Raw genomic sequence first — 1,153,433 nt, 5'->3', positions numbered from 1 at the left:
GAAGCTACCAAATCCAGATTTCACAAATCAATCCTATTGTAATCCACCATGCTTTTTTTTTTATTGGGTAACGACTAGATCTTCCAAAGATCATGTTGGGGGTGATATATTTTAAATTATTCTAGTTGCTACTTTGCTAGCTACTATCAAAGTTTAACTCATTCTTCACTATGAATACATAGACATATCATGAGACAAATACTCATATCTCAGGATTTTCATTTTTCAATGCCGCCATTCAATTTATCTCCAAATCATCATGACAGTAAATCATCTTTCTGCAAGTGTCCGACCAAAAAAATCAAGGAAGCTTGCAAAAGACACCATTTACTGGCATTGGGCATAAAACTAATCTAAAAAGCTTATGTATGTGCATGTTCACTCTTTAATAATATTTTGATAAATATAACATCTCATGGAATTATATGATATTAAAGCAGTAATTTTCCTTCAGAGAAATCTGCTAAAAATGATGATTAATTGACTTACAGAAGAAACATTCTTAAAACTTTATGTCCTTCAATTTGTAGCTCTCTGCAATTTTGCTAACATGATGGCACTCCCACAACTATTTCATTCTGCTGACCACATCCATGAGAAGTTTTGGTAATGTTTCTCTTCTACACTTAACGTAAAATGAAATGAATAATTTTGAGACAGATTAACAGTTCCTTAGTGGGTTTTTTTGTCTTTGTTTTTTTGTTTTTGAAGTCAGGTAGCAGGACCATTCACAATTCTTGAGAAGATTTTATGCAGTAATACTGAAATCACTAAATAAAAGAATATCTATGTTAATTTGTTGTCTTTCTTTGTACTCAAATGTGTATTCTCCATCGTCTCATTGATGCCTTACATTAACAAGAAATATTAGAAGCTTTATTTTCTTTTAGATTTTAAAAACTACTTCACATGTTTGGAGCTAATGCTTTTAGACTTTTCTGATTAGTATCTTGTAGCTTATGGGGATTGATATTGTGAGGAAAGCCAGGTAGCATAGTGTCTGAGACATTTCTCCATTGAGAGGTGATCTTTCAAAAACCCGTTATCCTCTTCACTGACCTGAGAAACCTGTTTACAGCACAGATTTCAAGAGGGACAGTGAATTAATAGGTTATATATATATATATATAAAATATATATATATATATATATATATATATATATATTTCTTTTTGGAGTACAGTTTAAATCCTATTTTCTAGACATTGGATCATGGGTGACTAGATTTTTCACTTGATGATATAATAGTTTGAAAATTCATTTTAACTCATTGCAAGTATTTGATTGAAGTTACATTCACAATACAATGTCAGCAAAAGTGGAACCATCAATAATTGCATTAAGTCATTCTGTTACATAAATTTAGAGGTAGTTTTAATAATTTTGTAAGTTTTCTGAATTTTTCATTCTATAAAAAATGACATCTGTATAATTGGATTAATATGATAGTAGAAAACTAGGAGCAAGTGCTAGCACATGTTTAGAAGGATACAGAATGCCCTAATGTATAAAATGTATCCCATATAGCCAAAATCTTCATTATTAATGCCTTGAGATAGCCAAAACTAATACAGAGCCTCATGGATTGAGAATTTTTCTAAGAAATCATATTTTTAATGAACAGGAATAGTGTGCTTTATACTGTTTGGTGACATACTTTTTCCCCTAAAAATTAATTAATATTAAATGTGCAACACTAAGAGTGATCCCTAATATAAACCATGCACTTGGAGTGATAATGATGCTGATATGTCAGTGTGTGTCCATCTATTGTAATAAACGCACTACTTAGGATATTGATAGTGGGGAATGCACGTGTGGGACAGGAGATAGTGTTTAGAAACTCTGCACTTTTTACTCAATTTTGCTGTGAACCTAAAATGCTCTCAAAAAATAAAGTCTCCAGAGAGAGAGGGATCATCCTGTGTCCAATAAATACACATTGCATAATTATAATAGTTATCAACTATTTACTTTATTTAAAACGTTTATGTATATATGTGCATCATGGCAGTGAACATACATATATTTAAGATAAATTCCCAGACATAGAACTGTTGAGTCAGGGAACTGCATATTTGAAATATTTTTATTCCTGTTGCTTCATTCAATAGTTTGAGTTCATTTTTGTTTTAATGTATGTAAAACTTCAAAGATTTTATGGTTATTTTAATCTGTACCATTATGATTATGAGATTGACTCCATTTTTATACATTTCATTCCTTCATTTATTCATTCTTTCAACTAAGATTTCTAGCACTAATATACGACTGGCAAGGTATGAGGTCCAGTATATCCAGCCAAAACAAAAACAAATAAACCCCTGCCCGTGGAAAACTGATATATTTTTTTAAGATTTATTTATTAAGAAAGATTTATTTATTAAGAGAGAGTGTGAGTGTGGGGAGGGGCTGAGGGAGAGAATCTTCAAGCAGACTCCCCTCTGACTGTGGAGCCCGACACTGGCTCGACCTCATAACCAATGAGATCACAACCTGAGCCCAAACCAAGACTCAGATGCTTAACTGACTGAGAGACTCAGAAGTCCCAGGACTTACCTTATAAAAAGGGAGAAACAATTTATAAAATGAATGAGTAAAATATATAGCACACTAGTGATTGATAAATGTAAAAGAGAAAAATGTACCATGGAAGGGAATACTTGGATGCATGCAGTTGTTGAAATTTTACCTAAGATATTTAGAGAAGTCTCAGAGAATATGACATGCAAGCAGAGAGTAATGTGTCTGGTTACTTGATCGGGGCCATAAGGACAGACGTGGTAAGAAGCATTCATCTTTTGTTTAAAGGTAGACCAATGACATTTTTTGACAGGTGGATAAAAACATGAAGCTTGAAAGAAAGAGAAATCGAGGATAGCATCAAGGTCAACCAACTGAAGAACAGAGGAACAATTTATTTAATGAGGAAGGAAAGGGTGAGATGGGTTTGTAAAAAAGAAATGAACTTAGGCATATTACATTGTAATGCCTATTAGACATTGGCTGGAAATGTTATCAAATCACTTAACTATATGAGAGGTAGTCTAGCCTGAAGATAGACGGTTGGACATTCCTAGCATTTCAACAATTAGAACCATGTACCCCTATAAAGACATAGAGAGACTAATGAGAGAAAAGGGGCAATGGTGGAGTTCTGTGATGCCCCAACTTTTAGAAGTTAGAGAAATATTGAAGGTTACAGAGACACAAAGGAAAACAGGCAGCCAAGAAAGCATGACACGAAAGAATAATAAAGACGGTGTTTGTATGAGTGAGGAAATGATCAACTAGATCAAATGGTGCCAGTGAGAACTGGCCCCTCGACTCAATGTCAAGGCCACACTCCTAAGCAAGGTCATTGGAGAAAGGGGAGCAAAAGCCTGACTAGAGCAGGTCAAAGTGATGAAGTCAGAGAGGAGCTAAGGAATCGTACGTAGAGAAAACTCTTTCTGGGAGAGTTTTGTATGGAAGAAACCAGAATGGTGGAACAGTATCTGGACCAAAGAATGTGAGATTTTACTTTATTTTTCAGATTTTTATTTAGGTTAGAATTGGTTAACATACAATGCAATGTTGGTTTCAGGAGTAAGGCGGTGAGATTTTTACAAAGGTACTTTGGAGATGGGCGAGATGACAGTATATTTGTGTGGTGACGGGTGTGATCCCTGGGGGCTGGGGTGGGGACACTAGTGAGGTAAGAGCTAGAGTAGAGAATTAGGGGCCATTGAGCAACAGAAAAGTGATACATGGCACCACCTGGGAAGTATATATTATTTCTTTCACCCAGTAAATTCAAGTGTGTGTGAGCATGTGTGTGTGTGTATGTGAGAAGGAGAGAGAGACAGAGACACAGAGAGAGAAGGGCAACGATAAAAAATTCAGGAATTTCCATTCAACAGAAGAAGGGATGAAAAAAATTGCGGTGTATTCATGCAGTGTAATACACAGAGAAGTGAGAAATGGGAAAATTGCTGGTACATACATCATCATGGGTGAATTTCAAAATCACAGGTGTGAATACAACATATACACAGTGTGCAATTTCATTTATAGTGATGTAAAAAACCAGCAAAGCTAAATCATAGACATGGTATTGATACTTATAGTAACGCTAACACAGTAAAAAAATAAAATAAAATAGATAGATAGATAGATAGATAGATAGATAGATAGATAGATGATAGATAGATAGATAGATAAGAGAGGGGGCAATACTTTTCATAAAATTCAGAATAATGGTAACTTCTGGCAGGGAGGCAAATATAACCATGGAAGGGTCCATGAGCTGTTAAGTCTCTGAATATTTCATGTTTATTTATCTTCGTAGAACATATAAGTGTCTGTTTTGTTATTACTTTGTTATTCTTCAAATTGGACTTCCGTGTCACTTGTATAATATTCTCTATTTTACCTCTCAAATTTTTTGATATAAAGATATTTCTAGTACACTAAAGTCTTTTTCCCCTTTATATCAAGACTCTCTTGAGCTGTGTCATTTGATATATTCTGACACCTGGCAAGTTGGTCATAGTTGTTTCCTCCTTTAACATAGAAAGTTCTTTTTCCCTATATTTAGTGATCTCACAATTGTTTTTTACTTTGTTGTTGCATCTCTCATTTCTTTGAAAGCATAAAGTAGGTGGTATCTAAGACAGCTTCGGTTTTTCCAAAGTAATTTTTTAAACCTATAAATAATTTCCCCAAATCTCTTTGTATAGTTTACCTCCTTCCTTTGTAGATTATTTTTGGTATTCTGTGTTTTATGTTGATTTGTTACCATTGTTACTATTTTTATTTATCCTGGAATGTTGTCACTGACTTTTTTTAGTCTGATCCAGAGTCGTACTAAATTATTTTTAATGAATTTCTATTATGTCCCTTTATTATTCATGGATGGGAATTTCCTTCTATTCTCCTCTAAGCTCCCAAAATAATTATAAATTCACAACTAAGTTCTTATTTTAGTTTTTTTAAAAAATATACTTATTTATTTGAGAGAGAGAAAAAGAAAACATAAACAGGGGGAGGCTTGGATGGAGAGGGAGACTCCCTGCTGGGCAAGGAGCCCAACCCGGGACTCAATCCCAGGACCCTGAGACCATGACCTGAGCCCAAGACAGATGCTTAACTGACAGAGCTTAACTGACAGAGCCAGGTGCCCTAAATTCTTGTTTTAAAGAAGAAAATAATACACATAAAGCAAAATCCAGTTCTCTAATATCTGTCCCTCCTGAGGGGATATTAATATTTTCTCTCACAATTATTTATTATTATATTGCAAATCTAATCAAGCTAAACATGGAATTATTTTTTCAAAATTGATGACTGAATTCCCAAAACTAATAGACAAACTGGCTTATTTATGGCAACTTCATGAAAGTATCTTATTCCTCTTTCTGGCTTAGGCATCTAATTTTATTCTCTGTTAATAATGAAACTATTTTTCTCATTGTAGTGATTCACACTCCAATTTTTGTTTCAGGCTTCAATTCTTTGTTAAGGAGAATACAGACAGAACCTTTGTTCTATCTACTGTCTCAGCAATTAGTCATTAAATAATGATATTGACAATTGGCTTAAAACAGTTAGTTTAAGCATTGTTATAATATAATGATGGTGATGATGGTTAACATTTATTGGAAACCCCCAACAGTTTGTACTATACCAATATAAGCATTTTGCTCGCATTACCTCGCTTCATCTTTTTAGCAAACTCATTGGCCTAATGCAGAAACTGACTTTGAGGCCCCGTGAGGACCACTCTGCTCGTCAGTGGTAGAGGTGATACGCAACCTTAATCTATAAGAACCCAAATAGGTCATCATCTTACTTAGTTACTGTGGTATTTATCTAATAGTATTTCTCAAAGGTCCAGAACTTAATAGATTTCCAAAGCAGGTATAGTGCAGGTACATTAAAATGCCAATGCTTCAAATACCATGTAGTAAAAGGTAAATAGTTATTATTATTTTTTAAATAAAAGCAAGATCAGTTGAACGTTCCATTTTCAGCATTTCTTTTCTTCTTTTCCCTGTTTCTATTTCATCTCTGTCTCACTTAAATCACAGTTCCACAAAACGGAGCTGTAAACCTTTGGGCCAGATAAAGTCTACAACCTTTGAGCCAAGTTCATCACCTTGCCTGGGAGCCATTGTATGGTTGACCAACCCCCCCGTATTGTGGTGACACTACACGGTCACTTAAAGTTCTGGGCTTGTTTTATTTTGTGTGAAGGTTGTACTAGGGTTCTTCTCTTGCAAATATGCAAGATTTAATCTTCTCCATCCTACTAATTTGATACTTCTTTCTCATGGAACCAAAATTTTATTTATTTATATCCCATGATATTTCCCAGTTAGAAAGCAAGGCAGAGTCCATAAAACCAGACCACCTTTCTCAGCACGCTGACAGGGTTTTGTATAATTTGTATGATTTCCCCAATAACATTTTTTGTGATGCCTGTTACTTACTTTTTAAACTAGTTTGTTCCTGAACATTAGCACCTGGGAAGAACCTAGTATCATCCATAATAGACAGGGCAGTAGACCCAAGCAGGACTGGCTTAAAGCCAGAGCAAACACAAGGATTTGTCTTGCGTTGTCATCCAAAAACACCAGGAGAGCTAGTTAACTTCCAAAAACAAAAATAAAAATAAGCCAGGGAATATAGGGAGTGGTGGAGGAGGTGAGATGAGAGACCACGAGGTGAGGAGTCTGATAACTGAAGTTCAAGCACAGCTACACCAATATCAGTTATGTGGGATTTTTTTTTTTCTGAAAATTACTTAAATGCTGAGTCAAACTTCCTGTTCAAAAGGATAATTCAACCTTGATAAGAGTATTTAGATGAGACATGAATATAAAATGCTAGCCACCATCTAGCACATGGTACCTGGTGAGTCATGATTAAGTGGCAGCTTTTGTGATGAACGAGTATGCACACTTGAAGCAGGTCTGCGTGGCGTACACCATGAAATGGAATCATGAGACTGACACAATGAACACGAGAGAGGCTGGGGCTGCAGCGACAACAGTGCCAGCGGCCACGGCCAACATCCAGCAGACTCACAGCTCCATGGGACGCCCATGGTCCCCATGGTACCCACTGGCTGTACCTCACCTGCCTTGGCTGTTGCTCAAGCTTGGTCCTCTAGCTTTCCTACTTGTTCTCTCTATTGTTGCCCTGAAACCCTTCCAAAAAAGTCTTTTTTTTTTTTCTTTTTAATTTGTTTCTGTTATTTGTAACTTCATGACTAGTTTAAAAATTGGAGTGGCTTCCAAGAACAGACCTCCAGGGACAGAGAGAAATCTGGGCTTTGTCTCTGGCTTAGTTGGGACTGAAGATAATGAACAAGCAAATCAGCATTGAAGACAGAGATGTGTGCTTCTGCACCCGAGATAGAAGAATGAACTCTGTCATACTTTATAAGAACAATAGGATCAGGAACCTAAATTCTCAGTTGAAGGTGAAGATTGAAAGAGAAGCCCCATCCTGGTGTTTTGTTTGTTTGTTTTGTTTTGTTTTGTTTTGTTTTCTGAGTTCCTTTTAAAAAGACCCAAAGAGGTCTCAGTAAAAAAAAAAAAAAAAAAAAAAAAAAATTATTCCCTGGCTTCATTAGATCTCTGATGTGAAACGTAAGACATGCCTGGAGATGAAATTGAATACTGATTATTAAAGATGGGGCATATAGGAGATTAAAGAGACTTGAAGTATTTTAAACCCCAATTAATTTATCCTTCCTGTCTGAGAGATTGTGGCAACCTTGGCTCATGGAGTTTCCTTGAAAAGAGAAGCATTTCTCCTCCTGTGACCCATTCTCCACAATTCTTTGTCTATGGCTGGTAACTCCAGATCCCAGCACTCATCCAGAGGAAGATTTTTAAATAAATAAAAAATAAATAAATAAAATAATAGGCAGCCCGGGCGGCTCAGCGGTTTAGCGCCACCTTCGGTTCAGGTCATGGTCCCGGGGTCCTGAGATCAAGTCCCACATCAGGCTCCCTGTACGGAGCCTGCTTCTCCCTCTGCCTGTGTCTCTGCCTCTCTCATTTAAAAATCTTAATAATAATAATAATAATAATTAGTAATAATAACTTAACAGGAGACAAAATAAAGGGGACTAAAAGATACAAGCTTCATGTTATAAAGTAAATAAGTCAGGGAAAAGTAAGGTACAGCATAAGGAATAGAGAATAAAATTATAGTAACTTGTAGTAACAGATGGTAACGACTTCTTGTGGTCATTACATACTGTAGCTGAATGTCATTCACTATTTGTGAACCAACACAATATTGAATGTCAACTACACTTTGATACTAACAGTAAAACTAATGACTTAGGAGGTAAAGTCTTCTATCTCTAAAATAATCATATTTTAGCAACTTGTTAAAATTCCACGGGACATCATTCAAGATGGATTCAAAGGGTGCTGGGTCATTGAAAACTTAGAAAATAATCTCAGAGACAGAGAGATTTATCCTTTTTTTTATTTTTTATTTTTTTTCTGGAAGAAAACTAAAACTCCAGTGGTATGAAAATAAAAAGCCAGACTCACCAGGGCCATGGCAACAACATGAGCACCAGCAGCAACAACGAGAGCTGCTATTTTGAGTCGTGTCCCCTGTCGTGTCCTGTCCTCTGTGCCTTGTCCTTCCGGCTCCTTCCTGAACCTGACCACCCACCTGCCCGCTGATTCTGTGACCCACCGGAGGCTTCTCGTAGGTCTCTTCCCGGCCTCAGGTCACAAGTGTATCTATCAGACTAGTAGAGTAGATACCAATAATTTTAAGCCCTGCCACTGATTCTTAGAATAGTGTCACATAAATATATCATAATGAATAAAATTGCTACCGTGGCAATCAAGATGCCTTTCAAATTTGTTATTATGAAATTGAACTCTGATAAGTAGATTACGGGAGAGGTCTTACCTGAGCATCTGGCCTAGAAAAAAAAAATATTCAGTGTTAATCTCTCACCTCTCTTCAGTTATTACGGAATTAAATCCAGCATTTATTTGCACGGTTATAATTTTGATTGTGATTTTAATTTCTTTTTGCTTTTGCTTTCATTAGCGTGACAATTTCTACAGATCAATGTTTTGGGACATAATATAAAAGTTTTCATCTTAGGCATCTTATGGGTATAGTTTAGTAGTGTTCGGTGTATTTACATTGTTATGAACCAGAGATCCAGAACATTTTATCTTGCAAACATGACTATACCCATGAGACAAAACTATCCATTTTCCCTACACCCAGGCCCTGGTAACCTCTGTTCTACTTTCTAAGAATTGACTGCTTTCCACACCTCATGTAAGAGGAATCGTACAGTGTCTGTCCTCTTATGAGTGTCTCATTCCACTCAATATAATGTCCCCGAGGCTCACCTGCATTATATTATGTGGCAGGAATTCCTTCTTTTTCATTGATTGCAATGTTTAATAATGATAATGAAAGTTGTTCGGAATCAGTGCCCTATTATAACATAAATAGAAGACACTGCCTAACACTAGGCAAAATATTTTAAGTTCCATCCGGTACCCTAAAAAATGTGGCTTGTAATTTGTTCAATCCTTAATTTTCTAGTCATCCATTAAGGCATTTTGCAAATACCTAATTACCAGAATCATCATTTCAATATGAAAATATCAATCAAAAATTTCAACACAAGAATCTTTAGATGTTCTGATATTGATTCTGGTGTCTGTGTGTGTGTGTACACATCTGACCAACTGGCCACAGTCCCCTTCTTGGTTTTAATCAATTTGCCTGAGTTCTGGGGCTCACAGAACTCAGGAAACCCATTTACTTACTAAATTACCATTTTATTATGAGAATATATAATTCAGAAACAGCCAGATAGAAGAGATGCATAAGGCAAAGTATGGGAAAAGGGCAAGGTGTAGGGAGAGTGCAGAGCTTCCATGACCTCTCCAAGGCACCGTTTTCCCTGCATCTCCAATGGTTCACCACCTGGAAGCTTTTCAAACCATGTCCTTTAAAAAAAAAAAAAAAAAAATCTAGCCTTCCCTGCATAGTCATGACTGGTTAAATCTTTGGCCACTGGTAATTCCCTCAACCTCTAGCCCCATTCCCCTCTTGCCTCCTGGGAGGTCAAAGAGTGGGACACAAAGTTCAAACCCCCATCACAGGGTTGGTTCCCCTGGCAACCCAACCTCATAAGGTAGGATCCAAAAGTCACCTCATTAATATAACAAAACACACCTTTATGTCACTCATTGTTAGGACGTGCTAACCTAAGAGTTTAGGAGCTCTGCCAGAAATGGGAACAAAGACCAAACACACATTTCTTATTATAAATCACAATATCACAGAAAACAAAGCTTCCAACTTTGGCACAAATTAAAATAGTGTTTGACTGTATGACTATACTACATTAAGAAATTTGAAGTCACTTGTTTTATACTCAGTAACCCAGAGGGTAATATATATTAAAATGAATTTAAGTAGTGAAATCTTTGTTAATGTTATTAATAGTCCTAATAATATTTTCAAAAGAAAGATTTCAATGCCACAAACATTATTTTAATTATTTTAACATTTTTTAGAAATTCTTAGAATGTACCTTATGTAATATTTCCTATTCTACTCAAAACTTATTACATCATACTGTACTTTTTTCTTTTACACTCATTGCTATCTAAAATTATATTTCTTTAACTTTAATTTATGATTTTAGCCTAACAAGCAACCTCCATTGAGCAAAGCCTTTGCAGTCATTCTTATTACTATCAATCCACCTACAGAAATACTTAGAACAAAATAAGAATCAGGTGAACTTCTACTGAATTTTCAGTGCCTTTGGTCCAAAAGAAAGAGATTCCAATTCTGACCTTTCTAGCTGTATGACTTTCCTTGTCTCCATTTGCTCACACTAAAGATAATGATATTACTTTTGAACATGTTACAAGTCTAAAAGTAGATAATGTCTAAAAAAAGACTGACATATAGAAGGTGCTCAACATACAGTAATTATCTTCTTTCTTTAAACTATTACATATATTAACTCCATGATATTAGTTACTTTCCTATTAGCATTCAGAGTGAACATAGAGAATAGAATTAACACCTAAAAATGCATTAGGCTAATGAACTCATTTTTTGTGTTATTATATTCCATATATCTCAATTAATTGTCCTCTAGTTAACTGATTCACTGAATAAACTGACATCAATCCCCATGAAAGTGTATCGGTTGATCACCGCAGCAAACTAATGCTCATAGTTAACACTTTTATATATCTTTGCATTTCTTTCTTCTAATAATTCAATTTGCAGTCTCAGCAACAATCAGTTTTCCTCTACATCTATTTATGAAAATTATCCTATTATTATGTTACCTAAGTTAAATATTAAAAACACTAGTGAAATTAAACCAGTAATATGTAAGTGCAATTACTTTTAACAGTCCAGTTAAATTTAAAGTGATGGCTTTAAAAACTCCAAATCAAGTTAGTTGCTAAAAAATTAGGCCCCAGATTTGATGTGCTATGTCAATCAATATCTATTGGGGGAAGAAAAACACAAAATGTAAAGGATTATACATTTAAATTTCTTCTCTAGTATTCTCAATTTTCATTCCATTTTGAAGAAACAAATATTTGAAATTTTGCACAATGTATTATGCATATAGTTTAAGAAAAAAAAGAAACCATAAAGTTTTTTCCTTTTCTTTTTTTTTTTTGACCTACATTTAAAGAAAGTGCCTTGAACTTAGAAAAATTAATAGTCATTTATATGGTTTTATTTTAGATTAAATATTTAATTTATGCATATCTTAGATTTTATAAGTCCCCATGTAATCAACCTTTTCTTATTTTATTTTATTTTTTTTTAATTTTTTTATTTATTTATGATAGTCACAGAGAAAGAGAGAGGCAGAGACACAGGCAGAGGAAGAAGCAGGCTCCATGCACCGGGAGCCCGACGTGGGAATCGATCCCGGGTCTCCAGGATCGCGCCCTGGGCCAAAGGCAGGCGCCAAACCGCTGCGCCACCCAGGGATCCCTCAACCTTTTCAAATGTACATAAATATCTGTGTAGTAACATGGATCAACATGTCTTCCAACTAAGACTGGGAGGTCTTCTATTTCGGGTAGATAATAATTGGACCAGTTTTGATATATGTGATGAAAAAAAAACATGGACTTTGACTTAGGAGACCTAACCCTGATTCTGAAAGGCTTTTTTTTTTTTTGTTGTTAAGATTTTATTTATTTATTCATGAGAGACACAGAGAGACAGAGAGGCAGAGACCCCAGCAGAGGTGGAAGCAGGCTCCATGCAGGGAGCCCGATGCGGGACTCGATCCCAGGACCAGACCTGAGCCAAAGGCAGATGCTCAACCACTGAGCCTCCCAGGGGTCCTGACTCTTAAGTTTTTAAGTAGATATGATTGTGAACTTCCTGAGCTTTATGTTTTCTTCAGTTATAAGATGTGGGTAGCAACAATCTTAAAATGTTACAGGACACCTGGATAACTCAGAGGTTGAGTATCTGCCTTCGGCTCAGACTGTGACCCTGGGGTCCTGGGATCGAGTCCCATATCAGGCTCCTCGCAGGGAGCCTGCTTCTCTCTCTGCCTGTGTCTCTGCCTCTCTCTCTCCCTGTGTCTCATTAATAAATAAAATCTTTACAAAAAATCTTAAAATGTTACAAGAAAACTTAAAAGACATAGTTTTAAAATTGTCAGTTGTTGGGATCCCTGGGTGGCGCAGCGGTTTAGCGCCTGCCTCTGGCCCAGGGCGTGATCCTGGAGACCCGGGATCGAATCCCATGTCAGGCTCCCGGTGCATGGAGCCTGCTTCTCCCTCTGCCTATGTCTCTGTCTCTCTCTCTCTCTCTCTCTCTTTCTCTCTCTGTGTGACTATCATAAATATAAAAAAAATTTTTAAAAAAATAAAATAAAATAAAATTGTCAGTTGTAGCCATATAAGAACAGGTCCTCAGCAAAGTTTGTTTTATTCAAATTGACGTGTGTGTTGAATTCTTGGAGTTATTAAGTATGATTTTTTATAGTTTTCACCATGGCCATCTCCCTAAGTAATACTTCACATGTTTCTTTTTTAATGTAACATGTAAAACTTTAAGCAGTAAATGGAATACTGTACATATTTTCCTTCCTTCTCTTTTAGGGGATATATAGTTCCATATGCTATATTAAATGTCAAACGGCAGTGTTCCGTATTTGTTTATAGGAAATACTTTAAAATATCGCTCTGAGCAAACTTCACAAAATGTGCTTACGTATTTTGAAGTAAAATAGAAATTTGTTTTGATTTTATTTATGGCATCTTGACAATTCATTATTTCCAAATTCCACCAAACAATTTTTTTCCTCTTATGGTTGAGGTGTTCCTTTAGCGACACTGCAGGAAAGAGAGAATCTGTGATTTTTCTGTTTTGCTGGTAATTATAAGCAGGAGGTAGTCACAGCTCAACGTCTTGTGGTAGACGTGTGTGCTTGCTTTGGGGAGGAGGTTTACTTGGAAAAGAAAAGCTGAACTATTATCTGTGGTATAAGAAAATGCCACCCAGTACAAAACTAAATGTGTTTCAATTAAGCCAAGTAATTAGATTTTGGAATGTATCCAGTGAACTTCCACTAAGTAATCTAACCATGAAACTCAATGTCACATCCAAAAAGGATGTATAAATATGATAAATAAAAATAAAACAGAATAGAAAATGTACAGCAAATGTACCTGTGACAAATGTTCTCTAGGACTAAAGAAATAAAAACAGGTTTTCCAAATTATTCACAGCATATCATCTAATCAACTTTACAGCGGAATCATACATACGAAAGCAATAAGATTGACAAGTTTTATGCTTTCATAAGCAAAACGATGCCTCTCTAAAATGGAATGGCCTTTACCCACTATGCTGTTTCTTTCCACTGTGTGGTAGGAAACATGTTCTCACAGAATCATACTGCGTCCTTTTGAACAGTATTTTTGCGATTATAAGAATAAAATCAGCTATTGTTTCTTGATATTAGATTGTGACAAGAGAATATGGGAAAATCTATAAGTGTATAAATATAAAAATTTGAAATATTAAATTTATAAATCAGGGTTTCTTTCTTTGAGGTTAAAAAATAACGGCTGGAAACATCCCAGATAGTTTAATTTAATGACATAATACCACATCTCTAAGAAGTAAAATAGTAAACTTCTAAGTCACAAAATAAAAGCTATCATTTAAACCAGTCCTCTTTCAAACTTCTCCACATTGGCAATGTCTTATACTGTGTTGATGCTCATGTTTCTACCTGCACTTTTCTGTGTCTTCTCACATTTACTTTTTGTCTTTCTTTAGAAGTGAAGAGAATAGACTCAAAAGGTTGTGTATATACGTTTCATCACCCTCTTCCAAATACCTAATATTTGTTGTTCTGTGCTATCAAAGGGAGTCAGAATTGGCAACGATGAGAACTGTTCAACAAAATAAAATCCTATTTATTGTTACAACCCGATGGTCACAGTAATAATGGAGTAGAAGTGCTGCCTGTGTGTGTAAGAGGACATGTGAGACCATTCAAATGAAAGTACCTCCTAATCAAGAAGGAGAGCTCTTCCCTGCTTATGGACAATGCCCTGCAAGGGGTTACAGACAATCTCTGGATATTTTTCCCCCAGACACATAATGGTCCCAGAAGATGCCCTGTTATTTTCTTATGTTTCTTTCAGAGACAGGGAAGATGTGTCAGAGCCAGCAATACAGTGAGCGCCACTGTAAAATGGCTCCTTGCACTTTTAGAGGTTTAGCAAAGAAATGAGGAGTGAAAGGAATGGGGATGGTATTTATCATTTGTATCGTGCTGTGGAACATGCTTTTACACTCTGAGATGCAGAAGGAAAAAAAATCGGGTAAAATTGAGAAAGAAAATCAAGTGTAAAAGCATTGCACATGGGTATGGTCGATATCACTTAGCAAAATGTCTTATTTTTCTTAATAAAGAGACAGTGGATAATCTGACACAAAGCTTCAAAACAAAGATAATTTTGGACCATGTAGATGTGCAAGACTGACCTTGGAGAGTTCTGCATGGGCTAAAAGAATAGAGAAAAATAGTTATGACCTTCTAGCAGGTCACCGTACCTGTCCTTTCTGTCTAAATACTACTGGAGCCATATGGATTGAAGATGATGAGCCTTCTGTCTAGGAAGCTCCCTCAGTGGGCTCCCACTACCCTGTACGCACCTGACTGTGTCTGTGTTGCATCCCGGGGTCCCTGCATGTTCTTTGACTCATCATTACTGGGAACCAAGGTGTTATCATTGACAAACAAGATGCCTTCTCCCACAATAATATTGCAAATCTCTGACCTTTGCCTTTCATGACTTGAAAGCTCCGAAGGCCAAGAAGTTCAAGAGCACGTTCAAAGTCAGGGCTGTGGAACATACTGTCAGTAGGACGAGGTCTCCTCCAGGGCAACCTCTTTTGTTGGCAAGAAAGGACAGCAGAGAGAGGAAAAAAAAAAAAAAAAAAGGACAGCAGATTGGAGGAATCCAAACTCAATAATTTAAGCGTACTGATATGGTTAGGATTTTTTTTCCTGCAAAGAACACACCATTTGATATCCAAATACCTGTGTTTAATTATATATTACGTCTAGAACTCACTGCTTAGGTAACCGTAGGATCTTGATAACAAATCTCTCTCCTAAAAAGAGGAAGGTAGGTTAGTTTGGGCCCTGGAATCTTGGTGAAAATTTATCGTGGATATTGAGGTCAGTGGAATATGAGAGAAACACTATCCTGTTGGTTATAATCCATATTTTGTCTCAGAGCTATTGTCTTTTGACACTCTAACCCTAAAGGTAGGGGAGGCAAAGGCAGTTACAATGTCCCATAAGTATCTCTGGCAATATTTTTATATTTACCTTAATTTTGTTTATTATAGACTTTTGTCTTGGGGAAATTTCCCTGGTAAAGAAGACTTTAATAGTCTGAAGGAATTGTACATCAATAGATGGAAGGGAACCTGAAGAGTAGGAGATGACTATGCCCTCATGTCAAGTGGCCTTCACCAATAATGCCCTTCCATTTATCCATACATCCCCCTGATCCGACCCATGGATTTGAAACAAACTGTGATTTAATTCATTGCAATTCATTTAAATGTGGGTTTTCAAGGACTTGCCCAAATCCAAAGTAGCAGAAAATGGAAGTTGCTGAGGAATCACTTTATTAAGGCATAATGCACATGTGAAAAGAAATAATTATATTGAGGCCCATTTTACATATCATAAAATTCATGCATCTCGAGGGGAAAAATAATTGATGTTTTTTAAAGCAAATTTACTGAGTTGTGTGTCACCATAAGTCAGTTCCAGAACATCTTATCATCCAATAAAATTCCTCGTGAGCATTTACTATTAATCCCCATCCACCTCCCTCCCAAAGCAACCACTAATCTATTTATTGTCTCAATAGATTTCAGAGGCTAGACTTGAGCACTTGGAATGCCAGGCTTAAATGGTTTAAACGACTGAGGTCATTTAAGAGTATAAAGGAGGAGAATAATGTGTTCCAGATGTTTGTTTCAGGAAATTCATGAGTAGCCTGGGGGTGAGAGATTAAAAATGAGAGCCTGGACATCAGCAGGCTGGTTACATGTGTGTTGCAATAATCCAGAGATGTGGGATCAGAGATGTTAATCTTCTGGAACTTCCTGAACAAGGAGGAGAGTTCCCAGCAAAGGGCAAATCATCAGGAAACTTTTATTCCACGGGGTTGGTGGTCTAGAGAATGGGTAGTAGGTGAAAAAAAAATGCGTATGTTTTCTAGGAACCCTATACATAAGAGCATTAAGAGAAGAAAGTGAAGGAGATTGTTCAATTGTGATTTCTACACGGTCGCACCCAGACCATAAAAGTCCAGCGGTGCTGAAGAGTGCACCCAGATGTGCCCTAGGGCGGGGAGCAGAGAATCCAGATAAAGCCCACCATGCTCGGGATCTCAGGGAACAAAGCGAGCTGACCTAGTGTGAATATCATCTTGTCTCAGAGTTGAGGTCGCTAAAAACCGCACCCACCCACGGCTATTTCTGCCGTGGAACTATCCCAGCATTGGGATTTACTCGTTTCCTCGTGTTAAAGCCTAATTTTCAGATACCTCTGTTCACGTGTTAATAGGTTACTTAGACAAGATGTGGTATGAATCCATTATCACCTCTTGGCCAGTAGCAAATTAACTAGACGTCACCATAAAAAGAAGACACATGAGAAAATAGGAAGCAGGCCATGCCAGTATGGTTAGGACGATCCTGAGCAACGGCACTGCCAAGGCTACCAAGCTGTGCCCCGCCAGGGACTCCAGAAAGGGACTGTCCTCGGTCATGACATGTGCACGCGTGCCGGGTACTTGGTGCCCTCACTGTGTGGGCCATTGTTTTCCAGAGATAAGCTTATGCCTTGTGTACCCTAAGTGAACTCTGGGAGGGATACCATCCTGCATTTTTCCTTTTATTTGACGTGCTGCTTTCTGGTTGATTTCTCATGATTTTCCTCTCCAAATCAATCTACTGATTTATAGACATTGGTTTCAATTGATTGTGTGGGAAGGCCTTGTGAGGGCCACTGAGAGGTGTTGGACAATGACAACCGGAAGGCATGTAAGGAAACCAACAGTCATTTCTCCCTTCCTTACCAATAAAGCCCATCAGGATGCAAATGGAAGCAACTAAAAATGTATTATTCCCTAGCACTCCCTGGTAGCTAGAAGTGTTCGTGTAACATAATTTTGTCCAAGTATATGTAATTGGGAGTAACTATTTGATTTTTCAGGTTAAAAAAAAAATCCTGTAAGGAGAACTAATCCAGCCCAAGCATCCCTTTTACCATGTGCCATTTTCCTTCTTCCCATCAAGAATATGGCTGTGATCCTGGAAGTGGAGCAGCTATCTAATGACCTTGAGGTCACAAGGTAATGAAAACTAATTGAGAAGATGGAAGTAAGAGTCTCCACGGCGCTGTGGGTCACCTTCTTGGTCTCAGGGGAAGCCAACAAAACCTCACAACAGAAAGGAGTAAGTAATTGATTCAAAAGACCTGTGTCAATATCTAGGGGGAGAAGTAGTGAGAACAAACTATTCCAAGGTTATAGCTGGACATTCACATTCTTAAGAACTGCCAGCCTCACTGGGGAGGCCAGAGATAAACAAATAGGTAAAGTCTGTGGTCGTGCAGCCCCTGTGTTTCAGGGCACTTACTCGATTCGAGTGACTGTTTCTCAAAAGAGAGAAAACTTGCACAATGACTTGAAGATTGAGAAGTTCTCTAAGCCATCTTAGATACAGAAGAGATTTCTGGGAAGGAGAAACCAGGCAAAGAGATTAATTTGAGAAAAGTTTAAAGTCTTATAGAAAAGATGGAGAAAGCGAGATAGGAATATTTCAGCGCATCGGGAGCCTTGTGTGAATCACAAAATGGTGAGAAGATGACCTGAGTCGAAAGGCAGGGGACAGATACCGAGAGGCAGTGTTGGGCATGCTAAGGAGTTTGTGTTTCGCCCCATGGTCGGGATTTATAAACTGGCACCCACTAGTGGGATCCCCATTTAGTTCGAAAAGTACAAAGTCTTAGAACTTTTTAAAGTTGAATGTGCTTAGATGGGATGCGCCCTATATCCTTGCCATAGGTTCCACAACTCCCTCCTCCTTTTTTTTTTTTTAAGATTTATTTATTTATTTGAGAGGGACAAACAGACAGAAAGAATATAAGCTGAAGGGGCAGAGGGAGAGGGAGAGAGAATCTCAAGAAGGCCCCGTTCAGCAGGGGAGCTGGATGCAAGGCTCCATCTCCTGACCCTGAGATCAGGACCTGAGCCAAAACCACGAATCAGACGCTTAACCAACTGAGCCAGTCGGTGGCCCTCTACCACTCCCTTTAATGGTAGTTAACACCCAAACATTTACATTAGATACCTGGATCCCAAGGGGCCCCTGAGTGGCCCAGTCAGTTAAGCATCTGCATGGGCTCAGATCATGGTCCCAAGGTCCTGGGGTCGAGTCCTGCATTGGGCTCCCTGCTCCGCGGAGAGCCTGCTTCTCCCTCTCCCTCCTCCTCTCTCCCTGTTTGTGCGCACTCTATCAAATAAGTAAATAAAATCTTAAAAAAAAAAAGATACCTAGATTCAGAAAATTTTTATGTTTGTGACATCTCACAGAAAAATTAAACCAAGTGTGAAAGTCCCCAAGGAAGATAGGAAAGCTTGAGGGTGCTGAGATGTGGTGAGGAATACAGGGGTGCAAGAGTAAGTGAAAGGCAGAGACTTCAAATGAGGAAAGGCCTGATTTCATAAACAGATAATCATATGTGCCAGGAGAAGGAGACAAGAGAAGTTAAAAATCTCTAGTAAGCTCCAGCAAAGATGAGGAGGGTGCAAAATGGTCCCAGTCAGTAGTGCATAAAGCAAAGTAGGCTAGCCAGGAGGAAGATTGATTTTCAATAAGCATTTAATAAGTTGAATTTTACCGACAAAATCTTCATGTCTAAGAAATATAGCTTTCTAATTTCATAGAATATTTAATATATTGACTTCCTGGCCAAAATGCTAAACACTTGAGTTGTAATTCAATCAGCAATATGCATTTAGCAAGTGCACACATAAATTTCTAAACTTTTGTGAGACCTAATATTATATTTTTGCCTAATAGAGTTTTATAGCATCTAAAAAACAAGGTGTGGAAGCAACTCTGTAGTTATTTACTATTATTGAAAGAAATAAGGTGGACAGGAGAGAAGAAAATTAAAATGAGAGTAACACACAGAAAAATGGTCAATTTATAAGGTAATATTAATAAATCATCAAGTTATGCCCAATTGTGTTATTTAACTCAAGTAGCCTTAGCATCTTCAACAATGAATATAATGTATAAAATGCACAAATAGACAAAATATACCCTGTGAGCATTTTTTCCAGTGTGTTAATGACCTGCTTGAGTTAGCACCTTGGGCTTTGCCTCCAGCCTTAAAATATAGTCAATTATTACCTGCTCAAATCTATACCAGCATGTTTTAACTAGACTAAATATACTCTAAGGAGAAGTAAATATTATACTTTTCATTTCCATTCTCAGCTTTTAAAATCACAACTATTATTCATAATTCAACTGTGGTTTTGAGCATGCTATAATGTACCTGTAAGTGAAAATCATGTACTTGTGACAGTGTTTAAGTCTCTTGACTCATAAAATTAGAAATATCTGAGTCTGGAGTGGATTTAAAATATCTTCTTAGATGTACTTAAACAGCATATTATCCGGTTTTTTGTTTGTTCGTTTTTTTTTTCTTTTTGCTTTTCCCCATACATAGTTATATTTTAGATTGTAGCTTTTTGAAATGATACCAAATCACCAGTTTCAAAATAAACCAAACATAACTGGAATTTTATATCCACTGCCAACTATAATGGAGACATAATGGCATACAGAGAAAATTTCATTCATTCATGTGACAGTTAACAGTTTGTGCACTATTTGGACTAATGCCCCCTCTTACCTCTTGGTCCATGGCCAAAAGTAATTTGCATCTTGTTAATGATTCACCAATTTGGGGGGAAGAGGGGTGATATTTGAATATTTAGATAGTGTTGTCTCTGCATTCCTTGTTCATCCAAAATAAAAATAGATAACTTTCTTATAAGCAGCATTCTGTTGGGGATGGCTGACATACTACTGTGATTTAAGACTTAGAATTGCTTGAAGTTATAATAAGATTGGAATCAGGGATCCCTGGGTGGCTCAGCGGTTTAGTGCAGCCTTCAGCCCAGGGTGTGATCCTGGAGTCCCAGGATCGAGTCCCACGTCGGGCTCCCTGCATGGAGCCTGCTTCTCCCTCTGCCTGTGTCTGCCTCTCTCTCTCGCTATTTCTCATGAGTAAATAAAATAAAATTTAAAAAAAAAAGGATTGGAATCAATATCATCCAATACCTTGTCAGGAATTTCAATAATGCAATTCACATTAGTAATAATAATGGTCACATCTATTAACTTCATTAAGCACATGAAATATACCAAGTACCATATGTAATACTTCTTTCCAAATCATCTTAACCTTCAACCCTATATATAGAACCATTATCTCTGTTTTACAGATAATAACAGCCAGTTTTTCCTGACTTCTAATGATATGTTCAATTTGAAACATCTCCTTGAAATAGTTACCATTTTCCAGAAGAGGAAACCTAAATGTAGAGTGAGAAAGGGATTTGCCTGAACTCCCATATGTAATGAGATTAGAGCCATGACTCCTGTGTAATTCAAGAGCTCACGTCCCTAAGCACAATGCCTAGTCACTGTCGGTAAATCCAGGTCCTCTAGCAGAGAAGGTCCAGATTGTGCCAGCGGTCACATAGTTTACCCCACATTATGATACAAATTCCACAACTGGTGAAATGTCATCTCCCAGTCATGGGAACTAAGAGAGACAGTCTTGCCTTGACCCCGAGAGAAAAATGACACTGATTTGGTACGATCATGGCATTTTCTCTGTCATGCCTTTTTTTTTTTTTTTTTTTTAAATCTTGACTTCTGTGTGAAAGAGGAAACCACTGATTTATTTCAAGTATGAAGAAACTATTGAATTATTTTAAATGTGAAGTGATATTAGTAAATTTTTAGTTTACAATTGTGACAACAGTGGCATTACAAAGAGCATAAGTCTATTCTTTGGTCTACCCAGCAGTGAGACCCAAGAAGGGAAAACTATTTAGGGGGACTGATTCCAGGAGAAATGATGAGCAGGAGTAAATAGAGTGGCTGTTGGAATTAAGAGAAGACGTAGGCAAAGCCTCCAAGAGATATTTGGGGAGTAGAATGAATCAAAAGGAATTCTTGAATATTGGGTCTGAACAATTAAGGAGAAAAAGGGTCAAAGATACTTCTGAGGTTTTAAGCTTGAGGTATGAGTGGTAAGGAATATAATGTAGAAGTGATTGTTCTATTTTTATAAAATGGTTTCCAATAGGAGTCCTTTGTCAACGAGGCAGGCAGATATATTGATTTTGCAGCACATGAATTTGTTTGCACGGCTATAAAAACCTCCTGACAACAAAACCAACATAAATTAAACGAGTCATAAATTAATCTGGCTTATTTCATTCAATCGTTCATTCAACAAACACATTTGGATTTTGAATTGTGTGCTAAGGATTGTGCCAGAAATGAGAGGAAATGGTGTGAAAGACACCGTCTCTGGGTTCAGGATGTTTATGTTGAGTAGAAAACAATCATGATTCGATTTAATGCTAAATAAAACCAAATCTGAGATGTGACAATTTATAGAAAATACCTGGAAACCCAGAAGGACAACAAGGGAGGGTCAAAAAATCTTCAAAACAGCTTGAAGGAGGGATAAGGGCTAGCCAAGCAGGAAAAAAGAGACGTGTTTAGGATGAAAGAAAACCATGTACATAGGCTCAGAAGGAAAATAAGGAATGATGTGATAAGAGTGGGAAGGTAGTATGGCCTGATTAGGGAACTAAAGAAGGGAGGGCAAGGGATTAGGTTTAGGAGGGAGAAGACGTTAGGATGTGAAAGATTCTCATATGCCATAAGCCTTTTGAAAACTTCAGCTTGAAAGTTAAAGAAGCCACTGAAGGATCCCTAGCAGAAAAAATGGCATGGTCTCATCTACGCATAATAAAGATCATTTTACAGCAGCAAAGAGATTGGATTGGGTAAAAATGAGATCAGAGGCCTGGGAACCCATTGTGGGGCTTTTAGTGAATCTGGCAGGAAGTAGTTGTGATCCGAAATAAAGCCGTTGCAGTTGGGATGGAGATAAGAAGAGGAATTCAAGGAAGGTTGAGGAGCCAAGCAGAGAGAGTTTTATGCCCCGGAAATGAGAAGAACCAAAGAGGAAAATTCTCAGCTTTCTAACCTAAGTTACTATGTATCTGATGGTCCTACTCAGCATGACAGGGAGAAATGAAAAGATGTGCCCATCTGGGGAGGAAGGAAAAAGACTCAATTTTATGCGTTGTAGGTGTATCTGAGGCATTCAAGTAGCCATGCCCAGCAGGAAGTTGCATAGAATTTTCTAAATGTGATATAATATTACTTGAAATGTCATGTCTTCCCTATTCCTTTCCCTACTTAGCTCCTTGCTTTAGCGAGTTCCAGTTGAGAGTTTCAGTGTCATTTTTTTTTCTTTTTAACTTAACTGGTAGACTTATGCCAGTGACAAGTAAGAAAGAATGAAAGCTCAAATGCAAATATATCACCAAGAGTAATTGTCGGTCATTAGTATCATCTTCTTTTTTAAAACCTAATTATAAATTGGAGAAAGTGGAAGCTTACCTTCTTATTTCTTATGCCTGTTTTGAAGGGGAATTAATTTGAAAAGAAAAATTTCATCCACAAACGTAATGACACCTAATAAAACCCCGCAGGGTACTAGTTAATATGATGTGGACACCCATATATTTATCAAGTATTGCAAATTGAGTTCAAACTTCATCTCCTTTCCCAAAAGAAAAATAGAATAGTGAATGTAAAAAAAAAGAAATGGATAGCCAATCACAAGGAACGTTACGTAACACAATTTACAAAACCACAATGTAGTTATACAGAATTATGATCTTCATGAGCTAAGATGAGTGTGTATTCAACCAAAGGAAACTACATAATTGCAATGCAGAGTGTGAAGCAGCTGGATTAAATAATGAGGGTTCTTAAAAAAGGAATTCTTTTTTAGAAATCTTAGCTCTCTAAAAACTTTTGTGGACTTTATCAGTACAATCTACATAATTTTACACATTCATTGAAAAAAATCTAAATCGAACAAAGTTGACCAAGGAAATTAGAAATGCAGCTCTCTGAAATAGAATCTACTGGAGGGTCTGTTGGTAGGCTCTCGACATATGGGATGGGACGGTTTCCAGACATGAAATGCTTTAAATATTTCTAAGGAATTGATTTCACTAATTCAACGTCTCAGAGCCATCAGCGAGTGTGTGTTCCTGGGTCCCCAACCTCATGCCCATCTCTTGAGGAAAAGCTCTGGTAAGAGCCCTTCTTGCAAGAACACGGGAACCTCACCTAACTACCGCAAAGCTCTCTGAGATCACCAAAGGGAGATGTTATTTTTTCGCAAAAGAACCAGAAATCTTTGGTAATGTGCCTTAGAACGTGGCTTCCTGTGTCTTTGATGTGTATAGATACGGTATCAGTACTTTCAGTCTGTTTCTTTGCTCCTTTATGAAAATAGCTTGTCTGAGAAGACGTTTTCTTTGGAAATTATGACCATTTCAGTTCATAATTTGAGATCACATAATCTCTAAGCAAGCTCTTATGTTAGTGCTTTAATCAGAAAATGTCTCTACTGAACAAAGTTTTGTTATTAATATGCAAATGAATGCTGTAAGGCAGATGACACTTTTCCCCAAACCACATTCAATTAACATACCAATAACTTGAGGTGCTCCTAGTATAATCAGAAGTAGTGTTTTACATGACAGATTTTTTAACACTTCTTAGGTTGTGAGAATCTGGAGCTATCATTTATTACCATGACGTGAGTGCATAATACATGGGTTGAAAGGATGAGAGAATATGACCAAAGATGACATAAGTGGAGCAATGTCATAAGTGCATGTTCAGATTCCTGAATTGATGGCTGAACTAGGGAACCCTGTGATTACCTCAAAGGAAGCATTTCGTGTTAAAATTAAGCACCATACATATCGGTTGCGTTAAAATCATGAGACCAGGTTCATGTCTACCCTCTAAGTGACGATGAAACCCCCATAACAAAAAACTTTAACAACCACAACAGATTAAATGATAAATGGCTCAAACCCTTTAAGGAGCTCCTAAAGCAAATTTACGTTGTTTTAAGCATTATAAGAGATTAAAATTCACAATTAAGAATTAACCTTGAAAGCACTGCCTATGGTCTCTCTATGGTACATGGAAAGGAATTGTCCAGCCTCTAAACATCTCACTCATCAGTGTTTCTGACTAAAGTATTATCTACCTGCCATCCAGGACGTCAGAATCAATATGGAATGAAACACTGACGTCTCTTGTTTTACTTTCTAGGTGTTGGGATTTTATGAAATGTACATATTCAGCAACCACTTGTCACCCATTATTATGGTCACTGTTATAGGTTCTCAGGATAGAATGTGGAAAAAATGTCTTTTACCACTCAAATGTAGCTCTTTTATACATTGGACATCCTTTTAAAGAATCTAATTTATATTTTATAATATACGACACTATTATGGATGGAAAAGTACAGTTTTGTGGGAGTTTTTAAACTAAATTCTTTGAGTAGATCCATATGTTCTATTACACACGAATTTCTGAGCATTCCAACATAGTGGTTTCTAATAGAATCATAAAGATTTGTGTGTGTCAGCAAGTTTTCTGAGTCGTGTTAACTTTGATAGTTTCTTCTGGGGAAAAAGGCTAGCACCCTATTTCTCTGTTCTAACATTCATTGTGAATCTAAGTCATGCAGAAATGTGAAACGTACCCTACTGAACATTTCCCGTATTCCTAGTCAGCATTTATGCCATTAGTATTATATGGATTGGGGTGGTTTCTTTGTAGTAAAAAAAAAAAAAAAAAAGATATTTCACATTCATTTGAATTTCATTGTACTTCTTATTTTAAACATTAGTTTAGGGCAGTTTCCAAACATAATATAGAAGCATTTAAAAGCAGAAAGTTGACCCCTTAATTAAATGGAGCACTCCCCACCCTCAATGTGTACTAAGGACTTAAAGTGTATCATTTTGCACATATAACGCTTCAGCCTAATACTTCACGTATGCCTGTTGTGTTTTCTTGGGATATTATTATTTTTTTCACTCCCATGACTGACATCTTGCCACTGTCCAGAAACAGATCTGCAGCACACTTTCAATTGCTCCTGCAGGCATGCTGCTATTTGCTGGAATTGCTCTTAGAGGAGTACAATGTTCCCTTAAGACACTACTCTGTACATTTTAAGTGCAAAAATATATATATTTTTTGCTCTAGCAAGAGTTTGTAGAGTGTTTACTTTTACATAAGAAGGAATTAGGGAGGAGAGAATGACAAAATGCCAGTGATATGAGATGCACAGTCCTGTTTTTTATTGTTGTTGTTGTTGTTGATTAGTTTGAACTCTTTTTCCTATACTTTTTTTTTTTGATAGAGGGCATTGGTGATTTGTACAGTTATATTAAACAAAACATAAAAACGAAAACCCTTGCTAGTTACTTTTACCGAAAAGCTGCTACCCTATTTCTCAATTTTAGGTTTAATTTTTTTTAAGTTTTATTTAAACTCTAGTTAGCATATAGTGTAGTAACATTGGTTTCAGGAGTAGAATTTAATGATATATCTCTTATATACAAGTGATATGTATGTGTTCATCCCAACAAGAGCCCCCTTAATGCCCACTTAACCCATCTTCCCACCTACTTCTCCTCCAGCAACCCTCAGTTTGTTCTCTAGAGTTAGGAGTCTCTTATGGTTTGTCTCCCTCTCTTTTTTTTTTTCCCCTTCCTCTATGTTCATGTGTTTTGCTTATTAAATTCCACATATGAGTGAAACCATATGGTCCTTGTCTTTCTCTGCCTGGATTATTTCACTTAGCGTAATACCCTGTAGTTCTATCTATATCATTGCAAATGGCAAGATTTCATCCTTTCTGATGGCTGAGTAATATTCCGTTGTCTATATATCACATCTTCCCTATCCATTCATCAATAAATGAACACTTGGGCTCTTTCCATAGTCCGGCTACTGATGCTGCTGAAAATATCTGGGTGCATGTACACCGTTGAATCCGTACTTTTGTATCCTTGGGTAAATGCTGGGTCATAGGGCAGCTCTATTTCTAAATCCTGAGGACCCTCCATGCTGTTTTTCACAGTGGCTGCATCAGCCTGCATTCCCACCCACAGTGCAAGAGGGCTCCCCTTTCTCTGCATCCTCACCAACATGTCATTTCCTGTGTTATTAATTTTGGCCATTCTTACCGGTGTGAGATGATACCTCATCATAGTTCTGATCTGTATTTCTCTGATGGTAAATGCTTTTGAGCATCTCTTCGGGTATCTGTTGGCCTTCTGGATGTCTTCTTTGGAAAAATGTCTATTTGTATCTTCTGCCCATTTCTAAACTCTATTATTTGTTTCTGTGGTATTGAGTTTGATAAGTTCCTTATATATTTTGGATACTCTTTATCAGATATGTCATTTCCAGATATCTTCTCCCATTCTGTAGGCTGCCTTTTAGTTTTGTTGATTGTTTCCTTTGTTGTGTAAAAGTTTTTTATCTTTTTTTTTTTTAAAGTTTTTTATCTTGATGATGTCCCAGTAGTTCATTTTTGTTTTTATTTCCCTTGCTTCTGGTGATGTGTCTAGTAGGACTGATGTCATTGCTGCCTGAGTTCTCCTCTAGGATTTTGATGGTTTCTTGTTTCACATTTAAGTCTTTCATCCATTTTGAATTTATTTTTGATTGTGGTGTAAGAAAGTGGCCCAGTTTTGTTCATCTACATGTAGCTATCCATTTTTCCCAACACCATCTGTATTTTTTCCATTGGATATTCTTTCCTGCTTTGTTGAAGATTAGTTGACCATATAGTTGAGAGTCTATTTCTGGATTCTCTATTCTGTTCCATGGATCTATGTGTCTGTTTTTGTGCCAGTACCACACTGCCTTGATGATCACAGCTTTGTAGTACAACTTAAAGTCCAGAATTGTGACGTCTTCAGCTTTGCTTTTCTTTTTCAAGATTATTTTCTCTAGTCAAGGTCTTTTGTGGGTCCGTGCAAATTTTGGGATTGTTTGTTCTACCTCCATAACCTATATCTCAATTTTAAACCCAATCGCATTTTTCTTTACCCTACCTTATGTCAGCAAGTCAGTATATTGAATGGAAACCTTTAAGTTTTCATTTTATAAAAAAAAAAAAAAAAGGTTTTCATTTTATTTGACCTGAGAGAAGCAGTGGACCTTTCTTTACTTGCTTCCTTCTTGAAGCACACTCTTCACTTGGTTCCAGTGACACAACCATTCCTTGGAATTCCTTTTATCTTTTAAACTGGTTCTTCTGATCTCTATGCAAACTGACCTTCCTCTATTTGGACTTTTCATGAAGACCCGACTCATCAGTATTTCTCAATGTTCTTTCTAGGTAAGTTCATCTACTCATTTTTTTTTTTTATTCCCAGCAGAGATCTCCTTCTAAGATTCAAATCTTAAAATCTAATTCTCTGCTCAATATCCCTTTTTTAGATGTGCCAAAAGCACCTTCAATTATATATTTCTGAAGCAGAACTTTTTACCATGATCCAGATCTTTAAATCTGGCCCTTTTCTACTGCTTCTTTTCCAATGAATGACATCATCATATTTTTAACTTGTCAATCCACAAAATTTACCACCATCTTCACTAAAACTAAATTCATCTGATTCTGTCCCTATAATCAAGGCCTTAGTGTCTTGTTGATTGTATCTCCTAAACATCTTCCAATTCCATTCATTTTTCCTTTTCACCACCTCTCATCTAGTCTAAAGAACCATTTCTTAATAAGGAGTACTGTGGAGGCCCCTCCATAGCTTGCTAGAAAGCTACATAGAAGGTAGGTAAGTAGATAAACCAAACATTTTTTTTATTAAAGGTAAGATTACCACATCATTTTTCTCTCTCTTTTCCCTTTTCCCACTTTCTCTCTCTTACACATGCATACACACTTATATGCATATATAAACTTTCCCATAGCATGTTACATTCAATTAACACTCAGAATTTTTCACTGATTCTCCTTCCTGAATAGAAGAGTAGAGTCTATCTCTCCACCCCTTGACTTTCTTTCCATCCCTATGACTTGCTTTGGCCAATAGCTGAATGCAGAAGTAAAAGTGATCCAGTGCCAAGCCCAGGTCTTGAGAAGACTTGTGATTTTCCAGCTGCCTTTTCTTGCCTCTGCCATCAATAAAAGAACTCATCCAAGCAAGCATATGGCCATAACAAAAATTAGAGACGTAGCAGCAGATTTGAACTGTCTCTCTCATACCCATCCCCCCAAAAAACATAAACTCTATGAGATAAACAGTCTTAACCATTATATGCTGCTAGGATTTGTGTTCTATTTTGTTATGCAAAATTATGGACTCCATTGATAACTGATATTTATAGTTTCTTATTTTTCCAAATATGAAGTAGAGTATTTTGAACATGGCCAAAAAGATCCCATTTAGTTTGTCCTCCTATTTCATGTTCATCTTCATTTCACAATAAACTTCCCCTCTCCTCTGTGCCTGGTCATGGTGGTCTTCTTCCAGTTTTGTGAACTTGACAATAATTCCTTACACCGTAGGAATTTACATCTTGTTATATCTCTTCTTTTTTAGTTACTTCTCAAACTTTAGAATGTCAGTTCAAGCGTGACTTCTTCAGGCCTAGCTTGACACAATTACCATTCTACATTTGTTTGTGTAATTTTGTAATTGATTTCTACCACTAAACTTTAATAATAACAAGGCTGTTTAAATGTTGAATGAAGTAATTAATGAAAGAGGTGAACCAAGCCTGATGTGAATCACTTTCAGAGGTCCCATTAATTACATTTTTGACACTTGCTAGCCCAAAAGCACCTACGGTGTATTTTTTTTTTTTTTGTAAATAGTTACATGTGTATTAAAACAAGTTATAAGTGGTATAAAAGAAATTCGGTAAGTATATTTAGAGGTTTTTTTTTTCTCTTCATAAGTCCAAACAAGTAAAAATAATAAATTTTTTCTTCAGCATTTCTTTGACACAGTAAATTAGTCAAGTAGAGAATCTGTGCATCCTTCTGCTCGGTGCTTTCTTGGTGTCCTCCTGTAAGATGATTCAATTTCTATCAGAATAAATACTGACTTTACCACCAGGACTAACTTAAGCCTTTAATATTTTTGTTTAAATAATAACAGATATGAGTTGTTATAAATTCATAGCTTTTGTTCCCATTTCCAGCTTTGGGAATCAAATCATCTCTGAGTCACAGTATCACTGAACTGAACCTAAAATGGCCTTTCTACATCATTATAACAGATTTGTGATTTGGAATCTTAGTGCAGAATTGTCTCATATTTAAGATATAATCAATATTTTCAACTACTTTTATTTCAGTTTCTTGTCCGTACATGATTGTGTGTGAAAATCTGTCTCTCTAACTAGATTATAAGCTCATCTTCAGAGTAAAATGTTCATTTTATCTGTGTATCCACCCTCTTTACTTACAAAATATAGCATAGTTTTAAATATATAATAAATGAATAATTTGTATTTGTTGACATTTCCAAACTTATTATTAGGAATTGCTTTTTCCATACATACTATGTTAGGACTAAGAAAAAATGGTGGAATTATCTTCATTGTCTCTTTCCATTTCATGGAGTCATTCTACTACATTCAAAAACTGCTCCTTATGTAAAGCGCACATCCTATCATTTTATATCTCATCTTGCATTTTTGTCAGTCATCCTCCAATCTTCCAGTATTTCCTCTGAAGAGTATTTTAGTTCCTTTAAGCAAACTCTTGTCCTAAGACATTATATGAATAATTCCATATTCTTATCTCAGAGATGTTATATCATTTCAAAGCCAATACTCTTCATTTCCACCACAGCAGGAACTCACCAATTTAGGCCTATTTTGGACAATTCTAAAAAATTTCTTTAAAAAATTGATAATATCTCTCTCTGGTATTTTTAACCATCCATATTTTCAATTGTTTCCATTCCTCCATTAAACTTGCACTGTTTCCTCACCTCGCCTTTATTCCCCCATCTGTTTCAAATCATTTCAGCCTATTATCCCTTCTTAATTCTATTATCCTTTCTATTAATCCTAACTACTTTGATACACTGTCCCAAAGATTCAGTCTTAAGTCTTTAACATACATGTGTGCACTCGTGTGTGTGTTCCTAATTTAAATTTCCAGAAAATTTCAAATATCTCTTATTTTTGAGATGTGATCATTGACAAAAGTAATGAAATGGATATTCTTGCCATTCCAACCTCATTATTTGAAAGTCATGGAATGCTGATGATCCAGTACAATAAATAAGTATTTAAAGGAAGAATGGAGAAATAGTGTAAAATATTCCAAATTTGATCAAAGGAGGTTGTGTCTTGGTCTTTAAATAATAGATGATATTTGAAGTTACTAGAAAAGGGAAATGATATTGCTCATTTGGTTCTAGAGATTAGAAAGTGTGTGTCATGATAATATAAAAAGCAAGTTCTTACAGTATGAATTTATATTAATAAAAAACCAATTCTATAGAGGAAATGAAGATGATAAACATAGATTTTTTTTGTTCAGTGTAAGCTAAATGTTTAATATTTAAAGTATTCCTTAGTGTGGTCCTCACACCTGGCTATTTATCACAATCATCTGTGGAACTTTTTTAAAAATGCTGAGATCAAGGCTCTACCCTTGAGTTTATAATTCTCTGGGTCTGCAGTGAGGTTGAGGAATCTCTATTTATCATAAGCACCACTATCACTGTGATGTATGCACAGGTCTGAGAATCACTACCTCATAGGAGCCAAAATTCAGGTCACTTTTATTCCCCAATATATGGAGTTCTATTCCCCCCCACACACTCCATTTTCTCGTAATCGGTCATCTTAGGAGAAATCTCTAAGCTTAGAGTGTTCTCTTATTTATTCTAGTAGAAACCATTTCTCAGGGATTGAGAAAGCAGTCCACTATGGGCCACATTTCCCTCAGTCAAAGATGGTGTGCATTGTCTTGCTGTCAGTCATTCCCCCAGTAGTAATCACCTATCAATTTCACCTCCCCTGTCAAGTGATTTTTACGGTATCTACGATTTATGTGGCAGGGGCCGCTTTCCAGCGCAAGGCATCAGCTTTGAACACTGTTTACAGGACTAGGATCTATCTCAACGCCATGTGAGCAATGATTACCCTGGATGCTGTTGAAAAGCAGTTTGAACAGCTTGAGGTCCAGTGGCAATTCTCCCCACACAATCATCAGGCTAACTCAGACTGCTGGATTTCTTTTGCCAAAAGGGGCAAACATGTAATAATCTCCAAGTTCAAGAGAATTTAGCTTATCATTCAAAATACATTAAATGTTATTCTATCAATTAGTATATGAAAACGGAGTTTTCAATGCATAGGATATCAATAATAATATAAAGTGATTTTTTTCATAATTAAAATATGCCCTTATTATCATTTAAATAAAAATACAGTCACCTTTGCAATGATGTTTTAAACCTGAAGTCTTAAGTAAATTAAAACTGACTCAGACATTTTGGTCATTAATGATTTAAGAAACTATTTACTTACACCCAAAAAGCAAGTTTTACTTCATCATACATGGGCTTCCTGGTGGTTTCATCAGCAAAATTAAAATGCCTGGTTTGGTGGTCGTTGTCACACAAATACCCACAATTTTCCCTGCTTCTTTCCCCTCCAGTTACTTGGTGAATAATAAAGGAAATGTTTATGTTCTTTTCTGCCCCAACATACCTGCAGAAAACCAATATACTCAGACTGTACAATTGGCAAGGTAAGGGGATTTAAGAATCACCCAGCATATGCTGAATGGCTTTAAATCCATCCCTACATCCAACATTTTGCTATATTCTCTTACTAATCCCCTCCTGGGGCACACTGCCCTAATCTTGTCTTGAGGATTATTTTAAAAGAGCCAGAAAATGCTAAAACATAAGCAATACCACTTAAAACTTAGTCAACAATACCAATTAATAAAAGTATTTATAGGACTACCATGTTTTTCTTTTGCAAAAAGTTATTTCAATATGGCTTTTATTTTATTTTTTTTAAGATTTTATTTATTCATGAGAGACACATGCAGAGTGGGAAGCAGGCTCCATGCAGGGAGCCTGATGTGGGACTCGATCCCGGGACCCTGGAGTCACACCCAGGGCTGAAGGCAGATGCTCAACCGCTGAGTTACCCAGGGATCCCTCAATGTGGTTTTTAATATAGCATCCTAATATATATTGCCATGCCTTATAAAGCCTGTTTGTTGGTCTTGGGGGGAAGTGTGTGTGTGTTGGGGGTGGTGGTGATGCTGGTAATACAATCACTCTACTTGAATTAAAATATGTCACTATATCAAAACAAGGGCCATGTGATCCAAACTTGGAGCTGAATAAATGCCAGTCATTGCAATCATACGTCAATAAGATTAGATTACATCCATGTTTATTGTGCAGAGAGGTTCTTAAAAAAATATATCTTTTTCTATTATCTATACTTTGAAAGTTGCTGAGAGGCTCTCTCCCACTACCTCAGCTGAATTCACTTCCCCACCACTTCCCAATCTCGCCCTCGAATTTATGGCTGTGCCTTCTGCGATGCCAGAGGGGAAAGCAGCCCATCCTTTAGCCATTTTCTAGCTGAATCACCTTTGTCATTTCTACTCTTTTGCTTTTCCACAATCCTCAGCACACAAGTCTGGAGAACCAGACTAGGTCAGAACCCCAGGGAGCAAAGAAGGGACAAAGACTGAGAGACACATTCATAATTTTGACCCTTTCCAGAAAAATGTGCATGACAGAAATAATGGTTAAGTGTTGAACTTGAAATTCTGGATATCTTAAAAGGTGGGAGAAATTGCTTCAAAAATATTGAATGCATTTGATAGAATATAAAATACGTAAGTTAAAACATAAGTGACATCATGGTCATCTATACAGTACAATATATTTTACATTGCGAGGTTTATATATGTTTCCAAGAAAATTCATTATGCACAATATTTTTACTTGCATATTGTATAGTTGTATATAAATACAATACGATATATAAACATACTATATATTTACATATGGTATATAGTACATATACTTTTTTGTTTGTTTCCCACATAAAAGAACCCCCAAACAAATTGGGTTTAAAAAGATTATCTGACTGATGACTCTATGTCAGAGATGATGGAATCACCATCTGCCTTTCTTGTTCCACCAGCATGTTCTAAAATTCTTACATAGACTTAACCTCAGTTGTGTAAGATAGAATCCAATAAATTATTGAAAAAAAGAGAGAGAGAGGGAGATCAATCTCCTAAGAAGTTCTATTGGGCGTTAAGTTTATATTCTATTTAAATGTTCAAAAAAAAATGGCTGGTACTTAAAGAAATACCATTCTTGAGTTATATTTGTAAATATGAAACTTACCAGTTGGAGATAGAACTAAAAGTGGCCCTGATTTTTCATATTATCATTAAACTCCACTCATTAAGTGAACAAATTAATCAAGACGAAGCATGGAGATCTCATCCATTCATTTTTGTTTAGCAAGCCTCCTTGGCAGAAATTTGGAGATTTGAGAATTAAAGGAAAGCCATTTATATGGAGGAGGGAATATAAGTGGAAAGGAGTAAGAAAATATAGACAGCAATGATAGTCTAAGGCATGGTAACGATTCCAATTTTCATTTTTATTTCTTTGGAGATAGTCTTCATCATACATCTAAATAGCTTCGAGCCAAAGCAACAAAGATCATTTAAGTATCAGGAAATGTCCTATATAGAATTTCAAATCATGTGATTATATTCTCATCCAGTGATTTAGCCCTCGGGTACCCAATCTGTCACTCCATGAGGGGCCTACTGGTATGGTTAATTAGCAATTCTCCCTTGAAGTGATCCTTAGAGCCTTGAAGAATCCGCATTGCAGGCTAAGTCATTTCTACTAACCTATTCTATAGATGTTACTTCCCTTATTTTATACAAAGTGTTCCAGAGCCACATGCCTTGGGAAGGACTAATTAAAATCACTGAAGGAAATATGATCAACCAGACGAGGCAGAAAATAAATCTAGGGGGAAAAATCATTTAATAGTTGTCACATTTTTGTAATCAAATGTACTTCTTTGATGCTAAAAGACTATATTTCACCAGAAGTCATCAAGCAGAGGTAGTGTGAGTCCCCTCTCTTTATATCCATGTATTTTACATATTTAAATGTCCAATCAATATTTTAAATAAAAATCACAAATATTAAATATGAAAAAAATCTAACTTAAGGCTTTCTTCTAGATAGGAGAATGTACATTGGAAGTAAGATGTATATTTGGTAAGCTGAGCAGCTTGCCCTAAATGACTGCAAGGTGATTATCAGAATCAATTCCAGGCTGCAAAGATCCATAGGAAGGAAGTGTGACCAGGATGGGCCTTGATATTTATCTCGTTAGGCCTAATGTGGAAAAATATATATTTCATTTATAAAAACAACATGACCGCTACTTCCAATTAGCGAATGATGGTTCAGCAAGCATCCTCAAAAAGTATCTCTTTATGGAAAGCATAATCCAAGATATAAAAAGCTGGAAGTCAAAGTTTGTGGTTTTCTTTAGATTCTTTTTTGATGCTCAAAACTAAACTATATGGTCAGATTTTAGGTCCAATATAGTTTCTGGAACCCAGAATTACATTTTTCCTCATTTTTAGGAAGGGAATGACAACTAATGGTTTTCAAAGTGATTTATTTAGTTAACTATTAACTATTTACTAATTATTTACTTAACTATTACTTAACTACACTATGCCAGCAAAAGTATATTTTCCACCTATACACAGACATGTGCACGTGCATGTGTGTGCACCTACACACACACTATGTACTCAGAATTCTGGAGCTTCTTATATCAGTTATTGCCAGAAAGAAACCTCAAAATTATCATCAGGATCCATTTTTTTCTATTGTACATTTTTTAAAATACTATTTATTTAGATTCTAAAATCTGTTTTGTTGTTGTCATTGTTTGCAAAGCAGCCATTCTCAAACTGCCCTCTTCTTGCAGGATGCACTTAGTCCTTCATTTCTGTCTTTGATTATTTCAAACATTTATTTTAAAGTCTCTTGCACCAGCCCGTCACTTGTGCATGTACCAGTGTGATTCACTCTCATGTCAGTAATGCCATCTTATGATTTATAATTTTTGTGATTTCTTCCTCAGAAGACCAGCCTCTTAAAGCATTTCTACGTACATTGGCCATAGGCGGCCAAGGTGACCTCTTCATGGCATTTTTGCAGCTGTCCCTGCCTGTGGCTTTATGGAGTGCATGCATGCAGGGCTAGCTTTCAGGGGCTCATGACTAGGGGCCGCTGAATCATGTGATTCAGCTTTTCAAATTCAAATTCAAATTCAGCTTTTTGCCCCTGCTAAATGCATGTCCTCATTGCCAAGTTTTTACTAGGGTCTCTTTCTATCCAGAAGGCGAGGTCCCAAACCAATGAGCTTTTGTGCTCGTGGAACTTGGGGCCTGGCACAGTGGCATATGGAAGTGTTCTGGTTCCCCACGCTGGAAGCTACCCCTAGACTCCTCTTCTGGGGTTTTCATGGAAGCTTTATTACATAGGCACGATTGATCCAATCATTGGGCATTCATGATTGATGTGATCAATTCAAGTGCTGGCCCCTTTTCCCCTCCCTGGAAATCAGAAGGTGGGATTTTGAAAAGTTCCAACCCTCTATTCCAGGGTCCTGTCCCCTGGCAGCCACTGCTGCCCTATCCTTAGATGCTTTCCAAAAGTCCCCTCATTAACATAAACAAATTAACATAAATTTGCAGGGGGAAGGAACTTGTTATGACCTTTATGGCCCTGAAGAGTCTTTTCAAGAACTAAGGGTAAGAGACCAAATATTATAACCAAAGTTGCCCTGATTGATCTTATTGGTCAGGAAGTACCAGAGATTTAGGAGCTGTGCACCAGGAACTGCGGATGAAAACCAAATAGACGTGAGAAATATATTTTGGTCATCTGAATGACCAAGTATATGTATTTCTTATAAATCACAGTATCACAGAAGTAACTCTTTTAACATTAAGCAAAGGCTGTTCAAAGCACATGTGTGTATTTTTAGATATACAGAAGACAGATTTCCAGATCGAATACAGAAAACAGAGAGGTGAAGGTTGTGAAGACTCTCCTTGAGACTGATGTGACTCGTCTATGGAATTTCTGAAGCCAGGTTGTGATTAATTCCTACTTTCTAAAGGAGCATTTCCTTGCATGTGTGGGGATCAGCTCGGAGTTCACACCAGGACCAACTTTAATGATCTTTACAGTGTGACTGAAATATCCTTCAAGGCACTACATCTCCACATCTACATTCCTGAAATTGTAAGGATATGTTGCAAAAAAGTGCAATTACAGTTTTTCATGATATACTGAAGGAACACCAGGGAAATATCCTCTCTCAAGTCCCATAAAAAAATAGAAAACAACTTGAATTAAGGTATAATTGAATATCACTGTGCCTAAAAATAATGGGCAATGGAGCCAGACACTTGAGTGTGAATCTTTCTTGTCACCTACAAGCTGTGTGACCTTGCGCAAATTACTAAATTTACTAAAATGAGAGTAATTAGAACCTTCTCAGTAGGTGATTGTCTAATTCTTTTGTATGACTCTGGGTTCTCCAGGGAAATAGAACCAACAGGATCTTTCTCAAATACAGATATAGCTATATATATATATAGGTATGTTGATATCTATCTAGACAGGTCTGTGTCTAGTTTATCTATCTATAAATCTATTGATCCTTCAACAATCAATCCATCCATCCATCCATCCATCCATCCATCCATCCATCCATCCTTACTGTAACGAATGAGCTCACACACTTGTCAGGGCTGGCATACGTGAAATCCATCGGGCAGGCCAGCCGGCTGGAGACTGGCGAGTTGATGTTGAAGTCTTGAGCCTGAACTCTTCAGAGTAGCAAGCTGGAAACTAGACAGTGTCTCCATGTCACATTCTTAAGGAGAATCCCTTCTGAGGGTGACGAGGAAAACTAAGTCCCAGTCCTCTCTCCTAAATACTGGTGGTTTGCTGGCAATCTTTGGTGTTTCTTGGCTTATAGACCTCTGCCTTTACCTTCATATGGTATTGTCTCTGTGTGTTTATCTCTGGTATCCGGAATTTTCTTTTTATAAAAACAACAGTTTTGTTGGGCTAGGGCCCAGTCTAATGACCTTTTCTTAACTAATTACATCTGTAACAAATCTATTTCCAGATAAGGTCACTTTCTCAGGCATTGGAGAGCAGGACCACAAGATACGGATTTGGGTTCTCACAATTTAACCCATAATATCCCTGTAATAGACAACTCTCAATAAATGATAATCACTGTTTTCCAAGACTGAATTTAGAGTTAAGAAAATAATATATAAATTATGTTAACCACTTGAGCTAACCCAAGGGAAGTATACTTTTTTTGTCCTCTTACCCCTGTGATATCAATAAATATAAAGATAAGATACGGTGTTTGTTGGAGAAGTACAGATTTAAAATTAAGAAGTTGTATTGTTCTGGAAATGGCTATTAATAAATTGAAAGGAATGGGAGAGTCCTATAAGAAGAAAAGATCTATAGATTTTGAGAATATTTTAGCTCTTTTTTAATCTATGAACTCATAGATTTATTGTTTCCCTCCAGAAGATAATCTAATTTTGAGTCTTCCCCAGCATATCCTGAAGAATATTATTGAAAAGCTTATGAAGAGAAAGTATGAATTTCCCCATGCAGGTAAAAAAACAAAAAACAAACAACAAACAAACAAACAAACAAAAAACACTAGAGGGAAGGGAATGGGAGTAAAAGTAAGTTTGTAGAAGGACTTTCCTCCTTGTGAAGGAATTCTAGTGTTATGTTCCTGATTATGGTGATTACCAGCACAAATTCCACTTTTTTCTGCACACTGTGGGGAAAAAAGGAAAATCAAATACCAGATGATCAAATCAAGTCCCACTATGTTTTATTTGAAATTATATCCTTTCTTTTTGACTTTCATGTTTGGAAACTACCCAACACCAAGGTGCAAGAATTAGAAATGAGATGGTTTTGTTACATTTTAGAAATGATAGTTTTATTACATTTTAGAAATGAGAAATCATTTTATTTTCTTATTTGAAAGTCCTATGCTTTGGTCAGTTATATGTTTACAATCGGCTTTTCTATTCCTTTTAAAAACAAATGATATTTTAGCCCTCATTACCACACTAATGTATATTTGAATAATATCACTAGTGTGTCTTTCACCTTCAGTCTATCCCCACCTTTGGTCCACTTTTCATCACTCCCATGTTAATTTCAAAGCTTAATTCTGATTATGTCTCCTCCTGCCTGTAAAAGGACGGGCTGACTTTCCACTACCCATTCATACCACAAACCTTAATTTGAAATTCATTGTCTGTTACAGATTGATTGCTAAATGGTTGCAAATCTTTACCCTCTTTGGCTCCACACTCTCACTGTGTGTGTTCACTGCTCCTTTTCATCAAAATACAAATAAACACTACTTTTCCACTTTGGTATTTGCATTCTCAGATAGGATGTTCTGAAATGACTGTTCACCAATACCAAAAACCCAAGTTTCAAAAGACCTGGCATACTCGTATGCCCCCTATACCCTGACATTGCCACATGAATAAGCCTTTGAGATGATGCGAACACCTGGCCAAGTCATCTCCATCGTCCCAGCTGACACGGACCCAGTTCTAGAAGGATGAGTGAGGCCATCCTAGCCCAGGCAGCCCCAACCAACACGTAATTTGACCACAGATACATTTGTGGGCCCAGCTGAGGTCAGTCAAGTCTAGCCCTGATCCACAGAACCACCTGGATGAGACTCTATGTAATAATGGAGGCTTATTGTTTCCACCACTGGGTTTGAGGGTCATACTTCAGAATGTCCCAGCAAAAAAAGCAGAAGTAGAGAGGAATTCTTAAGACCAAACTTAGCAATCCACAACAAACTTCGATTTACAACAAAATTTAGAGATGAGGAAATAAAAGGCAGAGAGCCCAGGAGACTGGCTTAGCACAACCGGCGTGGTAAGAGCGGAACCAAGAGGTGTATCGTAGAAGACAGTGGGGGCAAAGAGAGCTGTGTAGGAAGGAATGAGTAATACTTGATCACTAAGCTAATAAGTCTCACTTGTCTCCCTGTCTCGTCAATTCCCTCATGCTCTTCTTTAGGCAACCCCTTTATTTTCGTTTTAAATTTCCTAAACACAAAATAAATTTATGCTAACTGTAGAAAACTTAGGAAATAAAAGATAAAAAAGGAGAGGATAGGACAAAGAAAACGATGAGGGGAGAGCAGCTAAAAATGACAAAGGCCACGAATTGTTAACTATGTGTGTTCATTGCAGTTCGTTTATTTATTAAATGTTATTTAGTTGTTTATTTATGCATTTCAGTTTTAATCTGAAATGTGATTAAAACTATACATAAGGTGATAGATGATTTTAAAATGTAAATGTTTCCAATGTTAACCTGTTGTCAAAGGAATCATTTCAGCCTCCTTCCCCTTTTGTATCATTAAATTTCCAATCTGACACTGAGAAATCTGGCTTTTACTGACCAGCAGCCAATTTTGTTTTAACTCAAGTGTAGTTGGCACACAATGTTACATCGGTTTAAGGTACACAACATAGTGACTTGACAAATTTATACATTTTGCTGTGCTCACCAGGAGTTGCTCCATCTGCCCCCATACAACACTTTGCAGTACCACTGACTATATTCCCTGTGCTGCTCCTTTCATCCCCATGACTTATTCCTTCCCTAACTGGGGAGTCTGTACGTCTCACTCCCCTTCACCCATTCTCCCCATCCTTCCGACACCTTCCCCTCTGGCAACCATGAGTTTGTTCTCTGTGCTTATGGATTGGTTTCAGCTGTGGCTCATTAAATGCCTTTTTTCACATAATTAAAATACAAAACCCACCATTTTGGAATGAATTTAAAATTTTTAAAATTCAGTAGTATATTTTAAACATTTTTCAGGATATCATCTTAATGATATTTTAATTTCCATAATGAAATACTTCTAACATTTTAAATTTAATTTTACTACTTCCAAACCATTAGTTTATATTTAGTTCTTCTGCTTTTATAAACACAGATGTACTTTGGGTACTTACATGTACTTTTTTATCTACACGTATGATTATTTCTTTAAAATATATTCCCGTGAATTTTTTAAACGCTGAAATGGAACTATTGAGTTAAAGAATATGAGCCTATCTGAGGCTCCTAACAGAACTTTGCCAGAGTATTTTACAGAAAGTCTCACTTATTCACTCTCATCCACTTTGTAAGCAAATTATCTATTACTTTGCACTTGCCAAAACTTAGCTACTTTTTCAAAATATGCATTTTAAGGACATTGATAGCTGAAAATATTTTATGTATTTAAATGTGTTTGATTTTAAGTGTGGTTGATTTTTTTCCTCCAAATAATTGCTATCCGTGTTTACTTCTTGCTTGTGTGTGTGTGTGTGTGTATAATTTGTTTCTACTTGCTTATTGCCCATTATTTCTTCTGGAGTTTTACTTTTGTAAAAATATCATTTTTATGACTGCTTTATATTTTAATAATATCACTCCTTTATCATTTGTATTACAAATATCTCCCTAATTTGTTTAGGTTATCCACTTTGTTTTGTATATTATATTGTTTTTTTCATATAGTTTTCTTTTAAATTTGCAGAAATGTTTATCTAGTCAAAGCTGTCTTTATAATAAAAATTCTCACTAGCATATTAATTATCTTTTCATTTGCTTTTTTTAACCCTTTAAAGGGTTGACTACCCTTTAATCTACCTGAAATTAATTTTGTTATGTGGTGTATGATAGGGTTCAGACTAAGCTCCCCCCCCCCAAAATGTGTCTCTTTGGTATGTGGATTACCATGAACTCAAGTCTACCTATCTGACCAGTATTTATTTCTGTGCTTTTATTGTGGTCTTGCTAGCCACCTATTATTAAGCCAATAGAAGGGCTAGTTTTAATTATTACAGTGTTAAAATGTAGATCATATCTTGAAGGAGTAGCTCTCCCACCTTATTCTTTTTCCAATATCCTGAATTTTAAATGATCAAGAATCTTATCAAATGAATTATAGAATTCTATTCTTCCAGCTAATTTTTTTGCCCATGTCAATATAGGTGAGATTTTTATTGAAATCATCTTTTAACTTAAATTTGGCAAGGAAATATAGAAATGTGAATCGTATCTTAAATTATTCGAGTTCTTTTTATGTTTTGCAGTAAAGGGTAGTGATTTTATTCACATGGTCTCACCCATTTCCTTTTATGGCTATTTGGTGGCAGTTTATTTGGGGGTGGCTGTTGCAATTTGACTTTTTTATACATCATGCATTTCTGGTTATTGCTGAAATACAATCATCATTTAATTTGTTTCATTTAAAAATTTTATTTTATTTTACTGGTGAAGATACTATTCTGAGATTAAGCCCAACAAGTTTGTATACATTTTAGATAGTAGCCAAGGCAAAATGCTATTTTCAGATTGCCTCTACTTTTCTCTCCTCATGGCTTTAAAGGTAGAAGCTAGCTTTTGTTTTTGAGGCATATTCTTGCTTCTTTAGAGTGACCATACCAGCAAGCCTTTTTATATATCCGAATATGAAGGAAGTTCTGAAAATGAGAGGGTGTCAATGCTTCTGGTTGAGGTATTAAGCATTCAGTGTAATAATAACCTAGATCTTTGTTTGGGACATGAGCATCTTCGATAAGGTTATTAGCTATACATTTTTTCCCTTCATCCTTTTTTTTTTTTCCTTCATTTTGGGGACATGAGTGGAGGAAAGAAGGGCAGGCACCCTGCTACAAGTTGAGTTCTTAGAATCTATGAATCTAGGGAGACAGATTTTTAAAAAGAGAATACTGCTCAGGCTGCATCCAAGGAAAAGGGAGCTCTGGGGAGGGTTCTAGCCAGTAAACTAGAAGAGAAATAAAACCCGATTATCTGGTTTTCAGATTTCATTATATGGGTCGTAATTCCTTTATGTTGTCCTCAAGCATTTGATAAAATTTGTTTAACGAGGTAGCCTTATTTTAGCAGTGATTTGGAGAATTAATAGAATGATGTGAAGCATAATAGAGTGGGAAGAGCTGCAGCAGCCTGGAAAACTATTCATGGAAAGACGAGTTGTTTCATGTACACGCGTTAGAAGGATAGTTCTGTGGGACATGTGAGGACACCCTTCCTGGGGGATTCTTAGGAATCACAAGGTGCTGGCGTGGACTGCCTTCAACATACATGCCGGTTGCTCACACCATATTGTTTGAATATTAAAGACTTATCCATACCTATTCCTAAAAGGCAGTAAAACTGCCTCCCGCGACACCTGTCCCCAGTACAGGAGATTAGAGTCTATCTAATTCCAAGTATATTTCTTATATATCTAGCTTTTAATAAACTGTCTCATTAAATCTAATAGTTCTGAGTTGCTTCTCTAGGGCTCCCAGACATCTAACTGTGTCATTTGAAAATCATAATTTTATAACTTTAATTTTTAAGAGTTTTTCTCGTATATGTTTCATTTATTCATGCTTTGGCCAGAACACCTCGAATCATATAAAATAATAATAGCAATTACAGACATCTCTGCTTTCTTCATGGTTTTAATGAGGATGACTTTTTGTGCATCATCAATAAGTTTCATGTTGGCTCGTGATTTAAAGTACATATTTTATACGGTTTTAAGGAAATACTACTGGTTTATTCTACTTTAAATTTGCCAATATTTTTAAAGGTTATTAAATGATATTCAGAATCTCTTGAGGTGATATTTTCTCATTTGCCTTACTGATGTGATAAATAGATTACTGATGAGTAAACTATTATTAAATTCTTAGGATAAATCTTATTTGATTGAGGTGTATTGTAGTTGTTCTATATTTTTGGCTTTGATTTCACAAAACGGAGACTCAGTGATAAGAGGTTACAAAAAAAAGAGGAGGAAATGTATTGACATATAAAGAAAATATGTAACCAGGAAGAATAAAATCATCTGATAAGCCAGGTTTCCTCATTTTCTCACTCTTTTGACAAAACAGTAGGGAGTGCTGGTTGACAGCTTCAAAAAAAGTCCCCATGACAAGGAGGAAGAGTTTTTATAAAACAGAAGCGGAGTACTGTTAGCAGAAGTAGTGATAAGGGATACAAAACAGGCAAAATTAAAAAAAAAAATTAAAGGAAGTTACATAGACATTAAATGTAATGCTGATTTCAATTTGTTAATAGTTTATTTAGAAGGTCCACCTTTACAGTAAGTGACAATAATCACCGATATTTTTGGTTCTATCTTTTTAAACTTTGTATTAAAATTAATGTAGCTAAATAAAGGGATTTTTGTATGCCTTTTTATATTTTCTTCGTTCTCATTATAGCAAAAAATCATGCTTGAAAGCATGAAAAACCAAACTTAAAGTATTCTCCGGGTCCATGGTTTTCTGTAGAAGTAATTTTCTCCATGATTATTGGTATCTTTAGTGAATATAGAGTCCATCTTAATTATTTCTATTTTCCAGAGCTTTCACTGTATTTACTTTTTCAAATCAATAAACAAGGAGGATAATGAGAAATTTAAAATGATGACTTGAATTTACTCAAAATCAGCTGAACTAGGGATCCCTGGGCGGCGCAGCGGTTTACCGCCTGCCTTTGGCCCGGGGCGCGATCCTGGAGACCGGGGATCGAATCCCACGTCGGGCTCCCGGTGCATGGAGCCTGCTTCTCCCTCTGCCTGTGTCTCTGCCTCTCTCTCTCTCTCTCTCTCTCTCTCTGTGACTATCATAAATAAAAAAAAAAAATTTTTAAAAAAAATCAGCTGAACTAGAAAGAAATTAAATGCAGAAACTTTAAAATAATATTTAAATATAGTCACTATTTGCTCACAAATTTACTTTATCTCTCTTGTCTTTTAAGGCATATTTATATACATTAATACATTTTACTTTATTCCTTTGTTCTATTGTCTGTTCTCTGGTTAATTGTTTGCATTTGTGCTGTGTGTTTCTTATGGTTACACTTATTTCTTCTTGAGTTTAATGCTTAGACAGGTCTTTTCTTTCTTTATGGATAATAAAATACTGTAATTCTAAGATATAAGTCCATTTGTAAATTCACAGCTAATCTGTTATTACATATTTGATTTGCTTTTCAACCTATTTTTTTAAAATTATTCTCATGGCAGATTTAAGCTTTAAACTTTTATAAATTTCTTGGTCTATGTAACATAATGCAAATAATGTATATAGATACTACTTGAACAGAGCCTAGAACACACTAACATTATATACATATTATCTTCCTTATGACCTAATATAAAATCGATGTTTTTAAAATGTTCAGTAGATCCTGAAAATAAAATATATTTATTTCATTTATAGTGAACTAGTGTGATTATATATTAGTTAACTTTATTTTACATTATCAAGTGCATTTCTTTATTTACTTTGATAACCTGACTTGCCATAGTCTGAGAGATGTTTGCTAAAAATCTCCCAATCAATTTATGTTTCTGTGAATTTTTCTTTGTATGCCAAAATATTTTTATCTGTTTTGCAGTGATGTTCTTTGACACATAACTATCACTCACATATTCATTATGGATTATAGTTATGAATGCAGACTTATTTTCTCATTTCATATTATGACGGTCTTGAATTCCAATTGTAGGATGATAATTAGGTATTAAATTGTGCTTTCCCCCCACCCCCAAAAAATCATATGTTGACATTTTAATCACCTGTGCCTCAGAATGTGACCTTACTTCAAAATAGGGTCATTGCAAATACAATTGATTAAGACTGTATTTGGTACAACACTAATACCTTACTGCAGTGTAGACACCTACTTCAGTATGACTGATGTCCTTATGAAAACAAGAAACTTGGACAGAGACATGCACACATGGGGAAAATGTCTAAGCCCCCTAGTTTCTAGTACTTTATTACCACATGCTAGGAAACTGACACAGAGGATGATAATTTTGCCATTTTTTCTTTTTTCTTTTTTTGTATTTTTAACTTCTCTAATACGTCTTGTCCTAGACTTTTATTTGCAACCTTTCTATATGGTGATTTAGAGGCTTCTTTTGTAAGTAGCATATGATTGGAATTTCCTTCTTATATAACTTGAGGGAAATTAAACCACTTACACTTATTCTTTTAGATTAGTATCTTTTTGCTTTGGTGCTATTTTTTTATATTTTCTCTAATTATCTAGTCAACTCACAGTTGGAATATGTCTTTTTTTTTAAGATTTTATGTATTTATTCATGAAAGACACAGAGAGAGGCAGAGACACAAGCAGAGGAGAAGCAGGCTCCATGCAGGGAGCCCGATGCAGGACTCAATCCCAGTCACGCCCTGGGCCAAAGGCAAGCGCTCAACCACTGAGTACCCCTGGAATACATTTTTTAAATTGATTTGATAACTATGTAAAATCATTTCTTTACATTTATAAAATATGCATTCATCAAAATTTCTCTAATTACCAAAAAGGAAAATCAAATATGTTTTGATTTTTCATGTCTATCATAATAAATTACTTCCCTTGATCTTTCTAATATATATTCCTAATAATGTTCTCCTTCTTCCTATTATTTGTTGGCCTTTTAAGAAAACATAGCCTAAGATTTGTATCATATTCATAGTATTTTACTTTAGTTATATTACAATTCTAAATTACTTTTTAAAATTTTCTTTCAGTCTAGTCATTATCAATTATATTAATTTTTCCTGATTTTGTGTATATATGTCTCTATATATACATATATACACACACATATATACATATTTCTCATCTTTATAGTAAGAGTTCATCCTATTTGTATTATTAATTTTGACTTTTTTTCTGATTTGGTTAGAATTCTCTATGCAATATTTTCAAGAAGGGTATTTTCTGAGCTCCTGCATAGCTTAGAATATAAATATCTTAGAAGTGAACAGAAATCATGACTTTACTAAGTCCTTGCAATGTTCATGGCTGATTCCCAAGTATCAGAAGCAAATGGGTTTATATTAACGCATTAATAGTACCTTGGCTTACTGAGAAGGGAGCAGACATGTTGAGGGGCTAATCTTTCTCAGAAATATTTATTAAATTTTGACCAAATGTCAAGCTGAAGATATGACAGAAAAAAAACTTAAAAAAATGATAGTTGCTAATAAATGATAGGAGAAAGAGAGCACAGTGAACAGGGATAACTGTGGAAAGAGCTGTAATTTAAAATAGAAATGCCAGGGGAGGTCTTAATGAGGAGGTGACCTTTGCACAAAGATCTGAAAGGGGCAAGGAGATCTGAGAGTACAGTAGATCAGACTGTTGGAAATATGCTTGGTATGCTTCAGAACAGCAGGTGCCCTAGTAGAGGAAGCAGAGGAAGGTAAAGTAATAGTGGTGTGAAATGAAATCAGAAAGTTAACAGAAGAGTAGAACTTTTAGGGCCTTGACTGTTTTGGAGAACCTTAGCTTTTTTTTTTTTTTTTTTAATTAAAGTTTAATTGACATGCAATATCCTATTGATTTCAGGTGTATACCATAATGATTCAATATTTTTATACATTGTGAAATGATTCCCTGACGTCTGGTTACCATCTGTCAGCATACAAAGTTATTATAATACTATTGACTGTATTCCCTATGCTGTACATTAAAAACAAAACAAATGGACAAACAAAGCAAAACAGAAATAGACTCAGAAACAAAAAAGTGTTGGTTACCAGAGCAGGGAAGGGTTGGAGCAGACAAATAAAACAGGTGAAGGGGACTGAGAGGGACTTTAGCTTTTAATCTCCATGGGACCAGAAGATATTAAAGGAGTCTACAATAAGAAAAAAACAAAAAACAAAAAACATGATCTTAGATTCAGACCTACTGTTCTGAGACTAGAGTGTAGAGGGACAAGTACAGAAGGCAGAAGATGAGAATATTCATAAAATTATCCCAATGAGATTATTTGGTGTGTTTAATGGTAGACTAGACCAGAATAGTAACTTTGGAGAGGGAGAGTAAAGGGAAGTTAGCTGAGTTATTGAATATAGGATGTGATAAAAAGAGAAAGGCCAAGAATGAAACTAAAGTTTGGTCCAAATAATTGGCAGGTAGAGTGACATTTATCAAAATGGGGAAAATGAGAAAGAATAAAACGGAGGAGGGATTAGTATGGTTTTTGATATGTTAAATTTTAAATACTCATTAAGCATTCAAGCAGATTTGTGGATTATCATTTAGATATTTGATTCTGAGGTTCAGAAGAGATAACATTTGGTGTTATCAAGGACATGAATATAAATTGAGAACAGAAGAAATCTGAGGACTGAATTGTAAGATACTCTAAATATATAATAAGTAGGAGAGATAGGGAGAGTCAACAAGGGAATGTCAATAAGAGGTAAATGAAGTAGAAGAAAACCCAGGAGGGAGTCCAGAAAGCCAAATGAAAAAAAAAAAAAAAATGATTGACATACTTGCAAGTGGCCAACCATCAAACGCTGTTTCTAAGTGAAGTAATATGAACATTGAGAACCAACATTAAATTTAGCAAAATAGAGGTGACTTTTGACCATCACAGTGGCAATTTTGTAAGGCAGTAGAGAAAAGGATCTATTGGAGAGAGTTCCTATGACAATAAAAGGAGATAAATTAGAGGTAGTGAATATCAGCAGTTCTACAAGGGGTTTTGCTCTAAGTGGTCACTGAAATAGAACAAGAAGTAGGCAGGAATATAGACTCAAAATAGATTTATTGTACTTTATTTTATTTCATGTTAAATATTGGAAAACCAACACTATGATAATATGTTGGTGGAAATGATGTATCAGACGAAGTAATTAATACTAGACACAAAGAGGAGAAATGCTAAAGCGCTATCCTTCAGTAGTCGGCAAGTGTAAGAGTAACACCCTCGCGGGCTGTGATAATTAAGGAGCACAGGTACTTTGTCTGAAGGAAAAGGAAAGTTGGACGAGTATATGAGCACGAGCGTGTGTAGGTAGAGATTAGGATATGTTTCTTTTTTTCACAATAAAATAGGAGGGAGGCCTTTAAATGAGGTTGAACACAGAAGCTAATGTTATGTAGAAGAGGCTGAGCATAAATGGACTAGGGTAGGAATTCTAAAAATGACACTCAGTGACTACAGTGGGGACAGTGCCAAGACTTTTTTAGGGTTCCAGAGGTCCTCCCTTTTCTAACTATATAACAATGTAGTAGGATTTTCTTCATATAATCCAACCCAAGCAACAATGTAGACGCAGAATGAGAATCCAAATGTCTTTTATTAAGGCAAACATTGAAGAAGATGTTTGCAAAAATGAAAATAATATCACTCATCACTAAATATTTGTTTTAAAAAATACAGTTATTTCTCATGAAAAGGTTATTGAAGGTAATGTATAATGGGTTTATATTATTCTTACTTTAAAATAATTCATGCATACTTTAAACTTTTCCCTATTTTTATATGTAATATAACAAATTTCAAGAAATATAACCCATCATTTTTTTTCAAAAGCTCTTTGATGTTCTTAATAATTTTTAGGAAGAGTTAAGGGATCCTGAGATTAAAAAGTTTGAAAACTACTGGACTAAGAAGACAAGTTATTCAAAGACTTCTCATCATTTGCCACAGCTTTTACTGCTGGTGTGTTTTAACATGCCAAGTGCTTAGTGTTCTCCATGTTTTCTCAGTGAACCCTATATACACTATAATGAGTTCAACTGTCTCTCAACGTCCACCCTGCCCCTACCACGTTTATGGACACAGAATACACACTCATTTCTTATTTTCTCTTTTCCTTTATTGCTAGAATCAAGGAATGCCTTGTTTTCTGATGTTAGGCAAACAATTGGTGACACTGGATGAACTTCTGGAAATAGCATTCTTGAGTAGAGATTTACACATTTGCCGAGAGGCAGAAACCCAGGCAGCGTCCTTAATCCCAAATGATAAAGATTTTTTAAGCAGATTACTCTTCCATTTAGATTCCTCATTATGTTCATGGACCTTATATATATATATATATATATATATATATATATATATATATATATAAGCTTTGCATTGATTAGTTAGTAAGTCATACTCTCTAGTTTTATTCTAATGAAAAAATATGTTATATTTACAATAACTAATAATAATGAAAATGCTTTGTGGTCATCAACAATATACTGAATGCTGTAATAAGCAACATGGAGTTAGTTACTCCTAAAATAAGGATTCAAATATCTTTACAATCTTTAAATATCTTTATTAAATTTTGATTTGAGAGAAGATATGCCTTAAGTCGGGGAGGGGGCATCACAGTCTTTTATTATTGTCCAGAAAAATTGGGAATGACTTAGAAATAGGCAAGGATGATCACTGGGTGTCTTGTTGAGAGTGCTCTTCTGAATTATCTCCACTTTTCATTGTCTTTTCAAACTATTCAGAATCATATAAGCTATAGAAATATGATGCTAGTACAAATTATTCTTACACATAAAATTGTAAATAAATTGTATTGTGTCTGGTGGAGATGCAACTGATTATTGCCAAGTGGATATTGAACACTTTTGCATCTACTTGTAAATTTAGTCAGTGTTCTGGGTTGTCCAAGTATGTGTGTTCTTTGAATTCTCCTTCGAGTTAGTTTCAATATTTTATTGATTTCTTCATTAATCAATGAACTAAATGAAATCATTGACAAGTGTTATTTTTATATTCCATATGAGAGCCATGATATTATGTTTTTTTTAAAAATTATCTCTAATAATATCATGCCAAAGTATTTTGTGTTTTCTTCCAATTAGTCAAAAATACAATATTTTATCAAATGATACAGAAAAAAAACAATATTTTATTAAATGATACAGAATGTCTAAGTGGTTCTTAGACATTCACAGATCCTTATTTTCCCTGTCCACAATTGGAAGCTTAATATACAACTGCACTTTGGGTGAAGGGGAATGTTGATGGAAAGAGGAGGCTGAAAATTAAAGACACCCCAAACCAAATAAAACTTGCCTTCTTGACAGCATCATTTCAAGGAAGGAGATTTTAACAGCGAAATATAAGAGCATAAATTCAAAATAAAAAAGAAGAGCTTTTAAGTGAAAATAATTTAGGTTTGTTGGAGCTTAACCGTATCACCTTTATCTTCCTCACTACACTGCACATAGGTGGAAACTTTATCATAGGCCAACGCTGAGCCAAAGACCAAAGTAGAGATAGTGAGATTGAACAAGGTATTAGGTGCTTGCGGCTTTTCCTGACTTGTTTACATTGACTGCATGCATCTAATCACATGAGCAGTGTCACGCTGCCTTGTAATTACCATTCTCCTCCAGGAAAAAGTGAGTTTCAGAAGCTATTTGTTAGAGACTGCTAGCTGTCAAACAAAATCCCTCTTCCCCACCTTCCTTGGCAATCGCCAGAGACGTGGCTGCCTCTGGGTGTTACATTTCCAGGACCCTCTGCAATTAGAGTTGCCATGTTGGTTAAATTTTCACAGATGAAAGGTAAGCAGATATAGAGTGTGCACATCACTCAGGACCCCATAAGAGGGTGGGCATGCCCCTCCCACGTCTCCTTTGGCTTCCCCACACCTACAACCCACATGTGGTTGTGGAACAGATCTGAATGCGCCCAGGGGTGTTACCCACAGGGAAAAAACTTCCATCTTCTTTAAGCTTCCTTGGGGTGGCTCTCTGTGTTAGGGCAGCCCAGGCTTAAGCTAAATAATAAAGGGTGGAGATACAGTTTTCTTCATCTTGGTGTCTCACGGGGCTAGGATGGCAGAAAAGGAATAAGTAATCCATGTTTTTCATACTAATAAATAAATGAAAAAATATTGCCTTAACTGTGTGAGAAGTACATTGGGACAGTTATTTAAAAAGGGTTCTTATTCAATTATAATAGTTAATGTAATAAAGGTAGTATTTGGTATAACACAGCATTACAAGGCCTAGTGTTAAGCACTTAATATATATCAAATAATACAATGATTATAACCATCCTATGATTTAGAAATTATTATTACTATGTAATAATATTAAATACAATATTCAATATAACATTATATAATTAATATAATTAATTATAATATATTATATATCATTATATAATATAATAACTATACAATTACAATTATATAGTTATATATAATTATCATTCATAATATAATTATATAATATATATCATATATTATATATAATAATTATATAATAATTATTATAATTATATTACATAAATATAATTATAATTATAATATAATATATGATTATAATTGTATGATAATGATATAATTAATATAATTAATTATTATATTATATAATATACAATTAATTATTAATATATGATATATTAAATATTATATTAATTATATTAATATTATTAGTATTACAAATGTGCAAGATGAGGATAGGAAGTTAGGTGACTTTCCCAAGGTTGAGCAGACTTTATGGTAGATGCTGGACTTGAAATCCTCTGTATTTATATTAATACATAGAAAGGATGATATTTAGGCAACATGCAATCTTTGGGTAAGTAGTTATTTGTCTTTAACAAAAGGATCTATATAGAAGTGAGACCGATCCCAAAGTATATTTCTCCCAAAGGCTGCATTTTCAGAGACAAAGAAAATATCAAGATGACCCTAAAAATTCAAACTGCTAAAACTTGTAAAGATTTATTTATTTTAGAGAGAGAGGAAGAGTGATGGGGGGGAGGAGCAGAGGGAGAGAGACAAGCGGACTCCATGCTCAGCACAGACCTGACTCGGGCTCCGGCCCATGACTCCGAGAGTGGGACCTGAGCCCAAACCAAGAGTTGGATGGTCACTCAACTGAGCCACCTGGACACCCCTAAATGTTTTACATTTATCTACCTCTCCCCCCACTTCCCCTACACAGTAATTTCAAATCCATAGCACAGATAAAATAAAGCACTTTCTCCTGGAAACTCTTCTAATTACTTCTTTACAGAAGAGTGACATATGAAATAAAACACCCAAGGTCCAGAAACCTATTGACTGTCCACACAGGGTTGCCATCTACACGGATCCTGATTCTCTTATTCTTATCATTGAAACATTCCAATGTTTCATGATAAGAAATAAAACACCCAAGGTCCAGAAACCTATTGACTGTCCACACAGGGTTGCCATCTACACGGATCCTGATTCTCTTATTCTTATCATTGAAACATTCCAGTACAATGACTTCTCTAACCACTTTCTCTGTGGACAAGGTTGTCCTTTCCTCTGAATCTTACTTGGGTGACTCATCCAGTTTGTTGCTTAACGTAAAGCATGACTCTTTTACTAATTTATAAGGGAAATAAAGAATCAATGTGTATTACAGTCAGAGACCATTTGACATGGATTATGTTATATTATTTCCGCAATGTTTAGAACATACTAGACATTTTCTTTTGTGTTTATCCTGTTTCATCTGTTGACTAGAAATATTTTCCCATTTTCCCACGTGTGCATAAGATGGCATATCTATTCTACCTTGAAATAGCCTTTTGTTTTTTTTCCTGTATAATATATTACCTTTATACTCCACCTTCATCACTGCAACATGTATTTGCATATTTTAACTGTCCACATGAAGGCTTTGATATCAGCATTTCCCACTGCATGGTACTTGCAGCCCGATTCAGGGCCAAGGCGAACATCCCAGCCAGACAGGTATACGAGGGTAACGGATCACTCCCAACATTGCAGAGCCAGGGAGACTTGTAGGTTATTATTGGCTTTAATTATCACTCCCATAAGCTGTAATATTCTTTACTTTTGGTGAAGCAGCACACCACTGAGTGTGAAATCCTTCCCTGCTTTTGAAAATACACAAGAAATGAACTGAATCACTTCCAATCTGCTGTAACAACTGAACACCCACTGATAAGTATAAGCAAGGGGCAAATTTATCATCACCAATAGAAAATAGGCTTTTTGAAAGTGAGATTTGAGACATCTAGCCGGCTGCTTACTACCAGCGGTGATCAGCAAAACCAAAATCCACTTTCATTTTTAAACTCACAGGCATTTTATTTTCCCTGATTGGTATTCAAGTCAATTAAAAAAAAAAAAAAAAAGCACAGTCTTTTGTTTTTAATGTTTGCTCTTTATTTATTGCTATAAAATTTAAACACTAAAATATCAAGATAAAAAGTTCTCATAGTTCTATCCATTAATTTCCAGCCCTGCTCTCATCCATAATGCCTGCTTTTTGCTTCCATCAGATGCTTCAAGGACAAATCAGACCTGAGGATTCTGAACAGGCTCCATGGAAAAGTCCCTGTTCCAGAGGCCCAGCCGTCACAATCCTGATTTCTTTACCTCTTCAGGTAAGACTTACTGAAACACGCTGCGTTCAGACCGCGATCATCTGAGCACGGAGATGCACTCTCATACTACCCTAAGGTCTCAGTAAGTCCTTTGGTTTCCATATTAAGACCACAGTGAATTTCCTTCTGGCTCCAAGCCCCAGATTTCATATCTAAAGGGAAAGGCTAAAGGAAGGTGATCAAAGGAAAGGAAGCAACCCTATGTAAGGGCTTTGAGGTATTTGGTAGACCCTCTCGTTCTTTATTTTAGCTATCTAAGTAAGACAACAGAATTTTATCACAAACCAGATGATTCAAAATTATTTTTAAGTTCAGGAAGTTCCCTTACAAAATACATTTAAATTAGCTATTTGGCCTAAAATCATCCCTGACATCGATGATGTATTTTTTCATTTTTATTAATTCTTATTGAAAGTATTGCAAATATTCCTCAGGCATGGGGTTTTCGTTTCTAAGTCCAAGAGCTATGATTGACTTATTACTATATTAAAAATTCTACAATTGTCTGCACCGTAGCAGGTAGCCAGTGATACGGCAAAAATGTATGAACACAAGACTGTCATTTACTGATGTTCGATGTTACATTCCTTGTGTGTGCCTGCAATTTTTAAATCTTGTAGTTCTTGAAATTATAGGTATGAAAACCACAAGCTAAATCAAATCAGAGAAAAACAATAACTGTGAAATCAGGAGAGTTTTTTGACTGTCTTGTTTCCACTGATGCTGGAAACAGAAAATGTTGTAGTGGTTTTGTAAATGGTAGAGTAACCTTGACCTTAGAAACAAGAGATTTTAAGGCTTTTTCCCTTACAGAAAAATAATTTTATTTTCATCTTCTGACGTTAGTGGACTTGACCGTAGAGAATATCAGCAATCAGGATACTTAGAGCAAACTCCACACATTTTAATTACCTGGTTATTCGCAAAGATAATTTTGATACTCATACGTATTTCATACAATTTCTTATTTCTTGTTCCCTTCTGTATGTTTTCGGAAACAACTGTTCTTTTTTTTTTTTTTTTTATAATTTTTTTTTTTTGGAAACAACTGTTCTAAGGTGGGTATATGATATAGAATGCATACAGTGTACAAGGAAAAGAGAAGCAAAAACTTGGTAAATGACACCAAAGGGGGAAAAATGTGCCTTAAATAAGTACCCTAAGTGAACATGTGGAATATTTCCATAATTTTGACTGATTTTTTTTTTTTTATGTCTTGAAACAATAATTCAACCATCTACTAGATCTCAATGTTCAGTTCAATATCACAAATCCTCCAGTGGGGGCAGTCCTTTTGCCAGCTTTCTGGGCTGTGTTCTAACAATGTCAGATATCCTTGTTGCCTTCCATGTAAGACGAAGTAGGCAAATACTCTGCGTTATGGCACTTTAGGGCATCTGGAGCCTTGCCATTTGTGCTATTATGATAAGAGCCAGAAGCCAATTTCCTTCAAACCATATTTTTAAGCTGGAGAGCATTAGCCAGGGGTAGTCAAAATGACAAGGCGCTAAGTATATGAACAAAATGAACATCCGGCAAAGAAGTTTAAAGGATTATGACTGCCATAAAAACTGGTAAAAACTGCCCTGTGATTTAGATGGTGAACTATCTTTAAGTTTTAAACACTTTGAGAGAGGTGTGTGAATTACTGTTCCAATTCCGTGGTATTTTTTGAGAGAAATAGGAATATGACTAGCCTGCATTTGCTCTTGAAATACTTTCAAATTTGGTCTGGGTGAAATAAAAATGGCATGAAAATGTCAGCGGAGCCTTTGAAAATTTAGGGTGTGCTGCTCTGAGATTTAGGTGATGGCAGGTATCAATAACCTAAGCAGTTCATTCCACTCTCTGACTTCATCTTCAAGGGAAACTTTTTTAGTCATAACTTATAGGAAGAAAAATTAAGAACCGTTCTTCTCCCAATAACCATGCAGTCCCAGACCAACGTAAGTGGAAATGCTTAAGTAGGATTTCTCAGGGAGGAGTGTTTAGGGAAACTGTTGAAAACTACAACTCAAATCCAAATCCAAAGTCATTCCTTTCAGCTTTTTACCTCATTCAGTAAACATTTTGTTATTATCATTTGTTTCTGTATAACTGATATATTTTACAAATGTAATTTTTGAACTCTAATCTTCTCAGAGGTGTAGCAAGATGAACTCTACTTACTATGATTACTGATTTACAACAAAGAAGATCACTGGACATTAGTAATAATGCTGATGGGATGTTTTATGAAAAACAAGTTATTACTTAGGAGCCCGTTCAGCTTTGGGGTCCTTTGATAACAAAGAGTACCTCAAGATTAGGAAATAATGAGACATGAAGAATGAATAGTTCATAAATATGAAGCTTATACTCATATCCTGTCACTTAGGCTATTATGAAAAGTAGAGGAACAAAAAAAAAAAAAGAAAAGTAGTGGAACAAAGGACAGTAGTAATGTTTCAAAACAGCATCTGTAAAGCAAACTAAGACATCAGGATGTTAGAAGAGTTACGTGGTGTTGACACTGAAAAATGGCTATTTGGAGCTTGGTATATAAAACTTAGAAACTACAAGTTAGATAAGTTGTTACTTTTAAAAATCCCCTCTCTGTGAGATCTTCATCATCATTCAAAATTCTGCTTGGAGGCCATACTTCACGGAAGGCTCCTCAGAGCCCCACTGTCCGGAACTATACTTCCCTACGTCCCCATAGGTTTTTATTTGTACCTCTTCCATCTCTTCCATATAACTCTTACAATCTGTTGAGTGTTGGAGACATTTATACCAGCCTGTGAGTTCCTAGAGAGCAGAGGCCGTACCTTACTATTATTTTTATCTTGAACATCCCTAGGACAGTGTCCTACATACATCAATTTCTCAGTAATTTTCAATGAAGTAAAGCATTTTCTACTCATTCTCTTACATGAAAGCAAATATGTTTAGAAAACAAAATAGATCTCATGCCTAAATAGTCAAATAAATGGCTTCTAAGAGTTTAAAAAATCAGTATTAATCTCAAGATTTAATCACCTGAAGAGAAAAAAATGTTTCAGCCCTGAATATTAAGCATTAAGTTTTAAAGTGAAAAAAAAAAATCTGGTTTCCACTAAATATGTAAAAAGCATAATTTAATGTATTTCCTTTTAATCTTTTCTGCTATGCTTATTTTTAGAGTAGATACTATATTTTATCCTTTTTATGTGGTCATAACAAATGTGTTTCCCATGTCACAACATATTTTTCATAAACCTGTTAAGAGCAACAGTTTAATCCATCCTACTGGTATACCATAGTTGACTTAACGGTTACATTTCTTGTTATTGAATTTTATTTTTCCAACAGTAGATACTGTGAAGAACATCACAACAAAAACTGTCATATTTAAAAGTTAAAAACATTATTTCAGTTCTTAATTATTAGAAACAAGACCTTCATTATTTGCATAAGCAGCAGTTGGTGAGATGACACTGAGGATGTAACAAGACAGAGGAACCTTGGCTCAGATAGTAGGATGATTTTTTTTTTCATAAGTAGGATGATTTTAAATGTATTTTTCAGACATATTTGCATTGCTAGAATTTTACCTGAAATTTATAGGGACATGGATTAATGTCCAGAAAAGAAATACAACCTCAGCTGACATAAGAAGAGTACATACGTTATGAGGCTAAGAAACCCACTTGCATACCCCTTCCATACTCACTATTGGAAGAGGAGTGGCAAGCTAAAAACTGGTTTGCCACAACTAAGAACATTATCTAGGGAAAGTTGACATAAAAAATTACTCAGGGACCCCTGGGTGGCTCAGTGGTTGAGCTTCTCCCTTCGGCCCAGGGCATGATCTTGGGGTCCCAGGATCAAGTCCCGCATCGGGTTCCCTGCAGGGAGTCTGCTTCTCCCTCTGCCTGTGTCTCTGCCTCTCTCTGTGTCTCTCATGAATGAATAAATAAAATCTTTTAAAAAATTACTGTGGGAAAGTCATTGAACAGCTTATTAATAGGGAGCTGTGGTGCGTCAGTTTCAGACTAAAGCCAAATTTCCTGGGTTCACATCACATTTCTTCCATTCTGTTTAGTTGTGTCATTTAAGGCAAGTTATTTACTTGCTCAGAACCAAATATTATTTGGACTCCAAAAAGGTAAATAGTAAGTGTACCTATCTCCTAAGATTGTTGTGCATATAAAATAAGCTAAGAGTTTTGACGTGTAGTTTGTATAACTCTGTCTTAAGTATTTTATGCACATTAATGTGCATATATGTGTGTGTACGTGGGTCTGTATATATGTTAGTATATCATACATAATATAAAATTAGGAGAGACAGTGCAGCTTAGTGTTTAAAAGTGTGGACTGTGGAGTCAGACTACTGGTTTGAGTTGAGCTCTGTAATTTATTAGCCAAATGGCTTTAAACATGCTATTTAGTTTCTCCACGCTTTATTTCCTCATTGGTAAAATGAGATAACAATAACACCTATACCTCATATGTTGTTCTATGAATTAAATAAGTTAATGTTTTTAAATCACCTGCAACAATGTCTGCCATGTAAAAATCTCTATATTTATTTGTTAAATTAAATTGCTGTTGCTATTACTGGTTAAGTATTACCAGAAGATGGTCAATAAGGAACACGCAGAGTCATATACAAAAATGATGAATCTCTGCTATCGAAACCCATTCTTTTCCGAGTACTCCAAATGCTTCAGATATTAAAAGAAAAAAAAAAACAGTAGCAGTATATGTACCACATGGACATTGGTCTTCCCTTTTCTTTTTGTCACCTGAAATGTTGCCATAACTAAAGATTACATACTTCAAGCATTTTACAAAATCGGCCAACATTTCAGAACAGAAATTGCATGATAAATCCTGAAAGGTAAAATGTAGTTACTCAATTGGAATTTGGCCAGCATTTTTGGGAAAAGCAAGGGATCGTTGTCACTACAGGAGGTAGAGTAGGAAAATTCTTAATTCAGTTGTAGAAATGGAACTTAAAATGACAAAACAAGATAGTCAGGAAACAGGAAATTCATGTCAAGTAAGTTGTATGAAGGAGGAAAAATGTTACAAAGCGGACCCCAGAACTTACGTACAAATTAGTTTGTCTCTGAAAATGTGGAAAATATAGAATACTGTGTAACAGAAATAGTAAGTTGAGAGGCACCTGGGTGGCTCGGTTGGTTGAATGTTGGGCTCTGGTTTCAGGTGGGGCCATGCTCTCGGGTCAAGGCCTCGGGTGGTAGCATCCAGCCATGAGTAGGGCCCTGAAGTCAGTGGGAATCTGCTTGGGATTCTCTGTGGCTGCCTCTCCCTTTGCCCCTCTCCCCATCACACATGCTCACAAGTTCTCTCTTTCTCTGTCTCTAAAATAAATAAATGATAGTAAATTGAGAGTGTATCTTTTTTTTTTTTTTTTTTAACCAATGCCGATATTTTGGAGACTTAAGTATCATGGGATAGGTTATACTTTACTCGGAACAGTTTTCTACTAATTTAGCCTAGTATTTTCCAATCTATCCATACTGACATTTGGGACTGAATACTTCTTTGTAGACTATCCTGTGGGTTGTAGGATGTTTAACAGCATCCCTGATCTGTATCCACTAGATACTCCTGGAACCACCCTAGTCATGACAAACAAAAGTGTACCCTGATATTTTTCTTTCTTTCTTTTTTTTTTTTTTTTTTTTGACATTTTTCAAAAGTCCCCTGGAGGTGCAAGATTACTCCCGGTGGAGAACAACTGCTATAACCAATCAGAGAACAAAATAATTTCGGGTTGAAATGATACCTGGGGAATCATGGAATTCAGCTCTAACACAGCATTTTCTCATCACCTGATTGCTGTTCATCTAGTGTTCCCTTTGAACTGCATCTGTGATTAAAACTCATTTTCTCACCTTCAAATTCCACACTTTCCATTGTACAGTTAGTTGGCCTCTCGTACAACCACTCACTGAGGAAGATTTTATCTTATACATTTCAGTTTTACTTCTGCTAACTCTTCTTATTGCCAAGGAGAAGAAAATTCTCCTTTTTCCCTCCTGAATACTCAGGTCGTTGCTATTAGCCCCTGCCAACAGCATGCTAGGAGAAGACACTGGTAAACAAATACTCCAAATTCAGGATGAGTTGGCAAAAATAGGCATAGAAGTGTGATTGGACTTTTGTCTCCCTTGTTCCAAATTCCATATGGGACCCTGGAATCACATGACCCTTTCAGAATCCCTATCAAACTATCTGCCACAGAAAATTTGAAAACAAAAAAATACTCCAAGTCTTTTCTGTTTGCTCTGCAAGCATATTTATTGCATGTACCCGATGCTTTTAGAGCTCCTAAAAGAAACAACCTATAATTTCATGACAACTGACAATTCTCATTTATACCTCCCTGCGGAGGAGACGATAAAAACATCCAATGCTGGGGAGGTCAGAGGCACTGATCAATCAAGACGGAGGCCTGACCAATGGCACCGAAAGCCATTACTGCTGTAAATGACCAGTGGAGCCCCGTCTGTACAAACCAGCTAAGACCAGCCAACTCTCACCGGTGATTTTGAAAATTAGCTTCAAGATCCTGTATCAAGTTCCACTAATTTTCACTTACCTCCTCATTCTTTCCAGACTATTATGGATTCTGACCATGACTCAATATAAAAAAAAAAAAAATGTAAACTAGACTCTTTTAATGGTAATAGATAAAAGTTTATTTGACTTTGTTCAGAATGAGGATCCCAAGAGAAACACAAATGAAGTGCTGTGGTTTTCATTAGTTAATATTATGCCGTCAACTCCAATCACATGGAAATGCCCCATCCCTGTTCTTCTGACTCCAAATAAGACTGAAAACCACTGTGTGTTTTTCTTAATGATTTTCCTAAAGCCACTCTCATGCAAGGCTCCTCAGCAACCTTGATATTCTTTCTGTTTTTACTATTCTTACATGATGGGAGGCAGTCTTTGCCAGAGTTGTTCATGCTTATCACATTTATTCCTCAACTAATTTTTTTTTTTAGCCAAAGTCAGTTTATAGTGTCATAAAATTTGAACAAATTGTATGCCAGGCTTTTTCACAAAATTGATCAACATATTTTTTATAGGCAAATTACCACACCGTCTGCTTGAGCAGCACAAATAATGAATTAACAATTAAATATAGAAATTTATATGCTAAGTATTTTATTTTGTAATCTACAATACTCTAAAACATTTTATTACAGTTCATATCCTTCTTTCAAAGGAAAAATTTGGGAATTTGATATGGCTACCATAAGATATACTGAAAAAATTATTAACATATAAGTAGAAAACCATATTGTGAAGAAAAAAAATTAAAAGATGAATACAAATATGTCAATCTGAAGGCCCCTAAAGCCACACAAAAACCTTTATCATTCTTTGTATTCCCCATGCCCAGCTTAGTATCTGGTATCTAAAAACAATAAATAAATATTTTCCATATGAACAAAGGAGGAAAATAGTTCTTTATACAAGTAATTTTCATAGCATATCCAATTTTTACATTGAAATTTCATTACCTCAAATTTTTATATTTTAGGACATAAATCTTTAGAAATTCATCTTAAAAATCGATTTTAGGAAAAATAACTTTTTAAAAAATAAGTTAATGAATGGATTTGCAAAATAAAGTATTAGTTGATATTCTTTCAGTGATATCTAATACCATTAATTATAATACCTTGATTAAAATCATATAATCCTATAATTAAATGAAGAGAGCCTTTTTGCAGGGCACCCAGGTGGCTCAGCGGTGGAGCATCTGCCTTCGGCCCAGTGCATGACCCCAGGGTCCTGGGATTGAGTTCCATGTTGGGCTCTCCGCATGGAGCCTGCTTCTCCCTCTGCCTGTGTCTCTGCCTCTCTCTGTGTTTTTCATGAATATATAAATAAAATCTTAAAAAAAAAAGAAAAACAACCTCTCTTCCTTTCTAAAAAGAGAGGGAGAGAGGGAATTTTTTGCTATAGAAGATCTGGAGGACTGTTCTCCAAACACTCATTAAACAATTCCAGTAATCTTCACAGTGTGTTTTGCCAGAGTTTAGGGAAAATAAAGAAGGTCTACTTCATTACCTTACTCCTGCAAAGTTTTCTTACTGTTTTTCCTCTAGAGTTTAAGCTTAATCTATCAACATATAACAACCTGTCTAGTTCTGTTCTCCAGAGGAGCACAGAGTAAGTCCTTATCTATGTTTGCTAAATCTAGTTTATGTTCAGAAACCTTGGGAATGATGGGGATGCACACCACAGAGCCATATATCCTGAAGATGTGTGTGTGTGTGCACATATACACACATATATACACATGTATATGTACACATATGCGTAAACTTAAAAGTTTATAAGTGTGTGTATGTGTGTGTGTGTAAATTATACTCCGGTGAGTTGTGATATATCAGACCTGGCCTTAGAGCTCTGGGATGTGTGTTTGTAAAAGTCACTTTGGTCACCCTGAGCATAACAATCACTGGTTCATGCTATCCACTTCATATCTTAATTGTGAGAGCAGCACATCACTTGGGAAGTGCATTCGGCATTGAGATTAGAAAACAGCAAAAAGCCCTAAGTTCATCCTAAGCATATACAGACCATTTCGAAAACGGTAGGCGAGGCAGGGACTTTCTACTTTCGGGAATATATATTCTTTTTTTGGTAAGCTTGGTGATGAGCTCTTGCTTCCTGCAGAATGAGGGGAGACGGAAGTGTAATTTTCAATAAGCCAACTCAACTCAACAGACATTGTTGAGATAAAGTGCCCTTCCTCAACAGATGGATTTTGATGATCTTATTAGAAACTCTGCGGGAAGGACCTTTTGGTGACTAAATCTATGGCTGGTTTCTGATGAAAACTTATTCGATAAATAAGCCATTAAGAAGTTGAATTGCAAAACTCCAATGGCCTGCTGGAATTTCCTCCTTTGGAGTCTTGCCTGGGCTCTTTCACACTAAATTTGCTGCAAACATATTAGTGAAGAATTCAGGTGCATATCACAGGGAATATCTAAGAGTATTTTTTACAATGAGAATGGAGAATTGATAAATGTGACTTCTCTTTTTCCTGACGCCAACTGACTTTCCAAAAGTAGGCAAATAAACTTATTACACTTATGTTCTTTGCTTTTTGTCGGAAAAATAAAGGAATTAAAAGAAATACATTGATTTGCTGAGCATATTTCTAAAAGTTCTTTAATGTTAGGCATTCAGATAGTTATGAAAGAATTTAAAAATAAGATAAAAACAGATCCCCTTGACCCAGGAGAGCAGCAGAAATCAAAAGTCATGTTCATCAATATTTACAATTCAGCGTAAGATGGAATTTGTGAAATAGAGACAAGAAAAAAAATGCTGTAGAAATTCTAAGAAGAGGGATGTTATTTTTGCCTGGAGTTCCAGGGAAGGTTTCTTTGCGTTACCACTTAAAGAATGAATGCATTTTATTTTATTACATGTAAAATTGGGTGCTAGAGGTAATTTACAGAGAGGGAACTTTCTGAAGGGAAGAGATAGAACAGAATAATACTTGCATAGGGGTAGGTGTTGGGTAAGTCAAGGCCAGACAGGTTACGACCATCCTCAGAGACCAAAGCTGGTCAGGGAATTCATTCATGTATGGCAACTTCATTATCTGGCATTGGGAGACACTTCAGATTTCCCAGCAGAAGAAAATAGGGGTTTAAAAGCATTGAAATGTTGATGGTTAATAGGAGGGAATTTGTGTCGTTAATAAATGATTAAGAATAGCTTCAAGATTTTTGGTCCATGGCAGTGGTTTCCAGGATTGCTTGTTTGTCCATCTGCTTATTTACTGACAAATAAAAGCTTATCCAGAAGACCCATGTATCAAAGAAGTGGAAGGGCAGCTGCTTGGGCCATAGGAGAGGAGGGGGTGGGAGCCAGAGCCCGCTCAGTGAACCTCACAGACTGAAACCTGTGGCTGAGTGGTTGGGATGAGGATGATACAGGGGTCAGAGAAGAAATCAGGCGGGTCAGAGGAGGGGGTTGGGAGTCGAGGTTAATGAATTTGCTGGCTGCGCTGAGCGGATCACTTAACCCTCAGGTAAGTATTTCTAGGCGGAGGCCACTGGGCCGAGAGCTAGAGGAGCAGTCGGAGCAAAGGCTATAATCTGAAACGACTGCTGACATCTCAGCAAGAGAAATGTTGTCAGAGAAAGTGCAGAAAGAGAAGAGGAATGGGCCAGGACCGAGTCTTTGGGAATGCGACCATTCAAGGTGTAGGAAGCAGAAGGGAAGCCTAGGGAGGCCCCGGGAGGCTTGGGAGTGAGGGCAAGGAATGGGGCAGGTGACTGAGGTCAGAGATGCTGCAACAGTCACTGATGATGGTTGTAGGAGGTAAGGAATGACATTCTGTTCAATGGCTGGTTTTGTTTGTGATTTTTCAATAAGAGCATTTTCCAAACGTATGATGGAATATAGATGATATGGACACAGTCCACATCTTTACCTTATGGTTATGAGTAGACAAGATGTTTTTATTAAAAGAAGAAAATACATGTGTTTACAAGGTATAGTTTTATTGGCTAGATTCATTGTGAATGAATGGAAATATTTCTTCTTGTTTAAGTTTGATGCAAGGGAGCCAGACCGTACACCAGAAAAGGCAAAGGGAAGAAATGTGTGAAAGCTGGGGGTGCGGGGGGGAGGATCATTAATATCTTGGTTTTTATTAGGCTAATTGGAGTCAGAAACATTCTTTACCCCTGTGATTCTGTTGGATAGTGATGTGTTATATAATATTAAAGGAAGTAAGATAAATTTATGAATATTATTACCTGGAAAAATTATATCAAATCTCTAAGGAAAATAGATTTAAAATAATTTCCCCCAGGAGGTCATGGCTGCTATAGACCAACAAAATAATGAAGACTAAGAGGTGACGATACCAGATTGAAAGATCTATCAGTGCTGGTCGCTGTGGTCAAATGACACATAAAGCCGTAGTTAGAGGATTGGATGATTCTGATTATTTCTGAATATGAATTAGTACATTGGTGGTGTGAGTATTTTCATATTTACATTTGTGCATGTGCATCTACCTCCACATGCATGCACACACACGGACAAATGCTTAATCTCTCCTCTAAATGGCATGTACATTGATCGTTATTGTATTATAATATTTTCTGGTATAGTTTTATGTATTTTAAGTGCTTTTCTGATAACACACTGAACTAGAGCAGAGCCAGCACCGCAGATGGTGAGGAGTACCGGCTGACTTATATGCATGAGCTCAAGGTTTTAAAGCTGCGTTGCTATTAACTCTTTATCCACCTGATAATAAGTCACGATGTCACCAGATTGATGGGAATGGGGAGGAGATGTACGTCCCACATGGCCTTCCTAAGACTTGATAAACTTGAAAATGCACTTAAAAGTCTCTAACGCCGACAGTGGAGATGTTTCCTTGCCCATCAATTATTTTGTTCAGTTTTTGTATGACTCTTTTCACAGAATGTGGTTTTGTGTCTCCCCTGACAGATGTTGTGTTTGTAGATTGAGTTTCAGGGCTCTGTATTGTCCCATGACATCCTCAGTGAACGCTTAAACTGCTGTTTCTTACCATCGCCTACTTAAGGTAAGACTACTAGACCTATGGATTTTACATTGAATTATCTTTTTAAGACAAATTAATACATAGGAGGGATTATAGAGCAGCCTTAGAAAAGAGAATAAAGTCATCCTAACACACTGCCTATCAAAGGAATACAGAAATGAGAATTTCTAGAGAAATACAGGAAACATAAATATCCGCTATCAAAAAATTTCTGTAAACAACTTCCTCCAATGTAAAAATGCTAGAGTGAAAGGCAGCTTAATGTTATTGACCTAAATCAGTCTTGTTACACTGATCAGCGAGAGTTTTTGAAAGATATCCCAGAATAAAAGCGCTTTTAATCAGAACTGATTTCACTTTCCTCCACGGTAACAACAGGCTCCCCTTGAGGCACCGAGTCTCCTCCTGTTTCCTCGGCTCCATCAACCCCATGACGTGTGCACATGCACTTGGCAGCCTGCCCTCCACACCCGGGGAATTTGCTGGCTTGTTTCCTGTAGATGGTTGTGTCTGTGATCTTGAGCTTAATAGATCCAGAACTCATTTGGAGTCGTAGTTAATTTTCAAAATCCTAGCAAATACAGTCAAAGGATTAAAAATGCGTGGGCTGCACCTGCAGGTAAAGGCATACCCCAAGGTGCTCACCATTAAAAGGAAAATAATGTATTAAGTTCTAATAAGTCATCTGAGTATAGACTGGAAAATCAGGGATGTCAGAGATGATATGACATTAAAAGCGACGTTGTTTATATGCCTCCATGACACTATGGAGGTGAAACACAAAAAGACAACTAGGAAATCATGGGAATTGTTTTCTTTTTTTATGCTGTCAGCCCGACCCACTACAGTGTGGCCTCCCCAGCACAGCGTCAGGGCATGTCCCATGCTTGTCCCACACATACTTCACCTCTCAGCCTGTAACGTTCTTCCTTTGTTCTGGGGCCTTCCACGCACGGTTCAGTGACCACATTCTCTGAAAAACAATTCTGGCTTCTGCCCTACTGACTCCCACAGAAATAACATTGACCTACAACCTCGCTCAAGCAGCTAATTGACTTCTTGGAATATAGTAGGGGCTCAATAAATGCTTAGTAAATGATGGCCACTGATAATTCCCTACATCTCAGTTTCTCAGCTGAACATGATGTCTCAGGTGCTTCTTAGCTCAGGACTAGAGACCAATCATACAAAACTCTGACCTCAAATCCTCCCTTAACACTGTTGTTCACCTGCCTTGAAAATTTTAGCACTTTGCTCTCAAAGACCCTTCTCCTTCTTCTGTCTCTAAAGAGGGATCCTCCTCTTGCCCTTCCATACTGGATGCCAGGGCTTCAAAATAAAGAGCATAATTTGCGGTTGGTCTCTGATCTTCCCCATCAATAATTCCCTCCTTGATCTGATTTCAAGTACCAGTTCCTACCACCCATTTCTGAGCTGGCATCTGTAGTCCTCAATGTAGACTGTGAGCAAGCAGTCATGTTTATGTAGGGCAGCTTTTGAATCCTGATTCTGTGAGTAGAAATGGTATTTAATGTCCATGTCAGAGTTGAGAGAGACAAAACAGAACATATAAAAAGGGCTTAAAGTGCGACCTGGTGCAAAACAGGAGTCCAAGAAAAGAATATGAATGTTTACACAGGGTATATATTCAATAAACACTTGCATCATATATGCATGTTGAAACTCATACAAGTTTTAGATAGAACCCGTGGTCATGAATGAACGTTAGTGTTGTTTGTAGTTGTGGGGATTGAGTTTGGAAATAATCTTACGTGATCACTTAATCTTTCTGAATGTTTCTTAGAAGATTAATTAAATCAGCCCAAATAATACGGTTAAAGAAAAAACAAAGTCTATCTATCAGCTGACTTGGCTAACTTAGACTTAGCTAAAGCCCATTTTAGAAAAGAGCCGTATTTGTGTGACATATACTCGACGGACACAGTCTGTTTGTAAGTGTGCTTTTTAAAACATAATGATTCAGGTAGCTTGAAGTTCAGCCTAATATTCTGGAGTCAATGGAGATGGACTTTATTTTTCTTTTAAAGACTTGAAAAAAAAAGTAGTTGATAGGAATGCTAAAATCTAAAATCTAGGACAGTTTACTTTGCTTAAAATTCATTTTCGGAGGAATTAATATTTTTAATGGAAGTTTATTGACACATCACCCTTGCAAAACAGAAGAGTAGATAAAAATATGACCCTGATAAAAGCTTCCAAATCCTTTAAAGCTGCCTCTCTTTTCATTATGAATTTGAAACCCTTTATTTAGGGAATTATAGTAAATATATTCCAACATACCACTTCAAAAATATCTTTCCATGTATCACTTCAGAAATGGGAAGAGAATGTATAACCTAATACATCATACCAGAACAGGCTAAACCTGCCCAAAATTTGAACATGAAAAACTATGTTTTGTCAAACACAAAATACAGTAAAAACATCTCACAGAGTTGAGCACTAGGGAAATGTCTATTCAGTACAGGTTTCCACTTTCATTTCTAAAAACATTCCACATCCCTCCCTACAGGTGTAGTACTTTTTTCCCCATGCTGTCAAATGTAGAAGCAGATATGGTGTAGCCTTAATGTCTCAGGATTTTTATAATAGAATATTTTATATTAGACATTTTCGCCACAACATCATTAAATTTGCTGCAGAACTGCTATGGGCTTAATATAAATTTAGAAAGCAAAAGGAAAACATATTACTCCATGCACTGTTCCATCAACTGTCACCATGGGCAAGAAAGCTAATGGCAAAATACCTTTTTTCTTCTTGAACTAAACTTGGTTCACTTGGAAAACAAATCCGGACCCTCTCAATACTATAAACTTTTCATGTTTTGGTTGGAATGCTTATTTAAATTGTATTCTGACTTATGAAAATCTCAATAGGATAAGGAAAGATTAATGTTTGCCATCAACTGCTCCAAATAACAATTGAATTAAGAAAGATGTTACTAGATTCTATTAAATAAGCACGTAAAACAGAGGTTTCATGTTCAAAAAGCTTCAGAAACCCTGGGTCAAACAAATAAAATAGGTTTCTTTACCGGAAAATATGCAGAACCTTTAATATGCTAATCTGTATTATGAATCTCCAAGGTATAAAAAGCAGTGTTTCTCAAAAAAAAGATTATGGAAACTTTTAAAAAAATTTTTCTACCTGGTTTCCATGTGTCTCTTCACGGGTCAAACAAGTGTTTATTGAATGTTTACTAGGTTTCCTGTTTTTTCCAGTCTAGATGCTTGCATCGCAGGGAGACAGGAACAGGTACGTAAACTGTGTTAAATGCTGAGTAAAGGGCAGGTGATTGTATGGGGAAGGGAGCGGGATTTTTATAGTCACATAGGGTCTCTGTGGAGATGTGACATTTGAGTCAAGACTTGAATGGCATTATGAACCTCACCAGAAAAAAGTTGAAATTTGTAGCCAGAGGAAGCAGAAGTGAAGAAGAGTGAAGCGTGTCTGTTTGCATTGCGGGAACAGAGAGGAGGCTGCTGGGCGCCAGGAGGAGGAGGAGAGGGCAGGTTGGAAGAGGCAGGTGGATTGTTTAAGATGTTGAATGGTCTTAATGGTAGGATGTTCGGATTGTATGGTGCACACGAAGTGACGGTAGTGGAGGGGAGGACAAGTGAACCTAAGCGCTAGGAGGCCAGCACCTGGCCCAGAGTTGGCACCTTGAATTTTGGTCAAGACCCGGAAAGTGATGGTTCTTAGCTGGCAAATATAGATAAAGGAGATAAAGCAGAACTGGAATATCTAATCTGGCAATGGTTCATCTAGGTATGAATAATTCAGTAAGAGCTATTAAAATTTAACAAGAGATACAGGAGACGTTGTTGGTGAGGGCTCATCCTGAATATATCTGTGTAGTTTATAAATGACTTTAGTCCTGTGTTTATAAAATTATTAAGGGTCGACAGAGGTTGCTTTCATCTTTTAGATTTATTTCACTGCATTATATTGGTGAATTAAATGTTATGGGGCATTTATTATAAATTTGGAGAGTCTCAAAATTCCTAGACTATTTACCTTATGGATGACTAGGGTATACTCCATTTGCAGATGGGTACTCTGTAAGCAAGTGAGAGACTGCAAGAACACAAACTGTTCCTCAAAGCAGAATTTCTTAGAAAAAAGTATGTTTTAAGTAAAACTTTTCTATGTTACAGCTGTTGTAAAAACATCCTTTATGTCAACTAAATAGTTTACTATAAAATATTTTATAAATATCCATTTTATATGGTAATTTCTATGCAGACAACTTACTATGTAAATATGTAATATAGAGGTAAAGAATTAATCTAATTGCACAGTAATACTTTTCCATATTTGGTGTAAACATCTTTAACTAAAATTACAATATAATCACATGTACATAAATGTTTAGTTAACTAACAATTATAGCATAATTATTACCATGTTCATGATGAAAGTGATGTATGAAAAGATATTTTCAATAGGTTCCAGATTCATGAGTCTGCTTTTCTTATTAATTAGAGCTAATTCTAAAAGTTGATTACAAATACAATTTTAAATCCCAACTTCATATACTTAATGCTTATTCAAAATACACTATAAAAAATGCACTATGATTTTTTTCAAGCAATAGAAAATACGGATTTAAGAAAAACGTATAAATGTTTGGAGAAGGAAAATTAATATTTATTTCCTATAATTGAGGGAAATACTCTACTATCATTGATTGAATTAAAAATAATTTGTACAGGGGCACCTGGGTGACTCAGTGGTGAGCATCTGCCGTTGGCTCAGGTCGTGATCCCGGGGTCTTGGGATTGAGTCCTGCATTTCCTTGTCAGCTTGTGTCTCTGCCTCTCTCTTTCTCTCTCTCTCTCTCTCTGTGTTTCTCATGAATAAATAAATAAAATCTTTAAAAAATTAATTTGGACAGATAAAGATCATCTCATATGTGCCAGTTTCTAACCACCTGTGTCTGCCTTCTTTTTTTAATTTTTAGATTAAAAGTTATTTGATATATTTTTGGCAATATTAGACTTAAATAGTTGTTAGGATGAATTCTGGTCCAAAATGAAGTCAAGAATATAAATTGCAGTTATCACTTTTATTTTTTTAAAGGATTTTATTTATTTAGTTGGGAAAGAGAGAGCATGAGCAGGGACAGAGGCAGACTCGCCATTGAGCAGGGAATATGAGGTGGGGTTCAATCCCGGGATCACGGGACTGTGACCTGAACCAAAGGCAGACACTTAACCAACTGAGCCACCCAGGCACCCATGATTATCACTTGTAATTACTTGAATGTTACTTTTGAAGAACTGAGATAAATCATAGGATTGTTATATATATTCACTAAATTCAGAAGAACAATTGCTATTGAAATAAGCATGAGATAAATGGCATACGTTTTAATTCCAAAATATTTTAGTTCCATTTAGATATTCTATTTAGATATTGAGAATTTCACTTAGTAGAACAACAAGTAGGTCTTTTATCTACCAATACTGTTTTGTATTTTTTATAGCCATTCATGTCATTTGAATGCAGGAGACTTTGAACGTTGGCTCACCCCAAACATGTATGCTGTGATGTCTTGGAAATGGGAATAATATCCCTATTGCAAAGGCTATTGTGAAGATTAAATTAAAATAAAATACATTGTGTGTATTAATATACTTGTATATTTTAAATGCTGAATTAATTCTATTATAATTGAATGATTCAACTGGCTGATAGGACCTAAGTCCTTCTGCTTTTCAAACTGTTGCTTAGGTATTGAAGACATGTGCCCCCTTCAGAGTCCTTCCATGATACTTCCCAGGGAATCATTCTTGGGAAGAGGGAAATTCTTGTGAAGTTGTAGTATCTACCGTGCAGCAGAGAGCATTTACTCTTCCTGTATCCACACATGTAGAAACACTTATACATCATATGCCCATATTCATAATATGTATCTATTCTAACTTATATATAGGATATATATATAATAAAATCATACATATAAAATAGAATTTGCCAGAGATCTTGAAAATACCAGTCCATGACTCGGCCTTCTTCTGGTACTAGGGTATAATAGATAACTAGCACCATTCTGTTATTGCTAGGATGCCTTTTAAAGATAACCCCATGCCCCAAAGTCTGAGTTTCTCAAACTACAGTGAAGCAATGAAACAATTCTATGTGCCCAAATAAAAGCCCTGGAACAAAAAGAGAAAAAGAAGAAAAAAGTTCTTTCTGTAGAGGAGCTCTAAATAAAAAGTTGGATATGTACATTGGAATAGGGTAGATATAGGGATCCCTGGGTGGCGCAGCGGTTTGGCGCCTGACTTTGGCCCAGGGCACGGTCCTGGAGACCCGGGATCGAGTCCCACATAGGGCTCCCGGTGCATGGAGCCTGCTTCTACCTCTGCCTGGGTCTCTGCCTCTCTCTCTCTCACTCTCTGTGTGTGACTATCATAAATTAAAAAAAAAAATCAGGAATAGGGTAGATATAGAAATCTCTATAGATATCCTTATAGATATAAATCTTTATATATTTAGATCCTGCTATATCCACATATATGGTAGTTGCCTTAAAGATCATTAACTGGTAAAAATGATGACATATATTTATTATTTGTAAAAAATTAGAAATTTATTTTTTTTAATTAGAAATTAAAAATCTGCTTTTCTGTTTTAACAAACAAGTGTTAGAATGAATGTAATTAGGGAGAAATAAAATTGGAGAGTGAGTGGGTAAAAGAATTTGTTTTTAAAAATGAAGCAGTCCTTCAGGAACTTACAGTTTAAGTTCTTAGTGATAGAGGGAAAGACAAGACAGTGCCGTAAGGTTTCTTCCAATCGTAATCATTCCATCTTTGGAACTCATTCTGAATAAAATAAACATTTTGAATAAACTGATGAAAACCACATGGTGAGAAAATCAGGTTCTAAAGTAAAACATATACTGGACCTGAAAATACAGAATAATAATGACCTCTTATGCTGAATATGATTTCTTTTGAGAAGGCTGATTTCTAGTAAAAAATGACTATATCAGATACAAGAGCATCCAGTAAATGCATTTAGAAATTATTCTCCCTTTTTAAACACAGCAGGAAATGGAAGGAAGAAAATCATTTTAGGAAACCTATTGCAACATGGTAATATCTAAAAAATAAAGAAGTTAAAATCCTTCTACCAGAGCATATAAACTAGATGCCTTGGCACAAATCGCTCAAGTTAAACACAAATCCAAACTGAATAAGTTAAAAAAAAAGAAAAAGAAACAATTAGGCATCTCGATCAATGTTTTCCCCAAGATCAGAAATGGGAAAATAAATGCGTTGGCAGCCAATAAATGAATGGATAAGGAATTATTAACAATTTTAACAATTTTCTTAGAAACAAATTCGCTTGGAAAAATTATATAGCTCTGTCTTTAACCTTGGGAAAAATCACAGGTAAAATATTAGGTACATTAACTACAAAGGGCTCATAAATTTTACCTTTTAGGGAGGCATAAGCTGCAGGTGGTCTGGATGGCAAGCTTCCACTTCTGTATAGGTCCATGCATTTACTCCTGGGCATTAAGGAAAAGCAGGATATGGATTTGGATTGGTTTTGGACTCAGACTATCTCCATCTGCATCTTAATTTCATTCTATGAAAATCCAATCACAATCTTCTATTTGAAGAACATACTCAAAATAATTAACAACAGGTATGTCACACTCCCATATGTTCAGGAAAAAAAAGGCCATCTGTAGTTATCCAATATGGCCAAATAGATGCTAGCTGAATATCAGCTTTTCTTCTACTAAAATATAGAAGTAAATCATTTCCAAAGCTTATGTCCCTTCCAGAGGGGTTCCGGGTTCATCGATATTTAACTTCCTCCTGAGTATCACCATTTGATTTTTCAAGATGCCAGTTAATACCAAACCTGCACAAAACTAACACATGTCTGATCCACAATACCTTCTGCTCTCATCCCTGAGATCCCTATTTAAAGAACAGCACTACTATCTGACCTGATTAAAAACTATTGTCTAGGCCGAAAGCCAAGGAAATAATGATTTTTTTTTTACCTTGGAAATTTCAAATCTTAATTATATTAAAGTCACATTACAAAATGAGAACCTTATGGAAATACCAGGAGAACGGGTAAATGAGAACGCACGAGTCTCCTTGCACAACTGACCCAGCTTGAGGACCTGCCCAGATCCTTGCACCGTGCACGGAATCCTTTGCCTTGCCATAGCAGGCCATGAGCTATTTCCATACATGGGAAGTATTTCTGTCTATATGTCGACACAACAAATGGTATAGATTTCTAATCAGTGTGTTCATTACTAAAAACTAAAACTAAAACACTCGTGCTTCTAAGGCAAAGCTTGATCTTCCTTACAGGCACAGAAACTGGTCTTGCATAATTTTAGTGGGTTTTTTTAAGTCTTTATTGAAATTCCAGTTAGTTAAGACACAGTGCAACATTAGATTCAGGTGCACAATATGGTGATTGAACACTTCCATACATCACGTGGTGCTCACCCCAAGTGCGCTCCTCCATCCCCATGACTTAACTCATGCTCCCACCCACCTCCCTTCTGGTAAGAGTCTGTTTCAGAGAATCAGTCTTGACATTCCAAGTGGAGCAAGTAGAGAGGAGAAGCTGTAGATGTTTTAGGAGGCAGTTTGCTTAGGCTCCGTAAGGCACCTTAAAGGGTTTTGACCTGCATCCTAAGCATGACGGGTATAGGATAGCTCTGTGGTTTGACTACTACACTGTAAGATATGCTAAGATTTGACTCGGCACTCTGACTTTTTTCAACATTACTCAGTGTTGGCTAATTTCTAAGTTGCTTCAGTATCCAAACATGTTACTTTCAAGCTGTTTTCTTCTCTAGATATGATCATTTGCATTTTACACGGTGAAGTTCATCCCATCTTATTTTGCGCATATTTCTAACTTCTTTATGAATTATTTGATTACATAATCTCCGTGGACTTGGAAATACCTTTTAACAATGACTAAAAATTTTGTGAACTCTCCATCTATATGTTCTAATTTTAAAATTATCAAATGGCACAGGGCATGCCATCTTTCTAGTCATTTCCTTTTAGTATATTAGTGCCCATATGCTTACTATTTTTGAGCAAGATTCACAGAATATCATACTTATCAGTACAGTTTTATCAGATATATAGAAATACTTCAGTGAATTTTTTCTTAGGTATATATCATGGGATTTTTACATAATATATCTAAAGTATTTCATATGTCGTTAATATTTCTTTATAGGGTAATGGTTTCAATGAATTTAAACAATATGACCTTGTTTATTTGAAACATAAGACCAAGCAATATTGTTTTTGATTTTTTAAAATATATTTAGATGATGATACAATAAACAAAGATACTCTCATTTTCTTTTTCTTTCTTTTTTTTAATAAATATTTTATTTATTTATTCATCAGAGACACAGAGAGAGAGAGCGAGAGGCAGAGACACAGGCAGAGGGAGAAGAAGGCTCCAGGCAGGGAGACTCAATCCCGGGTCTCCAAGATCACATCCTGGGCTGAAGGCGGTGCTAAACCACTGAGCCACTTGGGCTGCCCAGATACTCTCATTTTCAATCAAGATCTTGATCAATAAGAATTTCCAGCTCAGTTTTTCTAGATATAGAGGTATTTTTAAGACAAATATCAGATTTTAAAAAGTATCACTCAGTAATTCAGTCTTTTGTTTACTAATGGAGAAACTGTTTTAGTTACCTTTTATGTCACTATTACAGAGGTTAAAAAATTAAACCACATTAGAACTGGGTCTTCCAAGAGCTAACATTCTTTGTTTCACGTAAATATATTAGGCAACTAAACAGATAGGATTTTTTTTTTGCTTTATTACTGAATTTGAAAAAGTGTAATTGTCTTAAAAAATAAAGAATTGTTTTAATTAAAGGAAATGAAAGTAAATATAATTTCTATGAGAAGTAAAATATTTAGCATTACTTTATAAATAATAGTGATGCAATTTTTAAAGCCTCAGCAATTAAAACATGACTAAATTAGGGGCGCCTGGGTGGCTCAGTCAGTTCAGCATCCAACTTTTGATCTCAGCTCAGGTCTTAGTCTAAGAGTTGTGAGTTGAAGCCCCATGTAGTGCTCCACATTGGGCTCCATGCTACATAGAGCCCACAAGAAAAAGAGGAGAAGAGAAGGAGAAGGAGAAGGAGATGGAGAAGGAAGGAAGGAAGGAAGGAAGGAAGGAAGGAAGGAAGGAAGGAAGGAAGGAAGGGAGGGAGGGAGGAAGGGAGGAAGGAAGGGAGGAAGGAAAAGAGAAGAAAGAGAAAGAAAGAAAGAAAGAAAGAAAGAAAGAAAGAAAGAAAGAAAGAAAGAAAGAAAGAAAGAAAGAAAGAAAGAAAGAGAAAGAAAGAAAGAAGAAAGAAAGAAAGAAAGAAAGAAAGAAAGAAAGAAGAAAGAAAAGAAACAAAGAAAAAGAAAGAAAGAAAGAAAGAAAGAAAGAAAGAAAGAAAGAAAGAAAGAAAAAGAAGAAAGAAAGAAAGAAAGAAAGAAGAAAGAAAGAAAGAAAGAAAAAAAAGAAAGAAAGAAAGAAAGAAAGAAAGAAAGAAAGAAAGAAAGAAAGAAAGAAAGAAAGAAAACTACATTATATGAACAGGAAATCCACAAAATAATAAATATAAATTGTTAAAATAACATGCTGGTGCGCCTACATAGCTCAGTCTGTTAAGTGTCTGACTCTTGGTTTTTTTTTTTTTTTTTTTTTTTTTTTTTTTTTAAATTTTTTTTTTTTTTTTTTTTCTTTTATTTATTTATTTTTTTTTTATTGGTGTTCAATTTACTAACATACAGAATAACACCCAGTGCCCATCACCCATTCACTCCCACCCCCCGCCCTCCTCCCCTTCTACCACCTCTAGTTCGTTTCCCAGAGTTAGCAGTCTTTACGTTCTGTCTCCCTTTCTGATATTTCCCACACATTTCTTCTCCCTTCCCTTATATTCCCTTTCACTATTATTTATATTCCCCAAATGAATGAGAACATATAATGTTTGTCCTTCTCCGACTGACTTACTTCACTCAGCATAATACCCTCCAGTTCCATCCACGTTGAAGCAAATGGTGGGTATTTGTCATTTCTAATAGCTGAGTAATATTCCATTGTATACATAAACCACATCTTCTTTATCCATTCATCTTTCGTTGGACACCGAGGCTCCTTCCACAGTTTGGCTATCGTGGCCATTGCTGCTAGAAACATCGGGGTGCAGGTGTCCCGGCGTTTCATTGCATTTGTATCTTTGGGGTAAATCCCCAACAGTGCAGTTGCTGGGTCGTAGGGCAGGTATATTTTTAACTGTTTGAGGAACCTCCACACAGTTTTCCAGAGTGGCTGCACCAGTTCACATTCCCACCAACAGTGTAAGAGGGTTCCCTTTTCTCCGCATCCTCTCCAACATTTGTTGTTTCCTGCCTTGTTAATTTTCCCCATTCTCACTGGTGTGAGGTGGTATCTCATTGTGGTTTTGATTTGTATTTCCCTGATGGCAAGTGATGCAGAGCATTTTCTCATGTGCGTGTTGGCCGTGTCTATGTCTTCCTCTGTGAGATTTCTCTTCATGTCTTTTGCCCATTTCATGATTGGATTGTTTGTTTCTTTGGTGTTGAGTTTAATAAGTTCTTTATAGATCTTGGAAACTAGCCCTTTGTCTGATATGTCATTTGCAAATATCTTCTCCCATTCTGTAGGTTGTCTTTGAGTTTTGTTGACTGTATCCTTTGCTGTGCAAAAGCTTCTTATCTTGATGAAGTCCCAATAGTTCATTTTTGCTTTTGTTTCTTTTGCCTTCGTGGATGTATCTTGCAAGAAGTTACTATGGCTGAGTTCAAAAAGGGTGTTGCCTGTGTTCTTCTCTAGGATTTTGATGGAATCTTGTCTCACATTTAGATCTTTCATCCATTTTGAGTTTATCTTTGTGTATGGTGAAAGAGAGTGGTCTAGTTTCATTCTTCTGCATGTGGATGTCCAATTTTCCCAGCACCATTTATTGAAGAGACTGTCATTCTTCCAATGGATAGTCTTTCCTCCTTTATCGAATATTAGTTGCCCATAAAGTTCAGGGTCCACTTCTGGATTCTCTATTCTGTTCCACTGATCTATGTGTCTGTTTTTGTGCCAGTACCACACTGTCTTGATGACCACAGCTTTGTAGTACAACCTGAAATCTGGCATTGTGATGCCCCCAGATATGGTTTTCTTTTTTAAAATTCCCCTGGCTATTCGGGGTCTTTTCTGATTCCACACAAATCTTAAAATAATTTGTTCTAACTCTCTGAAGAAAGTCCATGGTATTTTGATAGGGATTGCATTAAACGTGTATATTGCCCTGGGTAACATTGACATTTTCACAATATTAATTCTGCCAATCCATGAGCATGGAATATTTTTCCATCTCTTTGTGTCTTCCTCAATTTCTTTCAGAAGTGTTCTATAGTTTTGAGGGTATAGATCCTTTACATCTTTGGTGAGGTTTATTCCTAGGTATCTTATGCTTTTGGGTGCAATTGTAAAAGGGATTGACTCCTTAATTTCTCTTTCTTCAGTCTCATTGTTAGTGTATAGAAATGCCACTGACTTCTGGGCATTGATTTTGTATCCTGCCACGCTACCGAATTGCTGTATGAGTTCTAGCAATCTTGGGGTGGAGACTTTTGGGTTTTCTACGTAGAGTATCATGTCATCGGCGAAGAGGGAGAGTTTGACTTCTTCTTTGCCAATTTGAATGCCTTTAATGTCTTTTTGTTGTCTGATTGCTGAGGCTAGGACTTCCAGTACTATGTTGAATAGCAGTGGTGAGAGTGGACATCCCTGTCTTGTTCCTGATCTTAGGGGAAAGGCTCCCAGTGCTTCCCCATTGAGAATGATATTTGCTGTGGGCTTTTCATAGATGGCTTTTAAGATGTCGAGGAATGTTCCCTCTATCCCTACACTCTGAAGAGTTTTGATCAGGAATGGATGCTGTATTTTGTCAAATGCTTTCTCTGCATCCAATGAGAGGATCATATGGTTCTTGGTTTTTCTCTTGCTGATATGATGAATCACATTGATTGTTTTACGGGTGTTGAACCAGCCTTGTGTCCCAGGGATAAATCCTACTTGGTCATGGTGAATAATTTTCTTAATGTACTGTTGGATCCTATTGGCCAGTATCTTGTTGAGAATTTTTGCATCCATGTTCATCAGGGATATTGGTCTGTAATTCTCCTTTTTGGCGGGGTCTTTGTCTGGCTTTGGAATTAAGGTGATGCTGGCTTCATAGAACGAATTTGGAAGTACTCCATCTCTTTCTATCTTTCCAAACAGCTTTAGGAGAATAGGTATGATTTCTTCTTTAAACGTTTGATAAAATTCTCCTGGGAAGCCATCTGGCCCTGGACTCTTGTGTCTTGGGAGGTTTTTGATGACTGCTTCAATTTCCTCCCTGGTTATTGGCCTGTTCAGGTTTTCTATTTCTTCCTGTTCCAGTTTTGGTAGTTTGTGGCTTTCCAGGAATGCGTCCATTTCTTCTAGATTGCCTAATTTATTGGCGTATAGCTGCTCATAATATGTTTTTAAAATCGTTTGTATTTCCTTGGTGTTGGTAGTGATCTCTCCTTTCTCATTCATGATTTTATTAATTTGAGTCTTCTCTCTCTTCTTTTTAATAAGGCTGGCTAATGGTTTATCTATCTTATTAATTCTTTCAAAGAACCAACTCCTGGTTCTGTTGATCTGTTCCACAGTTCTTCTGGTCTCGATTTCGTTGAGTTCTGCTCGAATCTTTATTAACTCCCTTCTTCTCTTGGGTGTAGGATCTATTTGCTGTTTTTTCTCTAGCTCCTTTATGTGTAAGGTTAGCTTTTGTATTTGAGTTCTTTCCAGTTTTTGAATGGATGCTTGTATTGCGATGTATTTCCCCCTTAGGACTGCTTTTGCTGCATCCCAAAGATTTTGAACGGTTGTATCTTCATTCTCATTAGTTTCCATGAATCTTTTTAATTCTTCCTTAATTTCCTGGTTGACCCTTTTATCTTTTAGCAGGATGGTCCTTAACCTCCATGTGTTTGAGGTCCTTCCAAACTTCTTGTTGTGATTTAGTTCTAATTTCAAGGCATTATGGTCCGAGAATATGCAGGGGACAATCCCAATCTTTTGGTATCGGTTCAGACCCGATTTGTGACCCAATATGTGGTCTATTCTGGAGAAAGTTCCATGTGCGCTTGAGAAGAATGTGTATTCAGTTGAGTTTGGATGTAAAGTTCTGTAGATATCTGTGAAATCCATCTGGTCCAGTGTATCATTTAAAGCTCTCGTTTCTTTGGAGATGTTTTGCTTAGAAGACCTATCGAGTATAGAAAGAGCTAGATTGAAGTCACCAAGTATAAGTGTATTATTATCTAAGTATTTCTTCACTTTGGTTAATAATTGATTTATATATTTGGCAGCTCCCACATTCGGAGCATATATATTGAGGATTGTTAAGTCCTCTTGTTGAATAGATCCTTTAAGTATGATATAGTGTCCCTCTTCATCTCTCACTACAGTCTTTGGGGTAAATTTTAGTTTATCTGATATAAGGATGGCTACCCCTGCTTTCTTTTGAGGACCATTCGAATGGTAAATGGTTCTCCAACCTTTTATTTTCAGGCTGTAGGTGTCCTTCTGTCTAAAATGAGTCTCTTGTAGACAGCAAATAGATGGGTCCTGCTTTTTTATCCAGTCTGAAACCCTGCGCCTTTTGATGGGGTCATTAAGCCCGTTCACATTCAGAGTTACTATTGACAGATATGAGTTTAGTGTCATCATGATATCTATTCAGTCTTTGTTTTTGTGGACTGTTCCACTGAACTTCTTCTTAAAGGGGAATTTTAAGAGGCCCCCTTAAAATTTCTTGCAGAGCTGGTTTGGAGGTCACATATTCTTTTAGTTGCTGCCTGTCTTGGAAGCTCTTTATCTCTCCTTCCATTTTGAATGAGAGCCTTGCTGGATAAAGTATTCTTGGTTGCATGTTCTTTTCATTTAGGACCCTGAATATATCCTGCCAGCCCTTTCTGGCCTGCCAGGTCTCTGTGGAGAGGTCTGCTGTTACCCTAATACTCCTCCCCATAAAAGTCAGGGATTTCTTGTCTCTTGCTGCTTTAAGGATCTTCTCCTTATCTTTGGAATTTGCAAGCTTCACAATTAAATGTCGAGGTGTTGAACGGTTTTTATTGATTTTAGGGGGGGATCTCTCTATTTCCTGGATCTGAATGCCTGTTTCCCTTCCCAGATTAGGAAAGTTTTCAGCTAGAATTTGTTCAAATACATATTCTGGCCCTCTGTCCCTTTCGGCGCCCTCGGGAACCCCAATTAAACGTAGGTTTTTCTTCCTCAGGCTGTCGTTTATTTCCCTTAATCTATCTTCATGGTCTTTTAATTGTTTGTCTCTTTTTTCCTCAGTTTCCCTCTTTGCTATCAACTTGTCTTCTAGGTCACTCACTCGTTCTTCCACCTCGTTAACCCTCGTCGTTAGGACTTCTAGTTTGGATTGCATCTCATTCAATTGATTTTTAATTTCTGCCTGATTAGCTCTAAATTCTGCAGTCATGAAGTCTCTTGAGTCCTTTATACTTTTTTCTAGAGCCACCAGTAGCTGTATAATAGTGCTTCTGAATTGGCTTTCTGACATTGAATTGTAATCCAGATTTTGTAACTCTGTGGGAGAGAGGACTGTTTCTGATTCTTTCTTTTGAGGTGAGGTTTTCCTTCTAGTCATTTTGCTCAGTGCAGAGTGGCCAAAAGCAAGTTGTATTGGGAAAAAGAGAAAAAGAGAGGAGAGAAAGAAGGAAAGAAAAGAGAAAGAGAAAAAAAAAAAGGGAAGAAAAAGAAAAAAAAAAACGAAAAAAAAAAAAAGAAGAAAAAGAGAAAGAAAAAGAAAGGAGAAAAAAAAAGGGGGTGGGGGAAGGAAACAAATCAAAAAGCAAAACAAAACAAAAACAAAAACAAAAACAAAAACAAAAACAAACAAAAAAAGAACCACCGGGGAGTATCTTCTGATTCTGTGTTCTTTAAGTCCCTTGGCTTCTCCTGGAAGTTGTCAGTCTAGCTGGTGTTCTGGGGGAGGGGCCTGTTGTGCTGATTTTCAGGTGTTAGCAGTTGGGGGAGCTGCTGTGCCCCTGCCTGGTGCAGGGCTCGGTGGGGGTTGTTTACCCCGTGAGGCCGCAGGAGGAACAGCCCCAGTGGCGGGGCAGCTCTGGAAACCTGGAGTCAGCTCCGGCAGGAACTCCGTCTGCAGGGCCTGGAGGCTCCGGGGCGGGGCCGCTGATCTGCTCAGCTGGGGCAGGAGCGTCCTCGCTGTCCTGGGCCCTCCCGGCCTCTGCCTGTCCCGGGGGAGGCGGGATCCTGGGCTGTGTCCCGGCGCCCTGTGCTCTGGAGCCTGCGCTGGTGGATTCGCGCTCCCGGGCCGCAGGCCCCTCCGCGGAGCCGCCGCCCGAGCCCCTCCGAGCTGCTCCTGGAACCGCGCAGGCCCCTCCGCACGGATCCTCTTCCTCTGCCCGAGCCCCTCCGAGCTGCTCCTGGAACCGCGCAGCCCCCTCCGCACGGAGCCTCTTCCTCTGCCCGAGCCCCTCCGAGCTGCTCCCGGGGCCGCGCAGCCCCCTCCGCGGAGCCGCCGCCCGAGCCCCCCCGAGCTGCTCCGGGTCCCGCCGGGTCCCGCCGTGCGCGCTGCAGCCCTTAGGGAGCTCGGCGCACTCTCCTGGGCGCGGAGTTGCTGTTACTGTCCCGGGGAGCCCGAGGGCATCCCCGCCCTCCTGGGTCCTGCTCCACCTCCCTGGAGCCCCTTTCCCCCGGGAAGGTCGGTGCAGCTCCTGCGTCTCCGGGACGGGGCTCTCCTGTCCTGGGGACACTCGCCCCGGCCTCAGCCCGGCTCCTCGCGGGCCCCTCCCCCTTGGAGGCCTTTGTTTCTTTACTTCTTTTTCCCCGTCTTCCTACCTTGATAGAAGCGCGAACTCTTCTCACTGTTGCATTCCAGCTGGTCTCTCTTTAATTCTCAGGCCGAATTCATAGATTTTCAGGATAATTTGAATGTTTTCTAGGTAGTTTGGTGGAGACTGGTGATTTGGAGACCCTACTCTTCCGCCATCTTGCTCCTCCCTCTCTTTTTTTTTTTATTTATTTATGATAGTCACAGATAGAGAGAGGCAGAGACACAGACAGAGGGAGAAGCAGGCTCCATGCACCGGGAGCCCGACGTGGGATTCGATCCCGGGTCTCCAGGATCGCGCCCTGGGCCAAAGGCAGGCGCCAAACCGCTGCGCCACCCAGGGATCCCTGACTCTTGGTTTTGGCACAGGTCATGATCTCAGGGTCTTAAAAAATACATGCCATATACAGATAAAGGAATATGCTCATAATAATCTTGAGTGATAAATAGGACAAAAATAGTGTATCCCTCTGATCTCCATTTTATTGTGTAGAGATTTATGAATATGTATACACAAATGGTAACAAAAGCAAAAAATTGAACAAAGATAACTCAGGGGGGAGCATAGATATAGATACTTTTTCAAATTTTTTTACAGCAAAATTTGGAAAACATCTTACTTTTATAAGAAGGAAATTTCCCCGTAAATATAGCCCCTTCATAAACATCTGAGAACTATGTGGTATATGTATAAAATGTAAGGACTCTGAAAGATAAATTAAATTGGTGTTATACCAAGAGATTGAGCTGAGTTTACAGGTTCTGAGATGGAATAATTATTTCCACTAAAATAATTCATCAACAAAGGTTTTATGTACAGTGTAGACTTTTAATTGAACCTTAAAATTTAAGACTGAGGCACACCATAGTCAAAAGCAACAAGGCATAAACATATGTATTTTGGGGTAAAGATCATAGCTATTTTTGTGAGGCTAGAGCAGAGCTTACATGAAGGAAGCCCTTCTTTCTAAGGAACCGGAAATTTTCCCAGCAAGTGATGGTAATCTTTCATTGTCCTATAAAATGAAATGAATAAATAAAGGCTGAGACTATCTTCCGTTACCCGGTGGTAAAGTGAGCCCATTCTCCTTAAGTTTCTCAAGTCAACTATCCACTCAGTGATTGGTTAAATGAGTCATTGTCCAACTTCCTCCCCCAAGACAGGGAAGTCATGTTCCATGGTTATACATAAAAATAAATAAACATGAAAATTGCAAAGATTTCTTGAGATTAATTTTACTTCGCTTTGGGTAAATTCTAAGGCTGCAAACACTTTACAACCTTTTCTCTAGAGTCCAACACTTTTCTTTTTTTTAGATGTCTCAAGACATCTTTCTTCAAAGGATGTCAATCTAGACTATTTTCCATGAAACTACTCAAAGTTGCATAGACACTCCCTAAGAAAGTATTTTAAAATGTTTTTCTTTTTCTCCAAGATTACAAATAGTTTCTCTTCTTTCAAATTCTGTGTCAGAGGTTTAAAGACTCTAATTTAGGGAAAGTTGTGTAATAAGCTTTTTTTAGAAAATTGAAATATTCATATTCTAAACTGCTTTAGTATTACGCTTTGACAAACTTCAAAGGAAATATCTTCCAAAATCAAATGAGTTTCTGAATATTATTTTTCAGAATAAAACACCGAGATCGTTTTTATGGTACTATAAGATAATCCCCACGTTTCTTAGTTAGACCAGTTGATCGACATCCTTGGACTTAAAATAGCAGCACTCGACTGTTGAATTGATATACTGCAGATGTGCATTATTTCATAGTTTGGGGCATATCTGTAACATTCAAGTGATAACCAGATAATTAAATCCTCTGTCTAGTGTATTTTCTAAATTTAGAAACTTACTAAAGAGCTAACTCTAGGTGTCTCCATCAACATTCTGGAACGTGAAGGGAGGACTTTACAATCCTGACACAGAAACCAGTGATAGGACTGAAAGGAAAACAGCAAGAAGTTTGGAAACTGGCTGTGGAATCACACTGATGTCGTTTAAAGCCCATGTCTGCCACTAACTACTTATGTGACTCTAGGCAAATTTCTTGATCTCTCTGTGCGACTATTTTCCTCATCAGTAAAATGAAGGTAGAAATATAATTTAATTTAGAAATTTTGAGAATTTAATATTATGATACCATCTAAGCAGCTAGACACATACCTGACATGGAATAAATGCCCAATAAAAATATACGCTATTATTTTATTTTAAATAGTGGTATACAGAGAAAACAATACCTAATTCCATTGTTTCAAAAGAACACATATCTCAATGCTGAGCAATTTCTTATGAGACCTTACAGATATACTTATAGCTTTTTTTTTTCTCTATTGTTTCCTCTAGAGTTATTCAGAAATGCATTTCCTTTAAGCAAGTTCTAATGGCTGTCACTATGATTTAAAGCTTTCTGCAGAATCTTTCACATAGGGTATGGCTGCCTAAATTACTTTGGACCTAATTTTAGATAAACTGCCATAGCAAGTGTTGAATAAATGCATGAGTAAGCAAAGTAAAGCAAAACAGATATTTAACATTTGTGACTGGTGTTATCTTCCTGGAGTGTTTGAATAGAAGTAGTTTAAGTTGGTTAATTAGGTCCCCTCCCCCGCAATACACACACAAAACTTCACGTTCAGAGACATTACATTACATTCATCATCTTTCTGAAGGGCTTGTCACTGAATTACCTCTGGAAGAAAGAGAGAGGAAGAGAGAGAGAGAGAGAAATCAGATCAATTCCAGATGCATTTCCCTCCAAGACACCTCTCGTCTTCTAACACAATAACACTGAAGTAGAAGGAAAAACTCCATATTAAAGTACATTTAGTCCAGCAGGGATTTTTTTTTTTTTTAGCAGAAAAGCTCCATAATGTAAATTATGTTGTCTTGGTAAAATGAATTTCTATTCTATCATCACGATGTACATTTTGATTATACACATTAGTTACTGAACTGAATGAACATCTTAAAAATAACATGAATTTGATACAATTAATTTGACAAGGTGAAAAATGGAAAGAATGACAAAATTCTACAACTTGTAGTTGACTTTTAAAGACAGCTGAATATATCATGGTGATGAAAGCATGGACTACGCAGGCAGAAACTGAGGCCCCTGCCTCCCTTACAATTCTTCCCCCTGGACTACCAACAAGCATGGAGCTCTCCTTACAGAGCTGTAGCTAGAAATGTAGTATAAAATAATTTCATCTGAGCAATATTATCTTCAAAATCATTACTTAAATAACCTTTAATTAGTGTATGTGAATGATTTCCTCTTCATCAGCTATGATTTTCTGTAGGCGGCCCTAGCAGGTAACACCAGACATCAGTCTCCAAAACTTCTCCTTAATACTCAGTATTACAAGTGTTTCTACTGAACTGAATGCAAACTTCAAATGCAGAATTGACCACATGGTGAAATCAATAACGTGCACCCAAATGCTAAATGAGATCAAAGAAAAAAGCCATAAGAAAATAGACAAATCAATAAACTGATGAAAGATGGCTAAATGCAAAGTTATTATTATCAATCATAAGCGCCAAACTCACTTTTGAAATGTCAAGAGGAAAGTTGAACGTCTAAAAAAAAAAAGAAAAAGAAAATAAGTGCTTTATTAATTAAAAAAGCATAGTTCTCTTGTCTGAAAAATTGAATACTTGCAACTTTAGGGTATTCTCATAATTACGAAAAGGCCTTTATTGATAGTTGAATCATTTAAAATTCTTCCTACGTCTCTTTAGTTTATATTCAATCACTGCAGATTTAGTGGACTTCCAACACGGTGAATATTTTCATACAGTTTTGGGAAAATGTTGTTCTGAGCCCTTGGAAAGTCAACTACTATGAAAAAGCGTGTGTCCTGACAACCCACCTGGGTATTAAACCACACTTAACGTGACAAAATCAAAGATATTTTAAATCCGGCCCTCTGGCTCGCAACCACGCATTTTCAGACCATCAGAGCCAACTGCTGCCACACAGTCGAGGTAATTCAAAAGGATGCTCTCTGCCAACACAGTTTGCTAAGACTGTATCGCTACTCTTGTTTGGCCGCCCAGTCTTCTCCAGGCCTTGTGACTGGTGGCAGCCTTAGTAGATGAGCTGCAGATTTTCTGCATGAGCACGGACACCAGTGTTTTCCCAAAGCATCCCACAGTTCCAGTTTCTGTCCTGGCACTTGTAGCGGCATCCTTCCTGGCTCTTGCTCCTCTTGGTAACTTTCTATGTGCATGTGGATTCCACTCTACAAGAATGCCTGCATCCTTTTCACTCACCAGGCAGCAGCTACCACAGTCTTAGAACCATTGCGCGCAGGGTGAGGGTCACCGTGGCAGCTGGGGTAAAACATTTTGGTTGTTCAGTTCCTTGCTCCATGAGAACTTGTTAGAAATGCAGGTGTATCCCACCTGGACCCACTGAATTAGGATCTGCCTTTTAAAAACCCCCCTGGTGATTCAGATACACACATTACATGTTTTTGAAATGGTCAAGCTGACCCAGTTCGTTCAGCTGGGAAAGTAAGATGGTTCCCTCTCTTTATTCCCTCGTGTTGGTGTAGTTGGAGGGAGGTGGATGGAGAGAGCATGAGTGAGTCAAGGTAGGCCATTCCCCTCCACTGCCCAGACCACAGATGAAAAGGGCTACACGAACACAGGCCGTTGAAGCACACTAGCTACCAAGCAGTCCAGCTCTCCAAAACAGGTCTCCAACAGTGGGGTTTTATCTCCCATGACCCATGTTATTATAATACATAAATATATGAAGCCGATATGATACTAAAATCTTCTATAAAATGTGTGGTAAGTAAGCATTCCTAAAAACAAGCTTCATTTTGGGAAAACCTACCAAACTATATTTCACCATTAACAGTACAGAAATCGTGCTCTCCAGCCAAGTGAACCCAGAAGACCCAGGATAAAGGAGAGAAACATATTTTTAGAAATAAAAAAGCTGGGAATAAACACACTTCTTTTTTTTTTTTTTTTCAGGAAGCAAATATCTACTCCTTCCATTATGTATGTGAGTGTGTGTGATGTTTTTAAGACCGTCTCATCTTCAATGCTATGCACTTTCAGCGTGCATGCAATATTTAGGGAGAAACCTACTTCGAAATATAGTTCAGGCTCAGAGGCTGAAAATTTGAAGTCTGTCCCCATCTGCACCACTGATTCCATCTACAAAGCAATAGCAACTTCACAACAAGGGTACAAAGGCACTGTATAAAATATGTGTAGGGCATGTCTCCCACAATGAAATAAAAAGGCTATATTTCAAAACATGGCAGTCCATTTTAGTAAAGGTGTACACTGCCATCCTTAAAATAAATGCTCTGTGCCATGGATACACCTCGCATAGGCATACAGCACGTGTCCACACTACAGGTTTGATAGAATAATATTATTTTTCACTGTTGGTTCACAGTATACACAACTGTGTAATTTTCCTATTTATATAAAAAGGCAATAAATATAAACTATTTTCCAGTAAAATCCAACAAAGGGATTTTAAGTTGTAAGAGTAATAAAAATTTAAAAAAAAAAGTAATAAAAATTAATCCAATGTTTTTCTTTATAGGCATTTGCCTGGATTATTATTAAAATGTTTAAGCTTCATTACTAACAGTTCTATTCATCACTGTTTCTTTGGAAACTTCTTAGAACAATCCCTATTTAAAAACTAAAGGATTCTTCTGAACTCTCTGATATGAAAGATAAATAGTGTTTCCATATCCTTGGGATTTGATCTTTTCTCTCTCTCTCTGAGTAGTACATTTTTATCATAATTCCTAGAGGATAATTGTAAATATTGGAATTACGACTTACTCCCCCCACAACATGCACAGAGACTAAAAATATTCTAGATCAATATTGCTTTTTATAAAATCCATGGGTCCTTTAAAACCTGTTGTTGGGGATCCCTCGGTGGCTCAGTGGTTTTGTGCCTGCCTTTGGCCCAGGGCGTGATCCTGGAGTCCCGGGATCGAGTCCCGTGTCGGGCTCCCTGCATGGAGCCTGCTTCTCCCTCTGCCTGTGTGTCTGCCTCTCTCTCTCTCTCTCTATCATAAATAAACAAAAATAAATCATTAAAAAAAGAATTTTAAAACCTGTTGTTGTTGTTGTTTTCTGAGGGAGGAAAAAGTCCTCATTCTTGATTAAAGTACTATTCTTAAAATTTTCCAGAACTTCTCTAAACATTTGGCTCATAACAATGGGTTCATAAACTATGTGTAAATATCTCAAACTTGACAGATAAGCAGATTACATATGGAAGTTAAAATCAGACATTTTCTAAATAGTTACTCAGCTAAGGAGTTCTACTTTCTTAATCTATATTGTAAATACTGGTAAAATACTACAAATTCATATAATATGTGAGGTTATGAATTCTAAAGTTGTTTGTCTAGTGGTACAAATCCGTGTCCTCCAGACGAAAGGCAGAGATCCTGATCCCAGTGTAGCTGCTGATTGATGCTCTCCTACACCATTTTGCTCCCCAGTAATGAAACCTGTCATGATGGGCTAATGGTCAGTATGAGCTCGTCAGTTTCTACTCCTGTAGAAAATGAAGGTTCCGCTGGACATGGTCTGTAATCAATTTTATTCACTTCTAATAGCACGGATACTTGAGAAATTATGAAGGAAGCATTCTATTTCTGTTATAAGATCTAGTGGAGGAGGGGCACTGGGGTGGCTCAGTGGATGAGCGTCCACCTTGGGCTCAGGGCATGACCCCGGGGCCCCAGGATCGAGTCCCACATCGGGTCCCTACAGGGAGCCTGCTTCTCCCTCTGCCTGTGTCTCTGCCTCTCTCTCTCTCTGTGTCTCTCATGAATAATTAAATAAAATCTTTTTTTAAAAAAGATCTAGTGGAGTAGAAGCTCAAAGCACCTGAAAAATAACTGAAGTGTAATCCTCCAAGAATAAGGGCTAGCTGGAGCTTTGCTGCTCTGTGTGAACTACAGAAAATAATCTGAGGGTCAACATGTTATAATGAAAGCAACACAACAAAAGCTTTCATTGTGGGGAAGGGAAGGCTCCTTGTGGCCCTACGCGCTGATGTCGTAGTGCCAGGTACTAATGCTGTAGGCACCTACACTTAAAGGTGGGGGCAACTGCCCTTTCTACCCTAAATCCTCACCAAAGAAAAGGACAAGGACAGGACAACAGGCCAATAAGGAAATGCCTACTCAAGATCTCAAGGTTTCAAGATTTCAAGGCAATAACATGATGCCATGACATGTTTCCTGCCCTGAAGATCTGGATGTTTATTAAGTTTGTAGGGAGACGGCACCTACGGAACGCAAATTGAGGTTATGTAGGATTTTATAGATCTTTGGCCATTGATTCAGATTATTACATGCAAATCTTACACATTTGACTTTCAAACACATTTTAGGCATAAAATTAAGTACAGTCTTGAAAATGTACAAGAATTAGGGGAAGCCCTAAATTAACTTCCATAATTTTTTCATGCATATGCTTTCATTTCTAAGTGGTATAAGTAATTTCCCAAATAATCAAAATTGATGAGCATCTGCAGTCCTTCTGAATAATATTTGGACTGCAGAGCTATCATGTATTAATCTTTTGTGTTATATTTGCAGTATGCAAAAGTATAATCACCGCACATTTTAGTTCAGCTCTGTTCTCCCCAAGAGGACGTAACACAGCAGTGTAATATAATGATTCCGTGAAGTCGTGCTACTAGGAAAGCACACTGGATGGATCATATCCATGTCCTTCAACAATGATCGAGGCTGACACAAGAAATATCCACATACCAGTCTCAGCACCTGACATTTAACATGTTGATGGATCCAAGGAGCAGCTTCTGGAAAAAATGATGAAACAAAGTCTTGAGAAGCATGAGGTGCTTTGTGTCAAGTACAGTCAAACGCAAAGAGAGATGAGGATGGAATTGAGGGAGGAAAAGCTGCAAAGGAAAGCGAAGGTCCATACTAAGCACTTAATCTAAAGCTCGGAATACAGAAATAATAGTGAGAGAAGAAAGCAAAGTACGGCACGTGGGTAACCCAACATTTGAAGGAATTGAGATAAAAGTCTGTAGCACCTTTTCCATATCCTGTTCCAACTGCTCCATGTGGACAATTTAGTCCATGGTCTCTCTTTCCCCTGTGCATCAGTAATTCTTTACATTTTTTTTGTCCTCATGTTCTGTTCCTTTGCCTTCTTTCAGCCCTTAAATTATGTCCCTCCTTTCTCAAACCTAATCTTTCAGTCAGACAGCAATTTCTGCAGGCCTTGCTCATGCCTCAAGAATAATACTTAGGGATAAAGGGATTGTTGTTCCAGGTCGCTCAGGAGCGGGGTGGGAGCTGGGAAATCATGCCTTACAAATAAAAGCTTTCCACAAATCACTTTATAAACTATTTTAATGATGAAGACGGTGTGCTGAAATCATTCCAAAAAAGGAGGAAATCATTCTAAAAAAAAAAAAGGAAGCCAAATGTTTCCATTAAAATTATAAGGAGAAGCTAAAATACAATATAGAATACATTATAAACCATCGAGGGATAGAAAGTAAAAAAAAAAAAAATACTATTTTAAAAAATATAAGTTTTTTTTTTTTAAATAAAATTTTTAGAGGAAGCTGTGAGTGAATTAAGGAGAAAAGGATACTGATGAAGGGAAGCACTGGACAAATCAACAGGCCGAAAGCCCCCCTAGAAGCCGGTAACCCTGCGCTGTGCTGGGGGGATGATGACGTCTTAATAGACGTCAGAAACTCTATCTTAGCAAAGAAAGAATTTACTTCAAAAAGTGGATCGTGATCCACATAGTTCTAAAGCCTGTGGGGACATCAAATGTGTCCCCAGAGACCCAGAAGTAAAGACAAAAATAATGGAGCTGCCACCCAGTCCTGAGCAGCTTTAACCGTCACTTGAGAAGACCCCAAGATTCCAGGATCAGGTAGAGAATGAGAAGGGAAAAGGGGCCTCTCTTGACCAGCAGGAAACAGCAAACTTTGGGTCATTTTGGGGGGAAGTCAGTCCTTTCTCTTTCCAGTGACACAGATGCAGGCATAGCTATTAATCCTCAGTGGTTCTGCTCTTTGACCCTGTGATACGTGTAGGGAGTCGGAAGTAAGGGAATGAAATATTTCCCTTACGCCCAAAGACCCATTTTCATATGGCTGAGTTTTATGTGATTTGATTGCTCCAAAGGCTGGTTTAGAATTATCGTCGTCATGTTCAATATCTGACCTTTGGAGGACTTGCCAGTGGCCTGAAAACACAAAACACACTGTATTACATTTTCCCCTTACCTGCGCTGTCATCTGTCACCGTGGCACTTGTTGAGAAAAGAAAGAAGGGAAAATACAGGGAGAGTTTTTTATGTATGACAAGCACCACTTTTCAAACACCAGTGTTTACCATACACCACGTAGTGTCTAATCAATGCTCCGGGTGGTTGGAGATCAATAAACAATTTTACATTCTTTGTTTTAAGATCCTATTGGCTTGTTTGGTGTGCCAGGCTTATAAATCCCAACTATGCCAAGTTTCTCAGCCTCCCTGAGCCATAGATTAGCGATCTATCGAATAGGGACAATCTCTATCCCTGTAGGTTTTATAAAGATTAAATGAGATTCTCTAAGTATACAAAGTTTGGCACATTGTAAAAGTGCAATAAATTGCAGCATTGTTTTTACGACCGCTATTGTTGTGGTTGAGATTCTCAATTTTTATCCCAGGGAATCCGCACACCTGCGAGTAAGCGTGTGCATTAATGTATACGTTTAAGACTTTAAAGGAAAGATTTCAAAATACGATATACAAAAGGTATATTTTGATTTAGAGAAAAAGATGTCATAACTGTACAATGAAAAGAAGACTTCCCCCAATGTGCTTATCTTGTATACACTCTGTGGGTTCAAACTTTTTATTGCATTTGGATTTCATTAATTTGAATTTTTTACCCTTTCTGTGTAAAACACGAAGGGAAAAAGAAGATATTGAAATTCTTATGTCTCATAATAAAGTAAAAGCTATAAACACTTCGATATATTTCTTGGTTTAAAAAAAAGCACTCACTCCCACACTTCTTGCCTTGATCAAATACTGCATTTGTGACCTTGAAAAAAAATCTTTTAACATTTAAGTCTTAATATTTTGACCTATAAAATCAGGTCAAAGAAGTTATTTCTGATGGTATTGATTGGAAACTCAAATTAGATGATTTATGGAAAAGTGCCGTGCCACTTAAGAAAGTTCAATGCAAACACTTGCCCTTCTCTAAAGCTGAAGAGGAGGAAATAGGCTAAAAATTATTACATGATCCCTTAGATCTGTTCCACCTTTCATATGGGGAGGCCATTTTTATGTATAATTTGTGAATTTATTTGTTTAGAAAGTCCATTACAATGGCACTATTTAAATTTCTGTGTTCCAGCTGAAGGAGTTTGGCCAGGCACTCAATGTAGTAGTAAGACACCTGCTGTCAGAAGGGTCCTGGTGGCCCACAGTCAAAGCCCATGCCTTCCCCGGGCCTCTGTCCCCCCGCCCCCCGCTCCCTGGGTCCCCCAGCCTCTGCTTCAGTCTCCTGAGCTCATTCCCCAGATACCCAGGCTGCTCCATCATCCACTCCTTTTCAGCTGCTGCTGTAAGCTGCTCCACTGGGAAGACAGGATGATCCTCAATCAATTCTAGGCAAAACTCAGACCTTCTTTTACCTTATACAAGATAGAAGTGTACTATATGGAAATATATTTCTACACTGGACCACTTATTATTTTTTTAAAGATTTTATTTATTTAGTTGTCAGAGGGAGCAAGCAGGGAGAGCTGCAGGCAGAGGGAGAAGCAGGCTCACTGTCAGGTCCCCCTGGGATCATGACTTGAGCTGAAGGCTGATGCTTAATGACTGAGCTACCCAGGCGCCCCGACATCAGACAATTTCAACAAAGATATGTTGTTCCTACTTATTCTCCAAAATTTTATTTTACTACTGATAGTTTTATATTAAATCGAAACTCATACAGTTGCAAAGAAGAGTGACCTCTATGTTTGGACCACTTCAAACCGTCCCACATCCACTCAAATCACTTGAATTCTTCAGAGTCGTTCAGATTTTTCCCCCTTTTCTGTGTAGAAATAGTCTCAGCATTGATTTTTTTTTCAATTAAAATGGAATGATTTTCCTTGTTCTTACCTGTACCGAACTGTGACATAACCGAGTTGTACGCAGTTCTAAAATAAACAAGAACTCTTTCATATCCTACATCTCTGAACACATAAAAATATCTTTTCCTGTGTGAATACTTTTAGTAACTCATAATGAATGCAAAGGGAAACTTCTGCAAACTCTATTTGGATAACTTCGGCAAGTTTAACTTCCGTGCCCAAGAAATAGATGCAAATCCCCAAGGAATAGTAATTCCCATGAACCAAATCATTTCACCTAAAAATCGGCAGCTGTTGACACTGTAATACCTTGCAAGAGTGTTTGTAGCTGTGCATGATGATCATTATTAATATAAATGATTGCAATATAATAATGAGTTGCCTAGGTGAAAAAGGAAAGATCTAGAATAATTACAAACACATAGCATGGGAGTCTGAATTGCTAGATTTAAAACGGAGTGTCATTCTGCCTAATAAAAATCACTTTTGAGAGAGGTACCAGATTATAGAACAACTAATTATTATCGGACCATATCCAAGTAAGAATAAGTATTTCAAAAACACCCAGCGGCATATACAGTCATCAGCCAAAAATTGATTATTCACAGGTGGATTGCCCACACTGCAGTCTCCAGGCGCAGCAGATTTCCTTGCTCAGCTGCTTCATTTCACCTCAGGCAAACTCTGCTCTCCAGCCCAGCATTTCTACTGCTCAGTCAGGCTGCCCTCCCCTTTGAAAATTATACAAGGTCTTGGACAGCCCAATACTTGTGCCTCAGCTTTAAGAGGTCCAGTCGGCACCCCCCGGCCTTCCACTGCCTTTTCATTCTCAGGTGGCTCTCCCAGGTCCACAGGTAAGTGCATGCCTCCAAAACATTTCTACTTTGCCTTCCATTAGGAGGCACAACCATTTCCCTAGAGTATTACACACAAATATAAATCTCTTTCCAAGCCCCTCTCATCCCTACTTCCCTGCACAATATCCACTGCAGGGAATTGGGAGGGTGTAAACTGACCCGGAGACATTTTTAGTTGTAGTAAGCAGTTCTTAGAGGCTGCCTGGAAAGCTCAAAAATAGCAAAATAGAAAACCAGAAAGCCTTTATATCACTACGATTGGGACCCCCAGAACATTGGAGAGACACATGTGCTCTTGAGGAGTTTAATATTTACATAATGACCACATTTTCAAGAACAATTATAATCAGGCACTTATATTAATTTTCCAACTACTGTATTAAGGCCTTATAAAACTAAGGACTATATATATCCATGTTAACCCTGTATTCCCAGTGGTTAACAAGATGCCTAATACAGAATAGAGCTCAATGAATAACTATTACTTGAAAAAAAAGTGTTATGTAGAGAAATTATTTAGGGTGCCATTTGTTGATAGTTTATGAGAAATTCTAATTTGACCCAGTGAAAGAAAACGTCAACTGGTTGGTAGTAGTTAATAAAATACTTAAAGTGGTAAACATCCCCCCAAAATAACTCCTCTGAATCACTTCCTGTAATTTATGGAGTTGATTGAAATGCAATTTGATTCCCCAATTGGGATGAAAGATTTAAAAATATCTTGCAAACTTTACAGTGAATTTCTTTTTCTTATAAGGTTAAGTTCTCTTTCATGTCATCACTGGTGGGGGCTCTATCCTTTCTCTTTTAATTCTTTCTTCCTTTTATCTTTGCCCCATTTTATTCATTCGGTATCTACTAAGAGTCAACTCCATGCCAGGTACTAAGCAAAAACAAAATACTCCCGATAGTCAAATTCTCAATGTCATAAAAACATCAAAATACAGGGAACATGATCTATTCTGGGACCTCAGAAAGGCTGCCCGGAATAAGTGACATTTAAATTGAGATCTGAGAGATCTAAGAGATACTGCTCTAGATCAGATTCATCAGAGCACAGATATTAAGATGAGTATCCATGTGCAGGTGATGGATTAAGGGAGCACTCTCCAGAGTGGGAAAAGCAGGAGAGGAAAGGAAAACAAGTTAAACCAATGTGTGATGTGGGGCAAAGCCACAAGTACGAGAAGACTGAAGGCAGACCTTCGGGGAAAATATCAGATGTGGGCTCCTAGATGCAAAAGCACAAAGAAAGCAGTTGGGGAAGCATCCAGAATTCATAAAAGGAGCTCCTAGGAGATCTGGACAGACCAATGACATTATCTGCCACTGATGCCTGGAAGTAAGCTTTATGGAGTAAGTAGAGAACATTGCAGGCAGAAGGAATATTATTGCTAAAGTCCTCTAACAGAAGCATTCAAGGAACTGGATGAAGTCAAATGAAGAGAGCACAGGGAGACAAGACCAAGCAGCACAAAATGAGGCCACAAGCATGAAATGAGCTAGACCATTCTAGGCTATGAAGGCAATGTAAGCTAGACTAACCCTAGCTGCTCAAATGCGCAAATCCCCAAACGTCAGTGGCTTGGCATAAGCTTATTCTTCATTTACCTGAAGTCCAGTAGAGCTGTTTGCAATCAGTGAATGTGTTTTGTTTTGTTTGCATGGGGTGATTCATGACCCAGCTGCTTCTGTTTCATGATTTTGCCCTCCCTGTCATCTGGCAAGTTGTCTATATCTACAGAGACGATTGAGAAGCTCCAGTGACTACATAAAACCCCGACCCACAAGGGACAATTATTCCTTCCATTTATATTCCATTAGTGAGAACTCATTGAAAGAAAAAAGAAAAGAAAAGATGGGGGAAAAAATGGGAAATGCAATCCCTCCTAGGTAATTGCCTTGACAAATCCACACTCTGGAAAGGGAAACATGAAATTTGTTGGACAGGTTAACATTCTTCCCACCTCAACTCTATTATGAGTTTAAGTGTTTATCACAAAACAATGGAAATATTCTTAAGCAAAAAATATAACCAACAGTAGGGAGTGCTGTGAATCACTTTAACTGACATATAAAGTATAAATTGGCTATAGACAATAATGTATTTAAAAAAATAAATGGAGTCAAGGGTTAATAACAAAATGATGGTCGAGTAGAAATAAAAGATCATTAGATTCAAGAGTTTTAGTGTTGAGCGCCGGGTGGTATTTGTAAGTGATGAATCACTAAATTCTACTCCTGGAATTAATATTGCATTATATGTTAACTAAGTGGAATTTACATAAAAACTTGAAACATAAAATTTTCAAGTTAAAAATAAGTTTTTAAGAGTTTTTAGAAGATAAGTGGGCTTTAGTAGAATAAATGAGACATGAAGAAGACAAATTATTACAAATGAATTCTAGGCTTTAGCCTATATTACTGTATGAAGAGCATTTTCATTCACTGTCATAAGAAATATGGAAAAAGGACCATACTCTTTAGGGGCTGTATATGGGTATTGTAAATTTGTCTATGTGATTCTTGAGATTGAGATATCTTTGGTACACCCATATTGAAAAATCGCTTTTGTACCTTTGCTTGGCAGACTCTTTATATTTGAAAATAATAATTAAAATGTCTCTGTTAGGATATTATAATATCAATAAATGGCACTCATCTCCTCAATTCTCAAATTCAGATGCAACTCATAGAATGGGAAGTCAGACAAATGGAAATCAAATTTCCTTTCCTTACTGTTAAAGGTAACTGGAAACGTGACTTGACCCTGAAAACAAATTTTGTTTGCTACTTCTACATCCCAGAACTGAACATACCCATTAGACATAGACAGACTGCACAATTGTAGGCTTCTCCATACGGTCTTATCCTACAAAATGTCAAGGCATGCAAGAGCAAGGAATGCCTTCCTTCTGTATGTGAACTGTACTGCTGAGTTTTTTCTGCCAAACTAAGATAAGTCAATCCTATTTCCATGGAGAGTATGAATAAGAAGAGAAGTTGAGTAAAAAGCCAGCGGGAGGCCAGAGGAGCACTGTTGCAACTCTACTCATTTGGAAATATGAGGTGTTTTTTTTCTTCCTCAATAGTCATTTAATATTATTACTAAGCCCTGTTTTATTGTCCTCTTATCACTTATTACCACTTAAAATTATTTTATGGTTTTTACCTGTTTATATCTTTTTACCCTACCAGATTATAAACTCAAAGTGAGCGGCATTTTTTAAGAATTTTGGCTACATCTAGTCCTCAGATTCTAGAATAGTACCTGGAAAAAGGCAAATGCTCAATAAATACTTTCCACATAAAATAATATAGATCTAGAGCTCAGTGGGAAAGAGTATAGAGTGAAAAGATGAGGTCTAAGGCAGACTGTGATAATAATGGTCCCCGATTAACCACGCCTTCCAGGATTCATGGTCTTTGGTATTTTGATGGCACCACTCCTCCTATTAAGAGGTGGAGTAGATTTCCATATCTCTTTGGAATGGCTGGCCTCCTTATTATTTGTTTTGATCAACGAAATTTGACTTTACACTATGCGAAGAAGTATGAGCAAAACTACTTAGTGATGAGAGACCATGTGGAGAAAGCGATCTCAGAAACACACCTTTCCCTGACAAGGTTCTGGACATGAGAATGAGGTCATCTTTTAGCCTATAGACCCAGGCTTACCAGATGAATAAAGACGCGTGAGTGAGCCCGGATGAGACCAGGAGAACTATCCAGCCAACCCACAGAAACATGAGAAATAATAAATGATCACTATTTTAAGACATTAAATTTTGGGATGGTTTGCTTTATGCATAATTGAAACAGGGGCTTAGGACCAAGTTTGAGATTTTCCAAAACCCAATAGCTAGATAACATTATGGTGTTAAGCCCCATGAAAAATCCTGAATTAGGAAATGAAATATGAGTGTTCATCATAATCTACCATAATCCTTTAAACCAAAATCTCTCATGCCAGGAAGTGTCTGCATTTGGGCTGCTCATTGTTATGCAATCCTATTGTGGATTCTAATGTTCTTTTTTAAAAAAAGAAAATTTTAACAACAATCCTAAACTTTGTTGATTGAATCACCACTACTCTCTTATTTACTACTACTCTTATTGTTTCCTTGATTGGCTTAAGTTGGGTATATATGGCTATAGTAAATGAGCAACATGTAGTAAACTCTGAGTAGACACAAGGTTGAATGTTGCAGTTAAACAAAACTTACAGCCAATTTAACCTGACATTGCTGATTTGTATGATCATTATCACACTGTCAGATAATTAGGCATAAATGGTAAAGAGTTTCCCAAAAGAACTACAATTAGTATTACCTTTATAAAATAAAATATTTCCATAATCAGCTCTGGGTCAGGAGGCTTTATGGAAAATAAGTAAGAATAAATAAGAATACATAAATAAGAAGTCTTCTTTAAGATACTGAATCCTTACTATTGTATCTAGATTTCTAAAATCAGTTTGGCTGAGTGTGAATGAGGAAAATAGGAGGTTTGAAAAGCAATATATAAGGAATGATAAGAAATTTCCCGTGGGGACCCCATGGAATGCTCCTGGATCCAGAGGACAGATGCACTCAGAGCGCAGGTCTCTTCCTCTCGAAGTTTTAGACATGATGTTAGCCTTCCTTTTTGTTTTGTCTGACAGATATAAACACAGTGATACCAGAAGGCATACAGCGCAGACATTGAGAGCCTACAGATGCCAAATTTGCTGGGTTTGATCCATTACCCAGTGACTTGAATTGAGCACTTACAAGCCAACTCCCTAAACAAAAACTTGGTTTCAGAGCCAGAGAAATAGGATACAATTTCCACAGCCAAAAGGTTGGTACGGGATAATGAAAACAAGTCTGTTAGTAGATTAAGGCTTGCCAGAGTAAGTTAGGAACAAATGAGGAAGGCAATGTATGACTTCCTATCTCGTCAAAAATCTCACAAGTATGTGGTGCACGTGTGCTGAAATGGTTAAATGTATAAGATCAAAAGCCACATGATATTAGAAATACAGAAAATGGAATGAGATGAGAGAGTATTATGGTAATAACAAATGATAGGCCTTGGAAAGTATTAAATGTGAAGGGAAAGAGAGTGAAAAACTCTGCCAGAGTTCCAAAATGCCAAATATATGACAAAAATAATAGTGGTTTATTAATAGAAGAAGAGAACACGAGAAGAAGAAAACGATTTGAGGGTAGATGATAAAGAAATTCAGTTTATCAAGTTGTATTGGAAATGACATCAAAGCATGCAGGACAAATTTCCATAAATTTTGTGAGTAAACAACGAGTTGGAGTTAAAGAAGGAGTTCACAAGTAGAGATGCAAATTTAAGGATTTTTTGCAGTAGAAGTGGTAGTTGGAAGTTACGGAAGTAGACGAAAAGAGAAGAGAGCTAAGGATGAAAATAGACAAAAAAAAAAAAAAAGCAGTAGTGAGGTGTGGTTGGAGAATCAGAAGAATCACAAAAACGTATTGTTACAGACCTCAAAAGGTCAGGGTATTTGGCGTTAACTGCTAACAACCTAACTTCAAGATGTAAATGTCTTAGATTTTTCTTCCTAAATACTGGAATCTCAATCACCGTTGCACTTAATTGGTTAATACAATTTATTACGCAGATCAAATGGCTTATTTATTTCCTCTGTAATTATTGTGTTAAATAAGAGTGGGAAACATCTCTGTATTTGACTAGCAAAGTGCTGATTTGCTTTTCCTTCAGTCAATATTAATTTTTTGTTCCTCTTTGTATTTTCTATCACCCAATTACATCTGTAGTAATCTGTAAAATATGGCTCAATGGGGAACAGTAATTGTACTATTATTTGATTCCCTTTCCTTTATGATTCTCTGGTGAGTCTTGTTGGAAAGAACCTAGCAACACTGTGCATATTACTAACACATTGCTTTTCTTGTGTCTTCCCTTGGTGTCTCTGAAATCATAGCCCAAATGTTAATAGAAATTTCTGTATTTTAATAGGATGCTCTTGTCTACAAACTCAGTATCAACTCAATTATATATTCCAAAGCTATGTACAGTTTTAAACTTAATGCAAATCAGGAAATTTAATTTAAAGCCTGCAAGTTACTTAACAGTAACAAGAATTCCGTAAATAGAAGATGACTTTTTCATCTAATAGATATGAATTACCCATCATTTTAAATTTATGCTAATTCTAATAACAGTATTATACCATGAAAATGAACTTGGAACTGATGAACATTATCATTGGAGGCATCAAGAAAATTGGTTGTTAACTTCTTACACAGTTGAAATGGCTTTTATTATTGCCAATAGTCTGTTCTGCACCCCATCACCAAAATCCTCCATATTCCAGCAATGAACCATTTTAATGATTTTATTTAAAAATTCAACCAATGATAAAGAAAGAATATCCCTAAATTTAGTTAATCAATCTCCATCCTAGAAATATTCAGTAGAAAATGAAACTGAAGAAATCGCCGAGGCACTTTCTTTTTTATTATATGAATCTCTTTTCTAATTAGCAAAGAAATATACATATATATGAGAGGCTGAGAAAAAGAGAATATTTCTAATGTCGAGATTTTTATGGTAAATGTGAGAAATGTGTGGGGAAAAATCACTGCCTTTTACAAGGATCAAGATATTCATGCCTCAGGTATCTTTGGTTTGATTTGAAATTGAGTAAGCCCAGGATATTTATTTTTGTGCTATTTACTAGACCAAACTATTTGGTAGAAATGAGAGGAAGAAAAAAGAGGCACAATAACTAAAAATGGGGAAAAAAAAACTGTTAAAACACCTAGCTATTTATAGTAAAAGATTGGAGTGTGATTCCTACTTCTAAAATCTATCTGGAGAGCATATGTTTCCCTTCTTGGTATCTCAAAATCTCTCTCTCTCTCTCTCTCTCTCTCTCGGTTCAGTAGGGCTGGATGAAAGAAATGCATCCAAAAAAAAAAAAAAGAAAGAAAGAAATGCATCCTTGTCACCCCCAAATAAGAAACAGCAAGGAAAATTGTCACTTGCACTAAATATTTTTAGAATGATAATTTCTTAGCCAAATTTTGATATATTAGGTAGTAGTGAGCTTCCTTGCTCAAATATTGACTCATTACAGTGTAGAGCTTTTTAAAAAAATGCTAAAAACGTGGAGTTGGTGTCAAAGAATAAAAAAATCCTTCTTACTAAATATGGTACAGAGAATTAACAAAATTAACGTCTCCTTAAAATTATTAAGGAGAACTTCTATTTTGGTGACAAAGTTGGAGACAAGTAGAAGAAATTCATAAATTTGCAAAAAATATGCTTAAATGAAAGAATATGAAGATAAAAATTATCTTATGTGGTGAGCTTCCGAGGTAGCATAATTTGCTTCCCATTCTGTGAAACCCCAGTATAACGAGGCAGGGGAACGGGAAGGGGCCAAGGAGCCCTGAGGAGGAGATCTTGAATGGGGTCTACCTTGGACTGGGAAATCCGCATGTACTCTGTTTAAGAAGATGCCATAGAAAAACAGAGAGCACCCACCGGATGCCAGAGGTTTTCTCCTACAACACTGGGTGATGCTACACCGGGTAGGTTTTCTGTTCAGAACCTAATACTTAGGAGAAAACCTCTAATCCAGAAAGATCAAGACGGCCTGTTCGGTTCTCTGATCTGCTGTGGACACGAAGTTAGGAGGTGACCTACACTCTGTGAAAGGAAACTGTCTACTTACAAACTGTTTATCAAATTCTCGGTGGTTTGTGTGTCGTCTAAGTCACCATTTGTAAGTTCTCCTAAAAAAAAAAAAAAAAAAAATTCCAAAATGATGAACACTATGTAATACCAATATGGCTTCCAGGGAACTCTACGAACCACATGTTTTTTAGTACAATTGTGGATGGTTAACAAAATCATAAAACCTTAGATTCATAAAAGTCCTTAGAATTGACTTCTTTCATGTTACAGTGTCAAGGAGCAAGAATTCTTATCCCCTTTGAGGCTCCTTCTAGCTGGGCTAAGATTCAGATTGACAGGCAACAAATCAACAGGGGAAAATGTAATGGGGACGCATACAGGAAATCCACGTGGATGTGAAAATCCCTAAGACGTTGAGGCAAAATGAGGTGTCTATGTCATCCTGAAACAAGGTGAAGGGGCTGGGGACCCAGAACTTCGGAGGAAAGAGCAGATAATTTGGTAATTCCATGTTAGTCCTACCAGCCAAATGAGTCACTCAGATAAAACTTATCTCTGCTAATAACCCTTTTTTTTTCTGGAGAAGACTCCCAATTTAGATTCTTCGATATAGTTCAGAGAGGGGCAAAAGTTTCTCTAGAACCCACAGGTCTCAGTTGCCTTCACCTCAGAAAATCATGACAAAGTGGCTCATCTTGGCTGCCTGACTTCAGCCAAATGAGAGAAAGCCAAAAATGGATTAAATCAAATTAAATGAAGCCAAATGAAAGGTAGGCATTCCCTCGCTCTGCTATACCTGAAGGCTTTATTTTTTTTTAAGATTTTATTTATTTATTCATGAGAGACACAGAGAGAGAGGCAGAGACAGGCAGAGGGAGAAGCAGGCTTCCTGCAAGGAGCCCAATGTGGACTCGATCCCAGAACCCCAAGGTCATGACCTCGGCCAAAGGCAGATGCTCAACCTCTGAGCCCCTCGGGAGCTCCACCTGAAGACCTTAAAATAGCCAAAGTTCCAGTCTCCTGTTATACCTTCAGCGTGGGTTTAATATAATGACCCAGCTGCTGGAAGACTAATATGTTAATGAAACCCACACAAACTAATGAATAAGCCTTCGAAGGCAACCCATGCCATTTGAGATAAGTAGTTTACTAAAATCAGCTCTTTGACAAATATGTAGGGGCAGATGGAAGCTTTACTTTTGTTAATAGCATACGCCTCTTTTTAGGTTACAGTCAAGATAGTTTTGTTATCCACCATAAAATTCCATACAAATGCCTGTAAATAACAGATGGTTTTTTAAACAAACATATTTCCCACTGTATCATCAGCATAAAGTTAGATACAGATTGCTTATTTTTGCTCTGATGCAGCTTCAGTGAACTCATCATTAGCACATCTTTGTTAAAATCAGTTTTAATAATAACTCAACTGCATCTTCAGAGTGTAATGTCAGAGGTAAAAATGTTGCGGCTAAAAAAAACCCATTAATAAGCCAATTATTTGTCTTCATTTTGTCAAATTTTAAATATAAATTCTGTTTTGACTAATGCAGCAATTAAATCTGTTCAAACTGTAATCTAGATACAAAGGTGCATTAGCATAAATGTGCTTCTAAAAGGTATTATCTGAATGTTAAAGAGTGAAATGTAAAAAAAAAAATGTAAAAAAATAAAAATAAAAATAAAGAGTGAAATGTAACTCAGAAGTCCCTGCAGACGGTCCCGTCCTGCTGCCTGGGAGGTCTCTAGCTCCTCAGCTATTGGAGAATTCAACTGTCTACTCTCAAGCTGAAACTGTAGCCCTCAAACCGTAAAATCCACTTTTTTATATCATGTTTGCCCTGTGACAATGACCACTAACCACAGATCTTTTCTTTTTAAAAATGTTTATTTATTTTAGAGGGAGAACGAGAGAGAGAGAGAGAGAGAGAGCATGGAGGGGGAGGGCAGAGGGAGAGAGGGTCTCAAGCACAAGTCCCCACTGAGCACAGAGCCCCACGCAGGGCTCAGTCTCAACTCTGAGATTAGGATCTGAGCCAAACCAAGAATTCCAGACTCAATCAACTGTGCTATCCAGGTGTCCCCTCCTCTTATTATTATTTTTTTTAAATAAAAAGGCATCAGGCAAGAATCTAACTTCATTCTTTTGCATGTTGAAATCTAGTTTTCCAAACACCATTTATTGAAAAGACTGTCATTGCCATTGACAATCCCATTGATAAGGATTTTGGAATCCTTGTCAAAAATATTTTGACTTTATATGGGTCTCTTTCTGGGCTCTCTATTCTATCCCACTCTTCTCTATGTCTGCCTATATCCCAGTACCACAAAATTTTGATTTCTGTAGCTTTGTAGTAAGTCTTGAAATCAGGAAGTGTGAGCTGTCCAACTTTCTTTTTTTTTTTTAAGATTGTTAGGGCTATGTAAGGCTAAGCTGCATCAGAGCAAAAATAAGCAATCTATATCTAACTTTATGCTGATGATACAGTGGGAAATATATCCATATGAATTTTAAGATGATTTTTTAAAGATTTTTGCAAAAAATTGTTGCAAAAAACAACATCCTTGGGTTAAAGACAGGGATTGCAATAAATCTGTAGGTAGCCTTGGGTAGTTTTCACATCTAAATAGTAAGTCTTTTAGTCCATGAACATGGACTATCTTTTCATTAATTTGTGTTTTTAATGCTTTAAGCAATGTTTTCTAATTTTCATTGTACAAGTATTTCACCCACTTGGTTAAGATAATTTCCAAGTATCTTATTCCTTTTGATATTCTGTAAGTGTATTTGTTTCCTTAATTTCTTTTTTTCAGATTTATCCTTACTAATATATAGAAATGCAACTGACTTTTGTGTGTTGACTGTGTATCCTATTTTTCTGTATTTATTAGTTCTAAGTGTGTGTGTGTGTGTGTGTGTGTGTGTGTGTGTGTGATATTTAGGCTTTTCTTCATATAAGATGATATAATCTGCAGACAGAGATGATTTTTGTTTTGAATATTATGTTTCCAATTTAGATATCCTTTATGTCTTTTTTCTTGCCTAATCTCTCTGGCTAGCACTTCCAGCATTGTGTTAAATACAGTGGTGCAAGAGGGCATCCTTGACATGTTCCTGATCTAAAGGAAAAACTTTCAATCTCTCACCACTGAGTATGATGTTCACTGTGAATTTTCATATACGGATTTTATTATGTTGAGGTAGTTTCCCTCTATTTCTAGTTTATTGTGTCTTGATCATGAAAGGACACTGCATTTTGTCAAATGGTTTCTGTGCATAATTGAGATGACCCTGCGTTTTGTCCCCCCTTCGTTTTGTAGATGTGGTGTATCACACTGATTGATTTTGCACATGTTGAACCATCTTCACATTTCAGAAAATAATTCCTTTTGATCATGGTGCATGATTCTTTTAATAGTCTGAATTTTGTTTACTGATGTTTTTAAAGGTATTTTTTACATTAGTGCTCATAGGATACTGGTTTATAGTTTTTGTTTTTTATTTTTTGTTTTGTTTTTTTTAATTTTTTCTTGTCTTCATCTAGTTTTGGTATCAGATAATGCTGGCGTCATAGGTTCAGTTAAAAAATATTCCCAATTCTTTGTTTTTTGTTTTTGTTTTTGTTTTGCTTGGAAACAGTGGTGAAAAACTGGTAATAGCTTTTTAAATATTTGGTGGAATTTATGGGTGAAGCCATCAGGCTCTGTGCTTTTTGTTGTTGTTGAAAGATTGTTGATTATCAATTAAATCTCTTTACTGGGGATGTTTATTCAGATTTTCCATTTCTTTGTAATTTATTCTTGATAGATGTAGTGTTTCTAGGAATGTTTCCATTTCATCTAGTTTATTCAATTTGCCAGTGTATGATTTTTCATATAGTCTCTTAACTCCTATTTATTTTTGTAGAATCAATATTAATCTCTCCCACTTTCATATCTGATTTTAATAATTTCAGTTTTTTTTCTTAGTGAATCTAGCCAAAATTTTCTCAATTTTGTTGATCTGTTTGACAATCCTAACTTTGATTTCATTGAATTTTTTTCTATGGTTTTTCTATTCTCTTTATTAATTTAATCTTACCCTAATCACTATTATGTTCCTCCTTCTCCTGGCTTTTATGCTTAATTTTTCTAGTTCCTTAAGTTCTAAAGAATGCTTGATTTGAGATCTTTCTTCTTTTTAATGAGCTTATAGCTATAAACCTCTCAGAATTGTTTTTGCTGTGTCCTATAAATTTCGGTATGTTATATTTTCATTTTCATTCATTTCTAAGTATTTTCTGTTTTGATTGTGATTTATTTTTCTCGTTGGTTGTGTAAGAGTTTATTGTTTAATTTCTGCAAATATGTGAATTTTTCAGTTGTTTTTCTGGTTTATTTTATCTCTAACTTTATTTCATTATAGTTGGAGATACAGTTTGTATGATATCTCTTTTTAAACCCATAACAATTTAATTTGTATCTAGCTTTGGTATCAGAAAATGCTGGCATCATATATATGGCCTATCCTGGAAAATATCCCATGTGCATTTTCAAAGAATGTGCATTCTCTTGTTATTGGGTATAATATTGTGCATGTTTCTTAAAAACTAGTTGATTTATGGTGCTTTTCAAGTTGCTTTATATATTTTGGTGGTCTGTTATTAGGTACATTGATGTTTATAGTTGTTATATGTTCTTATGAATTTTTTATTAATATATAATGTCTTTGTGTTCTTATAAGCTTTTTATTTAATGTCTATTTTGTCTGATAGCAGTATAGCTACTCCTCCTCTCTTTTGTTTACTTATTTCCATGGTCTGTCTTTTTCTATCTTTTCACTTTCAACCTGTTTATAGCTTTGACATAAAATGAGTCTCTTATAAACAGTATATGATTGTGTCCTGTTTTTATAATCCATTCTGCCAATCTCTATCATTTTATTGGAGAGTTTAATACATTTACTTTTTAAAAAAAGATTTTATTTATTTATTCATGAGAGACACAGAGAGAGAGGTAGAGACGTAGGCAGATGGAGAAGCAGGCTCCATGCAGGGAGCCTGACGTGGGACTCAGTCCCAGGACCAGGATCACACCTTGAGGCAAAGGAAGATGCTCAATCGCTGAGCCACCCAGGCGTCCCAATATATTTACTTTCAAAGTAACTACTGATTTAAAAGAGTAAGTAACTACTGATAAAAAGGGACTCATTTCTGTCATTTTTCTATTTGTCTTATACATTCCTTATAACGTTTTTGTTCTTCATTTTCTACCACCTTTTTTTATTGATATATTTCAGTGAAATGTTTCAATTCTCTTTTCTTCATATTCAATAGCTATTTTTTAGGTTTCTACAGAGATTATATTTAACATGCTGAGGTTATAAAACTCTAATTTGAATTTATATAAGCTTAGCTTCAACAACATACAAAAACTCTACACCTTGGGGTGCCTGGGTATGAAGTCAGTTAAGTTCCTGACTCTTGATTTTGGCTCAGGTCGTGATTTTAGGTTGTGAGATTGAGCCCCATGTCAGTCTTCATGCTCAGCCTCAAGTCCAGTTAGGACCCTCTCTCTCCTGCCCCCTTGCCCCTGTCCTCCACATGCTCTCTCTCTTTGTGTCTCAAATAAATAAATCTCAAAAAAAAAACAAACAAACAAAAAAACAAAAAAAAACCTGCTCCTTTACAATTCTGTCCCAATCCCTTTCATTATTTTAGACGTCACAAAACTATATCTTTATACACTGGGTGAAAATGTACTAATTTTAATGTATTCGTTTCTTAAGTTGTGTAGATAACAAAATGTGAAGTTACAAATTAATGTTTTAATAATATTAGTTTTTAGACAAATACTTGCATGTTCTCTTTTAATATACTAGTTTCTTAATGGAAAAAAAGTAGAGTAACAGGCTATTGTTACAATTATAGTAAATGTATAATTGCCCATATGTGTACTTTACTGACATCTTTATTTCCTCATACAGCTTTGAGTTACTGTCTAGTTACCTCTTATTTCAATCAGCAGGACTCCTTTAACATTTATTGCAGGGCATGTCTAGAGGTGACAAACTTCATTATCTTTTGTTTATCCAAGGATGTCTTAATTTCCCCCTCACTTTTGAAGAGCTTATTTGCCAGATATGGAATTCTTGGTTGATGCTTTTATTTTTCTTTTACCACTTTTGACTATATCAACCCACTGCCTTATCACCTCCAAAGTTTTTGATGAGAAATCTGCTAGAAATCTTATTGAGAATCTCTTGTATGTGAGGAAGTCACTTCTCCTTTGCTGCTTTCAAGATTCTTTGTCTTTCAATACTTTATAATGCGTCTTGGTTTGAGTCTCTTTTTGAGTTCAACCTACTTGATTGTATAGTACTACTTGTATATGATTCATGAATAATACAGACGCAAACATACACACACATAAGAGTCTCAAAGGATTAGAGTAGTTAGGTGACATGCAAATAAAAGAAGCTAAGAAGTAAAACAGATACTTGAACCCAAAATTTTTAACTTACATCTTCCATGCTAGAACTGTAAAATCTTGAAATCCATGATCATATCCTGTTTCCTCATTTGTTCTACATGACTTTATTCATTCAATGTGTCAGCAAATTTATATATTCAAGGCTAAGCATCATCACCTCCTCTGTCAAATCCCAGTCTTTCATTGTGTTTCTGGCACACAACTCTGTTATCATTTACCACGTCATGCTGACTTTTTTTTTTTTCATCTCTTACTCCTCACACTGTTTTAAGGTTGTAAACGGAATTGATATTCAAAATACTTAGAAGCCAGTTCAATAATATAAATTATAATAATATAATTAAAACAAAATTTTGAAAGCAGCAAGTATACGCTGCTTAGTAAGTTTCTGGCCTCAGCACAATCCTTGAAACATGACAAGTTCTCAACAAGATGTGAGGAAGAGAGGATGGAATTATGGCTGGGATGGGAAACATTTGCTTGGTAGTAAATTAAGTTACAAAGCTTGAAATTAGAAATAAGAGTATAGTGTTTAAGGACAGTGATGCCAGTCTGGATGGAATAAACAGTTTAGGAAAACAACATATGGTCTCATGTAATATTTAATTCAACTAGCAGAATTGAGTAATATAGAAAGCTCTAGTGAGTGTCAAAAATTGTAATTTATGATTTCAATCAGTTTAAATCACTATATTTAAAGTACTGCCAGAAGGAAGAACAGTATGCATCATGTGAAATCCAGACATTAGTCTCTATGGGTAAAATTATGAGTAAATTGATTTCAACAAATCCTAGGTCAGTACATTCTAACAGTTGTCACAAAATGGACTACCCTGTCATTTCATTCCTTGCTCATCTTTGGAAGTATTCAAGAAAATTTCAGGCGACTCCTTACCTGAGCAGTTCTATGAAGAACTGGGGACTGCACCAGATATATCTTTAATGGCTCATCAGGAATTTCATTTTTTTCTAAAATAAAATACCCATAGATTAGGGAGTCAGGATTCAAGGCCATAGGATTGCAGATTCCGTGGTTATTTCTATGTTTTCTATGGACAACAGACAGCAAAAAATCTCCAGTATGGATTTGAAGTATTTACAGAGGTATTAGGTGTCTCACTTTTCCAAGAGTCTGTGAAATATATTGAAGTTTTACTCTTTACTGAATATAAATTAAGCCATTTACTCAAATGATTATGGCATTAAGTTCTATTTTTCAACAAAAGTTTACTTTGCAAAAAAATGGAATATCTTTGGATATTATACTTTTAAATATTTTTTAAATTTGTTTTTAAAGAAGAGGTCAAGACATAGTCAGTGATCCAAGTCCAATTTATTGCCTGTTTTTATAAGTAAAGTTTTTTTTTTTTAAGATTTTATTTACCCATTCATGAGAGACACACAGAGAGAGCGAGAGAGAGAGAGAGAGAGGCAGAGACACAGGCAGAGGGAGAAGCAGGCTCCATGCAGGGAGCCCAATGTGGACTCAATCCCGGGTCTCTAGGATCACACCCTGGGCCGAAGGCAGGCGCTAAACCGCTGAGCCACCCAGGAATCCCCCTATAAGTAAAGTTTTATTGAAATATAGTCACACTTGTTTATTTGCATTGGTATCTGTAGTTAATTCTGCACTTCAATAGAAAAGTTGAGTAGTTGCAACAGAAGCTATGTGACCAGCGAAACCCAAAATATTTACCGCCTGAATCTTTATAGGAAAGGTTTGTTGCCCTGTTTTAGAACTGTTGTTCACAAACAAGAGATCAGAGATTCATTTCTTATGAACCATATCAGATTGACCTGGGAAATATCAAATATCAAATATTACAACTTCTATGAATGGAAAGTTGACATAAAATAGTAAAATTACCAATTACACAAATATATATAATTATATATATAATATATATTAATATATAATATATATATATATTTCTCTTATTTAGCAAACTCACTTTTCAGAGATATACTAGCCAAAGTATAAAAAAGGCTATACTATTCACTGTAGCACTATTTGGATTAGTACAAGGCTGGAAACACTCAAATACCATTAAAAGGGTACTGGTTGGATTAACCATGAATATCCACACAGTGATGTACTATGCAACACTATTAAATAAAGAGAACTGTGTACTATGAAGGAGTGATATCAAGCTATGTTGAGTAAAACATTGGAAATTAAAGTGTATACTGCTGTTTAACAATATGAGAGGTGTATATATATATATATATATATGTATATATATGTTAACATATATAATATATTTTACTAAATAATAAACCAATGGGATAATGCACCATAAAAAGACTATCAAAACATGTGAGAGTCCATTGAATAGGTTCTAATGATCAAAATTAGGAAAATTTGAGCATTATTAAGAATAATAACTGCCATAGGGCCCCTGAGTGGCTCAGTCAGTTAAGCATCTGACTCTTGGTTTCAGCTCAGGTCGGGATCTCAGGGTTGTGACATTGCGCCCAGCACTGGGCTCCACACTCAATGTGGAGTCTGCTTGAGATTCTCTCCCTTTCCCTCTGCCCCTCTCTCTACTCTCTCTTTCTCTCTCTCTGTCTCTCTGCCCCCCCTCTGAAATGCATAAATAAAATCTTAAAAAGAATATTAACTGCCATGGATTAAAACACATCAAATATCTACTAATTTGGATGTATTTATAATTATGTTGTGAGATGCCCTCTCAGTTTTTATATTGGCAATGAGCAAAGTCCAAGTTTGTAACAAAATTGGAAATGATCCAAATGTGGTTTGTTCACTGGTTTTCAGATATAAAATGTGGGCTAACTTAAGAAGATCAGTCAAACTTACAGAAATTGTTTGGTAAATGTTTGTTTTCAAGTATGTCACATCATTAGGCTATGTTGTCCAGGTACGGATTCCATTTTAATAATTAGATGCCAGTGCTCACTTCTACACAGTTTCAAGATCTTATAAGTAATACTTACTTCCAGTGATCTTAGTTTAATTAAATGGTCATTATCCTAAGAAATCTGTTTATTTATTTTTTTTATTTTTTAAAGAAATCTGTTTATATTCAACCATTTTCTTATATGAATTTTTCTCCATAGATTTGAGTAAAAAGATTAATTTCTGCCTAACCGGTCTTTATTAATAAAAATTCAGATAATAAAGATTTTGCATTATTTTGAATTAAAATTATTTGGAACTATTTCCTAAAGGAGAAATAGAAGATTTTGTACAGATACTAGTAGTTTTTTAAAATAAAATTATTCGGGACACCTGGATGGCTCAGCAGTTAAGCATCTGCCTTCCGGCTCAGGGCGTGAAACTGGAGTCCTGGGGATCGAGTCCCACATCGGGCTCCCTGCATGGAGCCTGCTTCTCCCTCTGCCTATGTCTCTGTTTCTCTCTCTCTCTCTCTCTCTGTCTCTCATGAATAAATAAATAAAATCTTTAAAAAAATAAAAAAATAAAAAATAAAAATAAAATTATTCAACATTCTATCATTTCAGTAGGCCACTTATATTTGCCAGAAGATACCTTATGCCATCAAAATTCAGTGAATAAAAACTGCTTAACCATTAAACAAAAAAACTCAAAGAACAAACAAATAAAAAACACAATTGGTCATCTTATAAATGTGGTAAAGAACTGATTTGAAATTTTCAAAAAAGGTAAGTAAATTAAAATAATCTGAGACCTACCTTTTCTCTCCAACCGTACCTCTGTGTAACCAAGTAGTAAATGAGGCAATGTTTGCATTTTAGACATATTCCAAGGAATAAATGGAGAATTTTGTTGGAACATCACAATTTTACACCCTCTAGGTCATATCCAATATAGAGGAATTTGGAGAGAAGGGCACATTTTATAAGACAACGTATACATATAGTGAATAAAATCTAATGCTATGAAATTCTGTGGAGTACACAATTCTTTCCTCAATGAATAGCTTACAAGAAAAAAAAATAGAAAATAAAAGAGTTTGAAGGGAGGTAAAAAAATGAAACTTGTACATCAGTTTCAATGCATGTTACCTAATTCAGATCCTGATTTAATCAGCAAGCTGAGAGGAAGAGGAGGGAAAGAGAGAGAGAGAGAGAGAGAGACCAAAAGAAAAGCCAAAAAAAAAAAAAACACCTTTATTAAGTTGAACATTCATGAGATAATTGAGATCTTACAGAATTATTTATTTTCAGTGTGATGAGGGTATTATGGAAATTTGGGGGGAAATAATTTTTGGAGAAACATATCCAAAGATTTATGGGAAAATGAAGTAAAGCCTGTTACTGGCTTCAAAATAAACTTGAGTTGAGATGGTACCAGGTAGGGATGGGCTGATACTGGATAGGGATTTGATCGTGGAGGAAATGGATTGTGGTAAAATAAACAAGATCGGTCATGCTGATTCTGTTGAAATTGACTGACAGGTACATGCAGGTTCATAATACTTTTCTCTCTATTTTTGTGTATATGTTCGAGTCTTTTCATAATAAAAAATTAAAAGAAACAGAAAAGTAGAAAAATCACTGCGGTAAGATTTTTAAACCACTACTGAGATATTATTTTTAAAACTCTTCTAACAATGCCTTTTCTTACAGTCAGCCAGATATGAAAAAAAAAAATTCAGAAACTGTTATTTTTTAGAAAAAAAAAGTTTTAAAAAGCTTCTGCTTTCTTAGTTCCAATAGACATAGTCACCAGTTTTATCCTCAATTATAAAATTGCTATGTAATGCATAATAAAATAATTTGAATCTATAATTGTCTCACTCTACTTTCCACTGCTCATGTGCAGCATGTTCGCTTTGCTCAGTAAAACTCCCAACATTCTTTTTTTTTTAGTTATGAGTTATTCAGAGGAAGAATTAAATATAGATAATTTAAGAGGTCTTTCACTGGAAGTTATCAGCCCATGCTAGCAGGCTTGCCTAGGAAACCCCAGGATGTACTCTTTTTAGAACTGCCCCAGGATCTGTAAGTTACAATTGCAAAACAAAGAGACTAAAAAATGTTGCTTTTCTTTGTATTCAAGACTGTCACTAATGGTGGGATTTTCTTTTGTTAGAAATAGAAAATCTATGAGGATTATTTTTTTTCCTCCAGCACTCATAGAAAATATGATAATATGTTTTTTTTGTCAGTCATGAGGGAAATTGGGTCCTCTCTCTTCTTTGATGATAGTTTTCTGAAACAAACCAAATAATCCTGCTATTCCACGAGATGGTAAAATAAGAGCATCCCCACTGTTCAGGAGCTGCCATCAAAGCCGAAAATAGATAATGTGGATTGTAAAGTCTGTTTATATTCTAACTAAATCAATTAAACTCTCTCCTTCCACTCAAAAGAGGGAGATTTATGTTCTAACATCCTGATAAGCAAATAATACTAGAGTCGAAATGAGCATTTCTCGTAAGAAAAAAAAAAACTCTATGATCTTTATTTTTGTTGAAATATAGTCAACATATAATATTAGTTTCAGATGTGCAACATGGTAGTTTAACAATTCTATACATCACACAACGTTCACCACAGTGTGTACTTCTTACAATATAATTGACTAGACCTCTAGACTGTACAGTACATCCCCGTGACTTATTTATTTTACGACTGGAACATTGTACCTCAGAACCCTCTTCCCCCCTTTTCACCAATCCAACCAACCCCTCTCCTCTGCCTTCTGGCAACCCCCAGTCTGTCTGTATTTAGGAGTCTGTTTCCATTTTTTCTGTTTCTTTGTTCATTTGTTTGGTTTTTTAGAATCCACATATCAGTGAAATTATATGGTATTTGTCTTTTTCTTTTTGACTTATTTGATGTAGCAAAACACCCTGTAGGTCCATCCATGTTGTTGCAAATGGCAAGGTCTCTTTTTTTTTCCCATGGCCAAGTAATACCCCAGTGTGTGTGTGTGTGTGTGTGTGTGTGTGTGTATCACATCTTTATCTATTCATCCATTGATGAACATTTGGGTTGCCTCCACATCTTGGCTATTATAAATAATGCTGCAGTAAGCATAGGGGTGATATATATACATATCTATATCTATAAATAGATATAGATATACATATAGATATAGATATATAGATATAGATATATTTAGATTAATGGGTTTTTGGTTTTTTCGTTTCCTTTGGGTAAATACCCAGCAATGCAAATACGAGGTCATATGGTATTTCTATTTTTAGTTTTTTGAGGAGCCTCCATATACTGTTTACCATAGTGGCTGCACCAATGTACATTGCCACGGTGCATGAGGGTTCCCTTTTCTCCACATGCTTGCCAACCCTCGTTATTTCTTGTTTTTTTAACACTAGCCATTCTGACAGGTGTGGGGTGATATGTCATTTTGATTTTGATTTGCATCTCTCTGATGGTGAGTGATGTTGAGCATCTTTTCATGTGTCTGTTGGCCATCTGGATGTCTTTGGGAAAACGACTATTTAGGCTCTCGCCCCATTTTAAAATTGGATTATTTGTTTTTGTGTGAGTTTTTGAGTTGCACGAGTTCTTTATCTAGTTTGGATGTTAACCCCTTATTGGATATATCATTTACAAACATCTCCTCCTATTCTGTTTTGTTGGTTCCTTTGCTCCGCAAAAGCTTTTTATTTTGATGTGGCTCCCAAAAGTTTACTTCTGCTCTTGTTATTCCTGCCTGAGGAGAAATATTCAGCAAAGTATTGCTAAGGCTGATTTCCAAGAGGTTATTGCCTGTTGTCTTTTAAGAGAAAGGGAGACAGAACGTAAAGACTGCTAACTCTGGGAAACGAACTAGGGGTGGTAGAAGGGGAGGAGGGCGGGGGGTGGGAGTGAATGGGTGACGGGCACTGGGAGTTATTCTGTATGTTAGTAAATTGAACACCAATAAAAAATAAATTAAAAAAAATGCTAAACATATAAAAGCATAAAAAAAAGAGTTGTATCATTTCAGGTCTCAGATATTTAATCCACTGTGAATTTATTTTTGTGTGTTGTGTAGGAAAGTGGTCTGATTTCATTCTTTTGCTTGTAGCTGTTCAGTTTTCTTAGACCATCTATTGAAGAGATTTGTATATTCTTGTCTCCTCTCTTGTAGATTAATTGGCCATAGAAGTATGGGTTTATTTCTGGGCTCTCTATCCTGTCCTATTGATCTATACGTCTATTTTTGTGCCAGTACCATACTCTATTGGTTACTATAGTTTTTAGTATTGATCTGGGATTGTGACATCTCTAGTTTTGCTCTTATTTCTCAAAATTGCTTTCGTTACTCAGGGTCTTTTGGTTCCATACAAATTTTAGGATTGTTTGTTCTAGTTCTGTGAAAAATTCCATCAGTATTTTGATAACATTGCATTGAATCTGTAGATTCCTTTGGGTAATATGGATATTTTAACAGTATTAACCCTTCTAATCCATGAGAATTGTTACCTTCAATTTTTTTCATCAATGTTTTATAGTTTTTAGAGTACAAGTTTTTTACCTCCTTGATTAAATTTATTCCTAGGTATTTTATTCCTTTTGGTGCTATCGTAAACGTGGTTTTTTTAAATCTCTTTTTCTGCTACTTTGTTATTACTGTATAGAAATGCAAAATATTTTTGTATATTAATTTTGTATCCTGCAAGTTTACTGAATTAATTTTTTTGTTCTAAAAAATTACAATATGATATGATTTCAGTCTTCTTAAATTTATTGAAATTTCTCTCATGGCTTAACATGCAATCTATCCTGGAGAAAGTCTAACTCTTAACAAAACACATAACTTAATTTACATTTAGGAGGAAATTTGTCTTATTGGAATACCTCTGCCAGATCTTGCATTCCATTTTCAAAATCCAAGTTTAAAACAGGGGGTAGGAGAGAAATTAAAAAAAAAAAATGTCTTACTATAGAGAAATTTTCAAATTATTCATTCTTAATTTATATTCACCTATATCCAGAGAAGCTTGAAAAAGAATTCTTAACATAAAGCAGAACTGAGAAATAATAGACCATTGAAAGTAATTAAAAATCCTGCTTATGGATTTCAAGGGAATATCCTCTAAGACTCTCTGCCTTGATTACTCTCCCATAATAATGTTACAATGGCAAAGTGACGGATAGAACACCCAACAGGTGATGCATTAAAATGAGAAGCTGAATCCTTTCTTTCTTCTCTCTGTGGAAGGATTCTTGGTGGAGAGCAACAGCCAGAGACTCTGTATAACTTGAAGAGAAAGAACAATTCACTGAAAGCATGTCAGGCAAATAAATGATAAGAATTAATGGAAAGACTCATAGAAAACATAATACAGAATTTTGTGGAAGTTTTTTTTTTTTTCTAGTTACAAGGAAATGAGGTCATGTTGCCTCTTTGATATTAGTTCAATTAAAAGCCAAGTCATCCTGCAGTTCCGTGAGATCATAAAATAAGAGCCTTCCTAGAGTTTAGATGCTGCCAGAAAAAGCTGCACTAGGCTCAGACCCAGGTAGGAACCAAGCAAGAAGCACTGGACAAGAGTAACCCTGTTATTTTCTTACAGTGGGAACCGACTATGGAGGGTTGCCACTGTGAACACGTTATCCTTGGATGCTTGGCACCACTGTCTGCAGAGCTCGGTTTCCTCTGGTATCACTGAGAATAATGTCTTAGCTATCTCTGTTGTCTGTGACTTTACATGGGAAAATCTGGCTGGTTTAATAAAACAGGATGCTCTATGGTTTAATGGTAGAAGATGGGTCACTGCCTTGTTCTTAGGTTCACAGAATGCCCCTCAAAACAAACAAAAAAGCAAGCAAACAAAAAACAGGAATTTGTTCAGATTGCTGCCCTTGCAGCGTGATGCAGCCAGCAGCTAATTCCATGCCTGGTCACAGACAGGAGCCTCACTCCCATGGCACCACTCCCATCGCTCTTTACATACCAAATGTTTTACTTAACAATCTGTCTTTCAAAAGGAACTGAGTGACAAAATAACTTAGTGGTTATGAAGAAAAGCTCTATAGTCAGACCAGCTAAGATTTCCAGTTCTAGCTTTTTCATTACAGAATGTGAAACTTGGGCAGGTTATTTAACCCCTCAAAGACTTGGTTTTATTTTCTATGAAATTTGTTTGGAAATAGCATTCATTCCAGTGAGTAGAATCACAATGAGCACATAGTCATTCTCAGCACACAATAAGTATTTGGAAAAATATACATATTATTATTGCTACCAGTAGTAATAATGCTATGAATTTTTTTTAAAAAAAGACATTTTTAAGATTGCTGCTGAGAGGGGTACCTAGCTGACTCAGTAGAGCATGTGACTCTTGATCTTGGGGTTGTAAGTTCAAGCTCCATGTTGGGTGAAGAGATTACTTAAAAATAAAAAATAAATTAAAAATTACTTCTGAGAACTATAAAAGGTCAGTTTTCATTTTATCAATGGTTCTTCTTTGCTAAGGCACTTCTCTGTTTCCTCAAATTTCCAATGGACTCCTATACCCTGAGCAGAACCCAAAAGACACCTTCAATATGGGCAAAGTCGCCTTTCCTCATAGTCCTTCAGAGGTTGACTAGATTATTTTGATAATCTGAAAACCAGGAATATAGTCACAAATTTTCATTACACCTGATGCCAAACACTGAGGAAAAGTGTAAATTGCAAAAATTTAAATGAATAGAGATCACGCTATATTCCACCCAATATGAATGCTTCCTTCTTGCCTTTTCTCCATCAGCCAAATCAACTCTTCAATTTAGTATAAATATTTGTAACCTTTCCTTACCAGTCCTTTATCCTGACTCTGAACAGAGTTGATGACTCCTTCTCTATGTCATACTACTAAAAATTTTAGATATTAAAATTTCTTTTTTAAATACTGAATTCTCTAATCCCACCTGTTGAAAATAGCAGATATTTATTAAATGTTGAACAATTAATTAATTAGCTAATTAATTCCATACAGTAGGCTTCAGGCTCAAGTAAGATTTTTTTAAGTTTAATGTTAAAATGCAGTTAATGTATGTTACACTTATAAAAATTAAAAATTCTATTGAAAATGAAAGTGAAGATTGAATTTGTTCCCTTTGCTGCTTTAATACTGAAGAGACTACTGAAAACAAAAATCACCATTAATCATCTCATTGAATTTAATTGAAATAATGTAAATGAAACTGCTTTGTAAACTGTTACAGTATATACAAATAAGGTATTATTACTAGCCATCTGTTCTACCATATGATGTTATAGCTTTGATTATGCAAATAAAATTTTACTGTAAAAAAATTTTAAATAGTAGAATCCTGTAGAAAGAAAGTGTAAAATGGTTTATGTTTGGTTGGATAAGAGATTATCTATATTCATTTTAGATAGATTTAAATAAATTCATTCGGACCATTTTCATTTTATTTATTTAGTATTTTAAATAGATATTCATTTTATTCATTTAGTATTTTAAAAGTCAAAAAGCCAAAATGCACATCATATTAAGAAGTTGTAACCCCATAAGAGATAAAGTAAGATATTAAAATTTCTATTTCCTAAATAAGAAATTTCCAGACTCTCATAGGTTAAATTCCAGCCACAGGACGTACATTGATATATGTACTGATAGAGCCATATTTCATCAAAAAGATGAAATTAAATGACTGAAGTTCTATGAATTCACTATTATTTGTACACATGCTTTTAAAGATCAGAATAGAAACTCCCCTCTTCCATTTTTTAAAGCTTATCTCAAATAACTCTCTTGTGATTAACCTACATCTTCATCTAAAGTATTACTAATAGAATACAAATGAGATTTACCTTCAATTTCCATAATAATCACATCACTTTACATAAAATTTACATAATAACAATCATAATTAAGTGGCGTTATAGTAATTGTTATAAAAACAACCATCATAAATAGCATATACTGACAGAAGTTTGAGGGAGACAGGAGCTTTAAGCTATATCCATATTTATTTTATTGTCTCACTTTACTGGAAATGTATTCATGCCACTAGTCTCTTATAATACTTGTGTTTAACTTCAATACAGAGCTGTAGGGGTATATTGCTTTTTTATTTTGAGAATAATATGATGTATTCTGATTGTCTGAAAACCTGGAAAGAATTCACTAATTTTCCATTTGTGGCCAATACCTAGAGACAAAGTCTGAGTGAAGGAATTAAACAATCACCTTTTTTGTTAATGGACCATTGTACTATTATTTATTTTTTCCATTTCTTTTACTCCTTTCAGTTCTTCCATTATTATTTTGATCAGTTTTGCCTTTCATCTTTTCACCTCACTATTTCTTCCAAAAAATGTTCTTCCACTCTGACATTCTTATTCTGTTTTTCTTTTCCTCTTCTAGAACGATAAAATCATTGAATATGCCAATATAGGCATAATAAATAGGTAGCTTGACATGTTGTGACAGGAATTTTTCCTTATACAGAGGATATATTATTTAGGACTACTGATAAGAAAAACTCTACTAGACAAAGTTAAATAGGAAAGGAAGACTATATTCAAGACAATTGTAATAGAGAAAGGAGATTGAATATAACTTTACTAAAACAAAAAACAGAAGAGTTTTTAAATACAGGAGTGAGCTAGATGGAAAAGTATGGAAGGATATTTTGAGGAGATTGGTCGGTGTGACCAAGTCATCTGTGTTAATTAGTGTTTATCAACATTAGGATCCTATCCTTTCATAGAAACTGGGAGAAAAGAGTGTCATCTTTCTTGATTATCTCAAAGGAATGGCTCCCAGGTCCTTAAGAATGACTTCCCTTGGTTGTAAAACCAACAAAAGGCAGGAACCCTTTTTTTTTTTTTTTTTTTTTTTTATTTATGATAGTCACACAGAGAGAGAGAGAGAGAGAGAGGCAGAGACATAGGCAGAGGGAGAAGCAGGCTCCATGCACCGGGAGCCTGATGTGGGACTCGATCCTGGGTGTCCAGGATTGCGCCCTGGGCCAAAGGCAGACGCTAAACCGCTGCGACCCCCAGGGATCCCAGGAACCAATTTTTTAGGAGGAATGCTCAAGCAGAGGAAAATTGTAAGCCTGTCTTGGTTCATTAGGTTTGGCTACAAATATAGAAAAGTCCAAAATAACTATGACTACATTAGAGTATAGATATTTGCATTCCAGAAAAAAATGTCAACTCTGCCCTAAAAAGCCTTCAAAATTCAGATTTCTTCTGGATCACCCATTCCCCTATTTAAGGGGTGATCATTTTCTTCATAATCCAGCGGCATTCCTATTTATATTCCAGGTAGCAAAATGGAGAAAGGGAACAGTTATAAAAGCAGATGCCTTATGTCTGCTTATGTCTTGAAGGAAGATTCTAGAAGCTGCCACAGGACATGCGCTTTTACATTCTATTTTTGCTCAGACAGTCTGTCGCAGTCCAACATTTTGGACATCTAGGTAACTGTCCACACTTTTCTTTCCACATATACAACACCCTTACTCTCTCCTCAAGGAATTCAATCCAATGTTGCATCTAATGACTGCGTGTAGTTCAAAGTTTAGGAATTCTGGGTGACATTTTGTTTATCATGTCAGGGTATTATAGCTTCTCATGGAACACTAACTTATAAATTAAAAGACAAGTTACCTATGTGTATCTTAGGATAAAATGGCAGAGTGAGAGCAGGATAACATCAGTGAAAACTCACATTTTGGGAAAACAATAAAGGGAAATAGCAGTAAGATGGCCATTGAAATTATGAAATCCCCCCTAAATAGGAATTATGAAGCCTCTCTGATAGTTAAATAATGTCTTTGATTTTTCCAATCTGGTAGCACCCAATTCTGATCTTTGGGAGGAAATATATTGTTTGTTGTCTTCCTTGACCACCTTGATGACTGTCATTAGGGTCCTTGTTGGGAGTTCAGACTTTCATAGCCTACTTCTTGCTGGTTCAATCTTCAGGACCTATGAGTTGCTTAGTTGAATAAGCACAGACTCCACTGATTTCTTTGACAATATGACTCCCTCAGAATCTCAGTAAGCTTATGCTTAATTTCATGTGTAAGTAACCAGAGCCACAAATCTAATCTAGACAGAGCCTTTAAGTTTAAACTTTGGTCTGTTCTACTATCCTCTGTGTTTTGCTCATTCAACTGTTTTGATGTAATGACGGCTCAGTCAAAGCCATCTATGACAATGGTCCTCAGTGTGGAAATAGCACAGTTGATCTCATCTCTGTCAGTTGGCTCTTGACCTTCATATGGCAAGGCACTTGACTTATCTCTTGTTAAGACTTTCATTTGGAGGTGCTTTGAAACTGGAAGGTTTCCAAGTCACCAAAATTTTTGTGAACTTGGATTGCTTGCCACAGGCAAAGCGTGCCATCTGTAGAGTAACCATGTCTCTTTTGATTTCTGACATACTCACGTTCATTTCATTTTTTAGGAATTTTGAGAAAGTAACAAAAGTAGTCAAAGCACATCAAATTTTAAATTTGTCCTATTAGCTCTCCTAATACTATAGTTTTATCAGCCCATAGCGTCTTAAGAAAATACAGGAGATAATATCACAAAATGCATTGCAAAAAAAAGACTGAGGTTGCTTTTCAAGCTTGCGGTGTCTGAGTCATTGCCACATGAATAATTCAGTTAAGTTAGTGAACAAGGTGCAGTTTTCACTAATCTAAGCATCTCATTGCTAGTACCAAATTCTTTTTTTTTTTAGCATTATGTTTAGCAGTTCGTAACAGAAAAATCTAGAGTAAAAGCAGCTTTAAATAAGGGAGATTTATTTTTCACCTGCACAAATATCAGAAACTGTATAGTTCAGCAGTAGAAAAGTCGTTGAGGGACTCCAAACCCTTCTGCTCACCTCCATCAACTGTAATGTGCATTTGCAAGGCAGCTTGAGCAGCCTGGAAAACAAGACAGAAGGGATAAAGAAGAGATTTCTGAATGGTTTGTTCTAGATGTCTCTTAAGGAAATTCCTGGGAACCACTACAGACCTCGTATGTTTTTGCATCCCATTTGGTTAGAACTTCGTTGTCTACCTTTAAGATACTTGGGGGATAAATAAGGTCTTTTTTTCCTAGACACACACGTGCCTGGTTAAACATGTTATCATTTTGGAAAAAAAGAAAGAAAAATATGGAGGGAAATGGGCAGTCTGTGACACAGGGTGATGCCGCCAGTGCTATGCTACTGTTACAACCTCGTTAACAATTTAGACATCTGGGCAAATTCATTCATTCATTCATTTGACAAATACTTATAACATACAGCTTGTAAACAGCCATATGCACCAATCCTTGGAGCCATCCAGTGAGGTAAGTCAGCAGACTTGATAACACATACTTTTAGAGATGAGGAAACAGAGGCATCAATAGGTTAAGTGACATCCTGAATGCCAGAGGGCTATAGATTTGTGAAGCCCAATGAGTCCCTCACTCCATTTTTGCCCCTTACCAATCAGGTCTCCACCGAGCAGCCAGAGTGAGTTCATAAAAATCCATTTGATTATGTGATTATGCTACTTACATTACTTTGATATCCTTCTGTTATCTTTGGGAGAAAGTCCAAAATCTTCTACGTGGATTACAAGGCCTTTTCAAATTCTAGGCTCTTCTCATGTATCCAGGAACTTCCTCCTACTGTGTGTTCCGTCTTTCACTTGACCTCAAATCTATGCTCAATATACTTAAGCCCTTAATATAAGTGAAACTTCTCTTACTTCCAAAACACCTAACTAGATGTTCACTCAGTAAGACATATTTTCCTTCTTCAGCTGGCACTCACAATTCCTTTGTCCAGCTTAGCCCTACTCTTTCTTCTCATTTTTTTTTCTAAATTGGGTTATAACACACGTACAATAAAGAGCCTGAACTTTGCTAATCTTAAGCGTACAGTTTGCTAAATGTTTACACCTCTATCTGCATTGCCACCGGCCAAATCATGCTATAAAAGATTTATCCTCCCCCAAAAGCACTTCTGCTCCTTCCTGGTCAATAGCTACGACCCACCAGGGAATCATTTTATGACTTTCAATTACCATCAAAGACTGACAGCTTTGTGGGGTGTCACCTGGCTCAGCTCAATTACATTCCCCGAAACTCAATTTTTATTTTTCTTTTCTTTTCTTTTTTTTTTTTTTTAAACTCAGTTTTTAGTATGTTTGTAGATAAAGTAGCCTACAGGAGATGTGCTCCAGTGACGTCGGGCCGAAGGAATAGAGCAGCCATTTTGTAGCCTCTGAACACCTTCTCTCAGTCATTCAGTTAAATACTAATCTAATTATTGCTGTGGGAAGGTTTTGCAGATATAATTATAGACCCTAAGTAGTGGACTTTATGTTACCTTACGTCATTCTGACTTAATCAGCCAGAGATTCTTTTATTATTATTTTTTAAGATTTTATTTATTTATTCATGAGAGAGAAAGAGAGACAGAGACAGAGACACAGGCAGAGGGAGAAGCAGGCTCCATGCAGGGAGCCTGATGCAGGACTCGATCCGTGTCTCCAGGATCAGGCCTTGGGTTGAAGGCTGCACTAAACTGCTGAGCCACCCAGGCTGCCCAGCCAAAGATTCTTTTTTTTCTTTCTTTTTTTTTTTTTTTTTTTTCAGAGATTTTTTAAAAGAGAGTTTAGGTCTTCCTTGAAAGGGGAGAGAAACTTCTGCTTGTAGAAAATAGACAAGTTTCAGACCTGCCTGGCTTCCAGCTTGTTCCCGATGCTGCCCACGACTGCATGACCCACAGACTTTGAACTGGCCTAGGAAGCCCCTCCGGTTACACAAGCCAATTATAAACAGATAGAGTCTCCTGTGGTTGAATCCTGTGTAACTGGTAAAACTTCTGTGCCTGTCGTTGAATTTCATATAAGGAGGATCACACGGCGTGCACTAAAGAAGCAAGTGTTTGCAGACTCTGTTTCTAAACATAATCTCTGTGAGACTCATCCATGGTGAACATATCAGTAGCTGAGTTGTGTTCCACTGTATGAATCTAAATACAGTAATACAATTGACTTATGTGTTTTCCTTTTGTGGGGCATTTGATTTTTTTTTCATTTTTTCATATTATAAATAAAACTGCTATGCATATTATTATGCATTTTATTAAACATATACACACTTATGTTAAAAGCCTCAAATGTACGTCTGCTTTCTTTTCATTTTTCTTACTGATGTGAAGGATTTTATATTTCCAATAGGAGTCTTTTGTTGGATTTATTTGTTTTAAACGTACTTTCCCCACCTACAGCTTGCCTTTTATATTCCCTCCATGGTGTATTTGATAAATATATATTCATATTTTAGTAGAGTCCAGTTTACTGATTATTTTCTTTTATATTTGATGCCTTCTGTTCCATGTTGAAGAACTAATTTCCTTCCATAAGACAAGAAAGATACTCCTTTCAGCTTTCTTCTAGAAATTTTATTTTATCATTTTGCCTCTCACATTAAGGCTATGATCCACTTCAAATTGGTTTTTGTTGTTTTGTTGTTGTTGTTGTTGTTGTTGTTGTTGTTGAAAGGATGAGTGGCAAGAATCAAAGATCACTTTTTTCTTATACAGACACTCAGTGAGACCAATACCATGTCAGGAAAAGATCACTGCAGTGGTACCCTTATTGAAAATCAAATGACCACCTAGTTGCAGGCTTATATCTGAACTCTTTTTTTTTCTTTTTTTTTTTTTTGTCCAGTTCTATTTGCCTATTTTTCTGTCCTCATAATAATCCCACAGTATCGTAAGTAATATAGCTTTGCAATATGTTTTGAAATCGGATACCAAGCAGTATCGAATACTAATCAATAGCCATTTTTTAGAGTTTCAGAAACTCCAGGTTCAAGACCATTTGAGCATACTACAGAGATATATATCCCAGTTTGTAATGCATTTAGGAAAATAGAAAATATATTTTATTTCAAATAGAAACTGTAAAAGACACTTAAATCAAAAACTGCCTCCAGAATCTGTAATCTTGATAATTTTCAATATTTTTATAATTAAATTTAATGATCAGTAAAATGTAGACATCAATAGTTCTCTACTTTGTGATTTTGCTGCAAGGATTAATTGAGATAATGTATGTAAATCATTGAGAAAAGTGGCAAATTTTCAGCATTCAATTAATATATTAACTATAATTATTGCTATTTATAAGTTGTGGTAGTTTAAAGAACATCAGTGCACTAATAAACCAATCAATCACTTAAATCAAACAGAAATGAAACAAAACTTGTGTAAATGGTAATTAAGTGAGTGATATATTTCAGGTCAGAAGGAAAAGTAGATCATTTAATAAATGGCATTAAATTTAGAGCTGTCAATTTAGGAAAAAAATTTAAGTTAAACCACAACTTTAAAAAAAAAGATTTGTATTTATTTATTTGAGAGAGAGAGAGAATGCACAGGGCAAGAGAGAGAGAAAAAGGAAAGAGAACATGAACAGGAGGAGGGACAGAGGAAAAGGGAGAAGGAGGGAGTCCCATGTGGGGTTCGATCCCATGACCATGGGCTCTTGACAGAAGCCAAAGGCAAAAGCTTAACTGACTGAGCCACCCAGGAGCCCCAAGTTTTAAGAAAATCTTAAAATTTATCATAATAATTAATCCTTGATGACATAAATTCGTACATCTTTAAAAATAAGAAAACAAAATATAGGTAAGTAAGTTTATATTTTGGATTAAAGAGAAATTCTAAGATAAATGGCTTAACTGCCCCTAAGATACAAACATTAAATAAGCTATGCTCATACTAAAATAATGCAGAATATAATAATAATGTATTCTCAATTTGGGTTATAAAGGGCCACATTAAAAAAAAAGTAAACAAGAAAAGAAAACACACACATAAAAGAAAGTATTGACAATTCTGAAGTCCTAATGAAGAGGTGAGAAAATTTGAGCTCTTACACTCAGATAGAGAGCTTGGCATTATTTAGTAAGAGCAAGGACGTGCCTGCCCTATTACACATCAGCTCCATGCACACACGCACAGAGAGACCTGTACAAGGATGAAGATGTGGTGAATGCTATAAAATTAAGATATCCATCATGTTACCAGAAAACTTAGCAGTAAAATAAATATGAAGGAGTTTATCTCATGCAGCGAGAACAGGTTAGAGAGTCCAGGGAACTACTGAAATGCAGTGAGGCCATTAAGGAATCAGGCTTCTTTTACTTTTCTTCTCCATCATCCTTATTTAGCACATGGTTGTCTTCCTAGTGAATTTAAGGCTGCCTTGAGTCACTGATTGGATTTTAAGAAGTAACAAGAAACAGAAAAAGTAACACTATAAAAGTTCTCTTTATACTTTATTTCCATAATTGGCAACTCTCAGCTGCAAAGAAAGCTGAATCTAGGTTTGGTTTTGGAAAAAAAAAAAAAGAAAGAAAGAAAGAAAGAAAGAAAGAAAGAAAGAAAGAAAGAAAGAAAGAAAGAAAGAAAGAAAGAAAGAAAGAAAGAAAGAAAGAAAGAAAGAAAGAAAGAAAAGAAAAGAAAAGGGATCCCTGGGTGGCACAGCGGTTTGGCGCCTGCCTTTGGCCCAGGGCGTGATCCCGGAGACCCGGGATCGAATCCCGCGTCGGGCTCTGGGTGCATGGAGCCTGCTTCTCCCTCTGCCTGTGTCTCTGCCTCTCTCTCTCTCTCTCTCTGTGTCACTATCATAAATAAATAAAAATTTTAGAAAAAAAGAAAAGAAAAGGGTAAAAAAAACCAACTTGTGGAATATTCCTCTTTTTCAGTTTGTAAATTTGTTTTGGAATAATTTTAGATTTACAGAAAAGATACAAAGATAGTCCAAGAAGTTCCTTTAGGCCCTTCACGAAGTTTGCCACAATGATAGAATCTTACATGATCATGGTAGAAATTGATATTGGTGCAAAAAAGAAAACAAAGACTTTATTTGGATTTTCCAGCTTTTCTATCATTGCCTTTTTTTGTTGCAGTTAAAGGATCCAATCCGGAATACTTTGTTGCACCTAGTCATTGATCTCTATAGTCTCTTCTGATTTTGAAGAGTTTCTTAGTGTTTTGTTTTGTGTTTATCTTTCATGATCTTAATAATTTGAATGGGTTCTGGTTAGATATTTTATAGAATGTTCATCAGTTTGGGTTTTTGTCACGATGATACTGGGACTGTGGGTTCTGTGGAAAAATACCACAATGAAGTGTTTTCTCATCGCATCGTATCAAGGTGCATGCAACCGTGTAACATCACTGTTAATCCTTACCTGTTGGTTAAGGCATCCCCTGCCAGGTGTCCACTGTAGGTTTCTTTACCTTTTCAAACTCTATCCTTTGGAAGCAAGTCCTTCAGTCCAACCTACATTCAAGTGGGGGTAGAAGAGGGGGTTAAACTTTACCTCCTCCTGAAGGACACAGTTTCTACTTATGTAATTTAGAATTCTTCTGAAAGGAAAATCTGTGCATTTCCCTTCGCTTGTCTGTTTCTTCAGTCATTCATTTTTATTGGTAGGATGGACATCTTTGCAGTTGTTATTACTTTAGGTTATAATCCAATACAGTCCTACTTATTCTTGCTCTAATTGTTCCTGCTTTGGTCCTTGGGAGCTCTTGCAGATTGTTTCCTACCTCACTGACATCCCCCCGTCTTTTGTGTTTGAGTACTTCCTCATTTTCTGGCGTATAAGATGCCCCTAATTCAGCTTGCGTCTTCCGTGCTCCAGCTCTAAAATTAGACATTCCTCCAAAGAAACTCTGATTCCTTGTACTGGAGAATGTTATGCAGAAGCCAGTATCTGGGCACTTGCCATGTCATTGCTTCTAGGCCCTTTTAGCAGACAACTAGGAAATGTGTGTATGTGTATCAATGCAGGCATATGCATGTATTTATGTTTATTCCTACATCTATCTGTTCACATGTTAAAATAATCATAAGTTTAGCCTGATATTGTAGGATAATCTTAGGATAATATCACTATAAAAGAAATCAACCAGGACCGACTGGGTGGCTCAGTCTGTTGAGTGTCTGCCTTAGGCTCATGTCATGATCCTGGAGTTCCCAGATCGAGGCCTGGGCTCTCCTTGTTCTCCTTGTTCTGCCTCTCCCCCTGCTCATGCTTTCTCTCCCTCTCTTTCTTTCAAATAAATAAATAAATAAATCTTTTTTAAAAAGAGAGAAATCAATAAGGACAAATAAAAGTATAGTACTGAACAAAAAAGGAATATCACAGTAGAATATTTATAAGTGTATATTTTTATATATCATATATATTTATATATAATATATTTATAATATAATTTATAATACTTATGATTATATTTGTAATCCTAATATATGCGTAATTATACCTATACATTGATACCTATATCTATAATTTTAAAATAGGCCCACAAACTCTTTAATACCCCACAAAGTGACTGGGTCCCTCCTCTTAGACATGGGTTGAATTTAGAGACTTGTTTCTGATGAGTAGAATACTAGAATGTAGTGGAAATGATGTCACGGGATTTCTGGAGCAGGTTAGAAGAGGACTGGAGCTTCTAGCAGACTCTCTCTTGGAATCTCACCTTTGAAACTGAACCATTAGATCGTGAGGAAACAGGCCTCTTGGAGAGACGACATGTCTGTGTTCCCGTTGACACCCTAGCAAAGGTCCCTAGCGAAAATCACTTTACATGATTCCAGACATTGAGCTGAACTACTGGATGCTAAGGGGAGCAGAGATGAGCTACCCTCATGCAAATCAGCCCAAATTGCAAACTCAGAAGCAAAATAAGTGCTGCAGTGGGGATATGACTTTTTGTTATATTATTGTATACATTTCAGTATCATTGAAGTATATCCTAAGAAGAAAAATAGCTAATTTGCCACCTGAAATGAAAGCAAAATTCTAATTTCAGAAACAATGCGGTGTAATGGAAAATGGAACGGGAAGAAGGTCAGAATTAGAAAATTTGGTTTTTGGTCTATGGAACCGTGTGAATGCTAATGGCTTACCACCAGCAATCATGTGAAGGATTAACACTGGAGACCGAATACGTATCTAAAAGCATCATGTATTTTATTACTGATAAAACCGGGTCACACATTGAACAGAGCCTGGTGTTTCCAGCTCTGCCTCTGGGCCTCAGGACCCCAAGGGCCTGGTCTCCTCCTGAAGCACTGGAGAAAAAAGATGGAGCCAATTAAGAAGACCGCTTAGACGGCTCCCTACGTGAAGTTTCATAAGCAACACTGTGTTTGACTTTTGATTCTTCCACTTTGTAGTTTTGTGACCTCACACAAGTTATTTATACAGTTTAAGCTTGAATTTCCACATTTAGAAAATGAGGCTATTTACATCCGCCTTGCAGGGGTTTATGAGGATTAGAGATAAGGTTCTTATTGTTTAGGACAGTGCTTGGCACGAACACAGACACCCGATGACAAGCAGTAGTTCTTAATACTGAAGATAATCTCTCTTGGAACAATTTCTAAGATATTTGAATCCTTGTCAAATCAGAAGGATACCTATTCATCTTATGGATGATTATTTTAAATGGATCATACAAACATATATGTATTCAAAGTAAGTGGGAATTATCATCACAGAGATACCATAGAAATCATGACTAATTTTTTCAATAATACAGTTTCAGTAAGCTCCGGAAGTATTATTTATTGTGATTTTAAACACAAGATGTATTGCCCACTGTGATCTGTTTGACTTAAAATCATACATAACCCAATTAATGGGAAACAATTTTTTCTAATACTTGCTCAGAACAAACATGAATATAGACCATTGCTTAGGAGCACAGAAGTTGTTGGAATAAGACTGGAGTAAAAATAAGAGCTGATGACTACTGTGGATACATGTTAGCACAGTTTTAGGACGAGTGGCCTTACCAACCAGGGTAATCTGCCAAGCGACAAGATGGGATTACTTCCTAACAAAAGGATATCTACACAGTCTTCTCGGACTCAGGCTAATGGGAGATTTCTGATTTTTTTTTTTTTTTTTGTAACAAAGAGAAACTTTTAATGAAAAGATCATGAGCTTTCTGATCATACACATAGAGACTTTTAAGTCTGATTCCATCAGTTACTCCTTGATATTGGCTTCCTAGTGTATGAGCCCAGGACTAGAAATGCCTTTTCTTGAGTGTTGCTTGGGGAATTAAACGAAATGGTATAGGTCAAAATATATAACACAAAACAGCTGTGCAGTAAACACCTGTTCCCTTGACTTTGTCCATCATTTTCAAGGAATGTCCTATTTATGCTCAGATCAAGCTCAAAATAAGATGGAGTGTTACTATCAGGCCCAGATACAGATCGAGCAAGTATGCGTTAGTGCTAAGGTGACTCAGCTGCGCACAAGAACAGTCACTTCTTTGATCCGAAGAGTTCATAGAACAAAACCGGAACATTTTCTCACCTCATTAGGAGGAAGTTTTTTAGGTCCCTCCTGGGAATTTGGAGACACATTTACGGAGAGCAAAGGGAATGTACCAGGCCTGGGAAACAGGAGATTATAACCACACACAGGAGCTAGAGGAGGACAAGGCCATTGCTGGGAGCTGACTACCTGGACATGGAGGCTACTCCAGGTGTCTATTCCCCAGAACCCACTCACCCTGATGGCAGAGACAGTGGAGCAAGGCTTGCAGTCAAGCTCTGCCAACAAAACGACAGCCACCAGACATGTTACGGTGAAAAGATCCCTCCCCTAGGGACTGTTGAAGTTTGCTGGGGAGCGCTCAGTGAGAAAAATTATGGGGCTTGGGTTGAGGATAATTTGTCGTTGAATTCATTTGCATGCCAAGAAGAAAATTGTTGCCAGCCCCTCGGCTCATCCTTTGGAAAAAAAGGTTTGCAGGTTCCCAGATGAGAAATATGAAAGTTGTGAAAGTAACTACATTTCAGAGTAAAAGTGTTGCACTTCCTCATGTCAAATGAATGGGTGTGCCGTCCGTCTCTAACACGGGAGAAGAATTCATAAGGACGTAGTAAGGCCTCGTTATAAAATACGGGGAAATTGTGATTTTTCTAAAAAGGGTGTAATGGTGGAACAAATAGGGGGCAAGAAACCCTAACAAGCAAACAAGCAAACAAAGCCTAGAGTAGATTAAACATTCAGAATGAGTGTGCTATTCTACTTTGGAAAAACAGACTGGGAATATTATAGAACTAAGAAAGGAAAAACCAAAAAACAAACAAACAAACCAAGGGATTATCAGACAGAAGTGAGCAGATGGTAAATGTGAACCAATGGGACCTTGCTTGCTGATCAGCTGAACTAAATCAGCTGTAATAACGTGACACATCCCTAACACAATACGTCATCGTAGATACAGCTCAGCACACTGAGCCCTTCTGTTGTGTGTGATAAGAGCAATCATCCTATTTCCTATTGTTCTTTAAAATATAAACAGAGCTAGGACTGGAACCAACATTATCAAAGAGACCGCCAAAAATGTGCTGATAAGTAGGATGCTTCACGGCTGTCACAGTTAGGCCCCCATTAGACAAATAATCCAAAACAAACCAATAAGCAATGACAGATTATGCCCGCACTACGCAACCGGAACTGATATTGTGGATACATAAGGCAATGCATAAAAAATGAACTTTTTGAAGAAGCTCTAATGCCTCCATCCTAAGCGTTTTACATTTCACCAATTATCCCTTCGGAAAACTTATATTAAAAGGCCAGTCCCTTTCTTCCCCTCAAAATTATCCTTTTAAAGTCTGTTAGAGAATGAGAATTAACCAGAGGTTAAGGTATGGGGAGGTTATGACCTGTTTGCCATTTCGTTTCTTTTTCCTTTTTTTTTTTTATATTTTATTTATTTATTTAACAGAAGGAAAGAAAGGGAACCAGAGTGCACAAGTAGGGGGGACAGGAGAGGGAGAGGGAGACACAGGCTCCCCTCTGACCAGGGAGCCCCATGTGGGCTCCATCCAGGACCCTGGGATCATGACCCGAGCTGAAGGTGGGCGCTTCACCGACTGAGCCACCCGGGCGCCCCTGCCATTTTGCTTCTAATTTTGGTCTAAATTAAAACTGGCCAAGATCTGTTCGATGGAGTAAGCATTGCTTTGTTGAGCTCGTGTTGTGCTTAGATGCAAGCCCCATCCGATGTGCTTCTGCGGGAAACCAGTTGTGATCCACAGCAGTTTTAGAGAGCTGAAAAAGCTTCTAAATCGATTCTGCAATCTAACCAACTTTGACATGGTTTGAGTAGATGTTGTCAAGAAAAAAAAATCTATTTTTTAGGAACTAAAATGTAACTTTCTGGAAGACAGGAATGTTATCCTTCATTCTTTTCTTTTTCTCTGCATAACATTCATCTACCTGCCTACAAGGGGCTAAAATAATGTTTACTTGGCAGAGCTGATATTTATAATTTTAAGTGTCAGGTCTGGAAAATCTAAGAGGCCCAAGGTCGATTGTTATTGGTAATCCAAAATATGAAGTCTCTTCTTACCTTCTACTCTTTCTTTTCTACCAACTTCTCCTGACTTTACCCTTTTGCATCTCTTTCTTGTACTCCTCCTTTTCTAACTATGTCTTTCTGTGATAAAAACAATGGCCTCAGTGACTGTTCCGTCGTCCCGCTGATGGCACTCCATGTTAACAGGGTTCCCGACCACTGTCCTTTCCTGGGAAACAAGAAAGCGATACTGAACTGAGCCAGCTTCACCTGAAAAGGCACACATTAACCCCTGGCCAGAGGGCAGGTGAAATAAAGGCTCCTGCTAAAAATAGCTCCTTTTCCACTTTAGTGTCATTCATCATTTTTAATAAACCAGAGGAAACCTCTTCATCAGTATCAGTGCCTCCAGTTCACTTCATGACATTATCATTTATTGAATTTTACCATGTAACTCAATAAATTCATTTTTACTCAAAATGCAATTTTTAAAACAGATAAATGTGTTTATTGGTTCCCTTGCTAGAAGCCTTTATCATCTGAAACAGAAACCTTTTCTTGCTCGTCTTTCTCCAGCAGCTATATTAAACTGGGTCTTTTTAGAGTTTCTTATACTCCACTTACTAACATCTGTCCAAAGGGAAAAAGGTCTAAAGAATTTTTCAGAAAATAAGGATTTTTCTGAGTTCAGTGTTTTCTTGACAGGGAGAGAACTTACAAGTATTCACCAATATAACGCATAAAATAAGGACTTAATTAAAGCCATCAAGACTGCACTTTGGAGAGTTCTCTTCTACGTTGGCTTTTAGATTCTGACTAAATAAGAAGAAACTTTGAAAGGGGTAAAATCTCAGATACACTTGAAGTACCCAAGTTTTAAGGAACCTATTTTAGAGAAAATGAGAACCCTTGCTGATTCTGGTTCATTTTTAGAGACACATTCAAACCCTAAGCTTTTGTTATTTCCAAAATAGGTTGTTAAGTGATTTTCTTTTATTTTCTTTTCCCTTTCTGCCTGAATGGATTCCACATCTAAACACCCACATAGGTTTATGAGGACATTTCTGGAAAAATGAAGATCAGTTATAAATTCACTCTTTTTTACTAGCAAAATACATCTTTATATGGGTTTTTTTTTTTGATCCTAGTTTTATGCATGTCAAGATTCTAATTGTTCAAGGAGGTATAATACACAAACACCAATTAACTAAACTAAGTTTTTGGGTGCTAATCAAATACAGCACTTGAAATTCTGAGCTGTGATTTCTTCAGGCTTCTGTACAGACTTCTGGGAAATGACACGCTGGATTGGATATCGCAACAAGAAACAGGAACATGCAGATCGTAGAGAAAAGGTCATCATTCTGTTGAACTACATTTACCTTGTGTTCTATTTCTTTGCATCACTAACAATGGGTGTTTTAGTCCAATTGTGATAATATTCCTGCTGTGAACATGGACTTCCCTGTATGAAGAGGACAAAAAGCAATTGACATCGGGATGTCATTGGCTTAGAAGGTAACCTATATACCTAAGCAACTCATACAGAAACAGAAAAAAAAAAAAAAAAAAAAAAGCTTACTATACCTGGTGTGGTGATCATCTATATCTTAGGTGGGATGTAAATCTCACATTTATCAACATTAATTTTTTTCTTTTCTTCCTGATACTTTCATTGTAGCTCAGCTAATAGGAAGAATCATCAGAACTTTCAGGGACGGGATCCCTGGGTGGCGCAGCGGTTTGGCGCCTGCCTTTGGCCCAGGGCGCGATCCTGGAGACCTGGGATCGAATCCCACATCGGGCTCCCGGTGCATGGAGCCTGCTTCTCCCTCTGCCTGTGTCTCTACCTCTCTCTCTCTCTCTCTCTCTCTCTGTGACTATCATAAATTTAAAAAAAAAAAAAAAAGAACTTTCAGGGACAAAGAAAGGAGGTCAGTAACTAAAAGTTGAACTTACTCAACTAGAATATTCTTAGATGAGTGTTGTGACAATAGGCAGCACAGACCAATATATTGTATTAGCCATCGACATTCATAAGGAAAAAAAAATAATCATTCCACACTGAGAAATGTCCAAGATTCAACAATACATTAAAAGTGTTTTTATTTGTTATAATTATTACCAAGGTTCATGAAACTAGCCTTCATCTCCTTTTTTCTCAAGTAACATAGTATGGAAATTATTCTAGTAGATTTCCACATTCGTTGTTTATATTAAAATAACTTACTTTGATGAAATTATATATGAGTCAGTCAATGTAATTAAATAGAAATGTCTTGGGAATTCCTGAGTGGCTCAGCAGCTTAGCACCTGCCTTCAGCCCAGGGCGTGATCCTGGAGACCCAGGATCAAGCCCGCACGGGGCTCCCTGCATGGAGCCTGCTTCTCCCTCTGCCTGTGTCTCTGCCTCTCTCTCTCTCTTTCTCTGTATCTCTCATGAATGAATAAATAAAATCTTTAAAATAATTAATTAATTGATTGATTAATAGAAATGTCTAGATGATTAATAAAGCAGATTACTTTGGCCTTGAATGAAATCCTACTGCATTTAGTTTGCTGTTTAATGTGTAGATTCAAGAATTCAGATATAGCTTCTTGATGCATCCTTAGGTAATAAGAAGTTATAACCAGGAAACTCCACTCCTGGGGAAGTGCAAAAGGCTATTAATAGGTATAGACACAGCTTATAGAATTACTGAGAAATACTCTTGGATAGACTTCCAAAAATGACTTTTAATTCCATGTGGCACAGAGCCCCTCAGACGATCTCATGTCGGAGACCCATGCCAACCACTGGATGCCCCAAACATGCTTTTTTCCCTCAGAACTCAGGTCCAAGCCAAAATATGATACTAATATATCTAATCTGCCAGACCTAAATCACATCCAGGACTCCAGCCACAAAGAAACTCTGCATTCTGGGAAAATAAAAGGATTGGGATGTATTTTGAGAGAAGCCATATCCTTTCTTCATGTATTGCATTTGGAAACCAAAATATTTATGAGTAAGAGCTAAGTCGATCAGGATTCATCTCACTGAAGGCAATTTTGTTTTACCGTGGGGCACTATCACATACCACAAAAGAATCCCGCCTTTGCATGATTTCTGGCCAAGAGGAACAGATCATCAGAAATGCATCACCATTCCTTGGGGGGGAAATAACCCTAATATTGCTGATGTTCCTGTTTACCCAGAGAGAGTCAAATGGTCATTTTCGTTTATAAAGATGTGAAAATCACGCTTATGAGACAGAGCATTAGTTAATCTCAAATTAGCTGCAATTTTATTTTATTTTCAGCTTTATCGAGGTAGAATTAATAAATAAAATTGTAGAATATTTTACACATACAGCAGGATGATTTGATACTTATATATACACAGTGAAAGGATTTTCCCCATCCAGTTAGTTAAACCTCCATCATCTCATGTGATTTACCTTTCTTTTTTTAGTGGGAACATTTAAGTTCTACTCCCTTAGCCAATTTTAATTATCCACTACAGTGTTTTTAATGATCATCACTGTGTCATATTAAATTCTCACATCTTTCTTATCTCATAGCTGAGAGTTTGTGCCTGTTTACTAACAGGTCCCTCTTTCTCCAATCCCTAGCCCTTATCAACTCCTTTTCTGTTGTTTCTATTAGTTCAACTCTATTATTCTTTCTTTTCTTTTCCTTCTTTTTCTTGTTTTTCAAGGATTCCACATAGAAGGGATGTCATGTAGGATTTGTCTTTATCTTATTTCACTCAGCATAATGCCTTCTGGTTCATTCATGTCACGTAAAAAGGGAGGATGGGTGGATGCATTTTTCATTTCCCTGTGCATACGTGGAATGACCCTTTTAGGTCTTCTTCTGTGAGAGGCTCTCTTAGACTTCATCTCCAGATGACCCTATCATAATCCCACAGCTTCCAGGTTTAAGATCGAAACTTATGAACAATAGAATTTGGCGGAAAACTTGCAAATCAAAGTGATCTTTGACATTTATATATCATATATATGATATTACCTTTATGATATTTATATATCATATAATATATATCATAATATATGTCATATATCATATATATCTCAAGATCTCTATTTTCACAGTGTTTAATTCTCTGTAGTTACTTCTCAATTTAGTGATATTTTTCATCAATGTATTCTACTTGTTTTCAGAGAGGGCTATTTTCACTATGTACTATGCCATATTACCAGAAATATAGTCACAAGTGCAGAAATCTCTTAATTTTTCTATCAAAATATTTATATCTTGCTTTTCCAGGTATGATTTCTTTTCCAGGTATGATTATCCTGGACAACAGGCTTTGTGGACATATTAGAGTCAGTGAAACTCTGTCACATGGGAAAAAAAATAGACTTATTTTGTGAAACTTGAAAAACAAAGTAAAAATGCTTTTTTCGTACATTGAAAAAAATGTTTATAGTTCACATGCACCATGCCCATGATATTCTGTTTTCTATGACATGAACAGTTGGAAGTAATACAGAATTTAATGTCAAATCAGCATGAGGAAAAACGTTTGAAAAAATGATTCCTCTTCAGGTTCCAAATGTCTGAAATATTTTTTAAGTTATCTTTAATCATTTCAATTTATAAATCAGGCATTTATTCAATTAAATTATTCTCAAATGATGTAATACATTTTCTAAACATATCTTGAACCTATGTAATATTGAATTTACTCTAAAAAGCCAAGACATACATAGAGTGATTTCATCATTTTTGTTATATTTTTTCAAATGCTTACAAGTTTTAACAATTTAAAGATTTCCATATTAGGAATTTTTTTTCTTTTAATTTGTCAGGAAGAAGCATGATCACAAATTTAAAATAAAAATAACTTCAATTCCATCATGTTAATATTGAGTAGAGTTTGATAACTAGGAGGAACCAGTATTCAGTTTTCATAAGTGTTACAAATGAAACCACTGATCATATCAAATTATGAGCAAACATGAAGATATAGGATCAAAGAATAGCCCAAGTTCACACATTTACTCTTTAATAACCTTGTTGTATACTTTACAAAGTAATTACCTATGAAATCGTCACTTTCTGTAGAAATCAGATGCCATTTGTTTCTTGTACATTTTTGTTTGTTTGCTTATGTTTTTTGTTATGTTTCAGAAAAACCCATTTCATGCTTCTTGCCATAATGTGTTCCTAGAAACCAAGTCATAAAATAAAGGCATTATAATTGGATATTGGGCTCCTAACTGAGAATTCCGCATTGAGTAAATCTTAGCCTGAGCAAACATGTCATAAAGGCAAAGACATAAAAACCCATACAAATCTATAATCACATAAATAATCAAAATGATGCTGGAGTATCATTAAAAATAAATCATCACATGAAATAAAGCATCATATAAAGTAAATATCAATGCAGTATTACATTATACAGGAGGAGAAAACCTACAGCATTCTAACACAAAACTATTTTATCAGAAATTTGACCTAAAACTATTCACTTAGCTAGAAGAGGCATCAGACATTCAATTAAAAGTGGGTTTGCTTTATCTTCTTAGAATTTAGAAGAGTAGGTACAGGAAGATGGTCCTGATACTTTAGAAAAGTTTAAAGGATCTTTTAGTCATGCTTTTTTTTTTAATCCCTATACATTTGGCATAAACTTCCAAAAGTCATTATGCTGACCTTGTAAGCGTGCTTTAATATTTACTGCTTCTAGTTTTGTTTTTCCCACTGAAAAGCATTTAACGTGTGAGGTGCTTTTACCCATCTCTAGAAGGGAGGCAGTAGTTTTGTCCATCATCTTCAGGATTTATTTTGTCCCTGAGGACTCACAAGGCTCCCTGATTCAAATGTTTATTTCCCTTTTTCCCTTCACAGCTTTTCAACTTTCCCACTCCAACTCAGCTCTCAGTGTCTTTAAATACAGTAAGGGGGGAAAAAATTGAATTTTTTTTTGTAATGCCCTCTGGTTGTGGATTGGTGATTTAATCATGTTGAAGATCACTGGTATGAAGGTTATATCTTAATAAGAAGTAACATTTATCAAATAGCTACTCGGCATCAGGAACTATACTAGCACTTTATATAATTTTGTCTCTAATCCTCACTCTTCGGGCCTTGCAACCAAATTTTATCATTTCTATTTTTGCAGATGAAGAAATCAGGTGCAGAGAACATAACTCATTTTTTTCCCCAGGATCACAAATAGAGTGAATGGGAAGCTGGCATTTGAATAGTCAATCTCTTAAAGCCTGTGTTCTTAAAAATTATAGTTGACACACAGTGTTATACTAACTTCAGGTGTACAACACAATGATTTGCCCACTCCATACATTATGCACAGCTCACCACATAAATGTAGTTATCATCTGTTACCATACAGTATGTTATTATTGACTATATTCCTTATGCTATACTTTTTATTTTTTTTAGAGGGAGAGAGAGAGAGGTGGGGGGAGATGGGGAGATGGGCAGAGGGAGGGGAAGAGAAAGAATCTTAAGCAGACCGCATGGCCAGTGTGGAGACCAAGGAGGGGCTCCATCTCGCTACCCTGAGATCATGACCTGAGCCAAAATCAAGAGTCAGATGCTTAACTGACTGAGCCGCCTGGCTGCCCCCTATGCTATACTTTTCATCCCCATGATTTATTTATTTTATAATTGGAAGTTTGTACTTTTTAGTCCTCTTTTTCTATTTTGCCCATTTCCCACCTCTTCTCCCTTCTGGCAACCACTAGCTGGTTGTCCATATTTATGAGTCTGTTTCTATTTTTTGTTTGTTCATTATTTTGAATTTTAGGTTCCATGTGTAAGCAAAATCATACGGTATTTATTTATTTTTTCTGTCTGACATATTTCACGTAGCTTGATACCCTCTAGGTCCAACCATCTTGTTGCAGATGGCAAGATCTCATTCTTTTTTACAGCGGAGTAAATTATCTTTATACACAGACACCACATCGTCTTTATTCATCCATCTGTGGATGGACACTAAGGTTGCTTCTGCATCTTGGCTATTGTACGTAATGCTGCAAAAACATGGGGGCACTCATAGCTTTTCAAATTAGTATTTTCATTTTCTGAAGCTAGATACCCAGCAGTGGAATTACTTGATCATATAGTATTTCTATTTTAAAATTTTTAAAATTTAATGCTCAGGGAGGGAGGCAAAGGGAGAGGAGAGCAAGAACCTCAAACAGACTCCCCACAGAGCAGAGCCCCATGCAGGCCTCCATCTCACTACCCTGAGATAATGACTTGAGCTGAAATCAAGAGTTGGACATTTAACCAACTGAGTCACCCAGGCACCCCCTATTTTTTTATTTTTTAAGATTTTATTTATTTATTCATGAGAGAGAGAGAGAGAGGCAGAGACACAGGCAGAGGGAGAAGCAAGCTCCATGCAGAGCCCAACGTGAGACTCGATCCCAGGTCTCCAGGATCAGGCCCTGGGCTAAAGGCAGGACTAAACCACTGAGCCACTTGGGCTGCCCTATTTTTAATTTTTCAAGGAACTTTCTTACTGTTTTCCATCATGGTTGCATCAATTTACATTCCCACCAACTGTGCAAAAGAGTTCCCATTTCTCCACATCCTTGTTAACACTTGTAATATCTTTTTGACACTAGACATTCTGACAGGTGTGAGGTGATGCTTCATTGTAGTTTTGAAATTTCCCTGATGATAAGTGATTTTGAGCACCTTTACATGTGTCTATTGGTCATCTGTATGTCTTCTTTGGAAAAAGGTCTGTTCAGGTCCTTTTCCCATTGTTTAATTAGATTTTTTTTTTTTTTTTTTTTGGTGTTGAGTTGTATGCGTTCTTTGTATATTGGATATTATCCCCTTATTGGAACTTATTTGCAAATATCTTCTCCCATTTAGTAGGTTGCCATTTCATTTTCATTTGATATTTCCTTCACTGTGCAGAAGGTTTTTTTTAGTTAGATACAGTACAATAGTTTATGTGCGCCTTTGTTTTCCTTGCTTGAGGAGACATATCCAGAAAACTATTGCTTATAAAGTACCAATCCCATTCATGAGATCTCCACTCTCATGACCTAAGCAGGCTCCATCTTCAACAAATGAATTTTGGGGGTAGACATCAGCATCCAGTCTATGACAGTAAACTGTATGCATCCTGATTCTGTTTTCAGTACCAGGTCCAACTAATGTTCACATTTACATATAAAATCTGTTAATCTTTGTCTTCCTGTAACACAGCAAACAACCTTGTGAAGGTGATTTCCACAGTGTGTTTTTCCTATGGAAGAAGTTTTCAGAGAATCATCAAATAGATAACTTCGGCTTTAGCTGCATTTAAAAAGTAATCTGATTTGCTTTGTAAATAAACAGTACAAGGTGGGGGTGTGGGATATTGTTGTATGATGTCAACCTCTCAGGTTCCCTTCATTTGCCAACCCACACAGCTTAAGCAAATTCTAGTGAGAATGTTTCCTGATGGGCATATACATATTGAATCACAGACACCACTGGGATTTCCCTGCTGAACTACAGCCACTAGATAAGCTCCCACAAGTTAACCAGTCTCAGTCCAGAGATTTTGGAGTTTAGCACTGTGTACATGATTGCTTCCAAATCCATTCTGGATGTTCCATCCAGCATTTGTATTCAATGATTCAACCAAAAAGTAAATTAAAGGCTGAAATAAACTCAATATATTTGTTGAGCTCTTTACTCCTAACCAAAGCAATTGTAACACTGTTTACCAGGCCATTAACTGAATTAGGTTTTATGCTGGTTTGTTTGTTTATATGCCTGTTTGTTTCTAATTCAGCCAACTAGGCCAAGTACGAACTAAATCTACATATTTCTCTATGTAACAGGTACAAAAACAATATATGCTATTTTTCTGAGTCAAATTTAAACCAAACTGGTACTTTATTGAATCCAAATTCATGACAGAAAACAGGAAGGGGCAGTGCTACATCGGCTTCACAGATGGCATTGCAGTGACTTGAAAACACACTTTCGGTACTAATCATCAATACCAAATTTCAGCAACTCGTCCTTCTGGTGCTGTTACATCTGACTTACCTTTGATATTATGCTAAAATTCTTTTATTTGACTTCTTTTTTCACAATCCAGATAACCAAAGTAAATTCTCATGTACACACACATACACATTACAGCTCTACTTCCATTACTCCAAAAAAAATAATTATTTGCCTCCTTAACTAGGTACACATTTCTCACCGTGATTTTCAAGATCTTTAATAACATGGCCTTACCATATCCTTCCAGCATCATTGTCTAAATTTCTCCTCTAGAAATTCTAAGTGACCACAAAATAGAAACAACCACTATGGCTAAAGCAACCATAAATTTTCTATCTCATTGACTTTGTTAGTGCTGTTCCTTTTATCTGCATTCCCTTCCTACTTTTATGGGACATTCTATCGTTAAGACTTTGTTAACCCAAGAATGATCTGTGGACTAACAGCTCTTATCACCTGAGAGCTGCCGTTAGATATTCATCTCACGCCTGCTCCAGATCCACTGAATCAGAATCTGCATTTTAGCAAGATCCTAAGTGATATATAAGCACGTTAAAATTTGAACTATTTCAAATGATAATTTTTCTGTGGCTTCTGACTGATATTTTTAATGAGCATAATTGTTTCCTCTTTTGAACTTCAGGTCCATATATTAATTCATCATTTACATATACAAGTATTTAAGTGGCTACTGTATTCCAGGCAAAACAGAGGAGGCAATTTCAAACCACAGAAATTTCTTATGTATAGATATGGAGCCGTGGCAATGAAAGGAGTTTAATGTGTCCAAAGGGTGGATCATCTGTGGGAAAACAGTGAAAAATAGGAAAGGTAAGCAAAGGCCAAATTTTAGTATGACTTTCTAAGGAGTACTATATATGATACACCCTGAAGCATTTGATGTGAGGCAACAATTGGCATATTTGATAGATTATTTTCCCTAAAAATGAAAAGGAAATTAGATTATTAATAGAAATAAGATGAATAGTAAAGAAACTAGATAGAAAGCAGACAATGCTTCATATAAAGATTAGGAATTTGAACTAAAGAGTGATAGTAGAGACTCATTCATCCATTCCACAGGTATCTGTTGAGATTCTTTTTAAATGCAATCAATTGTAAGCAAGACAAGTACTACTTATTCCTCAGCTTTTGCACTTAATGCCACAAGTTTAACTATATTGCCTGTTTGCTATCCCGGAAAGACTGTGTCATCAAAAATTCTGCTGCACATGGGTCACCATTTCTAGACTCTTGTAACAGCTACTTTGCCACCAACTGCCAAGATCCAAAGCCAAAGCCACATGTTATATATGCTTTGTTAGAGCAACACTCAGTTCTCTAGAAATGTCTCCACAGACAGCCCCCATACAGTTCATTAATGCACCCAATAGTGCTTGTGCTCAGAGCTCTCTCCAAGCACAGCTCTGCCTTCACCAGCGCTCTCTCAAGCAAAAGCAAGGGCACAGAAACTGAACAATCCTCCATCTTTTCCAAAAAGCATCCAGCCTCATGTGTAGAAGTTACTCAATAAATTCTTATCGAACCAAATCCATATCCTTATTGTTACATATTTCTTTGTTATACTCTTAACTCCAAAAACATTTACAGTAATCTTAACATTTGTGTGTATATGATTATACTTCTGCTTTACAGTAAAAATTTAATCATCTTTAAAAAGTGAACTCAAAGTAGCATTTACCATTGAATGTGGGAAGTAAATGGACAGTTGTTCATCGTCATTATAACCTCTGAGGCTCACTTGGAATCCTCCTAGAGAAACAACTTCAAGTGTGATACAAATATCTACTACCGGGTTATCTAATACCTGTCACCAACTTTTATTATTTGAATATAATAAGAAGAAGGGTTATTTTCTGAGCGGTTATGTGTCAGGCGCTTTTATCCATTTGGTTTAAAATTATTTTATTATCACAATACCTCTATGAAATAGTCATTATTATTATTCAGATATAGCAGATTAGAAAAATAAGGGATAGAGAGGATAAATATCCTGTCCAAGGTCATACACATTATAACTAGTAATACTAGGATTCAAAAACAGAAAGCTAGATTCTTTTTTTTTTTTTTAAGATTTTATTTATTTATGTATGAGAGACCCAGAGAGAGGCAGAGACACAGGCAGAGGGAGAAGCAGGCTCCCTGCGGGGACCCGATGCAGGACTCGATCCCGGGACTCCAGGATCACAGCCTGGACTAACAGCAGGCGCTAAACTGCAGAGCCACCCAGGGATCCCAGAAAACTTGATTCTTGAGCCTGCTTTTAGCACTGTATAATATTTCCTCTTTAGAATGTGGAAGTCTATCATGCTAGAACCAAGATGTGGAATTTGCATTGAACAAGAATATGTGTTCTATATTGGGATTTCTCAACAACAGTGCTATTGACATTTGGGGCTACAGAGCTGTTTTAGGGGCCGTCCTGTGCATGGTCAGGTGTTGAGCAACATCTAATCTAATGGCCTTTACCCACTAGAATCTAGTGGCAACCACAACTCATGACATTCAAAACGGTTTCCAGATGTTTCCAAATGTGCCCTGCAAGGGCAAAATCACCCCCCTGTTGAGAACCACTGCATTTTTGGAAAGTGAAACTATATTTAAATTCTCATTAGTCATTGATGTACCTTTACAAATACTGTACAGTTAGATGATCTTGCTTCATCAAGACATAGCCTAAATTAAGCACATTTTATTCTGGGAGCTCACTATCTTGTTTTCACATCAGGATGTCTTTTCAGAGACAAAAGGTGTTTTTAAAGGTCGTTTTGTTAGTCCTTTCACTCAATCTTTCATAATATCCATCAACCGAGAAAAAAAGATCACAACGGACTAAAGTATCTGATGAGAAGAGATGTTTCACGAAGCCCCCCTTCTCCTGAAGCTATTGCAAATGAGCCATTATGTGCAAGCTCTCAAGGAATAGCTCTCAGGTAATAATGACTTTAAAAAAAAAGTGAATTCTTGATACCAGCTCATGAGAATATAACTAGATGCAATTGCTCTTCATCAGCTCTTCAGATAGCCAGTTTTATACAGATCAATTATATTAAGAAAGTTCCAAGGCAATGAAGGGATTGTTAGTAACTTTTTCCCCCTCAAATCACCACGATTTGTGAGCCATGACTGCTATGGTTTCATTAGTGTCAAATTTAACAGCCAAATTTTCATTCCTTCTTGTGTAAGAATGTATCACATCATTATCAAAATCAACTAACATTATCATAATCAACAACCACATCATTATCTATTCACATATAGTCATGTGGGGACGGGAAATATGTATAGAGCAGATTCTACTGAATATTAGATAATTTTCTCTAAAAATTGCTGTAATCCACCAGCCCTTTTTTATGAACTCCCAGACTTAGACACTGAGACTTGGTCTTCCGCAAACCAGGAGAGGAAGCATTCGTAGAACAGAACATTTATAATTTCCCATTGGCCATGTGAGCACCTACCTAAATGGCATGAGCATTTGAAGGCAGAGCCATGTGCTCAGGTAAGACAGGACATTTTGCATTTTAATCCAAACCAACAGGCCAGGCAGCCCGGGTGGCTCAGCGGTTGAGCATCTACCTGTAGCCCAGGGCGTGATCCTGGAGACTCGGGACTGAGTCCCACGTCGGGCTCCCTGCATGGAGTCTGCTTCTCCCTCTGCCTGTGTCTCTGCCTCTCTCTCTCTCTCTCTCTCTCTCTGTGTCTCTCATGAATAAATAAATAAAATCTTAAAACAAAACAAAGCAAAAAAAAAAACCCAACAGGCCAAAATTCTAAGTGGACATGTTACATTAGAGATTTAAAAAAAAAAATCCCCTTTAAAAATATCCTTATCTCTTAACAATTTATTGTGCAGAGACAATATTGTGTAAAAACCGGTCAGCTTTCTCACTGTCCTTTTTTCCTGTCATGTTTTAATGATTATTTCATAAGCTAAAACAAATCAGTTTAATTACCACTTTAATATTGACTAGTTTCAAAGTGAATATATAAATTACCATTTTTATTGCTATTTTGTCAAACTTGAGTTTGTCAAATCTTCAAAGTGTTCTTCTTGACTTTAATAGCTTTCCTATAGAAAATGAAATTTCAGTCATGGTTGCAGGACTATAAGGAATAAGTTTCTCTGATGAAGTATTAGTCCTTCTATATCAGTTTTCTGTTGCTGTATAATAAAATGTCCCCAAACTCTGGCTTATAACGGCCACTTTGTGTGGCTCGGGGATCTGTGGGTTGTTCCTTGTCGGGTCTACCGGTCTTGACTAGACTCATTCATGCAACAGCAGCCAACTCATGAATCAACTAGGAACTGGCTGGTCCAACATGGTCTAAGCTGAGCTAACTCAGCTCTACCCCCCATAGCTTCTCATTCTCCAGCATTCACAGCTTATTTACATGTTAGTTGAGTACTGTTCCAAGGTGGTGAGCAGAAATGCTCAATCTCTGTTGAGGACTAGACTTGGAAATGGCACATCATCCCCACTTCAGTTTACTGGCCAAAGTTGGTTACAAAACCAGTCCAGATTTAAGAGGAGGGGAAGTAGGCTTTGCTTCTTTTTTATTTTTAAGATTTTATTTATTTATTAATGAGAGACACAGAGAGAGAGAGGCAGAGACACAGGCAGAGGGAGAAGCAGGCTCCATGGAGGTAACCCTATGTGGGACTCCATCCCACGACCCCAGGATCAGGCCCTGGGCTGAAGGAGGTGCTAAACCGCTGATCCACCCGGGTTGCCCAGGCTTCACTTCTTGATGGAAGGAGCTACAAAGTCAGTACAGAGGATGTACATAGGAAGCCATGACTATGACTTTTATTTTTTAATCTACCATAACTCCAATAATGGCAATTTTGACATTGTGAATGTAAGTAAATGAGCCTTCTGTATGTCTGACTGTGTTGTCAAAATGTCGGAACAGACTGATCCTGTCTAGCAATTTTATGACTGTGAAGTTGATTAAGCTGACCAGTTTACAGATCTAATATAGTGAGTACCTCTTCTTAGGAAATGGGTTGAAAATTTTATGACTTATGCCAAAACCCTTTCTTTACTAATAAAGATTATAGGACACACACAGCAGTGAAGAAAAATTCGAATAGTGTCTTTAAAAGTTTAGGCCTATCTTGGCAAAGTTCGTGTAATGCAGCACCTTATGGATTATTATTTTCTTAAGCCTATAGGATCTCTGTGCAGAGATGGGATGTGAAGCAGATGAAAATGAGGCACAATGTTCTGTTCTTTAATGTGGAAAAAAAATTGTAATGAGCACACATTCCATTTCAATAGAAAAACCCCATGCAAATGTAGTATTCCAAGCAGAACTAAGACTCACTATAATACCGCCTAGTAATATTACTTTTAAAAAGCTATCATAATGCTTAGCTGGATTTCAGTAGTCTTGTTGCTCATGAATGTTCAAATTGCAGGGGAAACATATTTAGAATAATTATCTGTTTTAAGCCACAACGAAGATATTTTCTTTTGTTCCTACTTACTGTGGAATGTGTACTGAGGTTTAAGGGGAAAAACCAAAATTTAGGAAGTAGAAGAAAAACATCACCTCTTATAAAATTGAATTAGATGGGAGTTACATTAAAGGTCTATGCATTTTTTTGACCTGATCAAATCTGGTAAATTCTATCAGTCCTTAGGAAGACCATCTGTTTGCTTTGGCACATGACTTCTGATTACATCTGAGGGAGGGATGCTGTGAGCTAAGGTTAGTTATAAAAAAAAAAAATCATGGGTGTATGACACTTTGCAAAGTGTATTCACTTAATTTATGATCGTGCTATTTCATCAAATCTATAAGCAGTACAGGACATTATAATTATGCATGTTATATGAAAACACGAAGGCTTAGGGAGGCGGACAATTTGTCAGATGCTGCACTGCTCACATACAGAAGAACGTGGAAGAAGCATGGGTCCTCTCATGTCCAGGGCTCTTCTTCATATACCCTGATGCTGTTGTCAGACAGAGATTGCATCATGATGCCGCTTGTAAGTCTGAACGCCAAAGAGGAACAGAAATGCCTCTGGGGTCATTATTTAAGTGTAACTAGGTTCCATGTCTAACAAACTTTCAAGATGGTTTTAGAAGTCTAAAGGACACCCCCAGGAAAAACTGAGGCTGGGGAGAAAAAAAAAAAAACAAAAGGTAGGCATGATGGATGTGATCGAGAAAGAAAGTTTGGTTATTGAGGAGATGTGATAGTTCTGAATGGTGCTGATCGCTTCAATTCATCATGCAGATTAATGGATTCAGGCCTGGGTCCTAGGGAGAGAACAATAGGACTGTGATTAAGAAAACGAAAAGGAATGGTTTCAATATGTCCTATAAACTTGGTGCCCGACCTTGACATTAGACCCTTTTACACAAATGTAACCTAAAAAATAAAAAAGTATCGCCACCTACCCACAGTGCCAAAAAGTCCCCTAACAGCTTTGTGCTATGGTTGACTCTCAGTGAGCCACTGTGTTGGTTGGTTCCATGGAGGTGACTAATGGGGGCTGATTTCTTCCTGGGCAGTGGTGATGCCCCACAGGAGACCTTTGTGGTAGCAAAGCAATAAGATAAGAAGATGAGTTCAGAAGTAGAGTGTAACAGGACTTTATACACTTTGTCTCAGATTTTTTTAAAATATAACTTTCTCAACCTCCTAAAATGAATACAACTTCCTAGCTTCAGGCTGCTTTCAGCCAACCGTTGTCCCTGTCCTATTCCAAGATGTTCAATGCGGTCAAACGATTCATCAGATATATGCAAATGACTGTCCACCTCACAGTTCAGGAACTAGGAGGAAAACATTCAGTTCATTATGAAACTTTTCAACCACCTAATTTCATCCCTTGCTATTACCCTTCTCTTCAGGATTTAGTGCATTCTAAAATCCGGGGAGGACATAGACTCCATGATGGCCTCCTGGTGAAATACGTCATTCCACGTGGACCACAAACTCCAGTGTCTGTCTGTGCTCCATTCTCTGGAATATAGAATATAGTTTGGCTCACCTAATATTCCGCGTTTATGTTCATTTTCATAACCATGGGCCTTGCCATTTTTGCCAGTTAGAAGTGCCCTCACTTGATCCTCTTGTCCCCAAAACCAAATATTTCGTGGACTGGCGCCCTTCACACTTCCAAAACACCAAAGAGGTACAGGAACTCTGGACTGTCTTCACTGCACCATGCTGAGGAGGTCAGGACTCTGTGAGCTTTTCCACAGGCACCACCTAGACTCACCCATAGACAATGGTTCTCTACTCTCTTCATCCCGTAGGGGACATGACGCCATGGTGAACACAGATTTTTTTACTTTTTATTTTTTTAGAAAGTTTTTAGTCTCCCAACGATACATCCATGGAAATGGGACACTCGACCTAATCTGAATGTTTCTACACTTCCATCTTTACCATCACCATCTCTTCTCTTCCTGAGTCTTTCTACTGGGAACTTTCTCTAGACTGAAGCCTAGTTTTTCCTACTCATTGATCATTATAATTCTATGATACACGTATTTAGAATTGGCTATTAATAATCAAAACTTAACTTTGAGGTTCCTAAGAAAAATCTTTTCTTTCTCAATGAAGTCTAACTTTCCCTTCATGGGACTTAGAAACATGGATTTTACCAAAGCAATGCTCTCTTTGCTCTTGGCATTATCCTCACCTCCCCACCAAAAGCCATAAAATGTCTCTTCTTAAAAAGATGCAGAGTGGTCCAAAGCAGCCAGGAAACATTAAGGTGTAACTTGGAATAAAGCTTTATTGATTTATCATTTTATTACTTTTTCCAGTCTTATTGAGATATAACCAACATATAACTTTGTATGAGTTGAAGACATACAACATTATGATTATACATATATATATATGTATATATATATATATATATGATAACCACAATGAGGATACCATCACCTTATGTAATTAGTTTGTGTGCGTGTGTATGTGAGTGTGGTGAGAACTTTAGAGATCTACTCTTAACAACCTTCAACTATATAATACAGTATTGCTAACTATATATTTAGTAGTATGATTACTTATTTTAAAATTAGAATACCCAATTTGTAATTTGTAATTAACAGATGTGATTTATTTTGAGGTGTCCTATAAAATTCACTTGGAGAGAGCACCAAGATCCTTGATTAAAATGTTGGGTGACTAGGCCAATAAAAATTGAGCCATTGTTCGTAATGAAGAGTCAGTTGTGTCCACAAGCAGAAGTCTGAGAAACTAAAATTGCAAAATTTTGCTCTGTGGTGATGGATGCAGGACCTATAGAGCTTATTTAGCCTAGCGATTTTCAAACTGTGTCCCACGGTGCCATGCAGGTCTGTGGAGTGGTTTCTAGGGAAACCAGTTGTCAATTAGAATATTTATATTGTTTTTACAAACTAACACTCTAATTAAGATTTCACTTGAAAGAAGTTTCCATTATTACAAGAAGTTATATAGATAGAGGATAAATGCAGTCACAGAGATATGGAACAAGAGATGATAAATAAACAGACAGATGAAAACCTCTGTTTTAACTTTTAAATTAGGGATCTATGGGTGGCTCAGCGGTTTAGTGCTGCCTTTAGCCCAGGGCGTGATTCTAGGGTCCTGGGATTGAGTCCCTCATTGGGTTCCCTGCATGGAGCCTGCTTCTCCCTTTTCCTGTGTCTCTGCCTCTTTCTCTGTGTCTCTCATGAATAAGTACATAAAATCTTTAAAAAAAATTTTTAAATAAATTATTTAAATGCTTTCCTGGCCCGTAAGCCCATCTTGGTTTATGGTGACACACCACAGTTGGTGGGCAAGGAGAGCTGACTTGGTTTTCTTTGATAGAACACTTACTATTCCAAGCACAGTACATGCTACTTTCATTATTTAATTCATTCTCTCAGGAGTCATTTGAAATGGTATCATGATCTCTATTTTATGAATGGAAACAGGCTCAGTGAAGTTAGGAAACTAGTTCAGAGTCAGTGAACTTGAAAGACAGAAGTGGTTTTCAAATTAACTCAGGTTTGCCTGAACTAAAAGTCTATATTTTACACCTACACCTACTCCTAGATTATCATGATGCCTATAACATGGAATTAAGTGGTGCAGAGTGTAGACACAGTCACCTTGGGGATAACACGCGGAAAGATGTGCAGATTCCATTTGCTCCTGCAATCACCGTGGTCCAAGCAAAGGGGATCTTTCATTTAAACTGTAGAATGAAAATCAGCAAATTTTTTGTATCATAAAGTTTTAATGCAGATGGCTCCACTTCAAAAGTCATTGTCTAATTCCTTAGCTTTGAATAGAATTCTGTTAATCAGTCTGTGTCAAAAGATACAATCTTATACCTGCTTCTCAAAGTGTTCTGCTCTCAAAATTACCTTTTTATTTATTCCCCAAATATGCATATTTTGAGGAAATGTACTGACAAGAAATCCACTACATCATGTCAACCTTTTTAGACAAAGATTTGATTTTTACTTTCTTTTAACCCTATATTATGCCTCAGTACATTATTCAAGAAAGGGATCTCTATCAAATTTTCTCCCTAACATGATGCTCCAACAATGTAAGTTAATATATTTATTCCATTACATGATCAATTCCATTTAACAAGACGTGACCAAAATGTTAGTCAAAATTCATTAGGTACAGAAACAAAACCAATGAAATAGAAAAACAAATTAAAAGCTGACTACATGCTTTCACTAAAGGTATTAGGAAGCGATATCCTAGGTGAGAACAATAAAGAGCACAGTACTCATGAGGAGGAGCAGCTCTATTACAATTACAAGGAAGAAACGACTTGACAAGAGATGATCTAAGTTCAAGTCCCAGATACGCCACATGCCAACTAGGTTAACAAGCGACTTAATGGGTGTAATCTTTGCTTCCTGTATCTAAAGTGCGGATAATAAGGTCTATCTCCAAAAGTTTTTATGATGGGTGAATAACATTGCATGGAAGAAACAGGCTAAGATATAGAATGCTACACAAATAAAAGGTGAAATTATTAGAAGTCATTTTTCTATTTCAGATGAAACTGACCCAATTGCCCAGTTGCCCTCCCACGGGCTCACAGGTACGACCCTGGGAGATAGATGCGGGCCCAGGCTCCTGGGAAGAATGGAGCCGTAACAGGGAGCTGGCCTCGCTGCACGTTCCAATTATACTGTCTGGCTTGGTTTTGTTTCTTACCAAAGATGCAGAGGTTTTCCCAGATTCCTTTCCTTGTCATCCAATCAGCATACCTGAAACCTTCACACTTGGCAGCAGTCAGCTTTTTATGCTTTGAGCCGGGGTTTCTTCCTGTCAGTGGATTCTCTGATCCACTCATCAGTCACCTTCTCGACAATTTCTTGGTTCCAGGAATATTTTAGGTGGTAGGGTATTGAAAATGACTGACCGTTTGTCATGGAGATTATTCAATAAATAGTAAGTGGTGAGCAATAAGCAAGCAAGACATCAGATTTGTCAGAGGGTCTAAATGCTACAATGAAAAAGAGAAAGGGGATGATAGCGGTTCTGAGCAACCGTTTGACAATGGAGAGGAGTTAGTGTTGAAGAATCTGTCTCACAGAGAACCCCAATTCAGTTGCTGGCTAGTCTTAGCACTTTGGAAAACTGCTTCACCTTCCCTGATGTTAGTTCCCCCACCTGTAAAACGAGGACAAGAATGTTAATTACTGTTTTGAAGGGCAGTTGGGAGGATTAGATGAAGTGTTACATACTAGGTACTGAGGACGCGGCCTGGAATATCCTTTAGACTAAGTAGTCAGTACAGGCCTTTCTGACAAAATAATAGGGTAAGACCTGGATTATAAGAAGGAGATGGCTTTGAGAAGCTCTGTGAGGAACACTTGATGCACAGAAATAGCTTGTATGGAGGCTCTGATTCAGAAACCAGGTTTGAGCTGTTAGGAGAGGAAAAGGTCATTGGTGTAGGCATAGCGTGATGGGTAATTTTATGCACCGGCTGGACTGAGCTAAGGGACACCTGCACAGCTGGTAAGACATTATTTCCAGGTGTGTCTATGAGGATGTTTCTGGAAGAGAGTAACATTTGGTTCAGTAGATAGTAAAGATTGCCCTCACCAGTGTGAGCAGGCTTTCTCCAACCTATTGAGGCCCCTTGCAAAACAAAAAGGGTGATTCACTCTTCTCTTGTTGAGCTGGAATATCTACCCCTTCTTACCCTCAGATGTCACAGCTCATGTTTCTCAGGCCTTCAGATTCCTGGACTCACATCATCAGCTCCCTCAGTTCTCAGGCCTTTGGCCTTGGACTTAATAATACCACCAGCCTTCTTGGTTCTCCAGCTTGCAGATGGTAGATTGTGAGACTTCTCAGCCTCTGTAAGCACATGAGCCAATTCCTATAATAAATATCCCTCTATCTATCTCTCTCTCTCTCTCTCTATCTATCATCTATCTATCTATCATCTATCTATCTATCATCTATCTATCATCTATCTATCTATCTCATGTTTGTTCTGTTTCTCTATAGAACCCTGATGAATACATATGGTAATATGGTGGTGCAGTGGAAGGATGCTGGATCTTGTAAACCTGATAGAGGTTGGATTTATTTTACATTTGATCAGTTGTCCTCTGTGGGATTTAATTAGGGGAGTGAAAGGATATGTTTGGCACAGGGAGTCATCATAGCATCCAATAGTGAGATGAGGATGGTTTGGAGTAGAATAATAGCTCTGGTGGTAGAGGGAAAGAAGCAGACACCAAAGCAGAAAGAAAAGTCCCAAAAATGGACCATAGGATAAAGTTGTGAACAAAGAAAGAGAAAATTATAAAACATGGTGTCACAACAGTCAAGAGAACAATGCACTTTGAGTAGGAAGGAATGTTCAACTATCAAAGGTTGCTGAAAATGTAGGTGGGTAAGATGAAGGCAGAGAAAGAGCCATTGGTCATTTGATGATGGTCACTAGATATTTTGAGCAGAAAAGTTTTACAAAAATGCTAGAGATAAAGAACTGAGTAGAACAAGGAGAGACTGTGAGGCAATGAAGTAAAGAGAGCACTTAATAGACAACTGTTCCGAGAAGTTCCTATTATAGGAATCAGGATTGGGTGGAGACGACTGTAAGTTCAGAGGCTTGGTTTTGATGTTTGGTTGTGTTGATATTGTTGCTTTGAATAAGGGAAATGCTAGAGTACTGGCTTTCATTTTCTCAAATGATTTGTAATATCTGGTCAGCAAATATACAAACAACTCTCACCCACTCACCCTCTAGCTTGTTCTTTCCCAGTTTTGTTCTGACTTTGAACCATTCTATCTGTAAACATTAGGTACAATTTCCAGAAGTTAGGGGCAGGTAGGAGCAGAAAATATCTGTGTTCAATATCCTGACTCATTTCTGATTCTGTAATTATCAGAATACTGGAATTAGGAGGTCAGTGATGATGAGGGTCCTGCCCTCTCAATGCGTGTAGTTAGAAAAACTAAAATCCAGCTCAGAAGATGATAAAGTCTACAGTGCACCTTCCGCTTTGACTTGCATGGATTTCAAGTCACTCAGCTACTTCAGCGTTGGTTTAACTGTTGTTCTTCCATTCATACGTACTTTGTATCCCAGTGCTCATAGGTCCAAATAACTCATAATGTGCATCATTCTATCTCTTGAATCAAACATGGTCCCTCAACCTCCCCACTCTCGGGCCTCCCAGTGCTCGTTGGATGCATTTCCCCTGAGCACTTCACTCCCAGTACAGCGTCTCAGAGGGCATCATGCCCCAAACGTGACACACTGAGAAGACAGCATCACGTAAGAAGCACTTTCTTTAGAAACATTTAACTTGAGTCTGAATATGAGGAAATGATCAGACAAGTCGAGAGTGAGAGTCAGTCAGCGAAACCACCAGCCCGAACTCTACAAAAACCCACTGTCTTACAGACAAATAGAAGGCCGATGTGCTGTTCTGGGCTGGAGGGGACGAAAGAGAGGTGACTGTGAAATGCAGGGTGTGATTGCTGATTAGATCTTTGATTTAAAAAAAAATAGCTAAAAATGGCAGCACTCAGATAATTGGGGATATTTGAATATGACTGTATATTAGATAACAATTTTATATCAATGTTAAATTCCCTGAGTGTGGTAATTGTGTAGTGGTTATGAGGAGAATGATCGTGTTTTTAGGAGATACATGCTGAATTATTTATGTGAGTTATTTTGTCTTTCTCCAATTTATTCTTAAGTGCTTCAGAAGAGGCAGATGGGCAGAGAGAGAGAAGAAATAAAGCAAACAAAATGGGCAAAACTTTACATTTCGTGCATCTAGGTAAGATATACAGATGTTCATAACACAATTTTTGCAACTTTCGTGAGGATTAGAAAATCTCTGAGCAATGACTCAAAATAAAATATGAGTAATAAACACATATATAAACTACTCTTATTCTACTGTCCATATTTAGAAATTTAATATGCACACAAATGCTGACAATATTCACTGTCTAATAATACTATAGTTCAGTTTTGCCCACAGAATCCCAAAATCCTTCTGGGCATGAAATAAACTATATTCATCTTTATCAAAACACTAAACTCTAGGGGAAAAAATGATTGCACAAAACTGAGACAGTAAATGTTTACTAACACAAGACTATAAAAATGCTAAAACTATTGAAGCTGCTTAAGAAAAACATTTAGACATGATAATGGAAAAAGTCTATCCTCTAATACTTTTTTTTTATGTTCCAGTAACCATACTTTAGGTCAGATGATTAGTAAAGAGAGAAAACCATCATCACAGCCTAGAAATAAAACTGTTGATGAGTGATTATACAAATCATTAAAGGCTGCTGCTGAAATCATTGTTCAAATACAAGGATGAACAAAGCCTAGACTTACAAATTAATATTATAGGATATATATCAATATAAATAATCAAAATTCAAATAAAATTTTCTTAAATCAAAGTAGCCATTTTAGCCCCAGAAAAACGAACTATTTCATTTTTGAGAGGAAATAAGAATCTACAGAAACATGTAATGCCAAGCCTTTTTGTTGTCAGTAAACCAGCTCCAGGGTACTTTTAAGAGTTTAAAAAATTAGGTATCATCAATCTGTAATTTTTCCCTTTTGTCACTCTGAAAGGACCATTTATGTAAGTCCATTTTTGGAGACTTTATAAAAAATCTTGGATTGCATAGCAAGGTTGGAGAAGGTTGAAACCAATCATTAGCATTGGTTTCAATACCTACCATTTCAGTCTTCATCTACTTATAAGGTTCAAAAAATAATCAATATAAAAAAATTCATCAGGCTTTCAATAGGCGTTTTTTCAATAGGCATCAAAAGCTTTATGCTATAAGGTGTAAAGTAATGTGGAATTAGAGTGTTCCATTCATGCATGGTAGAAAAATGAAGGCCTGAGATATATAATGACCATCTGTGTGAAGTCACAGATTTCTATTGGCCAAATTTCATAGAATTCCTCGTTATTTTCTATAGAGTATCTCATTCACCCTCAATATCACCTCTTCCAATGCCATCCCCATTTATCCTTTCAGCCAGTTAATAATTATTGGATGAAAAATGAAGTCATGATCTCCCATAACCAAAAGAAAATTTAGAAAATATACTCTTGTCTGAAATGGAGAAATAGCTTTGAATCTTACAAAACAGATTCCTTTGACATTTTGTTTTGATTTGAGCTAGCTACTCTTAGTTTTTTTTTAACAACTCTATATTTCAGAAGCTCTGTGTTAATATACTGCATTAAAGTACACTGTAAAAAAATAAAATAAAATAAAAAATAAAGTACACTGTGCTATACCCTCCTGTAAGACTAGGCTCAGAGAGACAAAAATGGAGGTAGGAAGACTTAACAACTGAGGCCACGCTTAATAAGCTATCAAAAAATAAAAATAAAAAAGGACTAAAACATGTGGATGTAGGTGAAACTTTCTTTAAATATATTTATCCCACAAAAATATGTTAAAGTGATCAAGGGTTAATAAATCAACATGGGAAAGGAAGACTCTTCTACAACTTATGTCATATTTAAAATTCTCAAGAACATATATTGAATTATCAAAATTCTATCCTACATTCTAGAATCCTTTCACATATATGGAATGATATAAATAAATAAATAAATAAATAAATAAATAAATAAATAATAAAAATATTTTTGAAGTTATCTTTGCTTCCTGTTTTTATTTTATGTACTCCTGAACTATCACTACTTTTCAAAAACTGCCACCTCTGCCTTCACTTTGAAATTAATTTGACTTTTTACTTTTATTTATTTATTTATTTATTTATTTATTTATTTATTTTTATCGTTGAAGTATAATTGACATAGAATGTCAGTGGTGTCAGGTGTACATCATAGGGATTCAACAATTCTGTACCTTTCGCAACAATCACCGCCATTAGTATAATAACCATTTCCCACCATACTATATTATTAGAATGTTATTGACTGTAGTTCCCAGGCTGTACTTTGCATCTCCTTGAGTTACTTATCCTATAACTGGAAGTGTGTACCTCTTGATCCTCTTTATTTTACCACATACTCCACTCACCTCTCCTCTGGCAACAGTTTGTTCTCTATATTTAAGAGACTGTTCTCTATATTTAAGAGACTGAAATATATTTTTTTAAATTAGTGTTTTCATTTTCTTTGAGTAAATACCCATGAATGGAATTACTGGATCTTATTATGTTTTTATTTTTTAATTTTTTAAGAATATTTTATTTACTTCTTCATAAGAGACACACAGAGAGAGACAGAGACACAGGCAGAGGGAGAAGCAGGCTCCATGCGGGGGGCCCGATGTGGGGACTCGATCCCAGGACCCCGAGGTCATGACCTGAGTGGAAGGCAGCCGCTCATCCACTGAGCCACCAAGGTGTCCTGATAGTTTTATTTTTATTTTAAGGAACCTCCATACTTGGTTCCATAGTGGCTGCACCAATTCACATTCCCACCAACAGTGTAAAGGGTTCTCTTTTTTCCACATCGTTGCCAACACTTGTTATTTCTTATCTTTTTGATACTAACTATTCTGATTGGTGTGAGGTGATATCTAATGGAGGTTTTGATTTGCATTTCCCTGATGACTAGGGAGGAGCATCCTTTCACGTGTCTATGGTCATCTGTATGTCTTCTTTGGAAAAAAAAAATCTGTTCAGGTCCTCTGCTTATTTTTTAATTGGATTGTTTGGGGATTTTTTTTTTTTTTTTTTTGGTGTTGAGTTGTATAAGCCTTTTATATCTATTGGATATTAGTCACTTATCAGATTATATCATTTGCATAATTTGATTCTTTTTAGAAGCCTCTAACCTTTTAATTATGTATTATATAATATCTTTACACATTTCTTCTCATTTTGTGTTTAAAATAATTTTTCTTTTGATTTCAAGTGATACTCCTAGATCAAATGAATATCAAGAGATAATTTGATAAGGCCTCCTATAACACAGGTTTGTTTTTTCACTGTTGTTCAAAAAGTTGCTCATCTAAACTACTCATCTACTTATGCTTGATATTCTCTCCCATTCTTTGAATATCAGAAATGCTTTACCTTGGGTATATTTAGACTCACCAGTGTACTAACAGCCAGCAGGATGAGAATGGAAATTTCATTATCTAACCATTAAATTCATATGCACAAAGATATATATATATATATATAATCAATTTGTGCATGCAGTATATATATATGTGTGTATATATATATATATATACACATATATATATATTTCAGATATTTTAATTTCTCGGTAAGATATACCTTTAAAGAGGGACAGTTTTACTTTCTAAAAAAATAAACTGAAAAATTATGTGAACACATTTTTCAGATTTTATCCACATCAATCTTCAGGTTTAACAAACAAATAAATTTCTATTTTCAACATATATCCGTAAACTAAGTGTCAATTTTCTAAGTGTAACTTTTTGTCTATATGTTTGGATCTTGTTTTACCAGTTCCTAACATATAAGCTTCCTTCTTTAGGAACTTGACCCCACATGCACACCTACACACACACACACACACATACACTCACACACACACATCCTTCCCCCTTCCACACATTGCCATTGCTAGAGATTTGAATTAAGGCACAGCACTACTCTACTGCTCTCCTGGAGAACAAACACATAGTATTTAACTGCATATTCAGATTTTGAGTATCTTTATAACATTGCCATGGAAATCCCCAAACAGCTTTTACATCTGTGAAAATGAAAGGTCCCAATATGACACGGTGGGCTCTGAAGAAAGTGCAAGCCTTTTATTCCTATGAGTCCCTTTATAGTATGTGATGTTATTGGAGCAGGGACTGCTTAGGGCAAGGGAGAACTAGGCCAAATTTAGAATGAGCACGTTTACTCATTTCCCTTTATGTTCACTGATATACCACTTTCCGTAATAAAATCTTTATTCTATGTTTTGGCACTCGAAGTTATGAAATTAAAATGACTATAAGGAAAACATATCGTAGGCTGTTTATCTTTGAGAGGTAGATGATTTCGAATTGTAAGTTATGTGTTTAAACCAAGAAAATTAACAAAAACTATGCACCTCTTGATTATTGTTGACTTAATTCTGGGTTTATGATATTTACTGAGACATTTTTCAATAATGCAGTTAGAATATATATAATTTATTCAATGTAGACTGTTGAACTATTGAAAAACACTAGTAGCTATGAATCTCTAATGAAATAATAATACAAAGAGTCTTATTCCAGAACCCATAAATTCCTTGCCATGTAGACCACTATTTCTAATCCTCTTAAACTTTCCCTAATGTAGACTATTAAAAACCTCACTCCGGGGGTAGGTGCATGGCTCAGTTGGCTAAGTATCTGCCTTTGGCTCAGGTGATGATCCCAGAGTCCTGGAATTGAGCCCATGTCCTGTGATTGAGCCTTGTGTTGGGCTCTCTGCTCAGCAGGGAGTCTGCTTCTCCCTCTCCCTCTGCTACTCCCTCTGCTTGTGCTTTCTCTGTCTGTCTGTCTGTCTGTCAGATAAATAGATATTGTTTTAGGTAAATGAATAAGACCTCACTCCTCAGCAGAAAAAAAAAAAAAACTACAAAAAGTATGCCCTATTCTTATTCCTCAAAAACACATATGCTAACTTCCAGTTTTAGCTTAAGCAGGTAAAGAGCTTGGACGTAATCACTCCCATCTGTAGAATTAGGAGAAAAAAGAAGGCTGAATAAACTAAAAATCGAATGTTTTTCCTGAACTTGGGAAAAAACTGTGGTCATACGGCAAATGGCTACTCTAAAATCTGGAGAAATAGGCAAGTACAGAAGTACAGCTAGATCTGCTTACCTAAATCAAAAGCAACTGAAAACATAGACTTCAAGGAACACGTACAGGATAATTTTGATGAATTTCTCCTGGCTGATTACAAATTAACATGAGGATGAGAACTCCAGAAGGACAATTTGGGGAGGACCCACACATTTTCAGGGATTTTAGCTGAAAAAAAACATTATGTTCTCAAGGGGAAGAGAGATCCCTCATAGCTTTAAGGAAGTGAGGAGGTAAAGAGGAGAGTAATCACTGTGAAATATGGCCAGAATATTCCTCATACGATACTCTCCAAGGGAAAGACTTTACCAGAGCCTTTTTTCACCTGGAGAAAAGTCATTTTTTAGTTTCTATTTCTCTCTAGCCTTCAGTCTCACTTAAAAAGAGAAGAAAATAAAAGCAGCTAAGAAACACTTTTGAAGGTCACAGCACAGGAACACAGGCTCACTAAAAAATGATATTTAAACAAAAGAGTATATAACATTCACCTTCCTTTACAGCTTATCATCATACCAAGAGGACTCCAATTTATTAACATTGAGTAATAGCTGAATGAGCTAAAAGAAAGTTTATGTAAGGAGCAATTCTTGAGGAAGTCAAAAGACAACAGAAGATAAAGAGAAAGAAATAAAAAGGAAAGGAAAGGAAAGGAAAGGAAAGGAAAGGAAAGGAAAGGAAAGGAAAGGAAAGGAAAGGAAAGGAAAGGAAAGGAAAGGAAAGGAAAGGAAAGAAAAGGAAAGGAAAGGAAAGAAAAGGAAAGGAGGAAGGAAGGAAGGAAGGAAGGAAGGAAGGAAGGAAGGAAGGAAGGAAGGAAGGAAGGAAAAGAAGGAAGAAAGAAAGAAGAAAAATGAGATGGAAAGAAAGATGCAAAAAAGGAAAGGAAAAAAGAAAAAGGATTTGAAATCTTTGACACTCATAGGAATAAAGAAATATAGAAATATTAAACAGCCCAATGTTAGCCAGAATAACATACAAACTCACACTAAAGATCTATTTATCTAGCTTCTTATTACTCAATAAATCATGTCTAGTTTTCAACATAAAAATTCCAATGCATGCTAAATGTCAAGACAAAACACACTCTGAAAAGCTAAAGGAACATATGAATCAGTATAAGATATAATACAGATTTGTAATTATCAGAGTATGTAAATAATTGTATTGAATAGATTAAAGCCTCTGCTGAAAAAAGCAGATAGTATGCAAGAATAAACTGGTAATAAAGAGATAGTTGGGAATTCTATGGAAAAGAGAAATTCTATAAATCTAAAAACCCAGTAACAGAAATGAATGCTTTTGATAGGCTCATTTGAAGACTGGACATGACTCAGTAACAGATCGTGAGCATTAAGACAGGTCGCTAGAAACATCTTAAATTGAAATACAAATAGAAAAAACAATGTAATATAAAATTAATAAGCCTTTAGATAGACTAAGAAAAAAGAGAGGACACAAATTACTAATATTGGAAATGAAAGAGGATACATTACTACAGATCCCATAGAAATTAAAAGGAAAAAAATATTTCTTTCTTCCTCATAATGTTGCTTTCATTAGGATTCAGTTAAAAATATTTTCTAAGTTCATGTGTGATTTCCTCTTTGACTTGTGAGTAATTCAGAGTTGTTTAATTTCCAAGTATTTGGGGATTTCCTTGTTATTCTTATTGATTTCTATTCAATACTATTGTAGTCAGCAAATGAAACTTTGTAATTTTCTTTTTTTAATAATAAATTTATTTTTTATTGATGTTTAATTTGCCAACATACAGAATAACACCCAGTGCTCATCCTGTCAAGTGCCCCCCTCAGTGCCGGTCACCCATTCACCCCCACCCCCCGCCCTCCTCCCCTTCCACCACCCCTAGTTCGTTTCCCAGAGTTAGGAGCCTTTTGTTCTGTCTCCCTTTCTGATATTTCCCACACATTTCTTCTCCCTTCCCTTATATTCCCTTTAACTATTATTTATATTCCCCAAATGAATGAGACCACATAATGTTTGTCCTTCTCCGACTGACTTACTTCACTCAGCATAATACCCTCCAGTTCCATCCACGTTGAGGCAAATGGTGGGTATGAAACTTTGCATTTTTCAATTTTAGAATGTATTGAGTTTTTTCATGGTCTACCATATAGTATATGTGTACAGGCTTAGGTTAGCAATTCTAATACTGTTACACATGTGTATTGGAGTTGAGGAGTTATATTGAAGGGTGGTAGATGGAGGGACCCAGTTTTCTCAGTGTTGGAACGGAAGTTTATAGGTAAGCAATAGGACAAGGCAAGAATGCCCCATGTGTTAATGAATTAGAGTGGGAGACATTATGAACTTACATTTACCTTAATAAAGATACAATGATTACATATAATTTTTTTAAAAAATGTGTACAGTCTATATGTATATATTCCTTACTCCAACAACTGAAAGGCTCTAGTAGAAATAACATGCCAGTAGCAATGAACAATGTACCCAGATCTTGGTTTCTGGGTTTTTAATACCATTCTGCATTAAAAGGAACCAAGGATTCTCAGCAGAAATTGCAGACTTGGAATGGGATGGGAAATGTACAAGATGAGGGTTGAGCAACTTTCAGTGCCAGAAAGTAAGGAAGTACAAAAAAGCACCTACTTTTAAAAACCATAATGACAGATGTAAGTTAAAAGAACAGAGAAAACGGGATCCCTGGGTGGCACAGCGGTTTGGCGCCTGCCTTTGGCCCAGGGCCCGATCCTGGAGACCCGGGATCGAATCCCACATCGGGCTCCCAGTGCATGGAGCCTGCTTCTCCCTCTGCCTATGTCTCTGCCTCTCTCTCTCTCTGTGTGTGTGTGACTATCATAAATAAATAAATAAAAAATTTAAAAGAACAGAGAAACCAAGTGAAAAACTTCAAATAACCAAATTTGGAACAATTTGAACAACAACAAATAGAAAGTAGTATTGGATTATAACCTGAAGTTTTAATAAATACTTCATGAGTCCAAACTGATGTAAATAAGTGATTGAGTAAATAAAGAGATGAGAGATAAGAGACAGCTCTCAAGAGGAGAAGTGTAACTCTCAGCACCTTGAATGTTGATGGCACACAGTAACTTCCCTCCAAAGAGTACAGAATACAAAGGAGAAAAAAGGAAGAAAACCTTATTATGGAGAAACCTGGCAAACACTACCTCATCCAGGTGATACAAGTCAACATCAATCATGATAAGTCAAGTTGATAATATGTGTCCCTCTAGGATGAAATAAGGCCACTTTAACACTGTGGTCTTCCTCTCCCAAGCCTATGATCCAGTCTAATCATGGAGAAAAATCAAACAAATTCCAATAATGAGATATTATAAAATATACCTGACTAATACTCCTCAAAACTGCCAGTCATCAAAAGTAAGGAAAGTAAAAATAAATAAATAAATAAATAAATAAGGAAAGTCTGAGAAATTGTCATAGCCAATAGGAGCCTTAAGGAGACCAGACAAATGAATGGAATGTGACATCCTAGATGGAGAGCCTGAACAGGATTTTTACATCAAGTAAAATCTAAGGAAATCTGAAGACAATGTGGATTTGATTATATGCTTCTTATTTAATAAATATCAAAATAATATAATATGTTAATAATAAAGATTACAGTAGGTAGAAACAATATACTTATTTACAATTTTTATGTAACTCTAAAATTTCTGAAGTCCATTTTAGAAAGATATAAGAACTCCTTCTCACAAAAATATATACTCACATTATTTTGTGTGGTTTGGGGGCTAGAGATTGCTCATAAGCACTAGGAAAGAGAGGCACTTGAGAAAAAATATGAGCAGCATCCATATGAAAGGTAATTATTCAATGAGTAGTTCCATGACTGGGTTGAGTGGACATAGTCACACTGTGCATTTTTAGGCCTAGAAACTGTTTGTTATTGGGGACTGGGAGGTGGGCACCAACAGAAAGAGCTAGGCATTTAGAAATTCTAAACAGATTGCTAAATAGATATTGTTCTGACCTTTATTCCTGTCCACGTCTCTGCAGACACTCATGCTTTCACTCCTTTCTTGCTGCTTACAGTCCAGCGTTCATATAATTCTCCTTGAGGTTGATGACACCAGAGCCTTAGGACCTATGATTGACACAGTGAAAAAAGTGGTATGCTTCACTAGTCAAGCTGAACAACTCACATGACCTGCGATGAACCCTGCATAGGGCCCCAGCAGGAGTTCTGAGTTAGATTGGGAAGACCTTTTTATAGCCCTAGACTCTTCATCCATGCCCTAAACAGAGTTACTCTGCATAAATGTATATGAAAATAAGAATAGATGTAGAAATGTTTTATTTGCATATTAAATAGGTTATCTATAAATCCGATGGCACTGGCCACTGAGGAGAAATTTGTTTTAGACAATAAGAAGACTTAAACCTCCAGTTAGGGTTTAAAAAGTAATAATGTTGGTTCAACCATAAAAATGAAAATAAACCGAACAAGTTACCAAACAATATTTTAAAATAAATCCAGAGTGAAGAACCCAGAGCAACCAAAAAAAGACCTCAGTGTAAGGACAGTATCATCACTATTTTCATCCCTGATGTAGCAGAAGGAAAATAAGATTCATCCATAGACTGAGGAGAGAAGATACCATATAAGTTCGTATCAAATTTTTTATGGCCATATGGGGGCTGACCTAATAATTTAGACTCCCAAAGAGCCCCAGTCACAGAAAGCTGTATTCATCTGCCAATTCTTTTTTTTTTTTTTTTAGATTTTATTTATTTATTCATGAAAGACAGAGAGAGAGAGAGAGAGAGAGGCAAACACACAGGCAGAGGGAGAAGCAGGCTCCAGGCAGGGAGCCCAACGTGGGACTCAATCCTGGGTCTCCAGGATCAGGCCCTGGGCCAAAGCCTGTGCTAAACCACTGAGCCACCCGGGCTGCCTCTTTTCTTTTTCTTTTCTTTTTTTTTTTTTTTCAGTTCTTTTGATAGATCAAGAATAGTACGCCAAAGACTAAGTTCAAGGTAGCATAACTGGGCGATCCTCCCAGAAGCACGTGGGGTCTTCCATTAAGACAAAGCAACATCAGGGGCACCTGGGTGACTCAGTAGGTTGTGTCTGCCTTCAGCTCAGGTCATGATCCCAGGGTCCTCTCTCTCTCTACCCCTCCCCGTCCTCCCACCCCCTACCCCTGGTTCGTGTGCTCTCCCTTGTTCTGTTCTCTCTCTGAAATACATTTTTTTTTTTAAAGGCAAAGTAACACCAGACTGAATAACGGAGTTGGGACAAGAAAGCTGAAAAAAAAAAATCCTAGAGATATTCTGTGCCTTAATCAAGTTTAAGGCAATAGCTGCAGAAGTCTAAAAGCACATTTGGACAAGTATATGCACTTTAAAAGATTATTGGCCACTAAGAACAAAATAATGGCAATGAATTGTAAGGTTTTTAGCATTTGAAGTAGTATAAAATAGGACAGGAGCAAAAAGGAGTAATGGTATCAATGAAATGATGCTGTTAGAAGGTTTATTCATTTACCATAAAGTCACATAATAGTATTTAAAGCTCAGTTGTGATGTTATAGACAAATATTCTAAGCTCTATAATAACCACTAAAACATAAAACATAAAGTATAGCTAAGAACATTACTCCTCCAACAGAGGAGATAAAATGAAATATTTTAAAAATGTTCAGCTCACTGACAAGAAGCCAAGAAAGAGGAAATAAACAGTGGACAGATGAATAGAATGTGAAACAAATATTAAGATGGTAGACTTAAATATATGCATATTGACAAATGATATTAAGTATAAATGGACTAAACACTCCAACTAAAGGCAGAGATCCTCAGACCAGTAAGAAAGGAAACTATGCGCTGCATATAAGAAGTACTGTAGACTTTCTCGTTTCGGTTCCAACATGCAAAGAACTACTTCCATCCAGATAACCAGAAAAAAAAACCCTGAAAATCAGTGAGTTTCTTGGGCCCATAAGAGATAAGAGATAGGAGATTGCAGAGTAAACTACCACCCCTAAATCTGGAGATACTGGTGTAATTTTAGGAAGCTGGAGCTGAAATCTAGTTAGCACTGGAGCCAATAAACTGGTAGGAACAGTTAGTGGGAACCTTGGCTAATTGGTTAATCTTGGCTAAGCTAATTAGGGACTAGCTGGAGAGTGAGAAACTCCTGGGAGCTGTAGTTCTGGGTGGGGTAAGATATACTCTCTTGGACTTTCCCTCCAGAAGCCTCAGCAGATTCTCCCAGTGAGGATCCAAGAGGTCGCCCTGGTGGCTCTAGCGGCAAAGGGCAAGAGTCGTCATTGTGAAATATGCTTGCGAGTCTTCTCCATGACACAGGCCTGGTCATCCACTTGGCCAGAGCAGAAATCTGAAACCTTAGGAAAAGGACTCCTCCTTATACAGGGCTTTCAGGAAATAGACTAGAAACCCTGTAGCCCAGGGGGTAAGGGGGAAAGCACAAAGCTTTGCCCCTTGAGGAACGCTCGTGAAGGTCTTGCCCCCGAGAAACAGACCCATGGAAGGAGTAGTTTATTCAGAAGATCATAAAATGTTCCTGCCCCCTCACTCACAGCGCTGCTAGCCAGTCCCTGTATAACAGGAGTGTATCACTGCTGAAGAGCTACGAGACAGATGTTCTCTGAGCAGGAATATAGAGAGAATATCAGAGATAACAGTTACACAGAATGTATGACAGAATGTAGTAATTCAAAGTCCCCGGTACCCAGAGCTACCAAATACATGGCTTAAGAGGTTAACAGGAATCCTCAAACTAAGGGCCTAGTCACCTCTGTTCCTATTACCTAATGCAACATACCTGGCTCTCAACAAAAACCTAAGACCGTACCAAAAGGCAAGTAAAAACACACTCTAAAGAAAGGAAACACCATCAGAACCACACTCAGATAAGAGACAGATGTTGGAAATAACAAGGAATTTAAAATAATCGTGGTTCCGATGTTAAGGCCTCTAATGGCCAAGCTCAGACGAGCAACGTGAGCAGAGAGATGGAGCTGCTAAGAAAGAATCGAGAGGAAATGTTTAGAAATAAGAACCATAGGAACAGAAATAAGGTACACTTTGGTGGACTCATTAGAAAACTGGACTTGGCCAAAGAAAAATAATCAGTACATTTGTTTTTTGTTTTTAATTTTTATTTATTATGATAGTCACACACACACAGAGAGAGAGAGAGAGAGAGAGGGGCAGAGACATAGGCAGAGGGAAAAGCAGGCTCCATGCACCCAGAGCCCGACGTGGGATTCGATCCCGGGTCTCCAGGATCGTGCCCTGGGCCAAAGGCAGGCGCTAAACCGCTGCGCCACCCAGGGATCCCTAATCAGTACATTTGAAGATAGGGTAAGAGAAATACCCTGAACAGGCCATCTACCTAATCTGTTTCTGCCTCGATCTTCTAATTTACAGAGTGGACACAGGAAGTCATAGAATTGTTGAGAATTAAATGAATCAAATGCATGCAAAAATACACACTGTGCCTGGCGTACTGTAAGGACCACACAAGTGTTAGTTATTTGTATTATGTTTAAATAAACTGAAAGACAGTTTGCTGACCCAGTCCCTGGGTCATTTCATTTAGGAAAACATTTCTTGGAGTCTCATTGCATCATTTGTGAGTGATTAGCTATGAGGTTCTATTTTCAGTGTAATTCTCACTCAGGACTTAGAAAGGTTGGTGACATATTGCCAGTTTTCCATGTCAATCTCTTTTTCCCTGTTCAGTTCCGTCGCTCCCTCTGCCACAACCCTCTCCTCTGTTTTATTCCATTAGCACAGGGTACATGTGTAGAGACTACAATTTTTTATCCTGTCTTTGCAATTTACTATTCAAATGACCTTGAACAAATCGCTCCTACTTCATGGTGTCACAATTCCATTATCTACAAATCGGGGATCATGCTTCCTGTTCTGCTCACGAGGCTGCTGTGAGCATCGCCCAATTAATGAAGTAAAAGTGCTTCAGAAAGCAGAGTGCCTTGTGCAATTCTCAAACTTCACGGCAAGGTGGTTCCAAAGTCAGTAAAATGCAACGTGTTTGTGACTGGCTGCATTTGGATCCTCTTCAGCCTTCCGGAAGTTGGGTCTATTTGGGCGTCCTACCTCACTTTCCTTCTTTCCCTCGTGTTAACTGATGGACGGGAGAAACTTCGGAGGCTTATTTTGCTTCGTCCAGAAACATCTTCTTTGGAAACGAGCTAAGAATGCAAAAGGTAGCTTTGCCAAAATAATGAGAGAGAGTAGATGGTGTTTGCATATCTTCCAGGCTCCGTAAAACAACCCAAGAAGGAATATGTAAGGTGTATTTTCTCAGACGTTCAATGATTAATTCATCTATGTTTGAGAGTTTGTAGAATAAGAGTTCTGTTTTATTTTTGTGGGTCACCACGGCTCTTCCTTGGTGGCGGCTTCGGGCACTTCTCCATCACATTCTTTTGCTTGACGTCTCCTGATTGGCATGCATTCTAGGAGAGACCGTGGTGCAAGACACAGCTATGGATCGGGGGACGTTGCTCATATCACCTCCACTGGAACACTGCTGTATCGAAAGATGTAAAAATGGATGCCAAAATCAAGAAGGGCAATGCTGGCATATCCAATTCTCAGGCCACGACGATGCTCTCTAGAGTAGTCACATGTCATTCATCACTCAGGGAGTTTTTACTGAATCCCTCTATCATCTCAGGGGAATATATATATATATATATATTCTTATGGCATAGAAACTAAAGCAGACCAAAATTTCTGTGTTTGGAAACTTGGAATCGAATGTGTACAGGGAACTGCTATTTCGCAAAAGTAGCCTGACTTGATTTGGGTTAGCCTAGTATATTCTAAACTCTTTCACAAACTCTCCTCATAGAAGAGAAATTAAAATATCAAGAGTATCCCAGTGTTATTGGAAACGGAATTCTGAAGGTGGTAATGAGAGAAAATCCAGCTGTTTTCAATCCATGTCTTTTATCTCTTTGTTATTTACCTGAGCTGATGATATAAAAAAAATGAATTTCAGGTCTGGTATATACTCAACCTGCACAGATTGCCTTGCAGATTTTCTACTTGGGCATCACACTTGATGTTTGTGAATTTTGAGTTATCACATGACCTCCCAAAGGATCTCAGGTTGTTACATTTAAGATTAATGAGCCATTGGATAGCCATTAAGAAGCTATTCAAGAATATGCATTTAATTAAAATGAATTATGTATATGAGTTAATACCATTCAACCTTTTTAATTTAGAGAGATAAATCATGGCTATTTTACTTCTGAGAAGGGTCCTAACATTGGCAAATTGAATATTGATGTTACAATGCCCAAATAATTAATGCTGGTCAGATTCATCCATAATGGGTATATCCTGAGACTTTGCCTAGCAAGGAATATTAAATATTTCTTTTTTTAGTTGACTATGTGTGTGTACTTGCACGTGTAATGAGCTGCAAAGTGTAGTTCAATGTTACTTACACATAATCTCTGAACACAAAGCAAATAGTCACATAGATTCTGAAGAAAATACTGACCAGCCACCGCCTACACGTATTTATCAGCATTAGTGACCCGGTATGAATGTCTCCTTTAAACATAAACGCTATTCACATGCAACACAGTCACCATCTATTGACTTAGTAATGTCTCCAGTCACAATCTCCCCAAAGGGAAATGATGCTAATATTTCAATGCTCCCCAGTGTGTATTCAGGACATTGTCATGTATCCAATGGGTACCCCAATATTGTCATGAACAGAAATTCTCTCTTCTCCACTCGTATCCCATGGCGCCTCTTGTCGGTAGGTGTTCTCTCCATTCATGGTGAGTTTGGTTGAATGAAGAGTGGAAGTTGTGGATAATAAAGCATTTACTTAGTGACGGAGCTGTGCTAAATACTCTACTCGACGTAGTTTATTAAATCCTTTCAGTAATCATGTTGGTTAGGTACTATTATCATCCTCCTCCATAGATGATGAAACAGAGACATAAAGGTCAAATAATTTACCGAAGATCACAGAGTTCCTGAGTGAGAAAGCCTAGATCCAGAGACTAGCAATCTGAGTCTCAAACAAGCTTAAAGTTTTGCCATTCTGAAGTATATATATATATTTTTTTGCCATTCTGGCTTAGTAAGTGCAGAGTATCTTACAGTGTTACAACATCTAAGAAATCCACAGTCCATGTCTTGGCTTCTCATTTACGCTCAATAAAGTTTGTAATTTTATTATATTTTATTTCATTTCATTTCTATTTATGTATTTATGTATTTATTTGTTTATTGAGGGTGCTTAGGGGAAGCAGACTCTGTATCCAGCATGGAGGCTGATGTAGGGCTCAATGTCACCACCCTGAGATCACGACCTGAGCCAAAATTAAGAATCAGACTCAAAGAACTGAGCCACCCAGGTGTCTCAAAGTTGGTAATTTTAAATCACCCATGAGAAAGCTAATCTGAGTCACACATTTTGGTTCTCTACACATTTCTTAAGAAAAATCTCATAAGCACTCATTCTTTGTGTATCACAATAAGGAAGTACACATAGGTTGAGGTGTGTGTGTGTGTGTGTGTGCGCGCGCGCATGTGTGGTGTCAAGCACGGTAGGAACTCAAATATGAAGATATGAAACTTTATATAAGCTCTTAGGTCTTTATAGACTCAGAATTATTTCCTTAAAAAAAAGAAGAAAAATAATATTTAATTAGAAGTTTCCTTTTAGAAATGGAAAGAATCTATTAGTTACCCAGGGGGAAGTAGTGAAATGTCAAGACTAATGTGATTACAGTTTCCTAAAAACATTTCATTTGTTTTTCAATCACAGCCATCACTCTGCAGCCATCTGACTACAAGCATAACAATAACCTTAAAAGGCTTATATCACATGGTTTATGCTGTACTTTCACCAAGAGCTTCACAGCAGTTTAATCAATAAAGCAGCACAAGCTGTGAACAATTATAATAAAACACCTTAAGAATGATCCACAATTAAAAGGTAGAGGGGAAAAAAAACCCTTCAATTTAGATAAACCAATCTGCCACTCAGTTTGATAAAGTTCGGTTGAAGTGTTCTGACACGCTCGCTCGTGGCATCTCTCTGTAGAAAGATCTGTAGCCTTGAATTTAAATTAACTCTTCAGGTTATAGGAGAGTGAAGAATTAGAAGCCTCCAGTGACACACACTAGAGCATTACCTGGAACCTAACAGCCCAACTCCTCTTGAAACTCCGCATTGCGCCTTATAAAGAGGTATCTCTGCTGATTTTAAGAAGTGGTTTGAAATAAATTCCTGAACTATGACAGCTCTTCATTTGAACATCTGAAAATTGATAGACGCAGGCTTGCGATCCATTTCACAACACATCCTGACCACTTATGATTTGCTAGATAGTAGGAATTAACGGCCAGACGTACTCATCGCTGTCGGGGGGCCTTGCATTCGTGTGCCCCTGGTTCCACATTAAACTTAAGGATGGGTAAGAAGGGAGGAAGGGGTGCGGGCGTGCACACAGATGAGCCAGACGAGGACTGGTGGGGGTGCCTGGAGCCTCTTACTCTTCAGAACTGCCAGTGGTTTGGGGGGAGAGGATGTTGTGTAGGAGAGTGGCTGGGCGGCCGATGTCAAGGTATCATAAGCCCGAGAGTGACATGATCTGGGTTTCCCACTGTGATTCAGAAATAACCCTCAGGATCCAGCGACAGGAGCAGATAAAAGAAGTAAAAAAGAGAGAATATTATGTTCTTTCAAAGTAGGTGTGATAAAGAGTTTGACGACTGGGCTATCACTTCTGGGGATGTGGGGAAGCGGGACTCAGAGTGCCTAGGAGAGGGCACAGGATAGGCTACAGGGCGCTTTGGCAGGGGACTCGTCAGGGTTGCCCTTCTCAGATTTGGGGCCTTGAGATTTGCTCACTGAGGGTCTGCTTCGATACCAGCTGCCGTGTGGATATACCTGCAAGCACTGGTCCTGGGGGTCCCCGCTCTCTCAGCATTAGGAGCTGGGAACACTTGTGGAATCTGTGGCTCATCCCAAGGATGGAGACTGCGGTGTGCCGCTCGGCTGGGTGAGCCCCCAGAGGTGGACCAGTGAGGAGAGTCCCCTGGGGCAGAGCAGAGGACGTGGAAGGTCGGTGGCCAGGGGGCAGCCCACAGGCAGTGATGGGGCCCTACCTGAAGCAGGTGGGTGAGGAGGCGCGGGGTGGTTCCGGAGTCTCCCTTCTGCAGTAACTGTGCCTGGCCCCGGGGAGCTCGTGGGTCTTGGAGCACCTGCCCGATGCACCTGCCTGAACCGGCCGTGGCCTACACTCCGTCTGCACAAACGCCCGCTGGGGATGCAGGTGCGCTGGCACGTGCTGACATTCAATGGCAGGTGCACGGAAATACGGTGGGGAGAGGACGCGTCATTTGCAGCCCGCCTAGCTGCGGGGGGATGGCTGGAAGCCTGGGGGGCAGGGGGGTTATTCTGCAAGTTAGCAGGACTCCGCGGCCTAGGGAGGAGGGCTGCGCCCCGACGGCGGGATGCGTGGTGAGATGCTGGCTGCGCGGTGGCCGCGGCCTGGGGACAGTGCGGCGCCCACCTGCTGGCGTCCTCCCACATCCCCGTTGGGCCCTCGGGTCCCGCACAGCCCTGCAGCAGGGACGACGACTGCGCATCTGGGTCTTGAGGCCTGTGGAAGGCGGGGGCAGTGGGCTGCGGGGCGGGGGGGAGGGGCGCAGGTGTGTGGATGCGGGGGCCCTGCCCGCAGGCCGGGGGTCGGACCCCGAGCCGGGGATGCTCTGCAGGGGCCCCTGAGGCTGGGGCAGGCTCCCTGGGCGGTGCAGAGTGGGCTCGGCGGCCCTAACCAGCCCGTTTGAGGACCCATCCCGCGCGTGGGCCCGGCTGCCGGCAAGATGCGGCCCACGGGGTGCGGGTGGGGGCGCCCGGGATGCGGGGGGCGCATGTGCCTGATGCCCTGCAGCCCGCGGCCACTTTGGGCCGCGTCGCGCACCTGCACGGAGGCCGTGGGCGCCCCGAGGGAGCACCTGTCCCCGCGGGAGCGCGTCCACCTGCCCGCCTGCAGGTGCTGCCCTCCCTCACCCCCAGGGGAGGCTTGCACCCGCTCCCCTGCCCTCGAGGCCTTCTCCCAGGGCCGCCGCGGCCTCTCGATCCCGGGATTTCCACCCCGCAGGCGGCCAGTGGGGACCACACATGCTCGCGGCCCGCGTGGCTGCTGCGACCTGCAGAACAAATGGTCATGGTGCAAACGACAGCGTCTCCTCTTTGCACGGACGGCCACGGGCGCGGGTCTTCCCCACAGGTGGATAGAACTGCGGCCACTGTGCGACCCGTGGGGTCCCACCGTGCTTGTCATCGAATTAACAAGATGCTGGAAAACGAGAGGTGGCCCAGGTGGCTCCGCGGCTTAGCGCCGCCTTCAGCCCAGGCCTGAGCTTAGAGACCCAGGATCGAGTCCCACGTGGGGCTCCCTGCGTGGAGCCTGTTTCTCCCTCTGCCTGTGTCTCTGCCTCTCTCTCTCTCTCTCTCTATGTGTGTGTCTTTCATGAATAAATACATAAAATCTTTAAAAAAGAAAAAAAAGGGATGCCGGAAAACAACCGGTTTTGGAATCTAGGGACAACAGATCATTAACATTAGGCTCCTCAAACCATTCTCTGCGGTACCCTGGAGCGTGGCCCCAGGACATGCACTGACCCCCTAGAGGGATGGCAATGAAACCCCTGGGGCGGCTCAGGTGGGTAAAGGTGCTGGGCTGGGGTCAGCACAGGTCACCTCTGGGGAGGTGAGGGTGAGCCCACCAATAGCCCAGCCGGGTCCCAGGCGCCCTGCGCACCTGCTGCTCTCTCTCCATCTCCCTCTGCTCCTCCCCTGCTCATAGTCTCTTTCTCAAATAAATAAGTAAATCTTAAAAAAATAAAATCCGAGGAAGATATGAAATAAAATCAAATAGTTTAATAATCATACCTCATGCAATTACCACTAAGATAAAAGAACTGTTTTAAATTACATTAATTCATATTGCTGACAAATTTGTGCCTTTAAGAACCAATTATACAATCGCTATATTATGTATGCAGTTGATAGAAATGCCAAAAGGCTAATAGTGCAAAAAAAAAAAGTGTCTAGAAATCTTTGAGGCGTTAAAGAAATATAAGCTGTCTCAGGATCGTTCTGCAACATTTTATTTGCCACATGGAAGTAGATAATGCAAAATGTTTTTTGGGGGTGTTGTACTCACCGCAGTTGTATCGTTGACATCTATTCCATCATACAATAATAGGGCCACGTTCCTCTTTACAGGTAGTTCTGAAAACTTTGTTTTTAATTCACATTCAGTGAAAGTCACTCTGTGGTATAGGCCGCTCTATGAGACCTGACAAATAGAGTCATTTACTCACCGGGTGGAGGGCAGTTCCCAGCTCCCCAGGTCCCCTGGCACCTCGGATCCCTCCCCGTGCAGCTGGTCTTCTCTGTGGACTTACAGTATCTGGGCCTATTGGATCTGGTTTCTCCTACTAAACAACATGTATCTGGGGTCCACCCATGTTGTCGCATGTATAATCGGTTATTTTACGTTGCCGAGGATTATTCTGTTGTTTATTTCTTGGTTCAGCAATTAAAGAAACGTTTCCATGTTCAGTGATTATTAAGAAACATACCGTAAGCCTTTATGTCTAGATTTTAGTGTAAAAATGAGTTTTTATTCTCTTGGATGGGTACTGAGGAGCGGGATTGCTGGGTTATAGGACAAATACATTTGACTTTATGAGAAATTTCAGAACCGTTTACCAAAAGGATTACACGATTTGCATTCCCACCAGCAAAGTGTGAGAGTCTGGCGCTCAGCAGCCTTACCAGCACTTAGTGCTGCAAGTTGATTTTCTGGTTTTTTAGTTTTGTTTTTGACCTTCCAATAGCTGTATAGTGGCATGTCGGTGTGGATTTAACATGAATGTCCCTAATAACAGACGGTGTGCGTCCATCCTATGCTTTCCTGCCATCCGTTTATGTTCTTAGAGTGTCTACTTCAATTTTTGGCCTGTTTGGAGAGAAGTGGAGGTTGTTTGATTTCTAATTGTTGACTTCTGAAATTCTTATATATCCTCATACACATCCTTCGGCAGATACTTTCTTTGCAAATTTTTCTCCTCCTAGTCTGTGGCTTGTCTTTCTCTTCTTTCATGACGCATGTTATAGAACTTTTAAAATTATGAAAAGGTTAATTTATCAGGTTTTCTTCTCCTTTATATAGATGGTGGTTTTGGTATATTCTCCTTTGCCTAACATAGATAACAAAAATCATCGCTTGTTTTTCTTCTAGAAATGTTATTGTTTTTCTTGTGACATTTAGGTCTATGTTAATTCTTGTATAAAGTGCAAAGTATGAGTTTAGTTTCATTTTATTCCATTAGGACAGTTTGAGGAAAAAAAAAGAAAAAAAGAAACTTATCTTTTCTACATTAGTCTTTTCATCTTTGTAGAAAGATTCAGATCTCAGGGTCCTGGGATCAAGCCCCACATCGGGTTCCATGCTCAGTGGCAAGTCTGCTTCTCCCTCTCTCTCTGCCCCTCCCTGCCCCCACTCTCGCTCTCTCTCAAATACATAAATAAAAATCCTTAAAAATAAAATAAATAAATTCTAATCTGCTTCACCAATCTAGAAGTTTATCACTTCATGGGCAGCATAATATCGTAAATACTGTAGCATTATAAGCATAATCTAGGTAGTAACATTCATTCAACCACATTCTTTATCAAACTGTCTCACTAATATTCTATTTCCTTTGCCCTTCTATATAAATTTTAGAATCAGTCTGTCAGTGTCTACAACAAAATCCTGCTGAGGTTTTGATGAGAAGTTCAATGACATCATAATAAATTTGAATTTCCAATCTATGGACACATTGTCTCTGTTCAAGTATTCCCTGTCTCATTTCATCATACTAAATTTATGTCTAAACATCCCATTCATACCTGGGAGTATTGTAAGTAGTCATTTTTTTATATCAAAGTTTTTCATTGTATATAGAAATAAATCTATTATGTACTGACCTTGTATAATATGATGATCCTTACCTGGCTTAGTTCTACAAGCTGTTGCATAGATTTCTTCATGGAGACACTTTATCAGTAGACAAGCATGTTATCTACGCATACAAATGACTTTATTTCTTCCTCTTTAAGCTGAATAAGTTCTGCTGCCCTATATTCAGGTTCACTGATTCTTTCCTTGACCATGTCAAGTGTATCAGTGAACCAGTCTTCACCTCTATTACTCTGATTTTCATTTCTAGCATATACCTTTGATTCATTATAGTTCCCGTCTCTCTGCTGAAATTAGTTGATCTTGCATGTTGTCCATATGCTCCATAAAACCTTTTCTATATTAATCATAATTATTTTGAATTTCCTCCCAAATAGTTTGAATATCCAGGTCATAGTTCTTTACCTCTTGGCAACGTGCTTGGCAGCGTGTTGTCTTTGCTTGCTTTTCTGTATGCCATATATATATATATAAATTCAAAGCCAGATAATCTGTACTGAGCAGTGGATACTGTTGGGAAGTTTTTATGTTCAAAAATTGGTAGATCTTTTATTTATTTATTATTTATTTGTTTGTTTATTTATTTATTTGTTTGTTTATTTATTTATTTATTTATTTATTTATTTATTTATTTATTATTTTAGCCCTTAGTGAGGGAGATTGAGGCAATTCAGTTAATCAGAAAGGGAGACAGAACGTAAAGACTGCTAACTCTGGGAAACGAACTAGGGGTGGTAGAAGGGGAGGAGGGCGGGGGGTGGGAGTGAATGGGTGACGGGCACTGGGGGTTATTCTGTATGTTAGTAAATTGAACACCAATAAAAAATTAAAAAAAAAAAAGAAAAAAAAATCACTGAGCAGAGTTGGGCTTTGTCATAGCGATCTTGACCCTCAGCTTCAAAGTCCTCCTGTGGCCTCATCTGTTTAGGGTGGAGACTGGTTCACAGACAGGTGTTTCTCAGCATCTACTCCGTCCTCAACCCAAATCAATCTTTTGCACCATACCTTAGAGAAGATCTCTCCATCCTCAATTCTTTCAGCAGTATTACACAGAAAAGTTTTACACAACCTTGATGTCGTGGGAGGTGGGGGTATTTGGAGGCATGTGATGGTTCTCGGTCTAATCAAGCCTGTTTCAGACAGATGGTGCCTCTCTGGTGTGAATGGTGTGGCCTGCTCAGAGCTCCCACCTCTCTTCCAGTGGTAATTCTGAGACAGCAAGTATTCCTATCCCTCCCCGAAAGTAAGGGTCTTTGTTTCTGTTGCCTTCTTGTAGACACAAAAGCTTTTCAGCAATGCCCAAGGAACCACGTATTGACTCTCCTCCTGCCTCTAGTTTAAAGCTTTTATTCTCTAGAGAAGGTGGCATTTTATTTTATTTTATTTTATTTTATTTTATTTTAATTTTTTGAGAAGGTGGAGTTTTAAACCTTTCCCCACGCACCTCTTCCCCTGCCTCAGGCATCTTGCTAGGAGTCTTGATAAATTTAGTCTGTGCACACCCGCTGTGAAGTTTGTGGCAAGGAGCAAGTGAATCAATGTCCCTTGTGTCTGCACCCTCCCAGGAGCTTTGTATGGTTTTCTTCTCCCACAACCAGTCTTTTCAAACATTATTAATGTTTCAAACATTGTTAACAATGTTAGTTGAATTCTTCCTCCTGCTGTGCAGCTGCTTCATCCCAAGGAAGCAAGAACTGTCCTTGAAAGGGCTTGTCTTTCCTTAGAAAGACTAAGTGAGTGGGTGACTCTGCAATTTCAACTTTCTGATGGCTTACAGTACGTTGTGAACTTGTAGTTTGACCAACTTCTCACTGTCGTTTGAAGTGTAAAAGCAATGGTGTTTCTAGCTTTCTTGATTCCAAATGGAAGCCAGAAATCTCAATATTTACTTTTTAAAATGTCAAAATACTAGACGCATATTCTGAAAATTTTATTAGCCATTACTTCTATTCCTTATTAAACAATATCATATTAATTAAAACAGATTTTTCCATTTTGTTTAGGATGTCTGGTGTCATGAGGTCTTGAAACAATTGCAAGGACAAAAAATAAAACAATAACCCAAACAAGTAAAAAGATTGATGTTACTCAGGCTATTGCAATAGGGAGCACATCCGATCCCAGAATCAGAAAGTCTCTGTGAAGTGGCTTGGTCCTGGACTTTTATAGAGAAGCTGATGTCAGCTTGATGATATCACTATGATTATGAAAATGAGTAATCTAAGTCATTATCAAAATAATGATTTCTCAAATTATAATATTAGCTTTAAAAAGTAGCAAATGTGTTTTTAAGGTGGTGCAAAATGATAGAGTTTTAGGAAACAATATTAGATTTTATGTATGGGTGTGAACATATGTAATTAAAGTATTTTAAAATGGCAGAGAAAGGATACACACTAACTTTAATAGCTGTTTCCTCTGGGAAAGAAGACAAATGAATGCAGGGGTTGAGCTTGAGACATATGCATAACATTTTATTTCTGAAAAATAAATCTAGCAAATATATGTTTAGAGGGATCCATTTTCCTTTTTTTATAATTTGTAAATATTTCATAACTTTTAACCTATCTTCTTCTTCCTCCTCCTTTTCCCTCTTCCTCCTTTTCTCCTCCTTCGCTCCTCCTCCTCCTTCATTCCTCCTCCACCTCCCCCTCCTCCATTTTCTTCAGAATTAATGTCATTTCCCCTGAGCCCTGGATTCTTAAATTAGCTAGCAGCAGATTTAGCACATATGGGAGCTGAGTTTATTTCCAGGTGAGGCTGTAGCTACGAGGGGATTATGAGAGGAGAAGATCTGAGATGAGATCAAGAGCCACTCCTCACCCTAATATATGGAAAGGGAAAGTAAGACCCCTGAAGGAATGGAGAATGTGAAGGCCTCTATAGATATCACCAAATGGGCCTCTCTCTCAGCTATAGGCCCACAAAATCATATAGAAAAAAAAAAAAAAAAAAACCTTTTAGATACGTACCTTAGGGCACAGAGAAGGGGAACTAAGCTGCCGATGAGCAACACTCAGGGATACCCAGATGGGCCTATTAATGGACGAAGGCTTTGAACAGATTGTCCAGCTCTGTCCGCATCTTGGCATAGAGTAGATGCCACTGGTGTGCAATCCTGCCGAGACACATTAGATACCCTGGGCTGCCAGTCCGTAGCTCAGCTGTTCTCAACAATAAACTCATGTGAGTCAACGGGGTGTAAGGTATTTACATGTGGTTTATTTTGGTGAATCAAGAGTTATGTTTCCTGTCTCAAATGGAAGGGAAAGTGGAGTTACAATTAGGTGTGGTGGGAATACGTTGTGCATGTTGTTCTCATCCATCAAATGTGATAGAATAGAAAAAGACAAGACCCAAAGCTTGACTGATCATGGGAGGGATGACAGTGAGCTAAAGCTCCAGTGTGCACGCAGAGCCACTAGACTCGCAGCCCTTGAGTATATCATGCTGTTCAAGAAATCCCACACAACAAAACACATGCACGTGAGTTGACTGTGCAGAAATAACAATGCTGTTTTAGCCCACAAACTCAAAAATCCGTACAACTTAATGTTAGAAATTGTTAAATCAGAAGGGAAATTCTTAACAATAATGTTTTTTTGCTCAAAACGCTTTTGAAACTCTTTCAGGATAAAGTGCATTATTTTGCTCATCTTCAGATGGCTAGTTTCTCTTTACAGGATGGATTTCTTTTTTTTTTTTTTATCTTTATCATTTGTTAATCATGAAATATTTTAGGCATATTAGAAAGATGGAGAATAAGATAAGAAAAATCTAACAGCCACATATTATTTACTATCCACTTAGGTAAATAAACCAGGACACTGACAATCTTGTTTCTCAAAATCTCAGATAGCAATCTCAAAAGGTCCACAAAAGTTTTGATCCATGGAAACAATTCTCAAAAACATGTATTAATTACCACGTTGGCCATGCCAAAGGGCTTACCTTTAAATGTATTTTTCAGTATATATGGTTTAAAAAAAAGAGAGAGAGAGAAAACAGGATTTAGAACTTCATGACCACCACATATCTACTGTCTTAAGAGTCCAACAGAGCTACAGACAAAATTTTAGAGTTTCTCTTTCAGTATTTTCTGCCTTAAAAAAAAAATCAAAGCTTGCTTTATACATTATACATTAACCATTACAGAGAAATGCTGCACAATGATTCCATTGGTGAAATAAATTCTGAATTATTATATATTCTCATATTCAGATACTCTTCTTGGTATAAAACTTTATAACATTTTTCTGTAACATCAAAGGTTTAATTTCTGAGCTACCTGATATATTAAAAATAATGTATTCCTTCCTTCTTTTAATCCAACTTCCTGGAAAGAACAAATTGGAATGTCTTAATATATTAACTTTCTATTAAAATGCATACAGATTTCTCAGATGTGGGGAACCAATTTGACAGCCTTATGAACTTTATATCTACTAAAATGCCTCCTCCTACTTGACATAATAGCTTTAGGAGCCTGAATACGGGGATTGGAAGGAATCTGTCAATACATATTTTTCCATTTGAATCATTTCCCTGTGGAAATCTACTTGGGTCAAAGAGGAAACTTCCCATTTTAATGAATTTATCGTCGCTTTATCTTGATGGTAAATAGCAGCCCATGAAATGGCTTTGGTCTGTGGCCAAACTTATGGACAAAATGATCATTATGCTTTTTATTGTTTATTTCTATCCTTAAGATAGATATTTTAAACTAGCTAGAGAAGCCGTGTTTCCAATTAAAATTCACTCTGCACCTCCACATGGACCTTTCCGACCTCACTGAGATTATACATATAAGAAGACTATGGTTACGATGTCCCTCAATCCATAGTTAGACTCTGACTGATGGAAGGAATGCACAGACCTCCGTCCCACCGCAGTGGAAGACCTTGGTGCAGGCGGGCTCCAACTGATGTCAGTGCCCGGGGCCTGCACGGCCTGCTGCATGCTCGACCTGACTGTCAGCCCAGAAAGAAGAGTGCAAAACCCAACAGAAAGGACACTGGCAAAGCAACAAGACGCCTTAAGGAGGGTTCATGAGAAGGACGTTCACTTCCATGTTTATCCGTGTTTTCATCAATCTGGGTTATAATGCATTACAAAGTAAATCACGAGTGGAGCGAAATAGCAGAACTAGTTGATGTTTCACTTGTACACCTTGCATGGCAAGAGAAAGTACAAAATCCTGTCTATGCCCAGACAAATGAATTATTTTAATTTTCAAATCCTTTGATGACCTCCATGTTCTTAAACCATTCTGCTTGGTAGCATTCAAATAATTCCATCCAGTAATTTATTTTTTATTTTTTATTTTTTTAAGATTTTATTTATTTATTCATGAGAGACACAGAGAGAGAGAGAGAGAGAGAGAGAGAGAGGCAGAGACACAGGCAGAAGGAGGAGCACACTCCATGCAGGGAGCCCAACGTGGGACTAGATCCCAAGATTCCAGGATCACGCCCTGGGCTGAAGGCAGGCACCAAACCACTGAGCCACCTAGGGATCACCCAGTAATTTTTTTTTTAATCTCCAAAATGTGAAATAGGCTTTTTGGGAAAGAAAAAAAAAAAAAAAACTCCTTGGCTGGTATATGGCAGGAGTTGAATTGAATTGAATACATAAATGTATAAATTAAAGAATACATAAATGTATAAATTGAATGTATTGAATACATAAATGTATAAATTAAAGAAGGTTGTATAATTGTTCAGGTGCCTCTCTCCATGGTAAACTCTATTTCTTGACCAACTATTTGCACTTAAAATTTCAATTTCCACTACCTAACTGGTTCAGAATTACTTTCCTCAGGCCACAGTCTGCTCATGAGAGGGTAGCTAAGACACGATTCATGACAACAAGGAGTCCCCAGATTGTTATTAAAGAAAGACACACCTCACATTACTTCATATAACCTTCTGCTTTATGATCTTTTTATTGTGATTAACCCCCTCCACAGTAATGACCAATCCTTATATTTACAATTTATGATTGTGTGATTAATGTGAAAGATGCTGATGTTGGCCACGACGACATGCGAGGTCAACCGGTGCCAAGTCAAAGCAATCAATAGTGTTCAGGAAACATGATGGGCTGGTCAAAAGGTGCGAAACCTTTAGCTTTCCTGGATGCATCATTAAATTCAGTAAATCCATACGCATCTGAATCAAGCAACTATTTCCACACGAGCATTTTTTTTGTCCTCTTTTTCCTCTTTACAATATTTAAGAAAAAACATAATGCTACCTGGTAAATGCTATACAAGTGCTTCCATAATTGTGATAAAAGCACGGAGAGAAATAAATTCTGCAGGTGCTGAACAGAGAAGGATTTCAGAAAACATGTAAAGCGGTCACAGAATTTGAAACTAGCAATATTTGTCAAATCCACCAAAACCCAAGAGGGATTTCCAACAGCAAAAACATGTTATGGACTGACATAAAACAGCAGGACAGTGCGACTCAAGAAGTTATTGCACTGACCCCCCCACTGAATTCTGCTGTTTTAAAGACCCAGGTACTTCACCTGGAAGGTCCTCCTAACTCCGTAGCCCAGGATCTATGTTGCTGTGGTCGGAAATAGCGACATAAGACGGTCAGTTTATTACAAACTTTACCTCTACGTTCCTTCGGTTACGCTTCCCAGTAGAGCAACATGGCCAAGGGCAGAAATTACCAGATGACGGTGCGTCATAACCTGAGCTGGCCTCTCAGCAGTAGGAAGGGTGGAAATGCCAAAGCCAAGGGAGCAGTAGGAGTCATGGTCATCCAAGCCCGGGCCGATGCTGCGAGAGCCTCATACCACTCCAGGGTAACTGTCTGACACTTGGCTGCACGAATCATTCCTGAGAGCAAAAGGTTTCCCCTCTGCCCAGCTGAGAAAAACCCAATAAATGACCTCAACCGGAGGGATCTGCGTAGGTCTGTGCACACTGACAGTTGTCTCCTGATTGCAATCCCAAAGGCTTTCAACAGCATCCAGACAGATGGTGGAGGCCGAGGTCAGGGGTGTGGGAAGGTCATTAATGAGAATCCCCTGATCCTGCTTATTGGGCACGAACCAAGCAAGCAAATACTTCTCATGGGGAGAAGAATGAAGAATAACAGTGGTGGTGGTGGGAAGGGGGGCGGTGGGTAGAAAAGTATGGAAGAGCAAAGAATTTGAGAGCTTGCCCTCCAAGGATTATCCCCAAAAGCCAGAATGTAGTCTGAGCAGCTCATCCCTGGAGTGACCCCCAGATGTAGGGCTAGCAGAGGAGGAGGAAGCAGACCAAGGATGAGGGGTGTGTGTACCGGGTTGGGGACAGGGGCAGGAGTGCCCACACGGGGCCTCAGTCTCGGGGAGGGCAGGCCCACAGCCCCCTGTCTGCCGGGGCACTCCCTGCCCCCCTCCTCCTCCCCCACGTTTGCTCAGTTGACCCGCAGGCACATTATTTCCCTGGAGGTCCCTTTCATGGTCACCTCTCTAAGGTTCCTGTTCCCCTGAAGGTGCTTCTACTTTTAATTTCCACAGTGTAATTACTGGAACTATAGGTGAGTGTACGTTATGGCTGAAATGTTCACAGACTGTGTTCACCTGCTTGCTCCTAACTTTCCATTTGGTGCGGGAATCCCTGCTGGGCACAGTCAAGGGTGGTTTGTTTTTTTTGCTTTTTTTTTTTTTTTTTTGACACAAGAGAAGACAGTGCAATGTGTACTTGACAATTTTCCTACTTGTTACGGATTCTAGACCTTGTACAGCCCAGAAGAGCGCATTGAGGTGGAACCTGTGGTTTTGTTTGCTGCTTTGTTTCAGTTCAGCTCCACGAAAGAGCCACACCTGTGGCTCATGATCTATATGGAACAATTTTATTTTTTCAGTTAAACACATTGTGGATGCACCCACTATATTACCTGGTCGCTACAAAAATATATCTCATCTTTATTTGTTCCTGGTTTGTGAGGGAGTTGGATGACAAAGACAACGATAGATTTCGCCCTTTAAATATTTTATTCATGGTCATGTAGTCCCTTGTGACTCAATATATGTCTTATGAACTTGAAAATTTTGAGGTCGGTAGTTGTATTTGTGCTGTAATATGCAAGATTTAAGAAAAAATATTCCTCCTATTTTTTTAATTAAAAGTAAAAATATCTCCATTAAGCAAAAAGGCGTAAGTCTTAGAAAGCAGCTAGTTGTATCTCTGTAGACTTAAAAAGTCAAGAATGCCATAAGTGGGGGATAATGAAAGCTGACGTGGTAAGGCAATTCAACTAAAATAAAAAGCTATGTAGCTAATTTACAGGTTTGTTTTTTTTTAAAGAAAAACTGTATAAAACAAGGGAAGAAATAGGTAAATGCAAAAGTCAACAAAGAAATCAGTGCAATAGAAGCAGTAAACTGTATTTGGTGCTGTAGAAAATGACATCAGTAAGGTGGATATATAGGGAATAGGGATAGATAGGTGGATAGGGAAAAAATAGAGATAATTTCAGGGATCCCTGGGTGGCGCAGCGGTTTAGCACCTGCCTTTGGCCCAGGGCGCGATCCTGGAGACCCGGGATTGAGTCCCACGTCGGGCTCCCGGTTCATGGAGCCTGCTTCTCCCTCTGCCTGTGTCTCTGCCTCTCTCTCTCTCTCTCTCTCTCTCTGTGTGTGTGACTATCATAAATAAATAAATATTTAAAAAAATTAAAAACAAATAGAGATAATTTCCTAAAGTGCGTAAGGAAACAAGACATGAAAACAGTATCAGTAATAGAACAGAAAATGGCAATTCGAAAAGAAGACAAATGGTATTTTTAAAGGTCAAAATCCATAATCCAACCTGCAGTGGAGAAACACTTTCCTGAGCTTATGGGACCCAGGATTTCAGAAGAGCAAGGCTTTCGAGTGTGCGTATGTGGCCGTCGGAAGTGACCGTCCAGGCCTGGCTTCCAGGCTGCATAGTCCCCCGTGGCATGAGGCCCACACATGAGCCGCAACAGGAATATTTTGATCTGCTAATAATTCACGTTTTTGCAACGATGCTCAGGGGTAGAGCTGGCTGTTTGTGAGCCGGTGGTCTCCTTTCTTCTGTTTGTGTCCAATTCCGTCATCAGGTATGCAGATCATCGTAGGAGACGGTGTATCTGCCCGTCTTTTCGCACATTCTCAGCCACCTTCCCCAACGTTGGAATGACCTGTCACTTGGAACTGTGTTTGAGATTTCCCGTAAGGTACCATGGGGCTTATGCCTTTCCCAAGGGCGAATCTTTAAAGACCATTTCCATTTTTTTTTCCCAAGCTTATGGCTCTAGACAGATTTCTCCTGTTTTCCAGGGTCTATTTTGGCAATCCATCGTTTTCTTCAAACTCGTTGCAGTCTAAAAATTTTTTGATAGGACGTTGTATACAGAGTTCTCTGGAAATGTGATTTTAATCTCCTCTGGACCTGCGGCCCTGACCTCTTTTTCTCGTTCCCCATACTCCCACTCTGGGCGGCCTCTCTTTACTTAGCTCCCGTGCGCACGTGCCACAGGCCTGTCTATCTTACTGATCTTTGCAAAGAACCAGCTTTTCTCCTTATTGGTCAGTTCTGCTGTTCTCATTTGCTTTTTTGCTACTCCATTAGTTTCGAATTTTAGCTTTAGCTCCTTTTCTTCCATCGTTTGGAATTGTAGTTCATTGTTCTCTCACTGTCTTTTTGAATTGAGGGTTTAGTTTATGTCTTTCTACTCTTCTTGTTTTGATTCAGTTGCTTTGATTCTTTAGTTTTATGTACTAAAAGAATATAGTATATAAAAGTATAGTTGCCCATGGAATGTGGGGAAAGGAGCGCATGGTGATTCCAAGCTGGGCTCCGGGCCTCAACTGCTTGATTTTCAATCCTAGCTCCACTACACATCTTGCATGTGAAGCTTGGTGCGCTAGTGCACCTCCCTGGGTCTCTAAGTGGGATTAATAACAGTACTAATCTCAGAGAGGTTTTAGGGGAGATTGGGGGGGCAAATATTTGAGAGTAACCGACATATTTAGAATAGCATCTGTACCCTGTCAAGTGCACAATAAATAGCAGATACTATTTCTAACATTGGCACGGTCATATAGACCCAGTTAATGATTCGCATTTTGTCCATAAACCCAGTTACTTAGACGCTATGAATTGGATTTTTTGATTTTTTTTTTTCCTGATCGAGGCATGTGCTGTCAGTTTTTTAAATCTCTGCCTTGTGATCCCTGGGTTGGACTTGCATGTCATCTACACTTCGAATGTTTCCGAATCTCCTCTTAAACACAGCCCCTTGGGGTGAACGTTGTATCGCACCTGCTTAAAAAGAATTTTTGCATTGGCTCATTTGGCTTTGAGGATCTGCTGAGGCAAAGGACCCACCGCTCACTTACCCTCTACCTCGCACACGTCACGCCAGTGGTACGAGGTAGGAGGCTTTAGAGAGCTGTGGCCTGGGGCCCCCCAGGGGCTCAGCAGTTGAGCGGCTGCCTTGGGCCCAGGTCGTGACCCCGGGTCCTGGGTTCGAGTCCCACATCGGGCTCCCTGCGTAGAGCCTGCTTCTCCCTCTGCCTGTGTCTCTACCTCTCTCTCTGCGTCTCTCATGAATAAATAAATGAAATATTTTTTAAAAAGCAAGCAAGCAAGCAAGCTGTGGCCTCCTCACCCCACACTCTTGCTAGGCTTCAGCCTGCTTGAGGCATCGGCCACGGCAGTCACTTCCCGTCTGTGTCCCGGGTGAGGGTTACCTCTGCAGTATTACATGTTGTCTGATTTTGGGGAATTAGTCATAGCTTCTAGGTCAGGGAGAGAGCCTGAGTCTGTGGGGCATTTCCTTGTTACTTGAATGTTATCTCGTTCCTAGAGATTTGGCCAAGAAGGGTGAGGATGAAGCATGTGTTCTGCTGTCTTAAGAGGGACGTGCACAATATGTATCCCTGAGATGCAACACTGTTAAATAGAAATGCAACGGCCAAGGGAAAAGCTCAAAGATTTGTCAGGTATGTGGCCTGAGAAGGAGAAAAAGGGATCCCTGGGTGGCGCAGCAGTTTAGCGCCTGCCTTTGGCCCAGGGCGCGATCCTGGAGACCCAGGATCGAATCCCGCGTCGGGCTCCCGGTGCATGGAGCCTGTTTCTCCCTCTGCCTGTGTCTCTGCCTCTCTCTCTCTCTCTCTCTCTGTGACTATCATAAAAAAAAAAAAATAGAAGGAGAAAGAAAGGTTATTAATACTAAGCTCAGAAGAGAAGCTGAATTAGAAGCAGTAAAACACCGTGGGTGAGTTTTTACTTTCCCAGTGTTATTATACGTATTTTAACTATTGTGAAGGATATCAATTAGTACATTCAAAGGTACCAGACACATAAGAGGAAATGTTCAAACTGAGGACAAGGTGACAGCAATGTCTATACTGACGGACTTCTCAGGGCCTAAGACATCAAGTTGGGTAAAAAATAGAATATAAAGTATCTGAGATAATGAGTCATAAAAGAGCTTTCATGTATACTTATTAAACTTTGATTTTTTTACGAAATTAATGATATATTTGCAAGCCTCCAATGCCTAATTATAAAAGTTGACCAAATATATTGCCACAGATGGTTAATGCATTTAAAAAGGCAAATCTTGCACAGCTGACAATATTGGGCCACAGTCAAAAATAAAACTTTGTATTAATTATAAATATTCAGCACCAGCCATTGCGGACAGATCTTATTCACTCCCTGTCTCCACAAATGCTAACTGATATCAAGTTCTGAAATACGAAATAAATAATTTACTCTATTATTACGATATTCTGTTTACTTGACTGCATGCGGGTTTTTTAATCAATCTGGCAAAAATTTTTGTTCCTTTATCTTTTTATTGAGCTATCATCTGTCACCCATGTATTTATTTAGAAGAATCAAGTAGTGTCTAATTTGCCGAAGCGTGATCCATGAACACTTTACTCGTTACCTGAGGAAGTGAATGTGGAAAACTTACTCTAGGATTTTCCACTGAGTCCAGTAGTATTTTTGTTTTGCTTAGAGTTCATCCCCGTGCGTGTCTGTCTTCCTGTTCTGGATCTCTGAAACCACAGTTACTGGTGAGATATGTTGTGTTGTTCTTAGAGAGAGGTGGTCAGGGTGTCAGAGGGAGAGGGAAAGGTCTCGAGCAAGCCTCATACCCAGCATGGAGCCCAAGGTGGGGGCTCCATCTCATAGTCCTGAGGACCTAACCTGAGCCAGAATGCTTCCCCAGGTGTTCCCGCCAGTGGGTTTTTATTTTTAATTTTTATTTTTAAAATTTTTATTTATTCATAAGAGACACAGGCAGAGGGAGAAGCAGGCTCCCTGTGGGGAGCCCGAAGCGGGACTTGATCCCAGGACCTGGGGTCATGTGCTGGGCAGAAAGCAGGTGCTTCACCGCTGAGCCCCATGGATGGCCTGGGTTTTAAATCCTATTTACCAGCTCCCCTTGAGCACGTGCTCCCTATCACTATCACTGTCACCTGTTGCACCTGCTATTTGAAAGTGTTCCCCCACATATGCAGCATAGTCATTGAAGCAGGTGATCCATGTTTCCCGGACCCCAGGCCAGGGCAGCCCTCTGCGATTTGCCCAGGAATGAGGCAGCCCAGCAGGCACAGCACCTAGACACAGACCCCAGAGTCAGGATGAGGGACTGAAGTGGGTGCTGCTCCCTGACTGTGCGTACTTGGGAGAGTCGCCAACACACATGGAGATCCGGAATTCCAGCATAAGTCGCAGAGTGTACCACCATCTTCCTGGTGATACAGTGCACAGGCTGCACAAATTAATTTGCATGAGATCCCTAGCGTGTAAGTGAGCTGGGTATAATAAAATTCAATAAAAAATATAGCTAATATTGCCGTTACATTTAGCACTCAGGAGTAAGAGCAGATGCACATATTTTCTGGGTAAGACTATACTCACAGACTCATGTATGATGGAATGAGTATATCAATGTACCTTTTACAGTGATTCCTATTCTTTTACACAGAGGGGAAAAACAGAGACCTGTGGTTTTTGATTCATAACTGAATCCTCGTAGTCCGAATACGTCCTCCCACTTATTCTCCTTTCTTTTTTCTTGAACATTTGTAATCAGAACATTTCCCATCTCCTCTTTCTTAGCTCAGGCTCTGTTTCTGAAAAAGAAGAGGCAAAAGAAAGCTCTCCTAGTGCCGTTCCCCTCCTCAGGTACATCTGTATGTGATGAACTTCCATGTGGGTGTTGGTGTGTGGAGGTGTGTTTCCACGTGTGTGCGTGTGCAAAAATACCAGGGTCAACTCTGAGACTTCCTAGATGTGAGGTGTGCTCCATGGATGAAAGTCCCTGGACACGTGAATAGGACCTCTCCTTACTAAACAAGTATTTTCAAACCAAATTATCACTTTATTTTAACAACTAAACCATCTGCACATAAGGAGCAGTGTTTGTTGATTTGTTTTATAGAAATTGTCCACTTTGTTAAGAAAAAAAATTGACTCCCTTAGTGAATGCATTGGTATCAGACTCATTCTCTGTGGAAGCTGATGCGGACTGGTTAATGGTTGGCATGGACGTAGCAATATTTCTTTTTCAGGAGTAGAATCGGTCCTGGTTCATGTCCATTGCACTTGCTAATGCTCTAATTGTCACCCTGGTGAGACATTTTCACCCATTGTTTTCCATAAGTGCAACCGTTTGTTGGGTTTTCAAGACAGAGATTTAAAGAAAATGAAAATGATATTATATTTTGTACTCACTAAATACTTTTAAAATACAGGAAAAATATAGGACTAAAAACTGATAATATAATAAGGCAAAAAATGAAAGTCTTCTTGGGAAATAATATGGGATAATTTATTTTTATTTATTTATTTTTTTTTGTCACAGTTAACCAAAATGGATTCACGGAAACATAGTCGATTTGTTGTATTGTCCACCAGGGTTCAGTTAGGGCTGCAGAACCTCCGAGAGTTAAGAGATGGCTGTTCTTTCTGGGGCCGGTGCTAGAGTTTGGAGTCTACAAGGTATGGGGTTAGGAAAAGAAAACAGAAAGTGGGGACCACGAGGAATGTAGAGACAAGCTGGCACCGTGAGGCTAAAGGGCAGGCACAAGGGTGGCCTGAAAACCCCTTTTGCCTCTGACTCCCTTCAAGTCTGCAGCTTTGATGGTGCTAATGGGGGGCTCTGCTGTGGGAGAAGCCTGGCCCTGCCTCTCGCACAAACCTACCCCCACCCCATCTGGAATGGGATGAAGCTGAAAGAGAATACCTGGCCAGGCTGGTAGGCCTAGCGTCTTCATTTTCTAGAAGTGCTTTAGCAAAGTGCTGCAAACTAGGTGGCTTATGACGACAGAAATGTATCATCTCACAGACTACAGGCCCCGAGTTCAAAATCAAGGCGTCAGCAGGTCATGCTTTCAGGGGTCCTCCAGGAGAGTGGTGTTTTCATGTTCCTCCTGGCTTCCCTGGGGTTCCTTGGCCTGTAGCTGTATCACTGCAATCTGTGTCCATGTCCATCTGTCCTCGGGCCTTATGAGGACATCAGGTTATTGAATAGAACCCATGCTAATCCAGTGTACGTCGTCATCCTAATTCGAATTTATGGGCAAAGACCCTGTTTGCAAATAGGTCAGTCCACTCATCTCTGTTTGGGGGACACCATCCCCCCCCTCCCGCATACCTGGCCTCTTCCCCACACTGAACAGGTAAAATAGCAAATGAACCAATGACAGTGGGGGAAGTGCCTCCAACCTCCTGAGAACAGAGAGAGAGGACAGATTCGCCCATTGTTTTCCATCCAAATCTTATGTAAAATGTAAATGTTGGCAGGGGCCAAGCCCAACTCAAAGTTGTGGGCACTGTCTCCACTGATTCGTAGTCCCGCCTCTGCCATCTATCAGTGGCATCTATATGGTCGGGGGTGCAAATCGACTGGACAGCTTTCCATTTGAATTGCTTATTTTCCATCAAGCTCTAAAAAGCTCCTTGATAATTCCTGGGGGGGGGGGGGTAGTAGTCTTGGATCCTTTACTCTGAAGGATGATCTTTAGGAATCTCAGTGTAATATGGAGCATGCCCTTTTGGAATCCCCGCTTTGGAAGACCCAACACATTGACTTCTGTTTCTCTGACACTCAAGGCCACTAAAACAGGATTTGTGCCTATCTGTGATCGGGAACTACCTTTAGGGCAAATGTGACCTCAGGATTCTACTCATCTCTCCAGGTTCCTGATTCCCTTAAATAAATCGATTTGGATTTATTATGGTTAAATGGACTCTTTTATGGTTAAACCCCTTTGGATTTATTTAAGGGAATCTTTTATAGTTAAATGGATCCTTTCTGGTTAAAATGATTTTAAAATACCTGTATCTAACTACTTTGATATTTTCAACAGAACAACTCCTCCCACTGATATAGCCCACCATTTTTGTAAAAATAGAAGTCACAACCTTTTTTTTTTTTTTTAAAAAAAGTAGATGCCACGATTTTAATGTTTATATGAATATATACATATAAAAATTCTAATGATGCTTTAGTAAAGAAGAAAAAGATCAGCTCAGCAATCCATTAAAATGAGTAAAGGATGTGAATGGGAAATTCACTCAAGAAATCACAAAAGGCTCATAAACGTATAAAAGGAAAAGCATAGACAATTAGCAAGCATCGCGAGCCTCATCTGGACTTGAAGCAGGACACAGAGGAGAAACCCAGAGCCAGACCCTCTGCTCAATGATGTCTTCCTGAGAGGATATTTAAGCTGCTTTTTAGCATTTTTATCCTAAGAACACCATATTCAACTCATAAATTAATGATTTAAGTGCCACATGTTTAAAACATTACATTCTTACTTCCCTGTTTCTCCATGTGTCTTTTCCTCGGAGAATCTTGCTCACACAGCACTCAGAACTGCATCCTTCAGGCCATTTCACAGCCACCTCATTTTGCATTTGCGTTTCCAGAAGTAAGATGTTAAAGCACAATCCATATACACTCGTATTTTTAAATGATCATCAATAACTTGTTTCTAGAAAATAATCTATGTGACTTAACAGCTTATATAACCAGTAATGGAAAAATTACCAAATAGCCAGGGGAAGATTTTAATTTCTCTTCCTGGAAAATATAGAAAGGGATTAAACTGATTTATGAACTAGATTAATATATTTGGGTGCAGTTCAAGGCCAATTGTTACACTGACTTTCATATAGCAATTCAAGATGCGAGCAAAGGATTTCTAAGGCTTTTCTCAATGTGCTTTTTCAAAACAAAATCAACTGCAAAAGGGAGATACACAATTCAAACATTATATACTTTAAACAATAGCCTACCCAAGTTTTCTTACCTGGGGCTGCCACATTTTGGGGTCGACCATTAGTCCCATCATTCATACATCACTAATGCTAATCTCACTTCAAAGAGAATGGAGAGAAATTCCAGTAAAGGAATGGTGACTTGTTTTACTTTTAACTCTTTTACTTCATTTTTTTTTAAAAAGACTTTGATTTTGCACTGTGTGTCCATTAACACATCTGCAATCAAGAAAAAAATCAATATCACTTTTTTATTCTAATCACTCAGGGGGAGGAAATCTTTCTCTCTCTGCATCTTTCTCCACTTATAAAACAGAGTTTCTACCAAATCTCACAAATTCTTAGAATTAAAATTCGAAGCCACCAAAATGTAATGATTTAAATGAAGCAGAATCCATATTCAGTTGTTTATGACTTCTGTCCCACGTCTTCTTAACAGCTATTAATAATCACCAACTATACGGTACCTTCTCTCAGTCACCCATTATTTTCATTCCCCTTCACTCTCAGACACACTAATTAAATTCCTTGGGTGGCAAAGACTCCAGTGAATCATGTTAGTGGAGAGTTGGATGCTCATTTAACCACTTTTTTTGCCTTTGATTGGAAATTCCAAAATACATGCAAAGGCAGCCATATGTCAATAAGTTGATGTGACCAATCAGCTTTCTGTGATATTTAATTTCTGGAAACATCTTAGAAAGGAACCCCATAAATTGTGGGGTTATTTCTGTTGTTGTTCCTGTGGATATTAATTTCTACTGATGAATTTATGTTTTTAGCTAATGGGATTAAAGCAGAAGTCCCTGAAATACGTGAAGTGTACAGGTCAAAAAGTTGTCCTGATTTTACTCAAGCAATTATTTTCACCAGAGAATGGTTATGGATTAAAATTATCTCAGCAGTACATCTTCTGAGTACAAAAAATATAATAATGCTTGATAGTATGCATTCTAACAATAGGCATTCTTGCTACACCCCTATCACCCTGCAGGGCAGAAAAACAACCTAAAAGAGAGGGCTCAGGAAAAAAGGGACGTCTCCTGATAAATTACACGAGAAAAAAAAAAAGGCTCAACATCGGGTCTGTCTCTGTGACTCGTTCTGAGAAGTTGAGATTTTTTTTTCTTTACAAAAGCCAATCAGGGGATCCCTGGGTGGCGCAGCGGTTTGGCGCCTGCCTTTGGCCCAGGGCACGATCCTGGAGACCCGGGATCGAATCCCACGTCAGGCTCCCGGTGGAGCCTGCTTCTCCCTCTGCCTGTGTCTCTGCGCCTGTCTCTCTCTCTCTGTGACTATCATAAATAAATAAAAATTAAAAAAAAAAAAGTCAATCAGAACGCTTCTCTTCACCTCTGATTTCCAGATTTGAGCCCATCCTTGAAACTAATTCCTACTGAGAAGAGTGAATTAGATTGAATATTTCAAGTAGAGTAGCTGTTGGAGAGGCCATTGCTGGGAGCACCACCACACATGCAAGGACCTGACCTTAACCCTAAAGGACAGTGACCCTTTACTTCTGAAGACAAACCAACACCATCGCCGTAGTGGGGGGGCCTGGGTAACTCGAGTCCGGTCTACCAGAAGATCGAGTCTGAGGTGGGGGCCTCCCTTGGCTGGGGAGCAACAGCCATTGCATGACCCTTTTCTGAAACAACTTTCACCCCCGGTGTGCTGTTCCAGCAGTCTAGGACACTCTTCCCCCAACTCCTTGTAATTCTTGATTCTTAATAGTCTGGGTGGAGGCCTAAATGACATCCTCCTCAGAGATCTATGTGGAGGTCTCCCTCCTGCCTCAAAATTCCCGCAAACCACCTTTTTTTGATTTCCTTCATAACGCTTACTGTACATTTTGAATCGTGTATTCATTTGATCACCTTTTTATTTTTATTTTTATGTTTTGATCGCCTTTTTAGTATTTATTTTCCCAAGTGGATTCCAGGTTCCACGGGAGCAGAAACTGTATCCATTTTGCTAACTGCTATAGAATAACCCATACCACTGTGTGTAGCACACAGGTAGGCAGTAGCTAAACATGTGTTGAAAGAAAACAATATAAAAAATAAAAATAGGGACACCTGGGTGTACACCTGGGTGGCTCAGCAGCTGAGCACCTGCCCCTGTCTCAGGGCATGATCTGCAGTCTCAGGATCGAGTCCCACGTCAGGCTCCCTGCCTGGAGCTTGCTTTTCCCTCTGCCTGTGTCTCTGCCTCTCTCTGTGTCTCTCATGAATAAATAAATGAAATCTTAAAAGAAAGTTGAGGGGTGCTTGGGTGGCTCCATCAGTTAAGCATTTGCCTTGGGCTCAGGTCACCATCCCAGGGTCCTGGGACCTGGCTCAGTGGGGCATCTGCCTCTCCGTCTCCATCTCCTCCTCCTGCCCATGCTCTCTCTCTCTCTCTCTCTCTCTCATAAATAAATAAAATCTTTAAATATAGATATATATATCTCAGAGTCAAGAGTGTCCAATGAAGGACATGTAAACTAAGTATAATCTTATCTCCAGCCGATGATACCTTTTCCTTTTCCCCACTTCCATACTTGTGGGTCATTTGCCTTCCCTGTGGTTACTCAGGATCGTCCACACTTCTGACATGAATTGGGATTATTACAGCAGGATCCCCAGGAAGAATGAAGGGTCACTGCTCAGCTTTTGCCTCCAAACTCGGGTTGTCAAACCTTCAGTGGTTTTGAAAGCTCAATCTTTAAATCTTTAAATCTTTATCTTTAAATCTAAATCTTTAAAGTGTTGTATCTCAGTGAATTTCTATGTACAGCATAGAAAGAATAGTCAAACAGTAAGTACTCAGCACTCAGCACCCAGCAGATAAGCAGGAGGTCATCAGGGTGACCGCAGCCCCCTGGACACTCCCCACTGGGCCCAGCCCGGGAGCTGAGCTCTCCTGCACCTCAGTGGCTGCAGGAATCACCCATGTGCATTTTCTGCTTAGGACTATACTCACAGGGCCTACAATTGTGGTATGAACTGCAGGCGGTGAAGCACCAGTCGCCTACCTGATCCCGGCTCCTTCATCCTTCGCTGTGAGGCCGAGCCTGGATCCACACTCCCTGAGTTCCCCATGTCCCCACCTCCCTGCAGGGCACCTCCTGGGGGCTCCTCATTCCCCAGGCTTCCCACGCAGGGAAATAACCTGTGCAATAGGCCGTTTACACTCGGGATTCAATCCAGGAGCCACGTCCTCATTTCAGGATAACCTCTTGTTTGCCTAGGGCCTCTGCTGAGGGCAGTACCCTGGGAGCTGAGTAGGCCTCTGCTGGACAGCAGTACCCTGGGAGCTCAGTAGATCTGTGCTGAAGGGCAGTACCCCAGGAGCTGAGTAGGCCTCTGCTGGACAGTAGTACCCTGGGAGCTCAGTAGACCTGTGCTGAGGGCAGTAGTCCAGGAGCTGAGTAGCCTGTGCTGGATGGCAGTACCCTAGGAGCAGAGTAGGCCTGTGCTGGATGACAGTACCCAGGGAGCTCAGTAGACCTGTGCTGAGGGCAGTACCCCGGGAGCTGAGTAGGCCTCTACTGGATGACAGTACCCTGAGAGCTCAGTAGACCTGTACTGAAGGGCAGTACCCTGGGAGCAGAGTAGCCTGTGCTGGATGGCAGTACCCTAGGAGCTGAGTAAGCCTGTGCTGGACGACAGTACCCCGGGAGCTGAGTAGGCCTGTGCTGAAGGGCAGTACCTTGGGAGCTGACTAGACCTCTGCTGGACAGCAGTTCCCCCGGAGCTAAGTAGGCTTCTGCTGTTCAGCAGTACCTCAGGAGCTCAGTAGGCCTCTGCTGACGGGAAGGACCCTGGGAGCTCAGTAGGCCTCTACTCTATGGCAGTACCCCGGGAGCTGAATAGGCCTCTGCTGTACGGCAGTACCCCGGGAGCTCAGTAGGCCTCTGCTGGACAGCAGTACCCCGGGAGCTCAGTAGGCCTCTGCTGTTCGGCAGTACCTTGGGAGCTCAGTAGGCCTCTGCTGTACAGCCAGCAGGGCACGGGAACCTTGAGCACAGGACCTCGGGAAGAGGGACTCTGGGTGCAGGGGCCCAGGGGACAGGAAGGAATAGAAGCCGTGTGAGCACCGTGTCCCCGCCGCAGGGGCTCTGTCTGCTGCCATGTCCCCCGGGTCAGGCCAGCACCACCTGGGAAGGTGACAGGTGACAGGTGTGTTACTCTGTGGGGCGGGACACAGGGTGCCGACGTTCCACAGGGTGAATTTTCAAACCCTTGGCAGAGTCTTTGCGTAAGCCAGTGCACTCTCTGCCTGACTTTCATTACCCACAGGAAATAAGGGACCAGCAACCGGGTTTGGAGATGCAGGTTGGAGCAATGAGGTCGTTCTGATTGCACTTCTGGGTGTCACTTCCTCTGGGTGACAGTCACAGGAATGCGGACTGACTTCAGGATTCGGGTCGGAGAGGATCTGGTTCCGCCCCACGTCTACAGTAACCAACGCCCTGGGCTCCAGTCCGTGCTGCCTTTGGGATGTCTAGCTCCTCGCCACAAGCAGTCCCTGACCTCTGAGGGTCACACGGGGTCACGCACAGGGACACTGCCCGGTGCCCTCTCCCCGGGCTCCCTGGGGCCTACACTGAGGGTCCCACAGGTCACCCACATGGATACCACCCAGTGTCTTCCCCCTGGGTTCCCTGGGGTCTACACTGAGGGTCACATGGGGCCACCCACATGGACACCGCTTGGTGTCCTCCCCCTAGGCTCCCTGGGGTCTACACTGAGGGTCACACAGGGTCACCCACATGAATGCCTCCCGGTGCCATCCCCCTGGGCTCCCTGGGGTCTATACTTGGCCTTCGTGCAGCCTGTCCGCAGCCCATGGCCCTCCCTCACCCCAAGGTCATACCTTGGCAGGTCAGCCAGGCCCCTTTGTCCTCGTCACCTTCCTCTTCATTATCAGGAGGAAACAGTGGCGAGTCCCTGGAGCAAGGAGCACCTCGTCACCCGGGGCCTATACGCTGCTGTGACCCCTTTTTGTTAATCACGCTTATGTCCACAGCCGGGCTCACCCTTCCCCACATCCTGTGGTCGCTCTCTGGCAGGTGCCCGCATCCTAGGGTCACCTCCCTGAGCGCCTGTGCCCCGCGATGCAACTTTCCTCCCTGCCCCGTGCGAGACAACTGCTGACTACTGACTTGCTGCCGCAGCTGCCCGCCACTGTCCCTGCCATGTTGGCTTTGTCATCATCGTCTCGTTTAATTTTTACAAATCATCTCCGATTCTCAGGGCTTGATATAAAAATGAATAAAAGTCATCCTGGTACAGGATCCGGATCCGGTCGGTGCCGGGGGGCTCCCTGGGCCTCACCCCTGCACAGTGCTCCCTAACCTCGCAGTGGAGGGAGGACCGAGCACGCGACTCGGTGGCCTGTCCCGTGTGTTGCTATGCACACTGCACACCGCACCTGCACTCCGCCGTGGCATCAGGGCGTCTCACCCAGCTCCACCCAGTCGAGTCAGAACACACATATTGGTGATCAACAGTGTTGACGGTGTTAGTGACGTTTTTATGAACATGGTAAAGATCAGGACACAGGAAACGAGGAAGAACCAGAAACTTGTCCAGAGCCACACAGCTAGTACATGCTGGAGGCGAAAGTGAGATCGAGGCCTTTAGGGCTGCGGCAGATACAGGGTGTCTAGCCTCCTCCCCCACCCCGTGGCCCCTCAGTCCCCAGGCAGCCCCTTGCTCCTTCTATCCACTTGGTTGTACCCAAGAGGCACTTAGTAGAAAGCGGTTCTTGTCTGAGAGGAGATGGCTTCCCCATGGAAGCTCTCCTCTACTGATCGACCCGGTGGCGTGGCCAGCGGACCTTGCTGACTTAGACACTACCTGTATGCACCACTACCTTCACAGGGCCAGCAAACATTTATTAGGCACCGACCGCACTCAGTACCCAGAGTCAAGGGGGAAGTTGAGCGACATTGCGTACATTTCTTTACAGATTATCTCATGATAAAATATCTTGGGAAATATTCCAAACTAATCAAAGATGCTTCATCCCAGAACCCAGTGGGAGCAGACATCCGTAATACTGACAGCTATTCTCATGGACGAGGGTTCCTTCTTCGTGTTTCATTTTGCTGTTCTCTGTCTTTTCCTACATCTGTGTAATGTACTTGAGAGACTCGGGGTTTGCTTCCTGCGCCCAGACAAGTGTGACTAGACCAACGTGGATGTTGTTGGTGGTGGTTTCTGTCTAAAACAAAAGAAAATCACCTGTTTTAATATGGAATTCTTCTACATCCATGGAGTCAGAATATGTTTTGTGACATTTTTGGAGAAAAAGTGCAGAAGGAAGAAGAGTATGGCTTAGCACCTATTTCAGGAGATTTGTTGTGGCTGTTTTTTTAAAATTTAAAAATTTTTTAAAGATTTTATTTATTTATTCATGAGAGACACAGAGAGAGAGAGAGAGAGGCGGAGACACAGGCAGGAAGAGAAGCAGGCTCCATGCAGGGAGACTGACGTGGGACTCGACCCCGAGTCTCCAGGATCAGGCCCTGGGCTGAAGGCGGTGCTAAACCACTGAGCCACCCGGGCTGCCCATGGTTGTTTTTTTTTTTTTTTAATGGAACACCAGTGACCAAATATATATATATATATAATATATATATAATTAATTATATTAATTATATATATAATTTAAATTTGGGGATCCCTGAGTGACTCAGTGGTTTAGCACCTGCCTTTGGTCCAGGGTGTGATCCTGAAGTCCCAGGATCGAGTCCCACGTCGGGCTCCCTGCATGGAGCCTGCTTCTCCCTCGGCCTGTGTCTCTTCCTCTCTCTCTCTCTCTCTCTTTCTCATGAATGAATAAATAAATAAATCTTTTTAAAAATTTTAAATTTAAAAAATGATATAAAATTTCAAGATATAAGTAGTGATGAGGCTGTAGTTTGTAGTATTAATGTCTTAATGTAACAGAACATATATAAACACGTGAATTGCCTAAGTAGATACTTTATATTACTCTGTCTTATTTTCTGTGTTTAAAAATACAAAAAAAAAAAAAAAAAAGATCAACTTCGAAGATGTGAAGCCTGATAGGAAGCACAGAGGAGCGATGGTTGGTCTCTGGGGGTGAAGCCCTGTTCCCATGTGTGTGAAACGTGTCCGTAGAAGCTCAGTCTACCAAAGAAGCAGTGAATAGGTCTTGCTGAAAAGTTCCTCGGGCATAGCATTCAAAATCATAGACACTTTTTCTCCAATATCATTATTCTTGCCCGGAACTCGAATAGGCAGCTTTCAGACCTGCTGCTTTTTTCCAAATTCTAATAAATAAACGCCATCCTTATTCATGAGAATCTGTTCTAATTTAGGAGCCCCACCTTTGCATGCACCTTTCCCATGCAGGCCTCAGGGGAAGGTAATTAAATTTAATAGCCTCTATGAGTCCTAAACAAAGACATACAATCAATACAATGATGATGATAAAATTCAGGTATTTTTAGAAACCGATTCTTTTGGAAATTCAAGAGCAAGCTCCTATTTGTGGCACTCCGTTCTGGAGATCTAAGGGTACTTTGTCATCGGAATGATATTTTTTTCCCCTACTTTTGGAATTTTAATAAGTGATTATTTATTCACTGTTCTTCTCTCAGCCCCTGGAATAAGATACTATGGTAGCGAATATATATCCTCTGTGGTTATCGCGCTAAACTCAAAACTGATTTCATTATTTGTTCCCGTAAGCAACGCGAGGGTCCTCTTGTAACTACCCAAGAATCTGAAACGATAGAGGTGGTCACCCAGGGGGAGGCCGGTGCTTGTAAATAGTCCACATATTTTGCAAACGCACCAATCCGAAGCATTTTTAAGTTCTCAGTTTTTACAATCAGTACAAGAGGCAGACATACAGCTTCCAGAAAAGGCTGACATTTAAGGACAAATAAACACAAAACGATAAACAGATAAACGCAAACTGAAGCTCCACTGATACTCCCATTTTTTGACTCACACTGGCTAAGATTCAAAATCGTAAAATGATGTGTTTTGACATCTTTTCTTTGAAGCAGGCTTTCCCATGTGCTGCCCATGAGGATGTAAATGGGTCAATCCCGGTTGGAGGGCGGCTGCAGACATCTGTTAAGTTTGGCCAGGCATGAAATTTCTAGGAATCAGTCGATGCACGGATGTGTCCGAAGATGTACGTACAGTCATACGCTGTTTGTAGTGATTAAGAAAAAATTAAAAAGGCAACAGCCTCAAATATCTCTATCACTAGGGACTGATTAAATTATGGAATACTATGCAGCTCTTCAGTTTCGTGTGCTAATACAGAATAAGCAATGGGGGGAGTGTTGAGTGATTAAAGAAAAGGGCAAAAGAGTGTGTCTTTGAAAGCCTCCCCCTGTGTCAAACGTCTAAACAAAAATATGAAGGGATACACAGGATATTTCAGAAACTGGAGGGGGGAAAACCGTTGCTCTGGGGAAAGTAATTGGCTTGGGGAAAAAGATGGGAGGAAATCTTACTATTCAGCGTATGTGAGCATTTATAACCCGCACGCGTGAACATAGTTAAGAAAATAGTAACTTGGGAAACTCCAGTTGAACCGTAATATGGGAATTATAGACCAGACTATTCGATGATTGCTTTCTAGAAGAAACAAATATTGATATGTTGTGAGGCTTGAGGTTTATATTCAATATGAATCAATTTTACGCTGTTTCAGGAAATGTATGCTGCTAATGAGCCTAAATAATTGGAAAATGTGGCTCTTGCTATCCTCTACCCCTATTCCTGTCCTTTATATGGATTCTAATATTTGATTTTAGATAATGATGCTTCTCCTGAAATTAATCTTGTGCCTTTAATTATTCAAGTATCCTGCCTTGCTGAAATCATTCTAATTATGTTCATTGCTCAACCGTATTAGTAAAAATCACACTTAAGTTCAAAAATAATTTAAATGGGGCCCTAAATATTCCTACAAGCATTTAGCTGTTTTTATATTTTCACCTCTTGAGATAAGAAAATAAAAGTAAAACAGGATTTAATGTGGCCAGTATTAAATGATTCTGTGTTTTTATCGCTAATGCAATACCACAGAAGGTAGATTAAAATTAGCTTTGTCTCTCTTTGTTGATTTGTCAAATCCCACCTCTTGTATTACCTCCTCATTTACACTTTTAAAAATTTTATGATGCTCATATTCTTTTATTATCTGTTAGGTTAATCAGCGGACAGGCTTTTATGTACGTTTTCTAGTGCGTTGCCCTTGAGAAATAGAAATTATCATTCATCGTGAATAAATAAATACCATGTAGGTCTGCAATAGTGCATTTCCGACGACAGGCACTGCCACCTAAGACGGCCTGTCTGCTGGATTACGCTGCGTATTTCTTGAAATACATGCTGTGCGTATAGATATGCAGCAAACTATGGGGTATTGCTGCAAATACCATGTGGCATTCGGAAGACTAAAACCATTATAAATAATCTCCTGAATTACTTAATAAATAAGGTCGAGACTGTAATCCTCGTATTTAACGTGGCTTTGGGTGGGAGGCAAGGGCCCAGGCTAGCCTGAGAAGTAAGAATCAGAAACAGGAGCAATACGTGCACTCCTTTCAGGAGTGAGTCTTGAGATTTTTGATTTAGGTTGGATAAATTAAATTACTTTGGCCTGGGCTGCGTCTCCCCCACACGGCTGTGGTATTCCCCAGACGTTCTTCTCCGCCACCGTATGTGTGATTGCCACGATGGCATCCAGAGCCTCCGAGCCCCGGCTCTCCCTTGGTCAGCATGTACCACTTTTTTTTTTCCCCCTTTAAAAATGCTTTTATTTATGAAATATCTACTTAAGGGCAGCCCGGCGGGGGGCTCAGCGGTTTAGCTCCTTGCCTTTGGCTCAAGGCCTGACCTTGGAGTCCCAGGATCGAGTCCTGCGTCAGGCTCCATGCATGCGGCCTGCTTCTCCCTCTGCCTGGGTCTCTGCCTCTCTCTCTGAGTCTCTCATGAATAAATACATAAATAAATAAATAAATATTAAAACATAAAATAAAATACCTACTTAAACATAAACATCTCTAAATATGAACAACACGATTCACAGGAGACCCCCTTTGCTGCCTTCTGACCGACCCGCAGAGCCAGGGGGTCCACAGGTATCTCCCGATTCATCGGGATTTTAAGGCCAAAGGTGCACCAGGAAGGAGCAGAGACTATAGTGCGCTCTTAATTCCCTCAAGACAAAATTCATGGTTTTCTATTCCAAGGCCGACTTCGTATCTGGGGCAGAACTTAAGAAGGAGAAGCGTCCAGCTTAAAGATGAAGCCTCGTGGAGATTTCTGCTTGTGGCCGTTCGAAAGTTCTTGACCATGAATTTTCTGGAACGAGCACATGGGGAAGAAAAAAAAAAGTTCTGCATTCTAAAGCCTCTCTCAGTGGGGAAATGCACTGTCTGCTGTGGCCTTCGGAGGTACCGGGAGAGCCTTGCTTGGTGCAGTACTGGTGCCAAGCGGCGGTGGCACAGAGGCGACGGCCCGTCGGTGTGTCCACAGCCTGGGTGGAGGCGCACGGTGACCCCCAAGGGCTCTTTCAGGCCTGGAAATGTGTCCCCTGCTCTCTGCAGATGCCCCCTCGAGCTCCATCCCACCGTGGAGTCTGGGCCTGGGCCCTGAGGGACCTCCGGGAGGCTCGGAGCCCTGGGCCCAGCAGGGAGGCCGGGTCCCCAGCGGGGCGGACAGGGTGGCCTCCGACTGTGACAAGGCCAGCCTGGGAGGAAGCCTGGCCCGAGGGCAGCCCGGTCCTGCAGCCGTGCTCACAGTCGGGGCCCCGGGGCCCCCCCAGCTGCAGGTGCATCGCCTTCCATCGGGAGCGGAGGGCCTCAGCCACTGGCATGGGCCCCCCAGCCCTTGGCTCACCCCGGGCCGCCACTTAGGGACCTGCCCACTGGCACGGTGCCTACCGGGAGAGCCGGCTCCCTGAGGGGGCCCCACCGTGGACTTGACACTGTTGCAGGCGACACCATTGGCTGTGGGGCCACAGGCCTAGCCCCTAAATCCGGGGAGCATGACTCTGGGGCTTTTCTCATCCTGGGGAGCTGGAGCTCCTCACTGAGAAGCCTCCCCGCCTGAGGATCCCCGGGGACGCCGTCACGGAGGAGGTCCCGGGGCCCAGTCTGGGCACACGACCCGGGCCGGGTTGGAGCAGCAGAGCTGGTGCCCTGCCCCGGAGCCCGCCGGGGGGTCACGGCCCAGCCAGCAGAGCAGGGCGCAGCAACTGCGCCCTCGGACCGGCTCAGGGCCCCGTCGGGCCCACTCTGCAGCGCACCTCCTGCCCCTTTCCTTCCCGCGGGCATTGGCCCAGGTGTGAGTCCTGCCCCCGTCTGTCGTCGGGTGTCACGCGAGGCGTCATGACAGGCTGTCCCATGCGGCTCAAAACTGGGAGGGCTCGCCTGGGTGGTGGAGGCCGCGCACACCCCGAGGTCACCGGGCCCAGGGACGGCCGTGCGGGCGGAGCGGGAGGGCACCCGACAGCTAGGGTCGCCCGCGGGAGGCTTCCAAAACTCAGCTGGGGGTAAAGGTGCAAGGAAGCTGCCCCCTGACAAGTCCTGGGCCCGCGACGCCGCTGCTCTCCATCGCCCCCCGACAGGCGTACACGGGTTCCTGACCCGAGCTGTACGTCCTTTTGGGAAGCGGACCGAGCTGGGCGTGCTCCTGGCCGTGGGTCCCCCAGAATGTTTCGGCCACCAGGCCTGTAGGCAGAGGAGCCGCAGCAGGTGCCTGGAAACTCAGGGCAGCAGGGCCAGGGGCCTTCGGGGGTACCGAGCCGCGGGGTACCGAGGAGCAGCCCCCCCAGGGACACGACGCGCACAGATGCCCCCGGAGGGCCGGCCCCGACGAGGCCTCCTACCTGCGTGCGGGCCAGCTCGCCCACGGAACTCAGCGGGGGCCCTCGGCCTGCAGCACCGCCGCGGGGGACTGTCCCCGGCTGCAGGGACAGCGGCCCTTCCCCAGCCAGTCTGGGGTCCCGCGGCCCTTGCTGACGGGAACCCCTGGCCGCCAGGGCCCAACAGTGGCCACGTGGTCCCAGGGGTGGCACGGCCCATCTGGGTGATCCTGGGGCTCCCTGCGTGCACCAGTGACAGCCAGCTCTTTCCCACCCTCGACTTCCTACTCGAGACGTGTAACTCACAGATGTTTGGCCCAACACACGGGTGCAAATGCTCCAGAGTCACATCAGCGCCACTGCCCCAGACGGAAAGGAAGGACTTGGGGCTCAGCGTGTCCGTCAGCGCCTGGGTAGGGCTGGGATGGAAGGTGCTCCGGGAGGGGTGGCGGGCTTCGGAGCTCCCATCAACTCCCTCGCAGCTGCCCTTGGGCCCAGTACCCCCCACCTGGCCTCCCGTCCTTGGGCCCAGTCCCCCCGACCTGGCCTCCCACCCTTGGGCCCAGTCCCCGCACCTGGCTTCCCAGCTTTGTGCCCAGTCCCCCCCTACCTGGCCTCCCGCCCTTGGGCCCAATCCCCCTACCTGGCCTCCCACCCTGGGCCACAAGCGGGCCCCCCACCACCCTGTCTCATTGCTGTAACCCCTTCTTCATGGAGGAACCAGTAAAACTGGTTGAAATGCCAACCACAGCACCTCCTCGCCCGTGTAAACCCTTCGTGGCTGCTCCCCACACTTGAAGGGACCCCAAAGTCCCGGCCACGGGACATGTCCTGGCATGTGCTCCAGGCCTCAGGCTCCCCAGCTCTTCAGCGTCCACCAGTAGGCTGACCGAGGTGCAGTAACACTGGCCCCAGCCCTGCCTGAGTGGACGCCGCACCCTCCCGCTGTGACCCTTTGCCCTCTGTGTCACCCCCCACCCCAACTCCCGCCCCAAGAGTTGCTCCCCCCTTCCTTTCATCAGGCCGTCCCAGGCTCCCTGAGGATTGTCCCCCTCTTCCTTCCTTCCTGGGCCCTTGTGACCCTCCGGGCACCTGCCTGCCCCTCCCCACCCCGACCGGTTTCTCTCCATCATCTTCATCACAGCCTATTTGTCCTGTTGACGAATAATGCTTATTTTCGGTCACTCCCTAAAGATGCCCCTGCATGTTCTGTTCCTCCCAATTTTAATGATCTGTAGGATCTGTTCGGGTAGTAAGGAAACAGATGGCACAGAGGGGAGAGGCACGTGACATGGGAGCCACAGGCTAGACTGGAAGGCTGTCAGGCCACGTGCAGATCCTGGGGCATGGAGAAGCACTGTTAGGATGGGGGGAGAATGTTCTGGAAGGAAGAAGGACAATGGGACTGTTTTCTCCTTGGGCCGCGGTCATGTACGCATTTCCTTGCATTCATACATTTGTTTAAATGGTGGTTATTAAATTGTTTGTCCTCTTATTGTGGCTCAGCACTAATATCTCCTAGGTTTTTGAAACCCTTTTGGTGAGCCAGGCCTGCAGAAGCCTTCCCACGCACTTGTAACGGATTCGTAAAACATCTGCATAAAATTCGGTCTTGATTCTGAGAAGAACCGTTCTAGGACCGAGCTCCATAGGGTGGCGCATCCCCACTGCCCCCTGCACTCGCACCCCTTCCAAGCCTCCTCACCCTGCGGGGCCTGGGGATGCCTCTGCATTTATTTACTCGGTAACGGCGGGACCGTATTGTATTCCCTTCATCTCCCTTCCTGGAGAAAGTGCTCCACAAATATTTGTCAAATGAATGAATGAATCCGTTAATCGAGGAAATGCACCAAAGTGGAAGTGGCTTCTTCCCAGTGAAGCTGAATAAATGAGATCTCTTAGTCACTATAATCCTTTCACTCCAAAAAGGTCGTAGAATTAATCTTTTCTTTAATTATCCGTATTTATGTATGCAAAATGCTGCCCAATCCAAGGGGCTCATCCTTTACTAGTAAAGTAATAAAACCCTTTTACGATCTCTTCTATGGCCAAAATGAGTAATGAATATCTAAGTATTAATTGATAATAGTTGCCTGGATATTTATTATTTTTTTCCTGGTAGTTAGTTATCACACTTACATGAGCTTAACTTTTTTAATGGACTATTATTTACTCTTTCAAAGAAAAAGAGGGGAAAAAATAAAAAAAACAAAAAACAAACAAACAAAAAACAAACTAAAAGAGGGAGAGATTTTTGTTTTTGTTTTTGTTTTTTTAATTAATGACTATATTCCCAGTGCCTACAATAATACCTAGTATACATGACAATCACTCACAATTGAATTAATAAATTAATATGATTTATACATAGGCAAGTTCAGGGAAAGCCCTTTTCTAGGGGAGATATCCACCTATGTACCTGATTTTCATCAGATTTTATTTTTATCATAGATTTTTACCCAACCTCTTTTACCAAGCACATCAGGGAAGAAACAGCACCAGATTAGGAGTCAGGACCATCATAATTCTGGTGAAGGCCCCTCCTTATGCAACTGTGTCCAAATCCCTTAATATTATCCGGATTCTGTTCCCTGATTTACCAAAATAACGAAAGCAGTTACTTGACTCTCTAAGCTTCCCTTTCAGATCTAAAATGATATGTTTTCTTCAACCTCCACCACTAAAATACATTTTAATATACATCTGTTTTTAGAGACAATTTGCAGCCCAGTATATATTTTTGTCTCTTGTCAAGTATTATCGATAAGAAAGCCTTTCAATGAATCGAAGCCTTTTTTCTGAATTCCCCTTCCTTTGCTCGTCTGGAGTTAGGACTATATGGCATCTCCCTAATTAAGGGATCGCGACTGTAGTAAAGTTGTTAATTCTAATAACTGGGAGGACTAGACGATTGGACTTACAACTCAGGAGCTTTGTGCTGCTGAATAAAGAAAGAATTGGGTAAAACTCCCTGAGCCAGGTTCTGTTCTGCACGCAAGAGTTTACTCCTGGCGACCACTCTGAAGGCCAGTGATACACGGACATTGTGTTGTGTGATACGGTATTCACCTCAACTTAGAAGGGAATTTTGGTGCCATTCGTGCTATTAGCCAGCCGGATTGGTTACATTACTCAGCAATATTTTATTCAGTGTAGAATTACCAACACCCCTGCCAGTGAGTTGGAGCAGAAAGTGTTAGTATTTAAGTTCGTAAGGGCTCTTAACAGAGTTGTCAGTGGAAAAATTATATTCCTTATTATCCCTTATCTAAGAAAAAAATCTAATGAAAGAACAAGTGCACAAAATAAGAATGGTTTTCTTTTACATCTTAAATAAAAAAATAATTAAGTTTTTAATCTTTTTTTTAATCTCCAGGATGTGATCCATGAGGTTGGGATAAGAGGCACTGCAAGTACATGTGCTACTACAGAGGGCACAGAAAGATCAAGTAGTCATGTGACTTCCTCTGTGAAGCTTTCCAGGATGTTCCAAAATCTTTGGGGGGGGGGGTTATTTTGTATTATCACCCCTAAACAATCTCTGCTGCCTTTTCTCTTCTTCCCCAAATGCGTTTATTAGAAATCATTCAAGTGGACCATTTCCGGGTGTTTACCTGCAGAATTATGTTTAGGAACTCGCCTTAGCACCCATGACAGTGGGGAAATGAAATCATATACCGCTCTGAAATACACATTAATTTAAGACAATCATGGCAGTCTGATTCTGTCTACCAAGTCATTAGTTTATGAATAGGCATCGGGTACGTGTCTGGCCCCTTTAATTTTCATTCATCTATTCGACAACCGTTTCTGAATGCCTAGCATTCTTCAAGGAATTGAAGATAGAGGCAGTTGCAAGAGGAGAGACACATGACTGCTTGCCATAGAGCTTCGATTTTAGAGGAAAGAGATAAAACAAACATAAATCAATCAAAAAATAGTATTTCAGGGAATGAACAGTGTTATGAAGAACACAGTGTTTTCTGAAGAAAAATAAAATCATGTTCTGTCTCCCTTTCTGATATTTCCCACTCATTTTTTTTCTCCATGAAAGACTCCTAACTCTGGGAAACGAACTAGGGGTGGTGGAAGGGGAGGTGGGCGGGGGGTGGGGGTGACTGGGTGATGGGCACTGAGGTGGACACTTGATGGGATGAGCACTGGGTGTTATTCTGTATGTTGGCAAATTGAACACCAATAAAAAATAAATTTATGAAAAAATATATTCTCATATAAATACAACTAAGAATAAAAGGAATTAAGCTTCAAAATAAAATAAAATAAAATAAAATAAATAAAATAAAATAAAATAAAATAAAATAAAATAAAATAAAATAAAATCGGGGAAAGTGATAGAAATGTAGAGAAGGAGAACACTATCTTCAGCAAATGTGTTTGGCAAAGGCCTCCATGTAAAGCGACATAGAAACTGTGGCTGAAAAGTCAGGGGAAAGAAATGAGAATAGAATTGGACATCACTTTAATGATGATAATGACTGTGCAATCTTAAGAGACAAGAATATATGGGGGCACCTGTGGGACTCCGTCAGTTAAGCATGTGACTCTTGATTTCAGCTCAAGTCATGATTCTGGGGTCATGGTATCGAATCCCTCTGCCCCTCACTGCCCTCTCTAAAATAATAAATAATAGGAGCACCTGGGTGGCTCAGTTGACTAAGCGTCCAACCCTTGGTTTCAGGTCAGGTCATGATCTCATGGGCTGCGAGATCCACCCCGTGTTGGACTCCGTGCTCAGTAGGGGGTCTGTGTGAAGATTTCCTCCTTCTTCCCCTCCTCCACTCATAGGCCCTCTCTCTCGTTCTCTCTCTCAAATAAATAACTATATCTTTAAAAATAAATAATACATAAATCTCTAAAAAAAAAAAAGACTCGTGAGTATATGAAAAGAATGTAAGATTCTGTTATGCCCCGTGATCTTTATATTCAGCAAAGATATTTGCATATCTCCAGAGACAGCAGGAAAGGACACTGACTCAGATGATATAACCATTTGGATAGAAGTTAAAGGCTCTAATCCCACTTAAAAATTAATTATAATGTTATTAAAAAATAATGGATGTCTCTACATGATCACATTTTCCTCTATATCACAAAGTCCTTCCTATGGACTGTCAACAAATTTCATTAAATTTCAGTCACTTCAGGCTTCAGAAAGCTAAGTAAGTGACCTCAAAAATTATTGGGAAAGAGGGCACCTGGGTGGCTCAGCAGTTGAGCGTCTGCCTTCAGCTCAGGGCGTGACCCTGGGGTTCTGGGATTGAGTCTCTCATTGGGCTCCCTGCAGGGAGCCTGCTTCTCCCTCTGCCTGTGGCTCTGCCTCTATCTGTGTGTCTCACGAGTAAATAAATCAAATCTTTAAAAAAAAATTATTGGGAAAAATATTTCAGAAGATTGTGGGATATGATATGTTTCTTATTATGTACAGTCATCTTTGAAACCTCAAGAGATTTATAATTTTTTTTGAGATTTATAATTAAGTGTAGAAATGTTTGCAACAATAAAATAAAACCTATTAATATTTTACATTATGAAACCTGTGCATACTTGGTAATGCAAACATTTGGTTGCACAAGTCATGTTAGAGAGAATTTGGCCTGTTAGAGTGACAAGTCCACCCTCTGACTTGTTTTAATATTTAAACTTCACTATATTTATAAGAATTATTTTACTCTGGAAGCATTTGTTATTTAAAGTAAATAAGCATAGTGCTTGAGCAAAATAAATATATAAAATTTGTAAATACATTAAAATATTAAAGAAACAGGTAATAATTAAGGTAATAAAAGGGAACAGATATTAATCAATGTTCTTTTAAAAATAATCATCGAAATGACTAACCTTACAAATGGAATAATCAAATATGTAAGCTGGATTTATTAAGAATGTGATATTAAGAGAGCAGTAACTTTAATAAATTGAACATTTATTTTAAAACTAAAATAAAGCCCTAATATTTAGTGTGCAAAAAAAAAACCTATGTGAACAAAATAAAACTTGTATTTTTCATTAAAATGGCTTTTTAAAATAGTATTTTATGTATTTATTTGAGAGAGAGAACCCGGGCGGGGTGAGGGGCCGAGGGAGAAGAAGCAGACTCCCCAGCTAGCAGGCAGTCCCCTGTGAGGCTCCATTCTGGGCTCCCCCCAGGACCTGGGGTCATGACCGGAGCTGAACACAGATTCTTATCCCTGCTGAGCCCCCCCAGACACTCCCAGTGAAGTGAGTCCTGAGCAGAAATCTGAATGCAGTGGGGGAGTAAGCACGAAGAAGGGAATAGTAGAGACAGGGGCCCGGGAGCAGGAAGCTTGATGTTTGCAGCCAAGTGTGATTCCTGGATTCGCTATGACCATCGTGTCCCCAGACCCGAGAGAAGAGAGCAGAGCCCGCTCTCAATGTGAGGTGGAAACCGCGTCCTGGAATACTCTCCCCATCTTCTTTCTTGTTTCTGTATAACAAACGCCCTTATTTTTTAAGCTCTTTGGATTTGCAGTTATCTGTTGCTTGCAGGTGAAAACATCCTGCACAATTCAAGTTACTATTTACATCCCTTTAATATTCTTCAAGCTGCCAAACGATGAGCAAGCAGCCTTTCCTAGGTGGATACACTAGGGAGCTTTATTTTCAAGTAGATATTCATTTATAGGGTAAGACGTTTTATCTGGACGTTACTATTTCATGACACACATATTTGCTGTTTCAAGTTTATTTATATTGTGTCTCTCAGCTTCATTCAATCTCATGCGAAGTTCTTATCCTCCTTTTAGAGAGAGAAAAGAACAAAAAACACAGACTCAACAGAGGTTAAAACCCACGAACATGAAAGCAGGGGTCCAGGAGCCATGCTCATTACTATTTTCATTTTTAACGGTTAAAAACTGGTCTTTGGCATAAAACCATAGGCCCACTAAAATTCTAAAGTCATACGTCCCAAGTGATGAATCTCCAATAAGAGATTTTTTTGGTAAGCTAATGGAGGAAGATATGATGGAGCAGCCTTCTATATGGAGTTGACAAGAACCATGCTGTGGCCTCATCTCTTCAAAGCTTAACTTTGTGTCGGAAGAGCCAGGAGCTTGTGTCCAGTTGGAAAGAGAATGTCTGTCATTTAGTAGCCGTGTTGGGATTCCGCTTCCCTATTAGCAACCCGCTGTGGGGAGTAACAAGTATGTAACTCCTAGCATAGTGCCTCGCATACAAAAGCAGCCCAGGTGCCCGTGAGAAGGAATTGCTCTTTAAAAACTTCACAAGTAGGGACCCCCAGGGGGGCTCAGCGATGGAGCATCTGCCTTGGGCCCAGGGCATGACCCCTGGGTCCCGGGATCGAGTCCCACGTCGGGCACCCTTCATGGAGCCTGCTTCTCCCTCTGCTTGTGTCTCTGCCTCTGTCTCTCTCTCTGGGTCTCTCATGAATAAATAAATACAATCTTAAAAAAAAAAGTAAAACTTCACAAGGAATCACAAAGGGAATGGCATTTTTTAGACTATTCACCAACCAATTATCCAGAACTTTGAAATTGCATAGGAAAATTAAAATCTGACCACGAAAGATTTACTAGTATGATTAACACATCCATTTGTCCGTAACTCCTATTCTCTTTGTCTTTGTCCCACCTGCACCTTCGTTGCTCATCTCTGTCTGATGCTGATTGGCATTTGTTAACATGCAATAATATGGTGAGAGTAAAATGAATGATTTCACAAAATCTTAGAGCATGATAGGAGAGATGAGGATCCAGCAGTTAGTAGGTTAAAAGCCAAAAGGAAAAACAAAACAAAACCATACAATGGGGGTGATGGCCTAGAGCATTCCTAAGGGGAAGTATTAAGATATTAAAGGATTAAAATGAGACCTTGGGAAAATCTATTAAACTCGCAAATATTTTCATAAAAATGAACCTACCTATAGTCAGACCAAGAAAGCCCCTCCCCCCCCAAAAAAAAACTAAGGATTCCATTAAATCACAATACCACCATGTATTTTCATAGAAAACATCCCTTGATTCATTTATTTATTCTTTAAAAGGATGTCACATAATGGCAATTATTTTTTTTTAAAGATTTTATTTATTTATTCATGAGAGACACACAGAGAGAGGCAGAGACACAGGCAGAGGGAGAAGCAGGCTCCCTGTGGGGAGTCCAATGCGGGACTGGATTCCAGGACCCCAGGATCATACCCTGGGCTGAAGTTGGCGCTAAACTGCTGAGCCACCCAAGGATCCCCCATAATGGCAATTATAAGAGACATTTTGTTAAAGATAAGATGAAATAAATTCAATAAAAATTTCAAGAGGTAAGAATCTAATTTTTTTTCACGATTTCCTGTGAAACTTTGCTTCGTCTTTTAAATGATTTTACTTTGTGTCCTTTGCCTTCATTAAGTATCTTCTTAGGATGGAATTTCCCGTAAAACAGTGTACCCTTTAAGTCCGATTTCTGGATTACAAGAGCAAACTGACGGTGTTTAAGAAAAAAAAATGCATTAATGAGGTGGCACATTAGTGATGGGGACCCATTATAGCCTGAGGAGGGTCCCAGAAGCCAAGTCCCTAGGGCAGGTCCTTGTCTGCGGCTTGAAGAGGGAGTAGAGCATGTTTAATGGCCTGGGCGGACACCCCTCAAGCCATCACCTCGGGCAATGATTTCACTCATCATCAGTGGATGTCACTCCACATTCACCGGCCCCAGGATGCGGGAGGACAGTGCAGCCTCATGGAGCTCATGCTGGGGAGGGGACAGTCCAGAAAGTCATACGTGAGGTCAGCATGTTTGCTGCTAATAGGTACCTTGGGGGAAAAGTAAGTAAAGTGGGTTCGGGGTACGTGAGAGGTTGGGGGGGGTGATTGGACATTTTAGGCCTGAGCAGAGAACCCTTCCATGAGCCCATGCTTTTGATGGTGAAATGTGAATGAAGACCAGAGGACAGCAGTGAGGATCCTTAGGAGAAGGGCCTTCCTAGCAAACAGGACAGCAGGTGCAAAGGTCCGGGGGCGGGAACGTGCCTGAGGTTTCCCAGAGCGGCTGACGGTGAGGGGGCCCTGGGGACAGGCATGGGTGGGGGTGACCCGAGGGGCCCGGGCCTCCTCCTCCATGTAAGGGTGCTGCTGCCTGGGCTGTAAGACGCGCAAGGGAGAGTTAGAGCACCTAGCGTGGCGCTGGCCGCCCCGGGCGAGCCTGCTTGTCCTGTGCAGGTGCCCCGACTCCAGGGCCTCTGGGACACCACCGGATTAGGGTTTCCTCCCCTGCCCAGGTTTGCCTCCAGACAGTGTTGCTGACGAGGCCTCGAGGCCTCGACAGCAGGTGCCGGCAAGAGTTCCTTCCCTTCCTCAGCCGACAGGTTTTCAGCCTTGGCACGATGAGCCTAATTAACGCGAGTGTACCCTTGAGAGACAGATCGGCTCTCATTCATTTTACTTGCAAAATCAGGTTTCTAATTCGGGTCACCAGATTTTTCTAACCATCGGAAATTCCCTCAGGCGATTCAGCTCAGTGATGCGGCCTCCTGGAAAGCGGGCGAGACTCTCGGCAGCGCTCAGCTCATCTCTTCTGGCTGGATGTTGCAAGCGTCTGATTGCCATTTCGCCTCACTCGGTCCTGCCACGGAGACCATCTCCTGGCAGCCTCTCCGGGTTTCTGTGAGTGTGCAAAACAGCTGCTACTGCTCCGATTTTAGAAATGCAAAACGGAGGTTCAAAGAGATAAAGAGACGGACCGGGGTTCTAGGCCCAAGTACTCAGACCTCTCGACATGTGCTCCTTCTGCTACTGAAAATAAGAAAAACTTGGTTTTCGTCTCGGATTGTCCGCTAACAGAAATGCCATCTTGAGATTTCCCTCCTTTTTAGGTTGCAATTTCCCTATGACCTATGATAGCCCTTCTAATACCGATGCCCTAGAATTCTAAAGTAATGGTGAAATAATCATATTAATAGATCATGTGGGGCAGAAACTCAACTGGACCAGGAATCAATGGAAGACTATAAATACATGTAAAACAGGAACAGAAACACGTCTGCTGCACATGCCTTACGTAAAGGAGGTAGGAGGAACAGCGGAACGCAGGTCCCGAACATTTATATTCAGCAAAAAAATGCCAGGCACTCCGACAGCTGCTAATTTTTTGTGTTTTTCCCTTGGAGTTATATCTTGGAAATTAACGAATTAACAAAATGCACCACTGAATACACTAACCACATTGATCAATAGAATGAATAGTCCTCAAGCAAAGGAAAGTTCAACTAAAACCTGCCCGAACGCTCCCAAAGCGTTGTTTTTGAAGAACATTTTTCAATTTCTTGTCCTGTAAATGGCCTGTGTCCCGGGCGAGGATCTCGCAGCTCCTCCGTCCTCCCTCCAGTAGTGCTCTCCTCTTCCCAGGCGCCGGGAAGCCCGCAGCGCCCGCCTCTCCATGTCGGAAACTCCTGTCTGTTCGCTCTTGGCTCACTGGTCTGGGTCCTCACTGGGCGCGTTGGAGGAGTCGGGAGAGCTTTGGCCGCCACAGCCCCCCAGCAATTTCCTAGCTTCTCACCTGGAAAGGGAACTGCGTCGCGTGGTGCAAAGTCACCCTCACTAGTGCGGGGAAGCGGCGGGGGGAAGGCGGGCAGCCAGCTCACCTCAACACATCTTCCAGAATATGGTCTGGAAAATGGCCAGCCTAGTTTTTACTTTTCCTAATGGACCCACACCAGCCACTTGAACACTGTAGAGATTTCAAGAGAGTACAATTTCCCTGTTCCACGCCAGGCCGACGACTTCAGCTAAATGCATGCATTCGGGGCAAGATAATTGAAATGATAACACATTAATTGTACTTGTTTCAAGCCAACGTGGGAAACTCTTTGGTATCCTATGCGTTAAAATGTCATTTCTCACAGCAAGTGCTCCGCTGCAATGAAAATCAGGTGAGGACCCTCTTGTTGTAGTGGGCGAGGGAAGAAAGAGAATCATTATTCCTGGGAGGACAGATGCCTCCGTATCTGTACGTGAAGCAGCCTTGTCTTCTGGTAGCAGGCTTTTAGTTACATCCCAGGCGGAGAGTGACTTACATTGATTATTTACTGGTGGAATGCTGAGCGTATAAAAGAACATGATTCACTCCACCACAAAGAACAGCAGCATTACTGCCTGTTGGTGCTGGCATTTGAAGATTGCCTTCCTCCTCCTTCCCGGGATGCAAGATTCATTAAAGCATCATTTTAGGATTCTTGCTTTGGATAATCAAGACAGATTCTAAAGCATTCGTGTAATAAATGGGTCTATAGACACTACAGAAACTAAATGAGTCCTATCACTGGATTCCACTGGTCCATCTACTTCAGTGGTTTGCTAAGAATGAAAAGCTTAACTTTGGCCTCGGTTCAAATTCATATATATTATTTTAATATTTTCACTAAAACTGAACATCCGTGTATGTTAGCGTACCCGGAATTCTTCATTGCTCTCTTTATTATTCAAATCAGGTGAGAGCTGGTTTCCACTGCATTTTATTTAGAATGAGTGACTAATAATTCATTTAAGGTAAGATTAATTGACTTACTTAAGATAAATATGAACAAAGTAGGTACACGAAAGGAAGCTAGATGAAGACAAATTCCATTTGTATTTTTTTAAAAAGATTTATTTATTTATTTATTTATTTATTTATTTATTTATTTATGATAGACATAGAGAGAGAATGAGAGGCAGAGACACAGGAGGAGGGAGAAGCAGGCTCCATGCAGGGAGCCTGACGTGGGACTCAATCCCGGGACTCCAGGATCACGCCCTGGGCCAAAGGCAGGCGCTAAACTGCTGAGCCACCCAGGGATCCCTCATTTGTCTTTCATAACGATACCTAAGAGCAGACCAAACCACAAAACAAAAATATCCTGTAAAGACTTGAAAACGTGAGGAAAAGGAAATGCTAGCTACCAAGGTGTCAACGGAGCCATCAAAGGTACAAGTGACCTAATCAAATCTCACTTGCTCATATCCAGATGAAGGGAAGCTGCACAGGAGCTGGACTAAATGGGGACCCGGTATGTCCTGTGGAGCATCCACACACCTCTCCTGAAATCTTATTTTCAATACTTTTTAGAGACACCGAAAGTGTCTATCCCAGTGTCCAGCATGAAGCCTATCACAGAAGCAACTCAACGGAAATGAGCATTGAATGCCACCTCCTTTCTCTTCCACAGGGAGCAGGTCGAGCAAAGTGTCCTTTGGAAATGCCGCTAGAGAAAAAGGAATAGGATCCCAGAATCAGAGAATTCACAGTATCAGTGAATTTATAGTTGACGACATTTATCTGGACCACCTTCTGAATCGTGACATGTACAATTATTTGATGAAGCAAAGAGAGAGAAAAAGAGACAGAGAGAGACAGAGAGCCAAATATCACTTTTTTTTTTTTTTTAAGTTTCAATATTTAACTCAACTTTTCGGCCCAGGAGGGCAGCAGAACTGATTTTCTACCAAGGCTTCCTAAATTTTTTGAGATCAAAATTTTACCGTTGTTGGTTTACTAGATTATCTCCTTCCCCAAGAACGATCATGTGTAAAGCCTACTACGAATTCTTAGACAATTAAATCTATTTGTTTTGAATATTTGCAATTTTTTTAAGGCATCTCAAGAATCACAAAACCAAGATTAGGATTCGCTGTTTTACTACATTGGGACATTGATAAAATCTAGCTCTTTTCTACTTATCACTCCAATAGACCCTCGCTTCCCATTGCAAATATATTTGTGAGCAGTAGGTATTTAGTTCTAGACTGCAGGCTTTCCTAGGGATATGGTTTTTAGAAGACTGAAATAAAATGATCCCTGATTTTCTTGTCATTAAAAGCCTCTGTTCGCACACCGTAAGCCTAAAGGGAGCGAAGCCAAATGGAGAGAAACGTGCGCTACACAAGGAGCTTTAGCTCATGCTCTGGTCATTTAGACAAGATTTATGCCACAATTGATTTACGCCGTGTATTGTAGTTAAGATAGTAATTGCTGCATTACAGTTTATAGACTCTCTAGGACCTCTGAAAGACGTTCTTTTTAAAACATGACTGTACGCTAATAAGGCATTGGGCCATTACCGTTTTTGTTGTATATTATTGTTCACAAGGTATTTTTTTAAACAAAATGCAGTTGTCTTTCCAGAGTTTTAATAATGCCCATCCTTCTACAGAACCATTTCACAGACCCTGTAAAATTTAATATTCTAAATATGGTGTGATGCTGGTGTGTACCAAGTGCTACATGCCACAGAGAAGCCAGAAATTCATAAAACCTGAGCCAGGCCCCCAAGGAGCTGGCCGTCTCCTTGGCTGTAAGTACAGATACGTAACCAGGTGGTATATGCGATGTGACCAGCCCTGATGTAATGATGACAGTACAGCGTGCCATGGGACGAGTGGGAACCTCAGAAAGAGCTGTGCATTGACCACAGAGGCCTCTGAGAAGGCGTATTGATGAGAGGGTGCTGCAGGGTGGCAGTGAAGGGTATCCCTGCAACACGGAGAGGCCTGCACAAAGGCATCGAGGCAGTGAGCAGCAGGTCTCTTGGAGAGATGGTGCATGGCTCAGGTTTGCTGGCACCTGGAGCAGGATCCAGAAGTGCCATTAGATGGGGTCACAGCTAAGAGGGACCTGCATCTGAAAGGACCCGAAGTTTGTACTGAGATCTTTGCATCAGACACTGCTTATGCACCCCTGGAGATTCATTTGGGAAGATATGTCTCTGGGACCCCAACCGTTTTTTTTTATTCCAACTGAGCTGCTATTCCAGAGACCAACTTTACACGGGTTCAGAATAGCTTTGGGCAGAGGAACACAGATGTGCCCTGGGTGCCTTCCCTGGGCGCTCCTAGCCTCGTGTGTCCAGGGCAACTGAAGCGGGAGTTCGGCTCGCAGGCCCTGCCTGACGCCTCTGCATATGCAACCCAGAAATGGGGGGGAATTCAGACCCATCCTTCGAGGACAGGCGTACAAAGGGATGTGTCGCTCCATAAATCCAGATATGCTAGATATGGAGAACTGAAAATCAGCCTAACAAGCTGGTAAATAAAATACGTCCCATCATTCCTCTTAGATAGCAGTCTAAAAGACCAGTTTGAAACAAAAATTCTCAGGATCTTTGTAGTTTATGCATCAGTTATCTTTGGCTTTCATAACACATTGCCCCAAAGTTAGCTTACAACAAACATTTATTATGTCTCACTATGGATGAGAAATTCAGAGGTGGCACAGGCAAGTGGTGCTAGCTCAGGTGTGTCATGAGGTTGTAGTCGTGGTGTCAGCCAGAGACGCCGCCCTCTGATAGCCAGACGGGCCTGGAGGAGACACTGGGAAGATGGGCATGCTCACGGGGATTAGCAGACGTTCTCGTTGCCTTTGCTGGGTTTTGGCAAGAGAACTCCGTTTCTTGCCATTGGGCTACCTGAGTGTTCTCACAGCATGGTAGGGCTTCTCCCTGAGTAAGCGATCCAAGAAAGGAGTCGGGAATAAGCTACACTGCATTTTAGGTGTTGATCTTAGAAGCCACATACCATCACTTCTTCCACAACCCATCGACTAAAAGGGAGAATGGAGAAATACCAAAGAATTTGTATATTTTTTTGAATTTTGAACCACTGTAACATAAGAACAGTGAGACTTAGTCCATGGTCATGACCCCCTCCCCTTCTTTCTCTACAGTTGCCTTGGTCCTACACTACAACCGGTGGTGTCATATGTTACCTGTATGAACACCCAAATCACACACTGAAGCTTGGTCCACACACCCTACCAATAGCTGCTCCTCAGCCAATTCTCAGAGTCAGATGTGAAGACTCTATCCAGACACTATCCCTAACTCCAGAATAGACTAGAAGAGACCTGTGCAAGCCTTAGAGGAATTCTTAGAGCTATTGGAGCAGAGAATTACAGGGATCCAAGTACCCAAAGTGTGGTCTGAAAAGGTAGGCATGTGGGGCACCTGTGGGGTAGCTTAGTGGCTGAGCGTCTGCTTTCAGCTCAGGTCATGATCCAGGGATCCCGGGATCAAGTCCCGCATTGGGCTCCCAGCAGGAAGCCTGCTTCTCCCTCTGCCCGTGTCTCTGCCTCTTTCTGTGTGTCTCTCATGAATAAATAAATAAAATCTTTTAAAAAAATAAATAAAAATGAAAAAAGTAGGCATGCATTCTATATGAGCAAGCATTCTAGGTGGTCAAGTGCCCTAAGTACCATAAATTTCTCAACTTTTGGTGAAGATGTAATCAGGGAAGGATGCAAATGATGTGGACCCTATAAAATTCAGGGCCCAGAAAATATCCTCTTATCCTGTAACTATGAGCAGTCCTGGGACAAATTTTGACCAACGGAATGCAGAAAGTAGAGGACAAACTCTCCTCCCTTTATTCCTCTGGAAGAATGGCCCTGAAATCCATAATTCATGAAGCCTTTGAAATCCATGAAGTTAAGAAGACAGTTCCTCTGGATACTAAAATGTAGTTAGCTTTCAATCTGTAAAAGAGAAAACAGAGGCCCCAAATAATACTACTTGGATTAGGTCAGCAAACCAAGACTTAATACCTAACCCTACTGCCATTTCAACTCTCCACAAATGTAACTTTTAACCAGTCAATGTGGAATTTCCTGGTCAATACTAGGAAGTTTACTGTTAGACTCCTTCCAGTCTCCTTAGGAGGGCAACCTTGCCTAAACAGTGCATCTCTTGCTAATAAATCCCCCCCCCACAAACCCCCAATTGAATGTAGTAGTGGAAAATACAAGGACACGTAATCCATTCTTCTAGGCAGATGGCAAGTTTCCCAGAGGAAATAAGAAAGACTCTTTGTTGTAAAACCTGGCCATCAATGCCCGTGTCCCTCTATTACTCACATGCAGTCCCCTTCTCCTTTTCCATCCATATTTACTGTGTGTTATAATTTCCGATGTGCCAAGTTTTCTAACTCCCATTTTGTTTCTTTGATCTGAAATATTTATGTGCTTCCCCCAAACCCCACAGACTAATTTCAGTTCCTCTGCAGAAGATTCTATAAAACTGGACAGTGGCCATGCCATAGAGGAATTGGGATGCCAACATAAGGTGCATGGACTTTATCCAGAGGGATGAATCGAATTGCAAGATTAGATTTGCAGTTTAGGAAGAGTTTCTGGCTGCGATGCAATGGACAGAATGCAGAGAGGTAAGCCTGGAGGCAGAGACAGCAGTTGAGAGCCTGGAACAATAAGCCAGGTGAGAGAAGACTACTGGCAGTGGAGAAGTGAGCTAAGATGAGCTTGATGGTCACACCCAGTTTGTACCTTTGGAATCTGGTTAGATGTTGGAAGATTTAATGAGGATTGCATTGCCAGATGAAATATTTCCATTTGCTAAAACTGGCAATCCTCACTGAGGTAGGGAACACAGGAGAAATAATTAGTTTCTGAGAAATTCTGAAAGAAGTCTGTATCATCTCCACCCCCATTCTAAGATGTGCAGATCCCTAGGAATTGACTTCAGGTTAGGAAATTTGGGGAGTCTGGGATTATAGTTACTCATTTCTTAGCATTTTAGCCAACTCAATACAAAAAAGAGTCAACAAAAAAATTAAAATATTGCTTCTGTTTATTTTATGGAATAGTATATTATAGTACGGAGTAACTCCAAAAGTATAGACACCCTACGGAAAGCGGTTAAGGCTTGCAACAACAACAACAAAATCATTCTACTTATCCAATTTTTCACTCCCTGGACATTTATTTACCCCACCTGTTTCAAATGTAGACTTTAGAACGAGTCACACAGAATTAGATCTACAAAGAAAATACCCTTCCAGTGGCAGAGAATATGGATCTTATTGCTGGTAAGACCAGTAGAGAAAGAGGGAAACACATCCACACCCAATCACTCATATCACCCATAATCTATACTTACTATTGAAAGATTATTATAATTATGATGTAGATAATATTTTGATAAACGAAAAAAGGACTGGAGGAAGAGAGAACTTCTGGGATGGATAAATATCATTCAGACTAAAATAAAACAGTAGGAACAGAGAGTATGGTGAAGATTTGTTACGGGCAGGATTGGCAGGACTCCACATGTTGTTTAGAGGATAGGGAAGTATCAACTGTTGTGCCAAACCTGATCTATGGGTGCAGTTGGCAGTCATTAAGAAAAGTAACATATGAGAAAGTGTTTGGGATTGAAAGAAGACCATTAGTTCTGGGACGCCTGGGGGGCCCAGTGGTTGAGCGTCTGCCTTTGGCTCAGGTCATGACCCCGGGGTCCTGGGATCGAGTCCTGCACTGGGCTCCCTGCATGGAGCCTCTTCTCCTTCTGCCTGTGTCTCTGCCCCCCTCTCTGTGTCTCTCATTAACAAATACATAAAATCTTAAAAAAAAAAAAGGAAGTCCATTAGTTCCTATGGCACCTGTTGCATTTGAGGTGCTTCAGGGGCAGCCAAGTGAAGACATCCAGGTGACTGATGGCATGTGATTGTGAGGGTGTGTATGTCTGTACCTCTGTGTGTGTGAGCGTATGTACAGTCTGGAGGGTGTGTATGATATATATTTATATGAAATTTGGAGGTCAAGTGAGTGAGTGGTGCAGAGATCGATCCAGGAGAGTAACAGATGTCATAGAATAGTTGAACCAAACAGCAACATATTGAACTCTGTTTCTCCATGAGAAGCTGTTCAAATGAAAACTTGATTTCTTGCCCTCGATAGAGATATGAACCAGCATTTTCCACAGTTATGTCCAGGAAGGCATAAGCAAAATTCCTAGGAAGCCTCTTTTTCTCTTTCCTCCTTTATAATATCCAACGTTGGGACCTAACGCTTGAACACTGAGATGTGTACTTTAAGGAAAAAGAACCAGAAGCTAAGGATGGCAGGAAAGAGCCAAAAAAGAAGAAGAAGAAGAAGAAGAAGAAGAAGAAGAAGAAGAAGAAGAAGAAGCATTTGAGAGGGTGCATCAGCCCTGCTGTCAGCTTATAGGCTTTATAGGACGTAATAAAAATAGTGATATCAACAATGCCATCCTCCTGTTACTCAAGCCGCGGTAGCCGAGGTGTCTGGAGGCAATGCATTCCTGCCTGGCATAGATCATTAGAAAGAGACAATGATTGAGGCCCTAGCAGCAGATGATTTGGCCCAGAGTTACAGAGAAGATAAGAAGAGGACCTAAGGCAGGATCACATAGAAGCTAATATTCACGGAAGGAAAGCCGAGAGGAAAAATATTAGGAAGGAAGAAGCAGATGTAAGAGAAAACTAGTCAAACATGGGACGGCTGGATCCAAAGACGAGAGTATTGATATGAATTGGAGAAGGTTCCAGAGAGTCAAACGATGCAGGGAGCTCAAGAAAGAAAATTCAAAGCCGCCATGTAAATTCATCGCTTAGTAGTTTTCTGATGACCTTGGAAAAGGCAGTTTCAGTGAAATACAAGCAGAGGAAGCCACTTCACAGTAGGGGGTGGGGGTGAGGAAATGGAAATAAGAGCAGACTTATCTCTTTCAAATGTTTTTCTATGAAGGTGAAAAAGAAATCAGTAGCTGTCGGGCAATGTGGGCTTGTTGAGGATTGTAAAAGTCATTGTTGTCAGTGGCGTGGTGTTTATTGCGTATTTCAAGGTATTTCAGTGATGATGGAAAGGGCTCTAAGGAGATGAGACCCCCAGCATGAGGACGGAAAGCATTGGCATTGATGTGGCTCTGCTCTAAGATGCCACAGGAAACCGAGGGGACTCCCTCTGTCTAAGACGTACTAGGGGGAGACATTTGGAAAGAATAACCAGAAAGTCAGAGAAACGAGCAGTGTAAAAAACATTGAGTCTTGAAGGAGAGTCTTGAAAAATCTGCTGACAAATGGAAATTAAATTTCTGGGTACATCTGAGAGGTTGATTAAAATTGGGGAGCACAGGGGCACCTGGGTGGCTCAGTCGGTTAAGCCTCAGCCGACTCTTGGTTTCGGCTGAGGTCATGATCTCCGGGTTGTAAGATCAAGCCCTGCATCCGGCTTCACTCTCCGCATGGTCTGTTTGACTTTCTCTTCCTGGACTCCTCCCCCTGCATGTGCTTCTGTGAGACCTCTCTCTATATATATTTTTTCAATAAATAAATAAATCTTTGAAAAAAATTGGAAAACACAAAATTGTCACAGCAACACAAAATTGTCACAGCAACTATCCCCCATGATTATAAAATTTTCTTGATCAGCAAATACTCCCCCAAATGCAGAGAAGAAATGATGGGACCCGCCTGCGCCGGGGGTCTGCAGTCCAGGCCGAATGGGAGAGAGCAAAGGAGCAATCCCATTGAGAATCCTGTAGGCGAGGGGCAGTTGGCATGATGCGTACATGGGACAGGAAGGATGGGGTCAAGGCTGGATGATGAAGGAGAGGCGTTGAGACACGACGCGATGGGAGTCACGGTGGTTTAGAAGAATAGATGCAATGGGATCAAAGCGAGGGAGACAAGAGGACAAATGAAAGTGTGGTCAGGAAGGTGAAGATTTTTAAGGTAAGATTTTATGTTGTATGAAATACAACATAGTAGTAAAAAGAAAAAAAAAAAAACGGAGACAAGAAACTTCTTCGTAGGAGTCCTGCAGCAGGCTCTGCTTGTCCAGGGATTGAGCAAACCCCATCCTACTTTCTACTTACGATTGATTGAAAATCTGCTACGTGATTTTCCTTCACCAGCTACAAGTGAGAAAATTTGAGGTATATCTTGGCTGTTCCGTGTCTACAAACCCAAACAGTTGAAGGACGTGATTTCCCAGAAGTATTTAGTTACTAATCTACTGATCGTATTTCAGGGGTTTTTCCTAATTTTTTGATTAAATGATTGTTTCTCAGATTGACTTGCAGATGTGCACGGGTTCACGTGAAGCATTCCCGAACAATCCATTTTTGGCTTCGCGTAACCTTGAAACAGCTTATTTGGCCCCCTGCGGACGAAACAGCCTGACGGTTTTTGACTTGGATGTTTTATTGTCGTAGAATGACAGCCTCAGAACTCTCTCCCCAACACTTGGTTTCCCCCAACGCTTTCTCCTAATTACTGATAAGCATAATCAAACAGAAAAGCAGTTGGAGCCCAGCAAGACTGTTGCTCCTTCTATCAAGCCAAGTTCACCCAGGAATAATTGCTGTTCTGACAACTGCTAGAGCTTTGCTTAACCCCCTACAGTGACCTCTCCAGCATCTGACTTCTCCAGCATCACCAAAATGTATTATCTTTCCATGAGAAAATCATCGATTTGTGAACATGCAGCCAATCTAAGCTTGTTTGAAAGTCAGGCAGGGGGATGGCCTTCATTTTCACTTATTACGTACCCAACGTTTTATCAACGCAGCTACATCAAGACCTACAAATTATGTGTCAAGGGGGAAAGATCCACAGGATATGCCTTCCTGGGATTTTTTTTTTCTTGCTGTGCGTCTGTTGCTTTGGGAATTCACAGACTAAAAGCAAATGACAGGTGGGCATCCTACTTGTAAAACTCAGTCAACTCTTTCCATAAAGAAGCTAAAGGGCTTGGTACTGATGCTTGGTTAGTTATACTTTGGCAAACGATGCAACAAGCATTTGTCAGGCCCTTAAACCCACTTTTGAAGAGTTCTTTCTCTCTATAAAGGTATTAGATTGTTGCCAACAGATTGAAGGTCCAAGCATCAAACATTCTAAATTTCACCACAAATCATGTCGAATTGTCAGATGCTTAGGTTTCTTATCCAATGTAGAGAGCCTAAATCCTACATACTAAATATCAGCTTTTTTAAGTATTTGCATTCTGCAGAAAATGTCTACGCTTTATCAGCAAAGCTTTAGCCACAGTTTTGTATGTCAGAGTGAGATTTGTCCACATTTCTGCTTTTGTCAGAGATTTTCAAGTATTAAGTGAGAACAACTTTAAAATATTTTAATTATAAAAAAATAAAAATAAAAAAATAAAATAGTTTAATTATATACCTAATTTGGTGCTTCAAAAATTCTCTCCGTAGAATGTCTTACAGTTGACCCTTGAAAATGCTGGGTTGGGGATCCCAGGGTGGCTCAGTGGTTGACCATCTACCTTCAGCCCAGGGCGTGATCCCAAAGTCCCAGGATCGAGTTCCGCATCGGGATCCCTGCATGGAGCCTGGTTCTCCCTATGTCTCTTTTTCTCTCTTTCTCTCTCTATGAATAAATAAATAAAATCTTAAAAAAAAAAAAAAAAGAAAATGCCAGGGCTACCAACCCCCACGTGGTCAAAAATCCAGGTCTAACCTTCCACTCCCCCAAAGCTTAACTACTAAAAGCCTACTGTTGACCGAATGCCTTAGCGATAACACAATTAGCACGTATTTTGGGGTGTCCTGCGTATCATATGCAGCATTCTTCAACAAAAGTAAGCTAGAGAAAAGAAAATGCTGTCAAGACGCATACATTGACAATACTGTATCATGAGACCATCTGCACACAGTGGGCAAAGGTCAAGGCCATGTTGTTCAAAGGTCAACTGCATTTAGCATTCCTTCTGCTCTTTCTCACGGGTGCTACTTTTACACTTTGCTCTCCTACCTGCTTAGGAGCCATGTCAAAGAATGTGTATTTGAATTTTGTTTCATCTGAAGTTAATCAAAGGAAATTATCTAGCCCCCTTTCTTAAAATGTATTTTAAACCCACAGCCTAGTTTCAGAACGACAACTTAGAACACTGTGGAGTTTCCATATCGAAGACCCTAGCTGTTGGATGGCTTTCCACCCTGGATGATCTGTGTCGGTGTTTTAACAGCATCAAAGGTCTGCACCAAATAGAGAGTCAACCCTTCTGTTTGGGACTAAGGAAGATTTTTTTGCTCTAATCAAAGAGGATCCACCATAGTCTATGTACTTGAAATAGCAGGTTGTATTTAAGGTGCTTTTGTATAATTCCCATAAGGAAATAACCCAATTCTTTTACTTTTATACAAATCAGCACTCTCTAAAATCCTTATTGGGTGAGGATCTAAAAACAAAAGTAGGAAAAAAAATTAAAATCTCCATCAACCTGATTGAGAAAAACAATACCCCCCATCCCAATTCTGAGTCCCTTTGCCAACCAAGTAGATAAGGGGCGAGCTCCCTCTCTGCACCTCTTCAGTCTCCGTGCGCGGAGATACCCCAGAGCTTTCAATCAATAGCCTCCCAAATTCCAGGAGCAATTACTTCATTCTCACGGGGCTGTAAGAGGGGTGAAAGGTCTTTAAGATCTTCCACTCGCAAGTATGATGTGAATTCACAAAGCTCGCATCGGTGGCAGTTGTGACTCCGCTTGCTCTTTGTTTACCAGTTACCCACTGAAAGATGCAAAATAGAAGACGACACAATACAAAGCGAGCAACTCAGAGGAATTAGCCCGTTTGCCCAAATCTTTCCCTGGGAAAATGCACACTGGGAAAACGACCAACACAGACTGACTGTGTTTATCCTTACCTCCCTGCCTCTAGGGAATTAAAACTGTCACCGTCGTGCGTGAAGAGACACTTTCAAGTCGTGCGTTAAGTCAGAGTCTTGATGCGTCTCTAAGGGAAACACAGCCCATTAGAAAACGCGCTCACTTTTTAGAGACTACAAGCAGCATATTCCCAATTTTGTCGTTTGGCAGAAAAATGAAATATTTTTCTCCCCTTCTTCAGCAGCAAGGAAAACCCAAATGTTTTTCTCCGAACAAAACAAGTGAAGACCATTGTAGGTTGTGTTTCTGTTAGGAAAGAGCTTGTAAGCATCAGACATCAGGTATTTTGAGTGACTCTACAGTATGATAATATGCATATAAAATTTACACTCTGCTCAGTTCTTAAAAAGCATTAATAAGGGGATCCCTGGGTAGCTCAGCAGTTAAGTGCCTGCCTGTGGCCCAGGGCGTGACCCCGGAGTCCTGGGATCAAGTCCCACGTCGGGCTCCCTACATGGAGCCTGCTTCTCCCTCTGCCTGTGTCTCTGCCTCTCTCTCTGTGTCTGTCATGAATAAATAAATAAAATCTTAAAAAAGTAAAATAAAAGCATTAATAAATACTACCTGCCTTTGGCAGGGAGGGGGCTATTTCCAGAAACGTGCTTCGTAGAGAAGCACGTCACCTGCAATGTCCTATGATCTTGCCATCACCATTAACTAAGTGAGACACAGGGTTTAATCTATATGGGAATTTTGATTGATCACGACTATTTATAAATAGCTAGTGAGGTTTTTTTGCATTTCATTTTACAAAAATCATTTACTCCAGGACAACCTATAGAACTGCGCTTACTGGATGTGCTCAGACTCCCGGTAGCTGCCTTCCTTTAAGCTCGAGGCACAGTTTTCCCTAAGAGAGCGAGCATCCCACTCCCCACCCTGCGCCCTGTGAGACAGCTGACGTCCCTGATCCCTGACGTCCCGCATCCCCATCACAGGGCCCTGAGGGACTCGGGGAGCTCCTCCCTCACCACAAGTAAGCCGTGACATCACTGACGTCCCCACAGAAGCTTTAGGAGAGCCTTCAAAAGACGGAGCTGCTGAATATTTAACCCTGACTGATGGCCATTCCCCGATAAAGCAATTAGCAAATTTATTAGTCAGGGTTCAGTCTGTGTGGCTGTTTTCACAGGTAAATCTTGGTGAGCCTCTGACTTCTATGTTCCCAGGTTAAAGCAGCAGCGACATGAGCTCTCTTCGGTGGGATGCAAGGTCGTGACACCCTGGACCGCCTGCATACATCAGGAGCACCTCTAGAGCTACTAGTGACCTCCATCCAATTGGTGTATTTTAATGAAAACAAATGGTTTGCATCAATAACAAAAAGCACGAGCAGAACCATCCTTCATGGACACCTTTGTCACTCTCTCCCGGTCTACACACTTATTAACGGTTTGACCTTTATAGCCGATGTTTTATTGTCCTAATATCTTATGACTCAAGAACCTCGTGCTGTTTAATAAGCCAAATCCAACGAGAAGGGGGCTTTGGCCACTTATCTTTAATATCAACATGATCTTTGGTGACCATGTCATTCCAAGAAACTGTTAAATATAGAGATGGAACTACAGGAGATACAAACAAATTAATCCCTCATATTGCATCTTTTTTTTTGCAAAAATGGGATCAAGAGGAGCATCCACTGAAATAGCAGCACCGAGCTATGGGGGGATGGATCCCCGAGACACTAAGTGTGGGCCCGGCCGTTCAGTGTAGGAGGACAGTGTGGGTGTAACGACAGGGAGCTTGTTGGAAGCCCACGGCTTTCAGATGTCTTCCTCGGGGTTCTCATTGGCCCAGAATCACAACTATTAGAGCTGTAGGGACCCAAGACAATGGGTGCTCAGGGTGTCTGCTGTAACCCTGTGCAGATAAGATGGTTCCCCTTGAAGAGGGGTTCCTTAGTGACTAACCCCATGCCCAGAATCAGAGGAGTGTCCTATGGGCTCCGCCTGGGAGGATGACAAGGCTGATGCCACAGGTAGGAGGTGCGAGGGGAGATGGGCCAAGGAGGGAGACAGCTGGTCAGGGGCACCTGTGCCTGGGCCCCCGCAATCCGCACCCAGGACCCCACCTGGTAGCTGAGGGCGGGCGAGCAGGCGCTCCCGGAGCTGGAGCCCGGGCGGAAACCAGGGCCTGTGTCCAGGCAGGTAGACGCAAGGTCAAGGGCAATGTATGGTGTAAGAGACAAACACTGAGTTCCAAAAATAAAGGTCAGATTACATAATTCATTTTTCCTCCACAATAAAATGAAGCTTGTTGGAAGGAGTATTGCGATGAGCCTCTTGACCAATAAATGAAACCGCATTTTACTGGGAAACAGAAATCGGAAGGCTTACTCTTCTCTGCATCATTTAAATTGCGGGGCAGAAATAAAATGATTCATTTTCAAGTGTGTAGGACAGATAGCTGAAAGCTCTACTACACATAAAAAATACATAATATATTTGAATTATATTCACTGTCAAGGGAGTGTTGTCTGGAAGTTTCATATGTTAAATATGAGTTTAATTTGAGCATTTCCATTTTTCCAATTTAGGTTGAGATAAGTGCTCTTATGACAACTTATGTTAATGAAGCTAAACCCCAAAGAGTTTATTCAATGAACCGAGAAGCAGTGAATTTCTCCATGAGGGAGATGATGTCATAAATGACACTGATTACCATTGCTTTCTCTGGTGTCTGGAATTTTACTGGTTATTTGTCTAAGTGCATAATAATTTTTTAGCATTCCTGAATTATTTATTAAATGCATGTTGACTTCCATGGATACCTATCATGAGGCATTGCACAGGATTTCACAGCGATAATCTCAAATCACACTGGAAATTGAGACACAGATGCTGATTTACACGGTTCCTAATACATTACCTCTTGTTGCCTTTGAAGAGTCCATTTCTATAAGCAAAACCCTACACTCAGAAGCCATAAAAGCGGTGACAGCTGCACAGTGGAGAGTCAGCCTATTGAACACTGATGTTAGAATCAGCGTTGTCTGCCCTCAGAACCAACTGCAGAGATTTGAGATCACAAAGTCCCCGTTCTCCTGGTGCCTCGTGTCCGACGAGAAAACCTGATGATAAAAGCCAATATTGCCAGGTGATAATATAATCGAACAGGACACACGTTGTATCATACATACATAAAACGTACTTCGAAGACCCTTCAAGGCCACCCAGTATAGGTCGGTGGTAGTCCACCAATTTGGTTTTTGACAATAAGGAGATAGTCGTCCTACAGTAGAAGAGCCCTTCGTATCTTGAGGATGACTTCGGAGCATGGAAAGGGAGTATTTGACATTTTAGACAAGCAAATGGTAGCAGAGAGGAGCACTTAAATCTGGTGGTGTTCATTTCCTTAATTTTATTTTGCATCTATGTTTGCTCTCCACCTTCGCCGACAAGCTTTCAACTTTTCCTTGAGAAACTAATCTAATAAATCGATTCTGGGTCAGAAGAGAGAACATAATTTCCATTAGGAGGAAAAAAAATGGGTTAGCAACAGGGAAATAATGTTCAACAAGGTTTCTTATTTTCTACTTTAGCTTCTAAAAAGAATTAAAAAATAGCTCTTCTTTGTTACCGGCTTTTCCTCCAGAGAAGAGTGATCTTTAGCCTCTTGCAGATTTAAGAGTTAGGGTAAAGCCAATGCCCCCTACCAGGGAAAAAGCCAGCAGCTGATTTTTCTGGAAGCTCAGCGACGACGGTGCTGTAGGCATCCTACCTAGGGAGAGCGCGGTGAATCCTGACAGTGCCTAGAAGCCCCCCGGGTCTACAGAGCTTTCATCTCAGCCTCTGTTTCTCTGTGAACCACTCGCATGAACTGTTCCTTTCTGTGCCAACAACCCGCTCTTGGGGACTTTGGCCTTCCTGCTTGTTCAGGCTCAACTAACGAAAGTAAGACCATTTTGTAGATTTTGACAGTTTTTAGACATCTAGCTGCAGATGCTTGAGCTGTAAAACTGAACACAAGTGCATGCTTTGTTCGGTGCAAATACGACCTGCTGCTCCAAATTATCATTAAGACACCAGGATTTTCTAGTGAACTGTATTCTTCTTAAAATCTGGATAGTTTATCTTTTGAGAGTTGATGGCTGCTTTTATTTAGTAAAAATAATCTCCTTTGTTCCATTTCCTTCTGTCGCATTATTCAAGGTAATAAACACTCTGTGGCAGAAAATGTTCCTAAGGGAAGCCTGTTTAAACCCAATTGGGAAAATGCTGAACTTTATATATTCAAAAGCTCTCTATCATCCAATGTTGTACTGTCTTGGCTTATTCCTGTGAATTATATGTTTCTTTATATCAAAAACAAACAAAAAAAAGCACTAGGCCAAAGCCTACTTGGGAGCATGCCACATTTTATGTATTGATTGGGAAATTTGAGCATTTTGCCAAATCTTGATATGTTTTTTTAAATGTCAGGCTTAAAATATATATATATAAAATAAATAAAATAAAATAAAATAAATAAAATAAAATAAATAAAATAAAATAAAATAAAATAAAATAAAATAAAAATAAATATCAGGCTTAACAGAATCTAGATTTTCCCAGGCAGGATGAAAAGATGAAAATGTACAATTTCACACTTCCTAAAGTCCCTTAGTTTGCAGCTTTTCTGGTCATTAACTATTCCTTGCTGACCTTTATGCTTTCACCCTGGGTGTAAATGGACAGTGAACTGGAAAACCCACGTTTTCCATGATAAAAATTAACTTTACACATAGGAGTGAAGAACTCATAGATCACTATAGGGGCGCTTCTTTTTTACATCCCATATGAATTGGTACTTTTGATCACAAAGTTGTGAATAACATATTCCAGAAATTAAATACAAAATCAAATCCTTGACTGGGATAATGAGATCACCAACCAGTTAAAAGAATAAGCACATGCATTTTTACAGCAGTATAGAGATTAAAACTAAAAGCAAGTTAATGTTATTGAAAGGGACACTCCACTCTCTGAGTTAATTGCCTACTGTCTCCCTTAGTCTTGTTTTCACAAAATCTTGAAAATCACAAGGGTGAAATAAAGCATAATAGAGTGAGCGCTACCAGAAGCAAAGCCCAGGACTGAGAGTCTTTCAACCCATTTGCAAATGTAGGGTGATCTCATCCCCATTTTAAAGTTTTACAGTGTGAATGTGAAGCTGCTATTTGTGGCTAAAAAATTCACTTTATATCAATTTAGGATGTTATAGTTGCAAAGAACCTGAGAGGTCACCTAATCCAAAAACAATTCTCCAATTCTCTACAACATATTGCGCTCCTTAGATTAACAGAATATATCATGTTATTCTTCGATTCACAGCTTATTAAAAAGTAAACTTTAAAGCTCAACATAGTGGCTCTAATCCTTTATCAAAGCAAACAAAATATTTCTGACGCTCTGGAAACCAAAATTTATTGGTCAAAAAAATGAGGTATCCTATTCACTTGGAGGAATGAACAAATGCAGCTACCAAGGGAAATAATTAAAAATAAAGACATAATAAAGGATGAAATTTTTTTAGCTTAATACATATAATAAAGGTTAAATAGTTTCATATTATGGTACTGATCTACATAGAGACAGATAAGTGATTAACGGAATAGTACAGAAAACACAGACTTTATAGAATGTAATACAATTGAAAGGAGGAAATAAAAATTGAAATTTATTATATGAAATTGTTTTCAGTAATTGAGATTAGTGATATAATTACATGGAATATGTTAGATAAGAAAAATTCAATCCAGTGAATTTTAAAGTCTAATTGGCTTAACGGACTGTTTCATGAATCGGGCAGGTTTCTGTCTAGAAAGTAGAGAGAAGCTTCCGATGGATACGGAACAGGAAGGTTTTTAGAGAAACCGAGGGAACGGATAAAAGGAAATTATTAGCAAAGAATCCACTGTCTTAGGCAATGTCACACTCCTAAAAGGAACAGAAGTCTATCAGTAAATTTTCCAGTGCCTACCAGAAAATTCCCATGTTGACTGGTTAAAGTTTACATTTCTGGGGAGTTGAAACTGCAGGTAGGTCAGATATTAAGTCCTGGTTTACTGACTTAGGGCTTTAACCTAAGTGACACCAGTTTGGGCCAAAAACCAGTGGGTTTTGTTGTTGTTGTTGTTTTAACAAAACAATATACAACTATCTCATACATAAAATTAAATCACAGAAGGATTGAAAAATTTTAGGTTAAATCATCATTCCAGTCATTATTATTCCAGTCATCTCTAAAGTTAGAGGCATAAAACTCCTCGATATTTGGGGCTTCGTTGGAAAGACTGGACACAACAGACTGTGGCTCGTCAACCGGGGGATGGAACAATCTGGACATCTCTATTACCATGTCTGACTCTTGACTGAGACCTCAGCTCACCCCATGTGTGGTTTCTTCAGAGGGGCTGGGTTTCCTCATAGTATGGCAACTCAGGGTGGTTGGACTTCTTCCGTGGAGGCTCAAAGCCAAAGATTAAGTGGTCCAGCAGGTTCCCCATTGGCTTCCGTGACCTGGTCTCACAATTCACGTAGCTGCATTTTTGCCACTTTTTATTGTGAAGTAGTCACGAGCCTGCCCAAGTTCAACAGGAAGGGATGTGGATTGCCACCGCGTGATGGGAGGGTAGCAAGGTCATGGTGTAGGGAACACACGGCACGGGAGGCACTGCTGCGGCCATCTCTGAAAACGACAGTGTGAAACAGTATCAACAGGAGAAGTGGAAACGGGAACAGGCATCTGTCATACTGTTGGAGTCTTAAAAACAGGAGAAAGACGGAGGCCATGTACATGTGTGTTCAAAGACCCATGAGACTTCCACAGCTGGAAATGTCCTCAGCTGAAATGTATTTACCAAATGACACACAAGAGAATGGTCCTAGAATCCTATTTTTTAATAGTCTAAAATTGGATATTCCTTTTGAGAAATAGCCTCTGGATTGGTACTGAGCCTTTGGTGAAGACCGAACACTTATCCTCAGAATGACGTGAAGCCGGTGCCGCCCACACTGAACTGGGACGAGTCAGATCCCCTCCTCCATAGGGCTAATCATGCGTAGGCACAGGCCGACAAAACAGAGATGGTATATATGGGATGTTGGGTCTGAATGGTGTGAGTAATTGGCGTGAGTGGATCACTGAGATTCCTGTGAAGTGTATTGCTACCACCTCTCGGCCCACATATGTGGCCTCACGGGGGTTCCTATGACCAGGGAGAGAAAAACATGACTTGGTTTACAAATGTTGTTGCCATATAAGTGAGATGGCGCCAGCCTAAAGTGCGATACTACTGACTTACCTCCCAACTCAAGGGTGATGGAGAAAAACAATAGCGGGGAGAGTCCCCGTGGACCCCCACAGAGAGACTTGGAGTGTAAGTCTGGGAGTCATTTTTGTCCAGAAAGAAAAATGATCAAAATCGTAGTATCTCATTCATAAATAAACCATCCATAACTAAGCAATGCCTGCTGCTGGGGAGGCTCCAACAAGGGACATGGGTGAGTCAGCCCCGCTCCATCTCACCGAACCGGGTGGGCCAGACACAGACAGCAATGCAGCAGAGATGTCATGAGCGGGCTCAGCAGCACGCACTTCTCCCCAAAGCTGATCCGTCTACACAGCTTAGCATGCAGCCTGCCGAAAGCAGAAGTCAAATCCTGCCACCCTCTATGCCATTTCCCAGGTGGCCCTGCCAACTGTCTGATGGCAACCTGTTAACCTGGAAAATGTGTGTTCTTGGGGGTAGGGTGGGCGGGCGGTAATATTTCCTCCCTGGAAAAGCACCTACTCTGGGTGCAGATTTGCCTTCGCTGCCTTCCAGGTTTCTGCCACCATCGTCACCCAGGACTTACAGAGTCACTTCATCTGCCATCGCAGAGTGCTTCATGCACAGTACCTCTACACAGGAAAGGTGCTGAGGGGCCTAAGACCATGGAATTTACTGATCTTACCTAATATCTCATTGCCCAAAGACAAGTGACCTGGCGGAAAAATGGAATGCATATATCAAAGCTGTGAGCGTGCCAGCTGGAGGAAAACACTGCAGAATTGGAGTGTTGTCCTAGTGGACGCAAAGTACCCCGTGATCCAGGATCTGTTTCTCCCACAGGCAGAGCACAGGCAGATTTTGAACCCGGGGCTAGAGGTAGGATGGATTCCTGGCACAACTGGACCTCTTAATTCACGTCAAGGGTTCCAAAACCCTAGTTCTCATGGGAGGAAGGCTTTTTCCCCTAGGGGTCATAAAAATGTTTCCATTACACCGGACACCGAGGCAACCATGTGGGACTCCCCTTGCTCCAGGACCAGCAGGCTACAAGGAAAATGAACTATTGTGAGGTTGGCCATTGCCAAGGAGAAATAAGGGAGTTGCTTCACGGTGAGACGAGAAGGGAGATGATTATGTCTGGAACTCAAAATATTAAATAATATTCTTTAGGGCAGCCTTACCACTTCCAGGGAAGTTTCATGGAAGACAAAGGCAGGAGTACGAGGACTCCAAGCTTCGGGGACCCACGTCCAGGTCAGGAACTCGGCCCTTCCCACCAACATAAACTGGCTTCTTGTTGTATCCAAGATTGAGCAGGACCTTGGCTTGCCTTTCTCAAACTGGATGGATGAAGAATCAGCCATCGCAGAGCTCTCATGTTCCTTAGGCAACTCATTCATCGGCCTTACACCATGCCTTGAAGTCGGCGTCCTGGGCCAGAACTTTGTTTCACGTTTTGTAAATGCCCTTCTGTGTTTGTGGGCTTTGTAGGGGATACAGAAGGGGCAGCAAGATGAGTGGTAGGAATCAGAGACCAAAACCTAGCCTTAAATCCAGCCTTTAAAGTGATTATAAAGGCTGCAGTGACACAGAAAAGTGTCTAAGCTGTAATGCTTCGTGGAATGAAAAAATAATCAAAAAGTTAAACATGCAGACAGTAAAATTCCAACTTAAGAACTGGAATCATTTCAATAATACCCTATACACAGAAATAAAAAAATCTAAGTAGAAAGATACCAAAATACCGTAGTGGTGGAATTATGCATATTATTTGGTACTTTGGTTGCTTTTCAAATTTTCTAGTGACTGTATTACTTTTATAAAATATTCATATCAAAATACAATGATAAAGGCATTCAGCTTTTCAGTATTTCCAAATACATAACATACCTGAATTTATTTTCGTTTCTTTTAATTTATTTTCCTAAGTATCTTTGCTCTATTATTTTAATTTTCTTTAAAAAGATCCTAAGTTACAGGCACATATAGTTACATTGGTGTAAAAATCCATTTGAAATATTTTATTTTCACAAAAATTGAATAATTCTCAAAATTCTAAAGTGTTACTAAAGCTATTATTGATAGCATAGTTTATTAGGATTTTATTTCAGTAATCACTATACCTATTGCCTTCTGAAACATATTGAAGATTGAAGACTTTTATGTACAGACACTATGATTCATTAAAAATATCAAAGTTTCAGTTATGTTTTGATAAAGAGGACAAACTTGTAGCTAATACCATACCAATTTCATTCCATAATTTGGCTGCTGTAAGGAATGCTTCAATAGACATAGGCATGTATATATACCTTCAAATGAATATTTTCACATTTTTTTTGGTAAATAACCAGTAATTCAATTACCACATCATTGGGTAGCTCTATTTTTACCTTTTTGAGGAAGCTCCATACTGTTTTCCACAGTGGCTGCACCAGTGTGCATTCCCAACAACAGTACCCGAGGGTTTCCTCTTCTCCACATCCTCGCCAATGCTTGTTGTTTCTTGAGTTTTTTATTTTAACCATTCTGACAGGTGAGAGGTGATATCTCATTGTCGTTTTGCTTTACATTTCTCTGATGAAAAGTGATGTTGAGCATCTTTCATATGTCTGTTGGCCATCTGGATATCTTTGGAGAAATGTCCTTGTTTTCTGCCCATTTTTGTACTTGGAGTATTTGTTTCTTTGGTATTGAGTTGTATCCATTCTTTATTTTTTTTAATAATAAATTTATATTTTATTGGTGTTCAATTTGCCAACATACAGAATAACACCCAGTGCTCATCCCATCAAGTGCCCCCCTCAGTGCCCGTTACCCAGTCACCCTCACACGCCCTCCTCCCCTTCCACTACCCCTAGTTTGTTTCCCAGAGTTAGGAGTCTTCATGTTCTGTCTCCCTTTCTGGTATTTCCTACCCATTTCTTCTCCCTTCCCTTCTATTCCCTTTCACTATTATTTATATTCCCCAAATGAATGAGAACATATAATGTTTGTCCCTCTCCGATTGACTCATTTCACTCAGCATAATACCCTCCAGTTCCATCCACGTTAAAGCAAATGGTGGGTATTTGTCGTTTCTAATGGCTGAGCAATATTCCATTGTATACATAGACCACAGCTTCTCTATCCATCATCTTTCGATGGACACCGAGGCTCCTTCCACAGTTTGGCTATTGTGGACATTGCTGCTATAAATTCTTTATAGATATTTTGGATAGTAACTCTTTATTGGATGTGTCATTTGCAAATATCTTCAACCATTCATAGGCTATTTTTTAGTTTTTCTGATTGTTTCCTTTGCTATGTGCAAGCTTTTTATTTTGATGAAGTCCCAGTGGTTTATTTTTGCTTTTGTTTCCCAAAATTGAAGTTAAATTTAAAATTATCTTTCTGAGAACTGCATTTTCCAAAACTATTTTAGTTGACTTGAACAGTTTAAGATTTTGACTTTTGAACACTTTTTCAACCCAGAGGATTTTCTGTAAATCCCATCTAGATTGAAAACAGCATGTTAAGTGCACATTGTTGGGAAAAAGGATTACTGAAGAAAAATAATGTCAAGATAAAGACAATTATTATTACTTGCATAGTAAGTAATAATTGCCAATACCTTGTGATTTATATAGATATTGCTTCTTTTCTTTGGGTCATGTGTGCTTACTTTTGACTTTGCATTCATCTTTATAATTTTTTTGGCTATTAAAAATAATCAGTATTTTGAACCTTATATTAGAGTCTGAGCTGACTGCCTGGAGTACATACTGGTGTGTTTTTGTTGTGTTCATGGCTAGTTAGGTATCTCCAAATATAGTTTTCACAAGAAACAAAATTTCAAATTGAAAAAATATGCTCAGTGTCACATACAAGTGAATTAACATTTTGCTATCTCTTGCTGAATAACAAACCACTCCCAAATCCAGTGAGGTGAAACAGCCACTGTTGGTCAGAAATTCAGGTAAAGCACTGGGGAGACAGCTTCTCTCTTCTCCATGATGTCCAGGACCAAGGCGAGGGAGTAATAAACTTTATCTCATATTAACATCTGTATGTTTTTTAAATCTTTATAGATATTTCTTAAGGTCACATGGCTCTGGGATTTCCTGTTCTAGGCTCAAACTCTAAACAAACTAAAAAAAAAAAATCATATTATATCTTACAAAGCATTTCTTCCGAGCCAACGTAATTCACTACCTAAATGCTATCTGTAGATTCATGAGTAAGCCTTTGCCAACAAAAACAGTATCGTACAAAGTATAAATCTTTCAGAATGGAAAACCGGGATGGGTGTTGACTTCCGTCCACTTGCCACCGAGATCAAACTGGCAATTACCCAACAGCTGTCTTAACAGGCTACAGGTTTTCTGAGGGAAAACTGCTGTGTGTATGTGTATGTTTTTGAGTAAATATCTATTCCTGGAGATTCACTTTAATTTTTGCAACAGCTTATTCTTAATAAGTGACTGTTTCATTTCAAAGGTGGAGGGGCTGTAGGAATGAAGAGTGTCAGACTCTGAAAATATAACAGCGGAAAGTGGAGTATCCTCAGCATTGAAGAGTGACAATCTAGTGAAAGATACTAATGACAAGGTTGTCCACCATGTTGTTTGGTGATCATTAACAAATCACATTGCCTTCCCCTTCCCTCTGTAGCAATCCGTCTCCCGAAGCAAACTACTACGTGGTAAATTCTTTTGACAAGAGGCAATTCCTTTTCTCCATTTCCTCCTTAACTCTGTAATGAAATCCTAATGAATAATAAAAGTTTCTGTGAGTTGTACAATAATCATCCATTGTATTACTGATTGAAAAGAACTTGCTGCATATTCAGAGAGCTATAAAGGACCTGATTTTCAAACAAATACTTTTGATAGGCAGATTCAGGACGAATCTAAATTGTATTTAATTATGCTACTGTGCAGTGTTCCTGTAACAGTTTTTCACATGTCAAGTTAATATCTTTAATATCTTTAAGAACTACTTTAATGCGTAGAGTCTATTTCCTGATTAGCTGCATCTACTCTAATACTATTTCTACACGTCCGTACTCTGGGAATAGTGGCATAATGGTAGTCTAGGAAGTCAAAATATTGTCTTAAGTAAAACCTTGAGGGATAAAGTTTTGAAATATGTATGCCCATTGGGAAGGGGTGGGGGTCCTTCTAGCACTAATTTGATGGCCTTTCTAAAAATGAAAATCTTTTTGTTTCCACACACTCTCAATTGCCTACAGCTTTAAACTCCGTTTTGCAAAGGAAACATATACATATTATGAAAAATGCACTGTGTCAAGTGTGTTTGTTATGGCATCCCCCCCCAACCTAATGAATGACTCGCTGCAGCCAAGAGCTTGAGGCCTCTTACCTGAACACGTGTACATATATTTCATCGTGTGTGCTCACTGTACCTTTACAATGTTAACAAAGAAAAATATGAATACGTCCAAGAAGTTTTACCCAGAAGAGAAAACAAAAGTGATTTGTAAAAGTTAGATTTCAAAATAAACTCAGTTGAGAAATTATGGCCACATGGCACATAGCTAAGAGTCCACTGGGAAATGTTGACCTTCTTGCATCCTGTCTTTGCAGTTCAGCAGCCTCAGAATATAATGTCCTTGAATTTTTACCTTTTGGTATCATTTTTCATTTTTCATTAGTTCTTTCTTTAATGCATCTTTTACATCTGACTAAATATATCTTTGATTCGCTCTTAGCTCAGCATGGAAAACTACCTCCCCATCCCCTACACAATCACAAAATGTAACCAGGCTTGGTAGAAAACAAAAAAGGACAACTAACCCAACAAAAGACCTTTGAATTGGACCACCTGCTATTTCACATGGATTATTTTCTCTAACTTGCAAGATAGATGAGAGATCATATTCGAGGTTGGCTAACAATATAAGTCATTGGTACCAGTTTAGCTTGATTTATGTGAGTTGTCTACCATCTTGAAACGACAGGTCACTCACTCAAAGTTTTAAATGGCACATATTCTGTGATCATCCTGATTTGTTTCCACAAGTGCCAAACCCTTAGGTCAAGTGATAGAATTAATGTAGAAAAAAATAAATTTCTCTCCAAAATCATTTCTTCTGAATTGCCTCGTCAACCTTGCATACTCGTGTAGGACATAAACATAATATACAGGAACAAATGCTGTAGGGCACCCTTTGATTGTGGAGATAATTATGCCCCATGTAACTATTAAGAATGAAGTAAAAATGAGCCATTTCAAGTTGGTCTTGGATTTCTAAGGGATACAACTCACTATCCAAACACATAAATTATCAAATACTCCTAAGAGGAGAGGTTAATCATCAGTACAGTTCCACTTCTAAATGTGTGACAAGAACTACAGAAAACACTGAAGTATGATCAAGGTGACGAGGCTGTAATCTCTAGCACTAGAATATGATTGTAATTAAAAAAGGTGGAGCCCAATCAACTGTATTACAAACTGTCAAAAGAAAGAAAGTATCCAAAGAAAAATGCATGAAAAGATAATTCAAAGATGTGAAAACACAAATGGCTAATGAACAAAGTTGCAAGTGCACCTAGAAACTGAACAAAATAATAGTGCGATCATTTTTACCTATCAAAATTGTCAAAGATTACAAATACAGTAATACCAAATGTTTGCAAATGTTTAACAATGTCTCCGACGTTTCTGGAGGAGTATAAATTTTCACCTATTCTGGGATGCAGTGAGCAAACGTAGAAGTAATAATTTTTAAATAGAGTTATAATATTTTTATTAAGTCCATCTTAAAAAAGTTATTGTGTAAGAAGTATCCCAGACATATGTATAATCATGCACAAAGCTGTTCACTGCAATTGTTAATAATGAAGTCATCAATGACCTATAATCAAAAACAGGACACTGATTACATGTATTTTCTGAAACGATGGGTTATTAGTTGTCTTTAAGTATGTTTAGAGAATTTAATGACATGTTAAGAAAAGCAAGGTATAAATATTTTTGTTTCATGTATCCATATGCAGCGAAAAACAGAAAACTAGTCAGAAATGCCCAATTGTTAAAGGTTATTTTAACGTTCTGAAATTGGCTAATATGTGCTTATTACTAATATATATATAAATGATTGGGCAGTAATTATTTACCTTTGCTTAGTAATCTCTACAAGTAAGTTCTCAAACTTCACCTAGAGCTCCGTGATTGCTTTTTGTTTTTTTGTGGGTTTTTTTGTTTTTTGTTTTTGTTTGTTTTGTGATTGCTTTTTAAACAGTTAACAGTTGCTGTGATTGAATCGTGGAGCTCCTCTCTCTTTAGCTGCACACCAGTTGGTGTTCGCTGTGTAACAAAAGCAGCTCCCGGGGCCCCATAAGCAACAGCCTCCGGGCAGGAAGTACTTTTGAAGTCTCTGCTTGTATTGCACTGGCCCTTGTCTCATCGCCTGAAGCACAGGGCTGAGCCCAGTGTCAGCCCACAAAGGTTACCCACTTGAATTTAGGGAAGAATAGACAAGATGAGGGACCAGCACTGCCACAATGTGCCTTCCTTTCCCAGCTATTTCAAATATCCCGTAGTTTACTTACCCACGATCCTGGGAACAGGCATTTAGCTAGCTGCTGGGGGTTGTTTTTAGCAACAGTATTGTTACGAGTGCTTCTGTGCGTCCCTCGTGGTGGGGGAAGTGTTCTGAGCTACACAAGTAGGAGTGCAACTGATAGGGAAGCACGTGGCCAGTTGTGTAAGTTAAGGCCGATTTCTTCCCACTATGGTGTCACCGGCAACGCAGAGGATTGTGCAGGTTAGAGAAGCCCAGCGTCAGGAGCAACATTTACACAGAGGTTTCTATTTTTTTTTTTTATTAAGATTTTACTTATTTATTCATGAGAGACACAGAGAGAGAGGCAGAGACCCAGGCAGAGGGAGAAGCAGGCTCCATGCAGGGAGCCCGATGCGGGACTGGATCCCAGGACTCCAGGATCACACCCTGAGCTGAAGGCAGATGCTCCACCGCTGAGCACCCCAGGGATCCCCTACATAGAGGTTTCTATGTAGCAGGTGTCGTTCCAAGTGCTCGACATCTTGATTCCCTCAATCCTCGCCATAGCCCTATGGGAGGGATACTCTTTTCATCCCCATTTTATAGATAGGGAAACGGAGGCAAAGGTTAACTACTTTATACAAGATCATCCAGTACGTCACAAAACCAGGGTTCAAAGCCAGGCAGTCTGGTCCCAGAAGCCATGTTCTCAGTCTTCCCTCTACTTCTTAACTCTGCTAAACATTCCAGAAGGCAGTGAAAGCAATAATGGAGGCCAACACACCCACCAGATTAACATGTAAGGGAAGTTTCTTTATTTGGACCTGGGCCTGACCTATTTAATAACATCTCGGAGGTCTTTATACCTTAGCTGCCACAGAGTACAGTAATTGAAAAAAAAAAAAGTGATCATGCCAAAGAGTTCTTTTCCTTTGGATTTTAGTCAATAACAATTTGCCAGAGATAATGTTTTTATACATTAAATTAACTCTGGCTCAATTAAATAAGAGTCATTGTTCTTTTTCTCCATTGTGTGAATTAATTATGGGATATATGTGTGTGTGTGTGTATTCACTTTAACATAAGTAACACATTACATATTAGTTGTTTGTATAATACAGATCACATATTATATGTGCATAGGAACAAAAACGTAATACATACAGACACAGAAACATTCCCACACTCAATGAAGATTTGTCATTTTGCATTCTTCACCATCCATTTAGGCTTTCTCTTAAGAGTTTTATGTATTCTGAAAAAATGCCATTTTCCAGTGAAGTGTGGTCTTGGTGCCACAGTAAATCTGGATGCCCTGCTTCCACTGTGGGAGACAAAGAAGTCACTGGGGGAGGTTTTCTCAGGACTCAGGAGCAGGCAGAGCTGAGTTCTGGGAATGACCCCCCGAGGGTAGGGAGGATTGGGCGCGTGCTACCACTGGTGGGTAAGTGAGGGTGACTGGCCATCCAGTGCGGCGGCAGCCAGTCCTCACCCACCGGCTTCCTCCCGTACCGGAGCGGCCAGCAGAGCTGAGGGGGGGGGGAGGGGGGAGGCGCGGGGGGCGGGGACTGGGGGGCGGGGGGAGGGGAAGAGGGGGGAGGGGGGAGAGGCGGGAGGAGGGGGGAGGAGGGGGGAGGAGGGGCTGGGGAGAACGAGAAAGCATGAAAAAGAAAGGCCTAAGTGACCAGTGCGCACCGAAGGGGCTGTGTGCGCACTGCCCTGGATTCCTCCCCTCCCCTTCCCCCTCCCCTTCCCCCTTCCCCCTCCCCTCTGCCCCCTCCCCTCCTGCGCGAGCGCTACCCTGAACCGGACAGCTGGATGCCCCCCTGCCCCTCTTCCCCCCTCCTCTCCTCTTTCCCCCTGTCCTCCTCCCCACCCCTCTCCTCCTCCCCTCCCCCTCTCCCCCTCTCCTCCTCCCCTCCCCTCCCCTCCTCCCCTCCTCTCCCCTCCTCCCCTCCTCCCCTCCTCCCCTCCTCCCCTCCTCTCCTCCCCTCCTCCCCTGCTGTGCACTCACTACCCTGAACCAGACGGCTGGATGCCTACCTTCCCCTTCTTCCCCCTCCCCCTCCCCCTCTCCCCCACCCCCTTCCCCCTCCCCCCACCTCCTCCCCCCCCATTACCCTGAACCGCTTGGCTGGATGCCCCCCTCCCCCTCTCCCCTCCCCCTCCCCTGCTGTGCACACACTACCCTGAACCACATGGCTAGATGCCTCCCCTCCCCTTCTTCCCCCTCCCTCTCCCTCTCTTACTCCCTCTCCCCTTCTCTCCCTTTCCCCTCACCCTCCCGCTCTCTCCTTCCCCCTTCCCCCTCTCCCCCTTGCCCCCTACCACCATGCACGCGCACTACCCTGAACCGGATAGCCAGATGCCTCCCCTCCCCTTCTCCCCCTCTCCCCTCCCCCCTCCCCTTCCTACTCTCTCTCCCCTCCCCCTCCTCCCCACCGTCGTCATAGGGACGCCCCCACCGCCTCCACCTGGGTGACCTTCCCAGACCTCAGACCGCGCATCCCCGGGGATGTGAGCCCCTGGCGCCCCCCCCACCTGGCGCCCCCCCCACCTGGCGCCCGCCCGGGTCTCGCCCCCTCCCAGGGGCGCAGGAAGGAGCGCGTGCGCCCCATCACCCTCAACCTGCTGGCTGATTTCTCGGAAGTATTTGCGTTAACACGGGGCTTGCTTCAAGAGACCTTTTTTTGAGCAAATCACAGCCCCTTAAAGAATATCCCCATAAAAAAAATAAATAAATAAATAAAATAAAAAAAAATAAAAATAAAAAATAAAAAATAAATAAAAAAAAAGAATATCCCCATAACTGGAGGTCTTGCATAGACAAACAGCTTGAGTGAGAAACCGCAGAATTACTACAAAAGAACAGAAGGAAGAGGCATCTGTATTTAACTGTGGAAAAGTAAATAATCTTTACTTTTTAAAGCAAGTTTGGAAGGGTTTAAAATTTTCATAGGCATAAAATCAAATTTATTTGCCAAATACTTTTGCATGAAGCAAAGGAGGATTTTTCGGAGTCTATAGGTTTTATTTGTGCTTTTATTTAACTAACTGTACCACGTGTGAGCTTTTGTATCTCTTTCTGGATTTCTCTATTTCGGTAAATGGGACCCTCCCTTTGCACAGCTACAAACCCTTATTCCAGCCCCCACCCCTCTCTCTTTCCACCCCTTTATCGGTCTCTTCTTCCTATGGATTTCTTCTCTTTCATTTGTTCTATCTACCTGGTTTCCCACTTCTACAATTTTAAGTGCCCATTACTCCAGCTGCTTCCACCCCCCATCCTTCCTTTCTCTTCTTCTAGCTCAGAATGTACTGGAGCATGTGTATTAAATCTTCAGGGAGCAAATGATTTCCTGTCTTCAAAAAAGCTTAAAAGTGAACAGTGCACCTTTCAAACTTCTTCCAGGTTCTGTGAGTAAGATCTACTGTGATACGGCCTCTTTCTCCCTCAGTAGTGGGGCGTGGGGTCCCCTCCCTCGGCTTCACCCAGAGATAGTGACTGATTACAGAACACAAACTCACACTTCCCCGCACGGTCCACCCTCTGCCCGAAAAGCCTCCTGCAGCACAACCTCCCCAAGGCCCCTTCTTCCTCCAAGACTCCTATCCTGGCTCCCCTTTGTCTCTGAGATGATCAACTCTTCCAGGGGCCCAAGGCCTCGTCTCCTGAATTCATGGGGTTCTTATTCTCTGTTTCAGGCCCCTGGAACCTCCACGCTTTGTCAGGCGTTGGGGGCCAGCAGCAGACGGCGATGGATTATAATGTCTATCTGACCCACTACCTGGGAGGAGCAGGCCAAGGAAACAAGAGCTACTCTATGATACGCTCTGCCTTTGAGAGGCGTATGGACAGCTTGCAGGGCCTATCACCAAAATTAAAAGAGACAAAGGACAGACCGAGATTATACGGAGCCCTTAGCATCCAGAAGTAAGCTTGTGGACACGTCTAAGGTGATGGCTTTCACCCTAGAGGATTTTATTATCTCAATTGTCATTCTTCTCCCCAAACTCAATTAACTTTAAAACTATTCCACAAATTAACATTTTAAGCTCTTTGAAGTAATAAACCTTAAAAGACTGATGACATATATGACCTTTATGTTGAACAAACATCTCTCGCCCACTGTCAATTCAAATAGTACCTTCTGGGGAACAAAAAGTGTTCTTTAATGTGTCCTGTATGAAAAGTGGGATGATCCAAGCTCTCTCATTCATCCTGAGGTGATTTTTTGAGAAATCACACAATCACGCTTCAAGTCACAAAATGTCTCAATCATTAGTGAAAACATCCAAGGCCACGTAGTAATTAGCATCCTGAGCCTCAATTCAGGTTGGGTCTTTCCTGCGCCACGTGGAGATTGCTGACAGCGCAACATAAGCAAGTGGGGTAGGGCGTGGTTTTCCTTCTGTCCTGTCCTTCATTCATCCTGATTTTGACAGCTAAGGTCGCCGAACCGCCCCAATCCAGAACACAGCAGAAGCAGTGGGACAGGAACATCTGACCTGCACCCAGGAGGGCTCATATGCTTTTGATGTTGTGGCCTCAGGGCTGAGTTTCCACCCCTTGCTACTCTTGTGGATTCTTTGGAAATCTTGCTTATTACCTTCTTGTACCTGAAGTTTCCCTGACCCACACAAATCACTGTACTTTGTGTTTGCTTCCTCTCTCTTCGGCTTCTAGAAATTAGTCCTCTACTTCTGCTGAGTCCAGCTCACCCATCTAGGAGCATGGTTTCCTTGAACATGTTTTCTCATTTAAGAGTGGAGGCTACCCTCGGTCTATGCAGGCTGCTGGCCCGTCCCTTTCCCTCTGGGTTTCCCGGGCACTGGGAGACACTGGTCCATTTACCTTAATTCAGGATATCAAGCTCTTCTGATTAGAGCTGTCAGATTTAGCAAATTAAAGTACAGATGTTCTATTAAATGTGATTTTCAAATACTCAACAGGTATGCAATATTTTAGACATGCTTTTTTCCTAAAAGGTTACTCACTGCTTACCTGAAATTGCAGTTCAGTTTTCACTTGGGTATCCTGTATTCCATCTGGGAACTCTGCTCCTGGTAGTTCTGCTGAGGTCGCTCTCTTGACCCGAGGCGATGAGGAGACTTCCCAAGCTCTCTCCTTGGGAGAGGAGTCCAACGAATCTCTCACTTCCACTTGTTACACAAAGAAACCCTTTTCACTAATCATCTGCCAATCTCTCCTCTCTGAATTTAAATAATCAATCTTAAAGATGATAACCTTTCTTAACATTTCCTTTGAAAAGTTTCATCCTGATTTGGTGGGGATGCAAGGATAAAAGGGTTCTCATGCATTACTGATAAACTGTTAATTGTTACAACCATGTCTGTTTACAACCTGACAAAATCAGTTAAAACAAAAATTACATACACACTCTGGAGACCCCTTTCCTGAGAATCATCATATCCATATAAAATGGCACTGGTATAAAATGTTTTATAACAAGAATATCCTAGCAGTATTGGTTCAAAGGAACTAAGAAGAAAAAAAAATCAGTAAAAATTTAAATCACCATCAATAGAGGAATAACTGAATAATTTATGATACAAACCTCACTCTGAAATACTAAAGAGAATAAATTAGAACTATTCCAATTGATTTGGAGAGATTTCCATAAGGTATAGTTAAGTGGGGAAAAGTCTAAATTCATGAAAAAGTACATATTTCTGATCAACAATGATTCACTGAAATAGAAATGTCTATAATTTTTCCTATAAGAGGATAATGGAGAGAAATATAGAAGAATACCTGTAATTATGTTTATGACACAGGCCATGGGGAATAAATGTGCAAAGGTTGGGGAGTCTAGCGGAAGATCTTAGAAAATAGGTAGAATAAAAATAATTTAAGAAAAGTGCACTTTTATATACTTATGTGTATATATATATATATATACATACACACAGACATATTTTACATATATAATATAGCATTTAATTTAAGAAACTAAGATAAAATAATAGCTGTCATTATTTTTTTGCTAAAAAATAGGCTCTTTTCTAGTGTAAAAATTCTACTTTCAAAAGCTCTTTTACAAAGTATTGATCCTTTCCATTACACTAGACCTAGAGCTGGCCTTTACTATTGATTTCAGCGTACAACCTTTACCCCTAAGGCTTCAGGCTAACTTTGTATAAGTAAATTGTCCAATCATTAAAATAGCTTAAATACCACAGATAGTAGCTTTAGTTCTTTATGAGCACATACGGTAAGCAAAAAAAGTAACTTTACTGTAAATCCGAAAAGCTGACTTTCAGAGGAACAATAGTGAATAGAGAAAACCAAAACCGTCCGCAGGAACTCCCTCAGTTTGCTTTTAAAAAACAAACCTTACAAACCTATACACGCAGGTGTAACACCTTTTCCTCCCTGTTCTGTGAGAAGGATGCCACTGCTGCTTCAAGCACAGCCTTTAATCTGTGCTTCGAGATCTATTCATTCACTTTTCTATTCTGAGGCTGCTTGTATTATTAATTACTATTTCTAATTCCTATTTATGAAACCAATTCCTCTCAACCAGAGGCCTTTTTCTAATATAAAACTACACAAAGTCATCCTTCAACTCCGTATTTTCCTCTACCCTACCACGTGCTCTTCTTATAGAAAAATTGTTCAGTTTCATCTCTACCTCAGCTCATCACTCCTGAATGCACTCCAGACCAGCTTCCTCTCTCTTTTCTATGGTGACACCTCACTGATATCACCACTGACCCTCGTGCAGCGAAATTCAATGGCTGTTTTTCTATTCTCATCATAATCTGATGTTTCCATAGCATTTCTCTTGTCTCCGAAATTTTCTTTCTTTTTTCTTGGCCGAAATGGTATCGCCATCTCTTGGCTTTCTACCCACATTTCTGTTTTCCTTTGCATCAGGTTTGTATCCATTTTTCTAATCCTGACTATTTTAATGTTGCAATTTCTCAAGGCCCAGATAGCTTCTCTTTGCTCTGAAAAATTAGATCCGTGCCCTTAATTATCGCCTATATGCTGATGACTTCCATCCAGGTTTCCATCTTTGTAGTTCCCACTAGACCTTTCTTTCCTCTGGGCTTTGCCATACATCCAATTGCCTACTCGGCATCTTTACTTGGATGTCAAAAACATTTTAACTCTTCATATCTGTGATTGAGCACATTATATTTCCTCAAAACCTTGACACCCTCCCATTCTTAGAGGACAGCACTATTATCTTCCAGAAGCCTAAGAGTCATTCTCATTAGCTCTCTTCTCTCTTCATTCTATACTTAATTGATCATTAGATCCTTTAAATCGAGCATCCAAATGTATTTCTAATCTCTGCTCCTACCACAGTCTATCTCCTTTTCAATCAGCCGTTGTCGAAGTTACTCTCTTCTTTTTCATGGACAATATTTATAATAAATTAGAATATATAAATTATTATTATTATTGTCATTGTTAATATTTAGCCCACTTGACTCTGTTTGCTTTAAATATATTGGGTGTCTTCCCACTATTCTCCAAACTAGGCAGTAATTATTCTAATAACAAACTTGATCATGTAACTTTCTGCTTAAAACTCTTCAATGACTTTGAGGTGCCCTTAGCAATAAGACTAAGATCTTTAATATTATCTATAAGCCTTATATGACCTGACTCTTGTAATCATATTTAGTCTTACCCTTTCCCAGATCTTCCTTTCCCAGGGAAATATTTTTAAATCTCACAATCTAAGTGAAGTTGTTGTTGTTACTTTTTTTAAAATTTTTTATGGTATTATATTTCCTTCCTCGTTTTAATCTCAGTCTTTAATTAAATAAATATTCATGACTTAACCTTTCATTTGTAGCCTCTATTAGAACAGAGAGAATTTTTATTTTCTCACTCCTGCACTCCTTGAAGCTCTGAACATGGCACACAATCAATAAAAAAAAAATTGTTTGTTAAATAAATGAAAAGAAACTGACACAAGATAATTAGTGTTTGAGAGAACAAGTTCTAGAATCAGAAAACCCTAAATTTCACATTGGATTTTCCCTTGCTTGTTGTATGATCCTGGGCAATATATTTCTCTCCTAGTTTCTTCATCCTTACTAAGGAGATAATAATTCTTACCTTATATGGCTGTTTAAAAAAGTCAATAGCTAACATTAAGTAAGTACATTGGGCTTGGCACTGAGCTAATTGCTTTTACATACATTATCTCACGTAAAATTTAATACCATGAAGTAGGTGTTAATATTATTCTTGTTTTAGAGGTGAAGAAGTAGATAATGAGAGGGGTGAGTAACTTTCCCAAAGTCACATAGGCAGTAAATGGAAGAGTTCTGAGTAAAACTTAGGTCAAATAGACACCAAAGTCTATGTTTTAAGCCTTAGTGCGTTAGTGGTTCTTCTCCTCCTAATCCCATGTATGGCTCTGCTGAGATTCTGTACCCACTGCTCACCACGGTGTCTAGCACGTGTTAAATTCTCCAGCAAAAGCACATAGTCGTGTTTCTCACTGTTATTATTGCTATTACTGCTACTATTATTATTAGCACAGATTATAAGACCTAGAAAGTGAAAATGATAGATTCTCATTTCCCTAGAGTATAAATTTATATCATGGTAATAAGTCCCCGGTCAATTCCATCTGCTACAGAGCTGGTGGCTTGCTTCTCAGAAGGTAAAGCTTTCTTCCCAGTCTTCAAGTTCCCTCCAAATTCCTTTACGTCTAAGAAGCCTGCCCAATACCTGCAAAAGAAAGACATTCACTCTCCTCTGACTTCAGTGCAATTTGAATTTCCACCAGTGATAGTGTCATCAATCACAGGCCACCCAGCATAATTTCTCTTTAGTATTAATCATCTTCTCAGTTTAGAGACACCATAGCCCTCCAACAGCATTACAAATTTGCTTAACTCCAGCCTTCTACTACTTTGTATTCCCTAAGCACCCAACCAAATTCTTTGCACACCATTAGTAAGGGAACAAATATTTGTTAACGATTGATTGAAAAGAGACAGAAAACATCATAATTGAAAAACATTCTTTATATCCTCTTCAGAGACCAAAATGTCAATGTTCAGATGTAAGTAAATCATGAAACGGACGTTGTAAGTTGAGACAAAGTTCACTCAGAGCAATGGTTTCTTCAAAGGCTTCTCACCAGATAGGCTAATTTCTCACCAGGCCTACTGATTTCCACAGAGACACGACCATAGCTTACAGAGATATTTCTGTACTTTTTAATTTATAAAATTTAATAGCGTGGCTCTTCATAAAGATTTAACGACTGATTTTCCAAGAGCCAATGGCATTATTTCCAAGGGCCATTGGCATTATTTATAACTGTTCCAATTGTAATTATAGCCGGCACCCTAACATAATCAAAAGGGTGAATGTAAAACATTGAGTTAGGAAAATAAAAATATCACAGAAGAAATACATACCCTTCTTATACACAGAAGAACAATTCTGGCACACTTGACACTTTAATGGGTAAGTATTAGATTTTTCTAATTGACATTAGAAAATCAGTAAACACACACACACACACTACTATCAAGAGGCTCATTCAATGTACCTTTTGCCCTACATATATTTCATTTTTTTTTGTTCCTATCTGTGCCCATTGATCTTTTTCACTGTAGGAAAATTAACAGCTTAACAGTATTCCTATGTACATATTTATCTTAGGAACTGAGAAGCTTATTTACCTACGTTCGAGATTGACTTAACATCTTAAAATCAATACCAGGCTCCTTACAATAGTGGTTTAGGGGTAGAAGTTGGTTGGAAAGACAGAGAAGAGACAGGATAAGCCTGGAAATTGCTTGGAAACTGCATTTATGTGACAAGTATACTGATTTGCTTAGATGAAATGATTTCTTGGATCGTCCTTTGAGGAACTGTTGGAGAATACAGTTGGGAAGGACTCAGCTCCCCTCCTCCAGTCCCTACTACTCACCTCATTTTTATTATGGCAAATCAGGAACACATTGGCTGATAATTGACAGAGAACGTTCATGTGTTTCAATCTCTCAAATCAGTTAAAAAAATAAAAATGGAAATGTTAATTTTCTATTAAACTTAATTTATTGAAACTTTTTTAATATTTACAGAATAGCCAAAACCATGTCTATTTTGAACTGTAGATGTATGTAAAAATTCTGGAGCCCTGAATTTTAGATAAGGAGATTTCTTGCTTACTTTTTCCTAACATGCCAATATATTCTCCAGTCATTTTGCAAATAATTACTTGGGAGGAATAAATACCTCTTTTCTACAAGGATGTCTTTTAGAAGGTTAGTGAAAATTGAAATATTAGAAACTGACATTTTAGTTGTACTCTGTTCTCATGAAAACAAGGTTTCTCCAAATATATTTTCATTGCATTGTTTAATCAAGAAAACTGTGAGATAAAGAAATCTGTAGAACCTCACAGAAACTAATACTAATGACTAATAGTTAAAACATATATTTCAAGAGTACAAAAATGTTATATAACAGAAAATGTCCAATCAGACCCAAGTCATATGAAACCATAACATATTTTGAATATATTTGATTGCAGACAACATTGTCATTTTGATCTGTAAATTTCATTGGCAAATATCTTATTTATTGCCATCACTTTCCAAATGAAGAAACTAACATCCAAAGGCCAAGATGCTTGTCCAAAGTAAACTAGCCAGATATCAAATTATTCATCACTAAAATAAATATTTCTTAATACACTTCTCATTGCCTAATTCCACAACTGTTTTCTCGATTAAAACTTATTATTCTTTAGTAATGTTACAAAGAAACATTAAATATTCAGGTTTTAAAAAGAAGCCCATGTCATATAACTATATTAAATACATTTCATTTAATGACTTGCCAGAAATTTAATTTAATGCATTACAAGCATTAGACAACCTACCAGCAATTTCTGAAGTATGTATACATTTTCTTTACTTCTATTTAACTTTTAGAACACAATCTGTAGAGGAACATGGGAAACTAACTCTATCTCAGACAATAATGTAAAAATGAAAGAGAGTTTTATAAAGAATACTCTCTATCATAAAAGAACATAGGTCCATTACATTTAGTAGAGCATATTTTCTTCTGGCTTAGACATATTTTTAGAAGTATTCTATAGCATTTAGAGAACAAGCTGGGGTAATTTTCAACTTATGATAATATGATAGATCACAAAACCCTCCTCCCACCAAAAAAGAAATCCTTATTGATATAAAATATCTAAAAATTATGGTTATTGGGGCACCTGGGTGACTTAGTCAGCTAAGTGTCCAACTCTTGATTTCAGCTCAGATCATAATCTCAAGGTTGTGAGATGGAGCCCCCCTCCAGGCTCCGCACTGAGCTTAAAGCCTGCTTGATATTCTCTCTCCCTTTCCTCTTGTGCCTCCTCCACCCTCCTCTTAAAAAAAAATCTGCTTATAACAATATCTTTTAAAATACACAGCTAAACCTGTGAGAAAGTGATGGAAATCTCCAGGAACCAAACACCAAAGAAGCAACAGAAAGCTAAGATGACAAATGAATGTGAAAGTAAGTTACAGTAGGTTGTTCTGGAAGGAGGAAAAGACCTTATATTTGAGTTGAGGGAAAAGAGAAACAGAAAATAAGGAAGGAAAGAATGAAAGGCGAGAAGGAAGGAAGGAAGGAAGGAAGGAAGGAAGGAAGGAAGGAAGGAAGGATAGAAGGGAGGGATCAGGCAATGATGTCAGGGTATACAGATAATTTAAAGGGTGATGGCATAGAGAATAGCAAGATGACCACTTTAGGTTGGATTGTCTAGTTCTCTGCATGTTGACTTTTGCTCAAATATTAATAACACAAAAGGAAATAACTACACAAAAACCAGGCGGAAGAGCCTGTCAGGCAGGAGAAATAGTAAGAATATGTTATCTATGATATCCATTCAGTCATTAAAGAGATCATGGAAGATTAACCAAAAAAAAATGTTCAAAATAAAATTTTCACTTTATTTTATTTTTTAAAAATATTTTACTTATTTATTCATGAGAGACAGAGAGAGAGAGAGGCAGAGACACAGGCAGAGGGAGAAGCAGGCTCCATGCAGGGAGCCTGATGTGGGACTCGATCCCAGGTCTCCAGGATCACGCCCTGGGCTGAAGGCGGCACTAAACCACTGAGCCACCCAGGGATCCCCAAATTTTCACTTTAAAACAACATTTCAGGGATCCCTGGGTGGCGCAGCGGTTTAGCGCCTGCCTTTGGCCCGGGGCGCAATCCTGGAGACCCGGGATCGAATCCCACGTCGGGCTCCCAGTGCATGGAGCCTGCTTCTCCCTCTGCCTGTGTCTCTGCCTCTCTCTCTCTCTCTATCATAAATAAATAAAAATTTAAAAAAACTAAAAAAAAAATAAAATAAAATAACATTTCAAACATCAAAATATATTTAGTATGATGCATTTCTCTAGAGACAGACATGCAGAAACAGAATAATAATTGAGGGAATAGACAAACACTGCCTTAAGTGGGATTATATTAAACTAAAAAGCTCTTCACAGAGAAAAAATAAAATCAGTTAATGAAGTGAAAAGGTGATCTTCTGAATGGGAGAAAATATTTCCAAAGCATATGTCATATAAAAGGTTAATATTCAAAATATATAAAGAGCTCACACAACTCAATAACAAAAACCAATCTGATTCAAAAATGGGCCTAGAAACCTGGAGTAAATATTTAAACCTTAAAAAACATTTTTCTAAAGGAGATATCCAAATGGCCAACGAGTACACCAAAAGGTGCTCAACATCACTAATCATCAGCGAAACACAAATTAAAACCACAATGAGCTATCTCCTCGCACCTGTTAAAATGGCTATCTTCACGAAGATAAGGGATAACAAATATTGGCAATGACGTGGAAAAGGAGAACCCTGTACGCTGTTGCGGGGACTGTAGATTGGTGCAGCCACTGCAGAAAACATGACAGAGGCTCTTAAAAAAGTAGAAGTAGAACTATCATACAGTCCGGCCATCTCGCTTCTGGGGATATATCCCAGGGTCTCAGAGATGTCTGCACTTTTGTGTTTATTTGCAGCATTATTCATAGTCAAGATCTGGAGACGACCTAAGTGTCCATCAGCAGGTGGATGGATAAAGATGCATGACTTCTATACAACAGAGTATTATCCAGCCAGGAGAAAGAAGGAAAGCCCACTCTGCAATAGCACGGAGAGGCCTTGAGGGCATCAGGCCCATGAGATGCTTAGAGAGAGACAAACACTACGCTGACATCACTTACATACGTGGCACCTGAAAAGGCTGAACTCCTAGAGACAGAGGGTAGATGATGGTTCCCGGGCTCCAGGGCTGGGAAAAGGGAAGGGGACCGGGGATATGTTTTTTAGAGTAGGAACATGCAATTAGTAGAGGAGTCCTGGATCTGAGGCACAGCGCAGAGATCAGAGTCAACTGTGCTGAGTCTTACACGTCAAAGGTACTTGCAAGCTAGATCTTGGTTGTTCTCACCATGAAAGAGGAGTGATAACTATGGGCCCTGACTGCAGCATTAGCTCACGCTATGGTGCTAGGCACGTGGCCATGCGGGTGGTATTAACCCAGCACATTGTCACCTCGAACTCACACAGCGTTACGTGTCACTCGTGTCTCAATTTTAAAGGATGTTTGTATCTGCGATAGAGTTACGGAGGATGCTTCTATTATTTTTGTTTATATACATTTATTACATTTTGGGGACAAACCTAATATCTTGAAATAAAAACCTTTTGGGGCACCTGGGTGGCTCGGATGGCTAAGCGTCTGCTTTTGCTCAGGTCGTGATCTCCAAGTCCTGGGACGGAGCCTGAGGCGGGGGTCCTGTGCTTGGCAAGGAGTCTGCTTGTCCCTCTCCCTCTGCCTCTGCCCCTGCTCATGTGCTCTCTCTCTGTCTCTGTGTCTCTCTCTGCCTCAAATGAATAAATAAAATCCTTAAAAGAAAAGAAATAAGAAAAAATCTAATATTAAACAATTGATACCATTATTATTATTGAAAGACTTTGGGAATCGATACTCTGTAGCACATTTATCCATCCCTGCCGTCTCCCTGCCCGTCAAAGCTCCATGGCCTTCGTTTCAAAAGGACAAACTGCTCTTTGGCAACTTCTTTGATTTGAGGTAAAATGGGCCTAATTACAATCCCAGGAAGAAGGGAAATGGCTGAGCTCTGGTCCCAGCTCCCCGCTGTGTTATCGGCTCTGAGCCAGGGGCTTCAGACTCCCGAAGGAAGCCTTCCAGAAATTGATCTCCCTGCAAAATTATCACCCATGACACCGAACGCGATGGGGCGGGAGTTTCACCCCCAGCTGCTTTAAGGTCACGTGACACACCATTCCTCAAAGCTCACAGATGACAGTCGTTAAGGGTCTGCCTCAGATGTCCTAATAGAGACCCTGCATTTTGAGAATCAGAGCGGATCTACCAGTACTGTGGGAGCAGGGCTCAGGCTGACTTACAGCAGACCCACCAGGAATGGGTCTCTCTCCACCTCCCCCCGGGGGACAGCAGCTGGTGTGCATCCCTTCTTCCTGTCCAGCCCAGTGCAAGAGACGCATTGACCCAGTGGGGTCCCCAGTCTGACCTCTCGCCCACCCCATGATGCTCTCAGAAATGATGTTCACAGAGGCCTGACCACTGTGGCAGCAACATGGAGAACATTATTTCTCTAGATAAAGGAGAGCGTTTGCTACCGGTGAAATGAACCACTCAGACCCATGGTTCATTGCTGTTCCGTGGGCTGAGCCCTGCTTAGAACCTGACAAAGTCTGGGCAACAGTAAATCGAACAAGTCTGCAGGATCTCTACAGAAGTGTTACGGATCCTTAGTAACAAAAGCTTGGTTTTGTCCTCTTGAAGCTTTCCTGCATATTGTGTCCCCAGTGCTGTCTTCATGAATAGTACAGGTTTCCTGTTGCCGGTTGGTTCCTTCTGGACCAACATCCTTGCTTTCCTGAGAGTAGCAAAAGCAGATCTCCCCCCACACACACCTGTCCCCATCCTGGGTACACACGGAGACCACACTTCCCAGCCACTGTTGCATTCACGTTTGGGTCAAGATGCCAGTGAAACGTGTGTGGACATTAGGTGTATCTTCTCCTAACTGGGCCCATGAAATCTCCAGGGGCAGTTCAGTTCCCCCTTTCTTCTCAGGAACTGGAGACAGAAATGGCTGAGATCCTCCATAGGATAGAGGCCTAAATCCCAGTCTCTGCCTGGGACAGTCTCCTGATGCACTTCAGACCTCAAGGAAGAAAGCTTTATGGTTAATGTGTAGGCTCCTAGGGTCTGAGAGTGGTTTGGCTACAGTAGGCTTCACTAAGTGCCCTGCTACACTGGGTCTTGAGCTTTTTTTATAGTGAGTAGCATGATAATGTTAATCGGAGCAAGGTACATCTCAGGTATCCCATAAATGATACCAACTCATGGATTCCAAAGATGCGAGCTCTTTGCCCAATGGGAGAATCCAATGATTGTCTTTTAATGTGATGACACTATTCATAGACTCCGATTTTATTTATTTAAGCCACTTGCTGCATGACCCTCCAAGTAGACCTGTGGCTTGAAATAAAGAAAATGCAGCAGAAAGAAAAAAAAAAAAAAAAAAGCCCTCTCATCTGTCACAGAGACAATATCCTGTATGTTGCAGTGTTGTGAGAAGTCAACGAGACGGTGCTTTAAAAAATACCTCGAATGGCATATTCCCTTCATCGGTGCTGCCGAATGGTCTGCTCTGTTGGGGTCAGCCTCACCTCTGCTCACAGGATTCATACCAACCAAGCCACCCATCCCACCCCTTGGTCTTCTTGCTCAAGACACGTCACTGTTAGATAGCCGCTCCATTACAAACTATTACTGAGGAGCCGGTAAAAGTAGTTTAAAAAGTAACCTTCCCCGCAGGGTATTTGCATCCTAATGAATGGTGGGCACTTAATGATCCAGTGGCCTTTTTTTTTCTTAGCATCCCAACACCATTTATTTATTCATGTGTGATATCAAGCACCCTTCTTGCCCCCTGTGTTTCCCTCACCATATCAGAAAACAGCGATAAGTCTCACAAAAACCTGTATTTCTTTGGTGGGGGAGCAGAGGGTGGATAAAATGAGTTAGTACATACAAAAGACTTGCTCTAGAAACACTTGCTTCCCTCTGGCCTTGACAGCCCTAGAGCCTGTCACTTCCCATTCTCTTTAGAAGTCCAGTATCCTCTTACCTGTCCTTCCTTTACAAAATCATTTTCATGGATGGATGGCCCATGTCAGAAAGTACCTAGGCTGTCAGGAACCTGGGTTTATACTTAGCCTCTTTGCTGTACTGAAAAGGCTTCCCTGGCATAGGCCAGCTCCTTGTGTTTCTGGGGGAAAGTTGCAGCCTTTGTTTGGGGGGGATGACACTGACCTGCCATGAAATTCATCTGGGGCTTGTTCATACAAGGTGTCCCCAGGTGATTAAGCTCCTGATCATGAACTGGGGACGTGGTGTCAATCTGAGCAGTGTCTGTTGTTTTTTAAATTTTTTTTTTACCACCATACAAGCATTTCAGTCCTTTAATTGCTACAGCTGAGTCCACATATGTTTATAGATCATCAGTTTGGGGCGGATATTTGTGTCGCTCAATTTCTTTGCTTGCTGTTTGATAGTTTTCAGAGTACAAATCTTTTTCCTCTTTGGTGAGCTTTATTTCTAGGTATCGTATGATTTTTGGTGCAGGTTTAAATGTGATTGTTTTCTTAATTTCTCCTTATGTTACTTCATTGTTGCTCTATAGAAATGCAACAGTTTTCTGCACATTGATTTTGTATCCTGCTACTTTCTGAATTTATCAGTTCTAGTCGATTTCTGGTAGAGTCTTTCAGGTTTCGTATATAGAGTATCATGTAATCTGCAAATATTGAAAGTTTGACTTCTTCCTTATACATCTGGTTGCCTTTTAGTTCTTTTTGTTTTCTGATGGCTGTAGCTAGGCAGACCAGTACCAGGGTTGAATGAAGGTAGTGAGAATGGGCATCCTTATCTTGTTGTTGGTCTTAGAGAGAAAGGTCTCTTTTTCCCCATGAAATAAGGTTGATATTGTTGCCTGTGGGTTTTTCATATATGACCTTTCTTATGACTAGAGCTCCTCTGTTGAGGGCTTTTTTCATCAATGGGTGTTGTGCACCGGGTGTTATTCTGTGTGTTGGCAAATTGAACACAAATAAAAAATAAATTTATTATTAAAAAAAAAAAAAGTACATCGAGTGGCCTTTAAGACAAAAAAGATCGAAGTTCTACTGGTGTAATTGGAAAGAAGCTAGTCAGCCTCGGTACAGGAGTAATTATGACAATTAGATGTCACGTACTGAACATGCACCAGGCTCTGAACTAAACACTACCTGCTACCCGGCGTCATGGGCATGGGGCACCGACTAGACAGGGCCATTAAACCAATTCTCCAAGAGAAGAGACTGAGTGGGTGGTGGTTCCGTGACATGCCCAAGGTCACACGGTAAGTGGCCCTTCCCCCGGCCTAGTACTGTGCTTCCAGCCATAGTGGGCATGAAAACCTCATTTTGCTCTGTGATATCGACTGGCCGGTGCCTGACAAACTGTGTAGACCAGGCCCTTGGTGCCAGGGAGCCTCAGATCCCCTGCCGAGGATGCGCCGACACAGCTTTTAACCAGAGGTCCCTGAATATATACCTCTGAGGTTTAAAAAAATAATAGTAATTGCTTGGACACCGTTGTTGGAAAAATACGATTAAAAATAAAATTTTCTTCCAACCCAGAAAGACTCTCCCTCTCCACAAACATAGTAGAGAAAGAAAACACGTTTGTTGCTGAATAGCCCTTGAACCAGAACATAGTGGGCCTCCTGGGGTGTCCTCTAAGGACACGTGGAGACAAGGAGAAATATCGCCCCTGTATGTCATGGAGCAGATTCAACTCACCGCACACACGTTCTCGAAACAAACAGTGACTAGTGTTCACGTGAGGGGACCGGGCCACACTGTTTGTCACATGTAGTTCACCCTAATTGACTTTCTTGGTTAGTAGTTGGCTTTACGCAAAGGAGAAGCACATTTCTCCTGCCTTTATGAAGGGCAGTGATTCTGTAAGTTGACCAGGAAGCCCATGAAGTTGCTTCTCTAATTCCCCACAGAGCCGGGAAAGTGGAGACATTATCCCTCTTGACGTTTGCACGTCGAAGGCATGGCTCTTGGGTCCTTGAGAAAGATGCTTCTGGGTAGCGACACTGGCAAGAGTCTTAGGTATTAAAAGGATTTCCATAGATTTCAAAAATAGCATAAACATGAATGGCAAGTCTTCTCAAGCCAGTTCTCTAAGAAGAAAGGAGTTGCAGGAAATCCCCTTCTTCGCAACGCAGAGAATGAGGCCTCTTATTCCTAAATTGTGTTTGTCCAAACACCATTCTCTGTGACTTGGCGGATTTCTCCTACGTACGTAGGACTGTACATCCTGCTGAAAGGAGCATCTTGAGATCAGAGACCGAGACGAGCAGGCCTGGGCTGTTCCCCAGGAGCCCGGAGCAGGGTGGGAACAGGCACACAGGAATCACTCAGGAACCGAAACAGCATGTGTTTCACATTAGGAATGTTCTAGATCGAAATGATTCTGAGAAGCACTGGCCCAGGCCATCAGAGTTGGGGAGAGACCTTCAGATACATCAGCCAAGGTTTATTTGACTTCGAGGAACAGAAACGAACACTGATGGTGTGTAGAATCCAGGAAAGGTCTACGCAAGTACCACACAGCAGTTGCTGGGATCCGTGCTCTGTCCTTCTCTTGTCCCTGTTTCATCCCCTTCTGTGGTGGAGAGATGTCTCCCCGTGGAGGGAGAGAGAGCCAGAGCTCTCACTTAGAAAAGCAAGTCCAAGGCTCAGCGCTGACTGATTGACGGGTAGAAACACAACAAGCCACTTTTTGATTCTTGATACTTGGACAGGCAGTGAAAAGAGGAGTAAGCCAAGGGCGCTGGCTCCCCAGCACCTGGGTGCCACAAACCAAATAGTAGGACCCTGGAGCAGAAGGGACAGAATGACCTCATCGTGAGGTGTGGGATGTCCTGCCGTTGAGAATGCAATTCTCAACTGCAATGGAGTGTTTTTCCATCCCTTGGCTCTATTCCCAGTGAGGAGGCAGGAAGCCCCACGCCTCAGCAGCGCCCGGGAGGGGATGGGAGACGGTCTCATGACAGCCTTCCAGGAAAGAGGCAGGAGAGAGACCACCCAGTAGCAGCTTCCTTCCAAGCCTCCCATCCTTTCCCACCCCGGGAGGACCACAGGGCCTCCCGCCAAGCTCAGGATAAGCTGCAGGTCAAGCATTTATGCTCCCGTGTGGGCTGCATGGACATGTAAAGGTCACCAGGGCACCACGGCGGGGCCATTGCCCAGCAAGAGTCACTGATAATTCCCATTTTGATAAAAATGCTACACATCTCTCATTGGAGGGAAAGTGGTTTAGAGACACATTTTCTTAACCTATGTTTTAAGGAAAAATCCCAGGAAAGGGACTTATTGATCTAATGTAAATTAAGTGCCCGTGTTTGGACTAATCAAGAGCCTGCACTATTGGATATGTTCTCTCCTGATCTAAGGGGAGCTAGGGGGGACACGCGTGTATGTGTGTGTGCGTGCATGGCTTGATCACATGTGAAAACCTATCCAGAATCCCCAAGGGCCCACTGGCAGGATTCTGGTCATCAGCAGTGTAGAGGGTAGAGGAGTCCTAGAGAGAAGATCCGAAGTAAAGCAGGCAATTCAGAAACAGAGTAGTAAATCCAACACATCGGGAATGGTGTTTCCTTATTGTCTCAGAGTTTCACGGAGGCCCCACCACTGAGAACCGTTGGTTATTAACAAGTTACCTATCATCTTTCCAGATACATCTGCACAGAACTTGCAAAGAGGTGGTCAGATCCAGTCCTGTGACTCCAACTCATTCTACCTTCAATCCATGCCAGAGTTTCTAACACATTTGCTGAAGTGGACTAGACAAAGTAAGTCCTTTGAAAAGAACTGTGAGTTTTAAAGAGAGAATATGGGCTTTCCGCTCCCTTGTCATCCTTCCCTGGCTGAGGAGCCAAGTCAGGAGGTATCCGTGAGCATCGTCCCAGAGATAGGATCCGACAATCAGCAGGAGAGCTGGTGATCCCACAGGCTGTCCCAGTGCTGGGATAGAGTCCAGGATGGAGTCTAACTTGAGCCTCCTGGAGTTTGGGCACTAATGAGACTATATCCTGGTTTTCACCCGGAGAAGTCTGAGGATGGAAGGCTGGATGAAGAAGGTGCCATGGAGGCAGCCTGCATGTCCACCGCTGGCTCGGCAAGTGTAAGTGTGTCCCGTCCCGTGGGCCCAGTGTAAGTGCAAGAACCCTCATGCTGGGAGGCCTGTGTGCTATGTGAACAGGCCAGAGGTGCACCCTGGGAAGGCAGGATCAAAACTATGGTCGGAGGTTGACAGGATCGTGCATCACCCAGAGAACAAAAGGATGGTTCCATAAGGGGCTTCTGAAGGAATGAAAACCATCTCAGCACGGAAAAAGGCTTGGTGTTCCAAGAACATGGGATGTTAGTACATCAGCGATCTGGGGATTTGATCATCACGTATGGTTGAAATATGCTTGACATGGCAATCTGGTGCACACACTCACACTCATACTTGTCTATCTTGAGAGAGAGAATCAAAATTTCACAAAATAATGCTTACCCTGCTTACGCAAGATGCATTCTGAAATCCTAGAGCTCAGTCTGTGCTATAAAAAGCCCTTATGTGGCCATAATCAGCTAATTCAATAAACAAACTAGAAATGAATCCTGGTCCTCCAGTCTCCTAGGAGCCAGAAGGAGCTAAGGTGGCGGAACAGAGGTGGCAGAAGGGCAGTGGCCCAGTGAACCTCTACCCTCTGTTAACCTGCAGAGCCCAATACAGCCTTGGATTGGACCACAGACTGAAGTTGTGGTTTTATATTTAACTGAAATTTTTCTCCATCTGTTCTAACATCCTCGCACGCTTGGGAAAACTGTGACATCTGCCTGACAGGGATGAGCAAGGGAAACGGACCCAATCTTTTGGAAGGCAGTATTTGGGAAAATAAAATGCACTTGTGTCCTTGCTGTACCGCATGGAGCTCAGCACACACAGTGAACTTAGTTTCCTAACAGTTACCTTCTCTTATGGACAGAACACTGCGTCCCTCCAAAATCCTAGAGGAAAGCCCTAACCCCCGGTGCGATTGTAGTGGAAGTGAGGGGCTTTGGGAGGTAGTCAGGATTAGGTTAGACCATGAGGGTGGGGCTCTCGTGGTGTGATAAATCGCCTCCTGAGAAAAGGAACAGGCCCTGTGCACCCACATGTCTGTGCACATGCACCCCAAAGGAAGGCACCTTGGGGTAGCGGGTTGCCAAGCAGAAAACAGATTGTTGCTAGACTCTGAAACTGCTGGCACCTTGGTCCTGGACCTCCCAGCCCCCAGACCTGTAAGAAATACCTGTCTGTGTGTAAGCCACTGGTCCATAGCACTCCGTCATAGTGGCCCAGCTGACGAAGACGACACCTGTTACAGAGACCTTCAGCAGCTGCAGGTGTTTCATAGTCCTCGTCTCATTTAGTCTCAGGTGCTTATAGAGAGGGGTCTGATGTGTTCAGCTGGAGGGCTTCCGTCTTCTGGTCCGACCGCTGAAGGACAGCACCCAGTGACCCTGGTCGAGGTATTTGTGGAAAGAGGGCAGGAGGAAAGGGAGAAGGACAGCCCAAGTGCCTAGGAGGAAGAGGTGGGAGGGCCTTTATTGATGAAGGTGAGCGAGGAAGGGGCACCGTGAGAACAGTCTGAGGAGCGGCTCCTGCATGTGACGGCAAGAAACCCGAGGGCAGCAGTAATTAGGGGAGCATTGCTGGGGGGTACGGGTTTCCTGCAGGGGGTGCAGGAAACTATAACGGACCTGAGCGCTTTTGACATTGCTTTTGCTTGCACGGGGAGGCTTCCCCAGCGAACGTGAGGCTGGGCTGGGACTTGAATTCAGACTAACTCTCAAACTCAGGCTACCTCATTTATTTCAGTTTGTGGATGCTGCTGGGTGTCTTCAGAGTCATGTCTGAGATTTACATACAAGGCAATATTCTCAGATTTTTAAGGAGAAAAGAGACTTGGGAGTAGAGGATTGACTGAGCAGGAGCAGTGTTCTGGCCGGGAATAAACAGATACGTGGTGTAAGTAATCCCTCCACTATGACAAGAACAAGGGAACGCTGGAGAAAAATTGTTCACTATCTCCTATTAAAAAGCATAAATAGGGCAGCCCGGGGGGCTCAGCAGTTTAGCGCCGCCTTCAGCCCAGGGCGTGACCCCGGGGTCCCGGGATCGACTCCCGAGTCGGCTCAGCTGCATGTAGCCTGCTTCTCCCTCGGCCTGTGTCTCTGCCTCTCTGTGTGTGTCTCTCATGAATAAATGCATAAAATCTTTTTAAAAAATAAAAATGAAAAGCATAAATAAATAAATAAATAAGCACATTAAAGCGCAGTGATATTAGCAGACATGAATACAGAGGACTGACAATCTGTACATGGAAATAAGTATTCTAATTTCTGGAAAGAATAGAGGCCGATGTTATAAGATAGTGAAGCTTATAAACTTGACTACTTAAGGCTACATTACACAAATTCATTTAATACCCTGAAGAATTCTGGATAGGCTTTTTTTTTTTTTTGGAACATTCTCTGCCATGGAAATTATCAAATTCGACACTATAAACTAGATTAGCAGGCAAACTCTTGTTAATAAGGATGTCGCAGTGTTGCACTGTTTGTTCAGAGCTACTTAAGAAATTATTGGTGGCCTAGAGCTCTAAGGTTCTTTCTTAAGAGTTCTCCATCCTCAACTAATTTTTTTTTAATTGTTCATGTCAGTATGACTATGAAATAGAGCTCTTAACAACACAGAGATCTCATTCATCTTGTAATTGGCTTCACCTTTCCTCAGGAAAAAAACAAAAAACCAACCCACCTCAAAGCACCTCAATGTATATAATCCATACCACTGCAACAGTACGGTGAAATGAGAAACAGGAGATGGTCTCTTCAGATGTCTCTGGAATGTTCTGTGAGTGCTAACCGAAAGAGAAAGAATATATATGAATAACATAAAAACTGTCATACCGAGTTAAAACTCAAGTTGACCCACTCTGATGCCTGGAAGGGCTCCTATAGCTTTTCTAATAAAAGAAAAACTTGTAATAGAAGTTAGGCTGATACCTTCAAAACTGTCATTTCACCATCTGTTACAACTTTATCTGTGGCTAAGCTTCACTCAGTAGCAAGACTAGAACTTTGACCTTTCTGGAAATACAAGTTGAGTCAATAGTGACATGTAAAAGGGGCGCCTGGGTGGCTCAGTCCATTGAGCATTGGACTCTTGATGGGGGCTCAGGCTATGATCTTGGGGTGGTGAGATGCAGCCCCCAAGGAGAGCTGCACACTCAGCCCAGAGTCTGCGTCTCCCCCTGCCTCTCCCCCTGTGCCCCTCCTCCGCCTGCACTCGCTCTCTCATAAATAAATAAATAAATAAATAAATAAATAAATAAATAAATAAAATCGTGACAATATTGGCATGCAATAGTCATCACAAAAACTAAGAACACTAACTAATCTGATAAAATCCCAACAAAGAAGCTGTGATTCTAGGGCTGTGGGCAGATAAAGAGAAGAAAAATCATGAACTTGGTTGTTGCAGGAAAGCGATCATCCTTTACTTGTCATTTCTTCTCTAATCAGGCTCTTCCCATCCTTCCACTACAAAGAGAATACATGAAGTTGTTACTTTTAACACTATTTCCAGTAAATGAAACTAAGGGGACCGAATTTTTCTCTATGACAATAAGCGGCCTACAGATATTTCATATCAAAAGATAAAACAATAAAAGGCATTGTATTTTTTTAGGTCATTCTGTCAATTTTTGAATAATTTGATTATGGTTTAAGAAAATGATTATTTCTTGACGCATCTTGAGATTTTATTAGCATTGTGTTTATGACTGATCACTACTTTTCATCATTCTATTTTTGTAGGGATGCCTGGGAAACACAAGGACAAAGAAATGAAATGTATCTTTTGCAAAATAATAACAGTAATAAGCCACACTGAGAAATTCTAGATGTAGAAGGAACTTGAGAGATTGTCCCAATTACCTCATCTGACAAATGAAGAAACTAAGGTTCCAAGAATGTAAATAGTGGCCTACTGCGCTTGTCCGAGATGGTTAGCAAATTGCGCATTGAGTTCAGTGGTCTGTGAGCTAGTTCATACTGTCTTCCTTTAGGGAGAGATCCTTTTTAGAAGCATTTTTTTTTTCCTTTAGGCATTTAATTTATCTTGTGAAGAATAAAGTCTTGGTGGGTTAAATTATAGCAGAGAACTATCCTTCCAACTTGATTGAAAGTTAAAAATCAGCCATCCAAACCAAGACCAGACACTGTTTTATTAATAGTTGCTTGTCATATCTGACCTTCTAAAATGACGGAAGACTTTTGTTGTTCCAAATAAATATAAAAAATTCATGAAAGTGTTTTTGTAAGTAGCTTATTACCTATAAAGGTATAGCCTTTTAAGACATCCTTTAGTATAAAATATGTATAACTGTCTTATAGATTATTAATAGGCTCCCAGAATGTTTGGTACACTAGAAGTGTTAAAGAAGCAACTTAGGATTTTGATCCCAAGTTTTGTTTCAAATGTAATATTTGAGTTGTGAGAGAATTTTCTTAAATCATTCATTTCTAAATGTTGATTTGCAAATATTCCCATGCTTACCTCTATTAGTAGTCTCAAAATAGATCGGCCAAAATGATCTCATACCAGAGGGAAAAAAATAAATGCCTTTGTAATCACGAGAACAATCATAGCTCCGTGATTCAGGTCAATGATATTACATATGTCAGAATGGGTTAGATTATCGTGTAATATGGATACAATAACACATTTCTGTATATGAATTCAGATTTACCCACTGGACATCTTTTCCATGACTAAAAGAAGAATGCAAACTGTGGCATTCATGACCTAGCTCAAAAGATGAGGATGTTAGGTCAGTTCATTGGTGACTGGATAAATATTATTAGAAGGATAAAAAAATTATAAGAATGTAAAAGCAAAAATATATGTGAAAGTGGTTAGTTAGAAGTTGTTTAAAAACCTTCAAGATGAGACACAGAGAGAAGTTTTCATCTGATGCATTTCTTTCGTGCAGTAACACTGTTCGCTTGACAAATATTTATTGAACTCAGACTTTGGGCCAAGCGCTCTTCTGGATGCTGAGGATGCAACAACTCGCGGTCTCTTCATGAAACTTACATTCTGCAGGAAGGAGACAGCCAAGGTGTTATGTGTCAGAGGATGAGAAGGGCTAAGGAGGACAAAAGCAGAATAAGGAGAAGAGCTTGGGACTGGCCAAGAGTGCTGGTTTACACACGGATGTCTAGAGAAAGGTCCTCTCCTCAGGTGGTATTTTGAAGGCCTGAAGACACCTGGAGAAAAACATTTCAGTGAAGGGATGAGCAAGTGCAAAAGCCCTGAAAGGGGATGAGCTTGACCCTATTGGCACATCAAGAGAACACTGTGGTTGGAAAGGGGTGTGCAAAGGACTGGATAGCATCCATGAGGGTGGGGAGATAGGCAGATTACAGAAGGCTGGAAACTACTCTGAGCACTCTGGATTTTACCCGCAGTTAGTTGGAGGGAATGGGGCGGGGGCGATTAGGTCCCAAAGTGAAGTAAATCCTACAGATATTTCAAGGGATGAACCTGGCTGCTGTGTAGAGAGTAGTCTGTGGAAGGCACAAACTGAGAGCTCATGCAGAAATCCAGGTAAGAGGTGATGCTGCTGGGCTGCAAGGGTAACGGTGGTGGGAGGTAAGGTGGTGGAAGTCTGATGTATGGGAAAGGACAGTCAACAGATTTCGCTCCTGGTATCAATTTGCTACGTGGGAGGCACAATAAAGGCTCAGAGTGTCCGTGTCTAATCCCCATAACCTGTGAATACATTAGGTTACGCGGCAAAGAGGGATTAGGGCTGCAGATCAAGGTGGCTAGTAAGCTGACCTTAAAATAGGGGGATTGTCCCGCACCATCTGGGTGGGCACAATGTAATCAGAAAGGTCCTTAGAAGTGAAAGAGGAGGGTGTGAGGATGATCTGGCTGTGACATCTGTCACTCCATCGATCGCCAGGAGTGATTCCGCTGATCCGACTGACTAGGTGGGGGTCCCCTGCCTCTCTCAGCACTCCACATGCACCTCCCCACCCCAAAGCTGGCTCTCCATCAAAGAGGTCAACAGTCCCTTGATGGAGGAAGGTTGCTCTTTGGTCAAGGGTATATGAGTAGCTGTGGTTCTCTGCTAGAACCTTCAAAATTTGAAAGAGAAAAGGAAGAAAGAAAAGAAAAAAAAGGAAAACAAAAGAAAAGAAAAGAAGAGAAATGGAAGAAGAAAACAGAAGAGTAAGTTGGAGGAAGATGTGAGCCCCGAAGCAAAGCACAGAGAAATGCAACCTGACTAGCTTTCGAGATCGGGGAAGGTGTGTATGTGCCCAGGTAAGGAGCACTCTCTAGAAGCAGGAAAGGACCAAGAAGCCACATTTTCTTCTAGAGCCTTCAGAAAGGAGCAAACACAAGGTCTACACCCTGAGGGTCTACACCCAGGGAGACAGATCCGCATCAGACTTCACACCTGCAGACTAAGGTCACAAGTTTGTGTTGTGTAAGTGGGTCGGAGTGAGTGATATGTTACAATAGCTGTAAAAAAAAATTAACCCGGGTGAGTATGGGCTATAATATAACAGAAAGAGAAGAGTCAAGATTCATGAGAGGATTAATATAATTTGAATTTCATAACTTGTTTGGCTCATCGGGGGCTGATTTATTATTTGCGTAGCTAAACATGCTTTTGTACCTTTTGAAATCTAAGGGCACAAATAAGTTCTTTTGATTCAAATGTTGGCGCCTACAGTGACCCGATCACCTTTACTTCATTTTTCATTTGCTGAATATGAACACAGACTTTTATTGAATTTGATCATTTAACACAAAGCTCTGTGAAGTGTGATTGTAAAGCACTGAAAAAAAATATATTTTTTAAAATTAACGTCATAGTAGTTAAAAAGAAGCATCACCTTTCCAGCTTGTCAGCTTGCAAGGTTGAGCCTGGATAGCATTTGGTGTCACATCCAAGCAGGTTAAATCTCTTTCTTTAGCGTTGCCTCCAGAGCTCGTTCACAAATCTTGCAAGCAAAGCGTACTATGAATTCACAAAATCACCTACTTTTCCCTGGAAATAAGCTAGCAAAACACATTGCTCAGTTAACTTTATTTTTTATTTATATCCTCTCTATCATGCGAAAACCAGTTGAGGCCAGATCACTTACTTTCCTCATCCATTCAACAGATATTTATATTGACCTATTTGGGTCACTGCACCTGCGACAACATCGCTTTTGTCCAAGGGACCATCACATGGTCATTCCCTCGGCAGGAAGGCCCAAGGCAGCCGACCGACTGGAGAAGCCGGGCCTTCGCCCCATTTTGGGGACCCAAAGGAACAAAGACACGACAGCTGTCGTTCCTGGAGATGTGGGCATATGTCAGGGACGTTGTCACCACCTGAGAGATGAGGGGAGATCAAAGACGGGGCGTGAGGCCAAAGCCAGGGATGTGGTTTACACCGACCCATTGACCATAGAGGCAGCAATTGGTGAACTCGAACAAATCCCAAGGAAGGAAGGCCTCCGGCCCGAAGACATCGGTGTGGACCACGGTGGAGCTAAACTGAGTGACCAGTCAGGCACGCGGGGGTACATCTGACACACCTGGCCTGTTGTCTCTGTGGCAGCTAAAGGAACACGGGGAAATAACCCACATCCGAGTCTATGGCTCAGGGACCTCAGGTGCGGTACGGCCACCTTACCCCAAGCTAACAGACCGGGTGGGGGGACCCCAAGGGACAGCAGGGATGGCCTATCCTCCTGACTCTGTAGTTAACTCAGAAGTTGTGTGCACCTGGGCCCACGTGGAAGTGCCCGGGGAAGGGGGGGGTAAGAACCTAATAAAGAGTCACCGTAGAAGGACGTTGCTTGGGTTCAAGGGGCAGAGCTAGAGGGAGGAAAGGTGTCCGTGAGCTCACAGGGGAAAAGCAGGAATTCCCAAAGTTTCCCTAATTCTTCGTCCTCTAGAGGCCTGAAACCCAGCCCCACTCCGGGGGACGCTTCTTCCCGGGCACCTGCCGGGGTGTCGCTGCTCCGTCCTGTGCACCTGCCCGGGCCCAGGCCGGGCCTTAACTTTCTAAATGGGCTGAACGGATCTCCTGATGCTTTTTCAAAGAACCGTGCGGCGTCGGCCTCGCCGTCACGGAGAAGCTTCTTCTGCTCAGCTGCAGGCCAGCCCTTCCCCAGGGCGCTCGCTTGCCTTAGCGCTGGGCGCCTCCAAAGGGGAGCAAATCGGAAATAATGAAGGAAACATCTAGAATATTAAGCGACTCGTCCAACGACGGGGACCAAGGCCGCAGACCTCCTGCAACCCCTGCTGGGCTCAGCCCCCCCGCGCAGACCTAAGCCCGTTGAGGGAGGCCAATGAGGGACGCGGCCCGCCTGGGGCACAGGATAGCAGAGGGTGCCAGGGGGTCCCCCGGGAAGATAACTACCAGCAAATAGGTGTCAAATCTAAATCAATACCAAAACTATGACAAACAAAATATTCTTATTTTATTTATTATTTTTAAAGATTTTATTGATTCATGAGAGACACAAAGAGAGGCAGAGACACAGGCAGAGGGTCCATGCAGGGAGCCCATGTGGGACTCGAACCCAGGACCCCGGGGTCACAGCCTGAGTCAAAGGCAGATCAACCCCTGAGCCATATGGGCATCCCTAAATGTTCTTATTTTAAGTGAAAACAGGGTAGGTAGCTTAATCCTTTTGTTTGTCCAGGGGCCCTGGACACAAGGACCCCCTGGGGGAGAGCCCACTGCTTGCGCCCTGGACACAGGGACCCCCTGGGGCTGCAGGGGTGCAGGAGGCTGGCCTGGTCACACTGCTGCGCCGGTCGGGGGCCACCCTTGCCCCTGGAGGCCCTGTGTCTCCGGCGCCTTGACCCCTGCAGGGAGCCCGCAGGGCACCCCAGGGACTGCATGGGGTGCTCCCCGGACAGGCCTGATCCCTGGGGCTCCCCGGGGGTGCCTGGGCTCCCTGGATGGCTCCGCCCCGCCCCCACCCCCGCCCCGGCCCTGCCTCCCTCCTCCCCTGTCCTTGCCAGACCAGGTCCCAACCCCTGCCCCATCCCTGCCCACCCCCCCGCCCCATCCTGGCCGGTCCCCCGCCCCGGGCTGCCTGTTGAGAGCAGGTCCCTGCTCTGGAGCCTCAGGCCTGAGCCCGCAGGGTCCCAACCCCTTTCCCGGGGGGGGGGAGGGTGCACCCCCCAGGGACGTCGTGGGCCGAAGGCACCTGCAGGCCACCCCCCCCCCCGGGCCTGGGCAGCCGCGGCCTCGCCCCATCCTCTCTCGGGGCAGCCGCTCAGGCCCGGGGTCTCCTGGGGCGCGGGGGCGGGGGGCTCGGCGGGGGGCCTTCCCTGGGCCCAGGGCTTGACTAGGGTCCTGGGATCGAGTCCCGCATCGGGGTCCCCGTGGGGCGCCCACTTCTTCCTCTGCCTGGGTCTCAGCCTCTCTCTCTGGCTCTCAGGAATAAATAAATAAAATCTTTTAAAAAATTAAAAAAACAACCCAGCACAAAGCGACCCCTCAGGGTCTCCCGTGCGTACTGGTTCTATTTCGCGTCCTGCACAGTCTCATCAGCACCCCGCGGCCTCCACATCAGGGCTCAGCTCTTTTTTTTATAAATTTTTTTATAAATTTATTTTTTATTGGAGTTCAATTTGCCAACATATAGCATAACACAACATATAGCATAACACCCAGTGCTCATCCCGTCAAGTGCCCCGCTCAGTGCCCGTCACCCAGTCACCCCAGCTCCCGCCTTCCTCCACTCCCGTAGTTCGTTTCCCAGAGTTAGGAGTCTTTATGTTCTGTCTCCCTTTCTGATATTTCCCACTTATTTTCTCTCCTTTCCCCTTTATTCCCTTTCACTATTTTTTATATTCCCCAAATGAATGAGACCATATAATGTTTGTCCTTCTCCGATTGACTTATTTCACTCAGCATAACACCCTCCAGGTCCATCCACGTGGAAGAAATGCCCACCAACATTTCCATGCTGCTTCCAACCATAACTCAAAGTCTTCCTCCCAGGTTCCTGGCATTGGACTCCCCTCCGTTCCCCCGGCCCCTTCACCCCAACTCAGGCCTCCAAAGCCTGGGTAGCAGAGGCTCTGCAGCAGCCGCCCAAACGCTGGCCCCAGTCAGGTCTTCAAGAGCAGTCCAGCTACAGCTGATGAAGCTGGCTGGGCCCTTGACTAGCCCAAGCATGAGTGCGATGCATCCCCTTTTTTCTTCCTTGACACATTCCAGTTTTCTAAAAAAAAAAAATGATGTCAGAGTTGGTTTAGACACAAATGTACAGCTGGATGTTTCATCAAGGAGTTCCTTTGATCTATCCTAATAAGCTCCCAATACCCTGGGCCCTGTGAGACTCCAAGTGAAACACTCTGTAGCCAGTCATATATTGCTCCAAAGGTCTTCCCGCAGCATCCCCCTGCTTTTCAGGTGCTTTACCCCAGAGCAGCATTACTCCCAGGACATCAATCTCCACTCCCTGCACCATTAGCCACAAGCGGCAGGCAGTAGGGGCTCTATTAAGAGTGACATTTTAATCTGATAGGCATCCAGATGCCCTGTGTAGATAAAATATCAGAAAATTCTCTACGGCCCAGGTGTCAGATACCCCTTAACAATGCAGGTCATCTAGTTCTTCCCCAAACCAACTCTGATTTAAAATAGAGCTCATTCTTCGGTTTAGAAAATACCCAATCACATCACACATATTGAGGGTTGGTTTTTGTTTTTTTTTTTTTTTTGGCTCTACTCAGGTTTTGTGGGGACGTATCGTTTATCTTAATTTCATTCTTCAGCTCCATTCACCTCTTCCGCAGCCTGAAACTTACCCGCACGTGGATGCTGAGCAGGAGCTTTGCTGCACATGCCTGGAGTTCAGGGAGCTCATTTAAACTGGAGTAAACATTTGGAGTTTTGAGAGTTTAGAGTAGAGAAGATTTTGAAGCCTGAGCTCTGGGGCATTCCACATTTTAGAAGTCAGGGAGGTGAGGAGGAAGCGACGAAAGCAACGAGGAGGGAGCAGTGACTTAGAGGAAACCAGAAAAATGTAAAAGCCAAGGAAAGACAATGATTAAAGGAGACCGGGCCAAATGATGCTGGCAGGCCAAATAGAGCGAAGAAGGGGAGGTAACCTTTGTACCTGACAAGAGGGTGGTATGTTTCTGGTTATCTGGTTATTTCCGTAGAGAGGGGCAAGGCCCAAGTGAGAAAAGTTCAAGAAAAAATGAGAGGAGAGAAGCTGGAAACAGTGAGGATAGACAATGCTTTTGAGAAGTTTTGCTCCAAAGGAAAGCAGAGATGGAAGCGACCCGAGTTAAGTAGGATCGATATAATTTTTGCATTGAGAAAAAAATAACAGACTTCGTATGCTAATGGAAGAAAATTTAAAAATACTGGAAAGAAGGAAGATTTGCTAGAAGGGTGATCTTCAGAAGATTAAGAGAGCATGGTGAGTACACCAGTGCAGAAGTTGATCTTTGCTAGGAGCAGAGAGGGCACCCACAGTGATAAGAAAAGGGACCCACATATGGACCCTACTCTACCCTGTATGAGTAGATCTGGTGACAGGTTCCAGGGGTAGGTCTTTTCTGATAGCTTCTTCATTCTCACTAAAATAGGAAGAAAGATCAAGAACTGAAGAGTCACTAGAAGACGGTGGACTTTTAAGAAGAAGAGTCAATAGGTGGGAAATCAGAATCTAAGAACGTAGAAGGATTAATGGACTGGGAATATATTTACAAGCTGTTGGCGACATTAAAGGCTCACTTGAGATTAGAAACCAGGAATTTGAGGTGAGCTGGAGCTATAGAACTAAGGTACGGGGTCATCCAGCTTTGTTCAGTTGTGTGAATTCAGACAGACGTTAAGAGGAGAATTTGATTTAATTGGGATCATATTTTGACCCCAAAAAGATATGACATAGTGAAAAAAGGAACTAAAAAGTAAAACCTGTATGCAGTAGACTGACCATAATGATTGACGAGGAGATTTGAACAGATTAAAGAGAAGAGTGAAGACCTGAGGCAGGTAAGAGAAAACACAAAGGGGTACAATCTGTGAATTGGAGGCCCCGTGAGCATGATCATTTCTGGATTTGGGATTCAAAAAGCAAATAAGTCTGGCCCAAAAAGGTGTTTACTGTGTTGAGAGAGAGATGCTTGAGATTGAGACCAAGAACAGGATGTGGTTTCGATAATGAAAAGTTCTAACTGATAACTTGGGAAGGATGGGTAAGAGAATATATAGGACAGAGTCATTGGGGGAAGGAAGATCAAGGCCCTAAGCAATCATATCATCATAGGACCGTGTAGGTAGGTCTTGAAATTATCAAGAATTATGGATCATGTAGGAGACTGAGTGTGTGCCAGAAGCATAATCCTTCTAGGCATCAGAGAAAATGACTCAAGCGTTTATAAGAAAGTCATTCTTTCGCTCTGGCATCTGCATGAAAAAAAAAAAAAAGATGATTTTTTTTTGCTCCTTATCATTTTAGATGAAACGAAGGTAACAAGTAAATCATTCAGAGCAAGATGAACTGAATATTGTTATTATTAGCTGCCTGTCTAACGTTCATTCATCCCTTCCTCCTTCCTCTGGGAATCCTGATTTTATTCTGGCGTCAACGTATTGGTGTCTACGAGTTGAAATCATACGCCAAAAGGACCACGGATATTACCTCTTATCTTCAGATAGTGCCTGATTTTATTAAGGATAATTGCCTTAGTCTTTCCAGTGATTGGTTAAAGAACCGTATGTGACCTAATTTGTGCCAGTAAAATACCAGAATGATTTTCCCAGAACTCCTAAGTTCCTCCCAGAATTTCCACCCCCCGCCCCCCACCCAAGGAATTTCAGAAATGACAATACCTTTCAACTTCTAGTTGTTATCATGTAGGGCTGTGAAGCCTGTGCCCCCCCACCCCCCCACCCCCGCTAGCTATTTTTTTTTTAATTTTTATTTATTTATGATAGTCACAGAGAGAGAGGGGGGGGCAGAGACACAGGCAGAGGGAGAAGCAGGCTCCATGCACCGGGAGCCTGATGTGGGATTTGATCCCAGGTCTCCAGGATCGCGCCCTGGCCAAAGGCAGGCGCCAAACCGCTGCGCCACCCAGGGATCCCCCCCGCTTGCTATTAATCTGAGGATAAAGCAAGACAAAAAAAAGGATAAAAGTCAAATAACCTTAGGTTATGAATGTGTTTACCCTGAACCAGTCCTACCTCAGGACTCCCATGTATAATAGTCTATAAGTTTCCTTTGTTTAAGGATAAGACCTTTGAGGGGAGTTCTCTCTCATTTGGATAAAACAGGATACTCAATTTATGCAAAGAAATGTCAAAATATTGATGACATATTTTCTATCAGAGGTCTGGGAATATTAAATGGAAGCATTGAGAAATCTTGTCTTTATGGAGTAAGTCAGATTTTTCATGGATGTACATGAAATTACTGTGATCAGAATTCTCCAGAATATCCACAGGTGTAATATATACCTTACTCTAGGCAAGTAAAGAGTCTCTTGTTTTTATAAATTAAATTAGGAACACTTTATTTGCCTAAAATATGAAATATTTAATCACGACCACATCCCGAACTGTCTATAATGGGAATGAACTGATTAGAAGTGTGAGCATAATTGAAGTTGGTGATCAAAAAGGTGTTGGAATATAAAGTAGTTTCAAGCATACAAAATGATCTCATACAAAAGAAAGTAGGCCCAATAATAAGAAAAAAATCACCTTGATATTTAAATGGGTGGCATTTGCTCTTTTAAAAAATAAGAAATCAATTTTTAAAAAAAAGATTTTTGGAAGTTTTCAGAGTATCAAGAAAACCTGAAGACGCCACGTTCTGATGTAAGACTATGAGGGTTAGGAATTTGCCGTTATACCCAAGTGAACATTGAAATAAGGTAGAAAAATAGCGATAGCGAATTGGAAGCCAAACGTGATGATGAGGATTAGTACTAAAGTACACAAACCCAACTGAGACATAGGGGAAGGGGAAAATAACTTTTGGGAAATAAAACAGATTTTGTTTCTGTAGAAGGAGCACATAGATCATGGGATAACCAATATCAGTTATTCCTTGCAAGTGCAATGAGGAGACCAGTCATCCCGACATATTGCCACCCGTCCCTGACTATGGACGTCACATAGGTCAATGGAATATTAACCGCTGAGGTTTCTTGCAGAAATTTCAGGAATCATTGGTAGGTTTTGCATCTTTTCCTTTCTCCCTGTCACAAGGGCAGTATATCCCCCACAGGGCCTTATTCTTCAGTCTGGATCTTAGAATGAAGATGACACATAGAAAAAAGTCAAACGCAACCCACAACAGACACATAAATGAGAAATAAGCCTTTCTTTGCTGTAAGCCAAAAGAGCTTTGCGGTTGTTTGTTATTGCAGCATGACCTTGCACGCACAGACGCAAGGCATTCAAACAACATGTACACATAGGGGATTTGGACAAGAGACTTTAACTAATTGAAGGAAAATCCATGTAAGGGTCAATAAAAGAGGCACACATGGAAAAGAGCTGGTCCTATGTATATAATCATAGGTCATAGCACGTTGGAGATAGAACTACATTCATATTGATAATCAAAAATAAAAATGTATTTTCCTCTGCCCCCAGCTGCTCTTGCTCCTCTCGATCTTCACGCACAGATTCCTTCTAGACATTTCCAGAAATACCTCTGGGACATATCAAGGGAGATGCAAGATTAGTCGTGGGGGTTATCCCGCAGCAACTACCACTTCTTCCCTCCTTTCTGGCTCAGCTTGCTGCACAGATGTCGTCTGTGTCTGCCAACATAGGACAGATTATTCCCATAGCTAGTGCACACCAGAGGCCCTGGCATTGCTGTGGATAGCTCCCAGAGTTTGTGCTGAGACTTCTTTTGCCAGACAACCAGGGAGCTGACGTCTGCAACGCAGCATGGTCTATGTCCCCGATAAAGTAGCGATTGTTAACGACACCTCTATCACCAGCTCTGCTGAGCTCTTATGCTCTCATTCCCTCAGAAACCTTAGTAAACAGCTCACTTTCTTGATCACCTGCCCCGTCCCCACCCCCAACTCGTTCTTTCTCTTTAGATCCCTCTTTTGCTTTGGTTTGTGTTACTGAGCCAGATGACTGCTTCTCTAACTTCACTCTGTATTCGAAGTGGTCTTTTCTCGTCCTTGCTAGTCTATTACCTTTAAACCCAATATCTTGAACTTCAAAACGGGGCATGTTCTCTCCCAGGTGGGTCCACAGAGCCCCATGTTCCTAGATCCCTGCCCCCAGTGATCCTCCAGGAGAATAATATGCCTGGAAATTCAATCAGCCGATGTGTGTTGAAGGCCCATTCCATACTGGGCTTGTTAGGTACTGGAGATGCGATGACAAGTGAGAACACAGTCTTGGCCCTTCAGAAGCTTAAAATCTGTGGGAAGAACTGAAAAGTAAATAGAAGATTACTATAAGACCACCTCTAGCATGGTACAAGAGGCTAATGAAGGGAAATAGAAGATGGACCTCAGACTGTGAGGATAAGACTGTAAGACTGATGAGACAGAAAGCCAAGTGGTAACAAGATCATGAAGGTCTTTGTGCTGGAGCTTAAGTATTTTGGATCAGAGGGCAATCGATAACTATTGAAAGATTAGTGTAAAGAAGGATGTGATTACATCTGCATTCCATGGCAGGGTTAGGATGGTTTAGATCGATGACTAAGAGTCAAGAAAGTGGTTCTAGTTAGGAGGTCATCGCAGGCATCAGCTCCTTCTGGTAATAACTAATATTTATTTCATGTTTATTGTGAGCCTAACCCTATTCTCAATGTTTTCCTTGCATTATCTCATTTAAAATCTTGTCAAAAACCCAGTGAGGTAGGTAACATTATTTCACACTTTTTACAGAAGAGGAAGCTGAGTCGCAGAAAGTTTAAGCAATCCGCTCAAGGTCACATGGGTAGTAAGGAGGTAAGAAGCGAAACCAGGATTCCAAACCACATAGTCTCTTTCCAGATCCTCTACTCTTAATTTCTTTCTTATATTCTATGTTACAAGAAAGATGATAGTGATTTATTTGAAAAGAGGTAAAAAAATATATATATTATATTGAAGAAAAGTGTTATGGAAAGAGGGAAATTAAGTGGGGAAGTATTGACAATTGACACAATTGGGAACAGGATTAGTTAGATAGATGTGTGCCATGTGGATAAGGAGGATGGAATCACAGATAACATCCAAGTTTCTAGCCTGGACAAGTGAGCAAGTACAAAGGGAGGATTTTGGGGATGGGGATAAATTGTATAAGATACATTATACTGTAAATGCTTGTGACATATCGAGTGAAAAGGTTGAACAGATAGTTATAACCGTTGGAGCGGATGGCAGTGTAGGGTGGAGATTTAGATCTGAGTCGTCAGTATAGGATGGCCCTTAAAGCCAGGTAGGGCACACTCTTTCAAAGGCTAGATAGTGAGAGAGGAGGGCAAAGGATGGAATCCCCAAGTATGTGAAAATTAAAGGGATGTTGAAAGGGGAAGAATGTCTCATTAAAAATGAAGAAGTAGAAGTAGAAGGAAGAAGAAGAAGAAGAAGAAGAAGAAGAAGAAGAAGAAGAAGAAGAAGAAGAAGAAGAAGAAGAAGAAGTTGTTGATCCAGGAGAGACCAGAGGAATCAAGTGTTTCAAGAAGGAGAAAGTAGAGATTCAGAAACAAAGACCCAATCGCCCCAAATAGAAGTTGCAAGAAGTCACAAAATGGCAGGAACACTTGAATGGGAGTTTTGATGAATTGCTGGAGGCCCGACATGGGCTAAGATGAGACCAAAGGATTAGAGCCACAGTCTTCGGAGACCTCTACACTTCTGAGGGCTTTCCCTCCAGGAACCCCACCAGGTTCTCAAGGTGGGGCTCCAAAAGAGATCCCCATGGGGCTCCAGCGAGGGGAAGGGAAGAGTAACCATGTAAAGCATCTTGGTTTTTCTCTGTTAACAAAAATTTACCCTCCAAGGGAAGGACAACTGGCTGAGCTCAGGAAATGGAATCCCCCACGCGTTATCCCTCTTTAGCCTTCCTGTCTCGGGAGGGGCAGCACAGAGTCTGGAAGGATATATGGCTTCATAAAAATAGACTGGAAGTGCGAGAGCCTGGAAATGAAAAAGGGGACGGGGGGTGGGGTGGGTGAGAAAAAAGTCACTGGAAGGGGGACAGAAAGTCTAGTGTAGACTATGACCAAGATCGCCTCAACATTCGCCTCAGCTGGACGGAACATTAGACATGCTTCTTCCTGACTCTAGGCCTCTGACTTCCCTTTTTTTTTTTTGAGTATTTCCTTTACAAAACCTGTAATTGTATCTTCTTTCCCTGTCCCTCGGAGTCCCCAATTTTTTTTTTAAAGCCTCTTTCCAGGACTTGTTCAAGGATCCAGGAGCCTTTGAAATGTAATCATAATGGAAGAAGTGCCCCCATCCCACAGTTAGGACCTAGCTTTGATGTTTCGGGTTGTACAACTACCTCCCGTCATGGACACGGGAAGTGGTTTGCTTTTCCTTTGGGGAAAGCCAACTGGAGATCAGGTTGCCTGAAATCCGCTCGCCCTCCTCTCTGAGTCCTCCTACTTTTTGTCAGAGTGGAGCTCAGTAGCTGCAGCGGGCCTTGGCTCGCTCCCCTGTGCTTGGCAAGAGGAGCAGAATAAAATCAAGTTCTCTTTGTAAAGGAGCAAACGAACCAAAGAACGCCGGAGCAGCTAACAGTATCAGCTACTGAGGAGACGTCAGTCAAGGTGGTCTGAATCTCTCTGGAAGTCTTCAACAGCAAGGAGGCGACTTAGGACTGAGAAAAGAAGAAAACTTGGGTCCAGAATGTTCCTGACGGTGAGAAAATTCAACCTATACTGGATGCTCCAAGAAGTTGGACTTTTTAAAAGTACACTCTAAAAACAGATGTGGTTTATGTATACAATGGAATATTCCTCAGCCATTAGAAATGACAAATACCTGCCATTTGCTTTGACGTGGATGGAACTTGAAGGTATTATGCTGAGTGAAATAAGTCAATTGAAGAAGGACAAACATTATATGGTCTCATTCATTTGGGGAATATAAATAATAGTGGAAGGGAATAGAGGGGAAGGGAGAAGAAATGGGTAGGAAATATCAGAAAGGGAGACAACATGAGAGACTCCTAACTCTGGGAAACGAACTAAGAGGTGGTAGAAGGGGAGGAGGGCGGGGGGTGGGGGTGACTGGGTGGCGGGCACTTAGGGGGGCATTTGACGGGATGAGCACTGGGTGTTATTCTATATGTTGACAAATTGAACACCAATAAAAAATAAGTTTGTTATTAAAAATAAAAATAAAAATAAAATAAGAAATAAAAACAGAGACATTGGACTTAGATAACTTTTCTGTTTCCAGCAGAGAGAATCAACTTTAGCTGACCAAAAAACAAAACGGATTTTTTTTTCGAAAGACTCAAATGTCTTGGCCTGCCTCCCCCAGGACAGAAATGTTGCAAGACCTCCAAAAAAAAAAAAAAAAAATGTTGTAAGACTTCTAAAGGATGAAATGGGCAGCCTCCTAATGAGTCCCCATGATCCGCCTTCTGATGTTCAGGCCCTTTTTAATCCTATCCCCTTGAGTATTTATTTATTTATTTATTTTCCCCTTGAGTTTAGACCTAGTGACTCGCTTCTACTGAATAAAATATGGCCAAAGGGACGGAGTATTTCCTGATATTAGGTCACAAAAATACTATGACTCTTGTCTTGATCACGCTCTTTCCCTCTCTTTCTCTCTTTCCATATTTTGCTCTGGGGGATATAAGTAGCTCTAAGCTTGGGGTGTGGAGGTAGATGACTTGTTTCTTTAGTTTCACAGATCTGTGGATAAAAGGAATCGTATCCAAGGAACCATACTTAAGAAACTATCTGAGGATCCTCATTGGCTCCTGAATCTGATTTATTTAAAGTGCTTTTGGGCTTTGAGCTGCTGTTGTAATCAAGGAGACTTTCAGGGACCTTAGGAAAGGCTGAGCATCTTCTGAACGTGGTAGGGGCATGAATCATTGGGAGTTCATTGGGGGTTCCAGGGTAGACTGTAGTGGGTAGCCACGAGGATAGTCCTCACTGAATCTTCACCTCCTGATGTTTATATCCTTGGGGAGTCCCTCTTCATGGATAGGAGCTGGTCCTCTTTTTTTTAGTGATGAAGCTTCAACAAAAGTGATGGGATATAAATTTCAAAATTAGGTCACAAAAAACTGACTCATCCCTGGTTCCCCCTATTTTTCACTCTCCTTCCAAACCCTAACTCTGGGAAAGGCAGATTTGAAGAAAGCAGGTCGGCCTATAGAGAGGTCCGGGTGGGAAGGAATTCGATCTCAGGCCACATCCAGAGAAGATCTTGGGCCTGTGAATATGGCCATCCAGGACATGGTCTTCCAACAGGCAAGCCTTGAGATGACTAGACTCACAGCCCACACTTGGATTGCTGTTTGGTGAGAGATCCTCAGAGGCAACCAGGTAAGCCTTTTATTTTATTTTTTTCAGGTAAGTCTTATTTGGATTCCAAATACATAAAAACCATAAGATAATAAATATATATTAACTTGCAGTGTTTGAGAGTAATTTATTTTACTATAATAGGTAGTTAATGTAAAGAAACAACAACCAGGGAGGATACTAGATCTGAACATCCTCTCCATTTCTACTACCCGGTTCTCTGTACTTCCTGGTGCCCGTTTTGGTAGAAATCACAGAATCTTTGGGATGCAAATTCCTGGGGAACTAACTGGCCACTAGTCGCTCAGTTGTCTCCTCGGGCAACATAAATGTGCTCAAAGTGCAGGACGTCGCTGCACCCCCACAACTACCATTGCTCATGGATGGGGGTAGGGAGCACTTACGGGAGGTCCTGGAAATCTAAGCACACACTGCCTGAGCATAGATACTAAAAGAGATTTCATTTTGAGTTTCTTAAAGGCATGTTTTAACAGTTGACATGAAAAACATCCCCAAATATACATTATGTTGAAATTTCAATATTTCCCCAACCTAACCATTTCTATCATGAATTTTAAGTCATGTTGGATCATTCAACTATGTGGTTTTTTAATTGCTTTTCACATGCCTGAGGAAACTCTTTCTTGAAGTCAGAAATTATTGCCACTTCTGAAAATATTTAATACAAAGGAATACCAATCACTCCTGATCTGTATTTCAGAGCCAAATACTCCTTAGGTGGTTTAGATGGAACTAATAATAAAATTAAGGAGGCTATATGGCCAGCCTTCTTCATCCCACAGGTAAGAAATTTTAACTCATCAACTTTACCACTTGAGACGCTTTCATGCTTATTAAAATGTTTATTTATAATTATTTGTAAAAACATGTAAGAACAATGAAAAATCTGCCAGATGATTAAATCAAAATACAATTAGTTTTCAGAGGATAAAAATTGTGCAATAGTCTAATTTGAAATCTGATCCTGTTAAAGTATTAAGAAACTCAGGATACAAAATATAACCAAAACAACTGATAACATAAAAAGATGGGTTGGGACAGAAAAGGGAAAGATTTGATTGAGGTTAAACTTTTTTGCTTCTAAAAAAATTGTGACATGGAGCAATAAAAACACAGGTGCAATAAAATATAAAATGTGTGGTTAAAAGAAAAAAATAAAAGAAAAGGAGGTTTAAAAGACCAAGGGAAAAACAACAAACGTCAAGATGTTAAAAAATGATTTTTAGAGTTTGAAATCTTTTATTCATTCATATGTGGTACATTTACTCATTTATTCATCAGGTATACATTCATTACGGCCTATTTTATGCCAGTCCTCTTGATAAATTCTGAGCAAGACAGATGCTGTAGTTGTCGCCTTGGTGTATTTTGAAAAATTTTTTTCTTAAAACAAATATCTATATTCTAAAAATATGTGAGCCTGGAGTGAGAGAAGCAAAATGGAAATCTAAGCAGTATATTTTATAAATGTTGAAACATGTCTGGAAATCGAGAGTCTTTTTTTTTTTTTCTATTGCTATATCATTGATGGCGCGATCTCTAGCACACGGTAGAGTGTGAATGCTATGACTAGTATTGAGTTATTTTTAGGAATTAAGTATGCAGGAAATGCTGCAGCTTATATTTAGATACCTTGGGGATGCACTAGTGTTTGATAACCTAATTGAGCTGAGCTCTGTTTAAAGAGAGCACACAAAGCATAATATGCAACTTCATATTCACAGACTTCTAACCAATGTCTACTTAAAATATTTCCTATTTGTTTTTAATATAGAAATGTCCTGACTTTTTTTAACATAGAAGCATGCATGTGTGTACATGCACACACGTGCACACATACACACACAAAAATTAAAAAGGAATTGAATTGTTAGCTTTCTGTGTGTGATGTGATGCTGCTCAGTTTCCTTCCTACATGGGTTCCACATAGTGACACTTTCAAAGACCAATAAGAGCAGAGAAGGTGTCCATTTTTCTTGTACTTTAAGGAAGCAACTGAAAAGCAAACACATAGGCCGTAAATAACTCATCCCAGTCGCCAATACTAAATCTAAGTGTGGGTTATTGGTCTCTAGTGCTCTTGCCACTCACTTATTCATCTTTATAGTCCATGGATAGTTGTTGGTCACAGCATATGTCAGACATTAAAGGTATGGGGATGCAGTAATGCCATGACAAAGCCCTTGTCCTCATAAGGTTTATAGTCTAATGGAAAAGACAGACACACGCGCATGCACACGCGCATGCACGCACGCATGCACAGACTACCGTGTAGTGTAGTTAGCACTTACTACTTTGAAGACCAACAAAACAAGGCCAGGGAATGGATAATGAGGGGGATGTGGTGGTGGCTCTTCTAGGAAAGTTATAACGGAAGACTTCTCTTGAGGAGATAGTCTTTGAAGAGAATCTGCATGAAATGAGTGGAAAACCACACAAAGATTGGGGAAAGAAAGTTCTAGAAAGAGCATTCAGGGCACACACTGTAACAAAAAATAGGCTTGACAGAGTCATAGGATTGCAGGTAAGGCAGAGGAGTATAGGACGGGGAGAAAGGAGGTCAGAGAAGGACCATATAGCACAGTGCACATAGACGTAGCAGCAAATACAAGGTTCTGCAGGCCATTGGCAAGTTTTAGATTTTAATGTCAGTGCGATGCAAAGCCATTGAGCGTGATGTGGTCATGGTCATCTTCATTATTATCTTGTGGCAACATTTCAAATTCAGCTTTCAGCTTTCATGAAGCTCAGCTCATTATTTTCCCCATTCCCTCCCCACAGAAGCTTTTATACCTCTGAATCCCTCTGTGAGTTTTAGAAATCAAGATTCTGTCCTTCATGCATGTAAGAAATATGACGCTTACTGCTGATTCCTGCTTCTCCCTTGCTTCGCCTGCCATGTGTACGGTGAGCTAAACGCGACCCCGGAGTCCCTGGCTTCTAGTCCTCGTGCTGTGACCTCCCTGCTGAGTGGCACACGGCAGGTCACTCAACCTTTCTGTTCTTCTCAGGTTAAGACAGAAATAACAGACAGCCCTTGTCAAGATTATCATTTACAACGTGCCACGTTCCTTACAAACAACCGATTTACAGATAAAGAAACTGAGAAACAGGTTGGCAAACTAATTCCCCTTGAATGAAGCATCGAGGAAGGGGTGGATTGAGAGTTTGAAGGTGATTTTCTCTCTGCAGGGGTGAGGCCTTTAATACGTATATTATCCTTTGAAATGAAGCTGTATGTGAGCGCGGGCCTTGAAATACAAATCAAAGTACTATGGTCTCCATCCTTTCCTTGCCATACTTGATGGGCTACCTCACCCAGGACGTACTCCAACATCCTAATCACGTCTGCCCTGGAGATAAAGAGGGAAGACCTCAGACTCGGCTCGACTAGTGCCAAACTTTTAAATGAATTACAGGATTTTGCAAGACACTTGTTTCATTTTGAGATGGAGTAGAGTGTGGAGGTTGCACATATAAATAGACGTGTAAGTACGTCTTAAGGTTAGTGGTTTTTTAATTTTTTTAAATTTAATTTTGTTATTATTATTATTATTATTATTATTATTATTATTATTATTTTAAGATTAGTGGTTTTTATGCTGAAGGTCACCCTTGGGCCTAGCACTTCCCTGGTGCAAGTCTCTTCGCCACGAGGCACATTAAAGCTGGAATCAACCCTGGGTGCCAACAGCTTCAGGTTAGTTAGTGTCCACTTGGCATCTCACTGCGTGTGCTCGTTCTTTATGCCCTTTCCCTTTTTTTTTTCTTTCCCTTCACCATTTTTCCCTCTCCATCCTGGTTTATTTTTAAAAACCTCTCCCCTACCTTCCTTATTCAGTTGTTTGTAATACTGACTTGGCAGATTCCTGAGCCTAATTGTATTTAAATAATACAATGTCATATTTTATTTGCCTTTTTAAGTTTTTCCTTAGTTCTCTGAGGTCTTTTTGTTTCTTACTTTCCCCATACTTTCATTTCTTCTCTCACCCCATTCCATTGAGAGTGGGAGCCACCTGTTACCTACCTTGGTGGTGCCATCTAAAATTATACCTTGTCACTCTCTTTCTCCTGATTCTGTTTTATTTTTCTCCTTAGCACTTATCTCTGCCCAACCTACTCTATGCTTATTTATTATCTAACTTTCCTCTTCGAATTGAGTAGGATTCTTTGTCTGTTTTTGTTCACTGCTTGCATACCAATCACTGTGGCATGCCTGTTACGAATGAGGTGTTCACTCTATTTTTGTTGAATTGGGTGAATCTAACTTTTTAAAAATTTCCAGAAGTACGTGCTCTTCTAATGTGAGCTTCATATTTTTCTTTTGCAAGTTATGTCATGACTTTCCTTCTCTGATGTAATGGTTTTTAATAGATTCTATCTGGGGGTGAATTTATCTTCATTTACATATCTCTGAATGTGGGGCAAATTTATAAGCATCTGTTATTAACTCAAAATCGAGTAGACATATTCTACTTACTTCCATGTCCTGTACTACCTGGATGTCACCTCTCTCTTCTCCTTCAACTATGAGCTGGGGTCCTGGCTCTTAAGGTTTCACCCTATTCAGTAACTTGAAGGAGGAGCAGAGAAAGCTAAGATGACTGGCAGCCATAGTTATGGAATTTTATATCTACATTTTTTTTTTTTGCCCTCTATGTCACATAAAATTCTGCCTAAGTGCTCTGCTTCACCTATCGAGTTATGAGCATATACTATCCAATTAAAGTACCTTAAAAATGTGATTCCTATCTTGGGACAAATTGATCACTTCCATGATGAGTTCATCTTGAAACTTGTGGATTCTTTTAATTTAGTATGGATGTGCATTTTCGCCCTGGCAATTTGTTGCTATTGGTCTTTAGTTTTTAGAAAGTTCTTTGTCCTGCCTTATGCTCTTGTACTGGATTGAATGGTGGCCCCCAAATGGTAAGTCTATGAACCTACGGGTTTCATCTTATTTGGAAAGAGGATCTTTGCACACATAACTAAGTTTAAGATTCTTGACATAGAATCACCCTTGAGATGAAATTATCTGGATGGAACCTAAATCCAATGACAAATGTCTTGCTAAGAGACACACAGAGTGAAGGAAGACCAAGGCCATGTGAAGAAGGAGGCAAAGACCGGGTTTTAGGCAACTACAATTGAAGAACACTTGTCGCCACCAGGAGCTACAAGAGGCAAGGAGGGATGCTCCCCTGTAGCCTTCAGAGGGAGCAGAGCCACCTGCCAATACCTTGTTTTCAGATGTCTGGCCTCCAGAAACTGTGACAGAGTAAGTTTCTGTTTGTCTTAAGCCATCCAACTTGTGGTAATTTGTTGTGGCAGCCCTTGATGCTAGCTATCACCTTTCCAGGGAAGGGGGCCACTCTCTCTTTGATTTGAATGAGCACTGTCATTATTAGAGAGCGAAGGCAGAAAGAAAACCAACGGAAGGTTCTGGTCACATGTGTTCTTTTGAAGTCCTTGCATTGAAATGTCAGCGTGACATTAATATGCCCTCAGGAAAGCAGTTTCCAAACAGAGTATTCCCTACTTTCCTTCATCTGCCATGCCTCATGCCAAATTAATCCTTCATTTGCTCTTTTGAAAAGTTTGTTCTACATGTTGTCTGTGTAGGCAACGGTGTTTGTGGAAAGGTCCATAAGACGTCCTGGATTCCATCTTCATTTTGTTGCAAATTATAATGTAGTTAGCAGGTTGTCCAAGCAATGAAAGTGGAAGAAAAAAAAATTCTTTAATTTTGAAGTTAAGCATTTTTTCTCCCCCATTTTAAACTCTTCAGTGGTATTTCAGGAAGGAAAAGAGTTTACAAACCTGTACTTACACTCATGTCTTTTTTGCAGGACCTTATTTTATTCTTGCGATCTAGGAAGATAGTTGATATGTTGGCTAACTTCTCCCCCCATTGTCAGTTTTGGTCCACATTCATATGTGTCATTAAACATAAGGATCATAAACATGACTTCTGGATCTTATAAAATTCCCATGCTGCTAACTAACATAGCAATTCTAATAGCAGACATTTTAGCATTGGTGGTTCACCACTTATTAGACATGCTCATCACCAGAGTTCCTCGCTACCTCTCTCACACTCACGGTGAACATCTCCAACCATCCTACGTTCCACAGAACTCATGCTTTGTGCGATGTCGAGGGCGATACCACTGACCGCATAGTCTACCTACACCACATGACAACTCACTGATTTCTTCCAGAAATCCCTATTCCACTGAACCATAGATTAAAATTCCTAGCAGAGGAGAGGTATCTAAAAAATATGATGTAACTACAAACATGTGATCTTATCAAACTATTTCTTTAACATTTCAAATCACGTAATCCAAATCACATACCACTACTGGACATCATGAACTCTCTAAAGCAATGCAAATGAATGGGAAGGCTATAGGGATGTTCCTCCAAAATGTCCCCCTGAAAACTGAGCTAGATCCCAGTCTGATCTAATCTAACCTCCTCGTTAATGACCTGGAAAAGGGTGGGAGCCCACAGCACATTAATTAAATTCACAGCTGTTTCTTAATTGAAAGGCGTAATACCTGCCAGCTGAGGACAGAGACTCTAAGTAGAAACAGGAGTATAGGAACTGTGTATACCCTGTCTGGAAAATAATCTAAGCACCAGATCCCATGGTTCGAAGATACTTGAGATGGTGTTCATTGTTCAGTGAGTCTCAGGTTGAAGATGCAAGTACAGGATATAATAATATTTTCAACCATTTTTTTATAAGATTTTATTTATTTATTCATGAGAGACACACAGAAAGAGGCAGAGACACAGGCAGAGGGAGAAGCAGGCTCCCTGCGGGGAGCCCGATGTGGGACTCAATCTTGAGACCCTGGGATCATGCCCTGGGCCAAAGGCAGACGCTCAACCATTGAGCCCCTTTAGCTCAGGTGCCCCCCATTAGCCCTTTTAAGTGACCAACAATCCAGCCTAGGAGAGAGTCACACAGAAGGACATCATGCGGCACACAGAGATGTAAGTAACTCCTTCAAACATATACAAATCTCTAGTTTGTATAGAGAGTCCCATTTAAAAAGTAACAAGAAGAGATAGCTGAAAAAAAAATAATGACTTGTTAAAATAAGAACATATGTGTGGCCTCATAATCAAGTCGAACTTGCAAAAAAAAAAATACTTGCAAGGGTGAGATCGCATGAACTTTAAAAATACTCTCAATTTATAGGTGAATAATATGACACCATGAAAGTGTAAGATGCTGGCTCAGGGTCCTAAAGCAAAAATTTGTCAGAACCAAGCTAAAGTTTAAGTGTCCTGACTACTAATTTCTGTCCTGGATCCGTGCACCCTAGCCAGAGCCAACTCGACCATCAGCATCAGGGGTGTGAAAATATCCTGATCCTAATATAGGGGATTCCTGGTAAGGAAGCTTTAGTGGGAAGTTAAGATTCCCCAACTGTTTGAAGGAATAAAGGAAGCAGAGAGAGAATCAATGTAGGGTGAATTTAAGAATGTTGGCTCTGGTATCATTTCTTCTCTGCACACTGTTTAGTGATAGGTTCCAAGCTGGCTTGTGAAACGTGGAGAAGAGCATCATACTCAGAATCAGAAGAATTTTGTTTAGAACCTTGAGCATTCATTTTGTAACGTTATGATGATATTCAGCTTCAAAATTTGCAAATTAAATCCCAATGAAATTAACTAATCGAAATTGCTGATCAAGGTCCATACCTGTATTAACCACTTACTAAGGTTATGGTTAGGATCCAATTAAAAATTATAAGAAGGATTCTATATGAGAGAAAAACGCAATTTTTTCTGTAAATTAAGATATGATTTGTCTGAACCCTGACTTCATGACATGCTCTAACTTTTGAAGCAGGGTCCATTCAACTAAGGTCATGATGCAGTGGCTTGTTTAGAAAGTCCATCCCGTAAAGGAGTGGATGGTTAGGGGAAGTAAATTAAAACAAAGCTAAAGAGATGTCTCCTCTGAGGTGCTTGGGTGGCTCAGGAGGCGAAGCACTGGACTATTGGCTTGGTTCAGGTCATGATCTCAGGGTCCTGAGACAGAGCCCTGCATCGGGCTGTGTGGAGTGTGGGGCCTGCTTAGGATTCTCTCTCTTCCCTCTGCTTCTCCCTGCCCACTCTGTCAAGAAAAAGAAAAAGAAAGAAAGAGAAAGAGAAAGAGAAAGAGAAAAAAAGAAAAGAAAGAAAAAAGAAAAGAAAACAAAACAAAACAAAAGAAAAAAGGAAAGAAAATAATTTGTTCCAACTCTCTGAAGAAAGTCCATGGTATTTTGATAGGGATTGCCTTAAACGTGTAAATTGCCCTGGGTAACATTGACATTTTCACAACATTAATTCTTCCAATCCATGAGCATGGAATATTTTTCCATCTCTTTGTGTCTTCCTCAATTTCTTTCAGAAGTGTTCTGTAGGGCGGGGGGTGGGTGTGACTGGGTGATGGGCACTGAGGGGGCACTTGATGGGATGAGCGCTGGGTGTTATTCTATATGTTGGCAAACTGAACACCAATAAAAAAATAAATTTATAAAAAAGAAAAAAGAAAAGAAAACAAAACAAAAGAAAGAAGAAAAGGAAAAAAAAGAAAAAAAGAAAAGAAAGAAAAGAAAAGAAAAAAGAAAAGAAAGAAAAGAAAAGAAAAGAAAAGAAAAAAAAGAAAAGAAAAGAAAAGAAAAGAAAGAAAAGAAAAGAAAAAAAAGAAAAGAAAAAAGAAAATAAAGGAAAGGAAAAGAAAAAAAGAAAACAGAGCGATGGCTTCGCTGGAGTAAGAGGCTCCTCTATCTAACATCGCTCAGAAGATAATGGGTTGATATGTGGTTGATATTCTGTGTGCATAACCAGTGAGAATGCTAAAGATTTCTAAGTCCACGGATTAAGCAGGCTGCCCCGGAGAAGTCAGCCCACCCTTAGTGTCTAGGATCTATAAGGTGTGGAGGGAATAGCAACATTTTACAACCAGGACGATCTGTGCTTGTTCCCTGGCGAGCTTCACCATCCAAGGGCACTGTGGCTGGGGAAGTCCGCGAGCTCTAGCTGTTTCACGTAAAGAAGGGACGATACTATTACTAATACAAAGAAGCTGTTGTAAGGATCAGAGGGCTGCATGCGCGTTCCAGGACACGGTGCCGCGTCTACATCATGATTACTTTCATACCTTATAGAGCAGCTCTGCGCAGTGTCCTCCCAGATGCGGGAGCGCATCCAGGTCAACTTCTGGGAGATTTATTTAAAACCCCGTGATTGAACCAAGCTGTCAGTGCTAATGAAAATAAAGGCAACGGGCACTGAATAGATCTAGTTATCAGTCCACAGATGACCCACGAGCGTACTGCGAGAAAACCCCGGCCTCACGAAATGACAATATGTTCAATGACTCCATAAGTCCTTTTTCATTTTTAATTTCTCTGGCTGTGATTTTTCTAAGTAAGTTAGTTAAAGGAACAATTCCAAGCTATGCCGAGGTAGCTAGGGAAAAGCCTGTGCAACTACCTTTGGCTGTGCTGTGAGTTCCATTAAAACCGACTTATTAAATATGGGGCAGGTCAGGTCCAGGGAACAATGAAAATTAGAAATAATGTGTCGGATCTTTCGAGCCACGAAATAATCACAGCCGTGATTTTCCCAAAGCTAACCGTTCGTTTGCACCCTAGCACTTATGAATCATTATGTTATTGTTTTTCTCTTAATGTCTGCTATGCATCAATGGTCATAATGGATGGAGATTGATGGGGAATTGAGACTTAGCAGCAACTTAGCAATTAAAATGCTCAACTGGTCTTTGTTCTCGTGTTCCCTGGTGGAAACGGCTCCGTTCATTAGTCTGCATGTTGATTATAGCCAGTGTGTGCTATCGATCTACGCTTCCCAGCCCTGTGATTGTAGGGGTATTAAGGTGCCATCGGCATCTCTAACAACTCATACCTCTGAATTTAATGCTGCTGACAATTATGCGAAGAAAAAAAATCATAGTCATATTTGTGCTGACTTGAGGATATCTAAGGAAAATTTCAAAACCCGCCAACCTCAAATTAGTTTAAGGAGATAAATTGAAAGCCTAAGTCACTTCATAGCATTGACATGATTCTAAAATTGTCCAGATCCTAAAAACGTATTTTCTCATTGACTTATTTTATAAATTTCAGGTGAGCTTTGTTTTTATATTCAATTATTAGCGACTCCATTACATTAGTTCGAAATTTCCCTCTTCTGTTCCCAACCTTTTCCTCTCTGTCGGGTAGCTAATGATGTGTAAAGCAGCACTTAGGTGTGCTGAGAGAGCATGTTATTTCAAAGAATGTGATCATGAATCTTTTTATGAAATAGCTTTTGAAGATACGGACAAATTATTCTGAAATATGTATGTCCATATAGGCTTTCTTGAAGCAGAACACATCAAAATAACTGTGGTACGAAGAACGAGGGTGTTTTAATTGACACAAAATGAAAACTTAGTTTGGATCACGGTGATTGAGAATGATTTCCTAAGACTTTTCAGTAAACTTTACCTTACATCCCAGGTGTTAAAGGTGAATATTTGAATCTGTTAAACTCATCAGCAGGACCTATAAATACTTTCACTTAGATGTTTGCTTTAATCACTGGACATTTTAACAATGCGGTTAATTTCTTGGGGCCCTGTTTTAACACCAGTAGTAACACCTACAAACTCTTAAGCATTTACCTTTCCTGGGGATGTGACATGGCCTCTGAACCTGTAACTCTGCAGGGAGGAAGAGAGAGATGAGACCAGTACTTAATTAGTTTTAGGATAATTTTAGATTGAAGTAAAAATTATGAATCTGTATTGAAGTGAGTCCTAGGCCCATATAAACAAGTATACTGAAATTTTGCTCTTTGCTAAAATTTAGGTGTTATTGTCAAGTCTCACTACCTTGTCTGCCTCTACAGAGGTGACAATAAATGATAAATTAGAATGTTTTTAAAAATATTGAAAATGGAAGCCAGAAGAAACACAATAAAGTATCATTCGAGAAGCAACGATGTCCTCTGAATATGGCAAGTGAACTACTGTGAACACAACAGCATATCCTGGTACTTTGAAAAGTCATCCTGTCAAAGAGCAGCCCGTGCATCAAACTGCTCTGTTGGATATAAGGTCAATTTATAAAGTTAAGGTAGCCCAAGTCATAGTTCACATTATTTAACATTACTTTAGGTTTAGAAAAGACCTCTTGCTGGTCTAATTCATCTCCTTGAATCACTTCATATGTCTCTAAAATATGCCGTCTGTTCCCTGGTTAGCTTGAATATGCTCTTGAGAGTTCTTTTTTTACTGGGTTTTAAATGAAATCATAATATACACTAAATTCCAGGTTATCATTACATCTTGACATGATCTGAAGTCCACAGCCCTCTGTTGTGCATCTCAGAGAAATCCACCCAGAGACGTTGTAGAAGCAATGTGGGTCTAGTTACGGGGCAGCCGTGGCCTCGGGAGGTCTAATTTGAGAGACATCTCAGAGCCTCCCTTTTCAACGACAACAACAACAAAAAAAATCACTGACTTGCATGACGCTGCTGGGAACCTTCCTTTCCCATCAATGAACTTGTCATATATATATATATATATATATATATATATATATATATATATATATATATATATATATATATTTTAGTTACAAAATTGTCTCATTTGAAGACGCTTGCTAAAATTACAATGTATTCCCCTGGGCAGAGAAATAGATGACCTCTCTCCCACCCATTAGGCAAAGGAGGAAAAGGGGGAGAGGCAAAGGTCAAGGCTGTTGTGCTGTAGATGGGGCGGAAGAAGAGCGGGAGACTGACAAAAATCAGGAAGTCTAAGGACCCAGGCATGATGAGGTGAGCAGGGAGGAGACTGAACACATAAAGAGCTTTGAGGTCCAGAGGAACAGGAACTGGGAAACATACCTTGCTGCCCTACAAGGAGCGTTTCCAGTATTTGTCATTTTTTTAGGTCCTTTCAATGCTGTGCTACCCCTGATTTTCAACTTTTCACCACGCAATCAAAATGTAGAAGCCCTAATTATCACTTAGAGCAATAGGATCTTTAGTACTAATTTTGTTTACTCAGTTTTAGATTACTATGATGACATTGGCTTCATCTTTTCTCGGGTAGCGATAGTGCTAAATTTCAGCCCATCTACTGCATAGTTACTTTAGTTCGAGAGTTTGGGCAAACACACTATGATTTAAAACATACTAAAAGCCTTCTTTTTGCCTACAAACCAGCACTGACTTTAATAATATTTTCTACTCTGTTATCAACCAAAATAAATTCTTTATTATTTCCTATAATTATTATTATTATATTAATATTATTAATATTATTTCCTCCACCTAGAATCTGACTTAAATTAACTTTTCATGAAAATAAAATGATTGTTTTTACTTACATAAATTTGATTTTAATTCATTATTTTTCCATGGAATTTTAACTGACCCTGTTTAATACATACTTACTTTCCGTTCTTAGGTACCAGTAAGAAGCAGGTGAGTATAAGTCAAAGGTATTGTTCAACCATACTGCTTTCTCAAAATAAATAACTCTGTATATAATAATTTAATGCACAAAGCTGTAAATTATAAGAGCAATTCTTATCTGGGAATCATGATGTTCACTCCAGCACTCATCTATTTCCTTTTCCCTCACCCTTTACCCCACTCTCTAGAGTGCAAGTGAAAGCCAGACTTGCAAGGTATTTGTTAAGATTTCCATCAGCTAAAAAGAATCAGAACCTCTACTAGTCATTTTTCATCTAACGTCCCTATCGTACCTTCCATCATCATGTCCTGGTAATCAGAAGCAAGAGTTACCTCCTCCTCAGCCCCTGAGACCCAAAACTCATGGACATAATTCCTCCTGTTGAAAAGATGTTACAATAACAATTATCCCTAGGATCTCCTTGGCAACAGGAGCTACTCTAATTGTCCCCAGAACCTTTGTACTTTTCAGTATTTTTATCTAGGTCCCTATACATTTTGTAGCATCCAAACTGTCCTCTTGGGTGTCTAATTTCTTAGCATAGTATTACATGAAGAATTATCTAATTATCCTGTCTCATTTTTTTTTCCCTAGATGTTCTAAAGATCATGGCTTCTGAGTCCTTAGCAATTTTTGTTGTGTGCTGGTTAATAAACGTGGCTCGCACTGCATCTAATGTTAAACTTCAACAGGGAGAAAATATGAACAAAGTTTAATAGGGAATGACAACATGGACCATTATGCCCCACATGTGTTTTCCCTGCTTTATACTGTATATTATCAATTCCACAGAGCTCTTTAGTTCTGATGAACCTGACTCCGCATGTACAAGTTGTAAGCTGCGTAATGTAGCTTTTCTTTTCAGTGATTGATCGTGAGCCTTAAAGTAGAGTCATGAAATGTATGGGGAAATAGAATCTGAGTTATGTAGCTGCAAGTAAGTACTTAGATAATGCAATTCATACAAAATTCACAAGAGAACTAATATAGCTAAAAGATACAAATCAGATCTCAGGCATTCTGTATAGGATAAATATTTTCATTGAAAACACATTTTTCAAAAAGCATTAGAGAAAGATCTGGTCTCTTAGCAGGCAGATCTAGAGAGAAAGGGATAATGTGTGTTGAAAACATAGGGGAAAGGATCCAGGAAAGGGAGCGATGGAATAGACTTAGGATATTACTTACCATGACATCGGCAAAGGAAAATAAATAGAAATAAGATCTGTGTAGTAGACAAGATAAGACATTTATGAGACAAGATTTTGAACAAATTTCAAAGGCTTACAAAGCATAAGTGTCCAGGAGAGGAAGGTGACGATAGTCTTTACAACAGAAGAGAGAGTGATTAAAATCAAAGAGGCAAAACATTATATTTGCCAGGATGAGAAATTATCCTACTGTTGAACAAATGATTTTAACTGTAGGATAAAAAATAGAAATAGTGAACAGGATTCTATAGTGATATGAATGAGAACAGAAGGTAATGTCAATCCAAAAGTTGTATTTTGAAGTGATTAAAAAAATAATAAGACTTCAACAGTGGAAAACATTTATCAAGAAAATATCATAAGCGGGCAGCCCCGGTGGTGCAGCAGTTTAGCGCCGCCTGCAACTCAGGGCATGATCCTGAAGACCTGGGATCGAGTCCCACATCAGGCTCCTGCATGGAGCAAAGATAGAGCGGCCAACAGGATATTGAATGTAAAGTACCTACAAACATACTGGGCTCCTGGCCGGCTCAGTCAGCGGAGCGTGCGACTCGGTCTCAGGGTCGTGAGTTTGGGCCCCATGCTGGGTGTAGAGACTACTTAAAAATAAAACCTTGAAAAATAAATGAATAAAGCAGCTGGAATCTAATAAATATTCACTTTTTTTTAAGCATTCATATAGGAGGCCTGGTTACATTTATTCCTGTACTACTGGGATTCATTATAAACCTACTTATACATTTGGAGCCCAAGTTTACAAGTGAAATAAGTTTGCTCTGTGTTTTTGACCAGAACAAGGATGGAATAGGTCTGGGAAATCTCTTGAATTAATTTTCACCATTTAAACTTCCCTGGGATGCTTTTCTCCACCTGAGTTCCATGCCTTCCCCCACCTTTGGATACTGAGATGTTTCCTCTTTTCCAACTTCCTCCACCTATGCCATGTCTATACTGATATTTTATAGACTTGAGGAAACAGCTATACCAATCAATTGTCTTTTCTATCCACTTGGATTGTAAGCCTTTTTTTTTTTCCTCCTTATCCCTAGTTTGGTACAGGAGTACACGCTATATACCAACCTTCTGTCAAATAAATGTTTAAATAAAAACAGTACGAGGTGGAAGGATAAATTCCCTACACTTCCTGAGTGCTTAATGTGTGTCTATCTGTGCTTGGTACTTTACACAAAGTATCTCATTTAAACAAAGCTCATGAGGGGAGAATAATTTTAATGCCATTTTATGCATCAGACCAGTAAAGCACAGAGCATCAAGTAAGTGTTGCCACGTGGCTACGATGAAGTACACGTGAGATTCACACACAAGCTGTCCGCTCGAGCCCGGCTCTTATTGCATTAGTGACTATCACATGTTCTTTCTTTATCCTTATGAGGGCCGCTTAACCATTTTTAGAGTTAAGTGGTTGGCAGGGGCAAAACCTATGTTAGAACATCACACATCATAGAATATATACGTGGGCTGCATTAGCGGCTTATTACTACTATATGGAATCGCCAAAGACTTGGAGACTTAAAACAACATGACGCTATTATCTTAGACATGTGGAGGTTGTATACCTGACACCGATTTCCTTGGGCTAAACTCAAGGTGTATATTCCTTCTGGACACTCTACGGGAGAATCCATTTCCTTGCATTTCCAGCTTCTGGAATATTCCTGGGTTGTGCCCCTCTATCCACCCTCATGGCGGGCAGTGCAGCCTCTCCTCTCCTGTCTGCATCTGCTTCCACGGCCCTGAATAGACTTGGGGTGAGCCTTAAAAGAAATGAGAGAGCAGGGGAGGGAGCCTCTCTTTTCTTAGAGGATGAATATTACCATAAAAAGGAAGTTAGTATAAACATGAATGTTAAAGGCATTGCTGATGAGGGCTGGGGGCGGGGATGGGGAATAGATGGTTGGAAGGTAAAGGAGAAGATCCTTGTTATACGATGGCATTTAGCTGATTGGTGTCTTTCCAGTTCCGTCATGTGGAAGGAGGAACTGGAAAACTATCAACTTGGATATTAAGCTGAGGTTTCTAGAGTGTTGAAGGTGTGATCTGGTTTCTTTTTGCTTTTTATTCCAAAATGCTACAGGGAAGAGATGGAAGAGCTGGCTGGAAGAACTGTTAAGTCAAAAAAAGAGAGAGAGACAACGAAGACTTGATGACATGGGAAATTCTCTATCTAGATTGTGAACAAAGCTAAAATGAGGAAATTCACTATCAGGAGAAGGTGCTCTGGAGTGAAAACCAAGGGTAGCTGGACAACCCTTTGCTAGCACCTCAGAAATATCAGGACCTCTGAGTTGTGCACCACACGGAAGGCTCTTTGAAGTGCCCAGGCACGTGACTCACGGATCCCCTCAATCTTCCCAGCAGAAGCCAATATAGGAGATGCGATTTTCCAGGAGGAGCCTCTTGTCTCATAGAGGGAATTTCTGTGACAGATTCTTGAGTCTCATGAGTTTCTGGAAATGTGTTACCAGCAGAAACACTGACCATTTGGACTGAAAGAGACAGAGAGAGGACAGAATGAAAGAAACCTGCCGAACTCCTAAAGAGCTATAGGCAGAAATCAGGATCCTAAAACTACTCACTGGTAAACACGTATTACTCTTCAGGCATCTCTCCAAGAGATGAACTATGAGCCCAGAGGGTGGAGCCACAAGCCACAAGGATTATATCCAGTCCTTGGAACCTAATGGAATCCATCTGCTGGGATTTCAGAATGGCTTGGAACTAGTGACTCTTTTTTTTTTTTAATTAAGATTATTATTATTCTTATTAGAGCAGGTTTAGTTTCACCTGCTCTCAAGGAAGGTACAGATCTTTTTTTCTTTTCTCTTCTTCTTTCCTTTCCTTTTGTTTTCTTTTTTCAAATGGGAATGTCTACAGCTATAATCGTATCCTACCCAACCATTATATTCTGGAAATAGACAACTTGTCTTCTAGTTTCACAGGTCTAAAGAGAGGAATTGCACCCCAAGATGGATTACTCCCAGAATCTCACAGATACCTGACTTAGATTACATGACTTGGGACTTCTGAGCTGATGAGGCTTAGATGAGATTTCAGACTTGAGCTGATATTGAATGCATTGAGGCTTTTGGTACCCTGGGATGGGGTGAGCATATTTTCATGTGGGATGGGTATGAATCTCTGGAGCCCAGAGAGTGAAGTGTAGTAGACTGAACAATGGCTTTTCCACATGTCCCCATCCCTATTAGGGATGTACCCTAATCCCTGGATACTATGAAAATGGTACCCAACATTGATAGAAGGGTCTTTGGAGATTTGATTAAGTTAGGATCTTGATACGGGAGGATTATCCAGGATCATCTGGGTGGACCCAATGTAATCATAAAAACCTGTTAGAGGAAAGAGGATCAGAGTCCAAAAGAGCAGGTGTAAGGACAAAAGCAAATGTCAGAGAGAAGAAAAGATGCTACACTGCTGACTTTGAAATTGGAGGAAGGGGACATGAGCCAAAGAATGCAGGCAGCCTCTAGAAACTGGAAAAGGCAAAGAAAAACCTAGCGATCCCACGAAAAATACAGGCTTGCCAATGTCTTCATTTTAGCCTAGTGAAACTTATTTTGGATTTCCAACCTCTAGAACTATCAGATAATAAACTTAATGTTGTTTTAAGCCACTAAGTGTGTGATAATTTATGACGGTAGCAATAGGAAACTACAACACGGTCAGCGAATTGTCGGTTTTATTTGTTTAGCAATATCAACATTATTTTTCCCTGCAGACTGAAATTAAAACAAAGATAACAATGAATGTCCATTCCCCCTGAGCAGTATAGATCTACCACACAGACTCAAGTCTCTTCCCTGCAGTCATGATATTCCTTCTAATTACAAGGCACAGCATTAGAACGCGGGAGATAGCACAAGAAAAATGCATCTGACTCTTAATTCCTGCTAAGGTCATGATCTCAGGGTAGTGAGGTCAAGCCCCAAGTTGTGCTCTATACTCAGCATGGAGTCTGCTTGTCCCCTTCCCTACCCCCCCATCCCTCTCCTTGCTCGCTTGCTCTCTGTCTCTCCCCCCTTTCTAAAATACATAAATCTTTTTAAAAAAATAAAATTTACCTGTAATTTCTTTTTTGATCCATGGGTTACTAAGAAATGTATTAGTGAATCTCTAAATAGTTGGGGTTTATTCCACATATCTTCCTGTTACTTGTTCTTCAGCTAATTCTCATGTGGCTGGAGACATGCTTTATATGATTCCAATTCTTTTATTTTTATTTTTTTAAGATTTTATTTATTTATTTATTCATGAGAGACACACACACACACACACAGAGAGAGAGAGAGAGAGAGAGAGAGAGAGAGAGAGAGGCAGAGACACAGGCAGAGGGAGAAGCAGGCTCCATGCAGGGAGCCTGACGTGGGACTCGATCCTGGGTCTCCAGGATCACGCCCTGAAGGCGGCGCTAAACCGCTATGCCACCGAGGCTGCCCTGATTCCAATTCTTTTAAATTTGTTGATATTTGTGTTATATTTCAGAATATGTTATAACTTGGTGAATGTCCCTTCTACATTTGAAAGAAATATTTTCTGCCATTGTTAGCATATTCTATCAATTGTAGTTATGCCCGTTTACTTGATAACGTTGCTTAGCTTCTATAACCTCATTGATATTTTAAATCTACTTGTCTGTCAATTAGTAAAGACATATCCTATTGTCGTTGTGGATTTTTCCACTTCTCCAGTGGGTTTTTCCACTTCTCCAGGCAGTTTTTGCTTCATGGATTTCAAAGCCGTGATTAGGTGCATCTACGTTAGGAGTGTTTTTGTTTTCTTAATTAATTCAATCAAGATTGAGACAAAAGAAGCAGAAAAAGATGAAACAGAAATGGGACTTATTTGGAAGGAGTTTTTTTAAACCAAGATTTCCTTAAAATCATTTCTAGTTCAATAGTCTTTCAAAACATCCGGACAGAAATGTATTTTAATTATGAGGAATGTAATTCACTTAACAGATTGACTCCCACTGAGTTATGAATGGTACAGAACTGGGTGTAGAGAAAGCAGTAGTGAAGTGTTTAAGATATCTCTAGGTGGATTTCCTTCTTAGGCTTGCTTCATACAGGAATTCTCCATAGATCAACTGGCTTTACTGTCCATAACCATGTGCCTGGCAGAGGGGCGATGGCTGGAAAGAGTATTTGCATAGAGAAAAACTGTATATAAATTATCTTCTCAAATCAGAGACGCTAGGAAGCACTGAAGAAGGGAATCGATGGGTAAATTCTGGGTTAATATTTCTAACCTTTACAAATAATCTCTCTTCTTTTTCAGCATATATAGATCCCTCTCTGCCAAACAGTATTTTATTTATTGTTTGAAAAGCTTCAAAGACAACCTGGCCAATTTTATTCCCAGGAGGTTGGTTCACCATCTGCTCCGGCAGTAAAACTTCAGAGCTCTTGGTAAATATCAGTCCCAGGCTCTGTCTACACAGCAGCAAAAAGAAGCAAAGAGTTCATAATGCTCTAATTATTTTTGGTTACCAAATAAGAGAATTTATTGGGAATACATTCTAATTCACATTTATTAATTGATAATAATCCTAGTAATTAAGTATTAACCAAATTTTGACTTTTAATGGTGTTGTGTGACAAAAGCAGACTTAAGAGAGGCCTTGCCCTGAAAAAAGTCTATGCAGTTAGAATAATCCTATTGTATATTTATTTATCTAACAAATATTTACTGAACACCCACTATATGTCAGGCACAATTCTGAAAACGGGGATAGAAAATTAAATTATATGTGCCTTATTTTACCTTCTAATATAAATATATTCAACAAGCAGATAGACGTCAGTTGATAGCGGCTAAAGGGTTAAAAATGATGAAGATATTCTTCTGAAAGATGGTCAGGAAACGTTCCTCTGAGGAGGTAACATTTTAATAGAGATATGAATAATGTAAGGGAGTGAACAAGGGGAAAAAAATCATCCCAGGCCAAAAGAGTAGCTGGTCCAGAGTCCAGGAGGCAGGAGCCCATCAAGCATTCAGTGTGCCTCATGAAAGGAGAGCACTAAGGGATGAACTCCAAGGCACCTGGAGGGGGTGGGAGGATCACAGCGCCCGGGGCCTTTTATGTTCTGGTCTACGACTGACAGAAGATCATTGGAGAATTTGAGCAAGGGAGTTATTTAATCAGGCAGTCCTTGGATGTTTTGGAGGGATCCCTTGGGCTGCTGAGTGGAAAACAGACTATATAGATAGGAGAAGCAGAGAAAACAGCCGGGAAGACGCAGTGTAAGATCCAGTGAGGGAGGGTTGGGGGCCTAGCACAGCTGTAAGTAGAATAAGTGAGAAGTAGTAGGGTTGGGGATCTTTTATGAAGAACTTTGGCTAATGGGTGGGATATGCAAGAGAAGCAAAAGGCCAGGGTAGGGTTACCAGGTCACGGCCCGGGGAATGGTTGGGCCAGTTACTGAAATCGATATATCAAAAGTGATATGTTTATCTAAAGGGGATGTTGATCAGGCAATTTGTAGGATTCTGGAATTCAGGAACAGAAGCCCTGACACCATTAAAACAAATCCGGGAGTCACCAGCATATAAATAGCATTTAAAACCATGAGAATGGGCAGAAAAGTGAGATCTGAGGTTGGAGCTGTGGATGAGCCTACTTTTGGTTCCCTAGAGCACCCCATCACAGGAGTGAAGACAGTCTTCTGGGGTAGAACGAAAGCAAGAACACGTGGTCTCCTGGAAGCCGAAGAACAAATGTGTTCCAGAAGAAAGAGGAAGTAATTAGCTCCAAGCGTTTGCTCCTTAATGCTTTCTCTCATTTTATTTCAATCAGAATCAATATGAGGAGGGACTAATAAGCACATGTTATGTGTGGAAGAGCTAGAAAATTAAGTTGAAGTAAAAAATAGAAAATTCATGAGAAATACAGGGTTACGCATCAGGTTTCCTTGTCATAACACCTGGAATCCACGCAGAAACACCCACCTTCTTATTCATAAGGTCACCAGAGCTCATAATATAATGGCCCTCAGATGAGCCACACGCATGACTATGTATCTGCATTAGTTGCTGTGTTAAATGACAATAACAGAATCATTTTCCTTTCTTTTTCCATTTCCTGATTATCAGCGACACGGGTAATCCAATGCATTTAGAAATGAATCATTCTCTCTAAGAAACAAAAATAAGTATGGGACTCCCTTCCAAAGGTGCTGTGTTTTGCCGATTAAAGGGGGAGAAATTTAAAAAACAAAGGGGGGTGGGATTTGAACTTTTATATATTACCTAAAATTTAGAGTATTATCTTCATGCGAAAACTACTCTGTGACGGTAAATTGACAACAGCTTAGTCTACATAGAACACAGAGGATATTGTATTCCATTTTCTCTGATGTTAAAAGAGTCAAAACTAGTACGTTCCCCTGATAAACACACTGTCTCTCTATCCCCCACAGAAGCTAGTCTGCGCAAGTTAATTGCTTGGACCTGACAGTGCAGAGAACAGCATTAATAAATGGGGTGTACTGGGTTGTAGAAAGAACAGATGTGCGTTTTCTGCTCCACTGTACGGTGAATTAATTCTCTATCTCTCCATTTATATACTGTAGTCACCATTGAAGGCCTGTGTTTAAAGACTCTATGGCAACTCTTCATAGGGCTCTCACTAGGACAAAAGTCTCCAGGGGCACTTAAAATATCTCCTTTAAGATAGAGTCCTTTGTTGGAGTGTTGGGAAGGGGGGGCGTAACTTGCAATGCCACTACAATATGATGTTTGTTTCTGGTTGTTCTAAAAACAAATAACAAAAAACAAAAAACAAAAAAACAAACAAAACAAAAAACCTCTTGCTTACAGACCAACTGCCTGGAGAAAGTAGAACTGTGTAATTACCTACAACTTTGTTCTCATGGAAAATGTAGTTGAAATACATTTTGTAATAAATTTTGCCATTTGGGGAACCCTGGGTGGCCCAGCGGTTTAGTGCCTGCCTTTGGCCCAGGGCGTGATCCTGGAGACCCGGGATCGAATCCCATGTCGGGCTCCCGCTGCATGGAGCCTGCTTCTCCCTCTGCCTGTGTCTCTGCCTCTCTCTCTCTCTCTCTCTCTCTCTGTGACTATCATAAATAAAAAAAAAATAAATAAAATAAATAAAAAATAAAATAAAATAAAATAAAATAAAATTTTGCCATTTGATTTTTTTATGTGACGCCAAGGATGCACATCCTTAGACTCCCAGGAATATAGCATTAGTTGACGGTTCAGAAAATCCACCCATGAAAAGAATGCACATACTTAAATATCACACAGAAGTAAAGGTGGTGAGTGGGTTTTTCTTTCTTTTTTTTTTTTCTTTTTTTTGGTCAAAGATTTCATTATTTGAAGCTAAATGTCATGCAAACCTCATGTGTACTTATTGCTTCTCTGGGCAAACGCCAAAGTCTTGAAGATAATAAACATCCTGAGACTCTAGTACGAGACAGAGTTAGGGATACGGGAACATATTTCCAGCTCCTGGGTTGGCGGCAAGTCTCGGCGCTACTCTAGCTCAGTCGTTACAATGGTTTGGTGTAATGGTAAGAAGCTCTGCTTCTGGAGGGTTCCTTCCCTGATTAAGATTAAAGTTCCAGCAGCGGCTGGGTGAGCCGAGTTGGTTGAGCATCTGCCTTCGGCTCAGGTCATGGTCCCGGGGTCCCAGGATCGAGCGCCGCATCTGGCTCCCAGCTCAGCGGGAAGTTTGCTTCCCCCTCTCCCTCTGCTACTGCCCTCCCTCGGTTGGTGCTCTCATTCTCTCTCTCAAATTTAAAAAAAAAAAAAATCTTTAAAAAAAAGATTGTTTCCTTAATTGTAAACAATAGAGAGCGATTGTACATGACTTGTAAAGATGAAGGACATGAAGTCTCTAAATTGCTCGGCACAGTCCTTACATAGAAAGCTCTGTTAGGGGGATCCCTGGGTGGCTCAGTGGTTTAGCACCAGCCTTTGGCCCAGGGTGCAATCCTGGAGTCCTGGGATCGAGTCCCACGTCGGGCTCCCTGCATGGAGCCTGCTTCTCCCTCCTCCTGTGTCTCTGCCTCTTTCTCTCTCTCTCTCTGTCTATAATAAATAGATAAATAAATAAATAAATAAATAAATAAATAAATAAATAAATAAATCTTTTTTAAAAAAACGAAAGAAAGCTCTGTTCATTTTATTCATAACCTATGAACCAAAAACCTGGTAACCAATGAAGAAGCACATTGCTTCCCATGTGGCATGGCCCAGGTTACATAGACCACAGGAGAAAATCTAGAATTTAAACCCAAGACTACCTATCTCCAAATACCTATAATCCCCACACGTATGGGCCACTTTACTGTACACAAAACTAGGAATTTGCATGCAATATTTCACGCAATTAAAAAACAAATACTAAAATAAATAAATAAATACATAAATAAATAAATAACAAATACTTGTGACAAAGGTATAATATTTCCATTTATCGTTGAGGACCCCACAGATCAAATGTGCTAAGTAATATCTCTCAAGCTGCCAAAGTTCATAGCAACGGGAATCAGAACCGTATCAATTACAACGCACACTCTTTGGGGGAGGGACCCAGGATCAGATTCTGTGACTAGCGCATAATGAGCATCCATTACATGATTGTGGGATGAATGGTCCCAACTCCAAACCTGAAGCTTGTTTCTGTTTCATCACTTTACCGTCGTCCTAGAAGATCTTTGCTTAAAGTCATGCTTCCCTGAGTCTTACCATATGTAGGACTTCAAGCCAGTAACCCAACCACTAACCCAAATCGAGTTTTCAGGGTCACCACCATCCTGCAAGGGTTCAAGGTGAATCTTCAGTTTCACATTTTATTATTGGTTAAATAGCTTGTTTTGAGAAAGGGGAAAGACACCTCAGCAGACTCAGATCGACACATATGTGTAGGCCCCTGGAAGGACAGGGCATCTCCCGGACATAATATGGGTTCTGATCCGGGGGCACCAGACAGACGAGACTTCAACTTTGACCAATTTGTGGAAATCATCTAGAAACGCCAACTGCCAATCACACTGACACTTTAAGATCTGATACATGTGGCCCTTTTTATTAGGGGAGGAAAGTACCCAAAATGTTTAAAATTAGGCTCAGATACAGCTGAACAGGAGTCATTCCTGTAGAATATTTGCTTGACCAATCATGGAAAATTTGACTCCAATCCTGACAACCATTGAACTCCCACATAACATAATTGGCTTCAGTAAATTCAACGTACTGCACTTCGCTCATTTTATATTAGCGACCAGCAAATTTAACATGATGTCAACATGATATGAGTAGAAATGTACATTTAAACATAATTCTATATCAGCGTCCCGCAAGTATTGGAAATTTTAATAAATATTTCATTTTGCTTATTTTCCTTGTAGATGTTGTGAGATTCCCCCATCAAGGAAAAAAGAAAAAAAAAACTTCAGAGAGTTATTTATAATATTTTTGAATCCAGACATAAATAAAATGGTCTCCAGAGTCAGATGCAACTGTGCGTTAGGGAAAGGATTCTCCGCACACATCTTTTATTTTTCAACTCGGCCTCTGCCCGATTATTTGCCAAATAATAATGAGGCAGAAACAAAGTTCAAGTAAGACAAAATAGACTAGAGCTGTGGAGGTGAAATTAGCTTTCCTACACTTATGGGCAGCCGGGAAAAGGCCTGATATCTTAAGACTCAAACTGGCTAATTCCAAGGCACAGGATGGATGAACTACCGCCTCCGTGGAATGTCCATGAGGCAAGATACGGGCTTTCTGTGTGAGGACCGACGCGTCGTGGAGAAAGAAGGCCGGAAGCACCACATTCATCCGGCAAGCGCGACCTAAGGAAAATAGGAAACCACACCCGCTAAGAAAGCATCTCCTACGGAAGATCCAGAAGCATTAGGAATGCTAGAGAAACACAGTTAACTCTTCAGCTTGTACACCTCCAATAATCACAGAAACAAGGCTTTGTCTTTTTTTTTTTTAAAGATTTTATTTATTCATGAGACACAGAGAGACAGAGGCAGAGACACAGGCAGAGGGAGAAGCAGGCTCCATGCAGGGAGCCCCACGTGGGACTCGATCCTGGGACCTGGGATCACGCCCTGGGCCGAAGGCAGGCGCTTAACCGCTGAGCCACCCAGGGATCCCCAAGGCTTTGTCTTTGCATATGTCTTGTATGTTACTTTCAATCCTCATTTAAATATGTTTTCGTAAAAATTCCACTCCATATATACAGCTGGCATCAGTGTCCCACGAATGCAGCGGGCTCATTCCTGCTCCCACGCCCTCTCTTCCTGCCGGTCGTGGGAAAACCCTGGCGAGCCTGGGGTGGGACATGGTTAGGACAGACGCTAGATGGGAGAATGGACCTGGACCCAGAATCTGCCCTGCCTGTGTCGGCTCCGTGCCCTTGATGGTTTCCTCAAGCTCTTCCCTCATCCTAACACCTTCCTCTATTTGGAGGCAAGAAACAAGAGCACTTTGGCTTCCAGGAGGGTTAGCAGTAGCAGACGTGGAGGACGAATGGCCAGTTGCTGCCATTTAGGGCCTGGAAATTCCCAATCGAGGTAAAGATTGGTAAGAAGGAAACAAAACAAGAAAACACCTTTTTAAGATTTTCTGGCCCTCACCCCACTGCTCCCAGTTCCAATTCTGCTTCCAAGCTGGGGAGAAAAAAAAGAAAAACCAGAATCACAGAGGGGAGCGGGGGTTGGAGGAAGGTACTGATTTCCAGGTACAAGGCGAGGAAGGACGACGGGGTCCAAGGCACACAGCGCCGGAGGCCAACACGACCGCAGGATGGGAGACGCATGAAGGAGCAAACTCTGTGAGTTCTCATCACCTGGAGGACATCTTCCCGGGTTTTCTCTTCTTCTTCCCTTTGTCTTAAGAGGATCTCTACGAGAAGGTGGATGGTGGCCGCACCGATTGCGGTGACCAGCCCATGACACACGTAGAGCAGCCCGTCATGCTTACACGCTGACCTGTGTCAGGTGAGTCACAAATGACTTGGGGAGGGGGTAGGGCTAAGCAAGCTGGTAAAGAAATGTGGAGCTTGACTCTCTGGCTGTCAACGCCCTGTGGGATCTGGGGATGGAGGGCGAGGGCATTGGAGGCCGCGGTCCAGCTGAGCTGCAGGCGCCCCTTGCCCGATGCTGACTGCCAGGTGTTCAGTGGCAGAGAATACGTGCGAAGAGCCCAGGTTCCCTCAGTCTCAGCAAGTTTGAGAAAGATCACGAAGCTGACCTGACCCTACCGCTTCCCATCCTAACTCCGCAGACGTAGGCTCTGGCCTGTAGCAGCTGGTGCCGCGGGAAGAGGCCGTGAAACCCCAACAACTGTGGGCATCCTTGGGCCCAGCGTGACCCATCAGGGCTCAAAATGCAGTTCCCTCTTTACCAATAATACAGGTATTTTTGATTTTTAATTTTTAATTTTATTTTTTATTTTTTATTATTTTTTATTTTTTATTTTTTAATGAGCCCTGGATCTTAGAATCAACTCCAGGGAGCAAAAGAATAAAGAGAAACCATCCTATATTTGATTTTTTAGCTCAAAATGATTGCAAAATGCCTAAGTTTCCCTGGAAGGTCTTGCTTGCAGATCCTCATCCTGGATAACGCTGGGGCTCAGGATAGAAATTAAGTTCAGTTGTGAGAAAATGAAGTTACTTTTTCGTGCTCTTGGGTTCTCAGCCTGTGAAGTCTTGCGTGTTGTGCAGACGCAGCTCTCCCGGCCGCCCGGGCTGGGTGTGATTACCGTCCAGCCGAAGGACGAGCCCCGTGTCTGAGAGCTGGTTACCAGCCTAACACACATGCAGACTCTGGGACCACCTGGGGCAACTGCCACCTGGTGACGGGGTTCTCGCACACGAGGGTATGGAAGGGGCTCACACGCACTGCCCCATACCCCAGAAATACAGAGTCCTTAGTTTGGGTGGAGGGCAGGAGTCCAAGATTGTACGTGAAATGTTGGGTATTTGATCCGGTTAAGCCATCTTGGCAATGCTGGTTCTCGGTAGAAAGGAGAGACAGAGACATGCAGACAGACGACAGTACATGAGCAAGTGTTAAGATGATCACACGTATGCAGCATCGGTCGTCATGTCATCGTCACCCTCCAAGGAAGGACAGGATCTCTTGCAACACGTTGGAGACCATCAGCAGCTAAGTCACACTGGGATCGCGCTGTCCAGGCACCTGCCTCTGGAAGCCACCGCCCTGAACACAGCGGTGACTGGAGCTCACATGGGACGCGAGCATCATGACAATGTGCAAACCCCTCACGGTCGTGATTGTTTCACGAGTGCGTTGCGATAGGAAAGATAAGTTGACTGAACATATAGTGACTGTTTTAGAACAAATTTGAGAACCTAAAGTCGCAGGTTAGCGGGAAAAATAAGGAGCCTCAGGGCTGGAAAGGTGCAGGGTGCTGTCTCCAATGACTCCGTGGAAGTCAGCCACCGGGGCACCGGCCGGAAGACGGGTGATCCAAGCACTTAGCAATAAGATGCAATGAACGGGGGTGCGCCCGCCACCCTGTCCTCTCCTCGTGTCTTCTCTAAGTCGCACCTCCTTAGGGACAGAAGGTCTTCTCCAGGCTGAGTCCAGCCACAGAGACATTTTCAGCATATTAACACAATGGTACTAGTCTCACAGTTGCTCAATGTTGCAGATTGGAGTGTGTGCGTAACAACCGCCTCCATTTACCCAAGCCTGTCCCAGTTTTAGGCCTGCGAGTCTCACATCCCAAGATGATAGAGTCTCAGTTGGGCCGGGATACCTGGTCACCCAATTCGCGAGACAAAATATTGCTTGTGCTGCAAATGTTCTTCTTGTTCTTCTTGCCCAGAAGAGAATGAAGACCCGTGCGACGTTGGCAGTGACGTTTCAAATCGTATTCATGAGGTGTCTTTTTGGACTTTCTGAGCACATGACTTTTCATCCGTTTACCCAAAGCACCCATCTACCTCGGGAACGGCCGACCAGCTGATCTTTGGGGAAGTGAAAAGTTTGTGGGTCGCAGTAGGAGGGACCCTTGGCGAAGGAACGTGTTGTGTTTGGCTTCCAGTGTGTGACCCACCCAGGCTACGGGGACAATAGTTTTGCCATCGTCGACGTACGATTGCTCATCCAGTACGCGTGCATCCTTGATGGAGGAATTGCGGGATTGCTGTGCTGCCGCTGTAGGTCACTGAGATAGAGGCTGAAGGACATAGGCCTCTGGCAGAGAGATGGTCTTCCCCCGACCTTGGAGAGCCAGGTTAGTCCCGTGATGGAGAGTCTACGACGCTGGGCAAGGCAAGAAGAAAAGTGGGGCACAGAAGGGAGACGAGTGTGAGTAGGTCCCATCTCCAGGTCACTGAAATCGTGCTCCACAGGGTCAATGAGGTTAAAATGTGCAGAAAATGCAAAGCTGGTGTTCCTCCCTAATCGGCTGCCGTTTCTTTTCAGACCCCACTGACGAATACAGCAGTGGTCCCTCTGTAGGCCTGGACTCCAGGTCAACCCATTGCTGCAGCCCGTACCCAGGTGAGGCTGCATGGGCCTCACCCTCGTGCTCCCAGAAGCGCCCGGTGGCAGCTGGATCCCAGCCCTTAGGCAGGTGCACACAGGTCAGGAAGTGACCCCGGCTGCCTCTTCTTACTCTAGTGTCAAAGGCTCCGCCCAAGGACAAGCACATGCTTCACCGACCTTACACATGGTGTGCACACAGGCCCCGCTTTCCATGCCACGGGCAGAGCAACCCCTTCTAGATAGCTCTCCTGAACGCTGAGTGTCAAGAACCCGCTTATTTCTGCTCTGGGGGCTTTACACGTTCGGGTTCCTGATCTCCTGAGCTGCTACCAAACATGACTTTGCGTGACACTGCACCTGGGGTAGGCCCCGTTGGCAGCTCATGGGAGGGCTGGCATGTAGTCCAGTTGCACTGCCGAGGACAAGGGGACTACCGAGTCCCCATTGTGTGGTGACAGTTGAAGAAGGAGAGTAGCTCACCATGCAAGGGGTAAAAAGATCGAGGGACCTGGGGGCACAGAGGGCCCAAGGCTGCAGTGTCCCCAAACCAATGCACGTCTTGGGTGCATTGGGTGTCAATAATCTGTAAAGATTTGTAATAGAGGCAAGGAGGGTGTCCCGTCCCCTGGCCAGTCTTGGGCGGCCTCCGGAGTGGTACGATAGTCTCATGGGTGCACATCAGCAAGCAGCGGAAGTCAAGGGGACAGAGGGTCCCACAGGACATGATCAGGGTCAAAATAATGAGCATAATGAGCCCACCAGTCACACACTCCAGCACTACAGGGTGGCAGGGCTCCGATGACCCAGCTCGGACTTCACCACGCCAGTCAGACGACACCACACTTAAGGAAGAGAGGAGCCTGAGAGTCATGCTGCTCTAAGTCAAGGCCACTGCCATGCCCCACGCCCCATGCACATGCTACACCTCACTTGCCGGACGGGAGCAGGGCAGGCGGGGATCTCAGAACCCGAGACATGGAGGAAGGTTGTTCCAGAAAGACTGACTTCTACCCCAGGGGTCTACGTGGGCCATCAGCTATGGTTAAGCTCCACCCCAAAGTAGACACGAACTCATTCACCTTCCACTCTCCAGAGGGTGGGTGTTCAGAAGGACCCAAAACAGAAACTACTCTTCTTTGGTCGTCCTTGAGCGTCCCGAGGGAAGCCAAATGCAGATTTCTAAAGCTCTTTGTATACGTGGCTCCCGCCTGTCCGGGAGGTTGCCCTACAAAAATCTACCTCTCTTTGCCTCCTTGAATTCCTCTCTCCGACTCTTCAACTTAATGAGATGTGGGTCTTCCTGGATCTCCTTTTCCTCCACTGTTGTCTGGAAACCACCTTTAGGAGTTAGGCAGAGGCCTACGAGGACCCATGTCACTTGTTCCCTTCTCTAGGGATCACCAGCTTCCTCTGCTTATTGTCTAAGCAAATGAAGATAGTTGCTTCAAATGCCTTTCCCCCCCTATTTTTGTGCGTGGTAGGAAGCCAAATACCATTTTCTTTCCTTGATAGACAAGCGTGGGAACCCTAAAACGTTACGTAACTTAAAATGCTTATTTTACTGTGGACAGCAGAGGCTTCGTGCACAAAAATAATTCATTAGAATTCTGCTAACTTTTTGTGTTTCTGTAAAGTGCCCTTTTGTTTACACGTGAAAAATGTGAGTTTTCTACGTTGGTGCCTAAATACATAGGTGGCCAATGGTTTGAAGTGACTTAACGTCAAACACAAATTTGTACAAATATTTTCGTACGCTTTTGGCAAAGTCAAGCTATGTATTTTAGGATGATGTTTAGGCTTGTAATATGCAAAAAAAAAAAAAAAACCCTTACAAATTTCCATTTGCATTTTTAGCTGTTCTTCTATTCTGGGAGAAAGAAACAAAGAAACAAAGGGAAAAAGCTAACTGAATGGCTGGAAAGTTTTTACAGAGAGCTATTAAGACTCTAAGTGCAAAAAAAAAAAGACTCTAAATGCATCATCAAAAAGCATTTTCCATTTTATTACGTTTATATTTCTTGACCCCAGAGCCGAGCCCATTGTCTCTTTGGCTGCTAGATTCCTTAGCTCAAAGCGATCAACTAAGCAACCACATCACGTCTCTACGTTACATCCAAGAGCCAAAATAATTCTATTGAATGATGGGGCTCATGGCTTATAATAGGCCAGATTTTACTGGTAAGGCTACCGTGGTAGGAGGAACTCTCCGATGGCCTCCAGGTTCACAGCTCCCGTGCACACGCCCAGGATAATCCTTGCCCCTTTCGTATGGACGGGGTCTGCAAATACGGTTGACGTCACCCCTGCAATTAGTTTTCATTCTATGCAATGGCGAAGGAGCTTTGCAAATGTGATTAAGTCACTGATAAGCTTGGTTTTGAGTTAGTCCAAAGATAGAGGATGCCAGGTGGGCCTGACCTAAATCCGGTGAACCCTTTACTAAGAAGGTTTGTGGGTTTCCTGAAATAAGAAAGATTCTCTTGTCCTAGAAGTAAATGGTTATGTTATGGGAAGGCCTATGAAAGACTTGGGAAAAGGCCACGTGATGAGAAACTGTGAGGGTGGGCCATAAATAAGAAGACGGGAATCCCAGTCTAGACCCAAAAGGAATTGAACATTCCCGGCATGCCCACGAGCTCTAGAACAGGGTGCAGTCCAGCCGAAACTTTGATGAGATTATAGGTTCGCTTTGTGAGACTCTGAACAGGGGACCCAGTTATGCCAAGACTGGATGTCTGACCTACAGATACTATGAGATAATAACTAAATGTCATTTCAAACCAGTAAGTTTTTGGTATTTTGTGATGCAACAATTTATAACTAATACAGCTCTCTTCGTTAGTAAAATATTATTAAATACCTCTACTGGTTTGTAAGTAGCTTTTCCTCAGGCTCCTGAGAAACCCCCACACCATCACCACTCAGTCTTCCAGGATATCACTGTTCTTAGATCAATGGACACCCCTACAGCTCAGAGACTCCAGGGCCCTGCTTCCTCCATATTGCAGTTTCCCTTCCGATTGGCCAGTCATCAGGCCGTACTGATTGCTAAATATTTTTAGTATAACATTCAATATAGTATATGTGATTTAGTTATAGACTGTATTTTTAATATATAATACATTACTATATTATCTGTCTAAAAGGTACGTCCAAGAGTTGTAGAGCTTGTAGGGTATAGAACGAGAGGAGTCCCTACCTTCATGGAGATGACCCATGAGCTCAGGAAGAGATAGGAAAAAAAGGAAGATCAAGTTACCAAATAGATTTTTGACAAGTGTATAGTTATTTTTGATAAATACTATAAAGTATTTTGTATTATAGTATTTTGATAAATACTATAAAGGACACTGACAGGGTCTACATGACAGAAACAGTTGCTCTATACCCACATTGCCAACGTAGTTTTCTGAGTTGCCCTATTTCATCACAGCTGCCTTTTTGGCCCCTTTTCTTATTTATAATGATGATGATGATGATGACAATGGTTACAATGATGATTATATATAATTTATATATATTATATATATAAATTATATATATTATATATTATATTATATGAATTATATATAATTATAATTTATATATATTTATATAACTTTATAATACTTTATATAATTATATATAACTTAATTTTATATAAATTATATATAACTTAATATTATATAAATTATATATAAATTATATATATAATTAAAATACAATATTATATAATTATATAATTAAAATATATAAGATTAGTATAATAACAATAACCATCACAAGTACGCAGCTGTGTTTTTTCTGTGCCAGGTATGGTGACCATTGCTTACCATACATTGTCTTTTTCGATCCATCCCATACCTCTGTGATTCAAGTTCTCTGTAAAATATTTTTTTAAATATATTTCACACAGTGTGATATTCAAAATATTTAGCAACCAGTATGATATAGTTACTGACCCCAGGGGGTGACGAAGAGCAATTGGCAAGGAGAGAACTTCTCAAAAAAGTGAACTTAGAGGTAAGACCCAAAGAATGGAAAGGAGCCAGCCATGAAATAATCCATAAACGATGAGGTGAGAAAAGCAAACCTGGTCGGTTTATCTGACACCATCCAAGCCATCGTAAGGAGTAGAGTTTTATTTTTAAGCGGAAATGAAAGCTTAGGTGCAAAAAACTGACCTGACTTACGGATTCTGTTCACTGTGGCCTGGGCCCTGACCTCTATCAGCCAGCCAGGCCGGGCCGTCTTCCCAGGAGCCAGGCCTAGGAAACTCCTCTATCCCTATTTCTCCATGCGCCCGCCTCGTGGTGCGCCCATGGAGCCTCTTGGGAGAATGAAAGGTAGCTAATCTGCTGTTACTTGTCTGACTCTTGACACCCCACTTTTTAGGGAAGTTTTAAGTCAACCCATACAGCGTTACGGACCCACTACATCTCCAAGCATATTAATGGGGGGTCTTCTTAGTTTCCCATGTCCTGACCTCTCAGGGAAGCTGAACAAGCTGTGTTAGTACAACAACAACAGAAGAAGGTCAACTGGGTTGCTACCCAGCTATTAACGGCTACGCTCCCCATATTCCTTCCAATTTTACACCGTCTCGATTCCTCACTTGGGGCTAGTGTCTAAATCTGGGACACAGAAGGGTCAGCACGTGCCCCGGCAGGGTTGGCAGGTAATGATGGGTTTTAGCTGAGCAGTGAGGATGAGCACTGGAGACGCTGCCAGGTCCTCCTGCCAGGTTCCAGCAGGAGCAGCCCCTCCATGGAATGTCCTGCTGAGGTCTGCACGACAGCGACACCCGCTTCCCGCCCAGGGCTCCCCGACCTGGTTTCCCCAACTGTGCTAATTTGTCGCTGCTGCTACACCTCCTTCCTCACCAATTCTCTGCTTCCTGGCTCCTCTTCGCACTCTGTGATGATGATGGAGAAGGTCGCAATGACCATACAATCACGACCACCGCAAATACGCATCTACTGTCCCAAGTGAGGTAATAGAGGCTTCACACATGGAATCCGTTCAATGATGCTGTGACTTGAATGCAATCTTAAGCCCATTTTACTGAGAAGAAAATTGAGGCCTAGAGGCTGGAAGACCTCATAGCTTGTGAGAAGTGGACCCCAGATTGTGCTCAGAATGTTCTGACCTCAAAAGCCGGGGCCTTGACAGCTCATTCCTTCTGGACCACGAGGGTTCTTATCCCTCAAGTGACCACTACTTTGACTTACCTTGATGCACTGATAGCTTCACGGGCAATAAAGCGTCCAGCTCCATCCACCTCACCTGGGGAAAACCCTTTCAGGGCACTGCCCCCGAATAGGTTTGTTTCTGTGACTTACCCATAATGCGTTACCATTCCTTCTTCCTGGAAGGTCCCTAGGCTAGCTCATAGCTCATAGATCCAACGGGAACAATGGCATGAAAACTTGGCAATGTATACAAACTGAGTTATTATTAAATTACTTTGTAAAGGCCAAAAGAGTGTTTTATAAAAGGCAAGAAGGGTATTGTTTAGTTGATTAATACCCACATTGTTCCCAAAAAAAGGATTTAAAGCCATTAGAAATGTAATTTCAACTAAACCTGCTGTTCTTTAACACAGCCTTAAAAATAGTAAGGGAACATTAATTGAAAAGAAATTTATGTTATTAAGTAATGCTGTTTGGATTTTCACTTGGTCAGAAGTGAATTATATTTGGATTGTTTAGCCAAAAAAAAAAAAAAAAAACACAATGGTTTTGTAAAAATCTGGTTTTCTGTAGCCATGATGTTGAGAATGTTAAAAAAAAATAAAAAAATAAAATAAAAAAATAAAATACTTTCCATCTTATAGAATCTTCTGGATTCTATAAGTAATTGGTATTTGAATATGAAAAAGTCTTCTCCTCTTCTAAACCGTGGTAAAAAGAATATTCACATTCATTTTCCACAGATGTTTTGAATTTCCTTTAAGTTATGTACTCATTTAATCTTTTATAATTGGCCTATTTTGCCTTTTCCCCCCCCTTTTGCTTACGTATTTGTCATAGAATAGCATGACAGGAAATTTATGCTTCTTAACAGCAGGTATGTATTTCGAGGCTACCCTTCTAATGGATGCAGACTTCAATGAACAAGATAGCAATATTTTTAAAAGTACAAGTATTCAGGTTTCTTCTATCTGCAGGCTGACCACAGTACCGACTGGACAATTATATCAGTCCAAATGAGATAATTCTCTAAATGATATTGTAGCATCACACAATTGTCCAATGATATTCAAGACGAACTTTTCTTGTTCTTGGACCAGATCATCTCTGCATCTTTAGATATTCATGCACACAGGTAACGATACACCTCACATTCTTGTCCTCAGAAATTCCTTTGTGAATTAATAGATGGGAATTTTCTCAGTAGTAAGCTCCAGATTTACAATAAATTTAAAATGTAGTAACAAGCAAACATAAAAATAATAGTAAAGCTCATTTTTTTCTCAGTTTTAATGGCAATGTTATATTTTGAATGTATTTTGATAAATCTATTTGAAGTGTTCTCCTGTTCTGTAAACTGAATTTATTTTGACCCATCATTTTTTTTTAAAGATTTTATTTATTTATTTATGATAGACGTAGAAAGAGAAAGAGGCAGACACAGGCAGAGGGAGTAGCAGGCTCTATGCTGGGAGCCCGATGTGGGACTTGAAGCCGGGACTACAGGATCGCGCTCTGGGCCAAAGGCAAGCGCCAAACCGCTGAGCACCCAGGGATCCCCTTGACCCATCATTCTATACTCTAAGGCATAAGAATTGCTATATGCAAATTATATGTGTTACAAATATGTGTTCCCTTCTATTTTCTTCTAGACATCCAAGCAATCTTGTTAAAGACTTGTTATAGCTGAAAACATAGATTAGAATGTTGATGATGATGGTTTATTATTATTTTTAATGGAGGGCATTTTGGAAATATTTGTTAAAAGACAGGACAGGGGGGCTAGGTGGCAGTGAGAAGTATAAAAATTTTCTTAATCACATTGATTTATATTGTACTAATCTTTGTATACACTCGTGGAATTAACAGAAAATCCAACAAAATGATATTTCAGTTTATTATAAGTGTGCTTAGTTGCATAGACAGGAACATAAAATTTATGTGATTTTTCTTCAGAAAAATATAGATTCTTGGATTATAGTGACTTAGACAGTAACATAAAATTTATGTGATTTTTCTTCAGAATAATATAGATTCTTGGATATATAGTGACTTGGGTATGCTTACTTTGTTATTTGTTTGTGTACATATGTGAGACTGTAGGGTTTCCTTTTTTTAAGATTTTATTTATTTATTCATGAGAGATGCAGAGAGAGAGGCAGAGACCCAGGCAGAGGGACAAGCAGCCTCCCTGCAGGGAGCCCGACGTGGGACTTGATCCCAGGACCCTGGGATCACGACCTGAGCCAAAGGCAGATGCTCAACCACTGAGCCACCCAGGTACCCCTGGGGTTTACTTTTTTATTAAAGTAATTATACTGGCATTTTCCCCATAATTTTTCAATTCTTCAAGACAGACTTACATATAAAATATTAAGTAGCAAAGTATTTCATGAATGTCTGCCTTTTTTATAATAAATTTATTTTTTTATTGGTGTTCAATTTGCCAACATACAGAATAACACCCAGTGCTCATCCAGTCAAGTGCCCTGCTCAGTGCCTGTCACCCAGTCACCCCCACCCTCCTGCCCACCTCCCCTTCCACCACCCCTAGTTCGTTTCCCAAAGTTAGGAGTCTATGTTCTGTCTCCCTTTCTGATATTTCCTACCCATTTCTTCTCCCTTCTCTTATATTCCCTTTCACTATTATTTATATTCCCCAAATGAATGAGAACATACACTGTTTGTCCTCCGATTGACTTATTTCATTCTGCATAATACCCTCCAGTTCCATCCACGTTGAAGCAAATGGTGGGTATTTGTCATTTCTAATGGCTGAGGAATATTCCATTGTATACAGAGACCACATCTTCTTTATCCATTCATCTTTCGATGGACACCAAGGCTCCTTCCACAGTTTGGCTATCGTGGACATTGCTGCTAGAAACATCGGGGTGCAGGTGTCCCGGCGTTTCATTGCATCTGAATCTTTGGGGTAAATCCCCAACAGTGCAATTGCTGGGTCGTAGGGCAGGTCTATTTTTAACTCTTTGAGGAACCTCCACACAGTTTTCCAGAGTGGCTGCACCAGTTCACATTCCCACCAGCAGTGTAAGAGGGTTCCCTTTTCTCCGCATCCTCTCCAACATTTGTGGTTTCCTGCCTTGTTAATGTTCCCCATTCTCACTGGTGTGAGGTGGTATCTCATTGTGGTTTTGATTTGTATTTCCCTGATGGCAAGTGATGCAGAGCATTTTCTCATGTGCATGTTGGCCATGTCTATGTCTTCCTCTGTGAGATTTCTGTTCATGTCTTTTGCTCATTTCATGATTGGATGGTTTGTTTCTTTGGTGTTGAGTTTCATAAGTTCTTTATAGATCTTGGAAACTAGCCCTTTATCTGATACATCATTTGCAAATATCTTCTCCCATTCTTGTCTTTTAGTTTTGTTGACTGTATCCTTTGCCGTGCAAAAGCTTCTTATCTTGATGAAGTCCTAATAGTTCATTTTTGCTTTTGTTTCTTTTGCCTTCATGGATGTATCTTGCAAGAAGTTACTGTGGCCGAGTTCAAAAAGGGTGTTGCCTGTGTTCTCCTCTAGGATTTTGATGGAATCTTGTCTCATGTTTAGATCTTTTATCCATTTTTAGTTTATCTTTGTGTATGGTGCAAGAGAGTGGTCTAGTATCATTCTTCTGCATGTGGATGTCCAATTTTCCCAGCACCATTTATTGAAGAGACTGTCTTTCTTCCAGTGGATAGTCTTTTCCCCTTTATTGAATATTAGTTGACCATAAAGTTCAGGGTCCACTTCTGGGTTCTCTATTCTGTTCCATTGATCTATGTGTCTGTTTTTGTGCCAGTACCACACTGTCTTGATGAATGTCTGCCTTTTAAGATGATTTTGGTTAAAAAATTTTTGGTTAGGGGGTCCCTGGGTGGCGCAGCGGTTTATTTAGCGCCTGCCTTTGGCCCAGGGTGCGATCCTGAAGACCTGGGATCGAATCCCACGTCGGGCTCCCGGTGCATGGAGCCTGCTTCTCCCTCCGCCTGTGTCTCTGCCTCTCTCTCTCTGCATGTGTGACTATCATAAATAAAACTTAAAAAAATTTTAAAAAATTTGTTGGTTAACAAATTCACAGCTAAAAATTTTTTTAAAGATTTTATTTATTTGAGAGAGAGACAGAACAAGAGAGAGTGGGAGCAGGGGCAGAGGCAGAGGGAGAAACAAACCTCCCTCTGCAGGGAGGAGGGAGCCTGACGCAGAACTTGATCCCAGGACCCTGGGATCATGACCTGAGCTGAAGGCAGACATTTAACCAACTGAGCCACCCAAGTGTCCCTCATAGCTGAAATTAAAGAGATAATTGCGTCTATTTCCAATTCCTTTATGATCCCCTTTCTTCTTCTAGAATCCTCGTGACTACAGTGCAAAGATGGTTTATATCAGTTTTCCTTGTTTTTATTCACTTTATTCTATTTCTTTTGCTCGAGGTAAATGCTACTGTTCATCATAGTTGTTTCCAATTATCCAATTACTTCTCTTTTATAAGTCAAACTGATAAGGGTAACTTCCTTGGGTTCTATTGGAAATTTGTCGAATCTTAATTATTCGTGTTGGTAGCAAAGCCTTCCCTGTAGACAACAGAATACTGCTTGGCATTGATCAAAGTGGCTTCTGGGGACAAGAGATGATTTCACTGTGTCTCTTGCTGCCATGAATTCATGTGCATAAATAAAATCAGACTAAAAGAAGACTAAAAATAAGACTAAAAATATCTATGAAAAGTAACACAAATGACTAGAAATGCAGTGGGTGGTTTCAGAGAGCAGGGTAGTAGTTTAAAGTATCTGTGAATGTTCAATGTACTTAGTGAAAGCATGGGCTCCAGATCCAAACTTTTGGACTTGAGTTCCAGCTCCACCACTTACAAAGTGGGCAATGCCCCTAAATTCTCTGAGTGTAATCAGTAAATGAGGGTAATTTGAGGTACCATGGACTATTCTTGGCACCAGGGGTCTAGCAACAACAAAGCATAATTTATGAGTTCATAGAACTCACATTGGGGAAAGATTATAAATAAATAAAAATACAATTATGCAAGAACAGAAATAATATAGGATAAAAGAATAAAGGGAACGCACTGGAGGGTGGGGAGGCTGTCAATATTGTAGAACACGTGGTTGAGGAAGATCTCACTAAGAAGATGGGATCTAAAGGAAGTCAGAGGACAAGCCATGTAGATATTCTGGAGGGAAAAATCATTCTAGGCAAAAAATAGGAAAAGGAGAGACCTGAGCCAAGAACATGTGTGCAAATAGTAGCAAAGAAGCTAAAAAAGATTCAGCAAAATGAGACCAAGTGGAAGTAACAGAAAGGGAACTTCAAGAGGTAGAAGACAGTGAGTGGGATGGTAGCCAATCATATAGGGCCTTGAGTCAAGGTTAGGGTTTTGATTATTACCTTAAGTGAGATGAGAAGCCATTGGAGGATGTCCTGTAGAGCAACAACATAAATCTGGTTGTTTTATAGACTTGCCCTGGCTTACATGTTGTAAAGGACTATAGGAAAGAAAGAATAACAACATAAGGGTGATAAGGAATAATTGTAGCTCCAACTACTGCTATGACTCAGTGGACATGCTGAGAAATAGTTGGATTCTAGAGATAGTTAGAAGGTGGACATAAATGATTTACTAACATATTGACTGAGAAGGAGAGAAAGAGGAGGTATTTTGCTTCAGCGTCTGGAGGGAAGAAATTGCCATCTACTAAAATGATGATGATTAGAGAAGGAGCACTGTTCGTGGAGCAGTTAAAGGACATAATACTTTATGGAGGTTAAGGTCGAGATGCCCATTGGTAGGTAGTTCCTTACTGAAGTCTGAAGTTTCTCACAGAGGAATGTAAACTTGGAATCAGTATGTGGCTATTATCTGAGGTCATGACACTGAACGACATTCTTTAGGTAGTTGTGTTGATAGATTAATGGGGCCGAAGAACTGAGCTCTAAGTCATTCCAACATCAGAAGTTAGAGAAGATCATGGAAACCACCAAAGGATGCTGAGATGACATGGCAGGGAAGAAGGAGGAGCACTTAGAGAATCCAGAGGATTAGGGAATAAGGCACGTTTCTTTATGCTTACGGTAGAAAGCAAGGAGAATTTTGGAAAAAACGGTGGGGACAAAAGCACTGATGGAGTGGATTCCAGAGAAGATGGAAGAAGAGGAACAAGAGACAGTAGCTCTTAGCCTCTGTGTGTGTGTGTGTGTGTGTCTCTCATGAATGAATAAATAAAATCTTAAAAAAAAATAAAAATTAAAAAAAATCTTTTTAAATTCAGAGATTATTGTGAATCTTAAATGAGATAGTACATATAAGGTAAATAGAATAGAGCCTGTCATGTAAGAGCTCAGTAAATATTAGCTATTGTTTATTATTGTTATTGTTAAGTATTCTTTAAAATCCTTTTCCATCGTTGCCTTTTCCTTCTCAATCTCTGGAAAACTAAGCAATTCCAGGAGAAAATAAATAGAAATCTTCAGAAGACAGAGAAATCACCTAGACTTGTGATGACTAAAGTCAACTGAGTTGGGGGCCAGGAAATAGAGACATTCAAAACCATGAGTTCTCAGATAATCCAAACTCTGCTTTTTTGCTATAGATTTCAAACTTTGCTGCTTCTGACACTGTTAACCGCCTCCTTCTCCTTGAAGCTCTCAGGTCTCCTGATTCTATGACAACTTGTGACTGGTTTTTCTGCCTCACTGAACATTTCTCTAATTTGTCTTCTTCCTCTCTGGGTGTAGATTGCTTTTCCACCATCCTGTTTTCACTCTTGGTCCTTTCTCTCTCTCCTTCAATGTTCTCGACATCGGGACCAGCCTCACTTCGACTAGGTTCGCACATGAAAACCTGTTCTTAACCCTCATCGGCTCTTCCTACTTGTTTCACTGTTAAAATGGAAACCCTTATCATCTTATTTGGTGGCTACAAAAAACAAAATCCTATCATTTCCAGCATCTCTCCTTTTCACTCCCTTCTCCAACCCAACCCCTTGTCTTGCCCTGGAGCAGTCCTCCTCTGTCTGTTTGTCTAAGTGTCCTGGGCCATGGCTGATTCCCAAATTGATGTTTCTAGCCTGATCCTCTCCCGCGAGTTCTAGACTCATGACACCTCCACTCAAATGTCAAATTTGACATATCCAAACTTGCAATTCCTTGAGGTCCTCTGGCACAGTGAAAATAGCACCTCCGTTCATGGGCTACGCCAGTCTCGAGCTCCGCAGTCGTCTGTGACCATTCTATTTCTCTAACATCCTCCCTCCAGTTCCTCGGCCTATCTTTCAATTGCACTCTCAGAATGCATCCCCACTACGCCTCCAGTCTGACCATCTCCCACCATTTCCACCGCCACTATCGTTATCTTTCCTCTAGCTTACTGAACTATCCTCCACGGAAAACACGTGTTCGCCCATAGCATGTTGTCTCCTCCTGCGAGTGCAAAGAGGTTGTTTTTCTCTACCTGCTGTGATTTGCCTGGCAAGAGAACTATTTGCCGATTATGATTTGTTTCATTTTCAGATGAAGTCACGTATTTGTAACTGCTGAGTCTAGATCTACTTTTCTTTTTTTTGGGGGGGGGGTATATTTTATTTATTTATTCATGAGAGACACCAAAAGAGAGAGAGAGGCAGAGACACAGGCAGAGGGAGAAGCAGGCTCCATGCAGGGAGCCCGATGTGGGACTTGATCCTGGGACCCCGGGATCACGTCCTGAGCTGAAGGCAGATGTTCAACCACAGAGCCTCCCAGGCATCCCTAGATCTAGTTTTCTTTCTTTTTTCAATTATAGAAGGACTTGTTGATGTGTAGGTGCCATAAAATGGAAGGAACCTATAATACTAGGTGGAGAGTTGCCTCAAACCACAGCACATTCCTCATGTGTCATTATCCAGCCTAATACAACCTCTAAATTGATCTCCTTGATCAGCTCTTGCTTCCCTATCCCTATAGACTACTTTTTAATAAAGCTGACAATTGCCCTCTAACATGTAAAATATCATTATCAGTTTACTGTTCCAAAGCTTCGAATGCCTTCCCATTATACTTTGAATAAAATCCAAAGCCATTGCCAATGCCCTCATGGCCCTGGGTACATGATTTGGTGCCTGCTTAGTTGAAGTCTTTCCATACCTCTTCCCCTCATTCTTTCTCTCCTCCAGCTATCCCCGACTACTTTGACTCTTCAGGTATGACTGGTATGCTCCTGCTGGAACCAAAACCAAAATGCCATGCCTCTTCTTTCTGCCACCTACTTTCTGGTCAGTGCACCCATTGGCAAAACTTATCCAGAGCTTAGCTGGTGAAGAAGTCTGGAAAATGTTGTTTGCAGCCTTCTCCTTTTAATAGTACAGAGAAGAGAATAAATGAATAAGTGTGAAGCTAAGAACCAATAAACAACTACCTAGTGCCCTTGGCATAATATAAATTGCACAATAAATATTTATTGAGAAGGCAAAATGAGTATGTCCTCCTCAAAGTTTCTCCTATTAATCAGCACCTGCTCATGAGAGTCTGAATAATACAGGGAGGCACAAGTAAATGGCAAAGGAGGTGATGATCTGAGAACTGCATAATAAGTCGGTACAATATTCCTGAAAATTCATACGAAGCAGGCCAGTACAACGAGACTCTCTCATTACCGGGAAAAGTGGCTTTGCAAAATTGGACACTCATATTCAACAACCCCTCCTGGAAAACTGAGATTTGGTGCGGTCCTAAGGCTGGCATCTCAGGAACACCACCTGGCAGGGATGATGGGGCTGACGTGAGAGCCACAGGGCATGAACTGAGGCAGAGCTAAAGGACGGCGACCAAGGATGGAGCAGGAATTGAGCCAGACCGGTATTAAAAGTCAAGCATCAATTTCATTAAGTAGGCAGTGAGGCAGAAAACGGGAACCAGGCATCAGGACAAGAACGGGTCACCAAGGGATAGAGAAAAGTCTCAAATAAAGGACAGGGGGGCACAGCTCTCAAAAAAGTCCTGTGGTTCTGGAACGTCGCTCACCATCGTGTTCGGACGGGGGACTGTGCTTTTAAACTCTATTGGGGGAAAAAATAAAAAAGAATAAACTCTATTGGGGGAAGAGCAGACATGCTGTGAAATTAGGAGAACATGTGGCAGGAGAAATATAATTTGTGATTATTCTATTAAGTTCTAAGAACTGCAATAAGCGCTTTGTACGAATGCATCGTCTAATCTTCAGTTCGCAAAACCCCCCGACGTTATTCACGGCCTCAGTTTTACAACAGAATCATGATATCCAGAGACATCAAGTCACTTTTCCCAAGTCACAGAATTTAGTAAGGGGTACAGACCAAAGCAGATAACGACCTAATTTCACAGCCCACAATCTTCCCCAGTAGCTATATGTCCTGGTAAAAGCTACCGGCATCAGGCATATTAAACCTATAGGAGACGCACATACACACACACAGAGGGAAGAAAAACCATTTTATCAATAATGCAAAAATATACTCACAAGTGCCTTTAGAACATGTATGGTGAACTGATTTATCTTGCTAATTAAATTTCCTATATTAATATTAGAATGCACTTTTTGCCCAGCAGCACATGCCAAGCAATGAAAAGCAGTGCAGGAAGGCAGAAGCGCGATGCTGTTGGCTGGTGGGAATGCGCCCTTGGGACGATGACCCACAGAACGGTGTACACACGGCTAATTGAGAGAAGGCTGCATTTTTCTACTTTTGTCTTATCAAAGCAGTATTCTTTTGTGTTAGATGTATATTGATGATAAACCGCCCATTGAAATTTTCTTCGTGCTCGTTATCACTCTTATGAGCTTTAAGAAAAAAACCCACGAAAATACAAAGTTGAACTTTCGAATTCTACCGTGGAGATACTGCAATTAAGTGCTATCGAACCAGCCTTTGTAAAAAAAAAAAAAAAAATTAAAGCTGTAGAAAAACACATCAGTTTACGTCCCACCTTTTCACTCCTTTTCTCAGTGTGTCATGGATTAAAAACAATGGGCTATCTCTGAACTGAAAAGGCAGCATTTCAATCAGCAACACCTATTTACAAGCACATTTTTCTGGCACAGACCAAGAAGAAATACAATCGAAGGGCCAAATTTTACCCATGATTTAAAGATGTAAATTTTTGAAGTGACTTAAAGGAATAAGGTATTTTTCTCTTTAGATCTTGACAGGACGTAACATTTTTACCTGAAAATTTCTTGTTATAAAAAGCTAATGTATGTAGCAAAGAATTGTGATGGTTTCTGCTCAATTTTGGTCTCCCCTGTGGATTCCCTCATCCTTTAATGGAACTGCTACCCTTTACTCTTCCTCCACGGCAGTGTTAACATCTCCAGAGCCCTTTCTCACCTCTTTTCAACCCACAACTTGAATCTGTCAACCATGGGGCTTGCTCTCCCAGAATTCCTAGGTGCTGCATATTTAAGGAGTACCTGACCATCCTTACCTCATTCAACCTCTCCAAAACATTTGACTATTAACTATTAACCATTAACTTCCCTTTGAAATTTTCCTCCTTTAAGCTCTGTTTTAACATCCTTTTCTGGTTTTCTTGCTGCTTTTCTGATTGCTCCTCCACAAAATCTCTTGAAGCTTCCCCCTCTTTCTTTGTCAATATTCAAAGTGTTGCTGTTCAATGAAATCTACTTCTCAACTCCTTGCTACAATTCTTTTTTTGTGATCTCCTCTACTCTAAATCACTTTCAAAAATCATATTTCCAGTCTTGACTTCTCTGGTAAACCCTAGACCTTTAAATCACACTGCACAGTGGATAGTTCCCCTTGAGCCTCCGTATGAACAAAACAAGAAGGGGATCATCTTGCTGAACAATCTGCTCGCTCCCCTGTGTTCCATATCTTACCCATTGTCATGACTATTCATGTAGTTTTCTTAGTCCAAAATCTGGCAGTTGGCCTTAACTACACCCTCACTTCTAACACCCACCATGCCCAAAAAAGAATATACATCAATTCTACAATTTAATATGTGAAAAAGTTTCCATCCCCTCTCTCTTTACCACTTTTCTCACCTTCTTCCACTCAAATCACTTCAACAGCCTCCTTTCCTTGTTGCCTTGATTCTGGTTTTGCTTACCTCCAGTATAGTCTCTGCCCTTTACTTACAGCAATTCTCATCCAGCAGGTTGCCATTTTGTCTTGTTAGTGGTTTCCTTCATTGTGCAAAGTTTTTTTTAGTTTATTATAATTCCAATTGTTTATTTTGGCTTTTATTGCTGGTGATAACTTTGTATGATGACAGGTGATAATTGGACCTATCATGGGGATCATTTTGTAATGCATAAACACAGTGAATCACTATGATCTACACCTGAGACTAATAGGATAGTGAATATCAATTATACATCAAAAAAGAAAAGAGGAAAAAAACAGTCTTCTCATCATGTCACTGTCCAGCTTATGACCCTTTAAATATTTTACATGGGCTTTGTGTTTCCTGCCAAACTCTCATGCACCGGATACAGGGCCTTTTGTAATCTGACTCCAGCTAACCTCTCATTAGTATCAACTTCTATTCCAATACCCTAGTATTTTAATATCTTACTAGTATTTTAATAGTAAAAAATCCATCAAATTACATAGCTTCTTGAGTGCACTCTTTTTTGTGGCACATGCTGCTCACAAGGACTGCTATTTCCAGTATGTCTCTTTATTTGGTTCATTTCTCCTACCTCCGCTTCTTCTTTCATACTCAAGTGGCAAGTTTCCATGATCTATCCTTCCCAATACACTCATGCACACAATTTGGGCCAAGGGCTCTACCTCTAGGCCAGGATTTACTAGCTTCAGAACTATTGATATTTCAACAACAAGGATAATTCTTGTTGAGGCTGTTTTGTACAATGCAAAGTGTTTAGCAACATCCCCAGCCCTATACGCTTGATTCCAATAGCACCCTGGCCTCCACTTGTAACAAACCAAGATTTCTCCTGAAGTTGGCAAACACGCCATGGTGGGGGAAATTGCCTCTTGTAGAGAACCACTAATCTAGATTTTCACAGCTTCTTGTTCTTACCTTCAACAATGAGTGAAATATATTTGGTTTTCCTTATTATGTACACTTTCCAAAAGCATAAAGAAAAAAAAGGCAAAAGAAATCTTGGAAATGTATCTTACAAAATCAGAGTAAAGATCTAACCAAAACCTAAAACTGATGGTGCACAGAACCATAAATTATACTTTTGTGCATGGGTTCAAAACTTTAAAATTAATAACAAAGGGAATTTAACAATAAATTTTTAAAAGTATAGCATTGTTAAATCAAATTAATTTCACAACTGCGAAAATCCTTACACAAATATCAAAAAATTACATTTACAATTTACTATATTTGTTGGTCAAAGGGAAAATATGATTATTTCATTAGATACTGAAAAGCCATTAATTTTTTTTCATTTCTTTATCAGCAGAGTACCTTGTTTCAAACTACCATTTTCCCCACTCCCAGCCAAGAACAAGTGTTAAGTTATTCTGAAAGTAAAGTGAAAATTACAGCAGTGAATAAGAACTCAATGAATGTTTATTTCAGTTACTTATCAGACATGATAGAAAAGAAAATTTGTGAAATGGAAAAGAGATTTGGGGAAAAAACTTATATATAAGCAGATAGAAAAAGATGGAATATTATATGACAGACACATAGAAATGTGAAAGAGATTAACAGAAGGAGATGAAAGAAAAAAATGAAAAGAATCATTATTTGGTACACTAATGGCTCTAGGCATCATGCCAGGTATTCAAAAGTTTTACAAATACTAAATATGATATGCTTTTTAAAATACAAAATAAAATAATTAGGCAAATTTAATTTAAAATTATAATATTCCATAAAATAAAGAAAAAAGAATATAAAACAAAAAATATATGAATAGGTATCCTAAGAATAACAGTGAAACTGATAACAAAAACAATGGAGGACAGAGAACACTGAAAAATATTCAGATTGCTAAAGGAAAATGGCTGCCAACATTGTATTCTAAACACACACACGCACACACACATCACTGGAAAATGAAGGTGAAATAAAAATATTTTTAAGAATAAACACTACAAGAATTCATTCCTATAGACCTACACCAAGGAAACACCAAAGGGACATCTTTAGAAAAGGTGATGATTTCAGACAAAAACATGGGGAGGTAGAAGGCATTGAAGAACACCAGAGAAGGTGACTATGAAGATAATCTGATAAATATTGACCATATAAAATTATAATGATAATATCTGATGGGAAGTAAAATATATGAAGAATTAAAATGCATGAAAATAGTAGCACAAAAGGTTAGAGAGAAATAATGTAGTTAATGAATTCTATGATCATCACATTTCCTGGGAAGTAGTCACAGTAATAATTTATATTTTAATAGATAAAGAATTCATGATGTTATCTTCAGGTTAAGACTGTAAGAATAGTAAAAGAGTATGTAATAATCAAATAGAGGGTAGAATGTAGAGCACTTAAAAAATATTTAATCCAGAAAAGCAAGAGAAAATGACATAGAGAAGATCGGGACAAACAGCAAACACATTGTATGTTGATAGATTTGGTTTCAAATCTATCAATCAATAGTGTAAGTGATTTTGACTAAATAATTCAAAAACAAAGATTCTTAAACTTGATTTTTAAAAAATATGCAAACTATATGATTTCTCTGTAAGAGATAAAATTCAAATATAAAAATATATAAAGGTTCAAAATAAAATGATGGGAAAATTAAGAGGATGAAAACATTTCCAGAAGGAAATGGGGGTAGTGATTTTAGTATCATACAAAGTAGACTTAAAGACAAAAGGAATTGATGGGACACCTGGGTGGCTCAGTCACTTAGGTGTCTGACCCCTGATTTTGACTCAGGTCATGATCTCAGGGTCTTGACACTGATCCCTGTCTGGGCTCCATGCTCAGTAGAGTCCACTTGAGATTCTCTCCCTCTCCCTCTGCCCGTCTCCCTACTCCTGCTATCTCTGCCTCTCCCTCAAATAAATAAATAAATAATTAAAAAAAAAAAACTTGGACAAAATAGATAAAAATCATTCTCAAAAAAAAAAAAAAATTCAGCCTTAAATTCATACATGAAAAAGAAGGGCTTAAAACAATGATGTAGGCATTTTTTTTCTCAAAAAGTTAGAAAAAGGATAATAGCAAAAATGAATGCAACTAAAGACATTGCATTTAAAAATGAAGATTTACAAATTTTATAAAAATTGTAAAATCAATTTAAACTGAAAAATAATGAAATCAGGAATTCATAATATATCATTATGGGTTATGCAAATATTAAAAGATAAACTCATCATATCAAAAATTTGAACATTAAATAAAATTGACATATTCTTATAATTAATTGAATATGAAGAAATAGAATTTGTAATTAAAATATTCTCACAAGAAAATCCAGACCCAGATGGCTATCCCAGAGAATATTTGTAGATATTTAAAGAATAATAAAAACAAATCTCACATAAAGTTTATCAAGGGTAAGAGGAAGAGGTGGCGGGTGAAGAAGGAGGAATTTATACTTTCCAACTGTTTTTATACGAACAGAATAACCTTGTTACCCCAATTTGACAAAGATATTGCAGAAGAAGAATGTTACAGGTCAATCTCTTTCTCAAAAGGCAAAAAAGAATGTTCTAAATACAATATTAGCAAATTAAATATCATTATATACAAATAGGATACTCTATCAAAAGTATTTCTTTCTCAGAATATAAGTTTTGCTTAAATTTTTAAAAGCAAATGAATGTAATTCACTATAGTAATGTAATAAAGAAAAACTGATCTTAATAAATGCAAAAAAACCTTGATAAAATTGAATACCTATTACTTATGAAAATAGTTAGCAATCTAATAGAAGAGAACTTCTTCAAATGAAAAACAGGACCTACAAAAAGTGTATTTCAAAAATGGTAAAATATCGAAGGCTTTTTCTCGAAATTCAGACTGCAACAGGATTGCCTTTGCAAGACATCATTAATACTTTTCTTTATCAAAAAAAAAATACTTCTCTTTATCATTACTAGAGCTCCTAGATAATACAGTAAGACAGAAAAAGGAAATAAAAGGCATAAGGATTGAAAATAAATAAAATTGACCTTGTTCTCAGATGACATGATCAGATGCTTATAAAAATACATATACACAAAAATACATATGTTGTATAGATAGGTAAATAGAGATAGATGGATGATAGATATAGATAGATGATAGAGATAATAGATGATAGATGATATAGATAGATGATGATGATGATGAAGATAGATGATAGATGATAGATAGATGATAGATAGATAGATAGATAGATAGATAGATAGATAGATAGATAATAGAGATGGATAGATAATAGATGATAGATGATAGAGGTGGCTAGATAATAGTTGATAGATGATAGATATAGATAGATGATGATGATGATGATGATGATGATGGATAGATGATAGAGATGGATAGATAATAGATGATAGATGATATAGATAGATGATGATGAATATAGATAGATGATAGATAGATAGATAGATAGATAGATAGATAGATAATAGAGATGGATAGATAACAGATGATAGATAGATGATAGAGGTGGCTAGGTAATAGATGATAGATGATAGATATAATAGATGATAGGTGATATATGATAGATGATACATAGTAAATGATAGATGATAGATGATAGAGATAGATAGGTAGATGATAGATAATAAATGATAGATGATATAGATAGCTGATAGGTGATACAAAGATACATAGATACACAGATAATAGATGATAGATGATAAATTTATATACATATAAAAATTTTTAAAATAGAATTAGCAACTTGATGAGTACTGGCTTCTGAACGCTAAAATTGTGAAGTAAATGGAAATGCATAGCATTTTAAGTAAATGTGAGGGAAAGGCATTGATGAAATGTGAGAAAAAAGAATTAATTCAACTTTCAGCTTTTGCCTTCAAGTGGCTCAGCAGGCTTATCCCTGGACATACGGAGAAGAAAACACGATCCGAGCTGTTGTGTAGCAAACAATATACGTAACTAGTCATAATACCCTGAACTCTGTTTCCTGCTCTTTGGCTTTTAAAATCAAGCTAAAGACAAAGCCTTTAAGACTGATTATAATAACATAGCAGGAGGTAAACTACAGTCAGGAACTGGGCATTGTATTTAAGTGGGATGTCCCTGGAATGAGACCCTGAGGATGAGAGATTTGAGGGTAAGAGAATCCCAGGACACACCGCAGGAGAAGGAGGCCATGCGACAGGGAGCAGAAGGAAATCAGTGACGGGAACGTGATGGGATGCATTCCTTTTGTGGACACCTGAGCCTCAAGCCCGCTGAACCCACTGCCTCACGGCTGGTTTCTACTGAGGCACAAGGAACCTGGGCTCCTGAGCCTCCCAATCCCACCTGCTGCATGCTAGGCCTACTACCTGTGACCGGCCCTGTGGAGGCCCAGGAGGAGGCCCACATGCAGGGGCCCCCAGTGTTCCCGGGAGCCAGCCCCGTGGGTGAGGACACAGTGCTGACGGGCTAGCAGAGGGCAGGCAACATCTTCTGCTCGCGTGGGCACCTCCCAAGGCTCAGAGCCGCTCGTGCCCCGTGACAGCATCACTACAGATGCCTCTTCTTCGGGTTCCTGGCTGGTCAAGATCTCTTCAGGAAAGAAGACCTACAAGACTTAATGGAACAAACTGCTGTCCTAGGTACTGATCCTTCCCCCCTCCAGCATTCAGTCTAGACCCCTTCTCTTTGGACATCCTTTGGTTCTCCCATGTGTCAGTGGGTATGGAAACAGGGAGACACACTTTGCTGAAGGCCCTGAGTCCTGAAATGGTCCTCACGGCCCCAGTGTGGGCATCATAACAAGATCAGTCAGGCCGTATAGTGACTCCTGCATCTGCCTGCAGGTGTGCCCATACGAGGAGCCCTAAACCACGGGACGGCAGCTTTAGGTTTCAATTTAGTTGAGCATTGACTGCGTCCTGGGTGTAGTCCCCACCCCGTTCCCAACCCTATTTAGTCTGTTAGGGGCTAAATTGAGGGACAGAAAGCATGAATCCTCTAAGTGGATAAATACAAGTAATGATGAGCTGAAGACCTTCTGCTTATACCGTTTGTTTGACAGACTCCTATATTTTAGCAATTCACATTGTGGACTCACAGATTTGATGTAGACAGTGCCTCAACTTGAGGGGCCACGCTCTGCTACTGCGGGATGTGTTCTCCAAGCTGATGCCTTACGGGCACTTTGGAGAGGCCTTTCCGACACATCAGGTCACCCAACCTGTCGGTTGCACCGTCAAGTGCCCCTTGTCATACTCCCTTAATCCCAGAGTGGGTCCTGAGTCCTAGGTGATGGGAGGTGGAGATCCCCTGACAATAAATCTGACATTCTGTGAGCCCTTGGACAATTCTGGTAACTGAGGCACTACTGACAGGGACACACAGCAATCTCAGGAAAGATGAATTACTGCCAATATAACCAATTAGCCGCCAAGTGACTGGCTGCTTTCCTACAAAGACGATACTACGTTGAGAGTTTAGCGTTAAGTTCTACGGTTGGCTGGTCAGATACTGAGCCGCGGATAACCCTTGTCGGACAAGGATTCACGCTACTAGGCCCCGAGATAGCTGTGACCGCTGCCACCATAGCGTCTCTGCTCATGAGCCAGTCGTGCAAATACCAGGGTGGAAAAATAGAGGGTTGTGGTCAAGAAACCAGCATGAGGTCTTGACCAGCTAACAAGTCCGTGCAACGTGAATATTCCCTCCGAGCCCAGAGAGATGAGCGCACCGTGGGTCTTGAAAGCGGACATGGACTAGGCCTTCCTTTATAACCTGGCTTCTATATACCACCCCTAGAAGTGGCCAGTTGATGTCTGGGTCTTCTGGGCTAAGTGTCGGCCCAGCACCTGTCTCTAAGTACTCTGGAAAGATCCGGGTATTTCTCCTCTCCCCCATGTATGCTGTGCCGTTAAAGGGAAGGGGATGAGAGGAAGGCCACTGAATGTGCCTTCTATGTATAGTCCTCCTTCCGCCCTTTCCGTCAATAACCCAGCGTCTGAAAACTGTCTCAAGTCTGGAAACCAGATTTTCCATCACAAAGGCTGGGATCAATCTTCCCGCTTGTTCTTGGCCTTCTTTGATTACGTAGGCCATGATCAGCAAACCCGTTCTGCAGAGAGCCACATAGTAAAATGGCCTGGCGGTGTGCCCACATGGGCCATCAGTCTCCCGCTGCACCTGCTTGACTTTGCCCCCGTCGCACAGAGCAGCCGTAAACAGCAGGTAAGCAAACGGATGCAGCTTGGTTCCATGGGCAGATGACGCCGTTAACCCACCGGCTGTCGTACGCTGAACCCAACACGGGGTCATTACTGGCTGCCCATCATCTCACCCATGAGACATCTATGATCCATCAGCTAAGGTGGACCCGCCAAAGGAGGCCTCCCTCCCTCGGCCATTCTGACCTTCATGCCCATCATGATAGTTACATATACTCTGTGGTCGCAGGTGAAGCGTGGCCGCCAGCTACCAAATGTGCCGTAATTTTATTATCCATATTGACCCCGGAGAGGTGAGCTCCGTACAAGCATTTTTCTATCAGCAGAAACTGACAATCACTGTGACACATCTCGGGCTGCCCTTTCATAGTGAATTCCTTTCCACTTTAGTAAAAAAAAAAAAAAAAAGTGTCCTCAGAACCCTTCCAGAAAACATAGTCAGGCGGTATTTTTTTCTAGAATTACAAACTGAGTGCGTTTTCGTTCCGACATGCTCGTTCTCTGCATCGTGCGGTATTTTGCTACCGTAGGTCTAGCAAGGCTGCTTTGCGGGCCATCATCACACGCTTTGAAGAGTCAGACCAGGAAAACAATAGGACCAGCTCAGAACCCTATTTCCCTACTGCTAAATCCTGGGTTGGGACAGAGGTGCGCACTCCCCAGTCCTAGGTTCCGCCCTCCTAAGCCTGTATCCCTAGTGCAGCATTTGCAGACTCACTCTGGGGCATGTTGCCTCCCTTTCTGGTGGGATAATCTACCCTGAGCCCATTGCTCTTCTGGTAAATCATCCCTCTCCTCCCCACCAGTTACAGTACGGATGGTCCCAGACTTACGACGGTTCGACATCCGGTATCTTTTCACTCTACGATGGCCCGAAAGCAATACACATTCAGTAGAAACTGTACTTAGACTTTGAATTTTGGTTTTTTCCCAGGTAGGGATATGCCAGGGGATATTATCACAGGATGCTGGGCGGAGGCGTGAGCCACAGCTCCCAGTCAACCACGCGCTCACACCGATTACACACCCCAACAACCCTTGTGCACCCGCACAATCGTTCTGTTGTTCAGCCCCGTATTCAAGTACACTCTAGTATAAAACGGGTGTGATGTTAGGTCATTTTGCCCAGTGGTGGGCTCGCGTGAGTGTTCTGAGCACGCTGAAGGCAGGTCCGGCTCCCCTGGGACGCTCGGTCGGTGACGTGTGTTGAATGCGTTTCAACTTATGATATTTTCAACCTGTGATGAGTTTATCAGGACACAAACATATCGAGGCCCTTCACTGCCCTTCACTTCTGGAGCCAAGCTGACATGATCCCGTCTACTGGCCTTGAGGCCAAGACGAGAGGCAGAGGAAGATCCCGAGCAAGGCAAGCATGCGAACCGGGAGAGGCTCTCTCCTTCTGCAAAGAGGGGGATGTAGAACAACTGCTGACCTAGAACATTTAGGGAAATATGGGAAACCAAGCTTCCCGAGTCTGTTTACCCAGATATCTCCATCCAGCTCTAAGGGTCCTCCTCCTTCCCTCTCAGGTCTTGACTTTGATGTAAGAAGGCAGGTAATCTAACCTACTACATAGCAGCGCCACTTGGAAATTCGGATTTTTCTGCAGACCCTATCCCCTCAGCTGCAAGATTTGAGATTCTCTTTGTTGGCACCATGGAGACCTCCTGTCCAATCCCTTTGTTATATGGTAGCTGACCCGAGTCCTGCATATTCTCCCTTCAGGACTTCTATGGAGACTCGCAAAAGTAGCAAATCCACTCCAGGCTCCATATAATAACAAGGGCCAGGTCTGTAACGCCAGCCAGTGCACCCCCTGCCACCTGCGCCTCATCACAACCCCCAGGTAAGAGCTCGCGTCATCGTGATGTCAGGTACATGCAGGCTTGCAGCCATCAATCACCCAGCTGTGAGGCACTTCCCGGGAGTCTGCTTACCCCAGGTCACTCTCCTCCTTCTGTGAGATTCACGACAAGGCATGCTGAATGAGGTTGTGCCCATTAGGAGGATTTTCCCTCGCTGCTGCCTCGCACAGCTGCCTCTCAGTGGTAGTAGCGTAGCAACAGTTCCTTTTCCACTTATGCCAACATACCAAGCAAGCCACCCCTGGCCCAGGCCCCGGTGTCCACTAACTAGGCCTAAGGAACAACCCAAGGGGCCATCCCTGTGAGCTTTACGGAGAGCGGGTGATGGACTTCTGATTACCTTCTGACCGATGAGCTCTCCAACTCCAGAATCTCACACCAAGGAGTCGGCTTGTGGTGCTAGGTTGAGTTTCTCAACAGCGTACCCTACACACCCTAAGGAAAGGGTGTAAGGATGAGCAGCTTAGTGGAGAGCTGTGCCCAAAAGGTTCTGGCAGGAGAAAGAGGGAAATAAGGAGACAAAGTCAACTAAAGAGTGTGCCATCAGGCAGGTGACTGCTATGGGCAACTAAAACCGACCACACTGGAGAGCTCTGGAGACCATGTGAAAATGCCTCAAATTTAGCCTTCCCAGGACGCCCGGGTGGCTCAGTGGATGAGCGTCTGCCTTGGGCCCAGGACGTGACCCCAGGTCTGGGGATCGAGTCTTGCGCCGGGCTCCCTTCATGGAGCCTGCTTCTCCCTCTGCCTGTGTCTCTGCCTCTCTCTCTCTAATTAATAAATAAATAGGTCTTTTAAAAAAAAGAGGTAAGGTATCACATAAACACTTGCAAAGGCTTAAAAGGGGTCACTTGTTTTCCTCTCTTGTCACCCTCAATGTTCCTGGTCAACAAGTGGTCCCTCTCCACGCAGCCATTCAGAAGCCAAGGCTGTGACACTTCTGCAACGTTCGATATGTAGCCTCCAAGGCCACGCTGAAAATCACCCTTTCAGCCAGGAAAAGGGGAGGGAACAGAAGGCAGATATTTTTTTTTTCTTGCAAGCAGGTGTATTGAAGCTACCAGACATCATTTCTGCTTATCAGCAAAATTTTTGTCACATGATAACCTAGCACTTAGCAACCAGGCTATCTGGCAATCGCTGTTCATAGCTGGGAAGCTGCGTTCCAACAAAATTTTTTTTTCCATGAAAGTAAAGGAGAACAGATTTATTTTAGGGTAGGTTTTAGGAGAACTAGAGGGGATTCTGGATACTGACTAAAGTTCATGAGAACAAGAAATAATTATAAATACATTGTTCAAAGTTGCAAAATTAATGTAAGTATCAAAAATTAAGGGAAAAAGGGGATTATATGTTCTATTTTTTATTTTTTAAGGTTTCATTTATTTATTCATGAGAGAAACACAGAGAGAGAGGCAGAGACACAGGCAGAGGGAGAAGCAGGCTCCATGCAGGGAGCCCAATGTGAGACTCGATCCCAGGACTCCGGGATCATGCCCTTAGCTGAAGGCAGACACTCAACCACTGAGCCCCTCAGGCGTCCCTATTTTTAATTTTTTGAGGCAACTCCATAGTGACTGCCCCAATTTACAGCCCCACCAGCAGTGCATGAAGGTTTCCCTTTCTCCACATCCTTGCCAACACTTGTTCTTTCTTGTCTTTTTGATTCTAGCCATTTTGACATGTCAGGTAATACCTCATTATGGTTTTGACTTATATTTCCCTGATGATTAGTAATGTTGAGTATCTTTTCTTGCCCCAGTAGGCCATTTATATATCCTCTTTGAAAACATTTATTTTCAGTTCTTTTGCCTACTTTCAGATTATTTTTTTGTTATTGAGATATACGAGTTTTAAAAATATATTTTGGATATTAGCCACTTCTCGGATACATGATTTGCAAATATTTTCTCCCATCCATGAGTTCTTTTGTTGTTGTTGTTGTTGTTGTTGTTGGTAGTTTCTCTTTTATTTTTTTAATTTTTTTAAAAAATTTTTACAGTCCCACTTGGGTGTATATCCATAGAAAATGAGAAGAGGATATCAAAAATAGGTTCGCACTCCCATGTTCATAAAAGCATTATTCATAGTAACCAAGATATGGCAATAATATGTCTGTCAGCTGATGAATGGATAAAGGAGATGTGCTGTCTACCTACAATAGAATATTATTCAACCATGAGAAAGAAGGAAATCTTGCAAACTGAGATAGCAAGGTCGGATCTTGAAGGCATTATGCTAAGTGCGATAACTCAGAAAAGACAAATTCTGTGTGATATCACTTAGACGTGGAATCTACAAACACCAAATCTGTATAAATAGAGAGCAGAACAGTGAGGTGCTGGGGTGGGCGGGGTGAGGGGAAAGGTGGAGAAATGGGATGTTGGTCAAAGAATACAAACTTCCACTTAGAAGATTAATAGATTCTGGAAATCTAATGTATAACATTGTTATCATGGCTCACAGTACTATATTGTACATGTGAACATCGCCAACTGAGTAGATTTTCAATGTTCTCGCCACAAAAAGGAAATGGTGATTATGAGATGTGATGGAGGCATTAGCTAACATTATGGTAGTAATCATACTGCAATAATATATATATATATTTCAAATATATATATATTTCAAATCAACGTATTGTACACTTTAGTCTTATATAATGATATATGTCACTTATATCTCCATAAAGTCAAAAAGACATAAGGCACATTTTACCTGTAGACAGTTATAAAAAAAGGAGAAGGAAGTGAATCAATATAAAGAAGCCAAATACTCATGTTTCATCAAAGGCAGTTGATAGTGATTGGCTAAAGGAAATAATAGACGTTCATTCATATAATTTAGTGGCTTGAGAGTAGCCACAAAAATAATTCAAAGCAAATAAAACATTTAAAAAATAGCTGCTTTCAGATATGAGTGTGGAAAGGGGAGAGTAAAATTTAATATTTACCATTGCTTTGAATATAATTAGAATATATTTGGAAGGGCACCTGGGTGGCTCAGTGGTTGAGCGTCTGCCTTCGGCTCAGGTCATGACCCCTGGGGTCCCGGGATCGAGTCTCACATCAGGGTCCCCGCATGGAGCCTGCTTCTCCTTCTGCCTCTGTCTCTCATGAATAAGTAAAATCTTAAATAAATAAATAAATAAATAAATAAATTTAAAAATAAAGAAAAATAAGTAAATGAATATTTTTTTAAATGTGTTTCAGAAATATAAAAAAAAAAGTAGGTCTTGACTGGCCGATATAAAATAATTTCTAAAATATGTTGTTGGGGCACCCAGGTGGCTCAGTTGGTTAAGTGACTGACTCTTGATTTCAGCTCAGGTCATGGTCTCAACATCATGAGATCAAGCTCACTCTGGGCTCTGTGCTCAGTCTGCTTGAGGATGCTCTCCCTCTCTCCGGCCCCTCCTCCTACTCACGCACTCTCTCTCTCTCACATAAATAAATAAATTAATTAATTAATTAATCTTAAAAAATATATTATTAACTGCTAAAAGCAAAGCACATAACAGTACACTTAACACAACCCCCTTAGTGTGAATAAGAAAGGATTTACACACACACACACACTAAACAGAATAAGCTTGTTTACGCTTACAAATATTTTTAGAAAGATACATAACGATTTTCATAGCGGTTACCATGGATGACTGAAATTGCAGATCAGGAGTTTAGATTAGAAAAGAAAATATTTCAGTGTTCTAGATTTTTTTTTTAATCCACTTCCATTCACTACTTTTGTTCCCATAGATTTCAAAGTTATGCTTACAGGGAAAGTAAACCTGAAAGGCTAAAATGTCCAACACTCTCAACTACATCTTCTGGCCATGCCACTTAAACCGCGGACTATTTTATATTCCTCGGTGTTCACTGCGGGCGTCTGTCTCCCATCAGTTGGAATCACTGAGTTATAACACTACAGAGTTGCATTAATCCAGGCAAAGAAGAGCACCCTCCTTCCTCACGTTTCCCATCAGTGCTGTCTGAGTGACTTCCATCCACGGAGAACGAGACAGTTCTAAGTTAGCGTGCATTCATTCATCCATTTATCAATTCATCCATCTCCTTAAAATTTCAAGTCAGGAGCAGCAACAAAATCATTAGAAGCAGCTGATGAAAACATCATGACGGTGATGGATGGTGGAAAGAGAATTTCTGGAGACAGTGATGTTCCAGCACAGGTATTTGCATTATTCAAAGAAGCTCTGACAGCTTGGGCAGGAGTCGGAAGACAAACTTAGCCTTTGTCCCAAATTTTTTATTCTTTTTTATCACAATATCTTTCGACATGATAGCCCCTGGGGGCAAATATTAAAAGGGGGAGGCTTTATTAATAATACTTCCTTCTCTAGAGCACTGTAGTGAGTGTGATTACTTAAGTATGGCGGTCGTCCTGACGCACCTGCTCACCTGTACTCGCTCCGTACAGCCAAAGAGAAATGATGACCACTTTCAGGATAATATGCATTCATGAGTTATGTTTCGAACATAAGGTGAAATTTCCATTTCTACATAATGAAACTTTTTATGATGTGATTATTTTTACTCTTCAGCTGGCCTGATGCATTTTCTTTCTTCAAAAGGGAGCACGTGTGCCATATCCTTTATGCATTTAGGTCCCTCTGGCCGTGAAGAACATCACTTGGACGTTACCTTTGCCTGATGCTTCTGATCACATGCTTGCCTTTCAAGTTGTTCTTTGGGATGTTTATTTCAGTCACCAAAAAGCCTGATGTTGGTTGAATTCCCACCCTTCCCCTGTGATAGGACAGGCGTGCTGCTGAGTGAGATTGTGCATTCTCTTGGGCCAAGACCGGAGTTGTGAGTTCCACTTTTAGCTCCTAGGGTCGTGGAGGCCAAAGGAGAAAACAGGAAAAACAAAACACGCCAGCAAACATGCCTAACACCGAAATGGCAGGTGGTGATTCAGAGGGCCACAAAGTCTGAGGTATCAGAGGCAGACTTCAAACTAGAGACATGGAGAAAGAGAAGCCTAGAGCTAGGAAATGAGTACAAGAAAAAGAAAATTGGACAAGAGGCTGCAAGTGTCCTTAGGCAATCGCCTGAAATAAGGGTCAGTCCAGGATCTGCGACAACATCTTCACAGGTAGAGTCACTGTGTGCAGTCATCCAGCTTGCACAAGGCATAAAAGTAGCAGAGGGTGCAAGTGGGGGGTGACCTCTTTGCATCTCATCTGCCCAAAGGCTCCGTATTAGTCCAGTGGGCTGGGCTCAGGTTAAGTGGCCAAGCATTCATTTAGCTGCATTGTGGCTTTTGGACACATCCCCTCCTCCACCCTATCACAGTCCATCCTCCCCCAGTCAAATAGCAAGCGCATGAAAATACACAACAAAACCAGAGATGGATGACAAAAACAACAAGAGAAAGGAGGCAGAAGTTAGAGGACAAATGAAAAGATGCTGAACAAAGAGCCTCTTATTCATACTCAACCAGCTTGATCATGACTTAGGATTGTTGGTAGCTACTTTCCCGCAAAATAAAAAAGATATTATCAGGTGTAGACCGTTAGAGCAAGACTCAGGCCAATGAAACAATACTGTATTTACTCCTCTATTTTGTTAATGGTGGGATTGCATCATTTAAATTCTACAAATAGGAATTGAGTTCCTACTGTATACGTCCCAGGGGGCATTCCAGAGGATGCTATGGCTTCTGCTGTCATGGAGTTTATAACACAGTGGGAGGAAAATCAGCAAACCCCTGAGATGTGCTTTCCAATCAAAAGGAATACAAAGGGTGGAACAATGGAACAGTGGAGTTGGGGGTAAGGGTGTGTGCTGATGCAGGCTGAGAGTTCATGGACGCACATACCGGCAGTGCATTCTATATAAGATCAGTGCGTGGCTCTTGAGTTATAGACACCTTAATAAAATAACGAATGCCCTGTGGAAATTAGACAAGTGTTCTGATGCTCCAAATTTCAATTGACAGTAAAAAATCTGTTTACAGACACTAGGGAGGGATCACGTTCTTATGAAAATGGGAAAATGGTTGCATAGAAGGGCGGGGAAATAGCACATCTGCTGTGAGAGGCAGTTCTGCTTCATCCCAACCCTCTAATATTTTCTAACAAAGAAGCCCATCTTCCCACCGTCTCCAGAATCCAGAAGACTTGGATTTGAATCCCATCATCACACTACTGGCTACTGGGCTCTTCAAGTGTCATCATCTATAAAAAATGGTAATAACTAAGACTTGCCAACAATGGAGGGTTAAATGAGAAAATGGGAAAAAATGTGTAGCTTGTGTAGTTGAGCATAACCCAGCCCCGGGGTCATGCTCAACTGCTGAGCGCCCCTGAGGGTTTTGTCTATTTAGCAGGGTATTTGCTATTTGTTTTGTTTTTTACTTTAATTTGAATGTCTTCAGGGGCATCATGTATATACTTAGGAGTTCTGTGTTCCCCAGCATTCCTCATGCTCTGACTCTGCCTCATTCACACAATTGTCTTACATCTCTTGCCTCTGAAAGCATCTGGGTTTTCAAAGTCTACCTGGAAGGCACCTGAGGGGCTCAACGGTTGAGCATCTGCCTTTGGCCCAGGGTGTGACCCCGGGGTCCTGGGATCGAGTCCCACATCGGGCTCCTCGCGTGGAGCCTGCTTCTCCCTCTGTCTGTGTCTCTGCCTCTCTCTGTGTCTCTCACGAATAAATAAATAAAATCTTTAAAGAGAAAACCAAACATATGTATACAATGGAATATTCCTCAGCCATTAGAAACAACAAATACCCACCATTTGCTTCGACGTGGATGGAACTAGAGGGTATTATGCTGAGTGAAGTAAGTCAATCAGAGAAGGACAAACATTATATGGTCTCATTCATTTGGGGAATATAAAGATTAGTGAAAGGGAATAAAGGGAAAGGAGAGAAAATGAATGAAAATATCAGTGAGGGTGACAAAACATGAGAGACTCCTAACTCTGGGAAATGAACAAGGGGTAGTGGAAGGGCAGGTGGGCGGGGGGTTGGGGTGACTGGGTGACAGGCACTGAGGGGGCACCTGATGGGATGAGCAGTGGGTGTTATGCTATATGTTGGCAAATTGAACTCCAATAAAAAAATTTAAAAAAAATAAATAATTAATAATTAATTAATTAATTAAAAAGACAGGAAATATGTGTTGGGATGAATGTGGAAAAAAGGAAGCCCTTGGGCACTGTTGATGGGAATACAAACTGGTGCAGCCACTGTAGAGACAGTATGGAGGTTCCTCAAAAAATTAAAAACCGAAATACCATATGATCCAAAAAAAAGAAAAACAACCAGTCTACCTTGAAGTGAGGCCCACTGGAGACAGAGGAAGAGGATAGAAGTGGGCCAGATGGGAGTCAAGCATGTATTCGGTCAGCAGAAGACAGAATGCCCTCATTCCAGCCTTCCCAGCCCATGAGGATTGGAAGGGTGCTAGTAGGCCATCCTTTGTATTTTCCCTAACAACCAAAAGACGGTTCCTATCTTCAGGGATTCCATCATCAGTTGCCTGGATACTTTTCTGCTCCAGAAGGGAATTGGGAGCAAGAAGGCCAGAAAGGGAAACGTCTGCTGAGCTTAGCTGCACTAGTATACAGCAGACTCTCAGGAAATGGTGACCAGTTCCACTCTTTCAGGAAAGAGTCTGTCTCTCTTTTCATAAACCCATTCCTTAACCGTTTAGTAAAATGTCGACAAAGGAAGATCTGTGTGCTTGGCATCTATCGCACTGACAAATTCATAACATGAATAATTTCACAAGGAGCAGTAGAGCGACCCAACAGTTAAAAGCACAGGTTCTGGAACCAAGCTCCCAAGACCCAGGCCTCAGCCCTTCCACTTATCAGCTGCTTCCAACTTAGGGAAGTTATTTAACTCCTTTGTGCTTTACTTGTCTCATCTGTTTAAGTATAATGGAACCTGCCGTAAGAGTTTTCATGAGGATCAAATAGGAGATGATCTATATAGAGCAGCTATTCAATAAATCCGAATATTATTATTATTATTATTATTATTATTATTATTAAAGCATCTTAATTGTTTTTTTATATCTGTAATCTTTTCCTTAAAGGCTGGGTGACGTATCTGTGAAACACTAAAGTGTTGTTCTTAAATTTTGTGTTTAAGATTTTTAAAATGTGGGGGTGTGGGTGGCTCAGTTGATTAAGCACCTGCCTTGGGCTTAGGCCATGATCTCAGGGTCCTGAGACTGAGCCCCACAGCGGGGAGGCTGCTTGTCCCTCTGTCCCTTCCTGCCTCCTGCTCTCTCTGTCTCTCTCTCTCTCCAATAAATAAATAAAATCTTAAAAATAATTTTAAAACAATATATTTTTTTAGGTTACTAGCTTCTCACCAGTGGCTCCGAATTCCTGGAGGACATCAGAGTAAACTGATCTTTCAGGAAAGAGTCAAAGTGTGGGGGGGGGGGATAGAGCGGGGGTAGGACAATAGATGGGAATGTGTGCAAAGAGGTGGGAGTGTAAGTGACAGAGATAATATGACATCGTGGCATTTATACCTTAACCAGGGGTAGATTTTCCATGAAGGTAACGAAGCCTTGGGAAACCTCACAATACAGTACTCTTCCAAAGCTTGGGAGGAGGCACAGCAACATGGGGACCTAGCTGTGTGCTGGCACTTGCACGATCATTTTCTCTCCTTCTTTTTCCTTCTTTCAGCTTTCCTGAGGTACAACTGACAAAACGGTGAAATATGTGATATATTTGATATACGCACACATTAGGAAAGGATTGCCCCCATTGAGTTAACGCATCCATCACATATTTACCATTTGTGCGTGTGGATGAGAGAACATTTAAGTTCTACTCACTCAGTGAAATTCCTGGTGTACAACTCCTTCATAATCATTGCCACATTATCCTCAAGGGCAGAAGCCATTTATTTCCTTTATTGTGACTTCTAAACATACCGCATTTCTAGCGTATTGTATGTTTCAATGAATTTTTAGTGTAAGGATGATTAAAGGAATGGAATAAATGAAGAGAGATTTAAAAATTGTTGCATAGACGTTACTTCTTATGAATAAATCTTGCCTTCCCAAGAAATATTTCAATGTGTCATTGACAAGTGTCACGTCTTTTCTCTCTGCATTAGTCTCTTGAGTACTTATCACAGTACTGAGCACATTGTAAATATTTCTTAATTGATTAAATATTGTCAGCAAGGCAATCTAAAACACACTCCATTTAACTTGTGTGATAGAAAAGTTAGAGAGTGCCACAGAGAAGAAAATTGGGACAAATAAAAACCAACTTCTACCCAGAAGGTGGAAGATTTACCTCCTTCCTTAATATCTTTAAAAAAAAATACTGATTACCCAGTTTAGGAAAGAATACGTGATAAGAAGCCCACAGCCATTTTCATTTTGTAGCCGAAGCCAGTTGGAGTCATTAGATCCTTTCACAGATTAATCTAATTTAGGATTTTTATTTTCCCATGCCTTGGAAATACATATTGTTTGCATTTATATTGATTTCAAAGTACGTAGCTCTGGGTTCTGCACACAGTAAATGTTGGTATAATTTATATGGTCTAATTGCAGAAAAATTCTAAGTAAAACTTAAAGAATAAAACTGTTATCATCCCCATATAAATTTTAAAAAGTGGGAATCGGTGTTCTTTTTGGCTCTTCTAATAAACTCATAGAATTTTTTTTGAAAAAAGCAAAATACTTCCTCTTTGAAAAAAATATTTATTTATTTTAGAGAGAGAGGAAGAGAGAGAGAGAGAGCAGGAGGAGGGGTGGAGGGAGGGAGAGAAAGACACTCAATCAGACTCCCAGCTGAGGACGGAGCCAGAGGCAGGGATTAATCCGAGGACCCTGAGTCCAGACCTGAGCTGAAACCCAGGGTCAGATGCTTACCCGACTGAGCCACCTGGCACAAGAAATGCTTTCTCTTAAACATCCCCATATTACCATTGAAAGTGCATGAAGGAAGATCAAGCTGAGAAAAATATGATCAGGGTTTGTAGAGGTATATGCCAAATAGAATCATTAGAAGTATTTAAGTATGTTTCAATGTAAACATTCCCTGAAAGGAATGTATTTTGTTCATTTATTTCTCTAAAATCTGGCACTTAAATGCAATCTAAGATTACAAGCATAAAATTAGCATAGTATTATTGTAAATTAGAATAGCAAGGGTATGGGCAGCAGCACATTATGAGACGCCACTGGAGAAAAATGGGTTTCCACCTCCAGGAAATAGCAGGAATGCTCCCTCTTATATTTAAGTGACAAATAATCATTATCAATATATATATTTTTAGAACCACAGTATATTATTTGCCAAGCTTCTTTTCCTCCGAATGAAGCCTGGGCAAATGGCTGCACCTGAAATCACCCTGAACTGATGTGACATTACATGCCCTCAGTCCGTGGCGGTAATGACGATCGCAGCTACCATTTATTGACCGTGCATTCTATGCCAATAATTTCATATACGTTATTTAAAATCCATATTATAAAAAAATAATAAAATAAAATAAAATCCACACTATAACTCTAAGAGCTAAGTGTTATTATCCCCCCTCCCCCATTCTAGAGTTGATTTAACAGAAGCCAAGAAAGTTCATGTTGTCCCAAAGACACAGACTGGCCAGGAAGACACAGAGTCAGGAATCAATCTGAGGTTCCAGCCCAGCTTTCATCCCCTGGGTCGGATTTATTCTGGGGAGAAATCTTGACTGCCCCAGGTTTCTATCAGCCTTGTCATCAGGAAGGTTTCCTTCCTCGTAACTTTCCATTTCCTCTTTAAGTCTATTTCTTCCAACTCTGCCTCCCAAGGAGAACAGCTGGTCAGTGCCCTTCTAATAACATTAACTGATTCACTGAGTAATTGAGTAATTTTTCTTATGAGAGATTTTTAAACCCCTAGAGAACCAAGTATTTACTCACAGGAGGAAAAATACCTACATTAAACTAATCCAAGAAGAATGTTCCCTGAGCATCAAGCTCTCCTTATATTTTCAGTGTGTGAGGGATGGAAAAAGAAAAAAAAAAAAAAAAACAGACAATGTAAGAGAGCCAGAAATAAAGATATTTTCTTCATTTTTTTTTTTTCCTCTTAACTATGATCTACAACTTGCTGACTACGGACAGAAAAGTTGATGGAAAGTCAAAAAATATTAAGAAAATACCCACGCAAACATTTTTAGTGTTTACATCCCAAACCAAATTGTCAAAAATTGCTTAAAGTATTATAAAAAATGTTCACTACGGTAATATCTGGTTTTAGATAAGGCCCTTCTTCTCAAATTTATCATTCAATAATAACTTTGCAATTATTCTTATTTCATGGATATTTTTGCTGTTTCTTTATGTGAGCTCACTCATCAGACTCATTTAATACCTCACTATGGTTTTACTTATTAATCTCTGCCTCTCCTTTGAAAAATAATCTGTGTTTAATGGCCACCTTATGTAATATGCAACAAGGCAGGACTCTCCCATACATTCAAAAAGGGCAGCACTGAAATGTGTCAACAGACTTACCTTTGCATCAAAATCTCATTCATTCAAAAAAAAAAAATCTCATTCATTCAATTACCAATCTGGGGGATTTTAGAGCCTTATTATAATTTATATATATATTTTTTTTCATAGTGACTCCAGGGATTGGAATTTTGAATCATTCTGCTATTTCTCAAGGGATTACTGACATCATGGGAAAGATAAATGCCAATATAAATTAAAATAAAATACAAATTTAAAAATGCATTTAAATCACCAACTACGAAGAGCAAGACAGTTCTTTGCTTCTCTCAGGGTATTAAAACATCACTGCAGCTTCTAACATTTACCAGACTTGATAATGAATTCAAAAGGCAAGCCATTTTTTTTTCCTGAGTATAAGCATACCTCTAAGCCCTCCCTGAACCACCGCGGCTGGACTGCATAATTCATAATAAATTATCTCTAAAATAAAGGTGATTGAAAATTAGTATGTTTGTAAGGAGATAAAGAAGAAATTAATGTCTTTGGTGAATGAGTGAACGAATGAATATATGAATGAGTGTTGAAGTAATTGTGTTTCTCAGTTATTATTCCAATTTGTATTTCCCTCCCTCGTCCTTTCTCTGAAATTTCCAGAATATGGTAAACCCGCAAGTCCACAAGGGAAAGTCCTTGGGAAAGTAATTCCCTTCCCTTACTTGTGGTTTTCAATTCCATGTAGTGCTCTTCTATGTGTCTATCTAACCAATGTGCTGGACGCCCAGCATGTACCAGAGTCTATGCAAATTACAAAGAATCAAAGATGAACAAAAACAGTCTTGTCCTCCATGTGTTGACATTCTAGTAGGGGGACGCATGGATACACAGATTATCTCTTGTATAATGACTGAGGTATGAGTCGGTGAAATGAAAGCACAGAAAAAGGCAATGACCCACTTGGAATAGCACCCATCACATCGCATTTGAAGCCTGTACATTCCTGTCACTTGGCATAAATTTCACCCATGCATGCTAAACGTGAACCACAAAATTACCAAATTGCTTCATAAATACTGCCAGTCGGCTGTGAAAAGTATAATAACGGCTAATTTTTACTGAGTGCTCACTCTATGTCAGACATTGTTGTGGATTTTTAATGTATATCTGCTCAGTTAATCCTCCCAATTCCCTATATTAGTTTTGATTATTAAGTCATTTCACAGATGAGGACGCTAAGGCAAGAGAGGTCAGGTTACTTTCTCCAGGCAGAGCTAGAAAGTAGACCTAAAATTCAGACTCAGACTATCTGACTCTGGATACCTCATTCTCAAAAACTCTACCCCACTGCTTTCTAACGATAGAAAGTGCAACAACTAGGAAATTTGGGTTCTAAACGATAAATGAAAGGAAATACTCTATTTAGCACCCAGACTTCTCAGAAACATCATTTTTATTCCTATGGTTCACTTCCTAATAGAAAGTTGATGCTGATATCAAGAAAGTCTGAGTTTTAACCTTTCTTTTAATATTTCCTTGAATGCATACAAAACATCTGTTAGTACAATGAGGGTAATAATACCTACTCTTCGGGACTTTTGAGAGGATTAAATGATACAATATTAATATTTGATATTAAAAGCTTGGTACCTAGCGTGGGTTCAATAATGATGAGTCACCCATTACAATTGGCCCTTCTAGGCTAGGTTTCCATCGCAAATTTGCAGTAAAATAACATCCTACATATTTGTCATCATAGTTCAGAAACATGGCTACTAAGTTTTCCTGAGTTCAGGTCGCAAGAGTAACAGGCTGCATTTGTTCATGAGTCACTTCTAATTCTTCTTCAAAAAGCCACAGGTGCATCAGCAAATCCTGTGGATTTTATCTTTTTTAAGTAGCCTGGATCCAATGCCTCCTTATTGAGACAGGGAAACCAAAGGAACCCCATGAGAAGAAAAAGCTGTTTTTTTTTTTCCCCTTTGCTTCTTATCTAGCTTCTATTCTTGCTAGGACCTGCACCCCCACCCTGCTCTACACATGCCTCAGAATACAAATAGAGTATGTCCTCCATTAGGGGACAGGAGGTTAATGATTTCTCTAGAATAGATCACATCTCAAAATGACCAGAGGAGGATGACCAGATGAAGCCATCATACACATACCCAGACCATCAGTGGTAGATGTCTTGACCCCAAGACCTATGGCTTCAGGGAAGACTCATGATGGACACCTGGACCTTATCCTTGTTGGGATCAGTTCCTGGATGCCTGAGACAACCTGTGCCCCAGACCACAATTGCCAGTAAAGGCCCCCAGTCCCCAAACAAAGATGAGATGCCCTCCTTTCCTTTCTGTCTCCAAAAGAGTCCATCTGCATCTGCTCTATTTTCAATAAACTCTTCTCTCACCTCCTCCTGGCTCACATTTGATTTTCATCCTGTGTGAAGCCAAGGACCCTCTTAGCTTGTCTTGCAGGACCCCCTCTGGTCCTCAGATCCTGCCTGCTGGTATCATTATAACCAGCACCAGTACCAACCTGGCCGGCAGCATCATCCCTCCCATGAATTAATTGCCATGACCTCCTTCCTGTACTTGTTCCCTAGGATTTTTGTAAAAACAAAAACAAAAAACAATGCCATAAACTGAGGATTGAAAACAATAGAAATTTATTCTTCATTTATAGAGGCCTAAACTCTAAAATCAGGGTGTCATCAGGGCCATGCTCCATCTGAAGGTTTTATGAGTGGATCTAGATTCTGGCCTCTTCCTAGCTCCTGGTGGTTGCTGGCATTCCTTGAATCACGCAGCATAACTCCAAGCTCCATCTCTGCCATCGTATAGCCTTCTCCCCACGTCTGCCCAACTCTCCTTCTTATAAGGACACCAGGCATTGGATTAGACAACCCTAATCCACTGTGAACTCATGCTAACTTGAGTAAAACTGCAAAGACTCCATTTCCAAATTAAGTCATATTCATAGGTATGGGGGTGGGGGTAAGGATTTCAACATATCTCTTATGGGAACACAATGTAACCCATAACAATTCCTGTGTTGTCTCCCTGCTTTACCCTTGACACCTTTAAACTATTTACCTCGTCATAGCCAGAATGTTCCCCATGTCAGATAATGCCTCGCCTTTGTCAAACTCTCCAGGAATGCTCCATTTCTTTTGCAGGAAAAAAAAAAAAAACCAAAGTGCAGAAAAAGGACAAAACAATTTCCTCTTGGCCTCTCCATAGTGGCCCACGTACACTCACTCTGGGGCCATTCTTCAGGACTTTTCTCCCAGGGACTCATTCTATTCCAACTCCTGCCTCAGGGCCTTTGCCTATAGTATTCCATATATATCATACAACATGATTCCACATATATCGTGAGCGACGGGAGTTGAAGAGAGAGAGAAGTGCATACATAGAGCCCATAGCCTCATGACACACTCCCTTTCTTCCTTCAGATTTCTGCTGAAATATCACCCTAGCAAAGACCTTTCCTGATAATTCCATAGGAATTAGTACTTTCCATTACTTAGCATTATTACCCTCATTTGTATTACTTCATTGATAGCACATTATATATATATATACATACATATATATATACATATGTATATATATATGTGGCCATATTATATATTTGTGTATTTAATATCTGATTCCAACCACAGACATACGCACTAGAATGAAGGCTCTAAGAAGGCAGGGACTTTGTTTTCTTTATTCCAATATCTCTAGTGCCTAGAACAGCATCCAACAAATTATAGAATGGCCAAAAGTAAAGCAAGGTACCTGTCATAGAAATATGAGCTGTTTTCACTGGAAATATGGTTGATTATTGCTGGTGGATATTGATGAGTTTGACGGTTTTTCACTTGAGAAATTCCTGTCAGTCTTCCTGATGGCCTCATGTATGTGTAGTTTCTTGAGTTCCTTTGAACATAACATCTTTTTTTTTTCATCTCATAACATCTTACTAGTTCCCTCATTAATTATCTTTTAACAACATCCACATCGATAGATGTATGTGAACCGGGTTTGAAAGACAGTGTAGATGTGCATGGAAGAGAAGGGGGCACAAGACATGTAGGGACTTCCAGATGAAGAAGGCAATGAAGATTTACATGTGATCCTTGTTAACTCATAATTTTTTTTTTATTTATTCATCATAGAGAGAGAGAGAGAGAGGCAGAGACACACACAGAGAGAGATACAAGCTCCATGCCAGGAGCCAGACGCGGGACTCGATCCCAGGACTCCAGGATCCCCCTGGGCCAAAGGCAGGCGCCAAACCGCTAAGCCATCCAGAGATCCCCGAACTCATAATTTTTGAAGAGGTAAAATCATGACTCATAAAAATGTAAAATAAAATAATGTAAAATGAACAAATCAATTTTATTCAGCTCATTAATGAACATGGAGACGAGCAAGATAGAAAAAAACAGACAATAGAGCCTTAATCTTCATAAATCCAACCTCTAAGCTGCTGTGAACAAGGCTTGTTTGCATCGCTAGGGACAGGAAATACATGATGCCTCATCCGTGCATCGCCACCTGCCCTCTACATGTCCATAAAAGTGCAAAATGCACCAGCTAAAAACAATCCAAGGTACACACCCCACAAAATAAAATAATCCCTGGAGCGTACCCTAGATAATATCCAGCATTCCTTTGCAAGGGCATCTAGTGATGCTTCTAAAAAATCTTTCAGAATTTTTCTAAAACCAGCAAGCCAGTTACATAAGGCACAGAGGCTCACATGCTTCTGAGAGTGTTGAGGTTTGTTTGGTTCAATGAAGAGGTAGTCCCGTTAGTGAAAGATGTTATTGCAAGACAAGCTAGGATTTTATATGACGACTTATGGAAAATTACTCTAAATGTTCAAGCAAAAATAAATAAATAAATAAATAAATAAATAAATAAATAAATAAATAAATAAAATAAAGGTTCAAGCAGAGGAGTGACTGGATGGAAACAGTTTGAGAAGAATCATTTTAGGAGAGGTATGTAGGATGGAAACTTAGAGTTGGAGGGGAGGAAGGAAGAAGACAAGAAGCAAGGAGGCACACTTAGAAAGAAATGTGCTGTAGGACCTCAGCCCCCGTTCAGGTCTGGGCTGTGCAAATGACCCAGCTTGGGTTGGGTGAAGAACCCTGGACTTTGGGATGGAGAAAATAACCAATTAAGGTGGAATTCTTCAGAAAATATCTGATTGTGGAAGTCTATATATTTTTAAATGTGCACATGCTAACGTTTGACAGTTTATTTTTCTGTGTGTCTGTTACTTTCTGACAGCATACTAAAAGTGACTTTTCTTTTATATTCAAAATACTGAATTCACCTTTTCTTTGAGCCTGAGAATTTTGTAGTTTTCTTGCCTAACATATTTTCTCCCTAAAATCTTTTCCTTCCTTATCATTTGAGAAAGGCGTACATCTATAAAATATTCAAGTGTATCTACGCCACCCCTGTAAAAGTAAAAATTTGTGATACCCTTTCCATGATGGATGCAATTTAGATGTCAACTCTAGTGTAATTTATTAATACAATTTCACTAATACTTATTTAATGCCTTATTTAAATGCAGTATTGAATGATAATTACGGCTCCTACAATATTTACAACAGGCTTAGAGAAATCTATCCTGTTTCTGTAAGCTTTATTTCCCGGCTTTACGGAAATATAATTGATATACAACACTGTGTAAGTTTAAGGTGTACAACATGATGATTTGATACATGTGTAGATTGTAGAATAGTTACCACAATAAGGTTATTTATGTGAGTTTTTTTTAAATCAGTACTTCAATTATATTTTGTATGTATGTGTTTTACTAGATTTATCTGGCTTGCAAAAGAGAAGGAAAAGCATCAAGTCTTTCCAATATTAGAAAGCAAAATAAATCAATCAGGTCATTTAAGTCTATAGTAACACACACCTCAGGTGGTTAGGTTATATCCTGATTTGATGAAAACCAGATTCCAGGGAGCTCTCATCATAATTGCAGCTGAACAACTGAAGTTCAAGCCCTGCTTCCCATCTTCAACTTGGGGATGCTTTCTTCATCCACTTGGATTTTGTAGAAATTAAACAGTGGCATTTTAAGAAAATGCCCTTTTTTTTTCTTTTCTTTTCTTTTCTTTTCTTTTCTTTTCTTTTCTTTTCTTTTCTTTCTTTCTTTCTTTCTTTCTTTCTTTCTTTCTTTCTTTCTTTCTTTCTTTTTTTTTTTTTGTAGCTTGGCACATTCTAAACAAACACACACACTATAAAAATGCACATCCAAAGTTAACCTTTTGAGAATTCAGACTGCGCTGAGGACATCATAAATGATTCACCAGTGACAGACATATAGGTAATTTTTATGACCTGAGCCATGAATCGTTCTTTAGTTCTTGATTCAAGTGACTACTTTCCACTATATTGAGCCACGCGTTTCAAAAATAAACCTTCTGCTGATAAGGAGATTTACAGAGAACAAAAAAGCCTGAGTCAACTCTTTATCTGGGACCAAATTCTGTGAACTAAGCTTAGTTCAAGCAAGAGGTTTTCTAAGCAGTTCATTTATTTTAATATGGTACCAGCATTTTGGAGTTCCACTGTAGCTTATGTTCGCAGCGTGCCCAACAGAAGAGGAGGGGAAAGGCCTGGAGGTAACATTTCATGCATTCTTAGAGATAAGAATTGAGCACCTGCTTGAAGCAAAGCTCCACGCCAGATGCTCCAGAGATACCCAGGCCTAGTCTGCAAGAAGCTTATCCTTATTACAGTGGGAATAAAACAAGTGCACAGATCATTATGCTATGACAAAGTATAATATAAGTCAGAATATTATAAATATTACAGGAAGGATACAAAAGCAACTTTTTTTTTTTTAAAGAAATTCCAAAGACAGATAGAGCACATTGGTTTTCTGGGGGAATGGAAAAGACTTCATAGTATTTGAATAGAATGGTGTGTCTCAAACTTCTGCATGCGTGGAAGATGCCTGGGGAGCTTGTTAAAATTGAGAGTTCTGGACCTTCCCTAGCGATTCTGATTTATGCAGCCAGTCTGCATTTCCAGCCTGCACTGCAGGTGACTGTGACAGAAATGGCCCAGGTAGCGTGCTTTAAGAACACATGGTTGGAAACTTAAATGATAAGTAGCATCAAGAAGGGCCGTGATGAAAGGAGAAAAGTATTCAGATTAAAGGAACTATAGAATAAATACAGAGGTGGAAAAGTTTGATGTCCTATCTGATCTCTGTGGGGGTTGGGATGCCTTCTCTCACTCCCAATAGCCTATTAAAATAACAATGGTTTCTGATGAGCAGTTCTAGAAAATGGAGAGATTTGGCATTTAGGGCAGAACAGATTTGATATCACCACTCTAGAAGTATCCCTACAACAAATGTTGGAGAGGATGTGGACAAAGGGGAGCCCTCCTGCACTGTTGGTGGGAATGGGAACTGGTGCAGCCGCTCTGGAAAACTGTGTGGAGGCTCCTCAAAGAGTTAAAAATAGACCTGCCCTACGACCCAGCAATTGCACTGTTGGGGATTTACCCCAAAGATACAGATGCAGTGAGACGCCGGGACACCTGCACCCCGATGTTTATAGCAGCAATGTCCACAATAGCCAAACTGTGGAAGGAGCCTCGGTGTCCATCGAAAGATGATGGATAGAGAAGCTGTGGTCTATGTATACAATGGAATATTCCTCAGCCATTAGAAACGGCAAATACCCACCATTTGCTTCGACGTGGATGGACCTGGAGGGTATTATGCTGAGTGAAATAAGTCAATTGGAGAAGGACAAACATTATATGGTCTCATCCATTTGGGGAATATAAAAAATAGTGAAAGGGAATAAAGGGTAAATGAGAGAAAATGAGTGGGAAATAACAGAAAGGGAGACAGAACATGAAGACTCCTAACTCTGGGAAATGAACTAGGGGTGGTGGAAGGGGAGGTGGGCAGGGGGTGGGAGTGACTGGGTGACAGGCACTGAGGGGGGCACTTGACGGGATGAGCACTGGGTGTTATTCTATATGTTGGCAAATTGAACACCAATAAAAAATAAATTTATAAAAAAAAAAGAAATAACATCTGTCACGAGAGACACCTAACTCTGGGAAATGAACAAGGGGTAATGGAAGGGGAGTGGGGGTTGAGGTGACAGGGTGATGGGCACTGAGGGGCGCACTTGATGGGATGAGCACTGGGTGTTATTCTATATGTTGGCAAATTGAACACCAATAAAAAATAAATTTATTTTAAAAAATCCCTAAATTGGCAGAACGTTGATGAAGAGTATGTAAAGTTCCCAACAAGAGGTCCTCACGTGGTTAGATGAGCTCATTCACACAGCTACAGAGCTCGCAAAGGAAAGCATCATAGAGACTCACAAGGGAGGTCAGCAAAGTTATGAACTCTTCTTTGGAACAACATGTTGGATACTGGCTTTCTGGGGGTGTGCTCTGAGTAAGTTCCCTACCTGGCTGGGGCAATTACCCCTACAATCGATGGGCAGCCTTCATAAACATGTGCCTGAAAAAAAAAAAAAAAAAAAAAAAAAAAATAAACATGTGCCTGTGGCTGTCGTGGCCAGGAGGGGATGGGGAGAGATCAGTGACGCTACTTCCATGGCCTCCTGCGAGTGGCTGGGACGTTCCTATGTCCTGTGTCTTTGGACAGAAGCTCAGATTCCTTTATTCACACTTGACTTTCACTCATGTCCCCACTTTACATATTATCTGCCCTCGCACAACACTCCACTGGGGAAAATGTTGGTTCACAACCTGGGGAGTTCTCCAGGTGAAGTCTGAACCCCGCCGCCATCCTGGCTTCAGAGCACGGAGAGGCTGAGAATGGAGGCAGACTGCTCCAGAATGACCACCCCAGGGAACTTACATCCATGGCTAGTCTTGGGCAACTGGAAGACAAGCAGATCTCTGCACCAGTGGGCCAGCCAGCCAGCACCTTCAAAGTTTAAAGGGATCTTCACTGGGTTCAGTCTCTTATTCAGTCCAGAGGGTCTCAAAAACACCCTACTTTTTCAAAATTGTATCCTTGGAAGAGTTGCTGGTGTGTGGGAGGGTAGGGAGGACATGCATCCCAAGGGCAGAGGAGGGAGTGAGGAGCCTCTGGCTGCCTGGTTTCAGCATGCAGGTCAACCAGTGGCTACGTCCTCTCCATGCCCTTCCCAAAAGAAGAGCAACCTAGCGTTCCTTACCTGTATTGGCCTATGGCTGAAGCAGTGGAGGTGAAGGCTGGGACTCAAGCACCAACAATCCTACACCATTTCTCCTTAAGTCCTAGCCCCAGCCTCCCCTGGGTTCCTTTTCCCAATGCAATCCTGATCTTGCAAGGAATTCCAGAGTTGTAGATGGCCTCATTTTCTGGGATAGACTAATGTCTTGTGGTAACAGGTAATACTGCGAATGTTTCTTATATGAAGATAAATTTAGAAGGCAGCATGCAGACCAAGTCAAGGGTATGTGACGTTGATAGAATATTAAATGGAAAACGTGCTTTGTTATCACAGAATCTTCATTAGCGGTTGGCGGGGTGGGGGGAGGGTGGTGCGCAATCTTTACACAAACGGTGTAGACACTTTAAAAAAATTGTAGTTCTTGGTTAGTTCAGTTCTTCAACTAAAATTTCTCTCTCCCTTGCGCATTTTGCAACCTTTTGGCAGCTTTACTGTTGAAAAGCCAAGGTACATTCATAATTGCACCACAGTAACATGCATTTATCATTGGCAAAGGTTCCGTACTATAAATGAATTACTGTAATAGATGTGTCATGAAATAGCATCTTATTATCCTCCTCTTCTTCTACTTTCTCCACCAAGCAGGTCAAAGTCGATAACAAGTGTTACTCTAAAGTGATATTTTTGAACAAATTAAAGGAATGGAGTGCGCTTTAAAGCTCTAGCTTTACAATATTTTAAAATGATCAACCCTTTTTATTCCAGTTATGCTTCTAAATTCCCCAAAGCATTCCTTGCTCTGTGCTGGTTTTGCTCATCCTGGAAAGCCATTGGTTTCTATACTGGCACTCAGGTTGTTCTCAATCAAGGAAATGTGATTGGAGATTTATTATATTTGACGTTGCTATAAAGAAATGGAAAAAGAGATCACCTCTGCCTTTGAAGAATGCATAATCTAGTTGGGAAAGAAAACATATTGATATAAACTATCAAAGATGTGTGAAATGGGTGGTAGAGTCAGTGAGGACTATACACACTAACAAGAAAAATCTACTCAGAGGAGAGAGGTTTCAGACTGACCAAAAAAAAAAAAAAATTAACTGCGAATAAATCAACGTCTAATGCAGGTTAGAAGATTTCCAATTGGGTTATTGAGGTGAGCTTGAAGACACTGAGGAAGAAAAAAAAAAACCCACCCTACTCCTCTTCAGAAAATTTTAGCAACGAACGAGAGTAAAAATATTTCTTGGCTATGTGGTATGTTGATAGCTGTCATTTCAATGTTTCTGATGTAAGGAAAGTGAGGTTATTAGAAACATCGTGCATGGTTCTGTTAGCATGGTATTTTGTCTCCCTTAATGAACCCCTGAAGGACCCAGCCATAGCGTCGTCTGCAAACAGAGAAGTTCTCCCCAAACAAGTCCTGCAGAAACACAGACTAACCTCTGGATCTCCCCGTCTGGTCAAGTGAGAAACTACTGACAAGTATCAGATCTGCTGGGACAATGATATCTGGGGGGGGGGGGGGGGGGCGGAGTGGAAATCCCATCTCATGACTTAGATGAGGATGAAGACAGTAGGCTACTTAGACGTTACCCATAGTACAGAAAAGGTCAGAATCCCCCAATGCTCGCGTGACAAAGTTTAACAAGAACAAAAATATTAATTTCTCGATCTGGATCCAAAAGACAGCCAGTACTTAAGTGAGAGGTGGTTTGGAAATATTCACACTTTGGACCCCTAATTAACTAAGAGCTGTTGGAACAAGTTGGCTTTTATAAGGACACTGCAAAGGTAAGCATTACTGGAAGCGCGGCACCTATGGTGCGGCAGGGGAGGTGCTGCTTGATCCTTGCAACTTGGCCAATCTGTACAAGGTCTATTTCACAACATCCAACCTCCCAGGTGATGATAAGGATTAGAGTAAGATGAACATCTGTGGTCAAAAGCAAAGGAGATTTTTACACAAAAAAATGCAGACAGATCATTTGCTGTCACTCACGTTGTTCAAGTAACAAGAATGACTAGAAACGTTAACACATGGGGCCCTATTTTTTAAAATGAATTTGTGGCACAACAGGCAGACACTCATCTGCATCTTTAACCTTGGAGTTCCCATGTTTTGTTACTAACCAAGAGACGCAACCTGATTTTTTTTTTCCAGTTTCATTTCTCCAAAGTTAGGTGTTGGTAGTTCTTTTTGCACTCAAGGGAGCACCCAGCTTCTATGCATCCAGAATCTTATTTGACAGCTCTAGAAACTCACGTCACTTTCTATTGAACCCAAACTAATAATATCACATTTCAGTCTAACTCTCTCCTCTAAGTCACCAGCTTTTTTTTTTTTCACACGCAACGCGATGAGAATTTTCAAACTAGCAAATTGACTAAATGGAGTCTAAAAGATGGGAAAATGATTTTAATGTGTAATGTGTAATTTCATTTTTTTTCCATGTGGAAATATGCCTGGTTTAGGTTCCTTCCTCTGCTCTTAACTCTCTTCCCTCTCCCCCTCCATCCACAACACACACACACACACACACACACACACACACACACACACACAACTTAAAACATCTAAATTTGTATTTATTACATGAAACATTCCATTTATCTCAGCCAATTATATTCACTCAAATGTCCCTGAGAAATGTGGCTTCCATCCAAGCACCAGAACGGCCTCCCTGTATGTCCTGGGGCTGCCTGGAGCTCACCAGCATCATACACGTGGCAAGCCTACCTTCCATCCCCTTTTCATGCTCGATTGTGGTGGATGTCCACCTAGTAATGTTGGAGTGAAGCCGTTCCTCTCAGGATTTCAGCATTAGGACACCTACGGAGATCTTTGCTCCTCATGCGGTTCCCTCGTTTACCTGGCAGCCAGGTGTTGGGATGCTTGGGTAGACCTGAGCTTGTCAAAACACGTCGCGGCGAAGTCAGTCTTTAGGCAAATTTTGATGACTTAATACAAAGCTTTCAACCTGGAAGGTCTTACTCTCTAGCAAAATGTCCTTTCTGCATGCCAATGGGCTCAATATTCAATCATGCCAAGACAATTAGATATTGGGTAAAAGACGGAGAAGATAAAGGTAGCAGAGGTAGGGATATTTTGCCAGATAGGGCTCCAGAGTTCTCCAATTAAATAATTCACCCTCTGAGAGTTCACGAAGATGTTCCAGAAGTGGCGGCGCTTCCAGTTCCATTCTGGTGGAAAAGAAAATGAATTTGTGTGTATTCTGAAATCTCTAGTTACGCGGAGATTTGGGGAAAGGAGAGCCAGATCTAAGCCCCACAGGGGGAGCCAGAGCGGGAGCGCTGGGAAGGCGCGCAGACCGGGCACTCTCATGGCCCTGACGCCCCTCTGGGCCTCGCCTGGCGACCCCAAAGGCACCTGTCACCGTCTACTATGCACACGGATAAGGTACCTATAGGTACCTAAGCAAATCTGCCACTATGTTATTTTTATTTTTTTGCAATGTCAAGTGAAAATGTAGTGTGTGTTGCTGAAGAAGGCTCAGCACTCGGCGGGCAGGTCACGACGAGAGAAGGAGAAGTCAGCCCACCCCACAGTCCTTGTCCCCAGAACAAAAGGAGCATTCTGGGTGCCCTCCAAGAGTCTCTGTTCATCTGTGGCTGCCCACAGGAGCCACATCAACCCACGGGGCCACAAGAGGACCTGATAGATCCAGGCTGAGCCCTGTCCTTCATCCTCCTCCCACTGAGAGGCCCAGAGCCTCCAGAACTGTGGTCTTTCCAAAGGATGGGTCATGGGGCTGCATCCATGGCCTGGGGGTGCCTGCTTTTCAGGGCCTCCTTCCAACAAGAGCACCCAGCAGAGCACCAAAGCAGGCTTGGGAGTGACTGCACTTGTGTGCCTGTCTGGGCAACCTAGAGTCCGTCTTGTGCTGGACATCCTCTGACGGTTCTGGAGTGCAAACTTGTAGACGTGGGGGGTGCGAGTGTGTGTGTACATAGCCACAGCTGCGAGCAGACGGTCTAATCAGAGAAATAAGAACATTCAGTGTAAAGTTTAATTGTAATTAAATTAATTAATTTTCTGGTTTTCATTTTCCTTGGCAATCAATAAAGCTACCAAAAAAATGAAAAAACAAAGAAAGAAAGAAAGAAAGAAAAAGAAAGAAAGAAGAAAGAAAGAAAGAAAAAGAAAGAAAGAAAGAAAGAAAGAAAGAAAGAAAGAAAGAAAGAAAGAAAGAAAGAAAAAAGAAAGAAACCACAAAAGAACTAGAAACCAAGCCTGCTGCGGAGGATAACCGTCGGGGTATGGTCAACGGTAGGTGCACCTGCCCAATGCACGCGCTGGCCCCTTGTCGGCTGGGGTTCGTCCCAGGTACTTGCAGGGGAGCAGCAGTAGCAGCAGCAAACGGCTGTCCTTGGGGAGGGCCGCGGCGCCGTCGTCCGATGGGAGCCCTGCCCACCGGCCTCCCTTCCTCCCAGAGCAGAACAAAGGTGAAGGACAGATCCTGTGGGTCCCAGTAGATGGGGGGGGGGGGAGGGGACACAGGAAGGGCCCCCAGGCCGCAGACAGAGGGCTGCAGGGCCAGGGCACAGGCTGGTGTCATGTCACAGGCAGGGGCCCCGGCGGCCCGTGGTGGCCCCGAGATTCCTGTTCATTGGACTGAGGTGTGGCCCGGGCACCAGGCCGTCGTAGGTGCGATGCAGGTGCACCCGATGTCAAGCCAGAGCCCAGCGTGCCTGCCGAGGGTCCTTCACCGTGGCCCAGCCGGGTGGCTTCCCCCGGCGTCACCTGCCATCTGGCTCAGAGCATGGACCATCTCGCCCCCCCATCACCTACTGACACTCTCCAGGGTTGGGGCCCAGGCCCAATGGCTCTGTGGTTTTTTTTTGTTTGTTTGTTTTTTGTGTTTTTGTCCACGCTCGTACCACCCCGGACATTCCTGATCTCATCAGAATTACTTGTTGGTAAGTCCCTGAGTGACTCTCAGAGAAGATCCCTGCAGTCAGGCCTGTGAACCTCGGGGCCCACTTTACAGGCCCTTCAGGTAACGATGGTGGCCACGCACGCCTCCCCTGGTTGGTATTTTACAATGACCGTTTTCTGACTCCTGTGTTGTTCCGCACTACGATTTTTATTGGGTAAAGAAATAGACGATCTGTGTGTGTAGATACGGGGGATACTGTATACCTGTCTCTACGTGAGACAGATGCGCACATCTCTAGGTCTCCAGCACACACACACGGAGACACTGGCTATCACACAAATAGAAGAGTCTTGATTTAGGCTTTAAAGGCCTTCCATTTATTTTTTTTAGAAGGTTTTATTTATTTTTTCATTAGAGATACAGAGAGAGAGAGAGAGAGAGGCAGAGACACAGACAGAGAGAGAAGCAGGCTCCATGCAGGGAGCCCGACGTGGGACTCGACCCCAGGACTCCAAGATCATGCCCTGGGCCCAAGGCAGCGCTAAACTGCTGAGCCACCCAGGCTGCTCAAGGCCTTTCATTTCTTAAAAAACAAAAAACAAAACAAACAAAACAAACAAACAAAAAACCCACTTCCATTTCTTGCTCTCACGCTCGAGACAAAGGAGGATCGCCTATAGCTGTATATAAAGCATCAGGGGTAAAAGCTCAAATGACTGGCTGTATGGAGCCAAATTTAATGTTCCCTGAATAATCCTTAAAAGAGAAAAACCCAGAGCCATTGAAAAACATATTATCAGTACTACTTATGAGCCCTGATTGTATATATTTTATAGTCCTGTTGTTACTGAAAAGTGTCCTTGAAGTTCACGGATCCTGACAGTCTGTCCAATGTGGAAAACCATCTGAAATGCATTGCAGGTGGAATCACTTTAGCCAAAGTGCAGATCACTTAATTTATTCTAAAGGCATATAATTGGAAAAAAAGACCAACTTCCTATTTTTTTCTTTTTATAATATCGCGTAAAAACACTCTTCTTTATTCTAACTTTGGTGTGTGTACAGTTTTAGAAAAGCCCATGTCAGAAAAGGAAGTGATTTTTTTTTCCCTTTTCACGGACCTCTACAGTGTGTATATTCAGGATTTTAAAAATGGGCTCTCAAGTGAAAAATGGGAGAATAAAAAAGCAGAAGGTATTTTTTATCTTGGCCTTATCTGCACATGTCAGAAAATTAAGACAGTGATGAATTACACATTACCGTACAAAATTTTATTGTCAGAGGCAAAATCCAAATTTGTTCTGCTTAAAATACAGAAGACAAATTTTCTCCTTTAGAAAAATCCATTTTGTTGGTGCTTGATTGTAATGGAATAAAAATTTCATGTTGAATACACAGTGATCCAATTTTTACTGAATAATCTTAAAGGCATACCGTAGAAAACATTTAGCTGCTAAACTAGCACAAAGTTATTTATTTGGTAAATGCTTTAGTAACTTGTATTTGTGAAAAGAATAGTTACTGTTTTGTTTCTAAATCATAAAATATTAAGAAGAAGAAAAAAAGCGCTTCCATTTGGCATATTTTTAAAGAAGTCTGCCCATTTGGGAAATGGCTTGAGGAACATAAACTCTGTTGCTGAGCTCATTAGAAATAATCCACGTGACTTTTTTTTTTTTTTTTTTTTTGAAGACTATCCGGTGGATTCAGTGGTGTCCAGAGAGCTACTTTCGAAAGCTCAAGGGCAGACAGTCTCCAAAGTCTTGCTCCAAGGAACTGGCCGGTGCATAAGCTTCAGAGAACTAAGTATTTCATTTTATAGTGTGAATTCATTTTCAATGACCATCAAGACATTAAAGGACTAAGATATCAGAAAAGCAAAGAGCCAGGATGTGCATACGCGACAACGTGCAGGTGGCGTTGAAAAAGATAACGTGAGGCCACCACTACACCGTAGCTTAAAAAGGAGAAACAAGACTGGAGGAGACAGTCCTCTGAAAAATGTCTCGTACTTGAGAGGTGATGGAAGATAAACCAACCCAAAATAAAACGGAGGGACGAAGGATCTACAGCGGGAGCTCTCACCCAGTAGGTCGCGGTTCTACGACGGTGGGCGCAGGATGGTGGCCAAGAGCAAGTATGGAATGTGCACCCAGAAGGAGTGACAAGGACAGCGACTCAACGATCCACTTGGAAGGTGAGTGCACCGCACCCCCACAGCAATCTTTACGGTGATCTTTCCTACAACACATCCCACTCTCTCACTTACTTATGTGACATAATAACGATGGTGTGGCTTGGTCAAGGCAGTTGCCTTCAGCTGTACCCACTCACAGCCCCCCGTGGGAAGGGTCACGCCAAGTCTGTTCAGCAGCCGCGGTCCGTCTGTACAGCTCCAAGCAGAGAGAACGAGCTCTCGACTTCATTGCTAAGTAAAGGGCAAGTTCCCGCTAGACTAACAGGTCTCCCCAACATGCAGGACAGAGGTCTGGCCTCTCCTCCTTCGGTTCACCATGGAGAGCTTTGCAACCCCTCTGCGCTCTTCACTTATTTTTCAAGGCTTATTGGCTGGGGAGTGTCTGTTAATCATCTGCTGTAGCTTAAAACCCACTATGCAGCCCAATAATGTAAAGTATTTTGAAGGGAATTCTTGGAGGCCACATGAAGTCACTTTTAAGAAATGAGGATCAAACCAGAATCCAGAATGCGCTAATTAACTTTTTTTTTTTTCTTTCTCAAAGGAGTCAGTGACAACGAAAAAGTAAGCTCTCTATCCCTCTACAGAGACTGGTCTGTGTGGATCATCATGATGCTTCCCCGCAGATAAGAGGCAGATGAATGACTGATTTGAGCCATTCAAGGCTTGGTTTGCAGGGTTTTGAATCCCAGCTAATACCTATCACCAGCTACGGAAACTGATCCCAACCCTTAACCCCGGTCTCCCCATTGATAAATTGGAACTGATGGCACTTGAGTCATTCAATGAGATGATATTAAGTGCCTGGCATTTCGTAGACACTCAAATGTTTTTCCTTCTCCTATACTTGACCGAATTTAATATTAACACGGCACACACGAAAAAATTAATTCAGATAAAAATGAAGGATTGGTCATTATTTTTCTTTTTTCTTAATGCATTGGTGGATGAACCGGGAATGTACAAAAAGATAGACATCTTTGATGTCCTATCCTTAAAGTACTAAAAATTCAAAATAAAGTCCCTTAATGTGCTGTTTTCAAAATCTGAATAAAATCATACCATCTACTAATATGACTATTTGTGAAAAGCTTATTTTAAAAATACAATGCCTATCATTATACATATGCAGTATACTTAAAATTAGAACATATACTTTTCACCAACTGCCTATTTCTCATATTTAAGACTCTAAACTTAAAACTTTAACTTTTCTAAACTTTGAAATGAGACTTCACAAAATAAAATGGGAAAAAAATAAAAATAAAATGGAAAGCAAAAGGTACTAGAGTTCCCTTTTGTTAGATTTTCCTGAATAGAAACCACACTAAACAAAATATTTTAATAAGAAAATTCCTTATTAATTCAAAGCAATTGAACTCAAGCTTACTCTTCTAGAACCGAAATTTGAAATTTTAGAATATTTTATAAGAACATTTTTGTACACAAAAGTTCACATATACTAATTTGAACAAATATGTTATTGCCTAGAATAAGAATTGTTGAACCTGCTTTAAAGAATAAATGATTAACTTAAAATTAACACATTGTGAATATACAAATAATATGCTAAACCCATTATAGAAAACTTGAACTACTTTTACATAAGTAGGTTAAACATTCTTCCTGCAACTTACTGATATTTTTAAATTGCTCAAATAGCTTTTCCTAAAGATAAATTCTATCCCAATTTATATTCCAATTATAAAGTTAAACCGTGTGGTTTTATTATACTTTCTAAATGTTACACATTTCTGTAAAACACAATTAAGTGCTGTGTAACCAAACATTGAGAATTATCCTAAAGGACCATAAGTTTTGAAGACTAGTGTACAAAAATAATTGCATAATCTTATCTATACCTAAAAATTTAGTTTCTCTTCTGTCGCATGTAATTATTTTTCATGTCGCCCTCACTCTGATTGGCTCATAATTTGCGTTTGTTCAATTTATTGTAATGTGAATTCCTTCAGGCCTTTTTCTGCTCTTCTTCCCTTTCCCTTCATTTTGTGAAATAAAATGTGCTCAATAAATATTTGCTTAATTAAATTGAATTTTGTCCTATATAATTAGCAGTGTCAAATGATAATAATCCAGCTATGACCTCTGACAAAGGAAGAAAAAAAAGCCAAGTGTAGGAATCTTAATTTCTCATTATACAAACTTTTACTGCTTATTATGTGTATGTGGTTACCTCATGGTCATCCTGAGAATAATTGAGCTATTTTAGGTCTTGAAAATTTCTCAGGAACAAAAGTTCCTTAAAATTGTAATAGCCAGTAGATTGTAATTAAATACATCATTGTAAAGTTCTTCAGGAATTCCTCTTCTGCATCCAATCCAGTCCCGCAGCTGCACGAACATTGCTTTTCACAATTTAGTCTGCATAGATTTATAAACATATCACTGACTATTATTTTCACTGATTTAGATGGAAACCATTTTATCTGTGGTCTGACCATCTGTTACTACAGATAGAGCTTACCAGAGAAATGTGTGTAAAAATAAAGCGGATTATCACCATGTTAAAGTTGTGTTTAAACAGTGTGCACCAAAAGATCAAAAAAGGAAACTATCATCAATGAACTGTATATTTTTGTCACAATATTGGGCTGGGCTGCTTATCCTAACGTGACCTGCTGGTGAACATTTCATCCAGTTGTTTGACATCATGCAGATTAGAAACACAGGCTTTGAAATATAATATAATTAGTGTAGACCTATTTCATCACAAATTTTGATGCTGCTTCTGGTATTTGGAAAATCTCCAACTTGCGCGATGGGTAGAGGCATGTCTTTCTAGTTTCGTTGTAGGAAGGTTTTATGGAAAGTCTAAGGTTACTATGTCCGTTCCCCAAATAACAACTACGTATTTTTAAATGGTTCATGTCGCTACTCGGAGCCTCAGTGTTTTTCACTAGACTACCAGGGCTAATATAATTTATTAGGTTTTTGAAAGGAGCCAATAAAACAGCACGTGGAAAAGCTCTCTGCAAACGAAATGCAATTTATAAGTACGTTATAATCGTAATGACCTTGTAAGATATTATACGGTCACGCTCGTAAAGAGCACTGCCAAACCTCAGTCCTGTGATACACAGGATCCTGGAAGTAATATAAACCCAAACCAGCCTAAGCTCCAAGTAAAATCTGTGTTATTGAAATTCAGAAATCAACATAGCATTGTAGAAATTAAAACCTTGTGCTCATCTGTATTTAAAAGACTTAAAGACTCTAAGAAAATTTTAAGGGAAAACGTGTGCAAATGGGGAAAACTTTTTATTCCCAAGTCACCTGGTGATGTTTAATATTCGGTATGGTAAACAGTTCAGTCCTGTCTAATTGAAACGAAGTTTTGCGTTTGTACGTATATTGGCACAGTAAAGATTCAAGCCTAGGAACTGAACACTTCCAACACTTTGTTATTTCATGCATCGGTAGGACTTGCAAAACATACAAAGGAGAGAAACAAGATAAAAACTCTATGTAGAAAATAGAATTTTATAACTACAGTTTACAGAATATTCCAAGAGATATCATTGGTCATTTTATTATTTTGAAAATATTACTTATCCAAACAACTAAAAAACGTTAAAGCCTGATATAATCTTCAACATTGGAAAGGATAAATTATTGAAAAATATGTAGAACAGAAATTCCATCTCAATGCCATTGATACTACTATACCGTTGAACAGATATTCTATGAGGTATTGAACATTGCACAGATTTACACATTGAGGATTTGACATTGTTGCTAAACCAGTTGTCCAAGGCCACTAAAACACTGACAGAGGATTAAGATGACTAACAGTGGGGAGGAAAAAGGAACTCGAGAAGTCTTTCTAACTCAAAACTGGAAATGGTGATTTCACTCAAAAGAATGTCACGACTACTAAGAATTTCCAATAATTCAGGACACGAAATAAGACACCCACCTCTCATGTTTTATCTATTTGCCTCTGTTCCATGAGCCCAGGGGGGCTATGGTACATGCTTTGGACCTGCCCAGCGGTGTGATATGTACCATCGTGATGCATCAGAACTTGTCCCTTATGGATTTTATTTTTCTGACACGTCCTTGTTAAATTTCATGACTTCTGGTCAGTGGAACGACTTTTAGATTTCATACTAAGTAGCACTATGTCTTAATCGTACCACACGGGGTATTTGGAATTCATGCGCTTTGATTGAATGGAGTGCTGGAAAATTCAGGTGTGAGTGATAGATATTAATCGCTGAAAAAGATAAAATTCCATTTTAAGTGATTCCAGTTCAGTAGATTAGGAAACTGCTCCTTTTTGCTACAAAATCAAAATAAATCTATGGTTCTGGTTTCTAAAACACCTGTATTTCCCCCCCATCCCCATTTTCAGTGACTATGAGAGTTAGAATATATTTCTCTCAATAATTCACAGGAGGATTTGGAGGAGTGGGAAACCCCAGGAGAGTAGAAAGTGGTCCACAAGCTTTTGGCTGGGGTCTAGTAGCTGTGTTGGTATTTTAGAACGGTCAACAGAAAATATGTTCATTTCAGAGCAGCTGAGCAATGTTTGGAGAGCCGGCCTACTGGGCGAGAAAACCACATAAAAGCACTGTGTTACAGGACATACAGCCACGAAAAGGGTTATTTAAAATTCTTAGGTAGGAAAAAAAAATCCTAGGTAGAAGAGAGCTGTCAATGCCAAACGAAAAGCTTTGCTAAAAAAAAAAGAAAGTAGTTTTCATCCGAATAGACGGTACAAGTCACATCAAAGGTCATTAAATGGTATCAGACCCACTTGAGGTACAGTCACTTAATGGAGGGTTAGATTGACACAGACGTAAAGACCAACACACACAGAGAGTTTCTGACCCTCCGGGCCACCCAACCTGAGATGGAAAAACAAACAAGATGGGAAAGAAGTGCTTTCTCAGCACTGATAATAATTATTAAATGTGCACAATTGTTTTACACAATAGGAAGACTGAATGAATATCTATAATATAGAATCTATATATTTAGGATCCGAGGCTGCCACCTTGGAGAATTAGAAGAGCGTTGACACATAAATTCTGTCTGAATTCATTTTCATGTAGTAAAATAGGCCATTGGTTCAGGAAATAGATGAAAAAAAGAAATCTCTAACGGTTGAGAAATTTAGTCAGGGAATTGTCAGGAAGGATAGGGTTGAGATGAATTCTTTTAGGCCTTTTCAAAGTTTGCATACGTTTATAAAAAGAGATAAAGTCTCTTCGATCTGCAGAGATTCTTTGCCGAAGTGCAGTGCACGACACTATATACAGGGCTTGCCTACGTACAGGTACATGTGCACACACCACCCGTGAGCCTTGTTGAGTATACACACGGCTTTAGCTCCAAGAAAATGAGTCAGCAACACAGTCATCACTGCAAGACAATCCAAGTGCTGAAACAGGTGATAATAATGATCCCTCTAAGGCGGTTTTTACCTCTCACGTTGCCCGGGACTAAGAACATGATTTCGTCGTCGTTTTTCTCTCATTGCAACACTGATTGTCATAGATAATCTTTGTGCTTTTGTATAATGCCCATCCTGGATGTAACATATATTCACATACGACATTGGACATTTTAAATAAGCATGCTGAACACAGGCAGGACCATACAACCATGCACAAAATATTCGGAATTATGTTTTTTTTTCCAAATTGACTGCAACATCGACATGCATCACTATCGTATTTGGTCCCGTCACAGCGGGGGAAATGTACAGCTGAAGCAATCATGGCTAGTGTCACTTGCGAGAGTTTCTTTAGAGAAGAACACCCAGTAGAGAAACAAAACAGAATGAAGGAAACAAAGCAAAAAAAAAAAAAAAATCCCCCAAAACCAAATACAAAAAAAAAAAAAAAAAAAAAAAAAAGATTTCCTCCCACACGTTAACACTGAAAATCTGGCCATTTTCCACATGGCGCATCTTCCTCAGTCCGTGCAAGGCGGGTCTCCTCCCAGCATCCTGGGCTGGGTGGTCGGTAAGAGCGATCTCAGTGTCTCAGAGCTTTTCCTAACCACTGGAAGAGTTCATCCTGATACAGCGCTTTCCAGCGCACGTTGGCCTCCACCGTTTCCACAGCTCTCAAGAACGAGGCAGCAGCCACTCCATCGTAGGTCTTCATGAAGTTCTTCAACTGGGAAGAAAGATCGTAGACGGGTGAACACGGGGCGGGGGCGGGGGCGGGGGGCTCCAACAAACTCCCGGCTAAACACACACAAGCGAGGGCGTGCGGGACAAGGCGCCAGTCGCTGCAGGAGGCCTATGTGGGCCGCGAAGCAAGCGAACTGCCAAACACGGTAGGGCCAGCTGCGCCCGGGAGGGGCGACGTGCTTCCTTTTGGAAGAAAGAGTGGACATTACGCTTTAAAGAGCTCCAAATGCAGCTGCTTGTTTCATAAGCAAATAGGAACAGGGACGTCTCGGTCTCTTCCCAATAGGTTGGCGGGACGGTGGCCAAGGCTAGCGCTAGTTCGGCAGCACAGCCAATGCACCAACAGCCTTGAAGACTGAAGGCCAGGACCAAACTTCTCTCTCTCGGTTGGTAAATACAAGGCTCCTCTTCCTCGCCTCCGAATAAGTAGCATGAGAGCGTGACCTCGTGTTTGGCAGCAAGGGGTTACCAGTTATGGGGTGGCGGGAAGAAGGCAATGGTGCTATGAGAACTGGGCGATTAATGGCATTTCCATCGCCCGAGTGACTCAGGCGAGAATGGAGGGAAGCTAAAGGCGGACTCGTGCAGCCACATACTTGGAGCCCTCGATTCAAACACATTATGATTTTTGAATGCTGTGCTATTATTTTTCTGGATATACAGTTTTTCTCTAGAGAGTTCTTATACTCTGGGTTTTTTTGTTTCACGATTAAATACCCGCAGCTTTTCTCTCTCCCCGTAAGATGTGTCTTAAGAAACTGGCACCCAACCAACGACCGCAATGCCAACGGGCAAAATGTGACAAATCAGCTTGCAGAACAGAAACATTAGTGGTGTAATTAGTGTGTGGTGCGATTCATCACCTGGGGCGGGGGGGGTGGTCACAGGGAGGAGGTGGCAGGAGGGAAATGCAGTCCCTCAAGAGGGACGCAGGGACGGGGAGAAATGGGAGGCAGTCCGGCACTTCAAACGGACTTCCTGATGCCCCTATGAGTTTAATCTAGAAACTGGTTCATCGGTAGCTTGGCTGGTTTACGATGCTCTTCCTCGGACTACACGACACCCGTGGGTTTTGCCAAAGCGTGTTTTCTCCTGTCCTCCCAAGCCCCGTGCCCCTGCAGCGTGAGCCACGGCTACCTCCTTTGGGAGGCTTCAAAGGCACTAGGCTTTTATCACAAACGTGTAAAACAGCCAACAGGTAGCAAAGACTTAACTGATGCGACCCCAAAAATTGATCTGACATTTGTACCAAATTCACACACACCAAGAGGAAGAGGGGAAGACACTGGAGTTACCCAGCGGGTATCTTCCAATATTCGGGGCGCTGCACCGCACACATGTGCTCGTGGCACGTGCACGTAGGTGAAAGGGAAGCATCGAATCGTAATTTTAGACTTTTTTTAAAAGATTTTATTTTTACTTATTCATGATAGACACACAGAGAGAGAGGCAGAGACACAGGCAGAGGGAGAAGCAGGCTCTCTGTGGGGACCCGACGCGGGATTCGATCCCGGGACTCCAGGATCAGGCCCTGGGCCAAAGGCAGGTGCTAAACTGCTGGGCCACCCAGGGATCCCTGTATTTTTAGACTTTAACTGATGAATCCAATAATTCGTTCCGGTTTATAGGTTTGGACTCATCCAGTCTATGTTCCTAAAGCAACAAACACTACATGAGGGCCTAGGTATTGTTTTATTACAAGCTGTGTAAACCACAGCACATGGGCGCCTGTGACAGGGATGTTCACGTGATCGACGCCAGTCGGGAGAAAGTCCTGTTCACTCCTCTTACGATAATCTGCATCATCGCCTCCTTCCCCGGCAGGACCGTGCAAATGGCCCTCTTGGCAACTTGGACCGTGTGCCACGCGCTCCTGGCCCCTCAACGACAGAGACAGCAAGGCAGCCGGAGCGCAAAGGGCAGCTCCTAGGTCCTCCTCAGAGGCCAACGAGGGCCCGAGTGTGGACATGGCACCGACACAGGGCAGTAGGTCAAATCACCCCGCAGGAGAACGACCAGTAAGAGGTGTAGGTAGTGGGGGCGCCCGGGGGCTCAGTGGTTGAGCATCTGCCTTCAGCCCAGGGCGTGACCACGGGGTCCTGGGATCGCGTCCCGCATCGGGTCCCCGCAGGGAGCCTGCTTCTCCCCCTGCCTGTGTCTCTGACTCTCTCTCTCTCTGTCTCATGAATAAATAAATAAAATCTTTAAAAATAAAATGTAAGCGGTGAGCCCACAGGGATCCATTCCTTCCCTCAGGGTCGAAGTGACTACAGAGTCCCCGCGAGCCCAGAGAGCCGAGGGCCGGGGATGGGTCAGCAGAACACGTCCGGCCCACGTGCACAGCCGGCACAAACCAGTTTCAAGCCCACACTGCCTGCAGCTCCTCTGGCAAGCACGTGCCCCGAGCACCCACCTGGCTGGCCCTGGGGTGCGGCCCCGGGACCCTCGGGCCCCTGCCCGGCTCTACAGGCTTGCCAACCCACTTTGCTTGTCTCGGCTGCTCTTTGGTCGGCTTCCTGCTGTGATTAGCTTTTATTATTGTGTTCCCTAAATATTTATGCCATCCTAGGCTTTTATTTGAAAATGTTGCCAGTATAGACGTTTTTATAAAATAGCATTTAGTGGGATGTCAGAGTTGTTTGTGCTTCCTGTTCTTAGCATAAAATTTCTAGACACGTTTGTTCATTTTTCGGTTAGAAAATATTTTCATGTTTTTTTAAAAAAAGCAAACCCAACCAGCCACTTATTTTAGGGAACCCTAGACCCCAAGCATCACAAAATCAATGAGCAGTAAGCTGCAGAACATCACACACTCCCCGTAACTACGTGGGTGACCTGACTTAGCCGTCGCCTGCCATGAGATCTAGTTTCAGACATTAGCCCGTGGACCAGGCACCTGGGAGACACGGGGGTCAGGGAAGGTCATGCCTGGCTGGAGAATAAGGCCAGGCCGTGCAGGACGCCCCCACCCCCACCCCAGACCTGGCACCTGCGAGTCTCAGGGGTCAGGGAAGATCACACCTGTAGAATAAGGCCGGGCCCTACAGGGCACCCCTGGGTGGGCCTGGCACCTTCGAGTCTCAAGGGTCAGGGAAGGTCACACCTGGAGAATAAGGCCGGACCCTGCAGGGTGCCACCACCCCCCCACCCCAGGCCTGGCACCTGCGAGTCTCAGGGGTCAGGGAAGGTCACACCTGGAGAATAAGGCTGGACCCTGCAGGCTGCCCCTGGGCCTGGTACCTGGGATTCTCAGGAGTCAGGGAAGGTCACACCTGGAGAGTAAGGCCGGGCCCTGCAGGGTGCCCCTGGGTGGGCCTGGCACCTTCGAGTCTCGGGGGTCAGGGAAGGTCACGCCTGGCTGGAGAGTAAAGCCGCACCGTGCAGGACTGCCCACGCCCCCCCCAGCCCAGACCTGGCACCTGCAAGTCTCAGGGGTCAGGGAAGGTCACGCCTGGAGGTCCCTCACCCTCTTCATCTTACGGGCCGAGGCTTGTTAGCACTACAAGGCCTTACAGCGGTGGCCCCTGCCCTAAGGACAATGAGGGGTCATGGAAGTGTGGAGAAGCTTCAGATAGGGGTTGTCAGCTGGAGGGTCAGCACCGGCAGCTGCATGAGGGACACCCCCCCCGCCGCCCTGAGACACAGTCCCCTGAGTCAGCTGCTTGGCAGGCAATGGGGTAGAAGCCACAGTTTTGTGTCAGCTTTGAAACTGCACCTTCCTTATAAGGATGTTCCAAATGGCCATTGACTCAAGTGGAAACATATCAAAAAAATACATGTGAAATACGTGAAACAAAGTGGTCGGTCGGCACACGATGGCCACCAAGTATGTATCCACTTCCAGGATGTTTCCCCAAGGCCTGGGTTTTACGGGGGGAGGAAAGGATGAAGGACAGACAGGAGTTGGGGGAAGAAGGACGGGAGCCAACGGCGGAGGGGCAGCTGGCGAGGGTCCAAGGCAGAGAAGACGGGGTACGGGATACGGAGGAGGAAGGGGCTAAAGGAGGGCAAGGTGGGGGGGCCTGTCACTCCTGTGCTCCGCTCACTTCAGCGGCTTTGCACGTTGTGACTAAATGAGTCTTTCACTCACTGATTACTGAATGTAAAATCAAGAAATTAAAAGTACTTCATTTAAATACAGAAAAAAATTGGAAGCAATCGTTCATTTAATTGTTCTTTCATTCTGTTTCATACGGATACGAAAGAAGCCCTTCTCGTTGAGCTTCCTTAATTAAAAAAAAAAAAAAAAACAGCAAAACGTGGGCTGGGGCTTGCAGAACTAAATCCTTTGGTTTGGGAACACTTGGCCGGGACAAAAATTGAATTGCACATCATAACAATCGGAGACTTGGCTCAGCTTAGCTCTGAGCATACAGGAATCCAAGCTGATGTTTGAGGGATCGCCTCGGACATTGGGCAATATTAGGAGATGTGAAGGGTGGATGCTTCTGGGGGAGCGCGGCTCCCCGTGTGGGGCTCTGGGCCACAGGCTCAGGCATTCTTTCCCGGGAAGCCCAGGCAGCCGGGACTCTCAGGGCCAGACCTCACCTACCTTCTACGACCGAGGCGGGCGGCAGATGAAAAAGCGATAGATGGTGGAAGCTTAGCTCCTCTGAATCCTTCCAAAGTATCTGTATTTCTTTCCTCCCTCCTACACACTCACCGCTCCCCATTTCACACCCTTCTCTTTTACAAATGTGATTTAATGGTAAAAAATAAATAAATGAATGAATGAATGAATGAATGAATGAATGAATGAATAAATAAATAAATAAATAAATAAATAAATAAATAAATAAAGCTGGTTTAAATTTCCAGAGAAATAAACCAGAGAAAACAAAGGAAACGTTAGATGCACTCCAAACTGGACGCTAGTCCTTAGTAATTATTTTCATTAATGAAAGCTATTTAGGATTATATCTTTTTTTTTAAAGATTTTTTTATTTATTCATGAGTGATAGAGACAGAGAGTGAGAGAGAGAGAGAGGCAGAGACACAGGCAGAGGGAGAAGCAGGCTCCTTGCAAAGGAGCCCGACGTGGGAATCGATCCCGGGTCTCCAGGATCATGCCCTGGGCTGAAGGCTGTGCTAAACCACTGAGCCACCCGGGCTGCCCTATTTGGGATTATATCAAGCAGAATTTTCAACAGACTATTATAATCATACGTATGATTTCATTTCATTGAACGGACTAGATGGCACGAGGCATTATTGACACACCCAGTGACCCGCTCCCTCTCTCGGCCTGACCACAAAGCAGGGAGACTCAAGGTCTACACCTTAACACCAGCCTGGGTCCTTTGTACCCAAATACTGAATCACTGGGAAGGCCAGTTCTATTATTTCTAGGATCTTACACTGGGTTCGTATAATCAGCAGAGGCACGGCTGATTAGATGAAAGGTATCTGCAGCGGATTTGGAGTCCCTGGTGTGAGATTTACTACATTCAAGCATCTCTCGAAGGTATTCAATGTTTGTTTTTTGCTTAGAGTTTATGGATTTACTTGAGAGAATGAGCACACGTGTGCAGGGAGCCGGGGGATGGGACAGAGCGGGAGGGAGAGAGACAAGTTACTGCACTGAGCATGCAGGGCCCTCAAAAGGGAGTCTCAACACTCTGGGATCATGACCTTGCCCAAGCCAAGAGTCAGGTGCTCAACTGACTGAGCCACCCAGGAGCCCTGATGACATTTAATGTTTAATGTAATAGAAAGACCTTTGCAAATAATGAATCAAGTGAAGTCTTTAGCATAAATGTGTGTGCTTTAAAGAAATGGATATGAATCTGTTGGGAAAAAAATGGTTAAAATAAATGTATGATTTCATATATTTATAAGAGTAAAGCGTTAGAACTCATATTAAAATATTTACCTCTTTGAGTTCACCTTCAGTATTAAGAAACTCTGTGACTCCACTAATGAGTTTGGAATTCATAAATAATGCCTCTCCGTACCTGGAAAGATTTAAAAAAAAAAGTCTTGATGTGAATATAGGCAGTAATTTAAGAAATAGTACTCTACAGATTTTTTTAGGATCTTTTTCAAGGGCTCTGTTTGGCCAATGTTCTCTTGTTGCCATTAAGATATCTGAACATTTCAAGGTCATTTCTCCAGGGAGCCAGGGAGGTGCAAAGAGCTGGGGTTGCAGGATGCCATCACATGCCATGTGACTGGGCTCAAAAATGTTTCAGAGAGGTCTAAGTTGTGGTAAATTAAAAAAAAAAAAAAAAAAGGAACCTTCTAAAATTAGATTTAGGAATTACTATTACATTTCCAGCCCAAGGGCTGAGGAAGAAATATTTTAAAACTTGAAAGCAACCTAGTTCATATAGGAAAAAAATAAAAGAAAAAAGGAAAATCCCAACAAAGGAATTAGGACCCTAAGACAAACTTGGGCATTATCAGTACGTCACACAGGTCCAGTCATGACCGACATTGGCATTCTCCATTTTCATGCCTAGAAACTGAGCCAAATTTCTTTGCAATGCTCCCAAAATATTAGTATTTTTTTTCACGTAGGCAGTTCATTAAAATATTGAGTTGTTCACTTGGATTGCATAATCCTTGTACCACAGACATAAATTCTTGACTCGTGACCCACAGTCAGGAATAACTTGTATCAGTGAGATGGAACGGTCTCTTGCTTTACGGATTTATCTCTGCAGTGCTAAGAACACCTACCACGGGCTGTCATACTCGTAGAATTAAGACAAGTACACTAAATAAGATTCTGAGGTCTTGGAAGCAAAGGTTCAGCCCCGATGATAAGAGGTTTTCTAATGCTGCCCTTACAGCCTTGTGGGGCCTTTCTTTTAGGGCTTATTAAACTGACACTATCTCAAGCCTAATTGTTGTATATGGCACGGGGGTAGATGTATTTCCAAGTATCTGGCGTGAGCAATGTGTGGATGGCCACATTACCTGCTGAAGAAAGAAAGACAAGAGGATAATGATGGGTTTAGCTGTGCAGGTGCCCCCCATGCAACTGTCCAGCACCGGGTGAAGCCCAGACAAAATGCTCCGAGCAAGAGATGTAGATTTGGGAGAGACTGAAACCACTGGAATAGATGGCAACTAAAAGTGGGGAGAGTCTGTGGCGTGGGAAATAAGGAGGATCTTGGAGAGTACCTCCATGAACTCCAGGGCTCGAGGACTGACAAAGGAACAGGAGTAGATGAAGAAGACAGTCCTACTTGTCAAGATGAACACTTCTGCGTCGGTAGATCTACTGCAACCTCAACCTTTCTACCTCTCGGCTAGAGGTCACGGCCTCTCGGTGAGGCAAACTGAGCACAGCAGGAACCAAGCATGTTTGGGAGGCACTAAACTATACATACATGCCCTATGCTGAACTCTGGGAGGCAAAACCACTCGCTAAGGAGACTGTATTGGCAGCTATTGGACACTGTCTAAAGTGAAATGCTTGCATATGTTAATTCACCTTATATCTGACTATTCACTCGATTACGGTGCACGACTGCAAAGCAAGTTCTAATCTTCTAATCATTCCAATTTCTGAGCTGCAAATGCAAAAAGGCCAATGTGTCTTCTAGGAATATCAGTGCTTTCTGACAATGAAATATCTGTGGCGAGAATTGTGTTTTAATAGGACACGGCCATTCAAACTGAACCCTGTATACAAGGGCAACTGATAACAGTGTCCCTTAAAAACATAAAGTTTACCCGTCAGTTTTTAAGAGACAGAACAAGAGGTCTGGTTCACTGTTTGGGGACATTTAAGTTGAGAACATGCAAGCATCTGCATGCTGTGTAATAAATTTAATTTTAATATGCCATAGAGATTATCAGAGTAATAAATCAACATTTATTATAATATATTTAAATGCATAATGAAATATTTTCTTAAATTGAGGCTGAAGAATTCTCACCATGAAAGAAGATGTCTTAGGAATGAATTTTATTGCAATGAGGATTACACCCCTTCTCTATATCTTGGTTTTATTTCAGGTGTTTTATGATATTTATATTTAAAGGAGATTTAAAACAAATTCTGCAGAGGCAAAATTAAAATTTTCTTGTTATATAATATAATAATTATATCCGATTTATAAATCATTTTTCCTACAACACATTTAGAATATAGTTCTATATTTCTTCAACCTCAGAGAGTTTAATATATTTTCCACAGAAGTTGTACTATTAAACCTTTTTACTCCCACATTTCCACATATAATCACAGTTTTTAATCTTTACTACATGAATAATGTCATAGAACCATTAAAATACTCCTGAGTTCCACAGGAGTGGCAACACCCATCTTGGTTGACTATTTTAAAAACTAATGCTATTATCTGGACCTTGGTTTTTAAAAACACGAGAAGTTGGGCCTTTACCTCTCCTACGTCACCTTTAATTTACTCACTCAAGTATGAATGAATGAACTCATTTCTACCTAGTATTTAATATCTTCCATTTATCTCTGAAAAACTTCCAGGCAAGGTCTCGGCCGTGTGGATTTCGAGCGACATGGATTATCACATCAATTGCATCTTGATCTAACACCACCTCGGAATTCAGTGAGAGATTCAAAAGCCTTTAAAGATAGAATCGTAGAAAAAAAATTTAGCTCCATAGCTTAAACATTTTTATGAAAATATAAAACTTACATGTACTAATTGGTTATATTATTCAAAAGAACAGTCCTGTGTAAACACTCCCAATACAACATATCAACAGAACAATTCTGTCTATAAAAGGTGGGGAGAGTAAACTCATAGCATTTTAATTAGCTCATTAATTAAATTTTGAAAAAACCTTGCAGATGGAGAAATCACATTTTTGTGTGTTCTGGTGATATCAACCCACTTTAAGAAAAATCTTTCCAGTAAACACTTCCTTCCTTTTACAATGACATACTGTCTATTTAGTGAGAAACAAAGGTATCTCTTTCAATTCAATTAGCTTTCGTCATGTCAACACAGCAGTTCTCCTTAGCTGTGGGAGATTTTTTTAGAGTAAACTAGTATATATTCAAGGAAATAAGATCAAGTTCAGTGTAGTTTAACAGAGAGTATTCTCATTACACAAATAAATTTAGGGAACTAATTGACCCACCTATTTAATAGGTTCCTGTCATCGCTGCAAGTTAAGGCTTCCAATAGTATTTTCTTCTCAGAAACTGCCGTAGTGGAGTGGAATTTCATCCATATGAATTCCCAGACATCCTCATCTAGTAGCGAAACTCCCGTACAGTAGACAATGTCTCTAACATTGAGCGGTATTCTGAAGAAGCAACCCATGGTGGTTTTCTGTTAATTAATAACCTCATAGCATTGAAACTAAAGACAGATGCTCCTCTACTACAGTCAGGTTTTGTTTTTTTTTAATAGATCTGTTAATTAGTTTTTACCTAAAAGAGAGTTAATACTCTATAGTAACAATATTAAAAAAATACTGGCCATATTTTGGTTGCAAATTTTGTTTCTACTCTTGAAATTATATTCAAACAAAAATCAGAACCCAAAGATTTAAAAAAATGCAAACAGGATGCTTTATATTTCCACCAACCTTAACGTACTTATCAACCAAAGATCTCCTAATAGGTAGACCCAAGAATGACAAGAAAGCTGAGGTTGAAAAAACTGACTAATTTGAATAAGACAAACAGTTTCTCCTAAAATCGAAGACACATCTCTCCAAATTATTTTTCTCAAATAGGTCTTCAAATATTGGAATGCAGAAGATTACTGATAGACATAGTAAACAGATAAAACATAAGTAATACATTTTGGGAAAGAAGAAATTTCTTTTCCCTACATTGATAAAAGTGACCATAAAAATAGACTAAATTTTGACTTTGACTCTAAAATAAATATTACGGTGGGAAACCATGAGTAGATTTAATTACTCTTGACTATTTATAAGTTGTAAATACTCATGTTTATTTTACCATAGCAATTTTTTTTGCTAAATATTGTTCTCTCAAGTATCAGTCTATGCCCATTTTAAAAACTGAATTTCCAGGGATCCTTGGGTGGCTCAGTGGTTTAGCACCTGCCTTTGGCCCAGGGCGTGATCCTGGAGTCCCGGGATCAAGTCTCACATCAGGCTCCTGACGTGGAGCCTGCTTCTCCCTCCTCCTGTGTCTCTGCCTCTCTCTCTCTCTTTCTATGTCTATCATAAATCAATCAATCAATCAATCAATCAATCTTTAAAAGATAAAAAAATAAAAATAAAAACTGAATTCCCTAAAAGAACACTAGACTACTTACAGCAAGTCGAAAATACATCTCTGCTGTGTGTCACATTCGGTGATCTACTATTCAAATTTCTCACTTATGATTTGAATGTGGCTGATAGGAGGTGTTTTCTTCGGAAAGCGAGATAAAACAATCTCTTCTAAAGATGTAGGACCCTGATGGTAGAGACGCTGCTATGGTTGAAGGAGTATTTAGGAAACGGGAGGAAGTGCCTGAATGATTTATCAGTAACATAGGCTTCATCATATCCCGTTAAGCGGCTAAGTAGGGCAAAGGTTCCAAATACTGAGGGCAGTCTATCAGGAGACCTGATGCTTAGATTTGCTAGAAGTATCGTACAACATTAATTGTTCCCAGGAATGCCTAAAACTGTATCATTCTGTCTTCCTAGGAGTAGTCTGGAGTGTTTAGAGAAAAATTACTTTAACCTTGCTGACTGAAGCCCTTTTGTGGTGCAGAAAACAAGCATTCTGTTTGTTTTGTTTTTAAAGAAACAAAAGGAACACAGACAGACATCAGAAGAAACCAGTAAAGAGCTTCGGAAAACATTGCCACAACATTTATCGTGGTCGATACCCCAATACCCTATGTGACAACAACTATGCCTCCCTGTTTTCCTAATTCTAATGAGAAAGTCAAAAACCTAGTCTTTATCAACAGCTAGAAAAGAGGATGAGTTTTTTTCTCCCAAATATTACAGGCTACAGAGCAAAATACTGTATTATTATTATTATGAGTTTGGCCAAGAGATCAATATAAAAATTAGCAAGAAAAAAAAACAATAAAATGTCTACTGAAATCGTCAGTTCATCAGTCACTATATATTTTCTTTTTTTCTAATGTATATTTTCTTAATGTTAACTTAATAGGGAGTCATTAACCTATTAATATAGTAAAGAGAGTCCATTGAATTAGGTTTGTTACTGCCTATGAAATTAATCTCCAATAGCAATGGTTTCAAGTAGAAAAAGCATACAGAAATATAGAAAATGTGAAAAAAAGGAACACCCACAAGATATTAAACTATATTCCTTAGAAATAACTCAACTGTCATACACCATAGTTGTTAGCAATAACCCATACTTTGTTATTCAGTAGATGCTGTTGCAGATGCGGAACTGCGCAAGATGCGTGTATCAATGAACAAATGGATTGGCCCGTCCAACGCCCTGGACACAGGCTGCAGGAGCATGAGGTAGAAAACAACACTTCTGTGCAATACTATGTTCCAGGTTATACGTTTTATTTATTCCATATGACAATATCACGATGTCCACGTTATAAACATTTTTGCAAGAGAGGGAACTCTGCTTGGAGGGAGGATATTTTGCACCATCCCCACTATATAGTAAACTGAGATCCACGGTGACCTGCACAGGAAAGTCTTTCCCATTTTTATCAGCTTAGAGATGGCTAATGACAACCAAAGTACGATACATTGATTTCTATTAGTCCTACTCATCAAATAATTGCCACTGAATTCTGATTTTCTGTTGTTCCATAAAACGCCATCTGATAGAGAGTAAAAACAACAAAAAAATTTTTAAAAAATCCCTTAGAGGGTGCTATCACCTGGGCCTACCCCATGGGCTACAGAATAATAGCGACGCATCCAATCTGTCCTTCTCTCAGTGTTGAACTGGCCACAGTGTCACCGCTAATCTTTTTTTTTTTTAACTTAATTTTCTGACACGCAGCTTAATCAGTCATCTTCGAGAAATAGTCAATGTTGGCAGGACTGTATTTCCAGCCTTGGAGTATCCACGGTGCTCACCAGCACTGAAGTGACTCTCGTTAAAACGCAGCCTCTAAGTGAGCACAAGGACGGAGGCTCGTGGTGTACGTGAGAGCCGCTCTGTGCCACTCCGGTCGCACGCAGAGCAAGGAGAAGCAACTCCTACAAGGCCACTCAGCAATAAAGTGCTGGATAAGATGACAGACAGGCCGTCCGGGATGGGGCCCGGTTCTGGATCTGAAGCTGCAGCCTCAAACCACGAGGAGGACCCCATAATCTGGGTACAGGCCAACCTTCAGCTTGTCAGCAGCTGTCCCTCTATGCATAGCAGATGTACCAAATCTGAGGACTACGAAAATGAGACACACATATGCTTCCATGTATGATCTCCAGCCTGAGGCAGGTCCGGTGAAGGAGCCCCAGGTCTCGCAGCAGGCCCCGCAGACCCACAGTCTCTGCTCTGAGCAGATGCCACAGAGGCGCGCTGGCTCAGGGTGATGGGTGTCCCTCTGGGGGTAAGGGCAGAGCTGATCAGCCAGAGAATACCACTGCGACTCCTTCTAGCACCCTTCCCACGGCATCAAGTCATCCTCTGACCCACCCCCAGACGAAGGGTCAGGGCATGGGTCACAAGATCCCTGTACCCACCGCTGAAGATAAAGCAGGACTGGCAAGTGCTGGGGTCACTAAGGGCCTTGGTCCCCGATGATTTCCATCGTTAACGAAGCCCCTTTTGTGGCTAAATTTGCAAAGATGTTCTAATAACATGTTAGCAAAATGATTGCTCTGGGGACACTTTAAGATCTCTTTGTGTAAACCAAAGTCATTAGGAACAAATGAAAAAGCTCATTTGTTTGGAAAGCCTGGGCTGCAAACTCCACAGAAGCCACCGTTCCGAGAGGCATAAATGAGTTTTGCGGGATGCTTGACCCCAGGATTACAGGGAGACAGGGCCCCTTCTTGTGAACATGGAAATGTTTCTAAGAATGTGACTATCCCACGGTCATTTCTTTTCGGCTGCAGCCTCAGAAATAAATCTTTTGATGGAATTTTATTATCTGAGAAGGAAATCTGTGCTTACTTTTTCCTCTAAAGGTCGTTTGGATATATAGGAGCAGGGAGCTAGTCTCTCCTCGCAGCCTGCCTGGGAGACGAACAGAGTAAGGCTTAGCCAGAAGGAAGCGTCTTTATCTTTCCGAGGGTCTAACATTGCAGAAAATTATTACCTAATTCGTGTGACTTGTACTAGAGTTTTTATTCTATTTTCATTTAAATTGGATCACGACCAAGTTCATTTGTACTGTGAAAGTGTTGAAAGCAAAAAAGTTTTCAAAGCCTGATGGTTATCTTGAAATAATCTTTTTTTTTTTTTTTTTTTTTTTTTTTTTGCAAAATGTTGGATCTTTTTTTATGTTGACATAAGCAAGTGCATAAAAATGAAATACTTTGGGGTAGATGTTAAAAAATTAAGAAGGTGGAAAAATGGGATTTTAAAGATTTAGAAAGATTTAGAATTTCTTTTTTAACTGAGTTAAAGATGATGGAATGGGCCTAGTATTTTCAGTCTTAGTAAATTGAATTTTAGTTACAAATGGAAATTTGTAAAGTAGGTTGATAAATTAAGATAAATAATTAGACAAATTTCCAAAGATTCTGCTATAAAAGTTTTTTTCTTTGCTACAGGTGTTTTTTAAGGTAAAAATTAAAAAAAAAATCTAAAAATAATAAGTGACTGGTTTAAGTTAAGCTATAAATAACAACTGAGAATGATATATCATAGATTATTATTTAATGATATGATAAAATGCATTATTTAATATGATGAAATATATTATTAAGGATAAAACATACAAATACCACTATATTCAGTAAAAAAAAAACATAATGTGTATATTAGAAAGACTAAAGGAGAAAACAGGAGAATATTAACATTTTCCTCTGGGTTGGGGGATTATAGTTAACTAGTCTTTCTTTTTTTAATTCATATATTTCAAATTTAATCATTTAATAAGTTTGACAATTACTTTGGAAATAAGTAAATGTATAATTACATTTATAAAGGTAAAATTGTGTTACTATTAGAGTAAAAGATATTCCAATATAGAAAAATGCTGTTGAATAATATGTAGAAACAATTCTGATGATACAGTTAAAATATCTCCCAGAGGAAATTATACAGGCCAAAGGGAAAAAAAATTCATACTATTTTAAAATATAAATTTCGATGCTTAATCACGATAGGGATCTATTTTTAAGCAGGTTCTCTGTAGACCTAATTTGGCCAATAACTGCCTCTAGGACGGGGCAAGTCAAGGTCATTGCTTTGGGCTTCATTTTTCATCCTAATTGGACAGGGCTCCAGTACAGGAGTTCTGAAAGTCCCTTCCCGCTCTGTTAGTATAGGATCCTTTTCATTAGTGATTATATTAACACTGAAATGTGGATTTAATTATTTTCAAAGACAATGAAAAAAATTTCTCAAATCACTAGCCTCTCTAAGAGCACCTGAATCTTTCAGCGGCACTACCCATTAATCTAGCGTGTGGCCCACCATTTAATTAATTTCAATTAATTTGCACTTAAGTTCATTCGAAAGATCATTTGCCTAATCTAAAAGGTAAAAGACTGTTGGTTGAGGCTTCCTCACCAACACTGTAAGTCTTGTTTGACCTTATAAGTACCAGAACTCTTACTTCTTCCAGGGCAATCGTTGACTTTAAAGTATCACCCTGAAAACATAACCTGCGCTTTCAAAGACTGACCTAGTTAAGATGATATCAGGTATATATATATATATATTTTTTTTTCATTCTGCCTTGATTCCTTTGTCCCTTGGCTGCTCCCAAGAAAGAAAGTCATCTTGAGTAAAACTCAAAGCTGCTTAGAAAGAACAGGTGAATTTTTTGGCACCTACGCATCACTTTCATCATCCAGAAAATGGGGACGATCACTCCTTACAAGGTTGTTACAATGATTAAATAAGATAATGCTTACCCAGGGCTTAGCACAAGTGCCCGGTACCTGCGTGGGGCTCCGTACGGGCGTTATCTAAATGCCATGCACAGCCCAGTAAGTGCAGGGTACGTGGAGAATTGCCTCAGTTTGTGGTAATGGCATTCCTCATGATTTTTATTACTATTATTAGTAGTATGAAGTGGCAACAGATATGTGCCTCTTTCCCAAAAGAGGAGAGGACAAAAAAAGAGATAAGAAATAAAGGTTTTGGACAACCTCACTACAAGTGAGTGAGCAATTTTTTAAAATCATGGGTGACAATACATTAAGCATTATAATAAAACACACGTTTATAATCCCACCTAACTTCACCATTATATATGTCAATCAAACATGCCACCCAGTCCACCTAAAAACCCTGGCACCCAGAAGTATCCTAGTGTTTCCTAGTATCTCTGCAAGGCCCCAGCGAAGAATCCCAGGTGAACTGTGTGTCAGTGACCGGTGGGAGGGACACTCCATACAGCACCTACTCATTCTCATTGAAATTTAAGCATTCAAAAAAAAGGAATGTTAGCGCCTTGGCACAAAGGAAAAGACAGTTCAAAACCAGTCTTCATGGCCCTTCGGGCCTCAAAAAATAGAGGTGGAAAAACCTGGTGGATTGCAGACCAACTATATTTAGAATTACGTGTTCTGAAATGTTCGATACCTTTTACGGTTTCATTTTGCATATCTGCAAAGAGGCATGTGCTGCTTTTTATTTTATTTTATTTTTTTTGTGCTGCTTTTTCCAATTGAAAGGAAAAAGACTGCTGAAGGGGGGCTCATTTTAACCGCTAATAGCCAGAGTTTATCAAAAGATTATATTTTAAGATGACAGCACTCCTTACAAGTGGCATTTATAATTAAAATAAATGTACTTTAAAAGAGACATTCGTTTTACTTAAACTGAAATAATATATATGACATAACATCTTAAACTTTTGAGTCCCATGTATAAAGTAGCTATTATTTCTGCTGCGTAGGAAAGAAGAGGGATGATGGGGGTAAATATTTAGGCCATAAGAGCATTTTATCAAATATAGTTCCTAAAGCACAAAAACCTAAGAAACCAGGTGGCCTAGGCAACATTGCCAAGAAGAGAACAAAAAGGAGACATCAAAGAAAAGGTATAAAGAGCACAAGTGAGAAATGTACAGAGAGGCCAAAACATTCAGCGTGATGATGACAAAGTGGGCAGTGACAAAGACCTACCAGAAGGCGAAAGAAAAGAAAAAAGCAAATAATTAGAGAATTTGTGACTTGACTGGTTTAAACTGGTTCTTTGTCCTGGATTTTAAACACTCCACTGAAAAGCCTAGAATGTTACTATTTAACATTTCACAACTCAGACCCCTTAGGACATCCAGAATCAATTATACCCATGAGAGCTCAAAAAAAAATCAAGCTGATTTATAACAAAAGTAGAAAAATTAAGATATCTCTGATGACTCACTCTGAAACAGTGAGCAGCAGGCTGCTAGTATAAATAGTCCTAAAAGCATGGCATCATTTAAAACTTAAGAGGTATACAGTTGTAGTAGAAATTGTGAAATGGCTGATAAATTGCCCTATTTGTAGATGCCTGTGTTAAAGACGAGATTAATTGTTTCCTGATTACTGGGTGTCCATTATCCTTGGCTTCTCAACGAATCTTTTTTTTTTTTTTTTAAGATTTTATTTATTTATTCATGAGACAGAGAGAGAGAGAGAGAGATAGAGAGAGAGAGAGAGGCAGAGACACAGGCAGAGGGAGAAGCAGGCTCCATGCAGGGAGCCTGACACGGGACTTGATCCCGGGACCCTGGGGTCACGCCCTGGGCCCAAGGGAGACACTCAACAGCTGAGCCACCCGGGTGCCCCATCAACGAATCTGTCTTGATCTGTGATATTTAAGTTTCTTTCATTCTGCTCTGGTCCTAGTACTGTGAACCTATATGCCTACTGGGACAGGAAGTGTAAATTTACATATAAGGTGGCGTCTGAATCACAACCATCAGGAATCAGTACATTAACTATGAAGATACAGGATAATGACGGGAATGACACATTAGTAACATCAGCAACTCATAAGCTCTGTTCTCATTCAAATCATGACCCAGGCCTGAGTGTTTATAAAAACCCCACTGGATGACATTGGGCTCCACCTTGACAAATAACTCCTATTGCCCAGGAATAATTTATAGCAACATTCATTGTCTTTTGTATTCTTCATGGAAAGGTTGAAAATTATACAGATTTATTGTATCCATCAAAATACTCCATCTAGAAATGTGAGGGCCTGTGCAAATGTGGTTTACTTTCATTTCTAATGCACTGTCAAGGTCACTGAGGTTAACAAGGCTGTTTCTCCAGCCTGGGAGGAATCAACTATGGCAATTTAGTTAATTTTTTAGGCATAACCACTAAGCTGTCATGGGTAGGCAATAAGGAATGTATTTTTCCTTACTAGGAAAGGTCTCTAACTAAAAATAGATTTTATTTCACTTTGGGTGTGCATGTGTGTGCGTGTGTGTGTACATACTAACCAACGGGTAATTCTGCAGGTTTTCAGAAATTTAATTGGTAGATTCACTATACAAAAAATGCTGTACTTTTTAAAAAATAGAGAAGGATTCCTATGCAAATCAAATCCTAGAGGTTCTAAGATTTTACTTTGACCGTCCTGTGAAAAAGCAGTGAAATCCATGGTAAATTTCATGTGTGTGTATGTGTGTGTGTGTTTTCAGTAATAAGGATGGATTTAATTAGATAATTGAAAATAGTGAAAAAGAATCTATTCCTGTTATATAAGGTAAAATAAAAATTATTGGGGGGGGGAACCTCAACAGTCTGAGTTCTGGAGGAAAGGGGAATGGCAAGGGTGGATGACAAAGTCACAAAATAAGGCAAGAGGCATATTTTGCATTGGCAGATGAAAAATCTAAGAAAAACACCTATCTTTAAAAAGTCGAAGCCATTTTTATGATTTTCTGAAATAATTGAAATGTATATATTCATGTGGACAAGTGATTGGCAGGTTCCAGCTTTAGCACAGATGCGTATGAAGAATATACGTTGGATGCCTGAACTCCCTACGGCAGAACAAAATAAGCAACGTTTATGTCTCTATGAAAATAAAATAGAAGTCACATGAATTTTTTTTCTATTTTATTTTTTAATGATTAAACTAATCTCAAGTCATGAAAAAAAAAAGGAGGGAATCTTTCAAAAATATTTAGAAGGGATCCTGAAACATGAGGATGGGTTCTCTCTGCTGTGAATTTTAGAGGTATCTCTACGTAATTCTTCAGTTTTCCTACCACTGACCACTTTTTTTCTTTACACATTTACAGAAATAATTTTATGAAGACTGATGACAGTAGTTTTGTCAGAATTTCATGAGGAATGAGACCTGCCTTCTTAGTATCTCATTCTTGCTGAACATCCCTAAGGGCAGGAAGAGGCTCGTGAAGGTTCAGAGTTTAACTTGCTCCCTGTAGCATTCCTTGATGTTCCATCAAAGAAGGGAAAACAGGGCAAAATATTGATCATAAACGAAGTTTTGAATACGAGGAACCCATGCCTCCAGCCATCCTTGGCATTCCTCAGTTTGCCAACCCATTACTTCCATTTCTTTTTTAAAATATTTATTTATTTATTTATTTATTTATTTATTTATTTTTATTTTTATTTTTATTTTTATCTATTTTTAATTTTTTTTACTTTCATTTCTACCTCTATCTTCATGCCAGTTTCCCTGTGTGTCTCTCTATGCCTTCTTTTCTGTCTCTTATGAGTATAATCATCATTGGATTAAGGGCTTACCTTAAATCCATGGGGTCTCATAGGTCTCATAGGTCTCAATAAAATCCTTCATTTAATGACACCTGCAAGAGGCCACTATTCAGCCCCTGACAGTGTCTGCATGTGCTTTTATCTTTCCGGTTATTGCCATGAAATTACAAGTCATCAAAGCTCTTCCTCACTTTTAGATGTTTTAAGATATATCTATATATCACAAAACAATATTTGGTGCTTACAGAGAGCGTTTTCCAACAACACTATCACAGTATTAAACAAACATTACCACACTACCATTAGAAAGACTAACGTGAACTATTGTCATTTTCGTTTTGAGATAGAATGAATGATATGTATAGAATCAGTCCTAACTCTTAATCACAAGGAGGGAAAAAGTAAACCAGAAGGAAGTGTTGTTAATGTGGCTAAAGGAATCATCTCAGTGTATATACTATTTTTGGAAAATGCGGAGCAAATTTTGTCTTTATAGTGGTTGATAGCAGTTTTAATAAACCTGAATCTGAATCCATTAGTATATTCTACTCTCTGAGAATAAGTAAAAATGTTTTGGAAGCTGCAAATATTTTTGTTGATGCTCCAGCTCTGGCTTAGTAAATAATAGTGATCACTACTGAGACTTAATCAACACTACTCCCGGAGTTAGTTGCCCATGGAAATCCATATTCACTTAGCACTTGTACTGTGACAGTCAGGAGGTTAAAATAGAGCTATTCTATAACTAATCAATAAGCATATCTTCTGATAGATGCCACAAAAGTTCAATAGTGTTATCCCTGAAGTTGATATAATGTCAGGCAAACAATACTAGCATAATAAGAAAATTACTATTGGGAGAAATGGGGGGAAAACCAATCATACTGAAAAGTAAAACAGTTAAATTAAGTCACCTGCAAAATGTTTCTATAAAAATTAAAATACCTTTAAAAAATACTATTGACTATTTACCTCTATGCATGACTGTAATATAATTAAAAAAAAAAACTAAAATGTCAGGAAAAAAGAAAACAATTGCAGAATTATTTTGGTGTTTTAAATTAGAATATAAAATCATTAGTGTATTTAGATTAGAAACCAAATATGACTACATGGAAATATATAGAAATCTGCATTTACTGATGTTACATTAGCTCTTGAGGCAATGAAAGTCCCTGCTACACCACGAAGTAAATTAAAAAAAAAAAAAAAAAAAAAAAAAAAAAAACATCCAGATGAGTTAGTCCCTCAAGTAGGTCATTTAGTCAAATATTTATTCCATGATGGACTGAACTAAGCTAGCATGTTTTGAATTCTCCAAATGGCAAGGGAAAGGGGCATCTCAGTGGGATTCCAGAGAAGGTTAGGAAAGAGGGACAATGAAGCCCTATCTTGTACATAGGTGTAGCCACTCCTGGAGTAACCTCACTAGATGACCTCTGTGTCCCAAATGGTAAATCACGGAGGGTCACTGGTTATGGTGGCAAATTCTAGTTTGACAAAGGAATTCACAACTGGGTTGATTCAGACAGCAAGCACGCCTACGACATCTCACAGATCACTTTGCTTCTACGTAGCTTTTGCAAAATACTTTCGTTTGGTGACTATACTCTGATTTTAGAAGACAGGTTCCCTAAAGCTTTGATGAAGGCACATAATCAATTAACTGGGATTTTTGCTCTTCTCAGCAAATAAAAACAGAACAAACATGATTAACTGAAAAAAAAAAATCGCAAGGCTTCCAGAGGATGTCCTTGGGTCAGTACAGAGTCTGCACCAATAGTTACGCTCCTGGGAAGTACCAAGACTTTCATCCTGAGAAATGGCCTTGCGGAAGAAGGCCATTCTTTACGCAGTTCTTTTGGGCAACATCTCCTTTCTCCCTGTGCCTGACGGATGTGTATTTTTCCCGTAGGCCTCAGGTCGGCTGTCACTCTGCAGGAACGTCAATCTCACTGACTGGACAATTTGTCCTTTTCTTAAAAATTTTCCTGTTGGCTTCTGAGTACCGTCACCATCTAAGGGGCTGTATGACGCCCGATTGGTCTCAGTCTACCCCAGCAGACCATAAGCTCCAAGAGGGCAGAAACTGTGTCCTTGGATCCCAGGTGTCTCTTACTACAATGCCCGAGGAGCAGCAGAGGCTCAAGATTTATGTGGTGCGTGAATCAAGTACTGTAAGAGTCTGAGTTAATATTGATTAGATTAAGTCGATCTATTACCATGGAAGAAACAGGCAATACTACTATATTGTAGAAATAAAGCTGAAAGCTAAGAACCAAGTCGACTGTTGACTATTAACCAGATATCCCATTATCCAAAGGTGAACTGATGAACGTCACCCCGTAACCCCGCATCTGTCACGAGGGAAGGAAACAGCATAATAAATGTGTTTTAGCTTTGAAGACCCACAAGTATACGTAGATAAGATGTTAATGAGGAGATGGTTTTGATGGTAATTGTCAATGATTCTAGAGGTTCCCATGCCACACGTTCTGCTGTAAGTAGTTCTGCGAGCAACCCCCAGGTCTCGGTGCTACGTTTACACAGGTAACAATGCAGAACAGTAACTACTGAGCAACACAACTGCTCGGGCTGAAAGATGACAGAAGGCAAGAGACTACCCCTTAAGGTTTATTTTCCACGTTTATGCCAAAGGTGAGATATTTGTGTGCTCACACTTTGCACTGGGAGAGACCAGCTGAAAGGAACTTCTTTAAAAATCAGCATTACAAACACCCAAGTAGATAACTCACTCTCTTTTCCCCCCTCACCTCAGTGGGTCTACTGTGAAGAATGTTCAGGGTAGAATTTGGGTGACGTTCTCCAGCAACAGGGCCCCAAGTATGGACAGTGGAAAACAAGGCAAACAAATGATAGTCCATGATGCTACATTACATCATGTAGAAGCAAAAATGTGAACAACTAGAAGTACAGGCCAATCAGTTTTAAGCTATTTAACAAAGTCTACTGAAAACATAAGTACCTTTTACAGCATCCTTCCTAAGCTCTTAAAAATTAAAAATGAAATGATTTCTGCTATTCTGATTAAGAAAAAAAAAAAAAAAGAACAGTGTCTATGCCAGGTGTCAGTAGGAATTAAAGAGACGCAGAACTTGACTCGTAAGAGCAGGTTTGGTTAATGTAGAAAAATAACGCTCTGAGTTAAATTCATAAATAAAAACCATTTTGCAACTAAGACATAGACTGCCTATCCCATAAGGCAACACAGATTGCAAAGAGTGGGATTTTTTAAGGAGAAAAAAGGTTACAGTAAAATGAAGAATTGTGCAGATTTGTGGGGATATATTTATAAGAATAAATTCCAGACATATTTTAGACTATTCACTGTGTTTACCTATTTATATCTATAGGTAGACCTCTATTTTCAAGGAGATAAAATTATTTTGTGTTTATAGGGAAAAGGATTAATCATAAATTTAAAACTATGAAAATTGGCAGAAAGTAAAACAATTTCCAGAATTCACTGTAAACGTTAGGCTTCAGGGACCACACCCATGTCTGGATTGTACACAGCTATTCGATATCGGGATTTCTCAACTCTTCACCTTGAACCCTCTCCGTAGGTTGTATTCTCTCCCTAGACAATCTAATCTCTCTCTCATTCTGTCCATTTCTACCCACATCCTAGGTCACGGCCTTCCTTACCCCCAGACATGGGTGTTCCTATGGGGTATGGCGGTAAGGAGAGACCTCTTGGACAATATCTAAGGATATGGGTAGTTTCACAGAAATCAAGGTCCACATTCTAGACTTTCATATGGATACTTCCTTCTCACAAAAACCCTTCTCCCACTTTCCCTCACTTTCCCGGAGGAAGGTACATTTCTCATTCATTCATCTCCCGTCTTCTGAGCGCACACAGTACTGCAATATCAAATAAAAACTCTTAATATCGGTGTGGATATCTAGAAAATGAGTTTTCAATTCTTTAAAAAAAATTCTTTGCTTCCATCAAAATTGAAGAGGGGCCTAATCAAGTTGTCAGGTGATAATTTAAAAATTTTGGTGATAGATTACTGTTATTTTTGGCATGACACTTGGAAAGACAAAGCCCTGTGTTACACTGTTATAACAAAACACCTTCCATTCCTATCTATTTATTTCTATGGATAAAGTTTCTCAGGACTTTAAGATCAGAATCAAATAAAACTGATGGTGAAATATTTCTCATTCTAGTAGTGAGCAATATTCGTCTATGCAGACAGGAATTGATTGAAAAAAAAAGTCAATCTCAATTTTAACGTTTATATATAATAATTTTTATGTTTGGAAATTACTTATCAGATTTGGCCATGTATTTATGTTGATCAATAACATACAAGTAACCATCGCAATGAAAACTCAATTTTGAAAAAAAAAAAATTAATGCCGGATTTTATGACATGAAAAAACGATGTGTGTATGTGTCTGTAGGTGTTATGTGTCCAAATTTCCTACTGCAGAAGAGTATGATGGGCGATCTGAAAGGGATTCCCCAGCAAGATATATCATATTAGAATATAATTTGGGGGAGAAGAAAAGAATAATATAAAATGTGTGACTATGAAGAACATAAATCATATTTTTAAATGGCAAGTGGTGGGAATAGAGTCGACAGGGTGTTTCGCTTCCATTGGGTACATTTAGGGGTTTGAGAGAATTTTGTTAGAAAGAATGTCCATACATGGTACACCACAAGGTGAACCCTTGCGATTAATTACATGCACAATGGGGAGTTTGGGAGGGAGACTTAAACATGTTGTCGTTGGCAGGTCGTACGTATAGATGTCCAAGCTCCATTGGATCATTGTAGGGAATCACCACTGAGCCCTCCCTTCTGGCCCTTTCCATCTCAGCGACCACGAAGTGCCCCACTGCCCCTTGTCCAGAGAGCGATGCCCTCCACACCTGCAGCGCTCCTCTGGGTGCTGGGGGCCCTGGCCTCTGACCCCGTCAGATCCCCAGGCCACCAGGCCACCAGGGCCTCCCTGCGTTTCATGTCCAGGCATGTGTTTCTTTGAAGCTGGCCCTTCTTTCCTCCACCCTCTCTCCGCCTCGGCCACAGGCCTTGGGGTGCATCGGGCTCCAGCCACCTCTCCTCAACGTGCTCAGTAATGGGGTGAGCTTCGTGGGCGAAGGGCCTTCACCCCGAGCTGGGCAGCCCCGCACCGGCTGCTGCACACAGACTCACGGAGATGTGATTGAGTGAAACAGCCTTTAAACTGTGATCCAATAACCCATCTGGCAATGGTCACAACCCAAAGTGGACAAATCGTGAGCAGATCGTATGATCCGTGTGTTCATGGACAGGGAGTATGAGATTTGGGACTGGGACACCTAATGCAAGCACTGGGGATTTGGGGGGCAATGCCCTTGTTTTAGGAACAGGGTCAACCCGGGGTGCCCAGGGGGCTCAGTGGTTGGGCATCTGCCTTCAGCCCAGGGCATGACCCTGGGGTCCCAGGATCGAGTCCTGCATCAGGCTCCTTGCACGGAGCCTGCTTCTCCCTCTGCCTGGGTCTCTGCCTCTCTCTCTCTCTCTCTCTCTCTTTCTTTCTTTCTCTCTGTGTCTCTCATGAATAAATCAATCTTAAAAAAATAAAATAAAAAAAGAAACAGGGTTGAGCCTTGGAGTGAACACTGAGTGGTCTAAAGCCACAGCTGTCTACTGACAAACTAGGAGCGAACCTAATTCCTCACCCGAGCCCCCGGAGGTTGGGCAGCCCTGTCCTTCCCATCTCTGCATACAGACCCCCTGCCGGGTTCACCTGTCTGCAAACTGCATCTGCTGGTCACTGAGCGCTGAAGCGGCAGGCCTGGCTAGTGTATACAGTAGGGCAGCTCGTAGAAGAATATGAGAAGCCATGCAAAGAGCAGGGGGGGGAGGGACCATAATAGCTTGAAAACATGGACACTAAGTGAGGATCTATGTTTTTAAGGGAAGGAAACACGAGGTTTCTGAACCAGCTGCACAGACTGTAGCAAAAAGAGCCTTTTGTCCATCCGTCCTTTGTGTTCTCACACAAGAAAAGCAAACACTGATGGGCAGAGAGAGACACAAAGGAAAGTTGCCAAACTGGGGTCCTTTACCCATGAGATGCAATGAGCTATGGCTGCTGGAGGGACATGGGCAGTGGATGAAGGGGAGGGAGGCCAATTTACCTCCCTTTACCTAGAGGCCAAGCCAGCCAGTATTTCTTCAAGCAGGAGAAGAAGGGCAAACGTCCCCATGCCCCTATTTGGGAATCTCTAGGGCGATATTTTGTTTTATATTTTAGGTTGCAGGTGGCATGCTTATCACCCCCAAACTTACAGAGAAGATGTGCCATTGAAGGCATGCTCATGCCCTGTACTGCTCTGTTGTATACTTCTTCCTACTTCCCATGTTTAAAGCTCACACCACCCAACTGTATGGTCAAAACAAGCAGAAGGCAACTCCAAAAATGATTAGTGTTTTTTGCTTTCCTATAAAATCCCAAATAATAAACAGGCATTCTTCTGTACCATTTTCATGACTTGTTTGGTTGGTAACATTACGGCCATTTTTCATTCAATGAAACCAAGGGATTTCCCTCAGCTCATGTAGTGTGCAGCTGTCATCTGATCACGGGTGTCTTTGGTTTTGAAGACAGTAGGCTTTCCCTACATCAGTAGTCCCCGAAGTGTGGTCCCCAGAGCAGCAGCAGCATCACACGGGAACTTGTCATGAATGCAGATTCTTGGGCCCCATTCAACCTACTCAATCAGAACTCTGGGGTGGGGTCCAGCAAACTCTTTCTCAGGTCCTCCCCATGACTCTTGTACACGAGCAGAGTCAAGAACCCCAGGCTTAGGTTGTGAGCACAACCTGCATAAAACTTGCTTATACTCATTGCAGAGAGAACTCGAATTCTGTTGGGTGTATTTTTTTTCTTTCTTCCTTTATTCAATCATTTTTTAACAAACATAGATCACTGATATATGGTACTTTGATATACCACTGCGGAGTCACGTGGGTTTAGGGTTAGGAGGCAGGCAGTCTGGGAGTGGGATCCCAGATTCATGCCTATTGTCATATAGTCTTGGCAAGTTACATGACCTTTGTGAGTTCTGGACTTGTCTTCTACAAAAATGAAATAAAAATGATGAGATCATGCACAAAAAGCAGTTAGTCCAATGCCTGAAATGTACTAACCACATAATAAATAAATATATTTTTCATTGTGATCACCATCATTAAAGACAATAATACCAATAACATGATAATGGATGGCGTGAGTAGTGAAGTTTATGTATTACGTATGTTGCAAAGCTCCAGAGATGCTCCTCTACTTATGATTATTCTATGGAATGGGCTTGATTTTTCCATTTTCAAAATGAATTTCGAATTCATTTCTTTTCTTTTTTTTTTTCAAAATAAATTTCAAATTCATTTCATTTCAATATACACTTGTGATATCCCAGAATATAGAAGGTACTTCACTGTTTTGAGATATTTTTTAAGTAGAGTGATGATACCAGTTACCAATATATTGGGGAACGGATATCAATATCTGTTGAATACTTTTAAAAATTAAATGCTTTAAATCTTTGTTCTGTATTAGCTTAAGGCTTTAAATTGCACTTTTTAACATTATTTGAGAAATAATACACAAAATTAATTAAATTATCACAAAATTAAGAGGTTGTGTTACTGTGGACACACATCTAATTTCAGATTAAAGTGTCTATTTTTAAAAAAACCCATCTAACCATATTGTGATCTCCGTATAGTTAACAGTACAATTTCAATAGTGTTTTAATACAGAAATTTTCAAATAATAATTCACCTACAGTAATAATCGCTATATTTTACTCAGTGAAGCTTATGCCAATTATTTCTTGTTTATTTGTACCAATCAGTGAAAGAAGCCAATTTCTGTCCCCTTTGTTATGTTTTTTTCACACATACAAAAGGCTATCATCTTCTCTGTGTCTTTTTTTTTTTTTTTTTAGAGTGAAATTTTCAGGTCTCACAACCTCCTCTCACAGATCGTGTTTTCAAGATCTTTTTATCATTTGTATTGTTCTCTACTGAATGCTTGGCAATTTGTCTCTTTTCTGAGATGTGGTGTTCTGCTGAACTCAGTTCCCAAATCACAGCCTAACGAGACCTGAATGGAGCTCGTCTGTTTTTATGCATGACATCACCATTACAATTCAACACGCTGTAGCATTTGAATATATTAACGGGGATCAGAATGTCGACTCATTCAATTTATCATCCACTGTAATCCTCGATTTTTTTTTTCCTCTCTGCTGCCACCATCTCTAACTTTTCAATGCACGTTTTGGTTCTACTACCTTTCCCTACACCAACTTTCTATTTTTTAGAATTTTTAAAGGCTTATTTATTTATTATTTATTTGAGAGAGAGAGAGAGAAAGAGCCCAAGTGGGTTGGAGCTGAAGGAGAGGAAGAAGAGACTCCTCACTGAGCAGAGAGCCCACAAGTGCGGCTGGATCCCAGGATCTGGGATCATGACCTGAGCTGAAGGCAGATGCTTAACCCACTGAACCACCCGGGGGCAACCTCCCTACACCAACTTTCACATCCATTCTATTTTCCTAAATCCATTCCTATTTTCGCTGACTGGACCCATCACCCCAACTGTAAAGTAGCCTAGCATCCCAGATCTGCAATCCCTGATACTTCCATGACTCACTGTCCTTTAGACTTATTAGCATAAATATACATCATCTCCCAAAACACTATCCTATTGCATTAGCTTTGGAAGCTTTTATAAAGGATGATTTTTAAGGTTCCTGTTAAACAAAAACAAGCAAACATAACTGACTGGTGTGTTGCTTCAGACACATGTATAAAGAAACTCTCCCCTCCCCTTCCTTGACTCAATTTAGGAAACTTAAGTGGAGCATCAATGAAAGGATCACACTATTGTTTTATTATTAAGCTGTCTTTGAAAAAAATAAGGTTAAATCTCTGCTCTTCACACACAGGTAGCTCAGTGAGTACCCTGTACCCTCACCGCGGGAGGTCACTTGTATATGCAGGGACATGTCATATGGTTGGTTGAGCAAATCTTAGTAAACACAGCTTTAGTTCCACTTAGCAAGTTTACTTGCCCACTCATAGAAGAAAGGAAAGCAGGAGAATATAAAAATGATGAGAAATAATAAAAGAACCTTAAAGTATTACACACAAATTTAGTTATTTTGCCATCAACCAATGGCAGAGTTATCAAAACAGAAATGAGCTGACACCTCCTATGTGAACTTTCATTTGTAAGGGAATTTTGAAAGTGATGGATTGTTCAAAATCACAAATCAAAATTTACTACACACATTAAAGTAACCAGCAGTCCATGTGCCTCCCTTCCTGGAAGCCTCATCCACCCACCTTAGGGCTTCATGCACCTGCCCCTACTTCCCATCTGCCCTTGTCCATCCAACAGGATCCCGCTCACCCCTTAGGAGGGTGAATGCGATTCCTCCCAGGCAGTAAGCCCTCCCTTCTTGATCTTGTGCTTAGCTCCTACTTCAAGCAACAGCTATTTGTTATAGAGCTGTTCTCTCTACTAGTTTTGAGCTCTCCCTCTTCTCTGTGCTTTCTGGTCACCAGCTGGCATTGAGAATTGCTCTGCAAAATTTTGTTCAATGAACGAATTATTTAAAAAATAGCGTTTCCCCAATAGCTATATTTTTATGGGTTTAAAAGCAACTATAAATAAATAAATAAATAAATAAATAAATAAATAAATAAATGCAACTATCAGGTCTGAGAAAAGGCATGTGTCTGTAGCAAAATGAAACAAAAGACTAATCAAATAAAAAGCAAAATGGGGAAACACAGAGACAACCATCTTCAAATAATATATTTCACCTTTTCTTCTCATAGGTACCTATGATTATGTTTCCTAATACAATTTTGAGTGTATTGAATTTAGACAAATGTTTATGTGTTCGTCACCTAAATATATGTGATAGAATTGAAGAAGGTGGTAGGAGAAAAGGAACATAAAGTTTTTATTAGAGCATTTTCCAGTTTGATTCAATATGTTTCAGAAGACTTAGCAAAAAAAAAAAAAAAAAAAAAAAAAGGATAATCATTGATAAAAGTCAATAAATGAGAATTTATTCCCCAGACTTTATTTCTAGGGAAGACGGGGGACAGATGTAATCACTGTCTTGGCGTACGTGATGGATCTACTGAGACATGATAGTGATAATATATTTTCTTCCTTAGCTCAGGATAAGACCAGAAACAGTTCACTTTAAAGAGCACACAGGATAATGGTAAAGAAAGTGACACAGTACGACAAATTACTTAGTAATGCAAGGACAAGGATTTCTCTCGCAGATTTGTGAAGCAGGATAGCTGTCCTGAATGCGCTCTGGAGTCACTTAGATACTACAGTTAAACCTATGTAACTTTTGACAAGACAAAAAGCAACTTGTTCCTTAAAGATATTACACCCTCTGTGGTTCTCTACATTCACCTAGAACAAGTCTCCTTCTCTGTTCCCATGGGGTCATCCCAGCCACTCAGCTCGGGGACAAGCCCATGACGGCATGTGGAGTAGAATCATGTCAATAAACAGTCCCCTGGCTCCTCACCCTTCTAATAAGACCCTCCTTAATGCAGGGGCCAAAGACTTGGGAGGAGTGATGAGAAATGGCCCAGAGTATAATAAACAGAACATAAAGTCCTTGGAAATACAAAGACGCGTAAGAAGGTCTAAAAAAATCATAGCAAAAAGATCATGATCTTCAAATTTTTATGTTTAATAGCCTTTGCATTAACATTAGCAAGTGACATTTAGTATAATATTTTTTATCAAACGTAATTCTACTAAACAATTTTGACATCACATTATGTATTAAAATCCTGTATTGTGAAATTCCAAGATAAGATACAAGTTTAAGGTCTCTGTCAAGGGTCACTAAAAGAGGAAAGATCTTTTCTATAACCTTTCTAGCTTTTGGTTTTTAATATCAACATATGTTATACCACTTTACTTATATCATACGCTTGCAGTTGTTTTATGAATAAATACCACAACCTTTATAAAGAACCTTAGAACGTGACCCACATAAAATTATTTTATTCTTATGGAAGAGCAAAGCTATCCAAATTCAAAATAAGCTGACACCTTATGTATGAAGAATAAGGACCTAGATTAAGAAAGTCTAAAACTCCACAAAGTCTCCCAAAGGTAATTGTATTGTGGCTTTTACGTTGTTGCCTTGTAAGCTACGAACCCGAAACACAGTTTTGCAGTGTGTTTTCTTGTCTTGCTTTTCTCCATTTAAAAAATGCAACACATCAACTGAGAATCTGAAAACGGTACTAAATCATATCAGAAATACAGGATTCGGTTCAATTTACCTGTTCCTGTTGCTGGAAATCCAATCTGAAATAAGTGTTGATGCCTGCTGGTGACAGTGCTTGTTGCCAAAACTGCACGCCAGCATTATAACTTCTCTACGTAGTTCTCTAGGTGCCATCGAAAGGAAAAACAGTGTTAGTATCTGAGAAGGAAGGATAACTCATTATATCAATAGTAGATAAGTAAATAATCAACACAAAGGTAATTTTCAGACACAGAAATCCTATTTGGCTGAGGAAGAGATGGTTAGGCAGCAGAGAAATTACACGTACTACACGTCTTCTCTGGAAATAGTAATACGGTGGAGGGCATGGATTCAAATCTCACTTTTACCAATAAAGGCAGATCTTACACTAAAGCATAGCTAGTACATGCTTTTATTCTCAGTACCAGGTAGTGGAAACTGTGCTTGCTACCCATCAGCAGGCCTCCCAGCAAAGGGAAATGAAAGATGCAGAATGAAAGAAAGATTATTTCATGCTGCCAAAGACGCAATGGACCCTGTCATATGTTGTCGTGCAGCTCTGGGGGAAAAGAGGCGAGTAAGAAAATAAGACAGTACTCATGTTGGTAGGATGCTTGAACAAGAGATCCATTAAAGTTGTTTTTTGGCCATCCCAGCTTGATGTACGTTGTTGCGACTTGCTTTAAAATATATTCCTAAATGGGGGTGAGGGGAAATAAAGACCATGTCAGTTTCAAATGTCTCCATGCTAATAATTACAATTAGAAATACAATTAAAATATTTTCTAAATGTACCTACTTTAAAATGTCAGCAGCATTATGGGCATGCTAAATGCTCTAATTTTATTCCCCTCAGTATTTCAAATACAGAAAATAAGGATAAAATACAATTACAATGGTGGACATCTACCCTTTATTTTCTATTGATTCAAGTAATTTGCCTTCTAGTCAATATTTTAGATGATTATTTTTGTAGCAAAGCAAGGAAACTGAGGAATGTCGACAATGACACCCACGCACACACATATATGCAAATGTATGTAGATTTCGCTGGGGGGAGCGGGGAAGAAGCACCTAACATTTATGCATTTCCTGTGAATAAAGCACATTTAATGCAAAATTGTTATGTAAGCCCAGCATTGTTGAATCTGACAGACACCGAACCCTCTTTAGTAAAAAAATATGGCATTTCAAAATCAACAATCCATTGAGCACTGGGTGTTATTCTGTATGCTGGCAAATTGAACACCAATAAAAAATAAATTTATTATTTAAAAAAAAACAATCCATTGAGCTAATGATATATTTAAATATTAGCAGCAATGTGAAATAGGCTCTCCTCACTTTAATGCAGTCCTTGAATTTTGTCAAAAGAATGGAAGCACTGAAATTACAGTAAAAGCAATTCTTAACTTTTACTGAAATTGAGGGATCTGACGCAAAATACTATTTCAAAGGACAAACATAAACAAAAATGCAGTCTACTTGTACGGAGGTTTAACACTGCAGTGTCTCTGTTAGAGAGACAAGAGGAGTGTAATAAGGCTTTCCCTCGCAGACCAAAGTCACACCGTGTGCGTGCTGATACATTTTTTTGCCAAGTCTGTTGTAAGGGATCAGACCAAACTAATGACAATGAACAGTCAAGCTAGGATTATTCCAATTAAAAAGGAGATATATGTTAAAACAGAGGTGTCTGCATGCAAACTTAGAACAAGGAGACAAGAGGCAACTCTGATGGCTACCCAACCATGCAGAGGGTGCTAATAAACCGATTTCATGCCACGGCAATCCAGACTCGAGTAATCCCAAACGTGGAGGTTAATTAGCAGAGCCAGTGTGTCACAGACAGAGGATAGTTTTATACAACACAGGGCCAACTCCCGAAGGGAGCCACACCGTGCTCAGGACGGACTACAGCTCCCTGAGGCAGGGGCCCAATGCAAAGCCTCAGTGGTGGCAAATTGAACTCCACTTAAAAAAAATTATTTATTTATTTATTTATTTATTTATTTGTAAAATTTTTATTTAAATTTTAATACATAATTTATAATATATAATTTATTTTATATATTTATATATAAATATTTTTATATATTTATATATAATATATAATTTAATTTTATATATAAAAATGTTATATATAAGATTTTTATATATGTGTGTGTATACACATACATATATACACACATATATAAATACATACATACATAAATATATATACACACACGCATATATAAAAGAAATTTAGGAATCAAAACCCATGAGCCATACTTAATCCTAATTTTATTCCAAACAGTCATTAAGTTAGATCAGGTGGGGTCCTCCGTGAAGTGTTGGCTCACCAGGCCTCAGCTTAGGAAAGCTGGTCAGGTAACGTTTTGAAATGTTTGTCATGTCTTGGCGTCTATTTGGATTATCTATTGTTTGCTCTCCTGTGTCCCCTTGGACCCAATTATGAATGGGCTCTCGCCTCGATGTTGATCTTATCCCTGTTAATTAAGGAAGTGAATTGAATTCACTCTGCCCTTTTGGATAAAAATAATGACTAAGAATCTTTACTGAAACTGTCTACATTCTGTGAAGATCTCTGGGATCCCTGTACCGGGGGTAAGTCCTCTGTGAGCACAGAGCCCTTTAACTCTTGGAAAGTAAGTTTGAACTTTAAGGATTTGCCATGTATATTTGTTCTTGAATTCTGAGGCGTTTTAAGCTTAATTGACACTTTTCGGGCCAGAATCAAAAAAAAAATTAGCTTGTATTACATTTATTCTTCAAGTAATTGTCATCAGCGTTGCACGGAAAATCAGGACAAAAAAATGATAATACAGATGAGAAGAGACACAAATAAGTCAAGGCCAGTTGTATAAAGTGGAAAATGAGAAAACAGTTCATCATCTGAAAATAAGAAGGAAGAAAATATGTCTTTTTACATTGAAGACGTTGTATTTCTCCATGCGGTCCAGTAATTTATCAAGGGGGTAAAGAGCTCGGCTGGCAGCGTGCCACGGAAGAAAATCCTTCTCCTCGGACAGGTATCTGATAATCTCCAGGGGGATATGCTGAGGCAAATAGCCGGCCCTGCGCAGTTGAAAAAGTTAATGTTAATTATATGCAGAAAATATACATGATGATGCAAAAATGAAGATTTTACTTATGCAAAGAAAGGGCAGAAAGCAAGATTCATCACAGTATAAAGAAGCCATACTCAGGCTATAAAAATAAAATTACTCACTTTTTAAATATAGTCCTACTCAGGGTACCATGTGCCTTAATATATACAGAGCTAGAGAGTTAAGAATTTACATACACAAAAATATCAGAATGCATATTTTTTTTTAAAAAAAGCAAAGAATTCCAGACTTTGAATCGAATCAACTCTAGCTATTTCCCTTCACAGAGACTCTTCAGAGGTCACATGAAATTGAAAATAATTGATTACTGAAATGCAATTTTAGTTTCTCAATGCATTTTCTCTGCTCTTCGTGTAGGTTCTGTGTAATATTTAATGCTGATTGTTTTCAAGGGAATAATCAAACTAAAGAGGCGACATACAGTTTTGACTGTATCTATGTCATATTACAATTTGAGCGTTTTTCAAAAGAAATGGTTTCCATAACACCTATGAAAATCTCAGTTATATTTTAATAGAGTCCAAATTCAAAAAAAAAAAAGTTGAAAGAATAGGCTCTTCCTATTTATTATTTTTCTTTCAAAATCTTTGACTGTGTCACCTTGGGGACCAATGTCAGAGTCTTTGGAGAATATGAAACTGCAGGTTTTTAAAAATGATCTGAACACATGTTGTCCATATTTAAAGAGTATATATCCAAAAAAGGGTCCAAAAAGAAGTGTATATCTCTGCTCCCCAGGAGACTGCATATAAAATCCTTGCAAATCAAAGCAATATAAATGACAATCCGCCATACATTAAAAGATGGTCTGTCTTAGCCTCGGTGTCCCTGATGCATACGCATTGTAACACTGTGTGTTTTGCTGTATTATTTTTTTTTACATGAATAATCAACGGAACGCAGACTTTTAACACAGGGACCAGGTAAATAATGAAAGCAACCAAAGCCTGCTTATCTCCTTTATCTACTTTTCACACTGTTGTTCTTTTGTGACATTACAAAATTAGACATAGGCCTTTTAATTCGTGCGTGGGAGACAGTGGACAGGCAGGGAGCAAAGCCTTTGCTCCTCTCCACTTAAGTTTGCCAGATTATCTAACTCTTACTGTGACAAGCAAAAGTCACTTGACAGGAAACGTGCGGCAGGTTTGTGATGGTCATGAGAAAAACCAATTCTGAAGGCCGCGCTTCAGCTTTCTCCAATTTTTTTTTAAAAAATGAACGTGTGTCACTCTAAGGATTCTGGTTCACTCATGGGCCCATCAGCCACAGTCAATGTCTGCTATAAACACAAATGGGGGGACTAACCCCAAATTTCCACATAATTTCAAAATTTCCTAGAGCCCTTCAGATTTAGATTACATCTAGACTTAGGCCACTTTTCCTGTACAGTTGCCATTTTGAACATCCTTGCAGAAAAAGCATGAATTTATTGGCTATGGCAATGGCATTGAAATAAGGAATTTTCCCTTTGTTGTTAGGGTAGCACAGCACCTCAATAACAAGTACATTTTGCTTTTAAGAGCTTGCTACCCACGGGGGCGCTCGGGTGGCTCAGGGGGCAGGTGCCTGCCTTTGGCTCAGGCTGTGATCCTAGGATCCCGGGACCTAGCCTCCCTTCCCTCATCAGGCTCCCCACTCGGCACGGAGTCTGCTCATCCTTCTCCCCTTGCCCCTGCCCCCCACTAGCATGTGCACAGGTGCTCTCTCTGTCAAATAAATAAATAAAATCTTAAAAAATATCTGCTAACCACTGAAAAGGCAATATAATTTTTTAAAGATTTTATTTATTTTTTTGAGACAGAGAGAGAGCACAAGCAGTGAGGAGGGGCAGAGGGAGAAGCAGACTCGCCACTGCGCAGGGAGCCAGATGTGGGACTCATCCCAGGACTGAGACCACGACCTCTGCCTCCTGAGATCATGACCTTAGCCAAAGGCAGATGCCTAACCAACTGAGCCACCCAGGTGCCCAGCAACATAATTTTTTTAAATAAAAATAATGACTTGGCTTTCCTCCCTAAAAGAAATATACTTTCCAATATTTCAGATTTTGTCATTTTTTCCCCTGAACTTTTAATTCTAAATATTAATTGGCATGATCATAAATTTATAATCTATATGCCATGGGTTATATAACTTTAGAATTGTAGATGATTTATCTAGAAGCCATTGTTCTTTTGTTGCAGAAATAAGAAAAATAATGCAGAAAAAAACAAACAAACAAACAAAAACCCTTGAATGAGCAGCTAACTTACTATGGATCTTCCAGTAAGTTTGGAAAATCTAGAGCTGTTGGATTTATTTTATTGCAGATTTAAACATACTAGCCTTAGGTCAGTTACAATTTATCGCATTTTACTTCATCGCTGTAAATTGATAGACATTATTCAATGACTTATGCTTTGTAGAAAATATGACTAAAGAAGATGACAAATAATGTTACGGAAGAGACTTGGATTTGAGAAAGAGCTGGGAACTACTAATGCATCCGATGGAATTAGACAAACACATTTATGTGCCAAGCCTCAAATTCCTCATCTGTGAAATAAGACATTTGAAAAGGAGAACCTCTTTTTAGTTCCCAAAATCTTTTATCCTAACTTACTTGTCTACAATTTAAACTGCTGAAAAAACATTATAAGAATATGGTCATATTTTATTTGTTTAAAAATCTGAAAAAAGGGGCACCTGGGTGGCTCAGGTCATGACCCTGGGGTCCTGGGATCAAGTCCTGCATTGGGCTCCCTGCATGGAGCTCGCTTCTTTCCTCTGCCCGTGTCTCTGTCTCTCTCTGTGTGTCTCTCATGAATAAATAAAATCTTTTTAAAAAGTCTTTTTTTTTTTTCAAAAACTTTTTAAAAAGTTTTCGAGGAATTTTTTATTCTTCATTCTTCATCGTTTAATATGTATAAGTCTAAGAGGCAGGGCTTGGATCTAGGTTTGAGAAGACATCTGACACAGTGTGAAGAAAGTAAAAGCAAAGCAAGCCTGATAGAAGTTCCAAAATAATGACAAGCCAAGTAAAGTATTCATTAAATAGGGAAATAGAGCAAGTTCTGTTTTGAGTGCTTATGGCAAAAATTGCTGACTGCTCACCAAAATCCATGCTCTCCTCTACTTCCTAGAATAGATGACAATTCCCACTCTCGGTGGTTAGGAATGGTTATGCATCTAGCCAATGGAGCATGAGTGCTCATCACTGGCGGGTTAGCCCACTGTCCTCTCCCATCAGCTCCTCAATATCCTTTTTCCTTGAAATGAATCTCTCAGGGTGACCTTGGAAGTCTTTTCCTGAATATGTCAGAAACCCACCTGGGCCTCTGCATCATGGCACGCTCAAGTACCAGGTCTCACGCCCATTGTTACATGAGCGGGAAAACCACGTCTACTGTGTTTGGTCCAAATATATGCTTGGGCCTATTTTTTAAAGCAATTAACCTTCTCTAATGCAGCCCTCAAATAGAATAAGAAACAGATTACATTCAAATTGCTCTCATTTGTGTTGTTACAAACATATGTAAGCAATTACCTACTACATAATTCAATACACTCACATTTAGCCGACTAGATCAAACTATGTAGCTCCACTCAATTGGACAAGATGATCAGCTTCATTACAGAATTAAGACTTGCAAGAGATAATGTTGGTGAATAAGTTACCTAGTTTAGATATGTGTTTGTGTAATTGGCTGGTAATGATATCTGTGATTACTACTACTGATAATGCGATCAATATGGGGGAAGTGTGTAGACTCCAATGAATGGAACACTACATTAGCTCCAAGTAATTGGCCCAGTAGGGAGCACATTTAGGGTCCTGATGCCAAAATGCAGTCGCCCGGGATCGGCATCATCACAGAGAAATGTTGCTAACAAAATAGGGGGAAAATAGCAAATTTAAAGAATATTTCATGTACAGCTAAGTGTGTTTTGTTGATACCTAAGGAAGCATTTATAGACGACATCTAACTTCTGTACTATTGGGGTATAGGTTGGCATAAGAAATAGTTTTTTTGGGGGGAGGAGGTGCCCGGATGGCTCAGTCAGTAAGCAACCAACTCGTGATTTTGGTTCAGTTCATGATCTCAGAGGTCATGGAATCGAGCCCTGCATCAGGCTCCTCATTCAGCGGGGAGTCTGCTTAAGATTTCCTCTTTCCTTCTCCCTCTGCGCCTCTCCCCACTTGTGCACTCTCTCTAAAAAATAAATAAATCCTTAAAAAAGTAACTTAGGAATCACAAAAAAGATAACGAGGAAATGAAACAAATGAGGAAAGTTAAGGAAATAGATAAAAGATTGCCCATATGCACCTGTATCGTTTCTCTTCCCATCCCATCCTCCTAAATACACACACACCCTCTCCTCCTTCTTCCGTTTACTAGAGCTTATAATGAAATATATCTTTAGACATATGAGAGTATATTTTTTATAAGAAGAAGATTAAAACCAGACAATATTAGCTGTTTTTGAAATGCACTGGTCTTGGCTGGCTTTGTTTTCACTTAAGATCCAAAACTACTTTTTAAAGACTGCTCTGAATTCTGTGAATGTTAACTCTTGAATTTACTGAGATGGGTGGCTTGCACACAAATAACCTATTTTATGAGGTTTTTTTTGAAAAGCATTTGGCTTCTGGGTGCTTGAAACATGGAAAAAAAAAAACAGCACCATCAGACTCTTCAGAGCATCATACCCCAGGTTTCGCTAATTGAATATTCATTTAAAACCAATAAATTACCTACTACATATTTCACAAAATGTACCTGTCTCTTAGGGCACAGATTTTTAAAGCAATTACTGAAAGGCTTAATTAAAAAAGTGTACAATTTTATCTATTACCTTTTGTTATTCATTGTTAAAGGCTTTTATGTGTTCTTTGTGGGAAGATCGTAGGACTAGAGACTGGAAACTCCAGTAGTCCTCAGAGCACCATGGAATAAAAAGGGAAAGACATGGGGGAGGTACCTCTATCAACCAACTGTCTATCTGGTCAGTTCATAGGGAAACTACGTGACTCAGGGATTGGAGAAATGTCTGCAGAGATGGAAAAGAAGTAATTTATTTGTAGCCCCATGAAATTAGAACCCCAAAAGCTGCACAACATAGAGTTCTCACAGCCCCCCTCCTTTCCCCGTTCCTACTCTTCCAGGAAGCCTTCTTCCAAACGGACTTAGGCTCCTATTTTCTGGACTCACATAACACCTTGATAACAGTGATCTTTGTGATAACTATCATGACGGTAATCATAATTTTATCATAACATTATCTTTCTCACTCAGGGGGCTTAGCTCTTTAAGGAAATGAAGCACTCTTTGCCTGTCTTTGCATCCCACAGCCTAATGCAGAATCAAGTACAAAATAGATGCTCAATAAATGTTTTTTTTACACTAAGTTCTGGCAATAATGTCATTATTCTTAAAAATAGGAGCACTTTACAAGCATATTATAACTTTAATATAGGGGCGCCTGGGGGGCTCAGCGGTGGAACATCTGCCTTGGGCTCAGGGCATGACCCTAGGGTTCCAGGATCGAGTCTCGCGTCGGGCTCCCTGCATGGAGCCTGCTTCTCCCTCTGCCTGTGTCTCTGCCTCTCTCTGTGTCTCTCATGAATAAATAAGTAAAATCTCAAAAAAAACCCTTTAATATATACATATATGTTTTATAAATTAAGCATTTTCTATGGTTAAAAATACCAACTAGCAGGATGGGAAAATCCCACTGAAGTGATATTTATAGTATTTTTAGTCACTTTGCTTATTAACAGTATACACGAGAGAAGGTAAGAAGGCCATTGCTATCTACCTAAGTAGCTTTGAATAAGCTAGTTTATATCCAAATAAAATAGCTTTATAGCCAGGGAGAAAGCAAAAGTATTGTATAAGCATCTCTGTTCTTTTTTTTTTTTTCCTCATTGGCAAATGACTTCCATACTCTCCTAGAAGGAACAGCATTGTTTTAGACCATGTACCTGGTAAATTGATGGTGGGTTTGGAAATCTCTTCTCTCCTAGTCAGTAAATCACCAAGGATGAACTACATGATCCCTAGGGTCCCTTCTTTAGGAAAGATCTGAAGATTAAAAATAAAGCATCCAGAAATAATTTTTTGTGACTTGCACCATCACCCCCACAACCAACCTTTCTTCCCTACACACACTTGCTTCCTTATTTCCAAGTATAATTTCTCAAGAAATCAGACATTGTCTAAATACAGGGAACCTCTGGATACTCAATCATTTTAAAAAGCAGAGTCAGTTTTGGTCATTAATTGGAAGAGTTAACAGATAATAGCTATTCACCTGAAATGAAAAACATGCTTAGATTTATGGCTAAACTTTTTTTTTTTTTAACTATTAACGTAATTCAAGCTATCATACGTTGAGGATTTACTGTGTGGCAAGGTGTTAGGAAAGATGGTCTACGTGGGTTTTAGTTTACTGCCCTTAAAAGCTCCAGGCCCAGTGCTATTAAGTGCCCCCACCCCTTCTCTTAGGTAAGGAGGCTACAATTTAAAGAGGATAAGGCACCTGCCAAGCTCACTTGGCTAATAAGCGATAGAGCTGGAGCTGAAAGCCAAGACCGATGAGAGCACCTCCCTGATTCGCCCACAACCCTCCCCAAATGCCACTTTGAACCGGAGTTGGATGCTTTCTGTCTCCATCCCTCTAACACGTGTTTTGGTGTCACTATGACAGCAGGTGTCCTGCCAAGTCCGGCGTGTGAGGAAACACACGATGTGGACCGTGAGCTCTGCAGGGCAAGCAGCGGTGTTAGGGGCCGGGAGGCTGAGGCCAGGCACCAGCCAGGCTACAGGGCAAGAGCCCTGGCCTCCTGGCACACAGCATGGGCAGGAGGCCTCAACCCGGGACAGATCCAGGTTGGAGGACATGCTAGGAGGCCTTCATGGCTGGGGTTGCGGAGGTGGCCGCTGCTGGGTAAGGAGAGCCCTTCAGCAGGAAGGCTGTGGGGGGGTTTCCTGGGATGATGGAGCCGCTGCAAGCTCAGACCCGGGAACGATAGGCCCCGAGTTGTGCTCTGAAGCACGGACTCCAGCTGCTGCAGAGAGACCCCCACTATGCCATGTGGTCCTCCCAGGTGGGACTGGAGCACCATACGATTCCCTAGCTGGCCCCTGCCCATGCAGGCTATGCTTGCGAGAAGAGCATGCACCTAGGGGGTGAAGCCACTGACGTCAAAGCAGACAAGGACTTTTAAAGCTACTCACAAGATTTGTTTCAGAAATAGTTTTTTATGCAGGTTATCGTGGGGGGGTGGGGAATATTCCAAAAGCTCAATCCCTGCGTTAGTTATCGTTACTCAATTGCTAGACAACAACAAACAACAACGACTAGTATCTGATGATATGGGGAAAGTTACTGCGAAATTGCTCAGGCAACAAACACATTTTAAGAGAATATGTACTTTATATATTGGAAGCTGCACATTCCACTTTGGGTTAATTAGTGGATTTATTCCAGAATTTAAATACAGAAAACAGCCTGAAAGACCACCAGGAAAATAGTCCATATTGCTTTTGATTTCCATGGAAAATACAATGTTTAAGTTTGGTATGGAATCCTGCTTCCTGGGCAATGAAATTTTCCAGTTTTTACACAGCCACAACAGTAGTGAAAAGAATTTAAAAATCCAGCAGGATTTTAACTGATATCAGGATATCAGATCGTTAGCCAAGAAGTTCATAAATCAATGGAGCTTCTAACCTCCTATTTGGCTCCTTTTTTTTGAGAAATGTGTGAATAATAGGGAACCAGTAAAAAGAAAGATAATACTGAAATCAAACCACTTAAAAATAACTGGGAGGTGCCTGGCTGGGCTCATTCGGAAGAGCATGAGACTCTTGAGCAAGTGACATTGAGTGTAGAAATTATTTAAATAAATACTTTTAAAAAGTCTTTAAAAAAATAACTTGCTATGCATCCTCTTGTCTAGTATTATATCAAAAGCTTTGCTTCTTGTATAGATTTTATCATGCTCTACATGAAAGCCTCACATTTTACTTATAATAATTTTCCATATTATTAGGAATTCCTCATGATTACTTTTGGATTCGTTCTAGCCACACTCTGTGGGAAAGATAAATGTAGTTCACTGTTGAGTGTTCGGGGCATCTATGAGTAGCAGTGCAAGGACCTCTTTGTGCACAATGCTTTCCTGTACTCCGAATGATTTTCTTTGGATGGAACACCCAAGTTGGAACGGTCATGCTAAGTGTTATAGCATGCTGTTATTCTTGGCAAATCTAAGTTAGTTCATGTTTTCAGGCTTCATCAATCAGCAGTTGGCGTAAGGAAAAGGAAGACAGGTGGACAGTCCCCGTGGGGACCAACACTGCCGGCCCCTTTGCCAAGCGCTGTACATGCGTTGTTATTAAATCCTCATGACAATCTTCTGAGCTTAGCAACATCACTATCCCCATTTTACTGATCCAAATTCAGGCTCAAAATTCTACCCCCATCTCCAGGATCATACGGCAAATAAGGGTGGTACTGGTATTCGAACCCTGTCTTCCTCCACCAATATTCTTATTACTATACCAAAAAGGCTTGGCGGATCATTTTGTATTCCCTTTCTCATCTTCTAGTAAAAGGAAAAAATGAGAAGAGGAATATAGGGCACATCTAGTGGGGATAAACTCTGGAGGCCTTAGAAAGGAAACTTGATGTAATAGAACCTACTGAGAAGGAGAGAATAGTTTGGTCCGTGGCTGTGACTTTGAAATGGGACGTTGAGTGGGCTTTTTGCTGATATTGCTTTTAGATTTTGGTCATTTGGGGCCACTTCTGGTAAAACCACTTTATTCAGCATGGCACCTAGTTCCCTGGGTTCTTTGGGTACCTGGTCTAATCTCCATAAGACAAGAATTCTATTAGCCCACACTCTGGCCTGGAAAGACCGACTCCAGTTAGTGGCAACATGCCTACCATAAAGAGGGCATTGCAATAAAACATGGCTTTCAGAGATATTGCTGATGCAGCAAAACGAGAGTACTAGAATGTGGTCTATCAAAGAAAGGGAGGGGTATTCATATCCAATTACAACCTTTATTTTTTATTGTTATTATTTTTTTGTATTTTTTTATTGGAGTTCAATTTGCCAACGTATAAATTAAAGGTCGTAATTGCCTTTCACTTAATAAAAAAAAAATAGTGAAAGGCAATTACGACCTTTAATTTACATAAGAGGAAGTATTTCAAACTACGGAAGATATTTTCCATCTCAAAGTCTTATAAGAAAGGAAGAACTGAGGTTATGGGAAGTTGTGGGCAGGTCATTACACAGACTGAGAGGGCAAGAGTGAAGACTTGAGTACTGACATACAGACCAGGGGTGGGGTGGGGTTGGGAAATCACTTTCTGGATGTAACTGTAAGGCATACTCCTGGGCCTGGTAGTGTGCCTCATTTAGAAACCTCAACGAGGACTCTTAAAACCAAGCCAATCTCATTCCCAGTCTATTCACAGAGGTATCGTTGCATATATTCAGCCGTTATAATTCCAAACATAATTTTCTAAACGTACAGCTAAGGTCTGAATTTTAGACTGACACAACAGGAAATAATTAAGCAGGCAGATTCAGTCCAAAATGGATGCATTTTTAAAACAAAAACACTTTTTGAGAGTATAATCAAGCCATGCAGAGAGAATAATGACTCACGTTGGAAAGGTTTTAGAAGGGCCAACAAGTGTTACAAAGGGAATCTAACAAGTACAAAGTGACAGCAACCCATTAAATCTGGGCTATGGTCTCATTCATTTGGGGAATATAAAAAATAGTGAAAGGGAATAAAGGGGAAAAGAGAAAAAATGAGTGGGAAATATCAGAAAGGGAGACAAAACATGAGAGACTCATAACTCTGGAAAACGAACAAGGGGTGGTGGAAAGGGAGGAGGGTGTGGGGTGGGGGTGACTGGGTGATGGGCACTGAGGGGGGCACTTGATGGGATGAGCACTGGGTGTTATGCTATATGTTGGCAAATCAAACTTCAATAATAAATAAATAAATAAATAAATAAATAAATAAATAAATAAATAATCTGGTCTCTGCAATCAACTTGAAGAAACTCATGGTCAAAATTAGTAGAACATTTTGAATATTTGTAAGAATAAAAACTGCAACATAATTAAACTATTCAAATATACTTGAATCCATACGACAAAATGGTACCTAACTAAAAACAAAACAAAATAAAATAATTGGTCATTGTGGAGCATGCTAGAGGACTGGCTCATTAGTTTTGAAACTAAAAAATACAGGGAAACATTCAGGCATTTATTTTGCCTTTCCTTAAAAACTGTATCACTGAATCACCAAATAGTAAGGGAGGGCAAGTTTCTCTGGAGAGAACTATTTTGTTTAAGAATGGAAAAAGAATCAGTGAATCACCATTTTGCAACCTCTAGTAAGTCAACAGATTTAGGCATTGAACAGCAACAGCTGCAAATGTCAAGAAAAGATGACTATTTCTTTTACGCATTCATAAAATGTCAACTGTGAAGTAAACTTGCTAAAAATGTGAACTGTGATGGATCAAGGCCCAGATTTGATTACCAATTCACAAGCAATAGAGAGGACAGAGGAACATAGGAAGGTGTACAGTGAGGATGCAGTCAGCAAAATCCAGACAGTAGGAACTGTGTAGGACAAACAACCTCATTCCTCACCAATTGGGAAGAATTTTTTTGAAGGTGAAGGGGAAAATCAAGAGAAATTCAATCAAGAGAAATTTAATCTCTTTAAAAGAGATTGAAAAGAGACATCAATTAATCACAAAGCAGTAATATCATTTGGCTCCTAATTTGAAAAAACTGTAAATAAAACTTGGCATTAATGAGACAATTGGACAAGTAAACACTTCCTAGATTTCGATATGATTGAGGAAATGTTAATTTTAGATCACCATGTTTAATAATGTCACTTGTTAGAGACATATAGTGAGAATTATTTTTATGGAATGATGTCATGTCTGGAAATCACTTCAACATGGTATGAAAGGCCGGATGGAGATGTGGGTGAAATAAGACTGACCATGAGTTAATCATTGCTGATGCAGAGCAATGGATATACTCTTCTACTGGCTTTTGTGTATATTTGAAATTATTCATAATAAAGAGCTTGGAAAAACAAAAGGAGGGACTGTGTATCCCTAATGTACATCAAAATGCCTTCATATTGTCTGTGTTTAAAAATATATGCTGAAGGGGTGTCTGGGTGGTTCAATCAATAGAGCAAGCGATGCACAATCTCAGGCTCATGAACTCAAGCCCCACATCCGGAATGGAGCCTACTTAAAAATAAATAAATAAATAAATATTTGCTAAATAACCAACTCAAGGAAGGCAACACTTCTAGTCTTGGTTTTCTTCTTTCCCAAATGAGAGAAATGGTATTTACCTCCCAGAGTCACCGTGAAAGCTAAAAGACAAGAAATGGAAGAGTATTTCGTAACCTGGAAAGGTCCATGGAAACGTGGAAGCCTTCAAGGTGAAGAAGAGAATCCCACAACGACGGACTCTGCATTTGGATTCTGACCTTGATTTGTTCTTTCCACGGAGCTACTAAACCCATGGATAGATCCCAGCGCATTCATCTTCCCCTTTGGGACAAAGTACCAAATGGTAGCGTAATTGCCCAGGGAAAATTATTACTGTGTTCTGAATTATTTCCATCATAAATCCCAAACCAGTCAAACAGGCTGTGTCACAAAAACGACAGGGTTGCTGTACAGTGATGAGAATCCCCCATACAAGGGCCCATAAATCCGCGAGTATCACAACCCTCCAAAGTCATCCTGACTCGTGTGTTTAAATCAGAAGTGGGGAGCCGGGCAGGCAGCACGTTGGCCAACCCTGTGGAAACCATGAAAATGAGGTGATTTACGCAGCCATCAGGTGGAGAAATGTCCCATCATCTGTCTTACGTGGATCGTACAGAATGTGACAAGCATTTTGTTTGTTTTTCTTTACACATTTTCTAGTGAATCAAAGGAGAAAAAGTCTCTTTCATTTAGTAATGATAACAATCAACCATATTTCTCTTAAATTCCATCACAACTGCTCTTAGCATGTCAAAGAAATGATTTCTGGCAACAATCGTGAATGATAGAAAGGGATAGAGAAGGACACAACTTCTCTGTGTGCCGTGCTCTTCCTCCTTCTCTAATCTTAGTGAAATATTCATCTCTACTTACGGCGAAACGAAATATCTAATCTAATTCTTTATGATTTAAAGTGATATTTTCCTGCCTCTCAGAATATTACGCTCCATTCCAAATTAGAGTTAAAAGCCACTCAGTGGCATTGTAGATGAAATGTGGAAGGTAAAAATATTTTTTTATTACCAGCGAGATAGAAAAAGGACTTTGACTATATAATTCATTGTATAAAAAAAGGATTAGTATCTTGAAAAAGAAGAGAGCTGTACCCACTTGAAATCACCTTCAGGGAGGCAGGCATGTTAGTTAAACTTTTAGTTCTCTGTTTTCTTGCACAAGGGGGGCTAAGTGATAACCTAAAGAAATGAAGGACAAAGATAAACAAATTTGCCGAGCCACAGAGTATAAAATAAACGGTGACCCTGAAACAATACGATCAACTTATCTGAGAATTTGTACCCACAAAGAGTTCTGGATTTATCTGAGGAAATTTTCAGTTCTTGGAATTAAAATACATTAAAATTCCTTTGAGATCAGCCAACAAGTATATATTATAAGAACAGATAATCTGTGTCCTTTGGGACACTAACATCTAGACAAATTATAGGACTTCCAGGAACAGAGGTTAGGGAGGGATGTAGCTTGAGGAAGCTACTACCCACATCGCTCACAGTCTCTCCACTTTGCCCTCAACTTCCAGGGTCACAGAATCCTAAAGACATACTATTAGTATTGAAATATCTAATTAATCCTGGATCCCCAGCTCAGAAATATAAGACTGTAACCTTTCCTTGATTTTCTTTAATGTTGATGATGTTCAAATAAAACGTAGGGAAAAAAAAGTAATGATAATGATGTTCTAACTCCTTAATGATGATTAACAATTAGAGAACATTAATGGTATAGATTTACTGTGTTCTAACAATGACACTCATTAATTTTAATAACAGTCCTATAGTTAAGTCCTTGCTTACTGGCTGAAAATTTACCCCTCATTACCACTCATAGGAAGAAATTTTTAAAGTTGAGGCATCAATGAAAATACAAAACAATAAAAAAGTACTAATTAATAATGACTATTTTAAAAATACTAGTGTAAAAATAAAATACTGTCTCTTCTTAGTAAGAATTATACGTTAAAAATATATTTTGCTAAAATGATCACATGTAGTTCAAAAATTGAAATTGTAAGATTTTAAAAATGAGAAATTTCTCACTAGTAAGAGAACCACTTTTATGAGGAAAAAAATCTGGAATCTTAATTTAGTAAAAATCATTATCATTATTATTTAATACATAATTCTAAGACAACAATAATTTTCACAGGAACCACCCATGTAATAATAAAAGGCAGAAATTTAGAAGAAAAATGACAGAGTGATGGGGTCTCTCAAAGAATTTGCAGTTTTAGAAAAATGACAGAAAACTGTCACTCCATGTGACTAAAATACTCTTTAAAAACTTAGATTTGCTAGTCTATCTCTTCAAAAGGAACTTTGTCTCAATTAAATAAAGCTATCTCAAAAGAATTTTTTTTTCCTATTGATTTATTCATGGTTAAATCTGTATCCTCTGTTTCCTGATATGGGATGAGAAAACCATCAGACTTACACTTTCTATTAAACTCCATGTCCCCTCTGGATTTTCACTTTCTGAATCATTTCTAAATTTTCTTGGTTTAAAGATTTGCCTTCTATTTTGTAAACATAATTCTCTTGCTTCTTATCCTTGGCTCCATGTGCAAGAGCATTCAAACCTCATCACCATTCTTTTGTGGACAAAGGGAAAGTTGATTGTATAAAAGATTTTATATTCTATCCACCGGAATACTCTTGGCTTGTAGAAATCTGAGTCAGTTTGAATTTTCCACTTTCTAGGTAACTTGTTCTGTTTAATTTTGAAGTTCAGGCTATTTATCAAGATACGTCTTGATGTTAATCCTTCTGTGTGTGTGTGTTGTTGTTTTCTTTTTCCTAAAACACAAGGTGCCCTTTCAATCTACATGCTTATGTCTTTATTATGAGAAAGCTACTCTGCATATGTCTTCAAATTTCTTTGTTTGCTTCTTTTTCATGAATATTAAATGTATGCACATACAGATACACCAACACACAAACACATTAGATGAGTCTTATTTATGGTATGATTTCCATTTTTTTTTTTCCATTTCATTGATCTCAACAATCTCCATGTCCCTGATGATGTTTTCCCTGTGTCTATGGAATTCTTACTATTTCTCACATGGCTTTCTTTCTTGTAATTTTAGATCACCTTCATTCCTTCTGCTGCCTTGTCTCTTTTATATTCTTTTTCATGCTTCTTTAAACTCTTATCTCAAAAGACAAACCCCACTAAACCCCCACATTTCTTTAATTCTTTGAAATCACATAGATGGGTATATTTGAATTATTTGCTTGATGTTTTAGCTCTTCTGTTGTTATTATGATTTTTTAAAGATTTTACTTATTTATTTGAGAGAGAGAGAGAGAGAGCACAAATGGAGGAAGGGCAGAGGGAGAAGCAGACTCCCTGGGGAGCGTGGACTCCGACATGAGGCTCCATCCCAGGACCCTGAGATCATGACCTGAGTGAAGGCAGATGCTAAACAGACTGAGCTGCCCAGATGCCCCTGGTATTGTGATTCTTCACTATCATCCTTACTCCTCTGGATTTAAGGCTGGATTACATTTAAACAGCACTCGTAGCTGAAAAGGAAATTCCTATCCAGTAAAAACAGTTGCTGATAAGTTGTGGCTAAAGAGCAATCATGGTGCACAGGGTGGAGCAGTAGCAGTTTACGCAGGGTTCTTATTTCAGACCTGGCTCTAATCAAATCAGTAGTTCCATCTGTTTAGGGGCATATTTCTGCTCTGTAGCCCCGTTTCAGAATATGCTATATAGCTGTGTGATTCATACTTCGACCTTGTATACTGCAGGTTCTCATTGTGGTGATTTAGCACTTAATTGTTTCTCTCCAGCTGTCTCAATTAATGGTTGCCAAGCCAATCGCCATGTGTATTTCTTCCCCACCCCATTTCTGTCCTCTGCTTCCTGAAAAAACTGGAAGTTTGCATGTCTTCTCTTTAAGGCCCAAATTTGTTTCTTGTTCCTTCATGTGGAGAAAGATTCAGCAATGTAACCCATCATGCCTCAAGATGTTATTACTCAAAATAAGGCCATTCCCTCCAAGGAACTGCCTTCCATTTTTATAGGTTTCTGTGTCCCATTGAGGATCTGTAAATATCTGTAAATACTGTCATCTATTTTCAGAATCATTCTATATTTAGGTCCATAATTCATTGTATTTTTCATTCTTTTTCTCTATCTTTCTTCTTCTTTTTTTGGTTGCTGGCAGTTGGTATTAAGATGAAAATGGATATATCTTTCATGTGCTTCAACTGAATATCCTTTAAAAACAATGCAGAATAATTTTTTTAAAAATGGTCATGGCCATACAAGTCCTGGGAATGCTGTGTTGAAACCAGCACTCTCATCTATTCCAGTAGAACATTCTATTGGTATCTTTGGAGTCATCAGTTTGCTCTTGGCCAAATCCCTTTCTCTTTTCATCCTGAGAACATGACTAGACTTCATTTATCTGATTCCCTCAAAATTAGGTATTACTATGTAACTGATTTCCACCAGAGGAAAGTAGGCAAAAGTGATGCAAGTCTTCCGGACTGGCAATACATGAGGCCACTGTGTGCTTCTCCATGCCCTGTCCCCTTCTACCATATTGGAAGGGAGACAGTCCCAAGCTGACATGGGGCTATTTGTTAAAGATAACAACTCTGAGTCAAAAGGAGGTTTACTTGGTAGCAAATCTTTTCAAATAGAAACATAATGGAAGGGAAGAACCCAAGAGTCTAGCTCTCCTGTTGAAGGCTGATAAACTCAAGATACCCCCCACTATGAAATTGCCTGGAATAAAACAGGAAGCACACTAAGTTTTTAGGAGAGTTCAGCTACTAAAGATGCTATAATTTTGGACTCAAAGAATGTGTAACTGTTTAACTTAAAAGAATCCTTATGTACTCAAACTTCTATAAGCAGAAAATAGGGCATAAAGCTGCATGGCACCCAAGGAAGGTATAAGCCCAACACTCATCTATGTCCACATAAGATGATGGCAGAGGAAAAGTTTCCCAAAGGGCAGATCTAGAGAATACTAAGGAAACTTGACCAGGAAGCTATGCTCAAAAAGCAAAATCAGAATATAATTGAGAATTTAATCAGGAGTCTTTCACAATGGTTCCAATGTCTTCCATTGGAACTTATTAATTCATATATTTCCAGAGTTGATACATAGATCTTTCTGCTTCACTTGGAGATATTGAACTTTGAACTTTGGTTTGTATTCAAAATATAAAATTTCAGAATGTATCATTTGATTCCCCAGTTTGCTGACCAAGAATATAAAACAAACTTAAAATAGCATTTTATTTATTAAAAAGAAAAAAAAATAGATGGCAACCTTATTTACTCCTCGTACTTTGTGAAGGAAACATTTTCCTTAGGATTTTCTAATATGGAAAAACAGTGTAGGGCTTTAGCTGGGACATTTGGAAACCAAAGGTAGATAAAGACAATGTTGATTCTAACTAAATATAAAAATATAATCACTGATGTTAAGCTCGGGTAATTACTAAGGGTAAACTAGTGGATTTTTTTTCACCACATGTTAGGTACATTACACAATCCACTTGTGGAAGACAGAATTGGTTAAGTGTACTTAATTTTGTTTGGGCAATTAAATAAATATTACCTGATAATTTTCTGCAATAAATGATTTTTGTGAGAATATTGTATTTCAAGAAAAAGAAGAGACTATAATAGTTTTTTTTTATCTTTTTATCTCCTTAATTATAGCATGTAGATTAGGAGAAATAGCACACCAGCAGCTTTAAAGAAGCCAAACATATAATTTATATTTTAGAATATATATTAAAACGTCTCATATAATATATACTTCAGAATATACACACACAAAACTGTCTCTTACTTTTCCTAATCTAAGTACAAGTTGCTGTTGACTCATAAATACAATTAAAAAGGACCAAGAGAATTATTAACAGTTAAAAAGGAAAGCCATGCACTGTAATATTCTAAGCATGAATCCAACAATAAGAAATCCCAAGAGTTCTTCAGTTCAATGAGGTTTATTGGGGAGAGAAATTTGTATTTCCAGATCATCAGTAAATTCCCATATATAGCAATGTATAACTAGATACACATTATGTTCTCTAGAATGTCAGATTTTTACTTTCTGATAGCAATCTTATTAGTGATTTAATTCAGAGAAATATGGTTTAAAATTGAATCACAAAAAAAAAAAAAAAAAAAAGAAACTGGTTAGCCAAGGAAACATTTAAAATGGCCTTTCTATTGTGGCAGGTGACTCTAATTAGGTAAAGCTGAGATTTGGACATCCTCTATGTATCCAGAGATTTGGAATCTGAGCATGCTTCTCAACCCGAAACTGGGAGCAGATTTTCACATTGGCAAGGAGTTCCTTTTCTAAAACCTAAATCTTAAAAATATACTATCATTTAAAGTTTCTCATTCTGATCTTTTCATGTCCACTTTCCTCTTCTACATGTGCCTGTTGAAGTCATTTTATTTTGAGATCTCTTTGAAGACTATCCTGAAATACTACTGACTGCTAAGAAGCTTGAGATGGAGAGAAGTCAAGGAAGATGGAGGAGTAGAAGGACCCTAAGCTCACCTCATCCCATGGACACAACTAGATAACACTCATATCAGTGTAAACAACCCAGAAATGACCCAAAAACTGGCACAACAAACTTCGCAACTAAAGGGAGAGAAAGGCTACATCTGAGAGGGTAGGAAGGGCAGAGACGTGGTGGGGTGCTAAACAGATCATGGGCTGTTCATGGGAGGTGAGGGAGCCATGGGCATGAAGAAGAGAAACACTATCACACCAGGGAGCCTGCATGGGGAAGACAAATCCCTATAACATTTGTCTTGGAAAACTAGAGGGGCCGAATTTCATGAGTTCTTACAACCAGCAAGACCTAAAGACTGGAATTTTAAAAATCAGCAGGCTCCGTTCTCACATTCTGGAAGAGCTGGAGGGCAAGAGGAATCTGAGTCCCCATCCTCAAAGAGACAGAAGGACAAAGAGCCTATGGAGATGCACCATAGCAGCAGCAGGTTAAAAAATGGCTGGGCACACAGGAAAGGGTTATTTACCAATCTCAGAGCTTGTCCAAGAGGAGCTTCTCTGAGAGGCTTCCTCAGGAACAGAGGAGCAGGGAGTGCCATTTCCTTCCCCAACTCCCCAGCATAAAGTCAGGGCCACCTACAGGAATGATTAGGGTGTGAACATTCACTACCAAACCTTGCCAATACCTGGCTTCCTGACCCACACACTTTGTGTGGCCTTGGTCTTGGGGGTAGTAGCAGCAGTGGGCCCCTCCCATAAAAGACCAAAACACTCTTTTGCTAAAATTGGTCTATTAACATCACAGGAACCAAACACTGCCCACAACAGACAAAGAAAACAACTGCAGATGATTGGACTGAAGGAAAAGTGACCAAGACATGAGAGCAGGGTGCACACAACACACATAGGAGATATCCTTGAAGTGCCAGGTTCTGGTGAACAGCACACTGAACTGCAACGAACTATAGGATCTCTTCCTCATGAGGCCATTCCTTTCAAGAGCAGGAGATAAGCTGACCTTCCTAATAGAGTAATAGAGTGAGACAAAATGAGGAGACAGAGGAATATGTCCCAAATGAAAGAACAGGAAGAAACCACAGCAATAAACCTAAATGAAATGGATATAAGCAATATGCCTGATAGGGAATTTAAAGTAATGATCATAAAGATACTCACTGGACTTGAGAAAAGAGTGGAGGACATCAGTGAGACCCTAAACAAAGAGATAAAAAAAGAACCAATCTGAGATGAAGAATACAATAAATGAAATTAAAAATACACTAAATAGAATCAATAGGTTAGAGGAAGCAGAATAAAGATTTAGTGACTTGGAGGACAGAGTAATGGAAAGTAATCAGGCTGAGAAGCTGAGATAAAAAAAAAAAAAAGAACTATGAAAAATGAGAATAGACTTAGGGAACTCAGCAACTCCACAATACACAATAACATTTACATTATAGGGATCCAGAAGAGGAAGAGAGAAAAGGGAGCAGAAAACCATCCTAATTATAGGAAGAGAATAGATACCCAGATCCAAGAAGCACACAAATCCCCCCAACAAAGTCAACCCAAGGAGTTCCACACCAAGATATCTAGTAATTACAATGGCAAAAAGCAGTGATAAGCAGAATTTTAAAAGTAGCAAGAGAAAAGAAGACAGCTATATACAAAGGAAACCCCATAAAGTTTTCAGTGGCTTTCCCAGTGGAAACTTTGCAGGCCATAATAGAGTGGTATGATATATTCAAAGGGAGGGAAAAAAATCTGTGGCCAAGAATACTCTCTCCAAAAGGCTATCATTCAGAATAGGAGAAAGAAAAGTTTCCCAAACAAACAAAAGCTAAAGGAGTTCATGACCACTAAACCAGCCCAGCAAGAAATGTTAAAGGGGGACTCTGAGTAGAAACAAAAGATCAAAGGTAATAAAAAGAAAATGAGGAAGCACAAAAGCAGTAAAAATAAATATATCTGTAAAAATCAATCAAGGGACTCACAAAATTAAAAGATGTAAAGTATGACACCATATACTTAAAATGTGGAGAGGAATAAAAGATGGGGTCAAACATAAGCAGCCATTGACTTCATATAGACTGCTATATGTAGAAGATGTTATATACAAACCAAAAATCAGTAATAGATTTTCAAAAAATAGAGGAATCCAAGTGTATCACTAAAGAAAACCAGCGAACTGAGAGAAGAGAGTTAAGGGAAGAAAAGATCAGAGAAGAACTCAAAAACAAGTAGCAAAATGGCAAGTAAGGACATACCTATCAATAATTATTTTGAATGTAAATGGACTAAATGCTCCAATCAAAAGACACAGGGTGGCAGAATGGATAAAAACACCTAAGACCCATCTATATGCTGCTGTAAGAGACTCATTTCAGACCTAAAGACACCTACAGATAAAAGTAAGAGATTGGAGAAATATTCAACATGCAAGTGGAAGTGACAAGAGAGCTGGGATACCAATATTTATATCAAAGAAAATATACTTAATATACTTTTAAACCAAGATTGTAACAAGAGATAAAGTAGGACACTATATAATCATAATCATAAAGGGGACAATCCAACAAGAAGATATAATAATTGTAAATATTTATGCACCCAGCATGGAAGCACTCAAACACATAAAATGTTAACAGCAAACATAAAGAAACTAATCAATAGTAATATAATAATAGTAGGGGACTTTAACACCCCACTCATATCAATAGTCAGATCATCCAAACAGAAAATCAATAAGGAAACAATGGCTTTGAATGACACACTGGCCAGATGGATTTAACAGATATATTCAGAACATTCCATCCTAAAACAGCAGAATACACATTCCTTTCAAGCGCACACACGGAACACCTTTCAGAACAGATCACGTATTAGGACACAAAACAAGCCTCAACAAATTTAAAAAGATGGAAGTCATATCACACATTTTGTCTGAGCACAGTGCTATGAAACTAGAAGTCAACCACAAGAAAATATCTGGAAAGAGCACAAATACATGGAGGTTAAGTAACATGCTAAACAATGAGTGTGTCAGCCAGGAAATAAAAGGAGAAATAAAAATGCACGTGGAAACAAATGAAAGTGAAAACATCATGCTCTTAAAACCTTAGGGATGTAACCAAAGCAATTCTAAGAGGGAAGTTTATAGCAATATAGGCCTACCTCCAGAAGCACGAAACAGCTCAAATAAACAACTTACTCTTACACTTAAAAGAGCTAGAAAAATAACAAATGAAACCCAACTCCAGCAGAAGGAAGGATATAATAAATATATAAATAAATACACTTAAAGGAGCTAGAAAAACAACAAATGAAACCCAACTCTAGTAGAAGGAAGGAAATAATAAAGATATAAATAAAGACAGAAATAAATGATATAGAAATGAAAAACGACCAGTATATCAATGAAACCAGCTGTTTTTTTGAAAGATCAACATAATTGATAACTATTTAGCTAGACTTATAAAAAAAGAGGAAGAGAACCCAAATAAAATCATAAATGAAAGAGGAAAGATAACAACTGACACCACAGAAATACAAAGGTTGCTAAGAGATTATTATGAAAAATACATGTCAACAAATTGGATGACATAGAAGAAATTGATAAAGTCTCAGAAATGTATAACCTACTAACACTGAAGCAGGAAGAGGTAGAAAATTTGAACAGATTGAATATCAGCAGTGAAATTGAATTAGTAATCAAAAAATTCCCAACAAACAAAAGTGCAGGACCAGACAGTTCCACAGGGGAATTCGGCCAAACATTTAATGAAAAGTTAATATCTATTCTCAAACTTTCCCAAAAACTAGAAGAAAAAGGAAAACTTCCAGATTCATGAAGTTTGATCATGATCCTGATGCCAACGCCAGAAAAAGAGAACTATAGGCCACTGTCTCTGACGAACATGGATGCAAAAATCTTCAATAAAACATTAGCAAACCAAATCCAACAATATATTAAGAACACCATTCACAAAAGAACATAGACACACACACAATATATTAAGAACACCATTCACAAAAGAACATAGACACACACACAATATATTAAGAACACCATTCACAAAAGAACATAGACACACACACAGAGACACACAAACACACACATCACCCACTATGAACAAGTGGGTTTATTCCCTGGATGCAAGGGTGGTTTGATATTGGCGAATTAGTCATGATACATCACATCAATAAGAGAAAGGATAAAAACCATATGATCATTTCAGTACGTGCAGAAAAACCATTTGACAAAGTATAACATCCACTCGTGATAAAAACCCTCAACAAAGTAGGTTTAGAGGGAACATACTTCAACATGATGAAGCCCTTATATGAAAAACCCATAGCTAACCTCATACCTAATGGGGAAAAAGAACCTTTCCCCTAAGGTCAGGAACAAGACAAGGATAACCATTTTCACCACTCCTGCTCAACATAGTACTAGAAATCCTACCCATACCATCAGACAACAAAAAAGAAATAAAAGACATCCAAATAGGTAAGAAAGATGTAAAACTTTCAGTCTTTGTAGATGACATGATGCTATTCCACCAAAAACCAACTAGACGGGATAAATGAATTCAGTAAGGCCGCAGGATACAAAATCAGTGTGCAGAGATCTGTTGCATTTCTATACACTAATAATGAAAGTGTATAGAATTAGCAGAAAGAGAAAGCAATAAAACAACCCCATTTACAATTGTACCGGAAATAATAAAGTACCCAGGAATCAACTTAACCAAAGAGGTGAAATACCTGTACTCTGAAAAGTATAAAAATGAATGAAAGAAATTGAAAATGACACAAAGAAATGAAAAGACATTCCTTGCTCATGGATTGGAAGAACAAATATCATTAAAATGTCTATCCTACCAAAGTAATCTAGACACCTAATGTAATCCCTATCAAACTACCAACAGTATTTTTCACAAAATTAGAACCAACAATCCTAAAATTTTTATGGAACTATAGAAGGCCCCAAATAGCCAAAGCAACTCTGAAAAAGAAAAGCAAAGCTAGAGGTATAGTAATTCCAGACTTCAAGTTATATTAAAAAAAATGTAATAATCAAGACAGCATGGTACTGGTACAAAAATAGACACATAGATCATTGGGACAGAATGGAAAGTCCAGAAACAAACATACAAGTATATAGAAGGCAAGGATATGCAATGGGAAAACGACAGTCTTTTCAACAAAAGGTGTTGGGGAAACTGGACAACCATATGCAAAAGAATGAAACTGGATCACTTTCCTACACCGTATACAAAAATAAACTGAAGATGGATTAAAGGCCTAAATGTGAGAACTGAAACCATAAAAATCCTAAAAGGGAGTACAGCAGCAATTTCTCTGATGTTGGGTAAAACATCTTTCTAGTGTCTCCTGAGGCAAAGGAAACAAAAGCAAAAATAAACTATTGAGACTATAAAAAAAAAAAAAAAAAGCTTCGGCAGAGCAAAGGAAACTAGCAAAATGAAACACAATGTACCAAATGGGAGAGGATATTTGCAAATGACATATCTGATAAAGGATGAATATCCAAAATATATAAAGAACTGACACAACACCAGAAAAGTACAAATAATCCAATTAAAAATGGACAGCAAGACATGAACAGACGTCTCTTTAGAGACGACATCTAGATGGCCAAGAGACACATGAAGGATGCCCAACATTGCCCAGCATCAGGGAAATGCAAAACAAAACCACAGTGAGATATCACCTCACACCTGTCAGAATGGTTAAAATTAAAAACTCAAGAAACATTAAGTTTTGGTGAGGACACAGAGAAAAAGGAGCCCTCCTGTACTGTTGGTGGGAAGGCAAACTGGTGCAGCCACTGTGGAAAACAGTATGGAGGTTCCTCAAAACATTAAAAATAGAGCTACCGACAACCCAATAAATTGCATTACTGGGCATCTACCCTAAGAATATGAAAATACCAATTTGAAAGGATATGTGCACTCCTATGTTTATTGCATCATTATTTACAAATGCCAAAGTATGGAAGAAAGTAGCCCAAGTGTCCATCGATAGATGACTTGATAAAGAAAAACTGATATAAATATACACATGCACACTGATATATTATACAATACCATATTACACACATATACACACATATATAATGGAATATTATTCAGCCATATAATAGATTGGAATCTTGTCATTTGCAACAACACAAATAATCTAGAGAAAAATATATGATTTCACTCATATGTGAAATTCAAGAAAAAAAATAAAAAAGAAAAGAATAAGACATACAAAAAACCAGTTCTCGTAAACAGAGAACAAGTAGGTAGAATGATGGGTGAACAGGTGAAGGGCACTAAGCGTACATTTACCTTGATGAGCGCTGAGTAATACATGGGATTGGTAACTCACCGTACTGTACACCTGACGAATACAGCGCTGTATGTTAACTACACTGGAATTAAAATTTTAAACATAAATAAATAAAGTCTAAAACAGATATATCCTAATTTGTTTAAAAGATGCTTGAGATCTACCACCAGGTAATCCTGGGTGCAGGTATCATGTCATTATTCGTGTGATGTTACTTGTTTCCTTCTTTCACATGTTTTTCAAAGATCACCTGGGTTTTCAATTGCTCCCTCTTCCGTGGGGCACTAGGAGACTGTGAACACGCCACCCAGAAGAGATCACCCCTCCCTTTAAAGTAGTGTTTAGATGTGCTCTTAACATACCTAACATTTATATTAGAAAAACGTTAAATACGTTAGACCAATGTATTATATTAGATAAAATCTTACATTGGATGCTTGTGAGTCTCTCTCTAAATTCTAAGGCAGTTGAGGATATTCTATTAAATTTTATAGTTCATAGGTTTAATATAATACACTGGTACAGTGGATTCCTCATAAACATTTACTTAATGAACAAATGAAATACATGCATTTTTAACAACTATGAAAAAGTGTGTTTTTATGTGAATGTTGTTTTTAAAAGGCTTTTTCAACATCAAGAAACTGCATTTATCCAGATTTGTTTATGCCTCTTTTATCCATTTAATTATCAAAATGACTAAATTTAATGTTGATATGCAACCTTCATACTTAAAGCTGCATGGTGCATATTGGAAGGAATATTCTAGATTACAATGATATTTGTTATCAAAAGATAGCTAAGAAAGAGTATGTTATAGAGAAAGATAAAGATGAAAACTAAGAGTCAAAAATTTCACCAGAATAGACTTGGATTAAATTTGGGGACACGTGTTTTACTTGGGGATATGGGTATACATTTCCAATAAAATAAATCCCCCCCAAAAAAAAATAAATAAATAAAATAAAATAAATCCCAAACAATTGGCTTTAAACTGAGGTGAAACTGAGGGTAAATGGGTATATCCTGGATTAACTAACCACTTTTCTAGCCCTAAAGTCTCAGATCGATATCTTATGTCTCCTGAATGTCATGGAAGATGCTGATCTGTCACGGAAGGTCATATAATAACAGAAAATATTGATTAAGCAGTTACTGGGCCCAGGGTTATACCGAATGTTTATTACATAATCTCATTAATATTCAAAAATAAAACTCTTGACTTAGTTACCCATTTATTCACATTTTGTAGTTGGATAAATTAAGAATAGAAATCAGTAATTTATTCAAGGTTACATTTTTGTTGAAGCTAGGACTGAGTCAATGATCCTAACCACTATAATTTCACAAACTAAAAATTAGAGAAGAGGGAACAATTTATTTATTTATTTATTTTACAAAATAAGTATTACTTAAGCTTATTTTGGCCTAGAGAACAGAATAATATAAAGAGTGAAATTAATAACCTCAGTTTTAAGATTAGCCATGCTAGAAAATACTCTATTCTTCTTAAGACACATGTGCCCATCTTTAGCGGCAATGCGACCATGCATTTCACTGCTATTAACCATGTTTACAATCATGGATTTAATAACCAAAGTTCCAAAAATGTATCTTAGTAAACAACCAATAAATAAAAACTGCATGCACAAAAGTTTTCTTTAGGATTATTCATAAGTTAAAGTTTGAAAACACCCAAATTTCCAATATTATAAATATGTTTGAGCTAATTATGACACACATCCCATATAATCATATAGTAGAGAGCATTTCAAAATTGTTTTTATTAAGACAAGGAAGTAAAATGCATAAATATTGGAAAAGAAGAAGTAATACTACTGTTATTTCCAAAAGACATTACAATGTTTGCAGAAAACCCTAAGGAAACTATTCATTTTTTTTTTAATTTTTATTTATTTTTTTTCAAAAGCCACAAGAAATAATAAGCAAATTTGGCAAGGTTGCAGGCTTTAGGTCAATATAGAAAACTCGAGTATATTTCTAGATAGGAGGGGTTGGCGTTCTTTTTCTTAAAGGGCCAGACAGTACATATTTCAGGCTTGCAGGTCACAGTCTCTGTCACAAAAATTTTAATTCGACCTTTGTCGTGGAAAAGGAACCACAGACCACATATAAGCAAACAGGCCTGGCTATGTTCTGATGAAACCTCACGCACGAAAGCTTAGCGCCGGGCATGCAGGCCACAGTTCGTCAATTCATGATGTGTCTGTGTGTGTTTATGCAACTAACAACTCAAGTGTGAAATTCAAAAAAAAAGAAAAAGAAAAACTTTATTTATAATAACTAAAAGGTAAAATATGCAGGAATAAATTTTTTAAGAGACGTGTAAGATCTCCACACTGAAAACTACATAGTGAAGGAAAATCTTAAAAGACCTGAACAAATGAGGAGCTACACCACAGACATGGCTATCAAGACGGCAATTCTTTCCAACTTGGTTTATATTTTTAAAGCAATCTCAATCAACCCAAATCCTAAAAGACTTACTGCAAAGCTATAGTAATAAGATAGTGTGGTATTGGCGCAGCAATAGGCTTATAAATCAATACAACAGGCTACGGAGTCCAAAAAGTAGATGTTTAACTTACACAGTCAACTGATTTTTGACAAAACTGCCATGGAAAGTCAGAGGAAAAAGAAGTCTTTTTACCAAACAATGCTAAAATAGCTGCATGAAAACAGCTAAGCCTAAACCGTACCTTACATCAATCACAAAAATCAACTAAACATGGGTCCTAGACTTACCTAAAAGAGCTAAAATTATTAGTCTTCTGGCCAAAAATGTAAAACTTTGTACTATTGGTTTTAGCATAGATATCTTAAATAAGGCATAAAAAGCACCTACTCTGATAGAAAAAATTAATACAATTGACCTCTTCAAGACGAAAATCTTTCAATTTTGAGAGACAAGAGGATAAAAAGGCAAACAATAGACTTTGAGAAAATTTTGCAAAACATACATCTGAATGATGGGCTTGTCTCAGAATATTTAAAGATTTCTTACACATCCATGATAAGACAATGCAGGTTTTTGAAAATGGACAAGAGATTTGAATAGATGCTTCGCAGAAAAGGCACACAGATGGCAAATAAACACACGAAAAGATTGCCAACATCAGTGACCATCAGAGAAATGCAAATTAAATCAATCCCAATAAAAGGCTTTACAGAGGCAGTTTACCTCCCTAAACTCACCTCATCCTGCTTTGCCCCTTATGACCCCAGCAGAGCCACCTCCATCTGTTTTCTTGCTCTGGAACACACCTAGCATGTGCTACCTCAGGGCCTTTGCACCTGATCTTCCTGTGTCCGGAACACGTGACTCCTGGATAGCTCCCGCATGTACTCCTTTTAGGGTCCTCGCTGCATTTCAAATGTCGACGGAAAAGTAGAACTTCCCTCACCGCCCTATTTACAACAAATTCCTTCTCTGCCTCCCTTCTCCAAACTCCCCGTTCTTTGCTTTACTCTTTATTTGCTGTAAAAATATCACCATCAACACATACTTGTTTGAGTGACGATCTGACCCTAACTGCACTGTAACGCAAGCCCTATGAAACAGGGACTTTGGCTCTTTAGTTCACTATTATTCACTCGTACGTCTTGTAACACCGCCTGGTAAATGGTAGGTGTTTACTACCTATTTGATGACAAACACACTCTCACATTAGAGACAGGCCATCTGGGATCACCCCTTCCATCTCTATCTACAGATATTTGGAACCTCCGTGTATTTTCAAATGTAAGAAGCTGTTACTATGAAATGGGAAGAAAGTGCTGACCAACATTCAGACAGAATTTTCCATTTGTGAATCATTCGTACTAATGAGCATTCGAGATTAAAATAAGGACAGCCGGCTCCCCTGAAAGCACCTTGAAGAGCTTCTCATTGTTTTCATTAGTTCCGTTTTGCCTGTTTGTGAAAGATGCTCTCACGTCACTTACCCGTGAAGGAACAGATAATCAATGGTAACAGCGCACACAACAGGTAAGTATCTCTTGAAAGATTTTCCTACTAGTTTTTATGCATTTTTATTATGAAATACAGACTAACCAGGAACATATGTTTCTATCTTCCTTTTAATTTGGCACAGATAGCTTTGAAGTAAGTGAATATTTGAAAATTGCTTTACCAAACACGTCAATTGTTACATGTGATGGTTATTTAGTATGCAATTCGTGTGATCCCTTCCTTTCGCTAAGAAAAATCACTTGAATTTAACTAAACATCAGCTACGATTCTCGAATTTCCAAAATCCGTGTCACTTTTCTCATCTGAAAACAAGCACGACAAAATAAGCTTCTGAATCTAAGTACTGTGGTTCCATCTTGGCCTGAAATACCTATCACAGCCCTGTCTTTGTTCTCCACCCACCCTTCACCCCAGGTGTCTATCAATTGGCCAACAAACTCATGGATGCTCAGGAAGTTTGCACGATTCATCGAAATGTCCTACATGATACTGCAGCACTTACTGGAACACAAATTTTCCATACAGATTTCTCAGCTCTTCGCACACACTCTGAGAAATCCCTGATAGCCTATCAATGTCAAAACTTAAGAGAACGTGGTGGGAACCCGAAGAACCTCTACAAGGATGGAAATTCAAAAATCTACTCAGCCAGGAGGCAAGGGGCCTAACTGCTCTGCGCAGGGACTGGATTTCTGTAATCACTTTAGTCTCACTATTGGTGGAAGAGGGAAATGTGACGTTTCCCTCCATGTGGCATGGATGCAATTCTTGGTCTGCCTGCAGTTTACACAATTAGCTTCCGACACGTGTGCACACTGGGAACGCAAAACCAACTACTTCCCACCCACAGTCCTTCCTGCTTTGGTGTTTCTGAAGCCTCCGCCGACACAGTGTGTCTAAGTCAGCGTCCACATAGAAGCCCCTGATACTCCACCATCCTCCTCTTCGGGGCCTGTCTTACTTGAGTTTGTCGCATGTAGACCGCTGACCCATTTTTTCCTTATCACAAACTCTGTTTTCACCTCTTTCAGTTGGCACGACCACGTGGCGGCCTGGAGAGGTGATACTGAGCTTCTGCTTCATCGTCATCCTACTGGGGTAAAGCAGCTAAGCAACCGAAGACCCTCTGCCTCCCTCCCCTTGGGGGCCCACTCAACTGCGCTCCAGGCCTTCCTACTTGAGGAAGGAAGAGCCAGACCTGCCCCCGCAGGCCCCCGCACTGCTTCCTGGCTTCGGAGTTGGCCTGTGTTCACATCTTTAACATTGAAGAAGCCTTTGGCACACTTGGGACGAGCCAGGTATTCCTAATCTGATGTTTTTTTACATCCAGCAGAGTGGAGGCCTCTTCACTGCTACTCCACTCCACCTAAGGGCATTTGAAGCATCCCACGCACAGGAGTTCAAATCGCGTGCAATTAAGGGAGAACCTCGTGTCTTTCAAATCACCTCCCAAAGGCTTCAAGATTCGCCTCCTAAGCAAGAGCGTGTGTTAATTTGAATTAATCACTCGCCTTCGTTGCACAAAACGTTAGAACTAAGTTTCCTTCCCTTTTGCCTCTTCCCCAAATCGCTGCCTCCTCAAATATAAAAATGGAACCCTCTGTATTGTCACGGCAAGTGGAAACCACTGAAAAATGCCTATTTTCCATTATGTTTATCCCAGTTTCTATATCAAGGTAGCATTGGCATTTAGGTAAATCACTGTTGAAGTCAGAAACAGGTTTTTGAGTTTTGGGAGAAACAGAGGAGCAGCTCTTCCTTTATCCTGGGCTGATTGGCATGTTTGCTGAGAAAGAGGACTGTCAGAAAGGCCCCTTTGGATCCCTGTTCTACAGTGAGAAAATATCATCAAATAACTTTATTCAATAAGTAATTACTCCAACGTAAAACCAGTATTAATGCTTATATTCCTACAGTCCTTTATAATTTATCATGATAAAAGTGAAAGGAAGCTTTTGGGGAACCAGAGTATATGTAGCTTTTCGTGAAAATTAGGCCTTTACATTAACAAGCCAAACGCCAGAGGATTCATTTAGTTTTTTGTTTTTTTTTTTTTTTTTCAAACGGAGTCTACCTCAAAATTTGCATCCTCTTCTTTCTTATCACATACGCGTTGCTGAAGGAACTTTTTTATTTTTCTTTTCTTTTCTTCATCTTTCTTGGTTTCTGATTCCCTCCAAGAACATCACGGAGCAACCATAAAACCTAACGTCACCCTTTTTGTCTCCATTAACACTTGCTTCAGAGAGCTCGATTGTTCCTGCCTACCTACATTATCAATAGATTTGCAGATTACTCCAGGTGTAGACGCCAGATTAATCTGCGAGAAAATTCCACCAAACTTCCCGCCTTTGGCCAGGGAAGACTACTAGATACTTTGCAGATCAATATACATTTGCATGATTGATATGTGGCAGCAGACGCATTTGAACATACAGGTATCTCCTAATTACATAAGAACCTTCTAGGACTTTTCCAGGCTTGGGAGGATTTCGGAGACACCCAGGTTATGAGCGACACCCAAATTATGAGTTTTGTTTACAGCTGTCAGATGCAATATCTGAAACAGTAGCATATTTAATAGTAAGGGGGAAAAATGTTTTTGAATCCTTGTATTTGATTCCCTGGTATCCCGACTTCTGAATGGCCAGCTCTTGACTTTGGGATCCAGAGAAAAACCATGCTTCCAATGCTGTGTAGGATGCCCTGCTCTAAGACCTCTCAGCCTCAGCTACCTAACCTGGTTCCATAAATGCCCTCTGGGACTCAAGAGCGGTGGTTTGCACATGGTTGTGTGTGTTGGAATCACAAGAAGTGCTTCATAGAATGCAGATCCCCAGGCAGTCCAGCAAATAGGCGATTTTTAATAAAATAATTCAGGTGATTACGATGCGGGTGGCCTTTCTGAGCATGCTCAAGGGAACTCTGTGCATGAATATGTGAGCACCTGGGGGGCTCAGGTGGTTGAGCCTCTGCCTCTGGCTCAGGTCATGATCCCGGGGGTCCTGGGATGGAGCCTCACATTGGGCTCCCTGCTCTGCGGGGAGTCTGCTTCTCTCTCTCCCTCTGCCTCTCCCCACTCGTGCTCTCTCTCATGTGCACACACTCTCTTTCAAATTAAAAAAAAAAAAAAAAAAAAAGATTTCCAGCAAGCTATGGAAGGGATAAGTCAAATTCATGAAAGGAAAAACACTAAGATAAAACTATCTCAGTTCAGGTATCCCAGATCAGAAGAATATTCAGGCCTTCATGTCAAAAGTAGGCCTTACAAGTATCTATTCGTGGAAAATTGGTAGTATAAATGGACATTTTGGAGGGACCTCTGCATAAGTATATTATTTGTGAATTCTTAGAAAGGTCACAGAGCCTAGAGAAAATGCTTATGAAATCTCAGGCTTGGGTTTCAAAATTCTTGGGGAAAGAAAGGAATTACAAAGGGTATTAAATATGACCAGACAATACTAACTACAGTGTGAATTGTAAAAATTATTTTTTAACATGTGAGATACTATATATAAAGATAAAGATATATATATCAATAGATATAGATATAGATATATAGATATTCAAACAAATTTGTACTTGCTTTTAGAAATTGAGACTATTCTTTAAAAAGAATGGCAAATCCACATAACCTACAGATATCACCCACACTTTTTTAACTCGAGAGTGCAGGCTGGTTGCCATGAAAATGGAGCAAACCCACAGAATGATGTCAAAATATCTCCCGTCTTCTACTCAACACTCTCAGGCATGAGGCACTAAAATCAAAACATTTTTACCTACAGAGGTGGAATGTAAATTTGAAAGCGGAAGGTTACAAATCTGCCTTTGTTTAATGCAGTACAACTTAAGTCTCCAAGGAAGTTTACCTCCTCGAGAGCCACAGGCCTTCCCCCTAACTCTTCAGGAGGATCGGGCTTCTCAGTGGTAGCTCCCCTCAAGTCCTTATCCCAAGGATGACATTTGTGACTCCACCCTCAACTGATTTCTAAAATATGGGTCAATGGAACGTGTTACCTTACTCTGGGCTTCAGCAAACCAAGGTAGGCCAACAGGAACAGCCTAGCTTAAAAATTCAGGAATATACTTCAGGTTTTTACTGGATTAGCATAGAAAAGAAGCAGAAGACACTGAACTCATTATAGTAAAATGTCCTGAAAATGCTCCTAAAGTATTTTTTAACACTTATCAGTGGCAAAGTGTTGCATAAACCAAGACTAATTTAGACGTCTTTTGGATATGAGTTTTAAAATAGTTGCATGCAGAAAGGTGCAAAATGAGAGGGTTCCGCGGTGATTTTTTTGTGTGTGTATCTCAAGAGAAGCATTAGCTGATGATGACAAATAGATAATTAGGATCCTCAGCCTCAGAGATGTGAAGAATGTTGTGATTTTGCAGGGATAGCCATGAAGCTCCATTGTGAGTCACTCCTCATAGTGTGGAAAGATCTGCACTGGTTAGAAAGGCTGAGAGGATAACTATAAGCTAATTTTAATAGCTTTTGGTCAATGGCAAAAGATTGGAAGCATAGAGCCAACAATAAATCTTATTTTGCAATAAACAATTTTATCACTTTCAGGATTGCATAAATATTTAATTGTAATCCTCTTGCACACACATTCTAGTGGCTTAACAGAAGATGAATAAGAATATAATCATCCATGGATACTTCTCCCAAATGAGCCTAATGCAAACAACTAAAGAATCATCCTTCTCTCCTTGCTCAGTGAGTACAATATAAAGTACACTTTAATCAGTATTCTATTATTATTAATAACTCTTAGGGTTTCATTATAAAACACAAGAAAGAAAAACGTGGATGCTGAGATTCTACAGTACTGTTAAGAAGGAAAAGGGTAGGAATTGAATAAAGAATTCTGAAACTAAAAATCAGAATTTTATGAAGCAGAAGACAGTATCAGAAGAATCCAGGTCCTTAACCAGGTTTTGTATAGAAAGGTTCAGCGGAAATGAAGTAGCCCTGTTATCTCCGTAACACGGTGGGAAATCGGGACAAAAAGTCCAGCCGCCACCTATTTCTCACAAAAAATGTCTAAGTCATTCATTCTCAATTTCATCTATGAAAGCCCAGCACATACATTTTGAACAACCAGCCATCAAAGTATGAAAAGCTGCTCTTCATCCAGCCCCATCAAGATGGAATTGCTCTCTAGGCCCATCATGCTATTTTCTGCATTGACTGAGGAAGATCAACACACGTTTTGCAAGAGTAACTTTAAACAACGTGCAGGAGAGCAATCTAGAAAACACAGAAGACCGTCTCTTTTTTTAAAGATTCTATTTGAATTCAAGGTAGTTAAAATATATTGCATTATTAGTTTCAGGGGTAGAATTTAGATTCATCACCTGTGTACAACACCCAGCGCTCATCACAACACATGCCCTCCTTTAATGCCCATTTCCCAGTACGCTCTCCCCTCCAGCAACCCTTGGTTTGTTCCCTGTAGTTTAAAGTCTCTTATGGTTTGCCTCCCTCTCTGTTTTTAATCTTATTTTATTTTTCCTTCCCTTCCCCTATGATCATCTGTTTGGTTTCTTAAGTTGCCCATAGGGGTGAAATCATATGGTGTTTGTCTCTTTCTTTCTGACTTATTTCACTCAACATACTAGCCTCTGGTCCCATCCATGTCACTGCAAATGGCAAGAGTCCATCCTTTCCGATGGCTAATCTTCATTCCAATGAGTGTGTGTGTACAAATACATTGATGTGGATACATACGTGCATATACCCCACACATAGAAGAGCTTCTAATAAAACCATGATAGAAGAAGTAGATTACTCCAAAGGAGTAGATTACTACCATTCGCCTTGTAAACACCATGAAGGTGATTTCAACAATGTTGTCACTAGTCCTGAAAGTAGTGCTCGGAAATGAAAGAAAACAACACGTAAGAGTAGATTTTGGATGGTCTCATAACTTGCTTCTTCATTAGCTGTTATATTTTCACTGGTTCATGAACTGAACTTCCAGTTTTCCTAACATATCTTAGGTTTATAAACTCTGAAGCAAATAGATAAAAATGTATGCATTATTATTTTTTTAATTTGTATATGCATCAAACACATACTCTGCACTATCCGTGACTGTCTGCCAATACTTAAAGGACTTCTGGTTGTGACATCCATAATCTCCCGATATAGGCCCTTATGGTTGTTGTGGATATAACCCTAATATTTTATTTTTATTTTTTTAAAGATTATTTATTTATTTATTCACAAGAGACACACAGAAAGAGAGAGAGAGAGAGAAAGGCAGAGACATAGGCAGAGGGAGAAGCAGGCTCCATGCATGCAGGGAGCCTGACGTGGGACTCGATCCCGGGTCTCTAGGATCAGGCCCTGGGCTGAAGGCGGTGCTAAACCGCTGAGCCACTGGGGCTGCCCAAACCCTAATATTTTAAATGAAATAACTATTTTATTACTTAACAAAGTTTGTGAACTAAGTTGTAATAATGTGCCCTTGTTAAAGATTTTTTAAGTGATTGGATCCTTAATTGAATAGCCCATAACAGAAAATTTTAAAATATGTTATGCAGGCTAAAAAAAAAGTTAATGGTATTAATAATGCAACAAATTGACATATGTTATCCATATTGAATTTTCTAGGAAAATGGTCAAAATTAATAAATCAGGGCAGTAACTGCCCAGGGCAAAGATGATGATGATGATGATGATGAACAAAGTTTCCAAATAATTTTCATGTATTTTGAATATTTTCAAAGAAAATACACAAATTCATGACTCAGTGACATACCCTTTTATAGCTTAAAATTGTGCTCAGAGCATATTAATAGCTTTAAATATTCAAATCCAGTGGTTATTATACTTTCTATTGCAAATCTTCTAAATTTTCAGTTTCTCTCACATATTAAGCTAACAAACGCCTTCAAGTAAGAGTTCTACTTTCTTTAGCTGCCAATTCCACTCTTCCTCAATCCTTGCTCTACTCATGTTCTAACAAGAGTCATGACCATCAGCTTCCCACAGAAGTCCATCCTCTAGTTTACACTTTTTCTACCCTCATTCTCCTACTTTTAAACTTTAAATGGATTTTCATAGTAAACTTAGTAATAAACAATAAATAAATTTTAAAAATTAAATTTAAAAAATAAATTATTTATTTTTAAATAAATAAAAAACATAGTAAACTTAATCTTCTAATATTATTTCCCATATGATGTCCTCTATAATCTTCCTAAGCCTCATTAATTCTTTTCTTCCTAATGCTTCCATAATATTTTATTCATAGCACTTATATGCTGAATATAATTAATTATCTACTGTGTATCATCCCTGCTAGTTTGTGAATTCATTGAAGACAAGGAATGCATCTTGTTCATTTTATTTCACGCAATCTAGTAATGATTTATCAAAACAAAAACCAAAATCAAGCATGAACATCCATCAACAACAAAAATCTAGGCATTTTCACTACTAATTTCAAAGTTTGAGTCATAACACAATGACATTTGCAAGCAGTCAATTGGTTCCTTATAAATAATGACAATCAGAATACATATGTGCAGAAGCAGTGCCATTTCCTATAGAAGCACATACCATAAAAAATGAAGAACCCGTGTACATAAAATCATAAAGTTTGACTTAGAGACCTGAATAAATGGAGAGAAGTAGTAAATCTTAATATTGAAAGCTTACATTTGAAAGATGTATATTCTTTAAAAATTGATTTATAAATCCAATGCATATCCACTGTAGTCATAACTACAGCAGGATTTTTAAATGGTAAATGTCAAAATGATTCTAAAATTCATATTGAAATGAAGATATGTAAGATTTTGAACAAGAACAAAAGAAAACTTTTGCAACTGCAAGCTAAATAAACTAGAACAATATGATAGAAGCTCAGAAACTCAGAAGAGAACAAAAAACCAATAAACAGAATCAAATCAATTTCCTAAACTTTGCATGAAGATGAAGATATCATTTGAAATATATGAATAAGGAACCCCTTTTAAATAAGATGGAAATAATTAGTTAAAAATGTATTAGTGTGAGGTGCACCTGGGTGGCTCAGTCAGTTGAGCATCTGACTCTTGATTTCAGCTCCAGTCATGATCTCAGGGTCGTGGGGCTGAATCCTACTAGTCCTGCCCTCAGTCCTGCCACTGAGTCCTGCCTTCCTGCTCAGTGGGGAGTCTGCTTCTCTCTCTCGCTCTATGTTTGCTCTTTCTCTCTTTCTCTTTTTCTCACTCTCTCACTCTCATTCAAGCAAAATAAATAAACAAATCTTTAAAAAATAAATAAATAAAATTTGAAAATAAAAAAATGCAACATTACTGCTGGGAATTTACCCCAAAGATACAGACGGAGTAAAACGCCGGGACACCTGCACCCCGATGTTTCTAGCAGCAATGTCCACAATAGCCAAACTGTGGAAGGAGCCTCGGTGTCCATCGAAAGATGATGGATAAAGAAGCTGTGGTCTATGTATACAATGGAATATTCCTCAGCCATTAGAAACGACAAATACCCACCATTTGCTTCAACATGAATGAAACTGGAGGGTATTATGCTGAGTGAAATAAGTCAATCGGAGAAGGACAAACATATGGTCTCATTCATTTGGGGAATATAAAAATTAGTGAAAGGGAATAAAGGGAAAGGAGAGAAAATGAGTGAAAATATCAGTGAGGGAGACAAACCATGAGAGACACCTAACTCTGAGAAATGAACTAGGGGTGGTAGAGGGGGAGGTGGGCAGGGGATTGGAGTGGCTGGGTGACGGGCACTGAAGGGGGCAGTTGGCGGGATGAGCACCGGTGTTATGCTATATGTTGGCAAATTGAACTCCAATAAAAAAAATTTAAAATTTTAAAAGTAACATTTTCAAAATCTTCAGATAGAGAAGTCCTTCTAAGTGAGATAGAATCAGAGAACAAGGAAGTTATAAAAGGAAAAACTAAACATATAAATTGAATGATGAAAAGCATCACAAAGGAAAAAAATTGACATAGTGTAAGAGAAAATTCTGTTAAAAGTGTGCTACAAAGTGAATTAATATCCCAATATGTCCAAAATATACAGGAAAATATAGTAGGAAAAATATTTTGCCCATTTTCTGTTAGATTTTTAATCTTTCTTTTTTTAATCAGTTAATACTTCACAAAAGAAAAAATACAAATAGCAAATGTGTATGAAAAGATGAACAAGCAAATTGAACTAGTACTGTAGCAACTTATATATGCTATTGGACTGTCAAAAACTTAAAAGATGTATGTGACTCATCATCATGGAGGGTTTTGAGGGGATGGACACTTTCATACATGGTTATGGGAGGCTAAAATGGTAAAGTTTTTGGAATACAATTTGTAATCTTTATTCTTTATCAAAAAATTTTATACTTTGTGAACCCCAAATTCCACTTGCAGGTATCTATCCTATAAAAATGCACATATACTGGGATCCCTGGGTGGCGCAGCGGTTTGGCGCCTGCCTTTGGCCCAGGGCGCGATCCTGGAGACCCGGGATCGAATCCCACATCGGGCTCCCTGCATGGAGCCCGCTTCTCCCTCTGCCTGTGTCTCTGCCTCTCTCTCTCTCTCTCTCTCTCTCTCTCTCTCTCTGTGACTATCATGAATAAATAAATAAAATCTTTAAAAAAAAAAGAATCATTTAAAAATGCACGTATATACATCAAAAGACTATTCAAGGCTACTCATGGTAGTCTTAATTGTAATAGTGGACGATTAGAAACAATGGAATAAAGCTCCCCAGACTAACTTGTAGAAATCAGTCAAGAACAGAATGCAGTTCTGTTCATATATATATGTGTGTATGTATACACACTATAGGGAAATGTAAAGTATATATATAAATATATAAATATAAATATAAATATATAAAACTATATGGAAATGTAAAGAAAAAATGGCTGGATTTATGCACACCAAATAATAATTTTATCTGTGAGGAGAATAAACATGATGAGAAAGTATGAAAGAGTATGTATTGCTCTTTTTTTAATCTTATACAATGAGAATGCACGCATGTGGTTTTTATGTATTTAAAAACAACTATAAAAAGAGTACCTAAGAATATGTTGACTTAATTGCACAAAAGAATAGTAGGCATGAAAGCTTATAGTTTGAATAATCAATAATTACTTACCAAAGCATGCGACAGATATATATACCAGCACAGTCTTGTGCTAAAGACTAAGTTAGGCAGTAGTAACACAAGGATGAGACAAAGCCCTAAACATCATCAGGGGCTCGGAAAGGGACTGAGCTGCTATAATACAGATCCACAGGATGTTACCTATTCTTACTAGAGAAGACAGATTTTAGGCACCGGAATGTATGTGAATCTTTTTTTTTTTTTTTTTTTTTTTTTTTTTTTGTGTGGCTACTAATATTCCCACAGGTAAGAGGGGTTGGGAGTGGGAAGGAATTTCACATAATGGGCAAAGCCACTCTGACCTGAGGTCATGGGCTCTGCTGGGCCATGTTTGCTGTTGAATCTCACCCCTGCCCCTCACTTTAAAGCTGTGCAACCTTTAGCTAAATGACTTAGCTCCTCTTAACCTCTATGTCTCAGCTATAACATGACTAGAGTAACCACCTCCATTCCAAGGGTTTACTGAGAAAACTGCACAAGGCCATTCATAAAAGCCTCAGCATAGTACCTATAACATATGTTTTAATAAATATTTGCTTTTCTTCCTCTTGTCATCTTTAAAGAAGCCCAAAAGAGCATGCCATGCTTCAGAAACTGAAAGAAGGTTGATACAGATTGGTAGCAAAACTATGAAGCATTTACTAGGAAACCGTGACCTACGAGAACCGTCAACGCCAAGGAAGTGCCGGGCATTTGGCTGTCTAAATCTGATTCTGTGTTCATTCACTTGCATACTAATCGGACAATTATCTCATTATCAGTAAAACAAATTTTAATATACATTCAGTGAGATTTGCATATTTTCCTGGTGAGTTTGTACAAATGACAACGAAATTATTTACTTCAAACACTGAAGGCTTCCAAAACTGAAATTGAAAGCAGTGTTCTATTTTAGTCAACTAGGAATTTAATTTAAAAAAAAGAAATTCATCCACCAGAATTAAATAAAATATTCCATTAAAAATTAATTTAATGCAGATGAATCAAAGACCCCCTTCCTTTCAATTTTCATCTGCCCTCCGACTTTAGGACATTACTACTCATATGCTTTCTTACCATCTTTGCAAACCCATAAGAATTCACATGAATACATATATATATATTTTTTTATATTTTTACTATTGCTGATACATATATTATTTATTACATATATTATAATATTATATATATGATATGTATAACTATAGAGCCAGGCAATATGGAAAGACTGAAGGGATTTTAAACAGTAGTTCACATGAATATATATACAATAAATATATGATATTTATATGTATGTATTATATACAGCAGTAATAGGATCTCTTATAACAAAAGAGTTAATAGCATTGGGCTCTTTTTTTTTCAATATTTAAGAGATTTATTAAAGCATCTTATCACAAAGATGGAAACACATACAAATTAGAAACATGTAAGCGTCATTTTCCACAGTCAAGTTAAAATGTTATATATTTTTCCTGTTTTCACAGCTGAAAACTTCAGATCTTATACCTGACTCACTCACCCTGAATATTTAATTCATTCTTCCTGAAAGTATCCAAGGTAGCAAATAACCAAAATGCAAACTATTATATAAAGAAAGTGCAAAATTAAAAAAGAAAATGTGTAGAGAATACCCCCTCCCCCCCTTAAAGGCAAACAATGGCACTTTGCTCTTGCTTAACCTAGATTGTCTCCAGAAACTATTAAAATATAACAACCAAAAAAAAAAAAACCCAAAAAAACAAAAACAAAAAACCCCAAACCTGACTTCCTGACTTTGAATAGATGTCCAAAAAGCTTGTTAGTGTTTAAAAATAAATGCTTAAACAAAGGAAAATGTATTTTATATCAAACAAGTTTGAAGAGCCCTGTATTTCAGCATTCTGTAAAATAAACAAGACAAAAAGCTGGTATAGGGTTTATTGACAAAGTCTGTAGCCAGACTACCTGGACCAAAGCTCTGCTCCTGTCAATGACTAGCTGCAATCGTACCCTTAGGTAAGATACTTATCTGTGACCTCCCTGAGCCTGTTTTCTTACCTGTAAAATGGAAATAATAATAATACCTATCTGTACACCTTATAAGGTTGTCGTGAGAATTAAACAAATCACGACATGTACAACAGTTAGAACAGTGTCTGCACCCTCATGAGTGTTTAAGTAACTGGTCGTATGCGGTTTCTTCTAGTTCCCAAACCTTTCTTAGTGGTGTTCTCAACATAATTCTCTCCTTTTTTCCTGCTTCTCTTTCAATCCAATGTTACGTTAAGTATACTGTCTTATTGGCTTTCTGTACTTTTTAAACTTCTATGTCAAAATAATCTTCCTCTCCTACGGAATACTCAGTCTTTATGTCTTACTGTAGAGTCAAAGCTACATCTTTATCATTACCTTGGACATTGCTATCTCGGTGGGCCTTCCTCCAGCACTATTATTTCTAAATCTTTGCCCAATACTATCAGATTATTAAAATTAAAACTGCATTTGGATGTGAAACAATTCAAAATGCTAAAAGGACTGAGTTTATTATACTGTTTAATCACAACATTGAGTAAATACCTTGGGTTTATAATCAACATTATTTTAAAGAAATAATTGTTTAGTGACTATTCAAAGGAATAACTCATTTTAACATTATAAGTCTAATGATGAAAATAATGTAAATATTACTCTAGCAAATACAACTAAAAGCTTCTGCTATAAGATTGATACACATTTTGTCCAGAACAGCTTTACTCTGTGGAATATTTATTTCTGTCTTGCAGCACAGGCTTCTCATAATGAATCACATTCAAAAAACATTAAAAAAAGATATACGAGTATACGTTAGGAAAAAAATTGCTGTTGCTTGAAGGTATTTTCCATCAAAAATTAAATATGGCACAATGGTCATTTTGTAGAGTTCATTAATGAAATTGGGAAGGGATTATTAATCTCCAGTGTTAAATTGAACTTACAGTCAAAATTGATCAAGCTTCTCCTGACTCAGAAATACCCTATGGCTACTATCGATCAAGAGTTTGGGACACTGATTATAATTCATATCCAAATACAAAAAAAGTGAAATAGAAATTATTTTTAAAAGCATTCTTATTCAAAACATGCGGTATTTAGCTTAATAGAGGAAGCCTTATGGACATCAGTTATCTTGTGAAGATCCACTGGAAAACATACCTGGCTAGGCTGAAGGCATCATCGATCAAACCCGCTCTGTTACTGACAGAGAGAACCTATGAGATCAACAAGGAAAAAAGAAAAAAAAAAAAGGAATCCTTTAGGATTAAAATGGCAGGTGTTCACATATCGAAACAGATCTTCGATGAGTAAATCCAGTTTACCTGATGGTTCCTGATTAATTGATCAATTAATAATCTCCAATTCCTTAAATCATAGTTGACTCTAAAATAGCCAGTTTGATTGATGTTCCCCAGCAACCAGCTTCCTTTGTCCAAAGTTATCCTGTGGTGTTCTGAAAACAGCATTTTGGGGGGGTAAAACAGATTTTAAGATTTATGGGTTAAAATGATATGAAGTATATTTTCTAAAGAACAAATACTACAGTACCAATAATTAAAAGAGAACTAACTCCATCACAAATACCTAATTGAAATCTACTCTTTCATCAATTCACCATTATATCTAGAACTCATTAGAAAACCTTTAGTTGGTGACTCATTGTTACCTCGATTAATTGTTTTCTTACAATTAACATTTTTTGTTCTTGATTAAAAACCCCATTACCCATACACAACGTTCTTCTCAAGATGAATGTCACCAAGAAATCTCCTGTATTCATGTGGCTTCTAGTTAGATTGTACTTGAGTATGGGGCTAGAATACGAGAAAAGGTTTTAGGTGCACATTCTACTTATTTTATTCAGTAAGAAAGTGATTAAAACAATAAGGCTCATTTATTTTAAAGTCACTATTGTTTCTTGCCTTTTCTCTTGTGCTTTTTGGGAAGTACTAATAAATAACAGACTTTCCAGCATCATCAATAATGTTGGAAAAAGGAAACTCATTTGTTTAAGATTCTAATATTTCTACATATAATTAGAACGAAGATAATAAATTCTGTTTATTGGAATCACTTTGGAAAATGGTAACTTGATTATATTCCCCAGCTAATTCAATTAAAGGAAGCCAGTAAAAGCAATCTTATAACATATATTTAACTCCTTCAAATGCGGTACAGAGAACTCCATTCACCTTAATGTCGGCCTCTGTTGACTTTACAGAACCACAGCTTACAATTCTAATCATTTTGTGGATGTCCTCAGGATGCATGGTTCATTGGAGTTACAAAATGTGTTAAGTTTATTTAAAATTCATATTTTACATACACACACACCGCAGTCTACCTAATTTCCACAATGACACGAAACCAGAAAATACAACACAGAACCCATCTGCGTCAGTTCTGAGTGAGACACACACTCTCCAATTCTCACTTTATTATCAAGGTTTCTGCACATGAGGCTATGAGACAGGTTTTCTTTTTGAAACACTGCATCTCAAATCTCAAGTGGAAGCCACACACAGGAAGGGGGCGTGACCATAAAAGTCACTGGGTGAACATTAATGACTATTAATTGCTCAGGTCTGGAATGGGGTGGGCTCCTTAATCTCATGCATGTTACATTTTGCCAATTTTCATAAATGTACAGTAAAACCAAAAATGTATGCTGAAAAATGTACTCTTTTTTTTTTTTTTTTTTTTTGAAAAATGCAATCTTTAATGTTCCCAATAGCACGTCAGCCTTTGGCCTCTTTTATAAATAGTATCTATTGGAACAGATAAAGAAATGAGCTCAGGGATGCCTGGGGGGATAAGCCAGTGAAGTGTCTGCCTTAGGCTCAGGTCGTGATCTGGGGTCCTGGGATTGAGCCCCATATCGGGCTCCCTGCTCAGCATGGGCCTACTTCTCCCTCTCCCTCTGCCTGCCACTCCCCTGCTTGTGCTCTCTCTCTCTCTCCACCCCCTCTCTCTCTGTCAAATAAATAAATATGAAAAAAAAAAAACAATGAGGCTCAGACAGGTTAATCAAATTGTCCAAGAAATCTGGAAATGGTCTGTCTCCGGTCTCCTGACTCCAGTGTCCTTTTTACTGTATTTTACTTTATTGGTACAAGATGGGATAGCATTTTTATTGTGATACAGTAGTTATTTCTCACATTTTTATATTGATTTGAAAAGGAGGGACATAGCATTGGAAATAAGAATTAGAACGGGAAGAAGACAGATTTTTGTTCCAGTTCTCCTAGACTTAAATGTTTGAACTTAGGCCACTCATTTGACCCAAGGGTCAAGCAATAGCATTTAAGGTCTCTTCCAATTCTGTGACTCAATGGAAGAAGAAACTGTTTTCCTCAGTTTGAAATTTTACCCAGCTTCATCTATGCTACTTAAAAAAATAAATATACCAGATACTGCTCTAGAACACTAAGTTTCCCAACTTTCTGGTACTTTGTTTTTGTATATTTTTCAAAACTTTAATGTAATTATCACCACAATTGCTTTGAAGCATTGGAATGCCCCCCCCCTTTTTGTAGATATACAAACAAAATCAACAAAAATATGACATTTTATTTTTTTAAAGATTTATTTACTTATTTATTCATGATAGAGAGAGAGGCAGAGACACAGGCAGAGGGAGAAGCAGGCTCCATGCCGGGAGCCCAACAGGGAACTTGATCCCGGGACCCTGGGGTCACGCCCTGGGCCAAAGGCAGGCGCCAAACCACTGAGCCACCCAGGGATCCCCAAAAATATGACATTTTAAAAAACTAAAGCTTATGAAGAGGGATTTTAATGAATCATGTCCAAATTCAGTGGGAAAAAAATTAAGATTAAAATATTGAGGATACTGTTTCTCTTGAGTAATCCTAACTCTATCTTGAAGAATACTAAGATTTTTATAACAACACGTATTTAAATTGTGATTAAATTCACTTGGGTTAGGCGCTCAGTTTGGCAATATGTATACTCAATTCGCTTGGGTTAAGAATAAATTTGATCACTTTTATCTAAAAAGTGGTTATTTTTTTGAAGAAATTACATTAATCAAGAATCGAGATTAATATATGAATACATGACTTAGGTTTTTACAATTCTGAAATAGTCAATGGAATCCTATGATATTAGATATAATTTTTAAAGTCATTTCTTGTTCACATTTTAGGGAGCTGGCACATTTTAACCTCACGTGATACACTTGGCTCTAACTGGGTGTTGGGTGTTAAGGAGGGCACTTACTGTGATGAGCACTAGGTGTTATGTGTAAGTGATGAATCGCTAAATTCTACTCCTGAAACTAATATTACACCGTATGTTAACTAATTGGAATTCAAATAAAAACTTGAAACTATAAAAAATTAAAAACTTATTGAATTCAACTTACAGGTAGAAGAGAGACAGATTAAAATAGGAAAACAATTCCTATACCTTCTCTGTCATCTGATAAGAATTAAAAAGGCAGGCATCTATTGTTTTTAAGTATGTTATTATTTAATTGATAACTAAAACCTGAAGGCTAGTACTGTTCATGAATATATTTATGCCTTTGATATAAATGAAATCTTTGGAGAAATGATTCCCTGAAAGATTTTGTAATAGATTTTTAAATGTCTTTTTCATTCTAGTTAATTATATCTTTAAAATGTTCTTCAAATTAACTAACGGCAAGCAATGAATTTTAAAGAGATCTTTTCCAATGGCCTAATGAGGGATGGTATGTGATGAGTACCAAAATAAAAAAGTATGGAAGTTATATCTTGAATGTTAGTTTAAAAAGATATTTAGAATGTATCCAAAATGGCACAAAATTTAGATTATATTAAGGCACAGACTAGTTGGAATTTTAAAATATTTTGTTTTTATATTCTATACTTCAAGAATAAAAAAAAAGGCAGATTAAGTCTTCCTACTTGGTATTGGCTGGTTGCAGAAAAATCAGAATTTAAAACAAAAAGTCAACCAAACTAACGAGGGTGGCAATGTAAAAAGAACTCAGCTATAATAACACATATTGGTTCTCTCACTGGACTTGGTGAGGATCAGATTAGAAAAGACTTTATGGAACCCTAAGGAACCATGTGTGGGTTACAATGGCAACAAGTTGAGTAATTGGCACATTGGCAAAGCAATCTACCAAAGCTTTAAAATCTTGTGTGTGTGTGTGTGTGTGTATTTGTGGTTTAGAGGGAATAAGTTTAGAAAAGAAAACCAAGTCCCTAAGACAATTTGGGCAAGTTATTTCTCAAGCCTTAACTTCCTCATTTGTAAAATATGGATAAAAATAATTCATTCTAAAGGCTTGCGAGTCTTATATAAACCACTGCTTGGTGCAAGGCCTGTATCATCACACTATTTTTAATGTTTACTTGTAATTTCAGCATCAATTTCCTTTATTTTGAATATTTTCCTTCCTGACATTTAATATTCATTGCCTTCCTTTACACATTAATTAATAGTCCACACACAAGCTGCTATATTTTGTAAACATCTGCATTCTCAGTATTTCAGTAGTAAAAACAAAAGAGATAAATCCTTTTACCTGCTTTCAGTAATTTAAAAATCGGTTAAAGACTATTTTAGGGTAAAATGAACTATGCCTTAACTTGGAATTAATTAGATATTTATCTAAAGGGTTTAAAAATTGAAGTGTCAAGAGTAAATGATGATTCAAATCAAATTTATACCTTATATTATTCACCATGACTGTGCCTTAATACCTGGTAAGATCAAATCTATATTCATGACAATGAAAAATTATAAAGACATTGATCTTATTGTTATAACTAAAAGGTAGACTTTTAAAATATAAGGTTGATAAGAATTGGCCAGAATATTTTCTTAATGTTTTTATGGAAAAAAATTATTATTGTTATTAGCTAACTATATTTTTATTATTATTTATTTATTTTTAGAGAGGAGGGAGGAGCAGAGGGAGAAAATCTCTAGCAGACTCCCTGCTGAGCTCAGAGTCCAACACGGGGCTCAATCTCACAACCCTGAAATCATGACCTGAGCTGAAACCAAGAGTCAAATGCTTAACCAACCGAACCACCCAGGTGTCTCTAGTTAACTGTATTTTGAAAAAAGAGAGAGAAAAGTAATAACACATAAAAGAAGACAAGAGTTAACAGTCTTTTATCCCCCTTGTCTGTATCCTGTGTCAGTTTTTTACTTGCCATCAGAATGAAGGACTTTAAGACAAAACTAAAGACAGAATGAGATTGAACAGGGAAAACAGAATGGTTGCCTTTCTTTTAGGTCCCTCTTGGAAGCTTCTTCCAGATTTATGTATTTATGAAGTTTTCAAGAAACATTTACTTGGTATGGGAATTCCCCACAAAAGCATCAACACTTCAACTGGGACAATGTTTCATCAACCAGAAGACTCTGCTCTGATTTAATGGAAACTGGCTCACTGTAGGTTGCAAGACTTTGGTGTTAGGAAGTGTGCCATCAATATCAGAGTCAATGGAAATATCATTTCCCAGAGCTACGCACTGCACACATGATGTAGTGTGTAGGACATGTGTATTAATACAGGTGACATTTTAGGCAAATGTATGCTTTGAACTATCACGTTGTTATTATTCCTGATTAATAATGAGAGACTACAAATGGAAACAACCTCTCAAATACACCTGTGGTTATTGGTCAAGAAAAGTTGGGAAGCTACTCTGGGTACTCAGTATGAAACAAGAGGGTACCATGAGTAACAGCATGCAAATACTAGGGAGTTGGAGGAAATGGATGTAGGGAAAGTATCCAAGAAGAATCAGACTTGCCTTGAATCCCTACACCCTCTAAAAGTGACATTTTGGCCTAATCCTGACTTTTGATCAGTACCTTTGCACTGTCCCATTTCCATTGTCCCTTTGAACGAGAATTGTTTTTTGCTTGGTTTCTGAAAACTGTTCTATTTCATGTTCCTAGCAATCCTATGGAGGATCTAATAGGTCATTATGTTAATGACTCACTGTTTTCACTCATCATTTCATAACAAATTATGTAGATAAACAAAACAACGATATGAAAGTAAAAAAGTAGTAAAAAAAAAAAAAACCCACCCAAATAATACAGTAAGTGTGAATTCAGAATCATGGTATAAATGTTGGGATCCCTGGGTGGCGCAGCGGTTTGGCGCCTGCCTTTGGCCCAGGGCGCGATCCTGGAGACCCGGGATCAAATCCCACAACAGGCTCCCGGTGCATGGAGCCTGCTTCTCCCTCTGCCTGTGTCTCTGCCTCTCTCTTTCTCTCTCTCTCTGTGACTATCATAAATAAATTTAAAAAAAAATTTAAAAAAAATAAATAAATGCTAACTCTAAGAAATGAAAATAATAGATTATAATAAGTAATTTTAAAAGGAGAAACACCAATAAATTTTAAGAGAAGCATTTCAATTCATCACCACATTACTTATGAATTTTTTATACATGTGTATATAAATAAAAGCACATTTTCATAATATGTGATTATGTGTTAAAAATACAATAACATGAAAATCTGAATAAAAATTCAACTGAAAACACAAGCTTTCATATTTCTGGTAAGCAGATTAGATTTTTGCCATGAGAACTTCTTCTTGTATACATGTATCTTGAGCACTCACATCTCCTTTATGATAGCAAGACTAAGGGGCAGAAACAATGTTATTTATTTATTTATGCCTCATTTATTGCAGAAAGTTATCAGTGGCTGCTTACGGTGGTTATGAAATGACAAGATTAATTAGCAGAACAGAAGTAAGAAGAAAAACAAAATGTGGACATACTCGACCATCTTAATCTAAATAAAACATTACATAAAAGATGATACTTGGCTTTTTCTCCAGTTCAATGGAAAACAGAAATTAAAGAGACCTGTCTCACATCTAGCATGAAGGATTTAGATTGAATTCAAGAAATAGCATTCTGACCGTGCATTGAATAGGTCACTATCTTATCAGAAGACACTTAGAAACAGAATAGAATGTCATCTTTCTCTGCTCCTTGAGAGTTGACCCTAATTTAGGAGATGCTTTGATGACCTATCAAGGCCCCTCCCTTCTGTCCCTATAATTATAATTTTATGGAGAATATCTCCCCGTCCATTCTTTAAAGAGCCAGTCTGGCAAAAAGAAGATAGCAGGAAAATGGAATTGAATGTGGCCTATGTTTCATTATTTGGCATATTGTTCTACTGGGAGTTCTGATTATAATTTAATTACATTTGGGATTATAAAATGATACAGCTTTAGAAAGCTAAAATTAGTACTACAAATGCCTTGTTTTTAATGTTTTTAATTTTAATTTTAATTTTCTCGGTACCATCAATGACACAAATAAACTTCAGAATTATACAGGCAGGCTAAAATTAGACTACGTACAAACTCTACCATATTATACTTAATTTTGTAGAGGTGATTGTCATTCTTCTATATTCTCTTTCTAATTTGTCTTTATTCACATTTTTATAACAGCTGAAACCAGAGGTTAAGTTGCTAAACAATTACGTGAAACCAAATAGTTCCTGAGGGGAGCATATATATTTTACCTGATTTGTTAGACACCCAAATAATTGCTTCTGAAGACACATGGCTTCTATTTCCTACCACAATAGTTAATGGAATCTGCCACAGGTAACTGCAAAATAAAATAGAAGCTTTAGGAATAAAAATGGTTATAATAAATAAACAACATTTGCTATGCACCTTCTGTATGATTTCTGTTATTCTCTTCAGGGGAACTAAAAATTTCCCCAGTCACAAAAGTAAGGCATAAATCAAGAAGATGAATTCACTTCTTCAATACCACTCATCAGACTTAGCCTGTAAGAGTTTTAATTTCAATACAAAAGGAGGACTTTCGACCGAACAATTTATCTTGCAAAAAAAAAAAAAAAAAAAAGACAATTTGCATTTTGCATTTGGAATAAAAAGTAGCTAAACTCAATAAATCAGAGCCACACCATATATTGATTAAATTTTCAAAATAACTCCTTTCTACTTTTTCTATATTAAATTAATACATATTTCAATGGCTTCATGCATTTACATTTCAACATTATCCTTAACATTTCACAAAACTATCCTAAAAAGTAATATTGTCATATTTTACAGAAAGGTTCATACGACACATCCAATGTTACTCAGCAAAGCAGGAGAGAAAAGCAAAAGTAATCAGATGCCCCTAAATCCAGATCAATACAAAGAACAGAGTGGAACATACTTCCTGCTCTGTTTTCTGAAATGAAATTTCCAAACTGATGTGTGAAATCATCAACCAAGGTTCAGGGATCAGTTCTGAGTCCCAGCTATTGAGAGAAGCATTTTCTAGAATTTGATTTTTAATAGGATAAAAATGGAAGCTTATACTTGTACATGGTGTAGTATCAATTTAATCTCAAATGACCAACCAGAGATAGGCTGGATGGTCTTATAATAAGTTCCATGACTACATTTTGTTTCTTTCCCTGAAGTCGGATTACGTTGACCTATCATCGCACCATTAACAGCAGGGATCACCAACAATATCTAGTACATGCAAAATATTTTTGATTTTATGGAAGAGACACTGTGTGAGTTCTGTAATTGGGAAAGTAAACAGAAAATTGAGAGTTTTTCAGGAAAAATATCTTGGATTATATAATTACAGATATAATGAATATGTTTTGTGGGCATGGGAAGAGAGGGCATCTCCTCTAAATCAGTTATATGGAATGTGACTATTTTATCAGTTCATGTTTCCCATTCACAACAAACAGAAATCAGTAATAATAACAAATATAAGTGGAAGATTGAAAGAAATTCATAATTTTACACCAATTGCCATCTATAATATGGAAAGTTAAAATAGTATGTTTAAAATTCTAAATTTTAAAAATATATGTTGTATTTAATCAGTGAAACCTTTTTTTTTTTTTTGGTTTCTTTTTTGTTGTTGTTGTTGTTTTTAGCGAAACCTTTTTGAATGCCAACTACTTAGAGACACTAAGCTATACTCTGGTGGGATCCACATGGTTGGTCAGGAAATCAATAATCTATAGTAGCCAAATGTATTGTTTTTATTTTATTTTTTTTCAAATGTATTGTTTTTAAAGTAGAAGTCAATGAACATAACCCACATAAGCTCTCTTTATCAAATACCTCCAAGCTCTAACATAATACTACGAATATAGTAAATATTTAATAACGGTATTACTATGAGGAAGACAAAGAGAATTGATAAATGTTTCTTTAACAGCTGTTCTCTAAAAATAATGACTCTTTTTTGATTGATTGAAAAAATTAGTTAAGAGACTATAATGCTTGACTGTGCATCTGATTCTCAAAATAAACTATTAGCTTTTATTTTTATACTTAAGATCTTGAAAAAGCCTAGAAATAGAAGGCATTCCATAAATTGCTGTTGAATTGGATCAAATGGGATTAGACCAAAATAAAATGAAAGGGGTCAAATCAGTCTATGGGCAAGACAGAGATTAACTTTTATGAACTTGATTTTTTTGGTATGTATCTTCCACATTGAGTTGGGTCAACTAAACTGTGAAGTCAAATAAGTATCAGTTAAAGGTCAAGAAATATACAAAATTGACCATGTTTAAAAATCCTCAAGGATAAACGTGCCTTTTTAAAGCATGATCCTAAAATGTGAACTATTATTTGCCTCAGTATAAATAAATATACTTTTGCATTTATTTCAACAGCATTCTCCTAAATAGTGGAAGGTATAATAAAATTTCTACGGTATGCTTCAATATCTGAGTTTTAGCAAAAGTCTCTACAGTACAAGAAAAAGAGGTTCATATCAATATGTGCATATTGCTAACAGTCAATGCCACCTCCCTACCGGAAACTTCCTACATGTCACAGCATGAATCCTATGGCCGTTCAGATGCCAACCAGTTAACTATAAGGTGATGTGATACAAACACTTGGGCATTTTGTAACACTTTTGAAATAGTGTTCTATATTTTTTTCTAAGAATGTTTTTGCCCTCTCTGTGTCCGTGTGTATGCACACAATGCACATGTATATATTGTCACAAAAACAAAATGAAAACTACAAATTACCAAGCATATCAAAAATTTGTAGTCATTTCTGAATTGCTATATGACTAATCCTATGTATTATTTTTCTCCTTTCCTTTTTAAAAAAGATTTTATTTATTTATTTGAGACAGAAAGAGAGAGGGAGAGAAAGAGCATGAGCAGTGGGGAGGGGCAGAGGGAGAGACTCCCAACTGAGCAGGGAACCCAACGTGGGGTGGATCCCAGGACCCTGAGATCACGACTTAAGCCAAAGGCATATGCTTAACCAACTGAGCCACCCAGGTGCCCCTCTATATGTTATTTTGCATAACCTTCTGAACAACACATATTTGATCTTTCCACCAATTTAATTTCAAAAATCGAAAGAAAGCACATTATTTTATGGTTACAACTTAAAAGGGTGGAAGTCACTAAACACTGTTGAGCATAGTGTGCTATTAAAAACAATCTCAGACTGCAGTGGATGATGTTTGAAAAAAACTTACAAAAAAGAATTTGTGAAATTAGATTATGTCCCAGCTACCTAAGTTTAATTTTCGTCATCTCATTTTAAGCAGGAAAAACAAAACAAAACAAAACAAAACAAACACAAAATGCATTTCCATAGACCTCTAAAATATTTTTTCTTTAATATTCCCTGGGATTATCTCTCTCAATTGTTCATGTTTTTATAATAAAGCAATGTTTTTCCTAATAGTCATGTCAGGGTAAACAATAATAGGTATTTATTGCAGCTTGAGTGAAAAATCTTTTTTTAAAAAATGGTACCAATATCAGTGAAGCATTAACATAGACACCATGAACTCTATAGAGGTTGCTGTCACCAGGTCAATAACAAAAGGAAAATACGACTGTGGAGATAATATAATTTTCTATATAGGACAGGACTCTGGGAAGCTCCATGAGTATATGAAGAGACACTCCTCAGCACTGCAATCTATTCAGTTCACAAAGAAAAGCTACACAAATTCAGAACTTCTAGGATACCTAAATTCTAGCAAATATCTTATTCACGTCTACATATCACCTAGCTTTATGCAATTATTAGTTACGTAACGATCTTTCTATGCTATAATAGTTATTATGATGAAAAATATAATTAGTACAGACATTCAAAACGTACTGGGTATGTTGTAGTGATGACGTTCTAGGATCCTTTGCAAAATTCAAGACAAGGAATGAATAATGACACTGGCTCAGAAAAGATGCACACTTCATGGGATTTCTTTTTTCATCAATGCAATCTTTTCATCAAATGCAGTGTTTTTGCATCAATGCAGTACTTCCTACACCTTCCTACAGTGGGGAGTAAAGGTGTAGGAGGCTACGTCCAAAGAACCAATAGGGTTGGTACGGGAGCTCGGACCACACTGTTATTAGAGTGAAAAGCACTGAGCAGTGATGTACAATTGAGGACTAAAATTTTAACTGCAAGCACTAGGATTTCAAAATAGAAAATTATTTTCAAGATCAAAAGGACTCCATAGATCATCTTACTCTTAATATTTTATACGCCAGGTTCTCGGGGTTCAAAATGACCCATGTGATTTTACAACCCTGGCAAAAGCAAAGTTCTGTTCATGTTACAGACACTCCTAGAGCCTGGGAGAGATTGTTCCTCCAAAGAGTCAGACTCATCGCTGATCCACCTGCCGCATGTTATAGGCTGACAGCGTATTTTTGTTCAAGATTTGTTCTGTCATTTGCGAGTCCTTTATGTTTTTCTGCATCAGTGATGTTTGTGTCAGAGTGATCGTCTCAAAGGCACGGCCTAAATCTCTCTGACTTTGCCACAGTCGAGTCGTTTTGCTGTCCTTCCTGGCAGGGCCGGGGGTGAGCCTGAGCAGCTTAGCCTGGGGCCAGAGGGGGGTCGGAAGCCGTGCATCAATCTAAAATATTTTTTCTTTAATATTCCCTGGGATTATCTCTCTCCATAGTTCCTATATAGAAAATTATATATTTGGCAGCTGTGCCGAAGCCAGGCTGGGGACAGAAGCGCCCACGCAGGCCCACCCGATGGTGCGGCAGGAAAATATTATGTTCCATCAGTTGAAACAGCTGGGTTGCAAGGGCAGTTTGTTGAAGGCCAATGTGTATAGTGATCGAAGACCAGGCTTTCCCAAATGACATTCTGAATTTAATCACCGGGAAAACAGTCATGGATTTCCCAGTCCCCTCCACCTACAACCCATCTTGGAGCTAGCCTACTTGGGAACCACTGTCATCCACCCCTCTTAGAGATCAAAACTAAAACCAAAAACCAAAACCCATTCATGCTTCACACCTCCTAAATATTGGTGGGTGACCTCAGAGCCCTAATGGGCCAATGTAATGGGAGACAGCATGACCAACCTAATCCAAATTCCTCACTTTTATTTATTAATTTTAAATTTCATCCCATCTGTCCCTTCCCCCTCCAACATTTTCTCAGGGCACCTTTTAAAAAATGAAATGAACTGATTTAAGTTCTATTATCTAGCTCTGGCTCAGCCTTTAATAAGACACAAAACAGTAAGAAAATATGAAATAGGGGGGATCCCTGGGTGGCTCAGCGGTTTAGCGCCTGCCTGTGGCCCAGGGCGTGACTCTGGGGTCCCAGGATCGAGTCCTGCATCGAGCTTCCTGTATGGATCCTGCTTCTCCCTCTGCCTGTGTCCTCTCTCTGTGTCTCTCATGAATAAATAAATAAAATCTTAAAAAAAGAGAGAGAGAAAACATGAAATAGAGAAGAAACACTATATGCTGTTTCCAGTAATTAAGAGTTTCAAAAGAAAGTTTAACAACAAATGAAAATTCTGTGTATGTTGTCTATTTAGTGGTTTTACACACGGAAACTGAGGGAAGAGAACATATTTTGATGCTAAGTAGCATTGATACTTAGACCATTTAAAAACGGATCTGGTTTGAGTTCCTTTGGCTCAGACACCAGTCTAGTGGTTTTGTTTGTTTTAATTAGTCTTCCTGGATTGTTCGTTTCTATTCTCATCTATTTTATAAATCTCAGTTTGCTCAATTCTATTTAATTGACTTCATTGCATCTTACTTTCTTGAATTAAATTCAACAACCATTTACAGGGAAGTGTAAAAAACCACATATTTTTCTAAATCACCATGATAATTTAAACTCTGCTTGAACAAAATAACTGGTGTGCTGTCACTTTGATGGTTAAAATATCTGGAAATAGGAGTAAAAGAGGAATGAAAATGAAAACACCATATGTAAATAAAGAAATGAAAACCATATTTCACTTACATTTTATAATTATCTTAGCAATCCTTTCTGAAATGTTAAAAATGCAAAGTGAAACCTAAGAACAAAAGCAATTTTTTTCATGTTAAAGAGTGTCGTACCTGTTATTTTGAAGTTGGAGTGCTTTAGTTTTAGCACTGATGTCATAGATAAAATGTTGTTGGGTAATTATTATTCTATTTTCCGCCGTCAAATTCCCCAAGATGGTGATTACAGGATAACCCATCTGGAGTGTCCACTGATCCATCACTTCTTGTATATTTACAAATTTCCCATTCCTTTTTAAAGCCTTCATAACCCAAATTGTATAAATTAGTTTTATAAACATGAATTATAAATATAATTAACATTAAACCATTTTTATATTTACCTTTATGATTTACTTAAGTATGAAAACATGTAAAATCGGTGAAGCTAATATAACGTGTTAGTAAAATTAATCTCTTTGCCTTAAGTCAAGCATCATGTAGAGAAATAAAAGCTTTATTAGCATTAAAGTTTTTACTTAATGGAAGATAAAACACAGTCGATTGTTAAAACAAGTACTTGCAGCATCATTAAGTACCCCCAGTATGTCTAGAACCAAATTTAAATATTTGTTACTCACCTATAGTAAGAACTACTTTAATATCAATATTTCTCTCAAACGTGAATATCTGACAACATATGCATGTTGTATTTCAGAAGTCTTGTCTTGTTTGAAAGTAGACAGGGTACTTTTTACAATCATTTGCAGTTTAATTTTTAACCCCATTTTATAATATAAGATATCAAAAACAAAGTGATAAAGCAATATGAGGAAATATAAAAATTCAAAACAACTGCCAATGTCAATAAAAGTTATGAATGGCTTATAAACTCAATTCAAATATTCAAGAAAAGGTTTTGGCACTCAAGCTTCCTGTACTTTACCTCTGACAGTGTATTCCAGAGATCGTTTCTGGCTGCATTGCCATACTTATGAATGGTTAAATAATCCTACAAAGAATATAAAATTGTAATTACAATTTGAAGGCTAAGCCATTTCCAGTAAACACACTGATTTCCCGACTCAATTAACCATTTCCATTTGTTAGAATTGCATTAGTACAAAGACAAAGACATGGAAAAAGGTGAAGAATCTTACTTAAAAATATCCCAAAGAGCTTTAACTATAACATATTCCTTAATTAAGTCATCAAACGATACTGGTCTATTAAAAATTATTTTCATCGCCATAATCACTTCTTCTGGATTTCCAGGATCAAAGGCCTTCCTCTAATTTAGCAAATCGGCCTCAAGCAGTTTTATAGAGACTACCTCTGCAGTGAAATATTTAGGGGAAACTCCTCCGTCAGGCTTCCCTGTTGAAGTGTCGGAAAAAATTCTGTTTTAGGGAAAAGAGAAAACAACAACAGAAACCTGGCTGATACATGCTGGTGTGAAGAGGAACTGGCAAAGGCCAAGAGAGTGAGGACTGTCTCCACAAGCTGTCAGATTCCCTAGTCTCTGCAAAGGACAGGCTGCCTAATCCAGAAAAAGAGACATACTTCCATGAGCTTGAAACATATACTCACACTTAACGAGAAAAAGTTAATCCTGAGTTTATTTGATATTTTGAGTATAGACTTCCCATTTCCCAACTTTCCCCCACTAGTAGTTAAACCCACACACTTTCTGTGTACCCCATGGCTGCTCCCTTCTACAAAGCATGGTCTACGTACGTCACTGAATGTTACTTGCTGATGGCCAATTGGTGTTATTCTTTTTCTGAATCCAAAGTACAAAAATGAATAGAAAACTGTGTTTTATATTATAAAAAAGAGGGTCTCCTCCATGTGAAATTCCATCCTCTTTACAACATGTAGGTAGGCAGACAAAAGTCCTCATTTACATCACAGTACTAAAAATGAAAAAAAAGAAATCGCTGACTCTTTTCAGTACTTTGTGTAGAGTGGAATACTTTGGGGATAATTAAACTTGGGGAAGACATTTTTCTGAAATACAAATTGTAGCACCTGTGACAGATTCAGCTTTGTTGGCAACTCCCAGCAGAGCAAATGGCAACTCCCACCTAATCAGAAACTACAGCTGTCATGCCCAACACTACCTTAGCAACCACAAATCCATCATTGTCAACAGGGATTATGAATAACTTTATTGAAAAAATACAACCCCGATAACCAATGCGAATTCCACCCTTGGCTTTGAATATGCCATATGAGCCATTTTCCATTAGAACTCAGGGACTAGGATTTAAATAAATTATATCAGATTTAACTCTCAGCATTGTCTCTAAATGGATCTAAATGGATCTTTTAGCATCTACATGGATAAATCCGGAAACGATATGAATTTTGAAACACAAATTTGAGTTTTACTTTAGTGGTGCGATAATTTTTAAAAGTATCAATATTAGAACTATTTATTTATTGGATTTGGCTTACAGATAGCGCTGCTAGGATAATCCCAAAAGAGGGAACAAAGCAATGCCCCCACGGACTTTGAAAGGTCCAATACCTAACTACAGGATTCTCTTCACAGACAGATCTTAAAACTCCAGCTGTTCACGATATGAGTTGACGTTGGCCCAATACTGATCATCAACTCAAGCTCTTGGTTCCCTCCCCAATTCAGAATAAAGTGCAAATTTACATTTCATGTGGGCTGAAATGGCAATTATCCAGGTTTAGGAAGCAGATCTGACTTGCTTGCCTCGGAAGTCAGGGCAGAAAGCGTCTTCTTGGATTCCCAGCAGTCCCAATTTTCAGGTGTTACTGGAATTCTAACACATGTCAACTCTTTTTTTTTCCTTCCAAACAAAGAGAAAGTGAACTAAAACACTTCCCAAGTGTGTTCCTTAGTTATTTTACCCATCCTCTTGCATGAAAGTAGTCCTATCCTAAGCTAAGGAAATTGTGTTTTGTCCTTGTTGAATTACAAAGAAGCTTCCAGAATAGTAAATGTGGTTTTTTGGTAGTCATTTATGTATTCATTCATTCCACAAAAAGTGGGGTGTGCTTTGCAGGTGCCTGTGGCTTCCACATGCTGGGGGAACGGTGCTGGAGAGGAGGTTACCGAGAACAACAGCAGATACTGAGATGGGATTCGTGGAGGACGGTCTCTGCAACTAAAACCGTAGTCTTTGCACCAAAACTGCCTGACAAGATGAATTCAAACGTTTGGTGTGCAATTAAATAAGAAGATTTTAAGTTCCTTTCAAACCTACAAGTTGATGAATATGAAAAGGGCTGCGGTTATGAATCCGAAATGGAAACTTATGATTATATGTATGTGTATGAAAGTCAATCGGCAGTAGATTTGACATTATGATATAAAGTAGAAGAATATTTTAATATTAACTGTAGAAAGAATTAAGGGTTCTCTAGACAAAGAATTTCAGAAATAGAGGAGCTGTTGAAAAGACAAAAACATGGATGACCACTCGAATATTCATGTTATTCTTAACATGGATGATACTCGAATTTTGGACAAAACCAAAATTATAAACTGATTAAAACTTGAGGGCCTTTTGAGCAGAAGGATCTACATAAAGTATGGAATGGGAGTGTGACGGCCTTGTCCAATTCCCCCCCAACACCGCACAGCTACGTGGCTTTGGCGAGTCGCTTAACCTCCTTGTGCCTGTTTTCATGCCTATAAAATGGGGAGATGATAGTACCTGCTTCATAGGTTTATGTTAGGGCATGAAGCGTGGAGTGTCTGGGCAGTATTGCCAGTGACGCGGGCCAAGCACACAGCAAGTGTTCAGCAGACATCAGCTGTGTAAGCTTTTTATTTATTTTTTTTAAGATTTTATTTATTCATGAGGGACACAGAGAGAGAGAGAGAAGCAGAGACCCAGGCAGAGGGAGAAGCAGGCTCCATACAGGGAGACTGATGCGGGACTCAATCCCGGGACCCCAGGGTCACGCCCGGGGCTGAAGGCGGCACTAACCCACTGGGCAACCCCGGGCTGCCCCGCCGTAAGCTTTTCAATCCCTTCAGGTGGCCAGTCGGAAACAGAGCGGCAGAAGGAAGCGCATCACTGACAAGGTAACCAAGGACAGAGCACGTGCAAATCATACCACCTGCCTCCTTTTTAGCCCTGTGTGAGCTGCCCTCTATTTCATCTCAGGGTCGATGGCATCATCATCATCATCATCATCATCACCATCATCACCAGCTACTAATACATAAGGACAAGCCACCAGGACTGTGCATGCACCTGCCGACACGACCTGACACCTGCTGGAAGCTGAGCTCCGCGGTCTCGGTGGCAGCAGCCCCCCCCCCCAGGCCCGTGCGCCTCCCCCCGAGTCCTCCTCTCCCCCACAGTAGCTGCTGCCCCCACCTGCCCTCTTGGGGAGGGCCGCACCACTGGCTGGGGGCCACCTTTATGTCACTTTCTTTGCTGACAGGTGACACGAGCCATAGTCCTTCACATGCAAAAGCCAAAGGGACTCATAAGTAATGAGGAGAAGAGGAATAATGATGCTCCGCTTGCGTGGAATAAAGATGCCCCCCCCGGGGGGGGCCCTCGGCTGGCGGCACCGAGACCCGGGCCCACAGACGGCTGGGCCGTGTGTGCTGAGCTGCCCGGTGTAGAAGCTCCACCCTGGGGCCACCTGCGTGTTGCCAAGATCTGTGCCTCCTGTTGTAAGAGGGTGACACAGCACAGCCCCGCCACAGGCCTGGGCCCGCCTCACTCTGCCCGCTGGCCCCGAGCTCAGCTGGTGGCCCAGGGCACCCACTCCTCCCCGGGAAGACCCAGGGCCCCCCCTGGGTCTGGCATCAGCCCACCACCTGGCCCGCCGGCCACTACAGCATCAGGCACCCGGGGGAACGACATGGGCAAGTCCGGGCCCCGGGCACCCAGGCAGCCAGCTCCCTTCTACCTGCAAGTGCAGCCTGGGGACATGCCAGCAAATGTGGGCATTGGTTTTTCCGACTATGTGACAAAAAGGCCAAAGCAGGGGCCTGAAAGACCGTTCCTTTCTATTAAGAACAATTGTGCCTCAAAAAATTTGTAGTGGGCATTTGTCATCCCTTTGGCTTCCCAGCGTTGAAACCCCACATTGATATGGGGGCAATAACTGCCCATGGTATCCTGCAGGAAGGGGAGGGCCCCACGTCCCGCTCACTCTAGAAGGGACCAAACCATAAATCCTTGCCCCCCTGACCCCCCCACTCAGGCAGCTAAAGCAGGCACATGAGCCCGGGTCCCAGAGGAGCAGATACTTCATCCCAGGGCTGTGATTCCTGCAGGATCAGTGCAGGGAAGTAGGGCCCATGGGAAGATGACCCCCCGTGATGGTGACACTGTGATGGTGGCTCTGGAGGGAGCTAATGGCAGCAGCTGAACCAGCCATCCCTGTGGCAGGACCTCGGTGAGGTTTCCCAACATCTGAGTCCTCCTCAGCTCTGTAAGCCCAGTTCTCCAGCCTTCCCAATGATTCCAAGGGCTACACCCTTCAAAAACACTCCTCTCTGCCTAATGTAGCCAGAGTTCCTCTCAACTGCTTGCAACCCCAAACCCTGACTCATACAACACTAATGGGGGATTTGATCAAAACAACACAAACGTCTTAAATGTTCTTGGTGACCTTAGAAAGAAAAATAGAAATTTTCTCATGCAACTCACACAAAATGCAAAGCAAAGAGCACCCAGTTCTATGGAATAAACCTTCTAGGCTTTCATTGTTTTATAAACAGTAGGGTTGTGGGGGCAGGGATGCAAGGGGGTAGATACTTAAGCTAAAAAAGAAAAAAAAAAAGAGGCAGACAAGAAGATTGGAGAAAAAGTATACAAGTTCCCCAGACAGGAGCACACCGAGGGTAACAACAATAAAATTTAAACTGTGTTAAACTTTTGTCTGAAAGAAGGCAAAAAAGAAAGAACAAGAGCTTTTAAACTGGGAACCTAAAGTTGAGAAATGAAATATTTGTGAGTGGGTGCATTACTACAGCAGGGTGATTTTAAAGGGACCCATGGACAATAAGAAAGTGGATTAAAAGCTCGTTGGATCAAAGCAGTGCCGCACAAGGGTTGGATCAACCCCTCTGAAGGCTGGCTGTGTACTTCAGAGGATGATTCCAGGTGCTCCGACCTTGAGAAACAGCAACCAGGAGACCAAACCAGTGACGGATGACCAACTAACACACACCAGACAGCCGGGCTGCAGACTGAGATAGTATTTTGGTTTTTATCTGAAAAATGGCTAGAGGTCATGAAACCAAGTAAAACCAAGGAGCACAGCTTGGAAAAGCATCACACAAAAGTAAGAGAATTTTTACATTTTATTCTGTTAGATAGGAACCAATGATGAAAAGCTATCAATGTAAAAAAAAAAAAAGAAAAAGAAAAAGAAAAGAAAAAAGAAAAGCTATCAATGACTGGTAAACCTTTATTTTTAAATCACAACGAGTTCCTAAGTAGGAAACCCGATAAAAAGAAAAACCAACACTAGACCTTTCAAGGTACAGGACTGTGTGGACACCAGACACAGTAAAAGAAAAAAAAAAGTGGTATTTAGGAAAGGAAGTTATTTAAATACGTAGAATAAAATGAGTTATATCGTCGTTCTCATGCAATTTTATTTTTATTTTTTTATGTGTCTTTTACCTAGATTTACTCTCACAGGTTGTTTACTTCGAGGAGAATTCAGATATTTCTCTGGAACAAAAAGGATTTCTACATGTGTGAAAAACCCATTACCCACGTAACAAGCATAATTTTGTGACATCAGTACGCTTTCTTGAAGGACTGTGAGAACATACCAGGAAATTGGAAAATTTCTAATCGAAACATCTTGCAAGCAGATAAAAGATCCTTGTTTCTTGGTCTTAAATGACAGACAACAGCCTATTTCCACCCCGGTTTTGTTTCCACGGATCTTGTGTTTAGTGATTCTGTGTCGTGCCATCAAGGCCGCGGCAGGTGGAAGCGTCCCCAGGGGTGTGGTGACACTGCAGCCGCTGGACTTGTGTGACCCCAGCGGGCTGAGGGGCTCCTACACCTGTCACAGAACTGGGGTGACCGCAAGTCCACGGGGGTGTGCAGGTGCCTCAGTGTCCCCGCCTCGCCTCTGCCGCTAGCTGGAAATATTACCGAGACGTAAAATAAATCTACTTATAAAACAGGAGGTCGTGCCTTGCTTTTCCTGAAGGGCCTGGAAAAGGGACTTAGAGCGCAGCAGCTCACACACTAGACAAAGTGTATCCCGACTGGTCGGGATGCATGGCCTTCGGTCAGCCAGGGTGCCCAGGACCGTAGGGCGCATCCATGACCCTTTCTGCTTTCACGCCTCTACTCTGGCGGCTGTGCTGCTGCTGACTCGTCGGGGGAAACGCAACTCGACGGAGAAGACAACTGTGTCTATTTAGCAAACGAGGCAGGAATCAGGCTGGCCGTGTGATGTAGCATTGGGACCTAGATCCCCTGGACTTTAACTTCTTCTACTGCAAAGTGGGCATGGGACTCACTTGGGAAAGGGATCCAGAGCACAGCGGGCCCGTGCAGAGCTGCTGACCACACAAAAACCAAGAATGCTAATCATTCTAAGGCCGGACCCCAGGGGACATACCCATGGAGCCAACATCTTCGACCCCCCTCCAACAGTAGCCACATTCATTCCAGGGGCTCTAGGACGGGAAACGCTGTGCACCAGCTAGGAAGAGGATCGTGCTTAGAGGGACTTCTAAGACTTCCTTAGAACGTGATGTCCCAGTCACCTCATACTTCTCTAGCATCTATCCGTCAGGCCTTCCTTTCCTGACCCCTCCTCTTTCAGCCCAACTCACACAACTGTCCCCCATCCTCAAGAAGAAACCCAAACAAAACCTTCCTTAGCCTTATCCCGCTCCACCCACCTCCCCTGGTTTTCGAATCTCCTTCCTCATCGAATGTCTTTAAGCTGCGCTCCACAGACCTGCTTGCCCGCAGACGCGTCCCCGCTCTTCCCCGACCCACTCCACGGGTGCCATGGACCATACCCGCTGCCACAGGACCTCTTCTCTCTCTCTTAGCTCCACCTCCCAGCACAGTTACCCTCATTGGTCCCCTCTGGACAGGAGCTTTCCCCTTGACCTGGGTGACACCGAGCCCTGGGGTTCTGGCTGCATCCCCTGCGGCTCTAGCCCCAAGGCCCTACTCTTTGCTCAGCCCTATTGTTACAGCCCCGCGGGGATTTGTTCAGGCTTTCCCCCCAGAAACTTCCCACCCACTCTTCCGTATCCCCCCTTCCTCACCTCTGCTGTGGATCCTACTCCCAGTCTATCCCTAGGTGCATTTATTCGGCCTCCAGAAAGAACCTTTGGGTTCCCCCATGTCTCTGTGCACTTAGGTCACCGCCATCTCTCCCCTGAACCTCCACTGGCCTCCCTGTCTTCCTCTCCGGGCATCCTCCTGCCCCCTCCCAATGCACTCACAAACGTTGCCAGCTAACTTCTAACTGTAAGCAGAACCCCATCACACCCTGGGTTGAAACTGCTCACAGCACCCTGCTGCACTCAGATAACCCCCAGCCCTCTCAGGGCATGTCCTTGCACCACACGACTCCCTCCTGCCCCCTCGCCCCCTGCGCCCTCATCCTTACTGACTCCACTCAGCCTCCGATTTCTTTCTTCTCCTTGAACCTTCTCAGTCCTTCCCCTCAGTCCTTTGCACGGGCCCTTCCGTGTTTCTGGAATGATCTCCATCCTCCTCCAGCTTTCTCTCATGCTTCAGACCTCAGTATGCGTGCCTTCTTCTCCAGGGGGAGATCCTACCCACCCAACCTAAGACTGCCTGGCCCATCCACCCATATGCACTCTCTAGCATTCTATTTTTTTTCTTTCTCAGCATTTCTCACATTTAGTAAATATATATGCATTTGCTTTTTTCCCACTCAGGGCCAATCTTACCCTGTTATATATGACTCATGGGATCAGAGGCCATATCTGGGGTGTGCAGCACACCCTCGCCACGGTGTCTCTCAGAGAGTGGGTATGTAATAAGTTTGTGCAGAATAAATGAACAACCCAACACGCCTAATGGGGGAGCAACGTGTGCTGCAGATATCAAACTAAGCACAGCTGGTGCAGGAGGTGAAATCACAATTTTGGTTTATTGGCACAAAGCATCAAAGGAAGATCTTAACGCTATAATGAGCTATTGCTCTTAAGGGGGAAAAAATGATCTGTAAAATAATCACAGAGAGAGGCCTTGAGCAGAAGAGAATAGGTGAATATAAGAGAGTGATTGCAAAAGGAAATGAGATTCAATATGACAAATGAACATCACCATTTCTTTGCGTGTCCTACTAGCCCGGAGCCTTCCCTTCCATGATAGAAACACAGAGGTAGATCAAGTGTTTTGAATGCATTTGATTGAACTTTTTGTAAGTCATTTCCCAAATATATAGCTTGGGTCTTTAGCACTCCTCCTAAGCCACTAATTTATAACATGGGCTTTTTTCACAATAATAACTAAGATATTTAAATATCATGGGGAAAAAAGAATATGTAGCAAATATGTTGTGGTTTGATATTCTTATTATATAGCCACTTATGCAAAATCATGAAAATGAGAGTAAAACTTCTATCTTCAAATGGGTAAAACACATGGATGATTATGTCACCAAAGAGTAAAATGCAAGAGAATATATTAAATGTTTTCAAACATCATTTGTGATAAAAAAAAAATACATTGAGATAGCAATGGGGTAATTTTTTACTTACTAAATTAGTAAGAAAATTGTTTTGAAAATAACACCTAAAGCTGTTTGCTTAGTGTATTATAAAAAGAGAACTTTCGAACTTTACTTCTACCACTATACGTTGGCTTAACATTTTGGAAGAAAATTGATGATATGAAAAAAAAATAAAAGAAAAAAAGAAAAAAAGAAAATTGTTGATAAGATTACAGAAATGGATATAAAGAGACTACCAAAATATAATGGGAAAACCTATCATTTGAAGACCATGACAGTAGAGTTTATTTAACAGAAACTGGAAAGTGATCGAGATGTTCACACACAAGGAAAAAACTAAAGATATTATGGTCCATCTGGTGTCAACCTATGTAATGGCAGTTATGGGATGAGCACTGGGTGTTATTCTATATGTTGACAAATTGAACACCAATAAAAAATAAATTAAAAAAAAAAGAACCTACGTAAAACCAGTTAGGAAAATACAAGTAGTGAGAAAAATCATCTTCCCCACTCAGGAGGGTTCTTTTTGCATCACAATTTACAACGTTGCCAGATAAGTAATTCTAGGCTATTACATGAAAGTTCCAAAAAGAGAACATAAAAGAAAAAGAAATTAATAAAGGAAAAGAAAGAAAACTGCTGATGTGGGAGTTATAATAGGTCAGGGAAACAGATGCCTGTGAGGCAGGCTTATGTATCCTGCACCAGCAATGTCATCAAATGGTAGGTGCTGAAGGAATGAGAGACACTTTGCAGATCGGTGTACACAAGGGCTTGCATATTCAGACTGGCGTGCATTTGCACACATACCCCCATACAAATATAGCCACTCATCAACCAAAGGTGCCTAAACATTTCACAGATACCTTTAAAATCAAGTTATCTAGGACATCATTTTATAGGAGCAGCCCTATTTAGCTAAAATGTATAAAAAACCCTGAGCCATAAATTAATTAATTAATTAATTAATTAAAATAAAAATAAAAAATAAAAAAATAAAAAAATACCCTGAGCCCTTAACTGACAAGTAAAAGAAAACCACTAAATATAATTTTCTAAGGCTTCCTATTGAGCTGAGTAAATGCCCACCAGATGATCAAACAGAGATCTATGTCGTTAATAGTAAAGGCTTTTTAGTGAATGCTACGTAGTCATTGTGGCCAGTTAACAACATTGAGGACTCAGGCAAAATGATAAGGACTGAATCAATAGCCGAACATAAACAAATTAGTTGAAACTGATGAAATAGAAGTTATTTCTCTCCAAGAAATATGAATAACTACTGCTGTTTTATTTTTAAAGTGTTTTTTTTTATTAGAGATAGTATTCTTGATTCTCAAACCCATGGAATCTTTCCTTATAATTAATACTTTTTTTCTGTATTAACATTCTCAATGATCTTAGCTTCATAGTTAGGTCTATAATAAATCGAATACTAATTAGGTCAAATCCAATGGTTAAAAACACCAGCAATGATAACATTATTATCATATCACAACAAATTAGTGTGAAGTGTTAACCTTTCTACCTATAGTGTACTAAAACGGCCCAGTGACTTAAGTGAAATATGGAGAAATTTGAGCAAAATCTGTCTGTGGTTATTCATTTTAGATTAAGCATGATTCAGCTACCATCTGGATGGAAACACAATACCATCTCTTTAGCAAGGAAATGAACTTCAACACACTATCCCTGTTCCTCCATTATTCTATGACTTTTCATTTTTCTGAAAAATCTACATGCAATGGAGCAAACGCTCTCTCAGAAATGCAAGCCGGAAGTTATCAAATAAAAATCCTGTGTACATATGTTAACATAGAACTTCTCACTGGAACACAAGTTATTGAGTATGTTGTTGCTACTAATAATCCCTCTGGCTTTGTGCCTGTCATTACCTTCAGGCTATCAGAATTTTATGAGCACAAACCAATAATAATGATATTTCCCTTTTGCTTTTTATCCACACCTCATTGCCTTACATTGATTTGCATAAGCAATTTCTACCCTGATAATTGGAGCCAAACATCTTGTTCTGGGTTACCTTATGGAAAAGAGCAGTTAAATACTAATCAAGAGAAATCTTTTTATTCAACTACATTTTAGATGATATTGAATTACTCTCATTGGTTGAGCAAGAAGGTAACTCATTTTCTGACATGGATTTCAGGTTTTGAGTTTATAACAAGCTTAATAATGATGTTTCTTCACGATTTCAATTCCCTGGTGTTGACTCATAATAACATGAAGAATGGTGTCACGAGGTTCAAATCATTATAACAATATTGTTTTGTTTAAAAAGAAAAAGCAATAGTACTATGTAATAATTATTTTTTAATAGCTACTGAGCCAATCGATGTTATCTGAGGATTTCATAATTATAGCTTTATTCTTTTATTTCCAGAAAAGTAAGAGAAAACAAGAAAATATAACTAGGAGATTAAAACAAGTAAAAATGAAATAAGAAAGTTCAATGCCATGTAAAAAAAAAATTCTATCTAGGAGAATCATTACTTGAATTACCTCAGAAACAAGTGTATAGTACTTATATAGAATGAGGATTTGAGCTATAGGAGCATAAATTTTAAAAACAAAGTAAAAGAAATAGATCCTACTTTATTGCTTATATGCATAAGCATTACTACATGTGAGTGAAAATTAACAAATACACACTTACACAATAAGATCCCCAGGAAATACAGGTATAAGAACTGCTGGAAGATTCAGCAATACTTAAACAGTATTTTGGGTTGAAGATGGAATGAACTCTGACCACTCTCAGGAGACCCCGGTGTCACCAAAGCCTACTGAAGAAAGTCTTTCAAGGCACTTCTGGATAAAGACTGTGGATTAAACAAACCCATCTAATCTCGGTCCCTCCTAAAACTTAACTAGAACAACATCAAGTGTATGGGTATTTGTCTTTGTGATAGCTAAATATGTTGATTTTCTGAAGCCTATCAGTAGCTTCTCCGCCCTTTACTCCTCAAACCCTCCCAACAGTTTTAGAAAATTCATATACTCGATGCTAAATCCCTTTCTGTTTGAAATACCTACAATGAATTTGGTTTTGCTACTGTATTATGTGCCAGGAGTGGTATGTTCCAGCACACAGACCCTCAAGGTTGGGAATCTGCAATCTGTATTCCTGCCTTGATTAGATTTAGATGACTGATTATGGGGAATGAGGTCCTGGGAATCTATGGTTTTTAGCGTCCAACAGTTTCTTAAATTATCATCTGCATTTGTCTAAATGGAAGAACAGACTTTGGGAAAACAAATGATTGCTTCCATAGAACATTACCAGAGAATACAGAATTACAAAGTCTTTGAGAAGAAAGGCTGGTTCTGACGAGACAGGAGAGAATTGGAATGGGGACCTTGAAAGTCTAAATTCCACTGAACTTCCTTTGGAGTCAAAAGCAGCTCTTCTTTTCTCTAAAAAAAAAGTTAGTTGTCACTAGTTTGAATCCCTTTTAATGACACTCATTTGGGAGGAAGCTGATTCTCCTCAAGACCAAGCTGATTCTCCTCCTCTTCTAATTCACCTCAAAGCCATCAGACCCAAAGGTACCGTTGACTCCAGCTGATTCCAGGACTACACGTAGAAATTCTGACTTTAGGAAAGATAGTGTATACACTAAAAATCACCAAGAAATTGCAAAAAATCCTGAGATTTTTTGTCACCTGAGACAATCACAGCTTAATCATAAACCTGTGAGGTATTCAGAGCAAAATATGGAAGTGCAACAAAATACAAAAGATAACTAAAAAGCAAGGGAAATATAGTTTCCTAGTAGGAGACAAAAAGAAACTTCACCAGCAAAAATCTCTGTAATGACAAATGCTGGTCTGTTTTGACTGTGGTTACAGTACATGGAAGGTCTTATAGCCTTAATATTCAGATAATAACTAAAGACTCAAGAACAAGGAGTCACTCACTTTGGCACATCTAGTTTACAAAATTTTCCATAAAATTAATAGCTGTTCCCAAATTAAAGTATTAAACCCAAATTGTCTAACTAGTAAAATGCATCAAATAAATGTTACATTTGGAGAATCTGAAAGTTGGAAAAAAAATCTTAAAGAGTATTTAGTCCAACTCTTGCATTTCATAACTATAGAGTCAGGGGTGAAGAAGGATTTAGTGACCTGTAGAAAGCCTACCATTAATTAGAAACAGAAATGAGAATCGTTTTCATTGTCTCATGCTTCCCAAAATACACCAGCCATTATTTTGGGAAATAGATTATGTAAAACAGTAGATACATAGAGTTTGCAAAAATATAAACATTTCTATGCTTTAAAATATGTTATTTATGAGGGCATACATAATCCAACAGGGGTTCATGCTTGGTTTGCTCTATATTTCACTTTCAATTTAAACATCAAAACAGAAGCTGATTTATTAATGACAACCAGGACTAAATTTTTATGACTGTACATACTATTTACAAAAAGAAGTTTTGGGGCAATTTATTTTAAAACTATGCTAAACTGAACCACTTAAGCATCAAATAAAATTCAAGAAATAAGGGAATTAGACACACACACATACCAAAACCAATATCAAGAAGACCGGATCAAGGCAAGTTGTGATTATTCTGTATGAAACTATTTATTCGACTTTCTAATAGCTGATCAAATGAATTATATGGTTATTAGGTACAAAAACTTTTCTCCAAAAGTCTCTAGAGTCCCTTCCTACTGAGGAATATATGTGTGAACTGAAATGGAAAATATATTTTCCAATACAAAAAGTAGATGAATACAGTGGAATTGATACTCAAGACACTTTGTAAGTTAAATAAGAACATCTGAACTGATCTAGAAATTTTCCAGAAACCCACTACCTCTCTAGATCACTTTTATTATATTTAATAGATAAATATTATATTTAAAAATTATTTTATAGATATTAATATATATTATATGTTAGTATATACTTAGATTATAAATTTTATGTTGTGTATTTTAGATACTATATATAGTTGGCCCTTGAACAATATGGGTTTGAACTACACAGGTCCACTTAAACTTGGATTTTTTATAGTATAGTGTTGTAAAGGTATTTTCCTGTCCTTAACATTCAATAACACTTTTTCTCTAGCTTACTTTATTATAAGATTACAGCATACAATGAATGCATATAACATACAAATGTGTCAATTGACTGTTTATGTTATCAGTAAGTCTTCCAGTTAATAGTAAGATACTAGTAAAGTTTTGATCATCAATAGTTATGTGTGGATTTTTGGCTGTGTGTGTTTGGGGCGGGGGGGTGGTCAGTGCCCCAGCCTCTCTATTGTTCAAAGGTCAACTGTGTTGTATTTTATATGTTTGTGGTTATATTCATAAAATATATTGCCTTGTCTCCAAAAGGGTTTAAGACAGGTTGTAAGGATACAAAAATTGTAAGAGAACACAAATTTTAGAAGAAATTACCATTATAAGATTTGTCCCTGTGTGGAACATGAAAAGTCCCAGGAATAAACTGAAGAAAAGAAGGAGGACAGGAGGAAAGGCAAGAAAAAAGAGGGAGGAAGGAAGAAAAGAAAGGAGGGGAAAAAAACAACAACAATAACAAAAAAAGAAAGGAGGGAGAAAAAAAATGTAGATGACAAACATACTATTTGCAATTTGGGATTGACTCCACCTGTAAAGCTAACTCTGGATCTGTCTGGAACATAAACTTCCATTTGCCAACATAGAAAGAGCCATGGTTAGTGTAAAAACAATTAACAGATTTTCCAACAGAGGTAAGCACTCACGGTCCAGACTAGCTTCCACAGCAACATGTAAGCCAAGATTCCCCAGAGCCTGGTGGATGGGAAATATATTAACATCAACTTGGTGACCACTCAGCACCATGACACCAACTGTCTGTTCGGGAGGTCATTTCCAAAATGTAGCCCATACATCTTCATGCACAAGAGTTGATAATTTATCACCTAGACATAGGGATCTACTGTAAACTAATCCAAACTGCTGATGATACACTAAATCAGTTTGAGTGATGAGTATAAATAAAGCTGCAAGCGAAGTACTGAAGGATACAGAGCTATCTGATCAATGAGATGTCACAAGGCAAATGAAATGCAATGTTGACAAACATAGAGTCCCCTCAGCTGAAAATTAACCAAATCAAGCATCAGAGCATAAAGGCACACATTAATACAAGCTTCAAATAGAAGTTTAATATAATAGGAGTCCAAGGGTATGTTCTTTTTCAAATAAAACTGACAGTGGGTCCGTAGCAAAGAACATACTAAAAGTGGATGCATTTTGCATACCATCAGAAAACAAGATAAAGAAAAACTTTGCAAAACAATAATCCTTTTCAAATAATATAACTAGAGTTATTCAATGTGCTGAGCAACTCTATACACACCAGATGAGGAAAAACAATAAAAATTTTATACAGAAAATGATTTCACATCAACTTGCTACCAGGAAATCAAATTCAATTTGTGTTGCCCTCATGAAAGCTTAGCTAGTTTCTGGAACTGTCACGCTACAACTTCAACGGGGAAAAACAAAGGATTGGGGATAGGAAGGACATTCCTCGAGAGACAGTTGATATTCATGGAGGGCCCTCCTTGAGAAAAAAAGATCTTCTCGATGATGTGATCAGAATAGAGACTTTAGCACCCGGCAAATAAGTTTCACTAGAATTCAGCTATTCTGAAGGTGTCCCGAATGGAAAAAGCTAATTTAAGTAAGTTTCAGCCCCTGCTGGAACCAATCGGTAAGAATATTTTCTAAGGGAAATTATTCTTCAACAAATGTATACATTTTTTCTCTGTTGTGTTAAGTACATGTAGCCCTGTCATAACATATTTAACTCTTGCTTTGTATTTCATCTTTTAGTTTATTTTGGGTAAAGATAGAATTATACTACTAAAATATGACCTCATCCCATATGTAGTTTATTTAAATTTCAAAATGAAAAGCTTACTAAGAACAGATAAGATTGATTGCTCTCTCTGTCTTAGCATAATTGTATTTCAGGTGAACATCAATTTACTTTAAAGGACACTTCTAAGTAGCAGAATGCATCATAAATAATTCATCAATCACAGCTGCTAGAAACATGATTTACTCCAACAGATTCAATGGAATAAAAGTTCTATTTTTCTATATTTGTGTTTGCTTTAAAAAGTTTAAGAATCCTCCTTTTTAAAGAATCACTCTTAGATTCCATACTCCATACTGTAAATGCAGTATGATAACACTGTTTCTTTTTTCTTTCATTTAAAACATTGTATTTCCAATGGTAAAAACATTTAAACATCTCTGGAAGAAATAATTTATGCATATCAATCATAAAACAACAACATAAAAGGCACATGTCTGAAAAATTTCATTAAGATTTTCTCAAATACATAATTTTAGTAAGGCCAACAGAATTTATTTTCACTTTATATAAACTTTTATATCGTAGGAAAGAAAAGTAGGCTTTCAGGAAATCTTATGCCAATTATTGAGAATCTCGCATATTTGAAAAATATTCAATTTAAAAAATGCATATTAAGCAGATCTAAATTGCATAACAGTTCAAGTTTCACCAGTTGATACAGTAAGAATCCTATCTACCACTTTCATTTGTCATATGGAAAGACACTGCTTACCTTATTCATCTTAAAGTTTCCCAACAAATTCAGCAATTTTGAATTGGCAATTTCTCAAGCTGTGAAATCACTTTAGAATAAATATATTGACAAGGAAAATGTGAGAAAGAATAGAAAGCATCTTACTCACCTGTAAACCCCTTTGAAATACTGAATGGCCCATAAAATTAGCCAGCATTCTAATTAGAGCAGCACCCTGTAGGAAACAGTATTAAAAAAAAAAAAAAAGAAGAAGAAGAAGAAAATTTCAATCAAGTAACACGGTTCTAAAATTATCCTGTATCAATTAAAAAGTCTGCTTCATTCATGCTATTGTATTCTTATAAATAGAAAAGAAACAAGAGAATCATGAATCTAATATCCCACCTCACAGATAGCAATTGAATTTTTATTTTGTGGATCTAAAAGTTCTGTGGATATAAAACCAGTGACTTCTCAGGACAGTCTCCTGGACAGAGTGAGTATCTCAAGGCAATAATAAGCTGTAATTCAAGAGTAATAAAATTTTTATTGAACGCTGTATATGACAAAGTTAATAAAACATGGTTCTTGTTCTTACAAGCTCATAATCTAGTAAGGGACGGATACCCATGTTAATAAATAATCATATTAAAATACAGCTTTGGAGTAACATAGCCATTTACTCTACCCCTGGCTCAACTAAAAGTTGAGCTATAAAAGTGGAGTAGGGAGTACCAAGTATTCACACTGCTTGGGCTCAAATCCTGGCTCTGACACTCATCTTGCCATGTTTAAGTCAGGAAAATTACTTAACCTCTCTGCTCCTCACTTTTCTCACCTTGTAAAGTGTAGGCAGTAATAGCCCTTACTTTTTAAAAAGATTTTTAAGATTTATTTATTCATGAGAGAGAGGCAGAGGGAGAAGCAGGCTCTCTGCGGGGAGCCCGATGTAGGACTCGATCCCAGGACCCCAGGGTCATGACCTGAGCCGAAGGCAGACACTCAACCGCTGAGCCACTGGGGCACCCCGACTAATAGGCCTTATTTACTGTAACTGCTCTGAAGTTCACATGAATTACTATATATAAGGCGAACTGGGTCTGAAAACCAGGAACTGTGAAATGAGTGTTAGTTATTAGTATTAAATCAGGCTAATTGTTTTTATTTCCTGTCTACTTTGTTTAGAGGCTGGATGTAACAAACGTCCAAGTAAAACATGTGATCGATATAAATATTTAGAATAATGGAAGAAAATGGTAGTTTCAGAGCTTACCTCACCGACAACAATGACTATAATACTATAGAACAGTATCGGTGTGAAAGGATAGACACATAATCAATACAAAACAGTCCAAATGATGATTAAGCCTGGATAATCACAAATTCGTATGTGAAATATAAATGAGGCTTCAAGAAGATGTTTCAATCTGCACTAAGTTGTTTTAGCTACAAAACAGTGGGTTATGAGCAACATAAGTATAAATATAAATGACAGCTTGGTTTTCGGGGGGAGAAAGCTCCTTGACAGCTACAATATCCCACTTCGTACTCATTACAAATTCACACCCTCCAACAACTCATTTCTTACTAGTTGTCTCTTTTTCATAAGACAATCACACAGACCACACGTGGATTCATCTTGCCTGGAACTGAACTGTGGCAGCCACTCCAGGGACACAAAAATGAATTTTTATTATTTGTTAAAGATTGCTTCCCATAACTGGAATTTAATGCAATCCAATAACTCAAGCTCCATGAATCACCATTAAAGAAATGTCTCAAAAAATTTCAATCACCACCAAAAATGCTCCCAGAATTGGTATTTTATTCACAACTCAACGAATGATAAGCTGGACAAGCCATAGAGCTTCATGCCTCTTCTGATATATTTTCCTCCCACACCTTCCACTCTTTGCTCTTCCTTTCGCTTCTTCCTCTTTATCTTCTGCACACTTGTGTAAGTCCATAAAATATAAGCGCTTATGATTCAATCACAGGACCGGTTTAGAATTCCCTCTAGAACTTATCAGCTCTGCTCCTTGAATTTCCTTGACAAGCTCTCCTCCTATACATTTCCCAGGCTAATCTACCCACCCAGAGGGTAGAAACTGTCAGTTCTGCAGCAAAAACTAACCCTTGCCACCTGGGAAGTGAGACTTAGAATCTCAAGCAGTCAACTCAAACTTTCCTTCAGAACAGAATAGCCATCTTCAGATGATTTAAGTGTTTCCCTCCAGGTAATGATGACTTGGTCTCTTGTCAGGCTATAAAAACTATCAATTTAGCATGGTCTAATGGCAAGAGTCCTTTCTAATCATAAAGAATGTACCCGTTTTCCTGTCTTGGTTGAGTGCTAACAGGAAATAAAACCTAGAAATATAATCGATATTTAAAAGTTATATAATACCACTGAATTTCTTTTATTATTATACTGTGTAATTTAGTTAACTTTTAGAAAATGTGTCTGTGTTGCCCACTTGAACATTTAAAATTCTCCAGAGTAGCATGCACTCTTCTATATTTAACTAGCCTTTTCTTTCCAAAGCTAAATTTTGAAAATCCCTATATCAAAGAACTGCACAGACAGATGGGCTCTCCAACTGTTATCATTCAGCCAATATATACTGAGCACCTACTAGGTATGGATCATAACAAAGATCACACCTCTTAATGTGAGCATAATTCACCATAAACCTTTTAAAAAAAATAAAGAAGAAAGAAAGAAAACACCAAATCCCCTTTCAGCATATCTTTGAAACATTGTTTTCACCAAGCAAATATCATTTAAAATATGGTAACTTATATTCACTTGTGATTCAAAATTCTAGGCCCAATCAAAGAAAACGGATGTTGGGCAGCCTAAAGTAGCTTTATGGGAAATAAATACACTGTTTCTATAAGATTTTTATAAAGACTTGCTCAAGAAAACCCATCACTAAAAAAGATTAAAATAAAATAAAATAAAATAAAATAAAATAAAATAAAAATAAAGAAAAAGAAAAAGAAAAGAAAAAGAAAGAAAAGAAAAAGAAAAAGAAAAAGAAAAAGAAAAAGAAAACCCATCACTGTATCTGCTACACTAAGGTTCAGGGAGATACAAAGATGGAAGCTACCGATTTCTTTTAAAATCTCATAAAGAATATTTCAAAAAAGTATGCTTATAAACCCATTCCTCTTGTAGTAATTCTTCTCTATGGACTACTTTTTTCATTGAAGTTCTGAGCTAAAATTTCTTTCCTTTTACATTTTAGGCCTCCATATGTGTGTCCATCTTAGAGATAGTAAAGGTCTCCAGAGAAAGGGCTGTGTCCTCATGACTTGGTACCTGCTCCCTGTGCCTGGCTCAGAGAAGGTGTCCTCTCAACAGTATAACTGGGTGAGAGAGCAGGAGAAGTCAGTAAAAGCACAGCAATTACTTTGTATTCCTGAAGGCCACTCCGCCAGGATACACAGTTTATTACTTTATCAGTGTACATTAGTGATGAGCAATCACTTTGGAAGAGAGGGAGGTCTTCTCAACTAATTTATTCCTTTAACATATGCTTATTGAGTAAGGTAGGGAACTTAGTATCCTGTAGAATATAAATAGGAAAGCTAAAAGTTTCTGTCCTCAAGGACCTCAAAGCCTCCTAAGTGAAATGGGAAGATACAATATATTATATACAATGAATGGCAAAGAAATAAAATATTCTATTCTGTTTCCGAAGAGGGGAAAGTTCTTCTATCTGGAGGGATGCGGGATAAAGGGGGGTCTAAGAAAGTAAATGCTTGGGTTGGACTTTGAAAGACGGATGGGATTCCAGGAACAAAGTTAAACAGAGGGTAAAGAATGGCAACAATGGCCTTTGTATAGTCACGTGGGTGTGAAAGTGAGAAGCACAAGTAGGGAAGGTGACACCGAGGGACAAAGGGTATAAACCCAGGCAATAGAAGATCCAATGGGACGTAAGGTGTAAGCCATCGTTAGAAAAGAGTGAGTGCCAAGGCTAAGGAATTAGATCCTATTTAGAAGAGGAGGAAGGATTTTGGAAAGGTGGTTTTAAAAGTACAGTTTGCCCTCGAACGACAGGGATTTGAACTGCACTGGTCCACTTCCACACAGTTTTCTCAATAAGTACAGTACAGTATGTGTTTTCTCTCCCTTCTGATTTTAATAATGTAGCATCTATCTTACTTGACTGTAAGAATATAGAATATAATACACCTGGCACACAAAATAGGTGCTCATTGACTATGTAAGTTATGAGTAAGGCTTCCAGTCAACAGGAGGCTATTAGTAGTTAAGTTTTGGGGGAGTCAAAGTTATACACAGGTTTTTGCATGGGGTGGCAATGCCCCCAATCCCTGCACTGTTCAACTGACTTATCTATGATACTCCTAGGAGGAAGTAAAAGCACTAGAAGCAGAAGCAAATAACGGTAACAATGAAAATAAAATCATAGACAGGTTTAAGGAATAGAACAAAGATCACTTTCAACCTTAAAGCCTCCGTGACTAGAAGATGATATTAGCAGATATGTAGAATTTAAAAGGAAGGGCTAAAAAAAAAGGAAGGACTAGGTAAGTGAATACGGTAACAGCTGTTTAAAACTTGTGGAGTTTGAGGAACAGGTAGGGAACCAGAGGAAGAAAAGGCACATGCAACCACAGGAATGAAGTTCAGTGGCAGGTTATGATTGAAGACCTAAATTAGCATTTGTGGTGGGTGAGATCACTAAGAGAAAAGCACGAAGGTTTTAGTGAAGGAGAGAGAAAATAGAATCTTAGACTCTCTCTTTCCAGAGTCGGTATGATCTTCACTTGAGTGCCTGTAATAGGCACCCGATAAATAACCATTGCAAAAATCACTGAAGAAATGGAATTAAGAGCAAAAGATGACACATTGTGATATAAAAAAAAAAAAAACAAAAAAAACAAAAAAAAAACAGAAGTACTGGGTATAAGTAGTGTCATGTTTTAAGAATAAGTGCTTCAGATTTCAAGGGGAAAAAAATAGCTGAGAAGTCCAGAGTAGGTCACGTTTAAGCAAGAGCTATTTAAGTAGACTTGGTGTGAAAGCCAGATTGAAAAACAATGGAAACAGAAGGAAGAAAGAAAAAGCAATAAGCATGTTCACATGAGGTTTGTTTGCATTTTTCTTTTTGAGATTATGGGAGAAAATTTTATGCAAAGAAAAAGATGATCTAATGGAAACACAGTAAATCAAGAGAGAGCTTTTGGACCACGACTCTAGGATAACAGGGTAAAGAAAGAATTATGGTTTGGAAAACATAAGAACAATCTTCCCTTGAGGCAAGACAACAGCAGAAAGGGGAAGTAAAGATAAATAAGACATTCTGAAGTATATAACCCAGAAGTTGAGGGAATGGATTGTAAATTCTATCAAGTTGAACATTTGGCTTATCTGACTCACTGCGGTAGATTCATTGCAAAAAACAGTTCCTGGCCCATAGTAGGTTCTCAATAAATAATGAATAATTGATAGCCTGTCACTTCTCAGTAATACAGGGGATATAGTCCTGAGATTACGTGAATTGGAAAGTGGAACTAGGTTTGAAGTAACTCCAGTGAAAAGATAATGAGGAAGCAAGAATGTGGAAATGAGCAGAAAATTCATAAGTCCAAGTTGAAATGATTAATAATGTACCTTTCATTCATTAAGCACCTCCTAGATGCCATATTCACAGTACCATGAGGAAAATATCACTATCTTATTTGTCAGATCAGAAAATTGAGGCTTGAAAGGTGGTGTAGCTTGCCCAAATGAACACAGGTAGTAAGTTATGGACACAGCATTAGAAATCCATATCCAACTTCAATATCAGTGTCCTTAACCAACCTGGTTTATATTCTCTTGATCCTAAATCAAAATAGTTACATGATATTCCTCAGAAACACTGGAGACAGCAAGAACTTATAAAAAGAAAGGAAATTCTTAGAGTTACTCATTTCTTGGAATCAGCAGATGTTTCCCAAAAGAGGGGAATCTAATTCAATGAGACATAGTTGAAATAGTTGACCGATATGCACAGGATTGGGGATGAATTAGAAGATATAAATTGGTTGGCATAACAGAACTTGTGGCTAGACTAGGAGTCACAAAGCTGGTTTAGGACAGGTTGAGCAAGGAAAAAAAAAACACTAGCGAGGTTAAAAATAGTAAGATTTTTTGTCAGATGCTATATGTGGATATGGCAGCCATGAAAATGTACTGCTTAACATTTCTACTGTTGGCCCTCTGCATCTGCCACCACGAAAGCAGGGCCTTCCTCAGTGCACACACACCCAATGACTAAGCACAGCAGTGCAATTAATCAATGTGGGCCCATCCTGTTGAGATAGGGACTCCTATAACAGGAAATTCTGCTCTAAAGAGTCTCCATTGGCCTGGATGAATGTTTCCTGCAAACAGGTTGCAATCCGAAACTCTTATCACCCACTGCTTCTTCCTTCCCTGGCTCCTTGCACAGGCTGTGAGCTGCAGGGTAGTCTTGATAAGGCTCTCCCTACCTTCATGGGCTCCTCTCCCCCAATAAATATCTCACACACTACAGTGTCTTCTTCTTAGAAATCTGACCCAGTAGGACAACTTTAAATGCTGAGGTCCAAACTAATATAAATAGTTGGGGGGCAGGCTACTGGAATAAGCTGGCCATTTGTGTACCTTAATAATAACTAGCATGCACACCAAAACCAGATCTTCCCCTTCTTACTCTTCAAGAGGCCCTTTAGTGGGTATATTCCTACATTTCCCGTTATAGATGTGTTTGTCCTTCTTCAGGACAGAATCAGGTAAGGAATAATGTATCATTATATTCAGTTTACCTATAGGGGAGACTGAGGCCAAAGGACAAAGTAATTTATCCGAAGTTGCACAGGGGTTTGTGGTTACTAGAACTTGCCTCCAGACTTGGTTTTGTCTATTCAAGTTGTTGAGTTCTTGGATTCGCACAGAAACCATGAGGTAGAACTTTCTTGTTATTATCTAAGTTACTGGAAGGATTAGCCCATTGATTCTAAATCAAAGTATTTTTAAGATGTAAATTTCTAAATGATGTCTGTGCATTAAAACTGGATATGTGTGCAGATAACATGGTGTTCTCACGGGACTTGGTCCTGAAGAATGGCTTTTGGTCTGGAGTAAAAGCATATCTTACATCCTCCATGGTCTTTCAAAAATACATTTTTTTTTTTACAATAGTATGATAGCTAAGTTTAGGTCCTGAGGAAGAAAAAGATAAATATCTAATCCTGTACATTGCTCATTCATAAACTGATGACCAGAAAGAAAGGCTGATGCGGCAAGAGAGCAGAGAAGAGAAAAAAAGGACAAAGAAAGGTAAAGAAAGTTGATTCAACATAAGAAAGGAGACTTAATGTCCCCTTGCTCCAGTCACCCATGCTTGGAAGCGTGAAGTCCTCTTTGGCTTATTACTTCTGAGGCCAAGACTATCATTACACAGCAAAATTGTTCTACAGCCTTCCAGGGACAACCCCAGATGCATTTTCTTTCTCAAGTCCATCCTATGGACCACACCAGACTAATTGTGATAATTACTTCTGAAGAAGCATGTTTGCTAAAAGTCCTAGCTCTGTCACCTACTAGATGAAGAGCTTAGGCACACTGGATGAGCTCCGTCAGTACCTACATTAAAATATAAGAACAATGACTACCACTACTGATGATGGCGATGCTGCTGCTGCTGATGATGATGAAGATTATAGTTACCGCAAGATTTTTCTAAGTATTCATTTAAATAATTCATAGGAAGCACTTGAAACAGTGTTTGGCATCTAATACGCTTCGACAGGTATGTAGTTGTTATCACTGGCTTCATCATGACTGTCATTTTTATATTAGCTCCCTACCCCTAAACTCTTTGCTTTTTAACAAATTTCTTAAAGTAGCCAATCAAGTCCATACACAATGAAACTCACCATCGCCTACCAACACATTTTCCCCATATGGCCAAATAATCAGTTTCTACTCTAATTAAGCTGATCTTTTCATTATCCCATGAGCATTCCTTATGCCATCATGCTTTAATCATACTATTTACTGCAATAGCAATAATATTCTTTTTCAATCTTAAATTCTAAGTCCTATACGTTATTCAAAGGGACAGGGAAAGTCCACACTGTCATAGAATACTTTCCACAAATATTAGCTTTCAACGCTTTTCTCTCTGCTGCAGTCATAAATCCTTTAAGCCTGACTACACAATTTATCAAATTATTTTACATCCCTCACTAATTGCTTCATATGACTGCTCTTCTTTCCACAACTGGATGCAGCAGGTCATGTCATTTAGACTTATTGGCACACCTATTAGCTGTCAATGCTATAACTTTTCCATTGCCAGTGAAAGATGTTCCCGGCTAAGAGAAGTATCCACCAACTCCTTGCTGTTTTTAAATCAGTAATCCAAGCCCTGAGCTCGTAGCCAATACATAGGCCTCAATCTTCCCCATTATGAAATTCAGCATCTCCCCTGTACTGGAGACTTTTCATTCTTACTATTCCCAGGCAATGATATTCAAACAGTGCAATCTATATTTAAGTCAATAGGAAACCAAAAATGAGGACCACAGATCCAGAGACAAAGGAAATAGGGAGCTTTCAACAGTGTCCGAAATAGCAATTACATGAAAGTATTCAATTAAATAAATCTGAAACATAACAATACTGCAAATTCAAATGAATGTTCATGGAAGGACACAACATAAGAGCAGAAATAAACGGAACATAAAATCAAGAAATGGTTGAGAAGATGAAAAATAAAATATATCAGATGTATCCAGACTAATAGAAAAGTTCTGGAAAAAATTGCTCAAGGGGAAAAAGAAGGAATAAATATATCAAATGAACAATATTAAGAATAAAGATGGACATATAACCATTGAAAAAATTAAAAATAGTAAGGTAATACTATAACAACTCATGCTAATAAATATGAAAACTTAGATAAAAAGAATTTTCTATAAAACTAGACGCAAGAAGTAAAAATACTAATCATTGGTAAAAAATAAAAATTATAAAAACCACACACACACACACACACACACACACACACATCCATGCCAAACAGTTTTGCAGCAACTCAACTTTAAAGGAAATTCTGTAACATGTTATCCTTGCCTTATACAAATTACTATAAGGAAGAAAAAAAAAAGAGCAAAATCTTAGCATTTTTTTGATTCCTGTATAACTGATCGGCAAATTGGATAAAGTAAATGATAGTCTAATCTCATTTTGATCATGTATGGAAATTATATATATATGTATATATTATGTATAATTCATCACATCAAGGACTAAAAGAGATAAAGTATATAATGATCTCAATATACGTGGGAAAAACATTTGCTATGACTTAGCATTCATTCAAAATAATATATCTTAGTAAGGTGGGAAAAGAAGGGAATTCATTAACATGTTAAAGGGCATCTTCAAAAAATACACTGAATAGTGAAACATTATATGCATTCTCCTTAAAATGAGAGACAAAAATGGCCTCTGTTAATACTTACATTCAACAGTACAATAGAACAAGTAAACAACAGAAATATGAAGCAAAAGATAGCAATAAAGCAACAAATTAACAGAAATCCAGACACATGTATAGAATTACTCTATAAAATCAATAAAAGAGTGCAGCAGGGTTGCCTGACACAGATTGGTATATAAAAATCAAGAGGGTTGATATAAATTAGTAAAACCTAATTTAAATAATTAATTTACAGTGTCTTATTCTCAAAAACAAAATGTACAAATATAAGAAAACCAAGTATCATATGGAGAAATTTAAAATTATTCAGCACTTTCATGGAAAAAAAATCATATAGCTGACACAAGGACCTAACAGAGAAGAACTATATTTCTTATTAAGCTAGAAAGAGCTGTTATTATAAAAATGTCAAAATTAATCTATAAAAACTTCAAAAGACTTTTCCTAGAAACCGTCTTCATCTGAAAATTCATATAGATTGGCACAGTTAACAGTAGCAATTTTAAAAGAGAACAAGACAGGGAGAATTATCATACCCGAAATCACACCTAAAAAGCTATAATAGTTAGAAGTAAGGCAGAAAGGGTGAAGCAGGGATACAGATATAGATCAGGGACCAGAACAAAGGACTGCAGAGGCACTGGGGCTGATCCCGGTGATAGCTGACAGAGCTGGTATTACAGAAGAGGGCGACGAGCACAGGGAATTCATAAATAGCACCGAGAAGTTTGAGTCTCTAAACAAAAATGAAATTGCATTTACATCATGACACACGAAAGGAAACAACTAAAAAAATACCCACCTCAGTTAAAGAACTTAACATAAAATGCAAAACTTTTAAAATGTTAGGGAAAATAGGAAAGCATGTGTTTAAGAATTTGCATTAAAGAAGGATACTTAATAAAATTATCAAAAGCATGAAGTACAAAAGAGAAAATGGACAGACTACAACAGAGCTAAAAACATCTGTATGATAAAAGACATCATACATTAAAAGATAAATTACAGTCTGACTAGCAACAAAAAACTAGTATCCAGAATATAAAAAAAGACTCTCATTAATCAGTGATTAAATAAATAAAGCACACAAACTTAAAAACAAAGACCCCTTTGGGAAATGGACAAAGAATGAAGTCCCAATAGTTTATTTTTCCTTTTGTTTTCCTTGCTTCAGGAGACATACCTAGAAGAAAGCTGCTAAGGTCCAGGATTTATATGATTTCAGGTTTCACGTTTAGGTTTTTCATGTATTTTGAATGTATTTTTGCGTATGCTGTAAGAAAGTGGTCCAGTTTCATGCTTTTGCACGTGGCTGTCCAGTTATCCCGACATCATTTGCTATGATCCAGCGATTGCACTACTAAGTATTTACCCAAAAGGGAACAAAAACACTAATTCATCAAAAGGATACATGCAACCTGATGATTATAGCATTATCTACAATAGCCAAATTATGGAAATAGTCCAAGTGTCCATCAACTGATGAATAGATAAGGAATATGTGAGACATAAACACATATAGATAGATATCTAATACACTACGGAATATTACCCAGCCACAGAAAAGAAAGAAATTTTGCCATTTGCCATGACATGGATGGAGCTAGAGAGTATTATCCTAAGTGAAGTAAGTCAGTCGGAGGAAGACAAATACCATTCAGTTTCACCCACATGTGGATTTAAGAAATAAAACAAATGAGCAAAGGAAAGAAAAATAGAGAGAGGCAAACCAAGATATAAACTCTTAACTACAGAGAACAGCTAAGGTTACCAGATTGGGGGGGTGGGAACAGGTGATGGGGATTGAGTAGCACACTTGTGATGACCACTGCGTGACGTATGGAGGTGCTGAATGACTCTATTGTACACCTGAGACCAATATTACACTATATGTTAACTAACTGGAATTTAAATGAAAACAGGAAGGAAGGAAGGAAGGAAGGAAGGAAGGAAGGAAGGAAGGAAGGAAGGAAGGAAGGAAGGAAGGAAGGAAGGAAGGAAGGAAGGAGGGAGGGAGGGAGGGAGGGAGGGAGGGAAGGGGAGGGAGGGAGGGAGGGAGGGAATGGGCAAAGGATATACACAGAAAATTCAAAATATAAGAAATCCAAAGGGTGGTAAATACACAAAAGAAACTTAATTTTGCTAATAAAGAAATGCATATTAAAACAGAAAGATAGCATTTCATAGCCTTAACAAACCAGACAAAAAATTGGGGAGTTCAATAATATCAAGTACAGATAAGGACCTGAGGAAACATTCTAGCCTGGGTATTTACACAATCACATAGGGGGAGAAAAGGGCACGCTGTGGTAAACTTAAAGATTCATTTACTTGGAAACCAACACACAATTATCGAGTGCTTACTGTGCCAGGCACTTCTCTAAGGATGCAGATAATGCAGAGAACAAACCAAATAGAACTTTCACGGAGTTTACGTTCTAGGGGAAGAGACAGTTAATAAACAGCTTAATGTAACCGTGCCAAGTACCAATTATTGCCATGAAGAAAAATAAAGCAGGGTAAGGGTGCTGGAGAGTGCTGGAGGAGATGGGCTCTCAAATTTTATGTAAGATAATTATGGAAGATTCATGCAATAAATTGATATTGAGCAGAGACATGAAATTAAATGAAGAAGTAAGCCTTGTTGATAGTTGGGGAAGAGCATCCCAGGCAGAGAAATCAGAGTTGCCTTCTGAAATCTAAAATTCAGAAGATAAATTGGAGCTAGAGACCTAGGAACCCCAAGAAGCTAGTATAGATTAAAAATATATATTTTTATATTATATTAAACATGTTTTATATATTTTATAATATACACTTATGTTATTTATATATTTATTATCCATCATATTTATAATTATTATTTTATACTTTCTATTATAAAGTATAAAAATCAAATTACTTTAATGTATATTATAAATATATATAACTATGTAATTACATATATTACATAAACCGTAAATATATATTCATATATAGATTCTGAAGAATGGGTCCTGGGGTATTTCCACACTTAGAGTCTGAGAAAAGTAATTGAGCTCATCAAAAAGATGAGGGAGGAATGGCCAGTGAGCTGGTAATGAACCAAAAAAAAGGGGGGGGGGAGATTATGGCATCTAGAAAACAAAATGAAGAGGTGTTTCAAGGGGAGAATGATAATCACGATGAAATATGCTGGAGAAAGCAAGTCAACTAAGTTGAAGACTAAATGGGTTTTTCAATGTGGAGTTAATTTTTGACCTGATGAGAAAAATTTGGTCCAGGAGTAAAAGTGAAAGTATAATTAGTTTCAAAAGAGAAGGGAGCAAAGGAATTGAGATTTTTCACTAAGAGGCTGCAAAGACCGAAAGATGTCTGGCAAAGAAAACGTAAGGCAAAGGATTTTTATTGAGAACAAAATATGACATTTAATGCAGAGAAGAGTAATGGGGTAGAGAAGGAATGTGAATGCGTGTAGAGAGGGGGCGTGTGGAGCGGGGAGCAGGCTCCTTGGGGATGTGGGGAGGAGCCACCAGCCCTGGGCCACCCACTGCAGCAAGGCCCCAGAGCATCTGGGATCCACAGGAGAGGGTCCTATTTTGCAGGAGGGACAGCATCGATGTATTTTTTTTTTTTTCTAGTATCTCAGGGAAATAAATGCAGAGAGTGAGGAGGGTCGATAGAACGTGAGTACTAGCTGTCTGGAAGAAGGTAGACCGAGGGGAGAAACACAGATGCACACACCCAGCCATCACCCAGGAATTTCTCTAGCGGGTATACACACGGTGCAAAGCACTTGCACGGGATGCACCCTGACATATGGGGAGAGACATCATCTGCAACACCGTTTCTCATTCCTAATTCAAATTTCAATAGCTTCAAATAAACAAAAACTGCAAACAAACTTGGGTCCAAGAATGGGGGGGCCAAAATTGATTGATTTTGTTTCAAGTTTTTATTTAAATTACACTTAATTAACTGATAGTGTAATAATACTAGTTTCAGGAGTAGAATTTGGTGATTCATCACTTCCATATAACACCCAGTGCTCATCACAAGTGCCCTCCCTAAGCCTTTCACCCATGTAACCCGTCCTCCCACCATCCTCTCCTCCAGCAAACATCAATTTGTTCTCTATAGTTAGAAGTCTGCTGTATGATTTGCCTCTTTTTTCCCCCCTAAGTTCATCTGTGTCATTTTTGAAATTCCATATATGAGGGACTCCTGGGCGGCTCAGTTATTGGGTGTCTACCTTTGGCCCAGGGCGTGATCCTAGATTCCCAGGATCGAGTCCCACATCAGGCTCCCCAGAGGGAGCCTGCTTCTCCCTCTGCCTGTGTCTCTGTTTCTCTCTCTGTGTGTGTCTCTCATAAATAAATAAGTAAAATCTTAAAAAAAATTAAATTCCATATATGAGTGAAATCATATGGTCATTGTCTTTCTCTGACTTGTTTCACTTAGCGTAATGTACTCTAACTCCATCCATGTCATTGCAAATGGCAAGGTTTCATTTTTTTTTTTTACAGCTAAGTAATATTCCACTGTGTGTATATGTGTTTGTATTGCATCTTCTTTATCGATTCATCAGTCAAAAAGTTAAAACTAGGGGGCGCCTGGGTGGCACAGTGGTTAAGTGGCTGACTCTTGGTTTTGGCTAAGGTCATGACCTGAGGGTCCTCAGATCAAGCTCCACGTGGGGCTCCAGGCTCAGCGTTGAGTCTGGTTGAGACTCTCCCTCTCTTTCTGCCTCTTCCCACCACTTTCTCTCTCTCTCTCTCTCTCTCTCTCTCTCAAATAAATAAATCTTTAAAAATATATAGAACTACCCTATGATGCAGCAATTGCACTAGTAGGTATTTCCCCAAAGGATAAAAAAATACAAATTCCAAGGGACACATGGCCACCGATGTTTATAGCAGCCTTATCAGCAATCACTAAATTATGGGAAGAGCCCAAGTGTCCATCAACAGATGGGGGACAGATTTACAAACTGTGCTTTAGTCATATCGTATAGCAGTGAAGATAAAGGGTATAGATATCCAAGCATAAAAATATGGATGAGATAGAGTTATATATGTTTACTGAGATCCTGGGGAAGAGAGGAAGGGACATGTAAAGATAATAATAAAATGATGATATTTGGTAAATTTGGGTCTTGGGTACATGCACATCTTATTCTCTGTTTGAAAAATTTCTTGAGATTTTGATTAAATATAGAGGTCTCTGGGAAAATTGTTAATATGAAACACCTTATAATTAATCTCCATTTAGTTCAATCTTTTCTGTTTTATATAAATCTTGAATTCCTCTTATCTTATCTTAATGGTGAAAACCCCTTATTCCATGATTTATCTGTGGATCATTCTCGGAGTATTTTTGTGTTACCATTTTATTTATATAAAATGAATTTATCTGACAGAGGAAAAATGAAACAAATTGAATTGAATTAGCCAAGCGTTTAGAGTAACTCTTTAAACAATTCAGATCTTATGAGTAGTAATTTTCTTTTAAAAATAAGATTATTAATGAATATATTGTAATTCTCATTACAGTGCAAAGGTATTAGCAAAGCAAAGGTAACATTACATGGTAAAAATATTACTATTTTCTATTTCTGAACCAAATAAGAGCTGAAATGTCCCAAACCATTAATAGTGTTCAAAGAGTAAAATTAATTAAAAGAATTATAAGAAACACCATTTGTTTGTAAAACTCTAAATATTCTTTAATCTCAAAATCATTTGAGAACTTGAAAACAACAGGCTGTAAAGTAATTGCACAAAGATGTCAATATCATTTGTGGTTTTTGAATATCAGCCAACAAATGGTATCGTTGTCACTTATTGTAGAACAATTGTTCCTTGCTGGAGTTAAACTATCACAGCTGGAAACCCATACGAAATTTAGCTTATTAAGAAAAATACAACATGAATTAATATTAGTGAACAAGGCATATCCAACATGCTACATAAATAAGACTTTTAAAGACACTTGCATAATATTGTGCTGGCAAATGTCACAAATTAAATACTTAACAGAATCATTATGAATTAGGTTTTAGATATGCTCTGAATACAAAATGCTTCCCCAATTTCTGCCTAATATTTTAAAAGGACATGGTACTTCTTAAAGAGGCATTGCTGGATTAAACCGAATGCTGATAACTTAAGTAAATATGGTTTATTATGCAAACAACAACATACTGTGGTGTAATGATATTTTAGTGTCAGTAGGATATTTTGTCTGAAAATCAGAGTGCAATGTTAACCTCTGATACATTAAGTTGAATATGTTCTGAATAATCTAAATATTCACTTGTTCATCTAATAATCAAAAAGCCAAATATTCAAACACTTGAGAGTTACCTATAAACTAATTTATAAGCACAACATTTAGTTACACGATTAAAATCATTCTTTCAACCTAAGTTTTACTTTTATTATGTATATCAATATATATAATATTGAAGTGTATAAAGTATATACAGTACACATAAATTCTATTTTTTATTTGACTTATTGAAAGATAAAAGAAAATGAACAGGCAAATGACTCTTAAGGGAATACTATTTTTTCAAATATGTCTTTCCTTTATAATCCCTCTCTCAGATTCTGGCCTGTATTGTCTTTGAGAAATAAGTAAAGAGCTGTCTATCTGGTCTCCCTGCAATTTTCATTATCCTAGACTCTGAATGACTTCTTCATGATGAAATGCCCCAGTTGCCCCAAATCAGGTATTAACTCTAACATGACTTAAGTCTTTAATATCACCTTTCTTTCTAAGAAATTCTTCCTAATTCAAACTGGAATTTAAAATGTTCTTACAATTTTCCTACAACCCTTGTTTTTAATATCCATTTTTGTATTTATTTTGACATAGAGCACAGTCTGTCTTATTTTGAGAATGCAAATATAACAAATGTTTGTGATACCACCAGTAGTCAGGAGGGGAAACCCAGCACTTCGCTACATGACTCGACATTCAATATATGTCTTTTAAATTAGAGAACTAAGTAAATGTACTAACTGTTTAATGTTAATAGGAAACAATAGGAAAAAAAAAAAAGAAAGCAGTAAATAAGTATGGTTGCAACATTATTTGAAACAAAGAACAACTCTTGGTAAATATTTTTCCTGTTTTCTAGAAACCAATCCAGGTGGAGATGTCAGGAAGAAAATGGTTGTGTAAAACTACATGCAGATTTTTATTATTTTTATTATCCATCTACGGTGACTCTTTAGGGATTCCCAAATTCAAGATTCTCTTTTATAGATTTGCCCTAATATTCTCAAAATTTCTTAGTATCTTTTCTTAAATAATTTCATCCATTCAACCATTAAATTATAACCTTTAGTTACAAAAGGTACTTTTGGTATTTATATTAAAGTCATAAAACTGTAAGTCTAGCTATCCATGTGCAGACACCTCACTGACTCTATGTCAGGTGCAGCCCTATTTTAAGTGATACTTGGAGAAGTGTGAACTTCAGGAGAGTCCAGGCACTTGTGTATAGTTCTCATGTCACCAGCAAAAACGTGTTTGAAGGTTATAAAGAACTGATTTTAATAGTAATGGGAAAATGTCTCCACATACTTACTTTTAAAGAATAATTTTGGGGGGCGCCTGGGTGGCTCAGTTGTTTAAAGCGTACAACTCTTGGTTTTGGCTCAGGTTATGAGCTCAGGGTTGGGAGATCAAGCCCCGTGTTGGGCTCCACACTCAGCACACAGTCTGTTTAAGATTCTCTCTCTGCCTTTGTCCCTCTCTCCCCCATCTCTCTCTCTCTAAATAAAAAAAGAATAATTTTGAACTATTACATATCATCAATAGAACATTTATAAAGTAGACATTCTAGCAACATAAAATATCAATTATGAGCTTGGTAAGTCAAAAAAAGCTGGAATCTTCAGGTACTATTTCTAAACTGTCTACCAGTAGCTGATAAAAAGTAAGTAATTGCTGTTGTCTACAGTTGCTATAAAAAAAAAAAAGAGGATTTTTAGCAATAAGTTATCTGAAAAAAGTATAAAGAAATCAATTCAGTGAAAGCACAACAATAGAATGCATGACCATTTGCTCATGAGTATAGTACGTATCTGGAAGTACTTTTCAGAATGGGATGTAAAATATAATGCAGGAAAGAAACATGATATTGAATGTGATTTGAAATAATAATGGGCTATAAAAAAAATTATAGGTAAAAATGTCAGAGGGATATCAGAGAAAAATGAGAGATTGGATAAAAAGTTTTAAACTAGATATACAGATTTTTTTTCGCTAAAAAGAAGCATCTAAACATGTAATGATAATTTTCAAATGTAGGAAAGCTTCTATAAACCAAATATGCAGGACACCTGGGTGGCTCAGCGGTTGAGCATCTGCATTCCACTCAGGGTGTGACCCTAGGATCCAGGATCAAGTCCCACGTCAGGCTCCCCTCATGGAGCCTGCTTCTCCCTCTGTGTCTCTGCCTCTCTCTCTCAGTGTCTTTAATGAATAAATAAATAAAATCTTTAAAAAATTAACTAGATATGCTCAGTTGATTTTCAACTCCACTGGGAATTAAAGAACAACCATATTTTAAAAAAAAGACTACAAAATATATTCAAAGGAAGGAAAGTATTTCTTATCCATGAAAAAAAATATTTGGCATTAATCACCAAAGGAACATGTAGATTGTAGTTTAAAATGCAATTTAAATAAACTATGTATTTTTTGTGTTAAGAGTTTAAGTATTAAGCTGTCAGAAACTAGAAAAATACTCTCCAGTCAGACCTGCCACAATCAAACAGTTGTGTATGGACTCCTGTTTAGCCCATTTCCAAACTGGCACATTCTTTGATCTATTCATTTATTCATCCATTTAACCCAGCTATCTACTAAAATTGCTGCTCCCAAATCCTTCTCTACCATAGCTCACTGGTATCACTTTTAGAAAAAAGGCAATGACCTAAAAATTGCCAGATACTTACACACACACAAACACCACACACACACACACACACACACACACAAAAAAAAAAAGTACCAGAAAACCCTAGTATAGTATCTCATAGTCCTATGGGGTTATATATAGTAAAGACAAAGAAATGTAAGCCTAAATTTCAATAATATAGTCCCAAAATAATACTAGACAGAAACTTTTTATTTTGTAACTCCTTAGGCTAGTTAATTTCTAAATATTTCATGAGACTCTATTATTATTTAGATTTAAAAGAGTTGATACTTTTAGAAATGACTAACCTTAGGAAACATAGAAGACCTAAGGATAGACTACTTTTCAATTTAAAAATAATACACACGTCTATTGAAATGATCAAATGGTTCTCATAATTCCTTTTATTAGTGTGGCGTATCACGTGGGTTGAATTGAGATTATCAAAGCACTCTTGCGACCCAAGAATAAATCCTACTTGAACCATGTGAACATTTTAATACATGCTGAAAAAGCATTAGACAAAATGAAACATCATTCATGATAAAAACCCTCAGCAAAATAGGTTTAGAGGTAACACATCTCATCATAATAAAGGCCATACATGAAAAACACACAGCTAAGATCATCTTCAATGGGGAAAATCCGAGAGCTTTTCCTCTACAGTGAAGAGCAAGACAGGAATGTCCACCCTCACCACTTATATTCAACGTAATACTGGAAGTTCCAGCCACAGCAATCAGACAACAAAAAGAAATAACAGGCATCCAAATTAGTAAGGAAGAAGAAAAATTTTTACCCTTTGCAGATGACATGATACTCTATAGAAAACTCAAAAAGCTACAGCAAAAAAAAACTGCCAGAGGCATTTTACACAAATGCAGTAAAGTTGCAGGATACAAAATCAGCACACGAATATCTGTTGCATTTCTCTATACCAATAATGAAGCCACATTATGAAAAACTGAGGAATCAGTACCATTTACAACTGCATCCAAAACAATAAGATACCTAGGAATAAACCTAACCAAAGAGGTGAAAGACTTGTACTCTGAAAACTATGTAACACTGATGGAAGAATTTGAAGATGACATAAAGAAATGGAAAAACATTCCATACTCAGGGATGAGAGGGACAAATACTGTTAAAATGTCTATCCTGCCCAAAGCAATCCACACATTTAAGGCAATCTCTATCAAAATACCAACAGCATTTTCCACAGAGCTAGAACAAAGAAACCTAAAATTTGTAGAGAAGCACAAAAGACCCCAAACAGCCAAAGCAAACTTGAAAAACAAAAGCAAAGCTGAAAGCATCAGGCTATATAATAATATAAGTCCAGACTTCAGGCTATATTATAAAGCTGTAGTGATCAAAACAGTATGGTGCTGACACAAAAATAGACACAGAGATCACTAGAACAGAATAGAAAATCCAAAAATGAACCCACAACTATATGCTCAATTAATTTTCAAGTAAGTAGGAAAGAATATGAAATGGAAAGAAAAGACAGTCTCCTCAATAAGTGGTGTTGGGAAAACTGGCAGGCACATGCAGAAGAATGAAACTGGACCACTTCCTTACACTACACACAAAAATACATTCAAAATAGACTAAAGGTCTATCTGTGAGACCTGAGACCATAAAAATCCTGGAGGAGAACAGAGGCAGTAACTTCTTTGACACTGGCAACTCCTTCAAAAGCAAAAACAGACTGCTGGGACTTCATTAAAATATAAAGCTTCTACACAGTGAAGGAAACAATAAAAAAAAATAATAAAGGGCAATCCATGGAATGGGAGAAAATACTTAGAAATGACATATCTGATAAAGGGTTAGTATCCAAAATATATACAGAATTTATAAAACTCCACACCCCAAAAAATGAATAATCCAATTAAAAAATGAGCAGAAGACATATAGGCATTTTTGCAAAGAAGTCATACAGATGGCTAACAGACACACGAAGAGTTACACATTACACTGTTAGTGATGCGTCAGGCATCACTGATCCTCAGGGAAATACAAATCAAAACTGCAATGAGATATCACCTCACCCCCATCAGAATGGCTAAAATCAACAACACAAAAAACAAACATTGGCGAGGATGTGGAGAAAGGGGATCCTTCTTACGTTGTTGGTGGGAAGCAAGCTGGTGCAGCCACTCTGGAGAACAGTGTGGAGGTTCCTCAAAAAGTTAAAATAAAACTACCCTGCAATCCAGCAATCACACTACTAGGTATTTATCCAAAGAATACAAAACTAGTAATTAAAAAAACAAACAAACACGTATCCCAATGATTATAACAGCATTAAATACTAATAGCCAAATTATAGGACTAGCCCAAATGTCCACTGACGGGTGAGCAGATAAAGAAGACGTAGTGTATGTATACAACGGAATGTATTCAGTCATTAAAAAAAGAATAAAATCTTGCCATTTGCAACAACATGGAGCTAGAGAGATTATGCTAAGCAAAATAAGTCAGTCGGAGAAAGACAAACACCATACGACTTCACTCATATGTAGAACTTAAGAAACAAAACAAAGGAGCAAAGGGGGATAAAAGAGAGAAGGAAGCAAACCAAGAAGCAGACTAAACTACAGAGAACAAAGGGGTGGTTACCAGAGGGTGAGGGAGATGAAGGAGGGCACTGGCTGTGATGAGCACTGGGTGTTGTATGGAAGTCTTGAATCACTGCTTCGTACACCCGAAACTAATATTATACTGTAGGTTAGGTAAATGGAATTTAAACAAAAACTAAAAAAATAAATAAATAAATTCCACAGCTTATAAACAAAAATAAATAAAGATAGATCAAAATAAATTAATAAGTAAATATCTAAAGGGTAAAGTTATTTTATTCTTATTTTGAAAGGAGATTCCAGATTTTCAAACCTTCTTTCTAAAATACGTATACTGTCAAGTGACCTTTTTCTAAATGAAGTTTTAAAATGAAGTTAGGTGGGGTGCAACTATATCCACAGGGTATTTCCTTTAAACTGTATTCACAGGGTATTTTATGTAAACGTCCATAGTTTGTTGGTCTAATTCAGAAACTCTAGATTCAAACATGTGTTGGTATAAATGTTGTCTTGGGTGGTATAAACGCATCTCTGAAGACGGGTATTAAAAGAAGCCTCCATGGAAAATTATGGAAATTCAAGGCAAGAGGACTTGAGAGTTGGAGGTCAGTTCTCTGGACTTTGAGGCATACTTTCCACATGAACAAAATTCACTAGACATGACCATAAATAACTATGTCCTTCATGTTGGCTCAGGATTGTCTTTTTCTCTGAAACCTGGGATGCACTAGCTGCTTACCCATCCAGATAAAATGTTACTGGGCCTCCTCTTACGGCAGAAGCTTTATTTAGCAGTTGTGCCGAACATCTCATATGTTCTGACACCACTGACAAGGACAAAAGCATAGTATATTTTTTCATTAAGCGTCCATATGAGGAACTCTTCAAGGATGGGCTCACATAAGAGGTTGATGAGATTATTTACAGAGACGGGCCATCGCAGAGTTCAAGAACAATATTGAATAAAGCCACACTTCTCAAACTCCACTGGGCTATAAAACTGAATTTACCATCCTACTAGATCCATAATAAATAAAATGTGTATTATCAGTGAATATGAGCATAACTAATGTTTTGATTGTTGCAATTAATCCACAGTGGAAATGGATCGATTGAAACCTGCACGTCATTTTATCACTCAGATATACATAGAAAAGGGAAAAAAAGAAAAACTTCTTGTTGAGGGTATGGGGTTGATAACTGACTGACATTTTGTAATCTTCATTGTTGGATTCATTCCTATATGATATGACCGATCTACTGGAAGCAAAGGAAATTATTTTCCTGTACTGATATTTGCAGGATAAGGAAAATAATTGCTAGAGTAAGGTTTTCTCTCTCCCTTTCCACTATCCTGACTTCAGGGTGAGTTTACACGGAGAATGAAATGCCCGGATTAAAGTTTCATCAAACCACCTTCAGCTGTTCTCAAGAAAATAAATTAGCCTCTTCACATATTTCATGGAGAAATGTATTATTTCCCTCCTTGCTTCTCCTCCAGGAAGGCAGAAGGCATAACTTCAGTTTCGATGTTTGTGGGTAGCAGAGTATAATGGGGAGCAGGTGAGTACGAGGACTTGATAACATCTAGGAGCCAGTCTACAACCTCCAGAATCAGAGGTGTGCTCATCACCTGCCTCTCTGGTAAAACATAAGGACAGCTCTTGCCTCCAGCTTTTGATTTTTGCTTTCAGCGTGTGGCAAGGCGCAGGTGTCCCTAGAGAGTTTCAAAACTCAGAGACATGTCATCCAGGGAACCGAAGTAGCAAGCCATTTATCACTGAACAAACCCTTCTGACAGTGGTGGATCATAAGCGCAAAGAATCAGCCCGTTTCGACACACAGACCAGCAAATGCAATCTTGCCAGCATTCATTCAGCAAGCCCACATTGGAAATTCGTTGCTTAGAGTTTTCACTTAAGATACAGTTTTGTACCTTAAGCCAAATTAATAAAATACAGAGTTTTAATACCTGAGTAAAGGGGGAAAATAGCTATAAGGGAATATGTTGTGGTGTTCCACAGATCACACTTTGGGAAACGCTACCTTTGCAAGCTAAAACTTCCCAAGAGAGACGTGTAAAAATACACAATGCCCTTTTGCCTGGGAATATTTTTTTTCGTGTGTTTTTTTGTTTGTTTTTGTTTTTGTTTTGTTTTGTTTTTGGTGGGGTTTTTTTTTTGTTTTTTGGGTTTTTGGTGGGTTTTGTTTTTTGTTTTTTGTTTGTTTGTTTGTTTTTGTTTTTTTGCCTGGGAATCTATGAGGAAGCATCTAACACTCTCTAAGCAAACATCTACGTCACAAGTTCTGTTGCTACATTCCTAAACTTTAGCTTTTTTGCACGTGGCAGAAAGTTTCTACCTGTGGCTTTCCTTCACTCTTTTTATCACTAACCAGAACAAGAAACATTGACTATTGTCCTGGCCAGAAGTCTAGAAGAAGCAAACCACCCTAATACCTGGTGATGTAATACTACCCAACCCTACCCCTTCCCTTTAGGAGCCATTAAAGGCCCAGTTGACTTTCTTGTAGTTTAACACAGAGTAAATATAGAAGGGGAAAAAAAGCTAAGTGACTCTTACTTCCTTATTTCTAGGAGAAAATAAGTGGTGTTCTCTGGCAGCAGATTTCTCCCATACTCCAACCAGCACCATCGGGGCTTCAGTTGACAACAAGGTCATTGAAAAGAGACATTAAAATGAGCTGATGAAAAACATTTGGTCCCAAAGCTATAAAAATGTTTTCTCAAGCAGAAGTGGAAAATAGTGAAGGATTTGGCTTTTAAAGTAAACAAGAGTGGAATTAGGAACAAAAATGCCATAAAGGAGCCGATCAATGGCCGGTCAGGTTGTGGGCTGTCTCTGACAGAGGCATTAAGGGATGCTGAGAGGCGGGTATGCTCATTGTTTTCCATGACCTGCATCTCAGAGGTAAGGGCTATGCTCCGAGCACTCCTAACTTCTCCATCAGGTTTGTCTAAGGAATCACAGGATCTCAGAACAAGGGAGCATCACTTCATGTTCAAGGCAGGTAATTCATAACAAACAAAAGGAGTTTCACTCTGCATTATTTTTCAGGAAAAGTGTGAATAATTCAAACTAAAGAACTCTTAAAAAGGTAATGCGAGCCTTTAATAAAGCATAAATTTGTGTAATCGTACAGAGCCATATTCACTTCTCTTCTGCATCCCAAATGTTTAAGATAAAAAAAACAAAAATGTCTCAAAAATATACTGCTGTTAGGAATCCAAGACAAATAGAAATTAAATTTGCATCACCACCTTATCTCTGAGGGTTTTGAGAGTGGAATAAATTGCTGTTAACATTCCTTTAAACTATATGCATTTATTGTGTCCTCACTGTCTATAACGCACTGACCGAGGCAATAACTAGGATATGGCTAAGCCTTGCTTCAAAAAAGGACTAGGGAAATATATGCTAATAATGTCAAAATGTGAGTGCTCTACTAGAAATGAAATGAGTGCCTTTTCATGTTTTATGTTCCACATGTTCTCTAAACATAAATGGAAATTGAAGAATTACCATTCTAGCATAGCTGATGAAGGGCACAGAGAGAAGCATCACTGTACGAATCCCAATCCAACATTTACTAACTTTGAGATGCTGGATAAGTTACTACTGAAGTTTCCCCATCCATAAATTGGGGATGGAAAGAGCATCAGTATCCCGTGGTGGTTGTATGGATTAAATGACTTAATATACATAAAGAACTTCTAGAGAAGAGACACTATCTAGTGTCAGAGAGTGTTAGTTGAGGTTATTATTTCAGACATTAACACCTTTACGATGCTAATTTCCCCCCGACACTACCACCATACTCGTTACAAACTGGAAAAACCATGTTAGACATTAGACAGCACTTAAAACTCTTGCTTTTCCTCTTAACAAATGTGACCAAACTGCTATAATTTAGTCGTGAAGTTCCTGCTGTGACTGATGCCCTTCCAGAAGGAAAATGATGTGGCATTAAATGTCTGCACATTTCATCTTAAAATTGTAGGGCTGGAAAACAGTCTGGGGAATATGGAAGCAAAACACAGACATTCAGCTGCTTGATCATTGCCTATAGTACTCACAGGGGGATACATACCAAAAATTCCCTCCTGTAGGCCAGATATTTTTATGGCACTGAGCTAATTGCATCCTATTGTAAAATTACAGCAGAGAGGCAATGCACAACTGCACCAGTTGGTTTGCTTCTGGATGAGGTCCACTCTACAGAAGCCTAACCATGCCTCTCAGAGTCACCTAGGCCCACACAGCTCTTCTCCAGCTAGTGCACATCTTTGCTTAGAGTCTCTCAGCTCCAAGACAGTCTGGGCATAGCATGTTTCTGAGGACCCACAGGTTATTGGCTCAAAGGTAGAGGAGAGTAAGCCAAGAAGAGCTAAAGAGGGTAAAATAAGGATTGATGAGAAGGGGAGGACAATGAAAATAAAAATACCTCATCAAGGTAGACTCTTCAAGAACTATAATAATGATACCGGTTTTCTTAGGCAAGAAGTTGTATCTAAAGGTCACTTTAAAAAAGAGATTAAACAAATGGTCAGATGACAGGCAGACTTATTTGAGTAAATGTGTATAATCTTCTCTACTAGGAAAATCAAAATCTATTTGACTATGTGATCAGGCAATGAGAGAAGAGAATCTGGAGTTAGGTAAACTGGGCTGAAATTTTGGTTCTTCTACTTAGCTATGTAAGCTTGAGCCAAAAATAGTAAGTTCAGTAAGTAAAGTAAGTAAGTAAATAAATAAATAAATAAATAAATAAATAAATAAATAAATAACAAAGATTCTAGGTTGCAGCTTGATGTAATGTTTAAATGGAATGACATATGGCAAAACTCCTGGAATGTGGTGAACATTCAACACATAACTATTAACATAGAAAAAAAAAAAAGAAAGTATACTTAGTATTTAATTTTAAAATTAATATCCTTGCTTTATTTAATTCAAGGTTTTAGGATGGTAATAAAAGAGAACAGAGATGACAAAACAGTGCTTTGTTAATGGCTTCAATTTGCTACGTCAAGGTAAAGAAAATCTTAGATCAAACATCGAGCTCCGTTTCTACAAATGATGCCACTGTTTAAGGCAAAAAATGTTAGTCCCTGAAGCTAAGAAGCAGTAACTTGATGAGGAAACAAAGGATGGAAAAAGTAAGTGATCCTAAGCTTTGAGTCCATGTATTGACCAATAATTACAACTTTTCAATCTCTCTCCTGTCTCATAAACTTTCTTGCGCATTTCCCATCTGTCTCTCAGTGCCACACTGGAGAGTTTCTTCACTTCTATCTTCCTGTTTACAATTCTCTCTTCAGCTCCTTCTAATCTGTAATAAACCATCTACTTCATAGACTGTAATTTTTAATATAGTCATTACATTTGCATCTTTAGGAATCCTCATTGGTTGTGTGTAAAATCTGATTGCATTTTGCTTCTATTTCCAAGCCTCTTTTTGTCCTTCATGTTTATTAACATGCCATTTTATATTCTATGTCTAACATGCCCAATATTTTCATCATTTGCATGAATTATTCTGCTCTCAATTGTTTTAGCTATCTCGGGTTCACAAGACTTTTGTTCCTTGCATGATGAGTGATTTTTGACTGTGAGATGCTCTTTTTTTCTTGGGGATTGACCTCTGGAAATCTTTTGAGATGTGATGCAAAAACATGTATTTCTAGAAAGGATTTGTTTTAGCTTCGTCTGGCATCTGGGGACACCTCGAGTGCAGGAACAAGCATTTTAAATTAAAATCCTGTCTTGAGGTTCAAGTATACCAAGGTCATTTTCATTTGAGCTGCGATGCCATCATGCAAGTGTTTCCTGTGGTTGCAAATTTTCAGGGGAAAGTTTGGAACAGACAATTTCTCTGCAGCCCCATGAGGAGGGAGATGGGTTTATTTCTAGTTCACCTGTGTGCTAAGGGCATAGATCTTTAAGGTCCTGGCTTTGTGGGAGGCCTCTCATTAAACTTCTCACCTTAGGCTTATCTTCCTTTCCTATCTTTGTGAAACCTTGAAAAGTTTGCTCAAATTCTCCTGGTTGGAAAAATGCCCCCAAGACAAAAAGCCAGCTTCTGTATTTTTTTTTAATCTCTCTATTTTTTAAAGGTAAGAATATGTAGTATGGAATCATAGTCAAGCCTTCTAATATTGACATAAAGACAATTCGAAAAAGCTGTAAGACATTCTATTTTTAAAAATCAGAAAGACTAAAAACTTGACTCAGTGCTACTAGGAAATATGCAATAGCATGAATGATAAAGGATGTAGAAAACATGTAGTCTCTAGATAATTTTCTCAGTAGGTCATCAAATGGCCCTCAGCCTCCACTGAAAGAATCCATGAAAATATCTGTGAAAGTGTGCTCCCCAAAATATTTTCATTATTTCAAGGGAAATAGCGTATTTACCTTCAGAAAGCCGACATGGGCCAAACAGAGAGTTTTTGTTTGTTTCACTAGAATTATATCAGCCCAGCACAGGGACACAATTTGGCCAATTTGAAATAAAAACTCTGAGATTTATATGAGGCTTTGATAAACCAAGAGGCACATTGTTTAATATTTATAAGGTACAAATTTTTTAGTAATAAGATTAGATCATCTCTGGGTCCATATGTAAAGGAACAGAAATGAAAAGGGCCCCTAAGGGTAATTGGGATAATTGGGGAATAACTCTTTTGAACTTTGCAGGCCACATTGATAACTACAAAGGGCTATTAAAGGTCTGTGCACTACATAAACATACCATGTATGGTTGATTAAAAATGGGTGGTGGTTATGTTGAGCAAAAAGGTGTGAATCCCTCAGATGCTAAAACATAACCCATTCATGATTATTTTTCAGAAAAATTCAGTTGAGGTCAACTTCTTCCAACCTATTCCATTGTCATAAGTACACAAACAAAAATTACATTGTGAACGTTTTTGTTCTCTATTTTCTCCAAACATTCTTTTTGTGAAAAGGAAATTTTATTCCTGTTCTCCTTTTCCCTCTTCTGTACTTCTCATTTGTCAAAATGTCAACCTCTAATTCCAGTTGCCTTGCTTGTTTATCCTTTAAATCTTAATTTATTCCTAACTTTACTTGTCCTTTTCTAACCACCATAGAAGTCTGTTGCTATTCCAGAAAACCTATTCAAAACATTGCAGTCCTCAATGTGCCAGGGGAAAATGCATTGGCTGATTCCCAATTCTTTTTGGTTTTTATCTTCAATCACTATTTTTCCCTGAATATCTTGTATAAAACAATTTTGAGATTCACAGGCCTACTGACAAAATTGATCTTGTTCTGTTAACAGATGCCCATTCCTTTCTCAGATGCATTATAGCTGCCTCCTCGCCTAATGGAACTAAAATCACACATAGTCACACAATGAGCAACTTGCAGGAATGGAATACTCCTTGTATATTACCATATATACTAATTGAAATGGTACTTTTTATTCTTAATTTTGGCTATTAATGAAATCGGGCATGAGTGAACCATTGCAAAAGTCATTAGAATTAGTCTTTGGCATAAGCAAAACACTAAGAACAAGTGTAGCTGTGAAAGTATTTCAGAAAGCTGCAGAAACACAATCTTGCTATAGCCAAGTTCTGCAAGCTAAGACTTACACAAGCTCTGACTCTTAGCTTCTTGTGTGATTGTGTGATCACCACTCTGGCTTTCACAAAAAGAGAAAAAAAAAAAAGGTCAAAACCAACACTGTGCCTTCTTAAGCATTTCAGCAAAGTCAGGATGACAGAAACCGTGTCCAACAGAGGAATTCAAAAGTAGTATACCAAACCATTAGTTAATATCAGAACAATGAGACACAGAAGGGCTGAGGGTATGAGAATCCTTTCAATGGGATTAACCCATTCCTTATGATGGAGTAACTTGCTACTTATTTCCACAAATGTGTACTATTTCTTTCAGGTGCACCACATACCTCTAAATCATAGATGGAACAGCTAGTGGGGAAGAAGTACAAGTGACTCAAAAGAAAAAAGTGAGCCGTTGTAAGTATTAAGAGTTGAGGAAGAAAAAAAGAGAAAGAAACCATTCAGAGGGTGATGATCAGTCAAACATATGTGCAAAAGAAAACTTGCCTCCATCAGCAAAATGCACAAATTAATAATTTACCAGTAAGTGGTAAAGGCATTTATCAGGAAAATGTCAATAAAATCATCTCCTCCCACCATGTACATTTTCTTTGCAAGAGCAAAAAGGTATTTCCTTTACCTGATGTCTTAAAATCGCCTCTGGCCTTGAAACATGGTAATTCAAGGCCAAGGACAAAGACAAGATTCATGGTAATAAAGGGCAGGAGTTGCTAAAGTGTGTTCTATCATGGACATTCTTTCCTTGATTTTTTACAGATGTTAACAGATGATTCAGAATGGATGGGAATCATCTCTATATTTTCCCATTTTTCCTAAGATGCAAATAGTTTGCTGCTTTTACCATTTATGTTTCTATAATCATAATCAAGAAATTGGGTGATCCACACATAAAGATGGGCATGCAAAATAAATTTCTTAGGTTATAAATTTTATATTACGTTATTTGACTATGATATATAATATGCAGTCAAGATCCAGGAGGAATTTTTTTAATGGCCCTCCTTCCATTTACTTTGCTAATTTGGGATCAGATTTTTAATTTTATTTTTAAATAATATCAAAGAATGCATATTTTCTAATCCTTGGTATCTCACACTGAAACGTTTCATTCCCTTTTATGTCAAGAAGTTCTTTCTTAAATGGAGCTGAAATTTCTTCCTGTAATTTAAGGCTATTTATCTTACTCTGACCTTGATGTTGACAGAGAAATAGTGAGCAGCCTTCCTATAATGACCGTTCATATATTAGAGCCAATTATTAAGTCACCTCTTTGCCCTCTCTCCTCGAGGCTGGACATATGTGAGTTCTTTAGCTTCTTCTGATAGGATTTATCTCCAATTGTTTCTAAATCAGTCTCTCTCTCTCTCTCTCCCTCTCTCTCTCTCTCTCTCCTTTTTATTTTTTTTATTTTTTTATTTTTTTTACTTTTTTTCTCTCTCTCTCTCTCTCCTTCTATCCCTCTCTCTGTCTCTCACTTTTCTGCTTAGTGTTTCTCAATTTCCTAAACTGTTCATATTTTCTTTATAAGATGATCATAGCCAGTGATTGTTACAGTCAGATTGCATAACCCTTATTTTTATGTGTATGCCAAGATATTATTTATTTAAAAATATGGTGTTTTTTTCATTCCAGAAAAATCCCTTACTTTAGTATATATAACCCAAACCATACTTCCTACTGAAACAGTGACAAAATAGGCAAGAACTTCAAGAAAGTATCCTGGCTGAGTGGAAGAACATGAGTTAGAAATAAGATGTGAAACCCAGGTCTGACACCTAAGAGCCTGAGAACACCATTAAACTCCCTGGGCCTCTGTTTACTCGTGAAAATTGAAAATTATCATACCCACCTTACAGGAGTGGGAATGTCGATGAGATTATTAAATAGATGTCCAGTGGCAAAACAGACCCTCGAAAAACAACTGAGACTATAATTTCTATTAGGAGTATATTGCCATCACATACCTGCCCAAAATCCTGTTGTCCAACTGTTTGGACAGAAGTAACTGCAGGTGCCCCAGTTAAACAACATATAAGGTACGCCGGATGCAGAGCAAGGCTGTACGTGCATACTGTACGGTGAAGTACGCAGAAATGTGTCCAAGAGGACAAAACAGTCCTCAGTGATATTCATTCAATGGTGTAGATGTAGGAGACTGTGAGTGAGAAAGCAAAGGCCTTGAAGAAGGACCTGTTTAGAAGAGTAAGGGCCGGAGAGTTGCAGAATAGGAGGTTGAGTGTGCCTCAGGCAGGAGTACGCAGAAACAGCAGGAGAAGAGCTGAGCTGACAGGAGAGGGGTCCCATGAGGTCTAGGGGTCCCATGAGGTCTAGGGCTCCGGGGTCAGGCCACAGGCCACAGAACCCATTAGGAAACAGAGTGATTGGACGACACTATCTTCCTTCCCCCTCTGGAATTCACATGGAATACATCGGAAGCTCATTAATCCTATTTCAAGTGCCAACTCTACATCTCAAGTCCTATAAACAGATGGGATCTTTCCCTCTGAAACACCATAATGTTTTTCTTATATCACTTTCCTGACATTGGCTTTCACTCAATTCAACAAACACCTAGTGAGTGCCTGCTCTGTGCGGGCAGTGTAATGAGTATTGGAAAACAATAAAAATACAGACATGGACTCTCTCCCTTTATGAAGCTCATATTCGATGGTGGAAAGTGGGAAAACCCGTATAATATGTTTAGAAGGTGATCGCCGCTCAAACAGCTCCGAACTCTTGGATCAGCCTAAGAGAAATGAGTAAAGAAAACAATGGGGGTGTCAGCTGATATTTTAAAATGGGTGGCCTCTCCGAGAAGTTGGCATTGAAGTAAAGACTTGAAGGAGAACACATTAGAAGCACGATGACATCGGGAGGACCAGCCTTCTCTGTCGAGCAACAGCCAGTTCAAATACCCTAGGGTGGGAGGGAGTTTAGTTGGATTCCAGGGAAAGCAAAAGAGCTGGTGCAGCAGGAGAACCATGAGCGAAGGGACAGGAATGAGAAAAAAATAAATATTGTAAAATACTCTGAAAGCAGAGACAAGATTTCCTGACAAATAGGATCAGAAAAAAAGAGGATCAAAGATGGCCGGGACTTAAGGTTGGCCATCCACTGAGATGGCCTTGAAATATATTAATTTGTGAAAAGGGTTGTAGATCTGACTTCAAATCCTTGGCCTGTTCACTTACTAGATGTCTGGCCCTGCAGAAATCACTTCATTTCTTAAGTTTCATTTTCCTCATCAGTAAAATGGGTTAAAAATGTCTACATTCCAAGTGTCCTATTAGGAATAAATGGGATAATACATGCAAAGCATTTCACAAAATGCCTTATAGATAGTAAGTGCCCGTTAAATGAGAGATGTGCTTTACTGTTACATTTAGCATAATTGCTGTTTTCATTTCATATGTTTTATGTCTACTACTGGGTTATATTATTGAAGGAAGTGACCACCTTATTTGTTTAGTTTTTCGTTTTTGCTTTTGTTTTCCTACTGAAATGACCTGCTGTTTGTAAAGTTGGTATGGGCTTTCTCTGTGTCCTAATCACAGCCTGGCTGAGATGATGGTGTGGATGGGAAACCTGTTATCAGAAAAGACAATAGATGTAAATGGTGTATTCCTTTTCGTATTCATTTCTAAAGATGATAGAAAATGTTCACATTTTCCTTGTTAGCCACACAAGTATTTTCATAAAATATATCAGCCTTGATATAAAAATTATTCAAAAGTGTTCTTGTTTTCAAAAGATCCTGTTTAAATTTGCTTAAGTCATTTGGCAATCTCTTCCTTTCTCAAGCTTGTTGCAATTTTCTTCAATTTGGCATCATATGTAAATTTAATGAGCATTCGCTCACTTTCATCATCCAGGTCATTGGGTCATTGATTCTTATTTCCCTTTGTGCTTTGAGAGCAAAGAGACTACCTCAATCCATCTTTTCCAGTCTATCTATGGACAGTACTCTTTCCTGTTTCCATTGTACTTTAGGATAAAAGCATTTTCATTTTCAATTACTATCAAAATGGAAAATTGTTATTTCACTGGAATGTAATTTTTTTAACAAACCATCTCCCACTTTTTTCTCTTCCCATTCTAAAAATGTATATATAATCGTAGGAGTTTATCTTTCTTTAAACCCTGGCCTTGAGACTATCAGTATTGAGCGTCACTCAGTATTTATTCAAAACCATTCAGTTCTTAAATTCAAATAGACAAAAATTAGTATTTGGCCTATTAGTTCCTAACCTTAATTTCTGTATAATACTTTATACCCTTATAATACATTTCTATATAAAAAAAAGTTATTTGAAGTGCAATGAAATTGCTATGCAGGAAGAATAATAAAAGAAAAAAACAGAAGTGGGAATAATTTGAATAATTATCAGGGGAATAATTACAAGACATGATAAGCCAATGAAACACTGATGCAGTGAGAGGTTGATTGTTGGCAGAGGTTAATGTTGTTTAGTAACAGAGATCTTCAGAGAATAGAGCACAGAAAAGTATTAGCAAAAAGTTTTTATTAAGTACCACATGCAATAATACAAAAAATAGGAAGTTCTATATGCTACAACTCTGGTCACTACAAACTTTTCTAAACGGTCTAGATCTATCATTATTTTAATCTCTTTCACACTTATAGAAATATTCTTTCTAGAAAACAATTTTAATTATGTTGGTCCCCTGCTTGAAACTCTTCATTGGCTCCTCTTGCCCTGCTCGATAAAGTTTAAACCTCTTAGAATTAAATGGAAGGTCCTCCAGTTCTTACCTGCTTTTCTTCTCAGCCTTCCTACTACCCCAAGCCCTCACTACTCTATAATCATGTGAATGAACTTGATGTTCCACTCAATCAAGGAACAATAGGGTCTTCTTTTTTTTTTTTTTAAATAATAATAGGGTCTTCCTTTTCTAACCCTCTACAGAATGGCTCTTGTTTGCTTTTTTTTTCTTTCCTCTTCCCCTTGCAACTATATATTGTACATATTTCTATCGTTACACCTAAGAATCTGAGGTTGACCTCCATTACTTTTTTCTAGCTGGTTTTTTTTTTTTTTTTTTTTTTTTTTTTTTTCTGGAAACCCTCCCTCAGGTGATCCCAAGGGCCTATTAATTGTGTGGTCTATCTCTTATGCCAGAGGATGAGCTCATGACTCATGCTAGTTAGTCAGAATATCCATAGGAATTGTTTATCCTTTGAACATAGGGACTAGCCAGTAGTAATCTATTAACTAATCAGGAAAAAATCATAGCCCTTTGAGGAAACAGATATAGATTCTGTTGTGATAAAGGAAGTTTGCTCTTTCTATCTCATTAGGATCACAAAGTTGAAGTCTCTACCATCCTAATATCTTTGGAGCTACCTGTCTAAGAATAATCTAGAAATTAAGTCAGATAGAGGTAAAAAGCTAAGAGGCTAATAAAAGGTTTCTGATAACATCGTTAAAATATTTGGAGTCAACCATTACTAAAACTATACTACATCTCAGATTTGTTAGTTATTCAGTCAACAAATTCCTTCTTATTGCTTGAGATGGTTTAAATTATGCATCCACATTTAAAATGGATATATTGCTATTAATATTCAGTTACTGTACTTATTTATACACTGTCTCTCCTTTGGGTCTTGTTGTTATATCCCTAGTGCTTAGCATACACTGTCTAGGACATGAGCAGAGGCTTATCAAATTATTTTGAAATGAATTCTCCAGCCAAACTGGTTGATAAAATATGGTAGTGCTTAAGAACAATGGCTCTGGAACTTAAGTTCCAGAAAACATATCCTTAGGTTGACCATGACTCAATGTCCTCATCTTTAAAATGAGAATCATGATAATAACCATCCGATGAGGGGATTATGAGAATTCAATGAGTTAATAGATGTGAAGTTTGGCACAGTGCCTGGCACCAAGTAAGCATGCAACAGATGTTAGCAGTTGATCTTATTTATAGCTGTACAGTTATCTGTATTACTGCTACCTACAAAATTAAATTGATTATTGCATATTATTTACCTATTAACTTACCTGATAGAGTCTGAGAAAAGCCAAATTAGAGATCTGGACTAGGACATGAGATACATATCAAGGCCTGATACAAAGATTCTCAAAATGAAGTCCCTGAGATTTCAGCCAAACTGTTCTAGTCTTTATTTTTCCACATTTACATTTGAAGATTATTTTTCAGATATGCCAACAGCCTCCGGGCCACTATTTTTTCACTAATTTTTTAGATGTTTGATTTGGTACAATATGGGTGAATCTGAACAATGAGGGCTCATCAAGAAAGCATGACGAAAAAAAAAAAAAAAAAGAAAGCATGACGAACAAGAGACAGTTGTCTACTATTAACCAACTTGACCTAATTGGTATTCATAAAATATTCCAGCCAACAACAATGGAATACACATTCTTCTGAAGTACGTGTGGTACGTTTACCAGAAGATATAAATTCTGGGCCTTAAAATAAGCCTCAACTCTAAGAAAATTCAAGGCATATAGAATATGTTTTACTGACCACAATAGGATGAAATAAGAAATAAATGACAGAAAAAAATTCTGGAAAATCTTCAAAAAAGTTTCTGGAAAATCTTCAAATCTTCAAATATTCAAATCTTCAAGGGAAGTTAAATAACCCATTGAACAACTAATAAATAGGAAATTTAGAAAGTATCATACAGTGAATGAAAATGAAACCTCAATGTATCAAAACTGAGGGAGATCTTAGGCTGTACACTTAAGAGAAAATTTATGGAATAAACATCTGAATTAGAATAGAAGAAACTTCTCCAATTAATGAACTGAACTTGCACCTTAAGAAACCAGAAAAAAGAGTAACTTAAATCCAAAGTAAAATGAAGAAAATAGTGACTATTAGAGAGGAAATCTTTGATAGAGAAGAGTAAGAATCAATTAACCAAAGACTGGACTTTTTAAAATAAAATGTATAAACTTTGAGCTACACTAATCAGAACAATAAGGAAAATACAAAAATTAACAATATCTGGAGTTAAAGAGTAACATTATTAGCTGTTACTGGAGGCCAATAAATTAAACTTCTTAGATGAAATGAGCCAATTCCTAGAAACCTACAAACTACAAATCCTACTCAGTAGCATAAATAATTGGAATAACCTGCTAATATGATCAAACTTAAGTTACTAGTTAAAAATGTTCCCATGAAGGAATTCCAGGATGTATTGGTTAGATTGCTGTACTGGCAAATTCTCCCACATATCTAACAACAACAATAACAAAAGAATACAAATTCTACATAGATTCTCCAAGATAACTGAAAAGAAGGCAATAGTCTCTATGAAGATATCATTATAGTGATAACAAAACCAAAAAAAGATGTTACAAGAAAACAAAACTCCAGACTGATAACCTTCATGAACATAGATGAAAAATATCTAAATTATGAAATAATTCACTATTATGAAAATAAGGGACAGGTCACAGATTGGGAAAAACATTATTTGCATATCATATATCTGATAAAGAACCTGTATTCAGAGTATATGAAGGATCCTTAAAAATCCTAACAAGAAGGGTGACTGGGTGGCTCAGTATATTAAGCATCCAACTCTTGATTTTGGTTCAGGCCATGATCACAGGGTTGTGAGATCGAGCCCCTGCTCAGCAAGAAGGCTGCTTCTCCTTCCTTCCTCTTCCTCCCCACACCCTCCCTCCCCACTCATGCTCTCTTTCTCAAATAAATAAACAAAATCTTTTAAAAATTGTATCAAAAATTAAAATAACTGATTATACCATGTTTGTGTTAGAAAAGATGTGGAGAAAGTAGAAGATGGATACATGCTCAGTGGGAATATACCACCGTACAAAGGTACAGTTACACTGGAAAACGTGAAACATAATGATTCTGAGATACATTCATGTTTTAGCATATATGGATATAATACAATTTCTACCTTCTCCTGGGTATTTGGGTTGTTTCTAGTTTTTTACTGTTACAAATAAAGCTGCTATGAACATTTGTGTGCAGGTCTTTATATGTATATTTGCTTTTCTTTCTCTTGGGTAGGTACTTAGAAGTGGAATGTCCAGATGATATGATAGGCATGTTCAGTGGTTTAAGGCAGCTGAACATTTCAGGGTGTATACATAAGTCAGAACATATCAAATTGTACCTTTTAAACATGTACAGTTCGTTGTATTTTAATTATACCTCAGTATAGCTGTTAAAGTTTCTTTCTTATGAAGCCTTCTTTGAAAATCCAGTAGATCTCTCATCACTTGAAAATACACAGGTAGGACAATATTTTCATTGGTACTTAAAGCATAAAGATAGTATGATGTTAGCTATGGCTTGTCTATATATATAGACATATAGTCTATATATATGTGTGTGTGGGGTGAAAGTTAAAAGTCTACCCTTTAAGATCAGTAATGACAAGGATGCTCACTCTCACCATTTCTACTCAACACAGTACTGGAAATCCTACCCATAGCAACTGGGCAAGAACAAGAAATAAAAAGTATCTGAATCAGAAAGGAAGTAAAATCATCTTTCTGTGTAGATGATATGGTCTGATACAGAAAACCCTAAAGACTCTACCAAAAGTGCAACTAATACATTAATTCAGTAAAATTGCAAGATACAAATTCAAAATACAGAAATCAGTTGTGTTTCTACACATTAACAATGAATTATCTAAAAGAGAAATTTAAAAAGCAATCCCATTTACAGTAGCATCAAAGGCAATAAAATACTTAGGAATACATTTAACGAAAGAGATGAAAAGACTTCTTTACTGCTTTACTGGGACAATAAGACATTGATGAAAGAGACTGAAGAAAACTAATAAATGGAAAGATATCCCATGATCTTGGATTGGAAGAATAAATACTGTGAAAATGTCTATACTACCCAAAGCGATCTACAGATTCAATACAATCCCTATCAGAATTCCAATGGCATTTTTCACAGAAAAAAAAAAAAAAAAAACATTCTAAGACCTCAAATAACCAAAACAATCCCTAGAAAGAAGAACAGGGCTGAAGGCATCTCACTTCCTGATTCAAGCTATCTTACAAAGCTATAGTGATCAAAATAGTATGGTACTGGCAAAACAAAAACAAAAACAAAAATGGTTACAAAGTACCAGTTGAAAGTATAGAGTCCAGATATTATTCAGCCATAAAAAAGAGAGAAATCCTGCCATTTGCAACCACATGGGTTAACCTGGAGGCATTATGCTAAGTAAAATAAACCAGAGAGAGAAAGATAAATACTATAAGGTATTACTTATTTGTGAAATCTTAAAACAAACAAACAAAAAGGCCAATTTCATAGGAACAGAAAATAGAATGGTAGTTGACAAGGGCTTGGGGAAGAAGGAAATGGGGTGATGTAATTGAAAGGGTATAAATTTTCAGTTATTTATAATAAGTTCCGTGATCTAATGTACAGCATGGCAACCATAGTTGGTAACATGATACTCTACACTCAAAAGTAGCTGAGAGTAGATCTTTGGCGTTCTCACCACGTATGCAAACATACAAAAGAATCAACTATGGGAGGTGATGGATATGCTCATAATCTTGATATTGGTAATCATTCCACAGTCTAATATATTTATATCAAATCCTCGCATTGTACACTTTAAATATTTACAACTATATTTGTTAATTATTGCTCAATCAAGTTAAAAAAAAAGATACATGGCTAGAGGCAAGAAAGCCAGTGTCCCTTATGATGGTGCTCCTGAGCAGGGTGGCGTAGTAGGCTCATTTCTCACATTTGTAAACTGGCAAGACTTTGCACTAAAATGTGGAAAGGGTAAAAAAATACTCATGGCATCTTCATTTTTTCCTATTGTTTTGATTCTCAACCTCCTCAAATAAATTTGAAATTGCTCAAATATATGGAATCTGGGATAGATGTTATTTATGTCTAAATACATCTATCATGTATTTAATCAAAATAATATTTTCTTGATAACTGTTCATGCTGAGGTAAAACCGGTATTTATAACTACTTTTAGAGAATTGGTGGAAGGTGGAAAATGCGTCTCCAAACTCATCTCAAGGTATCTTAATAATAGGTTCAAGTTTTCTAACTTCCAGCCTATCTCTATATGCCATGCAGAAGGGATGAATAATACTTTCTGCATTATATTTTAGGAATCAATACAGTTGAAGACACTGAATGTGCATCCAATTAAAAATAGCCAAATAAAATTAACAAGTCGGGAAACCACAGATGTTGGTGAGGATGCAGAGAAAGGGGAGCCCTCTTGCACTGTTGGTGGGAAGGCAGGCTGGTGTAGCCGCGCTGGAGAACAGTGTGGAGGGTCCTCAAGAAGGGAAAAACAGAGCTTCCCTATGACCCAGCAATTGCACTACTGGGGATTTATCCAAAGGATACAAACACAATGATCTGAAAAAAAAAAAAAAAAAAAACACAGTGATCTGATGGGGCACCTGCACCCCAGTGTTTATAGCAGCAACGTCCACAACAGCTAAATTATGGAAAGAGCCCAGATGTCCATCAAGAGATAAGTGGATAAAGAAGATGTGGTAATTATACACAATGGAATATTACTAAACCATCAAAGAGAATGAAATCTTGCCATTTGCAATGATAGGGATGGAACTAAAGGTTATTATGCTAAGTGAGATAAGTCAGTCAAAGAAAGACAAATACCATATGATTTCACTCATATGTAGAATTTAAGAAACAAAACAGAGGAGCATAGGGGAAGGGAAGGAAAAATAAAATAAGATGAAAATAGAGAGGGAGGCAAACCATAAGAGATGCTGTACTCTAAGAAACAAATTGAGGGTTGCTGGAGGAGAGGCTGTTGGGGGGATGGGATAAATGAGTGATGGGCACTAAGGAGGGCATTTGATGTAATGAGCACTGGGTGCTATATGCCACGGATGAATCACTAAACTCTGCCCCTGAAACTAATAATACAGTATGGGTTAACTCCATTAAATAAAGAATTTAAAAAGCATATAGGAAAAAAATATCACATATAAAAATTAATATATATTTTAAATGCTGATATTTTACATAAATATATTAACATATATTTTAAATATGGTTCTATACCTCCACTTATTTTTCTAAGTCCTCAAAAACCCTTTTATAATCAATGCAATGATCAGTGACTTGAAAAGGTATTTTCTAACACAATGTGTACCTTTACATATATTATAGCACATAATATTAACTAATAACCATTGAGATAGTCATTTGCTGAGTACAAAACCAAATACTCAAATTGGGGTACCAAGGAATCCTGATGAATCATTATTTGACCTCTAGGTGAAAAAGGAATATTTCCAGAAAAACATTAGCAACAGTTTTAAAAAACTTAAAACATTTGTAAATCAATAAAGTACATGGAAATCCCAATAAATGCAATTTAGTCTACACCAAATATGAACAGACTTTAGCACTATTTTAATAATTCCCAAGTAGCTATTGAATATTAAACAAAGAGATGTATATACTTATGCTAAATTAGAACGACTAAGGGATATAAACAGGAGGAAGAATCTTAATCCACATAACAATGGGAAAAAGTTCAGAGTGTGTCTTATTTCTGCGTCTAGTCATCAGTCCAAAATCTTTGTCAGTCAAAGTCTAGTCTTTAAAATTTCATTTTTCATGATTATTATCCAAGAAAGATGTTTAATTCTCTAAATGTTCCTTAAATAATGTTTATAAAATGCATATGTCACTGCCTACACCCATTTGCATCAGCCAACCAAAATAAGTTAAGTATTGAAGGGGCACTGATGACACATAATTTATCACCTTTTAGGTCAGCTCTCATTAATAATAATAAAAACTGACAATGACACAACACCATTTGTACAGCAATTTCATATCAAGGCTCCAAACATCTATTCATTAATACGTCCAACATTTCTATGCATTATTTGGCAAACATTCATCTCCAGCTTACTGATTTATAAAGCAAAGCCCTAACTCATAAAAATGACATGAAGCTAGTAAGTCTATGTTTTCTGACTCGGTCCATTTCTACCTGCCAGGAGGGAGAGAAGAATACATCTCGCGTGAAATAGTTTGGCTGCCTAGGGACAGTGAAATATCCAATTGGCACTTGGGTCTTATCTATTCCCACCTTTTTATAGGCGATCCAGTCAAACACCCTGTCAATATCTGTTGCCTGTAGCACCTCCTGTGATACTGGATGGGAACTGGCCAAGCCGTCCAGCAGCATTACTTCATGCAGGACATCCGTCAGAAACCTCTGTTTTTCCTGCAATACAGCAGATGGGGCAATATCATAGGTGGTTCATGGTTATGCAGAATGAGTTTGACAACGCGAACAGAATGCATGTTCCTTGATTGGTGATGTTCGGCAGCCCACGTCGGGAGACTGAACTCCAAAGAGAACCCAGTAAAAAAAAAAAAAAAAAAAGCCTCTAAGTTACTCTAAAATGAGAGTGGTTGATTTGAGCACAACATGAAACAAAATCAATGGGCTACAATGGGCCTTAAATAGATTTAAAAACATCAGACTGTGCTCTAACAGTGGTTAAAGCAGATTCAGATGCTGGGCCATAAATGAAACAGACCGAGCTTGTTTGTGTGCACTACAGGACCAAGCCTACAATTCCAGTCCCAAATCACCTTTTTTAGTTAAGCTCAATATAGGAATAATAACTACATTTCCAGCTTCCAGTGTCATTTTGCTATTTATACCATTTATTTGTAGCACCATTGGAACAGCTCATTCTCTCTCGCTGATCCATCCACTTTTCCCTGCTTCCCCCCATGTTATTTTCTCTCTAAGATATATATATATACACACACACACACACACACACACATCATTTATTTTCTGAAAGAATTTCAGGAGACCACAACAAATAGCAAAAGGCAAAGTGATAAAGCTATAATATCTGGGGATATATATGTGAATTCAGGATAATGAACATAAGGAGGAGATCAACAGGTGTTACTAACCCATTAGCATCAGGTTGCGCAAACAAACAAAATCCTAAAACTTCTATTCTGTGTGATGTTTAGATCTTTGTATTTGCTCTGATAAAAGCTGGTTTGTTATGTCAGAAATGAACTGTAAAGAAAAAAGCACTTCTTTGTCATTTTAAGAAGCCTGCTTTAAAGAAACAGCTTGGGTTTTGGTAACAAAAATGCTGGCAGCTATTAGTCTTCCTGGCCTCCTGCCTTCACTGGGGGAGTAGGGCGAGAATAAAGAAGTTGCAAGAGATAACAGGGCTAAGTAGCCCCTAGGTAGTTGGGACCTGCGGAGCATCATTACAGAGATTAAAGACTGCAACTCTTAAATTGCTATAGCTAATTCTGAACTCACTCCCGGAGACTCCTAGTTTTGTGCCAGCAGATAAACAGCATGTTATTTCTGAGTGAGTTGTAATTTCAAGCTGAGAGTACACCAATCCTGTATTTGTACAAAAATGGACATGGAGAATAAATATGCTAAGAAAGGGATACTTAACTAGGCGTATATGTGCGTTCTTTAAACATGGCTTTCGAGAAGCGTCTTACTTCATCATTTGTCCCATGATTTAGTACGTATAATCAATAATTTAATTAGTTCTCCAGCCAACTATATGCTATAAGCCAACTATATGCTCTTGTGGACTATAGATCTAATCTCTTCAGTCCTTTTTTGGATGGAAGAGTGCGAGTTTCACACCATGGCCTGTACTCCATCACCCTGAACTGGGACCGGACTGGTCCCAGAGGTCTGCTCCATGGTAAGAAGTTCAAACTTACAATGACTTGACAAATATCACATAAATTAATAGTGTATTTCTTCTCAAGTTAAGTTCTCAATTCAAGACAAATCAAGGAGAGTGAAGTTGCATCTTGTGACTTAAAATTTTAAGAATAAAAAGACAGACAGATGGCCTAGATTGAGAGAGTGAGAGAAAATCGTGTATTTCCAAAATAAAATTTAAAAAATGTTGATGTTACTATTAAGCAGGCAAGCAATCTTGTTACTCATTCAACTTAAAAATGCACATTAAAACCATTTGATACTGAAATTAATAGGTGGGAACATGGAATGCATCATCACACTTCAACTTGACCAATGAACACTTTTATTGATAAGAAATTCCAATTGAAGATGTGGTTTTCATTCTGAACAAAATAGAATATTCAACTCTTTAAATAGTGACTGCCTGCTCCATTACGTAACTCAAATCTCTGGTTGAAACCACAGTGTAAAATGAGTTTAAAACGCTGTTTTTACGAATCCTAATTTTTAATATTTAGCACCGATAAATGTATACCGATCGATAGGAACATTTAGTGCACATATGTTGGTTTGCTAGCCGTGTGATTTTTTACATGATATAAAGTAAATGGCTAAGTAATTCCAAATGTGAAACTTAAGGTAAAAAATTTCTAAAATGAAACTCTCTTGTTTAAGGAAATATAAGTTATACATGGTGTGTTGCTTCACGCTTGTAGAGGAAAACAAAAACAAACCTTTGCCTCATCAGTAGAATTTCAAGAAAGTGGTTAAATTTAGTAATGTTGAGTCATTAGCAAAGACTCCTTTCTAAACGGTTGGAGAGAATGACATTGTGTAATTGAGGGGGGTATAAAGCATTAAAAGAGATTAAAAGAGAGGAGAAAAAAAGAAAAAGAAGAAGAAAGCAAAGCCTGGCCAAAGAACACTCACAAAACTCAGAAGAGAGAACACTTTAAATTAAGGAAGAAAAAAGAAAATTCTAGCCAGAGGCAAACCCAATTGCACAAAACTACAAAGAGTTTCCAGGAGGAAAGGTGCTAATATTTTATAAAAAACCTGTGTCACTATAAAATAAAAAGATGATCTTAGCTTGACAGTCACCTGCTGGGGCCCTCCCCCTTCGTCCTCCATGATAATAGTAACAGCAACAATTACAAAGTATTGATTAATTGCCTACTGTCAACCTGAGACCCTGAGAGTTTCAAAATAAAGTTAAAGAAATCCTGGCTCTGATGCGAGATAAGAGATCAAACAAAATGGTTGGATGCAGTGAACAAAATAATGCTTTTTCTCTTATGCGCTAGAAATGCCAAAGGAAATCTGAGGGGGGAAAAATACTGTAAAACGGAATTATTTATGCAAAGTTTAACGGGAGAAGTAGAATTTGTTCTGGCCCTTGAAGGAACTTTAAAGCTGCATGTGGGTCTGTGTGTCTCTCCCTGGGTAGGGAATAGCAAATTGAGCTAAAAAGTTAGCTTTTATTCTAGTTCAGATTTTAAGGCCACCACTTTAAGCTATCCTGTCACTTTCCAAAAGCAGCACAATAAGATAAAATGTGGGACTTAAATTTGTTCGAGTAAGTTCCACGTTAATAGTAAGAACAGCCCCTTCTGCTCTACTACAGACTTCCTTGGAGTTGTCGCCTATGTGTCTACGTTCCAACAGGTCAAATAATGGCGAATAGATGTTTCATATTGGACTGTTTCCAAAATACATTTGAATTTTCGGAGAAGAGTGAAAAGATTTTTCAGATGGGTAAAGAAAGTGTGGATAAACTCGGAGTTGAGAATATCACATGGGAAAAAAGAAAGCCTGCATTATTTTTTTCTCATTCATTCATTTAACAAATACGTACTAAACTCCCACTCTGTGCCAGAGATCATGCTGTGTCTGGGGGAGAAATACACGACAGAAACTTGGTTTCCGACCTTAAAGGACTTAAAAGTGCAAGAGAAAGACAAACAGCTCAGTGTATTATAATAGGATGGATGTTTTAAAACACACAGGATGAAATGATTGGTTAGTTCAGAAAAGGCTTCGCAGAGGAAGTGACATTAAAGTGGGTTGTTGAAGGATGACGGGTTACTTAGGAGAATGAGGGAAACAGCTTTTTGAAAAAGGACAAATAGGGATCCCTGGGTGGCTCAGCGGTGGAGTGCCTGCCTTCGGCCCAGGGCGTGATCCTGGAGACCTGGGATCAAGTCCTGCATTGGGCTCCTTGCATGGAGCCTGCTTCTCCCTCTGCCTGTGTCTCTCATGAATAAATAAATAAAATCTTAAAAAAAAAAGAAAAACAAAAAGGAAAAGGACAAATCCAAGCAGGTAAAATGGAGAAAAAATAAAATAAAAAAAGCTCATGTGTGTGACTCCTCAACCATCAGGTAGAAGGCTTTGGCCCTAATCAATGGGCAGCTGCACGTAGAATGACATAGTAAAAGTAGTGTCTTAGGGAAATGACTGACCTGTGGTGCCCAGGGTGGCCTGACGTATTGGGGGGGGGGACAGGGAGCGGCTACTGCACTCAGGGGGTCGAGGGACAACCTAGGGGACAGGTGCTGCTGCAGGGCCGGCGTTCCGTGGCAGCCTTGGAATGACAAACCGGCCAGCGCAGACACCTTGAGTCCCGGTCCCCTTGGCAGGTGATGGAGAGGAAGGATCAAGAGATGCCTCAATGGCATTTTGTAAAGGGTTGGGGGGGTATCTAGTGGAAGAAGAGGAGGAGCAGCAAAGGCCCGCACTGGAGGGCCAGCTATAAGGACCACTCCGGGACCTGGGGCAGGTAAGGGGACAGCAGACACCCAGAAAGCGAGACGCATTGGGAAAGCGGGAGCAAGGCCTGCATCTAGGGGGCCCACACCACACGCCCTCTGGCAGGAGGCTGCAGTTCATATGAAAGCAGAAGCAAGATCTCAGAATCTACTCTTTTTTTTATTATTATTTCTTTCTTTTCATTATTATTTCTTTTTATTATTATTTCTTATATTAGCGTTTCATAGACTGATAATTAGTGGCATCTGCAAAGGGAGGCCTTAAGCTCGCTTGCTGTGGCATTAGCTGCACTGGCAGGTTCCAGCTGCCAACTCAGGGCAGTCCCACCTGGATGTGTCCACCCTGAAGGGCCAGCAGCCACGGGCCAGGTGGGCACCAGGAAGACGGGGCACTACCAAAGGGCAAGGGTGTCAGCAAGTTCCTACGGGAAGTCCGAGTAACTCTAGCGAAGGGCCATACGAGGCGGACACTTTGACACCAGGAAGGAAAAAATATATTTTTCCCAGATTATAAAAAATTAATATACATATATATATTCCAGATAATAAAATATCAAAATATATAGTTCTATTTATATATAGATATATATTTATATAAATATAAATATAAATTATATATTATTTAATATAATATATAATATTATATATCATTTAATATATAAATAAATATTATATATTATTTAATATATTATGACTATAATATATTATTAAATATTATATATAAATATAATAATATAAATATATATTTATATATTAAATGATATATATTTATTTATATATTTATTGAATATATATTTATTATATATTAAATATATTTAATATATATTTATATATATATCAAAGCACAATCTGGATCGAGATCAAGGAAAGTCAGGTACATCAGCAGGATGAAGGTGACAGCCAAGGCTGAGTCAGTTCCAGCAGGCGGGGAGGTCCTCCCAGGAAGAACCAGAGCGGGGAATACAATCCTCGGGGCAGAGGAGGGTCCTATCACAGCAGCCACAGGACCTGATTTTCCAGGAGGATGAATATGGATGCAAAGGGCTCCTTGGTGTCCCCGGGAGATGAGACAGGCATGCTCCTGCGGAGTGGACGGCAGCGCCCGACACCACAAGTAGAATATCTGCCATTCACTAGCTGCGTGACCTTGCGCAAGTTACTCGGTATTTGTTAGACTTCGGCACCTTCATTTGTAAACAGATGTGGTTGCAAAGATTAAATAAGAGAATTTGTTCTACAAATATTTATTGAGCACCTGCTATATCCCAGATGGTATGTCTGGATCTGAAGATAAAAAGGATACGGAGACATGGATTCGACCTTCAAAGACTTTATGGTAGGAATGGGAGAGACACAGATGAACACAAATATTACAAAAACCACCTGCTGCGTGTCCAAGGGGAAGCAGGTCCAGTACACGGTGCGCCCGCATGAAGGCTGTGATGTCCTCCACCCGGGGAAGGCAGGAAAGGCCTCTAAGCTGACGGCCGGTGGTGAATCTTTAAGGATGAGTTGACTTTTCTAGATAGCTACAGCAGAAAACAGCATTTTGGACAGAAAGGGTATCTTGGAAAAGCACCGGAGATTTAACGGCTTGTTGGGGGGCTACAGAGTTCTGCATGACGGAATGCAGGGAATAAAATTGGGTGGATGCCCAGTGATCATCACAGAGAGGAGGACAGGAGCCAGGCCAGCAGGTTGGGAAGCTACAGTGGTGGGGTGACATCACTAGACCCGCATTTAGGGAGACTGTGAAGAGTGGAAGGCCGACTGCCGGGAGGGGCAACCAGAAACAAACGTGGGACAATGGCATGTAATTATGCACGAAGAACACACGGTATGGACATGACCCTGGCAATCTCAAGACGCCGTAGGAATTATTTCTGTAAAATCTAGTTCAACCTTGTGATGGTCAATGGTGATCCATAAGGTATGATTTATTTGGAAATCCAAGATGTATGAATTCATTGTAGATTTAGACACAAAGGCCGCATGGAATATGTAGGCAGGTCTGCAGATACATATGCAGATAGCCAAACAGACACAAATATTCCCTTTTTCCGTATTTTGATGTGTGTAAAGCAGTGTCTTATTCCAATACTTAATGTTCACAATAATATCCTGTTGGATATAGATAAAGGCACTTTTCTAATCCGTGGAATCAAATCACTAAGAATATTTGACAAAAAAAAAATTTGGACGATGCAATCTACTTCTAGACACGTTTACTGATTATTTTGTATACGTGACATCCTTTCAGAGGCTGAGGAATCTAATTCCTGACTCCAAGCAACTCCCACTACGATGAAGGAGACAGTTGAGCGTACAAATCATTAATGCCACCTGACGGGTTAAGTACTAGTAGCATAAATAAGTACTAGAAAGTAGAGACTAGAGAGAAAGTTATGAGATTAGAGAGAAATACTTTCAGCATCTGTGACCAAGTTGATTCAACCTCAATTGATCAATCAACATGAAGAAATAAGTATGTTATTGATGTTTTACCCCTCTGAAAATCTATCCAACCATGAAATACTTTTAAGATTTCATCAGTTCAGCAAAATACCACATAAAGCTTTACCAATCTGAGCCCCTTTCTCCATAAGCAAGAGCGAGGGCTAGAGCTTTATTTACATGGTTTGGGTTTTCATTTTTTTTTTTTTTCAGTCTTGTTCTCTGTGACTTATTCAAACCACAGCAAAGGGTAAAGCAGGGGAATATGATCAAGAATTTAAAAAAGAAAAGCAAATATATTGAAAAATATTAATCAGGTTTTATTTATGTGATTTGGTATCTCCGCAACTTCACAATTACCATCTTTGTAAACAAATAACACAATGCCATATTTGTAAAACCTAGAAATTATTTGGATTCTGAGTTTCCTAAAATACTAAAAGAATTTGATCTGAAATTTTATATTGTCCACCTACATTTTTTTTAAGATTTTATTTATTCATGAGAGATACAGAGAGAGAGAGAGAGGCAGAGACATAGGCAGAGGGAGAAGCAGGCTCCATGCAGGGAGCCTGACATGGGACTCGATCCCGGGTCTCCAGGATCAGTCCCCGGGCTGAAGCAGCGCTAAACCTCTGAGCCACCAGGGCTGCCCTGTCCACCTACTTTTACTAAGTTCTAAAATGTCCAAAGATATTTCAAACTTTACTCAGTGGGAAGTTAGCTAAATGTACTTGTGAAATATCACATCATTATTTAGCTGATTACATTTTAGAGACAGCTAAATCATAGGGATAGATGAAATAAAACTCAAGAGCTAGTGAAAATAAATGTTGCTTCCCTACAGCCATGTATCTTAAAAATTAACATTTTCAAATCTCATGTTTAGGATACACATGCCCAAGATGTTAATAATCATTTTCTTGTGCAGGTTGTTAAAGCAATCCACTTACATTAAAATCAAACCTGAAAAAAAAATAAAAATAAAAATAAAATCAAACCTGTGTAAACACACAGACACAGGGGCCAGTGAAGAATAATTTTTAAAATAATCACCATTAGCGCTATACTGAAAAATTCCACTTCTGTATTTGTTTACATAACCTTTAACGGAAAATGATACATGAACACAATAATCCAGGAAGATCTCTATTGATAGAACACTATTCTGGGGTTTCACACAAGCTTTAAAATAAGTAACTAAAATAATTTCTATATGTTCTTATTTAACTATCAGCCACATTTTATCCCCTGCCAATACACAAATATTCTAAGACGCCTTATTCAATGCATAAAGCAAAAAAGCAATTATATTTCTATAGGCCCATCTTACATGACTTTATAAGCCTTTTACAACCCCAAATAAGCCCCCGCACAGGTTTCTATTTCCATGAACTGCTATATTCTCAAACGTGACTAACACAAAGAAAATGGGTTAAATCGTCTCTCCCGTGACCACATCCTTTGGCTGCCTTACGTTTTGTTTGTAACATCCAAGTTGAATGTCTCATGTCTCAAAATATTACCCAAAATGTGGCACGGCAGAGGGAGAGTGCTAAGATAAAACACACAATGGCCTGCATCACATACAACGGAATTATGAGCCTCCCACAGACTTACTCAAGAACCTCCGAAGGAGAGCAGTATTGATAGGCCATGAGTTAGCATCACTTAGTCATTCCTGTTTCCATTAATTATGATAATCCTGGGTCTTATGGAATGATCATGAATGTGCTTCAAATAATGTCAATCACAGTAGTAATTATGAACAGGTTGTCTAATTACGTAGCTCATTCTAGCAGCCCAAAAAATCACTGTGAATAATAACCATATGCCATACGCTTTCATATAACCCTCTTAAGATGTTCCTATCGTTTAGTTTCCCTTCACTTTTTAGGATGCCTGGACACCTTTCCTTTGGTTTTCCTTCGAACACTTTATCTGATGCAGTTTCATTTATTTTATTTTATTTTATTTTATTTTATTTTATTTTATTTTATTTTATATATTATTTTATTTTATTTTATTTATTTTATTATTTTTAGTTGCATATATTTTAAATCTCAATATCCTGGATGGCTTCCTTTAAATCTCAGTATCCTCTTGAATTCAGTGAATGAGCTCCTAATGTAGGTACAGAAACGGTTATAATCTTTCATACATGATCTACTCACCTTCATTTCATAATTTCTCGTTAACTTTTAACTGGACTTTTATTATTGAACACCTCATAGATGCTCTACTTCGGGTTGAATTCTGAGAAGTGAGGGCAAGATAAAGCCTTTAATCTGAGGTGCATACTTCCTATCCTTTGCTGGTAAACAAATTCCCGCTCGTCCACACGTTACTTCAGGATCCTTTCCATAGATTTTAAGCTTCTGACAGAGAACAGCTCCATCTTTTTGAATAAAAATATCCTATCTCTACTTTGGCAGTAAGAGTCTTCTTCTCTATTTCTATAATTATTTTTTTTGACAAGCTGAGAAGACATTTCAATGAAATCAGATCTGCCAATCTCCTTTGATGGCCTCACACTTGTTTCTCCATCACAAGGACCCTCTAATATTTTGCAGATACATTAATAATAAGCTAATCAAGGCACTATAATATTTGATTGATAAAATGCAATTCAGAATGTCTTTAAATGCGCACTGACTAATCATCTTCAACAGAACCCATTTCTGTTTAAATTCTTTTTCTTTTTTCTTTTTTTAAATTTTTTTAATTCTATATTTTTATAAATTTATTTTGTATTGGTGTTCAATTTGCCAACATATAGAATAACACTCAGTGCTCATCCCGTCAAGTGCCCCCCTCAGTGCCCGTCACCCAATCACCCCCACCCCCCGCCGACCTCTCCTTCTACCACCCCTAGTTCCTTTCCCAGAGTTAGGAGTCTCTCGTGTTCTGTCTCCCTTTTTGATATTTCCCACTCATTTTTTCTCCTTTTCCCTTTATTCCTTTTAAATTCTAATGGAAACTTTCTTACACCACTCAGTCTGGAAGAACTCCAAAGATAAGCTAATCAGCACACTGAAGTTATTAACATGGATACCAAGTGGCTAATTATTTTATGTTATTTTAATTTGTGAAATAAATAATAATTCAAATGACCTTAATTCTGTAATAAAGTTCTTATTAAGTTGATGAATGAAATTTATCAGCACACTTTTTGTACTTTAATTTCAATATTTAATGCTATAAATTGGTCAGTTCATCAGATAACCTAGCCTGATAAAGCTTAACATTGTTGGGACACCTAGATGGCTCACTGAGTTAAGCATCCAACTCTTGGTTTCGGCTCAGGTCATGATCTGAGGGTCGTGAGATCAAATCCCACATCAGTCTCCACGCTCAGCAGAGTCTACTCAAGATTTTCTCTCCCTCTCCCATTATGACCCTCTTCTTGCTCTCTCTAAAAGAAATAAATCTCTAAAAAATAACTCTTTAGATTTGTTGCCATATCATAGAAGTCTGTATTTTCAAAGAAAATAAAAAGTATTATTATTTTTTCAAATTTGAAAGACTTAAGCCCATAACGATTCCAGAACTTATACAGTAGTCGTGGCCCAGAGAGTTAACCAATGCAAAAAGGAAATTCCATATTTATTCCCGGACCTCAAAGTAAGCTACTATAATAGTCATACATCGATTATAATGTTAATAGAGAAAATTTTCACTATTCAGGATACAAAATTTGGACTAGAAATTCATTTATAATGTGCCAAAATATTAAAGTACTGGCATTGTAGCATCATTCAGGAATGTAATAAATATACTCAAAAGCATTTTGTGAAGACACTTATTAATTTTTATGGTATTATTATTAATAATTACTAGTGATACTATTGTGATCTTCATTTTAAAGAAAGTTCACTGGCTTGCTCAAGGCCTCCTAAGACCTAGGAATTGAACCTGAACAGTTTCGCTCTAGAGTCCATGCTCTTAGCCACTGCATCATGTTGGTCAGAATTAGGAGAAATAATAGAACAACTGCTTTGTATGTATCTCATTGGAAATCATTCTCAAACTCACCTAAGACCCAAAGGACATAAAATGCTGCTTCTGGTATAACCAGAGAGATTAGTTATAGGCACTCTATTTCACAGAGAATTAATATATGTAAAAGTAACAACAATATTGGTGACAATGATAGTAAAAACATTTTTTTTTGATTCTTGAAACTAACCTGCGACAAAACAGCATGGGAATTTCATACATATTTTCAATATGAAGAAATAAGACCACACAACTGTAAGTGTCAAGAGTCAAAAATTTAATCCATGGAATAGATTAAAAAAAAAATAAAAGGGGGAGCCAAATCTCATTCTAGGAAACTGTAGAATAGCATTACTCTGATGAAAATAATTTAACTAAACTGGTAAAAAAGATCTGTGAAGATTTGAGAGTCACACTTACCAGTGCATTCCCCATCTCTGGCAGAGAAACTAGCAAAAAAAAAAAAAAATGGGTATGCAATAAATGTTTGTTAAAGAGTGAAAAACGAGCCAATATAGATTAATCACTGGAAATATTTTGTAAATTAAAGGCCCAAAAATGCCAACAAAATGCTTAGCAACAAACAGAAAAATGTTATTTTGTTGTGAGAAGCCAAATTATTTTCAGGCCTGGGAAGTGATACGGCTTGTCAGCTCTCAAAAGAAGCCAACAATTCCAACAAAGGCTCTTTATTGTCTTAAACTTAAGGCAAAGGCTTTATTTAGAGAGATCTTATTTTTTTAGTTTTTATTTTTAATCTTCAATAGTGTAGTATGTTTAAGATTCTTCAAACTGGACCAATAACGTGGGTAGTTAGAGAATATAATTAATGACAAATCTGCTCTGAAGGAGCAATTGATCTAATCTTTAATCAGATAATTTGATAAATAAGTAATATTTAAATAAAGATATCCCATCATACCACCACCACTACTACCACTACAACCAAGAAAAGAGAACTTCTTTTTTTAGATTTTTATTTATTTATTCATTCACAAGAGACACACAGAGAGAGGCAGAGACACAGGCAGAGGGAGAAGCAGGCTCCGTGCAGGGAGCCCGACGTGAGAGTCGATCCCAGAACCCCGGGGTCACGCCCTGAGCCAAAGGCAGATGCTCAACCACTGAGCCACCCAGGTGCCCCAAGAGAACTCCTCTTTATAAAATACCAAGCAAATTTGTGAAGCTTACAGAGAGAACAGGACTCAAAAGCAGAACTTAGCTGATTGAGCAAAAATATACTCAAAATCTAAGTGAAAAGGAATGGCTATTGCAACCAGATAAATTTGATTAAATATTAGAGAACATGTTTGAACTATGTAATATAAACATAATAACTGGTGGCTAAGTGTTCTTATTGTTCCCTCATTTGACTAATCTTCTGAGGCTAACTGTGCTAAATTTTATTTTCCAAATGTATCTATGAACATGAACAGTCTGATTGAGGTTATGGATCTGGGTTTCTGAGCTATTCCATAAACAAAGCAACATCTGATAGAGGCGTGATTGGTCAACTAAGAGCTAAAAAAAAAACAACCCTACATTTATCCACACCTACTAACTAAAATCACTACACCAAAGATGTAATACAGTGTATACAAGAAACCGATATATTAGCAGACCCGTGCTTCTAATACCACGAGATTTGTTCCATAGAAGTCAGCAAAACAAAGGCCTTGTTTCAAGTGCTTGATAATTCTTTCAATTAATTAACAAACAGAACAAGTGAAACGTAAGACTGAATGTAATGGCAAACAAGTAGCAGCAATCCATCAAAGTCGTTTATATAAAATTATTGAGCTGGTACAGTGCTAACAGCACTCAAGAAAGGCATCACTGGACCAGATCTGGAGAGAAGAAAGTACCATGATTAAAGGAATTAATTGGGGGATCCCTGGGTAGCTCAGCAGTTTAGCGCCTGCCTTAGGCCCTGGGCGTGATCCTGGAAACCTGGGATCAAGTCCCACGTCGGGCTCCCTGCATGGAGCCTGCTTCTACTCCTCCAGTGTCTCTGCCTCTCTCTCTCTCTCTCTCTGGGTCTATCATAAAATAAATAAATAAATCTTAAGAAAAAAAAAAGATTCTAAAAAAAAAAGTAATTAATTGGGGACAGGTGTATCTCGAGTAGGTAAAGAAAGCATTCCTGTGTATATTAGATTTTAAAGACAAATATGACAGAAATATGGTCTAGTTCATCGATCCGAGGGAGAGGTGAAGAACCGAAGACACAAGGGTCTCACGTAAGGGCCTTTCCTAACTTTGTGACTGTAGGTCCACAGACGTTACTCAACTCAACACCAGAACATGCTCTACCCCAAATCATCTTTTTTGGAACCATGGTTGCGGAATCAGGACCGTCTGAGGGTAGACCACATGGTGGTCTGGCCATGGCCACACTCTCTAGACTCTCAGGAAAAACGGTAACAAAGATGTCTACACTCTCCAGACGCTCCACAGAACGCCTTGGTCTATGTCACAGAGAACTAGTGAAGGCACAACGTTGAAGGCTACACGGTAAAGGCCACCAAAGTCTTCGGCATTACAAGCCTTCATGGTACAGTTGAGCCAAAAAATCTTCAACGACCTCAAACGACCTTATTACCCTTCATTGTTTTGTTTTTGTCCTTTTACATTGTTTTATTCATATCACTTGACCTCACTACTTCCATTTCTCACTTTCCTGTCTAGAAACATCTGAACAGTGTTAAAGTAACCTTGATGAAAAGAGGAGGGGGGAAAAAGTCCCATAAAGTGTTATGGACTGAGACAGCTACTCTTTTCTTAGAAATGAGTTGTGTTCTAATGTCTCTGGACACATACAGCTGTCTGGCTAAGGATGATTAATAATTAGGAAATTAATAAATTAGCTTTCGGTTGCCCTCCTAGTCCACAAGCCTTCACTTCTGGTCACGTTTGCGTTAAAGGCTTTGGAAAGCAAATTAAAGGCTGACGGTTATCACATGTGACCAATACACGTATTGTAGGGAGATAAGAATCTTTAAGAGTGGTGGTGAGAGGTACAGATTAACAGGGGCATAATCTGCTCTCATACATAATGTATGTCTATGAATAATGATGTGTAACAGAAGATTTCATCATTTTGGCATAAATTTTTGGCATTACCAATTTTTTGGTTTATCCAGTGCTGCCTGACAAGTTTTAGCAAGTGGAAGTATTTTGCCTACAAACTGCTCTTCCACGAAAAGGGAAAGAAATGGGTTGATTTTCCCTGCACTATTTTGAGGTATGAAAAAGGATGCCCTGGTGTTATTGTTAGGGTCCAGGTTCAGAAGCATTTTCTTCTTAGAAAGTGTCTAATCCTGTCAATTTATCAGTTGCTTTTGAAATTCCTATGGAAATGCAGAAAGACCTTGACACCCCACAAACCTGAACATGGTCTTTGGAAGAAATACTTTATTCCAAAGGGAATGCTCATTTGTCTTTTATCTCTAAGTTTCAAATACACAAAACCTGAAACGCTTAGTGTCTTTCTGAACAAAATGACTTTGCTTTAAAGAAAATTCATGCTTTAAGAACATACATGAGATTTCCACTTGCAGTTTTGTTTTAAATTTTAAAAATTCACACGGGAGAAAACATGAGGTAATGTGACTACAAAAATCTCCCAGATACGTACCTGAATATATAGAAGGATATGTGAATATATATGGAAACCAAGGAATTATGTTTGTTTTTCTTCCTTTCCTAAAGATATCTTCTTTAATAAAAGTTGATCTTTTATTAGAAGCCGTAAATGAAGCTGAGTCACATTTTCTGAAACTTAACACACCTTAACAAGCTCTTCAAAAGCTCCCACTTCCCAAACAATTGGGAAGCCAAAGTCTTGAGTCTTATAAAAGAACAAGTGTAAATAACACAAGTCTGAATGCATTATCTGTTCTTCATGTGTAGTTTTATCCTCAAAAACTGCATTTGTGCCATAAAACATCTAAAGCCGTCACTGTATTGAAACAATTAGCAACTGATGGCTCAGCCCTTTTTATCCCTTCTGTGAAGCGACACCCTTAGTAGGGCTACCGGCCCATCATTAACATAGTTTGTAAAAAGCCCAGAATTGGCCCTAGAATGAGAGAAAATGGAGACACAGCTTGCTAGGGTAGTGGCCTTAGCGAGAGCTCCTGCCAGGTGTCAGCATGATAGGTGCACATCCGGCCTTCACCGTTAGCCTGCTAGATGCTCTGCACCACTCTTCCACCACCACTGGTGAGAGTCCAAGTCTCTGGCCCCTTCTTAACATGGACATCCTCTGCGGGCGAGCAGTTTATACAGCCTGAGTGTTAGCGTGACCCTCAGTGCACGGGGCACACACACGACAACTCCTCCCACGTGTACTCAGAGTTCAGCTATGGAAACGAGACCCTTTCCTTCAGGGGCACCTGCTACTGTCCTCCCTACAGCCCTTACCAACCTGTGCACTTCGCTTCTTGGTTACAAGCCTCTTTTCTACCCATACCTCACACTGCTCTGATCACTAATGCTAAGGAAAAAGCTACCCTTTCCCCCAGAAGAGATGGTTACCACTCCCCAGTCCCACTCAAATGAGAAAAAAAATATATATACATATATATATATTCTATTCTTTAAAATAAAAAAAATCTATGTTTTCAGCAGAGAACTTGCTTGCAGAAAGGGGGTGGGGAGAGTAAAAGGAAAGCAGGAGAAGAGGTCCATTTTGAAGGCTGTGGTCCCCCAAGAGACCCAGGTAGGCATTCCTTCCACCTTCCTTCTTGTCTTTCAATGTCAGTGTCACTGTTAAGCTACTGAACGGGATCAAAAAGACCATCACCCTCTGGAACTAGCTTTAAGAAGTCTTTAAGTATTTCACATTCAATATGTGTTAGTCACTTGGAAAAAGAAAAAAATATATATATATTATTGACCAAGTTGAAAACAATTGGATCATCTAATTTACTGACTTTTCAAGAGTAGAAAGACTATATAATGTGGATTTTGATCATGATACATAAACAGAACTACATGGGAAATCATGAATATATATATATAACATGTAATATACTTATATATTATAATTATATTATATATTTATTATATATAATAAATATATATTATGTAATATATTTATAATTATATATTATAATTATATATTTATTATATATAATAAATATATATATTCTCTTCCAGGGAACAGAGTGAGATTTAATACAATTGCCATCAATATTATACTGTAACTTGACCCACCCAATAACATCATCACTATATGTATATATCTATTTATTTATTTTTATTTATAATATATAAATATATAAATATTTATATTTATAAGTAAATTTGTATATTATATATAAATATATATTTATGTTTATTTATATTTATTATATAATATTTATATATATTTGGTATTTACGGACTTCAAATATATATATATATATATATATATATATTTGGTATTCAGTATTTATAAAGTCAGATTCAAAAATAAATATTTAATTTCCAAACGATCTATCTGTGACCAAATAGCCCTATTGGGCAAATATATTTTGATATTAATGAAGTATAGGCAATAGTATCAATATACCAACCTTTGTTGAAACATCTATTAACTGATGGTGAGAACCACGCCAAAGCATTTTTCCCTACAGACATTAAATCAAGGATGGACTTGAGAGATGAACAAGTAAAATATTAACCAAAACCGAGATGTGTCCTCTCTACCTTTCCACTCCCCCCTCTGAATAGTAAATCGTGTATATTATTGTTCGGGATGCTGAAGCAGGTGTATCTTTACATTGGAAGTGAAAGAAACATTGAACTCGATAGATTCCATTTCAGTTCATCAGTGATTTTCTCAACTTCTTTTTGAGTGAAAATAATTTTAAAGCAAAGATAATTTTATTGCAATGCCTGTTAACTTCAGCAGGCAATTTTTGTTGCAGCACATTAAAATGATACTCCGTTTAATGGGAGAATTCATTTTTACTAGTTAAGTCCTATCCATGATGGAGACAATTGAGAATGATTTTTCAAGGTTTTGAGCAATACACTTTAAGGTATCTTAAGTATCTAGCATAATGAAGTTTAGTTGCATGATTCTCCATTAATAGTTATCTTTACGCCCAGGTATGTGTCCTCATAAAAATTTAGGGAGAATTCCCAGTCTGCAGACTTTATCAGCATACAAAGTGATTGCTCTGTGAAGCTCCAGAGAATCCCAATTCATTTAACAAAAGAACATACACTCGTGCTTAATAATTCTCATTAGAGCAGCACAAAGCTGCATTCAGGACACTGGAGGAGATGCCTCCGACATAGATACAAACTATAATGAAAATGTGTGCAATATGCATGGGAGATGCGATTTTGCCTGCATCAGCACCAGGTCCGTAAAATAAGGAATTCCTCAGACTAGCATTTTACCGTGCATCTTTCTCCTGCACTGAAACTCCTTTAAAATTAAAATTATCAAGAATTACTGAAGAGTACTGTTATGTTGAATGAGTCTTCCTTTTTTTTTTTCCTTCCCTTCCAGGAACACAGTGAGATTTAATACGACTGTCATCGATATCATACTGTAACTTGACCCAGCCAATAACGTTGTCACTAACAGCCAACTTTGATGAAATAGCATCAAGCAAAAAGGCTACGTGCCCCTGAAATGTATCCTTAGCCCTGAGCTGAAGAAGTTGCTTCTGATGATCCTGACACTTCTCTTTGATTAATGAAACACTATATAAGGCTTATGTTCCTATAGAATAATCCACTTTGCCAGTATAGATAAGAATTGATTTGATGAGACCAAGCCTAGTTACAGAGATTATAAAAATTATTTTGTAATCTTTAGATAATTGTTATAAATCCAGGGTGTCAAAACAGGTGACTGGGCTTGGAAATGTTAGGGCATCTATACATAAAATCAATGCACCTTTCTAATGGAGCATTTATTTTCCAGGTACATGATGCCTACGCACATTTGTATAGCGGCTCATACATTTCAAAGACCTTGCAAGTTATTTTATCTTCACAAAAACTCTGCGAACTTGGTAAGTCAGGACAATTGCTCCCATTTTTCAAGTGATAAGAAGGAACCAAAGAGGTGAAACAGCTTTCCTGGAATCTGAATTTCTTCTTTCCAATCCATTCCCCTGACCTTACCTCACACTACTCATAAAGGCTCCTCTCTATAAGATGGGAAGCTCCATTAGTTTGTTGGGAACAAAACTATCATAACAGTTTTTACTCCACATAGTGTTTCTAATATAAAAACTGATTACTTCTGTATCAGAAACTGGCTCTGAACACACACACACACACACACACACACACACACACACACAAAATCTAAGATTTTACTCTCTGAAGCAGACCAAGCACATATACTGGCCCAAATCAGAACAAGAACTTCCTTAACAACATTATGCAATTCTGGGCTTTTTTTATTGCTATTCCACTGAAAGTAGATTGTCAGAGCAATCACCCTAGCAAATTGAAATGGTATTTTAGCGTTTGAGACTCAGTGTCTAAAAATGATAAAAGCAGTGTTTTTGAGATTAGAGACAAAAGAGGTCAGCTTTCCTGAAATTCCTTACTCCTGACACAGGCCTGACTTCTGATTTTTCTATTTTAGGCTAAGCTCTAGCGAAGCCCAAGCCTTGTGCTCCTAGGTAAGCTTTTGTGCATATCACAATAGTATGAGTTACTGCTGACACAGCTGTCACTCTTGTTCTTTCTAGTATTTCTTCCACTCTTGCTGATGCCATTATGAAAAATAGTGCTGGCACAGCCTTAAAGTCACTTAATATCCTCTAATCTGTGGGACTAACTTATTCTTAAAATTTTGTTTGCAAAGAAGATATTAGTGATATTCGTGGGAGCAACTTGTTTACAGTTTCTTCTCATAGGTTTTTCGACTTTCGTATACTGAGGTCCTCTACAAACTAAATAAGGCTAATAAAAATCAAAAGCAATCAAAGATCAGAAAGTATAATCTTTACAATCTGAGCATAAAGAGACATCATAAGACGTGTACCTCCTCGCTACTGCCTAATTAATTGTAATGGGGTTTATTCTTTCATTTATTAGTTTAATAAGGTGAGCCTTCTATACCACTGTACTTATGCCATCATTAATTCCCATTTCTTAATTATAAGATATGGATTTATTGGAAATAAAACCCTGTATCTTACCACCCCAAGGTCTTTAGACTTCTAGCTCATGGTCCGTATTCTATTAAGAACAAAGTCCCAGGTGCATTATTTATTCTTTATGTTCATTTTCAATACATCTTGTAACTATGTTCTCCAGGAGGCCTACATTTATAAGTTACCTGATAAAAATGATGAAAGAATATAAAAAAATTACTCAGAGACAAAATCCAGTATAAGGACATCGAAACCTGGGATATGTTGCCATCCTAAAGCTATCAAAAGCTGTCAGTTTTCAGCCCACGTATAATTCTGTTGATTACTTCTTAATCCAAGATGTATTTTTCATAATGATGAATAGGAGGGATTTTACGATAGCTGAATGAACTTAAAAAAAAAAAAAAAGCTTACCTATATGAGTAGTGTGTCATTCATAATAAGGTCATTTTTTTAATATTGAAACATAATGAAATTATAAATCAGCAATAATCCACAGCATAATGAAAATTAAATGAAAATTTTAAACAGAGTTGCTTGAAAGTCACCTAAAAATCAAAAGATATTTTGAGGGAATTGGGGGAGTATATTCAATATCCTTAAACACTTGTTTTAAAATTTCACTTTTGTTAAAAGAATACTTTAAATAATTAATATCATATGGTATTGGTGATTGACTTTTCTTCCAAGTTCTTTAAAGGTATTTTCAATCATTTTCCATGCCATGATAAAACAGTTCAAGTAAGATATTTAAAATTGTGTTATATATACATACATAACTAGATACAGAAGGCTAAGCAAAATTATCTCATTATTTAGAGAAGTGAACCATGTCGCTTTTATAAAATAAGGATAAAGCTGCATGAATATAATTAAAACCTATCAAAATATTACAATTGTCACGTCTCCTCTATGCGATATGTATGATCACATTTTTTACTCAGCAGAAGTTCATTGAATTTATGGTAAAGAAGTTATATCATGACTTACAGACACCTTCTCGTTTCACCTTGGTTTAAGTCCTCAAATCATGCTCATAATTCTGACAGATAATTAGATAATCACTATTAATAATTCAAACATCAAAAAAGAGCAGTGTAAAGTAAATACATGTTACTGTCTATGCGAGAGCACAGGTGAAATATGAGCTTCTGGAAGTTGAGAAATGTGAATTCTTTGCAACTGAATTTAAAATTCAAGTTCCAAAACAACATACGCCTTGGGTTTCATTTAATAACATAGTTTCTAAGTGATGAATAGAAAAATATAAGATGAAAAACTTATATTAAAAGACACATAAAAACCACACCTTCCCTCTACTTTTTCTTTGAGAATGTTCTAGAAATATCACTGCTTAAGGGACAACAAATCCGACTTCAGGTTCAGACATGCAGATATGTTCTTAGAGTATAGGTATATAACGCTTCATGAAGTTAATGACATCTTAGTAAGTAATTTAATCCTAAAGTACATCTACCACCATCATATATTTTATAAATAAGCAAATATTTTAGGTAATTTGTAGTCACAATGAAGAAATATTAAGGTTACATTTCTCTAAATGTTGAAATACTCTAGACACTTAAAACATTTCTTACTAATTACTGTTACCTTTGCAATTTTAAAGAATTTTCCTTCGTTATCAAATGCAACAATCTAAAATGTTTCTATTAAGAAAAGCTGTAACATTTTCAAATCAATTTATAGTCAATCAAACTCTATTCGGTTCTAATAAAATAAAACAGAACTCTTTCGGAATATTTCAAATTTCAGTTAAATTTAAATTTTGGTTACCTTTTCCTTATTGGACATGGGATTTTTTCTTAAAGGTTTTATCTATTTATTCCTGAGAGACCCAGAGAGAGAGGCAGAGACACAGGCAGAGGGAGAAGCAGGCTCCATGCAGGGAGCCCGATGCAGGACTCAATCCCAGGACCCTGGGGTCACGACCTGAGCCGAAGGCAGATGCTCAACCGCTGAGCCCGCCAGGTGTCCCTGGACATGGGATTTTCCAGACAGTATTTTCAGTCACCTTTGGTGATAATATAAGCTCTGTAATACCAGAGCAACCTTTCACTAGGAATTCCAAACCAAAAATGTATACCTACCATGTTCCAGCCAGGGTAGAGATAGTCCGTGCCAACAAATTCAAAGTAGTGAGCAAAACCTTCCTTTAGCCACACGTCTTCCCACCATACAGGGGTCACGAGGTCACCAAACCACTGCAATTGAAAAAAGAATGGGCATCAGATAAAATCAAAGTCATCCCAGAATTATTTTATCTAAAGTTAAAGGTATTAAACGATGACTATCAAAACTGGAATTCATTCCTCAGCAGATTTTGTGACCTTAAAACGTATTGTGGCAAGACTATTGGTTTATTGATTTATTCAACTACTTGGGAGACACTACTTTTTTTGGTTTTGTTTGTTTTCATAAATGCATTTAGGGAAGAACAAAAATATAATGATCAAGAAATACAAAAAGAATATTTAACCTGGAGAAGACAAGACTCAGGAGAAAAAAAAATGATGACAGCTATTTTCAAATATTTGAAGGCCTAGTGTGCAGAAGAGGAAAAGACTTGTGTCTTGTGGCCCTACAAGGAATAAACAAGGGCTAATGGATGGAAATCAGAGTTGGTAGATGTCTGCTGAATATACAGGAGGCAGAATGAGATGGCCGAAGATGGAAAATACAGCCTTACGTGGTAAGCTACTTTGGAGCATTGCCTTGCAACAGTGCAGACAGCTCAGAGAAAACATTGGCTGATTGAAGGAACTGAGGGCTTTCATGATGCTCCACCCTTGAGTCTCCATGATATTCTGATAATAAAGGGTTAGGTTAAAAAAAAAAATCCCTAGGGACGCCTGGGGGGCTCAGTGGTTGAGCATCTGCCTTCGGCCCAGGGCGTGATCCTGGAGACCAGGAATCGAGTCCCAAGTCAGGCTCCCTGCATGGAGCCTGCTTCTCCCTCTGCCTGTCTCTCTGCCTCTCTCTGATTCTCATGAATCTTCAAAAAAAATCTCTAAATTCCTTCATGAAAAATAATGCTGTCATATTTTTTTTTGAGAGAGAGGAAAAAAAAAAAAAGCTAGTGGGGGTGGGGGATGAGAGGGAGAGAGTAAATCTTAAGCAGGCTCCGGGCCCAGCATGGAGCTGCACATGCAACTCAATCTCAACACCCTAAGGTCATGACCTGAACCAAAACCAAGGGTCCAATGCTTAAACAACTGAGCCACCCGGGTGCCCCAATAATGTTGGCAGGTTTAATTGGTGTTTTAATTAGATCGTGATGCACCACTCTGAAATCCTTCTTTAGTTCAGCAAAAAGTTAAAGAAAATCTTTTTCTTTTTATTAAAAATAAAAACAAAAACATTATATGCCTGGAGTGTTCCTAAAGACCTTGGATGTGATAATGAAAATTAGAATATGTCTCTCTGGGATGCCTAGGTGGCTCAGTAGTTTAGTGCTGCCTTCACCCCAGGGCATGACCCCGGAGTCCCAAGATCAAGTCCCACATTGGGCTCCTGCATGGAGCTGCTTCTCCTTCTGCCTGTGTATGTCTCTCTCTCTCTGGGTCTCTCATGAATAAATAAATAAAATCTAAAAAAAAAAGAAAAGAAAAGAAAGAAAAGAAGAAAGGAAAGGAAAGGAAAGGAAAGGAAAGGAAAGGAAAGGAAAGGAAAGGAAAGGAAAGGAAAGGAAAAGAAGAAAAGGAAAAAAAGAAAAGAAAAGAAAAGAAAAGAAAGAAAAGAAAAGAAAAGAAAAGAAAAGAAAAGAAAAGAAAAGAAAAGAAAAGAAAAGAAAAGAAAAAGAAAATAAGAAAATGTCCCTTTTCATTGTGGAGCCAAGGAGGATGAGATGAGATACAAAATTAAAAAAAAAAAAAAAACATATAAGCAAATGAATGACACAATTTCAGATCCTGATAAAATGTGTCATTTATTTTCAGGTTTTTTTTTTCTTTTTTTACTAGAATCAAGATTGAAATTAGCATTGCAAAGTCTGTGTAATGGGGGAGGAGCCACCTTAGATCCTCAAAGCAAGAATGCTCCGTCCCAGCCAGTGACATCAGAGCCGAGACTTCAATGCTAAGAAGGAGGCAGTCATGAGAAAGCCTTGGGAAGGAGGTTCCAGGCAGATGTAGGCAACACTGAGCGTGAAGCCCCGGGGGGGAATGAGACATTTAAGGGACGGACGGAGAGGCAGGCGGCGTGGGCTCAGGCCCAGCCCAGGAGCCCCGTGGAGCGGGCCCTGGCGCCCGAAGCCTCGCCGCAGTCACCAGTGCCGCCTGCCCAAGGGGCTCCCTAACTGAACCACGAGGAAGACAGGAGTCTGGGTGGGTGACCAGCAAGCGGCTGATGTCTAAAAAAAATTGTTATTTTTTTTAAGATTGTATTTATTTATTCATGAGAGAGACAGAGAGAGAGAGGCAGAGACCCAGGCAGAGGGAGGAGCAGGCTCCATGCAGGGAGCCCGATGCAGGACTCGATCCCGGAACCCCGGGGCCAAGCCTTGGGCCGAAGGCAGGTGCTCCACTGCTGGGCCACCCGGGCTGCCCAGTAATGGTTATTCTTAATCAAAAACGCATGCTTCTTCCTTAAGCGGAAAGACCGTCTTCCAAACGGTGACCACACACGCAGGTGGGAGACAGGGCCGTGGAGGCGATCGTTTGGGAGCAGAGGGGGAGCTGTGGTCCCCCAGACTCTGGCCCGCCGTCGCAGGGGGGCGAACACGAGAGTAACACACGCCCACGAGCCGTGAGAGCAGCGCCAGGAGCCAACACATCAGCATGAGTGGACAAGACGCTGGGGCCTCTGACGTGCCAGAGGGGAGCTCACCCTCCAGGAATCGCCAGGTGTCCCGGGAAAGCTGTGGCCAGCACAGTGGGGGGACCCTTCGCGGCCCGGCGCTGAGGACGTGGCCCACCTGGCCGGCTGGCAGGTACAGGTACAGGAGGCAGCCGTGTGGCCCAGGGCCAACCCATCATTAAACCTCTGCTGGTGCGTTAGCAGTCGGCAGTTCACGTGCTTTCACCAGCAGGATTTTCACACGGTTCCTTCCTGGAGTTTTTCTGGCTTTTTTAAAAAAAGGCTTTGGGTTCATACAACAAATGAAAGCCAGACAGTCTCATAAAGAGATTTCCAGTGTCTTCACTTGAAACTACGTGGCTAAACCAGGACAAGGTTCGGCTGTCTATGAGCATGAACATTGATTTTCAGTGGTCTTTCTTTTTCCTTTTTTTTTTTTTTTTACTAGAATGAAGTTTCAAATAAGCATTGCAAAGTCTCCGTGATACCTTCCACTCGTTGTAAGAAAATGCATCAAAATCAAAATGAAATTAATTTTATCTCTGCTTCACTACAAAGTTGGCTAATTTACATAAGAATTTCTAAACATGCCAAACCAAAAATATATATATATTTATAAATATATATATATAAAATAAAAATATATTTATAAATAAATAAATAAATATATATATATATATATATATATATATATATATATATATCAATCATTTGAGAACAAAGAGTCTATGGCTGAGTTAGGGAAAGACTTCCTAAGTGTCTATGTGATGGGAAAAAGGGAATAACAAATTGATTTCAGCCAAAGCAAATTTTGACACGTACACAAAACTCCGCTGCGTCTTGCAGCAGCGCAATACATCACTGCCATCACTGCACTTACCATATACACACACCAATAATCACAAGAAAATAAAGCAAGGCTGACACGGAATCGTGACTGGGCAGGGTCTCCAAAGAGGCTGCTGGGTGGCAGTGCCATCTCACTCCTCAACGGAGCTGAGTGACAGGTGTTTATTCAATATCATCAGCGTGTTTGCTTTTGTCTGTGCTGTCCTCTGAGAAAAAAGGACGTACCATCCAGAAGGAACTACACAGTGCTCTCCAGATAATTAAAACTTAATTGGGAGGATACTAATTTAGGTCCCAATCTAAATATCCGAACTCATTCTGCATTCTCAACAGTGCGCAATTATACTTACACCTGATTCTTTTTTCTCATACCTGGTGACATATCTCATGAACAATGACCATGGTGACATCCAGTAAATAAGAAATAGATGAAACACTGGGATCCAGCAGTATTCTTTGCTCCACAAAAATACTTAGTCCCCAGTTCTCCATAGCAGCGTACGGATGCTTAGGCACAGCTAAAAGATCTAGAAATAGAATAAAACAATTCCAAAGGCTTTAACAAACAGGCCGGATTCTAAATTCATATCCTAAGAAAGTCCAGAAATCCGAATGAATGGAAAGGAATATTTGCTCTTTCTCAGTAATTTTTTTTTCTAAATTAAACTACCTGCCATTTCTACATGACAGCAGAAATATGGGCTATCCCTGTGCACGTGGGCCGTGTCCATTCATCACCGTTCATTTTCAGGCCCAGCGCTGGAGGAGGCTGGAGGTATCAGCACCATTATTGATGGGCCCATCCTAATAAGTCTCGGGAAGTCAAGGAAACCAAATGCAGCAGAAATCTACCAAGTCAAAAGGCTTTGTGCCTTCTAATGAAAATATATTCGGCTCAATGCAGTGGATATTGTCCTCTTACTTTTGCTTTAGATTTTCTTTTTTTTTTTTTTCCCGAGAGAAGACATCTTGTATCAGTTTAAAGATGTGATGTGTCATTTTTCTAATTGCATAGATTCTCCTTTATTTTTTGAGCTCTGTTAAAAATGAAACGTTGCGTGCAAATACAGCTTAGAGACCAAACTGTAACAGGAGTCAGGGTGGCCAAAGGACTACCGAGGGAACCTGCAGGCTCTGGTTCTGGTCCTGCCCTCCACCATTCACCAGATAGATGACCTCTGTAAATCACTTAATTTCTCCAGACCACAATTCCCTCACCTATAAAATAAGGTTATCGGCCTTCATTATCTCTGAGATCCCTTCCAGCTCCAAAAATCTATGATTAGATGATTCTAAGATGCGTGCTTGTTTTAAAAGGCTGTGGAGGTAATAGCAACTTCTGGTTAAGGTGACACAATAAGTTCATGCTTTGATGTACTCCCTCAGCTCCAAGCACAGAGCAATGATAAATAAAATATTAAAAGGGAAGACTAAAAAAAATATCTCCAGGCTTGAAAATAAACCTCTTCATGGATCAGAAATGGTACAGAAATGCAAAGCAGTGATTGCATGTGAGGCCACAGTCCTGCTGGGTTCTGGCTGCAGGGGCAGGCAGTGGCAGCTGGGAACTGGCTCCAGCAGGATCCACCAGGGCCAAAGGGACCTAAGCCAAGCTGACTGTGTGACGCTGGGGGTTGAGGCAGGGCATGCATGCTCATCAGGGCCGCAAATAGCTGCTGCTCACTGCTCTTTGGGAAAGCTGGGAAAGGAGTCGAACCCAGGCAGCCTGAGTCCAGGGCCTTCCTCTTCATGGCACTGAGATAATGTCTTCTTCAGTCTCTGACCCAAACACTCCATTGCCCAATAACCCTACAGTCACTACCTAGGATGCCCAGAAAAAAATGGCACCAAAGTGTTGGCTACAGTATTGTTTTTAAGAGTGAAAGGGGAGGGGCGCCTGGATGGCTTAGCAGGTAGAGCGTCTGCCTTCAGCCCAGGTCATGATCCCCCAGGGTCCCGGGATCCAGTCCTGCTTCGGTTTCCCTGCCGGAGGGGAGCCTGCTTCTCTCTCCCTCTGCCCCCCACCCCCAGCTTATGTGCTCTGTCTCTCGATCTCTCTCTCTCAAATAAATAAAATCTTAAAAAAAAGGGGGGGGGGAGAGAAAACCAAATGCCTTTTATCAAGGTAGTAGACAAAGAAAACTCTAAGATAGCTAAAATAAAGCAACTGAAATACACAGTCTTACCCCTAGATTCTTACACTACATAATCTATATGGAAATCTGAAAAGCATAATGTTGAGGGAACAAGTAAGGTGTAAAATGACCTTTCCCGTGTACTACTTAAACAAAGAAGCAGAGTAATATCGTATGTTGAATACGGATACTCACACCTGCACACACATACCCAGATAGAGGGGTAAATGCACACGCAATCACACACGCGTAGCAATGATAAACACCAAATTCAGAAACATGACTGCTTCGGGAAAGAAAGGGCAGCAAGAGGATGAGGGCCAGTCTTTTAAGAGACGGATCCCACTTCAGCACAGGGTTAGGGCTGAGTCCCTTACCATCAAGCAAGTCTGGGAGACTGGAGCATATGAGAATTCATCTTCTCTACCTGGAGACAGCATTAAATTCCACGAGTTTCCAGTTGAGTCCTCCACGACTGCCCTGGACCCTCACTCAAGATGCTAGTCATAAGGCCAGGCCGTTCCCTATACTTGCAGCCGGCTGGCTATGCATCAGCGGCTCCCATGACCTCCTCCTCAAGTTCGGTTAATGTGCTAGAGAGTCCACAGAACTCAGGGAAACACTTGTACTTACTGGGTTACCAGCTTACTATAAAAGGATAGAACTCAGGAACAACTGGTTGGGAGCGATGCACAGGCAAGGTATGGACGAAGGGTGTGAAGCTTCCATGCCCCCAAATCTCTATCTGTTCACTCCCGGGGAGGCCCTCTGAACTCCATTCCTTGGGGATTTCACAGAGACTTTGCTACGCAGACATAACTGACTAATCCATTGGCCGTTGGCAATGGACCTGGATCTCCAGCCCTTTTTCCCTCCCTGGAGGAGAGGGCCAGAGGGTAGGACTGAACTTCCCATCTCCCCAGTCATGTGATTGGTTCCACCATGATCAGTTCAGCCCCCCTCCTAGGTGGGTTCCAAAAGTCACTTTATTAACATAACAAGATACTAACATTGACTAAGAGGAACTCAACAAAGACTCAAACCCTTATGAAATTCCAAGGGTTTTGGAAGCTGTAAGCCGAACACCTTGTAGGAACACCAAATATATATGAGAAATACATATTTGGACATTCAGATGACCGAATAGATATTTCTTATTAATCACAGGGTCCCCTGGGTGGCTCAGTCAGTTAAGCATCTGCCTTCGGCTCAGGTCATGAATCTTGAGATCCTAGGATAGCGTCTTCATTGGGCTCAGCAGGGAGTCTACCTCTCTCTCTCTCTCTCTCTCTCTCAAATAATTAAAATCTTTTTTAAAAAATAAAAATAAATAAATCACAGTACTGCAGATGGTCACAAAAGGGATTTCAAATCTGTCTTTAATATTAATTTTCTTTAAAGCGGGTGATGGGTACATGGATATTATTTATAATATTATTGTTTCTTTTCTGTATGCTTTAAATATTTCATAATAAGAAAAAGAATAGGGCAGCCCGGGTGGCTCAGCAGTTTAGCGCCTGCCTTCAGCACAGGGCGTGATCCTGGAGACCCAGGATCGAGTCCCACATCGGGTTCCCTGCATGGAGCCTGCTTCTCCTTCTGCCTGTGTCTCTGCCTCTCTCTCTCTGTCTTTCATGAATAAATAAATAAGTAAAATTTAAAAAAAAGAAAGAAAAAGAATAAAACAGTCAGTAGTCTTACGGTTGATTGTCATTGATTCATCATTTCAATGAACATCTCATCATTTGCTGTATCCTCAAGTCTAAGATATGTATTCAAATACATCAATATGATCCCATATCCACTACATTTTAATCTAAGAATGGGTACCTGACAGCGTTAATACTGGAGATAAAGAATAAGAATTGCTGTGCACAAGAGGACACATCTGGTTGGAGAAGTTCTGAAAGAGTTAGTCTTTGAGTTGGACATCAAAAGCTCATAGGATTCCAACAGGCAGTCAGAGGTACTACCTGCAGCCACTGCCACGAGTATTTATGGAATATCTCCTTTGCTCAATAGAAGAACTGCCATGTCCTTTGAGCTCTCCTTGCTCCCTGCTCCAAGGGCATGTCGGCGCGTGCTGGAGGATGGGTTCAATCAACAGAGTAAATGAAGGAAATTCAGTGAACAGTAAGTTCTGCAAAGACAACATGAGTAAGATGGTGATTGACTGATGGGGTCCGTGCCGTGTGGCCAAGGCAGGCCTCCTAAGGTGCTCACCTGTCACGTGACGTGTGAACAACGTTAGAAGCCAGCTATCCAAAGACTTGTAGACGTGTGTTCTAAGAAGGGAGGGCAGATGTAAAGGTCCCAAGGAGGAAATGAGACGGGTACACTGGACACATGGGAACAAGGTCAGTGTGGCTGAAGGAGATAAAGAAGGACAAATTGCAAATACATAACAAATAGACCTTCTCCTACTTAAGGTTTTGAGACCTTCCCTAAACATGACCAAAGTAGGCAAGAGAACCACACTGTCCACCACCAGCCCATGACAACAGCAGTAGCAGCCCGTCTGGTGTCACCGACGTGAAGGAACACATGGGCTTAGGGACGACCCTCTGGACCACACCAACTGAAAACAGAGGCCCCTCTGTAAGCCACGTTCTCAGGGGTTGACACTAGTCAGTCCCCAGAAGTACGTGAGAAGATGAGGCCCCGCGCTGGAATTTGGATCGGCTCCACTGGCACAGAGAGAAGATTCCTGACATGAGGCAGACGCAGACTCTAGGAGTTTGTGGTAAAGAAGAAGGTACCCCGGGGAGCAGCGATCAGATGGCAAAAGCCTAAGTGGCCGCACAAGGGGTCTGGTGAGGGCACAGCTAAAGGTGGTGCCAGAGAAACCACTAATGGAGGCCTGGCTACCCGTGGGTTTCCAGACAGCTGAGGGCACAGAGGGGAGCCCTGGGTGATAAGGCCATGCACCAACCACCCCAGAACTCCTGAGCCAATGGAGCCGGACTCAGAAAAAGTGGCGGAGAACAGAGTAAAACACAGACAGCTCAGTAATAGGAGGCAGCTTCTCACACCCAGAAAGGCTGTATGATAGACACAGGGAGCCATGTCGGTGGATAGCAGAAGCGGGGAAGTGGAGCTGAAACATTTAGGTGATGCCACTACCCACATGATGACCTAGTAGTGGGATATGAGAAGCTCGGGTTTTGTTCTAACAACCACTGAGAGAGATTTCAACTGGGCCGCTCTGCCCTACATCTTTACAACGTAAGGACTCTTAATATTGTTCATATCTGGATATGGTTTTATATTTTAGGAATACTTTTGGGGGCACTGGGGTGGCTCAGCTGGTGGAGCATCCAACTTGTGATTTCAGCTCAGGTGATGACCTCGTGGGTTGTGGAGTGGAGCTCAGGTCGGGCTCTCCAGTCAGCGGGAAGTCTGCTTGATGAAGTTTCTCTCCCTCTGCCCTCCTCCCCCCACTTGCTCACTTTCTTTCTCTCTCTAAAATAAATGGACCAATCCTAAAAAAAAGAACCTTTCGCAAAGCATATATCCACATAAGCACTGACACACACACGTGTTCCTAACGGTTTTACTTCCAATAGCCAAAAACTGGAAATGAATGTCTATCGACACAATGGATAATGTGGTATATCAACGAAACTATTCAGCAATAAGAAGTGAACTATCAATACACATAGCAAAGTTGAATTCCAAGATAATTATACTGAGTAAAAAGGAAGATATATATACATATGGTATGAATCATGCATTGACATGAAATTCTAGAAAATGCAAACTAACCTATGGTGTCACAAAGCAGATCAGTAGTCTCCTGGGGATAAAGATGGGAGTGTTAAAAGACCACAACAGGGAACTTCTGGGGGTGAAGGATATGCTCATTAGGATGATGATTTCATGTTTTTATATATATATATATATATATATATATATATATATATATATATATGTAACATATATATAACATAAACATATTATATAAATATATAATATATAAATAATTATATATACTAATATATTATTAATAATATATTAATTTATTATGATTATATTATATAATTAATAATAATATATAAATATATCTTAAATAATCAAACTCCACTTTAAACATGTGCCATTTACTGCCCTTACTATACCTCAATGAACCTGCTTTTTAAAAGTGCCCTCAGTAAGTGAAATATTCTTTTGCTTCACTTTGAAGCTCTTAAGATTTATTCACAATGAATTGGGTTATTTTAATTTTTGCAAACATAAATTTGTCATGAGCCTACATCCATTAGAATGTGCAACCATCCCCTTTAATATGCCTTGAAAACAGAAGAAAATTCAAATGTTTCAGAATCTAATTTACTTGGAAATTCAAAGAAAATCCTGGATAAAATTATGCATAGTACTCTGTTTCCAATTAATTACTAGAATTTTTAAAACTATAGGCAGATAGCAAATATTCATAGAATGCCAGGAAATGCAATTACAAACATTAACATAAAAATCTGACTTCCTCTTCTTGCTTCCTTCAAAGCACTATAATTTGCTTTCTACCTTTAACATCATGTCGAAATAGCTCTCGCTAACTGAAACCGCAAAATCTCACGCACCCTTCTCAGTTCGTATTTGCTTGAAATGGCTGAGAATTATCATCCTGCTTGTTGATTACGATCTGTCATAACAGGATATCCACGGCCCTCCCCACTTCTGAGACCAGCCTATCTGATCGTTGCTGCTTGTTTGTTTGGGATTTATTTTCTTGTTATCCTGACTTTGGAAAAATCAAAGTTCCCAGGATTTCCATCTGTGGGTTGTTTTGTGTTTTCTTTTTTTCTTTTTTTTTTTTTATTTGACTCCTTCTACTAGTTTTCTTTGAATGTTCTCACCCACTCAAATGTCACCTGTCACCTCCCACATGCCCAGAAGCTCTTTGAGCTCCAGAGGAAAATATGGAAGCTCCTTGATGATAGACTGTTATTGGATAGCTCCCCCGGGCGCTCTTCCTTCTGGAATAGATCCCTCCCTTTAATCTGGCTTAAACCTAAAGATAACCTTGCAACTTCCTCTTTTGCACACTGAAGGAAAGTCAATCACCACGGAAAAGGTCTGGCTACCCTCACAACACTATGCTAAGGGGAACACTGAAACTACGTGGAGAGGCCCCAAGAATCAGCAAACCGGGTCTAATAATACGTACAAACACATACAAATACCACATGCACAGTATCAGTGGCAGTTCTGATGCATATCTTTGTAAATACCTACTCTAATGTACTCTACATTATGAAATGGCCACTAGCAAAAAAAAAAAAAGTGTGTAATATCAGGCCTCTCCTCTGCGCCGCAGTCTGATTGCAGGTGCACAGATCATCGCCGGTAGTCATCCAGAATAAGGTGCCCTCCGGTAGACATCCAGAATAAGGTGCCCTCCGGTAGACATCCAGGCCCACCCAAGGCCTGGCTCTAGTGTAGAGTCTCGTGTCCTTCAGCTCCGATACTTTCTGCCACAATATCCAGTTCACACACCATGTTCTAAGAGTCAAAAGGGTAGACGAGATGCCATTTGACACATGACCTCTAGGTACGTGTCCATCGTCTTGCTCTACCCCGACACTTCGTCCTTTGACTAGGCCAGACTCCCTAAAGTCCCGGCTCTCCTCACAACATTTCTTTGCCAGTCAATCCTGCCTCCACTCTCCACACCCCCACTTGCCAGTTCATTCTGCATTTGCCACCCATATATTTATCTAAATATGCTGAGAGTGGTAAGAGAGTTCCTGCTAAGACGAGAACTCACGATGACCCAGACTTCAAACTTGAGCCTGAAACAGGATAGAAAGTCCTGGGAGATAAGAGGCTAAATACCAAAGAAAGAAGTTTGACCCCCTGTAACTCAAGAGCACCACCTCAGCAGCAACCCCTCTAGCCCTGCTCTGAGGTGAGAGCGGCTGTCAAGCTTGGAGTAAGACCAGAGGGAGAACCTCTTTCCCTACAGAGCAGTCCTGGGTCCTGGTTGGGTATGAGGTTGGGTATGGGTTGGTTCTGCTCAGAACATCCAAAGTGCCACACATTAATCCTAGAAGTTTGGGGTCTCATAATAAGGAAAAATCCATAAGTCTCTCTCATGGGAATGACTAATCTTTCTTATTTTTCCTGTTTGTGTAGTAGATTTCTCCATCCATCCAGTCATCCATCATGTTTGTCGAATCCATACTCCATCTCAGGAGAGGCGTCTGACGATGATCTGGCTCCCACGGAGCTCACATTCCAGCTCTGGGGCTACAGGATAGTTAGAGGGAGTGAGAAGGAGCCGAAAATACTCAGATAAATAAATAAAATAAGATGAGATTAGGATGGGGACCGACATGAAAATGACACAGGGGATGTTAAAGAATAAGAGGTTGTGGGGAGGATACCTCCCGGTCAGAGTAGGTGGGCTGGAAAACCTCGTGGGGAGACTGCATCTAAGCTGGAACACCAACCCAACTGAACTTCACCTCTGCAAAGGCAGGTCATTTTTCACTTCAATCGCTGCATTTCCAGAGCCTAGTGCAGTGCCAAGAACATGGCTGATGTTCAAAAATTGATTGTGAAATAATCTTCCTTGTGATGACAACTTACGCTGACTATAGCTTACGGCTGGTTTTGCTGGTATTGCACACCAAACAGGTACATAACCACGGCCAATACCCATCTAAGAAAGAGCATTAAGTGCTGCAACTCTGGTCACCAGGCCCGAGGTTCTCTGTCCCGGGAGGTGCTCTTCCTGTTCTTTAAAGTCCTCCGCCGAGTGGCACTCAGACGCACTCCCTCCAGAGTCACAGAAGCGTTCTGAACTCCACCCCAGGTCCTCCACTCAAATCCACCTTGCTGGGATCCCTGGATGGCTCAGTGGTTTGGTGCCTGCCTTTGGCCCAGGGTGTGATCCTGGAGTCCTGGGTTTGAGTCCCACGTCGGGCTCCCTGCGTGGAGTCTGCTTCTCCCTCTGCCTGTGTCTCTGCCTCTCTCTCATGAATGGATAAATAAAATCTTTAAAAAAAAATCCACCTTGCTTGCAAATCCCCAACTTCTGACCTAACCCCTCCTTCTTTGTTCTGCCCCAGGTCACCCTTTAAACTGCACCCCCAATGCTGTCCCCATGCTGCATCCTAGTAACATCTCAATCACAGTCGAGGCTCTCTTTCCAGCTCTGCTGCCCAGGCCTTCTTGGCAGAGGGCAGGGAACCAAACCCTTAAACGCTGGAGCTTTGGAGTCCACACGGTCTGGGATCCAAACTCAGGTCTAATGCTGACTAGCTGGGGAACGTGGGACACACGGCTTAATCTCTCTCGGTTTGCACTTCCTCGTGGATAAAATGGAGATATTACTGGTGCCTTCTCTGCAGGTGGTCATGCAGATTAGATGAGCTGGTCCATGTCAAGCACTCAGTCTTAAGTACCAAACGTGATGAGTCGACGCTCTCACTAGTTGGGATCTTTCCAGTCCATCCCCACCTTCAGGATTTGAAAGCATCGCGGGCTTTAGCTTAGAAAGGATGAATCTTATCTTTGACCAAAGATGAAGTATTGGCTAATATGTCACATTAGGCATTTTAATTTTTGAATTGTGAGTTTATGTTATCCTATAAAGTGATACAGGACCTATCTACGAATGAGCGAACAAAACAAAGAGACTACATTATAGGACATTTCCATATTATCGTTCAAGGATGCTAAGTAAGTTTTTAAGGTATAGCAGGTAAAAAAAAATGTTATATTTTGATTATGCCATGACCAGCACTTGCTCAAAGGTATTATATACACATGCATCTATGCTTAAGTATAAAAATTGAAACTCCTTGCTCTAACAATCACATGTGGCTACGAGAAATATAAATTATGTTCGAAATAGTAATATAAACAAGATAGAATCCATAGAAATCACCTATTACTAGTATTTATAAAATGGAAACAAGCAACTTGTTTCCAAGCAACTTTGCAAGTGCAAATTCTAAAGTTATTTTTTGTATTTTGGGTTATTTTTTTTTACTCACAAACTGGTTAGGTTCTGAATGGCCTTTTTGTTTTGTTTTGTTTAATCTAGAGTAAAAGTCTTTATTTATTTTACACTTTCTATTTTATTTTAATTCAATTTGCCAAGATATAGTATAACACCCGGGGCTCATCCCATCACGTGCCCTCCTCGGTGCCTGTCACCCAGTGACCCCGTCTCCCCACCCACCTCCCCTTCTGCAACTCTTTCTTTATTTCCCAGAGTTAGGAGTCTCTCATGGTTTGTCTCCCTCTCTAATTTTTCCCCACTCATCCTCCCTCCTTCCCTTAAGGTCTCTTTCACTATGTCTTCTATTCCACAAATGAGTGAAACCATATGATGACTGTCCTTCTCCGACTGACTTATTTCACTCAGCATCACACCCTCCAGTTCCATCCACATCAATGTAAATGGTGGTAGTCATCCTCTCTGATGGCTGAGGAATATTCCATTGTGTATACAGACCACATCTTCATTATCCATTCATCTGTTGAAAGACATCTAAATGGCCATTTTTAAGTTCATTTGACAAAGAGTAGCTTAAGCTTTGCTCTTCCCTGGATGCATTCCACCAAATTTAAGAAAGACTCAGTCCTTCAAAGCTTAAAACAAAACACACTTTCTCCTGATGGACTTTTTATTGGGGCATCTTTCTATCAAAAAAAAAAGGCTAATTTCAACTACACATTTTGGCCTGTAACAGAATTTTCATCAGTACCACTTGTATTCACAAGCTTAGCATTTAAGTTCTCAAATTCCTAGCGTTCTCACAAAGTAGCATTAGGCCATAATATGCAGTCTATGTTTTTGCTGATCCTCCTGCCACATATTCAAAAGACTTTTTTTTTCATTTCTGCAATCACTTTTTTCCCCGACACTTACTGATTACTGTCAATTGCAAAGGAGGAATGCTTTTCACGTGTTGCCTAATTTCCTTTTCCCCTGAAAAAGGATTTCTATGCGAAAGGACTTTGCCTATACGCACAAGGACCATTTGTCATTTTCTCACCCATTTAATTTTTTAAATTAGTTCTACTTTAATTTCCATCACCATATTTTGCATCTTCCTTCAAGCACTTTCCAAACTCATGGTCTTTGCTTTAATGGGCATGATTAGGCATAAACATTGAACACACACTGAATGACCCCTATCTTCATCATCTGGTAACAAGTCAAATTGACTAATGCTTGTTATATAACAAAGACTTGCTATTATCTAAGAGAATGTAGATTGAAAGTAAAGGTTTCTCTCTATTAAGGTTTCACTTATGATGCAGTTTCATTTATTCCTAAAACACTGACTCATTACCTAATACAGGCCCAGACTGATCTGGACACAGGATATATAAACCCTAAACACTAAAGATACTTCCCCATTAACCCCTCTTGAGGTGTAGAAACCAATGGGGGATACAGTCAAGTTAAAAAGTAGGGACATTATGGACAGACGTGAAGGAAGCTGCAGTACAGTGCAAATGCCACGATGAGCACCTGGTATAATGGACGCAGCACATAGCAGAGATTAAGAACATGGGCTCTGAAGCCAGGCAGCCTAGGTTCAAAATCAATTCTGCTACTTAATGAGGCATGTTACTTATCATTTCTGTCCCCCATTTTCTCTACCTGTAGAATGGAGATGATTATAATCGCAACTATTTCACAGGATTACCGTGAGGGCTACTGTTGGAACACAATTCTCAAGGGTCTCTCACATTTCTTATGTCTTATGAGCACGGATACTGATGGCTTTTCATTCCAAGCTGTCTTTTTAAGAATATATGTATAGCAAAAAATAGAGATAGTGTCCTGTCCACAGCAAAGGACAGGCACAGATAGCATCATTTTATAAAAGAATCAGGCTTTATAGGCTCAGGTTCCTCACCTGTAATATAATCTGGCGCATTTGCAGGCATCACCTGGCCCTCCTTGCATTGCTCTTGGGAATTGGGACTCAAGGAACTGGCACAAAAAATACTGAATCTCTGGCTACCCCTAGAGCAGTAAAGATTTTATCTCTAAATCAGGAATTCTGTGTCCCCTGCAAGCACTCATGAAACAACGCCAGGATGACCTGTCAGGCTCGCAAATAGGGTAAGGTAAAAATCTCAGACCCTTCACAGCTCTTGACGACTGTATGAATTCATCCATGTGAGTTTCTTAGAATTGCACCTAGAAGTGGCAAGTTCTAGATAGCTGTTAGGTTTTATGGTGGATCACCAAATGCCCCTCCAAGGATGTCCACAGCCTAATACCCAGAACCTGTGAACATATTAGATTACTTGGCAAACAGAAACTAAGGCACATATAAAAACTTGCTAATCAGTGGACCTTAAAATGGAAGAGCAACCCGGATCATCCAGATGCACCCACTATAATCACAAGGGTCCTGAAAAGTGAAAGCACGAGACACAGGAGTTGGTGTCCGAGTGAAGCAAGGTGAGAAAGACTCTGGAGGCCATTGCTGGCTTTGAAGATGGAAGAGCATCATGAGCCAAGGAATTTAGGCAGCCTCTAGAAATTAGAAAAGGTGACAAAATTTAGAGACCCCCGCCCCCCAAAAGCCTTCAATGAAAGCCTGGTCAAATTGCCAACGTACAGAACTAACTATAAGATAATAAATCTGTGTTGTTTTAAGCCATGAAGGATGTGGCAATTTTTTACACCATCAATAAGAAATAATAGAACATCACTGTCATCATCATCACCTTTATCATTATTACTATATTGATAAATATACAGTATTATACACCATGTAACATGTATTAATATGATATATTATGTTACCATATCATATACTATATTACTATATCATTATGATCATTACTATTATGTAAAAGAGGTCCCAAATCTTAACACAAGGATGGGGAAAGGCTATCTGGAGAATTATGAGGTTTATTGAATCAAAAGGAATTACCAGGAGGGAAAGAGTATTTCGGATTAAGGGTGTGTGAAAACAAGTAAGAGAGAATATGGTACTTTCAGTAAATAAAAAACAAAATCAATGTGGCTGAAGAATAGAGTGATGAATCCCGTTTGGGACATTCTGAGTTTGAGGTGCCTCTGGAACATCCAACTAGAGATCTAGTAAGAGAGGCCAAATATAGAGCTCTGGTGGAGGAGGGAGAGATCTGGGCTGTGGGAGCAGATTTAAAAAGTCATCAGGCAGCCCCGGTGGCTCAGCGGTTTAGCACCGCCTTTGGCCCAGGGTCTGATCTTGGAGACCTGGGATGGGGTCCCGTGTTGGGCTCCCTGCATGGAGCCTGCTCCTCCCTATGTCTGTGTCTCTGCCTCTCTCCCTCTGTCTCTCATGAATAAATAAATAAAAAATATTTTTTTTAAAAAGATTTAAAAAAAGTCATCAACAGGGGCACCTGGGGGGCTCCGCGGTTGAGTGTCTGCCTGTGGCTCAGGGCCCAGGGCGTGACCCCGGGGTCCTGGGATCGAGTCCCATGCAGGGAGCCTGCTTCTCCCTCTGCTTGTGTCTCTGTGTCTCTCATGGATAAATAAAATCTTTAAAAAAAAAATCAACAAGTCTACAGTAGACTGTGAGTGATACAGAGTATAGACAAAGAGGACCAAGACGATATCTAAGGAGCACTGAGACTTGGAAAAGAGCAGAGGAGGGGGGGGAAACGGAGCAGGACACATGGAGGGGTATTAACAAGCACCGTCATAAGAGAGGGAAGTAAATACCAGAAGAGCGTGACACCACGTCACTGGAGAGTGAAACTCCCATTGGGAATGAACCTCCCAAAAAGAAGGCAGGAGCACACAACGTCTACAAATATCTTAGGTAAATTCAGGTGAATTTATAAGGCGTAGCTACTATACACTCACATAACAATTAATTAATTAAATATTAATGCTTTCAAATAATACTAGCGCACCATTCAACACCATTCTCAATAGATCTTCAAAATGAACTATAAGACCTTTTACACAAATATACCACGAAGTCTAATCACCTGTGTTAGCATCATCACCTAAAGGAGGAAAAGAAACACAATACAGTGCAAAGGGTTCTCGTTCATCAGTTATTTATTGCGTGTTCCTTGCCGGAGTGGGCTCATTCGAGAGCACGCAACTCAGGAGTCTTTCTTGTTTCAAAAGTGAGGTAGCTGGGAGTCATTCTAGAGGTTTGGATAGCTCTTTGACACTCTTTAATTGACAGATTCACATTTCCAGCAGAAGAGAGTATAAAAATAGTGCTATTTATAAATGAGCATTCTTAACTCTTGAAACTTGGAGTTGTCAGTAAAATGTATTTCCAAATTCACATGCACTTTAGACAGCCTGAGTACAAAGTGGTTACCTCTAAAAGAAATTATTTATGTAGGTCTGGCAAAGTGGAAACAAAGATTCATCGGGCCTTAAAGCCAGTCCCTCTTAACATAAACTGTGCTAGTAGTACACACAATATTCAATAAAAAAAAAAAATGCAAACATAGAATTCAAAGGAACCAATGTTGGATTCTTGGCTTACAACTGTCAAGCATTAATTTCAAGCAAAATCAAATAGTTGTTGAAGCCCCCGAGGGGAAAAAAAAATCATTGAAGGGCCCATAGTTCTTGATTTTTTATCACTTCTTATTGCAGTATAAAGTATTATCTGATGTTAACTGGCATCTAAACAATGGAAGCATTTTCAGTATACACAGGAAATACCAAAATTCACTGTGAAATTTAAAACCTCCTAGGGAAATCTCTGATGGCTGGGGTAATAAAGGCAGGGGGAAATACAGTTAAAAAATATACAATTATAGAACCAGAAAACAGTGTACTCACTAAATTTTAACTTGAAGCTAATTTGCCTTTAAGGGAACTAAAATAGAACCTTATCAGTTTAGTCCTTGGCATATTACTAAAAGATTTTTTTTAATAAACCAAACCCATAGATTTACCATCTGAAATAGCATCAAGTCACTCAACACCATGAAGAAAAATGAATATCATGTCCCATTCACGCTGAATAATGTATCAGATGGGAGGTGTTAATCAAAATATGACCAAAGGTACATGATGATTTGCTATAAATATCTTCTTGAGAGTATTAAAAAAAAAAACTACCTTTTCCAAATTTTTCTACAGAAGAGTTTCTATTCAATGATTTTTTTTTCAAAACCCATTACTAGTGTTCCAAATATCCCCTAGTTCAATTTACATTAGATCAAGAAATGAAGTACAGAAAGAACTAATAATGAGCCAGAGATTGAACTGAAACCTTTACCTCTCAGGCTCCAGTATCTAATGTGCATCACTAAGTCATACGCCTAAAGTATATTTTATAGGAAGGAAAACATTTTGTATGCCTAATGGGGAAATGCTGAGAAGATGGGTTTTTTTTTTTTTTGTACCCATCATAAAAATATTGCTCCTAAAGTAAATATGCAGGGAATTGACATGATGGAAAATTTCCAGAAACCGTTTTCCTAACACCACAGTTAATAGAGCACGAGGGGTCTACAGCTCAAAATGATATGTGACTGATGGCCGCACACTTGGGGCAGGGCGGGGAGGCTACTGTGAGGCAAATGTCCCCTTAATACACTATGCAAATTTCTACTTGTATATTGGAACCTGTCTGAATAGTTCTTTTTTTTTTTGAATAGTTCTTAAAATCAAAACCTGCATTCCGTGGAGTGCGACCCTAAAATGCACAGGTCCAAGAACTCATGTACTGCAGCAGCATTTGGGATGCCCCACTCCTGGATGGGGAACGGCACTCCTAGGACCTGACTACCCTACTGCCTGAGCAGAAAATCCTACAAAGTGGGCTGTTCTACAAGCTAAAGACCTCGGGGCATTTGGGTCTGTGTCTCTGGATCTCAGTGCATTATGCCTATGTATGCACATATGTGTATCTAGATTACATAAGATGTATAATATACGCATTATAGAAATATATATATAAATATATATATACAGAAATATATATACTGAAATGTATATATATACACATTATATATATACTGAAATGTATATATATACATTATAGAAATATATATACTATATATACATGTGTATACATGACATATTACATATATACATTTATATACAATGTATACACACACATATGTGATATATATATGACTGAAATTAGCTAAATTTTGGTGACCTCAATTAATTTTATGAGTCTATCATTCTAAATTCACGCTGGAAGTAGACCGCTCTCTACCGTGTCCCATGTAAGTAACTTCAGGCGGGTGAAGGTAATAAAACCAGACCACAATTGTAGGCTTTGTCCCAATGAGTCTAATTTAATCCAAATAACAGCTAACGATACTTTCCAAAAATCATCCTCAAGGTCTCACAATTGGCTATACAAATACAAGGCCTCTAACTTCTCAGCTGGTTTTAGTCCTAACCTCCTGATCCCTACTAGTCCTCAAGTTCCATCAGTTGTTGACTACTAGATGAATTGTCATATTTAATGAAATCTCTATCAGAATCTCAGGACGAGCTCCGTATCTCCTGAATAAGAGAATGTGCCTTTTATTTAACGAGATCCTCAAGTGAGTCATACAACATTAAAGTTTGAGAAGCACTGACATACAGCAGATCATCCACAGCAGGATGTTTTCCCCCAGGAGTTTTATAAGACTATCCACATAGGTATGAAACTAAATTACGCTTTTTATTTGTTTTTACTTTTGTCTGGTACAAACACTCTCCGATGGCCAAATTATCCAGGACCTTGGAGAAAGAGCAGGAGTTCCACAGACATCATGGCACAGCCTTTCTCACTAGTTCACTTTCAAGGGCTTAGGGCATGTGGCACCCAATTAAATGGATTTCTGAATTTTATTGCCTAGTTTAACTAAACCAACCCTAACAAAACAGGTGGTTTAAAAAGACTCCTGCAAAAAATTAACAGATTGAGCTTAATATAAAAATACAAGGACAACAGAAAATGACAAAAGCTGACAGCTCTTTAATTCTGAGTAAGACTAACTGATCTTTTTTTGAGCACATACAAAAAGCCAGGTACTTGCTAAGTGATTTGCAGACATTATCTCAGTTAATGCTAAGAGTTCTTTGAGATGGACACAATTCATAGCTCCACTTTGCAGATGAGGACTTGGAGCACAGAGACAGTAAGTCAGTTGAGCAGGCCAGTATGGTATTGGCAGAGATGGGATTCAAATTTGGCAGTCTAGCTTAGATCTCTCAACCACTATATTCTATTCACTCTATAGCATTTGCATTGTAAGGTTAAAAACAAAGACATGTTATTTATTACAAAAAAAGGAAAGGAAAACAAATTTATCAACAAGAGTACATATACTATTGATTTATATCCATTCTCACTAACAATGAACTTTGTTTTAAGCACCTACTGTGCCTTGAAATTTGTTAATGTAAGTATTATGTGCACTATTTTAAAATAAATAAATATGGCTAAATAGGTATGAACATGCTAAAAATTTCATGCTAGTGATGCACAATCAAAAAAAAAAAAAAAAACCTTCTGTCAAAATGCTGTTGCTCTTAAATTCAAGCAGTCATTGGAAGAGCTGGTTAAAAATACACATTTCCAAGCCCCCAGCCCAGAGCCTCTGATCCAGTAGACTCAGGGAAGGGTGTGAATTTATATTTCTAAAAAGTGTCCAAGAATGGTGATGCTGCTGCTGGTCATGTGATCACACTTTGAGAAGCACTGCTATCAAGTAGGACCTCAAATATTTTCATACATTTAAGTCACCTGGGAAACACTTAAAACATACTAATGTCTGGTTCCCCTCCTAGAGATTCCAAATTGATTGTTGGTGTTTTTTTTTTTCTTTTAATCCATTTTATTTGGACACCATTTCAAACCTACATAATTCAGTACAAAGAATTATGTATATACTCTTTTCTAATTTTTTAATTAAATTCAATTTGCCAACATAGAGCATGCTCTTCATCAAAATTCCCCAAGTGTTAATATCTTATCACATCTTAGTTTACATGTGCTGAGTAGTATGTTTTTGTACATGCAAATGATGAAAATAAGTATATAAATAACCATTTCAGGGAAACTGAGAATATGGTGCCCTTTTGCCCCTCTATCTTTTATGGTATATAGTTCCTAGTAAAACATGGTCGTCCTCTTACTAAGTACCTATAGTTACCAAAATCAGGAAAGCACCATTGACATAGTAGAAACAGTCTGCCGACCTCACCCAGTTTTAGCCAATCATACCAATAATGTAGCAAGAGAAAATTTAGTTACATGTCTTGCATTTAGTTGTCCTGTCTCTTTAGTCCCTTACAATTTGGAAGAGTTCACAAAGGAGGGACCTAGCCTTCCTCACTTTTTAAACAGTCCTCCTGTGAGGCAAGAATTGAAACACACTGCTTTAGGAAGAGGGAAGTAGAAGGACAAAGACTAATTCAAATTAATCCAGGTAAGAAATAATAGAATCCTAACTAAAATACAGAGGCGTTTCAGAGATGGAAACAAGACAGGACTTGGCAATTAATTAAGGACTGAAGATAAGAAACCCACCCAGGAGGCATAGAGCATGCTACCTAGTTGAACGAGTGGGTAATGAATGGGATCATGGTGTTTCATTAACCAAGATTGTGAATCCATGAACCAGAAGGGGCAGGAAGATAAGGAGAAGAGAAAGGGAAAAATATTTTTATATTACAAATAGAACAAATTATTTTCATAATGCTAACCTCAAAAGTCCATTTTTGCTTGTAATGGAAAAATGATACAAAAAGTTCCTTCCCATTAACAGCATACATGTCTTTAAATCCTTCCAACGGTTAAAAACCCAGGCCTCCTGGCTTCCAAGTTCATGTTCTTAATCTCTACTTTATGCTGCATCCTGTTCTATTTTTATGTTAATGAGAAAGAAACTCAATTAAAGGCCAAACTATAAGTCAAAAATTGTAGGGATTAGCACCCAGGGCTATGAGATTCTAAAACCATCATGCCAGCCCTAGTCTGTCTATCTTTTTATTCCTGAAGATGCAGTCTGAACTAAAGCTATTGTTTTTAGAAGCTTTGGAAGAAAAAATAAGAACAGAGGTAGTGGGTCTGGAAAGCTGGAAAAAAAAAGCGTCGACATTTCAGATCACACGGACTTCTGCTGGTGTCTAGGAAGACATGAAGTAAACAACATTTCCAGGTTTCTTATGGACTTCCAGGGTTGATTTCCACAAATATTCAATCCCCTCTTACAGAACTGTATTATAAGAGTTAAGACTCCCAGTAAACCAGCTCTAAATTCCTCTGCTTAAGTGACCAAAAGTTCACGTAAAAATACAGTTAGATCTCCATTTTACACATGATTTTTGTTGTCAACCGAGAACCTGAAAAATTTTTCAGGATGGCATTTTATCTGCTGTTAATGAAAAACATCAAAAGTTGCTCCCCCATCCACCAACACCCTATAACAAGAATGAGTGAATTTTAATCCTTAGGGGAAGGGGGAAACGTGATCAGATGCAAACCACACTCTGTTGACATTCTCAAATTAAGAAAATATATATGGCAAGGTACTGACTGCTATAATACAAAAATGTTTCATTTCCACTCTGGCTGAATATAACAGCAGGTGGTAAAGTGGTATTACAAGACAGTCAGTTTAAGCCCAAAGGCAAAAGATCCATTCTATTTGCAGAGTTAGCTTAAGTTATTCTATTGCTTCTTCTCTACGCACGCGCACATGCACACACACCCCTAAAAATAAAAACTTTCCATTATCTCCAAAGACAAACAAAATGACTAGTTGATAATATGTCTCCTTTTTTTTTTTTCTCCTTCCTAGATTGCTTTCCATAACCCTGTCGTTCAAATCATTGGGCTAACCTACAACAGCACTCTGCTTACTCTGAGATGCGTGAGTGATATTAAGTGTGGTTTCTTAACAATCCTATAATTCAGGACGCGGTACGTAATAGGCACAACTTTTAAAAAATAGTTCTAAAATAGTCAAATGAATTAGGCATTAGTATCTGGCTTTCAAATACATTTTTATTGAAACACTCCCACCCTGAGTTTATAGAAGCTAATTAAAACTTATGAAATGTGGAATCCCTGGGTGGTGCAGCGGTTTAGCGCCTGCCTTTGGCCCAGGGCGCGATCCTGGAGACCCGGGATCGAATCCCACATCGGGCTCCCGGTGCATGGGGCCTACTTCTTCCTCTGCCTCTCTCTCTCTTTTATTTATTTATCATAAATAAATAAAATTAAAAAAAATTAAAACCTATGAAATGCTTAATATGAATACTAAGCTGAGCCACTGCTCATTTGCCAAATATCTGATTACTCAAAATGTTTTTCAGTTGAGGGAAATCTGTTTTATCATGGATTTACAGTGGTCTCAACTGTTAGACTAAAAATGCCATACTGCTAACCCAAATGACGTCATCACACGATTTAGAAAAAGCAACCTCTTTTCAAGGCACTGTACTACCATCTGCCAGAAAATGGTCTTAATAAATATACAAATCTATAATGGTTATAAATACAAGCAGTGCCCTTCTGGAGTTGTGCATAACCTAACTTATCAGATTGGGTGTCAACGGAATTAACAAAAAAGTGATTCCTGGTCCACACAGCTCGGCAGTCTAACGCACTCTGCAAGGAGACAGTGAGAGGGGCTTTCAAAATACAAATACGCTGTGAAGAGATGATTTACAAAATACGAATTACGAATATTTGATCAAAGGACCCGGTGATCATTAAGAGCATAATGGGAGGGCAATCTGGGTGGCTCAGCGGTTTAGCGCCACCTTCATCCCAGGGGGTGATCCTGGAGACCTGGGATCGAGTCCCACGTGGGGCTCCCTGCATGGAGCCTGCTTCTCCGTCTGCCTGTGTCTCTGCCTCTCTCTCTTCTCTGTGTCTCTCATGAATAAATAAATAAAATCTTAAAAAAAAAAGAGCATAATGGGAAATAAGCTGTGTTTTGCTTTATATAGGAGATAGCAAAAAAAAAAGGAAAAAGAAAAAGAAAAACAGAAAGAAACGAAAAGAAGAAAGAAAAAAGAAAAGAAAAGAAATTACATGGATTTACGTTAGAAGTGTTAGACTCATAAAAATTTTTTCTGACAAGAAAAAGTGCTGTTGAAAATCCAGGTAATGGGCCACGAAAGTCCCCTTACTTAGCATAGTACTCAGCTCTGCTGTACACTAGAATTAACTCAGGAGCTTTAGCAAGACTGATGCATAGGCCACCCCAGATTCCATCCGAATGTCTAGGGGTAGGGGCCCGAGCATCAATCTTTTTGGAAGTTCCCCAAATTATGTCTAATGTCCAGCCAGGATCTAAAACCTCCAACTTAGGTGATTTTATGAACAATGTTCCTACCTGAAATGAGACTAGAATGGCGGTTCTCAAACTTCAGTTTGCATTAGAATCACCAGGAGGGTTTCACAAAACAGATTGTTTGGTGCAACTTCCAGAGTTGGGGATTCAGTAGATGCTGATGCTTCTGATCAAAACCAAACCTTGAGGACAATGTGACTGGTTTGGAAGCTTAATACTCAAAATGTTGTCCTGAGCTGGCAACTTTGACATCACTTGGATCCTGCTAGAAATAGAGAATCTCAGGGGTCACCTGGGTCGCTCAGTCACTTAACCACCTAACTGTTGATTTTGGCTCAGGTCATGACCTCAGGGCCGTGAGATGGAGCCCTGAGTTGGACTCCACACTAGGAGTGGAATATGCTTGAGAGTCTGTCTCTCCTTCTTTCTTTCTCTCTCAAATAAATAAAATCTTAAAAAAAAAAAAAAAAAAAAGGAAATGTAGAATCACAGGCTACACCCACTACTGAATTAATATCTGAATTTTAACAAGATTCCCAAATGATTCATATAGATAAGAATGTGAGAAACACTGGTCTAGGGCATAGACCAATTAAAAAGTTTACTAGAATAAGAAAAATACAAATGGGGATGAAATCGAGTAGGGACTCATAAATTCCTAGAGAGACCATATTCGGAAAACTTCTGTGCTAACCAACCAGGGCCCATGAGGGAATGAAGATTTAGTTACCAGATACATGCATTTTTCAAGAAAGATGGCAATTTGGATTTTTATGTGAAATCCCCCAACTGTAAAATATTAGCAATTAATTCAAAGGTTTTATAACACCTTTAAGACCAACTAAAATATGTCCGTGGGCCATATTTGTCCCATAGCTTGCCTGTTATGTGATCCCTCCGCCCCATCTGGAAAGACTCAATCACTAATTGAATCAGAATTTGAAATAAATCACTGGAAATCCCCTTAGAATTCTTCTTTTAAAAACCAAAGATAAATGATATATTTGACAATAGTTAATTATTTTCCGTAGGGCATACTTCTGCCTGACGTGAACTCAGCAAAGCAACAGAAATAAACGTTAGACAGGGCCGCTTTGATATATGTGTTATGGAAGAGAAAATACATAGCTGTAGGGTAGGAGGTGAGAGAGGATGCTGAGATGCCTCTGCTTGTGCCTCCGAAGAACAGGAGATGCACAATCAATCAATCTCAAAATAAGGAAGGTGAGGCATTTGATTGTGTTTACTGATAAATACACAGATGGACACAGCCAGATTTCTAATCCTAGGCCTTGGAGAGCAGAAGAAAAATAGTGGTGTTCTATATGTAGGATTTATTTTCACTTGTAAAGGAAGATAAGGAAAAAAAAAAAAAAACACCTCGATTCCATACTCTTTCCCCATCTTTATTTACCAGCATTACAATTAGATCATCTCCTTTAACTAGAAAGCGTCTGAGAAAGTTTTCCAAGGAGGCACATGAAGCTCTTCGTGGGTGCCATCTTAATGATCACTGGGTGTTTTTTTCTTTAAACCTTATACAATCACTTATTAAAGTCATCTTAGAAGCTATCTAGAGGGTCACAGGACAGAAGCTTTCGGGAAGGTCACAGGGACTAGAAAAACACAAAAGGAGTTGCTAAGCAGGTTGAAATGCATCATGAAAGTCAATTTATACATCTGAAGTGGGAGAGAAGAGCACAGAGAGTTACGAAAACTGCTTATTACTCTGCTAGAGTAGCAGTAAACAAGTGAAGTCTCATAAAGGGCATGGGAATGGGACAGGAGAGAAGATCAAGAGAAATACCCACTCTCCCCCAACCGGGCTGGCCTCCCCAGCACACCTCTTTGACTCCATGACCCTTTGACTCCACAACCTCAAAGGCTTTATCTTAAGGACCGGTAGCACATTCCTTAGCCTGTGATAAAAGGCATTCATAAAACATTTTAGCTTTCATCCTATTTATTAAATATTATCTCACACTTCTCTCTAAACCCCTTCAATGAGGCCAACAATTAAGACAATGGATACTTTCCTGTTTTCTAAATACGTCCTTATAAACTTTCCAAGCCTTTTGCCATCAGAATAATGAAACTAAGGTTAGTGGGATGTCCTTCTTGGTTCAATATTTGAGACAGCCACCATCACCTCCTTGTTCTCTCATTAGCCTATTTTATCATTTTTTTAAGAATTTATTTATTTATTCATGAGAGATACAGAAAGAGAGGCAGAGACACAGGCAGAGGGAGAAGCAGGCTCCATGCAGGGAGCCTGATGCAGGACTCGATCCCCAGGTCATGCCCTGAACCAAAGGCGGACACTCAACTGCTGAGCCACCCAGGCATCCCTCGTTAGCCTATTTTAAAAAGTCTTGGGTATGCCAGTGACATTTAACTAGCAAAGGTATATGAGATAAAATTATTTCTTCAGAAAAAAAAAAAGTAGCACCTCAAACTGCATACGGAACCTTAAATGACATGTATTAGCAGATAAAGGACAGTCTTTTACAGCTCTACCAAAATAAGGGACTTCGCAGTGGAAGCAGCCAAGGTTAGAGACTGCAAATGTAAATATATCCTAAGATATATATTTAGATCTTAAATATTGACTTAAATATTGACTCTGATTGACTTTTCATCTTTGGGGATTTTTTTTAACATAGAAATTAGAACATGAAAAAAAAATTAGAACATGATATAAAACAATTCATTGAAAATCGGAAGCATTTTGTTTCATTCCCATTGCCTGCAGGAAACGTGACCTAAGGCCGAAGCATTTCTTTATTTTAAACTAATGTCACAATTTCATGTTCTTTATATACAGAAGGATGAAAGAAATAAATAAGCATTTAATTGAGGCCAAATATCTACTAGGCTCTGTTTGACAAAATCACCAGTCAGATGAGGGGGTGAACTAGACAATCTCTATGGCCCCTTTAGTTGAAAACTTATCTCATTTATATGGAATATTTCAGTTAATTGAAAATCACATGTAAAGGGCACCTGAGTGACTCAGTGGTTGAGCATCTGCCTTTGACCCAGGGCATGACCCCGGGGTCCTGGGATCTAATCCCACGTCGGGCTCCCTGCAGGGAGCCTGCTTCTCCCTCTGCCTGTGTCGCTGCCTCTCTCTCTGTGTCTCTCATGAATAAATAAATAAAATCTTAAAAAAAAAAAGAAAAGATAAAACAGGGGTGGGACAAAAAGCCAAAGAGGACATAGGGCACCCCAAGCAGAGGGAATGGACACAAGGGTCAAGTAGCACCGAACCCATGGAAAATAAGCCAGAAAACATTATTAGGGAAGCGGGTGAGACATAGGGGTGTGGGAAACTGAAACTGCAGGGGTGCTGGCGGTGAACCATGCAGGGCCTTATAAGTCAGGCTGAGAGTCTGGATTTTTTTTGGGGGGTGGGGGGTGGGGAGTCAAGAGGAAACCCATGGAGGGTGCAGGAGAAGCGCACGGCCACATTCGTCTTTATTGTGTTGGAAAACTGGATGTGGGGTAGGCCTGAGAGAAGGCCGGAGACCCTGTGACAGGCGAGTCCCCGTTCTGTGCAGTGTTAACAGTGCATAGAACTAAGCGATATTTAAGGTGTAAGATCAAAGGGCTGGCATGCAGGGAGCCAGACCGGGGGAGGGGGGCGCGGGCGCTAGGCATCGCCTCCCTAGAGGCCCGGCTCTTGAGCACCAGCTGTTGGGAGGGGGCTAGGCAGGTGCAGGGGCCGGGTGTGTGTGGGGGCTAGGCAGGTACAGGGGGCCGGGTGGGTGCAGGGGCAGGTGAGTGCAGGGGCAGGTGGTGCAGGGGCCGAGTGGGTGCAGGGGCAGGTGGGTGCAGGGGCCAGGCGGGTGCAGGGGCCGGGTGGGTGCGGGGGCAGGTGGGTGCAGGGGCCGGGCGGGTGCAGGGGCCGGGCAGGTGCAGGGGCTGGGTGGGTGCAGGGGGCTGGGTGGGTGCAGGGGTGGGGTGGGTGCAGGGGTGGGGTGGGTGCAGGGGCAGGGTGGGTGCAGGGGGCCAAGCGTGTGCTGGTGTCCAGGGTCTCTGGGGCAGCAGGCAGTGAGGGCCAGCGCTGGTCACCTTCCTCGGCCCCGCCGGGGACTCTGCAAGCAGAGCTGCTTCCCACAGGCCCAGTGACCAGGCCTGGGCGGCACCCGCACCCCGCGAGCAGCAATCACCGTCCTTGTGCTGGGGCCCGAGCTGAGGCAGGGTGCCTGCCGCTGATGGCCCACGCCCGCAGCATCCCTTGGGGACCTGGCCTTCTCCCAGGTAGGGTGTCACTGGCACCCAGGGATGCTCCGCGCAGAACGGCGGCAGAGGAAGGGGACAGGAGGGCGGGAGGCGCAGCCCAGCCAACTTCTTGCTGCCACCTCAGTGTCTGGCTCTGCATCGACCCTGTCCCCTCCAGCTCTGGAGCGGAGGAGCTGGTTCTGGAGGAAAGGAGCACCCATCCGCCCGCACCTGTTACTTAAGTTTGAGGATTCTCCTCCCAAGAGCACACCGCTTCCCGGGATGCAGAGATGGTCCCCCGGGAGGACTGACAGGAAGCTGCACTTGTGGTCAGCCGCGCGCCACGCCTGCCGCCACCCCATCCTGGCTGTCCAGGGGGGGCCACCACCTACGGCTGGGCCCCACCCACACCCCCTCCTCCCCGGAGGCCTCTGCAGGGACAGCAGGTTAGTCCTGGGGCGTAGGGACCAGCAATGCAAGGGAGCCACCGAAACACCCGAAAGTCACTATCAAGGTCACTGTATTCCTGGTTCAACCAAACAACGAAGTACTGTTTTCTTTTTCTTCTTGCAAATAACTACATCACTTGGATGATTAAAAAAAAAAAAAAAAAGTGAGAACTTTCTCTGAGAGGAGGAGGAAAGAAGTGTCCGTTAGAAACAACCACCACAGAAATAAAACAAGAAGGGCCTGTCACAATACAGCCGCTGTGAATTGCCGGCAGTTAAAATTTACGTTGACTTTTTTTTTTTTTTTTTTTGAGCCATTCTCACCTACCTAGTACAAAAATCTAAAGCAAGAACGTGGGACTGAGTAAAAGAGTAGTCCATCCCCCGTTTTTCATCCTTATTTTTCTCATTTCAGAAAGTCACAACAGACATAAAGACACCTCACCTGCAAAATATGGCCAAGGGTGTATCGTTTATTAATTGAGCCATTTGCTGCTACTAGACCTTCGACTAAAAGCTACTTTACCTGTGACCACTTCCATCGCCCACAGCCGGGGGAGCGTGACCGGTTCTCTGAGCTCCCATGAAGGAAGCCCAGGGGCCACTGCTGGCCTCCGTCCCACGCGGGTCTGAGCTGGGCCTACTCAGAGGCTCTGGGCCCCCGGGGGCTCTCACTGAAAGAAGGAGTGGGGGTCTAGGTGTGCAATGCCATACACAGGCAGGCTGCCTACAACGGAATCCTGAATCTTCCATCTCCTGCTGCAGCTTCACTTCTTTGAGCTGCAGTTCTGTTTAGGTCAGAGCGTGGTAACCTGAATACATATGTCATAGGCTCGCCCTCAAGACCACGTGCGTTAGTATGTGTGTGCTGGCACGTAACTCATGCTTCCTATGTCTCAGCTACATGACTGTGACATAACCCCTCTACAAAACAGAAAAGGTCTGCAAAAAAAAAAAAAAAAAAATCAAGTCCTGTCTAATGTCAACTTATTCTCATGAGCGCACACGTAAAAACTGAAGAGCCAAATTGCACGTGCATAGAGATGAATTAAAAGTGGGCTTCTGAAGATTTTTATCACGCTCTGATTCCCTAAAAGTCATTGAATTATGTAATAAGCTGCAAGTGGCAATAGTAGCTCAAAACTTGCCTGACTCTGACCTGACACTTGGTATTTGGGGACAAAAATGACAGAGGTCGTGAGGGCGAGAGAATGGGGGAGCAAGCCTCTTAATGGCCCACCAAACTCCATAGAAGAATGTTGGATCATCATGCAAGATGCAGCTGAGACACGGTGTCAGGAGGCCAGAGAAGAAGGACTTGGGGATGACTGCAGGTTACAAGAAAGCACAGTAATAATTACTTTCATGGGATGCTCACTCTTGTCAGGAGGTGCTCTAAGTGCTTTACTCATATTAACTTGTTTAACCCTCATGACGACCTAAATTTTTAAAAAGGTATAGTATCATTTTCATTTTCTATGAAAGGAACTGAGAGATATTAATTAACTTGCCCAAGTCATACTAGAGCCAGTAAGTGGCTCCTGATGCTACTTTGTGCCTCCCTCCAATATAAAGTAGGGTAAGTGTTTAGCTTGACAAGGTCATGTATAAACTAAAGTTACAAATACTTGAAAACACATCATGGAGTGTAGAGTCCATGGTGTATTTAGACAATCAGATATTAGTATGGAGCTAATATATAGACAATATGGGGCTCCCTGTTAAAGTTTTGCTTTAAGTTCTGTCTCCTTTTCTGATATTTCCTACCCATTTCAGAACATAAAGACTCCTACCTCTGGGAAATGAATAGGCGGGGGGTGGGGGTGAATGGGTGATGGGCACTGAGGGGGTCACTTGACAGGATGAGCACTGGGTGTTATTCTGTATGTTGGCAAATTGAACACCATTAAAAATAAATTTATTATTAAAAAAAAAGGTTCTAGTATAAATAAATAAATAAATAAATAAATAAATAAATAAATAAATAAATAAAATAAAGTTTTGCTTTAATATCCCAGAATCTGTGAGGTTCGCAAGAATGTCTGTTTGATGATGACACTGAAGAAGCAAGTTTATGCTGGATTTCAGTTTATGTCCAGATCCCTCCTTGATAGTGACAAATAAAAGAAGATTCTAGAATCAAGAGAGCAAGAAGAGAGTTCAGAGAACTAGCTCTCTGCTCTTCGATACCTCAACTCTACTGAGCATTCAAAAACTCCTAATTCTGGAGAACATGTTGAGCCGATTCCCTTGGAATACTATTAAACGAAGCTGTAACACTTACGTCAGGCGGGGTCTTATCGCTGGGCCTGACCTCATAGGAACCCTGTGAAGCCCAGCAGATGGCGTATGCTTGAGTAAACAAGACAAAACGGAACATCATTCTTTTGTAGTAGCACCTCAAAAATAATCCCAGTGAAGTAATTACAATAATGTCTTTATATATAGAACATTTTCAGATTTTCATAGGCTTGAGTTATGATCATCAAACCAAACTAAAAATCAACATAACAAAAAGGAAGAGTGAATGATTAAATTAAAAGAGCTGGTGAATTATCAGGATTGTAAATAAGCCTGGTCATACCCGCATATCTTTATTAATAGCCTAAAAAAAAAAAGTCCACAATATGTTAATTAAATCTATAAATGTAGTTAAACTGATATGGTATTTCCAAAGGTTAAGCTAGGACAAAAGTTAAAAGGAAGCATCCTCACCTTAAGGAAAATATTTTTAATAAGTAGAAGCACTGTCATAAAATCTCACTCAAAGCACCATCAATTATCATCAAAGAGAGATGCTCTTTAAATAAAGGTCAAACTTCACATAATAAAACACTCGAGGACAGACACATGGCCTTGGCTTTCAGAGAGGCTTCATCGTTTATATATTCATTTAGTATAAAAACCTCCCTCTAGTTTTTATTGGTCAGAGGGGAAAATATGTGAACAAGTAAAAAAATTAAATTTTCACCTTTATCATTTATACTTATTTTTTTGCCTTTCCTACTTAATGAACCAGAAACTCTCTGTTTGCTAGTAATAACATAATTATGTCCTGGGGAACTGGTTTTTATATTACAGCTATTTATTCCTTTACCTATCAGGTCATTAGTTCAGAATTATATGTTTCTCTTGTAACAGCTGATAATAACAAATTCTTACACTGCATCCCAAAAGAACTATGAAAAAATTCCTATTAACTACTTCATTCAGAGCAAACACAATGCACCAGTGGATTGGGGAAATTTTGACCAAAAAAGTATGCCCAACTTTGGTTCCAGTTTCATTCAAGTATTGTACCCACAAAATTAAATCAAGTACAGTATGAATGAGAGTCTCAGAAAAGCAGGACAATGTTATCAATGTCATAAAATTAGAAGGCTTTCTGTTTTTTTTTTTTTTTTTAAATTTCTTATTCATTTATGATAGTCACAGAGAGAGAGAGAGAGAGAGGCAGAGACATAGGCAGAGGGAGAAGCAGGCTCCATGCACCGGGAGCCTGATGTGGGATTCGATCCCGGGTCTCCAGGATCGCGCCCTGGGCCAAAGGCAGGCGCCAAACCGCTGCGCCACCCAGGGATCCCAAAATTAGAAGGCTTTACAAAATATTATAATCAAACATAACAACCTGAGTTAGAAGAGACTGAGATGGGAAGCACTCAGTCCTGAATAGCGGACCCTACCCCAGTTTGGCGGAATTTGGCCTAATTCTCCAGTCCACAGGGCTCTCAACCTAAAAGACTACCAATACTAATAAACCAATATCAGCAAAATCAATTCCTGCAAGATCAGTTAAATGAGCTGCTGTGTTTTGAGGGAAGATTTTCATTCTTTGGGGAGGATGGATTATTAAAAGTGGATACTAATTTTATCTGACTGCCCGATATAGACGACAGCCATGTTTTGCTTGACCGACAGGGTAGTTTTAGTTTCATTTTAAATTAGTTGTCAGCAAATTTGGGAACTTTCACATATAAAAGAAATCTGGATTTCTGGTTCCTCTTGAATAATGGCAAGATCTCCTGAAGAATGACAAGAATGACATCCATCTGGAAACAATCATATGCTGATGAGGAATAAATTTTCTGTTCAAAGAGTAGCTCATCTTCTCTGGTTTACCTCAATTTCCAATTCTTTAATTCCTATTACACTCTTGACCCCTGTAGCCATATTTACACTATTTAAACTTGCCATCTTTGTTCTATAGCTCAAGACCACAACTTACCGCTCTTCTACTCTAGAGTAGGTCTTGTCTTAGAGAGGAAGTAGTGTGGGGTACAGAAGAACAAGTGGTGGGATTCATTCCCATAAATATGTGAGTATATTGGAGGCAGAGAGTGATTTGGTAGACAGTCCTCCTCCTACCACCAGAATCCTTGATTTTCCCCATGACCAATGTGGCCAGGAAGATTAGAGATACGAGACCTTAATATTAGAAAAAAGCTAGGAGGTCATTTTGTCCATAGGCCAATCATGAGAATGGTTGAAAACCTTTATTTTTGACAGGAATTTCAGTGGTGATTAAAAATCAAATCTAGAAATTCAGAATATTCCCAGAACAATGGCATGGAGAACTCTACAGACCCACTCCTCAACAAAGTGGCCATAAATGGTGAGAATTATAAAAACAACAAACATATATAATCTTTGGAAATCTTCCTAAAGATACATAACAAACGAAGAAACATTTATTTAAGAAAACCTGCCATGTCTCAGTAGGAAGCATGAGGGTCTAAAGCATGTGAACCACAAAACAATCCCTCACTCACCCTCTCCCCAAGTCAGCATGAAGGAAGCTCCATTGCAGACAGCTGTGGCCAAGAGGATGGGGCTCAGGGAATTCCACCTCACTGGCTCCCAGTCATGGTCTACAATACCTCTCCTGGAGAGAAAGGCTGCCAGCGTTTCTCCTCACCCCCAGCTCCATGTTGTAGAGATTAACATCCAGGCATGTGTAGCAAGAAGAGGTCAGGTGTTTCCTTTCTATACACGATCCCAACCTGTAGAGTGGAGGCTACTCCAGATGCAGCAGGTTGAGAAACTGCAGCCTCAACTGCCTTTTCTTCAGCATTCTCAAAGCATCCAGGCTAGAAGCAGCAAGCCAAGCACACTAGAGTGACAGCCCCTGCCTGCAACCTCTCCTATTAATTAGGGGTTTTACTCCAAGAGAAGCAGGTCACTCTCCCTATTACCAGCTGTAAAGCAGTGGCTCAGAGATTTTGCCCATAGGAAAGGTAGGGTAGAAAAACAGAGGACTCAGTAGTTATCCTCATAGATATCTTTATTTGGAGCAGAACAGGAAAAATCCAGACCTTAAGGTGCTCTCGGACACCATGGATATTTTGGTAGTAAGCAATGAAAAGGAGAGCAACAAGCTAAGCCATAGGCCAGCTTGTCTGCCAGAGAGAATCAGAGCGAGAAGAGCCCTCTGAGGTCAAAAAAAGCCTCAGTAATCAGTATCATAAACTTTCTGCAAAGCAGCCAAAATGTAATTGGATCAGAGCTTAAAGAAGAATTCATACAGATTCACCGCAAACTTTTTCCAAAAACGGACGAGGAGGAAACATGTGCCCATTCATTTTATGAGGTAATACCTTAATACCAAAACCAAACAAGACATCAAATAAAAGAAATACATAGGTCAATATCTCTTATGACTATAAACACAAAAATCATCACCAAAATACTAGCTAACCAGATACAGAAATATATACAAATGATTAAGCACCATGAACAAATGAGATTTATCCCAGGAATGCAGGGTTGGTGCAATATCCAAAAATCAATAATGGAATATATCAACAAAATAAAGGACAAAAGCCACACATCTCAATGGAAGCATTAAAAGTATTAAAAAACCTAACACCACTTCATAATAAATAAACAAGCAGGTGCTTCCTCAATCTAATAAAGAATATCTGTGAAAAACCTACACCTAACATACTTAATGGTAAAAGACTGAATATTTTCCCCCTTGGATCAAGAATGAGACCAAGGATCTTTACTATCTCCCCCTCTATTCATCACTGTACTGGATGCTCTAGCCAGAGCAATTAGGTAAGAGTGAGATAAAAGGCATCTATCCATATTAGAAAGAAAGAAGTAAAATTGTCTCCATTTGCAGATATCATGATATTTTAGATAGAAAATCCTAAGGAATCATTAAAAAATACCTAGACTAATGAGTGAATTAAGTAGGTCTACCAGATTAACTTCAATATGCAAAAATTAGTTGTATTTTATATGCCAGTAATGAAAAATCCAAAAATGAAATTGAGAAAACAATGTCATTTACCATGGCATTAAAAAGAATAAATGCTTAGAAATAAATTTAATAAAAAGAAGTACAAGTTGTGTGCACTAAAAACCACAAAACATTGTTGAGAGGGATTAAAGACCTAAATAAATGGAAAGACAACATATGTTCCTGGGTCAAAAGACTCAGTTTTATGATAATACTCCCCAGATTAATGATTTAAAGATTGAAAATATTTGCTACCAAAATCACTATGGGTTCCACAGTAGAATTTGACAATGTGATCCAAAAACCCATATGTTAATTTAAGGGACCTCAAATAGCCAAAACAATCTTGAAAAAGAAGAACGAAGTTAGAATACTAAAGTGTCCTATCTATCGATATCAACACGCCAGTGGTACCGGCATAAGGACAGACCCACAGTCCTGGCACAGTGAAATGACTTACAGCTCTACCGACACGCGGAAGAGAGAGGCTGGGCCCTGGGGGAAGGACGCAGGGTGAAGGGCTGTAGAAAGTCCAGGAAGAGGAGGTGGAGCATATAAGCAGGTCCTCTTCCCACTCAGTCACCTCCATCTAATAAAGAATATCGATGAAAAACCTACACCTAACATACTTAATGGTAAAAGACTGAATATTTTCCCCCTAGGATCGAGAACGAGACAAGGATCTTTACTCTCTCCCTTTCTATTCATCACTGTACTGGATGCTCTAGCCCGAGCAATTAGGGTGAAATAAAACTTAAATAAATAAATAAATAAACAAACAAACAAACAAACAAACATAAATAACATAATAAATAACATAAATAAATAAATCTTAAATAAAACATAACTCGCATGGCACCCACACATGCAAGTTATGATTATCCTCCAAGTGATCCCACCCTCTAGACCAGGGATGGGCATATCCTCCAGGCTCCAGGGCCAAATCAAGCCGAGTCTATTCACTTACATATCGTCTATGGCTACGCTTTCAGACTGCGACAGCAAGCAGACTTAAGTAACTGCAACCATCTGCATACAGTCCGCAAAGCCCCAGATGCAGCACTGCCTCAGAGCCCAGACAGTACACCCTGCTGGCTTCTCTTCTAGAACCTGATTAACTACAGATTCACTCTTAGTTTTCTGGACCATCAGAGGGTCAGGACCACATACAGATGATATCTGGCCACTTAGTGGAAATGAATAAAAGGAAGATAAATTTCCTTTTCGTGGGTGGGCAGAAAGTTTGACAGTGATTAAAATATGAGGGGGAAAAAGAACAAAACAACATATCGACTATTAGGAGTAATTTTCTCGTGGCTTACTAAAGGGTATTTTTGGCTTGCTAATAACTATTTCTTCCCCCAGGAAAATGAATCCACAAGAACATAAATTACAAAAAAACTAGATTTCTTAAAAAATAAGTTTTGTTGCTGCTGTGTCTCCAACACCTACAAGAGTACCTAACGCATAGAGGTACTTGGTAAATAGCTGTTTATCCCACCTCTACCACTTATCAACTGGACAACTGCTGGCAAATAATCTAATATTTCTGGCCCTGAGATCCCTCACCTAAAAATGAGGAAAACAGTAGTCCCACCTCGTAGGTTGTTATGATTAATGAGCTAACATATGTAGATTGTTTAGCACAAATGTGACGTACCTAATACTGCTATTTTCTGAAAATCTTCAGTTATAATACGCAATTGATTACAACCACTGAGTGTTATTCTTAGAAGTTTTGGAACTTCTTAGGCTCTTTCATAGAGATTAAAGTTTGTAATTCATAAACCCATAGCATAGGAAAGACCATCATATATGTTGTATATTTCTTTTTTTTTTATGTTGTATATTTCTATGGCAATATTTTACCCACTGGGATACATTAACAAATTTATTACCATATCCAACAATGACAAAGTAGTATGTGCCATTCTATTGCTTCAATCAGATATATATTTATTCAAGATCTCCCCAATAACATGTCCCTATATACTTTACAATGAGATAGATCTTAAACTATAGGGAAGTTACACATACTGTATTCACTTGCTATGTAATCACATTTACTACACGGTGTGGCAAGTGTAGCAGTAGTGTAGACTCCTCAATGATATTAGCTTCATTCCTACCACTAGCTTGATTGATTCTATCACCAATACTATTGGCATGAACAGGTGGTATCTTACTTTTCCTTTCTCCATCCTCCGTGATTTTTTTTAAGTTTTTATTTAAATTCCAGTTAGTCAACATACAGCCTAACATTAGTTTCAGGTGTACAATATAGTGACTGAACATTTCTATACATCACCTGGTGCTCATCATGACAGGTGCACTCCTTGATCCCCTCACCTATTTAAACTACCCCTCCCACCTTCCCTCTGGTAGCCATCAGTTTATTCTCTATAGTTAAGAGTCTGTTTCTTGGTTTGACTCTCTCTTTTTTTCCTTTGCTCATTTGTTTTGTTTCTTAAATTCTACATATGAATGAAATCATGTGGTATTTGTTTTCCTCTGGCTGACTTATTTCACTTAGCAAGATACTCTCAAGTTCTATCCACATTGCTGAAAATGGCAAGGTTTCATTCTTTTTTATGGCTGAGTAATATTACATTATACATATCACATTATATCATATATTATATACTCCATTATATATATGCATTAAATTATATTCTATATTCCATTATATATGCATTGTATTATATATATAATGGAATATTATATATATACAGATATATATACAGATACATATATATCTGCATATGTTTCCCCAATTTGGCTATTGTTGATAATGGTGCTATAAGCATCAGGGTGCATGTATCCCTCTGAATTAGCATTTTTGTATTCTTTGAGTGAATAGTAGTGTGATTGCTGGTTCATGGGGTAGTTCTATTTTTAACTTTTTGAGTATCCTCTGTGATTTTATATCTACAAGTTTTAGCAACTCCACTGGTTCCTGGGCTTCTTAATTTCTTCAGCAAAAATATGTTGCTGTTGCTGGGGCTGTTATCCACAGAGCTGAATATGGTTTATTCGTCACAGACCCATAGTAAAAAGCAAATAGTTAAATAAATAACTAAATACAAAGAACAAATGTGAGGCAATATTGAGGTTTTCCTCTTAAAATGGTTTCCTTTAAGTAGGGTTGGAAACAGGAAGAGAGCACAGAAACTTCAAAATGTTGAAGAAACAATTGCTCAGAACTGAGATGAGAGAAAAATATTGTTTTTCCATGTATGTTCAATGTTGTCTTATAATGAAAATTTCTTTCAAGAGGGTTCCATCAGCTGTCATGAAGTGAGGATCTTAACTGAAGACAAATTACAGAAACACCACTCATTTGATAACCTAAAAGGACAGTTGCTAAGGTAAATGGAGCCAACATGCACACAATGGACAATCTGGTTAAGAAATTCCTTCAAATTCTTCTATAATTAAGAATTTGAGAACAGTAAATGTACTATGGAATCATCAAGAGCTGTAAAACAAAGTTGGATATTAACTATGCATTTGGGGTATAGTTAATCAGGAATGTGCAATTTGCATTAGCTACAGAAACTGAATCTAGAAAAACAAAACTGACCCACTCAAACTTTTTTTTTTTTTTTTTTTTTTTTACTCTCAGATCTACACTATATTCTTCTGTACTTCAGAGGCACTAATTTCTGCTTATTCACCCACCAAATCTACACTCAGGAAGGTCAGCAGTGACTTCAACTTTTCTGACATAGTGGGCAGATTCAACCTACAACTTCCATGAATCCACTTTGTTCTTCTAAGCACATTTATTTCCTTAAATACATTCAGCACCATTCTCTCTTGTCAGTACACTGTGTGGCCATGATTCCACTGTCTCCTTTGTGGCTCTTCTCCGGCCTCCCTTTGATAGATGAAGATCCTCAGAACTACATTCATGTCTTCTTCTCACACTACTCTGTCTCCCCCCATGGCCACCTCTGTTTCGGGCTTTACCCTGCTAGATACAGACCTCAGCCATAGTGTTTCTTGCCTAATGCAAGCTCACCTCTCCCCTGACACTGGGCGTTTGTGCTTCCATGTCTACCAAGAGAGTCCACAGGTTTATGTGTATTTCCTGACATTCTCTGTTTTAGAATCAGTAAGAGAATTCACTTCTTTCACTTCTTCACTGTGAGACTAACTATGAGGATTGTTTTTAGTTTTCTATCCCTACAGCAATCAAAGATATAGACACCAGGAACTGTATTTATCATATCCTATATTCTAAAGGAAATAGATAATTTATCGTAGAAGAAGTCAGTCAACACTTCTGATGTTAATGTAACATGAGGGGTCAAAGCACTCCACCCGCCAGTTTTCGATGGGGTCATTAAGCCCGTTCACATTCAGAGTTACTATTGAGAGATATGAGTTTAGTGTCATCATGATATCTATTCAGTCCTTGTTTTTGTGGAATGTTCCACTGAACTTCTTCTTAAAGGGGAATTTTAAGAGTCCCCCTTAAAATTTCTTGCAGTGCTGGTTTGGAGGTCACATATTCTTTTAGTTGCTGCCTGTCTTGGAAGCTCTTTATCTCTCCTTCCATTTTGAATGAGAGCCTTGCTGGATAAAGTATTCTTGGTTGCATGTTCTTCTCATTTAGGACCCTGAATATATCCTGCCAGCCCTTTCTGGCCTGCCAGGTCTCTGTGGAGAGGTCTGCTGTTACCCTAATACTCCTCCCCATAAAAGTCAGGGATTTCTTGTCTCTTGCTGCTTTAAGGATCTTCTCTTTATCTTTGGAATTTGCAAGCTTCACTATTAAATGTCGAGGTGTTGAACGGTTTTTATTGATTTTAGGGGGGGATCTCTCTATTTCCTGGATCTGAATGCCTGTTTCCCTTCCCAGGTTAGGAAAGTTTTCAGCTAGAATTTGTTCAAATACATATTCTGGCCCTCTGTCCCTTTCGGTGCCCTCAGGAACACCAATTAAACGTAGGTTTTTCTTCCTCAGGCTGTCGTTTATTTCCCTTAATCTATCTTCATGGTCTTTTAATTGTTTGTCTCTTTTTTCCTCAGTTTCCCTCTTTGCTATCAACTTGTCTTCTATGTCACTCACTCGTTCTTCCACCTCGTTAACCCTCGTCGTTAGGACTTCTAGTTTGGATTGCATCTCATTCAATTGATTTTTAATTTCTGCCTGATTGGATCTAAATTCTGCAGTCATGAAGTCTCTTGAGTCCTTTATACTTTTTTCTAGAGCCACCAGTAGGTGTATAATAGTGCTTCTGAATTGGCTTTCTGACATTGAATTGTAATCCAGATTTTGTAACTCTGTGGGAGAGAGGACTGTTTCTGATTCTTTCTTTTGAGGTGAGTTTTCCTTCTAGTCATTTTGCTCAGTGCAGAGTGGCCAAAAGCAAGTTGTATTGGGAAAAAGAGAAAAAGAGAGGAGAGAAAGAAGGAAAGAAAAGAGAAAGAGAAAAAAAAAGGGAAGAAAAAGAAAAAAAAAAACGAAAAAAAAAAAGAAGAAAAAGAGAAAGAAAAAGGAGAAAAAAAGGGGGTGGGGGAAGGAAACAAATCAAAAAGCAAAACAAAACAAAAACAAAAACAAAAACAAACCAAAAAAGAACCACCGGGGAGTATCTTCTGATTCTGTGTACTTTAAGTCCCTTGGCTTCTCCTGGAAGTTGTCCGTCTAGCTGATCTTCTGGGGGAGGGGCCTGTTGTGCTGATTTTCAGGTGTTAGCAGTTGGGGGAGCTGCTCTGCCCCTGCCTGGTGCAGGGCTCAGTGGGGGTTGTTTACCCCGTGAGGCCCCAGGAGGAACAGCCCCAGTGGCGGCGCCAGCTCTGGAAACCTGGATTCAGCTCCGGCAGGAACTACAGAGCTCTCCGTCTGCAGGGCCTGGAGGCTCCGGGGCGGGGCCGCTGATCTGCTCAGCTGGGGCAGGAGTGTCCTCGCTGTCCTGGGCCCTCCCGGCCTCTGCCTGTCCCGGGGGAGGCGGGATCCTGGGCTGTGTCCCGGCGCCCTGTGCTCCGGGGCCTGCGCTGGTGGATTCGCGCTCCCGCCCCGCAGCCCCCTCCGCGGAGCCGCCGCCCGAGCCCCCCCCCCCCCAGCTGCTCCTGGAACCGCGCAGCCCCCTCCGCACGGAGCCTCTTCCTCTGCCCGAGCCCCTCCGAGCTGCTCCCGGGGCCGCGCAGCCCCCTCCGCGGAGCCGCCCCCGAGCCCCCCCCCCCCCGAGCTGCTCCCGCCCCGCAGCCCCTTCCTCGGAGCCGCCCCTGAGCCCCTCCGAGCTGCTCCGGGTCCCGCCGTGCGCGCTGCAGCCCTTAGGGAGCTCGGCGCACTCTCCTGGGCGCGCAGTTGCTGTTACGCTCCCCGGGAGCCCGAGGGCATCCCCGCCCTCCTGGGTCCTGCTCCACCTCCCCGCGAGCCCCTTTCCCCCGGGAAGGTCGGTGCAGCTCCTGCGTCTCCGGGACGGGGCTCTCCTGTCCTGGGGACACTCGCCCTGGCCTCAGCCCGGCTCCTCGCGGGGCCCCTCCCCCTTGGAGGCCTTTTGTTTCTTTACTTCTTTTTTCCCCGTCTTCCTACCTTGATAGAAGCGCGAACTCTTCTCACTGTAGCATTCCAGCTGGTCTCTCTTTAAATCTCAGGCCGAATTAATAGATTTTCAGGATAATTTGAAGGTTTTCTAGGTAATTTGGTGGAGACAGGTGATTTGGAGACCCTACTCTTCCGCCTTCTTGCCCCTCCCCCCCATTCAAACTTTTTAAGGGAAAACTTCAAAGGTTTTGCTGGCCAACAGAATGCCAATACTTTCTGTGCTACAATTGAAAACCACTTTCAGAGTCTAAGTCACACTAACAACAACAACCAAATGCACGTGCAGCTGCTCTTTTTTTTATCAAGATATTCTAAACCCACAATAAAATTTAGTGTAAAACACAAAGTCAGTATTGCTTTCATTTCTCTTACAGGAGTGATCTTTTTAGAGTGACTTTAAAAGTTCCTATAAAAATGGTTTTATGGTAAAATTTTAAAGGATTTTTTTTCCTTTCTTAGATCTCTTCAATCTCATTTTAGTTTTAAAATAGTTATTTTGAGAGAATCCCTTCACCATATAACAATAGGAATTATGTCTGGATAAGAATTCACTAGATAAAGAATGCCTACTGGACGCTAGTTACTCAAGCACATACAACAAAGAAGCATTAATTGCCTCTTCTCTCAAGAATTTTAGCATTGGAGGGATACAAGCATAATGAAATAACAAGGAAATGATTAATGGTTAATCTTTAATTAGAAAAGAATAAACAAGTTAGTATTAGGAGAAGAGATGGAATTTAGAAATGGGAGGTAAGAGACTTCAGAGATAAGACAGGATTTGTGTTAGTTTCCTTGCCTTGTGGCCCTTTCTCTCCATCTTCAAAGGCAACAAGGGCAGATCTAGCGCTTCTCATATCCTATCGCTCTGAGCTCTGCTTCCCCTGTTACACCTCCTCTGAATGAAAGATTCCTCCTCTGCTTTCCTCCTCTACTTGTAAAGATCCCTGTACTTACATTTGACCCTCCCATGTAATCTAGGATAATTTCCTTATTTTAAAAGGGCAAATGACTTACAGCCTTAATTCTATTTATGATCTTAATTTCCCACTTATCATGACATATTCATAGGCTTCTGAGATAAGGATGAGGATAACTTTAGGGAACCACTGTTCTGCCTACCACAATCCATAGAGTAGGGTTCTTCAAAGTGTGGTGGACGGAATCACCTTGGTGTTGGTTAAAAAAGGCAGATTTCCAGGCCTTGCTTGCTACATTATGAGTGGAGACCAGAAAACCCACACAACTTTAAAGGAGAGTGGGATTTTTGAGTGCTAGTCTTGACAGAAAAAAAAAAGTATCTCAAATGGAATACTTGGAATCTATCCATACAAAAAGGGAAGATGAAGATTGTGATCACAGAAATATAAACAGTGTAGCTTTACCATAGTGAAGGATAACCTAAGGTGGTTCGTGAAAAATAAGTTTGAAAATGAGGATGGTGCCCGAGCTGAAAGAACTTCAAAGGCCAATGACCTACATAAGTTTAACTTCATTTGGAGGGAAAGGAAACCCAAAGACATTATAGAGATAGAATCATTTATTTCTTGGACATGTTTGCTTTCTCTCCAAAAAGAAATTTATACCAGGAAGATTAAAATGAAAACATTCTGTAGAACTTGAAGATACAACTGAAATATCATTTTGCATTATTCAGTTATGAGGACTTTAAAAATTACTACTCCTATCTTAATTCTTTTCTCTCCAAGAGTAAATCATTGGCTAGAACTGAAAAGATAGATTGCTAATCAAAATGTCTGAGTCACGCGGCACTGTCTATCACCAGAACACAGCATCTTGTCTTTCACTGCTAATGAATATAGACTCAGAGAACTGTACAGGGAATGCAAAGATTAAATGGTACAAGTTGTAATAAATGTTAGCCCTTTCCAATTCAACATGATGTTAATAACTAGTTAACCAATTTCAAACTCTTCCCATTGTTTTAAGGTACACTATAAAATCGGCAAGGTTTTCATACTCTTGTCACTATTTCGAGGAGCCATAAAATCCCAACTGAAAAAGAAACCATTTCTAGAGATAAAAATTTAATATAAGAGATGAACAGCAGCAACCCAAGAACATTTTAAAACAATTGTTTCAGGATGAGAGATAATGAATCATTGCAATTCTGAGAAAGATACAAGATTCTTTATAACAATAAATGTATGTCAATATTAAGGAATAAAGGTGGCCATATATACACCTATTATCTCCGTGCCATAAAATATTTGGCTTTCTGGTTTACACATTTCTATTTAATAGGGTGTTAGAGTATATACCTATCACAGCTTTTACAAAAATGTCCTGAAGCAATGGAGCTTTTAAAGTTCTTAATTGAACTGCCATTATCACCATAGACAAGTCTCAAAAAGCTTAGATACCTGGCAAGAAATTACTTAGAGATTTCTCTACATTTTCCCATTTTACTCATTGTCCAAGAAAAACAAGTCAATCAACCAAACTAATTTACCAAAAACAGCACAATGTGGCAGATATCTTTTCAAAAGTGTCCACAACAATATATCCTATCCCATGGGATCCTCCCTATTATGATCTTGCAAAGTCCCCTCCCCTTTGAATCTTCATTGGCTTTAGAGACTCTATAGCCAGTAAAATGTAGCAAAATCATGCTTTAAGATCAAAGGAAGCCCTTCAGCTCCTGCACTGGTCTCCGGGAATACCCTTCCCTGTGCTCCTTCTCAGGCCAGTACCTCCAGGACCACCCTCCATTCTGTAAGAAGGCCAAACTACACAGAGAGGTCACATGTGTATCCTATTGCCTCAGTCACAGTTGAACCAGCCTTCAACTCCTCTTGGCCCAGATATCAGACCTGTAAGTTAAGAAGTTGCCAAATGATAACCCAGCCATCTGCCAGTCACCCTAAGCCCCAGAATTTCCTAGTTGAAGCCCAAACATCATGGAGTAGACATAAGCCACACAATCCGTGAACATAGCAAAATAGCTGTTGTGTGACACCACAAAATTTGAGTTGGCTTCTTATGCAGTATTCGAGAACTAGAATATTCACCCTAGAATAGGATATTCATATTTTGTATATAAACTATATTAATCTCAAATTTAGTCTGTTAAGAAAAGAATCCAATACATGGGATGGATTCTAGCATTTAGGAATCACGATACGTGTACTAAAAGTCTATCACCTACATATTCAGACCCATGCCCAGCCCTTAGCCAAGCTGAGAATTTGGCTTAAAAGTATTATTAGGCATTGTTTCCCTACTAAAGATTGGAATCTACTTCCCCACATCTGATGTCCCAAAGTTGGAAACAATCTCAATAACCGTGGAATTGATCTGGAGTCTCCCTATATCTTTTGTGGGGGCAGTCTGTGTGGTTGACTCTATGTGCTGATCTCTGTGTAACTGAACTCAGTGTATTTAGATCAAGGAAGTTATTCAGTTCTCCTTTCCACGAATGAGAGCCCATCTAATAATAAGAACCATGGATAATATCATATCATGCAGACACATTGAACATCATGCTGCTTGGATCATAAAGGTCTCAAGTCCCTTGGACTCATTTATGTAAACAGTGTTAAATTTTTATGTTTAATAACACTATTTATATTAAATAGCACTATTTCATAACAAAGGAGATGATTACTGCTTTGTATGGTATACGGCAGCAATCTTTGACACAACGCGTTCTAGAATTATATCTATTGTTAATTGATTTGTTGGCTATGGTTTTACTAATTTGTCTTTTTGCTTCTTTGAAAAATAAGACATTTCTCAATTGCTGTTCTCTTCCGTGATTTTTCAAAGATTTACCCATAGTAGTCGGGCAGATTCCTCTGTAACTCACTGGGACACAATTCATCAGGGTCTGGGAGGGGAAGTGTAAGGCAACTAACATTTCTGTAAGTGGCTACCATTCACCAGACCCCTTAGTAATATTAGTTATTTCTCCCAGTCTCCTAACTTCTAGTCTCTAGGTATATTTTCATAATCACCATGTAAGGAAATGGAGACCCACAGAGGTTAAATACCTTGGCCAAGTTCTAAACCTAGGAAGTGGCATAAACCAAGATTTGAACCTACACTTGCATGACTCCAAAACCCACGTTCCTCTCGCCATGCCTCACTGCCATGAAGCTCCAACTCATTTGGGGCAGTTATTTACCTCCCCAAATCTCCTCAATCCTGGATTCCTCATTTTTCTTTATAAACATTCCTCTCATTGGTCTGAGGGTTATTTTCCTTCATAAAGAAGAGAAAGAGAGAATTGAAGCTGAGCAATTTCTCTTCTTCCTGTCATCTGTCCCAAGAAGTAAGCCCCTCCCTTTCTTATCTTGCTCCACACACAACTGGCCCTTTCAATTATTATTAATACTTTTTTTTCCTTTAAAAAAAACTCACCTATATCTGTGTTTTACCTTTCAGAAAGTTCCTACAAATCCATGCCACTCTTCTATTCTCATCTACAACCTGGAGTAGCTTGTTTAACCTCTCTGAAATTTGGTTATCTCATCTCTAAAATGAAATAACAATAGTATCCAACTATTGATATCTAGTAAGATTATATTCTACTTTCTTTAACTGGTAGGGTTGTTTTGTTTTGTTTTGTTTTTTTAAAGTAAATTCTATGCCCAATATGGGGCTGGAACTCAGGACACCAGGATCAGGAGTCACATGCTCCACCGACTGAGCCAGCCAGGTGTCCTTCTTGTGAGATATTAAAACACTATGGTTGTACTGAGTGCTCTGCAAATGTCACCTATTACTTCCATTATCATCCTTGGTCATCCACTGCTCCCTCCATCTTTTTGTATGCATCCTTTTATATCTTTTCTCTGATAAATTCATCCAGGAGCTTCCTAGCTAGATACATTGATTTCTTTAAACAATGATTATACTGTCAGAATTTTATTTGGTTATTTTCCATCCCTCTTGATCTATTTACTCATTCTTAAGTTTACATCAAAATAATTCTGCATAGTTTTTTTCTGTATTAGCTTTGAATTGTGATATGTTCAAATAGCTCCTCTGTGATTAACTCTTGAATGGGAGAGCTGTTTTTTATCTAGAGTTATTTTCCTATCCATTCCCTTTTAGGGTTCAATGTCTCCTTGGACGGATTTACGTCAAAATAGCAGTATTTCTATTCACTTACTCTGTTTCCCAAGAAAATCATCGACTTCTGCTCATCATCATAATCCTTGTGATTCTCTGATGACTTTTAAAAACTAGAGACTGTTCTGAAGCATTTTTTTCTTCTTTAGCATCAAAATGCACAGGAGACAGCAATACTTCTTGGAAGCAGAAACAAAAAACGAAATTCTATTATAGACTTGATCTCTGACTCAGCACATGACTGGAAACAAGACCTCTTGATACTTTCTATTTCTCACTGGAAATACCAAGACAATAATGTTTTTCCATTGCTGGGGTAAGGATTAATGAGACAATGTTTGTGCCTCCAATGGAAGTTGCTCTATGATCACTCTGATTTCCCCTTAAAAATGGAGAAATCAATTTATCAGTCTCTATGGAAAGTTTTCTGAAAATTCATTTTGCTCACCTTTTGTAACAGAGCTGGAAGAGAAAGAAGAAATTCACATAGGAAAAACTACAGATTCAATGATTTCTGTACCGCATGTTGTCATTAGAACCATGAGTATATTAGACATAAGAAATTTTGCATGCAATGGACAGCTTTTAAATATATTAAATATGCATTTACCCAAAAAAGTAAATGGGCATTGTTCTAGTGATTATCACACATTTTTCAATCATCCACAAAAGTATTTATCTTATGTTCTGCTACTACAATGGAATAAAAAAGAGAAACATTGAGGTAATAAAAACTTTGAGTCATGCCTGAATAAATATGAGAATTAAAAGTCACTCTCAAGAACCACTATTGCTTCACATCTTCATGCCTCAGAGAAATTTGAGGAACACACTCTCTCTGCCAGTTATTTTTGATAATAAGAGTTAATAGAGGAGAATTATGGGGATCTTTAAACTTCACCATAAGTTTTGAAATACTAAAAATAATGCTTAGGACAAAATACCCAACTGAGTTCATGGTAGATTTCCATTTTCAGAAATTGCTATATATGAAATTTCCATTTTTCTACTATATTTGGTAAATAATCATTATATATAACAAATGTTTCCATGTAATTTAGAAATATGAGAAAGACTTATGAAAATGTATCAGTAGATTTAAAAGAAATAAAATATTAACATACATGGGGAGGAAATTACTTTATGATTATCTAGAAATATCTAAGGCTTATTTAGATGATTAGATACAGAAACAATCACGTTTCTAGGAAATTCAAGGATCAAAGTGGGGAAAACCTTCAATAATAATACAAATTGAATATACCAAATAGAACCTCACAGCCTAGATTTTGGAAAACAAACTATAAAAATCTATCATACAGCATGAATGCAAACAAATCCAATAAAGAACATTACTAAGCTCCACCTCTCCAGTATTATTTTTTTCTTTGGAAACAACCTCAAATCCAAAACCATCAACATTATACTTGGTGCAGATAGTATAAATTGCTCATAGTAACTCCAACACGCAAAACACAGTTGTTTTGCCAAAGACTCAATAATGTCTTGGTTTGCTCCAGACTGCACAGGGCAGAAAGGAAAAACTAAAGTAATCAAATAAGCCAAAGCTGGTGTGAAATTGCAGGAATAAGAGTCTAATTCTATAATCCTCACCAAGGCTAACCTCCCACTGATTCCAATTACATATCTATTGAGAAAACACAATTGGAATTTAAGACTATAGAAGTCATGTTTTAGCCTCCTTGTGGTTGCACTTCTCTTATTCAGGTTAGTGGTAGAACAAAAACAAGTAAGAACTAAATATTAAGGGAATGAACTATAGCAATAGTTTTCTAAATGAGGTGTTGAGGGGCTGGAAGTGTGAAGCAGCATTACATCATATCCAGAGATATCATTTGTATATAGGACTCCACCACAAAAATCCTGAAATACAAATTTGTGAAATAACAGAGAGTAGGAGATCCGGCCACAGAGTCAACAGCACAAGCCTCAGAATCAGACAACTGTACCTAAATTCAAATCCTTGTTCAGATCCTATTAACTGTACAATTTCAGACAATTTACTTAAATTTTCTGAGTCTCAGTTTCTTGATTAAAAATAAAAGTATATTAACACCACCTTCACAGGACTTTTGAAATGATAGTTTTTTAATGTATGTAAAGAGATCAGCAGAGAGTAGTAAATGAATAAATTATGTCCTCCCCTTCCTCACCCCAGAAGACGCTAAGCTGGGATCAATTAAGAGATCCCCGTGTCTCACCAAAACTAAATGTTTTGCGTATTAAAAGGCTTTGAGAGAAAGCAGTTTTACAGCAAGCCATCTCTTACAGGTTATCATAGCATTTACAAACTTACTGTCAAGATACTGGTCCCTACTGCTTACCTAACTACAAATTAAGTCACTTTCTTCTTGACCTTATTCAATTACGATACTCCATTCTTAATTTTAGGCTTCTAGACAAAGTCTTATTACTGAGAAACTCTTTGCCTTTTAAAAATCATTATTTTAAATTAAAGTCTATTAATGTATTTTTAACCTTTCTTTGTTCTAATTCTGTGCAAACGAACCTTTGCATAGAGTAGTTAGCACCTAATATTAGGTTAGTACTATAGCACATGAATATCATTGTCTCTATATGTCCACTAGTCTTTCAAATTTATCCAAGGTGCCCAGGGTCTCTGATTTCCCCCACTACTCATTCATAAAGCAATCTGTTTCATTACTTCCTTTAAAACTCCTAAACCTAAATGAAAACTTTGTATTGTCACCAATTTGTCATAATCCTAGTCAAAACCATGTATTCACTCTCCTATACGTAAAATATCACAGCAAGCAACATAATCATGGAAGACAATCACAATTCCAAGCCAAAAGGGATGAGTAAGCACAAGAGAATCTGTTCCTCCAAAAGGCTACTGGAGGTAGCCAGGTAATTACCAAAATTAGTGTCTTCTGCGGTAATAAAAGTACATAATTTTTTTATATTCTATGTATTTACTTGAGAGAGATTGAGCATGAGTGGGGAGGAGGAGCAAAGGGAGGAGAAGCAGACTCTGAACTGAGCATGGAGCCTGACATGGAGCTCAGTCTTGGCCTGAGCCAAAATCAAGAGTCAGACGCTTAACCAACCGAGCCACTCAAGCACCCCAAAAGCACATATTTTATAAGATGTTGACTTTTCCAAATTTGACCCTGGACACTTAAATAATTTTGCATATTTTGAAACTTTCCTTTAGGACATCTCCCCAGCTATGTCCACAGCAACTTAGAATCCACTTGTAGAAAGTGGTAAAATAAAAATGTGAAGAATAATAGGCCTTGACCCTGAGATACTATATAAGCCAATGGAAACTATGGCAGCAGCAATCCAACCATATAAATGCAAAGGGAAAAATTTTTTTAAAGACTTACTCTATGACAGCTACCATGCTAAGAACTGGCAGGTATCTTGTCTCATTTTATTGTCAAAATTGCCCAGTGAATTAAGTGATGTTTTATTATTTTATGCACAAAAAAAGAATCAAGACCTAATTAAATTACACAGCTTTATGAATAGCCACTAAGTTGTTCTGCCGAGAGGTGACCCCAAGTCTCTATGACAACAAGGCCAACATTCTTTGTATTTTACCGCAACCATGTGATAATATAAAAAGTTGTGGAAGCCTATGACGCTCATGATCTTTTCCTACTCCAAAACCCTCAGGAAAATTTTATGTTGTGATGTATTTTATGTAACAATGATAGACAAATTTGAGGGAGGGCAAGTAATATACTATATTTGGGATGCATTTTCCCATCTGTAAAAGGGTCTGTATCAGTAATGTTCATGAGAAATAAAATGTGAGCCAGTATGTAATTTTAAATTATCTAGTAGACAATTTTAAAAAAGTAAAATGAAACTGGTGAAATTAACTTTAATAATATTCAACCCAATATATCCAAATACTATTCCCACATGTGATCTATATGAAAATCATTAATGAGAATATTTACATTATTTTTTTCTAAATCTAAGACATTTGAGCTGGCCACCTTTCAAGTGTCTAGTGGCTACCATATTGGACAGGATAGCTCCAAACAAACTTCGAGTTTCTCTCTTAACCTAAAAGTCTAGAAACCTATCATTCTACAGTTTGCAAAACATGCAACATAGTTACTGAAACGATCTCTGCGAGATTCATACATCTTTTAGATATAGTTTATTTACTTTCATGACTATATTAGTACATTGTGTGACTATTACCATTCTACTGCTGATTTACATTCAAGGTCTTCCCAGCGTTTGACATTATAAGTAATTCTGTGGTAAACATTCTTGTCCACGTATCTTTTTTTTTTTTTAGTTTTTTTTTCTTTTTCTTTTTTTTTTACTTACAAATTTATTTTTTATTGGTGTTCAATTTGCCAACATATAGAATAACACCCAGTGCTCATCTTCTCAAGTGCCCACCATCGGTGCCCGTCACCCAGACACCCCCACCCTGCGCCCACCTCCCCTTCCACCACCCCTAGTTCTTTTCCCAGAGTTAGGAGTCTTTCATGTTCTGTCTCCCTTTCTGATATTTCCCACTCATTTTTTTCTCCTTTCCCCTTTATTCCCTTTCACTATTTTTTATATTCCCCAAATGAATGAGACCATATAATGTTTGTCCTTCTCTGATTGACTTATCTTAACGAGGCAAATGTCCAAGAGGATCTCAAGAGGAAATTTAGGAGTGAATGCCCTATGTCTTACAATAGGCCCACCTTCAGCCTTATTGGATAATGCCTAACCTTTCTGATTTGTAACTGAGTTTATATGTCTACCAGGGGTGAGTTCTGCAACATCTTTACCAATGACTAGAATAACCAGACTTTATAATTCTTGACAGACAGATGGGAGTATGATCTTATTTCACTGTAGTCTGATTTTATGTTTCTCGAATTGTTAATAAAAGTGGCTACCTTGGGATGCCTGGGTGGCTCAGCAGTTGAGCGTCTGTCTTCAGCTCAGGGCATGATCCTTGGTCTGGGGGTCGAGTCCTACATCGGGTCCCCACAGAGAGCCTGCTTCTCCCTCTCCTTGTTCTCTGTCTCTCTGTGTGTGTGTGTCTCTCATGAATAAAAATAAATAAATAAATCTTAAAAAAAAGATGGCTACCTTTTCGAATATATGTTGACTATTTGGGTTTCTTCTTTTGTGATATGCCTGTAGAAGCCTTTTAGTCCGTATTACTAGTGCACTGTCTCTTTTTTCTTATTGATTTGTTCTCCTTTGCAAGTTCTGGGTATTTGTCCTCTCTTTCTTTCTTTCGGTCAATACTAATTTTTATACTGAAATTTTATATTAATTTTAATTCTGAAATTTGTCTTCTCATGCTTTTAATGGGGTCTTCTAATGAACAGACATTGTCAATTTTAATGAAATCAATATGTCAAACCTTTTCTCTATAGGTACTGGTTTGATTTTTGATTGTGTGTGTTTCCTCCCGCCCCATCTTGTATTAATGTAAGTAAGCCTTCTCTATTTTGAAATTATGAAAATTCTCCTATATTATCTTCGAGACTTCTGTATTCTTTTGGCATTTAATCCTTTAATCTGCAGTTTTTATATGGTGTGAGATCAGAGTCAAGTTTAATTTTTTTTCTCCTCAGATATCTAAATGGTTTAGCATTATTTATTAAAAAGACTGTCTTTTGCAAGCTAATCTGCAGAGCTATCTCCTTCATATATCAAACACCTACAGATAGGTGGGTTTCTTTTCTGGGCTTTCTTGTTCCTTTGATCTACTGCCTAGCCCCATGTCATTGTCACATTCATATAACTTTAAAATATGTCTTGATGGTTGACAAGGCAATTCTCTCTCACCTTACATTCTTTTTCCAAAAGTTCCTGGACTTTCTTCTTGACTCTCAATTTCCATGTAATTTTTGAACTAGCTTGTTGAGTTAAACAAAAGAACCTGCTAGGATTTGTTTAGAATTCATTGAATCTAGTGATCAATTGAGACAGAATTAAGATATTTTGTAATTTTGAGACTTTCACTCAACTAATTTTTGTTCTAAATTTATTTAGGTTATTCCTAATAGAAATTTTTAATATATTTTTTCACATTAAACATATATCTTTGTATCTTTCTTGGACTTATTCCCAGGTACTTCGCATTTTTTAAGCTAGAGTAAAATGTGTTATTTTATTTTAACTGATATATTGTTGGTATATAAAATACAATTCATTATTGTGTATTAACATATATTTAGCAATTCTATTAACCTGTTAATAATAATATTTGAATCTTGGTTGTTCCAATAGAATTGTAGCATGTGTACACGGTGGTAATTTTGTATTTTGTTTTTAATCCTCACATCTTTTGCTTCTTTTCCTGCCTTGCTTGCTGGCTAAGGCTTTCAGTGTAATATTGAATAGAAGGGGTAGACAGTCAGCCAGTATCATTGTCTGATTCCTGATCCAAAAGAAAAAATGTTCAGTGTTTCGTCATTAAGGTATATTTTACTTTATAATGGGTGCAAATGACCTTTTATTAAGAATGCCTAGTTTGCTAAAAATTTATTTATTTATTTATTTTATTTATTTATGATAGTCACACACAGAGAGAGAGAGAGAGGCAGAGACATAGGCAGAGGGAGAAGCAGGCTCCATGCACTGGGAGCCCGATGTGGGATTCGATCCCGGGTCTCCAGGATCGCGCCCTGGGCCAAAGGCAGGCACTAAACCGCTGTGCCACCCAGGGATCCCTCCTAAAAATTTATGTCATTAATTAGATATTGACTTTGACTAAATATTTTTCTGCATCTATTGAAATGATCATATATTTTCTCTTTTGTATTCTCTTATTTTGCTGGCTGACAGTGATTGATTTGCAAATGTTCAACCCATCTCACATTTCTGGAATAAATTTGATTTTGCAATGATTTATTTTATATTTACTATTCTTTTTTTACATAGAATTTTTGTATATATTATTTGTGAATGAGAAACACATGTAACTTTATCTTTTATAACAGCCATGTTAGGTTCTGGTATTAAAGTTATAATGGCCATAGATAAATAGAGTTGAGAATATTCTTTCTTTTCTACTGAATTTAAGAATTTGTATAAAAATGGTGTGATTCCCTCTTTTTACTAATTGAAAGAATATGATAGAATTCATTAATAAAGCCAGCTAGTCTTAAAGTTTTCTTTGTAGGAATATTTTAACGTAGTCAATATTTAATAGATATAGAATGATTCATATATTTCTATTTATTCTTTTATCAATGTCAGTAAATTTATTTTTCTAGGAGTTTGTCCATTTCACTGAGCTGTCAAAACTACTGGCATAAAATATTAATAAAATTCTCATTATTTTTTAATATATACAATATCTGTAGCAATACCATAATTTATTCCATACATTGATTATTCATACATTCTGATTTTTTATTTACTGGTTAATCTGCTCAGAATTTGTAAATCTGATTACTCTTTTCAGAAGACCAACCTGTGGCTTTGTTAATCACCTCATTTTGGATTATTGTATAGTTCTTTAATTTCTGGGTAATGCAAGGACCTTAGAACACTTTAACTACATCTATTCCCCTCCTATTTTTTATCACTACTAGCTACTTTATTTCTATTTTAAATCTAATAATACTTTGTTGTTATGCCTCTTTTATTATTTTAAATAATTAATATTACTTTATTTTTGCCTAGATATTTAGCAATTGCTTTTTGTCATTTCTCCTGCTTTTCAGACCTTCCATTTGGGATCATCTTCCTTCAGCCTGACTGACATCTGTATCAGAAATGTAAGCCTAACTATGCTGCAATAACAGATAACTCCAAAATCGTATTGGCTTGGAACAACAAAGGTTTAATCCTCTTTCACATTTAGGTCCCTGGTGGATTGACTACAGTTCTGTTCAACATACTCTTCATTCCGGGATCAAAGCTGAAGGATAAATCCCTTTCTAGGACAAGTTTTAAAACTTCCACTCAGAAGTGTGACAAGATACTCCCAGTCACACTTCATTAGCTCATAAAGTGATATGATCAAATCTGATGTCACTGGGGCATGTTGTCTGTATTAGAAAAAGCCAGAAAACCTGACATTAATAAGATTTTCCCTACCATTTGTTAGACTCTGTTAATGACAAACTCAGTATTTGTTTGCTTGGGAAAAAAAATGTCTCATTTACTGATGCTCCCTGGGTATGCAATTATCTGGGTTTTTTCTTTTTTGTATAATAATAGCATCATTCCACTTTCCTCTGACTTCATTGTTACTATAAAGAAGTTAGCTGTCAATCTAACTGGTTCTAATTTAAACATAATCCCTTTTTATCTCTGGATATTTTTAAGATCTGAACTTGTATTTGATGCTCTGCAGTTGCACTCTGATATATATGTACAGGTGTGTATTCTTTTCTGTTTATCATGCTTGAGGTTTGTTGGTCACCTTGAATCCACAGACTATACTGCTTTTCTGTCCTGGAGAATTTGCAGTCAGCCTCTCCTCAAATATTTCTTCTTTCTCATTCTCCTTTACTTCTAGAAATACAGTTAGACATATCTTATACCTGATATATTAGATCTCGTTTTTGTCATACATGATGTTTAATGCCTCTTTTCATTCATATATATACATATATGTTATAATCATATTATATTATTTCATATATATGATCTCTTTGCCTTTTCATGTTATACTCTATAAAGTTATTCTCAATAATTTTATACATAATTATTCTGACGGATTTTTTGAGTTTTTAATTCCAGTTATTGAATTTCTCATTTCTAAAATTTTATTTGATTCTCTTTCAAATCTGTTGCAGGGTATTTTTAGACTTCTCTAAATTCAAATATGTTTTTATTTCTTTAAACATTATTGGTATGGTTGTTTTATAATGTATAACTATAATTGCAATATCTAAAGTATTTGTTTTTATCTTGTTTTGTCAGTTGGTTCATGCTCTTGGTGCCCTGTTTCCTAGTCTGATTGGTTTTTATTCCAGTAAGTGTCACTGAATTATTTTCCTAAGAAAAATATTTATAGATATTCTTTGAGGATATGATGAAGATATGTCAATTAACATCAAACTGTCTCACTTCCATTCATCTTCAGTAACTTTAGCTTGTTTTATTCTGGAGTCTGATATACTGAAAGGGATCACTTTGGTATTCTACTCTACTGTACTCCTCTATAGGCAATTTCTTCCCCTTCCACTATCTGCTAATTAGCCTCTCTTCAGATCAAAGTTATGTGGCAGTCATGAGGATGGAAGAGTTAATAGTTAAGAGAACAGGGATCCCTGGGTGGCACAGCAGTTTGGCACCTGCCTTTAGCCCAGGGTGCAATCCTGGGGGCCCGGGATCGAGTCCCACGTCGGGCTCCTTGCATGGAGCCTGCTTCTCCCTCTGCCTGTGTCTCTGCCTCTCTCTCTCTCTCTCTCTCTGTGACTATCATGAATTAATATATAAAATCTTTTAAAAAAATAGTTAAGAGAACAGGGACGCCTGGGTGGTTCAGAGGTTGAGCATCTGCCCTCAGCTCAGGTTGTGATCCCAGAGTCCCAGGATCAAGTCCCACGTTGGGCTCCTAAAGGGAGCCTGATTCTCCCTCTACCTATGTCTCTGCCTCTTTGTGTGTGTCTCTAATGAATAAATAAATAAAATCTTTAAAACAATAGTTAAGAGAACAAGAAAGTATTTACTTAGGTGACTCTGGGCTCTATGAATCTAGCAAATGATGAAAGCTGACTCTTTATGGAGTATTTTGTAGGTCCAGTGGATGATTCCTGACAGGGCACATGAGATTCTATTCTTGATGGTCATTTGAACTCACTTCCTTAAGCTCTGGCTATTTAAGGCTTTTACACTCGCAGACTCCTACACTTTTTCCTCTGAGGATGAACTTTGAATAATTCTCAGGTGATTCTATGCCAGATTTCTCCCACGTAGCCCATATCCAGGCCATGGGAGATGTTCCACATCTGCCCTGACAAACTCTGGAAGTATAAGTCAACCAGTATACTTCAGGACTCTCTTACTTTTGTCATAAAGCAATGTCAACTTTTTATCTCCTTTGTATTTTTCAGGGAAGTGTCAGACTTCAGTCTTACATCTGCTTTAGCTTTTTTCACATGTAGGTCACACACTACAAGAAAAACATATAAAGTCCAAAATGGTCTCACTGATGTCTTCCCCAACTAGCTTTGATGAGAAGAAACAAATCATGCATCTCCCAAAGGCAGTAGAGTGGAGACTCACCATGGGGTCATTAGCTCTCTGAAAAGAAACCTCTTTGGTAATTTTTCCCCCCAATTCTTCTAACTCTTTAAGACCTTATCTTTTTAAGATTTTACTTATTTAAATGAGAGAAAGAAAGTGTATGTGAGAGAAAGAGCACGAGCAGGGGGTAGGGTAGAGGGAGAAGTAGACTCTCCACTGAACAGGGAGCCCAATGCAGGAGTTGATCCCAGGACTCTGGGATCATGACCTGAGCTGAAGGCAGATGTTTAACCAACTGAGCCACTCAGATGCCCTAAGAATTTGATCTTGCTGAGGAATCCAAGAGTCATGGATAGCCTGTCTTCATTCTCTATAAATTCTGCATTGGAAATGAACCATTCTATACTTACTTGGCATCCTTCTATCCAAGGCTTTGACATTTCAGTCAGAAATGGAACAGTCTGTATACTTTGATACCATTTTTCATGATCAATAACAAATTTTGAAATTTTTAAAAAGGTGTTATCCCACAGTTAGCATAATCTGTGTAATTATTATAGTAAAAAGACTGATATCTATTTATACCATTTCTTTAATAATTTTTTAAAGATTCGAGTAAAACCACATGATAGAGTCAACTGTAGTGGATTATTAGAATTTTATAATTGCTAATTGACAAATAAAATCCAAATTTCAGTAGTGAAAACAAAAGCAAAGATAAGTATCTCACACACATACACAAAAGAATGAAGAGGAGTTTTCTAAAAGAGCAAGATATATGTCTTTTTTTATTTTATTTTTTATTTTTGCATTGGAGTTCAATCTACCAACAAATAGTATAACACCCAGTGCTCATCCCATCAAGTGCCCTACTCAGTGCCCGTCACCCAGTCATCCCATCCCCCCACCCACCTCCTATTCCACTACCCCTTGTTCGTTTCCCAGAATTAGGAGTCTCTCATCTCTTTTTTAAAAATTATTTATTTATTTTTAGAGAGAGAGAGCATGAGCAAGGGGGATGAGCAGAGGAAGAAGGAGAAGCAGACTCCCTGCTGAGCAGGAAGCATGATACAGGACTCCATCCCAGGACCCTGGGATCATGACCTGAGCTGAAGGCAGATACTTAACCAATTTTGTCCTCAGATACTTAACCAATTGAGCCACCCCGATGCCCCCAAATATATTTCAACAGTACTTAAGAGAAGCAGATTTTTTAAGATTTTTTCTTAAAGATTTTATTTATTTATTCATGAGAGACACACAGAGAGAAGCAGAGATACAGGCAGGGAGAAGCGGGCTCACTGTGGAGAGCCCAATGAGGGATCGAATTCCGGACCTGGGATCATGCCCTGAGCCAAAGGCAGATGCTCAACCACTGAGCCACCCGGCATCCCTTTTTAAGATGTTTAAAGAAAGGAAAAATTCACGCTCACCAAAAGCATTCAAATATGCTTCCATTCACCTCCTATTAAGACAACTAACACTTAACTTACAAAGCAAAGGTTCACGCAAAGGTAATAGTAATATTAATTAAAGACAGGAACACTGACCACCTATTTGATATTTATACAGGAAAAACCCTATTTCTTCTAAAGGCTGTGTGCCTCTTACATGAGGAGAATCCTGAATATCCTAGTCCTTGCTTGGAAGCAGTGATATTATAAGCTAAGATCTTTGCTGGACTTCTACTGGGAGTCTTAGTGGAAACAGTAATCTGTTGACATTATATAGAGCACTATACAATGCTTTGGGAAGCTGTAATTCTTATAAATCAAAAGTTCTACTTGAATGCAACTGATCTATTTTGGGGTAGGCAATCCTACTCAGGATCAGATTTGTCACGGCACATTCCTTTAATCCTTAGCAGTACAAGCTCTGTAAACACAGTATTTGAAATAATATAACACATTATTTTATAGAGAAGCCTTCAGAGTCCTGCATCCCTGAATGCTTTCTAGTAAAGCAGCCAAGTTACTTACTTAATCTTTTTTTTTTTTTTTTAAGCAGGAGAAAAGTAAAAGTCCTATGGGCCAGTGAGCAAAGACATGTTTGAATATTGAGAGGAGTTAATGAGACAGAGAAGGAGCTGTTTCAGTTGGCAAGTCCTACAAAGCAAAGGTTAGTGTATAAAGGTAATAGTGATATGAATTAAAGATGGGGACATTGACCATCTTTAATATTTATACCCCAGAATTTTGTCCTCAGTAACAGTTCCATGTATACAAGATTGCCAACTTGCTTAAAAATACAATCCTCACGAAATGTTATGTTTTCCTTTATACTGATCAAACATTCACCCTCTTAGAAACATCACAAAGGATTCTGCATGAGGCTTTAAATCAATCTACATAAAACCTCTTTGAATTAGCTAAGCAGGGTTTTTTTGTTTTTTTGTTTTTTGTTTTTAATTTTCCTTTCTGTGGTCCATGTACTTGAAAAACAAATGTAGACAGAGAAAAAGAAAAATAATAGAAGACTTCAATGAGACATTGTTAAATAAGTGATGACTTTGGAAGAAAAGTACAATTAGGAATTAACCAAGTATCAGAGACGAGAGTTAACAATGCACAACTAGAGAACTAAATCAAATCATGAAAGGGAGCCATTGAAGAAAGTGGAGTCATCTCAAACATAGCAGCTAGAGTAGTGAGCTGTGTAGAGGTCAATTTAAAGGAACAAAAATAAGTGAATTATACACAATGTTTTATGTCATGAGATTAAAAAAATAAACATTATCTTCTCCATGAAGCTTTCCATGACCTTCTTTATACCCACCAACAAATAGTTATTACAGTGTCCTGGGATGATGTTCTAATATCTAATATCTAATATTTGGATATATATATATCCAAATATTATTCTCCTGGTCTCAGTTCTCTTTTGTAAAAAGAACTAGTGATACCTTATAGACTAAACAAAATAACTCCTAAAAGCCCCTAGGCACATGCCTTAAACATAGTGGGAATTCTACAAATAATCATTAACATTGTACTTTATTTTTACTTTAATCTGTCTCCCTCATTACAATCTCCTCGAAAATGTATCATAGCTAATCAAAACTAATAGCTACTATTAACTGAGAAACTACTATTTACTAGGCACAGATCTATATGCCTTACATGTAGATACCATTGTTACCCTTACTTACAGACAACAAAACAGGGACTGAAGGACGACTAACTTGACCATGGCCACATACCTAGGAAATGTCAGAACTAAGACTTAACTCAGGTGGTATGGCCTGTAAGTAGTGAAACACACTGAATATTGATATTCTAGAACCCCACCACTACACACACATTTGCATGCATCCCTAGCTATCAAGAGAATGGATGTCAAGTCTCAATCAACTGGATCTCCTTTATATTTTCCTTTCTACCCCTAGTTGAAATCAGAAATGCCTGCTAAAACACACTGTAATTAAGACGCACCTCATTCACCCTGTATTCCAAGCCCCTTCTGGTAACTCTGGTTTCTGTCCTATTGCATTCTGCTTTTCTGACAATCCTCATCAAATAAAAGTCTGATTTGGACTTCCTACCTGGATTTCAATGTTAGATTCCTTCCAGAATCTAGATTAACCTTTGGTTTGAAACTCTGTTATCTTTGGATATGACCTGTCCTGCTCCTGTGTCTAATGCAGGTCCCTTGGAATCCACTCTAGGCCCTTGTTTTGGAATCCACCTTTCCTTGGGGGCAAGTATGGATATTTAGAAGGATCGAGTCCTAGTGATCTTAAGCAAGTTTTTAATCTCTCTGAGCCTCAGTTTCCTCACTGGAAACATGTAGAAATTATTAGAGCCTGTCTCACCAGGTTGCTGTGTGAATAGAATAACATGTAAAGCACTTAGAATGGTGCTTTCCATATAGCAAGCAATGCAAAGGTACACTGAATGAAAAAATAAAAAGGTTGGAACAGAATAATTCAGTCTGCTTTCATTATTTTGTCTATGTGAACATGCTTCCTATTCTTCTCTTTCCCTTCATTCTTTAAGACTCAGTTCAATCATCACCTCTTCAAGGAAGTGTCCCTCCTTTGTGCTATCACAACTATCTCAAATAACTTTTATCTTAGTCTTTGCTGTATTTTATATTATGTGTCTCCTAGTCTATACCGCTAGGTTTTCAGCTTCCTGAGAAAGGCTGGTGTGTGTGTGTGTGTGTGTGTGTGTGTGTGTGTGTGTGTTTGGGTTGAGCATACACTACTCACCTATGTTACCCCATCATAAGCACTGTTTTTGTTTTTTTGTTTTTTTTTCTGGACTTAACTAAGTGTATGATCTTATATCACAACAGTGTAAATAGGAAGGTGATACCTGACTAAATAATGAGTCTGGACGGAGCAGAGGGAGGTTAGTAAGGAAGCATTCATCAGCCTACAACTGCTTCTCAGCCTACAGTTCAACTTAATTCTGACACTACCTAGAGATAGCATAGGATTCCACAGGTTAAGGACGCAGTCCCACAAGGCTACCCCAACACACTCACTTCAGACTCCAGGTGCAAGTCCAAGTTGCTCTTATCATTCTCATCACTTAGGAAATTCCAAGAGTTTTAGGAGCATTGTGCTAGAAACTGGATATAGACCAAATATATCTTTCTTATTATAAGTTCAATATCACAGTGACTCCAGCCACTAAACCTCTTCGAGGCTGTCTTCTCTTCTGTAAAATGAGGATAATAGTCATACTTACCACATAAGGATTATGATAATTCAATGAAATAATGGTTGTAAATGCTTAGCAAATGCCTTGAATATAATAAGACTTCAGTGAGTATTATATGTCTTTGTCACTGTCATTAGTATTCGTGATTAATTTCCTAATGAGATATTGAAAAAAATGATAGCTATCATAGTTGTCTGTCCTAAGAAAAGAGAAATGCTTCCCAAAAGCTAAAAAAAACTCACTTCAAAATAATATTGTCTAAAATGTAAAAGGCTACAATTTCTTCTCTGATTGTTATGTTTTCCCCTAATATTCATAAGTCATTTACCAAAAAAAAGTGAAGTTGAATAATAGTGTTATACATAGAGACTCCTGGGAAAGATGGCAAAGTAGGAAGGCCCTCAGCTCACCTCCTCCCACAGATAAAACTAGATAACAGCCACACCAGTGTAAATAACCCAGAAAATGACCCAAAGACTGCAAAACAGACTCTCTACAGCTAAATATAGAGGATAGGAAGAGTGAAGACACAGGTGGAGAAGACAGAACTGTGACTGTTAGCAGGAGTGAGGGACACTGCAGATGTCAAGAGGGGAAGAAAAGCAGATCCTCCAACCAGGGACCCCAGATTGGGGGAACTTGCATGGGGAAGATGAATCCCCATAACATTTGGCTTTGAAACCAGAGAGGCCAAATTTTGTGAGATCTTAAAGTCAGAGGGCTTAAAACCTGAAACTTTAAAAATCAGCAGGCTCCTGGGACAGTTGAAAGGGCAAGAGGAAAATGGGTCACCAGACTTAAAAAGACAGCACAAGAAACAGCCTTGTGGAGACACACGATAGAGGTTTGAAAAAAACCTGGGATATATGGGAGTAAGTTCTTTACTAAGCTCAGAGCATATGCTAGAGGGGCAGAAATTGTTGGAGACTTCTTCATCAACACAGGAGCTGGCAGGAACCATCTCCCTCCCTGACCCCCCTAGCCTAGACATGCAGACACTTGTGAGAACCAGTATGGTGCCCACACTCACTACCTAAATTGCTAACAGCACACCCTACCCCCCTGTTCTACTGTGGACACACCTTTTCTAGCCAGGTCTCAGTTCTAGAACCCCTCCCAAGGCAGATAAACCTTGTTAACAACAAACCCCACCCCCTCCAACCTGCCTGCCTTGGTCCCCAGCTCCCCTTCCTGCCAGCTCAAATCTTGCTAGCACCATGCACCCCACTCCCACATTCCCCTACAGTTCAATGCTACTGCATCTATGGCAATTACCTGATCTGACTCAACGTAAGCTCAAGACAGCACCAAAGAGGCCCACTAACAACACAGGGACCAAATCCTGCCCATATCAGGCAAGCAGCCATTGCAAGCTGGACTGAAGGCAAAAGTGGCTCTGCCACAACAGAAGAGCACACACACAACACACATACAAATAGACACAGAGAGTTAGTCAAAATGAAAGAACAGAGGAATATGTCTCAAATGAAAGAACAGGAACAAATCACAGCAAAGGCCTAAATGAAACAGAGATAAATAATATGCCTGATGGAGAATTTAAAGAGATGGTCACAGAAATACTCACTAGACTTGAGAGAAGAGTAGAGGACCTCAGTAAGACCCTCAACAGATACAGTAAACATTAAAAAAAGGAACAATCAGAGATGAAGAATTCAATAACTGAAATTTAAAATGCATTAAGTGGAATAAATAGTAGACTAAAGGGGAAGCAGAATGGATCAGCAACCTGGAAGACAGAGTGATGGAAAACAATCAAGCTGAATAGAAAAGAGGAAAAATAATTATAAAAAATGAAAGGAGAGTTAGGGAGCTCAGCAACACCATCAAGCATAATAACAGTCACATTAGATGGATCCCAGAAAGAGAAGAGAGAAAAGGGAGCAGAAAATTTATTTGGAGAATAATAGCTGAAAACTTCTCAAATCTGGGAGAGGAAATAGAAATCCAGATCTAGGAGGCACAGAGGGCCCCTAACAAAATCAACCCAAGGAGGTCCACACCAAGACACATGGCAATTAAAACGGCAAAAGTAGTGATAAGAATTTTAAAACCAACACGAGAAAAAAAAAAAAAAGATAACTACACACAACTGAAACCCCATAAGGCTTTCAGTGCATTTTTTTAGCAGAAATTTTGCAGGCCAGAAGAGAATGGAATGATATATTCAAAGTGCTAAAAGGTAAAAAAAAAAAAAAAAAACCTCTAAAACCTCTAGCCAAAAATACTCTATCTAGCAAGGCAATCATTCAGAATAAAAGAAGAGATAAAGAGCTTCCCAAACAAAAGTTAAAGGAGTTCATGACCACTAAACCAGCCCTCCAAGAAATGTTAAGGGGGACTCTTTGAGTGAAAAAGAAAGACCATAAGTTGCAATAAGAAAAGTAGGAAGCACAAAAGTAATAACAAGAGATATATTTGTAAAAACTAGTCAAGGGATTTACAAAATAAAAGGATGTAAAGTACGACACTATATACCTAAAACATGGGAAGCAGAAGAGTAAAGATTGGGTTCAAATCTAAGTGATCATCAATTTAATATAGATTACTATATGCATAGAATGATTAATACAGATGAAAAAGCATTAATCATGCAAATGGAAGTAAAAAGAAAGCTAGGGTATCAATACTTAGATCAGACAAAACAGATTTTAAAGACTTTCTATAATTTGACTATTGTTAAAATGCTGCTATAAACATTGAGATGCATGGATCCCTTCAATTGATGAGTGGGTAAAGAAGATGTAATATATATATACACATATATATATTAGAAGGTCTATATTATATATTAATATATAATATATATATTACAGATAGATTTCATATATCTATTCACATATATATATATAAAACCATAAAAATAATGAAATCTTGCCATTTGCAATGACATGAATGGAGTTAGAGACTACTATGCTAAGCAAAATATGTCAGAGAAAGAGAAAATACCATACGATTTTACTCATATGCAGAATTTTAAAAATGAAACAAATGAACATGGGGGTGCAGAGAGACACACAAACCATAAAACACACTATTAACTATAAAGAACAAACTGAGAGTTGCTGGAGGTGAGGCGAGTAGGGGGATGAGTTAAGTGGGTGGTGGGCATTAAAGAAGGCACTAGTTGTGATGGCACTGAGTATTGGATATAAGTGATGAATCACTAAATTCTATACTTGAAACTAATATTACACTGTATATTAGCTAACTGGAATTTAAACAAAAACTTGAAACTAAAAATAAAATACTAACATAAGACAAAAACAGGCACTATATAATCATAAAGGGGACAATCAAATAAGAAGATGTAAAACTATAAATATCTGTGCACCCAACATGGGAGCAATCAAATACATAAAATAGTTAATAACAAAGATTAGGGAAGTAATCTATAGTAATATAATAATAGTAGGGGACTTTAACACCCCATTTACATCAACAGAAAAATCATCCAAACAGAAAACCAACAAAGAAACAGTGGCTTTGAATGGCACATTGACCAGATAGATTTAACATATTATTCACAACATTCCCTCCTAAAACAGCAGAATACACATTCTTTTCAAGTGCACATGGAACATTCTCCAGAACAGATCATAAAGTAGGCCACAAATCAAAGTCTCAACATATTTAAAGAGATTAAGGTCATGTTATACATCCTTCTAAATCACAATGCTATGAAACTAGAAAGCAACCACAAAAAGAAAAAAAAAAAACTGGAAAGAACATAAGAACGTGAAGATTAAATAACATGCTACTATACAATGAATGGGTCAACCAAGAAATCAAAGAGAAATAAAAAAATACATGGAAACAAATGAAAATGAAAACACAGTGGTCCAAAATCTTTGGGATGTAGTAAAACTATTCTAAGAGGGAGTTTGCAGCAATACAGACCATCCTCAAGAAGCAAGAAAAATCTCAAACAACCTACCCTTACACCTAAAGGAGCTAGAAAAAGAACAAAATCCCAAATCAGTAGAAGGAAGGAAATAATAAAGATTAAAGTGGAAATAAAAAATAGAAACCTAAAAAATAATAGAACAAATTAATGAAACCAAGAGCTGGTTCCTGGAAAAGATCAATAAAATTGATAAACTTTTAGCCAGACTCGAAAAAGAGAGAGAGAAAGAGGACTCAAATAAATAAAATCAGAAATAAAAGAGGAGAAATAACTGACACCACAGAAATACAAAGGATCATAAGAGAATAGCATATGTCAGCAAATTTGACAACCTACAAGAAACAGACAAATTCTTAAAACACATAACCTCCCAAACCTGAATCAGAAAGAGAGAGAAAATTTGAACAGACCAATAGCCAGCAACAAAATTAAACCAATAATCAAAACACTCTCAACAAACCAAAGGACTAGGTAACTTCACAGGGGAACTCTACCAAACATTTAAAGAAGAGTTAATATCTCTTCTTCTCAAATTATTCCAAAAACAGAAAAAGAAGGAAAGCTTCCAAATTTATCCTAAGAGGACAGCATTACTTTGATACCAAAACCATATAAAGACACAACAAAAAAAAAAGAGAACTACAAGACAGTATCTCTGATGAACATAGACACAAGAATCCTCAACATAATGCATGCAAACTAAATTCAACAATACATTAAAAACAAATCACTCACCCCAAATCAAGTGGGTTTTATCCCTGGGATACAAAGGGTGTCCAATATTTGTAAATCAATCAATGTGATACATGACAACAGGAGAAAGAATAAAAACCATATGATCATTTCTATAGATGCAGAAAAAGCATTTAACAAAGTACAACATCAACTCATGAGAAAGGCCCTCCACAAAATAGATTAAGAAGGAACATTTCTCAACATAATAAAGGCTATTAAAAAAAACCTATTATTTATATTCTCCAAATCATTCATTTGGGGAATATAAATAATAGTGAAAGGGAATATAAGGGAAGGGAGAAGAAATGTGTGGGAAATATCAGAAAGGTAGACAGAACACAAAGACTCCTAACTCTGGGAAACGAACTAGGGGTGGTGGAAGGGGAGGAGGGCGGGGGGTGGGGGTGAACAGGTGACAGGCACTGAGGGGGGCACTTGATGGGATGAACACTGGGTGTTATTCTGTATGTTGGTAAATTGAACACCAATAAAAAATAAATTTATTAAAAAAAAAACCCTAGCTAACATCATAATGATAAAAACTGAGAGCTTTTTCACTAAGATTAGGAATAAGACAATGATGTGAGCTAGCATTCACCAGTTTTATTCAACCTAGTACTGGAAGTCCTGACAAGAAAAAGAAATAAAAGGCATCCAGATTGGTAAAGAAGAAATAAAACTTCATTATTTGCAGATGACATGAGTCTATATATAGAAACCCAAAAGACTCCACCAAGAAAACTACTAAAACTGATAAATGAATTCAGTAAGGTCACAAAATACAAAATCAATGTACAGAAATCCATTGCATTTCTATACACTAATAATGAAGTAGCAGGAAGATTTTGAGAAAACAATCCCATTTACAACCGCACCAAAAACAATAAAATATCTAAGAAGAAATTTAACCAAGGAGGTGAAAGACCTGTTACTCTGAAAACTATAAAACACAGATGAAAGAAATTGAAGATGACACAAACAAATGGAAAGATATTCCATGCTCGTAAATTAGAAGAAAAATATTGTTAAAATGTCCATACCACCCAAAGCAGTCTACAGATTTGATGTAATCCCTATCAAACTATCAACAGCATTTTTCATACAACTAGAAGAAATAATCTTCAAATTTGTATAAGACCACAAAAGGCCCCAAATTGTCAAAGCAATCTTGAAAGGAAGAACAAAACTGGAGGTATCACAATCCCAGATTTCAAGATAAATGCAAAGCTGTAGTAATCAAAACATTGTGGTACTGGCACAAGAATAGACATGTAGACCAATGGAACAGAACAGAGACCCCAGGAATAAACCCTTCAACAGAGGAGGCAAGAATATGCAAGGGGAAAAAAACAGTCTTTTCAACAAAAAGTGTTGGGAAAACTTGATAGCTACACACAAAAGAATGAAACTACCATTTTCTTACACCATACACAAAAAAAAAAAAAAAAACTCAAAATGGATCAAGGACCTAAATGTGAGAGCAGAAACCATAAAAGTTCTAGCAGAGAGTGGAGGCAGTAATTTCTCTGACATTGGCCATAGCAACATTTGTCTAGACATGTTCCTGGAGGCAAGGGAAATAAAAGCAAAAATAAACTACTGGGACTACATCAAAATAAAAAGTTTCTGCACAGCAAAGGAAACAATCAACAAAACTGAAACACAACATACCGAATGGGAGAAGATATTTGCAAATGACGTAGCCGATAAAGGTCAGCATCCAAAATATGTAAAGAACTTATACAACTCAACTCCCCAAAACAAATAATCCAATTAAAAAATAGGCAGAAGACCTGAATAGACATTTCTCCAAAGATGACATCCAGGTGGACAACAGACATATGAAAAGATGGTCAACATCAGTCATCATCAGGGAAACGCAAATCAAAACCACAATGAGAGAGCGCCTCACACCCAACAGAACGACTAAAATCAAAAACCCAAGAAACCCCGAGTTGGTGAGGGTGTGGAGAGAAAGGACCACTGATGCACTGTTGGTGGTGGGAATGCAAACTGGTACAACCACTGTGGAAAACAGTATGGAGGTTCACAAAAAATTTTAAAATAAAATTACCATATGATACAGTAATTCCACCATTAAGTACTTACTGAAGGAATATGAAAACACTAATTTGAAAAGATGTATGCACTCTTATGTTTATTGGAGCTTTTTTACAACAGTCAAGATATAGCAGCAACCCAGGTATCCATCCATAGATGGATGGGTTAAAAAAGATGTGATACCTGCACACACACACACACACACACATGCACACGCACCTATACATGCACACTGGAACAGTGCTCAGCCATAAAAAAGAATGAAATCTTTCCACCTGCAGCAACATGGATGGAGCTAGACTGAAATAAGTCAGTCAGACAAAGACAGATACCATATGATTTCATCCACATGTTGAATTTAAGAAACAAAATGAAGAAGAAAAAAAAAAAAGACAAACCAAGAAACACTCTTACCTATACAGAACAAAATGATCATTACCAGAGAGGAGGTAGGTAGAGGGATGGATGAACTAGATGAAAGGGATTAAGAGTACACTTATCACAAATGGCCCTGGAATTGTTAAAACACTCTATTGTACACCTGAAACTGATGTAAGACTACATGTGAACTATACTGGATTAAAATTTTGAAAAGATGGTATTTTGCATTTTTTTAAAAAGGGGAGATAATGCCTGAGTAGGCCCTTCCCAAAATATTTTATCTTAAAAAAATGCCGATTCTCAAGCGCATTATCCTAATGGTATACGAACTATAATAATTAAAAAGATAAACTATTTTAGACCATTAATAGTTGAAAATTGCTTTCTAGTTGAAAATTACTTTCTTCAAACAAAGAAGATACAAGAGCATTATTCAACATGCAAAGTATTTCAGTAATCATAGCGTCCCTAATTAATAAATTTCTTGTCTCAAATCTGAATAGGAAACAATACACGGTGAAATCAAATATGCTATTTAACAGAACATAAGAAAATTATGATTCAATCCTAATATGGCCTATTTAAACTTGTCTCTATATGCTAGGGATGTGATTTACCTACGTTACTCATAAATATATGGTAATACCTTGAAAGGCATTCCTGCCAGTATCTGTGCAAAGTCCTCACTCTCCCCAAGGTTTGAGAACATGTAATACATGTTAAATGGAAGCTCTCTAGGTGCATAGCTGCTAATGTGCATAACAAACACGTTTACCCTGAGAGTTTTTTTTTTTATTTGTCAGTAGGTGAAATCTGATTTTGCTTACAGCTCCATGTTAAATAAATGTATGCATAACTCTGAGACTATCTCTCTTTTGAAGAAAAGAATTACTCATAGCAATAGCAGTTAACACCAATGCCTAGTTTTCTACATTTACAGTGCCATGGAAAAATTCTCCAAAACCAGGAAGTGATGTTTATACTCATAAACTTGAAGGCTTTACAAAATACTCTCTGCTGCAGGGTCCTATACGTGAATCATCACTGTTTAAAATGATTCGTTTTATTAATACATGAGAAGACACACTTGCTTAATTGAACAGAAGAATTTAACACACCCTCATAGGTATCTAATCTATATTGACCAAATAAGTCTGACTCAGAAGGCTTGATACTCATCTGTCAATATCCTAATCAAAATGAAAATGGCAAAGAAGTAAGACCCCCATTTATTAGATTAAGAAACTGAGGTCCAGGGAGATTTTTGCCCAAGATTAAACAGTGAGTTAGTGGCAGAGTGGGAAATTAAAACTGAAATCATTGCATTCCATTTTCTCCCTTGATAGACTATTCATCTACATGTTAAAATAGACCACAGACAATTGAGAGACAGAGGTAATAAAGAACCTAGAAACCTGTCAGTCATTTATCATTGGAAGTTTACTCCTTTAAAAAAATGTAGTCTGTTTTTTAAAGTCATAAGAATGACTACACTTTAAGAAGAAAAGAACACTTTTAATTAAACTTGTACAGGAGTTATCTAAAACCTGGTGAGAAGGAGTTATTTTCGCAGTTCATAGGTCTCATCAAAGACAAACCAGGTTTAATTTGAACTTTCTGCATGCAAACAATAGCATTTTCAAAGAACTATATGTTTTTCATGATAAAAAAAAAACTGCTTCTTGGTGTGGAAAATATAAGTCACAACACTGACATTTATGTCCTTATGTGAATAATATAATAAATAAAACAGCCCTATTTCCTATACTTTATTAAGCAGCACAGAAGGAGTTTATTAAATAAACAAAAAAAATCAAGTTTCACATCAGATCATTCCAGAAATTGGAAAATGACTCAAGTGCAATGGTTTCCTAATAAGAGTGAGATATTCTTCTCTTGAAAATTCAATTTAATGATCTAATGTTTAGGAGATTCTCAACCACTGTGCAAAGCTTTTTCTAACACTGGACTTCAGGTAGTACTTAGAGTTTAATTCTTCGAATAATTTGGAAATACCTCAAGCTTAGACGAATAAAAATGTTTCTGTCACGTATGTTAAGTATGTCATACTTCAATTTGCACAACCTGACAAAAGGGTAGAGTGAGGGATACCCTATCAACCCCTCAGCCCCATTAACAAGTTCTGCTTACATTTTTCTGTCTATATTGGGGTTCCACATAAGACTTAAATCTCTTAAATTGGGTTCTGCTGACCTAAAGCAATTGAAAATCATCCACATTTACGCAAAGGAAAAAAACTAATGAACTAGGGATGATTTAGAATAAAACAATGATATTTCAACAATTCACCTATCCAGCGAATATTTATTAACATCTACTACTTGTTAGTCATTGAGAACCATATATAATTAACAAGATAAAATTCCTGCCTTCATGAAACTTCCAACTGAGTAACTAGACACTGTTGTATAAATGGTAAAATATGCAACACAATGGCATAAAGTGCTATGAAGAAAAATTAAAAAGGACAAGGAGATGGGTTTAATGAGTAGTTACTTCTAGCAAGTCATTTTCATCAGAAAATGCCTGTCTGTGTCTCTATAGGCGGCAGCATGTGAACATATTCCAAAATATGTCTCCAATGAGAAGCATTTTAGACTGAGGGAACATAAATTTGAAGTTTCTGAGGGGGAAACGAGAGTGGCATAATCAACTAAGCACCTAAGTTCACATTATTAGGGAGGAGTTTGCACAAAGGCAAGGGTAAGCTCTGTCAGAAAAGGCAGGCATGTGATGCGATGAGCACTGGGTATTATACGTAACTGATGAATTACTGGAAACTACATCTCAAACAACAATGTGGCATATGTTGGAAAATTTAAATTTAATTATTTAAATTTAATTTAATTTAAAATTTTTTTAAAAAGAAAGAAAGAAAGGTAACCAGACCATGGAGGGTCTCCTGTGAGGGCATAAGAACTTGTTCTAAATTTGGTGGGAAACAGCACAGGGGGAGACTGATGTAATGCAATTTACATTCTTAAAAGCTCACTCTTGCTTGTTGTTTGGACAATAGGATTGGGCAGCATGGAAAGCTGCACGGAAGATGCAAGAAAATAATTTGGAGGCTATTCCAATAACCCGGGAGAAAGTAGATGATGATGTGGAATAGAAGTAGCAGTAGAATTAGTACAGGACTAGGAAAATACAGGATACACTTTGAGGGTAAAAGCCTACAGGACTTGCTGACAGATCGCATAAAGGAGATACAGGAGAGAAGATTCAGAGCTGACTGGTCGATGTCTGACCTAAAGCTCCTGGTGCATCGGGCTGCTTTTACTAAACTAAAGATGGAAAAAGGAGCAAGCTCTGTGGGGAAAACAAGACTCTTGAGGTTGGGTGTTTACATTTGCCTACCTGGCATCTGAAATGTCAATAAAGATGGAGCTCGCAGAATGTCAGAGGTTAAGATATAAATGTGTAAGTCATCAGCAAACATGGGTCTCCAAAGCCATGGGCTGAATACAATCAATAGTGAAACACCAAACAGAGGGGGAAAAAAAGAGGGAGAGCAAGCATTCCATTCTTGGAATAGTACATATTTAGACACTGAGAAAATGAGAACCCAAGAAAGGATTCTGTGCCAGTGAAGTAGGAAGAAGCTGGGGTAACATTCCAGAAGCTAAGTAAGGAAACTTTTGAAGGAGTGAGCAGGAGATCAGCCCTGTTAAATGCTATTGAGGGTTCAAGTAACATTAAGTCCATCATCTGATCATTAATAGGAGCCTTAGAGGTATTGGTGACATTGAAAGCCTAATTAGAATAGGCTCAAAGGACAAGGGGAGGTAAGAATTAGAGACTGTATGGAAAGTACTCGCAAGAGTTTTGCCATAAAGTAACAGAGAAACCACAGATAGAAGAAATCAGCATTGGAGTATTGTTTGCTTGCTTGCTTGCTTAAGATAGAGTTTATTGAAACCTATTTGCTTAAGGATAATCCAGTTAGGAGGGGAAGATTTGATGATATAAAATTGAGAGGGTAATTTTATTTTTAAAGACGATTTATTTGCTTATTTAAGAGAGAGAGAGAGAGAGAAAAGCATGAGCAGGAGAAGAGGGGAGTAGCAGAGGGAGAGAGAGAGAGAATCCTCAAGCAGATTCCTCACTGAGCATGGAACCTGGTACGGGCTCCATCCCAGGACCCCAAGATGATGACCTGAGCCAAAATCAAGAGCCAGCCACTGAAGAGACTGAACCACCCATGCACCCTGACAGGGTAATTTTAAGAGCAACATCTTAAAGCAGACAGAGGGTTTAAGATCAAAACCATGTGTGGAAGAGCTGGCCTCATACAAATGTGTAGAAAAGCCCATCATACCAGGAGGGAAGGCAAGGCACATGGGTGTGGATGCAGAGGACTGAAGAAGGAAATTCACTTCTGGTTGCTTCTTTTACTTTGTTCAAATAAAACAAGCATACTGATCATGAGCTCAGACTGAGGAGGGGAGCGGCATGATGGTGATTTGAGGAGAGGGAAGATGTGGGATAACTCCTGGAGAGGGGGAGGTTTTGGAGAAGAGAGAATGATGGAGAGACAGACAAAGGAGTTGGGGGTAGCAGCAAGGGGAAGACTGAACACTTACAGTGATGCCTCACATCACCTAACCTGGGTGAAATGGGATCTAGGAGATGAGAGGAGGAATGGCTGTGCCAATGTGTAGGATTAATGGCTTGGGGGGATCCCAAGGAGGAGGAAGGTGACATATTGTTGGAGAAGAAGCAGAAGAACAAAGGGTGGGGGGGAGATAGGATGCTGCAAACAAGGACCGGAATGCTTGAAATGATGACATTTCCAGTGACTAGAAAACACCATGTCCAGGTCATGATCACAGACTGGGCGGGAACAGTGAGAAAGACTTTTGAATTAGGCAAATATGCATAAATTTCAGATCTGTATATATCTAATAATAAGAGATGTTACTTTTACTAATGCAATGCTTCTTCTCGAAGCCCTAAATTCACTAAGCCACGTGTGGAGACCACGGCAGCCCTGTGTCAGACACCTGGGCCAAGGGAAGGTGGCCCTCACACTGCGACAGCTATTCCTGAGAAGTGCGGGTTAGAACAAGGCAGGGATGGGGAGGGATGTGTATAACAGTCAATCTCAGAACACACATAACATGTTTCAGAATCTGTCACATTTTTAAACCCAGCAAATAGTAAAATTGAGGATGTGTTTCGACAGTGTCAGATTTTCGTATATCTGTTGTCAAACATATCAGTCACTGAAGATACGAAATGAAAAAAGAACCACAAATAAATGATCACAAAGAAGAAAATACGCTGATCCTCATTCTTAGATGGCAGTTGATTTATTTTGATAGATATGTTGCTGTGTTATAGTTGATGTGTCTTTTTTTTTTTTTGTATTGAGCCTAGAGAGTGAATCTTAGAATGCTATGATCAGATGGGAAATGTGTTACGGGTATCACAAAGATGTAACTACAAATCTCATTAAAGTATTAGGCTTACTATTAAGAAGCCCTTTTGGTCTTCAAAAATATAGCAGAGTCAAAAATAGAGCAGAATCTATATTAATATAGCAATACAGTTCTCATGCATTTGCTTTTTTCAGTGCTTTCTAGGGAGACAGTGAATGGGTTGGAATTGCAATTAGTAATTCACCTGACTCACATGCACATGCTCAGGTATACGTTACCCTTTTGTGCACTGAGAGTGGTAAAAGTTTAGGAAATACTAGTCTGGGCAAATAATGGCATAGACTTGGAAATATTCAGATGAACTATTTTCAGGCCTCTCTTAATATACTTAAATTTGTTAACAGTCACCAATGACTAATAAATGGGAGCAAGACAACGCCTTCTGAGCTCTCAAGTTCTAAACATCGAGAAACTTGACTAATATCCCAGGTAACAGGTCGATTTTGAAGATGCCACTTTCAACAGGATTTACAGGAGCTCGGTGGAGCAGTGTGTATTTATGACATGAATTTTATGCCTCTCATCTCCCAAAACAGCTCTTACTTTTCTAAGGTACAACAACTGCCTAAGGAAAAGTTGGACCAAAAAAAAAAAAAAAAAGTCATGATTAGATTTGATTATTGGCCTTCCTTAATAGATGATCAAGACTACCTGATTTCACACCATCATAATCCCAGGCATCCAGGACATGTCTCATCATCTTGAGTCTTTGCCACATTTCTATGTGTGCATTCCCTAGTTTGATTCAAATCCGTAAATAAATGGGAGCAAGACGACGCCTTCTGAGCTCTCAAGTTATAAACTTCACTAATATACCAGGTAACAGGTTGATTCTGAAGATGCCACTTTCAACAGAATTTATAGGAGCTCCATGGAGCAAACTCTTCCATTCTACTCTTTGGAAATCCCTATATGTTATTAGCAAGTTCCACAATCTTAACTTCGTTTCTGAATGTTTTGTTTACATTTTAGCTCTCACTGAAACTTGGCTGTATTTTGAAAGGCATCTATTCACATGTGGCTCTCTCAAGGGGAGGTGAGTTTTCTTTCCCATCCCACAACACGCAAGCCTGGAGATGTCATCCTTGTGGGTTAAAGCTATTTACACGTTTTTTAATTTAAATTAAATTATCCAACATATACATCACTAGTTTCAGATGTAGAGTTCAGTCAATCATCACTTGCCAATGCTCATCATATCACGTGCCCTCCTTAATGCCCATCACCCAGTTACCCCATCCCCCCACAACCTCCTTTTCAGCAACCCTCAGTTTACTGTTTATTTCCTATAGTTAAGAGTCTCTTGTGGTGTGTCTCCGCCTCTGATTTCTTCTCATTCAGATTTCCCTCCCTTCCCCTATGATCCTCTGCACTGTTTCTTATAGTCCACATATGCGTGAAGCCATAAGATAATTGTCTTTCTCTAATTGACTTATTTTGGTCACCATAATACCCTCTAATTCCATCCACATTGATGTGATGGTAAGATTTCGTCCTTTTTGATGGCTGAGTAATATTTCATTTTATATCTCATCTATATACATCTCACATCTTCTTCATCCAATCATCTGTCAATGGACAGCCAGGTTCTTCCCATAGTTTGGCTATTGTGGACATTGCTGCTATAAACATTGGGGTGAAGGTGCCCCTTCAGATCACTTCATTTGTATCCTTTGGGCAAATACCCAGTACTGCATTTGCTGGGTCATAAGGTAGCTCTATTTTTAACTTCTTGAGGACCCTCCATACTGTTCTCCAGAGTGGATGTACCAGTTTGCATTCCCATCAATGGTGTACGAGGGTTCCCCTTTCTCTGCATCCTTGCCAATATTCGTTGTTTCCTGACTTGTTAATTTTAGCCATTCTGGCTGGTGTGAGGTGGTTTCTCATTGGAGTTTTGATTTATATCCTTTAATTTTTTTAAAATTTAAAGTCAATTTACCAATATATAGTATAACACCCAGCGCTCATCCCATCATGTGCCCTCCTTAATGCCCATCACCCAGTTACCCCATCTCCCCTCTCCCCTCTCTCCTCCCCTTCTGCAACCCTTTGTTTGTTTCCCAGAGTCAAGAGGCTCTCATGGTTTGCCTTCCTCTCTAATTTTTTCCCACTCAGTTCCTTCCCCCCTTCCCTTATGGTCCCTTTCACTATTTCCCTGATGCCAAGTGATGTTGAGCTTTTTTTTTTTCATGTATATGTTATCAAACTCAACACCCAAAAAATAAATAATCCAGTCAAGAAGTGGACAGAGGACATGAGCAGACACTTCTCCAAAGAAGACCTACAAATGGCCCATAGGTACATAAAAGCTACTTATATGTTAAATAGCTTCTCTACCACCTTTCTAAAATCCCAGCTAACCTGAGTTGATGCAAGTGTGTTACATGCCCCTTTCCTCATCTTTACTGAATTTATCCAGTATTGCCTTCCAGGTATGTGTTTCATTAAACAATGTTTCACTGATGATCCTGAAACACCGACTTCTTTCTACCACTCTTTTGCCATCTTTGTTGGCTGTTTCAATGTCCATACTGATAATCCCTCAAAACCTTTGAGAGGACTTGATCTCCTTAGTTCTAGTGATCTTTTCCATTGACCCACTCAGTCCATGTTCATACCCTGGACATTGTCTTTTCAAATCACTGTAACACCTGGAAATGTCATCATTTCAAGCATTCCGGTCCTTGTTTGCAGCATCTGATCTCCCTGGCCTTGTTCTTCTGCTTCTGCCCCAATAGTACATCAGCCTCCTCTTTCTTGGGATCCCTAAGTCATTAATTCTACACAGTTTCACAGTCATTCCTCCTCTCATCTCCTGGATCCCATTTCACCTAGGTTAGGTGACATGAGGGATCACTTTAAGTGTTCAGTCTTTCCCTTGCTGCTACCTTCAACTCCTTTGCCTGTCTCTCCATTATTCTCTCTTCTCCAAAACCTCCACAGCCCTACTCTGTCTGCCTTGTACCTGCATTGCCTGGATCATAGTATTCACTTTAAATTTATGACCACACAGTTAAGTGGGTCTTCATGCGATGCAGCAGTCATACTAAATTCCTGTTGTCACTTTGCTCTCCCCATCTCCAGGACAATTATTCAATTATTCCACATCTTCCCTCTCCTCAAATCTCCAGCATACGCCTCGCTTCCTCCATCTCAGCCATTACTCCCTACTTTTAATCCCCCTTTTAATTTGGAACATTATTAGAAGTTACAGAGAAAAAGGGGCATACTAATCCTGACCAAAGAAATCAAAGTTTCCAAATGTTATTCATTTTAACTGCAAGTGGGAAATAAATTATATAATTTACATATAACAGTCTTTGTATAAATACATAATATGGGATATGAATACGTAACATAAAATGTGAATATGTAATCAGGTATATAAATTAACTAATTGTATACAAACATATATAGTTTAAAATATATATCAATAAATTGATAATAGTATCTAAATAACATATTAATAATCATTAATACAAATGTAAATCCTATTAATGTGTATATTCTGTAAGCACTTGTGAACAAACAGATGCCTTTAAGAACAAAGTGTACTAATTATTTTGAATTTCCTGATTCAGTTTGATTCTTAAAAACTTATAAAACTGTAGAAAAAATAAATCCTTAATAAAGGTCTCTTGGTTTGAGGGATTTGTAATTTTTATATTGTTGAACTAAAGAGGTTATCTAGTAATATAGGATTCAGCCCCCTATAGCCTATGGGCCAAATCTGGCCAACTGTCTGCTTCAGTAAATGAAATTGTATTGGAACATAGCTGCACTCATTCATTTGTATGTTGTCTACAGCTCCTTGCTATAATGGCAGAGTTGAAAAGTTGCCACTGAGATGGTAAGATTCACAAAGATCAAAATGTTTTCTTTCTGACCCCTTTACAAAGAAAGTTTGCTGAACACTGTGATATTGATTATGGAGACTTCTTTAAATGACTAGAATTCTTTGTAATCATGGATTTTTTTCAGTACAGATGAGAGGGCAGGGTGAAGCAAAGTAACAGATATTTAAGAAGGTAAATCAATAATTTCTTCTGAAATGATCAAAGGAATTCAGACACAATAGAATTGTTATTGGAAGGCCTGAATAATTCAAGTGTGGGCTAGGATCTTTATTTTAGCCATGTCTTCATTGGCATCCCACTACAAACCTAAACAAACAGTACTGAAAGTTACCTACCCAAAGGATTATTAGTCAGCTTGGGCTGCCATAACAAAATACCACAGACTGGATGGCTTAAACAACAGAAATAAATTTTGTCATAGTTCTGGAAGCTAGAAATCCAAAGTCATGTTGTCAGGTTCTGGTGAGTGCTTTCTTTCTGGATTGTAGACAGCCACCATGACCTCACATGAAAGACACAGAGAGATCTCTTTTTTCCTCTTATGAAGTCCTAATCCTATCATATTAGGACTCTTCTAAAGTCCTAATCCTATTACATTAAGACTCTATTCTTATAACCTCCAAATTACCTCTTAATTGCCTCTGATCTCCAAGTACAGTCACATTGAGAGTTAGAGCTTCCACATACGAATTTGAAGGAGATACATCTCATTCTTAGCAACAGATGAAAGAAATTATGATTCGGGGTATAACCAAATTTCTGATACAGACACGATGTGTCGGTTTTGTCCACTAGAGAAATTTGGCTCATCAAGTTTCATACTATGTACCCGCTGACTTTACTAATCTTAATAAAAATTGACAGGCTATCTCTCAATGTACTTAAGAAGCTAAATGATCCTAAACATTATCAACCTACCAATTATTTTAAAATTGGTAAAACTCAAAGTGACTATTTTTCAGTCTGTAAAATAAAAAGAAATGCTAAACAATTTAAAAGCTTAAAAACATCTCATTCTATACTGTTGAAGACACACTCTAGGTCATTCATGAGTTATTTCCCATACAAAGACAGAATCCATAAAGAAAAAAAAATAAAGCCAATAAAGAATAAATCTAAGTTACAAACCATTAAAATTCTTCCAACTGAAAAATGGCATATGGGACTCACCCTCTCTTTTAAAATTACCCTTTAAAAAGCTTCAGAAATGCCCTAAAGGCTCCATTTACAACTACCATATTGGATTCGCTCTGTTTGTGTATTGCAACCTCCCTTACAGGCTAAGGTTTGTTTTATACTTCAGTCTGTTTTACATTTCAAAGTCCATAAGCAGCAGCATCAAAATTCTCACAGACAGTAATGAAAGATTTTAACACTAAAAGGTGGATGAGTAGCATATTTTTTATGTGAAATCTCCAAAAGTCTCAGTCCCGATCCTGGATCCCCCAATGTCATAGTGAAGAGAGTCACAATTTTTAAACTTTAAAAAATAGCTGATTTTATAATAATAATTCAATCTCCAAATAATAACATCATTTGTACATTAGCTAGAATTTTTTCCTAAGGTTCTCTTTTCTTGCAAATATCTGTCAAAATACATCTAAGTTGAATTTGATATGGTTTGATGGATTGGACGAGGACCCATCTCCTACATCACACAACGGAGTAAACAAAGTACACCCTTCTCGGTTACAACAGCCATGAGCTTTCCACCCTATGAAATTACACGTAGATATTCCTTAGTTTACAGCAAGGATTTTTATTACCCTTCATTATCTGATAAGATCAAAAGACCTTAATGCCAAAGGTAAAGGGATGCTCTGATCAGGATTACCACTTAAAGTTCCTAATCCTTCGAAATGATAACCAATTAGGAAGTAATCACTGCATATCTTTACAGTGGAAACATTTTAGAAGTTCTGAACTGGATAAAGAACAAATACACTGGAACAAAGCAAAGAAAAAAATGTATTTTGACTATTTCTGTCTTACAGAGCATCTTGCCTTAATTGACTTTTAGAAGCTTAACCTTAATTTACATAACTATCCCTCAGTCTCAGTTTCTTGAAATGAAGCTATTCTGAAAAACCTTCTGATCTCAACATAAGCTATTTTAGCTCTAAAGTTTATGGAAATGGTCACCTTTCTTTTAAAATCGCCTGATTGTCAGTGCTTCTGTCAGCAGTAATCCCCAGCCTAGACTTTAATGAAATGTTCCTCCCTTTCTCTAGGGTTTTGGGTTGCTATTTGGCTATAATTAACTCCAGACTGACCAATGGCCAGTGAAGGAAGCAACTCATTCCTAGAAAAGGATTATTATAGCCATTATTTTGTTCTAAATACAGCTGCTCTGTCTAGAAAACACAAAAAATATAAATTGTTTACCTTGCTATGCAAATTTCAAATAACCAAGAAAGAAAGAGGCATAGAAAGATTGCTCCCTTTCACTGTAGCTACATAGGAAAGTAAGCCACAGGGGGAAAAAAAATGAAAGCTCAGAGTTTTTCAAGCTTGTCATAATCTTCTAAACTCTAGTTGAGAGGAACTGACATCAAACCTTCATTTGAAGTTCTATTGTAATGTAGTAAGCCCTGTTGAACCTCCTTTCAAAATTTGTCAAAAATCTGCCCGCTTCTCACCATCTCCACTGTCACCACTCAGGTCCAATACATTATTTCTCAGATTAATGCAGTAGCTTCTCTCTGCTTTGGCCTTCCCACCCCCAACAGTCATGAGGCAGCCAATGTGATCCCTTAAAAATGGAAGTCATGCCAGGGGCACCTGAGTGGCACAGCCAGTTAAACGTCTGACTCTTGCATTTGGCTCAGATCATGATCTCAGGGTCATGAGACTGAGCCTCACGTCAGGCTCCACAGTCAGAGCATAGTTCACTTGAGGCTCCCCCTCTCCCTCTGCTCCTCCCACTTGTGCTCACTCTCTCGCTCTCTCTCAAATAAATAAGTAAATATATTTTTTAAAAAGGGATCCCTGGGTGGCTCAGCAGTTTAGTGCCGCTTCGGCCCAGGGCATGATCCTGGAGACCCAGGATCCAGTCCTGCGTTGGGCTCCCTGCATGGAGCCTGCTTCTTTCTCCCTCTGCCTGTCTCTCTCTCTCTCTCTCTCTCTCTCTCTCTCTCTGTGTGTGTCTCTCAGGAATAAATGAATAAAATCTTTAAATATTTATTTATTTATTTATATTTTTTTTTAAAAAAGGAAGCCATGCCAGCTTATACCTGTTATGGACTGAACTGTATCCTCCCCCCCAAATTCATGTGCTGAAGCCTTAACTCCCTGTGTGATGGTATTTGGAGATAGGGCCTTTGGAAGGGAGATAATTACATTTAAATGAAGTCATGGGGGGGGGAGGGGGGGGGCGTTGTGATGGGAAAATGCCCCTACGAGAAGAAACACCAGAGAGCTTGTTCTCAGCAGGAAGGTGGTCATCTGCAAGCAAGGAAGAGATCTCTCACCAGCACTGGACTATACAGGTACACTGATCTCAGATTTCCAGCCTCGAGAACAGTGAGAAAATAAATTTGGGATATTTAAGCCCCGCCCCACCCCCCACTGTCTATGGTATTTTGCTATAGCAGCCTGAGAAGACTAAAGCAATGCCTCTGCTCAGAATAAAAGTGCCTGTCTTTCAATGGCCAACCAACAAGTTCCTTCACAACCTGGCCCCATTTCCTCGCAGACGTCATCAACTGCCACCCTCAGTCATTTACTTTGCTCCAGGCACACTGGTCTCCTTGCTATTTCTTCGACATGTCAGACACCCTCCTCCTCAGGATACCCTCACTCTCAGATTTTGAATCACGTGTCCTCATTTCAGCAAGGTAATGCCTTGCTGCAACCACCAGCATTTCTGACACTTTCTTCTCTGCCTTATTTTCTGTATAGCAGTTATCACTTTTTCACACTATATATCTATATATCATTTGCCTCTCTCTTTTACTAAAATAAAAGCCCAGTGAGGAGAGGGATTGTTGTCTCTTTGTTAACTGCTGATTCTCCAGTACCTAATAGAACAGTGTCCAGTAGATGGTAGATAGTCAATGATGTCAAATTCATGAATAAATATTGTTTTCATCTCAATGAACAATAAGAGGGAAAAGAGCTGATAGAGGGATGCCTGGTCAGCGGTTGAACGTCTGCCTTCGGCTCAGGGTGTGACCCCGGGGTCCCAGGATCCAGTCCTACATCAGGGTCCCCACAGGGAGCCTGCTTCTCCCTCTGCCTGTGTCTCTGCCTCTCTCTCTCTGTGTCTCATGAATAAATAAATAAAATCTTAAAAAAAAAAGAGCTGATAGGTAACTAGATAGTTATTTCATTTTTAGATTGCAAAATCATTCCAGGTACAAAGTATAGCTTCTTAATAGCCTCCTTCCCTCCAGAATTGCCATGCTAATAAACCAAAAGTTCAATACTTCTTCTAGATATCAACTCACCCATTTTTCACCAACAACTTCCTTTACATGAATCCTTAATGAGAAAGTGTCTGTAGCTATAGCTAACTCATCTTTCATCCCTTCCACCTGCATTTACAAAAGAAAAAAAAAAGAATTTCCTTAGAAGGTTATAAGGTTTATTACCATTATTTCTTTGTTTATGCTACTGAAATATAAATCATATTTTATTTGATTCACAAAGCAGCCAAAGCTTGGCCTTCTCTCCAATGTGAAGATGGTTAAAACAGGAAGAAATTGGCAATTGCTCATTCACTCAACAAAAATTTATTAAGTGCCTACATTGGGCCAGGCATTGTTCTAGGCAGAGGAAACAGAGCAGTGAACAGACAAAAATGTCTGCTCTCATAGAGCTTACATTTGGGGTGTGGGTCAGGCCTACATGGAGACAGATAACAAATAAAACACAAATATATGCTAAGGGAGACAATAGAAAGTGTTTTGGAGAGAAGTGAAATCAAAAAGGAGATAAGAAATAATCAGTAAGGTTGCATTTTAAATAGAAGGGTCAAAAAAACCTCACTGGAAAAGATGATCTTTCAGCTATGCATAGAGCTAACATGAGAGGAAGAAGGAGGGTAGTAAGCAAACTGAACATGGAACAATACTGATAAAGTAGCAAAATAATACAAAACCATCTCTTCAACTAGATTTTAAGCCCTAGTGGAAGAGGCCATTTATTATCATTGCTGAGTACAATATACATAGTGATTGCTCAATGAATGCTTGTTGAATTAATTAATCCAGTTTTATGAGTGGTTTTTGTTGTATAGAGCAAAGGCCCAAGACTGGTGCATGCTTGGTATGGTGCAGAAAAAGCAAGGAGAGCACTGTATTTGAAACAGGGAGAATGAGTAGGAGAGGAGGAGATGAGGTCAGAATAGGAGCAAGGGGCCAGATCCACAGAGGTCTGCAGGACAATGGAAGGGTTCTGGATTCTACTCTATTACTAATGGGAAGCCACTGGAATGTTTGAGCATGAGAGCAACATCATGAGACAAGTCCAATGTCCTTCATAAGAAACCAGTAAATTCAAAGATCTCAGGTTCTCATGCCACTTGAATCTCACCTTTCATTTAGGTTAGACTCATGACCCAGGCAAGAAAGCATAGAGGCTGGAACGAGAGTAGTAACCATGGAAATGATGAGAAGTGGTCAGACTCCAGTTATACGTAGTATATGAAGCCAAAAAGATTTGTTGATGGTTTGGACATGTAACATGAGAGAAAAAGATCATAGTTCCAATCTTTTCTGCCAAAACAACTTTGAAGGAAAAAAGTTGCCCCTTCTTAAGATGAGGAAGACTATGAAGAAGCAAAGTAGTGGTATGAGATCTGAAGCCCCAACAAGAACATAGTAAGTGGAGATACTCATTAGGCAACCAAATGCAGATGTTACGTAGTCAGTAGAATGAAGAAGTTTGGAGTGGAGAAGAGCACCCGGCAGGATCAGTAAATTTGGAAATCATTGGTATCAACAGATGATATTTAAAGCCAGGAGGGTGGATGATGTCACCAGCAATGTAGATAGCAAAGAGAAAAGATCCAAAACCCGAGTCCTGAGATACTCTAATATGAATTAGCTGGAGAGGGGAAGAGAGGGAAAAAATAGAGTTGGAAAGAATGGCCAGTAAGTTGGCAAAAAAAATTCTTAAAAAAAATGAAAATGTGTTATCCAGAGAGACAAGAGAAATATGTGTTTCAAGGAGTTGGAGAGAACAACTGTGAGAAGTTGCTGACAGCTCAAGAGGACTGAAAATTGACCGATGGATTTAGCAATATGGCGGCATTACTGAATTTGGCAAGAACTGTGTTTGTACAGCGTTGGGGCAAAAGCCTGAAGTAGAGGGCATTCAGGAGACAAAGGAAAGAGAGACATTGGAGTCAGTGCAGAGGGACAACACTTTCAAACAGTTCAGCTGTAAAAGGAAAGAGAGAATGGTGCAGTAGCTGGAGTGAGTGTGTATGTGTGTGGTTGAGAGAAACAGCACCATATTTTTAATGCCATTGGGGAAAGAGCCATCAGAGAAAATTAAAGAATCAGGGGTGAGAAGGGAAAACTGCTGAAGGGATATCCTTGAGCAGGTGAGAGAGGAAGGGATCAGGTGCACAAAGGAGGAGGTGTCCAGAGCTGGAGTAACACTATCTGCCCTATAGTAACAGGAAAGAATACAGAGTATATGGCACAAGGCCTAGGCAATGACTATGTATAAAAACACTGGAAGGAGTTATCCTGACTTACAAGTTGGCCAACTTGTAAGGGCCAACTACCTCTATTGAAAATGTGCAACAATGCCTTGGAGGTCTCCTTATAAATAGGCCCTGATTAATTTAGGCACTTTCTAAAATTGCATTTATTTGGGAGATAAGCAATCTTTCACAAACCCTGATTGGATCAGTAAAGATCTACTGAGGAGTAAATCCAGAGTTTTGAAAGTTTGAAATTCTTAAAACTGGAAAAGGAGGAAGGAGGGTAGTAAGCAAACTGAACATGGAAGAATACTGATAAAGTAGCAAAATAATACAAAACCATCTCTTCAACTAGATTTTAAGCCCTAGTGGAAGAGGCCATTTATTATCATTGCTGAGTACAATACACATAGTAATTGCTCAGTGAATGCTTGTTGAATTAATTAATCCAGTTCTATAAGTGGTTTTTGTTGTATTAAATTCTCAACTCAGCGTACTTGTAGTTTGCTAGTTTACAGCGGTAATAATCTCATGCATCATTCCCACTAAAATGCTTTGTTTCATTGATTTCTTTCTTCTTTACTATTCTGTTTTTCTTTTTTTTTTTGCATTAGTGATTAAATACCATAAACATTGAATATCATATATATGCTTTGTTAGTATAGTCTTGGAAGTATATAACATGTAATAGCTGCAAAATAGCTTAACAAGAACAGTTAAGTGGCCATATTATGGAATAATTAATGAAGGGGAAAATGCTTTGTTAAATTGTGCTAAAATAACTGTAATATATATTGAAGTAACTGTGTCCACTTTAATAGGATTTGGTGTTGTTTTACTATAAATGGTTATCAGAATGGGGGTTAGGAATATACACAAAATATTTTCCTTTGAAATGATAACTGCTCTTTTGGTTTACGAGAAAATCACCATATGAAGGCTTTTTTTTTTTTTTTTTAGAAATGAATTACCTTTATAAAATAAGGAGACACTATATTTATTTGATTCTAAAGAGGGAAGAAAGGATAGGCACTTAGGAAACTCATTTCTCTACACTACCTAGTAACCCAGAAGGCAAAACACTGCCTCATCTGACCCCTCAGCAATGTACTAGAATGTTAATCCACAGGGAGAGGCTTATGCTAGTTTCCACTAGGAAACCATATAATTAAACAGATCCAGTATAATTTCAAATATTTTTAGGAATCCTGGTTAAACAAAGCATTTTGGGAGTAAATTGAGATTATACATAATTAGACCAGCCTACATAAAGAAATTCTAGAGATTGCATTTTTAAAAGCAGTATTACTTGAGTCAACAAAACATATGCACTGGATGTTTACCTAAACAAAAGCAAAGTAAAAAAAAAAAAAGTCATAGTTTAAAAAACATTAAGTCACAAATAATAACTGAAGTATGAGTTGCAAAACTAAGATGGAAACAGGATTATATAATTATCATTTCAAATTAGAAACAACAAATATATCCTCAAATTAGAAACAACAAATATATCCACTACTTAAAGAAAAAAGACACGGGATGCCTGGGTGGCTCAGTTAAGTGTCCATCTCTTGATTTCAGCTCAGGTCATGATCTCAGGGTAGTGGAGGAATTGAGCCTCCACCTGAGGCTCCACACTCAGCAGGGAGTCTGCTTGTCCCTTTCCCTCTGCTCTTTCTCCCACTCAATCGTTCTCTCTCTCTCTCAAATAAATAAATAAATAAATAAATAAATAAATATTTTAAAATAATACAAAATAAAGAAAAAAAGATATATAACCACAGAGAGTGAAATACTTAGCAGTTAACACAAATATTTTATGAAGGGAAAATCTCCAAAGCTTTACTACTTGCAAATAGCCCATTATCATCATCATCTTCATCATCATCATCACCACCACCGCCACCACCACACTACAATAAAAAAAGTGAATGTATTTTGATAGCTTAAAACTCTATCATCCAAACTACTCTCTCCTATTCATGAGCTTCAACAGGGCATTTTATCCCATAACTTATCCCATAACTTATCCCATTATAGAAAAATAAATAGACTCTATCAACATGATACATAAAGCCTAAGGTATCCATGGGCTTTCCCTCGTACATAATTCTCAAAATGACTTCTCCCCCCTCTTCTTTACCTCCGATTAAATGTATTTCTTTTTTCAGGACTCAAGTAAAGATAAAGCTTCTTTTTATGTGCATTTCATGCCTATAGCATTGTGCAACGATCCCACATTCTTAACTTAACATGGTACTATATTTTTGCTCTACAAAATTTCAGTGCTTGTTTATATTCCCTATTGTGTGAGTCTCTCATCCATTAATTTCAGTAAATATTGTATTCTCTCCTCAACAAAACCACAATCTCCTTGAGGCCAGAAATTCTTGTTACAAAATACCTGTGGCTCCTTCTACAATCACAGCACTGTGCCAAGTAGGTAATGAATTCTTCATAAAAGCACAGTGTACTGAAAAGAAGCAATCAAGCAAACTCCTTTACAAAACTTATTGATTTACTAATTATAAAATAGCAAAAAAAGGAAACTAAAAACTATCTGCCATAATTAATTGAAATATAAATAGGATGAATAACAAAATACTCCAGTACAAATCTGAGTCACTTGATCTGCCACTTAATTAACTTATAAAGCAGCAATGATGATAAAACATTTAAAATATTCAAATAGGGGATCCCTGGGTGGCGCAGCGGTTTAGCGCCTGCCTTTGGCCCAGGGCGCGATCCTGGAGACCCGGGATCAAATCCCACATCGGGCTCCCGGTGCATGGAGCCTGCTTCTCCCTCTGCCTCTCTCTCTCTCTCTCTCTCTCTGTGTGACTATCATAAATAAATAAAAATTAAAAAAAAAAAAAACTCAAATAGAACAGCCCGTGTGGCTCGGCAGTCTAGCGCCGCCTTCAGCCCAGGGTGTGATCCTGGAGACCTGGGATCGAGTCCCATGTCGGGCTCCCTGCATGGAGCCTGCTTCTCCCTCTGCCTGTGTCTGTTCCTCTCTCTTTCTGTGTCTCTCATGAATAAATAAAATCTATAAAATAAAATAAAATAAAAATATTCGAATCTAGAGTGGGGGATGGGTGAAATAAAAGATGAAGATGAGGGAGTGCATTTGTCCTGATGACCACTGGGGGATGTATGGAAGTGTTAAATCACTATGTTGTACACCAGAAACTAACATAATACTGTATGTTAATTATATTTACATCAAAATAAAAGAATAAAATAAAATACTCAAATATTCTCCTGCTAGTTGATGACCTTGTGAGTTATAAAACGTGTGCTTCTTTAATTTTAATGCATCTCCAAATTTTCTACGAGGACAATATATTATTTTTAACATCAATATGAAATTAACAAAAATAGCTATGACATTTGTTCCTCTAGCAATCACATTATCTAGTTTATTAGGGTGACTCATATTTAACTCCCTGAATTCTCAATTTCTGGAATCTGTTTCAGCAGAATCTCAAGGCTCTGGAGCCAGATAGCTTGGCTTGAATTATAAATCCACTAATTCCTGCTGTGTGAACTGAGTACATTACGTAGTCACTTAGTCCCTAAATTTCCTCAGCCGGAAAATGAGAAAATAACAGGTACTACTCAAAAGGCTGTGGAAAAAAAGATTAAATGTGTTAAGATGTACAAAGTCCTTAAAAATGGCCCATATTTTGTAAATAAAAACCCATTCATTCTTGTAGCTGTGATCAATGTTTTTGAGATAAGAGGAAAGACAGCTTAAATCTTTATATATTTACAATAACCTTGTTTTGAAGTAAACCTCCATGCCTCTGAGAGTTCTTGGGAAAACAGGGCACATAGTTATAGAAAGGTTTCCTGTATTGCCTCCTCTAGACTCTATACGTCTCATTATAACCTGACAAAGAAAGAGGAAATCTCTACGAACCTCATACAAATAAGTTTTAATTATGTAATTTAGAGATTTTACAAACAAATCCTCATACAGTGCACGATGGCTGCCTATTTTGGCTTAAAATGCTAAAAGAGTATCTCTATGCAACAAGGAGAATAAATTACTGTCCTGACAACAAGCATGAGAATTCCTCTTAGGGAACCATTCTGATAAACTACTTGGAGTGGAAACTCAAATCCTTAGAGATGAGCTAGCACGAGATGATGCCACAGCAGAGGAAGTTAAACAATTCAGCATTAGACATGAAAAAGAACTTGGGGAGAGAGAAGATATTTCAGAATTTATGACAGAACAGCAAAGTGACTTTTAAGGAATGGAAGATCCAATATTACATTTTATGAGTCTGTTTGGTTTCATTTTGGTTTTTGCAGTGCAACACTCTGCATTCACAGAGGCACACATCACCTCCAAAGCTTTAGTGGTATTAGGGTAACAGGCAGAGGGTTTTCTTACTTGTTTTGATTTTTTGGTTTTCTCATGCAAATCAAAGAAAGGCAAGTTCCTTGTTTCCCTTGACGTCGTTTCAAACAGGGACTGATCTGAGATCTGCAAGCTACCAGACCATAGAAACAGCTCTTACCCAGGGTGAGCAGTACTAGTTAGAATACAAATATTTCTCCCTTCTCCTCTATTCCCAAAGAAATATTCCCCATGGGGAATTTTCAGAAGTGTTGATCCATAGTCTAAATTGTCTCTAGTCACTGTATCCCCACCCAGGCCCACCGCCATTTGTTCTTGAACACACTCATCAGGACTTTGCCCAGTGTGAAACTGCTCCTGTCAAGGTCACTATGATGTTCACATGGTTGGGACCATTAAGTGGTCAATTCTCACTCTTCATCCAACTTGACTTACCACAGTTTACCACCTTCTTATTTTTGAAATTCTTCACTAGATGCCCAGAAATAACAGCAGACTCCTGTTTTCTTCATGTCTTAACCAATTACTCCTTCTCTGCAGCCTTTACTGGCTCTTAATGTCCTTAACCTCTAAACACTGGATCAGTCCCTCCGTGTTCCTATTCTCTTTTCTATCTGCTCTCACAACCCTAGTGAGCCCATCCAACCTCATAGCTTTCTATATCATTATATGCTGGCAAATGGATATCTCTAGACAGATTACTCGCCCAAACTCCATATTTATAATTCAGTTGTCCATTTGAAATCCTTCCAGACATCAAGGTGCTACTTAAGTGTTTAACAGACCCATCAGTCTCAAAAAATATCTCCTTCCACAATCATTCTGTCTCAGTAAAAGACAATTCCATCCTTCTCATTCTCAAGCCAAAAACAAAACAAAACCCAAACCTTGGAGCTGTCCTTGGTCTTTCTCTCTCTCACATCTTACATTCTGTTCATCAGGAAATATTTTTGTCTCTGTTTCTCTGTTTTCAATATATATCCAGAACTGGACCACTTCCAACTACCTCACTGTTAACATCTCAGTCTAAGCAACCATCATATTTTGCCTGAATTTTGCTGAAGTCTCTTATCTGTTTTTCATGCTCTGTCATTTCCCCCACATTAGGGTCTCTCAACCTCAGAGCTAGTATTGTTGTAAAGGCTGTGCTGAAAACTGACCAACAGAATTCCATCTCACCCAGAAAAAGAAAAAAGAAAAAAAGAAAAGAAAGGAAAAGAGAGAAGAGAAGAAAAAAGAGAAGAAAAGAAGAAAAGAAAGAAAAAAAGAAAAGAAAAGAAAAGAAGAAAGAAAAGAAAGAAAGAAAAGAAAAAAGAAAAGAAAGAAAGAAAAGAAAAGAAAAAAGAAAAGAAAAGAAAAGAAAAGAAAAGAAAAGAAAAGAAAAGAAAAGAAAAGAAAAGAAAGAAAAGAAAAGAAAAGAAAGAAAATAAAAGGCCAGAGTCCTTCCAATGGCCTGCTGGCTCTACATCCACTACCCACCCATTACTCCTTCCTTGAACTCATCTCCTTTCTCACCCACATACTCACTCTGTTCGTCATTCTTGCCTCTTTGGGTTCCTCAAATATACCAGCAAGCTCCCATCTCCAAGTCTGGGCACTTTGTTCCCTCTGCCTCTACGCTTAGATACTTGTTCCACAATATCCATTTGGCTTTGCTCCTTCACTCCTTTAAATTCTTTGCTCAAGAGTCAACTTCCCAATGAAGCCTCCTGTATTCATTCATTTTAAAATTTCGGCTCCCCCTCGGTGTCCAACGAAAGATGAATGGATAAAGAAGATGTGGTTTATGTATACAATGGAATATTACTCAGCTATTAGAAATGACAAATACCCACCATTTGCTTCAACGTGGATGGAACTGGAGGGTATTATGCTGAGTGAAGTAAGTCAGTCGGAGAAGGACAAACATTATATGTTCTCATTCATTTGGGGAATATAAATAATAGTGAAAGGGAAAATAAGGGAAGGGAGAAGAAATGTGTGGGAAATATCAGAAAGGGAGACAGAACGTAAAGACTGCTAACTCTGGGAAACGAACTAGGGGTGGTAGAAGGGGAGGAGGGCGGGGGGTGGGAGTGAATGGGTGACGGGCACTGGGTATTATTCTGTATGTTAGTAAATTGAACACCAATAAAAAAAAAACAAAAACAAAAAACCCTAAAAAAAAATAAAATAAAATAAAAAAATAAAATAAAATAAAATAAAATAAAATAAAATAAAATAAAATTTCGGCTCCCTTCCTTTGCCTCATCCACCCCCTACACTTCTTATACCTTCATTCCAGCTTTATTTGTAAGGGCACTTATCACCATCTGATATACTATATGTGTAAATAATTGCTCCAATGTCTGTCTCTACCTAACAGGATATAAGCCCCAGGAGGAAAGGGATTTTTTCCCTTTTTTTATTCACTGCTGTATCCCCATCAAGTAGAAAAGTGCCTACAGGGGGGCACTCAAAAGTGCTTATTAAATAAATGAGGGAAGGAAGGAAGGAGGGAGGGAAGCAAGGGAGGAAGAACAGAAGGAAAGATAGAAGAGAGGAGGGAGAGAGGGAGATATAGGTCTTGGAAACCATCCTAGGTAGACCTAAAGGGTCCAGGCAGATGCAGCTGACATCTAGGACACATCTACCTACACCATTAAGAAAGATGGTCGGTTTCAATAAAACTTATTTATTCATGACATACAATGGAAACTAAGGATTTGGCAACATGCTTCTGTGCTTAGGAATTTTATGTAGGGAGTATTTGGAAAACAAACTCATAAATCCATTATTTCATAATCTAAATATCTATAGACATGTGAAATAGGTAGAACTTCAAATAGGATTTTATAAAGTGCCAAAGGCTGTGGTAACTCCCCTAGATACCTACAAAGGAGTATTCTAAGGTAAGTCAAATCATTCAATTATATACACCACAAGGAGCTTAACAAGTAATAGTAACAGTGAACAAAGCTCTTTTCTACCAGATGAAAGCCTGTATGGTTCAATTGTGAGTGAAAGAGAGGAACAGAAATGCTTCCTGCTGCAAGCTGACAGTTACATGGAACCCCCTGAAGTTATAAATTGAGTTCCTCTACTAATTACTGGTCTGAAGGGGACAAAGATCCACATTTTATTCCTCTCGCTGAACCTGCAACATAAGCACTTGTGAATTTTACATTAGGGTCAAGCTGGGAAGTTCCCAGCTGGTTTTACCTGGAGTAGAGAACAGAGCCACCGCCCAAGCAAATGAGGTCAGATAGTCCTTCCTGCCTTGGGTGCCTACCAGAGAGATTTCAGGGTAACAGATTCATATAGGGAAGTCAATATAGAGGGGGGAAAAAATGAAAGAAAGAAAGAAAGAATAAAACTAAACTAACTATAGATCCTCTGAAATAAAATTTTGTTTGGTGATTTAAAATAAAATCTTACGGATTCTAAGAGCACATATTTCGAAAAGACCTCAGAATTCTGTAATATTACTCCCTAAAATTGTATGCCACACCCATTTTGGTAACAATATCAACTCTTCTATCTACTTTCTAAACTATTCATTGTAAGACCAATAACAGCTACACAGCAGGCAGTTACTTTAATAAAATAGGCCCGGTTCTCCAGAGAGAGGAACCTGTGGTTCAAATACTAACAGTTTTGATCAGGTAAGCACTTTATTCTTGCCAATGAGCAATCACTTTTATGTGGATGCTGATCAAAAATGTTCTTGGGAAGGCAAAAAGATGGGGGGAGGAGAACAAAAGACTGCTGTGATGTAGGATTTCAAAACAGGTTTTCTGAGAAGGAGAAACAACTTCAGCATTTCCAATGGGTATACATACACGTTCTAACTTCCTGGAAAGTCATAGTTCACTCACCTGCAAAAGTGGTAGCTTCACTCAATTTAGGATAATAAAATTCATCCATTTATTCCTTTGACAAACAATTATTGCACATACTGTCTTTGTAAAAGGAAGAAACATCAGAGTACTCTTGCTGAGCATAATCTCCATTATACAATTTCCCTTCTCCTTTGTTTTTATTCTACTTGCTATAACTGTACTGAAATAAGACTGGACAAAAATAATGTGAAATAACTGATACACTCTGGTTCAAAATCTGAGAATTAGGAAAGAGAAAATAATCAATGAGTGTGCTCTCAGTGTAAAACACCGAAGAGTTCTGGGAGTCATCAAGACTGAGCTTGAAACCCCAGCTCCACCACTTACTGGCTGTCTGAACGAATAAAAGATTCCCTGGATGTCGAGTCCCTTGAGTAGAAAATGTTCTAACAGTGCCTACCCATCTACTGCTTGCAAGGATTAAATGAGATGTTGGCAAGCACACAGTCAATGAATTATAGCTACTTCTCTTTTGAAAACCTAAACTTACATGACACCTTTCTTAATTCCTATGAGGAATTCTTGGCAAGATTTAGGAAACATCACGTTTTACTTTACCTCTTCAGAAAGAATTATTTTTTATGTTCATTCTCTTAAAAAAAAAAAAAAACCTCTTGGAATTTTCACATATCAAATAAATGCATGAAGAAAAATTTCTACTTTCAGAGATCCCTTCCAATAAAATAACCAAGAAAATACTTACCTAGTTTTGGCAACGAATAGGGCACCTTAAAGTAGTCTTCATAAAATTCTATTAATCTCTTTGTTATATGGAGAGCATAGTCCCCAGATCCTCTTCTGATAGCATCGGGTCTTGCATATAATCGTACCTAATTAAAAATGTATATAAAAGTTACTTTAGCCTTTTGGTATTCAAATTTTATCTTCCCTGCATATATGAATCTACACAAATCACTGTGTCTACTACAAAAATTAAACAGGATTCTTATTCATATATTAAAACACTCTGTGGCTGAAAAAACCAAACTTGAACAATTAAAGTAACCAAGTTGAGCAAGTCACAATTTTCTCACTTTACAAGATGACATAGAGAAGATTTATACACCTTGCATCAAAATAAATATTCAAGTTATCACTTACATGTGCTTGCTAGAGATATGAAGGTGCAGTGGATTAGTATAATGGTTCCCTGACTATGCTGTAAGGAGGCAGGATACGGTGGCTCCGCAGGAGAGAAAATTCATGGTTTGTTAAAGACACATTGCATCAAGCTTTGGCAGTATTACCAGGCTGAACAAAATATAATTTATGCTTCCTTCTTTTCTTTGGAGCCAACTGCCCTTATTCCTAATATGCAAAGTAGGAATAGCAAACTTCTCATGTACATAAATGATTGCCATTCTGGAAGGCTGTCTGCAACTGCTCCCAGCTTCGAAACCAGCTGAAGTATTTCATACCTCTAACACAATTCAGATACTTACTATTGATTTTTAAATCAAGCATTGTATATTATCTAGTCCTTGGCCAAAAAGAAGCCTGGGGCAAATAACATAAAACTGAACAAAACTAACAACTGTACAGAAAAGGTTAAAATGAGATTAGTTTTCATAAAGATTTAATAAAGCTATCCAGAATCTTTCTTTCCAAAGGCTAAATCTATTTTTCACAGATGTGGCCCCTAATCCTCATATCAATTCTGTGAATAAGAAATATGCATTTTATAGAGCAGTGGAGAACACAGCAGCCTGGGAGTAGGGTGTTAGTCCTGTTCCGCCACTAAGCGAGCTGGGTGATATTGAACAAATTACTCAACCTCTTTGGGCCTCAAATGTTCTCACTTATAAAATGAAGTTGTTGACTAAAGTGCTTTTCAGTTCTAAAACACATTACTTCCAATCCCATTTTATAGATAAAGGAGTTTGTGTTCTTTTTGAATCACTAAAAACAATAATAATAATAATAAATGGTTTACTCAGTATGTGAAAATGGATATTTATATTCAACAAGAAGACAAAAGAAAGCTGTAATCAATCATATAAAAAATTGATTATACAATTAACTCTGTTATCCTTGCTTAGGAGGGAGAACAGAGATGTATATAAATAAAAAGAGTAGAAAAGTTTAGAAAAATGCATTCTGACTTGATGTTAGAAAGACCTGTAATTCAATAAGATATTTACTAAATTCAATAACAATTATTTACTGAAATGGTAAAGCTACTTCCTACCCTACAATCATATCAGATATCAAATTTAGTTAACAGTTTTGGTTGGCAGTCAGATTATAACCATACACTATCAGGAAGTGCCAGTTGCAACAGCAGAACTTAACACTCAGAGAGAGAGTGTGTGGATACGACTCCCTGACCCTGACATCAATTGACTATAAACATGCACTATCTTAAGTAAAGTTGCCAAGAGGCAAACCCTAAGAAAAGGGCGAGCATACGAGTGATTCACTGAGGAAGTGTTCGTGGGAGAAATCTACAAGAGGCAAGGCAAGCAAGAAAAGGGAGGCTAATCAGCCGAGCAACGTCCTGGCCTTACCCCCATCCCACAGGGAGCTCTAGAGTATAAATTTCAGTAGCAAGTTTGCACTGCAAGACAGACAGACCTTCATACTCTTGCATCTCAGTCATCAGATACTGGTTACCAAGGGGAATGCATAAAATCCCAAGGACTCCCTGTTCTTGGAACATCTAGGTGATGCAGCTCCAGTGGCCCAGAGATAGTCTTTTGGAAGAGATTTTAAGTGTGAGCTTCCAGGAGCAAAGCAATGAAGAGCTGGGGGTAGGCACATCAAACAGGAAAGGAGATCTGGGCTGTGCATCATCAACATACACCACAGACAGTAATCATTCATTCACAGAGTCATTCATTCAACAAATATTTATTTGGCATCTAACTTGCACTAGGGCCTGGACTAAGGATTTTTAATTCAGTGGTGAAGACATGTCTTCTAACCATCGATGGTACAAAGCAATTTGAGAAAAAAAAATTAAAAAGGCAATGAAGGTGCAGTTCCCATTCTCGAAGAGCTTCCCATGTACTGGGTTGGTTAGATAATACCAGATAATGATATATGTCATACGAATAGTAAGTTAAAATAACAAATGTATTCTGAGGAAGAATAGATAGCTTTCAGAAAACTCAAAGGTGAAGTAAATAGTAAATTCATGTTGAAACCATAACCAGGACCACTGCAAAAATGATGCAGCAAAGGTTACTGATTTTACTCCTACAAAGCATCATGGATTTTGGTAGAAACACAGCCATTCCCGTCAGTCAACCCTACCAGTTGGTCAGGCTATCTGTGGGCCCAAACTAGAGCATCACAATTAAATCAATCTGGTTGTCAAGATTTGATGGAAATAATCCAACTTGAGTGAGAAGATAAAGCATTCACAGGTTTAGCACGGTGCCTTCATTTGCTCCATTCAGACATTTATGGCATACCTGTTGTGTGCCGGGCATTGCACTAAGGAATAGAAATAGAACAATACAAAGTCCTACCACAAAATGAACAAGACATTCACATCTACTACTCTTACAAGGTTTGTAATATGTGGAAAACAAATCCACAACAAAAATATAATGTAAGCAATGTAACAAACAGTGTACCCAGTCTTCCCTCATTACAAAGGATTAACTAACTTCCCACACAAGGCCAAGCCTCTACACTCTATCTCGCCTTTTCAAAAACATCAAGCCCAGACTTCTCTCCTTTATCTCCCACATCACCCATCTATGCCTCCATATGGGATTGTTTTCATCAGCAAATACTCTGTATTGTTTTCTATGTTTTCAAACAAACAAACAAAAAATTTTGCTTGAGCACAGTTCCTCCAGCTATGGCTTCCAGCAGTGCCCGTTGAAAGAGTTTTACATATAGTTAGTATGAACATATAAGTTAACATCCAAACTGGAACATGTTTGAGAATGAAAACAGCACTTATACCTTGAGATAATAAGCGTAAGTAGGGTGGTTGCTTATTTATAGGTCTGCTTCTAATCTTTCTTGAACTCACTGCAACAGGGCTTTCATCCCCACTATACACCAACAGTGTTCTCACTGAGATCACTAATGGCCTCAGGATGCCAAGTCCAACAGTCAGATTCTAGTCTTCAACGTGCCTCACCTACCAGTGGCGTTTGACCCAACTGTTTCCCCTCCTTGAACCATCTTCTTGCTTTGGCTTCCATTTTACTTTTCCTTCTATCCCGTTAACCACTCCTTCTCAGTCTCCTCAACGACTCCTCCTCATCCCTTTCATTACTTAATTTTGGAGGTTCCCAGGTATTAATCCATAGACATACTTACTTTCCTGCCTATGTTCAGAATCTTGGTGGTAACATCTAGTTTCGTGGTTATAAAGATCAGATGCTGAAGACCCACCCTACAATTCCAACTTCCAGATTATTCATCCAGCTGCCCATTGGACATGTGCACTTGGGGATCTATAAGGCATCTCAGATTTAACATGTTTGAAATCATATACCAGACCTCTTCTCTTCTCTTCTCTTCTCTTCTCTTCTCTTCTCTTCTCTTCTCTTCTCTTCTCTTCTCTTCTCTTCTCCTCTCCTCTCCCCTCCCCTCCCTTCTCTTCTCCTCTCCTCTCCTCTCCTCTCCTCTCCTCTCCTCTTCTGTTCTCTCTCTTCTCTCTCCATCTCTCTCACACACACATACCTGTTCTCTTGAAATTCTTTCCATCCAGCTGCCCAATCCCAGTACCTCAACATTATCCTTGTTTCCCTCTTTCTCTTTCATTCCACTTTCAATTAGCCATCAAATCCTTTGGCTCTACCTTAAAAATATATCCAGACTCCAACCACTTCTCACAACTGGACCATCACCACCCTGCTTCAAGTTTTCTTCATTTCTTGGATAGATGAGTGCTCCACTTTCCTACTGATGTCTCATCCCTTACTCCTTTCAGTCTGTTCTCTACACAATAACCAAAATATTCCTTTCAAATGAACATCAAATATATCACTCTTCCGCTTGTCCTTTTCCAGTGATTTGCCATCTCATTCAGAGAAAAAAGCATAAGTTTTTATAAGGGCCTCTAATTCCTATAAAAATCTAGTCTCTTTAAATTCTCCAGCCTCAGGAGCCTGGGTGGCTCAGTCCATTAAGTGGCTGCCTTTGGCTCAGGTCATGATTCTAGAGCCCTGAGTTCGAGTTCTGAGTCAGGCTCCCTGCTCATCAAGGGAGTCTGTTTCTCCCTCTCCCTCTGCCCCTGCTTGTGTGCTCTCTCTCTTACTCACTCTTTCTCTCAAATAAATAAATAAAATCTTTAAAAAAAAAACACACATACACAACAACAAAAGACCTGTCCAGCCTCATTTCCTACCACTTTGCTCCAAACTAATCTTACTCAACTGATACACTAGCTTCCTTGACATTCCTCAAATACGCCAGAGATTTGCCCATCAAATCTTTTGAGTTTTCTCTTAGGTATCTCTGTCTTATCCCCTCTTCTCCCTTAGATACTTGTCCAAATATCTGTTTATAAAAAGCCTTCCCTCCCACTCCAAGACTCTCTGCCCCCTTTCCTTGCTTTATTATTTCTTGTAACATTTATCACCATTTAACAAAAGATATGTTTTACTTATTCATTTTGCTTCTTGTTGCCTGCTTTCCAAGAATGAAAGTTGCATGCATGAGAAAAAAGATTTTTATTTATTAGTTCTAACTATGTTAAAGTGCCATTTTTGTAGGTCAAAACATTTTCTTCAATTTGCCTCTCAAGGACCTTGTACACAGTAGATATTCAATAAACCTTTGATGAATGAATGAATGAATTCCACAAGTGTGTGCAGGCCCTAAGGGAATGTATAATAGGAACCCCTTGATAAAACTGTGGGATTATCAGGGAGGGGGATGTTTCACCCACATCTTGAAAGATAAGTTGAATGTACTAAACTACCAGGTGGACATTAACATTCCATACCAAAATGACATTATGTGTTAAGGCAACAATGTTGACCAAATAAGTGATTTCAAAATTAATAAATACTGGCACTTTGTTATAACAATGATAGCATTTCATTGGTGGCTATTAAGCCAGAAAATAATAAAATTACTTTTGCATTTCAGAAAGACCATCCCAGTGACCTATGCCAGGTGAACTGAGGTACAGGGGGCTGCTAATTTAGCCTGCCCACAGACAAAATGGAAAAAAAAACATGAGGAGACATATAGTGATAGATGACACTAGAGAAAGGAAGAGAAACTTCAAACCTTATTGAAGAAGGGCCTATAAAACAAATCATAGGATGTTAATTTAATACTATGAGCACAGGCAAGATTTTAAGCCACAAAATGATATAACCAGAATTAGGTTTACACAGATTACATCACTGCAAAGAGAAATTAGGGAATCAATCCCATTTACAATTACACCAAAAATAATGAGAAACCTAGGAATAAACCTATCCAAAGGGGTGAAAGACCTGTACCCTGAAAACTATAAAATGCTCATGAAAGAAATTGAAGACAACATAAAGGAATGGAAAAATATTCTGTGCCCATAGATTGGAAGACAAATACTGTTAAAAAGTCTATCCTACTCAAAGCAATCTACACATTTAAGGCTATCCCTATCAAAATACCAACAGCATTTTCCACAGAACTAGAACAAGCAATCCTAAAATTTGTATGGAACCACAAAAGACCCCGAATAGCCAAAGCAACTTCGAAAAATAAAAGCTGGAGGCATCATAATTCTGGACTTAAAGTTATATTATAAAACTGTAGTGATCAAAAAGTATGAGACTGGCACAAAAATAGACACAGACGTCAACAAAACAGAACAGAAAACCCAAAACTGAACTTACAACTATATAGTCAATTAATCTTTGACTAAGCAGGAAAGAATATTCTACATGAAAAAGTCTCTTCAACAAATGGTGTTGGGAAAACTGGACAGCCACACACAAAAGAATGAAACTGGACCACTTTTTTTACACCATACACAAGTTCAAAATGGATGAATGACCTAAACATGAAACAGGAAACCATTAAAATCTTAGAGGAGAACACAAGCAGTAACCTCTTTGACATTGGCGGTAGCACCTTTTTACTAGATATGTCTCCAAAAACAAGGGGAACAGGCAAAAATAAACCACTGGGACTTTGTCAAAATCAAGAGCTTCTGCACAGTGAAGGGAATAATCGACAACACTAAAAGGCAACCTGTGAAATAAATAAATAAATAAACAAACAAATAAATAAATAAATATTAAAAAAATAAAAGGCAACCTGTGTAATGAGAGAAGATATTTGCAAATGACATATCTGATAAAGGGTTAGTATCCAGAATATACAAAAAACTTCTAAAGCTCAACAACCAAAATCCAAATAATCAAATCAAAAATGAGCAGAAGACATGAGTAGACATTTTTCCAAAGAGACGTCCAGATGGTCAACAGACACATGAAAAGATGCTCAACATCGATCATGATCTGGAAATGCAAATCAAAACTACAATGAGGTATCACCTCACACCTGTCAGAATGGCTGAAATCAACAACGCAGGAAACAACAAATGTTGGTAAGGATGCAGAGAAAGGGGAGCCCTTTTACGCTGCTGGTGAGGATGCAAACTTGTGCAGCCACTCTGGAGAACAATATAGAGATTCCTCAAAAAGTTAAAAAAACAGAGCTATCCTATGACCCAGCAATTGCACTACTGGGTATTTACCCAGAGGATACAGATATGCTAATTCAAAGGGATGCAGCACCCTGACGCTTACAGCAGCATTATCTGTAATAACCAAATTATGGAACAGCCCAAGGGTCCATCGACTGACGAATGGATAATGACATGATACACACAGGCACACAGACACACACAGACACACACACACACAGGAATATTAGTCATTGAAAAGAGTGAAATCTGGGAAATGAACTAGAGGTGGTGGAGGGGGAGGTGGGCAGGGGGTTGGGGTGGCTGGGTGACAGGCACTGAGGGGGGCACTTGACGGGATGAGCACTGGGTGTTATGCTATATGTTGGCAAATTGAACACCAATAAAAAATAAATTCATAATAAAAAATAATAAATTATATATATGTATATATATATACATATGTATATATATATATAGGAAAGAGTGAAATCTTACCATTTGCAATGACATGGGTGGTGCTAGAGAGTATCATGCTAAGCAAAATAAGTCAGAGAAAGACAAATCCATATGATTCCGTTCATATGTAGAATTTAAGAAACAAAACAAATGAGAAAAGGGAAAATGAGAGAGCGATGCAAACCAAGAAACAGGTTCTTAGCTATAGAGAACAAACTGATGGTTACCAGAGGCGAGGTGGGTGGGGGCTGAACTAAATAGGTGATGGGGGTCCCTGGTATAGTCCCCTCCAGCCACCTGCCATGGGTGCAAACCAGGAACTCTTAACTGGAAGAAACTGTATTGCCTTGGAGAATCTAACCCCAAACACACTGAGGCCACACACCAAGGTAGTGACTAGTCTAACCTGTGCTAACCTTAGGGCACAACGTGCTGGACAGTTTTAGCTTCCTGTGAATATCTGTAACCACTGCCTTAACCACATCTCACTTCTTGCCACCTGTTGCTATCTGTCCTTTCTTGTGAGCTTCTCCACAGTTTCCAGTGGACTTTGATATTTTGTCACCGAGAGTTCATTTCGAAATCAGGAAAAGGCAAAAAATACTAATGCCAGGGAAAGTGTCGCTGAAACAGAGAAAAAAAAAATGCTTGTATCACCACAGTGTAGATGATGAGCTAGAAGGGAATGGGAACAAATAGAAGGAAATGAGTGAGACTGTTGTAGAAGTCCTAGTAAACGGTGATGATAGTTTACCCAAAGCAATCTACACATTTAAGGCCATCCTTAATGGGGAGATGGCAGTAGGGGTGCAGAGAAATGGTAGGATTTATTCAACTAGTCCTAAAATTCTAACAAGTCCTTTAGTAACCAAGTAAAGTCAACTGAAGTCACATTGTCACTTAGGGACAATCATTCGCTTTGCCTGTACCCACCACACGCCAGTGTCCTGTTAGAACAATGGAGACCCCGGTGGAGGAATGGTGGGGGGGGAGTTCAAAATATTTCACCAGCCAGAGAACTGCTGTGTGGTTAGTCAGGAGATTGCTGTACGATAATTCATTTTATACTGTGAAAAGGAAAATCACAGCTGTCTTCCTCTTTTGGGAGAACAATGTTCTACTTAATCATAACATAGAAACTAAGTCTTCATAAATATAGTTATCACTCGGAAGCAATGAAATATAATTTTATTACACCTGTTTATTTGCATTTTCTGATAGCCCGGGATGAGAGCCCAGCTCGAGAAACATCAACCACTTACTGGGGTTTCGCTGTCCGTCTGCACAGCTTCTTCCAACAACCGCCATGAACCAAACTGCCCATTTAGCCCCTTGGAAAGGACACTACAGTCAGAACACGCAGGGACGCGAGACTCAGCTCCCGCCCTAACTTCTTCTGTCAACTTGTGACTATCAGGTCACTTTCCTAGTCATCGCTAAAAGTCCCTTCCAGGGATAGTAGCTTATCATTACTTGTATATATTATGCCCGAGAGATTGCTGCATCTCAGTTCTTCTCATCTAGTCTCCTTATTTTGAGAATAAAACAATGAAAAGTCTTCCCTTAATCTTCACAGGGTTTTAATCCTCTGCATTTTTCACTTCCCTTGGAAATACAGACATGCCAACTGCTCAGCTAACATCCTTTACTCTCGATTGTGTCTCTATTTTTCCCATTAACCGCCCATGAGCTTGGTACTGATTACACAGAAATAATTTTAGTAACCAATATGGGATAGAAGAAGCTGGCGTTTGATAAATTTTCTTATGATTGTAGTAACACATCATAGCAATGAATTAAGATATAGGAGTTATGTATTTTTGATCTCTTAAAACACCTGAATGTCCCAAATAGGTTTTCCTTAGGGGGTGTCTATTGGACCCAGTGGCCTTTACCCTGTAGTTTCATGGACTCTCTATGTTTAAAGTATATTTGTTTCATCTTTTTATAGGATTTTAAGTATTTAATCATTGAAGGGAGAAAAATGCTAAAGGCAGTTGCCGCAAATTTCTTTGTCACAAAAATAGGGATGGCAATTAAGTCTCAACTATCCTGACAACAGAGAGTGGCTGCTTAGAGGACACGATGAGGTGAACACTGAGACCACATCTGTACCTGGCAGGAGAAAGTGCCATGATCTGTGAAATGCCATCTGTGCTGTTAAGGGCAAGAGAAGTGGGGTGCCTGAGGGGCTCAGTGGTTGAGCATCTGCCTTCGGCTCAGGGTGTGACCCCCGGGACCCAAGATTGAGTCCCGCACCCAGCTCCCTGCGTGGAGCCTGCTTCTCCCTCTGCCTGTGTCTCTGCCTCTTTCTCTGTGTCTCTCATGAATAAATAAATAAAATAATATCTGCAAAAAAAAAAAAGGGGGTAGGAGAAGTGGCACTGGTGTCAGATATTTGCCATTATTAGGATGGAATATCCTTTGGAAGGGAGTCATAATGCAAGGGAACTTTAGATAAGTTCAAATTCACTTTGTCTCTGGTAGCTGTGCAATTTCTAATAAGACCATCAAAGTGGAGGTTATTATGCTGAGTGAAATAAGTCAATCGGAGAAGGACAAACATTATATGTTCTCATTCATTTGGGGAATATAAATAATAGTGAAAGGGAATAGAAGGGAAGGGAGAAGAAATGGGTAGGAAATATCAGAAAGGGGGACAGAACATGAAGACTCCTAACTCTGGGAAACAAACTAGGGGTGGTGCAAGGGGAGATGGGAGGCGGGTGGGGGTGAATGGGTGACGGGCACTGAGGGGGGTGCTTGACGGGATGAGCACTGGGTGTTATTCTGTATGTTGGCAAATTGAACACCAATAAAAAATAAATTTATTATTAAAAAAAAGACCATCAAAGACTGATTAAAGATTTCACCAATGAGATCTTTATTTGTTCAGTTAACATTTGATGAGCATCTATGAATGGCCAAGCTACTGTTCACATGCTGAGTGTCCAAAAGTGAGCAAAAGAGAGATGGTCCCTTTTTTCAAGGAGCTTGCCATCCAGTGGGGAGATACAGCAACAGTCTTATAATTGAGAATAATAAAGTGGATCTAATCTACACCGGCTCAAAGAAGTCCTCTCTACACAGACGGTGCTTGAGCACAACAGGGACAGAGCACCATGGAAGTAAGGGAAAGTAAGCGATTATTTAAATTCTGACATATGATGTTTATTTTTCACAGGAGTAAAGATCTCGAAGGAAAGGTAAAAACACGTATATGATTGTAATATAACGCAAAAATGTAAGCACACACATGCGATTATCAGAAACCTTTTAAAATCATATACTAAATAATTCTGGAGACTTTCTTCTAATAATTTTAAGTAACTCAGATTTTTCTCACTTTGCTCTTTACAAAGTGCCTGTAGAACACGCATGGCGTTAACAGCGCATTCGGATTTTACAGATGAAAAATTCCAACAGGTTTTTTATAGTCATCAAGTCACATTAAAGGACAATGAAGCTAAATTTCCCTGCGTATGAGCCTTTCTTCTAGATTGTTTTAATTATTTGTTGTGTTAAAAATGAATTGTAGTAGCTGCTATATAATTAGGTGAAACGGTGTGTAGTTATACCATACAGCAAGGATGAGAAAAGAAAACATTTCCCACAGCCGTACACTTGCTAAATAAAGACCTGAATAACATTTTCTCTGATTTGACCTTTGTAATTTGGTATGTCGAGTGAAACCAAGCTTCCGGTTTGCCAGAGTTACCCTGAGAAAATCCTGCACCGCCAGGAGGGCACTAGGAACTTTGGAAGACACCGTGACTATTTCGTGGCTTTACAGCATGACCACAGTAACAATAATAGGTTTACTTTTCCTTTCACCTAACTGAAAAATCAGTGCCTCTCTTTAATAGCTGCAAAACAACGACGTTGCTGCCACTCAATTCTCAGCCAATAAAGCTGAATTAATTCACCTACGAGGATATAATATGATGGGGGTGGGAGGTTCTTCCTACAACAAATCAGTAAAACAGAACAAGCCGGGGAGAAGGGAGCAGGTGCTTTTGGCATCGTTATGCAGAAGATGAATATATTGATACAAAGAGGAAAGGATGCTGTAAACAAGAAACTCAAAGCCCAAGAGTATTTATCATATTTAAAATTCAGAAGACAACTTTTCTTTTCTTTTCTTTTTTTCTTTTTTCTTTTCTTTTCTTTTTCTTTTCTTTTTCTTTTGTTTTTTTTGTTGTTGTTGTTTTGTGTTTTTTGTTGTTGTTGTTGTTTTGCGAAGCAAGAGGGAAATAAATACACACAAATTATTCCAGCAGAAACAAGGAATCCGTACTCAGATGCACGAGCCAATAAACATAAAGAGGAGGCCGGGAGGGGTGAGGGAAGCAGCCGGCCTGGCCTGAGCGGGTCATGTGCGCCCAGGGGTTGGGCACCGGGGAAGCCTGGCCCTCGCAAGCCAGGAGCCTCGGTTGGTGCTCAAAGCAACTGAGGGCCACTCAGGGCCTGAAACAGAGTCACTTGATTGGAAAAAACAAAAGGAGATTATTTAGGCAACAGGATTTAAGACGTATTGAGGAAGGAGGCTAGTGAGTAGAAAAGCATATTACAAGTGAAAAAAAAAAATGTGTTCTGTGGCTTTTATAGCAGCCTCCATCACCGCAGTCAAAGAACTCATTCTGGGAAGGAGGAGGTTTTAGAATTGGGGATGGATTGGTAGGAAAATCCCAGAACCACACTAAGAATGAAATGCACAGTAACGGCAACACCACAACCGTTTCAAAGCCTACGGATGGGAGAAAGCACACCGCAGAAACACTCAGCAGAGCCTCTCCGGGACTCTCAGCATGGGATCCATGTGACAGATATTCTGAGAACAATTACAAAAATGTCATTAATGAGGCCAAACCCCGGCCTTCTACTCAAATCCATTTCATATCCGGTATTGTCATAATGTGGGCGCCTGGGTGGCTCGGTGGTCGAGCATCTGCCTTGGGCTCAGGGTCCTGGGATCGAGTCCCGCATCGGGCTCCCTGCATGGAGCCTGCTTCTCCGTCTGCCTGTGTCTCTGCCTCTCTCTGTGTCCCCCATGAACAAATAAAATCTTTTAAAAAAATAAATGTATATACATATATAGTCATAAGGAGACCCCAGAACACTGTCACTAGTGAAGTTGCTCTGATGGCCCGTCCCTACCTATACCTTCCTCCCTCCACTCTTTTACTAAGGATTCTGAGACAGGTTTGCTACGTACATGGGGTTCCTTTGGAACCCAGTGGCCTTCAGAGGTCACCAGCCCTCTACGTCTGAATTGTGTCTGTCTCCTCCCTCAACAGGACAAGTTCTTGAAGTCCTATGCCCACCTCTGCAATCTCTGCTTCCGCTCCTTCCTAGGCCTGATACAGCGGCCCTCACCCAGGACGGACTAACGTGTCGCTGACTCCCGTAAAATGGCAATAAACTTTGAAGGTCCTTGTCTGCTCCAGCACTAAAATGCTGTTATAACAGATTGATCACCCCTTCCAACTGCATTTGGCTTCAGGCAAGGAAATTAGCACCGAGGCAACCTGTATAGTCTCTTCTTGTAAATCACTTCACATTTATTTACTAAGCACAGTATTTACTAGTTCACCGTGGAGCTTTCAAGTTTAACTTACTTACAGATAGATGCTTCAAGGAAAGGACGCAGCTTTGCCATATTCACGCCGCTGTTGTCACATGTTTCTAATCAATACGTGGAAGGCTGAATAATGGCCCCGAAAACACGGTGCCCCAATCCTTAGGATCTGGGAATATCAGCTAAAGGGATTTTGCTGTTGTGATTAATTAAGAATTCTGAGTTGAGGAGCTTACCCTGGATTATTTTTGGGGGAAGGGACCATAAATGCAATCACAAATGTCCTTATAAGAGGGAGGTGGGGGGAGTTTTGAAGACAGAAAAGGAGAATGCAACACGATGACAAAGAGAGAAATCTGAAGATGCCATGAACCAGAGACTATAAGGAATAGTTTCAGAAGCTGGAAAGGCAATGACTAGATCATCCTCTACGGCCTCTAGGAGGCACCAGCTCTGCTCACATTTTTATTTTTTATTTTTTTCACATTTTGATTTTTAATCCCATAAGACTCATTCTGAATTTCTAACCACTGGAACAATAAGAAAATAAATTTACGTAAAGTCACCAAGTCTGTGGTAATGCGTTACAGCAGCAATGGGAAATGAATACTCTAATACCTTTATTTATCTTCCCCCCAGTTAATACACTGTTTGATTTGTGTTCGATCTTCAGCTTCTTGTAGGAGCACATTTTGTATTTATTCGTGGGCTGCTCTTTCTGTTGTAGGCCTATCATTTACAGCTTTCAAGCCGCTAATGTTGGCACACTTACCCATACGTATTATCACCAAGCACCCAGCACATTACTGCACGTTATCTGGTACGCGCACAAAAGAGTGAGATGATTGAGTAGAACCTAGAATCATCTCCAGCAACTTTTCTCCAAGTGTTGTTGCATGACGCTTTGCATCAGAATCACCCAGGGAGGGTAACTTCTAAAATTCAGATTTCTGGGCCTCCATACTCTGGCAATTCTGAATCCCCTCTCTGGGGTGGGGCCGTAAAATCCTTCATCCTAATAGACTTACCAGTTGAATCCCAGGTATAACTAAAATTGAGGGACTATTGACCTAGAGTCACCTAAACAAGCTTTTGTTCATTCAGCTCCCCAGCGAGCAAACCTCAAGTCTTGAGCAAAATACTTAAGCAAAAGCCTCACACGTAGGAAAACATACACGTCTTTATTCCTTAAAACGCTCTCAGCATCAGAATCTTCAATGAAGATACGCACAACATGACTGGTATTATTTTTTAACTCTAACGACCAATCTTTCTTCCTCCTGCGCAATAAATGATAAAACAGCGGATGAGTCAAGTCCAATGTTTGGAAACCAGTAAAAGTCGTTTAATACTGTCACAGACTCTCTAGATAAAACATTAGCTTTCAACCCCTCTCTGAGATAGAGCGCCTCTTTTATAGTTAATTGAATTGCACCTGTTGTTGTTGTTGTTGTTGTTGTTGTTTTAAATGACATAGAACAAATATAGAGAATTTCCTTATTAAGCTCTCTGCTCTATGACTGGTCAAATGTCTGCAGCGCGACCAATCGCCAAGTACATCTCTGCACATGCAGGAGCTCAGCGCTCAGTTGGGCTCAGCTCCAACTTGGTTCAGGCCCATCTGTCCCTTTATTCCCACTGCTTGCTGACCTCTCATTTACATATGCCACCTTCCCCTCCAAAGCCACTACCCAGGCCCCACACAGTCCTGCTGCCCCGTCTGCTCTCCTGTATCTTTCAATGACTCAGGGAACGCTCCACCATCCAGACCCTAGAATTCATTTGTTCATTCACTCATTTAACAAAAGCATTTATCGAGGGCAGATTTTCACTCAGTCAGTTAAGCACCTGCCGTCAGCTCACATCATGATCCCAGGGGCCTAGGATGGAGCCCCACTTTGGGCTCCCTGCTCAGCCCCTTCCGCCCAACCCCTGCTAGTCCATTCTCTCTCTCTCAAATAAATAAATAAATAAATAAATAAATAAATAAATAAATAAAATATTAAAAAATATATATTGATTGAGATCTACCTTTGTGCCAGGTCCTCTTCAGGGTACTGCAAATATATAGGTTAACCAAACAGAAATCCCTGCCTTGCAGAGCTAAGTAAGTGAGGTAAATACAAACGACACCTAGCATGTTAAATAATAGTACGTGCTTAACGCAAAAAAGAAATCAGAGAAGGAAGGAGGGACGTCTCAAAGACCAGAGACAGCCTCAATTCTGAAAAGGTGACATTTAAGTTAAAATATAAAATAAGTGAGGATGAGCAATGTGGTTATAGATTTGGGGGGATGGAGAGGGAAGAGCCACTTCTCAGTGTCCTGAAAATCACTGTTTCAGTCCTTAAGCCTCTCAGTTTAACTCCTTCTCTAAAGAAATCGCAAAATATTGCAATCCTAGCCTTCCCAGCATATTTAAATAAGGTCGAAATGTTTTCCCACATTTGCTGTGGGTATTGTCCTAATGATGTAAAACATGACAATACCCTTGAATGGATACAACGCCTTCTCCCCTTCCCCTCCCTCCCACTCTAGAACCAGCCACTGCGGTGACACGCTTCAGTATATGTATTTGTCCTTCAGTTTTATTCAGCTTCTGTTCAAAGGAGTTGTACCAGGCTACACCCCCACCAGTCCTGCTCCCCCACACCCTCACCAAATCTTGTATTTTGAAATGTTTGTTAATCAAGGGGCACAAATGAGGTCTCACTATTAGCTCTGATTTGCATGTTTCTGATACTCGTGATGTCAAACACCATTTCACGATTCTTAGCTGTTATATTTCCTTCTGCAAACTGCCCTGTTCCTCTGCCCATTCTTCCAATGGATTGTATGTTTTTTTCTTATGATTTGTAGTCATTTTTTGTATATGTTGGGCAGCAATCATTTGCCAGTACACGATTTGCAAAAATCCTCTCCTAGTCTGTGCTAGCCTTGTGCACTGTGTCTGATCAAATAGAATGTTTTACTTTGAATGTAGTCAAATATCAAATGTTCCCTTTAGGGTTTTTCCTTTCTGGGTCTCTTTAAAGAAGTCTTTCACTGCCCTCAAGGTCAAAAAGATATTTTTCTTATATTTTCTCCTAAAGTTCTTAAAATTTTTCTATTCAAAGTCAGAGCTTTAAGTCATGTGGAATGTATTTGTGTAAATGATGTGAAATAGGGATCTCACTTTTTTTTTTCTACGTGGATAATCAATTGTCTCAGGACTAATCACTGAAGAGTCTTGTCTTTCCCACGGATTTATAACGCCCCTCTCCATAAGCCAAGTTCTCACATATACTCTGTGCTGTTTGTATTATTGGTCATTATGTCTGTCGTCATGCCAATAGCACATTCTGTAATCACTAAAACTAAATAATAAATCGTGAGGTCTAATAAGTCCCTGCTGTTATTTTTTTCAAAACTTCCTTATTATTCTATATGAATTTTAAGATCATTTTCCACACTTACACATAAAATCCTGTTGGGGATTTTGCTAAAATTGCACTGGATTTGCATGTTAATTTGACATCTTCAAACATTATATCTTAACATCCATGCCCATGGAATATCTCTTGATTATTTCAGTCTTTACCCCACTTTTAAGTATTATGAGAAAAGCTTTGCACATCTTCTATTAGATTGCTAGATATCTTACGGTCTGTTCTCACTGTGAATGGGATTTGAAAAAAATCATATTTCTAATCTATTATTTTGACATTAGCTACTTACTGATTTTTGTGAAGTGATTTGGAAACAAGCCAACTTTCTGAATTAATTCTAATAGTTTTACTGTGTTGTTTTGTGTTGGCTTGTCTCAGTCAGGATTCCTAGAACAATGCCAAATAGGAGTAGTGAAAAAAGGCATCCTTATCTTATTTTTGACTCTATTTGGAATGCTTCTATTGTTTCACTACCAACTATAATTCTTGCTGCAAGATAAGGAAATTCCCTTCTATTCATTGTTTGCCAAGAACTGCAACATGAATAGTGTTGGATTTTTCTAATGCTTTCATCACATCTATTCAGATAACATGTTTCTTCTTCTTCTTCTTCTTCTTTTTTTTTTTTTTCCTGTGTTCTGTTAAGGCAGTGAATTATAGTAATAAATTTTCTGGTGTTAAACTGTTAGCTTTCCTGGGCAAGGAGAAAGGGAAGGAGACAACCTACTTAGACGTGTTGGGAAGCTTTCCTTTTTAAGATAAGATGTAACTTAAAAAGCAGAATCGGACCTATAAATCCAGAGAACAACCTGGTGGTTGCCAAACAACAGGGAATGGGGAGGGGCTGGGCCGAATGAGTGAAGGGAAGAGAGAAATACAGGCCTCAGTTTTGGAATAAATAAGTCACAGGAATAAAAGGCACAGCATAGAGAATATAGTCAGTGGTACTGTAATAATATTACATGGTCACAGATGGGAGCCACGCTTGTGTGATATAGCACAACCCACAGGGTTGTTGAGTCACCGTGTTGTACACTGTGTGTGACTATACTCAAATAGTTGAACGGATGGATGGATAGATAGACAAGACATAACTTTTCCCAAATAGTTGCTGGAACAAACCTATAAAACAGTGTAAACCTGGTACTTTTGTGTGTAGGGAATAGATTTTTGATCAGTGATTTAACGTCTCTATGGTTATTGACAATGTATCAATTTCTTAAAATGACGCATTTCATCTAAGTCTTAAAAGCATGAGTATGAAACTCTTCACGATATTGTTTTTAAAATTTCACCTATATCTACACCCATTTCAATCCCAATAATGTTTGTATCTTCTGTTTCTCTTGATGAAGATGGTCAGATCATTTATTTCGTTATACTCTGTTACTTCTCTGAACGCTTCATGTTTTAAATGTGACCTTATATACTACATTGTTTAAGGCTATACATTCCTTCTAAGCATAGCTCGATTTTATCCCATGAAGTTTAATAAGCAGTACTCTCATTTTTCATTGATTTCTAAGTATTTTATAACTTCCTATTTGACCCATAAGTTATTTATAAATATGCATTTAGGGGCACCTGGGGGGCTCAGTGGTTGAGTGTCTGCCTTTGGCTCAGGGTGTGATCCTGGGGGTCCTGGGATCAAGTTCCGCATTGTGCTCCCTGCAGGGAGCCTGCTTCTCCCTCTGCCTTCATCTCTGCCTCCCTGTGTGTCTCTCGTGAATAAATAAATAAAATATTTTTTAAAAAGAAATATGTATTTAACTTCCTAACATATGTGATTTTTAGGTTATCTTTTTATTACTATCTAATAGTTATTATCTAACTTTACTGCCAAAACCATGGCTTGTCTGATACTGATTCTTGGTATCGCTTCAGATTTTTTGTAAACTAGGAATTGATGAATTTTATAAGCTGACATAGACCCTTGAAAACAATGTTTAACCTCTAATTTGTAGGTATATCATTTCAAACATTCTACTTAGATTGTATTGTTTAATGCTTGGAAACACCTGTTAGGGTTTTTTGCTTTATGTTTCTGAGAAAGGTGGTAAAGTCTCCTACAAATCCATTAATTTGGACTTGTCCATCCGTAGTTTTGCCAATCTTGCCTCATATGTTTTGAGCCAGTATTATTTGTTGCAAACAGGTTCACGCCTTCTAGGTTAACGCCTTTTTTATTTTAGTCTCAATAATGCTAGTGCCTTAAAATCTATTTCACCAAGTAACATCAGTTTTCTTCCTTTCACATGCAGAATTTTGGGCTTTATATTTAACATGAATCTTCTGTTAAGCATAGTATCAGATTTTATTTCTTCATCCAATTTTACTCACTGTTTTAATAGGCAAGTTAGTGTAAATGGATACAGATATAGCTATATAGATCTAGATGTATATATTTTAATTCGGTTGTAATGTCTTATTCAATATTTCCTATTCACCTTTATTTTACTGACTTTTTTTCATTTCCTTTTTTTATAAGAGAGAGAGAGCTAAAGTGGGAGTGGGGAGGGGCGGAGGGAGACGGAGAGGGAGAGAGAATCTTAAGCAGGTTCCACACCCAGCATGGAGCCAGACCCAGGACTCAGTCTCACGACTCAGAGATCATGGCCTGAGCTGAAATCAAGAATCAGATGCATAACCAACTGATCCACCCAGGGGTCCCTCTTCATTCCAGCTTTCTATTAGACTGATCATATTTTCTTTTTTATTTATTTATTTATTTATTTATTTATTTATTTATTTATGATAGTCACACAGAGAGAGAGAGAGGCAGAGACATAGGCAGAGGGAGAAGCAGGCTCCATGCACCGGGAGCCCAACGTGGGACTCGATCCCGGGTCTCCAGGATCACGCCCTGGGCCAAAGGCAGGTGCCAAACCGCTGCGCCACTCAGGGATCCCCTGATCATGTTTTCTTTATTCCAATTTTCTCCTTTCATTCATTTGGAAATTGTACATTCTACTTACCCCTTCTGTGGTTGCACTTAGGCGTCACTGTATAATGACTTTACACAGTCTAGCATCAGTTCCTATCTCTCTATGCCTTGAGAACAAGGACCTGAGCACACTCTACTCTCAGGAGATGTGGTTGTCCCATGCGTAGGTTCGAAGCTAGACTACTTGACTCTAGATCCTTGTTCTACCTCTTGCTAACATTTAACAGGCAAGTTACTAATCATGTCTCTGCATCAGTTCCCTCATCTGAGAAATAAAGTTAATAATAATAATTTTAGTAATAATTGCTTGGGAATTATGAGAATTAAATTAGTCTTATAAGAAAATGACTTAGAGAAATACCTAGTACATATATCAGATGTTACACATGTTCATTTTCCTATATAACTAGAGTTATGACTCATTTTTAAAACCATCAAAATTAGGGACACCTGAGTGGCTCAGTCAGTAAAGTGGCCAACTCTTAATCTCAGGGTCCTGGGACCAACCCCTTCCTGGAGTCCTGCATCAAGTCCCACATCCAGCCCCATGTCAAGCCCTGAGTCTGGCTCCAATGCTCAGTGGGGGGTCTGCTTGAGGATTCTCTCCCTCTTCCTCTGCCCCTACCCCCACTCATGCTCACTCTCTCTCTCTCTCTCTCTAAAATAAATAAATAAATCTTTTAAAAAATAAAATAAAATCACCAAAGTCATTATTATTATTTTATAGATGATGCGTATTTAAATTTACCAACAGATTTATCAATTCCTTTTTTCACCATTGCTTCTTTCTAAGTCAAATGTCCTTCCCTGGGTATATCCTGTCATCAGTCTTTGCACAATGGTCTATAAATACAAAGTGGTCAGTCATTTTTGTCTGAAGATATTTATATTTTGCCTTTACTTATAATTAGTAATTTACAAATATATGAAAGCCTAGGTAGACCATGAATTTAACTTTTTTCCACATTTTGAAAGTATGTGTTACACAATCTATGGAACTCTATTTTCCCTAATGAGAAGTCCATGTGTCATTCCATCCTTAATAGGTGATATTTCTTTTCTCTCTGGCTGCTCTTTATTAAACATGAAAAGTTTTAAATTTTCAGAAAGAAGCAGAGAGAAGAGTATAATGAATTCTTGTGTAACCATCTCCTAGGTTCAATAATTATCAAGAATTTGCTTCATTTATACCTTTTTTTTTCCTTCACTGAAGTGTTTTTAAAGGAAATCACAGATATTATGCCATTTCATGCATACCATATGCACCTTCAAAACTATGATTTTTTAATGTAACCACAGGATCATTATACATCTCACAAAATACAACTTCTTTTAAGTTTTCTCTTTGAGTTTGGTGTTTCAGAGTTTTAACATGATGTTTCCAATGTGGCTTTTTTCTTACTTATCCTGCTCAAGTCATTTTTGACCTCTCTTCTACCTCACCACATTATCCCAAATCCAATCCATCACTGAGCTCTTTTAATTTTGCCTCTTTAATTGATTTTTAACCCACTTCTTCTCTCTATATACACTGCCATCTGAGTCAAGTGAACCCATCTCTAGCTTGCAATACTACAGTTTCACAATTTCTCACATCCCTTCCTTCCCCTCTACATTCAATCTTCATAATGTAGCCAAAGGCTCTCTTCAGAATGCAAATTCAATGATGCAACCTCCATCTGAAAAACCTTCACTTTCTCTGAAAAAAAAGGTCTACAAGGTGTGTGTAGTCAGTCTCTCAACAGCTATGCATAAACCATCAACTTAATCTTGAGCACCTTCCCCAATATCTACTCTCTACTACACTCCCAATGACTTTCTAATTAACTTTTACTAATCCTTCAAATTTCCCATATCTTCTTTGGGGAAATCATCCTTGGAATCCAAAACTAGATCAAAGTTTTGTTTCATTCTTTTTTTTTATAAGTTCTCAGAGAGAACACCTGGCACAATAGCAATTTTGTACCTTTCATCTTCTGTGTGTCTGATTATTTGATTAATGTCAGCATCCCCTGGAGACTAAGAGTTTCATGAAAGCTTCTCATTGCATCCCCCAGACTTAGAAGAGAAGCCAGCATAAAGCAAGAACTCAATCAGTATTGCTCAAAGGAAGGAAGGAAGGAAGGAAGGAAGGAAGGAAGGAAGGAAGGAAGGAAGGAAGGAAGGAAGGAATATCCAGGCATTTCTCCTCCATGCTTTCACCCTAATCTGCAAATTGCTATCTTATTGCACTTATCACACTTGACATTACTAATAGTTTTCCACTCAATCTCCCCAAATAGATTATGAGCCCCCAGAGGGCAAAAGTAAATACAATAGATTCACTTTTGTTTCTCTGACAACCAGACTACTGCTATATGTAATATGTATTTAGTGAAAAAATATGAAATTGGGGGAAGGGCAGTAGTTTTGATTCCCAGGTATATGGAACTGAATTGGTCATTCCTCTTAATTTATACATCCAGTCTTCATTCCCATTTTACTTATCTGAGCACCTGCTATATCCCAAGTACTGATTTAGGCAAAAGAGATATGGAAGTAAACAAAACTAATAAATTTCTGCCTGCATTGAGCTTATGTCATATCATGCTTGCATCAGTGGTCTGTGAAAGTTGCCTCCTCTGTTTTATATTTGGTTTTTATTTTTGTTTCTCCTTGTATTCCGTATTCTTAAGGCCATTCTTTTCTCTTTATTGGTAACTACTCATATGTATTTTCTATCCACCTACCATACCTGTTTTTACATGTAACAATATCCAGGAATACTTACAGTAGTGCGTGTGTTTAATTTTTTATATATGGTATTATATTATCATCTCATTCTCTTTTACTTTTACTGTGTATCCACTCAACTAATTTTGGGATCTATCCATGTTTCCAACTGTAAAATCTAGTTAATTTCTTTAGAGCATTCCATATTATACCATTCTCTAAATATGCCAAGGTATCAATTCTCCTAGGGGGAAAATAAAAACTGCTGCATGTAAGTGATGAATCACTAAATTCTACACCTGAAACTAACATTACACCATATGTTAAATAACTGGAATTTAAATAAAAACCTGAAACTACAACAGCAACAACACCCTGCTATGGATCTTTCAACTCCCCACATCTTCATCATCAAGGCAATAAGTGACTAGTGCACGTCACCACATGCATTGACTTGATACTCTCTCTGGTGCACGCCCAGAGTAGAAGTGCCAGGATGTCAGGATTAGCATACTCCATTTCCGTAAGAGCTACAAGCTGCTCTCTGAAATGGCCTTAGTAGTCGATGCTCCCACCAATATCAGAGGAGGGCTCATCCACCTTCCCATCCTCACCAGAACTTGATATTATCTGATTTTCACATTTCTGAAAATCTGATTACTATAAGGCATTCTTTGATTATTATTTTAATATATATTTCTGTGCTAACAGGTAAGATGGAATATCCATAAACATAAAAGAGATCTGAAGCCAGATTTCCATTTAGCATCCAAGCATTCATACGTATATTATCAATTGCTCTATTACTCACTTGTTTCCTCTATAAACTAAGGATGATAATACTTCATTTATGAGGAATTAAATGGTTTAAAAACTAAGCACCAAGAGAAAATCTAGCACAAAGAAGTGTTCAATAAATGTTGGCTATTATTATCACTTACTATAATTATTTACTACCATTATTTTTCATTCAGGTTTCCTCCTCTGTAAATTGTCTATTTTTACCCTTTAATAATTTTTCCACTATATTTTCAATAAATTCTTTTTGGTTTACATGAGCTTCTTGTATATTCTGGATATCAATTCCCTGCAAGTGTGTTTAAATGAATAAGTGAGTGAGTGATCAGAGATTAAACATTCCAGTTTTGTCTTACAGAGCTCCAACTGTTTGCTTTTTCTGCTTACTGCATTGCTGGGTCATTTTTGTGAACAAAATGTTGAATCTCAATGTATTTTTAATCTGGTCAATAAATTTTAAATAAAATTTAATTTATATTCCATTTTTCTAAGTCAATAACACACAAACCCACAACTGTGGGGGGGGAGGATGAAATAGCTAGCGCCACAGTGAAAAACATAAACGATCCTATTTGTGACTTTTATTGGACAATTTTTTAGAAAAGTAGAAAGATAGTACAAAGATATTGTCAAATCGTATCAAAGGCTAGTATTTTGTCTCAATTTCAAACTCATTATTTAACTAGAACAATCCCTACAATGGGCGCCAAAGCAGTATAATTTTCTGCAAGATTACCAAAGGAACTATTTATCACCATTAAAGGGCCACTTTTAATAGAATTCTGGTAATTATTTAGAAAAACACACAGAAAGTCTTAGAAAACTTCAAAATAGAGCACTAATAAACATTTGATAAAACTAGTCTTTAAGGGAAATCTCTGTGAAGAGCCCCCAAATTTCTGACCATTTTTCTAGCAAGTCAAGACATAACTCAAACTGATAACACAGTGGCAAGTAAACTGCTCAGTTCAGATCTATATAGGAAGTCTATGATTACTCAGATCATATTTTTAAGCAGAGATTCAAAAGTATCAGTGAAGAAAAAAGTAATTGCCTCCATCTTGAAGGTGTGTAATTTATATAAAAATGGAGGTAGGGAATCATAACTAAATAAGACATAGAAAATGATGATCGATCCCTACCACTTTCACCTGTCACCCAAATGGCTTTCTAATACACGATGTTGCTGTATGTTTTTTTTTTATTTTTAATGGAAATGATGTAGATAAGAATTCACACATTGACAGAGAAGGCATCTTGGTGAATAATAATTTGTTTCTATCTGCATTAGTAATATTCTTAATAGGTAAAACAGACACAATTATGAAAATGTCGGCCAAATCGCTTCTTTTCCAACAAACTCCAAAGCCGATATGCAGATAGATTCATTCAGTTCACGTTTAATGAACATTCTGGAGTGACAATGATGAGTAAAAACTGAACATTCCAAGTGGTTTTGACTTAGGGAAGAATGTGAATTTTAAAATCATACCACGGTGAAATTATTCTGAAGGACAGGATCATGGTCAACATTTCTGCAAGAGTCTATAATACAAGAATTTGACCTAGTTTGGAAAGATTAGAGAGAGCTTCCCTGAGCCAATATCTGCAGGGAAAAGATGAATTAAGGTGGTGAAGGGAATAGCATGTTCAAAAGTCTATCATGTAAGAAAATGTGGTGAGTCCACAATTATCACAGGAATGAAGGGTAAGAGCTGCAAGGTGGAGCTGGGAGGTATCCAGAGCGTGCCTGGCTCCTTGGCCGTCTTAAGAGTTTACTCTGTAAGTGAAATGGAAAACCAGTGATAGGCTCTAATTTGGGCAAGAATAAAAACCAATTATAAAAACGTTTCCATAATCCCAGGTAAGACAGTCGTAGCCTGAACTGAGGTAGAGGTGATGGAGATGAAGAGAAGTAAAATGGGTGTAGAGATATTGAAGAGGGAAAGTCAACAGGATGAGTTAAGTAAGAACAGAATAGGCAACAAAGCCTCTTTCATAATTTCTCCAAGAATCTTCTTTAGACATTGTACTGCTTTCTCTCTGATGGCTGCCAGTCAGTCGCATCCTGCAGATTAAAAAAACAAAACAAAACAAAAAAAAAAAACTATACTCTTGCAACTGTTTGGATACTCAGGAAGAATTTTTCATGTATTCATTAAAGAAGTTATTTCAGTGCCACTTCCAATAAAAGTTTGAGTTGTAGATAGTAAGATATACTTCTATGAAATAGCAGAGCTGATGCTCTAGAACAATAGATGATCCTATTTAACCCTGCAGGACGTGAGTCATTTTCATTGCTCTTGACTGTGTTTGCTTCTTCAGCACGTCACATTATCACACACAGGACGCCCACTTCCCAGGGCTTCATTCTTTTCTAAGGACCTGTTCCAGTTTACAAAACATTTTACCTACAGAACCTGTAGAAATTCAGAAAAAGTTCTCATCTTTTTTCCCTTTGAATCTACTACTCGTTGAACAAGGTGCATATGACGGAAATACAAACATGTTTAAAAGTTCTGCTATAACTTTTCATTCAAGTTCATAGCAAATTGTATGCAAATGGATAATTCTATTTGGCTAGGTTTAGAATTCTTTCATTATAGACTCTCATCGTAAATAACTGACCATGATCCCATCCTCAGAATAATTGTCCCTTTGTGTGATTTTCAAATTAACACTTGTCTCTCTTGCTAAGCCCTAACCACTATAAATGTTGCGAGTTTTTGCCATGTTCTCTCTTAAATGGACTGTTAGATTTATTTGTTAATATCCACTCATTTATTCTGAAAACATACCTAGTTTTAATTTTTAGGATACATCTGTACTCCCATCTTTCTATCAAAATTCATTTCTCATGAGCAATTTCAATGAGGAAGTTTGGTACCTAGAAGATCCTAACTTAGCTAAGCAGAACTAGCATATAACCATCTACTGGGGAATTCTGGGCCAATACATCAATCAGCACAAGCAGGCACTGGTTAAAAGCATGGACTTTGGAGGGCACCTGGGTGTTGCAGGTTGTTAAGCATCCAACTCTTGGTTTTGGCTCAGGTCTTGATCTCAGGGTCATGGGATTGAGCCTCATATGGGGCTCTGCACTCAGCGAGGGTCTGCTTGGGTTTCTCTCTCCCTATCCCTCTGCCCCTCCCCCCTGCTCTCTTTTTCTCTCTCTTCCCCCCTCAAATAAATAAATAAATCTTTTTTTAAAAAATGGACTTTGGTATCAATCTGATATAACCTACCAGTTATATGGCCTTGTTCAACCTACACAAGCCTGTTTCCTATAAAAAAATTTATATAAAATATATTAGGTTCTATATCATATTACACATCCTATAATATGTTGGGGTATATAAAGTGCATGCACAGAGAGACTGTGTGGGAGTCATCATCACCATCACTGCTGTCACCACTGCTATGTTTCTCACATTCCTCCAGGCATGGCTATTCACCAAAGAAGGAGGGATGCTTAAGAGGGAAAAAATTGTGCCAATGATCTTCTATTTCCTGGCATATTAAAGGATACAATTAACTATAAATTCAGAGAATTAGGTAAGTTCAGCAAGAATAAGTGGAAAGAGAAGGTGTGAAGTGATGTTTGCATATGTGTTTGTTGAGTAGGCTAAATAAAAGAGCATGTTGTAATTTTGAAGAAAAAGTGACAGCACAGACTTGAATCCCATATCTCTATTTTGGCATCCCCTGTCAGATTTGTGTCAAAACAAGCATGTTCTGGTTTATAACTAACAACCATGAATGAGAAATGTATGACAGCTATTCCCATTGTATAGATGAGGCGAGGAAGACTCAAGTGAGTCATTTAGAGTCAGACATCTAGGAAATTATAGGCCAAAACTTAAACCAGGTTTTCTCACGTCAAAGCTCATGCTCTTTTCTATACCAAAGTCAATCTGAAAGTTTAAGCACAGGTTGGCCTTCTTTGATCAAAGTTGTACATGCAATTAGTTGTAGTCACAAATTACCATCCTCAATAATCCAGCCCCAGTGTACAGTAAGCAGGGTCTTACTGCTCGGGACACTGTAAGGGTATATATTTGTCCATAAGCCAGAACAGTGTCAATTACTTTTTAAAGAAATCCTCTTACTAATAGCAAAACAGAGGAAAGAAAAAAAAGAACCTTTTTTGCAATCATTGTTCCCAGGCATCAAATAAAGTCACTCTAATAACAGTATTGCTGGTAATATTCCTTTCACGATTGCCATAAAATGCTTAGAAATTTCAGAGGCAAAGAGAACACCTATTTATCTAATAAGAGCAATAAAACAAAATAAAGTCAGGGAGATTAGAAATAAAACTAGGTATTTCCATGATGATTGCAGAGTATTTGTATGAGCAAATGAATTTCTGATATATATGGTTAGCATTTTTAGGAATGCAAAGATATTCATAGGAAAAATGGTAAAAATGCATGCTTTGCTAAACTCAACTTTATGTATGAGAAGTCATAACTACGGTATAAAATCCATAGTAGAAATGAAACAGGATTACATCACTGACGGTTCCTAATATTAATGGACCAGAGGGGACTATGTTCCCTGAAGCTAGAAACATGTCAGGGGGGAAAGACATACAATTCAGCTTGAAAAAGCAAAATCCATTAACCATGAAATAGGGAAACAAAAAATCAAACTTTCCATATACCATATCCTACTGGAAAAAATCTATTAGCAAAAAATACTTCTACTAAACAAAATGTTTTCAACTCAAAACAAATATAGAAATAAATGATTTTAAAGTCACAAAAAATTCCAGAAAATGTATATGGTTGATATTATGCTGGCAATACAGATCCATCAAAGTACTAACATACTTTTCTGAGTGTACAGATCTCAAAAGCGTGCATGTCAATTGAAGTGTACTAAAATGGCGTGGTTGTTTTTTGTTTTTTGTTTTTTTAGTTTAAGAAAATATTGTATTAGCTACTGCAAATCTGGTATGAAGCATTCCAAGTTTTTCTTTCCATTGTGAAATTACTCAAATAACATGTAATCTGGAAAGAATCCTAGTGCCTCTACTATTAGCTGTGGGACAAATAAGAGAGATTTGACCCCCTCGGTATATTTAAATATGCTAAGACTTAAAGTGGTTCTTTGAACAATCTCTTTAAAGTAGTAGACACCAAAAGAAGAGAAAGATAACCCAAATCAATTAGACAGTTGCTCACACAGCAGCACGCCAAGGCCACTGTCAGGGACCAAAGTGAGTAACTGCTTTACCAATGGTCCAGAGTAACACAGAAGAGAGGCGCCATAGCATACACACACTGGGAATTAAACCAGCAAACAGAGGCTTTCTACTACTTTAATGGGATTGAAGAAATAAATTTCAAGATGACTGGTACATGTAAACTTTTAAAAAGTTGGGCAAATACTTCAAGTGCAAATCTTTACTGACACACAATAAGCGTATGTGTAGACGCTCTCTAAGGCAGTCCCCAATGATCTCTGCCTGCTGGTGGCATTCATGGCCTTGTGTAATTGCTTCTCCTTTAAGGGTTAGCTGGACCTGGTGGTATGCTGCTAATGCACAGGATATGGCAAAAATAATGGGCTATCAATTCTGGGAGTGGGTTACAGAAGAGCATGATTTCTGTCTGCATCTACCTGGCTCTTCTAGTTTATTCACCATCATGAAGCCGGCTTTCACTTTGTGAGATGCCCTATGGACAGACACATATGACAAAGAACTGATGGCAGCCTCCAGCCAATGCCAGCAACCCACAAGGAACTGGATCCTGCCAATAACCATGTAAGTAACTTGGAAATGGCTCTTGCCTCAGTCAAGCTTTGAGATGACTATAGTCCCTGCCAATGCCATGATGACAGCCTCATGAGGAACCCTGAGCCAAAGAAGGTCCCAGCTAGACTGTGCGATAACAAATGCTATAATTCCAGGCCACTAAATTTTTGAGATAATTTGTTTCGTGGTGAAAAATATCATACAATATTCAACAAAACATCTTAATGGCCTCAGCTTTGAATAAACATGTTACTGATTTTAGAATGGACAGATCCTTGTCTCACCCCAATTCATATTAACCAATTCCTGGACTTCAGTATCTCTCACTTAGACTTTTCTATTTTCTTCTAGTTTAGTCCCCCTCTGAACCCATCTGTTATGGGTTTACATCCCTCAAAAAATCATATATTAAAGTCCTAACCCTCAAAGTGTGATCTTACTTGGAAATAAGGTTGTTGCAGATGTAATTAATCAAAATGAAGTCAGGTTGGAACAAGTGGGCCCCTAATCCAATGTTACTGGTGTCCTTATAGAAAGGAGAAATTTGGACACAGATGCACACACGGGGAGAATGCCATGTGAGACTGGAGTTATACAGACACAAGCCAAGGAACTGCCAGAAGCTAAAGGAGAGGCTTCCCTTGTACTGTCAGAGGATGTACTGCCCTACTGACACCTTGATCTCAGACTTCTAGGCTCCAGAACCATGAGACAATAAATTTCTATTGTTTAAAATACTCAATTTGTGGTATTTTGTTACAGCAGCCCTAGCAAACTAATATATCGTCTTCTACACACTTGTCAAGGGAGAGCTCTCTGAAATATGAATCTTACCATGTCATTGCATTACTTTATTCATTTATTCAACAAATATTTACTCAGAGCTTCCTATATGCCAGGCTCTGAGTTAGATGCTGGACATTCAGCATTAAACAAGGGACACAGCTTCTACATATGTTAGTACACTAGCACAAAGGGTATCTTGTGCTTGAGAAAAGAGGGGTCATCTCTAGACAAATTATGGAATGGTGCTCCCTTGTGAAAGATGCATTAATACAAAAATGCTTCCCTGAAAGAACAATTAGGCAAAACTATAACACATGGACAGACAACTCCATTGGTTCTATGTAGGCAGAGAAATGATAGTTGGTAAGGGTGCACCAACGAGATTTCAGCCTGCATATCCACCCATTGGGTGGGTGCTTTTATGAGGAGACAACTTCCACAGCCATTAATGGCAGACCCTAGTAAAGGTCTCTCTCTGCTCTCTAAACTCACAGATCTTTCAAAACTTAACATTTCTCCATAGCTCCCCATCAATTCTTTCTTGGGATATCCAAGAACCCAGAATTCCATGCTCAAGCAACCCAAACGGTGGTTTGCTGGAGCTGGCTCCTACCACAGGTCTTAATGTCCACTGAATGACTCATAATAGCAGAGAAAAATGATAGAATCTTCTAGTATACAGAAGCAGATGACCTCAGATATGAAATTTGTTCTGCATGGCACCTACATTGAAAAATAAATGCAAATTCATATACATCTCCAGGATACATTCATTCTTACTATAATAGAAAATAATGTTCTTTCCTGTCAAACATCTGAGTAAAACTGATGTTGTATCAAGGTGTGTTATGGTTATGCTATAGCTTCACTCAATTGAAGAATACTTGTCACTGTTTGAGAAGTACCAAAAGCAGACTAGAAGGCACTCAGTGATCTGGCCTCAGAATTGTCTTTTGATGAGTTACCAGGACCCCTACACTGGCCTCAAGCTTTGGAGAACCTCTCTCTTCCTCTTCTCCACCTGTACTTCTCCCCAAGGTCCAAGGAGCTATACCTCCTAGAAGTGACATATTTCCCCACCCCATTAGACAATGCTTTAGATATCCAAAAACCCAGAATTCCATGCCCAAACAGCACAGTAGTGTTCTGGATCTAGCTTCTACTGGTTCACAAAAGACCATTGTTAAATCTCCAAAATTTGGTAAGCTGGATATTAAAAGTGCTCATAATTGAAAATAAATTCCATAAACTTAAATAAGTTATATTGAAAATACACGTAATAAATATTAAAAACTCATAATTTCTTAATCATTTTGCTATTATTTATAAATTTGAAGTTATTTATGTCTACTGCATCTGTATGGTAGATTCTATTATACAATAGTTTGCTACTGTGCATCTCTTCCCAAATTTGGGTGCATACATGTTAGTAGCTTAAAATTGGTCATGGTGAGAGTATTTATAACACAGAAATCAACAAATACTATAAATCAGGGCTTGATATAATGTTTTCTTGATTCCTTAGGCATAAGAAAGTGATGGAGAACATGTTAATAATGCAGAGTAAACTTAAACATCCACTATGTCTCTAGCCATTACATGTATGCACCAAAAAATAATGTATCCACTATTCAAAAACTATTATATAATTTAGCAAAGAAGTCATCAATGTCATGGAGGAGCTAGTGAAGCTCTACTTCATTGTTCCACCTTCACTTTACTCATTAACATAAATAAAAGTGTCAACTACCATGCATGCAGGAACTAAACCCAAAAGCTATAGAACTATACCTAAAAGCTAGTTGTTAAGTGTTTACATACTCGTAGGCCCAGGGTTCATTACTAAGGTCAGCACTAGCCTCTTCTTTGATCCTTTCCCCAAGAGCAGTTCATGCTACCTGGGATGTACACCCTTAGGGGACGGACATGCAGGCAAAGGTGTTCACCGACAAGCAAAATACCTCTATGATGTTTGGCTAAACCAGGAGTGGAAAGACAAAAGAACTACAGATGGTCAGAGTACACGGATAGGAGCTTAGGCATGGCTTCCGCTTGTATCCTGACACAGTTCTACAGGTACTGGACTGGGGAAGTCAAAGCCCCATATCACTCCCTGTAATTGTCTTGTCTCTTGCATACCAACTGCAACAAACTGCCTGCAATGCTTACATCTCCCACAACATGTTGTTTTACCAACAAGCCCTTGCTCATGTTGTGCACTTGCATGGGACATCCTTTTATTGCCATCATGTTACCATCAGAACTCAATCCAGGACCTGGCACATAGTAGGACTCAAAAGTTTGATTTGAATTAATGAGCTGTACGGGCACCAGTGCTTGGTCCAAGACCTACTAGCTATGCGGCATTGGACAAAACATTTAAGCTCCTCAGACTTCAGTTTCCTAGTAGGGAGGATAAATAAATGTCACCTTGTTGTAAAGACTAAATAAGATACTGCACATGATAATTATAATAGCAACACCTGCTAAGCATGTACATGCTGGGCACTGTGCTTGGTGTTTGCAGAGATATCTCATTTTAATCCTCTCACACTTTAGGAGCTAGGTACTATTATTATACCCATTTTAGAAAGGCAGAAACTGAGGCTTCAACAGTATTTGCTCACATAATAGAACTCAAATAATAGCTCTCTATGCACTCCTCCCAAAGCAATAATGTATTTGAATCAGTGTTTAATGTGCAATAAATTCCAATAAAATGATTATTGAAATATTAATAAAGAAGCAGCCCATCTAATCCGGCCATATATTCAGTAAATCTTGTACTGAAAAGCAAATATTAGTGAGTCCAATGACAACAAATTACAAGAAAAGTAATCAATATAGTCCAAGGAAATTAAATATGAATCTATTGTAAAGCCAGTTTAGACAAACAAGAATAACAACTACAAAGTAAGTTTTCAGTGAAAGCAATACAATATAAATTACCTATTTCAAGATATAAATTAGCAATCAATTCTCCAGCTCTGAGAAGGGCTTTCTCCTTTTAGAGTCAATGAGTCAGAAGATATTTTAGGAAGCTTAATCCCTTTTCTAGATCCTTTAAGCCTCTCTATACCATATCTCTAGTCGTATTTGTCATGCTACTTTTTTTTTGCTTAAAAAAAATCGGAAAGTATATTGAGAAGAGTATCAATTGAGAAGAGTACCAATAAAACATCAGTTATAAATGATCTAAAAAAATTGACACTGACAACATAAACTCGGCACAATAAGCAGAAGAGCACATAGAATTAAATCTAACGTGACAGATAATAAGTTTGCTAATTCCACCTGGTCCAAGACAAGAAAATATATGCTGTGAACTCTAGTTAATAATAATGTGACACTGAATTCTTATCTTTCAATAATTATTCTGAATATAAATGGACTAAATGCTCCAACCAAAAGACACAGGGTATCAGATTAGGTTAAAAAAAAAAAAAAAAGAAAAAGACTCATCAATATGCTGTTTACAAAGGACTCATTTTTGACCCAAAGACATCTCTAGATTGAAAGTGATGGGGTGGAGACACATTTATCATGCTAATGGACATCAAAATGAAGCTGGGTCAGAAATCTTTATATCAAATTGGACTGTAAGCCAAAGTCTGTAATAAGAGATGAGAGGGACACTATATCATAATTAAAGGGTCTATTGAACAAGAAGATCTAACAATTGTATTTATTTACATCCCTAATTGGGAGCAAATTATATAAACTAATAATGAAATTAAAGAAACACTTTGATAGCAATGCAAAAATGGTAGAGGACTTTAACACCCTACACACAGCAATGGACAGATCATCAAAGCAAAAGATCAACAAGGAAACAGGGGCTTTCAATGGCACACTGGACCAGATGGACTTCACAGATATATTCAGAGTCTTTCATCCTAATGGAACAGAATACACATTCTTCTCAAGTATACATGGAACATTCTTCAGAATAGAGCACATACTGGGCTCACCCAGTATCAAAATGCTAGGATTATTATGCTAGGATTACATATTCTCAAACCATAATGCTTTAAAACTTAAACTCAGTCACAAGATAAAGTTTGGAAGGAACACAAATACATGGAGATTAAAGAGCATCCTACTAAAGATGAATGGGTCAAGTAGGAAATTAAAGGAGAATTTTAAAAATTTGTGGAAGCAAATGAAAATGAAACATAATAGTTCAGGACCTTTGGGATGCATCAAAGATGGTCCTAAAAGGGAAGTATATGGCAATATAAGCCTTTCTCAAGAAACAAGAAAAGTCTCAAATACACAAGCTAACCTTACAACTAAAGGAGCTGGAGAAATAACACCAAATAAAATCTAAATCCAGCAGGAAAAGAGAAATAATAAAGATTAGAGCATAAATCAATGAAATATAAACTAAAAGAACAGTAGAACAGATCAACGAAACTAGGAGCTGGTTCTTTGAAAGATTTAGTAAGATCAATAAACCCTTAACCAGACTTATCAAAAAGAAAAGAGAAAGGACCCAAATAAAGAAAATCACAAATGAAAGAGGAGAGATCACAACCAACACCAAAGAAATACAAATAATTATAAGAACATATTATGAGCAACTATATGCCAACAGATTAGGCAATCTGGGAGAAACAGATTCATTCCTAGAAACATATAAACTACCACAACTGAAGCAGGAAGAAATAAAAATCCTGAACAGATTCATAACCAACAAAGAAATTGAAGCAGTAATCAAAAATCTCCCAACAGGGCAATCTAGGTGGCTCAGTGGTTGAGCGTCTGCATTTGGCTCATATTGTGATCCCAGGGTCCTGGGATTGAGTCCCACATCGGGCTCCCCACAGGAAGCCTGCTTCTCCCTCTGCCTGTGTTTCTGCCCCTCTCTCTGTGTCTCTTATGAATATATAAATAAAACCTGTAAAAAAAATCTCCCAACAAACAAAAGTCCAGGACCAGATGGCTTCCTAGGGTAATTCTATCAAAAGTTTAAAGAAGAATTAATACTTATTCTTCTGAAACTGTTTTAAAAAAAATAGTAATGGAAAGAAAAATTCATTCTATGAGGCCAGCATGACTTTGATCCCAAAACCAGACAAAGATTCCCATCAAAAAGGAGAATTATAGACCAAAATCTCTGATGAATCTGGATGCCAAAATTCTCACCAAGATACTGGCCAATAGAATCCAATAGTACAATAAAAAGATTATTCACCATGACCAAGTGGGATTTATTCCTGGGCTGCAAGAATGGTTCAACATCTGCAAATCAATCAATGTGATACATCACATTAATAATAGAAAGGACAAGAACTATATGAACCTCTCAATTGGTGCAGAAAATGCATTTGACAAAATACAACATCTTTTCTGATTAAAATTCTCTTCAGTGTAGGGATAGAGAGAACATACTTCAATATCATAAAAGCCATATACAAAAAAAACCCAAATTGAATATCATTCTGAACAGGGAAAAACTGAAATCTTTTCCCTAAGATCAGTACCATGACAGGGATGTCTGCTCTCACTACTGTTGTTTAACATAGTACTGGAAGTCCTAGCCTCAGCAATAAGACAACAAAAAGAAGTAAAAAGTATCCAAATTAGCAGAGAAGAAGTCAAACTCTCACTCTTCTCAGATGACATAATACTCTACATGAAAACCCAAAAGATTCCAAAAGATCTAAACTGTTAGATCTCATACAGGAATTCAGCAAAGTGGCAGGATATAAAATCAATGTATAGAAATCAGTTGCATTTCTATACACTAACAATGAGACACAATAAAGAGAAATTAAGGAATAGATCCTATATATAATTGCGCCAAAAACCATAAGGTACCTACGAATAAACCTAGCCAAAGGGGTAAAGGATCTGTACTCTGAAAACTATAGAACATTTATGAAAGAAATTGAGGAAGACACAAAGAAATGGAAAAATGTTCCATGCTCATAGATTGGAAGAATAAATATTGTTAAATGTCTACGCTGCCCAGAGCAGTCTATACATCCAATGCAACCTCCTATCAAAATAACATCAACATTTTTCACAGAGATGGAACTAATAGTCCTAAAATTTGTATGGAACCAGAAAAGACTTCAAATAGCCAAAGGAATATAGAAAAAGAAAACCAAAGCTCATGGCATCACAATTCCAGACACAAAGCTGTGATCATCAAGATAATGTGGTACTGGCACAAAAGCTGACACATAGATCCATGGACCTGAATGGAGAACCCAGAAATGAGCCCTAAACTCTATAGTCAACTAATCTTCAACAAAGCAGGAAAGAATATATAATGGGAAAAAAAAGACAGGCTCTTCAACAAATGGTGTTGGGAAAACTGGACAGCTACATGCAGAAGAATGAATCTGGATCATTTTCTTACACCACACACAAAAATAAACTCAAAATGGATAAAAGACCTAAATGTGAGATGGGAATCCATCAAAATCCTAGAGGAGAACATAGGCAGCAACTTCTTGCTAGACACATCTCCAAAGGCAAAGGGAAAAAAGCAAAAATGAACTAGTGGGACTTCATCAAAATAAAAAGCTTTTACACAGCAAAGAAATCAGTCAACAAAACCAAAAGACAACCTACTGAATGGAAAAATATATCTGTAAATGTCTTATCAGATAAAGGGCCAATATCCAAGATCTATAAAGAACTTATCAAACTTAACACCCCAAAAAACAACCCCCTCAAGAAATGGAAATAAGACATAAATGGACATTTCTCCAAAGAAAACATAAAAATGGCCAACAGATACATGAAAAAATGCTCCACATCGCTTGGCATCAGGGAAATACACATCAAAACCACAATGAGATCCCACCTCACACCAGTCAGAATGGCTGAAATTAATAAGTCAAAAAACAACAAATGTTGGTAAGGATGCAGAGAAGGTGGAGCCCCCTTGCACTATTGGTGGGGATGCAAGCTGATGCAGCCACCCTGGAAAACACTATGTAAGTTCCTCAGAAAGTTAACAATTGAATGACCCTATGACCCAGCAATTACACTACTAGGTATTTTACCCCAAAGACACAAACATAGTGATCCAAAGGTGCACCTGCACCCCAATGTTCATAGCAGCAATGTCCACAAGAGCCAAACTATGTGAAGAGCCCAGATGTCCGTGGACAGATGAATGGATAAATAAGATGTGGTCTATATACACAATGGAATACTACTCCGCCATCAAAAATATGAAATCTTACCATTTTCAACAACATGGATGGAACTAAAGGCTGTTATGCTGAGAGAAATAAGTCAATCAGAGAAAGACAATTATCATATGATCTCACTGAAATGTAGAAATTAAGAAACAAAACTGAGAATCATAGGGGAAGGGAGGAAAAAATAAAATAAGACAAAGTCAGAGAGGGAGACAAGCCATAAGAGATTTTTTTACTATAGGAAACAAACTGAGGGTTGCTGGAAGGGAGGTGGGGACGGGATGGGGTAACTGGGTGATGGGCATTAAGGAGGGCAAGTGATGTAATGAGCACTGGGTGTTACATGCAACTGATGAATCACTGACCTCTACCTCTGAAACTATAATACATTATGTTAATTAGGGAGACAGAACATGGAAGACTCGGAACTCTGGGAAACGAACCAGGGGTGGTGTAAGGGGAGGTGGGTGGGGGTTGGGGGCGACTGGGTGACAGGCACTGAGGTGGGCACTTGATGGGATGAGCACTGGGTATTATTCTGTATGTTGGCAAATTGAACACCAAAAAAAAATAAATATATTAAAAAGAAATAAAAAAAGAATAAGAACTTAAAAATAAATTAATTAATTAATTAAAAATAAATAATGTTATAAACCCTAACACTTAACCTTGCAAATCAATATTCATAGAGAGAAGTGACTTTCTCTGATTTCTTCTTTGGGCTAGTCATGTTGACATTCCCAATATATGTTATTTAAGTAACATAGTGACCATAGACTCTGGAGCCTTACCACTTGGGTTAGAATCCTGATCCTGAACATTTTTAGCTGTGTTATATAACCTCTTTGCTCCTCACTTTTCTAATCTACAAAATGGAGGTAGTAATAGCACCTACCTCTCATGGGATATTGGGAGGATTATATGCAGAAAAAGCACTTGGAATAGTCTGTGACACGCAACAAATGCTACACGTCAGCCGTGATTATTAGCATTATTGGTGAACTTACAGTAGTACCTTGTTGTGGACTGCATGTGTGTCTATGTCACCAAACTCATATGTGGAAATCCCAATCCCCAACATGATGATGTTTGGAGGTAGAGCCTTTGACCGGGGAGTAGGTTTAGTTGAGGCAGAGTTGTCCTGATGGGATTAGTCCCTCTATGAAAACAGGCTAGGAGCCTAGCTCGCCCGCTCTACCACGTGAGAATGCAGCAGGAAGGCTGTCTCTATTCCAGGAGGAAGGCCCTCGCTGACCTGCCCACACCTTGATCTTGGACATCTCCGCCTCCAGGTCTGTGAGAAATCAGTGTTTGTTGTTTACACCACGCAGCCTGTGGTATTGTGTTAGAGCAGCCCAAATTAAGACATATCCCAGGGCCTGGCTGCTACAATGGTGAGCTCCAAAAAATGAGAGAAAAAAAAATCCCTGAGAATTGTGTTCATACAACTATATCAAATGCCACTATAATAAAGGGAGAAAAGCAATGAATGCGTTCTAATTCCTACATGTTCAGCTTCATCTTCCTCTAATCTTAAGAACGACAGGAGAACTAACTCTTCCTCGGAGGCATTGGCTAAACCTACTTCTATGAAACATAAATTATGCTCAAATGGTGCTCTTTTTATTCATTAACTGCTTACCTCACAAGTTAATGAAAATAAAAAAGATTGATGCTTCCAATTCCACATCTCAATCACCTGCACTAACCATATTCTCTTCATCATTGCTTTCTTTAGGAAATGGAATATACTCCGAGAATATACTCTTTGTTTTTTCATAGATACAGGGAAGTTCTTTCTTCCTGGAAACCTATTCTGTTCTCCAAGAGTTCAAAACACTAAAAATTCATTGAGGGTACACATCTAAAAAGAAATGATCAGTTGATAATGAAAACAGGTCTGTCTCACTGGTGGATTTAAATCGTATTATTCACAGTACGATTTTGCCAGTTTAAGAAAAAAAAAGGTTACATCCACGGTTTTCTTTAAATTAGGTTATCGTACAATGATGCAAGAAAGCGAACAGAATCAAAATATAATGATAAAACATACTAACAATTCAGGAAGACAAATACCAAATATTGGCAACTCTTTCTCTAAATGAGCTCCAATTTTATTTTAGATAGCTCCATATTCACAGAAATCTGGGAGTTTTTAAAGTCTTTTCTTTCTACTCATATTTATATCTTGAGCACTGATTTTCAATTGTAGCTCAATCCTTTCTACCACTTATCTATTTCCTGCTGTTTTGTAGCTCACCATTTATGTAGAGTAGTTCTTCCAAAACTTTTCTCAAATATTTCCTCCTGTACATATGCCCATAATTTATAAGACCAGGATTTTAAATAAATATCGTATTTCATTTGTTTTTAGAAGATTCTTTTAGAACTGTCTTTGTAAACATCAGGTTCATCTTTTATTAATGAATATTATTGGTCCATAGACATGCACTTTTTTAATCCGGAGGCCTCTACCTTCCAAATATCTTTTAAAATACTCTATCTTGGCACCTTCCTTACTGGTATCTCTAAGCTCAGCCCTTCACCACTTCTTATCTAGATTCATGCACTAGTTTTAGGGCTCTCTCTTCTTTCAATCTTAACTTCTTCCAATTCATCCAATTCTAAAGGTTTTTAAAAATGTTTCCAAGACAAAAATCTGATAACATTTTATCCTGCTTAAAATTCATCCATGGAGTCTTTCATCTCTAGAATTATGACTGAATGCTTTAATGCAGTTAATATGGCATACAAGTTAGGAGAGTTTTTTGCAAGTAACAGAAACAACTTTGAACTAAGGAAAAACACAGGGTGGCTCACAAAATCAAAGAAAAGACTGATTGAATAAGCTTAGAAAAGGAGGTTCCAGGGTTGCAGGAACACGTGGATGGTTTCTTCAGAATACCAGCCATGTCAGTCTTTGGGTCATTCAGATGATACTCAAATATCATGAACAGAGTCTCTAATTAGCAGGTTTAAATCATCTGTCTACCCTTTGGTGTCTAACAAGACTGTATCCAATGAGAGGTGATAGTTTCCATGGCAGAGAGCACCAATTATGCACGAGGGGTCTATCTTTTCATCATATTTTTTTAGTTCATACATAGCCTCTTATAATAAATACCATATTTTGATCCTCCAGAAAATAGTGTGACCATGTGACTACATTCTGTCCAAGGGAGCATAAGTGGAAGTCATTGTGTGCAACTTCTGGGAAGTATCCTTAAAGATGGGATTATGTTTTTGTCTCCCCTTCCTCCTTTGTGCTGGCTGAAATGCTGAAGGGATACCTGGGTCCAGCAGCCATCATAGACATCAATGGTTTTGGAGATGGAAGCCATCTCTGGTGGAATAACAGCACAGAGCCAAGCTGGGTCCCTGCTACCATGAAGCACGAGAGTGGCACTAGGTTGGCTACCTCTGTACTCTTTTCATGTGAGAGAGAAACAGACACATTTCTAGTTTAAGCCACTATTATTTGTGGGGTTTCCATTACTCGTAGCCAAATCTAAATGGAACTAAAACAATTCCTCATAGCAACACAAAATGTTAATACTGAAAGAAAGAATAATGGGTGCAGGACAAGAATAAAACAATAGATGCTCACTGCACACAGCCATTCATGATGTTCATGCACTCCATTTACCTTTTCGTGCATTTTATGCAGAGTCCATGTCTCTTTAGCATTTCCCAAATATATCAAATTCTCCTCATAAAAGATTCAGCTGCCTGGATTGCTTTTATCTTCTTCATCTAAATGGCTAGCTTCTACACACACGTGTCAGGGCATCAATCCCCACTTCCTTATTGTTCTCTGGATTCCCATAATCCAAGATGTCTTTTATGCTTCCTGTGAATTCTCATAGAACTCAGCAGTTTCACCACTGTGCTTACCATATTTACTTTTAAGGATTGGTTTTCTTGTCAATCCCTTATACTAACTGAAGTACGAACTCTTGAAAAGTGGCATCTTAGATTGGTTTCTCTAGAAACCAACTCTCAGGGGGGAGAACTGCATACAAGGCATCTCTTGGGATGCATTCTGAGAAGACCTATCTGTAAGGAAGCAGGGGAGGCAAGACTGGGCAGAGGGAGAGGCTGACCTGCAGTGCAGTTGAACCAGTTGGACCTGAGGCTCCAGTCCATCCGCGGGCGGGGCGGGGAGGGGAGCAGGAGGATCCTCTGGGGCTGCAGTGGCTCTTCTACGCTGTCACAAATTGAGGCAAGGGAGTAGGTCTTGCTTTCTTTACCTGAATCAGTTGTTTATTTTGCCCCTTCTCCTACTGCTACCCTGCCTTTACCTCCCAGGGGGGCTTTCTCACCTTGAGTGAGGAAGATACCTGTGGTCAAGGGCAATTTCCAGTGGGAGACTCAACTATGATCCCTTAGCAGTAGGTATTCTCTGCAACAAGGGGATGGGTAAGCACTCCACTATAGTAAGAGACTGTGTCTTGTTCTTTTGGAAATACTAAATGCTTAAAATACTGAAAAAAATTAGTTTTGAATAGATGGATGGATGGATGGATGGATGGATGGACAGATGGACAACAAACCAATGAATAATGAGGTCTGTATTCAGGGAGAGGAGATAAAATCAATAAGGGAGAAATACAAGAGGCTCATGAAGTAATAGCTATGGACGCAAAGTCCCGCCAGAGAGAGGAAGACAGAGTTGCAATAACACATCAGCTCTAGGCGGACATTCTTCAGAGATGAGGTACATAGTAGCCTCAATGGCAGTGGAGGCGTACGTAGACCAGAATAGTCTTGAAGATAAGGAAATAAGGCATGATACTTCATTTGTTGTGATAACAATAAAAGAAGCTAGTTTTGATTCAAAGAAGAAAAAAAAGTATTGAGGTAATCTGAAGGTAAAAGCTTCGATATTTTCAGCAAAATGGGAAGTCAAAATAATTGCTGAAAATTTAATAAAAGTATGTAAGAACGTCAAAAGAGTGAAAGTTTGTCGAAATGTTATAGGAGTGTCTCCAGAAATGAAGAGATATGCAGAAGGTGGGCATCTAGATACGGGATAGTTCAACCATGCCAGAAGTTCAGTTAAAGGGTGATGGAAGTTATGTGTCCCAATATTAAATACTTCAAGAGAAAAGTTGTTTTAAGAATTGTCACTTCAAAAAATATTATACTGTAAACATAGGGAGGCTGAATTTGTTCAATTTACTATTATCCTTTTCTCTTGTGTAAAGCCGATGTTTTCTCACCCAATGCCAGAGTTCACCCTAGAGTTCATTCCTGGTGTACACTCTATAGATTTGGACAAATGTATAATGATATATCTCCATCATTATAATGTCATAGAGTATTTTCACTGCCCTAAATAAAAGTCCTCTCTGCTTTGCCTCTTTAGCTCCCTTTACCACCTCTACCCCCAATCCCTGGCAATCACTGATCTTTTTACCATCTCCAGAGGTTTTTTCTTTTCTTCTCCAGAATGCCATATAATTGGAATCATACACTCTACAACCTTTTCAGATTGGCTTCTTTCACTTAGTAATGTGCATTTAAAATCCTTCCATGTCTTTTCACAGCTAGATATCTCATTTCTTTTTAATGCCAAATAATACTGCATTGTCTGGAGGTATTACAGTTTATTTAACTATTCATTCTACTGAAGGACATCTTGACTGATCTCAGGGTTTGCCTATTATGGATATAGGTAGGGCCAATCCTAAAAGAAAAAAAAAAACATTTAAACTTTTTCCTCGTTAAGGAACTCAAATTATGATTGTTAAATCCTGGAATTCTTGCAGAGAAAAAAGTCGTATACTAATAGTTTCCTTTTGTTAGTATCTCTTTCTAAAGATATGCTGCAAGTTCAAAAAATTCATTTAGAATATGTCTTCCTTATGGGACGTAAGTTTCATTACCATAAGCAAAAGCAGCATCTTCATCATCATCTGCTACTTGGTACGTTTACGGCATATCATTGTTTGCCAAGGGCTTTACATACATCAACCACTCAATCCCCCTTAAAGTATTATGAAGCAGAAATTTATCCTCAGTATAAACAAGTAACTCAGGCAAAGTCATACAACTAGCATATGGTAGACTGAAAGCTAGAACCTAGACCTGTCTCCCGACCCAGTACTTCTGATACCTGCATATACTGATAGTCAAAAATGGAATACCCCGATACTCAAATATACTTCCCTCTACTTTCAATAATTCCAAACTCTGAAGGTCATGTTAGCTATCAACCATCTATTTCTTCAACATCCTTGGATTATTTAAAATTTACCAGGTAAGTGCTATAAGTAGGAAATACCTAATTGGAGAAGTCACATTCTATCTACACAATAAAACCACGACCTGAGGGGGGCACTTGATGGGATGAGCACTGGGTGTTATTCTATATGTTGGCAAATTGAACACCAATAAAAAATAAATTTTTATATATATATATAAAAAAAAAAAAAAACCACGACCTTTGGTGTAACAACTGCCAAGCAGAAAACCAATCACCACCATCCTTAGTTAGAAAACAATAGGACTATTGCCTGAGTTAGGAGGGTGGAATAACACCCCAAACTGGCAATAAAAAAGCTTCAGAGGAAAAGCTTGGCATCAATCTAATAAATAAGTTTAGCCAAGAAAGGAAAACACATTCTTTTCCAACACTCTGTGTGAAAACATAAGTAGCACAGTGACATTTGTTTAAAAAGTCATCTGAAACATATTTACAAGTTCCAATTAAAAGAAAATTCCTACCAATCCGAAATTTCTACAAGTTTTTTTTTTTTCCAGGATCTGTTTGAGGATTTATTTGATTTTGTTGACATGTTTTCACAGATCTCAAGTTCCTACCTAAAGGAGTTGTTGGCATCGTGCTTAAGGACAGCCAAGTCCATGCAGCAGGCAAACGGTGTATTTATCCACCCTACTCCACTGAAACGTTTGCACCGGGCTGACAATAAAAAAATAATAATAATCCCAGTGCAACTCTCAGCTATGCATATTAGGAACAGCATGTGAAAGCAGGGAGGCAGCCATGAATCTAAACCAGCCAAAGACCATAAGCAGGAACTCTTCTGACTCCAGCAGTTTAGGAATAATGCAGATAAATCACAAACCAAGCAAAGGGGAATAGAATGCATTTCAGGCTTGGCTCAGAGGAAAAGACATATGAGACACACTCAGGGAAACTAAATTTATACAGTCTAGAGAATGAGCTTCAAGGAGGCAACCTGATCATAATCTATAAATACCACCAAGGTAACACCATAAATAATTAAGGAGAACTATTCGTTGTCTCTGAAGAAGTCTAAAAATGAAGTTTTAGATTTACTTTTTCCTTCCTTTCTTTTTGGCATCAAAACATGTTGGTACTGAGAGTCATTTGCCTCTGCTTGGGATATACTGGGGAGAGCACTGGACAGGTAGGTACCCGTAGCTAGTCTATCCTACATGAGGAGCGTGACTACCTCTCTTTCTCTCCTGACATGCAGCTCAGACCTGCTTCTAAAGAGCAGGGGCAGGAGCAGAAGGGCAGGACTCTCTCGGCACATCCTACTATGCTCCAGGAAGTCAGAGCATCCATATTCTTCTAAAACCCAAGCACAGAACTGAGCTACATGAATTTTAAGATTTTATTTATTTAGAGAGAGATAGAAAAAGAAAGAGAGAGATCGTGTGCACACGAGCAGGGGGACAAGCAGAGGGAGACAGAGAAAGAATCTCCAGCAGACTCCCCGCTGAGCATGGAGTTGAAACAGGGCTTGATCTCAGAACCCTGAGAGCATGACCTGAGCCAAAACTGAGTCAGACACTTAGCAACTGTGCCACCCAAGTGCCCCGAGCTACATGTATTTCAAATATCACTTACTGTTGCATCTACTTGCTCAGATGATTGCCTACCATGTGCCAGGGGAGTGCTTCTCAGTCCAAGTGCAAGCAGTTCACTTGGGGGTTTCCTTAAACAAAGATTCTAATTTTGTAGGTCTGGTTGGAGCCTGAAATTCTGCATTTTTAACATGGCTACAGATAATGTTGATGCTGCTGGTCTACAGACTACACCCTGAGTAGTAAGGGGGCTAGGAGCTCTATCCCTTGGTATAGACAGACACAGACAGAGCTAACTAAAACACAATATGGTAACATGCCGTAGGCACCTAACCTAGCCCGGGTGGTGCAGCAGCAAAAAAGCAAACTTCCTAAAGAGACCAATCCTTTGAACTGAGTCTGAAAAGATAGTGCAATTAAATATCAGGAAGGATTACCCAGGAAATTCCCATAATATTTATTCATGGGTAATTAATATGGACACTTTGAGGATTAACAGAGATTCTATTAGCTGCTGACTTTTTGGGGTTAGTCTATGAGCTTTTACAGTGCTTTACCATAAGAGAGTGTAGACTAGAAATTTCACAGGCTTCCGGGTCAAATAGCCTCTTCTGAGCTTCAGTTTCCCAGTAGTGAAACAGGCATAATAAACAATACATAACAATTAACTCTCAAGAAACCAAAGAGCAGAATGTTAAGAACTAAACTATAAAACTCTTAGAAGAAGACATAGGGGCAAAGCTTCATGATGTTGGATGGAGTGCCAAGAGACAGTTAAGAAAATAGATAAATGAGACTGATTATACCAAAAACAAACAAAAAAATTCTGTACATCAAAAGATACTATCAAATGTCCTTTGAACAAAAGAATGAAAAAACAACCTACTCATTGGAAATCATGTATCTGATGAGAGGTTAATATCCAGAATACATAAGGAGCTCCTTCAACTCAACAACAAATAACAAACAACACTATTCAAAAAGAGGCAAAAGACTTAAATAGTCTTGAATCTCTCCAAAAAAAAAGATATACAAATGGCCAATAAGAACTTAAAAAGATGTTCAACATCACTAGTCCTTAGGGAAATGCAAATCAAAACCACAATGAGATACCATTTCACACTTGTCAGGATGGCTATTAAAAAACAGCAATACTATACGTTGGCAAATCGAACTTCAATTAAAAATACATATACATAAAAAACAGCAATAACAACAAAACGGGGGGGGGGGGGAGTACTAGCAATGATATGGAGCAATTGGAACCCTTCTGCACTGGTGGTGGTATTGTAAAATGCAGCCACTGTGGAAAACTGTATGGTTCCTCAAAAACTTGAGAATCACCATATGATCCAGCAATTCATTTCTGGGTCCACACCCGAAAGAACGGAAAGCCAGGACTTGCACAGGTATTTGAACTCCAATCTTCACAGTACCATTATGTATAATAGCCAAAAGATGAAGGGCAACCCAAGGGTCCATTCACGGACAAATGGATAAATAAGGGACGGTGCAGCTCTACAGTGTAATATTATTCAGCCTTAGGAAGAAAACTCTCACACATGCTAAACATGGATCAAGACTTTACGTAAGTGAAATAAGCCACTCACAGAATGACAAATACCCCCATGATTCCACTTGTATGAGGTACCTAAAGGAGTCAAATTCAAAGAACGATGTAGAATGGAACCCCTGGGGGTGCCGGGGAGGGACACATGGGAGTTACTGGGGTTTTTTTTAAGATTTTATTTATTCATGAGAGACACAGAGAGAGAGAGGCAGAGACCCAGGCAGAGGGAGAAGCAGGCTCCATGCAGGGAGCCCGATGCTGGACTCGATCCCAGGACCCCAGGGTCACACCCTGGGCTCAAGGCAGATGTTCAACCGCTGAGCCCCCAGGCGTCCTGGGAGTTACTGTTTAATGAGCACAAAGGTTGAGCTGTGCAAGATGAAGAAGTTCTGGAGATGGATGGTGGTGACAGTCACACAACAATGTGAACGTACCTCATGCCACTGAACTATACACTAAAACATGGTTAGGACAACAAGGTTTACGTTGTGTGTATTTTAGTGCAATTAAATAAATAATAATAAAAATTTTAAAAGACCAAAAAAATCCTTGGTACTCATTCCACAACATCATATGCACTTTGTATATTATAACTATATACAATTATATCTGTTGATCATTTCTCGATAAAGTTGGGGGGGAAACCTGTCTACCGGGCTTCAGAAGATGTAACAAGTGTCTGTTCATAACAAATATTAAAGCTCTTTTCCCTTTTACTGGCACCTAAAATAAACTGCACCTCCAGCCTCAGCATCAATGCTTTCCCTCCCGTCCTGCTCGATTCCTGACTCCTCTAGATGTGCTTACGTCTAAGGAAAATCACATTGAATTTATACATTTTACTTCTTTTTTTTAATGTTTTAAATGTACGATCCCACTTGCTCACTAAGCATTTTTGAAATAATTCCTCATGAACCTGTTCTTTGACAGCAATACAGAGATGGCAATCATCCTGGTTTTTCAAGGCAGCTCTGATTTCAAATATTTTGCCCACTCATCAAGCAATTGTCTCCAATTTCTGGCTTAAAAGTACTATCACCAGAAATACAAAACAGAATATTCCAGAATCACTGCCACAGTCTCTGGGAGATGTTTTACTATATATATATATTTTTTTTTTTTTTTTTACTCAATAAGCTCAATTTGATAGATGTTCATATTAAAATTCCTATACGCGCGGTTCCATGGGACAGAGCCACGTGGTTATGACATCGTGCCCTCTGGTTGCTCGTGCTCCCGTGGGCACCGTGTGCGTGCAGGGAGGTGGCTGGAGGAGAAACAGCACCCTGGAGTGTGGTCTAGTGCTTGGTGCTGAGTCACTCATTTTAAGTCCCATCTCCTTTATTTCTCTGGCCCATCGAAGAAGAGATTGAAATAAAAAATGCCTAAATGCCAAGGTAATTTCTAATATTATATACGTGTGCCCACTGGTTCATCTGAACTTCCCATCTGTGGCGGAAAGAATGAGTCTTCCTAAAATAGACACAAAATGGCATTTAAGGGCTATGCAGCAGTCACAAGGTCTACTCCCTGAAACCTCTTGACAGAGTACGGAACTCGCCCCCAAGAGAACATAAAGAAAATGCTCTGTGATTGGCAAGCTCCTGAGGAATGTGCAATCACAATAAACTGGAATCTGGGTGGAAGTAGATTTGGAAAAGACACTGTTCTTGTCCCTGTTCTATCATGAAGGATAGGATTGAACCCTATAGCTACTCTTTAAATCATTTTTACTGAAGAAAAATTCTGGCGTGAAAGGAAAAAAAAATCTACAAATGAGCAAAGTGTCGAGGATGGCAATTATGATGATGAATGATTTGCTGAACAATATATTACACGGAGACTCTTGCTCTCTGCAAGCACTATAATGTTATTATTTCACACCGTGCCCCTTGAAATACAATTCTAACAGCGGAAGCCACTGCTCGCTTCTATTTCCACTTTAAAAGAATTAAAAGAAGAGAGAGTAATTAGAAAAGTCATTCAGAGGACTCCGAAGGAACCTAAAATTATACCATTCCTCCAGCTACTGAAAACCAAGGGTTGATTTTAATCCTCAACTATCTGGACCATGAAACATCACTTCTCTCCATGCACTGTCACTTAAATTTGAATTACCCAGAGTATTCATGATTTTTTACAAAACTGTGTTTCTTGAGTAACGAGATTTCCACTAAAAAGTCTATCCACTCCTAAGAGGGGAAGATAGATAGATAGATAGATAGATAGATAGATAGATGATAGATAAATAGATGATAGATGATAGATAAATAGATGATAGATAGATAGATAGATAGATAGATAGATAGATAGATAGATGATAGATAAATAGATGATAGATGATAGATAAATAGATGATAGATAGATAGATGATAGATAAATAGATAGATAGATAGATAGATAGATAGATAGATAGATAGATAGATAATAGATAGATGATAGATAGACAGATGATAGATGACCAAAGTTCAAAGTAACCCTTCATCTCAGCCCCAAATCCAAATCGCTGACTCTGTCTGGTGGTGTTGACGTTGCCCCAGCCCTACCTGCAGAAGCGTGTCCGGGCTACACAGCCAAGAGGATGAAACAAGATTTGCAGATAGCACAGGCATGCATTCCTGACCCAATATATATCTGATCATCAAGGTTTGTGCATTTCCACCTACTGGGTCCCTTCAGCCCATGTCCGTCCCTTCTTAGTGCATGGAACAAGAAGTCTTCGGCACCACAGAGCTATTATTTTAATCCCATTACTGTCACAAATTCATCACAATATCTCCCCAAACCACCTTCCTTTTCTAAAACGAGACCTCAATTATCTTCACCTGGATTACCTCTCTCTCCTATTCCAAATTCTACTTTTTCAACATTTCTCAGTTCAGACAACTTTTAAATCTGCCAAAAGCAGCTTTCCCTACAGGTTTTGTCCTAGCTTTAGATCTCATAGTAAGACGTTAATATACATTGGTAAATACTCAGGAATAATCTATATTTTCTTATTTAATTTGTATTCGTTTCCTCACCATGTGAACAATCCATCAGTCCTCACCGGGCACCACCGAAGTGCTTGGCCCTGAGGTAGAAGCTGAAGAAGATGTAAAATGGTAACGAGCGTCCTACCTAATACGAGACATGCTAAGTCAAGCAGCTGATAACCATCAGGACTTTATGCCCTTCGTATTTTTACATGTTCCTATTTACTTTGTTCATTCTAGGAAATGTGTTCATCTTCTCCTAATTCAGACTACTCTTCACAGACCATGATAACTTCAGTGAGGGACTGAAGAAGAGAGAAAAGTGCCAAACGCTGAATTGTTTAGTGGTTCTCAAACATTAACGTCCACACAAATTGCATGGGGATCTCGTTTAAATGCAGATTCTGACTCAGTAGGTCTAGGCTGGAGCTGAGACTACGTATTTCTACCAACCTCCCCCATGAGGGCCTAATGCCAATACTGTCAGTGCCCTGAGCAGCAAGGGGCTACCCTTGGCAGCTCTCCAAGTGCCGTGTCTCTGTCGTCTTTTATGCCTCACTTTGGCCCAGCGCCTGGCCCACTGCCCAGCATATAGTAAATGCTCAACAAATATCTCTGGAATGAACAGTCATGGAAGAGACATAATCAAAGAAGAAGAAGAAAAGAATATAGAGAAGGAGTGCATTCATCTTAACTCGATTTTTCTCTTCTATGGAATTGATGAAACCATTTTCAAACTCAACTTTGCATCCTGGACATCCAACTGATTCATCTTTGACTCACCATCCCTACCTTTTGCTTTGCCTATACACATTCCCCTCAGATTGGGCCATTTTCCTCAACGCATGTACATAAATGCATGCCCGTCTCATAGAGCACCTGTCACCTACCTGCCCTGTTCCTCTAAACTCAGGTTCTCCAACCTCTTTGGCGGAGTCCATCATCTTCTATGAAGTCCTGCCCAGCGTCCTTGGCCATACCCACTACCACCTTCCCAGGAGGTCTGTATCTCCCAGAGGTAGAGCAAAATGACTCATGAACAGCTCCATGGAAGATAGAATTTATACCTTTGATGGCAAAGTAATGAGATGTCCTTTGTTGGGGTAAAATGCGTTGAGAGAGCGCTCTTATTTTTGCATGATCCCTGCTCAGTAAATAAAATTAATCATCTTTAGAGGCTTTCTCCATTCTTGGGATACAGGAATAAGTGAAAAATTTGAGTCGAGCCATTTGCAAAGGCAAGACACGGAGACATGCCGCGGCGTCATGGTTAGAGCATGGATTCTGGAGACCAGCCCCGGGGTTCAAATCCTGACTCTGTCGCTAGTTATGTCCATGGCTTTGGCCAGTCCTCTGGCTTGTGGGGGCCCAAAGCTGTGCATTTAAAAGGGAATAAATGACATCTGGGAAAATTTTCGGAAAGATTAAACGAGATAACAGATTGCAACTGCTGAGCAAAGTGCCCGACATACAGGAGGTACTGGAAGCTTGTCCTATATCCATCACCACAGGGGGGTCTATGAGGTCAGTGGTCCCCAGAGCAGCAGCACCATCCCCTGGGAACTTCTTAGGAACTCAAATCCTCAGGTCCCACCCCAGGCTTCCTGAATCCAAAACCCTGGGAGCAAGGCCCAGCAAGCCCTGGGAGATGGGAGGCTAAGTTTCTGAAGGTCAAAGAAACTGGAGATGCTAACGATGTAAGCTTAGCCTCCAGGCACAGAAGATATTCTCTGAATGGTTCCTATTATTTTTGCGGAGAAAGCCCTCGGATTGGACTGGTTCATGCTGACTGTCCTGCCCGCGCATCCCGCCGCCCTGCGGCTGCAGGTCCAGAGCTGCCTCATTGCCAGCCTCCGAGAGGCCCCAAGGGCTGCTCATGCACTGTTTAATTGCTCACCCAATTGCCTACGGACTGGGCCCTGGTCCTGAGGACCAGGTGGCAGGAGCACCACCTCAAGCCCTCCCACCATGGGAAAGCAGCACTGGGCGCGCTGCGGACACAGCTCCAGGGGTAACGCTCTCCCCGCGTCGCAGGGGCCACAGGAACCAACTACGGGCGTGACTCTGGATTGCTTTGTCTCTTTGGAGTTCTATTTTTCTTTGCTTTTATATATATTTTTTCTTTTTTTAAGAGTTAGGAGGTGGGGGGTTGGAGAGAGTTGCTTTTGTTTCCTTAACAGCAGACAGTAAAACTTTTCCATAAAAACTGTGTATTGCTCAAGGCCAGACCGTTAAGCAGCTGGGGCATTTTGGGCACTGCCTGTTACTGATTTTATTTCCTTTTCACTGCACTTGCAAGCAAGTCATTTATCTTTAAGTTAGCAAGCAAGAAATGGGAAATAAAAGAAATATGTTTTATTTAAAGCAGTGTTTGGGGCTAGGCATGATGAGGGAAATGGGCACTGCCTACACTGATTTCATTTTCATTACACTGCACTGACAGCAAAACCATTTATCTTTTCTGGAGTCCCACTTTCATCTCTCTGCCTCCCTTATGTTTCTCTTGTTTAGTCCCCCCACCCCTCCTGTCATACAAGCGTTCTTGAATTTTGATGAGAACAAACTGCTGGAATCCAGGACAAGTGAGTCCTTTGGGTGCCAAGCCCCAAGACATCCTTTTCCTCTCTGAGGAGCTTGACATAAATAAGCCATCGTTTCATGGTGGAAACCAGAAAAACAAACAAACAAAAACAAAACAAAACACTTCTTTTCCATCCAAGTGGGATACACAAAAATCAAAGAAAATGTCCTATTTTTACCACTTACTCTTCTTTAAAATGAAGATATATGGTTCCACCATCTACCAAGGCAACCTGAATACGGCAGTAAAACAAAATTGGAACAAGCTAGAAATGTCCCCAAAAACCAAAGGATCAATGCTCTTTAACAGGTTCCATCTGCTTGTGTTTAAAACATGACACAACATGCACTTCAAAGACTCCATAGAAAATGTATTGCATCACCAGCATGGAGGATAAAAATGGGTTCAGTGCATTCAGTGTCATTTTAGTAATTCTCTGATTGCCCATGATTTGCCCTAGATCTATCAAATTCACATTTCCAGATCAAACTGGATTTTTCTGTAGCCCAAACCTTCTTTAAAATTGCAGAGTTTAAAAAAAAATTGCTGAGTTTACTGCCAACTATAAAATTTAAAGACTGACTTATCTAAAGCAGATGAACTCCATCAACAGTATTCTCTGTTTAATATTTGAAAGCAAGAATATGTCTTTAGTGGCCCTATAACACCCTCTGGTTGGTTAATCACAGTAGACAATGTATGATAATTACGGATTTCTTATCTGTGTCCCCATCAGCTGACGTGAGCTAGGAAGCATGCACTATAACCCAAGTCTAACAAAAGACAAGAATATGGTGAACTCTCCATAAATGTGTTTGTGATGGAACAAATTAGGACCTTACAAAGCTTACAAGAAACTATTTTTCCTATCTTAATATGGACAGTTTTGATAACATCAGAGAAATAGGACCAAGTAAAATGGGGATACCAGGAGGCTAGATTATTCTTCAGAAATTTATATGATTTAGCTGTTAAATAAACTAGATATTATTAGTATCAGCCAAAATAAATAATAAACCATTTACTCATAAAGGATTATGTCAGTTAGGAAAACCCCTTGAAGCTATGCCTTGGAAACGAACAATATGACAAAGTTAGCAGCAAACAAACTTTTCCTCGCTGTAAAATCTCCTCACTCCATGTGAAGTTAAATCTTGTCATGTTAAACCATTTCAGCAAAAAAATTTTTTTCTGGCTCAGTGCACTTATGATGCATATGTAGCGGAGTTTCTCTCTAAAATATAACATGCTGGAAATGTATGAAAATCTCAGAAGCATCTAGAGTAAGAATGATCTGTATGCTTCCCATCCAAGGCTCCCAAATCATAAAAAAAAAAAAACAACACAAATTGCTTTCCTATTTTATCTTCCTAAGATCATGACGAATTAAGTCATCAATAATTCAAAGGTACATGTAAGATTATCTCTTTTATCTTTAGGCATATGCACAAGCATTTAAAAAGGAAACCAACAGAAAATGTGAATGCTGTTTATGAAAAGAATACAGACCAAATTTAAATTTGAACCGTTAAGTTGTAGAAAGTGACTGGCCACAAAAAAAAAAAAAAAAAAAGAAAGAAAGAAAGAAATTCCAAATTAGGCAATTACTTATAATGTGTCCGTAATACCCAGCTTCTGTGTTTACTGCACGTGAACACCTATAATGCCAGGCTTTGCAGAACTCTAGTGTCAGTATGTGTCAGTACACAGCAAAACGGAAGTACGCCCATGCTAGCATTAAACTCAAAAATGGAGTTTTGGGGTCTCCAATTTCAATATTTTGGCTTTGGTTGATATAAATTAGAACCTGACACTGTTTAAACCTGGTAAGCCAGGTTTTTCCCTCTGATACTCCTGGGCCATTTACAATGCAACGTCAGTATCCAAAAACCAGAGTGACTGGTGTTGATTAGGTAAGAGCCAAGCAAGGACAATTACTAAAACTGGGCTGCTTGCGCTGTACACACTCCCAGTGAGGAAACGTGGAGAGTAATGTGTAGGTGAGAGACAAGCGGCAAACAGAAGTCTGAGTAGAAAAAAAAAAAAAACTCTCAAAACAATCTTCTGAAAGTCAAAGCTAGTTCTTCTATGTATTTATGGTCTGATATGTAATCAAATAGCTTAGGTGTTAATTTTATGTTACATCTTTTTATTTGCTTTTAAAATTAATCCCATAAAAGAGAACAACTGCTAAGAGCTAGTTTCATCTGGGATTTGAGAAGCTTCAAAAGAAAAAAAGATGTTTAAGTCTGAAAGCAGGAAAAAAAAAGAAAAAAAAATCCCTAAAATGATCTGCAGCATCTCTTAACTGTGGTCTCAGAGAAGTTTCCTCTATTGACAATGTCACGATGAATATTGTATTGAAATCTGAAAAGAAATCTCTATGGCCAGTTTGGTGATTCAGCAAGTTCTATCGGGTGATCCATTAGGTCATAATGATTTCCCAAATACGAACAGTTTTAGAACATCATGAAACCAACTTAAGTACTTTAATACGGAGGATTTAATGAAGTGAGAAAAAAAAGTTCATTCATTCATTACCAACTTGGGAAATCTACACCACACTTGTATGACTGCTCAACCCACAGATCTCACCACTATGCCCCATTTTTCTCTGTGTCCTCTCATATTCATCAAGGAGATATTTTTTTTAATAAAAGGGCTCTCCCATCAGACTTCATTCTCACTCATTCAAGTTCCTGCTCAGCGTCTCCAACCTCGGTACTCCTTCTCACGTCAGCTCAAACCATTTTCTGAAATGACCTCCCATTGGTAGAAGCCACAAGTAAAAGTCCTCACAATAATTATCAAAAAAAAAAAAAAAAGTCAAAATCTAGTAATAGACTTTATCTTTTCCTCTGGCTTATAAACATATGCTGAGCCGAAACTTAGAATCATAAAATCAAAGAGCATTAGAGTTTGTCGGGATAGAGGCAGAAACGGTGAGAGACAGGGAAATGGATAAGAATCTAGCCCAGACATTTCCAAATAGGGGTCCCAAGGGTTGCCATCGGTCCTTCCCGATACATTCAGTGTTCAAGTCAAAATGAGAAAGGTCAGAGTAATGCCGCAAGTCCTCACAGGGCTTAATTTGTTCAATGTGAAGGATTATCTATTATTCTGAGAGCGTAGTTACGTTACCCTGTGTGATATTAACATATACCTCCTTTGATGGGATGATGTTTGCCATAATGATGGTGGTTTGCGGGGGGAAGAGTGCCCTGTGCTAACCTGGCAGACGAAAGCTTGGCAAACCTGGGCTCATCTATGGTATTTCTTGATGTTTCCTGTCTGTGAATTCCCTCAGCTTACATTTGATCTAATCCGAACACTTCCTTTATGGAGGAAGGATGGTGAGATAAACTAGAACAAAGTCACATGGCCTACTAAGTACCATGATGGGAGATATGATTGGTCTCTCTCTCTTTTTTTTTTTAAGATTTTATTTATTCATAAGAGACCCAGAGAGAGAGGCAGAGACACAGGCGGAGGGAGAAGCAGGCTCCACACAGGGAGCCCGACATGGGACTCGATCCCAGGACCCAGGATCACGACCTGGGCTGAAGGCAGACGCTCAACCCCTGAACCATGCAGGTGCCCCAGAATAAGTCTATTTTGACCACAAACAAGTACCTTTTTTTTTTTTAACTGTATAGATGGTCTTCAAAGATAGTAACCAAAAAAAAAGACTATTTTCCTTATGAACATGGAAGAGTTGGCCATCGAAAAGAAAGCAGAGACCCTTTCAAATGTTCTCGTTGTCCTATTGCCTCTATGTTCTGATTGTTTGTTAAGAATGCCAACTCCTGGAGGACTGGATTGATGATGGCTTTGACGGGTCAACAAGAATAAGACTTTTCCCCCCAACAAATCAGCAGACCCGTTGATTGAACACACATCAAGTGCCTCGTTTGCCTCGTTTGTAGTCCCACAAACCAAGAATCAAATTCTGTGTAGAAGTAACGTGAACAGCACAACACATAGTTATCCAGTTAATTCAAGCAAAAAGCTCCAAACCTACTATTAAAAAAGGAACTGGCTGGCTGTGTTGTCAATTTCACTAAATTATTCCTCATTTTAAAGTAATGAAAATCACCCTTAGAATAGAAAGATTTTACTGTGGTGCTTAAACATAGACAGAGACTTGGCTTCATCATCACTGATCAAGGTCTTCAAAAGGCTGATAGCGATGGAGATCTATAGGTATAGAAAATGGTAAAATACTTCTGATAAAAGCACTCTTTTTTCTGAGCTCCTGAGGGGAAAAAGAAAAATCCTTTATTTTGTTGTCATTGTTGCTATTTGTTATATGTATATAAGCTTCTTCCCCCCCAAAGCATCAGATTCTGGACACAATAGCAAAATCGCCACTGTGGCTTTTCTTTATAAAATGCTGTTTGGTAAACAGAAGTGTTCATTTGTTTTCTTTCTCTAGGTTTTTCCTTTCTGGGATTTGAATAAACATGTAAAAATTATATAAATCTCTGAAGATGAAATCAAAATCTCTTTGGTGTCCGGTGCTTTAAAATGCATGAAGAATTGTTAAGAGACAAAAGGTGGTATGTGAGAACAAAACTAGAGGGTGCAGGCTGACCATGAAAAAAAACAGCATTTAATTTAGAATTAAATTTTTTCTACGCATGACACTGTTATGTCGACAGAACAAATAATAAGAGGTTTTTGCAGGGTTTTTTTTTTTTTTTTTTTTCAGGTTAAAAATATGGAGCAAATGACTATGGGCAATGTTTTATGCCCAAAGAGTTCCACTGAGTTTTGTTTTGTTTTGTTTTTTTCTTTTAATTCTTTTTTCATTTTTTTTCAAACAATCTGCTGCTTTTTGGTGCTGCCCCTGAGAGGAATATGTGAGCTCAAAAGCTCCCAATTGATGATCGACATCTCAGAAACACAATCCACCATACATCTACCATTATCATGGCCAACGCTTTCTGAAATGTCAAGTCATCCCCAAGGTCTACGGAGACATTTATGACGGAAAGCTGAAAGAATGGCACCCACGGACAGTCACTCATTAAGGAGCCTCACAATGTAACACGACAGGTCGCGTCAGAGGCCTCCTGATACAAGACTCTGGGGCTGTAAAGGGAGGCCTGCAAAAATCCAAAGGGGAAAGTAAAGCTCTATTCTTTCAAGAAGACGTCATCCTCCACACAAAGTTGTGACCCAAGCAGTTACACCCCCAGCCCTCCCAAGCAGACCCACCCCACCTTGGCCGAGTCAAGCACCGAGCTCCCGTGTGGCCCTGGACTTCGGGCCGCAGCCCGCCTGTGCTGACCCGCTGGGCTGGCCCACACAGCAGATCATTCAACCCGGCTCTTCCCTTTCACCCAAGGTCCCCCCCACTTACTTCCACTGCACAGACCCCCCACAATGTGCTTTATTTCCACATGTGTTGGGGAAGGCAGGCTCAGGCTCGCAGCCTCTTGGCCCCACGTGGCTGCATGAGGCCGGGCCTTGGGCCTGGAACGGGTGTGCGCTCCGGGGAGCACCTGCTTCTGCAGGTGTGTCCTGTGGCACCTGGCCAAACCCCTGCCAGCCGTGTCCTCTGGGGCAGGACGCACGTCTTCTGCCGCAGCACCAAAGGGGTCTAGGGAGATGACCCCGAGGGGAGCTGGCCTTGCTCATCCCCGACCTGTCCCTGCGTAAGTGCGAGCGCTGTCCCAGTTGGTGCCTGACCATGCTGTGTTCTCCTCGGCGACTCCCAAGCTGGGATACCATGGGCAGAAGTGCCGGCCCCCAGACGTCAGACTTGTAGTCCCACTAACCGGCGACAGGTGCCACTTGGTCCATCTCCCCTTTCACTGTGAATCCTCCCCATCAGCAGCACCCCACCCCTGACATGAAGCCTTTTCCACGTTCATGGGGACAGCATGCCAACAGCCAAGGACTACGGCCCATGAAGCCTTTCCCATGCTCACAGGGACAGCATGTCAACAGCCAAGGACTACAGCATCAGCGAGACCCAGGCTCTAGGCCTGGCTTCACGTGCTTCCTCATCCATCTGACATTGAACTGCCTTGAGCCTCAGATGACTCGAGGCAGAGACCCTCACTGGTTTTACACTGACACGGTGAATAGAAAGTGTTCGGTGGGTATTCGCTAAACATGACTCCTGTCGATCAATCCAGGTTCAAGCCTCTCGTCCAGGTTCCAAGGACGAGAAAGAGAAACACGCACAGGAAGTCCCGAACCATCTGGTGCAGGAAGGGGAGGCACATAAAAGAGCAGCCCTTTCAGGGCTGTGTCCACGTAAGCGAACACATCCTGAGAGTGACAGCGAGTACACGACGGCCTTCCTCTTGACATTCATACAACACTCATTTACCAAGGGTTCAAAATCTCATTTTGGGAGAACACATTCTTTATCAGAATAGTACAACGTGGGGAGGGGACTGAAAATCTGAAAAACGCTGCTCCCCACGAGGGGATTCCAACAAGCCACATCCAGCCACATCTCTACCGTCCAAGTCCACAATGGACCCCAATATTCAATAGGATCTAATTTATGCTAATTATACATCATTTCATATTTGCTTACCGCTTCAATTTTAGTACGTTACTCCAAATCGGTTGTGACCTTCTTAATTATAAGCACTCTTCTCATTATTTTAATGATGAGAAAACTGAGTCCAAACAGAGTGAAAATGGCTTGTCCAAGATCACGCAGCTCTTCAGTAACAGGGCGAGCTGAAACAAGGAGGCAAAGCATCGCCTGATTCGACTTCCGCTGGGAACATTCACATCAGGTGACCCAAATTTTTCACCCTTCTGCACATGCCTCAGCACGACCATGAGAGTGCAACAAGTACCGACGTGGAGGCTTCGGATAAATTCCAGCAAGTGGGCAGATATGCAAACACGGAATCTGCAAATACTGAGGACTGACTGTATTTAAATAGAATCCAGGCGACTAAACTGCATCCTGGTTTTCTTCCTGGTACTTTGTGACTTCCTAGCAATAGAGGATTACTATAATAAAGCAAAGAGCCAACAGTTTCTTTGATGTTAGTGAAATACAGCCTCTAGGACCCTGTCTGTCAGTCTATCTATATATGTAAACATTTAACATTACATTATCAACAATTAGAGAACATCAACGCTAAGCAAAATTGTACATTATTTACAATCATTTATCAATACGGCTACTTTTGTCTTTACCACCTGATTAGCCTTGCATTTCAACTTATGCCTCTAAAATGCATTCGCGGTCAAGAGTGCCTTTTGGAAACAAAACAGTATATTTAGAACACAAGGCATAGGTTTTAATGAATATTTGCTAGAGAAACAGCCTTGTAACGCTCGGTGAAATAGATGCACACTTACTTTCCAAAAGCAACTTACAAATGCATCGTTCCGTCAGCATATGTGGCCTCAGACAAACGGTGAATCCTGAAGACTCTTTCCAGAGCAGAGATCGCCAACCGGCAGCCCAAAGGTTGAGATCATGCCCAGTTTTCCCTGGACAATGTTACAAAGCATATTTTTTTTTAAGAAATCTGAATTAATTGCTAAAGTTATAAATCAGGAGAACATACGCAAAATCTAATTTTCTGTATTCTCTCGAAAAAAAGCCATCAGGGAAGACTATCTGTCCATTCCTGCCTGGACACCACTAGCAAGCCCTGACCAGGAGCGGCCTCCTGTTCAGAGCGCACCCCCGTCCTGTCGGCTGGTTTCTGGCCCATCCTCTTACCCCTCACGCTCTGGCGGAGGCTCAGGTGCCCTCTTCCTATTGTAAAATTAAGAATATAGGTGAAATATGCCTCTTACTCAACGCCGCTCTCCAAAATTAAGATGAAAAGCTGCTGAGGATAACAGTTGTTTCTGTTGTTGTTGGTTGTTTTTTTTTGTTTTCCTCTCTCACCCTGTTCAATGATATGGGCATCTGAGTTGGTGTCTCCTGTTCTACGGTCAAGGTAGACATGCTCTAAGTTAAGATACACTCCACATAGAATCGAAGCGTGAACAGCTATCTTACCCAGATGTCTTTACAGTTTACAGACGCTCATGTCTTCCCTGATTTAATCTTTGCAGTCAAGGTAAGGGAGGTACGATGGGTATTTTCATGTTCACGTTACCAAGAAACCCAGAGCCCACGGAGATCAAACAGGCTGCCCGGCCAGGAGCAGACCAAGAAAGGTAACATCCAACCTTCTGATTCCAAGTGCAGAGCCTTTCTTAATAGACCCTACGTATGAGCAAAAGGGCTGACCCACATTTTATCCCATATTTTGCTTTTTCAGATATGTCTTTGCCATCAAGGTAAAACTCCAGAGTGATAGAAATCAGGTTGTTGCTTTTATATTCCACACCAAAGAGCCAACTTTGCTTAAATAAGAATACTTTTGTCCAGGTCACTCCATTAATGCTACTAAAAAAATATATGATTCTCAGTATGCGTGTGCATGCCCCAGTACACAGGTACAGTCCTCATCCCAAACAAGAAGTGAAGCCATTTACCATTACAAGATGAGAACACACACACACACACACACACACACACAAAGACAAGAACAATGGGGTAACTAAATAAATTAAATAAATAAATAAATAAATAAATAAATAAATAAATATGTTTAAGGGGAAATAAAAATAAGAGACAGAAAATAAAACTAGAGGTATGGTTAGCACACGAGCACACACCATAATCATCATATGCTGCATTTGAGACCCTATATTTTACTCTGAGCTGCCCGGTGATCAGTGCACAGAAGGAAATATCATCGGCCACCCAATTCGCCATGGCAAGGAAAGAAACACGTCCTTGATGTCGGAGACAGATTTTTCCCCCCCGGAGTCTTCATAAATCCCTCGTGCTATATAAAGACTCTGACCGTGCAGTATATCGAAACAGTGACTAAGAGAGTAAAGCTCAGCTCCCCTGGAGTCCCTCCCAGTACCTCCCAGCACAGGCTGACTCCATGCCAAATCACAGGTCCGTAAAAGCGATCCCACTAAGGCCCAACCGAAACAATCGCGGTCCCCAGCCCACCCGGCGGCCAGGTTCACAGGAACAAACAGACGGCAGGTGACAGCTAGGTGGGCAGGCGGGTTCGTAGGCGACACAGGAGACACCTAATAAACCATCCATAGGCCGTCACCCGCCCCCCCGGCCTCCCGTACATACGATTTTCCCCATCGAAGCCTTTATCTCGAGTTGTGCAGGAAAGGGCTCAAGATCGAAAATCTCGGCGCAGCAAAGTGTCACGGTGCGGACTCCAGACGAGCGCAGAGCTGGGCCGGCCTCCGAGGCGCGTGAGGCACACAGGGCCTGCGGAACCGCGGGGGGCGGCCTGGGGCCCCTCGCTCACCCAGACAGCCACTGGTCCCCGCAAGGCCGGAGAGCACACGGCCACAGCCCGTGTGTGTCCCCGAGCCTCGGGCCTGCAAGGTCGGGCCTAGGCCCAGGGCCCCTCTCCAGCGTGGCCCCTGCTGCTCACCCCGGGCCATGCCTCAGGGAAGGGAAACTGCCGGGGTCCGCTCGGGTCCTTCACCCCCCCCCCGCCCACAGCCTCTCCCTCCCCTTCTTGACACCCAGCTTCCCCTCCGATGGCTCATCTTCGTCCCGTCCTCCCCCCACGGCCACCTCGCCGGCCCTCCTGAGCCTGGTGCCTGCGAGGCCCTGCCCCAAGTACTGCGCACCTGTCACTGCACCTCCTCTGCCTGCAGCCTTAGGGACGCATGGTCGGTGCATAAAACCGTAAGCTATGCCAGGTGTGCATCACCATGACCTGATGTACTTACACTTGGAGAGAGAGAGAGAGAGCACACGTGGGAGGGGTCGGCGGTTAGGGGGGAGCATCAGGCAGGATCCCTGCTGAGCGTGGGGCAGGAGGCAGCCCACAGCGGGGCTCAGGGGGGCTCCACGCGGGGTCACGCAGGATCCTCTGTGGGACTCGGGCTTCTGGCCGTGAGATCACAATCTGATCACAATCTGCAGAAGCAGAACACCTAGCCACCTGCACCCCCAGGGGCCCCCGATGCATCTGTACTTTAAAAACGGACTCCCCCGTGCAGTTCACTCACACATCCACCTCCTCACATATTTATCTTTTATTTATTTATTTAGGTGGGAGCACTTAAGTTGTACCCTCTTAGCGAATTTCAACTATACAACACGGTGCACAGCGTTATCAACGACAATTCCCATGTTTCACACTAGATCCTCAGACCTCATGTATCTTACAGCTGAAAGTTTGTACCCTATTACCACACTCTCCCTATTTCCTCTAACCCCCAATACCCTCAACCACCACTTTCTACTTTCAGTGTCTGTGAGTTTAACTTTTTTTTTTTTTCTTAAAGACTCCACCTATAAGTAATATCGTGCAGTGTTTGTCTTTCTCTGGCTTATTTCACTTAGCGCAAAGCCCTCAAGGTCCATCCATGTTGTCTCAAATGGCAGGATTTCCTTTCTCATCACTGAACAGAATCCCACTGTGTGTGTGTGTGTGTGTATCACATCTCATTTATCCATTCATCTGTTGATAGACACTCAGGTTGTTTCCAGATCTTGGCTTTTGTTAATAATGCTGCAGCGAACGTGGCCATGCATTTATCTCTCTGATATCCTGTTTTCATTTTCTTTGTATACACACCCAGAGGTGGAATAATGGCCACGTCAGGGGGTAGCTCTATTTTTTAGCTTTTTGAGGAGCCTCCATACTGGTTTTCACAGTGGCTGCAATGATGCACAATGTTCCCTTTTCTCTACATCCTCGCCATCATCTGGTTTCTCTGGTCTTTTAGAACAAAACCATTTTAATAGGTATGAGGTCATAGCTCATCATGCTTTTGATTTGCATTTCCCTGATGGTTAGTGATTATGAGCATCTTTTCAGGTATGTCTTCTTTAGGAAAATGTCTATTCAATTCCTCCACCCATTTTTTTATCAGGTTGTTTGGTTTTTGCCATTGAGTTGTAGGAGTTCTTTATATATTTTGGATATTAACCCTTTACCAAATATATGGTTTACGAATATTTTCTCCTATTGGATAGGCTGCCTTTTCATTTTCTTGATGATTTCCTTTGCCATATAGAAGCTCTTTCATTTGATGTAGTCCTATTTGTTTATTTTTACTTTTGTTACATTTCCTTTTTGTGTCAAATCTAAAGAGTCATTCCCAATATGAAGAAGCTTTCCCCTTGTTTTCTTCTAGGAGTTTTATGTTTTAGGTCTCGTATTCAACTCTTAATTTATTTTGAATTAGTTTTTGGTATAGTGTGAGAGAGGAGTCCAGCTTCATTCCTTTTCATGTGGCTGTCCAGTTTTCCCAACGCCATTTATTGAAGAGACTATCCTTTCCCTATTATACACTCTCTGTCCTAAATATACTCTTCTATCATAAAGTAATAGACCATATATTTCTGGGTTTATTTCTGTACTCTCTATGCTGTTCCATTTATGTATATATGTTTTAAACAATATAATACTTTATTGTTTTGAATACCATAGCTTTGATATATAGTTCAAAATCAGGAAGTGTGATGGCCCCAGCTTCACTCTTTTTTTTTTTTTTTCAAGATTGCTTGGCTACTCGGGGTCTGTTATGATTTCATACAAATTTTAGATTGTTCTATTTCTATAAAATATGCCATTGGAATTTCAATGGGATTGCACTGCCCATTGCTTTGGGAAGTGTGGATATTTTAACTTTGTTAATTTTGTCAATCCACAAGCAAGAAGCTGCTTTCATTTATTTGTGTCTTTTTCAACTTCTTTCATCAATTTTTACTTTTAAGTGCATAGATCTTTCCCCACCTAGTTTCATACCACTAGGGTCAGAAAATATGCTTGCTGTGATTTCAATATTTTTAAAATACATTATGACTTGTTTTATAACATATGATCTTTCCTAGAAAATGTTCCATGTGCACTTGAGAAGACTGTGTATCCTGCTGCTGTTAGATGGTATGTTCTGTAAATGTGTTAAGACCTTCTGGTCTACTACGTAGTTTAAATCCAATGTTTCCTTATTGATTTTCTGTCCAGATGATCTATCCATTGTGGAAAATGGAGTAGCGAAATCGCCTACTATTACTGTATTGCCACCTATTTCTCCTTTTAAGTATGTTAATATTTGCTTTATTTATTTAGGTGCCCCTATGTTGGGTACATATCCCATATGGTCTTCATAATTCTTTTAAAAAGCTCCATCTTCAGACAAGAAATTGAGGCACAAGGAATATAAGTATCTTCCTAAGGTCGCTCGCCTGGGATGTAATGGCTCCAGGATAGGAGAAGGCCAGACTGAGTTTACACACTGCATGCCTACCCTCGGAGAAACAGAAAAGCAGCCCCTGGTACCCAGAAATTGGCCTGACGCTCACAGGTAGGCTGCAGAACAATCCCATTGTTATAAACAATCTCAAAGAATATCAGCATCCGCCAAGGTCACTGTGATGAAATAAGACCAAAATCAAGACCACTTCATAACCTTTGCTAAGCACACACACAAATACGCTCATGGTGCCAAAATACCAAACATCTCCATCTCCAGCTAATATGAAGGTGCTGCTGCACCTTCATCAAACCCAGCTTTAAACCCCTCTTTTCTGCCCTTCTTTTAGACAAGATTCATTATGGTACTAAATCATATAATTATCCCTGTTTATGGATGGATCCCAATCCAGAATGAACCCCCACTTTTTCAGACCCTCCCCCCAAATCACCCAACTATAACCCAGATCCAACAAGTCATTTCTAACACCGTCTTACTGAGATGTCCCCTTATTGCCCATAGCATAGACTTTCCCTCACCCAATGAACCACAAATTCAAGGTTTCCAATTACGTACGGGTCCTTGGCTACAGGACATTGACACCAGAATACTCTACGACCCATAATCACGATTCTTCCGCCATGAGAGCCTTTTGATGGCTACACATTGCTTATGTGGGAAAACCTTAGCTCATGAGGAGGAAAACTCAGTCCTCTGTGCTCTTATCTGCGCTTCCTTCTTCAGCCTCACTCTTCCCACATCCTTCCTTCCATCACCCTGCCCCAGCCATCCACCTGGATGTCTTTCCTACAGCAGCATTCCCACATAGTCCACACTTTGATACTTGTCATTACTCCGCCCTGAATGCTTTCTGACCATTCCAGCCTACAGCTCCCTCCCCTTCTGCAACCTCTTCCTCGCTCTGTAGGCTGCCACCGGCATTTCCCTTCCACGTGGGGACAGCTCCCATGCCGCTCTTACAGTTTTTCTCTACCATATTGAAATTCTCACTTAATCTGCCTGCCTTGCCCATTCGCAGCTTCAGCCTTCCCCAGAATACACACTCCAGGCATACAGGTATCACGCCTAAGTAATTCCTAAGAAGATACAGTAGAAGAGGCATGATGATACAGCCTACATTCACCGTTCCATTACTGAGAAGTCATATAAAAACAGACAACTAATTGAAACTTGCTCATACTCAGTCTTCTCATCTATAAACACAAAACCGGAATGATACAACTCTGTAGACTTGCTGTAAGAATTAAAAGTACCTACTGTAGTGTCCAACACACAATAGACATTTAATGAATCTAACAGTACAGAGCATGACAAAATGTATATAATCCTTCTTTTGATGTGTATTATGTCCAAGCATCTCTATTTCTTAAAGTTGCTATATTCCACTTTCTCAGGAATTGGAGTTTGTGTTAAACACTAGCTTATGCAAGCTATCACAAGACAATCATGTAACTTATATGTCAGAACACATTTCTCTGATTGATCATCCAGATATAATCTCTTCTTCAAACCAAAGAGAGACTACATCATTACTTAACCCAATATGCTCATATTTTTAAAATAGATGAATAAATTTTGGTATATTCATATGATGGAGTTTTGCTGCATGCATTGACATGAATTAATTTTACAGACATATTTGTGAACTAAGTCAGAAACAAAGAACAAAATGAAGGATCCCACTTACACAAAGTTGAAAAAGACACAAAAACTAATTTATGGTGTTAGCAGGCAGGATAGCACTTTCCTTTGGGAAATGGGCGGGATTACTACTGGAGGGAGCCTCACAGGGCCTTTATGGGTGTTGGTAATGTTCCATTTTTTGATCCGGATGGGGGCTGCATGGGTGTTTTCACCATGTAAAAATTTATCGACGTATAAGCACATGACTTGACCATCCTTCTGTATGTCTGTTACACTTCAATAAAAATATTTATTATTTTTTTAAGTAACCCCATGTATTAGCTATATTCCATGGCAGCTGCCAGACTTCTAGTGATACCTGTTGTATCAGGCGATGCACTTGTTCTTGTAGCAGCGTAAGTGACGACCACAAAGTCATATAACAAATCCATGACTCAGAACTAAAACCTGCAAGTTACTGATTTTCTTGCCAGAGCTCTTGATTTATGTGTGTATAATGCTATTCCAAGTAAATATATCAGTGTCTTCTCAAGGAAAAAGTTCCTTGGATCTGTGCATTCGGAAGCTGGAATGGAATATATTCGATGAAAAGCCGCTCTTTGGCCGCATCCCAGCTATTACGCTGGCTGCTGGCGGAACATCCTCTGAATCTGTGAAAATTTGCAAATCAAGGCCAGGCCTCAGTCTGCAGCTGGTGCAACACATTTCTGTTTGAAATGAAATTTAGTTGCGTTCTTTTTTTTTTTTCCCCAGCTAAATTACACATAAAGGAGGAAAAAATCGTTACGTATCCATTTAAAGTGACCGTAATTCCAAGGCCACACAATGCAATTAAAATGCAGAAAATCAGGCTACATGGTAATAACGCTGCCTTGCCAGTTCGCCTCTTCCATCAGCACCGAGAGGCGGGTCAGAGGAAGCCAGGAGTGAGAGGGCACCAGTCCATCTTCCTGAACTGGAGGACCCAGGGCCGAACTGCAAGAAGGCCGGCCGGCCCCCTGGCAGCGTGAGACACCAGCCCTGGGGCTCCCACTGCCAGCCAACTCTCCAGTGGCTCAGCAGATGTGCTTCTGGGAGGCCTTGATTTGCAGATCTGCTCAGGTACAGAAAGAAAGTGCACATCATAATTTTACAGCTACAAGTTCTAATATCCTGCAGCATTTTACTCTTTTAGGTATTTAGATGGCAATAAGGCTGGGGCTATGCATAACTAGATGCTGATTAAAAACGCACAGGAAATCATGAGTTATGGCACAGATGGCTGCTCAAGAACAACCTAAAGTATATATGGACTTTATAAAATCTAAACTATTTGTTCCATAAAATATTGCCACCTTGAGGAACTTGTGTAAGACTTACCATTTGTTTGGGGGTTTTTTTCCTTACAAAATTAGTAGAAAGCAACCCATATAAGTATCACTTTGAAACAATTCCTAATCTCACCAAAGACTAAGGTAGGAAAAAAAAAAGTTATAGCTTCCCCGTTCAGATTCTGCGAACGAAAGATCTTAGGGCAAATAGCTGAGAAAACCTTCAAACAAGTCAACTTAAATATAAATAAATAGATAGATAAATAAATAATTTTCCTTTAAATGGAACGAAAAGTCTTCTTTGAAAAAGCTAAGAATAAAAATATTCTAAATACACTTTAAGACACCACCCGAATATAAGTTACACAGATATGCCTGCCTAACTACTTTTAATTATGTAGCACAAAGTTAATCTGGCCAATTTGTAATGAAAATATGAGTTGCATTAACAGGTATCTATGGTTCAGTGAATGCAAACCTGCCATCTAACTGCCTAACACTGGTCCAGAATGCACTGTTTAAAAATCTTTTTTTAATATTTCCACATATTAAATTCCAATTCCCAGTTTCAGCATTTTAGTCAGTGGGTGTGAGTCTGGAAAAAAAAGGGGGGGCACCATATCAGAAATAAAACAAGATCACAGTCACCAGGCATCTATACTTTTTAAAGCTCTTAAGTGTTTTTATGCAGTTGCTACAATGCAGATATAAACTTGCCCTGCAACTCTTTGTAGGACCAAATGACTGAACGCCGCAGAACTACTATTTTTCTTTCAGTGACATTCATTTGAAATGGTAGCAGTTTTATGCAAATAAAATTAATTTCATATTCATGTACTGTGTCTACCATAAATGCTGCCATGGTGGATTATGTTTTATAAGGCAAGTATTATATATGAACGATTCATTCCCAGTGCATTTAATTTGCAAAATCAACCAAAAATCAGGAGTAACAGATTGCAAGTTTGCAATTTATAAGATGTTTTTGTTCTCTCTCTCGTTTTTTGGGTTTTTTTTTTAAGAAAGACCTGGTGCTCTGGTCTTTCATATTCGGCTCACATGTGATAGAACAGGTTTTTGTCAAGAACTGCAAAGGGTCTGAAATTTTATCTTGCTTGCAGGGAGGGAGGGAAGAGGAAGGAGCCTCCTTCAAGAGAAAAAAAATTAAGAAAAGTTTTGCCTTAAGACCCTCAAAAAGTAGAGATTTCTTCACACTTGTCCACAGAGATGGAGAAAGAAAGGAAGAGAGTGGGGAGTAATAGTGGAGGTATATGGGTCACTAATAAAATATTTTCTTTTTTTTTCTTTTTTTTTTAAAGATTTTATTTATTTATTCATGATAGTCGTACAGAGAGAGAGAGAGAGAGAGGGAGGCAGAGACACAGACAGAGAGAGAAGCAGGCTCCATGCAGGGAGCCCAACATGGGATTTGATCCCGGGTCTCCAGGATCGTGCCCTGGGCCAAAGGCAGGCTCCAAACCGCTGCGCCACCCAGGGATCCCTAAAATATTTTCTCATCAGCCTAAGAAGTTGGTATTTATTTTACATTCTTTTAAGTGGCACCACCTTAAGAAGTTTGCATAATTATAACCTTCATGAAATTTTATTTAGGCTTGAGAGAATAATGCAATAAAATCTGGTAAATTCGTGGCCTCCGGGAAAATGTGTTCATCTACTCTGTAAGTGGAGTGACAGGAAATAGTCACAGGCTACCAATATTACCTTTTTAACACCCACCACACTGTTACATAATAACCAAAGTATCATTTGTTGCCTTATTTATTTTTTTTATCATTTTTAAAACAACGGCTGAGTGCTCTTGGATCATAATTAATAGCAGGCTAGAGAAGGTCTGGTCATTACTTTACAGGAAATGCCTGACCTAAAGGTCATCATATTTATTATAAGTTGTTCTAACCTCCTAAATATAGAAAATAAAAAGCAATTCCTGTTATTTGTTGAACAACTGTACATAATCATAAAGTTGATGTGCTGTGAACAGTATCGATACATTTAGCCAGTAGATAAGTGGAGCATAAGGGATAACACTGAAAAGTCATCTTACAGCATAAAAAGCAGCAATAAGAGAAATCAGCAAGGTGAGGCGACTTGACTATGGCCTTGGAGGACGGACTTGGCTTTACTAGCCGTGTGACCCTGGACAAGCTCCCTTTCCACTTACTTCTCTGCAAAATGGTGATAATACCTACATCTCAGGGGCTCTGTGAGGATCAGGTGAGATGTACCGAAAGCGTTTGTTGCACACGTAGCAGAAACTCAACAACCGCGGGCTCGTTTTGCCGCCCCATCTACCTCAACCTACGCTAATGCCATACTCCAGACTCTGAAATCCACAGAATAGCCCGAATGAAGAAAACAGGTAGAAAAAAAAAAAAAAAAGAATTGTAAGAAAAGAAAACTTTCCCCAAGGAATGTAGTAAATGATTAGAAGTCACAACAACAGACAGTGAAGGTAGGAGGAGTCTCATTCTTCCCGCCCTGGTCGTGGGAAGAATTTCCGGTGCCCTCGGTTGACCATTTTGCAGCCAATTTAGTTTTCTCTAGCTGTGTTACTGGGCATCTACCAAAATGTATGGACTCTACTATGGTCCTCCAAACGGGCCAGTGTAATGGACAAAGTGCAATGAATTCTATTATTAGTATCGTTATTATCCTACAGATTAGCTGAGTTTCTCCCTGGCAGTAGGTAAAGCGATTTCGCCCGTGTTCCAGCAGAGTATCACTCATCTGATGAACACTCAGCTAGATTTACTGAGTGGCAACTGACAGAGATAATCTCTTCCTTCCGCTGGATTCTCAGCCACCTTAACATGCTGACCCCATGCACGATGATCACACCTAGGTGCTATTAAGTCCTAAATGAGGCCTGCATCTTGGCCCCATTTGCCCGTCTTCACTCACCTGCCCGGAGCCAGCTGCATAGACCCCCTCAGTCACACACTCACACACGCACAGGTGATGAATAGATAAGGGTGTAATTAGTCATGAAGTCCAGTAAGAGGTTTCCAGAGCCTGTTTTAAAACAGCCAATGGACTTAAAGGACATTCTGGAAAAGACAAAACAATTGGAAAAGAAAAATGACCAGTGGTTGCCAGGGACTAGAGGTCAGGGAAGGGGGTACTGACCACAAAGAGGCAGAAGAGGAATTCTGGGGAGTGATGGAAACGTTCTACATCTTGATTGTGGCGGTGGTTACGTGACCGCACGCGTTTGTCAAAATCCATGGAATTATTACACCTAAAAAGGATGAATATTGCTGCTGATAACATATAGCCCAATAATCCTGACTTTAATAAGAGCCAGCTAATTGGAAAAGGGAAAAGAGAGTCGACGGGCCCTTGGTGACAACAAATGCCATAATTTATCCTCCAATAATGCTCCGTGAAGCTAAAATGCAGAGTTGTCACAAATCTTTAAAAAGAAGTTGCAACATTCTGTACATGAATAAATTCTTGGGCTCAATACCATTAAAGGTCAGAATCAACTGAAATTGGTATTGATCAGCTACTGTCAAATTTCAACTCCACGTGCTAAGGCAAAGGGAGGAAATGAGATCCATAGGAGAGCAAAAGCTTGATTTTCATTAGGAATTAAAATGCTGCCTTCTGTCCAATTTATTTTCTTCAGAGCTACAAGTTAAAAGCACAATCATATTAATACGTAATTAAATTATAATAAGAACCCACAAAACATTTCCGATTCCCAGAGCTGCTCCACATCCGTACGAACATTTCATTTCTGAAATCTTCACACTCATTATTTTGTAGGATTCTCGTGTACCTGCACACACACTGAATGTCATACGTCCTGTGGGAATAGCGCGAAACCCCCGACTGGCCCCTCCGTGTTACAGGTGCCACCGCACAGGGCGTGCCCTCCAGTCGGCTCGGGGCACATGCACCAAGGTCACCAAACCTGGTTTACTAGGAAGCTGAGTGAGAAGCCACCAGCAGGTCACATGGTTTGCGCGGAGGTCAGGCGTGGGCCCCGACCCAGGCCGCAGCCGGAGCTCTGGCTTGCGGGCTGTGCCCCGACTGACGGCCAGACTGACAGCGGCGCAGCACGTCCTGGGCACGGAACCCTGGCACTGAGGAGCATTTCTGCCTCCTAATTAGCAATGAGGAAACTGAGCTGCAGGGAGGCCGACTAAGCTGTGTGGGCCACGCAGCCAGGAGACCAGGAGGCAGAGGCACAGGCCCCACAGGCCCCAGGTGCAGGCCCTAGGGTGCAGGCTCAACAGGCCCCAGGGTACAGGCCCCAGGGTATGGGCCCCGCAGGCCCCAGGGTGCAGGCCCCAGGATGCAGGCCCCACAGGCCTCAGGGTGCAGGCCCCAGGGTGCAGGCCCTGCAGGCCCCAGGGTGCAGGCCCCACAGACCCAGAGTGCAGGTCCCAGGGTGCAGGCTCAGCAGGCCCCAGGGTGCGGCCCCAGAGTGCAGGCCCCACAGGCCCCAGGGTGCAGGCCCCAGGGTGCAGGCCCCACAGACCCAGAGTGCAGGCCCCAGGGTGCAGGCTCAGCAGGCCCCAGGGTGCGGCCCCAGAGTGCAGGCCCCACAGGCCCCAGGGTACAGGCCCCAGGGTGCGGGCTCAGCAGGCCCCAGGCTGCAGGCCCCAGGGTGCGGGCCATGGCCCAACGGCTCCGCGAGTGCAGCTCCTTCAGTGGCCATGACCCCCCCCTCCCCGCCCCCGCTGGTCTCACCGGAACTGGGCTCCTCTCCCGAGTCACACAGTACACCAGCCGTGCTTCAGCTCCTTCCCCTGCCGCAGGGCTTCGGATCAGCACGGAAGGCTCCTCACCTGGCCCGACCCCGGCCCCGACCCGGGCCGGGCCCCTCCCACACTTCAAGGGCCCGGCGACGCCATCCTGTCCACAGCGAGCACACGCCCGTTGCCCCGGTCCTCGGCTTCGAACACCCCGACCCTCCGCTTGCCCTGCAGCCGCACCCTGGCCTCAAGGCCCTGCCACCAAGCTCTGGCTCCCCGGGAACCCCGCGTCCCACCGGCCCAACGCCCGGCCCGGCTCGGCGGCCTCCCGCCCCCCCGAGCCCTCCCGGCCTCCCACCCGAGCCAAGAGTTCTACTGTTAAAAGAAAAAAAAAGAACAAAGAAATGAGCTAAAAGTAAGTGGACTAGCATTACCAAAAAGTAAAGCAAGACAAATGATGCAACTAGACACGAACCTGAGACTTGAGTCCCCTCTCAACCAAGTCGGAAAGGGAAACACCGCGGCTTAGAGAAATTTCTTCAATGAGGAATGTATCACCCACTAGACTACAGACATGATGAGACCGTAGGTAACCTAACAGCTTTAAGAAATACAGAAATCCCATTTAGTCGACCACTCTATGTATCATGTCCAACTTTGAAAAAACGAAAGCGTAACATTAAATGATCACCCAACGAGAGCATTTGTACAGTCACCGCTTGTTCCTCTCGGAGGCCACATACTCTGCAGGACTAGGTAAGGGTTGAAGAAAAATCATCTGCTACACGTCAGGTGCTTTACATACACCCACAATAAAAGCTCGTTAGGTTAGATGAGATTACTTAAGGTGCGTAAGCAACACGGCTAATACGTAGTAGAGCCAGAATCGGTTCCGGTCCCGAATCTGCCAACCTTGAAAATCCTCCCTCTAGGCCGCTCTCGTCCACCATCTCACGGTGCGCATTTATGCTGAAAGAAGTCAATTGGAGAAGGACAAACATTATATGGTCTCATTCATTTGGGGAATATAAAAATTAGTGAAGGGGAATAAAGGGAAAGGAGAGAAAATGAGTGAAAATATCAGTGAGGGTGACAAAACGTGAGAGACTCCTAACTCTGGGAAATGAACAAGGGGTAGTGGAAGGGGAGGTGGGCGGGGGGTTGCGGTGACTGGGTGGGGGGCACTTGGCGGGATGAGCACTGGGTGTTACGCTGTATGTTGGCAAATTGAACTCCAAGAAAAATTTTTTAATTAAAAATAAAGGAGCGCATTGTCAACGTGCCCATTAAACGACCGCACTCAGATATCAACAGTCTAAAGAAGTCACTGGCAAATGCTGGGCCACCGGCAATTTGTCCTCACCTTCCCTGCTCTGTGCAGCTGTACTAATCGTCTGTGGGACAGGAGGACAAATAAATGTGCATTAGCCACCGAGAGTTGCCCTGCTCGGAGAGCCTCCCTGTAGTGTTGCTCAGTCCCCTCAAGCGATGCAAAACCAGAGAAGAATCTTCGAGAAAGCAAAAAGTATATACAATCAGCCTTCCTTCTCCTGAAGCCTCTAGGCCGTTATTCATTGAGTCCCAAGAGTTCCATGCCATATAGGAGGGGAGAGACAGGCATGACAAAAAGGGGACCTTCACCATAAAGCATCTGATTTTTAATAAAAACTACATTTTTATAGGTGCACATAAAACGCATTAGCGACAAAACTCCTTCTCCAAAGTTCAACGGATCACCTTGTTGGGCGGAATTATTTAGTTTTATCTATTGAGGAAACGGAAAGATTTCAATTTTAGTCTTAGTTGAGCGGACTCAGAACTGTTCCGATGACAATGAGCCACTAAGTCAGCTGTTCCCTGCGTCACACAGAAACCGTCCGTATCTTCTCAGCCTAACACAAACCAAGAGCGTTCCTTGAATTCTCTCGTTGTCTCACCACCCATATCCAATAAATCATGAATCCTGGCAGTTCTGCTTTTAAAATATGGCCCACATTCTGCTAGTTTTCTACACTCCACTACCGACACTCTGCAGTCACCGTTTAGATGGTCCCTTAGCTTCCATCCTTTACCCCACTACCGAATGTTCCACACTGCAGCAGAGGGACCTTCTTAAAATAGAAGTCTGATGCATCGTTCCTCTGCTTGAACCCTTCCAAAGGCTTCCCATCACACTGAGGCTGGAAACAGACGTTCCTGTGATCACCTGTAAGGTACCACCTGCATGCACACACACACCTGCACACGCAGGTACACTCACACATCCGACCTCCTCATCTCCCACTCTCCCCTTCCCCCCAGGGCTCCCCCTAAAGCATAGGGAACACCCCAGGAATTCCCGCACCTCAATGCCTCAGCGCTGCCCGTCCCCTGTCCTTTCCCTACGAATCCCAGTGCCCACTCCTCCAGGGCAGTTGTCTGTCCTCAAATACCCATTTGCACAGAGGTCTTGCATAAGCTTCCCCTTTTAGATTAAATCACTCTCTCTCCCTGCTTTGTCGTTCTCCTTAGCATAGATCACCAGCTCGGTCCTTATGTATTTTATGTTCTTGTCAGTCTCTTCTCCCACCACTATTGAGTGTAAGTTAAATAGAATAAATAATAAAATGTAAGCTCTGCGAAGCTTTGCCCGTTTCACTCACTAGGATAGAGCCAGAGTATGTAAAAATCCCACTGTTGAGTGCTGTTGAGTGAAAAAAAGAAGAGCTGTTGAGCGAGAAAAAAAAGAAAAAAAAAAAAAGAGCTGTTGAGTGAACCTTACTGGAGGACTGAATGAATGAGATCATGACATGTGTACAAAGATGAAAGAAGGTGTATCCTGCTTGCTACAGCCGAAATGCATGCGTCAACGACCTCTAATGATGTTGCCAAGTTGTTTGGCATAAATTTAAAATAAATGAGAAACTAGAGCCAAAGTCAGCTTTATGTGATTGAGTACTGGAACTATATGTATCACAAAATGCTTCCTATCCTCCCTAACTTAACAATGTCAGTATTACACAGATTTTCAGAAAGCCCAGCACTCGCTAGGCTGTGATTTACAGAAAGATCATGCTTCGTCCATCATTACTTTCTTACATGGTCTCAAAAACTAATGAGCGAATTAATATATTGTCCTTCAGCTTGTTTTCAGCGACTACTGGAGACATGGGAAACATTCATAAGAAATAGAGGTAAATACTGAGGGGGGCACTTGATGGGATGAGCACTGGGTGTTATTCCATATGTTGGCAAATTGAACACCAATAAAAAATAAATTTAAAAAAAATAAAAAATAAAATGGTTAAAAAAAAGCAATAGAGGTGAATAAATTCTACTTGTTTGTCCTACAAAGTATCAGATTGCCAACTAATCTCATTTTTTTTTTCTGGAGAAAAACAAAAGAGTTTCCATTGGATACCCACCAGCAGAACAAGGTGTCATGAGGCACAGGGAGGCGGGGACGGGGATAACAGAAGAACCCAAGCTGCACAGAACCTGTCTTAAGTATAACATCTCTCGGTAGGTAAGATGGACTTTGGATGACTCAGCTGTACATCCACGTGCGCTAAAAAGTAGTCAGAGCCAAGGCAAAGGGAGGTACAATGCCAAGACAGAAATCCAAGAGTGTCTTCCAAGATTTGGAGCATGAGGAGGGGTAATGTAGCTTTGTTTGAGGGGAAGAAAGGAGTCTGGGGCCCAGAATCAGTAGAACCAGTGAAAGCTACTGGAGAAAATGATCTACTCTTGTCAGATTGCACCTACGTATTTAGAAGGACCTTGTGTCTTCAATAAGAACATCTCATCACTGCTGGAGTTTTTGCCTGGATTGGGATTGCCCCTATATATCAAACCAGAAACACATTCCCTTTCTCTAGCTGCAATCATGTCCTGAAACAACTATCCTCACGTAGTTAGAAGACATCCTACTAAAAATAATAGGACCTATGACTGAGGAGGCAAATGATTGTGTAGCCAATTGCCCTTCTGGATTCTTAGTCACCATTTGGTGATTAGTTGTTTGGCTTGTCATCAACGGCAATTTATGCCTCTATGATGGCATTTGCAAAAGTCATACCATGAGCCCCAGCAATGTGCCAACATCGTTCTCAGCCATGGTCCACGATGATTGAGCCTGGAGTCTTTCAGTGGCATTGAGAACAGATAAACTGTTAAAAGTGCCTTAATCTAATTTGTGGGATAGTATTCGTTATTTTCTAATGAGAATGTCATGTGTTCCCTTTAAAGCCTCGGAATTATTCCATCATCATCTTGGGGGCTTAGGTACTCTTGAACAAAAAATATAAGAAAAAACATTCGTGATATAATACTCATGAGACTATCTCCCAGAATTAAGGGCTTTCCTTGTTTGTGAAATTTCATTAGGGTGTCTCTTTTTTTTGGTGGATTTTTCTAGTTAAAAAAAAAATCCACCTCGATCTCTCACTCTCTTTCTCTCTCTCAGGATATTCATCCAACCACAGGATGAGAGGACAGACACAGGATACAGTGAGACAGCTTTCTGCTCATCTACAACCCCATACAACTACTTAGAGAGGAAATACCTCCTTCAAGAGACCAGTTCAGCTAGTGTATAATCCAGTCCAGGGATACTGGGAGTCCGAAGACTCTAGAGGCGAATAACCATCTCAGGGACAGACCTCGCTATGAGGAGCTCATTATTCACCTCTTGATTAGATAGACTGCTCTAAGACTTCTAAGAGGCTGCTGTTTGTGTTATCTCGAGATGATAAATAAGCTTAACCAGGTATTTTTCTATTTAATTCGTGAACTAGCTACCATGCAGAGAAAGGTACATATATTTATATAAATCCAAACCAAATTTTCTATAAATCATACCCTGGTCAGATCTCTGCTACTCCAAAATTTCCTAATATTTATGTATGAGCCCCTCGATTATTGAGCACTATATACTGGAAAGGGTTTCAAACTCACTAAATAAAATCAGGCTCTCTCTGCAGCCACCCCATTGTACAATGACATTTCCTTTCTCCGGTCAGAATAAAAATAACAAAGTAGACATTAATTCTAAAACACACGGCAGTAAAATTCCAACAAAATCTGAAGGATGAGGGAATATTGACATTCCCATTATCAATAGGGCCAAATATGTTCTATATCTAAATCTGAAGAATCTAAAACCTACAACTAGGAGCTTCATTGGAGGCAACAGAGGTAATTAGATTGTCTCATGGAAAATATATGTAGAACTAGATAGAACCTGTTTAATATTTTAGTTCTAACATCTACCAGCTAGGTGACAATGATCGAGTTGTTAAGCCCTTTGAGAATCCATTTCCTTCCCTAAAAAAACTGGGATAATGACAGCAGCAACATCACACAGTTGCTTTTCACTGCTCCTGGCACACGCTCAGTGCTGAGTAAGTGTCCAAAGCAGCTATTGTATTTAAATGATAATATTCTGCATAAGGACTGCCATCTATCGATGTCCAACCTCTCTGTTCTTTACTTTGGAACCCCTCATTTCCATCTCAACACACAGCTGTATAGAATAGACTCCATTTTCTGACATCCTTTGCGCTTAAACGTAGCATGTAAGCAAGTTACGGTCAATGAAAACATTTTTTTAATGCTTTACATGTGACGCAATGGCCAAAGACCATCCAGAGAGAGGGCATGGGAAGCAAACCTCCAGTCCACGATATCCTCACGCAGGAATGTATATCAGAGCATTTTTGAATCTCTCAAAGCTGAGACCCTACGTCTGAAGGGTCAAGTTCAGCCAGTCTAGAGTAGTAAATCCAGAAATGTGAATCTGAAAAACAGCAGATGATTCAAATATGCACCTGTGCTTTAAGAACCGCTGCTGTAGAGCCTCCCCGAAGTACCATCCATCTAAAATGTGAAAAGTAAATGAACATCAATCAAGCAGTACACTGGAAACTCTTCAAACCGAGCAACATTCATGCTGTCTTGAAACAGCCACACAACACCTGACTATAACACACAGTATAAAAAAGTTCCTTCTCATTTGTTCTCTCTACATGATGAGCTTATTTATGTACGAGCCCCTCGGTTATTGAGCACTATATACTGGAAATGGTGCCAAACTCACTAAATAAAATCAGGCTCTCTCTGCAGCCACCCCATCTTATGGTGACATTTGTCTCCATAACCCTTCTGTTTCCCACCCAGAACCTCAAAGTTCCTAACGATGTATTCTAGATGTCTTCCCATTGCCTTTGTGTGCACACTTATCTGCAGAAGTAAGGGCCTATCAGTGAGTGAGATGAGTCTTGATGATCCCCCACCATCCCCTGAATACTCACTCCAGGTTGACTACACACCTCCAGATGGAGTCGTGTCCATACCTTTTATACGGGGTCATCAACCACCAAGCCATTCTTCTAGAGCAATGATTCTCAATCGGGGGTGATTTTGCCAGTGCATGTTTGACAGCATCTGGAGACATTTTTGGTTGTCACAACTGGAGGTGCTACTGGCATCTAGCAGGTAGAGTCCGGGGATGCTGCTAAATGTCATCTCATAATGCCCATGACAGACCCTCCCAACAAAGAACTACCCAATCCAAAATTAATGGTGACAAGGTTGAGAAATTGTCCCAAAGGGTATTGAAGGGAACCCCTTCCCCCATAGATCTGTGGTCATGATGTCATAATATCCCCAATAATACATTTTCTGAGAAGCATCTCACATCAAACTAGAAAATAAATTCCATGAAGAGAAAAAAAAAACATGTTTCTTGTGCACACACCCCTGTGTCTGCCCTGCAGATTTCATTCGTAACATCCCTGAGACACTGCAGTGGACGAGGGAGGAACACAGGCTTTGCACTCAGGCCCCCTGAGCTTGAGCCCCCACTCCAGCATTTAATACTACGTTACGACGCCCAAGTCAAGCCAGTTCCCTGAGCCTCTTATTCCCTCATCTGTAAGATCATAAAAAGTACTGTGATGGGAACGTCCTAATCGCATTGTTATAAAGATTAAATAAGATAATCCGCGTAAAGTGCTTAGAACAGTATCTGACACATAATACAGGATGAATAAAATAATGCCATTTTAAAATAAAATCACTAATTTGATGAATAATTTTACGATACTCCAATAGTGCAGAAAAATCTCCTTCCCGTGTTTTAACCTACACGCCCTTTCCCCCCTCATCACACCTTTAATCATACCCTGATAGCTAATAGGATACAATTTTATTTTCTATATGTCGACCTAGAGGATAGACACAGACACCTCTTTGTTTTAATGCTGGCTTAATTCTCCATGTCTTCAAATACTTTGCTCTCCCGGATTTCTCCCTGAGAATAATAATTCCACACACCAGAGAAGATTCCATCTTCCCCCCAAATGAGAAAATAAGAGATTCCCCTCACTCTCAGGTGATTCTTTTAACACAAGACCACTCTACTCACCTGCTGTTCATGTTGCCTCTCCCTAAGGGAAGGGAAGGTAGAGAACTGCCTCCACCAAGAGCATCTCTTATGTTTCCACAGAGGCCCTCCTGATGGAATCTCTCATTGTCTAACGAATTACTGAAGAAGGAGGACAAAAAACAAGAACACTCTCCCATTTAGACCAAGTGATCCTGTTTCAAATGATTATATTTCCCCCATCCGAAATGCTGAGGCACACTTTTGCGTTAATTCCAGGCATGTGTGGAGATAACCTAACTTTCAGCCTGACTTGCCATTTACAAGATTTACATTTCATCAGAGAGACATGTATAATAAATTCGCCATATATAAAGAGGGAGAGAGAGAACTCCGTATTTCTTTGCTTTCTTTCACTAGCCCGATAGGAGTAAGTGTTAAGCTGGAGGAGAAGAAAGCATGAAATGCCTCCCTCTGGCCAGCGCTTGAATCCAGAACTCGACAGGAACGGGTCAGACAGGGTAAGAGAGCAAGGGAAAGAAAGCAGGAGAAAACGACGTGAAGCAGGGCACAGGCCTGATGCACCATCCTCTCAGCCAAGCAACCTAAAACTCTGAGGCCCTTTGATTCCTTTTACTTAGTCTCTTGTCACGCAAACCAAGACAATCATCAAGACTTCTTGGTTTTTCCTCCAAAAGCATCTCCCATCGTCCACGCTGCAAATACTTACCGAGTGACTGCTATGAGTGGGGACCGTCTTACACCACGGAGGATGCAGTGGATGCCTTCCACGTCACTTCCCTGAGCTGCCCCGGGTGTATGGTTATACCCAAATAATACAGTGGGCGTGTGTGTTTGTCAAGGATGACAGTTCTCCGAAATCTTGCAATGTGGCGAGAAAAGATGTTCAGAAAACAAAATGAATTCATCCATTGGGACAATGATCCAAAGAGAATGACAACTGAAGGGGGATCGCCATTCCGAGAAGGGAAGGGGCCACGCAGGCAAGGCTTCGCGGAGGCCCTGCAACCTAAAGCTGCCTACAGAAGTTAAACTCCCGCGCGTGGGGACATCCTCCTTGTTCCACCCACATCCTTTAAAATTGAATGCGGTCATTGAACTACAGCATTTCATAGAGTTGTGGGGGCTTCAAGAGTTTATTTACCTATGAGAGAGAGAGAGAGAGAGAGAGAGAGGAGAGCGCAGGAGCTGGGGGCGGGCAGAGGGACAAAGAGAACACCTGCTGAGCATGGAGCCCTACCCCAGGATCCTGACCTAAGCCCGAGGCAGATGCCTAACCGACTGAGCCACCCGGGGGGCCCTCAGAGACTTATGTTGAAATCAAGTCTCATCGACATGGAAAAACCACACATGGGCAGTCACTGTAGTTGCCTTTCCAGGGCCTGAATCTTCACTATCCGTGCTCAGCCATGACCTTCTGGTGGGCTTTCAAAAACACAGGCTTTCTCACCCTCCAAAACTTTTGGCACACATCTCCAAAGATGAAAATACTCCTCAAACCTCCCATTTATCACGTCATTTCCTCATCCTGTGGGGATCCTTACTTCTTTCCATTTTCAATCTGTACTAGCCTCTCTGGCCCCACTCTTCCTACTTAATTTCACTTCCTGCAAGGCCACTTTGCGCTTTCCTTGGGATCCAGCCGGCCAGGTGGAGTACGAGCTTGGAAGCTCAACTGCCTGGGCCCAAATGCTGGCTCTGCCGCTGTAAGCAGCGTAACTGTGGGCGAGTTCAGGAGCCCATCTCCCAGAGCCTCTCTTTTTTCATCTAGAAAATGGGAATAACAATTCTTGCCTCAAAGCATTAAATGAAGTATTAAATGAAATAAGTGATACTTAGAGCTGTGCCCAGCAGCTCGTCAGTACTCCATAAAGGATCTCTCTCTTTATCTGATGTTGTTGCTTACAGCACATACTTTGTCCTTCCTTGACAATGTCATACTATTCTTCCTCTGAGAAACTATCATTCCCCAGATTCCATCTACCCCTGAGAGGCGTGTTGTTGAAGCAACACCACCAGTATCTACATCATCCCTTAGAAGGGGGCGCTCTATTCAGGCAAAAGAAATTGCTCTTTCTCCCGAAAATGTGCCCCCAGAAGATTCTTAATTGTATGCCATCTAGATCCTCAAAGCTATCCTTCTCAGGTCCTAATTATTTAATTCTTCATTTCTGCGAGCCGTCCAGAATCTACCATTGATTTTCTCTAGTGCCTAAGTTTTCTTGAGTTGCTTCCAGACATTTGCAACCAACAACCTGCTATTATTAATCATCTCACTCTGAAGGAAACCCCATGGTCATTCCTTCTTTGGACACTCTCTTTGCCTCACAAAGAAGGCTCTCTAATTTGCCTTCCACCTACCCATATGCACCTATCCCTCAAGACCCAATACTTTTCAATAATTACTTAGGCCCTCATTGATCTCCTTCTCTGTTTTTCTTCACTTTATAACATACCACTGAATTCACCATTCCTTTATTAAATAGTGCCTTGTACCATCCAGTGTATGGTAGCATGTTTATCTTATCTTATCTTATCTTATCTTATCTTATCTTATCTTATCTTAATCAACTGGCTTCTAAACCCTCTGGAAACAAAATCTAGACCTTATGCATTGGTTTATGTGCAGTATTTCACATGGTGCTAAGTCCAGAGATGACATTGGGTATCTATTAGCTTACAAATTAAGGTTAATCAGAAAAGTTTACAATTTTGCCTCTTCTTGTCACTTAGTCCTACATCTAAGTGAACTTCTTACAAATTCTCCTTAGTCCATTCTCTCTTTGATCTTAATTATGCCATAATTTCCCAAGTATCAATAGTTTATTATTGAACACAATTGTTCAAAGTATATCTGTGAATGTATGAAGAAATGCTTTTCTATGATTCTAAGAAATATGGCAAGAAATAAATCATTTTCAGGGCCATGTGAGGTTACGTATGAGTAGTGATTGGCTCTAGGCATTCACCAGTTCCTCCCCAAATCAAACCTAATCAGAAAGCAGCATCTCACAGACCCAGTAAATTTCCTTTCTGCCATCTGGTGTGAAAATGAAGTCAAGAAACATTAAGTAGGTGGCAGTAGCTAAGGACAGACAGTACTATTAGCACTTCTGATGCCTTCTTCCACTCTGAATATTCACTTTTCTATATCCAACTGAATACAAAGGCCTTGCAGGCCTTCCTTTGATGCTTTAGCAAAGAATGCTTCTCTTTATTTCCTGCAAGTTCCATCTTCAGAAATATTAATATATCTCAACCAAATATCCTAGGTGGTCTTTCCAAAATTTGATTTTAAGTCCTATAAGAATGGCTTGAATCTGAATACATAAACTTTTAGAATATGATTTTGTTTCACCGTTTGTTTTAGTTACCCAGAGATTTTTCTCTAGGCTACAGTACATTTTGTGTCTGAGACTAGATGCAAAAGTCTGGCTATTTGTTCACACCAGCCACAATCTAAGCAATAGTACTTGTTTGTTCTACATCCAATTACTGCCTTCTCCTTGATCCTTAGGAAAGTTGATCTAGACTGGCACAGCAGCTTTAATCAAACAGGAAAACAGATCCTGGTCTAGTAAATAATAGAAAAAAAAAGAGTCTTTTAGTAGCAATAATAATATATTTTATATCATCCCCATCCTTCTACAGAAAGCTTCTGATACGATCTGAAGCCCTCCCAAGCTCAAATCCTTTAATGGTTCCCTCTGCTTAAAGGATAAAATCAAAACTCCATAATATGACTTAAAAATCCCTTCATGATCTGGCCCCTGAATAAATCCCCAACCTCATCTCTTACCGTTTCTCTCCTCAATATTACACAATATTCTATGTACCTCTCTTAGGTTATAAAGGGTTAGCCAAAACAATCCTTAATCCTTAACCAAGAGGCATCTAGGTGGCTCAGTCGGTTAAGCGTCTGACTCTTGATTTTGGCTCAGGTCATGATCTCATGGTTGCAGGATGGAGCTCTGCGCTCAGTGGGGAGTCTGCTTGATTCTCTCTCTCCCCCATCCCTCTTCCAACTCATGCATACTTTCTCTCTCTCTAATAAGTACATCTTTTTTTTTTAAAAAAAAGGAATGAATCCCCCTTTACAAAAAAAATAAAAATAAAAAGGGTAAGAGTCCAAGAACTAGAAGGAAAAAGAATAGGAAGATCAAAAAATAATAGTAACGAACCTGAAGTCAGAAGGAGAGGAGACAGCAAAGAGAAAAAAAGAATGTCAATTCTTTTATGTTATCAGATTATAGGCTATCACATGGATATGTGGGAATCATATCTAAAAGACAACTGAACTGGTGGTAGCATCTGCCGTGAAAATTCTAGTAGGACAACGGGGGGAAAGGAAGATCACAGCCGATTCACCTTGCCCTCCACCAAGGAGAGAAGTGGCCCTTGCTGTGCCATGTACATCACACACGTTATCAAGAATGAACACGCTACAACCATGAGTACTCTACACTGACTATTCTGTTTTGTACGTTTGTTTTTCTTCAAGCTTTTCCTGTAGCTTCTATTAGCCTCTTCAATAAGTAGACTCTTAAGCCTCAGGACAGCTGATAAATTGTGGATTGTGTAGCAAAACCCATTATCATCCATCATCGAATTCACCATCAGCCCAGGCCAGCCACAGGGGGCTGGTATTTGCTGAGGCACAGGCCATCACACCAACATCCCGATGGAAACTTCGGGTCAAGATGGTTCCGTAAGCTTTTCCATTAACTAAAGCCTGCCTACTCAGTTCACTCCCTCTTCAGTTAACATGTCCCTCTGGTCCACCGTTCCACCTCCTATGCAAGCAACCCTTATTACTGACAGCTTTCATTCTTTTTCTTTTTTTAAAGATTTATTTATTTATTTATTTATTTATTTATTTATTTATTTATTTTTATGATAGAGAGAGAAAGAGAGGCAGAGACACAAGAGGAGGGAGAATCAGGCTCCATGCCAGGAGCCTGACGTGGGACTCAATCCCAGGTCTCCAGGATTGTGCCCTCGGCCAAAGGCAGGCACCAAACCGCTGAGCCACCCAGGGATCCCGACAGCTTTCATTCTTTACACAAACCCCAGACACCCACTGCTTCTGCCCACATTCTTATCCTTATTTAGATCTGTTTCCATCCACCCTCAGAGCCACAGAGATACTGGAGTACGTTCCTAGGTCTCAATGGCGATTTTACACCACTAACTACTCCTCCACTTCCATAACAAAAAACAAACAAAACAAAACAAAACAAAAAATAAACACAAAACTCTCTTCTTTTGGAGTTCATGGCTTTCACCAATCATCTTCCACAACTAGGCATCCAGGTGTTACTCACACATCAAGAGTCTGAGGCCCAGCATACAGTTTTCTCACCACACTCAAGGATTCCGCCTTAGTGCTTCCCATGTTTGTTCTACTAGGGCCTCACGGTTCTGCTGCTCCCATGATTATATCTTCAATCCTCTCCATCCATTCACCTTTGCAATAACAGACTTAAAACTCCTTCAATTCATCCTGAAATCTGAGACCCTCCTATTTATCAAGGACCCTCTCTCCACCTTACTCCCTTTATCATTCCACTCCTACTTTTTATTCTAGTGATGACTTCTATTCTTCAACTGTCTCAACCCATTTTCCATGAAGACCACTCCTATTGTGGGTCTCTTTCCTTTCTGCATCTCTGGGCACCACGGCCTATGATTTCAACAATGCTTTTGTGATCACTCTTTTACCGTTACCCTCTTGACTACTTGCCTTGTGTGCCTCATCAGTGTCCAAGGCTGAATCTTCCCACATCTGTTTTCTCTATTCCTGTTCCTGGGTTCTTTAAACAGAAGGTACAAAACAGTTTTGTCTATTTCCCCTACAAAGACAAGCCATTAAACATCAAGTAGCCATTGGCTACCGTCTGGGACCTTTTTTGTTCTCTTCCTACAGATTCCGCTCTTCTGGAATTAGCATCACCTGCCGTAGGCTCTGCATAGATGTATTTTCTTATCCCTTCCATAACTAGAACTGTTAAAAGCAGTCTACAATCATTGCATTTATTTCCTCACTCTACACTCACTTCTTACCAAAATTATCAAGTCTGTTCCTACCACACTAATGAAATTTAAGGAGGTTCATCAATTAGATTTTTTTTTTTAAGTTCTCAAACTCCTTGGCTCCAATAAACTTCTGACCTGGCCACATGGCTTGCTGACAAAATGGCAGACCTAACTGGATGACCCAAACCTGGCTCAAGTATCTCTCTCATGAAGCAGAGGTAATCTTGGTGCCAGAGGTAATCTGGGTGCTATAATTCTAAGGCACCCAGGACAGGCATCCCACAGGACAGCCAGCCGAGGTCCACCTGACTGGCAAGCCCAGCTATCACCAACCAACCAATAACACTCAAAGACTTTGCTTTCCTGATAGAGCACAGAGACAATCCCCAATCCTTCCATACATAAGAGCCACCTCATTTCTCCTCTCCTACACTACATCCTCCAGAGCCTAGACTCTGTGTTAAATTCAGTTCTCTCTTTGGCAGTAAAACTTTTACCCTCAGTACTCAACTCTCTTTAACAACACTTTTCACCTACATGTTCCTACAGAGTGTCTAAAAATGAATGATCTCTGTATTGTAACATTTGCTATCTACATTTCGATATTAGCCAAAGGCATTTTTCACGAATTTTCATGTCATATATTAACCAAAAGGTTTTGGAAAATCCTTCATATTGTGACTTCTCTGAAGGGAATTCATTCATTTAGATGTTCAGTGGACTTTCACTGAGTACCTATCATTTTCTATATGTAAAAGGAAATAATGAATCTTACAAAGATGAATAAGATATGGCACCTGCCTCCAAAGAGTTCACAGTCTCAAGGAGCAAAGAGGTCAGCAAGAAAGGGCCATGGAGAGTAAGATAATGATTATAAGAGATGAGGAGGATGACTGTCTCTTATTGGGGTCATCAGGAAGCCTCTATTTATATTCCTAAATTGACTGTATTTTAACTCTTTTGTTACTATTTTTCTTTTTCTATGGACACTTATTATATTTGTGATGCAATCTCAACAGAATGTCTAATGACAAAAGGACTCCTACTATTAATGTGATTTTTTTTTCAAACTGGAATATATGAGCATATTAACCCTCACTCACACCTGTCTTGTTAAAATGAGATCCAAGTTTTATTTCAGTAGGAAACTACAAGGAATGATCCCATGTTTTAAGTGTGTTTATACAATATCATCACTGGAACTCCAGCATCAGAAACATGTATCATGTGTATCTGTGAGTGTATTTTCCTGGGTGTGGGTATTTGTAATATACATCACCACTACAAATTTTGTGTATCCCTCCTCTTGTAGTCAGTCCACACGATAAAACTAAAAAATGCTTGCGACACTTGATTTTTCCCAGCATGCCCTCTCTAAAAACTCCTCTTTTTTAGCAATATACCCTTCATCCTGAAGTGAGGCATAGATGCCATGTTTCTATGATGTGACTCCATATTTGTACTTGTCTAAACAGTGACCAGAGATGAGCACATGACCCCAACAGGGGCAATCAATAATACTCCCTATGAGTTTGGGAGTTTATAAAGGTCACTTTTTCTCTTGGTCCTCTATGGCAATATGCAAAACTTGGGAACTTCTGATGGCAATATTATACCATGTGAATCAAAGAACAGAAGAAGTCTGTCCACAGTGAGTAAAACAAAACAGAAGAAGCGCCGATGAGGACCTGCTGTAGGATTCCCAAGTTTCTCTCAGGGCTCCAAGTCCCAGATCGTCCCTGACCTGGGCTGCCTTGAGATATCCCAATACCTTCTTAATAAATTTTGCTTTTTGCTTAAGCTCAAATTGAGTTTCTATGACTTGCTAATAAAAAATGCTGACAAATAAAATTTCATATATCTAGTTAAGATAGGATGAACAGATCACCTGGGCCGTGTAGATTGTGCATCCAAGATTGTCCAACAAAAATGAAAACCCTCATTGGTTGCAATAGCCAATTCAGAATACATAGTGAATCTAGAGGGCAGAAACATTGTATTATGTCACATTCTTGACTGCTCTTCTGCTTCCCCAATGTTTACTTATCCTTATGTTGTGTCCCTCACCAAGTCCTTTAAAAAAATCCTTCCTTTAAAATGCCTTTCATATCTATACTACCCTATCTATTTATAACTACTCTAGTTCATAGTTTCTTAGGTAAATGAGCCCCTAACCCCACTCTCCTCATGTCCACATATTTTCCATGCTTTTCTCAGGCAGATTATAAAAATTAAACAGGTCAAGACTCCAGTTTTTACATTTTCAGTGGTTCTTATTGTTAACTGAACAAAATCTTAACACTTAGCCAGGCATTAAGCTCTTTCACAATCTAGTTTCCATATACCTCTCAAACTTATATATCCTTACTCCCCTCTAGGATTCCTGAATACATTACCAATTTATTTGTCATCATCAGAGTGAGTACAATGTGTCGGGCACTGTGCTAATGATTCTATAAATATAATCTTCTATAATACATATAGCAGTGTTGGTTTCAAACAAGTCTGCAAAGCCTTTGACACTATTCTTATTGCAAGATGGGGTCTATGTTCCCTTTGCTAGAATCTGGGCCAACCTAAGTTTGCTACTAATACAGTGCACTAGAAGTGACACTGTTTAACTTCTTAGGCTAGGCAAGATAGCTATTCCTTGCTAAAAGAAAGAGAAGAAAAAGATAGTGACTAATATAATCTACTTAACCATTTATAATAAACTGAACAGGCAGTGTAAACCCCTGGGTACACTCACCTTTGGAGGCCCACCAGGAACAAGTCTGACAACTGTAGGCCACCATGCTACAAGGTAGCTTGGGCCACATGGAGAGACCATCTCTCCAGATGAGAGCCTCGACTGAGGGGCCAGAAACAGCCAACAACAAGCAAAGATGCTTAGTAAAGATGCCTCCAGATGATTCTGGCCCCTAGGTGTCAAGTCATTACTACAGTCAAGCCCTTCCACCTGAGACACTGTAGAGCAGAGTCCTCCCCAGCTCTGTGCTGCCCATATTCATGATGCACAGGATCTGCCAGCATAAGAAATGGTTATTTTTTATTGCTAAGTTTCAAAGTGATTTCTAATTTAGCAAGATCAATTGGGACCAACTTCAGTACCTGGAAGCAGGGCACTGTCATAGCAAAAGGCTTAAAACATGAGACACTGGCTTTGAGATTGAACTGTGGGTAACAGTAAATGATCCTTGAGGGACCTTGTATCAGAAGATTCAGGGGCTTTAAGGAAGCTGTTGGTGACAGCTTGATGGATATTAAGGTAAATGGTATTGAAAGCTGAAGGAAAGAGGTCCTCTGTCACAAAGTAGAAGCAAGTCTGGCAATACTGCTATCTCTAATGCTATGGAAAACAAGAAAGAGAACTATTAAACTGTATGTTCTAGCTCAGAAGACTTTCAAGCAGAACATGGAATGTGCCACAGCACCTTCTTTCTGGTCAGAAAAAAAATCCAAAACAGGAGAGATGAGCCTAAGAACAAACTGTCCAGTTTCCAAGCAAAATTTGGAATAGGACATACTGAGCTGGAAATGAAAACTCTTTCTCCTTCCTAGCCTCTCCAGATGGCAAAAGACTCTCAAAGTAAGAATCAGACTCAGGGATAAAATATACAGGTCACTGTCAGGAAAAGATGAGCTAAAGATAAAGCCAGGGACGCAACTTCAGGAACTGTCAAGACTTTAAACACTTTTAAAATGATGCCCTTCAAACCTTTTCAAACAGACAAAAGGTTTTCTAAGAATCTTAAGGGTGTGTCTTATAAACCTTCTCTGTTCAGTAATAGAGCATCTAAGAGTGGTATGAGCATTATTCTGCAAAGCCTCAAAATACACAAAGGCTCATATTAAAGAGACCCATGGTTTTGTCTTGGAATAGATATAACTTGACACAAAAAGTCAAGTTTTTTTACTTTTTTTTAAGATTTTATTTATTAATTCATGAGAGACACACAGAGAGAGAGAGAGAGAGAGGCAGAGACACAGGCAGAGGGAGAAGCAGGCCCCATGCAAGGAACCCAACATGGGACTCAATCCCGGGTCTCCAGGATCATGCCCTGGGCCAAAGGTGGCACTAAACCGCTGAGCCTCCTGGGCTGCCCTCAAGTTTTTTTAAAAAATAACTGTACCTGTTTGGACTCAAAGCAATGGAGCCAATGCAAAACATAAAAATAAAAATAAGCCTTCAGACCCCTAATTTTTTACTGATAGGAAACAAGCTGAGAAGGCTATTCAATTGCAAACACAAACTAATTTTTAATTACAAAAGAAAAGATGCCTTAAAAAGCAAAACTAAGAGCCGATGGGGCCAAGTGATAGGAAGGATAACTCACAGGGAACAGCACTAAGCCATAATCTTAAAATTGCCAATACGTGCCCAGTTGGGTTTCAGAACTGCTATGGGCCAGTGACTGCTATGTCCTCCCATTTTCTCCATTCTTGAATAGGAAGTCCTATTGAAAAAATCATATTCCCACCTCGCCATTGTCTGTTGAGGGAGAGAAGATAGAAAACATGTCTCTTTAGTTAAAAGGTCTTCAGAGCAAGAAAAACCATGTCCAAGAAACCAAACCCAAATAGTCTCATCTGCACCTAGACCTAAATTAGATGGTGAGATCCTGGATCTCAGACTTCAGTCTGATGTCACAAAGTAGTGAGACCTCTTGGCGAGTGTACTCTATACATGAGATGAATATAAATAATTTGTGGTCCGAGAAAAGATGTATTGATTTAAAAACATGTCCACAAATTTGCTGACACTCCCTATCAAGAGGTGGGATATATGCCCTCCCCCAGCAAATCAGAACCATGGTTAGTGACTTACTTGTAACCATCAGAATGCAGGAGAAGCAATGATGTTTATGATTATAATAACCATACGCTATCTCCCGTAGACATCCCATAGATATCCCTATCTCTTTGTCTTTTCTTAGTAACATTTCCCACCAAGAATTATATGCACACATCATCTGCCTTTCTAAGACCAAATCATCACTCAGGGTCATATTAAATCCCGTCTCCTCCACGAAGCTCATCATAAGACTCCAACCTTAGCAATTTCTCCCTCTTCTAAACAGTCTTGAACTTATTTTCTATAACTTGCATTTCCCAATTAGTGAACATATTACTAATACACAATGAGTGAATTTATTGCTTCTCTGACGCATATTCCTCGGCTACCCTCTTGAATTATGTCCCTAGATAAGGGTTGAAAATCCAAAGGCCTACAGAATGAAAGCAGGTAATACACAGCAGTGAGTTGACGTGGTGCAAAAGAAAAACGTGGTCTGGGTGAGGTTACACTAGGAAGCAAATGCCCCAGGTAAATGGGTCAGCCACCACCCAGTCATAGCACACTGATTTTCTCCATAGCAAATATTACCACCTGATAATACATTTATTTGCTTATTGTCACTCTCTCCTCATTAGAATGCAAGTTCCCTGAGGGCAGGAACATTGTTGTTTGTTTGCTGCTATATCACCAAAGCCTAGACAAGTACCTGACAATCAGTAAATATTTATTGAAGGAATAAATAAGTGAACAATTATTGCTAAGTGGGAATGTGAGCCCAATGTGACAAGATCTTCCCAATTTCAAGAGAAGCCAGAAATACATAATTTTATGTGCACTCTCTCAATTTCTAAATATCGACAATTAATTACAAAAATATTAAGCTATTTTAGGGATGGGTCAACAAAATACATCTGCCAGCTTGGATTCATCTGAAATACGCACATGCAATCGCTGTACTAGAAGCATCTTAGAGTTTCTTTTTTTAACCAAATTACTTAGGATAGTGCCTTGCAAAGTATAGAAAACTTGAGAAGTAAATGATGATGCTTCAAATACACACATTTGAGGCTCTGTTACCATTCAGCTGTAATTTATTAAGAAGCTACTCTAGCTACACTCTCACATCTCAAAGAAAACTGCGTCAGCTTCTGATCCAAAATGACCACCTAGACTTCACATGACTGTTTCACACCCAAGATCCTAAAGCTAAACTTCCACTCCTTCCAGCTGTTAAGAGTTCAGAAATGTGATTCCTATGTGCTCCTCACCAGTAATAAAGAGAAAAGGCAATGAAAATAAAATAGATTGGATATCCAAGGGGTGACTGAGAAAAAGAACCAGCTTTAAACTGTGTTTCCGCAGTTGATAAATAAGGGCTCCCAGTGGCAATTTTGTTTTCCTTTTTATTATCCTTAGTATTTTTAGATTATAAAACCCAAGATTTTATTTCAGTTGACCTTTCGATGTTCTCTGGTAGCATGTCTTATCTTTTCTACATAAAAATTATTAAGTAGGATTTTTAAAATGTTTACTAATTACTTGGATTCTTAACTCTAATAAAAGTCACATCTAAATAATTAGAGCATGTCTGGTTTTAAATATGGGTCACTTAGCAACAAGCTTAATTGTATAGGGCTGAGAACACTTTAAAGATGCTTTAAAGAAAACCTACTAAAAAACAAAACAAACAAACAAACAAAAACAGTACCAGTGTGCCCTATGCTACAAGTTGATGCACAGCAAGCCAGTCATCAACTTTTGAAGACGTCAAAGTAAATGAGATGTCTTGGTGTTCCTTTTCTGTGTGTGGCCAAACATGTATTGAAGTGTTAAAGTTCAATAAACTTGAAGTTTCCATAGGAGACATCAACAAACATCAGAGGAATTCAACATATCAAATAAGTTGAGAAGAGTAAAATGTTTTCTGGCCCTCTACAGCCAGCAATAAGGACCTAATTTTAATGATTATGTAGATTAATTCACTGTACACAGTTCTTCAATAGTGGCATTAATTTTTTATGCAAGCATATTTTATTTTTTTAAATAGGTCCTGCAGTGATTTAAATCGAAAGTAACACTGAGAAAAATTTACTTATCTAGAACTATTTTTCAAAATTTAGGTTGTTATAGACCTATGAACTTCCTACAGAACAAGAATATAGATTTCTATTAATTCCTTTTTACATTCGAGCAACACTAAATATGATGGCCACTGGATGGGGAGAATTATTACTTGAATTCTTCTACAGACATACAGCTAAAATGATGAAACAGAGTTCCCAGGGTACATGGGGAGAGAAAGCCCAAAATTTGGGATCACACCAACAAAAGTTTGTCTTGCAGCTCTACCGTTTGTTTACTTTTTGACTTTGGGTAAGTTACCTAATCTCTTTAAACCTCAATTTACTTTATTCATCTAGAAAAACGGAATCAATACTTTGCTTTAAGGGTGACATAAAACTTAAAACAGATGTGTATTTATTGTGTAAGCCATTGAAATGATGAGGAAGTTGTTAACTCAGCATGGCCTGACCTGGCCTGACTAGTGCAATCCAACAGCATGCAAAAAATGCTTAGAACACCATGCTGTCACAGATGATAGTTGTCACAGACAGTTCAATTGATTCTTATTATAAATCGAATGCAGAGCATGACTTCTCAGGCTTCCTATATATCATGCTCCCCTAAGAACACATCTCTACGCAGTTGGGTGTTACGGGCTAAGAGAAGTGTTATACCCTTTAGAAATTCTAGCACATGGACGGAAGAACTTGTGAACAAAAATGTTCATTGAGCATTGTCGTTAATCTTTCAAAATCAGAAAAATTAAAATGTTTCACTCAACCCATCCTATTCAGATAAACCACAAAAACATAATTTTACGCAAAAACTAAAATGAAATAAAAATAAGGTGCAGAATGATATCTATAATATAAAACACATGAGATTTTAAAGCACGACATCTATTGTAGAAATATATATATACATACATGACAATTGTATGATAATATGCATAGAAATGGCAAACATCAAATTCAGAACAGTAGTCATCTCTAAAGGAAGAGGCAAGGTGATGAGATCAGATGGGTGTACACAGAGGGCTTCGACTCTACCCACTATGTATTACTTTCTCAAAAACTAAGTTACACTAGAGCAAAGACGGTAAAACGTTTAGATTCTCTATAGCTGGCTAGTAGGTTTGTGGAGTTTATTATATTATTCTTTACATGAAATATTTCACAATAAAAAGAAACAGCTTTCCCAGGCATATAAACAAAAAGCAACGTGCCAAGTAGACGACAGGTGTTTTAAAAATACTCTGAAGATCAAGAGGGACTGGGATGGCGGGGGAGGTGGCGAAAGGGACAAGAGGGCTGGGCATGAATAAAACAGTTTTGTTAGAGTCTTGAGACCAGAAGAGTCTGACCCTTCCCAAGGGTTAGCAAAAGAATTTAGCCACATAAGACTAGAAGAAGATAAAAACAACTCATGGTTAATCCAGAAATCAGATGACCGTACAGTGTGTACATTATCTAAAAACATATTTAAAATACTTACTGCAACCCCACTCTTGGTGGTAGTTTCTCTGTATGTGAAGTTGCAAATCGCCCAGGCTAAATAATATGTAGACATGAGAGGGGTCTGTGAAAAGTGATCCGTAACCCATCCATCTTCCTCAAACACGGAAGTTTCCACTGGCATATTCGATAAAGATAAATAGGTTGCTTGATGCTTGATGCTAATTTTGAAAGTGGCCTTGTAGATTGGCTCGTCAAAACAAGGAAATGCCTTTCTGGCATGTGTGGGTGAAAACTGCGTAACACCGAGGAATCTGGAAAAAAGAAAAGGACATTCTGAATTACATTTACGGCTTGAGTTAAGTTATGACCATTTTACATGCTTCTGCTGATAATATATTTTTCCAAATCACAAAGTACTTTTTTTGAACCGAACTTCAGTACATAAAGAGCATGAAAGAATAATTTATATACATATATATCCCCAACAATAAAAATTCTTCGAGGGGAGTCTCTATCTCAATAAAGGAAATTCTCTAAACCCAGACCAGTGCTTAATACAAATAAATAAATAAATAAACAAACAAACAAACAAACAAAAACTCACTACCGAGAAACAACTCAGTGGCATCCTATTGGTAAATACTGGAAAATAATAGTTCTCCTTTTTGGTACGCCCCCACTTTCCCCACTTTCTCCTCTAAAGGTGTACAAGTAACGACAGGGAAACTAAAATCCAAAAGTCGTCATCAAATACATGCAGAATATAGATCACCAGTGGGAAACACCTGTGCCCTCAAATTTTAGCTAGACATGGGCTGATTTTGTTAAGGACTTTGAAACCTGACAAAAGTTGGTCTAAATTCTGGCTTCACAACATTCTCAGTTGTTTCACCCTGAATGATTACTATATTTCCCTAAGGCTTGGGTGTTCGTTGCTTGAAAGGAAATAATCAAGCCTAACTTTTAAAAAGTACTGTAAAGCTTAGTGGGAGAAAAAGGATATAAAGAACGTATCACTGCGAAAGATGAAGAGCAACCATCAGGCAGTTAATAAAGGGCAGCCACTGATTCACAAGGTCTTTAGCCTTTATCGGAATGATTTTTTTTTAAGATTTATTTATTTATTCGTGAAAGACACAGACACGAGAGAGAGGCAGAGACACAGGCAGAGGGAGAAGCAGGCTCCCTCCAGGGACCCCGACGTGGGACTCGATCCCAGGATCACCCCTTGAGCCAAAGGCAGGTGCCCAACCACTGAGCCACCCAGGCGTCCCATTTCTTGGAATGATTTAACACATGTTTATATTGAAGAATCCAGAGACTCTTGGTTTTTACGACTCCTAATATATATTTATTACATAAATTATAAATTCGGTATTCTGTTAATATAATACATGCAAATTCATAAAATAAATATCCATATAATAAGCATGTCAATGTGCATATATGTGTACATACCTATATAAGCTATATCCAGTGCCCTCAGGTTTTCAGATCAAACTGCAAAGTTGCATCTCATTAAAACTCTAATAAGACGCAACCTCTATATTCTTTCATGGTTAGGGTTACGAATGAGAATACTCAAACTAGGTACTTTAAGGACACTGTCCTACCTTGCAAAAGAAGCCATGATTTATGATAACATTCGTGACACAGATCAATTAAACTTTTCTGATAACACTAGTCACAAAACTCGATATAAGGCAAGTCAACACCAGACCCCTCAGAAAACATTACTGAGTGCTGAAGTCCTTTCTTTAAAAGGCTCTTTCCCCCATAAGTAGTCCTGCCACCACTCCCCTCTCCATCATCCACGGTGCTCACGGTTAATCTAACGTGGCACACTTTCCCACTGAGCCCAAACCCGGTCTCAAAATTATTCTCAGCATAGCACTTCAGGCAGCTACCACCAATCAATAGGAGTTGACATGTGCATTGAATCTTATTGGCTATCCCTGGCTCAAACCATCAGATGTAAATGTTTATACCTTTTTAACACTATGAAGCCTACATTTATCGTTGAGAGTCTGCTTTTTTAAAAGTTAATTTTGAAATAGAGAAAAAATAAGACATTCTAAAGATGAATTATATACTTAACTCTCAGAAAGAGGATTTGGGGCAAATTATCTTAGAAATGGTAGTGGGTTGCTACATACCAGGCTTGGGTAACTGCCTGAGCCTATTTTTCCATTAGTAGAAGGAAAATAATAATGCGTCCTAGCCCTTCCTTCCAAAGCTGTGGAGATGATAAAATGACATAATATATGGGAAAGAAGTTTTAACTACAAATCTTCAGACAAATATGAGGCTAAAGTTGGAAGCAATCTTAGAAACAAATTGTCCGGCTCTCATAAACTTCTAAGATGAAAAATGGTTCCAGTAGGGTTAAGTGATTTGTCCAAAGTGACACCAGCAATTAGTGCAAAGCTGAATCTGGAAGTCACATTTTCTGCATCTGAGTAAAAAGTAGTTATATTTCAAGAACAGTAAAATAACCTTTAGCCATAATTTATAAACAACATTTTAGTTTGACTATTGGTAATAAAAGGTTCTTTTTTTCCAAACGTGCCAGGACCATGGTAATATTTTCCCTTATGGTTTTCTATTGAGAGTCATATAGTTTTGTTTAATCAAATATCAGTGCTTTTTAGCTAAAATGAACCCACTTACAATTTTCTCTTCATTTGCTTCTGTCTTTCATAATGTTTTTGAATCTCATCTTTCCATCTTATTAATAGAAATGCCCACTGAGCTTGATATTTCTTTCCTGAGCTGTTTAAAAGTTACCCACAGGATTCCACAGATGGGGGAAAAAGTGTTCCTTTTTAACTTTCATGTTATCAGAACTCCAGCTCCACCACAGAACAGATGTCATCTGCTGTGTGTGAGTTTTTCACTGTATTAGGTACATGGTAGGATTTTTTTTTTTAACATATAACCACTTTTGTCCTTAAGGTCATAAAGTAGACAACTCATCCTATTGTGGGGAAAGTTCTGTAAGAGTTCAACAGAAGGGTTGCAATTAGAATGTATGAGTCACTAAGTAAAAATCAAAGGTGTCTTTGGCATTCAGTAATTAATGGGTGGGAATTTATTAGATGTAGAAGATTACCTCTGGGTTAATGAGAAATTAATAAACCAAATATTTATATAGAAGAGTCATGCTGTTCAGTCTCTTTTTGCCTTACATAGTAAGTAAATATGTTGGTAAAGCTACCAATTTAAGTCACTGATTCTCAGGGTTGAAGGGAATATAAAGACCATCTAGTGTCTTTTTCTGCAATTAATATTCCTAATGAATTCACACACACAGTATATATCTATGCACAGAGGGCCACCATATATTCTGATAATGTCTAAATGAGAAAATACCAATTTCACAGTCTGGCAACTGAGGACGATTGCAATTGAATTTCAATTCGGTATTTAGGAAATCAAAAGAAGTCCCTTGGTAAAGAAGAGCGGTCGGACTAGATTACTTTTTAGGTCTTTTCCAAGCCCAAGATCCTATAACTGAACAAAATTGAGAAATAAAATATTCCCTGAATTTGATGAGATTTTTCAAATATTAAATTACGCTACCGCTAAACAGCTTTTTACCACAAGCTCTTGTAATAACATGTTTCTCTTAATCATCGTCCTTGAGTGTTCGATGCTGAGGAGAAAAAGATAAATATATATGCTTCCTTCCCTCGAGGAGTTTATACTCTTAATAAAAGGAATTAAATAAATATCTAAACAGGTATTATACAAAAAGCCGTGGCCAAAGAGGAAGATGTAGGAAGAAACTACCACCTCCCAAAAAGAGGCTTCTCAGTCTCGGGACCACTGACATTTTAGGTTGGACAACTGTTCTTTGTTGGGGGCTGCCTGTGCACGGCAGGGTGCTCAGCAGCATCCCCGGGGGCCCTTCCACTAGGTGCCGGTAGCCCTCCCCAGCCTGGCTTTGCAACCCTGGGTGGGGAGGAGGGTGGGGGGGCAATTCACCCAGTTGAGAAGCACCTGCCTCTGGAGCTCAAGAGGCTTCATGGAGGAAGAAGCCTAAGAGAAACAACCCTTTAAAGAAAAAATTAACTCGCTTATTCAGTTGGTATGAAGTCTGTTCTCCTGCATGCTGGCTGGGTCAGGTCTCAGCACTGGGGGCCCATCCCTAACATCTCTCTCACCCTCGATACTCCCCTATCTCATAAAGAGACCGAGGTCGAGGCTCTGTTCCCCCAACAGGCTACAGCGTCCCTTGCATTTCCAAGATACAATTCTGTCTTGGTTTTATGTATGTTAAGATTGCCTCCAATTGGTGGAAGAGAGACTTCTTTTCTGTTGACTGTCATTAAAACCATCAAAGAGGCCCCTAAACAAGGTGACTTGGAATGGAAAATATTGAATTTGGGTTTTAAGTAAGGCCGCAGTGAGTTGCAGGTGGTAGCAAGACACCAGATAGAAGAAATACCAAAAAAAAAAAAAAAATCAATTAAAAATAGAAAACATTTTACTATACGGTATGGATACGACATACACATGTAAATGCAGGGAGAAGTAAATATAAAACAGCAGGAGGCAGAAGGTAATAGGGACAAGTATTTCGTTTTCTGTTTTTCTCCTGCTTTTTTCAAACAAAATCATTTTAATCTTTTAATGAATCTCCCCATTACCATAAAAAAAAAATGCCACTTCCAAAAGTGACATCCTACAAGTGCCATTCCGAGAATGTCACTCCAGCATAACTAGAAAAATATAAATAATATACATGTATTTTAATTCTCTTCCATCTAAAATAAATTACTTTATTTCTTAACAACTTGCCCATTTGACATTTTGGTTGAGCTAAGAAGGAGAGCGTTCAGCTCTGCGTTGCCTCTGAAGGATACCGAGAATTGATTTCTTCTTATTTCTGCGGAAGTTCACCAGGCAAGCTACTTGTGTCAAGTCATTATGATAAGATCCAGCAGAAGTAATGCATTAACGTCGGTTGATATTGCCAACAAATTACTGTATGTGATGCAAAACAATTTCTGTTCCATTATTTTCAGTTTGCCTTTTCATAAAGTTAAAATAGGCAGAGAAAAAAAAAAAAGCAACAACAACATTTGCATGACCCTGTTAGCATTCAGATTGATTCACGCCTTTTCACGGTGGAGCCCACCCAAACCCAGAGAACCTCACAAAAGGCACGCCCTACTCCAGAGGTTTCCATTTGGGCCACATGTATGCATGCCACACACACAGCGGTGACCAAGGGCCTCTGGACTTCCCTCTGTTGCTACTGTGATTTGCCTGGTGTTGCAATAGGTTCAGACTGTTGATAAAAACTCCCCAAATCTAAAGAAAAGTCCCAATCGAAACATCTAGTTACTATTCAACTGTTTGCAGGAGATGGACGCAGGTGCAAGGTCATGGAAGTTACACGTGTCCCGTTTAAAGTTAAGGCTGTTGATCAAAATGCAAACTATTACTCAAAACGTTTTAAGCCCAAACGGGCCGTTGTTTAGACTGTGTGTTTTTATGTACTTCAATGAGTCATTAAACCTCTGCCATTTCAGAAGAAAAGTGCTCCTGCTGAATATTCAGTGCTACACGCAAGCGTGTAATCTATTTTTTTTAAATAACCATTCTAGTAGACTAAAAACATAATGCAATAATGCCAGCAATATGTATGTAGGAAGTGGTGCATATGTGAATAATCGTGTTATAAAAACAGAGCACAATATTCATAATTGTTTCCCTCCTTGTGTACTAAATACTCTTATCAAAATTGAGTCCTGAGTGCTTGACCACCATTGATGAAGAGTATCAGGAAGGCGCCACGATTACCTTTGCAGGCCGTGATATTGGGTTCTCGTAAAAATAAATAAACTAGTGTCTGAGGTTCATTTGTTGAGTATCAGGAGGAGGCAGAGCATCCCAAGTAAGCATCATAAAGTACGGCCGCCGTCAGGACTCCGGGGAAGTCTTGGAACAGCAGCTGATGACTAGGGTGCCCTCCTCTTGGCACTTGCTGCGCTGGCCTCCAGGGGACAGAAGGCCCCGGTCTCTGCTATCCTCACCCCGGCCAAGAGAAGTGTGATGAGGAGAGCTGTGCACCTGCTGGCCTCACCGGCCCCCCGCCCCCCGCGCAGGTGTCCTCGCCGCTGCTGCACCCTCCTCCTCAGGTGCCAAGGCCCTGCTTCCCCTCCCCCGTCTGTACTGGGCTCATGGGGCAGAACCAAGAGCACCAGAAGGGACGTCCACAGCCACCACCACCCACCAGCTGGCTGGCAAGCAGAGCACCCGGGGCGGGAATCCTGGCCCTACGGGACCTGGCCCCAACACAACCAGTGGACACCCTGCCTCTGAGTCATATAATGATATTGATGCCCCCAAGCGAGTTCACCGACGGGCACATGAGGCTCTAAGGGCTTTACCACCTAACTCGTGATCCTCACCATGACCCTATGACACAGGGTTTCATTATCCCCATTTTCCAGGTGAGGGTACCAGGCACAGAACAGCCAGGAAATCTGGCCAGGGTCAAGGGGCAGAGGCAGGACCTGGGCCCGGCAGCTGGATCCTGCGTCCCGGAATACCCTACGCACGCACCTGCTTTTCCATCTAACAGCACAACCCAAGTGGCTGGGCCCTATTCTTACAAGGTAACAAAAGTGACCAAGAGGGGTCACCTTTGAACTCCATTCTTTGTCTACCCATCCCCGGAGTCTTTTTTTCTTTTTTTTTCCAGCTGTATAGTCATAAGGAAAGATGTGAATAATTACATTAAAACGTTCCCCCGCGAGTGAACACAGGGGTGGGGTGGGAGGAAGCCGCTCACCCTATCCCTGGAAAACCAGAGCTGGAGCTCCCTGAGCCACGCAGCCACTCATTTATTCAGAAATGGGGGAGGCAGGACAGCTGAGCCAGGGCGGTGGGCGGGGGGGCCTCACCCTGCCCACCTTCTTCCCGACACCATCAGACCCTCTGGCCGCGTGGGGTCCCTCAGGATCGGCCAGGAAACCGAGAGCGGGCAGCATGTTTCCTCTTACATTCGCCAGAGTTCCACGTGGCAAGTGGGGAGGCCCTGGCTGCGGAGAGAGCATCCGGCCTCCAGCAGCAACAAGCAGGGCGACACGGGACTTTGAGAAACTTGGGGGGGAGGGGACCCGGCCACCGCTGCGAATCTGAAAGCGCGTTAAAGGACACGGGGATAACCAAAATGACGTGGACGATTTTGACGATGATGATGGTCACCGCCGGCTGGAGGGAGAAGGATGGGGGCAAGGGGAACAGCCTTACCCACCATGAAAAATGCCCTAAACATCAATCCTTCCTTCCTTGCCCCTTTAATATCATTCCTGGAGGCTGTGCGCAAAGAAGGGAGTCTTATTCTTGCCATCACAAGGACAAATGTCCCCATCCTCAGCCAACCTAAACCATCACCCTCAAGCCCGTCCCCATACCCAATGGTGAGAACTGGTTTGAGGAGATAAACATGCTTTGCAGACCAAACAAGGCACAAGGTCCACCTTTGTCTGAAAGAGATTTGGAGCCGGCCCGCCTACTTTGTACAAAGAAAACCACCGGCAAACTAATCCAAGTCTTTGAGAGGAATATAGAGTGTATCACCGTCCCAGGTCATCGAATCAGATGGCACCACGGAAAACATGGCAAGACCAAACACCCATGGTCTGGATTTTCCTACCTCAATGAGTCATCACCCATTATTAACTAATCAAGGCTTTTTTAAGACTATTTTCTAGATGTGGGTTCCTGGTAGCATTCTGAATTGGGACCCAAATCCAGCACTGGATGGACTCAGTCTGGGCCACATGGTCATGTGTGCCTGTCGGGAAAACAATGAGCTAAGTCCACTAAGGAATCCTAAAAAAATAAAATTAAAAATAAAATTAAAAAATATATAAAAATAAAAATTTTATTTTAAATAAAATTTTAAAAAAGAAGAAGAAGAAGTTTTCATAGAAATAAATGGTTCTTGCAAATTTTTCGGTTCAGAGGCTTCCATAGAGGAGCAAAAAGACATGAACTCTAACTTGGTCGTGTGAAGATACTGCCTCACCAGCGTGAATGCGGCAAATGAGGCTGCTTCCCGTATACCAGCAATGTGGTGGTTTTCTAGCTTTTTTTAAATATCATGATTATTAATTCAGACCAGAAAGGTACAAGGCATCAAGCCATATACACTAATACCATAGAAGATCAAACGCAGATCCAGAAAATCCTCTCTTCTCTCCACAAGGTTTTTTTTTTTCTTTTTTTTTTCTTTTTTTTTTTTTTTTGCAAAAGAGTTCTTTGCAATTCTCTTGGAGAGCCACAATGTTATTTTCCCATTTTACTAGGAGATCACGGTCTCTCTTTCAATAATCCTTTATAGAAAAAGCCCACCCATTTCCATCTCCTCTTCTGTGACTGTGGCATGTTATGGACCCAATCAAAGTTTGTCCAAAAAAAAGCAAAAAGCAACAAAAAACAGTCTCCCTTTTGAAAGTGGATAAAATATAAATATTCATTTACTTTGAGTAAATTTCCTCTTTCAATCCAACCATCTGGTTCTAAATTAAGGCACCCTACTTTGAACATGGGTATGCTTGCCATCTGGCTCCCCGAAAGTAGCAATTACTTCAGGTAGATGAACATACACCTAATCCTAAGCAAGTATGGGCTACTTTAGGGTACTATGGCATAAATACACACCCTTATCGTCTGTCTGCTATGCACCAACCTGAGGGGGAAATGACGGAGCTGATTCACTGTGGGGTGTGATCACCTCACACGCAAGAGAATTTACTTATTTGCAATATTCAACAAGTGGTGAATTTCCTGGGAGCCACTGCAGGGAGAGGAGCCTTGGGCTCGGAGGGCGAGCCTGTCCTCCCCCTTCCTCCAGTGCAGGACGGGAGCAGGAAAGGTTCCCTGGAGGACAAAACCAGGCCTCATCCCATGCCTAGGGGGGGGCTCTTACATCTTCCGGGGCTCACAGTTCATAGCAACAGTGAAATCTGATTTTCCTGCGTCCACCCAAGTTCTTTTTTTTTTTTTAAGATTTTATTTATTTATTCATGAGAGACACACAGAGACAGGCAGAGACACAGGCAGAGGGGGAAGCAGGCTCCATGCAGGGAGCCCGATGGGGGACTCGATCCTGCGGCTACGGGATCACGCCCCGAGCCAGAGGCAGATGCTCAACCGCTGAGCCAGCCAGGCACCCCTCACCCAAGTTCTTTCTCACACCTCCGGGGAGTAAACCAAAGAATCAGACTGACTGGGTGTTAACCAGCTGTCTCCACACAGCCTGAGTAAGGTGGACCGGATCGGTGCTGCTCTTGTAAGTGTTTCCAGTTGCTCCCCCTGACGCCCCCCTGGCGGAAGGAATATGTGTGTCTATGACAAAAGCTATCCGATGATTAGCTTGGCAAAAATTACAACTCACTAAACACCAAGATATTTACTCATTAATCCGATGAAAGTTGGGGATTTACATCCTCGTCCTCTTGGAAAGTGCGTTTTAAAGTATCAAATTTACAGTGCATTTTGGGGAAGAAATCATCACCAAAGTCCAAACCTGACTGAGCTCCTGACATTGGTATGTTAAAAAAAAAAAAAAAAAAAAAAAAAAATTATCCAAGTAGCCATAGTAACGACAACAGTTAAAAAAAAAAAAAAAAAAAAGGATGGGGATCCCTGGGTGGCTCAGCGGTTTGGAGCCTCCCTTCAGCCCAGGGCTGATCCTGGGGTCCCGGGATCGAGTCTCGCGTCGGGCTCCCGGCGTGGAGCCTGCTTCTGCCTCTGCCTGTGTCTCTGCCTCTCTCTCTCTCTCTATGTCTATCATGAATAAATAAATAAATCTTTAAAAAAAAAGATTTAGGGGCACCTGGGTGGCTCAGTGGGTTAAGTGTCTGCCCTCAGCTTAGGTCAGGATCCCAGAAATTGGCCCCACTGCTCAGCGAGGAACCTTCTCCCTCTCCCCCCTACTTGTGCTCTCTCTCTCTCTCTCCCTCTACCTCTCTCTCTCAAATAAGTAAGTAGAATCTTTTTTAAAAGAATAAAAATAAACAAATGAATACATGTCCACGTTTACATAATTGTGAACAGAGATTTCCTTGGCCATTTCAACTCCAGTTAGAAACACTCGAGAAATTATCATATTCGCTCTAGTTTCGAAGGGGAAAAAAACAAAAACAAAAACAAAACAACAACAACAAAAAAAAAAAAAACTAAAGAGAAACAAGGACTTTCTCTAAGATGCTGTTTAGAAACAAAACCGTGCTGATATTTCCAGAAGTACTGAATGCTGATTTTCTATTGAGATGCAGAGTGCAGCCACATGTGCCCCAGGTTAAACTTATAACCAAGTCATTTACATCTTTGGGAGAAAACTAAAGGAGAGTTTGGACACAAACATGCACTAGGGCTACAAGAAATCAGTTACGGGTCAAGCAGAAACATCTGGTCTTTTTAAGAGTCCTGTTAATTCGAACACACTGACCAAAACAAACTCAGTTCCAACAAATATATTTTGGCATGCCTCAAAAAAAAAGAAAAATAGGATTTGTTGGAAGCACTCATTTCGCCAGAGCAAGATTTGTCAGTGATATGCAAACTCCCACTATTGACATTTTCACATAAGCTTGTTTCCCAACACAACATGCAAATTTGCCTTCTCTGCCTTTTCCCCCATATCTGATAAGACCGTGGGTCTTAAATATATATATATTTATTCTGTATTGTTTAGGACACATTGGAAGAAGCGGTGGCAGAGGGTTTCAATCGTCCACGTCTGATCGCAGGAGTTTGAAAGTGCATAATTCACACGCTCACTCCTAGCAGGCTTTGGCCGGCGTCACACAGCCAGGGAAGCGCCGGGGACGCAGCTGAGCTGCTGCACGGCTCTCTCTAAAGCCTAGAACCGAGGTCTCCGCACCTCGCTGAAATGGCCCAGCCTCCCGTACAGGAACAACTTCTGGAAGTTTCCAGACACCATGAGCCCTGGTGCATCGGAAAACCAAAGTCGGAGACCCACGTCTCCGCTGATAAGCCTGCGGATGGCAGGCACGGGGCGGGTGGTGGGGGGCACCCCCTTAGAAGCCTGGGGCTCTGCTGTTGTGAAAATCATTTGAGAACAAGAGAGGCTCTCCCAGGGGCATCATCGCTAACCTCCCACCTGCCTCTACCTCTAAGGTCGTGGATTTCTTTTTTAAGTCCCTTTCGGTTGTTTGCTGGCCCTATAGCTGTTGCATTAATCCAAGTTATTTTAAATGCAATGGGTGAGGGCAAAGGGAAGAGTCCCCTGCTTATTCATTCAGCACTGTGCTCCAGAGGCGACCACCCGGGGCACCCCTAACAGCTAGCAGGAAGCACTTCCAGGGCAGGTCAGCGCCCGTGGACACCCACGACAACCCTGTGAGGATGCCACTACTATTACTGTCACCAAGTCAAAACTAAAAGCATGGGCTCCGAAGCCGAGCTGGGTGGATCTAAATCCCTGCTTTGTGGGCTCCCTATGTGAGCAACTACTTGGCTTCTCTGTGCCTCCGTTTCCCTACCTGTAAGACAGGAGGTGTCGGGAGCCCCTTCCACGCAAGGCTCTCTGGGGACTGAGTCAATACGTTTTGCCAGCCAAGCGCTAGAGGCGGCCCCCTCCGGGCCCCCAACAGCCTCATCAGCCCCTCCCAGCCGCTGCCCGGCTGGCGCTGCATCTGGGATTCGAACCCGCTTCTGCTGGGCTCTGAAACCTGCGCTCTAAACAAGCGGCGAAAAGCCCCACAAGCCTCTCAGTAAAACAGCATAAAATACCCCCAAATCTACAGAAGCATCCGAGGGCCTCGCTAACGAGGCTCCGGATGCTGAAGGCTAGCTTTCCCCCTTTCCAACCCCGGAGTTGTTCCCAGGGGCAGTAACTCAACAACTACAACAACAACAACATCAACAAAAAGCCAGAGTCACTCTGCGTGGAGAGTGTTAGCAGCCCCTGCAACGACATTCCTCCCTGGTCCTGGGTCCCCCGGGGGCCCCTGTCGCCCTCCCCCTGGGTCTGTTCCCTGGACCTGCGCTCCCTGCTCCCAATCTCAACTTCCAGTCTGGGGAAACTTCAGGCAGCCAAAGCTCACTGTCAGCTGGTCGCTGGCCACCAGCACAGTGCAGGACATCCCGTGCACGGACACCCTGCCTGGCTGGTCGCCCTGCACAGACACCTGCCTGGTCGCCCTGCACGGACACCTTGCCTGGCTGGTCGCCCTGCATGGACACCCTACCTGCCTGGTCGCCCTGCACTGACACCCTGCCTGGCTGGTCTCCCTGCACGGACACCGTACCTGGCTGGTTGCCGTGCATGGACACCCTACTTGGCTAGTCGCCCTGCACAGACACCCTACCTGGCTGGTTGCCCTGCACAGACACCCTACTTGTCTGGTTGCCCTGCACTGGCACCTTACCTGGCTGGTCGCCCTGCACAGCCACCCTACCTGCCTAGTCTCCCTGCACAGACACCCTACCTGGCTGGTCTCCCTGCACCGACACCCTACCTGGCTGGTTGCCCTGCACTAACACCTTACCTGGCTGGTCTCCCTGCACGGACACCTTACCTGGTTAGTTGCCATGCACAGACACCCTACCTGGCTGGTCGCCCTGCATGGACACCCTACCTGGCTGGTTGCCCTGCACAGACACCCTACTTGCCTGGTTGCCCTGCACAGCCACCCTACCTGCCTAATCACCCTGCACAGACACCCTACCTGCCTGGTCTCCCTGTACCGACACCCTACCTGCCTGGCCGCCCTGCACCGACACCCTACCTGGCTGGGCTGCACCCCCAGCCTCGGGCCCTCCCGTAGCTTCCCTCGACGGCCTCCTGGCAGGCTTCTGAGGCCCCGGGGGCATGCATGGCTCCCATCGCACACCTGCACCCTCGAAGCACCGCTGCGCGCCCTGGGGCTGCGGGGCTGTGTCGGGCCGTGGGGGGAGGTGACCGCCCCAGCCCCCACCTTCGCGTCCTGCCCCCCCCATCTCCCGGAGGACCGGGGGTCCGCGGGGTCCCCGGGGCGGGCGTGCGCGCGTCCGAGCAGCCGGGCTGGGTGGGGCGGCCCGGGGCGCCGCCTCCGTCCTACCTCCTCTCCCCGTGGAGCACGTAGGAGCTGCGGAAGAAGCCCAGCAGCTCGTTCTCGATGAGCGCGCTGTAGACGACCTTCAGGTTGTAGTTGCGGTGCGCGTCCAGGCTGCGGTTGAGCACCACCACCAGGACCTGGGTCTGCGGGTAGAGGAAGAAGCCGGCCACGGGCACGGCCCCGGCCGCGCGGTCCTCGGCCAGCTGCACCTTGTCCACGGCCACGCGGGAGGCGTGCAGCACGACGTAGCGGGTGCGGTTGGTGCACGCGATCTCCACGTTGACCTCCCCGGAGAAGGTGAAGTTGTCCATGAAGGCGGTGAGCATCAGGTTGTAGTGCAGCGGCTTGAGGTGGCCCGGCAGGCGCAGGTGCGTCCAGGGGTGCTCGCGCTCGGGCTCGCGCTCGGGCCCCCGCTCCCGCTCCCGCTCCCGCTCCCGCTCCGCGTCCGACGGCGGCCGCGCGGCCGGGGCCCCGGGGGTGCTGGCCTCCCCGCCCGCCTGCGGGTCGCGCCGCGCGGGCCCCGGGAGGCTGGCGTTGCCGCCGCGCGCAGGGAGGCCGGGGGCGCCGCCGGGGGCGCCCGGCCCGCACCCGTCGAAGCGCAGGCTGAGCAGCACGGCGAGCGCGGTGACCGCCAGCAGCGCCACGATGCACACGGCGAAGGCCAGCACCAGCCGCCCGTGCACCGCCGAGGGGCGCTCCGTGCCCCGGGGCCGCGCCCCCGCCAGCCCCCGGCCGCCCGCGTCCCCGTCCCCCATGGTGGCCGCGGACGGCGAGCCGCCGGCCTCGGCCCCCTCCTCCTCCTCCTCCCCTTCCTCCTCCTCCTCCTTCTTCCTCCTCTTCTTTTTCTTCTTCTTCTCTCTGCTCTCCTCGTCTCGCGCCCCCCGCGCGCCGTCCAGGGCCATCACACAGCCTCCTCCTCCTCCTCCTCCTCCTCCGCCCCCGCCCCCCCCGGCACCCCCCGCGGCCGAGCCGCCCGGGCCGGCATCCGAGAGCGCAGGCGGGCCGGGGGCCGCGACGCCGCGCCGGCTCCCCTCGGGCGCCCCCCGCGCGCCCCCCGCGCGCCCCGGACGCGCCCAAGTTGGGGAGCGCTACTCGCGCGGCCCCCGCCCCCCGGGCTCGCCGGCCCCCGCGCGCGCCTCCCCAGCGGCTTCCCGCGGGCGCCTTCCGGCGGGGCCTGGGCGGCCGGGGGCGGGGAGCCGCGCCGGGAACTTAGGGCTTCCGCTCCCGCTCCCCGCGCCCGCCGCGGCGCTCGGTCCTCCGGGCGGAGCAGGAGCGGCGGCGGCGGCGGCGGCGGCGGCGGGAGGAGGGGGACGGGGGACGGGGGCGGGGGGACGCCCCGGCCATGCACCCGCCGCCCGGGCTGTGCGCGCCGCAGCCGCCGCCCGCACCCGCTCCCCGGGCGCTCCAGGCGGCGGCGGGGAGGGCGCACCGCGGCCCCGAGCTCCGGAGGAGGCAGGTGAGCGCCCGGGGCCCGGCCGGGCCGTCCCCGTCAGGCGGCCGCTGCCCCGCCTCGGCTCGCGGTCCCCGTGGGGAGGCCCGGGCGCGGGTGTGCGAGCGCGTGTGCATGTGCGCGCGCCGGTGTGCCCGCGTGTGTGCGCACAGCCTCCGGGTCCCGGCCGCCCAGGGCCGCGAGCGTCCCTCCCCGGGGACCCGCCCCCCCCCCCGGACCGCAGGTCGGGGGTCGGGGGTGTCCCTGGGCCCCGCGCGCTCACCCCCGGCCGCCGGGCTCCGCGCGGTCTCCGACTCCCCAGCCTCCGGGTCCCTGCATCCAGGGCCGCGAGCATCCCTCCCCCGGGACCCGCCTCCAGGGAGCCCCCCCGGGAGCGCGGGTCGGGGGGTCGGGGGGCGTCCCCGGGCCCCGCGCTCACCCCCGGCCGCCGGACTCCGCGCGGTCCCCGACTCCCCAGCCTCCGGGTCCCGGCCGCCCAGGCTGCTCGGACTGACTACATCCAGAGCCTGCGAGCATCCCCCTCCCCCGGGGACCACCTCCCCCGAGGAAGGCCCCCCCGGGGAGCGCGGGTCAGGGGGTCGGGGGTGTCCCTGGGCCCCGCGCGCACCCCCGGCCGCGCCGGGGCGCCGCACTGTCCCCCACTCCCCAGCCTCCGGGTCCCGGCCGCCCAGGCTGCTCCGACTGCACCCAGAGTCGCGAGCATCCCCCCGCCCCCCCGCGAGCATCCCTCCCCCCGGGAGGATCCCCCCCGCGAGGAAGCCTCCTCCCGGGGAGCGCGGGTCAAGGGGTCAGGGGGTCGGGGGGCGTCCCCGGGCCCAGCGCGCACCCCTGGCCGCCAGGCTCCGCGCGGTCCCCGACTCCCCAGCTTCCGGGTACGGCCGCCCAGGCTGCTCCAACTGCATCCTCCCCGCGAGCATCCCCCCCAGAGAATCCCCCCCGCGAGCATCCCTCGCCCGGGAGCACCCCCCGCGCGAGCATCCCTACCCCGGGAGCATCCCCCCCGCGAGCATTCCCCCCCCGGAGCATCCCCCCAACAAGCATCCCCCCCGCGAGCATCCCCTCCCGAGGAAGCCCCCCCCAGAGAGCGCGGGTGGCGGGGTGGGGGGGTTCGGGGGCATCCCTGGACCCCGCGCTCACCCCCGGCCGCCGGGCTCCCCGTGGTCCCCGACTCGCCAGCCTCCCCGCGCCCCGGGAGGGAGCCCCGGAACCCAGGGAGCGGCCGCGTCGGATGCCCGCCCAGCCCGGGGGACCCCGGGGACCGCCTGCGCGCGAAGCCGGGTCACCAAAGCCCGGCCGCGTCCATCACCCGCGGGTCCGCGTGCGCAGGGCTGCAATGGCTCGCCGGGAACATCAGAATCTCCCCCACGTAAAGGCTACAGTTGTTTTTTGTTTTTATTTTAAACTGCTTCCCCCGGTGAATAATGTCTATTTTTAGATTGGGGGGAATGAGTAAAATATAATGACTACAGTGTGACACCCAGGACCCAGGACTGGAGACTGAGAACAGCGGGGATCTGCGCCCCATCCCTGGGGACTTCACGGGAACAGGGAAAGGATATATCCCGTGATGGATCAGTTTTGCACTCCACCCAGCCGCAGTTACTTTTCTTTTTTCTTTTTTTTTTTCCTTTTTTTCTCTTTTGTGTGTGTGTGTGTATGTGTGTGTGTGTGCAGTTTCTAGTGTTGGGGGAAATTGCTTAAACTTTTGTGTGTGTGTGTGTGTGCAGTTTCTAGTGTTGGGGGAAATTGCTTAGACTTTTTTTTTTTTTTTTTTTTTTTTTTTTGCAGTTTCTAGTGTTAGGGGGAAATTGCTTAAACTTTTTTTTTTTTTTTTTAAACAGTTATCAATAGGAAGTTTTGCTGACAAGCAGGAGCCTCAAAACAGGTTCCTAGACCATTGGCTGGTTATGGGCTTTCTAAGTTTACTGAAGTTTTAAATTATAATGCACACTGTGTAGGAGTAGATGGGACATCCAGGCCTGAGAATCGGTGTGAAAGACTTGAATTGGGGCGATATTCAGAACCCCCCCACCCCAGGTAGTCACTAAGAGGCAGGAGACTCTAGCTTTTAGTAAAACAAAGTGTGATGGACTTAAGAGTCACTAAGGGGGAAAAAAAAAAGAATAAATAGAAAATAAAGAATAAAGTCATTCCCTTTTACATGTTTTTCTCACATCTTCAAATCCTAAAGGCATTTTAAAAACCATGTCCATAATTATTTGTCTTACAAAAAGAAATGTTAAATGCTACTCGCGTTGTAGCCCTGAGAATATACAACTAAAATATTGTGTTTGGCTTTACGAGTATGACCGAACAAAAGAGATGGGATACACATGCACTGCAGCCTGACAACCACTGAAAACACAGCCCTGCTCAAGGAAGCTCTTTTCCGTTTATCCCCACATGGGATGTATTCCCAATGCCGTACATTCCAAAGGTCCGTTTGAATCATTTTTAAATGATGATGAAAAAGAAGTGCCAGGATGGGATTTTTTTTTTAAGCATGTTGTATGTGGGCCGTTAGCAACAGACCAAGGGAAATGCCACATTCTGTTCGTTACTTTTTTCTGCTCTGTTTTTAAATCTCCATGCTCTCGCTGTCCATATGTATCTGGCTGGATGCATTTTAAGACTTGAGGACTTGGGATTTATTAGTCTGTTTTCCACAGAATTGGGAAATATGGTCCAGGCAGGCAAAAAAGCACCGTGTGACTCTTAGCAGGTCACCAGACTCCTCTGACCTCAGGGTGTAATCTGGCAACTCAAGGTTCTTGATCTAAAATCCACGGGTTCGACTCACTGGGATTCTCGGAGGAATCTGGAACTCCTAGAGCTTTTAGAATCACTACCCACATGAAGAGGTCATCCATCCACTCAAGGATCTCTAAGATCTTTCTCTAAAATGATCGCAGTTGAGAAAAGATTCAAAGAAGAAAGACCTTTTTGAATCTTGTATGTGTTTTATTGAGGTTTTTACGTACTTCTGAAAATTACTACAAGGCAACTCTCAGGTATTTGGGAATTTAAGTATATGTTTACCGATAAGCAAAGTCACTACTGCCTGTGATTAAATTAGTGGATGGATTGTTTCTGAAACCCAAGTGGAGCAGACCCAAGCTTATGAACATAGAGTGGACACAACTTATTAAAATATCAATTCCTTTAAACTGCTACTTAATCCAATAAAGTCACTGTGAAGTGGATAAATATTTCTTCCTCTCATATCACATATCAATGTCACAAAAGGGTTCCAGTAAGGTTTGGGGTGTTTGTTTTTTGTTTGTTTGTTTGTTTGTTTGTTTCTGAAGGTATGTGGCACCCTTCAGCTGAGAAGCAACCACTTTGTAAATAAGTTTTTAATATTGTTTTTCTAGAGAGTGTCCATTCTATCCTCGAACCAAGGAAACAAAAGAGGCAAAATTTCAGACTGTGTACCTCACAAAAATAGCAAAGAGATGACTCGCGGGTATTCCTAGAATGAAGCTGCCTTCCCTGTTGTCAATCACTAAATCGGAGATAGCGTTGACTTTGCTGAATGCTAGAGCCTTTCGGTGGGATGGGCCTTTCCAAAGTGCCTGACGCTTCTCTCAGAAACACAGTTATTTGTTGGGAGGCTTTTCTGGTTATTTCTTTAGCTGACGAATGTCTTTAAAGGCATTTTGTAGCCATACCTCATGTGGGGACTCGTACAAGTGTGAGCGTTTTAATAGACGTGAGGCCAACAGAAGTTGTGTTGATGAAATGAATCCCCGGGTCCTGTAAATAATCAAAATGAACTATCTTCAAAAATAAATAAATAAATAAATAAATAACCACAAAATGAACTACCTTCAGTGAATGCACTGGCCCATCTTTCCTCCTTGGTTGTTCACACCAGAAGTGCTTTTTCTCTTTCACTCTGGTTTGTATGTGGAGCCACAATTTCAGGGGCCTTAGGTACTTGGCCTTCCAGGTGTGCTTAGCTCTGCACATCCAGAAGCAGCTTGGCTCAGAAGAGAGAACTAAATCCCACTCTGCCCTAATCCCCACTCTGCCCTAACCCCCCTACTTACCTTCACCTAGTTATGTTATAACTCAGGGTCTTGATGTTAAGGTGTCGGAGTTAGGTAGCTCCGAGGTCTCTTCTGCTTCTCAAAGTCTGCAAAAGAAATTCCAAAGCTAACACACGAGTCTCTTTATGCTCTCGAGTGATTTTTAATGAACCTTCTCTATCGAGAAGCCAAGAAAATTCAATTAAAAACTCGAACTTCTGTGGGTAGAGGCTTTATAAGAATACGTGGTATTAGCAAAAAACATGCAGGGGTCCGGGAGAAAACCAGCGCTGCTGCTCCAAGCGGCCTGTGTTCCTGAAGACCCCACACAGTTAGAGACCAAGGCGGCGGTGAATGGCAGGAGCCTGCTTAGGAGCTGAAGTGGTGCCGCCATGTGGCAATTATAAAAAGGCAGTTTGAAATTGGAGATTGTGAAAAGTTTTTCTTAAGTGGGCTCCACGCCCATTGTGGGGCTTGAACTCACAACGCTGAGATCCAGAGTCCCAGGCCCTACTGGCCGAGCCAGCCCAGCACCCGGAGATTGTGATAATTTTGATGGAATTTTTAATTTGAGGAAACTCACCTTATTAGTGTTTATGATTGCATCATTTCAGAATTTCATACCACGTAACCACTGCGTCTGCTGGTGTTGTTGAGGGGCTTCACATAAGAAATACTCTTCTAGACAGAATATTCTTCAAGATATTAAAGAGGGAAAGAGGAGAACCATTTAAAATGAGCCATAATTGAGACCGAGCAGGTTCATGGTGTCTGTAATTTGCCAACCACAATTGACACCGTGATTTAACTGTTGGTTGTCTGGCTTCTGTTTATTTAAAAATGTTATTCTGAAAGTAAATTGTATCTGAGTTTGATTCTATTTTTCTCAAGTAAAATCTGTCAAATTATCGAGTGCTTAAAAAAAAAAAAAAAAAAAAGGAAACATTGCCTAACCTGCTTAGATTACTACGTGTTATCAGTCCTAGGAGGAAGCCTCATGACTACACTTTCACCAAACAGAACAAGTCTTACAGCACAGAAGAGCCCTCTAGATGGCGAATATAAACAAGAATATAACCAAAGATCCACAGGGTCACTCCCAATTCCAGCATTAAGTGTTCTATCCAGAGAGGAGGGAATTAAGACCCCAAGAAAGTTGTATTGTTATTTGTGGTTTCTAACACTAGGTTAAAACTCTTCAGTGCTCACCATGGGCTCTTTGGTTTACGATTTCAGTAAGAAATCTGCATTAAAAGGCGAAAAAAAATGTCATGGAAATGTCCACAGTTTATTCACGAAACCTGAAAGCATAATATATGCTAAATCCTATAAACAGAATAGAAATAGGGTAACTTTTGGGGCAGCCTGGATAGCTCAGCAGTCTAGTGCTGCCTTCAGCCCAGGGCGTGATCCTGGGGTCCCAGGATCGAGCCCCACGTCAGGCTCCCTGCATGGAGCCTGCTTCTCCCTCTGCCTGTGTCTCTGTCTCTCTCTCTCTCCCTGTGTGTGTGTGTGTGTGTGTGTGTGTGTGTCTCATGAATGAATAAATAAATAAAATCTTTTAAAAATTAAATAAATAGATAAATCTTTAAAAAAATCTGAATAAAAAAAGAATAAAAAAAATAAAATAAAAAATAAAAAATAAAATAAATAAAAAAATCTGAATAGTAAATATACCAATACAGCTTTTACCATGAATTTCAGTTGTTCAAATCCATGTTTCTAGATAAATATGGCAGGAAAAATTAACGACTGATCACATCTAAGAAAGTTTCAAGTGAAAAAAAATAAAATTAAAATTAAAAAAAATTTTTTTTTAATTTTTAAAAAAGAAAGTTTCAAGTGCTCATCCTGCACCAGTTATTTGTCTACGCGCTTTATGCTAGCCTATTTCATCGTGACAATAAATCCATAGGTCAGTGCTGCTACTTCCTCCATTTGATAGATGAAGAAATTGAGGCCTAGTGAAAAGAAATACCTTGCCCACAGGCATTTAATTACTAGGTGGCGGAGCTGGAATTCCAAATTAGGCAATGTCTCTTCACCAGCAGGCCATCCTACCCTCTAAAAGATGAGCCAAAAAAAAAAATTTTTTTTAATTAAATAAATAAATAAATAAAAGATGAGCCAGGTGTACACCGTCCGATTGCATAGTCGGTTCTTGCTGCACAGATTGGGAAGTCAGCGCCAGGCAGAGGGCTGGAGGTACAGCCTAGGGCCAAAGCACCCTGTCTCCTCCCTCCACCCCCCCCCCCCCCGGGGGTGTGTGTGTGCCCTCAGCTCAGGTCATGATCTCCAGGTCCTGGGATCCAGCCCAAGTTGGGCTCCCGGTTCAGCAGGGGAGTCTGCTTCTCCCCCCCCCCCCCCCCGTCCCTCTGCCCCTCCCCTCTCTCTCTCTCTCTCTCTCTCTCTCTCTCGAATGAATAAATAAAATGCTTAAAAAAATAAGATGAATAAATAGAGAAAATGTAGTATGACCCTGAGTAGAATAATAATTATAATTTTACAAAATAATGACAAAGAAAAAAGGAGAGCATTATTCACCCTGGATTGAGAAGTAAGTAGTTGAAAGAGTTGACGACTGTAGCTTATTTCCATACTGCAGAACCAGCAGTTTATCTGCCTTAGAAATCTTACCTCTTGAATGCATTAAAAAATGTATCTTTGACCCAGGCTTATTTGACAACTCAAATTTACATGATTTGAAGGGTACCTCATCTCTTTGAAACCACAAAAAAAAAAAAATCTGCTTCAAAGGCACATATATCAATATTAATGTAAAGTCTCATGAAGACATAAAATATCCCATTTTATTTCTTCTATATGTATCTTTTGATACATGGGTTTTCCCCTCTCTTTTCCCATCATTTATTAACTCTTCTTCCATTTAATAATAAAATATATAATTCATCAAAATCTGCACTTCTCTACATAAAAAAAAATCTGTGCTTCCTACACTTGACAGCACCTCTCTTTACACCTACACTTTCCTGATATGTAAATGTTTATTACTGTAGCTCTTTAAATGGGGTAATCACAGTATTTTCTTAAATTTGAGCAGCAAATGATCAGTGCAAGCGGGTTGATAAATTAGAAGAAACATGGCGAAGTTTTTCTCTCTTAGCAAAATATCACGAATCCTAAGGTCATAGACTTGTGAATTTTTTGAAAGCCAACTCTGATCTACACTGTGCTTTTTTATTTTTAATAATAGAATTTAAAACATATGCTGTTTTTGCTGAGTCGGTATTCTAGTCAAAGACAATTATTTTCAGACGAGAAGCACATCTTCTGTTGGAAAGTATTTCACAATATCTAATGAAATAACAGTAAAAATTAAAATTGCATTATTTTTCAACTCATTGAATGCCTACTTTGAAACTAAGCAAAAAGATGGAGCATAATATTTCCCTTCAAGGTTGAGGCTGGTGCATGAATACCCTTTCTCTTAACCATGAACTGAACAATAGCTGCTTATTCTGGTCTATGCCTCCTCCCCCTTGCTCCTGCTCAGACTGTTTCCCTCTACCACGTGGCACTATAAGGCTCCCCATGCATCTTTGCTTATAGGGTTATGGACCACGGCGATGCCCCCGGCATACCATTTTTTTCTTTCTCTGTACGTGGTTTCCTGAGAACACTTCCCTGTTCACATCCAGGGAATAACTGTCCTGCCTACCTTGAAAGTTAGGTGAAATTTTGTATTTCAGGATTGGGGAATTATTCTCAGAATTTAAGCAACTAGACTTTGGCTAAAATGCCTTTTCCTTGGTGCTTTCGAAAAGTTACTTATAAGCTATGACTACAAATACTAAAAATCTGGATCATTATGTCATTATAATGTTAGTTTTTTACATTCATATTAAGAATATATTCTATTTATATTTTTACATATATGTGTATATGTAAGTGCTAGGCACTGTATAAAAACATAAAAAGGAAACGTTCATAATTTATAACCATACAGTGGTCATAGTGCCTGCATATATGGGGGGAACAAAAACAACTTCCCTACAAAAGAACCACACAGAAATATTCAAACTACTCACTGTTTTTGAAAATAACCAACTGCTTGATTAAATGAAACTTCTTGACCCCAAAAAGTCTGCAGGAAACAAGCAATGAACCTGAATATCAGTATTTTGAATTACTAGCATATTCAAATTTGGATGACTACTTCATGAAATTGGTTTAGTTCTCATAATAGAATCGATTTAATATAAAAGTTGCCTGTGATCTCCACTTTTGTCACTTTTCTCTTTAGTGCCACCTTGTGGGTTAGCCAGTGACAATGAATATATAGGGTTTTTGAGTTTGGGTTTTGTTTTTTGTTTTTTGTTTTTGTTTTTGTTTTTTCCCTGTGTTGCGTTAAAGTTCGTCTTAGAAAATATTGCAGTAAAACCCAGAGGCGAAGCAATTTCTTTGTTTTCTCAGAGAAGCAAGCGCTTCACGAGAAGATATTTGCCATAATTCGGCAATTGACCACTCCTGACACCAGAACAGTTTCTCAGAGGTTGGAAATATTGGAGTCTACACCAAAATTGATACTCATTTGAAGGATAATCAGCAAACTTATCTTGGGTAACGCACGTGGCAAGCTGTGACTTGTGATTTTTTTCCATGAGAAAAGTGTTTTCTAGACTCAGTATCCTCATTTTTACAACAGTGTCCCATGAGAATTGATTCTAGGTGATTTGAAAGGCTGCTAATCCTGTTGTAGAAGAAGCCCCTGTATCTGCATTAGATCCATAGCTTCCCTCTAGCGTTGTATTTAACTTGCATTGAGTTACTTTACTCAAATCTCCGTTTTAATTATGCTGAAGTTAAAGGGAAAGAGGATGAAGTTAGTACAATATGTGGAAATGGCTCTTTTATTGGAGACACCCAGGAAATGTGTTCCATGTTCTCTAACATTCTCCATATACTAGAGATGCTATAATAATCTTTTGAATAACCAAACAAAAAAAATAGTTTGTCCTCTTTGAAACATCGAAACATGTTAGAATTTATTCCTAAGTTTTCTGTGATATGGCAAAGAAATACATTTTGAAATGGCATTTATGGAGTCATTTCAGAGGAGATGAGAATTGTGTAATCTGGTCACTCAAAGTGTAAATTCCATATCTGGACTCCTCCTGCCCCATTAGGAATTGGAGGTTGTACTAGGTGTTATTCAGAAAGTAATTTTGCCTAAATGCAAAATTTAAATTTTGCCTAAAGCGTCCAATTTGACCTATACCCTGAATATCATAAGCTACAGTTATCCATCCTGGAAGCACACCAACAACAAACAAAATTTAAGTATTTTGATAGGCTTGCTAAAATCTAGGGGCATCTGGGGGGCTCAGAGGTTGAGCATCTGCCTTCGGCTCAGGGCACGATACCAGGGCCCCGGGATCGAGTCCCGCATCAGGCTCCCCCATAGGGAGCCTGCTTCTCCCTCTGCCTATGTCTCTGCCTCTCTCTCTGTCTCTCACGAATAAATAAATAGAATCTTAAAATAAAATAAAATCTCATTATAGAAACAGAGTAGCTAAATAATATCAAATAACTGCAAAAACTTTAGGATTTAACTCCCTGGTCATTTTCTAACTTGAGCCAGTCTTACACTTTGTCTCCCAAAGTAGCATATTGCACTTTCCAAATCAGGAAGTGCGTTTTAATTAAGTCACTTTTTTTAACATCCTTTGGTATTCGAATTTTTCCATGACATTCTGACACATAGTCACTTTCCCATGGATTTGGTACAGGAGCAAATTAAAAGGTGCCTTGGAAGGGCACTGTTCCACCTCTACTCCTCCATTCAGCCTTTACTGGACCATGAATAAGTCACTATTCTTAGAATTTATCCTAAAAAGCAAAACCTAAGAACCAGGGGAAGGGCTTTCTTCTCTGGGGACCCAGAAAAGTAGTGACCATTTTTCCACTCCTGCTTCCACGTTAGCTTTAATAATAAAGGTGTGTCTGCCCTCAGTTTAAGCTGAACAAACTGTGGTGCAGCACCATTCAGGAGCCGCCCAGGACCCCAGTTGTGGCAGTGATGGGACCGCACCCCATCCAGGTAGGCCCGACCTCCATTTGCCAGCTAAACTCTAGGAATGCATTTTAGCCCCTCCTCATTTTTATTACTCATGTTAAACAGGTGGGGTTCCCTTAAGCACATTACAAAGCAACAAAACAGATTTCATATCTACTCTGTCCGGTGACAGAGTCCTTTAAAGTAAAGGACGTGTTTGAAATCCGTGTATATGCAGAAGTTAACATTAATGTTTACAGACACTTTCTGTGACTAGTATGTCTTATTTGGGGGTATGTGTGTGTTTGCTCATCTCTATAAACATATAGAGATAGATATAAATAGATGCAAAAAGCCTGCACGTTTCTGTATGGTCCGAAGGGGTGTTTTATTTGTCTCTGGGCTTCCCTGCAATGCTTATAAAATGCACAGGTAGTTCTCTGTGCCTCTCCTTCATTTTCAGCGCTTGCCAAGGTAGTCAAATTAAACTGCTGGCATGATAGCCGTCCAAATATATAATTCTAGCACCGTGATTATAGGCTCATTTCTTTATTTCTATGAGATTTACCTATAGTAATTATCTGTTTAATGTTCACAGCTCTATAGCAGTTCTCTTTCAAATGTTCAGAGCCGGAGCTATACCTTCTAGGATGTGCAAATAATCAAGTCCTAGCAACATTATGAAATATAATCCGCATTAGGAATTGAACAGAATGAGCCCTCGGATCTGATTGCCTAGGGCTCAAAATGTTAATGCTCGTGACACACCTCATATGTTTCGCCGAGTTGAAATTGCATTAAAACAAGGGAATGAATTGTGATCTTGACCTTAACCTCACTTCGGCAGCCTTTCCATTCCTGCCTTCCCCAAGACGGGAGGCTGTGCTCTGCACACACCGGGCCGGCGGCGCATCTTCACCTCCTGTCTGTTTCCACGATCCCAAAAAGGATCGGCCTGAGGAATTTTATCTTCTGGTGTTCCATTGTGAACTGACTTAATTAAATTTTTCCCAAAGTGCAACATTCCCTGGTTCTTTCTCCAGAAAGCAAATTGAGGAGACACAGAAACAGGTCTAAATGAAGTGCTTTTTTTTTTTTTTTTAATTAATTCAAACAATAACGCCATGAAAAAGCACTTTGAATTTTTCAATTCCCAGGCAATTGGTTCTAAAAAGAAAGCCATTCTAAATTATCCACATGCTCTCATTTATTAGTCTGGAGCTCTTGCCCAAGGAATTATTTGCAAAGGTAATATATATAGAACATCATGGTGATTTACTTGCTTTTTAATAGCTTTTGCCCAAAAACTCTATAGAACTGAAAGTATGTCAGCAAAGGGAAATGACTATAAGAGAAGACTCACTAACAAATAAGAAGTAACTACAAATAAAGATGAAAGAGCCAAATCTCATTTTTTAAAATCGAATTTCCTTGAAGGTAAAGGCCACAGATACCGCTGCTTGTTTACTGATAACCACTTAAGAGTAATCTTTAATTTCTTCCTAATCCTCAAAATAGGTTTCTGCAGTCGTGTTATCCCCTGGGGAGAAGTGTCTTGTGAAATTATCACGTGATTTTATAAAGTCCAGACAACTTTAAACAAAAGAGGAAACCCTTCATGTGCCCAATAGCCATTCACAAATGTTAAGATAATGAACAGTAAACAAAATAACAATTAACGATGCTTTAACTCAAAGATAATTCTCTGGACCCTTGGGAATCCAGTCCAGTACATCAAGATCTAGAAAAATGCAACCAGGAGAGGCACTGGTTTGGGCTTTTGGTTTTTGTTTTTCTCAAAAAGCCATTATCTACTTTCTTGGTACTTTTTAACTACTCAACAAGGGAAAAAGACTATCCTAGGTAGGTCAAAAGTTCTTACCTAAATCCTTCTTAAATTGTGCCTTTCAAATACATGACATACTGTATGAAATGGCTTGTTAAAGAAGTATTCGGAAATGACTTCGCAACTCTTATTAACCTTATGAAAAGCAATTCAGCAACAACTGTCAAAATTCACAAATCTAGAAACTACAGCAAGACATCTGAGATATCATATAACTGTTGGTGTGACTCTGCCGTGTTAGAATAAAATCTTCTTCAGGGCAGGAAACACATATATACGTTTCTGTATCTGTAAAGCAAGCCAAGACTTGGGGGTAAACTGAAAATAGGGTAAGCGTAGGTTGGATAAACTCATACTCCTTTCTGTAGTATTGTCATCAGCTTCTTGGCCTTTCTTCCCTGGTTTCAGGCTTCTCTCCTCCCCCCCTCTCCTAGCAGCACTCCTTGGCCTGCACTCCCTTCAGCATGGCCTACTATGAATTGCCCCTTTGAGCCACTCCAATGGGTCACCCCATAGCCAAGACCCTAGCTCTGGCCTACAAATACGGCGTGAATATTTATCGAAAGCATTATTATCTGCATTTTTGAGGGAATGAACAAACAAAACTGATATCATTTTCTCTGAATAAGTAGGTACAATCTAGAATCAGTATCTGATCCTCTCAGCTTCAATTTTGGAAACCAAAGTGATGTGTTCTCCTGGAACGAGATTTTGAGACAATTTAGGCCATAGAGTAGAGTCATACTTTACATAGGATTTAGATTCTGAAATTATCATATAAAGTGAAAAGCCCCTAGGGGTCAAATTTGCCCTTGAAAAATCCCCTAAAACCGGGGTCAAAAGGCAGTAAACCATAGTTTTGTGCAACATATACATACATATAGATGTAAGTATAAATTTGTGCAATAATACAATGTTTTCAGGATTTTTAATTCAGTTGAAGTTGAGTAAATAAAATATCAGTATGTTGTAAGTCCACTGTTTTACCAACTCACTGCCATGTTTCTATGATGCCAAAATAACCAGCCAATGCAAAAAGTCCAATTAGAAATAATGATAATACCTGCCTTCCTTTGCAACAGAGAGGACTTAGGGTTCACACAGGGTAAACTTCTGAGCAGGTCAGAGTTCAGTAGGACTGAACAATTAGCTACAAACACAGGGAGTGGGGATTTTTAGTGCTGGAGAAAGAAGATACAAATATGAAAAGGGAGAAAATTTCAGATTAACCCTGTAAGGTTGGGTCATTGGATTAGAATTGAAAGAGTAGATATAAACTTATGGTTTTGTAAATATAGATATATAAAGATATTTAAGTGTGTGTATGTGTGTATTCAGTAAGAAGATCTAAAAGCAATAACACCTAAGTAGCAATGAGCAAACTTAATCCCCAAGTCTTGGTTTCTAAATACATCTCTCCAAGGCTCACTGCAAATTCTAAGGGAGGATCAGGGAAAAAACAAAGTGAGCTTTGAATATATTACCGTACCTGAACATAAGGAAGTTCTCAAAAGAATGATGGGAACATGACCAAATAACACAGGAGCCACTTGAAGAAACTCCCACTCACTAAATATGGAACAATTTGAGCATTAAAATTAAAAAATAACAGTAATAGATTATAGTCCACTGAATAAAATATGAATCCGTGAATCCACATTGATATAATAATAGATAAAAAGGAAGAGAAGAAACCTTTTTTTAGATTGGAATTCCAATTAATAAAAAGGAGGAATTCAGGCAAGGCACATCAATGAATGCTAAAATTAGTGGATGAAAGTAGGATGAGGAACAGGCTCTTACACAGTGGCAATGTATCTCTCTCCATGTATTAACTACAAAAGAAAAGAAAACTTTGTAGTGGAAAAATCTACCACCTACCATTGGAATCAAGTGCCCAAAGTTGACATTACCAGTAGTGGGACAAATCGATGCCATGTGCCACCTGATAGGATACAATGAGAAGCCTACAACATCACTTCTTTAATACTTGAGCAAAGAAAGCATTCATAACCTGGTTATAATCAGAAAGAAATGTCAGACAAACAGAACTTTAGAAAACTTCTGTAAAATAACTGACCTTCAGAAATGCCAAGATCATGAAGTCAAGTAGAAACTGAGGAACTCTTCCAGACTGAAGGAGGCTGGAGAGACATATGATGGAGTACAATGCGTAGTCCTGAGTCGGACTTGTTCATGTAAAGATATTATTAGAATAATAATATAATAATATAATAATAGCAATAATAATAATATAATAATAATAGCAAAACTTGAACCAGGGGTCCCAAAGAAAGTATTAAGTTTGCCATGCTGTTCATAAAACTCTTCTGAGAGTTTGAGATCATTTGAAAGTAAAAAGTTAAAAAAAAAGTCCAGGCTCATTAGTACTTTTTTAAACTCCCAGCGTGCCACTCCAAAATTACACAAGCCAGGAAAGGAACATTGGTTGAAAAACAGTAATAACAGCATCCGTAACATGTCAGAGAAGATGAACTAATCATACGATGTCAACCAATCAACTTTTTCACAATGCTTTTTAGATTTTATCTACTCTCCCCGCATCCTAAAGGCACCAGTTTTGCTCATTCACATTTGTCCTCTGATATATCCCATGCACCCATCTTAAACACAGCAAAAGATATTTTAAAAATACCTTTTGCAACAACTGCTTTCATCTTTTTTCTTTCTTTTCCTCTTCTTCTTCCCTCCTTCCTTCATTTATTGACTTTGGAAGCACCATTCATCCTACTGGAAGAACCCATCCTAAACCTAAAGTAACTGAGCCTCACCCCGTTGACCAAGTAGCAGCTGTTAAGTCAGAAGAGAGAAACATGTCTACACATCTACTCTTCTTCCACCAGCCAGCAGTCTGTCTTGCCTGTTCTTCTTTATTACTATTTCTTCCTCTCTTCTCTGGACCAGGAACGTAAAAATGTTCTTGAAATTAATTAACACAACTGGGCAGTCCAGCGACTGTGCATGCCCTATAATCTAAAGTACTCAAACCTGTCACTTAAGATATAAAAAGAAACGAAATCAAGACTGGAAGCATAAGCCCCTTTTATAACTTTTTTTTTTTTTTTTTTTTACTGTCTAACCTATCTTCCCCTGCATTAAGTCAGGACTATGAAACAGTCTGCCACTCCAAACAGGGCTTGTCAGAAATATAGGGAATTGTTAGAAGAGCCCTCAGAAGATCTAAATTCAAATTACCTTGAGTATAATTAAAACACCCTCCATTCTGTAGTGATGACAGGAGAGGTAGAAAGAAGAAAACAAAGAGATGGTCTGAGATGTCAAGTAACATTCATAAAATACCAGAAGCACCTGAGGAAGAGCCTCCAGTTCTATTTGCAGAGATAGTTGAGTTCTCTTGCCAAAACCCGCCTCACAAAAACTTAGGAAATATGCTACTAAATAGCCCAGTGCTTTCCTCCTATAGGCACTCTGATTTGATGATGATGATGATGATGATGATGATGATGATGATGACAATGATGATGCTGGTAAAAAAACAAAGCTGCTAAGCAGCACTATTTGTGGCATCGTGAGAACCATTGCTAATATCTTCATTCCCTTTGAGATCTCTGTCCTCAAGAAGTATTGCAGCCTAAACTGCCTACCACGCTTACTACTTATTTCATGTGGTGCAGTATTGACACATAGCTGGTGTGAGTGCTGTTGCTTGATTTCATCCAGTAGCCCCACTCATTCAGCTGCATCTCTGTGCTGAAGAGAATCCCAGGTCTCTGTTCTAGCCCAGGGTTCCCCCTCACACCTCTCAAACAACTACAGCTTTCCTTTCATATTATGGGTACCACAAGGAGGGGCCTGGGATGCATTCCCCAACCTACACTCATCTCTTTTCAGTATGGTCCCTAATGTAGGCATTAGATCATAAGATTTCTTTTCTGAAACTTGCCCCAACATTATCATCTCTGTAATTTAACTTACATATGTATTCATTTATTTGACTAATATTTATTAAGAAACAAGAGTGCAGCAGATACTGTCCTTGGCGTCGTGAGCAAAATGGATTAAAGTGCCTGACCTCGTGGAGCTTGCATTCTAATATGGGAGACAGGGAATGAAAAAAAAATAAGTAAAATAAATGAAAATAGGAGAAGGAGTATACTGATAGGTCCAGAAAGATTAGAGATGACAGTCCTCACATTTGAACAATGTGAGATGGGTACATCACTGAGGGAATGGGAACAGCAAGAGCAAAGGCCTCAAGAATGTGACTGGGGTGTTTGAGACATGGTGAGGAGACCTGTGGGGCTGGAGTACAGCAAATTGGACAGAAAAAGGAGGTGACTCAGAAGATAATGTGGAACCAACATTGTGTAAAGTTTTGTAGGCTTTTACAAAAACTTTGCCTTTATTCTGAGTGATCAAAAGCCATTGGAGAGTTTCAAGATGAAGGAATGATATAATCTGTTGTGAGTTCTAGAGAAATTGTGGTGGACTTGATGAGAATTCATATAAGGAGAAGGGAGAAAGAACAGTTTTGAGGCAATTGAAATTGTCTGTGCAGAGAAAGGAGAAAGAACAGTTTTGAGGCAATCGAAATCGTCTGTGCAAGAGATGCCTGTGGTTTGGACTGTGATGATACAAGTAGAAGTGGTGAGAAGAGTTTTGATTTTGCTACTTGTACTTGGGGTATGAGTGAGAAACCTCAAGGCTGATGCCCGATTTTGATCTGTGCAACGAGCAGAATGGGGTTGAGATTTATTGAGATAGCAAAGGCTTAGAGAGAACCAGGTGTGAGAGGAAGACCAAGATTGTTGTGTTTATGTTGCTGATAGTTAAGAATATGTGATCAAAGAATTGATCATTATTTTTGGCAATGTGGAGGCCATTAGTGACCCTCAGGTGATCAGGCTTAGTAGATGGTTGGAGGCAAAAGCCTAATTGGAGAGGGTTCAAGAATGAATGGGAAGAGATCAGTAGTAGCTGAAGAGCACAGGCAAATATTTCTAGCATTTATTTTCTGTAGAAGGTGGTAAAGAAATGGACATTATCCAGAAGAGGATGTAGGATTAAGAGATGGTTTGGGTAAGGCGGGTTAATGATAACAGGCTTATATGCTGATGGGAATGACCCAGTCAGGGAGAAAACTTGGTGCATGAAAGAATGGTTAGAGTTGCTGGAATTATGTCCTAGCATGGGTGTGAGAGGATGAGTTCTAGAAGTAAAGGGGTGGGCCTTGGTTTGAGGACAGACAGTTCATCTGTGGGAACCCAGAAGAGTTAAGTGAGTACATATGATAGTGGGTGCTTGTGAACATTCTCTCCCAGATGTTTCTATTTTCTCAGTGCAAATAGGAAGCAAGGTCACCAACTGAATGGATATGAAGGTATTGAGGAAAAGGGCAAAATATATTCTATAATAATCTACAAAGATAAGTAAACATAAAATGGAAATGTTGGGCTTTAAGATTATGGACCTAAGTGCCCACAGGGTATTAGTAGAAACAAATTTAAAGTTTTTCTGGAGGCACTCTATGCCATGTGGATGCAGCTCCAGAATAGCTAAAGAATTGAATTTAATAGAATTAAGTTTCAGGCAGCTGCAATAGAGATGGGGGGGGGGAGTGGAAGATAACGGGTATCAGCAAGGGAGCAATCATAAAAATGTACAGTGGAATCAAGACCGAATAAGCAGGAAAATAAGGGTATGAGAGTTAAAGACAATGAAAATAAGGTAGATTCAATAGACTGTAGGTCCCTGCAAAGTTGAAGAAATATTATTGTTTAATATTAGTTATTAAAATGAATGTATCATATTTTTAAGGCACAGTGAATCCCAGAAAATAGTGGCGCTTGTGTTTCAATAAGTAATACGTTCCTCTTTACTCCAGAACTCAAATATACATATATACTTTTCTGTACCATCATTTATTAAGAATTCACATTTAATTCCACCATCCTTCCTCTGCCAACTATAATGTACAATACAAAATTTCTGTACTGTTATGAATCCATTCTTTGGACTTTATTTTCTTCCAACATTCTCCCTTATTTTTCCTAGCCATGACTGACACCAGGCTTTTCACCAAGACTCAATTTTCATAGCAAACTTCATCACCGTAAACTCTCAACTTACAGAATGAGGTGGAGGAAATGGTATGATTGTATCAATCAATGCAGAAAAAAATTATTTGGCAAAACCCAATACTCATTCATAACTTTAAAACTCTAATCAAATTAAGGACAGGAAATATCTACCTCAACTTGATAAAGAACATCTTTTAAAAAAAATACTTTAAAAATCATTCTTGAGGATCCCTGGGCGGCCAGCAGTTTAGCATCTGCCTTCGGCCCAGGGTGTGATCCTGGAGCCCCATGATCAAGTCCTACATCAGACTCCCTTCATGGAGCCTGCTTCTCCCTCTGACTGTGTCTCTGCCTCTGTGTGTGTGTGTCTCTCATGAATAAATAAAATCTAAAAAAAAAAATCATTCTTAATGGTAAATGATGAATACTTTCCCCTAAGTTAGGGAATAAAGCAAAGATTCGTTTCTCACCACTCCTATTCAACATAGCACTATAAGTTGTGGCCACTGCAATAAGGCAAGAAATGGAAAGAAAGGGCACAGAACTTGGCAAGGAATAAATAAAACTGTTTGCAGATTTCATGATTGTCTATTTTAAAAATATCAAGGATGCTACAAAAACAAAACTCCTAGGACCTAAAAAATGATTTCAGAAGTATCACAGGATAAAAGATCTACACACAGAAGTCAATGTCATTTCTATATAGTAACAATGAACATATGAAAACTAAAATTAGGGGCACCTGGGTACCTCAGTGATTGAGCATCTGCATGTGGCTCAGGGCATGATCCTGGGGTCCTGGGGTCGAGCTCTACATTGGGTTTCCCACAGGGAGCCTGCTTCTCCCTCTGCCTATGTCTCTGCCTCTCTTTCTCTGTGTCTCTCATGAATAAATAAAATCTTAAAAAAAAGAAAACTAAAATTAAAACACATTTATAACTTTTCCAAAGAAAATGAAATACTTAGGGATAAACTTTATAATACTTGCACACTGTCTGTATACCGAAAAATGCAAATGCTGAGAAAAGAAGTCAATAATCTAAATAGAGAGAATACCATGTTCATAGACTGGAAGACTCAGCCTAGTAAAGTTATCAGTTCTCTCCAAATTTATCTGTAGGCCTAGTGCAAATCCATCAAGGAAATGTGAATTAAGCCATGATTAGCTATCACTACATACCGATCAGAATGGCTACAATAAAAAAAATACAACATCAAATGCTATCAAGGATCTAGAGCAATTGGATCACTCATACATAGCTAATGCTAATGTTAAATTGTTGTGCTATACTGGAAAACAATTTGGCAGTTTCAAAAAAAAAATGAAACACGGTTACCATGCACTATAATTCTACTCTACAGCATTTATCCCAGAGAAATGGAAATTTATGTTTGCACAGAAACCTGTCTTTGGATATTCATAACAGTGTTATTCATAATAGCCAAAAGTTAGAAACAATCCAAATGTCCTGAGTGAAGAGTCAAACAAACTGGTATACCCATACTATGAGCTAGAACTCAGCATTGAAAAGAATGAACTCTTGTTACATGCAACAGGTAAGATGAATCTCCAGGGAATTATGCTGAGTGAAAATAAATTATTCCCAAGAGGTTATATACTATATAATCCCATTTCTATAGCAGTCATTAAATGATAAAATTATATAAATGAAGAAGTTCTTGGAGGTTATATACAGCAGTAAGAGTGAATGGGAGTAAAGGGGGTGTAGTTACAAAAAGGATTTTTGTGGTGACCGAACTGTTTTACATCCTGACCTGCAAAGGTCACATGAATCTACGCATGTGACAAAATTACGTAGAATTAAGTACACACACATAACACACTCTCAAATGAGTGTCCGTAAAACTGGTGAAATCTGAATAAGGTCCATGGATTGTAGTCAATGCCAGCTTCCCAGTTGTGTTATCATACCATAGTTATCCAAGAGGTTAACACTGGGGGAAGCAGGGTGATGAATACACACGATGTTTCTGAGTCATTTCTGCATTACTGCATGTGAATCTCAACTATCTAAAATTTAAGAGTTAAATTATAGTAACACAGAGAGGGAGAGAGAACAAGAGAGAAGGCTTTCCAGTGAAGAACAGATAATCCAAGGAATCTTACACTTTCGAAAAGGAAAGAAGCAATCAAAACTCAAAGAATTTGAAGTCTATGACTTACATTAAAAGTCACACACCATTTTGGGCAAAAGGAAAAAGTAAAAAGAGGAGCATGCATTATTAGCTCTAACATTAACCTTTTAGACTATCTCAGGCCTTTTCTCTGTCCAAAAGGAAAAAGCAAACAAACAAAACTCTTCAGATCCACTCGGAAGCCTTTCTTAGATGAAGAAGCCTCTCACACCGTTCAAAGCAGCTTAGTGCCAGACATTCTTTGAGTGTCCTGAGTCTGTTTGTAACTTATTAGAAAGAAATCGTAAGTTGCTTTCTCACCACAACACAAGGAATTCTCATTTGGCCCCGTTCCTGAATACTCTGTGATCTTCAGCATAACAGAGAAACACTTTTCAGCCTCTTATGATCTGTAAAAACAAAGTTTAGACGAGAGGAAGAGTCCTCAAAGCTGGATGGTCAGACCCACACTCACTCCAGCGTGATCTCCCGACCATCTCAGCTGCCTTTCACAGTTTAGCCAGGCCTGACATTCCTACGTTCTAAACTGTCAAGTATCTAATGATGCCTCTCATCCCTGAACCTCTCTAACACTTATTACCTAGACTAGTGTGTTTATCTTAAACTGAGGCATATTTATAGGCAATAAAACAGCACTCGTTTTAAGTGTAAGCTGACACATGGTGGGAAATTAATTCACTTCTCTTTAACCATCATAATTAAATTATGGAACATTTCCATCACCCAAAGACGTTCCCTTGGCCTCTTCCTCCACCCCTCAGCCCAGGCCACCATTATTTTGTGTTTTATCACTCTGGATTAGTTTTGCCTGTTTTAGAATTTTACTGAAATGGAAGCAAAAAGTATATTTTTTAGTATCTGGCTTATTTAACTCAACATAATGTTTCTGATACTTACCTATGCAATCATACGTATTAGTATTTGTTCGTTTTCATTCTATCGTGTGTGTGTGTATATATATATATATATATATATATATATATATATAGTCATACTGCATAAATATAGAGATAGAGGTAGATAGAGATATGTATAGTTATCCACTCACCTATTGATAACCATTTGGGTTGTTTTTAGTTTCAGACTATTGCAAATACAACTACTGGGACTAGTCATGTACATGTCTTTATATGGAGTCATATGCTTCTACTTCTCTTGGGTAAATACCAATGAGTGGAATGACTCCTAGGATCAAATGATAGGCATATATTTAACTTAAAAGGAACTGTCAGACTCACATTTCTACCAACAACATATGAGACTTATAGCTGTTCCACATTCTTGCTAATAGTTATTTAGTCTTTTTAATTTTAGCTCTTCTAGTCCATTGGAGAAGGACAACCATGATATAGTTTCACTCATATGTGGAATATAAAAAATAGTGAAAGGGATTATAGGGGAAAGGAGAGAAATTGAGTGGGAAAAATCATAGAGGGTGACAAAACATGAGAGACTCCTAACTCTGGGAAACGAACAAAAGGTTGCAGAAGGGGAGGTGGGTGGGGGATTGGGGTGACTGGGTGATGGGTACTGAGGGGGGCACTTGACGGGATGAGCACTGGGTGTCATACTATATGTTGGCAAATCGAACTCCAATAAAAAAATATACAAAAAATTAGCTCTTCTAGTAGGCATATAGTGGAATATCATGTGATTCTAGGTTGCATTTTCCTGATGATGAATGTTGAAAATCTTTCCATGTGCTTATTAACCATTATATTTCTTCTTTTATGAAGTGTATGCTCACGTCTTTTCTCATTTTTTAATTGGTTTGCCTTATTGAGTTTATGTATTTTGGATAACATCCTTTGTCAGGTACACAAATTGTGAATATTACCTGCCAACCCATGGCTTAGTATTTCATTTTTGTTAAGAACGCCTTTTGAAGATCAGAAGTTTCGACTTTAATAAGATCCAATTTATAATTTTTAAGATTTTATGATTGGTGCTTTTAGTGTCGAATTTTCTATGAAATGTTTGCCTGGCCCAAGGAGATTTTTTCCTATAGTTTTGTCTGGAGGTTTTATAGTTTTATCTTTTATGTTTAGGTCAATAATATATTCTAATTATCTTTTGATTTAAAAATAATAATAAAAGCTAGAACTTGCCTCCCTCTGCCTTCATTAATATTAAACTTATTTAAATTGAACTTAATAGTGATTCAGTGTTTTATTTTAAAACCCCAAGAATTATTATCAATGTAGTAAATCAGAACAGTAATAGCTATTAATGAGGCTTCCAAATATATAAACTGCTTAGTTTCTTAGCAAAAATACCACATTTTAGATGCACCAAGGTAAAAGCACTAACCATAGGAATTTCCACCCAAATCATTTCTTACCAGGTACTCTGTTCCTGCTTCTCCCTTTACTCTTAGAAAGATCTCAGTAGATCTATCCTACAAGGAGAAGTGACCAAAGGAGAGGTCAATAAAAGTTCTTCCTTGTCTCATACTTGAGAGTCGGGAAAACTACTACACAGCCAGTCTACTGTAAGCTTGCTCTTACTCTCCATCTTCTTCCCTCATACCCTAATTTATTTCTAATGCTTTATGCTCTGAAATGGATTGGCCTCAACACATATCAAGGGAATTTTATAATGACCTAGGAAAAACATTTTGTAATATTAATTCACTTTTATGTCAATAATGTGAAATCTTATGAATAAGCATTTCATTTTTAATTTAAATATCTAATTCCATTAGTTTTATACACACACACACACACACACACACACACATATACATCCAAATACACACAGGTAGCTAGATATCCTGTGGTCTGTACCTAATGAAAATGAGTTTCCAAAACACCATTCCAATGTCTGTAATTCTGAAAAAGTGATTCTTGAAGTTGCTCTGGCCTGTTCTCACACAAAATAACCCTGGTCTACACAATATGTCCTAATATTTTATTATAGAAGTTTGTCTTTTTTTTTTTTTAAGATTTTATTTGTTTATTCATGAGAGACACGGCTAGAGAGAGGCAGAGACACAGGCAGAGGGAGAAGCAGGCTCCCTGCGGGGACCCAAAGTGGGACTTGATCCTGGGACTCCAGGATCATAACCTGGGCTGAAAGCAGACAGACACTTAACTGCTGAGCCACCCAGGCGTCCCTAGTTTTGTCTTTTTAATGTTCTGTGCTTATCTGTTATTTCAATACAATTCCAAAATAGACTCTGAGTGTCTACAATGAGAAAGACACTCTGCTGTGTTCTACGACAGTGATCTTAAACTCTGGTGGCACGTTAAAATATCCTAGGAAGTTTTGACAAAATACCAATGGCCAGGCCATTGAATGAAAATCTCTGGGGCTGAGACTCAAGGTAACCCAACTGCTTCTCATGTTCAGGCAGACGGAGAGCCATAGTTCTAAATTAATGGTTTCACAGTAAGGTCCCTGAGGCCCTCTCAGGGGGTATTCAATGCTAAATGATAAAACTTTCCCCAAACTCCCAATTACTGAATAGAAGTTTCAGCATGCAATATATACATTTTGGTATATTGAATTGAATTAATCATGAGTTTGATCTTCATCCAACTTAATACAGTGTTTTTGAAACAAGATACTCTTTGTCAGAGAGTAAAAGAATTGACAATAAAACAGCAAATGTTCTGGTACTTTCCATTTTACTCAAAGGTTTGGAATAAGAAAACAAATCATTATTTTCAGTTTCACTCTTCTCTGCTTATAGAAGCAATTTGGTGGGAAAGTTTCAAAAGCACTACCTTAATAAAAAGAAGAAAATAACTTTTCTAACAGTTAATAAGAAAGTGTTAGAAACTAACCAAAAGCAGGAGGAATGGAATGGAAGGTGAGGTGATTATTCCTTTGGCCCTTCAGGGAGTGTCCTGGGTTTGTGTTCTTGCCAGAAGCAATATCTAGCTATTTATGTTAAGCAAGTCAGCTGCTTAAGGTGAAAGCAAGCAGGCTTGAGGAAGACTGCTCTATACACTTTATCAAAAATGATGAAGACAAAAATAGAAAAGAGGAAATGATCCAGAAAAGAAAACTGGAAAATATGTTTTTTAGGAGTCATAGGGGAATCAAAAACCATATCCAAATAATACTGAGCAGATAAATATGGCCTAAGGGAAAAAGAACAGCAACTTGGTATTACCAGAACTCAAATTAAGTGCATGCCTCTTCTCCCAGAGTAATGCACCAGAAGTCAGAGACAGGCGAATTTAAATATTCGCAAGAAATCATTCTTTGCTATTTGATTGGCAAAACATTGTAAAAGTTGGTTATGTGCGTTTGCGGGAAGGTATAAGGAAAAACACATTTTTCCATTGTTATTTGAATGTAAAAATGGCACAGTTTTTGGAGGGTAACACCCATTAAAAGTTAACATTACTTTGACTAAGTGATCAAACAAGAATCTATGCTTGAAAACTAACCAAACATGAGCACAAAGATAAAGTCACAAGAATGCTCTTTGCAGCATTGCTTGTGACGGAGACTAAGCACTGAAAACCTCTGACGTGGCCATCAGAATGGACAGGGTTGAACACAGCCTACTACTTTGTCTCTTGTTGTGCTTAAGAACAATGAGGTAAAACTACTTCAACTAAATTTGTGTGTGTATCTGTGTATGGATTTAAGTACAAAGAAAAACATTTAAATAATTTCTTACATTGGTTCATGTAATGTAGGAAAAGGTATTGAATATATAACTATATAAATAGATGTAAGGATATGTAGATGTATATATGAATATACCCAAATCAGTAAAGGTGGATTTTTTTTTTTTTTTTTTTTTTAGTAAAGGTGGATTTTTAAAAGAAAAAGCAATACCCTGCTGTTTTTTATAAGAGTCAAGAAAGAAAATTCCTGTAGAAGAGACTTGGGAATCTCGTAGAGAGACTATAAAATCTTGGCGAGGAAACAAGGATTTGTAATGCTACTATGGGATTGTGGAGTATTTTCACTGTGTTTTCTCTCTGAATGTTGGGAGTGTGGGAGGGAAAAAAGTAGCATGTGGGTAGGTGGAGATGGATATAGATACAGATATAAAATCAAAGAATAAGATCTGGATTTCTAAACATAGTGAGTTAGGAATGTATTCATGTCACACAATTGGTGAAATATTGACCTACACACTAGCTGACTTTATCAAGGGGAATTTATATTGAGTAGGATGAGTTGGGGAAAAAATATCTAGATAAAATTTGACAATTTTAAATCTAAAGCATCAGTTTCCCCTGCACTCTATGAAATAATTTTTTTAATTATTAATATCCCTTTCATATTTTGAGGTTAAGGTCTAAAATTGTTATATGTAAAAATGGCTGCAAAGGATGTAATTTATTGTGTATTTTAAATAATGACATTTTTAAATAGAATTATTCCATTATGTTTAATGTGAGTTAAATGAAGTTAAATATCATAATCAAAGAATACATGAAAAGCTCTTCTTTATCATTGTTATATCATTCCGTTTTCTATCTGAATGTACATTTTCATTCCCCAATCCCAAAGAATTTTATCTTAATGCAATATATTGTTATGCTTGAAAGTCTTTTATTGATCAACTTGTCATTCTCTCTTTAATAAAATATGTATATAAATTAAATTTCTAATTTTAAAAATGTTATGGGGCTATTATGTATGACAGCCTTTCCTCTGTACTGAATTATCATTAAAATAGCTTTTAGTACATAATCAATCAAAAGATGAATATATTTAAAATTAGTAAAATCGGTAAACATAAAAGTAAAATTTTATTGAGAATTCATTCCCTACTGAAATTAAGGTGCTCTTTATTTTTCAATGAGTTCATGTATCCATGGATGATTACTACTTTTATCTATAATGAGGAGTCAGTGGAAATTAACAGCCAAAGAAGAGACATATTTGACCACCATTAGGAGTTGGACTTATAGTGTCTTTAAATGCATCATTTGCAATAGAATCCACGATGTGTTTCCATTAAATTACCCAACTTTAATACCATATCCTTTGGAAAATCTTATTTACCTCCAGGGTTACGTGTACCCCAGTGTGAAAATCAGCTACAGAATATTTCAGGATGACATAAAATTATGGCAGAGATCCAATGGGTCACATGACAAAGTCACTAAGAAAAGGATCAGTAACATCATAGCCTCACATTTATATACTAATGCGCAAGCAATAGATAATAAGTAAATCTAATAACATAGGTGATAAATAGAGCCTGATCCTGAGCGCTACTGCTAAGTAAACAATGTGAGATGATGGAAAATATCATGTATCCCAAATACACCAAGATATTGGAAGGAAGGCAGGGTGGGACTGTATGTCATACGCCCCTTATACACCTGATTGTAGTAGCATACTGAGGAGCAGTTGGAAAAATATCCCAGAAATCATGAATTAAAATGATAGTTACTAAAATATACCACAGACAGCAAGACCAGTTAGAAGGATTTGATGAAGATTGTTTATGCAGATTGTAGATTTTAAAGAAGCCCCAATAAATAGCATTTCTCTTTCCCACCATTGCTTTTAATGTAATCCCTAAATTAGGAAGATGAGACCAGTTATTCATAGGCAATGATGGTTTTAAGGAGGCTTACATCAGCTTACAACAAGAATGAGTGAAGGAGAACATAACCTTTCTATGGACATACTCACTCCTAAATGAAATAGGGGGAGAGCTGAAATAAACATTGCCATTTGCTCTTGCCAAGTTTACCAGTCCAAAACCACTCAGGGACAAAATGAGTAAATGGTATAGAGAGGCCCATGGTTTGCTACTTTAGCTCCCTATATGAGAAAGATCAAGAGTAGGAAATAAATATCCCCCATTAATATAGATTATAAAGCAGGCAAAGAGACAAGAGAAGATGTTAATGATAGAATTAACTACCTGGACATTTTTCTGGAAGTCTTAATGTTCCTCATAAATAAATTGTCAATGTGGTTTTTAATTGTAATGGAAGTCTATTGACAACTCAATTTCATTTACTAAGATGAGAAAGGCTACAGAATAAGCATATTTGAAGAGAAATGCCTATTAGACTTCCATGTAAAACTGTTGAGTAGCAGTTGGGTATAGAAGTCTGGGATTCAGTGCTCTTCAATAGAAATATAATGCAGATCACATTCGGAATTTTAAATTTTCTAGTAGCCACATTTTAAAAGTTAAAAGAAACAAGTGAAGTTTATTTTAGTAGTATATTTATTTTTTAAGTCTCCAAAATATTATTGTTTCAACATGTAAATAATATAAAAATTAACAAAATACCTTATTTAAAGAAAACTTCAAAATCTGGTATATTTTGCATTTATGCATTTCATAGCAAAATAGCCGTCTCCATGCAAAATAGCCACATTTTAAGTGTTCAGTAGCCACATATGACTGGTGGCTATCTTGTTGGACAGCACAGGTTTAAAAACAGATAGATAACTACAGAGGAAATGGAAAAGTTCAAATAAAAAAACTTGAATGAATTATAGAAAGAATAATAATGTACTTTAAGATACTTTCGGCAACAAGTATAAGCCTCACACCCCAAACTTCAAACAAGCCTAGAGAAAAATATGTAACAGCCATTAGAGGAAATCCTGAAGTGGGGCAAACTCAATCATGTCATTAAAGACCCAGGTTCTTTCTGTGTTTTTACGCCATCATCTGTGTGTTGCCTTTATCCCAAGGCTGGTAGAAAATGGCAGCAGTAGTCCCAGATGTCACATCCTGAGACAACAGCATTTGGAAGTAAAATGAAGCATGTCTTCTTGTGTGTCTCTTTTAGTAAGGGAACATTGCCAAGAGACTCACACTTCCCATAGGATTCATTTCACATTTCATTGGCCAAAGTTGAGTTAAACAGTCTTCTTTAACCAATCATTATCAAGAAGTGGATGTGGGGAGTTCCAATTCTGGATAAGATAAAGTAGGCATTTCCCAGCCTATCTATAGTAATAATACCAGGAAAAGATAAACGGAACAGATTTTGGAGGACTTTTGAAAGTGAACATCAGCATGCATATTTGGGAAGAAGATAGGGATTCAAATCACCCCTGAATCAACAGTTGGTCTATTTCTTTTTTTCTCCTCCAGTATCCCATAGCCTGGTTGCAAGGTAGGCCAAAACTCAGTTGTACACATCTGTGTGAATAGAGAGATCTCAAGAAGAAGTCCTCTGGTTCAATCTCAGGGAGCACCGTAGTCTACTGGCAGCAACAATCATGTCAGCAGGAGCCCACAAGCACCTAAAACTCCAAAGAAGAGAAACTTTCCTCTCTGACCAAAGGAGCTGTGGTCCCAAGAATGTGGCAAGAACTTCTATTGTTTCTCTCTCTCTCTCTCTCTCTCTCTCTCTCTCTCTCTCTCTCTCTCTCTCTCTCTCTCTCTCTCTCTCTCTCTCTCTCTCTCCTCTCTCTCTCTCTTTCCTGGTGAAAATAGACAACTATGGAGGAAAATCTCTGAAAAGTTGGTGCAGCTTTCAGTTTGGCCCTGAAGAGGGGGCAGGTGCAAGAACTATGTGACAGAGCAGGGTAAATAAAACCCCCACTTTTCTAGCCAGAAGACCATAAAAGGGAGCCACAGGAGCCATAAACTACTGAGGAGCTAGTGGAGAGGGCAATCAAGAATGCAACACTGTAAGGTTATTTATGAATTCTTGGGCTCATCCTGGAGCTGCACACACATGGATCTAATCCAGAACAGTATATTAAATACTTTAATAACTGAACTGAGAGACATAACCCTACCAGGTCCCAGACTGGTCACTGGATGTGGGACAAATTTGCATAGCTCAGCAAAAGTTTTGAAATAAAACTGGTATTAAAACCACAACTCATAGAAAGCTGACTGGAACTAAGGGCTTGAACCCCAATAGGTCAACTGGCTGCTAAACAAAAATATCAACAGCGTCCACAATATTTAAATAAGACCCAAAGTCTCACAACCTCGTATTCAAAATGCCTAAGTTAAAATCCAAAATTCCTCAACATATAAAGAACCAGAAAAATCTCAACTCACATGGAAAAAGACAATAGATGCCAATACTGAGATGGCACAAAGTTGAGGCTGTCTTACAAAGACAGCTAGTATAAAAATGTCCAACAAGTAATGAATGAATGGAAAGATAGTAAATCTCAGCAATGAATTAGAAAATGTAAGGAAGGCCAAATAGAATCTTAGAGCTAAAAAATACAATAAAATTTGCAGTTCACTGGATAGTCTCAATAGCTGAGTGGGTATGACAGAGGCAAGATTCAGTGAACTTAAGAACAGATTAATAGAATCATCCAATCTGAGCAATAGAAAAAAGTTTGAAAATGTGAATAGGGCCTCAGAGATCTGTGAGACATTACCAAAAGGTAACTACCTTTGATTTTCATCAAAATCCCAGGAGAAAAAAAGAGTACAGTACAGAACACAGTATTTGGAAAACTAATGGCTAAAAATTTCCTAAGTTTGGTAAAAGGTATAAACTTACAGATTCCAGAAGCTTGCAAATCCCAAACAGAAGAAAAGCCAGTAGTAACTGCATATCCATACTCATACATATTGCACTCATACCACTGAAAACTAAAAAACAAAATCTAGAAAGAAATCAGAAAAAAATGACACATTATTTATAATAGAACAATAATTAGAATGCTTGCAGATTTCTCATCCAAAACCATAAAGACTAGAAGGAAATAGAAGAACACTTTTAAGGTGCTGGAAGAAAATATCTGTCAACCCAGAATTCTGTATGCAATGAAAATATCAGGAATGGAAATGAAACAAAGACATTCTCAGGTAAAGGAAAATTAAGAAGATCCATTGCCATTAGACCTGCTGTAAAAGAATTGCTAAAGGAAGTTATTCAGACAGAAGGGAAATGATAACTGAAGTAAATTTGGAATATGATTAATAAAGAACATTAATAAATATAATATACTACCTGCCTCTTGGGTTGTTTAAAATATGATTGAGAGTTGAAAACACATATTATTGGGATGCCTGGGTGGCTCAGGCTTTGAGCATCTGCCTTTGGCTCAAGGTGTGAACCTGGAGTCCCGAAATCAAGTCCCACATTGGGCTCTCCACATGGAGCCTGCTTCTCCCTCTGCCTGTCTCTGCCTCTCTCTCATAGTGTCTCTCATGAATAAATAAATCAAGTCTTTAAAAAAAAAAGAAAACACATATAATTACACTATAGGTTTTCAATAATGAGCTATATGTGAAATTATATCACAAATGGGTAAGATAAAGCCAACTATCCTGTGCAGTAAGATGTATACATTCTGCTTGAAGTAGTTAAGTATTGACTTCAAATAAACTGGAAAAAGTTAAGTATGTATATTATAATGCCTAGATAATCCATTAAAAAAGTAAATATAGGGGATCCCTGGGTGGCCCTGGGTGATTTAGGATCTACCTTCAGCCCAGGGTGTGATCCTGGAGTCCTGGGGTCGAGTCCCACATCAGGCTCCCTGCATGGAGCCTGCTTCTCCCTTTGCCTGTCTCTGCCTCTCTTTCTCTCTCTCTCTCTCTCTCTCTCTCTCTCACTCACACACACACACTCTTTCTGTGTCTCTCAAGAATAAATAAATAAAATATTTTTTAAAAAAGTAAATGTAAACAAAGATATGTATTTAAAATTAAAATGGTATCCTAAAACAATGTTCAGATAACCCAGGCAGGAAAGGCAAAACAGAGGAATAGAAAACAGGGAATACTAACAGAAAAAAAAAGAAAAAGGTATTTACCTCTAACCAAATATATCGATAATTATATTAAATGTTAATGGTCTAAATATGTAGACTAAAAAACAAAGATTGTCAGAATGGGTTTAAAATCTTTGATTCAACTATGTGCTGTCCATAATAAATTCATATCAAATATAATGCTATAGATACATTAAAATTTTTTGAAAGGATAGAAACAAAAAATATACTATGCACACTATTCAAAAAAGCTGGTAACACTGTGTTACTATCAGACAAATTAAACCTCAGAGTGGAGAAAATTAACAAAGTAAAAGAGAAATATTACACGATGATAAAAAGAGTAGAATGACTCATTAGGATATAATAAACAAAAAATACAAATATAACAAAAGAGATTTAAAAATACATGAATAACAATGACAGAATTGAAAGGAAAAATAGGCATATCCACAATTATGGTTGAAAAATTCAACACTCATATCCTAGAAATTGATAGAATTAGACTGTAATCAAAAAGTATATGTAAGAACTGAAAAATATCATCAAAAAACTGGATTAGTCAGTACTTACAGAACACTCTGCTCAGTGACATCAAAACACATCATTTTCAATTAGACATAGAGTATCACCAAGATAGACCATATCCAGGATAATAACAACAAAACTTTACAAATGCTAAAGAACTAAAATCTAATAAAGTACTTTTCTGATCATAATGGAATTAAAGTGGAAATCAATGAAAGACAATGGGAAAATCCACAAACACTTGGAAATTAAACAATATACTTCTAAGTAATTCATAATTCAAAGCAAAATCCTCAGCTGAAAATAAATATTTTGACCTAATGAAAAACCCAACATATCAAAAAAATTGGAACGCTCCTAAGCAGTGTTTAGAGAGAAATTTATAGCATCAAATTCTCATATTAGAAAAGCAGAAAGGCTTTAAATCAATAACCTGACTTCTAACTTAATAAACTAAAAATTAAATTTAAAGTAAAGCCAATCAATGCAAGCAGAAGAAAGGAAATTGTAAGAGCAAATATCAATAACTTTGATAACAGAAAAACAATAGAGACAGCCAAATCAAAAGCTAGTTCTTTGAAAAGTTCAGTAAAATTGATATAACTCTACAAAGACTGACTTAAAAAAAGAGAAAGAAGACATTAATTATCAGGAATGAGATTAGGAATACCAGGAATGATTAAGCACATAACACTCCAGACATTGAAAGTATAAGAAAATACTATGAACACTTTAATGCATAATAACAACTTACATAATCCTATGACTATTTAAGAAATTGAATTCATAGTTAAACACTTTATAAGAAAACAATCTTTAGCCCACAGGTTTCATCAGCCAATTATACCAACATTTAAAGAAGAAATAATATCACCAACTCTAAACTCTTCTAGAAAATACTAGAGGAAGGGGATCCCTGGGTGGCTCAGTGGTTTAGTGCCTGCCTTTGGCCCAGGGCGTGATCCTAGAGTCCCGTCGGGCTTCCTTCATGGAGTCTGCTTCTCCCTCTGCCTGTGTCTCTGCTTCTCTCTCTTTCTCTCTCTCTCTCTCTTTCTCTTCTCTTCTCTTCTCTTCTCTTCTCTTCTCTTCTCTTCTCTTCTCTCTCTCTCTCTCTCTGTCTCTCATGAATAAATAAATAAAATCTTTTAAAAAATACTAGAGGAAGTAATACTTCCCAACTCATTTTATGAGGCCAGCAATACCCTAATACCAATACTAGAAAAGACAATATAATAAAAAAAAACACTATAAACCGATACTCTTCATGAACATAGATACAAAAATCCGTAAGAAAATGTCAACAAATCAATTGTAGTAATATATAAAACAAGTAACAGAACACAGCCAAGTGGAGTTTATCTCAGGAAAGTAAGGCTAGTATGATACTCAAAAATCAACCCATGTAATTCATCATATTGACAGTATAAAAAGAAAAATCATATGATTATATCAATTAATGTAGAAAATTATTTGAAAAAATTCAACATCCATTCATGATAAAGATTCATAGCAAACTAGATTTAACAAACAGGAATTACCTCAACCTGGTAAAGAGTATCTACAAAAACCCTATCACAACCCTACAAGGTGAAAAAAATGAAATGTTTTCTCCCTAAGTTTGGGGATTAGGCAAGGATATCCATTCATTTCACTCCTAGCCAGGGAAGAAGGGAAGGGAAGGGAAGGGAAGGGAAGGGAAGGGAAGGGAAGGGAAGGGAAGGGAAGGGAAGGGAAGGGAAGGGAAGGGAAGAAGGAAGGAAAGGCACACAAATGGGAAAGAAAGGTATAAGACTGGCCTATTGGGGATCCCTGGGTGGTGCAGCGGTTTAGCGCCTGCCTTTGGCCCAGGGCGCGATCCTGGAGACCCGGGATCGAATCCCACCTCGGGCTCCCGGTGCATGGAGCCTGCTTCTCCCTCTGCCTATGTCTCTGCCTCTCTCTCTCTCTGTGACTATCATAAATTTAAAAAAAAAATAATAATAAGACTGGCCTATTTACAGATGACATAGCTGCTTCAGTAGAAAAATTCCAAGAAATCTACAAAAACAATTCTTTTGTTTAGCAAGATCACAGGATATAAGGTTAGTACAAAAATACATACACATATTTCTATATACTAGCAATAATCAATGAGAATAAAAATTTCAAAAGTATTACCACTTAAAAATAACTCCAAAACAAGAAATAATTAGGTATAAATTTAACAAAAGGGATAGTGGATCTGCATTCTGAAAGCTATAAAACTCTAATTAAAGGAATCAAAGAAAACCTGAATTAATAAAAAGACATTCAACAGTTTTGTATTAGAAGACTTGGCATAGTAAAGATGTCAGTTCTCCCCATATCAGTCTACAGATTCAAAGCAAGCATTCCAATCAAAATCCAGCAGAATGGATATAGAAAAGCTGATTCTAAGAGTCATATATATATATATATATTATGAATATATCGAATATATATATATATATATGAAAAGCCCAAAGGAACTGGAATAACCAGAACAATTTTGAAGAAGAATAAAGTATGAGAAATCACACTATTCCATTTTTTTTAAGATTTTTATTTATTTATTCATGATAGTCACAGAGAGAGAGAGAGAGAGGCAGAGACACAGGCAGAGGGAGAAGCAGGCTCCATGCAGGGAGCCCGACGTGGGGACGTGGGATTCGATCCCGGGTCTCCAGGATCGCGCCCTGGGCGAAAGGCAGGTGCCAAACCACTGCGCCACCCAGGGATCCCCCACACTATTCCATTTTAATACTTTCTATAAAACTACAGTGATCAAGACAACATGATATTGGCAAAGGGAAAGACACATAGATCAATAGAGCAGAAGAAAGACTACAGAAATAGAATCAAATATGGCCAATTGATTTTTCACAAAGGTGGAAAGCCAATTCAATGGAGAAGGGAATACACTTTCCAAAAAATGGTGTTGGAACAATTGAACATCCATCCAAAAAAAAAGAGGGAGAGAGAGACAGAGACAGAGAGAAAAGAACTTTGACCTAAATCTTACACTTATGATAAAAGTTAACTCAAAATGGATCATAGATGTAAATATAAAATAAATAAATAAATAAATATAAAATGCAGAACTATAAAACTTTCTGAATAAAACACAGGAGAAATTCCTCATGACCTGAGATTGAGCAAAGTGGCCTTAGGTATAACACATAGGTGTAAATCCATAAAACATGAAAATTGATAAATTAAGCCACTAAAATTCTTAAAAATTGAAAGACATTGTTAAAATAACAAAAAGACAAGCTACTAACTGAGAAAAAAAATATTTTTAAATTATGGATCTAACAAAGGACTTGTATCCAGTATGTTATATAAAGAACTATTAGAACTCAATAGTAAAATAACCCAATTAGGAAATGGACAAAGAACTTGAAAAGACACTTCACCAGAGAGGACATAGGTAAGTCATATAAGCACATGCAATGCAATGTGATTAACATCGTCAATCATTGGAGAAATGGAAATTAAAACCACAATAAAATACCAGTACATACCCACAAGAATAACTAAAATTAAGAAGACTGACAGATAATACCATGAGCAAAGATGCAGAGCAGTGGATGGTCATAAATTGCTGATGGCAATGCATGCTCCAGTCACTCTGGAAAATATGATTTTGGCGATTTTTTATGTTAAATGCATACTTACTATGTGACTATCAATCCTGCTCCTTAGTGTTTACCTAGGGAAACGTAAAGTGCGTTCACAAAAGTACGGCACACAGATGTTTACTACGGCTCCCTTCATGATCACCAAAATTGAAACCGATCCCAATATCCTTCACCAGGTGAGCCAATAGACAAAGGGCCGTTCATAATTATAATAAGTACAACTCAGCATAAAGAGGAACAGAGTATTGCCGCACGCACAACTCGGATCAATTTCAAAAGCTTTGTGCTGAACGAGGGAAGGCATCTCAAAAGGTTGCACACAGCATGATTACGATCATAAGACACTTTCAGAAAAAGATAAAATGAGGGGCTCCTAGGTGAGTCAGGGGGTTAAGCGTCTGCCTTCAGCTCAGGTCATGACCCAAGTGCCCTGGGATGGAGCTTGGGTTGGGCTCCCTGCACCCCGGTGAGCCTGCTTCTCCCTCTCCCTCTGTCCCTCCCCTTGCTCATGCTCTCTCTGTCTTCTCTCTCTCTCCCTCTGTCAAATAAATAAATAAAACCTGTCTTAAACAAGATAAAATGGTATTAACAGAGCCTAGATCGGTGATTGCCGGGGGCCATGGGTGAGGGTGAGGCTGTAACTAGGAAGGGACAGCACAGTGAAGGGGGTTGTGGGAGTGATGGAACTGTGCTCTGCTCTGACTGTAGCACTGTTACCACCTACCCATATCGGTGCTAAAATCTTGCTACTGCATGTGCACATACACACACACACAGTGAATTTGTACAACATTAATTTTAAAAATAAAAGAACAAAGTGAAATGGATTAGACATAGGACTATAGGCATGGTGGGGGGAGGAGTTGCTGGGTAAGGATTAAGATAACTCAACCACACAGGAATCCTTTTAGAGAAGAAAGGGGGAAAAAATACGTGTTCCACATACACAACCAGCAGTGATCACTCTAAGCGTACGATGAAGAACAAATATATATGAGTGATTTAGACCTCTTAAAAATTGTGGTAATGGAGGAATTCTAGATTGAATCGAGATGTATGAAAAACAACACAAAATAAACTTGATTTTTTTTTTTTTTTTAGTTATTCGGAGCACAAATAAGGAAGCAATAAGCCCTCTGTTAAGGGCAGATGGTATAAGGTTAACAGATGTAAGAGGGAACATGAGACTATCTAATTGTTATTATGCCTTCCTTTTATCTGTCGGGAGATGACCTTATATACACCAAAATAGAATGTACAATATAATTCCACTTGAGACACACAGACAGACAGATACAAAGATAGACACCCACACCTAGTGCATGTGCCCAGAAATACCATGGGAAGGATATATGCTGCAGTGTTAACACTTGTTATATTTCTAGGTGTCAGGTTTTCATTCTCTTTTTTCTGTGCACATGTATTTGCTGGATATTCTTCAATGCACCCTTAGTACTTTTAAAATAGAGCAAATAAGTGATTTTTAAATGAAAAAGAGCACAAAAGAAACTCTAAGAAAACCGAAGCTACAGGTGAGAAGGTTTTAAAAGAACATACAGATTTTATAAGAATTAGAATCACAAATTCCCCAAAGGAGTAACAGGGCATATGCAGAAGTAATTCCGATCTTCACCAAAAAATATTAAAAAAAAAAAAAAGTTTCTGAGAAGTATGGCAAGGCCCTATATCTAGTTATAGAAGGAGCAGATTTGGAGAAGAAACACTACCAGGATCCCAGCCTAGTCTCATGAACAATAAGTCATGACACACACATTTCATTTCCTTTTCCAGTTACTACAAGAAGGCCTCAGACTTGGCCTGTTCAACACACTTTTCTCTCTTTCTGATGATAGAATCTTGGTTTTATGTTGCGAAATTATTTTAGCTATTTGACAGACTTCTAAAACTTACCATGACCAAGGCACCTGGGTGGCTCAGCTGGTTTATGGTCTGTCTTCCACTCAGGTCATGACCCCAGGAGACCTGGGATTGAGCCCCACATGTGGCTCCTTGCTCAGTAGGGAGTCTGCTCTCTCTGTCTCATAAATAAATAAATAAATAAATAAATAAATAAATAAATAAATAAATAAATACATACATACATAAATAAATAAATAAATAAATAAATAAATAAATCTTTGTATAAAAAATAGAACCTACCATATCCAATAGGTAACTCATATTTTCCCCTAAACCTGGTCCTTCTAGTATCTTTCGTGTCTCAGGACATGGCACCTGCCAACCTTCTGCTCCTGCAGCCAAGCATGCACCCTATAATCATCCCAGAAGCATCTCCCTTTCTCACCCCGCACCCTCAAAGCCATCTGCAAATACTTCAAGTTTTATCTTCAAAATACACCCAAGATCCCACCGCTTTCTCACCGCTTCCCACACCATACTGTACCGTTCACCATCTTTTCTCATCCAGCTCATTATAATCGCCTCTAAGTGAAATCCCTCCTGTTCTTGACTACTTACACCCTCCCATCCTTTAAAAGCACAACCAGGTCAGGCCACTCCTGTTAGAAAACCCTCAGATGACTCTTCATTTTACTCAAAGCAAATGCCAAGGTCTTCAGCGTGGCCTTCAGGGCCCCTAAGGAAATGCTTGAGCTTCTTCCCTCTGCTCACCCTCTTGCCAGGGTGCCTCCTTGCTGGGCTTCCAATCAGCTCTGCACGCTCCTGCCTCAGGACCCTTGCACTTGTTCTCTCTTCTACCTGGCACTCTCTGCTTGCACATCCCCACACAACCAGGATGGCCATGTGCCCTGTTTTGTCTGAGAGAGTCCTTAGGTGCGCCTGCGGTGCCAGGGTGACAGGCACAAATATTAAAAGTGACCCTTGGGATCCCTGGGTGGCGCAGCGGTTTGGCACCTGCCTTTGGCCCAGGGCGCGATCCTGGAGACCTGGGATCGAATCCCACGTCAGGCTCTCGGTGCATGGAGCCTGCTTCTCCCTCTGCCTGTGTCTCTGCCTCTCTCTCTCTCTCTCTCTCTCTGAGACTATCATAAATAAAAATTTAAAAAAATAAAAAAATAAAAAAATAAAAGTGACCCTATTTGGATGATAAGCTATATGGTCACCCTATTCATGGCTCGCTGCTTCATCTCAAGTCTGTTCAACCTCAACTTCTCCTTAAGGACTAACACCTGATTTGAAATTATAGCCTCACCGCAGCGCACTTAACCTATCCTTGTTTTATGGAGTTTTTCTTAAGATTTTATTTATTTATTAGAGAGAGAGGGAGAGAGAGAAAGAGAGAGGGAGAGCACAAGTGGGGCTGAGCGGGACAGAGGGAGGGGGAGAAGCAGACTCCCTGCACTGCAGAGAACCCTCCCAGGACCCTGTGGGTTTGGGTTTTTTTTTTTCTTTAGGATTCTTTTCACCACCCGCTTTACCATATTTCTTTCTTATTTATTGTGTTGATACCGGCATTCTGCACTAGCTGTGTAAGGTCCATGAAGGGACACATCGCGCCTATTTTACTTTCAATATTGTATCCCCAACACCTAAAACAGTGCCTAGTATAAAACAATTCTCAAGAAGTGTTTTTAATAATGCACAAATGAGTGCCTAGAAACTAGATTTCTTACTAGATAGCGAAGTAAAATAAAATACCAATTGGCCTTAAGGGACTTTGAAAGGTAAATATTCTATAAAACATTTTGTGAAGCCACATTATCCAACATGCCTTCTTATCTGAATAAAATAAATTCATTATCCTAGTCTTTTTTTTTCATTATCCTAGTCTTAAAAGATGTTGAGATCTTCATTTAAATGTTTTCCTGATTCAAATAAATGTACATAATTATATTGAATAAATATACAGCAGGATCCCTTTATTTCTTTAGTTGAAAGTGATAGAAATTTCACCTGAACTTCTGAAGTAAGAAAAAAAAAGTGGGGGAGGCATTGATTGGAAAGATGCTGTGGAGTCTCAGAGAAATGAAGGACAAAAACTTAGCACACAGCTTCAGGGATTTTTAGAGTCTAGACACAAGAATTCAAACACAGATAAAATTCTCTCCTCTCGTCTCTGTTCTTGCTGCATTTTGGCCTTACTCTCTCCTATTGCAGACAGACTGTGGAAATAACCTATTTTCTCAGCTGCAGTCACAAAACTAAAAAAAATAAAATAAAATAAAATAAAATAAAATAAAATAAAATAAAATAAAATAAAATATCCCAGGGAATGATTGACTCCTGTTGGTCCTGACTTGAATCACACCCACTTTGGAAAGAGCAGAAAATGCTCTGTTGCCCCACTCCCCCACTTCACCCCCTAGCAGTCACTGTGATGGGAAAATGCAGGTTCCTGTCACAAAAGGACAAGGACTCTTCTCATGTGAAGAGGGAAGCAGAAGTACTTCCTCAAAAGAAACCAAGTTTTTTTCCCAAAAGAAATGAGAGGTGAGAGAGCAAAGCGTGAAAGTCCACATCGATACCTTTTTACAACTCCAAAACGCTGCCTAATGCTATGGCCTATTCCAGAGATCAATAAACAATATGTTGTTCACCTCTCAATGCATAAGGCTTTTCTCTATGCAGTGAATCTCCAATTCAGCACGTTGATACGCTCTTTGCAATTTTTCCACCCAGTAGCCAATCTACTTGGCTTGAATAAGGAACGTTACCAAAATACATACGTCTCCTAGTCACTGATAGTCCCTCTTTTCCACTGTGTTAAACAGTGGTATATACTTTCAATCCATCTACAGTGGCTGTTAGACTATGACAGCTGTATTTGTTTTTCACGATGTACAGTGAATGATAATATCTCACGAGCTGATTCATTTCTTTCTTCTCTATCCACAATGATCTCACTAAAAATATGAATATTGAGGCACCAGCTGCTTTAACATTAGAGAACAGTTCTTTCCCGTGAACCCAACAATTTCATTTAAAAGAAGAAAGAGACAGAAAATAAAAGAGAGAGCATTTCTCAGAGCCCCCTAAACCAAACACCAACTCCAAAACAAACTAAAGAAAACCAAAAACAAAAAAACAAAAAGCCCTGAGTTTTGACAACACTACAAGGTTACTTCTGTTAAGGTACAAGATATAAAGGAAATCCCAGGAAAATAACAAAATCAGGTAAACCAGGAATTTTCATGATTAGAGTTGTCATCATTGTTGCGTTGTTGACACAAAAATGCCTCATCCGCATTCTCAATTAAATTTGCCAAATAACTCGTGGAAGGCAAAGGTTATAAATTGAAACTAAACTGCTGTGGATGATGGGTAACAAACTAGTTTTTCCCTCATTTTGTTTTGTTTTATGGGTTTTTCACTTTAGAGGAATCTAACAGATTTTTATCTCCTTTTAGAAAGCATGTATGCAGAGGCTGCAGCAGTGATTTATACTGTGACATAATATGTCTTTGACACAAAAAGTACTTGTCACAAATGCAAGATACAAAAACAACTGTTCTAAGTGTTTTAAAGGGAGCAAGGAAAACCTAGCTTTTTTCAGTCAATAATACATCTGACACAAATAATGATCGAAAACTGACAGGCCCAAGATGTGATTGAGGTGCTTCAAATCCCTGAAAATGAAAAGGTAAGAAATATCAATTTTGTATTTCACCGTAATTTTGCTGTAACGTGATTGAACTGTTCACTGCAACGAGTGTTGTTATAATTGTATTAGTAATTGGTGAGTCATATCATGAATAACATCTTTAATTGAATACTTGTTTTCATAGGATAGCTACAGCTCTGCCTCAAAATTGAGTTCGATTCGGCCCCGTAGAAAAATAGATGTAATCTTTCATCTTCCACCTGTCTTTTGCGACTAATTTTATTTTTAAAAATACACAGAAAGAAAAGAAAAATCCTGAGGTTAAGTAATGATATAGAGTTCTAACTGGTCAGGGCCCATCAAAAACAGTGAAGATTAATTGGGAAGATGTGACTTTGCTGAAACCCTGCAAAACTGCAGGACACTTTCATAAAACCAAAGAGAAATGTCCTATTCTAAGTGGCTTCAGGGAAATCATGCCATCGCAGAATATATTCCTCCAAAGACTCATGGTCGGCTTGGGGACTTCAAAGCTTCCCATTTTTGCACACTGACTGCTTTACTCTGGCGTAAACTCGGGGATTTCACATCCCAAGCTCATTTTTACAGGACCAGGCTGAGGTAGGAATCAGCAGAGAAGGCTTCTTCCTCTCACATGAGCTCTCTGCACCCCTAGCACCCCCACCCCCAGACTTTCGCAGCTACGTTATCATAAGGCTCTGGCTTTATCCTGAGAGTTTGTCTCCGTTTTAGAAAAAGACTAACTACATCTGAGTCTTCCTGGTTGGGCTCCACTGTGGCCCCATGAAGCACAAGCTCCGATACCCACAGTCTGTCGGGCACGCATCTGAACACCTTTGCTCACAAAAGTACATCACCACCCATGACAAGGCCGGCTGGATGCTCCCACCAAGTCCATTTATCCTTCTTCCCCGGTTCACACTTCTCCTTCCTGCCTGGCCTTCCTCGGAGTTGGGAGCCGCCACATGACTGAGCTCCAGCCAACAGAAGGCGGAGAAGCAATGAAGGCGACTTCCAGGTTTGGTCCCTGATGGTCATGCCCGATGCACCATCCTCCTCCTGGGTCTGCTGGGCTGAAGGAAGAGGTGTCCGAGATCGCAGAGGAAGGCAGAGGCAGCCAGGTCGGGGCCCCGTTGGCCCCCTATACAAACAGGTGAAGCACTCCCCAAACGCCACGTGGTTGAGAACTAAATATCATGTTAAACAGTTGACATTTGGGGACTTACCCTAATTTAGTAGCTACTGTAATCTCAACCAACACCCACCCCTACTCCCAAACCTGCGTGAGTGGTAACGGGACAGACAGAGAGAGAGCATCTGGGTCGCTATTGAGAAGTCAGTGCCCACTTGCTCCTGCTGTGGGAGGATGTTTGCTGCAGGAGGGATGCTGTGCTCTAACCAATGGCATGTTAGCGGATGTGGTGTGAGCAGAGGCCCTACGTAGGCTTGTGGGGTACGGGACGTGGCTGCAGCACCTGTGGGACAGCCTGAGGACGTGCCCTAGGTAACTGCTCCCCTGCGGCCTGAGGCCCACAGCCCAAACCCAACCCAAAGGCCATCCGACCCACAGCCGGGAGCAGACTCATTCAGCTGAGCCCTTGGAAGGCCAGACAAACCAGTTAGTGAACCTGAAGACCTGTGAGCAAGGAAAGTATAGGCTTATAAGCCACTGAGTTTGGAGGTGGTTTGTTAAAGCAACAGCTGATGATACAGGCAGGCAGGCTCAGTGTAGTGGGATCAAGGGTTGAACTCTTGGGCCAAATTCTTTATGTCAGGGGGCACCTGGGTGGCTCAGTTGGCTAAGCACCCGACTCTTGATTTGGGCTCAGATCATGATCTCAGAGTCATGAGATGGAGCCCAGCGTCAGCCTCCACCCGGGGCCTGGAGTCTGTTTAAGATTCTACCTCCCTCTCCCTCTGCCTGCCCTACTCCTGCACCCTATCTTTCACTCTGTCGCGCTCTCTCAAAAAAAAAAAAATCAAAGGTTTTCAAATTCTTTACATCAAATCTGTACAATTTATCAGCTATTTAAACCAATTTATAAGTTATTTAAACCATGCCTTGTTTTTCTCATTCGATGGGATAATAGTCTCCATCTCCTAATAGTTAGTCATAATGATAATAGTACCTATGTCATACAGTTAACGTTTATAAAGTGCTATGGTGCCCGGCGCATGAGAGCCACTGCCACCGTGTACGTGAGATAACAAAACATAGAAGTATCGGCAAAATAACCCTACCCAGAACATGAGGATTTCTGTACCAGTTGCTGCTACCAAAGGATGCTTGAATTCTCCAGAGAGATTCTTCTCTGGAATCAGGAGTCTGTGTTACATAACGTTAGGAGTTCCATCTGTCGAGACTTCCTTCTGATGAGTCAAACAGCCTGGATTTAAATTCTTTGTTCCACAATCTAAGACCTGGTTCCCAATCTGATTTCCTCATCAGTAACTGGAGACTCCAAGAGCATCTAGCTCGGCAGAGTTTTATCCATATCGCCTAGTAGGTGCGCAGTGGAAAACACTGTGACACCGCAGACAATGCATTGTCGTTGGTTAACAAATGGTAGTTATTTTTAATTTAGGCAAACAGTTTTAGGAACCACAAGGTCGCATCTAGCTCGTTAAGAGGTGGATTGTAACTTCAAAGTATTGTTTACCAAAATCCACCAGAAGGCAACCTCTAATCTAGTTGATGCCAAATCGATTTTTTTTTAAGGAACACTTAAAAACAACAAGAAATAAAATTAGCATTTCTCTCCTCTACTCACACAAATCTCTTTAGCTTTTATCTTCATTTTGTTGGGATAATCAGCATAATACAAATCATGAAAATCGCAAAAATGATTTCTGTTCTTATGTCTGTGTTACCTTCTCTTTATTTTTATGTAAATAATGTTGTCTCTATCTTCTATTTACTAACAATATTTCTGGTATTAATCAAAAAGAGCCCTCAGATCACATTCAATTTAACAGCAATTTAATTTAAAAGGTAAGAGATGTGGATCATGTGCATTGCTAAGCCACAATGTGTGTATCTTTTACATGAAAATAACCTTAATTTCCCTGCTTGACTGAGAAAAGAAATAAAAAGAATGATTGCTATAAATCAGGAAAAATTCATAACTTGCTGGAGGTGTAACAGCTGTTGATTTAAGGTTTGCATCTTTGATAACACGATGCTGCTGAGAAGATAACATCTTTTTGACAAAGCTGTGAACATAAAAATTACGTGGCTTTATTCAACATTTAAATATTTTCTCTGTATCACTTTCAGAAAAAAAATTTTTCTTTTATTCACTTATACTAAAATGTGTTTGAAGTATACTGTATCTCATCAGCAAGCTTTATAATAAAACTCGGTGTTTTGTGGTTCCATAGGTACACAATAGACTTGTCATATCACAAATAAAAATAACCTAAATTATTCTCACTTTAGAGAAACGGTCGACTATTATTATACCCAAGTAGTTCCTGCCATTGGTAATACAAACACAGAATTGCACAAATGCTCAGGATATTATTCATTTCTTTTATTATCACCTAGGAGTAGGTGATTGAAAAATTAGGTGACAAAACAAAGCAAGTATTGCATTGACTGGGAAAACAATATCTGCAGAGTGGAATCTTGAAAATGTGTAGAAGAGAGTCGCTTTGCCAAGCCCTATCTAAAGGCCGCTGCGTGATTGTCCATGTCCTTGTGCTGTTGACTCACAGACTGTGAAATTTTATGCCGAGGTTTTGCGTTTCTTATGTATCAGTGAAATGCCCGGAAGTCGTCGAGGAAGGACCGAGAAGGACACTAGGATTGACCTTGTGCTTACCTCCCTGTATGAATGGCCCTCATCTTGGAGAGGCGGGTTTGCTTCTTATTATCAAGCACATTTTTCCTTAAATGTCCATTTAGCCAAGGCCGTCTTCCAGTGTCACTGTGATGCGTAGGTTCTCCAGGTGCTCCAGGCAGCAGAACCACTTTATCTGTTGAATATTTGGATAAAATGATTGATTGCCCCGGCCAGGGTCTTGGGGAAATCCAGCCCTCGCTCCGGCGCCTTGAGAACTGGAGCAGAGCTGCCCGCGACTCTTCTGGATCACCTGTCACTCTTCACTTTTGCCCTGAACTCTTACCCTTGCCCATTTCTTGATCCCCACCCATGGCCTCTCCTCCTGGAGACTGTACCCTGTCTTCTCCCCATTCCCCTTCATCCGCAACTGGACACTCTTCCCAGTTCATTGTCCAAAGCACCATTATCCAAGGTTGTGTGGACAACAGGGTGTTTTCGGAGGTTTTAGGAGAACAGAAGAAAGTGGCTTTCCGTTGCATGGTGAACATCACGGGCCATTAATTCATTGACTCTTTTAACCAGTACTGATTAAGTACCTCCTATGTACAGGCATTGTTCACGATAATAGAGATGTGGCAGTGAACAAAACGTTTCTCGAAATCCTGCTTTAAGGGATCTTGCATTCTATTTATAGGAGATGGACAATAAACAAATGGTAAATTGTATGCTACAGAGTGGTGTGATCAAGAAGAAGAAAGTGGGGGAGGTAGAGGGGCTATTGAGTAGGCTGCTGCTATACGTAGAGTGGTGGGGAAAAGATTGACTCTAATGGTGCTATTTAGGTAAAGATGTGAAGGAAATAAGGGAGGAAGGCATGGGGAGAAATTTGGAAAGAAAGCTGAGTAAAAGGAATAGCAAATGCTAAGGCCCTGAGGCAGAAGCTTCCCTAGTACGTTGGAATAATAGCAAGAGGATACTGGGGCTAAGTCCTGAATTTATTTACCATCTAGACTCTTCTCACTCCAGAGTCCTGTGTTAACTGTTATTTCTTTATCTTCTATCTTCTTGAAGCTTTGGTGTCTGGGTCCTCACATCTGGGGAGAGCTTGCCCCTCCAGGGCCAGCCGGTTCTTAGAGATAGCGACTTACCGTCCAGGAGGAACAGCTGTCCCGTGCAAATTAGCCAATGCAGAATCCAAACTCAGAACTGTCTCTGCTGTCTGTCTTTTAGGCACCAAGAACAGTACTCCTCCACCCTAATCACCCCAGGGCCAGGCACTTGACAGCTGGAGACCAGCCCCAGAGCCCAGGGTCCACCACATGATTCATTACTAACCTAAACCCTGCAGAGGCCTGGCCTGCCTCACTCATCCCTTCCTCGGAAACCCCGCTCTCCCGGCTTCCCCTCCCTTCTTATTGGCCCTGGTGCTTGCTCCTGTGGCCGTGCTCAGCGTGCCATCCCCTTCCTCTGGGGAACTGTAACACACTAACCTTTCAACGGCAATCATCTACTGAACTGTTAGCCTCATCCTACCTGAATAAAACCAAAATCCAAGTCCATTTTATGATAGGTCCCGACCAGGCAGCCAGTGACAGCTCACAAATTCTTTTTATTCCTCAGTGGAAGAACAGAGGTTCTCCATTTCCAGGCATGGCTCCTGCTCAGGCCAGGTCTTGCGGTCTACCTTGGCATGACTAACCGATGCACCCATTAGCTCACCTACCCCAAATCAAGGTCTTCCCTGGCCCTAAAATTCAACTCACTTCTGATTACATGATCATAACTCCCTGCCGTTGCTCCGTAGCCTCACTCCCATCTGCATCTCATGTAACTCTTCAGCAACAGCAGGGGTGCAACCTGAGCCCGATATAATCTACTACCTTAATTTTGAGCAGTGCGTTCACTAAGGAAGTGACCAAATCTAAGCTAAACATATCCTTTTAAAGAAAAAAATATTTTATTTACTTATTTGAGAAAGAGAGAATGAGTGAGGGGGAGAGAGAATCTGAAGCAGACTTTACGCCAAGCACAGAGCCTGATGGGGGGCTCATTCCCACAACTTCGAGATCATGGCCTGAGCTGCTGGTACTCAATGGACAGAGCTAAACACATCCTATGCACAAGGTCTTGCAGCCTGAGGACACGTAGAGATTTCTCAGAAGTAACCATCTACAGACCCCAACAAGTTGGTCTCCCTAGAGACTCGTACATTCTGCATCGTCTGGACCTCTAAGAAAATCAATCATCTGGTTTGATAACACAAAAGCGTCTATCACGGGTAACCCGTAGCTCTAGTTGGGAACATAAGGAGTTGGGTTTCCCAGTTGTACAACAGAACTCCCTTCATACTTGATGTTCCTCCAAAGGGGAGGCTTTCTTCTTCTGGGGGAAGTGGGGGGAAGGGTGGAGAAGAGAGAGAGGCAAGGAGAATCTTGAGCAAGCTCCATACCCAGTGCCGAGCCCAAGGTGGGGCTCGATCTCATGACCCTGAGATGACCTGAGCCAAAATGAAGAATTGGACAGTTATCCGTCCAAGCATCCCAGGGAGGCCTTCTTTGGGCGAGTCAATTTTGTAAATGCTAAATAATATATTCCACCTCTATCACCTTGGAAGTTGACTACACACATTAGACTGTTGCAACTGTCGGATTTGATTGAGGGGAGGAAGATAAATAAATGTTAAAGCCATTAAAATCTGATGTCACAGATGGTGGGCATCTCTATGACTAGTGAAACATGAAATGTTTTGTTTTATTTTGCTTCATGTTTTTGTGTTTTTCCTCTAAATCTTCATGTTTGCTCTTGGTTGTCAAATAAATAGATACATACATTTTTATGGACTTTTGATTCTTTTTTCCTCAAAAGATAGTCAAAACTTTTAATCTGCTAAAATGCTGCCTCATATGTGAATTAATTCTTTGGGACCAACAGAGTTCTGACTTCTGAGTGTTGATAAATGTCCAAATTCCAAAAATGACAATATCATTTCTGCTACTCATTTTCTTTTCACAATTTATGTTAATTCTGAGTCCTAAAATAACCCCCGTGTGTTATTTTTCAATTACATTTCTATAGAGAGATGAAAACAGAATCATGATTCATAGTAACAGTATGTTTGCCTTAAAAAGAATTCTGTGCTACTGGAGGGGAAAGACTACATATCTGCTTAACACATTACCATATTTTCTGGTTTATAAGCTTTGGCAGTTTATAAAGCACAACCAACTTTTATAAGCATATGTTGGGGATTGAGGGGAATTTTATAGTGAGGCGAGTAGAAGGAAAATGCATCTTTGTGCCCCGACAAGGTCGGTGGGTTTTTCTGCCTGGGTGCTCTGAGAGCTTCTGCAGTCAGACCTCTAGGGAAAGCGTAGTAGGGAAAGCTTAGGGCTCTGGAACCTGTTTGAATGTCATTATACCACAGTGTCCTAGGATTTCACCATCTAGTGGCAGTTACTGAAACTTATAGCCAGTTACCCTGAATGACACACGTTTGGGGTGTGTTGTTACACAATTCACTTCTATGTACTGCTTTTATGTGACAGTGTGAATTTCCATATTCTGAATTGGACATGATGTGATTGATACATTGCAAAACATGTTTTTGCAAAACAGAGATTATCTGTTATAGCAGGATCATGTCTGGGTGCCAGAGCATTCATATAAGAAAAAAAAAATTGAAGCAACTGTTACAACAGCTGCTTTCTTTATCATAATAGGGGTAATAAGGATGATATGAATGTTTGGAAGCACTGTGCTAATCGTAGGGTTAATGATAATGAAAACACAAAGACCATTATTAATGACTAAAACCTAGATGCAATCTAAGGCAATATTTATTAAACACTCTAGAGGAAATAGGATTTTGTTATTGAGGTTTTCAAACTCTTTAAGACCTGAGGCCCTTTTTCTCCCCCAACGCAACAGTTTTGGGGATTGTTTTAAGATTTTTTTTAAATTTTTATTTATTTATGATAGTCACACAGAGAGAGAGAGGCAGAGACACAGGCAGAGGGAGAAGCAGGCTCCATGCACCGGGAGCCCGACGTGGGATTCGATCCCGGGTCTCCAGGATCGCGCCCTGGGCTAAAGGCAGGCGCCAAACCGCTGCGCCACCCAGGGATCCCTAAGATTTTATTTATTTGCTTTCCCTTTTATTCCCTTTCACTATTTTTTATATATTTCCCAAATGAATGAGAAAAAATGAATGGGAAATATCAGAAAGGGAGACAGAACATGAGAGACTCCTAAATCTGGGAAACGAACTAGGGGTGGTGGAAGGGGAGGTGTGCGGTGGGTGGAGGTGACTGGGTGACGGGCACTGAGGGGGGCACCTGATGGGATGAGCACCTGGTGTTATTCTATATGTTGGCAAATTGAACACCAATAAAAAATAAATTTATTTTAAAAAAAGATTTTATTTATTTGCTTGAGAGGAGAGAGCACAAGGGGCGGCGGGGGAGAGGCAGAGAGAGAGGGAGAAGCAGGCTCCCCGCTGCACAGGGAACCTGCCAAAGGGCTCCATCCCAGGGCCCCAGCATCCTGATCTGACCCCAAGGCAGACGCTTAACCCACTGAGCCCCCCAGGTGCCCCGGCCTAACAGTTTTTATGAAACAACTTTGATAGCAAAGGTTTCCTAAGAACAAGACTATCAAGTGGTGGCCGACCAGAGGATCCTCTTGCTAGCCTATCTACAAACTGACGAAATCGGTGTCATTTCTTATACTGTAAAAATACCCATTTTGTTCCAGATCCCACAAAATTAACGTTGATTTATAATATCTGAACAGTGCACTCCATTCTGTTAACACCATCTCAGCCTCTCACCTCTCTGCTCTTACAATAGTTCTCACTGTCTTTAGGGACCGACTGTTCCTCTGTTGCCCATTCTGGAGCTTTTCTCTTCCCTCTTTCCCAACTCATGGATGGCTGCTAAACCTGATCCCTCTTTTTTTTATTTATGAGTCTATTTTAGGCAATGTGTCATTGTAACTAGTTAAGCTAATTTTAATTAAAATTTTAAGTAAGCTTTCATAAGGCATAAGACAAATGATTTAGTGAAGTCCAGATATATTATATCTACTGAGTTTCCTTCATCCACTTTGTAATTTGATCAAAGAAATGAAATTGAATATGTCTGGTATAATGCGTTTCATGTAAGCCCATGCTGTTTATCTCTCAGGCTTCCACTACTCTCTTCATACATATATAATACTTTTTTTTTTCTTAAAATCCACTCTGTTATTCTATGAAGAATTTAAGATAGTAATAGCCAGAGGGCTTCCTTCTTTTTCTTTCTTTCTGAAGTATTTTTAACTTGGTTATTGTTCCTATTGTTTTTGAAATGCTTTGGTTGCCCCAATCCCAAGAAATATTTCCCAGTGGAAACATAAACACAGTGGGTAATTTTCCTGGCAAGTAAGGGTGCTTTATTTAAACCAACTGTGCTTAATTGCTGTGTTCCATGTGTTCATTTTTAGCCTATTGAGTTCAAATAGCTTATTGATGTTACCATTAATCTTAGGCACCAGGCTCATCCCTTCAGCTAATTATTCCCTGATAGAATCATAAGAAAAATCTGTAGTTTCTGAATCATGTGCCAATTCAATCAGAGGTTATGTCTGTCATCCATTTTAGAGTACTTTTAAATAGCTTATACCAACTCCATGACATATTCAATTATGCCAGCCTCAGCATATTTAAATGATAATTCTATTTGTCACTTGGGTACATTCTTTACAACAGTAAGTCAAACAATTACTGGTTGGTCCCTGGAAATTCACAAATCAGCAGTGAGGTTTACAGTCTATTTATTTTACATGGCAAGTTAAAGATCGTAACTTGAATTTCTGCTAATCAGAAGTAGTTTCTATTTCATTAATACAGTGTTTATTAATATAACTGTCAGTTCAAATACACTGCAGTTAAAAATCAGTTGGACCTATTTTAAGGAGTTTTCACAAAATAAAAAGACTGTTTCTATAATTTAGTATGTACAAGAGTTTAAAGAAAATAAAGATCTGAACAGAGAGGAATAACACTAATCCCTTTAGAAACTCTGCAGTGACCAGGGTGAGGTATGCATGCTAATATCACCAAAGTGTGAGGAAATGTCACCTTTGCTTATTCTGGCAAATCGAGTCTACCTCCGGACCCCCAACTGCCATGGCCAGGAGTGCCTCTCATCTTAAATGGCTCCCTTACCTCCCTTGGGGGAACTGAAGAATCCTGCACTCCTCTGAGCTTACGGTATCCCAAGGAAATAAAGGGGGAGAGATTTTGGCCACAGTTGAGTTGCTCATCACGTTTATCCACGTGCGAAGGTAGACCAACCACTCTGCAGGTCGTATCCGTGTCATCGGTGCCCACTTCGGCTGTGCTCCCTACATGACCACCCTTAGTGCACAGCGCTCCCTGACACCCATGCAGATGCCACTGATGAGTTATGGCCCACCCCGTGCTCTGCTTTCTGGTGAGACCTGGTGTCGGCCCCCCAAATGGGCCGTCAGTCTTTGTGTCTTCTTCTCTGAGGATTTCTCCTGCCTTCTGAAAGGTCAAGCTTTCACCTCTCTGCCCTCCCCAAACAAAACAGTACAAAACAGAACAACCACAAAAATAATAAACAAATAAACAAAGAAATAAATAATAAAACAGGCCTTTCTTTGATCCTTTTCTGTGGCGCACCATGAAGTACTGGACAATCAGAGCAGCTCCAAACCTGAAGACCACAAGGAAACTAAACCTTCAAGTTCTTAATCTCTCTAGGAAGACAATCACTTACCTCCCACCTTCCAAGGAGGGATGGCATGCTTCTTATAAACAGAAGAAAAGGAATAATACACTTGTGTTTTCAAATACCGCCACATTAAGTGCCTAATCACCACTTTTTATATAAGGAAACCAACACAATGTTTTTTTCAAACTAGGATGAAAATCCTTTTGAATGAATTTCAATGCCTATATTTGCAGCTAATTTATACTTCATCCCATCGCTCATTTGTTTCCCAGTTTTATTCTGTCCCTTCAATGGCTCCTCTCTAACTCCCAAAATGGTTGGAGACAAACTAACACAATGCAGAAAGCAGTTGGCATCGGGCTCTTAATGAGTGACAGGTTATTACACATAACAGTAGTAAATATTATTTAAGCAATTCACTTAGAGGGTGTGATGCTTATGGGGCTAAGGTTGCACATTCATCTCTACCTGAGCCAATTAACTTCATAGAGGGAAAATTCTTCCTACAGTAAGACTGCAATCCCTAACTACAGCCAGCAGAGTAAATCGGCATGATCACTAGAAAAGATTTCAGAGAACATTTCCTGACAGTTGCTCAATTGCATCATTTTTGTATATGACAGACAGTGTACTATTATATTATTATTCACCAGGAAGAGGTGTATTTCTCTGCAGGACTTCTTGCAGAATCAGGACCGACTGATGCTTCAAGAATAGGAAAGTTGACTTAAGCTTAGTGAGAATTATTAATATTAAAGTAAGCCTAAAATTACTTATACTCAGTGTTAATAAAATAGAGTAAACATTAAAATTAAATGATGAAATACTGAGTTTGCTAGTAAGAGTTTTAAAAAAGAGGGAGAAAGATGATTAAAATGTAACCATGATCTACAGTTGCATTAGTGGAGAGATATGACTAATCATCACACCATTGAGATTCTTTATAACCCACTTTAATGTTTCAAGGTGGCTTATAGGATACATATGCTGCAAAATACTCACTAGTGTGAAGCTGTATCCTAGCCGTTAATTTTGTTGTTATTAAATTATAGCTTACTGATCGCTATCTTTGAGCAAATTATGATGGCAATTCAGGGGAACCATCAGTGTGATGAAAACCTACAGAGAACACCACTGTTTCCATAGAACTTATTACCACATCTGAGCAGTAATCTCTGCTCAATCCTCTATTAGGGAAGCATGTGATGCTTGGTGCTTCAATACCAAGTTCCAAGCAAAAATAATATTTTGCATTCACCAAAGTCCAATTGGTGACGTGGAGCAAATTGGCATGGAATATGAAATGGTATTGAAAGACCAATCTGAGCAGCTGTCCTTCCCCTGATACCGTGCCCCTTATCCCTGGGCTCTACATCCCATGGTGCTGTCTCGGGTAGACATCACCTACAAAGGTCCCATGCTTTTTAATGCCTTTCTCTCCTCACAGGTCCTGGCCTACCACAGGAACCCTTCTTGTTTGCAACCACAGTTACGAACAGTATACAGTTTTACAGATTGATGCAAGGGTTGGTGCAAGGCAGAGGAGATTGTAGCATGTTTTCGGTCTGCAAACTTAAAGCTAGAAATGTTGAGTTATTTTGTCCCAACAGGGAAAACATATTTTTAAGAAGACAAACACATGAAATGACAAAAGCAAAAGGGGAAAGATGGCAGCAAATAAAACAGAAATCAAGAATGAAGCTAGTATATACAAGGCATTCTGTGCCATTCTGTCAACGAGCTGGACACAGGTCAGAAATCTCGGCTTTCATTTGCCCCACACAAAGAAACATGGTCAGATATATTACTCAAAGTAAATGGGACTCAGGAGAAGCTGTAGTATCCCAGGACTGGATCAGAAATAAATATACCCCATTTATCTGCACAGAAGATCCTGTGTGATATAAATAACATCCCCAAGACTATATTTGTAGAAAATGCAGGGTTGAGTTTCAGGGTAGACCAGTGACATCATACTAAGGCTTAATGTGGTGAAAAGCAGTTCATCCTGGGACCCACCAGTGAGACAGTCTGGCTTGATTTTTTAAGTGAACTATTTTTAAACCATTTTCCATAAGGGAGGAACCATCCCCTTGGGAGTATTTTGGAAATTTGAGAGGGTTTGTTTTTGTTTTTGTAATTACCATGTTTGTGGGGCACAATAGGCATTTTGATGAGAAAGAGGCAAGGGTGCCAGACATGCTTAATGCCCAGGAGAATCCGACCCAATGGCCATTTGTTTCACACCTTCATGTCTTTCACTTGTCCTCCCGGATATTAAACTACTGAATATATGCTTGCACATGTGGTGGCATTTTAAGTTGGGAAGTATATTCTCTGTGTTATTTCATCATTTGCTAATTCTTAATTTTCTCCATTTTGACAGTTTGTAATTTGCCATTGTTATCCGTACCTTGGCTAAAGTTCTTTCCTTTTTCCTTCTCATTTACATATAATCCAGGTTATTATTACTTATCATTCCACTAGTTTTAACTAGGGCTCACCTGCTTTCTGCCCTTTAATCTTCTTTCCTATATACAGAATGACTTCCGGCTTCTTTATCTTAAATCCAACTATTCATCCCAAGTAACTGCAAGCATCTCACTACTTCATTAGACTTTCTAGTACAATCATGCCTGAGCACTTTACATTTTAACATATATTATCCATTATTTTAATATAAATTACATTTTATTTTTCCGTTATTTTATAGTGTTAAATTGTTCTTTTTCTTAAGTTATATTCTTTTTAAAGTATTTTCTTCTATGATATCTTATTACCTCTGAATTTTGTTTCATGATTAAAAAAAAGAGGATATACAAAGTATTTATAATCAAAAGGGTCTTTGAGTATGACAGAGGGGAAAGACACTTGCAAGGACTAGAAGTGCTTACAAAGCAAGTAGACTACCATCTCAATTCTTGATTGGATATCCACTTATGGAGCATATGAAGTTGCCTAGGGGGAAGGAATTAGAGTAAAATAGTGTAACGTTGGGGAGAGGGTTAGTGGGCTAGCCTACATACTTCCATTTGAAGTGGCAAGGATTTAGGAATACTTGAGTTTGGGCTGGGAGGGAACACCATGGAAGTTAACTAATGGGGCATCTGACAGACAAGGGAGCCCAAGCAATGGGAGGCCCTAGAGTGGTACCACTGGGCCAAGGCTGATGGGACTTGGAAGAGGTCTTGCAGGAGCCCATCATCCATGTCAGGGATGATGCAGTGGAGACTATCCCAGGGGCCCCTGAAGAACAAGCATGTACATCCTATAGGGAAGCCAGGCTTGAGGTGCCTGTTATGCAGAAGTCATCAACTATAAAAGAAAGACCACAGTAGTACTATTGAGTAGCACTATTTAATTTCTTCTCCTATTATTTTTCTTGCCAGACCTTGAAACCCTAAAAGATACACAGTGCACACCCCCCCAAAAAAAAGAGAGGAAAGCAAAGGATAGGCTTTCCCACTCCCTAGCAGGCTTCCTCCCTGGTCAAGGGTGAGTTAGAAGATGGGTAGTGAAGCTAGATGAGAAATAGAACCTTGAAACTAAACTTTATATGCCTGGAAAGGACTAAAAAACAATAGAACTTGTCCAATGGTAAGTAGGGAAGAAAAAGGCCATTCAACTGAGTATGTTTGAACTCAATTGTTGGAGAAAAAGTAAGATATTTTATATCTATACTGTACTGAGTTCATATGGCTAAATATGCTGATTAAAAAGACAGACATATATTAAACTAATACGTCTATAATTTAAGGCTAAAAATGATTCATCCTTTGAGGAAAAAAGTTGAACAATTTTTTATCTGGTCCATAAACAGAGCTATAACCGATATTCACACAGATAGGGATCAGAGCCCACTATTTAAAGTTGTCCTTGAACAGTATTGGGAAAAGATGCTCCTCTCTGCCTGCTTTATTTGCTTTCAGCTTTTAAGTCAACTGTGAATAAGCTTTACCAGCCAGAGTATCCTAGTTTCCACAAAATTCAGAGTTGTTAAACTTGGGTTGCAAAACCAGGAAAAATAAACCTCCAGATGTCCTCTGAATGCTGAGTTTCCATGACATCATCACCAAATTCAGGAGACTGCATTGTATAATCTGGCCTCTTTTGTGATTTTACAGCTAAACTCAGGTCCTCCCACATGGATTAATTATATTTGAAATTGTTATGCCACAACAGAAGATTATAAGAATATTTCAGGGGCGCCTGGGTGGCTCAGTCAATTAAGCATCTGACTCTTGATTTTGGCTCAGGTCATGATCTCAGGGTAGTGAGTCTGAGGCCCATGTTGGGCTCTGCACTCAGTGGCAGTCTGCTTGAGATTCTCTCTTCCTCTGCCCCTCCCCTCCACACTCATGCTCTCTGTCTCTCTCTCCCTCTAAAATAAATAAATCTTTAAAAAAAGAAGAAGGAAGGAAGGAAGGAAGGAAGGAAGGAAGGAAGGAAGGAAGGAAGGAAGGAAGGAAGGAAGGAAGGAAGGAAGGAAGGAAGGGAGAAAGGGAGAAAGGGAGAAAGAGAGAAAGAGAAAGAAAGAATATTTCAAATTGAGAAGATCCCACATTGTCTCTTCCAATTTGTTTCTCAGGTCACTACACGGACCTGGTGAGGAGTTTGGGGTAGACCAGAAACCTCTGTCACCCAAGACCCATCAAAGGTGAGTTGCCTTTCACTGTATGGACAGAACTTGTCTTAGGTTATCAGCAGCCTCTTGAAGGAAAGAAGCTTTCCAACCAACCCTAGAGGCAAGATTTGTTTTTATTGGTCAGAAAGCAACAAATTATGTTCTGTGGCATTCTCTTCCACCAAAATTCAAGCATCCTTGCCACTTCAAATAGACAGCTGTGTCAGCTTTTAGCAGGAAGATGACATGACAAAAGCAAACTTCAGGAATAACTTGATGACAACTTTCAGGACTGAAAAGAGGAGAATCTGGAGGCTGTAGAGACATTTAAGAGGCTTGCTAAAAGATGTGATCCAAGTCATGCAAAACTTCTACTCTGAAACCTCTGGACACATTTTGCACTCTCCCCATCACACACCCTTTTCCCAGCTACCCTAAACTGATCTGCAGACATGTGGTGCCCTTTGAAACGCCCATGCCTTTTTACATGCCATTTATTATCTATGCCTGGAAGGCCCACTCCATACTTATCCTTTCATTTGTGAATCTCAGCCTATTCTAGAGTTGGTTAGTTATATCTTCATCTCTGCAAATGGCACTTTTCCCATACCCTGATGAGGGTAGTTAACCATGTTATATTTTAATTAAATATTTAAAGTCATTCTCGCCCACAAGTTATTTATGAGAAGGGCTCGTGTACTATTTATCTTATTTCCCAAGCATCAAACACAACATCTCAACAGGTTGCCAGTGAATCAATGCACAAAATCAACACGAAGATGAACAAAAGGACCATAGACTGTCGTAAAGACCTGAGACTGACTGCCATGAATTTGTATTACACAAAAACAGTTTTGCGATTTCCTCTAGCAATGCTCAGTGCCCCAGTATAGCAGAAGGTCATAAATACCTTTTGATTTTGTTTATACAGGTTCTATTCCCTCCTGCCAGCAATAGGCCTATCATATGGACCTCAGTGCTGGGCATGCGACCCAAGCTGGGTTGATCACAGTTCCTTGCTCATAGTCATAGTAGGTGGTGGTTCAAGGGTGGACAAGGCACATAACCCAGGCTGAGCCAATTGGGATCCTTTTCTGAAAATGACTTTCACTGTAGCCGATTAGAAGGGTTCTTACCCCTTGGTGGCCAGGTTAAAAAAAATGTAAGTCATTACAATGTGAGCTTCATGAGAACATGGGTATCTAATGTCTTTTTTTATAGCTGGACAGTAATAGGTACAAAATAAATACTTAAAAAATGTGTTTTGGATGAATGACTCCAGAGCACCCCATAGCTATATTTTCAGACATACTTGGAGTTTTGGTTACTGGCAAGTAAGAGTCGTAACAGAGAAATCAGATTAGGAGCTTTCTTATATTAATATGGTCATTACAAAAATGTGCCCTCCCCCTCAAGACCCCCATGTATCATCATTATCTATTATTATCATCACATTTGAATAAGAAGAACCTAGGAAGGAGTAATCTTAGAACAAAGGATCATTGTCTATATTTCATTCATTTGACTTTATGAAGAATTAACTTCATTATCACTGATTCTCTTATTTCTCTGCCATCTGGGAAACTTAGGTCAGACTTAAACCAATTCATGGAACTAGGACACTAGGGAGTATAGCATATTGAATAGGAGGTCACAAAAACATATGTCCAAGTCCTAACCCCTAGTACCTTTAGTACCTGTGACTGTGACCTTATTCGGGAATAGCGTCTTTGCAGATATATTTACATTACGGGTCTCAGGAGGAGGTCATCCTAGACCCTAAATCCAACGATGAGAGTCCTCATAAGAAAAATGCAGAGGGGGATTTGAGACACACAGACACAAATAGAAAGGCCATGTGAAGACAGAGCCAGAGATCAGAGTTATGCAGCTATGAACCAAGAACCACCACCAAGGATTGCCAGCAGCCACCAGAAGCTAGGAAAGAGGCATGGAATGGGTTTTCCCTGAGAGCCTCCAGAAGGAACAAATCCTGCTGATACCTTGATTTCAGACTTCTGGCCCCCAGACTGTGAGAGAATAAATCTCTATTATCTTGAACCACTCAGTTAGTGGAAACTTGTTAGAGCAGCCCTCCGGAGCTATTCCTTATACAGGGAGCTATTGAACTGAAAATTGACAAACAAGGCATTATGAGAATGTAAGGAAGGATCTGTAAACTGAGACAAGCCATTGTGTTTAGTATTTTATGCTAGAAGAAAAGTGTCAAAGTGATAGCACTCCCAACTTTGGCTGTGTGAGAACTGGTAACTATATAGCCAGAAAAGCCAAGTTTTTATCAAATTTCTTTGACCAAATTTACTACACCCAATCCAGAAACCACAGCATAAAATTGTCCACTATTTGCTTTTAAAATCTCATTCACATAAAATCATGATCACGCAGAAAGTAACTTCACATTTTTTTCCTGTGCCTATATTGCCTATAGCTCACTTTGGAATCTTTATTTGAATAGATATGTAACATGTCATTACTTATCTATGAAGGAAATTAAAAATCAGGGTTACTGCTATAGTCAGGCTACTTTTTTTTGCCAGTGCTAAATCATGAACATGATTTACATCGTGACTCATGATTATATACACATTCTTTGTTGTAGACAAAGGAAATTAAAATTTAAAAACTGATTTTAAATTTTATTTTAATAGCATGCAGAAACAAAAGAAGAATGAGTATATCCAATTCTGGGTCTCTGCAAGGTAAGTCCAATATTTTGTTCTAACATTTTCCCATCAAATATAGTAGAAAGAAGTTGAGTTGCTGTTGTGCTGCAATCTGACATTTAGGCTTATGTTTTTAAAATTTTCATGTTTCTCATGTTTCTGATTCATTATATTGTGCAACGAAAGCATCTCCATTTCATTTAGCATTCTGTTGAATCTGCAGAGATCTTGCTACTTTAAATGTATATGCACTGTTCTTCTAGCATAAAAATCAGCCATTAAGTTGGAATGATGGAACAGCGATTTCTGGTTTTTATAGTGATTAACAAGGCTTACTTCCCCCTACAGAGATCATCTAACTGACATGTCGTACGTACATTGATGACCAAATAAGAGATTGACAGTAACTCTCATGTCCTGTCAGGCATCCATTGGATTTTTCCAAATGCAGTAAATGATCTTTGGCTTTTCAAGTAGCTGTTGAAGAATGCTACATCCATTAATTACTAAAGGTACTAGAAAAAGTCCTTAACCAAGATGTGGATGGATAGTTATTTAGGAAAGCAGAGGCTAGAAAGAGAGCTATTTAGTATTAATGAGATTATAGAGTAATTTGATTCATTATGGCTACTAGCGAAATTGAACAGAACAATCAAAGTTCATTACCAGGCTGATTCGAGCAGGGAAAGAGTAGAAATAATACTGTGTATATGACTACCTTCCCCACACCTTCATTTGAGATTATTTTTTTATTGTTTCTTATCAGTAAAAATCATACTTTTCTTATTCTCTTTATTTAACAGACATTCCAAAAGAAATCATTTATGGTATGTGTAATGAAATCAGAAAACTATAATTGCTCATCTGAACTTAATATAATATAAGCTATAAGAATTTAAAAAACTGGCATTACCTTAAAATCTTTTCAATGACAAAATGCAAAAAAAAAAAAAAAAAATCAAGTTAGGTTGCTGTTTACTTTCCATGGCCAATACCATTAAAACAAAATGCCAAGAATTCAATTTATGTAAATTTTTTCAGTTAAATTATTTATAATAGGAAATTCTCTCACCTTTCTGAAGTGAAATAAATGCAAATTTAATTCATTAGATGACTAGACTGGTATAAAACCTTAGAGGAAATGCAAATGATAATTGAAAATATAGAAATGATACTTGTTTTGGTGATACAACAAATCAATCAGCATAAATTGTCAAGCTTACAAAAATATCGCTAATATGTATTCTATATCGCCCAGTAGAAGGCATGCTGCTCTATTCAAGACATACATTTCAGAGGGGAATGAGAGAAGTAGGAATTGTGGGTTCAAGTTGATCTGAAAACCATAAACCTTTCAGCACGACCATGCCCCCACCTCTCAGGAAAGACCCCTAATGAAGACACTGATGAAGAAAGACATGGCTTTTGTCCCAGCTTCTCTCCTTGACAATTCTCTGATTTTACCTAAGTTATGTGACCTCTCTGAGCATCAATCCCCTCATCTGTATTAAATGGAGTTTAAATCGTAGATATATAAATTGCTAGTCATGCCCCTACCATGAAGATTTTATAAGAATCAAGTGAAATTGGGCAGCCCGGGTGGCTCAGCAGTTTAGCGCCACCATCAGTCCAGGGCCTGACCCTGGAGACCCGGGATTGAGTCCCACGTCAGACTCCCTGCATGGAGCCTGCTTCTCCCTCTGCCTGTGTCTCTGCCTCTTTCTCTCTCTGTGTCTCTCATGAATAAATAAATAAAACCTTTGAAAAAAAAAAAAAAAGAAAGAATCAAGTGAAATAATGAGCGCATGCTTGGTATGTGATAAAACACCACAGAGCTGGCGTGCATTAGTAGCTAGTTACACTTGAGTCCCAAGCTGCCGGCCTGGAAGTCTTCTAGAATCAAGTACAAAATCTACCCAAGCAGTCTTCCCTTGGCTGTCCCTACTCCCTGGATTTCTGTGACATATGAGGCCTACTGACATTTGTTGAGCGCCTATTACCTACTCCTTTTTATAACCTAATCACATCCCCATGACCATTCAGAGAGCTGAGTTTTGCTATTTACATTTTACAAATGAGGAAAGAAACTCACATGGACTAACTTGCCTAATTTTATTTGGAAATAACAGGATGCAAACCCAGCTCTGTCTTGCTCTCTTGCTGCAATGCCCCAACTTTTTTTTTTTTCTACCTAAATCTGTAGCCCATCTGAATTTGTCCCTCTGGCTGAAGTGCAATTGGAGGAGAAGATTCACAAGTCAACTATGAGCACAAGCAGGATCCTCTCCTGTGTTCTAAGGTAGCTGCTTAGCTTCCAGACTGTCGGTATCCAGCCATCCCAGAGGCCCCCAGGGAACTCAAGTGTCACCACCTCCACCCTAATGAATTCCGGGGCACTGTTACTCCACTTGCACATCTCCACCTTCCCTTTCAAACTCTTGAGAAGACACAAAACAAAGCTACCTCATGAGCTTACATTAATCTAAATCTTCTTGGGCCCTGAGAATTTAGCTGCGGGATCCCAGCTAAGATCATCATGACAATTTGATAAGGACAGTTGAAGATGGACAAAATGTCCAATAGGGTGACAGAAAAGTACACAATGAATTGAGAAAGCAAAGCTGGCTCCAAAGCTTCCCATCACTAGCTCAGCGACCTTGGGCAGTTATCAGACCTCCGTGAGCCTCATTTTTCTCATACAAAGATGTAAATAGCACCTCAAAGTGTTGGGAGATAAGCGAGGTCACTGTAGGGGAAGCTCCTAACAAAAGAAGGCACTCAACAAATGAGAGTTTGGTGGAATTAAAAAGTGAAAAGATGTACTTCTGGTAACAATGCCTACAAAGCTTTTTACAGATTCAGGACAATTGCTGCCATGAATTAATAACACAGGAGAATGTGCATGAAGAAAGAAAAAAAAAAGAGGTTATTTCTTTGACCAGGGATAGGATGAAGAGAAATTATGTAAGAGGAAGAAAAGTATAGTTAAACACAATTTCAATCACAATTTAACATTTGTCTTATAGGGTCTATTTTTTCTTTTATTTCAAGAAAATGACAGCCCATTCAAGAAAACTAGGTAAACGTTATGTGCAATTAATTTTTTTTGTTTCTTTTTACTACTTTATATTGTAGTCATGGAACAATTTTGTTTAAAATGTTTTATAAAAACCCAGTTCAAATGTAAAACACTGAACATGGTATTACAAAGTCACAGAAACCATATCATTAGCCTATGCTTGTTACTCAGCAATTGAATGAAGCAGCACTTTAAAACATCTAGAAAACCAAATTCATGACCTCAGAAAAAGCAATAATTGTTTTGCAAATTAAAATCCTTTTCCCCACTCCAGTCAGTAACTTAATCTTTGAATGTAAATGTGGTATGCAGTGTGAGTAACCTGAAGGAGGACGCACCTGTCATTTTGCCTCAGTGCCAGCAAAATATCTCCAGTTGACAGTTATTAATTTCTACTCAAATTATCCCGGAAGAGGGTCAAAGAGAACTAATGGTTTTATTTTTCATTCCAGGAAGTGTTGTGTTTCAGTATTCAGAATGCAGTGCTCTGTAGAGAGAGCTGCAGCAGAAAGCAGGAGACCTCCATGACCTCTCCAAAAAAAAAAAAATATTAGCAAGATTATTAAGTGTATTAACCCTTCCCCGTGTCTTGGGCACTTTCCCACAAACCACATTAAAAATACCAAAGCCGTTTATTTATTCTTGATCCGCTGTGAGTGAAATACACAGTTTTAACTTACCTAGAAATATAAATGTGTAGTTATGTATGCGTGACCAAGGATTAGGAGAGTTTTTATTCATTCACTCTCCAATTTAGTCTTTGATTTTGGAATTTTGGCATAGCAAATATGTATATAAAAGTAAAAGGGATCTGGAGAGCCTGAATGGCTCACTCAGTTGAGCATCTGACTCTTGATTTTGGCTCAGGTCATGATCCCAGGGACATGGGATCAAACCCCACATCTGGCTCTGTGCTCAGCCGGGAGTCTGCTTCAAATTCTCTCTCGCCCCCACTCCGTCTACCCCTCCCCTTGCTCACTCGCGCGCGCGCGCTCTCTCTCTCTCTTTCTCTCTCCTTCTAAATAATTAAATAAATTAAATATTTTTTTTTTTTAAAGTAAAGGAGATCTAAAGACTATGACTTATATGATTCTTTTTCTCCTCACTTCCTAGCTAGGTGATCTGTGTGACATGGGCAGTATCATGATAAAATCAATTGTTTTATTCAACCCAGATGTCATTCTTTCAACTGGCTCACAGAAGTTTCAACAAATTCAGTGTGATGGTGTCACACGCAAGTAAGACCAAACAATCTTAGTTGGGATTTTACGAAAGTGTGGTGCCCATCCAGGTGCACCTTTTAGGTAACTATAGAAATCATATTGGAATTTGATAGTTGCCCATATTGGAATTTGATGGTTGTGTATTGGAATTTTATGGTTATATGACTCATAGCGTGGTATAGGGAAAGAACAGGAGATTTAGATTCAGAAGATCTAGTATCCATGTCCTAGCTCTTCCAGCATGGCCTTGCATGAGTCATTCTTGTGAACCTCAGTTTCTTCTCTTCAAAAACTCGTTGAAAATAATACCTTAAAAATTATTAAGAAATAGCAAGAAAGATTACTGTGATGTTTAAGAGAAATATCTAGGAAAGTATCTTTGCTACTTTTTAAAGCTTGTTTGAGATATAACTCACATACCATATATTTGGGCACAACGAATTGTACAATTTAATGCCTTTTTTAGTATATTCACAGGATTGTGCAACAGTCTAATTTTAACACATATCTGTCTCCCCAAAAAGTAACCCATTAACAGTCATCCTCAATATTTCCTGCTCCTTCCACGCCCATCTCCAGGCAACCAAGAATCTATCTGCTATCTCTGTAGATTTCCTATTCTGGACATTTCATAGAACTGTATTCATATAATATGTAATTTTTTCTGACTGGCTTCTCTCGCTCAGCATAACTTTTATAATCTCCATCCATGTCGTATGTGTATCAGTACTTCGTTCCTTTTTATTGCCAAAGAACTTTCCATTGTATGGAGAGCCCACATTTTATTTATCCATTCATCAGATGATGGACATTTGAGCTATTTTACATGTTTTGGCTCTTATGAGTAACACTGCTATGAACGTTCATGTACAAGATTTTGTGTGGATGTGTGTTTTCATTCTGTGTTTTCACTCTGATAGGTATGTATCTAAAAGTGCAACTACTGGATTCTATAACTGTTTAACATTTTGAAGAATCTGCCAAACTGTTTTCTAAAGCAGCTGTGCTATTTTACATTCACCAGCAATGTACAAGAATGTCAATTTCTCCACATTGTCACCAACACTTGTTATCATTTGGCTTTTTTATTATAACCATCCTAGTGGGTGTGTAGTGGCATGACATTATGGTTTTGATTTGCATTTCCTTAATGACTAATGAGTTGAATACCTTTCATGTGCCTATTAACTATTTGTATCGCTTTCTGGGAGACATGTCATAACCCTCTGCCCATTATGTAATGGAGTTATTGTTTTATTGTTGAATTGTAAGAGATATTTATATATTGTAGCTACAAGTGCCTTGTATATACAAATATATACCTGCCTTGTATATACAAATATATCAGATATATTTGCTATTTTCTGCCATTGTGCGGGTTGTGTTTTTACTTTCCTATTGTTATTATCTATGCCACAATGTTTTTTTTTAAGATTTTATTTATTTATTCATGAGAGACACACAGAGAGAGAGGCAGAGACACAGGCAGAGGGAGAAGCAGGCTCCATGCAGGGAGCCTGACGTGGGACTCGATCCCAGGACCCCTGAGTCACGCCCTGGGCCAAAGGCAGATGCTCAACCACTGAGCCACCCAGACATCCCTCACCACAATGTTTAAATTTTAATGAAGTTCAACTTATTTTTTCTGTTGTTGATTTTGTTTTTAATTTTAGCATTGTACAAAAAAGGCTTTACCTAACCTAAGGTCGTAAGATTTACGCCCAAATTTTCTAAGAGTTATGTAGTTTTAGTTCTTACATTTGAATCTATGATCCATTTTGAGTTAATTTTTGTTAATGGTCCCAGATAGAGGATCAGCTTTATTGTTTTGTAAATTTAGTATGCCCAAATCAATACATGTTCATTAAGAAAAATCAGAAAATATATACAAGAAAAAGAAATGAAATAAAAAATACCCACAATCCTATTTATCCCTAAATAATTACTTTTAGCATACTGGTTTGTTTACAAACTTCTTCTCGGTGTGTATATTTTATTTAATTTTTAGTGGGATCACATAATGCACATAGTTCTGTAGGCAACTTTTTTTCCTATGATAATTGTAAACATATTTACATATCATTTTTTTGGACTTTTGTGAACTTCAAGTTCTTGAGCTAGTATAAAAGCAAGTAGTTGTGAGGATCAAACAAAATAATGGTGTCAAAGCATTTTGTAAGACTTTATTAATAGAGTAATTTCACTTTGTTTTTATTGTTGTGCTAAGTTAGACCATTTTACTGAAATTCTTTCTTCAAATACTCTATAAAAACGCCATCCAGTTACATTAGCAAATTAATGATTTTTTTAAATGCCTATGTCCCCTAAAGTCATCAAGATTAGCAGTCTGTATCTTTGGGTCCCCAAAGCCTATCACAATTCCTGACCCACATTAATGCTCAACAATTGTCAGAATTCATGTTTACTCTTAATACCTCTGAATCTTTTAGAAATGTTGTTCTTTGATCATAAAGTTTATATTAGCAAATGTTTGATGAGTGTATGTTTATAATTGTTATATTTCCCTGATGGACTGACCCTTCTGTCATCATAAAATATTCCTATTTATCTCTAGAAACATTTTTTTGTCTTAAAGTCTGCTGTGTCTAATATTAGCATAACTATTTCAGTTCTCTTATGCTTGTTGCTTACATGATATATATTTTTCCATCTGTGAAATATAAACCACAACTGTGGAGCTCTTATCCTAAAGGTCTGCCTTTCTCCCTAGGCAGAACCCCAAAACCACTGCACTGGAGCTGGGGGTGGCTGCCTCTGGTCTTCTCAGCTTGCCCCTCCTGGTGCAGAACCTATACTACGTGAGACAGCTGGGGAGGGGAAGATTATGCCCCCAGGATTCAAGGCCTGCTGCACCTGAGACAGAGTTTCTGTTCTATGAATGGGGGCAGGATGGAGTAAGGTCACCCTGGTCCTCTTGACATTGGCTAACTGGAATTGAAGCTGGTGGGTGGGCGTGGGGAAGGAATGCTAGCAGCTTGCCCCTCCTGGGATGAAACTATAGCCCCAGGATGCGAGCTAGGAAGAAAGAGAGTTCTCATTTCCTTCACCACAACGTGCCCAGATTAGAAAATACCAGGTAGATTTTTCAGAACATGAGGGAGGTGATAGGGTGGGTTGTAGCTGAGATACCATAGACTCTGGTGTTCTTACCAAGATTTAGTAGATTTTCCTGAATGTATGATTCTCCGTTTGCTGTATACTTCAGGAAAATTTCCAGAGACTTCAAATATTTCTTTTTATATGTTTCGCCAGTTAAATTGCTTAGGGTCTACTGATCTCCTTACTCTGACATTCCCATTATGATGATTTTTTAAGTGTTACTGAAATTTCTATCAGTGGAAACTTTCCGGGCAAAAAGCATTATAGGCTCAGAAACATCCCCTTAGAAGCTTTCAAATTTCTTGTTTTATAAGAAAGGAGTTGAAGAGGGAAAAAAAGGAGCCAGAGGCAAAGGCCTAAGGATGCCAATGCCTTGAGGCAGGTACCAGAAGAGATGTGAAGTCTTTAAGATGAACAATAAAACGGACCTAGAGGGCAATATGCTGCATGAAATACGTCAGGCAGAGAAAGATAAATACTGCATGATTTCATTTATGGGTGGAATATAAACAAAACAAATGAACAAGCAAAACAGAATCAAAATAGACTCATAGATATAGGAAACAAACTGTTGGTTACCAGGGGAGGGTAGGGGGAAAGGGGATGGGCAAAACAGGTGAAAAGGACTAAGAAGTACAAACTTCCACTTATAAAATAAGTCATGGTTATATGATGTACAGCAGAGGGAATATAGTCAAGAACATTGTAATAACTCTGTGTGTGACAGATGGTAACTAGATCAATTGGGGGGGAGCATTTCATAATGTAAACAATACTGAATCACTATGATGTACACCTAAAACTAATAGGTTATCGTGTGTCAGTTACACTTCAATTTTTAAAATGAGCAACAATAAGAGTTTCAGACTGTGCTGATAATGTTTTCAGGGCAGTTATGATTGGAAGTTGCCTAGGGGTCAAGCTGTTTCCCAATTTGTTTCAGAAGTGCACCTGCCAGGTCACTGGATAGTGAATAGCAGCTAACGAGATTGTCTCTGCACCCCCCCCCTTTTTTTTCTTAAACAGAGACCAAATTAAAATAAAATCCAAAGCAACTCAGTATTATGATATAACTAGAGAGACCTTGGTGGCCTGTCTTCTGCCTCAGTCTTGGAGAAAGGATGTTATTAGAGAGAGAAGCTGGGAGATCAGTTGGAGAGAAATAGGAGAGCAAAAGAGGAGGCTGTTGGTTGGGCTGGCAGACAGAACTGTCTCTGGAAGCAGCAAGGAGAGAGAGAGAGAGGCTTTCTGCTTCCATGATATTCATTTGACATTCACAATCCCTTTTAAGGGGGGTTCAAATGCCATAGACGTGGGAGCTAGCAGGAAGATGGCACTGATGGATAGGTATCAACTGACAGCCAGCTGCGAAATTCTTATAATTTCATTCATTTTGGAATAAAACAATACTCCCTTTGAAATTTTTCCTCTGCTTGTGTTATAGTAGGATTCAGGAATTGTATTCATTCAATATGGTTGCCATAGCAAAATACCACAGATTGGGTGGCTAAAACAACAGAAATGTATTGTCTCACAGTTCTGGAAGTTGGAGGTCCAAGATGAAGGTATTGGCAGGTTCACTGTCTCCTAAGACCTCTTTCCTTGGCTTGTAGATGGCCAGTGTGCTGTGTCTTCACATGGTCTTTGTTGCATATGCAAGTAAACCTGGTTTCTCTTCCCTCTTCTTATAAGGAATACTAGTCATATTGGATTATAGGGTCCCATCCTTATGACTTCATTTAACTTTAATTGCCTCTTTAAAGGCCTTATCTCAAAATTAAGTCACATTGGGCGTGAGGTCATCAACATATGAATTTGGGAGAACACAATTCAGTTCCTAAGTATCATGTATACGAATGTTAGGAAAAATTGTGAATGACTTCTAAATGGTTAAAAAAAAGAAGAAAATAAGAAATTGGTGTTCTGCTTAGCTCAATCATTAGGGTTATCTCCCCCTTTGACTAGCCTATTTAGAAAACTGATACTAATGAAAGTTTCTCATCCATAGCTATGCACACATTCCTCTTGATTCAAATGCAAACAGATTTGCCCCACAAAATGTAAATTAAATTCCCCTTTTAACCAGTTGTAACATTTTACTGGTTTCCTCATTAACTAATGAGTCTAATAAAATCTTTGACACTGTTCATTTTATATTTGTATGAAAATCATGATATTACCTTTTTAAAAATATGATCCTCAAAAATAACTGAAGATGATGTGGGCCGCATTATTGCTGCTGGGCTGATTTCTCTGCCTGTCATTGGTTTTCCTCTCCTTCCTAACTTTTCTGTCCTACTCACTGATGGAAAATAGCAGGCACATGCAACACTGATGATGGACAAGGAAACAATGGAGGCCATATCAGAATTCTATCATGTTTCAATAAGGAGCCTTGTTACTGAGAAGAATATTACCAAAGCTTTTAACATCAGAGATTAATGGTTCACAGATTGTCAAAATGTCATAGACTAACATATATCTATAAAATAGGTATGCTACTCTATCAGAAAAATTTACATATATTTAAATTTATCTTTTAGAACTTAGATTCCTTGTGGTTCTAGATATTCCAAAGTCCATTCTTACTAACTAAGATTAATACTTTAGATAGTTAAAATTTTTAAATTAACTGGGAAAAGTCCATAAACTATGCGCTTTGCGGTTATAATAAATTTCTCAACTAGTCCTAAATAATACCATACTATTTTTATTCTTTTTAAACATCAAAAAATGTCTATGTCTTGGTCTTGGAACTGTTTTCCTTGATTTCCTTAACCAACAATTTCATGATCATAAGCATTCAAGCAACATGAAGGACTTAATCAACACTTGCATAAATGCATCGGAAAACACTGTATAAACAGAGATAACTTTAAGCAAATATGTACTGTTCTTCTAAGCCATAATTTGTTTGAAAGTAGGTTAGTTCCAGAATATAGTGTAAAGTAGTTTTAACCTTAAGTGAAAACAACTTGCCTCCATCTCTTACCAAGGTGAACCTATACCCAATATATCGTAAGAAATATGTTAGCCACGATTAGGATGTACCAGGAATCTCTACAAAAGGATATCAGATAGACAAAGTAAATAACCTAATACCTTAGATTACCCAAAGCCATCTTATTCTTCTCCAATGGTATAAACAAATTAATTTGCTTTCTGGCCTTGGCATTTATGAATGCTAATTTAATCACGGAAATTTGGACTTCCTGTGACAGAGTCTGAAACCACATTGTGAACATGACTTTCACATAAGGCTTATTCCTTTTTCCTGAATTAGAAAGTAAAATTTTAAAAAACCTTTATGCTTGTATTAGACCCTAGGCAAAATCAGCATAACCCTGCCATCTCCTGTTAAGTTGATTCAGGACTCTGGGGAGCCATGTCACCATCTGGACTGGAGAGCAAATGGTCAGAGGGAGGCCTGGGAGAGTGTCCTCAAAAAGACCCCAGCTGGCGGAGCAGCCACCTGTTGCCAAGACGAGTGAGGGCACAATATATCGTGTTCATCATAATCCATCTGTTTCTAGTCTCCAAATATCCAATGCTCTCACGGCAGGGGACATCTGACACCAGGAGAGGGCTAACACAGAGAGGCCAAGACTACAAATCCAGCTAAGCAAAAGATGTCTAGAAGTTACTCATGATGACAGAGATAGAAGGCCATTTTGGTTAAGGAAAACAGAGGTAGTAGGCTTGGAAAAAGCAGAAAGGCAGGAATTATCTGGAGCCCAGGTGCTCAGTGAAGCCATAAGAACAGCATCAGTGAGTGGGTTGTTGTAAAGGCCTGCTGAACACAATGTCTCTGGATTCAGAGACATTGATTGTAACTTCAGAACAGACAGATACATGTAGATTAATTCACCTCCAGCCTAAGGCAAAGATATAGAATCTAGGATTAACTTATAGGCTCTGTAAATAATAATTATAAATAGCAATAGCCAGCATTTATATAGCACTTAGTAGTACTTTGCATATATTAATTCATTCAATCCTCACCATAACCCTGTGAGGTAGATACTATGATTCTTCCCAATTTGGAGATGCAAAATATTAAGTGCAGAAGATTGTAGTACCTGCCCCAAGTCATATTAGCGCTGGGATTTGAAACCCAGCAGCAGTCTGTATTCTTCACCAGTACTTTCATTTCCTTGTACCTTCCAAGAAACTTCAAAAGCAGAGCTCTCATCTTCTTATATTCTTACTGTACATCCCTCTTTCCCTACTCAACCCCTTTCACTCCAATTTCCCCTTTCTATCCTATCAAGAAAACCAGGTTGAATATTCATAGTGGAAACTGGGCAAATGACTGCAAATACATTGTATATGCCCTCTTCTTCCTCCCCCTCCAAATCCATTCACTGGAGTTGAAATGAGGAAGAACTTTTGTTATTTGGCTAGAGAGGTTTGGCTTTTGAGGGATTGAACTGTGTGAAGGACATGAGGGGTCTGTGTGTGTGTGTGTGTGTGTGTGTGTGTGTGTGTGTGTTGCATACCCACGTGTGTTTATGCACATGCACATATGATACCATGTAAAGGGCAGTGGGTAGGATGTAGAAGGTAGAGATTGAAGAACAGCTAAAGGTTGAAGATGGGAGCTGGAGCAGTTGTGTTTAGGAGGAACTCGCTGAAACTTGTGACTTATACAGGCTGAGTAAAGCCCAAGTGATAAAATGTGGAACAGTTGGGGAAAGGGCAACAGAAGGGACCAAGACACTCAGCACAGCACCAGCAAGTGACAGTGGGTGACTCAGAACCAGCAGACCTCAAAGAGACAAAAGCAGATTAATGGTCTTGTTCTTCAGATCTTATGAGAACTCTCCCGGAGAACCCTAGAAATAAGAGAGAGATTTTGAATGGGAGCAGAAAAAAATTGAGGCCCCTGAGTTGTACAGGTGACCACCGCCAAGCAGCAAAATGTGGGTATTTATGTTAATGTGACCTCATTGTTTGCAGAGACTAGCAAGGCCTGGCGATGTCCTGGCTTGCTGGATACTCAGGATAGGGAAGCATAACAGGAAGGTAATATAAGCCAACCTCTTCCATCATGTGAGCACAACTACCAACATATTCTACTTAATAAAAGTCAACACAAATGTTATGCTAGAATGGCTTATAATCTATCAAGACCTTTTTTGTTGGGGTTTTATTTTTGTAGCCATCTTTATAAATATTAATTTTAATCATATATTAAAATGGTTGTCCTTTTTGTGATGGAATTCTCACAATGGGTACATTTTTATTCGTTTTTCCCACTAGTACTGACACTTGATAGTCAAGCTTGTCCCTCCAGATGTGATTCAATTCACATCCTAAGAAATTAAACTGTGCCTTTTTAACTATCCACTGAACTTGTGCTTTCTTAGTTTGCCTAAAGTCAGATTCCAAGGACCAGGTGACACAAGATTTAAAAAAAAAAAAAAAAACAGAACAAGCACTTTTGATCTAAGCTAATGTGACTGGACCATATGTAATAGCCCTGCTGTCCTTCTCCTATTTTTTATTTTGTACATATCTTTTCAGTCATCAGCTGTAGCAGGCAATCTTAAGGGGGAAATAGCCTTTAAAAATTTCTCAAAAGAATGAAGTATGAGCAGATGTCCAAGAGAAAGATAAAATAACATTGAAAATAAAATGTAGAGATTTATTGGCACATGTTAGCAAACTGTAATAGAAAATGTTGAGGACCTTCGAGTACAACACTAAAAGAGAAAAAGTAAAAAGTCTTATTTTCATTCCATTGTGTTCAATAAATCATGTAGTTCCAATTATTTCTGAGAAAGTTTTTCACTTACTATGAGTTGCCATTAGCTGTTAAGTCCAATTTATCATATGCAAAACACTTTCTCCTATATATGTTATTATAGATGAACATATTACATATATGTAAGTATTTAGGTATTAATTTATAGCATATAACATTTTAACTTAAAATAAAGCTCCTCCTTATAAAACAATATACTGATGTTTATTTTTTTAAAAAATCTTCATTTTGGAATAATAATAATAGAATAACTATATCAATGAGTCAATCAAATTCCATGGGAAAAGGAATAATATTGAAACATAGTTCATGTTCTTCTCTTTTAAAAAATAGAGGATATGGTTGGCGTTAAATCAACTCTTTCTATAAATACTGGCAGAGATATAATCAAATAAGAAGTAGAATATTATTTACTTACTAAGAGGAAGTAAATTATTAAGTATGCTTTGAGTACCTATTATGAACTAGGCACTATGAGGTTACTATTAGTTGTCAATGCTTACTCTATGGTTAGTGAAAAAAACAGACATGTAAAAAACTAAAGTGTAAGACAGAACTAAATAAGAATCGGCACTTTGGAATAAGATATTACCTCACATCACTAGAATGACTGCTATAAATATATATACATATCTATTGGCAAGGATGGGGAAAAATTGCAACACTTGTAGCTCTTAGTAGGATTGTAAAATGATGCAGCTACATTGGAAAAATAGTATGGAGTTTCCTCAGAAAAGTTTAAAATAGGAGGGGCCTGGGTGGCTCAGTTGATTACAAAGACCACTCGGTTTCAGCTCAGGTCATGATCTCGGTGTTGTGGGACGGAGCTCCACACTGAGCAGAGTCTGCTTGTCTCTCTTCCTTTCCCTCTCCCTTTCTCCCTCTGCCCCTCTGTTCCTCTCCCTTTCTGGCCCTCTCTCTGCTCAGCCTCTAAATAAATAAACAAATTAATGAACTAATTTTTTAAATTAAAAATGGAACTGTCATATGATCCACCAGTTGTATTCCTGGTATTTATCCAAAAGAGTTAAAAACAAAATCTCAAATAGATATTTGCACACCCATGTTCACTGCAGTGTTATACACAGCAGCCTAGATATGTAAGCAACCTAATGCCATCAAGGCATGAATGGATAAAGAAAATGTGGAATATGATGTATAAAAAGAAGGAATTCCTGTCATATGCAAAAGATGAATGAACTTAGAAGACATTATGCTAAGTGAAATAAGCCAACCACATAAAGATATACACTGCATGCTTCTACTTATATGAGTTATCTAAAGTAATCAAACTCATAGAAACAGAAGGTATAATGGTGGCTGCCACTAGGAAGAGGGGGATATAGGAAGTTGTTCAATGAGTATAGATATTCAATTATGCAAAATGAAAAACCTGTAGAGATCTTTGTGCAACAATGAACATACAGTTCACAATACTATAACATCTACTTAAAATTGTTAAAAGGGTAAGTTTATGTTATGTGTTTTTTACCACAATAAAAGGAGTCCTTCAAAAAAAATTAGTGCTTTGGTAGCATAAAGAAAGGAATGATTAATTCTGATTCAGGGGAACATAGCTTCAGAGTGGTGGCAGCATTTGACCTGAAGTTTGAAGAGTAAAATATTGATGTACAAGAAGGTATAGGGCAGCATTAACAAAGACCCAGTTAAGTGAAAGTTCATGGACTGTTTGAGAAACCACTAATCTGGGTGGCTAGAATATAGGCCATATAGGATCAGCTCAGAGCACTCCTCAGCTTCCTTTAAAGGACAATAACATCTTTTCTGTTATCTATAACAATTTACAGCTATTTTACCAGAATAGAATGTTATTTTATATCCTCATTGTAAAAGTCTTATACATCGTAGCTTATTTAATACTCCTCCTAGAAAGTGTGGAAAGAAATAAAGATTGTGATTCCACTAAATCTTGATGTTTTGCCTTTAAATTTTGAACAGTTGTTTGTCATGACCTGACATAGGACAAAAGTAACTCAACTCAAGAAACACAGACATTAAAAACACTATTGAGAGAAAAAGTATATACGAAGCTCATTACTTAGTTTGTAATTCTGATATATATAAGAATATATTTTGGGAGGTGTCTGGGTGGCTCAGTTGGTTAAATGTTTGCCTTTGGCTCAGGTCATGATCCCAAAGCCCCAGATCAAGCCCTGCATCGGGCTCCCTGCCTAGGTGAGAGCCTGCTTTCCCTCTCCCTCTGTCCCTCCCCATTCCCTACCCCCTACCCTGGGCTCATGCTCCCTATCTCTCACTCACTCTGTCAAATTTATTCTAAGACAGTTATCAACTTTAATGGCCAAAATATATCTGTCTAATTTGACAAAGACATTGATAATTAAAATAGAAAGAAGGGAGTAAGTAAGAATAATGAATTTAGACTTGGACATGTTTGAGATGCTTACGGGACATTCAGATAAAAATGTTGAATAATCAATTTTAACAGGAAGTTGGAACTTAGAAAAGGGATTGACTAGGATGAAACCCATACACGAACAGTCAACTAATTTTGACAAGGGCACCAAAAACAATTAGGAAAGGATCGTCTTTTGTTAAATGATGCTGGGAAATCTGGATATTCACATGCAAAATAATGAAAGTGGAGCCCTATCTTACACCATTCACAAAAATTAACTTGAAATGGATCACATACTTAAATATACAATCTGATACCATAAAACTTCAAAAAATGCAAGAGAAAAAGTCTTTACTATTGCTCTTGGCGATGATTTGTTGGATAAGACCTCAAAAGCATGGACAACAGAAGCTAAAATAAACAAGGGGGACTAGATCAAACTAAAGAGCTTCTTCACAACAAGGAAACAGTCAATAAATTAAAATGGCAATGTACAGAATGGGAGAAAATATTTGCACACCAAAAATCTGGTAAAAGATTAATATTTAAATTATATAAAGAACTCATACAACACAACAGCAAAAAAGCAAATAATGCAATTTAAAAATGGGCAAAGGACCTCAATAGGCATTTTTCCAAAGAAAACATACAAATGACCAATAGGTATTTGAAAAGATGATCGACATCACTAACCATCAGAGAAATGCCAATCAAATCATGAGATCATCTCACACCTGTTAAGATGTGTTAGGATCAAAAAGACAAAAGATAACAAATATTCATGAGGACGTAGAGGAAAGAGAACCCTTTGCACTGTTGGTAGGAACGTCAACTGGGACAGCCTTTATGGAAAATAGAATGGAGTTTCCTCAAAAAATCAAAAATTTAACTATGATATGAACTAGCAATGCCACTCCTGGGGATATATATATATATATATATATATGAAGGAACTGAAATCAGTATCTCTAAGAGATACTTGCACAAACATGTTCATTTCAGCATTATTCACAGTAACCAAGATATGGAAAAAACCTAAATGTCTTTTGATCGATGAATAAATAAAGAAAATGTGGCTTCCATGTTATATATTATTGAAAATAATAATATTCCATTGCATGTGTATATATATTATTCAGCCATAAAAATAAAGAAGGAAATCCTGCCACTTGTGATGATATGAAGGACATTATGCTAATGAAATAAGCCAGACAGAGAAAAAGAAATATTGGATGGTGTCAATTACATGTGGAATCTAAAAAATAAATCAATAAGGCCAATGTCCTAGAAACAGAATAGATGCTAGTGGATGGGGATTGGGGAAAAATGAGTGATGGAGGTCAAAGGGTACAAATTTTCAGCTAAAAGATAAGCTTTAAAGATCCAATGTACAGTATAGTGACAACAGTTAATAATACAGTATTAGGGCAGCCTGGGTGGCTCGGGGGTTCAGTGCCACCTTCAGCCTGGGATGTGATCCTAGAGACCAGGGATCGAGTCCCACATCAGCCTCCCTGCGTGGAGCCTGCTTCTCCTTCTGCCTGTGTCTCTGCCTCTCTCTCTCTCTGGGTCTCTCATGAATAAATAAATAAAATCTTTTAAAAATAATAATAACACAGTATTATATACTTGAACATTGCTGAGCATAGATCTTAAGTATTTTTACCCAAATGTACAACAAAGAGTTAACTATGTGAGGTAAAGACTGTCTTAATTATTTGGATCTGGATAATCATTCCACAATGGATATGTATGTCCAATAACCACATTGCACACTTTAAGTACATACAATTATATTTGTCTAATAAATCAATAAAATACATTTTTAATTAACAAAAAAATAAAAAATCTCTTATTTCCCACACATTTCTTCTCCCTTCCCTTATATTCCCTTTCACTATTATTTATATTCCCCAAATGAATGAGAACATACAATGTTTGTCCTTCTCCGATTGACTTACTTCACTCAGCATAATACCCTCCAGTTCCATCCATGTTGAAGCAAAAAACAATCTCACTAAACTTGTTGAGGAGTGACACATGAGCAAAGAGAAAAGAATGCAGCTGGCCTATGTGGTGTGGGGAGTCACATGTGTGATGCTATCATAAACCCAGGTGCCTCAAAGCTCAATTAAAGGGTGGACTAGAAAAAAACCCAGCCACCAGCACAGAGAGATAATGATGAAACCTGTTTGATTCCTCCCAAGTATTGAGTGAGTGAACAACCAAGAAATTTATTTCGAGTTATCAAAAACAATAGGCCTATCCATATAGGTGTCTGGTGTCCAGAACGCATAAGCCAAGAAATTAACATAGAATGAATTCAGAATTTTTACAAATGCTTTTCAAGTTTCCCCCACAATCTGCACCACAAAACTATTCTCTTTCTCTCTCCCTCCCTCCTAAGCAGACATTAAATAGTAATAAAAATGTACCATATACTAAGCCACAGGGCAAATTTCAACAAAAATAAAGACTGGATATCATAAAGACCACCTTCTCAATAAATGCAATAAAACTGGAAGTGAGTAACAAAAACGTAATTCCAAAAGACTCACATTTGAAATTTTCAAAATATGCTACTTTAAAATTCATGGAAACAAAAGAATTCATAAAGTAAATTTAACAATATTTAGAAGAGAAAATGATGAATTATTACTCAACAATAATGAATTTAGCTATAGTAGCATTTATAGGAAAGATTATGGCTTTAAATGTATACAGTAAAAAAAGGAGAAAGAATTAAAGGGAGTGGCAAATAAAGAGTTCTACTTTGGACTTGTAAAGTTTGAGAGAAGTATAAAACATCTCCATTAAACTATTGATTCTACGTCTGGATGTCCAGAGTTCAAGGAAGAATGCTCAAGTCTCAGGAGATGAATGTGGCAATTTTCTACATATGGACACTATTTACAGTCAAGACAATGGATGAAATTACCCAGGGGAAGCATCTATATTTAAAAAGAGCGATAAGGACAGAGCCTTTGAGTACCCTAATATTTAGAAGAAAGGAAGATGAGAAGCTATCAAAGGAGACTGGAAGAAGCAGGCTATGAAGGAGGAAGAAAACCAATAAGTACCCTGAAAAGGAAAGTAAGAAATAAAAGTGTTTCAAGAAGGAAGAATTAATGGACTCATGTGCTCCTAGGAGATGAAGCGAGGTGGGTGCAGAGTTAACCACCCATTGCATTTTGCAAGATGCAAGTCATTTCAAAGGATTGCAGCGAGGTGGAGTGGAGCCTGAATCAACAACTTAGGTAAGGGAGTAGGCTTTGCTGAAGAGTAGGGTTCCAGCTTCACCTGTGACTAGAGAAAAACAAGATATTCAGTATATACAGATAAGCAGTATATTGAGAACTACGTGTTAAGCTGGCTTTGCCTGAGGTAGGATTGGAGAACGACAAATAGTCCAGCCAGAGACGTCAGTGGTTTCAAGCAGTGAACAAACAGTCAGGGTTCCAACAGGAAGTGGATGGCACACTCACATGAAGATAATCTAGGAGAGTTCATTTTTAAAAAAAAATTCACTTTCATGACCTGAGTGGAGATAGGGAACCTCAAGTAGAAATCAGGAACTAGAAGCAATCAAGCTGAAATCAACTTTTCCCTGCTCTCTAAGGAAGATGGGAAGGACAGTACCAAAAATCAAGAAAGGAGTTGAGGAGAGCAGATTACCTCGAAAATCACTGAATCACTACCTAAAGCTGGCTCCCCATTGGCCAAAGCCAATAATTAATCAGAGAACAAGGCATCACACTGACAGAAAGAGGAGAGTCTTAGCAGCAGAGGAACAAGCAGCGCATCCAAGGCCTAGGCCCACCATGGAGCTAGAGGCAAATTAAAATCCACGTCTGATTTCAGCCATCTCACCAAGCAGCTATCACGAAGAATTGGCCTCCCATACAGCTTGCTTGCAGAGAGATGCAGTGCTATGGAGGCCAAGGCAACTATCTGCTCCACGTAGCATTCTAGATTTCCAACTCAAAAGTAATAAAGCAGTGTTCCAGAGTTATTAAAAATAGGAACTTTATCAGCTTTTACCCAAGACCTTATATGGTTTTAGGATTCTAACAATACAAATGATGGGAGGAAGCTGTGATATAGGCAAAGACCAGAGGAAATCTTAATTCGTTGCCAATACTTTAGAAAACAGAAGATGTAGCAACACCAGGGCACGGTTGCTGCATAGCAACCATTGACTGAGTAGCTGCGTCTCCCTTCGATGGGGAACTGATCCCCGTCTGTTCCATCCCAGCATGCTTCACTCCATTAGACCCCTGACCTCACTCTTACAATACTTGAGGCAATCCCTCTTGTGATACACTTGAGAATCATCTTAGAGGGTCTGGAGCTTAAAAGTGTGCCAGAGTCCCCCTTCCTGTTTCCAAGTCCTCGTCAGTACACAAAGCTGACGAGGCGCTTGACGGGGACACTGATATCTCCTTGTTATGCTTTTTTTACTTTATCTTTTTCAGCTCCCCTAAAATCGCTTTCTAAGAACACTTGTAAGTCAAGCTACCAGATTTGGATTTTACCACCCTTTAGTTGTTGTTTACAGCTGTAACGTTTTCTTGTCCTCCTCTAGATGTCATTTCCATCTCATGGACTAAGGTGGGTCACTAAGATCACCTGGTTTTATGAGGCCTTTGTGATCTGGACCCTGTTTACTGCTCCAGCTGCATCTCTTTACGTTCTTCCATAATTCCACTTCCGCACTGACTCTTTCTCTGTAATACATTAGGGAGAGTGAAAGAGAGAGAGAGAATCTTCTGGAATATTAAACCAATACACTTAATGGCATATCATCCTCCGTAATTTTAGCCTAGTAGTTTGGGCATGCGAGGAAGGGAAGTCTTCCCTTGTCACTGTCCTTCTCCAAACTCCCTACTAATACTCAGTGTGGCTCACAACCACTCCCAAATGCTCCCCTTTTACCTACACTCATGAAGTCGGGTTCGATGCCCTGCCTTTGGGAGACCCTAAACGGCCTGTATGGTTAGCCCTACCTGTATTACAGGCCTTTGCTTATTTTTCTGTCTTATCCACCAGACAACCAGATTCTTACAAGCAGGGCAAGCCACACGGGGGCTGAATGAATCACTACCTAAAGCTGACTCTAGGCACCAATTTGTATGACTACATCTTCACTGTTGTACTAGCCATACAGCATAATCTGGACCCCCAAAAGCGAGTTCTCCACTGTATCTCCTTTTCATTCCCCACACTTACCAATCCCAATCCATAAAGCAAACTTTCTAAATACCATTTTAAATTTTTTTCCAATAGTCAGTACCCTCCACTTACGCTCAGGGAATGTGTTTTCTGATTTCATAATCAATGATTTAAACCATTATCACAAATGATACTTCTGTGAGGCATCAATTTTCTCAGGCAACAAGTGTCTCTTCTAGTACATATCTCTGCGGCAGCTTGCTAAATGGGGCCCTCTCATGACAGAGTTCGGGCTCCTTAAATATACTGAGGTTTCAACCTCTACAGTCTTCCGTCCTCACTTCCTGTTCACCCCACTTTCCCTCTTCACAACACGCGCACAAATCCACAAGCAATCTCTACTGCACACACCGGTTTGACTTTCTGCTACCTGTCAGCTTAATGGATTGGGGGTGTCACTGTTCCTGTTCTATTCAAGGAACACAGTCAATAGGAAATAAATCTCCATCCATCAATTTGCTAGAGATCCGAGGGCTTCTCGGGTCACTCCGTTATTCACCTAAGAATACGTTGGAACTCAGTGAAACTATTCAGTGGCACCCTATATGCAGCCAAGAGACACATATCCTTTCCCATCAGAAACAATTAAATGTGCAGATAACCACCGAAGGGATTTTAAGAAGTTCGGGCTTCATTTCACCACAACCGACCACATTTAGCACAAAGAAGAAGAAATCTCAAACAGGCTAGCCCTTTAGAATTTAAATTCATACAAGGATCTAAACGCCAAAATCACATGAGCTCCCTAATCAGAATGCACTGGTACACAGAGACCAGAAGAATCTTCACATAATCCAAGAATTAAATGGCAAGCCCCCAAATCACTGAATGAATAATGAACAAAGTAATTTAATCAAATTACCTGCCTCTTGAAGGCTTATTTCAGTTCCTGGAGTGGCCTGCTAGTGGGCTATGTCTCTATTTTCCTAAAGGCCACTTCTATCCTGTTACCTGTTTAAACCACCCTAGCGTCTCTGTACTATTTCAGGAGTTTGTGAACACAAATATCTCTCCGCATCCAAGGCCTTCCACAACTTAGCCCCCATCTATTGCATATTCTCATCCCCCTTGTGGTCTTTAGTTTGTCCCTCCAACATATTGCCACAACTTGACACGTGTTTCCACATGGTTTCCCCAACTGACAGTCCCCATACAAATTTACTATATGTGAATTATAATCCATTTTTAAATGAAAAAAAAACATAATCATCATTAATCAGATGTGTGAATAAAACAAAGAGAGTACAGTGGTACAGAATAATAGAGGGAAACCCAGAAAACATGATGGTCAGGGAAAGTCATCCTGGGAGGTCATAGCTAATCTCATACCTAAGATATAAGCAGGATCCAGATACACAAAAAAAGAAGGAACAACGGTGTTCCTGGAAGAAGGAACAGCATCAAGACCTCGAAGCAGAAAGAATCTTGGTGCATCCAAGGAATTCAATGCAGGAATGAGAGAGGGACATGAGAAGTTAGAGAGGAAGAAATGGGCAGATCATAAAGGGTTTTAAGCTATGCTAAACATTTGGATTTTATCTTAGGTGAGAAAATAAGCCCTTGAAAAGTTTTAAGCAAGAGAGCAACACCTGCTCACTCAGACAAGATAAATGGTCATCCTCTTGGTGTCAATCACTGCGGTGGAACAGAAGGTACAGCCATAAATAGCCACACAATCCTTTGCCCTCATAGAACTACTCTTCCAGTGGAGGAGACAATCACTTAGTCAGTAAACTAATGAAGCACAGGTTATATAGTTGGTGGTTGCCACCAGGGAGACACGAAAATCAGGGAAATGGATAGAGTGTGCCAAAATGGGAGGCCAGTTTTAAATAGGGTGGTATGACGGTTAATCTAATGTATCAACTTGACTGAGACATGAGATGCTCAGACATGTGGTCACACATTATTTGGGGGTGTGTTTTGGGTGTGATTAACAATTGATTCTGTAGACCGAGCTAAGCACCTTGCCCTTCCTAATGTCATCGGGCCTCAATCAATTGGGAAAAGGGAGTAGAAAAAAAAAGAAAAAAGGGAGCTGAGGAAGAGGGAAGTTAATCTGCTTGAAAGCCAGCTTTGCTTGAATGGGCCATTGGTCTTCTCCTGCACTCAGGCTGGCACAGGCACTATGTCCCGGTTTTCAGGCCTTCCAACCCAGACTGGAAACTCCTCCTTTATCCTCAGCTTGCCAACTGCAGAGCTTGGACTTCAAGCTCCATAACTGTGTGAGCCATTCCTTATCATAAATATTGTCTGTTTCTCATGGATATAACATCCTACTGACCCCGTTGCTGTGGAGAATCCTCATACAGGTAGACTAGGAAGCCCTCCCTGTGATGTGATAAATGAGCAAAGACCTGAAAGAAGTAAGGAAGCAGGACATGAGTGTTGATGGGGGAATCTGGGAAGGAGCTTGTAGTGAGGAAGGAAGAAAACTGGCAATTGTGATGGCCCAGAAGCCCACTAACCGTAGTGTCTCAAGGGGTAAAGCACAATCCCTTGTGCCAGATGCTGGCTGTTGCTCCATGAAGAGGAGGACTGAGAACCATTGGTTGAACTTTATAATGTGGGGGTCAACGGCAAACTTTGATAAAATGGTGGGTATTGGCCTGATCAGAAGGGATTCAGAGAGGATGGGAGGAATAGAGGAAATGGGTATAAGTCATTATTTAGAGGAATTTTTCTGTAAATGGGATCAAAGAAATAGGACAATAGCAAGAGGGAGGTTTGGGTAGATACGCTCGTCAACCTGCTCCAAGGGCGAGGGAATCGTGGGGATGCTGGGGAAGGTAGGCAGATTATCTGGAGTAGTTTTTTCCATGAGTGAACAAGACGGCATCTGGTCCACAAGTGGAGGACTGGCTCTGGGTGGGAGAAGGAAGAGGTCTTCCAAAAGGACAGGGGGAAGCGTGGTGAGAAAGGTGAGAAAGGAAGGGGTACAAGTAGATGGACAGAGGCGGTGGTGAGAGTCTGCGCATAATGGAAGTTAAGCTGGACAAGTTCACTGTCACTGCTCCGTGGGCGCAGGACACGTGTGAAGGCCGCGAGCAGAAGGCAAGCGGGTGCGATTAGCCGGGTGGCTGGGCCGAAGGCGGTGGCAATGCCAGGGAGGTCTTACGTTGTGAATAAACGTGTGTCATCTCGTTTCTGTGTATCATCAACGGCAATCTAACAAGAGTTTATTTCATTCGTTTTGCAAATGAACCGAAACTATTACGTTACACCCCAAAATAAGACACACAGGAAATTTTAAGTTATCACAAATAGGTCTTGAAAATAATTTTCCTGTAAGTTTTTATGTTCCATCAGGTATCAACAAGTTCTTTCATCTTCTTTCAAGCTGATATTCCGTAATCAGAAAAGAAACATGCAAATAGTAGGTGATGGCATTTCTGGGAGCTCTGGTCTCCCTCAAACTTCTCCACGATAATAGGTTCGTGATGGAACCTGTGGTTCTCCAGAGGCGTTACGGTAGGTCACTGAAATTAAGAGCTAGCTGCTGTGAGGGGAAGGGTGCATCCTGTTCACAAGCTCTGAAAGGATTATTATCTGAAGCAGAAAATTCCCGTAGGATTGAGACTGAGAAAATATACCTCCTATTTCTATTTTCTACATATCCTTGATCATTTTTAACTCCACCATAATGTGCATTTATTCTTTCTGTCTCTTTTAAAGCTTCAACAACAAATGTGTTTGTAACCATTTTGCTCTTTTACTTAGTCACCTGGTGTGAAACCGTCTAATATGCACAAAATATAAGATTCAACCCCACATTTCCCAGTGAGATTTGAAACATGCCTAGACTCTCTGGTAGAAAATAGGTAATTCCCAGGGAGGGAAAATGTTACGCCGTAAATAGCTGCCTCTTGTATTAATCCACAGCCTTTACTATTTGCTCCATTTTCTTTCATAAGATTAACATTTAAAAGCCTCTTTGTCACAGACTGAAATTGAATTGTGAAATGTGCTCCTGAATAAATAATTTCTTCCTGAATGTTAATTACATAGGCAATTATACTGAAGTATAATTTTACATAAATACAGTGTTAGAAGTTCTACAGATATGAACAATTGCACAAATGCCTCCTCCACGGAAAAAAAAAATTTTTTTTCTTCTGAGGTTGAAAGTATCTAACATGCTGGATAAATATGGAACATTTGATGTATTGAATATTAATCTGTATGTTTATAGAGTCCCGTATTACAAAGCTTTCGGGCAACCACACAGCTAAATATTCATAAAGGCAAAATGTACATACTTTTTCATTTTCTTATACGTTCAGGACAATAACAATAATAAGTATATGGATATCTATCTATTTATTATTAGTTTTTAAGTTTTTATTTAAATACAATTAGTTAGCATACAGTCCCATATTAGTTTTAGGTGCATGATACAGTAATTCTACACTTCCGTACAACATCCATTGCGCAACACGACTAGTGCACTCCCCACCCCCGTCACCTATTTCCCCCTACCCTATGCCCATCCCCTCCTTCCCTCAGACAGCCATCAGTTTATTCTCTGTAGTTAAGAGTCTTTTTCTTGGTTTGCTTCTCTCTCTTTTTTATTTCCCTTTGCTATTTTGTTTTGTTTCTTAAATTCCACTAATGAGTGAAATCACATGGTATCTGTCTTTCTCACTGGCTTATTTCACTTAGCATGATCCTCTCTAGCTCCAGCCACAGAAGTATACTGCTATTTAAAGGCCTAAGCCAAAAGCTATAAATGAGGCAAAGTCCAGTTATAAGTAATCTGAAAATAGAATGTATCCAATTTTGATATTCACAATATTTCTTCCAGGTGAAGGACTTTATAAGCAATCATCAGCTTCTTATTTGATGATATGATGATACGATGATGGTGGTGACTGGTTTTCACAAAGCAACCTCACTAGTTATAGCCATTAGATGTTTAGTCAAGAATTCCTACTCCAGGAAGAGTCATAATCAACTTGGAGCTAGACTGCTCATTGGAGATAATAACTAATGAAGCAGATAATCTTTATTGAGCACTTCCTGTATGCAGGCACACTGCTAAGCATTGCTTGTATTGTTCCTTTTAACCTCACTACAACTCTATGACATTGTGACAACCACACACGGAACCAAGCTTTGGTTGGAATTTTTTAAACTTGCCCAAGTTCTTACAACACTAAAGGTAAATCTGATCAAATCCAGGTCTTTCTTTTTTTAAGATTGGTCTATTTGAGAAAAATGGGGGGCAGAGGGAGAGGGAGAAAGAGAATCTCTAGCAGACTCCACAGTGATCATGGAGCCCAACACAGGCTTGATCTCACAACCCTAAGATCAGAACCTGAGCCCAAATCAAGAGTCAGACACTCAACCAACTGAGCCACCCATGCTCCTCAATCCAGGTCTTTCTTAAACTCAAGTCTACTTAGTTAAGAGTAAGTAGACTCTGTTTTATAACATAGAAAGAAAAACCTTAGTCAGCCCAGAGTTGAAAATCAGCCAGTATTTAAAATCACAACCTTAACTTCTCTGCTTTATTTTCTTCTTTTATAAATATTCATCCTGGGTTGACACTGGGACTGGGTTAAGCGCAGTTCCAAATAATCTGTCTGATTTAGAAGAATGAATTAAATAATTTGCTGTCAATTTTAAAAGAAACAAGTTGATTACGATTTTAAATTTCAGCTTTTAAATCCCTCTTACTCAAAGTGTGGCCCACAGACTAGAAGCATCAACATCACCTGGGATGGATGCAGACATTCAGGCTTGTTGGAAATACAGACATTCAGGCTCCTTACTGACCTGGCAACCAAGTCCCCAATGGCAAAGAAGCACTGCTATAAATAATAGGTCATCCAGGTTTACACAGATCCAGCATGAACATCCTTTAAAATTACGTAAAAGCACAGTGAGGTGTTAAAGTGTCATCTGCAAGTAGAAGCTATAAACTTCCAGTACTTGATGACAATGATGGGAAAGGAGGACAGCAGGTGCAGTAGATAAGTTTAAGGAAGTATTTTCATGGGGTTTTCAAATTTCCCCCAATTTTCCAGTTGATAAATCTAACCCAGAAAAGCTTCTATTTAGAGATGTTTAAGCAGGCAGCTCTTACTACTGCTTGACTTCAGTGGGAGGATACTGTTTTCAGAAAGTATTTCAGTCACTGATTTTTTTAAAAAAATAATGAATAGATATGGTTTTCACATTATACTAAGGCTTGCTTGTTATTTCTCTTCTGTAGCACATTGTTCTGAATCACAAAATAGCCCGTTAACATCTCCAATAGTTTCATGACATGTTTAAGAGAACACGTTGCTATTCTAAATTTACAAAATCCTCAACGACTTGTCCACACGGTTACATACTCAGTAAACATTATTATCATTGCTAGTTTAACTTCACATTTTTAAACTTAAACTCCCCAAGAATTCACACCAATACTTTTTTTCCCATTCTCAATATCTGCTGAGCATTAAGACAGCCATGAAACACTTTGGGGGTACACATAATCTGCTGCTATTGACACTTTTTCAAAATGCTACCTGTTAAAAGGTAAAACTGCCTTTACCTGTGCATGGAGTCAGTTTTCTGCCCACTTTTGGACTAGGGAAAGACTTTCCTGCCTGTAGCGGTCAGGGCTTAGTTGCAGATCACAGAATCCATTCTAGCTAACTAAAGCAGTGTGGAAATTTTTATAGGATATTTAATGACTTCAACTTTGGGAGTGCTGCAAAAATTGAATGCAGGCTGGGAGTCACGGAGTGACTCCCAAAGGCACATACAGATCTTGGTTCCTAAGGGAGCTACTGCTTCTGACAAAAACCAGGAATGAAGCAGCCGCCTGTGGGGTCAAGAGGCCACTGCCACAGCAACTAGCTCCAGAATCACAGCACCTCTGCCGTGATCTGAACACACCAGTTTTCAGTAGAGCCCGGTGGGCATTCTATAAAGCCGTGGTTGGATGGATCAAGAAAATGTGCATCTATGTACAATGAAATATTATTCCACGTCAATAGGAAACCCTATCATTGGGACCACATGGATGAACCTGGTGAACATTATGCTAAGTGAAATAAGCTAGACAGAGAAAGACAAATAGTGCATGGCATCACTTATGTGTAGAAGCTGGGGGAAAAAAAGTCAAATTCATAGAAATGGAGAGTAGAAAAGAGGTTGCCAGGGGCTGAGGGATTTGGAGAGAGGTTGGTAAAAGGGTCAAACTCTCAGTTGAAAGATGAATAAGGCTTAAGGGTATAATGTATAACACAATGACTATAGTTGATAACACTATATTGCGTAATCGAAATTAGATAACAGATTAGAACCTAAATGCTCTAACCAAGAAAAAGAAAGGTAAATATGTAAAGTGATGGATGTGTTAATTAACTCAATGGGGGAAATATTTTCACAGTGTATATCAAGTCATCACATTGTATACTTTAGATACCTTACAATTTTATTTGCCAGTTGTACCTCTATCAGGCTAGGGGGAAAAACCTATCTGTGATTTACAGAGTACACATTAAGACCAGTGTAGGGACCCCTGGGTGGCTCAGTGGTTGAGCCTTTGACTCAGGGCATGATCCTGAAGTCCTGGGATCGAGTCCTGCATCGAGCTCCCAGCAGGGAGCCTGCTTCTCCCTCTGCCTGTGTCTCTGCCTCTCTCTGTGTCTCTCATGAATAAATAAATAAAATCTTTAAAAAAATTTTTTAAAAGACCAGGGTATTCCATAAAAGCCCATCATCTTTTATTTTTTATGTAAAAAAAATAAGTTAGTTACTTGGTTAGACTCAATGTTCTATGGGATAACATAACAGAAGTACATAAATAAAGTGCTTGCAGAAAGATGGCAACAGGGAAACAAAACGAAATCTAGGACAAATATTCCAGTGAGAACAAGCAGCCAACCCTTCTATAATAGGGTCCGATCTAATTGACCTGCCACTAGGTGGCTTCCAGATTTCCATTAATATGGTGCAGAATGACACTGAATATAACACCGGAGCCAGATCAGATGAAGTGAGGGGAACTCTATGTTCCAGAGTCCATGCATTCCTTCCACCCCTGCCACTACAAGCACTTGTTCATTAGCCCATTGGTCAACACTGAGACTGCTAGTAACAGATACTTAATGAAATCTACAGGGCAAGTTGTCTTGTTCATAGGTTACTGAAATTTTTTTCTATACAGGGGGCACTTTGGCAAATAATCACATGAGATATAAACGATTTTATATGCTGTGCTCATTCTTAGAAGTCCATCTACTTATCTTTTCCCCAAATCTACTTATCACCAATCCTCCAATCATGATCTTTCCAAATTTCTGAATAGCTACTGTACATGAATTGATATAGATCCATGATTATGACCATCTTTCCTTTCAGAGAATCAACATGGAAAATCCGTTATATCACCCAATTTCTGCCCACTAGAAGGATTTCGTCCTCCTTGTCATCCTTCAGGTCCACCCCTCTGTAAGGTTATATTGCTGTAGCAGGGCACTTGTGCAAAGCTATATTATAAGACAGAAGCATCTGAAGACCAGAAGTGAAGTTCCTCCATTAGATGGTTTTAGAAAACTCCACCTGAGGCTAAGGATGGATTGATGGAAAGTTGTTATTACAACAGGTGTAAGTTAATGGGGAATGTGAGCCACCTGGTCCTAAAACTTACTAGTGCCAACAGAGCATGAGTAGGTCTCATCTCATACATGCAATTTTCACCTGATGATGGAGTGCTGCTGGACAACTGAACATTAGTGCCTGGTGGAGCAGAAACGCTTAAGTCATTATTGGAGGTGAAGTTCACATGGTTAGACTTTCAAAGTCTAACAGAGCTCATTAGCAAGCCAGGAGCAGTCTCTCAACAGTAAAGTATTTGTTTCCAAATATTACAAGCTTGCTTTGTATATTATGCTCCTATAGGGGTCTGTTAGAAGCTATGTAGGGCATCCCAAATTACACAGACATTTCAAGCACCATTGGACCTGCTGGTTCATAAGGACTAAACGGCAGAGCTTTGCTCTGAGGCTTGGACCAGCTGCAGTGCTTCTCTTATACTCTTGGCCTCATTCAAACCAAGTAGCTTCATGGGTTCTCTCAGCAAATAGTTTCCAAATGTGGGATGTCTCCAAAACCCAAAGGGACCCACAATGCCATGTGCCTCCTTCTTAGAAATACTCTGCATATTCCCTCACATTCCAGATCACTAGTTTCCCAGGAATTTCACCAAAGTGACTGGCCTTGAATCCTCTTTGGATTTTTTTCCTACTCTCAAATCACATATTTCCTACCAGGACTTCTAGAGTGCCTGTACTGCCTATTTACCAGGTCCTACCGTGATGAGGTTGTGACGGAATCAAGTCAGCATGTTTTTTTGTCTGTTTTTGAGATGGTAAAATAATCAAGATCCTACATAATAAAGGTAGCTACAGTGAAGATAAGTTTTATAATGCCCATTTTAGACAAGAAAAAAAAATGAGTTGGAATATAATTAAGTTCCTTGAACGTCTGTCTGTCCCCTGATGTTTTTCTCTTGATCTTTGTGACATGAGCATCTAGATGGAGAAGAGATTTTCAGCTTGTGACACAAAGGAATGTAGGTCTGGGTGAGATAGATGGGATGGGTACTAAGGGCACTGGTAATGCTCAGAAGTCTCTGTTTGTGCTTGGCCTATCTCCTTATTTAAGTAGCCTACAGGGCTCTTCCAGGCACTTAGACTTGCCATGACTATTCCATCTCTACTAGGTACAGAGCTGGGGGAGCGGGAAAGAGTGGGGCATAAATAATATGGTCTAAGGTCGATCTTGATAGCTGAGATACAGAAACACTATCTTCTTCCTTGATGCCAATGGCTTCAAAGATACATTTTCACAATGGCTTTAACTACTTAAACAAACTGAAACTTGTCTAGTCTGATTCCAAATGTTGGTGCAACTGAATGAATTTACTTACAACTATAATGAATTCCATCTTGCTCAAAACATTAGAGACTACTGCACCTCCATCACCAAAATCATCCTAGTAATTAATTTAGTCCATCTCTACATTTGATTTATCAATTTCTCTGAATCATATGCTCAACAATATATGTCATTGGATAAATTCTGCATATCCTTGCTTCCTGGAAGAGTAGGATCAGGAACATCACTGTTCACTACTTTATCAAATATCAACACCTGTTCTTTGCACCAGTGTTTTGTAGTTTCCTATTCTTTGATTATTTCTTATCACCTCCTTGGTTTTATGTGTATAATACATCCCTCAACTGTTTATTAGCTTAAACTTGAGAACTGTTAACATATATTCTTAGCTTATTTAATCTGGTAACATAGTCCACAGCAGTCAGAGACAGTAGTGCCTTTTAATCACAATGTGAATCCCAGTTCTGCCTCTCAGAAACTAAGTGATCTTGGCCAGATTACTTCAGCTTTCTGAGCTCTATTCTTTTGTAAAATGGAATAACAACTTCTCACAACATAATTCCAAGGGTCAAATGAAATAATTTAAAAACACTTGCAGGGGATCCCTGGGTGGCGCAGCGGTTTGGCGCCTGCCTTTGGCCCAGGGCGTGATCCTGGAGGCCCGGGATCGAATCCCACGTCGGGCTCCCGGTGCATGGAGCCTGCTTCTCCCTCTGCCTATGTCTCTGCCTCTTTCTCTCTCTCTCTCTCTCTCTCTCTCTCTGTGTGTGTGTGACTATCATAAATAAATAAAAAATTTAAAAAAAAAAAAAAAACACTTGCAAACCGTTATGAACTAATCCTGTGTGACTTCACAGTGACCATGAAGTATCAAGAATGTCTTGTATTGAACACCAAAATTCTATTTCTTGGCTTGTGTACTACTTTGTGTAAGATTATATAAATGTTTGTCATCTAAGTTCCATCTAGACAGTGATCTTTTTTATTAAAAAAAAAGAGTTATTTATTTATTTGAGAGACAGAGAAAGAGAGCATGCTTGGGCTTGCAGGGGTGGACGGGACAGGAAGGGAGGGACAGAAGGAGAGGGAGAGAAGCAGACTCCCTGTTGAGCATGGAGCCCAATGAGAGGCTCGATCTCAAGACCCTGAGATCATGACTTGAGCTGAAATCAAGGGTCAGGTGTTTAACTACACAAGCTCCCCAGATGCCCCTAGACTGAGAGCTTTTTAAAAGCTGGTCCTATACTTTATTCTTCTCTGTATCACTGTGCCAAATATAGTTCCTATCGCGTAAGTGATGGGATAAACTGGTAACAGAAGTTGTTCATTCTATTTCTTTCCTTTTTTTTTTTTTTTTTTTGTTCATTCTATTTCTATCAGCCAAGAGATTTAGTATCTAGTGGACTCTAACTGGAACTGGTGCCACCCTTCCAGAGTGGGAAAGGAGAGCCATTTACAACTGCAATAATTGTACTTATTTTTTTTAAAAGTCAAATCCTAAATAAATAAACAAATAAATAAATAAATAAAATAAAAATTTAAAATCCAAAAAGGAGTTAAATCTTTATGGTAAAAAATCTTATTTGTTCATATTGTTATTAAGTCGTGGGCAAGGTCATATAATGCCCAAATGCTAATAAAAGAAATACACTTTACTAATTTGAGATAATACTGTGCTGTCTATGAAAAAAAATATTCTTACCTTGCTTCTTAGGGAAAATTACTTTGGCAATCAAGCACAGCACCTGCTGGAGGGCAGACTAAACAAAAATTAAAGGATTTTACTTTTCCCCCATACATGGAGCAAAAGGCCATCTCCTCCATCTCCAGACTGGATACAGTCCAAGCCTGAAGCCCTCAAGACACAGGAAGGAATGGTAATGGAGGTGAGCATGGAAACTCCAGTCTAAGAGGGAAGGAATAGAGAAAAAGATGAGAAACTTAGAAAAGTTGACTATAAAGTATCAAGGAAAGAGAAGTCACTCAAGAAAGAAGGAGGCTTTTTGAAGGCCTGATTACGTGAAGGTTCCTTCTGTGGTACTAGAGAAAAAGAAAGTAAGACGGTCTTCACTTCTGTTTTTTCTTTACAGTTCTGGTGTTTTGAGACCTAGAAGACTCTTCATTAGTGAACTTGAGAAATCTCTACAATAATCAGATACGCACTTGTGCTGGAAGGAGATTGCCTGACAATGGATTATAAAGTGGAGCTATGTCTGTTTATGAAGCAGAGGTACAGGGACACCATCAGAGAAGATCCCAGGCAGTGAAAACCTTCTTCTAATGAGAGGAAGAAATAGATTTTGATGCTCTACAAGTTGGTACATGAATAAAAGAAAGAATAGAGAATCCATGAGGAACGAATGACCTGTTCAGCTTTCAATTTTCCTTACTTGCCTCTGTCTGTGTCATCCTGCTTCTGGCTATTTTGTGTGCCATGGGTGGTTCCTAAACATTTGGATATTACAGAATAGTAAAATATCAAGAACTATTTTGTAGGCTGATATGCACGTGCCATCATTTTTTCCAAGTTAGTAGATTTTCAAAGTATCATCTACTATGATATCATTTTACAAAAGAAAAGCTATTTTAACCCTCCAAAATCCTCTAATCTCAGACTTTTAAAATTGAAGAATTTGAACTTTTTTGAAAATAAAATTCTTTACACTATTATTACTTCTCTTATTTTGCTCAGACAGGTTTCAACTTAGTTATGAACTGGAGTTTGTGAACCACTTCCCTAGACTTTAGACCAGAGCCAAGACAGTTCTCTACATGAAGAAACCTTTCATCTCTCAGATACACAAACCCATTAACACTATTATAATACTAGTATAGTGCATAATGAGGTTTGCTCATAGGAATTTGCCTATATTTGCCCATTTTGACCTACAAAAATATTTCATACTGTTCAAATAAATATCATGATCTTTTTGTCTGCACTTGACCATTTTATAATGTCGAATAAATGTTAGAACTATTACAAATGTATTCACAGCAATTCTGTGGCATTACATATTTTCTGAGGAAAGTGTTTAATAATTCTTCACAAATGAACTAGTGTTTTGGTTTTTTTTTTTTTTTGAAGGGGGTGGATTTTTAAAGTGCTACTTACTATATTCTGCACAGTTACTGGAAGACTTTATAAGGGAAAAAAAAAAAAGAAATGTTAAATCTTTTAAATATCAAATATTTAATCACTAAATCTTCACTTATGTCCATTACAACAAATCAGGCTTTCTCTAAATTAACTAAAGATTATCAGGTACATACCACAATGTTTAGTACATAATAAACTTTCTAAAACCACTAAAGGTTAGTTAGTATCTTAAGGATTATTTGGGGAGGGGGGGAATCCCTGGGTGGCTCAGTGGTTGAGCATCTGCCTTGGGCCCAAGGTGTGATCCTGGAGGCCCGGAATCGAGTCCCACGTCGGGCTCCCTGCCATGGAGGAAGCCTGCTTCTCTCTCTGCCTGTGTCTCTGCCCCCCCCCCCCCCGCCTCTCTCTGTCTCTCATGAGTAAATAAGTAAAACCTTAAAAAAAAAAAAAAAAAACTGGAAGTGTTCCCTGTTTTAGAGTATTGGGAAGGAAGTACACCTTCTCTTTACCTTCTCTCATTTCTTTCCCTGGTGGTAACCTATCTGATTGGTGGGACTGAGAAGACCATCTTGTGTGTGTAGAGCCCAGGGTATTCTTGATTGTCTTTCTTTTGGGGCCAGATCTGCCCAAAAGTTTTGGGTCCTCTCTCCTCCAGGAACATGTGATCTCTGTACAGAGTGCTCATTTCATGAGGCCTTGCCCCTGGGGGCCAGGGGCATAGAATTCTAGATGCTTTCTGCTACTGGAAGGAAATCTCAACTATAAGGAGGAAGGATAGGAAGTTAGCCCACTTTGGTCTTCTGTCCAGATGTATGTGATCCTAATTCAGATGTAGATTTAACTCTACATTAGCATTCACTCCTAAAGCCCTTATTATTTAATGAGTCTTGAGTATGAACTCAGTAATAAGAGGGCTCTCAATTGGACAGATATAAGATCTTTTCATCCACTCTACGTTAAAGGATTTCAGGTATTCTTTACTTTTATTGCAATATGGCCCTGAAAATTATGTCATAAAGTGGATTGCCATCAAGCAAACTATAAAAAACCATAGTGTGAGTAGGGGTTGCGAGCCACGGGGCACACTAGAGCCAAGTACAACGCATCGAAGGTCAAAACGGATTCTCATCTCCAAAGTTGAAGTTACCTGCACAGTAGCAAGCAGAACAGATAGAAATTTCCAGGCTTCTCCCCACAGAGGCCTTCTCTGATAAACATTTCAAAGCAATAATTATAGAAGCTGGGCTCTGGTCAATTAAAATTACATTTCAAATATTATAATGGGTATGATGTTCTCCACACAATGATTATACTAGGATCAATGTATTATTAGCATATAAATATATAATTCTAAGTCATGCTGTATGTAAATAATTAATTTTATAGCCTCAAAATCTGACCTAAAACTAATATGCAAACTGTAATACACATCAAATACTTGATTTAAATTAATTTTGCTCGAAACCAGTAATTCAGAAAGATGTAAGTGAAATGGTTTGGCTAGCCCAGGGCTCTCAAAGTGGTTGCACATGTAAGTCGAAACTGAGTTTTTTTCTCTCAAAAAATTTCAATACAGCTGGCAGAGAAATTCATTCTACTGCCCTTGGATATGAACTCAAAGCACTAAACCAGGTGCTCAGTGAAGGTTTGTTGTTGCTGCTAATGATAGGGCTTCTCTGAGTGGAAAGCATTTTAAAAGTCAGGGATGACCCTACATGCCTCTCCCTCCCCCCTTTCTGAGGCCGTATTTTATCTTACAAGGTCCTTCACACCAGGCCCTCAGAACCAGTAGCACCACCAGGAAAGATGGGGCATTGATTCTCATTTGCCCTCCGCCTACTTGACATTTGTTACCAAAGATCAGATGCCATGAGCAATTACCAGTTCATTAGCATGCTGGATTATTTAGGATAGGGCAACTGCCATAAAAGAGATCTAAATAAATAAAGTTTTACCATAGAAGTAAATATTTTTTTTCTTCTGTTCTATTCTAACTGTAAAAATATAGGACTCCAACCATTGAAGCTAAAACACTAGAACTTGCAGTACAGTTCTGAGAAAAGTATGACATCGATCTCTCAGATTTAAAGTTTAGACATTTTTTAAAAAGACTTCTAGTTCTTGCTCATGTAACAGCAGTTGAGGCCGTAGCAGTCAGTAGCTCATCTTCCCTACAGACTGGGTCACCGAAAGACCCAAGCTCCTTCGTGGCTTGGCCAAGTCGTAGGGCCTACGTATGTCTGCATCTGATGATCAGAAGGAGGAAGGCAATGGAGAGGCCTGTGCAGAAAGTTTTTGTGTAATAGACTGGAAAGTGGCACATGGCACTTCTGGTCCATTCATTGGCTAAACTTGATCTCATGACCACACTCAACTGCAAAGAAAGCCAGTAGAAATAGTCCAGCTTTATGCCCTGGACAAACAAATCTATTTCAATAAATAGCTGGTAGTCTCTGACACACCCTATCTTCTCAAAAGAAGATTTAAAACAGGAATCATGGGGCAGCCGGGTGGCTCAGCGGTTTGGCACCTGCCTTCAGCCCAAGGTATGATCCTGGAGACCCAGGATCGAGTCCCACGTCAGGCTCCCTGCATGGAGCCTGCTTCTCTCTCTGCCTGTGCCTCTGCTTCACTCTCTCTCTCTCTCTCTGTGTGTCTCTCATGAATGAATGAATGAATGAATGAATGAATAAATAAATAATCTTTAAAAAAAAAGAAACAGGAATAATGAACTCAGGGGCCTACAATGGACAAATAGAGAATAAAAATGAGCGATAAGGGGCCTGGCTGGTACTGTCCACAACTGAAAAGCATCTCTAGTCCCCATACTCAAATCCAGCAGATTGTTGCTCTGAAAAAATGGTGACAGGATATTGTCAGATTTGATTTTTCAAGAAAAGCCAGAAATCTGGTAGGTTTTTTTTTAAGGTGAATTCTTCCATTATTAAAATGTTAGCAACTATTCAATGTCTTCAAAAATAATCTACAGGCCACACAAATGTTTCTGTATGTCTAATTGTCCCCAAAATACATAAGTTGAAAACTACTTAAAAAATTTATTTCCGTTGCCTTCATGGATGTATCTTGCAAGAAGTTGTTGTGGCCAAGTTCAAAAAGGGTGTTGCCTGTGTTCTCCTCTAGGATTTTGATGGAATCTTGTCTCACATTTAGATCTTTCATCCAATTTGAGTTTATCTCTGTGACTGATGTAAGAAATGGTCTAGTTTCATTCTTCTGCAAGTGGCTGTCCAATTTTCCCAGAACCATTTTTTGAAGAGACTGTCCTTTTTCCAGGGACAGTCTTTCCTGCTTTGTCAAAGATGAGTTGACCATAGAGTTGAGGATCCAACTTCTGGATTCTCTATTCTGTTCCATTGATCTCTCTGTCTGTTTTTGTGCCAGTACCACACTGTCTTGCTGACCACAGCTTTGTAGTACAACCTAAAATCCAGCATTTTGATGCCCCAGGCTCTGATTTTCTCTTTTAATATTCCCCTGGCTATTCGGGGTCTTTCCTGATTCCATACAAATCTTAAGATGGTTTATTCCAACTCTGTTGGCAAATTGAACTCTAATTAAAAAAAAAAAATTACCAGGTTCTAAAAACAAACTAATTTCTAAAAAAAAATACACCATAGTACTATGATGCATGCTTGCCTAGGCTAAAGTTTGAAAAAGAACAAATACATTTCAGAACAGAGGAATGGGTATTAGGTTATTAATGAGTTAACCACGCGCTACATGAGTAGCACAACCTAATGTAAAGCAACCAATAGCAGAGACTAACTATACTTTTAAAAGTCCTATAAATAAGGAAAGGAATCATGAGTAGACAATAATACTTCTTAGTTTATTAATTACTTGGAAATTATGATTTGTTTAATCATTTAACAAATTATTTCTATATGTACCAGATATTGTTAGCTGCTGCAGAGAAAATAGGAACAACCCAGATTAAACTCTTCCCTTGAGGAATTTAAACTTTAATAGAATAACAGTACAGAACAAAATGTAATCTGAGGTCAAAAGAGAAAGAACCATAAGTGAGTTGTGGCCATAAAGGTCAGATGGGGAACAGATTCTGTCCAGATAAGGAGGATCAGAAACGGCTTCATGGAAAGAGTGGCTTGTGAAGACACGTGAAGATAAGATGTGGTTACGTAGCAACGGGAGGTAGGGGCCCCATGTAAAGCGGGAGCATTAGCAAAGACATGAAACTGGGAAAAGGAAAGGGAATGTGGGACGGTGCTGGGTTGGCTAGAAACTGAGATACCTGAAGGCAACTAAGGAAAGACTATACGAGTTTAATGATTTATTCTTTCAGTGATTAGTAACATCCTTGAAGCTCATCAACGGGAATGTTTCCCGCTCGACAGGATAAATCTTCCATAATAAAACTGATGCCAATGGTTTATAGAAAATAGGTAAAATGCTACTGATCTAAATTTCAGTGACTTCAAAAGAGTGATTTTACAATTGCTACTTGTTTTCCAGTCTAATTATATATGGTATTCTTCTGATGTACTCATGATATATCCTGCAACAACTCCAAGTGTTTCACGAACTTCTTGTACCAGAAATCTGCAATAAGTCAGAACCTGAGATTTCTGGTTCCAAGCTGCTTTTATTGTATCAGTCACCTCCTGTTCAGATTTCCAATAGGTTACATTTGCATGGTTCCATCTGTCTAATTTATGATCTCTTCTTAAGGCCATATTGTTTCAGTGACATTTGGGCACCGTCCAAATTGTGGCTTCCATATATCTCCAGTTGGTAGGAATTACCTCTGCAGGCAATTTCTCATAATAAGTAGTCTCAAAGATATTCCTGTTCATTTTAAAGAAACATTTTGATATTTCTTGTCCTGGACTTATAATTTATATTTGTTTTTGCAGGTCAGATAAATCCGTAAATCTGTTCCTAAGCCAATTTAACAGTATTGGCCAAAGACATCACAACATCTTCTACTGGAGTTAGAAATATCCTGATGTTTGACAAGTAGCAGGAAGCAGTAACTTTTTAACTGACGTTGAAGCAGAATAGATTCTCCAGGTGTGTAATATTTCCCATTAGCCATTCTGAAACCACTTCACTCAGCAAGATAACTAGCTCCATGTTGATAGTCTTCAATTTCCATCTCTCATCAAATCTTGTCAAACCCACAGGCAACACCACTATTGCTCCCCTCTGTTATTAAGATGTTTCTATTTAGAACAGTTATAAGCATAGTTTCCTTTATATTACTAGTTTTAGGGAATAAAATGTATGGTTTATTGGGCAAGATTTTTTTAAATCAGGTTTTATAGTTCCAAACCAGTATATTTATTGTCATTATTATTTTTTTTTACCATTTTCAATTTGAGCTTGATATTGTCAGTGTTGTTGCTATTAGTTGTTATTACAAATACTATTATTTATTATAGTGGTGTATATTATCTGATGATTTAATATCTGAATCTGAATCTCCTGATATATAATACTGCATTCTACTTGCAGCAGCATCCTGCTAAACTAAGTCAAAATAAATATTCCTTCTATGAATTTTTTAACTTATAAATATAAACTAATCAAAAAAGCTTCTGGATCAAGTCAGTGAGGCAAATTTATCAAAGCAAGGGCACAAACATTTCAATTAATGGTGCTTGACATCATGCAAATTGCTCATTTTCTGAAATGTATGTTTCAAATGGTCTTCAAAAACCTATTTGATACTTTTCATTTACATATTTGGCACTGAAAGCCCCCAGACTTATCTCTCAAAAGCATCTTTTGTTTTTTTCCTTCAAAAGGAAAACAATGGGGCCTTTCTCCCTGCAACAACTGGAATATGTATCTTGAAGCTTCCTTTGACAAAACAGAATGTGGAGGGAAGTTAAAACACAGTTCTAAGTACTCCCTTGTATTTGTTTGGCTTTCTTGCATAGGCCCAGAAGTCATGATTGCTGGTTAATATGAATACACAAACTCTAATAATAGTTTAACATTTTACACATTTGGGCACAGTTCAATAGCTATCTGAAGTTTGGGGCAGCTATGAAGTCTAAAATTTTCATTTTTTAAAAGAGAAAAAATGCTTGTCTACATCCACCCCTCACGGCAGCATGCTATCGTCCTAGTTTTATAGGAAACATGTTGGCATTTAGTCTTTATTTTGCATGTGTAGAATTTATAGTGTGTATTTATGTAGGATAATATTTACAGAAATTTTATAATTTTGTTCTCACTGGTCATAGAGTTGCTAGACTGTAGTTTGAAGCATTTGTTTCGTAGCTATTTATTTCATCTTCTGCTTGCCTGTGTTTAGCACACATTCCTATATAAACACCACTGAGGGACCTGAATTGATGAGACTTCCTGGTATTAGGGTTCCAGGCACAATGTATATTTGCCAAACTGTATTTATAAAATCAAGTCTCAAAAGTACCTCCTTCTCATATTTTTTGAGCCAATATACAATATAGTAGAATTGTTGTAAGTGGAAACCTTCCATGTTTGGTACTTTTGAAAGAACTATAAATATAAGCAATCCAATTTAGCAATGATAAATGCTGCCTTCCAAATTCCAATCATATCTGTCCTTAGTTATAGCAATTTCCAATAAAAAAAAAACCTTTTGGTGATGCTCAGACACATATCATTTTTAAGACCTAGAAATAAAGACCTGGACTAAGGCCAGTCACTTGAATTGTGGGGATATCCATTCCAAGAATATCTTTTATTGTTATCACCGTTCACTTGTCGCCATGATGTATGGGACTGCCCGAGCTTCCTTACCACTGGAAAAAAAACTTTTTATTTTCCATTATTTATCTTGTTCTTCTTGTATGCTTTCTGCCTCTCTGTAAGGTATTATTCAACTTGTTCTTTTAAATAAATCCACAAGAACCCTAGTATCAAAATACCAAAATGACCATTTTGGTTTTGCTACTATCATTTCCTCTGAGTGAAAAGTAACTCTTTTGAAAGTAAAGTTTTCAAAGTTCCTTTATATACCATGAAATAAATGGGATAGGACAGGAAACTTTCAAACAAGTTAATGAACACTTTTCATTTAATGACTCAATCTCAATTGCTGTATCTTTTTCATTCTAAGATGACATTGGCTGTACATGCATCATAAATTTCATAACAGCTCTTTGGGAAAAGCATACCACTACATTAATGCACACAATTGGTTTTAACTAACTGAGGGCCGCATATGTTTACTCATATAAATACATATCACTCATATTTTGAATATCTTGGTGTGGTAGACACAGAGAAGAACTGCCCAGAAGGACCTGCTGCCAAGATATGGGGAGGGTGGTCAGCAGACAGCCTCCAAGCTGTCAACTCTTTGGGGATCTGCCTCAACGTCAGAGAGTCACTCCACCTGAGATCACACCCTTCTAAGTGTGCGAGTATAAAAGACCAGCAATTTTGGCCAAACCCGGGCCACTCTGGCAGGCAAAGCTCTTTTGGTTTCCCAGGTGAGATATGAAACTGACCCCTGGACACAAAGAGCAAGGAGAGACCAAAAAGAGGCAGGCCATGCCAGGTTGGTAGATGCCAGGTTTAAAATACAAGGGGACTTACATGGACCTTGTCTCCAGTAGTTATCAGATGAATAGATCTGCCCCACCTACCAAGAATCCTAAGAGTTTATATGGAGTCTTTCACTGAGTTCAGTCATGCATCTAGTCCAGATGGTCTCAACAACACATTGCTCTCTCAAGGCTGTTCTCAAAATGTCCCTGGCTATGGATACCATGGGTAGAACATACATTCCAAGGACAGAAAAGGGTGTGAGGAGCTTCCAGTTGCCTGAGAGCTAACTTAAAAGTCAACTGGTGGTCACATCCTCTCAATGACCTCCTCCCAACACCCCTCCCATCATGACCAGCTCTTGAAATCAATCTTATCTACAATATGACCTGAGCAGTCAGCAAGTCACCGGCATGGGAGCACCTCCTTTGATCCCTATCTCGCTACACTGAAAACAGATAACACAGCAATAATACAGACACATGCAAGAGAAAACACAGATTAAGATAATGATTTTCTTTTTTTAAAAAAAGATTTATTTATTTATTCATGAGAGACACAGAAGAGAGGGAGAGAGGCAGAGACACAGTTAGAGGGAGAAGCAGGCTCCTCGCAGGGAGCCTGACGCAGGTCTCAATCCTGGATCCCAGGATCACGACCTGAGCCGAAGACAGGCGCACAACCACTGAGCCACCCAGGCGTCCCAAGATAATGATTTCCAACATAAGTAAAACCTATTTCCACCAAAAACCCCATAATGTGAACCACTGACTTATTAAGTCCCATTGGCTGGGGATCAGATCATTCAGGGCATTTGTGTGTATTCTCATGTGATTTAACAAAGATGATACATAAGCAGACTCATCAAGCATGAACACACAACATTCTGTTTGGATAATGGCACACGTGCCTCCTCCTGAGGCATTAATAATGTCCAAGGCCATCCTATCTTGGAAGACAGCTTTCTCTCATTAGACACATTTCGGTGTTCAGTAAAGACACGCTTTGCTAGCTATCAGTTAAGGCTTGTTGGGTAAAATTAGTGAGGGTTTCTATGTGTGCTATAATACCCTCCAGGCTGATGGAGGGGTCAAAGATGGTGGCCAAATGATTGTATCAGTAGAAAATAGAATGTTCCCATAAGGCCTTAAGGAGGAGGAGTTAGGCAATTTTTGTTACCATAGGGCAGGCTCAGGGGAACCCCAGGCTGCAGCAGCTCAACCACAGGTGGAAGCCATAGCCAAAGATTTGTGCTACGCAACCACTGGGATACCCAATAAACACCTGGGCAGTATGGATAGTCAGTGCCAAGCCAGCCTCTACCTTGTAATGTGATAGAATGAACTACAGTTCCAATGAGATCTATCCTGTAATTATGGCATGATTGAGTTGGTTCTATCTGGAGTGGTTTTTCTGTTCCTAACATAGAAGTGTCTAGGTTCTCAAATGTCTATAACCTGGAGTGAGCCACATGAACCCTTTGCAAATTGGAGGATGGTTACCCATGGCTATAATGGTGGCATTTTGGGGGACCCCTCTGGTGAGCAGTTTGATGGGCTGCCTACATAATTTGATTGACAAAAAAGAAATCCATGCCCAATCCATGCCCAATATTATCAATAAAGTGTGCCATAGGCCAGGTTTCTGGATCAGTATCGGTAGGACTGGATACACTAAGGGTACTGGTTCTACCTTGTTCTTCCTTAATGCACTGCGTTATGGTCTTCCAATCCCCTCCCTGGCAGAGCGGTAGCTAATTAGAGCAAAGAGAAATATGACCTTATAGTGGACAAACCTGCTGGACACGACTTTAATGAAAGGTCAAAGCTCACATAACCAATAATGAGACAAGTTAACATTTTGTGCCTTTTGATCTTAAGCACAGAGAAGGATACAAGATCATTTATGTGGTATTCTTGCAAAATATATATATAAATTACTTAAATCTGATCATAAGAAAATATCACATAAACTCAAACTGAAAGACATTCTTCAAAACAACTGCTCTGTACTCTTCAAAAATGTCAGTTATGACAAAAATTGGCCAAGAGTTCTAGGCCAAAGAAAACTGAAGAGATGGGACATTAAGTTGTGTAAGTTCCTTATAGATTTTGGATATGAATCTTTTATCAGATATATGGTTTACAGATATTGTCTACCATTTCTTAGTTTGCCTTTCTGTTTTGTTGATTATTTCCTTTGTTATGCAGAAGATTTTAACCTCATCTGTCTGTGTTTGCTTTTGTTGCCTGCGATTTTCATCTCCTACCCAGGAAATCGTTGCTGCAAACGTCCAGGAGCTTTTCTAGCAGTTTGAGTTTTAGGTCCTACATTTAAGTCTTTATTTAATTCATCAGGTGGATTTTTGTGAGTGGTGTAAGATAAGGTCCAATTTCATTTTTCTGCATGTGGATATCCAATTTTTTCAACACCATTTATTCAAGAGACTATTCTTTCCCTACAGTGTATTCTTGGCACTCTTGTCAAAGATCAGTTAGCCTTATATGTATATTTGGGGCTGTTATTCTGTTCTATGTTTTTATGTCAGTACCATACTCTTTTGATTACTGCAGCTTTGTAATATATTTTGAAATCAAGAAGTATGATAACCCAATTAAAAAATGGCCAAAGAAACTGAATGGACATTTCTCCAAATAAGTCATACAACTAGCCAAGAAAAATATAAAAATGTGCTCAATATCACTAATCACTAGGGAAATGTAAGTCAAAGCACAGTAAGATATCACCCACACTTGTTGGAATAGCTATTATCCAAAAAAAAAGATTAAAATATTGGCAAGGATATAGAAAAGAGGGAACCATTATATGCTGTACAATGTACAACTTAACTTTGTATATTACACTGTACATTTAAATTGTACAGTCATCATGGAAAACATTATGGATGCTCCTCAAAAAACCACAAATAGAACTACCATGTGATCTAGCAATTTCACTTTTGGGTGCATATCCAAAGGAATTGAAATCAGGGTCTCAAAGAGATATCTGCCCTCCCATGTTCATTGCAGCTTTCTTTATAATAGCAAACACATCGAAGCAACCTAGGTGTCCATCAATGGATGAATGGGAAAAAAATGTGGCATGTGCATACAATGGAATATTATTTGGCTTTTAAAAAGATGGAAAAGAAAGAAGAAAGAAAGAAAGAAAGAAAGAAAGAAAGAAAGAAAGAAAGGAAGGAAGGAAGGAAGGAAGGAAGGAAGGAAGGAAGGAAGGAAGAAAAGAAAGAAAGAAAGAAGGAAGGAAGGAAGGAAGGAAGGAAGGAAGGAAGGAAGGAAGGAAGAAAGAAAGAAAGAAAGAAAGAAAGAAAGAAAGAAAGAAAGAAAGAAAGAAAGAAAGAAAGAAAGAAAGAAAGAAAGAAAGAAAGAAAGAAAGAAAAAGAAAAAGAAAGAAAGAAATCAATCAATCCTGCCATTCGCAACAACATGATAAACTTGGAGGACATTATACCAGTTGAAATAAGCCAGACACCGAAAACCAATACATGATACCACTTACATGATGAGTAAATTGTCAACTCATGAAAAAAAGAGAGTGAAATCATGGTTACCAGGATTCTCTCTTTCTGAGAGAAGAGGAAAACAGAAATATTAGTCAAAGAGTACAAAGTTTTGGTTATACGAGGTGAATAAATCCTAAATATCTAGTATATAAAACAGTGCCTATAGATAGCAAGGCAGTATTTTGTACTTAAAAATTTCCTAAGACAGTAGATCTTATAAGTGTTCTCATCACAATAATATTTTTTAAAGATTTTATTTATTTATTCATGAGAGACACAGAGAGAGAGGCAGAGACACAGGCAGAGGGAGAAGCAGGCTCCATGCAGAGATCCGGTCGTGGGACTCGATCCCAGAACCCCGGTATCACGCCCTGAGCCAAAAGCAGACGCTCGACCACTGAGCCACCCAGGCATCCCACATGACAATAATATTGATGATGATGATGAAGATGATGATGATGATAATAATAATAATAATAATTAATAATTAATAATAGGGTAGAAGGAAATTTTTGGAGGTAATAGGTTTGTGGCATAGCTTGTGGTGATAACGAGGGGTATATACTCCTCTCCAAACTCAGCAAGTTGTATAAAACAATACTTAAACTATGTACAGCTTTTGCATGTCAAAAAAATAGTAATGAAATGTGAAACCAAAAAAGAAGAGAGAGAAGCATGACAGCTAATTGCACTGCATGACCATGGATTGGAACACAGGTTGGAGAGGAAAAAATGCTATTAAAAAAATCTTTAAAAAAAAAAATCTTTAGGAAAATTGGAAGAACTTGAATACGGCTTGGATAATAATATTGTATTACTATTAAATTTTCTGGTTTTGATCATTTTACTTTGTTGGTATGCAACAAACCACCCTAAAACTTAATAGCTTAAGGCCAGAAATATTTATTCCTTCTCATGGTTCTGTGGGTTGGCTGTGTAACTCTTACAGCCCGAGCTGCTTCTGCTGGAGCTGTATGGTTTAGATAGCCTCACTCATTAATGACACTTGGCTTGATGTCAGCCAAGATGACAGCTGCATGTGTCTGATCCTCCAGCAGCCTAGCCCAGGCTTGTTCTCATGGTGGCAGAAAGGTTCCCGGCACCAAGAGAGGGCGAGCCCCAAAGCATAAGCACTTTTCAAGCTTCTGCCTACATTAATGTTTAATGTCCTGTGTCCAAGGCAAGTCACATGGCTAAGCCCAGATTTGAGGAGTGAAGAAATAGACTCTCCCTCTTGATGGAAGAAACATCAAAGCCACATCACGGAAGGACATGCATCCAGGTATAAGAGGAGTATTTGGCCATTTTGCAATCCATAATACTATAATTAAGAATGTCCCCATTCAAATATAAAAAATAGTGAAAGTGAATAAAGGGGAAAGGAGAAAAATAAGTGGGAAATACCAGAAAGGGAGACAGAACATGAAAGACTCCTAACTCTGGGAAACGAACTAGGGGTGGTGGAAGGGGAGGTGGGCGGGGGGTGGGGGTGACTGGGTGACGGGCACTGAGGGGGGCACTTGATGGGATGAGCACTGTGTGTTATTCTATATGTTGACAAATTGAACACCAATAAAAAATAAATTTATAAAAAAAAAAAAAAAGAATGTCCCCATTCTCAGAAAGTACACACTAAAGTACGGAAGGATAAAGGTGCATAAGGCCTTCAACTTACAAAGAGTTCAGGAAAAAAAAACAATATATGTACATGTGTGTGGAGAGAGAGAGAGGCAAATGCTAAATCTGCATGATGGGTATAAAGGATATGTGGGTGTTTTTTGTACTACTCTTATACCTCTTTAAGTTTATGATTACTTCACAATAAAAAAACTTTTTTTAAATCTCATTGAAGTATTGGATCACCAGTTTGGTCCCAGGGTTATAGGATCCCTATAGCAAAACAAGAGCACATACAGGAACAATGTGGGTAGGTTGAGAAGTAGATCCTTTTATTTACTTATTTTGTTAAGTAGGCTCCACACCCAGCATGGGGCCCAGCAGGGGACTCAACATGAGGCTTGAACTCACAACCTACGATCAAGAGTAGGTTGACCTAAGCTGCAATCAAGAGTCAGATGCTTAACCCAGCCAGAACTAGGTCCCTAAGGGAGAATGCTGGAGAGACCACTGCAAGGATAGCCTATGTTCTAGGTTTTAGGTACTAGCACATTGAGTTAAACTCATATTTGCATCTTTTTCCTTATAAGAATTCTATATCACAGGAAGTTGGGCCATCTCTCTTTAATGTCAGTCAGAACCTTTACTTAGAAAGCTGGTGAGCACCTAACTGATAATCCTTCATGCCCATTAACAGGTCACACCAACCTCTTCTTGCTTTGTTGCAGTTTCAGGTCTATCTGGCTACAAAGTCAAACCATTTCCACCTCGCCTTATTCCTCCCACTTCTGCAGCACCAGAAGAATGATTAGAAATAGCATTAGGGCCTTTAAACGAGTATTTCTGATTATTAATGCCTGGACATGTTATTTAACTATTTATTGAGTATTATAAAGGCAATAGAAGCAGTAGTTAAAATAACTCATTTTGCAATGAACTATTCAGAGCTAGTCAGGAGCTTAAATTTAAAAATAAAAATTTTAAATGCAATACAAAAATAAAAGATAACATCCCAATAGAACCTCAGTGTGTTTTTGAAGTTGATTACTAATCTTATTTCACTGAGGCAGTAGAACCTTCTGGAGAATTTGTTGTTACACATAAAAGAGATCTGCAGCTGAATATGCTTGAAAAATGTTAGGTAAGACTAACATTAAACAGGGTCTGGTAATAAGCTAATGTACACTGCTCATTGTTAAGCTGCAGCTATCCCCTGCAGCCTCCAGCAAGTGTACCTAACAATGGAATTGTTTTCCATGAAGTGTCTTATGGGACTGGTATTATTAGGACATTGAAGAAAACTTCGGCCATGAGTGGCCATGGTATTGCCTCGTACTCCGGGTCACCTTCTCTTTTCATTTTCTGGACTTATAACCTTTGACCTGCTCCCACCACCCACTCTTGTTGGTGTCCCTCCTGTGAATATCAGTCAATATCATAGTTTCACACCCCTGAATCTAAACCGGAACACAATAATTGCCTAATTCTATCTGTAGAGTCAGTGTAATGCTTTCTCTTAGAGTCGGGCCGACCTGAAGCCTGGCTCCACCCCTTCCCAAGTGTGTCACCTTAAGTCTCAGTCCCCCTGTATTTAAGATGAGAACATCCAAATACATGCTGTATAGGGTTGCTGGGAAATTCATTGAGATGAAACTTAGAAAAAGCTTAGCATTGCATCTGCCGTGTAGTAAGTATGTTTAATAAATGTTAGCTTCCATGAAGTGTTCTCAGTCTTCATGTCTGCAATCACAGGGAAGTCAATACATTACTTCAATGGAACCAGATATTTCTGGTCTGATTGCTACTTAATAGATGTATGAAACACCAAAATACAGGCAATGTGGCTATCTATGTCTGACAGAGATATTCCTCCCTTTATCAGTACCTTTCCTGGATAACACTAATAGGCCTTAGCCCTGCCCAGTGGCAGAGATATGCTATGTCTTTCCCAACCCCTTTCTCCACTGAATGTCCAGAGTCCTCTTGTGGTTTAATAATATGAATGGGTGTTACTGGGAAGGATCCTCACAAATAGCTGAAGAGTGACCATGAGAAGACTCGAGGTTCATGCAGGATATCACTCCAACTCATCTGATGATTCTGAATATGGGCATCTTAAGGTCTTGTGTATTCAATGACTAGAAAATTGGTGAACAAGTTTTCAGGCATGAGCAGGGTGACAATATGGCTCAGACAAAGATAGGACAGTCAGTAGGGGAGACCTTGAAAGACATAAGCCATATAACTCTTAGTCACTAGGGATACCATCTCTTCTGGTGAGCTATCCCAAGGCAGTGGATCTGTGCTGCATCTCTGGTTCTACTCGGCTCTGGGACATGAGAGATCTGTCTCTCTCGTGGGTCCTTCTCTCAGACCATCCACATGGCAACTTCTGGGCATCAAAACAAACATGAGAGCACTCCCAGAATCAAGGCCTGGCCATCTGGACTGTCACACCAGTTTCTACCCCTTGTCTCGTTTTGTCCTACCAAGCTCCCCTAACCTGAGATTCTTTTGGACTTATTATCCAAAAGAATTGGACTTTATGCAAACTAAGAAAAGGCCCTCTCCTCATCATACCCTCCTGCCATCCATCAGAAAACTAATGTTTTAAATCTAAGTTAGAAAGAACACCCCCTTGCATTTGCACAAGCAGAACTAACATGTTTGTAAGTAGGGCCCCGGGTCTCGTCTCCTCTTCTTTAATCCCTTGGGCCAAACAAAACTAGACCTACCCTTTTCTTCTTGAACACTTGGATAAGGGATGCCTTCTCTGAATTCTAACCTTCCCTTTGAAGGGGATCTATCTTTGGTGGTTTTTAAGGTGAAAAGGGGTCTGGGGGCAAAACAAACACAAGTTAACTTATATCGAAGAATTCAGATAATATGCACTCTGAAAAGTGCTGTAAACCCTGCTAAAAAATTCTGCCACTGTTATGATGGAAGAGGTTCTATTGACCTCCCTGCCAGCTTTAGGGAAAAATAACAACTTCTTAGTTGAGTGTTATCTGGAGGATTCTTTCCCATTACTCAGAAGCTCTTAGGATGGATTTAGCTTTCTGTGCATCTATATAGCATTCTGTCTCCCATTATCAAGTTATTCTCTTGCCTTCTCCAAGTTTAGCTATTTAGCTATTTATTCAAGGGAAAGAAACAGAAATTATAGCAACAGGCATGTATATACGATGATTTACATTTTAGAGCATTTACATATAAAATGTCTACTACATGCAAACAGGATCAGTGATTCTGAGTGGTCTCCAAACCAGCAGCATCAGTATCTCTTGAAAACTTCTCACAAGTGCAAATTCTTGGATCCCACCCCAACCCTTCTGAATCAGAAGCTTTGGGGAGGAGGCCACACATTCCATGTTTGAAGACTCACTCTAGGTGATCCTGATGCTTGCCAAAATTTGAGAACCACTACTTTAGATACCAGAGTGATGAGAGCCACATCAGAGATTAAAAAGAATTGTTTCACTCTACCAACAAATGAGATTTAATAATAGCCACCTGTTCTCACACTGGTTAGTCATGGGGATAGATTTGGCCTCCTGCAGTTTCTTTCTCTAACTTCTCCACATGTGCCCTAGTTGGTGCTTGAAGACTGTTTCCAATTTTCACACAAGGTCAAGAATGTTGTCCCAAAAACCTGTTCACAGAACCACGGATCCATTTCTTACTGCTCCTGTCACTGAAATTGAACTCTGATATTCATATTCTTTGTATTTGTTTCAGAATTCCCGACTTCAAGAACTCTAGCCCAAAAAAAAAAAAAAAAAAGAACTCTAGCCTTTGTAAGTCTCAATATTGAATCACACTCTGGGAAAGATCGCCTTAAACACCGTATTCCATTTTGGTTTTTTTTGTTTTTTTTTTTTAAATTTATTTTTTATTGGTGTTCAATTTACTAACATACAGAATAACCCCCAGTGCCCGTCACCCATTCACTCCCACCCCCCGCCCTCCTCCCCTTCCACCACCCCTAGTTCGTTTCCCAGAGTTAGCAGTCTTTACGTTCCGTCTCCCTTTCTGATATTGGACTGGAGTCTACTGCTCTACTTGGACTAAATGTTCCAGTTGACTAGTTCCTGCCTTCATCCCATATCTTTCCCTAGTTAGTGCTATTTCTCTCTATTCTACACAGCAGAAATTGCCAACTTACCACATCGTCTAAAGCTGGTGCATCATTGTGACTTGTCTGCTTTTTCTTATGTACTAAAATCCATCTGTTCCAAAACCAAATGATTCCACTAAAGCAGTGGTTGTTAATAATCATTGCTGTAGACTGAATGGTGTGTCCCCAAATTCATATACTGAAGCCCTAAATCCTAATGTGACTGTATGTAGAGATAAGCTTTTAAGGAAGCAATTAAACTTAAGCAAGAACATAAGGATGGAGCTCTAATCCAATAGGACTAGTGTCATTATAAAAAGAGGAAGAGACACCTGACACCTCTTTCTGTCACACAGAGGAAAGACTATGAGAGGATATAGTGAGAAGACAGCCATATCCAAGCCAGAAAAGAGGCCTCACCAGAAACCAACTGTGATGACACCTTGGTTTTGGATTTCTAGCCTCCAAAACTGTGAGAAAATAAATTTCTGTTAGTTAATACAACCAGTCTGTGGTATTTTGTTATGGCAGTCCAAGCAAACTAATACAATCATCTGGTGGAGGGCTTAAAAAAAAAAGTACCCCAAGAGAAGGATTCAATTTGTCTGAAGTGTGGTCCTTGCATTAATACATTTTGGAAGCTTCTCAGATTATTCCATGTGCAGTCAAGGTTGAAAATGACTGGGACTGTCCCTAGTTTATAAAATTGAACCCCTGCACCTATTTTTTTAAAAGCCTGTCGCATTGGCATCATTTGAGAGGATATCTTTACATTTAGATAAATCTGTTATCCTATTTCAAGGAATCTCCAAATAGATAAGGAAGACATGGTTATAGATTGCCAGCTTGAGCAACAGAATGTAAAGTGAGCTAGAAATTAAAATAACGTTAGAACAAATCAGTCCAAGATTTTTAATATAATAACATTAACGATCTCTTATTTTTCTGTTGAAGGTAACTTTTAAAGAAAGAAGCTAAATTAGTAAAGAAACCCTTAAAAAACCTATAAACAAGACAAGGTCCTAACCTTACAACGTAAGATTTAAGAAACATTCTCTAAATCTGGATTAAATTAAAAGAAGTTGCCGGTAATCTACATAATTTACCTTCTCAAGAGACTAGCTGGATGTAAGCATGGTTAGAAGCAAGTGGAAATTTTTCTGGGGAAAAAAAATATATATACCATTAATATCTCCACATTGAAAGGCAGGTAGATTGGACAGGGCTCAGTTTCAGAAAAATAAAATCCACTCTGGTCCGTTGAAGCAAAACAGGATTTGATAAAGGAAATTATGTGCTTACAAAAGTGTTGGAAGGCCAGAAGAAACAGGATTGAATCAGAACAGCCCTCAAAGCCATACTGCCTCTGCTACAGTCAAGAAAGCTGCTTCTGCAGGAACCTGCTGAATCAGGGAGCCTCATTCTAAATTAGGAAGTTTTAGCAGATGACCCGAAAATCATACAACCTCCACCATCTTCTGTATAAGCAAAATGGCTGACCCACATCATGCCTTTCTCTCCATGTGACTTGATTGCTAATCACCATATCACAAAAATGCTTCTGACTGATGTAATCTAAATCATGTCCAGAGCTCTAGCTACAAGGAAACCTGGGAAATGCACTGTTTCTTTTTTGAACGTTTGGTTCCAGAAGACTGGAATATTTGTTTATAAAGCTATTTTCCATCTATTTAGCATCCACATATAAGCTACTTTCCCCACTATTTTCAAACAACAAAACAACCTGCACAAACAACATACCTATCTTCTGCAGTTTTTCAGCCATAGACTAGTTATCATAAGAGGTATGCAGCAGGATTATTAGTGTTCCAGACATGTCCCTCTATTCCCCCCTTGATAATTAGGATCAATTTTGTCAGCCACCACAAGATTAGCTTCCTTTTCCCAAAATGACCACTTAACAGTCTCATCTTCCAATTAAGTTCTTGTATCTCCTGGAAAACTCAATCCTCTCCTAGATACTAAGGGCTCTAAACCAGCAGAGCCTAAAATTTCAGCAACAAGCAGCAAAATTTTATAAGTAGGTCATTCAGAATTACACTGGTGTGATAGTAAGGGATGCCATTCCCAAGTCTCTCACTTTGTTTTCAGACCTGACATATTTCAGAAATGGGCAAAATATGGTGGTCAGTGGTTCAGAGAAAACGCCACATCTGAAGATAGCTGTCCAATCTCATAAGCTGTGACTTCTTAGTTGCTGCCATAACCTACTCATCAATGTTCCATTCTACCAGTTTATAAGGGCAACAGCTTCTAGATAAATATTACCAGTTAATCTCATAATTATGAACTTGACATCTTATTTCTTTGGCTATAGGATTTTTTTCTTTGGTCAGAAAAAGTACTATGTGGGATACTATGAAGAAGCTACTTACTAAGTACTCAGATGTTTGCTGACAAGAACATAGTAAGCAAAGAGGGAAAATCCAAATCAAGTTCATTAATCCATTCCGGGAGAGAAAATTACTGCCCTCGACATAATAGAACAGTTTAATACAACCTCTCTACCGCTAAGCCACTTAGGCATTATCTACTTCCTGGCAGTTCGGACATGGCTACATGTCAACTGTGATGAAGGAAAATTCATATTATTGAGCTGAGGTAGAATCTTCACCTGTGTCACCACACTTTATTACTCCAATCCAGTGTCAAGCAAACACTGGAATGGCTGGAGAAAGATTTCCTCTCCTCTACTGAATGACCACCGTGGTCACTTGATTTTGATGACCGCATCTTCAAAGTGGGACCTCCTGGAAAGCAGTCATAAGGAACACATGACTTAGCCTCTGGGTCCGTCCAAAAGATCTACCTACCCTTCTCTTCCTCAACCTTCCTTGCTACCAATCCATCAATATTATATTTTCTAACCTATTAGCCATTGCCCATGAGTCAAAATATATATATTAGGTATCTTCACTACTTTTCATTCTAATCAAGGTAGACCACTAGACATATCACTGTGTGTTCCATGCACTGGGAGGATTTCCGTCCTCTCCTGTCTTTCAGCAACATCTCTGAGCAAAGCTGTGATGCTTCGACAGTCAGTCCACTCATGGCTCCCGTCGACTCTCATAAAGAACTATCTATAAGCAGACTGTGGAGTTTTTCCCTATCCTACGCTATATGGAACTTTCCATGTGGTCCTGGGGGCAGATGGAGGGGAAAAAAAGAGTGCAGCAGGACTTGTACTCATAGCATATACAGCTTATATGCTATAAGCCTTTAGCATATATCATGCTTCCACTTGACAGTGGAGTGGTGCTGGACATGCCCTAATTTATGACTCAGCAAATCAGACACCACTCAGTTCATGAGCAGCAGTCCAGTTTGCATCCTGTAGTTATATACCCACTCTCCACTATAGTCTAATAGCACACCAAGAGCTGCTTCTCAAAAGGAGAATAGTTACTTGCCACACACAGCATGTGTAAATTCTGCTAGTTTTTGAAAAAAAATACACACACACACACACACACACATATATATATTTCTATACTTAATAATTGGAAAAATAACCACAATGTACGTACATTAATCCATCAAAAATACTCCGAGATGGATGTGGACTAAAACTCTATTTATTGATTTATTTATTTATTTATTTATTTATTTATGAGAGAGCTTACAGGCACAAACAGGGGGAGGGGCAGAGGGGGAAGGAGAGAGAAAATCTCAAGCAGACTCCACACTGAGCACAGAGCCCGATGCAGGGCTTGATCTCACAACCCTGAGATCATGACCTGAGCTGAAAACAAGAGACAGATGTTTAAACAACTGAGCCACGCAGGTACCCCATCCATTTATTTATCACTAGAACCCATAAGCCCCCATATGACCAATAGATCATAATAGTAACCAGAACCCCAGGGATTAATGCTATCTCAGAACCAGTATCAATAATCACTGAAAGATCCAATATCTTCCTTTACCCCAAACATCATTATCTTGTTATCAGCAATGGGAGGGAGATGTACAGTCCCTACTTGGAATGTTTTAGCAGTCTTCTTTCAGGATATTAACCACTGGTTGACTGAAAATTTAATGGTGGCCTGGGATGAAAAAAGTAAAGATTACAGAAATCATTTGTAATAAAAAAGGGGAATCAAAAGTCTCAGGGAGTCTCTTTCACTCAAGAGGCCCTGGGTCTAGGTACTGACTCAGGTCTGGGAATTTGCAGAAAGGCCATGATTATTATGGTATCTCAGGTCAGGCCTCTATTCGCAGACCTTGGGTTTTTAGTTAGCTGCCCATCTATTTCATTCCTAGGGCTCCAAGATCAAGAAGTCCCCACTAAAAGTTTTTGCCATCAAACCACTCCTGCCTTCTGAGATAACTGGGCTCAGCCTGTCTGACATAGTCACACATTTGGTTTCTGCTACACAAAACTTTATTCTTCCACTGAAGTTGGGATTCCGTCTCGATGGCAACATGTTCTGTCTTTTCTTTCAACCTATAGAAGAGATGCAGTCGTGGCTGTCCCTCGTCAATGTATTTGTCAGTGATCTGGGTACTCTTTTTTTAAAAAAAATATTTTTTTTAGATTTTATTTATTTATTCATGAGAGACACAGAGAGAGGCAGAGACACAGGCAGAGGGAGAAGCAGGCTCCATGCAGGGAGCCCGAGGTGGGACTCGATCCCAGGTCTCCGGGATCATGCCCTGGGCTGAAGGCAGTGCTAAACCACTGAGCCACCCAGACTTCCCCTGTTTTAGGGTTTTAATGCAAAGCAAGATTAGCACCATCAGACAAGGGAGGAACTATTCCTGCTGTCAAGGGAGTCTTGGTGACGTTCGAGAGTACAAACTATGCAGACTTATCCAAGTCCTTCTAAGTGACAATATTACAACGATGGGGTCCAACTTTTTCTAAAGCAATGTTTTCAATTTTGTGAAAAATAAATGAACCATACTATAAATTCAATCTACTTTATAATTCAACAACCTGCAGCATTGGACTTTCCATATGATTTCCATCTAAATTAGTCTTGAGGCTACAAAAGATGAGAGATTCTTTAGACAGTTATAAAAATTCCTTAATTCTCACATTGTTACTAGAGCTAAGAATTTAAAATAGTGAGCCTATCCCTTTCTTTCTTTTAACTCATCAGCACAAGTTAGAGGGAAAAAACTAATCCTAAATCCTTTTTTTTTCATGTCCCCCATAGTGGTCTACCAAAGTAGTCACCCTCTCTTCCAAACCGTTGCCTTTAATAGGTGGATTATTTCAGATGATCACAAATTTCAGTATCACAAATGATAATTTAGTAACTGTACTCTCTGTGCCGTAGTTGCCTCTTAATATAATCAAGTCCTATTTCTTTGATGTTTTATTGCCTATAACCATTTCTGGTACTAATTACTTTATCACTCAGGTCTCAGCTGCACACAACAGAATCCACTTTAACTGGTTGAAGCAAAAAGAATTTGATATAGAAAATTCTGTGCTTCCACAAATTTTGAAGAGCTGGAGGAACAGACTCCACGCTAATCTCTCAGGACCAACTGCTAGCCCTTAGAATCACTCTGCTTCTGCTGTGATTTTGAGAAAGCGACCATCACCACTGCAGGAAGGTAACAAATCAGGAGTCCACTTGTACTACTGCTGACTGCAAAACCATACTAATGCTGACATGACTGGGAACACTGCTGTGACAGGAAGCACCTGGACAGGAAGCCAACTGTCACGTTAAGGGGTCACCATGGCATACGCTGGCTTCAGAATCATGTCATCTCTCCCATAACCTGTGTACACTCTAGCTCTCTTGCTTATGTTCATATTTTAATCAAAGTATCAGGCAACATCAGTACCTGACAGATGAAATATAAATCATATCTGATCTCTAGAAATCTGGGACTATAGTTTTAGCTTTCCATCCTCAGCATACCGGAAATTGCATGGGATGGATGTTGAGTTAGCCATTATCATTTGTGGTTTGTCTTTTCACTGTGTGTCAGAAACACTTCAAAATCATAATAATAGGCCTAGAAACGTTGCCACATACTGCCATATTTTTTCTTCTGCACCATAAATGGTGGAAAGACAGGTAAAATTTACTTAAGAGCCATAGTTAGAGTCAATGATCCACACCCACAAACGGTACTATGAAGCAAACTATATTGACTGATACAAAAACTATAAAATTCAAGTGGCTTTTTTAACAGCTTTATTGAGGTATAATTGACGTGCAATATACCAAATATATTTAAAGTACAGTTGACTCTTGAATAACACAGGGGTTAGGGGCACCAACCCCTGCATGAAGATTCACATGTAACTTTTTACTCCTCTAAAATTATTAATAGTTTGCTACTGATGGGAAACCCTACCAATGACATAAGCAGTCAATTAACACATATTTTGTATGTTATATGATCATAAATTATATTCTTATAATATACTAAGCTAGAAAAAAAAAGGAAATGCCACTAAGAAAACCATAAGGAGGGGATCCCTGGGTGGCTCAGCGGTTTGGCACCTGCCTTTGGCCCAGGGCGTGATCCTGGGGACCTAGGATCAAGTCCCACGTCAGGCTCCTTGCATGGAGCCTGCTTCTCCCTCTGCCTGTGTCCCTGCGTCTCTCTGTGTGTCTCTCTCACTCTTTCTCTCTCTGTATCTCTCATGAATAATGAATAAAATCTTCAAAAAAAAAAAGAGAAAATGCATTTATAGTACTACATTTATGGAAAAAATCCACATATAAGTGGACCCATGCTGTTTGAATGGGTGTTTCAAGGGTCAACTCTACACAATATGGTAAGTTTTGATATATGTAAACATCCATGAAAACACTGATACATCATGATAATGAACATATCCATTTGCCTCAAAAGTTTTCCCAGGTTCCTTTATAATCCATCCCTATGGGGGTTCCTTTTCATTTGACATTGCATCAAATTAGCCAATTCATTCCTAAAGAGGGGGGAAAAAACCAACCTCCCCCCACAACAGAGCAAGCTATGTTCTTAAACCCAAAATGCTAAACCTCTAGTATAATTCTTCTAATTTTTCATAGATAATCCAGAAAAAAACTCAACATATTGGGGCATAGCCCTAGTTCTCTCCTTATCCATTGTAAAAATCAATACAACTGGGCATATAATATAAATCGTTGGCTCTTAAATGTGTATAACAGAACACCAATATATAATTAATACCACTGGTATCTCTCCAAATTTGGATCAGTGTGAAAATTTTTACATGCTACAACTAAGAACATCCACTATTGACAGCAATGTCTATGAGCAACTAAGATGAGCCTGTCAGACAACACATGTACAATTTGCAACCAATGAGTCATAAAAGGTATAATAAATAACAGATGAGAAGAACGAAGAAAAGATTTTATATTTACTAAAAAACAAAGCAAAAAAATTTATGGTCCTAAATATATGAGAAAAATGCCAGGTAGTAAACACTTCTACTCAAACAGCAATATAACACTAAACACTACCAAGGGAACAGTGTAACACATTTCAAATATATTACAAAATTCTAGTATTTAGAAATGTGACATGAGCATAAATAGAATGGGAACCACTGGCAGTGGAGTAGTGGGGAGGGACACACAAATAAACCAGTGGTTCTCAGACTTTATATGCTTCAAAATCACCTACAAGATTTCTTAAAATACAAATTTCAGGGGTGAAAATTCTGTCCCCAAAATGAAGGAAAATAATGAAAGCATGTTATATAACAAGATAGAGAAAGAAGAAAAAAGAATTATCTCTTCTCAGTTGTGGGAAGAGATAATTCATATAAGAAGTATTAAAGAAAATAGCTACTTTGTCCCCTAAAGGAAATTAGAGAAATCAAGAACTCTATTAAACAGTAGGTGAAAGGCAAGATGACAAAACCAAAAAAATAATGAAGATGAAAAAAGAAGTGGCAAAGAAAAGTCAAGACATTAGGGAAAGATACACCATTGGGAAACAGCATTTGAAGCAGTGAAAAGCAAAAGAAAAGTAGAAAAAAAAATCTGTAGAGGACAGACTTGAAAAAGTCTCACAGAAATAAAGAGGAAAGGGACAATGAGAAAGAAATTAAAGAGAAAATCGTGGATATGACATAAAAGCCACACAGATCCAATATAGAGTTAATTTGTATGCCTGAAGAAAACAGGAAAATAATTGAAAAATAAAATTTTTTTCAATAGGTTATGCTGAAATGAGATTTCCGATTTGACCTTGAATATGGTCAAAAATAATTACATATTCTCTTGGAGAAATGAAAGTTCAAGGTTAAAAAATATAGGAGCTCCTAAGCAGGAGAATAATGTCACCTCTCTTCACATGACTGAAGTCCTGCCTGTGGATTTTGGCTCAGTCTCATCTCTGCCTACTTGAAACACTTCAAATCCTTCTCATCCTTCTGTTTTCAAGTTTAATGTCAAATTCCCAGAACTCTTTCCTGAACTTCTATAAAGCATACCTTACAAAAACTATCATTTCACCTTAGTTATTTATTTCTTCACAACAATGGTTGTTTTTTAATAGGTATTGCTCTTTGTTAATTATCTGTTAAGCTCCACAAAAAAAAGTCATGTTTGTCTCATTCATCGTGTTCCTAATGTCTACTACAGTGATTCGCTCGTAACATCTAGTCAATAAATGCGTTGAATGAATGAATAAATAATTCTAAAGTCACTGTAATTAAAGGCATATTTTAGGCTACTGGATCAAATGGAATAAAGTAACAAGTCTAAAATTAGACCTAAGTACACACAGGAGTTCTGAATACATTAAAATGCCATTTCAAGTTGGTGGAGACGTAATCAGTACCTGGTACATTGATTGGTCATTTGGGGAAAAAAAGTAAAGTACAATCCCTTATGTGAATGGCATTAGAGGAAGTCAAGAAATGGTGAATTAATTGGCATAGAACCAAAAGAAGAAAACAGACTCAGAAAGTGACATGTGCATAAAATGAAAAATCTAGTATGGCAGGAACTCAGAAAATACTCTGAGATATAAGCCTCAGGAATTTTCAGATGTTTTAGGAAAGGCTTCCCATGGGACATAGAGGATTATACAAATCTTATTTAATTCTGAAAAGAAAGCTGATATCTGGGCTTTGTAAACAACACTGAAGCAAGAACTTCCACATGAAAAGATGAATAGTTTTGACTGCACGTGAATTTAAAACCCTTCTAGTACAAAAGTAACACTCACTACAAATAACTAAATAATAAATGACAACCGAAATGAGAAGTTGTAGTGTATTTGGTAAGTGACTATTGTTCCTAATACACTCTCGGGCTCAAAACCTTAGAATCTCTTCCCATTATGTTTATTTTTTTCCCCATTATGTTTAAAAGAAAACTAAAACCCTCCCCTGGCCTTCAAGACCCCTGGCTTCTCTGACTTGAGCATCTAGCGCTGCTCCAGCACTCTGTGCTCCCGGTCTGGCCACTCAGCTCTCCTTCCATTGTCCTGGCGATCCCGCCCCTGTGCCCAGAACAACCATCCCTCCAATATTGGTTTGGCTCACTTTTCATTGCTTATGGATCTCTGTTAAGTGTCATCTCCTCTAAAAGAACTTTCAGACCAATCAGCTAAAATTGCGTGCACAACACACACACACACACACACACACACACACTTAAATCCCTCAAATGGCATTTAGAGCTTTAAAAAAATCCCCCTTACAATAAAATCTAATTCCTAATCACAGCCCATGAGGTCCTAAAGGATCAGTCTCTGCCTCCTTCTCCATTCTTATTTTCTTCCTCCTCTTCTAATGCCCTCTCTCCAAGTCTGTTTGTGCTGGAGCCTCACCAACCATACTTCTGTTCTTCAAACCCTCAAGGTCATCCCAGTCAGGCCTGGGACAATCGCCTGGAAAACTCTCTTTGTGACTCCTTCTGTTCAGGTTTCCGATAAAATCCCATTTCCTTAGAAACGCCTTTCTTGGCTACGCTAATAAAGTTGCCTGCCATTCAGATACTATCATATTTGCATATTTTGTTTTCTCCAGCCATGCATGTATCATTACTTGTAATTATCTTGGTTACTTATTTGTTGGACCCCCTCTCCAGAATGTTAGTTCTACAAAAGCAGAGGTAGTGATGGTCTTATTCACTATCATACCACCAACACTGAGAATAATGTCTGGCACATAAAAACACCCCATAGAAATATATTAAATGAATTGTACAATGATACACATATGCTTGTGTCTTTGAACCCACATTATTTATAAAGGCTCAAACTGAAAATAATTTAAGATACATCCATGGAGAATTAAACTATTTATGGAGTATCTTTGCACTGGAACACATTGCAAACATTAGTGATGATAACAAAAATCTATATTTAGATTGATATCAATTAATGATCATGATGTATTAATGAATTAAAATATTACATACTTTGATCCAATTTTAGTAAATATGCTTGTGTTTCTGACTGTATAGTTATACATCTAGTAAGATAGTTGTCAAAATATTAATTATGATCTTTGAGTGATAGGATACATTTCACATACAATTTACCTTCTGTGTGTGGGTGGGTGTGTGTAATTTGGGTTTGTTTACAATGGACATGTATTATTTATAATCAGCTTTTATTTTGAACGGGGGGAAAGGCACAGGTGTTCTCTGTGAATATGCAACACATCTCTGATCATCTTGTTTTAAAACAACATACCATGCTGAGTGACTTCGATTTTTAGAAATAGAGAAACAGCAGAGGAAATTTCTTAAACATATACCATTTCCTGTTTGAAACTGTATTGGATTCAAAAATAAACAATTACTGGATGGCTCGTGGATAGTGTCTTCTTAACCCATCAAGACTGAAGAGTTGAACATCTTATAATAATAAAGTCTTTCTACGCCTCTCCATCTTGCTACATGAAAGAATGAACTATGAGGACTTACCACCAATTTTGAGTTTTCTCATTTAGTACAAATTACACATTTAACCTCATACAGGTGTACTTAGTACATTCCAAATTACATGTTAAAGAAAATTATGTTTAGTCACTAGACCCTTTTCAACCAGTTCTGTAATCTAGTCTTAACTCAGAGAGGTTTTTTTTTAATCTTATTTGTTTATTTATTGCAATTGTCAAGCTAGAAAAATTCATGTCAGAATTCACCAAAAAGAAGATACAAGGTAATCAAAGACTACTTCTACTCAAACATGCAATAATAACCATGTAATTATGGAAGCGTTAAAAAACAACAACATCTCAGGCAATTCAAATAAAGCTATTCTTGTGAAAAGGCATTTGTGCATATCCACTGTCAGGTATGGAGTTGTCTGTTCATCATAGCTGAGCATCACAGCAGTTCCTATAAATCATACTGACACACTTTGTTCTAGTCCAGCTTGCAAGATAGCTGCTTTCCCGACATCCCAAAATCACCAAACGAGTAGCAGGATGTAGGCAAATTACTTTTCTGACAAAGAAAATAGAACAAAGAAAACTTGCAAGGATGAATTTATATGAGAATGAAACGTGCTTGGAAGACCAAGAACAAAGAGATCCCTGTGATTCCTGGGGGCGCCATGATATGCCAAAATTGTTTTATGACACTTAGCCATAATTGCAGCTAACCACACTGCTGGGGCTCTTTTCTTGGCAGGATCAGAGCCTATGAATATGCGTGTGTATGTGTGTGTGTGTATAAATTAATTTCCTTGTGAAGATGTGATTGCTCCACCTGTTATAGTCTGTCTACATCTTAAATTTTCATCAAGTGTTGCCAATTAGTTCACAAAACAGAACTGAAGAGTGAAAATTGAGGTGCAAAATCTCTGGCTTATGGATGAAATTAGTTATGTCCAGTGATTTCTGTGGCTGCTTTAAATATTCTGTTATTAAATTGATTAAATAATTAAAGCTGCTACAAACATGTCAGATGGAATTTCACATCAATTTTCAACTGGTGCCTTGGAAATGTCATATATTTTCTAATGCTCTGGGGTTCTTTACATTTCTGGAAAGTCACCTGAGGTTTTCACCATCATATAAGAGATAGTTGTGGCAGGATGAAAGAGTTATCCCCCAGGAATTAGAAGGACTGGATTTTGTAATTTATAAGCACGATGACCCTAAGCAAGCAACTCACCTCTCTGAGGTCTTTTTGTCATATCTAAGAAATGGAAATAAGATTTGTTCTATCTATCTCATAGGATTCTTTAAAGATTAAATAAAGTAAGCCATATCATTTGAAATGCACTTTGAAAATTGTAAAGTACAAAATAAATTCAATAACATTATTATTTAAGAAAAGTCACTGTACCGGGAACTAGTTTGAAGTAATCATAAAAGAGCCACTCAGCACAATTGATATCACTCAGTGTCTATTGAGCATCGACTCTCTGGCAAGCACTTCAGGTGCTCGGAGAAGACTAAAACACTGCAAGCTCACACTCAAGTAAAGACAACAAAACACAACTAACACTATCAAAACACATAGCAAGAAGTAAGTGCTAAGTGATGGATACCAATGGATGATGGATGAAAAGTAAAAGGTTTCACCATGACCTTCCATGATGAGAGAGGTGCTGAGCCTTGGTGGACAGAAGCTTTATTTTTTCCTTTTTTTTTTTTTTAATGGCTTTTTAGGTTTGGATATGGAGATTTTAGACTGATAAGTAATCATATTCCTCTCCTACTCCAAGTTCAAAGCCAGTTGATAAGTAGATGCTATTATCAGAGAGATGCATTTTTTTTTTTAAATCGGCTTTGTTGCAGATAAGAGTCCATTGTAAAATGCAGTTTAGCCTATTGCCACTACACAGTCCCTTAGGTAAAGTTAGAACTCAGCTCAGCCAGATTTAGAAAACCACAGGCCTCCGCAGCAGTAGCGAGGCTGAAAAGAACATGTACATCCTGAACACAGACCGCTCCACAAAGGAGAGGGGCTCTAGGGGAGCAGAACTGAGCCTGCCTACACCGTTTTCCAGAAGCCCTCCATCAGGTAAGTCCCACCTTCTTCCCTGAGGAGGAATGAGTGAGGCAGAGCAGAAGAGGCCCTGAGGGTTATTCTACAGAAATAAATCCTCTCATGGAAACATGACTCCAGACACCTGAGGGTTCCTTGTTAGCATGAGAGTGAAGTCTAACTATAGCTTCATTTTCTCAAATGAGTAGCCATGTATATAACCCAACCTTTCCATTTAATTTGAAAGCCGCTTGTTCATACACCAAATTTTCTGTTTAAATCTATTCCACATCTCTCTTTTTCTGCACCCTTGCTTTAGTTTTGTCCCATTTAAAATATATTTTTATCTGGAAAGATCAGCTTCCCCATGTTATTATGCTGTGCTTCAAAAAAAAATAATTAGTAGTAACAGATGGAGACTGATTAGGGAAGCAATCCAGGTCAGGGAGGTAGCAAGGCAGGAATAAGAGGTGAGAGTGGACGTTGTACACTCAGGGGGAAATGAATAGACCTCAGTAGCTGGAGTAGAGACTTTCTGCAAAGGAGGTGGAAACCATAATGTTGGAGCAGCAGCAGCATTTGAAGTAATGTGACAGAGTTAGTAACATTTCCCTATAAACATTGACAGGTTTTGAGTAGGTTATCAACATGACCAAAAGGGTCTCTGTGAAGATTATTGCTTTATTATCCTCAATAATTTAGAAATGAAAAAAAGAGGACTCCACTGATTAAAATAGTCCAGGAGTAGGAAAATAAGGACAAGGATGACAGCTGAACACATATGCTTCCTTGAATGTTTAAAACAAGGCAAGGAAGTTGGTTTCTCAATTTAGTTCAGCCAATTATATAACTAAGGCATAAACACACCTCACTCCTAAATATCTTTGCTAACACACAGTCCTTGTTGTGTATTGTGTTCTTATTGTTGTGGCACACTTCTAGAAATGAGGAATGCCTAATATAAGAGAGAAGAATGTTAAAGTATGATTAGCACCAGAAACGTCCTTAGTGGAAATTTTAAAGTAGGAAAAATTTACTTTTAGGAATTCCCACTTCAACTCCCAAAACATGTGAAAAAAACAATTCTTAATTTTGATGAAAATCATGTTATTAAGTTTTTTGGTTTCAGATATTTGGGTGCTACCTGACTGGGGGAACAGCTGAGAAAAGAGATGGCATAAAGACATTCTAGAAGTGGGAAAAATTAGTTCTCAGAACTAGAAAGCCCTACTCACTAACTGACCTCAAAATCAACTTTGCTACCCAAATGAGCTGAGGACTGAATGACGCTTTTATAAAGGAAACAGAATGAAATGGATCATACTGACAGGACTGAAGTCTTTGACACAGGGGGAGCTAAGGAGTCTTCTTTTGGCTATCATATAAAATTGATATTGTGAAAACAGATTTTAAGAAAAAACGGTACTTACTCTCAAGCCCATGTGGACCATAAGTGAAACTGCAGCTAGATATTGGATAGAACCATCTATAAAACTTCTAGGAAAAAAAAATAAAAATAAAAAAAAAATAAAACTTCTAGGGACCTAAAAATAAATAAATAAATAAATAAATAAATAAATAAATAAATAAATAAATAAATTTTAAAAAATTTAAAAATAAAAAGTTCCAGATTTATGTGAAGATCAAGCTACCTTGATGACCACAGCAGTATTCTTATGGGTTATAATTAAAATGCCCAGAACAAAAAGAGAGCTTGAATATAGTTCTTTCTCAAGATGGCATTCATAACTATTCATAATATTTTTTTTAATGATGTGAAAGAGAAACACTTCTGAATGGTGCTGTGAGGTTCCCTGTGGACCTTCTCCTGTGTGAAAGCACCATAACTGGAGAAAATTATATTTAAAAACAACAATTGAAAGTCTGTGGAAATTGTCCTAAGGGCATATAGCAAATGAAGGAATATTTATCCAAGAAAATCTAATAAATCTTAGTAAGAACAGCTCGGTGTGATGGAAGCTCTACTCCAGGCAGGTACGGCCAGTTCCCAGGCTAGGGTGCTGGTTTCTCCCTGGAAGGAAGAGTCTGACAGCATTTATCACACCCATTCCCTATTTCCTGATCTGTATTTGCAGAAACTATTCCCAGCAAGAGTAGAAGAATGGTCTGGAGCTCCCTTTCTCCACCAGCACCCACTAGTAGAGTGGAAACTATATCGCAAGCGTGATAGACAAAGACCCAAAGACCGGGGGCCCCGGATCACCTTCCCTCCACTCTCTCCTACGGGGTTATTCCACACCGGGAGGGACAAGCTGAGGACACATCCTCATTGCCCAGTCATAGAACATGATTGTCCTTCTGAGAGAAGGGGGCCCTGTCCTTGACCCCAGCTCCAGAACAGCGATATAGACATATTTTTCCCAGGGAGAGAAGCAGGCCATCAGGAGGGAGAGTCCTGTAGCTCAGTCTAGGAGGACTGACTTTATTTGCAACAGTGAGAGGTGAGTCCAAGCCTAGGGGCATTATTGAAAACAATGGAAATCTCCATGGTGTGCAATTAAGAGGAAGCTAGTAGCTCCTCCACAGCCACAGGTAAAACACTCACTGGCTGGGAGGTTAACTGAAACCCAGGGAAAGAGAAAGCGATGAAGAGCCCTCCTGGGGCCAGAAAACACCTTGAAGGACTACCTGGGCAAAAAGGCCTGACTTTAATTGGATCAGACTACAAGCAAGTTGCGCCCCAGGGCATTGTCAGAAACAATAGAGCAATCAGTTCACAATTAAGAGAGGCTAATAGCTGGATGTGATACCAACAGAACAGATCAGCCAAAATCTGAAGAGGGAGACCACCGACAAAGACAGTGGAGCCTGGACAAAACCACAGTCATCCCACTGAATCCTGCTGTGGCCCTCTAGAAATTCAGAGAAATTCCTCCCATTATACGTCTTCCTTGGAAGCAACGAGTGCCTCCTCTCCCCACCGTTTCTCACCTGGCTGCTCCCGAAACTCAGCTTTGGGGGTATGACAATATGCCATAGGCCAAGACTTTATGGGAAAATAGGAAACTTGATCTGCACAGGGCAGGGTCTAGGCAACGGGCTACAGGCTGGGTCCTTAAAAACACTGTTAATCAGTCCAGTCTCTAGTTTCAAAAGTCAATGACCAATTTAAGTACCAGTGAGTTCATCGATAATAACCAAAGACATTTCAATCCAGTCATTGAACATGGTGGCAACAATAAACCAGTGAAAACACTTGAAAGTCTTTGTGATGCATCATGGGGTTTCTCGATACTATGTACTAAGTAATTCAAGACAGGAGCCTACTTCGCTCCTGATCCACCCCTTTCCCCAGGCACACGCACTCCCTTCCCCATGACCAAGGAGGGATGAGTCAGCAGAATGATACAACTCCTGCCAAAGGGATTGGAACAACACTAGCCCCCAAAGAACTGCCAAGAGCATGACAAAGAAAACTGCCCCATCAGTCAATCAACAAGGGAATGTAGGTGAAGAATTCTCCGCATGACGAAGACATCCTCATGACCATCCCCTGCTAGCCCAGACTTACCTGCCAACACCCTGGACCCTAAACCTCATGGAAACTATAGATCTCAGCATACTCAGGATACATAGCATTCTCTCCTTTTTCCTATACGTGCCAACCTCGACTTAGAAGGCCCTGTCTTTCTTCTCCCACTCCCCCCAACCTGGCCAATTCCTAATTATCATTTGAACCCTACTGAAACATCACTTTCCCTATAAGCTTTTGTTGTTGTTGAACTGTTCCCAACAATGAATGAATTCACGGTGGGGGTCTCAAAGCCTCAGGGACTAAGAGCTAGCTCCTGCCCTTGCAGGCTGCATTTATTCAGTTGTCACACAAAAGCAGACAAAGAGCCCTCTGTGTTTCCTCTCAATCTATTTTAGGGGTTGTTTACATATTTTTTTTAATTTTTATTTATTTATGATAGGCACACAGTGAGTGAGAGAGAGGCAGAGACACAGGCAGAAAGAGAAGCAGGCTCCATGCACTGGGAGCCCCATGTGGAATTCGATCCCGGGTCTTCAGGATCGCGCCCTGGGCCAAAGGCAGGCGCCAAACCGCTGTGCCACCCAGGGATCCCGGGTTGTTTACATATTAACTGAGGCCAGGCCTCTCTTGCTCTCGGGACAAAAGGAGGAATCCCTGCTATTTACAACCCGACCTTGCATATGATACAGTTTCCATCTGGACCATCTTGTACAATGGCCCCTTGGCCTCCGGAGGAGGCTCTAATCTCCATTTGCAGAGTTTTCTGTACAGACAGTTCCTTTTGGAAACCTTCCCATGCAGTCATTCCCCAACAAGTTTTCTCTAATACACCCAATCTGCTTTGGGGTTCTCACTTACTCCATCCAGAGCCCACCTCTAGTGCAGCCCCAATCCAAGCAGACTCATGGATTACTGATGTTTGTGATTATAAACTCGTTAGTCGTCTTAGGTATAGTACTTGGCACAGTGCCAGGCGTACGTGGGCCCAGCAAATGTGTGGTGAGTGGGAGCAGCTTCAGGGGATACAAGATTGCTGAAAAGAAGCCAAGCCATCCCAAAGTTTGAGACCATAACCACAAAAATAGTTCTAGAACCTCCTGCTGATCATTCTACGCCTTCAAACATATTGTCTGTCTTAATCAAGAACCAAGTGGACAGAGCTAAGCCTGCAGGTCACAGAAGACTCTCTGGAGTTCTTGGAGGCTATAGAATAGATAAACTAAGAAAATAGTGCGATGATGTGTGATCATTTGCATTTAAATAAAGACCTCTCAGATGTTATGCTTTAACTCATAGAAATAGTTGAACAGTAGAATTTCAGGCATAAGAGCAGCCAGTGGGAGAAGATATTTTACACATAAAAACTTTCCTTGAGGCCCTGCTCAAGTCTCACTTCATAGGTGACCCCCTACTTGGGGTCACCAGATGAAATACAAGGTGCTCTCTGTTTTAGTAGATGTGTGCCCCAGATAAATAATCTATAAGTGCATCCCAAATATTGTGTGGGATAGATGTACTCTTTAAAAAATTGTTGTTTAAAAAAATGGCTATCTTTCTGAAATTCAAACTTAACTGGGCATCTTGCATTTCCAATTGGCAGGAAAAAAAAAACATTGGAAAGAACACAGTGTTATAGGAATTTTCTGATTAACTTTAACCCCTTACATTAAGAGTTACTAAGTCCTTCTTCATCTTGTACCCAAAGGAATTAAATGTCAAAGAACATTTCACATCCTGTACCACGTTCATTCACTGTTTCTACCAAAACTCTGCGATGACCATTGAAATGGCTGTCCTTGTGTAGAGTCAAAAAAGCTCAGACCTGAGCTTTGAGAACAGGCAGCACAGAACTCCCAGCCTGATTACCAAGCCAGCCGGCTCCTTAACACACTCTGTCACTCATATTATGGTTGTTACTAGTCACAATAAAAATAATTATATTCTCATTAAATAAAACTATTTCTCATAATAGTCTAATTTGATCTCCAATAAGGACCTGATCCAGCAGTGCTTTGGAAAGCACAGTGCTGTTGATCTCAATGGCAGCCCACTTGGCACAAGGCACAGGGAATTATGTTTTCCTGTTCAGCATCACCACCACCTGTGACATTCCTAAGGTTCCTTCTTCGTAAAAATTAAATATCCTGCTCCGGCTGAAAATATTTCCATTTATAATGGTTACTCATGGACACTGTGGAGGATTCAATAGTCCCCAACCTCCCCGAGAGAGGCTGACTAGGTCTTTCCTTAGATATATTTTGTATAAAACACATATCATGCTATTTTATCATCCTTTTAAGAGAAAAGTCATACAAACATGACTATTGTCATCTTTATGAACTTTTTATCACTATAGATTTTTCAAAAACCTAAATGCTGTCTGCAGAAACACTGTCTTTTTTTTTTTTTGAAACACTGTCTTTTGAATGTACTCTTCAAAGCCATTTTACCACATTAAAAATAAAAAATCAGTTGTGCCATTTAAAATTCGATGGTGGAAGCAGAAACATTGCCAGCATCTTCATGTGTATTTCCTCCTTTCACACTAGGTTCTGCTAGTTATAATTTTAAATGTGCTTTTAACAAGAACACCTCAACTGCACCCAACTGGAAAGCCAAGTCCTAATACACGACCAGGTGCATCAAGCATTGTTTCAAAATCACCATGGTAACCCCTAGTTAGGGGGGAGAACTGCAAGTCAAAGGCTGAGCTCACACAGTTCATTTTCTTTCCGACGTACACCTAGTGTTCAGCGTCTGATTTTGTTGCGACATCCTTTCTTCATGTATCAAGGGTAAGTCTCAACATGGTCTAACTCTGCCTCCGCCGAACTCAGGTGCTGCCCTTTGCATGACCTCACCATACCGCCAAGTTTTCCCTCTAGTCTCCCTTCTTCACCTCAGGGCCCTGAAAATGGGTGAACTGCATGCGTCAGACTGGGGAATGTCCTTTCCAGAGGAGGAGACATATGGCTCATAGGGCTCCTTAGAGGGTCCCATACTCAAAGGGCAATATCATAGCCTCAAATCCCGCACAACGACCTAAGGTTGGCAGTAGAGGAGACTGAACAATTTTTCAATGAAACTGATCCTCTCTACAGGATCTGTGATCTGTCCTGATCCTGGCTCCTGGTCACGTCCCCAGAGCCCTCCTCCAAGTACATACACCATCCCATTTGAGATCAGAATGCTCTTCCCACTTTTACTTGTTTTCAACGGTGGCTGCACGTGAGGAAAATCCCCATAGTTTTGTTGGCTTGGTTTAGGCACCAACACTCAGTGAGCACTCTGAGAGGTTCTGACTCAACTGGCATGGGGCAAGGCCTAGGAAGAGGCATTTTACTAGCTCCTCCAGATGATTTCAATGCACAACCAGGGTTCAAAGCACTGACTTCTTTGCTTTTTCATTTATTGTTCTGGCATAGACTATAAGCCGAGCAATCTTCGGGGTCTTCCCTTTGGGATCACAAGATGGTTTTCTTGGCTTCTGTAGAACTTGGCTCTTGAAAATAGAAAGCTCTGACTTTTAAAACTACTGTTTCGCACGCGGACTTCAAGGGTCTGTTTTGGAAGTCGTGAACAGAACAGTGACTGTTGTTCTCTCCCTGCCTTCCCACCACCGCAATCCCAATTCTCCCGAAGGAGAATGGCTCAGACTGATCGGGAAATGGGCACATACTCTGAGGAGCAGAAGAGAGGAACACAAAGATGAACGTTTACAGATACAACCACACCACGTTCAATCCCTAAAGCTCCCTTTCCCGCAAGCACCCCTCTGTTGGGGGGAGATCCCCTTGCTGATATTGCTCCCAGTAATCACTCTGAGCTCAGGAGGGCACTAGTGGTTCTCTCCAAAGGACAACTGAAATGATTATACAGGAACCCCAAGGTTCTCAGCCCCAGCCTAGAACTACAAGGCTCTCCACGAAAGGAAATGGAGGCAGTTTTACTAGCATATAAGTGAGCCTAACCCCTAAGTGATCTTACTTATCTACACAGCGACCCATGGGGAGCACAGTCAGTAATGGGAGCCTGTCCCCACGTATGGATCTGTCCAAAATGCCCCACCTAGCAAGCTTAGGGGTCAAAATCAGGCCACTTCTCCTAGTACACGCGACCTGAATGATTCCCTGTCCTCAACTTGCTACCTTAAGAATGTCTTCCCATGATAAGCTCAGCAAACCTTATGAACTCACTCTTTCTGAGACACATGGTCCCCGGAGAAGACGTGAAAAATCTGTTTGCTGTATTGTTCCCTGTGGCTGTTGCCCTATGACATTACACTGGAAAATAGGTGGTCCAGAAACCAGTTGCAGGGACCAAGGCATGCACTGCTGTCATAGGCATTAAAGCATTTGCTCAGGCTGTAGGAAGAGGAGATTTTTCTCCACAAGTGCTATAGTCAGCTAGCAAGCACGCTTGAGAACACCCTGTAGCAGGTACGTGTTTGACCACCATCATGCCATAAAAGCAAATGCTGGGAGCTGTCCCCTCTATGCAACTTCTGCCCTCACGAGCTGCCAAGGAACCATGTTAGTGACACAGTCTTCCCAATTGAGAAACACAGGAAACCATTTTCCTCGGGATATACCCAAAGACCAAGATACCGAGTAGAAAGGAGTTTTGAGCATCAGTCACATCCTTGTCCAGACTAGACTCCCCGCAACCTCAGAGAGGAGGCATCATCATTCTTGGGGCCAAAGGGCCACTCATGGGTTCTCTCCAAGCCATCCTATAGGGCTGGATCCAAGCCATGTTCCTTTGATATTGAGGCTCAAACTCAGAAGTTGCTTCTCCCACAAATGGTATCCAAGGAAGGACTCTGGAGAGTCAGTGATAGCCTTCACTCCAAATCTGCTTCAGAGACCCTGCCTCCCCAAGGCCCCACCCCAAATCTGTACCTGGTGGACATCTCCACCCCCAGCCATCATACCTAATAGGAGCCTCTCCTTCCTTCCATTTAGTGTCACCTCAATTTAGAATGACAAAAATGTGTAATTCTGCTCCTTTGTTTCCAAGCACTCAACAATCACATGATAGTCTGAGGCTGACCATCATCCCTAAACCCAGATGAGGAAGTCATCTTCCCATTATCACCTTCTTATATGGCACGGAAGTGACAAAATAGAAAGCAGATGAAAATACTGGTTTAGATCAATCCATTAACCTACAGATGAGGAAACCAAAGCCCGGGGGATTGTGTGAGAGTGAATGCAAGTCCACTAGACTAAACCAGTCATTTCTCATCTAAAATTATAGTTGCCCGTCAGTGAGGAAACTCCTCTTCGATTGCGTCTTCCCTGGTTATGGAGTATATTCATTCCTACAAAGTACCTTATCGCTATAAGCAAATTACACTGGGCTACACAGAACACTTGCTGTCAAAAATTTTACATAAATCCCAAATCCAAGTAAAATATATCATTTGAACCGTTACCCACCACATACCGGCCAGATGACACACGAAGTTTCTTTCCTTTCCTTCTTTTTTCTTACCCTCTTATAGATCAATGGGAACCCCAAGGGGTTAAATTAAAATTCATTAAATTCCCCGTTACTTTGGACATGCAGGCCTCCCCTCCACGTCACTTCACTGTAGCCTATTTAATTGTAAATTATGAGTCCTATGAAGAGAGCTTTATTGCATTTCCCATTTGCAGTTGTTTACACTTTGCTATCAATATTTTCCCACCAATATGCAATTCCGAGGCTGTTCCGCTGACACTAATGCTAATGGGTTATATTATGCTTCTGTTCCACTACAGTGCACGTTTTTTAAAAAACATAAAGAGCCCATTTTGCAGATGTTCACATAGCCTCACAGCGCAGACCTTATATTCTTATATAAGGATATTCTGAGCTGAAAATAAGCCTCGATGTCCTAAGAGCTGCAAGTCAGGAATTTCATGAAGGGGCTCATGGAGGCCTGAGTCTCACCGCACAGTCACGGTCCCCAGGAGGGACAGGCGTCTGTAGCCCTGTGGCTGCAGACAAGCGGCGTGCCTATAGCGACATCAGGCCAGCCCCGCAAAAGCAGAAGAGCAGATGTCTCCAGAAGGAACAAGCCCAAGATCACCACCGCTGAACTGCCCAGCAATGTCAGGACTGATCACAGACAAGGAGGTGTCAAGAGTCCGACGGCGGGGGCAGCACATCTGTCCCAGCAGCATCGGTGGGCGCCCACCTAGACGGGAGCACAACAGTGGCTTCCAGGGGGAGATGAATCCTCAGTGGGGGCGCAGGAAGCTGGGGGCACTGCGGGCTGAGCTTGTCCCACAAGGCTCTTGCACTTTATCACCAGCAAATGGCCCCTATGCTGTGAGGCTTTCCAGGGACTCAAGGCAGCTAGGATAAGAGCACACTTTCTCCCTGTGCCTTTTATTAAAAAATAACTTGTAGGTTAAACACACACACACACACACACACACACACACACACACCATAGAAGAAACGTGGAGGCAGGTGTGTCCCAGCAGCCAGGTGTACAACTCGCGAGCCCACCTGCCACCGTGGAGCTTCAGCCTGCATATTGACTGAATGTGGGACCCATGGTGACCTCTTCATCTCTCCCTGCCACCAGCTGAAGGGCCGGCGTGGCACAGCCATGTTCCCTCGTGGGGCTTCTGCGGAGCTGGTAATGAACAGAAACGAGCTTCAAATGAGAAAATTGGGCTGAAATGCTTGGAAACAACATGACAAATTGATAATAAACAGAAGAGAATCGACAGAGCTGAAGAAGCCGTGGAGATGGGCTCACTCTGATGTTGCCTCTGGAAATGACCCTTCAGGCCCATCCTGGGCCCAAGAGCCCCGAGCGTCAGGCTTATTGCCAGTTTTCATCTGCTTTTGTGTTGGAGCTTAATGCATTTTTGCATTCACACTCACAGCCTTGTCTCCCTCCCCACCTTTTTCTCTTCTTTTTTTTTTTTTTTTTTAACAGTGCTTTCCATGTTGTGGAGACTAATTTTAAAGCTCACACATACATCCAAAACAGAACAAGCATAAAGAGTCTGGCATCAAACGACATATTACCATTTTGTGGGCTCGAAATAATTTACAATGACTAATAGTCATTGCTTTCATCATTTGTTTATCTGCAATTATGCAAATGATAGAAGCGCGCTGGCCAGCTGAAGTCCTGTCTCCCACCCCCTCCCTGTTACCCCAGCCCCCAAACTTTCCTGCTCCATGAATAGCTGCATTTCAGATGATAGGGTGATAGTGAGCCAGATAAATCTAAGACGGAGCCTAGAAGGAGCACAAAGAACTCCTGCATATTAGGACTTTTTTTTTCCCCTTCCTCTTCTTTTTCTAGGGCCATAAATTAGGAGTAGATCCAGGTTCTGTGGAGCCCATAAATTATACAGTTTGCAGGCCCCCTTGCAGAATGAGAATATACAAAGGCTTGCAAAGACACATATCCACATCAACGTACTCCTCCCAGAAATTTGAAAGGGGGCCAGGTAAGGGAGGGGTCCTGGGGCTTAAAATAAACCTGCCTCTGGCCCTGTGCAGCAGTGTGAATTGTGCACGTCCCACCCTCCCTCACAGAGCCCATGAGCCTACGTACCATGATGCTCTTCCAGTTTTCTTCCCAAGACCTTTCCCTTCTACTACATGTCTTTCTGGAGCCTGGGCCTCGGATGAATTCTGCAGGAATGCCACAACATCCCCTGTCTGTTAGACGAAGCCCAGTAGGGATGAGCCTGCCTTCCAGAAACTTCCAAGAAATGACCTCAAAGGGGAGGGGGCGGGGGGAGGACCAAGGACTATGCAATTACTTCCTTGATTTGAATTTTCCAGCTATGCTCACTTTGTTTTTTTTTTTTGTTTTTTGTTTTTTTTTTTTTTTTTTTGGTGTTCAATTTACTAACATACAGAATAATACCCAGTGCCCGTCACCCATTCACTCCCACCCCCCGCCCTCCTCCCCTTCTACCACCCCTAGTTCGTTTCCCAGAGTTAGCAGTCTTTACGTTCTGTCTCCCTTTCTGATATTTCCCACACATTTCTTCTCCCTTTGATGCTCTGAATCCAGGGGAGAGAAAATCAGAGACCAGCCTGTGCCAGGGACAATTAAAGAGACCTGTCAGCTGCATCACAAGCTATTCGTGATGATTCCTAAGAAAAATCTGACCAAGGACCTGGCAAATTCTAATTTTAATTAGAGAGAGGAGTGAATTAACACCTTTAGCTGCCAGCACAGACAGCCGCCTGGAGAAGCCAGGGCACCCACCCCCCCGCCATCAGCAGCGGGGCACCTGTCCCCAGTGCTTGCTATCTCTCTGCATATAGAACAGCCACCCAGGGAAAAGCCGAGGGGGAGGTGACAGCCAATGATGCGGCTGTTGTCAGAAAGGGGATGCTGCAGCTTCGGGGTGCCAGTGGCCCAGCCAGCCGGGAACCAAGCAGGACCATGGGGTGCGGACACGCTCCACAGACAACCAGCACCCTCGTCGCAGCATCAGCCGGGAGATAGGTGGCCCCGGCGTGCGACCAGGGAGCCCGCGGGCCCATCCCCGGGCCTCTTTGGCAGCCATGTGGGCTCAGCACCAGGGCTGTGATGCGCATCTGCAGTTCCAACCCACCTGGGGATCCAGCGAACAGATGGAAAGATAGGACGGGACACTGGGTGCTTAACAGCCTAGGCCGAGCACCCTCCCACCCCGGTCGGGCCCTGCTCTCGAGTGAGCCCTCACCTTCCTGCTCCGGGCATGCAGCTCCTCTGTCCCACACTCCCCACAGCCGAGTCGCCCCTTCCCTCTCTGACAGATCCCTTCCTCCGTCCCTCGCCACTCTCAACACTCCTGCTTTCATTAGAGCGCGTATTAATTGTTCTCTGATTGTGACATTAGCCTCCTACTGGCTTACCAGTCTTCAGACTCTCATTTCTCTACTCTGTCTTCAGAGTCTCAATAGCTACTCTGTTTTTGGAAGCACAGATCCATGTGCTTTACTCGATATGTAAATTCATAAAAAAAAAAAAAACTTTCAGGGCCTTCCCATCACCTCATGACAAAATCTTCTGCCATGGCCATGACCCACCTCTACAGACTCCCCTCCACTGCTGTCTCCCATGTCCTCTCTGCTTGGGCCACATCCTCTTCCCCACCGACTCCATGCCTTGTGCTGTCCCCGGCTTAGGAAACCTGTCCTCGACATCAGGGTCCACCTCTGATGCAGCTTCCTCTAGGGCCACCCTCCTAGCCCCATCGAGATGGCCTCTCTCTGGCTCCCCGAATGCTATCAGTCCACCTCCAGAGATCATTATCTGTGCTCACTTCCACGTGGGACAGTTCTGTCCATCCCCGGCTCCCCATCAACCAGCACAGAGCTGGGTGCCAAAGCACCCCATAAATACTATGATAAATCACCTCCCAAACACCGAGGATTGACGTGCAGAGCAGATTTAGAGCCAAGGATTCTTGACACTGTTTTTGGAGGCTTTGAGTGGGAGAGAGTACAGGGTACTGGAAGCAGGAGGACGGAGTCATTCCCATCACAAGAACCGTGCTAAGCAGAAGAGTTTGCGGCCCAGGAGCAGGAACTGCTCGGACCCTGATGTGGAGTTCCTTCCCCTCCTCTTCCCTTTCAAAATCCTGTACCCACAGGACTCCGATTGTCCCTCTGGTCTGCTGACTGTTGGAGACCAAAGGTCTCCCAAAGCAATCCCCCCTGAAATACTTAGGATTCCAGAGTCTCTCAAAACCCATTCACCCTTTCCGCCCTCCAAGCCTTTCTTGGCCATGAAAGCCCGGCTCTCTTCTTGAAGAGCTGCGAACGGTCGGCCCTGGCATGGCCAGCCCACCTCACCTGTGCCCGGCAGGCTCACCACAGGCTTCCCACCCCCCCAGGGTGGCCCGCACCGACCACTTCCCCAGGGAGAACCCACATCACAAAGACACTCTTCCCTGGGACGCCCCTGTTCCGCTGTGCCATCACTGCAAGGTATGAATTAAAAGATTTGATTCTTTTTTTTAAATCGTTCCCTGCAAATAAGCTCCATGGTAACTCACACCCTGTTCTCTATGACCCACTACTCCAGTCCTGCCGAGAGGATGGGTTGTGCACTGCTGCCTGCTGCTCCCAGACACCCATGCACCCCTGCAGGTGGAGGCCGTCCCCGCCTGGGCGCATGAGCACCCATGCCAGCTGGCAGCCCAGGGCCAAGGCGATAGGGTCCAGGACAGACCTCAATCAGCTCTCCCGACTTTTACCCTTTACCACAAATAAAGGAAGAGAGAGAGAGAGAAAGGAAAGAAAGGAAAGGAAGGAAGGAAGGAAGGAAGGAAGGAAGGAAGGAAGGAAGGAAGGAAGGAAGGAAGGAAGGAAGGAAGGAAGGAAGAAAAAGAAAGAAAGAAAGAAAGAAAGAAAGAAAGAAAGAAAGAAAGAAAGAAAGAAAGAAAGAAAGAAAGAAAGAAGAAGGAAAGAAAGAAAGAAAAAGAAAGAAAGAAGAAAGAAAGAAAGAAAGAAAGAAAGAAAGAAAGAAAGAAAGAAAGAAAGAAAGAAAGAAAGAAAGAAAGATTGCTCCATGAATGAGCTGGACCCCTCGAATGATGCGCACGTGTGTTGCAGAGCCTATCAAATCCCAGAAGTGCAGTCACCAACCAGCGGCTAGTGCATGACTGATATTTTGAAGCCATTTATAACCGTGACACAGTTGATAGACACAACATATCAAAACGTTTTCATGCAAATACATCAAAAGAAAAAAATACTCTTTATATGAAAGCTCATATGAATCCATCAGAATAAAATACCAAGTTCCCAAAAGATTTGTGGGGAATGGAGATAGACAGCTTCACTATTTATTTAAAAATTAAATGACAGTAGCAAGAGCCTTTTGTGTATTTAAGATATATATATCTATATATATACATATATAGATAAAGATAGATATAGATATAGATATAGATATATAGCATACAGCAACAAGCATCATAAAGCACAGAACTTGGGAGAAAACAAGGGATGATATGTACAAAAAGCCCTAAATCCTTTCTGCCACACTGCTTTTCAAAATGGTCTCTGCCGTTTGTGAGCCTGCCAGGGCTACGTTAAGGTTCTAGTTTCCCTTTTTCTTCATGAGTGACTGATATTACCCAGTTGTGTCATTTTTGTTCAGTGGTATTAAGTCGCTTGTAGTCACAAATTCATTTGTCTTTTTCTGATTAATAGTGAGGTTGAGAATCTTTCATATACTTACTGGCCGTGTCCTTTGCCCATTCTTCCATTGCATGTGTTGAGCTCTTCTCGTTATTTTATAAATGTTTTTCTCTTGGAACCCCTGGGTGGCTCAGTGGTTGAGCATCTGCCTTAGGCTCAGGGCATGACCCCGGGGTCCTGGGATCGAGTCCCACATCAGGCTCCCAGCATGGAGCCTGCTTCTCCCTCTGCTTGTGTCTCTGCCTCTCTTTCTGTCCCTCTTATGAATAAATAAATAAAATCTTAAAAAATATATTTTTCTGTTACCTAATTGTTAACCTTGTCATGTTCTCTGATGGACAGAAATCTTTTTATTTTCATGTAGACAAGATCCATTAATATCACCTCCACTGGCTTCTGTTTCTTTGGTCTCATATGGCAAATCTTCCCACATCCCAAGGGCCCACATCCCAAGACATTCTCTCACATTTTTCTCTGTTTTTTTTGTTGTTGTTGTTGTTGTTTGTTTGTTTGTTTGTTTGTTTTATCTGTTTGGAGACTTTATTCCAAATACTCTATCCTTTCTCCTCTTATATTTTAACATGTTACTATTGGTCTACTTATTGGGTTCCATGCCAGTACTGTACTATTGTTTTAACCATGGCTTTGTATTACGTCTAAAGTAGCAAGGCAGTCGTGCATATCTGCATCTCATTTTCAATATTATCTTAGCATTGAATTCATAATCAGAAGCAAGACCTAAATCTTTAAAATGATGACCTGCTCCACTACAAATATATCTTTCTATTTATTATTATGTCCTTTAATAGAAATATTTGTGCATTTCTCTACTGGGTTTTGTGTACACCCTACTAAGTGATCTGCTAAGTACTACAAAGTACTACAAGTTTGTTGTTTTTTTCTGTTGAAAACGTTATTACATTTTTAATTGGTCTTTATTGGTATAGGGAGATACTTGTAAATTTTGTAAACCCGGCAACCTTACTGACCTCTGTTGGGTTGTATATGAAGGGATTATTTTTTCACCCTATTCAAATGAAAGCGTTCCTTAGTTTTCCTTACTTATTACAATACCCAGGACCCGCATAGTGAAATGTTGATAGTAGCAGTCAAAGTGGTCGCCCTTGTCTTTTTCCAGACACTAAAAGGAATGTATATCCAAAATGTCTCTGTTAAATAGGTAAGTTCTTGGTAAACGGGTTTTTGTCATCTAGAAATTTTCTTCTGATTTTAGTTTTCCAAGAACTACATATCCTAGGGAAATCTGCATAGACACACAAGAAAATATGAAGAGGCTTACAGCATCGCCTGGGTGTTAGGAAAGTGTTGAAGGTGACCTAGCTCCCCATCACTGTAGGAATGGATAAGTAAATATGGTTTAAAGACATTTAAATAAAAAGAAAGACTCGTTTAATTAAAAAAATAAAAGGAAAAATTTACCCAGTTACCATTTTTAGCACTCTTTCTTTCTTTGTGTATATCTGTCTTTCCATCTGGAATCATTTTCCTTCTGCCTGAAGAACTTGCTTTAACGTTCCACTTAGTTCAGGTCAGCTGATGATAATTTTTTTCAGCTTTTTTATGTCTTAAAAACAAAGAAAAAGTAAAGATTATTTATTTCAAAGAATAATATTTGCTGGGTATAGAGTTCTAAGTAGACTGCTTTTTTCTCTTTCAATACTTTAAAGTTGTTATTCACAGTTTCCAACAAGAAATCTGCTGTCATCTTTATCTTTGTTCTTTTGTATATATGTGACATTTTCTCTGATTGCTCTTAATATTTTCTACTTAACAAAGGTTTTAAGCAATTCGATCGTGATATGCTTCCTCCTCTGGTTGTTGGGGTTCTCTGAGCTTCTGAGATCTGTGGGTTTATAGGCTGCATCAAATTTGGAAGTTTTCAGCCTTTATTTCTTCAAATATTTCTTTTATTTCTCCCTCCTACTTCAGAGACTCCAACTACATGGATATTAGGCTTCTTGAAGTTGTCTCACAGCTGAACTGATTCTATTTTCTTTTTTACCTTTTTTCCTCAGAGTGTTTCCTTTTGGAAAGTTTTTATAGCAATGCCTTCAAATGTATTCATCTTTTCCTCTGCAATATCTCATCTGCTGTTAATCCCATGAAGTGAATTTTTCATATCACACATTTTAGTGTTAATCCCTAAAATTTTGGTTTAGTCTTTTTTTATTGATGTCATCTATGTTTCTACCTAAAATTTTTTTTTAACATATGCTATAGTTTTAGTTCCTGCCTTGATTCCCTTATCTGGAAATTTGAACACCTGTGTCAGTTCTTCGGTTTCAACTGACCAATTATGGATAACATTGTCCTGCTTCATTGCATGCCTGGTAATTTTGATTTGATGCCAGGTTTCCAATCCTATTTGTTGTGTACTAGATATGTTTGTATTCCTATAATTGTTGACCTGTGCTCTGAAACACAGTTATTTATGAACACTTTGATAATTTCAGGTCTTGCTTTAAAAATGTGTTAGGCAGGGCTGAAGCAGTGATTATTCCAAGGCTAATTATCCTCCACTACGGAGGCAAGACCTGAATACTCTTCCCAACGTGCCATAAATTATGAAGTTTTCCAGACTGGATGGTGGAAACAGGCACTGTTCCTGGCCCTCTGTGAAGATACAGCTCAGTTCACCCTAATTCTTCCTAATGGTTCTTTCCCTGGTCCCACACACATGCACTGATCAGGACTCTTCTGAAAGCTCAAGGGGGGGCCCTCGGTAGATCTCCAGGGTTCTGTTTCATGCAGCTTGCTCCTTCCCAGGACTCTTTCAAAGTCAAACCACCTTGGTCTCCCCAGATGATCAGTCCTATCTGTTCAATTCAGGGAGTCTTCCAGGATCCACCTGGGCTTCCCACCCCCACATCACAGCTTCTCAAGGGAAGTCATAGGGATCATGATCCTTGTTTCTAGCTCATAGGGATCACTTTCTTATTGTCTGACATCCCGTGTGGCAAAAACTATTAGTTGCAATATTTTGTCTGAGTTTTTTTGTTTTGTTTATTTAAGGGTATTACTCCCATCACTCCACCTTGGCCAGAATGTAAGATTTTAAGGCATAAAAAATATTATGTACTTTTTAAGGATGAAAATGTATAAATGTATGGACAATGATGGAAAGACACACATTAAATACTTTAATACAATTAAATGAGTAAAGTTCTTGCCTGGCATTGATCACTTACTCTAATTCCAGGAATATGATTAACTCTATGATGGGTCAATCGGAGAAGGACAGACATTATATGGTCTCATTCATTTGGGGAATATAAAAAATAGTGAAAGGGAATAAAGGGGAAAGGAGAAAAAATGAGTGGGAAATATCAGAAAGGGAGACAGAACATGAAAGACTCCTAACTCTGGGAAACAAACTAGGGGTGGTGGAAGGGGAGGAGGGCGGGAGGTGGGGATGACTGGGTGGCGGGCACTGAGGTGGGCACTTGATGGGATGAGCACTGGGTGTTATTCTGTATGTTGACAAATTGAACACCAATAAAAAATAAATTTATTATAAAAAAGACTCTATGATGGGTACCTGAGGTCCAATTTTTTTTTAACAAGTTAAGCAATCAGTTAAAGTAACTGGGAAAATAACAGAAACAACTGTAATAAAGTAAAGTCAAGGAAAAGTAAAAATAGATATAAACAATACGAAAGGAATCTCTCCCACCATAAGGCCAGAAAAGATGATTTATAGGTAAGTTCTATCATATTTTCAAAGGAACAAAACTCTACCTAAAACTATTGTCAAGAACAGGAAACCAGAGGGGAAGCTACCCATTTATTTTATGATGACAGAGTAACTTTAATACCAATGCTGAAAACAAAAAAAATGCCACTAGAAACTAAATTCTAGGTTAATTTAATTTTTTTTAAGATTTTATTTATTTATTCATGAGAGGCACACAGAGAGAGGCAGAGACACAGGCAGAGGGAGAAGCAGGCTCCTTGTGGGGAGCCTGATGCGGGACTCAATCCCAGGACCCCGGGATCACATCCTGAGCCAAAGGCAGACGCTCAATCACTGAGCCACCCAGGCATCCCTAATTTTATTTTTTAAGTAGATTTTAAAATCTTAAAATATAATGAATAATATATATAAACAATTTATATCTTATATATATGTTATATTAATTATATATATCATTATATATATATACACATATATAATGAATTGAGTCTAACAAAGTTTTTAGGAAATAATAATATACTTAATGAGGATTTAATCTTAGAAATACAATAATGGTTCAACATTAAAAAAATCTTAAAAAGTAAAAGAAAAAAGATTGTTTTTTGTTATAATAATTTACTTCTTCAAAATCTACCCTGCATAAACAATACACAATTGTTAAGTTTTATTCACAACAATGTTCATAGTGACACTATATATAGCAATAAAAATTAGAACTAATCTAAATGTTCAACTACGGTTCTGATTAAGCAAATTATGAAACAACCACTCAATTAAATATTAACAGCCATATATTTACAAAGAATTACAGAAAATGCTATGATAAATAGATCTTTGACATTGTCAGATTTTAAAACTCAGACCTCACTGAGGCTTACTTTGATCACTCTATTTAATCTTAGAACTTACTTCTATCCTCCAAACACACGCCTAGAACTCCCAATCTCCTTATCTGCCTCCATTTTTTTTTTATGGAAAACTTATCAACTTCTAACAAATGGGATTATTCACATGTTTTTATTTACTGTTTATTAGAAATAGAATCTCCTATCTTCTCCTATTACAATATGATCTCAACGAGGAATACTTTGGTATGCGGATGTACCTCAGGTACTTAAAAGTACCTAGCAAGTTTACACAGCTCAAATGAATAACTGAACAAATGAATTTAATGTTAGAGATTTTGATTATTTGTAGTAATGTCAAATTCTATGAATTATGAAAAAGTGTAAGTGTGTTGAGGCATGAATTTAATTCACCAGCCCAATGAGACAAATGTATAAGGAAGTGCCTGTCATCTGAATCTGTGTGGTTTCATTGTTCTCCACACATTTTATGGAAAAAATTACATGCTATCCAACAGCATACCACTCCATGATGAAGAGGAACAAACTACTGATACATATAACGACATGGAGGAGTCAAATGCATTAGGCTGAATCAAAGAAGCCAGACACAAAAGAGCATATTTCTAGAAAATGCACACAATGGTAGACAATAAATCAGTGGTTGCCTGGGGAGGGATGATTGTAACAGGGCACAATAAAATCTTTCAGGGTGATAGAAATGTTTAATACCCTAATCATGGTGGTAGTTTTGTGTGTGCGTATCTCTCAAAGCTCATCAAAATGTCTACTTTAAAAAAAAAGTGTCTACTTTATGTGTGAGAAATTTACCGTACAAAATTGTACCTTAATAAACTTCTAAAAAAGAAAGGTAAAAATGCACACTCAAATGGTATTAATGAATTTCTACATTATCAAAGGTTTCAATAGGAATCTCTGATAAATTTCAAGGGTATTCAACAATGCTAAATTTTAAAAATCATCAGTATAAAGATCATATACACTCTATAACATAAATAGGAAAAATTTGGAAGAAAACATGCCAAAATGCCAAGATGGTTTGGGATTCAAAGATCACTTAGGGTGTTTTATTTCCTTCTTTTCACTTATATGAGTTTTTCAAATTTCCTCTAATGAGCATGGATTATTTTTGCAATAGAAAAAAATTCATAACTTACAATCCATTTAATGACTCTTGTACTTAAGCATTATTTCTTTTTTCTTTTAGCATCATTTCTGATCCATCTTTTTAACCTATGTCTCCATGGTATTAATCATCCTGAAATATTGCTTTCAGGTCCCTACTCAAGAATGTACAAGTGTTGTTAAGCATATAGATCTTACATGTTCTTACCACCAAAAAGAAGGTATGAGGTGGTGGATGTGTTATCTAACCTTATTATGATAATAATTTTGCAAATATATGTATGTGTATCAAATCATCACATTTTACACCTTAAATTTAGACATATTTTATGTCTAGTACATGGCAATAGCTGGGGGAATGGGGAAACAACCTACAGTGGTGTTATATTGGCCAGCATAGCAAATCTAGTTCATTCTGCTGTGTGAAGACCTATTAGAACTTGTTTCCAATAGGTTTGCTGAATCTCAGGTTTTGAAGTAAATAAGACCATATGGCATTTGTGTACCACAAATTAAACTTAATTTTAAAAATATTTTAGGGATGCCTGTGTGGCTCACTTATTGAGCTTCTTCCGCTGGCCCAGGGCATGATCCCAGGGTCCTGGGATCGAGTCCCACATCAGGCTCCCTGCATGGAGCCTGCTTCTCCCACTGCCTGTGTCTCTGCCTCTCTCTCTGTGTGTCTCTCGTGAATAAATAAATAAAATCTTTTTTAAAAATGTTTTAAGCCTCAGATACATAATTTTGGATGGTCTACCAGCATAACAGTTGCAACCATGAATTAGAATTGAATTTTTTTAAGTGTATAATTCAGGACAGTATTATCTTTTTGTTAGCTTTCACTTTTTTTCTGTATTCTTTAAGGTAAGAAATACTTGGCAGTTATATCTTAAAAGTTTTTTTTAAATCATATGTTTCACTATATTTTTAAAAATATTTAAATTTGAAGTTTCTTGTTAACAAAAGGAAAAACATATGCTTAAGGTCAGAAATTCCTACTTACATAAAAAAGACCTATTTTTGGATTAGATAGTGAACACCATGATCTCTAGAGTATTTTGTACATTAGAGCTTTCAAATATCCAGAGATTATAACTTCCTTTCAAATGTCACCATATGATGCTCTAAGTATTTAGAGTTTGGCTAAAAGTGAAAAAAATCATCTTCCTAATAAAGCAATCAAAATATAAACATTATTGCTACAGAAAAAGAACTCCCTGGAAATCTTTCTTACAAAAGTCACTGTCTTGGACATGATGTTCTGCTGCAGGAAAACATTTCTTAAAATATGGAACTTTTTTCAGCCAGGAGGTAGCTGCTGCAGATCTTTTAAAACTAGCCAGTCTATTTATCTCTTGTCTAAAATTCCTGTGTATAGCAAAGGTGAATATCATAACTAATCAATGAATCAATTAAGTCAATAGGTGAGTGCTGATTTAATAAGAAGCTGTATCAGGGTTCAATCAAAGGAGCAGAACCACTATAAATGATATAGAATAAGGGGTTGAGTGTAGAGATCAAAACCTTTGCAGTCATGTGAGCTGTAACGTGCTTCAGTGTGGGGTCTGAAGTGAGGAAGGCCAGAAGGACAGAAGAAAGTAGAAGTGTGAAGTAGGGGAAAACAGAAATAAGCTGGAAGCTATGACGACACAACGGAAGCCAACAACAACCACATGGAATCCCCATTTCTCCCATTACTTCCACCCTGGATAGTATGAGTGACGTGCGGGATACCAGGTAGCCTTCCCTGCAGAGCCAAGGATAGGATTCAGAGACTCTGAAGGAGAGTGGAGGTAGGGGGTGGGGGAAGCACTGAGCTGACCTCACTACTGCCCACACCAACCAGGTATCTGGCCCTACCTACCCTGACATCGGGCTAGAGCTGCACTTCCATTTCCCAAAATCTCAGTCAGATTTCTCTTGTGGTTAACCCTCACTGCCAGGACCGTACGGGAAACAGAGTTCCAGGGTACGTTGACTGGGAACAAGCCACTAAAGAAACAATTCCTCACCTGTTTTTCCTCCTTTGTTCCGACATTCGGTACCCTCTCCCCATCCCGCACCCTTATGTATCCTCAGATTCAGTCTACAAGCCATCTTCCCTCTCACCTTTAAGCAACTACACATATTTTGGCATGTTCTACGGGTGTCCATGAAATATTTAGAGAGGAATGTGTGACAAAGAATTTGATGCTGGAATCTAGAACTAAAGAAAAATACATTGGAGGTAAAAATTTTAGAATTAATGGGCATAGATGGTATCATCTTCCATGGGCATAGATGATGAGCCCACCCAGGAAGAGCACATGCCCAAGGGATGAATAATGATGGAGGCTTCAAGAACACCAATATAATAGCACAGAGGGACAGGAGAAGGGGAATATTTCTGTTATGTAGCATAATCTGATATGTCCCTATTTGGGAGCTCAGTAGATTTTAGTGAATGTATTCTAATATTTGAATCTCATAACACCTCTGTAAGAGGAACAAAAACTATTCCTCACATTTTGCAGACATGCCACAGTGAAATTAAATAATTTGTGGCTCTGATTCTTTCCCCTGTAATTATAATGCTATGGAGAGGAAAAGGACACACTTGGGAGAGGAAAAATGAGATCAACTGGGTGAGTTAGCACCCCACCATACTCTTCTTTTTTTTTTTTTATCTTAAAAAATGATAGTTCTAGGAGCCCTTGGCATAAAACTAAGCTTCTCAGAAGTTGGACGGTATCACTCGTGGCCCTTAATTTCCCCAAATGCAAGACCTGCAGCCATTCTTGGTCTGGTAAATCAACCACACAGAGATGGGAAGAGCCAATGAAGATCCTGGGCAAAGAATTCTAAGGTAAGGCCTTAAGAAAAAACTCTCTGACTTAATATGTAAGTCAGAGGGCAGGGAACCCTCTATAAACCATATGCTGAGCAGCACACAAGCACTAGGATGGATAACAAAAGAGGACCCATATGGATCCATAGAGCCATAGATCATTGAGCCATAGGATCAATTACTGTAACATCCCACCCAGGAGGAGAAGCTCAAGCTCATCTTCATCTTTCCTATGGGTCCCTCTATTTTCATCAGCAGATATGTATCATACCAACATTTCTTTTGACTCTTCTTATTGTAAGAACAAGAACCTACTCAAGTCTCATCATGAAATAAAAAGGCATGTAATAAAAATGCACACAGATGGGAGAAGAGGTTGCCACAATACTTCTCCATCTCTTTCTCAGGGACCTTATGATCTCATAGGCAGTGCATGATGTCTCAGATTCTCTGTACATTTGTTCCCTTCTCTTCCCCACCAAGCAGATGTCTCACTTGACTCTGTCAAAGTCAGCACATGGCTTTGGCTTGCCATCGTCAATGCTTAACTCATGGCCTCTCTTCATTTTCAGCTTCCCTGGTAGGTGGAAATTTTCCCCATGTTTTTAATTTCAAATTCTTAAGAGAAAATCCACCAAAACCACTCCTCTTTGGAAACAGAGACACAAGTCAAACATCACTGGCCAGCCTGTGCAATGGCTGCCCTTAGGTGATACACCTGCTCCTGAAGTCCATGTAAGGCCAGAATGATTATGTGAAAGGCAACAAAGTGGAATGGGATCAAATGGCTTAAAACATGGCTTGACAGCCCACAAGGTCTCTAAATTAGGCAATTCCCCATAGACTGGGGGTATGAGCAGGGCAGACCTTAGAAGTTTAATCCATCTAGGAGTATGACTAGTGGCTTGCCAAAGAAAAATGAAGTGATCTCATTATGATTAATTTCTTACATTAAGTTCTTCTGACATTAACAATACGAAATTAGGTCCAGTATAATATTAGTGAGATCAAAAAGTTGATGTCTGTGAAAGGACATCAAAAAATGCTTATCACCACACAAATGTGAGGGCTGTTATCATCAGGAATTTAAAGCTTTCATTCATTCATTTAATAGGTGGTGCCTACTTTGTACCAGGCACTGCTCTATTTTGCTAGGGGGAAAAATCAGTCAACACTTTTCAAACTCTAATTACACCAATGCTGTGAATGTATATGTGTCTTTTTTAAAGCAACTAAATGATTTTAGCTCTTTTCAGATGAAATCTGAATGGCTAATCACAGTGAGTTATCAGCTCCTGAAACCTAAATAGCAGGCATGGCCAGTCCTTGAGCAAGACCTCTAAGGAAAACACAGCATGCTACAGGAAGTGTGTTGCTAATTCAATGAAGTGGCGTACATTGCTTTGCATCAGTGCTGAACAGATGCCCCAGTACAGCATCAGGAAACCCTGCTGTTGACAACACCATATTTCAAAGGTACTTTAAAACCAACTTCACAATCCCCTCTTGGTACCCAGATAGGCCATGGCTCATATATTAGAAGCAGGAATAGGTATATGCTGAGCAGATCCTTTGAAGTATACCCATATTTCTGCCTTCCAGTTCCTTCCTAGAGTATTAACATTGGGTTTTAACTTTGGGTTTTTTTTTTCTTTTCTTTTTTTCCTTTTTTTTGTCACTTGATACCCCTCAAACACAATGTAGCTCTGCTGAATAATTCTAAACAGCTGCACCGTGCTACCCAGTGGGATTGCTGAAATTCTTGGCGATTGCTGCAATGACTCTGTAGACACATATTCACACATGTGGAGATAGAAAAATTGTTTAAGAACCAGGGGACCCATAGGAATGAAAGATGCCAGCTAAGTGCTAAACATTATTATTTCATCTGAAAGAATGAGGCAAAAAAATAATAATTTCTGATAAGGCCGAGAATGCCTCAAAAGTATTATGTTAATTATTATCACAAAAGTTCATCAGGAGCCTCCAAGCTCAGCCAACTTGACCAGAAATCCATTTCCCTTCTGACAGTCTTCCAGGCTGTACTAGCGTTCTTGCTCCTAATTACTTCAATTAAACGTGTTTTATAATAAAAGGTTGTCATTTCTCTTCCTCAGACCTGAGAACTATGGAGATAATTGTCAAATTGTTCCTTTGCATGCCCAAATGAGATTTTCTTGCAAGTACAATGAATGCTTCATCCCACTTTTAACTTAGAAGGACTCGAGAAAATAGTCTTTCTGAATTTTTGAGAGAAGGTTTACCTCTTTGCCTGTGTGTTAAATAGTATGAGAAACTGAGCAGACACAGGCAGCAGGTGGATGGTTTCTCCTTTTGCGGGCAGCCCTGTTCTTGCCAGAGGCTGTCAGACACCGTGACCTCGTGCATCTGGCACAAGTCATCACGATGCTAAAATCGGTTCATCCACAGAAGCAGTCTCCCCACTCTCCACGGTGGGCTACTTCATTGTTTCCATCACATTGATACCATGAGTCAATGTTCAGCAGCAAAAAAAAAAAAAAAAAAAAGAGTTCCCTTGAAGAGGGACCCTAAGAACTGAACCGTGCTTTGGGTTCCATGCAGAGGACGTGGAATAGCTGGTGACGACAACCAAAGTTGACTTGGGCAATTACCCTCCGTTGACCTGAAGCCCATACGATGCATCTCTCAGAGATTGCTCAGGAGTGACAGGCAAAGAGACCTCGTTGTACTTGCCAACCTAACAGGACACAGTTCTCATTTGAGCAAATTGGGATTTCACCCAATTCCCCATCATTTCCTCCCATTAAAGCAATAACACTAGCCATTAGACATGCTTGCAAAACAGCAGTGTCTGCTGGCGTCATCAATCGATATTTCCTCCCTCTCCATATTGAAACAACTGCTCAATGGAAAATACCCTACCCACAGTTCATATGAAATAAATCCCTAAAGGACATTGATGGTGGCATCACCTAGAGTCAGAATGTCAATCACCTGTGTCTTTTTTTTTTTTAACATGTATTTTTTTTATTGGTGTTCAATTTACTAACATACAGAATAACCCCCAGTGCCCGTCACCCATTCACTCCCACCCCCCGCCCTCCTCCCCTTCCAACACCCCTAGTTCGTTTCCCAGAGTTAGCAGTCTTTACGTTCTGTCTCCCTTTCTGATATTTCCCACACATTTCTTCCCCCTTCCCTTATATTCCCTCAGCTATTAGAAATGACAAATACCCACCATTTGCTTCAACGTGGATGGAACTGGAGGGTATTATGCTGAGTGAAGTAAGCCAGTCGGAGAAGGACAAACATTATATGTTCTCATTCATTTGGGGAATCACCTGTGTCTTAAAAACTTTTTTCTCCCAATGAGTTTGTAATCTTGCTGGACTAGAGAGATATGTTATACAGAAATTAGCACTGAGTTACAAGGGAATTCACAACAGATAGAAAAACCTACTAAATCACATCCTCGGATCCGAATGACTTTAATTCTATGTTGGGCTTTAGGAGGAAATTTGGTGCAATGGGAAAAAGCAGACTTGCCATCAGGCCTGGGTGGGTTTGAATCCCTGCATGTTATTTAACTGCTCAGTCCCTTTCCTTTCTTGCTTGTAAAGAGTCTTACGTCACCTGAATGTTAAGGGGATTGAATGCCCACAGGATCTAGGTGTTCTACAGATAATAGATAATCAATAAATAAGGCCACTTTTGGACAAGGTAATCAAGTTTTACAAAAAGCTTGGTAAAATTCCAACACAGGGAATGTGTATCATCAACACTCTCGATCTCAAATTTCCACATGATTTCCCCATTTTTCAATTGATTTCCCCTCTTCAATTTGTAGACTCCCCGTAACCGTATGATGTCCCCCTCTCTCCTACTAAAGTTTATCCAACAGGCTGAGGTATTAGAGACTCGATGTGGTGCCATTCGCGGAAGCATTTGCATTCTTATAAAAAGATTTTTGAAAGATGATTTAACCCAGAAGGAAAAATTAGAAATGTACAAGTACAGGGAAAGTATCTGTGGGCGTTTCCATCATCTCTGACTCCACACAGATGCCTGTGCAACCAGAGCCATTCTCGGTCTTCCTCGCCAACTGAAACCTGATTTTAAGGAAATGGGGACACACCCAGCCCAGGCCACGAGGAATTGTCATGCCGGCACAGTTCCCTCTTGCCAATTCAAGTTCTAAGAGTAGACATGTGACCCAGTTTGGGCCAGTGAGACATAAGGAGGAGTCTTCCAGTGGTTTCTGAGAGGTAGAAATTCTCCCCTAGGAATGATTTCTTCCATTTATAGGGAATGTGTTTTCATTCCTGCCCCCTTTCCTCCTGCTTGGAACATTATTGTGTAAAGACACGAGCTTTTATGGCTTTGGTAGCCATTTTGACACCATTAGGGAGACATTGCCAACACACAGAAAATGCTGGAGCAGAAAGAGTAGAAGCCCAGATGTCGGTGAGCCCATTGACCTGCTCCACTAACGCTGGAATTTCCTACTTATTATGTGGGGTTAGTAAACCAGACATATGTACTTTCAGTCGGGTATTCGGTTATTTGCAGCCGAGCATATACTAATTTAGAGGCCCTCTGTTATTTTACTAACCTTGGAGACCTCGAGAAAAACCACAAGATAGAAACAAAGTCTAAGGACTTACAAGCTAAAATAATATTTTTTAACCCTTCCAGGATGAATGAAGCCGGGAGTAGAGCTCTGGCACCAACAAAATACTTTCCTACCTTTAAAGGTGGAGCCAAATAGATCTCAACTTTACATTGACTTGAAAATCAAGGGCAGGAAACTTATCTTCTCTGTATCTTCCGCACCTGGGACATAGTAGGCAATCAGTACACGTTTGTTGAGTGACGGCATGAATACCGTGGAGTGATACATCTAATTAGTTGCGACTTTCTACTGCTCTGCACTGTGGGGGCCCAAGGCATCCCCTGCAACAATTTGATTTGAAAATGAAGCCAGAAAACAAGAATGGCTTTCGGTGCTCCATCCTTCTGTTGCAAATGGCTCTAGACTACAGACCCCCAACATGAATGCTTAGCCTCCCCAGTGGCCCAAACAAAGCTGTGGTTTTCTTCTGATTCTCTATTTTTAAAAAGCCCAAGACTATCAGTGTGTTTGTGTTTCTTTGTGTTGACTGTAGGTTTTGATGTTGTTGCCAGTTCCCTTCTCACACTGTCAAATTTTGTTTTATGTTCCCTTATTCTTTCAGCCATTTCAGGGGGAAAATGCTAATTACCATAGGCTTAATAGCGGTTCTGAACTGCTCCAGAACACTGGGGTCTCACAAATACCTGTCACCGTAGAAGTTTTCAATTACCATAATTCCATTCCTAATTCAAATTACCATAATTGCCCTCCATTAATGCAACTTTCTTAAAGCTGAAACATCAAAGAAGAAACTGGCACATTAGCTTAGTCGACTACTTACAAAAATAAACAGCGTCTGTCCATTTTGCAAATAGGATGGTGTTAGCCTAAAAGGATGCATGTGTCAGTGCTCTGGGTTCATTAGACTGCTCATGTTATGATTCTTCTGTCAACATTTGTAAAATCTGAAAACCATCTACACCTTCCTTCCTCTCTCCTCTATCCTGGAGGAAGGGTAAGAATTGCTCATCCGATTGTTTCAGCATTTAGAGCAACAACAAAAATTCAGCCTGTCAGCTCTTTAACTAACTTAGCTCTTACAAATCCATCTATTTGAATAAGGAGCGGTTTTATCACCTGACAATCATGAGTTCTACTGCTAATGATCTTTGTTCCCCTGAATAAGTCATGCTTGGTTTTTCCCCACCCACCAGTGTGAAGCAGACCACATCCCAGAGCTAGCTAGACTGAGTATCAGTGCTACGCCATCACCAGACTCCTTGGCATTTTACCAGAAAGCCATGATTTGGTCATTGGAATTATAAGCAATTCTTCATACTTAAACTGAGACACTGCCAGAGGAAAGCAGTCAGAGCAAAAGGTCACATTATAAGTCGGGCTATTAGAGTATCTGGTTCCAAGGAAGCAAGTGTGCAGTCCTTATTATCAAAAGTGAATCACCGAAGTGTTATTCCATAAGTTTACCTAAATCAATTCGTTAGGTGAAACCTTTCCCTAAAAAAGCGTCTAAGCAAGCCCTATAATAAACTCGTTTTAAATTCTCAGCAAATGGTCAAAACCATTGATAATTCTCAGTCCTACTGAGTCTCTCTCTGTGGCACCCAGCGGTTTAGTCACACAAAGCCACAGTAGCTTTGGAAGTTGAAAATTCCTCCTTTGCTGAGGCCACAGGCACCTGTAGGATTCAGCCACGAGCTACACCAACGTAGAACTCTCTGCTGAAGACAGGAACTTGAAGGTGGTTCCTTTGGAGACTCTGAAGGGTTCAGAAAGAGTAAGTTCCCCTAATTACCTACATACGAGGAGCAGCTACCGATGTACCCTGGGGGGGGGGGGTCTCTCACTCCCTGTGCTCCTAAGCATTTTGGTGTATATTTAGGTTATTGTTGCATTTTGTTCCTCAAAGTCAGGTAGATAGTCCAGTTCAAGTCCCAGCTCCTCAACAACTCAACCATCTTCTTCCTCTTTGAATTATGATGGCAGCTTTAATCCAGACTGCCTACCTAGAATTTCAATCCTTTGTACTGCTACTTACACTTACCAGCCCATCGTCTTGTTCACCCATGAAGGCACCTCTCTCTTCTTCTGAGAAGAAAGCCCTAAAGACTGGGGTCCACTTCCTTGGCCATATGATTCTCATGACCAGTTGGTCCTTCTCTGAAGTGCTTCAAGCTCCAGTGGAACAGAAGAGCCCTCTCCTCTCTGGCTTCAAGGGGTTAATAGAGACCCCAAAGCCACCAATAGATAGCGGTGGCTAACCAAACCCATGTAAAAGACAGTCTAAAAGCCTGAAGAAGCACAAAGAGAGGCCCAAGTGAAAGATGGAAAGTGGGAATCTGGATGGTGTTCTACTCCCTGGTTCCAAATATCCCTGAAACTAACTCTATCTGTCCTTGCTGTACCTTGGTTATTGGGTTACACATCAATAAAGTTGCCTCTTATCTAAGCCTTTAACTAGTTTGACTGTTAACAGCCTGGTATGGATACTGGCAAATATAATATCTTCTTCCTATTGACAGGCCTCTGTCCCATACCAGGGCTATTTTCAGCATTAATTATATGACTTGTCCTTGTTCATTATCCATATACAGTTGAAGAGCAACAAAAGTAAGTGACTCATTGCTGACACACGGCATTTCTTGAGCAGCCATTAATTAGCAAAATAGCACTTGAACTTAAATTGTTAAGGAGTGTCAGCAAATAAAACTGTAATCAGAATTTTTTTTCTCCCTTCTTGTATATGCACCTTTGTGAATTGCATGAGGCAATTTCCAACTTTAATTTAAGGCTTATCAGGGAAACTGAGTTCTCCATTAATCTTTAAGAACTGAGTCTAACTGTGCGTGAACCTCTCCATTCACTCTCTGAGAAACAAGAGATGACCCGAGCCACAGTACATTCGTCTTCTTCCTACTGACAGGCCTCTGTCCCATAGCCTCCAGGGATTCTCTGACCCTGGCACACACACAAGGACCACAGAGCTGAGTCTGGTCTCCTCTTTAAGGAATTCACAAACAAGGACTGAGCACACACCATGTATCAGGCACGTATAATACAATTCGTGTCTAGTAGCCCTTGTCAGCTTCTTCCCCATACCCATACATTTTGGACTTTATTAATTTGGTATGCTCAACTTCTATCTGCTAGTATCTCCTTCGCTGGGACTGAAGTGTTCTGTTGGAAAGCTGCCCTTCCAGAGCACAGTAGGCCTGAAGTGCCAGAGAATTAACACTTCCCTATGCCTCCTCCACTCCCCATATCTCTGACTCCCACAGGCCTCGAATAATGACCAGCAGAAGTGAACCAACAAATACTCCAGCTCCCTTGACTCTTGGGGAGGGGAGCATAATGCTGAGACACATGAGTAGCCCACTATAACCAGTTTAATAAAGGACATCTTATTGGCCTCCAACTTTTGCGCTATTACTTTCCTACTTCATATCAGTGTTCCCCGTATCTCCCTCTGGGAGGGAGGAAGGGGCTACTTCCATTCAAATCCTTATTTCCTAGTGAAAGGGAATATAAGGGAAGGGAGAAGAAACGTGTGGGAAATATCAGAAAGGGAGACAGAACGTAAAGACTGCTAACTCTGGGAAACGAACTAGGGGTGGTGGAAGGGGAGAAGGGCGGGGGGTGGGAGTGAATGGGTGACGGGCACTGGGGGTTATTCTGTATGTTAGTAAATGGAACACCAATAAAAAATAAATTTAAAAAAATCACTAAACTTTTAATCAAATCATAGAAGAATAAATATAATCTAAGATATGCTAAGGGTAATTTATAACAACCGATATAATCAGACTTAACTTTGAATATGCTGGTTTGAAAAAGCAGATAGTATTCTTTTTTAAAAATGCTTATTTCCAGTGTTTTTTTAGCCCCATATATCATACACCTCACCCTGTCTTTTAAAAATGTATCACTAAAAAATTGGGGGAAATTGTTAAGTTAATGACAAATAAATTGGACATGGAAATCGAAAAAAAAAAACAAATCCTTATTTCCTGCCCTGCTTCCAGAGTAAAGCAAACTAAGGCAGTGCCCTTAAAGAATTTACACCTTAGTGGGAATGACCAGCCTGAAATAATATTCCTTCACTAGAGGAGCAAAGACTATGGAAACAGAAAAATACATGCTTCTGTTCTTCATGGCTTAAGAGCTTCTCCTCCAACCAGAGGAGTCACAGTAAATGCAAATCATGTAACAGGCTTTAGGTGGGGAATGCTGTAAGCCTTGTCTTTCAATACTACTATTATGAATACCTGGCTTCCTTCTACTATCATATTGGTCTGTTTTCCCTGTGACCAGGTTGGGGCCTTCTTCACTCTATGCCCTAAAAGTGAGATTCCTTTAAGTGGTAGGCTTTCCCATGAATTCACTGAAAATGGTGATCATTCAGTCATATTCTAGTACAATACTTCTGTAAGATAAAATACTTTTAAAGAACTGGACCTGCCATAGGTAGTATAGCAAAGGCTCTATGAGCAAAAGCCTTTAATCTCTGCCTTCTTTACCTTTCAAAGCAAGATGCTTTCATTTTTTCCTTACTAAACTCCAGCTGTATTTTCAATCAGGCCTTCGATGTCCACACTGTGTCTCCGATTGGACACTCTGGGAAGCTGACTCTGACACGGAATTTAATGTGCAGGTAGTACTTGGGAGAAGGAGGAGAAGAAAGCAGGATCAGGTAAAGGAAGAAGTCCTATTGCAAAATGTGTTGGTGCCAGAGGGTAATGTGAAACTACAAAGGCTTGTCAGAATTGACCTGTGTTGGGCCAAAATATCCAAGTCTTTATACTCCTGTCTAGATCAGACATTAGATACACCGAGGGTGGTAGCTCTGAGCAAGGTGATTGCTTCTCCGCTGCTGAGACAATGCTGCCCACAGGCTGTCTGCTGATAGCACTCCCACCAGCTGGGATGACAAGCCCTTTCTTGAAAGGGGATCTGGACAATGCATCCCGGTAATCATCATACGTTAGAATCTGCTCATTTCTCAGCCTGGTGACCACCTCCGCAGGAGCATTTTCTACAAGCTGTAGGTTGGAGAGTTTCACAAAATCAGCGATTCCTCATGGTCTCCACTTCTCTTCCCCTTAAACTCCTAAGGCTTTTGCCAACACATTTAATCTCCAAATATACTTTCTGGGATCCCACGAGCTAATAATATAATCAGTTGATCTAGTTAAAGTACAAGATTAATGGCATAAAAATAATCAAATTCAGGTTAGGGTTAGGGTTAGGATTAGGATTAGGTTGGAACATAGAATCGGAGATGGCCCAGAAGACTCAAGCCTAAAAGATCTGGTTCATCTTAGACAGCCAAGTTATTTGAGTACTCAATGGACCTATCAAATTATGGGCATTTCTCTGTGTCCCTGGAGCAAATAACTTCTACTACATTTTTTTTTCACTTTTTATTTTTATTTAGAGGGCTGAACTGCTCTGACCCTAGAGAAATCTACTGTAAGGTGACTGTGAGTTTAAATACTCTCTCCCTCTCCCAGTGCCTTGCTCAAAGCCCTGCTATTCTCTGGAGGAGAGGCAATTTGGGGTCCACTTCTCCTCCAGAGAATAGCAGGGCTTTAAGCAAGGCACTGGGAGAGGGAGAGAGTATTTAAACTCACAGTCACCTTACAGTAGATTTCTCTAGGGCCAGAGCAGTTCAGCCCTCCAGGGACTTCCTCAAATGTAGTAGAAGTGGGGGTGACTGGGTGGTGGGCACTGAGGGGGGCACTTTTTTTTTGTTTTTAATAACTTTATTTTTTATTGGTGTTCAATTTGCCAACATATAGAATAACACCCAGTGCTCATCCCGTCAAGTGCCCCCCTCAGTGCCCACCACCCAGTCACCCCCACTTCTACTACATTTGAGGAAGTCCCTGGAGGGCTGAACTGCTCTGGCCCTAGAGAAATCTACTGTAAGGTGACTGTGAGTTTAAATACTCTCTCCCTCTCCCAGTGCCTTGCTCAAAGCCCTGCTATTCTCTGGAGGAGAAGTGGACCCCAAATTGCCTAGTACCTGTGATGTGTCCAGTTGCCTAAATTACCCAAGGACTAGGAAAAGCATAATTTGCACACTTCCAGTTGTGGTCATTCTGCTCTATTATCACTTTATAAAGATTCCCTCTGTTCCATCACAGAGCTCTTTGCTTTAAGCAAGATTCACAGAGAAGAAATGAAAAGAACAAATCTGTGCATTTAGCAACACACTTTGAAATTTAAAATGATCTAAACAAAATAGGCTGTCGTTATAACTAATTATGTTTTTAGTTTGGAAATGAACTTTGCCTCTAATTCAAAGTAAGAAATTACTTATGCATTTATCATTTTCTAGGGTACTCACCCTTGTACCATTTCAAATTTCACATTTTTCTCAGTCTGTTCTCTCTTCACCAAAGCAGTCAGACAAAAGAAACAGAAAGATAATAGAACAATAACAAAGGGACATGAATAATTGGAATGTCTCTTGAGTCAGAAGTATTTTTGCTTCTACTAAAGGATTTCACTAAGATAAATATTATTACCCTCAAGATCAATGGAATGAAGGATCTGCCAAATCTAACTCAATGCCAGGAAAATCTATATTGTATTTACAGATTTCAGATGGAAAGATCCAGCATTTATAGCACAGGGCATTTATATTCTCTTTCCTCAACTTTCCTCTCGATTTTCTTCCAGAACCAAAACTATTTACAAGACCTATGGGCAGAAAGCTCCTTGTTCATAAAGATAAGACTATAATCACCAAACAGAATTCTTTGATGATTGTGCATCAACCATCCTTAAAACCTGAATTTAATATGGATAGCTCATCCTGCATCTATGGCTTCATGCCATTCTCTCTAAAAGAAACTTCATGCCATTCTCTCTAAAAGAGGAAAGTTGTTATCAAAATAAAGTTTCCCCACCTAGATTGTGAGCAGGCAAACTGAGTAGATCAAATGGATTTGTAAACCATTTATTGGCTGTTTGAGTAAAGCTGTGCAATATAATCATAAACACTGAACTCTGCCTTCATTAGCCATGCAAAATTCCCCAGGTCAGTATTTACATTTTAGCAGCTTATTAAGCTTCTAGATGCTATGGTTCAATCAGCTTCACAGAATCCACTGTGGTACGGCTACACTGACACAGAAATGATGGAGGGCAAATAGATTCAAATTAGTTGGACTACGGTCACACTGGCATACCACTTTACCCTTCATTTACTTCTGAATTTGGACACATCCCATGCAGCTCTATTTGCAACCAGAAGACCCAGAATGTATGTACCTCATGATGAATTTAGCAGCCAAGATGCATCATGGCTATTCAGAGGAAAGAATGAAGAATCTTGCCCATCATCAACTCCCAGACTGATACAACCCTATCATGTATGTGAGGGGGTCAGTGACACAGTCAGTGCTTCAATAAATGGAAACAAGCCTTGCACTTTGGTGGAATGATGAGTTCATGATCGCAATACATCTTGGAGAGGCAAATACAGCCTGAAGAATTTCCATTTCAAGGCGGCTATTCTTTACCTGATCCCAAAGCAACTAAGGAGGTAGCAATTTTCAGAAATCTTCATTTATTTAACTGCTGTTTCAGAAAAAGTAGAAAGAAGGGGCACCTAGGTGGCTCAGTTGGTTGGGGGTCTGCCTTTGACTCAGCATCTGCCTTCAGCTCAGGTCATGATCCCAGGGTCCTGAGATGGAGCCTTGCATCAGGCTCCCTGCTCAGCGGGAAGCCTGCTTCTTCCTCTCCTTCTACTGCTCCCCTCTTTGTCCTCTCTCTCTCTAATAAATAAAAAGAAATCTTTAAAAAAAAAAAAAAAGGAAAGGAAATGAAAAGTAGAATGGATATCCAGAGAAGATAATACCAGAGAAAATATACCATGGTGATCCAGTTGAACCCATGGAGTTTCTCTCATGCTACCCATTGCTGACCTCATCATAAACATTTATTAACTGTTATAAGCAAAAGCTTGAATCAGACAAGTCATTAGTTTTGCATTCAATGCTCAGAGTCCAGGATGCCGGGGTGGCTCAGCAGTTGGATGTCTGCCTTTGGCTCAGGGCGTGCCCAGGATCAAATCCCACATCAGGCTCCCTGCATGGAACCTGCTTCTCTCTGTGTGTCTCTGCCTCTCTCTTTGTGTGTCCCCCATGAATAAATAAATAAAATCTTTTTTTAAAAAAATCTCAGAGTCCTAAAGTTAGAAGAAAAAGCTAAAAATAAGACTACTCATATTAGTGATCAACGAAGGAGAGAATAAGGAGTGATGATGGCGGCAATCAGAGAAATAAAAGGAGGTAAAATATTAAGTAACATTTCAGTAATTAGTATGTGGTAGAGATTACGAATTTTTCCATAAGAAACCTGAGAGAGGGATTATAATTATCTCTATTTTACAGATATAGAAACTGAGGCACAGGAAGTTTAAGCAACCTGCCAAAGGTTCTGTGGTGTGTTATAGTGATATAGTTAGATTTTAATCCTGGGATTCTAAATCCAAAGACTGACATCTTGACTATCCAAAGATCTATCCCCTGGTTTATATAATTAACCTTCAATATATCTAAGAGAAAGATTCTAAAGAACTAGTAGATTCAAAATTCATATTTTTGCAATCTACAGAAATCTCTGTATGTCCAGATATTTTCCTGGGATTTCTGAAATGTATCCTTTCAGCTTATATCTAGTTAAAGATGAATCATTGGTATTAACATTAAGACCAACACAAAAATAAAAATGATAGGAGCTGAATGTTTTTCAGAAAACCTAAACAGTCTTTAAATTGCCATTTTGAGCTGGGATTCTGGATTTCAATATTTATCTTACAATATGGTGATGTGGACTTCTCTCCTGAAATATTTATTTGTCTGTGTTTGAGTCTACATAAATATTAACCTAGGAAACCAAGTTTGGATCTACATCTACATAAAACCATTAAGTTGCTTTGTCAGATACCATTAAAACTTCTGCATGCTAACAAAAGACATTGATGAGGTACAGCTGATATTAATCAGATTTTCTTGATATGTAACTGAGTAGAAACATGTCAAGATGAAAGCAACTGATAGGTAATATATTTAAGGGAAACAAAATTTAAGTACATGTAGGTGACTGTCACCTGCTAGTTACTAGATCATAATCCAAGAATAAAACCTGAATCTTTACACCTAAAGATTCTCAGTATGAAATGCTACTGTCTCAGTTACCCTCTGCTATATAACAAACATTCCAACAATTAAAGCAACAGTAATTCATTATTTCTCACAATTCTGCAGGTGTTGCCTGGGGAGATCCTCTACTGGTTTTACCTGGGCTTACTCATGCATTTAGCAAGATGGCTGGGTGAGCTGGAAGGTCAAAGATGGCTTCACTTACATGTCTGACAGCTGGTCCTAGCCATTAGCTGGGGCCCTTCAGTTTGCCTCTGCATGGTCCCTCATCTTCCAACGGACTAGGCTATTTTCTTCTCAGGAAAATGTATCAAGAGAAAGAGGATAAAAGATGAAAGACCTTTGAGGCCAAGGCTCTAGGACTAACGCAACATAATTTCTGCCACATTCTATTAATCAAAGCAAAATAAGTGTGGCCCAAATTCAAAGGAGGGAACAATAGAATTTACCTCTGGATTATAGGAACAGCAAAGTCACAGTGCAAAAGAACATGTAGAATGAATGGGAAGACTGTGTGTCCAGGAAACAATTTACCACACACACACAAGCAAACACACACGCATGCATGCACGTCCACAGATACAAAGAAAAAGTCACCCAGATTAACTGCATCAATATCAACATCTCAATATCCTGGTTGTGAAACAGGTTTGTGTGATGTTACAATTGGGAGAAATATAATAAAGAATACATGAGATCTCTGATTATTTCTTACAACTACAAATGAATTTATAATTATCTCAAATAAAAAGTTCAGTTTTTAAAATCAGCTAGAAAGAATTTCATCAGAAAAAGCATAGAAAAAGCAGAATTCAGTATCATAACATTTTACCAATCCATGCTAAGGGCAGATATAAAATAACATGTGTAATTTATCTAACCACTTATTCAACAAATATTTTTGAGTGCCTGTCATGGGCCCAGTACTTTTCTAAGCACTGGATTTGTAACAGTGAACAAACAGACTCAACCCAATTCCTCACGGGCCATACTTCCCACTAGTTCACTATAAATACTATGACAAACCACAGAAAAGAATAGAACAGGAGACTCAGGAGCTGACAAGAAAGTAGTCAATGAGATGTTGACAATGGTAAGGAGAGAAGATATTTTATATCTCCATTCTAGAACTTTAAAACCTTCCAGGAGGGGCACCTGGCTGGCTCAGCAGTTGAGCATCTGCCCTTGGCTCAGGGCATGATCCCAGGGTCCTGGGATCTAGCCCCGCATCAGGCTGTCTGCACAGAGCAGCTTCTCCCTCTGCCTATGTCTTTGTGTCTCTGTGTCTCTCATGAATAAATAAATAAAATCTTATAAATAAATAAATAAATAAATAAATAAATAAATAAATAAAACCTTCCAGGAAATGTAATTTGTTTCTAAAACACTGAAAAGACTCTCTAGCTTAGTCTTTCACTATTTCCAGAGCTCAGTTACCGAGAATCACAGGATATTCTATAGGTACTTGTGCATGTATATCAAATACACACACACACACACACACACACACACACCCCTATGGTATATAAACATATTTTAATTTTGACAATTATACTTCAATAAAGCTGAACAAAATAAACATTTTTAAAGATTTTTTTTAATTAAACTATTCAAGACCAAGCTCCTCAGTTCTCTCTCCTGCTTCTTGCCCACCCGCGGGACACAGTCTGACTACCCAAACATAGCAAGGATGCTGTGGTGTATTCTACTACTTTTGTTTACCAGACATCCATTCTCCCTTTCTCTTTGAGAAAAATACCTCTTCCTTGCTCTTTGTACATGTAAGTTGACTGAGGCCAGCCCTAACTTAAGCATTAGAGACATATGATCCAGGAGTAAGCGAATCAGCAGATTCAAGGGTAGACTATATGACCTAACTGGCCAATGAGATTCAGGCCCAGGAGTTTTGTTAGACTACTTGGGAAGCATGTTTTTTGCTCCCATGATATTAAATGAACAGAATGTGAGCAAGGAGTTGGCACTGTATGTTGCCAACACTAGGAATGAGCTAGTCCCCAAAATGGCACCAAAACAGAAAAGCCAAGCAGAGAGATATGGAGAAAATGGGTCTTGGTGTCAATATTTGAGGCTCTGAATTCTACTCCAGAATTCCTTTCAGGCTCTTTTATTACGTAAACAAATAAAATTCTCTTTTGATTTAGACATGCTTAAGTTGGGTTACTGTCACCCATGACTGAAAGTATCCTAACCAACACAAAGTAAGAAGAGGAAAGGATGTAGGAGTATCTTGGGAAAGCAGACTGGATAGGAGAATCACTACCAAATTTTCAGAGAAAGAATGAAAATTCAGTTACTGTATGCTTGCTTTAGTGCCTTCTCTGGCAGCAGATCCAAAAACTTGCCTCACCCTTCAACAGGAGAGCCAGCAACACTGGTCTCAGAATTTGATGAAGACACATCAGGATTCCACTGAAATGATCTTCATTACCAAGGAAGAAACAAGAGAATAATTTTTAAAGGTTTTCTTTTAGTGGCAAAATAAAAAAGAAGCATCTTTGTATTTACAGAGCATAAGAGAAAAAGATAATAGCATATGATGACACCAAACGTCAGAAATGATGATCTGGATACAAATATTTAAGCTCCAAATGCTGGATTAAAGAAACAAGTCTTTCACTGAGTGAATTAGAGTTCTCCAGAGTAACAGAGTCAATAGGATACATATCTATCCATATTGTATGTGTATGTGTGTGTGTGTATATATATATATACAGAGAGAGAGAGAGAGAGATTGGGTGAGAGGTCTATTTTAAGGAATTGACTCACTGAATGGTGACTGGCAAGTTCAAAATCTGCAGGGTGGGCCATCATCTGAGGCCATATGAGGAGCTATAGAGACCCATGAGTAGCCAATATTGATGTTTAAGTCCAAAGGCCATCTGCCAGCAAAATTTGTTCTTGTTTGAGGGAAGTAGTCTTTTGCTCTATTTGGACCTTCAACTGAATAGATGAGGCCCACCCATGTCATGGAGGGGAATCTGCTCAAAAATCCATGGATTTAAATATTAATCTCACCTAAGATATCTTCACCAAAACATCTAGAGTAATGTTTGACCATATGTCTGGCACTATGCCCACCCAGTTGACACATAAAATTGACTATCACAGCAAGTATAGGAACAAGTCTTAGCAAATTTTTCCATGTCATCAACTAAATATTTTCTATCTTACAAAATCCACATCTATAGAAAAATATCTTCCCAGTGTGCTGTTATTTATTTCAAAGTCTGAAATACCCAGGAAGCACAGCTGAATATGATAAAGAGAACTTTGCCCTGGGAGCAAGAAAGCTTGAGTTCTAGTTACAGGTCTGGTGCTAATTTAACCAAGTCATTTCCCTACGTGAGATTTCAGCTTCCTTATCTTTAAGGTGAGGGGGGTGGGGGTAGATCTAGTGACCTCCAAAGTACCTTCTAACATTCACTTATACCATGTCTCTAATCTCCTCTCTGATCAAGGACCACCGACCTCATCCCTTCCTAAAATCTCTACAATCTATAATATTTCAAATGCCCAAATGGATATTGTTCTCTTTTGTAGCTCCAACCTTTATGCTATTTAAATAAAAGTAGGACATGTGGGGCTGAGAATAGCAATGACGGGGGTCCGTGGGTGTTGGTAGCACCCTAGCCAAGGTGACGCTGAATTGTTAAAGGCCTCCCACACTACAAGGTTTCCTCAGCTATATCAGGTGAAGTTTTTGCTTTTCCAATGGAAAACAAGTTTGATCTGAAAGACAAAGATGATAACAAAAACATAGCCCTTCCATTGGAATTGGAATATTCTACAGAAATTTCTGCTGAGGGGGAAAAGGTGTTTCAAGATGATCAAGAGAAGTTTGAAAGCACACCTGAGGAAAGAGGATTTAAGTTCAAGCCAAGAGTAACCCACTTGAAATAGTATTTTGACTCTTCCTGGCAACACAGAAACGCTCTTTTATCCTCTGTAATACCTATAATAGCACATTTATGTTTAGCATCTAAGAGGTGATAAAAAAAATTAAGAGTTATAGTATTGATGGGAATGAAAACTGGTGTATCTGCTATGAAAAACAGAATGGATATTCTTAAAAGATATTTAAAATAGAACTATCATTTGATCTAGTAATCTCACTTCTGGGTATTTATAAAAAAGAATTGAACTCTGGATCTCAAAGTGATATTAGCACCCCAATGTTCATCGCAGCACTACTCACAACAATAAGACACGGAAGCAATATAAATGTCAATCAACAGTTGAATGAATAATGAAATTGATGTATATACATACAATGAAATACTCTTCAGCCTTAAAAAAAAGAAGGAAATCCTGCAATATGCGACAACATAGATGAACTTTGAAAACATTACACTAAGAGAAATAAGTCAATCACAGTAGAACCAATATTGCATTCTTCCACTCTTACGAGGTATCTAAAATTATTAAACTCATATAATCAGAAAGTCATACAGTGGTTACCAGGAGCTGGTGAGAGGAGGAAATAAGAAATTGCTAATCAATGGCACAAATTTTTAATTATGCAAGATGAATAAGTTCTAGACATCTGTTGATTAAAATTATTAAGCAGATAGATATCCTGTTAAGTGTTCTCACCACAATAAAAATTTTTTTAAAAAAATAAGAGAGTTGAAAGAGACATATGTTCTAAGGGATATGCATTCTAAGGGGAAAAAAACAATATGTAAAGAGTAGCAAATAGGAATTATAAAGAAGATGTGACAATAGATTATAAAGGAGAAAGTATGGATTATTATAGACTACTCTGAATTAAAATTATTGTTATTCCAGTGATCCAGTGAATTATGGTTATTCCAGTGATCTTACTTCTGCAAGTTCTCCATGCAAAGGATCGCATTCTTTGTATTTTCCTCTTCACTCAATATATTATCTCACACATGATCGGTATTTGACATGTTTTCTGGGGGAATGAAGAAATGAATGAATGCCTCTTCAAGTCACAGATCTATATTTATTTATTTATTTATTGTCTTTTAAAAATCTCTTTTGTTTTTATTTTTTTATAATAAATTTATTTTTTATTGGTGTTCAATTTACCAACATACAGAATAACACCCAGTGCTCATCCTGACAAGTGCCCCTCTCAGTGCCCATCACCCATTCACCCCCACCCCCTGCCCTCCTCCCCTTCCACCACCCCTAGTTCGTTTCCCAGAGTTAGGAGTCCTTATGTTCTGTCTCCCTTTCTGATATTTCCCACACATTTCTTCTCCCTTCCCTTATATTCCCTTTCACTATTATTTATATTCCCCAAATGAATGAGAACATACAATGTTTGTCCTCCGATTGACTTACTTCACTCAGCATAATACCCTCCAGTTCCATCCACGTTGAAGCAAATGGTGGGTATTTGTCGTTTCTAATGGCTGAGGAATATTCCATTGTATACATAAACCACATCTTCTTTATCCATTCATCTTTCGATGGACACCAAGGCTCCTTCCACAGTTTGGCTATTGTGGACATTGCTGCTAGAAACATCGGGGTGCAGGTGTCCCAGCGTTTCATTGCATCTGAATCTTTGGGGTAAATCCCCAACAGTGCAATTGCTGGGTCGTAGGGCAGGTCTATTTTTAACTCTTTGAGGAACCTCCACGCAGTTTTCCAGAGTGGCTGCACCAGTTCACATTCCCACCAACAGTGTAAGAGGGTTCCCTTTTCTCCGCATCCTCTCCAACATTTGTTGTTTCCTGCCTTGTTAATTTTCCCCATTCTCACTGGTGTGAGGTGGTATCTCATTGTGGTTTTGATTTGTATTTCCCTGATGGCAAGTGATGTAGAGCATTTTCTCATGTGCATGTTGGCCATGTCTAAGTCTTCCTCTGTGAGATTTCTCTTCATGTCTTTTGCCCATTTCATGATTGGATTGTTTGTTTCTTTGGTGTTGAGTTTAATAAGTTCTTTACAGATCTTGGAAACTAGCCCTTTATCTGATACGTCATTTGCAAATATCTTCTCCCATTCTGTAGATTGTCTTTAGGTTTGTTGACTGTATCCTTTGCACAGCTCTATATTTAATATTCAGATAAAGTCTTTCAGAAATTTAGTAGTTCACGATTAAGAAATGTTTTAAGTATAAAACCTTCCATCTTGATGGAGCACTTTCACTGAAATATTGAGAGAGGTAGAAGGCAAAAAGGATAAAATATAGAAAACACGTTATTGCCACAGTTTATTTCACTGTGATGATATGCCTTGCTTTTATCTGCATTATTAAATAAATGTAGCAAAAATTCACAACATAAGAATGATTTCCAGTTTTTGCAAAGCAGTGAGAAGTTCAGGACAAATAAGTGCTGATGGTTCCCACTCCCAAAACCTAGTATCTTTCTCACAGGAGAAATCCAGATGTTGACAGATCTCAGAGCCATGTTTACACATAAACTGTAAGAAAGCTTTGGAGAGTCAGATGGCGGCCAGATTCCACAGTAAAAAAAAGAGTAGTGTGTTGGAGACAGAGAAAGCTTGAGGTCCCCATTAAAATAGGTTAGGAGACTTTCTATTAGTTCTTTTTCTCTCCTCCACATTGTCCTAGGAGAATATTGACCACCGCTTCACTATAGTAATGCAGATACAGATGTTAAAGAAGTAGTACCAGGGTAGCACTGGAACACAGCTGGGATAAGGAGCCTAAAGAACTGAACCTAACAGAAGGGCTGGCCCTGAATATTCCCTCTTCTCCTTCCCCTCCCCACAACTTGGGCTAGGAAATTATGTTAAAATGGTGCTGTCTCCTGGATAGAGCAAGGTATAGTAACACCTGAAGCAGAGAACATCAGAATGGACAGAACCCAGATTACAACACCAGAATCTCTCCTCATGAACAGAAATCTTAAAAGTACCTAGAGGAGTCCAAACCATGGCCTGGACTTATGCCAATCTCCCCATGTTGATATTACAAGACAAAGCAGCTGGTATCCATAAAGGAGTAAAAGATACATCCAGAAAAGTATTATAAGAAATCTGAGGAGAACACACATTCCAAAAGTAATACTATACTAAAATATACTAAACAATACTAAACCTAACTAACTATAATTTTTTAAAAAGAAAAAATAATTTTTCTTGTCAGTTTTATTAAAGTATCAAACATAAGTTTTAAAAGTTCTTATCAAGTGAAGCTATATTGAAATTTTTCTAAAATTTTAGAATCTTTAGAGTGAAAAAGCAGGTAACTTACAATGCAAGAAGAATCAAATGGATATCAAATTTACCAATAGCATTAATGCATAAAGATATTAAAATAAAATCTTCAGAATATTGAAGAAAAAGTATTTGGAATCTGAGATTTTATATCCAGCTAAACTGTCACCTCAATGTAATGATGAGATAAAGATCAAAGATATATGAGGCTACAAAAATTTGTCAGACTTCAAGACCTCTTGAAAAACATACTATAACATAATAATAAATAAATCTAGAAGAAAAAAATAAGATGTGGGAAGTAAAGATGAGGTAAAGCCTAATTTATTCTTAAACACAATAATCAGAACTGTATGTGCACAAAAATCTGAAACTAAAATCCTAAACAATAATAATATAATGATGTTTGAGGGAAGATACCAGAAGGAAGTGAGAGAAATTAGAATGTACTAAGGTTCTTGGCTTATTCAGTGAAGAAAACATAGGTATTGATAAGTTTTCTGTTTGATGAAAAAAATAAGCACAAATATAAAGCTTACTAAGTTGGGAATAAACACCGTAAGAATAAAGATAAAATATCCAGCTTTCTACACAGAAAAAAATTCTCATCTATATGATTGAGTATATAAAATGAGAAAAATAAATATATGAAAGGAAAAGGAAAAAAAGAAAGGAAAAAGGGTAAATAGAAAACAAAAAATAATGTGACAGAAATAAATCGTAACAAAAGTAATTACAATGAATATAAATGGATCAAACAGCAATCAAAAGACAGAAAATCTCAGAGTGATTATCATAAGCCAGGGGAGAGCAAAAAAAAGCTATACAAAAATGATGATATTGGAATGGAAAAAATATACCAGGGAAATAAGAAATAAAGCCAGGTTATAGACCTTATGGTGAAAAACATCATAAGGGACAAGAGGAATATCGTATCCTGGTAAAAGGAACATCACATCAGTTGTGCATACTGCCTTGAAATGTACAATATTCTTTAAATTACTGAAAAATTAGATAACTAAATCAACAGTTGTAGGTGAAGATTTAAACATGTTCATCTCAGAAACTGCTAGATCAACAGACAAAAATAAGCCAAATGGAAAATGTAAGTCCCACAATAAGCTTGATCACATAAAACATAACCAATAACACAGGTTGCATATAATTTTCCGGGCCCACAGGAACACTCACAAGAATTCATATTTTAGTACATTTTTCAAAGCTTAATATATTTACTAAGTTGGCATTTTGTCTATAATCCAATGTTGCAGACACTCTCTGAGAATCTCATAATCTCTTCTAAGAGATGGCTTTTAGGAATGCAGGCTAAAAGTCAACACTGGCTTACGTGCTGTTTTATGACTTACTTGTCTTACTGCTTATTCCTTCTGTTTTTTTTTTTTTCATTCCTTCTGTTTTAAATTAGGAGATAACTCCTCTGAGTAAACTGCATTTTCCCAGGTATGACAGCTGCCTTCCTTGGAATGGATATTACAATCTGAAACATGTTCTTCTGAATACTTGTGATGCTAGTAAATTATTATCTTTGTTGTTATAAAAAAAACACTTAGCATCACATTTGGTGAAGAAGGTGGATATTCTGAGTCATGTGTAAATTGTGACTTTAAAGGAATCAAACTATAGAATGAGTTATCAGGATCTTTTTGCCCTTCTTCCAACAATAGTCTCCTATATTGACTCTTAAGCTCCTCTCCCACTCTGAGTTGGACACTTTGGGTAGAACTAAGACTCCATGGGGAAACACATGCCAAAAATGAACTGAAGCCACATTGCATTTCCTTGGCCTAAGAGATGGTTTCACTGTGAGTATGCAGTCTATATCTCAGTAGACTTCTCTGGTTGCTTCCAGAAATGATGCTCTCTGCTTCCAATGGATTTCAGCCTGAAAGGAGGCTACAGTCACTTTTGTCACCACACAGTAGAAAACTATTTGAGAATGGAGCCAACACAAAGAAGCAGGGCCCAGGGACAAGGAGACAAAACCAGATCCTGATGACACTATTTGAGTTTCTCTGTCCATCTGTGACTGAAGATAGATCTCCCCGCTAAACTGTGCAGTTTCATGGACCAATAAATTCCCTTATTGCTTAAGTCACCTGAGTGGAGTTTTCTGTAACTTTCACCCAAAGTTTTGATACTGTGACTTGCTAATATAGCTTATAAATTTGCTTTAAAGGCAATTCCAGAAGAGAAACAAAAGGATTTCAAACCATGACAATATAATTGAAATGAAATCTCCTAAAATGATTACAGGAGAAAAGAAAAATTCAGATGCATAGAATCTTAAATATTTGGTAAAATGTCAGTCTGCTTAATTTTAATTCATGTTTTAGCTATTCTACAGTTATTCTTCTGGATGTAACCCAGGTCATACACCCATCCTTGTTACATGGTGATTGGGCAGTCTTACCAGAAGAGAGGAATCAAATGAGTACTAACCAGATAAAAGTAACATATTCATTATAGTTACCTTTGAACATGCACAAGTATTACAGGAAAGCCTTTTAATTTTTCATGATTTATCAGATTTTAACATTTTAAAGAGGGTTTTGCTTTATAATTAAAGATTTAACCTAGAATCCATAAACTATTATAAGATTCAGATTACCCATAAATCCTCTGATAATACACAAAATTTATGTGCATGACATATGGAGATTTGGGAAAAGGAAATCTATAGCATTTCTTAGATTCTCAGAAGAGTCCATAATGCAAGAAAGAGTCAAGAATCACTACGGTCTTGTAGACAGTAAGGTGGATTTGATATCTGATGAAAACTTCCAAGGATAATATATCCAAATTTTGAAATGACTCAAGATAGTACATGCCCAGTACCCCTATCTGTAGCTATCCCTGGTGATAGGATAAGAGCTCGTTTTTTTCTTTGAAAATTTTCTGCATTTCCAGCATTATCAATTCCCAGGTCAAACATAGCAGTTAAGCCATTTCAATATTTAAATCAATGGGCAGTACAAGAACAAAGCATCAAAATTCAAAAGGCATAAAAATTTACTCAGAGTAATCAGAAAATCCCATATTCTCTGAACTAAAATTTTGCAATTGTCTCTTAAACTCACTAATTGCCCAAACATTCAAGATATTAAAAGAAAAAGTAAGGTAAATGTGAACCACCACTCTTAAATCAATCCTACTATCAAATTCTACTCTCATTCAAATGCTCCCCCAAGAGCTTTAAAAATTCAGTAGTGAACAGTGTCTTCCAGTAAAGTGTACCACTGCGTTCAGTGCCAAAAGATTAATAAAACTTAACAAAGATAATTACTTAAAAGTAGTCTCCATTGGGTGAGTCAGGGTGAGAAAAGATTCATTCCTGCTAGTAATAATTATCCCTGGGTAAATTATTTCTTAACTACGCTCTCCCAGAGGTGTCATCTGCTGGAGAGCTCTTACAGAGAAACCAATAGCCTGCTAGGGTTTATTTTAAGGTCATAATCTACTTGCCAGCCTATGTCAACCTAACAGCCTTCTTCTCTATCACTATTCCTTTCAAATCTTTCCAGAACATATTCTTCATTCATTCTTTTCTCCCATCTAAAAAATAACAACAGGTAGCACTAATGGAGTATTCAGTAGAATGCCCAGCATGTAGAACATACTTTATGGTCACCCATCCCTTTATTCATTGTTTTAGTCACTCAACAAATACTTGTTGAGTACCCACCACTTGAAAAGCACCATGCAAGGTTCTTAGTATACATTAGTGATGAAAGCAGATAAAGACCCTGCTAATATGGGATTTTTTATTGCATAGAGAGATGGGCAATAAAAAATAAACATAATAAGCAAACTATATAGTATTTAAGGAGATGATAGTAAAAAGTAAAGCAGGATTAGGAGATTGGGAATGCCACCCCTGCACCCCCAATGTTCATAGCAGCAATGTCCACAATAGCTAAACTGTGGACAGATTCCAGATGTCCAATGACAAATGAATAGAATATATACACATATATGTATACATACATATATTATGGAATATTACTCAGCCATCAGAAAAGATGAACACACACACACACACACACACACACAAAAAGAAAAGATGAACACCTATCATTTACATGGATGTGGATGGAACTGAAGGGTATTATGCTGAGTGAAATAAGTCAATCAGAGAAAGACAATTATCATATGGTTTCACTCATATGTGGAATATAAGAAATAGTGAGAGGGACCCATAAGGGAAAGGAGGCAAACTGAGTGGGAAAAATTAGAGAGGGAGACAAACCATGAGAGACTCCTGACTCTGGGAAATAAGCAAAGGGTTGCAGAAGGGGAGGTGCGCGGGAGAGGATGGGGTAACTGGGTGATGGGCACTGAGGAGGGCACATGATGAGATGAACAATGGGTATTAAACCATATGTTGGCAAATTGACTTAAATTAAGAAAGAAGGAAAGGAAGGAAGGAAGGAAGGAAGGAAGGAAGGAAGGAAGGAAGGAAGGAAGGAAGGAAGAGATTGGGAGTGCCGTGGCATGGCTGGAACATGGTACATTGTTAAAAGGTCGGGTAGCACAGGCTTCATTGAAAAGATAAGATTTGAAAAAAGATTTGAAGGGAAGGAAATTAGCTAAGAAAACAGTTGAAGGAGGAATATTCTAGGCAGAGAAAATTGTTAGTACAAAAGCTATAGACCCAGAGTTTAATGGCCTGTTCAAGGAATAAGGAGGCTGCACAGACCGTGGCAGGTGAGAAAGGAAAAGAACAATGGGTGATGAAGCCAGAGAAGTAAGGAAAGTGAAGATTATGTGTGGCTTGCAGGTCTTTGTAAAAACTTTAATTTTTTGAGAGAAATGGAATCCACTCAACAGCATTAAAGAGCGACATGACCTTACATTTTTAAAGATCTCTCTAGCAAAACTCAAGCTATGTTGAAAAAAGACTATAGAAGGCAATGCTAGAAACAGAGTAGGAGGTGAACTCAGATCAAGATGGTACCCACTGGGAGGACACGGCTGGATTCAGGATATTCATTGTAGGCCGACACAAGTGTGTGCGGGGTCTGAGAGATAGAAACAAGGATGACGTCAGAGGATTTAGCTTTGGCAACTGGATCAATTTGCCATCCATGAGATGGAGAGCACTGTGGGTAAAGCAGGTTTGAGGAAGGGAGTTCAAGATTTCAGTTTTAGACATGTTGAGTTGGGGATGTACACTAGCCCTCCAAATGGAGATGCCTAATAAGCAGGTGTGTGTGTGTATATATATATATATATATATATATTTGAAGTTTGGGAGAAAGTTCTGGATTAGAGATAAAAATTTACAAGTCATCAGCATATGGATGGTATTTAATATCATGAGGCTGGCTGATGTGGAGTGCCCAGGAGGGGAGAAGAGGAAAAATAAAGCTGAATGAGGCCTGAGCCCTAACACATTCCAACATTAAAAGCCCAGGAAGACAAGAAAAAAAATAGTGAAGGAACTGAGGCTGAGAGATCTGTGAAATGGGAGAAAAGCCCCACAGCATTTAATTCATAGAGCAGCTGGGTACTATTATTATTTCCATTTTACAGATGAGAAAACCAAGGCATAGCAAGTTATGCTGCCCCAGGTCTCAGCCCTAATAGCCTGGATTTGATTCAGGTTTGTCTGGCTCCACAGTTCATACTCTAGTCAAGAATGTTAAATTTCTACTTACATAGTCTTCAAAGTCTGTGTCTTCCCTAAAACTGTTGCCTTCTTTTTTTTTTTTTCTATCAAATCCTCATTCTCCTACAGCACATTTTTAAGGCTCAAATATTTAGATATCACTCTCCCCTCTCCCACTGTTTCTTGACAATCTACTCTTTCCACCCTCGCCTTGTTATTATCCTCTACTGACCTCCAGGTCACTTCTCCAGGTCCCCTGAGGACTTTGGAAGTTAATTTATATCAATGTGGATGACGGTCCAACCACTAAGAGTGGAGTCCATCTAAGCACCAGGATTCTGATACTCTGTTCTGCAAAAACAGCCTCTTGGGCCTCTACGTAGCCCACTCCCATGTCCCTACCAAATTTAATAATTATCTTTGTCAAGCCCTCCGACTCCTGACCCTTCAATTTCCTTCTTCTCTTCGGACACGACTAGACCTCACTTCTCCCTTTGAACTGCAGCTTCCAAGACAATCCAACCTTCTAGCAACCCTATAGTCTTATGTTCTTACACCCCAGCTGCTATGTCATCACTCCCAAAATTAATCTGACTGCATCTGATCCTATCCTTTCTTCATGCCTCAGAAGAGTAGATTTCACTTTTCTTGTCTAAGCTTAATCCCTCTGCTCATGCTTTGCATCCCACCAGCAAATAAACAGGCTCTAGTGTAATAAGACAAGTTCGAGTACATGGACTTTCCTTCTGGAACTCTTTGGATTTAGAGGGCTTTCTCTTCTCTCTTACTAGAATTCTACTGTTCTTTACAAATTTAGCTAAAAAATTCCCTATGATCACCCCTATCTGAAACATACCTCTGTTTCTGAATTTCTAATACCTTTTTTGGTATTATTTAGATCACTTATCTCATCATATACTATGGTTTATCCTTCCTTTCTTTGTGTCCTTAACAAATACCTTCATGTAGCACTTTCAATGTTCTAGACGCTATTCTAAACACATCCTAGGGGTGCCTGGATGGCTCAGCCAGTTAAGTATCAGCCTTCAGCTCAGGTCATGATCTCAGGGCCTTGGGATCAAGCCCCACATTGGGCTCCCAGCTCAGCAGGGAGTCGGCTTCTCTCTCTCCCTCTACCCCTCCCCTCCACTCGTGTTCTCTCTCTCTCTCTCAAATAAATAAATAAAATCTTCTTAAAAATAAACACATTTTAAAATATGAACTCATTTAGCAATATCAACAGTTACGAATATTTTAGCATTTAAGTATATATATATATATACTTTGCTATATGGTATTACAAAGACCTTGAAGGCAAAATTCAGAATGCTATCTCTTGGCTTCTTGCTATTATAGTCTCCTAAATGGGGTGGGTACCTTGCACATCATAGGCATTCATTATGTTTTCCAAATACACAAATTCACAGAAATAATTTTGACATCCTCCAATCTTCACACCAATGTCAAAATGCCATATCCTCTCTTGTACAGAGTGAAGACACATCTTACATGGCTTTTTAGTTATGATGGGGGAAAAAAATCACATGTAGTCAGATGTACCTTTGAAGATGTCTTGGAAGGGTACCATGTTGTTGAGGTCCTCCGTATTATATTCCAGTAAGTCTAAGAAGCCTCCAACGTTGAAAGAGATACCTGTTTACTCCACTGAATGCCAACTGAGGTTAATTGATTCGTGTCTTGGAAGACAGCAGTATAGCTTTAAATCCTAGAATCACTTTCAACTGGTGAGATGTTCACACATTGAGAGGCAAGTGGGAACTGGAAATTGAAATCAACTGATGAAACCACAGATTCCTATTTCCTAACCCACAATCACTCACAGCAAACGCTTATCAAGTGTATGGGGTAAACCTGCCCAAATTTCTCATGCTACCGTAGTATCTCATTGACTCTGAAGACATTAAGTACCAGACACATACTTTCATTTACCATGAAGAGATTTTAAATACCACCTATTAAATTAGGTCATGCCATCAACCAGAATAAGAAGAATCTTGATTTTAGAAATATTAAAATGTATGTCTTAGAATCAGTAAGTACGGTATTAACACTTGGAAATCAACCTGAAAAAAAAATGAAATCAACCTGTAAGATCCTCAAGAACAAGGAAATTCGTTTTGTGTACCCTACAGAACCTAGTCTGTAGTAGATGATAATCTTTTGTTGAATTTAATCAAAATATATGTAAAGCCATTAAAAGTTTTCCAGTATGTTAAAGACCCTCTCTCAATCTACAAAGAATCATAATGAATCAGTATCTCATAATAAGGTCACTAGAATAAAATTAGTCCAGATGAAATTTCAATCAAGCACATAAGCAGATTCCTCTTTATTAGAAATATAAAACCCACAGCATAAGGCATTTTGACCCAATACTCGCTTTTTGTTAGATTTTATTTATTCATGAGAAACACAGAGAGGCAGAGACACAGGCAGAGGGAGAAGCAGGCTCTCTGTGGGGAGCCCAATGCAGGACTTGATTTCAGGACCCCGGGATCACGACCTGAGCCAAAGGCAGACGCTCAACCACTGAGCCACCCAGGTGCCCGGACTCCAATACTCATTTATAAGAAAGTGTAATCTCACTAAGATAAATCCTAAACATGGTCTGAAATAGTAGGTTACAGGGTCCCTGAGAGTTGTAGGTAGAACCAAGAAGCTAAGCGATTGACCAAATTCACCATGTTTACTATTTATATATGAACTTTTGGAGCTAGGGGGCATTACGGCCCCTCTCCTCATATCCCCCCATTCTGCCCACAGGAATAACTTTTGCCTAAGCATCCATCACTATCCACCCCCCTTACTAGCTAATTTCCAACTCCCCACACCATTCTCCCGGGGCCCAACTAAGGAATAAAATGCTACCAGAAATTAGTCAAGCCGAGACTGACTCTGGATCCATTTCACAAGGGGATAGGATCACTACAGGGAAAGTAGAGACCCTAATTCTCAGTGTGTGGCCAGGTGAGTCAGATGGGTCTGCCCTGCAGGTCAACCATCAGGTGAGAGAAAAATGAGAAATCTCTCTTCGGTTTCCAGGCCTACGTCTGTGCTCTAGTATTAATGGCAGGACCATTAGACAACGACACAGACGTTATTTTCTATTTAAATGCAGTTATTAGTGTCTGTGCTCCCTCTTTTGGAAGCCCCAGGAAAGAGAACGATAAATGATAGGATTCCTGCAACAAAAAACCCACCCAAAACTATGCAGGTGAACCTCCTCTCCCCATCCCCACAGCCACTCTACTGCTTTGGGTGGAATTGCCATATAATTCCAACCATCTGGGTACACTTCCATTTAATCTTAGTCCCCAGCCCACTTCCTTTCCCCTCACACCCAACTACCACTCAGGAAAACTAGAAGAATTCCTGGCCCTATTATAACACGGGGACAACCCTTGATTTTCACACACAGAAAATCAGTGAGAAACAAGCTTCATGCATCTAAGCCACTTACGAACCTCATAAGAAACTTCATGGATGGATGAATGGATGGATAGATAGATAGACAGATGATAGATATGAATTTGTGGTAAAATATGAAAAAAGATGGGGAAAAAAAGAAAACATAAAGAACCATTCAGAAAGTATGTCATCTTCAGTGAGTAAAGGCTTACATCATACAATATTGTTCTTTCTTAGATTTTCTCAGAAACTTTGCTATCATTAACTCTGCATCATCTGCTCAGATAAAATTTAGATAGAGCGTGCTATGTTACTTTATAGACACACAGGACTTCACTTTTCCCTAGGATCCCAGACTTCTAGAAATGGAAAAGACATTAGTGATCATTAAATTCACTCCAAACATGTTCTGGATGAGGATCAATGGATTGCTCATGCCTTAATGCATTTAGCCACTGATTAAGAACCAGTGCATTAGGCAAGTATGCTTTTACTAAAGAAGCCCAGCCTCAGAGCCTGGTCAGAGTTAAGAAATAAAAGGACAAAGAGAGTTTTTACTCTTTCGATATTTGTGTAAGGGGAGGATATATTGGGGGAGAATGTGAGGGGGAAAAAGCATAGAATACAAACAAAGGGACTTGAAATACTGCCCAAGAAACATTCTGGGAGACAGGAAAGTCCACTTATTGTTTAATAAAACCACCTTGATATTTCAATATAAAAAAAAAAAACAAGAATGCCTGAAAAATGAGTAAGCATCTCATTAAAAGCCATTCTTAAACTTCATTTTTCAAGCCTCATCAGACTTTGAAAGAAACAGCACATTTCTTTTTCACTTATAAATTATCATATAGTCTTTTATGGTCATCCTTAATTTATTCTAAAAGCCCCTAAGTATTTTAACTTACAACTTTATCAGGTACGTATCCATATTCTGCATTATTATATGGATACATTCAAATATCTATCTACGTATACAAACTATCGTTGCAACATTGTGTTTCAAAAACTAATAGAGTGATGCAAATTTTAGTGCTTTTTAAAAAAAAGTTGCTGTGTTTGTACGGACATCTAAACAAATAACATAGGCTTATCTTATTGAAAAAAAGAAATTTAATCCCTCAGGTACAGTCCTCTTAACAGAATCAACTTAATTTCATTTGACATTGTCCTTTCCAGAACTGCAAATTCAATGAACGCGGCAGGTCCTGATCTTGGTTTTCAACAGATGGCCTCAACAATATGACAGTAATAGCATCTGACATGTGTTGTTTCAATGATCCCTTTTACTTCTGGAAAAGTATGGACGCGTTAGATCCCGTGTGTTCCTTCAGATTGTTATTTCTGGCACGCTCTTCTTGGCATATGTTATGATGAACCATTCATAACAAATTAAATTTTCATTAAGGTAAAAAAAAAATCTTTATAATCCATAAGCCTACAATTTGTCTCAGTTCCCAAGGTAACATGTTCTGTGCACAGGGGCCAGTTCAACACATAACTGAGTGTGGGGCTGGTTTAAATCTTTTTTTTAAATTTTTTTAAGAATTAGCTCTTTTGCTAAAGGGGATGTGGGGAGGGACGGAGGCCAGTGTGGGGAAAGACCTGGAATCCCAGGAATGGGAAAGAAAGGATGTCTGGAAGATTCGTGGCCTTGCTCGCAAAGCATTTTGTAGAGACGCAGAAATCAGAATCCCAGGAAACACATCACAAGGGCCTGAGCTGCGTGGCAGTGCTTGAGTGGCCCCACGTGGGCTGCACATAAAGACCAGCTGAAGCAGGCAGCGTTCCTAGACCTTTAAGGTAGAGCTCGGCCGCTGAGTGCGGCTCTAATTAACAGTTTCCTCTGACTGTGCAATGCAATTTTCCTAAAGGACTCAGTGGTTTTACTCACTGGAGGGTTTAGGAAAATGGGATTTCAGGCAGCGCAGTGCTTTCAACTCAAAGTAGCTAAATCTAGTTAAAGCAGAAACATCAATGATTTTCAGTCAGTGCGCATCATAGAAATGTCTGAGCGTCATAAACCACTGTTGATTGCTTCTTTCAGAAGCAAGCTGCAAGGAAATGGGGACCAGAGGAGGGAGGAAGCTTAGCCTGGGCCCCTCTCTTCCTAAGCTGGCACTTAAATCCCATATAATTTTTTTCCCTTTAATCATATATTCAAGCCTACTTAGGAACTGCTAGGCTACTTCATTTTCAATGTACACTAGAAATATTGGCTACCATTCGGGAACGAATTTCAATTTAATTCTTGACCTTGTCTCACCTTTGGCGCGACCTTCCCTTTGGTGACGTTTCAGAAACTCCTGAAGAGAAAATCTCTTCCTCCGTGAGCTTTTGGCTGTAATGCACTCCATGGGACGCTTTTCAAGATTTCCTTTCTACTGAAAATTGAGTTCAACTATTCACAAAGAGAATATAAAGGTGAATAAATTGAAGCCCAGAAGAGTGTAACATAAACAAACAGGTTTACTGTTGACTATTTTTATAACAAGCACGTGCATCTTACCTACACTTGTGAAGGAAACACTTGTGTTTTGTCCCAAGTAGTTTCAGGCAGGAGACAAGAGAAGGACAAAAGGAATCGGGTGAATGCAAGGAGCACTTGGACAAGAGTTTGCTCTGCTCTGAAAAGGAGAGAAGAGAGGCTAAAAGCGTCTAGGGGAAACGGCAGTCATAAGGCTGTCGCTCTATTGCAGAGCAGCTGCAAAATATTTCACTCGAAAAAGAAGTTCCAAGAAATCCATGTGCACAGGATTCAGCACTTCATAGATGCTCCCAAAGAGCGCAGAGATAAGTGTTTGCAAAAGAAGGAGGAGAGAGAGCATCTAAGGGAATCAGTGAAGTGTGCACTCGAGAGAGAAGCATCTGTGGAGGAAAGAGCGGCCTGTCCCTGGAGCCAGCAGGTTGAGCAAGGGATGGGAGCAGAAAGACGTTGCAAAAAAAAGTGTCCTGTAGACTGTGGGCAACACTCCAGCCTTGGAAACCCCTTGGAAGAGGCCAACCTTCTTTGGACCAAGGTCCAAAATGAAATTGCCTTTTTGTTGCAGTCCGATCAGGGGTGCATGCTGCTGTAGGACACGCTCACCATGTTCACCTAAAAGCTCCTATGTCAAAAATGGTATGGCATTACCTCCTCATGAGGTTAATTTTGCAGTGGGTATTTTCACTGGCAGAGCAAATCAACCATTATTTTAAATAGAACAATAATTCTTCTTTCTTGGAGTAGATCTGGGTAAGAAACTGCGATCGGCCTTCTGAGATGTTCAAGACTCGCTAACATGAAATTGAGATAAAATGGGGATTTTTGTCCCCCCAGAAGAACCAATTTTATACTAGCTACAAAGAAAATATCGATTAATTTATAAAAGCAGAATTCGGACAGACTCCATTTTTTAACCACAGTGGAATAAAAGAAGTCAATAACAAAGCCAGCACTGTTTGGATATTTTTAAATATTCTCCCAAACGAAATTGAAAGGGAAATTAAAAATTTAAGGGCAACTGCCAAAAACATAAAAATGACAACATTGATGATAGGTTTAAAAGAAATAATTCTATTTCTTTTACAAAATTAATTATTAAAATAAATAATTTTAAAAGAAATAATAAATGAACTAAGCAATCAAGGTAAGAAATTAGAGAAAGAAATTGTCCAAAATTGAGTTCTGAGTCTACCTGGAGCTTAATCCCTCCCCCGCTTCACTGTCTCAGTGGATGGCCCCACCGTCCACTCAACTGCCTCAGCCCCAATTCTGTGTGACATCCTTGATTCCTTGTTGGCTACAACTCAACTCTTCGACCTCATAGCCTCCGCCACATACCAAGGTCCATCATCTTTCACTTGGACCATGAGTATGACTTTCTTCCACTCTTGCCCACCTAGAAACCTAGAAACAGTGGCCAGGAGATGCCTTTGGGAACTGCAAATTAGATTATATTACTGCTATTAAGACTATTCAATGATTTTCTATTGCATGCACATTAAAACCCAAATTTCTCCCCAAGATCTTACCTCAAAGAATGTAGACTGGTACCTGTGAACAGAATGTGGCCCACAGACGTGTGTTTGCCCGAAAGGGTGTTTCAAGAGATTTTTAGTTCCTTGTCAGTATTTTTTGAAGGATACTTTACGTTAAAACATGGAGATTTCTGAATTTTCTTGAAAATTTGAAAAACATGTCTAAATTGGAACCCATGTTTCCATATGGTGAAAAACAACTACAGTTCCTACCATCTCAACTTGTCTCCAGATCCAGACTGGGTGTCAGGAGCTCTTTACCAACAAGCCTACCTAGGCTCTTTTTCCTGTCTTAGTCCCAAATATTTTTCTAGATATACTTATGTATCTTTTACTACATGAGAAAATGAAATCTGGACTGAGAAAACCACATTTTCTCACCCCTGGGGCACATTACGTGTTTATGATGCCTGTTCCAAAACTGGATTGAAATGGAACGTCTGCATATTCTTTCTATAATACACTAAATAGGTTCTTCCAAACCTCTAGATGTATAAGAACATTTGGATATTTGACATCACACAAGAAAAGAAAACGTCCATGCTGAAAATGGTGACCTTCCAGCTCAGTCAATAAAGGCCTAAAAAGGAAGGAAGGAAAGAAAGAGGAGGGGGCATAGGCAGAAAGGGGAAATGGCCTCCAAACAGAACAAGAAAACTCAGGTGATGAATGCAAGGGTGCTTAGCACAATGACACCTGTAGATGTTCTGTGTGATAGATTGATGTGTTCATCTGCACTTTTACATGCAGCGCTGGGGGAGAAAATGGTCTTCCATCCACAGATTTCAAGCTCCTGGAGGATGGGGACAGTATCCTCCATGACCCACCTCATCCATTTGTAGCATCTTTAAAAATCTCCCTAGACGCAAAGCAGAGAAAAACAGTAACAATAATGCATTGTCTTTAGATAGGACCCTTTGTGAAGCAGTTGGAAGAACCTTACAACAAAAATTACATATATTCTTATGTCTCAAAAAGGTGGGTAGATAAAAAGCTTTTATCTGCAATTCAGACAGGATGAATAAAGGTGTTAAGTGACTTGTCCATGCTATGTTTCTGGCTGAATTTCAGGTGACTCTCTGTAATTATTTCGCTTTTCAGGTGGCTTTGGAAATTTCTGCTCCTCTATCCCAGCAGAGAGCTTCCATTGTCTTCCCCACTCCTGCTGCAGGGCTAATAGGTCTGTGATAGCAGGCTGCAAGGGTGTCATTAGCCTCTCCCCAGTCCATCAGCTCATCTCTCATCCAAAAAGAGCTTCAGAACAGTTGGCTAAAAGTTTCCTGTTTGATTTTATTCCTTTTTTTTTTTTTTTTTTTTACTTTGTGCACTCTGATTTTCCTGAACTAAGGCTGTACATAGGAAAATTCAACTGGAACCCAAAGATACAATTTGATCCACTCAAGCATCCCTCTGTATCTGAGCCATTTCGGGCACAGATTAGATTTTCAACAACCCTCCAAGAGAGGAAACCGGTGCTTCCAGTGTAAATTATCAGTCAACCCATGTTTTCAGCTCAAGTGAGACAGACGTATTGAGATTTTAGATCTCCCCTTCAGTCAATCCATGTAAATAAAATCACAGTCACTTCTGTCATATTGGAAATAGAATAAACTTAGAAGTCAAGGAGGCTGAATTCTAGACCCAACTCAGCCATTACCTGCTCTTTGACAAAGTGGAAATAGCACTAACCGTGCTGAGTGACTCTGAGGACGTTACTGAACTTCTCTGATCCATCTGTAAAATAAAGACCGCCCTAGTGAATTCATGACATGGTTACGAGGATCAAATGGATTCCCTTGTAAAGAGCATTTCACAGATGATATTCAATATTATTCTCCTTTCCTGTAAAATGAAGGAGTTGAATTTACATGAGCTTTAAGGTACCTTCTGGTGCTCACATTTTTTGTTTCTACTATTTTTTCCTACATACTCTAAACTGTACACCAGCTTGATTCCCTCCATTATCTTCCAAGCTGCACAACTGCAAATATTTAATTCCCACCTGTAGACTCAAAATAGGTCTAGACTCAGACTCATGAACAAACCTCCACATCACATTCCATTTCCGTGGGAGTACAAGTTGCTGACTGACTTCCTGTCTTGTACCCGATTCCTCAGGGCTTTGAATCCCATCGTGCTCCTCTGCATTCCTCTCGGGATGTAGAAGCCAGAGCCCTACTTGCATAGCACGGTCAATAATACCTGCTCTAAGTCCTCCCTGTGCTGACCACCTGCTTGCTTGGACACTCACTGTCTGCCTGCTGCCAACTTGAGAGCCCTAACCCACCAGCCAGGACATCTGTCTGCAGACCACTGCCAGGCCTCCCAGATACCAGCTCCCACCTGCCGGCCTGACTCGCGGTGCTCACTGCGCGAGAGCCAGCCCTGCTCTCTGCTGCCTGCCTGGGCCAGCCCACTTGGGGGTCCTCCCCCATCAGCCAAACCCTGGACCTAACCTGGATATGGATGCTGCCATTAATGCGAAGATGATACAGCTTCTTATTTCTGAAAAGAATATGTGCGCCTTATACATTTGAGATGAATTCTCTTAACCTCTTTATTTAGTCCATTTCATAGCCTACTTTATTATCCAATTTGTTCTTTTCATTAATTTGCATTTTTATTGAGATAAAACACGTATTCGGGAAAGTACACAAAACATGAATGCGTAGCTCAATGTATTATGACAAAGCAAACACATTCATATGATCAACCAGGCCAAGGAGTATAATAGTAGCCCCCCAGAAGTCTCCCTCATGCTCTTTTCCAATTACCACTTTTCACTCCTCCACCATGACAACTTCTAAGCCCACGGTTCGGTTCTGTGGATTTTTAGATTTTATTTAAGTAGAACAGGCATTATATATTCTATTTGTCGGCCTTCTTTTGCCCGACTTTACAAGAGAGACTCATGTTTATGTGGCTGTATTTCATTTATTTTCATTCTCATAAAAAATTCCATCCTAGCAAGGATGTGGAGAAAGGGGAACCCCCCTTGCACTGTTGGTGGGAATGCAACCTGGTACAGCCACTCTGGAGAACAGTGTGGAGGGTTTGCAAAGAGTTAAAAATAGTGCCACCCTATGACCCAGCAATTGCACTACTGGGAATTTACCCAAAGATTACAAAAACATGAATGGAAAGGGATATACATGCACCGTGATTTTTATAGCATTATCAATAATAGCCAAACTATGGAAGCAGCCCAAGTGTCCATTGAGTCACGAATGGATAAGGAAGATGGGGTGTATGTACACACAGAATATTACTCAGCTGAAAAAAGGACTGGAATCTTGCCATTTGCCGTGACCTGGATGGAGCTAGAGAGCATTATACTAAGTGAAGTTGATCAGTCGGAGAAAGACAAATACCATATGATTTCACTCATATGTGGAATTTAAGAAACAAATGAGCAAAGGGAGAGAGAAAGAGAAGCTAAGAAACAGACTCTTCACTGTAGAGAACAAACTGATGGTTACCAGAGGGGAGCTGGGCGAGGGGGTGGGGGAAATAGGTGGTGGGGATGAGGGAGGGCCCTTGTTGTGATGAGCACTGAGTGTCATGGAAATGTGGAGTCACTACGTTGTACCCCTGAAACTAGCGCACGTGTATTATTTATAATCAGCTTTTACTTTGAAGGGGGAAAAGCACAGGTGTCGTTCTCTGTGAATACACAGCACAACTCCCATAAATAAATAAAAATTTAAAAAAATTTTTTAAATAAATAAATAAATAAATAAATAAATAAAACAACATACAGATGCCAAGCTGAGTGACTTCAATTTTTAGAAATAGAGAAACTGGGACACCTGGGTGACTCAGTCAGGTAAAGCCTCCAACTCTTAATTTTGGCTGAAGTCCTGATCTCAGGGTTGAGAGATGGAGCCCCAAGTCGAGCTCCATACTGAGCGTTTTGTTTGTTTGTTTGTTTGTTTTGTTTTGTTTTGTTTTGTTTGTTTGTTTTTTGCTTAAGATTCTCTTTCTCCCCCTCCCTCTGTTCTTCCCCCGTCTCCCTCAATCAATCAATCAATTTATTTATTTATTTATAAATCTAAAAAAGAATGCCATTCTATAAGTTCTATAGACCAACCATACTCACACATTCATTCCACCCTCACTGGTAATTCCCTTCTTCATTTGGACTGTAGCGATACTGCTACAAACACCCTTAGGAATGTCACTGAGCACTTCGGCTCACGTTTCCGTTGGGAAAATACTGAATTATATACACACCTCCAGCCAAACTGTTTTTCAGGGTGGGTGAACTGAAGTGCCGACCGGCAGTATATAAGAACTCCTGTTGCTTCAAATCATCACTAACACTTGGTGTTTTTAAGTGTTTTGAATTTTAATATTCTCATTAGACAGGAGTGTTATCTCATGGTTTTAAATTTGCATGTCTCTGATTCCTCATCATGCCAAACACCTTCTCATATGCTCCTTGGTCATTTATATATCCTCCTTTTAAACTGTCCGTGCAAAAAGAAAAATTAAAAAAAAAATTAAATAAACTGCCCGTGCAAGCCTCTTGGATGTCTTTCTAGGGCTAGCTCCCTCTTCTTTATGTTCCTTATAGGAGTTCTTTACATATTCTGAACAGGACTGTCAATTTTCTGCACTAGAAACACCTTATGTCACCCTGTGCTTTACTCTTTCATCCTCTTAATGGTGTCTTTTGATGAAGAATTTACTTTTAATGTAGTTTAATTTATTACATATTCCTTCTTAGTTGCTAATTTTGCTGTTCTGCTTCAGAATCTCTCCTTATCTCAAAGCTATAAAAATAGCCTCCTATAATATCCTCAAGAACTGCACTGCACATCACGGTAGCCACTCGCTGCATACAGCTATTATTTAAATTTATACTAGGTAAAATTTTTAAGAAGTAAAAATTCAGTTTCTCATTCACACTAGCAACATTGTCAGGCATCAATAGGCCCCTTGGTCTGGTGGCTTCTGTAATGGTCAGCACAGTCACAGAATGTCTCTGTCATCTCAAGAAGTCCTATTGAATAGCCCTTGCCTAGAAGCTTTAGTGTTTATTGTTTTTGCTTTTTTCATTTTTATGCCTATACCTCATCAGGAATGAATTTTTGTGAGATATAGGATGTTGCCTTCCATATGGATAAACAATTGACTCAGCACATCAGTTGAGAAGACTGTTCTTTCCTTACTGCACTGTAGTGAAATCATTGTGAATCAAAATATGTATGTATAAAAATACATAAAAATATTTATTTTACGCATCTATAAATGTACATGTCTCTATATATAAATATATTTTACATATTTATTTTTATTCATGACAACTATTGAATAAAAAGAGTCCTCCTATCTTATTCTTCAAAGGAGTCTTGGCTAGTCCTGATCCTTTGCATTTCCATACAAATTTTAAAATTTGCTTGACATATTCCACTAAACAAAATTTTTTAAAGGTTTATTTATTTATTTATTCATGAGAAACAGAGGGGGGGGGCAGAGACACAGGCAGAGGGAGAAGCAGGCTCCATGCAAGGAGCCTGATGTGGGACTCGATCCCGGGTCTCCAGGATCACACCCTGTGCTGCAGGCAGCGCTAAACCGCTGCACCACTGGGGCTGCCCCTAAACAAAATTTTCAATCAATATTCCATTGAATCTATGAATCAGTTTGGAAAGGGTTTTCATATTTATTGTATTGAATCTTCTAATCCCTGAGTATGGCACATCCATCAAAATACTTAAGTCTTCTTTAATTTCTCTCAATATTTTATATTTTTCTGTGAACAGTTCTTACACATGGATTAGATTTACCCTAGAGGACATAACACATTTGTATTTTCCCACACTCTACTGCTGTTATATAGAAAGATGATCAATCTGAAAAATTGTGCTGGTGTACCCAGCAACCTGGCTATACTTATTCTTCAATTCTATGCATCAGATCATGTCATGTGTAAATAATCCTTACACCTTTCATACTTTTCCATGAGTTATGGAGTTGGTTAATAACTGCAGCGCATGTATCTGTTGAGGGTCCCTGAGAGCAGAATTTGCATCATAAAGAGGGACTCACAGGATTCAGCATTTAGTCCCACTGAATTATTACAGCAGAAGAACACAAAGCAAATTCAGTGAAAAGGCGCAAGGAGTGACATGTGAAGGAAACCAGGAGCGAGCTTCCAAGAGTCCTCTCCTGGTGGAGTCGGGCAAGACATGCTTAATTTCTCCAACGCGGAACTGTGACAACACATGTGAAGAGCTGTCTACCCGAGAAACACATTAGAGACTCTGCACCTGGGGTTTTTATTGAACCTGGTCACATAGGCACCCCTTGCCCAGCACATGCTAAAACTCCAGATGTGTAGAAGGAAAGCAGACAGTTAGCAAGAACCCCGTACAGACGGTAAGGCCCAGTGAGTCACTCCCACCGGTTAGGGAGTGATGGGAATACTCCTGAAATCCAAGTTTCCAGATGCCAGCCCAGGACAACCTTGCCAGCAGGTCTTTGTGAGGATGACAGTCTCAGACCTGCTATGTTAACTTTTTTGCACAATGACTGAGACTCACCAATAATATCTCTTTTTTGTAATATTCTTGTCAGGACGTATTATTGTTGTGCTAGCTTCATGAAAAAAATTGGGAAGTGTTCTTTTCTTTTTTTTCTGAAAGAGTTTGTGTAAGATTGACATTATTTCTTAGTATTTTCTGGAATCAACTGGTGAAGTCATCTGAGCTGGAGTTTAATTTGTGGGAAAGTTTTTAATTATAATTGTATTCAATTATTACAGGACAATTCAGATTTTATATTTCGTCTTATGTTGGTTTCAGCAAGATTTGTCCTAGAATTTGGGGCATAATCACCATCATTCCATTTATAGATGAAGAAAAGAAGGCAAATAATTTGCCCAAAATTGCATAGCTAGTAAGTCGTGTCACTGGGATTTCGACCTATAAATTCCATGTCCAGAGGACACGTACAAAACCATTATACTACACAGCTTCTCAAAAGCATGCTGTATATAGAAGAGTGTCATAGAAAACCCTTAAACTCTAAGTTTAGAGAATCAGATTATTGTAAGGCCTGGTGTTCTCTAAATAAAAATCAGATGTATTTGAACACAACTTCTGACCAATTTTAGGTCACTAGGAAATACGCTAAAACCAGGACATCCCAAAACCTGGCAGAGCATTTGAGACATTTTGTCAAAAATACGTAACACACGACTCAATCACTGAACTACTAAATCAAAATCTCTGGCAGTAGAATCCAGGAATATGTCATTCTAAAATTTCTTCCTGTCATTATTATACGTAGCCAAACTTGTACAACATCACTCCAGAGCTAATGAACCTAGAAGTCATAACTGCTCAGCTCATGTGCTCGGAGTATTAGCTACAATAAACATGGTGCCCCTTCTATGCCCATGGACCCTACGTACCTCTATCCCTGGACATCACGTCTCCCCAAATGTTTGCCGGTCCTCACCTAGAAACCAAGTGAGAATGGCTTACCCTCGTCCAAACCAATGGCAAATAAAAGTCTGTACCTCTTCCTTTTCTCGTAGGAGTATCAGCCCTCAGATTAGAGCCCTACCCTCTGACCTCGTTTCACCTCTAATTATGTCATAAAGGCGATAACTCTAAATACGGTAATGTATGGATTTTGAAGGAACATCATTCAGTCCAAAACAGTTGAAATAAAAACGGTATCAATTACACAAAAGTAACCATAGCTCCCCTTTATTATGTGGTTATATACGCCAGCACCGAGGGCCTTATTTGCAGGATCTCATTTAATATTCTGGCATCCTAGCAGGTAATTACCACTATCATCGACTTTTTATATATGTAAGAAACACATCACCCAAAAGATCAAATGGTAAAAAATCCAGAACATATCTTTCACTTTGTGAAAATTCTGCAGTGGCTTCCTATTACTCTTACCATGGCGTCTGTGCTTTACCATGCTTTAAGTGCTTTACCATGGCATCCGTGGCTTTCCCATGCTTTACCATGGCATCCGTGGCCTTCCCAACTGGCCCCTGTACTCCCCCTTTGCTCACTGCCCCCCCAGACACATCGGGCCTCTTTCTGTCCCTCAGCCACACCTAGAGTATTCCCGGTCAAGGCCTACACTTGACCCTCTTTCTAGGATACTCTTCTCACAGATCCTACTCTGTGATTAAATCCTAAATGAAATATATCTTCTCAGACCTGGTCACACTACGTCGTGGTGCTGCAGCTCCCAACGACCCCCCAACACAATGGCCTTTATAACGGATGCTGTCGCTTTATAACAGTAAGCAGCCTATGCTTATTTTCTTTATAGTTATTTCTAAATAATTCCAGGTTCTTTTGTTTTATTATTTCATACTATTTCTGGTTGTCTAACAAGTCCTAGTAGAATGTAAGCATCATCCAGATAAAGGTCTCATCTTCCTTCTTCACCTCTTTATCACCAATGCCTAGAGCCTAGCACATAATGGCACTGAATTACATGGAAGAAATGCATGAGTGGGTGAATGCATGAATGAAGGAGTGGCCCGTCTATGATCCCGCAGTTAGGTAAACAGTAGACTCTAAATTCCAACCTATTCATTCTCATTTCAAACCCTACAAAGTAATGTATGGAAGGATTTATTCCAAAATTATACATCAAACTTAAAAACAAGGAATAGATTAATTACTAGAATAATTTGGTTCAACAATCATGATAACTACCATTTATTAAAGGCCTACCCAGTGCCATGCACTCTGCTAAGTGCTTCCCAAGCACTATACATATAATCACCAAAAACACTCTATGATGTTGCTGTTATTATCCTCATTTTGCACTAAGGAAATTGAGGTTCATAGAGGATGAATAATTGACCCAAGTCCCATCTCATAGGTGAATGAGCTACGATCAAACCCGGTCTGTCTCTAGAATTTAAACTATCACACTGCATCCCATAAAATCTGGTTGTCTTAAAATAATATGCCACCTCCTATATATTTCCCCAATCTAAATATGTATTTGCTTGATACTTTAAAAATAAATTTAAAACAATCTGTGTCCAAAAATAATATGTAAATTGTATCATCACACCTGACAGGCAGCTTCAACTTCAATTCTTTCCCCCAGTAGAGAAACAAGATGTTAGTTGATGATGGAATTTTCCCAGCACTAAAATCTAATATGCTATAGAGAAGTGCAGTTCCACTAGATAGAAATTATAGATGGCAGATGTCCAGGGCTAATTCATTGCCTTTTAAATGAAATAGCAAGAATGTCTTTGAGGGGACATTTATACCACCCCATAAGTAATCTTGCAAAGCGCAGGGTGTTAGCGGTTATTAACCAGCACAAACTGCCGAGGTTAATGAATGATGCTAATCGGAATGCATCTGCATAAACCCCCTCCACCCAGGATCCTTCCTCCACCTTCCTCCTGAGATGACTATTTACAAACTACAGTCAGAATCAGAGACTTGCAGAGAGTTATGAGACATCACATTCTTTACACATCCCTGGATGCCGAACGCTGACTTCACACGGGAATAACAGATCACACGGGCAGCCTCTCGACGGCTTCTTACCCAACAGCCTGTCTGTAACAGGCCTGAAAAACCTGCTTTCAACAGAAGCAGCTGAGTTATAATCTCTTAGATAAAGGATTCTACGGGGGAAAGGAAACAGGAAAACATACACAACTGAAACAACCTGCTTCAGCAATTCGAAAATGGTGATGAGAAAACAAGCCTGTGTGTGGGTAAACTGGATGATATTCTGAAGCAAATGAATAAAGCAAAGACTCGTAATTGCTACTTAAAGGAGGGAAGAGGGAGAGTTAAGGGCTTCCCACCGACAGCCTGGAACAGCACGCCACTGCAAAGCCAGCCCATAAACCCAGTGTGTTGGATTCAAGGACACTGGGACATCAAGTGGTACCATCAATATAGATTTTTCTTCACACAGTTAAATTTTTCTAAACCAAAACTGATGTTGGGTTGCCTGGATGGCTCAGTCAGTTAAGCATCCGACTCTTGATTTCGGCTCAGGTCTTGATCTCAGTCTTGATCTCAGAGTCGTGAGTTCAAGCTCCACATTGGGATCTGTGTTGGGCTCCACACTGAGCGATGAGCCCTCTTTAAAAAAGTAAAAATAAAATAAATAAATAAAAATAAAAACAATAACTAAGGTTTGTCATTATGTTCACAGCTTTCAGTTTTTTCCTTTACTTTTCCATAGATGTATTTATTTATCTGAGACAGAGAGCACAAGCAAGGGGAGAGGGGCAGAGGGAAAGGGAGAGAATCTCAAGCAGACTCCCTGCCAAGGGAAGAGCCCAGTGCGGGGCTGGATCTCATGACCCCTAAGATCATGACCTAAGTTAAAACCAAGAGTCAGAGCTCTCCCAACTGAGCCACCCAGATGCCCCTCACTTTTCTCCTTTAAACAGTTGGTGGCAGAGAATCAAAATCAGTTACACAAAAGTTCTTCATTTTCTACAGGAGAAATCTGAGGCCTAGATCCAGATACCTCATTATTACTCTTCTTTAATATGCAAGCAATGAAAAAATTCATCTTTATCAAAGACGTGAGAGAGATGATAGAAAATGTTTTCCAATCTTACCCTTTGTTTTTACTTGTTGAGTGTCATCCTAGACGGACAACCTGGATTCTCAGCCTCTGGTCCACCCTTAGTTACCCATCATGACTGCCACTGTCGAAGGAGGTTATTCTCTCCTTTAACTCAAATACAAGCATATCTCTTCCTTCCCCAAATCTCTGGTGATGACTCCTTCCTACAGAATAACGTTCACATTCTCTCGCCCTCAGGCCCTCTCCAGTTCCACAAGCTCCTACCTTTGAAACGTGTGTCCAACAGACCCAACCATATTTTAGTCACAGGATTATATTCTGTTCCTAAGTCAACTCTACAGCTACATATCTCTAGGCCAACAATCCTCAAACACCAGTCCTCTGATGGGCCTCTCAGAAACAGTTTAGGAAATAATGCTCTGGGCCTTTGCTCAGCCAGCTTCCTGTGCCCTCTCTCCCACCTCTTAACGCCCCAGCGTTCTGTAAAGGTCCACTCCGAAGCGGATCCCTTGTTGTTCCAAGGAAACAAGTGAGTCTCTCCTTTCCCACCGCTCAGAGAACGCAGAGGCTCTCTTTTACCACTTTATAAACAAATACCCACACAGAGCTTTCCGATTCGCCCAAAAATTTGAATCACCCAAAAACTTTTGTATGTATTTATTTTCTCTTTACACTTTTGTAAAAGTTCCCATTTTCAGTTCTGTTTATTTTTTTAATAAATTTATTTTTTATTGGTGTTCAATTTGCCAACATACAGAATAACACCCAGTGCTCATCCCGTCAAGTGCCCACCTCAGTGCCCGCCACCCAGCTCAGTTCTGTTTTTTAGGGTCAGGGGGAAGATTTTTTTTTTCCAAAAGCTCAGACAAGTTACTTTTATCTGAACTTCATTTCTGCCCACCAAATGAGAATAATAATAACATAACAAAAGAATCACAGGGAATATTGTTATTAGTACAAAACGAGGTACTTATTCCCAAGGACCCTACGCAGCTCTTACACAGAATGCAAACTCATGGACCTTAAAGGAAGCTTGACGAGCGTGTATATCAAGTGTGGTTTGCACAGTACTTTTTAGCTGAGCCAACATTTCAAGATTAAGAGTTCACATTAGGATGCAGATCAACTGTTCAGCTTCTCTCTGTCTTGAAGATAGATAGATAGATAGATAGATAGATAGATAGATAGATAGATAGATGATAGATAATAGATGATAGATTAATAGATACATGATAGATAGATGATAGATAGATAGATGATAGATGACAGATAGATGACAGATAGATGATAGATAGATGATAGATAGATGACAGATAGATAGATGATAGATAGATAGATAGATAGATGATAGATTAGATAGATGATAGATGATAGATAGATAGATGAGAGGAAGCAAGAAGAGGAGGAGAAGGTAGAAGAAGAGTATGTACCATTCCCATGTGACCACTGAGTAGCTAGTGTGTTTCCTCAGAAGAACAAATTCATCTACAGCGTGTCACCATACAGCGTGTCACCATCCCCATCAGCCTCTCTGGCACTAACGCCAAGAGTTAGTCCCTATTTATCATCCTATACTGTTGCTTTTCTCATAGGAGAGAAATAGATCTCAAATATGTCTCTATCAAAATCAGAAAAGTGGAAGCATCATCCAAAAGGAACTCAAGTTTCAAGAAAATTATGAAGCAGCGCAAACTCTGTGGAAGTGAAAAGTATTTTTACACATTTCATCGTCAAAGAAAGTAAGTCTGTGTCTTAGGCTTGGTGCTATGTTCTGAATGTTCGTGTCCCCCAAAATTTATACGTGGAGATCTTAAGCCCTGAGGGGGTAGGCCTCGGAGGAGGGGCCTTCAGGAAGTGATTAGGTCTTGGGGTCGGAGCTCTCATGGGTGGGGGGAGCGCCCTGATGAAAGAGACCCCAGAGAGCCAGCTTGCCCCTTCTACCTTGTGAGGGCACAGTGAGACCGCCATCCATGAGGAAGCCAGCTTCCCTCAGACACCCGAGCTGCCGGGGCCCTGACCTTAGACTTTCCAGCCTCCAGAACTGTAAGAAAGAAGTGTTTGCTGTTTACGAGGCACCCACTGCATAGGGTGTTTTGTTAGAGCAGCTCAAACAGACTGAGACACCTGAGCAGCCTCACTCGTTTACGTGGCCAACCTGGTCCCTGAAAACATTTGGATTTGCAACCTCAGATCCAGACTGTGAACTCCGTGGAAAGAAAGAAAGAGGCAATATTTTGTTGTTTATTGCCATATCTTCCATCCCTAGGATGGCACCTGACCCGAGGGAGATCCTCAGTGAGGGTTGACCAAACACAGTCTAACAGGTGGGGAGACCGCTAGTCACAAATAATAAGTGCCATCAAACATGGGCAAGTGCTATTTAAACAGCACCAACGGGGATCCCTGGGTGGCTCAGAGGTTGAGCGCCTGCCTCTGGCCCAGAGCCTGATCTTAGAGTCCCAGGATCGAGTCCCACATCAGGCTCCCTGCATGGAGCCTGCTTCTCCCTCTGCCTGTGTCTCTGCCTCTCTCTCTCTCTCTCTCATGAGTAAATAAAAATCTTTATAAATAAATAAATAAATGTACCAATAGGTTACAGTAGAAACACAACGGGCTTGGCCTCTTCCTCAAGCACAACATTCAAAGGGGATGAGCAAAAAAGTGTCTGTGTCTCCTTGACCACTACTCTCCACACCATGTGTTGGCTTCAATAGCAGGGATTGGTCAACATTTTCTGTAACATGCCAGATAGCAAATATTTTAGGCTTTTTGAACCATAGTCACGATCATTTGACTCTGCCTCTGTAGCACAAAAGCAGCGGCATCAACAGGGAAACAAATGAGCACGGCTGTGGCCCAATAAAATTTTATTTACAGGCAGTCAGCCATATTTGGTCCATGGGCTGTAATTTGCTGAATCTTGTTCTAGAGGATAGGAACTATTTTTATCATCTTTATGGCTTATTGAATTGAGTTGAATTATTTGGAAGACTTTACTCTTTGGATTCCAGACTCTGATCTTTACGGATATATGTATTTACTCACTGCTGCTGCGGGAATGGAAAAAACACTTTGTGTGTGTGGCTTCCTAATGGAAACAAAAGTCTTTGGACTTTTTTGCGATTAAAGCCCTGACTTCAATACTACTGCTTGGTCTTAAAAAGATCCAAGGGAGTATCAGCTTAACAACCTAAATACTTGGTTATAGACAACAGTGATCTCATTTTCTCTGATAAGAACTCCAGGAATGATATCTACTGAGATTATGTTGTTTCCTTGAGTTACTGTAGATACCTGGGATGGAAAAAAAAAAGAATAACAAATGGACATCATATTAGACATATGTGATATTCTCTTAATGAGAAAATAAATTAGGCCTTCAGATTAAAGGAAAGAAAACACCTTCGCACCAGAAATTAAGTCTCTTTGGGACCAAAGAGCCCAGTGGGGCTGAGTAACAATTATCCTGGAATAGAAAACAGGGGAAATACAGAGGAAAGGGACAGAAAATGGAGAGATAGGAAGACGGAAAGAAGGAAGAGAATGGGGATGGAGGTGGGGGCAAAGAGAGATGAGGAAGAGACCATCTATACACTGTGGAACGGTGGTGGGTTACCAAGGTTTCCTTCAAGGTCACGTAAATATTCCAGGGTCATAGATGATCCAAGTCTAGTTCATGGTATTTTTTAAAATCAAGTGCATAATATTTTATAGAAGGGAAGGTCATTGCTTATTTCGGTTGTATGTGTTAGTTTGCAAACTGGCCCCACACGGAGGGCAGGGAAAAGCAGAGACCGAGGGCAGCCACTCCAGACTGGTAGGTGGCAGGTTTTGATAAGCAAGGAACTAACTCAGGAGGCAGGTGGCCTCAAGAGAAGTAGATGTCCCACTATTTCTCTATTTCAAAATTCAGACCAAATCTAACACTTGGTGTACTTGGGTCCCTCAGATCCGTGTTGGGATTTCCACCACTCAGATCGCCATTGAGGGAAGGATCACACTGCATTTGCCCATGAAAGAAAACTCATGGGCCATAATGTAGGTCAGAAATCACTAAACAGTGGCCCTGACTGCCACTTAACATGACTTGGTGATTTCGATGAGTGTCAGGGAAGAGGCCCTTGCAAATTGGAAAGGAATACATGAGTGACTCTGGAGAAAACGAGCTCCCACGTTCCACGCTCTGAAACCTATGTTGAAGCCAAAAATGCAAGATTAATATGTGTTTCCTTTTTCCTATAATTTTCCCTCCCTGTTCCAAGATGGCCACTGAGTCCTTATGTTTTCTTCTGCAGGGAGTTTATGTTCCAAGGTCCAAGCAAAAGTTGCCCAAAGATCATGCATCTTTCTGGATTTTTCCCCCCTAAAAGCCTAAACTCATTAAGGGAGTTCTGCTAGGCGAATAGGGGAAGAAAAGAAAGAAATAAGGTGAAAGCTTGGAGGGAGAACTCCCAAGATGAGGAGGGGAATTGAGATCGGTGGGTTAGACAAGGATGTCCCACAAAGAGAGAAGACGGCAAGTATGCTGAGAGAACTGTCTGGTGTGTGCTGGGAGAGCCAGCAGGTGTGGAGGCACCCAGCCTCAGCAAGGCCCAGGCTCCAACTTGCAGCCCAAGCAGCAGACCCAGAAAGACAGAAACTGTGGGAGTCTCTTTTGTGGACTCTTAAAAAAAAAAAAAAAAAAAGGCAATTGCTGGGGGGTTGGCATGGGGGAAACGAAAAGATATTGGCCAAAGGGTACAGACTTTCAGTCATAAGATGAATGAGCTCTAGTGTACGGCATGGTGACTAGTCACCAACATCACCAACACTGTATTGTACACTTGCAATTTGCTAAGAGATTAGATCTTAAGGTTTCTCAACACCAAACAAAAAAAAAAAAAAAAAAGTAATGCTGTGTGGTTGTGGATGCGTTTATTTACTTGGTTTTGGTAAACTTCGCAATGTATGCATGCATCAGATCATCAGGTCATACCCTTTAAATATATACGATTTTATTTATAATTTTAATCATAATTCAATATAGCTCAAACAAAACAAAACAAAGGCGGGGGGTGGGGGGCAGCAGAACCTGTCCCCATCCAAGACAGATGTGAACTGGGGCAGAGATCCGTATGAACCAGAGATAGGAGACTCACCCCCAAATATTCCCACCATAGGAATCACCCCTGCCCACCCCATCCTCACCTGCACCTTTGTCCAATTTGGCAGCAGAGAAAACTCCAAAACCTGCCAAGGGCGAAGCTCAGCCCCCACAGCGAGATGAAGGCTTGGATCAGATGGGATTTTTTTTTTAATAACAAATTTATTTTTTATTGGTGTTCAATTTGCCAACATACAGAATAATACCCAGTGCTCATCCCGTCAAGTGCCCACCTCAGTGCCCATCACCCATTCACCGCCACCCCCCGCCCTCCTCCCCTTCCACCACCCCTAGTTTGTTTCCCAGAGTTAGGAGTCTTTATGTTCTTTCTCCCTTTCTGATATTTGATTCAGGGGGTAAACGATATTTCTCCCACCTCCGTGTTAGGGCAGAAGGAGACCCCCTGCCGCTGCCCCACTTTGTCAGGAGCCGCTCTAATCTCGTGGAGTCCAGGCACATGTCCCATCACCTGCAGAGTAGAGTCAGGCCTGTTCTCAGCCTCCCTACCCCCCAGCTGCAGAGTAGAGTCAGGCCTGTTCTCAGCACCCCTACCCCCGCCTGCAGAGTAGAGTCTCTGGCCTATTCTCAGCACCCCTACCCCCGCCTGCAGAGTAGAGTCTCTGGCCTGTTCTCAGCACCAGCACCAGGACCACCGCTCCCCCCGCCCCCCGCCTGCAGAATAGAGTCAGGCCTGTTCTCAGCCTCCCTACCTCCCAGCTGCAGAGGAGAGTCAGGCCTGTTCTCAGCCCCCCCACCCCCAGCTGCAGAGGAGAGTCAAGCCTGTTCTCAGCCCCCCCACCCCCAGCTGCAGAGGAGAGTCAGGCCTGTTCTCAGCCCCCCCACCCCCAGCTGCAGAGGAGAGTCAAGCCTGTTCTCAGCCCCCCCACCCCCAGCTGCAGAGGAGAGTCAGGCCTGTTCTCAGCCCCCCCACCCCCAGCTGCAGAGGAGAGTCAGGCCTGTTCTCAGCCCCCCCACCCCCAGCTGCAGAGGAGAGTCAAGCCTGTTCTCAGCCCCCCCACCCCCAGCTGCAGAGTAGAGTCAAGCCTGTTCTCAGCACCCCCACCCCCAGCTCCTGAGCTACACCATGTCAGACGCTTCCCAGCACCTGCCGCCTCCCTGTCGGGGAGATGCGATCCTTGCCGCCCCCGGACATGCCGACATGCGAGGAAACTGAGGCCCAGAGCCTCGGTAAGACCGCAGCCGCGAGCCAGGGGAGCAGGGCCCGGGCCGCACCCCAGGCCTTGGCCTGCAGGCCTGGCCTCTGGCACGGCTGCTGCAGCGCTGCCCCGGGTCAGGAGCCCCGGCCTGGCCTGCGGGACCCCGCCCCCGGCCCCCCTCCCACCCCCCCTCCCCCGTGTCCTGCTGCAGCCACAGGGCCGCACACGTGAACCCCAACAGGGAAGCAAAAGGAGCCTCAGCGAATAGCTGTGGATGAAACCAAGACGTTTCCCTGGACAATCTCCACCACCAGACACTCAACATCTTTGTGTACCACAGTGCTTATGCTCGTGATTTTAAGTTTTAAAAATAGTGCCCTGAGGGCCAGCCGGTCGCTTTTTATTTTAGTTTTCCACCAAAATAGAGAAAGCTGTATCAGCACCTGTCTCTTTAAAGGGCAGGTGCCTTCGCACAAAGGAAACGCCCCCGCCCGGCCCCGCCCCTCCTCCCCTGGCTTGTGGGCGTGGCTCCGGCAGAGGGCGTGGTTCCCGCAGGGGCGTGGCTCCAGCCAGGGCGTGGCTTCCTCATGGGGTGTGGCTTCAGTGGAGGCGTAGCCCCATCGAGGGCGTGGCTTCCTGCGGTGCGTGGCTCCAGCAGGGGCGTGGCTCCAGCAGAGGCGTGTCCCGCGGGTGTGTCTCCAATGGAGGCGTGGCTACCGCGGGGGCGTGGTTCCCGCAGGGGTGTGGCTCCGGTGGGGGCGTGGCTCCAGCAGGGGCGTGGTCCCCGCGGGTGTGTCTCCAATGGGGCGTGGCTCCAGAGGGGGCGTGGCTTTCTGCGGGGGCGTGGTTCCCGCGTGGGGTGTGGCTCCAGTGGAGGCGTGACCCCATCGGGGGTGTGGCTTCCTGTGGGGGCGTGGCTCCAGCAAGCCACCTTGTGGCTGGGCAGGTGACCGTCTCAAGGTGGAAAACGGGAAGGGGAGGTGCACCTGCACTCTGAAGTGCCCGCTCCCTCCCCTCTAGACCCAAGAGGAAGACCACAGCTGACCTGACTCTGGAGAAGGTGGTGTGGGGGTCCCGTAATACAAAAGGAGCAAAAATCTGATTAAAATCTTCAGCATAGTCTCAGTCTGACCTCTTTTCTTCATTTCAACACCATTTCAGCAACTACGTTTATCCCTTAAATGCCTCCTCTTGTTCGTAACTTTGATGATTCTCACATGGGCTGTAGACTGTTTACTCTAATTGTGTTCTTATTAACATTCCCATTTTAAACGGCTAAAAATAAGACTTTGACCTTCCAAAGTGAAAGCCTGTTTACTGCCCTTCCTCTGGGAGAAATTAACTTTGGAAATGTCTGCAGAGTACGTCCAGGGCAATATGTCCATTCTATTTTTTCCCCCCGATTTGGTTCTTTACGGTAGAGTCTCCTGTTTTCATTCTGGAAGAGGCGTGGGGGCAAAAGGTCCCTGGGCCCCAAAGAAAAATCACAAGACACTAGTGACAAGTAGAAATAGCATTTTCACAGGAGAATGCTAAAGTGACTACCCTCCCTTCATACCCACTGATCTATGACTTTTGGTTTTAGGAAAGAGATCAAATAATGAATGTAAAGTATTTTTCTTAATAGGTGCCAGCCATTAAAAATGTACCATTTAAGTTCAAATTCTTCGCGTGAAGAAAACTATCATTTGATCATTTCTAGGGGAAAAAACATAAACTTGGCATTTCTACCAGGAAAGCAAAAACAAAACCCTCCTCTGGAATGCCAACCTGAAGAAGCAGGATCCTGAGGGGTTTTTTTTCTTATACAAAATTGAAGGTTAAAAAATATAAATTAAAAACATTTACATATGAATTAAAACAATCAAAGATCAAAAGAGTTATTTGCAAAGACTCGGGAAACCTAATGCAACATACTCCCTGTGCCTTTATAAGTGTGTGTGATAAGTGGTGAGTGTCAGTGCCAAATAATAATTCTATACATTTTATTGATAATTGTCTTCAACCTGACATACGGAGGGAAACATAATAGTTGCAGGAAATTGCAGCAATATATTTAGTCCCTTTAAACCTCTACTTCAATCACCTTTCATAGAGTAAAAGAAATGAAAGGAACTTTGTAAGATATACAAAGGAAACTAAACTTATTGATATATGCTAGGAGACCCAAACCAATTCCTTTCACCCAAACACACATAATTCTTACTGCAGACCAGGCTCTATTTTTTGGCTGAGCAGTCACTCCCTCCCATTAGAGCCTGGGAAGAATGACTATCTCTGATCATGTATCACTATCATTAAAACTAAGGAAATATGCCCACCCACCCCTTGCATATGAAAGGGAAGAAAAGTAAAAAATAATAGTCATCAGTGCTTCCAAGCACTGACTTTTTATATCTTTTACAGGGAACCATGAATCTTCCAAAATTAATGGCAATGGGTAAACTTCCTCAAAGATTTTGCAGGATGCTGCTGGCACTTTTCTGCAAGGTAAAGCGATTTACTTTGCCCTCAGAGGAGGGGAAAAAAGGGAGGGCTTAGAAAAATAAACTAGCTTGAACATAAAATTATAAAGCTGAAGAAATAACATATGAAAGCAACATCCCACCTGTTCTCCATTTTAATCATCTCAAAACCTAAAGGAGAATTAAACTTATTTATTTCCCCAACTGAGGCCATTTTGGCTGAAATTGCACGACCAGTCATTTTGCAAAGGAAAAGGAACAAATAATATTTTGTGCTGTCCAGAGGAAATACTATAGATTAAAGAAGGAAAGATGAAAATAAAGCTCAGTTGAAAAGAAGTGATCTCAATAAATATATTCTCTACTATGTACTTTAACAACAATTGATTAGTCAACATCCAAATTATAAAATTTTTCTGACAAAATAATTCCTGAATCCATAACTGACTTGAGGAGATTATAGCTGATCAACAATATTTTGAAAGTTAAGCATCCGTAAGATATGTACTGGTAATTATTCACAATTAAGCAAAGGAATGCTCTTTCTGCTCATTATGAATGAAACACCGATGAATCAGTAAAATTTGTTCAATTATTATTTTCATAAAAAAATATTTATTGAAGGTCTACTTCTACTATGTATCAAACATTCTCCTGGACACTGCAGTGACCAAGAAGGGAAAATAGCTAGAGAGATGTAAAAATAGAGCTTTTATTCCAGCAAAGGAAGACAAAATACAAATAAAATATATGTATGTTTGATGGGGATAAGTACTATAGAGAAACAATCCAGGCAGGGATGATGGGAAGTGGTGCAGGTGGTGGGATTTGGGGTGGGGGGGAGGAAGAATTGAACAATAACGCTTCAGTGAGGACATAGCTTCTGTGCAAATAGCTGAAGGAAATAAGAGAATAGGACAGTAGGATATCCAGAGCCAAAGCATTTCAGGCAGAAGAAATAGCAAGTGCAAAAGCCCTGAGGCAGTGGTACGGTTGTCATTTTCAAGGAACGTCAAGGAGTGTGTTAGTTTTGAAGCAATGTGGGGCAAGAAAAAAGATGATCTCACAGAGGTAAAGGAATGACATTAAAATTGTGTACATTCTTTTAAACCACTGTAAGAATGTTGGCTTTTTCTCTAAGTTGAGGAGCTTTGGGAGGGATTTGAAAGGAATGACATGATCTGGGTTCCATTTCAACAGGATGCCCCTGGTTGCAATTCTAAGGAAGACCATCACGAGAAAGGGACAGTAGCATGGAAACCAGATGGAAGGTTATTATAGTTATCCGACTAAGACATGACGGTGGCTGGGACTTGAGTGGTGGCAGTGAAGGTGGTGGGAAGTGACCAGATTTGGGATGTATTTTGAAAGTAAAGTCAACGAGGTTTACTGATTAAATGTTGGGAGCTAGTATGAGAAAAGAATCAGGTGTGACGCTGAGGATTTTGGTTGAGTGTTGTCAACTAAATCATTGACTCTAATTCCTCATGTCTCCCAGCATCAGAGTCCTTCCCATTACCTTAATGAGAAGTACTGTTTTCCCACCCCTGGATCATGGGCACAACCACAAACTTTGCCATGGCCAATGACATGCATGTAGAAGTGACTGCCTGCCTAGGCCTCAGGAAGCCTTACACATTGTTTCCTGCCCTCTTATACCTCCGCTATCAGCATGAAAGAATATGCCCTGCCCTGCCTATTTCTTCCAGAAAAATAAGAGACAAGTAGAGTAGAACTGCTCAAGTGACCTCCGGAACTGCAGTAGGAACAGAGCACCTTAGTCTCTGAAGCTGGAAGTCAAGGTGCCTGGGCAAGGCCAATCTAGATTCGCCGACTCCAAATCAGCCTTTAGAAACAGCAGGAATAATAAGTTATGGCTGTTTTAAGCCTTTGAGAGTAGGACAGTTTGTTATGAAGCAATAGCTAACTGATACACTTGAACAATTTAATAGAGTTGTGTTTTCTAACACAAGGAAGCCTACAAGAGAAGTAAGTTTGGGGAAGAAAATCAAAAATCCTAGTCTTGGACATTCTAAGTTTGAGTTTCCCATTAGGCTTTAACGTGGGGATTGTGTAGAAATTGCACATGTCAGGGAAGACATCTATGCTGAAATATAAATTTAAGAATCATAGTCACTTAGATGTTATTTAAAGCCATAATATTTTAAAATCTCCAAAGAAGTGAGTATGGCTAAGGAACAGGTGAAATCCAAGCCTTGGAATAGTTCAATGTAAAGAAGCTGAGGAAATGAGGAAGAATAAGCAGAGGAGCCTGAGTAGGAGCAGCCAGCGGGGTGGGAGGAGGCCCCAAAAGAGGACAATGCCTGGAAGCCTGGAATAAAATCGTGTACAGAGTAAGAGAGCCATTGGGCCAATTGTACTGACAGGTGATGTGAGATGAAGACCGAAGCATTACCTTTAGGATCCTGCAACGTGAAGGCCTGATGACCAAGTTTCAGTAGAACAGTGGGGGCCGAAGCTTGGTTGGCCTGAGGTCTAAAGAGTGGGAGAAGAGGGAAAGGGTCTGTATGCATGGATTGCTCTTTAACAAGTTTTGCTACATAGGGGAACCAAGAAGTGGGGCAATAGCAAGAGGGAGAAATGAGATTTTTTAGAAGAATACATTGGGTTGTTGTTGTTGTTTAATGGTAGAGGATGGTATCATTTTTTCATACACTGATGAGAATGATCCAAAAGATGAGAACTTAATGAAGGAGAGAGCTGGACAACTGATAAACAGTAGAGAAGGCTGCATACATGGAACTAGGGCTAGAAGGCGTGTGGTTTGAGATGGGGACTTATGGTCAGCCTCTTGATTGCTTGGATCTTCTCGATGGAATAGCAAGCAAGGTCAGCTAAGAGAGGGAATGGGGCAGGTAACACGGGCGTTTAAAGAAGAGGGGGAAGTATGACATAATCTAAGAGAGTGGGCATCATGGGCCCCACTTGGGGAGAGTGATCACAAATTTAAAGTGAGACCAACCAGGGGTGCCTGAGTGGTTCTGCTCAGGTCATGATCCCGAGGTCCAGGGATGGAGCCCTGAGTCAGGCTCCCTGCTCAGGGAGGAATCTGCTTGTCCCTCTCCCTCTGTCCCTCCGCTGTCTCATGCACGCTCTCTCGCTCTCTCTCTCTCAAATAAATAAATAAAATATTTTTTAAAGATTAGAAAAGTGAGACCAACCACAGCTGTATGTTTGTCTACAATCACATTCTGCTGCATGGTTAGAGGCATAGGGTAGGAAGATAGCATGGTTTACCCAGCTTGGGATGTTCCCCCAACAAAACTCAGAAAGCAGGAGTGTGCCTCAGTCAGGGCAGCCGAGGGCGTGCGCCCTATCCCTGTAACGAGAGACCCTGGAACGCAAGCTGGAGAAGAGGGGAAATGTGAACAAAAGGTGGGTGGGCACCAGGACTTCCAGGGTCGAGGTTACCGAAGGCAGCTGCAAAGTCGGGGTGGCGCTGGCAGGAAGCAGTTGTTTGAAACGGAACCTACGGAGAGGTTGCCGTCATTGGCAACTACAAGGTTGGGATGCACCCAAGCATGGAGAGCTGTGGGAGGCTGGAGGGCAGGTGCATGGGGCAGGTGCATGGGGCAGAGGCAGACAAGGAAACACGAAGCCAGTGTATTGAAAGAGTCATCTGGGCTCTGAGATTACAGGGCCAAGAATTCCATCAAGAGGCATGTTAGAGAGAGAGCCAGGGGGATAAAAGATAAAATCTTCCAGAAACTCAAATTAACAAGATTTGGGGTTTCTGCAAAATATTTATTTCATACCCTAACTGAGTTCATAGTAAGTGGCATTCAAATTTCCAACTATAAAACATTCAACAAAAAAATAAATAAATAAATAAATAAATAAATAAATAAATAAATAAATAAATAAATAAAAACATTCAACAGAGATCCTAGCAGTGAGCAGGACTCTGCTAACTGCCCTCCCTCCTTGTTGGGGGTAGGGGGGTGCCCTGAGCAGCAGGAAGCCACTGGGGCACCTCCCCAGCCAGCAAACCCAGGGCCACCCCATTGGGGAGCTGGATGCCCCCCAGAGGTGGCCGTGCTTGCTCCCAGTCCTGTTTGTGCCGCTTAAACGTGTCTCTGTAATTGCACAATTGCATAATTTAATGGGATACCATGAGAGTCCACGACGGCTGAGTGGGAGGAGTGTCACGGCTTCTTTGAATACCATGTCAGAATGCTTCGGAAAGATTTTATAGAAGCGAGTCACTAAAAAAAAAGTACGCTGTCAGATTAGATGTGAGTGAGACCATCGTAGAGTAGGTTTAAAGCGTCATAGAAATGAAGGTGTCGGCACCCAGATTGCTGCGCCCGTGTCTTTGGCTCGTGTCCTACCTGGGGAAGCCGAAGCACAACTCACGGCAGGTAAGTGACGGGTGTGGTTGATGTGAGCAAGACGAGGGGGCGCTTAGTCGGGACACATGCTTGCAATGAAGACAGAGGGTCCTGGGAGAGTGCCAGTGGGGGACTATGAATGTATCCATTCTTAAGGGACGTGCAGTCTTTATGGTGTCTTTTTTAAATAATTTCCTGCTTTAAACAACTTCTTCAACCAACCAATTTAACTACTGCCCTGATGACATTAAAGGGGCCTCTGATGTTACTTTAGACCCGACCTGAATTTAGACGAGCTCTAGACAAGCAAACCACATGGATGAAACGATTCTTTCCAAAAGTCAGTCCATTCCAAACGCCCAAAGAGCATTACCTGGTTGAACTGGGTGTAAAGTCACCCTGTTACACATGTAAAGTCTAACCATTACGGGGGTGGGGGCGACGCGCCCCGAGCATCAGGGCCACACACCGGCCTTTAAGGTGGGCTGCTCCCAAACTCCTTAAACAAATGAGAGTCTCTGCATTGAAGTTTCCCTGGGATTCCTCTCATATCAGAACAAGAGTTCTGGTGCCGTGAATTATGTTGGGACTTCACATTCATCGTTCACCAGTGTGGGCAGCATGGACGTGGTTACGAAGGAGGCAAATAAGTAAACGGACCTGCTCTTGTCCAGGAGGATATATATGACCATGTAACATAGGAAATAGAACCGTGGTTTGCTAGCACACCACTTGACCCAGTATTTCCACCCAAATCCAGAATGTTAGCTGAACCAGGCTGTCCCCAGAACAGAGAGAGGCTCTGCAGAGGACCCTAAAAGCAGGGCAAACCTTGCCAGCGTGGTAAGGAACAGAAGTGCTCAGCACAGGAAAGGAGGAGAGCCATCTCTTTTGAACACTGTGATGGACTCTATATTTTAGGAAACAGAAGGAAACTAAAAATTTGCTGCAAATGGTAAGAAATGTCCTGTTCAAAGGAAGTAGCCTTCTAAGTAGAACAAGAACACCATGAGATGCACAGAAAAGGATTTAAAAAAAAGAAAAGAAAAGCTTGTGTGATACAAAAAAGAAAACCGGAACCAAAACTCTATGCTCAGCCACATGTAACCAAGATCTTACGTTCTCTGATGAGGCTGTTTGACATTCTTGTCTCATTATCATCATGGAAACTAGCCATATATGCATAGACTTAGGTTGACCAAATACAGCCCTCTATTTAGTTTTCATCTCAGAGCATGAATTCAGTCAAAATGAAATTTCAAAGCGAAAGAGCCCTTCCAGGTATCGTAGGAGCTGTGATTCAAGACTGAGTTATAGCCCTATTAACTACCGCAAGCAGAACTCTGGTACCCGCTGCTGATATCATCTCCTTCAGCACAATTTAGTGATATGTATCAGGTGCTGTAAATTCTTCAGGCCTATCCACCAACTGATGCTACACCCAGGAATTTAGTCTACAGAAATGGAGAGTGAACAGGCGTTTAGACACCAAGTCTCAGGAACAATTCAAATTAACAACTTAAGAGAAACGGTCAAATCATTTGGTGGCACATGGATATGTCATTGGGTCTTCAACGGGACCAGAAAAATAGCAAAATGGGCAAGGTGTGTGTACATAGGGGAGAATATGTGTCGTTCTGAGAGTCAGATCCTGAGTTCTTATTAACACAGGAACTATTTCGTCATGGGAAAGAAGGAGGAAGCTCCTATGCCTAAGAGAAGGAAGGCGAGGGATGGAAGTGTGTGAAATGGCCCATGTCTGAGAGGCGACGTGGAACAGAGGCCATAGGGGTGTGGCTCCCTGGAGAGCAATCAGCTCGCTATAAAGATAACCAGTGCACAGCTCCATCTAATTGCATCCGGGAGTGTGCACATGTGTGTCTGGAAATGTTGCCATCTCTTCTGATTTTTTTTTTCTAAAGGAGCTGACCACCTGGGTTTTTTATGCTTTTTGTGTAATAGCCAATATTGTAAAGCACCACTTGGAGCTCAAGGGCTGCCAGTGTGCCTTAGTGGATGTATGTGTGCATGTGGATGTGTGTGAGAGAAAGAATTAGAGAGTGAGTGAGAGATGGGGATCCCTGGGTGGCTCAGTGGTTTGGTGCCTGCCTTCAGCCCAGGGCATGATCCCGGAGTCCCGGGATGGAGTCCTATGTTGGGCTCCCTGCGTGGAGCCTGCTTCTCCCTCTGCCTGTGTGTGTGTGTGTGTGTGTGTGTGTGTGTGTGTGTGTGTGTCTCATGAATAAATAAATAAAATCTTTAAAAAAATAGAGAGAGGATATATCTGAGGATAGCCTGGGTAGGCTGGGACTAGTCAAAGAGTAGGTAACTGCATTGCCCTGCAGAAAAAAAAAAAAAAACTTGATTTGGGAGTTTAGGGAAAGAAGAACAAAAGGGAGAAAGCAGAGGAAATAAGAAATCAACTAACATAGGAGTAGATGGTGTAAGGACTTACAAGAACAAGGACCTTTTTTAAATATCCAATTTTTTGAGGTTGCACAAAGTATGCCATGTGTACACATAGCCTGGATAATAGTATAAAGGGGAGAGAACAGGACAGAAATTCTTTGTTCTTCCACCTGGATTAATGCAGTCAAGGAAGAAGAAAACTACTTTACAAGTTGAAAGGTAAGTGAGTTTCAAGGCTTTAATAAAACAGGAGATCAGAGAGAGAGGTATCATAAAAATATAATCCTCCAGGAAGAGCCAGAGATCATAGGTAGGGCAGTGGACATCCCATGAGACAGAAATTAGTGAGTGTATTAAGGTAACTGCATCTGCTATTCCAAGATCTCAGCGGTTTAAAACAATAGAAATTTATTTCTACTACACATTTTATTTGGAGGTGGATAAGGGAGTACTTGCTCTGCTCTCCACAGTTATTCAAAGATTTAATTTCTTTATTCCTGAGAGACAGAGAGAGAGAGAGAGAGAGAGAGAGAAAGGGAGAGGCAGAGACACAGGCAGAGGGAGCAGCAGTCTCCATGCAGGGAGCCCGACGTGGGACTGAATCCCGGGTCTCCAGGATCACGCCCTGGGCTGAAGGCGGTGCTAAACCGCTGAGCCACCCAGACTGCCCTCCACAGTTATTCAAATTCTCAGGCTTATAATGCAACACATGGATTCCAAGGTCACCCCGGGCATTCAGCTAGTTCTTGGTAGGAGACAGAGAGGATAGAGAATTATGCAAATTGCTTCTATGATCCACATTCTACTATCCATAATTCAATCACACAGCCATACCTAACTGTAAAGAAGGCTAAAAGTATGGCCTATATATAGGCCCAGGAGGAAAGAAAAACAGTGTTCTCTGACCCAGTTATTTCAAGCCAAGTTTGTTTAAATCTTAAAAACTAAAAAAATAAAATAAAAAATAAATAAATAAATCTTAAAAACTGGGTAACATGTAAATGGATGGATGGATGGAAAGATGGATGATGGATGGATGATGGATGGAAAGATGGATGGATGGATGATGGACGGAAAGATGAATGGCTGGATGGATGGATGGAAAGATGGAAAGATGGATGGATGGATGGATGGATGGATGGATGGAAAGATGGATGGATGGATGATGGATGGATGGATGGATGGATAAATGGAGATAAGGATACATGGATTTGGAGGAGATATCCCCAAATATTTGTGTACATATTTATATGTCCACATTTGGGGGGAATATATATATATTCATACAAAAATGGGCAGTTTGTGTTCTTTGCCCCTTCTTAGTCTCCTCCCACAACCTCTACGCTGTTGCCGAGGTTCACATGAATTTGCCTCCCCGGACAAGGATTGACTACATAGGGTAGACACCTTACCCATCCTAGACCAGTCAGAGCCCCACTAAAGAGAGTTTGGAATTAAATAAGAGGAGCTGCAGTTTGAGTTCTTGAATTAGGAAATCGTAGCAAAGCCTGCCAGCTATCCACAGCAATCGGGTTGTAGCAGGATTTGACATTTCCCAGCCTCTAGTGGCAAATGGTGGGTAAGCGGTTTATTTCAAATCAAAGGACTGAGAGTGGAAGTTAGGTATGCAACTTCTAGATTATCTCCTACATGAAATAGAAGCCCTTTCTCCTGAACTAGTGCTCCTGGACTCCCTCCCACGAATTAGAAACTCGGATATACCCATGAACCAATTCCCACCAGGCAGACTGTCAATATGCTAGGGAGTGGCAGAGCAAAAAGATGGGGAAAAATCTAGAATCCAGAATAACTGCATGGAGCAGACCTGCCCCATCACCCTGGAGAGAGACAAAAATAAACTTCTTTTAAGCCACTGTATTTTGGAGGCTCTTTGATGCAGCAGCTCAGCCTTTACTGAAACTAATACAAAGGCCATGAACTAGAGTAGCCACATGCATGGCCAAAACTGAAAAAATATCAGTGTCCAAGAGCAGAAAAACACCAAAAGGAAGCAAAGATAAGAAAACATTCTCTCTTAGAGAAATGAAAAGAGTAAATATTATTGCTTATTTTCAATAACCAGACCCCTTCTTTCTTGATGTTCTTGAATTTCATGGATGTCCTTTCAATAAATGTCCATTTTTGCTTGAGCTAATTTGAGCTTCTGCTGCTCATAGTATAAAACCTCTAAGAATGTAAGCGAGATAGAGTTTCCACAGAAGCTGTCTGTGAGGTAGGTATACATGTCATTTCTTTTTAAGTAGGCTCCACATCCAGCGTGGACCCCAACACGGGGCTTGAACTCATGACCTTGAGATCAAGACCTAAACTGAGATTAAGATTGAGAGACCTGAGCCACCCAGGCACCCTAGTGTACATAGCATATATTTAATTTTTCTTTAATCTCTGAAACATCCTATAACAAAAAGACATTACTACTATTTTTTATAGGAGAAAGGTTATATTGAAAATGTTTTCTACTATAGGAGGGGTTAAATAGGAAAAATAATCCTTCTAACCAAAATCTCTCTTAGCCATACTTCTTGTCTGGGTGTGCCAAATAACACATTCATAATAATGATGCTCTTCACCATATATCTATCATAGGTGAGACACTAGTACCATGAATTTTTAATATGTAATTTCATTTAATCTTTGCACCAAGTGTATGAAAAAAAAATAATATCCCCACTTCAAGTGATTAAATAACTTTCCCAAGGTAAGCAGAATTATGCTCCCCTCCAAAAATGTCCATATTCCTAATCTTTGGAATCTGTGACTATTTTAAGTGACATAGCAAGAAAGAACTAAGGTTGCAGATGAAATTAAAATTGTTAATCGACTGGCCTCAAAGTAGGGAGATTATCCTAGATTAGCCAGGTAGACTCCGTGTATTCACAAGAGTCCTGAAAAGTGAGGAAGGAAAGCAGAAGGGTCAAAGAAACAGATGGGATCAGAGAAGCCAGGTCAGAATGATACAATGCAAGGACTCTACCCACCACTGCTAGCTTTGAGGATAGAAGCGGTCATGAACTAAAAATGCATTAAAAAATCTAGAAGCTAGAAAAGAAAAAAAAAAAAAAAAAAACACAGATTCCCCAATACAGCCTCAGAAAGGAAGGCAGCCCTATCAGCACCTTGATTTTAGCCCAGTGAGACCCATGCCAGACTTCCAACCTAGAAAACTGTGTTGTTCTAGCAGCTAGGGTTGCGATGGTGTTACAGCAGTAATAGAAAAATAACACACTATCAATGTGAGAGAGCTGCTTGTGGATGAAGACAGAAAAGAAAACAAAAATTAAAGCATCTGAGATTAAAGAAAAATTTATCTGCCCGTGTAGCTCAAACTGGTCTCTGAGGTTTTCTAAAAGTGGTTAGAGGGAGTTGCAATTAGTGATTGAGGTATAGCAGCGAAAGCACTGGTGTTTTATGGTGGGTGGGCCCTGAGAAATATTTGAGAATGTTAACACATTTTCTGGCAGATTAATCAGTTCTGAAAACCTTGAGCGACCATATGACAGAGGAATAGACATGTTTTGTGGAGTCTGGGGACAATCTGGCCTATAGATATGGTTGTAGATGTGTTAAATGAATTTTGAAAATGGAAGTAGTCTAAGAAGTTACATAATCCAACCCTCTTTTTCCAATTTATTGATTTGTGGATACTTTCACAGCTTGATTGAGGTATAATTGGTGTACCAAAAAACTGCACGTATTTAGCGTGTGTAATTTGATGAGTTTCGACATACTGTGAAACCATCGCTGCAGTCAAGGTAGTACGCATATCCATCACCTTGTGCCCCTTTGGCTTTATTTTGGTTTTGGTTTTGGTTTGGGCGCTGGGTAAGAACACTTAACATAAGATCTACGCTCTCACCGAAACTTTCAAGTACCTAACACGCTATTGGTAAGTATAGGCGCAAGGTTACACAGTAGATCATTAAAACTTACTTATCTTGCAAACCCAAACCTTCTAGCCATTGGCCAATTCCCTATTCCTCCCTCCTTCCCAAACCTGGAAACCAGCGGTCTACTCTCTGCTTCTGTATGTGTGACTCTTTCAGATACTTCCTATAAGTGGAACCATACAGAAGGTGTCCTTCTGTGGTTGGCTTATTTGACTTAACGTAATATTTCATAGGTTCATCCTTGTTGTTGCATTTGGCAGGACTTCCTTCTTTTTCAACGCTGAATGATATTCCCTTGCATGTATACACCACAGAAAAATCAACCTCATTTTCCAAAGAAAGGAAAATACCACTCCTAGAATAAGGCAGGAATCTGAATGGGAACATATAGTCCATATGCATGGAACTCAACGGGTCATGTTTATATCTAGTACCCGGGTGCTCCATTCACAGCTGTAGGGTCTGAGGGCTCAGTTCTTTGGAGTCCATAGCTCCTTAACCCTTAAAGCTCTTCTCCTTTGGCTTCTAGGATCACACATTTTTGATTCTCCTATTTTTCTTGATGGTCCTCCTCTGTTTCCCTGGTCTCTCCTCTCTGTTCCTCACTCTAAGAGCCTTCCTACGGGTCTTTTCAGCCTGCAGGTTAGATGGTACCAAATACAAAAATGAGTAGAGAGGGAGAGAATGGACTGGCCAGTGGTGGTGTTTGCCACTAGCATAAGCTCACTTCATCGTCTCCAAAAACTGGGACAGCTGATGTGACATCGGCACATCCAAAAATGGGGTCATAAAAATGAGACCTAGAGGGTAAAGTCTCACCCCAAGCCTGATAGGATCTAAGGACAAGGACAAGCTCCATTAGGCACAATGGTATATTTCTTAATATTTTATTTATTTATTCATGAGAGAAGCAGAGACACAGGCAGAGGGAGAAGCAGGCTCCATGCAAAGACCCTGATGTGGGACTTGATCCCAGGACCCCAGAATCACGGCCTGAGCCAAAGGCAGATGCTCAACCACTAAGCCACCCAGGTGCCCCCACAATGATTTTTTTTTTTAATTATCGTCTGGATAATAAAAACCTACTTGGGTTTCTGCCCATGCCATCTTCTCCCAGAACTGACTCTGCCCACAGGGAAGGTTCTCTGCAGTCATATCTTAACCACCTTACCCTTCCATTCTGCCCACAGTCAGTTAGACCAGGAATGGAAGTTGACCACACTGGGCCCATCAGCTTCTCTTTCCCAAGAATTTGAAATTTGAATTCAGAGGCAGTGGGTCTGTCTTTAGCTAAAGCTGTAACCTTTAAAACTCAGGAGCTCTAAAGTCTCAATATTCCATCATGCAGATGGGTAAGTAGAAAAATCCCATCTGCAGATTTTAAAGAAGATTTTAAAAGAGTCCCGGAAAGTAGAATGAAACAGATGCGCAGAGAAGGCAAAGGTGAAAACAGTAGAGCAAGTCTGAAGTCTTTCCAGTTGCCAGCTTCTTTGAGGCCCACCACGTCCCTGCTCTTGGGTTCCATGAGCCATAAGTAATAAAGTTCCCCATTGTTCGCAAAGCTCACCCAGATTATACAAATAACACAAAAATAAGAAGTCAACAGAGAGAGAAAAAAAAAGAAGTCAACAGAGTAAACTTTCAGGAATGGAAGATAAAGCTAACAGTTGACCAGGTTTTTATTACAAGGTCCATTTTTTAAGTTTTTTAAATTTATTACAAGGTTTTATTACAAGGACCCTGAAATGAGGGTCCATTCGAATTCACGTGTCAAATGCCCCTTCTCCCCACGTGTCAGTTTTTGTCATGCCTAAGGTTCGGTCCTCGGTGAAGGCAACCACAAGGAGAGTTGCTCTGTCTACACCAGTGGTTGGGGAGAGCACTATACTCAGAGTTGTCTAATCTAAAACCAAGATGAAAAGGATGCAAGACGAAAGCTCCAAGTAAAATGGAATGCAGCTACTGTTCCCCTTCCCATAGCAGAATATTTTTCTGCAACTGAATTCTCCAGGGAAGAGGACATCACAAAGGAAACAGATGGTTATTTTCAGGCGAGCAGGAGACACTCCATATTGCCTTTGCCTGGCTCCTTCCTTTAACAGGAGGGATCGGAGCCGTCACGGCTCCTCCTCACATACACTTCAGCCATCCTGGGTGTGCCATGCAATAGAGGGACAGATAATTGTGCTACCGCACTACAAACCGAGCAGCCGAATGCGGAATGGGACTCAGGGATGGAAACCTCGTCGCTGCGCGTTAGCGAATCATCACACGAAACAAATTGTTCACTTTTTGCTCAGTCCATTAGCTACGAGGATGAAGGGAATTGCTCTCCCAATACATAATATTCCAGTTTCCTCTTTTTTTCACTTAGCACCTCTCTTTCCTCCTTTACAAATAAAATGCATTTAGATTCTGAACTTAATTTGTTCTCTCTGACCAGGACTTTATTTTCATTAGAGACAGCCCTACGCGATTGCTCTCTGGAATGAAGCCTGGGGAATGCAGTACCTCCGACAAAGAAGAGGTTGGCCAAGCCTGCATTTTAGTAGATGGACTGGTGACTAGAACATGTGCCCACCAACCATTCTGCCCTCGGTTTCAGGTTTTCTTCGACAGAGTCGTAGAATGGCTCAGGGCCAACTTGCCGTGATTCGATGACCTACGAATAATGGTTTGATCTGCTTAGTGTGTTTCTTCCAGAAAGTTCCAACCTTTGATATTATTTCATTAGTTTAAACAGGTTTTTGTATCTTTATTCCCATCTCATAGATATAAATTTTGATGTCCAGAGAGAAAGGCAAAACATCTCTGAGGTCACTGAATCGGTTAGTATCTATTGCTTTTGACGATGACGTAAGCCATCATGCAAACGATCACAAGCCTACAGATTCACATCGGAATGAGATACAGTCAGTTCTATTAATACCTGGTCGTATGAAAAGTCACAGAAATAAAAACAATGACCCATAGCACTGGTATAGTACTTCTTTGGGCCATTAAGGTACAATGATTTCATCATCCAGAAGTGTGGGAACAGCTAGAGATGTGTAAGGGCTGGTAGATTTTTAAAACAAGAAGAGAAGGAAATTAACCTCTGTGAGGTGCTTTTCACAGTTAGACACATGTATAAAGTTAATTTCCATGATAATTCCGTAAACGACATATTCTCATTCCCATTTACAGAAAACAAAACTGCAGCTCAGAAACTGTCAGTCCGTTTGCAGAGCTCACCCAGCTAGTAAGCAGAAAAATAAGACTTTGTCCTTGCATTTACCTGATTCCAGAGTCCATGTTCTCTCACGATGCTCTGAGGGAGAATTTTTGTTTAGAACTACTCAATTCTATTGCAAACCAGATCCTCCTAACAGTTACAGTAAAAATAAATAAAATAAAATAAAATAAAATAAATAATAAAATAAAATAATAAAATAAAATAAATAAAATAAAATAAAACTGGTACCTAAAAAAAAAGTCTCAACCAAGTGTCTAAAGTTTAATTTGCGTTGATATTCTTTTTCCATGGAACAGGTCAGTGGTCTACAGACTGAATCTCAAGTAGTCACCTAGAATTTCATTAAGCACTTCTGAGCAATTGTGCAGGCTGGAAGAGGTCATCTTGCTGGAAGAGGTCATCCCATTCCCAGCATTGGAGGAGGATAAACAGGTCAGACATCCCATGCTTGTATGGCACAGACTAAACCAGAAGGATATAAATAGTCCTTCTTCAGGAAGTTGTGATTTCCAAAACCAAGATGAAAAATGTGGGGGGAAAAACAAAAAAAAAAAAAGCAAGTCTAAAATCCCCTGCGTCTCCTCTTGTGCTTTTATCCTGGGCGTCAGTGCTTTTTCGGAGCCAGTGGCAGCCACAGGAAAATGAGAACAAGGGAGGAGAGGCCGTTTATCAGCTCGCAGACTTGGAAAGCCCAGAGGTGTATCTGGCTCAGGTACAGCTAAATCCACGAGCTTGATAACAGCATCAAGACATGGTCTCTGTCTCTTACTCCCGGTCCCACATTCCCCATGTGGTGCCCCCTGGAAGTTCCAGATTCACAACCAGCACCTTCAAGTCAAGGGAGATAAAGCAGCACACCTCCTTCCCAATGGCTCCAGGAAAGGCCAGGGTTTTTGGCCTTGGCCCACCGCAGGACACGGCCTGCCCCGGCACCGACTGTTGTAGTCCAGCTCGTTGACCAAGCTTTGGTCCTAAGCCCATCCCTGGAACCGGGGGAGTCAGTGTCCCCTGAGGCATGAATGAAGCATTGGTGGGGGGGGGGTGTTCACAAAAGGAAACAGGGGGAGTCTCCATTACTGGTAGATGCTAGCAAGCTGCAGCTGCCCAGGTAAGCAGAGCAACCACCACCCTTGAAGGCACAGTCCCGACGTGGGACACCTCCACCGGGCTGCGTGGGAGGCCTGGAGATTTTTCCCTCTGTTCCCAGGCAGCAGCTCAAGAGGCAGGCTCCTCCTGGCAATTAGCTGTCAGCCGATCACCAATCAAATGTGTAGAGTGGGCCGTGCTGATGATCTGCTCTCGAGGCAATCAGTGGGCTGGGGGAACCAGATGATCCTCTGCGACGCCACTTCAAATCAGGACTTCTGTGTCCGCGCTGGTTTTGAGCAGTAAGTATTAGCCTGGAAGTTATTTTCTTTGATATTGACTCTACGTGGGAAAGGGAGGAATTTCGGCTTCTTTTAAATTCTGCTCAACAGAAAAGACCAGAAAGTTGTAGAGACGTGTAAGGAGGCTAATTAGGATCCATTCCAACTTAATGGCTAGGCTTTCACACTGAAATGGATAGAGGAACATGTTCCGCCCTTTCGAGGTAGAGATTTTTCTTCCAACTACCTATCTGATTTGGGGACCTCATTCTTTCATAATGCCATGTGCCATGATCAATCAGATGTAATGATCAAAGGGAAGTTTGCCTCCATCAATCCCGATAACAAATAACTGCTATAGTGGGAAACCTAATGTGTTCTTCACTTCAAATTCACTTGCCAATAATTGGCCTCATTAACGTCTGTGAAGTTAGCTGTTCACTGAAATTGGGCAAGCTGTACATTAGATGTGTTCAGTGGTTTTCAAACCTTTGGGAATAATAGACCTACTGAATCAGCATCTTGCTGGTTCCATGAAAATTAACAGGCTAAAAAGTAAAGAGACTGCAAGGGATCTGGAAAGAGTGAAGGAGGCACCAGGAGATTCCCACCACCGTCCTATAATTAATATTATCGTTCGCAACCTAACAATGAGGCCTAGGTCTACGTCTTTTTTTTTTTTTTAAGATTTGATTCTGACAGAAAATGAACTTGATTTCTTTGTGCCACGAGCTTTCAAATTACCCTACCCACATCTGTCAGATGTTTTTGTGGTTCAATCATAAAAACTGTATCCAGCCCGGATGATGAGGATGCTGTTTGCAGGCACCATAACCACAGATGCCCTTAGGTTGAACATCAGGCTCACTGTGATCTTCCCAGAGGACATACACACCCAGCTGCTGTGCCAGACCCATCCTTCTTGGGGAGAGGAAGAAATCTCAGTAAGCGAACGTGTGTGGGGTGTCTGGAATATAGACACCCCAGAAACATCTTCCTGGGAAGATGGGGAGCAGCAAGAAGAATGGAAATAGGCAACTATTTCGTTTCCATTTATATGGCCCATTTCCCATAGAAATGGCCGGATGGCACCAGGAACACAACGCAACACAGTGAACCCAAGAGGGTGCCTGCGGGCGAGGGAGCTTTCTGTCCTGAATTATGTCCTAAACGTCAGCCCCACCAATGTTCATCAATAATGCCTCAATTTCCACTTCATTTTTGCTTATACAGTTAATATTTGCAAGCTTACAAGAAAAAAAATCGCATGGCTTTTATGCCAGAGGAAGTGTAACACGACGTTGCTTTGCCAAAGGGAGCTTCAAGTATTTGCGACAGACACGGGGGGGTATCATGGGATGCCGGCTTCTCTGGTCCAATGAGACGCCAGGTCCCCGTGACTCCGGTTGCTTCATTTTTCGCCTGACAGCTCTAATCCACCCACTCAATTTAGCGACTTATTTCATTACAACCGTTCTTAATCATGTCCACCGGGATCCGGGAAGATGCTGGCTTTGCGGGTCCTACCCCCCAACCCCCTTCAGTGCACTTCAGCCTGAGTAACCTCTCAAAATGTAAGTCAGATCTTGTCAGGGTCTTGTGACGGCCTCCAGTGACTTTCCACGCTATTTAGAACACATCTGACCCCCTGGGGGCATCTGGGGGCACAGTCTTTTAAGTGTCCGACTCTTGATTTTCACTCAGGTCTTGGTCTCGGGGTCATGAGATCAAGCCCCCTGTTGGGGGGCTCAGCACACAGTCTGCTTGGGATTCTCCCTCCCTCTCTGGCCCCCCACTCATTCTCTCTCTCTTCAATCAATCAATCAATCAATCAATCTTTTAAAAAAGAACATATCTTCTGGAACCCTGTATTATCTCATTCTTGCCTCTGCGGCTGCCCTCTCGTCCTTCCTCGGCAGCCCTCCCCTAGCTTGGATCCTGCTGCTCCCTCTTCCAGAAACACTCTTTCCATGAGTCTCTTCATGCCTGGCTTCTTCTCATCCCACGTTTCTTGGTCAAATGCCATCTGCTCAGAAAAGCTTTCGCTGGCCACCTTACTCCTTTCCCCTGCTCGTTACTCCTTATCCCTCCAATTATGTTCTTCATAAAATGTGCTGTGGTCTCAAATAATCTGGTTTTTTGCCTGTATCTGTCCACCAGAGTGTCAGTTCAAAGTGGGCATAAACTTCTCTGCCTTATTTACCACTATATCCTCAGGGCCTAAAAAAGTGTCTCATACGGTCCCTGATAGGGTCTAAGCCCCTGAATAAATAAATGTTTTGAGACCCCAAGTCATACTATAAAGGATCACCATGTCATGTTCCAGAAATGGCTTATTTTGAACACATGCAAGTCTAATACTAGAAGAAGCAGTGTCTCACCATCAATTCCCTTGCCTCCTTCCAGAATACGGCAATCTGCATAAGAATCATTTCCCAAAATAAGAGCATGTCTTTGGAAATTGAAGAAGAAGAAGGAGGGAAAAAAAAAAAAACTCAGACACACTAGAAAACTGTGGGCTGCTTTCTTTTTCATTATAAGTAAGACAAGGTTCATGAGAGTAAGCATCAGAGCTTGAGTCTTTAGAAGTTGAAAATTAGATCAAATGAATTGGAGGACAACGGCATCGTGTGTTAATGTTTTCTTTCTCGAATGGAGAAAATGAGATGATGTGAGCCATGACTCCATTTGAAAATGAAACGTTGTGTTTCTATTTGCTTCCACGTTAAAGCACGCTGTTTTTCATTTTAGACTTTTCATGTTGGTAAATGTTGCAATACTTTACATTCATTAGGCACAGGCCCATTTACTATGAACAAGCAAGACAAGCACAGATACATCATCCCCATAAAGCATCACTTCTAAATTACACAGTAAATAAATGAGACTAAGCCAGAAACTGAAGTTCCACAACCCTTACCACAAATGTTAAAAAAAAAAAAAATTAACAACCTTGGGTCAAAGTTCCCTACTTTAAAACATGCAATTTATGAACAATCTATTGAACTCTCATTATGCCAAATTAACCGAACATCCCAGAATATATTGGATGCCTGACGCTAACTCGTAACAGACCCAAAAAATGCTTTAAAAAAAAAGAAAGAAAGAAAAGAACTAATCAGATTCTGGCTGTCTTTGGTTAATTCGTAATGCATAAAAACTTGGTCTTGCTAGGAATCTCTTGTTGACTTCTGATTAGCCGGTTATAGAAGTTAGCAGCAAATTCAAAATAAAGTAGCAATTCACAATAAGATGACAGGGAGCAAGTGTCTTCAAATTAAAATTGCCCTTGATTCTGTTTAATTCTGCTTTAAGTCGTGAGTCATAATGGAGACAAATGGTTACACTAAGCAGGTATCAAATATGACAGGGAGCTAGCTGTGATTATTTTGTTGTACTATTTCCATTTGGGGACTTTTTCTGCCAACACTTTTCCTATGACGGCTATTAAATTTTATAGGATTTTTCCCGCCATTAGTTGTAATGGCATTTGCGTGTTGAATGCTCACAACAAATGAAAACCATGATTCCATTGTTTCACACGGTGAAAACCATCGTTGCCACTATTCCAAACGGGGAACAAATCTAAAAAGAATCAAGTAATTCCTCCACCGTGTATGATACCTATATAAGCTCTGTGGGAAAGCCTATTTACAACTCCTCTATTTTTGAAACAACATAGACTTTGCACATATTAAAAAAAAAAAAAGCCACTGAAGAAGCCACTGTAAGCCAAATCAGAAGATAGCTCAAATGTTATTTTTGTTACGGGAACTGGTCTACAATTCAATATAATTCTTCTTTCAGGCCTCATCTGAAAACCTACCTTTTCGTGGGGTGAGAAGGGAAAAACTTGATGGCTACTTATGGCATGGTGGGGTTTTTTTGTTTGTTTGTTTTTTTAAGAGTGTGTAAAGCAACACCAAATTATGAAAACAACACGGAAGGCAGATGTTAAGAGTTTCTTAGCCAATTTCCTTTGAGAAAATTCAGCAACTAGCTCTCCAAATAAATTTCTGGGTTTATTGTTCTAGGTTATTGATAGAGATTAGTTTTTGTAAGTAAATGATTACTCAGGGTCATCTAGGTCTAGCAAAACAAGAAACGATGTATTTGGGGATCTATGAAACTATTGGAATATCCAACTACTGGATCATTCTAGATCCTTTTGGTTCAGCTAGCTCATCACTTCTCTACCACCAACTACTTTTCAAGGCACTATCTCTTTCATCTAAAAGAGCATTTAAGTTGCATGACTCTCCTGTTCTGCCTACAAAACCCGTCTCCCAAACTCTGTTATGCTGAGAACCCTTCAGAAATGAAAGGTCCCCATTAGAAACGAACTAGGGGTGGTGGAAAGGGAGGTGGGTGGGGGGTGGGGGTGACTGGGTGGCGGGCACTGAGGTGGGCACTTCACGGGATGAGCACTGGGTGTTATTCTGTATGTTGGCAAATTGAACACCAATAAAAAATAAATTTATTATTTAAAAAAACAATAAAAAAAAGAAAGGCCACTATTCAAACTTCTGATTTATTTTCATTTGACCTCCCTCTGATGTGACTTTTCACCCTTTCACGTTCTTCTTGAATATATCTAGGCCAAAAATTTCTGACTTGTAATGGACCCACGTGAGTACAAATTAGTTGGAAATGACGTGCAAGCGGTTATTAAAAGAACACCTCAGAAATTGCTTGAGTAAATATTGTAGAACGGTGAACTTAAAAATTATTTTATCATTTTTTCCTTCTCTACCCTTCCACAGCCCCTCTTTCCTCCACCCGGAATTCTGTGTGACAGACGGAAGTAGAACAAGAGGAGCAGTGGTTGCACTTGGTGAGAGAGTCAGAAGAAGAAATTTATTCACTCGTTCAGCAGTTGTTTTTTTTATTTCTTCACTTAATCACCTGATTGTACCTCTTATGGCAAAGATGACCAGAGATTTGTGGTGTATTACAGTTTGCCCAAATTCCCCCAAACTTTGGACAAACCAGATGAACTCTCAGAGATCTGACTTGCTTAGGGGCTGTAGAAGGAGACGCCTGTACTGTTGGCAGCCCTTGATCACAAACCAAATCCCATTTAGTGATAAATATTCATTTTGATAAGTATTAGTTTCCCTTCTCTGACTACACACAAGTACACCACGTTGAACTTCTTAGCAAGCCAGAAGGGAGATGCAAGGGGCCATGGATGTTGGTGGCACACTAAACTGTGCCTCTTTGGGCAAATGGCTTGAGCTCTGTGGGACTCCATTTCCACATCTCTGAGGTCAAAGCTCTGTGCTGTTATTGTTCTCTAAGAGAAATAGGCTAAACATCTGAGCACGATAATTCACTTTATTCCAGCATAAAAATCAAAGTCCCGACATTTTTTTGCCCATAGCTTAGTCTTTCCGCATGTCCCCTCCAGAAGTGTTTTCTTCCAAAATTCTCTGGAAAGCGCGCCACCACTCAGTATCTACACAGCCAGTGCCACCTATATGTCCCAGAAAATGGTCTCTTTTCTTCTGTTGTATAAATACTTAATCTAAAAACCATTCCAACTAGTGTGCTCACTAGTTTTCATTTCTGAAACGGGAGGGAGGTTCCGCACGATTTCTGGGTTTATCTCCGATAATGCTGCGGAAACACTGAGACTACAGAAAACAGGAACAGGGTCACCGCTATTCTCATTTTATCTACTGAACACTGAGGAAGGGCTTGGATCTGAGAAGGAAGAAGTCATAAGCTAGAAGCGTAAGAGGGCTACTTGTTACAGACCCTTAAACAGCTGCAGTTTGGTTAAAGACAAGGAGCAGGAATGGCAAATCTATTTGAGACGTTTGAACAGGTCACAATACTTCCAACAATGAGCAGGTGTCATTGGGCTCTTGATGGTGCCTCGCACGTGAACACGGAATATCACACGTGCATAGAGAGGGACAGGGTTGCATGCGTACTGGCCAAGCCGTGACACAGAATGTGATCAGCGCTACATGACATTGGACTGCTGCAAAGCCCCCAAGAGATCACGGGTCCTGGGGCGTCAAATCCCCAGATACTGGTTCATTTTGTTCAGGGCGTCACACACCGTGTTCAGGTCCCCACGAAGGTCCTGCACCACGTTTTCGATACTCCTGGTGTCTTTCAGGATCTCAATGCTCTGCGTGTAGGGATTGAAGTGCACGGAGAAGGGGCGAGTAATGGACTTTGCAAAGTCCCTGCAAAACAAGTGGGGAGGGAAAAAAATAAAAATAAAAAATAAAAAAATATATAAAAATATTTAAAAAAACAAGCAGGGAGTTGGGGGAGATGCGATCAGCTCCACCGGTGCCGGGAATGCACAGAGAGGCAGGGAGCAGAGCCAGGGAAACAGCAGAAGAAAAGCGAGTTTACCTCATCTTTTCTTTGGCTTCTTCAAAACTTTCCGAAACGAAGTAGGCGTCCTGGAAGGTGGTGATGAGGCACTCCTGTAGACAAGTTGTCTTTGGGTCAAAGGCCTTCACACACGCCTTGTCGGAGAGAGCATGCTGCAAAACACACCACAGAGCAGGTAACTCCGCCACCTGCCTCCCCAGGCCACAGCTCGGCACCTGTGCCCAACCCGGGACACGGAGCCGTCTCATCTGCGGGCGACAGTGGGTGTCAGGGCCTTTGCTTTCCTTTGTGTAAGGCTGTTAGAAACGGGGGCGGGGGGGGGGGGGCAGAGATCACGGCATTATTTATTATCAGACAAAGTCATAGGGAAGGCCGGTTCAGAGCAGTGGCCCAGAAGACACGGACTTTTAATCTGTGCCATGAATGGAAGCAAGGAGAGAGCAGAAACAGGGCTCTGCATTCATCGCTATAAGAGACGTCCTGAAATGTCACTTAAATGGCAGAAGCGATCACCACCTGCGCGGAGGCCCGGAGGCCTGGAGCCCCCGGGGCCTGGGGGTGGGCAGTCGGGCCAGGGCCTGGATATCAAAGGCACCTGAGAAGCACTCGTCCCTCACCCCACTCTGCGGGGACAGCAGAGCCAATGCCGCAGGTGATCCTGTGGGGGGCGGGGGGAGGGCCAAGGAGCCAAGACCCCTCGGCTCGACTCGGTGGAGGCTGGTGCAGCAAGCCTGGTGCAGCCGCCCCGGGAAGCGCCGTGGGCTCCACGCGCGGACTGCTGGCCCAGACGGGACCCTGGGCCTGCGGGGGCTCCTCAGGGTGAGCTCAGTGATGCTCAAGGGCAGCGCTTCCCGCCGCTGCCAGCTCCAGGCCTCGGTTACGGGCTGGAGCTCACCTGCCCAGGAGCCGCCCAGGAGTGCGAGGAGCACATGCCAAGGCCGGGCCTCCTCAATGTCATTCAGCAGGTCCCAGGAACGCACAGGGAGGAGGCCCCCGGGGGATCCCCCCCAACTGCAGGGCCTGTGAACTCCACTTTGCAAAGCGTTCCCCCCGAGAGTCTGTGCTCCCCTTAAAGGGCCCATTGGCCACGGGAGCTGCATTACCCCTGGAGGACAGGGACTCAGCCCCAATGTCGCTGCCACCCAGCTGCACCACCTGGCACGGGATTTCCCTTCTCCGGGACTCTGTTTCCTTAACTATAAGCGAGAGGTTTGGGCTGGATGGTTTCCGAAGACGCTGGGCTCCATGCAAGGCCCTCCACCTCCCTCCAGTGGGAGACGTAGACTGTGCCGTCACCAGCAGAGATGCTGCAAACCTCTCCCGTTCACACCGTTGTGCATCCCCCACCCCCTCCAATTTCAAAACGCACGGGATGATCTGCAGCCTTCCATGAACAAGGCTGTGCTCCCTACAGCTGGAGACACAAGCACAAACCAAAGGCCGGACTAACCCATAAGGGCAAGGGCATGCGGCCCTCCCCTGCCTGTGATTTGCTTTCCTACAAAGTTGCATTGTCCAGATCAATGCCTACATGAATCAGGGACTGGACAGGGCCTCTGGGAATGAACTCATTCTTTTTGGCCCACGGAGCAGCTTCATTATAAGCAGAAGGTCACTACACCTGCAAATGCATTTGTGCTCGATTCCATCCCGCGCCGTGAACATCGGGGGATTTGGGTTCCACATGACTAATAATTCTGTCCACATTTTAAAACGACTTCGCAGTTCCAAGAAACAAATGTCCTTTTTGGAGGCCTGGCACTCTTCTGCAAAGAACAGGCCTCCCACTGACTTGCTGTGGTTTTCAGAATTAGCCACGGCTTTCCTTGCAGCCACGCGCCCGGAGCGTGTCCAGCCTCGGCACATTGCTCTAAGTGTCCACCCGCCACCGGCATGTATGAAAGGAAGGACGGTGACCGGCCCGGTGCCCCTGGTCTATTTTCTCATCATTACAATCAGGGGCGAGGGCGGAGGGGTAGCGGGACACAGCGTGAGAACACCCAAACCACTGCTCCCTCCGCAGGGCAGCGCCCACCGCTGAGCCAAAGACTTGGACCGGGTCAACGGGAGCACGGAAAGGGGTGCAACTCCTCTGCTTGGGTCGGAAATGCTCGGATGGGCCATTCGCGGCCTTGGCAGCCAGCATGTGTACAGTCCGCCTCCCGAATGTGTGCAGACAGTGAGAGGCTGAAATCAGGGGAGCTTTGGAAAGCCTCCTCATGTCACAATCACCCTGGATACTCAGGTGAGCCCGTTTAGTCGTCTTAACCAGTAAAAAGGAGGAGAGTGCACGAAGAAAATGCCTAGAGGGCACAATGCTCTGTCCCAGACTTCAAGGAAAATCAGTGGATTCACAGCATAAACTTGAGGCAAAAACCACCAGGCAACAGATCTCACACCTGCCCAACGGAATAATCCAAGGACACACCGGGAGCTGGTTGTTGCAAGCTCTCAACAAGGCAGGAACCTGCCATGGCCGACATGCCCACGACCCACCAGGGACCTCCCCACCCACGTGGCGTGGGACCAGCGCTGTCCTTGGCTGTTACTAACAGTGGGATGACAGCGGCACCTCCGTAGTAGCCTGGAGAATGACCAGGGCCTGGAGCTGAGGCCAACAAGGGAGGCGGTGCTCTCACCCGTTAGTGGTCTCGTGGAGCTCTTCCGTGGGATGCCTGCCAGGAACATCCACGCGGCCTATGACGTTCCCAGGTCTGAATGCGAGAGTGTGGCCCTAAGGCTATGAAAGAGCGTCCATGTCTCCACTGATGCCCTATGGGCTGCAGCCCTATTCGGTTTGTCCTCAACTCCTCCCCACACCTCTAAGCTGTCTCAGTTGAGGGAGCAGCATGCATGCCCTCCCCTCTACGTCCACAGTGGACTCTCTGTAAACCTTGGGCCACACTCTTGAGGTCCCCAGGGAACTCTGGGGTGACTCCTTCTCAAAGGGTTAACAGTCTGATATCCTGAAGTCTGCAAGAATTCATCCGACTGTGGCAGACAGAGGCTTTGTAAGGCTAAGAGGATGTGGCCGACAGTCTTTCACTCTGAAGCCATTCTAGAAGTGCAGGAGTGCTTGAGAATCACCTGCCCTCACCTGAATGCTCTCTACAAGGACTATTTTGGATTCATCCATAGTGCTAAAGACAAGTGTGCGGGCCTGGGAGCTGTGATACCCAGGTCCTAAACATAGTTGTCCCAGAGGCAGGACATCAAAGCAATGAAACTCCCCCAGGTTGAGACACGGTTTCCTCTTCGATAAACTGAAAAGGCTGACCTACGTGAATTCTAAAGCTGCCCTTGCAATACCATCTTAGAAGGCCCTACACATACACCGCATCCTTGTCATCTCCTCCCTCCACCCCAGGTGGCACACATTGACCGTCGCAGCCTTTCCCGCTGGCCTGGCCACGGCCTTCCCACCCTTCCCAGCAATGGTGGCCATTAGCAATTAATTGGCTTCGGTGCACAAATTACAGCTTATTTGCCATCCTGGTCTTTTAAATACAAAAATCTTTTTCCAAAATCAAGTTGTCCAGTACCCAATTGTTACCTAAAGTTTCTACATGACCAGGCCAGTTTGTCCACCTATGGAAGCCCACTCTAGTATTCATCTGGAAAATGGGAATACTAATGGTATCTATAACCCATAGATAAGATAAGTTCTTGTGGTAAGAACTAAATGGGGGGCATCTGGCTGGCTCCATCAGTTGAGCGGCTGACTCTTGGTTTCAGCTCAGGTCATGATCTCAGGGTCGTGAGACTGAGCCCCACATCAAGCCCCATGTAGAGCCCTGCACTCCATGGGGATTCTGCTTCTGTCTCTGTGTGTCTCCCTCTGCCCCTCCCTCTGCTTGCTCTCTTTCTCTCTAATAAATAAATAAATCTTTAAAAAACAATTAAATGAGGTAATGCATATAAAGTGCCTGGCACATGGGAAGTGGCCAGTATACTAAGTGATTATTGCCATTTCAATCTGGAGATGATGTTTGGTGTATACGGGCGCTCAGACACACCTGCCACCATTGGCAGCTCTTCTCCCCCAGGGGTCCCGAACCCACAAAGAAAGCAACATGGCCATAGCTCTGAGGCTTTCTGGTTTTCGGCTGCAACAGTGCCTGCCCTAAGTTCATCAATTTAAAATCTTCCATCCTTCCAGCCACCTGCCTTTGCAGACACAGAGTTACTATCTCAACTATTCTCCATGTAAATCCTGTGATCCTCACCCTCTATATTAGGGCTGGTTTAAGTCAGGAAAAAACTCAGGTGTGAAGTCAGGTTTAAAGGTAGTTTGGGGCCTAGATTCTGAATAAGATTTGCAAACACTCCCACGTTCACACTGCAATCGTCTTTTCCCCGTCAGAACATCAAATATATACATTTGTATATGTGCATATTCATGTATGTAGATAATATTTTTTGAACTTCCCTCAAATGTTCCTCCTGCTAACCAAGTACAAAGTGACATCAACATCCTTATTGCTCAACTGGGTGATAATAGCATCGCACCTTTTTTTTTTTTAAATCAGTGATGTTGAAAGTTTCATCCATTTGAATAAGTTGCAGGAGTGAGAGAACAAACTCCCTCTTCAAACAATCTCTTCATAAAGGCCAAACGCCTGTGTCTGGCTCCAGAGTTCTCTCTGTCTTTACTAATAGTGCTGGTTTCAGGAAAACGAAGGGTGGGGGGAATGGAGGTGGGAGCCGTCTGTGCAGGGGAAAGATGGGGGAGCTCTGTGTCAGTGAATCCTAACTCTAGCCACCCTGATGGCAGGACCTGCAGGTGCCTCCAGCCTCTTCTGTGCAGCCTGGCAGGAATTCTGATTGCCAGACAGAGTTGCCGCAAGTGGCAATAAACATGACTGACTGCAATAAATATAAGCCTGTTCTGGGAATGTTGGTTAAGCTATTTAAAAAAAAAAAACAGTACAATAAAGTCACTGTGCAAGGAGATCCTAAAACTAGAGCCAAAAAATAATAATAATTAAAAGCTTTAAAACCATCAGCTTTGGGCAGCCCGGGTGGCTCAGCGGTTGAGCGTCTGCCTTCAGCCCAGGGCCTGATCCTGGAGACCCAGGATGGAATGCCACATCAGGCTCCTGCATGGAGCCTGCTTCTCCCCCTGCCTGTGTCTCTGTCTCTCTCTCTCTCCCTCTCTGTGTCTCGAATGAATAAATAAATAAATAAAAATCTTTTTAAAAATTAATAAATAAGTAAAACCATCAGCTTTGCCAAAACCTGAAAAGCAGGATGAATGGATTTATATGTACTATTCCAGTGACTACTATGGAGTAGGTGCTAAGGCTGTTCACAAAAAAAAAAAAAAAAAAAAAATTTAATCCTTGCCCTTAAGGAAATAATGAACTAGACTTTACCTTTACCCATAAAAAAGGAGAAATTGCCTTTTTGCTTTTAAGATGGATTAAATTTTGGGGTTAGAACTCAGCCAGTTCATCAATTAGCAATCATTTCTTTATCACGGCCTGTGAACAAGCTTCACCGTTGCTTAGCCATGGATCTGGACTCAACAGAGACCCGTATCAATCACTTCCTTAGACCTTCCCTACTAGAGACTCTAAGTGCCTTGAAATCTTAGACCTTTAGTTATGGGTTTGTTGAATAAAGTGAATAAAAAAATGAGTGAAGAATAAATTTTAAAATGAGACACATATAGCAGGGCCAACTCTGAGATCGAAAAGGCATGAAAGACATATTCTGGCTATGGATAAACATAATTGATTATCCTACTTTCAACCTTTCTTTAAAGTCAGATTTCCAGATGAGTTAGCTCATTATCAACTGCTCTCCAGAGTGTGAAGGAATCGTAGAGACCTACCCAAATACATTTTTGGAATTCCTGAAAGTACATCACAGAACAGAAAAGAGAGAGAGCAACCACTGATGAGGCTAAAAGAAGACAACATTGTGTATCAGATGTAGCTTTTACAAGCTTTTCCCTATTTATTTTGTCTCTCTCTTCACAAATTGTCAAAAAGTAAGCATTGTAGTCATTGAAAAAATAAGAGGTAAAAATGAAAGTTATCCTCCAAACTATAGATAACACCTCTTGGGAGTACTTGACCAGCTCTGAAGTGCACCCAGGAAAATTTAGCCTCTTGAAGCACAAATTTTAAAACATATTCTGTTCAAGGAGAAAAGGTGAATCATGGATATTTATGTAAAAGTAATAAAGACTATACCAAAACCTCCAACTTAGCTGGGACCTACATTTGGGCTACAGTTTGAATCAGATATTTTACTGCAAAAAGTAACTCCTTTCGAACCCGCAAGCATGTTTGATACAGGAATTTTTATAACGCTATCAATAAAGTTATCCCCCCACCCCAGGTTCAGAATTATCGTGTTCATGCTTTTTTGATCTCAGAGTTGGCCCTGCTATGTGTCTCATTTTTAAATTTATTATTCACTTATTTGTTTATTCATTTTCTTCAACAAACCCATAACTAAATACTGAGTACTCTTTACTGAGTACTTCCAGACAGAAGTACTCAGAAGCTGTGAGGGGGTTCTGGACATCTGCACAGAGCACGGCAGAGAGGAGGGAAGCAGGTACAGAAAGCGTCCCGTGTTATGTATTCTCTGTGAATAATCAGAAGTTCTTCTCATAGCAAGAACTTCTGAATTGTAAAAATAGTCCAAAGTAGCAATCATCAGGATGTTGGAGTGTAGAAATTTGAGAATGGAAGAATGCTAATGACCAGAGGTGATGGACCAGAACAAGATTCACGGCAGACAATGCCCTTTGGTGTACACAGCCTGACTGATTTCCATTTCCAGACATTTCTGTCCACATCAATAGGAACAAAAACAACAGATTCACCCCAATGCTGCCTATATATGCCCCATTAACCCGATTAGAGGACCTTATCAAAAGTTGGGGCAATGAGAGAGATTAGTTTCTTTTGCTTCTGATATCATTTATAAACCTTCTGAGGAGAATGTAAATAGATACAGCTCAAGAGCTAACTCATTTTCTAATTCTTTTCTCGCGGAAATCAAGAATCACCCTACAGAAAGCATGGGTCTTACACGGATATGACATCAGGCTATTGCTGTGAGATTTGGCCACTGTAAGAAAATTAACCCCAAGTGGCTTTTTGTTGTTGTTGAGAATTTAAAAAAAAAATACAATATTACATCAGGCTTTTGTCAGGTTCCGTGTTATCATCTACTCCAGCCTTGTGGAGCCTCGGGGATGGGCCTGACTAGGGCAGGATTTAACAAGAATACACACCCCGTTGTCCACTCACTATTCTATGCATCTCATCCCCTCCTCATTCGTCCTCTCCATTCCTCAAGAATCAGCTCGGGCTGCAAGGCCCTGGACAGGAGCCCTTCCCAGCACGGCCTAGTAAGTGCCAGGCCCATGTCACAGTTTGCGTCATCTTACTGGCTGTTTATCGCTTGCCCTAGACTGTGAACCCTCTGATAACAGAGACCCCAGGAATCCTGGAGCCTCAGCCACCTGGACTTGGATCCAGCTCTGGCACTGATTAGCTGTGTGACCTTGGCAAGCTCCTTAATGTCTTTATGCTTCAGTTTTTTCATCTGTGATCATAATACTGCTTATCTCACCAGATTGGTATGAGAATTAAGTGGGTTAATATGTTAAAAGCACCTACAATACTAACTGAGGTCTGTTTAAGAGTCCACTGAGGTCTCTGCTATGTTGTAGCTGTGGTGGTGGTGGTGGTGGTGGTGGTGGTGGTGGTGGTGGTGTTCTTATTCTTGTTCTTGTTCTTGCTATTGCTCTTCCTCCTCCTCCTCTTCCTCTTCTGCTTCTTCTTCTCATCCTCCTTCTCCTTCTCCTTCTCTTCTTCTACTCCTTCTCCTTCTTCTTCTTCCTCCTCCTCCTCCCCCTTTTCATTATTTATATCCCCAGTGACTGGCACAGTGCATGGGACATAGTAAGTGCTTGATCAAATGTTTGGGACTTAATGCATGAATGAATGTAATCGTAGAGCGAATACTCAATAAAACTACAGTTATATTGTACTTTTCAAGAGCATAAACAACCAAAAAGTTCTGGTAATCATCTATTTCCCAACTATGTTATATAAGAAAAATCAATGCACCAAATGAAAAACTTAGGGTAGTCAATAATCCTGATCTTTGGGTAATCAAAGAAAGGTTGAATCATCTTCAGTACCATTTCCAGAGTATACATCACACTGCATTCTAAATTCATCAAAACTTGCTGTTGCCCAGTGGTATAGACAGCATTTCTTAAGTAACCAGGATATGTAAATTATCAAATACTCCAAGCCCCAACATCTCTGAATAAATGACCGCTTTGCTATATTTTAAGACAAAAACAATAGCATTCCTTAGGTATCACTATACATATTAGCTACCTCTTTGAACAAATGGAGGTTTATTTAGGGTTTTTTTTCTAAATGGTGTGTATCCACAAATGTTTTAATACACATTAATTTTGAGGAAGCTAAAATAATCTCAAATTCCCCTTTGAGGAGTAAATTCTAGAGTGTCCATGGGAGCCCTGGGAATAACAGAAATGAAAATAGCCAAGCGATCCTTACAGGGAAATTTCAATCAGAAGGATCACTGCTAACTTGCTGCCTACTTTTCTGCACTAAATTTAGGCCAGTCATGTGTTACCCAACATTTAAGCATATATTTGTCATTCCTGTTGATCTGTGCACATGGCTGCTCATCCATTTGAGTCACACCACAAACCTAGAAAGGCATGACCCATTTTCAGAAGTGCAGAAAGTTAGGTCAGCGGCCACATCTGAGGTGCCAAATCCTCTGTGTTAAATATTTATGGGGTACCTACGAGTAGAACTGCTCAAACAAATCAATATCTCCATGACCTTGAGCCAGTTTGCCTGGGAAGGCTATTTTCATTCACAGCTTCATACCTTTAATTCTCCAATGGAGGAAAGTAGTCCTGCCCCATAGGCCCGCAGTTGCCCTTCTTGCTTGCAAAGGCCAAATTCGATTGTGAAGAAATAGCACTGGAAAAAGAAAAAGAAGAAAAAAAAAAAAAAAACATGGACACACATCCAGTGAACTAGTCAACATAGCTCTTCTCTAGAATAAAATGGCACCCAAAATAAAATGGTGCCCGGGGCATAATTTCTTCAACATTGTCAATTTAAATACATTTGAATTAAGAACATTCATTGAAATCTATTCTTTTGATTAACCATCCCTCCCTAGGTTAAAGGTTAATATGGAAAAGGTATCAACTACTAAGAGTTTCATGCTGAGTGGATTCAGAAACCCCATAAGTCAAATCACATCCCTGGCAATAATTTCAAAAATTAAAAAAAAAAAACTCAGAAATGAATGGCTACATCACAATCATACACCATAGGAATATACTACTGTAGGGGCACCTGGGTGGCTCAGCCAATTAAGCATCTGAATCTTGGTTTTGGCTCACATTATGACCTCATGGGTCGTGGTATCCAGCGCCCCATCAGGCTCCCTTCTCAGCAGGAGTCTGCTTGGATCTCTCTCTCTCTGCCCCTTCCACCCAGTTGCACATTCTCTCTCTCTCTCTCTCTCTCTCTCAAATCAATAAATAAATCTTTAAAAAATATATAATAATATGCTACTGTATTTACCAAGTTGTGTTTCAGTTGACATAATTAAGCTCATGCAAATGCGGAAAAATAACTTGGAATCCAGTGATCCCAAACCAATTTTTGCAGTTTGTTTATTCATTCAACAAGCATTTGGTGAGGACCTACGAGGTGCCAATGTTCAGTAAAGAAACAAGAGCAAGACCAAAAGAGCAAGTACGTGCTTACCAAATTACCAAAGCCACCGTTTTAGTATGAATTTTTAGTGAGATCTTAAATGTCTACCTACACATGCTACATTCATAGATTCAGGTACATGTGTGTATGTATGAAAAATAGGTATTAAGAACCATTTCATTGACCTGAGTTTCACCAGCATCAACAACTACAGCTTTTCCAAGACATTAAGATCTATAATTGTTTCTGTTGATTTTAGGAAATCAACCTAGACAGACAGAAACCTCTGTATAGCCAAAAATCTCACGATGCTCTTAAGAGAGTCTGAAATCACACTATTTTTGCTCTGAGAGAAAAGTGAGAAGTTGACAATGAGCAATACAAATTGCATCAAATTAACACTGTCCTGCATTAGTGATGATAGAGCACTGACAGTGTTGAGAAAGAAGAAGTTAAACACCCCTGAAAAGTGATGGAAAATGGTAATTATTTCTAGCCCACGGCAGTTTGCTCTATTTTCATTTGGAGGTTAAAATGTCCCCTGGTTCCCAAGGGTTTTATATTTTTTATTTTTTTATTTTTTATTTTATTTTTTATAAATTTATTTTTTATTTGTGTTCAATTTGCCAACATATAGAACAACACCCAGTGCTCATCCCATCACTGCTCACCTCGGTGCCTGTCACCCAGTCACCCCCGCCACCCGCCCACATCCCCTTCCCCCACCCCTACTTCGTTTCCCAGAGTTAGGAGTCTTTCATGTTCTGTCTCCCTTTCTGATATTTCCCACTCATTTTTTCTCCTTTCCCCTTTATTCCCTTTCACTATTTTTTATATTCCCCAAATGAATGAGACCATATAATATAAATGTGCGGATGACCTGTGAAGTTGAGGGAGCTGAATCTGAGGGACTGGCCATTGCAGATCATGGAGCCAAACCTCCTGAGGCAAAACTTCCTCTCTTGATTCACCTCCCTGCGAGGCTAAACGCACAGTCCTTCCTACCCCCTTCGTCCCCCACGATGCCCAATGGCGCTCCTGCTTACTTTGTTCTGACTCTTCTCTCTTTTCCATCATACCCCTTTTTTGACACGGTCTTTAACTTCTTTATGCATGACACACACCGTCCGTCCGTATCCCCACCCTAAACCATGAGCGCACGCATCTGCCCGTCGACAACAGGGGCTCCCCACCTCAGCACCACTGACATTCCAGGCTGGATCATGGCTGTGGGAGGCTCTCCTGTGATTATAGGATATATAACAGCATCCCTGACCTCCACTGACCAGATGCCAGTAGCACCCCCAATCCACTTGTAATGGCTCCGGGGGTGCGTGTGTCCCTTCAAATCATTATGTTTGTGTCCTTTGGATAAATCCCTAGCAGTGCCATTGCTGGGTCGTAGGGAAGCTCTATTTCTAACTTCCTGAGGACCCTCCACACCGTTCTCCAGAGCGGCTGCACCAGCCTGCCTTCCCACCAACAGGGTAAGAGGGTTCCCCTTTCTCTGCATCCTCGCCAACACCTGTTGTTTCCTGCGGTGTTCATCTGAGCCATTCTGACAGGTGTGGGGTGGGATCTCACTGCAGTTCTGATTCATATTTCCCTGATGCCCACCGATGTTGAGCATGTTTTCATGTGCCTCTTGGCCATGTGTAGGTCTTCTTTGGAGAAATGTCTGTTTGTGTCTCACTTGGCCCCACTCCTAATGAACTATGTGACCATAACCTCTCTGGTGTGTAGTTTTTCTGCCAATGACATTTACTCATCAATTCATTCATTCTACAAACACTCCTTGAGCACCTATTATATTCCAGAATCTGCTTTAGCTGCTAAGGATATGCAATGAACAAGGCAACAAAGTCCTTAATCCTATGAAGCATATTTGCTACTGGGATGAGATATAACAACAGAAATCAATATACAGGATAATTCCCAGTGGGATATGCGATATAAATAACAAATCCATGTAATAGGTCAGTATTAAGCAGGAGAAATGGCTGTTTTAGACGGCATAGTCAGGGAAGGCCTCTCTGAGGGAGTGATATTTAAGCTGCAACCCACTTGAAAAGCAGTCCTTTGTGCAAAGATCTTAGGGAAAGGACATTCCCAGCAGAGGAAGCAGGTGCAAAGGCAGGAACGGATTTGTATTTCCAAAGGCAGTGGGAAGTCACTGGAGGGGTTTCAGGCAAGAGACAGACATGTTCTGATTTAGTTTCAAAAAATCGTGCTAGAACTGGGTAAAGAACAGACCATCAGTGGGGCAAGAGCGGAAGCAGAGAGACCACTTAGGAGGCAGAGGCAGCCAAGGAGCTAGGAGGGTAGTGACTTAGACAAGGACCTGGGCCACGGGGGGGCACGGGATTGGGGGAAGTCAGCATCACAGAGGCCTCAGGAGGAGCACCAAAATAAGAGCTCTGAGTATGTGTTGAAAAGTTAAAATACAACCCTCAAGTCTGTCCTCCAAAAAAAATTATATATATATATGTATATAACTATATACTTATATATACATATATATATACTTATATACTTATATTACTATATATGCTTTTTAACATACTTTTATATTTTAATATAAAAATATACTTTTATATATTTATATATACTATATGTAGTTTTTAATATACTTTTATATTTTAATATAAATATATATAAAGTATAATAAAATACACTTATAATATTTTAATATATTATAATATTTAATGTATTTAATATAATATACTTATAATATTTTATAAAATATAAAGTATATTATACTTTTTATATATATACTTATATGTACTATATATACTTTTTAATATACTTTTATATTTTAATATAAATATATATAAAAAAGCATATTTTAATATACTTTTATATATATATACTTTTTTAATGTTTTTTAAGTAGCCTCCATGCCCAGTGAGGAGCCCAACACAGTGCTTGAACCCACAACCCAGAGATCAAGACCTGAGCTGAGATCAAGAGTCAGACACTTAACCGACAGACTCTTCCAAAAACTTTTGCACAATCCTGGGCACAGCGAGGGGAAACAGTCGTATAGTCAGAGAACAAGAGTCTGGGAAGTTCAGCCTCCTGTTTTCACCAATAGGAAAACCCAAGCTTAAGGAGATAAAAGTGGTTTACCTAGCACCAGCCTAGACGGTGACATTTAAGAGATCTAGAGCTCCAAATTCTTTTTAAAGATTTATTTATTTATTTATTCATGATAGACATAGAAAGAGAGAGAGAGAGAGAGGCAGAGACACAGGCAGAGGGAGGAGTGGATCCATGCAGGGAGCCCGATGTGGGACTCGATCCCGGGACTCCAGGATCACACCCTGGGCCAAAGGCAGGTGCCAAACCGCTGAGCCACCCAGGGATCCCCTAGAGCTCCAAATAGCTCAACGTCTGTCACATTTTCAAGTTTCTAGGTAAAAGCCTAAACAGATGCATGATCCTCCCTTATGACCAAAAATGGAGAAACAAAAGCCTAAAGGAGGAAAAAAACAGAGTCTCATCGCAGGTTCTTAGCGTGCTTTTGGCGGATTCCCTAATTTATGTTGCATTTATAGCACATGAGATTAAAAAAAAATCCCTGGAGCCTTAACATTGGATACAGAAGAGTTTATAAATGAATGAATGAATGAATGAATAAATAATAAATATTTTTTTAAAATAGATTAATTAATTAATTAATTAATTAATTAATTAAAAAAAAAAACAGAGAGAGAGCCAGAGAGCTATCATGTCCCAAAGCCTCCAAAACCTCCGGTGCCAGCTATAGGAGCATTCGGGTCAGCCTGGTAAGGGCCTTCTTCATTTTCCCCGTGCTTCATCAGTGCCCATGTGATGATCTAAATCAAAACAGGCTGAGAGAAGCCCTGAGAATGTGCGGCATGCCTATACTGGTCCTCACACACGTTGGGCATCCCCTCCTATTTTAAGGCAGGAATCAAAGGTCCTCATCAACTCAACCAAAGGTTGAAGGTTAAATACATCAGCACGGGGATCCCTGGGTGGCGCAGCAGTTTAGCGCCTGCCTTTGGCCCAGGGCGCGATCCTGGAGACCCGGGATCAAATCCCACATCGGGCTCCTGGTGCATGGAGCCTGCTTCTCCCTCTGCCTATGTCTCCGCCTCTCTCTCTCTCTTTCTCTGTGACTATCATAAATAAATTAAAAAATTAAAAAAAAAATACATCAGCACGTCTTTGGTCCCCGGGCCTGTCGAATCGGGGCCAGCTCAGAGGACAGAGCCAGCGTGCGTCTTCCTTCCTGTCACTCCACACCTCGCCTGGGAGTCCTTCCAGAAACCCTGACCTCACACAGCCCCATCTGCTCGCTCTCTGTCCACCCTGGTTCCACAGCCTACCCCCGGCCCCCGGGGAATCAGACCTTTTACTCTAAGACAGCTTTCCATTTGCAGCTCCATGTATGGCTAACGGACAGAGAGAAACGGCAAATGTGCCCAAACCTCCAGGGGTGGCAAAAATTTGAATTATGGACCTGCTCAGGACAATTTTTCTCTGTTTTCAACACTGGTGGAGACCTCACAAGACAGAGTGCCCTGGGCAGGATCACAGATGGGCCAGCTGGGACAGCGGCACGCGGCGTCTTGCCTGGCTTTAGATGCAAGGCCTGCTTAGAGCTGGACCGGACGACCCCTCAAAGACCTTTCAGGATTCAAGGATAATTGCTTCCCGATATTTTAAGAAAATATAATTTGTTTTCTTCAGAGTGCTCTCCAGATGTGGATCTGTGACATATCCTCCCTAGAGATTCACCACATAAGTATCCTACCTATTAACAAAACCAAGCAAAAAAAATAAAATAAACCACCACCCAAAAACCCTGAATGTTATGAGAACACCTGTAAAAGAGAACTGTAGACCTTTGGCCACTGATGTCTTTCCAACAGAAACGAATAATACCAAGACTATCACCTCCCAAATTAAAGGGAACCTTTCATCAGAGCTGATGTGCGTGCATTCCAAATTCCACAGCCCACTAATTATATGTAATTATTTATAAATATTTTATTTGAATGTAATTACATATAATCATTAGCTGAAAGCCAAAACAGGAGTGATAGATCAGACCTCTTGCACCGAAGAAGAGCAGATTCCTTTACACGCACGCCGCCCTCGGGCAGCCAGGCGTGAGCACCAGGCCGCAGGGCCCGGGAGCTGGGAGCTGGGAGCCGGAGCTGGGAGCTGGGCCACCCACTGCTGCCAGTGCATCCTCACGGGCGGGGACCCAGGGCCGAGGCCGCAGGTGCAAGTGGCCCTGCAGGGTGATGTACCCAAGCCGACAATGCTGCCGAGAAACCGCCTCTGAGCACCCAGGGCTTGGCCTAAGTTCCCCGCTATTCCAATCTTCCAACGACTCAAGTCCTACGCACCTGCATGGGTCTCTCAGGTGTTCACTGACCTGCGTTCCTCGCCAGACCCCGAGTCCCCAAGGAGCAGGGCCATGTCCACCTGCTTCACAGTGGGCTTCCGACTGCCCGACACATGATAGGGGTTCAGCAAATGTTTGCAGAATAAAGAAATGAACGGGTCTCAGTGGCGTCCGTCGGAGCTGCGGGAAAGGCAGCTGGTCCGGAGTCGGTGGGGCCAGGCCTTTGTCAAGGCAGCTTCGTGAGGAAGCCGAATGCAGTGCCCCCGTTGCACTGACTAGAGCTCTGACTCTCACCTCGGAAGCACAGTCCTCTCCTCGGGAGCTGAGCGGGGAAGGCGAACAGCCCAGGAGGAGTTTCTGTGAGTCCCGACCGCGCCGCTGCTCCCCACATGGCCCATTCCGGTGCGTGGCCGTGCTTTATCATAGAGGACTTTTCACCGCTGCCGTGAGATGCCAACACGGGGCCCCTGAGCACCAACGCAGAGACACACCCAAGATGCGTCCAAACGGGCCAACGGCATCCTCTGGGACTCCTCCGGGAGCTTTTCTGTGGCTCTGGCACGAATGCAGCCGTCGCACAGCCAAGCTGCAGGCCCCTGGCTGGGGTTCTCTGCAACCTGAGCTCCTTGGGGGGAACAGCGGACCCCTGAACCCCAAATGCATTGCTTTCTTTTGCTGGGAAAGGAGTGCCGCCTGTGTCAGCGAGCCCAGCATTGCTCCCAGGGGCCTGCAAAGTTCGGTCGGGAATCCGCTTTTCATGCGCTCTCACGGGTGCGCACAACGTGTGTCCATGTGTTCCTGGAGCTGTTTCCCCCAACTGGCCTTTCTCTATGTTCACTCAGCGGAGGCGAGCTATTAACCCCGGGGAGGCCTCCCCCATCTCCGGGGAGAAGCTTGGCGTCTTTTGGGGAGGCCTTACCTTTACTATTTATGGGTGAAATGCTTTCCATTGCAAAGTAGCCCGTGGCCTCCCCGGCAACCCCTGTAATACGGGCTCCAGAGTCTGCACTTCTCAAGGCAACCGCGGAGTCGCTGCAAGGTAGAGAATCACTCAAGGTCGCACGGGGTGTCCCCTGCCCTCCAGTCTCACAGACACGGCCCCCCAGACATCCAAGTGCACAGTCACGTCGAATGGGCTCGCTGCAGGCCCCGGGCACTCGGCACTAGCCAAGCAGCTTCATGATGCCCTGTGGCGTCAGCCCTCAAGAGCTCTATGGGATCCACTGGAGTAGGAGCCTCACCACAAGGATGAAGAAGCCAGGGCACAGAGTTCAATTAGCCTATCCTACATGGCCCACAAAGCGGTGACAGGGCCCAGATGGGAACCTCGGTCACTAGGCCCTAAAGCTGGCACTCAGAGTCACCCACTAACAGGACGGCTCCTAGCAGGTCCCGAAGGGCACACAGGCTCAAGGGAAGCCACACAGGGCCGTCCACGTTGCTCAGTCTACTCCATGCCAGCCCTCCCTCTTGCTCCCCGCCGGTATGCTTATCTGAGATCAAGTGCCATGGGGAAGGGTATTTATTGACTTTCTGCAAAAAAAGAGAACAACAGGGGGGATGAATACGGATTAGATAAAAGTCGCACTCACCCATAAGGACAACCTAATGCAAAATTAGCAAACAGGAGACTAAAATACGTGGGGAAACCCATTTTTAATTAAAAAGTGGCATCCGCTAACTTGTTCCTCCAACATTAAAGACAAAAGGAGGAGCCCGCAAAACTCATTAGCGGCCTACAACATTCACAGGACACTGCGCAGCCTACCTGAGTGAAAAGTCACAAGGCCCCTATTTCCAGAGTCCTTCCAATTTATTCTTTCTTCTGTCCATATAATAGATACAGTCCCTCCCGACAGCACAGGTGTTTGATGAATGGATGGACACCTCCTTGCTCCTGTTTCCAAGGCCAGGGCTCCCTCTACTAGGTTCTTACTTGACATGGCAAGACAGCCCCGGAAAAACGAGAAGGCCACCTACCCAATGTCAACAGTGGTTACTGCCACTCTGATATTACAAATGATCTCTATATTCTCTTCCTTCCTCACCCATTTTTTTTTTTTACATTTTGTTTTCCTCCAGGGAATATATGTCACTTTCATAATAAGGAAGAGAAATAGAGCATTTTTGTAAAGACTTTTCAACCAAGGGGGTCCCCAAGTCACCCTGCCCCAGCCCTCCCTCCACCGCCGAGGGAATGATTGTTTCTGGACACCATAAAGGACAGACTGGCAGGCCCTGAAAAGAGCGATGAAGGCCCATGGGTGATTTATTCCCCTCCACCCTCCTAGCATTTCTTACTTACACCCACTGCGGATCCAAGCCCTCCAATGACAGCATTTTCATTCTCTGGGAAACCTTCCCCACCCCAAAATCCACTCATTGGGAACATGCCAGAAATGCCCATCTTTACAGTGACAAGCATATAAAACTCTAGGCAAATTACACTATTTCTAAGAAGGCAGCAAAGAGATTTTTAATCACCGCGTGTTCAGTCTCGTGCCGTGTTTCTCATTGTGCTTCCCTTCATTGTGGTGGCTCATAATGTACAGTAATACATTTTACATCTACTAAATGCATTTTGGGTTTTTATACCACGGTTCAGAAGAATAGCTTCGAAAATCCTTTTGACTCCTTTATTTGAAAACTACATTTGCAGAATGGGGTAATTAAATTCCTATAGTTCCATATAGTATCACCTCTGCTATTCCAGCTCATAAAAAAACTTAAAAAAAAAAAACCATCTTCCCCCTGATTTTGCCAGAAATGGAATTACACCACTGATATTTCTGTTAATACCACCGATATTTCTTGTTGCTTCTTTCTATTTCTTGTTAATACAAGTCTAAGATTTTGAGTCTCCTCCATTTATAGTTCAACCAGAAAACTCCTTCTTTTGTATGTCTTTGTGGAAATTTCAAATGAGTGCAGAAATCTTCTGTCCTTGATGAATGCAGACTAGCTTACTTTGAGGAGAAAAGGTAAAGAAGGGCTCAATGTCGGGGCTTCTGAATCACAGGAAGAAGTTATCTCTAGACAAAGAGCTGGAGGATTTAGGGCTTTAAGATGACTCTAAAGTTAGGAAATCAGTAATACAGAAGCTTCAGTGCAGTTAGGATTTCTTGGGTAATGGCCTGAGAATGACGTAGACAGGGGCGGGACATACGCCACGGAAGTGTTTAATTTCACTTGCTCCTCATTCGGCCTCAGGTAGGAGATAGACTATGCTCATCTTAAAGAAGACACTGGAGGCAAGAAGTGGTAATGGAACTTGTCCTGGAATGCAAGCTCAGGAGGCAGCCCAGGCGGGATGCAGATCAAGAGGACAAGAGATAAAAAAAAAAAAAAAAAAAAAAAGAAGACGAGAGATAACAAAGGATGTGAAGACCTGTTAACTCTCCCGCCCTGTTAGTAGGAGTGGAAATTGGTGCAGTGACTATGGGAAGTCATACGGAGCTTCCTCGAAAAGTCAAAAATAGAGCTGCCCTATGAGTTAGCGGTGCCGCTTCTGAATACATATCCAAAAAAGAATGAAAATGGGGTATTTAAAGAGGTACGTGGGCTCCCGTGTTTACTGTAGCATCATCCAAAACAGCCAAGGTAGAGAAACAACGGGAGCGCACAGACACACGCATCGACACGGGGCACTCAGCGGAACCGTATCCAGCCCCGAGGAAGAAGAGGCCTCTGCCCGTGGCAGCCACATGGATGGACCTGGAGGGCACCCTGCTAAGTGCCAAAGGCACACAAAGATGAACACCGTAAGAGCTCACTCTACAGGGAACATGAACAAAGCCAAACTCATAGAAATGGAGACTAGGATGGTGGCGACCAGGACTAAGGAGAAAGGTGGAGGTGGGGGGTGGGGGGTGGTCAAGGGTACAAACCTCCAGGTAGAAAACGAAGACGTCCTGGGGCCCTTAATGTCCGGTAGGATGACTGGACTCAACCATCCCGTGTTACATCCTGGACGTCACTAAGCGAACGCATCATCACCAAAAAGAAGTGGTAACTACGTGGCACGACACAGGCACCGGCTAGCGACACACCCACGCTGCCATATGTAAGTCAAATCGGCACGCGGTAGACGTCCCACTTCCCCCAGGTTGGGTCAATCATACCGCAATAAAGCTGGAGAAAGTAAAAGAAAAACAAAAAGCGGGCGCTCAAGCCCCACTGGATTAACTTCAGGGTACCACACCGCACGCTGCCCGCCGGGCCCCCCAGAAGCAGCTTCACCAGGCGCCAAGAGGCGCCAGCTGCCGGCTCACGGGCTCCCGCGTGGATAAAACCTAGTGGGCACAGGGATCCCTCAGAACATGGAGAACAGAACAGCTACCAAAGCAGCCCCACCACTGAGTCTCCAAGTGTCCAAAATTGGTTGTCGGGGGATCCCTGGGTGGCGCAGCGGTTTGGCGCCTGCCTTTGGCCCAGGGCGCGATCCTGGAGACCCGGGATCGAATCCCACATCGGGCTCCCAGTGCATGGAGCCTGCTTCTCCCTCTGCCTGTGTCTCTGCCTCTCTCTCTCTCTGTGACTATCATAAATAAATAAAAATTAAAAAAAAAAAGTGCAAAATTGGTTGTCGGGCTTCTCTCCCCCTTACCTGCAGTTGCACAATGGCTCTCTCCGCAGGCCCTGGGATACAGTCTTAAATGACAAAGAAAGATTTGAGCTGCAAAAATATGCAACTAGGGGCACCTGGGCGGCTCCGTGGGTCAAGCGTATGCCTTCGGCTCAGGCCACGATCCCGGGGCTCTGGGGTGAGGCCTGCATCCAGCTCCCTGCAGGGAGCCTGCTTCTTCCTCTCCTCCCAGCTTGTGCTCTATCTCTGTGTCTCTCTTCAGATAAATAAATAAAATCCTCAAATACACACACACACACACACACACACACACACACAACTATTCTGGATTGCAAATCGATTCGTTTTTAACCACAGCGAGCAAGGTAGGGCTCACTTTTTAATTCCAAATAACGACGGCGTCCTCATCATAACAGAAACGGATGGCGATCCGCTCCTAATGGCAAGGATGACTAAGATAAGTGACACACACACACACACACACACAGGGAAAACCATCTCAGCTGTGACACCAAAGTTCTCAAAAGAGAGCTATCGTCAGAAGGAAGTGAGGCCTTGGCGCGCCCAGGCCCAAGAACACTACCAGGAAAACACTGAAAAAGTTATGCTTTCTGGGGCTAGCAGAAGTGCAGCGTTCCTACAAGGTGCTACTGTTTTTCTATATGCACAGAATACATAAAAACGAAAGAAATGCATTGGAGCAGATATTATCGACTTTTAATTAAGTCACCCTTAGAAATAACACACACACCGATCATCTGCCCAAACATCTCAATTAGGAATGTACAAGAGTGCATTCCTTCCAGCTTTCTGTCAGCTTTGTACCAAATGATCCAAACAGCTGAACTAGTTCAAAGACTCTACATGGAGGAGATAAGCCTGGGGCTTATTTCAAGCTTTCTGTAGAGATACCGAAGTGGTCATTTTTAGTGTCATCCATCTTCAGAAAGAACTAGAGCTGGGCATGCGTCTCTTAAAAGCATATCTACATTCCCCAATCCTAGCCAGGTAGGCAAAGACCCAGGAAACAAGCCAATGTCCTCCCGCGGGCAGGAAAATACTAATTAGCAATTCATAAACCAAGGTTACCTCTACCAGTGGACTTCTGGTGTGAATTACAGTCGATTGTTAGTTGCAGACTGTACGTTTCATTACCGCTCTCAGCATGGGAAAGTCCTGGTTATAACTGGAAATCCAAACACACTTGATTCATGACCATCAGAAGCCCCAGTCAATGCAAACTCTCTTACTTGGAACAAATAAATTATTTCTTTTGATAAAGTACAAACAGAACCTTAGGTTATTAATTCTCTGACAGTCTTACTCTGGAGGGAAAAAAGAATGAAGCTGGTGATCAAGTCTCTGTTCACAGTGAATTGTACCCTTTCAAAAATCATTCTAGACTTGTGTCTCCTCAACTGTGTTCCTTGGAATATTCAAAGCTCAAGATGCTAACGTGTGTTCTGCAAAGAGAGCCTCACAACCATATAATGTATTAACTGGGTTCACTATTTTCACATTTCCAATATGGAGCTTTGTCTTACAATGTTAAAAACTTTGCTAAGTCTTTTTTCTCCAAAAAAAAAAAAGAAAGAAAGAAAGAAAAAGAAAAGAGAAAAAAGAAAAGCAGCTCTTAAATTAAGACTATATTTTACAACCAATTCCATCTTAACACGGATGAAACACGGTAAGTTCACAGAAATGACTTTTTTTCATTACCTGTGGAGATTCACCTGGCACATTACCACATTAAAGTCTCTGGAAAGTCCTACACTTTACAGACAAAACGGTTTTCTTTATTTAACTCAATGTTTCCCAGACATACTTGCCCATGGATCCCTCCTTTTCGAGGACTCACGATAGCATTTCAGGAGACTGGCGTTCTGGGGAAGACCACTCATTGTTTTATTACCCTTGGCCAAGACTCTTCTCTCATCAGCTTTCCAAGACCCAGGGACAGAAACCTTCAATCATAAAGTGAAGGTGAACATGTTTCAGGGTTGACAGAACGGAATGGATGACCAAAAACTCTCTACAGGGAGAAAATTCCAGCTGGGCCAGAGGCCGATTCATTCTGCTTGGAGACATCCGCGGTGCATTCGTACAGAGTGCCTTCTCCAGTGCCTTTGCGGTGTGAGAAATGAACAGACTGAATTGAAGCCACCTGCTCGGTAGGATGGGACATCCCGGAGGATGGGAGGCACTGTTGGGTGTAAGGACCCCTGTACGTTTCCCAACATCTGGAGGGAAGAGAAGCCAATATTCTTCTAGGATTGGTTCCTAAATTTACTTCATTGGCAGGTCACCACATGTGCATTCTCGTAAAATTGAATAATATAAGTCATATGGCCAAAGCACCGGCGGGAGAGTTTGAGGGCAGACACTCCACATGGAACCAATAACACAGCGCTCATGGACACCAGCACCTATTTTTAGGCTCAAGCTAAGTCTTAAATAAAGTCATTTCATGCCAATACCCTACTAACTCAGTTTGTAGAAAAAGTATCAAACTGTGGAAAGAGGACTAGAAGACTAGCCTGGGCTGAAAGGACGCTCAGGCCTTGTCTAACAGGCTCTCCTGCCCGGCAGCTCAACTGCTTCTCTGGGACCAGCAGCGTCCGCAGCACCCAGAATCTTGTCGGAAGCGCCAGCGCGCAGGCCCCATCCCAGACCTACTTGATCAGAAGCTGCCTTTTGAACGTAAAGACTGCTAACTCTGGGAAACCAACTAGGGGTGGTGGAAGGGGAGGAGGGCGGGGGGTGGGAGTGAATGGGTGACGGGCACTGGGGGTTATTCTGTATGTTAGTAAATTGAACACCAATAAAAATTTTAAAAAAAAATAGAAGAAAAAAAAAAAAAAAGAAGCTGCCTTTCAGCAAGATCGCCGGGTTAGTTTCCAGATATTGTGGTCTGAGCGGCACTGACCAGGGATGGGAGGTGGTGTCTGACCCCACTGAGGACTCATCAGGGCTCGGATGCGGTGACGCCAGGCCCCAACTTGTTAAGATGGATCAACGGCAAGTGATGTCCGCCAGGTAGGAAAGACCCTCTCAAGGTTAGGGGGGTGCAGTCCCGTAGGACATACACCATTTGCACCTTATTCCAGGATTCTCTCTTTCAGGGATGACGTGATCTCAGTCCCTCCAATTCTTCCTTGAGCGACGTTTATCATCCTGCTTGTCCCTCAGTGACGAGTCACGTAAACCTTTGGCACATGCTCAGCCCACACGCATGGCAATCACGCTGGTAACTGTTCCCAGTTCCCTTCAGAAACAGTCGTCTCTTGACAGATCTGGGATACTCAACCTGGGGGGAACACTGCAAGGGCCACCTTTCCTTGGGGAAAATGGTGAGCAAACAGTTAGCAAGCACACCTACTAGGCCAGAGATGAAAACCCATGGGCCCACCCCTCACGGAAGGTAGGTCTACTGTATGGTCTGACCTCAGACACGAGGCCGGCAGCTGAGAGCCGGTGCTCCCCTTCAGCTCGCAGACACGGTGTGTAGCCAAAGGACATTTTGTTTTGTTTTAATTTCTGGATTTGGAGGCCTTTAGGTGTGACGTGTATTCTCCGGTTCTCCACAGGCTCCTATACTCCTCGTTATCGTGTATCAGGCTGTTTCACGCGCGTTTGCTACCTCTCTGGCCCCTGAAGGCATTCAGGTTTACAACCCTTAAAGAAGACACTAATCTGTGAAATCCACTTAAGCCAGCACTACAGTGGGAAATGGCTCGTCTCAAAATCATAGCACACTCTAAGCAGCCCTTATTGGGAATATTCTTGCATATCTATCATGCACAGACCCCGGACAGCTCCGACGACTATGAAAAGACTGCAGCTGCCAAAACCTGGGGCCTTCTTCATTATCCACCAGAGGGAAAATTATTTACATGTATAACAATGCATCTGAAATACATTTTCCAATCATCAATTTCTGCAGATACAAGAGTTTCATTTAAACGGTTCTCAGAGCATAGAAACCCACTGCCCACGTAAACAACAGAGAGAGCTCCGTTCTCAAAACTGAGCGTTATTAAAATGTCAAAATAGGGGATCCTTGGGTGGCTCAGCGGTTTGGCACCTGCCTTTGGCCCAGGGCATGATCCTGGAGATCCAGCATCGAGTCCCACATCGACCTCCCAGCATGGAGCCTGCTTTTCCCTCTGCCTGTGTCTCTGCCTCTCTCTCTCTCTGGTATACATAAATAAAATCTTTTTAAAAAATAAAAAATAAAATAAAATGTCAAAATAAATACCATGCAGAAATACAGCAAGAAGAGGCACTACGGCCATCGGGCAATAGCCTGGCCGCTCTGAAACCAGACCCAGGAGTTCAAAAGCAGCTCCAGACCAGAGTTGAGTGAGGCCAATTAGTCCCAGTGGACTTTGTTTTCCTCCTTGGATGGATCTGCTGACAGCATATCACAGAAAGTTATTAAGAGTCTGCTTCCGCAGGCGTGACTCTCTGTTTCCTAAGTGCTTGACTTCACTAAACAAGGAAAAGCAGGCACTATATAAACAGAGTCATTAATAATACAAATCTCACCTAGAGTAAAAGAATAATATGGGCTGTCTCATTGCGCCGCATAAATGGTGATTTCCGTGGCTTTCCATTTGTTCTCTCTATGGATTTTTCTCCTTTGGTACATCTCATCTCTCATTTTACCCCAGTACTTCTTCAGGGGACTTAATGGGAACGACTTGGAGGAAATCAGCTAAGCACACCTCCATTTCTCACCTGGACAGTACGAGGCCTCGCCAACCACTACCCACACCCCCCCACACCCCCGCCAATGGACTTTTTACACCTCCCAGTGAGGCTTTAGTTAGTCCTTTGTCTCTTAGTTTTTGTAACTGGGTCATTAAATTGGGCTTTTCGCTACGGTATATGGCTTGAGGGTCATTCCTATGCAGTTATCCAACAGGCCATTTATACCAGGGTTTACTTTGAAATTGCCTGGCTAGAAGCTGTGTTTCCTTTCAAGACCACCTTCCAGTAGTTTTCTGCTCGCTTTGCTTTTCACCAAGAGATGGATGTGGTTTCAGAAGTCAAGAGCAATTTTAGTAGCATCTCAGGGAAAACCTCCCTAGCCTCTTCACACCGTGAGTACCTCCTCCACACTCCCCGTGTCCCTCAGAAAAAAATGCTTTCCAAATTTCTCTTCAGTCTGAGAAACACTTTTCAAAGAAAACAGGCAGCCTATGCAACTGGAAGCAACTGGAGGAAGTGGGACCGTAAGGCTTGCGAGAGGCAGGAAATCCGAGGGAGTTGGGGTGGGGGCTGCCCATATAAAACGGGGAGGAGAGAAATGGGTACATCAGGCAAAACTGCCGTGAGTCCTCCCCACCCAGCAAAGTCTCCATTGCATTTAGGAGGGACTGAAAATCTTTGGTGTTGAGGTCTTTTGCGAGTTTATACTCTCTTGGATTGGTTGGTTGGTTGGTTGGTTGGTTGGTTGGTTGGTTTGAATTATAGAAGCTGCTGCAAGATTCCAGGCAGGTTGGCTCCCCTGGGGTAGGAGGCTCCTTTATGTGGCACCAGTTCCTTCCTACATACAAATGAACCTCTCTGCCGGCCCTTGCTGGCGATTCTGAATCCCGGTCTCCACTACTGAACTCAGAATTCAAACACATTTGGAAGATTCATCTTAAATACACGTCTGCATCTCTCTCCACAGGCATTAATATAAGTGGGGGGCGCCTGGGTGGCTCAGATGTGTGGGCATCTGATTCTTGATTTTGGCTCAGATCATGATCTCAGAATCGAGAGATCAGAATCGAGCCCCGTGTAGGGCTCGGCACTCAGCTCAGAGTCTGCCTGAGGTTCTCTCTCTCCCTCAGCCCCTCCTCCTGCTAGTGCTGTCTAAATTAATTAATTGATTAGCTAATTAATTAATTTTTAAGCCGACACTGACTCTGGGTTTTCAGTATTTTTGTGTACAAGGTCGTGAGCTCCTTGATGCAAGTACTACTTTTTTTTTGTCTTTTCCTATTCCTACCTCTTGGTACCTAGGACTCTTTAGCCATTTAAAGACTAACTATTGATTGACTTTTGCAGAGATGCAGGTACATTCTAGAAAAAAGGCAATGAAAAAAATGAGAGAAAGAGAGAGAGAAATGTGATTAATGACCTAACAATCTCTAACAGATGGAAGCATTTTTGGCGCTCGAGCAATCCACAGCCAAGGGTATTAGATCATGCTAAGGAATGTAAGTTCCAAAAGAAAGCTTATTCATCCTACAAACTTACTGGTCCTAATAGAATATGTCTCAAGATACAAGTATTTGTTCCTTCTTGCAAATGTAAGACTAAAAAAGAATAATGCCCCCCTCTAGATGTCCTGCCCTCATCCCTAGAATATATATTATGTTTCCAGATATATTTAAGAATATGGACCTTGAAATGGGGAAGTTTTTGTGAACTATTAAGGGGATCCAATCTAATCACACAAGTCCTTAAAAGCAAAAGACCTTCCCCAGCTATATGCCAGTGAAGAGAGAGATGTGACAATGAAAGAAAAATCAGAGAGCTGCAATGTGGCTGGCTCTGAAGACAGAGGAAGGGGACCATGAGCCAAGGAATGCAGGCAGCCTCGAGACGCTGGAAGAAGCAAAGAAACAGATTCTTCCCTGGGGCCTCCAGAGAGGACACAGCCCTGCTGACACCTTAACTGTAATTCCGTGTCAGACGTCTGAGCATATGAAACCGCAGGGTAACAAGTTTGTGTTGTCTCTAAGCCACCTGCAATCGTTAACAGTAGTGATAGAAAACTAATACAAAAGGCAATCCTCGTTTTGAGCAAGTCCCTATAAACTGGGGCCTTTTGGCCCTGTTTGGCCCCCAAACCAGAGAGATTTCTTATTCTGGCTCAAACTGTCCCCCCAGTCCCCCTTCCCCCACTTTGCAACTTGGCTGACTGTGTCATCTTTCAAGATTCAGCACAAACTTTCTCTCCCCTGAAAGATCTTACTTTTACCCATATTAGGCTATAAATTTCCCAAACATGAGGACCATGGTATATTCTTGGTGAGTGTTCGTTTCAGTGACAGACTTCATTATCATTTGATGGAGCGTAAAAATAAGGCCCAATAAAACCACTTCCTTATCACTTGCTGGGATCCACAAACATTCCCATCAACAAAGTCCTACCTCATTCTGAGTCCTCCTCCCTTTGGACACATGCAGAAAGAGCCTGGCTGAGCTGAATCCCAGGCTGCGACTGTTTAGAGTCAGACAAGTAAGTAATACCTGCATCCCTGGTGAAGAAGAGTACACGCTGTAGGGGATCTGAAACCAGAAAGTTTCGAGGGAAATTTCCAAGGCATGGAAAACATTCTAAAATGTGGAGATTAAAGACAGAGCCAAGGTTTGAGAATTAAAGGGCAGAACTCGGTGGTGTGCTGGCCTTATAATATGTCTATGCACATTCACTCCGACACGCCTTCTTTCAAAGGAGCGTGGGCCCGAGTGAGTCCCCTCTGGGGAACACAATACGGGACGCGAACGATGCGTGATCAAGTCACAAAAGTGACATCACCACCTCCTCCCCTCAGTCTTTCTCTTTCTCCTCCACCCCGCCCCCACAACCCCCTCATTACTTGCTCTAAGGGAAGCGATCTGCCAATAGCCACATGGGTGAATTGTCTTGGCAGAGAACTCCCCCATCTTCAGAAAACTACAGGCCCAGCCCACATCTTGACAGCAACCACAGGATGAGTCCCTGAGCCAGAACCACGCGGCCAAGATGCTGCTCAAAGTCCCAAACACAGAAATCATGAGATAATAAATGTTCACTGGTTCCAGGCACAACGTTTTGGAGGTATTTGTTATGCAGTCATAGACGGCCAACATACACGAGACACCATCCCCAGGGCAGAGGTTGCCAATTGGAAGTCAAGATCCTGGTTCAGTCTACAAATATATTTTCCTCAGCTCATTATGTTTTTTTATGAGCCAAAACTCAAAAATCATTTAAATTCATCTAGAACTCTAGATTTCCAGTCTCTCTCAAGACCGTGACGACCTGGCAACACAAAGGCCACCCTCCAGTCTGGCAGCTGTGAGCGAGAACTGAGGGCCTGCCTCCCGCCACAGGTGCTGCCCAGCTCACCGGAGCCCCCATGCACCCCACTGACTATTCATCTCTACACCGACATGCACAGCATGGCTTTTGCACCAGTCTTTCTCTTAGATTAGGAAAATATTTCTCATTTCTTATATCTCTGTAAAAACTAGGAAACCCAAGATAAACTGAGGGCTTAAAATGAGTCTTAAGAAATCTAGGAGAATAGGGGCCCTTGGGTGGCTCATTTGGTTAAGCATCTGACTTTGGCTCAGGTCATGATCTCAGGGTCCTGGGATGGGGCCACGTGCTACAGGCTCTGTGCTCAGCGGGGAGTCTGCTTCTTCCTCTCCCTTTTGCCTCTCCTCTCCCCCTACTTGTGCATGCTCTCTCTTTTTCAAAAATAAATAAACAAAATCTTTAAAAATAAAAAAGGAAGAAAGAAGGAAATCTAGGAGAACATGCATTTCTTGGTGGGAGAGAAAAATATCCCTCCTTGCCTAATATGCCATCAATGAGTATTCGTGTCAGATACACACAACTTAAGAACCTAGAAGCTTTGCTCATCTAGGCAAAGGGGCTGGCCCCTGTAAATGAGCTGGCTAGAGCTGCTCTTTCTCACCCTGGGCTCTTTGAAATGGGATTAAAGTAAGGAAGATGAGCTTTGCTAGATTTGGCTTTGAGCATCTTAAAGAAAACCCCCAATATGACACCTCTCCTCTCGTATTGCTTGGTTTGAGAAAAACGTGGTTGAGAACACAGTAGCTACGAAGTCTTCTTCTGCTTCTGTACTTGTAATAATTGTTTAGCTTCAGCTGCTTATTGCTGACTCGAATTGTGTCTCACCACACCCATATTGACTAATCTGAAATAATCTCAAGCGCAACACCTACTTTTCCATAAATGCGTATATTACTATTCCTAATGTCTCTAGGAAATAAACACTGAACTAGAACAAGAGTCAACAAATTTTAGCACACAAACCAAATCTGGCCCATCACCAGCTTTAATAAATAAAGTTTTATTGGAACACATCCACACTCATTCATTTACATACTGTCTATGGCTGCTTTTGTACCACAGTGAGTAAGCTGAGTAGTTGTGACAGAGACTTTATGACCTGCAAGCCTAAAATATTTACTATCTAGTCACTCCCTGAACAAGAAGGATAAAATACAAATATTTTGATAGTTAATAAGCTAAGAACCCATTGTGCTTCAAAGGAACGCATGGGAAACATTGAATTTACCATGCCCTCTCCAGAATATTTGCCTTATAATTCAGTTGATAACACTAAAGCTTTCTTTCTCTTACAAATGGACATAAACACAATAGTTTTATAAATTGAAAATAAACTTACGGTGGCCAGTTTCTGAACATCTTCATCTGATGCTCCCAGAGATGCCAGGCCTATTTCTTGTGAAAACTGAGCAAACTTCGGATCTGCAAGTAGTGGGACGTGTCCCAGGAGTTCGTGACACGTGTCTCTGACAAGAAAAACATCATTTAAAAAAATGTTATACAAAAGGCTTTAAACTATCACAGGCAGAGCAAGACTTAAAATCCTACCTAGGGATCCCTGGGTGGCGCAGCGGTTTGGCGCCTGCCTTTGGCCCAGAGCACGATCCTGGAGACCCGGGATCGAATCCCACGTCAGGCTCCCGGTGCATGGAGCCTGCTTCTCTCTCTGCCTCCCTCTCTCTCTCTCTCTCTCTGTGACTATCATAAATAAATAAAAAATTTTAAAAAAAAATCCTACCTAGAACCTTGGCATTATAATTAAGCACCGTTACCAAATTCCATCAAGTCTAAGATTTTTAAACACCTTTTAACATCTCCGAAATCCAGATGCACCTTACACTTCACGGCATCTTAGATTATATGATATCCAATATTTGCAATAAATAATAGCAACTACTGACTTCAAGTGCTTACCAGATGCCAACCACACAGTAAGTGTTCTGTTACACACCCTGTCCCTATAAAATCCTCAGGAGAAACTTAGAGAATCATAGTAACGTATTAGTGCAAAATCCTAGAGACCAGGGGTGGGCAATCTATAGTTGCAGGACAAATCTGGCCCATGACCCATTTATAAATAAAGTTTAATTTTGAAGACAGCCATAGCCCATCGTTTATGTATTGCCTATGGCTCTTTTTAACTAAAACTGCAGAGTTGAGTAGTTGTGACTAAGACCATATGGCCCGCAAAGCCTAAAATATTTACTAGCGGGCCCTTTACAGAGAAAGTTTGCTATGGTGATAAAGCCAAAATTTGAATCCAGCTTATGGTGGCTTCTAAACTGTTGCCTTTAACTCTTAAGCTGCACCGCCTGCCATGTTACACTTTGCAGACCCCGGGAAACAGCAGAGGATAGTATTATCATCACCAAAGGGGCTTTTATCATAAACAAGTTGTCTGCCTATAACACAAGCAACTCCCTTGAGCCTGCACAGTGGGAAACCTTCCCAGTCCTCTGCTCCGTTAGCCTGAATGAGGAAATAATAGAAGCTCAGGTCTGCTCTTGTTTGCCTGAGCTTCCATTTGGAGCCAAATGATCAGGCCAAGGCAGGTACGTGTCACAGGGAAGCAAAGCAGATGCCTTCCTGCATCATCGCCTTCATGAGTCACAAAGTGTTTCCTGATACCAAGCTATCTTGGAATTAATTCCCCTAGGACTCTCAGGGAATGGACCAAGAAGCTGCAATGTTTTATTTTCCCGGCAAAAAGTAATTAGCCAGGTAGTATTTGAAAGATGTTTCCTAACTTCACTTGGACTCCTCTAAGGTGTATCACTTCAAATAGATGCTAGAATATAAATGCCCGGTGCTGCTACTATTATTACGAGTATAAAGTACATTGGGTGGTTATGTGGTTGAAGCCAGTCAATGTTGGTCAAGGGCACAAGATCGATGCCCACATAAAACAGATGGCGTTACTCAATCAAAAAAAAAAAAAATCTCGTTCCCACAACTCAAACCACATCCCTGGCCTTGGCCAGTCCCTGCACAGGTACATCAGGTTGAAAGGGCAGCCAAATGAGAATATGGAGACAGGATACTACAAGAAATTTTCATTTATTCCCTGTCAACTGTGTGCCAATAGCTTTCTTTTTACACAGGCCTGGATGTGTGGAAAAGAAAACATGCTATTAGTCTCCAATCATATGACTTAAGGCAGAGAATCAGACTCGTGGGATTTTAGGGCATAAGGAGAATTTAAATATTACCTGAGTCCTTTATTTCACCTATAAAGACATTCAAGACAGAAGGGAATACAGAAAGCAAGCTAACATACTCTGAGCTCCCATTGCGTGCTGAGGGCTGCACTAAATGTTCTCATCATATCATATCAGTAATTTATCTTTACTTACAAAGAAGTCTTATGGTCCCCATTTGATAAATGGGGAAACTGCAATTCAGTAAACTTAAGCATCTTTCCAAGGTCACACTCTTAATAAGAGATGGACAAGGATTTCTCCGACTAAAAGCTGTGCTCTTTCTGCTCTGTTGTTTTAACTGGTCGATGTGGAGTAAATGAGCAGGGATAGGTCAGAGGGCATCACTTACGCTGTAGGGAGAGTGTTTAACCAAGTTGGTCAGCACGAGTGAAAATGTGTCAGTGTGTTGCAAGCCTCTTTTCCTGCCACTTAGTGGCCTCAGTCCCCTAAATTACTTGAGGAACCTTTTTAAAAACATAATGAGGGCTCAGGTCATGATCCCAGGGTCCTGGTATCAAGCCCCACACTAGGATTCCTGCTTAGCGGGGAGCCTGCTTCTCCCCCTGCCTCTCCCCACTGCTCATGATCTCGCTATCTCTCTCTCTCAAATAAATAAAATACTAAAAATAAAATTAAATAAAAATATCAGTGACTAGGTCCTATGTAAAACTAATTCAGCCCAAGTCTCTGGGACAGACCAGAGCATCTGTATTGCTTCAAAAGCTCTGAGGGTGCTAATGGGATATCGCCAAGGTGGAGACCCATCGTCATAACAGTTGATGCTAGGAGCTCTCCTAGCAGGCTTCAAGCAGCAAGGAATTGAAACTAAAGCTGAATGTGATTGTGTAATTCTGAGCTGCCCAAATTTAATTCCACTGGAATGACATCATAATACTGGTCACTATTTTACTCCTAATTACTCCTCGATGTGCTTTTGATTCCATTAAAGTGTCTAATACTTCTATGCTGGGAAGGGACCCTGTAGACGCACTCCTGTGATCAGTTTTTTCAAAGGCCATGCAGTCTGCACGGACGTTGGGATTGGGATCAAGTGGCCCACCATGGATAAATCTGAATACCCCCATTGTAGTCTATACCGTAAATGCTGGAGCAGCCCGACTTATCCAGGCAGAAAATGTGGCAACAATAATTCCAAAATTAGACCAGATGACAAACTTCGGGGAAGTGCTGAAGGTGGTGTAAATAAAATAGGCTAAGCAGAAACTAAAAAAACAATCATCGTGACTGACACATATTGAATGCTTACTACGAGCCAGGCACTGTACTAAGGGCTTCGTGACATGAGAATGAGGCAGGTCATGGCTACCATGACAGGGGACTCAGGGTGCAATACTGGGTTTACTTTGGAGCTTGTTAAACACCTGGGGTGACTGGGTGACGGGCACTGAGGGGGGCACTTGATGGGATGATCACTGGGTGTTATTCTATATGTTGGCAAATTGAACACCAATAAAAAATTAATTTATAAAAAAAAAGAAGACAGTCTTCTATCTACATAGGCACTAACGGAAAGAAAGTTGGAAGCTAAAAAGGAAAAAAAGAAGTTAAATACTAAGATCCAAAGACATTAAGGAGTCAATTCTCTGTAATAAAAAAGGAGCTATTGCCTAGATTTTAACCGAAGGTGCCATGATTTGAAACCTATAACTCAGAGCCAACTTGAGAACCTTTAATAGCATTACAATGACAATGTGATCCAACTCTACAGAGAAGAGGATAAAAGAAATAAATCTGAAAGGATGAAATCCTACAATACAGCCGAATATACTGCTTCATTAAGAAGGAGAGTCTGGGGGTGCCTGGGTGGCTCAGCCACTTAAGTGTCCGACTCTTGATTTCAGTTCACATCTTGAACTCAGGGTTGTGAGATCAAGGCCTGCGCCCAGCTCCACGCTCAGCAGGATCCGCTTGAGATTCTCTCTCCCTCTGCCCCTCTCCCCACTTCTGCTTCCTCTCTCTCTCTCTCTCTCAAATAAATAGGTAAATCTTTAAAAAAAAAAAAAAAGCCTGAAGCAAGATGTCTAACAGAACTACTGATGGAATGTAAGAGATACCCTTTGCCATTCTAAGTAGAAATGGCAGTGCTAGGTCTCACTCTCAGCTCCACGTCCCCGCAGAGACCCACTCAGAGTCCTGAGCAAATGTGCATGCAGTATGGACAGTAAGCCCACTTCTCATTGAACCAAGGCCTTTTAAGCACCTATATTTCAAAACCAGAACTAGATCATCAGGTTTTTTTATGACTTTGGTGCAACATTCTCAGAAAGAAATACTGGAAGTTTCTCTCTCCCAGTGTGTTTGACTTAGACATGCGGTGTAGACAAAGGAAACTGAAGTGCCTGGAAACTTTTCAACCAAATGGCAAGAAAGATGTGTAATATTACTAACAAAAGCAATTACTTAACTCTGAGTAATTGGCACTTTCCCTCGTTTCTTTGACACCGAAGGATTTAGAAGCCTGGACAGGCCATGGCTCTCAGGGACTGAAAGAGGCTCCAGACCATCGGGAATCGGAGGGAAAAGGCTGAGTCTTTTCTCCGACCTTTGTATCAATTAGGTTCTGTTGGGTTGAAACGATGCTATTTCACCCTAGCAAAGCGCAACGGCTATTATGTGCTGCATATAAAGTAGTTCATGATCCTTCTGTCAGTTGTGCCATCCCCAGCTGGACCCCTGAGTATCTAATTACGAACAGGTTTCTGAGGTGAGTCCACAACTCTCACCTTATCACACCAGATCGCTCTTAAAAGATTCAATTATTTGGCTATAATTGCACCTGTCAGCACATGCTGCCTCCAATCTCTACATCGGCAAACTTTTCTCTTTTTAACTAGCATCCCTTTGATGCATTTTCGCCTGAATAATGCTTTCAGAAGTCTTTTCACAAAAGCGCTCTGTTCACTGGCAATGTAGGACCTTTCAAAACTGTTAACACTGTAAAACATCATGTCTCCTTTTGAAAAAAAAAAGGGGGGGGAGAAGAAAAGAAAGGAAGAAAAAGAAAAGCGAGAGTTGATATCAGACTCTAAACTTTTGCTGCTCTAAATTGGAATCTTCTCTGATAAGCCCTGTTAGGAGGATTCTAAAGCCTGCTGAAAGGGGCCCTCCAAAGGGCCTGGGCAATGCCTCCAGGGAATTCTTAAATCATTCTAAGAAAGTCGTGATCATTTTGCTGTGGGGGAAATAAGGGTCCTGGTTGTTAAGTTCACATTCAGAATGAGTCTGGCATTTTTCTCCTCTTATCAGTTTTCAAAGCTGACTCCTCACGCTATGTGTTGAACAACTCCTTTTTATTTCTGCTGTAAATTAAAGCCTTTAAGAAGCAGTGAGCCAGCATCCAACATTTGCTTTCCCATCCCAAATCAGTGCATCTGTCTCTTAAACCATATTTCTATAGGTTTTGTTTGTTCTAAATGACACAGAAGCCAACACAGTAGCTAAATCATGACGAGAAGCAAAGCAAGATGAGTGGGAGGGGTGGGGAGTTTGCACTGGTGGAAAGAAGCAGGAGGATGAGCTGGGAGGCAAAATTGGGTTTTGTTTTTTTTATTTTTTTCCAGCTTTCGCACAACATTTGGTGCAAGTAATCTGGGATCACACTCCGGGACGCACTGAAAAGGGGTGACTTGGTTTGTTTTCACTGCACCAAGGAGATGATAACGGGAATTAATTTGGTATCGAGGCAATTTTTCTCCAGTACTTGCCTTGGAGCCATATACGGAGTTCCTTTGGTTTAGAGTTAAAATAGCATACTGTAAAATCTGGCCCAGATAAAATTTTAGGCAGCCCTTATGATCACTCCCTCCTCTTCTATCTCTATCTGCGGTGTAGATACATAGATATGCAGCCCTCTTTCTATGAAGCCGAGCACTTGGATATTGGCCTGAAGGAAATCTTTACTTTTTTCCCCCTAGGAATCATAAGGAAGGCCACCAATGTTACTCTCCTTCTCTACAATTCTTTTGAGACTGACAGAAGATATTAGTTATCTTTTTTGAAATTTCATTCAGGAAGCATTTATTGTATGCCTATAATGTACCAAGTACTATGTTAGGAACTGACGCTTAAAAGTAAATAAGACATAATCCTAGAATAACTCTTGGCAAAGTCACCTTATGGTTCCATAAAAGGGCAAATAGCAAGTACTAACTTTCCTAATCCAGTGAGAGACATAGTTTCCAGTTCTTACAAGACCCATAAAAGGGCTGCAAGGGAAACTGTTGATATGTCTCTAGTTCCATTATCTCAGATACTTCTTGTTTCTGGAAGAAATAAGAGATTTTTAATTCTTTTCCTGCTGCCTCCTCCAAAGTTCACTAAATATTAAGGATGCAATATAACAGAATGCTGAAAAGTATAGACTCTGAAGTCAGACCCAAGTCCATTTCCCACATTCCTACATAGGTAAGTGACTTAGAGCAGTTCTGTGCAATAAGACTGTCTTCATCGGTGGAAATATCCCATATCTGCACCATCCAATATGGTAGCCTCTTGGCACAGGTGGCTGCTGGACACTTGAACTGTGGCTAGTGGTGCTGAGGAACTAAATTCACAGTTAATTTAATTTTAATTAATAAATGTCAATAGCTGCATCTCTACCACACTGGAACAGCACGGATGTGTTGTTTTCTCATCTTTGGAATAGAGATTACATGGCTCCCTGGCTCATGGAGTTCTTAAACAACGTAGTGAGACCACACATTGAAAACATATGCTCCCGATGAGTGATGTATTATTAATGACGTTCCACTAAATTATACTTACAGCAACATTTACTGTACTTCAGTAAGTCTGCCCTTTTGGAGGAATTTTATCACTTAAACAAGAACTAGCAACCCTCTGGAGGACAGATGTCATAACACGTTCGTCCTTGGGTGCATGGCCCATAATAGACGCTCAAGAACTGCCATTTTAACTCAGCTGAGCAGATCGTTGGTCCTGGGACTCTTCAGCTCCATAAAGAGGTAAATCCAAGTGCATCCAAATACAATTTTCCTAATTTCCAGTGTAGCATAATAGCATTGGACTAGGGCTTGGTTTTGCTATCTCCTGGTTGTGTGACCATAGCGGAATTACCTGACTTCTTTGAACTTTGGATTTCATCTGTAAGATAGTGACAGTCCTGCCTCCCTCATAAAGATGAGTGGAATGATGCAAGCCCAACGGAACATGTGTAGGAAATGCCAGATCCCTTCTTCCTTCCCTTTTGTGGTGGCTTCTGTGCCTGTCAACAGACGTAATCCTCTGTCTCCAGCAGTGGAGACATGTGACCAGTGGTTAACCTCATCCTTGCCTAAAATTCAATCACTTTAAATTTCTTCTTCTGAACTTGCAATTTAAAAATGCAAATATTCCTGAAAAAAAAAAAAAAAAAACTTTTCCCGGATCATTTTGGTCTTCCACACCTGAAAGCATGGAAATGAGCTTCTCCCCGGCTACATGGCACTTGAGGGAATGAAGATTGTGGTTTGGGTATGGTGTTAATTTTAGACGACAAGCACCACGCAAGGAAGGTAAACCTGGGGGTGGGGGGGGGGGGGGAGCGCAAAGGAATCCTGCTTTAAATCTGCTAATATATATATAAAGGCTTTACCTTGAGTCATTACCGCCTAAAAGGACAGAAACAGCTCCAGCAGGCACTTGGGTATAAGTTCAGTCTCAAAATGCACAGGTTTTAAATAATGTATATTGCTTTTTTTTTTTTTCATAGAATATCCATTGTTAGACTGCTTGGGGCTCCCGAGACAAAAGGCCCTGTGAAAAGTCCTAGGGGTTATTTTTGCTTTTAGGCATCTCACAAAACGAGACACAATTTTATGACTGAAGACTTGGGAGTCCAGGTCGAGGAATGTACGTGACCTCGTAACTAAGCTGGAATTTAATGAGGCCCATCAGCTTCCTCATGAATTTAAGAGGTACGAAGAAAGAGTGGACCTATTTGGTATTTACATAAAGCTTTTTTTTCTCTCTGCAAAGATCAAAGCATTATTTCATCATCCCTCACACAGAGAGGTTAAGTGGCTTGCCGACAGCCAGAGGAGGCTGAGAGCTGATAGCAGGCCTGGATTTCAGGCAAGCAGCCCATAGGCCCTTCTGCCTGAGGATGCGGACTCAGCAGCTTCCTATCTGCATGTCCTCACTACAGAGAGGAAGGTCCCCTTCTCTCCGTGAAAGGGGAGATGCCTCCCCTTGATCAAGAGGGCAGGATCTGAGGATCAAAGGTGAGGGGGCAGGCATCTAACAAAGACCAAAGACTCGATGGGGCCCGCACAGCTCTGGACCCGACAGTGCTTAGGGTTCTAGCAAAGCACGGGGACCAGATTAAAGTACGGCTGTCCCTATTGACTCTCTTACATAAAATTTGTAAATTAGAGAAACCAAGAAAGAAGCTATTCACCTTCACGCACAACAGGTTTTGAGTTTTGCTGTTTAGCAGTACCTTTAACAAAGAGTAGTGGCTAATCTCGCAGCCACGGACACTGCTCCTTGAGCTCACATCTTCACTTCCCCACTTGCCACCAGCTGTGTGACCTTGGGAAGCCCCTTAACCTCTCTGTGCCTCCATTTCCTCATCCACAAACTCAGAATAATAACGGCACCAACCCCTCAGAGGGTTGTTGTATTAAGTGAGCTCACTCGACATACGACGCTGAAAACTGTGCCTAGTGCCTAATAGTCACTAAATACACACTTGTTGATAAAAAAAAAAAAAAAAAAAGTTTCTGTTGCTTCTGTTGCTACCAATACTGTTATTGGACTTGTCTGTTGGTCTAGAAGGGATGACCAGACTTCCAGGCCTTGGGGCCTCTGTGTCACGTCTTAACTGGCTGTGGGAGAGCCCGAACCAAACTTCTCCTGAGGGGGAAGACGGTGCAGCGCTGAGGGCCTGAGCTCTGGGTTAAAATGCAAGGAAAGGGAGCCAGATGGGATCTGCTTTCTGAGTACTTGCTATTTTCTGAGACTTGCTGGTAGCAGTGCTTCTCTGCAAGCCCCAGCGGCAGCCACAGGGACCGCGCCGTGGAGGAAGCCGGCGGGCCGGCCAGGGGCCTTGGGGCCGTGCTCCGGATCCTCTGAGAAAGAGCGAGCTTAGGCTGCACAGAGCTCGTAGGAATTTGCAGGAATGAAGGTCGAACTCTGTACAGTTGTGGTTTATCTTCCCGGCTCCACAGTGAGACCTTGCCCAGACCTGCCTTCAGCAAGGCCTGACGTGAGGAAGAGCAGAGGTGGTCAGGGCTTAAGTCGGACAAGTTCACCCGCCCGGAATCTCTCCGGCGGCAGCAAGGAGGGAAAACTGCCAATGGGAAGGCCCTCCTTTGCCTCTCCTTGTGGACCTAGTGAGAGGCACCTGTTAGATCAAGAGAGAGGCAGCCCCATTTTCTTGTAAACGTGAAAACCTACGTCTTTACCTGCTGACATTATCACTTAATAAATGAAGATTAATGTCTGAGCCATGAGAAAAGAAAATAAACAGAGTCTCCTGCCGGTTCTAGAGAGGGTTCCTTTCTGCTAAGCAAGGGCTACGCGTAAAATCCGTTTACTTAGATGAAAAACGCTGTCAGAAGTAATACACTTTTTCTTGTAAAACTGAAACACAGCAGCAATTATAAGAAGATTTGCCTTTTTGCAAACCCTTTTTAAAACTTTAAAACAGTCATATTCAGAGATAATATGAATTGCCCCTAAAATGTTCAACCGTGACAAGAAAGAATTTCCTTAACGCAAATGCACTTAGCAATGTCACGACAACAGCCGCTGTGGGATTAGTCAGCAGTGTCGTCAATTATTTCTCGAGCGTGGAAGTTTGCCCCTTGATTTGAAAAGTGACATAGCAGGAAAGAGCAGAAGAGGATATGCCCACATCACTATGTGCTGAATAATCGATCTTGCCGAAGGAGTTCTGAATCAGGGACTCCCGGGCTGAATGAGCTTTTATCGTGCGGTGCCAAGTATATTTCTGTTACTGGCGTGTTAAGCCCAACATCTGAAAATAAAATAGAATGAATATCTTTAAATGTTTTCACTGAAACATTTTTAAAAGGGATTTCTGGTGCAGAATTGCCTCATGACTTTGGCAACAGTTATTCCAGAAAGACGGATAGCGAACTGGCTTGACCTCAAGAAACCGATGTCGAAGAATGTAGGTTTGTATTTTAAAATTCCCGCTCGTTTCTCCTGAGCAGTAGACAAGAGATGGAGGGGTTATGCCGTGGACATGTATTTCAGCACCGCTCTGGGCGATGGTCAAGTTTCAGCTCCACTCAGTGCAGAACCATGAGGCAGCTAGGCAAATCCAACCAGAAATCTAGATCAGGGTAGATGTGGCCTGTACTCAGAAGAACAAGACCAGGTTATTCAGGAATGTGTAGACATAGGATTAATGCTTTAGAAAATAGGGTCTTCTTACCCTACACTCCTTCATTTCTGAGATTGCAGTCAATCCACACAGCTTCCTGGAGAAAGCACAAAATCCGGCACCAAAGGAATACAGTTTTCTCGAACTATATTTCTTATTCAAGAGCTCTACATTTCTAGAAACCCCTGGGCATTGGGACCATAGAGGTAATTGAAAATCATATATACAAGTACCTGTGCACATGCAGATTTAATGAGCAGGTGTTCAGCACCCACCTGGCACAGAACACAGCCAAGAAGTCTGTAGGGACTGTGAAGGTTAGAGACCACAAATCCCCTGGAGGAGGTGCCCAGAGAAGAAAAGTCAAAGGAATTAGAGCAGAACTAGGGAGAATGGAGTATATATCACATCTGAAAATCCAAAGCACCTTCTGGAAACCAGAAGCCTGGCGTCAGAGAGCAAACCAGAGAGCGAGGGAAAAGTCCCTCCCTACAACCTCCCTCCCATCCCTCTATGCCTGGGACTCCTGAATCACTGCCACTCCAGCAAGAAGCTTATAGAGACGAATCCAGGAATGCTGTGGCCTCTCTGATCTGCTCTCTTCCCTGGGACGGGAGCACGCACCCACCAGACGGGGACAGCACATCCATCCACATGGCGGTCCGTCCCTCGGGGACCCGCACCAGCGCTTGGCAGGAACTTCCAACCTCACAGAACTTCTTCTTAATGTCATATTTTAAATATGAGCTCGAATATAATTTAGAACATGCTGCAGAATAACATTATTGTTAAGGCTCAGGCACTGAGCTCCCCTGCCTTGCAAGTGGGACAATATTTAGGGTTAGTTACCCAAAGGGGGGGGAATAAATTTTTTCAGCACCATGTAAAGTACAGTTTCTTTCCTTCTTTCTCTCTCTTGTTCTCATATAATAAGGGAGATGTGGGGACGACCTGCCCATTTCCTTTTGTTCCTCTTCTTCTGCTTCACAGTGAATAACCACTCTTTTATTCTGAAACTAAACAAAACAGGTGAGCAAAATAGGTTGCCCCTTACTGGGTGTGGCTGAAGCAGAGGCTCTCTGACCCAAGCGACATACCCTTACAGCTTCAGGCGCTACCTATAATCCTACCTGTAAAGGTCCAGGATTTTACTTGAAGACACTGGATGTGCAAAAAGACCTTCTTCATGGAAGGATGTTCAGGAAACTCCCTAAATCGGGGTAGGGCCATCGGGGAGAACGGAAGGCACTCTCCGATATGGGGCTGCAGCCTTTCCGAAAGAGGTCTCACCGCCACACCGTGCATGCCCAGCACTTCAAATAAACCCATTTATTCCCCTGTCGTCCCTCACTCCATGGATCTCAGCCTGGGTCTGGGATTTTGAGTGTACCTCAAACCTAGTAGTAGTGATATTCATGGTCTCGGCTCCACAGGACTCAGTTCTCACCCTCTGTGCCAGGTTTGGGGATGCGCTGCAACCTCAGTGTGATCTTGCTTCTGCATTGCCTTTGTCAACTGGCTTTGAGTTAACTACCTTCTTATGAAGGAGACTGACACATTAACAAGTCATTACCACTCTGTGTCGCAAGTACTAACATAGAAGTAAGGCCAAATATTCTAGGAACGTCCAGCTCTGCCTAGAAAAAACTTCACAGAGAAGGTTGTGACTGAGCTTTAATCCTAGAGAATTAAGAGGGTTTTACTAGAGTCATTCCGGGCAGAATGAACCACCTGTACAAAGGGGTGGAGGCAGGAGTCAGCGGGATGGCAGGAATGGTGAGAAGTCCAGTGCAGCTGGAACATAAGGTTTTGGATGAGGCGAAAGAGAAGCAGAAGATACAGTTTGACACGATTAGACTTGTCTCTCCAAGTGCAACAGAGAGCAGAGATTAACCAAGGGGATTTGATTCCATACTGCTGTTTGTGTTTCAGAAGGGAAACAGAGTCGACAGGAGGCAATCATTGGCAGACAGAGCAACAATGTTAACACAACCTATCAAATTTCTTCCAGAACAGTGGTTCTCACTGGGGGTAACGTTGCCCCCATCAGGGGACATTTGGCAAGATCTGCGGACACCTGTGGTTGTCACCTCTGGCTTAAGGGGAAGGGAGCTCTTGACACGTAGGGGTTAGAGGCCAAGGAGGCTCCTAAACATCTTACAATGCACAAGACAGCCCTCCACAACAAAGCATCACCTGGCCCCAAATATCCAAAATATCAGTAGTGGCGAGGAGGAGAAAAGATGAGGTGGCCAGAGGGTGCAAAAAGATTTCTCCAAGAGGCGAAGAGGAAACCTGGAGATGGTGGACCTTTCCAACTTGGTGCTCTGGCACCATTCCCGCGCCAGGTGATGCCCACACACCATGGGGCTTGGAGCTCTGCATCTTTCGTTGCTCTGAGTGAGAAGAGGGCTATTATTGGAACAACCCTGAATTTGACCCAACTGATTTAAAGGAAACCATTTACAAATTTCAATACTCCATCACTGATAAGGTTGCACGTGATAGCAACTGATTAAAGTTGTGGAAGGGACTTAGGAGTTGCACTGCGTCAGGCACTGCGTGCAGGGCAGAAGGATCTCTCTGCACTTCCAACAAAGTGGTGACCTTTCAATATAGGTAGAAACACATGGAAAAGCGAGTCCTCCTACCAAGAAAACCGAGAGCCCCTGATTCTCCACAACTCTCACTGCTATCCTTCAGGCCAGAAGACTCTCCCCTCAGGGAAACCATCCAATCAGCCATCACTTTTTACATGAAAGTCCCCCTATCCAGCCAAGTTTAGAGAACAGTCTGTAACATGCAAAATGTAAAAACAGGCCAAAGACACGTTTAAAATCCAGTATTTGTTGAAAGCTAAGATATCAAAAGACAGGCTACAAGGACCGAAAAGGAAAATAAAATTCTTATTTTCAGATAATGTCTTTTGGCCACCTTCACTCTCATTTCCACCGACATCTTCAGGGCTCACCTTTGTCTCATTAGTGCTGCCTCCACCACAACAGTTCAGCAATTGAAGGCGGGTACTTGGAAGCACCGAACATGGTGAACTTCACAAATTGGAGAATCTGCCCCCTGGTTGGTTTTCAATTGAGGAAATGGGATTTCATTACAAAGACAATGCCTGGAAAAGTGCTTGGGCAGGAAACAGCACTCTCAGTGTGTGGTCCCATCCCTTCAACAGCTGCAGCTGGGAAGGGATTTAGGAGTTTGCAATACATCTGGATTAAAGGGGTCTTTATAGGGAATTATGTCTAGTATATTGCTGGAAGGGGACAGTGGAAACTGGCAGCCGTGGTCGCCTGTGCAGAGGTGAGATGGGTGTCAAGGGAGCAGAGGAGGAAAAGGAAGTCACTGTTCACAGTAGGCTTTGAATTCTGAATCATGCACACGTATCACCTACTCATAAAATAATAATAATTCAACAAACAAATGAAAATTACATAAACACAACAAAGGAATAACATAAAACCCACCCCATCCCCCCCAAAAAAGAGTCTGTTGTTTAAAAAAAAAAAAAAAACAACCCAAGTTACTGAATCCCACATTTCCATCCTCTGACGTAAGGCTCCTCTTGTCTGGGGCATCATGGGAGTCATGCAAGAAGACACCCACATCTCTAGTGGGATCTTTCAATTCAGTTCTGAACTCCACATACTTGTCTCCAACTACCAGGGGCTTCTCCATGAAGTCCCACCCATCAGCACCTCAAAAATCACGTCCCAACCCAAATTCTCCTCTCCTTTCCCTCCTTCCTTCCCTCTTCCCTCCAAGCGCTATCCTGCTCCCATATTCTCTGTCATTATTAGAAAAAAAAAAAAAAAGCTATCCATTAAGCTTCCCAATCTAAAAACCTTATAGTTACCCTGAGGACTCTCTCCTCACCCTTATTTTATTACAGTCACCAAATATTGTTCATTCCATCATGATGGAGTTTCCCACATAGATGTCCTAGCCCACCGATTTTTTCTAGTTCAAGAAATTATAAACGATATTCTTTCACTGGAATGTGAGCTCCTGCTGGATTTCAGGCTAGTTCACTCTTTACGCTTCCCCAGCTCCTACCCCCCCCCCCCCCCCCCGCATCGTCTTTCCCAAACCCAAGTATGGGATCATGCTTCAGAACCCTGGATAGCTCCTGTTGCCTACAGAATTCAGCCCAAAGGTCCTCGTCTGACAAGTGATCGTTCCTACTGTATCCCCAAAAAATGCCATCCCTGACGCACACCCTGTGCTCTGGCCACTCTGTGTGACAAGCCTTGCTCATTTATGCCTCTTGTGAGCCTCCACAACTTTGTCCTTGCTGCTTCCTTGACTTGAAAGCTTTCCCCTTCCCCGCACCCTGCCTTGGACAAGAACAATTTCCTATTCCCCCTTTTAGACCTCCCCGCACTCAGTTTATACCCTCTCTGAAAAGCTGTTTAGGACCGCTCCCTCCTCTTCACTCCTCTAACACTTTGCACACACCCTCCTAAGAGCCCAACCACACTCTTTCATAATTATTTATGTTTCTATCTCTCCTACCAGAATGTGAGCTGCTTTAAGAAACAGCTGCTGTATTTTATTCATCTTTGAATCCGCTGCACCTCTCTGCCAGCATTGCACATAAATGTTTGCTGAATGAATTGGCTGAAAGCACTTTGGTAAAAATGTAACACATTATCCCAAAATTTTATAGACCTCCGTGGCTAAAATCTCATTTCTCTGCCCTCTCTCTCTCTGCATACCTATTGGCACGGATCACAGGTCTCAGGGGGGCCAGTTATTCAAAAGGAACTAACAAAGTGCCTGCTATTTGTAAACAGGGCAATTTGTAAACCCTCTGGGCTAGATTTAGAGATTGCCTTTCTAACTCTGACAATGCTCCTTTGAGTACTCACTGCACTGTAAGAAGCATTTCTTTTCCAAATGTCTTGAGTCCTATAAGTAACCTTTGTTTACCCTGAAAACACTTTCAGGGAAGCTGAAAGGAGCTAAAAAAGCAAGGTAGTGACCCTGTGGGGACCTACCCGGTCAGTGAGCCTCCTGCCCGCCTCAGAGACCCAACTCAAATCCCTGCCTAATTCCACCAGCAGCAGCTCCTCAACTGCTTGAACCTCCAAGGACTCTCGGCTCCCCACTAAAGATTATGGCAGCCCATTAATCACAATATTATCCTAGTAAGCATCAGAAGCCAAGTGATAACCCCAGTGTCCTGAAGAAGACTGGGTAACAAATTGGGATAAGATTAGGAGTAGACACTCATTCAAGTGGATCCCAAGGGGGCAGAAACCCTATGACAACTCCCAGCCATTGGGGCCTTTGGCCCTTGCCCTTTTCTCTCTATCTGGAATGTTCTACTGGGAGATATTTGCATTTAGGTCTCTGCTCAAATGTCACCTCCCAAGAGGTCTTGCTGATGACTCAACCCAAAAGAGCACTGCCGATTACTGTTCATCTCCTCACCCTGCTTTATTTGTCTTTCCAGCACTTTGGGCACTTCATAGCACTTGTGCCTGACACCATATTACCTATGTGTTTGTATGCTGACCATGTCCCCCACCCCCCACTCATTCGCCCCAGAGAACAGGGACCTTGTCTTGTTCCTAGCTAACCCACGCATATCGCAATCTCCCAATAGATGTTTATTTTTTTAAGAAGCACACAAAGAAACATTCAAGTAGTTTATAATTCTGGCAAAGATAGAAGACCCAAGTTAAAATGTTAAGAGCTAGCAAGGCTAACTACCTGTAATAGATGAATACTAAGGAAAGTAAATGACAGATTTGCCAAGGAAGGAGTGAGTGTGCATACGGGTGGCAAGTGTTTCCCAGAGAAGAAGAGATTTGTGTCTGCCTCCAAGGCCCTGGAAAATTCAGTAAGTTTAAGGAAACGGGGCCAGGGTTTCACCATTAGAGACTCTACCAACCATGTGTGCTAAGGCCAAAATATTAACACTTGAGGGTTCACAGCTTACCCATCCCTTGGCCACCCATTGTCCAGGAGAGGACGGATAAAAGCCCCAAAGGTAGATGCTCTCAAGGAAAGCTGACAGAGGCAAAGAAGAATCACAAACTCAATATATATCTAGAGGTCGTGGGGAGGACTGGAGAACTGTTCGGGAAACAAAGATGGCAGGAAGAACACAGCCCAAAGTTCTGACCTTTAGGGCTGATAAAAAACACTAAAGGAGAAGGACTCGGTAGCAAGCATATCTGAGAACTGCCACGGCACGTGGACGTGGATGTCCTTCACGCGGAAGAGCCTCCCCCCGGGAGAGGCATGGGAGTCCTGCTGTGCTGACATTGACTTATCCCAATGTGCCTGCATCTCCTCATCCATAAGACTGGAAATAACCATGTACGCTGAGGAATTGCCATTGGGGATTGAATGAGTTCATGAGAGCAGCACCTGGCATGTCGGGATTGTCCCTATTATTAGAACTTTGAGCCCTGCTTCTCCAAAGGCAACATCGTCTGAATGGTTTATATGGAGTGGATCACGGCTTTATGGAACGTTCGCGTTTTCAGGAGCAATGTCACCAAGAGCCTGGCCAGCGCAAAAGGTTGAGTGGAGGCAAACTAAAGTGAGACTATTAGAGGGCCTGCACGCCCAGCTGGTGCATCACCCAGAAAGCTGATGTTTCGGTGAGCGCTCAGCTCGCAGATGAAGTTACTTGGGGGTAAGGGAGGGCCTACGTCAATCTGACCACTGGACAGGGTGGTGGCCTCCATTCAGCCTGGGAATGCGATGTGGGTACTCACGGTTCCGGCGTGTAGAGGGGGTCCGAGCCATGCCGGACGTACTGGGTGCAGTGGAAGACTCTATAGGCCAGTCCTGCCAGAAAGTCTCGCGGACTCAGGTAGCCAGCCACGGGCCTCACCGTGAAGCCTGATCTTTCTGAAATGTCATCATAAACAGCCAACTAAGTATTAGCTCGACAAGACTGGAGAGCCCAAGCAGGGCGTCCTACTATTTACCGGGACGTTCTAGAAACAAAGTCATCAAGGTCTTAGAACTCTTGACAAGTGAATGGCATCTACCATCAAAAGCTATCACGTTTGTGGCTTTTGATTACTAAAATATGCTCCCGCATGGTTTCCAGGGGAACAAGACACTCATTAAAATGGAAAGAAAGGTGAAAAAAAATTATTTTAAAGATTTAAATTCAGAAGCTAAATGAGGACACGAAAGCTCAAAACTCACAGGACAAGATCACAATGAGAGTGATGCTTGCCACGTGTCACCTGGCATCTTTCTAAATGACACACCCATGCCGCCTGTGTGTGGCCCATCAACACACAAGCTAAGTCACCATCACCACCACCCCCGCCCCCGTCACTAGCCTCATGGATTCAGGTCACACCATTGCTTTCTACTGTCAATACCCCGGACTCTGTCACTCCACGTCGTTGTTTTCTGTGATTTTATGAAAACCATCACATTAATTGCTATCATTTGAAGAGGAACACTAGAGCTACACGTGCTCCTGGGCTGTGGTAAGAGGAGGCAAATAAACAGAGTATAACACAGTCTACGAAGCTGCCCTATACCGCTAACCCCATTAGGCTGTGGGTCAACGGTGCTGTGGGTTTGAGGGCTACCGAAGGCTCGCTTGCGGAGAAGACCCGGAAAATTTACAACAGGAGAGCTACTCTTATCTCTGACACCAGCACTGTAAAGGCTCCCATTCTGAAAACCTCATCTCATTAGGAGAGCACCTCAGAACGGTTAGAATGGATTTTAAAGGCAAGAACCAATTAAGCTCATAAAACGAGTCCATCCTGGGATTTCTGATATCTATATGAAAACATTCCTGTTCTCAGGCCTCCTCAGACCCATAATTCTAACAGCGCTATGAGCTCGTTCTACAAGCTTTTACTTCGGATTGTTCCCTACTGACTACCAAAAAGAGAAGTATATTTTCTTCTTTTTTCTATTTTATGTCAATTAAACCAGTATATCCCACGTGTGGGGCCTGAGTAGCGGCACACGGAAGAATGTTCCTTATTTGAAGTTATGTATCTTATTTTCATATGAATTTTTTTAAATATGTAACTAACGCATCAAGAACTTTGAATTTATGGATATCATCGCCTTAAACGCTTCCTTTTGTAAATAAATCAGGTACTTAAAAGAGAGTCCGTTAAAAAATAAAATAATTCTAAAAAACACACACATTTACATTACACTTGCTGTGTGTGCCAGTGAATGATGGGGACTGAGCTCCCCGTGTCCAGTTCACAGGGGTCGTGAAGAATAACAGCAAGAACAATTACAATAGCCCTAAGAATTATGACTCTGCTACACTCCACCCTAATGACTTTAGGGTGGGGTACCAGGGTGGCTCCGTCGGTTGAGCCTCAGACTCTTGGTTTCAGCTCAGGTCTCAGCTGAGGTTCTCTCCCTCTGCTCTCCTCCCCACTCCCTACATGCTTGCGCTCTCTCTTTCTCTCTCTCTCTCTCTCAATAAGCAAATAAAATATTTCTTTAAAAAATAACTTTACGGGCAGCCCAGGTGGCTCAGCACTTTAGCACTGCCTTCAGCCCAGGTCATGATCCTGGGGTCCCGGGATCGAGCCCCGCGTCAGGGCTCCCTGCATGGAGCCTGCTTCTCCCTCTGCCTGTGTCTCTGCCTCTCTCTTTCTCTGTCTCTCTCATGAATAAATAAATAAAATCTTAAAATAAAATAAAATAACTTTAGGGCTCTGGGTATACCAGCTTCCATTCCTGGTCACTGTGTAAGGTTGGTAAAATGATTATGTCCATTTGCAGAGAAGAAACTGAGGCCCAGGGAGGTTAAGATAGCTCATCAGAGAGCCACTTGGGTGCCTTAGGGGTCAAGCATCGCCTTTGGCTCAGGTCGTGATCCCTGGGTCCCAGGATCGAGTCTCACATCAGGACCCCCACAGGGAGCCTGCTTCTGCCTCTACCGATGCCTCTGCCTCTCTGTCTTTTTTTTTTTTTTTTCCTTTAGTCCTTAAAGTTACTAGTGCCTTCTGTGCATCAGGCAACTTCTAGCCTTTTTTTTTTTCTCTTTTTTTTTTTAAATTTATTTTTTATTGGTGTTCAATTTACTAACATAAAGAATAACCCCCAGTGCCCGTCACCCATTCACTCCCACCCCCCGCCCTCCTCCCCTTCTACCACCCCTAGTTCGTTTCCCAGAGTTAGCAGTCTTTACGTTCTGTCTCCCTTTCTGATATTTCCCACACATTTCTTCTCCCTTCCCTTATATTCCCTTTCACTATTATTTATATTCCCCAAATGAATGAGAACATATAATGTTTGTCCTTCTCCGACTGACTTACTTCACTCAGCTCTCTGTCTTTCATGAATGAATGAATAAATGAATGAATAAAATAAAATAAAATATAATAATAAAATAAAATAAAATAAAATAAAAAAATAAAAAATAAAATAAATAAAATAAAATAAAATAAATAAAATAAAATAAATAAAATAAAATAAATAAATAAAATAAAATAAAATAAAATAAAATAAAATAAAATAGATAGCTCATCAGAGGCCACACAGCCAGGAGCAGAGAGACAGAATGGGGATGCAGTACAGGCATCGTGCCCAGAGTCCATGCCATACCATCCAGCCTCTCACAGCAATATTAAGTTGGGAGATGGATATGGCAAAAATTATGGGGTGGGACCCTAATTTACTCGGGTTTGGGAAACAACGCAGTAAAAAGCAATTCCTGTATAAGAGCAACCAAGGCCGCGGCAAATCTGTAACATCCACGTAAGGCTGTGGGAAGCAGGGACAGGCGAGAGGCAAGACCGTTAGGGAGCCTGTAAACCAGCTAAACAGCAACACGCGGCATCATGTAATCAGGCCCTAAGTCAGTGGCACTGGTGGGTGGCCCTCAATCTCCCGCCCTCCCGTAGTAACAGATGTCGTGGGTGAGGGTCACACGAGGGGCACTCCCATCGCACCAGTTGCGGTCGTCCGTGTCCCTGCTCTCAGCCGTCCACTCTCTAGCCTGACACACACATGATCTAGGATGAGCGATTAGAGGGAAGGTCTTGATCACTCCTACCATCAGGACTCAGAGGGGAAGAAAGGATGGACTCTGAGAGGCGAGGGACGGAGGGACAGAACCTGCGCAAAGGTGTGGGGAGCCCACGGGGAGCTCGGAGGTTGTACGGCACAGCGCACCACCTCAGAAAGCCAGGCCAGGGCAGGGAACTGAGGTTGAGTGGTTCAGACCCGGCCCGGGTCAGCCAGAGATCAGCAGACCATGGCCTGGCGTCCAAACCCCGCTGGTTTGCGTGCGCCCCGCAAGCCAAGAAAAAATTTTTACGTTTCTTTAACTGTCACATAGAAACAGTTATATGAGGACTGGCGGAAGGGCCTCAATGTTGCCTCTGGGCCCACAAAAATGAAAATATTCATGATCTGGCCTTTACCAAGAAAAGCAAAAAAAAACAAAAACCATGTCCAACCTCAGGAAAATAAAAGGGGAACCACTGATGGCTTCTGAGCGGAGGTGCCAGGAGGACACGATGCTTTAGGAAGCTTCCCCTGGAGGCGGTGGTCCAGAGAGTAAGGGGGAGAAGATACAGGCATTGGGGGTGTAAAATAGGGGCCTCAATTTGGGGTAGGGGCAGTGGGACGAAGGCAAAGCACAGGCTCACGAGGGTAGTAAAGCTAGAGGCGGCAACACTGGAGGCCCCGTAAGCTAACAGCCCAAAGGACCTGGGACCGTGGCAGGAGGGGCTCCGCAGGTGTGACCAGTTAAGGGTTTTTCAAGGAGGCAGTTATCCCAGATTACTCTGGGGGGTCTGATATAATCACCGGGATCCTTGCAAGAAGGGTCACAGGAGGGTCACAGGGAAAGAAGGAGATGTGACGAGAGCCATGGAGCCGAGGAATGTGGGGAGACCCCAGAAGCTGGAAGAGGCAGGGCTGCGGAAGCACCTCCAGAAGGAATGTGGCCCGACCAGGACCTTGGCGCTAGACCTCTCGTCTCCGGCACCATAAGGTAGCAGGTCTGTGTCACTGTAAGTCACCGGGTTTGTGGCGACGTGTTACAGCAGCCGCGGGACACTGTCCCACAGACGGATTGTGTGCCGGGAGGCTGGGGGGGCCTGGGGGGCCTGATGAGGCTGCAGGATACAGGGTCCCCCGTGCAAGGAGGGTGGGCAGGAAAGAAGGAAGGCGGCAGCTTTTGGGTTCACAGCTGCTCTCTGGGGACAGGGAGGGAAAGGACACAGGAGCTGGTGGGGCAGCTGGCAGCTGAGCCCACCCACGGCCCCCGGGGCCAGGCATGAGGAGGGGGCCCACGGAACTGCACCTGGGGCCACCCATGTCTCGGAACAGTCCCTGGCACAGCACATATGTGTGACAGCACTTCCTGGCTCACAGACTGCCTCCCCCCCCACCCCCCACACCCAGGCCCGCCGCTGGCTCCCTGTCCCCCGTCCCCCGATGTTTCACCCACGTGGCCGCTTAGCAAAGCACATAAAGTGTCACGTGCGAGGTCATTGCACCCCCACACGGCTCCCCAGGGCAGCTCCTGGATCAGAAACAGCCCCAGGCTGTACCTGCCGAGGACGTCCTGTGGGGTTCGCCCCCCCAGCAAGCCAGCAAGGGCTGAGGCCCTCCATGCACGGGAGCCGGGGGCTCACTGGCTGCTCGGGGCTCCTGTCCTGCAGGCACAGTCTTCCCCCATTTGTCAGAAGGGCCACTGGTGCATCATGTGCCCCTGGGGGAGCAGTGTGTCCTGGGGGGGAGCTGTGTGCTCCTGGGGGGAGCAGGGCGCAGCCTGGTGCATCATGGGGGGACAGTGTACAGGGGGTAGCATTAGGGGGGCAGTGTCCCTGGGGGCGGGGGAGCAGTGTCAGTGGTGGGGGAGTGTCCCCGGGAGCAGTTTAGGGAGGTGAGCAGTTTGGGGGGGACAATGTCCCTGGGGCCGGGGGCAGTTGGGGGGGGCAGCGTCCGGGGCCGGGGACTCACCTCTGAGGAAGGCCGACACGTCCTGCAGCTGCGGCACGTTGTCCTCGCGGTAGCCGCAGTGCTGGGTCAGCAGCGGCAGGTTGTCCAGGTGCTCGCGGCAGGCGTGCGTGGGGTAGAGCTTGCACAGCTCCCGGAACACCACGCCCCAGGTGCGCGTCTCCTCCGCCGTGTACTGCACCCTGGGGATGGGCTGCCCGCTGGGCCGGGACACGGTGGTCAGTCCCAGGCGGCCCGGCCCCTCCCGCGGGCCCGGCCCCTCCTGCAGGGGGGACGCCGGGCCCCTTCCAGGGTCCCCCCGGGGGTTTAGGCCTTTAGCATCACCTTTACGGACCTGAGACCCGAGCAGGGACGGGCAGAGGGCCCCGGAGAGGCAGGCCCCCCACAAGCAGGGACCCCAAGGGGGCCCTGAGCCCAAGGCACACGCTCAACCACTGGGCCACCCTGTGCCCCAAGAACTACCTGCCACAGTGTTGTGTGCGGATTTGGACTTCCACATAAGCGATTCGACTAAGCCCTATTTCACTCGTCCTCATGGGGGTGTGGTGGGGTCTGCATCCCTGCCCCGCGCCAGAAGCCACTGAGCACCCGCGTTCACAGAACTGGCCCAGGTGCACAGTGGGGCTCTGGAAGCCTCGGCTGCCGCCACCCAACCATGGCAATAAACGGACGTCGTCGCTGGAAAATGAAACTGCCTGTGGGTTCTCTCCGGCCCTTGCAGGGAAACCACCCCAATCTCTGCGTATAATTTTGAGATATTTTTTCATTCGGTGAGTAAAATGTCCAGGAACTGCTAAAAAACAACCAGACTCAATCCTTAGGGGGCACCTGGCTGGCTCAGGCACAGGGCCCGTGACCCTGGGTCTCGGCGCGGTGGGTCTGAGCCCCACATCGGGTGTGCAGAGTCCTTAAAAATGAAATCTTCGGAGATCCCCGGGTGGCTCAGCGGTTTAGCACCTGCCTTCAGCCCAGGGCATGACCCCAGGGTCCCGGGATCGAGTCCCACACCTGGCTCCCGGCATGGAGCCTGCTTCTCCCTCTGCCTGTGTCTCTGCCTCTCTCTCTCTCTCTCTCTCTCTCTTTGTGTCTCTCATGAATAAATAAATAAAATCTTTTAAAAAAATGAAATCTTTTTTAGAAAACCACACTGAATTCTAAAGTAAGGGGTTTGCAAAGAGCACAATAGGGGCGCTCGTTAGGCACCACACTCCTCCTCGCTTTAGGAGGGGGGTCAGCAAACCTTCCCTGCAGAGCTGCAGAACGTGACAATAGGGAGCTCCTGTGTGCCCCGCGGTCTGTGCCACGACCGTTCCTCGCACCTCAAGACAGCGAGACAGCGCGCACACCAGCAGACCTGGCTGTGTCCTGACCACACTTTGGGGCAGTGGGCTGGATCCCCCAGGGGAGCCCCCTGGGTCAGGGGAGGGAGAGGAGGCCGCGGGCTGGCCAAGGGGAGCATCCTGGCGGGCCGGGTGGGATCCCCGAGATCCCGGACAGACAGGTGCTGAGGAAGCGCCGCTGTCCCCTGTCCCCGCAGGAAACAGCCCGAAGCAGCTGGACCCCCCCACCCACCCATGGGTCCAAGCTTCACCAGCCCTTGTTGGCAGCCTGGAATCCGAACTTAGCTTCTGGTTAAGACACTCGTTTTAAAAGTGAAATTGGGGTTTTGAGACAACCTTTCACGACATAGCCAACAGCCAGAGGCAGCACTGCAGGCAGCTCTGCCCCGTGCTCCACGGGCACACGACCCAGGGGAGTCTGAATCCGCACACGCCAGCAGCAGCGTGGCCTCTGCGTCTACATGATCCAGCCTGCAGGGCAGGGGCCGGGCCAGGAGCCCAGGGGGCCAGCGCTCAGGGCACCTGCAGCAAGCTGGGACCATGCTGCCCACCCACATCGGCCCTCACCCCTCCCTGCACCCTGCACCCCTCTATCCCCCGTCCCTCACCCCCCACCCTCTCTCCATCCTTGAGGCAGCAAAAAAGGGAAACAGGACGTAACAAGATGAGGTTAACAACCACCCCCACCCACCCGGCTGTCTCTACACCTCAGGGCACTCTTGCCAGAATGCCTTCTGTTCAAACCTTAGGTCCAAATGTGAGGTTTCTGACGCCCCAAATTTTTTTTTAAGATTTTATTTATTTATTCATGAGAGACAGAGAGAGAAAGAGAGGCAGAGGCACAGGCAGAGGGAGAAGGAGGCTCCATGCAGGGAGCCCGATGCAAGATTCAATCCCGGGTCTCCAGGATCATGCCCTGGGCTGAAGGCAGCACTAAACCACTGAGCCACCCAGGGATCCCCCCAAATTTTCATTCTTAAAAAAAAATGAACTGTGGGTACGGGAGGGATGAGGGCATAACACACTTAAGAAAGAACAAGAAGCTAGCATTTGCTTTCTCCGAGTGCCAAGGCTGGGGCTTACGCAAACCAAATTAGAGCAAGATTAGCCTTGTTTAAACCCAGCGGCTGATAACAAATAAGAAATTACAACCTGGCAAATATTTGCTGAGAAGATCAAGACCGCTAAAGCTTATAGCATCTGCGATAAGTTTAAGATGAGAGCTTGAAGTGGAGAGAGAAAAATAGAAAGGATGCAGGGAAATAAATATATAGACGATCTGCCTCCAGTTCCAGAAAATCCAACGAAATCAATTGGAGTCAGGTGAGCCAATAAAGCTAATAAGTCAATCGGAGAAGGACAAACATTCTGTGGTCTCATACCTTTGGGGAATATAAAAAATAGTGAAAGGGAATAAAGGGGAAAGGAGGAAAAATGAGTGGGAAATATCAGAAAGGGAGACAGGACATGAGAGACTCCTAACTCTGGGAAACGAACTAGGGGTGGTGGAAGGGGAGGTGGCCAGGGGGTGGTTGGGGTGACGGGGTGATGGGCACTGAGGGGGGCACTGGACGGGATGAGCACTGGGTGTTATTCTATATGTTGGCAAATTGAACTCCAATAAAAAATAAATTTATAAAAAAAACTATTAAATAAATAAAGTAACCTAAATAAATAAATAAATAAATAAATAAATAAATAAATAAAGCTAGTAAGAGCGGCGCGCGAGCAGCAGGTAGGAGAGTGGGGAGGCTGGAAGGGTAAATGGAATGCGGAGAGGCTGTTAGGTTGAATGTCTCCCCCAGGACGAGTCTGCAAACCTGGGGCATCTCGAAGGGGAGCCGAGCGTCGCCAGGAGCACGCAGTGAGGGACAGCCAGCGGGGGCTAGGACGGGAACGAGTCCTGCGGATCTGAGACCCAATAAGGAACGTCCAGCCCCGCTCTTGGGGAACTGGGTGGTCAGCGGCGAGCTCACTGTCTCGGCGCCTCCGTCCCGCCTGCGGGGCTCGCTGGCCGCCCCCCGGGCCCCAGGCCGCCCTGATGGCAGGGCACGCTGACCTCAGCCTCCCCAGATTCCACGCTAGCGCCTGGCCCCGTGACTACTCAAGGCGAATGCTGAGAAGCCAACTTCATCACAAAGCCAATGCTAATTTGTCCCATTTTATGCCTATTATTAACAGCCAAATTCCAAGAACCAAGAAAAAAAAATTTCCTATTTTTCTCTGTCGCTGATAAGATTATATAATGAAAACCCATTTAATGAGAGCTCACCGTGGGCCACTTTTCTACCATTTTTATAGTGGTTTTTATGAACTAATCCTTGATTAATCACTAACTTAAGGCCCAGTCCTCTTTTTTTTTTTTAGATTTTTTTTTTAATTTCTTTATTCATGAGAAACAGAGAGAGAGAGGCAGAGACACAGGCAGAGGGAGAAGCAGGCTCCATGCAGGGAGCCCGACGCGGGACTCGATCCCAGGACCGAAGGCAAGTGCTCAACTGCGGAGCCACCCAGGGATCCCAAGGCCCAGTCTTAAAGCCCAGCCAGTCTGGGCTGAATTGATCGGTGGATACCAACGAAATGAAAAATGTATTCCAGACCCCCACTTACTTTCACATCTCAAACTGAAATAAGGCCCAGAGGTAAGGATAGTTATACCTGGAACATCCCCCATGCAGCCGTAGGTAAGCAGGGTACCTGCTGGATCTGCAGATCCACACGGGCTCACTCAGTCTTCTCAGTAAGCTTGGAGGCAGGGCGTGGGGCGCTGGGAATGCATGCACGTTTTTAAAACTCCGAAATTTAAAATAAATAAATAAATAACTCCGAAATTTCAGAAAAATATACAAAAAAATAATTACAACTTCAAAATTGGACATTTGGAAAGATAAACACCATCCCCACAGGGAAAACAGGATGCATTGCCCGCCTTTGGGCTTGTCAGGCACTAGCATGTGTCGGGGTGAGTGAGCTGTAGGTGAGCAGGACAACGGGCGGGGGGCTGCTGTTTCCGGGGTCCGGGATATATCCCCATAATCATTTCACACCCATCTACAGGGATGCGTCTCAGGGTACGTGTGACAGGCACCGTATTTCAGCGTCCTAGACCCCTGCTCCGGCCAAGGCTAAAGTCACTGAGGGGCTTCCCATCCTAGAGAAAGCCCCGCCGCCGGAGCTAGGCCGCTTACCAAGAGGCAGCGCAGGGCCACCCTTGGTTTGAGCCCCGCGCTCCATGGGGAGGCTGCTTAAGGTTCCCTCTCTCCCTCTCCCTCCACCCCTCCCCCTGCTCTCTCTCTCTCTCTCTCTCTCTCTCGCTCACTCTCTCAGATAAATTAATTAATTTTAAAACAGGCAGCCCCGGGCAGCCCGGGTGGCTCAGCGGTTTAGCACTGCCTTCGGCCCAGGGTGTGATCCTGGAGACCCGGGATCGAGTCCCACGTTGGGCTCCCTGCATGGATCCGCTCCTCCCTCTGCCTGTGTCTCTGCCTCTCTCTCTCTCTCTCTCTCTCTCTCTCTCTCTCTCTCTCTTTCTCTCTCTGTGTCTCTCATGAATAAATAAATAAAATATTAAAAAAAGAAAAGGACCCACAGGGGCAGGACAGCCTGTGGAGGCCTCGTAGCATGCACTCCAGGAGGCCTTGCCACGTGTCCTCTGAAATGTGAGGTTCACGTGAGCAAGGAGCCAGGAGCCTGGAGATGTCTGCGACTCCAACGTGACGGGCCTAGGAGGGAAATGGGGGGCCTCAGAGGCCCTGCTTCTGCTCTGTCCATAGAAGCAGCTCCTGCTTTGTGACGGGCCCCGGACTCTCGTGGGCACACCCAGGGAAGGGCGTGGGGGCACGAACACTGACGGGGCCATGGCGGGGATGTGGGCGCCGAGCCCTGGGACAGATGGAGGGAAGGGTGCCGCCCAAGAAACCACGCACAGCACCCCGCAGGGGTCACCCTGTCAGAGATGACCTGCCCAAACCAGAGTCAGCATGGCCTGATCTGCCCACCATGGATGTCCCAGCATGGCCTGCACCTGCCCACTCTGGTTGTCCCAGTGCGGCCTGCACCTCCCACCCCGGTCATCCCAGCATGGCCTGCACCTCCCACCACGGACGTCCCAGCATGGTCTGCACCTCCCACCCCGGTTGTCCCAGCGTGGACTGCACCTGCCCACCATGGACGTCCCAGCGTCGCCTGCACCTCCCACCCCGGTCGTCCCAGCATAGCCTGCACCTGCCCACCCCAGACATCCCAGCATGGCCTGCACCTGCCCACCTCAGATGTCCCAGCATGGCCTGCACCTCCCATCCCGGATGTCCCAGCATGACCTGCACCTGCCCACCATGGACGTCCCAGCGTGGCCTGCACCTCCCACTACTGCACCTCCCACCCCGGACATCCCAGCATGGCCTGCGCTTGTCCACCATGGATGTCCTAGCGCGGCCTGCACCTGCCCACCCCGGACGTCCCAGCGCAGCCTGCACCTGCCCACCCCGGACGTCCCAGCACGGCCTGCACCTGCCCACCCCGGACGTCCCAGCACGGCCTGCACCTGCCCACCCCGGAAGTCCCAGCGCGGCCTGCACCTGCCCACCCCAGACGTCCCAGCGCAGCCTGCACCTGCCCACCCCGGACGTCCCAGCGCTGCCTGCACCTCCAACCACAGATGTCCCAGCCTGGCCTGCACCTGCGCATGCGGACGTCCCAACGGCCCTGTGGAACGCTCCCAGCTGCCTCGCTCCCTCCTCTCAGCCTCCAGCCGCAGGGGAACGAGGGCCCAGAAGGGAGAGGAGAGGCGACTCAGAACAGCACACACGCACGATGACGTGCATACCCATTCACTCCAAACAACGGGGGTGGGGGGGGACACATTTTGAATCACGTTCGAGATTAATCTTTTTTTAAATGAATGGCACTGGGCCTTAAATACCCAAATGAGACCTTACTAATAATTGAAAATGACAGCCAACTCTGTGTTGCTAAGGAACTTGCTTCCCAGCAGGAAAGTAGAATCCAACCCAATGCAGTTGGAAGTGGCGAGTGGGGGGAAATAAAACCTTTTTACTGCTGGTATAAACCCCAACAGGATGAGACTTCCTAGTAAACTAATGACATGGAAGTGTTATAATTAGATCTTTAGGGAGTCTCCTCCATTTATACAGAATTAGCTGGGATTCCGGAATTCTCCAGAACCACCAAAATCATTATTCACTGATTGCTAGATTACCGGGAAAAAAAAAAAAAAAAGAAAGGCAGCTTTCAGGAGCTTCCACTCACCACCGACTCGGTCCTCTTGCCAAAGAACTGGAAAGCAAGGCTTCATATGCACCGCGGGGGACGGACGGCGCTCGGGGACGCCCGAACCCAGGAGGCGGCGACCGCGGTCACCGTGGAATCGAGGCCTAGCCCTGGGAGAAAAACCCCTGGCATGAGACGTCCCGCGGAGACAACCAGGAACCTTCTTTGGAAATACTGAGGATGACCCCGAAAACCCTGCCCTGTCCCCACAGGGAGGACAAAGTAGAAAACGCAGAGACCGAACGTCACCGGGGGCAGGTGCATTGATAGTTCTTGTAGGCATGTCCTGAGCTTGCTCACATCGTGTAACAGATACGCTTTGAAAAAAAAAAAAACAAGAAACAAGAAACAAAAAAAAACAAAAAAACAGATACGCTTTGGATACTGAAATCTGGGGACACCGACCCACTGAGGCTGTACCCACAAGAGCTCTTTCTGCAACAACGCTTTGCTCTTATTTAACCATCTCCTTGATCTCCTCCGCCAGCAGGTCCAGCCACGGGCGTTCCTCTTACGCTTTTTTTTTTTTTTTAATTTGGGGGATTAGAAAATATCTGATCACAGTGATCCGCCCTGGCCATCCCCCAAAGTCCTTGCGGCTCGAATTCCAAATGCAAGACACAGTGTGTGCGCATGGGGCGGGGAGCGAGGCCGCGGTCCACGCAGGAGACCCGACGGGCGGGCGGTATTGACCCCAAGGCGGCAAGACTGGCTGAAACACAAGGCGGATCGTGTTTCTTGGGAAAAGGGTTGGGAGTGAGTGGCAAGAAGCAGACAAACGGTGAGCAGAGCATTGGTGGGGGGGCACGGGGATCTGATGGAAGCCGTCAGGACTGAACTCGCTCCCCACCGGGCTCCGCGAAGCGCTCCTCGGGCCGGGCCGGGCCGGGCCAGGGGACGCCTCCCGTCCTCAGCCCTTTGTCGCCTGGGGGAGGCCGTCCCTCTCATCCCTCTTGTCCCTCTGTCTGGGCCTCAGCTCTTCTTCCTTCCTCACCTGGGGTGGAGCTCTCTTGCCCGACGTTCCCACCTGGGGCTTTGCAGAAGGGAGAGGAGCGGGGCTGAAATGGGAAACTACGTCAGCGTTGCAACTCAGTGGCCACCAGCAGCTCCTCGAGGGGCTTGGACAGGCGCTCGGAGGAAATGTGGAAACCTGAAGGCAGGAGGTCTCTATCTCTGTGCCTTCTTGGCTTAGGACACATGCAGGGGCCGCCTCCACGGGGAGCATCCCGCATTCTGCGTGTTTCCAGGGAGCTCTCTGTGATCCGTCCTCTTTCCTTCCCACCCGAGACAGCATAGAAGGATACAGGAGAGTGAGACTGACATTATTCCCGCATTGGAAGAATAATCTTCATGTGGATCCGATGTCATTTTTTTTTAAAAGATTTTAAATATTTATTTGGCAGGGGGAGTGGCAGAGGGAGAGGGAGACGGAGAGGCAGGCCCCCCCGCGGGGCAGGGAGTTCCCACGTGGGGCCCCATCACAGGACCCCGGGACCCCAGGACTGTGCCCTGAGCTGCGAGCAGATGCTTCACTGACTGAGCCACCCAGGCGCCCCCCAATGTCATTTTTCTTTTTTTTTAAATCATCATTCAGGGTGGCTCAGTGGTTTAGCGCCACCTTCAGCCCAGGGTGTGATCCTGGAGACCCGGGATGGAGTCGCCACATCAGGCTCCCTGCATGGAGCCTGCTTCTCCCTCTGCCTGTGTCTCTGCTTCTCTCTCTCTGTGTCTCTTGTGAATGAATAAATAAAATGTTTTTTAAAAATAAAAATAAATAAAATAAAATCATCACTCACAAAATGTATTGCCAATTGTCACCGAGCGTCTGGGGCACCGCTCACACCCAAGGTGGCAGCCGGGCGCTGTGATGTCAGGCCGCTGGTGACCGCGCTGGTTCCTAGCACCACACCTGCCGGCCCAGGGGCCTCATGCACAGAGCTGTGCGGTCAGGGGGCACCTGCCTCCGACACCGGAGAAAATGTTGCCACAAGCCAGGAAAACAAACCCTAAGGGAGTCAATGGGTTCCAGTAAAGTTTAACCGGAGAGCAAATGCCATTTTTCTACTCATCTCCAAGAGGCAATGAGAAAAGTCTAAAGCTCCCGCATCTGATAAAGTCACACTTCAGAACTCAGACTGTAAAGGACACTCAGTCACGTTAGGAGGAAATGTTGTCACTGATACCCGGGGGCTGGGGGGGTCTTGGGGGGGCCGGAGGGCCAGGGGGCCAGGGGAGGCCACACTTCCCACTCATTAGCCTGCTAGATCCATCCCCCCATCACATCCTGTGCTCCTTGAAGGCAGGGATCTTTGTTTGCATTTGCATTTTCCTGTCCCCGCCGCCCAGAGTGGAGTCTGGAGCATCATAGGTGTTCAACCAACCAATCAGGCCAAAATAAGCCACAAATCTAAAGGTTGAGGAGAATCGTAGCCGCGTGTCACAAAGCCGCGCGTATCGCAAAGTCACAGATACGCACCTGCCTTACGTCCTCCCAGCCTCGTATTTCTACTGCTACAGAAAAAGCAAGCCCAGAAACTTGGAGATTTTAGGTTTTCCGGTAGCTCCCACTTACCCTCTGCGCCACGGGCTTTAGGCGTCAAGTGTTCCTTTCTGCGTGATTTTCTTAACCGGGGCTCCCTCGGCGTATCATACTCGTCGTGACAATTGTCATGAGCAAAGACAGCAGCGTGTGCAAACCCAAAGGGACACGAAAGCCAAACGTAGCCGACCACAGAGCTGTTTCCTTCGCTGCGCGTCTTAAGGAACAAACTTCCGGAGACGTTTTCGAGCTGCAGAGCACGACGGCCAAGTGCCGTCTTTCAAAACGGAGGCTCGCGGGTCAGCTCACGGATGTAGGAACCATCTGAGTCACATCAAGATTTCAGACCCCCCCGAGCTGTCCGGCCTTCGTCAAGGGGCTCCGTGAGCCCGGGCAGCGGGGACAGCTATGTGACCCCACAGAGCAAGTGTCGCGGTGCAGGCTCGGGCTCAGCGGCTCCCCTAGGCCAGCCAGGTAAAGAGCATTTGCCATCATGTATTTTATTTGCTTTTGCAAATGAGTTTTGCACACGTGAATTTTTTGCAAATGAGTCTACGGGCCCCAAGGAACCTTCAGATGGTAGCCAACAAGCACGTGGGCTGGTTTTGTTCACACTGTTAAGATCGGGGCCGCGCTTACGAGACATAATGCAAATCCAGCCCCGGGCGCTGGGAGCCCGCTGGAGGGGGGTCTAACTCCTGGACGTTACGTGCTGTTATGTGTCCCGAGCACCCCAGGATAGGGCCTCCCTCACTTTCTCACCTCGCAGGAAGCCCTCCTCTCATTCTAGAGGATGGATCTTCTCCTGCTGAAACTATTGTGCAATTAGCCCCGAGCAGCCGCGCCTTCAGGCCTCACGTCCATCGCTAGGCCCGTGTTCAACCCACCAGGGAGCGGAGCTCAAAGGAATGCGATCCGGACACGCACCGCGATTGTGGCGGGCTCGGGGTGACGGGGCCCGGGGTGGGGGCTCCGAGGCACCCCCGCCTGTAATCCCACACGTCTTGCATCCTGACCCATAGGGACAGGGGGGCCCGAAGTCTCCCGGTGGCGATGAGGGAACGTGGGTGCCCTGCAGTTCACGGCCCCAAGGGAATTAATACCAGCCGCCACCCATCCAGTCAGCGGTAGCAGGAACACGGGGGCACATCACAGGGAGGGTGTCAGGTAATGCTCACCTTGTGGAGCGGTCGACGGCGAAGGAAACTGAGGCTCACACGCCGTGCGATAAGACCCGACGGTGGCAAGCGGCGCCGCAGGGACTCGGCCATGGAAGGCCCGCTCTGCAGGCCCCTCCTAACCACCGCACCTCGGTGCGGGGTCCCGGGCACCTGACGCATGTGAAGCACTGAGTTTGGCCTCCATGTCCTGAGTTGAAAGCGAGGGCGTTGGGACGACCACACCACACTGGGAAGACCCCATAGTGTCACCCGTGAGGCTCCCAGACACCCGACGATGGCTCGGTGCAGCCGGATGCCCCCTCCAGGCGAGCGAACAGCAAGGGGGGGGACATTGCATCGTTCCCCTGCAGGGTCGGGAACAGGTCCAGAGATGACAGCCGAGCGCTCTTCTGGATGGACCCGCTCACCCCCCGGGACTCGCAGAGAGCAAGGTCAATCCTTCAGGCTCACCGAGATCATTTTAAGGCAAAAGACTCATACCTGGTTCCCGGCGATCAGCGTTGCACCTGGGTGCCACCCCGGTCCTTGTCCGTAAGTGACATAGGGCCGCACTGTGCTCGGGCTTTCCCCAGCCGTGGGCACCACGATACAACCACACAGCATCCACCGGGGGCACTCACGCACATCTAAGCCCACCGAGCCCAACAGGTGGAAATTTCCAAGTTGATTTTCCCTTTTGTCTTTCTTTCCGCTCTCAGGCCCCCTTCGTCTCAGCCGCTGAGCTGAACTTCAGGTAAAGAGAAACGCTTGGCAAGGAAATGACTGTTCTCTAAAGCCTGACATCTTCCAAATCCTCCCAAGGGCTGCGCATCCCAGGTATGCGGAGGACGCCGTAGCGAGCCCAAAAACTCTTAACATCGGTCATTTAATTCTGTTGCTCTTGTTTTCAACTTGAGCGCGGTCGAATGGAAGCTGAAGCTGCCACGGAGACTGAAAAGAAGGGGGACGGGATGGGGACGGGGGACGGGATGGGGATGGGGGGGCCTCTTGGGCAGAGAAAGATATTTAGATTCTGCAGAAGAGGCACTCTTGGGAGACCCTAACATGACCTTCCTCGGAATCCATTCCGGCCGTCGGGGAAATGACCCCAGCACCACAAATATTTGGATTTGTTCTACTCTTCAATTTACCGCTCCATTTCAGAGAAATTAAAGCCTCCACAGCTGGTGTCTATGCAGGAGCCACAAAGTACCCAAACAGCCACATAGATCCCCATTTTGTTCAAAACCTGGGAAAGCAAATCAATGGAGGGTAATGGAACGGGATAGAATTAGCTTACTCGGGGAGAAAACGTATTTGGCGGGTTTTCTCAAGAAGGGGGAAAAAAATTCAAGCTTGGTCCCACATCACAACGGAGCCCACAATTCATCCAGGTGACCATCTGCCAACGAGACGGGTGAGGAAAACAAAATTCAGGACAAAAAGTTGCAACCCCGACTTCAGTTTCCTCCCCTGTTAGGAAAGCATGACTTTCCCCTTTCATCCTTCTGCCACCTTCTATTTGTGATGTTTCCAGTTAAGAGTCGCCTATCCAAAAATAGGCAGTGTGGCGCTCACAACTCCTGCTAGTAACGGATTTCTTTTAGCTGCCTCCTGAAACCAAGCAGGATCCATAAATCATGGCTCTTCCCACACGAAATGAGAAATGCTAAGGTCAACTGAAACCTCTGGGAAGGTGGAGAGGTGTGGCCTCCGCAGTTACGGTTCTGCAAGTCGTGTAACGGCCAGGGCCCCCCGGGAAAGGCTCCGCATCATGAATCCTGCGGCGCAAACAAAAGCTAACTTGCCATAAAAAAAATTTTTTTTAATTAAAAAAAAAGGGGGACACCTGGGTGGCTCGGCGGTTGAGCATCTGCCTTCAGCTCAGGGTGTGATCCTGGGGTCCTGAGATCGAGTCCCACATCGGGCTCCCTGCTCAGTGGGGAATCTGCTTCTATGCCCCTCCCCTGGCTCATGCGCTCTCTCAAGTAAATAAATAAAATCTTAAAAAAAAAAAAAAAAAAAAAGGATGGCAGTAGCCCCAAAGGCTTTCTGTGAGCTTATAGAGCGAACATAATAAGCCAAGTGTTGAACACGGTGCCCGGCGCTCGGCGGGAGTGTAACCAAAAGAAGCTAAAACTACCCAAATACGCCAGGGGAGGGGTCCCACCAGCAGCCGTTCAGAGACTGATCTGACGCGGGCCAGCTGCCCCCCACCCCCTGCCCCCTCTAATCTTAGCTGACACTCCCCTGCCTGGGAAGGCCCGGGAAGGCCTGGGAGGCGGCCAGTTTTTCAATTAAAGAAGCAACCCTGTGTACCTGAGTCACATGCAACTGAAAGGTGCACACATGCACACCTGCTTATAGGTGTGAAAAGCTCCTTTAACCCAGCCGACCATGGAGCCTGAAAGTCAATGATCCATTCACTCCCTAAAGGTCTTTTATTCATTTTAAATGAGCTTGACATATGATCACATGGAATCGAGGAAACATTAGCCACGTGATCCGTCATCATAGCAATCGTATCTGTCATAGACTCAACCGCAGCTTGTACGAGCCAGCACCTGGGCCCGTGACCACTGCTCCTCCTCCCAACCACACAAGGTACATAAGTACTATGCTTGTTTTCAGGTAAGAGCACGGATGCCCGGGCAGCCCAGCTGGCCGGGCATCCCACTCCTGATTTCGGCTCTGGTCACCATCTCGGGGTCCTGCGATGGAGCCTTGCATCAGGCTCTGCACTCAGCAAGGAGTCTGCATGAGATGCTCTCCCCCTCTGTCCTTCCTCCCTCCTCTGCTTGGGCGTGCGTGCTCCCTCACTCTGTCTCCCAAATAAATAAATCTGAAGGGAAAAAAAAAGAGCACTGAGATGCAGAGAAACCAGGTCAGTGCTCACGGCCATGGAGCACGAGTGGTGGAGCGGGAGTTCAAACCCAGCTCCGTCTAGCTTCAACATCAGACCTTCTGCCACAAATGGTGCCACACCGCTGCTTTCACGGGGATGCTTCTGCTCCTCATACCTTAGCACCCGTGTGGGATTGGATAGACCGGGTCTTGAAGACAAAATGGAGCACAAGCTCAATGCATATGGTAGCCAAGCTCCCCGCGGTGCTCAGGGAAGCCTTCCTCCTGGGTTGTGCCGTGGTGGCCCCTGCGGTGCAGCACGGCCGGGCCGCGGAGCCAGTGGAGCACGTCAAGAGGTTAGATTAGAAGAGGCATGCTTCCTTCTGGACAACCCGGCCTGAGGGAGGCCAGGTGCCCCCTCCTGAGGACACTTGGCAGCCCAGCAGAGGGACCCGTGTGGGAAGGAAACCAGGCCTCCGGCCAACCACCGTGGGAATGATCAGATCAGAAACAGATCTTCCAGCCCTGGCATCCTCTGGTCAAGAGGCTTCATGACTCCAGCTTCGTGAGACACCCTGATCCTGACACACCCAGCAAAGCGCCTCCCTAATTCCTGACCTTCAGAAACTTCATAAGATAGGACATGCTCGTCGCTTTAAGCTGCTCAGTTTTGGAGTCATTTGTGAGATCGAGCCCTCCGTTGGGCTCCACGCTCGGTGGGTGTCCACTTGAGATGCTTTCCCTCTGCCCCTCCCCAGGCTCTCATACGTACTCTCTCCATCTCTAAAATAAATAAATAAATCTTTTTAAAAAGAGAGAGATTTGGAGCACGCGGGAAGACCAAAAGGAGAGACCAGCTGAAGGAAGAAAAATTATAACAATATTAGCAAATACGCATCTCCTAAGTGTTCTAAGTGCTGTTATTATTTAACCTCACTTAGTCCCTATAACAATCCTTTAAAGCGGTAGTAGAGTTACCCCGGTGTACAGATAGGGAAACTGAGGCATCGAAGACAAATCACTTGGCGGAGTCACTCAGCTGGCGAGTGTTGAAAGCTGGAATCCTCCCCAGGCCGTCCGGTGCAGCTCCTGGCCTCCTAATCACACCACGCCCGGCCTCTCAGATTGAAAGAAAAACTGGAAAAAGCAAGGAAGGCCCGCCACGGGGGCCAGGGGGCTGAGTAAAGCCCAGGCTTTGGGTCTACACTCTGTGCTTATTGATTGGAGAGAGAGAAGAGTGCAGTTCGCTGGATCCAGTGCTCCACCGACTTGGTTTAATCCTCAGAATCCTCCCAGGAGAAAGGAGAGGTCATGTTATCCCCATTTCACAGAGGGGAGAACTGAGGCCGAGACACGGGTTCAAGCACTTCTCCCTGAATTTGAAGTCAGACGGGTTGTCGTGGCAAATGAGGGGATTTTCCGACTTTCAGCAAACTCGGGCGGGCGTGTTGCACGCGCCTCGGCGACCTCACTCGCTGACCCCGCGTTGCCCTAACTACATTTCAGACCGCGGGCGTCCGACACACAAATCCCAGAGGGAGCAGCACCAGAGAAGGACGTGAGGGGACCTCCCGCCTCAGCTTCCTCCGGAACAAAGTGCATTCATAACGAAACACAATCACGACAATATTTGAAATCAATTAAAGCCAACAAGGGTGGCACAGTTAAAGCCAGAGCTCGGGGCCTCTTTCCAGGAGAGGAAGACGGATTGAAATAACTACCACCACCCCCTCCAAAGATATAATCAAATATGCGTGCAGATCGGGGAGGAACCGTCGTACTAGGCCCGCGAAGAAAAATGTGCTTATTTCCAGCCAATTGGGGAAAAAAAAATGCATTCCCGATTCTTCCTCAATAATGTGGCAGTTGTGAGGCCCCCAGAAAGGCGGCAAAGCGAGGGCCGAGGCCGGGGTAGGAAGGCGCCGGTGGCCGCAGACGCCGCCGAGCCCCCCCCACCTTCACCCCCATTTTCACGACCTCCACCCGCTCCCTCCCCCTCGCCCCCAGCTGCGGCCTCGCACCTTCCTGGGCTGCACCGGGACCTGGTGCCACGCGCATCCTCTCCCACCCGAATTCACAGCGGGACGCTTGGGCCACCGGTGCCTGGGGCCTTCCACGGAGGCCGTGTGTGCGCCCACGAGCCTTTCCTCCACAGCTTTGGTGAGGAGGCACCTGGGTCCCCCGGGACCCCTTGGCAACCCCGGACCCCGATCCCCAGTGCCTGGACCCCCGACCCAGAGGAGCCTGCAGGCCCCCGCCCCGGGTGTCTATAGGGACTCTGCATGGAAGCGGACCGTGCCGCTTGGGCCCTGTAGACACCACCGCCGGGCCGCCCTCCACCTCCGGGCTGGTGGCCACCATCCTTGGAGCCTGCTGGGTTCCCGTCCCAGACTGCAAGGTTCTCATGTTCTCTGCTCGCACTGATTCTGCCCCCCGCTTCATCCTTGCAAGACCATCACAGGAAACACAGCCTTCCACGCGAGTCCCGCACGGGGCGCCCCGGCCTTGGTGTCAACACCTGTTCCCTGCATGTCGCCTCTTGTCCCTCCCCTTCCTCGGCCCCAGGCACCCGGACTGCGTCCTGCGGTCCCTCCAACAGCCCCACACGTCCCTACTCCATCGTCCCCTGTATTTCCGACCATATGTTTGACCCACGTGGGGCCCAGAAAGCCTAACCATATTATTAACAGGGAATCGAATTGTTCTCTACAAGTCGGCACGGTCCCTAATTGTATCGGCAAATCGTAGTTGCGGGGACCTCACCTGCTGGATTTTTAGGACCACTCCAGCCTCAAATAATCTGCTGCTCGGACCAGCAGTTCCAAGCTTTGGGTTGGGACATCAGGTTGCACATGCAGCCAGCAGCCCCTCTAATGAGCTCATTTTAAGTAACTATCGTGTTCATGTTTTTCCTTTGCTCTCTCGGAAAGCCATCAGCACTAGAAAAGCCCCTATTTCAATTAAATCGCATCTTTATGTTTCGTGAACTAAAAGGATGCCCAACTTATGGCATAGCCAGCTGGAGACGGTGGGCCAGGCCCACCTGGGGTTCGGTAGCACAGGGGCACCTAACGCAAGCCCAGCCGGCACCTAACGCAAGCCCAGCTCCAGCCTCCCGTCTGCCTCCGGCGTGCACCCAAGCACGCCCTACTAGCCTCCAACCATCCTCAAACTCCTACTCAGAGGAGCCACAGCAGCACTGGCATAAAAGGCACCGGGAATGATTCGTTTCTCTCCACTTTGCACAGGTCCTGGGTTTGTGCTTCCCAGATCTAACCACGCCTGATGGGCACCTTCGTCTCCCACCAACCTACAAGAAGCACCAAGGCAACTGATCTGTTGTCCGCATTCTGGCAGCTCCCCCCCCTCCAATACAAACGGCAAGACGGCTGCATCCTAAAATCTCTCCATAGAGAGGGATGTTGGTGTGCACGCAAGCTCCAGCACAGGCTTCTGATGACTTCTAGGGACACGTGAGCTACAGGAGTCGTTACAGTGGCCCCATAAGCAATGGCACTGACGTAGGCAAAGAACTGATCAATAGTTCAACTGGAAAGTGAAGAGAGCCTGTGCCAAAGGGCAAGAGGCGATAAGACTGAGGGACGCTTCCAACCTCAGCTCGTGCACCAGGCCCTGTGCGGAGCACAGCACGTGCCTTCTCTTTGGCAATCCTCCCTACAGCCCTGGGAGGTGCCGAGACACACGTTCTGGGGGAAGAAACAGGCACAGTGAGGCTGAGCACCCAGCGAGGAGGCAGTGGAGTCAAGACGAGCCCCAGACTGGCCCCAAGGCTGTGAGCGTTTTGTTGTGTTTAATCTCCTGGCTGTTGGAGGTGGTGAGCCTGGACTTGGCGCTGCCCAGGGAGAGGGCCATCGTGGCCCTGGATTCCAGACTGTCTTGGTCAAACACCCTTTGCTTTGACCCTATAGCCACCACAGAACCTTCGGGTTAATGTTTAGCCTACCTGGGGTCACGACAGCAGGGAGTTTTGTGAACCATGTGAGAGTAGTTTCTCCCTGGAAAATGATGAATTGGCAGCTCCCTGCCTGCCTCAGCCTCTCAAACATCCAGTCACTGAGCCAGGGCCCTTGAACCTATGCACTTCCCAGCCCTGTAAACGGGGCCTGGATGCTCCAGCTCCGTCCAGTGCCTTCTTTGTATACAGTCCCCACCCCTTCCAGCTGGGGCTCCTGCAAGTCTGTGTCTTGCTCCAACAGTGTTTCAACAGAACAGACCCAGGGATGCCCCTTGAGCCTCCCACCTTCCAGCTATAACCTTCGGAACCATCTTCTCAGCCACCCTCTGCCTCTGGAAACAGCCAACACCATCTTTTGAGCTTAGCTTCCTTATTGCCCACCAACCATGAGCTCCCAGATTGGTCAAAACCATCCCACCGAGGTGGAGGCCTGGTCAGCATGCACCTGCAGGCCTCCCGCACCTACCTCTCTCTGTGCCTCTAGTTCCACCTTGCTGGTGCGGCTCTGGAAGGCATGGGTCGCTTCCCCATCCTCAGAGAAGCACGAGGGTGCCCAGTGCTTCTTGAGGAGGCAAACATATGGCAGCCAGGCCCTCCTCCAGGATGCACAGAAGCCATCCCCTGGAAGCTGCCACGGTTCTGGAGGAGAGCGTGAAGCAGGCCCCTCTGGATCTGCATGCCCAGGCTCTGCCCACACAGCCCCCCGGCTCTGTGACTTTCCGAAGAATCATCTCCTACAGGAGCAGCTGAAGCTCAGCAAGGAGATAGCAACCACCTGGCCAGCTCTGCAGAGCGGCGGCCCCAGGCTGGGCTGCTGGGGGGGGGGGGAGGGTATCCCTTCCAAAGGCTCACCCTATGAGAGGCCTCTGTGGCATCCCCCTCGGTGCCAGGGCTTCGGCCTAAGCCTGTCCCCGCAGCCATGAGACAGCTTCTCAACCACCCTGAACTTCTAGGTCGTGGACCAAAAGGAAGCAATAAAGCTTTTTGCAGGAAAAAAAGTCTTCACCATTTCCAACCACTAGTGTTTACTTTGATTTTCTGCAGATCCGGCACCTAAGCTATGGGAAGCCGGCAGCCGGACACTCCCATCATCTTGCCTCTACTCTCCTTCGCTCTTCTGCCCATATCAGCATGTTTTCTTTAAAACAAAAAGACTCCCCAGGATTGAGGCCCCGTGAAAGGCGTTGACTCCCTAGATACCCCACCAGTAGGCTCAGCTTGCCTGGCCCAGGTTCTGGGCTCCACCAAGGAGAAATAAGTGACATTTGAGTGGCTCCTTGATCGCCGTGCTAACGAGATTCTTCACGTGCACACGTACAAACACACGCCTCTTCCCAGTCACGTAATACCTATACCACCTGTGCGTAAAACCCATATTTATCCATCGGTTCCCCCTAAAGAAAAAAGCTCTGCCCAGCTCTGAGCTTTTGTCACGTCCTGCATGCGCCCCTTCCACGACCCACGTACAACCCGATTCCCCGGGGACAATCTGTGAATCAAGGGAGCCAATCTTAAGTTTCACAATCAATTAGTGGGGGGCTCAGCAGTTGAGCATCTGCCTTCGGCTCAGGCCGTGACCCCGGGGTCCCAGGATCGAGTCCTGCGTTGGGCTCCCCGCAAGGAGCCTGCTTCTCCCTCTGCCTGTGTCTCTGCCCCTCTGTGTCTCTCAGGAATAAATAGATAAAATCTTTAAAGGAAAAAAAAAAAGTGTCCTGGAACAGAGGAGAACAAAAATGGAGCAGACACAGGTGGAAAAGCGCGGGCCAAGCGGTCCTGGTGTTTAGGGTCATAAAAGCAGTGGAGAAAGAACGGAAGGCTGCCTGGGGCTTGGAGGGCGTGGGGAGAGCCGCGGACACACAGGGAGCCAGAGGGAGCCACCCGGTGACCCAGCGGGGGTGTCAGGTGGGACCCTTCAACTCAGCTTGAGCCCCTGTGTGCCTTAGTCAGCAAAATAAAAGGAAGAGGAAAAAGGGAAAAAGCCACCAGTGACATTCTCTAAACAAAATATCTGAAATTCTCACCCAGGACAAAGTTGCCCCACGGGACAGTCAGGCTGCCCACCTCCTCGCAAGTAAAATAAAGCGACTCCTGTGGGGCAGGATCTAGGCTTTGCCCCGAGGTCAGGCTCCCGCGGCTGCTCCCAAGCCAACGAGGGGGCGCCCGGTGCAGGTGTCCAGGTGCCGCTAACGGGAGCACAGGACACGGAGGCCGGCCGGCCCCTCCGGCTCCCCGCACCCCCTGCACCTGCTGCACCCCGGCCTCACCCCCGCGGCCTGGGTCAGGGTGGGGCTCTCCCCGAGGCCCCCACATGGTGAGGACCCTCCCCCTCCATGAGAAGCAAACACAAGTAAGTTCCATGAAGGTGCTGGCGTGACCCCCGGGGGCATTTCTGCAGGGTCCCTCCTGTTGCCGGGAGGCTGGACGAGGAAGGGGGCACTGGGAGGGGGGGTGTGGAAGGGGGCACCAGGGGGCGTGGAAGGGGGCACGGGGGGCTGGTCGTGGAAGGGGCCCCGACAGGCAGAGTCAAAGGTGAGACTCGCACCCAGGTCCCACCAGCGCGGAGGGCCCAGCGGCCAGCGGGGAGCGGCTAGCAGCAGGTGACCAGGGCCCGCACGGCAGCAGGTGCGGTGGCCGTGACGTCACGCGGCTGTGGCAGCCCGGGGACCTTCCAGCACCTGTGCTGCATCCACAGCAGCAAGTGCTGTCCGTGGTTGGTGCACGGCCCGCAGGTGGCGGTGAGGACAGGAGCTGAGCTCCCACACCCCGGTACTTACTACTTGTAGCCCATGGCCACGTCCACGAAGTACTTCCTTCTCTGCCGGTAGACGTCGTCCTTGAATCCCTTAAACACAGGAGAGATCCGGTTATTTAGCAAAGGGGCCGAGCGGTGGGCGCCAAAGGCCTAGCAGGTGCGCCGGAGCCACAGGAGCCGCGGGGTGACGAAGGGGACGCAGGCAGCCGGCCCAGCCCCATGACCCCCATTATCCACGGGCCCTACTCACTGGGGCCGCGTGGGGGGCACTGAGCCGCTTGTTGGGGTCACCAGCTCATGCACCCCGCTCATTGGAACAGGGGCACATGCGTAGTCACTAGGGTGACCTAGTGGCCTTAGGGTGACCCAAGTGCCACCGTCGTGTGTGAGGCCAGGACGTGCCCCGCCCTCAACAACTCTGTCGTTCAGGATAATCGGTGAACCCCCAAAGGAGCAGCCTGGACAGGTACTGTGGCTTCCCGTGCCCTGTCCCCGGGCCTCCGCACTTGCTGCTGCCTCGTTGGCAACCTCGGGACTGGACCCATGGCCGCGCTCACACGGGGCTGCGGCATCCCGCCCTGTGCTCCTGGCCTCAGCTCGGGCCCGAGCATCCCGTCCCTGTGCTCCTGGCCTCAGCTCGGGGCTGCGGCATCCCGTCCCTGTGCTCCTGGCCTCAGCTCGGGCCCGAGCATCCCGTCCCTGTGCTCCTGGCCTCAGCTCGGGCCCGAGCATCCCGTCCCTGTGCTCCTGGCCTCAGCTCGGGGCTGCGGCATCCCGCCCCTGTGCTCCTGGCCTCAGCTCGGGCCCGAGCATCCCGCCCTGTGCTCCTGGCCTCAGCTCGGGGCCGAGCATCCCATCCCTGTGCTCCTGGCCTCAGCTCGGGCCCGAGCATCCCGCCCTGTGCTCCTGGCCTCAGCTCGGGGCCGAGCATCCCGCCCTGTGCTCCTGGCCTCAGCTCGGGGCCGAGCATCCCGCCCTGTGCTCCTGGCCTCAGCTCGGGCCCGAGCATCCCGCCCTGTGCTCCTGGCCTCAGCTCGGGGCCGAGCATCCCGCCCTGTGCTCCTGGCCTCAGCTCGGGCCCGAGCATCCCGTCCCTGTGCTCCTGGCCTCAGCTCACCTTCCATCTCCCTCCCTGCTGGTACTTTGCATCAGCGCCTCAGGGGCTTCCTTCCAACTGCCAGAAACCCAGAAGGAATCATTGCCATGTGACTTGTGTGCAACCCTGCGACCTAGAAGGGCCACCGCGACACCGTGGCCACCGCGTGAAAGAGGGCAGGACAGGCGGCGGGGACAGGGGCTCCGAGGAGGGAGCACCCAGGCCCTCAAAGTCCTAGATCACCCGGCTGTGGCTGCCCTACCTCTGCACGCAGGAGCCTCAAACCCGGGTGGGCTGGCCTCTTGCGCCCTTGATGGAGAAGCGGCCATGGGGCTGCCCGCTGGGCTGAGGCGCACGTCCCCTGCCAAGGCCGCTGTGTCACAGGAGCATCGCTGTCGGCGGTGAGCCACCCAAAGCCCTGCAGCCGGGGTAGCCCCCTGAGGGCCCGGCCCTACCTTCCCTGAACCGAGAGTTTTCCCACTGCTTTTCCCAGGCAGGCTCCGAGGCCTTGCAACGCGCTCCACGAGCGTCGTGACCAAGCCACCAGGCTCACAATTGCATCTGTGACCTGAAACAGGTCCCCCGCTCCGGAGAAAGCTCAGGTGTCCTCCTGCTAGCAGCAGCACGTGGCCTGGAGGCAAACCTAGGACCTGGCCGCCCCTGCTCCGCCGAGGAGGCAAGCAGGCCAGTGCGGAAGGGAAGGGCCCTGCTCCCCGGGCCCTGCCCCCAGGCAGCATCCTGCAAGCACCGTAGTCTGCCGGGTTCCAGAAGATTCCCGCCTGTCTCTCCTTGGCAAACAACCGCTCCTCTTCTGGGCAGGCCCGTGGTGCCTCGTTAGCCGAGCGCAGCGGTCAGTACGCCAATGCAGAGGGGGGCCCAGTGACCCCAGGACTCCCCGTGGACCCGCACAACAGCTCAGGGACACCGGCCAGCCACTGGGCACAGCAGGGAAACAGCAGGCCCTGGCCGTCTGTCCCGGCCTGGAGGCAGGGCTAAGGTTACCAGCCAGCAGAGGGGACGCCCCCCACGCCGTGTTGGGGCACAGGGGCACCCAGAAACCATCCCTTGCTCGCCTGAGAGTCAGACTGAACCAGGCCTCCCCCAAGTTGGCAAGCCCGGCGGCCCTCGTCCCGGAGAGTCTGGGCACCCCGTCCTTTCCTCTGTTGCGTTAAGAACCAGCCAGCACCTTAAAGGGCACAGCGAGGATGTGCCGGCTGCCCCGGGGCTCAACCCTGGGGAGACTGGAATACCCCGGGGAGCCTGCAGGACTACTCCAAAGCTGGCCACAGCCTGAGGTCACGATCCCGAGGTCACGATCCTGAGGTCATGTCCCGAGGTCACGATCCCAAGGTCACGCCCCGAGGTCACGATTCAAGCACCCTGGGGAGGGACCCCGCGCCCGTGATTTCTGTCCTGATCCCCCGCATACTCGGAGTGGAAGGCCAAGGCGGAGGGTCGCCGAGCTCGGGCGGTAGTTCTCAGCTTGAGAGCTCCTCAGAATGTCCTGCAAGTCCTTCTACAGGCAGATTCCAAGGTCCATCGTGAAAGCCCCGATTGAGCGGCTTCGGCGGGGCCCCACGAACTGCATTTTTAAGAAGCACTTTCAGGGGGCCCCAAGCACACTGTGAGAGCGCCTCCCCATCCAGGTCCTGGCTGCTCGAAGCGCTGCGGGCCCGTCTCGGGGCTCGCCAGACACACAGAGCCTCGCTTTGCACCTCGAAAAGATCTTCCAGGGGATCCCTGGTTGGCTAACCGTTTTGGCACCTGCCTTTGGCCCAGGGCGTGACCCCCGGGGTCCTGGGATCCAGTCCCGCGTTGGGTTCCCTGCATGGAGCCTGCTTCTCCCTCTGCCTGTGTCTCTCCCTCTCTCTCTCTTTCTGTGTGTCTCTCATGAATGAATAAATAAAATCTTAAAAAAAAAATGTAAAGACCTTCCAAGGGGTTTGTGCAGCAAAGTTTGAGAGACGTTGGCCTACATGGACGTTTGAGCCTCTTAGGGAGCCGCAGCAGCCGGCCCCTCCCTTGGCAGCTCCTCTGAGCCACCCTCGTACGAGGGCAGCATCCGAACACCGTAAGCCCCATCTCAAGACTGGGGTCACTCCCAGGCACCCAAAAGTCCTGAGACCAGCTTCTCCATGCTCATCAAGTACTAACTTGCAAAAAACACCGATTTAGCCATGCCAGATTTTACGTAATGAACATTTGGTGTGCTTCTAAAAGAAATACATGTGGGTAAAAAAAAAAAAAAAAGAAAAAAAAAAGAAAAGAAAAGAAAAAAGGAAAAAAGAAGAAAAAGCAGTGGTGAGGCAGGAGATTGCTAAGGACGTGCGATCACCTCCACGGGCTGCACAGACTGTAAGAGGAGGTTTCACGAGGTGGTATAATTAGGAGAAAAGGAACGGAATTAAACACAGGAAAATTTCCACTGGGTATCGGGACCCATTTCTTCACAAGGCCGGAGCGGTCCCACTAACAAAGCTGCTGTCCTGAGTCCAGGCTGGTGACTCGAGAACTCAGGGGGTCACTTGGAGCTAGGAGGTTAGCAGGAGCCCCAAGGCCCCGGGCAGGGTCCGCGCCGTAACCGTAACCTGGCACTTCCCTTCCTGGGCTTTCGCCCGCGCACCTGCCCAGAGGCTTCCCGGCTGTTCCGGCTTTTGAAATGCCCCTTCCAGGTCAATGAGGATGCCTTTTCCACTCTGGACATAAAGAATTCGAGGTGCACAGACAGAGGGACTCGGCCGAGGTCACCCTGCAAGGGAACAGCTGGTGTCTGCGAGGTCCTGTCCCCGCTGGTCCCTGAGATCAGGCTTCTGGGCCGGTCCGGGCCTCTGGACGAGGGGGTCACAGGGGATGGCCCCTAAAGGCACTTCGGCGTGTGTTTCTAATGCTCGGGAGGCTTTTCCGTGGGACCCCCTGTGGGTTGTTCTGAGGTTTCCGACCTGCTGGCGCAGCACGCGGTGCCTTTGAAAAAGTTCAGCTTCTTGAAAATAACGCAGTTGCGTTGAGTCCGCTCGACCGTTTGCTGGCGCGGCGGTTACGGGCCAGTCTGGACGTGGGTCGCGCCGAACGACAAGCCCCTGCAGGCTCCCTGTCGTCGACGTGTCACAGCGTCCTCTGCTCGGTTCTCAAGGTTAGGCAGGCGTGCACCTGTCGGGCCGGCGCCCGGGGCAGCTCCCCAGACTGTCCCCATTTTGACAAAATGCGCACCTGTAGAGCAGGTCCCTCTGACCGCTGAACCCCCGCCTGCCCTCCCACCGAGGCCAGCATCCTCCCTTGCTGTGCTCCTAACGACCTGCGGCCCAGGGACGCAGGAGGAGACCCTGCCCCTGTCCCGAAGCCCCTGGGGCCCAGGCCGCCCTCGTTTCTGCAAGGGACCACCCATGTCAGCCCCTCGTCTTTCCAAGGGCCACCAGCTGCGGGGTATGTCGTGCCCTCTAACGCTGCAGAGCTGCTCCCCGAGCCTGAGAGCCGCCCCCCCCAGCCGACCCTCTAAGAGCGACCGTCCTGTGGCAGTGCCACCCCCTAACCTGCCCCCGGCCCGCACGTGCTGCGGGGACGCTTTACCGGGTGGGGGCCGCATGCCCCCCGGGGGAGCACACGGGTGCACACCGCCCGGCACGTGCAGCAGCCGGGCCACGCGTGGGGAGCGTGGGGAGCGGAGTGCCTGGACACTTACGGGGTGGTCGGCGTCGAGCTCGGATCCGTACATGAGAACCCTGTGAGAGCACCTGTCCAGCTCGGAGATCTTCCGGGGGAACCAGGGCACGTCGTCTAGTTCTGTGGAAGACACAGCGCAGGTTCAAGAGCCTTAGCTCCCGGGTCACCGCTCCCTTCTCGCGACGCTGCGGCACCCCACCGGGGACAGCTGGCCTTGCCTTCTCCCTCTGCCCAAATGCTCGCCGGCGGATTCGGCATCACGACGGTGCTTTGAGATTTCAGCAACTGAACGAGCTCACTGAATTCGGTTTGCCCACACTCGCAGTCCACGAAGATTTCAACCTCCGAGCTCCTCCGCCGGGATTTCCTGGACTCGATATGAAGCATGTTGACGTGTTTCTCCTGTGGAAATAGAAGCAACATCTGCGACTCACCCCTCGGCACAACAGGGGACGCCACAGCTGCTCGTAAGCACGGGGCCGAGGTCCAAGACCGAGGGAAAGACCATCTCCTGGCTCTTTGGTTGATGAACACATGGAAACGCTTCCAACCAGTGCCTGGGTTACTAGCAGTGGGGACTGTATGGAGCTTTTCCTGCCTCATTAAAAAAAAAAATAGGGATTCCCCAGGTGGCTCAGCAGGTGAGCACCTGCCTTCCACCCGGAGCATGACCCCAGAGTCCCGGGATCGAGTCTCACGTCGGGCTCCCTGCATGGAGCCTGCTTCTCCCTCTGCCTGTGTCTCTGATTCTCTGTGTCTCTCATGAATAAATAAATAAAAATCTTAAAAATAAATAAATAAAAATTAAAAATAGAGGCATATAAAGGGCACGATACGATTACGAATATCATCCTTTCCCTGCACGGCCCACATCCCGCTGGGGGTGAGCGTAGCTACTTGGGGGGCATCAGCTTATCACGTCATCGTGCAATCCGCACATTTACATTCTTATTTTCATATGTTTCAAAAAAATAAAAAAAACCACATTGCTAAAACTGAAACCCCTAATTTAATAGTGGTACAAGGTTTCCACTGTGCATTAAAGTTCAAAAATAACCTTTGAAAAAATAAGTCAGTAGTACAAATGGCAGAGAAACGAGGCAGGCGCTGGGCGGGTGGCCTGAGGACGGTGGTTGAGAGACCCAAGCCAGAGGGAAGGAAGGAAAGCAGCCGAGCAAGTATCTCTACAGGCAGAGACCAAAACAGAACACAGCTAACAGCCGCGGGTGGACCCGTGTGGGCCACCTCCAGGCAGCCTCCCCAGACGACGCGTCCTCGCAGCCATGCTCCACGGCGGGTTTTGGGGCTAAAGGTCTCCTGACAAAAACTAATTAATTGATTAATAAATAAAATAAAATAAAATAAAATAAAATAAAATAAAATAAGGGGCTCACAGGGGGCAGCGGCTCAGTACTTGGGCATCAGGGTCCCGGCTCCTGCTGAGGCCGAGGCCCACGTGCTCATCCCCACCCCCCGGCGACGGGAGACCGCGCCCCAGGATGCCAGAGGGGGGTCCTACAGCAGCTCACATTCCTTTTTTTTTTAAGGTTTTATTTATTTATCCATGAGAGACACAGGCAGAGGGAGAAGCAGGCTCCCTGCAGGGACTCGATGCGGGACTCGATCCCAGGACCCCAGGGTCACACCCTGGGCTGGAGGCAGGCACCCCACCGCCGAGCCCCCGGGCTGCCCCGTATCAGGTCACCTTCCTCCTGTGACCCTGGGCAGTGTCGGCATGTGCAGCCCCAGCTGGGGGAGGCCGCCCCAGGCCCGAGCCCGAGCGCCTCGACAGCAGCGGCCCCCGTATCAGGCAACTGGTCCTGCGACCCCGAGGCATAACACCCGGCTTCTGTTTGTGCTGACCTTTCTGGTGACACCAGACTTTCCAAAGCGTCTGATAAGCAACGGTGAGGCTAATAGGAGGGTCAAGAGTCTTCTCACACATGGTGTCACTTTGGACGTCCCTGTCCCCGGGTTGGGGTGAGGAGGGACTTTGGGCCAGGCAGCGGAGGTCCGGAGGGGCAGGGGGCTCCGCAGGCTCCCTGGGCGCAGGTGGCCAAGCTGGGCGCCGCCAGAGCTTGTCCGGGGCGTGTGGCCTGCCCGCGGGCGCTGGCCAGGACAGCCCTGGGTGCTGTAAGGCGTGACACCTTCCCGCAGGTGTGCGTTAGCTCTGTTCACTGTGCCCGGTCCTTTCCTCGGGTGGAGAGAGAATGAGGAAACATTTGCCGGAGCAGGCCACGGACTCCCCCTCTGGTCATCAGAGGCCTCACCACACAGGCCTCACCTGTGCCCACTGTGCAAGGCACTTTCACTCCTAGCACCAGACCTACCTCGTTAGGGAGGAAGCATCACCACTGATGCACAGAGGAAGACCCTGAAGTGAGCCAGCAGCCAGCGGTTGGCCAAGCCGGGAGAACACGGGCCTGAGTCTTCCCACTGCAAGGCCAACCCTCTTCCCCGAGAGCAGCCCCGGGCCCCACGCAGAGCGAAGCGCCCCCCAGACAACATGCACGCGCGAGGCACGATGCTTGCCAAACGGAAAGGTAGCCCTCAGATCTACCCCGGCCAGGGGACAGTCCTTTTTCTGGGTTTCTCCAACCTTACCCCCAACCACGCTTTCTTGAGGCCACATTGGACCTGGACAACGGTCACTACATTTCTATGAAATAAAGAAAGAGTGAGCCAGCCCTGGCTTATGTATGAGGACAGTGACTCATCTCCCCAAAAGTCATGGCAAGTTCATGAAGCAGTGAGGCTCAGGTGGGCAGCGGGGTGGGGGAGGGGGGCATTCCAAAGCCTCGACTCCTGCATCTCATTTCACGGAATAAACGTGCTCCCAGGACAAGTGCGCAGTTCAGATGCGAGCAAACCAAATCGGGCTGCAGTCTCTTGATACTTAAAGACACCCTCTTTGGCTCATTTTGCCAAACAAAAGGTGTGAGACTCACCTTTTTTTAATTACTGGCTTTCTTACCTGGCAATAGTCTGCGGAATTACTAATAGGTTACCTTGGAATTAATAAAACACAGTTGGCACAAATCTGCTTATTTCGTTGTTTGGCAGACAAACCTTCCTTACAAAGCTTCGTTGACTGTGGTTTCTTTGAGCACATTATCCAGAGACAGATTTGGGGATGTTTCAAAGCAGGGGACGGGTTTGGAACTGGGCACACAGTCACTGTCAAAGTTAGGTAATGACATTTTACATTCACCTGGAAGAGGTTCAGCACTTTTACCAATCCGCCAACTTCATTTTTCAGTGAGAAGACGACAGCCGTCTTGCCGCTTTCAGGACTGGCTTCACTTTTGCTGTCCCCATTGTCGCCTTTTTTATCATCATTTTTGCCAGAGTTAGCTCTATTTAACTTCAAGAAGGTAGAAACACACAAAAACATTGGTTAGGATCCCAGAGTTCTCAAAACTAGATTTTATTTTTTGTCGGACATTCCATTCAAATGCTAGAAGCTTCAGCAATCCTATAAACTCAAAGAAAACTTGCCACATCACTCCTGACTGTCAATCATAAATTCTGGCCTAATTTGCTGCGGAACACTATTTTCCAGTGCTCTAAGGCAGAATCCAGTGGCTTAAATTAAAGGGGGATCAGATCTGCTTCACTTTATTTAACAGCCACGAAGATCTGACCATCAGAAATTATGAAGTCTCACCTATGACTAATTCTTGCTATTCTTCCTAGGTTTATTTTACAGCATAAATTTTGGTCTGCTAAACTAAGCTGAAACCCAGCTCAGGGTCCAAGTCTCTGCCCCGCTGTGTCGGGTATACTTGGACCCAAGCTCAAGCTTGCAAATAAACCCTCGTGTGTTTGAAAAAAAAAAAAAAATTTGGTCTGCTAGTCGTTACACAATGTGGAAACTATACTAATCACCAAGCATAACAAAAATAAGACCAAACATATCTTTCACAACAATAATTTCAGTTTCCATTATGATCTTAAAAACAGAATATTCATTCCATTCTGAAATATGTCAGGACACACACTAAAATTGGCAGCTTTACTCCCTGCATTGCTTTCTGCACGACACTTCACGTTGTCAGTGCGCATCTACCTGCAGGAGTTCAACACAGAGGAGCATGTGCTACTAAGGCCATCTGTGTCTGCAGATGATGCCTGAAATGTGGCTATTAAAATCCAGCCACAAAGAAAAGAGAAAGGAAGGAAGAAAGGGAAGAAAGAAGGAAGGGAAGAAGAAAGAAAGAAGAAAGAAAGAAAGAAAGAAAGAAAGAAAGAAAGAAAGAAAGAAAGAAAGAAAGAAAGAAAGAAAGAAAGAAAGAAAGAAAGAAAGAAAGAAAAAGAAAGAAAGAGAGAAAGAGAGAAAGAAAAGAAAGAAAGAAAGAAAGAAAGAAAGAAAGAAAGAAAGAAGAAAGAAAGAAGAAAAAAGGAAATGAAAGAAAGAAAGAGAAAGAAGAAACAAAGGAAAGAAAGAAAAAAGGAAGAGAAAGAAAGAAATACAGAAAGAAAGAGAAAGAATGAAAGAAAGAAAGAAAGAAAGAAAAAGAAGGAAAGAAGAAAAAGGAAGAAAGAGAAAGAAAAAGAAAGGAGAAAGAAAAAGAAGAACAAAAAAGGAAGAAATAGAAGAAAGAAAAAGGAAGAGACAGAAAAACAGACAGAAAGAGAAAGAAAGAAAAAAAGAGAAAGAAGAAAGAAAAAAGGAAGAGACAAAGACAGGCAGAAAGAAAGAAGAAAGAGAAAGAAAGAAGAAAGAAAGAAAGAAAAAGAAAGAAGAAAGAAAGAAAGAAAGAAAGAAAGAAAGAAAGAAAGAAAGAAAGAAAGAAAGGAGGAAATAGAAAGAAAGAGAAGAAAGGAAAGAAAGAAGAAAGAAAAAAGGAAGAGAAAGACAGAAAGAAAAAGAGAAAGAAAGGAAGAAAGAAAGAGAAAAAGGGAAAAAAGGAAGAAAAAGAAAGAGAAAGAAGAAAAAAGGAAGAAAGAAAAAGAGAAAGAAAAAACAAAGGAATAAAGAGAAAGAAAAAGAATGAAAAAAGGAAGAAAGGAAGAAGAAAAAAGGAAGAGACAAAGAAAGAAGAAAGAAGAAGAAGAAGAAGAAGAAGAAGAAGAAGAAGAAGAAGAAGAAGAAAGGGAGGGAGGGAGGGAGGAAGGAAGGACGGACACTAGCTAATCATTAGGAGCAAAGAGTAAAATCTGAGAAAACTGGGAAGGAGCAAGTCTTCATTGGCCGTTCAAGACACCGTCGCACAGCCGTGAGTGGTGACTATTAGTCCTATGGGTTAAAGACAAAAATGGCAGATTTCAGAAACTTGGGTCCCACTGTCAGGAATACAGAGCAAAATAGGCTGGGAACGTTCAGTTCAAAGGCCAAGTGGAGCGGGGGTGCACGTGTCGCGTGTCTGAGTTGCAAGTGCGGCCCGGGGCAAAGGGCAGCGCCCATCGGCCGGCTCGCCCGTCCTCTCGGACCCGAGGGAAGTACCTCTGAGAGGGGACCAGAGCCAGGGGGTAGGGCCCGCCCCGGTCCCCTCGGATTCCACCCCCGCCCTCCCAACTTCATTTTCACGGGTGTCACATCTTCACACTGCCTCCCTCCCTGGATTTTTATATCATGGAAATGAATATTTTATTATTTATGACTTGGAGGAGAAAAGCTTATGCAGACGTTGGCATTTGACAGTGTGTTTAGTCATTAAAAGCTCAAATGTCTCAGCTCTCGCAACATCTGCTTGCTTGTCGCCACGTAACACGCAGCCCTTACACATGTATAGGAATTTTTATATGAGCGTGTCATACGTTAACCATAACTCTGAGCTCTTTGTTTTCCTTCTAGCAGCTCATTATGACTTCAAAATTCCTCAGGGTAATATCTCAGCCACATATTCATGGTATTTGGATGTTTAAAAAAAATCTATTTAAAAGAATTTTTAAAAATAAAAAATCTATTTACATTTTTGGTCTCATTTCTGCAAATTGATTTATTTTATTTAATTTTTTTTTTTTTTTTTGCAAAATGATTTAAACAGTTCTACAAACTTGCCCTGATTACTTCTCAACATTTTAAGCAGTAATAATACACCAGTACAATACAAACTTCTGGCACAGGTTTGGAGCTATGGTATGAAAACAGAATTTTCTATGATACAGACTGAATTGTAACTGGTTGGATAAACTCTGATACAGTAATGAAATAGCACTTAATATTTTTAGTGACTGGGAATCTGCATACATTTTTTTTGTTGTTCACTGCCTTTTTTTTTTTCTTAAATCTGGTCACCATTACCTCAAATCAGCATCTAAAATCCTGCAAAATTGGGGATCCCTGGTGGGGGGCTCAGCAGTTTAGCGCCTGCCTTTGGCCCAGGACGTGACCCCAGGGTCCCGGGATCGAGTCCCACGTCGGGCTCCCAGCATGGAGCCTGCTTCTCCCTCTGCCTGTGTCTCTGCCTCTCTCTCTCTCTGTCTCTCATGAATAAATAAATAAAATCTTTAAAAAATAATAATAATAAAATAAAATCCTGCAAAATGTTGACTTTTTTTCCTGTTAACATTTAAGTACAGAAACTGCCTTAAATACTGAAGCGAGTGGTGTATTGCTTTCATTGCTCCATCAAATTAAGATGAAAAATGGAGTAATGAGAAAAGCAGGAAAACTTTTGGGAGGAGCTGATGTTCCTTTGATTCCAATAATCAGCACCTACAGGCAAGAATAAAAACATGACTTCTCTGTATGTAAGGAACAGCCTCTGTAGATGGGAAGGGGTGTAGGAGGCTCAATCATCTTGCAGGAACCACAGATATCGGTTTTTAAAAAAATAAAAATAAATAAAAAATAAATAAATAAATAAATAAATAAATAAATAAATAAATAAATCGGTTTAATTTCTTCTCCCTGTTCCTACTCCTAGTACGTGGCCTTTCAAAATCCTACATGCTTTTTTTTTTTTTTTTTTTTTTTTTTTTTTTTGCTGTAGGTACAAGACGTTGGTTCATACAAGCTCTCGCTCTTGATGTTCAGGAGCTTCTTTACTTCCTACTCCATGAACTTCGAGGAGAGGAAGTTTGGGACATGGTGGTGGGGACACATGCTTGACTTTATGGGGAGAGAAGGCCGGGAGAAGGCAGGAGAAGCAGGGTGGGGTGCTGGGGGCTGGGGTGAGGTGTGTGCTTACTCTCCGTCCGGGTCCCTGTGGCCAGGATGGGGCCATCGCCACCCTAGGAACCCTCCTCCAGGGTGCCAGCTGCTCGGTACTCACTGTTAAGCTGCCCAGGAGCTGGTGGTCTTCGGGCACCGCTGAATCCAGAGAAAACCCTCTCTTTGCCCAGTATTTACTGGAAAACATCATCATTGCCGGCTGCATGGATCCGCTGCAACTTTCTGTCTGTGCAGCAGGGGGACCGGAGCGACGTCCTGGGCTGGCGGCCACCACCAGGACGGCCAGCAGGAGCCTCTGCCCAGGCTCTGTCCAGAGCCCTGGTGCTGAAGGGAGAGCGATGAGACCGTCCTCCCCCCAGAAGCCTTTATATGAGTGACGGGGGCTGATGGGAGGCTGATTAGAAAGAAACTCATTTCTGGCTGCCGATGGCCACGATCAGATTACAGACCCGACGCCTGGGGTTATCTGTGCCTCCGGCGCAGTTTGTTTCATAGGTCGAATAGTCGTGTGGGCGTGCGTGGGGGAGAACAAGACACAATGGGGTGCTGTATGTGAAAGAAACCCATATTAGCTCTGTCCCCTGGTAGCCAGCTCTCATCTCTCAAACCCGCTCCCGGCAAGCTAACCTCAGCCTTTAGGGGACTGTGAGTTCAAAGGTTCTGTGCTTTCTTCCCCCAAAGGAGAAAAATTAGAAAGATCAGCACCGCTGAATCCTTAATTCATTCCATTCTGTGTTAATAAGTGTTTTCTGATCTGACACGTCATGACTGGATGCGGGTGATGGCTTTCCTAAAAGGCACTGCTCCCACCCCTGTGATGCCGCTATGCGGTGACGCGCAGGCAGCTGTAGCGTGAAGGCAATGTAAGGCTCTGATTTGGCCACAGACAGATAAAGGGGAGACACTAACCCTAGCATCTTCCTCACTGTGTGGGAAGGAAAAGGAAACTTTTTGATGATTGATGAGAATCAATCATTCTCATCATTGATTGATGCCTGTACATCAATCAATCTCTTGGCGCTATTGATATTTGCTGAATTTTTCCCTCTCCACTTGTACCTAGATCAAATCCAACCATCTGAAATGCATAGATCACTTGAGGTAAGTACTGTTCCAACTTTACCAAGTGAGAAAATTCACCATGTCACGGGAAAATACTACCAACCCCCTAAAGGCTGTAAGACTCGACCGAATGTGCTTGCCCGACTACAAAACTAAGCAAAACCTGGGGCTGGCACTGCTTCTCTGCACAGAAAACAAGATGAAAAACGTTCAAAACTGAAATGGATGACTTCATATTAACTGGATATTAATAGTTTCTGGAATCTTGAGGGGACATGATTATTATTTGACCTCATTTTGGAAACATTATTTGAAATGAATTTCCTCTAAAAATCAGCTCTGATAAACTAATAGGAAGGCGAAGGGTTTTTTTTTTTTCTTTTTAAGATTTTATTTTTAAGTAATCTCTATATCCAACTTGGGGCTGGAACTTACATCCCCAAGATCAAGAGTCACATGCTCTACGGACTGAGCCATGCAGGTGCCTTCAGTAAGGTGAAGCTTAAATACATTGATTGAAGTTTAGCATATAGGATTTTGAGATTGTCCAACCCTGTACTAGAGCATTTCAATAAAATCATGCTACTTCTTTCTATTAAAATTTTTAAATAAAAATGCCTTGATTGAAATCATAATAAGAATAACTAATATTACTGAGTGCTTGCCAATCGTTATTCTAAGAAAACTTTTAGATAAAAATCTGATTGATCATCACAACAACACTTGCAAGGCAGTAACTGGTATTTCCATTTTATATAAAGAGAAAACTGAGGCACAAAGAATTTAAGTAACTTGCCAAAAAGTCCAATTAAAGAGTGGCTGAGGCAGGATTTAAATTCAGGTAGTCTGGCTTCAAACTCTGTGTCCTCAACTATCACATTATACAGCCCCTTAGGTATTCCAAACAAGGAAACATAAGTAGGCTCAAGAGAGCACACAAAGATAATTTCAGCCAGAATAGGGTTTGGGATGGTGTGCAATCCAACAAAACTTTGGGGGGTGCGTTGGGGGTTTTTTGTTTTTAAAAATATTTATTTGGGGATCCCTGGGTGGCTCAGCGGTTTAGTGCCTGCCTTTGGCCCAGGGCGCAATCCTGGAGCCCCAGGATCGAGTCCCACATTGGGCTCCTTGCGTGGGGCCTGCTTCTCCCTCTGCCTGTGTCTCTGCCTCTCTCTCTCTCTCTGTGTGTCTTTCATGAATAAATAAATAAAAATCTTAAAAAAAATAAAAATATTTATTTATTCCTGAGAGACTCAGAGAGAGGCAGAAGGAGAAGCAGGCTCCCTGTGAGGAGCCTGATGTGGGACTCGATCCTGGATCCTAGGATCATGCCCTGACCCAAAGGCAGATGCTCAACTGCTGAGCCACCAAGGCATCCCCCAACAAAACTTTGTTAAGTGGTCACTTTGTATTAGGCATTGAAACTGAGTCCTGACAATGCCAAGATGAATGAGATACAGTGCCTCCTCTCAAGGAAATCACAGACAAGCTGCAAGAAGTGTACATGCAAATAAATAAGCAAGACAAAATATATCACCCTATCTACAGAAGAAGCACAGAAGACAAGGTGTTCGATGCTCCCTTAGAAGAGTCCGGAAGCCTCTCCTGAATATTTACAAGTGAGTTTGTTCTGGGTATTTACTCTGGAGAAATGAAAGCTTATATTCAAACAAAAACCTGTACACAGGTTCACACGGTCAAATATTGAAAACATCCCACATGTCCTTCAGGGGGTGAATGAACACGCAACCTGTGGGACATTCATAAAAAGGGATACTGCTTAGCAATAAAAGGGAACCAACTATTAATACACACAACCTAAATGAATCCCAAAGGCATTATGCCAAGCGAAAAAAAGCCAGGCTTAATTAAAGGTCATGTGCATCTACGGGACATTCTCAAGAAGATAGAACTGTAGTGATGGAGAACTGATCAGTGGCTGCCAGTGTTTATGGGGGGGAGGGGGGAGTGTGACTCCCAAGGGATAGCAAGAGGGAGTTCGAGGGGCGATATTTTATATCCTGATTATGGCGGTGGTTTTACAGAGCTGTCCATGTCAAAATTCACAGAACTGCATACCAAATTGATCTTACTATACAGCAATTTTAAAATAAAATTTTATTTTTTTATTTTTTAAAAGATTTATTTATTTATTTATGAAAGACAGAGAGAGAGAGAGAGAGAGAGAGAGGCAGAGACACAGGCAGAGGGAGAAGCAGGCTCCATGCAGGGATCCCGACGTGGGACTCGATCCCGGGTCTCCAGGATTGCGCCCTGGGCCGAAGGCAGGCACCAAACCGCTGAGCCACCCAGGGATCCCCTAAAATAAAATTTTAAAAGCTTCCCAAAAGTGTTGGTGTTTGTTCATCAAAATGGAATGGGAGACAGAAAGGAAGCTATTCCAGGTAAAATGTAAGAAAATATACAGGGAACGGCTGTTCAACAATGCTGGAGTATGGGTTTGGGGCAAGGGTGTCCGGTGAGAGATAAGGCTGAGGAGGAAAGCTGGGTCAGATCCTGCTAAGCCGTGAATGGCTCGGTGGGCTTTGTACTTGATCACCTTATGCTGCAGGTGAAAGAGAACAATTGGGAGGGTTTTATGCAAGGCTAGCCTGGCCACATTAATATTTTAGGAAAGCAGCAATTCAGAGGAGGACTTCGAGACTGAAGGCATATGCCACTCAGGACCTGAAATAGTGTAGCCAGGAGATGATGACCTGGATTAAGACAATAGCATTAAGAATGGAATGAGAAAATAAAAAATAAAAATAAAAAAAACAGGACATATTAAGGGGCAAAATCCACAGGACATCTCTGCTTGGATATGGACACAAGAAAAAGGTGACAGAACAACTTCCAAGTTTCTGACTTGAGGGACTGGAAAAATGGTGGGTGTCATACATTAAACTACAGCATACATAAATAATAACAATCTAGGATAAAATTCTTAAAAGGTAGATTTTATACAGATTGTATGCAAATATCCAAGTGAAAATGTCCAATAAACTCTTAGATATATGGATTTTAAAGTAGAAATGAGACCTAGGCTGGCTGTAGAGGTGTAAGTATTGTCAAATAATTGAATTTATGTGAGTATAGCTTCACTCATGGAGAATATGTTGTCTGAGAAGAGAGCCAAGAACAGAATCCTGAGGAACACGAAACTTAAGAAGCAATTTAAAATAAATCCAAAAAAAGAAAAATGAGAAAGATAAAAGTTCAGAGAAGTAGGAAAAGAAAAGCCAAGAGAAAATAAGTTTCTAGAAGACAAATATAAGATTTGAATGATGGGATAAAGACTATTTGAAAATTTGAATGCCAGGATTTTAAAAATCATATTTAAAGAGAAAGCATTTATCATGTTTGTTTTGGAACCATAGCCTCTGAAAGCTGTACCTTAGTAGGATTTAGCCTAGGCAAGACGAGTTAGAGGGAGGGAAATGATAAAAGCTTGAACTAGGTGGTGGCAGTTATGAATAGAAAAAGGAATGTCAAAATGAGAATTAACTAGGAGTTGGAGGCTAACTGACTATTATTTCAGCAAAAGAAGGTGAGGTCACATATAAGAAATAGATTGAGCTCTCAAGCTCCCGCATGGCTGGAAATGGTATTTCCACTATTTCCAAAGAAGGAATACATTTTAGAATAAAAGAGGAATTTTAGGGACAGGGAATTTGAGTTGACTGCAGTACTATCAAGTGACTTTTCTTTATTGATTCATTTTTTTCTATTTTCAAGTATTGTGATAAGTGTTGTGTCATGTGTTTCTTTTCTATGCATTTATTTTTTATGTTATCTACATTTAATTCAAATCTTAAAAAATAAGGAGGCAACAAAGACTGAAGCTCTTGTACACTGTGGGGGAAAATGTAAAATGGTACAGCAGCCATGGAAAACACTATGGCAGTTCCTCAAAAAGATAAAAACAGAATCACCATATAATCTAGCAATCCCACTTCTGGCTATATATATATATATATATATATATCTCTCCAAAGAATTGAAAGCAAGGTCTCAAAAAGATATTTGTATACCCATGTTCATAGCAGCAGCATGATTCACAACAGCCAAAAGATTGAAGCAATCCAAGTGTCCATTGGTGGATGAGTGGATAAGCAAAATTTGATATACACATGCAATGGAATATTATCCAGCCATAAAAAAGGCAATTCTGACACATGCTACAACATGGATGAACCTTGAGGGCGCATGCATAGTGAAATAAGCCAGTCACAAAAAGACAAGCGCTGTAGAACTCCACTTACATGAGTTATCTTGAGTAGTCAATCTCACAGAAACAAAGTAGAATGGTGGTTGTCAAGGGCTGGGTCAGAGGAGAGACGACAGGTTACACAGGGACAATGGCATACAAAGTCTCAGTTTTATAAGATAGAGCGTTCTGAAAAAATAAATAAATAAAAATAATAATTAAAAAAAGATAGTTCTGGAGATTGGTTGCACAACAATGTGAATGTGCTCAACACTACTGAACCGTACGTTTAAAAATAATTAGGATGGTGAATTTTATGTGTATTTTACAATTTTAAAAAAATTACTAAAATAAATAAATAAAATAAAAAATAAAAATTTTTATTTTATAAATAAAATAAATTTATAAATAAATTACTAATTTATTAGTAATTACTAATAAATAAATGAAAACCAAGATAAACCAGGAACTAAAAAAAAAAAACAGGAACTAAACCATGGAAGATGCTCGCAATGAAATGCAGAGGGAAAGTGGGACGTCCTCGGGTGACAAGATGATCAAAGGCAGTGAAACGTGAAGGCTTAGGAAAGACTAAGAAAGACTCGTGGTCACTAGTGTCAAATACAACAGAGCAGGGGAAGGAAATGAGGGCCAGAGGTAGACCACTAGAGCTGCCTATGACACTGTCCCTTTTGGCCTTAAAGAGTGCGAGTTTAGCAAAAGAGAGAACACAGAACCCAGGTTACAGGAGTTAAAAAGCGTGCAGGTGCCAAAGCGCAGGCCACAGGTCTAGATCACCTGTAGACGATATCAAAAGACTCTTCCTAAGAACTTCTGCTCCTTCCAGAAACCCAACTAAAGCAATAGTATAAGATTTCCTTTTTTCCTTTTTAAGGCACAGAAGAATAGCATAAAGTCGAGAAACACCAGTAACAGAAAACTGGAAGCTGAAAGGGGATGAAGGGTGATCAGACTTTGCAGACGGGGGAAAGCTAAACCTTAGGACTAGGAGGCAACCCCGTTTACATCGTAGGATCTCCTAAAGGCCCAAACACCCCTAGGGGTGAGGCTACCGGAGGAGCCCTGGAAGTCTGTTTACGAAGCCGTCGATTCCAAAACGTAACCAAGTGGTAGTGATCAAATCGAGACGGTATCGGGAAAGCAAGAGGGACTTTAGTCCTGGAAGGCTTCCGGTCTGAGGCAAGAGTTAAAAGTTTCCATTCGCTTGGAGACAACCTCAATCTCCTTCTGGGGAAGAGAACAAATGAGAGATAACAGCTGTTGGGGAGTAATGGTTGTCTGGCCAAAATTAGAAGTAACAATTTAAAGCCTGCTTGCACAAGTATTTCTATTTTTGAGGAGCCCTAAAGAACACCCTGACCATGAAGAAAGGCATCCTGTGATTGTCTCGTGTCCGCGAAAGAGTAACGACCACAGGATAATGACCGTGGGACTGAAGGACACTCCCCCACCGCCAGCCTCTCGCCCTTTGGAAAAGTGCCTTTATTTAAGCCCTGTATGTTACCCCTTTGGGGAGCAAGCTCCCCCTTCCTTGGTGGCTTCCTCGTACACAAGCGGTCTCTAGTAAACCCTGCCTGCCTTCTTTGTCTTGAGTCAAGTGTTCATTTCTGTGACATTGAGACCCAAGAACCTGGTACTGGGCATCAGGCAACAAAATCAGTGTGGTACTGCAACGGGATAGACATAGAGATGAACGGAATCAAATTTAGAGTCCAGATACGAGCTCTTAGGTTTATGGTCATTTGGTTTTCAACTGAAATGCCAAGACACTTCAGTGGGGAAAGAACAGTCGTTTTAACAAATGATTCGGCTAAAACCTGAGATATCCACATTAAAAAAAAATAATAAGTCAGACACCTACCTTACAGCATACACAAAAATTAACTCAAAATGGATCATAGACTTTAAGAACTTAAACTATAAAATCTTAGAAGACAGGACTACGTCGTTATAACCTTTAGGCAATTGTTTCTCAAATATGATGCCAGAAGTATAAGCAACCAAAGAAAGAATAGGTGAGATTTCATCAAAATGAAACACTGTTTTATATTTATTTGAGAGAGAGCATGCACGCGAGCAGGTGAGGAGCAAGGGGAAGGGAGAAGGAGGGGGAAATTATCTCAAGCAGACCACACCCGGTGCAGAGCCTGATGCAGAGATCAAACCTTAGAGAAACCAAGAGTCAGGCGCTCCACTGACTGAGCCACCCAGGTGCCCCAAAGTGAAAAGCTTTTGTTCTTCAAAGAACACCATCAAGAAAATTAAAAGACAAAAAAAAAATTAAAAGACAACCACAATTTGGGAGAAAATATTTGCAAATCAGCTATCCCATAGGAGACAGTACCCCATAAATATGAAACTCCTACAAATCGACAGTAAAAAAAACAAATAAGCCAATTTTTAAATGACCAATGGATTTGAAAAGATATTTCTCCAAAGAATATACGGCGATAGTGCACATGAAAAAAATGTCCGACATCATTAGTCTTTAGAGAAATGCAAATTGAAAAGCATAATGAGACACAATTTCCCAAACCCTCAGGATGGCTAAAATAGAAAAGGCACACAACTGTTAGAAAAAGTGGAAAAATTGGAGCCTTCATATACATTGTTGGCGGGATTGAAAAATGGTACAGCCATTTGGAATTTTGGTAGTTTCTCAAAATGTTAAACAAAAAGTTGCTGCATGACCCAGCAATTTTACTCCTACGTATATGTAAAGTGGTGTAGATGCTTTGGAGAAATGTTTGGTAGCTCCTCTAAAAGTTCAACCTAAAGATACCATATGACTCAACAATCTCACTCTTGGGTATATACCTAAGAAAAATGAAGACATGTGTCCCCACAAATGTATATGAATGTTCATAGCAACATTATCCCTAATAGCCAAAAGTGAGAAAAACTCCAATATCAACCCAAGAAAACACAACCATGGTGTACCCAGGGGCGCCTGGGGGTTCCGTTGATTAAGCATCTGCCTTCAGCTCAGGTCATGATCCCAGGGTCCTGGGATTGAGCCCCACCTCGGGCTCTCTGCTCAGTGGGGAGTCTGCTCCATCTTCTCCTTCTGCTCCTGCTCGTGTGGTCTCTCGCTCTCTCTGTCCCTCAAATAAATAAATATTTTTTAAAAAAACATGATATATCCATAAATGGGCAATATAAAGAAATGAAGTACCGATAGGTGTTACAACATAAACTTTGAAAACATTATGCTCAGTGAAAAAAGCCAATCACAAAAGATCGCATATTTATTTTTTAATTTTTTAAAAGATTCTTTTTTTAAAGATTTATTTATTTATTCATGAAAGACACAGACTGAGAGAGAGAGAGGCAGAGACACAGGCAGAGGGAGAAGCAGGCTCCTCACAGGGAGCCTGATGTGGGACTCGATCCTGGATCCCAGGATCATGACCCGAGCTGAAGGCAGGTGCCCAACCGCTGAGCCACCCAGGCGTCCCAAGATCGCATATTTTATGATTCCATTTGCAGGCAATGTCTACAAGAGGCCAAAAGAGATTTAAAAAAAAAAAAACAAAAAAAAAAACAAAAAAAAACAGAGAAAGTAGACTAGTGGTTGCTAAGGGCAGAAAGAAAGTGGGGGGAAGGTAGGAATGACTACTAAGGGGTACAGAGTTTCTTTTCAGGGTAAAGAAATATCCTAAAATGAGATACTGGTGGAAGTTGCACAACTCTGTGAATAAATGAAAAAGCACTGAACCGTAGACTTTAAGAGGGTGAATTTTATAGCACATGGATTGTATTTTAATAAAGCTTTTTCTTAAAGGCACTTAAATCCCTATTATTCTCCTTCCCTATTCTACAGAGCCAAGTCACTCCCCGCCCATCCTGCCCCCAGCAGATGAATGGAGTTTATTCTCCAGCAAGGGTAAAATGCGGGGCCTCTGGACTGATGGGCACCGGACAAAGTTGAGAATAGGGGTGTCATCCTGCAAGGAGGGCGATTAGATGAGCATATGCACTGGACACTGAGACTCAAAAACCTCAGGACGCTGACAGCCAGGCATGTACCCTCCCGCCAGGCAAAAGGAAAAGTCTAGAGAATCTGAACAACATGGAGAATCTGATCACCCTCTGGGGAGCTCATAGCTGACAAACCCCAATTTAAATATTTGGTGGAAAGTGTGAGGTTGGATTAGTGACAAATATAAAATCGGCAGATGAAAAGCCCTAATAAGAATTAGCCCCCCAGGCACTTGATGGGATAAGCACTGGGTGTTATGCTATATGTTGGCAAATTGAACTCCAATTTAAAAAAATAGTAATAAAAAAATAGACATCACCTACAAAAAAAAAAAAAAGAATTAGCCCCCCATTGTATGTTAACTATACTAGAATCAGATTTTTAAAAATTTTTTAAAGAAAGGAATTAGCTCCCAAAGGAAAATAAAGGCGGGGCTAAATTGCCTCAGCTAATTGCTTTAACCTAATCAATATATCGGCAGGTGGAAAGATAAAGAAGTTTGCATGTGCAAAAAAAAAAGTTTGCATGTGTATAGCGGGGGCTGATGGGAGGGGAAAGGGGGGATAAATCCACATCTTCTAAGATGAGGAGTCAGCGGCTAATAAGCATATCACAGCATCAGGAGCTACGGAAATGAATACACTAAAGAACCAGCTGAAAGCTAAAAATTCTTGCCACTGGGGAAGGGGAGCTGGAGAGTGAAGGAAAAAGTTTCGCATAACAACACATCTTGTGGAAACCATGTGCATGTGTGACATTGATGGCAAAAAAAATAAAAATTGAAGAATAAATGAGACCCCATCAAAAATAAATAAATTCTACTGCATCGAAAATGGAGTTTAAGTCTTAGCTTGTAGCTGTATTTGAGGACATTTGACTTCATGTGTCTCAGCCTTCGTTTCTGTCATTCAGGGTGATTAATATTTACGTCGTACGGGGCTAGGGTGTCAATTAAATTGGGTGTGTGCAGCGTTTCGCACACAGTGACAGAGATCAGATGCTCAAAGTGTTATTACTTCTTTTCCGTCCCTCACTGATCGTGAAGCAGAGTGATGTGAACGTGGGCACTGGGTCGGAGCCCTCAGCAGACATCAAAGCCATGTGCACACCTAGCTTTCCGGGAGGCAGCGGTCCCTATGGTCACGGGAGGCTGGAAGACAATGGTCCCAAGAGGAACCGGAAGAATTGGTTTGGACCAAGCCGTTAGAGAGCCCACGAGTCAGAAAGTGGGAAACGAAGTGGGAACGTATGAAATGAGATACGGCAGACGGACTCCTCTCCCGGACGTGGGCCTCCCGGGGCGCACAGGCCAAGCGCACATCTTCCAAGGCGCGAGGTGCTGCGAGCGGCCTCCTCCGACTCCACGAGCAGGTGCGTGGAGCTCGCGGGCCCGTCGGGCCAGAACAGCACCGGCTCGTCCCGCCGGGGCTCGGGGCGCTGACAGGTAGGGGAGGCGTGGCAGGTGCAGCCCCGCCGGCACCTGGGGAAACCCCCGAGAGATGAGCAGACCCCGGGGCCCCAAGCCAGGCCGCACACCCGGAAAGCGAGCTGGACCACGGCCTCGCACACACACCCGCGAACATCAGCTCCAAGAGCTTTGGGGACCTGGACGTGCAGGCTTGCAAGGCTGAGGCCACTGGGACGGCCCAGCTCCCCACGGCCGGACATGTGCAAGGCGCCGCAACAGCACGCTTGGGCGGGGACCCGAGGGACCAGGCAGCTCTGCGGGATCTCCTGCCCCTCCGGCCCGGTAATCACACGCCTGGGCATTTGCCTACAACCCAGGAAGGCGGCCGGCAAGGGGTCCGTGCCCCCGCCATTGCCGCAGCCTCGTGGCCCGCAGCCCATGTGGTGGGACACGGGGGACACGGGCACCCCAGGCCCGACGCCAGCGCTCGGCCCCCTGGCCTCCAGCCCGCGCGCCGGCCGCCTCCACCTTGCGCTCGAAAATAAAGCAGCAGGTTTTATTTTTTTTTTTATATAAATTTATTTTGTATTGGTGTTCAATTTGCCAACATATAGAATAACAGCCAGTGCTCATCCTGTCAAGTGTCCCCCTCAGTGCCCGTCACCCCGTCACCCCCACCCCCCACCCCCCTCCCCTTCCACCACCCCTAGTTCGTTTCCCAGAGTTAGGAGTCTTCATGGTCTGTCTCCCTTTCTGATATTTCCCACTCATTTTTTCTCCTTTCCCCTTTATTCCCTTTCACTATTTTTTATATTCCCCAAATGAATGAGACCACATAATGTTTGTCCTTCTCCGATTGACTTACTTCACTCAGCATAATACCCTCCAGGTCCCTCCACGTCGAAGCAAATGGTGGGTATTTGTCATTTCTAATGGCTGAGGAATATTCCATTGTATACAGAGACCACATCTTCTCTATCCATCATCTTTCGATGGGCAACGAGGCTCCTTCCACAGTTTGGCTATTGTGGCCATTGCTGCTAGAAACATCGGGGTGCAGGTGTCCCAGTGTTTCATTGCATCTGAATCTTTGGGGTAAATCCCCAGCAGTGCAATTGCTGGGTCGTAGGGCAGGTCTATTTTTAACTATGTGAGGAACCTCCACACAGTTTTCCAGAGTGGCTGCACCAGTTCACATTCCCACCAACAGTGTAAGAGGGTTCCCTTTTCTCCGCATCCTCTCCATTTATGGTTTCCTGCCTTGTTAATTTTCCCCATTCTCACTGGTGTGAGGTGGGATCTCATCGTGGTTTTGATTTGTATTTCCCTGATGGCAAGTGATGCAGAATATTTTCTCATGTGCATGTTGGCCATGTCTATGTCTTCCTCTGTGAGATTTCTGTTCATGTCTTTTGCCCATTTCATGATTGGATGGTTTGTTTCTTTGCCGTTAAGTTTGATAAGTTCTTTTATAGATCTTGGAAACTAGCCCTTTATCTGATGTGTCATTTGCAAATCTCTTCTCCCATTCTGTAGGTTGTCTTTTAGTTTTGTGGACTGTTTCCTTTGCTGTGCAGAAGCTTCTTATCTCGATGAAGTCCCAATAGTTCATTGTTGCTTTTGTTTCTCTTGCCTTCATGGATGAATCTTGCAAGAAGGTGCTGTGGCCAAGTTCAAAAAGGCTGTTGCCAAAGCAGCAGGTTTTAAAGATGTGGTCGAAACCGACGATGGAGCAGGTTCGGCTGCAGGGGCGGGGGCCTTGCCACCCGCAGCACCGTGGCCCGACCCGAGCCCGCCGCCGACCCGGCGGCCAGAGACTAATCCCCGACGACCCCACGTGGCCGAGGAACTCCGGACACAGGAACGCCGAGGTCCCCAACAGATGAACCAAGCAGAGCCTCTCCGCCACAGAGAGCACGCGACGGCCACCGGCAGGGCCAAGAGGACGCTCCTCGGGGTGGGACAGAGGGGTTGATAAAGTCAATGTCACCAACTTTTTTTTTTTTTTTTTGAAAAAAAGAAGGCTCCCCCTTTCCACGAGTCCTTTAAAAAGAGAGCTTAGGGGACGGGGCTTTCAGGTCTGGGAGGGGTGGCGGTGGCCCCGTCGGGCCAAGGGACGAGATCAAGGGGCCGTGGCGGCCCAAGGTGCCCCCGCTGAACCAGCCCGCCGGCCGCAGTCCCTCCTCCAAGGCCAAGGCGGGGGGCCCATGAGTCATCACCCTTCTCAGGGTGTCACCCTTCTCCACACTCACCCACCGGAAAACCCTGGCACACGCTCCGCTCCACACGACGCCCACAGCCGCGGAGCCAGGGAGCGGGGCTGGGGGAGCCGCGGGCCCCGTCCCCTGGGCGCCCCTCCGGGCAGTGGGCCTGTCAGCTCCTCAGCAGCCCCCTGAGCCGACGGAGGGAGCCTGTGCCAACGTGTCAGAAGTCGAATGGAAATGGAGCAATTTAATAAAATCCCGTTCTCAGCCCTTCACACCCTGAGAGGTACAAAGGCATGTATCTTGAGCTTCGTCCCTCCTGGGGCAGGGGGGCGCTGGGGGAGCACCTGGGTGTTCACAGGGCCCGTCTACTACGAGTACAGCAAGCACTTAAACACACTCCGAAAACCCAACAATTTGGTCCTCACGTCGTCTATCTGGGCTCGGTTAGGCACTGTTCACTGTTAAGGGCCTCCTCGTCAGCAAATGCTCCATTGGCCCATTTGGCACTTGGCCCAGCTAACGAAGAGCACGTGGCCCCGACGTCCCTCGGGGCAGCCTGCGGGCCGTGCCCACGGCGACAGCAGCATGCGGTGTAATCGCGGAGAGCAATTTGCTTTACAAAGTGAGCCCGTGAGGCTCAGGGAAGAGGTCCCAGTCGTCGTACCATCGGGCCATACAGCAGCTAACGCAGTGTACGCCCAGCGCTCTTCGGGTCTCTAAACCCGAGGGGTCGGTAGTAGACCGGTGCCCCCATCAGACGCGAGCAGTGGTGGAAACATCTATTCGCTGTCACAGCAAAAGCCCATCTCTAGGCTTAGTAAGTCTTCTTAATTAAAAAAGCGGAGCCACAAACGGACTGCTCATTGATCACAGCTAAGCTTATTGGAATGTTCTTTTCATTCTTCTTTCGCACGTGAGAAGCAATATAACATAGAGGTATTTGAGATGGAAAGCCGTATCTAATAGCTTGGCCCCCTATTATTCTAACATTCCAATTCTAAATTTAGGCAAATACAGTATTTCTGAATGCTGAGGAGTTGTTAGAAAAAGACACTGACTATAATCAGCTTTTCTTTACAGGGAGATTGTAAACAGTGCAATTCCCCATGGCTAAGAGTGCTTTGGAAATCCAAAAAGTGGGATTCCTGGGTGGCTCAGCGGTTAAGTGCCTGCCTTCAGCCCAGGGCGTGGTCCTGGAGACCCAGGATCAAATCCCACGTTGGGCTCCCTTCATGGAGCCTGCTTCTCCCTCTGCCTGTGTCTCTGCCTCTTTCTCTCTCCCTCTCTCTCATGAATAAATAAGTAAAATCTTTAAAAAAAAAAAAAAAAAAGGAAATCCAAAAAGAGAAGTACGTCCGGTCTGATTGCCCTACCCCAGCCCACCTTTGCCTCTAAGAGCAACACAATGTTTTTCCCTATGTCAAGATGGATAAACCTTAATAGGGACTCTCTTTACAAAACAGTGAGAAAACTATTTGTGATCACAACAAAACTCAAAGATCTCCAAGTTAAAATCCCCGTGTTCGAAAAACCCAAGAGAACAGGCCACATGCATTGCATTATTCAAATGGCGGTGTATTCACATTAAAATATAGATAGGTGCAGATGTTTAGGATCAGGGAATGACATTAGATACTGATGGAAACCTTTCAGATTCACTTTAAATTTAATCCTGTTTCATGTTTAGAAATAATAATACCACCAGAAGTTTATCTTCAAAAGGTACAATGGGGGAGGAAAATCTACATAAAATAGGCCATGACAATGGTCATCACTTTTTACTAAAAATGGTGGTCCAAACTAGGGTAAATCCACCTTAGAAAATCAAGAAACTACTTTTTTAAAAACTCAGGGTCTGGGATGTCTGGGTGGCTCAGTGGTTGAGGTCTGCCTTGGGCTCAGGTCATGATCCCGGAGTCCTGGGATCGAGTCCCACGTGGACTCCCTGCAGGGAGCCTGTGTCTCTGCCTCTCTGTGTGTCTCTCATGAATAAATAAAATCTTTAATTAAAAAAAAAATAATAACCACCTCAGGGACTTGTCTACCTAACCTTAAGTCAAATTGTGAACCTATGATATATAACATATAATGGTGGTAATCTAACTTCACAGAGGCTCAAGAAACCCTTGGATGCATGAAGAAAATTAGAGAAACTTTTGAGAAACTATGACCTGTCCCCAGAAATATGCACACAAAACTTCAAGTACAGTGAGAGGTTCATACATCTTCTGAAAGCCCCCAAGGAAAGAAATCCAAGCTAGAAGGATGTCATCCGGTTACACGGTGATACACAAGTCAGGTAAATTTCTAGGTTCTTCAATAAACATTTTGTATTACTTTATACAAACTACCTTTAATAATGGACATAATTATATGAATTTCCCGTTAAGATTTAGCATCCATAAAAATCCTTGGAAATGGCAGGTTCAGCAAGAATCACCATAATGCTCCCAAAATGTTCTTTTCCTCACTCAGAAAAGCTCTAGTCATCACCAAGACTAAAGTTCTTAACTTACAAAGAGATGAAGAATCCTAGGCACATGGGACAATCAAAATAGGCACGTTCTTAAATGCAAAAGGCTTCCTTCCCATAGACTCTCATATTAGAAATGAAAATACTTCTTACAGTTAAATTAGGAATTAAATTTTAACATTAAATATCATATAATAGAGCACATAATAATTTATATGTTATCAGGGTATGAACAGAACACCTCGTGAAAACTGAAATAAATCTTTAAGAAGTTAGACCAACCAATTTACCTGGACTATTTTAGCAATCTCAATAGCTCAAATTTATATATAGCATCTGCTAACTCAATTTTGTAGATTCTCACTGAGACTTTATCCAGCATTGTGCTATATTATTATTTCTCCATCAACAATGAGCAAGATGGAAATAAAGACTCTTTAGTAAAAATGCTTTAACAAGTAGTTGTATAATAAAACTTGACAAAAGTTCAAGTTACTAAATGTGTTCAGATTTTTTTTAACTCCGAAGTAGACATGACATTACATAGCGGAGGGGGGGAGAAAAACTCCCCTGAAGTCCCTGTCCAGGAAGAACAAGAAGGACATCAAGATGTTCTAAGCAATTTCCTGAACAGCAGGAAATGAAAGGCTGGAGACGCCGAGTGTCTGATCCGTTTACTTTTTTTGTCTAAATAGGCTTACTCATTATTAACTGATGAAAGATAACACACATATGATATTAAAAACTAAAATCTAATGGTTCTACTGTCATGATTGTCAGTTAATACTCAAGTAGGAAAAAAGTTCATTTGGTTCCGTCTTCTGGAGGGAAAAAAATCTATCTCCTGGACCACTTCAGAAATGCCTAACTTTTATTTTACATTATTAACATCAATTGTAGGAGTTGCTTTCCTGGGTCAGACAATTACATCCTCCAAGACAACACTATGCTCAAGTCCATGCTGATGAAAATTTGTTTTTGGTTATAAAAGGGGTCGTATTTCTTCCTCACGTCCATAACTCATTCCAATGATTGTTTCAATCACAAAAAAATAGAAAATGTGCTGGGGGCCAACTTGGATTCTTTTCCTTCCAATGCAGAACTAGCAGACTACTTCTAAAGTGTAATTTAACTGAAAACACTACTTCAACTTCAAGTTTATTTTAATGATATGTACAAGAGTTAACAAATTACAAATAAAACGGAATCAGTTATGTTAATTTCACATAACTTAAAATCATGCAACACTGCATGGTAAAAACAACAGCTTCATTCATATACAAAAAAGTATTATTTTGAGACTCGTGATAGTATATTGAAATTTTTGACACAAGCTTTTTGCAAAGAGCATTTTATAAAAATTTAAAGACCTGATTAATCAGTTAATGCATTATTAGGAAAGATAATAAACACATTATTAGTAAAATGAGGTTACAAGCAATTAATTTTAAAATTACACCAGGTACAGGGTTGAATGTAGTCTCATGAAATAAATGTTTGGTTAAGAAAATAGTTTTGAAAAAGATCTCATACTGAAGCTATGTATTACTTTTGTCAAATCAGATCATATAAATCAATAGTCAAGTTTATTCAGTTAAAGAAAATATGCCTATCCTTTTTATACTCATAAATAAGTACTTATATAGTTTTTATATACAAGTGAAGAAAACTTCAATGTAAAAAATATACTGCCAATCCACTTATTATGGTTGAAATAGCTCTTTTTATCTACACATTAAATTGCATTGATGAAAATATCCAATTTAAGTCACATTCAACCAGCATAAATATTTAAGCTGAGTATTGTTGTAAACAATAGAGAAAAACAAATTCTTTTATTTCATCACTTGGGTAACACAATCTACTTCTCAGCTTAGAATGCTATAGAAAGGCCCAACATTTAATTTAATCAAATCCAAAACCCACTAAACTTAGAGTAAACAAAGTGAATGTTTTTCAAAGTGCATAATTTCCAACTCATCCACTTGTAATATTTATCCAATTCCAGTTCATCAGCAAGAAAATAAAATGTACTTGGCTATAAAAATACTAAGGAATGTTATTGAAAAGGAAAGGCTATTTGGTAGAAGTAACTACAAAAATAATTAGTTTAAATCTTTGTAAAGCTTTAATGCAAGAACATCAGTACACTTTCTTTCCATAAACCTTAAAGCATGATCAATACCAAGATTTTAAATTTCCACCTTTCAAGTACTTGCAAAAGGCTGCAACAAAGTGTCTCTTCAAAAATTAAGCAAGAAGAATGATCATGCAGGTGTTAATCTGCTAACATTTGGGGACATTGCTATCTGTGTTGGGCTGTCATCTCTGGCTCCACTAGTGGCAAGTACGGGCAAGGAGTCACTCTGAAATGTAGACGTAGGACAACGAGTCATGCCAATGTTTTCATCTTCACCAGTGTCTGAATCTGGTGTTGTCACTTCACTGTCCTGAAGTCCCAGGATCTCACAAACTGCTTGTGGCAATTCCTATAGAGGAAAAGTATTCACAAAATAACACTTCTACTCAAGATATGTAGATTCCAGAATCTGAACATTTATTCTAACAGTGTGATAGTTATGTATCTTTTCACACCTTCCTTATCCACTCCAAATGAAATCCTAACCACTTTTTTTCATAAGTTCCCTAATCTTCTTACCCAAATTAGTCACTCTCCACCCCACCCTACCACTCACAAATGTTAAGTTTTTTAACAGTTAGTATTTATTTCATTGCTATTATAGAATCTTAGATATTAAACGAGAGCTTATTTATACTCCAATTTGCTCCCTCAATGTACAAGGTTCCTTAAAGAAGTGTCTCACTGGCATATTTTGAACAGAACAGCTACCAAATAAATGTTTGCAGAAGTGAACCAAAGTAAGTATTTGGAACCATGAACAAATGACACAAAGACCAAACAGAACTCTCATAAAAGTGCAAAAGCCAAAATACCTCAAAGAGAACAATTTAGGTCATAATTTTTTTTAGAAAGACTAAGAACTTGGCTAGTACAATTGTAAAGACACTCTAAATACCATTTGCTTAATTATTTCTGATTAGCATCTGTCTTTATTTGGGGATATCATTTAATTAGAGGTTCCAGTCTGTAGTCAGACTGAATAATACAGCCTCTTTAGTTGTTGCTGAAACGGTTTCATTATGTTTGCCATTTTGCTATACTATTTCTTATCTAGCATAATTAATCGACTATTTTCAATTAAGTGCTATAAATCAATAATGGTAAACAAAATGCTAACTAATGCTTGTTGTCTGCTTCAGCTTACTAAAATTGCCATTTATTATACTTCTATGAAGAAAAATTCTTTCTTGACCTCAGTCCACCAAAAACAAACAAAAAATCTTACAATTATTTAAAACACTGCACCATACCTTGCATTTTACCATCTGTAGAGAAATTGCTTCTGCCTTGCATAGTACATCTTCCACATCAATTTTCATGGACAATTCATTGATATGCTAAAATGAATCCATAAAATAAAATGATAATTGAAACTAAAAGCACTATTATATTCTACTATATAAACAATTTATTACCAGATATATTTCATTGCAGATAAAATCCTTAAAATAAAAGTATTCATACTACAAATCAGCAGGAAATTCAATCTATCTTTCAGTTTTAAAGTTAAAGAATAGCTAATAAACTTATGGGACATTAAATCTAGCAGCTGTCCCAAGTCTACTATCTCAAAGTTATAAGCAAAAGACAATTATTTTTTTTTTTTTAGAAAACTAAACTACACAGAAGAGAATTTGCTGAATTTCCTTTTCTTCCTAATTACCCAGGTAAAAATAACTGGCCAGTATGTATTCATTGAACTGTCATTCTCAGAGAGCCAGTCCTAATATTAGGTGTTATTGATATAATTTAAGTTTTACTCAAGGGATTCAATCAATAAAGCTCCAAGAAAATGTTCTGTATATCAGTACCATCAAACAGACGAAAGAGCCAAAATACTCAAATTTAAATTAAAGAAATAACTACCTTTAGTATTTCATTAAACCCATAATGCTTTTCCATTATTTGCTGCTTTTCGGATTCGAGAATAGCACAACAGAGAAGAAGATGGAAATTTTTGCATGGCAGTTCAGTCCACATTACCTATAAAAAAAAATAGAACTATTTAGTACACTATATCAATTCTACAATATTTTCCTCACAGAAACAATGCTGAACTCTGAATGACTTCTATGAAACGCAGAAGGGGCCTAGATGGAGTAGACACTGTTTCTCTAGTGAGGAAATTGGGGGTAAAGTCTTACCTTTACCTACACAGGTAACTAACATCAAGTTTAACATTATGTGAGTATGATTAATTCCATATGTGGCCCTTTAGGTAACTACAGTAAGATATGACTGAGCCTAATTTATATAATAAATGGTATTAATTAAGAAGCTACATCCATGAGTTTAAGGTATAAGGGTTAGAGGCATTCTCAGTATTTTTCTGACCCTTCAGTTCAATTTCTCACTTGTAAGTCACCTTTAATCTCGGCGGGGGGGGGCAGGGGAGGGCAAATTGTGGATATGAAAGAAAAATTCAGTTAAAGAGTACATGGAATCAAAACCACCCAGAGATAGCTCTACATTATATTACATTACACAGTGTGTCCCTGATTGTGACAAAAACTGAATCAACTACCCAAAATTTATACCTAAATGGATAAAATATTTGATCAATAGCCACACTTCTTAAATACAATGACCTCAAATTTAAAGCCTTCATTTCCTATCAATGTACATAATAATATCTTATCTAGGAAGAGAAAAAGACCCACATAAATAATACTACTAAATGCATACATGAAATGTTTTTACTTCTTTCATCAAAAGTAAATCAAGCTGAATAATTTTTGGACTAAATTCAATTTTTAATTACAATGCAATTAACCTCAAAATTTTCATTCAAAAGTTGGATTTGGTAATCAGATCAAGGTTTATTCTAGCTACATAGTAACAATATTTTCAATCCATCCTATAAAAAGGAAGTTGAGAAGTTTGCTTAATTATCAAACCTCTGAGATTAAATTTCATAACGGCCCTCAAAAATGAATTATGTTCAATTAAATACAATTCCAAATTAAGGAATATGTGAGTTTTACTTCTAATTTCAAACAGAGGAAGCCATCACACACAAAGCAAGGAGATCCTTCAAACAGCACATCACTTTTAATGGTAGCATGGTCACCAAAAGTATAGGGACCAATTTCCAGCTGTAAAAGTCTCAGAGGACACAAGGGTTCCACTATATGTGTCTATTTATTATCCAGATGGATTATTTCCCCCATTTCTTCCTTGGAAGAATTTCTGTAATCCCTTGCCTTTATAAAGATAAGGTAGCAATTAGTCATTACACTCAACATTCTATTTTAAAAGCACACTGATCTGTTAACAACAGATATTTTAGAAGAAAATAATAATTTTTTATCAAGTTAACAAATAAAAGAGTCCAACATGAATAAAAGGATATACATCAAAAACATGATCATGAATATCCTCTAGAGTTGGGGAGAGGGAAATGGGATTGGGGTGGAGATTAAAGAAGATGTTAGCTATATCTTTAATTCTTTTCTTGGGGGAAAAAAGAGAAAAAATAGAAGTAAATATGGCAAAATGTTTACATATGTTAAATATGGATGATGGGATGTTTGCTTGTTCATTAATCCACAGTTATGTTCCATCTCCTCAACCCAAGTAATTAGCTAAGGTAATCAGGTCTGAGTCCAAGCTGAGAGTGATTAAATGTGGCCTTTCCTACCTTCAGTATGCCCATTCTGGAAAATAATCATTCCTCATCTTTTCTTGAGAATAATTTGGCAAATCTATCAGCAGCCTTAAAAGCTGACTAGTCTTTGATTCAGAGGTATCTAGAAATTTATTCTAAGGACATATTCAGAGATATACATGAAAATTTGAATATTAAGATACGTGCCTTAGTTTGAAAAAAAAAAAAAGATACTTGCCTTAGTGTTAAATAAGATGTTCATTGCAACACTGCTGGTGCAAACAAGCAAAATATCTATGAGGTAGAAACTAAGTAAATGATTGTATATTCATAAGATGTTTGCTATATTATTCTCAGCATTTTTCTCTAAATTTTTTTTTAAAAAGCAAAACAGTGGGGGGCCCAGGGCGTGATCTCTGGGTCCTGAGATCGACTCCCGCATTGGGTTCCCTGCATGGAGCCTGCTTCTCCCTCTGCCTGTGTCTCTGCCTCTCTCTGTGTCTCATGAAGAAATAAAATCATAAAAAAGAAAAACAGCTCCCTCCCAATACTTCAGACTACAAAGTGCCATCACAACTGTCAAAACTTCCTTGAACTCTGTACAAATCTATACCAGAATGTGGCAGCCTCACATAAAGTTAAATCTCCCAAGGAAAGAACACAAATATGAGTGGTCTAGAAAAGTGGTTCTGGGAAGACTCATGGCCCCAAATCTCATGAGGATTGTGATTTACAGGAAAATGCTCCGAAGACCAAATATTTAATTCAAGATCATTAAGGAGAGACCGCAAAACCATCACAACTTTGTAACATACTTTAGAAATTTCAGTTAGGCTATTAGGATCCATTTATATTCTACAGAATGAAGTGTTTGTATAATAATTTAAGAATTTACTTACCTCCCATAATCGAAGAATATCTAGAAAACTAAATTCCCTTTTAAATCTGATTAGGAGCCACCTGAAGCAAAAATAAAGGTACCCAGAGTCCTGAGATTCTAAACAGAAAGAAAAATATATATATATATATATATATACACACACACATACATACACACACACATATATGGCTTACCCTTACACTGATTATCTCAGAATACAGTGACCTATTTCAAACTCAAATTTTTCTATGCAGCTTATTAGAAGTCTATAAATTTAATTACCTTCTACTAATGCCAAGAAACAATTCAAATTTGTTTAAAAAAAATTGTTTAAAGAAAACCATAAAATAACAACAAATAAGTCATTTTATGAACAAACTATTTTAAGGCACAATTATACAAAGACAGTTTGGTCCCACACTTTTGTTCCTCAAAGGAACTTAGGCAACAGCAATAGGGTAATATGTACCTTGAATATAGTGCTTTACATTTTTCTTTCTGTAAATCACCTTAGAATGTGCTGGGTACATAATTTGATTCATTAAACTTACCTAAGTAACTGCAAAATCCACTGTCCAACAACCGAAGTAAGGTACTCAGTTGAATTAGCTGGGTTTTCATGCCTTGCATCTGTTCTTCAAAATTTTGATGCTTTAAAGAGAAATAAATGTCACCACATAAATAAAACAAACATTTTATTGTACAAAAGCACTGATAACTAAACGAAGAGTCTAAGGACAAATGTTGCACTTATACCACGCTGGTTATATTTTTAAACTATCACAACAAATTAAAAAGCTATGGCAACATTAAAGAGGAAAAGAGAACCCTTGATTTTAAACTAAGGATTATTTTTTTTCCTGTATTCATTTCACTTAGATAAAGAAGAATGCAGAACTATAGACTGATACACTTATTTCTTACATCAAATAAGAAACCTGGTGAAACAAAACAAACATCTGGGAACAAACTTTTATCAGATCACTTCCATTGTTAAATATTTCTTCATATTGTCATATAAAATAAAATTAATTTTAGCTGTAACATATACCTTATTTTGAAGAATTAATTACTTTAATTACTTCTTAAATTTGGTGACATTAGGGAATCTGAGAAGTCAAAACCATTTTCATGACAATTCTAAAATAGTATATGCATTTTGCACTTTAAATTTTCCCACAAGGTTAAATGCTGTATGAGGAGTGATATCAGAGTAGACTGAATATAGGGGCAGATATGAAAATCCAGCTGTCTTCCATTAAACTAGACATCAAAGAAAATGGAAAACAATCCTTCTCAAAAAATTGTTTCTGTTTTGGAAAAGTTATTTTTCGTTTAAAAAAATGTTATGGGGCAGCCCAGGTGGCTCAGCGGTTTAGCACTGCCTTCGGTCCAGGGTGTGATCCTGAGGACCCGGGATCGAGTCCCACGGCAGGCTCCCTGCATGGAGCCTGCTTCTCTCTCTGCCTGTGTCTCTGCCTCTCTCTCTCTGTCTGTCTCTCATGAATAAATAAATTTTTAAAAAAGTAAAAAATAAAAAATGTATGTTAAAGTATAAAAAGGTTTATTGTTATTTTTAAATAATTAATAAATATTTATATACTTTTCAGCATTTTCATATAGATAAACATCAAGAGATATAACCTACATAAACTCTCAGAGTCTTCAATAGTATTTAAGAGTATGAAGGACTGGGTCCTGAGGTCACAAAGTATGAGAACTCTGCAAAGTTGCGTAGACTCCCTTACGAAAACTTTAGTCAAGGATTGGAAGTTGGATGGGGAGACCAAAATAATCGTAAGTCTCCTTAAACATTCCAATCCCTTTTACCCATGTGCCCCAAACCCTCTGTGACCTACTGTCCTAATGCTTATAAAAAAAGCCTAAGAAAAAAAAAAAAAAGCCTAAGGACAACATCTCTTCCCTCAAACTTCTTTTTTAAGTTTCAGAGACAAAGCATTATTCTTGGAAAGGAAACTAAACTAAAATAAAAATTTAACGCTACTGATTCTTAAAAAAACTGATTTCTAGGGGCACCTGGGGGGCTTAGTAGGTTAAGCATCTGACTCTTGAGTTCGGCTCAGGTCATGGTGTCAGGGTCATGGGATCCAACCCCCCACAGCAGGGAGTCGGCTTGAGATTTGCTCTCGTCTCTCTCTGTTCCTCCCCCTGCACACACACACCCTCTCTCTAAGATAAATAAATAAATCTTAAAAAAAAAATTGGATTATTCTCTTATGCCTTAAAGAACTAGTTGACTAGACTGACACAAGCCTTTGGGATATTATTGCTTCACATTTACCACATAGACCTGTAAAAGAAAGGCAAAATCAGCTCTCTGATTAGCAGCATCATTTTTACTATGACGGCCAAAGGTAATTTGTCTGGGAGTACCAACCAACATGGCATAATCAGCTATAAAATGAAGCACTCCCAAAATGACAGAAGCCAACTTTGGTAAAGTAGCTACTCCGGGAGAAGGAAAATGAGATCAACAATGGATATACAAATGGATAAGCGGCTTCAACCATATCTGTGAAATAAACACGTGTGTGCATACAAATACCTATGTGTGTGTGCATATACACATATACACGTATACATACATATACATCTATATGCATATATATACATATACACGTGTCTATTAATGGGGAGGGAGGTGAGAAGGAAGGAAAGAACTAATGTATACGGCAAAATGAATGGTGAGGATAAGAAAGTTTATTAGATCATTTTGCTAATCTTTCCATAATATTTCTATAATAGACACACAGTCTATGCCTATGCCTACATGAGATAGGAGTAAATATAACAAAAGTAAATCTATGGACATTAGGTTCAGTCATCACAAAATGAATAAAAACTTACATGAAGTAAAGCTGTAAAACAAAAAGAAGGAGTCAAAAGCAGTAGAGATTTAAGGACACCAAACCAACAGCAATGCAGTAAAAAATAATCATGCAGATTATTTTGATTGCAACATTACCCTTTTATTCAAATTGAAAAAAAAGTTAGTAGACAATATATTAAGAGATTTTTTTTAGAATAAAGACTAGAAAAATCCCCAGACCATCCTCAATGGAAAAGGCAAGCACAGAGAACATTTACTATATGAAAAAAGAAGAATTAATTTGTACCATCATACACAAAAGTGACAAAAAGACTGTAGAGTGTATATTAAAGATGTTAAAAATCTTTATATTTGAGACCTAAATACGTGCACAAGTATGTATGCACGCATGCATGTGTGTATGTATATGTGTGTGTATATGTGTGTATGTATATATATGTGTATATATATATATGGCATCATAAGCCAATTTTTTTGAACATGCCAATACTGGCTCAATTTTATGAAGGTTATTATTATATAAATCTAAATGCAGTATGTTCATGTTAATTTTTCTGGAATACCTACCATAAGGAAAGGTCTAAACTAAGCACTGGGGAAATATTCATGTGTTTATTCTACAAAAATCTGTTGCACAAAAACCTCATGTTGGCATTAGGAAGATTCTGGAAGCATACCAGAAAACTAGTTAAACAAAGACATGACCCTTTTATCAAGGAACATACTAGCTCTAGCGAAAAGAGGATAAACAAAAACACAAGAAAGGCAGACAACAACTTTTATACAATTAGTATCAGTTGTACAGACCTTTATAACAAATGCCTCAGGTTTCTAGAGCACTTGGGAGTAATTGGAACTAAGAAGGCAGGTAAAATCAATCAATCAAAAAGGTAAGGAAGACAAACTATGATATTAGCAGATTACTGCAATTAATAAATCTTTCCAAATAATCCAAAACATTAACTCACGGTCACAACTATGTACTTTGAATACTTATTTATAGTAAAGATATTTTTAAACTATCAAATCTTATCAAATATGCATTTGTAAAAGAAGTAGAAGTGAGGATAAGTTGGAACCATGGGTAAGAGACTTGAAGAAATAGATAAAAGTGGGAAAAATTGGAAAAGAAAAATTGGCCAGCAAGAGGGGAAGAACAGAAGTAAGGAAAAAAGAGGTTACTTCTATATTCCACATTTGTATCCCAGAGAATGAATTATAACCTTTATTACAGGGAAACACTTTATATGATTACATATTCAAAATATTTATCCCCTTGCGACCAAGCCATTTGAATACCCACCATCAAGGTCCAGCATCAAATACATTAGTTTTTCTCTGAAACAGTACAGTGACCTATGTAGTCAGGTCTTTGGATTTCATATGCCTTTATCTACTCTTAGGCCTCTGTTGTTCTTTTTTTTTTCTTTCTAATAAATTACTTGAGAAGGCTGTTGTTTTATTTCCCTGTTAATACTCTGTGCTATTGTCCCAGAATTGATCGATAATTCAAGCTATTATCAATAGATAAAATGTCCTTTGTAATAATATGTATATATAAACATAGTTCAACTCTAAATATCACATGCTTCTGAAAAAATAAAAATGAATTACTAAGAAAGTGTCACTGTTACAAATAGTTCAAACAGATCTAGAAGAAAAATCAGTTACTATAATGACAAAACCCAAAATGTTCACAAAAAGTAAGGATATTACTTGGCATGACTAAGCTTTATCTCCAAAGCAGGTGATATGAAAGCTCAACTACTTCACAGGCATTGAATTCATCTATTTCATCAATATTCTATAATGACTCATAGCTCTTCTGCAGAACACAAGAATTCACTGATACTAAATTCTGATTATTCCTGTGCTACAGGCACTTACTATCTACTTTTAGTATTAAAAACAATGTCCACATTTTCAAGCCCCTTGAAAAGGCTATTTAAAAAAAGAAACAAACATGGGAGCAATTTTTTTTAATTCCACCATAATTGGCCAAATACAAACATCAACCTTATAAGATTACCCAACCTAAATTTTCAAAATTAGTTTGATTAAAGGAAGGAGACCCTATTCTTACCATTTGGTCCATATAGGAGGCAAAGCACCAAAAGGCATCCACTTCATTTTCCATCACATATAAAAGAGGAGAAAGTAAGTCACTCATTCCCTGAACATACCCTAAGAAAGAAAAAAAAAATCATGACTGAGAACCTAAACTTTATGTATCCTTCTGTGTATATCACCACGATTTCACTTATAATTTCACCTTTTCTTTGGTTTTAGAAACTGGTAGATACTGACATTTACCAAGAAAATAAACAAGGAGGAAGTCCAGTAATCAGATAAGAAAGAGGAGCTGTTTTAGACTGAGATGTCAAGCAGATAGATAGATAGCTGCTATTATGTGTCTTACTTTAGACATCATTTCAAGTGAGGGTAGTAACATTAACAAATAGTGTGCAAAATTATTATGATAAAGAGGAGGGGTGAAGAGAAAACCCAGAGGAACATCAAAGGTAAGAGTATATACTCAAAGGACTGAGTAGGAGTAGAATCAGAAGTAAAGAGGAAAAAGAAAAATCAAGGGAAAAAAAGTGTTGTAAAACTCAAGGGGAAGAATATTTCAGGGGCCAAGCAGCCAACAGCACCTAACTGCCATGAACAAGCCAAAACAAATAATGAAAAAGGGTTCAACTGCTTTAGCCACCAGATCACTGGTAATCTACACCAGAAGTCATACCAAAATTATGCACTTTCATTAAAATAGTCATTATGTTCTTTTTGCCTTTCTTTTGTTACTCTATGCACAATTAATGCTAGCAACTGGTTTTAATCCAATGAATACTCTGTACCTGAAAGTACCACTCTGACCACCTTTATCTTGATGCTGTTATTAATTTCTCAGCCATGACAATTACAGCCCATGATTAAAAAGAAAAACTGGAAAGATATCAGGCCCCTCACTTAAGCAAAAAGTCTTGGTTTTGCTTTCCAACTGAACATGCCAAGCTTATTTTTTAGTTATTAAAAAATAAAATTCTCAATTTTCCTGTTTTACAATTGATTTCAGATTTAAGACACATTCTTGAACAAAGGGACAAAAAGTTCATACTATGCCTTTTTACATATATATTATCATTCAACTTTGGTAACTTTTGTATATTTGTTAAAGGTACATAGAGGGGTTTTTTTCCCCAAAATGTAGTGTGAAGTCATATAGTCTGTGCAAGCCCAAAGCTTACATTCTTACAATTTACAAAAATCTATGTGTGCTGAGCCATTAAAAGATTGGGTACCACCCAATCCATTGACGACGGCCTGAAGAGAATAAAACGATGAAGAAAGGTTGAATTTGTTCTCTGCCTGGCTGTTGAGCTGGGACACTGATCTGCCTTTAGAGCTCATGGTTCTCATGCTTGCAGATCTGAACTGGCATCTACACCACCGGTTCTCCTGGGTCTCCAACTTGCAGACAACAGATTGTGGGAATTCCCAGTCTCCATAATGTGAGCCAATACCTTAGAAGAATCTTTTTCTTTCCCTTTCTGTATATATATGTTAAATTATACTAAATATACATATATATAGATACATATATATATATATATATATATATATAAACAGAAATTAAAAATATATAAATATACATAATCGTAATGGTTCTGTTCCCCTGGAGAACCCTAATAAAAACACTTAAAAAAAGAAGAAATAGGTTGGAAGGAAGATTAAACTGTTATCAGCACTTTTCTACATGGCACTGACACAGAGAAAGCAATGACAAATATAAAGCCTAAACCAATTAAAGCATGAAAGAAATTTGATATGCTCCCATTCTGTAGGCTGTCTTTTAGTTTTGTTGACTGTTTCTTTAGCTGTGCAGAAGCTTTTTATCTTGACTAAGTCCCAATTGTTCATTTTTGGTTTTGTTTCCCTTGCCTTCATAGATGTATATTACAAGTTGATGTAGTGAAACACCAGGACACCTGCACTCCAAAGTTCACAGCAGCAGTGTCCACAATAGCCAGACTGTGGAAGGTGCCACGATGTCCTTCGACAGATGAATGGATAAAGATGATGTGATCTATATATACAATGGAATTTTACTCAGCCATCAGAGTGGATGACTACTTACTATTTGCTTTGATGCGGATGGAACTGGAAGGTATAATGCTGAGTGAAGTAAGTCAATTGGAGGACAATGGTTTCACTCATACGTGAAATAGAAGACATAGTCAAAGGAATTATAAGGGAAAGGAGGGAAACTGAGTGTGAAAATACAGAGACAAACCATGAGAGACTCCTAACTCTGGGAAACAAAAGGTTACAGTAGGGGAGGTGGCTGGAGGGAGGGGGTTACTGGGTGACAGGCACTGAGGAGGGCACTTGATGGGATGAGCCCTGGGTGTTATACTATATGTTGGCAAACTGAATTTAACTTTTAAAAGATGTAAAAAATAAATAAATTTCATCTGAATTCAACAAAGTGCAAAAGAGTACTAGTTTACTGGGTCTAACTGCATATTGTCTATAAAAAATATTTCAAAGTGTGCAATTCAAAAGATTTACAAAGCACCTTTCGTCTGGGGAAAAAAGTGCTTTATTATGAAGTTATGATGAATAAAAATTTCTAAGAAGCTAATTTAATCATTTAAGTCTTCAGCTTTTATATGGGATCACTACCACATTTCTTATACCAGCCTTAGTTGAAGCAAGTAGTCAAATTAATCTTCATACTCTAGTTGCTTTTAATCTATTTTATTTTATACATGATGTTCTTTGGGGTATGTCATGAGTTGCGGGGGTGGAATTAATGTACAAATTCCTTTTAATTAAAGAAAGATTAAAGCTGTTTAAATTAGCATTCAGTGACACTAAGATCCTGCAATAGTGCTGACTGATGCACATCTTAATCAGCACTACTACAATTTCTCAAGTAGTTCCCTAAAATTATTTTCATAGCAAATTTGTTTCGGGGGGAGGTGTGAGAAATGAACTCCTTATCATCCTAATGTATACCTTTCTACACTGAAAAGAAAAATTTCACCTACATATAGGTCAATTTCCAGGTTAACTGAAGCTTAGCCCTTAGAGAATCAAGTAAAAAATAATAATCTTCGGAGTTGGAAATCATTTTTTTAAAATTAGACACTGCTTTATTACATACAGTATTTTAAGTATAGCTTAATGTTTTATTGGTTATTTAGGATCATCATTATGTACATGTATCATTTAAAAAGATACCTCCCATAGAAACATTCTTAGTGACTTTGCACTAACTAAAAATTGTTCTTCCTTGGGTTCTTCTGTCTGCTTTGGTAATTTCTATTTCCTTCACCATTAATGAGACTGAATTCGATGTAAATATATCCATACCTCATCTATATGGGCTATGACCCCAAACAATTCAATATGATAAAATTACCTACAGGAGTAAATTTACAGCCTAGGTTACTTTGCCATGGCAAAACACAAGAAATTTGGTCTACTGCTTTATGAAAATTACCTTGGGTCCTCACAAGGCTAGAGTTCTAAACAGAAACCTTTGCTGTGTTCCTGTTAAGGAACATTTGTCCTTTGACAAATGAAGATAGCAATTTACCCAATTAGCTGGTCTGCGACTATGCCCTGAAAAAACTGAGCATTCAAGAACTCCTAAATATATGCATAAATTCCTATCTCAAAACTATCTACCTGAGAGTACAGGGCAATGCCTCTTGTTCCCTAAGACTATGGTCCTAGTCCCCATAGTAAAATGACAATGGGTCAGCATGGTAGATGTGTAGAGATAAAAACGCCAGCCTGAAATAAAGACCTGGGTCTCTCTCCCAGTCCAACATAGACTACTTGTGCAACCTTGAGTCACACTCTAAGACACATTTAACTTTACTCATAAAATTGGGATTATTTCCCTACTTCATCAAAAGGGAATGAGTCAAAATCAAGTATGATAACGTTCTAACCTGAAAAACACTCTAGCAATATGTTTTCAATGATCCAATTTGAGGAGTGATAGATAGGGCTGGCTAAATTTTACAATTTAAAGAGAAATCTGTGGTTTTCAATTTAGTGTCACCAAAGAGGCTGATGCCTCAAGATCCACAAAAGAGTTTACATCTTCCCCTAAAATATGAAAGAAGAGGAATTCACAGAGATACAAGCTGTGAGGAAAATATACCGTAATTCAAGGTTCATTAAGATTTAATATGCTAAATATCCAACTATCTTCTCCAAAAGATGTCTTTAGCTCTATGAAAATAATCTGGAAAACCTCTATTTCTGTTATTCTCTACTTGGGAATCACTCACATGGTAGATAACTGAGAAACTTTTCCATTACTTATACTTAAAGGTTAATATTTAAAGAATTTTCTTTTAAGAAACAGCGTAAATTCTCTTACCCCTTAAAATATTAGTTCCTTAGATTTTCTACCCATTATACCTTCTCCACACAATCCACTACTGCCCCTTCCAGCTTGTCTTTCTAACCCACTTTGGTAGGAAATACACTTACCAAGGAAAGAGAGTAAAGCTCCACATGGCCTAGATAACTATCTGCATGGCTCGTCCAAGATATCACATCAGTATTTTCCTTCACAAGGCAGGAAAGCATTTCAAAGGTTCCCAAACTTTCTCAGTTCACAGACTCTTAACGTCTTAGTAATTTTTTCTAAGGCAGCCCTGGGCTTAAAGAAATAACTAACATTTCCATTTATTAAGTACTCAGACCCAAACAACTTAATAACTATTTATGTCCCGTGAACTTAGCACCTCTTGACACTGCACTACTTCTCGAAGCTTGGAATCCAACTGGATACCACCATCCTCACTTCTTGTCCTTCACCTATTTTCATACTGTACTTGCTTATTATCACAGCAAGGCCAAAAGCCCTGCTTTGCAAAAACTAACTTTATCAGGAGGAATATGGAGGTCTAATGCTGAAACTCTGAACTACTTCAGCTTGGACTCAGGGCAGTATCCTTACAGATGCCACTATCTCTCTCAAAAATTTAAAATATTCCACAATGCCCCGAGAGTATGCTGTGGAGACTCAGCGCTCTTCAGCGCATCATCTAGGAATCATAGGCTTCTAAGTTCCAGTCCAGCAGAACAATCACTATAGAAACTAACCCACAGAGCTGTTACATATGTCTTAACAGGTTAATAAATTCAAATACAAAATAAATATATATAAATCTTTTAAAATTAGGGTATTAGAGGAGAACTTACCTAAATCAAAATCATACATACAGTAGGTCATCAAAATGTCATGAAGCAAAATCAACCCTGGATTATCTTGGCCTTCATAAAACTTGTTTGTTCGATCTGTTCTGTTAACATCTTTTTCTGAGGAGGAAAATCATTATATATTTGAAAACCTTTCAAAAAACACATTTTTATAAAGCTTACATCTTACAAGAACAAAATTATTTTTCTGGCTATTAATTTCACTGTCTCTGACCTTTTACTTAATGAAAAAATTCATCAAATTCCATTTCAGATATGCAACAAAAAAAATTTTAGAATATTTTTCAAAAATCAGTTCACTTCCTCATGAGTATATTTTCAAATATTTTTCAATTCTCATCTAAACATAGAAATTTTGCAATAGTAGAAAACACTTGTCATTAATTAAAAGCAACATCAATAATCCACATTAGTTAGAAATAAAAATGCCACTCATGAATGCATGTGATAGGCAATATTACTTGAAAACAGTAATTTTAAAAAGCTACTATGCAATCAAGTGTAATCAAAGAGATTTGCTTTATTCATTATTAACTTCTTTGTCATGTTCCACAATCATCTTCAGGACAAATTAGTTCCTTATTCCCCTATAGACATTATTCAGTTTACATATTAGTATAAGCAATTTATTTTAATTTTGAAAAAATGAAAACCCACATTGTGCTGGAAATTATTTCATGACATTAAGAACAGGTCTGGAAATTATCACCATGAGTGTATCCCAAGTTGTACTGACAATTCAATCCACAAACACTGATACCTATTAAATGCAGCTTATAGCGAAAGGCTTTACAACTAAAAGGGTGTTCCCCAAACAAATCCCTCACTAAATGAGGAAGAAATAGTTAAAAGAAACTCAAAGAGTTTAGTCTATTCTATAATAAATTCTGTTTAAAAGTTGTGATCTGATCTCTCCCCTCACTCTACCCCATTGAACTGAATAAATTGAAAACACTCTCACTACAGGTACTCCTACTTTTCAAAAGTCTGCACTTTTACAAAAGACTTGCATGAGTAACTGTTTTCACTAGCCAAAGGAAATCCAAAGAAGATGTGGATTTTGTTAATCCACTTTTACAAAAAAAAAAACATGATGACAAGTGAAAACAGTATTCAGTGTCTGTTTTGCAGTGAACGGTCACAGAGACAGTCCGTGCCCTGGGCAGCTTGAGGGCCCCACTACGCTCCTTCCCGGGATCCACATCCCCATCTCAGCATCAAGCCCTCATAGCCTTGAACTGGGCCTGTGGGCTTCTGTGTTGTACCTTGATTGATTTTGTGTATCTGTTAGCAAAAAGCCTAAAAGAGGTAATTTTGGGGGCCTGAGAATGCTTTAGAAAGCTTCCATATATGTTAATATAGTAATTATTTCTTTGCTTTATGCCATTTAGACTTATGAAAAGTCTCACAGGAACACCTGTACTTGTGAAGAGACAGCTATTTTACAGAAGAGTAGAATCTAACAATAAAGGATGACATTAGTTTAGATTCTGAAAGGGCAAAAAAAAAAAAAAAAAGATTCTGTAAGGGCATTTAAAAATATAAATGAGAACAATATTATAGCTTTCTATTAAAATATACTATATGAGATTTAGGGACGCCTGGATGGCTCAGCGGTTGGGCGCCTGCCTTCAGCTCAGGTCGTGATCCCAGGATCTGGGATAGAGTCCCCATCAGGCTCCCTGCAAGGAGTCTGCTTCTCCATCTATGTCTCCACCTCTCACTCTCTCAGTCTGTCTCTCTCATGAATAAATAAATCTTTTTAATAAATAAATAAATTAAATACACTATATTAGATTTAAGAAAAACAAGTACATATCTGCCTTCAGCTCAGGTCACGATCTCGGTGTCCTGGGACAGAGCCCTGTGTTGGGTTCCCTGCTCAGTGGTCAGTCTACTTCACCATCTGCCTCTCCCTCTGCCCCACCTTTCCCCCTTGCTTGTGTGCTTTCTCTCTCGCTCTAACAAATAAAATCTTTAAAGAACAAAACTAGGGGGATCCCTGGGTGGCTCAGCGGTTTAGCGCCTGCCTTTGGCCCAGGGCGTGATCCTGGAGTCCCGGGATTGAGGCCCACATCGTGCTCCCTGCATGGAGCCTGCTTCTCCCTCTGCCTGTGTCTCTGCCTCTCTCTCTCTCTCTCTCTCTGTCTCTCATGCATAAATAAATAAAATCTTTAAAAAAAAATAAAAAACAAAAAATAAAGAAAACTAAAAACATCAAAATGTTTCATTCTCAAATCAGTGTTGATAAAAAGGTGTGCATAAGTTTATCGTTTTTATTAACTCAAGCACAATTTACATAGTCATAATGACAACAGAGATTATTTGCCTTAACAGGGGGTTTTAAACATGGTAAAAAATTATTTGTACCCTCATGAACTATCTGCAATTCCTTCTTCTTGTATATTTAGATGCAACATGCCAGGCAGAAAACAAAAAGGGATCAAAAATGATATATAAAGAATATTTTATAAGGAAAGTATTTCTAGAAATTATTTCAAGAAAGAAGATTATTAGTACTTAGGTTTAAAAAAAACAAAAAAAAAGCCCTCACTCAATCCAACTCTCCATCTAACTTGATATAGCTAAAGAAGACTGAAGAAACCACAACCATGCCGCCAACAGACCCCATTTTACATTTGCTGTAACTAAACCTCAAGTGGGCCTCTAACGCTGCCTGGTAAACATGTTTTAGTTCATTCATCCATTCCTTGTCTCCATTCATGTAACCACTTTACATCTTCTCCTCTGTCCTCAAGCCTCCAAAATGTTACTTCCTCCCAACTCTGGTTCTCAGATGAGGATCTTGCTTCCTATTTCTGAGAAATGGAAGTTATCCAAAGAGAACTTCCCCCAGGATCCCACTATTTTAGCCACATACCTGCATTCGCAGAGTCCCTTCTCACCTATCACTCTAAATGAGCTTCCATCCTGGTGGCTAAATCCAATCCCCCTTCTTGTGCATGAAATCCACCCAAGGATATTGCCCTAGTTAATTCTTGTGTCCCTCTCTAGTTTCGTTTTTCTTCCTATTGGATCCATTCTCACCTAGCCTTCAACCATACTGCTGTTTCTCTCATCTTCATAAAAACCTTACTCAATCTCACTATCCCCTCTAACAGCAGCCATTTTATCTCCATCTGTGTAGAGCACAACTTCTTAAAGGAGCTGTATATATTGTGACCAATTCCACTACTCCTGTTTCCTCCTAAACTCACTCCCATCAGGTTATCACTTCCAACACTCCACCAAAACTCCATCCATCTTTATTTATGAAGCTATAAATTCATAAGCAAAATGGAAATTTTAAAAATAAGTTCCACTAGTATCCAAAGCTATCCTAAAATTATATAGAGTCCAGCTAACCAGATAGTTAAGAGTATTAAAACTGGGTATTGCCCTTAACCATGTGATCTTGGACAAGCCATTTTTGTTTTCAATGGTTCAGTTTGTACAATGGAGATTATCAACTGAAACTTAAGACACTTATAGCAGTAACTATGCATTCTTTCAATAACTTACACCAACCTGGCCTTTACCGTAAGAGCTAGGTAGCCCAGTACTCAGTCTTTGGAAATAAGTCTAATTCTTTTAATGTAAAATTCTGTCAAACATCTCTTTTTTATGAAATAATTATTCCCACACAATAGTTACTCAATTCTCACACACTGACAAAAATTTCCTATCTGAAGTCACTTATTAAAAAAATAAAATAAATGTATATTTAGAGATGGTCTGGAGGGACATAAGCCAATGTCTATTAACTATAATTATCTATGGATGACAGAAACAAAGTTAATCTTTATTTTCTTCTTTTTTGCTTATCTATAGTTCCTAATTTTCCTATTAATAAACACAAACTCTTTGTAATAAGGGAGACATAATGGTTTTTGAATGAAATTAATTCAATAAGCAAATTAACCTTTTAAAATTCATAGTTCAGAACTGAAAATGAAGTATGTCAGTACATATACCGACTGAATTCATATTCCTAATTGGAAGAGAACAACCAAGATCATCAAATATACATTCTAATGTACTCTCTAATTCTGATTTCTCTTTTGAGCCCTATCTCCATAGCATATACCTTCACTCCTTAAATCTTATCAAGACTTCAATGTCAACCCCTCTCATGCATTTCCAAAATTAGGAAAAAATTACCAATAAGACTTCTATAATCTCTTAATCTCGAATTTCTCTTCTCTTGTTCTTCGCTGACAGATTTCCATTGTAGTTTCATCCTGAAGTATTCATCACTACAGAAAACAATTTCATACCAGAAAAAGCTATGAGAACACGGTATTTTTAAAAATTCTAAATGGATTTTTCCATTAACAATATATCATAGCAAAAAAAAAAAAAAAAACAATATATCATAGCATTTATGATGCTAGTGAGATGTGAGGTTATAAATAGGATAATGAAATGTTTACTTATGATACATAATTAAATACAAAGGAAAAATAAAATAACCTTATACATACCATAAACTTTGCTTAAACTACTAGAATAATTTAGGTATGATTTTAAGAAAAACATTTACCTCAATCCTTAATATGATATCTAAAAGTATTCTAGTTATTAAATATTTTAACCACTAAAGTTTGTGAATAATTATAAATACAAATCTACAAATTGCTGTTTTTTTAATGTGACATAAGATTTCCATTTTTCTTTTTTTTTCTTTTTTTTTTTTTTTTTTAGATTTCCATTTTTCTAACCAGTTTATTCACAAACCTGTTAATGTGAAATGTCTTAGAATAATTGGCAAATGTATTGAAAGAGAAAGGATTGTCTGAAGGTTTAAATATGTACATAATGATTCAGAGTGAGCTTTCAATCAAAGGCTACCCTGATGAACTGGGAGTGAGAAGGGTAACTGGAAAGTTGGTCTAAGTTTCAAGTCTGAGAAATACCTTAAAAAAACAGAAAGTTTTCCAAAAGAAGGAAAGACTAGTTTATTTACAAGTGCACCAGGAAAATAATTTAAAGGTAATTAACCTAAAGAGTAAATATACTTCTTGTGGCCATTTTTATAATTTCATAATGAATTGCAAAAATGGATCAAGATGATGTATTTAAAAACCCCTATCTAATTAGTTATCTTTCAAGTATGCAAAATGTTTTTACAAAGGAAGTGGAATTTTTTTTTTTACTATATTTCTACATATTCACCAACACAACTATAAGGAGTGCTTGAAATGACTAGTTTAAAGTACAGAGCTCAATTTTTCAACTATAAAGATGAAAACAAAATTATTTTTCCCATACCCTCATCTATTTAAAATAATCATCTAGAAGCCCTATACTATTTTGTATGAGTGAGTTACTAATTTCTTTGGTGAACATACAAAAGATCTTACTTACGTTTTCTGTTTTTGTAATTGAGTTCTTTCCTCCTTGGTACTGTCCCAAGGAAAATAACCCAAAAGAAATTTCCATGCTTGCTTTCTCAATGCATGACTAAGTCCCTAAAGAAAACATGCATATTAAACACAGTTGTAAAAAAGAATGGAATACTTTAAGTTCACAAAACTTGCATATAAATATACAGGAAGATTAATATTTAAGAGACAGTTTTTATACATATTCACTCAATTCAGTGAATACTAACTTGTTTTTGACCTCTAGTTCTGAAGATGTAAACTTTCAGAAAGCTTAAACAATGCAGAGTATTGTTCTATAGAAGACAGTGGGACTGATTAGTCTTTCTAAGTCCAATCCTTATTAAATAAGGCGACTACCAGTGGGGTACATACACGCCTCCTTCATATAATCCACAGAACTTTAAGTAAGGAAAACTATTCTTCCCTAGGCTTAATGGTCTCCCGCCCTCCCCACCGCGCAATCCTAAGGGACATCACAAAGATTGTGATGTCTCTGTCCTACAGGGATTTTAAGGCATCATTATTCAAAAAGGAATTCATTCCCTGACTCCCTCTACACTCTACTCATCCCTCCAAAAAAGAAAATTTAAATATCAGCAGTTTCAAATATCATCCATATTAAGGTATTTACCCCTCTAAATATCATCTGCTTCATATTATCTACATTTAAAATTCTTCCTTCAGAATCAATGTTCTTAGTCCATTCTTCCAGTGATACTGGCTCTCTCCTTTGAACAACAGGTCGTTCTCCCAAATCAATCTAAAATAAGATAAGCAATATGGAATACACTTTTAACCGGTGATATTAAATCAAGGTACACGGAAACGATAACTAAAACACTATCACTCAGGCACAAATGTTAATTTCTAACATTTCTAGTATCTTCCCTTATTTTTCAATGTTTTGTTTATGAACTTTAATAGCATTCCATACACTTTCCTTCCTACTAACCATACAAATAACAGAGTAATAAATTCAGAGACAGGAATATATTTGCTATTTTGAGTTTCAATTACATAAGTACAAAACATTCGACATGTAAATTCCATAAGGGACTCTTCAAATTAAATGGTGTGCTGTTATTATTTGAAAAGACAGTATTATTCCACTAAACATATTCTAAAATTAGCTTTCCTTCCAAACTAAAATTTGTAGCTCTCAGAATTGATTCGTGATCCATTAGTTCCACTTGGTATTTTCTACAGTTTTTTATTCAATTAACAGATGTTGGTAATTTAAAAATGCCATTTGCAAGATAAGCCCTTCAAGTATTACAATTTTTGTATTTATAATGTTCCAACTATGTACAGCCTAGAATTGTAGCAAATTCAAAAGTCTTGTTGGGCATATATAAAGATTGGCCACAATTCAGGGCCAAGATCCATCTTCCTTAAAAAAGAAAAGATTCACATAAGCATAAAAGCCCTAGAGTAGTGTCCTGACTAGCTGCCTCTGGTGCCTACTGAGAAAACATATAAATTAGGAAGAGAACTTGGAACAATATGCAAGGCTCATATTCACTGCTATGCACTCAATGAAACAAACAACCTGTTCATTATCATCAAAAAGTAATCAAGGAAAAGAGATCCAACTAATAAAAAGTATAAGCAGTAAATGAAGCAGCACAATCCAACAATGTGGAGGCAGAACAAGTATTAGTTGTTAGATATATTAGCAAAAAAGTTTTAAGAAAGGATTATGAGAAAGAGGCAGATATAACCAAAACTGAGTTTCTATTTCTATCATATTCAGTACATGTTTAAAAAGCATTTCTCCTGTTAAAATGTGAGAGCTATGTTAATATAAATGTCCACTCACTCTTGTGATGACTTCGAATCCTGGTTCTTCTTGTTGATTTATCTTTAAACCTGGAATAGCATCACTAAGAAAATCTGCCATTTCTGAAGGTGGTCGTTGATGTGTAGAGGGATCACTGCCTCTCAGACTATCAAAAATGTAGTTTGTGACTTTGGAAAATCCTACCATAGTTGCTGTATAAGGATCCTTTTTAATTTTCTATGTAGTAAGAAGAGAAATATTATCATTATTAATTCAAATAAATAATAAAAATACCACTATCATGAGCAAAAGGGCAAAGGTTTTTAAAGGGAAATCAGAACTAAAACAGAGTGTTCTAAGATTTTTTTTTTTTTCTGGGAAGAAAAATTTTTATTTTCTAAGCCAATCTTTTCATTTGGTTAAAAGAGAATATTACACAGCAAGTTAATGCTACTGATTAAATTGCAGATAAACAAATGATTTGCAGGCTTTATTCAATCTGCATACATCACAAATATATGCAGTGCTTACTTTCCATTGATGAATGGCCCACAACAGCATTCTTCTGTCTAGCAGTCCTGCCTTCACAAAAAAAATATTTCTTGAAGTGTGCACTAGTCTAACGGAAAATATTCAATAGCTAAGTTTTAAAAGCTCACAATATTTAAATATCAGCTGACATTTTAATCTAATTATCTGATTAATAAATCATGCCAATGAGTGTAATTTGTTCTGGACAGTGCTGCCTTGGAAAACAACAAAAGTTTTTCTATTGCTAGGGTTACTTCTAAATCCCAAACTGCCTGCTTATTCATAGTTAGCAACAATAGTGATTTTTTAAAGGTCTTTTAACAATTATTTTCACAATAAAAACTGTTCCCTGTTTACTTTCATCACTGTCTAGCTATCTCGTCCTCCTTCCTCAAAACTGCCCTTTTTATCTTATCTTCAGAACCAAGAAGAGACCATCTGGGACAGAGTAAACCCTCAAACATTTGTTGAACGAGTAAGTGAATAAACAAACAACCATTTCATTAGTTTACATAGAAATTTGAGTGAAAAATAAGTAACTTTACTTCTGCCTGTGTTAAGTGCATATTTTTAGCCAAATGTAAGAATATACTCAAATACCTTAAGGAGAATTAGATTATCAGGACCCCAAATGAATCTACTTAAAATGGAAAATAAAAATTCAAACGACATTAATGAATTCAAAGTAGCTTACCCAGTAACCTCCCACCTAGTCAGTGAAAGCTAGGATAATAAAAATCTACTAATGTCCAATATCAGTATTACAATAAAGGGAAAAATTGCCTTAAGGGTAACTAAACCAAGGAAGCTTCTGAGTTTTACAAATGGATGAAACATACTATTTTTTTAAAAATTACAGAGAATAAAAAAAATTACAGAGAATAGTTCCATAAAGTTTACACAGAGAGAGACACATGTCTCATTCTATATAATCTGAGAAAATGAGAGGTAGGAGGTATATGAAACAATGATGTAAGATTAACAGATTAATACAAAATAGATTAAGAAACATACTTGTATTAAACCATATGCAGGTTCATCAAGAAGATTTTCAAAAGACTGTGAAAGACTCTTATTCTGACAATTCACAAGAAGTGTTCTTTTATCCTGTGGAGATCTGTAACAAAAGCAGGGATCTGTAGAAAATACTAGCACACTGCATCAATTACTACCAGAATACTTACTAATGCCTACTTTTCCTTGACAACAATGAAAACCCAAGACTCAAATGTCCAGTTCTAGAACTGTTGCCCATCAATACAATATTAGTAAATACCTAGTAACTATCTTAAATGAGCTCCAAAACTATATGAAACATGAAATACTAAATTAGCTAACATAAAAGGGTTGAATATTTTTATTCTAGGTAAAGCCAAGAGAACTAAACTGTAACGAACCCAAGTTTTTGCATGTAATTATAACAGAAAAACCTTACAAACGTATCTGCTTTTATTATCATAAAAATTAAAGAAAAGTGAAAGCACACTTTAGGATTCATCAGTATATATAAAATTACAATACAGGAAAATGTCCTATTTTGAAAGGGTTTCCAACTTCATGCCACAGCTTGGTAATATTGCAATATAAGATATTAAGAACACAAGATAAAATAGATTATTTTTTAAAGATCATTAATTATGCTAACCATAATTATAAACACACATGAACATATTTAATAAGGTTATAATAATGTACAGTTCAGGTAATAGTATGTTTTTAGTTCTTGTTTATTAAGCTCTTAGAAGCAAGTTGTTCTTTGCATTCTTTTCTTCACATTTCTTAATTACTACAGAATGCTTTCCAAATAGGCATTTAATTTGAAGTAATCAGATGAATTATCCAGTCTTTTGTCTATTAAGTTTTAAAACTTAGTAAGTTAGCTATAATAAATCCACAACTTTTCTGTGTTTAAAATAAAACTTAAATGTGTTATGTTGCAGCTATCTACTTCTCGTTTATTATAAATGTTTGAGATAAGAACTTTAATAACAGTTATCTCTTCTCAATTCTAACACAACAGGATGCAACAGCAATGCCAGAGGGGATATGAACTCCAAAGCAGGATCTCATTCTTACACATTCAGAAATGCTTGATCTTCAGAGACAACAGTAGCTTAATAAGCCCCTTGGCTTTTTAAAAGGAGATGAGGTTGAGTCATTTGAGGGTAAGAAAAAATATAACTTTTAAAATGTTCAATTTTCATTTAAATGTCATTTTTCTGAACTTACTGGGGTTATGCTTAATACAAAGACCTATATATACTCTCACAAGGCATTTTTTTAATAAGTCTTTTAAATGTAGCACCAGAAAAGTAAGTAATATAACAATATATGTTTTCCCCTAGCACGGGGCAGCTGGTACTATGGTTACTGTTTCTAACAATAAGTCAAATTATTTCTTTAAAATTCAAGCAAAAATTGGTAATTGAAGTCAAAACATTGGCTATGCATGTAGAAAAAGCATGTAGCTATCTGGGCTCAGATCATTATTATGGCTCCAGATTTCAAACTGTAGTCAATGAACGAGCAATGAGAAGAAGAAATGACTGCCTAACCAAAAAGCAACCACAGCTATTCTTTTAAGAAGAAAGGATTTAGGGGCGCCTGGGTAGTTCAGTCAATGAAGTATCCGACTTGGGCTCAGGTCAGGAACTTGGGGTCCTGGGATTGAGCCCCACATCAGATTCTGCGCTCAGCAGGGAGTCTGCTTATCCCTCTCCCTTTCTTCAAGCCCCTCCCCGGGCTTGTGCTGTCTCTCAAATAAATAAATAAAATCTTTTATAAAAAATAAAAAATAAATAAAAAGAATGGATTTCATTTTTTATACCCGATGCTCTGTGATGAGGGGCTGGGGAAAGTTCTAGGAGGAGAGACATAAGAAATTTAAGACTTAGCTGCCCTAAGCTAAAAAAATCAACAAAAACATTTTTGGGATCCCTGGGTGGCGCAGCGGTTTGGCGCCTGCCTTTGGCCCAGGGCGCGATCCTGGAGACCCGGGATCGAATCCCATATCAGGCTCCCGATGCATGGAGCCTGCTTCTCCCTCTGCCTGTGTCTCTGCCTCTCTCTCTCTCTCTCTGTGACTATCATAAGTAAATAAATAAAAAAATTAAAAAAAAAAAAACATTTTTAAGAAGTACATGAGTCAGAGGACAAGCTGTATATTGCTAGGCAATTGCAGAGCTCATCAAAAGGAGGGTTGGCATTCCAGAATATCGTTACATTTCCACCTGCCAGGTTATCACACTGATTTAATTTGGAAAGATCAAATATGACGGATTTATATGTATATATTCTGGAAATATAATGGATTCTAGGAAGTTGATCTCTTATGAAAACATTATTCAAATTTTCAAATTCTTTGTAGCAGCAAGACAGAACTTTTAATGATGTTAACATCACTAATTCTATTAGAGCCTACTATAGGGCTTAAAGAAAACTACAGTCTAATATCACAACTATAGAAATAGATCTATTGAAAATTCAGAAGTTACCTCCCCAGCTTTGGAGTGAGCCTCTCCCAAAGACCTTAGAATAAATTCAGAAATGATAACAATTGAAGAATGTTTTGAGTGCTGAGATGTAGTAGTAGCTATTTTCCATTGCTACTGAGAATAACCAATATAGAAAGCTAAAGAAATAAAAATATCACTGCAAAGGTTATCAATCAAAAAAGGTCAATAAAAATAAAGTACAGAATATTTACAACAAAACTATAGGTATAACATATTCTTATTTATTTTACACATATATCTCAAAGGAAATAAATGAGAGTTTATAATTTCATTTTATAAATGGTGTTATATGATGATACAACCAATTTGGCTTTTTAGGAAATATCTTACTGCCTGGATATTTATATATTAATGAAAAATGCCCCAATATACAAAATAAGTTTAATGGAATCTTTGTATTACAACCTTCCTTCATATCCTAGCACCAACTTGGTTCCAGAAAGTAATATATTTGTGATTCATTCTTTACCCAAGCATGTTTTAAAAGGTGATAAATCAAAGAACACTAACAAACATGAATGAAAAGGACAATTTGTTTTTCTAGGAGATAAGAAAACCGCTTGAGAAATTACAAGTCTCAAGAAGCTGGTCTATTTTGCACTGATTGATCCAGCCAGTGAGAATGAAAGAAGAACTGTACATAACTCTCCAGCCTCATTCTCACTCTTACAAGGCTGCACATCCCTAGTACATCCAAGATTTCAGTTCATCTGTATGGTAAGCCCCTTAATTCATTAGGGGCAGTATTAGGAAGAGAAGATGGCCACAAATGTATGTCACATCATTAAACTGGGTTAATCAGAGAAAAAAAAGAGTATGGTCTAATTCTGTGGGTTTTGCATTGAAAAAAAGGGTGACCATGGCATAGACTGCCAGGCATCCCAATGAGGCTGTGGAAACCAAAGTTTTCTGGAACTATTCTTCCTTCTGGTCTCTACAACAATCTCCGACCACAGGAATGCAACTCTGGAAACATCACTTTGCTTAAGATAACTGATCTGGGGACAGCAAATGAGGCTGCCGTGGCTGACATCTAGTAGAGTGAAAAACTGAGAATATATGGATATTTTCATTTCTTTGGAGTTCAACTTAATTGAGAATTCCATTTATTTAGATTATAACTTGTGAAATAAAGAACAAAGATCTTCAATATCTTCCTGAGAATCTGATACAGATGGCTTACACAAATATGGAATTTTTTTTAATGTCAGTGACAGTTTATTTGGAGTATCCATAGTCTACCACTTGGACTCAACATATAATCTCTGGTGAGCTCTACAGCACAATATAATTTGGTATAATTTATAACGGGAGAGAGAACAGGAAGTGTTTATTTCAGCTTAGGGTACAGAGGGGCCTTGGGTACTATTCTTACGTATTTCAGATCATTCAGAGGGCAAAGAATAAATTAGCTTCCAGTGTCACAGAAGAATGCACCATGGAGAAGTAGCTGGTATCAGGGGTGGTTTTTGAAGGACTATCTCTTCCACCCTCCTCACCCCCCTAGAAAGGCTACATCTCCATAGGACTATAAATTGAGTGATAAAAACCCAAAAGGGAGAGAGAAAAGAACCAAATATAGGGAGGGAGGTCAGTCTCCTTTGTCAGGTTCTTCTCTTTGACCAGGCCATTAAAGGTTGCAATTAATCACTGATGTTCACATTATATTCCATTTTATCCTCCCGTTAATTTCATTCTTTCTCAGAGCTTCAATTACTACTGACTCACAAAAAACTTACAAATTATCCTACTATATACTTTCATAGTGCTACACATCTCTTATTTGGAGTACCTATTACAGCCAAATGCTATGTTTATTTGTATAAGTAATGTCTGTCTCTCCTACAAGGGTACAAACTTCATGAAGGCAGGGACCATATCTTTTTTGATTACTGCTTTTTCTAGCAGTTAGCACAGAGTGTCTAGGACATAAGTGGTCTTCAAAAAAACTATATATGGCGGGAGGGGACATCATTCCCATGGCTTTGTGTTTTCAAATGGAAATATGCACTTCTATTAAACTGTCCTTTGCTAATAAGACAAATCTGATTACTGAGATAGGAAAGAGTAAGGTACATGCTTGGCATAAACAACACTCCCCCTTCCAGACATTGCATGCACACACACTCGCACACATGCATATGCGCTTGCGCTCTCTCTCTCTCTCTCTCTCTCTCTCTCTCAGATTTGCCTTCAACATAAAAGAGGCTTTCTGGTCTGGTTTCATTCACATCATAAGTGGTCTGTCCTCAATAGGAAGACCTGTAGTTGTTCAAAAATTGGTGAGTGACTTCAAAACTACTTTGGGGTAAATTATGATGATGCTGCATATCTAAGCCTCATCAATAACTATATTTTTACCATTATCTGATTCTTATATTTACTCCTTACTTTGTTTCCTTTTCTGTATTTTTTTTTAATTTTTATTTATTTATGATAGTCACAGAGAGAGAGAGAGGCAGAGACACAGGCAGAGGGAGAAGCAGGCTCCATGCACCGGGAGCCTGATGTGGGATTCGATCCCGGGTCTCCAGGATCGCGCCCTGGGCCAAAGGCAGGCGCCAAACCGCTGCGCCACCCAGGGATCCCCCTTTTCTGTATTTGTAAAGAAGTTTCATTCACAACCCTCATTAAAACATCACCAACACACATTCAAGATATATAGACTCTTATAAGCACCTAAGTTATTGCCGAGTCTATCCTTGAACCCACCCAGGATAGAAAACTCTCTAATTCCTGAGCTACAACCTGTTTTCTTCTAATTGCTCTCTAAAGCCATACAAATCAAATTATAATCTATTTCTTAAAACATCCTTTTTAAAATTATTGGTAGCATTGGTTAAGTACCATGCCATTTATTCATTCAACTGAGACTTATTATGTAAATATTATGCTAGGCACTGTGGCTAGGAACTTAAGTGAAAATGTAAACAAAACAGATATGATCCCTGCCTTTGTGAGCATACATTCTAGAGTAGAATATTTAAAAAGTAAATAAATAACATTATTCTATTAAGAGTTATGAAGGAAAAAAAAAAAAGAGTTATGAAGGGAGCAAACAAGGAAATGAGACAACGAAAAAGAAAGGGAGTAGGAACCTACATTACATGGGAGAGAGGACATTCAGAAAAGCCACTCTTAGGATCAGAAAAAAGGAGAATATTCCAGGCAAAAGAAAAACAGCATACATATAGGACTCTAACGCAAGAGTTTGGGGCATTTCAGGAACTGAAAGAAAACTATATGGCCAGAATATAAAAGAGAATGGCATGAAGAGAGGCTGAAGAGATAAACAGAATTTAAAAAGGCAGTGCAGGATTACACTAACCATAGTAAGTTTGGATTTTGTTTAACACTGCACCAAAACACCTCTTCTTTAAGTTAAATCCCCACGTCCTTTTCATGTTTTTCATACCACTTTGATCTGTCTCTTTATACTAGTCGTCTCTTCTAGTGGTATAGTCTAACACGTTTAAAATGCAATGTTTAACACCAACCAAAGTTCTCCAAAGTAAAGACCAGTAAAGGGTAGAGAGAAACTACCACTTCATCCTAAATACTACACTTTAATCAATGGTCTCAGGTTGCATCAACTCTTTTCTGACAGTTACATCACAACATAGAGTTTGCTATGATACTGAAACCCCCAAGCCTTTAATATCTGTTCAACAGCCAGACCATTTGCCCCTCCTGAATCTACTTAATCCCCCAACATGGGTGGTAACCTATTCAAAGCTTCCCACTTCAAGATCCAAAACCCACATACTGCCGACCAGACTTGACCTTCTTATGGATACTGCTACTGATACTGCTACTGATCTCTGTCACCCAGAGATGGTCAACATGGTAGGGGAGAGAACGTCAGATCAAAAAATGCAGCCAAAATCTTCCAAATTCTGGATCACTACTAGATTTATATAATCTAAGTTTAAGCATTATGTTACTCTATTATAAAGTGACAACATTACTAACAAGGTTAACAACCATCCCTACAGTTCCTCAAGCTAAAATCTCAACTCCCTTCTTCTTACCTCCACATACCCACTCAATCACAAAAGTAAACCCTAAATATCTTTTTCCAGTACTTCTATCTTTCCTGTCCAAGTTCATCCCACTATCATCTTATGTACATGACTGGAACAAATGGCTAAAATTATTTACAAGATCCTTCATGCTCTGGCATTTACTCAACTCGCTGGCCTCACCTTTAAATTTGGTACCCTCCTCCCCGCAATATGCAGACCTGTGATATTCAACTACTTTGTTCTGGGATTACAGGTTTTAAATTCTTCCATCTAAAACACCTTTCCCTGTAAATATTTCCCTCCCTTACATGCTAATGTTCACTCATTTGTCAGGTCTAACACAGATGCTACTTCCTCAAGAAAGTCTGCCCTGAAACCCACCCAACCCCCAGTCTGAATGAGAGACCCTTCTTCCCTTCTGGGAGCTCCCAAAGCACCTTGTACTTCATCTTAGTTCTTGAGATTTATTGCCATTTACTAGTTGGCATTCTTCACAAGACCATAAACTCTCAGAAATCCAGGAACAACCTATTGTGCTTACAACCATGAAGCAACTAACACAATTCTCAGAACTCTGATACCCAAAACATAGGTGTTGGAAGTGAAAGCAAAAAAGAGTATGTGTGTACAAATGCACATAGATGAATAAATATAAGACACCAGACTTCTGGAAAGCAAAAAAGCCCTGTCTTCCATACTTATAATAATTTTATAAAGGCCTTAGACCTGCTGGATTTAAATATATAATATTACAAGTAAAATTCTATCTTTAAGAGACAATATGTAATAAAACGTTAATTATATAAATATATAATCCATAAGTTATTGAGGCATCATTTAAATATGTATAAAAAATATGGGACCACGCTTCTTTAGAACACTAATAAGGTGACAAGTTGCTGACCCAAAGTACAAAAATGGCAAAATCTTACTCAATCATTCATCCAAAGCAGTCAATATCCCAAAAAGGCCAAAGCTGCCTGTGCCCTCATCTGCACACAGGTCTCCGATGCCCAAGGACAAGTCAAACTTGCTTGCCTGGGGACCAATGCAAAAATCCAGTTTCAAGAAGTAGAAAATAATTGGATACTTACTCACACAACACCACATATTTTTCAAGAGAGTCAATCAGTAGTTTGCTATCTCCTTGATGAAAGTGCAGAGCAGGGAGGACGACGTCATCCTTTAGACAGAATACCAAATACGACCAGCCCATACCCTCTTTGTTTTGCTTGATTGATTTCAGGTCTGTCAAACTGAACAGGAATGACCATTTGCTTTTCCCATTTCTATGACTTGGAGCATCTTAAAAACAAGAAAGTGGGGCAAAATATTTTTGTTCACCTTTTTAAAAGGTACTGACAGCGCTCTTCATGACTGCCTAACAGAAACTTGTTGAGCCTAGGGAATGACTACAGCATTCACATTCCTATGGCTTCCACCTGTATTAGAAATGGCAACAGACATTTTCTTAAAAGAATAGTTTTGAAAATAATTATCTTACTGCATTCAGAGTGAATAAATGTTATCCCTATTTCAAATAAATTGTCTTTGTCCATTGACTATGGCTTTGGAAGCAGGCAGGCTGGATTCAAATTACAGCAACACCATCTTACTACTTGAATGATCTGGGGCAAATAATTGAATCTCTCTAAGCCTTGGTTTTATCATCTGTAAAAATGGAGATAATTATACTTACCTCCCAATGCTATACTAAGAATTAAAAGAGATAATGCTTGTCAACTAACTAGTATAGTGTCAATTATGTAACAAATACTCGATAAATGTTCATCTTTTCCACTGCCCCCACCCTGCCAAAGAGGAATGCTGTGATGCTCTTGGAGAGTCATTAAAAACAAAACAAAAAACCTTTCCTTCCTCACTTGCCTTTGCAATTATTTTCACTAGATTACACTGAGTAAAAGTAAATACACTGGAATAAAAAAAATAATAATACTGGAGTAAATATACCAACAGACATTTTATTTGCAAAAACCCAAAGAGTGGTAGGGAGTTGAGGATGAAAACGTTAAGTTGTGAGTGCTTTGAAGAGAATGAATACGGTGCTTGCTTCAGCAGCACATATACTAAAACTGAATGATACAGAGAAGATTAGCATGACTCCTGTGCAAGAATGACACCCAAACTCATGAAGTGTTCCGTATTTTAAAAAAAGAGAATACATTCAATCTTTCTACTAAATCAATCTACTAAAGTAAGACCTCCGTTCAACCCAAACTACAGTAATGTAAAATAAAGTATCTTCTGAGTTTGTGGCTATTTATAGAAGCTTAAAAATCCTAGGTTTGTGAACAATATCATAACTGATAACAAGCAGCTTAAAAAATACTTACATAAAAATTCAAAGGACAAAGGGGAAAATGCTACTTTCCCACTACTAATCATTTCTATCCAAAAATGCCATTTTGACCTGTTTTAAGTTGGACATAAGCATGTCATGTCTCCGAAATTTTAAAAATCCATTTCTCTAATGTTATTTCCTAAGAAATGTTACACTATCCTGTTATTCAAGATCTTCATTGCATCCCACTATCAACTCCACAAACAAACTGCACAGAAGATATGTGCTTACAGAACTTGATCAAAGGATAGATCAGCGTTCATTTGTGTGTGTGTCACCTTCCTACGTAGTCAGGAACACTACAGCTCCATCAGTTCCAACAAGATCTCCTGAACTGACAAAGAAATCTACAGTTTACAGAACCTCTACCTACAAAGAATACAGGCACCATCACTGTTTAATGGACACTTAAATATCATTTGAAAGAAGTCCAGAAAGGCTAATAAGTAACTTCTCTCTACAGTGACCTAAGTTCCACGCCAGTTCAGATGGTGAACTCATACCTAACTAAGGCTGATACTTGATTAAGTGCCATTTGCCCACTTGACTACCATATATCATATATCATTGGAATTTATATCATAGAGTTCATAACACCAGTTCAAGCTAATATCAAAGTAAAAATGATTGTAGAATTCCAACATCTGCCTGAACCATTTACATGTGAATGTATCTAGGACCACTAGATTATTTGCAAAGATCAAAAATATTTTCAAAGCAATGAAAAACTAGATACAACTTTTAAAATTAAATTATTAAATTACACAGAAAAAATTAATCTAAATTAATGCAAGAAAATCATATGGAGAATATAAATACATGCAAGCTATATGAATTATCAGGAGTTTGTGCATTTTCAAAAGTAAAAATTTTACATAGATTTTTCCCATGTTAGTGAAAGAAACACATCACATCTGAAATTTTTTAAATGCCTTACACACTTCCTCACCTGAAGCTCTAATAAACAAAGAAACATTAACAAGTCAATTCTAGAAGTCCCTTTACTTGAATATAATTAAACATCATGAGAACAAGAATTTTATTTTCTTCATAATTATATCTCCAATGCCTAGAAGAGTAGGTAGCACATAGTAGGTACTCAAAGATGCACTGAATAAATGAATAACTTAGTATCAAGTAAACATAAAAGAAATCTGCAATTTAGTCCACCACCAATAGCTAACGAGAAATAGAAATGGTTACACAAAGGAAAACTAATAAATCCAAGAGTTAACTCAAAATTTCCTTTTTTCAGGGTGGCTGGGCAGCTCAGTGGTTAAGAGTCTGCCTTTGGCTCAGGTCATGATCTCAGGGTGTGGGATCAAGCCCCATATCAGGCTCCCCGCTCAGCAGGAAGTCTGCTTCTCCCTCTGCCCCTCCCCCCACTTGTGCTCATGCACGCACACGCTCTCTCAAAAAAAAAATAAAATGAATAAATAAATAAAATCTAAAAAAAAAATCTCCTTTAGGAAGAATTTCTGTTGAAATATAATCAGATGAGATAGTCTACGAGAAGAAGGGACAGGACAGAAGGCTCTGCACTTTATAACTCCTGCTCTGTCCAGTATGTGCATGTGTATGTATACTGCATCACACCATGTTCAATATTATTTTCTACTGCTAAACACATTTATAAAATTTTTTAAATACCAGGAAAAAAAGAAAATGTATCCTTAACTTTCAGTAATTGCTAAATAAAGGCTCTTCACTTTATAAGTCACAATGCATGGCCAAAGCCGTATAAACAGTATTTATATCTGTGGTTTTTGATAACCTCTAAAGCTATACACAGGTTCTCAATTCTGCACATTAAAATCAACACTACAGCATCTGAAAAATACAAATACCCAGTCTCCATCCCCAGAGTCTGATTAATTCACTAGGATGAAACACATATCGGGACGCCAGGGTGGCTCAGCGGTTAAGCGTCTGCCTTCGACTCAGGGCGTGATCCCAGAATCTGGGATCAAGTCCCGTGTCCGGCTCCTTGCAGGGAGCCTGCTTCTGCCTCTGCCTGTGTCTCTGCCTCTCTCTGTGTCGCTCATGAGTAAATAAATAAAATCTTTTAAAAAAAAAAACACACATAATCAGTATTTTTAACAAAAGCCTAACTTCCCCAGGTGATTTCAATGTGCAGCCAGAGTTGAAAACCACTAATCTAAAAAAGACATTTATTGTCAGATTATGCTCTTCTCACACATGTAATGCTTCTTTCTTTTATGAAATTCTGAAATCTCACTCCTTTGCTCTTTCCTATAGCCTGTTATTTTCATTTTCAAGGATTCAACAGTATTAGGCTACAACAAACAAAAAAAGAACAATTTACATATATTAATCCTAAAGATCTTAATTTAGAGCAGTTAAAAATCACTTCACATGCCAAATATACTAAAACCCTGTGGTCTTCATACTTTGCATTGTTCTGGTAAGAACTTTCGCTTTCAGTCGAAAAAGAACGCCAAGAAGTAAAAACAAAACAAAACAAAACCCAACAACACACCAGCATGAGCTGATTTTAATTCACCACGAGCTTGTGAATTACTATTAACTTAATTGTCACTGTTTCCAAGAGATGATACAGTACAAAGTATAACTATTGCAGAAGAGAATGATTTCCCAGACCATACATGCAAATCAGATTTCCAAAAAAAAATAGAAGAAGAAGAAAAAAAAATCAGATTTACTGAGTCACAAAGCTATATAAATGTAGCTTTACATATTCTAACCAATTTTGGCCAGGCTTTTCTGAATCCGGGCAATGTGGATAAATTATAAACTCAGACCAAGGGACGCCTGGGTGGCTCAGCAGTTGAGTGCCTCCCTTTGGCTCAGGGCGTGATCCTGGAGTCCAGGGATCAAGTCCCACACTGGGCTCCCTGTATGGTGCCTGCTTCTCCCTCTGCCTCTCTGTCTCTCATGAATAAATAAATAAAATCTTAAAAAAAAAAAAAAAACTCAGACCAAAATCAGTAAGAGAGTAAATGTCCTTCTAGTTATAAAACACAAGTTAATCAATACGGGAAAAAAAGCATTTTAATTCTGTACAAGTATTTACTATTTCTAAAAGAAATCACAGGGATCCCTGGGTGGCGCAGCGGTTTAGCGCCTGCCTTTGGCCCAGGGAGCGATCCTGGAGACCCAGGATTGAATCCCATATCGGGCTCCTGGTGCATGGAGCCTGCTTCTCCCTCTGCCTATGTCTCTGCGCCTCTCTCTCTCTCTCTCTGTGTGACTATCATAAATAAATAAAAATCAAAAATAAATAAATAAATAAATAAATAAATAAATAAATAAATAAATAAATAAATAAAATCACAAATACATAGGACTATATCACAGATGGCCTACCTGAGTCATATTTAGTGTAGTATATGTGATCTATCAGGTTGTTAGCTTTGCTCTTTTTTGTTATTTACGTGCAGATAATCAAGTAGCAACACAAATTTAAATATATACATGTAACATATAAAAGAGAATAGTCACTAAACATATATATAAATGGGAAACTATAATGAACTGTGTAGATCTCAATAATCACTGAAATTAGAACAGTATGGTTAACTGGTATACTCCATCTCCCCCTGGTGCTTTTGGATGAAATAACATGTTGTTTTTAATTGTAGAAAAATGTGTGAGACCTCTAAAGCAATTTTTTGAAGTGTTTCTATTTTCTGTCATGAATAACTACAAAACAGAACACATGGTTTTAAAGCCTTTTTTTTGTTATAAAGTCACAATCAACAAAACAAGGAGATGAAGAGGGAATATAACTAAAATATGAGTTATATGTATTAAAGAATCAAATCATCCGTAAAGAATTTTCTTTGCAGTTTTATTTTTATTATATTGTAGAAAATCACTTTAAGATTTCAAAAGATTTAATTCATACCTCCATTGGTATGTGGCTTCTTTTTAGATGAAACTGTATTGACCATGTCCCACTCTGCTTCATAACTGTTCAGATGTTCTGATCCTCGATGACCTCTTTCCTTTGGGGCCTGTGTCCACTCTACAACTGAACTAGAGTCCTAAAAAATGTACAACATATAAAATATTTAGGGACTACAACCAGAATTTAATTTCAATTAACTATATATCCTCAATGTCTACATAAATTAAGTTTGTAGATTGTGACAGACATCACTGATGGGAAAACCAACCACTATGTCCTATCCTTTTCTTTCTTGCCTATCTTTACCTGCCCCTTACCCCATCCCCCACCACTTTCCCACTCCCACCCCCGCAGGAAAAAAAAAAAGAAAAAGAAAAAGAAAAAAAGAAAGAAAAAAGTTCCTTGCAGTTCGGGTTGCCAATGAAATAAAAGCAGAAGTCAACTGCAGGGCTTTTGGAAATGCTTTTGCTTTCCCAATAAAAGCCTCATCCCTTTTCCCCCTTCTCCTGCTTTGAATATAGCTATGATGCCTAAATATATGGCAGGCATGTTATCACTGTAAGAGAATAAACAGGAGAATCACTCCAAACCTGTAGATTTGTAGTTATCTGAGGAAAATAACTAAAGGTGGCTTAAATAAAATAGTCACCATTGGTTGCATATTTCTCAGTCAAAATTAGCTAAGAGAGCTACACATATCTACATGTACAGTTCCACAGAACTTAACATTTTACTTTTTTTTTTTTTTAAGATTCTATTTATCTGAGAGACAGAATGAGAGAGAGAGAGCACAAGCAGGGAGGGGGGAAGAGGGAGAAGCAGACTCCCCACTGAGCAGGAAGCCTGACACAGGCCCAATCCCAGGACCCTGGGACCATGACCTGAGTCGCAGGCAAATTTAACCGACTGAGCCACCCAGGAGCCCCCAGAACTTAAAATTAAAAAAAATAAATAAATAAAACCAAAAGTCTAAAATTCAATATTAATAATTTGACTAAATCAAAATATTTAATTTCTGTACAATAAAAGTACACAGAAGTTAAAGATAAGAAGACTGGGTGAAATGTTTCCAAAACACATGGCAGACAAAAACATCCAGAATACAAAAACAGCACCAACCAAACTATTTAGAAACTGGCAAATTATCAAAAGAGAAAAAAAAAAAAAAAAAAAAAACAAGCAAATGGTGTGAACAAGCAAGTCAAAGGAGAAATACGAAGCAACAAACATACAGGAAGATGTTCTACTTCAGAAACAATCAGAGAAAAGCAAGTTAAGGGGCACCTGACAGGCTTAGTTGGTTAAGTGTCTGACTCTTGGTTTCAGCTCAGGTTAGGATTTCAAGGTTGTGAGATCAAGCCCCACATTGGGCTCACACTCTACATGGAGTCTGCTTAAGATTCTCTCCTTCTCCCTCTCCTTCCCCCTCTGCCACTCCCTCTACACATGCACATGCTCTCTCCCAAATAAGTTAATTAAATCTTTAAAAAAAGAAATACAAGTTAAAATGAATTTCAATTTTTGGCCCCATTCAGGTAAAAAATTAAAATATGAAAGACAGTATAAAGACATAGTATCTCACACTGCTGATGACAGTGCTAATTAATTAGTACTGACTCCAAAAAGGCAATATAGCCATTACTTATTAAAATTCAAACTATGCATATGTGTCACTACAATAATTCTTTTTATATCATCCACTCTAGAGAAATACACATGTACACAAAGAGCTACATGCCAGAATTTTCACTGAACATTGTAAAAATGAAAAACTGAAAATATCTCAATACCCATCAGTAAAGGAATGAATAAACAAACTAGGGGGTACCCAAAGAAATACTAAGCCATTGTTTGTTTGTTTTTTAAGGTTTGTATTTGAGAGAGAGCATGAGCAGGGTGAGGGGCAGAGGGAGAAGCAGGCTCTCCACTGAGCAGGATACCCAATGTGGGGCTCGATCCTGGGATTTGAGCCAAAGGCAGTCTAACTGACTGAGCCACCCAGGCAGTTATAGTTTAAAAACTGAAAAATGTTAATATTTATTTACTCTTAATAATAAATTAAAAAGAGAAGTTATAAAACAATGTAGTATAACGATATGCAGTATATACAATTAGAAACACAGAAAGTAAACTAGGTCTAGATAGATCAACAATGTAATGTGTACAGATAAAAGTCTAGAAAGATATACACTAAACAGAGGCAGATAAGGGACAGAATTCAAGTGAAGTAAAACTTCAATTTCTGTTGTTTGTTTCTATTACTTGAGTACTTTTACAAAAATGTTTTGTTACTTAGTTCTTCTTAAAAAGGGAAAAAGGAAAATTTGTAGGAACAGAAATATAAAGGTACAAAAAAATTAAGAAATAGAAACAGACTGAAAAATGGAGAGGAAAATTAAATGAATAAAATCAATGAGGAAAGCCAAAAACATCTACAGAGCCCTACCAGCACAAAAGTTTGGAATTAGTAGATCAAGTGTTTCTGAAAATTAGGATAGAGGTCAAGCTAAAAAGAAGAGTACTAACAAAAGTTTAGAAGGCTGGAGATGTATTCATTGGAGAAAATAAAACAGATTATCTCAGGATTAGTAGAAACCAAGTACACTGAGCAAAGGGTAAAACCTTAAACAAGAATTGATTAAAAGTCCATCTATAGAGGGATGCCTGGGTGGCTCAGTGGTTGAGCGCCTCCCTTGGGCCCAGAGCGTGATCCTGGGGTTCCAGGATCGAGTCCCACATCAGGCTCCCTGCAGGGAGCCTGCTTCTCCCTCTGTGTCTCTGCCTCTCTCATGAATAAATAAATAAAATCTTAAAAAAAAAAAAAAAAAAGTCCATCTATATAATGAACTTGTGAGATTCCAAGCTCTCTTGCTCCACTCAGTTCCCAGAACACTAGAATCCAGGCATACCCTCTCCAGGCAGGAATCTGCAGGAATCTCAGGAATCTCAAATGACTAGCCCAAGAGAAAGGATCTAGTTTTAACATCAGGGATACCTACAGAGTAGTCGATTACTTTTTTCTGTCTGCTGTTAAATATAAGCACCCCACCACAAAAACCACCAAACATCAAAGTAAGTGTCTATACAAAAGACAAAGTCCCAATTGAAACAAGGGGAAAAAAGTCAATTAAAGGAACTATATTATAAAGAGATAAAAACATCTTAAAAACTACCTATAAACTTCGTAGAAATAAGGAAAGATCTATCCACAAAGAACAGGATGCTACTTTTAAAAGGATTGAAAGATACTTAGAACAAGATGTCTTAGAAATTAAAATATAGCAAAAATGAAAAAAGGCAATAGAAGAACTGAAAGATTAAAATGAAGAAATTTCCTAGAAAATAATACAGAATTATAAAACAGGAAAGAAAAGATTAAAAACCTAGAGGACCAGTCCAGGTCTAAAGAGTTCCAGAAAAAAAGAAAACAGAAAATGGAGCAGAAAAAAAAAAATCATCACTGAAATAATTCAACATTTCCTAATAACTAAAAGATACAAGTTTCCATATTAAAAGAGCCCACCAAGTATCTAAAACAATGGATAAAAAGAACCACAAAGGCTACTACAAGGACATCTAGAACACTAGAAACAAAGAGGCAATCATACAAGCTTCTAAAGCGGAAAAAAAAAAAAAAAACCATACAACAGATCAGGAGTTAGAATGTATTAAACTTAACATCAACATGGGAAACCAGACAAACGTAGGACAATAATGTTTAAAAATATGTGGGATATTTTCAACTATAATTCTATGCAAGCCAAGCTATCAATTCAGAATTAGGATAGAAAAGTCTAAAAAAAAAGAAATTTTTTTGCTCCCATGCACCCTTTTTCTCAGAAGCACGAAAGTTGCACAAAAACAGTGGAGCAAACCAAAAGAGAAGACAGCATAGAGAGTGAAATGAGTCAATCGGAGAAGGACAAACATTATATGTTCTCATTCATTTGGGGAATATAAATAATAGTGAAAGGGAATAGAAGGGAAGGGAGAAGAAATGGGTAGGAAATATCAGAAAGGGAGACAGAACATAAAGACTCCTAACTCTGGGAAACGAACTAGGGGTAGGGGTGGTGGAAGGGGAGGAGGGCGGGGGGTGGGAGTGAATGGGTGACGGGCACTGAGGGGGGGCACTTGACGGGATGAGCACTGAGTGTTATTCTGTATGCTGGCGAATTGAACACCAATAAAAAATAAATTTATTATTAATAAAAAAAAAGACAGCACAGAATATACAAAATGGGAGATAAAAATACGGGGAAGAGGTAAAAAGAATGAAGACATTGCTACACAGCAAACCAAAAGGGCAACAACCAGTTCACAAAGAGCTTGTAAGAAGCCTCTGAGAGAAATCTGGAGGCACCTGGGTGACTCAGCTCAGGTCATGATCTCAGGGCCCCTGGTCAGGCTCAGCACTCAGCAGGAAGTCAGCTTTGGATTCTCTCTCCCCCTCTGGCCACTCCTTGCCCCCGCACACTCTCTATTAAATAAATAAATCTTTAAGAGAAAAAAGGATGAAATCTGAAGACCATCTCTATGTTTAAATATTTTGAGAAGATATGTGGAGAACTGAGCCTGAGTTTCAGGGTGAATTAGAAATAAAATAGAAATCTCTACCTTCCATAGTGAGTCAACACACAACAAATGGCAAACACATAGCTATCATATAACCTAATAGTTCCACTCTTAGGTTTTTAAGAGAAAAGTGTATATCCACACAGATATTTGTGATACTTTCATATCAGCATTATTTATATTAACCTAAAATGAAAACAACCCAAATAGCCATCAACTGAAGAATAAAATGTGGTATAGTAGTCCCCACTACTCTGTAACCGAGGTTTCTCTTTTCCACCGTGTGTTACCTACAGTCAACAATGGTCCAGGAGCTGATCCACTTTCTGACAATATGTACATACAATTAATAGTCTAACACTACTTTACAATACCTATGTCATTCACCTGCCTAACTGATAAATTAAACTTTATCATAGGTATGTATAGGAGGAAAAAACAAAGTATGGATACAGTTCACTACTATCTGTGGTTTCAGGCACCCACTGGGGGTCTTAGAATGTATCCCCAACGGAAAAGGGGAGACTACTATATATCCATAAAGGCAATGTTGTTCAGCAGAGGAAGAAAGAAGCAAGGAAAGGAGGAACGAATGAACAAACAAATGAATGAACTGAGAGGTGCTATAACATGGATAAACCTAGAAAACATTAGGCTAAGAAAAAGAAGTCAGTCACAAAAAACGACATATTGTATGATTCCATTTGGATGAAATGTCCACAATAGACAAACTCTCAGAGATAAAAAGTAGATTAGTGGTAGCAAGAGGGTGGATTAAGGGGGAATGAGGGGTGTACACTAGTACAGTTTCTTTCTGAGGAGGGATGAATACGTTCTAAAGTTAGATATTGTTGATGGTTACACAACTCTGTAAATACAGTAACACCACTGAATTGTACACTTTAAAAGAGTAAATATGATATGAATATACTTCAAAAAAGCTATTTTAAAAATGGTATTCCTTGGGGATCCCTGGGTGGCTCAGTGGTGCGGCGCCCACCTTTGGCCCAGGGCGTGATCCTGGAGTCCCGGGATCGAGTCCCATGTCGAGCTCCTGGCATGGAGCCTGCTTCTCCCTCTGCCTGTGTCTCTGTCCCTCTCCCTCTCTCTCTCTCTCTCTCTGTGTGTGTGTGTGTGTGTGTGTCTATCATAAATAAATAAATAAATATTTTTTAAAAATAAAAAAATAAAAATGGTATTCCTTATACTGGAATGAATAAATGAATACAGGATTGAACAATAAAAACAAAAAAATAAACATAAAAATGGCATCCCTCTAGCCACACCCTTTCTTTCTTAAATACCTTTCCAGCATAAAGAATACTAGAAGAATCTAAAGCATCATCCAGTGGTCTCCAGTCCACTATTATTTCAGCATCCTAGAGAAAGAAAATATGGACTATATTTACTATTCAGCAATATCTTACATTTTTAGTTACCTATTTTTAATTCCCTGACCCCAAAATGAAATTTTAAACTCTTAAATACTAGAATTTTAAACATGCAATATCAGAAGCAAACCACTATTTGACGTTACATAGATTTTTAAATTCTGATTATTTTTCATTACAAGAAATGTTTATTATAACAAGTTTTATGTAAGTTTTGTAATATTCCATGCCATTTTATGGCCCATCTAAAGTATTTTTTTTTCCCCTGGGGTGCCTGCCTGGCTCAGTTGGTGGAGTATGGGACTCTTGATCTTGGGGTCATGAGTTCAAGCATCAAACTGGGTGTAAAGATTACTTAAAAATAAAATTTCTTTATTATTTATAAAAAAATAAAAAATTTTATTTTATTATTATTTATTAAGTTAATTATTTCAAATAAAGTATTTTTAACATCATTTTAATATTAAATTTACAACCACTGTTCAATTACATAATTTCACTTTACACATGAAATTCAAACTTACTGATGATGCCCCAAAGATAAACTATTGCCATAAGCAATTATCAAATAAAATTATTCACTAAAAACATACCTTTTCTAACACACGTAATATTCCTGAAATCAAGCTGTCTTGGTCATTGGTCTTTCCACAAGATGAGTGAATATAGACCCCTTCCTGTTCATATATAATCTGAAACAACAAGAAAAGAATTAACCAAACCATTATTATTTAGTACTATTTTCAACATTTTTTTTAATTTTTATTTATTTATGATAGTCACACACAGAGAGAGAGAGAGAGAGAGTGGCAAAGACATAGGCAGAGGGAGAAGCAGGCTCCATGCACCAGGAGCCCGACGTGGGATTCGATCCCGGGTCTCCAGGATCGCGCCCTGGGCCAAAGGCAGGCGCTAAACCGCTGCGCCACCCAGGGATCCCTATTTTCAACATTTCTTTAAAAAAAATTAGATGTTTTTGTATAATGCCTGAACCACATTTCTGATAATTCCATATATAAACATATTATTTTAAAAATACCACTCAAGGGGGCACACCTGGGTGGCTCAGTGGTTGAGCATCTCCCTGGGATCCCTGGGATGATGTCCCGCCTCCCTCTCATGCCTCTCATGAATAAAATCAATAAAAATTCAAAATAAATTTTTAAAAATACCACTCAGGACTAAGATCACCTCAAACTAAGATAAACTGAAGGAAGTTCGCTGTATGGAAGTTTGTTGGTTTAGTGATGATCACAATCTTAATCTTCTCCATAAACAAAGATGTCACACTAATTGCTTGCTATGTGTCTCAAGCAAATTCCACTTAAAATACATTATTAACAAATGTTAAAGCAAGATTTTGGGTTCAAACTGAAAAAGGACCTGAAGATATTCAAGAATAAGAACAGATGAAATACAATAAGGAATCAATGCTTTCTAACTATTCTTAGAACTATATCTGTTTTACTATAAAATCATCTTGGTATGTTTTTGGAGCACAGGAGCATAGAAATTCAGGGAATAATATGGGAATTTTAAAGACCCAATATAAGGACTTCTGGGAATGATTAAAGTTGTTCATGTACACAAATATTTACTGAGTGTTTCTATATGTAAAAGCATGCAAAAGACTGTAGTTATACAAATATGATTAAGACATGATCCTGAACAATGTCTTAAAGGAATATAAGGAAGACTGAAGTTAATTCCTGAGTAAACTGAACCATGTAAAATCAAGTCTTATTTTCTATAAGCATAATATTATAAACTAATGTTCCATTCCTGGGACCCATTTCAAACCATTAAAATATTTTTTTCATTATGAAAAATAAGTATAAGAGAAATAAAATAATCACTTTGAGACCAAGTACTTTTGACATACATAAGTTTGGAAGAGAGTATACTTTTTTTTTTTTTTTAAGATTTTACTTATTTGACAGAGAGAGAGAACATAAGCAGGAAGAGAAGCAGAGGGACCTGCAGAAGACAGGGAAAAGCAGACTCCCCACCAAATAGAGAGCTTGATACGGGGCTCAATCCCAGGATCTTGGGATCATGACCTGACCCAAAGGCAGACGCTTAACCAACTGAGCCACCCAGGTGCCCCTAGAGCATAGTTTCTATTTATGTAGACCCTTTTTCTTTTAATTCCAGTATAATTAACATACAGTTATATTAGTTTTAGGTGTAAAACATAAGTCAGCAATTCTATACATTACTCAGTGCTCATGATGATAAGTATACTCTTAATCTCCTTTACCTATTTCACCCATCCCCCACCCACCTGCTCTCTGGCAGCCACCAGTTCTCTTCTTGGTTTAGTTTCTTAAATTCCACTTATGAGTGAAATCATATAGTATTTATCTTTCTTAGACTTATTTCACTTAGCATTACACCCTCAAGATCCATCCATGTTGCTGCAAATGGCAAGACTTCATCTTTTTATAGTTGAGTGCTATTCCATTGTGTGTGTGAGGGGGTGTATATCACATCTTCTTTATCCATTCATCTATCAGTGGGTACTTGGATGCTTCCATATTTTGGCTGTTGTAAATAATGCTGCTATAAAACAGGGATGCATGTATCCCTTTGAATTAGTGTTTCTGTATTCTTTGGGTAAATACCCAATATTGCAATTGCTGGATCATAGGGTAGATCTTTTTAACTTTTTAAGGAACCTCCACTGTTTTCCACGATGACTGCGCAAGGTTGCATTCCCACCAACAGTACACAAGAGTTCCTTTTTTTACACATCCTAGCCAACATTTGTTGTTTCTGTGTTGCTGATTTTAGCCATTCTGACAGGTGTGAGGTGATACCTCATTGTAGTGTTGATTTGCATTCCCCTGATGCTAAGTGATGATGAGCATCTTTTCATGTGTCCGTTGGCCATCTGGATGTCTTCTTTGGAGAAATGTCTGTTCATGTCTTCTGTCCATTTTATCTCATTTTTTTGGTGGTAAGTTGTATAAGTTCTTTATATATGTTAGATACTAATCCTTTATCAGATATGTCTTTTGCAAATATCTTCTCCCCTCTATAGGTTGCCTTTGTTGATTGTTTCCTTCGTTGTACATAAGCTTTTTATTTTGATGTAGTCCCAATAGTGTATTTTTGCTTTTGTTTTGTTTGCCTGAGGAGGCATATCTAGAAAAATGTTGCTACAAAGTCAAAGAAATTACTGTGTTCTCTTCTAAGATTTTTATGGTTTTAGATATCATATATAGGTCTTTCGTCCATTTTGGTTTTTTTGTTTTTTTTTTGTTTTGTTTTTTTTTCTTTCGTCCATTTTGAATTTATTTTTGGTATGGTATAAGAAAATAGTCCCATTTCATTCCTTTACATGCAGCTGTCCAGTTTTCCCAACACCACTTGTTGAAGAGATTGTCTTTGTCCCAATGCATACTCTTGCCTCCTCTGTTGAAGATTAATTGACATGGGTTTATTTCTGGGCTTTCTGTTCTGTTCTTCCAATCTGTGGGTCTATTTTGTGCCAGTATCATACTGTTTTGATTACAACAGCTTTGCAGTATATCTTGAAATCTGGAATTGTGATATCTCCAATCTTTTTTTCTTTTTTAAGGCTGCTTTGGCTATTTGAGATCTTTTGTGGTTCCATAAAAATTTTAGGATTATTTATTCTAGTTCTGTGAAAAATGATGTTGGTATTTTGATAGGGATTTCACTGTTCTGTAGACTGTTTTGGGTAGTATGGATTTTTTTTTTCTTAAGATTTATTTTGAGAGAGAGAAAGAGAGAGAATGCAAACAGAGAGATGAGGCAGACGAAGAGGGACAAGCAGACTCCTCACTGAGCAGGGCGCCTGGTGCAGGGCTCAATCCCAGGACCCCAGGATCATGACCTAAGCAGATACTTCATTGAGAGCTACCCAAGTGCCCCTGGATATTTCATACATACATGATCTTTTATTAATACAAACACATCACTATTCAGAAAAGCATGGGGACCAACAATGCAAGACAAGCACCATCACAACTCATCACCATCAAGCCCTGGTTATGAATGTCAATGAGTATGCATCTTCCTGTTTTTAGCTAACATTTATGGAATACTTATGCACCAGGAACTCCGCATGTGATAACTGAATTCCTACAACCCTAGGAATGTAGAACCAAAGGTTCTACACCATTAGAATGGAAACCCCATTTGAGTTAGTGAGAAAACTGAAAGAGATGAAATAACTTGCCTAAAATCATTGACCCAAACAGTAAGGAATGGTTAAGAAGCAGAGTGCAGATTAAAATCCAGACAATCTGGGACATCGGTGGCTCAGTGGTTGGGCGTCTTTCTGCCTTTGGTTCAGGGTGTGATCCCGTGGTCCTGGGATCAAGTCCCACATGGGGCTCCCTGCATGGAGCCTGCTTCTCCCACTGCCTGTGTCTCTGCCTCTCTCCCTCTCATGAATGAATAAATAAAAATCTTTAAAAAAATAAATTAAAAAAATAAAATCCAGGCAATCTGATACCAGAAAACTATACTCTTAGCCACTATGTTATGAAGCACCACATTATTTTTACTATTATTCCTGTGTTATGTTAGTCACTTGTGGTATTAAGTTATGTGTCAAGAAAAGAGTCCTTCTAAGTAATCAAGATCACCGAGAAATTCTGATCTCAAAAAACCCAAGACAGCCTTCAATGAAATTGTAGTTAAGCACCAGACCAGCATTAAGCAGAAGGCAGAATGGGGACAATATGAGTTGGGGAGCGGTGAGAGACAATTCTATATAGTTTCTATAAAAACTTTTAAAGTACACTGATTTATTCACATATGCGTATAAAGATATGCTTAAGACTATTCACAGTACTACTACTTATAATATCAGATGGGGTGAGGGAGGGAGGGAGGAAAGAAGGAAAGGGACGGTATGAATCTACATATCCACACAGAGGGAAATGATCAAATATATCCTGGGATAATCATTCTATGAGGAATACTATTCAGGAGTTTAAAAAGGATATGATAGATGAAATGAACAGACAGACATGAAAAAAACTGCCAATTATATACAGTACGATAACATTTATATTTTTTTAAAAGCTTCTCTAAATCTCTGTAAAATACCCAGAACAAGTTCCAGAAGGACACTCTTTAACAGAGATTACTTGTGAAAGAGAATGAGATATGGAAAAGCTGAGAACTTTATGTTAATGTCTCTAACTTCCTTGAATATTTCAAAGTTACAATATAGTTACACATTGCTTCAGTAATAAAAAATAATTTTAAGGAATAAAGTAAAAACGTATAAACTATAACTTTTCCAGACTTCAGTTTATCAATTTTTAAAGCAAGGGATTAAACTAGATAATTATATCTGGGGCCACAATATGGAAATATAGAAAGAGTAAGGGAAAAAATTCCGTTAAAATTTCAAGCTTTATTTTTTTTTTTAATTTTTATTTATTTATGATAGTCACAGAGAGAGAGAGAGAGAGGCAGAGACACAGGCAGAGGGAGAAGCAGGCTCCATGCACCGGGAGCCTGACGTGGGATTCGATCCCGGGTCTCCAGGATCGCGCCCTGGGCCAAAGGCAGGCGCTAAACCGCTGCGCCACCCAGGGATCCCAAATTTCAAGCTTTAGTGACAAATGATCAGTGACATATCTGGAAACTACACATTAGCATACTTTTACCTAAGCCTCAGCTAAAACAATAATCAAGAGCTTCATAGTTTTCAGGTTGCCTGGGTGGCTCAGTTGGTTAAGCCTCCAGTTCTCTTCCTTTTATAGCTAAGCTCATGATCTCATGGGTCCTGGGATCAAGCCCTGCATCAGGCTCCCCAACTCAGTGGGGAATCTGCTTGAAATTCTCTACCTCCACCCCTCCCCGCTAGATAAAAAAATATCTTGAAGAGCCTGGGTGGCTCAGTCAGTTGAGTGTCTGCCTTCGGCTCCAGTCATGGTCCTGGGAGTAAGCCCCCAGTCAGGTTCCCTGCTCTCCCTCTGCTGCTACCCCTGCTTGTGCTCTCTCTCTATGTCAAATAAATAAATAAAATCTTAAAAAAAAAAAAAGAGCTTCATAGTTTTCATAGTAGATAAAGGGACACTCATTTGCCCAGAAAAGCTTAGCTTCATTAATAATGCAATCTAAGATTTGGTTATACTATTAACAATAGATTCTGAAACCTTAATAAAGTAAGTGAATCCTAAATAATCAAATAAAACACATTACCCAACTGAAGCACATTAAGCAATTCTTTCTTTCCCATACATTATGTTGGCCAAGCGTTGTCTCTTCTCTTTTTCATTTAAGAAAAAGTTGAGTTTCCTAAGTAATTTAGCTGGGAAATATTTAAAAAGCATTAAAGTACCAGGCATCTTACAAAATGTCCAAGCTGCACTCATTCTGGGTTCTGTGTTCCTTAACCCTCCATCATTCTTTGAGGGACAAATTACATGTCCAAAAATCCACAACTCCAAACCCAGACTTGTATTGTTTTTAGAAAGCAGTCATGTTCAGCTTTCTAATTTGAAGGGTATGATGTTAACCAATACAAATTACTAATTCTGCCAGAAATAGAATGAAATTAATAAACTTACCCTCCTGAGCTCTTAAACCTGAGGAGACTTAACAGGAACAAAAAAACAAAAACAAAAACCTCATACTATTTGCATCAATACGTAATTTAAATACGTAATTTACTTCAAAGAGCAAACAACTTTAAGGTAACAGTTCTAACTATTCATCTTGTCTTCAAAGCATTCCAATCTCAGTTAATTCTCATAGCCAAACTGAATGTGTCAGAAATAGACCTTATTTCCATCTCCATCTCACAGAAGAATAAATAGACACAAAGCTCTTCAGTGACTTTACCCAAGACCACATGCATACCAAAAAAGGAGATTTCAGATTTCCCAATTTAAGGATTTCATCCATTAAATCTCAACTGTTATTGCCTAAAGAAACTACCAGAAAAATTCCACATGGCTTCCCTAGAGGAAAGGAGTTTCTGAAATTGCTGAGATGTAGAAACTCATGCTGCTTACGACTAAAAAATAATTTTTAAATGTCTTTAATTTATAAATCAATGCAGCCATTAACAACTATTTAATAATTTGGCCTTTAAACAAAAACTTTGGTTTCTCTCCCATTTGTACTTCTAAATATTATACACAAAAAACTTAGTATTCCCTTCTATATTATCTTGGTTTGAATCATTCACTTTAATATTATAGCCCTTCACTCTCTTCTTTCTTTAAAGATTTATTTACTCATGAGAGACACACAGAGAAAGGCAGAGACACAGGCAGAGGGAGAAGCAGGCTCCATGCAGGGAGCCCGACGTGGGACTCAATCCGGAGACCCCAGGACCATGACATGAGCCAAAGGCAGACGCTCAACCACTGAGCCACCCAGGCGTCCCCACTCTCTTGTGAGAATGATTTTACTTATTTTTTTTATTTATAGCATATGTCTGTTTATCACTCCAGCTTCTGGGTACATGTGCCTAATAAAATACAACTCTACAGGTATCAACTACCTTTAACAGCTCAAAACACAAAAAACAAAAGTCCAACTAAAATTGTGATCTTACACAATATCATAAAAAATGGTATTTCTTCTTCATTAGGCTCTATAAGTGAACTGATTCCTGAGGAGTATTGTTCTGTCATATAACATTCTGCTTCCTATCTTCAACAATGGTAATAATTAGAATTTAAAAAGTTATCTCCAAACTTATTTGACACAAAAAATTATTTTGCTACCAGGAATAATTATGATATCAGGAATTTCATCTGAGGCAATACATCTAATAAAACAGGTTTCCAATTTTTTTTACTCTGGTTTTGTTCATAATCTCTAATGCAAAATAAAAAGAAAGGTTAAAATGATTTTATCCCATAATATTCCTATTACGCATTACTTTACACAGCATTTCTATGTTATCACATTTTATCCTCATAACACAATTAGATATGTGTTATCATTCCCACTTTGTAACTGAGAAAAAAAACACAAGGAAGTTAAGCAATATGATCAAGGTTCTTCCACTAGTCCAGAGTTGAGCTGCAGAGATCTGCTCAAACAAGTTTTATTTGTCCAAAGTGTATACAGTGAAAAAGCCAATCAACTTAAGGCTCAGTATATACAGACACCGACAAAATTGTCCCAATATATTATATAATCATATTCCAATCTGAAGTAGTCAGCAATTACCAGTACTGTGAACCCGAGTAGGTCCTCTGTGCAACAGGAAGCAAAGAAAAGATACCACCTCTACTACCCAGGATTTGAGAGAAGATGAAGAGTTCATACACATAAAAGGAAAAAAATTAAAGTTAGAAAAAAATCATATTCCAATGAGGTAAAAGGCATTGAAAACTAAGGTCAGGAAGTTGGCAGACAGAAAGTTAGGAGAGGAAAAAGACTGAGACAGAAGTCTGGACTACTAGAGATGCACATGTTTGAGACTCCTTTCACAGAGGAATCACTCTGAGTTATCCACACCAGGCATCCCAAAAACAGACACAAAGTACAGGCAGTAAAGACATCCCCATGATTGCTACCCTAGGGACACAGAGGCACTGAATGTGAAATATAAGGGCCTAATCATTTCTCTAGCACACATACCTGAGATATTATTCAAAGCCTATGTCAGATTCTCAAAGCCTAATAATCTACTAATTTATGATATTCTACAATGGAACAAATTATATACCAAAATTACATCTGGGATACATCTCTAATGAAGATACGAATCATGTTTCCACTTCATCTTCCAGTTTATTTGGGAGGGAAAACAAAGTATGAAAACTGTACACAATAAGATATATAGTTGTCAAAATCAGAATTTGGGTGGTTTGGGGTGGATGGGTCTAGGTTTTTGGACCATGATTTCTGTGTATGGTTCAACCTCTCAAAATCAAGAAATACGTTACTTGCTGAGGAATTTATTTACTTTTTTAAGCTTTTATTTATTTATTCATGAGAGACACACAGAGAGAGAGGCAGAGACACAGGCAGAGGGAGAAGCAGGCTCCCTGCGGGGAGCCCAACATGGGACTCGATCCCAGGACTACAGGATCACGCCCTGAGCCAGAGGCAGAGGTTCAACCACTGAGCCACCAGGCATCCCAATTTGCTGAGGAATTTAAATTTAAATTTGAGAATAAACAAACTACCTAAAGAAAAATGAATAATACTACAAAAGACAAAAGATGCAAAACTGAGAAAAACAGAACTGGAAGAAGTACCAAGTAACACTACAGTAGAACACAAAAAAGAAGAATTTAAATACACACACAAAAAGACAGGACAGCCACGTTTTAAAAATGCCAGTACAGGGTTAAGCATCTATCTGCCTTGGGCTCAGGTCATGATCTCCAGGTCCTGGGATGGAGCCCCACATCAGGCTCCCAGCTCACCAGGGAGTCTGCTTCCCTCCCTTACCTCCCCAACCCATTTTTGAGCACAAGCACAAGCACTCTCTGTCAAATGAATAAGTAAAATTCTTTAATAAAAATAATAATAATAATTTTAAAAAACAAATTAAAAATGCCAGTACCAATAAAGAAAGGTAAGAAAGTAAGTACTACAAAGGTTAGGGCAGTGGTTACGTGGAGGGAAAGGGTACATGGAAGGTCTTCTAGAGTGACTTCAAAGATCTATTTCTTGACTGAAGTGCTGGCTACAAGGATGTTCGCCTTAAGTTATAGACGTGCCATTTTTCTGTATATAAGTTTTGTTTTACAACCCAAATGCTGAAAATTACTGGTAATAAAAGCAAAATATGCAGTTTTAAAACAATTTAAACCAAATCTCAAAGGTAGTAGAGGATATATTGTCAAATGGAAATCATGACATGAATCCAACAATGAAAGGACATACACTGAGAAAACTATACATCAAGCAGATTTGAGAGAATAGCACCACCTATTACTAAGCGGATTGGCAAAATGGAAGGGAAGGAGGGGAAAGAACGTTATGGTTACAGAGATTATACAGACTACAATGAAATGGGGAAACAGATACATTAACATAAATTACAAATTGGCATAAACTCACTCTACAGAGGTGATGAGGACCTTTACCTAGCCAGATATCTTTTTCTAAATACTTCAGCATCTGATAAAATTCTTGAATGTCTTGTTGACAACGTCACCTCTCAGAAAACACAGAGCAGGAAAAAAAAAAAAAATCCTAACAAGAATGAAATGGTTATTACAAAAACTCTGGGAGAGGCACACCTGGGTGGCTCAGTCCGGTAAGCCTCTCTGCCTGTGTTCCTGCACATGCTCTTGAATAAGTAAGTAAATAAATCTTAAAAAAAAAAAAAAGAAAACACCCTCTGGAAGAAAAAGACCATCTCAGAGTTCCTAACAACCAAAGAAACAAACTTGGAACACAGTCAAATATTCAGCCTGAGCGTGAGGAAAAAAGATACACAGAAGTATTATTTCCACCAAAAACAGAGGGGGGAAAAAATCTCTGTAATATCTTATGTATGTAGCCACAATGGAGTAAAAGAGACTGGCTTTATCCTCTCACCAGAAAACAAAACTAAAAACAAAAATGCAAGCAAGCAAGCAAACCGGCCAAACCTATTAAACAATGTTTTCTTTTTTGTTTTTTATCAGGTAATGAAGGACAGTGACTGCTTTCAAAGGAAACAAATGAAGTGAGCCATACAACTGCTGGAGCTTACCGTCTTGAGAGAGTTTCTAGTTGGCAAAGGAAAAGAAACCCCAGTTGATGTCTAGTGGTCTCCTGGAGTTGAGCAACACAGAACTGGGAACTGGGGGAGGCCAAGACATAGTTCACAGGACAGAGTACCACGGAAGAGAGAAGTGCACAGAGAGCTCCAAAGAGATCCACAGAGGTCCCCCCCCTGAGTAGTCAGCAGAGTTCTAGTGCATGTATCAGTAATTTACATTAAATTACCTACTGCTGGGGGGAAAGCCACATGAAATTATTACAAGAAACAATATGCAGCCTCACATGGAATTGTTCCCACCAGGCTGGGAAACCTCATAATTTACAGGGCACTGGATAGAGTACTCAGAACAGCCTACACTCAGCAATGCTGCAAATTAGTTCCATATTAAATGCTATACCGTACCTATCTACGAAAGTTTAAAAGCAAGACCCAAAAACATTGGTTCCGCATCACAGAGTAAAGCCAAAAATATTTTATAGGAATATACAAATACCCATAACCAACAAGATAAAATCCACAACAGCTAATATCTAGTTGGAAAAAAAAATCAGGCACACTGTCAGAAAAATTTGACCCTACTGAGGAGGAAAATCAACCAATTAAATATGACCAAAATGATACAAATAATAGAATTAGTAGAGAAGGATATTAAAGCATTATTATAACTGAACTCCATATAGTCAAGACTCTAGAGAAAAGTTAGAAATCATTGAGAAGACATCAAAAATACAAAAAACACGCTGTAAACTTCTAGCGATGAAAACTACAATATAGTTTGAAAAATACACTAAATGGGATAATGGCAGATTAGACACAGCAGAAGAATAAAGAACCTGAAGTTACAGCTACAGAAACCATACAAACAAACAGACACACACACACACACACACACACACACACACAGAAGGCTAAAAAGAATGAGAAAAGGTGAACAGCATCAATGAGCTGCAGGAAAACCTCCAGTGGTCTAATATACATATAATTGAAGTACCTGAAGGAGATGATGATGGGGGAGAAACAGAAAAAGATCACTTTTGAAAAAATAATTGCAGGTATTTTTCCAAATCTGATGAAGACAATAAACCCACAGATCTAAACACCCAAATGAACTCCAAAGTGCAAGAATCACAAAGAAAACTATATATAGGTACAAATCATACAAAATCAGTAATAACACAGAAAAATCTTAAAGTCACCCAGATGAAAAAAACATTAAATGTAATGAATACAGCAGATCTCTTTTTAGAAACAAGACTAGAAGATAATGAAGCAACACCTTTTTTCTTTTTAACCACATTACTAAGGCAGGATTGACATGTATTTAATGTATACGATTGTTTTTAAGATTTATTTGAGAGAGAGTGAAAGCATGAGCTGGGGGTGGGAGTCAGGGGGAGTAGAGATAGAAGCAGACTCCCTGCTGAGCAGTGAGTCATAACTCGGGGCTCGGGGCTCAGTTCCAGGACCGAGTTCATGACCCAAGCCAAAGGCAGATATTTAAACTGACTGAGCCACCCAGGCATCCCTTTAATGTGTACAACTAGATAAGTCTGGGGATAAGTATGAAATGAAATCATCATCATCATCAACCCATAAACATATCCATCATTTCTCAATGCTTCTTCCTATCTCTTTGGAGCAACATCTTTAAAATACTGAAAGTGAGGGCAGCCCCGGTGGCGCAGCGGTTTAGCGCCGCCTGCAGCCCAGGGCATGATCCTGGAGACCCTGGATCGAGTCCCACATCAGGCTCTCTGTATGATGCCTGCTTCTCCCTCTGCCTGTGTCTCTGCCTCTCTCTGTTTCTCTCTTGAATAAATAAATAAAATCTTAAAAAAAAAATACTGAAAGTGAAACATTGCTAACCTATAATTCTATACCCAGAGAAAACATCTTTCAAAAAAGAAGGTAAAATACTTTTTCAAACATATAAAAGCTAAAAAAAAGGAAAAAAAAATCCTCACCATCAGACCTACATTACAAAAAATGTTAAAGGCAGAAATAGAAAATGGAACAAAGAAAAGATGGGACAAATAGAAAACAAATAGCAAAAAGACAGATTTAAATTGAACCACATTAGTAATCACATTAATGTAAATCATCTAAAGACTCCAACCAAAAAGAGGTTGTCAGATTGGATAGAAAATAAGACCAAACTATGCTACATCAACTGATAGAATTGCATGAATAAACAAATCCACAATTATAGTCAGATTTCAATACCCCTCTCAATAACTTCTGCAACAGTTGACAGAAAATCAGTCACAATGTAAGACTTGAGTAACACTATCAAACAACTTGACCTAATTGGCACTCTGCCCAACAACAGAATACACATTCTTTTTCAAGTATACACAAAACATTTACCAAGTCCAATCTTAACTATTCAGGACCATACTTAAGTTTTAGACATTACAATAAACAAAAAATAAAAGGCATCTAGATAGGATAGGATGAAGTCAAACAACTTATTTGCAGGTGACATGATTGTCTATGTAGAAAATCCAGTAGAATCTACGTAAAATCTAGTTAGTTTTAGTAAACTAAGTGAATTTATTTAGCAAGGACCCAGGATTCAAGATCAATATACAAAAAATCAATTTATATACATATTAAATACAACATTTACAATAACATCAAAGTCTCAAATACTCAGGTATAAATCTAATAGAAGATATGCAAGACTTCTAAACTGAAGATTATGAAAGTATTTCAAAGAAATAAAAGAAAATCTAAATTAAATACAAAATACACCATGTTCATGGCTCAGGAGAATCAATATTGTTATGATGCCCATTCTCTCCCAAACTGACCTATAGATTAATTGCAATGCTAATCAAAATCCGAGCAGGCTCTTCTGAAGATATGAACAAGCTGATTCTAAAATGTGGTGGAAATTCAAATGACCTAGAATAATCCAATCAGCCTTGAAACAGAATGGTGGAGCACTAACATATCTCACTCTAAGATTCAGTATAAATCTCTAATAACCAAGGAAAAGTAATATTGATGTAAAGAGAAACAGACTATACAGAATAAAGAGTTCCAAAGTCAACATAAATTTGCTTCTGACAAAAGTACAAAAGCAATTCAGCAAATAAAGAATAGTCTTTTCAACATATAGTCCTAAATGACTCGGTATCACTGTGTAAAAAAATCAACTTCAATCCATACACTGCACCACATATACAAAAATTAAATTGAAAGGGATCACAAATTTAAATGTAAAAACTAAAACTACAAGGGCACCTGGGTGGCACAGTCAGTTAAGTGTCTGACTCTTGGTTTTAGCTCAGGTCCTGATCTCAGGGTCATGGGATTGAGTCCACAATCAGAATCCAAGAGTATGGAGTCTGCTTGAGATTCTCTCTCTCCCTCTCCCTCGCCTCCTTCCCCCATGCTTGTGTGAAGGCGCTCTCCCTCTCTCTTTCAAATAAATAAATAAATCTTTAAAAAAATTTAAAAAAAAAACTAAAACTACAAAACTCAGGAAGAAAATATAGGAGAAAATCTTATGGCCTTGGGTTTGGCAAAAATTTTTTTAGAAATGAATGAAAGAAAAGAACCAACACATCAACAGAATTGAATACTTCTGCTCTTTAAAAGACAGTATCAAGCAAATGAAAAGCCAAGGCTCAAGCAGAGAAAATACATTTGCAAATCACATCACATATCTAATAAAGGACCTACATTCAGAACATAACTCTCAAAACTCAGTAACAAGAAAATGAATAACACAGTTTAAAATAAAACGGGCAAAAGATTTGAACAGACACTTCACCAAGGAAGATACAGGGATGACATATATCCACATGAAAAGATACTCAACATCATTAATCATTAGGGAAATGCAAACTGAAACCATAATGAAATATTACACATCTATTAGAATGGCTGTCATTAAAAAGATTAACATGCCAAATGTTGACAGAGATGTGGAACAGTTGGAACTTTCATACACTACAGTGAAAATATAAAATGGTACATCTACGTGGGAAAATAGCTTGGCAGTTTCTTAAAATGCTATGCATGCAGCTAACATTATGATCCAGCCATTTTACTCTTTGGTATTTGCCCAAGAAAACAGAAAGCATCTGTTCATACAAAGACTATAATTTTCGTAGCAGCTCTATTTGTAACAGCCAAAAGTAGAAAAAATCCAAATGTCTATCAACAAGTTAATGGATGAACAAATCCTGGTATACCCATACAATGGGATACTATTTGGCGATAAAAATGAATAAACTAATGATACATGCAACTTTAACAAATCTCAAAATAATTATGCTAAATGAAGATCAAAAACAGAGTACAAACTATATAATTCCAATTATATAAAATTCTAGAAAATGTAAACTAATCTATAGTGACAAAAAGCAGCTCAATCGTTGTCTGTGGACAGGGTAAAGGTAGTGACAAATTCCTGTGAGTCTTAAGGAAACTTTGGTAGAAATATCATCATCTTGTATTGATGGGCTTGGTGTACACATACATAACTTACCAAATTACACACTGCACGTGTACAACTTATTGTCAATTGTACCTCATATGAAAAAAAAGTTACATGAAAGGCCTCTTCTTTTAAACTGTAACACCTATATACATAAATATGTCAGTAGAGATAGTTCTCTTAAAAAAGAAAGAAAAAGGAAGTTGGTCCTGCCTCAAAAGAAAATTTTACATCACACACTGTTTTTCAGTGCAGATTAGGTGTCCATTGGGAGCAAATTACTATCAACAAAGACTTGTCACTTAGTGGCATTAAGCTAATTATATAAAATTGATTCAAACTGAAACTTTTAGTAGGTGCTTATATGTCAGACATCATGAAGAACAGAAAAATAAACAAGATAAAGTTCCTTGCCTATATGTACCTGGCAGTGTTATAAAAAAGGTAAAACTCTTTACACAAACTAGAATATTCTAAGTGCTACCCACCCTCCTGGGAGGGGGGAAAATAGAAGAACAACGTATTAAAAGTACTTTAAAAAGGAGAAAAGTAGTCCATTTGGAATAAAACTGCCTCATGCCCTCCAGGCTATTATCTATTTTTAAATATTTGCTAAGATGCCTAAGCAGGTAAGTATATTTACAAAACTCTGAAGGATAATGAATGACCTGTTGATGGAAACATAAACTGTAAATTTTTTTTCCTTTAGCAAATGAACTCTGCCAGATGTAACTTCCAGACTATAGCAAATGTTTTAGAATAAACTTTCTGACCTCTAATTTAGCAAAAGTTAGAAGTAAAAGGCAAAAATGAGGCAGACAGACAGATAAATTCAACTTTCTAGATAAAAAGAAACGTACTTGGGACAATCCAACCCAAGACCTTGCTACTTTCTGACAAGAGCTGAAAAAGATAAAAAAAAAAAAAAAAAAAAAAAGGTTGCACAATATATCAGTAAGTGATTTTTTATATTGTTACTTACACTTAAGTGGGACTGGATTTTTATTTGTATTATTGTGATTATCATAATCTTTATTTTCAAAATTCTCCAATTCAATGCAGATTTTTTAAAAATATATTTTATTTATTTATCTGAGAGACAGAAAAAGAGTGCACAAGCAGGGGGGAGGAGCAGAGGGGGAAGGAGAAGCAGACTCCCTACTGAGCAGGGAGCCAGACTAGGGGCTTGATCCTAGGACTCCAGGATAGTGACCGGAGCCAAAGGCAGACGCTTAACTGAGCCACTCAGGCGCCCCTCAACCCAGATATTTTAGATTTACTTAAGCTTAGGAATAAAATTCTTACCCTAAATATCTGTTCAAACATGTAAATGCAACATCTACTATACATTATAAACATACATTCTTGAACTGTAGAAGCTATGTGTATTTTATAAGCTAAATTTAACAATAATAAAGCTTTAAAAATTCAGTTTCTTTAAAACTATTAAGCACATTGAAAATTTAAGCTTTGGTTAGAAAAAGTATCCCCACAAAATACCAGAGTTAAACCCAGGAATTCTAATGAGCTCCACACCCAAGGATCTAAGCACTATTTGATATTTTCATTTGAGTAACCCACAGGCATCTTAAACTCGATATATTCTACCCCAAATCTGCTCTCTTCTGACATTCCCAGTTCTGTCAAAGATGTCTCATCGACTCGAGTTATCCTAACTTTTTTTCATCATCCCCAATCCTATCTCCTAAATCCCTCAAATCTTAACCTCTGACATGGACCCCTCATCATTTCTATCCTGAGTTGCTAAAACAACATTTTCTGGTCCCTCTTCTCCCAATCTAGTCACCGTTCAATAATCCGTGTAGAGTGCTTAATGTGTAAACACTGCCAAAATTGATCTTTATAAAATGCATACCTGATGGTGCCATACCTGAGCTTAAAAGCCTTCTGACTCCACTCTCTATACTTTACCTCTGCAGCTAATCAACACCTGACACTCCCCAGTACATACAAATTTCCTGCCTTGGGCTACTCTGAACTCACCTCAAAGCCTTGTTGTGCCTTTTTGCGTGCGCACTCTCTCCCTTCATTACACATTCTGCAAATAACTTCTACTAAATCCTTCAAAAGAGCAAGCAACAGCCCGTCCAAATTCTTCCCACTACCCTCACTCCATCTAATCTGATTTAGAAGTTTCTTTACTCATAGACTTATTCATTGAGCTTCAACTAAATGTTGGGAATAAAAGGTTTTGGTGGAAAAAAACACACCCTAAAAAAGTGTCTGCCTAAACTAGTACCGTCATGTAAATCAGTAAATAAACGGTCCTGGTAAAGTGTGACAGAAGTATGCACAGGGTCCTGAATGTCATTTTCAGTTATTTCTTCAATAAATACAAAACAAATGCACAAAATGAGTCAGGCACGGAGCATGTTCCTAGGTATAAGTACATAAGATCCAGTCACTTCCTCCGTGACTTACACTTACAACCTAAGAGGGGATTAGGATAAGAAAACAGATAATTACCCTGTATCATACATGCATGAAGAGGCTACCACAGTAGAACCTTATAAATGATATCTAATCTAGACTTAAGGACCTAGGCAGGATGAGAAATCAGAAAGATTTACCTGGAGGGACACATAAACTGAGACCTGGAGAATGACAATTATAACTAGAAAAGGGTTTATGCTCTTGGCAGAGAATGTATGTTCTACAGAGAGGGCAGTAGTTCGGTGTATGGCCACAATCCAGATCAGATAGTAGATGTAAAAGAGTTTAGAGACAAGACTAGAGACTGTATCAGATTACAAAGAGTTTTATAAACCATGCTCAAGAATTTGAGAGTTCGGAATTTGTCCTCAAGACAACTCTTTGCTACTAGAAAGCCATTAAAAAGTTCTAGGAGGGGAATGCCATGGTCAGACTTGGCTTTTCTAAGCCAACACACTGGCTGCAGAGCCAAGAATAAAGAGCTGCAGTAATACCTCCAGTAATAAACAGGTGGAGGGAGAGATTCATGGTGGCTTGAAGTACAGCAGTGGCAGACGGGACGAAGAAAGGCAGATGGCTCAGAAAAGTATTCAGAAGGTCACAATGATAGGACTTCATGACTGATTAGATGTGGGAGATGAAGAGAAGAGAAATCAAGGACAAAACTGAGTGGATGAGGTTCTTCACTGAGACAGGGAATACAAAAGGAAAAAAGTAAATAGTTTTATTTGGGACAAGTTAATCAGTAATGACTGGGAAACTACAGAAATGTAGAATATAAGTGGTTTTAAGAAGAACAAGTCCCAGAAATTCTGAGTGAAGATATAAAGATGTTGGGATATTAAGGATGTTACAATTCTCAAGGGGTAGGCAGCAGAACTATTACTGCTTCTGAAGGGCAACAGTGTGCTGAACAACGAACAATGGCACACAGGAGGACAGGAATAACTTAGCAGACTGGGGAGGCACAGTGAGGACTAAATGAATGACTTGTCTTTTGCCAAGGATGACATACACATTATAGTATTGCACGCTAAGAGACAGTAAACAGATTTCACGAGGATTTCCTTCCACCAAAAACCAAAAATAAAAAACTAAGGTTACAATTTTTCGTTTAGTCCCAGCGGCTATTTTCCATCAAAAACCTAATATTTAATCCTTCTCCCAAAAAAAGCCATGTTTTTATTAATTCATAAAATGAAATAACTTGTTAAATTTGCAAACTACTGTACTGCGTCAAGAATAAAGTCTATGTTTAACCACTCTGTATCCAAAGAACTCAAAACACAGAAGGCACTCAAACGTTTGCTAAAGAATGCCAGAAAAAAAAAAGAAGACATACTCCTATTGTATTCGACACCAGTAAGGTATTACCATGTTGTAAGATCTAGTCCAGGAAAAGAAAAGTTCTCCAGGAAAATCTAGATATTAGAATATTATTTACATTTCTAAAGCACAAGGGTTTCAGGGGACTATAAGCTTGTCTAAAGGGAATTAGAAGCGGTCAAATTTAAGGTACAAAATAAATTCCTATAAGAATGCCATCAAAACAAACTAAAAAAAAATAACGGCTCATTTCCCAAGCATTCACTTTTTTTTTTCTTTCAGAATTTCTAAAACAATCGCAGTAAAAACAGGGTAAAACCCAAGTGTACTAAAACCCGACTTTTTAACTCCAAAACAAGAGTAATCTAGTGATTCTGTCTCTCCCATTCTAGTCCCCACTCATTTTCTCTATCTTCTTGCTTATTCCTGGTCACTGAATATCTGCTCTGTGCCAGAATCTAGGCTGGATGCAAGCCAAACATTTCAGGCCCTGTCCTCATGATCAGTCAGTTTACTGGTCTTCAAAACATAAACATTCACTAAAAACAGCACCTACTTCAAGGACTTGAAATTCACTTTGCATTTCTTATTTAGAAAAGACAAAGAGATGAGTGCTACCGAGTATTTTCCTTCTAAAGAACTTAAGTCTGTAAGATAGAAGGTAAGGGACCAATGCCTAATATAGTGCCTTGATCAAATCAGATGCTTAATAAATAATTGTTGAATAAATGAACGAAAGTAAACTAACAACCAGGGCACTGGGTCTAAAGTGAAAACCTATTTCAACCTCCTTTCTCCCGCCTTCGCTGTGATAGGTAAATTCAACTCATTCCATTAACTCAATTCTGTCCACCAGCTATAGAAGACACAACGTGGTCTTCACTGTAAGGCAGTGTCCCTATTTCTCCTCTCAATATTCAGAAAAAAAAAAAAAAAAAAAGTCACTCCTCTATTTGGTTAACTGTTAAAATACATTGCTCCACACACAATACAAAAATAAAATAAATAAATAAATAAAAACCTGAACTCCAAGAATTAATCAGGGTTTATGATCAAACTCAGACCTACTTTCCAAAGCCAGCTAAGAAAGATATTTATGCAAAATTGAATTCACGTAAGACAAAAACCTATCTGTTTTAGCCAATCAGAGACCTGAAGACGTCAAATTGGTACCCTGTATTTACTAAACTAGTGAACTACCCACTGGCATAAAACCATCAGCCTACTAGAAGCATTACAGAGTCCTTTTTCCTTACCAAAAAGATACAGGGGTGTCTGGGTGGTACGGTAGGTTGAGTGTCCAACTCTTGGTTTTTTTGGCTCATGATCTCGGGGTTGTGGGATGGAGCCCCACAACAGCCTCTGCGCTCAGTGCAGAGTCTGCTTGAGTTTCTCTCTCCCTCTGTCCCTCCCTCTATGCACTCTTGCACTTTCTTCCTCTCTCAAATAATCTCTTAAAAAAAAAAAAAAGATGCAATACTCCATATAAGTACGTGCATTATATTACATAGTACAAAGAACCTATGGGAGAGTTTATTCTCCCATCTACCATTCAGAAACTAGTTTTCTGGTTTTGCTTTTGGTTTTATTTTGCTGTGGATCCTATCATCTTTGTAACAATCAAGTTCCCCTCTTTACTTTGGCTGCTAAAAAACTTAGAACTAAACTATGACCCCCTAAAGCATACAGGTTATCTAATAAATGTACTTTCAGTACCATTTACCTTTTCTCCTTACTTTCCTTTTACCTTCTTTTTCTAATTTATTTTACTTAACTATATTGCTTTTATATTTGTGAGCAGCTTAACTCTCAGTGGAAAATCCAGGAAAAATATTCAACTATTGGGGTGCCTGGGTGGCTCAGTGGTTGAGCATCTGCCTTTGGCTCAGGTCGTGATCCCAGGGTCCTGGATTGAGTCCCACATTGGGCTCCCTGCATGGAGCCTGCTCCTCCCTCTGACTGTGTCTCTGCCCCTCTCTGTGTCTCTCATGAATAAGCATATAAGTCTTTAAAAAAAAATTCAACTATTTACTAACCAATAATAGCCTTATAATGTTTGAGTCTGAAAATTTTTCATTGCCAATAGCAGCAGCTAACATTTATTGAGCACTTACTTGGCACCAAGCGCTATTCTGAAAGCTTTGCAAAGAATGACTCATTTAATCCTCTTTATAAGTGGAAATATAATTATCCCTCATTTACAAATGAGAAAACTGGGCACAAGGAAGTTAAGAAATTTGCCCAAAGTATACAGCCAGACAATCAAGCTCCATTTCCTTAACCACTGCCTGATTGTGATGATTTTTCATTCATCAAAACTACATAATTTCTAAAACAAGGTATTTTTCAAATCCTAAAATAACAATGAGAAATAGAACTAGAGTTAATTTCAAAAATGAAATTTATACCCATACCAAAAACCGTACTGTAAATATTTAAATTCTGCTACACCTAAACAATGATTTGCAGAGAAACTGAGATTATGAATAACATCTACACAGCATCCAGTATGTGCCAGGCTTTGTTCTAATATATTTACTTATTGATCCTCCTTACTATCCCATAAAGTAGGTCCTATAACATCCCCATATTACAAATGAGGAGACTGAAGCACAGAAAGGTTAAGTAATTTGACTGAAGTCACTTTAGTAAGTGTGAAGTTAATTTTCAAAACTGTTTTGGATCCAGAATCCAAACTCTTAACTGTTATCTTACACTGCTTCCCCATATGACAAAGGTTACTTCTTTGATGACTTCCTACACTCAAAGTTCAAAGCAAGCAAAACAGAATTATTTCAAAAAAATTACTCTACATCCTAGATCTCAACACTGATTCTATCCACCAGCATGTGTATTTTCTTTAAAAGTACCACATGTGGTTCTTTGTGAGGCTTGGTTAACAGTCACTGCCCTAGATTTCTAAGCTAGACAGGTCTTTGCTGAACCTTTCGGGGGGGGCGGGGGGGGTAAAGAAAATACATATAGAAATATAGAAAATATAGACACATAAACACACTCACTCTCTCACATCTATCGATTATCCCCTACTCCCCTTTCCCAAAGGAACAAGACTGGAAAGTAGGGAAGCATAGCATAAAGCCAGGAAGGGAACACGACTTTTTATGCTATGTTAAGCAGCCTCTAGTAATATTGTAATGGTGACAATAACAAAATAAAGGTTTTTTTTTTTTAAGATTTTATTTTGAGAGAGCCTGTGCACGCACAAGTGGGGGGAGGGCCAGATGGCAAGAAAGAACCTCAAGCAGACTGTTGAGAGGGCCCACGTGGGGCTTGATGTCATCACCATGATATCACCACCCGAGCCAAAATCAAGAGGCAGACGCTTAACTGACCAAGCTATCCAGGTGCCCCAGATTTTGTTTGTTTTGAATGCGAGAGACAGGGGCGCCTGGGTGGCTCAGTCAGTGAAGTGTCTGCCTTTGGCTCAGGTTATGATCTCAAGGTCCTGGGATCAAGCCTTCCATTGGGCTCCCTGCTCAGCCAAGGGTCTGAGTCTGCTTCTCCCTCTTCTTCTCCCTCTGACCCTCCTCCCTGCTTGTGCTCTCACTGTCTCAAATAAATATAATCTTTAAAAATAATAAAGCTAGAGACAATCAGATTTGTAGGTTACAAACAAAAAAACCAAAAACCTCCAGTGGTGGTACAGAGAAGGGACTGTGGACAAAGAAACTGCAAACACGGAGAAAAATCAGCCAAGAACTCAAGAGCAGAGGCAGACTAAAGGAACTAAACACAGAGAATGAAGAGGATGCAGGAATTTAACAAACTTCTTTAAGGTAAACTGGTAGGATTTGGTTCCTGATTGTTTTTGAAATGAATGCCTCCGCGTTTGTAAGACATGCAACCCCTGAATGACATTAACCTAGATCTGAACTCAGGGCAGAGTAAGTGGGTTTTGCTGGTCATGATGGTATTACTTGGGAGAGGGGGAGCTTTTGGCATAGAGAAACAGCTTAGGTGGTATGATGGCTATGGGTGTCCACTTACAATGAGTGAGGATAAATGAGGTGATGACATGGAGTTATGAAGCAAAAGACCAATTTTAAGAAGTTAGATTAAGGGGGCCCCTGGGTGGCTCAGTCGGCTGACGCCCGACTCTTGATTCTGGCTCAGGTACTATCTGAGTGAGGGAATCAAGCCCTGTGCGGCGCTCCATGCTCCACAGGGTGTCTGCATACGATTCTCGCTCTCCCTCTGCCCCTCTCCCCTCTCACATTCTGTCTAAAATAAAATCCTAAAAAAAAAAAAAAAAAAAAAAAAGTCAGATTACGAAAGACAGTGACTGGAAGAAAAGGGTAAGAAAAGGTCTTACATTTCACAACTGGGCTTATCTCAGGGATTCTCTCAAAAACAATCCACACCATGGGGCGCGGGGGTGGGGGATGAGGGGGACCTCAGTGGTGGAGCACCTGCCTTTGGCTCAGGGCCTGATCCTGGGGTCCCACATCGAACTCCCCGCAGGGAGCCTACTTCTCCCTCTGCCTGTGTCTCTGCCTCTCTCTGTCTGTCTCATGAATAAATAAATAAAATCTTAAAAAAAAAAAAACACTAAGGATAGAGAAGTCATGCTTGCTCAGTTTCCCAAGGTCACACTTCCAAGCAACAGCAAAACCGAGACCACGCGTGTTATTCTCGCCGCCGAGTGGAGTGGTCCACACTCCAAACCACAAACGTTGTCAGATCCCCCAACATGGGGGAAAGAGAGCAGCCGCAGGGAAGAGGAGGGAGACCGCAGGAACCGCGGGGTGACCTGCGACAAGCGAGTACGACAAGCGAGTACGTGGTCACCGCTGTTCGATGAGTCACCGCCAGACCCAACTGTTGACAAACTGCTCCCGCAGCGGCAACCGCCGACGGCTGGTCCTGACGGTCCTCAGTACATCAAGTTGTGCACTCCGAGCCCATCCCGGCTGCCTACGAGGCACCGCCCCCCCCCCCCCCCCCGCGCTGATCCTGGTTCCTAATGACCTGCGGGTCAGTGGCAGCCCAGGGGCCCCCGCGAGCACAGCCCAGGGGCTCCCAGGAGCACATCCCGGGGGCTTCCAGGAGCACAGCCCGGGGGCCCCCAAGAACACAGCCCAGGGGCCCCCCGCGAGCACATCCCCGGGGTTCCCAGGAGCACCTTCCGGAGGCCCCGCAAGCACATCCCGGGGGCCCCCGCGAGCACAGCCCAGGGGCTTCCAGGAGCACAGCCCAGGGGTCCCCGCGAGCACATTCCGAAGGCCCTGCAAGCAGAGCCCGGGGGCCCCCAGGAGCACATTCCGGAGGCCCCGCAAGCACATCCCAGAGGCTTCCAGGAGCACTTCCCGGGGGTCCCCAGGAGCACATCCCAGGGGCTTCCAGGAGCACTTCCCGGGGGTCCCGCGAGTACATCCCGGGGGCATCCAGGAACACTTCCCGGGGGGCCCCCGGGAGCACATTCCGGAGTCCCCCGGGAGCACTTCCCGGGGGTCCCCAGGAGCACATCCCGGAGGCCCCCAGAAACACTTCCCGGGGGTCCCCGGGAGCACATTCCGGGGGCCCCACGAGCACATCCTGGGGGCCCGCAGGAGCACATCCCGGGGGCCCGCAGGAGCACATCCCGGAGGCCCCCAGGAGCACTTCCCGGAGGCCCCCAGGAGCACATTACAGGGGCCCGCGAGCACATCCCGGAGGCCCCCAGGAGCACTTCCCGGGGGCCCCCGCGAACACATCCCGGGGACTTCCAGGAGCACATCCCGGGGGTCCCCGTGAGCACAGCCTCCCCCCCGCGAGTACAGCCCGGGCCCCCGAGGAGCGGTCCACACCTGCACGGACGCGTCCCCACCACCACCCCCGCGCCCCGAGGCCGCAAACGCCCCGCCGCTCGCGGGCCGGCAGCCGCCCAGCCGGCAGTCCGGGGAGAATGAACCCAAATGCGCTCTTTCGTTCCGAGCCAGGCGCACGACAGCTGTGTTCAGCTCGTCGCCCGGAGGACAAGATGCCCTCGGCACAGGGAGGCAGAGACAGCCTCGAAGGGGAGGGGAGGGAGAGGGAAAGCCGTCGCCGCCAGAAGGGGCGTCCGCACAGAACCGAGGGTCAGCACGAAGCGAGGCGCAGCGAGCCAGGAGGCAGGCACAGCTGCCGCGGCTTCGGACAGGCAACGCCGAGGAAGCCCCGCGGCTCCCGGCCCGCGCCGAGGCCCGGCCCCAGCCCGCAGGCCCGACCCAGCGGCCCACACGGCCGCCCTCCTCCGTCCCCCACCGAGCTCGGCCTCCCCGGGCCTCCGCCCCGGCCCCCCGCCCCCGGGCAGCGCAAGCGGCCGCGTCCGGGAGAAGCCCGGGGCCGCTCGCCGGCGCCGTTACTCACCCTCCCGCTCCCGACCCCCGCCGCCGCCATGTTTCCTTCGCGTGCCTGTGATGACGTCGCGGCGCCTCACGTGTCTCCGGGATTCACAACAACATCCGGCCGGACCGGGCCCACTTCCGGGCGGGAAGCGCGGGGCGCGGCGCGGGCGAGGCGGGGAACCCGGCGCATGCGTGCTGAGCGCTGGGAAGGGGGCGGGGCGGGGGCGCTGGTGCACACGGCGCATGCGCAAACTGTTTTTTTCCCCTTTTTTTATTTTTCTTTTTTTTTTTTATTTCCCCCGCAAAGAGGGAATCTGACCTGAAGCGAGTCTGTGGTTTATGTTTCCCTGCGGGGCGAGACTTGGGGACATTCACAGGCCGCCTGTGTTTGGTGTGATGGGAAGAAGGGGAGGCGGCAGGCGAGGGCGGGGTTCGTGGCCCCGCAGGTCGCAGGTGCAGCGGGGCCCCCGACGTGCGGGGGGCGGGGGAGCCCGCTGGGTCCGCGCGCACAGGCCTCCCCTTGCGTGTGTGTGACGTGTCGGGGCCGCTAAACCCGCGGAGCCGCCGGGGAGCCCAGGGCGCTCGGGGGCGCGGGGCGCGGGCACCGGCGACGGGTGGAGGCTGCTCCCCGCTGCTTCCCAGCTGGCCCGGCCTCGGGCGGAATACGCGGCCCCGGGGATCAGAACACCTGACCCCGCTGACGGACGTTAGAGACCTCCGAGGCCGCTGGAGGGCCACCCGGGGAGCCGCGTTAGGGACCTCTGAGGCCGCTGGAGGGCCACCCGGGGAGCCGCGTTAGGGACCTCTGAGGCCGCTGGAGGGTCACCCGGGGAGCCGCGTTAGGGACCTCTGAGGCCGCTGGAGGGTCACCCGGGGAGCCGCGTTAGGGACCTCTGAGGCCGCTGGAGGGTCACCCGGGGAGCCGCGTTAGGGACCTCTGAGGCCGCTCGAGGGCCACCCGGGGAGCCGCGTTAGGGACCTCTGAGGCCGCTCGAGGGGTCACCCCGGGGACCCGCGTTAGGGACCTCTGAGGCCGCTCGAGGGCCACCCGGGGAGCCGCGTTAGGGACCTCTGAGGCCGCTCGAGGGGTCACCCGGGGAGCCGCGTTAGGGACCTCTGAGGCCGCTCGAGGGCCACCAGGGGAGCCGCGTTAGGGACCTCTGAGGCCGCTCGAGGGCCACCCGGGGAGCCGCGTTAGGGACCTCTGAGGCCGCTCGAGGGCCACCCGGGGAGCCGCGTTAGGGACCTCTGAGGCCGCTCGAGGGGTCACCCGGGGAGCCGCGTTAAGGACCTCTGAGGCCGCTCGAGGGGTCACCCGGGGAGCCGCGTTAGGGACCTCTGAGGCCGCTCGAGGGCCACCAGGGGAGCCGCGTTAGGGACCTCTGAGGCCGCTGGAGGGCCACCCGGGGAGCCGCGTTAGGGACCTCTGAGGCCGCTGGAGGGTCACCCGGGGAGCCGCGTTAGGGACCTCTGAGGCCGCTGGAGGGTCACCCGGGGAGCCGCGTTAGGGACCTCTGAGGCCGCTGGAGGGTCACCCGGGGAGCCGCGTTAGGGACCTCTGAGGCCGCTCGAGGGCCACCCGGGGAGCCGCGTTAGGGACCTCTGAGGCCGCTCGAGGGGTCACCCGGGGAGCCGCGTTAGGGACCTCTGAGGCCGCTCGAGGGCCACCCGGGGAGCCGCGTTAGGGACCTCTGAGGCCGCTCGAGGGCCACCAGGGGAGCCGCGTTAGGGACCTCTGAGGCCGCTCGAGGGCCACCCGGGGAGCCGCGTTAGGGACCTCTGAGGCCGCTCGAGGGCCACCAGGGGAGCCGCGTTAGGGACCTCTGAGGCCGCTCGAGGGCCACCCGGGGAGCCGCGTTAGGGACCTCTGAGGCCGCTCGAGGGGTCACCCGGGGAGCCGCGTTAGGGACCTCTGAGGCCGCTCGAGGGCCACCCGGGGAGCCGCGTTAGGGACCTCTGAGGCCGCTCGAGGGGTCACCCCGGGGACCCGCGTTAGGGACCTCTGAGGCCGCTCGAGGGCCACCCGGGGAGCCGCGTTAGGGACCTCTGAGGCCGCTCGAGGGGTCACCCGGGGAGCCGCGTTAGGGACCTCTGAGGCCGCTCGAGGGCCACCAGGGGAGCCGCGTTAGGGACCTCTGAGGCCGCTCGAGGGCCACCCGGGGAGCCGCGTTAGGGACCTCTGAGGCCGCTGGAGGGCCACCCGGGGAGCCGCGTTAGGGACCTCTGAGGCCGCTCGAGGGCCACCCGGGGAGCCGCGTTAGGGACCTCTGAGGCCGCTCGAGGGGTCACCCGGGGAGCCGCGTTAAGGACCTCTGAGGCCGCTCGAGGGGTCACCCGGGGAGCCGCGTTAGGGACCTCTGAGGCCGCTCGAGGGCCACCAGGGGAGCCGCGTTAGGGACCTCTGAGGCCGCTGGAGGGCCACCCGGGGAGCCGCGTTAGGGACCTCTGAGGCCGCTGGAGGGTCACCCGGGGAGCCGCGTTAGGGACCTCTGAGGCCGCTGGAGGGTCACCCGGGGAGCCGCGTTAGGGACCTCTGAGGCCGCTGGAGGGTCACCCGGGGAGCCGCGTTAGGGACCTCTGAGGCCGCTCGAGGGCCACCCGGGGAGCCGCGTTAGGGACCTCTGAGGCCGCTCGAGGGGTCACCCGGGGAGCCGCGTTAGGGACCTCTGAGGCCGCTCGAGGGCCACCCGGGGAGCCGCGTTAGGGACCTCTGAGGCCGCTCGAGGGCCACCAGGGGAGCCGCGTTAGGGACCTCTGAGGCCGCTCGAGGGCCACCCGGGGAGCCGCGTTAGGGACCTCTGAGGCCGCTCGAGGGCCACCAGGGGAGCCGCGTTAGGGACCTCTGAGGCCGCTCGAGGGCCACCCGGGGAGCCGCGTTAGGGACCTCTGAGGCCGCTCGAGGGGTCACCCGGGGAGCCGCGTTAGGGACCTCTGAGGCCGCTCGAGGGCCACCAGGGGAGCCGCGTTAGGGACCTCTGAGGCCGCTCGAGGGCCACCCGGGGAGCCGCGTTAGGGACCTCTGAGGCCGCTCGAGGGGTCACCCGGGGAGCCGCGTTAGGGAACTCTGAGGCCGCTCGAGGGGTCACCCGGGGAGCCGCGTTAGGGACCTCTGAGGCCGCTCGAGGGGTCACCCGGGGAGCCGCGTTAGGGACCTCTGAGGCCGCTCGAGGGCCACCCGGGGGAGCGCTAGAGACCTCTGAGGCTGCTCAAGGGGCAACCCAGGGAGCCGCGTTAGAGACCTTTGAGGCCGCTCAAGGGGCAACCCTAGGGGAGTAACAGGAATGGAGGGTGGAAAGTCCCGTGAACATCGGGAACCTAAGGTAAGGCAAGCGGCAAGACCTTGCAAGGATGTGTAGTGTCCGTTAGGGAGGCTGCACACTAGGCATCAGCGATTCCCACCGGGGCCAACACCCCACGGCCACACTTGGCATTGGGTCAGCAAAGCAGGGCACCATCAAGGCACCGTGAGCTGGGGAAGTGAGCCTATTAGTAACCCGCACTGGGTGAAGACTTAAGGTCTTTCCCAAAAGTACTGGCTTGAGTCAGAGCCCTAGAACCTTCATGCAGTCCTAGGCGTGCTGTGTAGATCCTTGTCCGGGACCCACGGTAAACCTTCCACCAGCTCAAAGTAATTGGGTGTGGTCAGAGGGATTTTCTTTTTAATAGACATTTCTTAAGCTCTGTGTTTTGGGGAAAAGTTAAAACCATTAGAACACTGCCTGGAAACGAATACTCAATAAATGGCAGCTATTGAGATGCAGCGGGGCAGCGGGTCAAGGACTGGCAGCAGGTAACAGCAAGATGCCCAAGATTGAGGAAGCTGTGCTCCAAGATGATCCCAGTGAAGCAGAGAGTTGGGGCTCATAGCCTAAAACACCAGGAAAGAGCCAGGACAAGAGGAGCTTCTGTTTAGATGAGAACTCTCCTGACTGCTTCAGCAGGCCCCGAGCCGTGTGCCTCCTGACGTGAGGCACTGAGAAGGACAGAACACCACTCCTGGGGCATTCCCCTTGAGGATGTGTAGCCTGGAATCTCTCTCTGTGTCTCTGCCTTCTCTCTGTGTGTCTCATGAATAAATAAATAAAATCTTAAAAATAAATAAATGGCAGCTATTTGTATAATAAGTTTGGGAATTAACACTTTCTCACTGAAAAGTTGGCATCCTAGTTCCATCTGCCACTCATTCTCCATGTTTCAAAGCCTCATTCCCCATACGCCCCTTAAATGCTGGCACTAACTACCCCTGGGCTATCCTTGGGCTGCTTTCACTTTATTTCCAAGCACTATTCCTAGACCATGATCTTTATTTTTTTATTCATGAGAGACACAGAGAGAGGGGCAGAGACACAGGCAGAGGAAGAAGCAGGCTCCATGCTGGGAGCCCAATGCGGGACTTGATCCCGGGACTCTAAGATCACGCCCTGGGCGCAAGGCAGGTATCAAACCGCTGAACCATGCAGGGATCCCAACCATGATCTTTACATTCTGACATCACCACGTCCTATGTGCTGATGACTCTGAAATATCTCCAGCCCACGTGTCTCTCTCTTGCCTGAAGTCTACGGCCTACACCTGTTGCCTGCTGGACCTTTTAATTGAATGACTCATCACACCTCAAAATACCTAAATCTTTGCTCCTCAAAATGTAGTCTGGAGACCAGCAGCACCCGGAAGCCTGCTAGAAATACAGAATCTCAGGCCCCACCCCAGAACCTGTACTGAATCAAAATCTGCATTTTGACAAGATCTACCGCTGACTTTGGAGCTCGTTAAACTTTGAGAAGCAGTCTTGAACGAAACTTAGATTTTGCTTTGGTTCTCTGAAATTTATTACCATTTGCTGAGTTAGAGACGCGGCTAGGGGACAATTTCTCCAGCTAAGTGTTGCTATCATGCTTCACCCGGTTCTGGGTACCTCATGTCATGAGTCATTGGGAGGGAGAACTCATGGCGGACACACCCACCGTGTCTTTCCTTCCTGTCCCCACTGCCTCTCTTATGGTCGAGCTCTCTGATTACCCCTGGTTTGGACGATCCTGTGACATCTTGATTCATTCCCTTGCTTTCAGCTTCCCCTAACAATTCCTAACACCACCACATTTATCTTCCCAAAGCATAAATGTGATATGTGAACTCCCTGCTTAAAACCCCTTAATGGCCTTCCATCTCTTCATGGAAAAGTCCAGATTCTCCAGCATTACATACAAGACCCTTCATAAACTGCGCCTGCCTACTATTTTAGCTTTCTCTCCCAAATTTACACACCTCAGACCCAAGTTGCCAACCATAGCCAAATATCTGCAGTACCCTGAATATATCATGCTGTGACCTCTGTGCCAAGAGCCCCGCAAAGTACAGAGAATGACAGGAAAGGGAATTCCCAGAGAAAAATTCAGGAATCATTCTAGAAAAAAGGAGAGTTGTTGCTGGGCAGGCCAACGCAGACAGTAGCTGCAGAGGATCCACCTTTGCGGTATGTGTTATCACACTGCAAAGGACTCGGTTTACTGACCTGCCTTCTGCTCCCTGCTGGGCTACGGACTAATGGAAGGTAGAGACCATACTGTGCAGTGCTGACCGCGACGGCTGGCGTAGATACCAGACCCATAGCGGGTACTAAATAAGCGTTTGTTTAACAAATTAAAGGAATTCTCTACTTCCAAATGGTGCAGTTCTGCTTTACGTTCAAGAGGAAAGAGACCGGGATCCCTGGGTGGCTCAGCGGTTTAGCGCCCGCCCTCAGCCCAGAGAGCGATCCTGGGGTCCTGGGATTGAGTCCCGCATCGGGTCCCTGCAGGGAGCCTGCTTCTGCCTCTCTCTCTGTCTCTCATGAATAAATAAAATCTTTAAAAAAAAAAAAAAAGAGGACTTCTCCCTCTGCCAGCATCTGTGCCCCTCTCTCTCATTGTGTGTCTCTCATAAATAAATAAATAAATAAAATCTTAAAAGAGGAAAGAGACCATTTTCCTTTTGCAGTGATATCCTCTACATGCAAAGGGAAGAAACCAGGTCAGGATTTCAGTGTAGTTTGTTTCATGTTTGAGTTTTTCACTACATTAAGAGAAAAAAAAACCACAGTACAGTGCTTCACATGAAACCAATGGACAGGTTTTTAAAAGCAGCATGCATGTGAATTTACTGTAAATAAAGTTAAGGGCTCCCTATAACTTAAAATAATTACTGCTTTCGTGGGAGTAATTTTATAATTCCTAAATTCACTCCCGTGAACTATAGCGTCATCTTCGCTAATTATAACTTATCACTCAAAAAGTCACCTGATGTAAAAGAATCTTGATAAGTGTCTTAAAGCAACCTTAGACCTGAGCAGAACTTTAGCAGTAGTCTCCCCATGTTTTTCAGTTGAAGAAATCGAGTCTCTTAAGAAATTAATGATTTGGGGGGATCCCTGGGTGGTCCAGCGGTTTGGTACCTGCCTTCGGCCCAGTGCATGATTCTGGAGACCCGGGATCGAGTCCCCCCCGCTCCCATCAGGCTCCCTGCATGGAACCTGCTTCTCCCTCTGCCTGTGTCTCTGCCTCTCTCTGTGTGTGTCTCTCATGAATAAATAAATAAAATCTTAAAAAAAAAATAAATTAATGATTTGCCAGAGTCATAAGCCGCTTTACAGCTGAGCCAGATTTCCTTACTGATACACGCCGTGGCCACAGCGCCACACTATCAGCTGTAAACCACAGCAGCTAATTATCCAATCAGTTGGATTCCCTCTCGCCTCCGTTCCTGACCAACCCTGTTTGTCTTCGAGGGCTTATCCCACGTCCCATGTCATCTAGTAAGACTTCCCAACTTTGCCACTACTCGTTGACCTCTACCTTTCCTGAACTCTTAGTGCAGTCAAGCTGAGAACTTTGGGTTTGTGCTTAACTATACAAGGTAGCACCTGACAGCTAAAAGATTGTAGGACTTCTCCCTGGGAAAATTGAGCAGCTGAAGAAATCAGACCTATAGGTATTCACAGTTAGGGATCTTCATAGAAATAACTAACCACATCATCCTACAGTGAAGGCCAAGAATCAACAAACCCCACCTGGGTACTTAGAACCTCCAATCAGCTTTCGATTTTAGTTCCTTAACTATGGGCAGACAACCATGGATCACTCCCCATTTGAAGAAAATCTTTAAGCTGAAAGACAAGAGATCAAAATGAACAAACCAACAAAAAAAAAGCAATTCAATACAAACAGTGCAGAGAACAAAAGGAAACCTTTTCATTACAATAAATACCACTGAATCATACACTTAATCAGTGGCTGAAATGGTCAATTTTATGTATATTTTATCACAATTTTTAAATAATTGAGAAAAAGAGAGGAAAATATTCAGAATGTAGGGTAAAGCAGAATTAATTCTTAGACTTGCCATGAAAACCATGATCCATAAAGGAAAAATCAATAAGTCGGATTTTATCAAAATTAAGAACTTTTGCTCTCCAGACTGAAAAGGATGGAGAAAAAAAAGCTGTAGACTACAGTAAAACATTTGCAAATGACAAACTTAACAAATACCTAACCTTTATAAGGAACTCTCAAAGCTCAACATTAAAAAAAAAAATCCAATTAGAAAATGGGTAAAAGAAATTGCATTAATTTTCCATTGCTGCTGTTAACAAATCACCACAAATTTAGTTGCTACAAAAAAACCTCCCAGACGTCAAGCACGGGTTTCATTGGCCTGAGAGCAAGGTGTCAGCAGGACGGTGTTCCTTTCTAGAGGCTTTAGAGGAGATTCTATTTCTATGGCGTAAACCCTGACAATTGGGTTGGTTTATTCTTTTCTCTTTTTGTAACGCAGGTGCTGGCTTAAGCTTGGCTGCAGAGGCATCCACTGCCACGATGGCTACTTCAAATAAACGCATTGCCAGCCACAGGACTAGATGAAGATCCAGGTGACCTGCCTGCACGGGGCTTCCTTTGTTTGAGGGATCTTGCTTGATTTTAATAACTGACCGTTGGGGCCACTTGTTTTTGTTTTTGTTTTTCTTCCTGCACTTTAAATTCCTACTGTTATAGTTTATTTTTTTATTTTTTTAAAGATTTTATTTTATTATTTATTCATGATAGTCACAGAGAGAGAGAGAGGCAGAGACACAGGCAGAGGGAGAAGCAGGCTCCACGCAGGGAGCCCGACATGGGACTCGACCCCGGGTCTCCAGGATCACGCCCTGGGCCAAAGGCAGGCGCCAAACCGCTGCGCCACCCGGGGATCCCATGTTATAGTTTAAATTTACCACTAAAGAGTGAGCCTGGGAAACCCTAGACCCTCCCCCTTGATCCCAGGGGTGCACCCTGTGGCTCATGGGCTCTCTCTTGCTAGCATGTGTGCACACACTTGCTCTGTCCCTCCCTCTCTGCCTACCTCCATGCCGTGTGGCACCAGGTGTGCTATGTAATACCAAGATCTTGAAAGCAATAAATCTTTATTTTTTCAAAGATTCCTGGTGGTTATTGCTAAGGGGCATCTTGCAATCATAATAGGAACCGCAAGGATCAGTCCAACTACAGCACTGATTATTGATTCGCTCCTCTTAAGGACCCAGGGTTAGATTAGCTTGGTCCCACCTGGATAATTTACCACAGTCTCCTCATCTTAAGGTCCCCTACCCTTAATCACATCAGCGAAGCACCTTAGCTGTGTAAGGTAAAATAGTCTAAGGTTCTCAGGATTATGGCCCGATATCCTTGGTAGGCCATTGTTTTGCCGTTTTGCCTATCACAGACATAAGTAGACATTTCATGAAGAGGATATAAAGTTGGCAAAATAAGCACATAAAAGACGTTCAACTTCATGAGTCACTGGGAAAATGCAAATCAAATCTACAATGAGATATCACTAGATGCTTATTAGGGTGGCTAAAATAAAAATAGTGGTGACACCAAATCTTTGCAAGCATGTGGAGAAACAGAATCACTGGGACACCTGGGTGGCTCAGTGGTTGAGCGTCTGCCTTTGGCTCAGGGCATGATCCTGGAGTCCTGGGATCGAGTCCCGCATCAGGTTCCCTGCATGGAGCCTGCTTCTCCTCTCTCTGCCTGTGTCTCTGCCTTTCTCTCTCATGAATATATAAATAAAATCTTTAAAAAAAAAACAGAATCACTAATATATTGCTGGTGAGAATATAAAATGGTGCAGCCACTGTGGAAAACAGCTTGGCGATTTCTTCAAACTACACATATACTCACCGTGTGACCTCACAATTAATTGCATATGTGGGTATCTACCCAGGGCAATGAAAACTATGTACACACAAAAACTTAGACGTGAATATTCATAGAAGCATTATTTTTAGTAGTCAAAGCTGGAAACAACCCAAGTGTCCTTTAACAGATGAAGGATTAAACCGTGGTACATCCGTACCATGGAATATTCCACACCGATAAAAAGGAATTAACTACTGATACATGCGACACCTTGGATGGATCTCAAGAGACCGGTGCTGAGTGAAAACCACCTCACATGGCTACATGCTGTATGATTCCACTTGCATAACATTTTCAAGATAGCAAAATTATGGAAACAGAGAACAGAGGAGTGATTCCAGGAGTTTGGGATTGGGGAGGAAGGAGAAAGGGGTGAGTATGGAGGCACTGATAGTGACAAAACAGTTTTGTATCTTGGTCACAGTGATGGCTACAGGAATGTACACATGTGATAAAACTGCGTACGATGTACACTGTGCACATACAATTACAGATAAGAGCACCGATGAGGTCTGGGTAAATTCTGTGGATTGTACCGATATCAGTTTCCTGGTATTAGACATTAACCGAGGAATGGGGAAAAGTGAGTGAAAAAGTTTATGGACGTACCCATATTTTCTCTTTTGCAAATTTCCAAAGTTTGTTTATGCGGCCTTTTTAAATTCAGTTACATATTTTTACATGCATATCAGTTAGAACACCTTTGGCTGCAAGTAGCAGACCATCCCAGTAAAACTGTATTAAATAAGTAGATATTTGTCTTACATAAAAATTCAAGAGATAGAGCAGTTTCAGGACTGATTCATTCACCACTTCAACATGCCCATCAAAGAGCAAGCTTCTTGCCATATTTCTGCTCTTTCATTTGCAGAATGTTGTCTTTTGTCTTAAACTTGTTCACTCAGGGGACGCCTGGCTGGCTCAGTGGTTGAGCGTCTGCCTTCGGCTCAGGGTGTGATCCCGGAGTTCTGGGGATCGAGTCCCACACTGGGCTCCCCGCAGGGAACCTGCTTCTCCCTCTGCCTGTGTCCCTACCTCTCTGAGTGTGTCTCTCATGAATAAATAAATAAATCTTGAAAAAAAAAATTGTTAGCTCGGTCTCAGGATGGCTGCTGCAGCCCTGTTAATCACATCCTTCTACAAAACATGCAAAGGCCGGGAGAGAGAAATTTCCTTTTCTGGGTTCCTTTCGTAAAACTAGTGGAAAGGCCTCAGGATTCTGTTTCTCACATCTTATTGGCCAGAATTGCATCTCATTCTCATTCCTAAATTAGTATCGCTCTGGGAATGTTGTAGGGCCCTGGGGTATATTTGCTCAATACCAGAGAGCAGTTAGCAAATAAGAAGGGATAGATGCTCATTGGGTAGACATCCTCGATGTCTGCAACACCCTTGTAGAATTTGAATTGAAGTTTGTTTCATCCTTAATGCACTGAAAAGAAATAGCTTGGGTTGTCATTGTATCTGAGGCCACCATCATCTCACCCGTGAAGGCTACACCGGCTTCTAGGTTCTCCAGGCCTAAAGTCTCGTTCTCTTCTAATCCTTTCCCCACAGTAAAGCACCGTGAACCTATCTTTTTCTTTTCCAAATAACAGTGTCATTAGCACCTTAAAATCATTCACTGACTTTTCATCAACATGGATGAGGTGAAAGCCAGGCCCCCTCCTTGACTTAACGCCTTGGCCTATTTTCCACCATTCCCCACGGAAATTTATACTCTAAGGCCCCCACCCTGTGTATGGTTCTCTGAACTTTTATGCTATTTCTTCCTTTGCTTATGAATTCCTTTCAGCCTGGCCTACCCTTACTTTCCATTCCCAAACCTGATCATTTCGACCAGGAAATAGCTCCTGGTCCTTTGAAGAATCAGCCAGGACATCGGATCTTCTGGGAGACTTCTCCTCAATTCTTCATCGTAGTAGTGATAGTCAAGAGCCTCTATGAATAAAATTGTAGGGGTGAGCTGGAAAAGCAAAGAGCTACTGAACAACAGCAAAAACCCCATATCTGAGGCATGGTTATATGTACAGAGTTTCTGAATAATTGTCAGTTTGTATCTCAGCGACAGCCTGTGTATAACCATGTTTCTCCTCCAGGGCTATGATGCTTTGGAAATTAAAGTCCTATCAGGCAAATAATAACAAATAGCATCCCAAACTGCTGAGCATTCATGGAATGTTTCCATTTATCTCTGAATCATAACAGAGCCAACTATCGAGAAATACAGTTATTGTCCAAGCCTGAGGAGGTATTCTTGTTTTCTCAAAGCACATACTACCCAATATCAAATATTTCCTTCTCAGCTTTTATTGCTTACCCACTCACATTTTTCTTCCCTTTAATATGCCGTGAAGCATTATGTTACATGCTTTTTTTAATATACTACTCATAAAATGAAGAAAGAAGACAGAAAATTGATAAGCTACTTGGGAAGAAAAGGGATTATCCATGTCACCATCATTTAAGATTATATTGGCATGAATCCACAACATTTCTCTTTGGTACTCTGATGAAACTAACAAATCCAAATATTTGCACAAGTTTAACACTTGAAAATAACAGTTGTTGCCATCTGAGTATTCCATCCAAAATTGAGGGTATGTTTCTCTATAGCAGCTATTTAAGCATCATCTGTGAACGTTTCCTACATAACAGTATATGCATGCGTAGCAAGCGTGCTTTCCCCTACCTCATGACCCCAACCTTGAGTCAATATTAAATATTAAACTGTATGATATACACGGGACCTAATTCAATTAGCTAATAGATCAAGGAATCATACCCTCTAATCCTGTTACTAAAATTTAAGGGTGTTTTGGACTCAATGTTTTAAGTGAACTATTTGATTTCCTTGTTTGTTAAGGACATTAAGGAATACAAGAGAAAAAACAAAAAGCCCTAAAGATCTAAACTATAGATTCTACACCAAAGTCTTAGGACTATATGAAGAATTCTATTCTCTAGGCTATCTGTGTTGTCTGAATTTTTTTTAAAGATTTTATTTATTTATTCATGAGACACACAGAGACAGAGACACAGGGAGAGGGAGAAGCAGGCTCCCTGCGGGGAACCTGATGTGGGACTCGATCCCAGGACCCTGGGGTCACGCCCTGGGCCAAAAGCAGAGGCTCAACCACTGACATTCAACCAGGCATCCCCCTTTCCTAATTTCTTAAGTTAAATCTTTATCTTACTATTTAGTTTTACTTTTTTTCTAATACAAACTTTAAATCTATAAATTGCCAAAAGGTTCCCTTCTGCATCCTGCAGGTTTGGGTATGTAGCATTTTCATGTTTTCAATTCTAAGTATTTTTTAGTTTTCAATATGATTTCTTCGTTGACCCATAAATTATTTTACATGTGTTTTGAAGTGTTTTATATTATTGGAGGTTTTATTTATTTCTATTTTTACTTACTTCTAGCATTAGTGACATATAATTGACATATAACATTGTGTAAGACATACAGCATATTGATTCAATATATATTGCAAACTGGTTATCACAGTAGCATTAGATAACACCTCCATCACCTCACTGATTACCATATCTATTTGTGATAAGAACATTCAAGATCTACCCTCTTAGCAACCTTTAAGTATTTAACATTGTATTATCAAGTACCCAGTCATACATTAGATTCACAGAACCTATTCATTACATTATAATTAGAAGTTTCTAACCTTTGACCAACATCTCCCCATTTCCCCCAATATCCAGCCCCTCGCAACCACCATTCTAGTGTCTATTTCTAAGAGTTCAGCTATTTTAGATTACACATATAAACGAAATCATACAGTATTTGTCTTTCTCTGTCTGGCTTATTTCACTTAGCAGAATGTTCTCAAGTTCCATCCATGTTATCACAAAAGGCAACATTTCCTTCTTTCTCATGGCTAAACAATTCTATGTAGGGACACGTGGGGGCCTCAGCGGTTGAGCATCTGCCCTCGGCTCAGGGTGTAACCCTGGGGCCCTGGGATCGAGTCCTACATCAGGGTCCCTGCAGGGAGCTTGCTTCTCCCTCTGCCTGTGTCTCTGCCTCTCTCTGAGTCTCTCATGAATAAATAAATAAAATCTCAAAAAAAATTAAAAAATTAAAATAAAAAGAACCAGCCTATGAACCAGCAATCTCAGTACTGGGTATTTACCCAAAGAATACAAAAGCACTAATTCAAAAGGATACATGCATCCGTGTGTTTATTGCAGCATTATTTACAACAGCCAAGATATAGGAGCCCAAGTGTCCATTGACTGATGAATGGAAAAGGAGATGTGGTGTGTATGTGTGTGTGTGTGTGTGTGTGTGTGTGTGTGTGTGTGTGTAATGGAATATTACTGGCCTAAAAAAAAGAACAAAACCTTGCCATTTGCAACAACCTGGATGAAGGAAAGATAATGCTAAGTGAAATAAGTCAGTCAGAGAAAGACAAATACTGTATGATTTCACTCATATGTGGAATTTAAGAAACAAAAGAGCAGAGGGAAAAGAGAGAAATCAAGAAATAAGACCCTTATAGAGAACAAATTGATGGTCACAGGATGGGGGATGGGTTAAATAGATGATGGGGATTAAAGAGTGCACTTGCCATGACCATGAAGAACACGAGGTGACATATAGAATTGTTGGATCACTATATTGTATACCTGACATTAGCAGAACACTATATGTTAATTGGAATAAAAGTAAAAAACTTTAAAAAGCCAAAAAAATGGGCTAAGGACTTGAATAGACATTTCTTCAAGGAAAGCATACAAAAAGCCAACAGGCATATGAAATAAATGCTCACTGTTACTAATCATCAAGGACATACAAATAAAACTGCACCGAACTATCACCTCGTACCTGTCAGGATGGCCATCCTCGAAAAGACCAAGCACAACACCTGCTGGCAAGGATGTGGAGGGACTGGAACTCTGGCACAGTGTTGGCGGGAACGCCCAACTATGCAGCTGCCGTGGCAAACTGTGTGGAGATCCCTCAAAAAATTAAAACTGTAAAAATCCTATGATCCAGGGATCCCTGGGTGGCGCAGCGGTTTGGCGCCTGCCTTTGGCCCAGGGCGTGATCCTGGAGACCCGGGATCGAATCCCACATCAGGCTCCCAGTGCATGGAGCCTGCTTCTCCCTCTGCCTGTGTCTCTGCCTCTCTCTCTCTCTCTCTCTGTGACTATCATAAATAAATAAAAAAAATTAAAAAAAAAAATCCTATGATCCAGCCGCCCTCCCCTGGGCATTTACCCAAAGAACATCCCCATCAGAAGGTTTGGTAGACACCAGCACTCGCAGGTTCATTGCAGCATCCGTCGCACACAGCAAGATGTGGAAGCCAGCTGCGTGTACGGTGACCGATAGAGGAATGAAGAGCAGTGCCATGTGCATGCAACCACGCTACCGAGCGTTGGAGCACCCGGGGCCGTCGGCTATGCGTCTGCCCTCGGCTCGGGTCATGACCCCGGGGTCCTGGGATCGAGCCCCACGTCAGGCTCCCTGCTCAGGGTCTGGGGAGCCTGCTGCTCCCCCCTCTGCTGCAGCTCCCCCTGCTTGTGCGCTCTCTCTCTCTAATAAATAAATCTTAAAAAAAAAAAAAAGAAAAAGAAGAATACTATTCAGCCTTAAAAAAGACAAAATATGAAATAGGTGACAACATAAGTGAACCTTTGAGAACGGTGAGATAACTGAAGCGAGGCCGAGTGGAATAAGCCAGTCACAGAAAAACAAATACTGCGTGATTTGCAGTGAAACTGGTTGCCAGAGAGCATGAGGGGGGTGTGGGGGGCATGGGGAGGCCTAATCGACAGAAAGTTTCAGCCCAACAAGGTGAATGAGCTCTAGAGACCTGGTGGCGCAACATCGCACTTACAGTCAACAATGTGTTCCCAACAAGGTGTCAAGGGGCACCTGGGTGGTGCAGGCAGTTAGGGCCCGACTCTTGGTTCTGGCTCAGGTGGTGATCTCAGGGTGGTGAGATCGAGGCCCAGCGTGCCTAAGATTCTCTCTCCCTCTCCAGGTGTTACATGCAACTGCTGACCCACGAAAGCCTGCCCCTGAACATGTGACACACTGCATGTTGCGTAAATTGAATTAAACATTTTTTAAAAGGGGGGGGGGGACAATCTCTCTCTCTCTGCTGCTCCCAAAATGCTCACTCTCTCTCAAATATATAATTCTTTTTTTTTTTTTTCGAGTGAAATAGAAGATAGGCATACTCTGTAAACCAGAGATCCCTGCTAAGGATACTCCCCGTGAACCTGTCTTCCCCAGGTGATGAAGACTCATACATAGGAACACTCACGGTAAAAAAAAAAAAAAAAAAAAAAAAAAAATTATTTAATTGATTTAAAAAAAAAAGAACACTCACAGTAGCATGATTTTTAACAGTAAAAACAACAGGAAGGATCACCAAGGAAAGAATGTTGAGTATGCTGGGGAATTCTCTACACCAATTCAAATCAATAAACTAGAGCAATTTGTATTAGTACGGGTAGCTTTCACAAATAATTTTAAAGATTATTCTGTAACGTCTTGTTTAAAAACGTGTTCCCAAAAAACTCTACGGCTCACTTACTTTTATGAGCCGCTAGAAAACTGAAGTCTTTTTGCATCTTTTTCGTCCTTAAATGATTTCTCTTCACTGTCTTACCATCTCTTTCCCTTTTCATTTGTTAAGAAATAATTTTCTAGCTGTTATAATAGGACGAACAATGCTTGTTTCCTGGCTTGTTACAGGATTGTATTTCCATTTGCAAATTCGTCACGGGATATTAAAACACAAATGAGGTAGCAATCATCAACGGCAGCGGAACTCTAAAACGCAATTACAACGCTTCACAATTTGACTGGCAATGACAGATTGTAATTTGGATTACAGCGTATTACAATTAATGCTAAATTGCCAATAGCGAATACAGTTAACCCCCTTCACACTTGGAATCAGTCAAGCATGAGATGAAGCATAGCAGAGGACGCAGATCATCACGGAATAGAAAGTACTGGTCCTTGCAGGAGAAATCATGCGATAGCCACTTCTGTGAAAGTCGACTTTTGTTCAGTGCTTTTGCTTTGGAGTGTCAGGCGATTCTCGTGGCAAACCGCTTCATCAGATTTACTCGCAAGAACCTGTTCATTTGAAAGGGAAAAAAAAAGTCCAATATATTTTTATGGAAATACTCTTTACAAAGAGTTGGATTACGATATCTCCTTCTCTACATGGAGAGTCCGTCTATTATATGAAATGTATTTTCATAAAGAGGACAATAACCCAAACAAGGCACCTGTGACCAACATCATGCAACCTCTGGTTAATGACACTCATCCGCTGATAAATCCAATGTGGTGGCCACGATGCCATGTTCCCAAGTCTATACTCAACCACAGATTACTGGAAATTTCCGTTAGGAATGATAACACCGTTAAACTCATGCTCATGCACCGTTAAACTCATGCATCCTCGATGCTAGATTCCACTCTATGAATTTGAAATTGCATTCCAAGAATGAGTTCTTCTCTGTATTGGATTGTGCCTGTTATAAAGGTTATCCTTCTACATGCAATTATCCAGAATTGCTCAATATGCAAGCTCAAAACAAGGATTAAGTTAGCCTCTTCATGGTGACAAATGAACAACAGCACCATTTAATAAGAAGAATTAATCTGTGGTAGTACCACAATTTCCTAATAGAATTCATGCTCCTCTTTCTAATTCACTCTCAGAAAGTAATTTAAGGGTTGAAAGAACTGGTTGATAATTAACCTTTTAGAAAGCTTCAAGGAAGAAGGATGGGTTTTTTTTTATTTTTTAGTTCTTATTAGTGCCCCATAAAGTAACCATTAACTACTTACTTGCTTTTGCTCTTATGTCCCTTCGAGTGTCTGGATCCAATTACTAGTCATGCCTATAAAAAAAACCAGAAAAAAAAAAAAACCAGTAACATGGACTATTTATGGCCCAGTATTGTTTAAAAAAAAAAAGACTTTATTCATGAGAGACACGCAGAGAGAGGCAGAGACACAGGCAGAGGGAGAAGCAGGCTCCCTACAGGTGAGCCCTATGTGTGGGACTCGATCCCAGGACCTGAGCCAAAGGCAGACGCTCAACCACTGAGCCACCCAGGTGTCCCCAGTGGCCCAGTATTACTAACAAGGACTTTAAGCAACCATTGGGGTCATTTTGCCTCTCTCAACACACTAACCTTCATTTTCCCTTTTAGTCTCGCCCCGTTTCTCAAGGACTGCCTATTGCAGTGGCTCTCAGCCCTGGCTGTTACTTAGAATTACCTGAAGAATTTAAGAACTGTCTATGCTCAATCCTTAACCCCTACTAACATCTCTGGGAATGGGGCCCAGGTATCAGTGTGGAAATTCCCCACGTGATCCAAACGTGCACTCAATGTTCTCTGTTCTTTCTTTGTATTTTCTTCTTCCTCTATTTTTCTGTTTGTTTGTTTAGAGAGGGAGGGAGAGAGAAAGTGTGGGGGCAGGGGCAGAGGGAAAGGGAGAGAGAGAATCTTAAGCAGATTCCACCGTCAGCCTGGAGCCCGACGCGGGGCTCCATCTCACAACCCTGAGATCGTGACTCAAGTGGAAATTGAGTCAGAAGCCCAACTGACTGAGCCACCCAGGCACCCCTCCTTCCTGTCTTTGGTTTAAACATCATTTTCAAACTTATTTTAGCAGGAGAACTATTTTTTTATTAAGATTTTTATTTTAGGGCACCTGGATGGCTCAGCGGTTAAGCATCTGCCTTTGGCCAGGGCATGACCCCTGGGTCCTGGGATCGAGTCCCACATCGGGCTCCCCGCAGGGAGCCTGCTTCTCCCTCTGCCTGTGTCTCTGCCTCTCTCTCTGTGTCTCTCATGGATAAATAAATAAAATCTTTTTTTAAAAAAATTTTTTAATTCCAGTATAGTTAATACACAATGTTGTATTAGTCTCAGGTGTACCATATAGTGATTCAGCAGTTCCATATAATACACAGTTCTTGTCATCATGAGTGCACTCTTAATCCCCTTCACCTATGTCACCCATTCCTCCCACCCACCTCTCCTCGGGTAACCATCTGTTTGTTCTCTGTAGTTGTGTCTGGTTTTTGGTTTGTCTCCTCCAGATTGTGAGCCTTCTCAGCCTCTATAATCACAGAAGCCAATTCCTCTTAATAAATCTCCAGATAGATGATAGATTAAATAGATAGATGATAGCTAGATAGCTAGATAGCTAGATCAACAGATAGGTAGATAATCTCCTATTGGTCCTATTTTCTGGAGACCACTGACTAATACAGTTTCTTTACGTAACTTAAATCTCCACTGTTTGCAAAATCTTCATAGCAGCTCATTGGAACTCTAGGATTTCAGAATAGAATTTAAAAACCACTTTCTCAGGCCTTGGAGTATCTTCCAGAAGCATTTACCAAAAATACTGGAACCATAGCGACTCCGCATGAACCCATCAATGTTCACACTCCCATTTGGGTCAGGCTCTGAGCTAGCAGGGCTAATAAAGAGATCGGAGGGACAGTTCCAGTCCTCAGAGTAGCTCCTAACATAGGAGACAGAAAAACAGATCATCACAATTCAGTGTTCCCTCATTCAAGGCACATTTAGTAAGCACCTGTGACGTTCCTTGCATTATGTTAGGTGATAGGGATGTAGCAATAAACAGAGGACACAAAAATCCCTGTTCTCCTTGATTTTACATTCTACTCAGGGAAAACAAATATAAACAAAATAAGTAAGTAAAAATCATACGTCAGGGGGATCCCTGGGTGGCACAGCGGTTTAGCGCCTGCCTTTGGCCCAGGGCGCGATCCTGGAGTCCCAGGATCGAATCCCACGTCGGGCTCCCGGTGCATGGAGCCTGCTTCTCCTTCTGCCTGTGTCTCTGCCTCTCTCTCTCTCTCTCTGTGACTATCATAAATAAATAAAAATTTAAAAAAAATCATACGTCAGAGGGTATATGAAGTGTTGAAAAAGTCATAATTTTAAGGTAACCCGGCCTCAGGATACAGTGGAAAAACACAGGAGAGGCATCTTGAAAATAGTCATACTTGGCCTCAGTCAAAGCAATTTCGTGGTATGATGGGGTCCAGTAGATCGCAGTAATGTGAGGAATGAAGGGAAACAGAAGAAAGTGGAGGTCTCAGTGTGGACTTTTAATAAATTTGATTATAGAACAAGAGAGAAGAAGAAATGCTCACCATTAAGGATAGATTTTTAAGTGGGAGGTTCTTGATCGTGTTTATAATTCTAGAAGAAGGACCAGTAAAGAATGTTGTTCAACATGCTGTGGGAAAAATGAGATCATCTATTAAAAGACCACGAGGTGGGAGGAGGTGGGATAGAGCTGGTGGGAGGTGTTCGTCTCCGGCAAAATGACACAAGCAAAATCTTCTGCTAATAGTCATAATTGCTAATATTAAGAATTTACCATCCTGGTGTATTCTATGCACTTTATATCTAATGACTCATTTAATATTCTCAGCCACCCTATGAGGTAAATACTATTATTATCTCTATTTTATAAATGAAGAAGCTGGGCAAAGAAAGTTAAGTAAATTGCTCAAGTCTCACTGGGAGACACAATGTAAAATTTCAGAGCTGGGCGTCTGGCCTGTGTCCAGTCTCCATCCCTCTCCTATACTGATGAGTGTGAAAAGAAAGGAGGAGCGAGGGTCAAGCAGTTTGAGTTATGACTTGACTCTTTTTCAGAAATGGAGCTATCTAAGGATGGACAAAGTGTCAAGGGTGTTCAGAGAGTGTGCGCCTAAATATGTAGCCAGAATTGTGAAACAAAGGGAATGTGGAGGTTGCACGCATCTGCCTTTGGCCCAGGGCGTGACCCCGGGGTCCCGGGATCGAGTCCGCATCGGGCTCCCTGCATGGAGCCTGCTTCTGTTCCTGTCGAACACTCTTCCATGCGCTTGACTTCTGTTTATCTTCTTAGTGCCATGTCTGTTCAAATAATCTATTTTTACATTTATTTTTGAGATTTCCTTATACATTTTGGATACAGGTTCTTTATCAGAGATAAGATTTGGAGCTATTTCCTCCCAGTCCAACTTCTCTTTTCATTCTCTAATGCCTTTCAAAGAGAAATTTTAAATTCTGATGAAATCTAAAAATAAATAAAAATTAATTAATTAATTCTGATGAAATCTGACAACTTTTCCTTTATGGGTTGTGTTTTGGTGTTGTTTCTAAGAACTCTCTGCTTAGCTCCCGGTCCCAAAGATTTTCTATGTATTTGAAAAGTTTTATAGTTTCAGGTCCAGGATTCATTTGGAGATTGTTGGGTTTTTTATATATATGATACAAGGTAGACATGGAAGTTAATGTTTTGTTTCATTTCTGCTGCAGCACCATTTGTTGAAAAGACTGTCCTTTATTGCACCTTTGTTGAAAATCAGTTGTCCACAGATGGGCGGTTCTATTTCCGAACACCATTCTATTCCACTGATTTGTCTCTCTTGATGCCCAGACCACACGACCCCGGTTAGTGCAGTTTCAAGGTTGGTCTTGACATCAAGTCGTCCTCGGCCTTCACCTTTGTTTTCTTCCAAAATTGTCTTTGACCATTTTAGGCTCACTTCTACATGAATTTTAGAATCAGCTTGTTAGTTTCTATGAAAGCGATTTGTAGGGACCCCCGGGTGGCTCAGGGGTTGAGCACCTGCCTTGGACTCAGAACGTGACCCAAGGGTCCTGGGATCGAGTTCTGCATCGGGCTCCCTGCATGGAGCCTGCATCTCCCTCTGCCTGTGTCTCTGCCTCTCTCTCTGTGTCTCTCATGAATAAATAAAATCTTTAAAAAAATAATAATAAAGTGCTAAGTCTCTTTTTTTTTTTCCTAATCCCTTTCTAATGAATGAAACTAGGGGAATTTCAGGGGACCCAGATGGGATTTGTTGTACAATAAACGTATGTAGTTTTAGTTTTTCAATATTGAGAAGCAGTGGTTGGGGCATATTTTTAAAGATGCCTGGCTATACTTGTTTTCCTTCACGATATTAAATTTCCCATGACTCAGTAACATGGACTTGCTCCTAGAGGTAATTGTAATTTTGAAAAAAAAATCAGGTCTTGCCAAGGTTCTGATGATTCAAACCTGTACTACCTAATATGAAGCAGGACGGACCAGGCTGTGGCGCAAATACCTCAAAGGAGTGATCTCTAACATACAGAGAGGTAACCTGCTGGTCTATGTTGCACCCCGCGTCCCCTCCCTCCATACTGATATTTGATTCAAAAAAGATTTTAATCTCTATTGGAACTTCTAAAGCAGAACCAAAGCCCCTCTGGGGACACGTCTGGTTGCAGGAGGAGCCATCCTAAACGAATAGTACCAGAGCATTACCACACGGGACAGGCCACGTTCTATTGAAAAGATTAAATAATCTGAAAAAACGTGCAAGTCTTTGGATGGCATACGAAAACAAAACAAAACAAAACAAAACAAAAACAAAAAGCAAAAAACAAAGATGAATGCTTCTTGGGGTGCATTTTTGAGAGGCTCGCCTAACGTGTAAATAGTTGACTTTTGTTTGCATTACATGACTGGGTGACTTCACTGAAAATCTGCATAATTCAGTTTTAGCTCTGGATCACTTCAGTTGACATTCGCAAAGGCTTTATTGCGTAGAGGTGGTTGTTGGACTTGCTTTAACCTTTTAGGTTTTTTTTTTTTTTTTTTCCCACTCTATATGAAAGTAAAATTCTACTAGAAGAAAAAAAAAAGGAAATACAAGTTCAAGCCACAATGATATATACGCCTATTAGAAGGGTTATGACTTTTACAAACGCCCATGTCAGGTGCTGGCAGGGGCCGGGGACTCTCCTGCCCCGGTGGAACCCCGCCAGAAGCCGGAGGCCAGCACCGCCACCGCGCTCCCTCCTGGCAACCTGGACAAGCACGGTGTCGTCCCACAATCTAGGGATTGACAGGTCATCGTAAGGAGCTGCGGCCACCAGCGCTACTTCTCCGTGTCCAGAAAGCGCGAGGACAGACTTTCCACCCCTGACTGCTGCGTGCAAACAGGTGTCCCACAACCTTACAACACTCAAGAGCCTCAAAAAGATGGCCTCGGCCTCGTGTCTCTTTTCAGATCGTGCAGAGAACAAATAATTGTGAAAGTCTAATTAGCTTCCGGATACGAGCTGCACAAATACGGGAAGTGCACGTATTTTGCAACCTCGCTGACTAGGAAGGAAGACTGGCAGTTGAAAGAGTCAATCTGGCATATACAGCACAGCATTCTCAGTGGTTGTTCTAATTTACATCTCTACTGGCAAAAACCCTTGTTCCCCGATTCTTAATAATATACGGAATGTAACACAGTGTTTTAGAGAAAAAAATTATTGAATAGATGAAAAACTAGTATCTCAGCATAGCTTTTTATACTTCTCTCCCTTTTTTTTTTTAATATTTTATTTATTTGAGAAAGTGAAAGAGCACACACAGGGAGAGGGGCAGAGGGACAAACAGACGCCCCACTGAGCAGGGAGCTTGAGGTGGGGCTCGATCCCAGGACCCTGGGATCATGACCTGAGCTGAAGGCAGACGCCTAACTGACTGAGCCACCCAGGTGCTCCTATTTTGTAATTCTCTTAACAGGAAGATTGAGCTTTTATTTTCAGTTTGTGTCATTTATATCCTTTTCTATGAAAACTCTGTTTACAGTTTTGGATTTTTTTTTTCCTTTTGGACTATTGAATTTTTTTTCCTTATTGAATTCTAGGAGTTCTTTATATATTAAGCAATGCATGGTATGATTTGCAATTCTTTTTTCCAAATCTGTAATTTCTCTTTGCTTAAGGTGATTTTTGAGATGAGGAATATTTTTTTTAAAGATTTTATTTATTCCTTTGACAGAGAGAGCAGAAGCAGGGAGAGCTGCAGGGAGAGGGGGAGAGAGAGGCAGAGAGAGAAAGTGATGTCGAACACTCTTTCACGGGCTTGACTTCTGTTTATCTTCTTAGTGCCATGTCTGTTCAAATAATCTATTTTTAAATTTATTTTTGAGATTTCCTTATACATTTTGGATACAGGTTCTTTATCAGAGACAAGATTTGGGACTACTTCCTCCTGGTCCAACTTCAACGGGGAGCAGGGAGGCTGATTTGGGGCCCAGTCCCAGGACCCTGGGATCATGACCTGAGCCAAAGGTAGATGCTCAACGGACTGTGCCACCCAGGCACTCCTGAGAGGGGTAATTTATTTTATATATATCATGACATTACCATTATTATATGTATATTATACATTATTATGAACTTAACAGTTAATATCTTTTTTATTGTTTCTGGATTTTATACCAAACTTAGAAAAGCTTTCACTACACTGAATGTTTTAAGATTCTATGATTTCTTCAAGTACTTTAAACATTTCAGTTTTCACATTTAACATTGGATTTTATTTTGGTATGAGGTATGATTCCAGCTTTTGTTTATTCCTGCAAATAGCTATGCAGGTGTCCTGACACTTAATGGATAAACCATACTTTCCTCACTGAATTGAAATGTCACCTTTATCTTGTGCTAAATTCCACTATCTGGGTCTGTTTTATCCTAATGATCTGTCTGGTCACATGTCAGTACCAGACTGCTTTCATTACTGCAGTTTTCTGTTTTCAGTATTTTGTAAGGCTAGTCTGTCCTCACTACTGTTTTCAGAGCTGTCCTGGCTAGTCTTACTGAGCTTCTTCATAGGAACTTTGGAATCAGCTTTCTGGTTTTGGAAAATCCTAATATTTTTATTGAGATGGCATTACATTTATAGATTAACTTACAAATAATTGGCATGTTTATGTTGGTTAAGTCTTCCTATCCAGAAGTATGGCATGCCTCTCCATGTGTTTGTGCTTTCTTTTTCAGGAAAAAGAAAGTTTTCTTTTCGGGGTCTTGCCTATGATTTATTCCTAGGTGTTCTCTCCTTTGTTCTTATTTTTTTGTAAAAGATTTTATTTATTCACTTTGAGAGGAGAGAGAAGGGGGAGGGGCAGAAGGAGAGAGAATCTTAAGTAGACTCTGTGCTGAGCCCAGGGCCTGATGGGGTGCTGATCCCATGACCCTGAGATCAGGACCTGAGCCAAAACCAAGAGCGGGACGCTTAACCACCTGAGTCATCCAGAGGCCCCCCCTCTGTCTTTACTTTAAAAGAAGCTTTTTCTTCCAGTATGTCTTCTCATTGGCTGTTGTTTATATGAATGAAAGCTTTTAATTTCTGAGATTAATTTTACACCCCGTGGCTTTATTAGTTTTGAGATACTTTTGGTTGACGCTTAAGCTTTGCACTACTTTCTACAAGTACTAATTTTACCTCCTCCATCTTTAATGTCTCTGAATTCTCTTCTATCTCTTAGATAATTCTCCCCTAGGTTTTTAAGTTCCTCAAAGAAGTGAATTATATGGTACATTTTGTATATCTTTCAGAGCACCAGTACAATGCTCCACATAGAATGTTTAGGAAAACAGAAACACAAATCGCCTCCTAAATCCTGAATCTGCTTATTATTCATTTTTTTTGTTAGGTCCCCACTCACAAATGAATCCAAAACTGAAAATCTTTTGAAGTGTCACATATATATTTTGCAACAAAGTAGGTCTTTTAAGCTACAAGTTTTTTTCTTGGGTTTACATATGAAATTGCAGGCAAAACCTAAAATGTTTATTCCCAGGTTTGCTTACACATTCTTGGTGAAATTCATACATTGTCTATAGTTCTTCTAAACCCATGTATAATTTCACTTAAAAACTACATATTAAAAAAAAAAAACTACATATATTAGGGGTGTTCGGGTGGCTCAGTTGGTTAAGCATCTCAGTCTTGGTCTCAACTCAGGTTGTCATCTCAGTGTGGTGGGATCAAGTACCACAACGAACTCCACACTCAGTGAAAATCTCTCCATCTTTCTCTCCCTCCCTTCTGCTCCAACTCTCTCTCAAATAAACAAATAAAATCTTAAAAAAAAAAAAAAACCAACACACCTACATATAGAAGGTGAAATATGGGGGGTGGGTTGTAGAATGGCCATTAGAGTTTAAAATCAAATGCATGAAACAGAAGACTGAATCCTATATGCTATACAAGAAAATCAGTCTTCAGGTGCCTGGGTGGCCCAGTCGGTTAAGCAGCAGACTCCTGACTTAGGCTCAGGTCACGATCTTGGGGTCCTGCCATTGAGCCCCGTGTTGGGCTCTGCACTCAGCACCAAGCCTACTTGTCCGTCTCCCTCTGCTCCTCCCTGCATTGTCTCTGACTCGAATAAATAAAATCTTTTTTAAAAAAAGAACATTAGTTCCACTTGATAAAACAAATGTTTCTTCCCCAGGCCATTTTCAAGTGCGGTAAAAATTCTAGGTCCTAAATTAAAGTTCAATAAGATACAGTAAAGCTAGAAACAATTGTGGAATAGTGAAATAAGATGAAAATTCAGGAAAGTGAAGCGCCTGGGTGGTACAGTGGTTGAGTGTCTGCCTTTGACTCCCTCCTGGGGTCCCAGGGTCCAGGGATCAAGTCTGACCTCGGGCTCCCTGCATGGAGCCTGCTTCTCCCTCTGCCTGTGTCTCTGCCTTTCTCTGTCTCTCCTGAATAAACAAAGTCTTTACAAAAATAAATAAAAGATTTATTTGCGAGATGGGGGAGGTGCACAGGGAAGGGAGAGAAAAAATCTCAGCAGGCTCCTCGGGAGTGCGGAGCGGGCCTCAATACCATACTCTGGAGATCATGACCTGAGCAAAACTCAAGGGTCGGACCGACTGAGCCACCTGGCCCCCTGACAATATATTTTTAAAAGCCAATTTTTGGATTCTTCACTTTTAATAATCTGAATCACAAACCCTGCCCATGTTTCGTCTAACTAAAGCCGCCCATTTCCTAAGACTCGCCGTCAGTGAAGAGGGACAAGTAAGCCACTTCCCATATTGAATGAACCTCTCAACCAATACCCCTCTTAAGCTTTAGCTCTTCATTCTGCATTTAAGGAAATCCCTAATTTTTTAGAATCATATCCTTGTCAGACATTCCGCAGAGAAGAATTTCTTTTACGTGATGACTATTTTGCAAATCACTCTTTATCCAGTTGGTGATCTTTTAAATGTCTGACTGGAAGGGGCAGCAGCACAGCGTTAGTTCCAGCAGAGCGGTGGACTAATTGCTGGGGACTTGGGACCGCCAGGTCAGCCTCAAAGGGACACACCAAAGACCATCAGTCAGCGAACAGGCGCCATCTGACCATCTTCAGAAAGGCCCATCCAAAATTACACCCTTCCTAAATTCCCTGTGCCACTACCATGGGCCTTAGTCTTTGAAGAGGAGAAACCACCTATACCACTTCTTCAATTGAAACATTTTTAGGCTTTAAAATACGAATATCGGATTCAGTTGTGGTGTGGGAGCTTATATTCAATAGCTTTTGGACAAGATGGGTAGTTTTGTCACCCAGGAAACAGCAAAAAGTCCTCAAAGTATCTTGTCCTTGCTATATGGTTTTTCTTTCATGGGGCTTTACATTTTAAAGAACTGTCACCAGATTAAAAGATTTTCACCTTTTGTGAATTAGCACAGATAAATGTTACTTCTTGATAACCGGCTTATGAAATAGTTATTTAAAAACTAATGATTTCACTCTATTTTCTCCCAAAAAGAGCCAAGAAAGGACTGATAATTTGAATTAACTTTAATAATATACTGTACTATCAAAAATATCCTTAAAAGGCACTGGGAGGATTATCAGAAAATTCAAATATTCATTAAGCTCTCTGGCTTAACCTCTTTGGTCTAGGTCTTCAATTTCAGTTAAGAAAAAAGGGACCAAGGACGCCTGGGTGGCTCAGCGGTTGAGAGTCTGTTTGGCTCAGGGCGTGACCCCAGGGTCCCGGGATCGAGTTCCACATCGGGCTCCACATCGGGCTCCCTGCATGGAGCCTGCTCTGCCTGTTGTCTCTGCCTCTCTCTGTGTGTCTCTCATGAATAAATAAAATCTTTAAAAAAAGAAAAAGGGGACCCATAATCCCTATTTGAAAAGCACATTTAGAAAAATACAAATTAGGGGTCCCTGGCTGGCTTAGTCGATCTTAGAATTGAGTTCAAGTCCCATGTGGAGCCTG

General features: G+C 40.2%; 3 protein-coding genes, 6 long non-coding RNA genes and 1 other non-coding gene across 11 annotated transcripts; 5 read left to right on the top strand and 5 right to left on the bottom strand.

The window, feature by feature from the left end:
• The first annotated feature begins 360,290 nt into the window (after positions 1-360,290).
• On the top strand, positions 360,291-365,210 carry LOC140642555 (uncharacterized). The gene is made up of 3 exons (XR_012039000.1): positions 360,291-360,427; positions 362,554-363,058; positions 363,603-365,210. It is a non-coding gene; the product is annotated as an uncharacterized lncRNA (long non-coding RNA).
• A 1,108-nt stretch (positions 365,211-366,318) lies between these two features.
• On the bottom strand, positions 366,319-737,708 carry TRHDE (thyrotropin releasing hormone degrading enzyme). The gene is made up of 19 exons (XM_072843285.1): positions 736,795-737,708; positions 723,741-724,014; positions 630,577-630,703; positions 540,100-540,254; positions 536,172-536,285; positions 515,100-515,237; positions 474,501-474,566; positions 457,981-458,046; positions 457,170-457,357; positions 451,323-451,411; positions 444,114-444,244; positions 443,950-444,005; positions 402,223-402,370; positions 399,887-399,984; positions 399,324-399,431; positions 378,300-378,467; positions 377,638-377,778; positions 375,097-375,178; positions 366,319-369,207 (listed from the first exon to the last, which is right to left on the bottom strand). The coding sequence occupies exons 1-19, from the start codon at positions 737,691-737,693 to the stop codon at positions 369,064-369,066; spliced, it is 3,192 nt and encodes a 1,063-aa protein (XP_072699386.1). The 5' UTR covers positions 737,694-737,708; the 3' UTR covers positions 366,319-369,063.
• On the top strand, positions 486,276-503,684 carry LOC140642151 (uncharacterized). Its single transcript, XR_012038695.1, has 4 exons — positions 486,276-486,359; positions 490,428-490,552; positions 500,320-500,521; positions 503,289-503,684. It is a non-coding gene; the product is annotated as an uncharacterized lncRNA (long non-coding RNA).
• LOC140642557 (uncharacterized) lies at positions 736,803-854,691 on the top strand. Its single transcript, XR_012039001.1, has 4 exons — positions 736,803-737,159; positions 793,822-793,890; positions 796,527-796,577; positions 852,511-854,691. It is a non-coding gene; the product is annotated as an uncharacterized lncRNA (long non-coding RNA).
• LOC140642548 (uncharacterized) lies at positions 740,113-758,878 on the bottom strand. The gene is made up of 4 exons (XR_012038995.1): positions 758,654-758,878; positions 742,856-742,967; positions 742,294-742,379; positions 740,113-741,997 (listed from the first exon to the last, which is right to left on the bottom strand). It is a non-coding gene; the product is annotated as an uncharacterized lncRNA (long non-coding RNA).
• LOC140642150 (uncharacterized) lies at positions 828,960-829,362 on the top strand. Its single transcript, XR_012038694.1, has 2 exons — positions 828,960-829,125; positions 829,330-829,362. It is a non-coding gene; the product is annotated as an uncharacterized lncRNA (long non-coding RNA).
• Positions 854,692-957,190: 102,499 nt separating the features above from the next.
• TPH2 (tryptophan hydroxylase 2) lies at positions 957,191-1,041,961 on the bottom strand. Its single transcript, XM_072842651.1, has 11 exons — positions 1,041,427-1,041,961; positions 1,037,418-1,037,570; positions 1,034,425-1,034,608; positions 1,034,226-1,034,326; positions 1,029,476-1,029,543; positions 1,009,557-1,009,753; positions 1,004,351-1,004,486; positions 987,373-987,499; positions 967,134-967,229; positions 958,249-958,382; positions 957,191-958,073 (listed from the first exon to the last, which is right to left on the bottom strand). Exons 1-11 carry the CDS (start codon positions 1,041,529-1,041,531, stop codon positions 957,899-957,901), a joined length of 1,476 nt encoding a protein of 491 aa, XP_072698752.1. The 5' UTR covers positions 1,041,532-1,041,961; the 3' UTR covers positions 957,191-957,898.
• A 15,873-nt stretch (positions 1,041,962-1,057,834) lies between these two features.
• TBC1D15 (TBC1 domain family member 15) lies at positions 1,057,835-1,126,281 on the bottom strand. Of its 2 annotated transcripts, XM_072843280.1 has the most exons (18): positions 1,126,136-1,126,281; positions 1,101,473-1,101,571; positions 1,100,793-1,100,867; positions 1,094,911-1,095,049; positions 1,089,754-1,089,964; positions 1,082,134-1,082,236; positions 1,081,120-1,081,170; positions 1,080,628-1,080,825; positions 1,079,440-1,079,568; positions 1,078,789-1,078,892; positions 1,077,583-1,077,677; positions 1,073,404-1,073,520; positions 1,068,254-1,068,354; positions 1,063,871-1,063,970; positions 1,063,339-1,063,436; positions 1,060,699-1,060,815; positions 1,060,083-1,060,169; positions 1,057,835-1,059,178 (listed from the first exon to the last, which is right to left on the bottom strand). In XM_072843280.1, exons 1-18 carry the CDS (start codon positions 1,126,163-1,126,165, stop codon positions 1,058,957-1,058,959), a joined length of 2,076 nt encoding a protein of 691 aa, XP_072699381.1. In that variant the 5' UTR covers positions 1,126,166-1,126,281; the 3' UTR covers positions 1,057,835-1,058,956. The 2 variants fall into 2 exon arrangements, with proteins under 2 accessions (XP_072699381.1, XP_072699382.1); XM_072843281.1 differs by lacking the exon at positions 1,081,120-1,081,170.
• LOC140600570 (U6 spliceosomal RNA) lies at positions 1,090,723-1,090,828 on the top strand. Its single transcript, XR_012003768.1, has one exon. It is a non-coding gene; the product is annotated as a U6 spliceosomal RNA (small nuclear RNA).
• Positions 1,126,282-1,142,166: 15,885 nt separating the features above from the next.
• LOC140642552 (uncharacterized) lies at positions 1,142,167-1,145,521 on the bottom strand. Its single transcript, XR_012038998.1, has 3 exons — positions 1,145,079-1,145,521; positions 1,143,175-1,143,227; positions 1,142,167-1,142,451 (listed from the first exon to the last, which is right to left on the bottom strand). It is a non-coding gene; the product is annotated as an uncharacterized lncRNA (long non-coding RNA).
• Between the last annotated feature and the right edge of the window lie 7,912 nt (positions 1,145,522-1,153,433).

This window comes from Canis lupus, chromosome 11 (assembly GCF_048164855.1).
Source record: "Canis lupus baileyi chromosome 11, mCanLup2.hap1, whole genome shotgun sequence".
Classification (NCBI taxonomy): Eukaryota; Metazoa; Chordata; class Mammalia; order Carnivora; family Canidae; genus Canis; species Canis lupus.
Note: the sequence above shows the minus strand (reverse complement) of the source record. Positions and strands in the feature narration are given on the sequence as shown.

Coding starts and splice junctions, on each gene's coding strand:
- TRHDE (XM_072843285.1), bottom strand. CDS start 737,693: ATGGCCCTGGACGGCGCGCGGGGGGCGCGAGACGAGGAGAGCAGAGAG. Junction 536,286..540,099: donor TTCATGAGATATGTCACCAG/GTATGAGAAAAA, acceptor TTTCAATTGCAG/TGGTTTGGTGACCTCGTGAC. Junction 457,358..457,980: donor TCTGGAATACACTGTCAGAG/GTAAAGTACAGG, acceptor TGGGTTATGAAG/GCTTTAAAAAGGAATGGGAA.
- TPH2 (XM_072842651.1), bottom strand. CDS start 1,041,531: ATGCAGCCGGCAATGATGATGTTTTCCAGTAAATACTGGGCAAAGAGA. Junction 1,037,571..1,041,426: donor AGCTCCTGGGCAGCTTAACA/GTGAGTACCGAG, acceptor ACCTTCTTGAAG/TTAAATAGAGCTAACTCTGG. Junction 958,074..958,248: donor GAAGCCAAAGAAAAGATGAG/GTAAACTCGCTT, acceptor CTTGTTTTGCAG/GGACTTTGCAAAGTCCATTA.
- TBC1D15 (XM_072843280.1), bottom strand. CDS start 1,126,165: ATGGCGGCGGCGGGGGTCGGGAGCGGGAGG. Junction 1,101,572..1,126,135: donor CGGGGGTCGGGAGCGGGAGG/GTGAGTAACGGC, acceptor TTGTTGTTTCAG/ATTATATATGAACAGGAAGG. Junction 1,095,050..1,100,792: donor GTATTCTTTATGCTGGAAAG/GTATTTAAGAAA, acceptor TACATTTTTTAG/GACTCTAGTTCAGTTGTAGA.